The sequence below is a fragment of the Rousettus aegyptiacus genome, unplaced genomic scaffold, assembly GCF_014176215.1.
Source record: "Rousettus aegyptiacus isolate mRouAeg1 unplaced genomic scaffold, mRouAeg1.p scaffold_m13_p_15, whole genome shotgun sequence".
Lineage (NCBI taxonomy): Eukaryota > Metazoa > Chordata > Mammalia > Chiroptera > Pteropodidae > Rousettus > Rousettus aegyptiacus.
In genome coordinates, this window is record NW_023416290.1 from 47,920,036 (window position 1) to 48,852,687 (window position 932,652).

At 39.1% G+C, this 932,652-nt stretch overlaps 8 protein-coding genes and 5 pseudogenes across 27 annotated transcripts; 6 read left to right on the forward strand and 7 right to left on the reverse strand.

Moving 5' to 3' along the window:
* Positions 1-1,139: 1,139 nt before the first annotated feature.
* Positions 1,140-97,768, reverse strand: ENPP2 (ectonucleotide pyrophosphatase/phosphodiesterase 2). 8 transcript variants are annotated; one of them, XM_016156711.2, is made up of 26 exons: positions 97,588-97,768; positions 72,352-72,454; positions 62,973-63,128; positions 59,190-59,315; positions 56,970-57,030; positions 55,062-55,159; positions 54,759-54,838; positions 53,849-53,968; positions 46,996-47,051; positions 42,172-42,237; positions 41,439-41,511; positions 34,519-34,627; positions 31,557-31,682; positions 28,128-28,159; positions 27,309-27,436; positions 25,230-25,317; positions 24,980-25,067; positions 23,659-23,843; positions 20,895-20,946; positions 14,733-14,807; positions 13,275-13,411; positions 12,129-12,264; positions 11,379-11,456; positions 8,045-8,177; positions 6,511-6,667; positions 1,140-1,739 (listed from the first exon to the last, which is right to left on the reverse strand). In XM_016156711.2, the coding sequence occupies exons 1-26, from the start codon at positions 97,630-97,632 to the stop codon at positions 1,569-1,571; spliced, it is 2,679 nt and encodes an 892-aa protein (XP_016012197.1). In that variant the 5' UTR covers positions 97,633-97,768; the 3' UTR covers positions 1,140-1,568. The 8 variants fall into 8 exon arrangements, with proteins under 8 accessions (XP_016012197.1, XP_016012214.1, XP_016012232.1 ...); XM_016156728.2 differs by having other exon boundaries at positions 23,671-23,843; positions 97,588-97,647; XM_016156746.2 differs by lacking the exon at positions 97,588-97,768 and adding an exon at positions 96,175-96,458.
* A 33,773-nt stretch (positions 97,769-131,541) lies between these two features.
* TAF2 (TATA-box binding protein associated factor 2) lies at positions 131,542-200,252 on the reverse strand. 5 transcript variants are annotated; one of them, XM_016156656.2, is made up of 27 exons: positions 199,858-200,252; positions 199,382-199,436; positions 190,918-191,078; positions 183,852-183,970; positions 182,333-182,474; positions 180,880-181,111; positions 178,419-178,603; positions 177,363-177,476; positions 176,099-176,198; positions 174,405-174,490; positions 171,623-171,758; positions 170,467-170,621; positions 169,659-169,773; positions 169,199-169,308; positions 167,581-167,646; positions 165,676-165,928; positions 164,217-164,357; positions 161,523-161,633; positions 157,290-157,483; positions 156,409-156,548; positions 153,742-153,811; positions 150,378-150,487; positions 146,406-146,635; positions 144,879-145,034; positions 144,309-144,414; positions 141,795-141,917; positions 131,542-132,996 (listed from the first exon to the last, which is right to left on the reverse strand). In XM_016156656.2, the coding sequence occupies exons 1-27, from the start codon at positions 199,938-199,940 to the stop codon at positions 132,704-132,706; spliced, it is 3,786 nt and encodes a 1,261-aa protein (XP_016012142.2). In that variant the 5' UTR covers positions 199,941-200,252; the 3' UTR covers positions 131,542-132,703. The 5 variants fall into 5 exon arrangements, with proteins under 5 accessions (XP_016012142.2, XP_016012149.2, XP_016012157.2 ...); XM_016156663.2 differs by having other exon boundaries at positions 131,542-132,966; positions 199,858-200,250; XM_016156671.2 differs by lacking the exon at positions 144,879-145,034 and having other exon boundaries at positions 199,858-200,251.
* Positions 200,253-201,324: 1,072 nt separating this feature from the next.
* On the reverse strand, positions 201,325-215,648 carry DSCC1 (DNA replication and sister chromatid cohesion 1). Its single transcript, XM_016156791.2, has 9 exons — positions 215,355-215,648; positions 213,138-213,306; positions 210,803-210,937; positions 208,559-208,649; positions 208,049-208,187; positions 207,570-207,622; positions 207,223-207,377; positions 204,455-204,603; positions 201,325-201,809 (listed from the first exon to the last, which is right to left on the reverse strand). Exons 1-9 carry the CDS (start codon positions 215,534-215,536, stop codon positions 201,701-201,703), a joined length of 1,182 nt encoding a protein of 393 aa, XP_016012277.2. The 5' UTR covers positions 215,537-215,648; the 3' UTR covers positions 201,325-201,700.
* Positions 215,649-224,568: 8,920 nt separating this feature from the next.
* Positions 224,569-350,211, forward strand: DEPTOR (DEP domain containing MTOR interacting protein). 4 transcript variants are annotated; one of them, XM_016156635.2, is made up of 9 exons: positions 224,569-224,813; positions 259,517-259,695; positions 260,715-260,838; positions 284,299-284,477; positions 303,308-303,487; positions 305,260-305,394; positions 309,884-309,954; positions 311,515-311,619; positions 329,690-332,752. In XM_016156635.2, exons 1-9 carry the CDS (start codon positions 224,695-224,697, stop codon positions 329,693-329,695), a joined length of 1,098 nt encoding a protein of 365 aa, XP_016012121.1. In that variant the 5' UTR covers positions 224,569-224,694; the 3' UTR covers positions 329,696-332,752. The 4 variants fall into 4 exon arrangements, with proteins under 4 accessions (XP_016012121.1, XP_016012114.1, XP_016012095.1 ...); XM_016156628.2 differs by lacking the exon at positions 329,690-332,752 and adding an exon at positions 323,823-329,680; XM_016156609.2 differs by lacking the exon at positions 329,690-332,752 and adding an exon at positions 341,367-350,211 and having other exon boundaries at positions 224,570-224,813.
* LOC118612038 lies at positions 240,158-244,748 on the forward strand (annotated as a pseudogene).
* A 33,620-nt stretch (positions 350,212-383,831) lies between the features above and the next one.
* Positions 383,832-568,431, forward strand: COL14A1 (collagen type XIV alpha 1 chain). Of its 4 annotated transcripts, XM_016156518.2 has the most exons (49): positions 383,832-383,970; positions 391,560-391,601; positions 401,371-401,495; positions 410,187-410,303; positions 413,100-413,243; positions 418,188-418,271; positions 434,653-434,808; positions 435,883-436,002; positions 437,235-437,399; positions 439,926-440,087; positions 443,021-443,172; positions 444,323-444,452; positions 445,458-445,603; positions 448,006-448,135; positions 451,463-451,602; positions 457,871-457,997; positions 459,384-459,523; positions 460,044-460,176; positions 461,514-461,576; positions 463,169-463,320; positions 468,421-468,550; positions 471,259-471,381; positions 473,571-473,720; positions 476,672-476,788; positions 482,357-482,503; positions 486,213-486,269; positions 489,351-489,490; positions 490,677-490,800; positions 491,488-491,631; positions 492,456-492,620; positions 493,201-493,239; positions 493,429-493,567; positions 495,738-495,880; positions 497,430-497,539; positions 500,418-500,576; positions 509,138-509,215; positions 511,766-511,852; positions 519,463-519,516; positions 523,112-523,207; positions 524,337-524,390; positions 524,734-524,787; positions 536,526-536,579; positions 537,036-537,107; positions 545,453-545,488; positions 546,534-546,600; positions 549,558-549,746; positions 564,006-564,083; positions 565,749-565,904; positions 567,532-568,431. In XM_016156518.2, exons 3-49 carry the CDS (start codon positions 401,408-401,410, stop codon positions 567,609-567,611), a joined length of 5,391 nt encoding a protein of 1,796 aa, XP_016012004.2. In that variant the 5' UTR covers positions 383,832-383,970; positions 391,560-391,601; positions 401,371-401,407; the 3' UTR covers positions 567,612-568,431. The 4 variants fall into 4 exon arrangements, with proteins under 4 accessions (XP_016012004.2, XP_016011995.2, XP_016012014.2 ...); XM_016156509.2 differs by lacking the exon at positions 391,560-391,601; XM_016156528.2 differs by lacking the exon at positions 391,560-391,601 and having other exon boundaries at positions 463,169-463,311.
* On the reverse strand, positions 396,496-396,614 carry LOC118612106 (annotated as a pseudogene).
* On the forward strand, positions 396,646-399,034 carry LOC107516647 (annotated as a pseudogene).
* LOC118612084 lies at positions 532,203-532,321 on the reverse strand (annotated as a pseudogene).
* Positions 568,432-583,109: 14,678 nt separating the features above from the next.
* MRPL13 (mitochondrial ribosomal protein L13) lies at positions 583,110-615,337 on the reverse strand. The gene is made up of 7 exons (XM_016156596.2): positions 615,228-615,337; positions 612,157-612,280; positions 607,597-607,690; positions 603,103-603,163; positions 597,886-597,972; positions 592,945-593,066; positions 583,110-583,397 (listed from the first exon to the last, which is right to left on the reverse strand). The coding sequence occupies exons 1-7, from the start codon at positions 615,252-615,254 to the stop codon at positions 583,376-583,378; spliced, it is 537 nt and encodes a 178-aa protein (XP_016012082.1). The 5' UTR covers positions 615,255-615,337; the 3' UTR covers positions 583,110-583,375.
* Positions 615,338-615,420: 83 nt separating this feature from the next.
* Positions 615,421-680,533, forward strand: LOC107516630 (MDM2 binding protein). 3 transcript variants are annotated; one of them, XM_016156560.2, is made up of 22 exons: positions 615,422-615,682; positions 616,531-616,611; positions 619,587-619,660; positions 619,760-619,908; positions 621,451-621,509; positions 623,017-623,161; positions 624,204-624,321; positions 626,145-626,279; positions 627,910-628,004; positions 628,801-628,873; positions 632,681-632,798; positions 646,460-646,633; positions 647,786-647,893; positions 654,109-654,270; positions 656,362-656,479; positions 664,520-664,675; positions 667,780-667,875; positions 674,987-675,253; positions 676,799-677,048; positions 677,627-677,740; positions 678,929-678,994; positions 679,540-680,533. In XM_016156560.2, exons 1-22 carry the CDS (start codon positions 615,625-615,627, stop codon positions 679,576-679,578), a joined length of 2,655 nt encoding a protein of 884 aa, XP_016012046.2. In that variant the 5' UTR covers positions 615,422-615,624; the 3' UTR covers positions 679,579-680,533. The 3 variants fall into 3 exon arrangements, with proteins under 3 accessions (XP_016012031.2, XP_016012046.2, XP_016012035.2); XM_016156549.2 differs by having other exon boundaries at positions 615,423-615,742; XM_016156545.2 differs by lacking the exon at positions 679,540-680,533 and having other exon boundaries at positions 615,421-615,742; positions 678,929-679,400.
* A 6,386-nt stretch (positions 680,534-686,919) lies between these two features.
* On the reverse strand, positions 686,920-879,420 carry SNTB1 (syntrophin beta 1). The gene is made up of 7 exons (XM_016156574.2): positions 878,471-879,420; positions 786,216-786,438; positions 747,925-748,132; positions 713,693-713,832; positions 697,249-697,445; positions 692,210-692,400; positions 686,920-689,914 (listed from the first exon to the last, which is right to left on the reverse strand). The coding sequence occupies exons 1-7, from the start codon at positions 879,036-879,038 to the stop codon at positions 689,822-689,824; spliced, it is 1,620 nt and encodes a 539-aa protein (XP_016012060.2). The 5' UTR covers positions 879,039-879,420; the 3' UTR covers positions 686,920-689,821.
* A 44,154-nt stretch (positions 879,421-923,574) lies between these two features.
* LOC118612260 lies at positions 923,575-923,693 on the forward strand (annotated as a pseudogene).
* Positions 923,694-932,652: the final 8,959 nt, after the last annotated feature.

The following is a 932,652-nucleotide window of genomic DNA, read 5'->3' on the forward strand; positions in this document are numbered from 1 at the left end:
GGGATATTTGATGGGGTCTCTTTCTTCCATACTTTCTACCATACTTTCACCCTACCACAAACTGCAAAGCCTAATTCGAGCATTCTTCTCCATTCTCATCGTTGTTCTTCCCCTTTCTATAAAATCTTCCTTAAGCTTCTCACTTCTGTTTAGAGACAAGGCATATGAAGTGCCAGAGCCATGCCTAGAACAGTGGCTGCTTGATAAATATCGTTATCATTAGTATTACCAAATTCACTTCTCCCAACATATTCCTGTAGCTGTTCCCCAAACATCAGTTTTTCCCTTACTACCTTCATGATTTCATGGATAGTACTATCCTTCCTATGTTTGTTGTGTTTTTTATTTGACACAATGCATTCCTTCTTACACAAATTTATTTTTAAAAGAAAATGTATAGAAATTTAAAGCCCATTTCACTGACCGTAAAAGAGACAGCCATAAAAATTAACATAATGAAAAACAAAATAATATTAGCAACTGCTATAGGTATGAAAACAGTAAGGTTACTCTTTCCCAATGACACAATCAAGAAAACTGAAATTGTTTGAATGACTTCCTTACTCCTTGATTCATTATTATTTAAAGGAATAACTATGTCCATGTGAAATCATCCTACCTATCAGTTGGACCCTTCTGTCATTTTGTATTATGACTAGCACTTTTTACTTGGCATTTCTTATCTACCTTGATTTGTTAATTACACTTTTTAATGTCAATATCTCATCCCACTTAGCTCTCTTTTATCCTCCATGGCTCTTAAGTTGGTACCTTATACAAAATATATATGCTTAAAGCTGTCTTAGTTGAGTCTAATACTTAGAGCTTTGAATCAACTTGATCAAAAGAAACTATTCTTCCAAACTTCAAAATATTTTTCAAGAGATAGGTGAGAGAGGGTATTCAGGAGTTCTGGTTTCTATTTCCCTCTGGCCTTCTGATTTCCCAAAGATATGGACCTAAACTATCCCAACCAGGTCACAGTAGTTAAATACGATGGATGCCCCTTTAGCTGTGTGAACTACATTCAACTAGGAAGAGGGCCCCACACAGAATGTATGCCTGTCATGCATGAATACACAAAAAGCAAAAACTCTAATTCATAAGTCAAATAAAGGCAAAAAAAAAAAAACCCAGAAAAAAACTGAATGTGTGATTTATTATGTTTAAGATTGGTCTATAAGGCTTAAATATGTCTGTCATAATTAACAGTAAATGAATGCAACTTTACAAAATCAGTATTTCAATACAGTACAGGACTAAATGTGGTGACTGTGCATTGAAAAATTAACATTTCCTCAATGCGAATATCAAATTTGCAGCACCATTTAGAAGCTCCCACTACAAATGCAAGCTGCAGTATTTATCACAAGCTCTACGCAGAACACAAGACTACCTAAATCAAGCATTAGAGAAAAACAGTGGAGTCATTCAGGCGTAATATGTCAGATTTGGTACAGGATTAAAATACTAACTTTTTTTTAATGTCCTGGTTTCAAATTAATAAATATAAAACAATATAAAAATATACACCAGTTGACAAGACTGCACTGCAGATGATCAGAAAGTTAAATCTCGCTCTCATATGTATTCAGGTATGTCTTTAGGGCCAGAATTTCTGGATAACTGCGGCTGGTCTTTCGGAAGAAATCCAGACTGGTGAGATGTTCGATGTCCCGCACCCGAGCTGTGTGCATCTTAATGAGTTCTTCTACCCATTTTGACTCATCCTCTGAGCTCTGCAATGGAAACAGGAAACAATAAGAGGCGGGATTTTCCAGAGCGGTTCTCCAAATGGTCGATTTTCTCCATAAATGACCTCTGGGCACTCCAGCACCCAGAGCCAATGGGGGCTATTTCTCCCGGGCCCCCCTGCCACTCTGCCATGACCCTGTCGTAATGCGCCACATAGACTTGCCCTTGGCTGTAAACATTTTCAATAGCAATTCACTGTACCAAACAAACGAGACATGCGGGGTGAAAGGGCATCTGACTCAAGAGGTTCTCAGAACATAAATCAAAATGAGGAAAACCAAAGGTCCTAGACAATTCAGTACTTTGTTTCTTTTCCCGACTGTAAAATTGCAATATTGAGCACAGAGCACAAGCAATTAGGAATGCTCTTCTGCCTCTCCGGGAAAGTGAAGACCTTGTGCCCAATGCACAAAATTATGCATGTGAATTCCTAGTCTTTCAGATGAACCCTCTACACCAACAAAATCATCTATCAGATTGCGATGAATTGATATTTGGATAATGAGTTTGACTTGAAGCAGCTCAGTGATACTCCTGGCGTTTTGGGGGCCCAAGAGGCCTGGTTTAGAATTGTGGCTCTACCACTTCTGGGCTATGAGTCTTCAGTCAAGCTCCTTGACCCTCTAGGCTTCAGTTTCTCTTTTGGTTCATAAAGATAATAATCCTATTGCCGCAGCTCCTTAGGAGGTAGAAAGAAAAAGAGGAAGAAAGAAGGGGGATAAAAGGTAAAGTAAGGAAACGCCAACACAGGAAAAAACTAAGAAACTCTCCGCCTGTCTTAGCTACTTGCCAAGAGCTGCCTCAGTGGCACACATCCCAGATAAAGGACGTTCGGATGTCCCACACCAAACAATCTATTTCATGTCTCAGTTGAACCTAAAAAGCAATTCAGGTGAACCAGTCCTTTACGTTTTAAAAATATCTTCTTTCACTTTTGAAGTTGAAAGAAAGAATGAGACCTGTGGGCCCTGAGAATTATGGGGTAATGCCTACCTTCATTAGTAGACATGAAGCAGGCGGGTCTTTGGAAATAATTTTATTCCCAAATGCCCCCTAAATTGTAATGGCTCCCAAAAATTCTTTCTACAAGTTGAAGGGTGGGTGCATGTCCCAGGGCTGAGAACTTTCAGACAAGCACCCATCTAGTTCTTTTCCCGCTAGTGATCTCAATGAACTACCCACCAAAGCCCAAGAACCTGCAATGGATTTTCTCGGAAAGCTCCAACCCACACAGTCCTGGACAGGGAGCTACAGCAACTTGTGCCAGTGCTAAATATGTACCATGAGGGTGTTGGTTCAGGAAACTGATGCCTGGCCATCCTAGGCAAAATGAAGAAATGGGAAGAAATTGCTCTGGAGGCTTGAGAAGTAAGGATTTTTAACCCTCCATGCCCCACCCTTCTAACCCAAGCTAACCGAGATCTCTGCGATTCACAGGAAAGGAAAGACCTAAATATAACTCTACCCACAACGGTACTGACCAATCCTCAGTGTGACCATATAATTAACGAAGTAGGAGGTCTCCAAACCTCTCAGGACCCCCTCAGAGTGAGCAGAGTAAGCATGAAGCTGTATTTTAGGAGAATTTTCATATTCGACTCACTTATTTGATTTTCAACAGTCAGTATAAGAATTCAGGGGGAAATCTGTCTTCTTCTGTTTCTTTATTTGGGAAATGATTTGCCAAACTCATTTGAGGGACAGTCTCTCCTGGTTTTCACATGCTAAAATCTAGTGACCAATTAGTCACTAAGAAATACTGGCCATGCTACATGTGGGGAAAAAAAAAAATGTCTTCTGCCTGATGTTGACTGGCAATCTATTGGAAGTATTTGCTAAGGGAGACTCTAGTGTCAAATGCAAAATGAATAAAATTCAAATAAAAGTCCATGTGCACCGAGGGAAGTAGGAAAGGAAAAGCTTTCAGAATAAACAACTTAGGACATTAATACAAATAAAAGCACGATCCATGAACTTCTTCCTTGCTATGAGAATTTACTGCTTTTTCTCCCTTTTTCCCAAATGAGTTTGTGAATTCAAGTCCCTTCAGTTTTAAAGGGAACTTCAAAGCAAGGACAGGTTTCTATGTAGATAGGGGGTTCTATAGTAAGAAGCACGCTGACCACGAACTGCATACGGAATACCTCTAAGCTCTCTGTAGAGTCAGGAACCAGGAAGGCGAGGAAGACACATTCGTGAATTTCGTTTGTCAGGTGAAAACTCTGTGGTGACTACAGAACTGCTTTGACGTGAATTTGGAACATTTTCAAACTCTCCCATCACCAATTCCCCTAACAACAGAGAAACTTGAACGTGTATTCCCTAGGAGTCTCAGTATACCTTAAGTGGACTATTAGGAATCAAATGTTCTTTGTAGTCTCTGCTTTACCTTAAGAATGCATGGCAATTTTGAATTTCACTCCATAACATATGTTTGTATTTCTGCAAAAATTTTATTTCCTCACAAGTTTTTAGGAAAACTGAAGTTCAAATAGTATATTACGTACCAACACAGAGGTATTACATCCCCAAGTACAGCCTTTGTTACTCTTGTGGTTACAGTTAAGATTGAAATAAACAGACAAAAAAAGTTGAGAACCATCTGATTTCACTCATATGTGGGATATAAAACTGAAAGCAACAAACGAACACGACAAACAAAAACTTATAGACAGACAACAGTGTAGTGGTTACCAGAGGGAAAGGGGTGAAGGGAGGAGGGAGATAAGGATAAAGGGGGTCAAGTATATGGAGAGGAAAGGAAATTTAACTTTGGGTGGTGAACACACAATGCAATATACAGACGATGGATTATTGAATTGTACACCTGAACCTATATAATTTTATTAACCAATGTCATTCCAATAAATTTAACTTTTAAAAATGTAAAAAAAAAAAAAAACAGGTTAAGCTAATAAATTGTCTTACTCATGTCTTACCATTCCTTTGCTTCTCCACTTCCCATCCAATTATTTATAAGATCTTATTGATCTTTTTGGTATAGTATTGCTGCCTTCCACCCTTCTCTTTACACTTCTAAGATCGCAAACTCAGTCCTAGTTGTTACCTCAATTCTGTGAATCTTGCCAAAGCCCTTTAAGCACCGTGTTTGATCTCCTCCAATTCACATTTATCTCCCTAAAGGAAAGCCTAAAATGTTGCTCTTATGCTTAAACATTTTCCATGGCTTTCTAACGCCTGTGCAATAAGAAAACATTGCTCAGGCCCCAAGGTTCCGCTATGGAAATCTGATCAGTTTAAAGAGGATAGGTTTTTGGAGTCAGAAGCTTTGAATCTAAAGTTCTGCTCTCATACTAACTAACCAGGCAACCATGTAACACTTTCTCTTTATTCACTATAGGTTTCTCAATAACTTAAAAAAAGGTGAGGGTACAGGAAGAATATATATACCCACCTCATAGACTAATTACATGATTAGAAATAATATATGTAGAGGACCTGTACAGTACTTGGGGGGGTCACATGTACTCAATAAATGGTCACGACCACTACAACTACTGCTACTGTGAATATTATTGCTAGTTCTTTTATTTTCAATTTGATTTCAAGCAACTTCTAAAACCTTATCTCCCTCTATTACCTTCATTTCCAATATTTTGGCCAAAGGTAATTAGCTTTCTTGGCCATATTTCAATTTTCTCTCCCTGCCCTCCCACAATATCTATTTTGCCTTGGGTATTCACGGCCTCCATCTTCACCTATAACTGAAGCCATCGCCCAAGAGCTACCTTGCACAGGAAGCTGATGGTTTTCGTTGAAGCTATTCTCACAGCACTTCACCTTTTAGCATTAACAATTTCCGTAACTGTTTCATTTGCTCCCTGCCATTGACAGCTGCCTAAGTAGTGACTAATTAGCACACTATTGCTTCTCCCAGAGTACCTTGCAAATCTGGGAATTTGAGTAGGGCTTGTTGACTAAGAATCCTCTTTGTAGATTTTATCCCTGCTCCTTCTGTTAAATGAAACAAAATCATAAAGACTATTACTTCTAACATCACCTTGGAGCTCAGATTTTCTACCACATTAAAGAGAACTGGAGTAATTGTGTGATCTGTACCTGAGTGTAGCATTAATTCAGGGTCGGGAGCACACAGTCTACCTGCCTGGGGCGTCTCCTCATGCCATACTATCTCCACACAGGAAAACGTGAATCAAGACTCATCTGTGCTATTTGAGAACAGGGCTACTACCTGTTATATATGCCCTCATAACTAGTAGCAAATGAAAATCTGATTTGTAAAGCATATATTTCTCTGTGTCTTTTTAAATGCTTTTCTTACAGAAATTTTCAAACATCCACAAAAGTAGAGAGAATAATAGAATGAGCGCCCATGAATTCTTACCTAGTTTCAATGATTATCAAAATGTTGCTACTTTCCTCTTTCTTTGTATAAAATCTATATGTCTTTTGCAAAACTAAAAACATTTGGGCACTTTTATCATTTATCAAAATTAAACACACAAATAGAACTATGTTAAATGCACGCACGCAGGCACGCATGCACACACGCGTGCACACACACACACACACACACATTCTTACATTGGACAATAAAAAGCTATTAAAACACACATTTCCCAAGTATAAAGCAAGGTTTTGTTTGGGTCCTTTGTTCTTTCTACTTGGCCATATAGTTCAAATGTCTTACAATAAGTGTGATCTGGTTCAACAGTAGGAATATAAAGTTGAGAAATAAAGGTGAATTACGTAAGCAAATCTTTTTGAACTCACATTGCAGCTCTCTTCATTGTCAGCTCTGTGAGGAAGAATGAATGAGGAGACAGAGAGGGGTCCGTCACACTTGTCCGCAGGCTGAGTGAAATCCAGGCAGCTGGTGATGATGCTGTAGTAGTGAGTCGGAACAGGAATGGAACTGCCTTCCACGTACCTGAAACAGGAAGGTCGAATAAAATTATAACTGACGTGGTAGCTTTCTTTTTTAAGTGGTGACCAATGAATATTGTCTAGGTCATTAAAATTCATTCCCACTCAGTCGTTTTTCTCTTCTAAGCACTAGCTCACTTCTGAATCTTTGAACATGTTTTTGCTGCCTAAAATCCCCCTCTCTCGATCTGGTAGAGTGAAAAAGATATTCCAGGGAAAGAAAACAGCCCAAAATAAGACTTGGATGCTGGATGCGATTAATAGATCAATGTAGTAGAAACGTAAGGCTGGAAGAGTCAACAAAAGCCAAATTATGGAGGGTTCGGAGTGCTGAGTTGTGGGGTTTGGGCATTACTGCTTAGACAGCAACACTCCACTGAAGGTTTCCATGCTAGGGAATGTCAGTATGAGATTCCTGCTTTAGGGAGATGACTTTATCATGGAGTTGTGTAAAACAGACCAGAGACAAGAAACGCTGAAGCTAGGGTGAGTATAGCCCTTTTAAGCCCCAGTGAGAGGCTAAACTGGGTATAGAGAATTCACATACTAGAAAAAATACTAAAGACTGAGTGCTAGCGATGAGCTGAGGTATAAAAAAGTGTTTCCCGGTAGAACAAAGTACAGAAATCACAATTCCTCACCTGGTTTTCTATTATCTTAATTTGAATCATTTCCAAAATATTGACATTCTGATTGAGCTAGCATTATTTTGGCTAAAAACTACAATGGCCAGCAATAAAATAAATATACAATTAAGATGAAATTTCTCTTATGAATGACTGAAAAGGAAATAAGATAACTTCTATTGTATTAGTTATCTGTGTGGAAAAAATTAAACCCTCATATTTTACGCTGCTCTGATCATTTCATGCATGTATAAAATTAAATGATGACATTATGAATTTGTTGTATTTTTATCCTCTTGCTTTCTCCATCGGAGTATAAGGTCCTCATGAACAGAGTGTTTTTACTATATTATCTCCCCAACAGCCAAAGTCTATTATGCAATTTTCTATTGAGATGTACCAACTCAGAAAATCTAAGGGATTTTAAAAGGTCCCCAAATGATGAAGATTAGGTGAAAATTTCCATCTTCCCACAGAAGTGTTGTTAAAAAATAAATGACAATCTTTTTAAAAAATCATTTGAAACATTATCTTCCCTGGAATGGAAGAGTGCATTTATTTGCCACAAAACCCAATTCCATTTCAACCGCCAATGTCATGCTTCATCAAAGGTCTAACAGAATCACAAGGAGATTCAAAGAGCAAAAGATTGAAGTGGTAACAGCTCTTCCCCAGCACATGAATGTTTGAGAAAATAGTCTTGAGTGAGATCTTAGAATTTAAAAATGCACACTGATTGGAAATGAAAAGCTTACTGTTTGATTTTGTCTTGTGTATCATGTAAGCCATCGTAGTCATAGTCAAAAATTGGTCCACTTATCACATTAACTCCATTCCTTTCTGAAGCATATTTCTTCACCAACACCCTTTGGAAATAATTCCAGACTCCTGTGCAAAGACAAAATTAGTTCCTCATGAACAAAACTCCTTGCTTGGGCCAAATTCTCTCTCAGATGCATTCTATGAGCCAAATGTCACAAGCCAAGAAACAATAGCACTGTAGTGATTCTTGAGTAGAATCCATCCTAAAGCAGCAGCTGTGTGTGTGTGTGTGTGTGTGATTTATGAGCCAGAAAAGAGAAAGAGATGGAGATGTTGGTAAGGGAGTTTACCCTATCCCAGTAAGTCAGGGAAGGATTTACAGATGAAGTAACTGAGCTGAGAACTGAAGGATAAGTGGGTATGTCCTAGGCAAAGAGGTAGAGATACCACGCAGAGGGAACAAACAGTATGTACGATAGAGGAAGTACGGCATTTGTGAGAAACTGAAAAGAGGATTTAATCTACTTTTTCTCCCTTCATTATCTAATAGATATGCTGATTCCCCAGATTACATTTCTAGACCTGACAGAGCTCTAGATGTGCTATCCGACAACCCATCTCACATGCCACTTGTATACCTAGGTATCATGTAGAGCAAAAATTATCCATACAGAATTCTTGATTTTCCTCCTTACCTTTGCTCCAACTTTTGGCTTCTCCATCGTAGTTGATGGCACTCACACTCACCTAGATATTCAGGTCAAAATCCTCAGAGTCATCTCTGACTTCTCTTCTTACTACATATACATGTGAACCACGCCACCTCCAAAATACATCCCAGTCATGCAATCTAACCACTTCTCACCATTTTTACTGTGTCCACTCTGTTCTAAGTTACTATCCTCTCTGAAATGAACTACCACAAAAGACTGCTTCCTGGGCTCCCTGTAAGAAACTCTTACTTCCTGTAGTCCATGCCCTATACAGTAGCCAAATAGATTCTTTACATCATAAATTTCTGTAATATACTCCCCCAACGCCCATTTCTAACACTCCAGATGATTTCTCATTGTAAGTAATTAAAATATAATCCCTACTTTTCACTGTGTCCCCCCTTCCCCCACCTCCCTGGCTTTACTTCCTACCCTTTTTCCCTCAGATAGATGGCTTTCTTCCTGTCCCCACCCTAGTCAAACTTGTTTCCAACTAAGCTTTTGCATTTGTTCTTCCTTTTGCCTGGAAAAGTCACATCCTGATCTGTGTATGTCAGGTTTCTCCTCTGTTACTCACTTCTCAGTCTCAAGGTCACCCACTGGAGAAGACTTGTCTACTCTAGCTCCAATTTATAATATGGCAATCAGAGGGGCAGGAGAGGAGCAGGATGGAAAAAAAAAGGAGAAAGGCAAAAGAAGAAAATAATAGAAGAGGACAGAAAAGGCAAACAATGAGTTGATTTTGATATGTTAGACTCAACTTCTTGTGCTCTATCCTACATGGGTGTTATGAGTTTCAAGTGTTATCACCTCTTACCACCCCTTAGTAAAAAGTACTTGGCCATTTTTCTCATAGTATTTCAACTGCTCTTGACACCCTCTGATATTCTACCCTGAATGAGAAAGAACAGACCACCAAAGCCAAAATGCTATAGATAATTATTTGCAATAAAGAAAGGAGGACAGTGAGAGAGAAGTTCAATTGTTAAGCATAAAAACCGATGAGGAAAGGAGGGAAAGAAACAACATTGAGAACAGTCAAAAGGCCCAACCCGCAGAGAGGCAGCATGTGAAAAGCCGCCTCCTAGTGAAGAAGAGCGAGCCCTCTGTGTAGGGCCTTCTGCCGCGCCAGCCTCAGCATGGCCCTGGCTGTTTCCTGTATTACTGCTTGGTCCTAAGGCATCCGCGAAGAATAAAAATTCCAGGAAATCCTGATTCGTGGAAATTAAATGAAGCTGCATTTCTTGCACTATTATAACAAATGTATCTCTGTGGCTTTCTGAAACATTTTGCAATTGGGCCTGAGAAGAAACCAGGAAACCTCCTTCTAAGAGCATACTTTAGTTTCTCACTCATAGGCAATGAATCCTACCTTTGAATAAACCTCCATTTACTAACCTAGGACATCAAATAAATATTTTTTTCTCTAAACCATGCTGGCCATTTCACCAATGTTAAATTGGGAAGCACTGCCACTCCAGATGACACTCCACAATCATTTACTCCTATGTATCCTATTTTGAGACTTTATTTCAGCCCTGAAAGGCCTGTAACACAGCCCAAGTCTCCTTTACCAAGTAGGCAGAGGTGCCTCTTTTTCCTACCTTCTCTATAAGCATATAGGTTTGCTCACTCTAAATGAACTAGAGGGAAGCCAAAGCTACTCCCTAATGCTTTCTCTATGTTTGAATACATGGATAGATGGATGGATGGACAGACGGACGGACGGACGGATGGATGGACGGACGGACAGATCAACAGATGGATGGACAGATGAACAGACAGATGGACGGATGGATGGATGGGTGAATGAATGGATTCTTTGTTATCAGAAATAGAAAACAAATTGTTTTGGCCACTGGAAAATTAAATCATAAACCTGTATATAAAACACAGATATCATGCAATCAAATCTCTCAATTTTAAAAATGAGAGTTTAAAGGGCATTTCTATGATTGCATAACTAGAGGTCACACTCCTGGGACTAGAATTCAGCTTTTGGCCCTGGGCTCATTGTGCCTATAACATTCACAGCATCACTATCAACCACAAATATTTATGTCATGTACAAAGAAATTATGAGTGTTCAAAGAAACCAAGATAATTTGCACAGGTCTAAAATTAATTTAACACTCAGATGATTCAGAGGACAATCAAGCTCTTATGGGGGTTTCGGGGTCAACATTCAAAATTCATCATCACCATCATCGTCCAAAAGGAGGGAGATGCTAGTAGCTTTAATTATACCATCCAATAAGTAAATATGAATGCTAGTGAATATCAAGTGGCCTCCAAAATACAGAAAAGACCCTTTTTAACCAGTCATACAATGAACATTGAAATAAAAGGAACACCAGATTAGATAGAAAATACAAACTTGGTTTAGTTCATGATCTGGGTCATTTCTTGTAATTAATTTTGTAATTATAAACAATGGCTGACAACTGTCTTCACAGGTTCATAATTTGAACTAACAGTAGATGATTTACATGAAATGTCTTCAAAAATTATAAAGGTTAAATACAAAAAGTAGTACAGAGGAAGAAAAGGTAAGTAGCAAATTTAGAAATGTTTTTTTTTCATAAACAGTTTACTACGTAAATATTGGACTTACGTTTGAAAGCAGGATACATTGGGACCATATTGGTTACAAGGAATGTATCATATTTAGCTTCTGGTGAAGAGCTCAGATCTAAACATTAAGAAAACAGTGTCATTACTTACCCAAACCTCTATCAATTAAAAAAAAAAAATCGGTCTTCTAAAATGATCCAAACATCAAGTGAATGAATCTACTTTTTCATTCCTACTCAAGCCTTCCTTTAATTAGAATTTCCTACTTCCCCTCCCATTCAATTTCTTTCTTTCATTCAACAGTTCTCTCTCAAAAAATTTTTATGATGCTTTTTCTTCCTACCTAGTTTGGGTCTAATAAATATTATGGAAATAAGTATTTGATCTCACTACTATAATTTTGGACTTAAAAAAAATGTCATCAAAGTAATGAGAGATAATTAAAGGGTTTCATGTATACTTAACAGATCACCTGTATGGTATTATTTAAATGATTCATGTCTTAATAATTAACCATTTCACTTTCAGATTCTCAATTAGTGATTGGAGGGGTGCAAAGAATATTCCTTTGCACTTTAGAATTCCCCTGGAGAAGAGAATTTATAAAAGCTGGTCTCTTTTCAGGCCAACATTGGAATGATCCCATAGATGCTCATCTCTTCAATCTCTGGAACACTCATTTAAAAGAAAACCTGCAAACCACTGGGTCCTAAATACCAAGTTGCACACTCTAGACTCTACAAAATCACATCCCTCTAAGATGATCAGATCCTGATACTCTGTAACTTACAAGGAGGGAAGAGGAATCCATAGGACATCTGTTTATCATTTTTGTAGGCTGAACAGCTCTGACTGAAACTCGGAGAGACACGGACATCAGGCCGGATGCAATTGGTCAAGTGCTCGGGGATGCCAGAGACCTCAGCCTGCATGGTGAGTCAGAGGTACTCAGTAGCGTCATCACAAAGACAATGTCAAACCAACAGGGAAATACTGAAACCAGATTGCTCTGTTATAAACAGCCAGAATCCAAACCCCTCTAGCTTTTACTATAGCTCATATTCTCACATTCTGACTCCTTAAAAATTTTTTTAAAAGGCCTCAGTTTTAAATACGGTAAGCCAGTAATTTTCAAACTCTTATTTTTCTTTAGCAGCAGAACTCTCTTGAGAAAGTCTTAAATAAAACAATATAGAAAGTAGAATATAAAGCAGAAATCCCACTGTTGAAATAATGAATAGAATTCTACAGAAGACAAAAAAAAAATAACACTCTGAGAAATTATATAGACATATACCCTATAAAAAGAAAGACTGCATGCATATTGCACATGCCAGTCATACACACATGCACACAGTACACAAGAAGCTGTGTTTGGGGTAGGGGGAGTACTCATTTGCATTCAGAAATTAAAAACACATTCCCAACTGCCAAACAATTTTTTTCTAATTCTTGATAGAAACTTACCTATCTCATCTTCATCAAAACTGAAACTTCAACATAAAGCTTTTATTAAAAAACAGATAGCCTCTGATAGTGAGGGCCAAGGGGCTGTGTGTGTGTGTGTGTGTGGTGGGGGGTATATGGGGACTCTGAGTCCTTTTCACTTTATTTTGCTATGAACCTAAAACTGCTCTAAAAATTAAAATCTATTAAAACTAACAAGCAAATCTTGGTGGGCTCTATAACTATTGGCCAATACCAAGCAGAGTCAAAGAAACTAAAAGAATTGGTAAGAGCCTTTCAATATTTAACATGTTACCATGAAGTTATTACACCATGGAATAAAGTGTAGTTTAAAATATCATGCAATAGATCCAACACTGAATATTTTTAATCAGGAAAAATTAAAATCTTTTCTAAGACAAAATTCTGTTAAGCAAGCAATTATATTAACACATTAAGAAATTTTATAAAACCCAGTTTTCTCAACGACCTGTTTGGAAACAGTGTATGATGTCCACAGTGGCATCAGGAATATTTCGCTATAACCGCTTTCGAAGTCGGTATGATATAAAATATCATATCTAGTCCAATAAAGCACTGCAGGCCGTCCATAGAGGAGGTGTCTCTCTAGGAAAAAAATAAAAATAAACTGTGTTAAAACACAAATTAACCTTTATATCAAATGTTAAATATTGGAAGAGAGTCCAGTTGTCCAAAATTTGCTTGTTTGCTTATTAATAATGTAGAGCTCCTTCTCCTTAATTTAATCAAGTTAGTTTTCCTAACACTTTTGTGGTTTATCTGATCACTTAGCATGGGTCAAGGCTTACAGTTACCAAAACTATAATGTAAATGTCATACTTATTTTAATGCCTTTTTTCGGGTATAAAGAATTTTAATCTGTATGAGGGGGGAAAAAACATGATTAGTAAAATTTGAAAGGATTCAGCTGAATGAAAAGTCAATAGGATTGATTTTTGTAGAATTCATTTGACCCCTGAAAAGGTTCATCAAATTAACCGATGATTTAATTAAGAGGAAGGCACCCTTTGATCATTAGTTGCAAATAGCAACTCGAATATGCATTACTTCAGCATAAATAGTGAGTAGTAATGAGCATTTAAAGTAAGCAGCTTTGTCAGAGGAAAACTCTTTAAGTAGGAACTTAAAGGAACATGTATAAATAAAATATATTGGTATTCAAGAGTGTCACTTAAATACAGTAGAGGGGAGGTCTTCAGTTACCAAAGAACTCAGTTAAGATCCCAGAATGTAGATTCAGACCTCCAAGAGAAAGCTCTACTTTTAGGAAAAGTAAAAGATCTGAAACCTTACTCTTTTAAGAAGAGATGGGAGTTTAGTGTGCAAACTTTCATTCCATACCCAAAATAAATGGCTGGAGCTTGATCTGCCCATTTTGGATAGGCTAAAGTCAGAACTTCCATAGATTCTTGGAAATTGGGGTCCTACAGACCAAAATATTTAAAGATTGAGGTATTGAGTTGTAGGCAATGCACAATTCCCTAAGTGATAATCAAAAAAAAAAAATTTATGATTATTTTTATTAGAGAAAATAAGCTCTGGCAATCACTTATTAAATTACTTATACATGTTGCTTTAATTAAAGTATTACCATTCTATGCAAGTAACAGAGGAAACTCTTCGTAGAATAATTTGCAAGACCCTCCCCAAGTAGAACTGCAGATTTGAGGCAAGGCGGCCCACACTGGTACAGCACAAGCCTACTGTGGGTAGTTTGGCTTCAGCACTGCAGTAAATGCCTTGGTTAAGCTGCCAAATTTGGGGACCCATCCCTAAGAATCAGAACATAATATGATAACATTATATAAAAGAAATATTATGAACAAATAAAAAGCCAGCAAATCATAACAGTAGTACTTGGGGGCAGTAAACCAAGTCAAACTTTCCTTCGAAACTCAAACCAAACCTTTTCTAGGTTCAAAATTTCCATTAACGTTTTCCTTGTTTTCATTTTTGTTGCCTCTGAACTTCCTGGTTTCAGCTGGAAGCAGAAGTATCAAAATTCTTTGAGAAACTATTCTCTTTTTATCGTTCAAGTTTTAATGTTTATCAAACACATTCTTCCAAATTCAAATACAAACCTAGCATCTAATCTATTCCATGAAGGGACAACAGAACAGCGGCCACATTTCTCCATGCAGTACCCCTCTTTAGAGCAGCCACCAAACAATAATCTTGGACAATCTATAGACTCCACCAACTCTGGCTTCCCCTCTAGGCCTCCTCATTTATTGGCATCAGTACAGTCCCCACAGAACATGTGAAGCTAAGCCAGGTGGACCCCCTATCCCAGTTTACACCTGTCCCCCTAGCATAACTGTTAACAGTGCCTCTTTCCATACTCAAAAATAGATGGCAGATAGCAAATAATATGATAACATAGTTCAGCCTTCATGGAAGAGACACGGGGAGAGGAAGAGAGGGGACAAAAGTGGAAGACACATCTTGAGATTCACTTTCTCCTGGAAGATTTCCCCAATCTAGCTACCTATCTCTATTCACTCTTCTGCTCTGCATGTAGAGACTCAATTTTCTTCAGGGCATGTGCACTTCGTAGCTTCCAACTGCAGTTTTTGGCACATAGCTGCAGGACAAATATATCATTGTATGACTAACTTCTTCTCAATTGTTAACTGTGCATTTATGGCACGAAGAAAAAACAATGCGATGGTTTCGACAGTTTCCTAAAACCCAACTGATTTCCCCAACTGACCTAAAGAATCTCTTTGGGTCTCCCTGAAGCATCATAGTTTCATCTAACAAAGAGGTGACATCATCTTCACAGTAAGAAACACAAACTTTAAACTCCAGAATCAAAATTTAGATTTTCCTTTTTCAGTTTATCAAAGTATCAAAGAACTACAGATTCTTGGTCACAGCTTAACTCTGCTACTCTTTATGACATCGTGGGCAAGACACCCATTTGCATTTCTGTTTAGCAAATGTCACTACTTGAGCCATGAGTGCACCTGTATATCAGTCTTTGGACACATAAGCTTTTCATCTCAAGACCAGCCACCCGGAGACAAGCCTGCACGTCTCTGCTTTTGAAATATGTCTCTCTTCATTCTTTGATGGGTCTAGAACAGTCCGTGTCTTCCCAGGTTAAGTTGCTACTCCATGGAATTCCAGACAAGGCCTTCATCTCACATCCCAGGTCCCTTTTTACAATAGTCTCTGGCGTTTTTGGTACACGCCAAGTTCTCCTCCAGATACCACATTTGGCAAAATACTGTGAGGCGAAACCTTTTTAAGTGGTGTGGACTTGCCCAGCTCTCACTCTTTTCATTTTCCACAATTTGGTCATCCAGACTTGAGTTTGTTTCTTTTCCCTCCTCAGCTTCCTGATTCATATTCCCACAGTTTACTTGGCTTGCTTCAGTGCCTACATGAAAATCTCTCTTTTGTTTTTATAAAATGTGCATTCCCACAATAATATGCTCTTACATTTTACCACAAAATCTCTGCCCAGGGTCTTTCTTTCTCCTGCATCCTATCTCCTACCTTGTCTTGCAAGTACCTACTACAGTGACTGCCATGTCAACCTCCTCTAGGAGTAGATTTGACACCCCTTTTTAGTATACTGTCCTTTTTAACCTCAACCCTTAAAACACTATGTTGTAATTCATCGACTGGTTAAATCTCACAATAAAATAACAATAAGAACAGGCATTTTACCGGTCTTGTTCACAATCATATCCCTAACTCCAAGTACATGATACCTACTTGGTAAACACTTGTTGAATGCTTGTTCTATTTTTTAAAATGCCATCTTTATGACTCTAAAGAGTCATAAACAAGCCTTCTAATATTAGCTGCCTACTATGACTCTAAGAGGTTGACTAAGTAGATCAATATCATCCTCACTTTACTGAGAAGGAACTGGAGGTTCATGATTTGTATAAGATAATTCAGCTACACAGCAACACGCAGAATCTAGGGTTCCATCCTCCTTGTCCATTATTCTTCTCAGCATTTTCAAAATAGTCTACAGTTTCCTGCTGACTGCCAGGTTATTCTAATGGAGGGCACATCTCAATGAAGAACCAGCTATTCCTGGGTATGAGCTTTGCCTGAGTCGTGACTACTCAGGACAGCAATTTCTGTCAAAGCATCTAGTACCTCAGAACCAACTTCCAAACCCTACTTTGCACCAAGATTCTCTCCTGACATAGTCTCTTTATTCCAACCTCTAGAATAAGAAGCATTTTCACAGGAAAGCACAGGGACTTTAGTGTCATATGGAACCAGAGTCAGATCTCAGCTCAGCTCTTTACAGCTCGGTGATTCTGTCACAGATTCTGTGATTCTGTGACTTAACCTCCCCAGAGCCTCATATCTCGCTGGGATGTTGCACCGTTTAGAGACAAAATATGTAAAGCCAGTCTTGACCCAAAGTAGTTGTAGTTGTAGTGTTTTTAGTAAAGGATATATATGTTCTACTTCAATATCAGCAAGAAATATTGATAGGTGAAAGTTTTTAAAATTCAGTGTCTGGTCCATTCAATTCATCTTGAATCTTACTATAAAGTATGAACAATTTCACTATGCATTGATTCCTTCCAGTCTTCTCCAAAACACACACAGAAACACTTTAGCAAAACTAACATCTTTAGCACAACTAACATCTTCAGAAATAACAAAAATGAGAAACGTTTCAGAATTCAAAAGAGCTCAAGAGGAGATTCCTACTATAGTTATTTTTAAGACTCTTCTTTAAAGTTAACAAGAATTGTCAGTGTTTAAGTCACTTTTCATATTCAAATGTTACAGAGCCAAATATATTACAGATGTTAAAATGTTTTTTAATCCCTTTTTTTCACAAAGTTAATATTGTATGTCAACCTGACTACAAAAATATAAGACATTTTTATAGCAACATAAAGACTAGGGTAAAAATAAATAGTGCAATTATTCTTACAGTGAATACCTGGCTATAGTGCCAGAATTGTTTGCTATGAGAGATTAAAATTTTCCATTTTGTTCATTCATTAATCCATTGATTCACTGTCTCAAAGAAATGACTTTTCATTGCACTGTAAGTTTGCCAAGACATTAAGTATGTGTGATTCAGAAACAAGAACAGTCATGCAATTAAGATCCAGAATTCACTACATATCTAGAAATATTAAGGCTTTACCAAACAGTTTAGATCACTATTTTTGAAGATTATGTATTTTTCTCTTCATTTTAGGAAAAAACTTGATTCTATATAGTTTAAATATTTATAGCGAAATATTGCCTAAGATTAATTTAATATACCTCTCTTTTGTTACTTCAAATATCTCTTGGGTTGTTTCAATACTGTTATGTACAGCATTTACAAGTGTGTTTTGCATAGTTGCATGAGTGTTTTTATGGCCTATGACATTAGCCACATATAAATGTTGCAAATGAAATGTTCATAGCATATGGTTTAATCTGGAGGGGGGGTGGGGTGCGGGGAACACCTATGAGCTACCTACAGGTATGCTTAAGAAAGAAAAAACTAGGAATACAAATAATACAACTTTACATTTGTATAGCACTTTAGGTCTAGGAAATGGTTTAAAAGTCTCAATATGTATTCAAAGATATCCAGAAACAGGAAGCAATTACTCTTAGCATAACATGCACGTGCACTCAACACACACAGTGACTCGAATTCATGAGGTTCTAGTCTAATGGAGCAGACATTGAATATTTCAGGAGGGAGTCTAGATTTATGACCGAGGAAACACCATGAAGACCTGAAAGAACTCTGACCAAGAAAATATCACTTTGTAGCTAAAGAAATGACTGAGATAGGGTCCTTAAGAAGACAAAGACCAAGAAACACGAGAGAGAAAACTGAGGTTTATACATCTTCCAGAATCTAAACTACGAAATATTTTACATGTAATATGACAATGATATATAATTATTTTTATTTCATGTAACAGTTCCTAGGTCTCTCTTGTATCATTAAAGGCTATCCCAATAGGCCACAAACAGACCACGGCAATGAATGTGCTACCATGATCCTCCCCTAATATTTTATGTCATCAATGTGAAGTCACATCCAAGGAACTATCGGTGAGACAGCTGACAGGACCAGACGTCTCAGGGAAATCAGCTCCCAGTCCAGGGCGGGCACGCAACAAATGCCCGTGAGGGCCCACTGCTGTGAATGTGTATAAACCTTACATTTCATTGATGTAAAATCGTCTTGAAATAAGACACTTATGTCTACCTCTTAGCAATGGATGTCTGTGGTCACACATGATAGGCCCTTCCAGCTCTGAAAGGCAGTAATTCACCTAGAAGACGCCTCTTCCTTTCATACTCAGAAGTTTGAGGGTGCTGTTTATGCCGAGTTGTGGGACTGGCTTTGTCACATGAGTACATTGCCACCAGCAGACTAAATGCAGAATATTTTTCCCCCAGATGGGAATGTTTTAGTATCAGGAAGAGTCAGAGCTTGAACCAGCAAAAAACATGGGAGTCGATGTAAAGTTATCATAATTAACTATTTCATTAGTGACTTTTAGAAGAGAAACATCTCAGTTTTATTCCTCTGCCTTGGTGACTGTATATTTGAAAAACTCCAATCATGAGACTTTGCATCTCTTGATCCTGGCGACATGCCAATTTTTCTGATTATAATGACATTGTAATACACTAGGGGGTTAGATGTCAAACATTTCAAATCACTTCTAGAGTTTATGAAGGATCTGTGTACCTTCCACCAACTAAATCCTATCTTCAAAGCTGTGGTCATCCAATTACATGCCGAAGAGTCTGTGTGTTCTGTGATCAAAGGGAGAAGGGGGGTGGTGGCGATGAAGAAAGGGAAGAAGAAAGAAGATGAAGATCTTTATAAAGAGGGAAAAGAAATAAATAAAATCTTCTACTGGTTTCCTCAATCTTTACTTAATCAGATTGGAAACAGCACATATGATAAACAGAACCATATGTAAGCTAATAACTCAAAGATTGCTCTCGGGAGAATTCGGCTATTGCATCTCTACTGCATGACTTCAGGCTGCTGTACTTGAGTTCTATTTACTTTTTAATAAACTTTTAGCCGTTCCCTTGCTGTTTCAAGATGCTATCCCATCTACGGTGATGACATGCATAAAAGCTTTTCCCTCCTCTTCTAATTTTTTTTACTTATCTGGAATTTCAAAACCAGAAAAAAGGGCTTGTGAGGTAGATTACATTATTGTTCTTAATTATTCACTACCCTTTTGTAAAGGATTATATACGTCTACCCATTGCCATGTGACTTGCAGGACAGTGTCCTTGCTGAAAAAATATTTCTCTACTCCATTGTTTATATGGACCCTGCTCTGGCCAGTGAACTGTGAGTGGAAGTGACGAATATTTCATGAAAGCAGAAGTGTTGAGACCTATGGTACAGTTCTGCCACGAACAGGGCATGGTGCGGCTCGGGGATACTCCTTCTGCCTGGATTCCAGAATGAGTACATATGAGACAGAGCCATACTTAGCCTGCAGTCGGCATACTGAAAAGTGAGCAAGACGGGCAGCTTTCTCGGTACAAATCACTGAGATTTCTTCTTCATCCCAAGATTGCAGAATCTGACTAATACATGCATGTTATCATTGTACATAAATGACAAGGAGGAGGAAGGGCTCAAGATGATCCTTATGTAAAAAAGGCATTCTGATTTGGTTCCTTCTCTCTCTTCCCACAACATAAACACTGACTTGCCACGCAGGTGAACAGTATAGGTACTAGCTGCTATTATTTATAATTGTGACTCTGGTCCTGTCATAGAAGTTCCCATCAGCACCTTAACATATGATCCATCAGATACACAATGGTATGTTTGACTTCCAAAAGGCTGAGAAGCTATTGATAAAAAAAAAAAAATGGTAAAAAATTTTTCTGACTATTACACAGCTGGCATCTGTGTACACAGAATAAAGAATATCCTTTGCCAGATGGACATTACAGTAACTTTGCAATCCAAATTTGAGTTTTAAAAAATATTGCACTTACACTTTGAAGTAAATAAGTCTCTTCGATTTTCGAAAACCAAAAAACAAAACTTATTTGATTGCTTTTTCCATCAGCTGCTTACCTTCTGTAGATCCTTTTACGTGGATGCGTTTGTTGAGTTCATCCAATTTGTTCTTCATGTGTGAAAACCAGAAAAAGAAAAAAAAAATCAGAAATTTTATTTCTTTCCCGTACTCTTATCTCTACTTAGTAGCCTACTAAGTTCAAAACACGATCCTAAATTCATTAATAGTATAAGCTCCATAGAGGAATTTTATCTCAAATGAACATTCTAGGCTCCACTTCCTAGTAGTTCTATGGTCATGTGCACTCTCTATTTTAATTAAAATTTTTTGGGGTGACATTGGTTAATAAAATTAGGTTTCAGGTATACAATTCAATAAGACAGCATATGTATATTGCATTGTGTGTTCGCAAAGTCAGATCTCCTTCCATCGGCATATATTTGACCCCTTTCTTTAATCTCTTTGTCTCTTTTTCTTAAAACTATGAATAATCATGGTACCAACCTCTGGTGCTGGTAATGATGACTTTTGGGGCACATATATGTTAATTAATCAGAATAGCACCTCAATATTTCAGATTAATCTTTTTTGTACTTTAAAATGGTTCCCAAATTAACTTATGAAGTTGCTTTTTCCATAGCTGAAAAGTAATGGCTCAGTAACTCTGTCCCTTACTATATAACTGAGAGACATATCCAGCGTATGTGTACAAAAAAGACATTTACAATAATGTCTATTGCAGCATTGTTTGGAGGTGCTAACAGTCAGAAATTACCAATTGTTCTCAAATAGGGAAATAAATAAAATCACTATGGTGTATTTTTTTCAATTAAATATTAACTAGTAACAGTAAACATGAACAAGTTAAAACTCCATGTACTAAATATGCATAAATCTCAAAAACTTGATGATGAGCCAAATAATTATAGGACACATATAGTTTAACAGCACTTACAGAAAGATTATAATATGCAAAACTATATAATAGGTTATTGTAGGGAACTATACTACAGATTAATTACTGTATCATTTAAGAGTTACAGGTGAATGGAGTAAAAGTATAGAGAACTGCGTGACAATTATACACACTATATTCAGCATACTAGTTACCCTTGGGGTAGGGAGGAAGTAGAATCAGGGGAGGGAGGGTACACATGGAGCTGTCACTGAATCCGTAATGTTTTCTTTCTCACAATGTGTATGTTAAGGTAACCATTTTATTAATCTCTAAACCTTTCCGATATGTCTGAATTTTTTTTTTTTTTTTTTTTTTTTAAGAAAAGTAAGGTAGTCTTTTGGAGAAATTCAAGACAAAATAAAGACAATCCATAATTCCTCCAATATGGCTTAAGATAACATATCCAAAATATTTGTTATTCTCTAAAAGAAAGGTAATTTAGAAAGCAAGATACAACTAATAGAGTCCTCAAAAGTTATATTTGGAGTCTACTTGAAGACCACTTCCTGTGTCTTTAGCAGCGCAACTTGAGCTGAGGTCTGAGAATTACCTGCCTTAGGGTAATTATTCTCATTGGTTCTTATCAGTTGCAAAAGTAGGAAGGAGAAGAAGAGGCAGGGGAAGAAGAGCAAACTGATTCCTCCAGTGGTGAGCTTCCCAAACTGGCTCCTGAGCCCCTGGGCAATCTGGAAGGTAGCAAATGGCAGGGGATGGAGGTGGGGCCCTGGGAGAACTGTTTTCCATTTCTCTGAGATCTAACAGGAAGATCACGGATTTACCCATAATAAAACTACACGTGCAAAAATAACTGATTTCCTTCTTTTATGTTGGCATCACGTCAACTCAGTGTGGTAACACTGGGTATTTCTTGCTATCGGAAGCACTGACTGGTAACTATAAAGGTCTCTGACCAATAGAGAATTCAACAAATACATTATTGCTTAACACTTGTAGTTTGTTTGGTATTCAAACACTGTCCAAACACGATGTGCTGGGTAGTCTCTATTCGCACCACCACCACCACCACCACCACCACCACCATAGCCACCATCCGTGTTGCACCTTTCCCTACTCTGCCCTGTGCCCTGGAGGCAGACCTCTCAGAACAGCATCAAAAGAGCAAGCTTGCCCTCCGGCTCCCTGTTTGGAGCTAGCAACGGGAGGCACCAGTAAGGAATTAGAGGAGAAAAAAAAAGAAAACAGGGTTTATTTATTCTCCCGGCTTCCTCACTACAAGGTTGCAGTGTATTAGCTGCACCCATCTACCAAATTTCATAGTTCCTTCCTCCACGGCTTTCCCCCATGCTCTGGTAAGTGCTTCCCCTGTCCCTTTATTATTCAAGGCTACTACAGGCACCCTGCAAGCCCCAGAGCCCTTCATCATTCCTCAGTGATGTTCTACTCTGCTCAGCCTTTGTTAATAGTCCTCTCATTAAACACTTTTGAAACAATCCTTTTAAACTCTCTAAAAACCTCTTCAGCATGGGCTGGTTTTTTTCCTACTGGGACCATGACTAATAGAGACATGACCTAGATTGAAAAAAAAGAAAAAGATCTTTGGCTGGGAATTCTGACTCCACAATACAGCATTATGAATTCTGCTTTTTGTCCTTCATTTTCTATACCTGTGCTGTCTAATATGGTAGCCACGAGCCACATATGTTTCTTTCAACATAAAGTAATTAAGTTAAACAAAATTAAAAATTTAGTTCCGAGTGCTCAAAAACCACATCTGGTTAGTAACTACTACTACTTTGGACAGAACAGATATGGACCATTTACACAGCATGGAAAGTTCGATTCAACAGCCCTGCTCTACACCCAACAACCTCCTCCGTGATAAACATAAAGGTTATTTCTACCTTTGGCTCTACCTTATCATCACAGGTGCAGCCCAGGTCGAAATCAGACTGAAGGTACATAATCCCTGGATAACTGGGTCTGGTGACTTCCTCTGGAATGGTCGGCCTGAAGGTGTTAGCACGCAAGAGATGATTCAGACTTCCATGGGTCCCATTATTAGGAGCTGGTTTCAATCCCAGGAGATCTAATGAGAAGAAGCCAGGTGCTTTGTAAATATTTTTTTGATGAAATATGGTGAGAGTCAAAAACATTCACCTTCCACGAGTCTAAAAACTCTGAACGCTGATCAGAATTGGATAAAATCAAATTAGATAAAAACCTTCTTACTCCCTCAATCATTGTAGGCTGATGATGTCTTGCCACAGCCTTCTGAAATAGCATGTTCATTGCTTGATGAAAGAGAGAGTGAGAGAGAGAGACAGACAGACAGACACGCGCGCGTACACACACACACACACGCACACACACACACACATTCCCAAAAAGAAAGTAAAGGAATAGAACCTTACCTAGCAATTGCCCATGTCTGTGAGTTACAACCCAAAGACTATCAGAGTCTTGCCTTTCGGCATCTCTGAGAAATTTCCCAAATTTTGAAATGAGATTTATAATCAATAAATAACCTCCAATGCACTCCACAGAAGTATGGGGACAAGAGGAGGCTTTGGCCCTGTGCCTTGAAGTGCCACTGTGAAATGAACAGGCTGATTTCACAGCGAGTGAATGGTTGCCAAGCAGGCACACAGTGACTCGCCTAAGCTGGGAGGCGGGACAGGGGAGAGCTAGCAGCCAAGATGGGAAGAGAACCCAGGAGACCCGACTTTCAGACTCCCCCTTTAACCACCAGACTGGCACTCCCTTATTAAATAGGAAAAGTTGTCCTCATTGAGCAACCAGAAGTGCAAGGAAGAAAAATAATTAAGAGCACATAAACAGCTGGCCAGGATGCAAGCTGGCAAAATTTCAACTGGGCTGCAGTGTGAGAGATGGAGATGGGAGAAAGCTCTGTGCGGGACTCTCGCTTCACCAGGTCCCTGACCAGCGGTGTCAAACTGTAATGCTATGTTGGAGCAGCCAAAGGCTGCCAACAGCAACACCATGAAAACTCCTCATTAGTCAAATGTTGGAGGAAGACAAAGAAGCCATAGAAGGGAATGATATGCTGTCCTCCGAAACGATGGGCGAGTTACGGCATTAGTTTTGCAGGGAGATGAGGTGCTCCTGGAAAAAAAAGACACCTCATTTCTTTCTCCGACACTGAGGAAGCTCACATGTTAACTCGAGATTGTTTCGTTGGTTTTTATTAAACCGGTGACTTACCACACATGACATTGTAAAGTTCGATGTTTTCAAATGGAGGTACTTTAGTCTTGTACTTAAATGTTGGGCCATAACCTACAAAAACAGTCTTCCGAAAGATAAGAAGACAAAAGCAATTAGACGTCGCTACTGCTCAGTAGTAGCCCTCCCCCTCCTTACGACTCCCGTGTGGCTTCACTTATACCGCCATCCCTCATCCCTTCTGAGAATCACTAACACACACTTCCGGTCCCCAGTTCTGTGATCATACCTGCATGCTGTTGACCTTGTTATCAAATCCGTGGTCCCCCTGGAAAAAACACTTTCCCGATGGTTTCTTATAGACATCCAAAGGTTTCCTACATCACAACAATTGCATAATCGGTCAGGATTTCTCATGAAATCACTCTGATAAAAAGCCAATGTCAGTGCACAAAGAATCTCTAAGAAGTGGGTTTCACAAGCATATTTATCTCTATTTTAATTGCATCATTCCTGTGGTGATGAAAAGAGGATGCTGTTCATTTCCAAGTGCCTTTGCTTTGACAATGAGCCCAGGACTAATGAGGACTTCTGAACAGAAGTCATGGTGAACTCCTTGTATGCAGGACTCGCACTGAGCAAAGCTCTTGTCACAGGTAACGTTCTGCCTGTCTGTATGCTTCAGCTCCACGGTCATAAAATTCTCCACTCTAAGACCGTTTTTCAGGTCACTTCTATATGCCCCACACTAGGCTCAATACCAAACACATAGTAGGCACTTTTTAAATATGTCAAGTTTCATCAATGAGTGGAGATCTGTATTCTATAAAAATGTTTGCATACAAACTTACCTATGATATAATGCAACTAGAGAGTATAACCTAGTGGAAAACCTAACATTAACAGCAATAAACCTAACATAAGCCCAGGCTCACCTAGGTAATAACTCAAAACAGAAACAAAAAATGAAAACATTTCCCTCTATACATCAAAACCCTCTGACCTTCCTTGTGACAAGAAGATACCTTTTGCTTAAGTGTCACAGAGCACTTTTGCAAAAAAAAAACTTTCATGTTTATTAATACAAATATTCTTCTAATACCAATAGGATACATTGCACTGAAGTAAAGTGCTTGGGGAGAAATAAAGAAATTAAACATTTGGGCCCCCATCCTTAGGAAAAAGTACTTTCGGCTTGGGATAATAAGATATACACATATAATAACCCAACAATGCAAGAGTTTAAAAGATTTACTGCTAATTAAAATGTCTGGTTTTGTCTATAATTTGCTCAGCTGTCATCATCTTTCATTTAACTTCCACTCGGCAACCAGGTTGCTGGTATAAACCCACCAACTGCGCCAAATTTGCTCTCTGTTTCAAGTCCCCTTGTGCATAAATGTTCCTGCAGAGGACATACTCGGCCAAGCCATTCGGTCATATATCTGTAACTTTTCCGTGAAGACTCCTCATGTCGGTTCTAAACGATTTCAATAGTTTCTAGTCTTCATACATCTCTCTTCATAATCCTACATATTTAACTCTACGTACCCCCCACCCCCGACGATTACAGTAGGATATCTGGGTATTTGTCATGTGTCTCCCTGGGTGTTCCATGTTGATATAAGTTCCTAGAGAATGAGCAATTTTTCATTATCTTCTCTCCCTGGTAAACTCATTAAGGTACCTAGAGTTCACATAGCAGTTGCTCAGTTATTACTACAGACTGATTCGTGACACTTTTCTTAAGGAGAAAGTCCAAATGAGCAAGTGGGAAAGAGCTGCTGCCAGGTTGGGGTGAAAACGGATCAACTTCTACTGGTTAACCCTTTGGAGGCGGTGAGAGCTTCCGGGAGACATTCTACAAGGGACTCGAGAGCAAGGAATAGTTTCTTCAATATTAGATTCTTTTGTAGTTCAAAAAAAAGGAAAACATCTGAAATATTTAAGGCCAAATAAAACATGCCCACAGGAACAGAGGTTTTACGATGAACAACATTTTCTGAACTCCTCTATCGACATCCCTAGAAGCTAAGGCTTGTCAACCAAAACCAAATCAGTTCAGTGTCTTAGTCATACTTCGGACTTGAGTAATAAAAATAGAGGCTCGAATGTAAACTTAAGAACTGAAAAAAGAGAGAGAAACACACAGAGATGCACTGAGAGACTACAGGGGGCCACTGAGACCCGGAAAATTAAAGATGCATCGTCTCAGCGCTAATTGTTTTCTTAGCATACAAAATCTTTGGAAACAGTGAGATTTCCAACTGAGATTTCCCTTTATGATGGCTGAGCACCTTAGAGCACTCGCATGGCCAAAGAGATGGTTACGAAGATGAGAAACAGGGACAGCCAACTCCTGAGTTACCTTGCGACATGCCATCTGCGGTCCACCAATAAATGGATGTCCTCGATTCTTCTGTTGTTGGCGTAGTGCAAACGTTTGGGAAGGTGCTGTTTCAGGTAGGGCTTAAAGTGCTGGTCTGGTTTTTTACACTGAAACATCAATGGAAATTGGACTTTAGATGGAATGTCTCCTACAAGAAGGCTGAGATAGCCTCTCTCTAGAAACTTGAGGGAGATTGTAAGCCAAATGAAATTTTGGTTCGTGGATAAATGAAATTTGTTACACCCTATCAAATAATATAAACTGTAAACAAGTAGGTTAAAGAGGATTAGATAACTTTGGAGATGGAAGGTTATCAGAGGGGAGGAGGACTTTTTAAGATACATTCCTGACTCACAAGACCATCACTAAGAGCAATTCAAGCTCCAAGGCCTCTCCCAACAGCTTCGAGTCATAGGACTGGGAGGTATCACGGAAGGAGAGGAGAATGCATGCTCGAGCCTCTGTGATTGCACCTTCGTGAGGCTCTGAGGCCTCACTATCCCGGGTGGGGGAGCAATGGAACAGGGTGGTGGGCCCATCTGGTTCAGAAGGAGTAAGGATTTGTTTACTTCTCGGTACTAATGGAGAGATCAAATATTGTCAGCTTGTATCGTTTCCAAGACCATTAGGGAGCCTGCAGCTGTCCACAGGCCAGAAGTTTTGAAAGCTCCCAGGGGAACGAATATACAGGACAGCAGGGCAATGAGGAGAATGTCCCCGCCCCACAGGGAGGTGAGCACGGGGATGAGCGTGGGGGAGTCGCTCCCACACAGAGGCCTGGTGAGTGGCAGGACTTACCGTGAGATTAGCAATAATGGCTTTAGGGTCATCTGTTCAGAGAGAGAAGGAGAAAATTTTCAGAAGAGATGACAGTAATCATGAAGAGAAATCCTTTTCGCTCCAAGACTCAATCCTTTATTTTCTTTCCCCTCTCAGAAAGGCTATCAATTTAGTGGTTTGTTTTAAATAAATGTAAATCGTGTGTGGGCATTTAATATTTCAGTACGTGAAAAGCAGTTGAACAAGCAGAACAATTCCTATAGTCAATTTCCCTGCTGGATCCAGGGCTTCTCTACCAAACGGGAATCCTTTCAGAGGGCCAGGATACGGTGAGGTTGATCACTTCTTTAAATTCCCCCAAATAGTTCAAAATGGTCTCTCTGGAGCCTGGATTCACTTCTCTTTCTTTTTTCTCTTTCTTTTCTTTTCTTTTTTTCTTTTTTTTTACAATTTAACGTCAGGAACTAAACTGGGCATTTGTGGCTGTTAATGTAACTTCCTATTTATCTGCAGATCTTTTAAACAAGTTATCATCCACTTTAAGATGAATCTCTAATCCACTGAGTTATGTTTTCTAAAAGGAGTTTTGTTTCCTCGGTAATATCATGGGTCTAATTACATAGGTAGCTGCCCCAGACACACATATGTGTGCACCTCCTTTATTTTAACTACCAGCAAACAAAGGATATTTTAGTTAATACCCTGGACTATCTAAAAGCAAAACTATGTAAATGATGGTTGTGTATAAACTGTGGACAGGATTATATTATCTGAAGGTCCCCTTTTGGGGAGCGTGGGGAGAAAGAGGAGATTGTAGGTTGGCTGAATTTTGTTTTGTTTTCAAAAAATTTGCTTCAGTATGTTATTATAGAATCAGCAGAGAAGGAAGGCAGAGTTCAGAAGAGATCCCGACTGTCACGACGCCGTCGCATCTGCATCCTTTCCCGCCGTGTGCCCTGGGCCGTGCGCAGGAGGCCCACGGTACGCATTTGTCAATAAATATGCACAAACAGTTGGTGACAATGCACGGATAAGGTTGCCTTGCAGTGTAAGTACACACGGCTCATAGACAGTTTTCGGAAGTTTCGTTCTAAAGCTACGAAACCCAGTGCTAAACTGTGGAATGCATTCTACTTAAATTAGGGTTAAATTTTAGTGGCGTATTTTCATGGAAAGCAAGTAAGTACCGTCACGTGCCACATAACGTGTTCCGGTCCACGACAAACCGCAGATGCGACAGTGGTGTGCCACACGGCCTAGGTGTGTGTAAGTGCACTCTGTGATGGTTGCATAACAAAGACATCACCTAATGACACACTTCTCAGAACCTCGCCCCCTCGTTAAGCAGCACGTGACTGTAATAATGGTAGCAATGACGGTTAACTCAAATTGTGTCCATACCATGTGTAGTCTGTCTATAAGTAAGACGGCTTTCTCTCTGGTCATTCATAACAACTCTGGGGGCAGGGGCTAGAGTTCTCACTAAGCCAATGTGCGTTTGGAAGGTGAGGGTGCTGACATTGGGGCCCCAGCATTCTGACGGAGCAAGCCACACTTTGGTCCTCTACACTCTGTGGCCTCATAAACCATAGTCCCCAAAAGAACCAAACAGAGAAACTTCATGTTCATCAATAATGAAAAATAAAATAAAGAGCATGGGGCGACCTCATACTGATAAATCCCAGAGAACTACTGGGAAGCAACGGATGCCCAAGTCGACGTGTAGGACACCGATCCGTCAGTCTGAAGCACGTGGTCCTCTCAGGCTGAGGGTGCCCACGTCGTGCGAGGGGAAGAGGCCCCCAGCACAGGGTGGTGGTTGAGAATCAGAGAATCTGGGTTTAAATCTCAGCTCTGCCACCTGCTAGCTGTGATACTCTGAGCCAGTTCCTTCACCCCTCTCTGAGCCTTGATTTCCACTGTCTGTAAAAGGGGTGATAATACTTATCACACAGGGCTGTTGGGAGGATTAAAGAAGATGGGGCATGTGCCTCGCTGAAGTAGTGATGTCATAGCTAACACTTAAATAGCTTTGACTATGGGCTAAACACTGAACTAAGTGATATGTAATCTCTCCTTTCCTCCTCCCAACAACCCTTATTTTATAGATGAGGAGACTAAGGCACGGAGTGTTTGAGTGACTCCCCGAAGTCCCAGTGAGCACCTGGCAGAGCTTGAGTCTGAGCCCAGACATCCTGTCACTGTTGCCCGTGCCCTTAATCACCTGCCCTAATGTCTTTCACAAAACGAAATCACATAAATAAAGTGTTTTGTAAAGTACGAAACATTTCATTATTTGGTAATTATTCCCTTGGCTTCGAGAAAGTTTTTCCTCCCCTAAAATCACCTCCCTGTTACAGTTACTGATATCTGAAAATACCTTTCAAAATAGACAAAAGTTTTCTTGAAGAAGCCCTAAAATGCAAACACGAAATCAAGAGGGTCCCTAAGTGACTCGCATTCTGTCTCTGGCGAGGGCCTGCCCATCTCGAGTGAGCAGAGAAGGGAAGGCATACAGGACAGAAAGGACTGAAAAGGAGAAGGCAGAAACACTGGTGTTTTGTTTATTTTATAACTGTTGCCTGGAGCTGACCTTGGAACAGTTCCCATTTGTGTTGACTCAGAAACATAGTCTGGGAAAAAAACTTAACTTTCCAAAGCTTTACGCTTAGTGCCAATGGTTTCTTATTCCCAAGGCTAAAAACCCAAAAGTGGTTTTTTTTCCCCCTAAAATGCAGCATGCCTCCAATAAAACCATGGACTTCTCAAAAGTTAGGTGGGCAGCACCTAAAACATTTTAGTCTCTAAATTAATGTTCTTGTCAGTGGCATCTCATAACCTGAATGTGTCAAACATAGGTGATAAGATTATTCCTGTTGATTTTATTTCTAATCTTTCAAAACAGCTGCTGCTTCCCAAGGCTTTAAGAGTCTCTTCTCCTGGGTTCTCTCCATCACTTTTACAAAAGTAAACGGTCCCCTTCAACCAGAGTCCTAGCAACTTTCAGGGTCCAAATGTGGTCCTACTGGCCCTGTCATGGACTCCAGAGCTTCAACTAAAGAGCAAGTCTGAACCTCTTGTCGAAAAGTTCTTCTCTTGTAAACAGAAGCTTATGATTATACACATGCCTCAAAATTAAGTGTGTTTTCTACATGATAAAAACAAGAGCAAACATTTATATAATGCTACCATGTGCCAGGAACCACTCTAAGTGATACACATAGTTTCATTTTCACGACAGTCCTGTGCAGGAGTTGTTCTCATTCCCATTTTTTCAGATGCAAAACTGGAGCTTAGAGTTTAAATGGCTTACTCAAGGTCACTTAGTTAAGAGGTTGCAGAGCTAGGATTTTTACCAAAGTATTCAGAGACGCTTCAGAGAAAAATTCCATACCTATTCCACTATATTGCCACTCTACCAACTTAGTATTTTAAGAATTGACTTACATTTAGCATTATTGCTAAATTTGGATCGAATTCTTCCTAACGTTCCAGGCACTAACGTAATGTCATCCACATTAGTCAGGTAATTGCTCAAGAACTCAGTTCTATCACATGTGACATCTTCCATTCCTGTGGGAAGGGGAAAAAAAGGATTTTCAGGCAATCTTAAAATTAAAATCTTAACACAGACACTGAAGATAACATCCAGGAATCGCTTTAATTATTCTTAACAGCTTCATGCAAAGATCTCTCTCTTTTGAGGGTTCTTAAATTGACTTTAAATATTTAAATGCCTTTTTCATATAATCTTTTCACTAGACTTTGATTTAGTCTTATTATCTTGTGGCACTAGAAGGTTGAAAATGCATCATGATTCTCAATGATCATTTTATGCCATTTAGCAAGAACAGCGAGATGGAATCTTTAAAAATAATCTATTTACACAGTCATTATGAAAAAGATCTATTCTTTAAAAAAAAAAAAATCCTAGATTGCTTCAAACTCTTCCCAGCTGGGGGTGGTATAAATAGCTGGAATAGACGGTTCCGTGTCTCTTTTACAAAATGTGATTTTCCAGCTCGCTCTCTAACATATCTCCTGACTTGAGTACATAATCACCAGTCCTCGCTCTGTCTCCACTGGTGGCCTTGGATGTTACTGACAAAACAATACTGGCAACAAGAGATGAGGAAGAAAAATGTTAGCCCTGATGACCACCCAAACTGGAAAACAAAATCACACTGAAAATAGTTGTAAACAATGTAATCAGTAAAAACTGAAAGCTAGCAGCTAGAACACAGAAAGGGTCTAGGTAGGGAACTTTTTCAACTAACAAATACCCCCTCTCCCACCCAAGGTTTGTTTCTGGTCTGCCAGGAAATTTTCTTGATCAATGTTTAAAATAAATAAATAAAAACAAACTCAAGTCTTAGAATCACAGACTATGGAGGCTGGTAGAGACCTTGATTGTTCTTTCAGAATTTATAAGATGACATGGAACTATGACGTTTTAATATATTAATTTGCACAATCTGACGTGAATATTCTCCAAGAGGGGGAAAATAAATGTTTCCATAAAGGATATCCTAAGGTTTCGGAGTAAAGACTTATAACCCAGAGTAGCCTGGATACAGTAAAACTCAAATTATCACCTTCTGGAATCCCAGATCCACATACCTCAACCTCCCTACCTCCCTACCTTTTTTTTTTTTTTTTTTTTTTAATTACAAGCTGAAATGAAGAGAGAAAGAAACATATCCAAACATAGCACAAACATACATCTTGCCTTCTAACATTTAAACTCTCAGGAAAACAAATGAAAAAAATAACCAGCTACTGTGTTCTAGCAAAATGTTTACCCAGAAAAAGGAAGCCTCCAAATACATATTAATGGAAGACCAGAAGGATCTTCCATTTCTTCCATTTCTAGAAAGCCACTTATGCCAATGGCGAACCATCTCTCTTGCTCTCAAAGACTTCATGTGAAGTGGTTCTGAAGCATCCTCCCCCTTCACCCTCTGGACTAACTCTGTGTCGGTGTTGGGAGTGTTCTCATTCTACAGATGAGGAGGCTGAAACTTGGAGAGGTCACATGACGTATGTCACATCAAACGGCTCTTCAGGGGTGCAATGCAATTTGAATTCTATTGTAACTCATTTTACTCCAAAGCCCAGGCTGTGGACTAGACTAGACTACCTCTTATGTGAGAGACGCTGTGGCTTCCCAAAACCAAAGCAGCCTACTCTTCCCGGAAGCCTGCACACTGGCAAGGCAACATCTTCATCTATGCAAGACCATTACAGTGCTCCAACATGTGATTCATTGGGACCCATCTACTTAGACTTCTGGCTCCAACCTGTGAACAGATGCTCTTGATACCTCTAGGCAACTTTAATTGAATCACCTGTGTCACATGCTCCAAATTTCTGTCCTATCTGCAGCTCTCTACCAAGTCAGACTCATGGAGCATAATTTTGCAGAAGGTCACATTTAGTCACTCTGAAAGACCAAGGTAGTCCCACAGCAATTTTTAAAAAACATTTTGGAGATGTTCTGGAACATTCTGGAAAGAAAACTTCAAGCCCAGAGCAGAGCTTTCACTGGGGAGATGTGCCTATTGTTCTTAACAAAACTACCAAAGAAAGAGTCAACTAATTTTCCTCTTCCAAACCCTGTCCTAGAGGGGAGCAAGCCCATATTCCAGAGTTGCTATTTCAATTTCATATCTCTGAAATGCAAGAGGCACTCTCTAGAACTCAGGCTGAGCACTTGTGAAATAAGAATGCTCTCTGAAGGCCCCTCATCCAGCTCTGTAATCATAATGTTTATAATGCTCTTGATCACCTCAAAAAAGAGTCATGAATTTTTTCTACTTAATACGGTGATTTAGAAACTTCTTCCTAAACTGCTTCTTCTTCTAATAGTCTTTTCCACTGAAGCAGGGTCCTCTGGTTTTCATCTTGAATTCTCTCAGTGAATGCAGGGAAATAATTTTACTAGTATGCCGGAGACAAGAATCCTATGTCTCTGCCTCTTTATCACATATAGATTTATTTTTAGCCACATAAACTCTGTGGGTTCCTTTTGGGAATGTGACTATCAGGGATTGGGTACTATCACCTGATATGTCACATTCACAGAGGAAGCTATTAATATCACAAATGAATAGAATAGTCTGCAAAACTTTAATAAGGGACAGATCTTTGTAGAAAGGCTTTTTCTGTAAAAAAAAAAAAATAGGAAGATACAAGAAGTCCTTGGTTTTGATCAAAATGAACTCAAGGTCACCTCAGATCATCTCATAGTTTTGAGTTATGGCTCGATTTCTTTCCCTAACCCAAAGAAAGGGAAAAGGAGGCAAAGAACACAACCTGGGATTCTGAGGGGCAGGATTCCTTTCCTCAACACCATCAGAAACATCATCCATGAATCTTTCCTATGAGCAAAGAGGAAACAAAGCTTTACCATGGTCTCCCACGAAGATGACGTTTACACAGCGATGCAGCTTCAGTTGCTTCAGTCCATCCATCAATTGCCCCACTGTTTTGTCGATTTCCCTCAGAGGATTTGTCATCTGGAAAAAGGAGCAAATTAGTCCCTGCGGATTTTTCTTTGCCCTTTTGGTTTTTCATAGCTCTTCTACTCCTAGAACATTCTGGAAAGAAAACTTCAGGCCCAGAGGCAGAGCTTTGTCTAGGGAGATGTCCCTGCCCTTCTCAATGGGAATATGTATGGCCTAAGCACTTTTTTCTGTATTCTTTTGTCCAATCCCTTCCACGATACTTTGATTATTAAAATATCAGAAATATTAATGGTAATTCTTTTTTTTTTTTTTTTTAGAGATGGAATGGTTTTTCTAAAATGTAACAATGTTCTTCAAATCCAAGAATTCTGAGAGTGAGCAGAAAGTCAGATGGATCATTTGAGTCTCTCGTTCCCTAGGTGAAGTCAAATTAGACTTTGAACCATGGCAAGAAGATTGAGGCTGAGTGAATCCAGAGCAGTTCTGAGGTTAAACAGTAACCTTCACCAGATGCTAAGCTAGCACATTAACAACACAGTGCAGTCCACCTAATGTTCACAATAACTGTCAATTTCTGAGAACAGAGTCTTAATAGAACCTCTTCTGAGAAATAAGTTACTGCTTCTCAGTTTAGTCTCCTTCAAGCGGATATTGAGTAAATAAAAATCTACAAGAGTCCTAACAAACAGACCTGAACCACTGAGCTTGTTCTATTTAGCCTAATAAGAAGCGAAAACTCGGTTATCTTAAGAACATTTCCAGAGCCTCAAAACATAATCCAACCTCTCATTTTCTTGCTTTAAATAGAAGTTTCTAACAGCGTGGATGCTCCCACATACTCTCTTCCTCTCTCACCCTCATCTCTGTGCACTGAAAAGATGATCAGGAAACATCTCATCACACAAAGACTCGACAGTACTTTACATGAATTTTACAATTGAGCTACAATACACTCATACACCCAACATGACTGAGATAAGAACGAAAGGGATCTTCATATCGATTTTCATTCAGACACATAATATTATCTTCTATTATCTTCTCAGATGACTCAAGACCTTTCTTCACATCATGTCTTCAGTAAAGTCCGTTGTAAACTTGCTTTTCTTCAGGACAGGGATCAGTATTTCAAATTCTAGCCCAAGGAGAAAGCCACAAGTGAAAGTTTCAGAATGATACATGCAGCATAACCTGAAGGGACTAACAGATGGAGGACCGAGTGGCACTTGCTTCTGAGAAAACCGTGCTCTCCTCTAAGACCTTCACCTACACACAGAAAAACCAAATACATAACATATATTAAATCCTTGACAATGGCTTATTCTTCTTTACTAAACAAGAGAAGTCAGATAAAATCCTGAACCTACTTTTTCATGATTACTTCAGACAGTCTTAAATAAGATCATGCCTGAAGGTCTCTGAAGGTTTTGAGAAAATTAACAACCTGTAGTCTGTTCTGAATATACCGAAAAGACTAGGCAGTACTCATTATCTCTACATGCAAACACACACACTCTATCTATCCATTGTTTCCTCTGTTTCTCTGTCTCAGCTAGTCCCCGTCTATAACCTAAGACCTTTCCTGAGTTCTGAAGGTAGAGACCACAAATCTAAGCCAATTTTCTATTGATCTCTAACCTACATTATCTTTGAGGATTCTCCTCAGCTCCCTAGCTGGATTGTTCTCAAGAACCAAGGCAACAAACCAGTGTAACACATTCTGTAAACAGTGCACGCAAAGCTGATAGCCTTCTCAACATTCACTCAAGTCTAAATAAATACTAGTTTTAGGGCAACTAACTCTAAAGAAAGTAAAAGCCTCTTTTTTCCTGTCTTGCTGAAAGTTCGGGAGGTCTTCACATCAGTGTTAACCTCTGGAGTATCAGATTCTTCTGGACTCAAAGCCAAGGACGATGCACCAGAGTTTTTCTGAAACTTAATTCAGCTGATTTTCAAACCAAGGCACCGAAGGAAACCAACTCAGACCTGCCCGCCACAAAGCTTTGGAACAATAGATAAACTTACTTTGTCCTGACGAGTTTCCACGGCATAATGATCCATCCTATGTAATTTTCTTCTTCTTTTCTTTGGAGGAGCAACTGGTCTTTCCTGTCTCCTCTTAGGGATAACCTTCCTCTTAGGTCTCTTAGCCGGAGTAAGAGGTGAGCCATAACTACTCTCCTGTACTGGCGGATAGAGATGTCTGGACTCAGAGGTCGTCTGTCCCTCTGGGTCAGATAATAAAGCTCACACTTTGCCAACTGGGTTCAGCAGAGTCTTAGTTAGAAAAACTAAGGCTCCTTGAGAAAGAAGTTGGTAGGAGGGATCTCTAGAGAGAGAGGCCCCCTAAATTGATCTTGGTGCCACTGTCAGCTTCTTCACTGAGAACAAGAATATAATTTAAGAGAATCTAGTCATGTAGGTTTCTTTGGGCTGAGGACCTACTGATACACGTGGATGCACCTGAAGGTGACATAGAGTTCTCCGTTTTGTAAGTTTTATATTACAGAGACTAGTCCTTGGTAATGGAAAACTTTTCGTTTATGAAGTGGTAGCTGAAAACTAAATAAAATATTAGCCACTTGGTCATTTCAAGGTGACAGTGAGATTCATGGAGGTGGTTCCAATTCAGAATCTTACAGTTATCTGTTCGCCCCATCAACTATATCAAAGCAACTGTCACCTTTCTTGGCAAGGATCAGGAAAAGCTTTTAAGCCAAGGATGGAATAAAATAATAAACAATCCTCCTTGGTCACGAATACATTTCTATGAATCAGGACTTTCAGCAGGAGAGGGAACTTATCACAGATAACTTAGGTTTCCAGTACAGAGAAACTCTAAGCCATGATATTACCATAAATAGAACTATCTTTTTAAAAATTCTTTTGTAAAATTAGGTAAAATGTAAAAGTCATCAAGATGTTTTCATTTTAGTGTACATATCAAGAATGAGTCTACTTTTTCTATCAGAACCCCATTTCGAGAGGGCAGTGCCTGTGCTATGCATCTTGTTTTGAAAATCTCGAGAGCGATAAAGTCTGACACATAAACTGAGTAAGGAAGATAACCTTTTGGGACTTCCTAAATGCTGGAGAGAACCAGGCCCCTGATTTGCTAATGGTGCAAAGGTGAATTAAAGCAGCAAGCACTGTTGTCTACCTAGCTGATTTCTCTCGGTGGGACTGTCCGGAGAATCATTCGGATGCAGGAAGGGGCAGGAGGAGGGGCAATGTTAGTGTATCCACAAAGGAGGCCATCTGCCATGCGGTTCACTGTTTCCAGAGCAAGCAGCTGCAAAGGCACTTCCACTTCGATCTCATCCTTTCTCTCCGGCAGAGCGATTGAAAGACACAGCCCCACAGACTCTGGTTGGGTTGGATTTTTTTTTCAGGTGCTTCTAGTTTTAGGCAATTCTCCATGAGAAGAGCAGCAAAAAGGAAAAAGAGGGTTTCCCATCTCATGGTCACCAAATATATTCAGCTAGTGCTCAAGTCTGCTCGTCAGACACCCAGCCATTTGCAAGAGACCTCAGCATTCCCGAGACTGAAGGAGGGCCCTTCCGATTGCAGAGGGTTAGAGGAGCAGCGGAAGACATAGGATTTAGTCAAAATGAGTTTTCATCCAGTGATTATATTGCATGTATTTCCTTCTTTGAATGTTAGAGGTAGACGAAAGCTATTTTTACTGACCAGCCATACTTTAGCCTGACTTTAGAAGATTTAGCCTGAGGTTAAGGGGATGGGAGGTAGAGGGGCAAATTTCCCTGCTTTTCAGAAGGATACTTTGCCATCTGAAGGTAGTAACTAGCCAGCCAAAGCTCTGCCTCTAGGCCCGGAAGAGCAGCCGAATGAGGGTCACAGGGAAAGCATAGAAGGTCACAGAGAAAAAGATTGTGCCAACGATCAAAAGCAAGCGTATTTCTGAACATTCACCATTACACTATGAAACCAGGAGCAATACACCACTTCTTGAAACTATTAGCCCAATGTTTAATCATCTAATTAAACAGCCTTTGAGAGTCATCCTGGAAAAAAAAGAGTATACTCAAATATTAAGGTCAGAAAGTACAAACTTCAACTGTGTTCCAACACACATTTTGCTAGATTGAATCGTTGCAATTAAACTTCGAATACAAGATATTTTCTCATTGGATGGGAAAGATAACATAATACTGATTTTCAAAATAACATTTCAGCTAGTATAATCTTTACATGCACAATAAATGTATATATGATGGATATGTAGGTATATAAACCATTTAGTCTACAACAGAAGAGAGGTTTTGCTGGCTTACTTTGCTTTCATTTTTTAAAAGTATAAACTATTTGATTTTACTTCAGTACAAATAAGGTTCCTAGAATCAATGTGAAATAGTCAAAATTTGAAAATATCTCTCGTATTAAGAGAAGAAAGTGACCAGGTTACCAGGTTATCATAACTGAAGACAAATTCCAAGATATCTAATGAAGACTGTTTTACCTAGTAGATATGTGACAACATCCCAGTTACAAGTATTAATACTAAAAAGAATATAGTATGAATACTCCCAATGCTTAATTCATTAATACTATAAAACAAAATCTGTTTGTATTGCGTATTTATGAGCAAACCTGAACATAGAACCATCATTACAACAAATTAAAGCATCTGATATTATACTTTATCATTGCCAGTACTTAAAAAAAAAACTTTTTAGTTTTTTTCTTTCTTGTGTTAACATAGTTTATTTTTTAAATGTTTTGATTACAGTGATATTCCACATTATATAAATGTCTAACGACTATGCTGTACACCCGAAACTATTAATATTGAACGTCAACTGCAAAAGTTTATCTCTTGATGAAAACACATATACACTTTCAAGAAAGTAAATATGACTGAACTACACATGTTAGAAATCCGGAAGTGCTTATTGATAAAGAACATTTACTGCTAAGCCATACAATTTTTAAGGAAATGAGGATTATGACAGCTGAATCTCATATGTATTATAAAAAGCCAACTTTTGACATAAGAAAAATGCTCTATATGCTGCGAACATAGTTATTAACTGAGTACTTTGCTTATCTCCTGGACTGAAGAAGGGTTAAGCGGTTCCATGGGAGGAACCCTGGTGTGAGAGTCAAAAGTTCTGAGAGCCTATCTCTAAGTTCACTTACCATCCAAGCAACTTGAGCAGCCTCAAACCTCTTTTAAGTGTCAGCCTCCTGCTTTCAAGAGAATGGTTACATCAAGTTGCCAAAAAAAAAAAAAAAAAATCCCTATTTTGCCTATGCCACAGGGTCTTTTAGGGGATATTATTACCCAAAGTTGAACCTTTAAATAGAGCACATGGAACTGCTTAGAGGTTTTTTTTTTTTTTTTTTTTTTTTTTTTTTTTTTTTTTGGTTTATTGTTTGTTTTTTGTTTTTTGGGTTTTTTTTTATTTTTTTCACATTTTAATAAAATGTGGTTCTTTTTGTTCACTTTAATCTCAAAGAGAGTCATCCTAAAGATAAAACAGCCATGCTTACTCTGGCAAGAATAAGATTTGTGTTTCATGCATGCAGATGTTTATCTCATTTTATCATTTGTGTTTCATAATCATGCAACACTGGTTAAACATCAAAGGAATAGGAAAAAGAGCATCAGACTTATATGGCTTCAGTGATTTAAGGCAAACTAAGAATGGTTTTAAACAGCCATTAGTTTCCAGTGCTTAAAAAAAAAAAAAATCACTACTGGATTAATGTTAAAGCCTTCAGAAATACAGCTCCTTGGTATTTACTGCCTTTGTTTAAACATGCTGCATTTTGCTCAAAAATACTTAAGTCAAAAAGTATTATCTATATAATATCTGTTTTTCCTATTCATCCTTCTTCTGAACACAATGAACTTAATTATAGCCAATGGTGTTGTCATGGCCTACTTGGGAATTGAAGGCAATTTCCATTAATAAAGAGTTTTTCATCAAGAATCAAGTTTTATTATGTTGATGTAGACTTCACTATCCTAATAAGGAAGAATAGTGGAAAATATTTAAAATATTAAAAGGTTTAAATTTGCCAATTCCGTAGTATTTTTAAATTATGCTGAAATGCTGAGGAGATTTCATCTCTAGATTTAAGAGGAACATAATAAGACATCATCCCTCTCCCTTTCTGAATCTGAACACTACCTTAAAAACAGATTGTCTTCTAGTAAGACTCCTTAGTGTTTAATAAAGAGTTTCATGCTGTTCTGCTGAACAGATTCATTCCACAGTGTACTTCTCTTAGTTAAGAAAGAATTCATTTCACTTTTGGGGTGATGGATATGTTCACACTCTTGACTTTGGTCACAGTTTCACAGATATATATATATATATACACACACACACCTATTCAAAATTTATCAAATAAAAAAGTATTCATTGCTATTAACATGTGCCCAATTGTACCTGCTGAGGCTATTAGAGCTACTTAGCTGACCTACCCTGTCTGAAAGGCATACTCATTTTAAGGGAGCTGAGAATCGGTTGCAATGTTTTCTGTTGCAGGTTTTATCTCCAGATTCCTTTCGATTCCTATGCCAGTGATGGCAAATGCCAAGCCTTCCTGATACTTTGCCTTCTGACTGATGCCTGCAGGACTGGACTATACCTCTCCCACGAACACCAACTTAGGATATGTTTAAATATCAAATCAATCTGAAATGAAATTCCCGTAAGAGAGATAGGTATGTTGAAGGTTTTAAAAAATGTTTTTAGTCTTATAATTCTTTGACTATACACCTTACGGATATGTACACTCCAAGAGACTTTGTACAAATCGTGAAATAAGGTCAGTAGATCAGGTGGCCCAGTGACACAGGTTCTCCTCAGGCAGATGATAAGCTACTAACCTCAGGGCCAAAAGGGCCATATTTGTGTCCAGAGAAATCAGGTTGCTCAGAATAGAAGGCATAGACCGAAGGCCTGCAGGAAAATTGAAAGTTCAGAATCTCCCCCCAAACCACATGCAACAAAGAATATCAAATATCCCCACACATTTAAAAAAAAAAATCCTCTCAAATCAAGATAATTAATCTCCCAACCACCATTACTCTTACCATGGAAAACGTCTCTTTCTGGTTTGGGTTTTGCTCTCTCTATAGCTTCCACATCCACCACCCCCACTGTGGTAACTCCCCGGTACCACATTCAGGAATCAAAAGTCACAAAACAATCTGAACACACACTCAGGTCTTTGATCCTCAAGATAACAGAGCCCAGTAACAATTCACATAGGCCATACAATCTGCAGCCTGAAAGAACAACTTTGTTAAAGTGAAAAATCAGTCTTAATGCTTCCCCAATCCTTGGGATGCTATTGGTTCATTTATCAAAGCCAGAAACTCTCTTCGACTCACTGTAGTGGCCAGGATTAACAGCTGTAGTAATCCATGTAATTAAATGATCCCCTACGTCCATTTTATCTGTCTTAGGGAACTAACGTTTAAGGCTAAGAACCTCAAAACTTAACAATAGCAAAGTTTTGCTGTGCTTCTATTTCACAATTTATCTAGTTTTTCACCCAGTTCTAACCCAAGTTGAAAATATATTGAAGAAGAGGAAAAGGGAGACGGAAACAAATACCTTTCGTTGTCTGGCAGGGTGAGCCACTGCAGTATGGTTAATATTCTCCGCTCGTGAGGGATGACCCTGGAGGGTAGGTAATAAGAAGCAAAGCATGATGGGAGTTTTATAGGGTCAAAACAAGCAAAGCATGATGGGAGTTTTGTAGGGTCATAACAAGCAAAGAATGATGGGAGGTTGCATTTCCACAAACGCCAGCCAGATGAGCATTTGCTCTTGCACCCAGGCCAACTGCTCCCTATTTACTGCCATCTGTTTTCACTTCATGTTGTATAAGGGCCTCTTTTGAATCAGTGTTTAAACTTCCATTTCCATTTGCAACACAGTACATTGCTCAACCTCTGCCACAGAGGAAAGACTGGAAACTCTGATTCACAGTCAAATGAGGAACCCGCTTTGCTGATCAGAGGCTCTGCTACAGGCAGAAAGGACCCCACGCTCAGAATAGTGGTCATTTAACGGGTAAAACTATTAGTTATAGCCCAGGATTTACATCCCAATCTGCCTCTTGCAGGTGGTGTGACCTCTCCTGAACTTTAGGTCTCTTTGACCTCTCTCACCCTCAGTATACTCATCAGTAAAATAAAGATAATAGCCAACACACTGTACTACTTGGTTGTAGGAATAAAATAAGAACGAACAGGCAAAGGGCATGTACAGAGCCTAGCACATAGTAAGTGCTAAAAGGAAAAAAAAAAAACCCCTATTTTTATTAGTAATCAGAATTAGTTATCATTGTCTCTAAATAGCTATAGGCCTTTAGAAACATAATTTAATCTGAAACTTTAAGATCCTTCTCTATAAATAACGGATTTAGAAAGGTATTCTTGAAATCTTTTCTAGCTCTATAAAAATCTATCAGGAATGGGTCTATATAATTATGAGACTGACAGAAAGGGTATAATCTTCATCCACAGTGACTTTTGTGTTTAAGTCTCATTCTTCTGTTGAAAATATAATTACACTAAATCTGGCACTCGCTTTAAGAGCTCTCGACTCACACGATAGCACCATGTCCTGGGCTGAGTTACGTTAAAATGCTCACAAGCTAAGTGATATCTTTATTTATAGGGAGATTTGCTTATTCTTTGTTAACAAGGAGAACAACAGGCTTTTCTGCTGCTCCCTCATCCAAGACTAGCCATTACAGCATATTTATGATGAATTCAAACTAAAGCCCAAGTTTACTTATGGTTAGTAAAAATGATTGTGGCCAACAGTGAATCCTAGTAAAAACTGTGGTCTCTGGGCAATCATGATGCATCAACATAGGTTCATTGATTGTAACCAATGTCCCACTCTGGTGGAGTATGTTCATAATGGGGGCCGGGGGGGCTATACGTGTCTAGGGGAAAAGGGTATATAGGAAATCTCTACTTACTGCTCAGTTTTGCTGTGAACATAAAACTGCTCTGAAAAATAAACTCTATTGAAAATTTATCATGGGTTGTTTATGGAGCCATTTACACTTTTGCTCTTGGTGGATGTGAACAAGGGAGAGCAAGGAAGTAAAATAAAATTTCAGAACCACATTAGAAGGCCAGAGTTGGCAAGAGTTCTAATCAAGTGGCCTCCCCTCATCTGCACCCCGACCAACTCCGGCCTTCTGATAGATAGATTTGTTCTTCCTTTGGCTCTTTTTCTGTCTAAAACTATCCTACCAGCCCAGAAAAAAATCATGTTTACCATAAAACGAGTCCTAATTTAAACAAATCCCAATGCTATTGAATAAAGGTGACCCTGTTTATTATATCCTATAATTGAATTAGAAATTGGGATATCGAAGCCAGGTTAATCACTTAAGGTATTTAATTCTTCAGCCTTAGAAATCCCCTGTATCTGAACAAAATAATTACATATTTTGAATTCTTTCCTAACTTAAAAAAGAAAGCAAAGGCTGTTGCCTTTTCTTTTATCTTACTTCATCAGCAAGTTGCTTTATTTTATGTAATTGGTGTTAAGTCACACAAATGGGCTCTGATGAACTCACTTGATGCTAATGGAAAAATACAAGCTATTAGTTTGTGTCAAGCTCAGAAAGTTCACCCTTGAGTGCTTTCATTGGACAGTGTGCTTGATCAGCAGGGGGCAAGAAATAAAATCACAGCTCAGAGGTCAGAATACCTGGGTTTGAATCCTGACTCCACATGTGTTGGTGAGACTTTGCCAAGTTGCCTAACCTTTCTGTGCCTCTATAAAATGATGATAATAATAATTCCTATCTCATAAGGTTGTTGTAAGAATTAAAAGAAATAGTATATGCAAAGCACTTAGAATAGTGTCTGGCAGAGAGAAAGAGTTTAGAAGAATGTTAGCTTTCATCATAAGGTACTGAATTCACAGGTCCAAAGAGATGATACAATCGCTCATGAAATATTTTAAAAGCTTATTATGCTCGAGGCATTTGTGTGAATATGAATAAAGATACAAGATACTCTTACAAGAAGACTATTACAGAGGAGTCACCATTCTCTGCTTGGAATGATAAACCTGTGATTATCATTTTCTAGGCAGGGGCTGAGTGTGTATGTGGTAAGATGATAAGATGAGAACTTTAGAAATCTGAGTATCCATTGTTAAGTGTGGTCCTGGGCACACTTTACCTCTCTAAGCCTTGGTGTTCTGTTCTCGAAAATGAGGTGCTGAACAAAATGATCTCTAAATTTCCTATGAGTTCTAGATAATCTTTATGGGATAATCGCAGACCAAAAAGACGTGGCCATTACCCGTCAGTGTTTAAAATACAATTGAGAGTCAGCACAAACAAATCTGAAAAAGAACGTATGTCCAGACAGAAAGGGAAGAGGGGCTCATATTTTTGCCTTTACCATCACTGATTGATAAAGAATTTGTCATGGGAGCTAGTACATTAGACATGGTCAGAAAAAGAAGGAAAAGAAAGGAGGAATAGAAAATAAAGGTCTAGGTATTTAGCGATAAAGGAGAACGAATTACCTTAAGACATATATAGCCATTGTCTGGTCAATGTTGAAAGAAATAATGTGAATGAGAAAACGGAAACCATTTATTGGTTGTTCTCTATGTAGAATACTAAGTATTCTACAAAGCACTTTAAATGAGTTAACTCATTCTACCTTCCCAACACCCTATGATGAAGATGCTACCATTCCTATTTGAAGATGAGGCCATCAATTTATTGAGAGAGTAAATCAGTTGTCCAAGGTCAGCAATCTGTTAAGTGGCAGAACTGTGGTTAGAATCAGTCTAAACACTCATATATAAAGGAAATTACTGCCCCTGGATATGAATTGACACTGGAAATACGATCTTTTTTTTTAAGTTATAAAAAGATTTTTAAAAAAGAAAAAATTGAACCCAAGTCACTTCCAAGATATAGAGATACGAGAAGAATAGTCTGAAAAGCAAAGCAAAACTATAGACATCTTTGGAGCACACGAAAGCCACCTTCTTATAAGTGATCTGAAATGGGTGGAGAAAATTGCCATTCAGAACCAGAACACTGGGCCTTTTCAATGAAACTTTGCAGCAGTTTGGGGTGAGGGGTGAGGGGTGAGGGTGGGGATTAAATATTAATTATGTTGTTGGGTCTGCTCCATTTTGCCAGGCAAATAACATTGTGGAGCAAAAACAAAAACAAAAACAAAAAACAAAAAAAAAAAACAAAAAACCACCCTATAAGCATCTATGACAGTTAAGGGTTAAAAAAACATAATGCATAAGATTAAATTGGTAAATCAACATGCCATTTATGAGAAGCAGTGTCATGTCTAACATATCCACACTTATTTCTCAACTCAGAAAATCTTTTTTTAAAAAAAGGAAAAAAGACTTTTAAAGAGATATTCTGTCTTAGCTTTAAATCACCAAACCCAATTTCAACTTAGCCCTCCAAATCTGAAAAAGCTACTTTCATTCCTGAATTTGGAGAACATAGACAGTACCATTCTGGATTAATTTAAACCTGTGATTGCTGTCAGCACACTACTATTACAGAATAGTCAGATTTTTGTTAAGGAATATGAGGCAAACATGGAAACAGCTTTAGGTGGTTTAAAAAAAAAAAAATGGAAAGAACATCTCAGTGGGAACAAATCCCCGTGAAAGCAGAAACAGATTCCTTTTCTTACTAAGGAGCCTTAAAAATAATCAACATGTTGACACTTTTATTTGGTACATTTCTTCTATTTTATGAACGTCCATTACTAATCTCCCTATCACCTCTATGGGGAAGAAAAGTGGTCCTATTGTTTTAATTAGGGAAATCCTGAAGTTCAGTAGGGTGAAAACAGAGGCTTCCTCTTGTCTTCTGTCTGCAACAGCCAACCTCTAGGCGACCTCATGGGCTGCCTGAGACGACACTAGATTTTTAAAGTGAACTGGAACAAATATAGCACGTTATCAAATATTTACAGAAAAACGATCATGGAAACCACAGCAATAGTCTAAGAGAAACTAACATTCCCTGGGTAGCAAGTTGTAAAAAACAAAAAAAAAACAAAAACAAACAAACAAAAAAAAACAACCAAAAACCTACAAACAGGGACAGAAAAAACTTAAAGAATGACTAGACGAAGAAAAGAAAAAATCTTCATTACATTCTATTAAGGAAAGATGAGAAAAAAAGAGAGATGAAAGAGGAAGAGAGGGTGGGGGGAGGCGGTAGAAGGAGGGACAGAAAGAGGACCTCTAGAAAAATAACCGGAAGGTTATTTTGAATAAGAAAATAATCAGAAGTTCAAATGCTTTAACATTTAACGAAAATGAAATAAAACTGAATTAATGTTTCACGAATTGGATCATAATTATAATTCTACGAACATTGACAAAATGAAGGTAACTTACACAGACCAGAAGAATGTCCCAGCTTTCACCCCTTGCTTGGTGGCTGTAATCCATAGCTAATGAGGAAAATATAAGAGGCTTATAATATGTTCTGAGTTTTTGGTCAAAGAAGAAAAAGGTTTTAAAATAGATCAGATATCTTATACTTTACCAACAACACACCATAAATTTCACATTATTTGCAACCATTTTTTTTTTCACATCTGGAAATCAGAATCATTATTTCCATAAATGTTATTCGATATGTTCTCTGCAAAAGCTTTCAAAAGCACTGCTACGATGCTAGTGGCATTTTTAAAACTTTTATTTCATTTCAAAAGTCTCGTCCATACCTGTCTCGTGTGATCACTGTTTTTGAACATCACACTTATATGGCAGAATTCTGTTTATCAAAGGACCCAGGAGTGGACCATATGTTTCCTTAATTACTGAAAACCTGCAGAGGAGAACCCCAATTTGGCACACAGATGCCAGGACATTGGAACCTAACTTTGTCTTGTTTTGTTTTAAACTAGGTGAATGAAAAGAAAAAGGGGCTGTTTTTTATTCTGGATTTTCCCTTGTATCTTTCAGTAAATGAGATTTTAAAAATAAGTTCCTGGAATAAGTTAAGTGAACCAAGCATTTCCTTAAGGCTTTTACAATATTCTTTCTAGTTCATGCTGTTGGGAGACAGAAAATATGGCAGTTAAGAACCTGAGCTCTGCAACTAGACAGCTGGATTTTTAAGCCTTGCCTCTGTCATTCACCAGCTATGTGGTCTTCCAGCAAATAACTTAAGCTCTTTGTGCTTCAGCTTCCTTTAAATATAGATAATATTACCTAGCACATAGGATTATTCTAAGCTTTAAGAAGTAAATACACTTAAAGTTCTTAAAACAGTGCCTTAGCATTTGATAAACCCTTGGTCAAGAATAATCTTAATTATCATGCAATAATGGAAATTAGTATAATCCAGTTATCCCAAGAACATTAAAAACAGTTTAGGATGGCCAGTGTCCCACTGAACAGGAGCCTCCCACTTTAGGAGGCAAACAGGAAGGAGAACTGTGGCTTGTTTGTTATAAGACCAAAGTAAAAATGGTCTAGGAATTGCAGCCACTCCCTTTTCCGGTTTCATTGCATCCAGATTTTAAGAGTATTTTACTGACTCCAGTGAAAAATCTTTGTTTTTTGATCCAAAGAGTAATTGGGAGGTGTGGAGCATAGAGCTTGTCCATGATTTCAGAAAGGTCTGAGATGTCTGGCTTGGGAGAGTTTTGCTAATATTCCCAGCTCCTTGGAGAGAATGAAAATCCCTAGGCCGCCAAATTAACAGCTGCCTCAGCTAGCAAGTAAGGGATGGGGCAGGGGGGCATATGTGCCCTCTCGTGCCCTCTCAGATCTGCGAAGGTCTGAGCCGCTAGTGAATGTCATCAGCATGGGAGAGGTGGGGGCCTGGTCCTATTAGGATGGAGCAGAGATAAGGATCTCAGGTTGCTCCAAGTGCCCTTCCGGGGCTTGGTCTAGGGTATCTTTCCACTTTCTGTACAAATGCTGGCATGCCCAGGTGACCCCGGCCCAACTAGGATTCAAACTGTACCCTGTAGTTTCATTCATTCTTATTCCAGAGCCCCCACTAGCAAGAAGATGCACTCGACTTAAGTGCTGGACACCCCACAGGGGCTTAAAAGCCATGCCAGATCCTTAAGAGACCAGTTTCTTATGTTAAATAATCTATTTTCACATGGATTTAATTTCGGGGAAAACACGCTGAGCGTATTCATATCCAAACAACTTCCTAGAAGCCCAGAGTGCCATGTTATTTCCAGCCAAGTTGTCCTGGGCAATAATTGGCACATACGAACATGTAAGATCAATCTGGGGTTTTCTACTGGAATTATTTTGAAATGCACTTTTGTCGAATGATGACCCTGCACTTTCAAAAGTTGTGTTGTGGAATACATGCTGATGTTGGCATTATCTGGGCAACAGGAAGCCCTATAAATAACTTTCAGCTCAGTAACGATCGCTCGAGGGAAAAGCTCGCCGAAAGCCGTCTTTGTGATGGTGTGAGGAGACAGCTTTGGGAGAGAAGAGGGCAGAAGTGGGTATCCTAAAATCATCCTGATGGCAAAATCAGGATCGTTTGTTCCCGAAGTACTTTTCTGTACTTCCCAAAATTTTGACAATGACCATTTACATCTTTGTAATCAGAAAAAAAAAAAAATCAACCAATTGTATAAAGTAATGTGAACTATGAAGACAATGTGAAGGTTCTAATTTTTTACTTCTCAAAAAAAAAAAAAAAGCAAAAAAATTCTCTCCATTTCTTGGTAAAAGTCATGTCGACCATATGTTTTAAAAGGAAATTGGGAGCATGGTCAGAAAAGGGCAAAAAAAGTGAACAAATGTGACAGAATATTTGAAATTAAAAAACCACATTTAAAAATCTCAAATAGAAAGATCCTAGCAGTAATGAAGCCGATCTGTCAAGTTTAGCAAATGGTAGGAAATCATAAAGTTCGTTAACCAGATCATGAGTAGCTAGCTGTAAAAGTTCCTTTGCAGGTCACATGTACATATTATCTTTTGGAACTCAAGAGTTAAATCTAGTAATTACAGAGATTTAAAAAAAAAAAAAGGCACTAAATCATTGGTCCAAAAGAAGTGAAAAGGAGCCTCAGGAGTCATAAGGGGTGGGGGAAGGGAGAGACATCGCAGTTCCTCCTTGATTCAGAGAAATAGAATTATGATTTCTCTGAATCTGAATGTAATATGAATTTCCTTGGTAAAACAACACCACTAAAAAAGATTTTTTTTTTTATAAAGGAGCTGAGAAGACACTGGGTTTAGCCTTCCAGCCTTTAATCTCAATATTTCTTCCATTTCCTTGCTTTATCTAAAAGCAGTTTTCAACATTTGTGTCCTAGATGCTACATTTTGAAAAGAGGACAAGTGGTAATAATATTGTACCTTCCTGATATGTTATCAGAAATAAAAATAATAATAAGCTTTCCCACTGGGACCAGAAAGATTTAAATGTGAAATCCAACACTTTCTCAAATGATGTATGCAGCTGTGGGAGAAGGGGGAAAGTTTTGAAAAAGAAAATAAGTAAAAAACATTTTTTAAAAACATGAATTATTTTTGTAGTCCTTCTAGCAGTTCTTTGCAGGGAGGGAAATTATTCATTTGCATTCAAAGGCACAGAGCTAGGATAAACTGAATTCTGAGACCAGAGGGATGGATGGGGCCCTAGTATCAGCAGGAATAAATCAATCACTGTGATTCAAGAGTCAAAACAAACTAAGGATGTGGGGGCTGGAGGAGGCCGCAGGAGACAGTGGACCAGTGTGGCTCTTTCTGGATGGTTAGGGCCAAAGAAGGTAAGTGATAAACTACAGGAAGTACAGGCAAACAGGCCTCAGACAGGGGTGCAGAACAGATCAATCCGAAACACAGTAGTGGGACACCTAAATGTTGTCAGGCTGTAGGTTAGGTCCTCAGAATAAAGAGATAAATAAATTAAGTCCCTTCTCCTCTGGGGCCCACAGTCTAAAGCAGACATGTGAATGATGTCAAAAGGATATGGTCAAATTGATGCTAGAAATAATATGAAAACCCAAAGCAGGATCCCTGAGCTTAACTAGGGTTGGCGGGGGTGGGGGGTGGGGTAGCTACCTGGGGACAGATATTTCAACTGAAATTTGAAAGATAAATAAGAGTCTAGTAGTAAAGGGGTCAGTTGAGCAGTGTCCATCCAAAGTAAGTTAAAATATAGTAAAAAGAGGGGGGTAGGGAATGCAGATTTATAGCAGTACATGGAAAAGAAACCACAGAATTAAAAAAAAATAAAAATAAAATTTTCCTGGAAAAAAAAAAAAAGCCTTTCACTAGCAAAATAATGAAATAGACAAAAAGAGGCAAGCAAATGATTTGTACTTCCCATCAGGCCAGTCCCTTCGGCCTGGAAGTTCACTCTAATGTCATTCTTCTTCTCTCTGCTGTCACTTTCTTACATTTTTATACTACGGTAACTCACAAGGATGACCTCGGGACACATTGAATCACAATACTGGCAGAAAACAACAGTAGGCCTAGCAATTTAAAAAGTGATAAGAATGCATCTGGTCCTCTTCGAAATGCCTTACTCTGAAAATTATGGCTTTGGAAGGCTTGCATCACGGGGCGGTGGGGGAGGGTTAGACTTCTTGCTCAGATCTCCAGACATAGTAGGTCCCTTGGAGTCTCATTTATTCTCCACCTTGCTGAGTCCAGATTTAAACTGAACAGGGAATTTTTCCTCTGAGCTATCTTAGTATTAGAAATTGCAGGATTGGAAATAACAGAGAGATTATTCAAACAAACACACACAATTAAAAACTCCATTAAAAGTATGGAACGCTTCTGTAATGAGAAAAAAGAAATCCAACTTTAAAACAACAACAAAAGGAATCCCATTAAAATGTGTATGAGAAATATAGGGTTATATGGTAAATGACAACTTTTAATTGCACATTCTTGAGATTAACAAATTAAAAGCAGACGTGACTCTGCTGAAGTGGCTATAACAGGGTTAAAAAAGATGAAACTAAATCGTAGAAATTATTTTGGAAGCCTAATGTTGAGATTCAAATTTTCATATGGACACACTGTACAAATATGCTTTGTCTCATCTATTGGATTTTAAACTAGGATAAGAGTAGCACTTTATTCCCCATTTAATCTGACCCTATATTAGTTAGCCAAATGTCTCTCATGGTTAAATCACTCAGTGAAAATAAATTGAGTTTAATTTGATTATGCACGATTTTTATTTTATGTACATATTTTAACGCATATTTTTATAACTGTTTTCTCTACTCCAATCATTTTTCACTAATGCTTTCGTGAAATGTACAAGCCTCTGAGAGGATATATCAGTGTTTGAGGACTATTTATTAAAGTTCAACTTTTTTATACTTAGTTTTTTATACTGAGGTTTCTTAGTTTCTGTCCACATGTTCTTTCTCTATGCCAAATTTCAATAAAATAGGTTTGTAAATTATTGCTACTATGCTCCTTGGAATCCTCACGATGGCCTCTTGTCCAAGAAGATAGAAACACAAATCGGTTTCACCAGAAATCTTGGTCAACTGTAGGAAAGTTCTAAACTTGGTCAAATGTGTCAACTTTGTGAGTTTAGTGAGGAAAGAGGCGAAAGGCCAAAACAGAGACTTCACTTCATTGGGCAGGTTAACAGCGTTCCCTCTGCTCTGTTTCTGCAGAAGTTAATGACTATGTGGACTCATCTCCTGAGTCATGCCAACCCAGAGGCACCCTAATGTCAACACGTGGGGCAAGGTGATCCAATTTGATAAAATTACTGTTTATCTCTATATCCTTTGCGGTTTCAGGCAAGTTCGCTTCCATGACAAAATTAATATAAAAGGCCAACTAACAACGGCTTCACAGAGGTCTAATTTCAATCGCTTTATTTATACATAAACTGGTCCTGTATCATAAACTTTGTTTGTGAAATCCACCCTGTAAACAAATTTCACTGTGCTCACAACAGAGGTCATTGTAGACTTCCGGGAGTCCGGCCTGAGTCAGGTCAGTAGAATCAGAACCTCTGTTATGAGGAAGCACTTCTGCAGACATACGAGAGGTCTTCCGACATTAATTTAAAAATAAATAAATAAAAAGTCCATATTTAAGCTTGCATATTGATTTATTATGCAATATAAATATTTTTATCACAGATGACCTTTTCTCATAGAGCAACATCATTTCTTTCTTACTTCATATTCTCTATTTTGCTCATAGATTGCAGCAAACATTTCCAGGTATGAGGTCATTTAGGCAGGGTAGATACATGGACGTGCGTAGACGTTGCCCACCGTTCTCGCCATGGAAGACTGCACAGCGGCCTGCCAGCCCTCCTTGCTAACCAATGCTCCAGGGAGCCTCTGCCCCCAGAGCTGACGTGCGATGGAACCATTTGTATCCTTCCATATGTTCCTGATTGTCTGCATGTGCTGGGATGTGTTTCTGTGGGGATGCTGCTCCTTCTGCCCAAGGTCACATGCACTTGGTTCAGTTCTGCTCATTCAACAGCCACAGCTCACGTCTGACCCAAGCAAGCTGCCTAACCACACACACAGTCACAGGAAAGACGGGAAGCCACCTACACCTCTTTTTACGTTCTGCTCAGCCATTTGATCTGAGTAAAGTATTAATTTGCCAGAGTCAATGTAGAATTCCACATATTATATGGAACTTCCAGAGTCAATGTAGAATTCCACATATTATATGGAACTTCCAGGACTTTAAAACAAAATGGATTAAACAAAACAATTCATGACTTTACCATAGGTCTGAGTCCCCCTTTTCATCATGTTTCCCTGTTTCTGTTCATGTGGCACCTGTGTCAAAATTTTAGCGTAATCATAGTCACTGGCTTCCATTTTTCACTGTGCCCCCAAATCTAGTAAATCAATAAGATCTGACTATCTATTCCTTCCTCAAAATTTTTTTGAAATTTACCCCTGCATCACTATTGCCATCACTATCACTCTAATGAAGACACTTATCACCTCACGCTTTCATAATCATAGCCTCACATACACACATGTGTACACATAGACATATGTCTACATACACATTGTATATGCACACGTATATATCCATACAAATGTTATATACATATGCATACATATTGTATGCACACATATATTATGTGCACACACATATACGTATACAATATCAAAAGACAGGAACATTGCCAAGTCTGAGAAAATTATATGCACCTTTTTCACAGGTAAAATGTGGGAGGTGAAATGCTTCAATGCACAGACACACACATGCAAAAAAAAATTGCAAAACTTACTGGTTGACCTCCCCACCACCTGTGATTAAATTTCTCTCGCCCTCGGAGATGAAAAGTGGCATCAAATACAGGATCGTACATCGAATTGCCAACGATTCCATGTGATTCTGGATACAGCCCCTTTGAACAAAAGGAAATGTATTGTTAAAATAATAATATAATAATCCACGCAAATTAGTTCTATTATGAATTTTCTTACCATAGAAGGTTTTATAGCAATATTTAGCTTTCGAATTTATATAAGTTATGTGTTACCTTTATATGTGTCTATCTGAGCAAAGAAGAATATTATCTGTGGACTAATTATAAGTCGCTTGAGAAACTTGACTTGACAATAAGAAATTTAGTATTTGGATTTTTTTAACTATGGCAAAATAATAAAGATAACAATTTTTACTACCATAAATTAACATTTAGATTAAAATTTATTTCTTCGTATGCCTCCAAAGAAGTTTCTGTTTCTAAGTACACTTTCCCTTTTTCCCAAGTTCCATTTCTACCCCAAACCAGATAAAAATTAATAATAACAAAATAAATAAATTATGTTTTTAAACAAGAAAGCAAAGTAGGATGGAAAGTACCTGAAAATTAAAGCATAGCAGCCCTTAATTCAACATTTTTATTTGAAAATTCAGAAAATACACAATAGATCCCACGGTACTTAAGAGAGATTTAATGTTTTTGTTCAGACAGAACTGTACTTGAAAAAAGGTTTCAGTTTTAAAGTTGCAATCAAGTTCAGTCACCCAGAAAGTTGTAAAGGGCATTTGCTGTGAACAACCGAGGCAGAGGAGATGGAAACAGAAAGATTTTCTTTGCACACTAAGGAACATGTTGCAATAATCTCCCTTTAAGTCATTTCAGAATGAAATCAGACATTCGAATCTACATCATTTGAAAAAATACTTACAGTGGCCAAAGTGTATAAGTTGGGGAACGTTTTTGTGGGGTACACGGGCCTCATGTAGGGAGAGTGTGTGCCACAAGACCCTGGAACAGAGTTCAGGTATTAGAACACAAGAACCAATGGAAATCACTCCAGGTATGGAGACTCATTTTATAAACTAGCAAACGCATCATGACCTTCACCCTTGTATTTCAAATAATAAAAGACATTTCAAGCCATGTGTCCGTAGATCTCACAGTCTGTCGCTGAGCCATTCCCGTGCAGATCATGGGTTACAGGTGAGAATACAGTATGAAAATGACTTACTTAGTTTCTCAATGTTCGGCATGACCTTGCTGCCCTTCTTCACATACGATGCCCGAAAACCATCCACAGAGAAGATGATTAATGGAGGGCGAACGAACCTGAAATAGGAACACATGAAGCTTTAGAAAAATTACTGCCACAGTTTCCATCATCTGAGTCATTCTCAATAACGGGGACCAAGGATTTCCAAGACGAAACCAAGTGAGGACATGTGTCCAAGCCTGGGGCTCTAGCCACAGAACATTTGTGGCAACTGAAGTCCAGAGGTAAATGACCAAAGTCATCAAATGGCCAGGGAGGGGACTGGACTCCAGATCTCTTCTAACGGGCTTCCCCACTGCTGCCTCTCACACAGCAAACAAGGTTTTCTCAATGTAAAAAGCTGCAGTATTTGCCTGAAATAGGTGTCCTCGTACTTGCTACCTGGAAAACGCCTATTTTATTCTTTAAAACTCAGTTCCAGTTTTCTTCTTCTGTAATGTTAGTTGTTCACATTTCTGAGTTTCTTTCAGATATTGATTCATAACTCTTTTATCATTTATATATATTATATTATGGTATAATAATGACCTGTTAACATGTTTATCTTCAGTAGTTCCAAGGCACAGTTTGTATGTTATTCATCTTTCTATTTTGTGGACCATTAATAAGGCTTCAATAAATATTTATCACATACATGAATGAATGAATGAATATCAAATGAATGGTGCTGTTACTATAACTAAGCAATAATAAAAAAAACCAAACCTTTTAGTTTTAATTATAAAATCATTTCAAAAATAACTGAAATTATTGAAGATCTCTAAAAAGCTAATAAAGGCCTAGATTACCCATATAACTAGGGCAGGATCTGATGAAATAGGCCCTTTGTTATATTCTAAACATACAGTTGTATAATTAGACTTGAGAATACTAAACTATGTACAAGACTACTTCTAATAGTTTGATGATAATTCAGCAAGTATAGGCTTGAGTTTATTTGAAGCCACATAATAAATAAGGCATATTTTAAATGAACCACATATTAAACACTTAGAATAATACTATATAAGAGTTTATTATTATCATTACTAGTATCGTTTAAAAGGGCTTATACCACTTAGACTGTTTTGTTCCTCAAAAATAACTAAACACATTTAAAGTCAGGAACTATTGCCATCCCATTCTAAAAGACCAAGGAAGTTCAAGCGGCCCATTAAAGTTAAAAAGGAGACAAAAATCAAGACACTATGTAAATACTTGGATTTCTGTGTCCCACGCTCTACTGTCTAAAACAAAAATACACTGAAACAAATACATGAATAAAAACACATTTGTTGAAAATTTATTTGCTGCCAGGCATTTTAAGGGTCCATGAATTTTCAACAGTTTCCTGGAAGGCGTAATAAATGCCTTATGCTGGTCACACTTGAGCTGTGGGGTGTCACTCGAGTTTGGCTGTACCCCAGCAAAGCAGTGCTTCAGTGGTTTGTCGAGTTTCTGCAGCATCTGGTCAGAGTTACCATCTTGGATGATATTTTTGAGGCATTCTATAATCCTCCCCACCCTCTAAAAAAGCAAAAAGCAGCACTTCAGGAAAAAACACTGAGGAAGCGAGTCACTGCCAGAAATGCATTTTTCCTTCTTCAGTGATACTGTGATACGCTTTGTAAAATCTTCGGCTAAGGTAGAGTAGAGGGGTTGTTCAGGCTCCGATGTGTACACAGGTGAGAGGAGAAAAAAAAATTTTGATGACGCCACTTTAACATGTCTGTTCTAGTTTTTGCTGGTAAATTACTTACAACTTCTCATTAGTTTACCCAAATAAGAGGATTTCAGTTTTACATTTTAACCATTTACTCATCCATATCCTGTAATATTTTATCAACTAATACATGAACATTCGTACTCTCCAGAAAATACACTTACCCTGCAGGGCATTCTGGGGTCTTTATTTCCTCACAGTCATCATCTACCCAGTGCGACTCTCCTATAAGGAAAATGGGTAGATTGATCAGTGAATCTAATTTAGAACGCTACCCAGAGCTTTGAAGAGTACAGTTCCAGGATCTGTGTCCTGGTTGATACTGTTGTTTATGGGACACCATCTAGAAAGAAATTCTGAAATCAAATTTAGTGTCTGGTTTGGCTTCCTAAAGTATACCTGTACATGATGCGAAAGCTAAGATTTAATAACCCTAAGTGGTCTTTATGTGAAACTTCTGAGTCTAAATGGTTTCTAGATAAAAACACTAGTGGTGTCGGCGAACAGATTTTCATGTTTGTTTCCCTCCAGAAATAAACTGTTTGGTCATTAGATGGAACATTCTTTTCTCTGCCACTGAACATCTCACAGCCATGAAAAGCATGGCACCACTTCCCTATAGCTGTGAGGAAGGGCTTAGAATGCTCAGGGGTGACAGATGGAATATTACGATAGATTATTTGCCAGCAGATCTGTGTACAGCCCTTGAGTTTAGGAATAAAAACCAATGCTATCTTTCACTTTTATCTTCCACCCAGATCTGGGGGCATAAACTGGCATCTTTTCTGAATACCTATCAAGAATAGAGAACAGAAAAGAAGTCAGATAAAAAAAAAAATGAGGCTTCCTTTAGAGAAAATAAAAATTATCAAAAAGCATTTGCCTTCAATTCTTCTAAAACAAACAATAATCATGAGTCTTTAACATAAGTAAAATTTATGACCAAGACTTTAGAGAGATTGCTCCCATGTAAAAAGCATTGGAAATCTTGGTTGACGAGACTCTTAACTATTGACAACCAGGTAAGTAAGTCCATGCTCCTTACAATGGGGACACTTTACTCCACATGTAATAACCCAGGACACACACATGGACCTCACAAAAGTGCTGAAAACTAGAATTATAAACCAGCAAAAGCCAATGTTTAATGATTCAATGACACACAGGACTTTTTCTTTATTTTTCTTCTAATAGTCTTTCTTTGTGCTCATTGGCACATTTACTACAAGGGAACTAAAAAGGAAGAGGAAATAAATTCTCAAATTTATGCTTTATCAACAGTTACAGTAATGGTTTGCATAGGGGAAATTTTCCAAACTCAGGATTAATGTAATACACTCTTGCCACAACCGAACACTATATATGTTTCAAAATTGATTTGCTTTTTCCTCAAAATCTTTTTTTAACTTTTTTTCAACTACAGTTGACAAATATTATATTAGTTTCAGGTGTACAACATAGTGATTAGACATTTATATCCTTTATGAAGCGATCACCCAAATAAGTTTAGTACCCATCTGACACTGTACATATTTAATGCAATATTACTGACCATATTTCTCATGTTTAACAGAAATGCTTCTTGAATGCTCCATGTTACAGCTAGGAAGAAGGACTTAATTTAGACATTAACAAGTGACTTGAAAACTTTACATAAAGATTCTTGGATCTTTCCATTAACTTCTATAAGCGGGTGCCAAGGCAACTTAAACTCCTTAAAGCCAAAACTGCATCTTTTATATTTCTGGTAGTCTACTGATGATCATATTCTACAACCAACCATACAAAGTCAGCAGCATGTGTGTGTGTGGCTGGTGCCCTGACCCTCTTTATCAGATAGTACCCCCTCGTTGGGCTGCGGCTAGTGCCTCGCTTAAAGCTAACATCCGGCGGGTACAAAAGCCAGGTCACCTGGCCTCAAGGGTAAGAACTCTGGGATTTTCTTTCCAGAGTCTGCAGTGGATGGAGCAGGCCAAAGTGAGACTTCCCCCAGTCCCTGTCCTTGCCTGCCTCCCTCACCCCCCACTTCTTTTGCTCCCTTATACGACTTCCCTGGAGGGCATTCCCTCAACGAATTCCTTATACAGAATTCCTGTCTCACGCTCTGCTTCTAGGAAACCAGTCCTAAAACCAAGAATGGGAACTTTACAAATTTCTTCATTACTAAGGTTTCATGGAAGTATGGGATTTGGGGTTGGTGCAGATCATCGCAATGCAGGGAAGCAAAACTTAAGAAAGAAGTATGAGCAATTAAAAAGCACAGCCCTTTCCTTCCTCCCTAGCCCCTATCCACGGTGTCATATCACCAAAGTCCAGGGGCTCTTGCAGCAGCATCTCCAGGTTTCATTCTTTTAAAGCTCGAGCCAATCCAAGCAAACACGTACCTTTGCAAACCACCTGGTAATTAGTACAGCAGTCTCCCCTGGCCAAGCAGTCCTCTGAGCAGTGACAAGCATTGTCTTCATTTCTTACTTCTCCGCATCTGTCCTTAGTACACTCCCAGCCGCCAGCTGAAATCGGCACAAGAAAACACTTTCGCTGCTTCATGCAAACCAGATGAAAGAGGCCACAATTGCTTGCAAGGCTTGCCAACAAAAAGAGCTAAAATCCCACATCATTTAATCTGCTTGTGAAATTAGAGTTGGCTCGAGGCCCAGATGATATTTGGAGGACTTACAAATAGAACGAATGCTTAATTTTTCAAATCAGAGTACAAAGCCAAACGCAATCGGGCTCCTTTGGAAAAAAAATTGAACTCTTACTGTTTGTGAAATGTTCTAAAAGACCCCAAAAATATAAGGTATCTGAGATTTGTAATACAGACATAGACCATCGTAGGCATAGTCACTATAGTTCAGCTCTTTTCTTTTCTGAAGTAGCTTTATTTAACTTTACCTAGCTTGATTTAAATGCAAATGATAGTGTAACTAAATGGCCCTCGGCTGCTATAAGATGCATCTGGAAGTAAAGTCCTAAAGAGATATATGAATGGTATAGAGGGATATTAAAAACAGTCACAGTTCCAAAATGGGGCCGTACCTACAATGAGAAGTCAGAGTCCACGGGTTACAGATTTCTGCCTGAGCGTACTTGATTGAGAGCTTACGGCTCAACTCTCCCATGAGGTTATACTCAGAAAAGTAATATTTTTATTTTAAAGGGAGTGCTGTATTTTTTTTTGTTTGACTTTTTCATCCACTAGACTGTAAGCTCTAAGCAGGTAGGCCAATAAACAAGAGAACTTCAGCTTGCACTAAGTGCCATGAAGAAGATAACAGGACAGCATCAATGGAGCGTACAGGGGCGGGACGGGGGTGGGAGCTGCTGCCCGAGGCGGAATGATCAAGAAAGCTGGCCTCTCTGAGCTAAAGGACGCTGCAAGTCTTCATCTCTGAAAAGATGTCATAAGTGGAGGTAACAATTTTAGACAGCAATCTTGCTCCGTAGTCATAGTCTGCTAAGCGAGACTACTGTTGAGTGTCTGAACAGATAAAGTGTATTAGTTGCCATGCTAGAAAACCACGCAGCTACTGATCAACTTCATTCTCTTAGAATTACCTTTGCGTCCTGATTCCATTCTGTTCTTTGGATCTCCCCTGTTTCCCCTGCCTTCTCTTCCCAAGCAGATTAAATGCTTGGAATTCCTTTACCCAGGACCTGCTCTTCCCAATGGTTAGCAATTTTCCAAGGTTACTTTAATGAATGGAGATCATGAGTTGCCCTCCCCCAATTCAAAGATAATTCTACCTGCCAACTTACTCTCATTCCCTGCTAAGCCCATATGAAAAGCCTGTTGCTTACAAAAGAGCATCACTGTTAACAAGCTAGATTTATTTAGGAACTACTGACTTCATATAAGAATGAAATTTTAAAAATTAAGGGTTCAGCGTGAACTACAAGCAAGGTATAAGTCAGTCAGTTGTAAAATTCTCAAAGCAAACATAGGACTAAATAGAGAACGTATTTAACGTTATTGATAATAAGAAAGTTACCTATTAGGTAAGAAAAAAAGACTTTAAAATATGAGAACATCAACTTTAAAAATGAGAATTACTGAAAAGGAAGTGGTGAAAGTCTCTTGTGCCCTTTGAGAGAAATATAAACTTTGAGAAGTATAATTTTGTAATATACATTTACAATTTAAAAATGCATATATAATTTGAACCAAAAATTCTAGGAATTTATCCTAAGGAAAATAAACAAAAATATGAATATGCATAAATAATGTTCATTGATACACTGTTAATAGCAAAAACGAACAAAAATATAAATGCCGATCAATTACTTAATGAAGTAGGTCGTGTCTGTTCAATGGGACTACCACGTAGGCATTCAAAAGGAAGATGCTGCGCAAAGATATATAAATACAATACACCCTCAAGTGCATGCATACACATACACATTTGTATGACTATACGCACACATTCTAAACACACACACACACACACACACACAGAGGAGTCAGAGTTTACACTGAAACGCTGACGTGCTTATCACTAGAGAGTGGTCGCATCAGCACAGCAGGATCTTGAAGACTTTTGTTTTCTCCTTCACCACTTTTATTATTTGATATTTGATTCTTCTGCGTTTGGCATATGTTATCTTTATACATAGGGAAATAAACTACTTTAAAAATGTTATTGCAGCCCATATTTATTAAACCCGGGAAGAAAGGCCATGAGCTACATTTAGAGAGGGCTAAGCTAGGGTGAGGAGACCCATTAAACCTCGCAAGGAGCTCTGAGATCAGGGGTCCAGGGGGCTGAGATGGCATGTCAGGGACAAGATACTCAAGAGAGAGAAAGAGTGTAAAATGTTAGTCCCTCAGTGCCAAGCAAACACAGGCTGCTCATTTGGAATAATGCTTTAGAGATGAAGGAGTCTACTAGAACATCTGTTCCATCCACACAGCCAGCTTCCAAGGTTCTCAGCATTTAAGTTTGGAGACCTACAATTAAGAAAACTGAGAGGAGTTCCAAAAGAAGGTAACCCACTCCCCACCCCGCAAAAGGCCAAATGTTTGGGAAATGTATTATACAAAAACCAGCCTAATAAAACTTCTCTTATTGGCGGGGGTGGGGGGCTGGCACACAAACAAATCAGAACTAGTAAGATGTGATGTCAGTTTTCATAGAAACTAAGAGCTAGTTCCGTAGTAAAGGAGAATAATGTCTCTATTCTAATTATATCATTTGAAAGATCTGAGTAATATCCATGATACTAGGAGGTAGATTTTTGAAAGAATCACCTAACCATAAAATTCCCAAAACAAGTAATAACTTGTCAAGGGAGCTGCGGAGCTTCTGCATCCAGTGGCCTGAAGCCCAGGTTGACTGTCGTCTTTTTCAGAGTTTGCACGTGATGTTGCCCAGAGGCCTACTGGACAGCCAGCAAGGTATCTCCGCCGTCCCATCTAAAGTGCAGGGCTTCGAAACGGAGGAGGTGCAATGGCAAAAGTCTCCAAACGTGCTCCTTCTCGACTCATGTGCATTAACCCGGAAGCCTATATATTCTACTGATTGTTCCAGTATAGAAGGAAGGTAAAGGTAAAATGAGAAAGACTTCAGAGCTACCCTGAGCCTATGATCCCAAGAAGAATTCCATAATGATTTTCCACTTGCATGGAGAACGGGGAATAATGTCAGGGTAGACCAAAAGTCACTATAAGATAAGATGAAATAAAACAAACGCTAGAAACTGTGCAGACATGCATAGATAGTTTAGACAGACAGACAGACAGAAAGGCAGGCAGGCAGGCAGATAGAGAGACAGATGGACAGACAGATATCAAAAAAAAAAAAAAAAGAAAAAGAAAAACTTTAAGGATGCATAATTTCAGGCCATGTGCCCTAGCAGTGAATGTGGAATTGACAGCAAGACACAGAAATGATAAAGATGAAAAAAAAAAAAAAAAAGCCTGACCACGGATTCTTCCGAAACCACCAAATAATGACTATAGCTGCAAAAAAACCTCCTTCCTTTGGGTGGGCCTTCTGTGGAAATGACAGTCACACTGGGTGTGCTTGTCATACAAGTGACAATTATTCGGGAAACAAAACTAAAACCCACAGTTTGGTTTGGAAAGAGGCAGGTGGCAGTGCCAGAGTGTATCGCAGCAGGGGGTTTTAAACATCTCATCGAAGCTGGAGGACCCAAAAGTTGCATACCTGTCTTCAAACAGAGCTCATCAAAGTCATGACAGCAACTGCTGTAGCTCTTACACAGGTTGTCACACCGACAATCAGGGGGTCCAATCTCTTGAAGTTCAAAGCATCTGCCCTTACAAGATCCGGAGGTGTTCGTCCATGGAGAGTCTGATAACACTGCAAGATACGAGACACAAAGGCCATGAGACTGGGGAGCGGGGTCACGTCACTCTGGACGCGTAGCTCTGGGCAGCAGTACAGTGTGGTGATGTAGTCAGACTCTGGCTGCGTAGCCTGGCTCCATCAGTTGCTAGCTATGGCGGCTTGTTGAACTTCCTTGAACTTCGTGTGTAAAGTGCAGGGATTAATAAAAGTAACTAGAGGATATAATGAGAATTGAGCATAACAATCCATGTGAGACACTTAGCAGGTGGTCAGACATGTAAAAAGTGTAACAAGTTTTGGCTATTGGTTTTTATTACTCTTTACAATTATTATGACTACAAATCTGTGAGGGTTAGTGTCTCTGTGGATGCTACCGATGCCAAGACAGAACAGAACTTCCATCTATACATTTAGTAACAACAGCTCATTTCTCTATTTTAAAAGCCATAGCTTTTTCGTAAGGAAAATTGAGCCTAAATGTTCTAAGAACAGACTGAACATATGGAATTGGAATAGAGACTTTTAAGATCTCTTTCGGCCATAAAATCTACACTTCTAACTAAAGTTACACAAACACAAATTGCACAATCTCAGCTTGTAAAAAGTAAATCCTCTTTCATTATTTTCATATGATATAATTGTGTATATAGAAATCTCAAGGATCAACAAAAAATTTGAAAAGAAAAAAGAATTCAGTGAGACGATAATTCCACATATGACACGCAGGCAACGGCAATTTGAAAATTAAATGAAAGTTCCATTCATCATAGTAATAAAAGATAAAATATCGAGGTATAAATTTAATATGACATGTGTAGAGTCCACATGAAGAACACATTAAAACAGTACACGAAGATAAACTTTTAAAAGTTTAATTAAATGGAAAGATATACCATCGTGGAGGTCAAAATATCAACACTATAAAACTATCAGTTCTTCCTAAATAAACTTAAATGTTCAATGTAATCGCAATAAAAATATGATGAAGATTTCTTGAAATTTGAGAGAATATTTATCAAAAATAAATACATGAAAATAGAAAAAAAACTAAAAAAAAGGAGAGTAATTTGGTGAAGACTAGATAGTAAAATACATTTTGAAGTTAAATAATTAAAACAGCTTGATACTAGAAAATAAGTAGATCTCTGTTGGGGCTAGGAACGAGAAATAGGGCCAAATGCATGAGAACTTATTTACAATAAAAGTGAGATCTTAAATCAGAGGAAAAAGAAAACCTTAATCAGTAAGTACTGCTGGTCGACAAGAAAAACACTACCCTGGATCCTTATCCTAGCTTTTGAAATAATTAATATCTGATGAATGGAAAATATAAGCAGTGTTATCCCTATTGCTAGAAATATTCATAAAATAGAACACAATTTGGAAATATCTATCAACTTTTAAAACACCTATGAATCTTTCACCCATAAATTCCATTACTAAGAATTGATCTCCCATATATTTGCAAAAATTTACCAATTTATATATACAAGAAATAATCATTATATCCACGACTAGAATATTGCCCAGCCCTCAAAAAGGGCAAGTATAATCTGTGTGGGCTAATGTGGAAAGATCCACAAGATACATAAACAAGTGTTTTTAAAGATCAAAGTACAGAACAGTGTTATAATATTAAAGTCTATATAACAGAGATTTTTTAAAAAAAGAGCAATAAAGATAAAAATAAAAACAGAGCCAGAGCTGGAGATGACAGAGAGGGAGAGAGAGGGTAGAGGGGAGGCATTGAGAAGAAGCGTAGGTGTGCACAAATTTTTTAAAGTGCAGATGTGAGTTTTCTGTGAGACACTCTATGGGAATCACATGTGGGGAAAATGACCGAGAGAGAGAGAGGCAAAGAAACTTTTCACCTTTCTGTAGTTTGAGATTTCTAAGACATTTTACAAATGTCTTTTTGTTTATTTACCTACTTCTCTCTCACATATACATGTACATAGGCATGTGTATATATGTGTATGAAATATGACATGTTTCATATATAATCTAAATGTCATTCATGACACGCTATTTGTAATTTTATTTCCTTATTTACATGTTTTCACTCTTTTATAATTAATATGCATTACTTTTAAAATCAAGAAAACACAGAAATGGCCGGGAAAACAGATGCTTAAATAGCATTTCTAGGTTCACCGAAGCCATGTATCTGAACATTCTGTTCATCCCTTACTCTTTAGTCCTCTTTGAACTAGGAATCACCTGATTTTAGTCTTTATGGCATCGGATAAGTTCAACTAAAGCAAATGGATTCACTAGACCATGAGATGTGAAACCCGTTTGCATGGTTGAATCTGGGATGCTGAAATACATACAAATCATACCAGTTTGGCATAGAAAGTGTCAGGTTTCCAATGCGATGCCCTACCTCTGGTTCGAAAACCACATTTTTCTATTGGCCAAAGTCAATAGTGCATGCTGGACCATAAGAAACTGTGGACGAAGGAGGGATCGAAAAGTGGAAAAAAGAGGAAAAATAGAGAAAGTCCTATAGTAAAAATAAAGATAAGGAAAATGCTTATAACTGAATGACTCCTTTTATAAGGGTACCTTTTAGACAGAATCATTCCAACAGCCATCTGATAAATTATCAGTAGCGTACATTCCCATAAACTGCATACATAAATATGCTTAGCTATGCTTAGAGGTGAGATAATGACTGAGACCTCAAGATATGTTGTTTATCGTTGTTTACTTGTCCTGTGTTCTCTTCTTTATGGTCCAGTAATGCATTTGAAATTTTTCTCCATTCGTGTCCTTTGCTTTCCGCTCATCATAATCTCTTCTCTATCTCTTCCTTCACTTCCAAAATATCTATGAATTTTTTGCCATTTTTAACCTCTCTTCATCTAGTCTATCAATATGATTTACTCTTCTCTTAATTGCTCTCTAAGTCCATCCCACATTTTGTTTTGGAAAAACGAATCGATTATAACATTCTGTACCAGTCCTTAAACTGAAGACAGCTTTGTTAAGGAAGTTGCCCTTACATTCATAACGCAAAGATGAATCTTTAAAAACTATTACACTCAAGATTGAGTTGCCAGCAGTTTTCAAATAAGAGTGAACTCCCAGGCCGGTGTGGGTTAGGGCTACATGTACCAAAATTCATTCTTGACTGACTTGCATTCAGCAGACAATGGCAGGATGAGAAGTAAGAAGGTGAATCGAGCCATGTACCACTTTGAATCCAATAATCTCAAGAAGTTGAACTGCTGCATCTTTTTAAATAAAGTGGTAGAGTAGAACAATACTCACTTTGCCTTTCCAGGGCCCATTCCACCCCTGTCATGCTTTTGCCTAACAAGCTCCAGCCCCTACTCTTTTGGTGGTTATGTAATTCATCTCGCATGCTCTGGTTTTCTCATTCCATGCCCAGGGCTCATGTCCTTCTCCCCACGCCAGGCTAAGGGCAGATTTTAGGACTTCTTTTTTTATTGTATCTGATTAGTGTGCTTATTGTAAGTCTCAATTCTAAAATCTGTAAAGCTTTCCTGTCTCTGACCTAAATCAAGAGAATATTGATGTGAACACTTTGGTTCTATAATTTATTGAAAGGTGCTTGAAAACTGAAGGATCAATGAACTTGTGGTATCCCATAATTTTCATCTTAGATCATTTCTGAGGTGTCCATAAAGCTCAGAACTAACAAGGATATAATAAACACACACACACACACACACACACACACACACACACACTCTCTCTCCAACAACAAAACCATTAAAAAATAAAAACCCTGAAAGAATCAAGTTAAAAATGTGTGATAATTATGATGGAGGTTTGGAATTTTGCATGAGGCATTTGCCAATACTTTTATGAGATTCCAACACAATTGCTGCCTTTTTCATTACATATTTAAATGACGTTATTTTACTTCAAACATACAAGTCAGTTTCAGAGCCTTGAAACATAAAGATTATGGGTCTACATCGACACATTTTTTTCTAAAACAGGGACTTCGAATTTTAAAATCTGTATATGTACATATATGATATGCATGAAAACAATGCTATGCAGGCCTTTTTTTTCAGAGAAGCATAATTTCATGATTAAAAAAAAACGCCAATGTAAAGCATGATTTATTTCCTTCAAATTCATAATTCTGATAGAAATAAGTGAAATTATTTTTACTTAAGGCCTTATTTCTAAAACATTCCAGCTTACCATACACATACAGAGGCAGTGTTACAGAATTCTTAGTGGCATTTATATGGCAGGGGGTGGGGAACTATTGATAATCTAATTAGGCTATTGGAAGGACATTAATTCATGACACGAGTTGTGACCTAAAAATTACTTCAAATCCTGGACTCCCAATCATATGGCCCTCCAAATCCCTCTGCAAAACAAAAATTTTCAGATCTGGATGATGACTAATGAGGAAGGCAGTGTTCAAGTTTTGAAAACAGCTCAGCCAAAAGCTGGAAGATTGGTTCTTCTAAGTTTCGTCCGGTCCTGATTCAGAGTTTGAGATACAGTACCCTATCCGCTCCTCCCACTCTCCGTGCTTCTCAGCTGGAGTGTTTCTTGAAAGTGAGAGTAAAGCCCTGAAGTGGGTGATAGACTGGTTGAGCTGCCTCCTTTTCAAGAATATTGCATTCGTTCTCCTGTCTACCCCGTCTGAAGCATCGGCTGCAGGAACAGGAGGCAGACGATGCAGATGACGTTTAAGATGCCACCCAACTCTGAAATTTAATGCTGCCCTGAGCCTCCTCCGGATTACATGCTCTATTCCTCCTGGTCATACTTTTTTGTATTGAAGGTGCAATTTTTTTCTTGATGCTTTTGACCTCATACCTTGGTAAGCGGCACTCATCTACAGGCCTGCGGGTCAGTATCTGTTTCCCAAATATATCATTTTCTATAAGTGTCCATTATTGCCAGCATCACCGGTCTCTCCTCTTCACAGCTGTTGGGCAAGCTTTCACAGGTGATTTTTTAAATGAATAGGTCCACCTGGGAAGTTTGCAAACACCTGTACTTTCAACATGTTTATAAAGACAACATATTCATGTAAAAAGGCTTTAGAAACGACAACAAAACAGATTTTTAAAACTTCAATTTTAAAAATTAAATACTTTAATTCAACTTCTAAACTACTCAAATAACACTACGATGCTAATCAGTAGTGCAAGACCGAATGATTTGCAAATCTGCTATAAAACAAAGAGACATTCTCATTTTAAATTGCAGGTATTGACAACTCCATAAGGTAAAAATTTAAACACTGGCTTTCAAACATAATTGAAGATAAACATATCATCATGTTTATCTTATATTCTCATTAGCATTAATTTGGTATTTCATTCATAAAAACCTTTTCAGATAGAGAGGCAACATTATCCCCATTTTCCTGGTTGAAAAATCAGATTTCTAGGCCTAATTTGAGATAGCAAAGGGCACGCTAAAATTTTAGATCATCTAAACACAACTATAATACTATTTTTATTAACAAAGGATTTTTCAAATTTTGTACATAGGGTCTGAATTATTTTAGATGTTCTTTTTAAGACATGATTTTGGAAGATTTGTTGATTTTTGTCATTGTTGATTCAGGAATCTACATTGAACTATATTGAAGATCGAGATTTCTGTTTATGCAAACAAGCTTATGTATAGTTCTAAGATAAATGAAAAACCACTCATCAGAGCTCTTCACAAAGAACTGAAAAATCTGTGCCCTCCTTAGATCTGAATTCAGATCATTTCAATCTAATGACATTGAATTAACTCTCCCCTCGCCCCCCATCGATGTCTACATTAAATTTAACATAAAGCCCCATGATGTGCTGTTCCTTATGAGACAGTTTTCTGTTTGAGACATTTGCCAGCTTTGCAGTTTCCTAAATGCTACTAGCCCATCCTTTAAAAATAGCTTCTCATTTTCATTGTAAAATGAGATTCCTAAAATTATTAAATGAATATGAACCTCCTCATTCCTGCTGTTACTGTCCGGTTTCTCTGTGATTCACAAAGAAAAGCTTTGCTCATAAAGTTGTTAGAGATATTCTTTGTTTCACATTTACTCACGAATTTCATTCATAATCACAGACTTTTAAACTTTCAAGCCACTAAAAATGATGATGAATTGAACTGAGCTTTCAAGTCTGTTAGTCAGATATTGGCAAGCTCGCAAATTTCCCTTTGTCTTTGAACTATTAAGTTGCTTATATTTCAGAGGATATCCCATTTTCAACTGGACATTGAAAGAGTATCTATCACAAACTTCAGTGAAATAGACCACCACAACACCACAAACACACACACAGGCACAGGTACGTGCGTGCACACGCACCTGTATATAGATAAATTCTCTTGCAGTCTTAAAGGTGAATCAAGCTGGCTACATCGGATGTATTAGAGAAAAATGCCACACTAAACTGCACTTATTGTTTGCATTTTCTTTGAAAATTTATTTCAGCCATCTTATTTACCTGATTGCCCATTATATTTACCCAGTAGAATTATAATTAGCTCTGCTCGTTTCATATCTTCCAGCAAATCTATAGATCTGGGAAAAGAAATCGTATTCCACCACCACTTCCAATAGATCACTTGGTCCTAATAATAAATCCAGCTAACAAGTGTGCTAGTTAATTAATTATAACAGTTTGTTTGCACGGTCACAGCCTTGAAACTCACACCCCAGGCCACAGTACAGCATCAAGGGGCTGCATGTCCATAGCATGTTCTCAGCTGCCGTTGAGAACTCCGAGGAACTACACTTACTAAACAAGAAACGGCACGTCTTTGAATGGGAGGTCTTGCTCCGTTCAGTCTGAAGCGGGCTACGTATTGATACCCTTTGTGCTCCTTCCTTTTGGTGAAACGATCTAGAAGCACTGAGCTTCCCAGGACTTCTTTGAACAGAAAAGTGTCGAACACAGGCATGGCTGCCTTTCTTCCCAGTGTTTTGTTCTAAAGTGTATATAAAAGTTCACCCGGAGTTTTCTGATGTGAAGCCTCTGCTGACAGACTAACCAATCATGTGTGCTATTTGAAGGAGGCCTTTTTCTAGGCACACATTACATTTGATGAGATGAAAGTGTTTAACCTCTGCACGGTGCTCTCATCCAGTGTCCAAAGCGCATCTCTGGCCTTTACTTTGGAGAAACCAACCACAGTCCCGAAACTGCAGGCAAGCCACATCGACAGAAAAATTAAGAACAAAAAGCATACCGGCATTCCAAAATCCTAAACCTCAGACCTAAATAGCATTGTATCCCACAATTAAGCTTCACATAGATAACACTTCACCAATAAAGTCCTTTAGAAGACACCATAAAGGCCTAAAGTAATTGATGACTTAAATAAGTAACTTGAGAAGCAAATATTTTGTAGTATACTTAAGGTCACTTAGATTTATAGATCATATTATTTTCCCAGAAGTAACATTAATTCATTAGCTCCTATAGCTGTTTCTTACAATGTATGGAAATAATTTATTATACACAAAATACCTTCAAAGATTAATAGATCTGCTCTATGTTTTCAAGTTTTCCAGCTGAGATCACATAAATTCAGAGGCAATGAAACAGAACAGAGAGAATCGTGGGCTTTTTTTTTTTTTTTAATCCAGAAGAAAAATTAGAAATCATCCAGGCCTGCCCCTCACTGTACAGCTAAGGAAATAGACTCCACAAGTGACTTGTCCAAGACCACACAGCAAGTTATATGAATCCCAAGGAACTGTCCCAAGACTTTCGTGACTGTTTTCCAAAAAAGCTGACTTGGAACATGAGTGACTTGATTTTACACATTCATTAAGGAAATAGCTTTTAACATCGGTTTTAGCCAGTGATATATGAATACGATACAGGAAAAAAAAAAAGTTCCTTTTAGGATACACTGGAAAGAACCAGCAGCGAGCTCTCTGCCAGATTGCCCACGTGACCACACCAAGGGGCCAATGCCCCCTCCGCTCTGTGCAGGTACAGCCAGACTCCACAAGGGAGTCACACTCGCCTGGAACAAGAGAAAGGGGGTCTTCGAAGAGGGCATTTGTTATGAATAAAAACAGGAACCTCCAGCCCAGCGAGCCATTCTCCTCTCTCTTCAATTCTGTTGAATTGACAACTCATTTTGCCCATCTGGCTCCCTGGGGGCGTGCAATTTTTATGATTTATTTTTTCACTTTTCACCCCAACCACACCCCACTTCGACTCACTAAACTACTTCTAACATAATTCTCCCAACCTTCCAGCATGACACAAAAGTAACTCACTTGATGTAAGGAAAACTCGGTATTCCAACAGCATATGCATCATAGTTTGGTTAATAAAAACTCACGCCGGTGAAACAGAGACAGGTGATAGTCTTTTACAGTAGTCAGGTCAAGAAATACAGAGCGATATAAAAATTCATAGGAAGGCCGACAAACACGCTGAGATGTCAGGGAAAGCCAAGAAAATATTGCCCCCTAGAGTACCCATTACTTAATATGTAATTTTTATTTATAAAACCATCAGCAGCTCCAATTTCCAGGAAATTAACCAACTCATTACTTAAGACCTGGTCAGTCAAGCCCCCTCTGTCTGCACAACGAGCTCCTTTATAAGAATTCCCACACTGCTTGTGACACAGTGTATTGTAAAAAGAAACTGTTTCACTTCACTTGTATTAGGTAAGTCAGTGCACACTCTTAGAAGTCACCTTTCTTTGCACCAAATGAGAAAATAATGCTGCAAGTCATCTTATCAGCTCTTAAGCACCTCCTCTATTTTATGTGTTTCCTATTTTCAGTAAATCTTTATGTGATAGATAGTTCTAAGTTTCTGAAGTTTCATAGAAACAGTTCACTGCCTTTTTTTACTTCCATGCCTCCTTTTCCCCAGGTCAGAACTTTCTGGAGATAAATACTATATCCGGTATCACATGACAACAAATCGCCAATATTAAGTAAGCACCTGTTACCACCGCTTCTATTTTAGCCTTGTCTACTAACACGAGTTTTAATTTTATTTTAACATACATGAATTTCAGAGTACAAAGAATTAAATAGCCAGTTATGAAGCAATTATAAATGTTCTCTAATGAAGACCATGTTCTCTTACCTGAATAATACAGAAAGCTGATTTTATTCCAGAGAAATCTAGGACTAAACTAGTTTTCCTGCAAGATTACCGTAAAGATGACTCTCTCGATGAGCTTATATTGATTACCGAGTGTGTAATATTTTAAAAAGCTTGAAAGTGCAAATAGGTTTTACACTTACCTGTAGGAGGGCCTTCATCCCATCCTTCTGCCCTCTTAATTCGATTTGCTGTGAATCCTAAGCAGATATTGGCTCCGACAGCAAAAGTGAAGAGGGATATTACCTGAGGGGACAAAGAGGTCAAGCTGTCACACACAGCTAGACGAGAGTAAATCAGATTATCTGAAGGCAATCAAATGACTTCGACATCACCACCCAATCCTATAACTCCCGGAGTGCACCATAAAGAACTGTCTTCATGCTTAAAGCAAAAGAAAAAAAAAAAAGAAAAAAGAAAAAAGAAAAATGCAAAATCAGGAGCTGGTGCTGAAGGTCAAGTCTCTCCCCTGCCATTCCATCCCTCTCCTCCTACCTGACACGGCTGGAACGGGCTGCTCCCCGCCATGGCTGAGGGTTTCTTGGAAAGCCTTTTGCAGTGTGTTCTCTTTGCCTACCCTGAATGCACTGCTTTTTGGGGCTCTGAGCTCAGTCTATTAGCTACAAGTAATCCCACCTGGGAGGTTGACAGGCTCCTCTGATTTGTGCAAAGCTTGATTTCATCACGGGTTGTTCACAAATCACAGCTCTGGGCATAAGAGGCTCGGACCGTCACCCTTCTTTTCTCCACCCCCTTATCGGTCCCTCCCCTAACACACAGACACTTTCACGTGGTTTCCTCTGCCAACATGAGGGTTGCTCGTGTTGCCGTGGCCAATAACAGCTCATGTTCGTTTTCCTTCCCTCACAAAAACATGGTTTTTAAAAAAGAAACCAAATGTATTTTATCCGATAAAAATGAAACAGAACCATAAAAGAGTTTCTCCCAGCTTTAAGGTTTTAAGGTTTTACAATGTAGTTATTCAATGTCGTCAACCTCACTTTATTTTTTTAAAAAAAAAAAAAAAAAAACAAGGAAGGTTTTATAATTTATAAACCTAATATAACCTTCCCTGCCTTTCTCATTTATTTATTTCTTCTGGCATTTTAAACGACCCTGTCGCTATCGCCACATTCTTAACGATTCCTGACTCCTCACGTATTTCTCACGATGAACTCTCCCAAGATTGTAACTAACAGAAGAGATAGCATGATTTCCCCCCATGCTGTCAGAGTTTAGAGAAGTAACTTTTATCAAAGCACTGGGAATGCAAGCTAAGCAGCATAAAGTCCTCTGCCCTATGAGGAGGGGGAAAATAATGTCAGTTTCTGCCTCTTCTTCCTGAAAAAACTGTCAGCTTGTTTTTAGTTGGTTTTTTTTGTTTGTTTTTGTTTTGTGTGTGTGTGTGGGTGGGTGGGGGGGAGTGGATAGGGAAGCTTTATTAGAAACTATTGAATTTAGGAAGAAAATCTCAATGGCAGGAAGAATTTTAGCCTTAAAAAAAAAATTGTTTCCCTGGTTATTTATTTCCCAATTAAATTATCTACCCACTGAAAACTGTGTCCTCTGAGACCATTGTGAGTGTTACAATTTCTTTATTATGTTATTTGGCAAGCAGGAGACTTCTAAAAGGAATCAAAGTCTCTAAATCCGAAAGTTATTTAAATACTGTATGCTTTTAGGATTCAAATGAAGGAAGAAGGTTTGTCTTTGGTTTTTCTTGCCAGGCTCCAGGACCATCATTTTTACCCAGATCATATGTGTGATGTAAACAAAAACGCACTTACCATGTAACAAATTACTAACGGAGCAATGGCTGTGCTCACATAAAACATGAGAGCCCAAAAGCAAGAACTTGTTTACAGTGGGTTGCACAGTAGGCCTGGGCTTCGTTATATATTCTAGAATTTAGTAACAGCTCATTGAGAAAAAGAAAACAAACTGTCAAACTTTAAGTTGCCTTTCTAAAAATGCTTTTAGTTTTTACATTTCTGCAGAGACGGCAGACTCATGAATTTTTCTGTAGCAGTGTCTTGCTTAAAAGTCTGTGTGTCATCCTGAAGTGATTTGGAGCCGGCTATTTAGCAAGGTTTAGGGAAGATGTTAACCCCGTGTAAGATTTTTCTACTATTTACGTTAAAGTTCAAGATGCAGGCTTGCTTCTACAGAGATACACCATAAGCCAAAAAGGGAACTATCCGGGCAATCCTGTGCTTGTGTTGGATGCCACAGCGTTCCAAATGTTCCAAAAAACCTGCCTCTTCTCCAACTTCCCCAGCCCTCAACCGGAGTCCAATGACTTTAGATTTTGTCTGCCATTTGACTGTAGAACTTAGCTTGAGGACAACAAAGGCTTCCCTTGGAAAAAAAAAAAAATTAGACCCAGAAGCTGAACATCATTTAATAATTTTTTGACATGCAGAGTAGCTGTGCAGGAGGAAAACGCCTTCAGCGCAATAGCCAAGTCGATCCGTAATTGGCTTCTGTACAGCACTTGTTACCAATTATCCCCATGGACTGAGCTCAGTCACTATTGCTGTTAGTCATTCTGCCAAAGAATCTTATCTTCTACCAGATCATCATGCATGTGGAACTCATTAATGGACGCATACACACAAGCGTACATGTGCACACACACATACACATGCATGCACGCACGCACATATCACATACGCACACTATCTAACCATAGCTAGCCAGAATTTTACTACAAGACATCATTATAAATTAATTACCAGGAGGATGACCAAAGCCCCTGCGTCGGGCATCAAAACGACTACAAAATGCAGTTACCGCTCATTGTCTAAAACTGAGAAAACCAAAAGGCTAATAATGCATACCATAGATCTAGAAACTCAATTAAAATGACTGAAATAAAGCCCAAAACCTCTACAACAAAATTAAATTAAGGAAGTTCACCTGTGCTGGTGTTTAAGATTGTGGTATAAAGCAACATGGTTGGATCAATAAACCAAAAAGTGTATGAAAAAGACTAAAATTCACTGCCAGCATGATTTACTAATCCGGCAGTATTTCAGAAAACACTGCCCCCTGGCAGAAGAAAACCCACAACTATAAACAAATCTTTGACGGTCTCAGGCCCTTGAAATCACTCTGTGGTTCTTGCACTTCATTAGGCATAAGAATTACTCTGAGAGCTTGTTTAAAACGTTGGTGCTGATGGTCTGTTCCCCAAGATTAGGATTCATTAGGTATACGGGGCAGGGAGAAGGAAGGGGGACTTTGGGGGCCAGACAAGAACCAGTATAATAGGCTATTCTGATGCAAGTAATGTAAGAACCACATTTAGAGAAATGGATTATTAGAATAAGTTACTCTGAGTTAATCTGTTTATGCCCTGAATGTTGAATTGCTTGGTCTGATTCATAATGTAATTTTAATAGATTATTAACAGCATTTACTATGAATTGGACGGACATGAAGGTTTAGGTCTCTTCGTGACAAACCATGGCTGCTCCTCCACGGAAATCATCTCCAAACTGTAAGCAGCAGAACAGTCTTTTATTTACTTTGCTGGTGGTACAAAGCAGCAGTGTGTGTATTGCTTAATTGCAATATAGTAGTTGCATTTATACAAATGCACAGTCTACCTTTTCATGAAATGGTTCTGTGCATCCTTGTTCCCAAGTTCTGATTAAGGAAAGAGGACTTGGGGTTACCAGTGAGATCCGAAAGATAGGTGACTGAGGGTTGTCATTCTGGCCTCCTGCAGAAATTACAAAATTTTCATGAACGGATTTAAACTTTATCTACTTCTTGTTTCTCATTATGCAGAATTAACATACCTTGGCTTGATTTTAATGCTATTCCCAGAACACTCCTAAGACTGCACCATTAAACCAATACTGACCACCTGATTTTCAGCAGCATCATTTAGCAATAACTGCAGCATACACACTATGAAAGTAAGAAAACGACACCCACATGCATTCTTCCTGTTTTATTTTAAAACTTTTTGAGTTAGGTCTTGTTTTTCTATTCTGCTTTGGGCAAGAGCTATTAGAAATTTCAGAATAAAAACTGAACAACAGTCTCTTGCCAATTTAAATTGAGCAAAAAAAAAAAAAAAGTATGACAGCTAATAGAGAAACAAGCTGGCTCAGTCGCTCCCACAATCCAGGACTGCAAATGTGTATAAAGTAGACACCACTTAAGATTCTAAACCACAGATGCAAAGTTCTATGAGTAATCTATGTCCCCAGGGGTTCTCCAGTGGAGAAACAGCATATGCTGATTCAAACGCAAACAGGACCCGTGCTGTTAGTAATTACACAATTGAGAGCTGAAATCCACACTGTCACTTCATTCAATGCCTTCCATTTATATCCTAAACTTCTATGCATTGCATTCACTCCCAATGGAATTCGAGCATAAGCCCCTACACCAGAATGATCTCTGCTCTCTAAGAATCTTCGTTCCTTCCACAAATGCTCATTAGCTCCTACTGTGTACGAAGCACTGCGCTGAGCACTGGTGCGATGTAAGGAGCTCGATCGAACATAGCCCCCCGCCCTCCATAACAGCAGACAGACACAGAAATAAATGGAAAAGGCACACGACTTAAAACTTAGGAATAGTTTATTGCTGGAATTTTCCATTTAATTTTTTCAGAGGAAGACTGAGTATAACTGAAATCATGAAAAGCAAAATCGCAGATAATGGGCAACCACTGAAATCCTGAGTGATCTAGGCGTCAGGAGAGTCAGAGAAGACTGTGGAGTGTCATTTGAGCTGTGTGTGATGTGAAGGGAAGTGGACAAAACTAGAGGAGAGAGAAGGAGATTCTTGACAGAGGGAACAGGATGTGTAAAGATTCTGGTAGGGTGGAGGCGCGGCACGTGCACGAGACGAAGAAACAGCCTCTCTGACCAGGGAAGGGAGAGCAAACGTGAGCACGGAGTGAAATGAGGCTGGAGAAGTAAGTCGAGGCCAGGTCACGTGGTATTCTTTATCCTAAAAGTGATGGAAAGGCCTAAAGGGGCTTGAGCCGGCGGAAGTTTAATCACATTTTGAACCATTAATCTCCATGCAGTATGGATACGAATTGGAGGAAATCAAGAATGGATATAATAGATGAGTGTAGAAACAACGTCAATAATTCAGACGAAAAACAGTGGCACGTCACCCCAAAGTGTAGTGGAAAGGGAGAACATTTGGAGAGTTAGGACGAGGACTTGTTAATGGACTGGGTGTGAGAATTGAGGGGCAGGAAGGTGTGAATGTGATACCCGAGTTAATGAATACTTAACCGTTATGATGACCAAACACAATCTCTGTAATGTCACTTCTTAAGTTTTAATTGGCTTATAAGAAAGACACAGATGTACATATTCATTTGCTAACACTCTAGAATTAAACAGTTAAAATCAGAGATATGACTACTTGAAAACATTTGTCAGTAGTTTTAAAAATCAACTAAGGGAGTTGATGTCAAGTAAAGTTATATGGAACTTTAAATACTGAAAATACTTTTATTCATAATTGAGGTTTAAAAGGAATGATCACCAGGAAGTAACTCGGCTTTGTTCCTAACTCTAACTTATAATAATAAAGCATTTTAAAACTCAAAATGCAATTTAAGTCCACTTCTTTTCAGCTGCTCTGACACCTGCATGCCAAAAGGTGGCAACCGTTTGGCTCGATGGCTCACCAGCTTGTGTGTGAGCCTCGTGAAAGTTTACGTCTTCGGGTCCACTTAGTAACGTGGACTGTGGAATATATGAGCACGAATGGGTGGGTATCTGGTGAGAGAAGGTGGTTTTACCAAAAGCTTTACCACAAGGGTAAAGACTCTTATCCAGTCTTAACATAGACAGGCTGAGACACTGTTGTCAACTCCACTTGCAGATGAGGAGACAGAGTTTCAAAAGATGCGTGACATTGCCAAAGTGGGAGGTAAGTGATTGAGCCAGGTCTAGAAACCAGGCTCCCTAAGCCAGCTCAGCTCTCTTTCCATGACAGCATGATCTCTCTCTGTCACACCACACGAGGGCCTCAATTCGACACGGCCGAGATGCAGCTTTCACTCTCATTTCTTTTCATGGAAACTTAAAACTACTTTTTCTTCTACTGTAATCCTTTTACCTCACTTATAATCAGATGCCGTGTCTATAGTTTCTAGTTTTTAATCACAATTACCATCACTTATCAGAGCTTTCTGAGTGCTTTAGTACCTAAATTGTCTTCCTATGTGCTTACTTTTAGACTCATCCATTTATCTTCACGGTTCTGGACACGCGTTAGAAGCTCACTTCATAACTGCTCTTCCTCTTGCCCTCTCTGCCCCTTTCCAGCACCATTTCATTGAGTCCTCTCTTATCCTGCCTGGAACTCATTCCCTTCCCATTCATTGCCCAGAGAGGCCTGCAAAAAAATGCAAATCTGATGATTTTCTTTCCAAATTTGAAAACTTCCAGTGGCTGCCTACCACAGCAGTTCTCAAACTGTGATCCTTGGACTAGCAGAGTTAGAGTCACCTGGAAGCTTGTCAGAAATGTGACTCCTTTTCAGACCTACAGAATCAGACACCCTGGGGATAGAGCCCAGAACCCATTTTTTTAACAAGCCCACCAGGTGATTCTGATTCAAGTCTGAGAACCATTGACCTAGAGGATGAAATCCAAACTGTTTTTAGTGAGGCACCTAAGACTCTAAATCTGAAATTAAGCTGCCTGAATTCAGATCTCGGCTCTACCACTGTTTAACTATGAAACCTTACACGACCCTTCTCCATCTTAAGACAGTTTTCTCATCGGTATCCAGCTCATAGGATTCTTTAGAGTATTACATGAAATAATCCATGTAAATTGCCTAGCACAATGCTTGGCACAGAAGAATGATTAATAAATGGTAAGTTTTCTTAATTAGAGAAATATTTACTAGTCCTTGATTAAGCTGTGCTCTCTCACACCTTCATTCCGTATTATATACTGTTGCTTTGGCCTAGGATGCCCTTCTCCACCTAATCTTCCCCGCAAACTCCAACGTGTTCATGAAGATTCAGGTGAGGTACCGCCTCTCCTCTGTGAAGTTCCCTTCCCCGTAATTTTGCTCTTCCCCTGCGATGCAAAAGGCCCCTCTGCTCTGCTCCCATGTTGTCTGTTGAGGCAACTCTATCCCTTTGGATGTCTTCGAATACAGGGGCCAGTCATCCTTGCACTGCACAGAGCTTCGCCTCTTTCCTGAGAGATAATAGCCAGATGATAAATGTTTGTTGAATGAAGTTACTTGGCATCAAAAAACTTGAATTGGAACTTGAATTCTTGCTCTCTTACTAACTAGCTATGTCACTTCAAGCCCATGTTTCTTCATCTGCAAAGCACGGTTATTGGACTGAGTGGTTTGTAACCATTTTTTAAGAATTAAAACCTTATTTTCAAATACAATCTTAGAATGAATACCGACATCTAAATTCAGAGCAGCTCCCCTTATATTGGGGATTGGGAGCCTGGATCCCAACTAACCAGCTACCTCCCTTCTCCCTACAGTACCTTCTCAGAAACCTGGAAATTCAAGGAGTGTAGTTTATGAAAATGAACAAAGAAAAAGAAACAATAACTGAGTTAATTTCACTATTACATACTTTTCTATACCTACACACACCCCAAAATCTGACCCAAATCACCCCAGGCTAGATCTCTCATTGATGAGTGACAGAAACTCTCACTCCAGTCAAGCTCTTCCCCCAAGGAGTTCAAACTCGTTGCTGCATCCGCACTTCTCCTCATGCTGCTTCTCTGCCCTGAAGTCCTCTTTCCACTGTGTTCATCCAAACTACAGTCAATCCATCACCCTCCCCGGGGTCAGCATCTTCACAGCAATCCCCCTCTCAGCTGTGGCACCCACTACACCACCCTCGATTCAAGAACCTATAGATTCTACCCAAGACATTTGTCTCTTGTCTTTCTAGGCTTCCCTGTTTTGTTTGAGTACGTTTGCCTCAGCAGCAAGAGCATAAATTCCAAGAGAACAGGAGAAAGAAACAACATGATATAAAAAGACTAAGAGTCTGGGCTAGTTCTCTAAAACTCAGATTTCTTTCAACAAAAATAATACTAGTTCCTATTGCCCAGGGTTGATATGAAGACCAAATAATATAATGCATGTTAAGCAAGTAGTTCAGTGCCTGAAATACAGAAAACACACAAATAGTGGTCATTATTATATACAGGAAGATAAAGACTGCATCATCTGCCACCATGTTCTCAGCAGTTAGCAGTGCTAGGCACATGATAGGTGCTTAGTAGTGACATAGGTTTAGGAAAAATCCCTTTACTTATGGTGAGATTATAGATAAATTAATGTTAGAAATTTTACGAACCACTCTTTCCTCGTGCTCCCTAACCTCAAGCAAAAAATGAGCAGCACTTCGAAGACAGCATTGAAGGCAAAGGTTCTGACTACAATAAACACCCCAAAGATGCTCTATTGAAATTGGAAAGCCCCAAGAATTTGAGCTTCGACTCACGAAATTAATCTGAGCTCTAACACAAGGAAGTTTATGCTTTCTACTGGAATGGCATCGTCACATGCTTAGCAGCACAATGGCACCCTCTTCGAGGGGAAGCAAAACTGCCATTTCTGTGATTCCCCTTGCAATCGAACAATCGCTAGAGACATTCAACAAACTAGGAATAGAAAAGAACTTCCCCCACCTGATTAGACTCCTACAAAAAAACTCACGGCTAACATTGTACTCACTAGTGACAGACTGAACGCTTTCCCCTAAGGTGGGGGCAGACAAGGACGTCCTCTTTCGCCACCTCTGTTCTAGCCAGGGCAGTGAGGCAAGAAAAAACAAATAAAAGGCACACACATCGGAAAGGAATACAATTGCTCCTATTCACAGATGACACGAAAATCCTAATGAATCTGTTAAAATATATTAGAACTAATAAATGAATTCAAGAAGGTTGCATGATGCAAGATAAACATAAAAAGCAGGTTTTTTTTTTTAATATGGCTAGCAATGGACAATCTAAAAGGAAACTACAAAAACAATTGCATTTACAATAGTATCTTTAAAACATTCTAAAATACTTCAGAATCAACTTAACAAAAGAAGTGTTAGACTTGTACACTAAAAACAAGAGAGCATCACTGGAATAAATACATTGCAGAAGACCTAAATCAATGAGAAGACATCTATGTTCATGAATCGGAAGAAGATATTGCTAAAATGGCAAGAAAGTAAAAGGATGACCCACAGAATGGGAGAAAATATTTACAAAGCAAATATCTGATAAGGGTCTAATGTCCAGCCCATACAAAGAATTCTTACAACTCAGCAATAAAAAGGCACAGAATGCATATTTTGAAATGATCAAAGGATTGGAATAGACATTTCTTAAAAGAAGATATACGAGTGGACAAAAAAAGTCCATGAAAACATGCTCAACATCATCACTTACTAGGGAAATGCAAATCAAAACTATGATGAGATACTACTTCACACCCACAAATATGGCTAAAATTAAAAAGACGGTAACCAGTGTTAGAAAAGATGTGGAAAAATTGTGACCCTCACACATCGTTGGTAGGACTGCAAGACGGTGCGGCCACTTGAGAAAACATTTTGACAATTCCTGGGAATGTTAAAATAGAGTTGCCATATGACCCAGGAATTTCGTTCCTAGATATATACTCAAGAGAACTGAAAACACACAAAACCTGTACATAAATATTCATAGCAGAATTCTCAAATGACAAATGCATAAACAAAATGAGAGGTTCTCATACGATAAAGTATTATTCATCAATAAAAAGGAATGAAATCCTGATACGTGTATGAACCTTAAAAATAACATGCTAAGTGAAAAAAAGCCAAACATAAAGACCACATGTTGGATGATTTCATTTATATGAAACATCTAGACTAGGCAAATCTGAGAGAAAGAACATGTATTGGTGGTCGTCAAGGGGTGTGGGAATGATTACTTTCGGGTTCGAAGTTTGGTTCGGGGTGGCGAAAATGTTCTAACATGACAGTGGTGACATTTGCATATCTGCGGTTGTATTAAAAACTACTGAAATGTACAATCTAAAAGTGTGGACTTTATTGTTTATGAATTATATCTCAACAAGAGCTGCTTAAAAGAGAGAGAGAGAGCTAGTGAGATTATCCCTGCAGGGAAGCGAATTCCAAAGTATCTGAACTCACAGGAAAGGAACATTAACCTTGATCTTCAGTTTTCAGGTCAGTGCCTTCAAAGCTGTCTCCAGAGTTACCTCAGTTGCCCTCCAAACCTGACAATTAAAAGGACGACTAAAGCGTTTGAGTTGTAGGATAGGTAGACCTATCATAAACAACCCCTATGTTTGATGAAACCCTCTACATTCCTAAAAATAGGATTTCCTGGGACTTTCTCAGAGCAGTTCAGGCTCTCTGCCACACCGCTTTCATCAGGCTTCATGTTTCATCTTACTTTCAAATAAAATAGCCCAAGAAGAGGACCGAGTTCTCGCCTACAGATCTCAGTGGGTTCGACTCTTAACGGCAACAGACTGTAATCAGAGTTTGTGGGACAGTTGTAGGAATTTAAGAACAATGCCTTGGAACAGCATGGATGGGCCTTGAGGGCATTATGTTAAGTGGAATAAATCAGACCAAGAAAGATAAATACTGTATGATCTCACTTAGATGTAGAATCTAAAAACAGCAAAAAACAGAGCCCATAAATATAAAGTACAGATTAGCAATTGCCAGAGGCAGGGGGTGGGTGTGGGTGAAATGAATAAAATGGGTCAAAAGATATAAACTTCCTGTTATAAAATAAATTTCATGGGGATGTAATATGTAGCACAATGATTATAGTCAATAATACTGAATAATGCTAAAGAGTACGTCTAAAAAGTGCTCATCGCCAGAAAAAAACAATTTTGCAACAATGTGTGGTGATGAATGTTAACTAGACACTGTGGTGATCATATCACAACATATACAAATATCTAATCATTATGCTATACACCTGAAACTAACATAATGTTATATATTAATTATACCTCCATTGAAAAACAAAACAAAACAAAACAATAATGCTTTGCATTGGAAGAACAATTCATAAACAAACAAACAAAAAACGAAACATACCACCCTATGAGTCAGAAGAATCAAGGCTGGCTCACTCTTCCCACTTTGCAATCAATAGGCAAGATCACAGAGCTAAAGGACCTCTGACTGGAAGAGCAGGACAGCCCATATGACAAACAGGATGAAGGGAGAGGAAAAAGCAAGTGTCGTGAGTTATAGTGTCACTGGCACAGAACAGACACTCCACAGGTGACAGCTAGTATTTAGTAACTGCCTGCTCTTTGCCAGGCAGCACACTTTAGAGTATTGTCATGCCAATATATGAAAAAACAAGCTCCAATATATCAGGCAACTTGCCCAAGTTCAACTACCTATTAATTGAGGTAGCCATCTTTTCTCCATGCTTTCCCGATGAAGATTATAAAGCTGACAAGATCTTTAAAAAAAAAAAAAAAATGAGAATTTTAACTATTTGCTAGAAGAAACCTGAGTCTATTAAAAGCAGAGAATCTGATAAATGTTTGATAAGTCTTTGATACTCGATAATGTTTTCTAATACAGAACATATCAGAAGCAACAGATAAACTTCTATTCTAGGCCGACTTTATTCTTACCCAAAGAAAGAAGAATAGGTTGGCCATGAGGAAGTGACCAGAACCGTGGGCGTCACAGCCATGTCATTTCCAAGCTCATAAGAGATCAAAGAGAGTGCTGGTCATTCTGAGACAATTACCCTAAACTTTGGAAAACCAGAGTTTTATAAATTCATATGATATTGGTTCAATGCAGATTTAGTAAGCACTAACTACATTAGCTGATGCTTATAGAAAGCTTACTCTGGGCCCAGTACTACTTGATATCAGGGATACCGAGATAAAAAGCATGTTTTAATTGGGAGATCGGGAAGTCAACAGTTTGTTAAAACGCACCATAATGAGTTCTGTCATAGGTACGCAGTAGTTATGAGTGGAGGACTGAGGACTGGCTCAGTCTCTACTCCATCTGAACACCAATCTGGGTGGAGTCGGGGAAGAAGCAGGTGTCATCAGAAGCAATTGCAAGTGGAAGGCCCTGTGTGTGTTCAAGAAGACCGTGTGGCTGGAGCGGACTGACAGCTTGGGGAGCGAGAGCAGATGATGTCAAAAAGGCCATCAGAGGCTGATTCATGCAGGGCCCCACAGGTCATAGTGGAGCCTTTGTGCTTCATTTGGGCGCGATGAGAAGCTGCTAGGTCTGAGCCAGGCAGTGACATAATCTGATTGGTTTCCAGGGGCTCACTCTGACTGGTATCTAGAGAATGGACATTGAATAGGCTCCCCTCACGGCCACTGGCTGAGGAGCCTGGGCGCCCTGCAAGAATGATGACGGTCCATGGGCGGTGGCTGTCTTTCTCAAATATTCGAAGGGAAAAGCAAAACAGATGAGTTTTATTTTGTGTACTTCCTTGGACAAAACTGGAAGTTACAGAGAAGTATGTTTCATTTCACAATAAGAACTTTCTAGCAATCAGGGCTGCCAGAATGCTCTTACAAAAAAAAAAAAAGAAAAAAAAAAGTTCACAGTCACTATCTGAGGAAAGGCTGGAGGGGTGTTGGTCAGGGATTCTTGTAAAGCATCTAAACTCAGAGGAAGTTTGACTACACAGTATGTAAAGTTCTTTCCAGCTCTAGGCATCTATTATTTTCCTATCTTCTTAAAGTTCTCTTAGGGAGTTGAGTTCTCCCTCCGTAATAACCAATGAAAAGCTACTCAAATTAAATAACCAGAGTTCAGTTTTATTGTATCGTGGTAAATCAAAAGGAAAGATAAGTATCATTATACACACCTTGTTCTTTCCTTCAACTCCTGAAGGAAATAGACATATAGATATAGATAAGTATGAACAGATATATAATTGGTGTGTGCAATTTAATGCATGCCAGTTAAAGGGAATACTGGTCGAGGCAAGGCTAAAAAAAGGAGAAAGAAACATCTTTCACAAAATCGTTTGATGGACTTAAGCAGGAGAAGAATTAATGGACTTCTGGGTACATCTCAAAGACATGCAGGAAGACGAGCTGACCTTAGATTGCCTCTCCCAGCCTTATAGGCCTCTCGTAATCTTTTGCAGAGAGCCACTGCAGAGTTGAAATCCAATAACCTCAGCTTGCCACTAGAGTATTATGCAAGAGAATGCAGAAGTTCTGGCCCTTACATCCTCCTGCTAAGCTTCTGTTGCTCTAATAAGAGATGTTATTCAACTCGTTAATTACTAAAATCCTGGGCTGTCAGGCTTGATTAGAGTCACGGCTCGGATGCTCACTAGCTGTGTGTCCTCGATTGAGTTAGGAAACCTCTCTACATCTCCATTTACTCACATGTAAAACGGAAATAATCCCAGTACCTTCCTCATAGGGTTGTCGTGGGGATTAAATCAAATAATCCACGTAGTGTCAATTGTTAGTAACACCAGCTACAACATCATACACAAATTATCTCATCAACTGTCGAATTCTCTCAACAACCTTGCAAAGCACACATTGCTCTCTCTTTTTGACAAAGACTCAAGGAAGTTGAAGTAATTTGCCCAAGTTCATTCAAACTCAAGTCTGCCTAGCCAGAGTCCAGCTTCTAAGTATTTCTTGCTATGGTCCACATCGTTATGGTACATTTAGTTTTATTAGTTTTAAAAGAAATAAAACTAACCTGGAGGGCAGTTAGGTTTTTCTCAAGTGTCTTTAACAGTTCAGAAACAGAACAGATTCTGTAAAGTTTCTCACGTTGGCACCAACGAGAGGCTGGGGCCATTGCACCGAGGTCCTGACCAGTGCAGCTGGCTTCGCCTGCCTTCGGGTTCGGGCTGGGTAAATCTCAGTCTCAGGCAGGTCGCCTATGGCCTCGTGTGACAAACCATTGTGCAGAAGATGCTGTTTTCTCTTTTTCCCAGTCTCCCCTTCCTTTCTGCAGCTGTTTCCACTTCTATCTGGGAACTGAGAGAAATTCTGAAGCTCCTATTTTTGCAGTTAGTCTCATATGACCTTGCTATTGACAATAACTGGTTGTTTCACGGTAACTACGACACGATTGATGAGATGACAGGGCTGAGAACAAAGGCCACTGCCTGACAGAGCTGGGAGCAATCTTCATGTACTGGTTCCTCGCGCAACACGTGCCATATTCTAACGATAATAATGACGGTGAGCATAATAACAGCTAAACACTGAACGTAGGATTTAGCTTCCATTCGCTTACTCATTCAACCACGCAGCCGATATTCTCTTGAGAACCTATTAAGTTCCAGGCACCGTTTTAGGCCCCAAAGATGCCAGCAAAAGAATCCAAATATCTGTTTGTGGAGCTTGCATTTTATTGGATGCAAAAAGACATTAAAATATAAAAATATATCAATTAGTGATAAGAGCTATAAATAAAGAATAAACAGGGAGGTGAGTGAGCTGAGAGAATGAAGTTACCTCTTGAGCTTCACAAAGAAAGCCATTAGGATAATCCTGTTTTACAGATGAAGAATTTGAATAATTTGTCCAGTCACCCGGTCAGTGTTAGAACAGGAATTTGTCATAGTCTGCTAAGAACAATAATAAACATAGCAAAGATGATTTTAATAGTTACCATCTAGTAAGATAGTTATATAATCGTATGAAGTATTCATAGAATCCTGTTTTATGAGAAAAGAAACCAAGAGTCAGAAAGATGAAATTTGCCAAAGACTATACTGCAAGCGGTGGAGAAAGGATTTAAACCCAATCCGGGTGGGTTGAAGTCCCTGATCTTTCCACTACACCTTGCCTCCTTTGAAGAGTTGGAAATTCTTCTTATGAAACTGAAAGTTTCTTGAAGACAGGGATCGCATCTCCATTGTTTCCTGAAAGCTCAACATCTGGCATTTAGAAAGCATTGAACTTTCCACATCTGGACCAGCTGCATCCCCCAGACAGACAGAAATCTAAATACCCAAGAAAGATGGCTGCCAGTTCTAAGTATCAGAACTTCTCAACCTCTTTTGGCAGTGGGGAGCAGTGTGTAATTAGCCTTGTGGGCAATACAACCCTTGAACCTCAGAGTGCCAAATGGCATTCAGAGTTCAGGATGCAATGATAACCTGCTCACATCAGCCTAACCACCCTGAAATACCCACCTTCCCACACAGACTTGTGACCTGGACAGACTTGTTTGCCTCTTTATTAGGCTTCTGTTTGTCCAGGAATGAAAGGAATAAACCAGTGGGATGCACATGCCCTGCATTTTAATCAAGGCCACAGCCCTCTGGAGTGAAGGGGGCATTGTGATGAGTTTGAAGAGCGTGCAGACTCTTCATCGCCCAACTCCAGCCCAACAATGCTCTTCTCAACACTCCCAGCTCTGGCGCTCACCGCTGAACTTTGCACTTAAATGCACGGACATCGTGGCTTTACCCAGAGTAAATCGCATTTTGAGAGCAAGCACAATTTTCTTTTCTTTTCTTTTCTTTTCTTTTCTTCTCTTTTCTTTTCTTTTCTTTTCTTTTTTTTTGTTTTTTGGCAGGGCAGGGGGAGGAGATGCGTTTAAGATTCAGTGAGAAGTAGACAGTGCTTACAGTCAGGAAAACCTAGGTTCAAACTTCAGTATCACCACTTACTAGCTAGTTGAGTTTGGGAACTGTGACTTGTCGGGCTTCTCTGCTCTCCCTGAGTTTTCAGTTCTCAGCTCAGAGAGAGACTTTCCCTGACTACATTGCCTCCCACCCCATTAGTCTCTTTTTCATACCACCCTTGTCCCTTGGCTTGCTCTGACTCCCAGCTGATGTGGTTCTCCCACCGGCAGACTCCATAAGGTTAAAGACCAATTCTGTGTCTCTCCCCATTTATCCCCAGAGCCTAGCACAGGGCCTGGCACACAGAGACATTTGATTAACATCAGTTGAATAAATTAGCGAAGGAAAAGAATGGAGAAGAAAGAAAAAGGAAAACGCGACCAGAATGTGGAAGGCTAAGGCTGAGGAGAAAAGGGATCGATCCTCCATCTCTCCAGCAGCTTCGCTCTGTGAAGCGGCCACAGGGTTGGCTGGGGCCTTCCCCCTCCATCTCCAGCCAGCCTGGCCCGAGCTCTCAAGAATTCTCTAGATCCAAAAGGAAAACTGAGCCCCAGCTCTAGGGAAAAATGCCACTTTCCGGCTCCTGTTTCCATGTACCCACAGACATGCCAAAAAAATTGCAAAACCCTGCTGAGAATGTCCATGCCCGTTCGTGCCGCTTCATTTTAGCAAGGCCTCCGGCATCTCGGCCACCATATTGACTAGCCATTGAATTGTTTATATACAATGTTGAACATTTTTCCAATCTGTTCAAGCCTTCCACTCCCATCTCAATCGGGGAGCAACCTTATCCCCTAGTCTCCTCAGAAGATCAAGGCTATTCTAACATGCTTTATATGCACCCCATACAGATTTTATTCCTAGTGATTCCATACACAAAATATGCTTTGGAGGGTGAGGACTAATGGTAAAAACTGATTCTCTTTTTTGGCCTAAGGATCAGATTATAGACTGAGGACAATTGCTTCTCTTTTGTCATTTTAGGAAGGTCATTCTCTGGCAGCCTGGCTTCATTTTTAGTTGATTTGGAACCACTAGGAATGGGTATTTATACTATAAATAAAAGGAGTAATTTTGGGTCCAGCAAACACTGGATGGACAGCCTGTAACATCTGACAACACACCTTCCCGAAGCAAACATGGCCAGCCAAAGACTAAGAAAATGTACTCAGGCCAAAGACATCTCTTATAAAGAAGCTGGAAGAGCATCTTTCCTAGCTGTCATCTGACAAGCAGGAGCCACTGTGGTCCATGGCCTTCCTGGCTGAAGCGTTCTGTCACCCAACCAAAGAAGATGCTCTCAACCCTTGCAAGCTCTTTATTTTAACCTCTGCTTTGGAGCAATACTTATTTGAAATAAAAATAACAAACAATTCGTGCACTACGTGTCAAGTACTCTTCTAATTTCCTTTTAGACATCACCTCATTAAACTCCAGAAACAAGGACACGGATAGGTACTATTACCGTCTGTACTTTACAGGGGTAGAAACTGAAGTACAGAGAAATCAAGTGGTTTAGGTAGAGTTTAAACAGTTGGGCTCTGGAGCCTCAGCATTTAACCACTACACCATCCTGTCTGCCTTGTCTTTGAGAGGGATGTTTTTAATAAGAAATCACAAATCAGTTTCCCCATTGTTAAACCCATTTAAGGCAAACGTGATTGACAATAAGCCTTTGGATCAGCTGTAGTAAGAGCAGAACTTTTGGAATTCAACAGATCTTGGATTGAATTATAAGAATTGTGAGACCTTGCCCAGTTAAACCTCTTCAGACCTTTGTTTTCCTGTTTTTTTTTTTTTCATTCTAAAAATGGTAATAACAGTAACTCCTTCAGAGGGTGGTTTTGTTAGGTGTAGGCAAACTTTTTCTGTAAAGGGTCAGATAATAAATACTTTAGGTCTTAAGGACTGTACAATAATCCTTATCACAAGTACTCAGATTGCTATTATAGCCTGAAAGCAGCCACAAACTATATGGAAACGAACAAACGGAGGTGGCTGTGTTCCAGTAAAATTTAATTTAAAAAAACAGGTGGCAACCAGATTTGGCCTGCAGGCTGTAATTTGCCAATCCCTGGTTTTGAGCATTACATAAGATAATGTATGTGCCTTGCAAAATCCCTAGAATTCAACAAGTCATCAAAAATGGTAGTAAACTTACAGCATGAGATGGTCAGTACTTCTTAGTTGGGTTAAAAAAAAAAAGAATCCCAACTAAACTCAAGGAAATTTAACGTTATCAGGAAACTCTGAAACCTTTTTGGGTAAATGTATAATTTGGATAGACTTCTGAAAATTTATCAACACTTACTTTATCAATACTACCTTATAGGTAGGATTGCCAAAGACAGTACTTTTAGTATTTTCAATGTTTGGGACACATTTATACTAAAACAAGTATTGATAGTTTATTTGAAATTGAAATTTACCTGGAGAATCCTGGGATTTTTTGTTGTTGTTATCATTGTCTGTTGTTATGTTGTCTGTGTTCTTTGGAATCTGACGACCCTACCTGTAGACCTCTACGGTTCCACAATTGGGGAACCACTGGTTTCATTTATAACAAGAATAACCAAACACAAGCAACATCTTGTTCCTTCAGGGAGGAAAAGAATTGCATTCTTATGGAATTATCCCTAAGGTTCAAAATTAATAAGTCCCCTGGGTGGAAGCCACTGCAACACTATGAGACAACCAGCACTCTGCACTCACGGGTGCCAAGAACAAGCTTAGGTCACCCAAGGAAAAAGTGCAATAATCTTGCATTTGTTCCTGCTGATTAAAGTCAGACAGCTTCCTGGAAAATGTGAGGCGCCCCTCACGTCGTGATGTTGAATTAGTATCTGAGCAGTATTAATGATGGAAAAACTCAATTAGATCCAACATGTCCAAAGTTTTGCAGTTGGATTTGTCAGTAATTAAACTGTGTACTGAGTAAGCCCATTTTGTCAGTAAACAAAGCTTCTGAGTGGAGAAGAAATATTCTGTGCACGTAAACACAGGCGCCTGAATTCTCGATAAATCTTTGATAATGAAGATGTGGGTGGGGTAGGTGCTTTAGGGCAACAGATATCTTCCAACAAACAAGATTACAAAATCGTTCTCAGGGGATTTACGGAGGGGGAAGAGGCGGGGGGGGAGGGAGAGAGAGAGGGAGAGAGAGAGAGAGAGAGAGAGAGAACGAATTTGGCTTAGTATGCCACAATCCAGGTTTTATCAAACTTTAAAGAAGGAAGATGATATCTGACATCACCATGAAGGTGAAAGGCATCAGGTTTTAATTAATTAAAATAGTACAGTATTTACTATCAAGAGGCCCATGTTTCAGTTTCAGCTCTACCACTTCCAAGCTGTGCAACCTTGAATAATCTCCTTAGCTTCTCTGAACCTCCAATTCCTCGTCCTCAACCAGAGATATAAAAAGTCCCACCTCTTATGTTTTGGTTAGGGCCAAAGGAGATAATGGATACAAAAAGGATTTGCTAACTGCAAAAGAGCAGTATCCTGTCATCGATCATTCCTATGAACAACAGCAGAATCCCTGGTGACGGAAGAGCAAAATCATGTTGTCTGGCGTGTTCCCAGCAGGAACCACGCTAAAGGAATTATGCTCTCATGAAATCTGTGTTAATTTGCTAGGGCTGCCATAGCAAAATATCACAAACTGGGTGGCTTAAAAAACATAAATTTATTGTCTCACAGCGCCAGAGGCTGGAAGTCCAAAGTCGAGAAGTTGGCAGAGTTGGTTTCCTCTAAGGACTGTGAAGGAGGGACGTGTTCCGGGCCTCTCTTCATGGCTTGTCGGTGGCCATCTTCTCCCTGCGTCTCTTCGTATCATCTTTTCTCCATGTGTGTCTCCGTGTCAGATTTTCCCTTTCTATAAGGATGCTAGTCATATTGGATTAGGGCCCACCCTGATGACCTCACTTTGCTTTGATTACCTCTGTAAAGATGCTGTGGTGGTTAATTTTATATGTTACTTTGGGATGAAGAATGCCCTGAGAGCTGGCAAAACATTTCTGGGTGTGTCTGTGAGGGTGTTTCTGGAAGAGATTATTAGCATTTGAATCGTTGAGTAAAGAAGATGGCCCTATGTCAACTATAATTGAAAAATAAAAGATTATTTTGGAAAAAAAAAAAGAAGATGGCCCTCACCAATGCAGGTGGGCATCATTCAAGTCACTGTGGCCCTGAATAGAACAAGAAGGCAGAAGAAGGGTGACCACACGTTTTCCTGGCTCTCCAGCTGGGATATGACAGACCATAGGACTTCTCGGCCCCCACAAGCCAATCTCTTTCTTTCTCTCTCTCTCTCTCCCCCCCTTCCCTCCCTCCCTCCCTCCCTCCCTCCCTCCCTCCTCCATTCTGCTTCTCAATGCCTCCCCTCTCTCTTTCTTTCTCTCTCATACAAACACATACCCAATAATTTGCAATTGACTTTTAGGACCCATACACAATACATTTTATATCTAGCTCTGCACACTCCTCCTAAAAATAAAAAGTCAAAAAGCTACAATTTATTGAAAGCTTTTGGACTCCTAATCCTTGTGCCTTTTCTCTGAGAAAATATAATCTGTATTATGCCTTCATGGATGTCAATGATATTTAATAAAATAAAAATGAAGACAGAGCACACCACCACAGACATCTGTTAATCCATCTGTTAACCATCTCTCCTTTAATAAATAGATACAACCAGTCATTAATCCAGCCCACAGGCATCTTTCTAATCCAGAAAAGTATCATAAGATCTGGGCCCTTTCTGAAATTAAGGTTTTAAATTAATTAATGCAAGTTGAATATAACCATGTGCCAGATGCTTTCACATATTTTATGTTAGTTAAAATTCCCAGCACCTGTTATCCCTTTTTAATAGATAATACATCACTCTGAGAAAAAGTAAATTTAAAACTAGTAAATGCCAAAGCCCAGGTCCTGTGACTCCAAATTCATGGCCAATACCACACATTGCACTGGGGTCCTCTCAAAAGATAAAAATGCATAATTGGATTTATGATGGCTCAGATTTTTAACCTGAGGTTTATGACAACTCAATGGGATCCAAGGGTAGACCTGTATGAATCCCCTCAAAGTTCGTGAAAAGTGCCATATGTTGTATGTTGCACATTTTTTCCCTGAGATTAATGTACATCCGAATCTCAGAAGAACCCTAGCTTTAAACAAGAACAACTTGAGACTTAAAAAACTCTCCACGGAACATATCATCATTCATCTTTCTGTCTAGAGTTTTGGGATGCACATATTTCTCTCTTTAGAGAATCAAAACTGAATTCTCTAATCTCTAGTCTCCCAAAGCCTATTCCAAAGCCTCCGTCCTCCTCTAGAAGCCCTTAGAAAGATCACCTGCTGGTTCCTTCTGAGGCCACTGGGTATCTTCTCTGATATCAAAAGACACCAGCTTCTATCTTTGACCTCAGTTTATCAAAAGGCTCTTAGAAGCCGACCTCTCCTGGCCTTCAGTATTCTCTTCCCATGCCAAGTTCAGCCTGAAAAGGATTCCTTTGGCTTCATAAAACCAAAGCAAAATTACAAAAGACCCTTCTTGGAGTTTTTCCTAGCATTGGAAAAGGTTAGGCTAGATTCAAGTAGCAATAAGAGAAATCCATCAGTGGAGATGTGGATTCTAGAGAGAGCTGGCAGACCTGGAAATGTAGGCATTATCTCAAATATCTAGAAAGTCTAAATTCTTCCTTTGTTAAATAAGTGGAAGACTATGCCTTTTCCTGATAATTAGTTGATTTTCATCCTTCTTTCTTAACCATATTGTATTACAGATGATAATTTCCAGATATGCTTTTGTATCATTGTCATCCTAGTCAATGCCTAAACACAATAGACACTGACAAGAATTGCACAAGAATTCACAAGACTTCACTGAGCATCCCGGTTCGGCCCAGGCTCTAAGGACGCTAAGACAAAAAGAGCTGATTCCTGCTCTTGAGGAGTTTACAGAACAGTGGAGGACAGATAAGTAAATAGATAGTGGCAATAAAGAATGGTAAATGCTCTTATAGAGGGAATCGAGGGAGCTCTGGGAAAATATAGGAGGGCCATATGGTCTGGGTCATCTCCAAGAGAAAATGGATCTAGGCCGAGTTTTTAAGGAAAAATAAAGTTAGACACAAACCTAAAAAAAGGATGAGGAGAAAGTCATGTCTGATGAACAGTTTAATATACCTGAATTTAAACACAATGTGCATAAAGTATACATTAAAATGTGCATAAAAGGTGGAGAGAGAGTGAATGATAAGAGATGAGATTGAAGAGAAAAGTAAAAGGCCGGTCGCAGAGAACGTGTATACAGCGCCACTATTCTTACGAGGAAAAAAATGTGAATCCACTGAAAACTTTTCAAAAAAGATCTACATGATTGCACTGCATTTTAGAAAGAGCTTTTGGACACGGTACAGCAACAAGAGGAGGCCTGGGGATGGGCAGCACCGCCTCCAAACGAGACTAATGAGAAGTAACGGCCAGAATACAATTTAGGGCGGCACTGACTTAAACCGAAAGAGCAGCGGCAGAGATGAAAACACAGGTATGTGTATCAATCGTATTAAGCAGGTAGAGTAGTAGATAGGACTCGGTGACTGATTGGGTGTCCTGAGTGAAAGAGAGAAAGTGACCCAGGATGACTCTGTTGTCTGGCTTGCACCACTGGCGATTCATCTGAGCGGAGGAGAATGAGAGGAGGAGTAAGCCTGCAGCAGGAGGAGGGAGAAGACAAATTTGGCTTTAAGTACGCTGACTTTAAGGCGCTCTGCGATCCATCAAAGTGGAGATGCTCTATATAAAAGGTTGGTACCTAGGAGAAAAATAAGGATAGGCTGTAGATAGGTATGTGGAGGCGGAACATGGTAATGGATGAGATTATCCAGGCGGACCACAGGACAAAAAAGGGAGAAGAGTCCAGGAATAGGAAACGTAACACTGAAGAAGGGAAGCTCCTTAAAAGCATTCAGTAGCAATTCGAAAGGTCAGGGCAGAACCAGAGATGTGGGATATCACTGAATCTAGGACAGAGGGGAAAAAAAGTACGGAGAATGAGCAACAGTTCAAAATGACACAGGAGTCTAGAAGATGAGGGGGGAAGGTGACGGAGCCCTGTGATGTAGCCATCCCGAGTCCTGGGTGGCCCTGACCTAGGTTTGTCTTCAGCAGTGAAGGCAGACGCCAGTTAACTGGATGTGAAGGGGGAATACTGGACACTGGGGACATGAGCGAATGTTAACCTTTCAAGAAAGTCGGTGGGAAAGAGGAGAAAATTTAGATGGCAGCTGGAGGGGGAAAGCGGAAGCTCAAAAACATATGTAATAAGCGGAAGTGTGGATGACCTCCTATCCTCTGTGGAATCGGGTGTGTGATAAACACATAAACAAACCAGAGCCCCTTTTCCCTTGCCCTGCTGAGCGCTAGAAAGGCTTTTGTTTTCATTGCCTTTATCAGTAAGAAATGGCTCTGGGGTTAACCTGTTAAAATGAAACCAGAGTGTGGCAAGGCAGCCAGCCATCCGGAAACCCTTTGACCCACCACTCGCACCTGAACACAGGAGGTGCCCACTGTACCTTCTAACACCCCCCCCCCCACCTGCTCTGTTTGCCCTGGGAGATTTCCAGGTCCAGATCAAAAGCCCACCTACTCAGTGGAGACCCCAAGCTTCTTCGACTTATCCAAAATTAGCCGGGTCCGTTTGAAAGGCTTGTTCAAATAGCTAAGTACAAAGGGCCAAGAGACTGGCCGTGCTGGCTCTGTGCACGTCAATCACCGGCTTCCCTTTGTGGAGCCCGCAGGGGGACCCTGGCGTGCAGAAGGGGCTCCCTCCATCTGCCAGATGATTCTATTTCCTTTGGATCCCAGAAAATATTAGTGAAACAGATGGCTTTAAAAATCCACATCCTTCTTGCGGAGCCCTTGTCCAACAGGTAATAAACAAAACGCCAAGCTGCCTCGCAGCTCCACGAGGACACAGCTCACAGCACCCTGCGACCGGCTGTGCCCCAACGAGCTCCCACTTGGCATGGGTTCGAGACTCGACCCCCCCCACCCCCACCCCTTTTACGAGTTCTACCGGCTCGTTGTCGGGGGGGGGGGGTGGGGGGAGATACAGATTTGCAAACCCAAGCATTCCCTGGAATGAGTTAAGCTCTGCATCCTGCGCGCCTGGAAACTGCTCCAGCTGAGTGCACGGGAACGCAGCCGACCGCGGACCGCTTTCCGGCGAATCCGGAGGCCCTTTGCAAGACTTCTCGACTGACAGAACGGCAGCTTGGACCGGGGAGCCCAAGCCATGGAGGACCGGAAGAGAGCGAGCGGCGCCTACCGTACCCGATCGGCGTGGCGGGTCATGCTGCGGGCGTCTGGCTGCCTGGTCCCGCCCGGGCGCTGCGGACGCGGCCTCTGCGGCGGGTCCGCGGACCTGTGAGCTCTGCCCCTGGACGGCTGCCCCGGGCTGCTCTTGTTTGCACTGGGCCGTTTGCTTTTGGGATTTCTCCAATGCAGATGTAGTCAGGGGGCCGCTGTCCCGGGGGACAATGATTCCATTGGAAGCTGGCCTTTGACAAGACTCACACATGACCTTTGACTAACATGGCTTTGGCGAAGGAAAGTGTCCGGAGGCTGAGACGCGGCATCCAGGGCAGCGGTCCGCGCTCGCACCCCCAGCTGTGCGAAGTTAATTTTTCATCTCGTAATCTTTCAAGGAGAGTCCCTGGGAGGTTTGATTTGCCATTTCTCCTTAATTCTGCGGGATTTTTTCCCGTTTCCAAAAGGATTTTGCTGCAGAAATTTCCTGCTGTGTTGTTGATGAGTTCCCGGAATTAGCATTTCCAGGTTAAACTAGGCAGGCCTATATGGTATAAATTCCTCTAACGCTCTCTCAGGAATAATACCACCTTTTTTTTTTTTTTTCTTCCTAGAGCAAGTCACAGCTTACAAAGGGCTTTTCACAATCATGTTCTCATTTGTCGGGGGGGAGGGGGAGCCTTGCTATCTCTGCCATTTTAAGCATAAATAATAAACAGAAGCTCCAGAAAAATAAGAGATTTACCCAATCACCCAACCAGAAAGTGAAGTCTGGATCCTCTGGATCGGCATCCTGTCCACATGCACAAACCACCCATCTCCCTGTCAGGTGACCAGCCACACTAAAGTATAACACATAAACACAGAGCATAAGAAAATGATAATCCATAATAGAAGGGAACAGCAACTATAATTATTTTAATTTTTTGAATTATGAACTGTTAGAAATTGTTTTAATGTAAGAGCTGTTTTGGTTATTGATACATATATCTTGAATTTACTGACTACTTCTTTGTTGTTGTTGTCTAAATCCCTTTACTGGATGCTAAAAGGATGCTATGGGAAGCAGAGTGGCCACTCTGAGGTATGAGTACAAGCCAGGGCTCCCTGAGGCTGCTACCACAGTCCATCCCTAGCTACCATCAGAGCCTTTTCCTCTATTTTGGGGGGGTGGGGCGTGGGGTGGGGGAGGTGGTCCTTCCAGATGGTGATATGCTAGAAAAAAGAGACCTGGGATGTGAGATTGTGAAGAGAACCCTGAACGAGGAGTCAGCATCCAAAACTTGCAGTGCAATGAGCAATGATATGATGGAGGTCTACAGAGACACCCTAGGGCTGCCTGGTGTATCAGGTGGTATTTTCTTTTCTTTTCTTTTCTTTTCTTTTCTTTTCTTTTTTTTTTTCAGCGTAGGGAAGGGGAAAGGGGGCAATACTCACACTCAGTCTGGAAGAACTGGAAGGAGTCTGCCAGGAGAAGAACATCACCAACCTAGACAACGCCAGGTACAAAAGCTGCCCTGGTGCCTTGGGCAAACTGAAAATAGCTCCCTCAGCCAGGAGCACAGGGTGTGGGAGGCTGTGTCTAGAGAGGAAGGTGTGGGTTTGGACTCGGACCAGGTTCCTGTGTCACTCCAGTTAATGTGGATTTACCCTGCAGTGCCCAGCGGGTTAATACAACTGGCCCTGGGCTAACAACTCAGAGGAAAAGGATGCAGGAGTCAGATGCTGTTCTACAAGAAGAAGAAATACACTTGTCAACCTATATGGTGGATTGCGCCCATTTGCTTCATCAGACAAGTGCGGTTTATTCTTCCTAGCTATAAAAATGTGAATAATATATTTAACCTCACTAAGCCTCAGTTTACTCACCAGTTAAACAGCAATTATGGGATATGCTATGAAGATTAAATACAATTATATAGGTAAAACCCTTTGCCTTTCTTCTAACATACAGGACTGACTATTCAATCGAAGGTAGCTATTATACCTCAAGGTAATGTAGTATGTGCAGTGCTCCCATGGAGTAACAAGGAATGCTTTTTCTTTTTCCTTCCAGTTCTCTCGTTCCCTACTTCCTACCATACTTTTGGCTTTTGTTTATTAGAGTTTGTCCTCTGTTCCTTCCAACTGTTGTGTGTCAGCTCCTTCTCAACATTACTTCCTCCATGTCGCGGCCTAGACTTTAATATCCATTTCAATCTTTCTCTCCTTCCGCCTCAGTTTGCTCCTGTCCCTGTTTGTTCTCCCATTGCCATACCCCTCTGCAGATGCCCCACCCGAGAGGTAGTTATCTGCCAGAGCTACACCTCATCACACGACCCCGTCTGCTGGCACCACCATTTCTGTGGGATCTGCAGCCGCAGCCGGGCGCCCAGCACCACTGTATTCCCATACAAGCGTCCCTGGTCGACCCACCTCTGCAATCACACACAGTTACTATTCCCAGCTCTTCAGAACGCTGAGCCCACTCCCAGCTGGCTTTCTTTCAGCAAACCACCTCCGCTTTCCAAAAACCACAGCAGCTATCAGAAGAGAACTGTGCTTCCTCCCCCTGCACCAGAAAACACATTGCCAGTTTCAGCCACTTCCCTCCCACCTCTCAGGCGCCCTTCCTTCCGTGTGCTGTGGACTCCCTCTCCTCAATCTCCTCTACAGCATTCTTTTATCAACCATCCCCCTATCTTTCCATGTCTTCTCTACTGATTTCATTAGTTCATTTATTCAGTTTACATTTATAAAACAACTAGTATATGCACTCGGCATCATTGATTCTGGGCACAAAAGGATAAATAAAGCACCACAACCTATAAACACATTCAAGACCCTCCCACTTAATGAACTACATTTTGCTAATGTTGTCTGAACGTGAACCCGTCCCTGGTAACAACAGCGCGCATGCATGCGCACACACCCCACATGTGCCCACCGCCTGGAACGTACTTTCTATGAATCTTCCAAGTTTGAACCCTCCAAAACAGAGAACTCTTCTCTCCTTTGTTATTAACTGTTCACCTTCTCTATTTCTGTCACATTTATCTTCTGCTGTAAGGAGAGACCCCTCTGTCGCCTTACTTCCTATTTTCTGTTGATTCCACCAGTCTGAACCTTCGTGAGGGCTGGGACTCTCGTCCCAGGGCGCACCTAGGGCTGACTGGAAATTCCTAAGTGCCACGACCATCTTCGCTTTAATCTCTTTTCTCTATCTCCATCATACGGCCTGCTCATTTTCTACCTTGACTACAAAAACAGAATTTCCTGAGGAGTTTTGAAAACTCCTGATGTCCAAAGCACCTTCGAACCAGTTATCCAAGAGGTGAGACTGAGGTATCAGTTTTTATAAGCTTTCCGGGCAATTCTAAAAGCCTAGCTTGAGACCACTAACCTAACTTCTGCCTGACACACAGGTGATGCTCGATAAATAAATAAATGGATGAATGAATGGTTTGAGGAATGGAGTCATTTAGCTCCTGCTTGTCATTCAATCCTCTTCTCCTTGGCCTTTCCACACATAATCTGTTTTCCAGGCAGATAAACCCCCAAACAAGCCCTGTGCTGTTGTTTCCCCAAGTTTTCATTTGCTGCCATCTCTACCAAGAACACCTGCACGCCATCTTGGCTACCTTAGCAGTTTCCCTGCTGGACCAGCGGGTGAAATCTGGGTTCCGGCTCCCATAGCGTCTCCTCTGCCAGGTCTTTCTCAAAGGGCCGTGGGGCTCCTCTCTCCTTGCACGCATCCCGATTAGTCGAAATGCTGCCTGCTGCTGTGTCCTGATGGTCCTTGTCTCCCTGTCTCCCCCTGTGCTGCAGATTCTCCAGCCAGAGATGGCATTCTGCAGATGCTGTGAAATGAATTCAGAAATTAACGGATTAACACACTGAATGAATTTTTAAAGAGATGCCGTATGTTTTTTTGTTTGATTGCTTGCTTGCTTGTTTAGGTTTTTTTATTTAACAGCTTTATTGAGCTAAAAAATCATATAAAACACAGTTTCTCAATTTCAATTGTACAGTTCATGGTTTATAGGATATTCGCAGAGTTCATCTTCACCACAGTCAATCCTAGAACATTTTCATCACTCCAGAATGAAACCTGTTAGTAGTCACTCCCCATGTTTCCCCACCACCCCAGTCCTAGGTAACCACTAATCTACTTTCTGTCTCTCTAGATTAGCCTGTTCTAGACATTTCATATAAATGGCAGTATATAACAACTGTTTTCTTTGTATGCATGACTGGCATCTAGTACCACTTTTGAAGACTTATTTAGCCACAAGCATCCCTTTTACATTGAGCCAATGTGGCAGAATGTGGGCTCTGGTAGAGATCTTGGAGAACAAACTAAGGCAGTATTTCTCAGACTATATTACACAGCAACCTGATAAATTTTCCAAACTCCTGACCTTGGGGAAGGAGGCTAGAGAAGCGTAGATACACCTGTTACCACAGAAGAAAAGGAAAGGGGATGGATTCCAGGATGGCTCCTCTTGGCCTCAGCAGCCCTGTCCCACTGGGACCATCGAGGCAGGACCTCTTGTGCCATAAAGACCCCACAATGAGGGCAAACTGCCCAGGTCAGACTGTAGCTTTGCCATGTATTAGCTATAAATCTTTATTACCTGCTTCCTCGTCTCTAAAAAGAGGATAAAAATAATTCCAACCTTAGAAGCGCCACACCATCCTACTGCTATAAAGATTAAATTAGTTGCTATGCATATCAAGGGCATAGCACGGCCCCTGGGACATTATAAATGCCTGATAAATATTTATGCTAGTGTAGTTGTTAAAGTTTGACCATGGCTGTTTATATATTGTTGTTCTAAGTAAAATTTAATATGGAAACAGGGTTCTGGTACTTTTAAAAAATAATGCAAACTGTTATTCTAGGAAACGTCATATACCACGCAGATATCCACTGCCAGATTGTCATCTGTGTTCTGCCTGATGAGAGCAGGGACAGTGGCAAGACTTAGCTGAAGCTGAAGAGTAATTGTTAATTGTTAAGTGTGTGTGTGGGGGTGGGGGAGGTGGGTTAGGTCCATTCCTGGCATAAAAGCTGATGGAAAGAACCTCGTTTCTCCCAGCAGACAATCATCAGCACCACTAGCAGAAAGACAATGTTGGCTCCACGGACCTTGGGTCTTGCCTGTTCACCTGCATTTCTCTCCAGCGATTTCTTTATTTTCTGTCTACAGTTCTCAGGTGGCCTGAAATCAGAACTTGGGTGGCTGACCCTTGATAGGCAGTCCAGTGTTCAGACACAGCCATCTGTAGCAAGTGGCCATGGGGTATACCGATTTTGCCACCAACTGATCAGACAATTATAGTGCCAGTTCCAGGAGAGCCATTCTTGCATGAAAACATCGAGTGTCTACTTTGAGTTATGGAAGGCAATTAGTGGGCCTTCGTCTGACTTCCACTGCTTTGAATGGTCTTTCCTGCACATCTGGCAAACTTCTGTTCAAATTCAACTCAACTATCTATCTTTCTTACCTTCTCCACCTCTGTGATCCCTGTACATTCCTGTGGGATAGTGCCTAGATTGTGTCCAGTTATCACCTGGGTCTAGGACCATCTTCTCTGCCGGACTGTGAAAAATAAGACAATGTCTCCCATTAATAGCCCTGGGCCAACACAGAATGCTCATCCCTCCAATTTTACAGATATATATTGAGACCGCACTGTGTACTTATGCTTCGAAATGCAAATATTCCATAGAAGCATGGGATTTTTAAGTCTGAAAGGAATTCTGAGACAGCTCAGAGAAGGCTATCTTACCAAGTTTCCCAATACCTGAGAAGGGAAAATGCTGAGCATAGATTTCACCTCTCCTGACACCTCATTCTTTTATGACAGAGATTTTTCCTTCGGTTAGAAAGGAAAAAAAAAAAAAAAACACAATGTTTTAACATGGTTAGAAAACTAGAGAAAATACAATTGATTACTTTGTTCATTCGTGGTTTTTCCAGCTCAAGCTCTAGCCCTCCAAGCACCCCTGAGTTGGCGATTGAAGATAATAACACAGACCAACCCAAGCCTGCATTGCGGCTAATGCCTCTACTGTCTGACTCTCTGTACTAATCACAACACCCCCGCCCAGCTGCTCACATCGCACCCACGCCAGGCCAGGCTGGGCCTGTAAAACTTCAACTTGGTGCGATTGTACCACCATAAAAGCTCCAGTCGCTTTTTGGGCTAATGAATGAGATTCTTCAATTGCTTTGTGAGAATGTTTCCAGTGGGAGGGAAAACAGAACAAGTTGTCACAAACAAATGTCCCCATTAGGTTCAGAGGAGGTTATTGTACAACTAAAGGACGTAGGGGACGCTTATTTGGACCAGGGTAGGGTGCAAACAGAATCTTGTTCTCTTTCTCTTTTTCTTTTGTTGACTATTTACTGTTAAGGACCCCTTTAGAAGTGATGGATATGTTTGTTACTCTGATGGTTTATGTATACATCCAAATTCATTGAATTATAAACATTAGATATGTGCATTTTTAAAATTATCAATTAGATCTCAATAGAACCTGTTTTCTCACTGAGTCAAAATCGTGGTCCAGCAAGTCCAGTGGTTGGTGTCTCTCACAAAGGCAGACTTTCAGTAAGAAAAAAGAAAGACTATAATTCCTACCTAGCTCCTTGAAGTCTGATTCTGAATTTCCCTTAATTACTCATGATGGCACTGACTCCAGTAAATGGCACTACTTTAGGTAAGGCCACCATCATCTCTCACCTGGACCCCTGAGAAAATAGCCTGACCACCCTCCTTAACTCCAATTTGAAGTCTAACATATCTTCCGTGCTTCAGCCAGAGAGATTCTCCTAAAATTCTATCCTGACTACCTACTTCACCTGCTTAATACCCTGCATGGTTTCCCACTGTCCTGAAAACGAAGCATGAGCTCCTTGATATAGTTTTGCAATAACTTGATCACAGTTGCTGCCTGTAGAAAAAGGTCTCTAGCTAAGGAGTTAAGTGAGCTGGAACCCAGTCCATGTTCTTCCTGCTAAGCCATGAGCCCTGGCACTGGCCAACTTCTGCCTAAGACCCAAAAAGAGCTAGAGGTGTCCCCTACAGCAGGGGTCCCCAACTCCCAGGTCATGAACTGGTACTGATCCATGGCCTGTTACGAACTGGGCCTCACAGAAGGAGGTGAGCAGCTGGCAGGCGAGCAAAGATTCCTCTATATTTGCAGCCGCTCCCCAGCACTAGCATCACCGCCTCAGCTCCACCTCAGATCATCGGGCTTCAGATTCTCACAGGAGCCCTGGTCCCTGGTGCTAAAAAGGTTGGGCATGGCTGCCTAGAAGGCTTATTACTTGCTGCTGTAGGCCGATCTCCCCTACACCTGCTTCCACCCTAACCTCAGCACTATAATCTCCCCCTGTTAGCATCTCACAATTCTCCCTCTGTCTTGCTTCTAATCCTTCGTCCATGTTCTCCTTCACTTGAACTCCTTTTCATTCTTCCCTTCGCCTCAGTAATCACATTCTTCCTTCTGCTCTCCGCCTAAGCATCACCTTTTCTGACCCTCTTGGGCTGGATTAAGTGCTCCTAATATGTGTTCTCAGGGTACCGTATGTTTTCCATAAGAGTGCTCATTCTATGGTTTTATTACTGCCTATTATTCCCTTGAAAGCAGTGACTATATGGTACTCTGTAACCTCTTTATCTAGGTGTTCGATAGACATCTGTTGATTAAAGAAATGAATGAATAGATGGATGCACACATAAATGTTAAAAAAAAAACTTGTGTTTTTTGAACTCGTGTTTCCAATGAACAACACATCTTGACTGAAAAAGCTCCCAAAGCTTATAACCTACTGTCCTATAGATAGTCCCCCTTTATCTGCAATTTCGCTTTCTATAGTTTATCTGCCGTCAACTACAGTTCAAAAATATTAAGCGAAAATTTCAAGAAATAACTCTTAAGTTTTAAATTGTGTGCCCTTCTGAGTAGTGTGATGAAGTTTTGTGCAGTTCCACTCTGTCCTGCTTGGGGTGTGAATCATCCCCTTTGTTCAGTCTGTCCAGGCTGGATATGCTTCCCACCCACTAGTCACTTCGTAGCTTTCTTGGTTATCAGATCGACTGTTGCAGTATCACAGCGCTTGTATTCAAGTAATCCTTGTTTTACTTAATAATGGCTCTGATGATGGCAATTTGGATATGAAGAAGAGAAGCTGTAAAGTACTTCCTTTAAGTAAAAAGGTGAAATTTTGGTACTATCTGTGGTTACAGGAATTTTGGAATCTCCTACGGACAAAAAAAGAAACTACTGTATTTGTCTTAACTGTATTTTTTTTCTGCCATCACAGAATGCACTTGAAAAGACGGAGGTCTAGGAATTGGGAATTCATCTTAGATCATCCAAAACCACAGTTTTCCCATTTTTACAGATAAAAAATACCAGAATAATTTCTTTTTAGTCTTGATGGATGTTTCCCAATAAAAAAAATGCTGTTTTTTCTAAGATGTCTTCATTCGTGGTCTGCCCACCCTCCCCAACACGGCACCAGGGTAGAAGGCCTTGAATGTCTTGCTGAAGGGTTTGGCATTCATCCTGTAGGTGATCAGGAGTTCATGAAGAGTTTTAAGCAAAGGAGCGACATAGTCATATCTGTGTTCTGAGTAATTGCTCTAGCAGGGTTAAGAAAGACAAGTGTCCTGGGGGCAGGGATGTAAGAAGGGAAGCCACTAGCAAGAGATGATGAAGGTCTTGACCAGGGGAGGGATCATGGCCATGGTGATGAGGACAAAAAATCAAGAAACATTTAGGAGAAAAAGTCTCTTGGATTTGACTAAATCTGGTTGTGAAGGAGGGAGAAGAATCAGGGATGATTCCAGGGTTTCTGGCTTTAGCGACTAGGTTGCTCAGGACTGTGAAGATAGTGAGTTCACTTTAAGATGTATTCAGTTTGTTATGGACTTTCAAAAGAAATAAAGGTAGGAACTAGCTCTGTATACTCAGATCCCAACATCCCTTACACACAGTAGGTGCTCAAAATGTTTCTTGAACTTAAAGTGCAGCACATCCTACTTAACAGAATTTTCAGTATATAATTTCAACTTTGTCTTTTGTCGAATTTCATGCAAAGACCCATACAGCCATACTGCTCTAATAGTCACATTATATATTTATCCGTGTGACAAGCTAAGACATTTCAACCCCCTGGAAAGTATGACTAAGAAAAATTTTACTGCAATAATAATTTGCACTAAGCGGTGGAAGGAGTCAGGAAAGGGGATAGTTATTATAGCAACCACAAATTGGTCCAGGCTACACTTGGCTTTCAATTTCACTACAAATTTCAGAGAAGCCATAAAAGATTCAAGTGAAATCTGGTCGCTTGATTAGAAACATTTGAAGGAACCCCAAGCAGGCACGTGTTTCGCATTTCCTGCTCCGAAGTTTGCCAAGCATTAATCATCACCCTCCCTACATTATTCCAGAAAACAGTCACTCCAGCTGGCCTTTTCGAAGGACAGGACTTGGGGCAGGAGAACATCCACAAATCCAGGACTTCCAGAGACAGAGACTTAGCAGATAAATGCCATGCACGGAGTAGTGGGGGCGGGGGGTGGGGGGGAGGTCGCCACACCCGAGTTCCCCCAAGCCTGCTCCTTCTGTTACCTTCTGTGCCCCGACCCTCAGCCCAGCCCATGCTCATTTCCACATCGCAGGAAAAGAGGGCATTTGGGGATGTAGCCTCTCGAGTGAGAACACTGTTGCTTCATCCTGAACCACCCCCTCTCCCCTAACACAGATTCCAGAATGAAAGAGGCACAGGCTTGGGAGCCAGAAAGTCCCAAATTTAAAACCAAACTCCACCATTTACTCTGCATAATTTACTTAACCAATCTGAGCCTCGGATTTCTTTATTTACAAAACAAGGATAATAAGACCTGTTTTGAAGGGTGAAGGCCGAATGAGGCAATTTATGGAAAACACATACATGTATGTGTGATGTTAGTAAACGTGTTTGGACCCTTCTTGTCCTCTTCTTTCTGTATGATATGAACTGTCCACACAAGTGTGGAACCCAAACTGTCCCTAGCACAGTTTCCACTCATGGAAGTCCCAAGGGAATGGGTCCAATTCACCCAGCAACTGGAAGCCTGATTCATCTAGTCCTCCTGTCGCTCACAGAGCAGCTAAGGTGACAACAGACCTGGCCTTCCTCAGATTAATGTAGGATGAGAGCAAGGATGGAAAAGCTAATTTTGCCTGGAACGGCCAGATCAGACTTCATAGATGAAGCATCATTTGAACTGGGCCTTAATGGATGAATAAAATTTTCTGGAAGAGAATCAAGGGCATTTCACGCAAAAGGGGTAAATAAATAAAGCCATGAGGCCATGATGGGCTCGAGAAACAATAACTGGTTAGATGTGAGTAGAGAAGAGGCAAATGAGAGAAATGCTGGGAGACAGGGCGGCCAAGGTCAACTGGAGTAGTTTACCAAGCAAGGCACTCTCATGCTTGGTGGAGCTTCTGGACTTAGCCCTATAAATAATGCAAGATCATTAAAAAGATTTGAAATTTTCTCTTTTGCATTTTATTGTACAGATGCTTCTAGACTTACGACGAAGTTATGTCCCAGTTAAACGCCTTGTAAGTTGAAGATAGCGTAAGTTGACAATGCATTTAATACATTTACCCTCCTTAAACTTGCTCAGAACACAATATCCAAAAAAACACTGGCAACACAGTACACTGTAGGCCATTGGTGACCCTCACGATCGCGTGCCTGACGGAGCTGTGGCTCACTGCCCAGCATCATAAGAGAGGGTCACTCCACATACCGCTAGCCCAGAAGAAGATCCACATTCAAAATTCAAAGTTCGATTTCTACTGAATGCCTATCGCTTTCGCACCATCATAAAGTGGAAAAAAAAAATTTAAGTTGGGAACTGCCTATATTTTGTTTTTAGCTTTTTCTATTCTCATTATGAAAAGTACACACATAGTGAAAAAATATACAAACAGTATAAAAGGATATGATAAAAAATGACTCCATCTCTTCATCCCAGACTATCGGTCTATTGTGCAGTATTAAGTCTTTATTCTCTCTCCTTCCAGAAATTTTATGTATAAACTCATAAGTCTTTCTGTCAATGAATATTTATTCACTGTATGGTACATGCTTCTCTCTCACTCTACAATGTATCACATAGATCTTTCCATTTCAGCATATTTAATTTCACCTTAGTATTTTAATAGCTGTGCGGTATGCCACACATTAGATCGTTACATCTTCTTTTCTTTAATTCTTCGTTGATCATATTTAAATTGTTCCCAATTGTTTATTATCACAAATGAGGCTGAATCCATTCTTGTACTTATATCTGTGCAAATATGTGAGAGTATTTCTGTAGGAAAAAAAGTGCGAAAAGCAGAATTGCTGGATCAAAGGGTAATTTTGATATCTGAGAACTGTTTTCAACTTGCCCATTAAAACAAGTACCAATTTGTACTCCTAACACCAGAGTGTGACTGCATATATTTTCACATACCCGTGACATAATTTTGTTATCAAAGTTTTAAATCTTACCTGATATGAGAAGTTAACCTTTTAGAATTCTTTTTTTTTCTTTTTTTGACATACATTTCTATCACAGGGTGAAGATGAGCAACCGCTAATGTTTATAAACCACTTGCACTTCTTTCTTTGAAAACAGTTGTTTTTTTTTAATTTTCCTTGCCAATTTTTCTATTAGTTTGTGGTCTTTCCTTGCTGGTTTATAAGAGCTCTTTATATAGTAAGAAAATAGGCAAATTAACCACGACGTCATTTATGGCTTCTGGACCCTAGCCAGTTTCTTGAAATATCTCTTCCTCTCTAATATTACTTTAAAATCCACCCATGTTTTCTTTTGTACTTTTATAATTTCCTATTTTATGTTTACATTTTTTATCAATCACGAGTCGATTTTGCTGTAGAGTATCAGATATGGATTTTATTTTATTATTCACTTTTTATGTCTTTTAACAGATCATTTTATCTGCATTTAAATCTATTGATATGATGGACGTGTTTTCATTTCTCTTAGTTTTCGATTCTAATGCTTCCTCTGATTTCTAATTTTTGTTACATAGTCTATTTTGATCTTCTCTGATACACATTTTTTTCTTTTCTTTATGGAGAACTATGTGATGGAAGAGCGAGGAGCTCTGCCCGGCACGCAGGGCAGCCTCGCGTGTCAGAAGTGTGTGGTCTGCCTGCGTCTGCCTGCGTGAATCAGCTGACTCAGCTACGACTGTCGCCTCCCATCTCTTCTGTGCTCTCACTCGGAGAATTCTTGTGAACACGGCGCACCTTCGGGATTCTATTTCGGCTCCACTTCCCATGACACTGCACGGCGTGGATCAGGGGACGTGGACGCATTCGCAGTCTACCCATGACCTGGCACGTTGCTATTTCAGGTACAACTGGCTCTTGAGTGATGTGTTGTCTCTTTTTGGAGACCGCTGTGGAAATGTGGTTTTACTATAAGGTTCTTCTTCCCTATTAGATCCAAATTTTACTGTGTTCGTTTTTAGAGATAGAGTTGGGGTGAAATAAGCTCCGTTCTCCTGTTTTAGCCAGAATTTCTTCATTTAAGATAGTTAAGCAAGAGAGGCTATGTTGATATAAAACTAATTATGATTTGGACAGATGGACCGGAGGGGGAAAGAAAATGGAGGCAGAAAAATCCATTAGGAGGCAAGTGTGGTCATCAAAAATAAAAGTGAGGAAAAGCAAACCTGAAATAGGGTGATGGGAGCAGTAATGGGGAGGAGGGAAAGTCTGGGAGAAATTCTGCAGGCTGAATGGACAGGCTTTGGTGACTGATTAAAAGGAAAAGTTAGGGTAAGTGGAAAAGAAAGAGGCCACTTAGCAAGGGGGGGGGGGGGAGGCATGTAGTAGCCGAGCGGGGGAACAAGGAGAGGGGAAAGTTCCATTTAAAAAATTTTGAACTTCCTGGGACATTCAGAGGAAGGTATAAAACAGGCTGTTGGAAACACAGAACTGAGACTCGGGAACGAGTCACGGCAGTAGGTGTGGATTTAGAAATCTCCAGCAGATTGAAAGCTGTGGTGGCTGCAGCCACGAAACCGATTAATTGGCCAAGAAAGATAATATAAAGTAAGAGAAGGGTGCAGATGGAAGTCGGGGAACACGAGCCTTTTCGGAGCTGGTGGGGAAACCTGAGTCCATGAAGAATAGAAATGTAAAGGTAGGAAGGAAGCAAGAGACACAGGCGTTATGAAAAACAACAGGAGAGAGTACCAAGAAAGGATGTACACTTAGAAGTCTCGAACATTGAAAAGGGTTATAAAGCAAGCACTAAACGTTGTCCATTGTTTAGCAACTGGGGAGAGCATTTTGGAGAGGAAGGAAGGATCCTGGAGAGGAAGATGACAAACTGATGTTAAGTCTCCAATATACGTCAGGCGTTTTGCACAGGCATTTCCAGTTAATCTTCCCAAAATCCCCCAGAAGAGGAAACAGAAGCTAAAAGACATTAAGTAACACTTGCACCATTACCCAGAAGCTAAGGAGGCAGCTAGATTAACACATTCAAAGCACCATCCTGTTTCCACTATGTTAACTTTCAAGTCAGATGACAGTAAATTAACAAACGTCTGTAGCCTAAAACAATGTAGTAAGTTTCAGATCGTAGTTGCTTAGTGACTTTAATTACAAAACTGTTGCTCGATTCCTTTTAAAAGTTCTGGTGTCATGCAAAACATAATCACTGCACCCAGGGCTGGGTTGGTATAGTGTTAGTTTACCAGCCCTCTTCCTGTAAAAACAAAACAAAACAAAACAAAACTTCGTTCATTGGCTTCATTCCTGGTGTTGGAGTGCCCGGTAACTGGTAACTAAACTAACAGAGGTCACAAAATTAGTGGCTAAAGAAAAGAAAGGCAACACTGGAAATATCTTTATATTTTCCCTGCTCATTCTTTAATAGAAATTCTTCATCCTGAGTTCTATATATTCATTTCCTGCTATTCTGTGGAGAGATGAAAGTACAAACTTTCTTGACCTGAGTTTGTGTTATAATTCTTTCTCAGGATACCATCTTCTCTCTTGAGTTCTGTCTCTCCCACAAGACGTCATTGATCTTCAGTGCTCAAGACAGTGCTGGCCATATAGCGAGTGCTCAGTGAATTTTATTCTACTGAGTTTGTTCCCAGGCCAAAGTCACTGCCGGTGGTTCTATAACCACCTCTCTTAAAAAGAGCCTCTAATTGGTGTGCAACTTCATTGCTCAACTAATTCAAAGCCAGCTGACCAATGAAATTGTTTGGAGGGGGTACCAGCAACTTTACTGTTTCCCCCAATATGGGAAAATGATATGCTTTATGGATATACTTATAATGGAAAGGTATTGAATGACCCCAGAATTCCTCTGTGCCATATCTGTCCAGGGTACTGAGCCCCCAAACGCAGAGAAGCCTGGGTGATGGGATCCCCCAGGTGGCCACAGGATCAAGACCCATATACACAGAGACTCACGGCAGTGCTTCCCCGCACCAACTTGATTAGAAGGAAGGCACTCTGGTGACTGCGGGTTGTGAGTCACGCATCTTCCAGCAGATGGGGGCTATTATCTTTTACTAGACATGTTTTTGGATATGTATTTTCTTGACAGGGAAATTAATAAGAAAAAAATGACAATAAACACCATCATTTATTGAATATTGCGTATGTGCCAGGACTATGCCTAATTTTTCCAACAATCCCATGAGTTAAGTGCCTTCAACAAAGTCACACATATGCAGTATTCGACAGAGCCAGGGTACAATTGGATCTGATTATTATTAAACCTACAATCTTAAACATATGACTAGAGACTGATGATCCTCCTCTAATTAAAAAAAAAAAAACTAAAATATTGCAGTGAAACATTTCTTTCAGGAGTTTGGAGTTGTGTCAGATCCTGCCACTTTTCTCTGATCTTCCCTCTCCTTCAATAAGTGAATCCCTGACATTTAGGTAAGACTGTGGATCCTGGAAAAAAAAAAAAAAAAAAGGCTACATTTTCCAGACTCTTTTGCAGCTAGCTGTGGTTGTGGTTAAATTTTGGCTCATGTGATTTAAGGAGAAGTGGTGCATGCATTTTCTTGGAAGTATTCCTAAAGGCTGGGGCACATCTTTCTTCATCACTTCCGTCCTTCCTGCTCTCTAGCATGGATGTGTTACCCAGCAGCCATTTGGGAATGAAAGCCACACAGCAGTGCAATAAGCAAGGTGTTCAGATCACTTGTGCCACGAAGTGCTGGCTACCACCTATGGACACCTTGAATGTGGGGGCACCAATGCATTTCTACTTGTTTAAGTGACTGACTTTATTTCCTGTTTTCCACAGTTGTGCCTAATGCTAATCAATGTAGAAGCCTTATGATGTTTTGTACCATTATTGAATGTAAGTTAATTTAAACTGGTGTTAGATATGCCAAGTACTGCAGATAGAAATCACTAAGATACAGTCTTGCTTCAAGGAGGATTTGATTTAGAAAGGGAGAAGAGACATGTCCATGAGGCTACAGTAAAGAGAATATCTGGTATGTGAGCAGAAATTTCTATGCATTGCATATTTTTAGTATGTTTTAGAGTCTTTATATAGAGTTTCCCTCGATGGATAACAGAGAAAGCATGGAGTCTTCACTTTTCTGTTGTCTTTGTTGGGGTTTTATCTTTGCATACTGGTCGGTACTCAACAGTTTGACCAATTGATAAATACGCTCTTCAATTGATCTACTACAGTTAAGTAACACTGAAACACAGTTAGCTTCTCATTGGAATCTCCAAGCCCCGCCCCATCTTCCTTCTGTGCAAAAGGAAGATAAAAACCCCATGTCCCCTTCCCCTGTAAGATGAAGAGCTAGAACCTCTTCACTGCTCTGTGCACAGTACAAACTCGGGATGCCCTGCGAGAAACCCTGGAGGAGGCGTCTCAGGCACTTGGAGAATAAAGATGTAGTAGGTTCCAGCTCCTGGCTCTGCCTTTGATTCCCTGTGACCTTAGCAGATTGCCTCACCTTTCTTGGCCACAAAGTCCTTAACTGATAACAAAGAACTAATTAATTATAAGAAAAGAGTTGGACTCAATGGCCTCTAAGGTTCGGAACAAATGCTCTGTGACTCTGTGGCTGGAACGAGCCCTAAATAGGGAGTTGGGGAATGCTGAACTCACTAGGGTGATAACCTTAAGAGAGCTGTACAACAGCTGCTAACCTCAGGTTCTTCACCTATAAGACAGGGACATTGAACAAGATGCCTTATAATCGCTCACAGAGTTCAACTGTTCTATGAATGCTTTATGCAAAATTGTTCTTTCATGATGGAAAAAAGTCAATAAGAGGTTATACTATTTAAAATAACCCCAGTCTCGTGTTCCATGGACAATAGAAGGGCTTTTTAATTTTTTTTAAACTTACCACCCTGTGAATAATAATAATAATATTGGCTCAGAGACAGAATTTTGCGTTATCTTTCATTATTTCACACAGGTTCTTATAGTTCATGATTGGAGTCAGAAATGAAAGTGCCCTCTATGGAAACAGAAGTGCCTATAACAAGCATAGAGGTTCCTGTTTACACCCATAACCAACAATCATAACATCACGTTGTTCCCCTTGATCCCGAGTCGGAATGTTTTCTCTTATCCCGGTCCAAGCCGTTCATCTATGTCCGTTGGAATAAGGTCGTTCGGCACCATCTATCCCCTCTTTTAACACCCTTGAAATCCTCCTTTATGGTAAAACTCAGCCCAAGGCCAGCAAAGGATCCTGTTTTTTTCCTTTTTTAGAGCTTGTACGACGTGTACCCATTTCCAGAGCAAGACAGTCTACGTCAACTCCAGGCTGTAACCAAGGACTTAATAAACAAAACAGTCAGGGATGGTTAACATAGCATAGTGCCAGAAACTGAAAAATCACCATCTTTATCAAACATTGAAATCTTGAGTGAATGGAAAATTTTAATGTTTTGGCTGTTTCGAGCTGGTTTTCAATTTGTCAGGAGAACATATGTTTATTTACCCATCGAAGGTAAACTTTAATAGAATAAACACCCCTAAGCTTCACCCCTTCTTGAATTGAGGCTTAAAGTTTGAAGCTTCATGTTATGGGCTGAACTGTGTACCCTCAAAATTCATATATTGAAGTCCTAACCCCTACTGCCTCGAAATGTTACTATATTGGAAAAAACAGCATGGATGAGCCCTAATCCAATATGACTGGTGTCCCTCTAAGAATATTTTAGGACACAAGTAACACTCAGAGGAGAGACCATGCCAAGACATAAGGAGAAGGCAGCCTTCTGGACACGAAGGAGGGAGGTCTTAGAGGGAACAACCTGATCACACCTTGATCTTGGACTTCTAGCCTCTAAAACTGTGAGAGAATAAATGTCTGATATTTAAGCCGCTCAATCTATGGTGGCTTGGTATGGCACCCCTACCGAGCTAATACATTTTTCATATTTTGTCTCAGATTAACACAGATAGTGAATCTCTGGGGTATCTCAGCACTTGCTGCATTACCTTAGACATTGTAAGCACCCCATTTGTTTGTCAAACAAATTAATTAATTTTTAAATGAAAGAACTCCTCACCTTGTCTTCTCATGCTTAATTCTCCATGAGGTGACGAATGGAAATAAAAATTCCAGGCAGTTTTTCTTCCATTTTCCTCTCTCCTTTTCCCCTTAATCTCAGGCCAGCCTTTCCGTTCAAGTTCATGTTTAGTCTGTGATGGCAACCTACACTCTTATTCTATGTCTTTTCTTTTAGCTCCATTGGGTTGGAAATATACTTGCGCTCTTCCAGTCTATCCAAATTAATAGTCTCAATTATAAAGTTTCTCTCGGGGCATTCTTCCCTTCCTACTTTGTATTTCAGCTCATTATAAACGTGTCTCCATGAGACCATGGAGCCACGTGAGTGCAGGATCAATAGTGCTTTAATCTTTGCATGCCATGCCTGGCCCACGAAGCGCTCGACAGAGTTGTTTCAATGACTGTGAAGAAGCATCTCGAAAATATGCCAACATTCATTCAATCAATTATTTATTAAGTGACATTGTCAGTGCAGGTGCTATGCCAGATATGGTGATACAGAAATGTCATCAAGAAGCTCCAGACCAAATGACAGTGCCATGAGTGAACGGCACTACGGCGTGTGTGAAGTGTCAATGGAAAAACAGCAACGTGAAAACCCGAACTATCAGGGGGCAGGTGCTCTCACCTTTTTCTCACCTCTCCTGACTCTCCTTCAATCTCATACGCTCCTGTCATATTTGACTCATTACAAACAGCATTATTCATCTTGTAAATTCCTGTAAGCCCAATTGTCTGAACTTCTTAAAAGCCCAGCTTAACTTGTCTCCTTGGGGAAATCCTTTCTGATGACACTGGGTTTTGTCTTCTCTCTGCCTGCCTTAGTCTTTACCACTCGCTTAGCAATGATTCCAAGACCACTTAGGGGACACTTCAGGGATTCACGTGCACTTCTGTTCACACCATGCGGTGCTCGCATTTTATGCCTGCTCAGAGACCGTGAGCTTCTGGAAGGCAGAAACCACGTATACTCACAGAATGTTAGAAATCGAAGGAATGTAATGGTTATTTGGTCCAACTCCGCCTTTCACAGGTGACGAAACCCAGAGTCAAGGACGGTACCACTTGCCCATAAGAACATACAAAGTTAGTGAAGGAACAAAACTAAATTGCAAAGCCAAGGTGATTTGAAACAGGTATTCTCCTAATACCTGTTTCCAAGTGCCAACATCTTTCTGGGTTTTTTTCTTTCCTCTAATACCCTCTCTCTCTCGAACATGGTCCCTATAAAATGAAATAAAGGAACATTTTTTTCCATAAGGACTAATCTTACTTCTATGTGCGTGCATGTGTGTGCACATACATGTGTGTGCATGTGTGTGTGTGCATACCTAGCAGTACTATAGAAAACAACAAACTTAGGGTTGCGTTAACTCCACAGACTTTGGAATCAGATGGTCAGGTTCAAATCATGAATCTTCCACTACTTTTTGGTTAATTTGGGGCATCTCCACTCTTCAGTTTCCTTATTATTTATAAAATAAAAATTACAGTACCTACCTCTTTAATCTCTTGCAAGATCAGACTTGTAAAGTGTTAGTATAATGCATAAATTAAGTGCTCATCACGCCTTTGATATGACCTTGATTTGACTAACATGAAAAGTAGAGGTAAAAATTGTAAGAAAGCTCACAATATATAAAGTTATCATGTAAACTCTTCATATGCAATTCAAACCTCAGCATTCATATGTTACTACTTTCCTATAAAAAAAAAATGTGTTGCAAGATACAAAATCCTTCCTTTCCAACCAAAAATGAAGACCACTAGCGATGTCCCTTCACTTAAACTACTTTCTGAGTTAAAGCACTCAGAAGATACTTCAAGGCATTCACTACTATTTCCAGGATTAAAGGACAGGCGTCAGGTGAAAGCTGTTGCTCATTACATCTTATTCCCCTTTCCTCTCATACAAAAGCAGGAATCAATTAATTTCCTCCAGACAACAACCAGCCAAGTCTGGTTGGCAGCGCTGAAGGTTTCTAAGGACTTTCTTTTGTAAATGACGACCTTAGGAGCCTTCGGAGTTTCCTTCCTCCCTGCAAGTATCTTTCTTAAAAGCAGAACATTCAATTTACTGCTCTTTTTCCTTCCTCGTGGAAAAATAAAAATTTACGGGAAAAGTATAGAAAATAACCACCATTGTGGATTTCCTTCGGCTCTGCCGAAACAAAGCAAACAAAACAAGTTTTGCTGCGGAATTTGCAGAGAATACAAACCAGTCCTACGGAACTGGAAAGAGATTGAGTTTCTCAGTTACAGCAGATCGGCTGACACTTGATCACTGGAGACCTTTTTGCCAGGTATCAATGATCTAGTAGGAAGCTGCTCAATGCCTTTCCTCTCCTCCTTGAATCTCCAAACAAAACAATTCAGATATGCTCACAGTGGCTCGCTACTGAGCACAATTGGGGGCAAAGGACATGTGTATGTCTATCTGGGAGTAATGCCTTTGTGAGGGCAGAGTAAGGAGTGGCTGTAGAGGAGATAAGAAGAGGTGGCCTTCCTTCTGTCCCCACCTCCATCTCAGCCAGTTGGTTTGGGCGGTCCTCACATGGTGAGAAGGTACTATCAGTATGTGCTCCAGCAAAACAATGAGGTGCAGTAAGGAGATGAATTTTATCTCCGGGGGCAATCATGTAAGTGAATCTAACATATATTTGGCTACTTAAAACTACATATGGTTCATCTCACAGGTCTTTCCACTAGGTCAGGGACTCTCAAACTAAACTGTGATCGAATCACCCTGAGAGTTTGTTAAACGTGAAGATTTCCAGATCTTATCCCTGAAAGACTGATTCAAGAGCACAGAAATCTGAATTCCTAATCAGCGGTCCAGGTGGGATTGTGATTCAGGGGCTTGGGCCATAATCACTGCAAGACTTTCCAGAATAATGTGTCAGGGACCACAGCCTCCTCATCCTCATCCTCGGCTAGCTACTTCACTGGAAACCAGCAATCTAACAGTGAAGGAGGTAAGAACTAGAAAACCTTCCTCTCCAGAAATGTATTTTTAGCTAAATGAGAATAGGAAAAGTAGCTGGTTTAGAAAAACACCTTCACATAAAGGAAAGGTGGACACTCAAGGCAATTATGAGCATTTCAGGAGGGGAGGGAGGAAGACATTCGTGGACCGAGCTCAGTAGTGAGGGAGGCACCTGTTCATCACTCCTACTGGCACTGCCCTGCCAGGCGGGACGGAAGAACAGCGAGCCCGGCCTCTCGGGGGAGCCTGGGCTGGGACCCTTCCGGGCAGTTTGGATCCCAGTGACACTGGGGGAGCCACCGTGCCTGGTGCTTTGGCCTTTCCTTCTGTCTGTCCAGGAATCTCAAACTCCTCCTTCTCAATTCTCAGGGTTTCTCAGGAGGCTTCAGCCCACCCTGAAGTTGTCTCCCATCCCACATTTTGCCAACTGAAGTTCTGATTTAAGCTTGATTTGTTTGGCATCACCAGTTACTGATTTCCTTCGTAGTTTTTGTTTTTGTTTTGCACTTTTCCAATGCAGAATATTATTCATCAATGGAAAGCCCTGGGGAGTGTAAAAAGCAACATCCTCAGCTCTCTGCTGGACTTAAAGACTGAAGTTCTCCTCCTGAACTGAACACAGCTAACGCACACATTGCTGACTCAGGCTGTACAAACGCGGTTCGTCATTTTTGCTCATCAAAGCTGTTAAGAGAACAGAGGATGGCGATTTGGTGTTCAGAGCACCTGCTAATTCTCAGATACTGAGCTAAGTACTCAACACTCACTGTGCAATTTAAATCTTCAAACAGCCCTGCCCTGAGCAGGAAATGTTGTTATGCCCATCTAACAGATGAAGGAAGAGGGGTTCAGAGGAGTGTAAGCTGTTGAAGTCACACACCTGGAAAGCAGAGACTGGGATTTGTCCTTCTGATGCCATTTGTCTACCCTCTTGCCTTACACCAAGCTGCCTTCCTCCCTGAAGCACATTAAAAACTATTTCCTTATAAGTGATTAATTTGTAAGTACTAATGCCCTGAATGGACAGAGTGGACACTCTATGAAAGCATGTCCTTTTAGAGGCCGAAGCCCACACTACGTGGATATGTCAGGGACCACGTTTCCCTAGAACTGCGAATATCATTTAATCGAAACCATTCTGTTCCCAAACAGCCAACAGATGTTCATAAAGTGTTTAACACTCTGGAGAAGGGTATACTGCAACATAAAACCCATCCGAGCAACATGCTTAAGACTGCATTTACAAACGTCATTCTCTCTTCGACTAGAAACAGGATGGCTTTTTAATTCCAGGGCATTAGTTCAAATCTGTTCTGGATTTGAATGGACAGAAAATTGTTCCCTCCTGACAGCCATTCAGCAGTCCATGCTCATTCTTGGTAAATTGGTGTTCCCAGGAGGCCTGTGCAAAACTCCGAATGCCACTGGCCTCTGCCAAACAACATGGCAGAGCCGGGGGAAACCTGAGGAAAAGATCAACTTCCTTTAAAAACATTCCCTAAAGGGACCCTGTGCTTAAGGCAAAACAGATGCTCCTGAGAAATAACATCAGCCTAAAGGGAAGTGTGTGTCCTGCCACACGCCATCCATCCCTTAACCCAAATCATCCCCTCGCCCGGGTCTCCCCTTTTTCCAATCCTCTTCCTCTTCATGTCTTAGAAGCAGCATCCGCACGTGCACACGCACACACGGTGATCAGAAGTCCAGTGGCAGGCTCCCTCGGGACGATGGGCAATCTTCTAGCTCTGCACCAAACTGGCTGTCTGTGACTCTATCCAACAGCAACACACACAGCTACATTTATTAAGCACTTATTGTGCCAGGACCTGAGCCAAGTGCTTCCTGTGACTGTGTAGATGAGGATTTGGAGGCTTACAGAAGTCATTATTTCCAAGATCACGCACCTAGCAAATGATGATCCTAGGATACACCACATGAGTCTGACTCTGTTAAGCTGGACAATGTCCATCATGTCCTCTGTGGTCCAAACCGCCATTGTCTCTCACCTGGATTATGACGACCCTCTCCTGGCTGGCCTCCCTCTTTTGCCCTTGTCCCTCATAGTCTAAAGGAGAGTGAACCTTATAAATGTTAGACCCATTCACTGCTCCATTCGAAATCCTCCGAAGACTTCTCATTTTACTCTGAATAAATTTCTAAGTCCTCACCTCAACCTGCAAGTCCATGTACTTACTCTCTGATGACATCATCATCCATTCTTTCCTCACTTACTTTTAAAAAATGGTTCTCAAAGTGTAGTTCCTGACACCCTTTTAGGAGTCTGGAAGTCAAAATTACTTTTACTCTAATATTCTAGTTATTCTAATATTCTAGTGTTGTTTCATGCTCATTTGTACAGAGAACAAATACTTTTTAAATACAGTTTCTGATTCCACGTTGCAACTATCTTTTAAAGACTACCACTTGTTGAGTTTTGATGTAGTATCAAACGAGACTAACTGGAAATATCTGAAAAAGTTAATATTAAAACACTCTTCCATTTTTCAACTATGTGTCTGGGAAAGGCCAGATTTTCTTCATATACTAAAACCAAAACAACAGACCGTTATGGATTGGATGCAGAAGCAGCTATGAGAATCCAGCTGTCCTCTAGCAAGTCGGACATTGAAGAGATTTGCAAAACTGCAGAACAATGTTACCCCTCTCATTAAATTCTTTTTTTTTTTTTTTTTGGAAAACATAGTTATTTTTCACTAAAAATTACTTTTATTAACATGTCATGTGCTTATTATGGTAATTTGTAAACAAATCAATAAATATTTTTAAATTTTCTCCATTTTAACTCTTAACATGACAAATATCAATAGAATCGATACAACTAAAGCTCTTGGGGATCCTCAATAATTTTTAGGCATACAGAGGAGCCCTAAAACCAGAAAGTTTCAGAGCTACTGCCCTCAGCTCATTAACCTTCTCACTCACTGTTCCTTTCCATGCCAAGAAAAAGATTTACCTACCCTAAGAAACTGGCTCATGCAGTTTTAAAAGCTGAGAAATCCACAATCTGTAGTCAACAAGCTGGAAACCCAGAACTGACAGTGTAAGTTCCAGTCTGAGTTTCAAATCAAGAGAAACCGACGTCCCAGCTAGAAGATGGACAGGCAGTGAGAGAGAATTCTTCCTTACTCAGCCTTTTTATTCTGCGTCAGCTTTCAATGGACTGGACGAGGCCCACTTGCGATAGGGAGAGCCATCTGTGTGCCTCAGTCTACAGCTTCTCGCCATGTCTATCTCATCCAGAAGCACGTCACGGACACACCCAGACATAATGTTTCACCAAACATCCGGGCATCCTGTGGCCCAGTCAAGCTGACACATAAAATTAACCAGCGCACCTTCCATTCATTAAGGTTACTCCTCATATATTATTTTATCAAAGGGAAGTTCCCCTACATCACCCTATAAAAAATAATACTAATACTCCCATATCCTCTGTCTCCTTAACCATGTTCCAGTTTTCTTAGTATATATCACCATTTACAAATTATATATCTACCCTTTTATTTCCTCTTGCCCCACTAAAATGTAAGCTTTTAAGGTTATTGAAGAGTTTAGTTCTCTGTTGCATCCTAGAATGGGTCTCAATCAAAATTTGTTGACTAAATGAACAAATACATCACACTGTTTCTATAGACTTAAGACCATAATTGAGGTTTAAGGAAGCAAAGTTATTAAAGCGAAAGTACTGAATTGCCCTCAGGTGGATTCTAATGTGTATGTGTCACACACAGTGCTTTAAGCAAGGCAGACATTTATTTTTCTTTCACCTAAAAGTTTGGAACTAGGCAGTTTAGGGAAGGCATGGAAGCTCTGTTGCACACAGTCCTCAGGGACTCTAGGGTGTAGACTTTGCTTCTTGGTCCAATATGGCAGATAGAGAGTCAGCATGATATCTTCCTTCCAAAAGAAAGGAAGGAAAAAACTAAGAAGAAAAGTGAGGTGAAGGGAATATAATAGCTACTTTTACAGATTTTCAGAAGCTGTCCCACATCGATCTCACATAAATTCATACGTCGGATTTAATCATATAGCCCCACCTGGTTGCAAGTAAGCCTAAGAAATATGCCTTTATTCTGGGTGGACACGTACATAGCTAAAATATTGGGGGTGCTTACTTAAAATGACAGGGAAGAATAGATATTGCGGGACCATTGGCAGTCTATGCTACAGGTAGCTATTATTTTACTCTGCCCTCTTCTTCTGGTAATGGAATCGTTTTTCCATTAAGAAACTCTTCCTCGTCTACGGCCATGCCACCCTGAACGTGCCCGATCTTAGCAGATCTCGGAAGCTAAGCAGGGTTGAGCCTGGTTAAGGCTGGGTGAGTCATCCATCATACCCTATCCTCTCAGCCCATCGATTGGTCCAGAGGTGAGTACATGACCCAAGCAAGGTCTAGAATGAGCAAGCATAGCCAGATAGAACTTCCTCTGAGATTTATATATAAATGGTGGAAGAGAAATGCTTTTTTTGCCCTGGGGTTGATAACCTAGAAATTAGTGAATCCTGGCTATATATAATAAGTCTTATCTTCACCCAAGCTATATATAATAAGTCCTATCTTCAACACAAGGAAATGAGACCAATACACAAAGGCAAGCAGACCCATACACTGGAGAGGTGACATCATTTGAGTTCTCTGATCCAAGTCTGCCAAAGCCTGATATCTCAGTGATGAGACCCAACAAGTTCCCTTTCGCTTAAATCGGTTTTTGTTGGATATCATTCCCTTGCATTTAAAATCCCTAAAATGTGAATAAAAGGCATGTTTCCTTTAAAATCTGTTCTCAAATATTATTTACTATTCAATAAAGATTAACTTGTGATGCAAAATGGAGAGAAAGTGTGTCTGTTTCTACCTTAAACATTTTTGAAGTCTAGATCGCGTCCTTTGAAAATCTCCCCCTGAGCAAGCTCTCCTTTCCACACTCCCTGGCCCTCATTGTCCCCCCACTGCCTGCTCAGTGCCTCCCTCTTCGTGACAGAATACCTGGCTTCCATCTAACACAAGACTGACCATGTGGCATCGAAATCCTTCGTTTCTAGGACAACCTTCTCGTAAACTGACAATTTGCTTGAGGACAAGGGACTGTATCATATCTTCACATCTCCAGCACTTACCTCACTGCTGGGTATATAGTAGTGATTATATTAAACCTAGTGTTACAAATATGTACACGCAACTTTTTATCACCACCTCGTGGTAGAGGGTCTAAATTACTCGTCCATTTCCTCTGGAATATGTTTATCAGATAAAGTCCCCTTGGAAGTAGAAACCACAAAACTAAAGTAATAAATGATAGCACAATTACTGTTCAGCTGACTCAATTAGAATAAAATTCTCAAAAATGGGAAGTGCTGAAATATTTCTAAAGCAAAATTGCCCCCCAAATAGCAGACCAATGCCTTTAATTTTAGGTAAATCTCGACAAAGATGAAATCATAGAAATCTACGTTGGCAGATAAAGCTTGATTTATAATTGTGAAATTCATATTATATCAAAGGATTTTTTTTTTTTTTAAATCCTGGTTCATTTTTGAATAAAAATAGTTGGAGGACAGTTTCTCTACTTGCAGTGAGAAGCAAGGTCTGGTGCAATTACAGGGCCTAAGTAACCAATGGTTATAATTGGCTGCATTTCAGTGTCAAAAACAAGAGACCTGGGTAGTAGCGGCTTATGGCCTTCTCAGCTTGCCTCTCCTGGCACGGAATCTTCACTCTAGGAGTTAGCTGGGGTGAGAATGATCAGGGCCCATTATTTTCTGACTGCCATGCTCGAGGTAGAGCCTCCAACCTATGTGAGGGGGCTAGATGGAGGAGGGAAACACCCATCCAGGGGCTGCACTCACCAGGAACTCAGCTTCTGTAACTTGAAGTTGGAGGAGATCAGGAACGTCATCGGCCCCTCTCTCCTGGTTACGTACTCTGTCCCTTGATTGGAAACTAACAGGAATGAGGGCTCTGTCCCTTTGGCCACACTTGTCTGGAGTGGAGCCTCCATCAAGTTCAGCTAGCAGGGAGAGAGAGAAAGGGAGAGGTTATGGTTCAAGTGCCAAAGACTCTCACTGTTCTTACATATTTAATAGATTTTGCTGAACATTTCATTTCCTGTATGCTCTTAGGACAATTTCCAGAGACTTTAAATGATCTTGTGTGTGTGTGTGTGTGTGTGTGTGTGTGTGTGTGTGTGTGTGTGTATCATTTTTACTAGTTATGGTTGTTTCACTGGAGAATGGGTCTGCAGATCTCTTCATAACTTTCCAGAAGTTTCAGCCTCTTTTAAACAATAGAATTCCATAAGCTAACATTATAACCACTGGTTGTCATTTCCATTATTGTCACCTTCTATTTTTAAGTTATAATAATTCCTAGTAAGGTAGAGAGACACAATTTTATTCTGATCAAGTTGACTTGACCCCTCTCAAGTAAACAAAATTACACGCGAAGCTGAAAACAGAAACGGGGATAGGGAACCGAGCGGGAACAACATTTTATAATATGTCAAGTTCAGAGTACACACGCACTTTTTCTTTTTAGTTTTAAAAGACAAATGCTAAGACCTAAAGTGAATTTATATTTTACAAAGCCTACCAAGCTGAGCACCCTCCCCCCAATTTTTATTCTGACCCAACCATATTTGAATGTGGGTAAGGCACCAAATCCACATTTGAATTTCTGCATCTACTACATTAAGACCTTGTTTTCAGCATAACTTCATTAGCTGGAACCATTTTTAGTATGAAACGTATGAATTAATAGAAATAATTAATAGTTACTGCTGTACAAGTTAACATTTATTGAGTGCATATGCCAGGCTCTTCAAAACCTGTATTAAATATACTATTTCACTTAACTCTAACAACATTACTATGAGGCAATTTAAATTTTTACTACCCTCATCTTACAGATGAAGCAACCAGGTATAGAGAGGTTAAGTTACTTGCCTAATGTCACAAAGCCCATCAGTCAGTAGTGGAGGATGGATGTGAAGCCAGATAGATTAGTTTCTAGAACTTTCATTGGTCCTTTGTACTATACTGATACTTAGCAAGTTTTTGGCTTCATTACCAAAAATATGTACAGTAGCCTTCTAACAGTGGTACTTCAGAAATTTTAAGAGAATAGTTCATTCACTCATTCAATAAACTCACTAAGCAATTACTATGATAATAAAGCCGAATTGTTCAATTAAGCATGGAAACTAAATACTAATCTTTTAGGATAAAAGTTGACTCTTCTTATGAATGGAAAATACCTCATGAGAATGAAAATTGGAGAGTCGCATTGTTAAGCACTAACATGGAGCTGTTACCATGAGGGAGATTTTAACATTTTAATGAGCACATACAGCAAGCTGGGCACCATGCTAAGCTCAAATGCTTTATATAGGTAATTTCATATCATGGCCTCCAAAAATCACCGGGTAAGTGGTTAAGAGCTGAGGCTCTAAGTCAGCCTTGTGGGGTGTGAATTCCAGTTCCATCAGTGACTAGCTGTGTAAGTTAGACAAATCATTTAAAATCTCTGGGCCTCAGTTTCCTCATCTGAAGATTGAATATAACAATGGTACTTCCTATAAGTTAGGAATACATTCAACAGCAAGTAAAGGAATTTCTGACCATAGTGGTTTTAAAATAAGAGTTTATTCTTCTACGTAAGTGAAAGTCTGGCAAATGGCGATTGCGGATGCTAGTTTAGCATTTCAGTGATGTCATGGCTGTGATGCTTTCAGGAGCACAAGAGAGCCGCTGCAGTCCCAGAAATGATGTCAGTGTTTAGGGTAGAAAGAGCAGAAGAGGGTGCCAGCCACAGGGCTCCTCCTGATCAGGAAAGCTAAGGCAGAGCCCATGCAGATTTCTATGCATGTCCCCATGACCAGAACTCTGTTACATATGGCCACTCGAACTGCAAGTGAAGCTTGAGAAGCACATACGTAGAAGGCACATTTTCACCCACACACAATCAGGGCTCTATAAGCAAGGGAGAGGAGAATGAGCATCACAGGGTGAGCACCTCGGCAGTGCCTGGCACACTACTTCATGGGGTTAGGAGAACGGAGAGAATTCAAGCTAAGCATCTGGCACAGTCTGGGTCCTCATTCGGAGCCAAGAGATGTCAGCTGTTTTATTTTGTAAATGAAAATGTTTAAGAGCGTACCCCAAATCACACAGCTTCTCTACAGGAGATGATTAAAGGCAGCCTTGTGGATGCCAAAGCCTAAGCAGTCATAGTGTAAAGAGTCATTAGAACAATTGGGTAGAGGCTTTTAAAGGGGCCATTGCTCCTGAACCACTTTTTGTACTCTGCTTAAGAGCCACACTTTTTTTTTTTTTCTTCATAGATACGCTAAGGATGCCTCGGCTGGATCCCCTGCAGGAATTAGTGGAAAAAGATGGAAAGAAGTAGCCAGCTCTTGCTTAAATCTTCTGAATTACTACCAGGCAACCACCTAAGATATAGCAGAAGGACATCTGTATTTAACACATACGCACACCAAACTGCATTTAATAAAAAATAGCCATGAAGCTCTATTGTTCGATTAGGCATGGAAACCAAATACTGACCTCTTAGGAAAATAGTTGGCTCCTCTCCGAATGGAAAACAACTGGATGAGAATCAAAACCTGATGTGTGAAGTGTCCCCTCAAAGTAAGATACTCAAAAGATGTTAGAAGCTTTCACCAGGAAAATAGACATCTCTATTTTTCAATTTAAAAAATGTACCATTACTAATTAAAACCACAATATTTAAAAAATGATGTCTCCTCCACTGCATGAAAGGGTTTGGTTTCATATTTGCAAGGTGTAATGAACATGTGAGGTCTGGTGACCTCATCTATAATAACTCTATGCATATAATTACTGTGCACAGAGGTGTCTGGAGAGCAGATTTTTAATCAAGACCAGGACAAGCCTGTATTACATTAATAGAAAACGTAGAACACATGGTTCCAACTCCATTTGCTCAACCATGAAATGAGCAGAGTATTAGTGACTTAACTTCCTCCCATAGAGTGGGAGGACAGAAGTTAAGTTCCATAAGACACAAGCTATGTTTACAAAGCACTTATGGCAGTGGTTGCTAGACTTGAGGAATTATCAAGGATTATCAACTTTGACCTTGCCAAGCGGGAACAGTAAAATAACAACTATCAACCAACCAACCTTACCACTGTCATCATCACTTCATAAAAGGGCTTTTAACACCAAGCAACTAGGACAGACATACTTATTCTCAGAGTAAAAGGCAATACTGTAAATGGAATGAGTTTTACTAAATATCACTTCTCATCTTAATTTTTCTCATTTGAAGTGCATGGATTAACATTTAGGAATCCCAGGGCCAGTCCTGGCATTGTTCTCTCAGTCCTGGATAGTCTTTCTGGACACCAGATTTCAAGGACTAGAAGGCACTCCTATAGCATTACGGGCAGGGCCCAAGAGTTTCAGGATGCATGCAATTAAAAATCTTCACTAGAAACTTTCAGAGCACATCTGTAATTGGAGATGCTTCTCCCACACTCTCCTTTAGCCTGCCTTAAAGCATCTCAATAGTTTAAGTTTAGACTCCAGGTTCAAGTTCCTATTATTGCTACTTACCTTGTCATTTTAAGTTATTATTAGAACCTAGACACAATGAAGACAGGGGCCTTAAATTCCCTCACATTCAACAGGCATTCAGTGATACCTACTGATTTGGTGTGAGCTCGATGACTGCGGAGTCTGTAAAAGTTCTAAAACCAAGAACAGCAACTGATGATCACTGTGAGCTGATCTCAGGAAGAAGATGAGTCTGTCCAAAGAGATAAGAAAATATTTTACTGTCAATTGAAAATTTTCATATTTACTTATCTAACATAATCTTATGTACATGCTCTGAGCATATGTACATGGTCCGAGGCTAAACCATAAGCTTTTTTAGAAAATGCAAAACCAATCAAGGCTGTCTCTATTTAAAAACTGAAATAAGGACTTTATAACCTAGATTTTCTTACGTGACCTTCTCTACATATTTATGGTATAGTGGTGACAGAATAATCACGGGAGTTTGGCAGCTGGCAAGAAACTGTAAGACAGTCTTACAGTCTTCTCATTTTTCAGGGAAATTAGCACTAGTGAGGTCGGATGATTTTTTTCAAAGCCACAACACTAGACACCGGTGAATTTGGGACACACAACCCAGGTTTCCTGTTTTCCAGAACTATAATCTCTCTACAATATTATTTACTCTCTGGCTGATAATATCACCTGCTTTTATGCTCAGTTCAATAAAATCTGAGCCCGTATTAAGTGACAATAGGGACTTGCAGTGGCACTAGATGGTTAAAGGGAGAAAAAGCATCATAAACAGGATGAGATGACCTCGCCCTCACTCAGTGACTCATGATTAAACGGGAAGGGAAGGACTTCACACACACCCAAGTAACATGTTTTTGGGGTAAAAGTTTATCTTGAGACACAGTATGTTTGTTTGTTTGTTTGTTTTACTTTTTCAACCCACCCATTGGCTGAGTCCTTTCCTCTTTCTCTACTATATTTATAATATCTAACGTGCATGTTACACAGAATATCTGGCATAGGCAACTAGATATCCCTATTGAAAAAGCAAAGCCCTCTAGAGCCTGCTCCTTGATGTCTGAGAGTAAGAAAATGAAATAAAATACATTATGCAATTCTCCTTCGTACAAAACTCTGCACACCAGTCTATACACTGGCATGCAAACTTGTAACTACCACACCAATCAAAATAAGAATGTCACTTAAGTGAATGCACATCAGTGTTACTCTAATCAATGTTCCAAACAAGTATCATTATAGGAAAAGCACTGAAGAACACAATATTACCTAATAAACTATGTGAGCACTATATGAGTTATACACAAAAAAATGTGAAAGCACCAGTTTTCAGTTGTGCGATCTCTGAGGACGGGGCTGTTTTACTGACTGTATGATCACAGTAAATATTTTAGGTTATAGATCAAAATACACCCATAGCTTAGAGGGACTGCAATTCCATTAGTTAATATCCTTCTTAGCCAGAATTCCCATACATCCTTCACCCAACTTCCCCTATTGTTAACATGTTACATTGCCATAGTACATTTGTCAAATCTAAGAAACCAACCATTGGTACGTTAGCTCCATAATGAATTTGAAGTTCACTAGTTTTTTCACTAATGTCGTTTTTCTGTTGCAGGATCCAATCCGGGGAAACTCACTGCATCGTTGTCATGTCTCCTTAGTCTCTGGCCTGTGACGGTCTCCCAGTCATTCCCTGTTTTGCATAAACTTAACAGTTTTGAGGAGTATTTTGTAGCGTCCCTCAGTTTGGGTCTGTCTGATGCTTCTTCTCATGATTAGACTCAGTAGACTGGGATTGTGGGTTTTTATGCCCACAGAGAAGCATAACCAGAGAGGTGTTCTCATCACATCACACTGAAGACATGATAATGACATGACTTCTCACTGGCGATGTTTATCATGATCACTTACTTAAGCTGGCGTCTTTCTTAACTGTAAAGTTACTGTTTTTCCCTTTTCATACTCGATTCTTTGAAAGTGAGTCAATAAGTCTAGCCCACACTCAAAGGTGGGGGTGCCAGAGGTCAAGAGCTTTGAAAGACAGTTCTGCTTAGGCTGAAGCCCATCTGATATGAAGAAATTTCACTTCTAGTAAAGTTGGAAACAGAAGCAATTGGTTAAAAGAGGACAGGAAAACTAAGTAGCTTACTAGCTATTTCTCAGAAAGGGATTTCAGTGTAAGGATACTTTGATCAAAATGTCTTTTTAAGGAGTTTACGAGACTTTGTTAATGAAGTAGCTTCTCCATTCTCTCCTTAAGAATCATCTAGAAGAAATGAGAACAAGAAACAAAAATCACAAACTTCGAATTCTAAGAAATTAGAAGAAATTTCAAATGCCAAACGCAGAGAATGAAGGAGTATAGGAAGATGCTAAGAGAGGATGTCTATTCCTGCAGCTCTCATCCCACTCAGCAAGAGAGAAGTCAGACAAAAGAAGAAATTAGAATATATGATTTCACTTATATGCGGAACCTAAGTAATAAAAAGAACAAACTAATCAAAAACAGACTCACAAAGACAGTGCACAATTTGATGATGGACAAAGGGGATAAGGGGTTGGGGTATGGGAGAAGGAGGTGAAGGGTTAAAGTACAAATTAGTAGCTGATGGATGGTCACGGGGATGGGGAGCATGGCATAGGGAATGCAGTTAGCATTAACACGTTGGCTCAGTGGAGAGTCGGGAGGGAGGGAGCAATCAGGGGATCATTTTATGAACTGTTCAGATGTCTAAACAATGTACTGTATACTTGAAACCAAAATAAGTTAAAACCTAAAAAAATGAGAAATGTATAAACATCAGAAAAGAGGTAATAAAATTACTATCATTTATAGATGTGATTATTTTCAAGTAAAACCCAAGAAATGCATTAAAAATGTTGCAAATAAGAATTTAGTAATGTAATTGAGAGGGTTAATTTTATCTATCAATCTGACCAGGCCACGGGATGTGCAGACAAGACGGCTGGTTAAACGTTATTTCTGGGTGCGACTGTAAAGGTGTTTCAGGAAGACATTAGCGTTTGGATTGGTGGACAAAGTAAAGCAGATGCCCTCCCTAACCCCCCGCACCCCGCCACAATTGGTTGATGGGTGAGCATCATCCAATCTGTTGAGGGGTCAAGTAGAACAAAAAGATGGAGGCAGGTTAAATCCCCTCTCTACCTGACTGTATGAGAGCTGGGACATCAATCTTCTTCTGCCTATGCAGTCTTAGTCCTCAGGCCTTCAGAACCGGACTACAATCTATACTGTGGGCTCCTGCTCTCAGGCCTTTGGACTACATACCACTAGCTTTCCTTCCCAGGTTTCTGGCTTGCAGACAGCAGATTACAGAACTTCTCGGCCTCCATAATCATGTGAGTTAATACTTTATAACAAATGTGTGTGCAGGTATGTGCATGCTGTTTTTCTGGAGAACCCTGATTAATGCAGTAGCTAAAGCACAAAATCAGCATAAATATACATAACCATATATAAAGACACCATGTTTCAATACCAAACCAAAAATAAATAAACTACTTTATAATGTAGTTAAAAAGAAATACTATATCAATAGATAAAAATATCATTATCCGTAATAGGAATAATCAACATCAAGATATCGATTCTAAGTTAACTTTTGATTTAACACACAACCAACATCCACTGCAAAAACAACTTCAAGGCTAGAAAGACTGATTCCAAAATTTATGTAGAAAAATAAACCCACAAAAAGGCAAAATTATAGGGATGAAAAATTGATCCGTGGAAGCCAGGGGTTGGGAGTGGAGGAGCTGACCTCAAAGGGGCGGCTCGAGGCAATTTGAAAGTGATGGATCTGAGGTGGTTGGATACACAAGTCCAAGCATTTGTCAAAACCAATAGAAACATACTTCACAAAGAATATGACTGTATATAAATTAATAAGTCGACCAGAAAAAGAAAATGACCCATAAGAGTCAAAAAATTCTGGAAAAAAAAAACAAGCGGAGGCTAGCTCTACCATCCCTAGTAGTACAGTAATCTATCTAAACAGTGTTGTACTGACAGGTGAACAGACAAATCCATGCAACTAGCTACAAAGCCCAGAAATAGATCCAAATATGTAAGAGAATTTAATACATGACACTTGAAATCTGGAGAGAAAAGATGGGAGTTGTAAATCCATTGTGTTGGGTAGCATTCTGGAAGGAAGGAAAAGCGGAATCCCTACCTCCTGCCTCCTATCAGAATAAATTCCAGATGTATTCTAGTTGAATAAAGGCTATAAAACCTGAAACTTGAAACTTTAAAACCAATAGAAAAACTGGGAGAACTCTGTTATAATCGTGGACTAAAAAAGACCTTTGCTACTAGGACACAAAATGTGGTAGTCATGAAAGATAAATTATACAAAAATAAAAAGCAATTTCTGCAATTATCATTTGTTAGCAAATATAAATACTACATATGTATATGTACAGACTAGCTCTGGAAAGCTACATATAATACTGGCAACAGGGAAGGAGACTGGCGAGGCTCACACTAGAATATGTATTGTTTCTGTGTAATTACCTATTTCAAAAATGTGAATAATTTTTTGCATTGTCTGCTCCTAAACATCAGCTTAAATAGCTGAAAGCTCACCATAAGAGGTTCCTCTTAAGAAACACCCAGTACTAATATCCAATTTAGAAATAACATACACAATACACAGTTCCTAAAACAATGCTTGATATGCAAGAGGTGCTTAAATTACAGTGATAGCTACTATTTGTCACTGTCTTCCAACAACACTGATAATTATTTTGAAATGTATCATTACTGTCTTCAAAGTTGGGAATTCTGCATGTGGTATCACTGCACACTATAATATAAAACATTCCATTTTCCAAAAATAATTTCAATTGGCCAACAATTAATTGGAATCTTTAAATAACTGTCGTTTAGGCCCTTTGATGTCTCATCACATCCCTTTGCACCTACAAGCTGGCCCAGCTCCACTGCTTTACAATTGCTGAACGTGCCCTTGCTCTGTACTTTTGAAAACGCTGTATTGTCTGCTGAGAAAACTTTACCCGCCTCTGCCCACTGAAATCATTCTTCCTAGCAGAGCCAGATCAAATCCCACTACCCACAAAGCTCTCCGGAAATTTTGTGAATAGCTATATTACATAGATAGAGATAGAAAGGTAACAAAAGATATAAAAAGACACAAAGGCAGAATGATTTATTTAAAAAGTTATTTATTAAACAAGTTAAATGCAAATAAAAGTATATTTAAAAGTCTAACATTATTGGATCCTCTTGAAATACCTATACTGCGAAGAAGTATCTTTCAAACTTCCTAATGATCAAGAAAATGATAAAAACACAACAGGTATGAAAAACATTTGGAAACAAACAATAAAGCACATAGTAAATTCAGAAATAAAAACAATAACAAACAAACATACAAGTTATTGAAGTATGACACCAAAATGTTTCATGTTTTTAAATGCTATGGTACACTCACATGAGGGCCAAACTGTTTATGTTCAAGTTAATAAATAGTATGTAAACACCTTTTTAAGGAACCATAATTTGTGTTATATAGAAATAATTTTAGAATGTGTTGGCTGTGTAAATTGTCCACATTTAGCAAACATATTCTATGTATGAACATATTAACTTATACTTAATGAAAAAAATTTTATAATCTAAACATCTTGATTTGAGAACTCCGGATTTGATAGTTCTATTAAATTCTAATGTCATCATCGCTGAATGCATTACCAAAAGTAATTTTTTTTAAAAGCTGCTTCCAAAAATTTCAGTATTTTAGGGCAAAAGAAAATATGTATTCTTGTTTACAAATTCTAAAATTCTAATGCTTAGTTTCTATGTTCAATACAAAAAAAAAATGCAATAGAGAGACAATTCCTATAGAAAAGGCTCTGTCATTTTTAGTAGTTCCAAATGGTGTTATACAATATGTCACTGGAAATAGTGGTTTCACCACTGATTTGGCAGTAGCTTCTGTTTAAAACGTAACTTCGCCTGATAACATCCATCAAAGGCTTTAAAACATAATTGACCTTGGCAGTATACACGGAGACCATGATGTGACTGGGAACTGCCAGTGGGCTGGAGGGTCTTTATGAAAAGAGGTTTGCTGTGTGTGTGTGTTATAAGGAGAAAGTGGGATGAAACGGTTCATTCAGAGCTATAAAACACATTTTCCTAATTACATCTCAATTGTATAAATAATGTAAATCAAATGTTTAGAACTTAAATGGATTCTGAATTTCTGAGGCAACTTGTTTTCCCCTTACATCACTCTCTACAGGTGACACAGCTCTCCTGACTTACTTCCTCTGGGACGCCGAGGGAACGGGCGCCTTAGCCCTCAGTCTGACAGAGAAGGAGAACGGACAGACCTGCCGCTGGCGGGGCTGGAGAAAGCGAAAGGCTCCTTGTCCTTTTCTTTACCGTCATGCTTGTGCTTGTGCTTGTGCTTATGTTTGTGCTTCTTCTTCTTCTTCTTGTGCTCATGGTGGTGGTGGTGATGGTGGTCACTGTGTTTGGAGGACGTAGATTCCTTAGAAAATACTGAGAGTGGAGTTGTCGCAACTTGATGCATACTCATCTCCAAAGGTGATTGTTCTTTACCTTCAAGATTAAAAACACCCAAATGAATTCCTGTTGATAACAAGGAAAGTGAGACAAAAGTAAGAGGGAACTGATGAAAGTAAAGAAAAGAGAGATTCCTAAGTCTTTATCAATCCCATGGAAATAATTAGGGACAGGAGAAGTATCTAAGTAAGACAACCAATTGGTTACACGTAAGTAAGTTTTCGGCACTGTAACCAAGAAGCTGAATATTTCAGTTCCTTAAAGTCTATACAAATTATGATATAACCACTGTGTTACCAAATCACCTTCTAAAAATTAACATTTAATACTTTAAAGTACTATGAAGCAACAATAATGATTACACATGTTACAGGTTAAGATCCCCATTAGTCAATGAAAATGTAGCTTTCAACTATATAGTTCTGCCTTAAAGTATGAGGAAGGAAATGGCAAGGCTGTATTTGTGCTACCTGGAGAACCACGTACTCACATGCAAACATGCCATGCCAGTTACTGATAAAGAGCTCAGCGATTATCTAAATTTCTATAGTTCCTTAAGACAATTTCTGGGGATAGATAAGCAAAATGAACTCTTTAAATATATTCAGTACACTTAGCTCAAGAAACCCAGAAAGGTGGGGAGTCTATAAAGCGGATGTCTCTATTTAAAAACACTGAGTAGTGTCATTCAAAAACGAAAACAATCAAACAAAAAAACCCTCAAGAATTAGACTTGTGCTCTAGAACAGATTCTGTTACTAACCTTCGGCATATTTTATTCCTATTTATTTCACCTAAAAAATGAATGTCTTTAAAAATTTCAGATGTCTTTAAAAGTTCTTTCCATTTCTAACATTCTATCAGTCCAGGAATATACAATAGTGGTTTTCAGACTCTAGTGTACAAGAATTGCTTCATCCAGGCTCCATAATCCCTGTGCCATACTCTAAGAAAAATTTCTTTCCATATTACTCTAAGTTAATGTTACTGCTTTATATGCAGCCGACTAAGAAAAAAAGCCTGAGAATCACCTCAGCATTACCATCCCCAATCTAGGTGGTTACCAAATCTTAGTCTCACAAATATCTCTTAAGTCTGCCTCCCTATCCTGTGTGCAACTGTATTAACTGCGATAACTTCATCTTATCTGGTTACAGTACTAGTCTCCTATTAACTGGTTTCTTGGTGTCTTATACTCTAATCCATACTTTAATGGCTGCACAGAAGGGGTTCTCAACCATGGGCAATTTTGCCCCCAAAGGCTTATTTGACAATGCTTGGAGACATTTTTGTTGTCACAACTGGGGTGGGCTGAGTGAAGAAGTGTTTCTAGCACCCTGTGGGTGAAGGCTAGGGATGCTGTCAAACATCATACAATGCAGAGGACAGCCCTTACGTATGACAAAGGACTCTCACGCCCAAAAATGTCAATAGAGTTCTGGCTGGGAGACCCTGCTTCACAGTAATCTTCCTGAAAGCAAAGCTGATCATAACTGTCAGCTTAAAAACTCAGCTGGTTCTACTGATAGAATAAAAGCCCAACTCCTTGGACTTCACTGAAACAGTTTCTGAAAAAATATATTCTTTATCCAAAGTAAAAAACTAGGCTTTTCACTAAGATGGATTGCAACGCAGTAATTTCTTTTCTTTTTTTAAAAAAGTAAGTTCTCAGCATGAATTCTGATACAAGCCAGTCTTAAACCATAATTTTTCAAAAAAAGGTATCACCACATAAGTTTTCTAAAATCATTTTCAGCACTAATTTTATTGACAGTTTACAATCTGTCTTGAACTTACCTTTCCAGTCTTGCCTTCCACTGTTCTTTTCTATACACTTTAGGTTAGCTCCTTCTTAACTGTGTTGTACATTCTATTCCCTATTGCTTCGAATGCTCTTCCCTTATTTCTTCTCCGACTCACACATTCGTTTAACAAATATCAGGAACTAAATGGGAACTAGAGAAATTGTGATCATCTGGACAGACCAAATGTCCCTGGAACTTACACACTAGCACAGGAGAAACGGAATAGGTACACCTGAGCAACAAAAGGACAAACTAGGGAATGAAAGAGGGACAGAACAAGCGGCTTAAAATAGCTGGGGGTGGGAACTGGACTAAGAGGCAAAATCCTCTAAGGTAGCAATTTTTAAATTAACCTAAAGGAGGGGAAAGAAGAAGAAGAAGAAAAAACATTTTAGGCTCTTTAATCATTTAAAACCCAGCTCAAATGTCATTTTGGGGGAGAATCTTTACTCTAATTGCAACATTCTCCAAATCAGTTTTTTTATATTTCCACAACATAAAAAAGATGAGGAAATTAAGGCACAGAGAAATGAAGTGCCTTGCTCATAACTGCACTAAGAGAACTAAGATACAAAACCAAAGAGCCTGACACCACAATCTATGCTCTTAACCTTTTCTGCCTGTCGGAACATAGCATGATGCATACTGTAGCACATCTTTTATCTTTGAGTCTCTTTTATTAGACTCATAAATTCTTGACATATCACACAATATCTAGTAGCCCCTACAATCCATCTCCCAAGCCCTGCCAAAGCTTGCTAAACAAATGAATTAATATAACAGAATTATATAATTGTGTTTCTTTTTAAATGGGATGTCAGGTGAACTTAATCCAACTAAATGCAATTGGAAGGTCACTCTCCGATTTTGAATGCAGAGGGATAAAGCACAGAAACTATTATAGATCATTCATTCAACTATGATTCCCGACATGCAGTACAGTAGTCAACTATTGACTACTGTACTGCATGTCAGAAACCATTCCAATATTTTAGAGCAAGTGAATGAGATGAAGTTCCTGTCCTCACAGATTATTCACATTTTACTACCACAAAATTAGAATATAAACATTCTAATTTTTATAAATATATAAATATTCATGAGTTTTGTTAAAGCTAACACTGATAATGATGTAAAAACTAAATAGATTATTTATATAGAAGCAAGTTTGAGGCTCTCTATCTTTTGTAGTAACTGGTACCTGGATATTCTTCAGAAAAAGAAAAAAATCGAGAGATATTTTATAGTATCAGTGAAATAGGCTACTGTATGATTTTAATATAGATTTAAAAAAATACACGAATATAGTAACAATTCTATAAATATAGAAAAAGAGTTTCATACCAAACAGAAAACATAACCGGGTGATGAGAATAAGAGGCTTTAAAGCCTCATGAACAACTTCCGTAAGCGCCCATCTCATTGTTTGGTCAGTCTACACCAACGGACTTGCAGCTCTCAGCTGGCTGTCTGCACCACTGGGAGTCTGCGGTCCTTTCCTGCACTGAGGGGAGTTTCATCATCTAGTCCTAGACACTTGCCAAGCTACTTGGATTGCAGAAAAACCAATAGTTATGTTGGAAAATGTACTTCCCAGCAGAGGCAACTGCCAAATGGACAAATGAGTGTACATGGGTGTGCTCTTTTCCAAGGAATACTTAAAACCATTTCAAAAGTACCAATTTCTTCTCTAGTGGCCTTACGCTTCGCATTAATGACATAGTGATTGATTATACACCTTACATTTCTCGTGATCTGTATGAAGTCTTAATCCAAAAACAAAGGTGTTAGGAACCAGGGCAAATGGCTGACTGCAGGGCTGGGTAGGTAATTTACAAGATGAGTGTGAAACATCTGGTATAATAATAGCAAGGAAGTAAAAGTGTTCTCCACTGACTCAAGCGTCAAGGGGTTCTCACTGTCCAAAGATGGGACGATTTAAATACTGACAAAGATAGTAACTATAATGGACTAGAACTGACTGATCACACTGGAGGTTGCTAGATGGCCAATTCATTATTTCTGAGAACTTTTATGTAAAAAGAATCAAGCCTTTATCTTTTTCCTATATGACCTATCCCACTGGGTAATAGTAGATGAGGGGAAATTTAGCTTTATAAAAATAATGTAATTTCTAAATAAAAATGGAAAGATAAATTAGATATGACCATTTTACAACCTTTAGAATTAACGAATTTAGGCCTTGCACATCTAATGGCTAACCTCATAAAGGCACCTGGACACTGATGCTTCCAGACTGAAGGACGCGCCACCATCTACAAACCTGAATCCGATTACGCTTCTAGATACAACTACAAACTTACAGGAAATACAGAGGCCTCCAATGTAATTATAGCAGAGGTATACAATTAGCAAAACAGAGACTTGAAAACTATAGATCAAAAACCTGGTTTCTTTAACAAATACATTGTAAAGGGGAGAAAAAGAGAGATAAAAAGATCAACTGGAAACTTTAAATTTAAGAAGATGTAAAGGATATACCAGCCAACTGCAATGTATAGACCTTATGTGACCACTGATTCAAACAAATAAATTGTTTAAAAAGTAAAAATAATGGCATTTATGTAATCTGAAATTTAAACAATGATTGGATATCTAAAGATATGAAAAAACTCAATTTTTTAAAGTATAAGAATATTACTGTGGTTGTGACTTTTTAAATTCCTCATCTTTTAGAGATACATACTAAATTATTTAAAATGATGATATGTGGGACTTGTTTCATAATAATTCAGAAGGGTGAAAATGAGTAAGGGTATAAATTAAACAAGCCTGATCATGAGCTAGCTGACTGTTGCTGAAGCTTAGTAATGAATTCATGGGGTTCATCACACTAATCTAACTACTTCAGCTTCCCATTATAATGTGTTTTTTTTTAAAAAGAAGTTAGAGCAATTTAGCACTATCCATGAAAATGTCAAATGCCCATATTTTTTGATTTAGGACATTCATTTATAGAAATTATCCCACAAATGTGCTCATGCACACGTGCAAAGACATCTTCCAACATTCACTAGAATATTTTTTGTAACGACAGAACATCTGATAAAACCTAATAATACTCTATCATCACCAACAACCTTTAACTCTGAAATTTTCATTTATTATAGACAATATATATTTTTTTGTTTGCTTTATCTCTTTTTTTTCTGAGTAATTTTTACCAGGTCTAATCCAAGGTAATAAGAAAGCAAAGTTTCCTTCTCATGTGGAATTGTATTAACAGTCAGATTTCACTTTCACCCTAGCATAATGAGGTCACCTATAGAGTTTCTATTGCAGGGGGAGGGCGAATTGGGTAAACGGGATCAAATATATGGTAGCTGAAGGAAACTGGACTTTGGGTGGTAAACACACAATAGAATATACAGATGTCAAATGATAATGTACACCTGAAAATTATATAATTGTATTAACCAATATTACCCCAATAAACTTAATTAAAAATTAAAAACAAAAACAAAAACAAAACAAAACAGAATCTCTATTGAGAAAAATGCATGTACTACCATCCCCCTGATGCAAAGGACAAAACAGATGTTCAGTTTTGTTGTTCTACCCAACATAAAATCTTTCCTAGAGACCTAATAAAATGCACTATGATGGATAAGGGTTAGCTGTAGTCAATTTAACAAATGCAAAACAAACAGAAAGAGGTACTTAGTATAAGCCTAATGTGGAAGCTTTCCAGTCCATCTGAGGAAAGTGCTGATAACACAGTGAATAACCTGCTAATTCTATTGAATTCATTCACTTTAGGTGTATATTTAAATTTAACACCAAACCTGCAGTTTCTATTAGGAAGTGTGAAGTCTGTTCTTTTAGATTCTTTAGGTCACTACAAAAAAGTGCAGAATTACATCCTTATAACTTAAGAAAAAATCAAAGTCTGCTTTTCATACTAGAGTTTACAAAACAGAGAATTCTCAGTCTCTCAAATTTTTTTTTTTTTTTAAAGGAAGGCATTGCATAATACTGCAGCCCCAGCGAGGCAACTGAGGAACTCTCGTCTTCCCTACAGAAACCCTTAGGGATTTCCCTCCATTCCTGTTCCTGGCACTGCTCTCCACTTCTCCAAAGCAGCCCCTGCAGCAACCTGGGACACAGACCAGCCACCTCAGGTCTCTGAAGTGGTGGGAAGAGAGGGAGCTGCCACACGGGAGGAGAGCGGACATGGTATGCTTACCCATCACCATGGGAACCATATAGCCCTTTCTCCAAATTTCCTTCCTTATCTCAGGAGAGAGAAAAGCAACAGTGAAGTAATGAAGGAAAATACCCTTGCCACTTCTTTCTCACCCCAAATGGCTTAACCTACAGCACATACGTCATCCCTACCCTAAATATTCTTCTCACTATCATATGCAAGGAAAGAGAAAATGAGGGTGAGGGAGGGGAGGGTGAGAAAGTAAACCATGACCTGTCCTCTGCTTAACAATTTCCATTCCTTCTTTATGGGACCTAAACTTCCATTCCTTTTCTACCCCTCCTAGACGCCATCTGCAACACAGTCCAGTTTTCAATTATCATCTGGCTTGCTGGCTCTAAAGGACCCATCTCAGACTTCATCTCAGCTCAGGAATAAAGGAAGCAGGGGTCCCAAACTCAACAGACTTGGACCTAAGGAGATATAGCACAAATGAGCGAAGAGACTACCAGGTGCAACACAAATGCAATCAACAAAATTTTAAAAAATCCCTGCCTAAAAAGGTCTATTGGTTAACTTTTTTTTCAAGAGAAGCTAGAAATCCAGATTTTTATATGCAATCTCTTCATTTTTAGTCAACTATATCAAAAAATTTCATGACTTCTACAGACCAAATAAAAGATGCCTCAGTTGGAAACGCTGAATAGAGTCCAAAAAACCCATTTGTGAACTTTAATCTACAATTCCTAGAGACTTCAGAGATGTCAGTTTCCCTAACCACTGTTCTCTGCCTTCTCTCCCGAACCCTCGACTCTCAGCTCCGCCCCCACTTCCCTTCCTCCCACCCCCCCACCCCATCCCCCATCCCCCATCCCCCATTCCCCCTCCCCCACCCCCGGTTAGCAGACCCAGGCTCCATCTGGGAGGCAGGAAGAGAGGAAGTTTCTCTTTTACTGCCAACTTTAGTTGGGTTAGGTTAAAGTTGTGCTTCTGACATCCCAAAAGATGGAGCTGAAAGCACCTCTTCTCTCAGAAATATTGTTGCACACAGTAGCTAGGTTTGATTCTCCTTCAGGTATAAGTTTAAAGGATTTTCGTTGGTTAATCTGGGGAAGTTACCTATCGAATGTAACAATATTTTTATGGGAAAACTGCATTTAGAATCCCAAAATAAATACATGTATAAATAAACTTTTGGAACATCACCATTTGTGAAATGAAGGTTTTCTAAATTCTAATAACACTGTTGAATTTTAAGACTTGCTCAGTGTTGGCAGGGTACTGAATGGCATAAATACATTTAAAGGAAATTACAAAGGCACGTTAACAAATATATTCAAAATTAAGTTTTACAGATCAGTCTCTCTATATAATATACTAGAACACATTTTGCCTCATGACAGAAAAGGGTCCTATACTGACAGTAACCAAAGATAAAATTTTCAAGCTTTTCTATGACCCACGACTAGCCCTCTACCTCCTCCCCAGTTTTCCCATGTGATGCCATGAGAACTATAAGACTGTTAAGAGAGATTCCAAAAAAAGTAAAAGTGTAATTTTTAAAGCAATATGGAACCATAATAAAAAGGCACATTGGCGGGCACAAAAAGGTGTTAAGATTTGCTTCTACATAGGTTACTGTGCCACATCACTAAGAAAAACTGAACAAATACATTCAGATTATTTTCTGGACGGGAGAATTTACCTGATTGTTAGAATCCAGACAGAATTCACTTTTTAAAAGGAAGGAAAGGCAGACAGAAGCATCACTTTCAAACTATATCAAGAGGCTTGAAACACTCTGTGCTTTACAAAATGCAGAAAAATTTTCATGTCTAGTAAAATTTTAGTAAGTATAATGATAATAAAACACCAAAATCAAAAGCAAAACCAACAGAATACAAAATTGGCAAGGGCCAAGAAATGTCAAAATTAACTTATCAAAGTTAAGTTTCCAACTGATTTCCTTCTGAAATATATTTTGTGACTCTAATACAATAAATGCATAGAGAGAGATATAAGCACCCAAAAGTCTGGGGTCTCGATACCAAAATATTTTGATGTGCTGCTTTTGTTTGAACTCTATTAATCACAGCTCCCTAAACCCCTCAAATAAATAAACACTTACTCTTTTGTTTATATCATAAAAACATGGTTCATATAAGCAAAACCCATTCGCTGAAATTTTAAAGCCTGACTAATGACTTTTGGAAAATCTATTCTTTAAAAATGATTTTGCTTATGTATCGTTTTTCACTCCCTTTTTCTCCAAAACTTACAGGCTGAATTTGTTCATCAGCACTGAATGTTTACTCTTTATTTGGATTATAATCTTCTCTTTGTAAGTAACAGAATGGAATAAGCAGAAGACAATGTAAAATGGAATAGGTAATAAACATATCCAAACTGAATTACCTTTCATAAACTTAAGCCATTTAGTATGAAATAATTTAAAAGACAGAACATGTTAGTTTTCTATAAATAGCATCAAGTCTTTGTGATTGATCAACTGTAAAACTTTCAGAGGAAGAAGAGGAGAAACAAGTGGCTGATTTTTGTATTTTATGAAAGGATAAAAGAACAGATTTTATGGTTTCAACTGAAGTTGGCATTTTTCACATAACATTCTTAGAAAAAGCACTGCAAAGAATGAGCAAAATGTTAATATAACTTTAAATGATATGAGGGATGATTTTTCCTCTTTCTACTTTTCTGTTATTTCCAAGTTTTACATAATAGAGGTACAGTATTTTTGAAATGCTAAAATATTAAATTAAAATAGTATATGTTAAATAATATAAATTCTATATGCTATAAGAAAAACAAGTCCTCAGGTCTATATATTAATATGAAGTCTATAGATTTGTTCTTGAGCAAAATAATAATTTCACCTGTTCCCTTCCGAGCAAGCTCCATACTCCACTGGGGTTTTGTGGCAGGGGTGCCATCACAGCCTGGTGAGTGCTGGGGTATTAAAGCGGCCCGGGAGCTAGCTGGCCGATGCTTAGAGAGCCCTACAATGACAAAGAAGAAGAACAGGGATTTGTTTTTTTTCTCAAAAGAAAAAAAAAAAAACACGAAAGGATTTTATAAGTTAACCTTAAAACCAGAAGGAGCTCAACAGTAAAGTTCTAATAGTAAAAAAGAATACTGTTTTTACTACTGAGAATCCCATCTGATTAAAGCCTTTGTCATGGTTTCTACATGCTTAGGTTGAGAACAATACATATCCAAAAGAAACACTAAGTTTGACTGGCCTCTGAACATACAAACTAGATTCTATATTCTGGGGCAGAAACTATGTCATAGTCTTTTTATTATTTACATGGAACTTCGCATAAGGTAAAGTTTGCCAGCTCCCTCCCGAATTCGCTGATAAAGTCCATTATAATATTTACTCAACAAATACATAAAAATAATTTAGGAGTTACAGAACATATTTAAAATAGAAAATGTTTTAATGGTACAATGTGAACATCACTGTAGTAGGTATCAGGAAACTCAGGTTCTGATTCCAAATTGTCAACAAATTAGATATTCAATCCAGTTAAGACATTTATCTCTTTGTGTCTCAATTCCTTCATCTGTCACATAAAAAAAGTTCTAAGATTTGGTTCTAGCCCTGAGGTGGCTATTACTTGGGTGTGTCATTTTAGGGCAAGTCATCGAATATCTTTATGCTTAAGTTAACTTATCTGTACAATGGCTATAACAGATAAATAATTGTAAAGATCTCTTACAATTATAAAAGCCAAAGGATTCATGACTTGTCAGTTTGCAAATATATTTTAGGTTCACATTCTACCTGCAGCCAGTACTCAAATTCTACTAACTCATTCTAGATTATTGAAAAATAATTCAGGTCTCATAACTAAAATTAAACAGAAAGCCATATAAAAAAAAAGAAGACCAAGGTGGATAAGGGGGACTTTGCACAAATGTAACATGTTAAAAAAAAAGAAGAAGAAAAAAACCTCATTCAAAGGTAAAAAGATCACAAAAGACAACCAACATGGGGTATGCATAGGATTTTCCAATAAAAAGCAGGAATAATACCCAGGGAAAAAAGTCATATTTATAATAAAAGAAATACAAAAGAAGTAAATTTGAATTCTCATTTTATAGTTTAATATCTTTTAAATTACACTGACAACACTATATTGTGCCATACAAAAATGATAAAAGATAAATTAAAATTAATGAATTATATCTTTTATCAATGTGGATGAATTTTAGAAGCATAATATAAGTAAAAAAGGTCATATTGAGTATCACACCATTTTCATAAAATTCAAAACCAAGCGCAAGTAAACATATAGATCATACGTCTATGTGACACACTATAAAGAAAAGCAGTAGAATGATTTTTAAAAAAGAAGAATAGAAAGTCCAAGACAGTAATTACTTGTAGTGCTAAGGCAGGTAAACGGAATCAAGGAAGCAGTCTAGAGGGAACAGGTGTAAAACAAGTGTGGCATAGAGTAAAACATACATGTGAAGGTAGGTGCTCATTAACGGATATCTGTTTTATTACTGTATCTCACAACTTACATGCAAGTTACAGCAAAGCTTTATTCCTGATAATTAAAAAATGTTGATGATATAAATGGTGTAATTTCTTCAAAAAGTATTACAGTAGTATGTATCTAGAGCTAAGAAAATTTTCTGAAGGAAAATATCTCATAACATACTAAAGTTAATCATTTTGCCAATAATGTTTTTGGGAATTTATCCTAAGAACATAATTGGTTTAAAAAACAAAAGATACAAAAGCTTTTATATGAAGATGCGCGGTATAGAAATTACCTATAATAAAAACAAAAATAAGAAATAATGTAAATGCCTACCAACAGAAATAATAAGGTAAATTATAATATATAAACTTAATACTGTCTCAGGTAATATTTTCAAAGGAAAAAGACTATGATGTTTGAGAGATACATGTAAAAATCTAAGATATGCTATTACATGAAATAGGCATAAAGAAGTAGTTGCATTATGGGTAGCATTAACCTCAGTTAAAACTTTTAAATATAATTATGGTCATATTATTAAAAATAAAGCGGATCTAGTATTTTATCTTGATTTCCAAAGTTAAGCCTACTACAAGAAAGCGAGAGAGAGAGAAATCAAAGCTTTTGGAAGAAATCTGACGAATGGATTTTTTAAAAAAATCTAGAAGTATACTGAATATTAAAGAAAAATACGATAAAACAATATCTAAAGAAACACTTTTTAAAAATTTCTTTGCTGATGTTATAATGTGATACAATCTAGTATTTTATTTTTACCAGCTATTTTTAAACTTTATAGTTGTTCACCTGAAAATAAAGCCACACACCTTAGAAGAGTGGTATCGTGTGAACTCTCAATCACCCCTCTGACTGCAGTAACATTAATCTTACCTGGTGTTGATGGCCTTTCAAGCATGTTCAAATGATGGGAAATGAAGGCCTGGCTATCGTGAACAGTATCCATATCAATCTCCTCCTCGTCTTGAGAACTTGAAAACTAAAACACACACACGCAGAACAAAGAAGAAAAAGGGCCACTACATCACTTTACGTTTGGATCTTAGCTCTTAGGAAAGGTAGCAGAGAGGCCAAAGGATGTATCCCCAAATAATCTTAAAAGGAAAAGTCTCTTTTTCTCAAAAAGCATTAAGAGAGAGAAAAGATTATATAGCTCAGCCTCCAAAGAAGCTGATTAGAAATTACTGGAAATGTAACAGCAACTAAAATCTATCCCTATGTTGTGGGAAGATCGTGCACACATAGTTCCTCCCCCAAACAGAGAAGAAGTATGTGATAAGTTAAACAATCAGTTGGAATGTCTTAGAGATGGACATTTGTGTTCTTTTATGATTCAGTCTGTCCCATCTGTTCCTAAGGGAAAACCACTGCAAGTATTTACAGAGATTCACAAGAAGGTGAATATCCTACACTGTTAATACAGGTTTAACCTGTATTTCTTACTCTGATTTTGAGTTTGACTTTACTGCTATCCTCATTCTTCTCCAGTATTTGACCAGGTTCTAGTGGGGACCCCAGTGGTGTATCAGCCTTCCTCTTCACTCCCTGCTGATGAGCTGATATATTACATGATGCTTCCTTGGCAAGGTGATCATCTTCCTGCGGCAATATTCAAGATCAAAATTAGATTTCTGAAGACAAGTAGCTCATATTATAGCTGAAAACTAATAGCTATAGCAACCATGCAGATCAGAACATGCCCAGTGCCTAAAAGTTATCAGCAATGGGCTTAAAATAAATTTCACCTTTTCCTTTCTAATTCTTTTTTTTTTGGGGGGGGGTGTGGGTTGGGGTTGGGGGGTAGGTAAGAAGGGAGTTAAGTGAACTTTCAGAGCTTTCCCAAAAGAATATCATCTTTTGATGTAATTTTCTCCTCTTATCCTGAAGATTCCAAGCATAAATGTGGATAAATGAACATATATGAACAAAATTATACACATATTCACTTCCACAGACTTATAAATATTTAGATCTGAAAGAGCTCTTTAATGAGACTTTTGTTTTTACTATGGAAAGATTTCTTACTTCTTCAAACACAAACTCTATGATACATTTAAAATTTATAACAAATATTTACAATTACACTTCAGAAAATCTAGGTAATTAAAATGACTATTTCTAACTAGCATAGAGAGCACCTGAATTTTGTAGTGTCAAAACACCAGTAGGGAACGGCTGGGCAAGTAATCTGGTCTAAATATTGGTGAAAAATGAAGCTTTTAGTATTGGAGGCATTCTAATATCAATTAAAAAATCATTTTTGGAACACTTTAATTAAATTACAATTAAATAATTAAATGTATCCTAAAGGTCTTTCTATAAAAAGTCTGATAATTTTATAATGTATAGCTAGAAATAAAACTTTTCTTAAGGCAAACTCATACACATACATATAAACTTAAAAATGTAATATATAATCTCTTCCCAAATCAGATTACTCATTTACCTGACCATTTGGTGTTATTTATTTATTTATTTAATTCGGCAAGCATTTGCCAAGTACTTATCATATGTTTAGAATTATGCTAGGTATTATACAGAGCAGCAAAATATAAATAAACAAATAAACAAACAAATAAATAAAAATAAATGAATGAATGAATGAATCAATGAATAAATAAATAAATAAAATAAAAGTCAGGGCTTCTTGTGTTCAGTTTGCCATTACAATATACAGACTAGATAGGTTAATATGTAACTGGTTAAATATTCATTTTATTTTTCCAATACTCAAAGAAGAAATTCTATGCTCAAGCACAAAAAAATCATTATGTCATCACAAAAGGAGTAAATGGCCTGGCGGCACTGTGTCTTTGTCAGCAGCACTTTATAAATTCTAGAGGGCTAAACTAATGTCAGCCAACAGTTTTTAAAGGGTACAAGAAACTTAGTGGCTTTAAAATCTGCCAATTTAAAAGAAGTAATTATCTTCTCTAGATAGCTCTATATAATAAAACTACATCTTCTTACAGGGTTCTGAAATCCGACTAGCTGTGCATGACTACTTGGATTAATCGCAGTTTCTTGGTTGCCTGTGATGGCCTCTGGAATTATGGTTGGATTCAAGACAGCTTTTTTCTCTTTCAGATTAAGAACCAACCCAAGCTCTGGCAAGGGTAAGCAAGAAGGTCTACTGAGGCCAAAAAGTGTGAAGTACAAGTCCACAGCACCACACCGTAACCTCCAGTCATGTGAAGTACCTAAGAAGTAAATAATAAAAAAATAAGTCAATGTGCACATGTATCCATATCTTTTTAACTATTCCAGAACCTGTACAGAAGAAATGAAAGGATTATGATGCCTAAAAGGAGTCATCTACTAACCCAGGCCCCACTGGCAAGTCCTCTCCCATAAAGATATATCTTATCTTAACAAGGATACTTATAAATTGTTATAGGAACAATAAATGTTAGTGAATGAACTAATACATTTTTTAATTGGAAAAATTTTTATTATCACGCCATTCTTCATTACAAAATGAATTTTAAAAAACCATTTTTTTCCCCTGCCTTTTAAATCTTCCTTTTAATTCCTCCTCCTTGGTAACTAACTATTCCACACTTTCTCACTGTCTGTTCGTCTTGTCCAATTTTCTTCTGTTAGCATGACAGCATTCCACGAGCCTTCATGGACCCTACCGCCTGAAACAAATTCTCCTGAAATAAATTCTCTCTCGAATTTATTACTTTCATGTTTTAAATAAATTACAAGAAACCCTACAACTACTTGAAACAACATAATTCTAAACCTGGACTTACAGGAGAAAAAATATTATGCTAAACACCTTCATATTTTCTACTAAGTATTTATTTAAAAAGACACACACACAAATAAGCAAACCCCACAGATGACAACAGGTAGTAAAACATCTATCAGCCGGAAAAAGACTGCCTGTGCAGAAATTCATTTTAAAGCAGCTGAGATTAGAGGCAACATCTTTAATCCTTTGATGAGTCTTTGATTTTTCTTCTCCAAAATAAGGGTATAGGTCTCAGATTACACCTTTCCCAAAGCAATGACAGACTAGAGCACACAGATACCAGAGTTCTTTCTCACTCTCCTTTTTATGCCCAGCAGAGCACTCCAGGTAGATACTGATGGACAAGATCAGTATCAAATAGAACTGATTGACAAGATGGAATCTGTCTTTTTTGTTAGATCATTTTTATGGTTTCTTGGCTGAATTTAAAATGATCTAGAGGATTTAAAGTGAGAAGCAGCAATATGAAATTCTTCTGCATAAGAAAATAAACCCTATAAATATTTAATTTTGATTAAGAACTGTGGTTTCCAGAGAGTATCAGAACATATAAAAAGGAGAAATGAAAAAGGAAGAAGTTGCTACAGCAAATACTGGCAAGCATAAATATTAAGCTTTGTGGTTTTCAATAAAAAAATATTAGAAGAAGGTAAATTATAATCAAATAGTGATCCTGAAGAGATTTACTCTAATAAATATTAATTATATGCAAAGGAAATTCATATGGAAGGAATTGTAATTTTACAGAGTTCATACTAAGTGCTACATTGTGCTACCATGCCAAGAGCGAGTGCCATCATCAACCCTATTTGAGACATCTTCAATTCTGCTACTGTGTGATAAGGTAACGGATACACAGCATTGCTGGAAGCAAAAGAGGCAGGAGCTCCTGAGAAGGATAAAGTTTTGTGTCTTAAAAACTACAGGGAAACCAGAAATGGGAAGAACATTACAGAAAGAAAATAAGGATTTTACACTGGAATTCCATTCTCTTCTCTAGAATATGCTTATCTGGATACTGTAATGGTCTGGAATTGCTTAATTTTTTGTAGGCATTCATTATTCTCCTCCTCAAAGCATTTTACATATGTAAAGGTAAAAACAAGTATCAGATTCCTGGGCCTTTTATGACAAAGGTTGGAGGAAGGGAAGGAATCCTGCCAGAGTAGCCAGCCTTTTATCTGTGTATTTGTGGATATAGCAAAAAAAGGAATGAATCCTAAGCATTTTATCAGTTAGGAAAATGATAATGATTTAGGGTACATTTATACTGGAAGAAAAGTAGACCTTGAAGATCCATAGCATCTAATTAGGTCTGCTGCCATCCTGAACCTTTATATGTTGTAGATTAGAAGTCCCCCACCACTGGGCCATGGACTGGTACCATCCGTGGCCTGTCAGGAACCAGGCTGCACAGCAGGAGGTGAGCAGGGGGCCTGCCAGTGAAGCCTCATCTGTATTTGCAGCTGGTCCCCAGCACTAGCATCACCACCTCAGCTCCACCTCAAATCATCAGGCTTTAGATTCTCGTAGGAGCACCGGTCCCTGATGCCACAAAGGCTGGGGACCGCTACTGTAGATGACACTGAAACCAGTTAGGCAACTAAGTGTGATTTCCTCAGATATTTTTAAAAATTTATGATTTTAATTTAAAAATCATTAATTTAAAAAAGCAAATGGAAATGTGTATTTTGATGAGAAAATGTTGTTTTTTTTAAAAGTCAGATCGAAAATGATTAGGCACCACACTGAAGGCTACTAAACTGCACAAAATCCCTGGACAGTCATTTTTGTTACTTTTTATTTCTATGTGAACTTTTTGGCTTTGGTTTATCTTTAGTTTACATGGAGGAATGAACATTGTTGTTTTGTTCCTGTGGAAAGTTCCCGATAGCGATTTTTTCCTCAAATAATTCACTTAGAAATATTAAAATTAGGGCTGATAAGCGAGAGCTAAAAAATTAATAAACAGTTATTCTGTTAAAATCACAAGAATTTAAAAAATCAGAACTCCACTGTATTTCAAAATCATGGAATTAAATTTTAAAATGGTTGTCAGATAGTATAACTAAGTAGAGTGATATAAGTGGGAAAAATCATTCCTGCTTAATTACCAGTTGGGTCTGTGATCTTGAGCAAGTCAGATGGCTGGACCCTAGAACAAGGGCATTGAACTCAGATGGTCATTAAGGGCCCCCCAGGCCTGAAAATGCTATGGTTCCAAATCAGTCCATCCCATTACGAGAGGCCCTGGAACGGCAGCTGATTTCTGTCCTGGTTACAGCATTTTAAAGACCTTTCTTTCATCTTCTAGCTACCCCTCCCACCCCAATCACTTAAGTGGCAAGGAACACTCAGATATTTGAAAATATCCCCTTGGGTCAAAATGCTGTCCATTCTGTCCTCATTAGCAGTTCTACTTTGGGACCAACCTTGCTTACCTGGATCAGAAGAATAGCACTCAAGAAGAAAACAGGAAACCCTGTTAGGGATGTTCTCTAATCAAATCAGAAAGTTACCTAAAGACAAACCTCCAAAAGAGCAAATCTGATCCTAAAAAAGATCATCTCTTCCTTTTCTGAAGTAATTGCTATTAAAGCTGATCAAGTCAAAAAGCTGCTAAGAAAGCTCACTTCAAAAGCCACTTTTTTCAGTACATTTTTTCAACAAACCTAGCAGGCAACGGAAGCTTGGAAACGGGGAGAGCTGGGTGAAATAGGACCGCCACAGGGTGGTTCTGTCCTGTTCTTTCTGTCCATCTTACATTAATTAAAAACAGCAAACTTCACTTATATTCATGTGTGTATACATATATAATTTCTTAAGAACAGGTGAGAAAAGTCATTTTTCAACACTTTGTAACTGTCTGAAATAAAAACATCAATAATAATAATACTTTGCTGGTTCGTGCTTAAAGTTCTTTAAACATGTGAAACACTTTTGCATAAATTCATATTTTTGTTTCCTCAGCCACCCTGTGGAGCAAAATGAGTGAACATATTCTTAGCAAATGTTATCATATCCACTACTGTGTAGACAGCTGCAATAAGTATCCTACCTAAAAAAGAAAAAAGAAAAAGATAGGCCAAAAATTAACCACAGTTTTGTAAGTATTGAAAACCTGTTGTAAAATGAAAATCCTCTAGTCATAAAACATCTTTAAAAAGCCAGTGCGGTCTCACCAGAGTTCATAAGCTTCCAAAGCTGATCTACAAGGGCTTCGTTGCATAAGGGAGACTCCATGTTCTTGGTAAATGGTGGATTCCTAGTCAACATGTTTAGAATCTTATGTCTGAAAGATAAGGAAAAATTTAATTTTTGCTGACCATTAAATAAAAACATTTGAAAATTACCTATAGTGATTCCTTCCTATTTTATCATCTGTCTTGGATCTAGCTTTGTGTTTAAGTTTAGTTTCACTTCAAAAGGCATTATTATGTTATATCCTATTTACTATAGTTTTTGCATTAAAAAAATTGCCTTACTGTAGTATGAGGTCTTCTAAAACCTGACTCTATGTATTACTAACCAACTTTTCCTATCCCACTTCTAAAATGCACATTTTACTCTCCTTAGAAAAGTGTACAAAAAAGACTAGTCGGTAAATATATAAAAATCTTAAAATGAGACCAAAAAAACTCACATGTAGGACAAGAAGTCTACATTTGAGATAACAAAACGAATATAAAACTTCATTATTATAGCATCTTTGTAAAGCATGGAAATGTGCAGAAGTATTTTAAATGTGGAGATTAAAAAAGGTTTCCTCAAAATAAGCTGAGGATTAGGAGAGTCAATTAACAAAAAAGCATCCTCATAATAGGATGACAGTTACACTCCATATCAGAAGTTCTCATCTCATGTGAGAGGATATCTGCACGCATTATGGAGTCTTCTGGAAAAAAGGGCAGTATGACCAAAACAAAATTTGAAAAGGAAAGAAAAAGTCCAATACTATGACTAGGAGATACCGTAAAAAGACAGAGAAAGAACAGAAGTAAGGAAGCTACAGGAGTAATCTAGTATTTAACAAAGGGATAAAAGCCAGACCTAGAACTAGGTCCGAAAAATTCAAGATCTCACAGTAACGGAATGCTTGGATATAATGGAGGAAGAAAGAAACTTAGGTTGTAAGTTTTATTGAGGCTAGCAAAACTTTAAGGAAGGTGAAACCAGGAAATTTGTATATTTAATTGTTGGTAGAAAAATATCAAATCAAATGGGATCAGTACTCGAGAGAGATGAGAGAAAAGTAGGACTGCTAGGTTGTAGTTTGGGTTACTCAAACCCTTTTGGCTTCAATTTTACATTTGTAAAACTGAAAGATACAGACTTTCACTGTTAACATGTTTTTGTGCTTTGAAATTTGAAGACCATATGAAAAATTATTTCAAGGCTATGAAAAGTGAAATGTCATTATAGATTCAATTTACAGATAAGTAATATAAAAAAAGGATATATGTTTCAATGGATATTTCATATCAATATTTTTATCTTTATGGATAAACACAATTCCTGTCCTTAAGGACCAGAAAATCTATTCATAAAAATATATCAGTATTACAAGTAAATAATAGCTTTTCAAATATGAATGAGTGTTGTTTAGAGCACGCTAATCTTACACTTTTAATCTACATGAAGAAGAAAACTTAAGTATCTATCTGGCTGCTTTCCCAATGATCCCAAATACGAGAGTGGTAGGGCTCAACTAATAAAACTTTATGGTATTTACTCAGATCATTACAAACTCTTTATAGCCATGCCAATGAAGTGTAGAGGGTACTCTGGGAATATCTTTAAAATTATCACTAAAAGAGCAATACTAATTAGTACCTGTATTACTTTACACAATTAAACATTTCTCTAGAAGTTTTTTCTCTAAAGTTTAGGTAATAGAAGACTTTTACAAGGAAATATTTACAAATAACTAAACACTCAAAGCCATACTCAGAAGAGATAAAGTTTAAGGGAAAACAATGAGAATCTTGTGTTTAATTTTTCAGAGATAAAACATCAAAATTCACAATTAGCATGTGCCTCAGACATCTGAAACAAACCTGATGCAAATCCTAAGAAAGTCATGTTTTTCTGTCATATTCATAGCAGCAAAAACATATTATATCCCTAGACAACTGAGAATTTTCTTCATGGATTAGTCTAATACCAATGCCAATAACTATCTATAAAAAAATGGAGTCGAATCAAAACACCCCCCAAAATGTTCAAAATCTCTCAGGAGAAAAAGCACTGGATGTAAGTTCTGCCCTTTGAAATACTGACACAATGTGATCATATGCATGCTCGATTCCAAAACAAGAAGATAATTCCATGCAATCTTTAAAATAATCCTACCCAATCTAACACAGGTATGACCAATACATATAATGCTATATGTCAATTATATATTAATAAAAAATTAAAGACAAATGTCTCAAGACACCAAAAGATACACACATGAAATAACTGCTGTGTGGTAATACTTCACAACCATTACAGATTTTTTAAGACACGTTGAGTTTTTTAACTATGAGTAAAATTATGTGCTAGATGATTTTAAGTAAAGCCTAAGAGGTTCCCCACTAGTGATATAAATGAGCCACATCAATTAAGAAAAAATGTCAAAAATAATCAAGAAATATATCCTTAAATAAATTTCTAATACAGATTGTAAATAACAAGCTCTTGAAATATGAATGATATTAATAGTTCTACAATAATATTTCAAAAGCAATCATTTAGATAGTATATAACTGAAACAGAAAAGCTTCAAATATTACATGATATATAATCTGCTACAAATGGACTTCAAATTGTTTTACAAAACCATAATTTAAAACAAAAATTTGAGTGTTTACTATGTATAAAAAAAGACAAAAATGTCAAAAATTTAATACTATTTGAGTACACCATAAACACCCTACTTTGCAAAAGAAACAGCAGAAATGAAGACTAGAAGGGGGTACAAAAGTGAAAATAATTACTACTGCAGGACTGGGTTTTTCTTTTATTTTTTCTTATTTTCTAAATTTTTTAAATGTTATATTATTTAATGTATATTTATTATGTGTTTAATAAAATTTATATTTAATATATTTTACATATAAAATATATGTTGTAAATATAACATATTTAACATATAATTAATAAAACTTAAGATTTTATATGAGCTAGAGAGGAACAAATGAGCTACACCAAAACATTGCTTTTAATTACTTTTAAAATAAATGAAATCAATCAGTACAGAGGTTTCATAATTTTGGAAATATAAGACGTCTTCCATGTGCACTACAAACTATTACATAAGCTTTTATTTAAATTACAATAGAAATCATATGTAAAATTACAGGGAATAAGCTTTATTAACAATATATTTTTTAAAATGTCTTCAAAGGCAAATCAAATTTAAAAATCAAATTTAAAAGGGCATGAATAAATGCATAACATATTCCTATTTTCAAAAATAACAAAGACCTGTTCTATGTATAATTTTCTAAAATTATGCAATTTAAGATTTATTAAAAAAAAAATTATAGCACATAAACTAACCTTACATAGGGTACAGGGTCATTCTGAATCATATTAAGTAGCCACTGCAGTTCTTCATAACTCCTGTCCACTGAAAATAAGGAAATATATTTGTTGCAGTTACAACAAACTAAACAAGTGATAAGCAAGGAATATACACTTATTAGGACTCTGCCTTGGCTGGATTTCCAATCAGAGTTGTAAATTGTAGACTTTTTTTTCCCTCAAAATATTTGTCTAATTTCTTTTAAAAAAAAAAATACTTTTATTTTCCTATTACAGCTGACATTCAATATTATTTTCTATTAGTTTAGGTGAATAGTGTAGTAGTTAGACACTTCAGATTTATGAAGTGATCCTCCCGATTAGTCTAGTACCCACCTAGCATTAATTATTACAATATTATTGATTATATTCCCTACTTTGTACTTTAAACTATAAAAAACTTCTTTGTCTTTTTATGTAATAGGCTACTTCGTAAATTTTTTAAATTTTTTAAGTATTGTGCTATATATAGCCAAAATACAAAAGAATAGCAAAGTGTACAGTTTTTACTAAAGTCAAATCAATGGCAAATATAACATAAAGCAAATTATAATTTATTTATTAAGAGCCCTAAATTAGAGATGACTATCTCTAACTGGACAAAATTGTGTTTAAATAATATTTTGTTTCTAGGTGCTTAAATCGAATTATAGAGAGGTCCAATACTGAATAGTATCTCAACTATATTTTTTGCCCGAGTGGTATCTTTACTTGACTAAAGGGCACCTTTAACTTTTCAACAGAACATAAAAGACAATTACAAAAACAGTGCTATAAATATAACGGACTTCGACAAAATGACTCATTAGCTATTTCCATTTACCCTTTTAACAAGTTCTATTGTTGACTTGAAAAGCGTTATTTTCAGAATTTTATTTCTACCATTTCCTATTTTTTCATTTTCAAATGATCTAAAATTCAGGGATCACTTTAAAATACCTCTCAATTAAATTATACTTATTTAGTGTTCTTTTGGAAATCATAATATTAGCAATCTATTTCATTTCAGATGGTACTAATTCATGAAATCTCCATATTTATGTGACACTGAACATCATTCATATACCCTGGAAAAAAGGATGGGAATACCGACATGTTTAGTAGATTTCAAGACTTCTAGATTTCATGAATTGGTAAAATGTCAAAACCAAACTGGAGATGGATAGAGAAATATGGTTTTTTCCTTGCCAAAAAATTCATTAAAAGGAGAACTATTTTCACCATCATTTATTAAAAGAAATTCATTAAAAGGAGAACTATTTTCACCATCATTTATTAAGAGAAAAAATATTTTAACCCTCAATAAGAACAAATGACAGTCCTTTCTGAACTCGGACCATCATATGTAATATACACATGATATTGCTCTTACCCTTTTATAATTTCTAACTATACAAAAGTATTTCTATTGAAATTTACAAAAATTAGAAAGATTAGAGTTATATCTTCCTCTACTGTTAAGTAAAACTTAACCAATTTCTACTGAAGAACTTCCCTCGCCCCTTCTTCTCTTTCCACAGTCAGATGAGAAGTTCAACATACTTTAACTTCTTTACTCTTCTCATATTTCAGTGCTATAATCTGGAATTTTAAATGTAATTTACATATCTCTTACACTTGCAAATTATTTTTAAATAATTATTTTTAAAATCTGCATTAAATTTTACAACCATATTAACAAATATTTAAGCTTAGCTCTCTATTTTACAAGCATAGTTGCTCATCACTATGTCTTTCATTTCACAAGTTCATCAATCTTGAGCTATTACTTTGATTCATTTCCAGATCAGCTGAAAATTATCTTTGGGAATTTCATTTTTTAAAATGTTACATAAGATATGTACTTCTAAGCCTTCAAGGCTACATGAGCAATGACTTAGCAAAGTACAGAACCTTAGATCATAACTTCCCCCAAACTGTTTTTTGAATTCTTCATATTCAAAAGAAGTCATTCTTTTACTTTGTACAATAACTGGATTCTAATATTCTAGGAATTTACACATTTTTTTCCTAATCTTAAAATTTTTAATTTCATCAGATTCCAGTAGATAAGTTTCATCTACCCCCTATCGAAGTATTCTATTACTTCTTGGATTATTGCTTTTCTTCCTTCTGCTCCATTCTTCATAACTTAATTTTTTTAAATATATATTTTCACCTTTTTATCTTTCTTTCTGTATTTTTGAAAATGTTTTGATATGTAGTTTTCTCTTAGCTATTTTTGTCCTTATTTTGTTCAACTTCATGAACCTTTGCCTAATCCCGCTACTGAAGCTCCTGTTTATGTCCCTTGCTCTACTGACACATATAAAACTGTGAGAGGTGCAAGATTTTTCTAGAATCCTTCTTATATAGTTAGAAATTTCCCCCCAATCATCTATTTCTTAAAATAACATGTAATTAAAAGCTGTAAGAACGATATACTGGCTTCTTGAAAACACCAAAGATATCTATAATTTTATTCTTTTCTCTCATGTATTAAATCTTATATGAATTCTACGTTTAATAAAAATCAGTGAGTCAGAATTTAAGATGAAAATATCTGTATTTGTACATAATAAAAGAAAACGATAACTAAGACTGGTTTTAATTAGTAAACATTTCTTTCTAAAATGATATGAGCATATATTACTAAAGCATTACCTTTAGTATAATCAACAACTGCTTCCAAAGCTGCTATCCTAATGTCCACAAAGTGGCCATATTCTGCATAAGATTTAAAGAGAGCTGGATCACTTGGCACATGTCCATTCTTCTGAAGCACTCGTATGGCTCTCAAACAACTAGGAGAACAGTATTTACAGTTAAACACTTTTTTGTTAAAGTATTTTGAATCAAACTTATCTGCCAGGCATTAGAAATTAATCTGTAACAGTAAACTGAAAAATTGTTTTGAATCCAACTTTTAATTATGTAACATTAAATGTTTACAATAATCGTAAAAATTAAAAACATATAAGTCCTATTAAAAGAACACAACTTTAAAACTTGGAAATCCAACTTCAGGTACTATTATACTCAGTATTTTATCCAAAAGTTTTTAGTAATATATAGTTTAATAAAATAATAAATGCTGAGTCAAACTGTTCATAATGTTTGAAAAAGGAAATAACTTTTTTTTAAGCAAACTCCTAAAGAGATAGAATTTTTTGATAGCCATGTACAAACAAGTTGAAAGAAATGAAGTGATCTTAAAAGAGCCTAATAAAAGGATGTTTATACTATATCCAATGGAATAAAAGATTTTACAGATATCAAAAATAATGCTTATGAATAATTTCTAATGACGTGAGAAAGTATTTATAAGCAGAATACAAAAACTATATATACAATATATACAATAATTTAAAATTTCTATTGTTCTAAGAGAAAAAAAATTAGGCCATCTCCAAAATAGTAATAATTTATCATAAGATTTTAATTTTCTCCTTTAACTTCACTATATTTCCCAGTTTTCTACAATGAGAACAAATTTCTCTTATAAAAACAAATAACTTTAAAGAAAATGTAAAGAATCGTCATACCTGACAGTGATGGTGTGTCTATAACTTGGAAGAAGTTTTTCCATATTCAAAAACCTGGTAATTTCTTCGAGAATGAGTCGTACATCTGGATTTAAGTTATCCAAAGTCCGAACTTCATTATTCACACTGACTGCAGGTGTAACAGAGTTGGCAAGGGCATCAATCATTTCTGCACGATAATAGTTATCTGAAAACTAAGCGAAAAAACAATTATATAACAAAATTCATGCTTCTGTTCGAAAATTAATAAAATATTTATAACTTAAAACCATAGTTTATCTGAAAACATTTGGTAAGTACTCAAACTCTGTCCTTTGTGTAGAGTCACACATTGGAAAAAAGTGAAAGATTCACTAATTAATAATATAGTAGTTTACTCAAAAAATATTTACTACAAGAATGGTACTCTTATAGTAACCTAGTCAGAGTCCTCTAAAAGGAAGACCAGAGTCCACAAATCCTGCTTGTAATAGAGAGATCACCAGATATTTGAGGAAGCATAAACATAAAAAAGACAATTCAGAACAAAAGGGAAAATGCAACTTGGAGGAAACAGATTCAAGGGGGAAAAAAATGGCTGGGGGTAAGGGGAATTTCAAAATCCTATCACTAATATTGTCTGAGAAATAACCAATGATACGCTTTCCAATGGCAAAATATATTTTAAAAGGAAGGAAATATGCAGAGAATCAGAATCAAAATTAGAAACAAAATTAAATTAAAATATAAACCTGAAAAAAACTCCTGAAATTTTGAATGAAAAGCATGAGATAAGAAAAAAATAAGAAGGCGAGAACAAAGGAAATTAGAGGGCTGATGTCGAAAACATACATGAGTATCAATCGGAGTTCTAGCAAGAGAAAAATGGAGAAGGAAATCATCAAAAAGTCAATTCCTAAATCCATATCCCCAGAGAAGCAATTTAATGAAAGGCAACCTGGGTCTGGCTTGACTTAAACTCAGCAAATCAGATTCTCTAGCTTTGGACTTTGAACATGGGGCAAGTGAATTAATTCTACCCTCAACGCAAACTGCTAGGGACAGAGGAGGAAAATCTGCCCTGTTCTGACTTCCATCATGGAGGCAGAACCTCACATTGACACACTGACAACACATTCCCTAAACATTCTCATTACCAGATACTGGGCAAGAAAAAAAAAAAAAGACACACAACAACAAACAAAACCTATGAAAAAGTAATCCACAAATGTACACTATGATAAAAGTTTTGTTTTCAGACCATTTACAGGTTTTCTTGAAGTATTTTTAAAGTTCAGTTACCTCTGATAATGACTTTGCCAACAAAGCAAACGCCCATTTATTTAACCACTGTTTCTAACATAAGAATTTGGATCACAGATTGAACTCAGAAATCAAAAAATGAGAAGGGAGTGTGGGTAAAGTACGAAAACCAACAGATATAACATTTACCCCCCAGACCACACCTAATTCTCACAGATTCTATAATCCTAACTGGACAAACTAGATTATCTGATCATCCCAAGGTTATAAGAGATAGAATGAAAAAAAAATTTGTGGAACACACTGGGGTGGGAAGAGGGCATTTAGTACAGTACAATTTCCTACAAAAATAAAAAAAAATTGAAAGGATCTATATCAATGCATGCAGCAAAGGTTGATGTTTTTAACAATGATCTTTTGGTATAGGGAATAGTTCAACCCATATTTGGCATACCTCGTTTAAGAGAAATTTCATAAACGTATACGCGATTGGAAATGTTAAAAATACATGCATGAGGTTTTTACATAAAATGGCTAATAACTACATTTAATTGGGATTAAATTTTAATTTTCTTGAAAACTAAAACATCCAGAATATTCTATTTCATGCTCCTGCCCAATTAAAGGGATGTAACAATTAAAAAAAATATTTTCCCCAAGGCCCAACTTCTTTTTGGCATATATGTTCTGTATTTCTAATTTAATTTTACTTGTAGAAAATTTATCATTTCTTCTCATACACTTTAAAAACTTTCTATTTATGTAGTGAACCTTTTAAAAAATACACTTAAGCAAAGCCCTAAGACAAATCATTTGTGATCAGAAGTAGGGTACTTTAAAAACAGACAGGTAAATCAATCAACAAAATATTCTTAGGCACTCCAATTACATATTTACTTCAAGTTTTAAATCCATTAATATATATCATTAAATGACAACAAAATCTTTTTCTCCAAACCACCATTTTTAAAGAGTAAGTTTTGATAATCACTCAGGGCTTGGTTTTGTCTCCTGGCCCTGCCACAGATGTGACCTTGGATAAATCTTTACCCTTTATTAGCTTCTACCTCTTCAGGTGAAAATTGACATGATAATAGTATCTATCTCAGAAGTCTGATAAGGATCACATTAGAGTATCTGCATTTTGGTATAAGCCATAGAACATACAAAAAAATTAACTACTGTTATTATTACTGTTATTATCATTCTTTGCATTTATTCTATCCTTAATATCTTCAGGAATTAAAATACATGCTTAATTTACAGAAACTACAACAACTGATTAGACTTCTAAAAATTAAAAATGAGTCTTATGTTGTTCCATAAAAAGAGTAAAGTGCACAATTTAACAATCTATCATGTCCCCATGTATGCATGTCCCAAAACATCATAAATATGACATGTGTGACAGCATGTTGTAAGGTAGCATGGTGTACTAAAAAGATCACCACATGGATAGGTGGGAAGAGTTCATAGCACAATTCTCGGATTACATTTCCTGTGTAATTTTATATTTTCAATTTTTGTTTTTGTTTCAAGGTAACAAACCTTCAACTACAGAATAGGTAAGGTTTAAAAAATTAAGGTAAGTGAAATCACTTTGCAAAGTAGAAAGTACCATACAGGGGCCATCATGAGTTAAATCATAGAAACACTCCTCAAATCAAGAAAACTGATATAAATAATGTACAAATAGCTTTATTTCATTTGAATATAATCTGATTTGACACAATCCAAAATCCTTATCTTGTATCTTCAAATAAACGAAATCCATGTCACAAAAAGGAACGCTATAAATGAATGTCAAAACAAATCAGCAGACTAGAATGGAAAGAATCTTACAAAAAAAATTAACGGTATTCAAAAATGAAAAGAAAAAGTATATCAGCTATAATGTATTCTTTTAAAGCACTAATTTTTTTAAGGACTCTTTTTGGCTTAAATCATTTAAATGTTATTCTACTGAATTAAAGTGAAGAGGAAAATTTTGTCTTTTTGATTTTCATTCTAAATCACTTTTTAATAAATATACTTGTGACTTCTTTCTTACTGTTATAATGTTTTACTAAACTTTTCATGAATTTGACATATCATACCAATTACATGTGTCTTTGTATGTGCTTCTGCCAGGAACAGACTTCCTAGAATGGCCCTATTCAAACTCAGAAAATCCTATCCATCTTTATGACTCCTTTTGACCTTGTGTATGAGGTCACCTCTCCTGCACAAAAATTCCCTGACTCTTTCTATATACCCTTGCAAGAAGGCACTACTTCCTCTGAATTCCTCTAGAAAGTTAAGTATGTATACATCTACTATAGCAGTTGTGAATGACTATTAACTGTTTGTTTGTCTGATTTCCCCATTAGGCTGAATCTCGAGGGCCTAGAATCAGACTGCAATATATAACGACTGCTCAACAGATGGTTATAGATGATTAATAAATTAAATTCCAGATGGCATCTACCATTTCTTCTTCTGTTTAACATGGTACACTGCCTAGCATAGTGTATATTTTCTCAAAAACAATTGCTGATTGTTAGAATGATAATAACAAGGTGAAATAACTTTTGAATCATGGCATCCAATAGCTATTTGCTAAATAAATGAATAAACACACAATGGTTAAAAAAATAAAAAAGTAAGATACATCAAATGAACAAGTTATCTCAAGAGGGAAATGTTTTATGGGAATCATTTGGTAAAAGAAAACAGGAGTAAAAATAAAATTGGACTGTGTGACTGACACAATACAAGGTTTAGCAGGCTCCCCAAAATCTGATGCACTACTGTTACCTTGTTGCAACAGGTAGAGGAACATTTAAAAGCCAAATAATCTTGGTTTTCATCCACTGGTTATTACAATAAATCCTGTTCATATATTTCTACCTCTAGAAACTTCAATTACCATGGACTCGACAATGAATTCACAATCTAAATATTTCTTTAAAAACAAAGTATCACTGAGTAGCTTTCATTAAGACATCTTACCTTATTTTTTCTGTTGTCATTGTACTTGATTAAGTCTAAAATAAATGTTAAGACTTCTTTGGGACAAAGGTTGTGAACATCTCTCAATAAAGCCATTGCAACTGGCATAGTCTGCAAAAAAAATTTTTTTAAGCATATAAATTAACTCATTACCACAATTCATTGAATTACATGTAGAAAGAGGGTTATTCTAGGGCTGACATAGGTATCTGGATGGAGCCTAACCACCCTTACTCCCATCCCCTCCCAGTAGAAACCTGTCTCAAACATTCTAACAAAAGAAAAAAGCTGAGCAGGAAACTGCGAGGACAATTACATAACTGGATACACTCTGTATAGCTCATGAGCCTTCATTTGTTAGGGGGAAGTATATGATATCAATTCAGTTCTGTGTTTGACAGTAGTAAAGGTATGGATTTTAACATCAGGTACATCATCATTCAACTCCTATTCTACTACCTATTTAAACAGATTGTTTAGCTAGTTGCTTACTGAGCAAGAACCTCACAACCTCATAATCATGCCTCACAACCATTTTCAAGATTAAATGATACAGTGGCTAGAGGCATGTGGCAGACATAGAGTTCAATGATCAGCTGAGAAGACACTAATTCTCCAGCACCACCTCATCTCAGCTTAAGGAAAAATGGTAAATTAACTATAATTAAGCCTAACTTTCTCCTCTCCAAACTTTCACAGGCAACTTTCCTAAGGAGGTAGAAACCGGACTCACACAGTCGTGACTACCAGTAAAACAAAGCTATTTAAACTCAAGGTGGATTAACTGACATCACAGGCCCCAGTACACAGGGAGAGTCAGACTATTCCCTCTTCTGCTTCAAAACAACCATACCCTCTAAACTGAGGGACAAAAAGGAGGGTAGCTCCTTTGATTGCTTGAAGGACCAGAAGTAACCGGACAGTCAGTGTTCCAACACTGTAACAAAGTCAGTGTTCATGCTCTAAGAACAACTAAAGGAAAGGATCTTTGTCATAGAAATATCTGTCCTATGTCTGTTCCTCCAAGTCTGATTTAGGTACTAATCTCTCTTTTCTGCCACTAAAAGTATTATATGAATGGTAAACTGGTCTAAAAGCATATATTCTCCAACATTTTTTATGGCAACCTACAATAAGAAATACATTTATATACTAATCTAAGACACATGCACGCACATTCTCTCTCTCACAGCATGTTTACAAAGTTAAAAAAAAAAATTACCTTATACTACCCTCATTGCATGTGTTATATTCTAATACTGCCAATAATTATCTTTTATTTAAAAAACGAACAAAAATTTCCAAACTGATTCCATCACTCTCTCATCACTGCATCACGATTCCCAATATAAAACACTGATTTAAGGTATATGGAAGCACAAGAGCATAATTGTTTAAACAGAGAAATTAACTTGCTTCCATACTATAAATTAGTGAAATGGCAACAGGGAGCTGAGCAGCATGTTTAAGTACTATCAAATCTTCAGTCCTTAAAAATAAAATAAATGGATGCCACAGACTTCTTTGATCACACCAATGCTGGCTTTCCCTGAACCTGGATAATCCTTAATCTTTTCTGCGGATGAAATTCACTCTAAATACACCACGACTGCCACTCTCAGCAGCTCTCTCAATGCTGCTGGGTAATCTTTTTACGTTTCCCTCTATCACATAAATTTCAACTTGGGCAACATCCTCCTCAACATATATCATTATACTTTTAATTTGCTTTCCGCTTGCCTAAGAAAAAGGCAGGTTTTTGTTTCCTAAATTACACTCTCAATTGCATTTCACTCTCTACTAATAAAGACCTTCAGAATTTGCTCCATCTTCTATTTGTACCTTTACCTCCTCCCTTTGAATATTTCATATCTCCCTCTCCAGCGGTTCCTCTGTGCCAAACATGCCTCAAGGTTTCCCTCAATACGAAACACAACGAACCCCAAATGTCCTTATCTCAGCCCTGCTTTATCCTCAACATGTCTCCTTTCTCATATTTTTCAACATCAAGATCTTGAAATAGGCTTCATTAGTTTTTTTCTACTTATTCTAATTCAAGCTAGTCAATCTCTGCCTTCATTATTATTAAATTACTCAAACATTTTACAAAATAATTTCAAAATAGCCCAAATGCTAACCATCCTGCCATTCTCAAATCTCTTCCTAAAACAGTGACTGCATCACACCACCACATCCTAAATTATCATTTATAAAAATCTTACTGCGATAAATATAGTCTAAAATACTTCACGTTTGATTTAATTCTAAAAAATATAAATTTTATAATTGGTAAACTGAGGCTTGGAGGGTTAAGAAACTGTCCTTATGCAAAATGCTAGTGAGTAGCAGAATGAGACTGAAACTAGAGTTGTGTGCTGTACTGTCTGTGACTCAGATGCGCTGTTCACACTGCAGAAGGGCTGCTGTCACAAGGACTTATCCATACCTCCATCTGCCATGCCCCAGCCCCAAACCCAAATTATCCATTTCTATTTACTTTATTATTAATGCAGATACTGAGTTACTTGCCTAAAGCTCTTAAAATTAATGAACAATCAATTAAAATTTTGGACAAAATTTTAGGAAAAAAAGAACAAAGGCAAAACCTTTTAGAAGATAATAAACACATCTATTATTGGAATAGTCTCCAAGTTAAACTTGGAGACGTACAAAAATTTAGGAAGTAAACTGTACCTTCTGTAGAAAATAACTTTGAAAGCTCATAAAGTTATTTGTTTTCACAATATTTGGACAAGTTTTACAACAAAACATTCTAGTAAAGAGTGACTTCATGGCTGGTGGTCCTGTCCACGTGCTCACCATTGAATTTGCAATCTGCAAATAATTAGAAAACAATTTTCATCACCACTGCAAAAATATTTTTAAATAAATAAAACAGCTTTCTAAGAGTTATCAATCCAAATGGATTAGTTTTCAACAACTTAAGATTCTCAGAAATTTAATATATTTTAGCTTTTCATTATTATTTCCAAGAAAATATACAAACTCACTCCCCTAATTCTTATGTATACTTATATTTTTTATAAGTTAATTTCTAAAGTAGAGCATTCTTCATGTTTTAATAAAACATATTTGTAAAAAAACTTCTATTATATATAAGTTTGTACGTGTCCATTTAGGCAGATATAATTCTAACGTTTTAAATTTATCAGCTAAAAACAGCTAGTATTTTAGCCTGTAAAAAGGCTTACAAAAAAACCCATATCTTGCTATTGATATTCTTGTATATAAAAAAATCTGATAAGAATGAAATTATAATTAACTTTAAATAACAGTCAAAAATTTTATGGCTCTGCTAAGCATTTAGTATGCAAGAATCACAATGATCTTTATAGAAGACATGAAATTATCTTTAGCAGATGATTATCAAAGAAAATCATCTTTTTCCCTCATATACTTGAGTAGAATATAAGAATCCAACTACTCGCTCATCATTAAAGATAAAACAAATCTAAACCATAATAATCTATTGAAATGTTGGACAAACAAATTTAACAGTGAGGAAGTCAAGAGCGTCACTAAATGAGAATGAACCTATTATCAAGATGCTTTTTAAATACCTGGAACCCAGTATTTCTGGCCAAATTTTTGTCTGCGTTTTTCTGGTTTTCATTTGTTCTACCTTCAGTTTTTTTGCATCTGAAGAAAAATATTTAGTTTTCTTAATAAATTAACTTTTCTAGCATGTTATATTATAGAACCTATCTTTTAAAATTACATACCACTAATACTGATTACTAAGCCCAAAACAACAGGAAGTATTCACCACAGTGGGATAATTCAGATGAACTGAATTCATGTACTATAATGTAAAACATCATTCAAACCAACAAATTTCTTGCCAAATACATTCTTTGCTTTAACAATGTGGTTGGCAAGTCAATAAAAAGGTAAAAAATTCTTCTGGTTTGAAAGTTTGACAAATACAAAATTTTAGTGCATTATCTATGTTCAGGTCAAAACATGTTTCTTTGAAATGAGTCTTGTAAAAAGAATTTGGTAAAACTTTCCAAGGGACCAGCTGTCAAGTAAAATTAAAGACTATAGTAAATTTTAATTCAATTTGAGTTTGCTGGGTTTTCTTAAACATGCAGTACTTCTCTTGTCTTCTTTCTGCTGTACATAATCTCACCTTGGCAAGGCAGAAGCAAGCTGACATTCTCACTCGGTAGAAACACTGCTCTTGTTCTAGTATGTCAGTGAGCGCGAGTCGAGATGCTGGAGTGGGGAACTTTTCCAAGGCCAAAATGGACTCCTGTTGTGCAACAACATCCCTCTCATAGCGGAGCTGGTACTGCCACATAAAATCGGCTTGCTCAAATTCGACTTTCCTCAGTACTGACATATCGGGGTCTATCCTTATCCATAGCAAAGGGGAATCTGCACTGAAAGAAAACGCAATTTTCGTTTTTATTTCTTTTATTTCTTAATTTTATATAGGGCCTCGGGCTTCACTGTGTTCATTTTTTAATCACACTGACAACTTTCTCATTATGTTTAACATATTTCAACCTTACCATAATATCTAACCTATGTCAATCTGGCCAAAAAGATCTCTAAGGATAATAAGATAGTTGTCACAAAGAAATTCCTCCTGAAAACATTAACTTGGGTACTTTAATGTGTGGTTCTATGATGCGAAAAAGGGGAATGAGCCCAAAATTTCTTTGTTTCACTTCCTATAGCCTATAAAATGACTATGGATATAAATGCACCCTTTTCTGAAAATCAACCTGTGACTAAGAAATGGATTGATTTATTTCACTAAATTAATTTAACTGACTTTTAATGCCTTTTTAAAAATGCTAGACTCATGATCATCTTTTCAAACAGAAGTTCTGAAATCATGACAAATTTACTCTCAAATAATTCTCAAAGTAATACAGTTTTAAAAATCTAGTCTACGTCAACACTTTTATCAGAGGACAGCACTTGAAATATTAATTTAATTCAACAAATATCATTAGGTGCTGACTATAGTCAAGGCACTTGATATAGAAAAATCATAAAGATGATATATAAAAAGGAATACTATATGGCAATCAAGTTAGTAAATAATTACAGATGTTTTATAAAAAATATACAGATACAAAATGGATCCACAAAAAGTTTGGACTATCTTATATTTAAAAACGAAACTGTCAATCAATAAAATTTAGAACAGTGATATTTAAATTGTGTTTTGCAAACACAGGGAGCCTCAAGGTGCCATGAAACCTTGTCCAAAAACAGAGAGTATCACCTGTGCGCTCATTAGAAATGCAAACAACGAGGACCTACTAGTGAAGTGGTGGATCAGAAACTGCATTTTAAGAGGATCCATAAATGACATGCATGATACAGTTTGCGAAGCACGGCTCTAGAGGCCAGCAGGGGTGCAAGAAAGCTGCCTGAGCCAAAGCTGTGCCTGCCCAACAATCATCCTGTATTTCCTCTTAATTCCACCTGGGCCAGGCTAGATCTGCTTTTCCCTCTTATATTATTTTTTAAGATTAAATTTATTGGGGTAACATTGGTTAATAACATGTTTCAGGTATTCGACTTAATAATACAACATCTGTATACTCCACTGTGCGCTCACCGCACAAAGTCTAGTCTCCTTCTGTCACCATATATTTGACCTCCTTTACGCCTTTTTTCTTCTCCCAACCCCAACCCTCTGATAACCAATATTCTATTGTTTGCATTTATGAGTTTACTGTTTATTCATCTGTTGCTTTTCGTTTTATATCCCACATATATGAGTGAATTATATGATTCAGGTCCTTTTCCTTCTGACTTATTTCACTTAGCATGACGTACTCAAAATTCACCCATGATGTTGTGAATGACAATGTTTCATCTTTTTTATGGCTGCATAGTATTCCATTGTATATGATTTCATGTAGAATTTGCTTTTAATATAAGGTTTCCACTGCCTTTCAAAAGTTTTAAAAGCACGAATTTCAGGACATTATTTACATACTTTTAAATGTACATATTGAGACAAGTGAGAATGTAAAAATTTTATGTTCTTAAACTTAAGTAACTAACTTACTCCATTGCAGAAAGATCCATGTCAACTTCTTCTCCATTCATCAGTGGAATTTTTTTCTTTTTATTCCTATATTTAAGAAAAAGTAGTTTTGAAATTACGGTATTTTCAGTTCTGAAAGATTAAGAGCAGCTGAAGTTCAAATTAAGGATCACACAACATTGAAAAATATCCGAAAGAATAAGGAATATTAAATGTAATGGAATTTAAGCACAACACAATCTATTTTGAAGCTAAAAGGAATGAAGTAAATGACACTTAAGTATCTTTCTGATCAAACTTTAACAAAAAGTAAAAATATGTAATTAAATGTCAACTTAAAACATATATATATTTCACATATGTATATATATATATGTTTTCCCCCAAGAACTGGTAGTAATTTATATAGAAATCTATCAATAAAAAAATCCTTTATAAAAAGTTTTAAAAAACAAGCCTGAAAAAAGACATGAATAATTCTGAACATATGTTATATGTACAAGATGCTGTCCTATATGAAATAATAAAATCTTAACATACTAATTAATATGTATAGTTGATTACTATGAATAAGATTTAAGATAAGCCAAAACAAAAGCAACTGCTTCCATGCAAATTACTCTTGAATTATAGAATCTACTGGATAACACACTAAAAACCTGGGTGAGGATGAATAAAAACAGCAACAGAGAACAGTCTTCCTGCGTTCCTCACGCAAAGAATATCTAAATGACATAAGCTACTACAGAGAAAAAGATCTGAGGAAATGCTATGAAGAGGATAGAGATCAGATGTTCCCGATTTCACAGATGGGCAAAATAAAAAAAAAGGGGGGATTTCACTCTGAACTAAGAAAGAATTTTTACAGAGAAAGAACAATTGTTTACAGAGAGATTTCAGAATCAAGTTCTCTGCAGGCCGTCAAAATCAAGAGACATTCTCATCTGTCTGAGATGACCTAAGTGTACTCAGACCTCCAGTCCTGAAATTCTGATATAACTATACGTTCCTCCGGCAAAGTGCAAAAATGTTCTCATCTTTTACTATTCGAGTATATGGTCAAGTTAAAAAAAAGAGTGATAAAGAAAAAAGCATATTAAATAAAAGATGAACTGTTGGATATCTTTTAAGTAAACTGGCAATGTTCCTTTGAAAGACATCAAGAATGTTCTGAACAGGTAAGGTGATACGGAGAAAAAGGAGAAAGACACATAGTTTAGATGCAAGGACTTTCGTGGCATAGGTATTCAGCTCTTTCCTTTAGAACCAATGATCATTTCCCCACTATCTCCTGTAGCTATTAATCCAATGAGACAAATGAGCATGAACCTAAGCAACTTGCCTTGAATTTTTCCTGGCTCCCAAAACTCAAACTCCATTTCACCTTCTCCACCTCTACAAAATAAGGATTCTAAACCTAGACTGTAAAAATTATTTAATTGTAAGGATAAAAATGTTGTCAAGAACAGAAAGTAAATAAAGAATGGTAATACGCACTTAAACATTGAAAAAAGATAACATATAACATGTTCTCTACCAAAAATTAGGTGTACGTTAGGATTTTTATTTTGGCATTATAATCTGTGAGACATACAATTTAACTCTAAACTTCAATTTGTAATTATGATTCAATGCCTACCTTCTGCTTTTGGAATGGCAGGGTATATCATGTTTTAGGCTGTTTTCTTCAATTTGTAATGTATGATTAAAGGATCCATCTAACTCCTGCACTGTCACTTTAAGTGGTCCCTTTAAAAAGAAATATACCATTCAAAAATAGTGCTAGAAAAATACCAACATATAGTCTTAAGTATACAGGTATATACATCAAAATATAAAATACTACATGAGATATGTATCTGGAGACACAGAAAGGCAGCTGGCGCCAAAGAAGGGGAGAACTGGGGAAATCTGTATCCCCTGAACTCTCCATCTCCACCTGTAACCCCTCTTTCCATCACTGATACTTGTTTTCTCAATTTCATGTTGCAAACAAAATCTCATTATGAAACTTCTAACCAGCTCCCTACCCATAAGCCCTTCCTATATTGAAATTGAGGGAAAAGCAATGCAAAAGGCCATTTCGGAAAAAAACTTACCACATATTTCTGGGTTCCAGGAGATGTATAATCTTGTTTTATTTCCAATTCCAAAACATTTCGTTTTCTATTAAATGCAAAACTTCCATAAAATTTTACCACTCCACTCTGGTCTCTGAAGAATTGTAAAGGAATTTTTGCATACTAAAATAAATATGTATATTAAAAAATGTTATGTTAGTAATAATTTTCAAACGCATTCCCACCAGTTCAAAGCTTGAGTGCATACTTCATTGTAAACCAGGTGGCAAAGTATTCAAAATCCTTATGAAAAATGTTTTCCCAGATTTAAACAAAATTTCTGAAACATTAACAAATTTGTTTTGCAAGAAGCAAAACCACTCTACTGGATTATTAACAGTGCTGTTAAATGAGAAAATGTAAAAACCACAAAGTTCTAAGATACTACTCAACTTGTGCCAACCTCTAACCACAGCTTAACAGTCACCAGACCACTGCATCTCATAAGTAACCTTACAGGTCTGTCTGGTGGATTATTTACCTCCCCTGCCATCAAGACTATCTCTGTACTCATACGCTAAAAAGTATTTCAAAATATGCCGAATTTTACAAATATAGATGTGTGTGTGTGTGTGTGTGTGTGTGTGTGTGTGTCTGTGTATCTAAATAATTAGTAGGCACCTTAGAGGAAATAATTTATAAGCTCTTGGTTATTTCTACTATTATTTAGAAATTCAAATAGTTCTTACCTTCTTTTATACCTCAAATTCCTCTTCTTCCTCCTTCTCCTTACACTGATAACCTTATTCCCATCCCGACTTTGTTGAACTGCTACTTAAAAGGATACACCCACTGCTTTATTAAAGGCTGAATGTCTTTGCCAGAGACATTCGAGATGGATTTCAAAAAACCAGATGTGGAAACCAACATCTGACTCCACATATGTGACTGGAACTTCTGAGATGAAGCAGTACTAGCCAAACTTAGCAGTTTATTGAAAACCTGTAAGGATAAGTGTTATGCAGTAAGTTTGTGTAACATAATACATACATTGCTTTTAATTATGTACTATACCCACAGTGCATAACATTATTATAGTCAATTACAGAAGACAATAATTTCACATCTCACTACCTGGACTGTTCTAGTTAAAGACTACTAGAGAAGCATAGCTAGACTATAAAACCATTCTTCCTCTAAACATAATTGAATTTTACTGATCTCATGGACAATGAAGATTGTATTTGAATAATTATAATAATATAATACCTATAATTTATTGTGCTGTGAGCTTTAGATAGAAACTAACATTATTTAATAAGTTGAGAATAGTTCAGGATTAATACCACTCTAAAAAGCTGACTGCCTCTTTATGGACCATTTCTCATTTAATACTTCTTTTCTTTACTCTAAAAGTAAGGTGAAGGACAGAAAGATTAAAGCAATTTAATTTTAGGGCAAATGTAAATGTTTTTTAAAAAGATTACTAAACAGTTATTTTTCACTCACCTTTAAGAATGTTATTAATGAAAAAAAAATAGCTGAACATTATAACATATTCTGGTTTCTACTACCTTAACTATTATATCTCAACTACATACACCAAAATGTGCTTAAAATATATAGCAGGATTTAGCAGTAGCAAAAATAAACATCTTTTACATAGTCTGTTTTTTTCTACTGAAACATTTTTAAATGACACTTAATTCTTAATATTCTAAATAATGCCAGAGTCATATAAACAGGTTTTACTTTCAATCACACATTCTAATTTTATCTTCATAATTATCCGGTACTAAGTGGGTCAAGTATCAATACTCTTTCTATCATTGAAGAAATACAAACAAAAACCATAGGTTCCTTAGTCAGCAAACAGCTAATGAGTAATAGAACTCTAGCTATAAACCCAGATGCCCTGATTCCTATCCTACAAAATAGTATTCAGATTATATAAATACAGAACAGATCTTTCTTCATAATTGTTAAGTTCTTATAATACTTACTTGTAGCATAAATTCCATACTGATCCTATTTTCAATCAATCTCATCACAAGGTGAGCTTTACACTGAAACATAGTGTAGTATTCCCAGGAGAGTGTATGGGGATGCTTTATTGAAAAGTGTAGATGGGAAGCCGGACTAAAAAATAAACAGTGTATGTATTATAATAAATTTGAATACTAAATAAATAATATATGCTATAGCCACATCAAGACAATAAATTAAAATCCTCATGGGAATTACCTTGTAATTTCCCTAGTATGACCATAACAAAGACGAGAAAACATCCAAAAATAAACTTAACTGGAAGAAAAATTAAGTTTTATAAAAGGACATTAAAAAAAACTTGAATAAATAGAAACACACATGTTAAGCTCCTAGCTAGAAAGACACAATAGTATAAATATTTCGATGCATTCCAAATTCATCAATACAATCAATGTAATTCCAATCAATATCCCACAGTTAAAGCATACACACCAATCATTTCAAGATGAATTACATATCTAAAACAAAAACAATTATAAATGTACTATACAAAAATGAAATTTAAAAAATGCTCTCCAGAATTCTGGAGCGAGAAAAATTTTCCAAAGGAAAATATAAAATCTGGATGACATGAACACTAGACTATGTTAAAAAATTAAAAAGTCTGACATGATAAAGAGATCATCAATAAATTAAAAGAAAGGTATGGTCTAATAGAAAATATTAATGGCATATATGTACAAGTAAGATGTTAACAATTTTCCACTATTTCAAATAATGCTATAGTATCTTTTTATACATGAGCAAGTATTTCTGTATAACAAACATCTAGAATTAGAATTTCTATATGATGACATACGTAGAAGTAGATTTGTTGAATCTAAAAATTAACAAAATTTTTAAATTTTGATTCGTACAAATAAATTATCTTTCAAAATCAATGTATAAAAGCAGTCACTATACTTCTTTAAAAATGTGGCATATTGAAATTTAAAATATTTGTCAATTTGATATTTGAAAAATTACTTTTATATTTTACCTATTACTTCCAAGCTTATGAGCTTTATAAGCTTATGAACTTTAGCAATGCACCGATATGGAAAATGCTAAATAACTTCCAAGGTACAATGGAATATTATATAGTTCTTAAGTAGAACGAAGTAAATGAATGTATAGTCACATGGAATGCCTGTTAGAATATATAGATCTAGTTAATTTAACAACAAAAAAGTAATATGAATATGAGTGAATTACATGTTATAAATGCCATATACACATAAAGAAAAGCCAAAAAAGTCCATATTAGAAGACAATATGCCAAATTTGTAATCATAGTTATCTCCAAGGAGAGAAACTGATGGGAGTGAGAGATGGCAAAAGAGGGCTAAAAATAATCTTTTACTTTTTACTCTGCATGCTTCTAAATTGTCATTTTGAATTTCTTCAAAGAACAAAGTACTCATGTGCTGTTTTTATACATAATTCAAAAAATTAAACATACGACAAGAACTAAATAAATGGGCAGAACCAAAAGGTGAAAGCATTCAGCGTAAACCATATTTACACACAATGGCAATGCTCTAATTATACACTAGGAAACTGCTACACTGCAGGCAACCAGAAGAAAAAAGTAGAAGGAACTAACACTCGCTGATACTATATATTACGCTTTATTTCAAATAATCCTCACAACCAATCAGGTTAAGATGAATCATCACTGTCACTTTACACATTATCACACTCACACATATGCTCTGACAGGTTATACAATTCTTAGATCACAAAAACTAATAATAATAAAAATCCTAGTTTGTCTAACTCGAAATGCTTATGCTTTTCACTGACTTAATCTTGTCTCAGTGACCATGCTACAACAAAGAAAAGGTTACTAGTTATATAATTTCAAGTTTCTTAACCTTTGTTGTGATTTTAAACACTTGGGCACTCTGGTTAATCCTATGGACCCCATCTGAAAAACTGGTTTAAAATGAACAAAATAAAATTCATAGAATTACCAGAAAGAACCCCAATTATAATGAAATGCACTTATTAAAAAAAATTAGGATATACCAATATATATATACTAGTTTATTAATGCATTAAATAACGAGAGCTTGCAGTGGTCCACTGCAATAATTTGAGGGTAGTGATGAGTGCAGAGAATGTGTCAAGATATCTGTTAACAATTACAATGTGACAGGAAAACACCCATGATTTCTGTTGCTGACAACATCAAAGCGCTGTCTTTTGCCTACATTCCTAAGTAAAGAAAAGGTAAGTTTCAGTTAATGGTTAAGTGACTTGCTAAAAAAGAGTGAGAAATAAGGGAAGGAAGGTGAGGGAGGGACATAAAAAGAAAAAAGGAAAGAGTAAATATGCATCTAGATAGGTGAAGACCCAAATAAACAGGTATAAGTAGGATATCTTAATGCTGAAATTATCTACTTAGACTTAAAATAATCAGTGGTATGTAAACAAAACATTTGTTTTCATTATTTTAAAACTTAGGAGTATGATATGATACAGTAGCATTAGGAAATTCACATGGAAAAAGCAAAAGTATTATATTTTTAAGTCTTTTAATGTTTATATCCATTTACAGCTATCACATGCAACGAAAACAGTAATGAAAGGAGTAGTGAGAAGATGACCAGTGTTTGTGGCCTCAGTGTTATTACCTACCATTATCACTACTGCCTTTCTGGTCTGTGTGGGCCTCAACGCACAGACAAATGATCCTAAAAGACTGACCCCATATAACAAGGTTTATAATACCATCTCTGAACAGTAACATACTTATCCTTCTCTTTTCCTCCACCAAATATGGGATGTAGTAAAACTCCGCCAGTTTTTAGTTCATATGCCACTATTTTGTCCAGCTCCTAAAAAAAAGATAAAAACAAGAGTCAGTGAAAATTTTTTTACATGTCAAATTTAAAACTGAACTGTAATTTCTCTTTTACTGGAATTAGAATGTATATTTCCTAAAAGAAATTAAATGTATTTGGAGAGTAGTTTGTGTTCTTATAAACAAAGTGGACTACACAGCTGGCTGAAGGACAGAACCTAAAACCTTCTCTAGTTTGTGACTTCAGGGCTGGCCAGCAGCCTGGTGACTTTTCCTAATGGCCCTTCCCAACCTCTCTGACCAGTTTTCCAAGTTTATTTCTTCCTTCATTGTATTTCCTTCTGATGAAGGATTTGGGCAAATAAAAAGAAATGGGAATAAAATTATGTCAGGAATCTACCATCTGAAAACTTCTCCAATCTTCTCCAATATGACATCAAAATAAAAATAAATAAATAAAAAAGACAAGTGGAAACAAGACAACACGACTGTGCTGAAATTCATGATTAGATGAAATAATATATAAGCAGACTAGAGAAGTGGTAAAAAAAAATCATAGTGAACTGGTTAAAAGCCAGGTCTAAATCCTGGCTCTACTACTTACTAGCTGTGTAACTTTGGTCAAATAACTTAACCTCTCTGTGTCTCAGTTTCCTCATCTGTAAAATGAGGATAATAAGAGAGTAGTTAGAAGGATTAAGATAATATTTATAAAAAGTTTATAACAGTGCTCAAAACGTGGTAAGTGCTATGTTATTTTTTCTCCTTCATTAATAGTTTTTTAAATGAAGAATGGACTCTTCCAATTATAGATGTAGGAATTCTTTTATAGTTCTAAATGTTTGAAATCTTTAGAATTACTTTTGGCTTATTTAAGTTCAGGTCTGAATGATGAAGACATATAAAATGAGAAAAAGGAAAAGATAGAGGGGTCTATTTAATAAGGATATTAAAGGCTGAAATTTTCCCACCTAAGAAGGAAGATGCTCAGCATGATGTGATTAAAATGTATATGTACATAAACAGAATAAGCTAGGCAAAATACAATTGATTTTTTCTTGTGGGCCAAATCTTAAAATAACAGGAAAAAGATGTGATGGTGACAGAGCATTAATGCACTGAAGGGCTAGTCAGCACACAATAAGCACTTACTACGTACAAAGCACCACACACAGCACATGTACGATGTCTCATGATCCCAGTCCATGCGGTAGACACTACTACTCTCTTTATACAGATGAGGCTTGGAAGGTTAATCGAAGTCACAAAGCTTGTAAATGTATGAAAAGCAATCTGACTCTGGCACTTGAACTCTCAGTCTTAACAAATTCAGGAAGCATAGAGATACATTAAAAGTGACTACTATGAGGAGGTAGGATATATTTAACGACTAACTTGATGCTCAAGGACCTTAAATATTCTCTTTCTTAGCAAAAAGTCTTTGGTGGCCAACACTGACAATGGAAACTAGATAAAACTCAGTAAAGTGATTCTCAGTTTACTGGGAAAAAATTAGAGACTTTTAAATGACAGTTAAGTATTTAACAATTATTAAAAATAAAGGACACACAACTTGGAAATTAGGTGAACACTACCATGTCTTATTGACTTCTAAGAGGATAATGGATGGAGCTATTGTTACCTCTTTAATCCAATGGCGGTATTCATTAACACCAAAAGTTTTTTTCATCCAAAGTCCATAAATATAGCCTGAAATTCCCTTTAGCACCCATTCATCAGACCTAAGCAAAAAGTAAAAATAAAACTTTTAATCATAAAAATTCTTCAGATAAGAGGATAACAGAACAAGTGTTAATATGTACTTTTTTGCCTTCTTAAAGAAAATCAAAGTTATTAATAAATTATTTGGTTTTCTCATTTCCTCCAGCTGAGTTCTACTTGTCCATTCCTTATACTTTCTTCATATCTGGCTTTAATGGTGAGACTGACTTACAGTCTTATTCAAGTTTAGTACCTATGTTTATGCTCTACTCTGGCAGTGCTGCTTCCCTCTTGCCCAACTCATAGCCAGGACTGTACTGTTGCATTCTTAAAGTCCACATTCTATTATTGTTAATCCCATGCATAGTTATCAGTGGGAGTACAAGACCTAAGTTTAATTACTTAATTTATCTTTTAGTTTCTAAAGAGGAAAAACAAATGACACCATTCATTTATTCATTCGTTTCTTTATCCATTCATTTGTTCATTCAAACATTTTGCCTATCATGTTCCAAGCACTTTTTTTTAATGAAACTATGTAATTTTAGGAAAAGTATAAATCAAAAGGCTTATTCTCTGCCCTCTCCCCTCCAAGGAGGGAAAAAAACCCAAAATATTCACATACTATTTATAGCACAGAATGACAATTATAAAATATAATCATGTCTTGTATATTTCTTCAAATTCATCTCAAGTTAATAAAAAAAATAAAAATAAAAATTGTTCCTGTCTCCCACATCTTTCAAGTAAATTAATACAAAGCTAGGCATCAGCAGGAACTTCACTATTCATTATCACTATTATAGAAGACCACTATTTTACTTTAAACATTATTTTGAACATTACCAACTGCACTGAATTCTGACCATTAGAATTCTGACCGTAATTTTCTAACACTGAAGTCCTTTTATCTATAGTATTCATTCAGTTTTTAGGAAACTGTTGCTATCAATCTTACCTTATCCTTAATGCAAATTACAGACTAACTATACTGAATTCATGGCCAAAAATTTAAGATAAAATTTACACTCATGATTTTTCTTTAAATATATATAGAGTAAGGTCTTTTATATTAACTAACTACCTGCCATTAGGACAAAGGTCAGCTTATACCACAAGAAAAAAAAATTGAAAAATTTCTCAATTCCTTTTATTTATTGGTTGTAAACTCTGAAATTACTCACCAAGACATTCTGGATATGAAACATCCGAAAAACTGCTGAGCCAAGGACTGAGCTAAACACCTTCTAGTCAAAGGTGTCTCGTCTATAATCATGGCACTGTGTAACAGATTTGTGCTGGAAATTAAAAGAAGACTCAGCTAATTATAACCAAGAAATAAATAATTATCATGTCGAAATAAAATAATCACATCTTTAAAATGAAATTTAAGCTGGCATAAAAGAGAAAAAACAGAATATTCTCCAAAAGAGCTTTTGCATCTTTTCACAATTTAGCTGAAATCCATAACCTTGAAAACTTTTGCTTAAAGCAAAGACTGCAATGTTTCCCACTGATTTCCATAAAAAATATTTTAAAAAATCTTTATTGCAGGGAGGAGAGAACATCACTAATCAGAAACTGATCCTCCTGTGAAATCTCTTCTAATTTCAAACATCTTTTCTGAATAGCTATTAACTTTTTATGCTCTATTATTTACTGTCATATACATCGATCCATCAGATCTTTCTAACAACCCTGGAGAATGCAGAGGCAGTATTATTATCCTCTTTTCACAGAGGAGAAAATGTAGGTCCAGAAAGGGTAAAATGACCCTGAGACATAAAATTTTTTAATAGAACTTTTCAAGGAATGAAAGAAAGAAGGGAAGGGAAGAAAGTAGAAAAAGAAAGAAAATAAAGTTTTCTTTTTCTTTTTTCTTACAAAAAAGTTGACAATACCAAATTTTTAAATAGTGATAAGAAAAAACCCTCACTAGTTTTCCACAAAATTACTTGTATGCTTTTTAAAATTGCATAAGCAGAAGAGAGACGAAAATACGTTAACTATTACTATTAGTCAATTCTGGATAAAGACAATATGAGTCTTTTGGGTTATTCTGAAATTTTCTTCTTTATCCTTGTATGCATTTCTTAATTTTAAAAATACTACATTTTCTATGAAGTCAACCATATTTAAACAAAAAAAAGTTGAAAATACATCTTAAAATTAATCATAAAATAACATCTCTTCACATCATTACCCTAATTTAAGCATTTCAAATTTGAATAAATGCTAACCTAAAAATGCTCATGGAAGCATAAGCTGCCACTTCAACATAAGCCTCATCAATGAACACAGTCTTGAAACAGGAGTATGGATATCGACATGTAAGGATTTCTTCATAAAATTCAAAAACTTCATGAAGATATGATGTAGTATGTTTAAGTAATGGAAGAAGTTGAGGTAAACAAAAATGAGTAACCTGAAAATAAAAAGCAAGGAAAAAGATAATTAAATAAGTTAACTTTAATATTTTAAATTTGCTAAATATCTCAATTATAAATAAATGTTCATGTAAATCCATATTTTTTTTAAAAATTCATGGCAATGAAAGGAAATGCTGGTTTGAAATCAGTGATTACTTACTGACTGTATTTACAAAACAGTTATTGTACTTAAAAATTAAATTCATGATGGATTATAAGTCTGTGAAATGCTTACAACAATGAAAATAAAACTTTGGTTCCAAATTAAGTTAAAACTTATTTTGTATATACATACAAAAGAAAGATCTACATTTTGAAGACTTATTATAGATCTACCTTTGATTCATAAATATCTAACCTAGTGAATATGACACATCACAGTACTATCTTAATTATTGTTATCATATTATCTTTTCTACACATAAAGAAAAATTACTGTAGTCCTTCTCCATTATCTTGACTACGTGTTGAAAGCTGCAGGGAAGCTTACTGCTATTTAAGAGATAAGAAATTCCTACAACAGAAATAGTAATTCTGATTTCCATACTAGGTTACATCTCACACCCTGGACAAGACACGTATAACATCTGATGATTCTGTGTCAAATGAACAGCATCAGTAATGACAGATCACTCTTACTAGAATGAGCCAGCAAGGTTTCATGCAGGGGACTGAATTAGAGCTAATCTTTTTGAATTGAACAAAAGTCTGACAGGTAAGGAGAGGAAAAGGAGACATCTTAAACAATGTCAGAGAAAGGAAGAGGCAAGGCATAATCAGGAAAACCTAAGTAAACTGTATTGAATATACAAATATAAACAGGAAAGTAATTAGAAAAAAGCTAGAAAGGAATGTTAGGGTCAAATTCTAGAAGACCTTGAAAGCTATGCTAAAGAGCTCTGATTACTGCAAGACTGTGGAGGCAAGGAAAGTTTAAACGTATGATAAAAACTATCATTCTAATAGCATTATAAAAGAACAAACTGGAGACTGTCATAATAGTGAGGGATGGACAGCTACGTATTATTAATGGGCAGGGACCAAAATGCATCATGATTAGCATTAGCATTTTGTTTGTTTACTCTTGGTACATACACAAAAAATAAAGTACCATTCATCAAAAAAAGATTCAGACAAACCTATACAACAGCAAATCTGAAGATAACATAGTAAAAATTAAAACTATCTGAGACACAGAAAGACTAAGTAATGCGCTCTAAGTATTCAAGAAAAATACTTCTTAACTTTCATTTACCTTTCCCCTCATCCAATGACAGAGTGGGGAACAAAAATTTCTTCCAAAACTCAAAGTAGGTACTAATCAAATGATTTTAAAGTTGATCATTTACCAAAGACAAGAAAAATACTGCCAATCTTATCAGTGAATACACTTTCAAGAGACGTTATCAAGACAGTAAAAGCAAATATCTTGAATATTTTCCATGAGTGATTTTTAAAATCTTGTGAATTTTGGGAAAGCAAATATAAGAGCAGACGGAGGAGCTCACTAACAAGTCTAAACCTGGCTAACCTCAATTTCTGCTTACATTATTCAAAGAAATGCTGTTGAGATATATATGGTCACAGTATAAGCCTTACATCAAAAAAAATAACTAAAATTGAAAGCATAAAGGACTAATAGTAAACGAAAAGAGATTCATTCAAATGTTGCTTTAAACGTGTGCAATAGCCCAGAGGGTCAATAACCAATGAATTACTTTCTAATCACCAGAAGTGGCATGCCGGGGGAGGCCTAAAAGCACTATTTAGCCTACCTATTGATATATGATTTGTCGCAAAATATGGGATGGGAGGAAACTAGAAGCAGCCTTCACGAGTTTGTTGACCAGAATTCTAACACTGCCTCAGGCTTTTCTCTTTGCCTCGATATATACTGAAATGAGAACAAATCTTCCTATTTAATTTTGAAATTGCAATTTTTCAGATTCCAGGGATGGTACTAAAATATTTGTACATATGTCAAACAAAAAAATGACAATATAATGAACAGAATTCCAGAAATCAACTTATACTCTAATCAAGGCATACCTGAAGCTCTTTTGGAATGCTAAGCCCTCTCTTGAAGAAAATATGACATTTTGAAAGGACTTCATTCGGGAATTAACGTCATTAAACGTATCAGACAGGGAAACCTTTTTCCTCTTGTGATATTCTTGATAGTTAAGAGTTCAGAAAAACAGTATTTCTTTAATATCCTTCTTTTTATCAAGAATAAAAGGGTGAAAGCAGAGAAAGGAGGAAGAAGCCATACCTCATGCATATATGGATCTACAAGTATTTCGAAAGGTCCAATGGCCAAGGAGATATTTGACGCAGCTGTTGGAATAGTAAGCATGTAATGAAAGGTCTTCTTCCTCATATCATGGGTATACACTGTCTCCACCAAATCTCCATTGGAAACAGCCACCATTGCAGCATCCACTGTAAATTCAAGTTTCCATGTACATAATTCAGAGTAGGAATCAACACATGGGAACCAAAATCTAGAAAAAAGAACGGGATAGAAAATGTGTTGAAAGTATAACCTATACTGTTTTTCCCTTGTAAAAGTTATTTTAACATTTATAAATTATATACAAAAAGAAATTTTAGCTATTTGCCTACTAAAGTTTTTTACTGTGCAGTTTGAAAGAATCTGATTATAGAAACCTGACTGCAAATATTATTTGGAAATATTAAGAAAATATATCATATGGTACCTTCAGTTTACTCTAAAAAAGAGGTAAGCAATTTTTAGTTTCCAATTTTTTAATTAAAAATAACTTTCTCTTCTTTATTCACATCGGTCAGTTTTTATGTAGCATTCATTTCAAAAAATCTAAAAAAGCTTATAATAAAGTTTTAAAAGATACAACTAATATTCAGAATCTATTCCATAAGTTCAGAAACTGCTTTTTTGGAGTATGGAATATGATGCATTGTATAAATTCAAACAGTACTGGTAAAGCCAGACATAAAATTTGTATACAACTTTCTACCAATTAAGATCAAGTTTTATTAGTGCCAGGATCTGTGCTTGGTATCGAAACAAAAGAAGTATAAGACATCATCCCTGGATTGAAGCAGTTAATAATTTGAGAAAATATAAAATAATATTTCAATAATATAATTAATATTATAGTTCACAGAGCTATGAGAACTACAATTATACACAATGAAGGTAAAGCTCACCACCATAGTGTCCAACAAGAAAGCCGGACGTAAAAGGTATAATGCATGTTTCCGTCTATATCAAGTTCAAAAACTAGAGTAGTACATCTATGGTATTTTAGAAATCAGGACAGTGGTTGCTCTTGGGCAGAATAACAAGTGGAGAGAGTGAGTGAGGTGGGTGGGAGTGAGGACTCTGTGATGCTGGCAATGTCCTTTTTCTTGATTTGAGTGTAGATTACATGTGTTTGCTCATTTGTGCCAATTTATTGAGCTTGTGTACTATTTAAAACTTGTGTACTTTTCTATATTTACTTCAATATAAAGTTAAAAAAAAAGAATGGAGATGATTTTAGAACAGGAAACGTGAAAAGAAGAGAAGAGGAAGACAAGACTGAGGAGGAATGACTGACTAATGAAACAGGATTCAGATGATGCAGAAGTTTGGGGGATCAAACTGGTACTTTTCAACTAAACGTGTGTATTATATATACATAGGAAAAATAGTATTGAAAAATGAAATTAACTGAAATACATAAGAATTAATAATCTACCTTGTGGAATTTTGATACCCACAAGAGAAAACATGAGCACCTCTCTCTGCCATACTTCCCTCTACACTGGGTACCACAAAATGAAGACCTCCTTTTGGCTGATCCAAAGAAAAATTGATGTGTATCTTCAGGACCTTTAATTCTGCAACAAATAAATACACATACTGATACATAAATATATAATTAAGTAACAGTGGTCTATATAACAGCGGCAGACTTACACTGAACATAAAATGGGAATCAAAGGCTCAGTTTTACATGAAAAAAACAGATACTTAACCTAGTTCAGACTTCCACCATTTCTCCACCTACGTTAGCTCAACAGCCTGCCCTCACTCGTGTCCTTACCCCTCCAGTTAACTCTAGTACTGCTACCTGTGTTCCCCCAAATATAGCTCTGGTTATGCCATATCCTCCTGTCAACATTAGTAACAGCACTACAGTGCCTAAAGAAAAAATTCAAACCTTGATCCAATTCAAAACTTACTATTCAAGTTTGTTCTCTTACCACATTCCTCACAAATAGCTGAGGAGTTGGTGACTTTGGAGAGAAGGTGAAGTAGTAAAGTCTGAGGTAGACAGGAAAGACTACTCAAGAATTTACACTAAGCATTATTTATAATGTTTTGACTTCTACATAATGTGTTGCTTTCATAACAAGATTAAAAGATGCTTCTTTTAATTTCCTCTAAAACACTATAACCACATGGACTATCTCTAATCTATGAACCTTTCAGGCCTATCCCCTAAGCTGGGCAAACCCCTCCCCCCCAAAAAAATCCTTCTCCCACACACAAAAACTACCAAAAATAAGTATGAACAAAACAAAAGTCTTTTACTTCCTTGTCTTGGTTAATTTCTATAATGTTAAATAAAGGCAGGCAGAAGGTTATACATAATAATTGTAATAACTATAATTTCATACAAAAGAAAATAAAAATTTAGAATTAAGACTGGATACTCAAAAGTATGCAGAGTAAGTGTTAGAAAACCTCTGTTCTAGCCTTGACTCCCGTACTAATTAATGACCTTTAGCAGGTCACTAACTCTCTCGGACTTCAGGTGACTCTTCCATAGAAAGAAAGAATTAAATCAGAAAATTTTTTAGGATTCTTCCTGCTATAAAATGCTATAATTCTAAACTGATTTGATATCGTGGGGGTTCTTAAATCTTTACAAGCTGTTCCACCCATCTAAATTTTTTCTGTAAGTTTCACTTTACAAACAAATGAGGAAAAAAATAGTGAGAAGCATTTGAGCTCTCGCTCCCTTACTCCTTGTCGGTTTGACTCAAATAAAACCTTATAAAAATTCTAAAAAATAAATAAAACAAACATTATTCTCACAGCCCTTGAATGCTATTTTCATGTTTGCTTGTGCTCAATAAGGGGGGGGGGGGGACTTGTGTACATTTTGGCTGATTAATTTATAATTTTGACATTATTAATTTTCATGTAAGCTCTAGTCACTGAATCAAACATGATTTTACTGCACAATAAGTATATTTTGGGTATTTTACCATCAACATGTTTCCATAACTCCGACGGAACCTTAATACAAAGTTCTCCATTTCCTGCATCAGGATCCACAGCACTAACTGCAGCTGCATAGGCATTGGAAAAATAATTGAGATTTCTCCTAGGAGGAGGAACAAAACACTTTAACAATACGCCATATATTTCATCAAGCATTTTCTTAAATATGTGACACCACGTTTGTAAGCATTACATCTTCATAATTCATAAGCATGCTTTTCAGCCAAGTTAACTGTTGCTCTACTCGACATGACAAAAACTATTAAACTACAAAATACAATAACATATAATTAGCCCATTCACCAATGCTATGTGATTATTATTACGATTATCACATTCTTCATTAATTTTGGAATGTGAAAGCCTCTATACTCTCCTAATACAAATATAGAGACTATAGGTTGAATTTGAAGAAATAATTATTCTTTATTAACCTGGCAAAAATTTTAATGGATTAAACAATCTTTATAATTCGACAGAAATTAGGATATTTAAAACATGTCAGGATGAAAATCAGTTCTCGAAATGTCATACTGCTCCTCTTCCCTCCCCAAGTGCATGAAATGACAATGTAAGCTGAATGAGGGGACAACTTTCAGCTGGTTCACTGTTATATCCCCATATGCCAAGGTATTCAATACATATTTGTTCAATAGTTACTTGGCTTTATTTCCCATTGGATGAAAACAATACACAGAAGTCTTATGAAAATACAAAAACATCGTTCTCACTTGATTTTCTAATTTTATTCCATAAAAACAACTTACATGTATGAATGTATATGTACACACACACACACACACACACACACACACTCTCTCTCTCTCTCTCTTTCAATCTCTCTCTCTTCCTCTCTCTCTTTCTCCTTCTCTCTCCATTTCCTCACTAAAATCAGTTAAAGGGATACAGAAGAAATGTAAGGGGGAAAAAAAAACCACAGGGAATGGCAAGTGCAAGAAAACAAGACACACCATGAGCCATATTCCTGTCATGTACCTTTATGTCTATCATCTTGCCAGTAGATGAGTCCACAAAGTTAGTGACATTTCACTAGCTTACTAAGTTTTAGCCTAGTTAAAAAATAAGTTTTATATACTCTACAGAGTGAGTACAGGGAAAAGCCATTAGAGAAAACATTCAAGTTATGCACTCTTAATTTGACAGAAGCCATTCTTCCTCCATCAATCTCTCTCCACTAACTAGAAAGGATGTAATATTAAACTATGGATTTTAACAACTACACAACAAAAGGCTCTGCAAGTAGTTAAACAGACTACTCAGTAATTTTAACAATGTCTTTCTGTTAGGTAAACTCATAAAAGGTGTAAAAACTCCAAGACCATAGTAAAAACGAACTCTTGCTTTCACACACTACCTATTTTTAAAAAATTATCACACAAAAAAAGTAAAAATAACTTCTTTTCCTTTGGTGTATAAGTTTTAACACATGTGTAACCACCACCACAATCAGGGTACAGGACAGCTCTCCATCACCCCAAAAAGTCTCTTGGGCTATGCCTTGTGTCAAATAAATAGAATCACAGAATGCAACCTTTTGAGGCTGGCTTGTCTCACTCAGTATGTCTTAGGAACTCATCAAAAGTGTTACGGGTTTTAATAGTTTGTTACTTTTTACAGTGACTAGTAATTCATCATACATAATATACCACAGATTGTTTATTGTTTATTCATTCACCGACTGTAGGAGATCTGGGTTGTCTCCAGCTTGTGACAACTGCAAAAAAAGCTGCTATGGACAACTGTGTATCGGTTTTTATGTAAATTTAATTTTCACTTCTGTAGGTAGTACCAATACCCAAGAGTGGGACTTCTGAATCAATATGATAAATATAAGTTTAGCTTTATAAGAACCTGCCAAACTGTTTTTCAAGATGGCTGCACCATTCTGCATTCCCACAAGCACTATATGGCAGTTCCAGTTGCTCCACATCCTTGCCAGCACTTAGTTAAACATAATATCTAATTTTAAAGACTACATCTATAGATTGAAATTTCTTTTCAATAAAATTTCAAAAACATGAAATTTGAAAGACAGGTGAAGAACTTGTAATTTTCCCCTACTTAGCAGTGAAATTCAAAAATGTCTCAGTTATTAGACTACTCAGTTTCTTTATGGGAAATTATTCTCTTAACGTCCTTATTTCCTGAGAAAAGGTAAAGTGGTCCAAATAAAATGGTGAGTCATTATAAATGGAATCTATTGGAAAGTCAGTTAGGAGAACAAATCTTCTCATGGTTTGGATTTCAGTGTTTGTTTTCATAATATGAATCAAATATGTTTCCTTTCATAATAACCTCATAAAAGCCAAAAATTACAAGGCAAGATCATAATAAGTGTTTTAAATTTTCAGAGTAATAATGAATACAAAATATTAATGTGCCCTTGTCTCTATAACCATCACCATCTCCAATCCCCAGTTCCCCTCAAGGAAACAAAGCTGAAAAATGAGTAATGCTGTAGGGGATGTTGAAAAAATAGAAGAAGTAAATTAAGGTGATCAAAAGAATTTTCTCTAAGAACCAATTATAATCTTCTACATTAAATTAAAATAATCTGTTAATTTCTTGTCAAATAAAGATGTGCTTCTTAAAACTATAGGTGAAGATTTTGCAAAACTTAAGATTTATTACTTGTAAACTTTTTCTCTATTTAAAAAAAAAAATCATGGAGGCACAATATAGGTCAGAAAAGTATATACACTCTAAATACAGAGCTCAATGAATTTTCACGAAACCAAAGTAGCCAGCATGTGGAGCGTGAATAGAACTTCACCGGCCTCCCGAAGCCCTCTTGTAATCACTAACCAAACCTCGCTTCCCACCACCAAGGGTAACCCATTATTCTGACATCTAATGTGAAAGATTAACAACTTAGTATATATTCTTTTGTGTCTGACTTCTTTTATTCAATATTAAATTTGTGAGATCCATCCATATTATTGCATGTAGTTGTTAGTCATTCATTCTCATTACTGTTAAGAATTTCAGTAGTGAGAATACACTACAATTTACCATTTTACCATTGATGAGTCTTCAGGTAATTTCCAGTTTTAACCATTACAAATGCTACTGTAAACATTTTCGTACATATCTCTTAGTGAACACATGAACATGTTTCTGTTGGGTGTATACCAAAGAGTAAAATTGCCAATCACAGAGTATGCATATATTCATAACCAATTTACATTTCATTAGCAGTGTTTGAGAATTCCAGTTACTCTACATCCTTGTCAACATTTTTTCTCTGTCTTCAATTTTGATTGTTTATATACAGAAACAAACAAAAAAAGCCAGCCAACAGAAAATCCATTTTTTAAAAATGGAACCAATACCAAAATTAATAAAGATGACTTTTTAATAGTAATCAAAACAATATGTAATATAAGACTGTGAAATAAGGTTCCTTAGAGAAAACTCTACCTTAATAGGTTTTCAATGAAAAAGCCTAGGGGATTTCACTAACTATAAGCTCAAACTTGAGCCAACTACTTAAAATCTGTGAACAGTTAACGAATTTCAAGCTACTAGAACCACGAAATATAAATAAGGACAAAATGGCTCTATTGCTATGCATGTGGCGAATAGTACACGTAGGAAGAACTCTATCTAGTTCCAGAATTATCACATTTAAGAAAACACAATGTCAAACCGGAGAGCATTCAGAAAAGGGCAAAAAGAATGGTAACAGATTTGGGAAGAATTTTAGATGAGAAACGGTTGAGAGTATTGATATTCTATAGACAGAAAAAGAAAAAAACTTAGGGAAAAACAACATTTAATTAGTATAAGTTGATGAATATATAACAAAACAGAGCATAGCTTGATGTAATAAAGAACTTTTGAGCATTTAGAGGATGCTCTAAAATATAGCAAGCTCTCCAGAGCTGGAAGCCCTAAAGCAGAAAGTAGAATAGTACAGGAAAAATTCCTGTTGAAGTTCTGACTAATGCTTCAGTTATGACAACTTAATTCTAAGCAATATTATTAATCACTATAATCACTCAGCAGCTACTTCATTTGTATCTTAAGACAGCTTCATTTCTACTGCCACTCCTTAGTGAAAATGAAGGCAGGAGACAGGAATTAAGTTGATTCTAGGAACTTTGGAAAGTTGAGACTTTTCAAACAGAATAAAATGTCTTCTCAATGTGGCAAAGCCTATCTAGGGAAGGGAAAAAAACAATGAGGGGAGATTATCAGCCATTGTAAGCTACCCATTCACAGAAGCAGTTTCTCTGACAAAATCTATACTTATTTTATTCTAAGAAGAAAGAAATATAGCAATAAAAAAGAAAAGAAAAGAAAAGAACACCGAAGAGCCCTAGCTTCTATGAAGGCACACTATAAACTATAATTCATGAGATCCAAACGCAAAATGTATTTGGAGAAGCTTCAAGTGTTGCAATTACTTTACTGGCAGACAATAAGCCAAACATAGACAGACGGAGAGAAAGGAGCCTTATGGATGTTACATAACCAATAGGGTTTTTAATTGCTAGTACAGGTAATTTAACTCAGTTTAACATGCATTTGGATAATTAGTCTCTTATTTGTTTCTCTTCTTTACAATTCCTCTATACTTCAAAGGTGCTGACACTCAACCAAAGTAAGAAAGCACACTCTTTCCATTAAAAACAGGAGGGCCTAGCACCTTAACTTTAGGGACATCCCAAAGACCTTAACTGCCTTTCCCAAAGTTTCCTTTAAAAATCATGTCATCTACAGGAGATATTTTTCACATCTGCCCGCTAAGAAAAGTATTATATCTTCTGAATAATCGGTTTGTGTCTGTCTTGTGTCTAATGAATGGATCGTATCAGTAAGTGATAGTGTGTATAGTGATAGAGTTTCCCTCTTTGGCAATTAAAATCGAATCTACAGTTTTTCCTCTATTAATTGTGCAGTAACTTAATAGCGTGTGTACTCACCATCCTGTACACTTTTTATTCTTCATACAAATTTCACTAGCTACTTTTTAAAACTGCTAATAAAAATCTAAAACCAATTTGAAATACTCTTTTGAACAAGAGAACAAACACACACCAGCAAAAATAACTAATGTCATCTCTCTTAAAAGTCATCAAGATTCTGGAGCTAGCAGAAAAGCAAGGGTAGTTAGCAAGTACTTACTAAGTGACCATGGCTAACAAAGCTCCGATCTAGACAAAAAGAAAATTTTAAATATATTCTATTCTCCCAATATCCTAATCTAACTTTTGAAAAGACTCTCTTTTGTGACTTCCTTTTCTTTATTTTGAACACTAAAGGTGACAAGGTATCTTCCCTATCACTAGAGAAAAATCTGGGGGGATATCATCCCCTCACAATAAACATAGCCAAAGTAAATCTTGCTTCCTCAACAGTTTTGGGGCCCACTGTTCTCATCATTGCATTGTCACAGATCATCTTCTTTGAGACCTGAGCAGCAACAACTCGTAAAGCAGATGTGCAAACACTTTTATAACTGGCAGATGGAGAAGTTTCTTATTCTGCCATCAAATTCAGAGTTTGAGGCTCGATAGGGTAGCTATTTTGGCCTTCTGGCAAGGCAATGGCTCCCCTCCCTGCCTTTTCCATTCATTAGTGGTACACACTAACCCAAAGGCAGATAATTCTTTGTTTTTTTGGTTGGAGACAGAAGAGGACACAGATGATCTTGTAATAAGCCTTTTTTTTTTTCCAAATCAGTTCCACAAATGTAGCTGTAAAAGCAATATAATTTCAACAGCTCACCTTTATGTAATGGGAAGGCACAGGACCAATTCAGAGATTCCCTGAATTTTTCCCAATACTCTTTTCTTTTCTCTGAGTTTAAAAGAGTCTAAATGAGTGATTACTGGGAACATAAATATGTCTAAAAGAAGCCTCCTTTCTCAACCCTTCTAGTCCTTTAAGACAGTGGCTCTCAAGCTTCAGCTTCTATCAGAGTCGCCTGGCAGGCTAGTTAAAACACAAACTGCAGCACCCTATCCTCAGCTTCTGAGTCAACAGGTCGGGGGTAATGCCTGGGAATTTGCATTTCTAATAAGTTCCCAGTTGATGCTGACACTGCTTGTCTGAGAATTATACTTTGAGAACTGTTACCTTAGGCAATATTACATAACTAAACTAGTTTAAATACCATTTTGAATAAAAAAAAGTTTATAATATATAAAAAAAGAGTTTATAGTTTGGGGCATTCTATTCCAAAATACTGAGAATCATAGAAAATGTATAATCTAATCTATCAATGTTTTGAAACAACAAGTGCCTTCAAATGCAGTTGACAGTATTTAAATCAGCAAAAATATTACTGGGGGACAATCAAGTAAAATGCTAAGAAGAGCCTTAAGAATGATAAGTAATCCTATTTTCCTAAGGAAATAATTCAAAGAGAAAAAATTTATCTGTGCTATAATATTTACTCGACATTACTTATGGTTATAAAAGCTGGAAATTATACAAATACCGAACATCTGGAAAATAATCATGCAAACTATAGTATACTGAATAACTAGACTACCTGACCATAAATATGACGAAAATATGAAGCCTATCATATTATGTGTGGAAAAGTAAAAACAAAGCATTGAAATCAAAAAACGTGTAAAACTGATCACAACAATATATATTTACTAATAAAAATCAGAAGTAGCCTCAATAGACGTAATATGTCAGGTGAAGGAATGATATATTTCAGACACAATACTTTTATATAATATTCTAAAGTAGTTAAAAAATTTTATAGAATATTTTATAGTAATCACCAACAGATTTTGGCAACCACCTACCTAACTTATTGAACTTACATTTAATACTTATGAAGTATTTTTTTTAAAAAAACATTTAAACTAGAAAAATAGCTAAGAAAATTTATTTAAAGTTCTCCAACAGTACTTCTTTAAAACTGTAGTCTGAAGAAGGAAAACTCAATAACTTACTATGTTGAACAGAACTAGTAAAATATCTGGAAGGAAATGTGCAGACTGGTAAAAGCAACAGAAATTTAAAGAACTGTTGGAGATATCAACTTTTAACTGTATAACTTACTGTTTTGATTCATTGTGACAAACTTCCAGGGTTGGATCATTATAAATAAAAGCAGCTTCTAAATCGTTGATCCTTACTCGGTATATTCTACACTGTTTGCTGTTCAACTTGATTCTATTCAAGTTTGCAACTGTGGGAAATATAGTCAGTTCCACAAATCCCTGTAAAGAAAAAAACATCATTATAATTAAAACTGGTATGCTTCAGAACACATTTCTTTGTTTACTGCTTATACACATAGGACACTCCAGAGACATTATCCCAAATGGCTACAGACATACAAGTAATCTCCAAGTATCTTCATTCCATAAATGGTTGTGCTAGTGACTGGATGTGAATTATGTACACTTCATCATCTTGGTGGTTCACATTCATTACCTAGCAAATTAGACCATCTGCTAGAAGAAAAGGGAAAGGACTCACTATTCTTGAATATAATAATTCCTGGACAGACTAGAACCCAAACAGGAAGGAAACAAAAGGACAGCAGGAAGGGAATCAAAACCAAGTCAGTGAAAGAACATGGTCCCCCCAAATAGTCAAAAACTACATGAATGAAGCTAACAAGTATGAATCTCTGCACATGGGAGGTAAACCAGGACATGTAAAACTGCAAGAGCTAGGAGAGACACTCGGGCAAGCAGAGAATATCGACTGCTGCGTCCAAGAGCATAAGGTATTTCACAGTGCTTGATGATTTCCTACCAAGTAGTCTCAGAGGCCACAAACATGTAGTTCTACCATTTTAGCTGTGTAGTAAGTAATCCATCTGAAAAATGTGTCTATGACATGAGCTAAACAAACTACCCACCACCCTCTTGTGTTGAATCAAATGGGAAAGACAGACCAATGAAACATGGAATATCTGTTCAGTGAGTGAAATATCCTGGGGTGAATACAGATGGTCTCAAACACACAAAAAAATGGGAAGACGTGAAATAGTAACAATTCAAGGGCTGCAAAGTGAACAGAAAAATTTCAGAAGCTGCAATAACCATAAAGGACTAGATAATAACAATTATAATGATTACTATTTAATGAGCATTACTACATGCTAGATATTGCATGAAATACTGTCATAATCCCAATAACTTTAAGAGATAAGTACTTTTATATTTTTTACAGATGATGTTAACACAGTTAAGAAAATTATAACATTAGTAAGTGGAAAACTGAGTTTCAAATCCACTCCTAAATGATCTTAATTGATTTCCACCCACTATGCCATGTTTCTCAGTACGAGGCTTTTAAATAACATGCAAGAATTTTTTTTTAGATAACATTCAACTCAACTGCTCAAAAACCTAGAGATTCCATAGCTCTTTTCCCCCCAATTCCCCAAAAAGAGAACTATACACCCTTAAATTAGATCTATGTGGAAGCAACTGAGAACCGAAAGAGCAGAAGCAAAAAAAAAAAAAAACTGTTGATGAAGTCTGTGTTTAAAGGTGTAAACTGTGAGCAACTGCAAGGCTGAAGACCCAAATTCTCTTAATTAGCATATCGGCAATGCAATGACTAATCTACATAAATAAGCATGGATCAGCTGAAAGACAGCAAGCAGAACCAATGGCAAAAGTTAACTAGAAAAGGTTATGGAAAGTGATGTCAAAGGTCAACTACATAGGTGAAAAATAAGTCCAGGATTTGGCTTTCTAAACTAATGTTAACAATAACAAAACAGTGAATGCAGTATATTTCACGAAGACAGGGAAAACGCAGTCTTCTTGTATCATCAGGTCTCTGACACCATCTAGAGTCCGAACCAATACCTGCCTGCAACACTGACCCGGTGACTGGCCTCCAATCCCTATCATGCTTAGCCACTGACATAATTGCAACCACCCCCGTCCTAGGTGATCTAATATCTCCTTGCTCCTTGTTCTCGCCCCACTTCAACATCTGACCATCCTCCTAGAGTCCCTATCCTACTTTAAGCAACCTCCCCTGTGCCATTCGACCCTTTCAAAAACTTCTCTATCTTCTAGCCTTCGAAGGAATGTCTATGAATCCCCCTTGACAAGAAGTTATTCTTTCATTTGCTATAAATTAGAAGAGGGGGAAACAGGAAAGCTAGTTTCCATTGCCACTCCTAGACCATCTGCAGGATTTAATACAGCATACAGCAGATGAGCAAAGGCAGCACAGTGTCACTGTTAAATGCGTGGGTTCTGGAGGTAGACTGCCTGCATTCAAATCTCAGCTCCACCACTTAGTAAGTGTATGATTTGGGGCTCAGTTACTCTAGCTTTCTATGCCTCAGCTTTCTCATCTGTAAAACAAGAATGACACTACCTACCTTCCGGTGTTGTTGTGACAACTGAGCAATTTAATATAGGAAAAGTACTTAAAATCCTAGATGGCACTTATTATTCTTTTCTATTTCTCTTCCTTTGTGTTCATGCCATACAGGTATACCATCTACCATCTTCTATCTGTCTTCATTAATATCCCAAACTCCCAACATTCACTGAAAGGCTCATACTTTCCCTTTCTAACCCATCTCTACCACCACTCTAAGTGACTTGAATGTAGATATATCTGATACATGCCGTTACGCTACTTCAAAATTCCTTGACCTCAATTCCTACAAGTTTCACTTCCATTCCAGGACAGCAAACAAGATCATACTCATTGCCACTCAGAACTGCTCTGATGCTGACATTTTAAACTTGAATGTCCATCCCTCTTATTACTTCTCTTCCATCCTCCTGTTCAACCACATTTAGTTCTCCTGTTCCTCGACATCCTCCAGTTTCTCACCACTATCTTTCCTGGACCTTCAGAGCTACTTCTCCATTCCCCACGGATTCTTAACTTCAACCATTCTTCTGACAACTATCGATTCTCTTGCCCTTCTGTTACATGTACCTAGTTTTTCCTCCTGTTTAAGCATGATCCATCCACGAGTCCTCTAGAGGGAGAAATCTTGCTCTAGTAATTACTTTCGCTTATAATTACAATTTCTCTTCTCTCTAGGATTTCTTCCTGTGCCTAAAAACATGTTAAAGTCTCCCATTTTTCTTTTAAAATTTTGAGATCTATGTCACTCACTGATTAAATCACTTTGTTTTTTTCCCTGGAGTTATATTTTGGTTCTGAACTGACACTAATTCCCGGAATCCCAAAACATTTCTATAGTCCATTAATCAGACCAGATGTTTCTGGAGATCAAGTAATAAAGGGGCCATGGCCAAGTCTATCTCAAGAGTGGCACTAGTGCTTATTTCCCCAGTCCCAGAACATACAGTTTTTATATTTTTAGTAATTGGCAAATCCCCCTATTCATTCTCTGATTAATGGAGTGAGGACTATTAACGAAGGACTAAGTGAATATCACTAGACTGCCCATTTAACTTTCCCAAGATAGTAAATCAAAGCAACTAGACATCCCTTGGGGAACTGCAGGGATAAGTGCCATGAAAGATTTGAAAAATGCCTCCTACATCTTCATTTAATTCAATATTTGGCCAGTGCAAAAGTCAAGTAGGTTTGGAGAATGATGATGAATTATCACAAACTTGCCAATCACAACCATGCTTGCAGATGTAGAATTTTTACTACACCAAATCAGCACAACTCCTGGTAACTAATATTGCAACTAATTATCAAGCAAATGCTTCCCCCACATACCAAAAACAAAAAACAAACAAAAAAACCACAAGCAGGTTGCCTTTAAGAACAAAACCTCTTCACTGTCACTGAATAATAGCTATATCAACCCTCCTGCTCAGTCAAAACATAGTTCAAAGGTTCCTTGACTGCAGGATGATCCACTGAGAATTACACTGATATACTAATTTTTTACTACTGGACCTGGTAAGAAAGGTAGAGTATGTTCGCTAAATGCCTTAACATAAAACATACAGATTGCAGAGGATGAGTTAAATCCCATGGAAGTTCTGAGGCCTGTCACATCAATAAGGCTTCTGAGAGTCCAGTGGTCTGAGACATACAAACATAGACCTTCTAAAGTGAAAGTTGCTTCACTTTGCATTCCCTTGCGGGGGGGGGGGGGGGCGGGGTGAGGTGCAAGTGGGAGGTGCAGGGAAGAAGCTTCTTTGGATTCTAAAGGCAGTATCTATAGTTGGGCATACTGCTTACTAAGCAACCTATAAGGCTATAAATTTTGAGAGTGTCCAAGGCAAAAATGGGTCCTATAGCCAGTCCAGGCTGTTGTTCAAGCCGCCCTGCCACTAAGGCCTTATGATTCAGCATATCCAATGGTATTGGAAATGTCCATGGCAGACAGAGATGCTTTATAAACTTTGGCTTTCTCCAATAGAATGACAGTGCACATTTCCGGAGTTTAGGAGTATGGTCATGACCTCTTCTGCCAACAACTATCTCCCATTTGCAAAGCGACTACTGCATTGCTATTAGATCTGCAATAGAGCCTGAACACATGACCATGGGACTCCCAAAGACTGTTACCTGAAATGGCCCTCCTGAACTGAGTATAATATGAAACTCTGAAGAATAAAACTGAGCATGTGCAACAGCTTTCCACTTTTAAATGGAAACAACACATTTGGACTAGGCCAAGCGGATTCATAAGGCACAAGCACACAACATGAGTGGGCGGCTCAGAATCCAATGGGATTTGCTCCTTCTGCTTCTCCACCTCTTCCTCAGTCCAAGCCTATGGCCTCATAGAGAGTTCCCTATGCTTAGTTAAGAGAACAGGACAAAGCACAAGCCAGAATTATGAATAAGTCCTCAGCATGCTGGTACCAGTTGGAAGTGGAGAGTAGCTGACATAAGAATCCTACTGAAATGTGGCCCTGAAAAACAATGGAAGAAAATCCTACAGTGGGCAGAACACTGGAAATACATCTGGTTGCACAGCACGTACTCTACATAGCAGCAGAGATGACCTGAAATACACATCTACGCTGACCCATGGGCAGCTGGTTAGGAACTTGTTAAGAATAAGACTGAAATCCTGAAAATTAGAAGATGGTGGGAGAAGTAAGTAGATGAATAGAATTCTCAGAATAGGTATAATACAAAAATATTCATTTTGTTATCACATAAATGACCATCAGAGGCCATCTACTGCCCTTATAAATCAACTGCCAAGATTATCTATCCAGTATATGTCACAGACTCTTACCCTAGCCACCCTTCTCAATACACAAAGTAGTCATGGTGGCAAGAATGGAGGCTATGCATGAGCCCAACAACATGGTCTTCCCCCATTAAGGCTAATCTGACTGGCTAACACCACTGCTGAGTGTCCATTTCTCAAAAGCAGAAGACCATAGTAACCTTCTAATGGGACCTTCCCAGGAAGGATCAGTTAGTCACTAGGTAGAAAAATAACTGCATCAGACAGCTTGCATCATAAGGGTGACAGTGATTTGTCCTTTTAAGAACAGACACGTATTCTAGATTTTCCTTCTCTAACTACAATATACAGCTGACCCTTAAATAACTTAGGGGTTCAGGGCACCAGTCATTCAGTTGAAAATCCACATATAACTGAAGTCAGCCCTCCACAACTGCAGATTCCCAACTGTGGATGGAAAATAGCTGACCCCTGAACAATGTGCATTTGAACTCTGCTGGTCCACTTATACACAGAAATCCACATTTAAGTTCAAACCCCATGTTGCAATACTTCATACATGCCTCCCTTGATACAGAGATGGAAAGGTGGCAATGGGCTCTTAGACCACAGAAAATTTACTGGTTTTATCCTGTGCTCCATCACCCAGAAGCAGCTGGCATTATCGACTGCTAAAGGTTGTTACAGTACCAACTGAAAGACATTCAAAAGGATGCTGTTTTAAACTAGTGGACAATATATATAGGGTCACTGCTCCATAGCCAAAACAGATCTGAGAACCAAGGAGTAAAATTTGGAGTGACAATTTTCACTATTGCACCAAAAAAGCCACTAAAAGAACATCTGCTTCCTGTCTTTGTGACCTTGGGTTCAGTGTGTTTAGAGGTCCTAGTGGTCAAGGGAGAAATGCATCCACTAGGGCACATAGTCATGGATGGTTCTATTAAATTGGAAGCTGAGACTGTCCCTTGACCATTTGGGGCTCCTTATGACACTGAATCAATAGGTAGTAAAAGAAGTCACTGTACTGGCTGGAAAAACTAATCCCAATTATCAACCAGGAACTGAGGTTCTCCTATAGAGTAAGGATAAAAATTACATATGGAATATAGAGGATTCACTGGAATGCCTTTTAGATCTCACTTGATCAATAGTCCTACTCAATGGAAAACTGCAACAACTCAATAAAGACAGGACAAGCAAGGATGCAGATCCTACAGAAAAGGTCTAGGTCAGGCCAAAAGAAATGCTGATAAAAGGAAAGAAGAAATGGAATGGGTGGAGGAATAAGGAAACTTTATATCAGCTATGGCCTTGATACCAACTTTAAAAAAGCATGGGCTGTAGCAATAAGTCACATTCTCTTAATGCAGTTTTCTTTCCACTATCTAGTATGAAAGATTCTGGTGATAGCTAATATTTTAGGTGGGAAGAGTACTGAATTGCCATTTCTTTACACTATTACATTAGTTCAGGGATCAGCAAACTTTTTCTTAAAGGGCTAAATAGTAAACAGGCTTTATGAGCCACACAATTCTGTCACGGCCAGTCAACTCTCCAAAGCAACCATAGACAACATATACATGTGGCTGTGTTCAAATAAAACTTTACTTACAAAAACAGGTAGTTACCTGTTGCTAACCCCTACAATAGCTGATAGGACTTTGTAAGTCCCCTGTGTTGGGAACACTAGTTTTTTTTATCTCAATATAAGATGCTTTGGGATAAAAGGGGTAAGCTGTTCTAGATAGTCTCCTTTTGCTCCTCCTAATCCACTCTCCGCCCTACTTTGTACCCTAGGAGCTGCACTAACTGGGCACTAGCCCTCTGGCTTCTGGTTGGCTTGCTTAAATGGGAGACATTGGAGGAAACTGTAGAGCAGAAGGAAAAGTAAGCTTATTATATTATTTCCCCAGGTTCCTCTCTGCCTGAGTGAGGGAGGCAGTAGCTTCATTCTTCTACCAAAGACCATTTAAAGGACTCTCCCACAGCTACAGCAGGTTCTAATAACCTCTCCCTTTGTTTCCTCAGGTTTAAAAATGGTAATTGTTCCTGAGTGCTATCTAGTGTGCTCCTCTATCTTGTTTCCTCTCTTAACCCTGTTTGTTCTTGCTAAAGTAGCCTTTTCATTATTTCTCAATTAACCTGTATGACTGTGCCATTTGTTTCCTTCCAGGACACTAACCCACATACCATCCTGCCAATATTTCCAGTGGGAAATCTAAAATCATCCACAACTCCTTTATAGCATTCCTAATAAGACTCAACTGCAATCCCCTTCTGCCTATGATTTTGCCAGGGGCAGAGGAGGTAAAGAAGGGGAACAACAAATAGAAGGGAGCTGCAAATGACTCTTAGGTCACCCTTAATTAAAAATGGCTCAATTACTTATTAACTTCATGCCTTTAAGTAGTTAGCCTCTGCTCTTTCAGCTGCTTTTAGAAAATTAAAATTAAAATCATATCTACCTCATGGGGTCATTGTGCAGATTAAGTGAGGCTGGCCATGCAGATAGAAGACAGTCTTACATGTAGTATATATTCAATAAATGTTCACAATAATTCAGTCAATCATTTCTACTATATTTCTATGCCATTTCGCTAATATTTTCATTCAGGACTTCATCAATTCTTCCCTAGATCATTATAGTAACCTCTTAATTAGACTCCCTAATTCTCATGTCTTCACTACCCTATTCATACAACACAATATACCTTGAGTATCCTTCCATGAGGTACAAGGTAAGAAATCATATGTAAGGAACACAGAAAGAGAAATTTCTTAAATGAGGAAATCGAACTTAATGAACTTTTAAGAATCCTTATAAATCTAAGATTCTATGATTCTTATGAAAAGGTTACTTTTTAATATCTGTACAGCTCATCATATGTAAACAAGCTGGAGAGGAAAGTTTATGCCATCACTCAAAGAAAACCAGCTCTCATTAAGATTTTGGTCTTTTTAACACAGGTCCCCCTGAAAGAGTAAATTAAGTACTCGAATTGTCAAGGACTTTCTTAGAATGGATTATATCCACAATCCATACACCTAAATGGGCCCGGGGGGCGGGGGGAGCTGATACTAGATTTCACTAGCAAGCAATGTCACCTTAACCTGGTCAGTCAAAAATCAGAAAACAAAACTGGCCTCTTAGCCAAGTCAGTGTGTGCTAACCTTTTTTTTTTTTATAGCAGAAATCTCACTATGGGCTTATTCCTGTTTCATGTACAATTCTAAAATGCTTGGTAATACAGACACTCATATTCCACAACAGATTAAAGGGAATAAAGCTTTAATCAGGAAATAGGGAAAAAAAGCGAGGGGAGGGAAAGTTTCTAAGTATTGGTAAAGGTTGGACTTGTTACTGTTTATGATTGTTGAGAAAATACTTACCACAACAGATTTTCTCTGGAAGTTTATGTTGTTGATGCAGACGACCTGATGGGTTGTATATTAAAAAATACAAACATAAAATAAACATCTCTATTATTAAATGAAGCGTAAGTCCATCCAAGTATAAGTAACGACTATGTTCTAAGCAGTTCAAAATCACACTTTCTCATTTTAAAACACTACAAAATGGGTGAGCTTGCTTGTTTCAAATTTAGCAACAGCCACGAAAATAAATTTCTTTGAACAAATATAGTGCAGCACTTCTAAGAAAAAGGTTTGTTAACCTGCAAGGGGCACTAAATCTGTTGGAATTACTTTGTCATTCAAAGCATTTTCACCCTGGAAATATTTACTTCCATCACAGTGAGCGGGATCTAGATCCCCGCTAGGTTTCCCAGGCCCACCAAGTCAGTTCCAAGCAATTACAAAATATAACTAATGAAAACAAGAAAAGTGAGATGAAAAAAAATACTTATAATTTATATGGCCTTGGGCTTTCGAAGCCCTTGTCCCCTTTCTTCCTGTTCATTCTGGCGGGCTCTAAGCCAGTCGGCGGCATGAAGCGATCCCGCAGAGCCTGGGTTCTCGGCTTCACGGACGGCTGCGGGGCATTACCGGGCTCCGGCACCACACACTCCCCGGTTCCCCCGCGCTCCCCGAGTCACGCCCCGCGACCGGAGCTCCCTCGGCGCCCAGGTCCGCCCCCGCCCGTGCCGCCACCGCCTCAAACTCGCTCTCCCGGTCCAGCTCCGTTGAGCCGCCTTCGCCGAGCTCCTGTCACAGAATCGCGCCTATCAGCCACGGTTCAAACCGACCGTCAGCCGACATCTTGACTGTCACCTCTGACCTCTGACGTGACCGGACGCCAGGCACGGGGGCGGAGCCGGAAGTTCCTTGTAGGTGGGGGAGCCTTGTGATACTGTCAGGATTTTGTTTGCCTTTCCATGTACTTATAGTGGGTGAATACTGTTGAGATTTAGGACAGCGAACACAAATATTTATTGGATGAGTTGAGAAGAGCGGGAGAGAAAGGAGGGAACTTTAAATTTTAGAATAATAAAGGTCTAGCGCACTTTGAGAAGTATGGGAACAAAGTTTGCGAAGAGCTAGGGGCGCGGAGCTAGGAACCGGAGTCTCCTAAAAACCACGAGGGGTGTGCCTCTGGTCTGCTGTGTAAACAGACACCATAAACTCACTGGGCTCCAGTGATTTAAGTTGCAAAATATGCGAGTAGATCCCTGGTCGTCTAGCTCAGACTTCAGCGTCCTTACTGGCTACTGCTGCCTTGGTTTGCTTTTTTTTGTTTTGTTTTGTTTTTTAAATAAACTAATCCACATAGATCCAGAAAAATTTCTTGAAAGAAACGACAAATATTTTGAAGCCATCGAATCTGCATTTTATGTGCTTGAAAATAAAACAAATGTAAATTCAATTAACAGTTACATGTCTTGGTTAATTAATTGTGGGTTATCCATGAACATTATTTTAACCTTGGACCAGATTTATCTTTGGCCTACCCTCTCCAACTGTCCTTGCGACAGGTTCATTAGCTAAATTAAAATTAATTTGAACTTTGGCCTAAATGAAAACAGATTAGGAAAATAAAGCTATAAAGGAACTTTATCCAACATTACTTGTACATAGTTTTCTAGTGACATTACCTGTGTCAGTATTCTCCATTATAGGATCATAAACTGCTCTATTAGTATCCTTCATATACGATTGAGGATCAAATTGATGGCCATTCCAAAGTGTGTCTCTACATCAACCAGGCAAACAGAGCAGCAATCAAACCAATATCATCACTTCAAAGAACTAATGTAGGAAACTAATGGCATCTAGTGATTTCCTGTTGGTGGAAGGTTGAGAGTGAAGGGGAACCCACTTACTTGAGAAATGACGTTTAAGTGAAGAAATAATTCTCTTCTAGGAAACTATCACTATTTAGTTGTCTGAAAGCTTTTAAATTTATTAATGATTAGAATGTCAAATCCTAGTTAATTGAAATGTTTAATCCAAAAAAGTATAAATAAAACCATATAGACTATAGAACTATACTAAACATAAAAAATGGCACTTTCTTTTGTTCTTGTTTACGCTGTGTACACTGCTACATAATACAAATATAATTTGAAAGATACAGAAATATACTATTACATTTAAGAAAAAAGAAGAGTAATAGTTGCAAAATGCTTAAGATGAGGAGGAAAAAAAAATGCCTCGAACCACCAGGTTTTTAAAAGTCTGGAATATAAATATATAAAAGAATCTTTTTGTTAAAACCAGAAACTTAGTTCCTCCAACAAGAATGTTGTTCTTTTAAGAAATGGGCTTTCTTGAGTTGTAAACTTTAACACCATTTTGCATGGAAGATCGAGAATGTTTAGTGAGTAATGCACCTATGGTTTGCTTCTCTCCACACAAATCTCTGTGGGAACAATAAAAAAAAAAAAAGAATAGCATGAATATTTTTGAGAACACAGCATAATATTCACAGTACTAGTTATTTATATCTTTCTGCTAAATCCATCTTTCCAACAAGCCTGTGTGTGTCTGTGGAAGAGGCAGGGTGGAGAGCAGTTACTACCAAGCCTTAATTAAACTAGGTATATTACATGTAGTATCTTCAACATTTTTCACAAAGACTATGTGTAATGTATTATTTAATCCCAAATTAAATGAGTAAACTAAGGCTTGATAGTAAAGGAGTCAAATTTTGCAGCCAGTTCTGTATGACTTCAAAGTCCAGGTTTTTGATTTTATCACACAGCCTCCAAATTAGAAATACAAGCAATGTGGTGATGGGGGAGGGGGGGTCTAGACTCAGAAATCCTGGATACTTGGCCACCTGTGTAAGCTTGTCTAGGATGCCTCCCCTCCCTGACCTTTAGCTTACTCTACTCTACCCCACCCTCCCAACAAAAGGAGACTATAACTGGAGAACATAATGTAGGGAAGAGAGGGAGGACATGAGCTAAAGAAGGGAGCAAGGGCTAGATCATGGAGGGCCCTGAAGAACATGGGAAGGAGTCGTGATTTAATTCTAAGCATAGTAGGAAGCTGCTAGAAGGGCTTAAATTAATGGAAAAGCTTAATGTGATCTAAGTTTCAAATAGTGGAGGCAACGAGTTGATGATTATAGAAGCTGTGTAGTGAGTTAATGGAGGGTTCATTATATTATACTGTCACTTCTGAATGTTCAAAATTTCCAAAATAAAAACTTTGAAACAAAAAAAAGAGAGAGAAAGAGAGAGAGAGAAAGAGGGCAAATAGAAAGAGACCATTTCAGAGTCAAATATGAGATGATCCATCAGAATTTGCTTATAGCTTGAACCAGGGGGTTAGAGAAGAAAAAGACAAGGGTGATTGCTCAAGTTTTTGCCTGAATAACTGGATTAACATTAGTGCTGTTAACTGAGATGAGGAAGATGGGGTGAGGACAAAGGGGTATCAACCGTTGAGTATGTTAGGTTTGAAATTCCTCTTAGATATCCCAGTGGAAATGTTAGTTAGGCAGCTTGATATAAGAATCTGGAGCTCAGGAAAAAAGTTAAGTATGAAGATAAAATTAGAAAGACACTAAATTTAAATGCGGGCCTAGATGAAGGCATCGAGAGAAAAAATATAAACGGAACGGAAGATGTGCGTCCGAAAACAGTGTCCTGGAACACTCCAACATTTGAAGATTGGGAAGAGCAGGGAGACAACAGCAAAAGAGAATAGGAGCCGCCTTGAGGGAGAGGGAGAAAACCAGTATATTTCAGGTATAAAGTGGTCCAGCGTGTCAAATGGTGCCAAGAGGCCAAAAAAGCAAGGACAGTCAATTGGCTGCTGAATGTAGAAAGACAGATGTCATTGGGGTAAGAAAAGAATAGGAGACAGAGAAGCAGAAAGTGAGTACACAGACTTTTAAAAATTTTCCTATGAAGAAAAACAGAGGACATGGGTTCCGGTTGGCTGTTATTGTTGTTTTCCGAAGATGAGCAGTACTACGGAATATCGTCATGTTGATGGGAATAATCCAGTAGACAGGGAGACATTAATAACACGAAGGGAAAGGGATAACAAGATGTAAGCCTTTAAAAGACCAGAAGAGATGGCTCCAGTGCAGAAGGAAGACTACCTTGAGAAGACAGTTGTGCATTATAGAGGCAGGACCGCAAACGAAGTGAGCGCAGACACAAAGAGGCTGGCAGATCTGGCAGTGGAATAAAAGACAGTCCTTGTCTGTTTCCATGTTCTCAGGAAACAAGGTTATAAGCTGAGGACAAAGAGGAAATGGAGTGCTGGTGGGATGAAAAGACAAAAGAAAAGGTAAAGTGAGCTCCAAAGGTAGAAAAGTTTCACAAGGAAATTATGTCTTGCCAGGGGCCCTAAGTACCATTTCAGTTCTTAAGTGAGCCTCGCAAGCCCAACGTATTTTTCCCTAGGAAATTATGGCTGCCCAGGGATAGGCACAAAGTAATCAGAAAGTTGGGTTTAATCTCTGTATGTAGATTTTTGCCTGGGAGGTATGACAGGTGAGAGAGAGAAGGCCAAAGGAGTAGTGGGACAGTAAGTTGGAGAGACTGACCAGGGAATCCAGTCTCAAGGAGAGGACTTGAGAGGTGAGACAGGGAAGAGGTGGCAATATTAGTAGATTTGAGGTCCTGTAAGCAGTGGCTTCAGGGCAACGTGACCTTCTGCAATCCGACTTCTACCAAAATGTTAAAGCAAGGCAGCAGGAAAGATCAGAAGTGGCATCTGAGAGGAGGGCTGGCATTGGAGTCATAGTGGGGAATATAGTTTGACCATCCCTCTAAGAGCGGCAATTTTGCAGGGAGGAGGGCAGATGAGTGGTTTTCAGAAGCCGTGCTAAGGAAGAAAGATAACACATACCCAAACTCTAAGTTAGTAGTTGTGGAGAATGATAGAGAAGACAATCTTATCACTTGAGAAAGCTTCGAAGGAAGCAGACAATAACACACCCCCACCAAAAAAAAAAAAAGTGTGTTCTAATAATAAATCAAAAACCTTATGCCACGCATTATTTTTAAAAGAACTCTCAAAATTCATTTTTAATAATTTACTTACTGAATATATGGAGCAATATCTTCTTCTGTCCACTTCTCCCTTAGAGAGAATAGACTATTAAAACGTTCCTGATTATCCTCAGGTAAATCATCTACTTTTAACAAAAATATGATTTCTGGTCTCGACCGTCTATCCACCAAGGCTAAACCCTATTAAGAAATGAGAAAAAAGACAGTTAACGTAATGGTCTAATGTTTAAATATGAGTCATTCTTTTAACTTTAGGTTTAGCTCAGCCCATGGCATTTAGATGCTAGCTTCATGAAACTTAAGCAAATACTCAGAGACTTACAATAGCTTTTTTCATTAAAAATAAAAACAAAAAACACCTCCTTTAAACAGTGAATTCTCCTTTTCCCTTCTGCAGTCTGGCTTCTTACCATACAATTTATCAACACGCCTCTAGTTTGGTCCCCAATAACCCGTCATTGACAAATCCAGTGGGCCCTTTCCTTGGATTCATCTGGTTAGCTCTATTTTGTCAAGGTTGCCCCTTCCTCTTTGAATCTCTATCTGACATTACCATCCCATTATTTTCCCCCTAACTTCATGTCACAGTTCCCTGGGCCTCCATCGTGACCCCTCTACTTGTCTCATTCTCACTGTCCTGAGTAACCTGTAATTTCAACCACCACTAACTTGCTAATAACTGTAATATTTGTACCTACAACTCAAATCTCTCTTCCAAGCACCCGATCTCAATATCCAAACCTATATATGAACTCATCGTGTTTGTTACCCAAACCTGCTCTAGTTCCACTATGCTAGGAAGCCAGGAAAGCTAGGCATCGTCATTGATTTCATTATTCAAACCCCACACTTAAGTGGTGACTACATCTTATACGTTTTAAAGCCTCAACATTGCTCTGTCTATTCTCCATCACCTGTTTCTTTGGCCAGTAGTCTCTTAGTTATGAGAATTTAAATGTTGAGAGCCTGGATGGTTCTCCTTTTTCATTATCTAGTCACCCTACCTTCCTACCTTCCTTCCTTCCTTCCTTCCTTCCTTCCTTCCTTCCTTCCTTCCTTCCTTCCTCCCTCCCTCCCTCCCTCCCTCCCTATCGCTAATGTCATAGTGTTCTTTCTAAAAGGCGAAACTCATCAGGTAGCTCTAGATTCTAAGTGGTGTCAATGAATGGCCCCACAGAGCTTTCTAGATAGAGCTGAAATCCCTTACCACAGTCCACAGTGTCCCTCGCTAACTCACTAGCACCTTTCACCCCAGTCATGCATACCTACTAACAGCGTCCCAATTTTTATCGCTCCATGCCTTGCTACATGCTCTCTCCGATTCTCATCTCTGCCCTTCCATCTACAGAATTACAGTTCATCTTTTCCAACTCGACAGCTCAAATGTCCATTCCTTCCGAAAAATCATCCTGACCAGTCAAATCCATACCCCCTTTCCTTTGCTCCCATTCCAGCTCGTGCAGGCCCTGCCCATGGCAGGGATTGCTCCACATTGTAAGAAGAGATTAACGCATGTAATATGCACCCGCCTCCACTGCCAGTCCCCAGGATGAGGACCTTGAGGCACCTTGTGTGATGTTTTCGCTACAATGTCAAGCATGGTGCCTAGTCATAAAAGGAACTCCGCAAATCCTTTCACTTATTTAACAAATACTTACCGAGCATACACTATATGCCAGGCGGTATGCTATATACTGTCAAGCAAAGGTGAACAAAATTCTATCGAAGGAGAGAGTGCGGAACTGCATGATTAGACATTTTTTTTCCAAAGCTAAGAGATAAGTGCCGTGAAGGAAAAATATAGGGAACTAAGGAAGAATAACCCAGAAGGCATTGTTTTAGAGTGAAGGAGAGCCTCCTTGATAAAGTGACTCGAAGATGAGTAGGAGGTGGCCAGGTGAAATTAGGGAGAAGATCATTCCAGAACAAAAAGCCTTGTGTGAAGGTCCTAAGGTAAGGGAGAGCTTGATGATTCTGAAAACCTAAAAGAAGGCTAGTATACAGTGAGCAGGAGAGAAAGTAGCAAGAGATGAAACTATGGGGAGGATTATGAAGTGCCTTGTAGACCAAGATACAAATTATTGATTTCATATCTTAAATGCAGTGGGCAACCATCACAGGGATTTAAGCAAGATGCTCAGCTAAGCTAACTGGCATTTTAAAAAGATCATTCTAGTAGCACTGCAAAGAATGGATTGGAGGTGAGCAAAATCAAAAGTATGGAAGGCCTGCTTAGGGATGTTGTTGCTACCTAGAGCCAGATGAACATGAGAGTTTGGGCTAAGATGGTACTGGTAGAAATAGAGAGAAGTAGAATCAAAAGCAATACCCCAGGTGGGAACCGAGATTAACTGTAAATGGGCCTGAAGATTCTCACTGAGGTGATTAAAATGTTCCCCAACTAGCCTCCAACTCTCCATCTTCCCTGGCTGTAACCTGCTCCCCCAACCCCCAGGGGTACGTAACCCATCTTCTACCTCATAATGTGCTTTTAATAAAAGAATATTTCTCATTTAAAAAAAAAAGTTCTAAAACTAGACTGTGTTGGCTGTGTAATTCACTAAATTTACCTAAAATCCTTTTTAAAAGTGAACTTTATGATATGTAAATTATTCTTCAAGAAGACGTTGGATTTTTCTTAAGGATTTTGTGAGATGGATTGAGTGCATAGTGCACTCGTAGTGGGTGCCTAGGAAAATATATACTGGCTCCAAATTCAGTTCCAATACAAGTTTCATTTCACCTAGTAATTAATATTAACCCGTTGAGCTAGGGCAGCGGTCACCATCGCTACCTCACCTTAAGTTGGTCAAGCCCAGTCGTCATTCCTTCAGGAACGCTCTGTTGCCACACTTCTTGAAACTCAGCGAGATTGAACTTCACTGCATTCTGAAGTAGCATTTGTGCTGTGGCTCTGCATATTTTGTCAGCGCTCAATTCAAAATACACTTCACCTAAAGAAAAGGTACCGGATAGTTTCATATTTTCTTCTTACACTACTACTGTTTCTTTTTCCTCCATGCAGTTCACGGAAAATTATACACAACTCATCTCCCACATAACCACGGAGTTATTTTTAACATGAACACACCTCAGAAAGGTGCATTAATTTGAACATACAGGTTAAAATGCTTTCCAAATCTTACCTTCTTCTACGTATTTCCTCCCGTAACATTTAAGACAGTGTTCGATCATTTCCCTGAAAAATTTTAAACACTCATTTGAAAAGTTATCCCATTTTTATGCATTATATTTTCGATACCATTGCTAACTAGAAACTAAGATATAAATTTGAGATTTGAAATAGTACATGATTTTGGTTGCCAAGTAAAACTTTACATTAGACACTAAGTAAAATATACTGGGAAGCTATTACATGTCGGACTATTATAAAATAGCTTAAACATAATTATATATTTTTATGCAAAAAAAAAAAACCATCATGTACATTTATTTACCACAATGACCAAAATTCCCAAGTCCTTCTTGGTTGTATATTTTGCAAATTTCTATAAGATATCAAAATATAAGTAGTCTATACTTATGCCCTGGGTTTAGATCCAACCTGAAATATAATTTTCTTCCCCTTACGGAAATTTAGAGGGACAGTGATCAACATACTTACTCTGGCTCTAAAGGGCCAAGTTCCTGAAGGCATATATTCAAAGGAACTTTATTAAAAGACCAAGATTCGGAATCCACAAGCTGAGTGACGTGATTCAGAAGTTTCATCTCATAATCAAATTCAAGAATCCTCCAATAACCTACAAATTCCAAAAGTTGTATTTATCAAAGAACATGTTAGGCAAATTAATTGGCTAATAAACTGATAAAGTGGCACCATGCTCTTGTCCACTGCAAAGCAGGAGACACTTTCTCGCTCTAACGTGATTCTATTACCACTTAATCCAAAGAAAAAGGCCTGCAAAGAGTAGTTAAAGTCACTAGCCACACTTAGATCTTCTTGTGTAAATACGATCATGTGTAGTCTCTACCCCGCACCCAAAAATACAAATATTATCATCCTAGAGCCCAAAAGATTAAATAAACAATATGCAACAGGGTGAAGATGTCCCAAAACTCCTCTTATATGATGTTCAATGTTATCATTATTAATAATAATAAGCAATGCTACCTCCAATCTCACAGGCATTTAGCACTTGTAATTGGGCCATTAGTTCTTCCTCACTTGCCTGAATTTGATCAAGCAAATCTTCAGTTGTATACTGAAACAAGAAAACGAATCATTTTAATTCCTTTGAAGAATATATTTTTTTAAGACGTACCGAGTTTGTGGGAGTAAATACATAGACCACATTAAAGCAACATTCATACACCAGTTCAAATTCTTTTGCTCACGTGTAATGATTAGTACACAAAGTCGGTGGATATCACAGAAGAAAACGCAGGGGTGAATCTTTGTAATGCTGGATTTAGCAATGACGCCAAATGACACCAAAACATGAGCAACAAAAGAAAACTAGATAAATTGGACTTCATCAAAATGAAAAACTTTTGTAGTTCAAAATATCATCAACAGAAAGGGACAAATATTGTAGGATTCCACTTATATGGGATATTTAGAGTAGTCAGATCCAGAGACAAAAAGTAGAATAGTGGCTGCCAGAAGTTGCAGGGATGGTGGACCAGATAATTAGTGTTTAATGGGTAAAGAGTTGCAGCTTGAGAAGATGAAAACGTTCTGTAGATGGATGGTGGTGATGGCTGCAGAAAAATTTTAATGTACTGAATGCCACAGAACTATATACGCACGGTTAAAATAGTAAATTTTATGTTAGATACATTTATAATTTTTAAAAAATTAAAAAAGTGAAAAGACAACCCTGAGAATGGGAGAAAATATTTACATACCATCTATCTGATAAGGACCTTGTATTTAGACTATATAAAGAACTCTACAATTAAGTAATAAAACAACCCAATTAAAAATTGAACAAAGGATTTCCTAACTAGACATTCTCCAAAGATACATAGTCAACAAGCACCTGAATAGAGGCGCAGTATCATTAGTCATTAGGGAAATATACATCAAAACCACAACGCTACCTCTTTAAATCCACTAGGATATAAAAAGACAGATAATAACAAGTGTTGTCAAAGATGTGGAGAAATTGGAACCCTCATATGATGGAATGTAAAATGGTACAGCCACTTTGGAACACAGTTGGACAGTTCCTTGCAAAGTTATACAGTTACCACATGACCCATCAATTCCACTCTTAGGTATATACCCAAGAAGAATGAATACAGAAGTCCACCAGAAACTGGTACATGAATGTTCATAGCAGTGTGAGTCATAATAATTAGAAAGAAGAAACTACCCAATTGTCCATCAACTGATGAAGGGGCGAATAAAATGTGGAATATCTAAAAAATAGAGTACTATTCAGCAATAAGAAGGAATAAACTACTGATACATGCTACAACATGAATGAACCTTGAAAACATCATGCTAAGTCAAAGAAGAAGCCAGTCAGAGGAGGCCACGTATTACATGATTCTATCATATGAAATGTCCAGAAGAGGCAAATAAATCAGTAGAGACAGAAAATAGATTATGGTTGCCTAAGACTGAGGTGAAAGATGGAAGGAAGGAAAGGTAGGATTGGAAGGTAATAGCTAAAGAGTATGGGGTTTCTTTGGGGGGTGATGAAAACGTTCTAAACTTCATTATGGTGATGATTGTACCATTCTGTGAATGTACTCACAACTGTTGAATTTAAAATGAGTGAATTGTTTGGTGTATGAATTATGTCTAAATAAAACTGTTACAAAAAAGAAATCAGTCAATGGAGAAAAAGAGAACTTCTGATACAAATTTGGTCTTCAGAATCAGTAGAGTTCTATAATTTTAAATCACACTGAAAGCCTTTGTTTAAATTAGTTTCTAAATATTTTTCCATACTTCTAGGAATTAGGCAATTGACATTACAGTAAAAATACTTTCCATAAAGTATGTAATACATAAACTCCAATACTTATTACAATGCATTTTCTCAAGAGCTCCTAATTATAAGTTTCATTAAATAAAAATTTAATTTGTAAAAAATTATAATTGCATAGTTAGAAATGTGAGCTGTTGCCTATGCAATCATCACCATGATATACAGGATTTGCTTTAAAATATTCCAGAAAAAGAAAAACAAGGCGAGAGGCAGAAGGGGATAGAAGAAAACAAGATTGACAAAATATCAATAAATGTTTAACAGAGTAATGAACAGATAGGGGTCTTTCAACTTAGGGGTATGTTTGAAATTTTCATAATATAAACAAAAAAGTAAGAATGTCAACATTAAGTGCCTTTAGTCATAGTTCTATTTTTAAATTCCAAATTAAACAATGAAAATAATAGTCTTACTTTTGAGCAATTTGAATTCTCTTCTTTTTGACTGTCAGGTCCTTCATAGGTATTCTCCATCAAAAGTCTCTTTAGCTTCTTTAATTTTGGTCTACATCTTCTTAATTCCCAATAATTATTAGAAAAGCCAAAGATCTAGAAATTAGAAATATATATTATATAAATATACATAAATTATATATGTAAATTATAAATGTAAATATATATAAATTATAGACATAAATATAAACATTTAGGGTCCACTCTAAAAGAAAATTTCATACGAAATTTCAGCCAACCCATCCGCCCTCAAGAAGAAGCAAGAAAAGAGAGACTTGCCTTCTGTTTTCTATTGGGAAGGGACCCACATCTATCCAGCCATCTCAAGCCAATAGATGGGTATCTTCAGGAAACATCTTTTCAAAGCCTAATTAAGAAGATGCTGCCAACACAGCGAAAACCAAATAACTGAGCTCCATATCTCAACTGTACTCTGGAAACTAGAGTACACCTAGAAAAAATGACCAAGATGGTGACAGTTCTGCAAACCAGGCAGAAACAACTGAAAATGAGTATTTTTAGGCTGAAGAACAGAAAAGAGACATTATCACAGTCTTCAGATAACATAAAGATGTTAAAAGGAAGAAGGGGTATCCTTGTTGCTCATGATGTTAAAATTAAGCAGAAGGTAAGAGAGAGAGATTTCTATCCAATGTGGGATGTTCCTTACTACCTAGAATTGCAGCTAATTCCTTATTGGACTTGTGAAACAGTGAGAAGCCTACCGCTCAAAGAAATTGAGCTGATAATGGCTAAATGATGGATAAATATGTTTTCCCTCTCTATCTCCAGAACTTGTCTAGTGTCTAGCATTTAGTAGGTGCCCAATAAGAGCTGCACGTGAAAGGAGGAAAAGCTGAACTTATTTATCTCTAGAGTACCTTCCAATTCTAAAATGGAAGGCCAGGGGATGCTTCTACTCTCAAACCAGTATAAAGCCTGACTGACAAGACAAGGCCCAGAACCAGATGGAGATGCTGCTAAATTTAAGGCCATCAAAAGAGGAACATAAGGACCAAACAATAAAGATTGATTTTATTCATTGTCCACAAATTGACAGCCTGCTGGTTACATCCAGCACACAGATGTTGGTGTGTGCTTTTGTATTAGGAGAAAGGGAGGTGTAACATAGAGTTAAGATAGAGTTTAAAACATTGAAAAATTAAGAGATTTTTTACTTTCAAAGTCTAAATTTCAAGCTTTAATTGGAAAAAAGAAATCAGAAGATCTGGTAATACTGGGTCTGCTTTCTCAAAAGCCCACCTACGGGGGCTTGCGCTCTCCCATTTGCCACAGACCCCACCATCCCTATTACTCCTGAAACTGGGTATCCACCACCATTCATCAAAGCCAGCCTGCTTCATGTGTATTCCTTACCTAGCCCTAGTAGGCATCCGAAGTGCAATTAGTTTAAAGTTTTGGTTAGTAGATCTTTGCTAAGTTTTACTCAATCTCAGTACACAGAATTCCCATGAGGACTCAAAGGTACTCACAGATACTGTTATACCTGCACAAAAACACCTACATAACAAGTGATGAGAAAATATTTTACAAAAGAATGAAATGACAATGTTTCTAGTTAATTACAATGAAAGACATAACCCTGCAAAAAACAAAATACAATGTTTATTGGAAGTTCTTCTGTTCTAGCAACATCCTATAAATCACTGAAACTTCCAAGTATTTTCTCTTATTTCTATTCTGATTGTTTTTACAAAAGAAGTTGGCCTGAAGTCATTCTGACAAAATTAAGAGCTATGCTTTGATTGATATATGTGTAACAATCTAGCCAGGATGGAGACTTTTGTTTGTTACCTGTCATCGGTAGTCTCCAAAAAAATTAAGAATTTGTTAAACATGTCTATAGATAGTAAAGAACTAAACCAACTTCAAAGGAGACAAACACACTTCCCTTAAAAACTCAAAGTTCTTCATTTCTCTACCTTATAAATATTACCGAATGCACTAGCTATGATTTGAAGGAGTTTCCTTTCAAAACATGTCCACAGAAAAACTTACCGAAAACAGGTAAAGCTTTTAGAATGAGTCACCTACTAGCAAACTTTCTACAGTACAAAAAAGGATCCATTCATCTGGGACTTAAACATTAAATTGGGAAAACGAAGACAATTTCACAAGACTACAAACAAAATAATGCTGAGAAATTTCAAATTTCATTAGAGAACTTTTCAGATCTCCTGTGATTGTATATTTCATACCTAAAGTTTTTAATTAAAGGCAAGATTAGGATATGTATAGTCATTCTCATACAAATCGAGAGACAAGAAAACAGTACCTCAGTGTGAATAATGTTACAGTGTGTTTCTTCCATCTTCAGCTGGTCTGGAGTTTTACAACCAGGAATTAAAAGCAACATATTAGAAGTGTCTGCTATCTTCAAGTCATAGGTTTTATCTTTACTACAGAGCACGGCCGTCTCATCTTTATCACCACGAATCACAAGACTGTAGGAAAATGGGAAAATACATGGTTTCTTGAAATGTCAATGGAGATCTTCATTATAAACAGTTCCAAAATCTTCTAGGCTGGTTGAATTTAAAATTAAGTCTTGAGGCTATATCTGGCTCCTGCTCTCATAGTCCTTGCTCAACGATGGACTCCCCAGAGCAAGAACCGGACCAAGTGACAGGGGGGCGGCATCTGGTGGCCTCGCTAAGGAAAAATAACACGGGTGAGAGTCAAAGAATCCAAATGTCACCACGTGGCATCTTTGTGCAAACTGCTGGGAAGAGCACAAGACAAAGCATAAAAAGCTTCAGTCGAGATGCCACATTTTTCCAAAACATGCAAAAGTAGTACTTTCCAAACTTTTGTGCATGCATCTTAGGGAATCTTGTTATAAAGCAGATGGGGATTCAGCAGGTCGGGGATGGGACCCTCGATTCTGCATTTCTAACAAGCTCCCAGATGATGACCATGTTGCTGGTCATCTGAGTTCCCATCTGAGTGGTCCTTCTTGTTTTGTTCAATCAAAGGAGCACATCCTGGCCTAACCATCAGCTAAGTTGCAAAGAAATTGGGACCTTGTGAAAAGACTGCAACGCTTAATGAAAAATATGAAAAAGACATGTTTAAAAATTGGTCTAACTGAAGGCTCTGACAAAGGGGCAGTCACAGGTGGGGGGTGGGGGGAGAGAAGAAGAATGACCAAAGACAAATATGATAAGATGACAAGAAAGTTGGTTCTAGCACTTTTCTTTGTCTATAACACCTGTAACCCTCCTGTACACAATTTATTTCTTTTAAATAAATGTTATTTAAAAACCTGAAATAGAAGGGTGTGTAAAAAATTTTTAAAACTAAGCCTTCACTTAAGTGAAAAGAATTCAAGGATTTTTATTCGCTTCCTGGTGCTGATAATGTTTAATATTCCCCAGTCCCCACTCTTTAACATTTATTTCTACGTTGCACTATCGCTGCTTTGAAATATTTTGTTTAGAACTACCTCTCCACACCCGTGCACACACACACACACACACACACACACACACACACACACAAAATGTAAACACACATTTCCAGGCCTTCTGGTTTTTGCCAGCTAGATTAACTGTAACTGGGCAAGGAGAAGGTCCTTCCACCTGAAGTCCTTTCTCAAATCCCTGCCTACTCAGATGGGACGAAAATCCACAAGTGAAGTTCTCTTTTAGTTCCCTTAAAGACACTTTGCGCTAGCACGGGAAGACAGGCCAGTGAAGTATATATCACTGTTTGATGCGGAAAGTATGAAAACCGAAAGACAGCTCAAAGGACTCAATTGAAAGGAACCTACAAGAGAACGAACTACCTAATAAAATAAAACACAGGTGGTAGAGGAAGCGACAGTGCGGAAGAGAATCAAACCACAGCTTCCAGTCCTAATTTCCCGGAGCTGGGACTGCACAGCCGAGAACGAGTCTTTAAACTCCTCTGATTTTGTTTGTTAATCCACGGTCTTTCCACGAATGGGGAGCTGACCTTAAATTAGAAACTGCTTCATATCCCCAGTCGGTGACCCCACGCAGGTCTGTGTTTTTGAGGGCCTTCTACAATCGCCAAGTCTATAAAATGGCTTTAAACATATTCCCTACAGTGCTACCCATTGTCAGGGTAAAATAAATATAAAAAGGCAAGAAGAGCTGTATAAATACTAGATATTACTGTTGGATTTTAAGGTAGAATGACCAAGAGTACTGTGCAGCCCCTGGCGTCACTGTTAACATCTTTAAACCTTCACTGAGGTTCTATTTCCGACCTGTTTCCGCTGACACAGAACTCCACGATTGGCTGGAGCGGTCCTAAAGGACCCCTAAGGCCACCTAATTGGACCGCCTGGCGGTGGCGCGGAATCCTAGGGCAAAGGCAGCGAGCTGAGGATCAGGCCACCAGGCTGCTGGGAGCCCCCTGGCGAATCAATGCTCCCCTCTGGCCCCGTTTCCTCAACTGCGTTTCCCTGCCGGGGAAATCAGGAGGTGGCCGGCACGAAGCTGGAGGCGCGGCCGCGCCCGCTCACCTGCGCCCCGCCTCCAGGTGCTGGCACAGCGCGGGCTCCAGCTCCAGCATGCAGAAGTCGCCGGCGGCGGCGGCGCTGGCCCCGGGGCCGAAGCCCAGGCAGTGCGCGGCCGGCAGCAGCTCGGCGGGGTTCAGCTTGGCGACCTGCAGCGTCGCGTCCACCTCCTCGCGGGTCCTCCTCATCGCTGCGCGGGGTCACGAGGCTGCGGGTTTAGGGCGCGAGAACCCAGCTCCCGTAGCTCCCGGGACCCAGGGGTAGGTACACGGAGCAGAAGAGATGTTTCTAAAGCGCGCCAAAGCGTTTCCGGGGCGGAGCGCGCCGCGGGCGCGTCCCCGGAAGGGCCACAATCTGGGGGTGAGCGCCGGCCCGCTGCTGCGTCTCCCCAGAACGAGCAGCGGCTCCTGGAAAGAAGCCAGCGTCCCCCCAGCGGTCTCTGCGGAAGATCAGAGCCGCGACCCCTTGGGGCGCCATGCGGAATCCTCACCCATCCGCTCCGCTGCCCGTCCCCTGGTTTCCCGCCAATACCCCCATTTCCTCGCTATCAGAATAATCTCATCTTCTGCCAGTGGCACGCCTTGTGATAGGCATTTTGCATGCATAATTTCCCAGACCCCCTCCCCACAGCCTTGTAAAGTGAGCCCTTGTTTATCCGTTTTGGAAATGAGGCATCCAGTGCCTTACCCGTGGTCGCACAGCCAGGAGGTGGCAGTCTGATTCCAGACCAGTCAGTCTATGGCGCTAAAGCATCCTGCTGGGACTGGTGCCGGTAGAACTGCACGGAAGATCTTTGGGTGTGGGGACCATCATATCTGGGAGACTGGCTTGGACCGGACTCACGCATCGGTTGAGTACCTTGTCAGTGCCCATGGTAGGCTGGAACTGGGGTCCAGAGGAATGGAACCTTTCTGGGGCCGAGACAGGGGGATAAGACAACTCGCCACTGCAGGATGTGGAAACTGCCCACCTGGCCTTCTCTAAGGTGTCTGCCAGATTAAATCTTAGTGACTTGAATACAACGTTTTAGGACAAGATATGCATATACATGAATAACTTATAACAGCATGTGGTAAGCTCTCCCAGGGATGCGCGTAGGCTCAGCTTGAGACTTTCATTGCCCCTGAGAGGAATACTCCAATTAAGAAGTGGTGGCTTCCTATTAGTCTGTGTAAAGCAGACTTTGGTCGAAGTAAAAAAAAAAATGAGAGGTGGGTGAGTGAGTGGTTGAATTCAAAGGAAATGAGCAGGCACTTTCTTTCAACTCCTGTGTGAGATTATACGCAGACACAGAGTAGAGCACCCCAGAAGTCTGGATGATGTTTTAGTTGGTGGTGGAAAGGTTCCTCTGAACTACTTCTTCATTAACCTTCTCTTTTATTATAGCCGAATGTATAAGGAATATGGTGGAGCAAAATGCTGAATACGAAGGCCATTGCCTGATGGGAATTTACGATCAGGAAGAGAATCAACCATTGTGATGCTCTGTTAAACAAGAAACACCCTATAAGTGAACTCGCTCAGTGTAAGGAGGATGCTGGCTTTCACATCAGACAGGCCTGGCTTAGGATCCCAAATCTATTCTCTCTCGCTTTGTGACCTAGAGCAGTTTACTTAATTTCTCTTGGTCCAACCTTCTTACCTGTAAAAAGGAGATAATAGTACCTACATTCTAAAATGCATGTAAAACAAAGGATGTTTACTGGATGGCAGCTTTTTTGTCATTGTTATTTATTTATTCTTACTTATTAAATACTTTTATTTTTAATTAATTAATTAATGACAGATTATCGCTATTCCAGCAGAGAGCTGGACCTGGGTTCCTCTCTTAAAATAGAATGATGATAGTTTTTATTAATTCATCTTTTACAATCATGTTGATGGATATGTTTTTCTAAAGTAAAAGATTTTCTACATATTTTTCTTAAATGTTTGAGGCTTGCTCAGTCATCCTGACAAGAAAAAAGAAAAACTCTTTTAATAGGTAAACAGTCACAGAAAAACTTCAAAAGAGCCAACCATACTAAATTGATACTGTTTTCGTGGACTTGATTATAGTGTTCATGTAATGTGTTTCATAGTATGAAAAGAAAATTTTACCTAGTAAACCGTCATTCTCATGAAAATTACATATGAGCATGTTTTGTTGTTGTTTCCTATTTTCCTTATTCTTTATTAATCTAGTAAAGAACATGGCGATGTCCAGGCGTTCCAAACACTTAAAATGTCTCATCACCATAGCCTTGGTTTGGACCCTTATTTCCTATTCCTGTGGCCTCCCAACAAGTTTCCCCCCTTCCCCCAAATCACGAAACTATGACAAATATAATTAATATCTTAAGAAAGATGAGAGATAACCCATAGATAACAGTCAGCCAGAGATTAAAGATCATTTCCTGGTTCCCAAATGTCATTCTCATTTTTAATGATGCTTGGCAGCCTCTCACATTAGTTCCTTTACTTATAGAATAAGAATTATTGTAGTAGAAAAGGCAACGCTTAATGAAAAATAGAAGTTGGAATTTGATTAAAGGTCTGGCCAGGAGCTAAACGATAAAGTTTTTAAATGCACACATATGGTAGTTATAAGAGTGGCTATGAATGAGATCACCCAGGAAGAGTGTTACTTACAACTAAAAACCGGGCTAAAAATGAAGGCTTACCAACATGTGAGATGGAAATCTTGAAAGAAATACCTCCTTGGGGCAAGAAATGCTCATGGTAAGAGAAACAGAATAAAGTAATGTCTTGGAAACTATAGTGACTCTACTTAAAATCGCTTCAGATAAGGAAGTTCTGAAGTTCTGATTTATACCAAGATTTATTTTATTCTTTGGGAAATACAGTAGTTTACATTTTAATTTCACATCCTTTGTTAAACAACCTCTTACGCCTTCACGTATAAAACAATCAGAATTTTCTCCACTAGATGGTGGTATTGTTTCATATTTCACACAGACACTGCTTTAGAAAAAGCAAGGGAACATCTATTTAAATATTTACTGAGTCTAGCACTGAGCTGAGCATACTATGTATGTTACTTTATGCAATCTCTACAAAAATATGTTAGATTATATAGTATAATATACAATAATATAAGATGTTCCTTTGTTCATATTCTCCAATAGATTCCAATCTTTGGAATAAAAAGCAAAATCCTTACTAAGGCCTTGAGACCTTACACAATCCCTGTTACACCCCTCCCCCACATTCTAAAATTCACAGAATGTTCCTTTGCCTTCAGGGCCCCTTCATTTTTAAATCAACATGACTGAGATGTAAATTAAGTAAAATAAATGGCATCCACTTAAAGGCTTCGATTTAATGATTTGACAAATGCACAACACTGCCCTTCCCCCCCCCCCCCAAGTTTTCTCGTGTTCTTTAGGAAACAAAAAGGGAAATTTATTAAATATCGGTTGCTACTTACTTGACATTTGCTTTACTCTTTTCCCCCCTAGGTTTTTATCATTAATTTTTGGCCTCTCTTCTTTTCTAATGTAAATAGTTAAAACTATAAATTTTCCTCTAAGCTCTGCTTTACCTATATCCCACAAATTTTGAAATGTTTATCTTCTGTTATCGCATGTTTGATTATTTTCTAATTCTCTTTGTAATTACTTTTTTGACCTTAAATTGTTTAGGAGTGAATTGTATTTCCAGATATTTGATTTCTTAGATTGGTTTTTTGAGGGGAAGCAGAGTTTGCCCCCCCAAAATATGCCACTTTAGGATATTGCTTATTTTAAGCTGGTTATTTTTAAGAAATAAAAGACTCAGAAAGTACCTTTAAGCTTCTCTTTGCCTAAAAGAATTTAGATAGAGGACAAGGACCTGCTGGAGGAAGGCAGGTATTATCAATGATAACCACATTTAACTCGGAACTAGCCTTGATAGACAGGGAGGAACCCAGAAAAGCCCTTTTAATCAAAGCCCTCTCTATGTACCATTGTTTCAGAATGGCCTGACAAACATTTGTTTACTAAACATTAACTCTTTTTATCTTCTTTTAAATTTATTTACTTCCCTTTGAAGTCTTAGACCCTTACCTCCCCCTCCCTAGTCCAGAATGACATATATACCTCATTTTACTTCACTGTCTTTGGAATTTTTATGCTTATGTGAACTCTCTGTATGCAGGTATTAAAACTTGATTTTTGCCTGTTAATCCACCTTATTTGACCAGCAAGAAGAACTAAGAGGGAAAGGGAAAGTTTCCTCATCCCCACAACATCACTTCTTTTTGTTTGGCATTTTAAAATTTAGCCAAATAATATATTTCTATACAAACACATGCATGGAATCAGCAGAAATGCAGACTAAAAAAGGTGTGGTGCATTCACAGTGCATATGTCACACAAAAGGCAAGTGAAACAATTTTATGCAATGATGAGCTTTCCTTGGTAAAGTTCTGAGGAGAAAAAAATACAATCTCTTTTTTTGATATACACGATAGTCACTTGCTTGGACAATTCAGGATTATATTAAAATAGTTTTCAAAATACCTTGTGTTTCTATATAAGCTGCTAGGCTCAGATAACAACAAATGGGTTTTTCATCCACATCAATATCCACAGTCGGACACAAGAAAAGACTCTGGATTTAGGACAGTTCAATTCTTCTTTGTGAAGTACTGTTCCAAGCAAATGAAAATATGTAGCATCCCCACTTCCTGCTTACTAAAAGCCAGCAGCATCTCTAATAATGTGACAGACCGCATCCTCCACCAAAATATCCCAAACGGCAGGCACTCTTGGGCGTGGGCCCAAATTTTCTTACAGGAGACTCTCTCATTTAGTGTCACAGAAAAAGATATCACTAGGTGGCAGCACATACCAAGGTATTGAGCGTTTTTGCCGCTGTCTCGGCAGCAAGAACTGCTCAGAACCCAGGTGAAGACTAAGAAAACTCTGAAAACATGAACATTTTCTTTTTCTCTATATTTACATATATTTCTGTTAAAGACAAACTCTTTAAGAATCTGTCACAGTAACGTCTGACCAGGATATTGCTAAACCATCAGCCTGCTCCATTTGCAGAGAAAGGATAAAAATTGTGGCAGCAGGAGAATCAGGAGTTCTGTTAATGGTTAAGAACAACGTAGATCTTCTGATACCAGGAGAATTCAATGGAAAGAGCAACAAACTGCTTGGAGGAATGAAGGCAAGACAATATCACAGAGAAGAGGGATTTGAGCTAATCTTTAAGATTAGGCAGAAATGATAGAGGTATATATTAAGAGGCTACAACAATAATGACAGCTAACATGGGTTTAAGCTTCATCATTGACAACATTCTTTCACACGTTTGATTCAAGTTCATCTTCTTACATCGCTGTTCACCCTTAGCCAGTACTACTCAACGCATGGTCTGCCAAATGGGGACCACTACTGGTTGTCCAAGAACATACACACCTGCGGAAAATTTTTATAAAAAGTTATTTGAGCGAAACGGCACATATACTTGGAAGCAAGATCTCAACAGACAGATGAATTCTTCTGAGAGTAAAAGTCTGCACTTTCTTTTACGTATTTGAGATTAAGGAAGGACCTTAAGGAAGATCATAGGAAGGTGGGAGAAAGCCAGATGGTGATCAGAGTAGGTAAGATTCTGTGCTCTCTTGCATACTTTAGAAGGAGGAATCTGAAAGGGGGCACTTCCATGGTGTGTTAACCTAGATGCGTAGAAACAACAGATGGAGCTTGCTTGAGGCAAAAATAAGCCTTTGTAGTAAAGAAGTTACAGGCCTGGGGCGTGACTACCTACCTTGACCTGCCCAGTTAGGAATGTATGATCAGATCACCCCGTGAGGTTACTTTCCATAGAACCCATTTTTCTATCCACACTGTAATGAGAGACCCTGAGATATATATTGAAAGAAATAATTTAGAAATGTTTATAGCAATTTGACAATTTTCTATTAACCAAAACAAAAAAATTGGGCTTTTGTTTTAAATGTTTTTAAAATTTCATTTTTATTAAAATTTACCAAAGTGTTAGTCTTTAATGGATGGAAAACGCGCGCGCACACACACACACACACACACACACACACACACACACACACAGCTGGTCCCTCCCCACCAAAAGTTTGATAAGCACTGGTTCAGAGCACCAGAGGCATCGAGCAGGTAAGAAAGGCAAGCGGGAGGAGGCTCACATTTAATAGTTCCCGCCTGTAACAAGTGCACTCATTAAATTTTATTTCATAATGTTAACGACCCAATAGGATTAATGGTATGATCTTGACTTTACAAAGGAGACAATATTCAGAGAAGATAATGAACTTGCCTCAATACGAGCCAGGAATCACACACTGAGGTGTCTGATTTTTCAGCCTTTCTAAGGTCATCGCACCGAATTAATCACCTCGTCAGTGCCCTTTTCTTGTCTATAAATACCTATAGATCACAGTTTATTCTGGGACCAGTTGCTCCAGAGCTCACAGTCCCGCTGTGGTGCTCACATGTCCTCAGGAGCCAGCCAGTTCACTCGCTTTTCCCTAAGTTAGGAAAAAGGGCCTGTCTCCTAACCCAGTGGAGCATGATATGCCTCATATGTCAAAACGAAGGTTAAAACAATAACAGCAACCATTTCCTGTTCACACCTACACGCGAGTGCACGCACACACGCGCGCGCGCACACACACACACACCCCCCTTCTTGTCAAGCATGAAAATTCTGCCCTTTTCCTCTCACTGGAGTTGTGGTAACAGGTATTTTCCTGACTTGAATTTTTTTTTTCCTGCCTCTAGTTAGGGTGCTTATTTTTATCTTAGTATTTTGAATCATAAACTTTCATGATGAGTTTTATATCATAAACTGTTTATCAGAAACTATTAAACAAGGTCTTTTACAAAAAAAAAAAATTCTTTATTTTTATTTTTTAGATAAAGAAAGATACCCAAATTCAAGTGAAAACATGACTAGATTTAAGAGAGAGAAAAAAATCAAAAACATTCACAACAGTGATATGATTTACATACGTAGGTAGAACTTTTGGATAAAATAAAGTCTTGCTTAAACAATAATTAGAAACATTTAACCATTTAATGTTTTTTTCATTTGTACTTTCAAAAAATTTAAAATCATTACATCAAGGAGTGATTTAGTGAGGCCAGGTCTATACTTCTCTTTTCTTCATTTTGCAGGTCTACTGATAATTTAAAAATTAGAGATAACTTGAGAAAAAAGTGTTTCGTCTAGCATTATAAAGAGAACAGCTACTGAACACACATATCATGAATGTGGAAACTTTACATAATTTTATTTCATTTAAGTCACACAACATCCAACAAAAGTGTCAGAACGACATTCCTGTTTTATCAATAGGAAATTGAGGACCAGAGAAGTTAAGTAACTAGCATAAGTTTGCAAAGTCAGTAAATGACAGGATCAGGAAAGAAACTGCATGTTTGAGCGTGAAGCCAACGCAAACTCTTGATATTCTATATTATAGGATGAAAATATGAGCAAATGCTCTCTGTTAAACTCATTAACTCTGGCATCTGTACTTCTGTTAAATGAATTAATTTTATGCAGAATAAGGCTCTGAGAATCACATTCACTTGGAACTTTTTCTTGTTTGGTTTAATTTTTGCCATAGTATATTTTAAAAGTTAAGAAATTTAGATAATTTCTTTTGGTGAAAGAGTTGATTAATATCTATTGTTGGATTCGTGAGTGAGTTGAACAATTGTTCTTCTTCTGGAGTGTGGTTAAAAATGGACTTGGGAGTCTGCAGAAGTGGGGTTCCAGGGCTGTCTGATTGACTTTCATGGTGTGAAATGTAGGCAAATTACTTTACTTTTCTATAAATAAGATTTTTCATTTGTAAATTGACATTAAGAATACTTAACTCTCAGGGTTTCCGTGAGAATAAATTAGATAATATAACCAAAATGTTTAGCACCACATAAAGCACAAAATCAATGGTCAATGAAATCTCGGAAATTTTAAGTTAAGTAGTGATCTTATAGAATGTTGGAAAAGGCTGTTGTGATCTTTAAAAACAAAATGCCAATGACAAAACAGAACAAAAAAATATGATAAGCCTGCAAGAGAGTGGGTATACATACTCTGGAATGGCAAAATTGGTACACAAAGAAGAGAAGTTGGTTTTCAACAGGCCTTTCATTTTATTTTTATTCTGTAGACTTCGACTAGATATCTGCAACTGAGAGATCACATTTCAAAATATTGTTAATATAAAGTAAGTTTCACATTTACTTGAGCCAGACCTGAATACATGCGAATACTGTAACAAACTGCATTAAACGTCAACACATAGGTATCCCTTTACTACAATTGCTATTGCCATTAGCATACTCCATTCTCCTGCAGACTCCTGTAGACCAGGCTCTGCCACTGCATAAGACAGAAAAAGAGGACATTTATTTGGCAGTCGTCAAAGTTCCTTCCATATTCCTTATAAGGTAAACAATACATCATATTTTTAAGAGGCGATCTTTTAAGAACACAACTTTGAAGCCAAAATGTCCTGGGTTTGATTTTTACTTCCTGCTCTTACAAGCTACTTGCCTTGGAGAAGTTACCCCATCTCGCTGAGCCTGCTTCCTAACGTAAAACAAAGACAATATCTATTTTAAGATTTGTTGCAATAATTAAGGAAAGTAACAACTACCTGAAGCATCTTTAATGCAGCAGATGTCAACAAGTGGTAGCCACAATTATTTTTATTTTGTTAAGGTAGAAACTGAGAATTAAACACAATCAGGTAGGAAATTACAGGCATGGAGCTGGATTCTCAGGCTGGCGTTCTTTATTGATTACGCCATAAAGGAAGTAAACCGTCTTTGGTGAAGGGAATTGGGGAGAGAAAAATGCTTACTTTCTTAATGTCCTGCAGTTACCTGCATATCCTTTGTTGTTCACTATCCAGCTACACTATTATTTTCACTCTCTGGCAATATGGGGCATGAGAAGTCTAATAAAAATATCTTCACAGTTGTCTGGCAATCTCCCAGCCTGTCCCCTGGGTCCCACAGCAGGAGCTCGGTGGATGAGAACGCGTGCCCACTTAATTCAACCTCCACCACTACACAAAATACAGAACCGGTGTCCCGCCCAAATGTTTATATTTTCCTCCATAGGCCCCGCCCCCCGACCACGAGGGGCTCCAGCCACGCCCTCAAGCTGGAGCTCCAGGAGCGGACTCGCACAGAGCCTCAGCCTACCCACAGGACTTCCTCTCCAGCCAATCGCGTCTGAGCAAAGGGAGTGCCCCTAACAAAGATGGCGGGAGAGGCCTCTGTGAGGGCAGGCGGATTTAACACCCAAACCCGCGGCGGCCAGCACAGACAGTGGTAGCGGTGCGGCTCCAAGCATGGAGGGCGGCAGCACTGGCAGCGGTGGCAGCGACAGCAGCCACAGCGGGAGTGGCGGGGCTCAGCAAAGAGAGCTAGAGCGCATGGCTGAGGTCCTGGTCACCGGCGAGCAGCTACGGTAAGGCGCGGGGCAGTGCTAGTGGGCTCGCGGTGGCACTGCCAGCCGGTGTCCGCAGCGTTCCCGCGCGCCCGCGCGCCACGGCTTCTGGCTTGTGGCTTGCGACTCGCGCGGGGCCCCGGGACGGCCGCGGGCGAGTGGATCGTCCGCGTGGTGCCCTTGCCTGGCTGCTGCAGCCCGGCGCCCTGCGGACTCGGGACTGGCGCTGGGCTCCCCAGACGGACGCAGGCGAGCGGGTAGCGCGCGCTGCGCCCTAGCGTCGCTGCTGCAGCCCTGCGCCCGCAGACGCGCTGCCACCCACCGCGCGCGCTCCCCATTCCCAGGTACCTGGCCGCTGCCAGGCCTCCCGGCTGACAGCCGGCTCCTAATGCTCCCGGAGAGCCATAGGAGTCGGTGTGGGTCCCTGGGAGCCGGTCCCAGTCCCTACATCTTTACTCCTAGATCAAAGGAGCCAGCGCAAAGATCACCTTCACTTGAGGTTTTATTTTTTGCTGGCAAGTCTTGTTTCACTTCTCTGACCCTCAACATTTTCATCTGTAAATCGGAGCTGATCACTTGACTCTCTGAAACGCTGTACCTTATCACTAAAGGCACACCTCATCACTGGTCATTTGGGTCCGCAAGGGGGCGCGGAGGCACCTTGTCCCGCTGCTGTGTCAACTCTCTCAGCGCGCGCATTTTGGGCAGCGGAGTCCATCGGCCCCGGGCTGCTGCAAGAATAAAGTCTTGACAGGTTTCGCTGAACCCAGGGCAGGCAGTGACCTCCAGGTCCCCTCCCCCCCCCCCTTTCTTTTCCCATCCCATCCTGGTCCTTCTTCCTAAATTCATGTTTGAGAATTGTACTTATGGTCTGACCGGTTCCGCAGCTGCGCTTCTTCTGGTCATACATTAGTTTGCCAGGGGAAAACCCTGGCTTTGCTACGTTTAAGCCACAACTTGCCTGCCGGCCCCTCGCCCCGCGCGAGCAACGCTCACACCAGTTCCTTCTAGTTCTTGGCCTGACTCTCGGGGGTCAGTGTGGTTTCTAAATGCTATGTTTCAGGATCTGAAGGAGAGAATCTTGTAAAAATCTCCAAGGTTTGGTAACCACCCTGTCTGCAGCACTTAGATTGAGGAAGTAAATATTGGACGTCAGAATTAATAGAGTTTAACATTACAAAAGGCAAATTGCACATTCTATTCCTTGACGATTTTTTAACATGTAGCCAAATTAGAGGGAAAGAGCTCGTTTTCCTTTCAGGAGTATTTTCTAATTGAAAAAAATTAAAATACAGTAAGCCTTTATGATTCGATCTGAAACACTTTCTTTTCAATAATTTAATTTATTTGCTCCTTCTTAACTCTGTGATCTTTTTCAAAGTCTTCAACAGGGTAGTTTTCAGTTCCTTTAAAATAATAGATTGCATGGTGCCCTTCTTTGTCCAGTAAGCACTTTCTCCAAGATGCTGCTTAAGTGCTCTTTCCTGGGGGAGGGGGGTTGACTCCACAGTTCTTGTTACTCCCCTCTTCCCTAGCACCCTGTGCACTACAGCAGGTATGAGAACCTGGCTTAGCATGTTGGTAAGAAAAGAGAGAGCTCTCTCTCACTCAAGAGTTAGACAGACCTGGCTTTGAATTTCTGCCACTTTGTACTCAAGAGTCAGCATTAAGTTGTTGTGATAAGGACTTTAAGCTAGAGTGTATTCTGGGTTTGCCACTTACTAGTGCGGGTTCTCCAACAAGTTTCTCAACTAAGAATAATGGATAATAATAGAACCTACCTCATTAATGTTATGAGGATTAGATGAGTTAGTTAGTGCTTAGAACAGTGCCTGATGTACGGTAAGCACCATGTCAGCAGTAGCTACTATAGCTCTGTAACCTTGGACATGTTAATTCAATTCTCTGAAACTGTTTCCTGGTAATGGAGATAAGTTCTTTATGGGCTTGCGGTGAGAATTTGCCCCGCGGGCTTCATGTAGTGATGAGCATTCAACAAATGGTTGCCAGAATGAATTAATATTATTAATCCCCGTGTGTCACCTCACGTGTCTTCCAGCCGAGCAAGATCTGGCAGGAATAATTGGGTGGTGGTTAAGAACACAGGCTCTGGAAGAAGGCTGCCTGGGTTCTGATTCTGCCTCCACCATTTGTTAGTTCTGTGACTTTGGGAAAATGTACTTAACTTCTTCGTGCCTCAGTTTCCACTTATGTTGCGAGAAATTTTGTGAGGATTATATGAAATGCTATATATAAAAGGCTTAGTAAATGTCAGCTATTTTATTTTACTTTGGACAATTGTAGTCATTGCTTTTTTTTAAGTCTCAATCATATTATTATGTGCCAAGCACATAATAATTGCTTAACAAATATTTGAATGACTAGTGTATGTAATTAAATATACTAATCTAAGTAGAGATAATAAAATATTCAGAATTTAGGGATTTAAGTGGCCTTATGCTCTGGCTTCTTCATTACTGCAGGAACAACTCTCATAAAGGAATGGGCATGTGGCCATCCTTGCTGTCATTGTCATGACATCTTCTTACATCCAGAGCTGCTCTCTCACAGTCTGATTATGGGGGACATTGTGATGTGCAGGCTTCCTGCCTCTAATTGCTACACACACACACCTCTCCTTTTCACTTTCTTTTGCTTTTCCATTACTTTCTGGGTCAGCAGAGAAGAGGTAAATGAAGGTGATGAGGAAAGAGGAAACCAAAAACTGGGATTTGAAATTTAAAAATGTGGCTTCGAGGCCCAGCTTTGTGAATTCTATTTATTTAATATGTATGTATGTATATATGTATGTATGTATGTATGTATGTATGTATGTATGTATTTTTAACTATCATTTTTGGGGGCAAGTCATTAGCCACTTTGGGTCTTAGCACACTTACCTGCAGAGTGGGAAAAATACTCTCCCATATAAGGTTTGTGGTATTGGATCAAATGGGGTATAACATGAGAATGAACTTTATAAAATAAATCAATAAGCCAAGAGTTGTTGCTATGATTATTATAAGCTCCAGATGTGAAATTGAGGGCTGGCTCCGTAATCTTGACACTTTGAATAGGGCCATTAGTTGCATCAGGACATGCAATTGAGTAACAGATTTAAAAACATCTCCTGGTTCCTTTTCCAGCCTGACCACAAGATCCTTTTCCTATTCTCTTCATGCTTTCTCTTATCATAACAGATTTTATTTCCTTGCCTAATATATTTCCATGTTTTTACATCTAAAAAATGCATATGAATACTACTTCACACTCTCAAGACGGCTATAATAAAAAAGACAGTAACAAGTGTTGACAAGGATGTGGGGAAATGGGAACCCTTATATGCTACTGGTGGAAAGGTAAAATGATACAGCCACTTTGGCATTTCCTTAATGATTAAACATAGAGTTACCATATGACTTAACAGTTTTACTCCTAGGTATATATTCAAGAGAAATGAAAACAGGTCTGCATAAAAATGTGACAGAAGTTCAAAGCAGCATTATTCATAATAGCCAAAAACAGGAAAAATCTCAAATGTCCATCACCTGATGAATGGATAAACAATGTGTGGTATATCCATGCAGTGGATATGATTAGGCAATAAAAGGGAATAAAGTACTGGCATATGCTACTACATGGAGGACCCTTAAAAATGTTATGCCAAGTGAAAGCGGACAGACACAATGGCACATGTTGTATTACCATTGATATGGAATGCCCAGAATAGGCCCAGTGTATAGGGCTAGAAAGTGGTCGTCAGCGGCAGGTGCAGGGGGAATGAAGAGTGATTCCTGGTGGGTAATAGAGTTTCTTTGGGGGATGATGAAAATGTTCTACTTAACTTAAATGTGGTGACGATTTCTGTAATTGTGGATATATCTAAAACGATGGAATTATCACATTAAATGGATAAAATGTGTGGCATGTGAATTGTATCTCAATAAAACAATTAGAAAAATTTTTTTAGACAACACATTAGTGATAAAAGACAAGATATTAAAACTTTTAAAATAAAATTTTTGCTTTCCTTTTTAATTGGCCAAAGAACGCGGTGATATTTATTACTAACTCAGTAACACATTATCACTACACCAGATGGGACTGATATTTTACATATATACATATATGTTATGGTATTATTCTTGATACAATACAAAGAAAATGTGCCATAAATAGTCAAGAAAACCTTCTCAGAACATTCTTAATTTGAAGAGAATTAACTATATATATAGCATTAATATTAGTGGGGTTTCATGCTATGACTTTTCAAATCATTTATTATTTTTATGTGTTTTATGTATAAATCTTTTCTTGGGAAATTTGGTCATGCACTCATGAGATTCTAATTACAACATCCAAAATCCACCTTCTCTTTCTTCTATAGACTAACACAGGAGATACTTAACTAGAAACTTTTGTAATAGAGCATTTAAATAAAGAAGCCCAACAATGTCACCATTCTCTTTGTGGTAATGGTAAGCATGATAATAACTGTAACACATGGCATTTATTATCTGCCAAAGACTCTTGTGTGTGTGTGTGTGTGTGTGTGTGTGTCTGTCTGTCTGTCTGTCTCTATCATCTATCTATCCATCTATCTATCTATATATTCACCTTTAATCTTTATAGTAACTCTATTTAGAAAATATGCTTATTACCTTAATTTTACAGATGAGAAAACTGAGGAAAGGGGCATTTAATCTAACTGGCCATAGGTTATCCATCCAGAAAGTGGTAGATACAAGAGCCCCTACTGGATGCTAGACTGCAATTTAATGCTGTGTTCAGCTGGTAATTTAGAGGGTTAAAAAATGTAATGACAAGACAAATGTAAAACAGAATCATGTATGTAAGACTGTCACATTCTGGTGTGACAACTTGCACAAACAAACAGGTAGACAAATGGTTTTTCCAGTTCGTTGGGGGAAAATCTCATTTATTTCTAGAAGTGTTTGTTTGGACAAGATAGAATGGTCACTTTTCTCTGCTAACTGTTAAACCGGGTCTTCCTTGCCATGTGGTTTTGAAACCTTAATTTGAACTCTGCTTGTTCTGAATTCGTAATCATTTTAATAGGAAGATGAATTGCCGTTCGCCATTTTGCCAGCTGTGAGGATGGAAGCGGGGTGAGATTGTAATGAGTATGCTTAATTAAGAGAGAAACTGTTTCAAGCCTTTCAGTTGTGTTGATCTACGTAGACTAAATATGCTAATTATTATAATCTCATCAAATCACTAGAACTGGTCCCCTAAAAGCAACTTACTAGGCAATGAGTTCTAGATAAGTTGTAGGACGTTGCAGTTCCTTCAAATCGTTCGGCGTAGTTGCCTTTTCGTTATCACAGACTGCCTTTCCAGAATCTTATACCCTTGCTATTTCCCCTTTCAGAAAACATGTTCAATAAATGCTGAGTTGCTTTCCTGAGTTTGCTTTGCAAGTGTTAGTGTGTTATGCAAATAAAAGGTAAAAATCATCGCATTGAACCAAAGAGCCAGCTACAATAAAGTAAAGATACAGAATGTAGAACATACGGAATAGAAAAGAGAAATAGTGCATTCTATTACACTTTGAACTTAAGGAACATTAAGGTTGGCATAGAGAGTGTCCTGGGAGTAGCTGTTCCTGGTCACCATTAATGTGGAAGCTTAGCTCTACCAGACACTTAACCGTCTAGGAATAGCAGGAAATAGCAGGCAAGCAATTGCCCAGAAGCTACTACTGAAATCTAACTATCCAAGTGGAAGGAGGAATGCACTTTTACTCTTCTAAACAGCAGAGAAGGTATTGCGGAGTCAGGAAATTACTGTCTGTTCAGATTTAAAGGGTGCTGGTGGTGGTGGGGGGCGGTGCTTTAGGAAATGGAGAGTCGCTGTATTGGGGATCAATGCAGAGAAACCTGGTACTGGTATAGAGTGTTGAGTTCCCTCGAATAGGAGGCTTTTCCAACGTACAGATCCTGTTCCTGTGATTGTCTTTCCCGTTTCATGAGTTGGGTGTTAGGGCAGCAAGCACAATCCTGGCACAGAGCAGGCCCTCCAGAAAAGACTTCTACCTAGAGAGAGAACATGTGGAAGTACTTTGTCACTTACCAAAAACACCATGCAAATGGAAGACACTTAGTAAGTGCTCAATAAATGATTATGGAATTATTTGATACCCATATATACTTAAATTCTTATGTAAACCTTTTCTTTTAATGACTGGAGGCCAATGCTGATATTTTGGTGTGGTTTCCATCAGCCTTGGAATCGATAAACCCCTGAAAATGAGTTAAATACACATCAAGAGGAGAGAATGGGAGGTGAAGGAAGATGGCTCTCCTCTCATTATTTTTAGTATTCATTTGGATCGAGAACTCGCTTCCCTGTATTAGGTGGCGGCTCTTGTGAAGTTGGTTTCTATGAGTTTACTGATTAGGAAAAGACAAAAGAAACAGTGATCAACCCTCTTTCTCCATAGCGAGTCTTCACATTTTTCTGCTTTTCTCTCGTTACCTTCTAAGGAGGAGTGGGTTTCGGGTCTGAGATCCTTGTTCCAGTATTTATCAACTTTAACCAAACTTGAAGCTTATGCCAGCGACTGTTTGCATGGATAATTAGATACTTGGAGAATGACAGTGGAGACAGAGCGGGGACAGAGGGCTTAGTGGGTCAGACAGCAGGCTTGCGAGCAGCTGTTCCCCGCGGCAGTGGCATTGGCAGTGGGGGCACGGGAGCTATTTTCATCAGGGCTGGCTGGGACGGGGCCATCCTGCAAGAGTTCAGAGAGCACACTGACTTACTCAGGTCTGCACAAAGAATCGTTTTTCTGTAGATTTTAAAATATTTTGGGGTTGAATAGGAGAGGTGAGATGAAGAGAAAAAAATAATATTGGGAGCATGGGACAAGATATCCTTCTGTATGTGGAGTTTTCAGGTAACAGCTGTTGCTAGGGTGTGGCAAGAGGAGACAGATGCCAGGGCCTCCAGTTTTGGGAAGCCCATGGCAGCTGCAGAATAGGAGGTAGGTAGCAGCGAGTGTCCTCGGAGAATGGCTCAAATCTTCCCACTCTTACTCCTCAGCTGCTACTTGTGGTTCTGTTATTGTTGTTGGTGGTGTGTGTTTGTTTATTTGTTTTAATCTCAATGACACTGTCCTCCTGCAATACTGTCCCTTACAGATTTTGATTCAGATATTTACCCAGAGATTCCAAACCATGGCCTAGCACCCACTGAGGTCTTGGCCGGATATAGATCATCCAGCTCCGTGGGAGTCTCTCCTTTGAGTGGCAAAACTATCATAGGTACAGACAACCAAACTTTGTGGTTTGTGGCAGATCAGGCAGGATTCAGAAGGACGACTTTTAGCACAGAATGTTCAGTAGCTACTCTCATCTTGACTTAAGGTGTGAGAAACAAATAGACATTCTCACATTAAGAAAGTCTCATTTCATGCTTTCTTATTTTCATTATGCTTATGTTGTTGCTGTATTTTTATTATCTGTGAAGTCGGGCCATTTTCTAACAAGTTGTGACATTATAGAAGTATATACTATGAGTGGCATCTTGACAGAAAAATCGAGGAGGGTTTCGAAGGGCAGTGTAGATGCAATCGTTGGTCTAAGTATAACCAATATATGAAAGTTTACATTTATAAAGCAAATATATTAAGAAAAATTTGTTTTATCCATGTTAAAGAAGGATTTAGCAGACATTTCTTTGAGGATCCTAGGTTAGTTTGCTATTTTTCTACTTAAAATGCAGTTCTCCTTATAAGATTTGTGTGCTATTTTCAGGAACATATATTGAGTCCAGAATAGTGTGAATTTGTTGAATTGCAGAAGTACCATTGTGGTTCCCAACAAAAAGCAATTTAAAGATGAGGTCTCAAGACAAAGATATAATGCATAACCATGATTCATTTTCCTTCGCATTTGTTAGAGTTCATTTTATTAACGACTGTTTTGTAGAATCTGATAGCGAAATGTAACAGTAGATAAAACCTCAGTCATCATGAGAGAGGATGAATAGACCTTGACTTATCCTGCTGCCATGCTTCTATGAGCCACAAGTAATCACAAAGTATTTAAGGATATCCAAATGTAAGGAACAAGAGCGAACTTGTGTTTTTTCCTTACAATATTTTATTATGAAAAATTTGAAACATACAGAAAAGTTTTAAAAATTTTACAGTGAACACTCGTGTTCACCACTTAGATTTCACAATTAATATTTGACCATGCTTGCTGAATTACATAACCATCCTTATATCCCTTCTTCTATCTGGCCATTGAGTCATCTTATTTTTTTTAGACATTCAGAGTAAGTTACAGACAGTGATATACTTCTAAAACCTTCAATATGCAGTCTACTACTAGGTTGTATTGGCTTTTTTTACGGTTCTTTTTTTTAAGAAAGAAAACTTATGTATAACAAAATGTACCATTTGATGAATATTAACTAAGATGTACACCTAAGAAACCAAAACCCCTACCCAGATATTATTGAATGCTTTGGCTTCAAGAAACAGAAAAAGAGATGATCTATAACCATATTATATTAAAGACAGGCATTCCATTTATCAGTAAGAAAAAAAAATTAAGAGCTGGAAAGAAATAGTCACGTGTTTTACCAGTTTTTGTCTTAAAGTCACTATAGCGTTTATTTTAAAATGTTACATGTTTTGTTGGAAAAAGAACACAAAAATCACATTTTTTCCTATCGCCAAGAGAGAAATGACTTTTCCAGAGAGAATAACCAAATGGTGCACTGTGCATATATAATTATGTTTCTTCTGAAATAATGCTCTATCCTTAGAGTTATGATACCCTGCTGTTAGAATTGTCATATATCCAGACCTTGCCTCCTTTTCCTTTCTAGAATTCAGCAAAAGTGTTGCAAAGGAAAGGTTGGATTTTACGTTTCGAAGCCAAAAAGATGGCTCGACGGTGGCACGAAAGGCTGCTATCTTGCTGTACTCTGTGGAGGATCCCTCTCAGTGCCTCATCACTGGTTCTGCAGACAGTCCCTGAACCCCATCTAGACGCCAGACATCGGGTTAGGTGCTGGGGACAAGAAGAGGACCATCATCCCCCACACCGCCCTCTGAGATCACTTGTATCTCTCAGAGTTTCGAGGCCACACTTTGTGTATCAGAGACCTTACATTCACTTTCAAGGTTCAAGATTTCCAAACTGTAAGGCAAACCATACGTAAAATAATAAAAAGAATAGATATCCTAAGATAGCATTTCTGGGCTTGCAAAAGGCAAGAGTCCTTTGCTGGTTCGTTTGTATTTATCCTAAGGGAAAATTAATTTCATCTAGGGGTAGGTACATCAGAGGAGTGAGAGCTAGGATGCCTGGGTTGGGGAGGACAGATATTTTATATTATATGACTCTCATGTCTTATATATCCTTGTAAAATAAATTTATTTTGAAATCTATAAAAATACACAAATATAATTCAGTAAATTCAAATGTTCATAATTCAATATAGTTCTATAAATATAAAAAAGAGAGGCACCGAAAAGAAATTATTGAAAATCCAAAGGTGGGGCAGTGTTGAAGATACTAGGAGGCATTTATGGCAAAGGACACTCAGAAAAGGAAGCCTTGCTTCTAGCATAAGGGATGATAACTGCCTCATGAACTCCTGCAGGGCAGGAGGGCTCAATGACAAAAGAGGGACGTAAGCCATATACCTAGGGTAAGAGTTGTGAATCCATGAGGCGATAAACAGCCTACACTGTGGGAAACTTGGCCAGAAGTGGGACTTCCTGTTGTGCGTTCCCTTGAATGTGCTACTCCCCCCTAGTAAGCTTGTGGTATGGCACAAAGATCTTCTCATAACTTGTAGAGACATTGGGGACAAAAATGTTCGAGATGACAGTCATTGCAGAGGAGGGTGATCAAGGTGTATATTTTTATGTGTGGGTTGTAAAGAGAGAGATTGTTGGACAATTCAGTAATAAGATGATAATAGGGAAGTGTCAGGTCCTCTTCTGTGCATTTACATGTATATTATTTCACTGAATCCTGATAATGGAAGAAACTAAGGTACGAGCAGTTTGACCAAGATTATGTAAGCAGTAAGTGTGGTAGGTTGGTTTTGAATCCAGGCCTCTCAGAGTTCCTACCAGGTGCCTACAACTGTGGAAGTAACTCTGTCAAATATCCTCTTGCCTTTAAGTCACAGTCTAAGCAGGGTAGAGAGGGGAAAAGGCATATGCATTCTAGTAATATAGAGGCAATATATAATGGGCAAACGTATAGAGTGGTTTAAACAATGAAGGGGATTTCGTGCTTGTATAACATTACATTTCAGAGACAAGTAGACTTCGTGTGAGGTTCGATCAGGACCAGGTCTATTTCCCTGAAATTGTCTTGATTCTGTCCTTTGTGCATTAGCTCTGCCTTCACAAAGGCTTGCATTTATTTGTTTGTTTGTTTGTTTGTTTGTTTTTGTGATTTCATAGTCATCAGCACCAGTCGAGACTGAAAAGAGAGGGCTGGCTGCCGTCAACTTGAGCCTTGATGTTGCTGTACCATTTTAACTCACAGACTCACCAGATGTTAAAGCAGAGTAAGGTTCTTCACTGGTTCTCTTAGGGTTTCCTGCCTGCAATGTTGTGGCAAGGAGGATGGCATTACTCTGACTACCTGAGGTCAATCAGGACCTTTTGTAGATAGAGATGGGATCACAGCTGCTATATGGAGAAGAACCTTATGGAGAAAAGTTCACTCAGTGTTGGGGAGATAAGTACAGTGTCCTCCACAAAAGGTAATTGGGGCTTAATGAAGAGAAACGAGAGATAGTTTTTTGAACAGTGTATGACATGACGAAGGCAACAGTTTAAGAGAAATAACTTAAAGTTGAGAGGTGGAGCTTATACTGAGAAGAAATAAGTACCCACAGAAAAGACACAACTTGGGAAAGGTTAGGAGACATTGGCATCCATCTTGGGCTCTGTTGCTTTCAACATTATTTCCCCCGTAAACTTCCCTACCATGATGATCAGTATCCACATGCTTCTTCCTTCACCTCCCACCCCTCATCACCCTCTGACTTGGAAGTAATGCCCCTCGCGTTTGGGATTTGCTCAGTAATAGAAGTAAAATAGAACTCTTCGACTAAAATGGTAAGTGGTTCAGATTCGAATTGCAAAGAATGCTTTTTGTATCACTTGGGTTTTGATGTCTTTCCAAGGAACACCTCCATCCAGAGATAGTCCCAGCTAAAGCTAAAGTAAAAAGTTGCTTCAGAGGTAATTAAAATGCAGGTTTTCTGAGACCTGTCCCTTATATACATGACACAATTAAGAAAGGTCTTTCAGGTCACATGTTTCAATATATTTTATCAACTTTCTCCCTCTCTTCTGCATACATTGGAAAGGGGACTTACTTTTGATTATCAAGAAGGCAGGTTTATCTCCACTGTAAGTAAGATTTAAGCTTATATCTCAGCGCACATTGCATTGATTTTGCAATAGTGATTTTGGCATTGATTTTGTACTGCATCTTACCATAAAGATAACTAATAGGGGAAAATCTAAATGAAAATGGTTTTATTCTTGGATAATACTTCATGAGTTTAGCCTTTTATTCTTCAGAATTGAGGGCGTGTGTACAGACACAGCACACCGTTTGTGCCCAAGTGCTGACAAGAAACCGTGATAACGACAAGTGTGATTTTTCTTGTGCCTGTGTTGACTACGAAAGAGAGAAGCTCCAGTGAAACCCATTGAGAAGCATCCATGACATTTAAGAAGCTGGGCCTGGAGCCAGTGCTTTTGTCTACGTGTTCGCCATTCGGCTGAGTTCGCGCTAATGAGGGCTTTCGGCCAAGAATAGCAGAGTCTGATTCCTAAGGACCTAATTATAATTTACAATCAGGTTTCTCCAGTGTAGGTGTAGTGGTGAGGGCCAGGAATTCCTTAGAAATCAGGATTCCAATACACCAGGATTTGTTGGGCCATTTCGGACAGAACAGTTTCATTATTTACATGCTTAATTAACCAGAGGGAATCTCTTCAATTGTCTTCCTGTTTGTTAGCGCCACTTTGGCTGGCTATTTTGCTGCTAGATAATTTCACTTCCAAAAGGGGAATACAGAGAGAGAGAGAGAGAGGAAGTTGGTTTGGCCATTTGTCAGCAGTTCTGGAAGAATGTTTATTCAGGGAGGAGTTCGAAAACTGAGAATTTGAAGATTATCTGGACATTTTCAGTTCTTTCATGCTGTTTCTAGCCTACTAATCCTCGCTGACCTTCTAGCCTCTGCCAGAGAAATTTTCTAGTGGCCAGAACTCAATCTAATCTACATTTGGGGCAATGGCTGCAATCCTTATTGGTTACATATATGAAAGGAAATTTTAGAATGACATTTAGCCTAGCAGTCCTTAAAAGGACACTCACTTATCATAAAATATGACCATTTGTTTTACTTTGTAGTCAAAAAACACGATCCTTGATGGAGCATAGAAACAGTCACTTAATTACCTTAGGGAATTCTAGGAAATGGGCCTTCCCAGAGATTATTGTACAATGTGTAACAAAGAAAACATGTATTTAAAACTGTACAGTAGTCTATTCAGAAATTTGTTAAAAGGTTAAATTGAGGAATTTAGTTTGCCACTTAAAACTGCATTTATTAGAATTTTTAAGTGTTTTTCAGGCCTTTTTCAGTGCTACGCCCTAAGACCTTGAGAAGCTTATCTTAACGTATGTGACCTGAAATCCCTTCCCTGGCAGAAGGATTGTTAAAGTGAGGTATCCACTTCTCACAGAGCAGATGTTTTCTTTACCAAGATTCCAGTACATCTAGGTTTGGTAATTCTCCTGGAGGAGGGATTGCAGGCCTGGAGGAGGTGGTTGCAGGCCTGTCTCCCTCTGAGACTTTTAAGAATGGGAAGTGTAAGCAAAAGGTGACGCCTTCTAAAAGGGAAGTCCGGCTCTCATTGCCGACCTTATTCTAGTGACTTAAAAGAATGGCCGCCCCTCCCTCTGTCCCACTCTGAGCCTTCCACTACTTTGCACAGACTTCCATTAAGGCCTTTATAGTCCTTACCCATTTTTTCCCCCTTATGTGGTAATGGAATAACATGGTTTATGGTATGGCTTAAGGAATACCTTTACTGGGGACTCCTAAATACAAAGGGTCAGCAAGGATACACGGTCCTCCATCGTTTTATTATCCTACGAAGAATTAGGCATGAGCCTGAAGCTACGAGATCTTGTCCCCCTGTTACTTGACCTTCCTACAATGCAATATGAGGATGGCCTCCTTTCTGGGTTATATATAATGTGAACTCAGGTGCCGAAGAGACTGGGCTGGGAAATGCCAGCTTTGCAGCACCTGGAGACCTTGGGGGCTTGTTTAAAGTTGCAACCCCTCCTGGTGGGGAAAGGAGACCACCAATATTGGGCGATGCTAGGTTTCGGTACAGCAGGGTACACCCGCTCCTGCTGGGGAAAGGCCAGGCTCCCAGTCCTGACCGGCTCACTGGCTGGCAAATCAAGCTGGGCCTCTGCGGTCACATCCACAAATCCTGCGTGTCCCTCAATGGTTGGTGGATCTGTACACTCTCCAAGGTGATATGTGGCACCTTATTCATTTTTAGGTCCAGAGCTTCCCTGTCTAAAATCCAGGAAGAGGCATTACATCTTTCAATGCTGCAAGTGCATTGTGAGTTACTCTGAAATTTTGAAACTAGGACTTTAAACTTTACCCTATTTTATAAATGAGGGTGTTTAATTCCAAGACTAAACTAGGTTTCATCTTTTAACCCCTGACTTTGTTTTTAATTGCTTAACACTGAGCTTCCTTCAAGTTTCCTTCTGCCAAGATAGATACATCGTTCCTTGGCAGTAGACTGTAAGTCTTACTACTATGCTACTTATTGTGATAACCATTGATTTGGTGTTACTCTGATTTTCTTTTAGCCTTCTCAATAAATAATAATATAATAATAATTAGTATTTATTGGAACTATTTGATATTATTGATAATAACCAATATTATTACCAGTATGCCAAGTAGTGTGATAAGCATTTTACATGAATTAAATCATTGAATACTCAAGTAGATATCATTGGTCCCATTTTAGAGATGGGGACAGACACAAAGGCTTAGAGAGGTTAGGAAACTTGCCTGGGTCACAAAATCAGCCAAATGGAAGGCCTGAGCTTCGCAGCAGCTCCGCAGTGTCTCATCAAAAGCCATGCTCTTGTGAGTTAATAGGTTAAGGACACAGCAAGGCTCAGCCTGAGATCAGAGGCAGACTGCTGATGTCGAGCCTAGACCTTTGAAAGTTGATTTGTCTCTGAAAGTTTGTGTCTGTGTTGAACAAAAATTAAACTTTCTAACATAATAATTATATCAACTACATACATAAAAATGATGAATAGCAACATTAATATATTTAAAAATTAGTTAAAAATATTTAAAGGCTATAAAAACTTGTCAGTTGTATGAATAATTAGCTATTTATACTACTCTACATGACTAATTACGAGGAAGCATACTGATGAATATATATGCATGAAATGTGTCAGATTAACTTTTTTGTGTGTTTTACTTGACGATAATAGTAAATACTCTTCATCTCAGACTTTCATCAACTAAAACTGTTATGAATTTCTGGAATGTGAGTCCATCTAATAATATCTAAGGCTCTAGAAGGAAACTTATTGCTGCTTCCCAGGGACATGGAACTCTGAGAAAATGCACATCCCCAGACTTATGTTTTACGTGTAAGGAATAGATCAGTCAGTATAATCTCATGCAAGAAACCTTTTAAAAAGTACCAAATATTATTTAGTTCATTGTAGATTAAGAGTTTTTCAAGATATTGCTCAATTTCTATTTAGAGCTAGAGTAAATTTTTATTTAGTCAACTGTAGATTCTTACTATAAACTGTAATATTTGTAATAGTTGATTCATTGTTCTCAAGAAGTGCAAGTTAAAATAGCAAAATAAGCACTGGACATGCAGTCCAAGTTCCTCTTGCTTCCTTTGCAGGAATGGAATAATTTTATGATTATAACTGAATTTTTTAGTCTAGACCTTGAGCTTTGGTGGAAAATAGATCCTATAGTTTAGGTGTTGATTTTAAGATTGAAAGAATGCAGAATTCGAAGGGTCAGGGAATCTTGGCTACAAGACAGAATACATATAATGATTTTTTAAGATATCAGAGGGTATTGGGGCATCATGCTAGAATTTCAAGTATCCTGATAGAAAAAAAAAAGTTGCTTTAGTTGAAGAAAAGATAAGGAGTATATGATCTTAGCACAGGTTCTTGAATAAATGGGCTCTCTCGTTAGATCCATGGGCTCTAACTGAGCACTCTGTTGACTAAATCAATTTAAAGTAGGTGTGTGTGTGGGGGGGGGGTTAATAAAATGGGAAAAATAAATGAGCACTTGAGGTTACATGCATGTAAAGTTCTTGGAATAAGGCCTAGCATGTAGAGAACACTCATTGTCAGTTGTTATTGCTATTGATAATAGTAATTAGATCAACATGGCTCAGAGTTAACATCCTGGGAGCACTTTTTCTTCAATTATGAAATGAGAATGTACACATTTATTTATGATGTTTAAATAAGAGTTTTTAAATGACATGAAAATCATTCATGTATGTTGGAAATAGTCAAAGACTGTGGCCAGTGGGCCATTTCTGACCCACGGCCTGTTTTTGTGAATAAAATTTTATTGGAACACAGCCATGCCCATTCATTTACATATTATCTGGCTGTTTTCATGCTACAATAGCAGAGTTAAGTAGTTGCAACCAAGACTGTATGGCCTACGAAGCCAAAAATACTTATCATCTGGTTGATAGGAAAAGTTTGTCAACCCTTGGTGTACATCTAAAAGGGGGCGGGGGGAGTCACACACGGCTATATTAAGGAACACCTGGAAGGTGATGGCATTCTTCTAGACAAGAGATGGATATCTGGAAAATTTACACATCGATTTTGAAAAGATTTGATGCTGATTATTATTTCCATTTTAAATGACATATTTTATAGTAGGAACCAAGTTTAGAAACATTCCGATCATTTTGACATGACCAGACTTGACATAAATAATTAGCCGTATAGAATACTAAACTGTTTATTTTCAAATTATTTTCCCTTATCAGGGATGCCGTATACCTGTTGCACTGATACAAAAGATCACGTTAATAATGTAGATACCAGCTATGGACAAATGTATGTTCTCTGCATATGCTGCCGAAAGCCCGTATTCCTTTTGGTAAAACCTATGTTGTTGATAAGACCGTATGTTGTTATTCTAACCCACTCCCTCATTTTTTATTGCTTCTTGGCCTTTTGGCTAAGATCGAGGGTATTTTCTTCCATTTCTTTTTTCTTCGCCTAACTCTCTGTCAACTATTATGGATTTCAAAATAGTGTCGTAAGGTAAAGTCATATTCTTTCATTTTTCCTTGTCCTGTGATATAATGCTTTCTTCATTTCATTACACAGTGAGCAGCTGCTTGCTTGTGTTTATATTTTCAGGCTTCTTTATGTCCCTAGACAAGAAATTAGACCACGAATCTGTTATTACATAGCTGGTTTGCATTTTAACTACCTCTGTTAATTCTTGGTCTTGGTCTCGGGAATTACCTATGTTTTTCATTCATTTCCATATCTTTTTTTTTTTTTAATGGGAAAAGGCATCTATCAGACAGACTAAGAAGGCTGGATGCATTCATTTGACACTTAACATAGGCTTATAGAAGTTAATGCTTTAAATGTGTGTAAGAATCTGTATATATTTAAATTGCGCGTCAAGAATCTCAGTTCAGTAAAGTGCCTGCGTTCAGAGACAAGTCTTCCGTCATTGGCAACTGGAAATGCTTTTTGCTTTGTAAGACTTTTTTTAAAAAAACCAATCAATCTGTTATGATACAACCATAATTTGTATCCCCTGTATCATCACTATATAGCTCAAGGAAACTTGCTAGCCTGTTTTGAGATCTTGCAGTCATCACCATCTAAGACATTCTTCAGTCTCAGAATTTCTTGCCTATCTATAAATGTTAAACCCTACTTGTAGCCTCCTGCTTCCTTAATGAGACTCTTGAGCCTGTTCTCAGAGGTACACAGTTCCCTTGTTTTCTAAGCTTCCTTCTTTGGCCTACCTTTGAATTTGTAAGAGTCTCTACATCCTTTCAGTGAAATCCTTTTTTGCTTAGATTAGCCAGTTTTGTTTCTTATAACCATCATTGTCACAGAAATTAGTACCAGGGATGAGGTATGTGTGACAAAAGTAACAAAAATTGCAGATACCTATTACACTCCTTTTTTTCCCTCTAAAAGCATAGAGTCTGGGTTATTAATGTAAAATTATTGCCTGTTACAAAGTATAAAAAAAAAGGCTAGTTCTGCTTGGTAGAGCATAATCATCTTATGATCCTGCACACAAACATGTTGGACTTCTAACCACATTTGTTATGTTGATGGCTCTATGTTATTCTATTTCTGTAATTCTCTTGGCATCTCCACTGTTCTAGGAATAGGGTAGAATATTAATAAATGCTCGTTGATTGATCCCTTCTGGAAAGTAAAACAGTTTTTCATTTCCAAGTAATGAAATTTCATTCTTTCCTTTCCTCTTTTAAAAATAGGAAAACTGAAGTCTTGGGAATTGGACTTAACTATGCTTTGGAGTTTACACTGGGAGTAAGAAGCAGAAAGTGTTTTTATTTAGTTAATTTCATTTGATTGGTTGCAGTTCTAGATCTTCTGCAATTCTATTATGAGCCAGTTAACATTTTTTTGTGTTTTCACATTTGAGTCTGTCACTTCAGTGTGCTGTTACAACTGCTAATATTTAGGTACAAACATTAAAATCCCAATTATGAGGCAGCTGATTATGCAACTGTAGGTAAGATGATACACAAACATATTAATATTTTTAGCTTTCACAGATGCTATGAGAAAGGTATGTAATTACACCTGCGTGGATTCAGAGCAACTATTAGTTGAGGGCTCAGATGCCGTCAGAAAAAAATGGGAGGAGACCATATGGTGAGCCTTTGGTCTGTAAAATCATAGAACACTTGCTGGGTGAGATGAATACATAAGGAAATTCCATTTGTATAACAATTTTTTTCTTTCCTTTACCTTAGTTTTGTAATCAGTATTTGTGATACAAATTACTAACATTTAAACAGAACCTTATGTTTTAGAAAGAGGTTTTCTATGGATCATTCTATTGATGCTTAACATTATATTGATCCTTAGCCTGTGAGCTAAGAGGAATCTGAGTGATTATTTTGATTCCCAATTTAGAGTTGAAGTGCTTTCCTTAAGTTCTGTCTGTCATACTTTTATTCATTGTTATGTCCCCACTATTCAGCACATGATGGGTACGTAGTCAACATGGAATAAAAATTTGCTAAATGGCAAAATAATGCAGCTCAGGGAGAGAGTAAGTGGCTTGGCCCAGGGCACATGGTTACTAGGTGATGGAGGCAGAGCTCAGACTGAGGAATTTTAATTCTGAATCCCACACTCAGTAGCTTTCAGTGAGAAAAGCGAACTAAGGTAACGAAATACATTTGAAATCTTCAAATGCACATCCCTTAAATTGAATGAGGGATTATTTTACAGCCAAAATTAAGTTCTATAGTCCTGATGTGTTCAAATAGAATTTTTTAAAAATATATGAAATTGGAGAGGAAATATCGAGGGCCATGCCAGTTTGGAGTTCATACGGAATCATCCCATTTCAGGGCTTTTTGATAGGAAAGCACCTTTACATGTTGCAGACAAGGAAAGTGAATTTTACTAAACTGCATAATCTGTGCGTGCGGTCCACCTTTTCTAGTTTGCTACTGTGTGCCCTCTGCCTGCCACAGTGCCTGATACACAGTACTAGGTATTCAGTTCATACTTGTTGACCCGGGGAGGTCCAGAAAACAAAAGTAGTTGCTCGAAGTTACGGCTCAGTGGAGGTCTTCCTAATGGGTTGATCCTCCCATGTCATCAACGTCATCAAGTTGTTGAACTTCAGGCTGGAGGGACCTTCGTGGTAATCTAATCCAGCCCTTTGAAATGACTCTTGCTTGGCCACTTGACTTTGTGCCAAAGCAAGAATGGAACTGATAGTCTTGGTTACTCCTTACTCCCCCCTTCCTCATCCAATTCCGAGCATATTTATAAGGGAATATGATGATTTCGTTTTCTGGAGACCAAGGTGGCTGGTGTATGGAAACCTGAGATAGGAGAAGAGGTTAGTAACTCAGTCCTGAGCAACTCTGCTCTCAGCGCCCCCGGGTGTCTTCTCGAGACCATTCCACACGAACACAGCATGTGTCTCCATTTCTGATTTCTTCTTCCCAGACTGAGCAGTGCTTGGTCTCCATCTTCAATGCAAGATTGAAACTGGCCAGCCCGCGAGCTGCCATCTTCGTCCCCACACACATGCGCTCGCTCTCAGCTGGTCTTCCCAAGACTCCTGAGCCCAACCCCTAGTCTCCCACGCGGCCCTATTTCCTTTCCAACAAGATGAAAGAAAGTCTCAGGAACCAGAAGAAACTCACCAAACTGCAGGCACTGCTGTACTTTGCTGGGAAAGGAACTGCTCACGGAGAGGAGAAGGTGGTTCCCAGAACAGCTACAGCTGGTGATAAAAAAAAAAACTTCAGTTCTTCCCAAACCAAGAACAGTGTTCTGCTTTTGCAGCCCTCAAGTTCAGGCATCTCTGGCAGCGAACGCTCTCACTGTGACACTTTGTCGCAGACCATACTGAGACAAAGCAGCTGACAGAAGGCCACCCAGCATCTTAACCCAGCTTGGTGCAGGCTGGCTAGTGTGAGAACACTGGTTCTGCCCAAACAGTCTGTGGATGGAAAAGCACCACTTGCTACCCATGAGGAGAAGGATGGTTGATGAAGTTCTAGATCTTGTGGAGAAGTTTGACGAGATTTCCAAGAATTAAGCAAATGGAATTAAGTGAACCGCTGACGGTGAAACTTGAAAAAGTTACCGGGAGCTGCTATTTTATATTATGACTGTTTTTGAAAATTGTGTTTTCTTGGGTCTGATAAAAATCTCAATCTCTAATATTTATAAGCCGAAGCTCCTTAGACACTGCAACTCTTTTGCTTATATACAAGTCATTTTTTTGCGCCTAATTAAGCTGAAGAAGCCTGGGAATGAAGTTTGAAACTAAGGTTAAAAAATGACAACAACAAAAAACCGGCCAGCTCTCACCAGTAAAACTTAAAATGTACAGTTTTCTCGTATCCCAGCTCTACGTTTTCTACTTAACTGAGGGTCAGGGGGTTATACTCTAATAGCTTGAGCATGAACACCCTTCCCCACCCCCAAAGCACCTCTGCCCCTCCACAAGGAAAGAAAGGAGGAAGTGAAATGCACTCTAATTGCCTATGAGAAACTTCTGCCTTCTTCAAGTCAATTGCAATTAGAAAGAAATCAGGAGTAAATGTCTCACATAAATTGTGAGAGTCTCTTGAGTCCAGACACCAAGGCTAACCCTCTATAGCAACAGGCAAACCATGGGAGCCCCACCCTAAAGTTGCTCACAGCTGGCCACTCCAGCCAGCTCAGTGTCAGAGACGCAAATGCGGACAATTACAACACAGCATGGTGGTCTCTGCCATAGAAGGATGTACCGGGTGTAGTGGCAACGCGATGGAAATGACAGACTGCCTCGGGGAGGAGGAGAATGAAGACTTCCTCGAGCAGGTGACAGCGGAGCTGGGTTTTGAAAGCGTGTCCTCAGTACATAGTGGGGGAGGGGAGGTGCATTTGAGGCAGAGAGAATATGAAACATCATGGCATGTTCAGGGAAGTCCAAATAGCCCTTCAGTTCATTGATGTTCAGATATTTCTGCTTGCCTATCCCTGTCTGTAAACATATTTTAAGCATGGATGTCCCACATGGTAAACATATCCATTTAACAGTTGTACACATGTACTTCTGTTTTGACGCGTTACATATATCATAATTATACACAAAAACAAATTTGAAAAATCCTTTTAAAAGTGAGATAAAATAAATATAGACATTCTGATATTTTCTAGCTACGCCCCAAAGGATGGTCTTAGGTCCCCCTTTTGTAAGCTGCTTTCTAGACTGTGGGTCCCAGGAGGGAGGCCAGGTGTGTCAGAGTCACAGCTGTGTGTCCTGTATCTAGCACAGTCTTTAGCATTGCCAGGCACCCAACCAGTATTTATTTGTCAGATTGAGTTGACTTTCAGTATTGCCAGAGAGTTAGCCTACAGTGATGAGCTGGTGACAAATGTTTCTCAGCGTTCCTGATGGAAAACCGTAGATTTTCCCAGGACCCCAAGCAGGACACCAGAGCTTTGAGTTTAAGCTCTGACTCTCACTCTTTACCTTGGGTGGTGGTGGCGGGGAGGGAAGGGGGATGGGAAGCCCTTCACATACTTTCTCTGTGTCTCATGAGAGCATTCACACTGTTCAACGGGGACAGTGATATCCTTGCACATCACATGGCACTTGTGGTGAGTGAATAATAAAAAGTGATATTGTGAAGCACTTGGCACTGCTGAAAGGCCTATCAAAATGGTAAATAGCCCTCGTATAAGCAGCGGAGTGAATGAGGGCCATTCTTCCTCCCACCACGGCTCCTACTGGTCATGATAACAGCATCAAAAGCATGTTTCTCTGTTTGACTTGAATCCAAAGGTCTCTGATGTTTTAGCAACAGAACTGTCTTTTTCACATGGCAATAAACAAAACATAAGGTCTGTCACAGTGCCTTGCAATTAATAGATGGCTTTGAACAAGATTTAAGGCAGTGTATGTGAGCTTTTCTTAAGCTTGATTAAAGTTTTATTACAGATTAGTTAAGATAATATACTCATAGGTATAGATAGAGCACAGATTTCTTAAGCGATTCTCAAGGAAACCTGAATGTATTTTTTTTTTTCATCTTTTCCTCTCAGAATAATTTTCTTATACATATGCCTGCTCATAGTATTTTATCTTTTGTTACTCGGCCTGAAAATATTTGTAGAGAGCCTATAGGGCTAGCTTTTGTTTGTATTCAACAAGATATTAAGAGGTAAACAGCATGGTTCCTGCCCTCAGGAAGATGACTTCTGGTAGAGAAATGGAAGACAACCAAACAAAATATTGCAAAGAACTCTGGATAATTGAAGCAACAGTTTTAGAAAGGAGAAATCCTCGTGACCTAGAAAAGAAGGAGGTGGCTTCATGGTGAGGTGGGACATGAGGAAAGACAAATAGGTTTTATAGGCGTTAGGGGAAGAAGGACGGAATTCCTGGCAGTGGGACTGCCATTGGCAAAGGCACAGAGATGGGTTAGACATCGCATGTGCGCCTGCTTGAACTGAAGCAGGAGCCTAGAGTTGGGAACGAGGGTCCACAGGGTTGATAAGGGGGAGGAGAGGCAGAATGAGGGATGCTCACGCACAGCTTTTCTTACTGCTCAGAAGACTCAGAGCCTGTTGCATATCAGCATGGTTGTATGCCTTACGTAGGAGAGGTGAGTTGGGCAGCAGGTATGGATTTGAAGAGTGGAGATCCAGGGACTAAATGAGGAGACTCTGACCTGGAAGAGTGGTCACGGAATGAAGGAGATCAAGGGAAGTTTCCAAGGTGTCAACAATAGAACTGGATGACAGCTTCAAGGAATTTGAGTACAAGAAACATTTCCTGAGCTGCTATCAGCACTAGGCGGAGTGTTGGGGATTCAAAAAAAGAACTAAGCCCTAATTTCTGTCCTTACGGAGTTCTTAGTTCATGGTGGCTGAGAATGTTGCCTGGGTGGCTGGAATATTGGGAGGGTCATTCCCAGACATCAGATGTTTGGGAAGAGGAACTAGTTTAGGAGGGAATGGCGATGATGACGAGAGAGAAAGTGTGTTTTGGGGTGGAAGGAGAGTAAGGAAGGAGGGAGTAGGGAAAGATGGAAGCACTGAGGTGATTACTGGTGTGTGTCTTCCGTGTTTTGTGGATGTCGAGTTGGGGGGTGGTTCTAGGCTCTGGCAGCGAATGCCAGGGATGGTCGTGCCTGTCCTTAGGGTGCTCCCTGTAGCTTTGTCGCCTTTCCCCCACAGCAGAGCTCCCTTTGGCCCATAGCTACACAGAACTTGAATGAACACAGCACTTTTAGATTTGGCTCCTTATCCTTGATGCTGCCAGGTACTGTGGCCTTCTCCAAACTTTTCTTCCAGTGGTCTGGCTCCTTTGCAAAGCAGTCGGTGGCCCCATCCACCTGCCACCTGCCTGGATCCTGACAGCAGACGGAACTTGAGCTGAAACTCAGACACCTGCTGAATGCACATTCTGTGAAGAATAGCGTGGGCTCTTCCTGAAGAAAGAATTGTTTGACACTTCTTATCCAGAGGAACCAAACATACACATGGGCAGTCCCGATACTCCATTTTAATAGAAAGGCAAAGACAGCAACACTTGCAAGTGCTGCTGAGTGTGTGCAGCCTGGATAGTGTGCATGCAGCCACCAAAGGGTTCAAGACTAGAAACTCAAGTTCTGCGTTCTGTACTGTGCTTGAGTTTTCTGTCCAGCTGAAAACAAAAGTGAAAACCCGGACCTTTATACCGAGTATCGCTTACCATGAGCTCTGTCCCAGACACTCTGGGAAATACGAAAGAGGAAAGAGATAATTCTTTACTGAGATAGTTGAAGAGAGAGAATTAATGCAAATAAGAGTAAAGTAGTACCGAAGAATATATGGGTAAACATGGGTGTTACAGACAATATATCATAGAGGAGTCAGGAAAACTAGATCGTATCTGGTTGGATGAGAGAAGTCACAGTGGATGAAGGTTGGGTTAAGCTAGACTTTAATGAATAGGCAGGAAAAAAACAGGGAGCATATGCTTGGAAAAAATAGCATACATTTTGGGACAGAGGCAGAAATGGTGATGCACTTGGCTAAAACGCAATAGAAGAGAAAAATAATGATGGGTAGATTCAGGTTTAATATATTATGGAGACTTTGACTGGTGTATGTGTGAGTCTTGTATGCATAGAATGAATACATTTTCCTTTTGAAGAAACAATACCCGCTTCTGTCACATGGTCCCTGAACATCAGAAATTAGTTCACCATGAGCAGTTGTTTTAAGTTATGCCTGGTATGCAGTTGGGGCTCAATAAATGTTTATTAGTTGAGGCATCTTTTATAAGCCCCTCAGCTGGAAGCAGTCTTCACTATAGCTGCAGGTGTCCCTGACAACACTTTTGAGGGCTCTTGAAATATTTTTAAACCCAGAGATACTTTGTCTATCCTCATGTTATAGGCCTGCACACCCAAAGCTCTGGCATTTTGGTGGCTTCGGCATCTGTCCTGTGAGCTGAAAATAGACGATTGTAACCCTAGATGGTGTTTGTGCAGCATGCTTGCTTGGCACAAGATTCTCTTTGATACAAGCATCCTTGTTTGGAAGCCCAAAGGAAATAAAATTTGCTGTTTTGTGCTCCCTGGCTTTGTGGTTTGTGGCAGATCTTTCAGTACAAAATGTGCTCCAAACAGCCTGTCCTGTTTTGATCTGTGAGGGAGGGTTTACCCTGGAGGCTCTTCAGGGTGTCCATAAAAATAGAGAAGTTAGAGTTGAAAGAGATTTGAGAGATAAATCTAGTCAGCTTCCTCATTTTCCAGTTTAGGAAACTCAGGTCTTAATTGGCCGAGAGCCCTCCTCTGGGCCAAGGTACATAGACAGAAACTGCACACGACTACAGTTTAGGTGGCCTGATTCCTCCCAGAGACCACAGGGTACCTGGCTGCTTTCGATCCACCCACGCTGGGACGTGGTGAAGTCCGCATTCTGAGCCCTGCTTCCGCTTGGGGCATCCTTTCCCACGAGTGAGACCAGCTCTTTTCTTCCCTTGGAATCATGTACCTTCCTACTTTCAACTTCCTCCTCCTAATCACCACAGGAACAGATTTAATACCATCCTTAATAGTTGCTGCTTAACTGATACATTTAATACAAGTGCACTTGTCACCCGTTCTCCAGGCACAACCTGTCTTTAAAAAAAGAAGACTTTTATGACTTCTTATTGGACAGAAGGCTGTAATCCTGCTCTAGGAGGGTGCTCATCAGTGAGCAGGTAGAGAGATCCTTTTAAAGAAGGAGGGGCTCTGAAAGTTACAGTGTAAGTCTGGCTGGGGAGTTAGTTCATTCGTCAGCCTTGTAGAGTTTTTGCAAGATGGGAGCCTTTGACTCACGGGTTCCTGATTCCCAGGGAGGGTGCTCTCCTTCCTGGATCTTGCTCCTGGAGAGTATGTGTCACCTTGACCACGCCCTGACCCACTAAGGTCTGCTCCATCAGCTCTCCTCCCTGCCTCCTCCTTTTTCTCCTTCTTACTCCACAAGCTCGTGTTGGTTCCGTTTCACTCCAATCCAATGGCTTGCAAAGAGGTGACGGAGCCCGGCCGTCTGTGGTTTAACAAGCCTTCCAGGTGGTCTTACTGCGGGTTGTCTTTGAGCATCACCGCTCTCTCCTTCTCTAACTTGAATCTCTGCCTCAGGCTGCAGGTCGCCTGGCATGTATTTTTCATATTCCACTGGGGATATAGTGAACAATATTTTAGCTATTATTTCAATGATCTTTTATACTTAATCTTTCAATATATTTTTACTTTGTCTAAAAATTGGCTCTGAGACCATTTCTTCTCAGGGAAGAAATGTTCAGTTTCCAACGCTAAATGTTCCATTGAAATGCAGTGTCTTTCTCAAGACTTGAGTACGGTCTGGGTGTTAACCAGAGACGACTTGCAAGGCTGTCACAGACAGATTCTGAGCCAGCGCTCTCATCAGTGGACCACTCCTCTATAAGGTGCTAGATTTGCAGCAGCCTCTGTATCTAGACCGTCCCACAGTGGAGTGGAGCAGATAGTCTGGTCAGAGTCAGGAGGCCAAGGGTGAAGTTCCACCTGGGAGAACATGTCAAGTCACTCAACATCTCCAAGTTCTCCAAGTCCGTAAAACAGTGATGTCAGGGAGAGCTTGCATAAAATAGCTTGAAGGTTCTTTTCCGTTAAAACAATTCGATGATTCACTGATTTCAGTTACCTGTTTGGTTCTAGCAATCCTCACAGCAATTGTCAGCCCACATGGATTGTTCCTTGATCACACCCAGAGACATTAAACAAATTTAGTTCAAAATCCTGCATCCATACTGGAAAACGATGGTCAGCAGCTGAGGGCTGTATGTACTCTAAAAAGTAACTGAAATGCATGTTTAGTGGCTTCTTGATGGTATTTCTGGCAAAAGCTGACAATGAAACATATAATTTGATAATAATAACAGGAGTAAGAGTTGACATTGAGAGTTTATTATGTGCTAAGCACTTTACATAGTCATTTAATCCTCACAACATAAGTAAGACATACATTATTATTCCTATTTTATAGATGAGAAAGTTGAGACACTGAGAAGTTGAATGCTTTGTCCAAAGTTACAGAGTGAATAATGAATGGCTGGAACTTGGGTCTGGCTCCACAGCTCTGCTATGAGTGAATAATGAATAGTGAATGATTTGGGCAGGAAGTTAACCTACTAACTAATGCAACCGGACCCCTATTCTTACTTGAAAGCTGTACTTTCTTATCCACCACTCGTGGCCACCTGAACAGCACCATTTGTTGATCCTGTTCCAGATATCAGAGGAAAGGGGTAAAGGGAGAAACATAATGTATGCCCCAAGTTGAAAACTACTGTTTAAGTGAAGAGCAAACCCCTGTATTTTGGGGGAGGAAGGAGTCAGGACTCAGCATCCATCATTACAATGGACCGGGACCGGAAGCAGTCGCCAAGCCGGAAGAGCGCTACCCAGTCCTTGTACCAACACAGCAAGGACCCTTACCAGTACTGGTCCCATGAGTCACTCAGTGTCCTCAACGAGTTCCAAGAACCATTCTGGGCTTGTTTCTGCACCTGTAAAATGGCAATTAGAGGCCTGATAACTCCTGGGCATGGCATGTAAACAAATAATGACTTGTTTGAAAAAAAAAAAATCTTGGAGCTTCTTGGAAAGTCACTTTGCAAGCAGGAGGAGTACTGTTCTTCTGACTCATTAGAGGAAGAGATCAGAGCTGGAGATGTTGACGCATTGCTCTTTGTTCTTTTAGAACAAGAGACCTCTTAGGAAAAAGCCCACGTCGAAGAAAGACGCAGTAAAAAGTTCAGGTCTAATGAGATAAGGAAGGCTGACCTAGGAAGCTTTCCATCTTGACCCTGTGTTTACCTCTTATCTCAAAGATGAGATGAAAGATTTAGTTATTTATTCACTTATTATTTATTTACTTTAAAATTTAGAATTTTTAAATTACAGTTGACATATACCATCATCTTAGTTTCAGATGTACAACGTAGCGATTAGACATTTATATACCATACGAAGTGATCAGCCCACTGCATCTAGTACTCATCTAGCACCATACATAGTTGTTAGAGATGAAGGATTTAAAAGGGCCTCATGAACTTTTATGCACACATAGTTAAAAAGTGTTTGTTGTGCATCATGCATAAACTGATGCTGACTCTCCTGGATGGTATAATTCACCAGGTCCATTTCCTGCCCCCTAGGAATGTCATCTTAATTATACAATGTTGGCTCAATGCAAACATGGAAACAGAGTGATGACTTCTTTTGTAGGTACTTCTGTGAACCCTATCTGTATCTACTTTGGTAGCAGTATCTGTGTGATATATAAATTGCATAAATTTTCGCCCTACCTTGGCACTTTAGCATAACTAGAATGTTTTCTTCTTTTTAGCTGTGTGAGCATTATTTTATAATTATTTTATAAGACAAGAACTTCTGCCATGTAAAGTTTGATGGTATGGAAAGCCCTCTAAACATAGAAATCAGAAGATCTTGGTTCAAGTCCTGACTCTATTAAAATTAAAATGTGACTTTAATTTTTTTGATCATGTGACTTTAATTTTTTTGGGCTCCCTTCCTTGTCAAACCAGTATGACAGTGCCTTTCTGATTCACAGGGATATTGTTAGGCTTAGCTCTGGTAGTGTATGTCTCCATTCAGGTGTTAGATATTACTGTTATTATTTATACTAATATTCCCTCAGGATTTTAAATATAGTACATGGTATATAGGACTCAATCAAATATACTTCCTCCCTGGGTATGTTTACCATCTCAGTTTATTGTGATGACAAGACACATGGTATTTATTGGACTTTGCTTTGTACTGACTTGATGTGAAGCCTGGAAGAGTTTTGTATAGAACTGACTTCTGATTCACAGAGCCATTGTTTACAGCCCTCCTGAGAAGGAGTCTTGCTGGTGTAACATTTGGCATTACCACTGTAGAGATGTTTACTGCAGCTTTCTGGAGAGAGAGAGAGAGAGAGAGAGAGAGAGAGAGAGAGAGAGAGAGAGAGAGAGAGAGAGAGAGGGGGAGGAGAGAGAGGGAGGGGAGGGGGAGGGGGAGGAGGGAGGAGGAGGGGGAGGAGGAGGAGGAGGAGGAGGAGGAGGAGGAGGAGTGATAGAAGGATCTGAGACCAGTTCCTTTCGGCTCTCTAGAATCACATGTGGTCTCTTTCCTTCCTTCCACTGTATTTGTTGTTCTGATAGGGCTGGGAGAATTCAAGCATCCGCTTGAAGCAAAACTACATAAAATGTGTATTAGAGTCCTATTTCACATAAAATTATACATATGTAGCCATCTACATATGTGTACATAATACATTTTGGCAAGAATTATTAATATTGGGTTCTTTTGGAAAGTGAGGTTGAAGAACATTTCAAACACATCACAAAGTAAATATTATAGTGTGGCAAACTCCCATGCGTCTGCCTCCTAGCTTCAAAGATTATCAGTTTATCCATCACCTGTTACCCAACTTCATGTTATACATGAGTTGTTTTTATCTATCATGAACACGTATTATTTTGATCATTTGAAATAAATTTTAATCATAAAACAAATCCAACATTCAAAGGAAATGCAGTGTGTTAGATTTCACTTATTTCCAGTCTTTTTTCTTACCCTTTTAGACTCTGGGCCTTTCAAAGATAGGTGATTAAGAGTGATTTTCTCTGAGTTCTCTGATTCCCCAGGGACAGGCATTGGCTGCTGTGGAACACCTGGAAAGGACAATAGCTTTGGTTTAAAGCACATCTACATCAGGGCTACAGTCCAAATCACAAGGCTCCCACTGTCAGCCCCACTGTTTGGCTTGCTGTGTTTTTTAATTAAACTGTTTACTTTGGCTGAGATTTATGACGCTGTTTTTAAATGAGAATCTGTAGTTTCTGTCTCCCCTTTTGTTCCCTGACTTCCACAACCTGCTGCAGTTCTTTGCGAGCTATTTTTTCAAAAAACAGTTTCTCCGTTTCTTATCAGATGGGTGGTGATTTCGTAGGGATTATTAACACCCCGCGCTCAGGGGTGTTTGTTCTCCTCAGGCTGGAAGAGGAAATTGTGTGATGCAATTTCAGCAGCTGGTTAGCCGGACAGGAATAGAACATTACAGAATCACCTTGAATCTAAAGCCTGCGAACCAGCTGTCTGAGATGAATGATGGGGAGGATGGTTTTTGTATTGAAATTCCTTAGCCAGTGGGATTGAAAAGGCAGCTAAAAGAGAGATGTTTGTTCTCACCAGTGGTGCAATGTGGATCGATTTGACTGATGTGGATTGATAGATACTGAGGGCATAGTGTGCACCAATTGATATTTTAGCATCAATGAGGATCTACACCAACCCCCCCCCCGCCCCCATCATGATGTGCCAAGCACTAGAATGGCAAAAATAAGTAGCATCCCTGACGTCATTTAATTGTAATATAGTGTGATAAATGCTTTATTGATGTCGCTAAAATATTATGGGAGAACAAAGGGGAGAAGGTTGCTTTCTGGCTGAGGGAGGCTAGAAAGAGTTGCCTTGCAGGGTGAAGAGCAAGTAGACTTCTTCGAATCATTGGAGGCAGGAGTGGGGAGCATTCTAAGCCGAGGGATCTGCCTGGAGCAGAGACGATGGCATGTTCAGGGGATGGAGAAGAGCCCGATGTGTTCACACGGCACAGTGGGCATGCTTGGGAGGTATGAGAGAGGCGCGGAAGCTTGGGAGGAGGTCCTGGGTCGGAGAGAATTCTATCCCAGGAGACACCTCCTCAGAACCAGGAGAGGTGCGGCTCTGTTGGATTCCTCTTTTGGAATACAGCCACCTGCAGGGATCCGTGCTGTTCTGGTTGTCATTAGGGTGTGCACAGGAGAGGAAGGACTGGAAAACTCTGAAGAACCAAGGCGCTTCGAGTTGTCTCTTGTCATCTCGCATTTCCAGATTCCGGGGCTCTTCGTCCCTCTCTCTCAGCTTGCTGTGCTGGCCTGCCCTGTCCCCTCTCACCCCTGGTTGCCCAGATTCCCCATGTCTTCTAGTCTAGGCATTTTAAACCCTTTTTCTAAGAATTCCATGTAGATAGTTAAGAGGATTTGGAGGGTGTACGTTGGATAACTGAATGGAGAAACCAGGAAATACTCTGGACTCAGCAGCCATACCCCTTTTAACCAAAGCACCCCAAATAGTTCTGCTTTTACGCATTGACATCTGGGTAAGTTCTACTTCAAGAAAGTGTTCTGTGGCACCACTGGAGTCTGAAAACTTCAGGTCTAGTATAACATTGGAGGGAGCCATTCTGCTTGGCTTAGCTAATTACTGTCCCTTGCGATGGGGAGAATCTTGGGCCCCTCTGGTCTTCTGGTTGAACTGCCATTGGGGGTCAGCAGGGGCCACCATAGGTCAAAGCTCTCCAGCTAGGTGCGACCCATGCAAAGAAAACAGGCAGAGGGTTTTCAAACCCTGCTTGGAGTGGGCAGGTGGTGGGAGGCAGTTTTAAATCGAGGGGGATGTTGGGCATGGCACATGATGTGACTGACCTGTCCAGACAAAATGCTATGTTGAAAAGTGTGACTTTTAGCCCCTAGCTCAGCATTTTGTGGAGTCTTCCTAGAGAACGCTATTCCATGAGAGGTTCAGCTATGCAAAATTTCCATTTTTCAAGATGTTGAAATATTGCTTACTCTGTCTCCTTCGTAGAGATCTTCATGCACATAAATGTATTAAAGGGGCAAGTTTAATTCAAGTAAAAGAAATGCTTTTTAGACACACACATCCAGGGATTAAAGTTCTACAAATTGAATACCCTAAAAGTGAAAGTCTAATTTAAAAAAAAAAAAAAGACCGACATAAATTCCATGATAATAGTTGATTACTAAGTTGTGTGGTGGGAATTCCTACTAAGTTAGTGAGAAGCCTCCCTATGCTTTTGAAAAAAATAGTGTCGTTTCTATTAGTTCACTTGTACATTTATTCACCAAATATTTATTAAGTGCCCATGGTGCCAGGCAAAACACTTAATTATGTATTTTCAGTGTAAAAATCCTTACCACTTTGGGATACGTTTTTTTTTTTTTTTGAATATGCAATTTTCAATGCTTATTTTTAGAATTCTGTGTTTCTGACTAAAAGAAAAAAGATGGTAGCACAGTCATCGAATGTCTTCAACCCCTTGTAACATGTCTAAAAATATCAAGTTCAAGGCTGCCTCCTGGATCCGAAGTTCTTTCCCCTCCAGCATATTTCTGCTCAGTTTTCTAAACATGGAAATGTACCAGGCCCTGGTGGGATTGAGGGGACAGTATATAACGCTTCTCCCCACCAGGCAGGGTAGGAGTCGGTGGGAATCGGGCAAGAATGAACATCCAGCTCAGGGTTCATGAAAGGATAGAAACTGAAAGCTTCTATTCTGTAGTATTTAAAGATAAATATTACCTAATAATTTTTTTTTTTTTAAGTTAGCAACTTAAATTAATTGCTCTGGCCTGAATGTTCGCAACTCCTTCCTCTTTGGCTCATAACATATTCCTCCTCCACCAAATTATATGGTAGCTGATTCCATATTTTGATTTCTAAATAAATTGGTCTTTATTATTCTTGAATTCCTGACAGACATCACATCTGAGAATTAATGTTTCACATTCTGCCACTTCGAGCACGTTAAACAAATTACTCAGTGTCATTGCCACTGAATTTATTAGAAGGATTAGTGCGATGACTTTAGCATGCCTGTGTGAATGTGCTTTTTTTTTTAATTAGGACTCATTTATTTTTTTATTAATAATTACAGCTTTTCATTGGTATCGTTTGTGGTTTTAACATGACCTGCCTTGGGGAGTTGGCATGAGGATTAATACCAATAAAGTAGTAAAAACTGTGCCTAGCACCATACTCAGGATTCAAATGCTTTCTTTATCCTTATTAATGAGCTTTGTGACAATGTGACGAGGTGATCAAAGTGGATACCGTTATCCATGCTATCAGTGGGACTCTGATGCTCAGAAGTTTGATCGTCTGGGATTACTCGCAGTGTGCAGACGAGAGCCAAGTCTTCCTATTCCTACTCCTGTGTTCCTGTTTTCATAACTGACATTTTGGAGTTTAGTATTTCTTTTTTATGTATTAACAATTTATTTTTATTTTTTAATTACAGTTGACATTCAGTATTATATTAGTTTCAGGTGTATAGCATAGAGCTTAGACATTTGGGGTTTAGTATTTCAACATGAGAATTTTGGGGGGTTGCAAACACTCAGGCCATAGCAATTAATTAAGTCATCCATGTGAAAATGCTTAGTTAGATACTGGGTGCATATAGGATCACCACTAAAATAGTTCTTTTTCTTCCTGTGCAGTTAACAGCTGTTAGGACTCTCTCATTTCTCTTCCCTCTCCCTTCCTCAGCTGAGCCCTTCATCCCCAGACTGCTCAGGAGCCCCCAGTCTTCAGCTGTAGGCGGTCATGGTCGGCTCAGGCTGCATAATGAAGTTTCACAGACTGAATGCTTTCAACAGCAGAAATTGACTTTCTCACAGTTCCGGAGCCTAGGAATCTGAGATCAAGGTGTTGGCAGGGTTGGGCTTTTCCGAGACCGCTCTCCTTGGATTGTAAATGGCCGCCTTCTCCAACTGTGTGTTCACGTGATCTTTCCTCTGTGCATGTCTGTGTCCTCTGCTGATAAACACAGTAGTCATATTGGATTAGGGCCTACTCCAGTGACCTCGTTTTAATTTATTTACATTTTAAGAGGCCCTATCTTCTAATACAGTTACATTATGAGGTACCAGGGGTTAAGGCCTGAGTATATGCATTTTAGGGGAGCACAGTTCAGCCTATAACAGTGTCTCATAAGGAAGAGCAGCTTAACCTCAGATCTTCAGCCCAGTATACTGCCAGCTCATAATCTCAACCTTGGGATGTCAAAACCCATTAAATTCCATTCACTGAACTCTGTTCAAAAGATCAGGTGAGAGTATGATCCAGTTCCTTCCCTAGGAGGCGGGAGAAAGGAGGTTGAGACCTATTAAGTGTCCGTGCTGGGTTGCAGTCGCTTAACAGACATTGTGTCTCCAAATCTCAACATTGCCAAGGATGGGGGAGGCCTAATGGCCTCCGTCTTACAGAGAAAAAGACACGAAGTCACTTGCCCCAGTCACACAGTCACTGTGTGCTTTACTCATGGGACACTCCAGTTTCTTCTCAACAACATTGAGGATTAACGTAAGGAGCGTAGGAGCCACATGACTGAAGATGAACACTGATCTCACGGTTCAGCCAATTCAAACCCATCACTTGAGGATTACAGAGTAAATGTGAAACTGATCAAAGAAGGAAAGACAAATGGAATATCACTTTTCTTTTTTAAGGCAGGTTTATTTAAGACTTTCGAGGAAAAGTCACTGGGTTCTGAAAGGAACAAGGGAAAGCTCTGTGTCAATCACTTATCACGATTCTCCACACTAATCCATCAGCCTGTAAATAAACTGTATTTGGCCAACAGCTTTAATCCATCTCTCCTGGATTTCTGGTTTATCTCTCCCGAGCTAGAAGCAGCATGACGTGGCCATGGCCATTGGAAAGCTGGACTCTGAAGTGAGATCATTAAGGTTCGAATCTCACTTTCACCACTTTTTAGTTGTGTGGTCTTACGGAAGTCACTTAATATCTCTGAGGCCTCAGTTCTCTCTTCTGTAAAAACAAACAAACTAACAAACAAACAGAGCTAGCAATAATAATTTCTGATGATGCTGTTATGAACATTAAGTGTATAACTATCTAAAGTGCTCAAATTAGCATGCAAAACCTAGTTAGCCTCACAAAAAGATTAACTGTTGCCTGTATAGAATACGAGGCCTGCAAAGACAAGGATTTTTGTGTGTTTTCCGATGCATGTCTCTAATGCCTGAAAGTGCCTCATGGACAGGTAATAGACGCTCATTTATATTTGTCATATGAATGAATGAATACGGAAATGGTGAACATTGGGCAATCTGTGGTGAAGAGGATAGACCTGGTTTCAGCAGGGTTCTGGAGCTTTAGTTGGTTGGTTGGTTGGTTGAAGCCATAAGCCCTCTTGGTGGAGCAGTAACGAGGAGGGAGAGAGGCTGGGTCGGGGCAGGGCAGCTTTTCTCACTCTGCCTAATGGCAGGAGAGCTCTGGGTTGTCTGCGGTTGATTTTCCCTCCGATTTACCTGAGGGTAAAATCACTTTCTGAGGCCTCCGGGTTCCGACAGTATGGAAATCACCCACTGACATCGAGATATTTGAATGGTGCCCTGGTGCAATTAGAGCTTCCGTTTTGTCACTGATCTCTGGGATTGGTTTGGTAATTTGTGTTGTCATCAACATTCCTAAAATGATTGTCAAAACTTCTTCCCAGGCTCAGGCTGCATGAAGAAAAGGTTATTAAAGACAGACGGCATCATCTCAAAACCTACCCAAACTGCTTTGTCGCCAAAGAGCTGATCGACTGGCTGATCGAGCACAAAGAGGCTTCTGACAGAGAGACTGCGATTAAACTCATGCAAAAGTTAGCAGACCGGGGCATTATTCATCACGGTGAGTCATGGCGACGGTCAAGGTAACTTGAGAGGAAATGTTGTCGGACCCCACCAGTGAAAACCATTGCAAATATTAACATAACCGTGCCAGATACGAACGTCCCCATTTACGAAAGAAAATGTTTTACTTTGACTCCTTCGTGTATCTGTCTTCGGTTCCATTCCTTTCCGCCATCCAAGAAGCATTTGGGTTTATCTCCATGGACTTCTTTACACTTTTTCCTTTGCATATATGCGTCTCTTAGAAGCAAACCATATTGTTTTAAGTCATTATAGAGATGTGCGTTTTATCCTTTTGCAGATGACTGGGAGAGTCATCTATGATGATAGCGTATCTCCCTTTTGCTCATTTTCACTGCTACGTATGCCATGTATATATAATTCTGCCATCATACATTTATCCATTCTCCTCCGGGGGACATTTAGGTTGTTTCCAAGTTTTTGCTGTTACTCTCAGAGACTCACTGAACATTCAGGAACACGTCTCCTTGAAATCCCGAGCCCTGGCCAAGCCCTTTCACATACTGTTACTTTCTCATCATTTTTCACCCGTTTCCGCCCCAGAGAAGCATCCATTCCCCAAAGCTAAGTTACTGGGGTGCAGGGTAGTCCTCCTTTGGTTCCCACTGCTGCGTCTCCTCACCTCTTTCATAGCCTCATCACCCTATAGTTTAATTACATGTTGACATTTCTCTTCATCTTGCTGGATTTTACATTCTTAGAGGCCTGATGCCTGCCCCAATGTCATGCTCAAGAAGAGTGTGTAGAATGAATGATTCATTGAGTTTTGTGACCATTTTATAGATGATAATGATGATGATGATGGTAGCTAATAATATGAGCACTTATTCTGTTCGAGGTATAGTGCTAAATACTGAACATGCATTAAATCATATAGTGTAGGGTGCTCGAGAAATTAGGTAGTAAGACACATCTTAATTAGCATCTTAGTTTGTTCGATTAATTAAATAAGATTTTTTTTTTCTTATTTGCCTCTCTCTGTATATTGTGTTTCAGTATGTGATGAGCATAAGGAATTCAAAGATGTCAAACTCTTCTACCGCTTTAGAAAGGATGATGGCACCTTCCCATTGGACAATGAAGTGAAGGCCTTCATGAGAGGACAGAGGCTATATGAAAAGTATGTTGCATGCGAAATCCCCCACTGGAATCTTCACTTGTGGAGAGCAGCAGGGCTATTTTGGTCTTTTATCATTTTGACTTCAGCCTGGCTCTTCCATGTGGGATGGTTACATAACTGTTCCTTTACTAATGAGAAAACTTTATCACTCGTTTGCCTTTCTCTCTGCCAGAAATTAAGTCGATGTCATAAGGTTCTTAATAAAGAGTTTATTTAAATAGTTCGAATATTTTCTATATTTAAGTCGATTTAACAAAAACCCCAGAAGTAAAAATAAAAGGTCGGAGCATGATGTTTGTCATCAAATGATACAGTTGCCGATTTTCTCTTTTCGATACTGTTGTATAACTTGGAGGTTTAGTCTCGTAAATGGCTAGGGACGCAGTGTCAATTATAAGGAAAGTTCACATTCAAGTTAAGAGATGAGTAGTGAGAGAACTTCAGGGAGCAGGATGGTCTTACACTGCTCGGCTCTTTGGAAGAGATGAATTATGCTGGAGCCCGGCAGTATTTGGTTGGTGGATCTTGAATCTCTCCAGCAGTCTCTCTGAGCTGACCTATTTCTGTGGTCCCTTTCTCATCCTGCCTTTTTAATTGTTTATTTGCTTGTTCGTTTTTTTTTTTTTTTTTTTTTTTTTTTTTTTTTTTCCAGAGCAACCGTTAGAGAAAGGAGTGCAGGAGCAATGGCACCCCTCTTAACTCTGGCTGCCTTTCAAAGCTGCAGGGAGTTAAACATGTGTGTTTATCACCCAAATGAGCCTACTCTACGATGGAGGAGTTGGTGCATGAGGGAGAGGGGCCCAAGTGATCAGATCAAATAGCATGATGCTTAAGAGCCAGACGGGGGTTGAGTTCTAGCCATGTCATCTTACCTTTGTAAACCTCAGAGTCCTCTTTTATGACATGGGAGTGGTGAAAGCACCTACCTCCTTCCTAGTTGTTTAGTGCTGTTATGGGAATTAAGAGAATAAACCGTGTCAGGTACTTACATATTTGGTTCAGTAACTCTGGTGTAGTCAGACCCCACCGATGAAAACCATTTCAGATATTAATGTGATACCGATGACCACCCTTGATTCTGTCTCTCCTATGTTCTACCTCTTTCCCAGTTCAGTTCATCTCTGTTTCTGGAGCTGGTGTTGTCCAGAGCTTAATGCCTGATATATACATCTCCTATCACTTATTTTCTATATTGAAGTATAGAAAAAGCCTCACCTCCCTGAGTCACATAAATTTGAATGGAAGAGATCCATCAACACTTCCATTTGTCTATTTGACTGTGTACATGTTCTGTTGCTGTTTTCTTTTACTTTCTTAGTTCCCTTTGGAAAATTCTAGCAGGTGTTAGATATTTAGATTACTGTGATGGTCCCTTCAAACTGTAAGATTCTGTGTCGTCAAGAACATACACGTCATTTCCGTGGAAGGAAGCCAGGGGCTTCTGTAGCGTTCTTCTCTAGCCGTGGCTTATCTCTTGGGACCTGGGTCACCACACTGGGAACTGGGATTAGCAATAACTGAATGTGTCTGATAGGGAACTGTTCTTGCTGGTGGGATGGGTACGATGGCAAGACAAAAATGAGAGAAGTTAAACAGAGCTGTCATACCGTCAATAAAACAGACTTACTCCAGCCCCTCCTCCCCCCTTCTGTTGCTTCTCCCCTTATTCTATGCACAATTCTCGCTGAACCGTATGTCTCTGGACCATCCAAAGCTCCTCTCCACCTTCTGGCCATTCATTAATTCATGTATAAAAAATCTACTGTGCCCTTACCACATACCAAGGACAGTTATAGGCGCTGGAAACATAACCTGAACCAAAGACAGACAAAGCCTCTGCCCCACGGAGCTTGTATTCTAATGAAAGAGTTAGGCATTAAATAGATAACGTACCAGAAGAACGTGATAGAATCCAGGTGGTTTTCAGTGCTAGAAAGAAAAATAGAGTTACTGGAAGTGGTGAGGAATTTTAGATGGGGCGGGGGGCGGGCAAGGCAGATGTCCTATAAAGTGACATTTGAATAAAGTGAGCCTTGCAGATAGCTGGTGGAAGAACATCCCAGTCAGAGGATGCAGCAAGGATAAAGGCTTGGAGGCAGGAATGTGCTTGGTGTGTTTTATGACTGTAAGGAGGCCAGAGTGTCCAGAGGACAGAGAGTAAGGGGAGAATAGTAGAAGATGAGTTGGGGCCAGATCATAGGGGACCCTTCAGGCCATGATGCAAACTGAGGATCTCATTTTAAGGATAATGGAAGCCGTGGGAGCGTAGGGAGCAGAGAAGTGGCATTCTGAGGTCCTTTTTGCATATGCTGTTTCCTCTTCATGCCGCCCTCGCTCCTTTCTCTAGTTCACTCTGACTCTTCCTGGCTTCAGTAGGACCCTCTCTGGGAACCCTTCCAAAGCCCCATAAAACTGAGTAGGTGCCGCAATGTGTGTTTACCCGTCAAAGAGCCGTATTAAAATTCCGTCTTCGTTTACCGCATTAGATTATGAAACTTAAAGGTGGGGACCGCTTTACCCTTCGTTGCATTTCTTATGGTTTCACATGTGCCGGGGCAAGTGTAGATGGTAAATGTGTACTGAAAAGTAGGAATAAACTCTTTATCCCCGGACGAGTTGGCCCGTATTGCTGTGCTTTTTCTGTGCGCGGTTGGCTTTCCGGAATTTTAGTGTTCAGTGTCTCTATTTCTAAGTAAATTTATTTCCTCGAACTGCTTGTGAAATTAGCACTAGGAAAAGAAATTTAATAAGTACTCAACCTCGCATGAACCGGCTGTCACCTTGCCAATCTTGGCGTCTACTTTCGCTTGCTGGAACGTCCGTGGAACAAACTGTTGGACTGACTTTGGTGGTTCAGTTTACCTATTTGACCAATTTTGTTTAGTGTAATTATTTTCATACATTACATGCGGCTATTTTTTATGCACTTCCCTTGTTTCCTTGGCCATCTTTTCCATGAATTTCAACACGTACTATTATTTTGCAAGTTTTGGGTACTTGAAAAAAAAATAACATTAAGAAATGCGTAGTTGACTTGTTCATAGCTCATATTTTCAAGTACTTTATTTATTTTAGAATTGAAATTTTTCCCCTCACATTATTTTAGCCAGGACTCTTGTTTAGGATAAGGGGAACATTTGTAACAGGTCTTGCAAAATATGTCTCTTTTGTTGTTTTCTTTTTAAGAAAATAACAACTAATAACATTTGTCGTTGATTGCTGTATATTAGGCATCCTGACTAATCCATTTAATTTAATCATCATTATATCCCCTAGTTAGATGCAATTATTGTCCCCATTTAATGGATGAGAAAAATGTGGCAGAGAGAGAGGTTAAATCTCTTATCCTAGGTCACCTCAACTAGTGAAAAACAGCTGGATTTGAAGTCAAAAGCCCAGAGCCTAAACTTGTCGCTACTACTAGGCTATTAATAAATCTTTTCTGTTTCTTTTAATGGAGCTTAAATGAATGAGATCAGTGTTAACTTCAAAATGTCTTTTATTTTAAAACGTAACATGGAGTTTGTAAACATCTGGGTATGGAATTGTCTGGAAAACTTTGATGAAAATATTCCAGAATTTTAAAGTACACATTGGCAAAGGAGAGTGACATGATTTCTCTTCACGGTAAATCTGTGTGGTGTTCTGTAAATATGATAAAAATAACGATGCCTTTTATTTGTAAATTAGGTTCCTCAAAGTGCTTCCAATCGATATTTTATCTGAACTTCCTTTATAAGAGTAATACTAGACTAGTAGATAACAACAATAACAATAATAATAATAGTTTAGGAAGTAATGACATAAAAGAGATGGAGCTTTACGTATGGCCCTAGAAGAAGGGGCATGTGGGCCCCAAAGCAGTTGTCATTTCTGGGCGGGGGTGCTCTAGCTCGAGAGGGACAGTGGAGATGCCCAAACTTGGGCTGGCAGGTGCGCAGGCCTCCGCTCTCCACACAGCCTCGCCCCAGCCCGCAGGGCTGGCTGTGTTGCCAGAACGTCCTTCTTGCTCTCCTTTTGCTCGCTTGTTCTGCGTTGTCAGAAGGACTTCGTGAAGCTCGGTGGTCTCTGGCTGGGCTTTTGCTGAACCACGCTGCTTTGGGAGCACCCTGGCTTTCTAACCTGTAGTGGGGTTTCTCAGTCTGCTTTTATCTAGGACAAATCTGGGTCTCAAATTCGGTGTCCGCTCCCTCTTCATGCCTTCATTATTCTGGTTACTTTAACTCGGAGGTACTCGAACAAATGCTAGTTAAGGGGCTGAAGCTGTCCCTTTCAAGTTACCCCAATGTGAGGAAAGTTTCAGGGGAGCTGGTGACAGGATCTTCCCGTATAGTGGGTGACAGCGGATGTGGGCGTTGGTCACCCAGCCCTGGCCTCGAGTCACAGCCTTATAACCTTCTAGCTCTGTGACCTTGAGCAGTGTGTTGAACCTCTCTGATTTGTGGTCTGAAGTGGAGATAAAACTGGAACCCACTTGGAAAGACTCCTGGGAAGATTATAAATAACATACAGTGTGTACAGTGCCAAGTATAGTGCTTGGCATGAAGTGAGAGCCCAAGAAAAGCAGGTCTACTATTAGAACTGTAAATAATAGTATACATAAATATACACAATAATATACATAAATAATATACATAAAAAAAGAACTGTGAGTAATAATACACATGAATAATATACATAAATTCTTATTGTTATTTTAAAATTTAGCCTAGCATAGTGGTGAAGAGCCTGAGAGCCAGGCCACATGGGTGTCGATTCTGGCTCTGGTCCTCGGGACATGTGGCTTTACCTCTCTGTGCCTGCATTTGCCCATCACGTAAATGGAGTTGCTGATTGTATTGATCTCACAGACTTCTCGTGGGGATTTAAATGAACTAATATGTGTAAGCGCACAGGACAAGGCCCGTCTCGGAAGAAGGGGTGTCCTGCTGCTCCTCCCCTGTGCCAACGTACAGGGAGCGTGGAAGAGAGGATGTGTGTTCTGGATCAGCCTGTGTCATTTCGAGGAATTCATCCCAGCGCATTCAGGCCACGATACACCTCCGCCAGCAAGCTTTCCTCAAACCTTCACTATGGACTGAAGATGCAGAGAACAAGGCATGACATTCTTCCAGGAGGGGCCTAAGAGTTTTCCACTTAATTTTGCACGGGCGCAAATACCTCGGACAAATAGCACGTGAACATAACTCACATTCTCCCAACAGTACAATTTTCGGTTTTCAAATAAAACCTTCATGAGCAGGAAAAGTACCCGTAACGTGAATAACACTGAATGTACATACACTGCCTTCACGTGGTAGAAGGTATTTAGGGTTCATGTACCAAACCGCAAAATTTGATTATTTCGGCACTTAGCAACATAGATCTTTTTAAAGAAAAAAGTTGAACTCGGGACTACCCAGTGTTCTATATACTGCTAAATAGAATTAGCTATAAGAGAGAATATGAGTTTGAAGTACAATTTGGACTTTCCTTACTAAAACTAATAGTTGAAACTAATAGTACATTTTATACTAACATTGACTTCATCTTCAGACATAGAAGAGACTTCTCCATTCTAATTTAACCTCTGTCTTAATATGGAGTTAAATCCCTTCTAGGTCTGGTTCATAAAGACATTAGCTTAGTTTTTCATCTACAGGGCCTTTGGCTTTCTCAACAGTAGGAGTTTCTGTCTCCAGCCACTGGCAGCCTATTTATTCTGCTTAGGAGCGTAGCTCCGATTGCAAAATTGGTTTAGATGCCTGTATGCCATTTGATCTCGGTTGAGTTCCCACTGCTTCCTTTATACTCTCTTGTCCATAGGACTGAAGGGAAATATAAGGGAGAAACTGTATTCAAAGGGGAAAAACCCTTTTGTGTGTTTTATCTTATCACAGGTTTCTCTACCATGTGCCCCTGGGATCGTTTTCCTGTTCCCTCCCAGTGCCTGGCACAATAAATATTTGCTGAATGAACAAAGGACTCTGCAGGCTGTGATTATGATGAGCTGCTGAGCTTGTGCCATGAAAGAGCTACAGAGAGTTTGCCTTTAATGACAAGCAGCAACCGCCAGAGGTTTACCTCGTCTTGCCTCTTCAGCGTTTACAAAGCATCTTAGACATCAACATGTTTGATCCTTTGTACAACTCTGTGAGGGGTAAACCAGTAGGCACAATGAGTCCCACTGCAGACATGGGGGACAGGAGCTAGAGTGAGGGGTGTAATGACTGATGTCACCTTAAATCATGAAGCTGGAGTAAAAGTCTCCAAACTTTTGACTCCATCTTGTTCCGTCTCCGGTATAGATTTGCTTTTCAAACTGAGATCCTGAGTTCTGCAAATTGATTCAGATTTTGTGTTCAAAAAATAATTTAATCATTTTGCAGAATTTAATAAGAATACTTTCTAATATGTTATATATAACAGTTGCACAGCTTACTTGTGCTGCTCATTTATCAGTGGCTTCATGGTATCTTGGAATAAACACTTTCTACCTCCTCGATTTATTTGAAGAATGTCTTAAGATTGCAATATAAGTAGGTTAAAAGTTGTTACCTTTATCAATCACTTATATCTGGGTCACAAGAGTTGACTTTGATACAGTATAACTAATGTCGAGAACTGCTAAGAGTCTTAAGATTTTACCCTGCTTGCAAGGGAACTAAGTTTGCCTGTCACCATTTCATGGATGCTGGCAGAAGACATGAGACCCCTGGCTTAGGGACAAAGAACAGTTTATTAGCTTCAGCAGTAGGAGTAGCTAGAGTATCTTCATTTCCTGGAACCAGTTCCTCAAGCCTTAGTTCCCACAGAAGAGTACGGTGAGGGCCAGATGATACCTGCCTGGCTTGGTTACAAAAGAGGAATCCCAAGCTTGAGGAACCTGAATCTTTTGTAATAGTCTTCCAGCAAACCTGCTGCCTTACCCAGAAGGAGACATTATCTGTGTTACACTGGACAGCGAGCAAATCTGCTCTTTTGCTCTAGAGAGACTCTGTCTTTATCTTCCAAGTCTGTTCATTATGCAAACTTTCTTAAAGAGACAGTCTAGAACATAAAACATCAGTGGTTCTGCTTAAAAGATAGAAAGAGATGTACAAGACCCATGGAAAATTATCCTGTAACAACTGTAACAAAGGCACAAATTAATTGTATTTTGTAACCGATCACTGGGGGAGCAATAATTTTCCTCCTCACTCCTCTTATTTCTACATTTGTTGTGTTAAAACTATCTTAAAGGTCCACTGTTTAACTTTCATAAGTAAATTTTGTTATAAACATGAAATTTAAAAAAAGGGGATTTTTCTAAAGGATTTTATTTGAGAAAGGAGATTAGTTGTTTAAAAAAAATATGCTATTTTTAAAGGACCATCATCTCTTCTCATAGGGTGTTTTACAACAATTTTTGGAACAAAAATTTAAGTGGTTTTATTATATGTGAAGCTCTGTGTAGAGTGATGGGAAATTTTTGATCTAGAACTTAAGCCTTGTTAGATACTCCTAATCTTCTCTTTCCTTCTTTCTTTCTGTCATTTCTTTTCTTTTTTAAAAAAAGTTTCTTTGTAGCAGGCCATGCAAAATTGCGTATTTTGGGTTATTAAAATGCTCAATAATTTGCCTATCAGGAGTCTCGGACTGGAGACGCTATGTAAAACAAGCTCCTTGTTTTGGTAAAGAACGAAAATTCAACCGAGTAAATATAAAGACCTAACTGGTTTTATTGAATAACCATGAATCAAGCAGCATTCCATCTAGTAAATAGGGAGGTGCTCCCAAAGTAGTTGATACTAAATGGAAGGATTTTTTAGGCAGAAGGAGGATGGGACAAGGGAGTTAAAAGACAGGATTATTTCGGGCAAGGTCAGCTTCCTTTAAGAGAAGGCAGGGAGCTTAGCAGGCCAATTACCTCACTACTACTGACCAAAAAAAAAAAAAAAAAAAAAAAAATTACAGACTGATTAATTTAAATTTTCACTTTTCAAAGAGGTCAAAGCTGCAGTCAGACTAGGTATTTGGTCTTGGTGGGGCTTAGCACAAGTGACTCCATTTGGGGCCTGTTTTTGTTTGTTTGTTTGTTTGTTTTTGACAGTTTTATCATTTTAAATATCAACAAAAGTTTTATGCCTTAGTTATTTTTAAATATTTTCTCTAAACACTGCCTTATAAATTATAAGCGTAGTTTAAAGTACGTAAGAGAATGTACATGCATGTTGAAAACAGCTGACCGCAGGTAACCTAATTTTGTTGGTTCTCTTTATTGGCTAGGTCAGTGGGAAGCACGAGCAGGAAGTAGGTGGGGGGGAGGAGAGTGAGGCCAGAGAGTTTGTTTCTCTGCTCCCTCCTCGCTAGTGAAGGCCGCAGCTCCTGTCGGGCAGCCCTTCTCTTACATGTATCTAGTTTAGGCTCTGGAAACTGCCCTCCTCTCTAAGCCTAGAGTCGTTAATGATCACTGCGGTCTGCTCGTCTTGGAGCTTCACCATCCCTTTTAGTTTCTCTTAACCCTGCTCATAGCTTTAGTAGTTCTTTTTTTACAAACTACCTTTCATTTGCACAGTCTTGTAGTTTCCTGCGGGAACCATGATTGATAGAGCCTGTGAGATCCACCTGGGGAATGAAAAGAGTTGTCATACCAACATGGAGTATAGTTGGATTGTCATTATGATGAATTATTTTGGCTCCCTTGCTGCTCCTGCAGCCCTCTGGGTTCTAGGCCCCAAACATAGCAGCCATCTCTCCAAGAGGTTTCAGTCTCTCTAGCTTGACTAGAAGCTTTGAGGTCATGGACCTGGAGACCGCACACAACTTTGGAGCCTCAATGCCCAGCACATCACATGTACCCAATCAATGTTGTTCGAAGAGATGAATTGATAAATGTTAGGAAAGGTGTCAAGGGCAATATTTATTTTATTGTTTTAGAATGAGGGTCTTTTCTAACCTGCGGAATATTCAAATATGAGTAAAACCAGTCATAGATAAGGTTACTCTGATTGCATTTACTCATTATAGGTTTGATCATGAACAGTGAAAGGATAAGAATAATAATTATAGCCATCATTTACTGAGCACTTCTGTGCTCTAGGGACCATCATAGTATTATTTCACACATTATTTCATTTAATTTTTATACTTCTATGAGAGAGAGATTTTTATCATCAATTTATAGGAAAGGAAAGTGAATTTGAAGGGGGCTAAATGACATACTTTAAAACTCCAATCGCTAAAGGGCGATGCTGGCCAAAAGTTACTCATAGTGCAAGCTCTTCATTTTCCCACAATTGGCATTAAAAATTAAAAATTTAAATTCCTTGAGTGACTTATAGAAACTGAATCCCATCTCTAGCATTCTTTGCATCCGATGACTATCTTACAATCAAGTGTCATTTTATTCCATCTGGAAGAGATTAATAAACACTGAATCTTTTCTAGAACAAAGAGCTCTTGTTTGTTTTTAAGTGCTGACATTCTAGAGTGAGCGGGTTCAAGGGGGATAGGGCTGGGTGAGGCTATGTCAAACATTTTGCAATGAAGGGGGAAAAATAACACATACTGAGTAGGAGAAGAGGCAGGACCTTCTATTGAAGTAAAGTAGAAGTGGATCTTGTAGGAACAATAGTACTGGAAGATGCCACTGGGAATTTTCTTGAGGGGAGCGTCCTCTTCAGTTATTCCAGGCTTTGCGTAGAGTCTCCCACGATAGGTGGCTTTGTCTTTAAATGCAGAGATGATTCCCCAAGAGGTATAGTTGCTATGTTGTTTTTCTTTCTTGCTTTGTTTGCTAAATGAAAAACATCCCTACGTAATTATAGTTTCTTCACACAGAGCTGGGGAATGTAAGCAAAGGCATTGTTCCACCAAATGAAAAAAAGCACCAAACTGACAAAAAAAAGTTTGTGAATTTCAGCGCTCCTAGTAAAAGAGTCAGACCAGAAATAAAGACAATCCAGATAGCGTTTTTAACTTTATTAAAGCTAAATTTGTAATTAAACTTTAACCATAAAGTTAAATTTATTGAAGCATAATACCACAAGCGTGTAGCTCAAATTTCCACATACTGAACACACTTATGGAACCACCACCTAAAGAGTGTTTTTAAAAAAATTGTCCTCTGTATTCTACCATGTATTCTAAGTAAAATTAACTTTTGCATCAGTGTTTATGTTCCCTAGAATGTAAAATATCCTTTTAAGTAACTAAACTTTGTTGGCCTTTTTTGCTTCAGCTGTCACTCGAATGCCACCTCCTCTCCCCAGAGTCTTGGAATTGGTTCTTCTGGCTAGTAGGGACTGTTGTCCCCCATGACAATGATTGACAAGAGTTGACAAGGGTCATCTCTCAGGGGTGTGTGTGTGTGTGTGTGTGTGTGTGTGTGTGTGTGTGTGTAGCTGTGTTTATCATTTGTTCACTGCTGCTTTGTGTCAGGTGATATGTTTGCTGTTTTGTACAGATTAGCTTTAATTTTTACGACTCCGTCGAGGTAAGCATTATTATCCTCATCACATACAAGAAGAAACTCAGGGCCACAGAGGCCCAACCACAGCTTGAAAATCGTAGTTTGAAGTTTCAACCCAGGATGGCTTCCCATCGCCACTACTTCTCGGGGACCCTTTGTGCTAATGGGCAAGAACAGAGGGGAAGGTAAGCAACCGGCTGACCCTCAGATTCCTCCTCAGTGGCTCTGCGGTACTGTTTTCACCTTGCATTTCCTTCCTGCACCAGGGCAGAGAGATTCCATCACATTTTTAACTGTCTTAATGTGCGTGTGCTTGATGCTTCGAAAAGGCCAATATTCAATAGATTGGAGTTTGGAGTAAGGAAAAGTTTATCATTGATCAATACGGTGCTGACCAATAGTCTCTCCAATCCATCTTAAGAGTGGCTCAAGTTCAAGTGTCTTTTGTCAAGGGAAGTAGGTGGGGCGGGGTAAGAAGTGGGATCCAAGGAAGAGTGTGAAATCCCCAAATCTCTTTGTTCCTGTAAATATTTGATAAACAGTCATTGTTGTATGCACATTTCCCTACTTCTTCAGGTACAACTCCTCTGACAAAGGGCTGTTTTTGCAAAATATTCAAGCCTCAAGCGGAATTCCTCTAGCCAGTTAGCGTATTTATAGCAGGAGCCTGGGCCTGGGTCAGGGAGGGAGAGCTTTTCACTGCTGACAATTTCAGTTCTGCAAACCACTCCTTTCCCTCTAGTCCATGCTGAGACTGCCGTGGGGTTGTTATGGGTTGTTAGTACCTACATGAACCCCAGTGGCTCCAGTTTGCAGAGTGTTCTTGATGCCATTTCCCCTAGTCTAGGATTGGCGCTGATGACTCCCTACTGGTTTCCAGCAGGTGGGCGAAATCAAAGTGTGTAAGACAAGTTTCTAGCTTTCAAGAACTTTGGAAGACCAGAGTAGAGACCTTGACTTAACTCTTTGTATTTCCAGTGACCATCACAAGGTAGTGTCTTCAATAGCTGCTGATAATTAATTGTTGAGCTGAAAGTACAATATCCATAAAAAAGCAAAAGGAACTGACCGTCAGGCTGCCATTGCTTATCTTTGCTGACACTCCTGAGCTCAGAATTTGTGCACTCTATCACCTATAGGATCTGGAGCCTTTCTGACCTAATGGCTGCCTGTTGCCAAGTTTATCTCCTTTGTGGACCCTCACACCTCCACCCCTGCCCCATTCTGCCCTTGTTACCAGAGAGTGGGGCCCTCTCCCGGCACGTCGTCTAGGTTCTCGATGTTTCGAACAAAGAATTGAGCAAGACATCGAAATAGAGTAGAAAAGAAAAGCTTTATTAGAAGGGGAAGTACACTTCCAGACGTGGAAACGGGCCTGAGCAAGAGAAGCATGGCTCAAAAGTCCTGGTAACAAAGCTTTCGGGGTTTTTATCCCTTTTTGCTACTTAGAGTGGACTTCTTTGATTGATAACTACGATTGACCAGACTCAGTGATTCATCATTTTGCTTTCTGCATGTTTTTTTTCCCAGAATTCAGTCTGTTATAATGATATTAATGAACTTCCTGGCATATGCATTATATTATATTGATGGTATGAGACTCAGGTGAGTTGAAGGTTTTGGGGTCTTCATTGCGCAGGTGCGAGTGACTGGCTTAAACTGGTACCTAATTCTCTGCCTATTGGTTTCTTTGGTGAGTTAAAAAATGCCTTCTGGCTTGCTTAATTGTGGGAGAATTAGGGCGGACCCCTTCTAAGATAGGGTGAGCTCAGTGTCTTTGCAGGCAGACCCCAAACCCCCTAACTAACTTTCCTGCCTATTTCTTTTCTAAGAGCCGTGAACCCCCTTCTTATTAGTATGGATGTTGAGGGATGGGAGGGCTCTTCTGTATCTGCTTCCTGCTGAGAACAGCCATAGTTCCTACCTCCAGGGGTTTCATGGAGCTCTTTCCCTTTGTGCCTCATTCAGGGTGGGGTCTTGGGTTTCCTGCTAAAGTGCCACCTAAGTCCCTAGACAAGGAAAAGAAGATACAAACTCATTATTTAATTCATACATCTATCAATTTCTATTATTGATTTGTCTATTAAGTGAGTAAAGGGAAACAGGCTTGGTTAATACATTTCTTAAAGAGTAAAAAGAGAGACCTTTGGCTTAAAGTCCCCTCCCCCCTCAGATTCTAAGGGCCTTGCCTGGCTTAACACCATTTCTGCTTAACAATGGGCTGATGACCCTTATTAATAACCAGAGGATCTGAGTCAGGCAATTATCAGGATTTGAGGGGGAGGGCCTTTTTCCCAAAGAAGGGAGGGAAGAAAACTGGGTTTACTAAAAAGATTAACTCTGCAACTAAAAAGGTCAACTCTGCAAGAGATGCCCCATTTCATTTCCTGCTGAAAGATGAAGAATTTTACAAGTGATGCCCCATCTCGCCACTACTCATCACTGCACTGCCTGTCCTGACCTCTCCTGATACTGTGCTTTTGCTGCTCATCATCCCGTATCACCTCTCACTGTCTCTCAGAGCCAACTCCTACTTCTTAACCGGCAGCTTGAAAGTTCTGCTCTCACGGACTTAAGGATTTAATTCCTTGCTTCCCTTGCATTCTAGATGTACTTCTTACTCTGAGCTTTTATCTGCCGTACACATAGGTTTTTTAATGTTTGCTTCACCACTGGCTAGGAAGCAATTTAAGGGCAATGGCCATGGCTTTTCATTTCTGCATCTCCTGAGATGTAGAAGATGCTCAAAAAATATTTATTGAATTAATGAAAGTAGTGATTTTTAAGTTTTAATGAGATATAATTCACATACTATACAACTGGCCCATTTAAAGTGTACGATTTAATGGTTTTTAGTATATTCACAGATATGTACAATGATCACCACCATCTTAGAACACTTTCATCACCTCAAAAAGAAACTTCATACCCCTTAACTCTCATCCTATTCTCTCACCCATCCCAAAGCAACCATTAATTTACTTTCTCCGTTCTGAACATTAGATTTCTCTGTTCTGAACATTTTATATGAACAAAGTGATATAATATATTGATCTTTTGCGACTGGCCTCTTTCATTTAGTCCTATGGACTTGTAGATGAAAAAGGGGTTCTAGGAAAGCAACCTTACAGGGCAATTAGATCATAAATTTCTAACTGGGCAGGTCATGGGTAGTCATTGCCACTGGCATATAGTATAAGACTTATCCTTTGCCTTAGGCAAGCCCTATCTATTATTTTTGTGCATCTAGATTAACACACCTTTGAAATAAGTGTAACCACCCTCAAGAGAGCATGTGACTTTGTTGACTATGCTGTAATCCAATCTCTGCCTTTCTTCCTCCCACCTTCATGTCAACTTCCTTCCTTCCTTCCTTAATTTCAGGTACATAAAAGAAAACTGTAAAACTGTAGTTCTCTGGAGCATTTTTAGATATTGCTTAAGTTTATCCATATTGTAGCATGTTTCAGTATTTCATTCCTTTTTGTAGATATTCCATTGCATGGATATGTGACAATTTTTACTTCATCAGTTGATAGATATTTGGGTTGTTGCTATATATTTTGACAATAATGAATAATGCTGCCTGAACCTTTGTGTACAGGTTTTTCTGCGGACATATGGTTTTGTTTCTCCTGGGCATATACCTAGGAGGAGAACAGCAGGATCACATAGTAACTTTATGTTGAATGGTTTGAGGAAGTGGGAGACTGTTTTCGGAAGTGGCTGCACCATGTTCCGTTCCCACAGCAGCGGATGAGGCTTGCGATTTCCTCACGTCCTTGCCAGCACTTGTCATTATCTGACTTTTTGATTCTAGCCAACTAGTGGGTGTGAAATGGGTGTCCCACCGTGGTATCTTTGAAGCGTAAACGTTTTAAATTTCGATGTGGTCCGATTTATTTATTTTTTTCTTTTGTCATTTATGCTCTTCCTGTCATGTGTAAGAATCCTTTGCCAAATCCAAGGTCACTAAGATGTACTCTTCTGTTTCCTTATAGAAGTGTTATGGTTTTAACTTTTACAGGTAGGTCTTTAATATATTTTGAGGGTTTTTGTTTTGTTTTGTTTTGTTTTTTTTGCATAGGGTGTGATGTCAGGTTCTAGCTTCATTCTTTTGCATGTGACTCCAATTGTCCCAGCACCATTTGTTGAAAAGACTAGCTATCCTTTTACCATCGAATGGCCATGGCACCCTGTTCAGAAATCAGTTGACCATAACCATGTCTAGGCAGTGATTTTAAATCTGTTTTTTTGGTTTAAAAATTGCAGAGACTGCTTCTCTTCCTCTTTCATACCACTTCCACAAACACGTAGGACAAAGAGATTTTACTGTCGCCTAGCCCATTAGCCTGCAGAAAAGTAGTCCTTACCTGTCATCATGTTCAGTTTTTTTTTTTATCATTTTTATGTCTTTTAAATGTATTTATTTGATTTTTCCTAGTTGGCAATGTCTTCAGTTTTTCTTCATTACTTCATCTTACCCCCTCTACACTTTTTTCGTGTCTCCTTTTTTTCTTTTTGGCAGCAAATTCTTCCATATTCTAATAATTATGGAAGCATCCAAAATAAATAGAACTCATCTTCTCTTGACAGTTGTTTGAAAAGGCTCACAGAGGTTTTGACCCAGGATAAGGCAAATTCTCCCGAGAGGGGGAAACTTAAGCCCTACTCTGAGGTGTAGGCAGAGCGTAAGAAAGAATTCGAACACACACCAAAGTTAGAATCAAAAGGAAAGTTTATTAACTCTAATATAGAGTGCGGTCCCCTCTCAGAGACAGAGTGGGAGAGCCTAAGAGAGACTCAGAAGGACAATAGAGAGAGATGAAGACTGAAAGAGGCAAAGTAAAGGCACTGAGAGGGACCCAGAGTGTCTGGGAATTCAGTTTATACGTCATTCTTTAGTTCCTGTGAGCTACAGGTTAAAGACTTTGTTTACCCATTTTCCTTTGATATGGGCGTACAGTGAGGAGGGCTAAGAGTATGACCTGTTGAGAGGCCTGCTGGCAGTTCCCAGCCTTTTATCCATAGGTTCCCCATGGTTTGAACCATAGGAAATGAACGATTTTATTTTGTATAGGGCGCCACTTAAAGACCCTGTTTTTCCTGTTTTTCCTTCACAGTGTGGGGAAATGGGTTGTTATCAATCCCAGCAGAAATCTTTCTTTGTTCTGCAGGTGCCCCCTCAGCGGCCTGGCTGCAGGGCTGTTCAGCATGCTGCAGACTCGGAGTACAGCCTGATTTAACGTTTCAGTTCTCTTGGCTCCTCTCTACATTGGTTTGAATTGTTTCGAATTCAGCGTAAAAGTGCTTGGTTTCTCTCCTTGTATACTTTTATGGTATACCCTATTTGAATGTTTCCTTTGAGGACAGCTGTGGACTTGGACTCTGCACTCACTCGGCTTCTATCTAAAGCTAATTCAATTTCAGAAAATGTTTAATACAACACGAAAAACCATAGGCAATGTGAAAATTACTACTTGGTTCCAGAATACCAGTCTCTTCAGAGCGTACAACTGGCACTAAAAAGTTCTTGCTTTTTCTTCTAGCAAATTTAAAACAGTAAGCAAAGAAGAAGGATTTTATCCTTCAAAGACAAATAACGCTCTTCATGACTGTTGCTTGTGGTGTTCCCAGTTTTCAGTCAGTTGAACAAATATTTATTAAGCACCTAATATAAACTCTCTCTCTGGGCTGGGTTTTCTAAGAAATAAAAGCGTTTAAGATGTGGTGTCTATCCTTCAGAAGTTTCTAATTTAGCTGGAGGGGTAAATAGAATGCATTAACAGTTGAGAGCATGGTACTATATATATATATATAAAGCATGGTACTAACTTTTAAGTTCACACAAGGAAGAGATCTGTATGGATTGCTCTTCAGTTGGGATACTCTCAAAGCGAGGCTAGTGCTTAATCCAGCCTTTAAAACAGAGCCCCACTTGCTCATTTAGCACCTTTGTGCAGATGAGAACCAGGCACCCTTCTGCCCTTTTCTGCAGACTGGTGCAACCTCTAACCTCAACGGCTCTTGAGGAGCTGGGGGCGGATTAGGGCCCTTGGTCCCCCTCCCCCCAAGCCAGGTTCCCTGGTACAGTTGACAACGTGTTTCACTGTACCATGAGCCCCTTTTATGAAGAAGAGTTTGGATTTCTCCAGGAAGAGGAAGGAGGGAAGATGCGTGGGAACAGACCGAGTAAGGAATAGACGAAAATGACTGTGTTCAATTCGGTGTACAATGTGAAGGCAAATGAAGGAAGGTAAAAGATATTTGTTGGCAAAGAGCTTAAAATGCTGTTTTCGCTGCCTTTTCCTCACTTTTTCCAGTGTAACATTTTCACTCATAAATATTAACTGAACAGCTTTCTGTTTACTGGTTCCAAACCTGATTATTACGAAAATTGTGTCTATTTATCCATATAACATCTGTTCTATAGATAATAGTATAGTACTCAGAAATATCAATGCTCATATAAGCATTTGTCCCTAATTAATACTTTCTTGCCAGTCACACAAGTCAATGTTATACATTCAAAGTATGTATTGGCAGCATATATCTAAATACATGTTTAATACACTGGGAGCTACTTTGTTATATTGGGTATTAATACAAGCATTTCGTGAGGAACGAGTCATCTGGTTCAACATAGACTTAACATTAGTGAAGCTTTTTTATTGATAACATTTCCTCCCAGTTACAAATGTGCATTCTCTCCAGGGAATAATTTGTGTAATAGAGAATTCTATTGAGACAAAAAATTTTTCATAAGCTACCCCCAGGAATCAGTAGCACTGTTAATAATTGAGTGAATGAATTTTGAATTTTGAATGGTTATTATAGAGAGAGAGTTTTGTGTTGTGCTTTTAAAAATAATTTGTCATATATTAATATATGACTTTTTTTTTAAAGCTCTTTTTCTAAATTCTAAAACATTTTTTTATCCGAATACCCATGGGTCGTTTTGACTCCCCCCCCCCCCACCTTTGCTTGTGCCCTCCTATACGATTCATATATGTTCCCACGCTATACAGGGCCTTCTCAGTTCTTTTGAACATTTTTTTCAATGCACAAGGAGATCGCTATCAGCTTATTTCTATTCCCGTACTGGCCCCTAAATGTAGCGGTTCCTTCTATTGTAATGCTGCCTTCCCCCCGGGTTAGTGGAGTCTGGGAAATCTGACTTAGATATATATCCAGGAAAGGTTGAAATCAGCTCACATGCACAATCAGAATCTGGTGAGTACTTGCAGGAGGTGAATATTGTTCATGCCTAATGCCTTATAAGGTCTGTGGTTTTATGTCATGATTATAGGGCAGCACAGGACAATTTTAACTAAAAATGAATTTGTTCCATAAAATATAAGCTTTTTAGAGCATCATACACATTTCTAATTACTAATTAAAATGGAACTGTTATTCTTATCTATAGAAATACACACAGAATATTATTTCTTTTTGCCACAAAGAAAGGTGTTTGATTTTATCGAGTAATGGCTCCATCTAGAAAACTTTTGATCATCATCATCATGGCTTAAGTGTCTAGGGTGTGCCTGGAACTATGATTGAAGCATTTCGTGCATTGTCACACTTGAGACGCACAGCTCCCCAGGGAGGCAGCATTATTACCCCCATTTTACAGTTGGGGAAGCAGAGTTTTGTAGCTACGTGCAGAGTTAGGATTCAGAGCTATGTTTGTCTTTAGATCTCATGCTTGTAAAACTATCCCACATTAAGGAAAATATTTTTTAAAAAAATTAAATGAGGAAGAGACAACACAGAACTGTCAATGAGCTATAAAGATTAAAATTGCCTTTCGGCTCATTAAAATAAAGCAGTGCGGTAGGTAGCTAGTCTCCAGCGGTGGCTCCAATCATTCTCACCTCTCTCTCTACTAGCATATTGTTCTTTCTATCAAAACGTGGCACTTGTGTCCCCTCCCCTTGAGTCCGATGGCTTCAACAAATGTAATTCAGGGCAATTGACATTCTGTGTCTTCTGGGCCGAGGCATTAAGAAGGCCTGGTGTAGTTGATTGATTTTTTTTTTTTTTTTTGTCAATTGATTTTTGACAAGAATGCCAAGATAATTCAGTAGAAAATGATCAGTCTTTTCAACAAATTATTCTGGCACAACTGAATACTCACATATAAAAGAATGAGGTTGGACCCTTACCTCAGGCCTGCTAGAAAAATTACCTCAAAATGGATCATAGAACTAAATATAAGAACTAAAACTGTGGAACTCTTAAAAGAAAACATAGGAGTAAATCTTCATGGGCTTGAGCAAGGCGGTGGTTTCTAAGATGTGACAGGAAAAGAGAAAAATGGATAAAGTGGATTACATAAAAAAATTAAAACTTGTGGGCTACAAGCAATATTATCAATAAAGTAAAAAGACAACCTACAGAATGGGAGAAAATATTTGCAAATCCTGTCTGATAAAGGAGTTGCCTCCAGAACATCTAAAGGACACTTAAAATTCAATAATGAAAACAAGTAATCTAATTTAAAAACTGTCAAAGGATCTGAATAGGCATTTCTCCAAAGAAGATATACAAATGGACAAATAAGCACATGAAAACATGCTCAGTATCATTAATTATCAGGGAAATGCAAGTCAAAACCGCAGTGAGAGATACCACCCCACACGCATTAGGATGGCCTTAATAAAACAAGCCGGACGATAACAAATGTTGGTGAGGATGTGGAGAAATTGGAAGTCTAATGCCTTGCCACTTTGGAAAACAGTCTGCTAGTTTCTCAAAAGGCTCAACAGAGTTACCACGTCACCCAGCAATTCTAATCCATTCTCATTTTAGGTGTATATCCTAGACAAATGAAAACGAATGTCTACACAAAATCTTGGATATGAATGTTCAAAGAAGCATGATTTGTAATAACCCAAAATGGAAACAACCCAAGTGTTCACCAGCTGATGAATGGATAAACAAAATGTGATGCATCTATTTGATATCATTTGGCAGTAGAAAGCAATGCAATGCTAATACAAGCTACAATATGGATGAACCTTGAAAACAATATAGTGAATGAAAGAGACTAGTCATAAAGGACCACATTTGATTCTATTTATATGAACTCTCCAGAATAGGCATAGTCTGTAATTTAGAAGTACAGATATTATTAGCGTTTCCCTAGGGATGGGGCCATGGGCAAGTGGGGAGCGATTGTAATGGTTATGGTGTTTTGGAGTCCCGGAAGTGTTCTAACATGGATTACAGCCATGACTGCATAACTTAGTGTGTATACTAAATTCCATTGAATTGTACATGGAAAATGGGTTAACCGTATAAGTGAATTATAACTTAATAAAACTGTAAAAAACAAAAAAAGTCCCGGCAGCATCTGGCAGCATTCCTCCTGTCTGAGTGCTGCATCTCAGCGTCCAGCGTCCAGCCTGCCTCACTGGAGGCCACGTTGCCTCAGGACCACTGCAGGGCCTTGCATCCAGCCCTGGCCACCACCTGCCAGCAATTGCATGAGTGACCCCCAAGCCAGAGTGACAGAGGAACTGCCCAGTCGAGCCCCAGGTGACTTATGCAATATACTAAGGTTTAATTTAGTGATGGTTGTTTAAAGCCACCAGGCTTTGGGGTCACTTGCTACATAGTAAAACATAATTGGAACAAGTAGTAAGTCAAATTTTTGTTTTAACACCGTGACATATATTACTACTAAAATCAAATCCTTCAAAAGGCTTTGTTTTAAAGACAGGAAGTGGATAGGGACATTACTTCATTTTAAGGGGAAATGAAATAAGGAAGCGCTCAGGGTGGTGGGGGTTGCTTTAAATGGCAAGCCTAACCAATCCAGGCAGGCCTGCCAACCCGTCTCTTTTCTAAAGTTCATGTTGACAGCAGCAGCTAAAGGGCCACTTGTCCAGAGGCCACCAGCTACTTAGCAGGGGCCCTGGAGGGCTGGCAGGTCATGTTTCTGGTTACAAGTGGTGACATAAGTAAACTTTCATCCACTTGTCCTCCCCACACCCTGAAAGGAAAATTGCAGAGCTGGAAGGGACGGCGTAGCCAGGCATCTGAGTCCATATCTTAAAAGGAGAGTATTAACAGGGCGGAAATTCTTGATTCACCTCATGCCGTCTCGAGGGGTCATTTTTAATATACTCTTGGATAATGATGTGTAACAGGGGAATGCATAGAAAAGAATTTCATATATTCATTCAGCAAATACTTCTTGAGGACTCATTGTACTGTGAAATAACTGTGAACCGCATAGACTGGGACACTTGTCTCAACACTTACAGCTAAGTGAGCAGGCGAGCCCCCTGGGACTCTGAGAAGGGCCTTGCAGGGAAGTAGGGGAGCCCTTAGAAGTGGCACGTGATCCAGGTGTGTGGGATCAGAAATGACTTCTTAGAGGAAGTAATGTCTAAAACTGGAAAATTTCCGAGGGTGGTCATTTTACTCTTTTTTTTTCCCCCCCTCCTAAAGACCTTATTTGAAAGTCAAAAGAAATGAGGACAGGGTGGTATTCCTCTGTGGGCATGCCCATGGGCCTTCAGTTGTCCTTTCTAGGTTCCATGACTGGTATAGGCTCCCAGCTCTAGCTCCACGGGTCTTTCTCCCATGCAGTTTGCTTGCAGGACCTTCCGGTATTCATTCATTGTTTCTCCAGTATTTTCTGAGCCATGTGATGTGTCTCTTTTTTGTGGGTTTCACATCTTTTTGCCATTGCCTATTGATATGGATGTTATCTCTTCCTGCAGAACAAATCACCCGAAACTTAGTAATTTAGAACAACAATGATGTATTATTCCTCCCGATTCTGGGGATTGCACGGTGTTTCCTCCGCCAGTTTCATCTGGGCTCATTCGAGTGGCTGCTGGAGGGTCAGCTGGGCTGGAAGGTCCGGGAGAGCCTCATTCACACATCCGAGAACTGGTGCTGGCCGGTGCCCTAGCGTCTCAGTTCTCCTGTGGTCTCTTTACCTCCACTAGGTGAGACTTGCTTCCTTACTGATGGTCTCAGCGTGGCATTCCAAGGGGCAAAGGCCAAAGTTCCGAGACCTCTTAAAGCCTTGCCTCGGAGTTGCATAATGTCGCTTCTCCATTTAGCTGGCCAATGCAGTTCACAAAAGCAGTCCAGGTTCAAGGGAGGAGGGAGAAGGAGACTCAGCCTCTTGGTGGGAGGAAAAAATTAAGTCACATTGGAAAGAAGCATGAGAGGAGCTGTCGTAGCCATCTTTGCACAGTCACCCACACATAGGTCTCCGTAACAGATTCATTTGTGTTGATGTATACGTAGGAGTCGTCCTTCCCATCTTCGAAGAAGGGCCTGGTCATTGTTATAGTAAAAATAACTCTTAGTGCTCATGTCATCTCAGCTGTTACCAGCTCTGTGAAAGAGCCTCGCAGCTCTTTCTGAGGATGGGTTAAGGTGCAGAAGAAGAGGCTTTGGAAAGGTCTAAATGAGAAGGATTTTTAAATGCATTCTGTTAAATGCCGAATAAGAAGGTGTTTAATTCATTCCGTTATATGCTAATGGCTTTATAAACCCTCTTAATATAGAAGCATACCTTTATATACTTAGGACTTTTTTCCCAGAGATTTTTCATAACAGCAATCCAGGGAAGGAATTAGAATAGATGTTATCCTCCTCATTTAATGTGAGTTTGGGGACACCGAAGCAGTGAGAAATTATTTTGATTAGTTTGTGGCCAAGCTGTTTGCATCTCACATTTCCTACTTCGCCATCCTGCTCCATTTCCGTGGCTTCTGAATAGTAGAACAGGACCAGGTTGGGGGGAAGACATGAGTTCCGTTTGGGGCTTGTTGATTTTGAGGTGTCTTTGAGGATACGAAGGTCAGGAGTTAGGAATAGAGAACTGGGGCGGTCATCTAAATTTGGGAATCCTTGGGGCATGGATGGTGATGTAAGCCACGATGACGAAAGAATGTGCCTGCGGAATGAGAAATGAGGTGTTTGGGGGAACTGAATCTCAAGGAATTCCAGCCTTTAAAGTCCAGGTGATGGAGAAGGAGGTGGGAACACATGGCCGGGAGAGAAGCCAGCACAGTGATGTCCCTCTGGCTGAGGGGAGTGGTCAGCAGCATCTAATGCTATTACTGTCCACTCAACTGGGGACCCACAAAATGCCCAACATACATGGGTGTAAGGGAGCATGCCTGTGCCCCAGCAGGAGCTTTTCTGGAGTACAGGGACAGACGCTGGAGGAGTCGCAGAGTGTTCGGGAAGACAGGTGTGAGAAACGAGCAACATGGGGACAGGGGGACTGGAGAGGAGTGATTTAGGAGCTGTCTTAGCCAGTTCAGGCTACTTTCATAAAAATACTTTAAACTTGATGATTGGAACAATCTTCCACATTCCGGAAGCTGGGAAGTCCAAAATCAGGGAGCTGGCAGATCTGGTGTTTGGTGTGAGCTCTCTCCCTGGTTCCTAGGCGGTGGTCTCCTTGTATCCTTGCAGAGAAAGAAACTGCAAGCGCTCTTGTGTTTCTCCTTGTAAAGGCGGTAATCTCTTCATGGGGGCTCCACCTTCACGAAATAATCACCTCCCGAAGGCCCCATCTCCAAATACCGTCATCCTGGGTGTTAATGTTTTAACATGTGAATTTTGGGAGGACATAAACCTTCAGTCTGTTATTAGTAGTCTTAGTATAACAGCAATTTGGGAAATAGAATAATAATGCCTTCGGGAAAGAAATACTAGACTTTCTAGAAAGGTAGGGTGGAGCTTGGTCAGTGAATTGTAATTTCTTTTCAAGATGGCTAAACTGAATTCGGTCTGCTAACGTTAGAGTTTTAGATTGTATTATCAGTTTTTTTTTTCTTTTTCTAATTACGAGAAGAAAATGCACCTTGTTCATTTCTGAAGCAGATCCTTCTCAAAAATTATGTTTGTAGCAGCTGCACGTGACAGCCACATCTGCCTGTCTGACAGCTTTTCTGTGATACTTCACAGAAGCCGATGATGTAGGATTTTAAATGAGCTCTTTTCCTTCTCTGTATGTTTATTTTTCATCTCTTTCTTCTTTCCAGGCTGATGAGCCCTGAAAACACACTTCTACAGCCCCGGGAAGAGGAGGGGGTCAAGTATGAGCGCACCTTCATGGCGTCTGAATTCCTGGATTGGCTGGTTCAGGAAGGCGAGGCCACCACAAGGAAAGAGGCCGAGCAGCTTTGCCACCGGCTAATGGAGTACGGCATCATACAGCACGGTAAGTGTACGGGTCAGCTTTTGCTGTGGTAACAAGCAGCTCCAACCTCTCGTGGCTTACAACAACAAGCGTTTACTTCTCACTTGTGGGTCTGTAAGTCAACTGGGCCTCTACTTGGGCTCAGCTTGGCTCATCTCCAAGCTGGGGGTCAAGTTCAGGCACACGTTCCATGACTTCTCATTTTGGGACCCAAGCTAAAGGAACAACCACTCTCTGGGACATATTGCTTTTGCAGATGAGAGCAGAAACTAAAGAGGGCAGGTGGATTCTTGAAGTATCTTCAAAAACTTTTGTTCAGATGTGATGTAACATTACAACTCTCATATCTGACTGGTGACAGGAAGTCATTTGGTCAGGTTTGGAAGGGAAGTAATGCCTCTCACAAAGCTGGTTGCAAGGGGAGAATGAAAATTTACTGAACCATGCATGGTACAAGCTGCCACAGTGAAGAGTAATCCAAAAGGCTATAAATCTTTCACTTTCCTTTTAGGTCTGAATCATAATGATGTAATATAACCTATTGGCTAAGAACTGTGTTAGTTATCTATTACTGCATAAGAAATTATCTCCAAAACTTAACATAAGTAATTGCTCTCCATACTTAATGGTATCAAACAGTAATAAATGTTTATTATCTCACACAGTTTCCGTGGGTCAGGAATTTGGGAGAGACTTAGCTCAGCCGTTCTGGCTGGGGGTCTTCATGAGGTCACAGTCAAGACGCCAGCTGGGGTTACAGTCACCTGAAGGCTTGACAGGCTGGAGGATTTGCTCCCACATGGCTCACTCATATGCCTAACAAGTTGGTGCTGGCTGTTGGCAGGAAGCCTCAGTCTTTTGATGTACGGACTTCTTTATAAGGCTGTTTGAGAATTTCCATGACGTGGCCATCTGGCTTTTTCCAGAGGAAGCTGTCCAAGAGAGTGCAAGGGAGAAGCCATGATGTCTTCTAACTGAGCCTTAGAAGCCACACACTGTCATTTCCTCCACACTCTGTTGGTTACCAGGTCTGTCCTAAACAAGGGTGTGAATACCAGGAGGCAGAGATCACTGGAGCCATCTCGGACGCTGGCTATCACAGGAACGCAGGCTCTGGAGACCCAGCCCCATTGGTTGTTAGCTACTTACCTTCTCTCATCTGTAAAATGGGGATACCTGCATAGAGTGGTTATAGGAGTAAGTGGGGTAGATATACATACTTGGTTCAATGCCCAGTTCTCAACAAGTGTTCAGTCAATTTATTAATAGAGCTGTAAGGTATAGACTTCGAATAGTGAAAAAAGGGCTGGGAACCAGGGAGGCATTTCAGCCTAAGAGTCAAGGTGAAAGGTAATACCAGAGTCATTCTTTCTGTGAACTCCCATGCAGGCCTAGGATTTCTATCCCACGGCTGGGAAGATACAATGGAATTATAGAGGTGAAAGAAACTTTGGAAATTATTTAGATCATGTTTTAAAAATTGCAGATTGCGATCCTTTCTTTAGTGGGTTGTGAACTAAATTTAGAGAGCCACTCGCATCATTAATTTCTTTTTATAGACTAGACTAGACTCTTAACTACTCTAAGTGTGGTCCGCGGACCTAGAGTATCACTGGGAGCATGATAGAAATGCAGACACTCTGGCCCTATCCAAGTCCTGCTGAATCTGGTCTACACTTTAGCATGATTCCCAGGTGATCTGAATGCCCACGAAAGTTTGAGATGGCCCGGACTGCATTTAACTAGAATATAAACTATCAGAGCGTATTTCATGTAATAAGGTTAAATACTGTTTTGCAAAACTTTTATTTCAGTTAAACATATCCTGTATAACCATATGGTATACTCACCTGTGTATTGATTTGCAACATAAAAACTGTTACTGTGTGTTGGGGTCAAGTACTTTGAAAGCTACTGATCTAGAGGCATTGGTTAGAAAGGCACTCAAGCTACCCAGTGTATTTTCTCCTATGTGATGTTGCTATGGTCAAACTCACAACTGCTTATCGATGGCCTGATGTGTCAACCGTTGGGCTAAGTTCACTGTGGGTGGAAGGCAGATAGAAAACTATAGTGCCAGTGTGGTCCTTGGCCTTAAACAGCTTATAGTCTTTTTGGGACAATAAGACCAATACAGAAGCAAGTCAGAGAACAGTGGAAGATGCACTGTGTGTTTTATTTACTTGTTTACTTATTTTATACTGTGTGCCAGGCGCTGTTCTGATGATTCTACAAACATGTTCTTATTTAAACCTCTTAAACTCCTTGAGGCGGATGTTCTTTTTGTTGTCGTTAAATTTATTTTTGTGGTGGTAAGAACACCTAGCAGGAGATCGACACACTTAGCGGGTTTTTAAGTATACAATTAGTATCTTTAACTATAAAGAAGGGGTTCTTATTGTCTCCATTTTACAGATAAGGAAACTAAGACACCAATAGTTTAAATAATTTGCCTGCGGCCACTCAGGTAGAATGTCCCAAAGGCTATCACTGCTCAGAGATGAAAACTGTTGGTTTGGGTGACCAGGGCTTTCCACAGTGAAAAATGGTGTGTTTGGGTTAGAGTTAGTTCTGTCATCTTGGTGCCAGACAGAAAACTTGGCAACACCAAGTTCTAGGAGAAAACCAGCCTCTTATACTACAATTAACTGACTGATCCTGTACATCCTGACTTCAGAGAGAAAAGACAGGATGCCGCGAATGGTTTGCAAATGATTCCCAAAGAGGGAGTAATTATACTTCCACTACAGTGTAATTTTGTAGCGCTGTAAACATAAACGCCATCCAGTCCACGATGTAAAGGATAAAATGATAGCAAATCTTAACCATGGATATTTGCTTTCCGTAGTTTTAGGAGGATTGAATGTTCTCTATGCATAGAAGCTGGAGTTTCTAAGGGAGTTTTGTTTTCCCACAACAGCAATTCATTACCAGACCTCAGATTCTAATTGCAAGTTATGAAAATATGGCCACCACTTTTGTGTGTGTTACAGAGAATGATCGATATCACTTAGTCTCTTAAGCAAAGCTCTGAATTGTCCAGCTGGTAATTAATTTTGCAGGTTAAACATTAAAGAGAGTGAGACTTTAGGCTTTAAGGAGAAGTTTTCCGGATAGAAGTGGTTCCCTAGAATGAAACCGATAGGTGTAAAAATCAGGCCCACTTATGAAATTCTAACTAGCTTCATTTATGAATGCTCTATAATTAAGACAGAATTTGTCAGATGAGTAATTCATTTGCGTGCATATGTATGTACATATCTATTTATTGATATATATGCACATATGTATATGTAAATATACAAATGTAAGTATGTTGACCATGTATGTACATATTTATGTAGCTGTTTCGTTTATTGAGGTTTACCATTTATCAGGCCCTGGGCTAAATACTTTATATATTTTAATGTCTTGTGTATTTAATACGTACATACTTCCCATAATATAACATATTTATAATCTTATTAAATCCTCACAGCAATTCTGTCACACTGGTATAATCGTTATAGTTTTACAGTGAAGAAAAGCTTTGGAATTTTAAAGCTTTTAAGATATTTTTCCAAGATTATATAGCTAACCAGTAGCTACTAAATGCTGTGCCTTAGAAAGAGGCTTTCCTTGGCTCGGCTGTATGTAATCGGGCGTGACTGCTTGGAGCAGCAGAACAAACAGTTCTTGGAGGAGACAGACAGGGCTCAGGCCCCAGCTCCTCTGGCCACGGAGTCACCCTGTCGGCATCTCAACTCTTCCTGACTGTTCCTCAGGTTTTTGACTTCATGAAATTAGAGTCACATTATACATTTTTGAGAGTATTTCATTTTTCCGTTTTGATTTTGAAGATCCTTTAACCACCTACATCTACTAGAAGGACTCGACATGTAGTTGGACTCATGGCTAAGGTTCATTATAGTTAAAGGACACAGAGGAGGACCCACAAGGAAAAAGACATATCAGATGTTGTCTGGAGAATCCAGGCTCAGGCTGCCTCTGTTCTCCCTCCCAGGGCCACTCAGAATGGGCTTCTCCCTTCAGCAGGGACAGGTCTACCAGCACCCCAGACTGTCGGAAGGAAAGCATGTGTTTTCCTTAAGTCCCGATGTTTGCACAGTCTCAGCAGCCGGGTTCAGCAGAATTCAGCGCCCCAGGCGGGCAAAGCTGCCTTATCAGGTAGTAACTTAGGGACCCTACCAAAAGCCAAGTTCCCAGATGCCTAGCATGGGCCAGCCCCACAGGCAGGCCCTTCTATATCAGGGTTGCTATGGTAACTCTTTCCTGCATGCAGTTGCTGTGAGAATTAATGATAGTAGTTGGCAAAGCTTTTAGCACAGCGTCTACTTCTTTATGGCCCTCAAATGCCAGCTATTGTATGTGACCTGATCAGCTCAAAATAACAGTTAAAATTTATAGAGCCCTTGTTCTCTGCCAGCCACTAATCTTCTAATCACTCTACTCATTTATTCCACTTAATAACTCTATGAGTTCAATATCATAATTTTTTTCACTTTTAAGATACGGTTAAGTAACTTGCTAAAGACAAGAGCTGGTAAATGGTAGATTCAAGAGTCAAATCAAAGCGGTCTGGCTCTTAATCACCAAAAAAAGATTGGGTGCTAATTATAAGCCGTACTGGACCAGGAAAGAAAATTCTCAACTCTTAGTGCATTGATTCACACGGCTCGCAGTTGCTGCATCTGTTGTTAGCCCATAAAATATACAAGATTCCCTTTCTGCAAACGATGGCTAGGCACCTTGAGATTTTTGTGTGACGTTTGCAAATGTGAACACATTTCTTTACACAAACTATCTCCTTCAACCACTCTAGCTGCTATCCAGCTATCTTATCCTTAAATGGAAAGAGATAAAAACCAGATAATCACATGAGTAAATTGCTTGCAGCTGCAGCAGCTGACCCTGGATAATCAGGGTACTGCTGCTGTGTCCAGGCGTATAATTTCCTCTTTTAAAGATTTAGTCAGAGCCCTTCGACAATTTCAACACTTCATCAAGCCATCTTTTTTTCTTTTGTTTGAAAAATATATTTATATAACATTTTGCAATGCGCAAAGCAGCTTTACATATATTATCTTTTTAGTCCTCCCAACGACTTGAGTGTGGTTGGGTGATTGTAGCGTTCTCCTGTCGAGGCCAGTAGCTGGGGCGCTCACTCTGGTGGCCGTGAAGAGAGGATTTGGGGTCTGCATCAGAGGGAGCTAGCTGCCAGATCTAGACAGGAATTACCCATCTTCTCAGTAATTAAGATCATGGCAGAGTTTAGCCTAAGCCTGAAATAGCCTAGCCAAAGAAAGATAAAAGAGAGGGAGGAACAGGTGGAGAGGGAGAGAAGAGAGGAAGAAAAAAAAAAGAAAAAGAAAAAAAGGCACCAATGTTTGAGCCTAGAGGCAGGATTGCAGCTTGCCCAAGACCATATGACATTATAGGAAAAGAAAATTATTCGGACACATGTTTAAACAGTAAGGACGTCTTTATTCGAGACTATATTACCATAGAAGTATTGTAGATAAAAGGAGATGAGGCTCAACTCCGAATACGGAAAGGACAAATGGGAATTTATAGCCATAGATCAGGCTGAAGGGGTCAGTAAATGGGAATTTTTAGTAGGGAACGTCAAGGCTAGGGGGATGATTGCTAAACTAGTGTAAAAGCTTGCTAAAGGCCAGGCCAAGGACTTGCACATCAGAGGTGGAGGATGAGGAACTTGATTAAACATCAAGTGATCAGATAGCAAGGGTCAGGGGATCTTACTAACTTGACTTTGGAGGACCGATTGCTAGGACCGGGCTGGGCAGACCAAAGACAGGATGGGGGCCAAGGTCAAAGCTTAGCTGAAAAGAGGGCTCAGAGGAACCTTAGTAAGGTCAGGACAAGGACAGAGTCTTTGTCAACGGCAACCTACCCTCGCTCGCCTACCCTCCCTTCCTCTCCATCAGGACCCTCCTGCTCTTACTTTTTGCTTTTGGTAATTTCTTGGCCACCAACCAAATGAAGATTTTTTCCATTACAGATGGTACCCAATATCTTAGTCTTTCTTTACCCTCAACTAGATAGAACACAAGTGATTTGTGGATAGAGAATTTGTTTTCTCCATCTCCGTATCCCCAGTAGATTGGTGTTTATATATTAAAAATGTGTAGAATGAATGAATGACAGTAGCAACTACTTACTGAGAACTTACCATTTGCCAGGCACTGTGTTGGGTATTTATAGCAGCTAAAGTTCTTTGAATATAAACAGCGCCAATTGCCACTGGCTTCAAAAATATGGCAGAGCGAGCTGACGGTTAAAGGAAACATCGAAAACCCAGGCTGCATGGAGAACTGGAGCGGCTCTTGGGAATCCAGGTGCCAGGAACTAGTGACTAAGGGGCAATCATTTGTAGCCACCAACAGCTAGCTTAACAGCTCTAGCTATTTCTGCCTGTACGGTCTCTCTCTCCAGATGTTAAGCTCTAGAGACTGACTCTGACTGGTTGTGCCTGGGGGTAGGGTGTTGTTCCACCTAAAATAAACTTTTCTCGAAAGTTCTGTTGCCACAGGGAAATGAATGCTGGGTAGTGGAAAAACGACTGACATTTTGTTTAATGCTTTGGTTCATTTTCTCCTCCTCCAGAATCAATACACTTGGTATTATTATCCCTAGTTTAGATGACAATATTGAGGCATTTGCAACTGGTATGTTAGCTCCTAAATGTTAAACTCTGAATAGAAAAAAAAAAATAAAGATTGGGTACAATATGTATTAGATTACGACTGCTATTAAAGATTATGCTTGAAATACTACTTTCAGTAATTAGTATTTCAAGCATAATCTTTAATAGCAGTCGTAATCTAATACAATCTTTTTACTTTCCCAACTTAGAATTTCTGGAGATTTTTCCATTGTGCCCTCTCATATGCTTTGGCTCTGCTGGACTTTTTATTATAGCTGAATCCAAAGCAGGAGGAAAAATGGACCCAGCCAGAATGCCGTTGCAATGTAAACATAAGGGAACAAGGTTGCTTCGTGAAGTCAAAGACTCACGTTGGCACACCATGTGGTGTCGACTTTGGTTAAAGAAAAACAGGTCTGTAGCTGCACAAAGTCTTAACTTTTAAAAAGCGAGAAGGGAATGAGAGACAAGTTATCTTTTGTAATTTTCCAAAAGAAATGCTATGCACAGCCAACAGAAGTCTTTTGTGCATAGTGTCAAAACTATAAATATTTCTCTTTATTTGACACCAGTGTAACTATTTTCACGCGTACAGACATGGATCCTAGACACAGACTGTGGTCGGCTCTGAAGCCTGTGCTCCTAGCGACTCCCGTCTCACTCCTGACAGCTTGTTGCTCAATGTCCCCGGTCTCTCAGTGTCCCCTGACATTCATAGTCCTCGGTTTGCCCAAATGCAGAGTTTTTACAACAGCAAGAGGAAGTCTTAAAACACAAGCACACCATCTCTTCCGGTGAAATATACCGAAGGTATGCAATCTTGTACTCAGCTTGGTTTAACGTGGTAATTTAAGGACTCAGCTGGGTTTCTTGGTGATTTTGGTGGAGCTACGTGTAGGCTGTGGTCTTGAGTTCATTAGAAGAGCACATCAGAATTTTCTGGGCGGACAGAACAGTTCAGACTGCTGATTCTGATATGCCCCTCCCTAGCTCCTCCTGGTCAAGAAGCTTTGTGGTGTTAGGTCCTGGTCGTTAATGGACATGACCTTGACCATAGCCTTCAAGAAAGCATTGGGAAGATGGGACAAAAAGTTAAGGGGCTCTTCTTTAAGGAATGAAACACCTCCATTTTCTTTCCCATCACAGACCTTTTTTCTAGCTCTGACCCTGTATCAGTCTGGAGTGAGCTTCTTGTGTCAGCCCCTTCCCGGCCCCGAAGCTTGGGCTCGGATGTCTGGACCACGGGCTCTCCCTGGGCACGTACAAGGATCATCCTCACGGCCATCTCCTGTGCTTCCTTCTCTGGAATTTCTCCACCAGCCACTTGTGGCTCTAGATTCTTAGCCCCTCACTTTCTCAATAAAATTTAGCTTCTGTTAGGTGATAGGTCTACCTCAGACAGTACGTCCGGGCTGTCTTTTGGATTCGGGCCCATAATTCTTTGGAAGCGTTCCTTCTTTCTATCCTGCTCCCTCCTCCCCTCCTCAGCCAAGTATGAATAAACAGAGTAGCATAGAATGATTACTAGGTATAAAACTGACCGTGTGTAAACTCTGATCAGTGTTACTATGCTATAGTAGTAAGTTAAAATTTAAGAAGAAATTGTATACATAGACATACATATCCTGATTACAGTTGGAAAAATAGGTCTTTATGAATGTGTATAATGAATTTTAATCTAACTTGGAGAGTAATCTTTTTGTAAAATTATTTATGTTTTTTTTAATTGACATAAAATTTTAAAGCTCCCTTCCAATTTCTTTGTCCCAGTGATGACCTTTGACCCATCGAGAGGCCCATCCCCCTTCCCCTCTGTCCTCATTCCAGGAAGGTCTGCTTTTCAGGATCTGTATTCTTTCCCTTTTATTGTAGCCACTCCCTCAGCTCTGGCCCGGGTTTCAGCCTAATTGGGAATTCCTAAAGCCACAGGCCCATGCAGAGGGGTGGGTGTTGGTTTTGCCCACTGCCTCACCCCTGAACTTCTCTCTGAAGTCCTCCTCGACAGTTGCTGAGAGCATAACCTCAAGCTATTGTGTGGGAACATAATGTGCTTCCTCATCAAAATGAAGGAAATAGGACGGAGGAAATAGTGTGAGAAAAAAAAGAGGACCGCAATTACGACTCTTGTTCATTTGGCTGTCAAGCTCGGGATAAGAGTTATCTTCTATGACAAATGGCTTACAAGTGCTACGGTTAAAGGGAGGAACTTGTTTGTTGGTTAGTTTGTCCATTCCTATGGGATACCAGTCTTCAGACTGATCCTGTTTTCACTGGGAATGTGATGTACGGCACAAATGCAATCCATATATGTAATTTTAAATTTTCTAATAACCATAGCAAAAAGAGTAGAAACAGGTGAAATTAATCTTAACAATATAATCCAACTCACTATCTCCAAAATATTATTATTTCAAAATACCAATCAGCTCTTTTTGCTTTCTTTTCTTCATTTTCAATCTTCAAAACCTCAGTTTGGACTGGCCACACTTCAAGTGCTCGGCAGCTACGTGTTTCTGGTGGCTGCCCTCTTGGGGAGCATAGGTCTAGACCCTTTTGAAATCAGTGCAGGGCAGGGTGGGACACTGGCGAATGTGTACGGTTAAGTCATCATTTAACATCATCAACAGGTTCTACGACTTCAAGTGAAATGATATGCAACAAAATCAGTTTTGCCATAGGCTAATCGACATGAACAAGCGTTAAGTTCCTACGGCATTTCATCAATGTTATAGCGAAATAGTGTTGAATAAAATAACGTTATTTGAGAACCTGCTGTATTTCATTTTTCAGTCCACCCAGGGCCATCTGAGATGAGACCAAAGCAATGTTTTCTATGTTATTGCTATATCCTTAAACTAAGCAATTCCAAAAGGAATAAACATTTTGCCCAAGTGAAGAATTTCATAGAAAACATGCCCAGCCAAATCGCCTCTGTAACCTGGAGACAGGAATAAATGAGGGAAAAGCAGACTCCGTCTTCTTGTATTTCTAAGCTCATCTGCCTCCACGTTCAGCGTTGTAACATTTATGGACAGGAGACAGTTTACTGAGGAGATTAAGGGCCAGGGTTCCACAGTGGCCCTGTCACTGCTTCTGTCTTGGATCTTAACACTTAATGACTAGGGGACCTTGGGCAAGTTTTCCTTGGGTATTCCCAAGTTTGTCATCTGTGAAACAGGAATAATTATAATAGCTGTTTCAGGACTGCTATGAGAGCTAAGTGAAATTATCATGCAATGTGCTTAGCACGGGGCCTGGTACAGAGAGTATCACCCAATGAATATTAGCTGATTATCATTATTGTTTTCATCAACGTCTTCATCATCGGATGCCTTGGTGGATAGAACTTAATATACGTTGGATAACCTCATCCATTGCTGGTCTTAAACAAAAGCTTGTACGTACTCTATGCTGAATATACACTTGTTACATAAACCAACACTGCAGTGCTTTAATTAGACCTTTGGATTTATGCTGGCAATTCCGAAAGAGCTAGAATAGTGTAACAGATTTCTTTATCTGAATTATGTATCTGAGGTGTTCCATTTGCCAGACAACATGATTGTTTTTAGGCCTCTCTGTACTTCTCTTAAGGTCTAGTCTCTGAAAAACAACCTCATCTCTGAAAAAACATACTCTTTGTTCTGAATTTTATCACTAACGATAAAGGTTATAGTCTTTGGAATGCACCCAGTTAATGATGCATAATTTGACCTTCCATGTGCTTCTTCTTACTTGTACATTTCTAAACCTGCATGATCACAATGTTGTGTTTTGACTTTTTTCCTATCTTTTTTTTTAAGTCGATTTAAAAAGTTTTTCAATTAAAGTTGACGTACAATATTATATTAGTTTCAGGTGTACAGCATAGTGATTTGACATTTATATACCTTACGAAGAGTTCACCCTGATAAGACTAGTACCCATCTGACACCATATGTAGTTTTTATAGTATTATTGACTACATTCCCTATGCTGTACTTTACATCTCTGCTTGTTATCTTTACTAAAGTTACTTTAAATCCGTTTCCCTATTTTCTTTCTTATCCCCTCTTTTCCCTTCATGCAATCGAATAAATGTAATTGGGTTCTATAACTTTGTGAATGTGAAGTGCTTTGTTTTAGTAATATCAGTTAATAGGACTTTATACCTTAAAAATCAATTTCCTGCTTTCATATCCTCTCCTTAATGTTATCAGTGCTCAGGAAGTAATTATTTTAGTTCTCTGACTCACTGTCGTTATTGCCTTTTTGAAGAGTTTTGTGTCCCAAGCACTGTCCTTATGTGGCATAGGCTCTTAGGCACAATTGCTTCATGTTCTTGAATCAAGAGCTTTTGGTGCTTTCAGAAACAAGGCTCTTTCAACCCTGTATCCCTTTAGCATGCTTTGAGATGGGTAGTTAATGACTTTGAGAACAGCTCAGATATTCTTTTAAAAACATTTTTAATCTTCTGTTCTAGTTAATTCCCAATGCATATTTTTCAACCAAACACAGAATTCAGAAGCATAATATTAATATAGCTTAGTCTTGATTCTTATTTTTAATATGCAACATACTAAATGATATCTAAGGCTTGAACTCCGAAGGACTCTGATCTAGCAGAAGCAGGGAGGCAAAGAAGTGCAAGTTCATCCCTGGACACGTGAAACAACTGAAAACTTTTACCTCGTTGGCGGGGAAGTTGTAGCATTTTCACACGCAGAATTTATTTGCCTTTTAGAAATACTAAGTGAGAAAACTAAACCTGCCACCTGTTTATCCTTGGAGTTTGTCAGTAAGTTTTAAGCGATACCTGTAGTTAGTTTTTAGGTGATCCTTTTAGGAGAAGGCGCAGAGATGAAAAAGGGAGAAGAAAGAAAGCAAGAAGAAATGGAGCGAGTCCGTAAGACAGAGTGACATCCTGATGGTCCTGGGTGAAGTGGTGAGCAGCACCCACCTCTGCTGCTGTGGAATGAGGTGATACTGAGGATGCTAAGCATGGCGGCTCTCTAAGGAGGCTTTGAAGGCCTTGTAGCTTTGAAACAGGTTTGCAGTTGTAGGCACAGCTTCTCAGCCTGAACATTGTGACCTTTCTTCTTCCTCATTATAATAGTCATTATCCTTATTCCCGTCTGTTTAAGCCCTGTCTTTACTCTGTTGTTTATGTGATCTCAAAGCCAAGACCACCTTTTAAAAAGTTTTGATGAAGCGCCATCCAAGCAAGAGTTGATAACTGCATAATCTCCTCCTCCCCGCCTTATCACACTGCTGGATTCAGTTCACTTATTTCATGATGCCTGTTGTGTTATGCCATTTTCCAGCAAACATTTCAAGGATGAATGAAAGTATGTGACCTTCCTTCTTCCAACTAGATAAGTAGCCTAAAAAATGTCTTTTATGTTTAGCCAAGCTTGTAGGGCTCAAGGTAAGTTTTTACGTTCATCCTTAGGCTGTGTGTGTGAGTGGAGCAGAAGTCAATTTCCCTCCTTCTGGATAATCAGCTTTTAAAAATTTCTTTGTGTTTGTTAAAATCATTCTAATAATTTATAAAGGAAAAAGATATAGCTACATTATCCACAAAAAGAACATATCTGAACTGTGTCACTTTATGATTTTGATAGATAATATGACATTTCCCTCCTGCTTTCTGAAAAGTAAAGGCATATGTGAGTAAGGATCTGTTTTCTTTTACCAAATATCAACAACATTTTAAGTTTAATGCTTGTAGAGCCTCTACTTTCCTAAGCAACAAGATCCTCTTATATTTATATTGATTCAGTTTTCTGGCTGTGTCTGGTTGTCCTCTTATTATATGTCTCTCAAAAACAAGCCAAGGCCCTAGATAATTCTCCCAGCACAAAAGAGAAGGCTTGGGAAGTCTCAGAAATGATAAATTGGAGGATTACAAAATTGTCAGTTTTCAATTAAAGCTATTGGTAAGAGCACAACTAGAATATTAAATATTGAATGTCATCTTTGAACATTGTCTATTCTTATGGTTTCTTGTTTAGAGATATACTCTCAAGGAAAAAGAACAAAATTTGTTAAATTGTATATGCCATATTTAATATAATATAAAGGTCCTGCATAGCATTGGGATCTAAGAAATGAAGAATTGGAACAAACTCGATTTAGAGACACCAATCACTATTCTCCTCCTTGAATTTTCTTTCCTTCTCTTAAAATTACACACACACACACACACACACACACACACACACACACACACACCACCTTAGATCTTAGGTGATTTTTTCTATGTTTTACAAAGATCAAGTTGCCTATGCAACAAAGGATTTTTGTATTTAATAAGGAGAATGTCATGTTGAAGTGTGGAAAGAATCAACTCTTTCTGTCTCTGAAATACAAACTATATGTCATTTAGCCACTGTTTATTTCTTGAGACTCTACATATGTAATTTATGGCTACAATAAAGAAATCTTTGGCTTTTTTAATCTGGTTACTTTCTAAAAGTTCCTGTGTCTTAACTTACTCTTTTATTTCTTGCTTGCTTTTGACTTCTGAGATTTAAGTAACTTCCAGTGGGATTCTTGCCAAACTTGATCAGAATATCCAGTTAAGATTTTATATTTTCCATGAACAGGCAAAATGTCCTTTGAAAGAAGGGCAGAAAAGACAGGAACTTAAATGACCAAAGGCTGAAGTCAATATTTAGGAGTCTAAGACGAACACTTAATGTCAGATGTCATTCAAAAATCTCTTACACAAATTATACCATTTTTTCTTCACAGCAAAACTGTGCAAAAAATCCGAAGCTTAAAACATTTACTAAGTTGTCCAAATTACTAAGCTGGCAGAGGTGGCAGAAGTAACATCAAAACCTTTGCTTTCTATTAAATAATATTATGTTCTAAAAGTTATTGGACATACGAGAGTTTTCAGTAAAGTCTCAACTTAATTGTTTTGTTCTTGTATGAAATAGTGTCTCTTTTAGCAGATTTGGGTATTGATGAGCTTGAAAGGATGAGCCGATGGTGGGTGTCATATTCAAATCACCGTGCTAAGATAGATAGTTGGGACAGTGTGTGACGCTTAGTGGGTCTTCAGATTGTTGAATAAATGAATGGGTGCCGCGTGTGACTAATGGATGCTATAATATGCTTGTCTACCTATACTCTTTCAGCTTTTCTAACTACGATGATATATGTTACACCTAGGGCTATAGTAACAAACAAAGCAAATGTATGAAACTCAATGTTCATGTCTTTAAACCTTTAATGAGAGAGAGAAAAAGAGAGAACACTTTTAAAAGAAAAATAATTCATCGAAAACAATGCGAGTGACACAGACCATTGTCACATTTTTATTTTGAGAGGTGAATTTGACTCCATCTGTGCCAGCCACACAGCTGGAGGATGGGTATGTGGAGACCTTTGTTTCACAGTGTGTCTGTTCCCGAAGTAGTAAAATCTAAATAAGTCCTCGAAAATTGAAATGGGCCATTAAATACAGTACCTCATAAAATCAAATTCCCATAAACCAAATGGCAGTCTGCCATTTGTAAATGATGGTAATAGTAAAAATAATAACAACACTTGTAAAATAATAATAAAAGTACAATTTCTTTTACTTTTTAATGTAATTTTATCTTTTTATTAAACTACAGTTAATATACAATATTATATTAGTTACAGGTGCACAACATTTATATCCCTAATGAAGTGATCACCACCATAAGTCTAATAACCATCTGAAATAAAGTTACAATTTTTTGAGTTTTTACAATCTGTTTGGCATTTATGTGCAACATGTGTAATCCATTATCTATCCAGTCCTTGTTTTCTCTGATTTAGTCACATTTAAGGTCATCTTCACTGTTGGACAGAGAATGTGATGAGTAAGGACTATTTAATTTAATTCTTGTATTTTATCTTAGATGGTGTGTTTACCCTTTTAGCTATCAGTGGTATAGAGCTGGGGAGGTAGAGAATTGAGAGAAAGGGTGTAAATTAAACTCTGGATTAAAGCCCGAGGAGATTACATGGATAGTCAGATTTCCATTTCAATTAAAAATAATTTGAAAGTACTTTTCTCTGTTACGGAGTTTGTTTGAATTCGGAAAGCTTTTTTCTGGATTTATATCAGAGCCAATGTTTCGGGTTATTTACTATACAAAGAGAAAACAGGTGTTCATAAATGTATACAGAGCTGTGTAGTTTCAGTTATAATTCAAGTCGTCACAGTCAACTTGAGGATCTTTTAAATCGCAATAAACTCAGAAAAGGTTGCCAGTAGTGATCATGGTAAATGTATGTAAAACAATGACTATCCACCAAAGAGCCACTATTTATAGAGTCATATCAAAATGTAATTGGCTTATGTCTTCGTCCAGGGTGCACTCAGCCAAGAATGTATTATTTACCAAGAACATGAAAAACTACCACCATATTAAGTGTATTTGTATTTGTAGCCAACATTATTCATTTAGCCAAAGTGAATAGTTTAAAGGCTATGAAACACCCATATGAATCATTAGGTTAAATGTTGGCAGTGATGCTCTTAATAGGGACCCACCTTTCTGAAACTCTGATATTCATATAACGAGATTATTCATTAACAAATGTGGGTAATAAATACAGTTACAACCTTAGGTTGAGTTTGCTGGTGTTGACCTAGACAGGAAGTTGTTTGTGAAATACCCAAGTAGGCTATTGAATCAGTTTAGCATTATTGATAAAGGAGTTAATATGATACTTAATGGGTTGTATTAGATTATTTTTCTAGTGGTTTACAAAATTTTGAATTTCACAGGCCAAAAAAAAAAAATTGCCAAGAATGAGTACTTAAAAAAAAAACTTGTATTTTTACCATCATTTCATAAAACAATGGACAAGAAAGTACCTGGCATGTAGTCCAGCTAACTCAATAAATGTTAATTTAATAAATAGATGAATGAATGAACAACAAAAAGTTGTGATGACATAATTTCAAAATAAAAGAAGCCTTTAAATGGAATATACTTATTTACAAGAAAAGCTAAATGTACCACCCTTAACGTTCCAATTTCCCCATGCCCCAGCAAACTTTTTATAACCTACCGTGAACCCACAGTAGGTTCTGCTGTGGGAGCTGCTCCATTGACTGGCAACTAAATAGTCCAAAGTTAACTGTGTTCTTGACCTGCTGCTTATTCCATGTGCACCTCACTACCCCCCTCCCCCCCTCCCTGCATTACTGAGGACCTACTCAGCCAAACACATGGTAGTCTTGGATTTGAGGGTGCCAGAATGATTAAAACACCATCTGTGCTCCCAAACCGAGTGACTTAGTTGGGGAAAGAGATGTGCTCCCCTACCCACCTCCCCCCGCCCCCCGCACAAAAAAGAAAAACCAAAATCATATTACCTATAATATGGTAAATGACAAAAAGGTAGAGCAAAATTCCTCTTCATCAAATTTCATATATGCTAGCCCTGTTTTTTGCTTAACATAGTTAGATAGGTAGATGGGAAAAGAGATAATTCCATTTTGTTACAGGCATGGGAGTGTTTCTATTTTTCTCAATTTTTAAAAATGAACATGTAATACTTTTCGGATCAGAAAAATAAGAGGTTTTACAAACTGGAATTGGATTTAAAAGTGCTAATAAATTCTTCCATCCCAATTTCCATTTCATTATCTATATTTAAACTTTTAAGTAAATAATATGGATAAGACATTCAGGAATGTACAAATATTTATGAAGTGTTGACATTTTGTCACCTCATACGGAGTCCACTGTTGTTCATGTTTATTGAAGAACTATTTAAATTTTTTTTTTTTTAAATGCACATAGAATGGTTTTTTAGACATGGCACCAAAAACACAAATGACAAAAGAAAAAATAGGTTTAAAATGATAGAAATAGAAAAGTAGACATCATCAGAGTTAAAAAATTTTGTGCTGCTTAGGATACCATCAAGAAAGTGAAAAGACAACTCGCAGGATGGGAGAAGATGTTGGCAAATAATATACCTTGTGCCTAGAATATATAAACAACTATTACAAGTTAATAATAAAAAGACAATTCATGAAGAGAATGAGAGGCAAGCACAGGATGGGAGAAAATATTTCCAAAAGACATCTGAAAATGGACTGTTATCAAAAATAATACAAAGAACTCAAAACTCAACAATTAGAAAATGAACAACCTCATTTTAAAAATGGGCCAAACGCTTGAACAGATATCTCGCGAAATAAAATATACGGATGGCAAATAAACATATGAAAAAATGCCAAATATCATTTGTCATTAGGGAATCATAAGTCAAAACAACAATATTAATATATCACTACACACCTATTTAACGTCCCAAATCTAAAACACTGACGACAATGCCAAATGCTGGAAAGGAAATGGATCTCTCATTCATTGCTGGTGGGAATGCAAAATGGTACAGCCACTGTGGAAGATAGTTCGGTAGTTTCTTATAAAACTAAACAAACTCTTACCATATGATATAGCAGTTGTGCTCCTTGGTATTTACCCAAAAGATTTGAAAACTTACGTTCACAAAGAAGCCTGCACATGGACGTTTACAGCTGCTTTATTCATGATTGCCAAAACTGGGAAGCGACCAAGATGTCCTTCAGTAGGTGAATGGAAAATTAAACTGTGATGCGTCCAGACAATTGAATGTTATTCAGTGCCAAAAAGAAATGTGCTGTCAAGGCATGAAGAGAAATGGAAAAACCTCAAATGCAAATTACCAAGTGAAAGAAGCCAACCTGAAAAGGCGATGAGTATATGACATTCTGGAAAAGAGGAAACTATGGAGACAGTGAAAAGATCAATAGTTGCCAAGGTTAGGGAGGAAGGAGGGATGAATTGATCGAGCACAGAGAATGTTTCGGACAGCGGAACTATTTTTTATGATATTATAATGGTAGATACATACCATTCTACACTTATCAAAATCTATAGAATGTACAACACCGAAGGTGAGCCCTAAAGTAAACTATGGACTTTGGGTGATAACGATGTGTCAATGTGGGTTCATCAATTGTAGCAACTATACCATTCTTGGTAATTGGCAGTAGGGGAGGGTGGGGAGGGTGTGTGTCCGGGGGACAGAAAGTATATGAGAAAACTCTGTACTTTCTGCTCTGTAAATCTAAAACTTCTAAAAATAAAATCTATTAAAAAAAGACAATTCAATGAAGAAATGGACAAAATGATCTGGATAGGAGGTTCTCCAAAGCAAATATACAAGTGGACAATAAAGCCATACACGCATGCTCAACATCACTAACCATCGGGAAGTGCAAATCAAAACTGCAATAATATACTACTTCCCACCCATTAGGATAAGTATAATAAAAAAAAAAATGGTGACAAGTATTGACATGGATGTGGAAAACTGGAACCTCCTACACTGCTGTAAATGGGAAGGTAAAAAGGGGCATCCTCTTTGGAGAAGAGTCTGGCGGTTCCTCAAATCATGACATATATAGAGTTACCATGTAATCCTGACATTCTATTCCTAGCTATAAACCCAAGAGAAATAAAAATAAAAGATGTGTGCAGTCAGCACCATAGTCGATTTGAGAACATTTTCATCATCTCAAAAAGAAATCGCACATATCAGCTAACATGCTCCCAGCCCCCTAGACCCGTTCTAGTACCGGCAGACACCAACCCACTTTGTCTCCATAGATTTCCTTGTCCTGTATATTTCATATGAATGGAATCATATATGTTATGTAATCTCTGTATTACTTTTGCAATTCTCTGTGAGTTTATACTTATTTTTAAATAAAAAGTTAAGAAAATGGATGAATGTGTCGCTATGGGACAACACTGTGCCAGACATTGGGGACATACAACTGAATGAAACCACAATCACTGCCCCAAGGAGCCGAGAGTTTAGTAGGAAAAGCGGAAAAGTAAATGGACAATGAGGGTACAGTGTGATAAGGACTCTGATGGAAGAAAAATAGGAACTAAGACAACACCAGGAAGAGTGTCACTTTGATCGTGGGTGAGGTCAGGCAGAGTTCCCCCAGAGGAATTGATTAGCAGAATTCTAAAGTGCATGACATGTGGAAAGAATTTGGGACTGTGTGGAGGACAAGTTCGTGTGGCATCTGTAGAACTAGTCTCTTTCTTAAGACTTTTGCTCCTGTTGCCCGAAGTCTTCTGGCTGCAGTGCTTGGTGGCCAGGACGCTGGACAGTCCTCATTGTAGTGTCTTCTTTCCAGTGTCCAACAAGCACCCATTCGTGGACAGCAATCTTCTCTACCAGTTCAGAATGAACTTCCGGCGGAGGCGAAGATTGATGGAGCTGCTCAATGAAAAGTCCCCCTCCCAGGAAACCGACAGTCCCTTCTGCCTGCGGAAGCAGACCCACGACAATCGGAAATCCACCAGTTTTATGTCAGGTATGACAGTCCCATTGTTTATTTGATCACATGTTTTTTGTCTTTTGAGAAGCAGTAGAGTAATAACTTCCTTTTGTGAAATTCTGTTTTCCAGCAAATTTTTATGTATTCATAACCAATAAATATGCAAAATAATTTTTAAAACACGACTACATTGTTCCCTGGGCAGTCAACTTAAATGTCATGAAGTCTGTTTTATAAAATTAGGTATTTGAATTATAGAAGACCTCTCAAAGCTCTCGCTCATACATCATTTACTTTTCATTTACAAACAATTCTCACGTATCATTAATTATTTAGTTTTCTAAGTCACAGCGTTGAAAAGCTATGTAGTTTAAGGATGAATAAGACTTCTGAGGGCATGTGCAACTAAAAAGCAGCCGACTGTCAATCCATCGTGAAAGGGTGACACAGAACAAATAACGATGAAAAGCAGACGGAGCCTCAGAAAGCACAACCTGGGACATTACGTGTCAAGGTCAAACAGTCTCATATTTACAATCAACCCCGACAGAATTGATGGTGTTTGTGTCTGCAAAGATTAACTTGATGTGTTGTTCTTGATGTGTTTGTGTCTGCAAAGATTAACTTGATGTGTGTAAGAGGCCGAGGGGCTTAAAGTGGTATCTTCAGCTCCTCTGAACACTTGGCATTGACTCAAGGAACTGGTTGGCCTAAGCTCTGGGTTATGTACAGGCAGTGACAATGAGAACACTTGCACCTATATTGAGAACTTCTGTGCCTCTGGCACTGAGCCAAGCTTGGTTGCATAAGCTTTCTTATTTAATTCTCAGAATAACTCTAGGAGGAAAGACTTTTCTCATAGGTGAAGAAACTGAGGCATGGAGCAATTGAGTGGCTTATCCAAGGCTGTACAGCCAGAAAGTGGTGGACAGAGCTGGATCTCACACCAGTTCTGTCTTTGGCGCTTGATACGCTGTCCGCTCCCAAGCCCCACATACCAGGTTCCTTAGGCACAGATGGGATGGAGGGGAGAGGAAACCAAGGGCTGCTCTGGGAAAGGAAACACTCGCCAAGGTCAGGAGCCTAAGCCTGTGCCTAGACACGAGCCACTCGTGTGCCCGTGAGGTTGTGGTCTTCCGCAGGGCGATGCTCACATCCTGCACAATCCTGAGGTTTGCCCGTTTCTTACATGGGCCCAGCAGACCTGCGTAAGTGACAGAGGTGGGGAAGAGGCTGTGGTAACAGTAGTTGTCCCCATCAAGCCAGCATGTATTTTGTGCTTCCCATGTGCCGTGGCGGAGAGAAGTGGGTCAGCTGACTGAAGCTGCGGCTTCACGTACACTCTCAAAGCCTAAATATGTGCCCTGTATTATAATCTCTTCCGTGGCTCTGGATGATTCATGTTTCATAATAAATCAGGGGGCATTTATGAGTACTGTTGATTTGCGAAGCGTATCGCCAGCACTTAAGTTACTTCTTTCCAGGGACTGCTCAACATAGGGCCAGTAGTTCTTGAAATAACGTTTTATATAGCCGAGTCCTTTCATGCGCACTCATAATCTACTCCTTGCACCAATCCGGTGAGATCGCATTATTCCCACTTCAGAGTTAGGGAAATCGAGGCTCAGAGAATTGAAGGGAACGGCTTCAGTTGGTGCCGTTGGTAAGTGGCAGAGTTGCTATTTCATCTGTGCTTTTTTTGACCCCAAGGCCAGAGGGCTTTTTCTGGCACAGGCGAAAGAAAGCCCGTGTGCTCTAGGGATCCGGGACCACCCCCGTCGGTGACCGTGTGTTTTCCGCCCACACAGTCAGCCCCAGCAAGGAGATCAAGATCGTGTCCGCGGTGAGAAGGAGCAGCATGAGCAGCTGTGGCAGCAGTGGCTACTTCAGCAGCAGCCCCACCCTCAGCAGCAGCCCCCCTGTGCTCTGCAACCCCAAGTCCGGTGAGTGGCCCTTCTCGGGCAAAGGGAGAACGGGGATCTTCTTACAGCGGGCCCTTGGGGTCAGCGCCTGTTACGTCGGGGGAAGCACGTAGGTTTGGGCGGAGGGAGAATCGGGCTGCAGTGCAATCTCAATGAAGTCCGTAGCTGACCCCCAGGGAGCTCTGGCATTGGGATGGCCCTTTCGTGTTGTTCCTACTTGGGGTGAGACAGCCAGGTCTTTATACCCTCATGTTGAATAGTCATTAAATGTTGGCTGCCCCTGGGTGGAGGGCGTGACCTTGGGCAGGGCAGCTGTCTTCAGAAAGATTGTTCCAAAGACAATTGAGGGCTGCCTTAGCACTCCGAGGGCTGTCTGCCTTTAGCGGTCCCACCGGCTGGAAAAGCCCCTTAACCAGTCCTGAAGGAGAGTTTGAGCAGCCCGTTCATGTTCCCTGCTGCGGCGGAAGCAGCAATTCCTCAGGCCACAAATGATGCAAAAATCCGTTGGGTCCCAGCTCCCCTGAGGAAGAAGCCCAGTGGTCCCCGGAATTGACTCTTGGTGCCTTGTGCTTTCAAAACCTACTCATGAACATCCACAGCCTTTACATTCCAGGAAAAAAAAAAAAATTAGGCACAAAGATTGTCGATGAACTTGTATTAGAAACAATTCTTCATTGACCTGAGCAGTTCTCCATCCCCACGGGAACCAGGAGCCCATTGATACTACCACTTTGTCACTGTCTCTCACCCGCCTCCTTGCCAGGATCGGATTATGTGGCCCATCATGATAATCATTGCCTTGAAAATATCCTCAACTCCATTTGTTTAGCTCCCTGCCTGCTGTCAGCTTAGTATACCGACCTCAGGGAAGGGACCACTCTTCTTGTTCATGCTGTTTTCTCAACACCAGATGTTGGGGATACAAAGATGAGAGGTCATGACCCCTTCTCTCAGTGAACACACCATCTCTAGAGGAAAAAAGAGGCGTTAGAGAGAATGAGGTCAAACAGGTGTTGTTCAAGGGCTTTAAGAGAAAACTCTGTCATTTAAAGCTATTAACTGGGTTTTTTAGTGGGTATTTCAGTTAATCTATTTTAGCTGCCTCTGGAGGATTAGCTCTGAGAAAAAAGTTGTCACTTTTAAGTGAATGAAGAAATTTGCTTCCACACTGACTCCGGCTGGAAAATCATTGTGTGTCCATATACTACCGCGTTTTTCAATTAATGGAGCATTTCTGATAAGTTAGATTGAGAAAGGAGAACTGTATTCTCAGAAACAGAATGTTTGATGTCCTGATAGAAATCTGACAGATATCCTCAAAGTTAGAAGCAAAAAAGTTCCTTTCAGAAAAGGGTCAGTTGTGCTAAAGCCATTTTACATGTTTTTGTTGTTGTCGTTGTTGTTATTTTGTTTGTTTATTGCATGCAGTAGTAGAATGTAAACAAAGTGTTAATTACTTAAATGAACTATACACCCATCTTCCCTGAGATAGTTTTTCATTGTTTCCTCTTTCTCCTTACCCATTGGCTTAAAGGGAAAAGTTTACTGATGTACAGACAGAAAAGAAAGGTCAGGTTGCCTTTTTTGGGTCTCTGAGGACCAGAGCTGTTAGGACTTCATTGTGGTCCATAAGTCCTTCCTCCTACCCATATTCTGACGAGCTTCTCCCTCACTCTTAAGAGGGATCTAAGGATGCAGTGAGCTCATCTGTGATTTTTTTTTTCCCCTTAAGTAGATAAGCAGGCCTTCACAGTAAGGCTTTGAAAATGAATCATTACACTATATACATCGGGATATATATTTTTAGTACTATATATAAATGCCCTGCGCCAAGCAAACAAAAAAAAGTGCTACAGATATTACCATAATTGATATCATTGTGATGAGTAAATAAATTTCCAAGGATACAAAAAGAGAAAGCTAAAAGATAATTTCCTCGAGGTTTCTTGAACATATTTCAACATAAGAAAGAGAGAAAGTGTATCAAAACAAATGGTCAGTATTGTTGCCAAATAATTACAGTGCAGTGTGATTCAAAACCACAGTGAGATGTCACCTCATACCTGTTGGGATGGCTATTATCAAAAAGACAAGGAACGGCAGTCGTTGGTGAGGGTGTGGAGAAAAGGGAACCCTCGTGCTCTGTTGTTGGGATTGGATATTGGTGCAACCACTATGGAAAGTGATACGAAGGTTCCTTAAAAAATTAAAAATAAAACTACCATACGATTCAGCAACTCTACTTCTGGGTATTTATCCGAAGGAAATCAAAACACTAACGCAAAAAGTTAGCTGCACCCCATGGTCATTGCAGCATTATTTATAGTAGCCAAGACGTGAAAGCAACCCAAGTGTCGATCAATGGAAAGATGGATAGAGAGAACGTATGTGTGTGTGTGGTGGGGGGGAGGGGGGGCGGGGAGGGATGTATAATGGAATATTATTCAGCCATAAAAAGAAGGAAATCCTGCCATTTGTGAAAACACAGGTAGACTTTGAGGGCATTATGCCAAGTGAATTAAGTCAGAGAAAGACCAATACTATGTTGTCTCACTTATATGTGGCATCTAAACAAACAAATTCATATATACGGAAACCAGATTGGTGGTTATCACAGGCTGGGTGCAGGGGGCCAGTTGGGCAAATGGATGAAGGTGTTCAAAAGGTACATACTTCCAGTTATAAAATAAGTCCCGGGAGTGTCATGTATAGCATGGTGTCTAGAGTTGATAAGACGACATTGTATATTTGAAAGTTGCTGAGAGAGTAAATCTTAAAAGCTCCCATAGTGAGAAAATAAAATTTATATCCATGTGTGGTGATGGATGTTAACTAGACTTGTTGTGGTGACCATTTTGCAATATATACATATATTGAATCATTGTTGTTATATGGCCATTCTATCTCAATTTAAAAAGAAAGAGCATTACAATAAACGGTTAGTATTATAATATAGGATGTGATATAGGAATCACATTGTACTGTAATATTTGGCTACAAATATTACAGTACAATGTGATTCCTATATCTACATCTTGAACCCCAGAAGGCATTGTGGGGAGTGAGAATGGGCTTGTCTGACAGAGAATTAAGCATCTCAGTGGTCAGTGGTGAACCCTTCCCTTCGGTCCTGTTCTGTTGCCGAGAGGCTCTGTTCTTGATATTTGAGCTACTCCCTCTTGCTTGGGAACATAACTTTATTTTCTCCTTGATGAGCTTTCTGAATGAAAAAGTAATTATCCCTGTTATCCAGCCAGAAGTGCTTCATTGCCTTTAAAGGGCAAGGTGTTTCTTGGGCAGGAAGGACGTACGTGTGGCCGGCAGGCAGAGCCCGGCCACCTGGCGGGTCATCCAGGCCTCGCCTCACACTGTCTGTTCTTTTTCTGCTGCATGCCTAGTTTACAATTGGCACGTGACCTTCAGATGCCACCAGCAAAGGGAATTGGAGGCTGGCACTTTACCGGATTAGACCCCTGGCCCTGGCCCCTCCATTTCTTTGTGACATTCGAGCTCATGATGTCTGTATAACTTGGTTAGGAGGGTCCCTGTCCCCTAACCCACTGGCTGCTCTGGGCAGCTGAGGCTGTCTTTTTCCCAGCTCTTAGTGAGCACAGGATGCTTGGAGAAGTTCATTATTGGTGGGGTTTTAGGTAATCGACGAGTCAGGAATTGGCTGCTGTCTTTGCCATCTGGGTGGGCGACAGCGGAGAGCTGATGAGAACAGGTGTCCCAAGAGGTCAACACTCCGCCCCCTTCCAGAGCTTCCGAGCCCTTTCTTCTGCTCCAGAGGCAGCAGAACAAGGGCGAGGCCACAAAGACCTGGACACAGCTGCTTAACCTCTCCGAACTTCTGTTTTCTCACTAACAAAATAAGGACAACGATGAACCTAAGTCATCAGTTCTGGTGATGACTGAGCGAGATAGTATATTTAAAGCACGTAGCATAGTGCCCAGCACACGCTGAGCTGGCAGACGAGTTTACTGGTGTCATGACTCAGGGCAAAAGGCGGCATGCACGTGCGGCCCAGGGCGTTAAGAAGGAAACAAGCTTCGGTGTATGGGACACACATAGTATGTCGGGGCAGGGGGTTGCATGGCGTCCACTCTTGAACATGGCTAGAGTCAGGTTTTCTTCTAACTTTGACGTGTTGAATGCATATCAGAATTTAAAAGAAAGTAGTGCAAAAACCAGAAAATGTGGCCTTTTTCCTTACAGAAAAAATCGGAACCCACTCTTTGGTGCCGCTCACCCCCACCCTCCCCTGCCATGTCCCTTCCCTCTACCCTGCTCCATTTCTCCATCTCTATAGCCCTGTAGGTTAGGTTCAGGCTTATTCACATTTGCTGATATTTTCTGTCTCCGTCCAGCTGGAGTATAAACTGCGAGGCCGGGGTCTTTCTCACTTATGCCTAGTGATGGCCACTTGTGAGGCTTTCAGTAAAACATCCGCTGAATGAATGAGCTGGGGCTCAGCAGGGTTTGCACCTTGACCCTGTGTCTGTCTTCCAGTGCTGAAGAGGCCTGTCACCTCCGAGGAACTCCTGACTCCGGGGGCTCCATATGCGAGGAAGACGTTCACGGTAAGCTCGTGGCTTGCGTTTTCCCCTGCGCTGCTCGTTATTTCTGGGCCACGTCAACCTGTCCGCGTGTCATTGGGTCGCCTGACACATCAGAATCGAAAAAGTCTTAATTTTCCTTTTGTGTTTGGCATAATTATATTAGCGGGCTTACTTGACCCTTAGGACTTGACGTGATGTATTATTAATTTTAAATTCCTTTTGTCTTTTAAAAGAGATTTCCGTGATGTACTTATTAAATGCAATTACAGGTTTCAGGGCAAATGATAGCATCGATCCTGCCAACAATCTACTGTGTTACAGTTAATTCTAAAAATCGTTTAAGGCATTAGGGGAGTTTTTAGGTAAATAAAGAAAATTGTAGGACCAGTTGCTCCACCATAAGGAATGGTGCTTTTGACCACGTTAGCGTGCCTCGTGTCGGAGAAGCACCTGCTTCGTTCCCGTGAGGACCGGCCCCTCACGGAGCTCCTTCAGCTCTCCTCTCCTGCTGGTTTTCTTCAGACAGCATCCAAGTGCGCTCTCGCTCTCCTTCCCCTGGCTTCTTTCTTCTGTCTCTTGATGTCTACATCGACCTCCTCTCTAAAACAGCTCTCCTCTTTCCTTCAATCTTCTAACTCTTGTTTCATTACCTCAAGAGGGGAAAAAAAAAAAACTTTTCACACTCATTCACGCTGCAAACATTTGTCAAGGACTGCTTCACACTCTGCGCACTGAGGGATTAAAACGCGATGGTCATGGCCAGTCGATTTGAAAAAAGCACTGCTAACATGTCTGCATCGGGTGAAATTGAGTGGAACGAACTAACAACAGCCAACCCTAAAGCCAACGCAGTGCCTAAAACTTTTTGAGAATGTTCATGGACATATCATGGTTTCCCTGCTTTTCTTCCATCTCCAGCATTCAAGAGACCGTCGATTTTATCTTTAATGTATTTCTTTTTGGTTTTAAGTTTTACTGCCAGCGTTGCTCAGGATTGATTATGGATGTGTTTCGCCCTTATTTCAGTTGGGAAAGACGCATGTGGGAACCCAACTGCCCCTTCCAGTAATGATTCTGTAGGAAAAGACAACTTTTGGACCCGTGTCTACTTGTAAACTGTGAACTTTATGTACTTTTTTACTTTCCTTTGTGGGTCGAGAAAATTGTGTTTCGAGAAAGCCAACGTTTAGGGGAAAAGAGCAGACTTGGAAAAGAAATTGGGTCTGGAGAGAAGATTCCACCATGTGTTTGAGACCTAAACTTTCCATTTGAGTCTGCTCTTAAATCACACAGCGGCCTAAGAAAGAGGCAGTCTGCCAATTATTTCTCGAATAATGCCCTCACAGAAAAAGCTTCTTTCCGCCCAACAGGTGTCTCTTGACCGCATTTTCTGCATAGACGCGCCTGTGTTTATGATTGAAGCAAGGTGTTCCGTTCCCCTGAGACAGGGTCGGGACGAAGCGGAGAAGAGAGGTGTAGCGTGGCACATGCTTAATCCCGGGCCGGCTTCCCCTCTCTCGGAAGGACAGGCAAATTGCCAGGGCCCGTCTGCTGATTGCTAATTGTGGTTTTCCTCTCCAGATTGTTGGCGACGCCGTTGGCTGGGGCTTTGTGGTGCGAGGAAGTAAGCCATGCCACATCCAGGCCGTGGACCCCAGCGGCCCTGCAGCCGCGGCAGGGATGAAGGTACGTCCCACGGAGAGGTGTCTGAACACCTCTCGCTTCATTCTGTCGTTGGTGCTGTATGCACTTTCTCTCCCTAAGTGTTTGGTCTCACTTTTGTCAAGTTGCCTTTTCCCTTTCTGAATGGGGTCGAAGCGAAGCCAGGCGTGTGTGATGCGGCAACTAGAGGGAACGTTTTCCTGTCCCTCGACTGCGCCTCCGCGGCCACCGAGCAAACCTCCCTTGGTTTTTTGCCTTTCTCCCCTTAACCAATACTGAGCTTGAAAATAAAAAAAAATGTAGTTTCTTTTTACTTAAATCTGAAAATAATAACTCTACTGTTTCTGCTCTATACGAAGTACATTTCTGCAGGGGTTTACAAAGCCATCTAGCCAAGAAAATGTGGATAATACAGACAAGCAGAAAATAAATTAATAGTTGCCTGTAGTCTTTCCTAACTCAGCGATGACCGCCGTTAACATAAAGCAGCTTTGTTGAAGTGTAATTTTCACACAGGAAAAGTATAGCACTGTTAACATTTTGGCTCGTATTCTTTCAGATTTCCCGTATGTGTGTATACATATATACGTACATACAGATGTATATGTACACACGCTGTCTTTATTTATACCAAAATATGATATAAAAGGACGGTGACAGTACTGGTTTTCTACTTCAAGACACCTGTATCTAGCACAGTTTTGTTCTGCCCTCTGTAAAACATTCCACAGAGGACATTTATCTCTTGATTATCTGGGACCAGGGAAGGATGCAGACGGCTTGAGGACCGTGGATTATTCTCTCATTCATTTCTTCACTACTTTCATCTTCTCCCATCAGTCCTTTCCCTAGAGCAGCAGCAAACCAGTGAAACAGCAGGCATGATTCGGGTCTCCATAGCTCTGATCTCCAGCACTTATGCCCTGGCATTGCTTTTCCTACTAGGAAAGAAAGGTGGGCAGCAGAGACTGGCTCAGGGGAGCAGAGAGCACCGATTACCACCAGTCTGGGCCATCAGCGCTGGGGTGATTGGGGGTTGACTCTGCCCTCGGCTTTAAACTCATTGTTCATGCAGGAGGCACAGACTTCCAGGTCCCGTGCTCTGAGCGAGTTACAGAGGGCTCGTTGGCTCAGGTGGTATGTGTTAGAGGCCCTTCCTGCCACCTCAGCTCTGCAGTGGGCACAGCACTAAAGAAACCCAGAGCAGGAAAGCTGGCTGGAGCATCAAGGGCGAGCATTTTTGTCTTTGCCGAGCCTGAATTTTTCATTTTCTAATAGAACTCTTGGCAGTGGCAAGAACTTTATATTTTATTTCCACAGTGAAGTACCCAGTATAAATTATTTTTGGCGTAGCGTTTCAGTCCTGAGCGTGCACTCACTAGCAAAGAGCTTTGACTTACAGCACTTTCTCTTTGGGAAAAGTGATGGGTTTATATTATAACTAACGACCTTGTTTTGCTTGGCCAGGTGTATTTAATTGATTTTAGTCCATCTTTCTTGATTAACATGCATAACTGTTCTAGGCATTGTCAATTAATTACTTAAGTTTTAATGTATTTGCCTTGATAGGCGGGTAACTTGATAGTTTTTTTTTTTTTTTCATAAGCTAATACTGCATATAGTTTTTAGTCTTAGCTTCTCAGGGGATGTCCAATGGTTTTCATATGTTGTAGGGCAGTATAGAATGCACTAGAGCAGCATTTTCCAAAATCGTGTTATATATTTCTCTGGTGTCCCTGGGGTTCTGTGATCAAAATAATTTTAAGCTGCTGTCTGCTTGATTCCTCCCTTGGAAATTCACAAAGCATATTAGCATATTATACATTCTGTTACATCCAGCAGCAGAAAAAAAGCCTGTTTAAATTGCCTATCGCAACATTTTATCAGAAACGCTCCAGTGGAGTCTTGAGATTGTTAAGAAATGGCGCTAAAACTTCTAAGAAGCTGCTTTTGGTCAAACTCTGTATTGAAATGAATATATAGAGAGGGATATAAAACACTGGATACATAAGTTACCGTTTTATCATGTGTCTTGGTTACAGAATAACTTCACTTCCATAAAAAGCCATTTGGATCATCAGATCCTAGAGGCTTGTTCGCACCAACCTGTCACTGCCGCTCTCGTGTGGGAAACTGGGGTGGTGTGTCTGGGTGTGCGTCGCTGCGGGGGAGGGGTGATGGCCCCACCAGGGCCCTGGGGGAAGGCTCTGCTGGCCTGGGCAATGACTGACCTGCTTGGCCTGGGGAAAAATTGTCCAGAATTCTGGCCAGAAGCTTCCTGTTAGCGCTTCTGCCTGACGAGAGCTGGCCCAGGTCAGTTGAAAGCGCCACACTTGACCTCCACACTTGACCTCCAGCGTCCCTCTCTGCTCAACGCCTGACTCAGCCCTGCGGTGGTGGCCCTGGCTTTCTCCCGCTTTCCAGTGTGGACGCAGCCGTGCCGGTGGGCCTTTGGGACATTTCCATCCAGCGGGACTTTTGCGCTTTTACTGTGGCTGCTTAATTTCACTGCGTTTCCTGCCGCAAACAGATGCTCTCATAACCAGGTTTCTCACGTGTGACATCTCTCTCTCTCTCTTTTTTATTCCACCTTTTTTATGGCGATTGGAACATTTTAAGAAGTGGGCCACAGGCATGTGGACAGGACAGGCCCCAGGTTGAAACAGACCAAGTGCTGTTTTCTCCCTGTTAACACTTCTAGACCTTTCAAGACCCAAAAGAGAGCCCTTTGCCTGGTTTCAATGGAACCCTGAGTCCATGATGGGGGGAACCCCTCAAATATGTATTAAAATTTACATCTCTAGAAAGTGTGGGAAAACTCCAGAGAAAATGTGTCCTTAGGGAAAGTGATAATGTCCATCCCAATTCTTTTCTGGATCAGAATAAAGAAATCTGTGACCTTTGTGCCTAGGCCACCCACCCCCAGGGTCCCCAAGCTCTTCACGCCAGCAGCCTTGACATCGCTGACCTAGCTGGGGGAGGGGCTGGACATGCTGAGATGCAGGCCAGGGAGCATAACTACGTAGGGCAGGGGGAGTTCCAACCCGACTTCAGCCGTAAATGGAATTGAGTTGTAGGCGTTTGGGTCAAATATTAGACTTTTACACCAGCTCCAGCTTGTTGATAATTTTGCCTTTATTTCCCTCTGTTTTTCCTTTTCCCTTCTGATTACTTTCTCTTCGTGCGGTCGTACCACATTGGTTCCCAGAGACCCAAAAAGGAAGGTGATATTAGAAGAGGCCCCAAACTATAACCTTAGTTTTAGTTTTATCTGAATGAAGACCCACATGCAAGGAAAATGATTAATTACAGCTTTTCTAGTAAGTTGCTGTATTGTTTCATGCTACTCTCCTCCCCTCCCATGCCTAGAAAACAACGGCTGTGGTGTCATTGACATTCTCACTTGGTCCATTCTTATTTTGAAGGGTTTTTTTTTTTGGCTTAAAAAATGAAGTCTGTACACCTCTGGCTTAGGGGACCTTTCACTGGCATTAAAACTCTAGAATGGGGCATGAAATATGGGAATTGTTGAAAGTGTAGTCTACCCATGCAATGCATTTTCATCTAGGTTCATCTAGGTTCATCTCGGTTGTTTCCTACATTTTTCCTCTGGCAACGCCTCGCCCATCCTTTAGGAATTCCATACCGGTCGCTTCTGGTTCATTTCAGGGCAAAGGGGAGAGGAGGAAGGAGAGAGGCTGCTATAGTTTAGTGAGCATCTTCTGCATGCCCAGCTCTGCACCATGCCAGACCCCTGTAGTACACTAGTTCATTTAACCTCAGCATCCGAACACTAAAATCCTGGAGAAGAAATCTGTTCCAGGAAGAGTAATTCCACCTCTTACCTCTTTTCTTCTTATTTGAAAAGGAATAAAGTTCCTTCCCAAGATATTCCACAGACTACAAGTTAATGAGTGTCACCTACCTAAACATGGCTTCGTGTCACCACCTTTAATGACATCTTCTTTAAAAAAAAAAAAAAATCACATCAAGTCTAAACGCATTTTCCATACCACATTACCTATCATAACTTTATTTTACATGATATTCTAGTAGCTATTCTCCAGCCTAGTCAGGGCAGAAGTTTTTTAGTTCATAAAATCATAATTGTGCCAAGTCTATCCCATCAAAAAAATCTAATGAAGTGGTTCTGACACTTAAAATCTCCTAATGGCTTCCTATTACAATGAGAATGAGTTCCAGACTCTTTCTATGGCCTACAGAGTTCATGATCTGGATCCTGCTGATCATAACATTGTTTGTTACCCTGTTTTGTTTACAGCCTCATTGGCCTTGCCTCTGTCCCTTACAAATGCCAAGTTTGTTCCTGCCTAAGACTGGATGACTGGTTCCATTCAGATTAATGTCAATTTTTCAGAGACGCCTTCCTTAAATACCCTTTGATAGCCTCCCTGTTTTCCTCCAGGGACTCTTTATTATATTAACCTATCTTATTTTTTTCAAAGCATAATATTTATCAGAATCTGATAATAGTACTTAGAGGTCGAGTAATTGTCCCCAGCAGCTCCATCAATGCAGGGACCTTATCTGTGTTGACTACTGTATTCCCAGAATTTAGCACCATCCCTGGCACTTAGTAAGCCCTGGAAGCAAGTCTGTTGAATGATCCAGTGAATCGGTTCGATGCTTCTGCAGAAAGGCTGAGGGATTCGCTCATTGAGTCCCTGCAACTTTTCCCTGCGTATTTCACACACATTATCATCTTTTACTGTTCTCACAGCTCTTACAGGTGGGTGGGTAGTGTTCTTTCTACTTACAAATGAGGAAACTGAGACCCAGTTCATGTCTTTCCGAAGCTCACCCAGCTTATAAATGTCAGACCTAGATTCAAACCTGGTCTCTGTTCCAAAGCCCTAATAATGCTTCTTATTGCATTATTTCAAAAAATACAAATCCATGAGGCAGAGCCCAATAGAGGATATATTCCAACAAAACCTTAAACCCTTTGTAAGCTTCTCATAGATGCATGACCTTTCTTGTCTCTTGTGGGGAGAATTTGTATTCAATTCAAAACAAGTTGTTAGGACGGTCACGTGGTCACCTGCGCTGGCTTGGAAAAGATCAAATAAATAATTTTTGTTCTTGGCACCAGCCTCTCACTTAGGTCAGGGCTAGATCTTGCAAGATCCTCCAAGTGAAAGATACAAAACATTCGTTTTTGTTACTTAAATCAAACACTTGTCAGAGCAAAACCAGCCTTCAGACTGTGAAGAAATCTGAGCCATATTTACAAATAAGGAACAAAAGATATCCTTGCTCTTCTCTGGAAAGTTTATTTTATTTTTTTTCTGGTGGGAGTAATTAAATCTTCTGAGAAACAGTATCCAAGTTTTCATGTCACCCTGTGCCAACTCTCGGAGGGATTTCAAAACTCCTGGCTTCTTTTCTTGTTTCCTGCCGTGACGGATTGATGGATGTGGACTTATGGGGCTTCCATTCTCTGTTTGTTGTTTTGCATATTTATAGAGAAATAGAACTGAGAGTAAAGACTTTGTGCTCATTGTATTCTCCCCTACCCCCTTTCAAAATGTCTATTTTTCATACAGAGGAAAGATGTCAAAATCTTGTTCTTTGGTCTTTCCTCCCCTTGGCAACAAAACTTTATATTTCATGGAATTTTCTTCCCAAACCAAGAGAGACCAGGTTGGGCAAGCCATCTGAACTACCTAATTAATTTAGCCAAGACAGCTTGGGCACCGAAGTAGCAAATTGGGAGGTGATGACCAACACAGATTTATAAAAATAAAAATAAATGCATTTTTAAAAATAGTTCCTCTCCAGCTGAATGCAGGAAATTCACGTGTGGGAGTAAAATGTGTTTTCTTTCGCTCTGCGCTTTGTCTCGCTCCAGTGGAGCTGTTTCTTTGTCAACAGAAAGCGGTAGGGTTAGGGTTTCTTTGCTCACCACTGGGCGTGACTAGGAGGGGAGAGACTGCCACTCTGCCAGCAGGTGAGGCCACTTCTCAGGGCCTTAGCTCAGATCCCTTTTCTGCTCCGTGCCCTTCTTTAGCAGGGGGTCATTCCTCAGGCGAGACTGCCAGCCCCCAAGAAGACAGGGCAGCTCTGCACAGTTCTTTGCTCGACCAGCATCTATCGGCCGCCTGCCCTGTGTCAGATGTTATGTTAGGTCTTCATGGGATTTGTAGTCTAGAGAGGGAAAGAGACGTTAATCGAATAATTCCACTCCTAAACAGAATTATAAACTGAGGTAAGAGCTATGAAGAAAAGGACCAGCGCTGCTAATTTCTGTAGGATGGTGAGGAGGCTGACAGGGAGCAGTGCTACTCCGAGGAAGGGATGCTTGAATTGGGATCTAAAGAATGAATAGAAAGAAATCAACTAAACCTAAGCGTATCTGTGCAGTGTACGTGTGTGTGTGTCTGTGTTATGCTCATGCACGTATATGTGCATGGCACATGGATGCAGTGTGTTCACATGCATAGGTTCCTACACACACCCACAGAGGGTTTCTTCCATATAGAAGAAATCAGAAGGGAAGAATGTTTAGATGGCAGTCTGAAGAGGATTTTGGAAGGAGGCGTAGCGACGAGTTAGAACAGGGGTTCTCAAACTATTTTTTATTATCTTCCCCCTAAAGAGCCTTTTAAGCCATTTTTTTCCTAATTGTCCCTCACCATGAAATTCAGATACTACAGGTATAATATGTACCTGTTTATGTCCTGTGTGTGTGTGCACATGCTTTATATATAAAAGAGAAAGATTGTTTTTCACTTTCTGAGAGGTAGCTTTTTTTCCCCCTTTGAGTTAAGCCAGCCCCAGTGAAAATGCATGAGTTAGGTGAGGAAAGTTCAAGAACTTGATAAAATTCTGTTTTAAATTGAGTCAGTTTTACTATGACAAAATGCACAGCTTTTAAGTGTGTAGTCTGATAAATTTTGTCAAAGTGTACACCTGGGTAACTACCAATCCAACACAGAGCACTTCCTGCATGCCAGGAAGTTCCCTCGGCCTTCTTTCCAGTCAGTCTCCTCCCACCAAAGGCAACCACTGTTATGATTTCTGTTACCACGAAGTAGTTTAGGATTTCAGAGTCAGACAGAATCCTGGCTCCACTCCTCAGGCCTCTGCGCTGTGAGGTTCGGCAAATTATTTCTTTTCTCTAGGTCTTGTTCTCATCAGCTAAATGAGGACATATGTGGAGTCTTCCTCGCAGTATGAATCGTGGGGCACAGCTCTAAGAGGCTTTTGGCTGCATCCAGATATAGGACGAGCCTGAGGGTTTCTTCTCTCCTGGAAATTTTTCTTGAGTCCCCTGGGCTCCAACCTTCCCAGTCTAAATTGCCCTTTGCCTCGTGACCCAAGATTTCTGTCCAGTCCTCCCATTTCCCCTGCGTCTCTGCTCCTCAGCTCATCTAGAAAATGGATGCCACACTCTGCCTGGATACTGAGGACACAAGGTCCTTTTTGACTGACTTCGTCTGGTGACCCTATTACTGGCACTCCCTGTCCCCCACTCGGAAATCTCCCAGAAGCATGTCTGACTTCTCCTAGCCAGTCGCTCTCCCTCCTTCCATCTGACCCATCACACGCCCTTTCTCTTGTGGCCAGTCCCGTCTTCACCGAGGACTCCGGTTCCCAGTTTGTGCCTGGCGTTGGGTCCTGTGACAAACGGCCTAGATTTAGGCGTCAGACACTGGGTGTTTGAGTCCCAACATCAACCCTTCTGTTGGACCCAGCCTCACGACTCCAAGTCTAATCTAAGCCTCAAATTCACCTTTAAACTGGCACTTGGAGTGGTCACAATTAAATGAAATGTCTCCTAGCACAGTAGCTGCCTCATAATAAACACGCTGTAGATGTTTGTAGGCATCATTTATTATACTGTTGTAATCATTGTATTGCTCTGAGTCTTCAGGCTGATTCTTCCTTAAATAAGTTTATAAACATATAACACACAGTAACAAAACAGTAGCTGAAACGGGGTGTCGTGGGGAACAAGGTTTATGTCATCATATGCTTCTGCCATATTTTACTATGCTGGCGCAATTCTATCATTTTCTTAGAAATGCTAAACCTCCTTTTCTCATCTTAAAATGGCAATGATAATTGCTTCATGACATAACTCTGAGGATAAATAAGAAAATGTGGGTGAAGTATCAAGCCCATGCCTGTCATGTGGTAGGCTTTCAAAGACTGTCGTCTAACATATTTTTTCAAATATAGGGTGTATTGATCATGAGATGTGACCCAATTTCAGAGTTGTTCCAGTGTACATCTTAGAATCAGCGATTCCTGGCATTGTACCAAGTTCCGGCCCTGCCGACTGCTACACTCATCTCAGTGGGTTTGTTTTTGCTCACTGCTAAGCTTGTTTAATGTTAAGTTGAAACTAAACGCTTTCATTCAAAACTATGGAAAAAGTCATTTTTTACAAAGCAAAGACATGACAAGTTTTCGAAATGTCTTGGTATAATCCTGAGCAGCTCCTAAATTGGTCTGCTGTGGGCTGCCATACTGGTTTTCTTGGTGCTGGATCCCTGGAGATGCTGCCAGGTGTAACATCAAGGGACTCCTCCCCCAGCACCACCAGCACACCGACCGATACCTGAGATAAATTCAAAGCTATCCCAACCAAGGCTGGAACATCTCTTTCCAAAGCCATACTCCCGGATTTATCCGTGACCAATGCAAGTATCTTGGAAAGTAAAGATACATATAACAGTGTCTTTACTGTTGGCATTGCTATGTGACTTACAGAAGATTCGCAATTTGGGGTTGTGTATCAGCTATAATTAGGTTCCTTTATGAGTGACATAAGATCCTCCAAAACAACGATTAAGACTAGTATTTCTTTGTCGTGCAAAAGCTGGAAGGAAGTCAAGTCCAAGGCTGAGTAGTGTCTCTCTGGTGTCTGGTCTCCTATTTTGTAGTTTCACTTTGTTCAGCTTCCATTCCCAAGGGTACTTCATGATCTAGAATGGCTGCTGGAACTCTAGCCATCAGGTTTGCATTCCAGCTACTCATAAAGGAAGAAGGGAAGCAGAAGGGCACTATTCCTCTTTTAATGATACTTTCAGGAAGTTGTGCACAACACTTCTCTTCATATGTCATTGATCAGAACATAACCACACATGGCCACATTGTGATACAAGAGAATCTGGGAAATGTTGAGTTTTTTCTAGGTGAATGTTATGGGTTGAACTGTTTCCCCCCAATAAGAGACATATTGAAGTCCTATGTGGCCTTATCTGGAAATAGGATCTTGACAAGTGGTCAAGGTAAGATGAGGTCATTAGGTTAGGCCCTAGTCCAGTATGACTGGTATCTTTAAAAAGGGAGGGGGACTTGGAAATAGGGACAGATATGCACACAAGAAAGACAATGTGGAGGCACATGGAAAAGGTGGCCAGGTGACTGGAGCGATATATCTAAAAGCCCAGGAATGCCAAGGATTGTCAGCAAACACAGGAAGCTAGAAGATGCAAGGATCTTCCCCTCAAGCCATCAGAGAGAGCCTGGCCCTGCTGATACCTTAATTCCATCTTTCAAGCCTCCAGAACTATGAGGCAATGGATTTCTGTTGTTTTAAGCTACCCAGTTTTCGGTATTTGTTATGGCATCCCTGGGAAATTAACACAATGGCTGTGTGTTCAGAAAAAAAAATGGAGGTTCTATTAATAAAGAGGAAGGGGGCAACTAATAATTTCTGCCATTGACCAGAAAAAGCTAAGCAAACATCCTTCAACAAATATTTATTGAGTGCCTACTGCATGTGTGGACCTAGTGGTGAGCAAAGCCAGTGAGGTCCCTGTCCTCATGGAGCTTTGGGTCAAGTGATGGGACAGATATTAATTATTCACACAAATACTTAATTATAAACGGTGATATGTGTGTTTGGTAGGAACATTACCGGGTGCAAGACTTGGGGGTCTCAGATACAAATTTTCTTAGGTTTTCACCTTTCATTTTCAAAATTCCATGACGAAGGCTATAAAGTGGTGTGCTGAGTCTGTCATTTTGCCGTTAGCTACAGTCTCTTAATTTCCACCCACCATTTTTGTTCTGCCAGATGAAATCAAATATGGTTGGTATTACAGTTACAGCCTGTGAGAAAAAGCGGAATGATGGAAAGCAAAATAGGAAAACATTCACTTGCCAGGGTCAGATCCCTGGGACAGGAATCATAGATGCCGAGTTGATTGAATGCTTTGTTTTGCACATTCCTGTTCCTCCTCCAGTCTCTTCCATCTCAGTAAATACCACTCCCATCCTCCCAGTTGTTTGGGCCAAAGGCCTAGAAGTCATGCTTGCTTTTCTGAAAACTTCTCTGTTTAATTCAGGAGACTTCCAAAATGCATCTCGAATGCGTTTGTTTTCCTTCATTTCCCCAAATTCAAACCACTGTCAGTCTCTCACCAGAGCTGCTGTGGCCCTAACCGTTCTTACATCTGTTCTTGCAGCCTCATGATCCATTCCCCAGGTAGCGGCCGGCAGAAGTCAGCTTCTGCCACTCGCCTGCTTGAGATCCTTCACTGGTGTCACATATCCATTTAGGATAAACTCTGAAAACCTTACCGCGGACCACACGGCCCCACATGACCTGACCTCCACCTGGGCTTTCAGATCTGATCTCCTTGCTACTGTCTGCCTTGCTCATGCCTCTGTTATCATCACCTTTTAATGCCTCAGGCCAGCGATTGCTTCCTATGCATAGGGATTGTGCACTTGCCGTTCCTTCCCCCTCGAATCCTCTTCTCAAGGCTTTCCACAGTGTGCCTCCTTATCTTTTACACCCCACTTTACCTGTCTCCTCCTTTTTATGTTGGATGTAAATTCTTCATAGGATTTCTATCCACATTGGCTGGAATTGTGTTGTGTGGTCACTTCACAGGGGGCCGGGAATTTGAGTATTTCATTTTCCAGTTTTAATAGGACAAAAGAAAGAGAAGTTGGGATGACGTAAGGTGAATGAAACTCATAGTACCTGCCAGAGCCCCTAATTTCTCTCATGCCTCCCTGTTTATTTATTTTGCAGGTACATATTTATTTTCTTTTAGCTCTAGGACGTAGGCTCTATGAGTACAAGGATTGTATCTAATTTTTTTTTGTACCGCATGCTAAATAAATATTTACTGAGTCAATAAATTAATTTCTGTGGCTGGAGGCCGTGGGGACTCTAGTCTAGGTGCTGTTTCTGCTTTACTAGAGTGAAAATGCTTGTTAGAATAGCAGGTAGCCAGTGGAATTAAATTCCAGCACCTACCACACATCACATGACACTTAGTAGGTGCTCACATTTTTTTTTTTTTACTCCCAATGAACTAATTCTATTTATTTTTATTCGAGTCTGACAATACTATAAGGTATTAAATCAGTTCTTGGAAGCTGATTCCCAATGATTTATCATTATATTCTAAGACAGATGGACAAATAAAAAATGTGCTGCAGCCCAAAAGCAAGAAGATAATTTGCATGAAAGTTCATAGCATCACGTCTGGTACAAAGCTGGTTCTCATATATATATTTTTTTTTTCGTAAGAATTCGAGCACGTGCAGATCTTATAGTGTTTCATTCAGATATAGTGGCAGACAGCACTGAACATACTTGCATAAAAAGGTAGCTTTTCCATTTTGCATTCTTGGGCACGTGGCCCACGCTTTCAGTAGCTTTAGTGAAGAACGAGTGAAACGGTCCCAGGGTCAATTAAAGCGACATTTGGCGGGTGATGCTACATGTTCGGCGCCATGGTAGGTTCGTTATCTCTGTTTTATCATTCACAATAACTATTCCTAGACATAGGTATTTTCTCCATTTTTACGGATGGGGAAAAAAATGAGTTTCAGAGGGGTTAACAATTTGGCTAATGTTAAGACTTGTGTAGGAATTCAGATATGCCTGCATCTAGATCCTGTGCTTTGGAGCTTTTATTTTATATTGTGGAACTGATTACATCAAGAGAATATATAGGCCAAAAAATACTCTTGATGCCGGAGGGATTTAGACGACCCTGCGCCCAGAAGCGTAGTATTGCATTTGGGACCACTCTGTGTTGGCTTTCATTGTATTGCTATGTCCTCCAAGAACACATACTGACAGGTGACATTCTTGTGTGGTAAGAAATCCAAGGCCATAAAATGTTTAAAAGTGAAAGGACTGAGGTTTGGAAACGAGAAAGAATGTGTCCTTGACTCTGAACTTTCTGTATCTCAAGGATTTGATCGGCTCAAATTGTGTTGATCTTTAGGATGTAATATGAGACTCAGCATCTGAGCTGGGCTCCTGAATGAGTGTTTTCTGTCGGCAAGAAGCCCCAAAGCGCGAACCCTACTTGGTCATGATAGCAAAGTGGAGATCCTGATGATGTGATTACAGACAGCCTTCAGCGAAGTCTGTGCTGAGCATCACCAGACACCTGTTCCATTTAGAGTGTGAGTATCTGGTTTTTCCTTATTCAGTGTTTTTCTGACACTGGTTCAAGTTCATATTCTGGCCGAGCCCCATCTTTAGTCTTGTCTGTCTTTGCCCTGAGACTTTATATCGTGCCCCATCAGTCCATCGGCCCCCATGCACAAACATACTCTCCAGGTCTGTGGACATCACCTTCAAACTAGTTTGACTTCTGAGAAGTGTCAGAAGTCACCGACAATTTCTAATCATCACTGGCTAGTCTTTATTCTTGGCTCTTTCCAGGATTTTGTATTAGGTTGATTTATAGATGAAATATGTTTTGAAATTCACCCATACATTAATATCTGTTGGAATTTTAACACCAATGGTAGTATTATTTGTACTACCAACAATCAGGAACTGAGAGCTAGAAAGATTTTGCTGGTTCTTAACATTATTTGGGGGTCATTTGCTTCTTTGAGAATCCCATGACAGTTATGAACCCTCTTCCCAGAAAAAAAAAAGGGGGTGTATATGTGTGACATTTCCATACAGTTTAATGGTGTTTGTGGATCATCTGAAACTTATGTATGGACCATACCCCAGGATAAGAATCTTTAAGGGCAACCTCCCAGTGTAAGCTCCTCTTTTCATAGGTAAAGAAAACGAGGCCCACAGAAGTGAAATGACTTAATCTGGCGTGAGTGAGATACAATCAGAACCAGGAGCTGATCCCTCTTGGCCATAGTGGTAAATGAGATGTGTGTAATAGATCGACTTCAATGCTTGGCCCATTGGGGACCCTATTTATATTATTTCCATCCTTCTTCTACTCCACTCCTGCCATCGTAGTATTTCAGTAACTAATATTAAGTGTTTATCATCGTTTTTAATAATAACAGTGCCTTGCTTTTGTGAGGCACGTGTCAGATAATGTTACCTTTATCATTTTAGTCTCATGACTTCCGGAAATAGAAGTGAGTGAGTGCAATTAACTCTGTTTTACAAGTAAGAAAATCAAGACCCAAGTACGTTGCTCAGGGCTAGGTAGAGAGTGAATTCCAGCTCTTCCTGTGCCATGAATTCTACTTTGAGGTCCTGGGCTTACTTAAAGTCCTCTTGTTTAAAACGAGCATAAGCAAGAACAAAAAAGATGCTTGAATGGGCCCAAACCAGTGTGTCTCAACCCTCACTGTACCTCGACATCACCTGGGAAACCCTTTGAAAATACAGGTTCAGTTGGTCTGGGGCAGGGCCCAAGCATTGGCACCTTTCGGAAACTCCCAAGTGATTTTGGCAGCCACGAGTGCCGCCGCCTCCCATCCCAGACCTCTTAAAAGATGGATACGAAGCCGTCAGATCCCTCGTGTTGCTGGATGAGGGGCTGCGTGGTTTTTTATGCCTCAAATTCCAACGGAAGGCGGTGTCCCACAGTCGATTTTAAAATCCATTGGGAAGGAAGGCGTTTGGATGATGTGCTTGGAGTACCAGTGATAAACACATTTGGAAAGATATTAGCACCAGTCGATGTCAAAATTCGCACGGAGCAAAACAAGCAAAGCAGCAGCCCCGAACCTCGGTCGCACTGTCTTCCCGCCCACGTCGCTCACGTTGTCACCTTCGCTGCTTCGAATCGTCACGGCTGTGCTGTGTGGCATTCACGCTTCCCCTCAGCGCCAGGGTGAAGCACAGCTCTTGTGGCCTGCCCCGTCCCCAGGGAGGGGATTTCAGGATGGGGTCCCAGCCCCCTTTGATGGCGAGGCTGCCGGTGAACAGCGGTGGCCTGTTGCCTGGGAAGGTCCCACCGTGTCCTTTTCTCTTGGAGCAGCAGAGGCTTTTGAAGGCAAGCGGATACCGTGCTGCATCCTGTTGCAAGGAAAGCTTAGGTTGATGGGGGTCAATTGCATATTAATTCAAATACGCTTTGGGTCTTCAGTTTTTTTAAAAAGATGGATGTTTCTGTGCTGAGGAGAAAATGTTTACTTTTTTCTTCCCTCTTCCTACCTAGTCCTGTAACCACCCAGATTTGGCAGAAGTTGTGCTGACTGATAGAAAGTTCACTGAGCAAGGTTTTAAATGAGGCTTTCTCGATGGGGTGAGGAAAGCCAGCGATCTGCATACGGGGTCCCACAGAGCCCCTCTGCACCTCGGAGCAGAAAGCTGGCTTTGTCAGGACCATGTGTGACCAGCTGTGGGACCACAGCGCCCTAAGGAAACTGCTTCGGGTCGGGCGGCCGCCTGTGTGTCCCCGCGGCTGGGGTTGATGGGATCGAGTTTTGCTTCACAGAGCCAGAGTCAAGACCAGGCACACCCTCTAACTCAGAGACGGCATGACTGCCTCCCGTCCTCGCCAGGTCAGCGCAGGCAGAGTACCGTGGGGTACCCGTATCTGCATAAGCTGGACTCCTGGGCCACAGGCCCATGTGCGGAATACGATGTCGCGTGTCCCAGACTCTGGCGAGTCTCAAGCCACTCTCTTAAGAAGCCTATCTTGTGGAAATAGGAACTATGCAGAGAGAAATAGCTGGGAGATATGCACATTTGTCTATAATGAGGCGTTTCGATGTGTAGTAACAGTTTCAGGCCCAGCGTCCCCCACTTTCCCCATCACCCCTGCATCAATGACTCTCAAAGTGAACTTCACCCAAGTCCTCCCAGAGCCCCGGCCCCCGCGTTCCGTCCTGGACACTGGCGCCGGCGTACCGTTTTGGCATGGTATTGTCTCCGAGTCCGTACTCATCTTTGCCTTAAACCTGCTCCCCTTCTTAATTCTCAGCCTCCATCTTCACACCTGCCAGCACTGCCTACCTATGCAGGGAGCTTCCAGTTTTATGCCTCCCTTAGATTCCCACCACCACGACTTGAGCTCTGACTCTTTCATCCTCTGTGTCAAGCCTGGGCGACTAGTTCCTCATTCGCACTTCTTTTAGAGGACGTGGCGGCGGGCATGAGATGTCTCGTTAGCGGGGCTGGCAATTGGGAGGGAGGGCTGGACACAGGCAGAGGGGGCGAGGACAAGCTGGGAAGTCCCGGCTTCCGCCTCTCTCTCTCACCTCACAGGAAGGTGAGGACAAGCTGCCATCCATCGACGTCTCTGTGTGTGTATTAATAGCTTCTTAGTCCTACTGCTTTCATATTCCCTGGACCCTCAGCAAACTTCTCCGTTGTTTGTGGTTCCCAAACCTTTATTCCTGGTTGGGTGACCCTAGTTTTCATTCCTGAAGGGTCTAGAATGGGGCTGTAAGGGAAGCTGATGAAGAAATCTCTGCAAGGCTGTGACCTCGATGGCTGGTGGGGGCCTTGAAGCCACTGTTGGTCATCAGAGCTGCCATTCAGGGGGAACAGATGTGGGGCGGCACAGAGCAAGGATGCGCTGGGCCTCCTCCACGGCAGCCTGCATCAGCCTCCCCCGTGTTTAACCATGGCAACCGTGGGTGGTGTTCCCGGCTTTACTTCCACCTTCCAGGTATTATGCTGATTTCTTGTGGTCAAGTTGAACCTGGAACTGCACCGGAAAGGGAATCTGGGACTTGTAGTTCTAGCTTGGTCACCACAAAGCTCCGCCTTATTTATACTCATGTTCTTCCTAATGTCTGACCCACAGAATGGGGCCTCAGGACAAGGATGAGGAAGGGATGGGGAGAATGAGTATGAGATCCACCCAGGAAGGAAGAGGAGAAGATGCCATGATAATTTCCTTGAATATTGTACATTGCACACGCTGCTGCATGTCGAATTATATTAACATGACCTAGAATTCCCCACCATTGTCTCCATAAACTATCTTTCTTGTTCCCTCTCGTTCCCTGAGGCAGGAACCCAAAAATGGATGAAGTGTTTAAGATAAGAGTCTTCTAGCCTTTTCTCCTCAAGCTGCTAAAAAGAACTGGTTCTAGCAAACTCTAGTTTTGAATACAAGATGGCTTATTTCAGCTACTTTACAAAAGATAGAAGAAATAGGGCTGAGTTAAGTCTGGCCATCTGGAAAACTTTCCTGGGAGCATTTCTCAATGCCCAGAATGGAAGTCAATTTTCCAGGGTAAGCCTATGAATTAATCACTTTCTTGCGTAAAGACTGAGAAGAGTTTTGTCCTGGCTCAGGATCCAGTGGTTTGGCATTAGAAGTAGACATTCACAGGGCTGGGAGCTGGAGTGTAGACTACACGGTGTAACTGCATGTCTGCTATCCTTTAAGGGGATCCCAGGGAAAAGGAACCAGTTACTGCCGAGCATCACACTGGTCACAGAGCTCTTGGCTTAGTGTGTGTACTCTCCTCTAATCTTTGTCACAACCCAATGAGCTGGATGTTAGCTATATTTTACAGTTCAGGTTGAAAGGGTTTGGGCCATAGCCTCTGGTTGTGCAACTGAATGTCAGTCAAGAGCCAAACCAGCCCAGGTCTGTCTGCTCCAGAGCCCCAGTCTTGCCCTTATATCATGGGGCCCTTCCAATGTGTTGAAATTACTTTATTTTCCTGGTTCTCAATCTCCATTTGGTTAGACTTGGCAAAATATGTTACCAACTCTGCTAGGGGATAGGTGTTTCTTTAGGAATAGAGATGTTGGAGGGAACCCCAGTCTTCAAATTCACACAGTTCTCTGGGACTGGTGCGCAAAGCACCCAAAGGTGGCATGATCCAGAATACAGCACACTGGGCCACACCTGCTGTTTATCGCTAGACCATGGGATGTGGGAGGCTTTACTCCTCATCCTAAGCCAAGTCAGTGTGACACTTTTTTTTCTTGACACTCTCAATTCTTCATCACAAGTTCTTGAACTGACACAGTCTTGAGTAGCCTGATTCGGGGCCCCCTGTTCATTCCCCTCCCTGCCCCCCGACTACTTGGTCTTAGATCCTGAATGTAGCCACAGAGGCTGATAGAATAAGCACCCGGAGCATTGGTTCCCTCCTCTGCGGGCACTCAGCTCCCATTAGCTGTAATGAATACTATGTAAGATTGTTCGGCCATATCTCACCACACTCATGCTCAGTCCTATTTATAATTCTTGTGCTTTTCTCACCAAAAGCAGCCAAAAAAGTGGCCTGTGTGTCTCTGCAAAGTGCCCACACAAACATCTTCTTCTTAGCCCAGATCAGAGCAGCAACACCACTTCAGAAGAAAAATAAGGGGAATGAGACTTTGGCTTCCCTTACAGGTTAGATAATGTCAGCATCACACTGCAGGTCATCCCTTATGAACCGAATACTATACGAAGAACATGTCGCGTTTGTGAAAACAAAGGTATAATGATGCAATTATTTGCCTGATGACTCAATCATGTTAATGTGTACTGCATCTCATTGAATGATCTTTTAAAACCTTCGGTATATTATATTCGGTATAATTTTGCATCTGAGCATAATCCGGAAAAAAAGCATAACAATTTATGGGTGTTAAGTTGCCAATAGTAAACATTCTAAAGGTGAACAGATAATTGGGTAAAAGATTCTTGCGGAGGAAAGAATCTGGGTCAGGGTGGAAGTCTGACCTTCTGGGGCTTCTTTCCTTTTAGCTATAAGCTCCTGTGGGAGTCAATATGTGTGTCAAAAGTGAGTCTCCTGCTGTTCAAGGCTCCAGTGTGTCATCACAGGAATTCTAAGGAAATTCCTGTATCCACAGTGTGAGCCACGTTTGTTTGGGGAGCAGAGAGAGGGAGTAGGAGCGCAATTGCATATTCCTTGTGGTGTGAAGGCCCCCAGGTGACACACGCCTTTCTTTTAGGAGTAAAGGGGAGGACATGGGACCTCACGGTTATAATGTGCAGGCGTTGCTTCTCTTCAGGGCCCGAATGCTTCTTACAACCTTGTGAATCACCAGCGTGAGAGTATACTATCTGCCCTTAGCACAGGTGGGTCTCAGCAGGGGTCCTAGTGTGATCGTGAGCTGCCTGTGAGAAGGTGATGGGAAGCACGGGGTAAGCCACACATCCTCCATTCAGCCGAGTCCACGTCTCCGGAGAGTGTCCCTGGGAAGGCCACTTTCTTCCTAATGCTGGGCACCCGAGTGCTGCAAACTGAACCAGGGCCCCTCATGCCTTCCCCTTTTTTTGCGGGTGCCACAGTCTCCCCCCAGTTTACACCAGCAGCAGCAGCAGCAGCAGAGCGAAGTGGAGCAAGGGTGAGACTAGGTCTGACACAGGCCTCCGGGCCATTTGGGCTGGCAGGGTAGGTTCTGTTTGAAACCAAGCAGGCGCTTTGAATTTCTCAATTTGAAACAAAACTTCTTTAGGGTTGCTTTCTGTTGTTGCTGTTTTATTGTGAAAGAAAGTCATTCTTACATATGGTTGGCTTCCCTTCAAGACTCATTGGGCAGTCTGTTCTTGGGAGAACTGCGTTGCCATACAGCAAGCGTCAAATGCGTAAAACTGAGGGGAAGACTAATTCTCTGGAGAGAGAATCCTGTGTTTGTCCAAGAACTGGATCCCTGCCTCCTCCCACAGCTGTCACTCCCTAGCCAGCTGTGTATTTTGTGGAGAGATTTATGGGACCGAACCTACAGCTGCAAATGTTCTTTTTTTTTTTTTTTTCCAAGAACAGTTTTCTGCTATTGGAGTTGTTATGCGCTAAACATAGACACACAGTTTATTTACTACGGCAGCGCCCCAAACTCCCAAGTAATATCCTTGCTGAACGTAGACATCTTTGTAGATATAAAGCATTCAGCAGATATACGGAATTCATTCTATTGCTGTAACTAGCAAATCTTGACTTGGCTTATGTTCTGTGACGTTTGGAGAAGGACCATCCAGGAGTCTAGTTACATCGTATAACTCCTCCACTTCTGAAGTAACTCTGTTGAAGTGAGCGTCCTCTGGGCAGGATGGGAGATTCTTAACGGAATTCCACTGCTCTGTTTATTTTAGAATCATGTCGATATTTTACAGTGGCTTCTGGATTCTCTGTCCTTGCAGGGTTCTCTTGGATTGGGGAGAATTCTTTCTTTACACCCTGTATTGTTTATTTTCTTAACATCCTGTTTTGTTTATTTTCTTTTTGATCTCAATGAATAACTCCAACTCAAGATCTGTTTCCATTTCCCAAACCAGAACCCAAACTGGCTTTTCTGGTTATGACCCATGCAGACATTGCCTCTCTTTCAATGGTCTTGAAGGGGAGAAGAGAAAAACCAATATGTATTTAATATTCACTGGTATTAAACACTGGGCTTAGTACTTAATCAGTTTTAATCCTCATAATAAACTTGATCTCTATTTTACAGATGAGTAAAGTGTAACTCAGAGAATGTATAACTTGCCCAAAGTCATATAACTAATAAATTATCATGGAAACTATTTTTATTACACTAAATAGAAAATTTAAAAAATTATTTATGCACATTTCAAACTATTATAAAGTGTGCTACTAGTGAAACTACTACCCAGGAATTCTAAGAGGATAGATTAGTTATTTACTTTTGAAATTTATATAAAGTAATCATGTTGTAAGCATATTAGATACATTCTAGGCATGGAATTGCTGGGTCATCGTTTATACATATGTGTTACATGGGTTATGCCTAATTGTTCTATCCTTTATTGAAAGTGGAACAGAGTAGTCTCCAGCTGTCATTATTAAATAGTCCTTTTAGCCTTGAATTCTGTGAATTTTTCTTCATGTATTTTGGGGCTTTTTGTTAAGTATTACATTTGATATATAATTTTTTTTTTGGTATATATGTTCACAATTTTTATATCTTCTTGATGGATTGAACCTTTTATCATTGTAAAATCTGTAGTACTGACCTTATCATAAGTGCCCAATACTACTACTTAATAGAATATTGAAGATAGCTTTATGTCTTTTAGACCTTTTTTGTTGTTGTTTATGTACCTAAAACACAATGTGGCTCACATCTCACATTCTTTCATTTGTATTGTTCTTTACTTCAGTTTGCATATCTAAAAATAATGTCTTCTTCGCAAATTTAATGTAAGCAGACTCCTGGACAGTTTTGGCACATAAGTAACCAGCAAACTCAAATTGTTGTTAAAAGACAAGTCAATCACTCTAATAAATAGAAGAGGTGTTCTTTGTTTGTTTGTTGGGGGCGGGGGGTGTTGGCATAGAATCTCAGAGCTTAAAGCTTTCAAGTCCCTAATAAATATAATTTTTTTTTCAGCCAAATTTATCAGATGAAGAGCTCAAGCTTGGAGGAGTGAGAGTCGCATATTCGAAGTGACTCAGCCCCCTGAATACAGAGCTGAGACTAGAACTCAGCCTCCTGTTACATTTTCTCCATTATTCTGCTTAACTTTACCCTGGGGAAAATCCTCCTTGGGGAGGGAGGAAGGAAAGAGAGAATCCCGAGAAAAACTTCTTAGGAAATCCATTTATGCTGTGGATAAGCTAAGCTTTATAGCAAGTGAAAGGTGCCTAACATACAGCCTGTAATGCCCATGCTGTGGTGATCACCTGATACAACATTCGCACCCACCTACAGAAGACAGATGGTATATTGAATCTTCTGCTGTCCTGTTTCTACTGTAAAGCAAAGATTGCACAATGAGAAAGGAATGTGAGTGGCGTGGGTAATGCCAGTTAAAGGTACAGATTAGGTAACATAATCACCGACAAATGGTGTGGTTTAGGGCTTGCGTTGTTACCCAGGGCGACCTGTGCATCCTGCATTCATGCAGCGTCTTTCCTCCTAGAATCTTTAAAATCTTTGACTAGGAGTAACTAATCTTCACCTCACTCTAGCAGAAGAGAGGAGCTACCTGCAGAGAGAAGGACCTTCCTCCTTCTCCTGCGTATTACAAGGAAACATGGTTATTTGAACTGTGGTTGAAGGAAATAAGATGGCATATACCCCTGTTGGGGCCGGCCCAGATGTAAAGATTAGCCCAAGTTATTCCTAAAAAGAGTGAAAATGCTCCCTTATCTCCCCATCATTTTCTTTCCTGCTAATAATGATGGTGGTAATAATGATGATCAAGTGAACATTATTCCATTTTCAAGGATGGTAGGAGGAAAGATCAAATGCAGTATTCTTAAAGTATTCGCTGTGCGTAGGAAGTGCTTAGATACAGGTTGGGATGTTCATTTATGTGGCGTCGGTGCCAATTTTAGGGGAGCCAATTGCCTGTTACTCAGAGGAAGGGTAGCCTAGGGCTTAAATATAGGAGCTTGGAGTAAAAATCCTTGTTCCACCACTTAATTAACTACCTCCAGTTACTTCTGAATCTGGACACTTGACTGTGAAATAGGAGCAATAATATTCATAATAATAATGATAATAATTATATCTGCTTCATAGGATATATTGTGAATTCTAAATGAGATTATGCATGTAAAGAACTTTGGGAAAACATTGGTGTTCCTGTTAGCTATTTATTACAGTGCACCCATGCTCACTAGCAAGTTGTGGCCTAAGAAACTGTCCACACCTTCGACTTGCACACTGTTCTACATCGACTATAATAAAGATGGGTAGGGGGAAGAAGTTATGTAATACACGCTCACCTCTAGTACAAAACTAAGGAAGTGGGCACAGGCATGCTATCAAAAGAAATAAATCATTCGTAAAAAGACAGTGCTGCATTTAAAGGTGTATACTGTTGCTCTCTCGCCTCTTATATCAGACGAGGAATACGAGGGTATATGATTTGGAGCAAGGTTTAAAGAAATGGGGACGATCAAAATGTAACTTCTTAAACTTTAAAGCTCATTTGCTTTCAAATATTTCTTAATCTACTCATGATTGCCCTTGCTCTGGCTTAGCCTCTGCCTACCTTTGTTTTTGATACTTTGGCTATCGAAAGCCTCAGTCCTGAATCTCAGCAGGTCTGGTCATAGTATATATTTGCCATGTCAACAATTGAAAGACAATGGCTCACACATGGCTTTAAAAGTATAGGTTGGCAGCAGGTTTAGTTATTTTTGGTATTGTGTTTTGAATAACTTAGATATTATCTTTAAGCCTAAGTATTTTATATATTGTTATTAATTTTGAAGTCTGGAAGACAGCAAAATTTACCTCTGAAAATGAAATAGACTACAGGCGAGTAATAATTACAATAAAAATGAAATGTCAGCCTCCCTTTCGCACTTGAAGCTGTTAGTGGTCATGGTCATAGAATGCATGCTAATACTAATGGGTGTCGGCTGAGCATTTAAACTAACTTTTGGGAGAAAAAATTCTGGTAGGTACTTTAAAGTACTGTTTCTCAACATAGTGCTGTATCAGAATCACCTGATATGTTCAACGAAAATGCAAATTCTTGGGACCCACTCCCCAAAAGTTTGGCTTAGTAGGTCTTGGTCGAGATCTGAGAATTCACATATTCAGTAAGCCCCCAAAGTGACTCATATTTCCACCACAGTTTGAGGGCCATCATTTTATATTTGGGTATATTTTTCACTTAAGCCGTCGAACGGTGGAAACGGCTTAAATAATGTTGACTGAATGCATAGCTGGAACTTCTAAAAAAGCTTTCTCATTATTTGGTGCATTTATTGTCATAAGCAGCATTCAGATAAGATAGGCTGGATGCCTGGCGGGGGTCTGTGGAGGAGTTCTGCTTTTAGTGGGAGCTTATTCCGGTGATCTCTAGAATACATGCGCATGTTCTATTTGATCAAGAATTTAAGTATTAACTTGTACTTTACGTCTTGGTTTTGCTTTTTGTGTCTTTTGATTAGATAGCCTTCCAGACCCTACCAGGCAAGACTCAGCTCTTCCTGACTATTTTCTGTATCTCTCTGTGTCTATCTTTTTTGTTTTTATGACTCTGAAACATTATCTCTCTTGGTCTCTGTGTTGCTGCATGATTTGTTATTTTCAGGAAATCCTGAAGCAACCTTAACGTCGAATCTTTGTTCTTAAAGATGAGAGAGAGAGAGAGAGAGAGAGAGAGAGAGACCAGAGTAGCACTCACATAAATGCAGACATTTCAGAGCTGCAAGATTTCCATGGCAGTGAGAAGACACTTACATAATCATAGGTGTGGTGTTTCCCCCGAACCTCACTTCCACCGTAGATGAAACAATTGAATAATTGTGATGGCACTTCACCCATACAAAAACCAACGTGCAGTGGGACAATCCTTGGGCTCTCGGATCTACCCAAGGGCTTGTCAGACACCTGCCAGCGCTGGCGGAGGGAGAGAAGTTAGAGGCAAGATTATTTAGTTGGTTTGGCTCCTTATCAGGAGGAAGGCTGGAGTTCCGCCTAGGTAATTATCCCAACTGATCACACCCTGAACTGTGCCGAGTCCTGCCCCCCTTTCCTGTTAACTCTTACCAGACCCACTGTGGTTTTGAGGACTTTTCTCTACTGCACTGCCGTCTTGCTCAACGACCTCACTTACCTGTGACTTAGGAAGGTTTTGTTCTTCCTTTTCATTAAGGGTAATGTCCTCCATGTTCTCTATGAAGTTAAGGTACTACCTTTCTTGTAGGAGATGAGTTCAGAGCAGCTACACAAACTTGTGATTGTTCTCTTTTCTGTCAACTGAGGCAATGAGAGAATTGCAATCGAATCTTCGAACACAGATCTGATGAAGCAGAAGAAAAGTATCTTAGCCTCACTTGAATGCTCATTACCACCTGGATGGCGTCTAAGTCTCTTGACCCCACGTAGGAGATAATATGTACCTAAAGTAAGTTGCCACATATTGTTTGTTTTTCCGAATACAGAAGAAAGATAATTTCCCCCCAGGCTGTGTGCTTCCTGTGGTTACTTGTGATGTGTGTTTATTGGCAGAACATAGTGTTCCGTGGATGCTAATTCAAAGTCTGCGAGAACTGAATATGTTACACGGTGCTACCTGTATTTCTAGATCGTTTTGCACATTTTTAGTAACAGGACATTGGAACCGCTGGGACCACAGCAGTTGTTGGGACCGCTTAGCGAAAGCTATGACGTCTTTCCTGACAGCCTGACTCTAAAAATACTACCTTGAAAATAATCATGATAAATGGTTTGTTCATCGTTTGTTTGTTTGTTTGTTTGTTTGTTTGTTTTCGCCTCATTCGAGGAAACGATTTGAAATAAATGACTAAGTTTACATATTGTTGAGGATTTTAAGTGACACGAAAAGCAACCCAACCTTAACTGAGTAAAAACCTTCTCGTGAAGTTGGAAGAGCCTAAACATCATCACAAGATATTTGTATTGACCTAGACCGTTTAATTAACAGGTAAAGAAAGCAAAGGAGGGGGGAGGGCGGACATTTGCCTTCTATTCTCTGCATTCCTCAAAATTCCATATGCCTGTCATAGTTTATAAATCTGTATTTATGTAGGGCTGTGGAGTCATATGGAGCTCGAATTCCAGATGTGGCATTTAGTCGTGTGACCCTGAGATTCAGTTCATTCATAAGGATCGTATTGGGGATCTTGGATTGCCGGCGACGGAAAATAGTTATTATCGATAAAGAACAAGAACCAGGGCAGATTTGAGAAACTAAATACCAGAGCAAATAAACCTCTCCTCAGCTCCAGATTTGATGGTCCAGGAGAGAGAGTCTGATTGGCCACACGTGGGTCAGGTGACTTCCGTGGGTAGGGGAGGGCACCTTCAGTGGTATTTCTATCCCTGTCGCCCGCAGCAGGAGCAAGGTTGACAGCACGAAATGACATCAGGTTGCTTTCGGCAGAATGACAGCCGCATGGTCACAACCTAACAGACGTCGCCGCACGGCTATTAGGAGGATTGTAAATAAAGTAGGTAAAGTACCTGGATTGGTGCTTGGAAAAGAACAGCTTTTCAATAAATCTACTTGCTGCTTCGAAAAGGATTCTCAGCCATTTAAATCTTTATTTGATATAAGTTCTCTACCTACCAGTTGTTAAGCCTTTTCCCCCATCACCCTATGATAGAGGGTCTTCACATCACCTTCGTATTCCCAGAAGAGAGCTCAGGTGCCGGCACAGGTAAGAAGCATTATAGGATAGGATATGAGTGATTCATGGTGCATTTGCTCTAAGCCCACTCTTGTTCTCTGCTGCTCTGGAGAGCATGTGGGAATGCAGGGGTGAGATTGTTTTTATGTCAGTGGTAGCCTTGAATCAGCCTTATTTTAAAAAGAGTAAACCAGTCACAAACTTTGGTATTTGAAAAATGCTACGCGCATACACGCACGCATGCACACGATCCTTATTTTTCTAAAATTAAATTCATTTCAAGTTGGCACTCTCCAAGTTGATAAGAAGTTCAATATAAAATCGTTTTGGTGCCCTTGCCCGTGACCTTTCTCTTTGGGATTATACGCCTCCTGGCCCCCATCCTGAGGTTTGGGCAGTCCAAAAAAATGGACTGTGACCAGCATTAGATACTCTCAGCTGGCTCTGTTGGCTGCTCATGTCCCACCTCAGAACTTCTGGGTGTATGTCCTGAGCACCGGTCACTGACTGCCCAGCCTACAAGCACACAGCCCTTGCCATTCAGTTCTGTAGCCTCCAAGAGCCCCCACAATCAGAGAGAGGCACACGAGACCCGTCTTTGAATCAGCCCCGCAAGCCCCTCCCCACTCCACAGGCATCTGTGAACTGCTGCCACCAGACCCCTCTTCCCTTTAGTTCTCCTTCTTCTTCTTTTTTTAATACCAGCTTCGTCAAGGTAGAATTCACACACCATACAATTCACTCGTGTAAAGTATACGGTTCACTGGTTTTCAGTGTATTCACAGGGTTATGTAATAATCACCACAATCAATTATAGAATAGTTTCGTCACTCCTAAAAGACGCTCTGTTCTTATTAGCAGTCACTCCCAGACCTCTCTCGCCTCCCCAGCCGTAGTCTACTTTCCGTCTCTGTAGCTTTGTCTGTTCTGCACGTTTCATATCAATGGAGTCATACAACACGTGACCTATCGTAACTAGCTTCTTTCACTTAGCATGATGTTTTCAAGGTTCATCCATGCTGTAGCATGTCATCGGTTCCATTTTATTGTTGAATAATACTCCATTGTATGGATACACCAAATTTGATTTCTCGCATCAGTTGTTGGACATTTGGGGTCCTTCGGTTCTTGGAGCACCAAGAATCCCTCTCTTCAGCTATTCCCCTCTGGTGGCTCCGGATCAGCGATCACAGACACAGTTGTCTGTCAGCTAGGAGTAAGAAAGTAGGAAATGATAAGAAATGAGAGAATATGTGTTCATCTAGAAGGAATGTCTCCTACTCAGCCATTGCCAAGTGCCTGTCCAGACGTGGTGACATTAGATCTTTCGAGAGAGGCCATGACTGTTCAAGAGAGGCCAGAATCTGGATAATTAACATCAAAATTTCCTAACTTTTAAATGTTGATCAGTTAAACAAACAAATACCATGTGGGAGAGACAGAATATAATTCTGATTGAGACGAAATGTTGACAGTGATTCCTTTAATTTTTTTTTTCAATTAGAGTGAACATTTAATATTATTTTATATTAGTTTCAAGTGTACAGCATAGCAGTTAGACATTTATATCATTTACGAAGTGATCTCCCTAATTAGTCTAGTATCCGCCTGGCACTATACATAGTTATTACAATATTATTGACTGTATTCCCTGTGCTGTATGAAGGTGATTCTTAAGTGATTCAGGAATATTCTCATTTTGGGGAGCCTGTGTGGAGAACTTAGCTGGAGTGTGCGCTCACCTGGCAACTTTTGGCCTCATTTTACAACACAAAAAGGCTGTTCCTCTCTGGAAGAAGGGAGGACCTAGGTCTTAAGTCAATCAGGACAGGGTTGGAATTCCTCTCATTCTTTGGCTCATGAGTATGCTGGTGCAGAAAAAACAAAGCACCTCCCAATGTTGTCATTAAATTAGTGCTAAATTGTCCTGCAAATTACTTGTGTTGACTTCAGGATGGATAATGACCTTCTAGCGAGACTTTGATGATGGCTTTGACTTCACACATGGTCATGAACTGCTGATTCTGCACAAGATGTTCTCTGAATCCATGAGAACAGATTTGTGGACATGGGAAAGGAGAAACATGGATTGTGTGTTCTCCTTACGTCCAAAGTTGCCATAATAACTTGGGGTGAGGAGTGGGAAATATTGAGATGTGTGACAAGTGTTTATTGAGGATATAACCATTCTGCATGCCACTGTCACTTTCCATTTTTCATGTAACCGTAAAAGAAGTGGGTATTTTCAAAGAAGTTCACAGAACCCAGCATTGGTGTAGGGTTTCATATTTGCAGAGAGGTTTAAGTGATTTAACTTAAACCTGTGAGGATACCTTGTTTTATAAACGATGTTGTTGAGACATAGAGGAGGGCAAATGGTTTAAGATCATCCAGCAGATGAGCCTAGACTTAAATCCCTATGATTAGATTCCAAACCTTACATCTTTTCCACAGCTGCTTTTTTAATACTTTCCAATTTTGGTTTATCTATGTAATGGGTATAGATATTTTTAGACTTAAAATACAGTATTTTATTTTGTTATTTTATATATTACATTTCGTATTATTTATGTTATTTTATAATAATACAGTGCTTGGGTTTCTATTGCTATTACCCGCTCAGAAAACAATAGAGGGAAATGGTGATTTTCAAGTATTTTAGTATTTTCACATTCTTTGAGTTGTTAACATTACTTAATTAATCGATTAGTAATTGGGAGCAAGTGTGCACATGAATTATTTAGGCATTCTACTCAAAGAAATACGGTGATTATATTTCAGAACAACAGACATGGGAGAGCATTAAGTTAATCGATCTCAACCAAACTTTCTTCTTTCCCTCCCTTCTCCCCACTTTCTCCCTCTTCTTCCTTTTTGCCTTCTTTTCTTTCTTCCTTTTCATTTTCTTACTTTCCCAGTAAGCGAAGGGATACTTTATAAGAGGCAAAAAAAAACAAAAAAAAAAAAAATCTTTAGACTCAATCCTAATTGTGCATCTTGGCTTAATACACTCATTCATTCAATTCATTCATCAGTGAATATTTATTGAATACTTCATTAGTTTCCTAAGGCTGCTGTAACAAATTAACACAGACTTGTTGTCTTAAAACAATACAAATGTATCATCTTATAGTTCTGGAGTCAGAAGCCTGAGATGAAGGCGTCAGCAGGTCTGCGCCCCTTCTGGAGGTTCTGAGGGGAGAATCCATTTCCTTGCCTTTTTCAGCTTCTCGAGGCCACTTGCATTTCTTGGCTCCTGGCCGCTTCCTGTAGCATCCCAAACTTTTGCTTGTGTTGTCACATCTCCTACTTCCGCCTTTCACTTTTCTTGCCTCGCTCTTATAAGGATCCCTGTGATTACATTGGGTCCACCTAGGTAACCCAGGATAATTCCCTTATGTTAAACTCAGGTGATCATCAACCCAAGTCCATCCGCAGCCATAATGCCCCATTTTCCATGTGAACTAACACATCCACAGATTCTGGTGATTAGGACATGGACATCTTTGAGTGCTGGGGATGTTATCCAGCTTGCCACAAGTACCTACCATATGCCAAGCATCATACAAACTTGTATTCTGTTGGTTTCTGTTTTGCTCTTATCATTGACAGCTGGAGATCTATGTGTCTTTTCATTTTTCTATTTGAGTGAAATAAGTCACTTTTGGTGAATATTCACCTCTTCAGCCATACAACAGATACACCATTTGTGTCAGTTAAATGGAAAGTAGCCATTAAGAGAAGTACTTCCATTTGGGGCAGTAGCTATGGTAGGACTTCCATTCCATCTGGGACAGTAGCTATGAGTCCGTTTCAGACTCCCTATGACATATCCAGAGTGGCCTCTCATTATTGAATGATGCCCTTTTATTTTCTTATTGTAATTCACCTATCACAGGTTAATTAACACTGACTTAATATAAAAGTTGGCCTCGTCCATTTTCATAAGGATAGAAAATACAGAAATGTGTGGAATTTATCATTTCAACTGGGATAGTATGCCAAGTGAAAGGAAGCACTATTAATAATTATGCAGAAACAGCAGAAAAGAGGATTGTCCTGGGAACACCAGGCCATAGGGTCTTCCTATACACTGGGTCCAAGTGAATAAATAACAGCCATAAATACTATGATTATGAAAATGTATCGAGTGCCCCATAGGTTCAGAGCACCGTAGTAGAAGCTTTATACACTTTACCTCATTTAATTCTTACAACAATTTTAGAGATGGTATTATTATTATTATCATCATATTATTAATCATCCTTATTTTAGAGTTCAGAAAATAGGGCTCAAAAATTTAAATTCCTAGCTTAAGCTAGTAAGTTACTGAGTTAAGATTTAAACCCAGTTTTGTACAACAAATCCCTTTTCCATTACATTGCCTTCCAGAAAAAGTGTAGCTTCTCAGATATTATTGAATTACAGTGGCTAGCTGGGTATAGTTGGGTATTTTAAGAATGACATCACCTATTAGATCCATATAGTCTTTATTGGACATCTGTGAAAAGCTAGGAGCTGTGGTAGATTCTTCTTCTTTGTCTTTCCTTTAGGTCTGTCAGTTTGTCGTCTCTGTAAATGGGCTCAATGTGCTGCATGTAGACTACCGGACCGTGAGCAATCTGATTCTGACGGGCCCACGGACAATTGTCATGGAAGTCATGGAAGAGTTAGAGTGCTGAGCAGATGGACCTACCAACCCTTCAGGCACCTGTGGATGAGCAACACCAAAATGACACAAAGCAATGCAACGGGGACAAGACAGCCGTACAAATGGGTGGCTTTGGACGTTCATATCTTTTCTCTGTAAATACACATCTTGAGTTTCATACACTGTCTGAATGTGGAAGAACCAGGTAATACATCTTAGAAACAGCACCTATGTCAGTGTAGAAAAAATTTAAGAAACCGCATTTTCTTACTTGGTAGAATTGCCTTACCTGTTTTCTATTTGTAGTTCTTATCCACTGTTTTTTTTTTTTTTCTTAGTTTGCCGAAAGTGGTTGAAATGTTTCTCTAGCCAAAATAGCAACATACTAAAATTCCCTTCATCGGAATCAATAGAGTAGTTTTTACAGACTTAATTTGTACTCTCACCAAAATGAGCATGAAACTGTTTGTTAAAGGATGTAGATAAATTTCACTGATCTTCAAATTAAAGCAACAGTCAAAGGAATAGTACCTGTTAATTAGCATTTCGAAGAAGGTTTTAAAGCATTCAAGTGCTTAAAAGCCATCTAAAATGGCTTTTTCTTAATTTCTTTAACTATGGCATTAGTTAAAAAATAAAAGCAAACATTGTGATGATATGGGTGGGTAGATAGGGAGATACTACTTAGAATTGTTTTCTCTCTCTGAGCCTAAATCATTTTGTCCTTTCAATCAGCTCCAGCAGCTTTCTAGAATTAATGCTGAATATGTTGAATGTCAAAACAGAGAAGTTTGTATATATATAATTCAAAATCAAGCCTCTGGCAAGATTTCACCTTGAAGTTGTCCCTTTTTAAGTGAAGTATGCTAGAACTTGGCCCACATGTGATAAAACTTGAAACTAAATTGCCTTATTGGCTTGAATTTTTACTAACTTTCTAGTGTATTATTCTAAGCACATGGGATGCTGCTTATTTGGTGGGATTATTTTTCACCAAAAGCATCATCTTGTGTTGTAACTTTTCAGCTCACTTGTATATATATACGTTTCTTTTCTTCTTCTTCTTTTTTTTTTTTTTTTTTTTATCTAGAAAAGAATGGATTAAGGGGCTGGTGTATAGAGGAAATTCCTCAAAGTGCCAAATTAGGGAGTCAGGGAATTCTAAATTCTTCTTAATTTCATATAATGCATTTTAAACGACAAAGTTACTTTCTTATTATATATTAATAAAATATAAATGTTGTACCTCAGCCATTTTTTTGTGATAGGTTATCAGAACGTATTGGTACTGGTGGAATCAACATACCGTGCTAAAGATGTTTATTTTATGTTATAAAAATGTTTATATATATAAACATTTATATATATAATATATAAATATATATATGTTTCTGGTAATCCAACTTTTCTGATCTGTTCCTTTAGTTAGAGAATAGGATTTTGAAGTAACATAGAATGTCTAATATTAATACAGTTGACATTTGAGAACTATTATCGTCCCCATACATATTATTATATGTGCGTTTATACTGTACGTTTGTCTCTATGCTACAGTACTTAACATGTATGCTCTGTTTTAATCCTCATCACAGCCCTGCAAGGTAGGTATTATCATCCTTACCTTTTGGTTGTGGAAACTAAGTTTGAGCAAGTTTAAAAATTGTCCCAAAGTTCACACAGCTGCAAGAACTACTAAGTGATGTAGCCTGGATTCAAACACAGTTTATTTAATCCTAAAGCCTATGTTACCCGGCCCCCCACCCAACACCAGCCTTTTCCCATTAAGGGTAGCGGTCCCCAACCTTTTTGGCACCAGGACCTGGTGCTCTTATAAGAATCTAATGCCTGATGATCTGAGGTGGAGCTGAGGTGGTGATGCTAGCGCTGGGGAGCGGTTGCAAATACAGATGAAGCTCAGCTCGCTGGCCTGCTGCTCACCTGAGCTGTGCAGCCCGGTTCCTAACATTCCACAGACAGGTATTAGTCCAGAGCCTGGGTGTTGAGGATCCCTGCCCTAGGGACCTTCTGTGGAGGGCTTACTCTGTGCCAAATGCTACGCCAAAACTATATGTCACTTATACTTATTGACCTGTGAGGTCAGTATTATTATCCCCATTTTACAACTGGGGAAACTGACTCATAAAGAGGTTAGTCTTATGCCCAAGGGCACACAGCTGGTAAGTGGGAAGCCTTGCCGTTCAGCTTTAAAAATGTTTATAACATCTTTAAAAGATGAGTCTTAAATGCTTTCTGTCTCCAGGTGTTCATTAATCGACAAAAGAAGGACAGCCTTTTGGGAAATGTCATCTTCTTGCCTGCTACTTGTCCATTTTGCTCACGTCCTAATGCCCGTCATCCTGGACCCTGGCTTAATATCACTTCCCTTTAGCCAAGCTAAGCACCAGGGAAGTGTCTGGCTTCATTTACTCCACACGTCTTCCTGCCTGTGAAATGTCCTCGATTCAGAGAGTGTCATTGATGCCTTTGGTCAGGTGAATGCCAAGGTGAAGGAAGGGAGAGAGGGAGGAAGGAAACCGTTTCTTCTTTGGTTCCCATCACTCTCAGTTTGGAGACCAAATGCTAGAGAATTCTACGTAAGGCCAGGAGAGCTTCACCTTAGCTACCCCTCCAGCCTGCTCCTGATGCCCTCATACTGTAATTACAGAGAATGTAAATTCTCCTTGGAGCCCCATCTAGCTCCTTCCAGCCGTTGTACCTGCAGTTTCTCATCCTTGAAATAGCCTGGAAAAATTGGTCTCATTAACTCCCTTTAGATATTATCTCCTCTGAGAAACCTTTGCCAGCTCCCTAGTTCTGAGGTTGACACTCCTTCTCTAAATTGCCATGGACCCAACCTCCTGTAATTATAGTCCTGATGACATTACTTTGAAATTGTCCCATAGGTGTCTTTCTCCCTAACTACACTATAACATCTGCAGAAGAGGGACTATGTCTTGTTGCCCAGATATTCCTTCCACCTGACACAGTTCCTGACATAGAGTAGTGTGTTAGTTACCCATCGCTGTCCAGCGAACCACCCCAAACGTGGCTTATAACAGAATTTATTCACTCGTGATCCTGTGGGTTGGCAGTTCGGGCAGAGCTCGGCTGGGATGATGGTCAGTCACTGCTCTGTGTGGTGCCAGTGGGTCACACAAACACTTGTGGTCAGTGAGCAGGTTGATTGGGGGCTGGCAGACCTTGCATTGCTTTTTGCATATGTCTCGGTGTTGGTGGGGGCTCTCAGCTGGTATGCCTCAGCTCTACTCCACGTGGCCTTTCCCTAGAGCTAGTGCAGGTTTCCTCTTTAGACCATCATGATATCAAAGAAAGTGAGAATGGAAACTGCAAGACCCATTGTGGACTTGCCATGGTACTTGCATAGCAGTTTGTTGGCAAAAGTCACAAAACTAGCCTAAAATCAAGAGGTAGGGAAACAGCCTCTGTCTTTCGGTAAGAGGAGCTGCAAAGAATCTGTGGGCCTTTTTAATCCACCAGGAGTTGGTACTCCCTGCTTTTTAGATAAAGGACCAAGAAGTCCTCTAGTTATTGAAAGCCTTCACCTACGCAGGCACAATTTACTGACCAACCACTGGGTACAAGTGTAACATTATTGTGAATGAAGCCAGTGCCTAATGAAAGCTTCGAAGTCAGAAAATGCTAAAATGAGAGTGCTAAATGGAGCCTTGAAGAGCACAGTAAAAGCAATTTTACAAATGGCTGCTCAATCCTGCCCATGAGAAACAGGCGTGGAGTCATCAGGTGTCATGGCCAAACTTGTGAGGCTTGTTGGGTCCAGAGCCTGGGCCAAATACCTGTCTCCTGTCCTCTGACTCCCCTCCCCACAGCACACCCCCCCCCCCCGCCCCCACAATCCTATGTCCTTTACAACACAGTTTTATGCAGTTTAGTCACGCATAATTCAGTGAAAACAGGCCTTTGGCTTTGGGGTACTATAGAATACAGATGGTACCGTGTACCTGTGAAGGTTAAGGGTATATATTTTAATTGACTCAGGGCTTGGGTTGTTAAATTATATTATTAAAAAATCAGTATTTTGTGTGATCTTTCAATAGTTGAACTGCTTTAACATTTAGAAACGCCATTCCTAATTGTAACACCAAGAATTTTTTAAATTAACAGTAAGCAGTATTCCTGAAAGATTTTTTATTTCATGTGTATATGTGTCCGTGTGTGGCAGTATATCGCATGTGAGTTTTCACTCATGGAGAATCCCCGAAATGGCTTTTTTTGTTACCAGAGAAAACAGGTGTTTGTGTAATGTGTATGTTTTTGTGACGGAGATGGTAATCGCTTTTTTTGTTTCTTGATTGGCATAGTATATGCTATCAGTGCAAATTTGAAAGCCATGTTTGTTAATTCTGCTGTAGAAAGAAAAATGCAGTTTGCCTTTTGGTTGGCCCTCTTCCTGGTGTTTTAGTATTAATCTCTGTTAAATAATTATATAAATTGATAAGGGGACTAGTTGAGAAATAATGGGTAACATGAAGAAGATATCCATGTTTGAGTAGATTAGATGTGATCGACTTTACACTGTCTTAAAAAAGGTAAATGTGTTGGTGTCATAGCAATAATTTAAAAATCATTGCTTTCAGTTCAAAATGGAGTCTCACATTTTCAGCTATTCATTTGTTTCAAATATGCTGTGAAAATAATCGACTTTCAAGACCTATTCTAAACTGATGATTTTACCTATTCTCTCCTACTGAGTATTAATCCTGATTTATTTTCGTACTAAATGATCAGAATAACTTTTCAGTTTCACTAATTGGTTAGAGTCTATTGATATCATTGGCTATGGTATTACTCATTTAAGTCAGAATTTCAGGTATGTTTTTCCTCAGTTTAATAACAAAAGGGCAAATATGCGGTGTATCAAAATGCAGATCATCATCAAAGTTAGCATATAGTATTGTCAAATGCATTAATATATGTACTTAATATATATGTTTATTTTAAAATTAGGTTGAAATTTATGTTCTCCCTTTCTTAAAAATTGTAGCATTATAGTCAAAGTTATAAAATGAAAATAGGTAAAATAGCATGAAATAAATGTTAAATTTTTAAAACAATGACTTTAGGGTTTCAGCTTTTCGTGTCTTTTAGAACAGATTAGCTATTTTTTATCCTAAAAAAAGGGGGGGTTCATTATAAAGCTGATCTACTACAAAACTATCAGAGAAAACACATGGGACTCATCTCTAATTCTCTAATGTAGCCAAAAGTGCCATTTGTAAAACTACTTAATAATGGTGGATGTTTTCTGAAGCTCTTTTGCCTGAAAAGTGCATTAAAAAGCTTTTTCTGTACTGTATTTGAGTTGAAATCATTTTCTCTCTACACAGCCTAGTGTCGATGAGTGTTTTGGAATAATCTATATGGAAAATGCTATATGGTTATTTACTACTCCGAGAGAATGTTAGTCTTTTATTTTCACCTAATTAGGAAATCAGTTACATCATTCAACATGTGTAGGGAGCAGGGTAAAAGTATGAGTGCTTATTTAGACTATACTCAATATTAACCAAAATAACTTTACATTTTTCTCTCATTCATTTATTCATTCAAGAAATCTCACTGAGGGTTTGTGTTTTGCTGGACACTACACATAGCCCCTGGGAATACAAAACTGAGACATGACCCTGAATCCAGCTCATCCTTTAAGTCACCTTGAGTCTGTCTCCTACGAGTCTTCTCTCCATGCAGAAGGAGGAATATGAAATAATGGTCTCGAAGCAGGGGGGATTAATGCCCAAAACCACCACTCAACTCAAGAACCAGAACATTGACAACCGCTAACATTTAACTGTAGCCTCCTTCCTCATCCTTTTCTTACCCCAACATAACTGCAGTGCTGAATACTGAGGCCACCATTCCCTTGTTCTTTTTGTTCTTAATAATCATTTAGATTTCTTTTTTAAACAAGCATTATTAAAAGAGTATCAAGTTTTATATAATCTTCTGGGACGTGCTCATTTTCATTCAGGGTTCGATCCTTCCAGATATTTGTGTGTAGTTGTAATTAATTCATTAGAAGTCTTTGTAAATTTATAGAGCGCATGTTTTTATCTATTTTCTTATCATTGGGCACTTGGGTTGTTTCCATTGTTGTCATTGCCATAAATGAACATTCTTATACCATCTTCCTGGGGGCAGGTGAAGGGGGTCCTCATAGGTATCCGCTTAGGAAAACTGCTAACTTTACAAGGGAAATGTGAATGCTGACTTGACAAGATCACGTCTAAAATGTTCCAGAAGTGGTTGAACCAAGGTACATTCCCATCCAATATATAAAAGTTGGTATATGTTTATCAATATCTTCTCCAACACTCAATATTGAGACTTCTTAATTTTTATCAAATGTGTTTGGTCAATGACATTGAGAATCCTAATTTGTTGCAAAGCTCACAAAACTTTAAGCGCAAAAAATGTGAGATGTAGTTTGTAATCCTAACCTACTACATCGGTGTCTTCCTGATGCCCAGGGTGTCTTGAAATGTTATCCTAATACAACACTATGATTCAGATGAGGCAAGGATGATTGGAAGTCAGTATAACATATTCAGGAACATCCAAAAAATAATTTATTAAGTACATGTGCCTGTCACTAAATAAGATAGGTCTCTGTCCTTATGAAGTTTACATATTTTGGGGGGGGTACACAGACAATAAATTATATAAATAAAGCAGTTCATTTCAGATAGGAGTAAGTGCTAAGAAGTAAATGAAACCAGATGGGGTGATAGAGAATGACCAGGAACTCATCCAGGTGGTCAGTGAAAATGGACCTGCTGCATTAATTCCTTTGAGGCACCATTCACGTTGCAGTCTATGTGAACAGCGCCCCCTGGAGGTATGCAGTGCAACAGCCCTGAGCAAAAAATAAAACCCCAAAAACTGCAAACCTGATGTTATGCATTAAGGCCTAGGATGGGATTGAGCCAACTTTAGAGAAATCCGGAAGAGTATTACAGGCCGAGGAAGCAGCAAGTGTGAAGGCTGGAAAAGTCACAGGGGTTAAGAGCATGGGCTCTGGAGACTGCAGGTCCGGATTCAGGTTCCAGCTACAGCACCTGGGAGCGTTCCGTTCCTCCACCTCTAGGTACCTGTTCCTTTATCTGTAACTCATTTGACTACTGCAAAGATTAAATGAGAAAATGAATATAAAACGTTTATCCTTGTGTCTGACCCATAATAAATAATCAACAATTGGATATTTTACTTTTTTTATGCCCAGTAAACAGGAAAAAAAAAAAAAAAAAAACTTGGGAAGTTATGACTTACCCCAAAACTCACATCAACTAATGTATACCTGGGGCTGGAAACTAGGCCTCAGAAATGTTTAGTCCAATCCTTTTTTTGATACATCTTTCTATGCCTTGATTTTCTCATCTATAATGATCTCATCTATACTGATCTCATATAGCCATTATGAAGATTAATGAGTTAATACATACAAAGGTCTTAATACGGTTCCTGGCACATAGTGCTCCAAAAATATGTCTTCATCACCAACAATATGCACTTTAGTTGTTTGAATTGTCATAGACTAGACAATAGGTTAGAAAAACGTATATGCTCAACTTTATTCGATTAAGTACACTAAACGAAATCGCCCATGCTGTCACTTTTGCTATATTTCTCAGGGACTGAGAAGCAAAGAGATTCACAGGTTGGTAGAAAATACAGCTTTGTGGCTGTAAGTTGGAAGAGAGAAAAATAATTCTGCATTGGATCCTTTATCTTATTCAGCTACCTAGCTTTGGAAACTGAAAATTATATATAAATAACTTACTAAACATAATCATTAAAACTCCAGATTTCATATAAAACATGTCACATAACTGCAAAATATTGTCTCTTTACTCCCTGATTAGGCTCCCAGCAGTTCTGCAGCCTATTAAGAAAGCAGTAAAAGTAATCAATTGTTGGGCTTTACCTCTGGCAAACAGCAGTTCTCAGGGCTTTTGGAAACTTAGTCTTGATTATGTCGCACCTTAATTGAGTCACCATTCCATTTGTCTTTTGTGGACAGCTTTTCTAAACCTGGAGGTTTAGGAGACTCATGCTGGAATTATGTAAGCAAAACCACCACCCTGGGCTTCTGTTAGCACAAGCTTTCTGCAGGCAGAGTGGAGGCGCAGGCTGTTGCTGGCCTCATACACCTGATGAATGTACTGAGCAGAATAAGAGTGCTCTGTGAAGAACGTGGCTGAGGTCTCTCATGTCCTTACACCTGGGATTTGGTGACTCTTTTCCTTTGCCTGTCATTCTACCTATGTTACTTTCTCTGCCTCTTGGAACTCCATATCTTATTCTGAATGCCCTTTACTCTCTTGGGGTTAAATATTAAACTCATTCCTTCCTGAACTCTGAAATGCCTGAGTCCGCAAAGAATGATTCATAATAGGAACTCGCGAAGGTGGCGAGTGACACCTCTCGAGGTCCAGTCCCAGTGGATAGGACAGTAAGGAGAAGGACGGAAGAGTGAGGAAGGATCTTTGCTTTGTATTACCTCGACTTTGAAAATGTGTGTGTGAGTGTAGCCAAAACTGCGAGACGGGCCCAGATTTGAAAACATCTGGATGTTCCTGCCACTGAGAAAGGTGAAGAAGTGTGACACAGACCATGTGATATGGGAAGGTGAGAGTTAATTAATAGCAGGGAGACTGCCACGTCTGGTTTTTAACAGCAAAGAGGGAGGTAAAAAAAAAAAAAAAAAAAAAGCCATGTGAGCTCTGAAGAATACTGGAGGCCACAAACGTCAGACCAGTTCGTCTTTGTTAGACAAACAACCCCACTTTTTTGAGATTTTCTTTCAGCCAGTCTGAGCCACGTCAGAGATGCAAGACTTGCCAATGCTTTCCTTGCTTGACATGCAGTGGGAGGAGGTACTGTACCAACTTACTTTTAAAGTACACGTCGTTTCTCATCACAAGCCAATGATAACACACTCGTTTACTTCTCTGCTCCTTTCAATCCACCTTCTTTGCTTTCCTTCTTCCTGACAGAAATGGCTCCCCACACACCACACGCTACCTTCTTACTACATAAATGGAAACAAAAGTATGAAATCAGAGCCTTTTTTTTTTTCATCTATAAGAGACTTTGTACATTCATTCTGTCATCTTATAGATGAAGAAACGGGCTCAGAAAAACTAACAATAATCATGGCTAATATTTATTGCAGTCTAATTATACACCAGCCACGCTAATAAATGTATTCTGCAGATGATCTCATTTAATCCTCATGCAATTCCATGAGGATAGTTCTAGTAAATTCCTCATTTTACAGGCAAGGAACTCAGCTCAATAGGGAAGTCGAGTCGATGGCACAAGGTCACATATGGGCCAAGTGGTGGAGCCAGAATTGGAACCCAGTCACTCTGACTACTGATGGTATCTGCCTCCTGTGGGCACCCAGTTTGCCCAGGAGCCCAAGATCACATAAGCAGGTGGTGGCTGAGCCAGAACTTGCTCCTTCAGGGCACTTTGCCTTCTCAACGTTGCTGTGGGGGGACCACGACTGGCCCCTTCCTGAGCAGCGATGACCCAGGCTCATTCCTCTGCACTGGCGGCTGCCGTTACATCCTCGCTTTCCTCCCGCAGACATCGGGGAATCCTCCTTCTTTGTTCTTCCTTCTCAACATCGTTCCCTGTCATTTGGTTCTTTCTTAGAGTTTCTCTTGCTCCAAAGCTGGGATTTTAGCACCTGTTTCTTTGGCTTCCTCCTTATATGCTCTTCTGGAAGCAAACACCCAGACACTATTATTTTCATGCATGCATTTCATTTTGTTCACTTAACACATAATATAGATGCCTCCCATTGCCATGCTACTCACTACGGGTGGGCAACTAGAATGTAACTTGCTGAGTCTGGGAGCTCTAGAGAATAAGAACTACATCAATCAGGTCTTTATCTCAGGGTACCCAGCACACAGTAACCTCTCAATTCATGTTTGTTATATACAAGTATGTGTTTGTAAAAATCTCTTCAAATTTACAATGTACTTTCCTGAAATGGAAGTGAGCCCAGAATAGAAGCCTTGCTGATGACTTCTCTTTCCTGCCTCCTTTCTTAGATGGCCTGGGAAAGACACTCCACCCTCCTCCAGTTCCTGGAAGCAGGCTCGTGTGTGTCTGAGGCCTCCCTAAGTTCTCCAGTAAGGACAGACTGACATCTGCTGGAGCATGGGAGACCTTTAATCTAGCATCTTTCTTGGAGCTCAGAGAGGAAAAAAGGGAGCTGCCGCAAGGACAGAGGAGAAGCAAAGGGACTCTTTGTTTTTTAGAAGAACAATGACCCACCCTAAAAGAAATTAAGGGCGAATCCCCAGGACTCCAGGCTTCTAGAAAGAGTTTCACAATGATAATAGCGGTAGTTATTAAATGCCCATTATGTGCCACACACATGCTAAGTGTTTACGTACTGAGTGTTTACCTCATGCACATTATCCCAAGTAACCACTTTCTAATGCATCTCACAATGTTTCATCAATACCTCCTAAATTTTGATCTATGTCTCCTTCAACATCCGTCATGCAGAACAACTAGGTTATAAAGCCAGGGCTCTGTGATACAGCCTGACTTTGCATGTGCGTGCGCGCGTGCACACACACACACACACACACACACACACACACACACCTCTTGAAGGAAAAGAAACTTTCAGCTGAATTCAGGATGTGAGAGTTGCTGGTACCTTTTAATTCCAAATAAATTCTTCATTTTTGCATGTATGGTGTTTTTCTTACACTAGTCAGAAGTTAAGATGAGTATGTTGGAGTTTTCACTTAGAAACGTGAACATGGCATCTGATTCTTGAAAGCTACCTCAATATCTGAGCTAAGTTACTGACTGTGCGGACTTTTTTCAGGAGAGAAAGCAGCTGTTAACAATCCAAGACCATTAGTGCCCAGAACAAGAGAAGCTCAATGGCTGTGTATATTTATAGTCGGTTAACACAATGCACATACTTGTCAGGGGGCTTCCTGACCTCAGCTCCCAGCTGTGTAAAGCAGGAACAAAAAGCAAGCATCACCCCCCACCCCCACCCCCACCACCACCGCCACCACATACACACACAGGCTGAAGGACCCTCTTCTTACTCCTTGGAAATGGCTTCTGTTTGCATCAACTGCATTGTGGATGCCTTTGGATGACGTCAACCTCTTAATATGAAGAAGAAGAAGAAGAAAAAAAGTCCAGAAACAAAGCATGCATTGGTGTCTGGCAAATCTAGCAGGGTCAGACAATCAGAGGGTTCTGCGGGGGCTGAGACCACCCCTGCGTGATAAACAGAGATGGCCTCTCATCTATCTGCCTGCTGGAAGCTTCCCCCACTCCTCACCCCTGCCCCCTCCCTAGAGAATTCTACTGCAAAACATATAAATGGTGCTCACACGACTTCTCATTCAATACTCTCCTTTCTCAGTGAAAAGTTTCTTTACAGTTAGTATCTAGACTCTAAGTTCAAATAGAGCTTCCTTTTAAATAATTTCTGCTAATCTTGAGTTATATGCCAGGTTATTTCCTTTTGATCCTGCTTAGACTTTTGTTCCCTTAACCACCAACTGACTTTGCCTCTCTCTTACTCTTTCCTTCCCCATTTCAACTTAAAAATCTGTTATTTCTCCTTATCGGCTTCTAGCAGCCTCTTCCAGCACTTATTGAATGTTGAACTCTATCTCCGGGATGCTGGCTGGGATGAAGCAAGCATAAACACGAGTGTGGGTGCGAAACTATGTAATGGAAGAAGCACTAGGGAATCCATGCGGAGAGGCTCTATCTGTTAGTGAGTCCAAGGAGGATGACAAACAGGAAATAAAGCCAAAGATAAGCACCTGGGCAACGGAAAGATACACTGCTGTTGTAGGGTCTGAAATAGGGGGATGAACCCAAAAGCCATAATCTCGACAAGGCAAAAGTGCATTAGGAGTCAAAACTAAAGCCAGAAAGAGAGCACAAGATCCTTTAAAATGAGCAGTCATTCGGAACGTCCTTCTATTCCAAATCAGCTAGGTGACTTCTTTGGGACTCAACCCCAGTTATCTTTATGACTTTGTAATTGTCTGCTTCGTATAAACTCTATTTATATAGCTGTTTGTCTTATGATTGAAGGCCACAGGCGACTCATCTTGGTATACTCCGCAGTCCATAGCATTTAACTCCATAAAAAATGATTTATCCTCAAATATATGAATTAAAGGCAGACCAGGGTACTATTTTAATATCATAATTTGGGCAATTACCCTGTAAAATGTGAAATGTACAAAAAATGAAATTAATAATCATTGGCACCAGCCATTTTCACATTTATCTTATTTAATCCTTATAACACCTCATACGGCTGTTGTGAGGATTAAATTAAGTGAGACAATCCATGTAAAGAGCTCATATATCCTTGACATATAAGTGCTTAACGTTATTATATTTATTATAGCAAGCATATAATATTAGGCAGTTTTATTTTCAGCTTGCACCAACTGGGAAATGCGGTTTTGGTAGACTGACTAGATGCTTGCTCACCAATCCTATTTCCTCTTCCTGAGCACGTAGGAGGTCTACATTTTCATCTGGATGAGACAATGTGATTTACATCTGGCTGGGACAATGTGACTCACTTCTGGCCAATGGTATGTGGGTAGGAGTTATGTATACCATGTCCATGGACTGGCTATACGATATCCCGTGAAATCTTACACCCACTCTCTTCCCTTTACATGGGGCTACAATGAAAAGGATTCTGCAATAGAGGAGCCACATCATGGAAAGAGCCTGGATCCTGGAGTCATCTGTGGAGGAGAGCATCCTGAGCCACATCAGGCTATGATGTGGACACATAACAAACTTTTACTGTTTAAGCTACCGAGATTTGGGGGCTTTTCATTGTAATACACATAGCTGACCTTATCCTAATACCATGGTGTTGAAGAAAAGGAAAACAAATATGCCTTAAAGTAGTTATTTGGAAACAAAGAACTAACTACCGAGTAAGGCAGAAGTAAGGATTCACACAGGAAACAAATCTGCAAAGTTGGGTGTGGAGTTTTTTGAAAAGTTGTAAGCCATCATTCTGCTGGAAAGCTCAGTCCCAGGTTTGCACATTTACAATAATGGATCAGGTGAGTCTGACTCTGGGACCTGTACTTTTCACTATATCCTTTGTCATTTTGGGATAAAACAATGGAGGTGCCTCCTGCAAAAGTCAATGATAAGGTATAATATCTCAGGGTCCAAACTAGAGTGAATGATGTGTTCGCCAAGGGCTTATGTAAGTGAAGGATAGTAGGAAAAGAGAAAATCAAAATGCAGAGCTAAAGGGGCTGTGTTGAGTTCAGAATGGTGAGACATGCTATTAGCAATTATGAGGAAGTCACAAGAAGGGGAAGAGGCCAAAGTGTAGAGTGATGGAGTCAGGAAGACCAGCTCAAGCTAGAGACTGACTCACAAGGAGGTGTTGGAAGCTGACTTTAATGTGATGCTGGCCAAGGGGGTAGGTACATGTATTTTAGGATCTCAATCAGTTCTCAGTGGTATAAACATGCAAATAGGTGGCGAAACTACTGAATATCATTATTAAATACACATTGTTGAATATGTTTTTGGTCTCCTGGCACCCATTCCAATTTTTTATTATTATTATTATTATTTTTACTAACAACACTTGCATTTTGCCTCTCTTTTATTTTGTACAATTATAAGATGTCTCTTATATGATGACCTAGGCTCCTCTAGTGAAAAGACGAGTCCCAAACCCAAGTTAAATCAATACTCTCTTCCAGGACTTTGAATTTTGAGCAGAACAATGCAAGAGTGGGAAAAATAGTTTAAATTCATAACCCCAGGTGGTCCCTCAGGCCTTCCCTGGCTCTTTTCTTCTCTAAGGCTGGTCCCAGAGCCTTCTGATGAAATCTGTTGGCTATGTTGACCTTTTGTGAAGTGTGGATCAAAGGGACACAAGATCAGGACAAGGTGATTGGGTTATCTTGGAAGAGTCCAAGCTGTCAATTCCATCAAGCACACAGAAACCAAGAACCAGAAGTAGAATCAGGAACCTGCTGGAGTTCAAGCAAATGGAAACAATCAGATTTAGGAGTCGTATTGTGGGAAGAGGTGATTAATTTAGAAGAGAGTGATAGAACACACAAAATGGTTTTTTGTTGGAAGTGACAGAAACCCAGCTTGAACTAACATAAGGGGGTAAAGGAAGACTTTATTTAACCACGTTGCAAAAGGAATAGTAATTACAGAATTTATCATCCTCCTGGAACACTTCCGAGACTGAAAGAGGGAGCTGTTCATGATTAAGCTGGAACAGCAGGTGTAAACAGAGACTGCCTTAAGCAACTGGGATGTCTGCTCATCCTAGTACTATGAAATCAGGATAAATAAAACCTAAAAGACTACCATGGATCCCTTTCTCTGTCTCTCTCTGTCTCTCTCTCTCTCTCTCTGTGTGTGTGTGTGTGTGTGTGTGTGTGTGTGTGTATGTGTGTTACTGTTACTTTTCCCTATGTTTTACTTCTCTTGTGTGGGCTTTATCTGTATAAGTTACATAGCAGGGGATGGAGCTGCCAGAAGGTTCAGGCTCTAATTCTTACAGCTCAATAACTAGACAGGAAAGGATGCTCTTCCATTGGCTCCAGCATGAAATATCCTGCTCAGAATTCTACGTAGTCTGGCCTAGGTCACCTGACCATCCCTGACCCAATCTTTGCGAACAAAGCAGTGTAGTCTTTCCGTTGGTTCACCTTGGGTCAAATGCCCTTCCCATGTCAACGACTATGAACCAATAGTCCCAGCAGTTTAAGGCAGCATTTCCACAAAGAGAACTATTCTGAGAGACAAAGCCATATATATTGTATGAAAGCCTTCTGTAGAGGGCCTGCTGTAAAGTCCACTGGGAGTATGGGAACATATAACGCAGCTGTTAGATAAAACACATGTTATATAAAACATAGCTGTCAGATACTGGAGCTACTTGACAAGTGGGTTAAACCATGACCTCTGCAACCCTGGAAACCCTTAGCAATCCACTTTAACAAAGTAGATTGCTCTACCCCTCTATAACGTAGTATAGAATAGTTCATTAGAGAGACACGTGCGGCCCCAGGGCTCAGTGTCGTGTGAGCCTCTAGCACCTCTCAAATAGTGAACTGACTCCAAAGCCATTGGCAGAACCAAGACACTGGGCACCTCAAGTTTTAAATGAAGATTTAGGGAACAGAGAAGAAAGTGAGGACTCTATAGAAAAGGGTTGCAAAAGAGGATGCTCGAGGTGGACTTCCTTCCATCCTAGCTTGGCCAAGCTCCCAGTTCTGCTGCTTCCAGCTCCTGTTTCAACCCACAATGGTTGAAACTGTTCCCGAGAGCGCCCACCACAATGGGGTTGAAACAGGAGCTGGAAGCAGCACAACCATTCATCATGAAAGTCAGAACAGAGAGAGACCCTGCTCTCTGCCACCCTGGAATGATCCTCTCCACCTTGCAGAAGATCCTTTGGTGGTTAAGACTCACCAGCAGTCTGCTCGGCCCCAACCCAGCCCTTCCCTAGGTGGAAAAGGAGTGGATAAATGTGTGGAGGGCTGACTGGGTGACTGTGGGCTCCCACCAAAGAAGCCACTCATCCCAGCAGCGGAATGCAATTTCGCCAATGGCCCCTTGTCACCACAGGGGACAGAATATTTACTGGAGAGGTCTCTAACCTCAAAGTCATCTGTGCCTTCCAGAAAATGGCAGCCTTAACTCTCATAAATAACCGACTAGCTCAGCTCAAGCCCTGTTGGAGCAGATAGGGCTATCTTTGCTGCAGAACCGCACAGTGGGAATGTCACCTGCCAGACCGCCCCTTCAGAAACAGTCTGCAAGGCTGAAAATGCTGGCAGACATCATCATTTATTGGAGCTCCACATTGTAAATGGGACATCTCACAAGGGGCTATTAATAGGTAAATTCATTTTTGCTGGGCTGTAGGTATCTGGGCAAGTCACAGGAAATTCTTGGAACTAAGTCCTCTGTGAATAAACAAACATTAACATCTGTCTGATTCAGGATAAGTAACTAACGAAATATGTCATAACCCATCTTGGCCCAGAGTTCAGGGTAATGAAACAAATTACTGGTTGTTGATACAATCATTTCACATTGGTCTGTGGTCAGTGTACATATTGCCTGTCTCATTTCGTTCATTTGTTCTTTTGAATATTTCCTTTCTTTTTCAATGTTCAAGGCAATATTTCCTTTTGAACTTTTAGTTCATGTAGTGGTTACTGGGGTCCAAACTGAGGCTCATTTGCATGGCTGCTGGGAGTTCTGGTGGCTCTCAGCTGAGCCCCTCCTTAGTACAAGCCCTCTGCTAAAGAGACCTACCTGGCATTATACAAACTACCCAAGTGTCCCTCAGCAGAAGAATGGATCAAGAAAATGTGATATATACATACAATGGAAAATCATTCAGCCTTAAAAAAAAAAGAAGGAAATCCTACCATTTGCCACAAGGTAGAGGAACCTGGAGGGCATTATGATAAGTGAAATAAGCCAGACAAAGACAAATTCTGCATGGTGTCACTCATGTGGAATCTAAAAAAATTTTTTTTGAATCATAGAGGCAGAGAATAGAAAAGTGGTTATTGGAGGCTAGGGGTGGGGGAGATCGGGAGAGGTTAGTAAAAGGATACAAACTTTTAGTAAGATGAATATGATCTGAAGTTCTAGTGTATAAATAATTTAGTGACTGTAGTCGATAACACTCTATTGTATCATTGGAATTTGCTAAGAGGGTAGAACTTAAATGTTCTTACCAAAAAAAATTTTTTTGAAGGGAGCAGGGAGGAGAGAGAGAGAGAGAGAGAGACAGTTGCCTCATCCAAAGTCATGGCTCCTTCTCTGGGAGCAATCCATATCTTTAAAGAAAGGTCTGAGTTTTTGAAAAGATACCTTGATGCTCACAGATACTGTTCCCAAGAGCGCCCACCCCAATAAACTTCTCGCATGCAAGTCTCCATCTTGGAGTCTGCTTCCAGATAACCTGACCCCTGATAATGTATAACACAAATGCAAAAAAAGTACATTGACTGTAATTCTGCAGCATGATAAATTTTCACAAAGTGAGCATACCTGTGCAACCAGCGCCCAAATCAAGAGACATCCCAGGTGCTCTCTTCTCAGCATTGAGACTGACCACGAGTATCACTTCTACCAGCAGCGATTTGTTTTGTCTGTTTTAGTGCTTTATGTGAATGGTATCCTATAATATATACTCTTTTTGTGTCTGGTTCTGTTGCTCAACATTTCGTGAGATTCATTCATGTCGCTACATGAGTTTGCACATAATCATTCCCATTGCTATATATTATTCCACTAAGAAAATGTAGTACACTTTGTTTCTCTACTCTGTAGTTGATGGGCATCTGGGTAGTTCCAGTTTGAGGAAATTATGAACGGCACTGCAATGAGCACTCTAGAATATATCTTTGGTTGAGTACACATGCTCATTACTCTAGGGAACTATGTATATTTAGTTTTAGTAGAAACTGTCAAATAGCATTCCATAGGGGTTTGTACCAAATTATATTGCCACTCTCAGTGCATGAGCATTAAGACAAACACTTGATGTTTCCATGGTCAGCCATTGTGATGAGCATGTACTGGAAGTAGATTATGGTTTTAATTCGCATTTCCCTGGAGGCCAAGGAAGCTAAACACATTTTCGTATGTTTATTGTGCATTCGGATAGTCTCCTTTGAGGATGTCTGTTCAAGTCTTTGCCCATTTTCTGTTAGGCTATCATTCGCTTAGGATGATCATTATCAGTACTCTTCACTTCCGGTGTCGGGAGACCCTACGGAGATCATCTTTGGCAGAGAGGGAAAGAGAGATGGTATTTTGTCCAAGGACAAAGTAATGGCAGATGAAGAAAGCATGCAGGGATGTGTGTAGGAGATGATAAACACGGGCTTCAGAGCTGCTGGAAAAGGGAAATAGAAATGGGATTAATCCCTCAATAAAGACTTATGTGGGGGAAAGTAAATTGAGGTGGGGTCCAGGAAGCCATGGATGCAGATGGGTTCCCGCTGTTGGATGCAGGAGAGCCGAAGTGGTGGCTTTGAGTGGACGTCAGCAAGAATCACAAGAATCCACTCAACAGATGAGCCTCTGCATCTAAAAGAAATGTTATTTGTAATTGCCAGAAAAGTTAGAAAAGGCTGTGTTTCTTGGGTAGCATCCAAAAAGAGGTTAGAAAGAAACAGAGAGGTAATTGTTAATCACGTGTATCCAGGCTGTCGTGAGATCATTAAGTGGATAGCATGGTTTAGAGCACAATGGAGGGTGTGCACTTTTTTCAAGCTCACTCAACCACCACAAGTGAGAACTAACAAGGGCAGAGTGACCTCGAACACAAAAACATCATTATCCAGGCAGCTGTGTTCCTGGGGAGCAGCCCACGATCTTGACCAGCAAGAGAGCTGAAGTCAGATCTCCTGGCTTTGCAACCTCTTCTTGCCTGTCCGCAGAATCCGCCCTCCCCCACCCAGCTCCAGCGCCAGCCCTGTCCTTACCCGTCCCAGGGAATTTTGAAGCCACTCTGGGTCCTGCTTTTCTGTTAGTTTGACCGGAAAGGGGTTCTTCCTGCTGGCTCTGGGGACCCCATCGTTGACCCTAAAAACTGGGACCCTGTTTTGCCCTTTTCAGACCCCCGTCAGGGGACATGTGCCCTGGGGCGAAGGTGGAGAAAGGAGGTACTTTCCACATGCCCAGTCTAACCTGCTGACCCTATGGCGTCTATTAGTTAATAGGTAGAAACTGCAGAAAAAAATTACTTTCGTTTATTGATTCAGTGATGTTTTTATTGTACATCTGCTATGTACTTGGCGATGTGCACCCTGGGGACACAGCAGGGAACGTGTCAGACACAGTAACTTCATGGAGCACTTAGTGTGATAATGTCGTCACTTTGCATTTTTATGAGGTTTTGCAGTTTTCACAAAGGTGAAGAGATTAAGAAGTACAAATTGGTAGTTATGGGATGTAAAGTCCAGAATAGGGACTATAGTCAATGATATAATAATAGCTTTGTACGATGCCAGGTGGCTATGAGACTAATTGGGCAGATCACTTTGTAAGTTATATAAATGTCTAACCACTGTGCTGTACACCTGAAATTAATATAATATTGAATGTCAGTTGTAATTGAAAAATTAAAAAAAATTTTTTTTAAAGAAAATTACTTTCACCAGATCATCCCTGAAGCATGGGTTGATGATAAGGCATTGTCTTAAAATTGAATGTGTGTTTGAGTTCAGTCTCTCACACCATGACCTCAGATAAATTACTTGACCACTTTTGGCTTCAGTATTTTCATCCTAAAGCAGGAGCATTGAATTAGATGATTTCCCAGGGCCCTTCGAGTTCTACTCTTTTTACTGATAAATGTTGCAAGGTAAAACTGCAATTTATATCATCGGCTATCAAAGTTCTTGATTATAACGTACGGGAAGAGATTCATTTTGCATCATGACTCAGTACGCCCATACATATACACACATAACTAAAATATAAGTTTTACAGAGCATACCTAAATGGTCAGATCCAATAGGTTATATTGCAGTAATGAACAATGCCCGAATCTGAAAGCGACAACGATTTTGTTCTGGCTCATGTCATGTGCATCATGAGGCAGCTGGGGACCCTGCTCCACTTTGTCCTCAGGACTCAGGCTAAAGCAGCAGCCTCCATCTCAAAGGTCATCAGTCATGGTACATCTTACAATGGCACTTAAAACTTTCATCGGGAGTGGCACATGTCACTTCTGTTTACATTTCTTTGGCCACGCCTAATTTCGAGAAGATGGGAAAATGCAATTCCACCATGTGCCTGGGGAAAGAATAAAAAATATCTGATGACTAATATGAAATGGCATCAACAAATATATAATGTGATGGTTAATTCTATGTGTCAACTTGGCTGGGCCATGGTGCTCAGACTCTTGGTCAAATATTATTCTGGATGTTTCTGTGAGTGTGTTTTGGGGATGAAATTTACATTTAAATTGCTAGACTGTGTAAAGAAGATTGTTTTCCATAACGTGGGTAGGCCTCATCCAATCAGTTGCAGTTATGAATAACACAAAAGGCTGACCATTCCCTGAGCAAGAGATAATTCTGCCAACAGACAGCCTTTGAACTTGAAATGTAACATTGGCTTTTCCTGGGTCTTCAGCCTGCCAGCCTACCTTGCAGATTTTGAGTTTTTCCTCCAAAACCATATGAGTAAATTCCTTAAAATAATTCCCTTTATATACATATATATAATTCCCTTTATATACACATATATCCTTTTGTTTCTGTTACTCTGGGGGACCCTAACTGATACCCATACTATGGAGGATGAGTTGTGATTTTTTTCCCAGTTCAATTGAGTTCTATTCTATCCTACCTTATTTTAAAATTTCTATTTCATTTTTTAAAAATTCTAGTCCCAATCCAATACACCAATTTCAAACTCACCTATTGATCACAACCATAAACTTAAAAAATACTGACTTATATCTAACGGGAAGGAAAATAGTTAACGGTAAGCCCTAATTTTAGCCAGAGATTATGTTACTGGGTTTACAAGGAAAATGTTATAGTGTTCATGTTTCTGCTCAAAGACAAATCAAAGCAAAAGGAACTCTGTTTTATTTAAACACAATTAGCAAGGCTGTCTTCACATCAAGGAACTAATCACACTCATTGATAAAGCAGGGGCAGGTTATTGATCTGGCAAAACAGGTGAAAACCCCAAGCGGCTGAAGGAAGCAGATGTCCAGAGTCAGGCTGCCATATTTAGCAAACAAAGAAAAGTCATCCCTGGGATAATGGATGTTGTGGGTGAATTGTTCGGAAATCCTCAGTACCTCAGACTTTATGAAACAATAACAGAATTTGTGGGGACAGACTGAATCCACAGCCTAGAATGAGAATTATTTACATTTTACCATACTATTAACATTCCATAATTACATATTCAAACTCCGTTTACTGCCAGAGAATAACAATTACTTCTCATCAAGGAACTGCTGACAATTGTTAGTTTATGTAAATCTGTCCCCCCAAAAGTCTATTGTTTTCATAGAGTCCTGAGTTAAACCCTCTAGGAATTATTATAAATAGATGTAGGGATGGGCAGACTTTACCTATTTAAAATAAATATATTCAGGTAAAACCATGCGTTACACAGCCAATACCTACAGGCCATGCTCATTGCATCTGAACAACTGTAGGGGACACATTCACACAAACTTTGGGGAATGGCGCTCCTGCAGTTGGGTGACTTGGTGGCCTTGGCCAGATGAGCCGTCTTCCATGTACAGCGTGCCCTGTAGGGCCTTTTCCCTTTGGCTCTACCCGGTAACCAAAGCTCTTAGCACAAGGTGATGGACTCAACATTATTACTTGACTCTATTTTCATATGAAGGAAATGAGGCTTTGTGAAACTGTGCTGGGGGACACTGGCAAAGTGTCACAGTGGTGAGAGACAAAGCCACTGCAAAGCAATGTCACAGCGTCCACATTCTCTGCAGTTTAGACCAGTGCTCTTCTGTCCACTCTTTAAGATATTTCACTCCTTCTGGTTGAAGAGCAAAAATAATTAAACAAGAATTACTACAACAATAAAACATACAAAAAATTAATGCTAATCTTTGAGACAATACAATAATTGGAATTCTTTAACTGATACCATGTAGTTGAAGGCAGGTAAAAAAAATTGATAGAAAAAATATGTCTACATTTTCAGTGACCATGACAGTTCAGTTTCAGGGAACGTGACCTGGCTTATGATACACCTTAGCGCAGGAATTAAAAATGGTATTGCCAAGAGCTCCTTTTCTATGTGGAAGCATGAAAAGGGGTCCTAAATCCTGAAGCAGGGGCTGTTTTTCGCTTACAGCTTCTCGGTAAGTCAGAGGTCACCTGAAGGCTTCACTCTGCCCATTGACTTGTTGTTAGAACAAGTCCAGCCAAGAGTCACACCATTTAAAAACCGCGAAAAGAAGCAGGTAATTTGTTTGTCTAGCCTAGTGAAAAGGTGAGAAACATGGAAAAGACTTACAGCCCCGCCTCCCTTCTGCTGAGCACAGCCCTGCAAACTGAGTGAAGAGGGGGAGAGTCTGTTGTGAAGGGAGAAGAGGGAGGAGGGCGGGTCTGGGGGTTGGTGGATCGCGGTTGTGTGTGGATTCCATGTCTGTGAGAGAGGCTGCCTGGCGGTCCTTCTGCAACGAGAAGACAGGTGACCAAAAGGCAGGTGGGCCCTAGTCCATGAAGACGTGCTGCTTTTTTTTGAAGCAATGCTGGCTTGAAATGCCTGAATGACAGGTGGATAGCAGACATGTGTGGAGGGGCGTGGGCAGAGACGAGAGTGGTTGGTGGGGGCCATGTTCGTGCAGAACGCTCGCTCCGCCTGGTTAAGTCAATTCACGCCATTGCTTGTTGCAGAACAAAACACCTCTGCGGGCCCGCAGCCCACACGTTTGTGACCCCTGATCGAGAGGGTCAGAAACGGGCAAAAGGGGCACTGCCGCATCTTCTGAAGGTCACAGCCCTGCCAGTCAATGTTCCTTTCTCTCACCGCTGCAGCCTTGCTTGTCATCGCAGTCTTGAGTAGGCAATTTACCCAGGGACCTGGTGACAGTTCTTCCTGGAGACCAGGCCAGAGGGAATCATATTAATTATATCCAGGTGCAGCTAGTTAGTAGGTTAGGGTTTAGAATTGACACCAGTAAATACAAATTAAGGATGATTTTGTATCGATCAGTGCAATCGGATATGAAAATATGTTTATTTCTAGAGATATTTAAACTTTGTCTCTTTTAGCGAGCTAAAATCATTAAGCCAATAATTACAGATAGCATTTATTGTCCTTTCTATGGGTCAGATATCATATACTTTACAGGGGTTATCTCTTTCTGTCTCATTTAATGCTTGCAACAACCTTATAAGGTGGGTTATGTTATTATCTTCATTTTACAAATGAGAATGCTGAGGTATAGAGAGGTTAAGTAACTTTCCTAAAGTCACACAGTAAGTGACAGGTGGGATTTGAACCCAGGGGTGTGGCCAAGTCAGCATCTAACTAACTAATGTTTAATTTCCTTGTTTCCCCTCAGGACTCCACCAATTCTTTTGAGTTCTTGCCCAGGACAGTGAAGGGGGTCACCCCAGAGCCTTAGACCTGCAGGTATCCCCACTTCCACTAGCTGGTAGAAAAAAAGGTTCCTAAGGAGTGTTCATTGCAGCCCCTTGAACGGTTTCTGATCGGAGCATCATTACCTGTGTTGTAGTTCCTCAGAACCATGGTGAGGGGCTCCGAGTAAAGGTCTACATGTACATTTATGGCCAATTGGGTCATATGAAAGCCTGATGCGTCCTAGGTGCATGAGTTAGGCTAAGACTCCCCACTTGGGGAGACCAATGGCTTCTTTTTGGCCTTAGAGGCAGAGTGCCAGATATGGAAGGCATGACCCCAGAAGACTGAAAATGTTTTAGGCTACAGAAGTGTGGGAAACCTGCTGGGAATTAACAAAAAGGTTTTTAAGTTTAATGCCATTCAAGTTGTTTTCTGCTTCAGTATGTCCTGGGACTTGATATTGGGCCTCTAGAGAAATAGTGGCATGAAGGGGTTTTTAGTAAATCAAATAGCAAGAGAGAGCTGGGCTAATATTCACCCTTAGGAAAAGAAGGGAGCAAAGCTGTCTTGCTTATGACTTAATGAGGAGTTTTGTCCTAATGGGAGGATATTTCAACATCTTTAGCCTTAAACAGGCTGTAGCTGTTGTAATTTGTAATCTGCTTTCTCTCTGTCTGGCTAGTGCCTGGGTTCCTACTTGGCCATCTTGGTCTCACTTTGGCTCTTTTGGGCCCTACAAAGCACCTGAGTTTCTGATACATCTTCGGGCTGCGGCCGCCGGCTCTGCCCACCTGCCTCAGGCTCAGAGCAACCGCCTTCTTTGCCACAGTGGGCGTGGCTCCCGCTGCCTTCCAAGGTCTCCTGGGACTTCACGGAGACCTGCCTATCAAAGTCAAGGCCTTCCTCTACCACCAGGTTGCCAAGACGGGGCTACCACTTCTCAGAGTCTTAACCAAAAAGGAAGGTAGAAATCTCTCTTCCTATGGGCTTTCTTCTCCAGGCTTTAGGTTTTATCTTGCAGAGAGGAAAGCAGGACACATGGGGTCCTCATCCTCCCCTCTCTATTCACCTTCCCACCACGGTGCCTTCAGCGATAAGAGGTGAGCTTTTGCCTTATTTCCCTGACATGGAAGCCACTTTTAAACATGGAGCAGCAAGCCTCACGTCCTAGCTGTCATGGGCAGAAAGGGTGGTTTTTTTTATACCATGAGGACCTCTGCAGGTTAGTCCACTAGGCCTGACCTTGATAAAAGGGCTCCATGCTGAACGCTACAGCAAACCCTCACTGCCTCTCCCCATAAAGCCTGATTTTATTGTCTTTCAAAGAGGGCAAGTAAGTACATCATATTTATCACACTGAGGGTTAATAATAGCTTCTCCTCAGAGGGGAGAGCACGCAATAAAACATGATTCAAAAACAAAATTAAAACGCACGGTTTTAACATTTGCAAACCATATTTTTAAAACGATCACAATCTAACGATTCTCCTAAGGCCTCCTTTATGTTGGAGATTAGCACATAATTAAGTGAGGAGCATATTTCTGCTCTGGAAATTGATTTGTGATTTACCCAGATTGAATAACTCATCTTTAGCAATAGGTGTCAGGCACCTATGCCCTAATCTGTGTCTACGGTAAATGGAGACTTTATCCGTGGGTCTTTTAGTGAGAAGTCCATCATTTTCAGCACAAAGCAAGTGTTCTTTAATCCAGGAAGACCATTTGAGATGATAAGGGGTGGAAAAATAATTCACAACTGGGAAACATAAGCTGTGGACCTTGTTTTGTCACTCTTGACCTCTCTGATTTAAGGGAACTTAAAGAGGCTCACTTAATAATCTCTTTAGACTTTAGTTTCTTCATTCGATAAAATGCTAAGATCTACTTTCAATCTGGGTATCTTTGCTTAAAAACACTTGGTCAGCGTTTTCACTTATGTTATTAAATGTTGCCCCCTTGTGGTTTCTAAGGGTTCACTTTGTCTTTAAAAAATTTAAAATACATTTTAAATTTGATTAAAAATTTTTAATTTAAAAATTGATCTGTTATGCTCAATTAGACCAAAAATTCCTGATACGTGGTTTATAAAAAATAAAGCCGCCTTCTAAATGCCAACCTCCTCCCATTAAAGTGGTCATCCTTTCATTTAGAATGGTGAAGTCACTCAGATGAACTATCCTGTTATAGCCCAGAATGGTGAAGTCACTCAGATGAACTGTCCTGTTATAGCCCATTTGTCACTTGGGGATGCCTTGTCCTTGAGGAAATGTAGAAAACATGGTTCAAATAAAATTCCAGTGCTTAGGAGCACTTAAGAACTTTAAAATGATTTCTTTTGATCAGTTCTGTCAGTGAGAGTCAGTATGAATCGTATTTTTAAATAAATGTGTTAATAGAAGCATTACATACATACAGAAAAATGCACAAAACATAAATGTACAGTTCAATAAATTATCAAAAAATGAACTCAATTCTATAACCAACCACCCAAGCTGATCTTCCTATGAACACTTACCCATTCTCTTACTTAGTTCTTTTAACACTAGAGGACATCACCACCAGTTGACCTGCAAGCTGATCCAGGCACTCAGAGGCCCCTCACCTCCTCCCCTGTCCTTGGATGTACACTCTGTCCACTGTTCCCCCAGAAGGAGCCATTTTAAGGACACGGCCTTGAGAAAATAATTTGTCACTGAGACCTTCTGGGCGGTATATATGACTGGACCCATTTAAGGCCTCATATATAAACTTTTAAGATTCTGTGGGCAAGTGCTGAGATCTGTTTGTCTTGTGGCCACCCCAGACAAGCCTTGTATGTAAGATCCTTGCTTAATAAACCTGCCACCTACGGATCTGGGGCAATCTGCCTCTTTCTTGGGTCTCTCCTTGCCCTCCACATACAAGGACCAGTTTCAGATTTCGCCCAGGAAGCTCCAGAGTTTGGAAACCAACACAAGCCCAAGAGTACTAACTCTGCGGGGCCACCTAAGGCCATTTTACTATTCCTCTATGATTTTATACCTATTCATTATATATGTATTATGAAGCCTAATGGTACCAAGCGTTAGAGAGATTGCTCAAGGAAGTGTAAATTGGTACAATCACTATGCAAAGGAGTTTGCAGTACCTCATAAAGCTGAATATTCTCAAAGCCTGTCATGCAGCAATTTCATTCCTGTGCTGGCAGCACTATTCGTAAGAAAAAAAAAAAAAACAACAAACTGAAAACCTGTTTATTAGAGCATAAATAAATAAATAAAAACATCCCAGTTCCACAGCTGAGTATAACACATTATTAAAAATCAATTATGTACATGCATCAACATGAATGAACCCTTATAATATTGCACTTTAAAAAACAAGTTCAGAATAACTAGAAGTCAATTCTTTGTATGTATATTTATGTATATATTCAAATGTATGTGTATTTGCATATATGTATGTGTGGAGATACATTTGTAATTTTTAATCAATGTTCTAGTTTTCAGCTCGGTGACGGGTCCACAGATATTCATTTTAGTACATCGTCTTCAGAAATGGACATGCATGGAACAAGGATAGTTGTGTCATGACCTAAGGGCGAGGATAAATCCAATGTAGAGCACTTGAGGTGCATCAAGCTCCAGAGCTTTCACGCCTTTTGGTTTGTTTCCATTTGTCTCTCTTTTAGTGGTCCCATACCTGCACCAGGTTAGCCCTCCATGGTAAGACTGGGGTGATGCATCACCAAACAAGGCATGGAATCTGGCTTCCCCAGCAGCCGCCAAGGGGTTGGGTCCTACAATCAAGAGTGTAGAAGAATTAGTTTCTTACAGGGTGAAACATCATCAATGGAAAAACAGGAGACAGGGGAGAGAGGCAAATAAAGCTCCCCCACCTTTCCCTTTTTCACAGACTCTTCAAACATGTATTTCCTTCTTTCAACTCTTCTGGCGAAGTCCTGTATACAAAGCAAATTGCTCTAACTCTTTGCGATGTGTAGTGAAATAAGAAGCAGCCAGCACAGAACACGTCCACATCCCGGTGTGTTGCTTTGCATCTGTCCTGGCCTTATCTCTTTTCCTTTGCCCTCAACTCCCTGGGCTTCTATGTCCCCCCAAATAGTATTGGGATCTTAATGCTTGCTTCAGGCTCTGTTTCTTAGATGACCTAGTCTAACACAAGGTCTTCTATATAATTTAAATAATTATTATTTATTATTATAATAGCTCATGTTTCGAGATGAACTTATGTTGTGACTGGCACTGAGCCAAGCACTTTCTCTGGATTATTTTGTAGAAACTTCCCAATAATCCTATGAAATGGCATTATCTTGCAGATGAGGAAACCATCACTCAGAGAGGTGTGATGACTTCCTTAAGATCATGCAGTAGGTAAGGTGCTTTATTTTAGGAACATGCTATTATTCTGACCCACTTTATATAGAATTTCTTAGAGACCTTACTTTTCCCTGGGTCCACAAGTAGTAATGATTTAGATATGCAATGCCTGTAAAACTACCACGATAACGATTCTACATAAGCAGTTAAAGACAGAATATTTTATCACAAAATGTGAGAAGGTTTTATCTGAATGAGAAGCTTGTTAAAAAATGTAAGCAAGCAGAATGAATCTTTTCGACTTTTTGTGTTGATGGTGTAGTATTGGGCAAAAGATAATTTTGTGTGGGAAATAAACCCATAAACTAATTTAAAAAAAAAAATTCTTGAGAAAGCTTCTATAAATGATGTAGGTAAGTTTTGACACATTATTCGGTTGTAAAATATATTGAACAGATTGACACCAGCATCAAAAAAAGAAAGACATAGGATAGACTAAAAATGACCCATTTGCACAGGGTAAAAGTTTTGTGAAGCTTTTCTTTGTATGTGTATGTATTAGTTAGTATATGTCCATACGAAGTCATGGTATAAATTTTTTTATTGTGGCTGAAAAAGCCTTTGAAAACACTGATATATTTGGTGACAGTATCATATAGTTTGTTTATTTTTTCATTTATTATTTCATTTAATAAATTAAAATAAAATTAATTTATTTTCTAATTACAGTTGACATAAATATTACATCGTTTCAGGTGTACAACATAGGAATTAGACATTTATACACCATACAAAGTGATCACCCCAATAAGTCTTGACGTCGTACATAGTTATTACGATATTATTGACTATATTCCCTATTCGGTACTTTACATCCCCATGACGATTTTTATAACTGGAAATTTGTGCTTCTTAATCCCGTTCACCTTTTTCACCCGCCCTCCCAACCCCTTCCTGTCTGGTAATCGGTTTGTTCTCTTATCTATGAGTTTGCTTCTGTTTCGTTTGCTTATTTTCTTTCTTAGATTCCACTTAAAAGTGAAATCATAAGTATTTGTCTTTCTCTGTCTAAGTCATTTCACTTAGCATAATACTCACTAGGTCCATCCATGCTGTCATAAATGGCAAGATTTCATTCATTTTTATGACTGAGTAATATTCCATTATATATAGGTACCACATCTTCTTTAGCCATTTATCTATTGATGAACACTTAGGTTGCTTCTATATCTAAGCTATAGTAAATAGTGCTGCAATGAACATAGGGGTTCATATATCTTTTTAACAAATAATTTTTTATTTTTCAATTAAAGTTGATATACAATGTTATATTAGTTTCAGGTATACAATATAGTAAATATTAAATATTTATATAACTTACAAAGTGACCATCCCAATAAACCTAGTACCCATTTGACACCATACATAGTTATTACAATACTATTGACTACATTCCCTATGCTGTACTTTACATCCCTGTGACTATTTTGTAACTACCAGTGTGTACTTCTTAATCTCTTCCCCCTTTTCACACATCCCTCCAACCCCCGTCTCATCTGGCAACTATCAAAATGTTCTATGTATCTACGAGTTTGTTTCTGTTTTGTTTGTTCATTTTTTTTTCAAGTCTGCATGTAAGTGAAATCATATGGTATTTATCTTTCTCTGTCTGACTTATCACTTTGTGTAATACCTTCTAGGTCCATGTTGTTGTGGATGGCAAAATTTCATTCTTCCTTATGGGTGAGAATATCACATTGTTTCAAAAACAAAACAAAACGTTTTTGGAGTCAGAAATGTCTAGGTGCAAATATATGCCCAACCATAATTTCTGTAAAACCTAAATCTTGTCTGCTTGCTCACTTGCTGCTTGCTCTTCAATGAGAGCGTCTTATACAACGGGTTAGAGCGTCCTATGTTTTCTTTTTATAAGAAAGCCCATGTCTCTTAATACTTACAGAACATCACTGAAATGCATGTCCTGGGGGCTGTGCTCCAAGCCTGCTTCTCTGCACGATGGACTGGATCCCACAGACCTTGGCACCTGCTTCTCACATTTCATCCACACGGCATCTCTCACTCTTCCTACACCTGGGAGAATCCTACGACTGTTACTGGACCAAGGCTAACACTCAACTCAGAGTTTGACACATGTTTGGTATAGAAAATGTTTATTTAGAGTCATTTCTTTCCAGATGGTTCATACCCGAGACCTGAGTAAGCACCCAAGCTTTAGGGAGATTCTTGGAAAGGAGAAGACCAAGAGGTCATCTCATCACGGTGAAATGGAAAACAAACTCTGAAGGAATATGAACTCCCTTTCTGGCAAGTACCCTTCGTTTTCCAGGCTCACTGCCCAAACATAGATTCTCTCCACCTCATGCAGGTGTCTCCTTGGAAGTCATTTCATGGCAGAAGTGTGGGTTGAGGATCTGGCTTATCATCAGAACAGATAGTCTGAGGGCAAGGAGGAGACTCAGCTATTTAATATTTCCCCAACCCTCCCATTTGCAGCTAGATTTCTCATCCCTGGAATTTTAACTTCTACTCCTGGAGCAGAAAACATTTTAGAGTACTTTCAAACTCAGAAAAGACACATATATAAACTTTAAAAAATAAAAATAACCTCTGTAAACATTATATAAAAGCAAGGCACAATAATTATAGAGAACATTAGCAATAGGGAGAAACAACAAAAATATATATATATCCATTATCTCACCCACCCAGATAACCATGATTTACACTTTGGTATATATTCTTCTTCCAGACGTCCCTTATGCGTACAAGACACAATTTATTTGTTTTCCTGTTATGATTCTCCTTGTCATTTAAACGTCACGTAAAGCTATGACTATTCTGTAGGATAATTCCTACAAGTGTAATTACTTTATTTCCTGAGTCAAACAGTACACACATTTTGAAGGTGCTCTCTTTCAAAATCAGTTTTCATACACATTCCTAGTTCTTCCTCTCCCCTCTAACTTTCACACATAACCCGGATGTACATGATTTGATAAAAGACAGTGTCTGTTCATCCTCTCAAGGGTGGCAGAATATGTCACCTCAAAATATGCCACTTAGCTATAAGGATTATTTCGAGCTGAAGGTAATTGAGAAGAAGCAGAAAGGAGAAAACCTATCCTCCCCCTATTTACCTAGGACATAAACTTATAAAAGTGTCCCTTCCTTCTCTCTTCCAGGAAGGGCAGAAGTTAATCACCACAGGCAACTCTAGACTTTTATCAGCCCACAAATGGCACGATAGCAATCCACCATAATAAACCTTGCTAAAACTAGCCCTCATATACCATTAGTCTCCTCATATATTTGCATTCCCACAATTTGCAGTCCTTAGAAGGCCAAAGTTCTTTGTGCTTTGTTTTGTCACTTCTCTAAAAATGTATTGATTTTTTTGGTTGTTGTTTTTAAGATGTTGCATAAGTCCAAGTTCTAACCTCTCCTCTGAGTTACTCATCACTGGGTACTCCTAACTGTACGCACAATGCACGTGTTAATAAATTTCAGAGTTTTTTTTTTTGTTGTTGTTGTTAATCTGGTTTTCGTTAGTCTGATTTACAGGGTCCCAGCTGGGGAAACTAAGATGGATAGAGGAAAAGATTTTTTAACTCCTCTAGACCTCCAAATGCAAATATTTGTATCCATCTGTTAGATGATTACAATGAGCTCAGGGGACAAGCTTGATAAATCTTAACTATAAATGCCGTGAACTGAAGTTCATGGGTACAAGTGCTTAGAAGTATAAGTACAACCAGGAAGCAAAGAGGAGTTCGATTTTTCAGGATAAAACATGACCAGTGGTGAAAGGGAGACAGAGGAGCTTGTCCCCTAAGAGATGTCCCTAGGGCATTACTGCAGAGAAAAAAAGTTATGAGGTCAGAGAGCTGATTGGTTTGCATATTAATGCTTACCAGATTTCACAAGAGAAATCCGATTCATTAAACTTTGAGGTGTAGCTCAAACTTTACTTCCTAGGGGATCCTTCCTTACCACTCGGGATGCACAGAGCAGAACCATTAGGAGAGACACACAATGTAAGAACTAAACAGTCTTCGCAACACTATTGTCTGGATTGAGAGTGCACTGTTTTGCACAACCATCAGCAATGTATAAAAGGACTCATTGCCCTACAGCTTTCCCAACAGAATATATCATCATAATTACTAATTTTTGCCACTCTGAGAAGAAAGAAATGGTGTTTCTTCTTTCAATTTGAATTTACTTGTGAGTGAGGTCGAATAGCTTTTCATACGTGTAAGGAACATTTTATATCTTTCTGGGGGCTATTTTCTGCTTTATGTGTTTTATCCATTTATCAAGTTTGGGTTCTTTTTTATTTGATGTTTAAGAGTTGTTTACATATTACTGATATCTTTTATCTGCAATGTAAGCTGCAAATATTTTCTTCCACTTTGTAATTTGTCTTTTGACTTTGCTAACAGAGTTGTGTGCCCTGCAAACCTTCTAATTTTTAAAAATTGTATCTAGTTGAATTCATGAATTTTTTATTGTGTCTGAATTTTTAGACACATTTAGAAAGCTTTTCCTTACAGATTTCAAAAAATCTACCTATATCTTTTTCTAGTACTTTCATGGCTTCATCGTTATAATTATGTTTCTTATCCAGTTGGTGTGTGTTTGTTTGTTTGACTATTTTTACTTTTTACTTTTTTTTTTTTTTTGTATAGCGTGAGTTAGGGATACAGTTTTATCTCTTTCTAAATGGCTTTCCAAGTTGTTCCAACACAATTTTGGTTCCAGTGATTGGAGATACCTTACTTTATCATACATTACATTCCATATATTTTTGTAATTTCTAGTCTATTCCACTGCTCCAGCTTCTATTCTTGTACTTATAGTGGCTTTTCGATGTATTAGACTGTCTGACAGATATTTCTGCCTCTCCCAGCGCCTGAATACTTCTCCTTCAGTGTTTCTCTGACTATTCTTATATGCTTTTTCTCTCATGTGACTTTTAAAACTTATCTCATTTTAAGGTAAAACTTTTTGTATTTTAATGGATGCTTTATGAAATGTTTACTAACTTATGGAAAACTGACATCTTCATGATGCTGAGTCATTTTTTAAATTTTTTTGTTTCAAGAACAATGGATGTCTGGCTATTTGTCTAAGTTCCCAAGTCTTTCAGAAATGTCGTAACATTTTTCTCTGTAGATTTTGCAAATTTTGTGTTAAGTTTATTTCTAAGCATTTTATCTTTTTTATTGCTATTGTAAATGAGATTCACTCTTCCATTATTTTTGTTTATATGAAGGATCTTGATTTTTATATGTCGATTTTATACCTTGCTATTTTCTGATTTTGAAAATTGCATATTTTAGGAGTGATTCTTTAGATCCATTGAGTTTTTAATTTGTGTTAAGTATTGGTTTTATCTTTACTAAAAGCTCCCTTTTGCTTCCACATCTGCTTAGCCATTTTTTACTAATCTCTTGTTCTTACTTATTCTCAACTCCATCTTATATTTTAAAAAATATTTAGAATATACTTCATTATGTGCTTATTAATGTCACTATCTAAAGTCTTCGCAGATACAATTCTATTGTCCATTTATTTTAGTTCTACCAGCCGTTGCTCATGGTCTCTTACTTTCTTATATATTTTGTGATTTAAAAATTTTTTTCCCCATGTATTCATGTTCCTTGGAACTCTATTTGTGGAATTATTTGAGGTTCACGTTTCATGTGAGTTCCTCCAGAGAGGATGGATTTTGCTTCTGCTAGATATTTAGGGACCAATCAACATGTGACCAATTCAAAATAATTCTTAGCCTGAGGCTTTTTAATTCACAGGAATAGGAAGAATTCAGGCCACAAACCTGGATAAGCACTACCCCAGGGTTACCATTCCTCAGGAATTTCTTGTACCACCTATTCAACCAGTTCCAAGATTTAAAAAAAAAAAAAAAAAAAATCCTTTATTGTCTGCTTATAAGAGTGAGTTTATTTCTGGACCTTCTTTTAATTGATGATATAACAATTTAGGTCCCCAGCTGTATGTGGGGGTCTCTACGAATTCCCCCTTGGGCACCTCTAACCTTGAGCTTGAGGGGCTGTCAAAATAGATCAGACTCCAGAGGTTTACAGATGCCCCAGGAGAAAAGCGTGCTTGGTGGCTTGCTCACCTCTGTATTCCTATTTTTATTAATTTTTGGCTTCTAAAGATTTTTTTTAACTTTCTTACTAGCTTAACTATGCATTTTAAAAGTTTTATTTAAATATGGTATATAGCTTTCTCTCTAAATTAAGTTTATTGAGGCGACATTGTGTTAAGGGTGGAAAATTTTCAAATGGCCTACTTCTGCTTCCATTGTTTAATGTTAAACAGGGTATAGTTCTAGGAGATATTCTGTGCAAAGATATGCTAATGTTAAGGGTGTAGTTATCATGTGTAAAGATGTGTTAATGGCCAGCCTCTGCTTCTGTAAACCTGCTTGCTTGCCAGAGGGGGTTTTGGGGCCTTTTAAGCTATCCCTTCTAGAGGCTCAGAACTGATCTCTTCTAACCCTGCCTGGTAGAGAGTCATTCGCGCCGGCGGCTAATAAAGGCTCACAATTCATCTCAATTGGGCTCCGTGGGTCTTAGATTTGATCGTACCACAACAATTGGTTAATAAATTTATATAGATTTCAAGTGTACAGTTACTAATACATTATCTGTATATTGCATTGTGTGTTCACCACCTAAAGTCATAACTTTCTTTTTCATGGAAAAGTTGTTAAGATTACCCAGGATGTCTGACCTCCACCAGACTTGGGTGTCTAAGGTGATTTTTAAGACATAAAATACATTTAAAATTAACTAAAATTTGGATATAGATATGTATTTATAAACATGGAAAGATGGTGGTATAATGGTCAATGGGAAGAGTTTCAAAATTGTAAAACAAAATATAATCAACATAGTCAGAGATCCTTATATACAGAGAAAATAGTTTTAACAGTGAACAGTTTCTGTTTCAAAGAGGATGAATTTTGGGTGATTCTTCTTTTATTTCTTCTTTTATAGTTTTCTGTAATAAACATGAATTATTTGGTTAAAAATATTTTTAAAATGGTTTAAAAATCATTTGAATCTGAACTGAAACATTTTGATACTAAGCAGGAATGATGAATAGTGTTAGTTTTCTTCAAAGCCACTTGACTATCTTTTACAACTTAGCAATTTTGATTTAATGTTCTCTCTCTCTCTCTCTCTCCTTCTCTCCACCTCACCCCACCCCATACACATTTTTTCCTTTGCCCTCTGGGCAAAATCACATGGATGTATACTTCTAGGAAAGAAAGACTTTCTCCCCAAATGAGGGTGTCAGTAGAAAGGGAGCAGATGAGGGTGGTTCTCCTTCAAAGAAGCCTTTCAAAAGTTTGAGGGTAGGTAGTTTGAGGAATTGAAATGTCTGAGATGATGTTTTCCCTGGAAGCAGATACTAGAGGCGATAATCCCCCAAATCCTTTCCAGTGATGATTCCATTATTTTGTAAGCGTTCCCTGGCTGGAATGACTTCTTTTTTTTTTTTTTTTTTTTACCCCCACTACCTCATTTAACTAACTCCAGATGAAGAATCTTACAGCTTTAGACTCTTTTAGAGTCTATCTTGTTAATGGATCTTTCTAGAATTGGTGAGAGAAGTATATAGACAGAAATTTAGTATGGGAATCAGAAGACCATGAGCTCTGAGGACAGGAAAATAGCCCCTTTTCTGGGCAAATGTGCAAGAAAATGCCACCCCAACAAGACCAACTGTGCATAAAAGCAGCTGCTATTATATAATGAAAAAGTCTGGGAAAACAAAAAGAATACACTTGAGACTCCAGGAGAATTCCACTTGCATGTATCATAAAATTAGATTAAAAAAAAAGACTGTGTAAGGCCATCCAAGCCCATTCTTTTCTCTCAGCTAGCTCTACTAACTTGGGGAGGACCAACAGTAATTTAAATTATGAAGTTCAGATGTATAAACTATATTCATAATTTTTAAAGGAAACTACTTTCTGAGACATTCTTCAGGTTTACTAGAATTTCAGAGTCTCACTAACAGAATTTTTGCTTCCTCTAGACATGGTTGGGTTTAAGTACTAACTAAAATTACTAAAAGTAATTTGTTATAGTCTTATAAATGAAGGTGAGTTGCATCCTAGCAGTAAATCGATCATGCTACATCTACTTATTTCAAAAATCAGAAGGATACGTTTATTTTGATCATTGATTTGAAACCTTTTAGATGACAATGCCTTTTTGTCCTGTATGAAAAGATTTTAAAATCTTTTTTAGTTCTATCGTCACAGGCTGTCATAAATGACTTCATTATCATAAGTGCTGACGGATCAGATTTGGTGAGTACACGTCCCAGGAAGTTTGGAATGAGCTGAATTCTCCCCTTTCTCCCCCCAGTTTAAGTCTGGGGCCTCACACAGGATGCCTCTAGGCAAGGAATATATCTAATGCTTTAGGATTCTGGATTCTCCTCTGGGTTTCTAAATGGAAGTGTATGGAAGTGTTTTGTGTTTTGTTTTTGTTTTTGTTTTTTGCAAAAATAGACAATAATTACTGTAAGAGGAGCAAAAGGAAAGTTCTGGAATTGACCAAGTGTCGGAATGGCTTCTTCATCACAATAGCAATGCCGGAAGCAAGAAATAAGGTGGCGATGCCCTCAAAATTTTGAAGAAAAATTATTTAAAGCTGGAAGTGTAGGCACAGCCAAACTAGTAATAAAATTTGAGGGCAAATACCTGCAAAATTTCAAAAATGTATTTCTCTGTCCCCCCACACCTATCCTGGGATACCACTAGAGGAGAGGATGTCCTTCATGAAAACAGGAGAGTAAAAACTGATCTAGGAACAGGTGCAAAATTGAAAACAGGATCTTGAGCACAGGAGAGAAAGGGAGAGAAACCCCTAGAAAAGTAAATGTGCTTCAGGGATAGAGGGCAGCCATCCAACCTGGAGTGGCGGGACTCAAGAGGTAAAGTGTTGAGAACTGTCATGGCTGTGCCCGCTACTGTGGAACCATCTCTCCAGCCAAGAGGAAACTCCTGGACGATGTGCTGAACCAGAACAAGAGAATATACTAAGAAAGAAGACACGACCTTCAGGAAACAGGGAAGCCAATCTTGGACAAAGGCAGAGGGAATTCCACGTACGGCAAAACAGCAAAGGCCAGGGCGACAACTGAGCAGTAGGTATAAAGGGAAACCTGCCCAGAGAGGTGCTTAAGTTGTTTTTACTTGAGAAAAGTGACTTTATGAAAGGCTGTACTGACATGTTATTCGAAGTAGCATTCGGAAAGATTAGCAAAAGCAAAGAGCGAATGAAGCAAATTAAAAAGCAAAGCCATTATTAACTTCAGGAAAATCTACAAGTAGAATGGGAAAATAATCAGTACATTTTGATGCTTTTAGATGAATAATATTTATATAGCATATGAATAGAAATGCAGAATATGAAATTAACCCCCAAAATGTAATAATCTAACCACAACGAGAGAGTAGAAGAGGAGAAGAGGGGATGGCAGCCTAAAAGAACCACAAAATACATGAATGATGTTTAAATTGGTTAATAAACACATAGCAATACATGGATTTTATTTCGAAATACAGAGATTTAAAAATGTCACACACACAAAAAAAACTGCTAAAAGAGTCGAAAGTGGTTACTTCTAGAGAGGAAGATAATTTTTTAAAACGAGCTCTCAGTATCATCTGAATTTTAAAATTATATATATGAATCACTTTAATAAAATAATCATTTAAAAAATTAAAATTGTCCATGTGAGCTTTGCCAAAATGTCGTGTACCTGAAAGACTCTCAACAATGGTTCCTCTTCTTGTTTATGGTCTTATCATTATTGGAAAGAATCTTGGCTTATTTTCAGATGATATTTAATCTAATAATATTTGCCACTGAGTTTCTGGAGTTTTGATTAGTTTCTTCATCTGTAAGGTGAAGGGGTTAGCACACACATACAATCACTTAGGCCTGCTCTGGCCCTATTTTGCTATGAATAGAACCTTTTGTGCAATGCGCATACACTGAGGGGCGCTGTCACACATGAAAAACTTGGCTCCTTTAACAGGCCTGACTTTGATCTGGACCATGGAGCCAAGAAGATGAGGAATGTCCTCATCACTGGTTCAAGAACACCAGAGAGAGAGGAAGAGGTGCCTGTGAAGAGAAGGGGAACTCCAGCAACACAAAGACAGAGCGAGACAAGATGATTTTAACCTCTGGAGTGCCGATGTACTAAAACAGGACGATGTACTGAAATGCACTTTGTGAGGGGAAACCCCTAACCAAGCATAGGAGGTTCGGCTGCTGTTGTTCAAACAGGAGTCAGTCGCCAGTGGGAACAACTTGTGCCTGCGGGGCAAGACCTTGCACCCAGCGGTGCCTCTGCTGGTGGTCCCCTCTCGGGAGGCCTGGACGAGTTCTCTCAGGTCCTTTGTCTCAGCTTCGGGCTTGGGAAAATGAAGACTGACTCACTTGGGGTTCTTTGGTTGGGGGTGGGGGGGTAAGGAATCACACTGGGCCAACATGGGGTGGCGCCCAGACCGGGAACAGCAGCTCAGGGCGGACAGGAGCCCAAGCTGTTCCGGAGCTGTGGGCGGGGCTGATGGTCAAAAGGTCGAGCAGCCGGATGGCGGGCACAGCCCCCGGGGAAGAGATGCCACGTGCCAAACTCGGGCAGGGACCTGCTGTTTGGGCTCCTATAAAAAGATACTACCAACTGGGTGACTTGTAAACAACAGAGATTTATTTCTCATAGTTCTGGAGGCTGGAAACCTGCGCGGTGGGTGAAAAGTTTTTTCCAGGTGCCAAATTGGTCGTGTTCTCACGTGGTAGAGGGGGCTAGGGATTTCTAGAGCCTTTTTTTTTCTTTTTTCTTTTTTTAATAAGGCGCCATTCATAAAGGTTCTACCCTGATGATCTCTGCACCTCCCAAAGGCCCACCTCCTAATCCAATCCCCTTTGGGGGGTAGGGTTCCAACATTTTTGCTGGGAGACACAAACATTCAGACCACAGCACAAAGATTAACTCTTCAATTGTTGGGTCAAAGGGAGATCCTATCTGGGTAGTGGTCCAGGCAGGGGATGGTGGAGAGGATGTTCAGGGCTGTGGGGAGTCAGCTGTTACCAACCGGTATGAACGTAGTCACCATTTAACAACTGGTACGGTTGTACTGGTGTGTTTCTGCTGGATATTAGGTTATGTCTGGGTATAAGGTGATATTCATTGTTCCTTCAGGCCTCACTGCTAGGGTGAACTGAGATAAAAGTTCAGCAAACGGGCTCTTTTTCTGCCCTTGCATCTTGCCACTTTATTCTCACATTTTCCAGAGAGAGTACCTGGCTGGTCTAGTTTAGAGTTCATGGCCACACTTGGCTAGAGGAAAACAGCACTCTGAATGATGGCCCCACTACAACTGTGTCCAATGGCGTGGAGGCAATTTCCTAAAAGAAAGAACTCAGAGCTAAGATACACAGTATTTAACAGCTGGTAAGTCAGGGTCATCAGTCAATTAGAAGGTACATCAGCCCTAGACTCTAGGGGAGGATCTCGAAGGTTCCCTGTTGTGTTGGTGGTTAACCTGTTGTTACCTGCTGTGCTTGCTGCAAGATCAGGGCAAATACTTTGAGTCCCAAAGGTGGGGGACATGGGAACTGGGGCTGGGGCCATGGTTATTGCTCATAGGTTTCAGCTGGTGCCTGCCTACTGGCTGAGTATGAACCCTCTGTTACCAAAAGAAGGGGGAATGGATGGACTCCGGGCTGTGGAAAAACTACGGTTGGCTGTTACAGAGGAGTTGGAGTAGAAGTGCGAATAACTAATGATGCTGGAAACTACGGCTTGCTACAGAGCGTATGAGGAGACGCATGGTGGTATTTAGGTTTTCACAATAACTAGGAGATGAGGAGGGTGCTACTGGAATTTGGTGATGGAGTCAGGAATGATAAATGTTTTAGCGGCTGGGGCAGTCATGCTGTTCTACCCCAAATGTCAATAGCAACCTCTGTGGAGAAACATTGCAGAGATAATTTTCTGTAAGTGGCTGCTAAAGACAGGATAGCTATAATGGGCAGAAGGGTGATAGTCCCAGTTTGGCTGCCATTTGTTATTTTCTAAGGATTAGGTCCATAAACATATCTGCCATTTAATCTGCATGACCATCCCCTGAGCTGTAATTAATTACCCCTTACTCATACTTGAGGAGTTAGGCTCAGACTGGCAAAATAAGTTCACCAAAGTGATACAAGCAAGGGAGCAGACCCCGCTTCGATTCAAGTTCGAGTCCAAAGTCTTCTTGAAAGGTTCCGAGGGACCGAGAGGACAGGAACGACAGGGTGTGTGCGTGGAGGGCTTCCAGAGACATGAGATCACCATCATGTCATGAACTCAGGATGAGACTCTAGGAAGAGTTGTTGAGTCCTGGAATCAATTGCTGTGGGAGGCTGGAATTTTGGGAGATCTTTGGAAAAGCCCCAGATGTAATTTTTTTCTAGCTTAAGGGTGGAGACTGTTAGTGGTCTTCCAGTCTTGTTTGATAATTCAGTTTTCAATACTCTACCAGACTCAAGGGCTGACCTAAGATAAATGTTGAATAAACATTCCCTTGAAAGGGCTGGAAATTCACACACAACGGCAACTTAATGGAAAACTGATTGAAACCAGCCATTCAGATCCAACAATAACAAGTTTATCGACATTGAAAGTGAAATGCAAGAAGTCAAAAGTTAAAGAGGGAAAGGAAGGATGAGTTCGAATTTAAAGAAAAAATTTTTATAGTATTGCAAGATCAATACACATTATGGTTTAAGATTTTTGTTGAACAAATATGCTTCCTTATTTGTTGCATATAGATTTTTGGACACATATTTCACATTAAAAAATCGTCCGATTCCTCATTTCCAATTCTGTATAATTCCATCATCAATACCTTCTCACCCCTTTTGCCTAAAGCTTTGTGCTAACATGCCACTACTTCCCCCAAGGGAATTAGGTGAAAAGCTAAATTTATACTAGTCATCAACATTTTGGTAGAAATGAAGGCCATAAGAGCAGATTTTATTAGTGAGAGGGGGAACAGAGTATGGGGGTAGTAGGCACTTGCATGAGTTACAGAGAAATGGAGATCTAACCCAAGTGGTAGTTGTCTCCAGGAATAAAACTGCATCTCAGGAATTCTGGTCCCTGTGTATCAGTCTAGGGTGGATGGGGATCTTTCCAGTTCCCGTCCTGTCCCAACTCCCCATCATAGACACCAGGTGGCGCTCGCATCCTTGCAGTACCGGCTCTGGAGGCCTTGGGCTTAGAGCCCGTCTCCTAAAAAAGCTGTGCTGGCTGCCGGACCCCTGAGAATTGCTTTCGGTGAAGCGCAGGAGCAAAACGGCACCTTGCTGGGACGCTGCCCTACTGCCAAGCCGAGGCCAACTTGGAAAGGGACGGGTAGACCCTTTCTACTCCAAGCGCAGGAGCAGCGGGGAAGTTCAGTGCATGGGCAAGAGAGTGCAAGCACCAAGCAAATTCAGGGAAAGCAGAGTAGGTGACTAACAACCGTAGGGACGGTCATGTCCGAAGGCGCTCCTCCCACCCTTCCCCACCTAGAAAAGTTTCAAACGCCACAGCCTCTCTTTCTGGATTCTCACCTGGGCCCGATGGAAGCAGGTTCAGGAACCTTTTAAGAGTACCACTTGCCTTTCTCTTCTCCCCATCATCACCCTTTAACGTGGCGAAATACTCTTCTTTTCAGCTTTCCAAGGTATGGAAGTATTTTCTCACAAAAATGAATTCTTGCTAAATTCTCAGTTTCTATGCTTCCCTCTTCAACATTTGGGTTCACATAATAAGCTGGGCTGTAAAGAACGCCGCGGGGGATGGGGGGAGAGGTTGTTTGCACGCTTCAAAACTGGGTAACCATGATGAATTTCTAAGGGGGGCACATAGGGGTTCAGGGCTAGGCCCCGGAGACCGAGCGCGGGGCTCCGGTCCGCCTCCTGAGCTTCACACCGCAGGGGAGAGCCGCTGGTAGGATGACCTGCATGGATCAGAACCAGCAGGCTGTTTGACAAATGCTGAGTCTCTGGCCTCAGCCCAGACCCGTTGAATCAGCATCTCTGCGAGTGGGAATCTGCAGGTTGAAAAGCCAGCCACAGGAAACTGCCAACATTCCTTCTTTTAAATCTACCTTCAGGTCATTACCTTGCACGCTCAAGTTTTAACATCAGTGCTTTGGCGTTTTATAGCCCTTGTTCAGAAAAGAAGGGCGAGGAGCGGAGGAAGGGTACCCCTTCACCGTGGGAACGGGCCCCGAGCGCAGGGTCCTCAACACGGGAAAGCGAGGCTGATCTGTGGGAATGAGGAAGTGGGCGCACAACACCCGCGTACCGGGGCCCCCCTGACCTTCCCAAGACACCGCAGGGCCGGGTTCAGCAGCCCCACACTAGCCTAGGTCGGAGTGGAGAAGCAAAAGCGGCTCTTTCCCAGCGCAAGACACTCAGCTGCACACCTGGGGCGGACTCCGGGTCTGCAGGGCGCGAGCGCGACGCGGGGCGGGCCACTCAGAGCATCTTCCGTGGGGCGGGGGTAGAGGGAGGAGGAGGAGATAAAGTGGGGGACTAAGGCCTGCCTCCCACCTCCCCAACCTCCGCCCCCGCGGCCACCTTCCGCTCTATAATTGGCCGCCGACTGGCCTTCCTTTTCTCCTATCTGATCCTAGGCGCCCAGCAGGAGGGAAGCGCTGGGGAGGGGAAGGCAGCCCCAGGCAGCGGGGAGTAGGAGCAGGGGAGCGAGGGGGAGAGGGAGAAGGAGAGGGGGTGGGGGGAGAGAGCGGCTAATTAAAGGGGCGCAAGGCGGGAAGCAAGCAAGAGCCGTGCGCCGTCAGGAACCAACTCGCGGCGGAACTTGGATCTTCCCTAGGCACCTAGAGGTCCCCAACCGGGGCTAGAACCTTGCCCTGCACAGGTCAGTCCCAATCTTTCTCTGCCCTTCTTTGGGTCGGCCGTGAAAAGTTTATTCGTGTGGAAGGAAAGTGAAAAGGGAGAGCCACCTGTAGACTCAATGCAATTCCTTGGCCATTCTCCGCGCGCGCGCCCCGGACGGTCCGGGGACCTCTGGGGCGGGATGGGACGGTGCACCCTGACGCCTCCTCGCGGGGGTCACTGCGCGGGGAGATGGGAGGCGCTGCGTGATACGAGTGCGAGACAGTGACGATGCCTTGTGTTGCTCCGGGGAGCTTTTTCCCTGTGCTTGGCGCCGTGAGCGCGCGAAGGGTAGACGCGGGTCTGGCTGCGAGACCGTGGTGGCACCAGCATTTCCAAGTAGAAGGGGCTTAGTGAGGGTGGCGATCTGTTGAGGAAGAGGCTTAGGGACTTGTCTTGGAGGGCTGTAAATAAAAAGAAAGCACGCTGTTTTTATTTAGATTGTATTTGGAGTCTCTTGAGAGAGAGAGAGAGAGAGAGCAGTCGATGGAGATCATGGGGGACAACTCACCTAGCCACCCCTCGGTACTGCCACAGATTAGCGCTGGGGACCAGGCGCTAGACGCAGAGGACAGCCAGGCAGAGCGCGTTGCTGGAAGATGTTGGCGGTAGATGCGCTTCGACGTCTCTGCGTCGGGATGCCCGGATGCTTCGCGCGTTTTGCCTTAGGTTTTTGGACCCAGGAGGGTGCGGCTTTAAGATGCAACACTAGGGTGTGGTGTTGGAGGGTCCTCTCCGCCTGGTCTCTTCCACCCCTCTCCTCCCCCTATTTTGTCCCCCTGGAGCCCTCTCTGTCTCAAGCCTCCTAGTACGCAGCGTCTGGGCGAAGATGCATCTGGTGGAGCCGAGCTTTGGCGTGCAGTGCGCACAGGCAAGAAGGTTAGGGCCGGGCCAAGAGGAGCCCGCGTGGGGTCACTGGAGGGGCCTCAGCCCTGGGTGGGGTTCTGGAAGCCGCCTGCAAGTCCAGACCTCAGGCACTCGCATTTCTGAGCAGGGTTCTTGGGTCCTCTGTGGGGAGCACGCCCTCTGGCGCGCGCGCTCAGGATTGACCAGGCATCGCCCCATTTTAGGTGCGGGCTTTGGCTTTGTCCTTAGGAGAAGCCCCCAAATGGAACTCGTGCGCATTTCTCACAGGGATCTAGATTTCCTTCTGAGAGCCCCATTCCCTTTGGGAATTTTGGACTCCCTTCTGGAAGTTTCTGAAAGTCCGCTGCTTGGGAGCAGCTGGAGGAGATGGGAGGGGGCAGGAACAATGAAATATGGGGGTAAGACTTTAATGGTTCTGTGGGGAGCAGAAATGAAAACCAGTTTTCCTGAAGCTCCTCTGTTAAAGGCTCTGGGGTTCTTCACCGACAGAGGACCAAGGGGCGGGGCACGTCCTAGCTGCGTGACAAAGAGGCGCTACTCAAATCCAACAAATTGGCTTAAGCTGGGTGTCGCGAGCAGAACTGGTGTTGTATTTCTGACAAGGTGGCCGCGTTCTGCGCACTGAGACTCACTGGTAAATGTAGAATGAGCTAATGAATAAGTGAATGAATGAATGGATGGATAGACTTGGATTTTGGGCAGTTCTGAAAAAGCACGTTCGTTGGATGAGTTTCCTCTTAACATGGCCCCAATAGTGTGGTTACTGTAAGGCAGACTTCATTTCAGCATAGTATTTTTTAAAAAATAGCTTTATTGAGATATAATTCATATACCATGCAAGTGTATATAGTTCTGTGGTTTTTAGCATATTCGCAGAGTTGTGCAACCATCACCACGGTCAATTTTAGAACACTTTTATCACTCCAAAAAGACATTCCATACCTGTTAGCAGTAACTCCCCATTTCTTCCTAACCTCCTCTCCCCCACCCCACCCAGCCCCTGGCAACCACTAATCTCCTTTCTGTTGACATTTCATATAAAGGAAGCATACAATATGTGTGTGGTCCTTGGTGATAGGCTTCTTTCACCTAGCAGAGTGTTCTCAAGGTTTATCCCTGATATACCAAGATACTCTCCCACTACACACTAAGCATCTCCTCTGCCAGGGGAGCCTGAGCCTGGATAGACCTGAACCTCCACTGCAGCCCTGACCTCCTGTGGGTCCCTATGAAAGGACAGGAGCTGCACTGGTGAGGCCTCTTAGTAATTCCCTGGATAGGATTACTTGGAACCCACTGGAATTCCTGAAGCAGTTTTGGGTCAGTCCCAAGCTTCAGGATTGATGGGAGGAGCCCTTTGGCCTTATCCTGCTGCTATCCTTCCAGCCAAGGATTTCAGAGAACTTTTGGGGCCTTCTCTGCATGTCTTGGTTTTCAGAGTCAGCCAGGGCTGGCCTTAAGAGTGGGCTGAGCAAACAGCTATGGTTTGAGGGGCAGCCCCAGGCCACCGAAAAGGCCCTTTTCAGGGTGTGTTCCTTTTGGCTCTTTCTTGTATCACTTGGTAAAACAGAAGCGTGCGTGCGCACGCACACGCACACAAAGTAAACACAAAACCTGTTTTTAGTGGACAGTCTCTGCAGCTAGTGACTCTGGACACAATTTACTGTCATTTTAATCCAAACACAGCCAAATGACTGCTGTTTCCTGGCCCTCTGAGTGTAACCTAAGATTCCTTTAAAAGACAAGGCCCTTCCTGAATTGCTGCAGGCTGAGGTGGTGTTGTTTGAGCACCACTGAGCCAACAAATTATCTGGGACTCTGACAGTTTGTATAGAACAAGGTCCTTGGTAAATATACCAGATGGTCCCCTGGGAACCAGAGAGACCAGCCTGGGAGAGAGAGGGAGAAAGGAGAGTGACAAAAACACACTTCCTCACTTAGTGCGGGATGTCAGGAAAACAATCTCTTGCTCCTATAACTAAATAAAAGTAGCAGAGATCCACTTTCTCGTCTAGATAAAATAAGCCTTGAGTGAAGATGAAACCACGCCCCTGTTCTGGTGGGGGTCGTGTGTGTGTGTGTGTGTGTGTGTGTGTGTGTGTGTGTGTGTGGTGGAAGTGCTGGCATTTTCTTTCTTTTTCTTTCTTTTTTTTTTTTTGAGTACCCACTGAGTACCTACCCTTTTCTCTTCCAGAAATACACTTAAGGCTTTCCATTTGGCAATAAGATCACTGAGCTTTAGGGATATAAACGACCTTGCCTAGGGTCACGAAATCAGCAAGTGACAGATAATTGGGAAACGTCTATGTGGTATTTGAACTCAGATCCCATTGGACACAGTCTCCATCAGCTTCTTCAAGCTGAGCGGGGCGAGGGAGGCGTGTGTGATCAGAGGTGGATGACATCCATTGAGGACACACAATCTAGTAGCAGAAACAGCGATGGAAGCCTGGAGAGCTGACAGAGACATATACAATCTGAGCCTGCTCCTTCTGTGCCCCATGGTCCCTTACCCTTTCTGAGCTTTTGTTTTCTCATTCAGAAGAAGGAAAACAATAGCCACCCCATAGGGTTGTCTTAAGATCTAAGATGATAGAGTCCAAAGCCTGGAAGACAAAAATGGTTACTTTTCTGCTTCTTTTTCCTTCTTCTTTCCACTTTTTCCTTCTCTTTCTCTGCTCCATTTTTTGAGGGGATTGTAACTTGAAAAGCTATGAGAAGTTCTAAGAGCTGAGTGTTTATTTAAGTCAGCCTTAGTCAAAAGCAATCCCTTATTTCTTTGACGGAGAATCTATGTCAGTCCTTCAAAGAAGAAAGAGAGAGAAAGCCAGGTGATGGAACATTCCTAGTCAAAGAGCTGTCACTCCAATTTGCCATACTTTTGGAATGGCTTAGCCTTCTATTGCATAGAACTTACCGCACCCACCTAGTTTAAGACTGAGCAGCTACATTTCTGAGGCTGATTTGCTGTCAGACCTCTTGCATTTGAGTTAATTCACAGGGCTGCTTTTAATGTACATAAGGTCTTTCTTTGAAAGACCTGTGCCGCTGGGAGAAGTAAACAGCACCTTTTCCTCTGGATAACACAGCTTTGTTTGTATACAACTTTGAGAGCATAATGTCTGCTGATTTCAAGCATCACTCACCCTAGGCCAAGTGCAAATCGTGCAGTGCATCGTCTATGAACTGTGCACATCACCCCTGATCATTCGATCATTGGTCATTAAATCAATCAGTATTTATTGATTGCCTGTTATGCTTGTTGAACCTTTTTGATTATTGGTTAAACTGTCCATCTAAATGCCTGTAATACACAAGACATGGAAGGTAAAAATAGTTACTGAGGCCATGAATTTAGCTGGACAGTTGCAATGGGATAAGAGGCAGATACCATCTATTGGAGGTCTGGTTGGTGAGGGATCTAGGCCAGTGGTACTATGCGGTCTGCTGGTTGGTTCCAGCCACAAACTGTTAATTCCTCCAATGAGATAAAATTGCACCAGGATGTAAATCAAATGTATTACTAAGCACACTGCTAGTTCAGCTGAGATTTATATATATATAGCAAAGCTTTCTTGATGAAGGAAGCAAGAAAACACACTGGTTTACATTTTTTGTTTAAGCTCCTTATCTCACTGTGGACCAGTGACAAAATAGTTCACAGACTAGCTGTTTTGAAGCAACATTGGCCCATATCTACCCTTTTTTTCTGGATAACACAGCTTCCAGAAGTCGATCTTGGATCCTTTCTGTCTTATACTATTTCCTTTTCTCTCTCTTTCCTTCATTTTTGTTTGTTTGTTTCCTCTGCCTTTTCATCCTCATCTTTATAATTTTCCCTTTCCTTCCCCTTCCTTTTTACTATTTTATTATTTCTTTCCTTTTTGATATTTCGACTTTGTTTTTTTGTGTGTGTGTATTTTAAAAAGCAAAATGAGAGGAGCCCAAATACACAAGGTAAGAAATGAGAATAGAAAACAATCACATGACTAATGGAAATTTAAATAATTGGATAGTAGTTAAAGTAATTAATTGTATGTCAATAAATTAAAGAACATAAAATGGACTATTTTTAAACAAAATACAAATAGCTAAAATTTACCCTAGAGTATACAAAAATTACAAATAAAACAATAGACATACAATTTTAGAAAATTTGTTAACCTCCTTGGTTTTGCAATTGAATGCTAACAAAATAGTTTTTAAAAATCAGTAATACCAATGGCATTATACCTGTTCTATTGCAGCATATATGGAAAGAAAGAGAGCTTCAAATTATTTATGTAAAATCAGAAAAGTAATAATGATATAAAAACTTGACAGCATAAAATAAGAAAGCCATAGACCAATTTCGCTTATTAATATACTGCACTTATTAATACAAATAGCATATTCACAAGGAGAGCTCAATAACACATCACTGGAATAAAATACCCTCTGTTGTCATTACAGTTGCTTTATGGTAAGGCTTGCTACCAGGAATCGTGAGTCATCTGACTTTGTTTTCTTTTTAAAGATCGTTCTAAGTCCTTTGCTTTTTTATGCAACTGTTTAGAATCTGTTAATTTCTACAAACAATGACTTGTTGAGATTTTGATTAAGATTGCTTGGAACCTACACACTAATTTCAGGACCTCCCCACCATGTTGAGTTTTTCTATCCATGAACATGGTACACTGCTCTGTTTATTTAGGTCTTCTTTAATTTCTCTCTGGAATATAGTTTTGTATTTTTTTTGTAGTTTTTATAGGAGAGTGTAGAGAACTTCCAGATCTTACTAATTTCCAAGTATTTTACTGGAGTGTAGAAGATTTGAATGTCTTACTAATTTCTAAGCATTTGTGGTTTTTTTTATGTTACTGTAAATGGAATTGTATTTCCATTTCCATTTGTTTGCTGTTATAAGAATATGATTGATTTTTGCCTATTGATCCAAGTCTTGCAGCCTTCCTAAATTTACTTATTAGTTCAAGTAGGTTTTGTTTCTTTGGTAGGTTCTTTGGGATTTTCTGTGTAAACAGTCATGTTGATTGTAAATAAAGACAATTTTATTTCTTTCTTCCCATTCTTTCTACCTTTTATTTCTTTCTCTTACATTATTGTACTGGCTAGAACCTCTAGTACACTGTTGAATGAAATGGTAAGTTGTTACAACGTTGACATTCTTGTTCTATACTTGATCTTAGGAAAGAAGTGTTCAATACTTTACAATTAAATGTGATATCAGTTGTGGGTTTTTCATAGATGCCCTTTATCTGATTGATGAATTTCCCTTCTATTCCTAGTTGCTCAGTTTCTTTTTAATCATGAATGGGCAGTGAATTTTCTCAAATGTTTTCTCTGCTTCTGTTGAGACGATATAGCAATCAATCAATATTTTAGTCTGTTAACATGCTGAATAATCATAATTTTAGAATAGTAAACCAATCTTATATTCCTAGAATAAACTTCACTTGCTAATGATGATGATTATTTTTTTTATATTACCAAATTTCATCTGATAATATTTTGTAAAGGATTTTTGTGATCTTTTTTTGTATCCTTTTTGTTTGTGAGAGATATTGTTCTGTAAATTTTATTTTTGTAATGATGTCTAATTTTTATAAAATATTATGCTAGCTCACCTCTGTTTTCTAAAAGGATTTGTATGGGATTGGCATTATATTTTCCTTAAATACTTGATAGAATTCACTAATGAAACCATTTAGGAATGCAGTTTTCTTTGTGAGAGTGTTTTTAGTAACAGATTCAATCTCTGTAACAGATATATGGCTGTTTGAATTTCTGTTTCTTCATACATCTGTTTTAGCAAGTAGAGTATTTCAAGTATTTTCTTCTAATTAAGCTAAATTGTTGCATTTATTGGCATAAACTTATTAATATTTTTCCCTTTCATCATGTGTTGGTATGTGAGATATGTAGTATGATTGTTTCTTTTATTCCTTGTATTATTAATTGTATTTTCTATTTTTGTTACTTGATCGCTCTTTCTAAAGAGTTTTCAGTTTTATTAATATTTCAAAGAAGCGTGTTTTGACTGTTGGTTTTCGTTAATATTAATTTTATATTTCTTTTTTACTCTTATCTTTATTAGCTCTTTCTTCAACTTAATTTAGTTTTAATTTGCTCTTTGGCTTCTTTAGGTGATTTTATTTTAATTAATTAATTAATTGATTGATTTTAAAGAAGAACTTTTATTATTCCTTCCCATGATACATATATAAAAATTTAAAAATGCCTATTTTATTTTTTTTTTAAATATGATGAACATTTCACTCATGAATATAAAAATGCTAGGGGAAATACAATTTCCCCCATTCGAACAATATTTAAACCTCTTGGTTAATAACAATAATGGTACTATTAGCTGAATGTAACCTATGTGCCAGACGTTGTGCTAGGAACTTATTTTATATAAATTTACTTTACGTGAATCATCTCATCTGATCCTTCTAACATGGTAGAGATACAATTTTTAGCCCCAATTTAGAGATTAGTCACCCGTTATAGGGAAGTCAATTTGTTTAAGACCAGGAAGTTAAAAGAATGTGCTACTATGATCAATTTATTATAATAATGTAAGATAATTTAATATTGGGAAACCTATAAAGAAGATACATCACATCTGATGGGAAAAGTGTTATAATCATGTTAATGTGCGCTGAGAAGGCATTCGAGATGATTCAATACTCATCTTTTTTCCAGACTCTTCCAGATCCAGGAAATAAAGGAATCTTTCTTAATAAGGTAAAGTATTTATCAACAGCAAAACAGTATGTGCTTAATTTGAAACATTAGAGATAATCCTATTAAAATAAGAAGCCAACAGATTTCTGCTATTGCCATTAGTATTTTACATTGTTCCGGAAGCTATGATTAATGCAGTAATACAGGAAATAGAAACACGAGCAACAATACAGGAATGGCAAGGACACATTTCCCATCATCTACATCTAATATGATTGTCTACCAGAAAATTCCAGAAAATCAATTAAAAAAATATCAGAACTATGAAGAGTACAGTTGAGTGGCCAATTACAACTGCTTTTCTATATTCCAACAATAATCAGGTAGAAAATCTAGTGGGAAAAATTCCCATTCTAAAAGCAACAATAGATATGTAGGACCTAGAAAAGACCTTGTGTGAAGTATTATAACTTAGATAATGAAAGCCATAAATCTTGAGAATGAATAACCAAAATAATTGTTCCTGGATAGGATGAAAATATTACAAAGGTATCGTGGTGGTTAATTTTTTTTGTGTCATCTTGACTGGGCCATGGAGTAGCCAGATATTTGGTCAAACAGTATTCTGGATGTTTTTATGAGAGTGTTTTTTATTTATTTAATTAATTTATTTTGGATTTTTTGTTTATTTTCATTATGGTGACATTGGTTAATGAAGTCCAGTAAGTTTCAGGTGTACAGTTCAACAGTTAGGCATATATATATTGTATTGTGTTGATCGTTGATTTAAAATCTTTCTTCTTTTTTTTTGGTAAACATTTTAATTTATAAATATTTCAATATTTTAGCTGCATCCAGAAAGTTTTACATAGTCTTTTTATTTTTATGTTTTTCCAGATAGCTTCAAAATTTCCATTGCAATTTCTCCTTTGACCCATGGATTAATTAGAAGCATGTTGTTTAATTTTCAAATACTTTTAGTTTGCAAATACATTTTATTTTTGATTTCTAATTTAATTCTGGTGTAAGAAAACATACTTTGTAAGCTTTAACTCTTTTGAAATTTATTGAGTCTCATTTTATGGCCCAGAATATGGCCTGTTTTGTACAACTTTTCACCAAAAAAACTGTACACTCAAAAAAAAAAAAAAGAGTACATTCTCTAGTTATTGGATGTACTGTTCAATAAGTATCAATTAGTTGATAGAATTATTCGCATCTTCTACATCCTTGCTGATATTTCATTAAGTTGTTTAATCACTTCCTGAGAGGTGAATCAACTTCTCTAACTTTGCTTATTTCTTTTTTTCGTTCCATCAATTTTTGCTTTCTGCATTTTGAAACTATTATTAAGTGCATAAATGTTTTTGATTGTTTTCTCGATTAATGACGCTTTATTCTGACATGTCCAGTATTTAAGGGGAGTTTTTATGCAAATTTTATTCCCACTCATTGTAGCTCACTCTTTTCGGACATATCCCTTCTCAGTTTCCATTCTTTCTGGCATTCCTGAACTTTTCTGCTCTTCTACACTTTATGCTGACAAGACTGTGGATTTCTAATTGTTTTTTGGTCACAGTACCATGCACGTTGGCGAGTTCACTTAGGGTTTAAAAGGCTAAACATCAAGCTAATAGTAACAAAACTAGGTCTTTATTCCTTAGAGTTATTTTATACTATGCCATGATGCTAACGGAAAAAAGTAATTACCACTAACTTCCTCCAGGGCTTATTTTTGAGTAGATCGCATTACTTAATCTGAAAACTCTTTCGATTATTCTAGATGTGAGGAAGATGGTATTTGTACTAGAGAGATTAAGGATTGCTAAACAATGTCAACACCCTGGGTTAATACAATAGACCTGTTTTTAGTCTTTGCTTTCTTATCTACAAATCTTTATGACCTAGATGATCAACTGACTATAAAATTCTTGTTCTATAAAATGGATATTGAAGTTTTAACAATTTAGAGTTAGGGAAGGCATCTTAGAGGTCATTTTGTCGAGTTTCCCTGCCACAAATTCAGCAATCTTTTCTATAACGTCTCTTATATGGGTAAAACTTAGCCTGCTAGTGCCTCAGAAATTCTAAGGAGTAAAAGAGAAGAACCTGTTTTCGGTGTTAGAGAATTTTTTTTTTTATCCAAACCCACATCTCTGTGGATCAGTTCATTGATTCAAGTTCTGTTTGCAGAAGCTGCACAAAACAGTCTTGTTTTATCTTCCACATGAAAGCTCTTCAAATATTTGAAGACCTCCATTATGCACCTCCATTTCCTATTTTTGCTAAGCTTAATGAAAACTTGCTTAAACATTCTCATTTCTTTAAACTCTTTGCATGAACTTGTCAACTAGAATAGCTAAATCCTTTTCTAAGTCTGTGAACTACTTTAAGTCAAACTTCCACATCTCCATACAGTTGATTATTTTGAACCAATATAGAGCTGTCATCTGGAAAAATGATAAAAATGGATAAGAATGTATTTAGAGAAGTTAAAGCTGTTTATTCATGCAAATATTGTGCCTCCGTCATTATCTTGAGCTTTAGTTTTTGCCTAACTCTTTATACCAAATTAGTCTCACAGCCTCAATATGACAGGGGAGATGATGTGACTTCTTGATTTTCCTTCTTCCTTTAGTGTCTACCCAGGTAGCAAATTCACTGATTATTATCATTCTCCTGTCCTCTGCATTCTTTTAACTTGTTGCTAACATGCTATTGGAACTTTTTGAGAGCTGCCCGTGTTTCAAGGACATTATTTATATGATCACAATCATTCTATAACGTAGATATCCATTTGCACATTTTATTGATAAAGAAACCAAGTCATAGAGTGGTTAAACCAGTTAGTTAAGGACCTTTAGCAATTTATTGGTAGCACTACCTTTCTAACTCCCAGTTTTCTGTTTATATCACCACTTTGTGTTAGTTCTTTGTTCCATTTTATACTAAGTTCATTTAGCTTTGCATTCTTCCTTTTCAGTACAATTGTAAGTAAGCTGACTAAGAACAGGGATCATATAGTATGAACTTTAGTATCTTCCTTACCAGGTAGAGAGCTTTGGTTATATAGTAAGGCACTTGATAAGTGATTGTTGGAATAAAAATTGCAATGCTATAAATAATCTCTCTCAGGGCCTGGTAGGCCAGATAGCTAGCGACAATTTTGTTTAAGTGTATGGGTTTTTTTGTAAGTTGGCACTGATGGAATAGAACATTATCCAAAATTCGAGTGTGTGTATGTGTGTGAGTGAGTGTATGTGTGTGTTTGTGTGCACATGTGTATGTATGAAAGGTTTATGGAAACTTTAGAATAAATATTTTAAGGAATTTTGATAAAATGAGTGGGACTCAGAGCCTTTGCTCCCAATTAAACTCAACAGTACAAGTGAGATTAGGTAGAACAAATATATTGAAGTAGAGGAAGAGTGAATTCACCCTAACACGAATAGTTTTAAGTTACTCATTACAGAATTGTGACAGTGTTTTGAGAAAATTTGTACTAAACATGATCAACTTTACCCAAGTCGTTTTATACCTTCTGAACTCAGAGATATGTAGCTATTTCTTTCATAATGTTTTAAACAAAACAAAAACAAAAAAATATTAAGGCAGAGTTATTTTGTGCAGGCTTTTGGGCAAAATTTCAACAAATTATACTCTGACATTTTGGTAAATGTTAAGCAATGTCATGGCACTTTAATAGGAATTGGGATTTTTCTTGCCCCTATTTCACTGTCCAAAAATTTGGAGAGTTGGCAGAAAACCTTGGGAAAACTAAAATTTCACTTCTCCCAATGTGGCTTTACTCATCCTAATTTAAAATAAACAACGAAAAAGGAAGAATTTAAAGATAAACTATGGCTATAATAAATAATACTCAGTTTTCAAAAATAGTTGCCAACATTTAGGTAGTATTTATTTACTTACTAATTTATTTAAATTATATGAAATGCAGATTAACTTCCACTGTGGTGTGTCTTAAACATTGCTTTAAAACACCTGGACACAGGAATTGTAGTGCTTGCATGAGAACAGAGAAAGGCTATTGGATTGTGGCTTATTAAAGAATTTTTTCTCCTATATTAACATGATATCTGATGAAAGTCCTTTAATCTTAAAATTCATGAGAAAAAGACAAAAAGAAAATGCCTGTTTTCTTACCTCTCCTTCTCTTTGACTTGTTCTGGTTGGAAACTGTGGTTATAACACTTGGGGAATAGAATCTTAGAAATACATACATATTCTTTTGAGTCGAAGCAATTCTGCTGCTGTGGTTTTCTTTGGGTGTCCTGGATAGCTTTCTGGGTGACAGGCAGATTTATCGATGTCTTGGTTGTGAAAAGGCTGCAACCTGCCCCCTTATCTGTTCAAATCTCCTGTAGTCTTGCCTTCTGTTTACTTAAAGATTACTCACACCCCTTTAGATAGTCCACCAAATCTCCTTTTACTTGTCTCTGTAGGATTAGGGTTCTAGAGATGTCCCAGAGCCTTTTCTCCTGTATTTCGTTGAAATTAACTCATCGTTGTTCTCATTTCTTCTATGCTCTGATTAATGGATGATTTACTAATCTATAATAAATTAATCAGGCTAAAATGCCATACATATCACTTAATATATATAATTATGTAATACATTATAATAAAATATAATATGTAATTATAATATATATACACACACTATATATATCACTTAATGTGCTGTCAGTTACATTAGGAATTTTAAGGAGCTCCCAGTATGTGTCTTAATCCAAGGAAATATTCTTTAATACTTAGCATTGTGGAGTTATAGTAGGCTGGTAGGGAAAGATATTTTTTGGACCCTTAAACACAAATGAGTATATTTTAAAATTTTATTATAGGATCGTAGCTTGATTATTTATGTGATTGTCAAAGCATTTCATCTGCCTTTTAAATTTTTAAAAATTTTTAATTCTTTAAAGATACTTTTTAAAGCCTACAGCACCTAGTATTCTTAGGTGGTCTCCCATCCAAGTACTATCCAGGCCCGACCCTGCTTAATTTCCAAGATCAGACGAGATCGGGCGTGTTCAAGGTGGCATGTCTATAGATTAACTCTATTAATTTCTATTTCTCAGTTAGAATTGATGTTCATTATTATTTTATATTAGTTTCAGGTGTACAGCATAGTGGAAATTGGAAACACAAAAGAGTGATTGCTTGAAAGACATACAAATATTTATTCCTCTGGATACACTATATTACTCTAGAATAAACCAGAATATCAGAAGTTTAAGTGCATGAGTCATTGTTTTGAAGTTTCATAGAATTACGCTTTGCTACACTCGCTGAAATAACTCTTGGGTTAAAAAGTAAATTAATGCTTATATGATGCTTCCAAGGGATATTCTGAAGAAAATTAATAGCCTTAAATAAGGAATAATGTCACTTTAATTCGGGATTCAACAAAAAAATATCAAAAAGAGCAACTTAAAAAAAAAACAGAAAAGAAAAAGAAAGCGATTACTAGTGATAAGTGCAGAAATAAATCAGGAATAAAAAAATAATATTGGCAAGTAAAAAAAACTTATCTTCAAAAAAATGCATTCTGGACAAATATATAGCTTATCTATTCTGGAGAGAAAAGAGAAGTCAGAAACATCAATTTAATAGTGATAATGAAGCTATAACCAGAAAAGAAATACTCTAAGTTGAGAAATCATACAACTCTGCTAATAAATTTAAAAATTAAGATAAAAAATAACTTTATGGGAAAATAGCCAAGCTAGGACCAAGAAGTAGAAAATATAATTAGATGTATAAACAAGAAAAAATTTTAAAAAGTTGTGTGGGATTAGCTTCAAAAAGGGAAATATGTCATACTATATATGTATTCAGAATTTACCAAATTGTACACTTTAAGTATGTGCAGTTTATTGTATGTCGATTACGTCTCTGTATAGTTGTAATAAAGGGGAAGTATGCCCATGTTTTTCTCACTCCAATTATTCATAGGCCTTCATAGAACAGGTCATTCTCATGCTATTTAAACTATTACATAAGCAATGAAAATATGGAAAGCTTTCTAACGTATTTTGTGAAGCTAGAAGAATCTTGACACCCAAACCTTTAAAGAAAACTATTAGTTACTTTTGATTATTAATATAGTACAAAATTATACACAGTCAACATTATATAAAAACAATATTATGTGGAGACAACAAAAATAAGTGAGCCTGGGAGGAGGGTCCACCGAGTGATCTTTAGACTGAGAAATACTGATTTGCAGATGTTAAAGGGATTCTTTGGTAACCCAGTGCATCAATGAGTTGCACAGATTCGGTCCAGAACTGCAAGAATTCAGGCAGGAGAGCGCTCTGTGCAAGGCTTGCACTGGCAGACCCAAGATGGACAGAACCCTGGAATCCCTGAGAGGCATCATTGCTTATGTCTGGCTCATAGAGACCTGACTCTCAACTCCAAAGACTTGAATGTTCTGTCCGTATTCCTAGAATTTTGGGAAAGCAAGCTGCAGCAAAGGGCAGCTTTCCCAGGTGAAGCTGTGGTGGTCTACAAGTCAGTGCCATCTTGTGGACCTCTTGCTGTGAGTTCTATGGCCCTCCCTGGGGCACACTGGTTTGGCAGCTTTTCAGTGCTGCTTAAGTAGCTCTGAGGCCTGACTGGGTGCAGCTAAAGAGGTCATGGTAAACATCCTCTTCAGTGAGCTGCCCTTTCGCAGGATCATCAAGAAATTCATTCTGCGAAGTGTTCAGGAAGCGATCGCTTGCACCAGTGATGATGTAGATGTGTTTTCCACCCCAGCATCAGCATCAGAGCCCATCACCCTGTTAGAGTCAAACATGCAGAAGATCACGTTTGGAGTTTCAGGAGCTGGCGACCATTTTCTAACTATGGCATTGGAAAGGAAGCCTAAAAGCCCTTTGTGAAACAAAGTGTTCCCATAGGGACATCACCTTCTATATGTTCAATATTCTGTAGATGAAAAGATGAGCAGCAAGCATGACTCTGGACTGGACCAAAATGAGGGTCATCAGGAATCAATCCTCTTAAGAGCAACGAAAGGCCTTGAGGAAGTTAGAGGAAACTAGGAAAGCAAGATAACTATAGTTTTACATAAAACAAGAAATCATGAGGATAGCCTTGACTCAGATCTACAGTGTCCTTGACACTTCCTCACCCAGTGATGAGCCAATGGCTTTGTGTGGCTGTCACTAGCAAAGCCAGGTCCCGTGTGCCCCCAAGGATGGCAGAGGCCAGACAGAAACATTAGGAAGCTCATCGAAGGGTGTCCATAGAGCTTTAGCACCAATAGTTAGGACTCAAAGCCTGTACTAATGCTCCCACCCATTCCATTCACAGAACCTGAGAGTAGTAGGACTCTTACAGGACCCAACACCCACTTCATCCAATATTCCCATTACCCTCTCTAGACTGAAAGGATTGAAACAGGATTGTTTGAAAAATAATTTCCAGCACTGGCTCCAACCTTACCCTGCCTGACATGTGCCTCCCTAGATTGTTGTATTATTTCAAAGGAAGGGTCATTGTACATTCCCTCAAAAGAATTGTATCCAGAACTGGGAGAAGTAGCATGATAGCAATTTAAAAAGTATTACCTGGGGTTAAATAAGCAATGTGGATTGTTTTAAAAAAACATGCGAGGGTACGAGTCTCTTCCCAAGCTTTGTAAACTAAGAGGTAGCTTACAGTTTACTAGGTATAATCCAGAGCTACAATGGGATTTTATCTGGATTTATTAAAGTTATTGAAGTGGTAATAGTATGAAAATATTAGACGAATTTAATGTGACTTAAAATACTACTGTAGTAATAATTGTTTAAAATCTATATTCTTCCACTTGGGGATAAATGTCACCTGGAATAGTAATCCCACTTTTGTTTCTTAAGAAAATTAGTATCCAATTTTTACGCATCCTGCAATCAATCATATTAATTTTTAATTTCCAAATAGGTAACTTGAATTGATTTGTTTTTATTATTTTTTTGCCACTAAAGACGTATACCTATAATAGCGAAAATTCTACACATTTTAAGTTTAAAACATTTTGAAAAATCATTAGCATGTAACAGAGTGTTCGTGTTTGATTCGTTCCTTAGGAGTTAGAGAGAAGGAATCTGTTGCTGTCTTTGTTGTTGTTCAAGAACATAAACAATTGCTCAAAACTAGTGTCATTATTAAGTTTAAGTTACTAAAATATCTAACAAAGTAGTATGACTTCAGCTGGAACCATTATAATTACACGAAAGTTAAAAAAAACAACATATAGTGATCTGTTATTGTGCAAACTTATAACAATATTACTAACTCTGTTCTCTCTCACCATCAGATGAAGAAGGGGAAGGGATTAAGAGGTATAAATTGGTAGTTACAAAATAGTTATGGGTATCTAAATTATAGCATTAGAAATATAGTCAATAATATTATAATAACTGTGTATGGTGTCAGATGAGTACTAGATTTATTGGGGTGATCACTTTGTAAGATATATAAATGTCTAATTGTCATGTTGTATACCCAAAACTAATATAATATTGTGTGCCAACTGTAATTGGAAAATAAAAGAATTATTAAGAAAATACCTAGCTTGCTTCCTTCTTTCTTGGATTGCTGGTTCATAAATTCTGTGCCAAATTCAAGGTCATATCTACTAATAGGACCAGATAGATTTTTCTGCTAATTTTACTCACTACTGTATTATTTTCTTAACAAATTTTCCCTTATTGTAGGATTTCGAGGACACTACTTAAATTTTAATTTCATATAAACAATGATAATTTTAAAAAAGTATCGTATCCCAAATGTTGCATGGGACATACTGAAAAAAAAGTACTGCTATTTATTTGAAATTAAAATTTAACTGGGAATCCTGTGTCTTTATTTGTTAAATCTGGCATTTCTACCTTACACATTATATTTATTTATGATGCCTCAGAACCTTCGTGGAAGAATATCGGGGGATAAATGAATGGATGAATGGATGACTATATGAACGTAAAAAATACCCCGGATAGAAAAACTTTTGAGATGTCTTAATCTCTGAGGAAAAGACTCTATAATGGCTTATAATAGAATTGCAGTCAACAATTCGTAGATCGGCCTTTTAAGTTAATATTGAACACTCACTCTTTTTCCTTCCCTCCTTCCCTCCCTCCCATCCTGCTTCCTTTCCTCCCTTCTCCACTTTTCTCCTTTTTAATTTCTCTCTTTTTCTTATCACTCTTCTTTTATTGATATTCCAATGAAAAAGAAAAGTTGGAAGTTTTAGACAAACACATATGAGAAAAAAAGTTATAAGGAAAGTTTAGGGATTATTTAGCCCAGTAAAATGGAAGCCGAATAGTGATTTAATATTAGCATAAAGTGGTTTTTCAAATTCTCTTTGATTACCAGAAGAAAGGTCCTATGTATCTTTACTTTGTAGGCAATATAAGGCGACAGCAGGACTTTTAACTTTGTGTGAAAAATACTGGAGGAGCACATTCCTGGCAAGGAAATTATGACTGTCTGGTTATAATGTTCATTTTAGGTAAACTTTTGGAACTTACCCATCTGGGAAATTCACTGCGTAATTTATGCCGTACAAGAGTCACAAAATACCTCCTGAACTTCCTTCCCAAATATTTCAAATCATTCTCTCCATTTGCAGCATCTTTTCAAACATCTTTCTTTATCAGTTTATTTTCTGGAGTGAAATAAATGATGCCCCAGGAGAATGAATTACTTCCTAATACTAATCCATGTTGGCTTCTTTGCCTGTCCTAGATGACTACAGATATGTACCTTCTTTTCAATCTTTTTAAAATACCCGTGTGATCTCTGTTTCCAGACGGCTGCTGCACCCCATGTGAAAAGCAGGAAATAAAATGAAGATCTTTCAGTGCAAGATGCAGTACTGGCTGTTTCCCACCTTTTTGGCAATTGCTTTCTTTTGCATCATTGTCCGGGCTCAAGGTAATGGAAAATTTTAAGATTATCATTAGGGTGTGGAACTCTAGCCATGTTGATTCTTATTATTGTTTTTTCATTTTATTTACCTAATAGTGCTTCACTAGTTCAACTGTGTTTCAAGGCAGGGTTATATGTTTGCTTTTACTCAGTATTCCCTATTACCAACTGTTTACATTATAGAAATGTGTCATAATTTTGATGAGGGTTGCAACCTCTCCAGTGACTGTGCATAGTAATTTTATGCCAGTTGGTTAAACAGCTTATTCTAAACTTACTTCTGTGCAGATTTAATCAGTTCTATTAATAAGGAGCTATAATGTGTATATATGTGTATTCCAGTCATGTTTCTTAAATAACGTCTCTTAAATAGAGCGTCTCTTAAATATTTCTCCTGCTTCATACTGGTCCTTAATTTTGCTTTCTCTAAAAACTGAGCATATAGTCTGGTGACTAGAGGTCTGACAGAGGCTGCTGACATGTCACTTTAAGTGTTTCTAATTATTTTTAGCTTCATTTTAATCATAGTTTTTGAAATCTACTATTGTATTATTGAGATCTACACTTTTATTTTTGAATTCCACTAATTTTTATAAAGTACGTCAGGAGCTGGCAAACTACCCCCTATGGGCCAAATCTGGCCCACTGCCTTCTTTAAATAAAGTTTTATTGGAACACAGCCATGCTCATTTGTTTACATAAGTCTGTGGCTGCTTTCACACCACAATAGCAAAACTGAGTAGTCATGACAGAGACTACAAAGCCCACAAAGCCTAAAATATTTATTATCTGGCCCTTTACCGAAGAAATGCATTTAAGTACAAAGTAAGTGCATAATATATGTCAGTGTTCAAAGCAACTTCACTAGATAAACATGGTAATCTTGCAGAAATAGAAATTTTGGTGCTGCAATAGTCATTCTTCAGCTGAGCAAGGAAGTCTAAATGTGATAAGGAAAGTTGTTTTAGGAGTGTTAATGTTTAATGCTTGGAATTTAAGGTTGTAGAAAAGTCAAATGCAAGAACCACTGTACCCAGGTGCCTAAAGGTGACCCACACTTGTTCAGAAAGGAATGGAACTTGGCTCTGCTCGCTCAAATGGTGTTAAAACACTGGGAATTAGTGACTGTATTTTCAGTACTTCATGCAACACAAAGGGATCAGTGATCTAGACAAATTCTGCTGATTTGCACTGATAATGCTTTCCGCTCTGGCAATTAGAAAAGTGATCGCAGAAATTCTAGCTAACTCATCCTCTAAGCTGTGGGACACAGGATACAGGTCCTTAAGAACCAAGGCTAGGCAAATTACGGAGTCCTGCAGACTAACTTAACTCAGAAATGGTCCTTCCTGGAGTCAGTGATCATACAGAGCTTTTCTGGGGGTACTTTCAGGGATGCTTCCTACCAGAAATACATTGTTAGCCAAATTCTGTTTTAAATTAACTTCTATGGGGCACACACTGTGTGTCAAGATACAAAGCTGAATGAAACTTTGCTCTTTGCCTTGCAGCAGCGTACTGCCCACTGGGGAGGCAGAACTAGAAGCAGGCAAATCCAATACAAGTCTTTGGGGGGTGCGGCAGCAGCCAAAATGGAAAGGCGGATTGGAGCCAGATCGTGGAGAATTTTAAACAGCTCTGCTTTATAGAGGAATTCGCTGGCAGTACTGCTGATACACATCTTTGTGACTCATAGGGGTTTGAAGAATAAGAATAACTAAAGCAAGAGAGACCATTAGAAGATTATATTAAGTCGTTCACAACATAAGCATCGAGGCCCTGAAGTAGGGAGAGGAATAGAGAGGAGAGAATGAATCTAAGAAACATTTAAGAGGTAGAAGACATAGCCCTTGTTTGCTGATTGGATGCGGAGGGAACTGAAAGAGAGAGAATACAGTAGTGCCCCCCATCCACGGGGCATACGAGCTGAGACCCCCCAGTGGATGCCCAGTGGAAACTGAACCCCATGTGTACTGTTTTTTCCCGTATATACACATAGCTATGATAAAGTTTAATTTATAAATTAGGCCCGGTAGGGATTAACAGAAATAACTAATAATAAATAAAACAATCATAAAAATATGCCATAATAAAAGATACATGAGTGTGGTCTCAGCTCTCTGATAACTGATCTGATAGCTGAAATGACTACCGACTGTCTAATGGGCAGGAAGCGGATACGGCTTGGAGGCACAGGACAAAGAGATGATTTATGTCCTGGGATGGCGCGAGACTTCAGCATGTTACTCAGAACGGTGCACGATTTACAACTTAGGGATTGTTTTTGGAATTTTCCGCTTAACGTTTTTGGACCATGGTTGACTCTAGGTGAGTGAAACCATGGGAAGCACAACAGCGGGAAAGGAGGGGCTGCCGCCTCAAAGACGACTCTGAGGCTTCTTGCTGGAGAGCCGAGTAGATGGGGCCCTTAATTTCAACTCATGTGCTATTATTGCTTTTGCATCTTTGTGTCATAATCGTCCGTTTGCCTAAGCTCATTAAAGACAGTGGTTCTCTCTTCGGTGTCCGTATCTCCAGTATAGAACGATGCCTTAGTCATAGTGGATACTAGGTGAAGAGATTAATAAGCGAATGAAGGACAAAGCAGGTCTTCGAAGCTGAAGATAATGAGTTCAATCTTAGACAAATAGATGTAGCGCTTGAGGTGGTGATGGGACATCCCGGAGGAGTTGTCTGGTAGATAGTTGGTGGTCTGGAGCTTAGATAAAAATGATTGGGGCAGGAGATTGTATCTGAATTGTGTCGCACTTGGGGATTAGAGTATAGGGATATTTTAGGTCTTAACCCATTTCCGGTTTTAAAAAAAAATGCAGCTCGCTGCTAGCGTTCATTTAATTTTACGTAAACACGCTCTTTGAGCCTGAAGCAAATCGGACTTGTTTTCAATGTGAAAATAAAATGTAAAAACTGTTCTTGGGGTTATTTGTAAACAGCACTTGTCTCTAATCCTAATGTAACAGAAATGTAACATTATATGATGATCAATATTTAAGAATTTTTTTTTCACGTGGTAAATTTCAAAGTATAGAACAACACAAAACAGAACCTCTAGGATTTGACATTTTCAGTGATCAGGGATTATTATATTTTGTAAATGGAAATACCGCTAAAACAGAATGCTATAAATAGAATGATGTCATTTGTTTCCAAAGCCTATTGATATACTAGAGCGATGTGAAAATAATAATAAAAGTGAGATATTTTGCAGCAGCCTTTAGGGGTAAGGTTAGGACTGTGACCCGTGAGTTATCTCGGGGTTAATGCTGCAGCTGTAAGTGCCACGAGGAGTATTCTCGGAGCACACAGGAAATGGGTTAAGGGTAGAATTGGAGAGGGATGGCCCAGCGGAGAGAAGCGAGGATGAAATCTGGCAGATCTCAACAGTTAAGAGGTTAAAGGAAGAAATAGGAATGATTGAACGTGTCAAAAAGCAATTATAAACAACATCGAGAGAGTATAGTGGCCTAGAAGTGAGGGCTGGAGAAACTCTCAAGAAGGAAGATGGAGGAGATCCCAGAAAGAAAAGCCTTCAGGTGTCATTGGCTTTGGTTTTTAGTGTGTGAGACATTTGAGAAACTGAATCTTATTTCTACCATGACGCTATTTGTTTTCATGATTGATTCTGAGCGAAGAATAAAGAATTTGAATTACTTTATTTGATTTTCTACTTTTAAAGCAGACATAGTAGTGAGTTCCTGTGAGTTGGCCAGTTTTGACGTTAATTTGCAAAGCCATCTGTGAACGTGTTTGATATTCAATAAAGTACTTCGCTAATGGCAGGTGTGTTGACGTGCTCCTGACACTAATTATTCTCAAACCTTACATTCGTATAGACGTTTTCAGAGTCACGTTTATTCACAAAATGAAAAAAAAAAGTCAGTGCGGTAGGCAGAATAATGTTCCCACAAAAATGTTCCTGTCTTAATCTCTAGAACTTAAAAATGTTACATGACAAAGGGGAATTAAGATATCAGATGGAGTTAAGGCTGTTAACCAGCTGACCTTAAAACAGGGAGATTATCTCGGTTTATGTAGGTGGGTCCAATTCGGATCCAATCAAGGGGTCTTTAAATGTGGAGGGGGCAGGTAGAGGAACCAATGCCAGTGATGCCATGTGAGGAAGACTTGGCCAGTGATTGCTGGCTCTGAAGATGGAGGCGTCCTCAAGTCAAGGGAAGCCTCTAGAAGCTGGAAAAGGCAAGAAAATGGATTCTCCTCTGGAGCCTCCCAAAAGGAACGCAACCCTACCAACACCTTGATTTTAGCCCAGTGAGACCCATTTCAGACTTTTGACTTCTAGAACTGTAAGATGATACATTTTTCTTGTTTTAAGCCACATCGTCATAATTCGTTACAGCAGCAATAGAGAACTAAAGCAGTCAGTATTAAAAGGCATACAGGAAATTAACTCTCTCCTCTTAAATTGCTAATCGGCAGACTATGCTTTACCACTTAGTCTCGCCAGGTAATTCTTTATGAAGAACTTCCCCTCTCCAGAGAATGTGAACCCACATTGGCTCAAATAACTGTTTATACCTGGATTCCTCCAGCATCTTCTTTTCAAGACAAGCTGTTACATGAACTGGAACACAGAAAAAAGTAATGTTATGTTGGCCGTAAGGGAAAAAATGTGTATAGCGTGGTAGAATGGGGGCACCAATACTTTCTCAGAATATCACAGTAAATCTTGGTTCTAGCAATGTTCGTTTTGAATGGTTACAAGAAAGAACCACTGAAGGTAAAGTAACTGTCATTTAAAAATCTCAAAATGTATAAAATCAGAGACTCAAAGTGTATAACATTGGAGACTGCATCAGGGTTTAACTTCATAAAGACCTCCGTGTTGATACACGTACACATATTATTTTGCTGTTATTAGTACTCAGATATGTTTGGAAGTTAGAATATTTTCCTTACTTCTGTTTTCAGTATCTTTATAATGGATTATGAAATTAAAACGAATTGGATTCTAAGCAAGATAAAAAGACCCCTCTAGCATATCACACAGTAAATTTCTCTCAGCTATTAATTTCTCCCATTTATTGAACATTAAGACAAAACATTTAATTGAAAAATGGCAGATAAAAAGCCAAGGTTCTTTGTTTAGATCACTTGGAAAAATAAGTCAAATACTCCTCTGCTGTTTAAAGATCTTTTACTTAATAAATATAATGTCGTTCCGTTGATATGGCAACCTAAACTATGTTTTGAAGGGGAAAACACTCTAAGTGCTCATACTGCTCCATCTTGACCAGTAAGATTTCTGGTGCCAAATAAAAGAAACTGTTCTCTGGCCAATTTGAGCCAAAAATGTATTGGAGGTAATGAAGTAGCTCACAAAATTAAATGTTAAATAATTAAGTTTTGAAAGGATAGGAATCGTGGAACACCCTGCATACAGGTCCCTGGGAACTAGTGACCATTTTTAAAAAAATATGTCCTTGGAATGAAATGACTGGAGCTATTTTTCATCCTTCCATCATGGGATAGGTTCTTGGGAGAGTCAGCCTGTCCTCCCGCCCCTAAGCCAGGGGAAAACATGGCTGGTTTGATAGTGGAGCCAAGGACCCATGCAGTGGGCAAGTAGTGTGGTTCCTTGGAAGAAAACCAAGATGCTGTTGAAAAAAAAAAAAGAGGGGAGGTGATTAGAAGATCTCCATTTCTGTGTTCCCAGGTAAAATGTAGTGTTTCAAGAAATTAATGAGAATATTTCATTAGAAGTAAAACTTTGCATAGGTTCTCAATGTCAAAACAGCAAGATTTCAGTTAAGTTGAGTTGAAGTGAAAGAAAGGAAGGGCTGGAAATTTGCCCTTTTAATAACTATTCATATCATGAAATAACATTTCCCAAGTACCTGACAACGAGGCTTCACTAGAATCACACAAACATTTCTTTTTTGCCTACGAGATTTGATTTCTGAGAATGATTGCTGTGAAATTCTTGGGGTTTAAAGAAAATCTTCCTCCTCAAAAAAATACAACATGCTGAAACTAAAATACCCCCATACTTTTAGTAACAAGCCTAATCCTGTGCTAGAGAGAAGGATAACAAATGGACCCTCCTCGGTCTTCCTCCTCGATCCCCCTTTGGGACGAAGTTCACATATTCACAAATGTTATATTTGGCCCTGTCCCTCACAGGAAGCCTGACTTCATCATACAAAGAATGAGTTTGTTAGCTTCCTCTTGCTTCTTGGTGTGTGCCAGACATCAAGTTTTACACTTGATTTTTGTCTTCTTAAAAAGCTTAGGATTTTAACTGACACAGATTAATTTCGAGTCAAGTTCATGTAAACATTTATAGTTATTACTGGAAATTAACTATATGTATAAAAGCACCTCCTTTGTGCTCACAAAACGAAAAATCACTTGTCTGGTATTAAATGTACACAAATTTTTGTTCCATGAGATAAGAACAATTATTTCTCTCCTGCACTTAAACAGTCCTCTGTCAATCTTGGGCCGCCCTTGCTTTGGCACAAGTCCCACTGTCTTCCTTACGGGGAAACTGAAGTTCAAAGCCGTGACCTCTTTCTTTCTTAACCAGCATTTCTTCTTTTCAGCGTTTTCTCCCTAAAGGCAAAAACCTAAAGGAAATGGAAAATTTTTACCCAACTAAGATTCTCTTTTAATGACTATGAGAGTATTCATGTTCCCATAGGTGGTAGGCGTGGTCTATCGATAAAAGAAAATGGCGGCATTGCTTTCTGCTAGCAGTCATAATGAGACTAAAGTCTAATGAACCACTCATACATTATTTAAAGAGTTGAATATTGATCGATTTGAGTACTGATGAGGCATGTGCTTCACATTTTGTTTCCCTACGTGGTTCAGTGGAAACCAGCGCCACTCTGGGTTCCGGAGTGCCACCCACCACGTTGTCCGAGCATGCTATGTGGCATCAGGGCATGGTCCGTGTTATCCTTATTGCTTTCTCCTGGAGGTTCAGAAGGATAGCTAGCGACTAAAAAATGTTACAGGCTACAAACTCAGACCACGTTAAAGAACAGTAGCCTGGGTAGAAAATGCCATAAAAATTTCTAACGTTTAACCTAGAAACTTGAATGTTGTTAACTTCTTTGCTCTCCTTGAGATTTCAACCCACCTGGGGTGCTGACTCAAGTGGTTGACCCTTTTGGAATGACCTAGACTGATGATGCCTCCATCCTGCTCCTTGTACTTTTCCACCTCATGGTTCCAGGCAGGCCGGCTTTCTCTCACCAGTGCATTCAGCTCACTGATAAGATTTTGCTTAGAAACTGGATATATTGTTTAAGTTTTTAAATTCCTATTTTTAATTTTCTTGTGTAAGTAACAAAAAACTATCTATAAATAGATATTCTCACCAGTTTCCAGACTAAGCAAAGTAATAATGGTTTCTCTGTTCATTCAAATGTTCAGTTAGTTACCTTCCTCTTCTATTTCAAAGTAGTTGTTCATATTTTCCTCTAAGCTAGAAATATGTAAACTCTCTTCCATTCATGTGAAATTGAGAAGGGGAAGTTAATGCCTTTGTTTTGCATGACTACATTCTCTACTGAGATAATAAAGGGCAACTTCCTCCAATGCTTACTGATTTCAGATGAGTGGATGGTCTATAGAGGAGTAAATTGCTTATTCATCTAGCTCAATGAAGGGTGACTTCTTTATGTGGATCTAATGCCAAAGAAACAGCATTTTTTTTAGGGGGTCAGAGATTGTTATTCACCAGTGTGTGGACTTGGTAAAGTCTCTTAGCTTCTTCTTGGTTCCCTTATATATAACATTGGAATAGTAGTTTGTTTTTGTTAGGATTAAATGAGCTTTGGAGATCACCCATAGAGGAAGTAAGAGAGAAGAGGAACAAACATTTATTGACCATTTATTATAATATATCCATTATCTTTTTAAATGTCATTCATGTGCAGCGAATATTGCTGTCACCTTTTTGAAAAATAAGGCTTTGAAAGAAGCCGTCACTTGCTCAAAGTTAATTATCTAATAAGTGACAGAACTGGGAATTAAAATGATATCCGAACTCCATTATACTACGTATCTGTTAAGGAGAATGATTGTTTCCTTCCTGCACACTCTGTTTCCTAAAGTGAGAAAGATTGGCCATAAAAGTAGGTAATAAGAGCTAACTTTTCTGTTAAGTATTCACTTTTTTTTGACAATCTAATTTAGATGTTATATAATAACTATCTTCTCACTAAAGTATTTCTTTTGAAATTATATAAATGATCTTATCGTAACAAATGTTGGATTACTAAAGTGAAAAACCTAAAGGCATAAAACAAGTCCCAGTAGAATAGATTATAAAAGCAAACATGTTCCAAGAAAAATTCATCCTTGTAACATAATGAAAGCATTTTACAAGATTGGCTCTAATTTTTGAATCAGACTAGAGTATTAAATTCTAACGCTAAGTTATAGTTCTTTGTCATAAGGTCAGTACTGTTTGACAAATGCTTATCTCTTGAGTAAGAAACACATGTTCTTAAGTTTGTGTTATTTTGCAAACTGATTAATTCTTTAATTCATTAATGGGATTATAGAAAGAACACATTTTGAAGCTGATGACGTTTTGTGTATTTTGATTACATTACTTTGAGTTTTTAAAATTTAGCAAATGGAAGCTTAAATGTTAATAAAGTGTTAATAAACATTTTTTTTGTTTTCGTTTTTCTTTTTCAGTGTCTCCACCCACACGGTTAAGATATAATGTATTATCTCAGGATAGTATACAGATTTCATGGAAGGCTCCAAGAGGGAAATTTGGTGGATACAAACTTCTTGTGGCTCCAGCTTCAGGTAAAAACAATCAATTGTATTTTCTATACTATAGTAATGTTTAGCACATTGCTAAAATGTGTTCCTTTAAAATCATTTGAAAATTTTTAAATTTAATATTTGAGCTTGAAATCTTATCTTCTACTCTAGGAGATAATGGTTCCAAAGTTTAAAGACCGAAGATTGAGCTCATTATAATTCTCAGGCAAAATTTTCAGACTGTCAAAATTCTTACTACCTATGTTTCAGCATAGGGTGAATACTTTTGGTCTAGTCATAGTTTAAAAAAATACAGCACATCTGGATGGCTAACAGCCATGATTGGCTGAGTAAATTATGATCAATTAATAGACTATCATTCAGCAACAATACATTTCGATTAGGAAAGCTAGACATTGTGAAAATAAGTGATTAGCAGGAAAAGCAAAAGTTAAACAAATTTATTGATCATGAAGATAAAGTAGTTATGTAAAAAAAAAAAAGATGCTCTTTAGTGTATCTCTCAGGTCTCATTTCATCTAGGTTTCATTTTCACATTGTATGTAATAATATGCTTGTATATAATATGTATATTTATATAAACAATAATTTTTTCTCATTATTGGGGATAAAGATGGGTCTGTGGAGCTGGACTCCTTTCTATTGAAGACCTTTCGCCAACTCATATAATGAGGTAGACAGATACTCTAGGTGTGGGCCTCTTACCTAATAGCAGACTTAAAATCTCAAAATAAGTAGACAAAACACCTCGCTTCTTGCTTGGTTATTAGGAAGGAACCTTATTTTATTAACAAGTATTGTGCATAGGCTCCTTAGAAGGACTTCTGGTTTAGTGCTACCAGATGCTGACTTTTCCCATGTTGGTCTGCAGAAGCGACTCACTTGTGGAAAGCAATACTTTATTTTCAAACTCTATTTTGGTTCAGAGTTTTCATTTTGGAACACGGCCCAATTTTGAAATAACTTTGACTTTTAAAAATAGTTTGTTTTCTGAAATAAGCCATCCTGGGAAATTTAAGAGAGTCTTGACCATTATTATGACTCTAAAGGTCAAAATATAAATTTCTAATATGTAGTACCTCTGGGAATTCCCCATGTTTGATCTGCAAAGGCAGTTTGTTTCTCTTCAGGTCATCGGTGTTTTTTAACTTTTCCTTATTGATTGCTATTAGTACTGAACTCTTAAGTACCCCTAGCAGGTGTCATTGAGGAATCATGGACTCCTAAAAATGACTTGGGTGGCCTCGGAACCAAACCTCAGCCTGACCCTTCAATCCCCTCTGTCACAGCACACCCAAAAAATAGATCTCCAGCTCTTGCTTACACACCTCCAGTGACAAAATAAAAATTGAGGATGAAAGCAAATTATTTCTTCATGAATACTGGGTAGATTTTTCCCAGTGGCCCTGGGTCCCTTCTGCCGTGGCCCAAGCCAGTAAGACAGTCTTGACACTGGTATGTTCTTGATCGAACATAAAATAAATGGGGTTAAATAGAAAGAGTGATAAAGTACATCTAGACACAAAATATTTTTAGACATTTTAGAATTATAAGGTATATTCCAAGTACTGTTCATACCAATCTCTTCCAAAGCATATTTCATAGTATTCTGCAAGATGCTAAAAAGTATTATACAACCAAATGGTTTAACGGTCAAATAAATTTGAGAAGTGCTGTTATAAACAGAGTTTAAAGCTTTTCAATTGCAGGATTCTCAAAGCCTTTAAAATAATACACCCTATACCTCTTAGAGAGGGATTCCAATGCAAAGTTTTATAAGGAAAAGAAATTTTTTTAGCAAAGCACACATGAAAGATTTAGTTGGTGCTCTTTGTTGTAGATGAGTTTTAAATGATTGAAGTTCATGAAATCAGATTTAACATCTTGGACACAAATGCATTTGAGGAAATGGGTTTTGGCAAGAGAAAGACTCAGTTCTGGCTTCTAGTAGCAGGCGGCATGGATGATGGTGGGATCATATTTTAGACTTAGCGTAATTAATTTCATTAGAATATGACTAAAATATATTGTAATCTGTGCAAAGTTTTGTTAATGCAGCAAATTTCAGATCCTTTCTGCAGTTACTGCTATAGAGGCAGAAGTTTTAAATCGATTTCCCTTTTCTTGGACATTGTAATCACCACTAGAAATTGGAGAAGAAAGGTATACTTGGAATTTTGTAAAAAAGATTGAATATTTAATCAACAGCATTTTCAAGAAAGCCTTAGATGTCAGTCTAATTCGATGGAGAGATAATGGGGATTTGAAACCTTTTCATGAACCAAACTAACTTTCAAGTAGCCAGGTAATGAGTGGTTCCTTCAACATCCTCAGCCGCTGATGCTCCAATTTAAGATAATTAAATTGCTAATGCTTCAAGGATGCTTTGATTCACTTTGGAAAGGCCATAGAAAAAAATTCCAGCATAGGTAAATACATTCGGTCTGCTCGTATCTTTCCCTTGACTTTTAAGTGGAATTCTTCCCTTGAAGATTATATCTGATGTTGAGGGTTTACTGTCTTTTAATCTGGTACAATGGTTTTCTCGAATGCATAAAAGCAATGGTGTGTTATGATAAACTGTTTTTGCAAATGTTTTTTATCTAATCTAGACAACTGTCTAGGTTGTCTAATGCAAAGAGTACAACTGAAAATGAGAACAAAAAATATATTAAAATTAAGTGCTGTGCACATACTACCATAATATGTATTTTTAAATGTCTTCACCCTTAAAAATGATTTCTGGTTAATAAAATTTCTTAATGTACACAGTTAATCTAGCTCTTAGAACTGATTTATCTTTCTATTTTATTATAGGTGGAAAAACCAATCAATTGAATCTCCAGAACACTGCAACTAAAGCAATTATTCAAGGTCTGATGCCAGACCAGAACTACACAGTTCAAATTATTGCATACAATAAAGACAAAGAAAGCAAACCAGCCCAAGGTCAATTCAGAAGTACGTATATGCAGGTCTTAAAGTGTCATCCTGGGACCCTGTCCCAGCTCTAAGTTTAAGTCTGTCGTAAATATTATAATAGGTTAAAGTTCCACATTGTTTAAATTGGGAAAGATCTTAAAAGAAGTCTAATACAATCTCCCATGAGTTCTTTTTATCACTAATACTCGTCTGCCCCTCCCTTAACCCATGTCACTGCACTCCTTTTATCCTTTAAGTTTCAGTTTTCAAATACTCCTCCTGATACTGTCCCTTGAACTTTACCCAGACATCTCACCTACCCAGCACATAGTAGGTGCTCAGAAAATACTTAATGAATAACTGAATGCACCTCCTCTACGGTATTCCTAGTTAGTGCCAGTCTAGCCTCCACAAGACCAACCTATACAACATGGAATTTAACTCTTTTCAGTAATTAATAGTTGACATTTATTATCAGCTTATTCATTACGTGCCAGGTCCCATGACAAAGAGATTTGTGAACATATTCAACATGGCAGGTATTAGAGAGTGAGATACATTCAGGACTCTGTCACGGGAGGTGCTCTCTGTGTCCTGTAATGGATGGGGGATGGCTTCATCTTTGAGCCAATTTTCAGACAGTAAGTTGGGAAGGCAGAGAAAGGTTGGGGCATGCAGAGACATTCTAAGCCGGGGAGAAGGCGCCGAGGCAGCCCAGTTCCTGTCTGCATGGTTTCTTTAGACAGCATTTCTTCCTATTGAATTTAAAAGTTGTTTACATAGGCCCTCATTCTTCTGCCTCTCAGGTAATATTCATTCATTTATTCATTTTATAAAAAATTTAACAAATATATATTGCATGACTACTAAATGTCAGGTCCTATTTTAGGCACCTATCGAATTTATATTCTAGTGACCAGAGATTATATAGCAACCCCTTCTTCCTGGAAGTGGCCTTTCAAATGTGGAAGGCGATGGAGTTTTGTGTATCATGAATGCAAACATTCATGCTTACCTTTCTGTGTTACCTCATTGTGAAGATAAACTCTTAAAAAAAAAAAACATTCAACTTATTATTAAAGACAATTTTGAACATAATTAAAAAAATCAGCACAATAGTACGATGAACCTCGAAGTATATCTGTCACTCAACTCAACAATTAGCCATTCACGGCCAGTCTTCTTTCATCTATTATCCCCGCCTCCCCCATATTATTTCGAAGCAAAACCTATGCATCATTTCAAGTAGCAATAGCTTTCTAAATCCTGCCACTAGGATTAATCCACAAATCTGACAGGCCGTGGGTTCTAGAACAGTGTATGCAGCACTGTTCTATCTAGATTTTCTATCTTTCCCGCCCCCTTTTTTCTTCCCCTTCAAAGTAATGTTTTATGAGACATTATCTTGTGATTTGAAATTAAAAACAAAAAACAAAAAACAACAACTTTGTTAACCTGCTACCTCTTTGTTAAACTTCCCAACAAAGACATTTGGTAAATTTACCTGTCAGCAGGACATACAAATGTTTTAAAAGTTACATTCTTTTGAGATCTGCATTGTCTGGAAGCTCAGGTTTTTAATGTTATTTTCAATATAAATCAGCCTTCTGTCTCATTTTATTGGCACTGTGCTTCAGTTTCTGGCCTCTGCTAACATTCCTACATGAATAAGCAAAATAACTTTTCTTAAAGTTTGTGAGAAGAAGTAAAAGGGGCAAGGAGAAACCATTCATTTTACAATAGTCTAAAGGTATTGCAATTGATGATTTCACATATTCTACCGACTGAGCAGTTTAGGAAACACAGGTGGCCTTTAAAAGCTTTGCCAACAGCTCTTGACTCAAAACACTTAAAAGGACATTCCCTTGTTTTCAGATTGCGCAGTGCTGCTGAGACAGTGCAATAGTCTAAGTGGTTGATTGGATAAATTGTATCTAAGCATATATATATATATATATTTTAGCTACGTTATTTTTATTGGTAGGATAGAGGGATTAGTTCTTCCTGAAAACAGTTCTTAAGAATGAAATTAAAGTAACATTGTTTGGGTGGCTTCCTTTACCATTTCGCATTTCAATTACATTTTTGCTCCATGTGAGTTGGAGCTAAAGCCTGGTTTCCCTTCCCTGGAAAACTTTCATAGTTGATTCCAGAAAAATGACCCACACAAAATTGAATGTAGGTTTCTAATTGTGTAGGGATTTGAATTCTTCCTAAGGCCATTTTCTGATACACAGGGAAGCATAAGACACAGTCTTTGGATTTTGAAGATAGAACGCGTATGTCTGATCTGCTAGATATTATGATTCCGAGTCTGGTGTGTATATTTGGCCAAGCGGCTCGACTGCATCCAGCCAGGTTTCTCATCTGCAAATGAGGTTGATGACATGTGCCCACTATTGCATGCATTAGCTCACTTCAGCACGTAGTAGCAGCGTGGTAGCTATTGTTGTTGTGATTAATGACATTTTGCTTGGGATAGTCTGTTTTCTAACTGATTTTGCCCCCTGCGTGAGGGAAACAGCAGCTGGAGGTGACATACATGTTATATTATATATGTGACCTAGTGGCCCAATTTAAGGGGACTGTTATTTTTTTCTTGTTCATTTGTAGACTAATATATGATAGTATTTTGGCTAACTTTCTTTTCAGCCACGATTTTCCTCTTTCTGCCTGCAAACTCTTGCTAGAATGTCCAGTAAAATTTCCTTGAGTCTCTGTAATTGTTCTTTTTCAGTTCTAGTTCTGCTTTTAGCACGGTGCAGCACAATTTTCCTCTTATTAAAGTTGCAGACTTTTTTTTTTTTTTTTTTTTAACAGAATGTAAGCATTTGAGGCCATAGCCTATGTATGGGTGGGATTGAAGATGTAGATTTGAAAACTATTCATGGAAGGGTGAGAATTAAAATTGTGGTATGATAAAATTATAGGTGGGACCTGCAGAGATGCCAGGCACTTTTAATATATGATCGTATTTCAGGAATGGAAGCAGAAAAAGAACCCAAGCAATGCCCATTGAAAGGAGAGGTCAGAGGAATACAAGAAAATCTAGGATAATGCTTTTATAAAACCTGAGAAAGAAAAGAAGTTAAAGAAGGGGGTGTTCCGTGATGACCCAGCAGTTATGCATCTGGGTACTTATGTGAAGAAAACGAAAATACCAATTTGAAAAGAAATGTGCACCCCTCTGTTCATCGCAACATTATTTACAATAGCCAGGACACAGAAGCAACCTAAGTATCCATTGATAGACAAATGGATGAGGAAGATGTGATACACACATGTACACACAATGGAATATTACTCAGCCATAAAAGAGTGAAATCTTGCCATTTGCAACAACATGAGTGGATCTAGAGTATATTACGGTTGCTGAAATAGGTCGGAGAGAGTAAAACAAATACCGTATAATTTCATTTATACGTAGACTCTAAAAAAATAAAATAAATGAACAAACAAAATAAAACAGAAGCAGACTCATAGAAACAGAACAAACTGGTGGTGTCTAGAAGGAAGGGCAGTAGGGGGAGGGTAACAAATGTCATTGAAGGAGAATAAGGTACAAACTTCAAGTTATAAAATAAGTCACAGGGATATAACGTACAGCATAGAGAATATTGTCAATAATATTGTAATAACTTTGAATGGTGACAGATGGTTACTAAGCGTATTGCGGTGATCACAGTGTAAGGTGTATAAGTGTGGAATCACTATGTCATACTCCTGAAACTAATATAATATTGTATGTCAGCTATACTTTAAGAAAAAATAAATTAACTTAAAAAAATAAAGGGGTGTTCTAAAGTGGCGAAGTCTTATAAAGAAGTTAGAGAGTGAGGCCTACAAAAATGGATTTAGAAAATTAGTTTGGTGGGAATAGCAGGATCAACACATCTTATTATTTTTATTTTTAATCTCGGAATTTAATTTCTTGGCACCAGAAAGCCAAGGAAGGTTTCTCAGAAAAAGGATACAGAACTAGATCAACATGGCCCCGGCAGATGGCAAATCTCACGCACTTTTAGCAAAGGAATGGAAGGCAATCGAAAGAAGTTGAAGAGGAGGAAAAAATTAGGGCAATATTAATGAAACAATATTTTAGAGAAGGCAGGATGTTTCAGAGGAAATCATTGCTTCTCCTGCATAGCCCACCTTCCAAGAAATTTGCTTATTTCTATGAAGTGAATGCAATAATTAAATAAAATGTCTTGCCAAAGGATCACTTCTGCCTTTTCATAGGACATTTTATTTGTGCAGAAACCGTTGTCAGTTGGCAGTGGTCTCAACTGACTCAAACAACGTAAAAGTACTGAGCAGTAGGAACAGCGCTGCTGTGGCATTGTAAGCAGTGGAAAGTAAAACTAATGGAGTGTATTGGTATGGGTGGATTAAAGGGTCAAGGGGCATTCCAGGTTCCTGAATATTTCATAATGAAAGTGAGAAAGAAATACTACTATTTATCAGTAGTGAAACTTTTTTTTTAAGCTCGAAAGGAAAATATTATGGGTTCTCCATCTATTGCATATAGACCAACTTCAAATGAGGATGTTCATGGCTGAGATGTTTTCAGAGCAGAGGCCAACTCATAGGCCTTGTCCAGAGACCTGAAGATATGGCTTGAATCCTGTGCCAACTCTTCCTGGTTTTATATTTTTTAGTTACTTTGCCTCCTGATCCTTCCCTCCTTCATGTGTGACAATCATACACGTTTTCTAGCTGTTTCTAAGGATTAAATTTATTTGACACATTTGCCCGTAGAGAGTTCTCAATCAAAGTCATTCCTTAAGTGTCTTCCACACTTTCTCATGTCAGGGTAAAAAAAAAAAAAAAATAGCAGTTGCAAGTTTTGGGGGATGAAGTTCTATCATGAAGCTAATTTCTACTCGATACTCTCAATACTTGCAAGAGTTTTAGTAAAATTCATTGAATATTTTCTTCTAGCTTTTAACATAACATGTTGCTGTGTTTCTTCTTTTCTTCCAGTTAAAGATTTGGAAAAAAGAAAGGATTCAAAACCCAGAGTCAAGGTGGACAAAGGAGATGGGAATAAACCATCTGTACCAGAAGGTCAGGTCTTTTTTTTTTGACTTGCTTATTTTGGGCGTTGAGTTGTTTTAATAACACAGGCAGGATACACGTACATGGCCGTTGGCCTCATCAGAAGAGTATGGATTGAATACGCAAACTTCCTTCAGCTCCATTTCACTCCTTTCATCCGCACACGTAATAACTGTCAGCACGTCCTTCTCTATTACTCTCCCATGTTCAATACATCGCCGAGTTCCAGTGAATTTATTTTCGGTTGAAATACTGACAAAATCTGTTAATTTCTTTCCATTGTCAATACTCAGCTAAGCTTCCATTTCTCTCCTGGCATACAGTATTCTTTAGTAAAATCTCAGTTGGTTCTCTACTCAGAAATTAGAGCAATCTTTTCAAAATAAATTCGACACTATGCTCTCCCCATACACACCTTAAAACCCCTTCAATAGCTGCCTGCTGCTCTTAGGATAAAGAGCAGGATCCTTAGCAAGACCTCTAAGTCCCGCATTGTCTCATGACCTACCCACCTACCTCTCCTTCCTCATCTAAAACTAACAACTAAAATGTTGCATACTAATAGCTAAAATAAAGTCGCCTGTCAGCTTATCCTGGTGCTTCTCTTTACATTATGCATGTGACCTTTTTAGTCACTTTTCTGTGGCTCTACAAACACATACGTACAGCCTTCCCTGTTGTATTTCTTGTTCTGTGCATTGCTTTTTCACTTGGAGGACTTTTCTTGTTAATGTATACAGGAGGCAAGATGGTATAGTGGTAAATTGCACAAGCATTGCATTTGCCTTTTTGAATTCAAAGCCCATCTTTGCCACTTTTAAGTTTGGGTGATTTATACTGGTTATCCTAATCTCTACTTTTCTGTTTCTTCATCTGTAAAAGTTGGATGATAAGATTTATTTAATAAAGTTCTTTGGAAGTAAATGTGTTGATACATGTAAAATACTTAGAATACTGTCTACCGTTGAATAATGTTAGCTATTGTTGTTAGTCTACCTCATTCCTTTTAATGGCCAGATAGTAATGTAAGGAACAGATTATCATACTTTATTAACTATTTCTTATACCAACAAGCATTTAGATACTTTCTAACTTTCACTATTATAAACATGCTACAAAAACATACTTCTAAAAGTGAAATTGAAGATTAAAGGATATGCAAATTTAACAGTTTCGATAGTCTATCATATTGACAAATGTTTTCAATAATTTATCCTTAAAACATACATTCTTTTCAACCATTGAAATTCTCAATACTTAAAAATATTTTTCAGTGATATCTCATTAATTTATACTTCTTTGATTACTAGTGAGGTTGAGCATTTTTTTCATATCTTTGGTGGTCATTTTTATGTTTTTCCATCTTTGATCCATTTTTGTATTGTGATTTTTATATTTTCTATGAATATAGAAATTTTGTGTACATTTTGGATATTGAAATTGTTTCTATTACATTGTTATAATGTTGCAAATATCCTCTCTTGATGTATTATTCACCTTGCAAGTTTATTCATACTTTATGAAGACTTTTAATACAATGTTTAAAAATTCCTGGCAAATGTACTCTACTTTTATGGATTTCTTGGCTTTGTGACTTTCTTAAACTATGAAATATTTTCCTATTTATAATTTTATATTTAGATTTAAGTGTATTATTATGACTTACCATTAAATATATATAAAAAGTATAAAAATATAATAAATAACTTTGTACAGTTAAGAAAATAAGCATATTACAACACAGTTGGAGATTTCTATGTATTCCTATGCATTCCCTTTTCTTTCTTCTAAGGGGCTACCATTATTCTAAATTCAGTGTTCATCATTCTAAATGTCTAAAGACGTTCTAAAATGTCTTTATCATTCTACTACATATATGATTTATGAAACCATATTTTAATTATTCATTCATGCCTTAAATTTTATAGTCATTTTATCTCATTATACACACACATGCACACACACACATATACTTTTGCAACTTACTTTTCTTCCCACATATGTTATTAGATTTTTTTTGAATAATTCATATTGACTTATATAGAGGAAATTTATTCATCTTCATTGTGTAAACTAGAATTCCATTGGATGAGTATACCTCAATATATTTAACTTATCTACTCTTGTTCCTAATATTTTGCTATTATAAATTTTCTGTCTTCTGCATATGTGACAGAATTTCTTTAGATCACATACCAAGATATTGACTTATTCAGTTGTAGTGTGTGCATATTTCAACCTTGTTGATCCTATCTGTTGTCTTTTTGTTTTATGTTTTTATAGCTAATATTTACTTCTTTTCCTATTCATTTTTCTAACTTCTGGAATTGGATGCTTATCTCATCAATTTTTAATATTTCTCTATTACGCATTTTAAGGCTATCAATATCCAACCACTACTTTAGTTGTAACACATGGATTTTAATATGTAGTATTTTTATTATGTAGCTTATATTAGTTTCTAATTTCCACTAGGCTTTCTATTTTGATTCACAAGTTACTTAGAAATATATTATTTAATTTCTAACCTTATGGAGATTTTTAAAAAGATATTCATTATTGGTGTCCAAATATTTGACTATGGTAGGAATATTTTAAAAATATTTTTTGAGATATTATTTAAATGTGCTCAATTTTTTTTATCATTTTACATGGAGTTGAGAAAAATTTTAATCTTTCTCTCTGATATAGGATTTCTCCACTTCTCTTTTTAGCCTTGGCAATTTTGTTTTAAATTAGAGGCTAAGTATGTGTCAAATAAGTTATAGTTTCCTGGTGAATTTTTCTTTTTCTTTTGTAATGAAAAGGTGAGAGTAGTGTTGACGTATGTTCTGGTAAATACTAACGAATACTTGGAGAAGGACCATCCAGTCAGCAATTCATTTGCTTTATTCATTGAACACTTGTTTATGGAGCAAGACTTCCCTGAGCCCACTGTTAGGTGGGGGCTGTTTCAAGGTGTTTATTGCAGTGACCAGGACCTTAGCTAAGGCAAAAACTTTCAGGAGGTTTTTGGCAAAAAGGTGGCTCCCAGGAGGTGTGTGCAGGGGCAGTGAAGACTGAGAGCACTGGCATTGTGAGAGATTGTCTTAAGAAAGTAAATTATGAACAATGGTGACGGTCCAGGCCAGAGTCAGGGCTCTAGGAGGTTGAGGGGGAGCATTAATGGAGCTCTCTAGCGACAAAGCGGCCTTCCCCACCCCAGCCTTACAGCTCCTCTTTCAAGATGCGGTAGTCCCATGATTCACACTCAACTATGCCGCTCTTTGTTTTTCCTGCAGTCTGCAATTTTTGGCACAAGAGTCTATATTAATGGTGGCTTACAATCAGGCATATTTCACATATTTTAGAATGTTAGTTTAAACGCAAAGGGCTAAGATCCCTAGTAGAAGTTGCTATGCAGTTAAATAGTTACTTGTTTTCAATCTACTGTACATGTTTCTTCAATAATCTAAAACAAACTCCCAAACAAAAATGGTATTTGCCTTTGAGCATAATAGTGGCTTATTTGCATCGATGGCTGGTCTCCCTTGTTGTCCAAACAGCTTTCTCCATTCATTTTTGGTGTTTTGCACAAGAATGCAGAATCTGATAGAAAAAGATTGAGACAGATAAGAAAAGTAGCGTAGGATTTCTTTTTCATCCCCCTCTTGGTGGTTTTTCATTTAAGATCTCTGATCCTCTTTTTTTTTTTTAAATGGAATATTTATTTACTTATTTAAATTTTCTACCACGAGACAATAAGGAGAGGGTCCCAGTATTCTGATTTTCCGGGGGAAAAAAAATGAGATGAGCTTATGCCCTTCTTTCAAGGGATTGGCAAACTGTGGCCCATGGGGCACATCCAGTCCTCTGACCATTTTCTTAAATAATGTTTTGTTGGGACGCAGCTGCTACGCTCATTCCTTTTCATTTTGTTTAGAGCTACTTTTCACAATAGCAGAGTTGAGCAGATGCAACAGATACTGTATATATTCTGTCTTGCCCTTTTCAGAAAATGTTTTTGATCTTTGCTTTTGAATGTGTTGGAACAGAATCACTTGATGGACTGAGTAATTCATTGTTTTTCTGAGGACAGCTGGTATATTTTGGTATTTCCAATGAGAAAGTAGAATGTGCTCTCATATACAAGCCTTCGAAAGATTCTACTTTTGACACTCCCAATTCTGATTTTTTTTTTACTTGAAACATGAGAACTCCCAAAAATTAGTTATGAAGATTAAATAAGTGATTATATATGGAGTGCCTAGAACACAGTAAGTGCTACACAAGTATTTGCTATTGAAATTACAATGTATAGTTTGCATGAATTAATCACAGAACAATTTTTATGTGTTATTGATTTAACAATAAATTCATAGAGGAGGTTTGCTGATTCTTTCTCTGTGTACAGTTCCCAGTGATCATTGTAGACAGGATTCTACCCTCATGAAACTTACATAGTCTAGCATGGACTTAATACTTGTTCCCTGCGCCTTCTCTTAGAGAAGGAGATTTTACTTTTGGGAAGGTGGGAGTCAAAAGATCAGCTGAAGCACAAGGGAGTGGGTGGGTTTTGTAGGTTGATGCTGGCTAGATCCTGAGAGGGAAGGGATTGGGTCCAGTCATAAATTGGACATTGGGGTTAGGTTGTGGGCTCAAATTCGTGCATTAAAGGGTTTAGATAGATGCCTCGCCCATAGAGTATGCTCTGTAAGGATTTTTCTTTCTTCTCCTCCTTTATTGTTATAATTACTGTTGTATCTACACAGTTGATATGGTGTTCCAGCAGCAACACTCGGCTGGATTAGAGTTTATTGCTTCATCAGCGCAGGGAGAATTCAAGGCAGCCCCTTAGTCCATGCGTGCGCCCTGAGTGGGGGAAAAAGTCTTTTCAAGAATTGATAACTGTGGGCCTGTACCACATTCAGATTAGGTATTCAAATGTGCACTCTTCAGATGCTCTGGGGCCCTCCCCTTCAAGAAATTCATATAAAAGTTGCTGAGAGCCGGTAAAAGTAGGGTGCCTGGCCGAAGCAAACATGAAATCACATATGAGGAACATATGCTCAGCTCAAATTCCTGATCGCCACAGATAAAGCAATGCCAAGGAGCAGTTTGTGATCCAGACTTTTGAAACCCAGAAATAACATGAAAATGGAAGTCTCGGAGTCCCATGAATTCCAATTATGGAATGATTGCATAAAGACTATAAAATAAACAAAAATTTGTTAAAGTCATAGAAGTATTCAAAACAAGAGAATAAAAGAATGACTATGAACAAGAGAATAGGTAGATTTGTAAAGGGACCACACAGAAGATACATAAATACAAAGATAGACATACCCAGAATCATGCTGGTGAAACTGTAGAACATCAAAGTCAAAGATAAGATTTTAAAAGACAAAATGGAAACAAGGAGGAATAAAAGGACTCATTGAAGCCGTTTCTGTACGATGGAGATCTAGCTAGCTGTGTGCCGTTGTCTCCTCTTCAGTTCATTGATTTATTAAATAAAACGACTGTTTTTCACAAGTCATGTTAGTTCATTTAATTTCTTAATTTAGGAAAAAAGCTGAGAAATCCAGCAAATTCAGCTGGCTCAATAAACTGGCGATGTATTTGAAGAAGAAAATTAATTTATTAATTAAAAAAAAAAGAAAAAGAAAAAGGTTGAGATGCCCTGATCTAACACAAGTGAGTAACAGGAAAACTGTGATATAATTTTGGTCCTGTTTCTCCTCACTACTGTCCTCTGAGCATTCCATGACAATTCACAGAAGCAGAGAGCAACTGCAAAGATAATCCATCACGCATAAGGCATTAGACACATCGTAGGTCCCTGGAGTCTCAGTAAATATGCTCAGAGGGAAAATCAGAAGATGATACGAATTGCTATCCAGCCCAGGGTTTAAGAGAATAAAAAATAACATTTCATCAGGATTTTTTTTTTTCTTCCCATATTGGACTTTCCTCTCTCTTTCTCTCTCTCTTTCTCTCCCGTTTTTTGTTATTTTTGAAACTGGTGTGGCTTAGTGTACGGCACACAGGTTTTATGGTCAGACATCTCTTGGAATGAAATCTTATTGCTTCCTACCTACCTCTGCAACCGTAGGCATATTAACACCCCCCCTAAGTCTCGGTTTTCTTGTTGGCAAAATGAGCATAATAGTCAAAATGAACAGCAGGGTTGTGAGGATTAAATGCTATGACATATATGACAGATTTGGGATGTAGCCATCACTTAAGGAATATCAATTCCCACTTCTTTTTCTACTCCCTTTTTCAAAAGTCTTCAAAGAGGAAGTATTGGTATTCAGAATGCAATAGAGTGTCTTAGATTATCAGTAACTATTTGTTGAATATTTGGATTTGGCTAGTTTTAGACTCAAGAAGTTTAGAGTCCCTTGGTGAAGTTTAAGAAAGACTGTTTTTTTTTTTTTAAATAGAAAAAATGCTTTTATCATAAAAAAAAAACAGAAAGTAGGTTTCCATTTTTTTCCTTGATGTGAAGGATTATAATTCATGTTTACATGAATTCAAAAAAACATGAGACAGAATCAATCAGTCATTCAGAAAATAATCATCAAACACCTGAAACGAGCATTATATCTGTGCATAAAGTTATAAGATTTCCCTGAGGGCAAGGGCATGACTTTCTTCTAGCAACAGACCTCAGTTTCCTCTGGGTTCTCCCCTCCTAATCCTTTCGATAAGATATTTTTAAAAGATTTGACACCTTTTCTTTTGGCTTTCAGCAAATATAATCATTCTTAACCTTTGAATTCTCCAGTGGTAAGAAATCATAGTTCTGCCTTCTATAAATTTTTAAATGTCCTCGTTTTAAAAAAAAGAACTTGTAATACCTATATTTTTTCTTTTTAATCCGATACTTCACAACTATGAGCACTGCTATAGGTTTTGGCAGAGTCTGTCCATCATAGGTATGCTTGGGCATGTCTGACTGATGCCTTCCTTCTTATCTAAGAATTTTCTGTTAAACATCTTGTTTCTATACCTGCAGGGTTTTATTGTTGGCGTGAAATCGAGCAGGTGTTTCAGGCTTAGAAATTGCAAAATGTCAGGATCTGTTCGTTACTGATGAACTGGAGTAACAGGGATCATTGACTTGTTGAATTTTTTAAGAAAATCACCTTGAACAACCAAAGTAAACATACGGCCCAATCATGTGGCGCTATATACAGAGCTGAAAATAACTGCGAATGTAATACACTGGCTCCTGAAGTTGAAGAAGTTTTATGTTAAAATAGTGATGGTCTGGCAAGGTAGCCTCTCTTTGGTTAGTATTAACTTATGACAATCAGGAAATAACCAGAAATTGTACAACTAAAGTTATAGAGCAAACTTTATATAAAATATTTTAAAAAGAGTATATATTTTTAAAGCAAATAAAACCTGCTTTGGGTATCTTGCGTTGTGGTAGCTAGAGTTTGGAGAGGGTAGACGAGGATGGAGCTTGGGATTAAAACTGAATAAAACCTCTCAGAGATGGGAATGTTGTTTGGGGAAAGAGGAGGAATTGCATTATGATGAAGTGAGAAATAAATATGGACAGGTCAAGTGGAACTGAATTATGAAGAGCTTTGAAGAGCATGATGAATCGCTTAGGCTCAATTTGGTAGGTGAGGAAAGGAAGAAATCTTAAATTTTAGAGTTGGAAGGTACTTTGTGGGCTATAGTGTTAAACCAATTGAGGGGATGATGGGAGCTCTTCAGCCATGCCATGAAGGGCTGACCAGCATCTGCTTTCATTGGCAGAGATCTCAGTATTTTCCAAGGCAGTGGTCTATGGAAATGTTGACTGTCAGAAAATTCTTTTTTAGATTGAGTTGAAATCTGTCTCCATGTGGGCATACAGAACACTCCTAATCCCCCTTCTGTATGACAGTCCTTTTAATATTCGAAGACAGCTGTCATGTCCTCTCCAAGTCCCTTGTGGTTAATGAACAAAGAAGAAATGTGATGAATGTGATGTTTACAGGATTGTCAGTTACTCTTGAGATGCAGAGCCCTGAGTGACGGCTGAAATGTTCTTTTGACAATAGTTCAGGGGTTAGGGGTCATATGCCTGTAAGTTTTCATGGCATTTATTTATCCCAGATTGGATAGAGCACAAGTGAGTATGATTTCGATTTCATGTTATCTGTATTTGCAAGGCTTGGCAATCTTTCCCCTCTTCCTCCTTCCCTCCCTTCCTTCCTTCCTTTTTTCCTTTCCTCCCTCCCTTTCCCTCTCTTTCATCTCTCCTTCCCTTCCTTTCTCCCTCATTTCCTTTCAAATACTTCTCTTCTGTGATATGAGTTGAATAGCTCAATAGCTAAATGTTTCAGGCTATGGAGTTGGTCCAGCTTTCCCACCTGCTCAGCGTGTGATGATGGGCAAAATATTTAACCTTTTTAGTTACTTAACCTTCCTTTTTGAATGGAGTGAAAAGAACACTTATCTTAAAGACTTAATATCAGGCTTAAATGGAAAAGACATACGCAAAGCCTCTAATGAAAGTGGTAACTGAATGGTTAAGTCTTGATTATTGTAAAAAAAAAAAAAAAAAGCAATGAAACATGTCTGCCACATCAATGAATTAACTATATGTATTAGTCAGGGTTTCCCAGAGGAGCAGAGAAACAGAAATAGGATATATATCTATAGAAAGATTTATTATAAAGAGTTGTTTCATGTTCTTACGGAGGCTAAGAAGTCCCAAGAGTTGCAGTCTGCAAGCTGGAGACCCAGGAGAGCCTGTGGTGTACATTCCGGTCTCAAAATTGGCAGGCTCAAGATCCAAGAAGAGTCAATGTTTCAGTTTGAGTCCAATGTTCCAACTCAAGGCAGTCAGGCAGGAGCAGTTCCCTTTTACTGAGGCTTTTTGCTTTATTCAGGTCTTCCATCAGTTGAATGAGGGCCGCCTACATTAGCGAAGGCTTTGCCTGGTCTGTAGATTTAAATGTTAATCTCATCCAGAAACACCCTTACAGACACAGAATTATGTTTGACCAAACGTTGGGCACCACAAGTTGACACATAAAATTAACCACTACACTATGTAATGTATTTCTAGGAAGTAAAGAGTTCTGCAAAGAAAAATAAAACGGAATAAGGAATGAGAGTGATGGGGAGTACTGGTTTAGGTAGCGTAGTCATCTATTAGGGATGCTTTGAAATATGTTTCCACCAAGACTAGACTTAACAAGTATTACGTTCACTCTGGTTAAGGTGAGCTCCAGATACAACTGAAATCTGCCCCCTGCTTCCCATCTGCTAGATGGACAAATTGTAATATTAATGTGACAGATAATTAGCATCCATCCACATTGCATAATGTGAGGACATCTCCTCTGGTAGCGGTAGCATAGTATGATGGAAAGACATATTGGAACAAACTTTTAGAAGACCTGACGTCCAGTTCTGGCTCTGCCAGTAACCACTAAGCCATTCACTTGTCTCTCTGAACCTCGATTTTATTCTCTGAAAAGTGAGGACAATTAATGGCTTTCCACAAGAATGCTGTGAGAATTAGAATGTGCCAATGTATTGAAAAGCTCTTTTAGAAGCATTGAACTCTTGGCAAATGAAAAATGATATTAATTCTTTAAAACAAAAAATCTTCAGTGATACAGCTGAAGCTAATCTCGGAAGCAAAGTCTAGTTTGAAAACTTGAACTTAACCTCCTGGGAGACTTAAGTGAAAAATTGTTCTGTGACCACAGTTTTCCTTCAGATGTCTTGGTTAATGAATGGTCTACCTAGATATTTTGCTAGTGGCATAGAAAAAAATAATAATTCAAAGCCACTAAATGAGTCAGACTAATTCTGGTAAAAATCATTGTGAGATTTTTCTGAATGCGTATTAAGATAATGCGAGTAAAAATAGTATATGCTGTCCTTTCATTCAGCTTTACCTCCAGCATTGGAAAAAGTATTAAGGAAGACAGGCAACCCTGATGCAACCCCCCTGATCCCTAAGTGACTGTGATCCCCCTTCCCAGTGCGTTAGTCGGGCACGGCGGGAGGAGAGACCACGCTTAATTGATTCATCATGGCTCATTTTTCTCGTGCCCTGCTGGAGATATGAATTATGTGAAAGGAAGAATTCTTTTTTAACAACATAATTCAATGTACTTCATACTCATGGATGTGCTGTGTGCCAAGAGCTAAGCCAAAGGGGATAAAAAACATAAGACACAAATTTCTTACCTCTCAAGTTCAGTCTAGTTCGGGAGATAGAAATAGAATCAGATCACAATGGTCCAGTGTTAGTCCAATAAACCAAGTACCAATGCAGAGGCAGTAAAGAGGGGCAGATAATAAGTCTGATCTGAGGACTGTTGGAAAAGCTTCAAGGAGTTGGCAAAGTGTAACCTGGGTTTTGAAGGATGAATAGGAGTCTACCTGGCAGAAAAAGGCCGCTTCTGTCAGTTCTCCATTTCCTATTTTAATTAACTATGTTGATGAATACCTTTCTTCATAAATACATTGTAAATATTTGTATACGAACCATAATTAGGTCTTAATTTGAATGCTATTAGAACGAAAGAAATACTGTTATAAAAAAAAACTTTTAATTTGGTAATTTCATACCATTTAACTAAAGTTGCACCTACTCCCCCTACTCCAGAAAACCTGCTCTTTATATCGCTTTATTCGTTTTTATAAAGCCCTTGAAAATAGCTGAACTTATGTTGTTGTATTAGAGTTTGTCTGTTCACTCCCACTGAAAATTTAAGCTGTTGAAAGGTAAGAACTTAGTCGTGTTCTTTGTTACCCAAACAGTGCTTTGTATATATAGTAAATATTAAATAAATACATTTTTAATGAATAAATTATATCCAAAAAATTAGTTACATGTAATGTAAAATTAATAAACGAAGGTTAGGGTTTACTGATTTATACTGATCCAAGCTATTTGAAATAACTTATTTTTAATACAAAATTTTCTCATGAGACAATAACATGGTAAAATTGGTATACAATTATTGTTAAAAGAACCCTTTTCACATAGGCTATTTAAGCACTCAGTGCTTACATTTGGGAGAGAGGACAGTTCTAGATGGGTAATTGGAGATGTTTGCAGGTGGCACATACTAGCTGTGGACACACAGCAGGGACAAGTCCTGTGGGGACACTGTTCATATGCGAGACCTTTATCTCCTGCTTTCTGAATTTATGTAACGTAGAGTACCTTACTGAAGTCTGTATAGCCCTGTGGTTAAGAGTGTAGATAACGGGGACAAATTACCTGGGCTCAAATCTCAGTTTGCTATGTGACACTGTGGGCAAATCACACAGCCCGTGTGTATGATAGTTTTGGGCTGCAAAGGGGACTGATAATAATGGTACCTGGCTCATAGAGCTGTTGTGAAGTCTAAAGCAATAGATCAGTATAAAGAGCTTAAGGTTTAACATAATGATGGACATAACTCCCAGATATGGAATGTTGGTGAATTGTTGGTTTTTTTGGGCTTCCTCATTGTGCACCTCCAGAAGGCATAGAACATAATGGGAATAGTTCCTTCCGATTCTATCTGTGACACTGGATTGTTATGTTTGTGATCTGGTCCATATTTTGAGTGCTTCCTTTTGATTGTGGCCAGCTACTTATCTTCCCCCGCCCCCCGCCCCCCACATTATCTCTTTTTTTCAGAATTGCATTTTAGACAAAGTCCGTGTTAAGCCAACAATCAAAACACTGTTCAAGAAGTAATTTTCTCTACTCCTTTGCTTTAACTTTAAATACAATACTGGGGGCAAAAAGGATTTATTTTATTTGAGATAGTTAATTTCGGAATATTGTTTTAATGACAAAAGCATGCATACTTAACTCTTTTAAATGCAGTTGTATATTACATTTGGCTGCAGAATTTTACCCAACAGTCACCTGGGCTCTCAGGTGTGTCTGGCTTATCATCACTGATTATTTAACATATTTCTAAGATGCTTAATGCTTTCTCTCTGATAGGTCTCTCTCCACTTAAGAATGCTGAAATGGGCAACATATTTCTTAGCAGGAGATATTATTTGTCATCAGTGCTGAATCTGGGCTCTTATTTTTAAAAAGATTTAAATATACTCAGAATTTAATAAAAATTTGAATATATGTCTTAAAAGATTCACTGCAGCAGCTGGAGTTATGTTTCAGATGTGTGATTATTAAATTTGAACATGGCGACCTTGAAACTACCTTTTGCCCCAAGCATTTGAACACATATCTGCCTCTGGCACAGTCAAACCTGTTTATGGGATAAGCATGCCGCATGCTAAAGGGTTCTACCTGCAGTAAGTCTTACTGGAGGTAGATACACTGTATTTGTGCCTACTATAGAGGAAACAACCTTTAGGATCCTTTTATTTAGATGTATCTTAGAGCTAATAATCAGGGTGTAGGGCGTTCCAAAAAAAAAGAAAATACTGTTTTTGCAGTTCCCAGGTGAGTGTGTGCTAATCTTGAAGAAAAATCATGCTTTAGAATGGAAAGCCAATTATAGATTTTGACTTCCAAAATCCTTAAAAACATCATCTTTCTCCTGCCATAACAGACTAGTCTTTAGAAAAAGGGAGATAGTCTTAATTTCATATGAAGTGTGTGGAATTTCAGCTTGATTTTAAATATTGTTACTTAAATTGTGTGACGAAACACTAAAATTATTTTCTAGTCAATATTTGCTGCATGCTGAATAGGATTACTTTCCTCTATTTTAAATTAGGTACTCAGTTAGTTATTTTGAATGGTGTTTGCACTCAAACCTTTTTCACAGAGCAAAAGTATTTTATTTTACTAAAGTCCAGTTTATCAAGTTTTCTTTTTATGAGTTTGTATTTAGAACTCTCAGTCTAGCCCCACATTTCTTCTATTTTTTCTAAAAGTTTTGAGTGTTTACGTTTTACATTTGAGTTGATCCGCATTGAATTGATTTTGGTATAAGGTAAGGGTTTTAGGTCAAGATTTTTTTTTTAAATCTGTCTATTTACTTATTTGCATGGATGTCTACTTGCTCTAACACCTTACTTTGCACATCAGTCTAAAATCATATTTAAATATGAAATCATATGGTTGAACATATTTGTATGGGTCTAACTTTGGCTTTTCTGTTCTTTTCCATTGACGAATGTGTCTATCCCTCTGAAATAACACACTATACTGATATACCTGTATAGTTGGTAGACTAAATGTCTGATAAAATTATTCCTTCCACTATATTCTCTGTAATAATTGTTTTAGCTATTCTAGGGTCTGTGCTTTCCCATATAAATTTTAGAATAAACTTGCCTTTGTCTAAAAAAAGGCTTTTGGGATTATGATAGGAATTGCATTAAACCTATAGATCAATTCAGAGATAATTGATATCTCTATTATGTTCAGCCTTCTAATCCACGAACATGGTAATCCTTTCCATTTATTTATTCATTTATGTCTTTTTAAACTTTTTTTGTCACTAGTGTAATTTTCAGCACACAGGTCCTGCACATGTTTTAAGTATGTACCTAAATATTTCATTATCTGTGGAGGAGTTATAAATGGTATTAAATTTGTTCATTTCTTCCAGTTGAGCACAAGTTGTATCTCATTGTAGTCTTGATTTTTTTGTATTACTGTAATCACCAATGTAGTTTAAATTCTCTTTAGTTATTGGCCACCTATATATCCTATTCTCTGAAGTGTCTATGCATGTTTTTTAATATATTCTTTGCATTGACTCTCGGTTTTTTATACTGTACATGTCTTCTCCCACTTATAACTCATCTTTTTATTTGTCTTGAGGTGTTTTTTTTGATGAACAACATTTAATATTTTAATATCATTAAACTTATCAACCTAATTTAAGTTTTCTAATTTATGGTCAATTAATTTTATATCTTACTTTGGAGCTCTGTAGAATTTATACCTCCAAGTCAAAATGACTTGAATGAACTAAATAAGCAGAACCTCCTCATTGGAAACAATTTTAAATTAGAAAATACTTGTTTTCATTCTTCTAAATAAGCAGAGAGAGATTGTTCTCTTTCTAAGACCTTATCTACAGTGGACCCAAACCATTAATTAAAAAGTGAAATAATATTTCCAATAGTTTCAGAAGAGAAAGAACTACTCTCTATGTGAAGTAAGTTTCCCCATAAAAAGCAAGAGAAATAGATTATTAAAGCTTCAAAAGACTTGAATTTTCCCTGATTATTTCCAAAAGACAAATTGATTTCTATCCCATGACTTCTTGCAGTATTCTGTTTTAGAATATTTCTGTGTGGCACAGTAGGACTGACTCCCAAGTTGGTTATGGCTTTGTATTTGGTTTTGAAGCAAGGGGGATTTGGTGCCCCACAATGTAATATATCAACTTTGGATTAAGCTGTACTGTATAGCTTCCATATGAGTATCTGAGTATGTCATTGGCAAATACATTTCCCTCCCATCTGCTAAAAGGATCTAGATATTCCAAGCATATTCGCATCTGAGAAAAAAATAAGATTCTTTCAACAAAATGTGGCCTACTAAGTGCAGAGACATATATGAAATTGCCTACCCCAACTGTTCAATTTATTTTTGAACAGTTCTAAATTTTGGTGTTTATTGCATAAATTATATTTGAAAATTTTTTTATTGTCATTTTAATGTTAGAAAACAAACTAAATAGGGATTTGTTGGGCAATTTCAAGAAATTGACATGGACACAAAGAAACACGCATGCACACACACACACACACACACACACACACACACTATTCATGATCTGCAGTCCTAATATGAACATTCAACGAAGTTAAGCAGTTTTTTTAGAAGCACAAACTATTGTATGCTACTAAAGGTACTAACAATACCATGAAATTTTTAAGAGTTCTTAAACACAGTGAGAATATTTTATTTTATTTTTTTATTTTTATTACTCAGCTATTAAGATTTTATTTTAAATAATTTTATTTATATAAGGAATACTTTAAATAAGACATACACAGCAAAGACAACAGCAAAACAAAGATCATATGTACTAAAAGGTAAACAATGAGAATATTTTAGTGTCTTGGCTCTGCGTGAACATAAGTGGTGATTTTCACCTAGTCAGGCGCAGACCCACCGTGCAAATCAGACAGCCCCCCCCCCTTTGGTGCAAAAACAGCTGTTTGCCCCTGGCATCTGGCCCACGAGCACTGCAGGCGAGGACTTTCCCTGAAGGTAAAGCATAGAGTAGTGCCACTCAGGGCACTGGGCATCCTTTTCTAGATCCTTCTTCTGAGTCCCTAATTGAGCCTTTAAAAAAATTGATTACTTAATGACTTTAAGAGACAAAATCTTACTGTCACATAGGCACAATACAGCAGTCTCCTTAATAGGCGGTTTTGCTTTCCATGGTTTCAGTTACCTGCAGTCAACTCAGTTCCGAAAATATTAAATGGAAAGCTCCAAAAATAAACAACCCATACGTTTAGATTGCATGCCATCCTGAGTCATATGATGAAATCTCCATCCTGTGCCATCTCTTTCCAACCTGCCCCCAACATGAAGCATCCCTGTGCCCCCCATACTAGTCACTCCCCTTCTGCTAGTCACTTAGTTATCAGATTGGCTGTCATGGATGGTATCACAGTGTCTTTGTTCAGGGAACCCATATTCTACTTAATCATGGCCCCAAGGCACAAGAATAGTGATGCTGACAATTCAGATATGCCAAAAAGAAGCCTTAAACTTTATTATAGATATGGAAGTATGGGGAAAAAAACATAGTATATACGTATAGGGTTTGGTGCTACCTGTGTTTTCAGGCATCCACTGGGAGTCTTGGAAGGCATCTCGCGTAGATGAAGGGTGACTACTGTGGGCAAAAGAACTTAAATTGGAAGGAACTCTTGGACTCTTTTCTAATTTTCTTTTTCCACAAACCCTTTCTAATTTAGCAAAGGTCCGTATACCTTTCTCGGACTAAACGCATAGCCCCGCCTTTTCCTTGAAGTCAGGATGTCCACATTTCTCTTGTCCTATCACTTTCTCCGGAATGGACTTATCTGAACAGGAGAGCCACCTCTGCTTCCTGGCTGTCTTCCCCATCTCTGCTTAGTCTGACGTTGCTAAGACCTTTCCTGAAAAGACTCTACAGGCTAAAACCCAAAGCTGGATGATTTTGCACAGACACTACTTCCTAAAATAGGCGAAAGACTTAGTGCCAGGATGGTATGAACCTGCCAGTGTTTAGCTAACTATTTCCAGAACACTGGCTCTGCTGCCAGCTGTTACCACATTTTCCTGGTAAAAATGCGTTTGAGAGAAGAGGTGTAAAAACACGGTGGCCTTCATAAATAGGAATTTATTATATTCTTAGCACTAAGTTATCTGAAAGACGTTCTAATAGACTCACTCTTTTAGAGTTCCAACGATAATACAAATGCATTTCTGGTTTGTACTTTGCAGAGGTGAAATTTTTCTGTGAAACTCCAGCTATTGCCGATATTGTAATCCTGGTCGATGGCTCATGGAGCATTGGACGATTCAACTTCAGACTGGTTCGGCTTTTCTTGGAAAACCTGGTTACAGCATTTGACGTGGGCGCGGAGAAGACACGAATTGGTACATCTTCTTTTAGTAATAGCAGTCAGCTGTCAGTGTAAAACTTCTAGGAGGCTTAAGAAATTCCAAAAACTCGTTACAAAGTGGTTTTCAGAATTACAGGATCAACTATAGTGATGTTCCCAAAAATGCAAGTTTGGATCAATAAACATATATTTCTACTAATTTTTTCTATGACACCGTCATTCGGTTCATTATTAAACATATTTTAATTTTCTGGAAGTCAAAATCTTTTCTGAATAATATAATAATAATAATTTTAAAATTATAGTTGGCTTAACAATTTATCAGTAAAAGTTTTATTTTTATTTAAAAGAAACAGCTGAATCTAGTGAAACATTCAACTAAAGAAAGTGGACATTGGAAATAACTTTATAGTACAAGATAGTCTTTGCCAAATTTGCTGAGACAACAAGCAAATGAAAATAGTTTAAATCTTTGAGCAATACATCTACTTTATGATTTAAAGTCCCATAGTTTTACTTTTAAATAGCCATTAAGGAAACTCCTTTGAGAATAAAAACCAACATATAAATCTAGACCTTTTATCTATAAACATACTCAGACTTTTAAAAAACATGCTAAGTACCTTATTAGGTGGTCACTTCTAAATAGCTAGAAAATAGGAACATTTTCCCAGTCCCTGGATAGTTAATTCCCCTAATTAATTTCTTAAATCAATGCCAGGGATCCTTCTTGAAAGTACATAGTAAGGCAGAGAAAAAAAAAATGTTGCAAGGATGAGGCCCTTCATCATTCTAGTTTTTTTAATGGCCCACTGGACCAGGGATCCCCAACCCCGGGTCTCTGGACCAATACTGGTCCATGGCCTGTTAGGAACCGGGCCGCACAGCAGGAGGTGAGTGGTGGGCCAGCGGTGAGTGAGCAAAGGTTCATCTGTATTTGCAGCCTCTCCCCAGCGCTAGCATCACCGCCTCAGCTCCACCTCAGATCCTTAGGCATTAGATTCTCATAGGAGCATCAGTCCCTGGTGCCAAAAAGGTTGGGGACCACTGCTCTAGACCTTTGAGTAACACATTGTTTTCAGGTGGGCTTTTTCTTTGTGTTTTCCAGGACTTGCCCAGTATAGCGGTGACCCCAGAATAGAATGGCACCTGAATGCCTTTAGCACAAAAGATGAGGTGATTGAAGCTGTCCGAAATCTACCTTACAAAGGAGGAAATACACTAACGGGTATGTATTTTTTGTTGTTGTTGTTCAGTCCACATTTTTAGCAACGTAGTTTGCCAAAGAATAGTTTTATTACTTCAATCTGCCAGTGTATAAGACTTAGCATAGTATTTTTTAAAAATCAGACTGACATCTAATGTTCTTAGGTGGCTCATTTTTAAAACCCAGCTTTAAAAGTTAAACCCAGACATGTCATTTCTTTTGTCGTATGGATATAATGTCCCAGAAAGCGCTTGGTTGGCCTGGAAGAAAACAGCACTGCCTGAGGCTGAGGCTGACGCCTTCAGTAGCTGCCTTAACCATCGTCAGCTCTTTTTCCTTCTTCTCTGTTCTCTCCTCCGGCCAATGAAATAAAAACAAATTCCTACCTTATTTTCAAAAAGGTATTTTCTTTGCCCTTCTTCTGCACTCAGCAGTTATCACGAAAATATTTGTGGATCTCTGACTCGCTGGTATTTCTGATAAACAAAGAATGTAAGAATATTAGATTGTAATTATCTTGGCCACAGAGGTTATCACAGGGTTTAACTGGTGTGCGCTGTTTCCTTCCACAGGCACACAATGGAGATACTCGGTTAAAACAATGCCGTGGTGTCATTAACTTTTAAGTGAACCACTGAAATCCTGATAATCGCTTTACCGATTTGAGGCATAACCTAATGGGCTTTTTGTTAACAGAAAATTTATTAAACAGAGATGCTATAACAATATCGCAGCATTTTTTTTTTCTGGATGAAACATTTCATACTCAAAAGGCAGGAGTTCAATTAGTATTTTAGATCTGCTTCCACTACCCTTAAAAAAGATAGAGAAAATTTTTGGTTCTTTGGAGCATTATGAACGAAATTGAAAGAGTAGTGATAATATTTAAAACGGTTGCTATTGTGTGCATATTCTTGCTTTATCCTACATTGTAAAGATTTAGATTTTTCTTGTACACAGCTCTGTCAACAACCCTTGGCCATGAATTCAGTGTTCTTTAAAAACGCTTATTTCTGAAATGATGTAGTATTCAGTTATTTTTATTACCTCTCTTCTGGTGGATTTTAGCTTATATTTTTTCCATCCGATCTGTCAAATGAGGATGTTGTTGTAAAAATGAAGATGAAAGTTAGCATCTAATAAAAACCCCTTTAGTCAATAAGTTACTCATCTTGTGGTTACATTTTGCATAATTGGAAGGTTTTTTATTATAAGTGGTTGGTTTGTGTTTATTTTTCCTTGTTTTCTCCCAGGTCTTGCCTTAAACTACATTTTTGAAAATAGCTTTAAACCAGAGGCAGGAGCAAGGACTGGAGTATCCAAAATTGGCATTTTAATCACAGATGGAAAGTCCCAGGATGATATTATTCCACCATCTAGAAACCTTCGTGAGTCTGGTGTAGAGCTGTTTGCCATAGGTATGCATTATTTATGGTCTTGTTTCAATGATGCACACAGACACACAACAACTTAAAACAATGGGTAATGCAAAGTGAACCTCATCGAAAGCCAGGAGACCTGAACATTCCCTAGTCTTGATTCTGGTCATAGCTACTCATGTGATCTGTGTCCAGCTTCCTTACATTTAAAATGGACATGATGGTAGCTATTATGTATCCTGTAGTGTGAGGATCTCTCAGCGAGATACCATCCAGAAAATGTGAAAAGCATCAAGTTCAGTGGTTAGGTACAGACCTGTTACCTTTTAATTAGTCAGTACTTTTCTCTTTAGTCTCATATCATAGCTCTCTCTTCTCTGGTGGCATAGGGAGAAACCAAATTTATCATTTTCAAGGAATTCAGGTCCTGCAGCTATTTAAAGAAAGCACGAAGTTCTAAAGATGTAGAGTTATTTCTTTGAAACTAGCCCACTATAAGGTATTATTCTTGTAGAAAAGGCTCTATATGGCACACATTCAGAATAACTGCAAAATATTTAGATGATGCAACTTCGCTCTTGATTAAAATGTTTACATTTTCTTTGACAGTAGAAAGATCTTCTATTTAATAGAGACTGAAAAAACAGAAACAAACCCTAAAAGAAGACACAGTTCCTCTGACCCATTCCTAGATTTGCTTCTCAAAATGTGGTTAATAGAATGTTTCATTCAAGAAGTATTTGCTTATTTGCCATGTGCCAGGCATTGTGGTGGGAGCCGGGGCGTACAGATGGGCAAGGCCAAGTCCTTACCAAAACATTCCTTCCAAGTCATGAGGGCCATTTCCTCTTTTCGTTCTGTTTGAACGAGGTATTTTGTTTGCAAAGGTGAGATAGAGAGATAGAAAGAGAAAAAGGGAAGTAGATTTGGGACTATCTTCCCTAGAATAGTTTTATATAAATTCAAACATTTGTCTAATTAAATGCCATGAAAAGCATTGACATTAAGCTCCTTGTTTCAACTTGCACTAATGTAATTGTATTATTGCAGACCCAGATCCAACTGTGCATTTTAGAAGCTGTTGCAGGAGTCCTTTAGATAAGAAATACCAGAGAGATTTATTTAATCTTGATTTTTTATTTTACTATTCTTTTCTCCAACCAAGGAAATCCCTGCAGAAGACTTAAACTAATGGGGGATTAATTTATGTATTAACTCTCCATTTTGTGGTCTTGTTAATAATGAAATGGATGATTTTACAAAGAAAACTTTAGATGAATTCAGATATGATTTGGACTTTTTCTCTGAAAATTACCTGAAAATCAGTAGTATTTATTGTCCTATGACCCCCCCACCCACCCAAAAAAAAAAAAAAAAAACAAAAATCAAATAGTTGAGAGACAACCAATGATTTGCTACTCAATGTGTTGAGGTTGGAAGATAAAATCAATGCCACACCCAGGCATCTAAAAAGTAATTCGTGATGCCCTAGGTAATCTCTCTTCCTTGCTTCTGTAGTAACTCTTTTTAACACCCTTAGATAATTGCAAAGTCAGGGATTCATAAAGAAATGCTCCTTGTTTGCCGAAGCCTGGGGAAAAGAAATCTACCTTCACACCCATAGAACCCAACTGTGTACCTCCCTTTTTCTAATTTCATTGGTAAACATTTATTCATTTTAATGTGCAGTCTTCTGAGATGTAGCATGATGTAGTGGTTAGGAGCATATAACTTTGGATCTCGACCGCCTGGGGGGACCTCTAGCTGTACACTTCCAGTTGTGTTTCCTTGAGCAAGTTAATTAACCTCTCTGTGCATCAGTTTACTCATCTGTAAAATGGGAGAAACAGTATTGCCAAACTCGCCAGGTGGTTGTGAGGATTAAATGTGTTAATAAACATAGAACACTGATATGCTTGAGGCACTGCTAAGATAGACTAGAAAGGTTGAACGGGGGCTGAGGGTTTTCTGTGTCACTCTATTCTGTGTTGTATTCCAAACAACCAGTGTTGCGCTTGACCTGTAGTGAGAGAATTCAATAAATATTGTGGAAGAACCAGAGTTTGCCTATTTGGATTAGCAAAATTGCAGTGATCACTATCTAACCAATTGTACTTGAATGTGCTAAAAAAAATTTTTCCTGAAGTTTCTCTTAATGCTGTATTATGAAAATATTATTATTAATAATAACTTATTATATATATTTTTATTCTAGTAGTATCTCTCAATTTAAGTAGACCTATTTTATGGAAATTTAACCCTGTATTGATAGTTGAAAATCCTGGTTTAATTACTATTGCTTCTGCAATATTCATGCAAAAAAGAAGTTAGTGTCATCAACCCATCTTTCCATTAAGATATACTGAACAAAATTAAGGTCAGTCATTTAAAAATAATAATTCTGAAGGTGACTTTTGAAAAACATTGAACGGGAGCTGTGCCTCTTTAAAGCAGCAGATGCTTTGATTGCAGTGGAGACTGACAGGCTCAGGTTGAGAACACTGGCAGTTGCTTTATGAAATGGGGCGTGGACCTCACGACCCTCCCTGTTGTCCTCAATGCAAGGGGTGAAAAACGCCGATGAGAATGAACTGCAGGAGATCGCCTCAGAACCGGACAGCACTCACGTGTACAACGTCGCCGAATTTGACCTGATGCACACGGTGGTGGAGAGCCTGACCAGGACCCTCTGCTCCAGGGTAGAAGAACAGCACAGGGAGATCAAAGGTAAACCAGTGTGGAGAGTCATTCGGTGCCTGTGGATCTTACCCTGCGTGAAAGTCTGTTCTGGGCTATGAATGTTCTCTTTTTCATCTTGACTTTCTGAATAGATTCCTTTATTCTCCTAAGGCATGAATCATCAGCATAGAAAAGGGAGTAGATGGATGGCTCTGTGGCCATGAGGGACAGATACTTTCATCACTAGATAATTTTCTCCGCGTTGTTGATTTAGACCATCCTGTTTTTTTTTTCTTTTTTTTTTTCATTAAAATTTGGATTTCAGGATCATCGTCTATTCATGTCGAGTAGTAAGAGACAGCAGCGAGAAACTGAGTCTGCGTTCCCGGTTTCCCTCAGCGGTGACCTGCTGCGAAACTGCGGCACCGTGTCACACGTGGGATGCTCGCGCGGCCTCAGCCGCGACGCCGAGCGAGCGCTCCACGTCTCGGCTGTCGTCCAAAGCAGTGCCAGGCGGGTGCTAGGTGTATGGGGGGGGGGGAGTCACCTTAGAGATTATATAAACATTGAGCCAGTACGCCGCACGCCGGAAGCTAATACAAAATATTATTAAATGCCAATCATCACTGAAAACAATAAATTCAAAACACGAAAAAAGGCAAAACACTCCAAAAAAAAAAAAAGATAATAAAACATTTCCATCAGCGCCGTTGTCCTTTTATAGCCACATTTACTTTGCCCCTCCCCTAACCTCTCCCTGACCCCCCCTAACAATCACTAATCGGTTCTCCATCTATACATATTTTTCATTTTGAAAATATTGTATATGGAATTATGCAGTTTATAGAACCTTCGGGGACCGGCCTTTTTCGCGCGGGGTAATCCCCTGGGGACCCATCCCAGCTGCTGCTTGTATCAGTAGCGCTTTCCTTTTCATTCTTGTGTCGTGTTCCGTGGTATGGATGTACCGCAGTTTAACTGTTCGCCTGTTGCGAGACACCCGAGTTGCTTCCCGTTTTTGGCTGTTACGAAGCTACTATTCATGTACAGGTTCTTGTGTGAATATACGTTTCCGTTTCCCTGGGATCGTGCCCAGGAGTGTGGTAGCCGCATCCCATTGTACTTGCATGTTTAGTTCAGTTTAGTTTTAGTTAAAAAACTGCTGGACAGTTTTCCGGGGATGGCGATGCATGAACGATCCGGTTTCTATGCATTTGCCACCAACATATGTTGTCGCTACGATTTTTCATTTTAGCCATTCCAATAGGTGTGTATTTTTACGTCATTGGGTTATAATTTGTATTTTCCAGGTGGCCAGTGAAGTGAACATCTTTTCATGTGCTTATTTTGCACCTGTATATCCTCTTTGGTGAAATATCAGTTCGTATCTTTTGCCCATTTTCTAATTGGACTTCTTTGGGTTTTGTTTTATGGCTAGTTTTTAACGGTTGCATTTTGAGAATTCTTTATTTATACTCTAGATACTTTGTTGGATATGCGGTTTGTTAATATTTTCTCCCAATTCGTAGCTGGTCTTTTCATCTTTTTAACAAGATTTCTTGTGGACTAAAAGTTTTTAATTTTTTTAAAATTAAATGTATGGGGGCGACTTTGGTAAATAAAATTATACAGGTTTCAAGTGTACGGCTCAGTAGTACATCATCTGTATATTGCACGTGTGTTCACCACCCAAAGTCAAATCTTCCCTGACCATATATTTGGCCTCCTTTGCTCTTATCTACCTCCGCCCTCCTCCCTTTCCCTCTGGTAACCACTAAACTGTTGTCTGTGTCTATCAGTTTTTGTTTGTTTGTCTTGTTCATTCATTGCTTTCAAGTTTATATCCCACACATGAGTGAAATCATGATTCTCAACTTTTTCTGTCTGACTTGTTTGGTTTAGCATGATAATCTCAAGATCCATCCTTGTTGTCGCAAATGGCAGTATTTCATCTTTTCTTATGGCTGAGTAATATTCCGTTGTATATCTGTGCCACATTCTCTATCCAATCTTCCATTGAAGGACACTTCAGTTATTTCCATGTCTTGGCTACTGTGTTTTTAATTTTGATGGGGATCTAGGTTGGGCAGCCACGTAATAGTTTCCTTAATAAACTTCTTTGAGCTTCTTAATGAGACTACTTTAGAACCCACCTTTTCACACAAAAAATCTCTGCGTGTGGTTGCTGGTAAAGCTTGTAATCAGTTCCTAGTTAGAGTTAGTGTTCAATAACTGCGTTATTTTTCCCGTGTTATGGTTACTAACGTCTCTTGGGTAAGTGCCCCTGGAGAATGAGAAATTCTTAAGTTCAAGGATCTTGAACTTTCTGTCCCAAATCTTTTATAGACTTACTTTAACATGTATATAACACACACAAAGCACTTAAACAGTGTCTATCTCATAGTGAGCACTCGGTATGTTAGTTTCTGCATTTCCCTTTACATTTAGATATTAGCCATTTTTTGCATCAATGTCTTTAGTATAGTGGCTTTGCGTCTTAAAAGCACAGGCTTTTGTGTCAAGAAGCTCAAGTGTCAATCTCAGCTTAGATACTAACTATGAGATTGGGCGAGATATTTAACTTCACTGTACTTTGGTTCTCTCACCTACAGAATGGGAAAAATAATAAATGAGATAATGCTTCTAAAGAGCTCAGAAGAGTACCTGTAGATACACACATGCTCAATTGATGTTGTTTTTGTTGTTTATTATTCTATAGCAGTTTCTTTTAAAAAGTTACTTAAAGTCAAGAACTGTCTTATTTAAGTTTGTATCCTCAGAAGCTAATAGAAAGATTAATACCTAAGAGACATTGAAATGTTTTAGTGAACAAACATAAGAATAAATAACTGAACCAACTTATCTAGAGATGAAAATCTTAGAGGTAACAGAATCAATAGTCATTTTTGACTAATGGGGTTTTCTAGGTTCATAAGAAATAAATTTAGGAAGGAGATTCATTTTGTGTTTCTTTAATTTAGCCTTGGCCCTTGCCACCATTGGGCCGCCTACGGAGTTGATTACTTCTGAAGTCACTGCCAGGAGCTTTATGGTTAACTGGACTCATGCCCCAGGAAAAGTGGAAAAATACAGAGTTGTGTACTATCCTACCAGGGGCGGAAAACCAGAGGAGGTAATAAGGAGATCCTATTTTCAAACTATTATTTTCATTCTCTCAAGTCTTCTGCAGTAGTGAGGACAAGACAGAAATGGATATATGTGTATAAGGAGATTATTCTGTCACAAACATTTAGAATTATTTGACTTAAATACATTTCCATGTGTCTATTTTTTTTTTCATCTCTCTGAGTAACACTATTTACATCTCTCACTTTCATCAGATAAATATCGTAACTAGTCATGTGTGCATTTCTAACACAATTTATTTTGACTTTTTTTTTTCCTTTTTAAAATTAATGAGTTTTAAAGCAAAAGAAATAAGTAGTTAATTATTTGGCCAGAACTCCCTTTTGCTATTTAAGTATTCTTTCTGCTTTGGGAGTGGTCTGAACTTTCTGCCTTAATGAAGTCGGTGTGTTCCAAATCATGTGGTCATATAGTCCTCCAGGGTTTGGGATTTCCTGGACATTTCTGGAGGTGCGTGCAATGGAGAAGCCATAATAAAGCGTCTGTGGCTGGCAGTTTTCATGGGTTGGCCATCACAGGAGAATACTTATTGCCAGATGACTGGATTCTTCTCAGCTTCTACCTTTGATACAGCAATTCACAGGGAAGATGTTAAAATGTGATGAAATCTCTGTTTCTTTTTTTTCCCTTAAAGTGCTAATCTTTTACTGTTCTAACCCCTTACTGATCTCTGCATGTTTCACAATTTTCTTGTGTTATGGCAGGAGTTCTGATTATTTTTTTTAAGTGTCAGAGTAGTAGATCATGGAGGTTTAAATCATCTGAACTAGAAAAAAAAGAATCAGAGTGCTTCCAATGGTTTTATGACTAATAAACCTTTTAAATGCTTCCCAAAACTCCATGGAAAAATATCACATGTCAACTGTTAGTAAGTGGATGAGATTAGGATGGGAATGACTGAATTTCTATTATATATGAATTAATAAGGGACTTCGGGACGTATTCCATAAAAGGTGTGCCACTTCCTGAAGAAATTCAAGGAGAACTGACTGCCACAGTGGAAGAGAGGATGGGATGTGGCACAAATAGGAAAATAGTTAATGAAATGTTCTTACTAGAGATAGTTTTGCTTTTCGATTTCAATTCTGCATGTGAGATATTTGATATTCTCATTCCTCAGACTGTTCTTTAAACAGGTGGTGGTGGACGGAAGCGTGTCTTCCACGGTGTTGAAAAATTTGATGTCTTCAACTGAATATCAGGTAGCAGTCTTTGCAATATATCCTCACACTGCTAGTGAAGGCCTGCGGGGAACCGAAACCACATGTACGTATTGAATTCTCCCCCACCTAGGACTGTATAGCATTGCTTAGAGGGCCTTCTCTAAACTGGAATTCTGCTCAGGTTGTATTGATGCACATCCTGAGTCAAATTTGTAGACAATACTTGTGCTGTATGCCATGCTGGTCCATTCTGGTCCGTGCTATAGTTGCAGGCACTGCATATTGGGAGGGATATCATAAAATTCTGGTATGTTTAGGATAGAACAACCTTAGTGGTGAAGGGTAAAATGTACATTTATCCATTTAGTAAATATGTAGTGAATGCTTATTATGAACTAAGTAGTGGATTTGAACTTGTCAGCAGAAGTTGAGAAGGAGCTCTGTAACATTACCGCCCAGCAGAATAACAAAGAAATAAGGTTTCGTCTACTTTCATTATTCATATCATTGTAATGAAAATAAGCTTCTGAATACTAGTAATCTCTTACTTGAGCATGATCATAATCACACACACACACACACATACACACAGACAATTCTGTGATAAGATAATCTTAAAAAACACAATTGCCCACACATTAAGTTATTCCAGGCATTAATCAAGGTCCTATTATGGCTATGTACTATGCCAAGTTGGTCTAAAAACTCTGCTTATGATAGAACAATTACAGTATAAACACCAGTAACAATGTGTGAGGCATTATGATAATCACACTCGGAGTCAATATATCGTTGGGTGTATCCCTGACAGTAATTTATAAGGCAAGTGTTAATACTTCTGCTTTGCAGAAATATTTTAGCGATAATTCCAGCCCTTAAGAAAGTTTTCATGAAGTAAAAGAGGGAATGCAAATCAAGGACATGCAAACAATTAGCGCAATGACACGCCACGGGCACTCCAGCAGAAGTGTGACAGGGTACTTACTGCATGTGTAAGCAAAGTCCTGAACTTAACATTGGGATCGGCAAGGCAGGCAAGGCAGGCAGGCAGGATACTTTGAAATAAGCAAGCACACTGACACAATTTTTAAAAAATCTCCTCTTGCAGTTGCTTTACCCATGGCTTCCAACCTTGAACTGTACGATGTGACTGAGAACAGTCTGAGGGCAAAATGGAATGCAGTGGCCGGAGCGTCGGGGTACCTCATCCTCTATGCTCCTCTCACGGAAGGTCTGGCTGGGGATGAAAAGGAGGTAACCACCTGCCGCCTACTAGGCTGGTAGAATCATTGACTTTCTTAAACTAGATGTTTTTTTTTAATTTTTTATTTTTTTATTTTTTGCTATATAAATTTAGAAAGTTCACATTAACAAGAGGGAAGAAAAGTCTCTTATAATCCCACCACCTAGAAGTAGCCATTGTTAACATTTAGATAACAGTCTTTTTCAAACCATTTTTAACAAAACAGAAGGTCAGGTAGTCTTCTGTTTTCATCATGTTTATTGTAAATATATTTCCATGTCATTAAATAATATTTTTATATAGTCATTTTAAACAACTCGACAGTATTCCATTGTTGTTTTGTGCCAGGTCATGGTCAAATAATCTCATGATATTGGACATTTAGATAATTTGCTCTATACATATGCTCTTGTGACCATTTTTAACATATTTTTACGTGGTTGTCTGATTACTTCCTTAAGATAAAGTTCTAGAAATGCGATTTCTCTTGTCAAAGGGTATGCAAATTATTAAGGCTTACATTAGGTATCACCAAATGACTCTAGAGAAATTTTATATAATTTATATTGCTTTTGCAGTTCATAAACGACTGTTTTTCCCTATGCACACTGACTTAGAATTTTATTTTTTATTAATTTGAGAGACAGATAAATGTATCTCACTGATGTGGATTTTTTGGATTTATTTGATCTTAAGCAATGAATCTTTGACTTTTGAATGGTTTATTTCTCATTTTTAATTTATGGGAATAATTACTATAATACAGATGTTCAAGGGATAAAGAGCAAGTGTCTGTGACATTAGGGAATGTCTTGACCAGGCAGGTAGGGTGGATAAGAGAGGGAGTTCAGAATTGATTCATTAACATTGTCTAAAATCTGTCTCTGGTGACAAAACTCTTTAGGGCCAAAAATATGGTGAATTCTCATGTCAAGAACAGAGCATTGGTGACATGTTTTTTTATTTGCAAGATAGACAGCTTTTGTCCATTTAGAGATAATATTGGTTTGAATTATTTTCACAGAAGGGAGACTTAAAAATGATGATAGAAAAATGCTCGGCTTTACCAAAGAGACAAACGAAAAAGGAAAGGGGACCAGTTCATATCCAATAGATTAGCAAACAGTTTTTAAAGTCTGATAATACTGCATTTTAGTGAACATGTGGAAAACATAATCACTCATGTAAAATGGTACAATTACCTCAGAGAATAATTTGCAATATTTCACAAAGCTGAAGCTATATGTAGTTTTTAGGTACAGAGCACAGGGAAACTTTCTGCAAGGATTTTCAGTGTAGGTACATGGTCACAACAAAATTTTACAGACAGCTGACTCGTTCATCAATAGAGGAATGGAAAATAGCAGTATATTTATACAAAAAATACCATAAAGAAATTAAATAATGTCAACACTGTCCCTGTGTATCGACATGGATAAATCTTGAAACATAATATTGACAAAAAAATTATAAAAATATTATGTTGATATGGTCCCATATACATATATAGTTAAATAGACATAGCTGTTTTTAAAATAAGATCTGGAGTCAATATGACTAAATGTTGACATTCACTAGATTTCAGTGGTGGATATATCTTGGCATATTATAATAGTATTTTCTCAACATTTATATATGTTGAGATATTTCAAATTTAAAAACTTTTAATTTGACAGTAACACTGGCAGTTTTGTGACTAGAGACTGCTTATGGAGATATTTTTCTTCTAAAACAAAAATAAAATCCTGTTACGCAGCCGTCACTCAGTTGTTACACAACTGAGAATGTTGGCTTGTTCGACTGACTCCAAAAGTCATAAAAATCATCTCAGAATCAAAAAATAAATTGTCGGTTTGGGCATCCAGGTGGATTGATATCTTCTGAATCCTGGAAGGGGCTTGCAGTCCAGGTGGACACGACTCTTTGTCGAATGAGACAGGAAAATTGGTTCAGCTCAGTTAATTGGGTTTGAAGCAAAGACTGGGGATCCGGCCAGGCGACTGGTTAAAATTAGCCAAGTGGTGAAAGATGCCTACTTGGCACTGCCTCCAACACGCTGGCCTGGAGCTTGCACTCTTTCTAGAGAACATTTCTGATTCGATTCCACTCACACTCTTCTGGGGGCCAAATATTCAACACTATTATTCTCACTGCTTTTGCCGCTTATCCAGATGTAAAGAGTTATCCTAAAACAGCACATATGGGTACGTCCAGTTTTATACGATTCCATAGCATCTGTTTCTAATATAAAATGACATGAGACAATGAACATATTGTGACTGAAGGCTGTTCAGTGAAGGACTTGTGAAGGGACAGTCTTATTTTGTGAGTTCTCACCTTTATTCAGTTCTATTCTGATCAGTGTGAATAATAGCACATTGGCAAACAATCTGATAACATGTGTTCTTTTCAGATGAAAATTGGAGAGACCCACACAGATATTGAATTGAGTGGGTTGTTGCCCAATACGGAATACACAGTTACAGTTTATGCTATGTTTGGAGAAGAGGCCAGCGATCCTGTTTCAGGACAAGAAACAACATGTGAGCAGATCTGTCATGCAGATGAAATGCTGTAACAAAAGCCCAAATCAACCTTGTGATTAGATTGAAACCTCTTAAGAGCTAATTGTAACTTAAGAAAATGTATTTTTTGGGAGATATAAAGTACAACATAAAGAATATAGACAATAATATTGTAATAACTATGTATGGTATCAAGTGGCTACATGACTTATTGGTGGGGGGTGTGGTAAATCAGTCCTTTAATCAAATAAATGTCTAACCACTATGCCATACACCTGAAACTAATATAAAATAATAGTGAATGTTAAATGTAATCAAAAACAAATTAAAAAGAATATATATATTTTATTTAGGGGATAGAAATGTATTTCTTCTAGTCTTGTTATTGTGAGTCATATGGATACTGTAACTGAACTTTAGTAACCTTTAGCCACCAGCATCTTTGTCTAAATTTAAATGCTAGATCAGAATATAGAGGAAAGAACTTGGGTTTTGGAATCAGAGTAGCCAAGATGGGAATCCCAGCTCAAGTTGTGTTTTAACTGGGTGACAATAGGCAAATGATGTAACACTTTTGGGTCTATAAAGGGAGGAACAGTAGTTGTACAGATGAAAACACTTAGCACATAGTCTGTCAATATTCCTTTTTTCCCCCAATAATATCAAAATTAACACTTTTTCTTTCTAAAAAATCTTTACTCTCTCTTTTTTTTTTTTATCTCAGACTAACTGTAATACATTTCTTAAATTGAGTAAAAATTTATTGGCAAGGCTAATTCTGGCTAAATGTAGAGAGTTCATAATATTCTTAGGAAAGGTATATATGTATCTATTGTTGACTGGAAAAGCAGAATCAATCGATATTCTGTCACCAAAGGATTTATTCAGGAAAAAGACAGAATTACAAGCTGGTGTGTGCAGACATAGCGAGCTTCATGCACACCCTGAACCAGACAAAGATGGAGGAGATGCTTTATGGAGGGGAAGAAGAAGTTAAGGAGAGGGGCTGTTACAAACATCCATCTCTGTTGTAAACATGAAGTTCTTTCTGTAGGGCTTTGGTGATGACATAGGGTGTGAGAACTCCTCCCATAAACCCTAGCTCTTCCCACTGGCCCTCCTGATTGGTTATGTCTAGGATAAAGTCTCAGTCACAATTTTATTATTATTTATCTATTTTATTTAAAAATATGGTATGGACAAAATACTACCTTGGCATACTAACAATGCTTTGCCAGCTACCATTAAAAATAAGACTCTATTCATGGTGTTTTGAAACCTAAGAAAATGCAGAGAGATGCAGGATCTTGCCCGTCCTTCTGAGCAAGGTGAATAGCAGTTTCTACAGTGCCTTTGTCTTTAAGATTCTACTTGGGAAACATACACAGAAATTTAATGATAAGGAAAGAAGTTTCCTCCAACATTCCTTTTTCGTAGGTTAAGTCTGTGTTGTTCTTGCTCTTTGAAGAATGACAAATGTAATTAAGACAGTAAATAAACAACACCTCCCCCCCAAAAAAAAAAAATACTGGGAGAGCCCAACATAGAAGAAATAAATCATACCAGAGGCATTTATTATATCACTCGACTTAAGTGAATTTTGGGATTCTGTCAATTGAAAGTGAAACTTTTCTCAACCATTCATCTATCTTTCACTCAGAATACTTATTTCTTTACATTTAAAAATGATGTGCATGTCTCTTTTCACCATTAGTAGTTGATTTAAAAAAAAAGTTCCTAAAAATGATATCCTCATTACTTATTCCTGAGACTGGTATTTTTGTGCACTAAGAAAACTAGACATTCCATCATACTGCCAAATATAACTGAACTCCAAAAAAGTTTCGAGTGAAGTGTGCACAACACTTAAAATAATTATATTGCTTTGTTCTCTCTTACACTGTTTTTCTTAATCTGTAAGGGAAAGTATTGAGTCACTGAGTCTTAACTTTTTATTGTCAAATTATCAATATATATTGAATTAATGAAAGAATTGACTTTAGGAATGAGGAAACATTATACTTTGTACTATGGCTGACAGTTGTCATTATCTTCTAAGTTTTTGCTCTACTGGCTCCATCATGGACTATATCATGGACTCTAATTAATCAATGGATTAATTAAACTCTAACTGCTCTTCTGCTCCTACTAATTATGACCTTGGTCAAGTTACCTCAATTTCATGGTCTCTGTAATGGGAATAATTATAACTCTATTCTTGCAATCTAACATAAGGATGTAATGAGATAACATGTATTACATCTCAGACTCATAAAAAACGTGTAATAAACCTTAATAATTGTTTTAACTCTAAACCCTCATGAAAACTCTCAAAGATTATCAACACGTTTTAATTTGTTGAAAAGAAAGAGGATCCTTGCAGAACTGCAAAACTCGATGGGATTGATAGGGATCTGGAGAAACACCAGCACCTCTTTAAATATATTTTTTAAAACAACGGCAAAGTGTTTATTTTTATCTAGTCTCACCAAGTCACCAAGATTTATTCAAGCAGAAATCTTACTCTTTGATTCAACCAATGTTTATCGAGTACTTGCTATACTAGAGATAAAGCCAGGAACAAAGTTAAACCAAATTCTTGAACCCTCTGAGATTATAAAATATTGGAGGAGAGAGACAGTAGATCAATAAATTTACAATAAAAATAAATTAGGCAAGGGAGGTAGGCAGCATGGGGTAGTATGATTATTTTATATAAAGGCGACCCTGGAGAGCATCACTGTGAAGGTGACACGTGTTCAGAACCCGGAATCTTGGCTGGCTCCAAAGTTCTTGGCCTAAGCGATGGCAAGAATGGTTTTTCCTCCTGCTCAGAAGGAATGACAGAGAGAAGTTGGGAGAGATGGCAGGAGTCGGTGCTTCAGTTTTATATATGTTTGGAAATAACCTGATAGATAGATACCCAAATGGAGATGGCAGATAGGCATCTGCCACTCATTTTACGCATGGGAAGTTGTGGAGGAGAGAAGTAGAGCGACTCCGCCGGAGTCATGTGATAATTGAATAGAATAGCTAACATTGAATTTCAGGTGTCTTGGTTTTTGACCCATTAGGTTGCTTATTTACATCAGGTCATAAGAATAACACTGACTAGAAAAGAAAGGCAGAAAATTTGCCTACATCTTATTAATTTCTAAATATGTATAATTTATTGCTACTACTTATTCTTTCAGGAAAACTTTTTTCTTTGTCGATTTGTTCATTTTCTTTGTTATGAGTTTTTATCTGAGTGGAACGTTTCATATGTAAGTAATTAAAAAGTCAAAGATACTGTTTGTCCTTTTTACATAATTTTAACTATTTTCTATTCCATTTACTGCATAGTGCCCTTAAGTCCACCAAGAAACCTGAGAATCTCCAATATTGGCTCTAACAGTGCTCGTTTGGCCTGGGACCCGACTTCAAGAAAGGTCACTGGTTATCGAATTGTCTATAACAACGCAGATGGGACTGAAATCAATGAGGTGAGCTGTGGAACACAATATCTGTTTTGCTTCTGGTTGTGTATTAGTTTTTTTTATGGTCGCATAACCAGCCATCCCAAAACAGAATGGCTTAAAACTATACTAATTATTTTCTTTCACAGTTTCTGTGGGTCAGGAATTGGGGCTTGGATGTGTAGTTCTGGCTTGAGGTCACTCGTGAGATTGTAACCAGATAGTGGCTGGAGCTGGCATCATCAAGTGGCTTATCTCTTGATATGTCTGGTGCCTGGTCTGAGAAGACTAGATCCACTGGGAGCTGGAGCTGCTCTCTGTGGCAGCCTTAGGGGAGCTGGACTTTTTACATGTTGGCTCAGGAGTCCCCAGACATGTGTGTGATTAGACAGAGAGTTAGGTGGAAGCCGTGTCACCTTGAGTTACCTAGCATCAGAAGTCACAGTATATCCTTGTGACTTCTGCACCACACTCTGTTGGTAGGTGGAATCACAAGTTTATGGATTCAAGGTGGGGAAGATCACAGGTCTCACCTGGGGATGAGAGATATATGTTAATGTGGCCATATTTGAAAAATGTCATCTTCTTTGGACAGGGGAAGGGAAGTATGTATCTTCATAGAAGTAGGAAAGAAGAAATAATGTCCGTATTAACCATTTTATCCCTGTACTTTTGAGTAAACTGGCATCTGAAAGACCTAGTTAGATGAGCTTAAATTGAAAACCGAATACTTCCAGTTTTGTACAGGAAGATACTTTTAAATAATAGAATTTATTAAAACCCACAAAGATATAGTATCTCTCACTCAATAACTAAAACTCTTCAGAAATTCTTTCCTTGGAAATATGTTTTAGCAGGATAAATAGCTAAGTAATTTTTATTTTTTTCCTTATATTGGTCTAAGAAGCTAAAATGGAGAGGGAAATATATTGGATTCATTTCTGTTTTTTGATCAAATAATGCAAGTATTTTTATATTCAGAGACAAACTTTTTTCTACAATTAAGTCCAATCAATATTTTTGCAGAATGCACTCTCATACAGGACATCGGGTAATGAATGGAAATAACTGCACATTTGCTAATAATACAGAATTACTATTCAACATCATACATTAGATCTTAATGAATCCTAAAGGCAAATAATTCTGATGAAGCTGGGATTATATGGATTAGTTGCTTTGATTTCGAAAGCAGTAGTCTGAAATAGTAGGACACTTGAAGCCAAAAACACTGAGCTATCAGTGTCTGTTATCAGTGATAAATAAATGACTTTCTCAAGGTTCGCAAATTCGGCTGTGTAGGGAAATCAGGCCGATAATATAAATTAGTGACGTTTGCCCTTAAATGTGCAGAAATAGTCACACCTGCAAAGAAATTATTAGTTTTTCTTGCAATATGAGGCTAACTTAGGCTACATTTCATATTTCTGTTTTTGGGACATGAGTATATAAAAATTTCTCTATTGAAAGAAAGACAGTAATTCAAGACCGATGATAAGGGACCATGGACGGTGGGCCGTAGTGACAGGGATCCCAGGACATAGTGGGAACTGATGGGCCGGGGAGGGCACGCATACATGCCCATCCGCGACTCAGCCAGTGCCAGCTCCTTCAGTTGGCTGCTGCGTAGAAACCCAGGCAGGGGCTGCTCGACCTCGTGACCAGGGATTTCTATTATTATATGACGTTTACCAACTTAAAAATGTTGACTCGTTGGACAACCAAAATAACACCACAACCACGTTCACCAATAAATATTTGTTCGCTATAGAGTATTTTCCTTTAGTAATGATTTTCTTGATAAAACAAAAAAAAAACACCATTATTTACATGGATATGTGTTATATTTATAAATATAATTATAAAATTATTTTTCATTGAGGCATAATTGACATAATATTATATTAGTTTTGGGTGTACAACATAATGATTTAGTATTTGTATACATGGCAAAATGATCACCATAGTAAGTCTAGTGAACATTGATTAAAAAAAAAATTATAGTTTTTGTTGCTTCTTCTGGTACTTTACATTATTTTTCTTTAGAAAAATGGTCCTAGACTAATATAATTGTTGAGAAATACATGTGGTTTTTTGTAGTGTTTTTTGATCTTGGGGATGCCTTTGACATTTGCTATTTCTATATTTATATCATACTAGGAAATTAGACAATGATGTTTGGTAAAACTAAATTTAAAATATAAGTAAAGGGACTATGAATGAGTATCTGAGAAATTTTATTTCAGTAAAATGCATATACGATGTGTGGATTTTGTAACATTTCCACTTTAATTGGGTGTGTGTGTGTATGTGAGTGTATGTGTGTATGTGCATGTTCTTAATTCTTAACCATGCAATTGAGCCTAGAGGCTGCTGGATAAGTATCTTTTGTTTAAGTGAAACATTATTTTACCTAATTTTGGAATATATAGTTTTAAAGGTGAATAGTCCTACCACATATTGCTTTAACTTGTATTAATTTTAGCTTTCATTTATAGATAGTGCTGCAATTGGGATTTTAGGAAATTCCCAGAACATTCTGGAATGAACTTTAAGATGTTTCAATTAAAATCTACTTAGTTCGTAACATGCGACTCATTGTAAGAATTTGCTTTTGACTTAATGTATATTTCTCTGCTTCACTTCCTCTTCTTCCCTCTGTGTTTTTTTCTGTATTACTCTTCTTCCTAACTTTTTTGGAGTCCAAAGAAGAAACATGAAACTGAGCACTTAAACAAATGTGGATGATGGTTGATGACGATGATGATGATGATGGTGGTGGTGGTGATGATGATGATGATGATGGTGATGATGATGATGGTGATGATGATGATGATGATGGTGGCAACAATGGTGGTGATGGTGGTGGTGGTGGCAGCTCAGATATGTCAAGTGCTTATCCTGAGCCAGCCACTGTTCGAACCAAGGACAGAAGCCATCTCAGATAACATATATACTGTGAAAGGACTTGGGGAAATGTGCAAACATGATGGGGAACTAAAGTACGGCCACTTAAGTTTTATAAATGAAAAGCCACAGATTTTAGACTCTGAGAAGCAAGTTCAGTTCCCAACAGCAATGACTCAACAGTAGAGCCCAGAGTGCAGCTCAGGTCCCTCACTCCTCATCGAGGACTCTTCCTCTATCCCGCCCAGAATTAGGCTAAAAGCTAGACAGTTTAAAACATTATTCTGAAAAATAGCTGCATAACAATGAGATCATGGTAATTTGTTATCATTTCCCCAAATCTTCCCACATTTTAAAAACACTACCAATAAAACCAGTTTCAGAACTTATTCTAACACGCAAATATGATAACTAATAAAAAAATGATACCTAGAAGTTTTCACTTGATGAAATAAAATAATTAGTAATTAATACATAAAATGTGGTCTGTTTAGGATCAAATAAGAGGCTTTAATAAATACATATGTTGAAATGATATGTTTATGGATATATACTTATATATATGACATATATAAAAGGGGAAAACCATATATTTAAATACACAATTTTTTTCTGTGTGTTTATATACACACGTTTTATCTTTTTTGTCTCTTGGTATACCTAAGAAAATTTTATTTTAACTGTTTTTATGTATATTTGATATCTTCACAAAATTCCTATTTGTCACAGATTTGAGACTCAAGGCCTAAACAATAAATTTCAGTTAATAGTTTTATGGCTATTGGGAAGTTAGTTCAACTCTTTGGGTCCCAGGTTCCTCATTTGTAAAATAGTTATAAACATCCAGGGTTTGGTGAGGAGGGGATGAGATGCTCAATAGGACCATGAATCTAAGTCCCTGACGTGTAGTAAGTACTCAGTAAATCCGAGCTATTACAATTCAAAACAACAGAAAGCAATGTGTAAATATAGTTTAGAACATGTCTTGAACTAATACTTTAGATTTAGATTTGTCTTTTCTATGAGTTTAAATAATAAAGCCATATTATAAATAGTGTTTACGAGCATACAATTTAGGGTCTGAAACAGTCCTAGGTACTGGCTGGTTTTCCTTTGGGCAAGTTTCTTAACTTTCTGGAGTCTCATTTTCTCCATCTTCAAATTAGGGGTAATAGTTAGTTACCGTACGAGGTTACATAAGGATTAAGTGAACTAATGCATATAAAGCTTAATGTATATAAAGCTTACAGTATCTACACCAGAGTAAACACTAAATGCTAAGAACAATCTATAATATCGTCAGGTCCAGATTCAGAACATACTACACATTTGTTTTTTAGATAATCTTTGCCATGTAACTAACACCTCCAGCCCAAATAACAACCCATGATTGTGCAATTTGGGCAAGGTTTAGCAGGGACAGCTTGTCTCGGCTCCATGAAGTGTCAGCTAGGGTGACTCTAGCATTTATCTGTAGCTGGACTGGGCTGGAACTTCCAAGATGACTTCATTTCCATGTCTAGTACTTCAGCTGGGGTGGCGGGAAAGGCTGGAGATTGGCTCCCTTCTCTGACAGAGCAGTTCAGGGTTTCGCAAGAATAAAAGTGGACTCTCCTCCCTCCATATTTTTTTGAATTATAGTCGATTTCTTAGAGATACGTATGGTTTCTGGATTGGCTCTTGGTTTGCATGAACCATTTATTATCTCTTTTACAAGAGCTCTTTGGAGTCTCCATCTTAATTTTCAGTTACTTGGTTAATTCACTTAAAAAAAAAACAAAACAACTCAACATACAGCAGTGAAGAAGCTAAACAATATTTTGCCCTTAAGGGGCATATACTCTATGCAGGAAATAAACAAATATGTAAGGAAATAAAATAATTTCAGGCTGGGATTGGTACTAGCGAGGAAGCAAACAAGGACAGTGTTAAGAGAAGAACCATACTGAAATTGGTGGGAAGAGAAGTCCCTTTGAGGAGATGACATTTAAGCTCAGTCCTGAAAGATGAGGAAGGCCTAACTTTGAAAAGAACTAAGGAGTCCCAGAAAGAATGAATTGGATGTGCAAAGTCCCTGAGATGAGAAAGACATAGAATAGAAGATCACTGATAGAAAGTCACTGTGGCTGGAGCTTGGCAGGCGATTAGGAATATGGCAGAAAAAAGGAATGGCACTCCAGATTACGCAAGGTCAAGAGGTCATTGCAGGATGCCTGGCTTTGGTTGGGAAGGTAATCCATAGCCAAGAAAGGTTTTAAGTAGGAAAGTGACACATTTTATATCGGTAATGTTCACTTTGATTGCCATGAACAAATACATACAATGAGCTTAGTTACCTTGCCCTTGACCTCAGGTAGGATCAAGATTATTCATTGATAGTATTATAAACAACAGATTTTATTGATATTTCTTCAAAGGGTATCTTGAAAACATTTTAAGTGAGATCTTTTTTGGCAGAGTCAGCTCTCAAGTAAATAGGTTCATTTCTTCAATTCCCCAGAATATCACTATCTTACTATACCTACGTCCTAAGGGTTTTGTGAAAATTGAGGCAGTGCATGTAAAGCGTTGAGGTGGGGGACATTATTTACTTGTTCCACTACATTTCCCTTGTGTGATGCAGCTCAACAACTCGTCACTGAACCTCTCAAAGATAAAGCTATATCTGTTCTTTCTCTGAGTTTGAGGATGACTTTGCCCAGGATTCTGTCTTCTAGATCCTGCCCTTATCTCCTTGTACTTTATGGTTTTCTTCTTCAAGGTCTGTTCTCTTTTCTTCCCCTTTCTAATCCTTCCCTTTCTTTACACAGCCTTGGACCTTATCCTCAGGACTTCATCCCTTATGTGCCCTTAAGATAATGAATGGTACATATTTTTTTCCCAAATATGTCTCTCTATGGAAGATAAACAAAACTTTCAAATATTTACTATTATCTTTAACATGACTATTTCCAGTTTGGTACTAGAGAGGTTGGTTGCTCACCTATACATCTCTTATAGGCATTACTGTGTATTTCTTGGTCATGGGGTCAGCAGGACCCAGGCAATGAACCCAAAACCTGCTACACCTAGCCGATCAGTCTAAAAACATTATGTTTATTTGTATTAGCATTGTACGTTGTGTGTACTTTGCTTTCTATATCTTTAATGACTAGAAATAATATTGGTTGCAACGATGTCCTGAGAATTAACTGATAGGTAATCTATTGAAGAGTGTAAAAGTAGAAATATGTGTATGTAAACTGATTGGTTTTATTATTCATTTTTTTTTTTTTTTGCGGTTATAACTTCTCTGCCAGCCAAATGCTTTACAGATCATAATAAAATGATTTGTTTTTAGAATGTAAAGAGTATCTAATACAACTGTCATGCCTTCTCTCTTTTGCAGGTTGAAGTCGATCCTATTACCACATTCCCTCTGAAGGGTTTGACGCCCCTCACAGAGTATACTATTGCCATATTCTCCATCTATGAGGAAGGGCAGTCAGAGTCTCTGACTGGAACTTTTACCACAGGTAGGCCTTGTTATGAAGAGTTTTCAGGAGTAACCATGTAGAACCCACAAACTGGAGCAGTGACTTCATTTGTGATTTTGCAGAGATTTCATTTTAATTTTTATTTATTTTATATTATTATTAACAAATGAACAATTAGGTGAGTAGAATGCATACTGGTTAATTATTTTTTATCAAAGCAAGGGAAAGAGAAAAAAAAGACCATTTAAATTCAAAAGGTCTCAGTTAACTAAAAGTGTTCATTGTTCTCTGTCTAACCACACACTGTTTCTTTTGTTCTATTGTAAAATTTTCACAACTTTCATTTGTACGTGTGTATATTATATTGAACTTCCAAAATTGCTGATATCCAATAGTTTTTGATCTACAAAAATGATAGTTTCATACTATTTAACATAATTACATCAATCTCTAGCCATTGATGTATTTTCATGCCTCCTGAAATATTAATGCAATAAAATGGAATATTTTAAATACTGAAATAAGAAATAAGGTATGACTACATTATTTTCCTTTTCTACCTATACGCTGTCGTCACTCAACAATATAAAACTGTTTTTTTTTTTTTTTTGGCTTCTCGGTGGCAACAATTCTATTGCTTTCTTTCTGTACCTATCATCGACTGCATTTAGAAACAAATTTAGTGCTATCCTGAGGTGATGAGAAGGTAATTTGTAGAGAGATGAGAAGTAAGCTGGATTGAGAAGCAACGTTCCCAGAAAAAAGTAGTAATTTCACAAAATCTCCCGAGGGCTAACTCAAGTGGAGTTCTCATGGTGTCCTGTCAAAGAGTTTTTAAAATCTCTGGTTTCAAATAATACAAATCGATGACCGACGATTCATTTTGAGTGTAGTCAGATGTTATGCTCCCTGTCGCACATCCCAGAAGTGTATAAACAATGAAACAGTGGGAAGTCTGGTAAGTTATACTTCACCTCTGATGGCCGCTGTATATACAAATCCTTCTCTAGGATTTAACTTATTCTTAGTGCCTTAGGCACGAAACCGAATAAAGCTAACAGGGACATTTTTCAGGACTCCTCACAGTACTCGGAAAATACTGACTTTGTAAAATAATGAGTACGACATTCTTCTTTATCACTGTTATTGAAAGAGCCAAATAGAGAACCTTAGAGTTCTGGAAATTCCTGGAAAACTTGTAAAATCTGCTGTGTTCATGGTCTTCCTGATTTATACTGTGGGTAAATGACCAAAACAGACATTGAGGAAGGCCACACGGGACTGAAGGGCTCTGCTTTCTGTGCTTCCTAAAACGAGAGATTCCTCAGAGAGAGTCTCCTCTTCCCGTGGTCCTCAAGGGCTGCTCGAGTGGCGACTCTCTTGCCTTTTCCACATCCTTACAAGATCTCTTTCCTTGGCTTACAGAGGAAGTCCCAGCCCAGCAATACTTAGAAATTGATGAGGTGACAACAGACAGTTTCAGAGTGACCTGGCATCCCCTCTCTGCTGATGAAGGACAACACAAGTTGATGTGGATTCCAGTCTATGGTGGGAAGACAGAAGAAGTGAGTTGTCTGAAAATTAACCCGGAGCGTTTTATCTGGAAGTGAATACCCACTGCCGCATTTGAGTTGGTCTTCACTTTAAAATAGATTGAGAATCCCAGAAGTAATCGGTATTTTGCATGGAGTTTTATATAGTCAGATCAGATTATTTAGAACGTATTTTTTCTCGTGTGTTATAAATCTTTACAGTTCATTTGACTTTCATAAATGACATTTATTAAAACTTCAAAATTCCCCTTTTGCAATATTCTTAGTTTATTTGCTGAGGGAATTCAAAGGAATGAAGTCTCTGGTTTGACTTAAAAAAATGAATTCAATGGCCCTGGAATTTTTTTTTTTTTTTTTGAGTTCTTTATGCTTAGTTGTTTCTTGTTTACACCTGTCTTATTAATCATTTTTTTTCTTAACTTTCTCCTCTATTATTCAAGCTCTTGCAAACATAACCAAGGTTGTTATGAGAGATGAGTGAGATAAAATAGGTGAGATTTTCTTTGGAAACTAAGCACCAACTGCTTTTTAGGTTATCCTTAAAGAAGACCAAGACTCACATGTCATTAAACACCTGGAGCCCGGAACTGAATATGAAGTGTCTCTGTTGGCCGTGCTGGATGATGGGAGTGAGAGCGAGGTGGTGACTGCTGTCGGGACCACGCGTAAGTTTCGGTTTGGCCAAGGTGGACATCACCAGCTCCCACCGTCTGTTCTGACATTCTCTTCACCCCACCAGGTTCCCTGCCAATCATCCTTATCCTGGGGCTGCAGACACTTCGATTTCTCTTTGTCCCCCAGAAGTCTTCCTGCATCTTCATCTTTAATGAAACCAGCATCTGAAGCGTTTTTGAATTTTAGGCTATTATCACCATAAAGGCAGGGACCACATCTGCCTCCTCCACCATACTATCTCTAGCGCTTAGCACAGTACTTGGTATATTTTAACTGTACAATACTTGCTGAATGGATCGATGGATAGATAGATGAAAAATTTTATACATGAATGAGTGAGCAAACAAATAAACCTAGGACAAACGTGTCAACCAAGAGTTTATGGAATTTTCCAAGTTGATCTTGGTTCCAAAATCATGTACAAAATTCACTTGCTGATTCATTCATCCCTTCATTTTTTAAATATGAGGTCTTAAACACATATTAAGTTTTCTTTGATTGGATTTCCTGGAATTGCATTCTGAAACAAAATTGCATCCAGAAGGTTTATTGAAGAGTGTAGTCAGGAGCTACATCTGTAAGGAAGTGAGGCTGGCTGGATGGGGCAGAGAGAAGCTAAAACTGAGTCCCCAGCTAATTCCGTTCGGAGTTCTAGACCTGGGATGACCCTTCTGAGTTGTCTTAGATTGAACCAAAAGGGCGGTGCCTTTGTATCTGCAGCCCCAGTCACTGGAGGTAGGCCACCCCTGACAGAGTCCATGACCACAAGCCAGGCAGTTCCCAGAGCTCTGAGCCATTGGCAACCAGTATTCCAGAGGCTGGTGGATGAGTATGTTGACCCGAAGAGGGAATGTTGGTGAAGCATCACACAGGTGGTCCTTCCACTGTTGCCCAGGGTGGATACAAGAATTAGAAGGTGCACTACTGTTGTCCTCCTTGGCGGCCTTGTTTGGCAGCCCCTTCATACCCCGATTTCCAGCACTGACTGTTTAATTTCCTTGAATTACCGTTGTGATGCCCCATTGTAAAGTAACCGGGAGGTTTCACAGTTTTGTAGGTTTAATTCAAATGTCTATATGAAGGCTGACAGCTGTGATTAGAAACCTTAACTTCTTTGGGTGTCAGTTTTCTTAACCGCAGAATAGATATAATGTCTGCCTTACTTACGACTCACTTCCTCGCTCTTGCACCCGTAGCCAAAGGGGTTGTGAGAAGCGAGCGAGATAATACAGGTGAAAATTTTTTTCGAAAACTATTAAATGCTACACACAAATATATTAAGTTATTATCATTACAGTATTTTAAAGAGATGAATATTTTTCTTTAGTTGACAGTGTTTGGACAGAACCAGCTACGACTGTAGTAATGCCTACCAGACCTGTGACATCAGGTAAGGACAAATAAAAGCCTATTTACCTGTAAGAAAAGTTTGATTTAAGCAGAAATTATATTACCCCAGTTTTATTTATTTATATTACTAATTAGGAATGGGGCATGCCAGGTCAAATTTCACTCCTCTCAGAACCTATAAATCTTTTCTTACCCATAAATGCCAGTTGGTTGGTTTTCTAATCTACTAATCTCGTTGCACCTCTCTATCTTTTCCTTTGTTTTGGATTCCCATTTGGATTCCCATTTAATCTTCCAGAGGATGTTAGCACAGCAAGCCCTAGAGCTTCTGCCTTCCCCTTGATCTCAGTGACTTTTCCTGTTGCTCTCGGTTGAGAATTACTCATATCACGGTTTCCTTGCATTTCCGTGGGTAACTAAGACCTGGGTGGTATATTGGTTTTCCTATATCAGCTGTCTTCTCTCTCAGCTTAACTTTCCATTCCATTATATACATCTCCCAACTAGCTGTCAGAGTCAATTAGATAAAGCACAAGTTTGATGATATAATTTGTTTTCCTCCCGAAAACCTTTCCATGGGTTTCTAGGTTCTTTATCACCTGTTGATTGATTCATTCATTCACCGATTCATGCATTTTTCAGTTAATCTCTTTTAAGCCCTTCTTTGTGCCCCCAAATCTCTTTATCATAACATCGACTTCTTTCCCGATTGGGTTCTATTTCCCATCCTGGCCTTAACTATATTTTTCATGCTCTCCCCATTTCCTCCTGCCATCTAGAGATCTCAGGCCTGAAGGTGAGACTTTGCCTTCCATTCTCACTGCCCGGTACCCTCCCCCTGTTTTGCCTGGTAAATGTCACTCTCCTGCCTCCTTGGTGGCACTTTTACTAGTTTCATCAATTGTTAATCACTGTTTATCTCCAGGACCTAACACAGTCTGACACATAGTAAAAGCTCAATGAAAGTTTGCTGAATGAATTAATTAATGAATGAAGAAAAGAAAGAGTCAGTAGAGATGGACAGAATGAAAAGAAGCCAGCTCAAAAGGGAGGAAAAGAAATGGGACAAATGAGAGAGCAGGCACCTTAGGATATGAGAAGGAATGTGTCAGAGGACATGAGTGAAGGAGTTTGGACAGATATCAGTGAAAGGGTAACATCCGTAGAGACAGCATGGTGAGAGATTTGCACTTTAACTGACAAGCGTCAAAGTGGAAACGGGGGAACAGGTGAACGGGATGTGTGTTGGAGAGGGACCGCGTCTGGTCCTTCATGTCTGCTTCTCCAGCTGTGCACTAGTGTGAGGGTTTCCTGAGCACACTCCTTGTGGGTTCCTCTTTCGATTTCTTAGTCCAATGGCTTCTTCCCAGTTCCCTTACTAGTGTGTATACAGATCTGATAGTTTTGAGGGATCCACGGTCTTAACATGGTCTTTTAAACTCCATCTTGTTTGTTATTAGTAGGTAGCATGGCTCCCCAACAACCACTGGAGCAGAGTTTGTCCTTCGTATGGGTCTACGTTAGAGAGATACATTAAATGATATTGTTGTCATTTCCAAAAGTGGCCTCTCCAGCTCATTTTTGAATATGATAGGTTAAAAGATCTTTAATCCTTGGTTGTGTTTATTCCAGTTTTCCGGACAGGAATCAGAAACCTGGTTGTAGATGATGAAACCACTTCTAGCCTGCGGGTAAAATGGGACATTTCAGACAGCAGTGTGCAGCAGTTCAGGGTGACCTACCTGACTGCTCAAGGGGACGCTGCGGAAGAAGTGGTAGGAACGGTCTGTATAAATACAGCTTCCTGGAAACTGAGGCTTCCTGACTAACAGAGCTAACGAGGCATCTGCAGAGGTTCACGCAAGCTCTCCTGCTCACTTCTTGGGGACCCAACCGTCTCTAGAAACTAATCTCATTTTCATTTAATCCAAACTTAACTTCCGGTTTCTTGATGACCTTTCTATCTCCAAAACTTCCTCCATGTACAACCTACAAGTCGGCAAAGTTTCCGAAGCTTGTACCTAGTGTTGCTTTTGCTGCCTTGCCAACTTCTTAGAGCACCATAGCAAAGCCAAGTCATAAATAGTCCACCGGTCCACACAGTTGTCTCGTGTGCGTACGTGCGTGTGTGTGTGTGTGTGTGTGTGTGTGTGTATTGAGAATCTGATAAAAACTTTTTAAGCAAAGTATATATGAAAGAATAAAGTGTTCTTAATAAAATGCCATTCGTCAACAAATAATTACAGTTTTCACTGACATCAGCTCATTTTGAGCAGAATTATAGCCATTTCTAATGTATTCTAAATGCGAGTGTCTACATTAGGGGATTTAAATTTTTATATGTTGAGTTTTCTTTAAGTTGTTTCATATATATTTGTTTTTCTATATCAGAAACTTAGGTACATTCTTAGTCATGGCCTTCCTGTGTTTTCTTTTTTTTTTTTTTTAAATTAAATTTTTCCAGTTAGAGTTGGCATTCAATATTATTTTGTATTAGTTTTAGGTATACAGCATAGTGGTTAGACATCTACATAATTTATGAAGTGATCCCCCCAAATTATCTAGTACCCACCCGGCACTGTACACAGTTATTACCATATTATTGACTATATTTCCTACACTGTACTTAACGTCCATGTTTTCTTAATTTACACTGTATCATTCCTTTTGGTCTGGAACCTGAAAATTGTTTCCTAGACCAGATAACTCCATTGTGCATCCAAAAGAAATTTTTCTTTTTTTTAGTCATGGAACATGCTTCATTTAGGCTCATCACTTACAGTTCTTGTCTGCTGCATTGTTTTTGAGACACTCTAGGAGAGAGGTCTCCAAATTCATTTTTGCTCAAGAATAACATTATTATCCTTCCTTCTTCTTCCTTGCTTGAAAGCCTTTCATGGAAAATTATTTTTATTTATGTGCTTCTCTAAACAATTTTTCGAGCCCAAAATTCTCTTAGGAAAGTACTTTATTTCAGGCTGATAGAGGAATCATTACAGAACAGTCATGACCCTGAGACTAGCCACATGTACTATGAATAGTCAGAAGAGCCATGACATTGGCTGGGAGTACTTTTGGAAAGTTAATGGACACTTAAGCAAAATAGGTTGAATTAAAAATTAACTCGGACCATAGATTTTAAATGATCCATAATTGGGAAATTCAAAAAAACTTAAAACCATGCTTAGCAATGGTATCTAAAGATACAATTTGGATGTTTTATTTTTCCTGTTATTGTCCTCATATTTTAATTTCGTTTCTAAAAATGAGACCCATAAAAACTTCCCAGAGTGAGTTTCACTTTCTGGTTTTTGTTTCTACTCTTTCCAAGAAACACATTAAGCTTATTGCTAAATTATTCTTGTTAATTTGGAAAGAGCAACAATTTAATCTCATACCCGCACTCGTAAGCTCTGCAAGGTAAAATAATAATAATATTTTCTTTGGGTCATCTCTACATAATTTTCCCTTTGGTAGTTTCTTTCATTTCACACTGTTTATTTCGAAACACTTGGACAACCTAGATGAAGGAAAGAAAGATCAAAAGTCTTAAACCACATGTGTTCCAGTTAAACAAACCTTTACTAAATATGAAAAATATTGATATATTTGGTGGGGATTATTTACTGTGCAGAAGTGTTTGCACTATACAGAAGAAAGTACTCTAGAATTTTTTAAATATCGGGCTTCTTTAGTAAGTTCAAATTAAATTGGATTTGTGCATACTTTTTTTATGGGCATATCTTCAGGGACTCCACTGAGGATTGATTAATTGGGAATTTATATCTCAGTGTTTTATGAAATGTTACTGCTATATAAATGTAATGTATTATTATTGGGGACAGAAAGTGGGTGCATCTAGATTTAGATTATAAAACCAGAGTAGGACAGACAGCTGTAGACCTCTGTCAAAATTCAAGGGTCTTGAATTCCCAGATAACAAATAAATATCTTAAAATAATGATGCATGGCCAGGAAAAACAGATGAGTAAAACATATTACAAAAGTGATAAAGGAAATATATCCAGATGAGAGAAATACTTCTTATCATCTTTCCAAATTTTCTTTAACTGTAAAAGCTGACTAAATTTACTCAAATAAGATGAAGTATTGAAGTTAGAGGATAGTGTATGAATATAAGATTGTAAACCAAAGTCAAACTTTAATACATGTAAAAACAAAGGCAATGAAATGTACTTTTCCGGTTTAGGTAAGCGAAGTATTTATATATTTTCTAAGCATAATCAAATCTACCAAATATTTCCAATAGAAAGCTTTTTGAACTCTTGGAAAGTAAAGCTACCTGTCAAATATTTCATAAGGATTTACTTTCAGCTCCGCTCTGAAATACAGAGGCACAGGAATGACTTTGCTCTGAATTTTGTTATCTGGGTAGGCAGATCTCACACTTCTTTATTTGTGAAAGGCTGATCAGGATTCTAGATTGTTCTGGAGCCTAGATGTCAAAATCCATAATCATGAACTGAATTCTGACTTGCACGAAATGTTCTAGAGCAGGGGTATTCAGAGCGTGGCTCGGTCTCCTACCGAATTAGTTCAGAGATTAAGCCTCAGAAACATTCATAGCAACTGGATATTGCTGCGACATCCAAAAACACGCTTGCTTTTTCTAGCAGTTTTGTTTTCCTGTATTTCATAAAAATATTGGTCTTCGGTGGATTGGAATGAAAACAACACCACCAACATCTTCTGGTCCTTTGCCCCAGATAGCGTGAGAATCCCTGTCTAGAAACAGAGCTCCATAAACAGGAATGCAACGGGATGAGATGCAGGGAATCCTCTTTCTACTGAGGGAACAGCTTTCTAGGTAGGATCCCAGCTGTTCTGAAGAGCTTTGGGCAATAATGGAGCCAGATATGAAGTTGCATTTCAGAACTGGTTAAATTTGCATCTCACTTAATTGTGAGCATCTTTTATACAACGATTTTATAAACAAAACCATCACCCGCTATGACCTCCATCATCTGTCCTTGGTGGGAGCTCATTTTACCTTGCTTTGCACAAACAAGCAGAGGCCAGGCAGAAGGAACTTTGCATATCCTAGAGAAGATTTATGTTTTATTCTTGGGAATGAATTTAATTAGAGTAAAATGGTACAAGCAGGGTAGTCATTTGAAGTGGACCAGATACCCAGGATTTCACTATGGCATCTTTACTCAATAGCTGTGTGGGCCTTGGTTTCCTCATCTGTAAAATGAGTGTAATCATATTCCTTACCTCAAAGAATTGTGGTGAAGAGTAACTGTATTAAGATACTTAGACTAGCACCTGACACATAATAATTGCTGAGTAAATGATGGATATTATTATAAACCACAGCAGCAACTTCCTGGCAAGTTAAATGGCTCCTCCCAAATGGCCCCAGTGCTTTTCAGTATGCCACACTCTGGATTTGATTGGTTCCAAGGCCATGTGTTTCTCAGTTGGAAAGATGACCTTTTTTAAGGAGCATCGACATGGGTGGTTTGCTAAACACATTGCTTCGAAGGAAAGCCCAGGCTCTGGGCTCCAGAGGAGTTCTATTTGGGAGAAGCCACCTAAAGGAAGCCGTGTTGATGGGGTAATAATACAAGTCAGGGCAAACGCAGTTCTTCCTTTACATGCCCTTGACGCCAGGATCATCTAATTCATTCTAGGATTAAGTAAAGCTTCTTTATAAAACTCTCCCACCCAGGACCACATCACTACAACTCTGTATATTTAAATGTCCCTTTCCTACGAGAAGCAAAATCATATTAATCCACTATAAAATCACTTAATCCAGATTTCCTCTTTTCCTATATATATAAAAAATTGCTTTTAGAACTTAGCAATATCTTAGCAACAGCTGCTCTGGATTCAGCTCGAGGCTTTCTAGGGCATAGTCTATGATTTATAGGTTCCTTCTCTCATCCAGACGTTGACAGCACAGCCCTTTGCCTGCTGGCATTTGAATTGCAAAGCATCTCCAGCTGTCCGAGTCTTGTGACTGCCTTAAACGCGTTTGGGTCAGTTCTTACATCCTAGCATTTTTCCAGCCGTGATTAAGCTCCTTAAATGGTCCAATATGTCAGCACTAACTGCTGGAGCACAGACAGAAAGGTTTGTGGTTTCAGCCTTGAGAACACGTGGCTTTGCTGGTCCACATATTCTTCCAGGGATGCCAGAATTTGCTCCGAGCCACATGGTACGGTGCACTGATAGTCTGGTGTCAGCCACGCTGCTGCATTTCATTTTTTGCAGCCATTAGGTGTCTTCTTCATCCTAAAATCACCATCACTCACAGAGTGATGGTGATTTTAGGGGGAGGAAGACATCTTTTAGGAATAAAAAAAGCCACAACATTTTTTATTACTGTATTACTGGTAAATATGTTTTGATCTGGAAAACTTGGATCTAATGTGTGGTTCTGTTGTTCTTGGCTAGCATCCATTCTTTTCTTAAATGCTAGGATTAGATTATCTCTGAAAAGATAAAGAATGGAAGGCTGAATTTTCAAGAGGATACTTAAGTAGAATCAAACACAATAAGCCGTCTGGGTTCTAAAATGAACAGCCCTAAGCCATGAACACCTGCTTTCCAAATAGGTGATTATTCTTTTTTCTGGATACTTTACAAATCCTGAAATAATGTTCAGAATAAACTATTCCTCAGAACCTAAGGACTTTGCATGTAAAAGTTCAGCATTAATGATCATCGACGAGGGGTTGCTGTGAGTGGAATTTTGGAGAGATTGCTTTTGCATGGGCGCTGTTTTTCCTCGTCACTCTCTAAGCACATCTCCTCACTTTTGATTATTTCAAAGTGCCTACTGTCCTGCCGCATTAGTAGACCAAGGGAACAGAGGTCTTACTAAGACCGTGGTCCTTTGCTTTTTTGTGCAGGTTATGGTACCCGGAAGCCAGAACAATCTCCTTCTGAAGTCTCTGCTGTCAGATACCGAATACAAAGTGACAGTGACTCCCATTTATGATGATGGGGAAGGTGTCAGCGTCTCTGCCCCAGGAAAAACCTGTGAGTCAAACTTTCTTCCTGTGGATACTAGCTGACTAATTAAGCAAAAATGCTCATCCCCTGTAATACACCTGAATGACACAGTGTACTGTGGTGAAAAGAGCGAAAGAGATTTGGTGATAGAAAATTTGGGTTTGAGTTTGGTCTTCCACACTTTCAAGCTGCGTGACTCTGGGCAAGTTGCTTAAGTGTTCTGGGCTTCGGTGTTCTTGTCTGCAAAACCCAAAAACAACTACATCTTACTCCTTCGGCATCTAATTCATCAGAAGTCCTGTTGATTCTCTAGAATGCATTCTCCGTGGCTTTCCGTTTTCTCTCCACCCCAGTCCAAGCGACGCCCACTCTGATGGCGTCTTCCTGCTTCCACTCTTGGCTCCTTGGTCATTCTCACAGCCGCCAGAGGAGCTTTTCAAAATATAAATTATCTCCTGTGACGCCTCTGTTCCAAGCCTCCGCACGGCTTCCCACTGTACTCAGGATAAAATCCCACATCCTGCCCTAGGCCCTGTGTGACCTGGGCCCTGCCGATCTCTTTGATCTCCCCTCTAACAGGATCCCCAGCCATACCTCCTTTCCTGCTCTTCAGTGGACATTTTAAGCTTGTGCCTGCCTTAGGACCTATGCACTAACTTCCTTCCACAAGGAATATCCTTTCCCAGACGTTTGCGTTTCTGGCTTTTTCTTGTCATTTTGGTCTCAGCTGAATATCATCTCCTCAGACTTTTCTGACCACCCACGCAAAGTCACTCACGCTCTCTATGTTAGCATCCTTTTTTGTTTTTATTTTGTTTCAATTATGTCACGGCACTATTTACTGTCTGATATTTTCTTGTTTGCTCATGTATTTGCTCATTGTCTCCTGTCTCTGGGTAGCAGCATCATAGGAGCCCAGGACCTCATCTGTACTGTTCCTCTCTGCAGACCAAACTCCAACAGCGCAGGGGAGGCTTCACGGAGGATTTGTCTTACATAAATTTGCCATGATAATCACCCTTGGTCAAACACCGCAAAGTCTTAGCTGTCCTCGTTACCGTGTGCTTGTTTGTCCTTACGTGAAGATGTCTCTAGAACCTAATGGCTTCAAACGGCAACCATTTTATTATATCGTACCATTTTGTTGGTCAGAAAATTAGGCAAGGCTTGCTGGGGAATCCTCCATTTCACATAGTATTGATTAAGGCCACCTGATGGCTGGGCTAGTGTGGAGTATCCAGGATAGTGTCACTCAGATGCCTGACATCTTGGTGGGGATGCCTAGAAGGCCGGCCTCAGCTGAGCCTCTCTCTCTCATGCGGCCTCTGAGCCTCTCCCTGTCATAGTTCTTACTGGTGACTCAGGACTAAAAGAGCAAGAGTTCCAAGAGGCAGAAAGCAGAAACTGTCAGGATGGTTAAGGGCTCTGCTTAGAACCGGTGCAATGTCACTTCTACTGTAGTCAGTTGGTCAGGGTGGCCGTAGACCTCACCCAGATTAAAAGAGAGGGTCACAGGCTGCACCACCACTCAATGGGAGGAGAGTCAGAAAAACGGCACCCACCTTTAATCTACCACCATCACCCAGTGGTTATGTGTGGTAGGTGCAAATGGTGACAAGGGCTGAATTCTGTACCTGAGCACCTAAGTATGGATTTTTCAAGTAAGTGCACAAGTTGCTGAAATTCTATAGCTGCAGCCCAAGGTCCTGGCTCTGCTCAGCTGAGCAAATGGACATTACCTCTTTGTTTGGGTGCTGGCATCTCTCCATCCTCCCGGAGCTCAGGCTCTGAGTGTCTCCACCCAGACCCCCGCCAAGCCTGCATGCTTTGCGGGAGACCATTCAGAGTATTGTGAGTGCTAAGAGATTCTAGTTATCCCCTCAGGGTTCACGTGGAAGGAGAGAAGGCAGGGGGAGGAGCAGAGATGTGGGAGAGCCCCAACCTTGTCACTCCGCGTCTACTCACATATGCAGGCATCTAGACTTGTTCTTGACTTGATCTACACATTGGAATTTATAGCATATTTTGGTATTGCGCTGCTAAATAAATGCTTGAAAACTACAGAGTTAAACAGCAATTAAATAAAATTAAGTAGTGTTCACTTAACATTTATGGAGCATCTACTATGTGCTTGTAAATACATCATCCTTTTCTGTCTTAAAGCCAGGTTGTTAAAAAAAAGTAAGTAAACATAATAAATTCTGAGTTGGTTTTGAACTGTGTTATTTTTAACACTGTTATGTTTTGTAAAGTCACCATAAAGCCGCCACTCTGTCGGGGTCAGGGGGAGGGAGGAGGAGGTGGGAAGGCAAAGGGGCTCCCTCTAACTGCCGATAACCTGGGCTCAAAGTTCTACTTTTAACTTTTGTATGTTAAAAATCAGCATAATTTGTAAAAGGGTTTCACGTTGAACACACATATACACTCCCACAAATAAAAACTAAAGACTATTACTGTAGAAATATGACTTTAATCTCATCACAGAAATACCACCACATGTAACAATATCTACATAATAAAATTATTTTAAAATGTTGGCGAGTGGCCTACTTATTTTAAGCATATCTAATATTTAAAATAACCATGGACTCGTCAAAGGCTTCTCACTGTGTGTCAGTGTAAATATTTTTAACACTGTGGGAAGATATCTTAGATTTTGTTAACAACAGTGTAGTTTGTAAAGATGGAAACCATACAAAACCTCCTATTTTTTTTTCTTTTCTTTTTTTGTTTAGTACCACCCTCTGGTCCCCAAAACTTACGGGTCTCAGAAGAATGGTATAACAGGTTGCGTATTACGTGGGATCCACCGTCTTCCCCTGTAAAGGGCTATAGGATTGTCTACAAACCTGTTAGTGGTAAGTAATGCTTTTTAAAAATATTTTTATCCCTATTAGGCATCTAAAATGTCTGTTAAAGTGAATTGTTTTTGTTCTGACTTTTTATCTATTTTTGGTTTTTCCATGTTTTAAGAAGTGAGCAGAATCTCTTACCTTCTTTGGGGAACAAAAGCATTTTTAGTGTGGTCAGTGTTAGAATAGACACTATCACAATGGTGACGTTATGCCATGAACTAGGAAATGAACGGGAATGTTAATGAATAGAGTACATGCTGGCAGACACTTGACCTACACACCCCAGACAAATAACCTGCCTAAGAAACTTGTATAGAATCTGCTCTATAGAAATAGGGTATTTCTTGGCTCAATGGTTATTTAGGCTCTAAAACATTCAGGATCTTTAATTTCTAATTCTTCTACTTCTCAATTCTTTGATTAATTGGAGAAAGTCTATTGAATAACTCACCATTTTGAGAACTATGTTGGGGTAGAAAATTCATCGATGCCCTAAGATTGTAGTAAAAGGCTTTTCCGTCAGCCTGTTAGCCACGTGGACATATCTCGGAGGCAGGAGGATGACCTGGATGGGGCCATGGAACCCTTGGTCCAAACGCCACTGAGGATGGCACCATGCACCCCTCCATTTGTTACAGTGGCACTTTCATGAAGTTTGAACGAGAGACTAAAACTAGATATTGCAAGGGTCTCCTCAGCATTTTGAACCGAGGCCTTCAGGATCTGCTGGTTTGGCAGAAAGCCATTCTTCAATTATTTTTCTTGATTTGGCAAGAAATTTTTAAAAACGTTCCTCGGGCCATTAAAAACTCTTTCTGGCCTCAGAAACTCCTTTAGTCTCAGCCCGTCACCTGAGATGTTGCCTTTGCTTCTGTAACACATTTCAGCCTTTTCTGTGTCTCACGATCTGGGTTCATACAACTAAAATCCCCAGCCTCCAGTTTCTGCAGACAGACATCTCTGTGCACCATGAAAATGAAATAGCAAGAATGTACCATGGATGCACAAGTCTGTCTGAGACGGAATCCTTGGGATCTGTCACCATTTTTTATTTGTTTTTTTTTTTTTTTTTTTTTCAGGCCAGAGACATGTGCTAATTCACAAAACAGCCTTGCTGAATTTGTTCTTTGGCCCGTTTTGTAAACATTGATCAGATTTTCTGAGGGAAATAGCTTTGTTTGAGGCCAGAGGTTCTCAGTCAGTGCAATTTTGCTGCCCAACAGAGATATTTTTGATTTTCACAACTCGATGCTATTGGCATCCTGTAGGTAGTTAAGCATCCTACAAGTCACAGTAACCTCTTCCCCACTGCTCCAGAATAAAAATTAACCAGCCCTAAATGTCAAGGTTAAGAACTCTCGTTTTAGGTCAAGTGGAAAAATTGTATGTGAACATTTGCATGGAGAGTTAAGGGCGTGGGAAAATCGCTACTGAAAAAACACATTCATAGAGAAATATATAAATATATTGTTGGAAGGGAAGTTCTGGAGTAAAATAATGAGTATTTTAGGAACTTGTCACTAACTCAAAGCTTTTAAAGAAAGAGCACATATGGAAAGAGGCAGGAGGTAAGTAAATTGGTGTAGGACTTAGCAAGAAATGTTTTTAATGCTAAATCAAAGATTTCACTGTGTTGAACCAGATAGAGGTGAAAAAAAAAAAAAGCCTAAAGAAGCCACTGGTCAATGACCTTGAAGTAAGAGTGTCATCTGTCTGGTCTTAAAAATTATTAAGAGATGTAGATAGAACTAGTAGTGGTAACGCACATTCAGCCCCACATGTGGCTAAGCATGGCACTGTGACCATGATAAAATTTGTTGCTACTGGCCATGCACGCCTGCAGGTGTTGAAGCCGGGTGTCTCAGAAGGGGCAATTGAGAATGAGTTCTCAAAACCTATGGTAACACAGTAGGTCCACTGTGAAGGACTCACAATATGGTGGACGGTGGATTGTGAGGTAGGCCAGCTTAACTGATCAGCAGTGGGGAAATAACCACATCTGAAAAAAGGACTGTGTCCCTATGGAGAGGCCTGGCGTGGTAGTCAGGTACGGAAGTCTTAGAACTAGATGGGGCTAGATTCGAACCCCAGCTCTTGTATACTCCTGGGGAACTGAAAAAAAAAAAAATAGTTGAATAGGTTTCCAGTTTTTCATCTTCTGTTATAACTGACATACACTCTCTCTCCGTCAGTTGCCGGCCCGACACTGGAAACTTTCGTGGGAGCTAACATTAACACCATTCTCATCACCAACCTCCTCAGCGGCATGGACTACAACGTGAAAATATTTGCCTCCCAGGCCTCAGGCTTCAGCGACGCTCTGACAGGCGTGGTGAAAACACGTAAGACCGACGCCCTGTTGCCTTGGCCCCCACTGTGACTCGACCCCTGCTGCAGCTCGATGGTTTGGTTTTTCTTTTCCTCAGCGCCGCCCTTTCTGGATGGTGTTTCATGGAAAGAAAGGTGTTCTCCTTGCTCAGAGCTGTAGCTCAGAGCCCTGGTTGGCAGGCGAACGTCAGAGCCTGGCCTTCAACCGTACTTGATGGTCGTGGGCAGGAGTTCCCTCTGCAAAGTCTTTGTTGGCATTTTTCAAATTAGGTGAAATTTTCCAACCACCCTGTAGCCTGACACAGCCAAGCCAGTCAAAGTCGGGCCAAGGGGGAGTTCGCCTTTTCTCCAAGCCTTCACCCCTCCTCCCCTTACACACACACACACACACCCCACCCTAAAAGATACATACACCACTCTGAGGACTTCCTTCTTTACCTTTTAAGGGTTTCCGCTCTGTCCACACACCATCTGGGACTTCTCAGCGGCATATCTGACTCCCAGACACCCACGGCAGAATGCAGTGTTTTCCAAAATCCAGCATGTATATTCCACATTCTTTATGTTTGTTATACTTCCATACCATCTGCTTAATATTTCTTTAAACCAACTTACAGGATATATTTTTTTTTACTTAAGTACTTTCCAAAATCCACATAATTATGCTAAACAGAAAACCAGCATTTTAAATACACATTACAGGTAATTCAGAAATGATGAAAATAAAAATGGTTTGGCTGCGTGCTGATGAAAATCATCCCGAGTCCTAGCAACAGTACGTGCTCCACACCTGAGAATGATAGTCACGGTATCATCAAAAGTAAAAGCCTTAAATCTGCTACGTATTAGTTATGGCCCCAAGCAAATTACTTAACTTCTCCAAGCCCAAGCTTTCTCCATGTTCAAATGAAGATAATAATAATAACCATATATAGGGTGATTGTGAAGATTAAATAATGTGTAAAAAGTATCTATCAGATGGCAAGCGCTCAACAAAACCACTATTATTGTAATAATTGTGCTCTATGCCCTTGGCCCATATCTCACTCTCATCCCTAATCTTAAAGAATCTTATAGATGCAATTATGTAAGAATTGACCCCAAGTCGCCTATATTTGGCCACCTACATTTTATATAGAACCAACCTTTTATTAGAGGAGGCTAAGTTTTCTTTAAAGGAATATCTTGAAATCTTTAAATCTGGGTACAGAATCCATTAAAACTCAAAAGAAATAGTTGGTGACTTCAACAGACCTGTGGCTGTGGCCTGTGGTTCTGATCTCATTCTCGGCTGTTGAAATGACACCCTCCTGGGCACTCCCATAACCGCCCGGCAGTTTCCCTCTGTTGTGCTACAGCAGCAGTTGTCCCCAGCCTCTTTTGGCACCAGCGACCGGTGCTCCTATGAGAATCTTAACGCCTGATGATCTGAGGTGGAGCTGAGGCGGTGAAGCTAGTGCTGGGCAGCGGCTGCAAACACAGATGAAGCTTTGCCTGCCCAATGCTCACCTCCGGCTGTGCAGCTCAGTTCCTAACAGGTCATGGACCCCTACCGGTCCACTGCCTGGGGGTGCGGGACCCCTGTACTGTGGCAATCCCACAGTCCTTCCTTAGGAACACCCTAGAATCCCCTGTGTATTTCCTCACCCTCTATCTCTTCTCTCCTCTAGTTTATCTTGGGTTTTCTCTCTCAATTACTCTTTCTGTCTGTGCCATTTTTTTTTTCTGTCTCTATGATTTGGTCTTTCTTCTTATTCTTTATTATCTCCTTCTATCCACCTTTCTCTGCGTCTCTTCTGTTCTATCCTCTTCTGTCCTTTAATAAACATAGTATTCTGAATAATATTAAAAGACTTAAAGTATTAAGTTGTTATATATTCTGTCCTTAAAGTAAACATTAGATTGGCTTATTATTGGTTTTCTTTCTTTCTCCCAAGCAAAATACAACTCCATGCAACTACAAATAAATTAAGGTGTTTTTTAAATTTAGTGTTATGTAAATAGTTATTGATTTCTTTTTTTTGATGGGGAGAGGGGTTGTTTACTTGGCCTTAGGATAAAAGGTCTTCCTTCTCTCATCTAACAGAAAAGAACAATGTGAATGTGTAAGTTGTGATTAGACAAGATTATTTTTACCATATTGAACAATAATTTTATGCTGTTATTTTTATTTAATGAGGTAGCTATAAGAGAGGGAGATATAAAAGAAAGTGATTTCAGCAAGAGAGTCAGAGGTCATAAGAAAAAGTAGATATTATTTTCTGCTTTCTGCTTGTTCTAAACGAGAAACATCATATGCTTACTCTTCTACAGTCTTGGAGAAACAATATTTTTACTGCTTTACAAAAAAACCTTTTGGTGAATCATTTTCGAATATTACAGCATTCTAAAGTTAATAGCAATCTATGTATTTTAAAATAATTTTTGTTATCTGCATTAAATCTTTTATTTTTAAGTTTTTGAAATTTGTTAATTCTCATTCAGTCATGTTTTAAAGGCCAGTCCTTGTGAAAGTGCTCCTGTTTGAGTAAGACTTCCATTTTGCCTACTTTGTTCTTACCTTTTGTTAAGCCATCACTATCTTTCAGTGGTTGATAAGTACATATTTTATTCAATTTTTTATTAAGGTATATATAGTAATTTTTGAATATTTAGAAAACACAAATAGAGAAGATTGAAAGTCACCCATAATTTCACCCTTCATCGCATCTAGTCTTTTTCTTCTGAATATGTAATTTTTGTGTACAAATATAAGGCAGAATGTATAATACATAATATTTTGGAACTGCTTTTTCATTTCATAAAATGATTGTCTTTTGTGCAATAATTTGTCATAAGTCGATAGTCCACTTCTCACTAAGGAACCTTGAATTAGAATTTTATCACGTTAAAGTTAATTTCAGACTTGGGGACATTTGTGGTATTATCTGCAGTGTGACACAGTTACGTTTTTATTTCCTTATAGTGTTCTTGGGTGTGACCAATCTTCGAGCAGACCAGACTCAAATGACCAGCTTGTGTGCTCAGTGGCAAGTTCACCGTCACGCCACCGCCTACAGGATAGTTATAGAATCCGTCCAGGGTAGGTGCAATTCATCACGTCTGTTTTTGTCCAGCACTACTATACTTAGTTCTGTGTAAACCACTGTGGAAAGCATCCACATAACATTAGACGATAGCCCTCTCGTTTAGAAGGCCTTTTTGTGATGACATGCTTATTTTGGTATTTGCTTTGTGGGGATCTAGGTTTGACATTAATGTTTTCCTTAGTGATTCGTTTTACTTTGGGGGATAATTGGTGAAGAGCACACTCTCATCCAGGAGATGGTATAATATACCTATACTACCCAGGGCAGGTTCTGCAGCATTACAGTTCTCAAGTGCATCTACAACTTGGGACTTTGTTTCAAAGTTGAAACACTAAAAATGTTGGCTTATTTTTATTAAAATATCAAGAACAACAACAAAAAGCTGATTCCCAAAAAGTGAGTTTCTAGGAACTCTTAATCCTCTTTTCATATTATCAGCATGGATAATATTCAGAAAATGAGGTCAAATAATGAAAATTACTTTAATAGGATTTGTATTATCAGTCGAGAAGGTGTGTCTTGTTATGTCATAGGAGACACCAGAGAATCCCAAGTGAATTTTTTAATCTTTCAAAACTTGCTAATGAAATTGTTAAAATATTTTTTCTTTTTGGACAAATGATCATAGTTTCTTCATTAAAAAAAAAACAGAAGGAGCTAATTTGATGGAGGTGGGGCCTGGATAGGACTGGGTTTAGTAGCATATAGTCCTGGCTATAACTACATGTAAAATCACAGTTTTGATCCAATCTAGAAGGTGGAAAGCACAGTTTAGTCGAGTGCTGAGAGCATTTGGAAATAAGCTGAGAATATGATAATAGAATATGAGAAATACCGGAAGAGGTTGTGCGCACCCCAACCAAAGCCCTGTCTCAGTAGACATGCTCAGCCACTAATTCCTTGATTCCCTGTGTGTGATCCCATAGGAGTCCCTTTAGCCTGACACTGGCTAAACATACGGGAGTGGCTTTAACTTGGAATGAACATTGAGAAAGAGAAAGCCAGGACAAGTCCCACGGATTTTTTGGTTGTATTTAATATGATTTATGAGATGCTTAAGCAGAAGTAGATGAAAGATATGCAACTATTTAAGAAATAATTATAAAATATTGAGGAGTTATGTTTTATATATCTTTAAAAGACTAGCTAAGTCAGTTTAATATGAATGAGTTGACATTTAATGGTATTTGCTAAGCTTTAAAAAAATACTAAGTATAAAAATCACACTCCCAAACGACCCCCCAATACTTTCATCTTTTTATAATGTCTAAGATGTTGACATGAAGGGACATGTCCTGTGGGTAGTCATTGTCTTTCATAAAAATTTTAATTATGTAGGTCAACATAAAATTGTATCAAAACTGGCTTATTGGTGGAATTGGTGAAACCCTTAAGTATTTTTTAAACTAAATGCTTTTAGTTCAGCATATTTGCAAAATAACATCGGGATTCGGAGAAGATATGATTGATGTGTCTGATAACATTGACCCAGTTATCTAAAACCTCAATAAGCTCTTCCCAAAGCCAAGATTTTTGCTAGCAAAAAACATGAGTCCACACTTCCTTCTTATCTTCAAGTTAACTTGTATCCCTTCAGTGTTATTTTCAGGCTTCCCAAAACTTCTTTAATAGATCGTCAGTAGTTTCAATTAAACAAGAGTGAACAAAGTGTTGTTCAGTTTATTTTCCACCAACATTTATAGCTGAGAGATTTATGAGCCCAATTAGCCTACATCTCATTTACATAGTTGTTAACTGAATATTATTAATCAACTGGACAGCAACAGATTCTAATTGACAGCCTCAGAAAGGAGTGCTGGGGTGGGAGTGAGTAGGAATGATAGTAGGGAATATGTTTAAATATTTTAACTTACACAGTTCGGGTCAAGGAATAGTTTTTCTACTTGAAGTGGGGAAGAATTAGGCTGAGTTTCTTTCTTTTTGACCCTTTTACTTCCTTTGATCATTTTTCTTACCTTCTCACCTCCCGACCCTTGCCCCATCTGACAACCACTAATCTGTTCTCTGTATCCGTTAGCTTGGTTTACATTGAGTTTTTTTATATTACAGAGAAATGTAATCGTTATCCTAACCACGGCCTTCAAAGGACCTGTGGTCAGATGTTCATTCATTCTTGAGCAGATGAGTTCCAGAGCCCCCGCTGTTTTAGCTCTGTAATATCTGCCATTAGCTACATAAGCTGCCTCTGCAGAAATTTTAGTCCTTGCACACAAGAGGACCTAATTCCTCCATGTGACAGAGGAGAGCTTTCTCCCAGGGTGACTTATTTCTGAACACCTCTGACAAATTCTTACTGTTGACAAGTAATTTTTTCCAGATTTTTAAAAAGTATACTCCCCATGGTCTGGTCATGTCACTTGTATTCTGAGATGCAGTCAGTGGAGAGAACTCTGTTCTGACCACAATTGCTAGTTACCTTTCTTCTCTGGACTTCAGTTTCTCTAAAATTACTTCTTTTGAGGCTTTTACCTGATGCAATACCTACAAATTTTCAAGATTTTGTGAATAAAGTAGTTAGGCTGTATTATTCACATTTGTTTGTTTGTTTATAAATGCCAAAAAAAGAAAAAGAAAGAAAAGAAAAGGGACTTAAGCAAAAGAGTCAATTTATTGGCTAAGATACTGAGAAGTTAAAAAGTACCTGGACTCAGCACATGGAGATCTAGGTGTTCAGTGTCATTAAGATTAAGTCTCGCTTCGTCCTCTGCTCTGCTCTGCTTTCATCCTCAGCCAGATTCTTTGGGTCGGCCCCAGTCAGACCCAGAATTACATTCTCCCAGCTTCCAGCTTAACAGTCTTCGTGAAAAGAGAGCTTCTCTTTCTCAATAATTCCAACGGAAGTCCAGGAACAGAGTCATAGTGGCTCAGTTTGTGTCAGGTGTCCCTAAGTCTGTCATTGAGTTCAAGGGCATGAAATAAACTGGTCAGACCTGGTTGCCTCCCACCCCTTTTTGTTGAAGAGGAAGGAGGATTGTTATTCAGTCCTTCCTAAATCATAAAGACCAAGAGTGGAGAAGAACAGATTCAAAGAAAGAGAGATTAGATGCAAGATAGGCAAAAATAACAGATGTCCTCTATCCATGTAAATATTATGACATTTTTCATAGCCAAGACCAAAAAAAAAAAGAAAAAAAGGAAAAGAAAAGTTTACCAGAAGGATAAAGTCCTCTCAAGAGAGACTGAAATAAAATCTGCCTTTGAGTCAGTCATCCACTTGCCAAAATTAAATTGTAGGCTTTTGGTTAATAGCAAGATAAACCAAAGTCAGAGACTTTTGGTTGTTCTGGGGTAACTCAGAACCCCACGAGAGCCTCCCTTAGTTCTGTGCATGCTCTGCAGGTCCATGTCTCTCTCCAGCTGATTTGAGTTGACTTGGCACCTGAGATTGAATATAGCATTTCCTTTCAAATTCGTGTATTTTATACGCCACGTAGGCCAAAATACTGTATTCCCTCCCTCATCTCCATAGCTTGGTAAATTCCTTTCTAGCCTGCTTTAGAAAAGTTTCAAAGGATGACCAACTTATCCTCCATCTTTAGGTGCTGAAATGTCAATTTTGCAGTATCATCCATTAACACAGAGAAAGAATTGCAGTACAGTGGAGGGCCTACTTTACCAACACCAAATCCTACCTGCCCTCACCCTGTACCCCCAAAGCTCACATGCAACCAAACCTAATCTCAGGAGTAAACTTTTCGAAGCAGTGACATCATCATTGGGTATTGGAGAGGCATGGGGGATGGAAGCATTTATACTGTAAAATCCCAGTAGAGTATCCTGGGATTCTTTGCTTGTGGATTCCGTAACTACTCAGGGTATTTTGGTGAGTCAAGCTGGTAGCACCATTATTGGCATGACAATAACTCAGATACTGTATTTAGTTTTGCCTCATAAGAATGAATGCACGAAGATAGAATTTTTTCAAGTGTTACAAAGAAATAAATTAATTCCCTGCTTTTGGAATAGGCAATTGAGGGAATTAGTCATCATTTGATCAGTTTAAATGTTTTTAGGCCTGAATCACACATGCCAAAAGCAACACGGATACACCCCATTCACGTAACCCCTGTCTGTAGTATTGAGAATCAAACCGTACTGTTCCCTATTAATTTTACAGTGACTATTCCAGTTTTCCAAATATTTGTAGATTTTTTTAGGCAGTAAAAGTCATCTATAAAGTACATGGGTATCCACAAGACATAGAGGAGATGACAGAAAAGCACATTTCTAGACTCAATTCCAGGAGAGTTCCTAGACACTTCTATGGAGATAGATAAATATGATTATTCATGCATAGGATTTAGGAAATGTTTGTATTACAGGGGTTCACAGGAACTTGCAAGAGGTTCCAAAATTGTGGTTAAGGGTTAATAGAAAGAAACATCTACTGTGGGATCTGAGCCAGACTGACGTTGGACATCAGCAAAGCAGAGAGCAGGGTTACTTACATTTTTCTTACAATTAACTCCTTTCACAGCATACATAATCTCACAAACACCTTAACAATATTTTCATTTCATCATTTTGCAAAATATATGATAAAGAAATTATTGAAGTATACCTTTATTCATTCTGAACAAATATATTACCAAAGATTATATTATAAAGTTCACTTTTAAAACTCTTTGATATTCATAATTATAACAATAAATTTTAAATTCCACTGAACATATGGCTTTAATCTATTTATGTTTTTAAAAATCAGGATTTATACATAGACAAAAATTTAAATGGCGCGTCATGTTTCTTCTGACATATGTATACTGTAATATTTATGTTTTGTTCCTACATATTAAAATATAGATTGAAATTTCATAGGTATTATACTTTCAAAATAGGCAAAAATTAGTATTTAACATTAACTTAAAAAACACCTGGTCTGTTTTTGTGTTATATATATTGTTTATATTTACTAAACTGCAAATAACATTTTGAAGTTCTTTTTAACCACTAAATAATATATGTAATGTATTTAATCAATGCAGTTTTTAAAGTTCCATCGTTTTTATTTTATTTTCTTAAATAATTTTTAATTTTTTAACATTGTAATTTTTTAATTATAATATCATTGACTACATGCCCTATGCTGTACTCTACATCCCCATGATGATTTATTTTATAACCGCCGATCTGTACTTCCCAGTCCCTTCCCCCTTTTCACTCATCCCTCCAACCCCAATTCCATCTGGCAACCGTCAAAATGTTCTCTGTATACAGGAGTTTGTTTCTGTTTTGCTTTTAACACTGGTTTTTAAATTTCTAGAAATAAAGCCATGTAAGGCTTTGACGAGATGGACGCAACTTATGGATCAGATGAAGATCAGTCTAGAGGGAACTTTGGATAATAGTTTTTTCATGGTAGCAGTAATCCTCCCGTTTAACCAATTATGTGATATAATGCCTCAAGCCAGTATAATTCATTTTGGAATTTTCTGATTAGGCCATGAATATTAAGCATTTTAGAAACAAATCATCTACAGATGACTGTTTTTTTTTTAAAAAAATTTTTATTTGTGTGTTTTATTGTGTTTTTGTTATAGATACACAAAAGCAAGAATCTACTGTGGGTGGAGGAACAAACAGGCATTGCTTTTATGGACTTCGGCCTGATTCACAATATAAAATCAGTGTTTATACAAAGGTTCAAGAGATCGAGGGCCCCGGGGTCAGCATAACGGAAAAAACACGTAAGTCAATTGTCTTCTCTCCTGATCCCTGAATCTCCTGATCTCCAGAATAGTTTTTAGGCATCTTGTTTTGGTTTGAAAACCTTATTCCATTTAGAAAAATATTAGCTATTGCTGCCTGGGAAGATCTGTAATATAAGTTTTGTTCCTCTTCTCCAGTCCCAGAATTCACTGCACATGGCCCAGTGATGTCGTCTGTATGTTTTTTTCCCATCCCCCCATAAGCTTCACAAGGGACTATAAGGCAGTATGATGGCAAAGTGCTTGAAACAATGACCTATATTGTGATCTGTATCCATAAGGAACATTTGCGGTATGTGGAGTGTGAAATGAAGCTTAAGGAGACCGGGTCCTGACATTAAAATAATGGCATTTTACCACAGCCATGCAGGTGGGCATGGAGCCAACATGTTCCAACTGGCTGACCCTAGAGTTATTGCCTACTTAAGAAGCTTTCGCATTTTTTTCCAAGTTGGCTGCAGATCTGATGCTCTGAAGGGGAAGGCAAAGTATAAGATTAAAACAAAGCACTTTTGACTTGTTCTAAAGAGCAAGGAGGGTGTCAGCTTCTTGGAATGGCGTTTAATCAAGGATTCTTGACCTAGAGGCCACAAACATTAAAATGGTTCAAATCATAATGAATTCTGGGGAACATTTATTTATGTGGTTACCTCAGAATCTTGAACTCGAAACCCCTGAGGATTTGTGTCTGACTAGGTAGTGGGCTTTCTTGGAGTCTCCTCTATCTTCTAGCTGACATTTAGAAAGTTTTACTGCTTATATATGTGTCTTTCGATGGATCTGGGACATACAGAAAGAAATCATCATCAATGTGTGACTTTCAAAAATAGAAAGTCAAGATATAGTAAATTCAATCAATTTTTTTCTAATATACTTTATTTCATAACATTGAAATAGTCAACATTTTGTATTATACACATATTTTTGAGGTATAATTACATACCATAAAATTCGCACATTTTAAGTGTTTAATTCAATACTTTTTAGTACTAAGAGTTGTATAGCCATCACTGCAATCCAATTTTAGAATATTTTCATCGACCCAAAGAGATCTTTTGTGTCCATTCAGTCAACCCCCTGTCCTATCTTTTACTTTTTTTTTTTTTTAATTCATTTGCCTTTTCTGGACATTTCATGGAAATGAAAATATATAATATGTAATCTTTTGCATCTGGCATCTTTCATTTAGCATATGTTTTTGAGGTTTATTCATGTTTCGGTTTGTTTCTTTTATTACCTATTCGAATTCTGTTTTATGGATAGAGGATCACATAATTTTAGAGTTATTAGAAGCCTAGTAGTATGTAAGATTTAGTCAAATAGGCTTGGCCGGGGCCCTTTCCAGAATTGTGGCCTAGGGCGATTCAACATTTCTGAGCTTACTTTTGCTTATCAGTAGGATTAAATGCCTAATCTCTTAGCACTAGTGGTGGTGGTAAAGATCCAGTGGAAAAGAATCTGTTGAACAGCTTTTCAGGCTGTGTCTTATTGAACAGTGCTTTTTGTCAGCACTTGGAAGTTACAAAGTTATAGGCATGGGGTCAGACATGTTTTCTCCGGGAGATACATATACATACACACCCACACAATACGCACATACACATACAGTTTTATATAGTTTTAAAGTGTGTTGAAAATTCAACACATATCCCCATGGTGCCAGTCTGCTGGAACCAAGCAACTGCTGTTTCTTTTAGACAGTGTCTGTGCTCTCAAGTTAACTCCTGCTTAATATTCAGGCTCGTTCTTTGCTCATATTCATTACTTGCCTGACTTCCGAAAACATTTGAGTTTGAGACCCCTGTTCTCTTTCGCTTCCCCTAACCTTCACCCTACCACTGTTAACTACCAACCCAGGGTTACTTTGGATACTGCGGTTTGATGTAAATGCTTACATTATGTTGGCGACGTCTGCCTTTTTGCCGCTTCTACCCACTGGCTCTGGTTCAGCCTTCTGAAGCAATACGGATCGGGACCGCTCCTTCTGCATGACAGACCCTCACGTACTTGAAGACAGGGACCATCTGTATGCCACATAGAGAGTATAAACATATGTCACCAGTTAATTGTTCTTCTCACCCTAGGGATTCTTTGACCAAAGTGCTGCCCAAACATACTGATTTGTCTACCACAGCCTCCCATTGATTTGTCTCTTGATTTATCGACGGAACTTAGGATATGCCTCAATATTGCACATTAGAGAAATTACACAAATCTCGCTTCCACAAATTTCAAGATAAATAAATCTGGCTTTAGATGCCTTCTGTGGTGCGTTCAAAAAGTTTTGCATTGAGATTTCTCATTATTCTTCCTCATTGTTTAAATTTGTGAAACATTTTAGCTTCAAAAAATTACCTGTAAAAGGCAAAAGTGATATATATTCATGATAATGCAACGAAGGATATAAAGTGCATTGTTAGCCTCCCTCTTTATCCGGGCTTCTTTCCAGAAACACTTATTTGTGTCAGCTTAGCCTCCTTTAAGAAATTCTACCTGATACATATCGGACAGATAGATATTTTTTGTTCTTTTTATTTCACAAGTAGAATCATACCATAGTTTCTGTGACTTGCTTCATTTCACGTAATAATTAATCTCTAACGTTTTTCCATATCAGTAGTGCGCAGTTACCTCATTCTTTTAAATGTCGAATCCTTTTGCTCAATTTTATTTTATTGGCTCTTAGAATTGGAAGAGACCTTAAAATTCATCTCTTCCAACCTTCCTGCCAATGAAGGAATTCCCTTTACAGCATCCCCGGCAAATAATCAGTCTGTCTGAGCTCAGAGTCTTCCAGGTATTTGGTGCTTGCTTACTGCCTCCAGAGACTGACCGTCACCCTCTGTGATCGGCTATGATTAATCGAGAGGTTTACCACATATCGAACTGGGATAATGTAAAGAATTTTTTTAAGTTTTAAAATTTTGTTACTGCCAACTAAGAATAGGAAAGAATACGTAAAAATAATGTTTAGACTGTTTATCTAATGATGCCATAACTTCCTGGTGATTTGCCATAAGAACTGGTATGATAGTTAGAACTCTGATTAAATATCCCCAGGTCCTTTAAGCAGACAGAACACACTTCCATTATTCCATGGACTGCTCATCCGTCATCATCAGGGCTGAACTGATGTGGACACACTGTAGTCTCCGGGGGTCCTTCCGTTTAATTTTCAGAATTAAAAGTTGTCCAGATACAGTCTGAGCAGAATAGAGAGTGAATCAGAGTCCACTGGGGACCACATCCTGGAGATGCAGGGTGAAAAGGGGAAAAGTACTATTGAACAAGGATTGATGGCCAATCTTTGCTTAGGCAGAATGGAGATGAAGTTTATTATATGTGTGAAACCAGCCAGAGACTAATCTAAAACATGTTGGTGGGATTCGTGCCCTAAATCAGCATTAGAACCGCTCTGTAGTTGACAATTTAATTGCGCTGACTTCTGCTGGGTTAACCAAATTGAGGCAAAATAGCATTTCAAGCCTTTAGCAAGAGGTGGAGGGGATAGATGGAGCCAGTTTTTACTGCCTGAGGCTGATTCATAGCAGTCACTAAATCCACTGATTCTCAAAGAAGAGAACTGTTCCAATCGTGGACGCCCCTGAAGAATTACTACTCCATGATCTCCCTGTCTTTGCCACAGATGAGATGGCTGATTGATATCCTTTCTCCCTCTCCTTTACAGAACCACCTCCTACTCAACCACCTACTTTTCCTCCGACAATTCCACCAGCAAAAGAAGGTAAAAGAATAATACGATGATGAAGTGATTTTGTGGGTTTTATTTGTTTGTTCATTTAAAAGCCAAGATATTAACAAAATATATTTTCTCCTTAATAGAAATGCTTTTTGAGCTCTGATAGGGTACCAACTTTCAACCAGTAGTAAATAAGACATAAGGATCTAATGTACACTATAATGAATATTTATAACAGTTTCGTACTGCAATTATATAGTATGATAGAGGTACTAAATATTGCTATGGTGGCATCCCATATATAAATGTATCTAATTAGCATGTTGTGCACCTTAAATTTTTTACAATATTATATGTCAAATATGTCGAATTTTTAAAAAGAAAAAAATGTTCATTTAATTATAAATTCTGTACAATGGGGGTAGATTTTCTAACAGAATTACTTCATATTTTTTTCATTGAAAATATCAGAGTAGTCAATGTTCGCTAAGAAGGAATAGTTACATAATTTGTGAGTGAGAATCTAGTTTGTAATTCTATAGACAGGGTAATATTTTCTCAGCTTATTTCTGAAATGCCTCTCCTAGTTGTTTCTTTCTATCTTTATCACAAGAGTTCTTCATCACCTCTTCCCTAAACTGTTAAGGTAACTTTCTAAAAAACTTTTAAACACAGTAGTGATTATAAATTATTTTTATTCCATTAACGAACATTTATTAAACCTACTATTCATTCTCAAAGCTCATACATCAAACACTTAAGATACAATATGCTCTTCACTCATTCTCACTATTGCAGAGAATAGGTGTTTGTTTGCCTAGATAAGTACCAGTCGAGCATATGAGTTAGAAAATGAAGATTACACTGTTGTAGTTCTGAAATTAGAATAGTTAATGCAGCCGTAGGTTTATTACTTATAAAGGAGGAAAGGAAATTTGATCTGTATTTTGAAGAGTGAGTTTTACTGATAAATAATGAAGAAAATAGCACTCAAAGTCACGGAATGTTCTAAACCCATGATGTGTTTGGGGAGCCATAAGTGCTAGTGTGGAATGTGGAGAAGGGTGAAGATAGAGTTATGAGGTTGTTTGTGAGCCAGAGTAAGGAGTTTGGGCTTTATCCTGTAGGAAATGGTGTGCCATGACAAGGTTCATGAAGAGAGGCTGGCCGGAGGAAGTCTACGTTTGAGAAAGATAACCTTGGTGGAATGAAGAGAGGGATGGATTGGGGGAGGAGAATATAAAGGTGGGACATATAGTTGGAAGGTTGTTTTGGAAGAGTTCTTCCATTCACCATGCACTTTAAAGTTCCTATTACATATAGAGATACAAAGAAAAACAGGTTGTTCCCATCTTCCAGGAGCTTCAAGTCAGTGGGGTCAATGCTGGAGAGTGTAAGTGTTGAGGAAACAAAGAGGCAATGAGAAACTCTGACAAAGGTCAGCATCCTTCCTAGCATACCATGCAAGTCTTCTATGATTTACCTACTTGGAGGCATCATGTGCCAGACTGTTGGGTAACAGCAAAATTGTACATCCTGATAGATGAGTTTACTAATTAGACATTTCTGATCCACATATTACAGAACTCTTTGAGGTCAGAGTATTTTTATTTAGCATTGAGCATGGCCCCCATTCAGTATATATTCATGAATGCTCATGGAAGGTATACAATTTGAAAGGGTTTGTGAGAGTAAGGATTGAGAAAGCAGAAACATTGGTCCTGAAATTTTCATCAGGATGGTTTTAAATGGTGAAACTTTTGTAGCTTAAATGCTTTTATTCATTTTAGCCTCTGTTTGTCCTGTGTGTGTTTAATTAAAAAGTCTGTAAATTTTTATTAAAATCATGCTGAATATTTATTAAACAAACCTTAAGAAGTAGAAAAGAGTACACAGAAGAAAATTGAAAACATAATTTCATAGCCCAGAGGTAATTTCTTTATGCATTTTGGTGTATTTTCTTGGTTTTCTTTAACTTATTAATATGTCATTTTGAGAATATATTCAAATGATCATGCTTTCATTTCAAAGGTGAAACCTAGTCTAGATTTTATCTTTCCTTAGAAATAGAGGATGAAGTTTTCTTCTATCAGCTTATAATTAACAGATCTTGTGATTCCTTTCAGCTTTAAATTAAAACCATAAATTTTCAAAATTTTATAAATCATGGAACTCATGAGAACAACCTCACCAGATTCTTATTGTTCTTGGAGTGTTACCTCACTTAGAGATGGTTTATTTTACATTATAAATAGCTTTAATGGGATAAAGTTGCATTTAATAAAATAAAAACCAAATGAGTTATTTTTTTTCCTAAAGAAAGGAAAAAGGCACATTATCTCAAAGAATATTTTATGTAACTGGCCTAAGATTTGAAGATTCAGATTATCGAAGAGTAAATTGTTTATTTCATTAGAAAACAGAGTCCAGCACAGTGATCTGCACTAATGAAGGAGAAAAGAGACATAGATAATTTGAAACCACACATGATACCAAAAATTGACAATTAAAAAATGCTTTCAGTGGAGTAGGTGTTTGTTGGTGTGTTTTTTGCTAGTTTGTTAGTGTTTGCATCAGTAATACCTACCAATAATGGTTGTCCTGGGCTGGCATTGGTGTACAGTTTTTGACACGTAACAACGGCAGAAGGGCATAGACAGAATTTTTGAACAAGGCTGGAATTGCATATCAAGTTGTAGATGGATCTGTTTCCATTGTGTCACATGCCTAAGGTTGAATCCCTCTTAAGTTACTCAATAAGCAGAGGACAGAGTACACAGAATGACCACTTGGGCTTCCTTCTAAATCAGTAGGCACTAGAGAGTTGCCGGTTCTCCTGTCTTAAATCACTTTTGTTCCACCTTTTGCTATTCTCTCTTTGGGACTGAGGTTGAGGGGTTTTTTTCCATTTCTAATTTCACATGTTCCATAGAAATTAGAATAGGAACCTCAAGTATAAAAGAGAAATGATGGTCAAGAGCTTGACCTATAAACCTTAAAGTGTTTATACATTTTCTTTGGGAAGGAGCTCGAGTTACCAGAGCAAAATCATCATCTGCTTTGTCAGTTTAACATCTACTACGTTTTCCCCTTATCTCTGATTCGAAATTTATTCTTGGTCTTCAGTATGTAGAGCTGCCAAGGCAGACCTGGTATTTATGGTGGATGGATCCTGGAGTATTGGAGATGAAAATTTCGTCAAGATCACTGACTTTCTGTATAACACTGTTGGAGCCCTGAACAAGATTGGTGCAGATGGAACTCAAGTAAGGCTAACACATCAATTATTAATTCATTCTATGCATTAAAAAGTTCTTCTAATATATTATTATGGCTAGTCAGGGGATATGGGTAAAGAACTATAATGATCATATTCAACCCTAAATGAGAGTATACACAAGTCTGCGTTTAGAAGCAGTTTACTGATGCCTGAGAGAGCTTGAGAAGATTCTAATTCTTAAAAGCTATCGGATTCAACAAACTAAGACAGTTGGAGTGGCCATATCAGCAGATTTTTTTTATATATACTAGGATAAGCCTTACAGATACAGCCAATATTTCCCCTGCTCTCAAAGACGTTAAGATCTTAGAAGAGAGAGGTATGGCCACAAACTACTATAGATCAAATAGAACTTAAAATTAATTCATTTATTCAACAATTATTTATTGAGGTTTTATTATGGCCAGACACAGTACTGTTAAAATGAATATGACAGACAATGTCCCTAGTTACATGGTACTCATATTCTTAAAGTTATGAAAAGGAGGAAGGTGAGAAACAGATATAAATAAGCAAATAAATAAATTCACAAGGTAGGGATGTAAGCTCCGAAAACAGAGTGATATGATTTACTTTCACACTAAGGGTTATTTAAATTTGTGTATGTGGCAGGGGGTATTTTAAATTGTGTCGTCAGCGAAGTCTTCTTTGGGGAGGTGGCATTTGAACTGAGTTGTGAATGATCTGTAAGAGATCTGAGAGAGATCTGAGTGCAAAGGAGCTAAGATGAGAACCAGTTCTGAGGCTTCAGATGCTAAAACTTGTAGCTAAGACTAGTGGGTGAGCACGTGGGGGGCAGGAGCAGAGGTGGCAGAAGTCAGCGAAGCCGGATTATCTTGACCTTCGTCAAATTATAAGGCCTAGTCTGCCTTTTTCCCACCTGTCAAAGGAGGTGGCAAAGGCCTACAGGAGTTAGAGAAGTGTTTAAGGTGGAGTACTTTCTGAAAAGCACTTGGAGAAAAAAAAAATGCTATATAATGCGTCATCAGATCTAGTATGTGAGGTGTGTGGAATTTTAAATGAAGGGAATTGTGGATTGGGCTAAGTAAGAAATTAAAATCATAGATGATATGCTCTCGTGTGTGCTCTCTGGCCTAGTGGAAGTCTACATATGTGTAAAAAAAAAAAAAACAAAAAAAAACAAAAAACAAAAAAAAACGCTCTTTCTCCAGGTTGCAATGGTTCAGTTCACTGATGACCCCAGAACGGAATTTAAACTAAACACTTACAAGACCAAAGAAACTCTTCTCGATGCAATTAAACATATTTCGTACAAAGGAGGAAATACAAAAACAGGTAAGATCAAAAAAACCCCAGTTAAGACCCAAAGTAACTAATTATTAGTAATTACTGAGATGACCTTTTTAAAATTATATTTATTGGGGGTAATCATGGTTAATAACATTATGTAAATTTCACGTGTACAACTTCATGACACCCGTATACTGTGTACTCAGCTACCAAAGTCTAGTCTCCTTCTGGAACTTTGCATTTGACCCTCTTTACCCTCCTCGTCCTCCACCAACTACGCCCACCCGGTAACCATGATTCTGTTGTCTGTATCTGCGAGATTGTTTGTTTGTTGCCTTTTGTTTGATTTCCCACATATGAGTGAAATCATATGGTTCTGATCTTTCTCCATCTGACTTATTTCACTTAGCATAATATCCATGTTGTTAGAAATAGAAATATTTCATTTTTTATGCCTGAATAGTATTCCATTGTATATATGTACCACATCTTTTTTATCTAATCATCCAAAATGACCTTTTTTTTTCTTTTTTTGAGGCATAGTAATATAGATTTTTTTTAAAAAGGTTTTTTGTAGATTTAAGAACTATGTTCCCACTTTTTCCTCCCCAGGGGGAAAAAGAGAGAGAGAGAGACAGAGAGAGAGAGACAGAGAGAGAGACAGAAAGACAAAAAGACAGAGACAGAGAAAAAGAGAGAGAGAATAAAATTGAACTGTTGCTTTTGTTTCAGGAAAAGCAATTAAGCATGTCCGAGATACCTTGTTCAATGCGGAGTCAGGTAACAGAAGAGGCATCCCAAAGGTCATTGTGGTTATAACTGATGGACGATCACAAGATGATGTGAACAAAATCTCCAAGGAAATGCAATCTGATGGTAAGTTGTACACAGATCGACAGTGGTGGCTGTGAATAATATGGTTTGTTTCTGAATACAAATTTGTAAGCTATATCAGCATGCCTTTAATGTTTCTAAATCTTTCTTAATATTAATTGGACAATACGATTTTTAAAATACCTTTCCAGGTACAAATCTATTATTTTGCTGGGGTTTCTCTAATATTTTTGCTGTGTATAGGATGCCCTGTGTAAGAAATGCCAGCAATTAAATGCAATACTATGAAAAGGATCATTATAAAGGGTCAGGGAGGGAACTTGATCACAGAAACTCCTTAACCTCATCATCTGTAAAATGGAGATTCTCATAAGACTGTCATGAAGATTACATTGTATAAGACATGCCTGGCAAGTATTAGTTTAATATCCATTTGCAAAGCATTGAACCATGACCCACCTCAGGCTGCTAAGTCTGTTAATATCTCTTTCTACATCTGAACAAAAAACAGATCGAATTTCTCTGTTCCTACTATACTTTGTCCCATAAATTTTAAAATAATTATTAAAATATGCAGACATAAAGGTGTTACTCAAATGGCAACCATTTTGTCTCAAGCACTGATTAGGGCATTAGCCTTTTTGAGTTTCTTTAAAATGGAAAATTTCTTTAGGGGATGATGGAATAATTATCATATAATAACGTACGAACATTCAGAATTCTGATGAACTGCAAAGAATGAATTATCCACACCCACTGGTCCTCCTTGGTAAACATATTTTAAACATTTGACTGTGTCTTATATTGAATTATTTATATCTTGTGCAATTTAAAGCCATCAGAAATCTGTTTCCTTTCTGCCACAGGCTACAGCATTTTTGCAATTGGCGTGGCCGATGCAGATTACTCCGAGTTGGTTAGCATTGGCAGCAAGCCCAGTGCACGCCATGTCTTCTTTGTGGATGACTTTGATGCCTTTAAGAAAATTGAAGATGAGTTGATTACTTTTGTCTGTGAAACCGCATCAGCAAGTAAGTTCTTTGAAATGTGCACTTACTCGTGTTGCTTAAAAGCTGAAATATTTTATATTAGTTAAATAATGAGTCCCATCGTGATCTCAGGGAAGAGTATTATCTTGCAGAGCTTGCAGACATTAAGTATTATGATTCAGGGCATTTGAAATTTACCTCCGCTCACCCAGGTTTAGAGTTTAGATTGATAAACACCTTCCCAATGAGTTGAGAGTCTGTGTTTAAAAGCGACTTGCTTAAACAGCTGTAGCAAATTGTTTTCAAAAATGTATTAAGACTGTTCCTCAGGGTAACACACTAGAAGTAAGACTCATCTCAACACATGCTCTTAAGTTGCCACCATAGATTTTAATGGACCCAGGAGAGGTGAAGGAAGCTGTGGTCCTTTGGTTTTAATAAGGGAAATAAAAGCATTTCAATCTTTTGGAATCCATAGAAAACCATAGGCACATCTGGTTTGGATTCCCTTCACAATTGACTTCCGGAAAGATTATGTTAGCTTCCTGTTCTCAGGACAGGGAAAGAAGATGTTTGGAAAATATCTATATTAAGGTTTTATATGGTTTGTTTTGTTTTCCAGCCTGCCCACTGGTGCACAAGGATGGCATTGATCTTGCTGGTATGCTTTATTGCAATTTTTTCAAACACAAATATATTAAATAGTTTCCACTGGCGAGCCACATTTTTCTTATAATTTTTAAGAGACTAATCTTGAAATTTAAAATCCTAAAATGCCCCATTTAATCTTTTTCTTTGTCTCTGGTTTTTTTTTTTTTTTTTTTTTTTTTTTTTTTTTTTTTTTTTTTAGGATTTAGGATGATGGAAATGTTTGGTTTGGTAGAAAAGGACTTTTCATCGGTGGAAGGGGTTTCAATGGAGCCTGGTACCTTCAATGTGTATCCTTGTTACCGACTTCACAAAGACGCCCTGGTTTCCCAGCCAACCAAGTACGTTTCCATTGCGAGATATTGAAGCCAATCATTTGTTTATGCTATCTCAATGTGAAAATGATGTCAACTTGAGATCTGCTGTAAATAGTTTCTGGTAGGATTTTCAATAATATGTAGAGCAGATGATGTTTAGATTTCTTTGTTTAAAAACATCAAACTCACATATAGTGCTGGTCGAACTTTAATATCTGTTGATCTAAGAAAAATATATAAAGATAGTTGCTACTCACATAGCACTCTCATGTACCAGGCATTGTTGTAAATGTTTATATACATTTACCCACACAAAGGAGCGAAATGACTTGAGTGAGATCACATAGTTTGGTAAGTGACAATGCTGAGATTTGCACCTGGCAGTCAGGCCCCAGAGCTCATACCATGAACCATTTCATGCTAGTGCCATGGATTTAGATGGTTTTTGTCTTTGACAAGTCAAAACAGCAACTCCATAGAGCTAAAGAGTAGTATTGAGTTTATATAAAAGTCTCATTATATAGACACTTTATAGTCTGTGACATCTATAGGGATTCCTGGGGCCATTTGCAGCAAGTCTGCAGACTCAAGAGATAGTTGAGATTACAGGTTGGGACATCTGGATTTAAGGGGTTATCTCTCAAGATGTCGTCTGCTACTTTACATTCCAAATCAACATTCATTTTTTTGTCTCAAAATGCCTTCAGTATTTTAATGTGAAATATTTTCAGTGTCCAGATTTTTGGGGGTTGGAGGTGGTGTTTATCTGACAATGTCTTTATTTCACCATTGAGTACTGCAATGTGTGATTTTTAAATCTCTCCAGAGCACTGGCTGAGGTTATATAACACAATCTTGTTTATTTAACACTTTTCGGTAGGTACCTTGAGAATTATCTTCCTTTCTTCCTTAAAGCATACAATATAATGCTTTAATTTACATATATAGCAAAATGATTACCACAGTAGGGTTTGGTAAACATCCATAATCTCATATAGATCTAATAAAAGATGAGCAAAAAAATCCTCCTTGTGATGAGAACTCTTAGGATCTACTCTCTTGATAACTTACTCATGTATCACACAGTCGTGGTAACCATAGATACCATGTTGTATATTATATCCTTAGCACTTTCCTATTCAGTGTCCAAAGTTTGGTTTCATGTGCTCATATACATAAAAAACTGGGGGAAATTATATTAGAGTATTAAATTTATCTATCCAATTTATAAACAAGTTACTCGAGGGGAAATTTTTAAAGTATGTAATAGATCTACTTAACTGTTAGAGAGATTTGAAGGTATAGCAGATCGAGTTCCCCAGGAAGCAGATCCAGATGGGAGATTAGTGTGTGGAGAAGTCAATGAAGATGTGCTCTTGTGGAAAGGAACAGAAGAAAGTAGGATAGGGCAAAGGAGAGCCGAGTTGTGAAACGGTCTCAGCAAAAACTTCAGCTTGACTCATTCACCAGAGTTCTGAAAATGAAGCTCTCTCCATTGGCACGAGAGGCTCTGGTCCTTGTGGCCCCTCAGAGACCAGTCATTGAGATGCCATTAAAAAGTTGGAATGACCTTAGGCGAGGCCTCTTTCTTTAGCTGAGGCAATTCCTGAAGGGAGCTGGTATCCGAGAGCTGTCTACAGACATCACTCCAAATGGCAGAAGTAATATATTTTTAATTATTAAAGGCAGATCCGTGTGGTGTATCACAGCACACAGCTCAGATAAAGAATACTACTACCTACCATATGTGGTAGAAAATGATGACATCTTAAGTTTTACAAAAGGACTGTAGATAAACATTCCTTACAAAATGAAAACTTTTGAAACTACTTAAATGTCCAATGAGAAGTGACCAGTTAGGTAACTTCTGGAGTAGCCAAACAAGAGAAGATTGTGCAGACGTTAAATATCGGGCCTTTAAAAATATTTAAGGAAATATGAAATGTATAGTAAATGGTGCTGAGAAAATAAAGGGGCAAAATTATATAAATTGGACAAATATGGGACATTCTTTAAAAGCTGGAGGGAAATGCAGCACACCGAAAACAGTGATCACCTCTGGATGGGATTAATGATGATGTTTTTGTCTTCTTTTTCCATTTTTCCAAATCTTGTATAATGAGAGTACATTTGCTTTTATAACCAAGTAAATCAGTTTTTGAGGAGAGATACAATATTTTCGTTCCATTTTCAGGTATTTGCATCCAGAAGGATTGCCTTCTGACTACACGATCAGTTTTCTATTCCGAATTCTTCCTGATACTCCGGAGGAGCCGTTTGCTCTGTGGGAGATTTTGAATAAAAATTCTGACCCATTGGTGGGAGTTATTTTAGATAGTAAGTATATTTATTTGTATAACATTTGTGCACACATGGATGAAGGATATTTGTGGCACATTATCTTGCCTGCTTTGTGTATATTACAGAGTGACTCACTTACCTGAAGCTATGTGTAAATAATAACGATGAATTATGTAATAGTTGGTTCTATCATTTATCAAGAAATGTTCACTGAGTTCCTACTACGTGCCAGCACTAGGCTCTGGGATATAGTGGTGAGCAAAGTGGAAGAGACAATTACTGAGGTGGTGAAGACTGGAGGAAAAACAAAGGTCATGGGGGAGAGGGAGTTGGTCAGAAGGATGAGACCAGAAGTTCCTTTTCTGGACATAGATATGATAGTTGTAAGATGCTTATTTCATATCCCATTAAGAAATGTCACATTTGCAGCAGTGTATTTGGGAAGAATTCTAAGATGGAGAAGTAAATGTGGAAGATGTAGATGTGTGACATATAAGCCATGATACTGGGAGAGGTCATCGGGAGAGTGAGTCTAGAAAGAGAAGAGGATAGTTCTGAAGACTGAGAGACTCCATCGTTGGGATGTTGGAAAGTCGAGAAGGAACCAGCAGAGGAAGCTTCTTAATCTCACACTCTTGGATGTCACACATAAGGGTCACTTAAGAGGATCACCAAGTTTTTGGTTAATGTTGATGAGTTTTCTAAATAGAGTTTTAGTTTAGGAACCAAAATTTAGTGGCTAATGTTAGGTGCTAACTCAAACATTTGAGTAAAGAAATCGTTTTAAGTTTGTTTTCAACTAGTATTTGTGAAAGGGCTTTTCAGTGCATAGAAATGAATCAATAGCTAAATATGATATTGTGAAAGCATTTTGCACTGATATTAAAACTAAAGGAAAACTATAGATTAAAAGGGGGTAAGCCACCAACTCTATTACACCCAGGACTCGAAAACAAAGAAGTCTCTCAAAATGATTAAGACTAGCTTTTGCTTTTGAAAGCAGACTGAAGAATTAAATTGTAACTTGGGAATGAATTAATGAGAAAAATATTCCTATTTCTTTGTAATAAAATATTCCTTGTAACATGAAGTACTCAAGATTAGGGAGGTTTTTGTTTGTTCATAATAAAAGATATATTGGAATATCACTCTTTTAGGGTGGTATAAATTGCATGCCCTGGCAAAGCAGTTTACTATAGTGGGTTAATTAGGCAGAGTCTGGTTTCTGTTTCTTAAGACTTCATTATCTTCATTCTCCCGTTTTGTCTGCCTCTATTCCTAGCTTCAGACAACCATCTCCCAAGAGGGTGGTAGGGATGAAAGCATAGACAAGGAAATGTAGAGGAAGAATCTGTGTAGGGTCTTTGCCTCACTGTCATCACATAGTTAGATCAGTTAATCTGGCCAACTAGAAGCCTGGGGTGACCTAAGGACTGTAGATCACTTCCTTAATTACTCATCACTTTGTTATAAACGGACCTTCAAAACAATGGATGCATTATTTTCAGTATTAAGTTGAATTTTAGAAAAAATATTCACTCATTTTAATTCTTTCTAAAAGGGTTTTTTTTCTTTGTTTGATTAGATGGTGGGAAAACCCTAACATATTTCAACTATGACTATAGTGGAGATTTTCAAACTGTTACTTTTGAAGGACCTGAAATTAAGAAAATTTTCTATGGAAGCTTCCACAAGGTGAGTAATGCTTTTATATATGTACTTTTTATTTTTATTTACTGTGGGCAAAGCCACAGAGAGATATGAAAATATTCCAGTGAGCTTTGGACCTCAAATTTCAGCTGGAATAAGAATTACCAGCAGGGCTCATTAATGATGCCCAGAGATTCTGATTTGGTAGTTTTGAGATGGGACCCTGAAATATGCATTTTTTTTTTAGCTTGTACTCCAGAATATATTGATAGAAATGGTCCAGTACTGTATTACTAAACAGGCAGTTGTTCATTCACTATATTATATGTGATGTGGAAAGGATTGCTGGTCTACCTGGCTGCCCTGCAGATGAAAAGCACACTCTGTTCCATAACATTTCACTTCTTTGAAACACATAGTTTTGGTGATCAAGGTTTCCTTTGTGTTTGGCAAATAACCCCACTGATCTCCAAGCTGTTTGTTAAGGCATACAACAAACATTAAGACTGTAGGAAGAGCAGAACATTTTCTAGTTGGCGCTGCAAAAAGCTTCTTATGCCAGACCTTCTTGCCCTGTTAAAACAAGAAAAGAGATGTTATTATACAGCAGTCTTCTTCTTGGCTTTGTCTCCTGACTTGGAACATGGTCAGACATCTAATTTATACAACTTCGCTACCTTCTACGGTTTGAATTCCATAACTGCATAAGAACAGTGGCATAACAAAATTCCGACTCTGTTTTACATAAGAAAATTTGCATTAAAATGTAATTTTTTTCCTGGTTTGGTAGGGCTGTACAAGGTATTGTAAAAACACAAGATGCAGTTGGAGATTTATTAGTTCATGGTTCAAAATGGTCCCATTAGCATCTTTGGAGTTAATTATTATTTCTCACTAAAATCCTCGTGACATGATTCTTTTCTTTGTTAGGCAGAGTCTCTTGCAAAGTAGGAGAGATGAAAAGCATGTGAGATTTCCTGAATGTTAAAAAAACATTCCATCTTTGCCTTTGGTAAGGCGTGAACTTGCAATTCTCATTCCAAAGAATCCTTTATGAGCCTTAGGTGAATGAATGGTAAGCTTTGCTAACCTCACCAGAAGAATTCAAAGACCTATAAATAAGGTTCATTAAAAATTGATTTAAAATTTATAAACCTGCAAGGTTTTTATAGTTATATGAAGAAAAATCTCACTTTGCTACATCTTAACAAAGCTAAATAGCCAAAAAGAAAAAAGAAAAAGAAAAAAGGAAAGGCTTATCATGTAACAAACCATTTAATTGAAAGATCTATTAATGGAAAAATCTTGATGCAAACTTAATTTGTACAGACATGTTATAATCAAATAAAATGTGCCCCGAAGGTCTCTTTCAAAAAATTAATAATTATATATGTGGATCCTCAGTATAATCAAAGAAGCAAAACATGTTTGAAAACTTTTCAATGTCTCATTGTGCAAAGCAAATCTTTCCACAAGTTAATAGTTCTTAAAACATGAATATTATATTCTCACTTACCTAACACCCAACATGGAAATTTCTGTAATTTATAATAATGAAAAATATTTCAAGGCTCAAAAACACACAAAAGTCAAATTATAGCCTTCTAATAATCATGAAAGAGATGATAATATGAAGCAAGCCACATGGGGAATCTACTCTAGCAGCACTTCTTCAGTTGAGTAATGGTTACTTTTTGCTTTTTGAAGCAAAAAGAATTCTCATGATAATGTTTTACTTAAATGACATCATGATAAAATAGCAGAGGCTATTGACTCTGATTATTTTTATCATGATGTCATTTAAGTAAAACATTAAATAAAAATTCGAATAAATCTTTATGCTTTCAGTTGCTGCTCAACAATGAAACAAAAATCAAGATTGAATAAAACCAGTAAAAAATAAAAGTAACACTATTTTAATGTGAAAGATGACATTATTTTATGGATATTCAACCTCTACTGAGCATAGTGCACTGGCTGCTATAACTGTCAGAACTATGATTCACATTGCCCAATACCTTTTCTCTTTGAACTATCATGATACTCTCCCTTATGTAGCTATTCATAACTTCTTTTGGCTTTCGCTTAACGTGAAACTGTTAGTTGCCTAATTCCACTCTTTTTGCTCACTAAACAAGTAGCCTGCCACAAATACGAAGTACTCAAATGAGGCATAAGCCATCATAAATTGAAATGATTTGTAAGCACTGAAATTTCATGGTGGAACCTGTTTACATTATGTTTTATTTAGAATATACTTACTTTTGACCATCATCCACATGATAACACAGATTTTTACAAATCTTCACAAAGACTGTGTAGACTCCTACTATATTACCATGGACCTCCAGATTCTAGAGATTTTAGTTTGAGAAAATTTCACCATATATTAAGCCAAAGAGCCAAAGAGCTTTATTTCTTTTGGGCCTAGTCACTAGAAAGCATTCCCCCTTCTCCTTCAGAGTCTAGATCTTTTCTTCTCATCTTAAATTAAATAAATATTATCAAAATGTCATTTGCCAACCACTGGTAGCACTGTAGATAACTTTGGGTGGTAAATCGACCAGCATTTTAAAGTTTTTGATATATTCATGTATATGTTCATGCGTGTTCAGAGAAGGCATAACTAACGCAATAATCCTGCGATTTCCAGGTGTTACTGCTTTAGAGGAAGCCGAGATTTTAAAAAAGCGAATCCTTTCAAAGTCATTTTAAAGAAAAATATTAATTAAATAAAAGTAGGGATGGTACCTGAACGTGGGACAGTTATGGAGGTGATGAAAGTAAAACCTTTCTCCTCCAGCAAAACACACAGAATTCCTTCTCTTCTTCGTACCTTTTAGTGATGCGTCACGTAATTATGTAAATTTGGTCGATGCTCCTCTAACTTCTTACCTACCCAAACATCTTCACTTTTATCCAGCTACACATTGTCGTCAACAAGACTTTGGCCAAACTGGTTCTTGACTGCAAGCAAGTGGGTGAGAGGGCCATAAATGAGTCAGCTAATATCACAGCGGATGGCGTCGAAGTCCTCGGGAGAATGGTTAGATCCAGAGGACCGAATGGAAACTCCGCACCAGTAAGTGGATGAGCAAGCGAAGCTTTGTCGTGGTCATAGAAGGGAAAATATTTTAAAATACAGTTATCTATTTCCTAGGGAAAAAGTTTGGTAAAGGAATGGACGGATGGTTGGATGGATGGATGGATAAGTGGATGACGGCCTCTTTAAAAGAACTGAAATGTCCATTCAGAGTTCTTGGCAGTATGTTGCTGCTGTATTATAATATAGAGAATGCTCCAGGATTTAGGCTACTTTACTTTTTAAAGACATTTTAGAATTCAAGTAGTAAAATAGTCATCATGTGGCTTTTGGCATAAATGGCTTGTTAATGAGAATCCAAACTGTAAATGAACCTCATTTATATAAGCAAATATAAACTCATACAAATATGTGGTTATTATACACAGGAAATCCAAATAAGCCTCTCATTTGGTTTAGATTTGGGCATTTTATAACAATATTTTTGCTATTGTTAATATGAAGCCTACCCTTTAATCATATAGATTTTTAAGTAACAAATCATTCTAAGATAATATATTTTTCAACATACAACTTGGAATTTTAGACTGAGAGACTTCTGATTGGCAAAGAAATTACATTCCCTTTACTCACCACCCACAAAAAAAAAGACTAGTGCACATAAGCTCTTGTTTACCACTGTGCAGTCATAGCCAATTAGCAACGTTCTCTAATTTGAGTCATTTTATAATTGGAACCCATTAGCCTGGAGAGCATTTCATTCTTTTTTATTATTATTATTATTTTTCAATTATAGTCAACATTCAGTAATATTCTATATTCGTTTCAGGGTAGTGGTTACACATGTATATAATTTATGCAGTTATTCCCCCCAAGAAGTCTAGTACTTACCTGGCACTATACATAGTCATTACGATATTATTAACTATATATCCCCTATGCTGTACTTTACATCCTCTACAATTTTGTAACTACTAATGTGTACGTCTTAATCCCTTCACCTTTCTCACCCAGCTTCCCAACCCCTGGCCATCTCTATGCCCTCTTTGGAGAAATGCTCATTTTTTAATTGAATTGTTTGTTTTTTTGGTGTTGATTTCTATTATTTCTTTATAAACTTTGGATATTAACCCCTTATCAGATATATTATTGACAAATATTTTCTCTCATTCAGTGGGCTGTCTTGTAGTTTTGCTGATGATCTTTTTATGATGTGCAAAAATATTTTAATTTGATGTAGTCTTGTTTATTTTTCTTTTGTTTCCCTTGCCAAAGGAAATACATCAGAAAAAAATTACTAAAATAACATCAGAGAGTTTTCTCTGCCTATGTTTTCTTCTAGGAGTTTCATGGTTTCAGGGCTTAAATTTAAGTCTTTAATCCATTTTGAGTGTATTTTTGTATATGGTGTAAGAGGGGGTCCAGTTTCAATTTTCTGCATGTACCTGTTAAGTTTTTCCAACATCATTTGTTGAAAAACTTTACTCCATTGTTTATTCTTGCTTCCTTTGTCATAGATTGAATGACATACAGGCATGGGTTTACTTCTGGGTTTATTTCTTTTGGCATTTCAGTAGGTGAGATTGACTCTCAGGGTGACTGGCTGTGAGGATTGGTTATGACCACAACATATGAGCTGCTGTGTGTGGGCTGACCCCATAGATGGAAATTTGTCCCAGGAAGCAACTGTGCCTATCGCGGCCACCATTTGGGTGTTCCACTTGTGGGGCTTATTGAGTGGTACATTGTTTTGGTCGGGTGCTCTATTTTCGTTTGATGTTACCCTCTGGGTATGTTGGGTCTGGGGCCTTTTAGGAGGGCCTCCTGTGATAGCCAAGGTTAACAGCTGCTTGTGACTGGCCTGAAGCTACTTGGTAGGAGCTACAAAGCTATCTGCGATTGGTTGCTGCCTGTGCTGGACATGGAGGCATGTTAGGGTGGCCGTGCTGAGAACTGCGACCAACTGCTACAGTACTAGGCCTGAGACAGCTTATCAAAAGGTCCAGGTTACCCCAAGGCCTGATGCCACCTGCTGGCTGGCCATAAGGCTCTTCTACTGAAAGAGCCTCAGTCAATACATGGATTGGGTAAGGCAGAGTTCCAGGTAGTCACCAAGGTGGGATGAGTGTTCGACAGGGAGTGAAGATTCAGGATTGGTGCCAGTGCTGACCCTGGGCCCCTTGCAAAAGTCCCAGAGCACACTTGGCCAGCTGGTGTCCATCTTGGACCTTCAGACCCTGAGAGTTGTCCAGGAAAGATTTTAGCACAGTTTGGGGTTGATTGCTCACCACCAAAAGTGCATCTGGCAGTACATGGACTAAGGCCCGCTGTTTGTGACTGCATTTTATTCTTGCAAACAATTTCATCTGTTGTAATCTACATTTCTCTTCTTCATAATAAAAATCAAGTTAATTATGAAACTATTATTGTCTTGCCCTTTCATAGATCTGTAGAACTAGCCAGCTATATGGAACTTTAGAAAGACTTGGTGGTTCTCCAAGTTTGTTTAAGCTGAAGATCACTTTATACAAATGAGATCTTCTAATTTGTTAGATAAATAAGATTAAAACAGACCAATGGTAATTGAATGGGAGAGGGGACATGGCCCTCCAATAGTCCCTAAAGGAGTTTAAACGAGCACTGTTCTAATTCTACTACTCTATGTAACCCATTCACTTTATACACCAGCAAATATTCCCAGAGTGGTAAAGTGATTTACTTTGGGACCCTTTGCTATTTTGTGATATTTGTCTTTGGGTAACAATAGAAGTGAAATTCTTACTTACATAGGGGGACATTGATGTTTTCAGACCTTGACAAGTGTGTGCTAATTAGCTTGACATTTAGTTTTGAAATATCTTTAGAAGTACTTTTGTTTCTACTTTGGTTTGGAGAGCTATGGATTAGATGTTTGGAAAGAGAGCATAAAAGCTGTGGACGTCTCTCTTGTTTTTAGTTATGCTAAGAGACTTTTAAAAACATTTATATGATATTGAGGAGTTGTCTTTTCTTGCTGTGAGGTATTTCATGCTGATTAAGAAACACGTCTTCTACTCCATGGAAGATACTTTTATGATAGCACATTCTAGAATTTATAAAACTCCAAATTGCCAAACCAAGGATGTCTTATATTAATAAATGGATGTATATAGATAGACACTTGGATAGATAAATGAAAAAAACTGTAAGAGAAATAATTTTAGGTGTATGAGATTCTGGGCCCAAATTACTTGCTAATATATATATTTTTTAATTTGAGAAATAGTGCATATAAAAACCCTGACACTTAGGCATTCAATGAAGAGCAGCTATTATTATTGAAGGATGACAATAATACCTTCTTTGTCTCACCTTTTCTAAACCTCTAGTACTTGTTTAACACTTGATTATTTGTAGTCAAGTATTCTTTTCTTCCTCTTTCATATGCCTCATTTTCACCTCTTTAGCCAGAGTATAAATTCCTCAAAATAGAAATCATGTCATGGTCTTAATTTGCAACCACACCTTTCTACCCTGTATCACAGTATCTAAAAAAGTCATATGAACAGACTAAGTCCTCAAAAAAAAGATACTCAATAGAAATTAAACAGAATGTCATCTATATGAATTGTTTTATGTCTTTTCTTAAAATGTTTTGCATGTATTCTGTTTCATTTGTGGTATAGGTGACAATCAGGTCATATATATCATACCCTCTCCTAATTTATATTTTACCATTATAGTTTTTTTTTTAATTTTAAAAAAGTTTATAGAGTTTATTTGAGCCAGAAGAGTGTATGTGAGGAAACAAGATCTCAACAAACTGAGAAAAATGCTTCTACAATTACAGTTTTATAATTACAATGACAATAATTATATTTCAAATTACACTCTGTGCAAGAACTATACTCCAACTATATGACCAATTAAATGTCAAAGAATGTATTTCTGAAAGCAAAAGTGCCTGTAGGTTTCAGGCCTACCGGCGATAAATCTGTACTTTTGTCCATGAAAGAAAAGTAATTAAACAGAGCACTCTCTGTGATAACTTCCAACCAGTAGGAGACAATGGGGAATTTATTGAGGTCAATAATTAAAGAGTTCTTTGTAAGGCTAGTAGGAAAAAAGTTGTGGCTTTTGTTAGAATCTGGAAGTCGACAGAGGATTACTAAATAGATTTTCAGTCTGCCCACTTATTGAAAAATTTATGTTGAAATGGATGTTATTAGATTAGATCTCAAGAATGTAATTAGAAACTCACTTTTTTATGGGGTTATTACTTGATTGCTCCAGTGCAGGGCCAGAGAGAAACTTTAGTTTATAGTTTTCGATTTAGAAATCAGAGATTGCTAACATGATCTTGATCTACATCTGTACCCCCATAACTAGCAAAAGAGAATGTGTAATGTGCAAATTTTGGATTATTCCAGAAAGAATAATTATCATATAAGAGAGATTGGTAGTTTGTAGGTCAGGATTCCCTAGCAAATTCAACAATGATACAAAAAAATGCCAGATGATGGAAAAACTAAATATTTAGTCTTTAAATAAAATACATTCTTTTAAAACCAAAGTTAAATAGCGAAGAGATTAATAGATTTAGGGATATAGTAACTACTATATTGAAATTGCTCACATGCATAATAAAACAACTGTGTTCAGCGATGCAAGATTTTATAGGAAACAAAAGTCCCAAGTGGGTCTAAACTAATAAGCAAGCTTAACTCAGCCGTCAAAACACATGTGGGAAGAAACTTAACAACTGTGCTTTTTCTATCCCAACTTCTTTCTCCTAGGAATTGTCTTTTATCCTTTCTGATAACTAATGAAATTATAATGCTGCCAGTCAGAGATGATTCTAGAAAAATTTTGAGCTTCTGGACTAAAATCATGTTTCATAGTGTCTTTCTTAAATCTAACACATAATTATCCACTTGACATTTGTTTAGCCCTCTGCTGTTTAAATAAAGACAAATACAAATTACATTATACAAATTACATCCATTATGCTCCTTTATTATAAATTTATTTACTGAGTTAAAGATCTTTTATGTAGGAAGCAGCCATAGACTAGTCAATGATCCTATAGAAATAAGTATTTGTAAATTATGTGATTAATATAATAAAATGATTATGTTTTTACAAGAATTATATCTTTTAATCCTTAAAATGATAACAGTATTTAATATTTATTATGTGTCTACTATGGACTGGGTGGTATGTACTTTTCTGTGATTATCTTATTTAATCTTCCAATAACCCTAGGAAGAGATACTTATATAAGCCCCGCATCATAGATGCAGAAACTGAGACTTGAAGTTAAGGGAGGGATGCTCTTTACAAAAGAGAAGAAAGTGAGATGAGACCATATCTGACTTGCATAAAGTTACCTACCTTCCATTTCATGCTCTCTTCCACTGGGTCAGACTGATTAGTACAGAACTTAAGGTAGAGGGAGTCTGGCCTGTTCCCATCACCACATGCCTTGTCTGTCCACCAACAAGTTCAAAGGCTCACCATTATTTGAATTACAACCTTGAAATTAAATGTGATCAAAACGTTCCCCCCAAAATGTATCTACATTCTACACCTATACATTCTAATTACTACCAACAAGGACAGTGGCTGTTAATTTTAACTTAATGGTTTTTTCTACATTCATGTAATTGATTGAGAACAAGTAAGAGCACTATGTTCAATAGCTGTCAAATGGTATATGCTTAACAAATCTTAGTTTTGAAATGGCGTCAATAAAAATTGAACACCAAATTAAAAGCAGAAGACGGGCTAGGTCCCCAGTAAGCTTTTTCCAGTATTCTTGCGCAATGTTAAACTCTCTAAATATTAGTACAAGTTCAGGTACAGCTTGTCTTCAAATTATAAGCTTAATTATGTGATGCTAAAAAAAAACCGAGGATAAAATCTAGTTCTGAGTGGAAAGTTGAGCCAGGGATACATATTTATTGCCATTCACAGATCAAGGTGACAACAACAAGAAATATTTTAATCTTATTTTCATGCTAACATTTGACCTCAAAAGATTTGCCTTTGTGCTACACCCAGGCAAAAATGTCCAATAATGAAAAACAAGCATGTAATTGGTTCAGCATTCCCTCAAAAGAGATTATAAAAAGTGAAAGTGGGAGATTCTGCATCTATCTTTTTTTTTTGTACAGATATATTTTTTTTATAATCTTCACTTAAAAAGGAAAACGGTCACAGCAGTAAAAAGAGACTGCCTCTTGGAATTATTTACTTGAAGTAGGATTTACTTTTAACCATATTTTCTTGCATTTATAGGCACTCAAATGTAAGATATTTTCATATACCATGTTTGTGCTATTTCCTACATAATTGGTACAGATGTGTGTGTCATTACTTTTGGAATAGAAGCCAGAGTCTTTTTTTTTTTTTTTTTTTTAAGTCAATCCCAAGAAATATGCCTTGGAAAAAGAAGTCTCTAAATAAAGGCTGAGGATCTAAACTATTACAAACACAAAACAATTATGAAAAAATTTGTTGTGCTCATATGAAAAATGGCTGCTGACTTCATTGAACTTGAAAAAAAAGGCAGCCAACGAACATTCCTCAAATGATAGTATTGGCTTCATTCAGCACTTAGTAGGCATTCAACCTCTTGAATAAATAAAATGAACTCATAAGAATGCGAATAACTTGATAGGGCAGAACTTTAACCAAAGGTTTATATGTAGACATTATCCTATCATAGGTGATTAGGTGGTTAATGTTTATTTGAAAAACTTCCAAAAAGCTTGGTGCCTACTGGGTCTAGTGAAAGGCTTTGGTTTTAAATAAATACAGTCAGTAAAATGTTTTGACACTGAGGATTCTATTCAGAAGTGGAAAATTTCTTAATGGATGAATGACTTACAGATTTAACTGACTATCTAATGCTGTCATAATGGGACCCATTAATAAATGTTCTCAGACAACTGGCATTGTAAAGTTAGGCGGGAGTGTCTTACTTTTAGATGTTAGGCTGAAGATCCATTCACTGCAAAAATCAGCCACAAGAAAATGATGTGTGCTGTTCAAATCCCAACCAGAACTCAGGTTTCAGCATGTGCTTTAATTACTGAGGCTCTTCTGCCTCAGATCCTAATCAATGGAATGGGGTTGACATTACTAATATCATGCCTCATAGTGGTGATCCGAGGATAAAATAATACAGGCAAAGTCCTTAGGATCGCATCTGGCACACAGTAGGTTACCACTAAATGTTTGTGACTGTTGTTATTTGCTAAGATTTTTTCTCAACCGAAACATTAAACAGATGTGATTATTATAGAAACAAGCTACTGTTCTATTTCTACCCTCAATACTGTATTGCTTTCACTTCGGTTCTGCTCTTTTGGCCTTCGTACTCCTGCACTTTAAAGAATTCAACTATGAAAGGGCTGCACCATGGTACATTAAAAGAATACTTATTATTTATAATAATTATATTCCAGGCATTGTTCTAAATATTTTCCTGTATTAACTAATCCTATCTACTTGGGCACCCTCATTTTCATCTCTCGACAGGGATTGAATAATACTCCTTGAGAGAAAATAAGGCACCAAGGGTCTCCAGCTCATGCTAATGGAAGGTTGAAAATTTAAAATGAAAGAGAACTTCATCCTTCTCCCAGCTCTGCAACTGATGACACTTTTAATATTTGAAAATAATATAGAAAGAAATATAATATTAGAAATGGTTGGATATTGTGAAGGTAGTGTTAGCCCTTAATGATATTATAATGATGTTTTTGTATATTTCAAAATACACATTGACTTATTGCCAATATACACGAGTAGAACAAGACTGTCTAAATATTTATGACATTATCAATGGCTTAAGTAAAACTACATTTAGCCCAGGTTCTCACAATACCATATGAGACTCTGTCATGACACTTACCACTCTGTAAACAGTATTTATGTCTCTCACTCCCTGGAAATTCTTCTAGGGCAGAATACCTTGCACTCTGGTTTTGTTCAATTTGTATCCTAAGGTCTACATAGTATCTGGCTTACATTACCCACTAAAGAAAACTTTTGTGAATGTACTCCTGAATGATGAAAGTCAGAATTAACTCAATAAGCCTTCATGAATACCTACTACATGCCACATATTGCAAAGCTTAATAAAAAGTTTAATAAATGGTTCTCTATCCTTTGAAGCACTCTCAGTCTAAGGAGGAGAAAATGCAAAGAATTGTATTGTATGGTAAGAGATATACTATAGAAGACACATATGGAGTGCTGTGGGATTCCAGAGGCACTTGGAGTAACCTGCAGTGGGCAGTACAGGGAAAGTTTCAACAGAGGCGCTAAGCTTCTTTAGCTGGAGATAGGAAAGGGAAGTTGCAATAAATATAGGAGTTTGGATGGTAGATGGAGTAACAATAAATAAAACCTTAGATCGCTATGTGTTTGAGGAAGAAAATTATGTTGATATTGTTGGAATGACTTTCAAAATTTATTTTGTGTAATGTTATATTATAAATGTATTGCTGTTCTATGTAATATGAAATCATTATGTAATATGAAATCGTTATCATTATAAACACAAAGTATCTATCTTTTATTGAATGACAATTTTCATTTTTTAATTGTAGTTCCAGTTACAGATGTTTGATATTGTTTGTTCCACATCATGGGCCAATAAAGACAAATGCTGTGAACTACCAGGCCTGGTAAGAAATCTTCATTCGTTATTTTGTCTGTTCTTCATTGACATTTTCTAAAGTTATATGTAATTCTCTCTGAAAATGAAAGGCTATTTCACAAAACTCATATCGGAGATAATTAATTGTGATGATGAAAATTAAAAAGAAGTTAAGGAAGCGTGTCTGAATCAGCAGGACGCCCTGGCATGTCTGGTGGGAACTGTACACACAGCTCCACAGAGTGCCATTTACACATGGTCCACACGTGCCCACATTTCCTGGTTCATGAAACCTTTGGAGTAATTTTTTATGGCATCCATAAGCCAAAAAAAACACCTAACAATTCCATTTCTGAAATAACGAGCTCCATACATCTTACTATGTGTTTATGTCTTAACAACTCAGTAGCTGTGTAAAAAAAGAATACACATAAATTGAAAGAAAAAAATGATATGTTTATTTTATTCTTAAATAACCACAATTACTTACTAAGTGGGATGTGTTTGCCTATTGGGAGTGTACAATTTCTTATATCTTGGAATCTGATTGGACATCTCTACCCTCACTTTTTCCACATTGATTTTTTTCATGGTCTTTGCTTTCCATCGTAGCAGCTGCTGAAGAAATAGATTTGCAAATATGTGACATCATCGTAAAGAGTATTTCAAAATCTAACGTTGCAACTGTGAACTACCTTGAGCTAGTCGTTCATATGAAGTCCAGTGGGTGCCAAATATTGTTGTTTCTGTTGAGTTTTTAAAACATTCACACTGTCTTGTGAGTTTGTTATTGTGTCCCAGGGCATCCTGGAACACAGTTCTAGAATCATAGTCATGATTTATATAACCTACGTGATGTTACTAGAATATCAAACTTTTTCTCATTAGTAATACCAAGTGTAATTCATGGGCATATACCTGTAAATATAAAAACAGATCCATATCTTAGGATCCTTCAGAATGAATGAATTGTGCCTGTCATGGTTGGATAGCAGTCATGTCATAATAATTAAACGTGTAACTTGGGCTTGGAGAAGCCATCACAAAGTTTAAGAGATTTGCCTTTTTAAGACCTTACAACAGGTCACATCATCTATTACAGGCAGGAAGTTAATGGTGACTATGTTTGAGAAGGAAATAACTTATTCTTTCTTCATCAGAATAAGTTCTGAAGTAGACTAGGGCAGGATCCAGTCAGGGACGCTGTGACGTCATGCTTAAGCGCAGGTAGATTGGAAATGGAAAGGGGAAATGCTCAGAATCCTATGGTGTATCAAGCAAAACATGATCGCCATTTCTCCTAGGAAAGACCTAGACCTTCTCAGAGCTTCTCTTCCACTTTTATCACTGGCTATGTATAAATTCTGTGGCAGGAAGGCATGGATGGAGATGCAGTCAACTGCCATGGCAAAACCATTACTAAGTCTCTGGTTACGGGAGACCTGCTGTTGGCCTTTTTCTGGGGATCTTTCAGGATATTTATGTTTACATTTCACTCTAGCTGGCCAAATGCCAGGCCATGTGTGTTAGCAGGGGGTTTTCCTGTAATGAGCTGAAAGCTTTGACTGTTGTCCAACATCTAGAGAAAAGTATATACAGTATATACAAGCCCTTTGCCCAACATTTTTGAGTTTCTGTTGTAAATAATTCAGAGACTGAGATTATTTTCAACTTGATCATTTAATTATCACTTATCAACTCTACTCAGCTCTAACTTTACTTTTCCCCAAAGTCTTAAATAATGAAGCTCATTTTCTCTCTCTCCCAAGGGACTGATGAACCCCCTGAAATTGTATAGTTTCTTATCCCAGGGCAGACTTTTCTTTAGCTGCTGCTCCAAATGGGATATTCACAAACTGTTCAATAGCTGTTAGCAGGTTCTCTGTCTTTCTCTTCGCTCCAGGAACTCTTTCAGATACATTTCCTCCTGATGTTCATAATCTATCTCGTAATGTCACATGGCAACAAAATTCTCCAAGACAAGAAAAGTGACCTTCTGTCTCAAAGTATTCGGTCGACGCTGTGATTTTTAAAAAATTTTCATTCACAGAATGTGAGCAGTACTTAAAATTGTTACAGAGAATTGATGATGTGTTTAATCACTTTTTAAATTTTGTTTTGCTTATTGGTTTTAGTATTGATATAGTTGTTTTGATTGACTATTTCAACAAGTTTTTTTTTTTTATCTTTTGAAATGGAAAAAATATTGTAACACAAAGAAGGTTTACAAGACCTTTAGTTCATAGAATACTGCTACGACTGAATTAAACAGTAACTCAGATTGTTATTATTATGATTATTATTTTTGCATCCACTTCTGCCTTTCTTTCTTCCCTGGATTCTCAAGGTGGTTTTATCAACATCTTTTGATAATGATGATTATCAATGACTGAATAGACACCCATTTATTTTTCTTTAAGGAAAAGATTTTGTGATCGGGAGAGAATATTCTCTGCCTTTCTAGACCAATACTTAAAAAATTTCTTTTAAGTGTCTTATATCAGTGTTTTCTTTGAAGCCATAAAACCATTTTATAGACCATCTAATTAACAATTATGCTATTTTTTTTTCTTCTCAGAGGGATGATGAGACCTGCCCAGAGCTTCCACATTCCTGCTCCTGTTCTGAAGCCAGTAATGGGGCTCTGGGACCAGCAGGCCCACCAGTAAGTCTTGCCTACTTCCAGCTTAAATGTTCTTTAATAATATTTATAGCTATCATTTGTTATGTGTCTAATACGTGCTTGCCACTGCACTAAACACTTACTTAATCCCATGAGCAAACCGAAGCACAGAGATGTTAAGAAACTTGCCTGAAGAACACAGCTTGGAGAAGCCGCTCTTCAAATTTAGGTCTCCATGACTCCTAGAGATGATGCTCTCTTTGAACCACTGTGCCAGACTCTTTCTCTGTTCAAAATCTTCCCTTTAAACTCCTGTGCTTTATTTTTCATGTGAGTGTTTCAGTTATTGACCCTCTACTGGTACCTGTAAGATTTGCATACCCTCCTTTTGCCCATTTTGTATCAAAATGAATACGTGAAGGAAGGATTTTGAATTTACCAGGAAAAGTAGCCCATCAGAACATGAAATTCTCCACTATTGACTGGCACTTCCTACAGAAAAGGGGAGAGAGAGGTCGGGGAGAGGGAGAGGGAGAAGAAGAAGGAGGAGTAGGAGGTAAAAAGAGCGGAAGAGAGGGAGGAGAGAGAGGAAGTAAACATTTTTGTGAAATATAAAATGTGTGTAAATGCAATGTCTGGGCCTTTGAATTTACCATGATAAATCTTTTGTAATACATGTAAATGTTCATTGTATGTCTAACCTGCTAAATGCCATCATCAGGGTTTCTTTAAGATAATATGGTATAGCTGGTCTATGGTTAGGAAATGGCAAATGCATCAAGACAGAAAGACGAAGAGAACAGGGAGAAGATGCTCCAGCAAATACAGAAACCCAGACCTTGCAGGAAGCATCTTCTGATGCCTGAGCGGTGCTGCATGCTGGCTTGCCAGAGGCAGCCAGGCCCGGTCAGCATGTGTGTAGAATATAGTCCACGTTGACAGCTGGCTTGAAGTGTGAAAGTTCACTCCAAGTTGGCACCATCAACATAATTTTCCTTCCTTTTGTGTATTATATTTCCTGATCTGAACGAAAAGGAAGAGAACCTGCTGAATGCATCTGAAACATATCCCAGCAGTTTCTCCTTTATCTTTGGCACATAAATCATTCTTTCAGAATATAGACGTAGAACCCAAATACTTTTTTTTTTTTTTAAACAAAAGACTCTTTATTCCAAAGAAGCAAATACGGAGTGGTGGTAAAAGCATTGAATTTAAATCAGAAAACTAGGCCTGTCACGGCACCAATGTGAACCATTTCCTCGTGTATAAAATAGCACCCACCTCTTTAATAGATCTTGTGAAGAATACACAAGTTAATATGTATATAACATATGAAACCATGCATTATGAAACTGTAACCAAATGTAAGGAGTTGTTTTTAGCTTAACCTGGGAATTGAAAAGAGTTCTTTTCAACTGTGCTTTTTTTCACCAAAAGTATGCCTTTGAATTTTATCAAGGTTGTTTAGTTGATTCACTGTACATGCTATAGGATATTCCATTACATAAACTGCAGTTTATTAACTCATTACTGTGGAGTATCTCCCTGCTATAATATTATTGTAGCAAACATCCTTTGTACGTGTCTTTGCAAGCACGAGTGAGTGCTCTTACAATCACACTTAGGTTTGTTGGAGGACAAAAAGGTGCATCTTCACCTTCATGAAGAAACCCCAAATTGTTCCTTAGGGTATCTGTCCCTCTATCCTCTCCCACAAGCTCTCTGTGAGGTCTGGTCTCCATGCATCTTACCAGCAGGCTCTGATGTTGCCAGGCTGGATCATATTATCTGGTGACTTTAAAACCCTGTGTCATTGTTATTTTAAAAGAAACTTTTCCTTCCTGCTAGTGAGATGGAGTGGCTTTTCATTTGTCTCTGAGCCATTTGGATTTTTTCCTGTATAAATACTTGTTTATAAACTTTACTGGGTTTTTATTGTGCAGGTTTTTTCCTCATAGATTTGTATGTGGTTTATGTATTTTGGACACAATCCTTTATTAATGAGTTGGTTCACAAATATCTTTTCCTGATCTGCGGATTGCTTGTTGTTTATAGGAATTTATATTGTCTAGACATTTTAATTCGAATGGAGTTAAATATTTATGTGAGCTATTGTCTTTTAAATTTTTTAATTCCTTTGTTGATCCATAATTTATTTTGGAATGTCTTTTTAAATTTCAAATTGTATGAGCTATTTTTGTCTTTTTCTCATTGACGTATTAATTTTATTGCACTTTATCATGGAAGATAGTCTGCATCCTACCAAGTCTTTGACATTTGTTGATTCTTTGACATTTGCTTTGTGACCTTTCTCAGGTTTTACAGATTTTCCATGTAGGCTTTAGAAGAATGTGTGTTCTCTAATTGTGGAGTTCAGAATTTTAAATATAAAAAGTCAATCAAATTGTAAATTGTGTTAGGATCATCTTTATCTTCATTAATTCTTTATCTTTTAATTACTGAGCTGGATTTTTAGAATTGTCTATTCCAATTGTCAGTTTATCAAATTCTGTTTCCAATTTCCATTATGCAGAGATTGTGTTGTAATATGCAAAAAAGATTAGAACAATTATCTTCCCAGGACGTGCTGCGTCAGCATTTCTCTTTCGGATTATATTCCTCTTATGTATTTTCTTTATCCTTTTAATTTTATCCTTTCTATGTCTTTATATTTCAGATGTGTCTCCAAAGACCATATGTGCAGATTTTTACAAATCCGGTTTTATAGTCTTTCTTTTTAGAGTTTAGGCCACCCTGTTGTTTGTGATAATTAACTTATATCTGGTTTTATATTTCTATATCTATCAAGTTAATTATTGCCTTCTATTTGACTCCTATTATTTATATATGTTTGTTTGAGATTTCATTTATTTGCATTTTTTGGCTTCTTGCTTTTATTCTCATTCTTTTCTCCTCCACTAATTTTGAAATGATATTCTCTATACCTGTTCTTTTAATAGTTAATCTAAAAGTTTTAACGGATATATTTAGCTTGATGAAGTGAAAATAATCAAGACTTCTACCCTTCTTTCAATCAATATGGTATTCTCGGAATTCTTTTTTCTTGGATTGTTTTTAGTAATTTATATGCTGTTGTAATCCAGTATTTAAGTACTTTTTTTATCATCACAAATCAGACATTTTATTTTTATTTCTTTTTATAAATTACTATGTTAAGACTTGCCTACATATTTGCTCATTCATTGCTCACAATGCCGTCTGATAGCATTTTTATTTTTCCTAAAGTTCACCTTTGGGATGTTCCTTTAATGGGAAACTACTGGTAGTAAGTTTTCTGTTTTTGTTCATCTGAAAATACTTTTATTTCTCATGGTATCAAAAGATGGTTCTGATAGTTGTTACAGAGATTGCTAATCATTGCCACTGCTTCTTTTTAAGAGTAGAATCCCCTGAGTTGTAGCCAAGTCCATGGCCATTCATTCAGCGAAGGGCTTGATTGCTTAGCACCCAAGCATGTAGGTAGGACCTTATGATTAAGTTCTGGCCAATGAGAGAGAAGGTATATGCAGTCACCCTGGACGTTGTTCTTAAATGAAAGCCAAACGCCCTCCCTAACCATTCTCACTCTTCTCAAGACTGGAATAGAAACACGTGGTAGTGAGTTAGTTCACTTTGATAAGCGTGTTCCAGGCATAGCATAGTACAGGATGGAAGCAACCAAGTTTCACACTGCCTGACGCGGTAAAGCTACTCTTCCACCGTGGGCCAGTTACTAACTCAGATTTTAATATAAAAAAATAATAAACCTCCTAAATTGCGTAAATTTTTTAGTATTGAACTCAATTAAAGCACCCAGACTACTTTCCAAGCTATTAAACTAGGAATATAATTCTAGATTAACAATTATTTTCTCTGAGTACTTTTTTTAAAGAGTTATTATTTATGCCTACAGCACCTGGTCTTCCTAAGTGGTCTCCCATCCAAGTACTAAGCAGGCCTTGCTTAGCTTCTGAGATCAGACAGGATCGGACTTGTTCAGGGTGACATGTCTGTAGACCATGGACTGTAGCTCCACTGGGGTACGAACCCAGGACCTTCTGCATGTAAAGCAGACGTGCTAACTGCTACACTATGAAACCACATCCTCTGAGTACTTTGTAGATGCTATCACACTGTTTTACAGTTTCCATTGTTGTGAGTGCATGTCACCTGTCAATCAAATTAATTGTCATTCTGTGATAAATCTTTTTTCCCTGGTTGCTTTCAAGAACCCTTTGTCTATAGTGATCTAAGGTTTTATTACAATGTGTTTCATGTGGATTTTTAACTTTGGTGTTTTCTTAGAATCTCTTTAAGTATTGTCTTTCTTCTATCATCTCTATTATGGTTTTCTGAAACTGCGACCAGAGGTACTTAATAACTTCTAATTTTGCTTTCATATCTTTTAACTTCTTTTATTTATTTTCTATTTGCATCTCCAGGCTCCATTCTGTGTAATTTCTTCAAATTTATCACCTACTGTAGTCTATTTTTAGCTATGTTTAATATGACATTGAACCTATCAATTGTGTTTATGATTTTGATTATTGTGTTTAGCATATCTAGAAGTTATATTTAGTTTCTTTTCAAAACTTTTGGTCATTCGTATAGTCTCTTCTTGTAACACTTTAAAAACTATTTTTTTCTTTAAATGTATTAAATATAGTTTACATTTTTTATCTGATAATTTGATAATTTCCATATCTGCAATGTACGTGATTCTGATTCTGCTATTTTACTCATGCTATCTTGTTTCCATGTGCATTGTATAATTTTTTTGGTGTATATATGAGTTCATATTATTTGAAACTTTATCTCTGGCAATATTTTGAGCCTGTGTTTGAATTATATTCCTCGAGAGAATATTTGTGCCTGCTTCTGCTAAGCTCCTGAATATACAACCAACTGAAAACCACCTTAAAAGATTGACTTAGGAGTTTTGCTTGATCTTCACAGCCAGTATGAATTCTAGTCCCTAGGCTGTATGAGAATCAACTTCTGGGTAATATTTCTGAGGGGAGATATTTCCAACTCTTCCGAGGGCTAAAGTGGAACTGTGTTTTGGTCTTCCACCTGCTAGTGGGCCATTTTTTTTTTTCTCTAGCTCATTCAGAATGCAGCCTTTAGAGTTTCTCAACTTTAATGAATGTTTCATATTCTACCCTTCCCCCACCTATCATAGGCCCAAGTTCCTGTTTCGTAGCCTTGGGTGGGCTATAAAATGCAAGATTTGCAGCAAACACAGCCATCTTTCCCATAGCCCCCCAGGGTACTCTTATTGCATATGCTTGCTCCTTTGGTTTTTTGTTTCTTCTTCATTCCTGGTACTTAAGGATTCAGTTCTTAATTACGATAATGTTTATTTTAAACGGCATTAATAGCTTTTTTAGCTGGAGGGTTTTCAAATTTTTTTTTTCATTTGCGATACTGCTGGAACAAGTTATAAAATATTTACATATGACCTAAGAGTCCAACTTTTGAAAAGAGAAGAAAGCAGCAGAGAAATGAAAGAGAAGGGTTGAGCTCTGACTTGTTAAGAACATGCGAAATGAAGAAAAACTATTGAGAATTTTAAATATTTGAAGTATAATAAGCTATTTAAGAAATAGTATCACAAACAATGTGTAATAAATCCTGTCTGATGATTAACATAGTCATGATTATCTTCTCATTCAAGAATTTACACAGTGGTGTTATGTGCCAAAGAAACTGTAAAACAGCTGTAGGGGGACGTGAGCAAAGGGACCGTATTATCTCTTTGCCTAAACTTAACTCTTTCTTATTAAAGGAATGGAATTTTTACAGTCACAAAAATTTGTTCAATTTTTGTCATGTCTTTAGTGATTGAGGGTTAGGGATAAGATGGAAAATAAGTTAGAAATGTAAAATGGTCCCTGGCTCTTAGACACGGTGCCTCTGGCATGAATATCTGTGAGTCACAATCATTTAAGATGTGCAAACAAAATTAAAGACTTGTGCCAGATGGGGTACGTTACTTGGGATGCATCGAGCTTGCTTCAGGAAACAGAAAATTTGACTAACACGCTGATGTAACCCATTAGGACATTTGGACATTCATTATTTACCCAACAAAAGATTTACAGATGGATAGTCCTGAGGGAAATGAGGCTGCTCAACAACTTCCTCAAGGACCTAGATTGTCCTGGCTTCCTAGTTTGCTTTTCTTTAGCTTGTCGCTTCTTAATCACATTGGCTCAAACTGGCTAACATGCCCATTCCCAGTTGCAGAGAAGACTGGGAAAGCAGTGTTGTTTAAACAGCAAAGAACTGTGGGAAAACCTCCTATATTTCCAATGGTGGAAGAATGGTTACTCAAACTATTATGTATCCATGGTCTGGACAACTATGCAACTCATTAAGAATAAGTTAGATCCATATGTTATATCATGGAAAAAAACTCAGGAATATATAACGAGTGATATCACATATGCAATCTACATTCATCAAATAATATCACGAAATACTGTAGGGAATATTTTCTATAGCTACATATATACACATGAATAAATGCAATTTTGTAATTATATTTTAAAAGTCTGGAAGGTAAGCAACCAACTGATATCAGGAAGGGGAGTGAATTAACATGGTTAAAAAACAAGCTGGAAGAAACCTTAAAGATTATTTGATCCTGTCTTTTCCCAAATGAATTTCGGTAGTCATGAACATCACAGGAAATAAATTGGAAGCACATAGTGGGAAAGCTATTGCCTTTTTAATGATCTTTTAATCCTCTGCTCAAGTGAAAATGATATTCTCATCCTAGTGCCCATGCGACCATTCTAATACGTATTGATTTCTCTTTTTTACAAAGAGCAAACCTGCGGCTCGAAAACAATAGGAACAAAAATCTAGCCAAAGTAAATAACATTATATATCTCATATATACTTAAGGTTACTTTCTACTCTTAGCAAGTAATACATTTTTCCATCAACTGTAGTGCTATAATATTTGCTTTTAAAATTGATTTACTTAAGTAAAATAGTCGATTAAAAATATTTAAAGGTATATATGCACATATATATTTCTACACAAAATTACAAGGGATATATGTTTGCAAAGAATACTTACACATATATTTATTATGTATCTGCATGTCAGTATAAAGAAAAATGCTATTAAATAATAGTGCTGCAAGTAGTGCATAAATATTGCAAAAATCTTGAGGGGAAATGCAAATAACTGAAATAACAGAAAGATTAATTTAATTAGCTTTTTATGGTATAAATAAAGAAAATTAAATTCTTATTTTCATATGCTTTTTACAATTTAATTAAATAATTTAATCTCAATGTTGTGATGTAACACATCTGCTTTTAGATTAGTGGTATATATTATTCACATACATTAGTAGCTATAGTCTTACATCACTAAATTAAAAAATCCTATAATTTTAAAAAATTTTAAAGGATTTGGCATAGAAAGTTTGTTCACACTATGAAATCATTAGCAGGGAAAGCTGACTCTAGGTGGCAAATTTCCAGTTAAGGATCAAGATGAACATACTTCATTACACAATGTGTTGGCCGTTACACAAAATAAGAATTACATAATCCATATTATTAAAGACAATGGGTGAAATTCACTGCGTTAAGATGTGTCTTTGTGCTAATACTTAACATCTGTTTGCCAGGGTGGTCCGGGACTCAGAGGACCAAAGGGCCAACAAGGTGAACAAGGTCCAAAGGTAATGTTGTCTCTTTCTCTTTGCTTCTCTCATTTTCTCTTTCTCTCTACCCTCCATAACTAGACAATGTAATTTTGGAGTTGAGTACTATTTGCCTTTTGCAATCTGAATGCCCTTACATTTTGATGAAATTTGTGTCTAAGTCTTTCCCCTTATTCTTAAAGACTTATGTTTTATTCATGAAAAAGAATATTTAATAACCGAGCAAAAAGAAAGGTTTCTGGGTCAAGAATAGAGTGCCAATGTTCTGAGTGGTTTAGTCTCCAAGGTCATTCTCTCTCTTGTACATTCTTTTCTTCCTTTATCTAAAAGAACAACATATTTTGGGGAGAACACTGAATTCCGGGTAATTTCTCAGGTTGTAGATTCCTCCCTTCTTTCCACTATGTGTAATAAAATACACAGCTCTATTTTCCATGCTCACTGTCCAAGGCCACCAGGTGTGGTGGTTCAGGTTGTCCAAAGTCACCAACCAAGAAGACCAAGCTGTGCCAAGTCACATCAAGGCATATATTTTCCTACTTTGCACCAGGCACCTAAAGGCTGGCAAAAGCCCAGCCACTAACTGAGTTCAGGCTTCACTGTCTTCTCTCTGGCTTTCGGCAAATCTTACTGGCTCCAGTGGCTTGATTTTTTTTTTTTTTTTAATTGATTCTTTACATCTGCCCCAGATTCATTCCTTTGAAGTAGGGCTACCCGTTCATGGCCTGTTAGGAACTGGGCCACACAGCAGGAGGTGAGTGATGGGCTGGCGATCAAGCGAAGCTTCATCTGTGTTCACAGCCGCTCCCCAGCACCGGCATCACAGCTTCAGCTCCATCTCAGATCATTGGGCATTAGATTCTCACAGCAGCACTGGTCCATGGTGCCAGGAAGGTTGGGGACCGCAGCTTTACAGTTATACTGGGTCATATCATACTCTTAACAACTGCAATCATATGCTTTTTGCCTTGAGAATACAGTGTACCCTCCCTGGCTTGGGATTCACAGCTGTTCACGATTTGACTCCTTGCCTCGTTTTCACTATGTTCCCCCACGTGATCTCTCTATCCATCTTGCTTGACTTACTGCCTTGGTGTGGTCAGTTATTAAACTTACAGAGTATTTAGTCTTGGAGAAGAGAACATTGCGAAGTTTTTTACTATAAAATTGGAAACAAGCAAAGCGAGATAGAAGAGAATGTGGGGGAAAATGAAATAAATGAAAGAAGGCTGAAGATAATCAGGTATTTGCCAACTCAAGACTCGGAACAGAAGATATCTCCTTTATTGTTTTGTTTTGTTTTGTTTATTTTCTGAGATTGTGGCACAGACTTGGCGTATCTTACTTGGCTTCATCTTTTATGTGCAACAAGGAAGGCCAGAGGTTTGAAAGCTTCTTTGATGGTTATACACTGCATTTTCCTTGGTTTGACTCAAGGACAGTGCCACTGAGCTCATATAGACTCTGGTTCCTTCCTCCCAACACCTCTAATACCGTGACCCTATTGTTTTTCTAATATTCGCACTGGATGATGGTTCTCATTACGAAGGTATATTGGGAGTTCGTAGATGTTTGATGATTTCAAGATTTACCCTTCTCCTCCAATAAGCCATTCCAACAGGACGACTACTGATGTGGTTGTTTTTATATGATGATTTTAATGAATCACAAGGGCAAGTATGTAGTGGTTTTAGGAAAAAGTCTTGTTCACCAATGTAGACAGTAAAGGAATGGATAAACTATACTTTCCGAATGGAAAGCTCCGGTATGTATTATTTTTTCATTTTGTGGCTTTGTATTTAAGTTGCCACAAATAGATAATAAAAATTAAGGAGCTCAAAGCAGTCCTGTCTCTGATCTCTCCCAATCATTTTTGTGTCATACTTTACAAAATAAAATGGGACCACTTACTTTCCGCCCTTCTATTCCATTCTTAATTCCTCAATAATATATAAAAGGTCAACTTTTATACACATTAAATAATATTTGTAATCACCTCCATATCTTCTCCATCATATTTTAAAATATTTACTTACCTCTCTCTCTCCCCTCCTCTTACATGTTTCTTATAAGAATAGTTTTCACTCAGTGCTTCTACATCTTCGCCTTTTTTTTTTTTGCTGCATGAATATTCATAGCACTTTTATTCACAATTTCAGAAAAAAACTAGAGACAATTCAAACGTCCATCAAAAGATAAATGGACAATTTTCTGTATATCCATGCCATGGAATACCACTCAGCAATCAGAAGGAACATACTACCGAAACATGCTACCACATGGATGAACCTCGAAAACACTGCCATGTGAAAGAAGCAAAAAAATACAGTGCATAGTGTAAAGTTCTATTTATATGCGTTCTTATCACACAGACGATTTTGGTTCCTCTAAGAATCCTGTAAAATTGCTCTTATTAAAGTCACCAGTGGCCTCCATGTTACTGAATCCATGGATGTGGTTCAATTTTTATCCTACTCGAGCTCTCTGCAGCATTTCACGTGACTATCATGTGTCTATTTGAAATTTTCTCCTTTTTTGACCTTTCCTGAGCCACTCTACCGCTCTATTTATTGTCTTCCTAATACTTAGGCTTTTGCATTCTTTCCCATGCTTCTCTTCCTCTCCTTTCTACCTGATTGTCATCTCATTTCTATCCATTTCCTCTTTCACTCCATCTACAGTCTTCTTTAATAACCTCACCCACAAACACATCTTCAACTGCTCCAAAATCCATCCCAGGTCAGGCCTCTGTTGACCCCCAAACAACTGGGCATTTTCACATGTTTATCCCCAAACACTTAAAACTTACTAGATCTCAAACTACACTCATTATTTACCCCCACTTCACACCATTTTGCTTTTTCTTCTGTATTGTTTACCCAGAGTAATGGATTCATCAGTCTCACATTTAAGATGATAGATAACCCAGGTACTGGAAGCCTTAATTTATAAAATAGGTTTTGTTAGAGTCAGAAGAGAGAAGGGGCCAGAGACTAGGTTGAGGATAAATAGGATCTGGATCTAAGATTACAGAAATGTGTCGTTTTAGCCAAACCACAACCAGTTCCAGATTACAGAAGTAAGAGTTGCTAAAGTAAAAGGAATGTCTGATCCTGAGAAGAAAGGAAATTAAATAATGTTGAGGCTAGGGTGGGTCATTCAGTGGACACTGAAGAGGCATAGGGTGATGGCAGGATCCCGATGAGGAAGAAAACATAGGCTAGGTGCAAAGTCTTCATTAAATGCAGAGGAATGCCCCCGAGGTAGGTAGTGGACAATTGTGCAGGTGGTCTCAAAGCGTTTATATCTTTTAGATTTGTTATGGAGTGTGGGAGGTCTAGGAACTCACATAATTGGCATAGCGTTCTCATTTATGGAAGCCAAATATATAAAGTTGCTGCAACCCCTGTGTGTTTACTCTTTTGGTTTACTGATGGCATTTGCCCGGGAGGAGAATCATCTGAGGTTTGGTGTTTTGTTATCCCGTGGGTGTTTCACATCTTAAGGAAAATTATTGAAGGAAATACACTGTATGTGCCCTGAGCGAAATATCTTCTGGGTACCAGAGTATCTAACTTACTCTCTGGGGTGACTTTCTTCTCTTGCCTTCCAGGGACCAGATGGCCCTCGGGGTGAAACAGGCCCTCCAGGACCTCAAGGCCCCCCTGGGCCTCAAGGACCAAGTGGTCTCTCCATTCAAGGGATGCCTGTGAGTTTGTGTAAAGATTCAGATGGGTTTTATTGTTGTCACTTCTCCACGAGGTACAGAGAGGGAACTTTTGCCTTCTCTACCTTAATGATGAGTCTCGGCCACTGTCAACCTCTACAGATAAGAACTGAGAAATAAAAGTAAAGATTGAGAATTCATTCATTACCCAATTTTTTTGTTTGATGATGAGGTCTTTTATAAACACAGACAGACCTAGGGAATAAGTATATCCATAAGCAATTTGTCTTTAGAAGAAAAACAGGGCTTTACCTGTATTATGCTTTTTCTTGTTTGATTTAATGGATATGATAAAATATAAAGAGTAACAAATGTTATACAAATTTTAGTTATTCATCATGTATTTGTAGTGATTGTGGATATAGAGTCATAAAAACCTCTTATTTATAATTATCTCAAAGAGCGTTAGAGAGCAATGCACTTAGGATGAGTTTTAGATTATAAATAGTGTACTTTTTACAACCTCATTTCTTTGTAAAGGCTGTCCGTACCATTGAAAACAAATTTAATTCCACTCAGTGATTTTCATTAATCTTACCATAGAGGCCTAGATTTATACAATAAAACCAAACTCAGTAATTAAGATTTGAAGGAAGCAGATCCTTTTAAGCCATTTTTACCAATCTTTCTATGCATATGATATGTCTCCCTAAGAAGTTCTCTTTTCCAGAGTTATTTTCACATTTTGGAAAGCAGTAACATACCAGTTTGTACAATTACTACTAATAATAGACATTTATTGAGGTCTTGCTACCTTCCAGTTTCTGTGTTTGCTTTTCCATTCTTATAAATTTCTAGCCAAAGCAAAACAAAATCTATATGGATAATGGTTTTAAAAATCTAAACTATAAATAATATTGAAATGTTACATTATGGGCTTAGCCATATTGGAGTGTACATTCTGTGTTTAAACTATTCTGATATGTAAACGTTCAGCTCTATAGGAATGCTTGCGTAAGTGGTATGGTATACGTGAGAAGTGAAATGTTGTATTCGGATGTTAGTATGACAGTAATTTAATGTTGAAAACGTTAGAACAGTTCATGGGAAAAAAGAAAAGGCTAAGAATTGACCTATGTGCACTTAACCCCACGTACTTTTATATATTCAGGGAATGCCAGGTGACAAAGGAGAGAAAGGAGAGACTGGCCTTCCTGGCCCACAGGTATTATTTCTATTTTTTTAGTCTATTGCCCTCAGCTCTAGAGCCTTACCAAGGCGGAAAATAAGACAGTAGCTTCTGAAGTCAGATGGCATCTTGGCAGTCAGGGGTTCCTATATTAAAGATGGTCTTTAATATACCAGACGGAGGGGCTCAGGGGGCGCCCTGGTAGAAGACATTCCTTTCCTGCAAGTAACTTCTGGGTTCTGAATTCTCAGTCACGAAGGCGTCACCTTTATGCCGTTAGGTTTGTTGGGAGGCCTTGATTTATTTAAGGAACTGGGTGAGAGGGTAACTAACTCATCTCCATGAGGCTGATTCTTTTCTTGTCCTTGCTCTGCCCTAGGGTATCCCAGGAGGCATTGGTTCACCAGGACGTGATGGCTCGCCAGGCCAGAGGGTAAGGACTTGCCCAAGGTTGGGTGGCAGCACAGTAGATTCCTCATCAAGTTGCTCTTTGCTTATGGCAGTTCTCTATGCAAGGAAGTCAAACCAGGTGTTTCACGTTTTTCTTCTTTTTCCTTCTATGTACATTCTATCTATCTCGACTTGATTTCCCTTTCCTGACATCTTCTACGTCCATTACTTTGATCAAAACCTAGAAATCTTCATCAAATCTCAAAGTAGCAACACCTCTTTCTGAATGTTCTCCAGGCACAACCCTAAGAGGAATCTAGACTCATATGAATCAAAATTCAAGTATTATGACAATCTGCAGTCGTCTCCATCTAATGTATGTAGATTATTTTTTTAACCTGTTCAAGTGAACAGTGGTGGAATAAATTATAAGTATGTTTAGGACAGGGATGAAGTAACACCCAGTGTTTGTTTAAGCAACGTCTTCACTAAGCCGGGTTTGAGGTTCTTGTCCTTAAAGAGTTGTTACATTATTGAGAGGAGATACAACCAAATAAGGAGCTCTACTGCATGCTATGATGGGCGCATTCACAGAGCTCCATGGGAGCATTAAGGATAGAGAACTAAGCCAGACGTGGAGCACCGGGGACAGGTTCTCAAAGAAGGCTGGGTCTCAACTGAGAGAGAGAAGTTAGCCAGGTGCCTGAGGACAGAGAAGCTACTGCAAGCAGAGAGAAGGGCAGACACAGCGGGTAGGAGGCGAAGACCAGGTGGGGCGTCTCTAATATTGCACGCAGTTCAGTGTGGCTGGAGGTTAAAGGGTAGTCTGTGTGTGTATGTGTGCACGTGCACACACGCATGTGCACATTCACCTGGCTGTGGGGAAACCCTCAAAGGATAACTCTGGAGAGGGAAACACAAATTCACTTAAGTTGTCTATTTCTTTCAGACTAAGGATTTTGAGTTTTAACAGGAAGTCATTAAATTTTTAGCAAGGGAGAGAGAGGCTGGTCTTCCCTAAATTGTCACTGATTTAGACACGTGGGCAGCTCCATAGATTCTCTCAAGACTGAATTATATAGAGTGGCAGCCACTTAGATCCAATCCATGAAGGACAACACATTTGGCTTCCAGTGATATCTTTGGTATAGCTTACCCACTAGGTTAAAAAAATGACTCATTTCTCTGCTCAAACAAGACCTACCTTTTGGCTCAGGGTAGTTATATCATTCAAGAATAAGAAGATTGTTTTTCCTATAGAAACATAGGTGTGGGACCTTAAATTTTTTCCATGTTTTATTTTTACACCAAGCTTTCATTTGCTTAAAAATCTCAGTTTAGTCTCTGCCCATCAAATTGAATTAGTCTACAAAGCATGGCTGGGTGAATGTATCTAAGGAGGCATTCTCTCAAAGTTAGATTTATGTAGGTTTCTTGTACATTTGGAAAGAGTATCTAGAAGTATTTATATGTTTTGGCAAAGGGTTTAGGCTAAGATCCCGTGTGGTTACACACCTAGATTCTTTCGTGATTCTTAAAGTCCTGAAAATGGCAATTCTACTGATTTGGTTCAGTGAATTTACTTGATTTATCTATGCATGGAGTCTAGTGTTGGCAAAGAACTCCTAATTCAAACATATTAGATTTGTGTTGAGATTGTTTGGTTTTGGAATTCTTTTTTTTTTTTTTTTAACTGCTATACCAACACAGACTTTTAATAAATATTTTGCTATTCTTCCAAACACGTTTTCTTTTATAAGATGAAAATTCTTAGGGCTTTATTAAAAATGATAAGATAACTGTACATGGATTTTATTTTCTTCTCTCCCTCAATTTGGAGGTAAAATATTTAGGGTGTGTCCAATGTTGAAAAATTCTTGGTTGGGAATGAACTTGCCTTTTAAAAACTTGTTTCAAGAGGATACTCATTCTCTCTAAGGCCATATTAAAAAAAAGATTGTGGGAGTCCTGTGACGATTGTTTTAGAAAAGATATTTGCAAGCAATACTATTTTTTCGTACAACTCTAGGGGGTGCTACTCACACATCATAAAATATAAGGGTGCCCCCCACCCTGGAACTGTGTAATGTGGTTGCCCGCTTGACGGAAGGATAGTGTATACATGTTTTTATATCTTAGTATCTTATTTAATAAAAAATTGAGCACCTACTATATGCCATGTAGTAAGCAAAGCCAGGAGAGATGTGTCCATTACTTCCCCAGCGGGGAAGGATCTAGAAGAGCAGAGACCTTCAGTATCTAAAGGAGGTAATTTGTAGACCTGGAGGAGACGGAAAGATGGGGTGGTGTTAAGGGCTTGACTCTTCTCCTGGATCAGGGGAACAAATGGGTCTTCCTCAGAGACAGTCGAAAGGTGGGTGCAAACAGTTATTAGGTGGCTCTGATCTGTTTAGTCAAATTATCTGAGGACTTACAGGAAGTAAAAGATTTAAAACAATTAGACAGTTACTCAACAGGATTGTAAAGGAAGAGGTCCAGGACCCATCAATGTGGTGGTGGGGGGGCGGGTCTAGGACCTGGAGCATCTTCACCAAAGCCCAGATTCCCCTGAGGCAGGGGTGTCCAGGTCCCTGGGGTTATGCAGCGGGAAAGATGGTCGCTGAAAGAGGATTAAGGACAAACGGTTACTATTACTCCTGCTCCATCTCCGTCATCCTGTTAGGCAAATCCGTAATCGGAGGATAATGGTAATAATGATGATAATAACTGGGCATAGAACAGACTGAGAGCAAACACCACGGGTGAGGAGACTTAGCACTGAAACGCTCGAGAAGCCACTGCCCAGTTCAGCCTGAATGTCCCGGAAATCAGGAAGCCCGGATATTTTGTCTTTTATTCACTCTAAGCACTTCGATGACTTACAGTTTCTGTGCTTTCATTTCCCCTGACTCCAAGTGGGTAAAGCCTATTGTGGGCACAGAAGGAGGAACCGGGAATAAACCTGTGTGGGGATGACCAGTCAGCGCGGCTAGCTCCTCGGAGCGTCTCGGGGCGAGTGACTGAGCTGGGCTGTAGGACCCGCAGGCTATTCCTCACAGCACGTTCTTTGCCATCTTTGTCTTCTCTTACTAACAGTTCCCAGCTGACCCATAGAATCATAAGATGTAATAAATATTTACTGTTTTAACATAAAAAAGAACTCAGCCGAATGCTAACACCATCACCTTGGCTATTAGCTCAGGGAAAGGTTAGCACTTCTTTCCTGGGGCCAGTGCCAGTGTTACCCCCTCTTAATTTAGTCTGGAAGGAGGGAGAGCTTTGCAAAAAATAAAAAAAGGATATTAAACGTCTCTTCTTTAAATAGGGAACATGTTTTCTAACGTTTCTAGCTTATTCTGGCTTTTCCCAGGGGACTCTGACTCTTAGAAGCAGCTCATATTCCATCCTGGGCCTGAGGCCATAGCAAGTCCAGCAAAAGTTGGACTTCTTCAATGAACACGTCTCAGCCTCTTGCTGGGAAGGCGCGATGCAGGACCACACTTTATAAAGTGCAAGTTCAGATTTCACAGCCGACGGCCTTTACGCACCCAGTTTTCATGCTGAGCCATTTCAACCAACAGCATTCTCAGCTTGTCCTTCTTTTCCACGGTAAATTTTGCCACCTCCCTCTTGCATCGTTCCTCCTCTATTCTTGGTGTCTGTGACTCCAGGGCCCACCCTGTGATCTTTGATCATCTGTCATAAGGTGGATTTCTCAGCCTCCGCGTTGGACATCCTGGTGGTCCTTAGAGTAACTAGGAAGAACAGTCAAGACATGGATGATAAGCGTAACAAGTGAGAGAATTGAAAAAAAAAGAAAGGAAAACAACCTCGTTTCTAGTTCTGAGGCTCACTTACATCCAAGGCCACCAGCTTTCTGTCAAACACTCCAAATAGAAACTTGCAAAAGTATTTTTATTTTTTATTTCTTAGTATAGTTGTATAAAAAGTCAGAGACAAGAAATAAAAATGACGAGGAGATATATATATATGTGTGTGTCTGTATATAATATATCTTATATATTATATATATACATATTTTTATGACACCTGGAAGATAGTAATCCCTCCATGGTATAGAGAGTTATTTGTTTTTAAATTCTAAGTAAATTTAATTTAAATTGCTTCCTTTCCCTTCAGGCTACTGCTCAGAGTATCTCCATGCTATTGCCATAACCACAGCCTTTTTTTTCTGGTCTATAAAAGATGAAATTCTGTTTTAAAAAAAAAATCCTACATATGAATTCTACAGAACTGGTGAAGTTATGAGAAGCAGGATGACCCAGTGGTGAAGATCCTAGACTAGACCCTTAGCTAGACCTGAGTTTGAACTCTAACCATGTGACACTGAGCCAGTTCCTTAATATTTCCAACCCTTACTTTCCTCATCTGTGAAGTGGAAAAAATAATATTTGACTCCGTGGAGTCGTTTTGGGAATTTACTCGTATAAAGAATTTCTATATAAAAATTCAGTATTAGCTGCTATTAGTACTCACTCTTTTCAATGTAAACCTAATGAGTCAGGACAGTGTGATGTATTATATTGCCTATACTTGACATATTAAAATGCCTTAGAAGATTTTAAAGAACTATAAAAAAAGTCTAAAGGAAAAGCAAGTAGTTTATTGTTGGTGTTTAATTTTCTAGGACTCCATATCGAATAGACAGTTGGAATAGGCTTCCTTTTTATGTGGGTTTGGTGTATACAAAGGCCATATTTGTGATGAATGTCCCTTTTCATCAAAGTGAGTTGGATTTAAAAATGTATTTGAGAAATTGAACTTGAGTCAACTATCTGGGTTTAATTCTTATCATAAATATTAAACAGTAACGAGAGAGTCATCTAAAGACTATTTTATTAAATACTAAGATTCATGATAATTACCCCCTCGAGTATCTTCTTCCTTCAGAAGAGGAAATGTAACACACCATCTCAAAACTAGTGGAGAGAATTTGACTTTCTTCTTCGTGGGTGTAGACAGAGTTTTATAAAACCGCTGGAGAACATTCTCGCAGTCAGCCATGGCGACGATGGTCTCTGCAATCGGGACTTGCCAGGTTGCTCGAATAAAAATAGCAGCCACCACAAGAATGCATTACTGACAACAGGCATGTGCTTCGCAAATGTTATGTTCTCTAATCCTGGGAGTAACCTCAGACTCTGGGCCCTGCTACCACACTGTATAGACGAAGCATTGGGAGCTCAGACAGCGGGCGTCTTGAGCGACGCCACGTGTCGGTCAGGCTGCAGCTGGGGCTGCGCGCCACGTCCTTGGCTCCCACGCTGTGCGCTTTGTTCCCACAAAACTGCATTAACAAAGATCGCTGTGGGATTTCGTTAACGTAAAAAAAGTGTTCCACGAAGGTGTTTAATAAACAGGACTCCATCACTGACGACCTCTCGCCTAGCATTTTTGGGCAGTGGGAACCCGGTTCAGGTTACTCTCTTGGTGAAGTAGAAGTTGCTATTTGACACCTAAGAATCTGTTTCTTCGATGACGTTGCACCTTTACTTGGATACTGGCCCATCTGGGCACATCTGCTTCAGGAGCTAGTTTTGTGTTATTACCGGCTGCTCAGATACTAATATTGGGACACAGAGTGCGAATAGGATCTGCCATGCACTCTGGTTCTAACGCTATCCTTCGGGGGCAGGCCAGTGGCTCCACAGCTTAAGTGATCAGGTTGTTGTTTTGTGCTTTGTTTTTTTTCTTTTCTTTTCTCTTCTTTTCTTTTCTCTTCTTTTCTTTTCTTTTCTTTTCTTTTCTTTTCTTTTCTTTTCTTTTTTCTTTTCTTTTCTTTTTTCTTTTTTTTAATATATAGATTCCTGGGCTTTAGCCTCAGAGATTTAGACACGGAAGTTCTTAGGCATGACCTAGGAGTGTGTAGTTCTAAAAAGCTTAATGATTCTGATAATCAGCTAGGTTTTGGAAACGCTTGGTAGTAAATTATTAGGCTTATTATATGTTAATTTCTTAGGTGGAATATTGCTGGTGTTTTTTCTTTTAATTCCCTGAAGTCATTACAGCAGATTACTAAAAATACATATTTATATTTTACATATACATTTAAATCACATATGTAATATATTTACATATATGTGCATATTAAAAATAGCATATCATGTGTATATAATATATAAATATATGTATGTATACAATATATATACATATTTACACACATTCATAAATTTGAGTTTGTGTGTGTGTCATTGAAAATTCCCCAGTGTGATTCAACATGTTATCACACATAAGAATTGGTCTTGGATCTCTAGCCTGGACCCGTGTGTACACAGTCAGTGGCTTTTTGCTGCTTGGTCTCTTAATCTGGTGGTCGGTCTTAAAACTTCACTGCAAGTAGCAGCCTTGTTTCTTATGGCCGACTGCCACACTGGTCTATCCAGTGTCACTCACAGCAGTCCAGAGCCATGTCACAGGGTTGAAATTAGGAGTTCCTACAAGTATTTCTCTAGCCCTCATTGCTTGAGTTTGGTCTGTTTCAACAAACTCATCAGCTGCCAGCTACTTACAGACCCCACTATACCCGAGAGTGTAGCATCGATCAAAGGACCTTAACAACTGGTGTTCTAGAAACCTCGGGCTAGTTCTGTGGCCTTCAAAGAAGGCATGGATGGTGACTATCGTAATTGAGTCACTAGTTCTGAGCGCTATTTCTGGTAGCTATGTAAACATCAATATTCTAACTTCTGAACTTAATTTCAGTAAAATACTATTTGTGGGTATATCGGTTTCATTCTTTAGACACCATAGGTATACTACCTAGAAACTACAAACTTTTTAAGAGTCTACAAAAAATGTTTCTGACTAGAAAAAGGCATATATATTTGCTCTAAAGTGTGGAAAAGAAAACTAAAAATTGGAAATTAATGCTTAATTAAATCTCTATAAAATGTGCCTTGCCAATTTTAGCTATCGTTAAGCTTAGTATTCATTTGATAATTAGTGATTTTGAAAACAAATTTTAGGCTAGATTTCCTCTTGCTGATGAACTAGAGCCAACCATAACTTAATAAGTTGCTCATAGCCAAGTGTTTTCAAAAACAAATTATAAAAATCTTTTCAAGTTTTTATAGCAAAAATTATGTGGATTGTGGGTACATATTAATGCTTTGAGGTGGGAATCCTCAAAAGGAAAAATGCCTGAAGATACATCCCTATTTGGAGGTAGCTCATTTCATGCACTTTAAAAAATGTTTGTCGGCCTAAGTGAATTTTCACATTATGCTTATCATTTAATTTTCTATTCCTTAATATTCATTCTTCATTGCTTAATTAACAGAAACGCACATCTTCGCAGATTGGCTTCTCAATATAAAATCGACAATTTATAGATATAGAAAAAAATTTTTTTTTTTTTTAGGCAAGGCAACCCTTGGTTGACCTCACAGATTGCAAGGATCTTGTCCACTTACAATCACTTATTTTTTAAATTTTTTACACCTACAGCACCTGGTCTTCCTAGGGGGTCCCCCATCCAGATACTAACCAACCCCAACCCTGCTTAGCTTCTGAGATCAGATGGGATCAGGCATGTTCAGGGTGGCATGGCCGTACACAATATAGAATTATTTTGAGAAATGCACACATGTTTCTAGCTTATAGAGTTGAAGACCATTCAGTGAGTTTCGCTTAAATTGATTCACAAAACTAGAATTTGCTAATTATTTTGCCCTGTAAAATGCAGACATTTTATAAAGATTTTTTCACCAACTTTATTGCTTTTATATAAAAAATACTGTCGCTTTTGCTGCTCACCTTGAGATGAAGAGTTGAGTAAAGGAACCTGACCCCTGCCTAAGAGTTGGCTGGCTTTCCAGGATGGGCTGTAACAGGGTCCAGGCGCAGAGGGACCAGTGCAGTTGGCCAACCATCCTGGGTCCCCTGACTTAAACAGCACCTCTCCTGTGAAACCATCCTTGTATCTCCATGTCTGGACTAGGTACTCTTCCTGCGTGCTCCCACGACATTCTCTAGGCCATCATCATAGCACATGGTCATTTTTTTTTCCAAAAATTGACATTTCTCAACATTGTAAACGCCTTTGAAAGAGACTGTCTTGTTCATCATGGTCTACCCAAAACCTACAGAGTGCTCAGTGCATAGTAGCTCTGCAAATATTTTTTAATAATGTGACAAATGTGAGGCTTACAAGTAAAACTCTTTTGAAGGTAAATTTACTGGTGTGATTCCAAGGTTAAAAAATAAAACTATTTTCATGAAGAAAATGTAATCTTTTTTATCTTCTAGGGTTAAGAAGAGATTTGGGAGAAAAGTGGCTTTGATTGTGTTTCTAAAACGCTATTAAAATCTATTTAGTAAAAAGCAATGTATAAAAAGTAAATTTTAATTTGTAATGAGAGAAACAAGTAACTCGCAGTAGCTATAAGGACACCTTTATTCTTGAACTATTATAACGAAAAATACTGTTGTCTATGACAGTCTATGAAAGAAAGTGCTAGAGTAAAATATACTGTCATGGCCACTGCTGGCGCCCTGATCAGATCCCCTTTACCTGGCAGGTATACTTCATCCCCCAGCTGCTACAGGTGTTGACTGCTAACAACTCACATTGCCCCTTTTACAGAGAATTGCCCTTGGAAATGCCATCTTGGTCCAAGTAAATGACTAACTGATATAGATGCATAAAACCTTACCCTGGGTCGACTCTGACATGTAACCCAGACTCCAGACTTCCCATGGGTTCCTGCTGAGGGCAAACTTTAGCCACATCCAGTTCTCACCTAACCTGTACCCCTGCCTTCTCCTGCCTCGTTCACTCCCCGAAAGGTTTCTCCCTGCTTGTGGAGTGTTCTTGAACAAAGAGGACTGACATCAATCTTTCCTGCTGCCCTATACGTTTCCAGACCAATTTTACCTGAGATTAATATTTATTTATTCAACATGAGAATCAGAGCACGTCTTCTGGGAGCCTCAGTTTTATTCAGATGAAACGTTAGTATCTATTTTGTGTCAGCAGTGTGCTAGGAGGAGGTTAGCAATGGAACCACGATAGACAGAGAAAGAAAGAGAAGGAAAGGGAGAAAATAAGGAAGGGGAGAGAGAGAAGAGAAAGAAAATCAATCAATCCATCAGTCAATCCGACTTCTGAGGACACTCTAGGTAGGAGAACATAGAGCGAATAAACTTCCAGTCTCCTCTTTGGATTTGAGCACACTAAAGCACTGGCCCCTGTGCTAAATTTAGCAATCATGTAACAACATTTCATCATCTTCCTTTCCAGATGATACACACATGCATCTATAAATCAAGCGAATTCAAAACTCTGTCCTCATGGTCCCACCATGGAGGAGAGTACTGACAGATCATTGCCTTTTAAACTCCTGCCACATGATTGGGAGAGGGGAGCAAATGTATTAGTTCCTCCTTTTTTAAAGAAAACGTGCCATGGCTAACCTCCTTCTGTGAATAAAATTGACCCCACTTGTTTCTGAGATTTTTTTCCCCCTCTGGACACAGCCTGGGGACGAGTCAGGGAAGACCTCCCGCCGCAGGGCCGCAGCGTTGGTGGTGGGCCGTCGTGCTGGCCGTGCGCCACGTGTGGGCTTGCACGTGGCTCGTTTCCTGCCCCGTGCTGGGGGACTCTTAAGGCAGAAAGCAAAAGATGTCCTTTTAAAAGTGTCTTCTGAAATTATGGAACACCTGCACAGAATCCATTTTTTTCTTGTATGAACTTCACCTGGAAAATAAGAGTAGGTTTTTTTTTTTTTTTTTCAAATCTCTCTTTTTAATGTAAGGTCTCCTAACCTCTCTTAGACCCAAGGCTTCTCACTTATTACATGGGAGGTGGACTGCGTCCAACTAGGGTCCTGTCCACCTCACACATATTCTGATTTGTTTAATGCTCTCGTTTCTGGACGTGGTACATTTAACTCCATATAAAATTAATTCTTTCAACTTAGATCAATATTAATTTTTGTTGTCTAGTTAGCAGATCCAAGAAAGGATGTGCGTGTATGTTTGTGTAACTTAATCTGTATCAGGCCCTATCACTGTAGTTTTCTAACTTAATATGTTTGATTAACTCACAGAAGTTAAAGAACAGAAGTAGTAAAAAAATACATATATACTAGCCTGCATATTAGTATAGAATAGCTACTATAACAAACAACCCTAAAATCTCAACCTGAAATTAAAATGGTTTAATGAAATAAAATACAAATAAAATAAAATAAAATTTAAAGTCTCTTGTTTGTCCACAATCCAGTGCTATGAACAGGCTAGGTAAAGGAGTAGAGCAGTCTGGTCTCTGTTCCACGGAACCATGGGACTCCGGGTCTTCCCATCTTGGGAGACTCTTATTTTCGACATGTGGCCTCTAAAGTTGCCACAAAAGGGAAAAGAAAGTGGAGGATTACCCATGGGAAACTTTTTATGAGCCAGAACTGGAACTGGCCTTTTTCCATTGGCCAGAACTCAGCACTGTGGCTCCAACATGATTACTGGAACGAGAGGTTGGGAAACGGAGCCTTAGTGTGTCCAGGCAGGAAAGGAAAACCATGAACATTGGGGAGCTCTAGAATTCTCCTTCTCTGGTTTTAGGACTCCCTTGTATTCGAGCTGGAGGGTATGGTGGAAGGATCTTGCTGGCCAACGCTTTTCCTACATTCTAAGCCTCCTCCCTCTTCTCGCCACCGCTCATCTCCTCTCTCCAACTCACATACCGTTTCCTTTTGTCTGGCTTCGTCTTTACTCTTTTATTTGATGCCTTGAGGTAGGAAGAGGCGATGTGAATGTAGAATGGGATCCCCAAGGAGGCGGCTTTTCATGAGTAAGATGAGTAGAAAGGAGAGCTCACTAGAAAAGTGGCGCACATTTTAGAAAGGGAATTGAGAGAGGCCAGCAAAGAAGCTGGGAGAGGCTGGCTTGAGCTGGTTCAAATGGGAATGGATCGTTCCAATATGAGACAGATCCCAAGATGAAAGGTCCATTTCTCCATGTAGTAGAAAGCAATATTTTGAACAATTTTTACAAACCTATTATAGAATTTAGGGTGAAGATTCTCATCCTTTTAACTGCATTGGAAGTACCAGCATTCACAATTAACAGCTAAAACTATTTAAGAGTAAAGTCACGGCAGCTATTAATTTTTTTTAAAACTCATATAAAAATAACACACATATACACCTTCAATAATGTAGGAAGATGTTTTAAATCAAGAACAGAATTTTCTTTCTGCCTTAAATTCCTTCAACATGGAATGAGAAGCAAACATGTACCCATTTGTAAGCCCACGGTGACACATATTCAGCACACCTGCCCAGCAGTCAGAAGAAGGTCCCCATGGTCTCCTCAGGCTCCTCCTGAAGAGTCGCAGAGTTTCAGACATAATACTCCCATAGATTCCTGCAATAGGGATTCCCGCCCCAAACCTCTTTCAGGTCCTCAAAGACACGAATTCATCCTTTTTGTCTAGTCGTTAATTACCAAGAATGAATCTCCTTTATCCGTTGTTATGTTTAGTTTAATAAAAAACACTTTCTGGAAACCAGCTCCTGCTTCAGTTTGCAAGTAGCATTTCTTACACCTAAAATTCTTACACCGGACAGTTTCGTAGGGCCAATAGACACAAACGCTCTGCCAAGAACAATTCCCATGAAGAGTTTAAAAGCAGTGAATCCCTGGAAGTTCAGAGCAAGAGACAGGACTTGGCCCCCAAATCTTAAATGGGATTAGGCGCACCTATTTGGAAAGCCAGATGAAGCAAATGTGTAGTTGACATACTGTGTTTCTTTTTCCCAGGGCTTTCCTGGAAAGGATGGATCCTCAGGCCCTCCGGGGCCACCGGGGCCAATTGTAAGTATTTCCAGAAACTCCTGGGATATATTCTGCTTTAAAGCATTTTGTTTCTTTTGAGAGATTTTCCTTTGCCGGACCTTTCACCTCAGCAGCCATCTTTGCTCTAGTGTAACAAACAACCCACCCTTTGGTACAGAGCTCTCTCTAAAACATTCATTAAAAATAACATGTCCACATGGCTTGACCCGTCTTTCTCTGAGCCACTTTGCCGTAGATCACCTGCACTGATGAAAGAACTGTACCTAACTGATAGTGTGGCAACTTCTCAAAAAAACCCAAAAAATCTATTCTTTTGGTTGTTGGGACCAGGAATGAACCATGAATCTGAAGTCTTAGGTGTTGAAGGAGAGGGGAGTTCTCCCTGTGTGTATTTCTCCTTCTTGAGAGCTGGCTGTCTTCGCATGGGAATGAAGGAGTTTTCACCTTTGCTCCATTTTCCTGCCTTTCTCTTAGGGCATTCCTGGAGCCCCAGGAGTCCCAGGCATCACAGGGAGTGTGGGACCTCAAGGCGCCCTGGGACCCCCTGTGAGTATGCCACAGTAACCAGTCACGATGATTGCCCGGCCATCCCTCTGGTTCACTTATGTGTTTATATTTATCTCTGTTGGTCAAAAGTGTTTATTTAGTCTTGGAGGCTGTGAGATTCCATAAAGAAAAACAGAGAGGCTCATAGGATAGAGATTAAGGTCAGACTGTGCATATGTCATGGCTAAAGACAGATGGTCTCAACAGGGAATAATTAGCTACACTTCTGCTTATATATATTTCCATGGTTTGTTATTTTGTTTTTGACTAAGTAAAATCAGTGTCATCTTTGTAGGAATTGGGTACAGTAACTGTGTTAATTAGATGTGTCTTGTGGGTAAAAAAATACAAGAATTGAGAAACTCAAGGGTGAGGTTTATTTTTTCTGAGTTCTCCAAGAAAGACAAAATTTTTCGTTAAAACACACTCACACACCAAAAATAGTGGTGTTTAAATAAAAGTGTAGTGAATGAAACTAATCACCTCCTACTTTGTGCTTCTAATCTCTAACATTGGTGTTTAATTGTGATCAGTGGGAAGGGGAGGGGAAGATGGGCAAGAAACCAATGAGCACATCTGGGCCCGTTTCCTCTTCTGTAAAACAAGATAGTTCCATTACATGGCCTCCTGAGCCACATTTTGCATCTTCTGTGACTTATAAGTTGTCCCTTCTAGGCGTAGGTCTTAGCATTATCCTATTATCTATGATATATGAAGTCTCTGTTCATAAACCAAAGTGGTTGAGATGGATAAATGTTTGCACGACCACAGACATGCTAAGAATCTGAACGGTGAAGGAAAGAGAGGGCAATGAATTAGATTTCTATTGCTGTTATAACAAAGTCCCTCAGTCTCAGTGGCTTAAAACAACAAAATGTATTATCTTAAAACCCTGCAGGTCGGAAGTGTGACGCGGGTCTCACGGGGTTAAAATCAAGGTGTCGGCGTTTCCTTCCTGCAGGTTCTAGGGAGGAATCTACTTCCCTGCCTTTTCTAGCTTCTGAAGACTTCCCGCATTCCTTGGCTCACGGCCCACTTCCGTCTTCAGAGCCAGCAGAGTTACGTCTCTCTGAGCATTCATCCAGTCCCATCTCTCTCCGAACACAGCCAGAGAGGTTCTCTACTTTTAAGGACCTATGTGATTGCATTTGGGCCACCCGGATAGCCCTAGATAATCACGGTGCATAACCCAAGACCCTTAACTAAGTCACATTCGCAAAATCGTGTTTGCCACATAAGATAATAAAGTCACAGATTCTGAGATTAGGGCATGAACACTTTGAGGTGCGGGGGGCTTTTCTGGCTACCAGAGTGAATAAGACATTACAGAAATATTGGTTCATATTCAGAAAGATACTCTCTCCTTCTAGCGATCCAGTCATATTACTGTTTATTTCTGAAACTCATTCCCATAAAATCATTTCAGCCTCAGAGTTCTTTTCTAAGCTATGAGTCACATGACACGTGCAGATACACAAACACACACAAGATATGAAAATAAAAAATGTGTCCAGATTTCAGCAAACACATCCTAATTTGCACACCCAAATAAATGCCCTCCTTAGCAGTCATCTACTTGTTCTAAGCACATTGTCATTGCTCAAAATATATTTAGATCTCTTTTCAAATCAAGATGACGGTGGGTCACACAAAAAAATAAATTGCTTTATTTTCACGTCTTTTTTTTTTAATCCAAAATCATATCACCAAATATTGTCAAGCACACAGAAGCATACACTGACACCCTCGTGTGAGCTCATGCACACACACATACGCACATGCCCCTTTCACTGAAAACTTATCTACTCACTTGATTCTGGGCTACTTCTCACCAGAAAAGAAATTTGAAAACATTATCTCTGCTGCCAGGCTTCAGTCTGCTCGGGAGCAAGAGTTCCCGAGTGTACCAGCAGGGCTCAGAGAGCGAGGGCTTCTGGTTAAGAGTGTCCAGAGACAGTGCAGACTATCTCAGAAAGCCAAGAGCTGTTTTAGGACATCAAAGGCATTTGAGGCATCATGAAGCGAAATGAAACGAAAAAGCAAAAAACCGATTTAATTTGGTCAGACAACAAACAAATGTAGTGGTGTGTGACGTGACCTCGTGCATGGCGCCCTTACTGATTTCTCCTAGAACCGGCTTCCCTCGAACCAAGCTGGGTTGATCCCGAGCCACCAGGGATGGGGTGGGAAAGAAGAGCAGACTCTGGGGACTTCAGGAGAGGACAGTGGGGTGCACGAGTGGTGGAGTTGGTCACGGGATACGTCAGAGAAAGAGAACCCCGCCCTGCTCATCCACCTGGCCTTTTGTAACTCTGAACAGATTCTAAATATGGAGCATGCAGAAAAGCCAGCAAACTTTTTTTTTTCAGAAATAAAACACTTGCTAATAATATTATTTTTGATTGCTATAAATCAAAAAGGGCCCTCGATGGTGGCACTTTTATCAGAGACAGAAATCATTTTGTCTGGTTTCATAGACACTGGGCGGGAACGCCACAGTCGGCTTTGGGTATCCTCTCAAAAGCCAGTTGTTCTCTGGACTGTCCAGCCCAGACTTTTCCCTGTGTTTTGGGCCCTGAGCAACCAGATGCCTGCTGGCTGCCAGACTGGCGAGACCAGTAAGGCGGGCTCGGTGTCATGGTGTTAAGGCCTCGATTGTTTTCCCATGGATGTCTGTCTAGGAAGGCCGGAGGGAAGGAGACCAAGAAAGACAGACTGCCCCACTGAGAATAGCAACGTGCTTCCTATGAGCTGGTTCCAGGAATGCTGGCTTTCATGCCCCCCGCCTGCAGCTGCTGGGCGTTGCTCCCGGGCAGAGTGTGCACTGCTGCTTCTGTGGCCAGAATTCCTACCTGAGGTGTAAGCGCAGGCTAAAATACAGTGCCCCCTGCAGGGCAGCCGATGGAGATGCAGCACACGGAAGAAGGGGCCATGCGTTTAGTTTGAAGTCAATGTAGACAGTAGGTCCCGTGCTACACCATTTAAAGATCACTGCGTTAGAAGTGGGCACACCAAGGTTCTAGATGTGGCCCTGATGTGGCTTAAACTGTGTGAGCTGCATCACCTCAGCGATGTACCTAGCCTCTCAGGATGTCTGTGTCCTAATTCATTCATTCATTCATTCATTCATTCATTCAAGGACACTTACTGGGTAGCCACAATATGTACAAGAAACATGAGAGAGAGGGTTTCTGAGGACTACAAATGACGCCGAAGATATTTTTCGACATTCGTGGACCATCTAGAGAGAATGATGTTTTGTATATAAGCAGTATATAAAAAAAAGGCAAAACGTGGGAAATGCCTTAAGGGAAAGATAAGGAAGTTGCTACGAAAGGTCCATTGAGAGAAAGATGGAGCAGGAGATGTCCTCCTGAGCTGGGGGCTAGGGGCAGCAGCCCCCGAAGGAGCCAGTATTTCAGTAGGATCTTGCAAGATGGGTATGACTTCCACCCACCAAGATAGAGGATAGACGTAAAGCCAACCCAGGGTACCCCCTCTCTTTTGTGCATTTTAATATTTTTCGTCTCTTTTCTCTCGCCTCCTCGCCACTGCCACAATTTCAGGCCCTCTTCACTCCTCGCCAAGATTATTATCACAAGAAACTCCAACTGGCCCTCTTGCCTCTGCCCCACCCGTGCTCCGGTCCATTCCCCAGCCGCCAGAAGGTCTTCATAGTGCAACTCTGCTCTGTCATTCCCTGGCTCAAATCTCCTCACTGGATCCCTGTCCCCAGAGGGTGGGTCCCAAACATGCGGCCAGGTATACGCGGCCCTTCCAGTCAGCCCTTACTTTCCCTTCCAACTTGATCTCATATCATCTCTTCCCTTGGCATTGAGTCACCTTAAATTATTTAAAGCTCCCCTGACATGTGCCATACTCGTCTATGTGTTTTTTTGTTTTTGTTTTTGTTTTTGTTTTTGTTTTGCCTTTTGGGATGTTCTTTCATTTGTCTGGGCTGCTTTCTCCTTTTTTCTCCACCTGGTGACCTCCTGGTTATTCTCTGTTTAAAACCGTACACTTCCTGTCTGAGGCCTCCCTCACCTCTTCAGCTGTCAATATCCATCTTTCCACTAAAGTGATAGTTCCTTGAGGGCAAAAATTTTATCATACCCTTGTTTTTATTCCTAGACCCTAGCTCAGTATCATAGAGGGCACTTAATAAGTATTTGTTTAAAGAAAGAAAGAATGAGGGTATGTTTACATTCCAGTTAGGCTGATGTTCAAGGGAGTGTTGAAAGATTATTCTTATAGATTGGAGGTCAGATCATGGAATACCTTTGGAGTTGAGGTAGGATGTTTTGCTTTGAGTTAACAGACATCTTTAATATGTGGGACTTGGACCATGAAATTATTTCTCTTCCCTTTAGCACTAAAATTCTGCGAATCTATGAATGTAGCTACTGTATTTTCTTTTCTTTACATTTCAAGTGTTCCTGAAATTAAAGGAAAATGTGCCACTTTTTCTGGCCTCCATCTGCATGGAGGATGTATTTTCCCTCAAAGCTTACTTTTATAGGGCTATGGGCCTTCATTTGCTCAGGAATTTTTATTTTGTTTTTGTTTTACTTTGCAAAAATCAAAGGAAAGATGTCAGAGAAGTTGGAATTAAACTAAATTCTTACCATACGGATATTTCGCTTAATGGATATTTCACTGAAGCTGCCTCGCTGTGTCCTGTAGATTCTTAATAACAAGCATCGTGAGGCTGAATTTGAAGAATTTCAGGCCCAAATAAACGCACACTCCCCTGTGTCCCAGAAGGTACCAACAGCTGATACTGCCTATTCACCTGATCGCTCAGGTTGACACGATAATTTCTGTTTCTAAGATTCAGATAAACCCATTTTATCAATGGTAGTTGGCAATGGGAATGTCAGATCGTATATTGGTTCAGAAATAAAAATATTCAAGAGAAAATGGATTTTAAGAAAGGACTCAAGTTAAAACCTAATTCTGAATAACTGGAGGTAGGTTGGAGGGATGTATGTTTGCATTTTGATTATTATTTACTTAGGAAAGATGTCATCTCCACTGGCATAGAAGTTAGGTATTGGCTACTGAGTTTGCTGAGCAGTGTTCTCTTTCACGGCAGCGGAGGGAAGCTTGGGGGAGTGCATGAATTTGAGAGGCAGGCCGATTGGGTTCAGGTCCCAACTTTTCCATTTTCTTATTGTGTGAATGTGGATAAGTTGTTTAACTTTTACTTTTCTTTTATGTAAAATAGGAATAATATCTCATGGGGTTGGTATAAAAATAAATGAGGTTATCTTAGAGGAGTCTTATGAGGATTACATGAGTTAATCTTATAGGGCTGTTCTACAGGTTAAATGAGTTAATGAACCAAAAACAGTATTTGGGACATAGTAAAAGCTGCTTACGTATGAACCACTAGTGTGGACGGTTTCTTAATATATTTAAAATGTGAGATATTTACTTATTTTATATTTGTTTGCTGATTTTTGTTTTATACCTGATGCTTGAAAAGCTGGTTCCCTTTGGGCTTCTTTCATAGTGACATTAGTAGCTCTTTTGGGACCCACCAGAGGACATCACTGTGTCCTGAGGAACTTGTCCATTTGTGAACCCTGAAGAAGTGAAAGAAGAGGGCGTGGCCACTACATTTATTTTTCAAAAGAATGGGGGGCAGGTTGCCTCGTAAATCTGATTTTTGCAGAAAGTTTTATGATGAAAGTTGTGTACTTTTTTAATAGAATCAACTCTTTTTCTAATACTCTAGATGCCCAGTGCCTGGGTGTGTCTTAAATATGTTTTTAAATCAAGGCAGTTAAATGAAGCATAGATTGGCTTTCATCCAGACCTGAAGTGAAATTCAGCCATTTATTCATTCAGTTAACACATATTTCAGAGCGCCTGACATGTCCCAAACATAGTCCTGGGAACTGGGAATACAGGTCACAAATAGTGAGGATCTGCTTTCTTTGTAGAGGTTGAGATACTTCCTGCAAGTCCAGCTTTGGTGTTTTTCATGGATTTCTGTTCCTTGTGTTACCTCATTCCAAATAATGACTATATCGTGAGGCCTGTTAGCCTTACAAGGGACCTTAGAGACCATTTAATTGAATGGCTTCATCTTACAGAGAAACTCAGAATGTTTAAGTGGCTTGCGGGTATCATGTCTTATATTTTTTCTCAAAATATCAATATGTAAATTTTCAAGCACACACAAAATTTAAAGAGTTTAGTATGAAGACCCATATGCCAACACCAAGATTCTACCATTATTTGTATGAGTGTGTGTATATTTTTTAATAAAGTTCTCTTGGGCTTCATTGATTATTGATCTCACGTGTAATGTTGGAAAATTATCTTAAACACACTAAAGGGTAGATTTATACTTCTAGTTGAAGTCAGTTAATATTTTCCTTTCATTTTATTAATAAAACAAAAGGAAATTCAAGGCCAGAAGAAGAAGATGACAATCCTAGTTTTATAATAAATATTGCAATTTGATATTGGACTTAGTTGAATGTTCGAGTGACTCTTTTGTACAAGAAACAAGCTAGGTGGTTTTGGAAATATAACGTAAGATAAGGTATGGTCCCCAGTGTTAGAGATTTTATCATTCACATAGGGAAAAGAGAAATCCATGCATTGACTTATAAAGATATACAACGGTGAAAATTTAGTGTCAAATAACTGATATTCCAACTAAGTACTATATTAGAATATTCCACTGTTGATCCTTTAAAAGTTTTACACTTAATACTTTTCTCACATTTCACACGTTTTCATACACCAAGTAGACTAGGTCTGTGGGAATAAGAAATTGTAATTTTGAGGAATAGGAGACAGAGAGGTTGGGGCTAAATAACCAGACTTTGAATTCAAGGACTTTGACTTTGCCACATGGATTTCTAAGACCCCCTGAGTGGTTTTGAATAGAAGAAGAGCTACCGTCAGTCAGCAGTCACTGAGCTTTCGGAGTTGTGTGTGCTGATGGCATCTGAGAGAGATGACACCGGTGACTGTGTGGAGGACGAACTGGAAGGGAGGCCTTTGGCGGGTCAGGGAGGCTAGTTAGAAGGAAGAGGCAGAGGTGAGAAGGTGAGGGTCGAGAGTTGGAATAAAAGGGATGGATGGAAGAGGAATTGCTAAGCAAAAAGTGTGTGTGTGTGTGCGTGCGTGTGTGTGTGTTGAACAGACATGTGAGAGGCAAGGGGAGGGAGAAGAGAAGAAAGACTCAATGGCGGGCTCAAGCTGGCTCCGACCTGCTCAGAAGGGCCTACTGCGTGCTGCTCTGCCCTTCTCAGCTCCATCTTCAGTAACGGCACATTCGCAGCTTGAAATCGGCTACTGCAGAAGTCTTTACACTTCCAGTAGCAGCAAGCACTAGAAGCGAGGGCATTTTATTTTTCCAGAGAGCCAGTTTACCTGCACGCTATGGGGTGAACCCAGAATTTTGTGTTCAGGTGACTGTTAACTGAATAGAGATTTTGGAGAAGATGCTGAGTTTGATTGGAGACCTGCCGAGATTGTAGTGACAACTGGGAACGGTCTGGCAATGTGGCAGGTTCCATCTCTAAGTGCCATCACTTTCCTTTTGGTAGAGACGGTCAAAGTGTTGTTCAGTGAATTTATTACACTACCTCAGAGTTGAACCAAAAAGGTGAAATCTTTGTGAAGACACGTTTTGCATTATAAGTGTAATTTCATTGCAGAAACCTGGAAAACACCGTTGTTTCTTTGGTAAAATATTTTATGGTAATAGTCAAGTTTCTTAGGGGTCAAAGAGTAGCTAAGCACAAAACGAAGTAATAATTCACCTGAATTCATGTTCCCAGGGGCTCCCGTGATTAGAGAGACAATCGGACAATCGTGTGCTGTCAGTCTGGATGGGAAACATAGTAAGGATGTAGAAGGTTCACAGACCTCATCTCTTACTTGAATTTTTAGGTTGGAAGATCTTTTTCAAATAGATCTTTGAGAACTATTATTTGAAAAATTGAAACAAGTTAGCTCTTCAGCAGAGATTAATGAAACACATAATGAAGATTCAGTAGAGTACAATTCATAGAGTGATGTTTCGTGTGGAAAGGTGTGAACAACCTACTCAGTGAAACTATGTGTTACAAGGCAGCATTGGTGCATGACCCCAATTTTGTACTAAAATATACTGTCTACGCATCAAAAGGCTGGAGGAGTCCGGTATTTTAAAAAACTGTTTCAGTTTGGTGGGGTTACCAGCCACTGTTTATATCTGTCGCATGTGTGTTTTCTGCAGAATCACTAGAGCTAAGAAAAATGTTGTTAATAAGATGCACTATCCCTATGCTTGGCTGAGTGCAGTATTACAAGTAACTTGATGATTTAAAATTTTACAGGGTGTCCCAGGAGCAAAAGGAGAGCGAGGAGAACGAGTAAGTATCCTGCCTGGCTCCTGCCAGCCGGCTAGTTGTACAGGGTTCATTGCCTAAGCCCGACAATGACCATTTCCTGTCATGATTATCCAGTGCTCCTAAAGCATTCCTCTCTCTCCTCTCCCTCTTCAACTCATCGGACCTTGAGCTCATTTTCAAATGGAAAACGCCCCGTGCGTTGGAAGTCAGGAGAGCTGGTTCCTAGTTGGAGATCTGCTTACCGTCCAGCTAGGTGACCTTAGGTCCGTTTCTTTAAGAAGAAATGGAGAGAATCAAACTCATCTAACTCACAAAGTGAATCTGATGAAGAAATTATAGAATGGATGTGAAAAGGCTTCAGATGAGTAAAAGCTCTGTACAAATGCCGAGGAGTAGAGTGGGACTCATGTTTTTCCAATATTGGCACCCAGAAAGACAACGGCAGGCATGGAATCGAGGAGCTGGCTGCGAAACTCAAATCAGCTTATTTGGGGGACCTTATCTCTCCTTCGAGAAATTCTACAGCTGCTAATATAATTGTGTCGTTGGCTATAGTAGAAACAGCAGTGACCTCCAGTCACCTCTGTGGAACCTCGGGCAATGTGTTTAACTCTGTTTGTCTATAAAATGGGTTTAACACCTTTCTTCCGAGTTGTTCTTTGTATTAAGTAAGCCACTGCTTGAGAAAGTGCTGCATTTTATAAGCTCTAAAGAGCTATAAATGAGGCATTAAATGTATATATGCGTGTGTGTGTGTATATATGTACATACATACATATGTATATACACACACATGGGTTTGTTTCATAACTATTAAATTTTTTAAACTCTGGGACAGAAAATACTTCCTTGAGCTTTTTAAGTTAATAAAGTCTCTCAAGACTCTTGCACCACGAGTGCTAAATTGCTTGGTTCTCTGCGTGCACCAGGGCGGTAATTCCTATCTGTTGTCAGAAGCGGGAGCCCAGGTGAGAGCGATGGGTCCTGCCAGATCTCCATCCTGCAGGTCCTGCCGTGTGTCTGGGCTTGTGGCTGAGTCAGGAGCTTGCTTTTCCTTCTCACCCAGGGTGACCTGCAGTCTCAAGCCATGGTGAGAGCGGTGGCGCGCCAGGTGTGCGAACAGCTCATCCAGAGTAAGTGCATGACAGTTATGAGACGTTTTCTGTTACTTGTCCAGATGGGATTTTGCCATTTCCATGAGTGTAATGACTAAGGAGAACTCCTCTAAAGCTCTTTCTTGTTGTAGACATGTAAGCTTTACAAATGGCCATCGCTAAGCCATCTACAAGAAGTTACAGATCACCTTAGATTTATTTCTACATCGATGGTGCAGATGTCAAATTCCTCTGTGTCATCTGCCCAAGAGCTCTCTGTTGTCCAGATAGATTTAATTTGACTTCCCAGATCAAATCTTTTACTCCTTCCTCATCTTGCCAAATTAATAGATTTTTTTTTTTTCTTAAATACTCAGGGGTTGAAAAGTGCCAGACTAAGGCATCAGAAACTACCTTCAAAAAGGTGATTCACAGTGGGGATTTCTATTAACTCACTAGATTTAAATTAGTACCTCCTTCTTATCCATTTATTTTGGTTAACCTAAGGTTCTTTCCTTTATTCTTTAAGATTTATGCCTATATATATATATATATATATATATATATATATACACACATACCACACACACACACACACACACACACACACACACACAGTCTTCATGAGATATTTGGTATGCTACTTGTGCTTCTTGCTAAAAATTACATCGGAACACACTTGATATGACACCTATCGTGTTTTTTTCCTTTTCGTTTTAAACCTGAAATTTTCCAGAGTCCAGTATTTCAATTACAGATTCCTGGTCATTCATTTATCACCCATCCATTTTGTACATTTCCCTCCTGGCTGCTGCCTATATATTTTGTCTCCATAATCTAACCAGAGTTATTAACATGGGCCGTTCTCTTTGCCAGTAATTTGTTCTGTCCCAGGAGGATCTGAGGCCAAGTAGAGATGAAATATTCCTCTCAAAGCCCGCCAGCTCTGGCCTAACTCTACTGTCAAGCCCTCCACTCCACACTGTGTGTCCTCTGCCTCTAGGGGTGACATTACCTGAGCGGCTGCCTTAACAGCTTTGAGGTTACCTTTAATCTAGCCAGGAAAGTTTGGGAGTCCTGTAAGTGTCCCAGGAGGCCCTATGGACTGGGTTCAAAATTCCATCTGTGGGAGATAAAACCAGAACCCACCCCTGGGGAAAGCATGGAATAAAGGTCAGCATGAGCTTGAGAGAGTTTTCATTAAGACAAAAAATCTCGGGGCAAATGAATGCAAAGCTACCATCTTCAGACACAGTAGTAATGCTCCCTATATTTTAACTTTATTTTGTTTTGTGTTATATTGCCCAAGCTAAATGCGAGTGGAAGAGAGAATTTACCCACTAAATGTAACCGTTCGAGGTCAATGACAAAATAAGATTCTTGAAAACACAATAGATTGTAAAAGGGAAATTGAACATTAAGTAGAATATGTCAAAAGCTAGCCTGTATCTTGGATTATTTTGTACGTTTCTCACTTAAAGTATTCAGTGTAAATGAGCAGATCATTAGTTTGAGGAAACCTAATGGTGAAATCCTAACATGACTCACTGACCATGGTATGTGGAAGATTTCACAATAGTTGCTGTCTTATTCTGCTGTGGAGTGAAAATCTCATATAAATGTAAGATTATTTAAAATGTGCCCTTAAAAAGTGAGAGTTCAAAACTGAGTTTTTTCCCTCAGGAATTCTCGGATTCTTGCGAATGACTTCTGGGAAATGGAAGCCAGGGAGAGGTTATACAAAAAAGTCGAAATGGGTCTGTGAAATTGGGAGGCCCCTCCTGTCAGTGGAGGTGTGAGAGGAAGTCCTAGAAGAGATTATGTGCTACTTTATGAAGCAACCTACCCGGAGGCTGCGTTTCTGGCACCTCAGCCGCCTTCCCACTCTCTACTTCAGATTTCTCTGGGCTTCCTCCTTCATTCTACATGTTCCCTTTCAGCACTGGATTTGTCAGTTAGCATAAAATTCCTCACAAACTCAGTTCTCTGGTATTTAGTCCAGAGCCGATCAGAAGAATTATGCTGAGAAAAGTTACATAGGAAAGTGTAAGGTTAAAGTGATGACAGTTAGAGGAGGGGGAAAGGACATCTCTCTGGTCAAAAGAGGAAGCTGAAAAAGTAGCTGTAGAAATTCCGGCCCCACCCAACATTGATGGACATGTCTACTGAGGGGCCCGGGTCACCTGGAAGCCAATTCTAGTTACAGTCATGGGCCTATGCTTAAGAATGTTTCAATACATTTTAGAAAAAAACCCTCTAAAAATGATTACTCATATCTATTTAAGTTTAAATGTTTGAGAAGGGATAAGTAATAATTATTAAGAAAATTCACTTAGGTGGGAAAACCTTGCCTCCTGATGATGCTAGAAAAATGAGGCACTATGGTATCAAGTACTTTATTAATCTGTGCTTCTAAGTATTAAAACACATTCTTCCGTGCATAACTGAATTAAGTGATGATGGGAGAGAGGGCCAGATTTTTTTTAAAAAAATAAAGCTAGTGGGAGTTTCTACAGCCGGGACCTAAGTAAAGATTTCTGCAAAAAGGCTTGGCAACAAAATGATAAGTTGAAATAGAGCACTTGTCTACTGATTTGTGAGCAAGAGGGTGGAGAAGACTCTGTGGGTTGGAAAAAAGACCGTTTGGGGAGGGAGGAGTTGCTAGAGAGGAGGGGCAGCTGGGTGAGGGTCTAGGGGTCAGGTAAATTGTGGGCGGTAAAGATAAAATTTATGACTTCTGTACAGTGATGTTTACTGAGATACTGACATGAGCTGTGGAATTCCAAACACATGAGATGCAGCTTGAGTATAATCCAGCTGTGTATATCAGCCAATGTAAAATGTAAAAATTTTCAAGTTGGAAATCGACCTATTTCGGAGGGGTTTGCTTTCCCCCTTGATGGGTGTCTAGCAGAAGTGTTCGGAGCCTTGACACGTGCTAGCTCGTCCTTCCTTTGTGTGACGATTGAATGCCGCCTTTGTGCTTTGCGTCTCAGGTCACATGTCCAGGTACACAGCCATTCTCAACCAGATTCCCAGCCATTCCTCGTCAGTCCGGACCATCCAAGGGCCTCCTGGGGAGCCCGGCAGACCAGGCTCACCTGGAACCCCTGGTGAACAAGGACCCCCAGGTTCCCCAGGCTTCCCGGGAAATGCCGGCGTGCCAGGAACCCCAGGAGAACGAGGTAAGTGGGGCGATGAAACAGACCCTAACAGTGGTGCTTATGCGATGATAAAGTCCAAAATAATAGAACTGAATTAATTCTACGCCATCGATTCTTCAGCTTATTTATCCCCAAGGCTGAGAAAATGGAGTAATCTACAAAGTGTTTATCAAGAGCCACATTTGCTTGTATGAAAAAGGAGGATCAGAACCCTCAACTCACCTCATAAAAGGCTTTTGAACTGAGAGAAACATGTCCCCTCTAAATGGAGGAATTAAGAAAGACGTCCCTTCCCGGTGGGAGAATCAGAAAATGATGCCTCCTCTGGACATGCGTGGCATCACACATACGGCGTGGCTGTCAGAGAGCTTCTTAGTCTGGTACTTTGTTTTGTGCTGTGCCCATACTGGGCCATAGTCAGAAGCTGCTCTGAAGTGAGTCATGAGCTGTATTGACATATGATTCGCATATGCCTATGTGGAACATGCCAGCTCTAAACTCATCTTCCTATAATATGAGGCAGCATTTTATTTAATAATTTAAAAGGGTCGATGTTTTATATTTCCTGCTAATGTTCCTTTGAAATAGAGGTCCTACTTAGTCTTTTCTTCTACCCTTTACAGGTCTTAGTAGTATTGTAGAATACAATAATAAGACACTTTGATAGAATTTCACCCAGTTCTGTAACTGACCAAGATCTCTCAGTCCAGAAGTAGATCAAAGAAATGCGAGAAACTGAGGCTACATATTAACCACAAAGAAAATGATGGGAAAAGAGACAATAAAACTATTTTTTAAGAATTTACAGAATGTCTGAGGAAAAGCATATGATTATCTGTCTGCTCTGTGAGTCATGTCGCTTTTGTGAGATGGGTAAGAGATATTCCCTTTAAAATCTGGATGTACGATGCAGATCACATAGATTGTATTTCACGGTCTGTCTTGATCCACACCAACAGGCCGAGTGCATTTCTACCTCCTCATTTTTGTACCCGTCATTCTTCCTTCGGAGACATCCTTTCCCTTCTCATCTTAACGTGCATCTTACTCTTAGTTCAAGGCTCAGCTTAACCCCTGTCTCATGCATGACATTTTTGTTGATCACTGCAGACCACAAACGTCTCCACCCCCTGAAGCCCTGCCTGTCCGTTCTACCCACTTTAGCACCCAGCAGGCGTTAGCGAACAGCTAGTTTGCTGGAAGCAGGAATCAGGTCTTCATTGCTTTGCACATAATAAGTACTCACGAGATAATTATTTCTTTGACTATGACCCAGCTCTGATTTTCTTTTCTGAAGGTTTTCCTTTACCAGGGCACTACTAAATCAGCAGATGTAGAGAAAGGCATAATTTCCTTGTAGGACACCAAAGATCTGGCAACCAGGAAGGTGCCCACCTCTGTCAGCAGGGAACCTCTAATGGTGCTGGTGATGGATCGGCTGTGACTCAGGGAGCACAGAGCCAGCACTTGAGTCACTTACAGCAAGTCACAAGTTGTCTTTGTTTTTTTTGTAAGTTCTCCCTTGTTCTTGCCAGGCTAAGTCTTTCTTGCTCTGCAAGAACACTTGAATGCTTAGACCAGAAGATCACCTAGGAGTTCTTAAACAGTGGCCCAGAGAACCTTTGAAATAAGAATTTCCATGATACAATTTTCTTACATACATACACACACACATACATATACACACACATATGTGTAGATACTCCTAAAGAATGTAGTAGACAAGCAAAATCCTGAATTTCACAAATACATAGAGGATGACAAAAAGTGAGATGCCTTTTGAGCCTGAGGGAAGGTGATTTTATTTGATTGCCAGTTGAGGGGTGTGGTTTTGGGTTTAAGGCCCACATCCCAAAAGTTTTAGATCAGAGGAACCATACAGCTAACGACTTTCATGTCTAAATGGCATATCCATAATGGATGGAATTTATATCTGGTTTATTTTGTACAGTAAATCAGCAAATATTTATTGAATGCAGGACTTATGTAAGGCTTTTGGCTTGGCAGCGTGTAAGGGAACATTATTATTATGACTTTCGGTTTTAGGCACCAAACGTATCTGCCAATATTGTGCTCAGTCCAATATACACATGTTCTCATTTGGATAAAATAAGAGGTGTGGTTTGGACAAGGAATACGACGCATCACTGAATGATCGGGCTGAGAGATGGTACACGCTAAGGGAGTTGTGTAGGAAGTAAACGTTATCAGAACTTAGAAGATGACATCACTGTGACCTTTGATTAAAGAAAGGGCACTAGTATTTATTAAGCAACTATTCGATAAACTATCAGTTGCTTAGCAAATTATTAATGCTCATAAAAACCTTACGGATCAGTATTAGCCCTATTTTTAGGTGAGGGGACTGAGGCTCGGCTAGATTGTCAATTGTCCAGGGTTGTTCAGTGGAACAATAAGGGGCCAGAATTCAAATCCAGATGTGTATGGTCCCAGAATACCTGTGCCTGCTCCACTCTGCCATGAATTCATTGCTTAGAGGGGGTTTCACAGAGGAGAGGCCAGAACTGCACAAGGTCTGGCAAACCCTGTTTCGTGATGGCTCCGAATAACCACACTTCAAAATATGGGAACTGCTGGCCTGATCAGAATGTCTGAGCGGGCTGCAGTTGTACTGTTTGCAAGCCCCTTGTGCACTCTGTTCTGCTGTGTTTGGATAGTCGTGGAATATCCATGACCTGGCAAAGGACCAGCTTGGAGATGAAGCTGGGTGATCACTTGGGTGAATATAAATGTGATAAAAAACATTTCCCATGGTTTCACATTTTGGCACTTGACGATTCTTCTAAGATTCAAGCATGTGCCCAGGCTATATAAGAGTCCAAATAGGAAAATCACCTATAGAGAAACTGGTCACGAATCCAGCAATTTGAGAATACACCTATAGAAGTTACACTTCTATTATGGTATCTCACCCTGGGGGCAAGTAGGGGGCCAGTACCTGGAACAAGGCAATTCAATCTTATTTTACTTCTGCTGTCTTAAAAGAGAAACCATTGTGATGCTGCTTTAACTGGAAGCAGGACAACAAGATGGAAATAATGGGGTTTGGGACATCAGTCATACAAGGGTTAAAATCCCAGCTTAGCCACATACCGGCTATATAATTTCGGCCGCTTGATCTTACAACTTAATCTTCCTGGGTCTTCATTCATCCATCTAATAAGCATTTACTGAGCATCAACTACACATAGGGCATGGTGCTGGGCACTAAGGACATAGTGCTAAACAGAGCATACATTTCCATTCTTTCATGTGCCCAGCATGGAGACAGATATTGAACAAAAGATGCAGGAGAAGTTTAATTTCAGTTGTTATCAGTGCTGTGAAAAAATTTAGGATGCTCTGCAAGCATGGCAGAGTAGACTCTGACTTACTCTGTCAAGTTAGTGATGTTTCAGCTGAGACCTATAAGCTTAAGAGTTTGGCATAACAGTAAAAGAGTCAGAGGAGAGCACTTGAGGCAGAGATGGCAGTAGCATGTGCAAGGGTCCTGAGGTGGGGAAGGGCTAAAACCTTTAAAGCCATGGTTCTCAACCCTAGCCAACATATTGTATCCTTTAGCGACAAATAATTTGCAACGTCTTTTACTGTTCTAAAACGAAGTTCGTAGATAATAGATATAACCTATCTTTACACACAATTTAAAAAAACTAGAGTGCCCTCTAGTGTAATATAATGCAGAAAATGGGAAGTAATTTATACTCGATTTATTCCAATATATAAATTCTCAACATGACTGTATTGGAAGCATAATGAAGAAGTCGGAATCTATTTATATTTAATAATTACTGAGAATGCAACAGCTACAAATTCAGGCTGATATGGTTGCGCTTTATCAATTACTTAATCTTTCTGCATTTGTCTCTATTGTGTTCACAGCGAAGATCTACTTAGATAGCAAATGCATCATTGGCATTATGCAAATGAATGTAAATTAACCTCTCCTCCTTTTTAAGGCACATGTTCCTAGCTTAACAGATCTCTTGGTTTTGCATTATATTTCTTTTTCCTACTAAAGCCTTCTCCAGAGGAGCCTTCCAACACTGACTATTCCCTACCATGAATTCACAGTCACAGTGTCTTCTCCCATGCCAGTGCCTGGGAAAAGTTGAGTGGAAATGACTGGGAGGTGTCATTCAAAAAACTTTCTCCATTGGAACTCATTGATTCCTATAAATGTCATTAGCACTTTACATTTACTCTGTGGAATCAAATATTTTGGGTGCCAAGAGCTCTAGTCACGCCAATATTTTATTGAGGGTAGAAATCATAATCGTGTTGGAATGTCATCTGCAATTGAGAGAAAATTTCACATTTTGTTACCCAGATTAATTTTTTGTCGTTATTTGAAGATGAAATCCCCGAGGGACTTTTGAGGCTGGAAAATTATTCCCCTCGAGCTTTTCCTGCCACAGATGACCAGATTTCTAACGATTGAGTAAAGAAAGACAAGATTTAAGGATTAATTTGTACCAATCCCAAGGTTCTGTGGTATCCTTTAAAAAGATGGAATTTGTTGTAGAAAATGAGAAAAGGGAGCAGGAGAAAGATGAGAAGATGTGTCATAACTGACCTCCCCCAAGCAACACAGGTAGAGAAATAATCAGCCATACTCTGGTTGCCGTAAGTTGGTGACAGTCCCTTTCAGAGACGTAGAAATGGCAGATGGGGCAGAGAATGCTACGCACACACCGAAGTTGAATCTGAGTCCCTATTGCTCATGCTACGGTTTCACTCTGAATCGACGAGGCTGAGAAGTCTAGAGAGAAAGCTGGGTCCCAGCGTCATTTAAGAGAGAAGTAGGCAGGTTTCTAATGTTCAGTATTTCTGTGGTTGAAAAAGCTGTTGGCACTGAGGATGCATTTGGCAGAAAACTGGTCACAAATTCAGAATTAAAGCACAGCGGCTGTGAACGAGGAATGCCTCGATGGTAAGTGTCTGTGAGATGTCTTAGCAACCCTTGTACCCTGGTTTATTCCTGGAAAAATTATCTTTATGGGTCAGATCGACTTGATTAAAGATAGAAGGCTGGAAGAGCTCCCATAATAATTTGCTAATTGATGCTTAAATGTTTACAAGTCTTCACTGTGATGTAGTATTATAGTTGATGTTCAGTTCCATGAGACATAGTCTCTTCACTGCTGATGAAAATCTGCTGAAATACTTGTTTGCCTTCTTCCTCCTCTTCTGCTTCCTCAACTTTTGTCTCTCATCTCCTGAGAGGTGAACTCCAGAGAAATAAAGATAGAGTTTTCTCTTTTCTCACCTAATAATTATTTGGTAAAGTCCAATCTGAACGTCCTTTGGAACAAGACCTTTCCCTGAAGGGTTGATTGATAGATTGTGCTTTGCTAATGTATGTTAATCTCAAGGCCTTGGCAGTGAATGCTCTATCTCTTTTTCTCTTTGTAGCCTCTTGTATTCCACAGGGATATTTTTTTTTTCCTATTACAAAGTGACTCTTGACACTCCTGATTGCAGAGAGAAGCTCTATGTGTTAGTGATCTAGTACTGTGTAGCAAATTATCCTAAAACTTGGTACTTTGAAGCAACAAGACACATGTGATCATGGTTTCTATGGGTCGGAGACTTGGAGTGGTTGAGCTGGGTGGTTCTGGCTCAGGGTCTTCCATGAAGTTGCAGTCAAGATGTCAGCCAGGGAGAGTCATTTGAAGGCTTGACTGGAGCTGGCAGGTCTGCCTCCAAGATGGCACACTCACTGTGCTGCTGGCAGACATCTCGGGCCCTCCCAGACTGCTCTGCTCACATTCAGCCTGAGAAGAGAGTGTTTCTCCACAGGGAGCTTGAATGTTCTTGCAGCGTGGCGGCTGCCTTCCTGAGACCAGTGACCAAGAGACACAGGAGGGAGGAATTCACGCTGCCTTTTTTGCCTGGTCCCAGAAGTCACAAGCTTTGACTGTTAACATAGTCTATTAGAAGGGAGTCGCTAAGCTCGCCCTACCCTCAAGCCGAGGGGAATTAGGCTATACGTTTTGAAGAGAAGAGCACCACAGAATTTGTGAATATGTGTTTAATTACAGTTCTCTAAATTAAGTCAAGGCCTCTGGCCTTGCAGTGTAAACAGGGTGATGCTTTCATCCCTGTGAATGATTTCCAAGCAATCTAACTCCTAGAACACTGGCGAAAGCTTGGCTCACTCGCATCTGCCTGTTTTCACCATTTAAATGGGTATTTTCCTCTCCCGCCACCTTTAAATTATTTAAATGCCAGATGTAGCTTTTTTTTAGAGGGAAATATAAGATGTAGATTTAAGCACCTTGAAAGAGTAGCACCTACTGGAAAAATGTTTTTGTAGATCAAGTTTTTTTGTGTGTGTTCCTGTTTCTGGAATTAATTATAGTCAGGATAAAGTCACTTTCCAAATAAACACAAAGGATGAATTTTTCAAAAGCAATTGACAAACTAAAACTATCATCCAATTGTGTCTCTACCCTTTGTACTTAGCGGGCTATGGCTATTTATAATAACAAAAAGCTGTAACTGGTATTTTGTCTTCTTTTTGCCATGAAAGCTAACATAATCGTTTCTGTAGCTTAAAATGTTTTGAAATCCTTAATTGGAGGTCTGTGTAGTAGTAGGTTGTAGCAAATTCTTTGTGCTGGATTTCAGGTGCTGTTCGGGGTGATGGGTATTGTGCTAGAAATACTGCTCAAGGTTGATGCCATCTCAGTAAGATATCCTTGTGTGGTCCTGGTTCATATTTTTCAATCAGCTTCATTTCAAGCATATATCCTTTTCTCCAGCCAAACCGAACTGCTCAGTGTTCTCGGTATTAGTCAACTTTCGGTGCATAACAAACCACAAAAATCTTGGTAGCATACAACAATAAATATTATTTCTCACCGCATGTCTGTGGAAGGGCAGGGGCCTCTCTGCTCTGCTGGGATCCTGGCTGGAGGGGGAATAGCTCTTTAGGGTACATTCTCCTTATGGCAATGACGGAAACAAAATAGGGTCGCCCAACCCCCCCCCCCCACCAATCATATTTCAAGCCTCTGTTCATGTCATTGCCACTGATATCCCATTAGTCAAAGCGAGTCTCATGGCCAAGCCCAAATCCAATGGGCAGGGAGACACAGGAGCTCATAGCGTGAGAATGGACGTATGATTCTATTGTAAAGTAGTAAAGAATTTAGACCGCTAATTCAGTATACCACATTCTTCACACATACCTTTTCCTTTATTTCCATGCTCAGTGCTGATCCCTGTTGCAGTCTGTTCTTGTACCTTTTTGGGGGATGTGTAGGGCATGGATTTTTACATGCTCTTCCCACTCCCCAGAACCCTCTTCCTTTCCCTGGCTCATTCACTTTCGGACTTCGGAAACTCATTTCAAGAGTCTCCTCTGCCAGACCACTCCTTCTTCACCATGGTTATCTGGCCCGTGTGTTTGTTGTTGCGACGCTGCGTTATTCCAGTTGGACTAGACCGAGTAAGAGCTCCCCCATTTGTGCGTCTCTGTCCTCAGGCGCATGCGTCCAGTGACAGCAGTTTCCCATTATCTTGTAATTGTTGACGTACTTGTCTTCCCCCGGACTGTGAGTTCCTCGGATGGAGCCATGCCTTTCATCTCTACATTGCGCCGGAGGAGCCTCAGCAAATATTTGATAAATGAATAGATGGCTGACCTCTACCTCATTAGTGTGGGGAACATACATTTAGCACTCAGGTAGAACATATTCTCTTGAATTTTCCTTTAGCGATTTCACTTCTGTTCATCCTATCTTACCAGCTTGCCAAAGACCAAATTTAATGTCTCTTTTCCTTTTATTCCTCATAATACCTGAAATACAATAGTTATTTCACGAGTCATAAATGATTTATGCTGTTGATCACCGCCAGCTTCTTGGCTGCCATCTCTCATTCACCCTAGAGCCACGACATAAGCAGATTCATGTGATTATAGTACGTCAATCCTAAGACATCCTGTTAATAGCCAAGTACTGCCAATTTGACAATGTCAGCATTTTCTTCAAGTCATCATTGTATAAATTTAGCCAGAAAAGCAGGGTGTGATTTTTAAATAGGAGTTTTGGTTACACTGAGTAGGAAATGCATATAACACAGCAAATGCATTGGACATTTCAATGCCCAAATGTGGATCTAATTTAGCTGTTTGTGGTCAAAGATCAAAGGACCTCCTCCTGTATTGCTTCTGTGTGTGTGTGTGGAGGGGGGATGGGGTGAGGAGAGAAAGATACTCCCTATTTTTAAATGTAGAAATGTACTTTGCCATTTTCTAAGTTTCTTACCTTGAACGTAAGCAAGCGAATTGGCAAGGTAACATGTACTAGTTTATATGATAAAACTACAAAAACCTAAAGTGTAAAATATTTCATTGTCTTGATCGTCATGTGATCAGTGCGTTCCTTTGACCACTGGGAAGACCACTGGGTAGAAATGTGATTCAACACATTTTCCTCTGGCTTTTCCATGGGACCAGCACCGTGTTGGTGGTGGTAAGCTGCGCAGGATTCCAGTCCGCCTTAACTAATTGTATTGCTTAGTTGCAGCAGCAGGGGTAGATCCAGGTTTTGTGGGGCCTGACGCTTCAACAGTTTGGAGTTCAAGAGTATGAAGTTACAAACAAAAAACGAGATAGTTATCGAAGGAGTTGCATGCTTGTCGGGGGCCACATCCAGGCTCCTGAGTCTGACACACGAAGCTCGTCGTGACCTGCCCTAGACTGGCCTCTTGTTCTGCCACTCCCCAGCGCAGGTGCCAGAGCCGTACCCAGACACTGCTGGTTCCCCAGGCATGCCCTGTTCCTGCCCGCCTGCAGGCTTCTGCGCATGCACTTCCATTGTTCTTCCTTTATGGGACTAATGCCTGCTTTTCAAGACTTCAGGCATCAGCGGTATTGGAAAGCCTGCTGCGATTCCCCACAGGCACCTTGATTCTGTGCTCGCATGTTTTGCTGTAGCTATGCTCACACCGCATTACAGCTACTCATTTACTTGTCCATTTTCCCTACTGCTACGTGCCGGCTTGCCAGAGGCAGGAAGGGTGTTTTGCCTATGAATTCTCTGTGCCTGTTACTGGGCAGTTTGCTTTCAGTTTGTCAGTTTGTCCTTCTCTGTCCTTTAGCTGTACTCGCTATGTTTTCAGACTGCCTCGCCCTGTGCTCCTGGGCAGGTTCAAGCAGCGAGAAGCATCAAGGGTCTGAAGAGGGGAAAAATCAGGACGTTTCTCCCTTCCCTCTCCCCCTGCCTCCTCCGTGGCTCCAGCTGTGGCCACGACCCTGTGTGGCTCCCACTTTCACTGGACGATTCCTCACTCTCCTTCTCGATCGTGTCAGAAGGCCCTAGGTGCTGGGCTCTAGCTACTGCATTTCTTCCCATCATCCTTGTGCCCCTAGGGTCAAGTGATAGTGGCTTCCTGCTGCTGGTGGTTTATGGGTTGCCTTATCATCTTTATTTGGCTTCTTGGTCCCTCAGTTTGCCATGTCACCAAGTCTCTGTATTAAATTCCATCTGCCTGAAAGATCTGGAATGGTTTCTTTCCCTGGCTGAGCCCCGAATTGTAGAGGCATTCTAGTTGCCCCGTTGTTTTATGCAAAATGTAATAGGGAGAGGAACCCGTAGCAATATTTTGCAAAGTTTGTTTACATTTAAAGTGACCATGTATTTTCCAATTTTAGTGACCTTTGCCCAAAATGTGGAGTTGCACGTGCTGGCACTAATCCTAGTCGAACATGTAGAAATAGAGACTGGGAATGCAAAACTTACTTAAGCATTGAGTCCGATTAATCTGCCATCTTGTAGCTGGGTACCTGGTCCAGTATCTTGCACCTAGTAGGCATTCAAACATACGCCGGATGAAAAACAGACTCTACTTGCAATTCATTGCCAGCATTTCCTAGGCAACAGACAATATAATAACATAGCTGTGACTTTTTGGTAGAATTACAATGAAAGCATTAACCAGGCCTTGCGTATCTGCCTGAGCTTAAGTCCTGGTTATTGCTCCCAGGGTCTGGGATCCAGACCGTGCTCCATGGAGCACCACAAGACTCCAGCCTCGTGTGCCTGGTTCAGTCTCGGGCACAGAAATGAGGAAAGTCTCCCTTCTCAGAGGCCAACAGGCCAAAGTAAATAGGAAATCAATAACCAAGGGTCAGAGCCTGGGCATGTAGTCCGTGTGAACAGGATAAATCCTCTGAAAATTGCCCCTAAGTCTTGCTCAAAGCAAAGGTCAAGGGCGTAAACCCAGGAAAGTAAGCTGAGGAAATGTGATAACCACAGGGCTGATTTCTGAGTGTCAGGTCAGAGAAAACGTGCCAGCTGATTCAGCAGGAAGTTCAGGAAGCCATGACTACGGCAAACAAGATGAGAAACACGGCTAAGAGGACCAGCTTGGGGTGGAGGGAGTCTATGCGCAGTGATTAAATGTATAGGTGTTGGCACCAACTTGTGTATGTTGAAATCTTGGCTCTGTTACTTACTAGCAAAGAACAAGTGACTTAAGCTCTCTGTATTCGGGTTAATGGTAGTGCCTGCCTTCTCTGTTCTTGCTAAGACTAAACGAGGTTATACGTGTAAAGCATCTATCATTCAAAACCTAGCGAGGTCATTTATAGGCATGGCTGGTCCACCAGCTAGCCACATATTTATTTTTTCACAGTCTGCAACTGGAATTTGTATTTTAATCCTCCATCCATTTGTTTGACAGATATTTCTGGAGTAATTATATGTGCCTGGTACTGGGAACACAATGAAGAACTAAGACAAAAGGTCTCTGCCTTAGTAGATCAGAAAAGAAAAGATTGGTGGGTCAGTGTTAGGTTAGTGGTAAGAGAGAATCAGGTAGTCCTGAAATGATTTCTAATAAGAATCCTAAGCAAGCATGAATATGTCAAAGGCACCACTCTGGTTCATAACGGGGGGAGGCTATGTAAGTGTAAGGCCAGGGGTCATGTGGGAACTCTTTAAAGGGAATGAGAGTAAGATCTTATGAAGATCTTAATAAGAGAGTAAGATCTAAGACAGTAGCTCTTAAAAGTTCTCATTAAAAAAGACAAAAAAAGAGAAAGAACCGATGAATAATAGAAAAGCCTTTTCTCTGATTATCCTAAATGTTTTTGGTCACTCCACAGAAAACTAAGTGTATTTTAATCTTAGCTAAATCATGTTCTGGTAAATTAGATTTATATCATTTGTATTATCTGTGCTCATTTGTAAAAAAATAGCAGAAAGTGACACTTAATTGGAGTCAGCGCTCATCTCTAAGAGGCACGTGGTAGTTGATGTTGCCACACAAAGAACTTGTTAGACATGCGGTGTCCACAAAGGCCAAGCATGTGAAAGTAAGAGAGAAGCTCCAGCCTCAGGAATTGTGTTTACTGATCCTGCAAAGTCGTGCCTGCTGTAACGGTCAGCTGCCCACATAGAGTTAGATCTTAATTTCAAGGATTCCAAAATTTAAAGCTCTCCGTTAATAAATAATTGTATCCGTAGAATTTTCCTTTTTTTAAAGGTATGTTGAGGGGCTAGAATATTTTCATGAGGCTCTTCCTCTCTTACCTGGACTCATATTACAGATAATATCAAATTCCACTTGTTTTTCCCTATATGAATAGAAAATTAAAACCACTAGGCTTTCTACTTTCCAATCTTCCCCACCTTTTTCTTCTTCTTCTTCTTCTTTTTTTACCCGAATGAGCAAAGGATAAGTCAGGAAATCCTGTCAGGGGGACTATTCCCGAGAATACTTTTCTGGATGTCCTATTCAGCCTATTCTCCCACATCATCTTAAGAATCCCTGAGAAGCTGTATTGCTAACCTTGATCCTTAAGAGCCATAAGGTCATGGGAGGCCACTGAGTCACCACACAGTTAATCGCCAGCAGACTGGAATTAGTCATTGCTGTATTTCATTGTGTTCTAATTCTTTAAAAATTAATGGTTCCCTATGGGGAATGTGATTCTCATTCTAAAAAAAGAGACAGTTTCTGCTAAATTCCCAGATGCACATTAGGGCACAATTGTTCTCAAGGGAGGGAGCACCTACCAGCTAAAAAGTACTCACTCCAGTTATTACCCAATTAGCTAGACTGGTAGCTAACTGGGTCACACCCAGTAGTTGTACTCAGGCCGTTTTTCAGTCTGAACGACTTAGTTAGCAATCAAGCATCAAATATTGACTGGTCCACATATGTGTGCATTTTAAAACTCAGACATGATGGTATTTTCTTTTGAAAAATCACTTTCTTCATTCTCAGTTCCTAAGGGAAGAATCAGGCCAGAGACAGGAGGTCATAGGCTCAGTGGTCAGTGCCCTACCCTCTCCCTGTTGTACTGACATATTTTTTTAATAATTTTTTTAATTTTTCAATTACAGTTGACATTCAATATTATATTAGTTTCAGTTGTACAACATAGTGATGAGACATTTATATAACTTGCAAAGGGATCACCCCGATTAATCTAGTATTCATCTGACACCATACATAGTTATTACACTATTATTGACTATATTCCCCATGTTGTCCTTTACATCCCGTGACTATTGTGTAACTGCCAATCTGTACTTCTTAATGTCACCTCTCCTTCCAATCCCCCTCCCATTTGGCAACCACTAAAATGTTCTCTGTGTCTATGAGTTTGTTTCTGTTTTGTTTGTTCATTTATTTTGTGCTGGTCCTTTTCGGGCTCAGAAAACACCAGCAAGACCATATGTGATAGGCTCTGAGGGCCCCTAAGGAGGAAAGGCTTTTTTAAAAGATGCCAGGTGTACCTTGACCCCAAGAGGTGGCCATAAAGAACAGCGGTGGACACCAAAGCTTGAAATCAAGGGACAGTCACGTGCAGTGCTTACAATGACATGTGTTGTGTAAGAAAAAGCTGTCAGTTGCTCATCAGTCTTTTTTTTGCCAACTATTTCCAGAGCAAATCCTACATAAATGCTTTTCTTTCTGGAAGTTGTAAACCGAGATGTTAAAAGTGACAATTTTCAAGGGCTGGAGTTATGTCTTCTAATTTGTCTACAGTGAATACATATTGTACTTAGAGGGAAAAAATAAAATTATTTGTAATGTCAAACATTTTAAAACATTTTAAATTAGTTCCATGCCTGCCACCTATCAAATTGGTTATTTTTGTTTATTTGTGTTCCCTTCTACGCTTTGCCAATTCACGCGTCATTTCTCTGTTAACTATGATTACATCGAGATGCAATTCCACATTCTGCTATTTCAAAGCATCGTCGCACATAAAACACAGACACCAGAGATCTTGTGTGATGTCAGAGTAACCCAGACCCCAGACTGATGCAGCTCTCTCAGACTGGTTGGGCCTCAGTACAACCAATGTGCTCTCACCTGTCCCGCGAACTAGTGATAGAACCTGCTCGGGCAATGAGGTGTCCGAGTATATGTTTCTTTGTGTTTTTTTTTTGTTTGTTTGTGTTTTTTGCCTGTGAAAATGTATAGCTTGTTAATAGCACTGTAAATTATTTGGAATCAGAAGTCCGTTCAGTGGAAAAGACACATGAATAGGTTTAGATTTTTATGGGGCTGAATCAGCCAAATCAAACACAGGCTTTTTTAGAGCTTCCAAGTTCTTAATGGAAACTCACGCTCTTCAGAACTCTGCTGCCTAATTATAATTCATGCCTTCTGCAGATACATTTACAGGGTGGACCAAAAGGAAAATGTTAGACATATTCACTTGTGACTTCTATTGTGTTACTTGTAAAGTGCCAACTGCATACGTTGGATGGCCTTGTGCGTGCAGAGGCAGAGGCCAGCTCTGGGCAGGCAGAACCAGTGCAGTAGAAGGGAAGATGATAACCTCGCAGTATTGCAAATGCAGATGACGTGCTCAGATACAGAACCAGCCCTCTATCTGTGGCTCTGCCTAAGTCTCCAGTGTCAGAATTTAAAAGTCCCCTGGTAACCACAACCCAGACCAACCCACATCATTATCTTCATTAGAGACATCCTTTTGAAACCCACAAAAATAAATGACTCAAATTTCATTTTAAGGAAAAGTAACTCTTTCTTTCTTTCTTTCTTTCTTTCTTTCTTTCTTTCTTTCTTTCTTTCCTTTCTTTCTTTCTTTCTTTCTTTCTTTCTTTCTTTCTTTCTTTCTTTCTTTCTTTCTTTCTTTCTTTTCATTTCTTTTCTTTCTTTCTTTTTTCCTTCCTTCCTTCCTTCTTTTCTTCTTTTCTTTTCTTTTCTCTTTTCTTTTCTTTTCTTTTCTTTTTTTTCCATCCCCTCCCCTTTTCTTTCTTTCAACAGGACTAACTGGAGTCAAGGGAGAAAAAGGAAATCCAGGCGTTGGAAGCCAAGGTCCAAGAGGCCCCCCTGGGCCAGCAGGTAAGTCTTCCTATCTAACAGGGAATTATGATGAAAATCCTAAATCTTTTATTCATTGGATATCACAGGAAAATGACCATATTATATCCTTGTATCTAAATGGAATGGCTGTGTTTCTCATTCATTTTGTTAAGAGGCTAATTTTTCATTAACGACCCTCCTAATATAAGCCCCCCAAGTTTTAGTATATTCTGGGATCTCATCGATTGCATGAGTTAGAATAGGACAGGCTGCAGTAACAAACGCTTAGTGGATCGATGCCATAAAGGTCTACATCACACTCCTACAAAGTTAGATGTAAGGTGGTTTCCCGCATTTTAGAATAAAAGGCCTCCCGGAGAAAGATCAGGGAGGCATATCGGCTTTCGTCTTTCAAAATGCAAAATGACATAAGTCACTTGTCATATTTCACTGTCTGGAACTAGTCACAAGAGCTCCAAATGACCTGCAAGGGAGGCTTGAAATCTCAAAAAACACATGGATATTTAATGAGCACTGAATAAATTTTGTGTAAAGTTCTGTGTTTTGTGTACATTATTAGATGCTTTTAGGATGGTCTCCAGATTATCCTACTCGTTAGAATTCTAATGGTCTCCAGATGGCAATACTCTTTTTTAGAATTATAAGTTGCAATCCTATTGGATACTTGCGATCCCAGTCTTAGCCACACTGAAATATTTTAACAGGTTTTTTTTCCCAACATAATGATGATTTTGGAAAATACTTTTTCTAGGACAGATTCCTAATGCAATAGATCCATACTGAAAGTAAATATTCCTGTTATTTGAGATGGTATGAGAACCGATCTGGCATCGTGCGTTATATAGAGTGGATGATTGGTGAACGTTGAGTGAATGAAACTGAATGTATCTGAGAGCTCCAACACTTCCAAAATATAAGATAATAGTTGTTCCTAATTTTCATTTTGGTTCTAGTTGACGAATTTTACTTCTAGTTGAAAAATGCCTTTTAAACACTGTTGGAATCCAAGCGTAAAGCAAATGTAAAAACAAACAAACAAAAAACCTGATAAACTTTTTCAATTCACAAAATTTTAATTCCCCTCCCATTTTCACTAAATCTAAGTTCTCAATCGGTATAAACTAGCCTAAAGATATTAGTATATTGGGTATATTGTATTAGTATATTGGGTCCAATTTCAGACATTTCCTTCTTCTCCTGTAGGATAATTTCTTCCAGACCCAGGCTAATTTATTTCAATGATCTGAGGCCATAAACTGCATAGATGATGAGGTTGAGATCGAGCGTGTTCAATGACGTGTGCGCGTGTGTTCATGTGCGCATGTGCACGCATGCCCATCCATTGCATTCGTAAGGAACGACATTGGGAAACAGAAAACAGGTTGAGAGTGGAATGCTCCTTTCCATTTAATATCCCAAAGGGGATAGAAAAGAATACAGTTTGCTTCCCAGGCTTTCTGAGCTGAGCAAAAGCACTGCCCTCCAGGAGAACTTGATTACAGTATGATGCGCTTCCAGGGAGTCCCATATAGGATGAACTCAACGAGTGGAAAGAGGCAGATTATCCTAATTGTCAAGATGTGTCAGGTTGCCTTTTATAAGAGGCAGACCACTTCTTGGTGGTCTCAAAACTCACCCTGTGGTGGTAAAAGACCAACTATTTCATTTGTGGGTGCTTTTTAGGACCTGCAGGAGAGAGTCGGCCAGGAAGCCCAGGGCCCCCTGGCTCTCCTGGACCAAGGGGTCCACCAGGTCACCTGGGGGTGCCTGGTCCACAAGGTCCTTCCGGCCAGCCTGGATACTGTGACCCTTCTTCGTGTTCTGCCTATGGGGTGGGAGGTAAGTGCCAGCCTCTTGTGGGCTTTGAGCGATGTTTTACTGTGGTTCATACTATAATGCTGAAGGGGTGCTTTGAAAAGTAGGCCAATTATGGGAGGGTAGCAGAACTTGAACTTCTCATGCCTTAAATTTTCCAGAGGCATCTTCTGTAAAGTGCAAATTTCACTAGAGGTTACCTCTTTTAAAACCATAAGAGGGAATTTGAAATAAGAGCACATCTAAATCTTCCTGGTTTCCAAATTGCCATTCACTCATAGTTGGCCTCTGCCTCATATTTGGTCACTGGGGACATGTTCCAATGTCTTTTGGGCCCCTTATTCAATATCACTGCTGTGGTGTAGCCATGATGTCCTGTAAAATTTTACTGTTGTTTTAGGGAAAACCTCAAGCTTAGAACTTACCCATAACTGGGATCCCCTAGATTCTTTTGGGTGACATTCTGCCTACCACATGCATAAGTGACCGAAGATAGTTTTAAGAAGAAACAAAAGTGTCCACACTGTCCTTGCCTCATTACTAACGGCTAGTCTGAAATTCTGAAAAGATTGTGCCTCCTGCAAACACCTGCAAACTCCTGCAGCCTGCATAGTAGCAGGTTGTGCACTGGGTTGTTTTCTGGCATAATTACCATGGAAGCATCGGGAGAAAGTTTCAGAGACTGCTTTGGGGCGAAGAGCTTATTAGTTAATGAATTTAAATTTTCTGCTATAGGAGAAATTTAACCTTAGTTGCCAGAGGAACTGGTCAAAGTTTTGCTGATGTGTTTTTCTCTGTTCATTTCTTCCCTCCCTGCTCCCTCACATCTTCCTGTCCTTCATTAAGATCTGATCCCTTACAATGACTACCAGCACTGAAGTGGAACTCTTCCACGCTGGGAAATTGGCTATGGGTACAGAACTGTCCTGTTGACCACCAGCACCCAGCCCCTGCCTGACAGTGGGTGCTCAGCTTCCCTGCCTCACCCGTCTGCCCACTGTCACATGTCTTTGCCCTGCTCCCGACATACACAGTGTTAACACTGAAATTTAACCAAATCACACGTGTCAATTGTAATAGAAACGGACTGCTCCATATTGGCTTGGATATAGGCATATGATTGTGCACCAAGAATTTATCCCAAACTTTCCTATGCGAAGGCTCAGTAATAAAGTTACTTATATGCGCCTTCTTCTCCATCCTGTCCCCACACAAGATGGATGGGCATCTTTCTCCCTGACCACCCTACTCTCCGTGACTTTTCTGGCCACCTCCCTTCCCTGCTGCCCCTGGTGATGGACTTCTAACATGAAATTGGTTTTTAAAATTTATTTTTTCTTAAGTCTGCTGTGTTTTCAGGGTTCCTTTTGTAAATAAAACACATACTATTTAATTCGTTGGCTGTGATTCTAGTTTTCTAACAAGTTCTGTCATGTTTCTGTCCCTTTCACTTCTTTTACTAACCATCTGAACCTCATGGGGAAGCAGCGAGCAGTGTGGCGGGTGAAGGTAGCTACTGCCTTCTACCCAGGCAGATTATCTCTGTACTTTAACTATCAAATCTGTGTCTCCGTGGACCTATGTGAGGGGAGAATATCATTTTATGGTTTCTGGGTCCTATCAAGTCCCCACCCCCACTCTTCCCCTCTAGCTCCCCACCCTGATCAGCCGGAATTCACTCCTGTCCAAGATGAGCTGGAAGCCATGGAACTGTGGGGCTCCGGGATCTGATAGCCTCGCGAGACGTTTGAAGACCAACGGCAGGAATTCTTAAGGGATCTCATTCCAGAAGAATGTCATTATGTGGTTTGTATACTGCCTTTTGGGGGCTTATTTCATCAGCCTAAATCTTCTCCTTGGATGTTGTTATTGACAAAAAATATATATATATATATATTTTTAAAAATCCCCTTAAACTATGGCCCCCATAGGATTGATTTTTCCGTTGTTTGGTTTGTTTGTTTATTTTTTATAAATGACATGACAGATTATTTGTTTTTCCAGAGAAGAGTGCTCAGAGAAAATTTGGCAAAAAGAAAATTGAACTATGGGATCTTTTCTGTGTTAGATCATCTCAAGTCCTAAAATGCAACAAGACAAATATGATTGTGTCCAAGGGAAATGGGGTCCTCTAGAACAGGAATTTAAGGAGATTCAAAGATTATGCCATATAGCCCTACCCCCTGATAGCCTTGCTAAAAAGAAAAAAGGATTTTATTGGAGAAACTACCTCTTGCTTAATTGATCTGTCCAACTCCAGGATCGCTTGATAGCTAGTTTCACTGCTATCCAAGAATATGTGTCACAATATAACCTTTCTGAATTTGGTGCTTTAAAAAATAAGATTTAGTTTTGCAGTGATTTTTGATACATGAAATAATGACTTTTCAAAGGTGCTAATGCGAAGAGATCCAATTTTGATGAACAGTTTATCCAACACTATTCCAAGGCTTGCCCTCCTTACCTACATGAATTATTTTGTACATGCAGATAAGTTTTTGCAAACCTCTTTCGATTCTCTTTTGTAAGCAAATAAAAATTTAAAACAAAATATGTGGATTCTTTTTACTGCATTTCTAAACATCATCTTAAACTTTTGTGGTCCTTGATGAGTCTTAACCAGAAAAACAATAGTTGCCTTCCTTCAGGGATTCATTCATTCATTCACTCATTCATTCATTCATTCTGAGTGTAGTATGAAGCTTAACAGAAGATGTAGTTGACTTGAATTTTATCAATCATCTATAACTCACCAGACAGCAATAATAGCGAAAATGCAAGACTGGTGCTAAATAATGTTTACTAATAATTGCCCGAGGAGCCCATCTATCTTCTGGTATTAAGAAAAGCCTGAAAAACTCTAGAGGGCAGAGAAGAAATGAGATAGAGTCTAATAGACTCTAACCCTAAAACTATAATTTATCTTTTTTCCCACAAAAGAAAAATTGGAATATTTGAGAAAGATTTAGGTTTTATTATTTATTGTTGAAAATAGAAGTGGAAGAGAACCATAGACTTAATGTATTCATTTCTCTGTAGCCCCTCCCTAATAACAGCTAATTTTAAAAAGGAGAAATGGGGTCATTTATAACTGGAAGCTGGATTCTTTCTGAATCAGGAAGGTCTTCAGGCCTCTGGTTCCCCTCACCATGCAGGTCTGGTTTATATAACCTTTCCAGCCCTGAGATTCAAACAGTAGGTTCTACTTGTGTACCTTTGGGGATCCGGCAAAGATTTTTTTTGGCTCCTTTGCAGGAATGAAAGAAGGCAGTCAGCAGATAACCAACAGCTATTCCCTTTCAGTTATGGAAAATGATTCCACATATAGAAAGTAGGACTGGTGGGGAGGAAAGCTTACACAAAGGTGATCAGAATCACCTGAGAGGACTTCTCCTTAAATGACAGGTGTGCCGTTAGTCACTTCATACCTTTGCATCTTTGATTTCTTTTAACAAGTGAGTAGAGAGAAGGGTATTCTGTATGTTTTAGTGTTTGGCTCTTGGAAATGCATAGTCTAACACCGTGTCACTCAGAAGACTCTCGAAGTTTGTTATAAATGATGAGACTAGTCCATTCGTATCATTCTTGAGTTGTGAAAATACACTTGGCGTAGATTTTCCTTGGTGATCTAAATTTGTTTACTTAAGCTATGGGAAAGTTTCACTAGTTTGGAATGTGTCATCACTTAGACCCAGTATATCAGATTTTTATTGAGTGAAATGTTCAAAATAAAAGGTGCGACTCGGATTCAGTACTCGTGTTTACAACACATTGCCTTGTGATAAAAGCTGATTTTGAATTGCATTTTGATTGACTTACCTATTTTGGCCGGAATATACTTATATCTTAATTTATAGTTTATACTATTTCTGAAAGTAATAATACATCATTTGATAAAAGAAGACATTACTCTTCAGAACTTTCATCACCTTTGTTAGAAATCCTCAATTTCTTTCGGAAACAGTCCTCTAGGGTAGTATTTTATATCCAGAAAGGCTTCAGTTTAATTCCAGGACAGCCCTCTCTCCCCCCTTTTTTTCTTTCTGCCTCCTCTGCTCCACCCCATCCTTCCATAACTACCTTTGCTATGTACCAGGAACTATTTTAGTTTCAAGGATAAAATAATGAATAAGAGAGTCGTGAGCTGTCCTTATTGAGCTTCCTCTCTAGTACTGGAGAAAGACAGAAAGCAAGTGAATAAATATGCAAAATTAATTTCAAATTGTGATGAATAGTATGAAAGACACAGAAAAAGTTCTGAGACAGCAATATGAAGAGGATATAAAAGAGCATCTGCATCAATTGGGTGAACAGAAAGGGCTTCTCTGAGGCTCTGACATTTAAGTTGAGACATGAAGATGAGAGACAGCGTGGGAGGAAAATTCAAGCCAAGATTTTGTCAAGTCCAAAGGCCCTTTGTCAGAAAAGTGCTCATCATGTTCACGGAACTAAAAGAAGGCCAGTGTGGCAGAAGAGCGAATGGAGTGACCAAGAAAAGCCTAGAGAACAAAGCAAGTAGGACTGTGTGCACCAAGTTGGGATTTAGATTTTAAATTCCGTAAGAAGAAATTCATGGATGTTTCAGCAGAGGAACAACTTGATCTGGTGTATGTTTTAAGTGAGTGGAGGGAAATTGCACTCACAATGAGACATGGTGCTGAACTTCTGCTCCGAAGCTGCCGTTGAGCGGTTATCATAGGCTGGGCCTCCTCCAAGGGCCTTAAAGTTGTAATAGTTAGGTTAGGCCTCGCTGTGCTGTGGTAACAATAATCCCTAACATCTCAAGAGCTTCACGTGATGCTCTTCTGTTTCTTGCTCATATAAGAAAGCAGGGCAGCTGTCCTCCATGCCTTGGCCTATTGTTCCACACTGCTTCTGTCTTGGACACTTCTGTATTAACACGTATCTCTGTGATTGCCATGAAAATAGAAGAGAGAACATGGAGAATCTTCTCCAGCTTCCTTCAGAAGTAACACATGTCACTTGCACTCACATTTCATTGGTCTAAGTAAATCACATGAGCACGTTTAACTTCATAGGGATGAAGAAGTACCATCGGCCTGTGTACTTGGAAGCAGAAGAGAACCAGAAATATTGGTGAGAAACAATTAAAGCTACCATTTATGTTTTAACTCATTTGATCATCACAGCAAACCAAGAGCTAGTTCACCATTATGCTAAATATGACAACGAAGAGACAAAGGACAGAAAAGTTACTTGCCCAAAGACACACGTTTAGGATTCAAACCTAGGCATTTCAGCTCAAGATATCTACTCAACCTCTGGGCTACTCTGCCCACATAGCGGTGATTCTTAAATATTAATGGCAAAAAGGTGGAGATGGGACTTATTAAAGTACACATTCCTGGACTCAGAGGAATCCCCTATGATTCCATTTTGGTCATCTGGGTTGGGAACTCTTTCCAACCAAGCACCTCAGGCGATCAGTGAACTATAGTTTGAGAAACACCATTTTGAGATTATTCTGCACGCTCAATGGAGAATGTGTTGGAGGGGGTCAACATTGCCATGGTCTAATGAAGATGATAGAGAACTGACTAAGCTAGTGGAACTGATAGGACTTGTTAATTAACTAGAAGTGGAGACTAGCAACTAGGTGGATGGAGATACATACATCTCTCTGGGAATCACAGATTTGGAGCAGAGGGGTTCAAGAGTTCGGTTTAGGAGATGACTGCATGTGAGGTGTTGGATGGGCCAGTTGGAGGTTGGGAGAGTTATCAGGGCTAGAAATAGAAGTTCCAGAGTCATGTGCATGTAGTAGATTTAGGCCACAGGAATGATGAGATCACCTAGAGAGTTTCCTGCCTTCTGCTATCCCTCTTCCATTTTCATTTCCACGGGTTGTCCAAGCTGGTTTTTCCTATTTTATTTTGAAATGTATCTCTCAGCCAGTACCCTCCAAACTACAGCCAAAATGAACTAGCCGTAAAACCTGTGTTGCGTGCTCTCTCGTTTCTCCATCTTCAACATGCTTTCTTTTCTCCGACTTGGACAGCCCTACATTTCTGCCCCACCCCAGTTTAAATGACCTACTTATCTAAATACTCAGTCTCCAAAACTCAGCTAGGTTCCTGTTCCTATGCAAAGCCTTCGCTGATCCCCAGCATGACCACCTGGACAATACAGATGATTATGATTCCATGGTCCCCTTTTCGAGTGAGTTCTTTAACCTCTCTGCTCCCATATTACTTGTGTGCATTCTTCGGGAGCTCTCAGACTGCCCACAGTGTGCTTGGCACTTGACAGCTGCTCAATAAATGTTTATGGAATCATTTCATCCTAGCAGAGTTTCATTTATAATCTAAGTCAAATTATATCCTCTTGTCCACAGTGGGAAGAGATTTCTCTAGATTTAAGCCAGGACATTTAGGAGACAGGAATAATGCATACAAACAAATGATCAACTTTTTGTAAAAGCTTGCAAATTCAGATTGATTATTTCAGAATATGAGGAAGAGGAATTTAAACTTTATCTTCCTATAAATTTATTCATTCGTATGTTCATGTATTTGTTCATCCCTCTGTGTGTGCATGCATCCATCTAGCAAACTTTTAATTAGCATCCTCCATGGGTTTAGCTATGTATTGAGGTGCTGGAGAAGATAAGATAAATACTATGGCATCAGAGCTTCCTAACTCCCTGCTCTAAGCTAAAGCAGGTCAGGTCATTTGGAACAGATTGTGGAATATCTATCTATCTCATGCTAAAGTGTTCAGATTTCTGCCTGAAGGCAATAGGAAGTCAGTGCGAGTCTTTAAGCAGATGACTCCTTAGATTGGGCTTATTATTTGGAGACACAGTTTTGCTAGTGTATTAGATAGATTGGTGTGGGGAAAGATCAAGGAAGGAAAAAGACATTTAATGAACACCTGTCTTGGACTAGCTTCTGTCCTGGGCTCTTTATATTGTTGGTTTTCACAAGTTATGGTAAGTATTCCCTTTTTACAAATGATCGAACATGTAAGTGACATGTCCAAGGTTACACACATACATAAAAGATTCAAAGGAATTTGAACTGACTGGTTTGTTCCAGTAGCTCTCTGCCCACCACCCTGTGATATGCCACTCTGCCTGTTACAGTAGTTCAGATGGCCGGGGCCTGGACCACAGCAGTGCAGGGAGGAACAGGAGGAGAAGCCAGGTTTGAGAACGGATGGGGAAGTACTATGGGCAGAACTCAGTAACTGAGGGGATGGCAGTGGGGGGTGACAGGCAGAAGGTACGAATGGCCTCAGGGTTTCAAGTATGGGGGAGTGAATGAAAGGTAATTTCGTTAAGTGAGACAGATACTTGAGGAGTAAGAATGATTTTAGAACGGCATGTTGGTTTTGAGGTTTTTCTGCATTTTGTAGAATAAGTGCGGGATTAGGAGCAGATAGGGACTTAAGAAGGACGAAACAGGGTGGAATGATTTAGGATGACTAATTTGGGCTGTAATAACAGGGCAAGATTTAATCCCTTCGGGCCTGTCCCCAACAAGAAGGGCTGTTCAAATGCAGAATGAAGGTTTCCAAGGTATGAACCAAATATTTGGTTTAAAAAAAATTATAACTTTTCATTCTGATTCGATGTGGCATTGGAAAGGCTGATGTAAACGGTTCATTTGTACTAGACAAGGGCAGAGTCCAGAGAATTCCTTAGCCACAAAGTCCTGGTTCTTCTATACTTTTTAGGATGACTTTATCTTTAACAGAAATTAATCACACAAATATACTTGCAATAGTTTACATTATTATTAGACTGACTAACTTGATTAGAAATGTGATCCAAGATATTTCCATCTGGTTTTAAATGAAAAAAGCAAATTGCAGAACAATATTTATCTATTACTCCGATCATCTATTTGTATTGAAAAATTGGGATGAATAAACTCCAGACACATAACCATGGTTTCCTCCTGGGACTGGGGTTGTGGGGAATTTTTACTTTTTTTTTTTTTTTTTTTTTTTTACATTTTAAAGTTAAGTGTTAATTTCACGTACCATTAATGTTTAACATTTCTGTGTTGTTTGAAAAACATTTTGCTCTCAGGAGCATGTGCTCTCAGGAGCTTCATATTTTACAGAGAAATCACCAAAGATTTTTAAAGTAAAATTCTACTTTACAAAAGTAATCTGTTACCATTTTAATATCTTCCTAATTAATGATATGGCATAAGTAAAGGAAGATGAGTCATCGCTGATGTTTAGAAAGATGGTAGGTGTTACCTTAAAAACAATTAAAGGGACACAATGTATTATCAGGAGTGCTGGAATGATCTGCTTGTCTTGGTCGCATTTGTAAATGCATAAATGTTAGTAATTTTTTCTCTTTATCTTGCTAAGCAATAAAATAATTCACACACTGGCACATGTAACCACATTTCGTTGTTTGTTTCTTTGGTTAATTGCATTTTATTTTACTGATTAAAAAATATCCATGACCAACGTTGTGAAGTTCGGCTTTATTAATGTAACTTAAAAGAAGTTTTATAATGAAATCCAGAGAAGTTAGAATATCTTTTTTTTTTCCCCTGGCTCTAAAATGAATTTTGAATGGTAACAAAGCAAAACTAACTGAATGAGACAGAAACGAGAAGTGTAATTACTGAAGACATTATCTCTGTTTTTCAATGTTCTGTCATCTGGCTCAAATTCAGCAAATCCTGATAAAACTGTATCCCTGATACGTTCCCAAAATCATGTCGTGAACTTGTTAACCAGCTCGACTTTCACTATGAAAAATCATTATTATTTGCATGTGCTGTTATTGCATAGATGCACTGAAGAGAATTTTGTTATTAGAAAATTCAGGTGTTTTCACTTCACCTGTCCTTTCTCATGCACGTGTCTGTATTCTGCCTATGAACTGGAAAGTTTGGAGGCCAAAAGGGTTGAACTTCACAAAGAGTTCTTTTTATAAACATTTCAGTTATCAGATCCGGGCACAAGGAGAAGCCCTGCTAACTAAATCTCTGTTGTCACTGGCTGCCTGCTCATGTTCTTGGAGTATTGCCAACAGGTTCTATCTCTGATTTCACCCTCAAGTGTGAGCATGTTTTATCGGACCAGGAGAGAGCCACCCCTCTGGTGATTATGAGCAACAGGAAAGCTGGAAAACTAGATACAACTCAAAAGCTGACTGCAATAATGGTCTGTCTACATTCTACAGCTTTGGGGAAGTTTTGCTTCTCCTGAAATATCTAGCAGTTCATATCTGGGGCACTTTCTGAAGAAATCAGACCCATATCTGCGTGGCTAACGATACCTTTCAAGGATGGGGGTGATCGCAGTGTGGACACAGGCTGATGGTTCCTGCTGTTATTTCTAGACGGCTAAATAAGGCCATTCATGATTCCCAGAAAAGTTGTGGCCTAGACACCATTTCCAAACGTTAACATTTACTTATTTAAATTTTATTTTTTTTTACTATCAAATAGGTACTGACTGCAACAATATCAGGCGTGTTGGGAAGCAATTACCTGCTTTGTTACTCCTTAGGGACCTAGATTAGCTTGGAGTCATTGTCCATATATTCTTTTCTTAACTAATTAAGGTCTAAATTTCTCATCTCCCTAACTCTGGTATCACCAGAGACACTGCTATCCAGGCCTCAGATCATTTCATATAGGCTGCTGTTTTAGAGACATAGCTAGCTTCAACCAAAGCTGTATTCTCTGAATACGAATTAGTCATTCATCCCTCAGACTTCTTCGGTATGGCTACATGACGTATTCTCAACCAACGAAATACGTATGTGACCTCTGAGTCAAGGGAGTTAAGACGTACGTGTGTCCGGTCCACCTGCTTCATTCCCATTTGCCACCTGAATGCAGAGGGCTCCAGGGTCTTATGGGGTGTGAAATTACAATGCGGAAGGTGTTTGGGTACCGAGAAGTCTTTGTGGAAGGCCAGCGACTAATCAGGAACATTCGCATCATATTGTTACGTGAACAACACAAACTTTTATTAAGAGCTCAGAAATGTGTGTGTATTATATTAGCTAGTATTACCCTAGCTAATACGGCTGCTTTTACTCACAATAAACATTTATTAGACTATGGACTTACTACGTGCTAAGCACTCTTTTAAAGGTTTACAAGAAAGAGCCAGACACTGTGCTAAGTGCTGGGGATATACTAGAGAAAAGACACATATTCTACCTTCGACAAGCTCAACCCATCAATGGAGAGAGAAGCAATTATAACACAAAGGGGTGGTTATAATGGGTACAAGTATGAGGAATAGTGATAGATTTCAAGGGAGACGGAATATCTAAGAATACCTGGAAAGACTGAGACGTATGAGTCATGGTGGACACAGGGTTAGTAGAAGACAACTGGAGAGTCATGCCAAGGCATGGAGGCACAAGGGTGCGGCTGTCTGGGAATTACCAATGTTTAAGAGGGGCTGGGATGTAAAGTCTAACAAGAGGAGCAGAGGGAGATGAGCAGGCCTTGCTAAGGTGCGTGACATTTAGGCCAGGTGATGGAGAATCACAGAGTGCTTTGGTTTGGGAGGCATATGAAGAGACCTCTACATTGAAAAATACCTCCTTGGCTCCAATGCGAGGATGGACAAAACATGTGCCACCTTGGGTTATTTGGGAAGTAGAATGTGAAACAAGGATTTCAGTGCAGGTGGTTTATTTGGGATGTGATCCAATGAAACATCGGCGAGAAAGCAGAACGAATGAGACAGGGAAGAAGGAAGAGCTGATATAAAGATGTATGCATGTGTTCAGGGTTGCCACTGGGGGTAAGGGGACTTCCAGTTCCTCCATGACCTCTGAGAAGTGAGAGAATGCTTCCTGGAATTGTCCCCTAGAGGGTGACAGGCTGGAGCTCTCTTCCTCTGACTCCCGATTCCCAACCGTTGAGCCCCGTTAACATCTAACCAGGAGATGTCTTTGCGTGAGCGCACTCTGAGGCAGAACGCAGGAGTTCCTTGCGTGTGTGTGAGCGCTGCCAGCACCAGCTGATCGCTCACCTGTCCACCGTAACTCTGGCTAAGGTCATAGGAGAGCAGAAGGGATCTGTGCAACGGGAAGGTAGAAACGTTTGTCCGAGAGACCAGTGAGGAGTCCTCTGCAAATGCCCAAGTACGTTCGGACTGCAAGAGGTGTTTATTGAGGAACAGTTATATATCCCTGGCATGTTTTAGGCACTTGGAATACATTAGCAAGCATGACACACACAATCTCTATCTCATTGAGCTTGCATTCTCATGGGAATGACAGGATATAAACAATACACCTAATAAGGCAGTAAATGATATAGTACGTAGGAAGAATGTGTTATAGGAAAAAGATAAGAGAATTGGGACAGCAAGGGGCAAGAAGGGCAAGGGCTATAGTTTGAAGTGAGGTGGTCTTGGTGGTGACATTTGAGCAGAAGAACGGAAGGAGGTGAGGGAGTTAGCCACTCCCTCACGAGGCTATGTCTGGACCAGAGTATGCGAGCAGTGGGAATGGCTCGGGCCCTTTGCTGGGAAGGAAGAGCAAGGAGTTAGCATGGCCGAGCAGAAGCAGGAGAATTGTGGGAGATGAGATTAAGTGGCAGGGTCCAGGTTACATACTGGCTTGTGGGCCATTGTGTAGATGTTGGCTTTAACCTGAGACAATGGGAAGTGTGGAGGTCACTTGAGATCTTCAAGAAAGCAGTTTTGGTAGAATGGTGCAGGCCAAGCCTAAGGGAATTGAAGGGGAATAAAAGGAGTTTAAAAAAAAAAGAGAGAGACTCATCTGTGGATGAGTCTTACTGCAAAAAGGGAGCAAAGAAATAGGGAGGGGTCGTATAGAGAGAAAAGTGAGGTCAGGAAAAAACTTTTACTCCCTTAGGAAGACTGAATGATTTCGTTTCCTTTTCTTTTTTATTTCACTCTCTTGGTAGACTGGGGTGAGGGAAGCTCCAGATGACGGCCCAAAATGGTTAAAGGGTAAAAGTGGATCAACGTTTTTCTTTCCTACTCTGTTCAATCTGTCAAAATTCCAACAGGCACTTCGAGTACATTATATATAAAGTATAAATATAAAAAATGTGCACTCCTTCCCGCCCCCCATCCATCACCTCCATGTAGCAGAACGTCTTCCAAGCCGTTGACTTTGGGGTATGTCGGCCGCGGGCTGTTAGTGCACACAGCACGAGCCGAGGTTTGAAATGTGCTTGCTGTTAGCCTTGCTTTCTTTGTTTCTGCCTTTCACCATGACAATGTGCCTCAGGTCGCTGCTGGCCCAAGGACAGCCAGAGACATGGGAATAGGCCTGGCCCCACGCTGTGGCTTGGAGGCAGGCCCAGCTGAGCCCAGCCCCGAGTCAGCTGAACTCCAGCCAACTTGAAGCTCTCCAAAACCCTTCCTTTTGGGTTTTTACGGGGGCTTCGTTACACAGGCACAATTGATTAAATCATTGGCCATCGGCAATTGATCTGACCTCCAGCCCTCCCCCATCCCTGGACCCTGGAGGTCAGGGGTGCGACTGGAAGTTCCAAGGTTTTAGTTACATAGTCGGCCCCCTGGTAACCAGCTCCCGGCTTTTGGTGCTTACCAAAAGGCACCTCATTAACATAACAAAAGCCACATTGATCCCCCTCATCATTTAGGAAATGCCAAGGCTTTGAGGAACTCTCTGCCTGAAAAAGAACACCATGGTAGTAGGAAACTTATTCACGTATGTATCTCAAGCACGTCGAATAGTTTCTGGAACGTAAATATTGGTCAAATGCTCAATACAGACTGGAGAGTTGACTATTAATCACTGCTTCTAAGGTTTAGACTTCTAGACCAAATTTTCTGAAGAATATACGTATTCACATTTCTCCATGATTTACTGGCTCTGCATATACACCATGCTGGTAACAGTGCATAATTATAAAATAACTAGTAATACTTTTCTAAGAAGTTATAAAAATATTTTATTTGGATATTGTGAATTTGCCAAAAAGTCAAAGACAGATGCTTTATACTCACAGACTTTTCTCTAAATTTCAAGACGCTTTTTAGTTTTGTGATTGCTAAAAATGACGCCAGATGGCATCGTAATTAAGCGATTTCATACAGGTTGACAAGCCGGAGCGCCACAGCAGCCTACAAAGCACAGGTATTTCGTGAGCAACAGAATGGTTTTCCAGCGGCCGCCACTGGCAAAGGCGGTAGTGGGTACGAACCTGGGAGTTAAACTGTGGGAGCAGCAAATGCAAAGTTAAGCTTTGAAATAAAGATTTGTTTGAAATCAAAGAATTTCTCGTGGACCAAATGGCACTGACAGGAACGTGTGTCTCCTTCAGAGGTCCTGTTTACGCCGTCTTCATGTGGAAAATGTATTCCAAACCTTCCTGGCGGCCAGCCTACTAAAAGTTGGCCGTCAGGTGGAGTGACTGTTTTACCGGTAGCTGATCTCAGGTTTACATTCTTTCAAGGCGAAGCCCCGAACAGCAGAAATGCTGCAAAACTACTCAATTCTTATTTTAGGTTTTTGGGCAGAGAGAGAATTGCAACTTTTCTGTACGCGCCTGTATTTAAGTTGAAATGGAGCCTTAATGTCTGCCTTGGAAAGATCAGACTTTCTGAAAAAGGTTTCTGTCCAATTCAAACTCAGCATTGTAGAGATTGGCAGCAGAACCCCTCCTGGGATTTGGGGCTTCGCAGACTCAGAATTTGCTACCTGTTCCACCGTGGAATTCTCAGCCAGGAAAGACCTGGACGTTTAATGTTCTTGGCTGAGTGTGTATGAACCCCCTTTTCCAGAAGGTAGGAAAACAAATCAGTCAACTGCAGCATAGAAAAAAGATGGGGCACGGGCAGAGCAACGGTGTCTCGATCTGGCTCGGAGGGGACTAGCAATAAAGGAAAAGAAGGAATTCTAATAAAAATCTGATGAAAAACGCAATTTACATGCATTTTTTTAAACCTCCTTCATTTGGGTTAAAACGTACAAGTCAAACAAATTCACTCTTAATTCACTTTTAAAGATGGCAGCCTCACTTCATTACCATCAGCCTAACACATGGCCCAGTTTGTCTACGCCACGAGATGTTATTTATCAGTCTTGCCAACCATAGTTCTCAGTAGTATACACTTTGTAAATTTAGAGTAGGAAAGAAAGGAAAGATAAGAAAGGAAAAGAAAGGAAAGGATTGCATTCTGGGCAGAGCATGGCTTTAAAGATCTGCGTGGGAACCCGGCTTTATCCTGGCCACCTGCTCGGTCCTGACTGACCCCGGAGATAACCCATGCCTGGTGATGAGAACAGGCTGTGTCAACGGCATTGCCCTGCCCATTGGAGGCTTGCAGAGAGGTGCTCCCCACTCCAACCCAGCAGGACAAGGAGATGGCACCAGTATCTCCCATGTGGCCACATCTGCCACTGGGAGTGTGACCTCTTAGGATCCTGGAAGAAAAGTCAGCCTGACACGAAAATGTGATAAACCAGCAGTCACAGTGAGTACAGCTGTCCTGTAAAGTGGCATATGCATTCCAAAAAAATAATCTCTGCACGGTGGAATTTTGTGCTCCAAAATTAACAGGGTTTATGGGGAAAAATGGAGATGGGGCAGAAAGCACAAACCTTGTATCGTCTTATGAAACAAAAAACTACAATGTCAAACATCTTAAGTTCCTGATGAAGAAACATAATAAACATAGGTGTTTACAGTGAAGAGTTGTGGCTTTTGAACTATGGAGAACAGGTGGAAGATTATAATCTTTTGAATGAAATGGGTTAACAAAGGTAGGTGGCTATAGCTTATCATCCCGTTTTTGTCCCTCTGAACTGGCTTAAAACAAAAGCTGAACTTTCACTGTTCTAATTACCCCCTCATAAAGAAGCTGCTTGTATGGCCCAAATGAGATCGGATGTCACAAAGGCTCTCACGCTGCATGAGGTTGGTAGTTATCTGCAGCCTACTGAGTGCTTTTCAGTTTTCAGTTCCCTGGAAAGGGAGTGATTGCTGGGAAGTTAAGATTAAGCTCTAGCCTTGTTTTTAGGGTTGTCTCTGGGGTTTGTCAGTGTGATTACTGTAGGCTCGCTGGCCCTGGTGATCTCACATGCTCTTTTGCTTCGAAACATCACAATACTTTTACCTTTGCTACTTACAGTCAGGACACTTCCTCAGGTTTTACTGAGCAAATCCAGCAGGTGAGGCACTTGGGTAAAGTGGAGAAACGTGTTTTGTATTATTCCGCCACAGCTCGTTATGCTCAGCTGGACGTTTTTCACACGAGGTGGTACCCAATAGTGCAACACACAGGCCCCTGGTGAAAAACTGTATATGAATAGATACAATTTTGGTGATTTAATTATTTGCACTAATTTTCACATTACAGACACACTTAACAACAAAATACATATATGAGCGTTTTCTTTCCTTCCCATACTATTCTTGAGTTAGGGTTTCCTTCTCGTTCTATAAGAATTCTTATTCTTTAAACTCGTTTCTTCTGTTCATTTTACTTCAATAGGAGCTGCAAACCTGCTGGTCCAGCCTGTCTTCCTCTCTTAGGTCACTGGGTCCCATACAGTGAGTTGTGATTTTACCTGGCTACGTGTAGTTGCGTTCTCTTAGGATATGTGCGGGTCAGGCTGTTAAACTCTCAAGCGATGGCACATGGGCAGGCTGCGGAAGACTCAAGAGCTTCTGCTTCTGAGGGCCACTTACGTTGGTGCAGAAGCCTCTCTGCTGTGGTTCTGAGTGCAAAGTCGAGTTGGCTCCCAACAGCGAGGGGGAGCGATTCAGTCTACCAGTACAGCCCGTTTAGGTCGACACGGTTCTGCAGGATCAGGCAGCCCCTCCCCCATCACAGGGGCTCACGCAGTGAGGTTGACGGGGGTTCGTCTCAGCATTCAGAGTGAGTATTTTGTAAAGTGATGACTGTGCTCCATAGTCTTACTGAGCATGTTGTCATGATCTCACTTCTTCAAATCTTACAGGTTCATTAGAAACAAAGACTCTTCTGTGAGCCTTTCTCGACCAAGAAACATGTGCCAGGCATCATTCTAGATGGGTTGGAAACACGAGACAAAAATTCTTCCCTATTAAAGCTGCTGCATCAGGAGCTGGGGGCTCATTTCGTATAGACTCATACCCAAGATTACGACATCCAAGTCCAGGGTGGAGCCGCTCTGTGGTCCAACAGTTTAAAAACCTAGCTGCTGCTTCCCTGTGAACGGTAGCTGTTGACCTGCACCAGGTTATGCTAGCTTCACTACAGAACCTGTGATATGCAAACATACTTTTCCTCATCTAGCAGTGGCTAAGTCTGTGTGTGAGCTTTTGAGCTGCTCAGCAGTTCTGCGATCTTGGCCGAGTTACTTAACTTATTGTTATCTCAGTGTGTCTACTTTGGAAAGCGGGGGAGAACATTATGGTCATTATAGGACTGCCGTATGGATTACATGAATTCACTTACAGAGAGCAGTCGTGCCTGGCACGTTAGCAGGTGCTTACCAGCATGCTTCATATTTAATGCCAGTTCCTGTAACACACCTGACATCACAGGTCACTCATTGTCACAGCGGCACCTCTGATAGCCAGGTGCACCTTCTACTGGTGACAGACTGTAGCTCTGTGGTGGGGCGTGTGTTGGGGGAAGACGTGTGTGACTTCTGTTTCCCGATGCCTAGCACTGAACCTGGCAGGCAGCAGGCACTCAATACGTGTTCGCTGAATGAATGGGAAAGGTGGTCAGAAATTCACTCCTCGATTGGCTAGGGTAAGAGAAGGGGGAAAAAAATCTCTACCATAAAAATGCCCAAATACAGTGGCTCGGCATCTTAATTTTTAGAAAAGACATTTCGCTAGGTTATCCCAGCAGCCCAGTCTAAGCGCCCGGCACGGACGTGAACAGGGGCCGACAGGAGGCTTGGAGAGGCACGGAGACCTCGCGAGGATGTCTGCAAACAGCGTCACAGTGGGGCAGATACTTCCAGGGTAGACAGACGTTATTTTGTTACTCTGGTGTCGTGGAGACCAAAGGGCTAGATGAGAAGAGGATAACAGCAGTTCTAAGTACCTCGGGGCAAACCTTACCCTGCTGGGCTGGACAGATGAACTGTGACAGATGGGAGGTCAGATAAAACAGTCTCCAAAAGGTCAAGGGAGGTGGGGCTGTCGTCCCAGCTGGCAAGACCGTGACCGGGCCTCGGAGGACATCCGCATGGACGGGCACTTGCTGGAAACTAGCTCCATGCTGCCCAGGGCTTGCTTTTTCATTAAATGAAAAACTGAATAGTTACCCAAGTAAGCGATTTTATTTTTATCACCATTATAACATTCAAATCAGATTACATGATAAAGTGAATCTATAAAATAATGCATTTTACTGCAATTTCCTGTTGCAGGAAGATCCCTTCCTGACCCTCTCCACAAACCTGGAGCACCTGTAACGAGTTTCTTGTCAAAGTGCAGTGGCGTCTTACTAGGCGCCGTGGTGTAGGAGAAATTTATCAGAAGGAAGTTTCAGTCACTTCATTGTTATTTTCTGCAACTTTCATTCTACTACAGCCGTAAATCTTCCGGTCTGAAAGACAAAAATCAACATTTATTTCTTCAAGAATCATATTTCATTTTCTCCTGCCTGATGAAGAAAGATTATTTTCCCAATTTAACACGAAAGTAACTGTTCATTGAGAAATAGCTACAAACGTTATATCTAAGTTTTTGGTGAAAAACACCAAAGCCAAATCCTTACAAACTAGAATGGTTAAGTGGCAATTCCCAAGTTGTTAGAGAGTACAGACATCACTTTGTACCTAGGAATGAATGTAACATAAAAACTTGAATTAATTCAATTTCTGTGTTCTATTTTAGAGTATTTTTTCATAAAGTCCTTTTCATAGGAAGGATTACTGAGACTTTTACAATCCATAGGAAGATATAGATTTACCTAGAAAAGGTGAATTCTAAATGAGTAATTTCCTAATTTATGTTACTTCATCATGTTAAATTTAATTTTAATTATATATAAATATATATACATAAAGTATATAAACACTAGCTCTTTGATATTTTAGTTATACACATATAACTGATCTTTTCCTCATTTATATATTTATAGGATTAATCATACCCAAAAGTTGCTTCTAGTGGTAGTATTAAAACAAAGAACATTTTCAGGGACATGTTAAATAAGAACAATGAAGAATAGAAAATTATAAAATGCAAAAAATTATAAAGTGTCCTGTTATCTTTTACATTGTGTATATGTAGGTGTTGAGCTCATACGAAATTTTCGGAAGAAAGTCAGTAATCAGTAAATGAAATAGATATTTTTAGAACAGCTGTAAAAATATTCGCTAGTTTGAGTTCCGTTAACAAGCAGATGAACTCTGTTTGCCCCGAAACAACTTTATCTAGTCCCATTCTACATTTACAGTATGCGTTCTTAAACAAAATACTCACAAGATAACGGACAGTCCAGCTATGAAGACCAACAGTCTAGCGGCCTAGTGAATGAACTATATTACAATTTCAAGTTATTCTTTAACCCAGAGGAGTCCAGGCACTGATCCGGGAAACCAGCCAAATATGCTGCACTGTATCAGTCACTCTATAACAACGAGAAGAGAAACTGCAGAATTTTGTCACTGTTTTTGAAATCTCTTTCTGAACATAAAAACTGTATCCAATCCTGGGAAAGACAGTTCGATATGATAGCTCCAAGTGGCTCCAAAGTGTACCCTTTCAGTCTTTGGTACGTGAACTCAAAACAATCAAGGTAGTAAGAGACACCCCGTACATTTAAAGAAACAAGTCCTCCTCCCGTCTAGCTGGTTCATGTAATACAACAGGGTGGCGGTGAGGCCATTGGAAAGCAATCCTCTAAGCTGATGTCCTAACAAAACGTCTCTGCAACTCCAGTCCAGATAATGAAATGTGCTCAGTTGGTCTAGCTGTTTTCACACCAAAGGTTAATTTATTAATTAACAATGAGATGACAGAAAGCACCGTTCCATGGAATTTAGAAGGAAAAGTAGAAGTGTGTGAAGGATGTAATCTGTAAGGAATGTAGGTAGTGGCCTGAAGGCAACAGGGGCCTAACTAAGCCCAAATATGTTTCAAGAAGATTTTGGGGGGAGAAAGTGAGAAGGGTGAAGCTGAGGGCTTTGTTCGGGCTGTAGCAGTGATGACGGAGAGGAAAGGACAGGTTCAGTATACAGGAAGCAGAAATGTAACGTGTTTCGGGGGAAGAGGGTGGGAAGGGAGAGGGAGGAGGGCTAGGGCCAGGCTGATGATGGCGGAGGAGCTACTGGAAAATGACGGTCCAAGGACGACTACTAATTTTCAGCTAGAAGAACGTGGTGAATGGCAAAGCTATTTATTTTTTCAGGGTCGGGAATACAAACAAAACCGATTCTGAAGGGAGGGATCTTGGTTTGGAGTATGACAAAATCTGGACACACAGGCAGCTAGTAATAAAGATGCAGACTGTGGGAGAGATGAGGCATGAGGAAGACACCTAAGAGTTGTTAGAGAGCACAGATTCCTTCTTCTCCATCCCACTGCCACGTATCCAGTGGCCCTGCTTCCGTATCTTTAATGGCCCTCCACTGCTGTGTGGAATTCAAACAGCTCTGAATGTAGCCTACAACCCTCCATGACTGGCCCCGGCTAAGCTCTCCGAGTCTTTCTTTCTACACGATTTCTCTTCGTTTCTGGTCCCATTACACTATTTGCTATTGCCAAATAAAAACGTTCACACATCTGGTTTTGGGTACTTGAGATTTCCTGTGCTTGGAATATGTCTTATCTTTTATCTGCTGGAAGGGACTGGGCTAATCCTTCAAAACCCACCTCAAAGCTCACATCTTCTGGGAAGCCCTCTGCAACTCTTCCTTTCTAATTCCGGCAGGGCTCTCTTCTCTGAGACTGCAAGAGGACCTCCCACACACTTCCATTACAGAGTTTTTGAAATAATACTCATCCTTACTTAGGAAAATAAATTTTGTCATTTATGTAACACATACTGAGTGCCTAACAGATGCGGTGAAGTACACTAACCACTCCACGTGGATCATCTCATTTTATCTTCCTCACTACATCGTGGGAAAGATGCTGTTATGAGCCCCACTTTATAGTCGACAAAACGAAAGCTTGGAGGGACCGAGTAACTTCTTTGGGGTCACACAGCTAGGAAGTGAATGGCGGGATGTAGTGCAGACCCTCTGACTCCAGCACCACAAGCACCGTTTTATTCTACATGACTCCTATGAGGCTGTCAGTTCCTTTAAAGGCTGGCTGCCCAGCCCCCGCGCCCCCCCAAACGTTGATCTTGCACTCTCAGTAATGAGCCACACCCAGCAGGCAGTGGCTGCTTGTAAGAAATGTCACCCTGTTTGAATGCTCATCCTTTCCTCTTTCTACTGACAAATGATCAGGATCTTTTGCAGAGACTCAAATTCAGAACACAGAAATGACAGAAGCCAACACATTTACATATCTTAAAAATGGGGACTTTTCTATAAAAAAAAAAAACTCTTCTTTTGCCTTCAGGAAAAATCTTTTGGGAGATTTTAGTTTTCATTCTGAAATGGTGGAAAAATCCCTTTGGCTTGTGAATGAAATGAAACATAAAGCTATAAAACACATGGTTTATGTTCCAGTTCAGTTAGAGACAATATTATGTGTCCCATTAAGATAATTTATTTTCTAAGGGAAAAAAGCATCTTAATTTCAGCTGCAGATCCATGAAATGGGGTATAACTTAAGTTTAATAAATCTCAAAAATATTAATTCTCCCTTAGGTCTTAAGAATATTTCTCAGTATAATGCTTATCCCAACAAAACATTTAATATTAAAATGTGAATAAAATTGGAACAGTGGAGTCATCTTAAAAACAATAGAAGGTCAGTTTGATTGAGTTTTAAAGCATTTACAGATTGAGTTTTAAAGCAGTTATTTAGAGTAAACCATTTCAGGAAATCTGGTGACATCACACATTCTTCGAATGAAAGATGTGAGCCGTACAGGTCACAGGGAAGCAGAGTGACAGTGCCTTTATACTCATTTCCCCAGGCGCTCGTACCACCAGCCTGATCAGAAAAGTCCAAGGGTGCTTTTATAAAAAACTAAACTCATAAAATTATTAAATAATTTTTCAATCAAATTATTGTTTCTTCAATTAAAATGAATAGGAATGGCTATATTCCATTATCTCTTTGAAATCCTAAACTCTATTGGCTAAGACTGTAAATGATTTGGTTTGGGTTGTTTAAGGAGAGATTGCTTTTTATTTTAACAACCAGTTCTAATCTGTTCATATGCAGAAGAATAATTTAGAATAGTTTCGAATGCCTAATTTGAGCAAAATTCGGCACTGGAAACACTGAGGCACACGGTTTAAGCCAGCGCTGAGCTGGTTGAGTGAGTGGGAAAGCTGGGATGTGAGCCCGCTGCCCCAAGGCCAGCTAGTAACTTCTGACTGTGAAGAGCAGCAAATTAAGTTAAATCTTGGAGGAAAATGCCACACGACTAGACTAGCATGAACTATGGAAAATCTCGAAGATGTCTAGCTCCTCATGGGTTTTGAAAAGGTAAAAATCCTTCTCCTTGTCTTTGATTAAGTTTCTGATCTGAAGCATAGTTAAAAATAGTTTTTTTCCGGGGTATTAATTTAACTAAAACTGGAAATCTGTAAATTTTGAGGATTGCCAGCTTTGTATCAGATGGCCTGCACTAAAGCTTAAATCCTCGCTCCCTTCTAGAGCTGCAGGCTGGACAGGACACGCACCACGTCCCCTTCCAGTGCTAAGGCTTCCAGCACCGGGAAACCCGTTTTTCTTTTAAGGAGCTGCATGGATTACCCACTAAACGCCCTACACCTAATGCTGCTTTCAGGAAAGACAATTCCAGGGCTGATCACGACGGTCCTCATACCTCCTCGCTTGCATGCTCGCCGCCTCTCTCCCTTACAGGCATGCTTCTAGCAGTACACTCTAAGAGCACTAGACACCGGGAACAAGGGTTTTCATTATAAACATCTGTTTTCAAGCATTTACTGATGCTGGAACTTTCCACACTTAGTTTCCCTACAAAGGTGAGGGTTTTGCTTAAAATAAAGCATTACAAATTTAATGGGTGAGGAATAAAAATACATTTCTTTTTTGATTTTGTTTTATCACTCTGTGGATAATGTAAGCAATTCGAGTTAAGTTTCCACAAACCTAGTTTTTCCTAAGAAGAGGTCCCCTACAGAATTTTGTAAAAATGAAAATAGAAAGAATCTGAAATGATCCAAGTTTTATTTTTAACCTACATAATGAAAAATTTCCATTACAGTGCCAGCGTTCTAATTTCCACGATTATTATGGTTTTGTAATGTGCTGGCAAAGCGCAATGACTATGGAAATAATTATCAACAGTATTAAAATAAGTTGACCATTTGAAAACTACAGTCACAGGCAAGTGAATTGTGAAAAAAGGATAGTGCTATTGTTTTTTTCTTTGAGAAACAAATTCTGAGTGTACCCTACAATCACCACTTACTCAGGGCAAACACACATCTACTCTGTACTGTCAAGAAACACAAAGTATAACTTCACAACATATGGTAACACAATTTATGTGTCCATAAAGTGTAAAAAGTACTACTATATCAAGTTCATGTACTAATTTAATACTTCTAATGAGAAAAAGGCTTTTCAAGAAAATATTTATAGTTATCTCAGAAAAAAAAATCAGTTTTTATCTTTCTTGTTTACTATTGTTTTAAAAATGACTAAACAACTAGCATTAAAAAAAATCACATAAGCTGAAATTAGGCCTGAAAGAATACAACTTTTATAAGTGATTTAAAATACTTTAAATGAAATCCTACAGTGTAGCTTTTAATTAAGATTAACACAACCTTGTCTATGACCTACTGAATTCAGACCTTAGTTTGACAATTGTTATTGTAGCTCAAAAGCTTTTAGCCTCTTCCAGACAAGAAAAAGCTAAAGGAGTTCATCACCACCAACCCAATATTTTAAGATATGTTAGAGGCTTTTTAAGAATAAGAGAAAAAAAAGACAAAAAATATGAATAATAAAATGGCAATAACTACATATCTATCAACAATTACTTTAAATATAAATGAATTAAATGCTCCAAGCAAAAGACATAGGGTGGCTGAATAGATAAGAATATAAGACCCTTACAAAGGCTGCTGCCAATAATATTCACTTCAGGTTGAAAGACACACAGAGACTGAAAGGGATGAAAAAAGAGATTTCATGAAAATGGAAACAAGATAAAAAAAATCTGGGGTAGCAATACTCATACCAGACAATAAAGGCTTTAAAACAAAGGCTATAACAAGAGACAAAGAAGCACCTAGTAATTCTACTTCTGGGTATTTATCCGAAGAAACCCAACACACTAATTTGAGAAGACATATGCATCCATATGTTCACTTCAGCATTATTTACAGTAGTCAACATATGAAAGTGACCGAGGTGTCCATCAGTGGATGAGTGGATAAAGAAGAGGTGGTACATACGCACAAGGGAGTATCACTCAGCCATATGGAATGAAATCTTGCCATCTGCAACAACATGGATGGGCCTAGAGGGTATTATGCTAAGTGAAATAAGTCAGAAAGACAAATACGATATCATTTCACTTATATGTGAAATCTAAAAAAATAAATGAACAACAACAAAAAAGAAACAAACTCATAGATGCAGAGAGCATTTTGATGGAGATGGTTAGAGGGAAGAGTTAAAAAAAAAAAGGACGTATTTAAGAAGTACGAATTATAAATTGGTAGTTTCAAAATAGTCATGGAGATGTTAAGTATAGCATAGAAATATAGTCAATAATATTGTAATAACTTGTATCAGATGGGTACTAGATGTATCAGGGTGATCACTTTGTAAGTTGTATAAATGTCTAATCACTAAGTTACACACCTGAAATTAATATAATGTATGTGAACTGTAACTGAAAAATAAATTTTTTAAAAAATTTTTTGCCTCTAATAGAAAAGAATAAACTTACATTTAACTAAGAGCTAATGATAGTTCCAATTATAAGATATACATTTTTAGATTATAAACATATTTTAAGTTTATTGCCATGGAAACAAAAACCAAAGCAAGCTATTTTTGTGTCTGTTTATTTATGGTGCAATACAGGTACATCTGTTTCAGTCAAGTCTCTGCAGATTCACCATTAGATCTACCTTGGATAAACCTCAGTTGCTGCATTCCGAAGAAAGATTATATTCTTGGCTTAGCTATTTAGGGTGGAACAAAAGCATATTTTAAGCAGGTTTCTTCTCTAAAAGGAGAAACTTTTTTTTTTCATGAAAGCAAATCTACCTGAGAAATCTCATTTTCAATGAATTACGCTGCATGGTACATCAAATATTTTAATTCTAATGCTAACGTATATAATATTTAATGCCAAAACTTATGACATAGCAAACAACTAAAATGGCACAGTCCATTAAGGTAGTCGCTAGCCACATAAGGCTACTGAAATTTAAGTGAATTAAAATTACATGAAATTAAATCTTCAGTTCCTCAGTCATACTAGCTCAGTGGAAATACTCAAGAGCTACATGTTGACAGGAACTACATGCATTCCAGGGTAATAAAAACTAACTAGACTTGATGTCAACTCTACTGTGCAGAATAATGAAATGCCGAACGATTTATGTTAAATAATTAGTACATTTATATCATGATATATCTTCATATCCTCAAATGTCAATAAATGTATGCGCACATTATTATTTTGGGAATATAAGTTAACACGTTGTGTGGCTACTTGTGAGGAAAGATCATAACCTTAATAGCATAAAGAAAAGTCTAGTATCTAATGCATACTCTTGCCATAGGGATATCTGGAATGAAAAGAAAGGGTAAGAAAATCCACTCCCAGAGTATGACTTAAAAAAAAAAGCATCAATGACTTTAAGTTTGTCTAAAAGTCTGTTTAAAAATAATTACAGGGAATGTTTCTAATTCCATTAATATAATAAAGGCACTCAGTCACCTTTTGTTTTAAATGAACGAGAAATCAGTTAAATGCTCATTTTTAATAGTACTCTATGATAACATTAAATAAAATCTGTGAATGGTTATATAACTACACTGCCTGGTTTAAGTGATTTATAATATACTTTAGAACAGTCATGATTTATAACTAACTCTAAGTGCATAATATGTGTTTGGTCACATACTTGATGAAATAGCACCTTTGGCATTTCTAGTTAAAAAAAAGTACCACACCCCTATTGGTTAGCTATATAAATTTATTTAAGATGATGTCTCTATAAGACAATCATGCATGACATATGTAGATTTACAGAACTTTGTACAGCATGGTAACCCACCAAAACTTCAAGGACTTCTTAAAATGTTTTTAAGACATAACTTATTAAAGCAGACAATCTACGGACTACATACGACTTAAGTACATTTACGTAAGATGCTCCAAGAGGCAACAAGCAGCACTCCAGCAGAGTGGTTAGAACTGTGACCCACGAGCTAGGACTAAATAACTGAAACTGAATGAAATAACTGCTTTAATCTGGTGTGTGCCCTAGTGCCTAATACAGGGTCATGCGGAAGAAGTAGCTAATATGTATTTGCTGAATAAGTTAATTAATGAAGCACTTTGCATCTGTGAAAAGAACACAGGCTTTGCAATCAGCATAGGTTCGAATCCAGGTACAAACTTGGCTTACTCTTAAAAATAGGAATAATATATTTATCTTATAGGCCTGTGGAGAGAGTTAGGTAAAATGCATGTAAACCACTAAGCACAGCCTTGGGCAACAAGAAAGTACCTAGTAAATGATCACTGATAATACTGTTTTGCTCACCATTGGCAGGTTTACTAAAGTAGAACCTTGACACTAGTCAGCAGAGTTAAATGGATGTAAACAATATACCCTAAGGACTTCTCCTGTGTGAAAAGAGTCTGAAGGAAGATATATAAACACATATATAAGCAATAACGAAAGAAAGAGTCCATGATTAGATTCCTAGACATAAGCCAATCCTGGGAAGGCTGATACTTTTATGAACCTATCTAGCTCAAGAGCCAATGAAGCAACACAATTTTCAGAGTACAGTGGGCAGTATCTGTAGGAAGATTATATGTCTTGTGTAGGTCAAGCACAATGTGGATCTGTAGTTCGCTCTAGACTTATTGTGTAAATTCTGCAAATGTTTCTGAGGCCCTATCATGTGAAGTACTGCTTTATGCACTGGGGACGCAATGATGATAAGATGCAGTCCTTGCTCTTGAGATAAATGTGCTAACGACAGAGTCACAGAGCGAGTGCTATCACAGAAGACGGCTGGGCACTTAGTCTAGTCTTGATAGTTAGGCAAGGCGTCTTAAAGGAGATGACATCTGAACTAAGGTCTAAAGAATGAGTAAGAGTTATCCCAGATGATAAAGGTGATAGACTTTTTTCATGCAGAAGTAATAGCAGAACAAAGGCCAAGGAGAGTTAAACTGCATAAAAAGGTGCCAGTTTTAAACAGCCTGCTATTCCTCGAACACCGCAGTAGAGTGGGAAGAATTTAAGCTGAAGAGAGAGAGAGGAGCCAGGTCATGGAGAGCCTGGCGGGCCAGGCGATGAAGCCTGGAAACTATTAGATGAGAGAGAGTATGTCAAAGCTAAGCAGCTTTCCAGACCTTAGGTCAAAGGGACTGTACAGAAGAGAGGAAAAAGTATTTTGTTATTCTATTTAAATCAAGGCTATCTATAAGTATCCAGAATCGGTGACTTCTCGTTAGACAATATTCTTGACTTAGTGATGCAAGCTGGAAAATGGAGAATCACTTTGTTTTAAGTAACGACAATTCATTATCATTCCAAGAGACTACAATCAATCCAAGTAAGGTCATCCCGAACAAAATGCCTGACAATTACAGGCATCTATGAACACACCTACACTTACCTAGCAAGGTCTTAAGACTTAGAGACTGGTTTTACCAGCTACTAGAGTTTATTTGCAGGTAGAAGCTGCAGAGTATCCAAGGAATTAAAAAAAGTCCACTCTTTCCACTTCTAGGATCTTACCATTTGATTAAGGAAAGAGATGAGAAAGAGATATAGACTTACGGAGACCACACTCTTGGGAAAGCCTCTATGTCTTCCTGTGTGTACTCGTCTAGACGTTTCGGTACTTTCCGTGGTTGAGGAAGCTCTTCCACTAAATTCTTAAGAATGTCTTCCGGTATATCCTGGGTTAAATAAAAATTTAGACTTAATTTTCTTAAAATATATCCATCAGTAATTAGTAATACTTTGTAACTATTAAAAACTAAACAAAAGCAATATTTATAAAATGAGAAGAATGATATAAGCTTTGGGAAAATCCCTAAAAGTACATTAGACCAACGATATAAGTAACCTCATTATAGCAATACACTTCCTACTTTAATCTTGACAAATATATTTTTCATGATAAATTAGATGTCTTCAATTTTGGCAACTATTTAGACACTAAATTCTATTTTTTTCCCCCTAAATACTGTTTAATTTATTCCTCTCCTTTCACACTGCCTTGGCTCATTCTCGTGATTTTTTTATCCGAAGAGTGTGTGTACTGACTGGGTCTACTGCTTTCAATCCACACTCCATGTCGTTGCCAGAAAAAACTTTCAAAAATGAAAATCTGCTGGCTCTTTGGGTCGTTTAGCCAACAAACATTTATTGAACTCCTTCAATGAACCAGGAGTTGTGCTAGGGGCTGAGCATATAAAGGAAACTCGATCAGGGCCTCTAATGGCTTGCAATTTTTAAAGTCACTCCTCGACCCGTGTCCTCACTTCTAGGCCACCTCTCCGACCTCGCTTCTCTTCACACGCCCCTGGCTTCTGGGTTATCAGCCTCCTTAGCTTTCATGCACTGGTCTACACTGACGTTCTGGTGGCTTGATTAATGGTATTCCCCCCGCCCAGAATGACTTTCCCCGGCTATATATCCAAATGTTCAGAAAAATGAAAAGAAAAGTAAAATGCAAAAAAAGTCGGAATTTGGGTAATAAAAAGCAAACTAAAGAGTAAAGCATGTATGGGAGAGATAGGTGAAAAGAAGAACAGGAACTAAATAAAGAGCATGAGTAACCATAAGAATTAACATTTGTAGTATGCTCATGATAAAGACATAAGAACAAGAATTGTATTGCAAGTCTGGATAAGTCAATTTTTGAGATTATTGAAATAAGGATAAAATATTAATATGGATATATTCACGGGGATAGTAAATATAATTCCCCCTTTCCATTATAGTGTGTTCCTAGAAATTTTCAAAAAAAGATTAGTATATAGTAAATTACAATTCTTCTCAGAGAACATGTAATTGGGAATCAAATATCTTGGCAAGGGCATGGCATCAACTAAGTCATTGTTGTGACCAAGCAGTGTGACTCAATAATCAAAATACAATTCTAAAACAGCTTTAAAGAATCAGTGTTTTGTATTTTAAGCTTGTTTCTAAAACTTAACATGGCAAAATTGTAATATTTTTTAAAAAGTAAGTTGGCTTTTTAAAATTATGGGTTGGATAGGCTGTCTCTATCAACATATACAAAATATACTACTGACAATGTGTCTTTGTCACTGACAAACATTTTAAAAATATTTAACATCCCTTCCTCAATATATTCAAATCTGCAGGTGTAATTATACATATACAGAACAAGCAGAGAATGCCTGGGCATATGAAACATTATTACATGATTCTTATTTTTTACTTCCTGAAGAAGCCCACCTGCTAATGTGATATTTTTTAAATTTATGAATATTTCGTACTTCTTTGGGAAGCCATTAAAAAATAAAATTCACAAAGATAATTTCAAAAGTTGCGAAGTTCTCAGTCAGTATAGAATATATGGAATATAGTGGGTTTATGGTAAATGTTTGCCAAGTTGAATAGAATTTTGACTGAAAGGAGTTTATTAAATTTCTCTACTATTAGAGGATTTCACTGAAAGAATAGACAAAATCAATGCAAAATGAGGGATAAAAGTTGTAATTGGGTATTACATATGAAATCCGGAAGAGGGGAAAGTGCCTCCTTTAACCTGTGCACAGAGAAGGTAACCCTGAAATGTTAACTGAATGCGTTTATGGAGATTTAAGAGCCCTCTGAACAGAGCAGGTGGTTAACCTAAGAGGGAAATAAGGAAAAAATTAAGAGTTTAAAAAAGGAACACAGTAAGTGATCATTTGTTATTAGTTTTCTATATTTTTAAAGAAATTTCTGTTCTACAGAGAAGTTATGAGAATACAGTGAACCCTCATCTACCCTTCACCTACATTTACCAATCATTAAAATACGACACATTTACTTTCTTTTTATCTGTACACATTTATATACTTTCTTTTTGGCTGAACCATTTGAGAGTAATTTGCAAATATTTCACGCCTAAATGTTTCAGCTCATATCTCCTAAATATAAAGACTGTCTCCTACATACACATTACAAATTCATGTTCAGGAAAATTAGCACTGATAGGATGAACACTTTTTATCTAATATACAACCTATTTTCAAATTTCTCAAACTGGACTAATGTCTTAAATCTTTTTCTTGGTCCAAGATCCAGTCAAAGATGAGCTGCTGCATTATATTATGTTGTTTAACATCCATCATATGTTCTTTAGTCTCCTTTAATCTGAAGAGTTCCCTTCCTTTTACTCTTTCATGAAATTAACATTTTTTAAAAGTTGAGGCCAATTATTTTGCAGAATGTCTTTTTATTTGTATTTGTATTTGTTTCCTCATGATTAGATTCAAGTGAAACATTCTGGCAGGATGCTATACAGTTTACGTTGGTCCTTTAGTGCTTCATTCATAGCAGGAGACACACGATGTCAGTTGTCCCATACTGATGACACGTTTGATCTCTTGGTTATGGTTGGTGTCGACCAGATGGCTTTAATGTAAAACTATCTTCCCCCTTTCAAATCTCTTAAGTATTCTGTGGCACAATGTTTTGAAACTGTGACCATCTTGTTATATAATCGTTTATCTGATGACTATAGAATATGCTGATAATGGTCGTTTTTCTAATTCAGTATTATCTCTACATTTTTTTAGATGACATTCTTCTCTAAAGAAGAGCTTTTCCTTTTCCAGAAAGAAGGAAAATTATAATAAGTTAAAAATAATTTTTAGACAATTATCATGGGCTCATAGATTTCTGTTTTCTATCCAATGTAGTCCATTATTATAACTCTCCATTTTAAGGCAAATACAGTCCCATATTTGGTCATTGGGCACCAATTCAAACTGCTTCCCACTTTCTCTTGACAATTCTATTGGTTTATGAGCACTGCCTTACTGCTTGGTCCTTACTATTGCACTTTCTGCATCAGTACACCCCATAATAACTCTGTTCTTTCTCTGTGCCAGACCCAGAATCAACCATTTCTCTAAGGAAAACCAGGTTCCTTTTAGCAGAGACTAGCGCTTATAAATAAGACCTGGGAGCTAGTTGTGCTTGCTTCTCTTCTTGCTGTATTACATTTTATGAATATACAAAACCTTATGATAAAATAGTTAAAAGTAAAAAAGTAAATAATATAAAAGGTATTCTCTAAAAAAAAAAAAAAACCTCATTCTCTTCTATATTTCATTCTATATTTTTCCACTTAACAATATGTCCTGGAAAAACATTATCAAATAATATTTGTCATTCTATTTTTATAACTGCACAGTACTCACTAAATGGATATAACATAGTTTATTCCATTTTGTATGAATAAGTACTTATTTATTTCTATTATTTTACTATTATAAATAATGTAGAAACAATAATTGTGTATATTTTCAGACCACATTGCTATAAATGAGATTTCTGGATAAAGTATGAATCTCCTTACATATGTATTTTGTTAAATATTACCTAATTACCAGATTCCTTATGGGCTGCAGCATTTTGTACTTCCACGAGCAATGCATGAGTGCCTGTTTCTCAACAGCCCTGACGATAAAATGCGTTGTCAAGCTTTTAGATATTTAACAATCTATTCTTGGGGGAATGGGCTCATTTATTTTATAGTCTGAAATTATTTAAGTAATTTACTGTTTAACTAAACTACCGTGAATACTTAAAACACTCACACTCAAACCTGACTACTTTATAATTGGGACAAATATTGTTTTTGTGTCCTTTAGAAAGTATGGTTTCCAAAAAATGTGACAGTACAATCAGAAACAGGAGTTTTTAAATTCTTGGGATTTCATGAAGATCATTTAATTTTAGATGATGAGACTGCTCCCGTACCTGGAACCTCAAGGTAAAGTGAATAGTGAAAAATTATTTTACTCATCCATGTAAACAAAGGTAAAAGCATGAATAATTTACTCATGTGCTGTTTGAGTGGCTTGATAGTTGATATAATTTGATATTTTGGAATGAATTTCTACATGATTCCTCTGCTAGGAACTATAATGACAATCATCACCATGAAATGATAGAAACTAGCACTTCCTGTGCCAGGCCCTGATCAAAGTACTCAATAACAAATGTTATTTCATTTAACCCTTATGTAGTAGGTAGTATTATTACACTCGTCTCACAGATGAGAAAACAGAGATAATAAGTAACTAATCCATGGACATAAAGTCAGTAAATGGTAGGGCATGGATTCTAATCCTGTCTAATTCCAGAGCCTGCACTCGACTATGTTATTATAGAATCTTTCTCTAGTGTTTCATTATATTATACTAAAGATAAAAGCTAAGTACTTAAAATAGTTTAATATTAATAACAGGAGCTCTGATCATAGATCCTTGTTTTAAAAAAAGCAGATATTAAAGTGAAAAAAACTGGAGCTTACAGAATTTCAATTTTTAGTCCAATGATAGTTTACTTTATGATTAAAAATAAGAACAGTTGTTATTATGGTGTGTTCACTATCAAATATAGAAAATATTTCAGAGGTTGACATGAAATTATTAAAAATAAGTCTATGGCAATTATTTCAAAAGAACATACAGTATTTAATTGAACATTTAGGAAAAGCATCATTACCAATGACCGCTGACTTACCTCGTCTGGGAAAAGATGCAACCTCTGCATCATAGTTCTTCTGTGAAGGTTTTTAGGTAGCATGCCATAAATAGCTAGTTTTACAATCTGAAAAACACATATACATAGGACTCAATAAAAAGAAAACATGATGCGACACGAAGAAGGCAAACATAATTAGAGACAGTGATGAAAACAAGTGGGCTAAGACTCAACATGAAAGGCAAGAAATGGAGACCTAAGTAGATACGTGGCAGCAACAGAAAAGGAATTTTTATTATTTTGTGTAGTATTATTTTCTTTAGGCTCTATTTATTTTTCTTTAGGACAAAAAAAAAAGATTAAAAATAATCTATACATGTGCCCATTTTAGCTAGACTAAGAAGAGATTCTCTAAGCTTTCACAAGGACTTGTGGCTCAAATAATCTATCACAGTGAATATAGCAGAGCCTAGAGAGGCCTGAAGCCTGTGTCTTCCAGGTGGGAGATCAGGCTTCCAATGCAAACACTGAGCCCGACCGTGCAGCCAGGAGACCGGCTCCACGGGGCCCAGATCTCCAACGGGTACTGGTTAGCAGTCACTGAAAACTTACTATGCACACAGTGCTCAGTGCATTACGGTCATCGTCTTGTTTAGTGCTGAGTCTCACTTCGCAGATGAGGAAACGGATTTAGTGAGGTCACAGAGCTCCCCCAACACCATGTATCTGATAAGTGGCAGTGCGGAAAAACTCGAACCAGGCAGTCTAACTCTCAGAACAGACATACAGCACATGCAATCGCATCTCTACTGCGTTTCTCTTCATAAACTTACCAAGAAGATGAGTCCCTTCTCTCTACCATTCCCGTTCCCAACACGGCAAACCTTTCCATGGTTTACTTTTTCCCTTTTAAGGTTATTGTCATGGTTGGCTTTAATGTATTTTATGTATGTTTTGCCAAGAGAAAGTCTGTGCTCCATGATATCCTAGAGGGCCTCCCGGGACACAGTTAGTGTATGCAAATATACCGTGAGTTCTTCAAAAAAACTACTGACAGAGACATGTGGAGTGTTACACAGATTTTTATCATCTGTACTCATATTTCAAGGATATAATTTGACATGTATTCAAGCTAAATGCACTAAAACATCACATGTTAGAACAGGGTTTCACTGTGAGAAGATTTCCTATTCCTTTTATTTTCTTATCAAATCAGAGTAAAAAACCTTACTATGTATACAAGCTAATGACATCCATATATACTTTCTATCTATTTTCTAGGTTAGTGCTATTGATACTTTATGTTCTGGAAACCTTACTTAAATATAGATTTGTATTACTAAAAGCAACTGAAAATTCAGTTCATCACACAAGCCACGTTTTATGCAGTCAATTGTCACATGTGGCTAATGGTACATATTTGACAGTGCAGAGAGAATATTTCTATCATGATAGAAATTTCTAAAGGACAACACTAATCTAGATCTTAGTGTTTAAAATTTTTAATGTTTTAAAAGTCAAGTAAAAACTAACAATGTTAAGACTACTCAGCATTTTTTCTGGATAAACAAGTCATATTCTCTGAAAATCATCCTTTTAGCAATTTTATTCTATTAGTAGGGTTACATGGCATTTGGTTTTCATGTTTTTAAAAAATTTAGTTGTATTTACTTGAATTAACAAGCTGGTAGTTTTAGAATTTGCCCTATTAAAAATGCAAACAACACTCAAATTAGGAAAAGCTAGAAAAATGTGACAATGTTATATAGTGACAGGGGAGAGAAAAAGACAGACAGATAAACATATATGCCCCCAAAATAAATGCAGATGAAACATGTAAGGACACACTTTTAAAGAAACTAAAATATATGACAGAGATAAAGGACATAAGGAAAAGGCTGAATCAATATCTTCATTTGAGTTTTAGAATTAATGACCTTCTGTGAATTATAAAAATATTTAGAAATATTTAATAACCTATTAATAACTATTGAAATGCACTAATTAATGTATCTTACAAGTAATATTCCAAGATTGTACTAATATTAGAAGAATGCATTATGAAACAAATTCTCATACAGGCCACATCACCAAGTACTGATTAGCAAATTATGTCTGTGGCAGAAGACTCACTGCTCCAGAGACACACTTAGTGGAAGTAAAATCACTGACCTCTTCCTTAACAAGCTATTTTTTTTAAAACACAAAGTCAAAATTAACACTTAGAAAAATATTAAGATCTTTTGATGATGTAATAATTTAAATGAATGTAACTCTGAAATATTTTCTAAGCCTTCTGTCAAACATTTTTTAATGCATTTCTATCTTTGTTTCTTAAAAAAATAATTTGAAACAATTTTACTACATTTTTTAACCAATGTAACCACAAATTTAACCAACGCCAAATTCTTAACATCAAAAAGTTGGACTATACTGCCTCCTAGTGTACAGTGAGCATGTGTAAATAAACAACAAAATTTTATATTTAAAAACTTTAAAAAAAACTATAATCTGTTATAACAACTATGGTATATAGTACCAGCAGCCCTTACTTTTTAATACCATTATATACAATCTATATTCATTCAAAATAGGATACTTCATTTGAACTATAATAGTTTAAAAACATGTTATGAAACAATGTAAATATTAAGAAGCAATCTCCGAGTATGTTTTTGTATAACAGATGTGATAAAATGTAAAAATAAACAGTAAAGCATGGAACTTCTAAATGTTATGTCAGGCCTTATTATAATAAAACATGCCCCCCACCTCCTAAAATTTTAAGAAGTTCTACACCAAATTAATGGTTGTATCCTGATAATAACCATTTATTTTTGTTCATCATTTTAGGAAAACAAATAAGAATGTTTTTACAGTATAACATTTTGCTCATTTATAAATGTAATTAGGTCAACAGCTAAGATAGTTAATGATGGGTAAAATGCTCTTCATTTTATAAGCATAGTTCAAAGACTGGGTTTTAAAAAGTAAAGGAAAGAAGAATAAAATTGTTAAGTGGCAACAGGAGACAGCTTTTAGCAATACTGAGGACTAATATTTAGATTAGAAACTTCTCCCAGGATATAACTCAAATAATAAAGTAATAATTAAGCATTAGTGAAGCTAATTTGTTCAAAAAAAAAAAAATGTTTTTTAAAGCATGGAACCTACTGGAGGCCAGAAACAGGAGAAAGTATTACAAGAAGAAGTGCCAGGGCTGGCATTTGCCCTGAGGTCACCAGCTTACTGCAAGGCTTGTGTTTTAAAGGAATACTACTTTGGGTTCAGGTACTCAGACTCCATCATAAACCTAGATTTCAGTGGAAAGGCAACAGCAGAGTGTAGAATGGGGAAATTTTAAAAATAAGAGTATTTCTTGATAGGTAACTGTCAACCATAAGCCTGACCTCTCAAGGCTCAATTTGAGGCCCAAAAAACATCCTTTTTATAGGGATCAAAATTTAAGATATAGCTTAAAGAGGTCTTAGAAAATCCAGAAGTCTAAAGCATAGTTTAAAGAGCCCCATGAACCTGCCAGATGCTAAGTAAATCTTTCCTGAAGAAATTCTTTTTTAATTTAACATAGGTCTCGAAGAATTCTCAGAGATGAAGTCCAAGGTACATGAGCTTACCAAGTATCCTTAGTAGAAACAATATATTATAGATTCAAAAAGATCACAAATACTAGACTCAAATACAAATGCTAAGAATTATGTTTAATATGCTTAAAGAAATATAAGAGGGAACCCAAGGATGACAAAGGAACAGAAAGATGATCGAAACTGACCAGCAAGCTTGAAAGAGAAACAAATAGTACAAATAAAATACGAAAGAGCTAATGAATCAAGCACAATAAAGTGAGATATTTAACTGTAAGTATAATTAAATTTCCAAAGGGAAAGAACAGATAAAGAAGAAAGGGAGCCAATATTAGAAGATGTAGAAGCTGACAAATTTTCAAAATGGAAGACACCAATCCTCACCCAAAATAAATAACAAGATTTGAAAAGAAACATGAAAACCAAAGCCAAAGAAAAGATCTTAGAAGTATTTAGAAAAGAAAGGCAGAATACATACAAAGAAACAGTTAAATTGACATCTGACTTAGCAACAATAATAATAGCTTCAAAAAGCTAAGAGAAAGAAGTGGTTATCCCAGAATTGCACATGTGTGCAAAACTATTAGGAATGAAAGGAAAATAAAAATAGGTTCAGACAAAAAAGTGAGTTCACTATTAAGAGATGGTTATAGGAGTGTCGGAATTACTTCAAAAGGGAAACAGCCCAGAAGGAAGGCTGAGTTACATGAAAAGATCGTAAGCAAAAAATCATAAATCAGTAACTGTGTAAAACAATAACAAGAATTTGAACTGGAAGAGATTTAAAAAAATCTCGAATAGAGAAAGAATATAGATTGTGAGGATGAGTAGGTGTTAAAAATTTCTAAAGGCCTTGATTTAATTTGAAGGAAAGTAAATATACTGACTAATTTTAGACTTCTGGTAAATAAAGTCCATTAATCCAAAAGAAGGTAAGAAAGAAGGGGAGGAAAACAGAAAATAAAATCTAGCTCAGTACAATTTAAAACTGTAAAACGTTATATCAGGAAGATTATCAAAAGAGGTTAATATAGCCATATTAACATAAAAAAAGTAGACCTCAAGTTATAAAGCACACTGGATATAAAGAGTTTAGGTCAGTATGTACCTTGATCAATATCTTAGGAAAATTATAATTCCAAACTTAAATTTATCTGACACTAAATTTTCAAAAGATAAAAAGCAAAAACTGACAGAACTACAAGGAAAAATGAACAAATCCACAATTGAGATTTTAACATAACTCTTTCAGGTAATCAATAAATCAAATGAACAAAAAAGTCATTAAGAATATCAGATTGGAACAACATACTTAGTATATTTGATATAATGAATATATAAACATACACACATATATACATATCTATCTCTCGCACTCTCTCTCCCCTCAAGGAATTTTCAGCAAACTGTGTCAAGAAATTTTTTAAAAAGCATCAAAATTATTTGACTAAATGCACAACATACTAAATAATAATTTAAAAAATACACAGAATTGAATGATAATGAAATAATACTTATCAAAGATTGTGTGATATAGTTAAAGTGAAGAATTTATAGCCTCAAATGCTAGCTACATTAGAAGGAAGATTGAAAAAGCAGAGTCTGAACCAGTCTTTCCACAGATGATATATATTAAAAAATGTGATGCACGTACTGCTACTGGATCCTTCTGGTGAAGTTGAGCAGCTGTTACTTGTTTAAATCCACCTGGGTAACTGTTAAAAGAAGCAAAGACATTAAAACTAAGAGTAGGCTATGGTCCAGTATTCCTGAAAAGAAAATTCTTGTATAATACAAAAACAATTTTTATTATGAAATTATACTTGCTTCTGGAAACTATGCTATCCACTAGTATCTTAAAATTAAGTAGTGACTTATGCCATTTGAAATGCTATTCTCTCAACTGGGTAACCATTGCTATTTCTTAGAAAATTTCTTAGCATAACTATATTTCTATTAGAATTTAAAGCGATTGATCATTCATTTAGTCAGTCAGTCATTTGCTCATTCATTATGGGGTTATCATTGCTTGAATTAAGAAAGAAAAAGCAATAAGCCAAAATGTTTCATATTCCATGCCAAATCAGGCAAACTGTCTGTATAAACTAGTGGTCTGTCAGGTTCAGGGAAAATAGTGGTAGACCATTTGGTTCTTAAGCCAAGTCAAACTCTCAACAGGTCATGATCCTGTTCCTTATTAACAGTTGGTAAAAGACCCCTAAGAGTTATTTTTGGTCTGAAGTAATAAAATATTTCAGTGTGTTCAGATCAAAATTATATATAAAATGGATAAAATGGAGATTTAAAAATATATATGTTTATTTGTGATAGTACTAGAGGCAATTTAGTGACCTGGATACCAGAGATCAGGTCTAGAATCTTGGTTTGCCTGTGGCTACCAGTATAATATGAGGCAACTCACTTTACCTCTTTATATATGGGTTTACTCGAATAAGAAAAATGATAACATTTGCCCCATCTACCTCTCAAGATATTTATGAGAGTCAAATGAGAAAATTTGTCAAAGTGCTTAAGAAATTTAAAACAAAAATAACATACAGATGTAAGGTTTTATTACACTGAATGGATAAATAGAGCCTAAATGATTTTCGAGGAAGGAAAAAAGAAAATGTAAAATCAGTGGCCTGTGCAAAGGAAGTTGAGGATTCCCTAAATGTGATTCCTTTAATCAGCTTCTTTCAACAAGACTTGAAAACATTTTAAGATGATTTAAAGAACCACCTTTTAGGAATAAAATTTAAGAAAGCATACTGAAAAGTTTGCTGAGAAAAATAGATAATTTTCAAACTGATATTCTTTCATCTGTTTCACAGAAATTCAGCTTCAGAGAAAGAAATAACTCTCTAGACTTCAATTCCTGTATTCTTTCTCTCCATGGAAAAAAATACTTTACGATTTCTATGCTAAAGATTATCTTTCTACTTTTAACACTGAGATGGCAAATACTAAAGCATAATACCATTTACATTATATTTCAGGAGTTTGGACTTTACACTGAAAAATTTGGAGAGCTACTGTAAAATTCTGAGTAGAACATCTTGAGTAATGTAGCACTCAGTTGATTTTTATTGATGGAAAAGTAACTAAATTTCTTCTCCAGTATGGGATAGCCTGACTGGAGTGGAAGATATTTGTTCTGAATGTTAGCCAAGATTTTTTCAATTCATATTAATTCAGTAAACACTGAATGCTTGCTATGCTGGGTGCTGGAGATATACAGATAAATCCCACTGGATCCTGTCCTCAAGAACAATGACTAAATTCTATTGTGACATCTAATGGGAAGCTATATCCCTAAATCGTGCCAGTATATTTAGACAACTAAAGAGTTAGACTTCCAAGTTCAAAGTGCACACATACCCATCTCACTCAACCTCTAAAACCATTTGAAGTGAATGTTTATAAAATATCTGGACAAGAAAGAATTTGAGACTAGAAAACATACAAGAAATTACAAAGGAAAAGAGAGATTATAAAAAGTTAACTACATAAAAATTAAATAACCATAAAGCAAAACACATCATGTAGAAAAGTTGTAAAAATTAAAAAAATATAATAGTGGGTTAATATTCTTAATAGGTAAAATGTTCAGAGAAAGTGATCAGGAAAGCATTGAAACCTCATTATTATGCAAATGTAAACAATCACATGCCCATCAAAGTAGCAGAGCTTTATTATTAAACTATTTTTAATGATAATACTGTGTACAGTTTTGTAATAACAGACATTCCTATGTACAACTATTGCAATAGTAAACTGATGTTTGGAAATATCAAAGGCCTAAAAATGATCATCCCTTTGATTCTGAAATTCATTAAATTTCTAGAATTTCATTTTAAATAACTATATATTGAAAAGCTTAATGGGTAAAGATACTTTCCAGTTCTTTTTAAAAGTCAAAGCTTTAATTTCAAAAAAAGAGCAATGATTAAGTAGGGTAAATCATATTGTATACTAATAATTAATGGCTAACAATAATACTGATAAAAGGGCTCTCTGAGAATTTTACATTAAGTGAAAAAGGATACAAACATAGATATTAAAATGTTGGATCAAAGGATGAAGGGCGATTTTTAGTTCCTTCTTTAAACTTCTCTGTATTTTCTAGTACTAGCATGTATTAAAACCTTTCCAATTAGAAAGTTAAATTTTGAACACATAATTGCAATAAAGTATTAGGAGCATAATAAAAGTAATATGTCCAAAATATAAGTCAAGAGTCAACAGAAAAAGAAACAAAAAAGCGATTGGCTCTATGGGGGATGAGGAAATAGGGGAGGCGTCAGAGGATGTGACATCTGAGGCAGGTTTAACGGATAAAGAGGGTTCTTAAGAAACATTCTTGGCAAGGAGAACAACACATGCAAAGGCAGAGAGGAGAGAAACGGCCATGTGTCGGCTAGAATGAAGGATCATGAAGCAGTCGTGGCCATTTGATGCCATTAACTTGCAAAGACATTTGAATTTTCACAGGGGAGAGAGCACTGCTGACAGGGACACTGCGGGAGGACGGCAAGCAGTTCGCCATCAGCTGCGCTATTATTTTCCTTCACTTGCAGTAACACTGCAGGTGGTACTGTCATAGGAATTACCTAGCACTTTGCGTCGATACTTCCCTTTATGGTCTGATCACATTATGTTATCCTGACCTTTCATATTTCTTTCCTAATTACCTGTAAATTTTATAGAGTTTGGTTTTTATGTAGAGATATGGCAATAGTAGAAAGTACTAAAGATGGATGTGAATTTATTTTTGTTAAGTTAAATAAAGAGTACATAAATGTGTTGAAGGGGAGGAATGGGCAAAGGCTGGCTAAAGGAAGCAAACAAGTTCTTCCAAGCATTTATGACCTACCTGGGCAAGAGATGAAAAGAAAAAGATGGGAACATCAAAGTCTGCTTGTCTAAGACAAAGGTGCAATTGGAAAGAAAAGAATAATTTTGATTAAGAATGAAAGATCGACAAGTCTAACCATATCTTACATAATAGTGTAGAAGGTATGCTTAATTAAATTTGCACAGGACCTGAAGATGAGGGGTTAACTAACATTATATGACTGAATTGAGATCTCAAAAGATCTTAAAAACCTGGAGATAAAACCTGACATGAAGTAAACCTAAGGTATTGTAGTTGGATTAAAATGAAACTAAAATATACAGGAAGGAGGAAACATGGTTGAACAGCAGCATGTTTGACAAAGACTGAAAAGAGTTTTAGCTGAGAGTGAACTCAGTGTGTCCCACAGTAATATGGCCCTGAAAAGTTCTATTGAAATAGAACACCGCATAACTGAGAGATGGAGAAGTCACATTGTATTTGGAGACCATCAGAACACAACCAGGCAGGCGTATTTAGTTACGGAGCAGTGATTGTATCTAGAGAAGAGTAAACAAGAAATGATGGAGATATTTAAAGTGAAGTTATATAAAGAACTCTGAAGGAACTATAGATGTTTAGCCTAAGGAAAAGACAAATCGGTGGGCCCTTACTGATCACTGTCTCAAAATTATCTGAAGAATGTCATGTGGAAGACATGTAATTATTTTTGTCTCAAAGAGAAAAAATAAGACCAATATGAAAGCTAGAGAAAAGGAGATTACAACTCAATAGCATAAAGATTTTTGTAAAAGTTAGACCATTTCCAAGGTGGAATAAATGGGCCGCCTTATGAACTGTTAGACTGGGACAGCTCAAACACAGGCAGAGAAACCTATAATTTGAAAGGTATGTTGTGGAGATTTTAGGTTATCTTCCAAACTCGGGGTTTCACTCACCACTCCTTAAACATCTCAAGTACTTTCAGATGTTCTGGATGGTCCTGGAAATAGCAGGAAGATGAATTGCAAGAAGCAGAAAGAAAGACTCATTAAAAAATGAGAATAATCTTGATCAGAGAAGTTTATGTGAAAAGTCCCCAGGAAAAACAGATATTGTCAATTAATAACTAGTATTTGGTACAGGTTTGTGTTTTTCTGACTGAATAAATTATATATGTAGCATGAGTAAAATGAGTACTATCTTAACGCTGAATTTTAAAAATACATTTTTCTTTTAAATACGATCAATACTATTGTTAAAGTAATACATTTCAACTGCCTATCTTCCTTGACAACGACGCTGTCTTACCCAGTATGTGAGGAGTATACTTTTTGTTCCCATTTGTTTCCAGAAAATGCGATGTGCCTTGTATTCATTATGACAACATGATCGCCACAGTCACCTAGGTTTACAAAGAAAATAGAAAAATAATCACGACTTTCAAGACAAAAGTGGCCTTGGTTATTTATAATGCTTATCAAAGTCTTAGTAACACATTAAAAATATAAAGCAAGTCAATGCAACATCAAAATCCTTGAACAGATTTCTGTTACTGCTTTACATAAAGTCTAAGTATAGAAAGAACTGGCTAGCTGTTTGGAAAATTTTGACACTGGAAGGTAAAAGAGAATTTAATAAAGATGCCAGGACCAACAATACATCTTTAAAGGTAAAGTACTGTTCTTTCTATCATATCTTCCCATTAATAATTATACTTTACTAAAAATGTTTATGTTAAGTACTTCTAAATATCTACATAAAATTTTCCCTTAAAAGCAGAAGAGAAAATGAAAACAATATGAGTATAGATATAAAAAAGTATGTTTTGCCAATAGGTAAATTGGAAACAAATGTAAAACGTCACAATTTATTCTTCTCACATTTAGAGAACAATAGAGCACTATGACCTTACACTAACTACTAACTCAAGGTTTCTTTCAACTATATATGACTAGTAAAATTTAAACTTTCATTCTCAACTATGTCTACATACATATTCGACAGGATGGGATGGCCTGAAAATTAAAATAGATGTACTGAATTAACTTTGCAGTGAAAAGTACCTCTCAGGTTGGCTATTTGTCAAAAAAACAAATTAAAAAAAAAGCCCTTGAAAGTCAAGTTTCAAATGACAAAATCAATCAGAAACGTTTCTTAAATGCCTATTCTACTAAGAGAAAAACAAACTTCATAAGATTCTAGCTTATTTAAGAAAGAACACCACTGAACTAGTATGAACACAGTATATGAAAACTAAAGATTACATTATATGATTCTATATAGAGCTTCCAGTTTGAATGGCAGAATTTTTGGAGAGAAGTGCATAGTCTATATCTGACAAAGGTAAGGAAAGAGAATAAAGCAGGTGGGTTTTCTTCACTAGAATGAAAGGGAATCCAGAGAGATGAAGGAAAGACTCAGCAAGCTAGCTGTTAAATGTGCCAAAAAAAACTATTTTGACAGTACTTGGTGAATTAAGTGACTAAATTTCCTAAAGGTGACACTAGGTAGGCTACTAAGGCAGATGGGCAGATGAACCAGAAGAACTGCAAAATGGAGTGAGAAGCTATCTATCTAGTCTCAAACGTATGCTGAAATTACCTTAGCTTTCACCCAGGCATTAACAGTGGAAGAAGCTAAGGCCCATTAAGATTAAGGGATTTGTCAAAAGCTCACACACCAAATTACTTAACACCCTGTTCAGGCTCTTTCTATGACACCTATTTAGAGGGCAACGGGAATCTTTAACTTTCCATTAAAGCTGAATTTATTTGTAAAATTAAGATGGCAAAATTAAAATGATACAATAATTAACATCTGAAATAGAATGACATTTAACTGAATAGTAAGAGAGGAAAATTTGCTACCTAGGCAGCGTTAAGAGCATCATCAACTTTCCGCTTTTTAACAAGTCCTTAAAAGATTTAAATAAATGATATAAAACAGAATACCAGTGATTAAATTAGATCTAATCTAATCTTTGATGGATTATTTGGTATGTTAGTATTCATAGCATTAACCTTTAAGTACTGTATGCAACTTTTATTCCATGTACAGTAGGAGTATTTTAAGATAATCTAGTAATAACTTTAGATAATGCTAAAGAAAGGTTTCTCTCTGCTTTTCAATGCTCAGATAGTCCTCAACTACTTAATCTATGGGTAGTGAAGAGTGGCGTCCTCATGAAGAATAAGTCATAATCCAAAATTCACCACATGCCCTTTCTTTTTATTTATCAGAAAAAAATCATGTTCAAAAATGCTCCCAAGTCCCAAATTCGGGAGGATACCTCCAATTAGAGAGAGGAGGGAATTAGTTCTAGTTCTACATAATTTCCATCTTGACTCAGACTTTTTCCATAAATAACCTTATAAATGGAAAGTTGATTTTCTACAACACTTCACAAAGTCCAGTGGCCCTATAAAGTAGTTTAAATATCGTATATGTTATGTTCAGATACATTACTGGTTAACTTTTATGGCCAATCCTGGATGTATGATCATTTGTAATATTATTTTTCTGGGAAATTAATGTCAATTTTCAAATAAACATGTTTACAGTGATTATGAGCAAATAATATATGCTTAATAAATGCTGATTAAACCAATGAATGTTAGAAATAAACTTAAGAGATAACATTTGTAAATTAAAAACTGCTTGCAATTTAAGTTTTGATTTTAGTGACATCTTGTGGACATGAAAGGTTTTGCTGCTATAAGTAATATACAATAGGAGACGAAAATACAATTCAGTTTTTAGAAAGTTAATTTCTCATTTCATAGAAAAAACTCTTCATTACTAGAAAAGGATGACCTGACAGGCAGCCAGAAAGCTCACTCGGTGTGTTAGCAGAATGTTTATTCATCAGTTTTTAGGGAATACTTTTGTAATAATGACTTGTAAGGAAGTAGAACTTTAATTCACTGGATAAGTGCTATACTTTAAGAAGGAAATTAGGTGACTACTACTAATTCTATTTTTCTCCAAATTCTGTATCATTTGCATTTCTAGAAAGACAACCTAAGAGATCTTATCACCTTACTGACATCATCGCTAAGGGAAAAGCAGGAAAACACAGTGTAAGTGGTTAAGAATCAGCATATCGAAGTGGAATGAGCAATTTCCTATAGAGGAAACAAGTGCCTGGGCTCCAGTCCCAATTCTACTATCACAAGGCTAAGTGACAGTGAGAAAGTTGTTTTATTCTTCTGATTTTAACTTTCTCACCTATCAATGAGGCAGTTAGAAACATATCTAAAGTCCTAAGGAATTAAACAAGTCTATGAATTGGTAATTCCATTACTATGGCATTCTCCTGGTCTGCAAAGAAACCAAAAAGGATATTTTTAAAGAGATATAATTAGTCAAGCATAAGTCTGCTGATCACTATTTTACTTTCGAAGTACAGTTAATCCTTATTATTCATGGATTCCATATTGCAAATTAGTTTATTCCATATTGCAAATTCATCTGTAATCCCCAAATCAATGGGATTACAACTGCTTCCCCAGTCGTTCATGGACATGCATCGAACAGGAAAAACTTTGAGTAGCTGAATGCGCACATTTGCACCTGAGGCTGGATAAAGTGATGCTCTGCCTTCTGTTTTCAACTCTGGTGCTATAAATGAATGTTCTTTTGTGGTCTACTTAGTGCCATGTTTTTTGGTATTTTTATGATTTTAATTAGTGACTTCACTGTTTAAAATATCCCCCAAGCCTGATTCTGAAGCACTGTGCACTGTTCCTAAGTGCAAGAAGGCTGAAGTGTGTTTTGCAGAGAAAACGTGAGATAAGTTTTGTTGAGGCCTGAATTATAAAGATGTTGGTTGTGAGTTCAACATTAACGAATCAATACATACACTGAATAAGGGATCTTTAAACAGAAACACACACAAAACAAGGATATATATTGATGGGTGAATGAAAAATGTTGTGACCAGCCTCACAGGAACCTAATTCTGTTTTTGCTCTAGACACAATAGTTCCATGTTTACTAATTCAGTATTCATAGTGACTTTAAAGAAAATAACTACAGTGAATAATGAGAACTGACTGTGCTCATAAAACATGTGTTTAAAAGTGTCACTCCACAAAATATTCCTTACGAGCATCTATTATGGACCAGAAGTGGTACTAAGTGCTTGAAAAACAAAGAATAACATGACAAAATCCTCAGATTCATATTCTATGCCTAGAGATTTTTTTCACAGGGTGTAGGCATACTTTGATACCTCACTGAAATTTTCATTAAGTGAAGAGAAAAGGTTAGAGCTCACAACTGGCATCTGTGAATGCGTGTATTCATTCAAAAGCATTTCCTGCATTCCAACTATGTGTCAAGTGCGAGGGATACAGCTGTGAAAAAATCAGGCAACTGTTCTTGTCCTTGTGAACTTAGCTTAGTGAAGGCAGGTGAAAAATAAACATTTACATAACAAATCAGGTGATAAGTGAATCCTAATTTATCAAAAAGGCAAGGGAAAGATACAGAGAAAGGGCAAGCAGTGGAGGAAATCAGGGAAGGCCTCCCTCAGAATACAAATGACTGAGCAGAAATCTGAAAGATGTGAAGGAGTCAGCCATGGAGATGTCTGGAGAAGAGCACACGGAACAAAATGGGAAAAGGTCCTGAGAAAAGTGTGCCTGGCAGGCGAGTTTACGGAACAGCAATGGGTCTAAGTGGATTGTTTCCCTACAAATAAGCTAAATTCATTTTAGTGCCCTATAGGTTTCTTTTTGCAAGAATGGAATAAGGGATCCTCAGGAAAAAAAGAGGTCCTTAAAAGCAATGCAGTCAAACTTCTTCGAGATTCTATTCTGGTACGTAAATTGTGGTTACTAATGACAGGTCTAAAACTATACTCACTCAGTTGATGGTACACAGGTTTGTGCAGTCCTTGAAGTTTAACTGATGCCATAGCAGCAAGTTTGCCGGGGGGCTGCATTTTCCCATCTAAGAGATACCAAACTCGAGCAAAGGTGGCCCATTGCTTGAAAAAGCAGAAGAGGAAACAAAGAAAATTCTAATTAAAATGGAAATAATTGACGACTTATGTACTATCATGTGTATTCTACAGTTAATGTCAATAATTTGAAAACAATCTTATCACTAAATAATTTTGTTTTTCTTAATTTCTGGAAAAGGGGAAATCTTTTCTCGTTATTCTGCAAAGATTAACATGGTAACTTTTCCTTCCTTAGCAATATGGGTCATGCTTTGTTAAAAACATTCCAAAGATATATTTCCCTTTACATTATAACTCATATTTCTTTATATCACAAATAATAGAATCTGGAAGGGGTAATGAGAAGTATTTATAAGTTGTTTATGAAAGTCTTCAAAAATATTTTGAGATTAGTAGATACATTACACTGAAAGATGAATGGCCAATTAGGAACTGAAGATCATTCAGTAGTTTAATTCTGAGGGAAAGTTAAATAGCAGAATGAGGCTGGGATGGATGATGTTAAATAAATTTTTAAAAAACTGCCTTAAACAGATAATCTTTAGGCTCCTCAGGCATAGGTCACTGTCTTTTCAGTGCCTACCAATGCCTTCAAACTCTAAGAAACTTACAGCTCAGAAAGATCTTGACCAAATGCTTTTTCTATGCATATAGACAGCAGCTAAACAATGCTGGAACAAATACAACTAGGTTATCTGGTTTTATTTTAAATTTAATGATTATAAACCCCAAATAAGCCTATAAAATGGCTTACCAATTGTTTTTTTTCTTGTCCTCATTTTTCTAATATCTATCTAGTTCCTCTTGTATGTTTTTTGTCAGCTTTATCACTATTTTATATATTTTGATGCCACTGTAAACTGTATTTTTAAATTAAATTTCTAATTGTTGCTAATTTATAGAAATAACTTCATTTTTGTATATTGGTCTTATATCTTGCAACCTTACTAAACGTATCAGTTCTAGTAGCTTTTTTTACAGATGATCATGTCTTTTGCACTTAAAGACAGCTTCTAGCCCATACCTTTTCCCTACCACTCTGAGCGTATGAACTAACAAAAAAAATTCAAACAGTGGAAACTCTACAGGATAATCCTTTTTCTTCAAAAAATTTCAAGGAAAAAAGGAATAGGAACCTATTTATTAAAAGAGACTTAAAAAACAAACAATTTATTGCATTTTAGATCCTTACCCAAAGGAACAAACTGTAAAAGTATTATGAATTTATGTAACGTATAGGATATATACATGAGAAATTGATAACTTGAACACACACTGGATATTCTATATTAAGGAATTGCAGTTAATTTTTTATTTAGCTGTGATGAATGGTATTGGGATTGTAATTTTGTAAAATGCTTATCTTATAGAGAACATACTGAAACTTTTACTGATGAGATAATGAGTCTGAGATTTACCCCTTAAGGAAGGAAAAGAAGTGAATGGGGGTACAGACAAAATGATACTGGCTTTGAGTTTTGTGAAACGGGGTGATAGCTACTTTTATAATTCTCCATAATAAAGTTAAAAAAAAAAAAAACAACAACAACTCCTGACCTCACCTCCCCAACCGCTGCTTCATTTCTTTCCTCCCCTTTCTAGGAAAATTCTCCCAAAGGGTTGTCTTTATTCCAATTTGCCCGTCCCTATTCTCTTTCAACCCACTCTGACCTGCCGTTTGTCCTTGGACACTCATCACCATCACTCTAGTGCCTGCCAAAACTACCACTGCCTTCATGTTACTAAATCCATTGGTCAATTCTACAAGTTCCATACAGCTGGGTATTCTTTCTTCACTTGATTTCCAGGACACTACCCTGTGTTGGTTTTTTTCCCTACCTTGCTGATTCTTCCTTTTGCCTCTGAAATGTTGAAATGTCCCAGAACTCAGTTTTTGGTCCTCCTCTCTTTTCTATACCACTTCCTCAAACACTTCATCCAGACCCATACCTTTTGTATATTATGACTCCCAAATTTACATCTCTAGCATGGATTTCCTTCCTGAACTCTACACTTAAATCCAATTGCCTTCTTAACATCTGTACTACGGTGCTTCTTAAACCACATATGTAGTAAAAGACTAGTTAATGCCCCAATCCACTGCAGACCAATACTTTTATTAAAAAAAAAAAAAAGAAAAACTTAGATTAAATAAATTAAAATTCAGCCACAATGCCAAATTGTTATAAAAGTTTTTAAAGGTTAAATTTTTTAATTTCTGTATTTACCTGATCGGGGAAAGGTAAACAGTCTAAGGAAGGTACCACATTTGGAGTGGGACTGGGCTAAGAGGAATCTTAAACCTACATATACACAACTGAACTCTTGCTCTTCCACCTGAATCCTGCTTCAATCTCAGCTGAAACAAAAACCTTGGAGTAATCCTTGTTTCTTCTTTTGCTATGGTCCCACATGCAAACTTTGAGGAAATCCTATTGGCTCCACCTTCAAATAGAACCTGACCACTTTTCAACAGTACAGTGTTACTACCCTGTTTGTGCCATCGTGGCCAGCCTGGGTCACTGCAATAAGGATTCTTTGCTTTTATCCACCACCAAGCCCCAGTTCTAAAGTCTATTTAAATTTGGCAGCCACAGTGCTCTCTTAACTATCTAAGAGAGATCATGATACTCCTTGGTTCAAAAACCTCCCCATTTAACTTAGTAAAAATCGAATTCTTACAATGATCTACAATGACCTATGTGATCTTATTACCTCTCCGACCTTCTCTCCTAATACTCTTTCTGGGAGGGTGGGGAGAGGGGGACATGAACAGGGCTGACTGAAAAGAGGAGGGGAACGACAGTAAGTGGTGGCTAGAATCACGACCCTCTAGGTTGTGCTTTCCCGAGGCATCTCCTGGTCTGGGACTCGGCTTCTCTGCGGATCCAGCTTCACTAACCCCACCGGAGCCATTGACCTCCTTCTCTCAGTGTAATGCATGCCATCCAGCAACAGAGTTCGAACTCACCTGGGGCGCCCTAGAGAAACTCGACATGTTTCCGCATTAGCAGGACCGTCCTTTCTTCGATATCCTTGTCCAGTTCTCAGCATTACTGGCCCGGCGGGAAACGCACAAAACCAAGCGCAATGGTTCCTAGGACCGTCCGCCCTCATCTGCCTCTCCGCTTTTCCAGGGTCCCCTCCAATCTTTCCAGAGTCGCGATTTAGTTACGAAGAAGGAACTAATGAGGATTCTGAGAGAAGTTCTCCAGAAATCCACCCCCTTGCTAGAAAAGCTGCCGAAAACCTACGGAGGACACTATTTCCAGCCGAGCTAAGTAGAAGGGAACAGGAAGTGCATCAGCAGCGCGCGGCTGTTTTGATGTGGAATCCGAGACCTGAGACTGGGGCTCAGCTCCGAGGAGATGGATCGCTACCTGCTCCTTATGATCTGGGGGGAAGAAAAAGTCCCGTCGGCAGCAGGTGGGGAGCCAGAGCACGGGCCAGGGGTGTTGTCTGTTGAGGGGACCAAGAATCAGCCCGGTAAGTGCTGGGCTGAGAAAGAGCGGGAACGGCTTGCGGGAAGAAATTTGACTTGTGATCTAGTTCTGTTGGTGAGGGACCTATGTCGAGTGTCCCAGGGATCGACCTAATAAGGGTTGACATGTGTCATTATCTTCGCGGAAAAGTGGGGACACATTCGTGGATGCAAGATTCCGGCGCTCATTTCTTGGCACGTAAAAATTTAATTGAATAAATTTTTCGTGCCTTAGTAATGGAATGTCTGCTCTTTGGAAATAGGCGCATTCAATGGGTCTTTCTACCTCCTGTGTTGCAATATAGAAAGGAACAAGCTGGAAAAGGGGCTCTTCTCCTAGATTTACATCCTACTAACAGGAGACATCCCACACATAAGGTTTTTTTTTTTAATGATAAATTTAAAATGTTTTTAAACGTTTGAGATTACATTGCTTTTTGATGCTCCTGTCTAGATTCTGTATTGAGTTTTATTTGTTTATTTTGATGGAGCAGACATACTGAGGAGGAAGTGTATGTGGTTGTACATAGGGTATTGTGACAGGGTTTCCCTTCCTGGCTTAAAATTGTTCTTTTGGGGGGGAATTTTGGATTTGTTTTAACTGGCCAGCATGCAAAAACTGGGAGCCTTTCCTACTTTCTCTGCTTGCTTTAGATTTATTACATCAAAACTTGAAAAGAGCATAGTTTTTTTATGCACAACATACTGTTCTTGAGATTTTCTGATGGCGAAACTAGAATAGGCCTAGATTATGTAACTTTTGAGCCTACTGAGTTTGTCTTTTCTTTTTCAGATTTAACAGCAGCACATGTTTATCACCTTCTGAAAAGAAGCATTAGTGATTCAATTAATCCAGAAGATAGTTCTTTCCCTGGTAAGTATAAATCCCCTCTTTTCTCTGATATATCATTTGTATTGCAAATGAACTTGATTAGTTTGATCACTTGTGTGTATATGAAATACTTGTTGATCATGTTCAAGTCACCGTAATAAAGAGGTAACTAAGGAAATATAAAACCTAAAAAGATTCTGACCCTCTCTTTCTGATGCTTGGATGTGATAAAATTGTTATGAAATCATTTTAGGTTGTGAGTTTGAGCTTATGAGATTTTCTTGCCCATCTTTGGCTCCATATCAAATAGAGTAGTGTGGCATTATAAGGAAGATTGTGATTTCGACCTGAGTACAAATATTAATTCTCTTGCAATCATTTCCTTACCTGAGTTCTTTTAATGCAAAGTTTTTTGCCAGCATCATTTTATTGCAGGGGCTATTTTTAGAATCCATTTGCCTTAAATTTAAATATCACTTTCAACATTGTCACTTTTATTTCTCCGCTGTGCTTTCGTCTTTTTTTTTCTTTTGCCAATTCCCTCTTCCTAGTATCCATTTTTATAAAATATAAAATATCACATGAATTTATCACTGGGAGACAAAGAGACAATGCAGTTACATCTTTTGTCATCAGTGCGTGAACTGAATAACGTGCAGTGTCCCATCAGCTACAGACTTTGAAAGCAGTAATGCGATTAGTCATTGATCATGATATACATCTTTTATTTATGTAGTGGTTTGTGATTTGAGAAGTTAGAAGTGTAGTTTTACTTTATGCAATTACAGTTAATTAATAAACCGTGGTAACTGGAATTTGCACCCCCTTTTGGGGGAACTGGTATTATTTAAACCATGGTAACTGAAATATGTGTACATCAGAACTATGCAAAGAGAGACCTGCCTGTATTGAATTTCCTACCATGCTAGGAAATTATTGCTTTCAGTAAAATGGCAAGCTTGAGGAACTGGAAGTGCAAAGATGATTATAACTGAGATGAGGCTGGGGAGGTAGGAGTAGCAATGTAGAGGATTTTGTAAATCATGTCAGGAGTTTGGACTTTTTCCTAGTGGTAATCAGGAGCCATTAAAGACTTTAAAGAAGAAAGAGACATGATTAGCTATCTGTGCTACTGATGTATTCTGGCTTCAGTATAGTAGACAGATTAGAGGAAAGTATAATACGAGGACGTTGCTGCAGAAGACCAGCTAAGAAATGAGAGGGGTAGCCAGGGTGGTGGAAAATGAATAGATCGGAAGGAAATTATGAAGATAGAATTGCCTGACTTAGTACTATTGGATTGGTATGATTTAAGAGAAGGGAAGAGTGAGAAAAGAATCGAGAATGACATTAGATTTCTAGCCTGGGTAATAGTGTGATGGTGGCATTTAGTGAGATAAGAGAATTAGATTTTGAGAGAATATGGCATGTTTAGTTTAAAATGTGATTAGTTGGCCTTTAAAATGTCAAAGTGAAAATGGTTTGTAAAATGTGGCTGCACAGTGTCTGAAAGTCAAAAGGCAGAGTAGGGCTGGAGATGCAAGATACAGAATCATCAATTCATAGATGTCAGTTCAAGCCATGAGAAGGAATGGGACTGCTTATGGATACTGAGAAGAGCAGAAAATCTCAAAGTGAATCCTAGTATTTAAAGGAACTGAGTACCAGTTTTTAAAGGAATGAAAAGGAATGACCAGAAAGATAGATTCCACAGAAGCCAAGTATTTTAAAGAGAAAGTAGTCAAATGTGTCATTTTTGCTTCCTTTTTTCCTCTTATTTTGAGATGTCAGGTAACAACAGAACTAAAAAGTATCTTAGAATTAGTAACATGGTAGTTATTGGTGACTTCAGAGAGTTTAGTTTCAGTGGCAGATTGGAAACAAAAAGACAAATTGAAATGGATTTGGTGGGAAGTAGAAAAGGTGATGGATGTAGAAATCAGTCAGGGCAGTCAAGTATAGACAGTGTTTTCAGAAAGTTTATCCTGAAGAAGAGAAAAGAAAGAAGTAACTGGAAAAGGGAGGTGAATTTAAAGAAGATCCTTCTAAAAAAAATTTGAGAAAGAGGTATGCAAATTTAACTGCTAATAGGAAGGAACTGACAGAGGAGTAGAAATTGAAGATACAAGAAATATAATCAGTGGCCTGGGCTCTCAATGTACGTTTAAAGGATAACCTTGAATTAGAAGGGCAGTGCCTCCGACATGTTAACACGAAGGAAAGAGGAGAGGCTTAATGGGAATGAAGTAGGGACATATATTTGTTGACAGGATGTTATGGGAGTTACTACCTAAAATGGTTTCTATTTTCTTAAGGAAGTGAGAGGTAAAGTCTTCTGCTGAGATTGTTGGCAGAAAGTGCTAAGAGGCATTTAGCATCTTTTCTAGCTTCCGTAAGTTAAGCCTCTGTTACCACATTTTTCCTTCTCCCCTCTTTGAATCTAATTTCTATTCATTGCTCTAAATTATTTGTGATTCTTCTGACATGCACCCTGGGGTGACCCTTAATTTTATATCCTAGTGTGATATTCCAGTCTCTAAGAAGGGCATCTTCCTTATCATAGGTTATAGTTACTCTATAATTCCTCCTCCCTTTTTAGCCAGGTCAAACCAGACCTTCACAGTCTTTGAAGAGAGAATCGTTGTTACTGAAATGACTTGCACGGTTTTGTGTGACTCAGTAGTAATTGTGTGTGTGTATTTTTCAACATCTTTGTGGTAGATGTTAGTGTTTGAAATGACAAATTAATAATATGGATTTTGAACTGTGATGAACTAGACCACAGTATTCATGGCGAATGAATAATTTTGCTGTTTTGGCAGATTGTTCTGTTTAGATTTTTAATAGAGATTCTTAAAAGATCTATCTATATAATGTATGTCTATATATGCATATAAAACTTGAAAAACTATATAACATATCAAAATTATATATTTGTCTAAGTATATATAAGATGCTATAACATCTGCTTATTTTTGATATGCGTTTCTTTTAATAAGTGTGACTTTGTTTTCAAGCCTGTTCAGTGGGCGGTATACCTGGCTCCAAGAAGTGGTTCTTTGCAGTGCAGGCCATATGTAGAATTTATCAGGTAATATAAATGAAAAAATAGTCATTCATAACTGTCTTTGTTAATATAAATAATTCCTTGAACTCATTCATCATTTAATGCAGTCTTGTGATATATTAGTTTTGTAGTTCGGACTGGGAAGAGATACATTTTGGTGTGGAAAAAGATGAAATTGAAGATGTTCTTCAAACAAATATCGAAGAATGTTTAAGTGCTGTGGAGTGTTTTGAGGATGAAGATAGTGCCAGGGAATCATTATCTTTGGCTGAGTATGCTTATATGCTTTTTATAATATCTTTAAATATTTAACATTGGATAGTATTTTAGCTATAGAATAAAGATTAGATTCTTAGCAGCTGTAGTAAGGTAATTTTTGTTAATTGAAATTTCAGCTCTCCATTTTGGAAGACATTAGGCAGCTTGGGCCTTTTACTTGAATAAAATTATTTAAAATGCAAAACTTGGTATCAAAATATTAAGCTTTGGCTTATGTAATTGCAGGAATCATAAAAAAGTAGTATTTTTATTAATATGTCACTTTCTTGAAGATAAATTCTGTCTGATTTATATTTTAAGAGCTTGGCTAAAAACTTTATTTAAGGTTAATAGCTGACGTTCAAATCAGAATGTCATTTTCATTTTGCTATTCGAAGCTGAAGTATATGATTTTTTTCAATTTCTATGTATCCTTAGCATTTCAGACACCTTTGAAATCTGTAAGGTTTTTGAGGATTATATAAATGACTAATTCACTTTTAGGTTTTTTGAATTATGATACAATGTTTATATTGATCCAGGTGATATAAATTGTGATAATTTTTTTCTTCATGAAATATCATCTCTGACTCATAATTGATAACCTTTCATTTTAGTCTTCCATATTTCATAACAAAAATTACTTGTTTGTTTTAATGTTCATACATTACAATAGTTCTATAAATTGCTAAAGACCTGAAAAATTCAATTTTCCCATCTTCAAATCATATATGTTTGTACTAATTAATGAAGGGAGATGTAGAATGGTGGAGAATATTCAGCCAGGGCCAGTAGAGGTGGTCGGTCTGCAGTTATATGATCTTGGGCTGGTCACGTAACTTCTCTAGTTTTATGTTTTTTCATCTATATTGTTGTTGAGATCCTTTTAGATCATTTTATATGTTTTCTTGCCACTCTTAAAAGATGAGTGTAAAAGAAATAATTTTAGTAAGCCATCTAATAATTATTTCCACAAGAGGGAGCTTTAAAACTATACCATAAGATGCTTCAAGCTTTTTAGACAACGATGATTTTATAATAAATGGTTTAAGTACCTTTATGCTATATAATAAACTACTTTGAGAAAAAAAGAATTCATCATATAGATAAAAGTAATAGATTTTGAAGAATTGGAGGAGAGCATCATACATTCCCATCAGGGCTGTTATGTGCCATTCAGAGAAAAGCAGCATCCTTTATTAAACACTTAGCAATGCCTTTTAGGATGCTTGGTCTATTAGTTATTATTTATATTTAATATACTAGATATAATTTAGGGAGTTTTTCTCTGTTATTGTTGTTTGTTTGGGGGTATGACTGAGAACTCGCATTTTAATCCTGGCTTCCACACCTACTAATTATGTAATTTTAAGAAAATCATTTAAAATGAGAACCGTGATAACATTACAGTAGTATCATGGATTGTCGTGAGATCAGATGAGATAGTGCATGTAACATACTTACTGTCTGGCACATCGATCCATTAATATTACCTTTATGATTAGATGTAATGTGTATGTAGGTTTCTTTTTTTCTAACTTATCCTTTTATTTTAGTCTGTATGAGGAATCTGCAGAAAATTTGCATCAGCTGTCAGACAAACTTCCTGCTCCTGGTAATAATTTATGACTGCTTTCAATAATTTGTATCTTATACTTTCTGTGAATGTGTGATAAATTCAGTCTTTATGCTTGGGTTGTCACTTTTAACTTTGAAATTCAAAACGAAAAATAATTTCCTAATTGAAGTTGATACAAAACCTAGTCCAGTACTTCAGTAAAGTATATTACAGAGACATGATCTCTTAATTGTTTTTATTTAGTGAGACAAAAATTGGAACTTAGAAAATTAAATATTCATTTAGTTATTACTGAAGAAGAGTCTTTTCACTATATACCAGTGTTTTCCAGAGTATGTCTTTAGAATACTAGTTCTATGAATAACTTCTGGAAGAAGTTCTTTAATCTAGATTATTTGGATAATAGTCTTTTGTTCTGCCAAGTCACTATACACGTTGTCAAATATAAAAATTGTATAATAGTTGAAGCCTTTACTCAGCCTTTTTTTAACAGAACCTATTTTTTTTTTTTCCTATAACGGAAAGCATGTTTTGTGAATACCGCATCATACCAGTCTTAAAACTGTTCTTTTTGTCTTAAATTCATCTTTCTTTGTGTTAATAAAGTAGGTAGTATCTAAAGCTTGGTATAATTTGGCATCTACAAATACTTTCAAAGACCTTTCTTTGAATATTTTCATTATTGAAAGTCATTTATGAAGCAGATATTTGTTGTGTTTTGTATGTCATGGATTGTACTAGGAGCTGAGTATACAGTGATGAGTAAAGCATATGCGATTACCAGGAAGGACTTTAGAACTCACAGTCTAATTTTATATTCAAGATCATATTTTAGTATAAAAGATCCCACGTGGAAATAACTGAATACAGAGATAAAAATATATCAGTTTATTAAATAAAAGGTGTCAAGTTTAAAATATGTCCTACAGATATACATTTACTATTTTGGCAAATTATAATACTTTCATTATCAAATTTTTATTTGGTTTCTGTTTTGATTGTTCTGGTTCTTCAGTGAATTTATAATTTTATAAAATTTAAAGTTTCGCAAAATTATCCTTCTTTCTCAGGAATCAATGATATCAATATAATTGAATTTTCTGAGTGTGCTTTAAAAAGAGAAATAATTTGAACATCATAATATTTACTAATTCATTCCCTTTTGTATAACAAAGTTAAGTATAGAAAAATATAAATAAATTGCACAGTTTTATTTTTTTCTGTTCAGTTCGACAATAGCATCGATGATCTCAAGAGCAATGTGTGTAATCAACCACTAGTACATAATTGACAAGTAATTGTGATATAGCTCATTGTTTTCTGGCACATGCTAGCTATTTCAAATGATGAATCAAATGATGAACATTGAAAATTTTTGAGCTCCTAAAGATGCATATTGTTTTGAAGAATTTCAGAAATTAAAGTTAAAATTCTCCTTTATCTTCTGGATAAAGATAAAATTCAGTTGTTCGGGGTACTATTTTGAGACATTTCAGATCTGACATTTAAAAAAAAATACAAAAATGCCTTTTTCTCTTTCTAGGTAGAGCAATGATAGATATAATACTGCTGCCCCCTGACAAAGATCTTCCTAAATTAAAAGACTGTTTACCTACTGTTGGAGCATTAAAACATTTAAAGGAATGGTATTCAGCAAAAATTACTATAGCAGGAAATCACTGTGAAATGTAAGCATCTTTGTTCATATTTGACTACAGTTTTTGTTTTTATAATACGCTATCCTGCTTTTAATAGACTCGGCATTTGAAAAAAATTTACTGTGACAAGATAGTTTTTAAATTATACTGTGATTGGAGATTTATCTATTGAGAGGAATCTAGATTTTTCTATTTTATACTTATATTTATGAGATGTTGAAGTTTTTAGTAAATATTATCAGTGCTCTTTATAACTGTTATTGAGCATTAATTCTACAAACACACTATGTGCTTTTAAATAGGCTTATATTGTCCATTGAGCACTGTGATTAATACTGTGGTTAGATAGGTGGATACACTGGATTTATAATGTCGTATTCGTTTTTTTGTTTTGTGTGCCAATGTAGAAATAAATACGTACTGTTGTATTTTATGACATTTTAGTAAGAATCAATTGTTTATCAGATTGATTATTAAATAAATATTCAAATTGTATTTATTAACTTTATAATATTTTTCATTCAACAAGTGTTTATTGAGCACTAACTTTATGCTGAGCACAGCAGTTAACTTTATGCCAAGCACAGCAGTAGATAATGGTGAATTAAGAAAGTGAGATTTGATCTTTTTCATTGAAGTAAGAGAGAAACAGGTATGCTAATAGCCATGATAGTCTGAGATAAGTGCATATGGATTTCCATACAGAGATGTATGGAAACAATTTAGGAGGTCAGTTCTCTTTTTTAAGATAAGGAATTGCATTGAATTTATGTGTTTGTGTGTGTGTCTCTGACACACTTAAACCAATAAATAGTAAGAGGAAAGTCTATTTCTTCATCTGTAGTATTAAAGATAATTTACTCTTAATTCACGGGGATGTTGGGGTTAAATGAAAATGTGATAGCTTGACTCGGGCTGACTTAGTTGGGTATTCTATAAAAGTTTTAAAAGTATGTAAAAGCAGCGATATAAACTTTGCATTTTTTGCCTCTTAGGCTCATAGTTAACTATAAGCTGTAAATCTAAGTAAAATATAAACTTTATATTTAATTATCATAACTTTTATTTATAGAAATTGTCAGAAAATTGCAGAATACCTTTCTGCTAATGTTGTGTCTTTAGAAGACCTTGGAAATGCTATCGACTCAAAGGAGTTATGGAGGGGAAAGATTCAGATATGGGAAAGAAAGGTAAGTGGCTTCCCCAGTTCTAGTTTTCAAAGCATGCCTTTCAACTTTATTTACTACACAGGTCGTTTAAACGAATCTTGGTGAAAGTGTACCGTATAAAGATGTTTTAGAGTAGCACTGTGGACATAGAACTTTCTGTGATAATGGAAATGATGCATGTATGTGCTAATACAATAGCCCACTAGCCTCAGATTGCTCATGAACACTTTGTATGTGACTATTTCAACCAAAGAACTGAATTTTTAACTTTATTTTATTTTAATTAATTTTAATTAAATTTATTTTATTTTAGTCACTGTGATTATGTTTTGGACACTACAGATCTACAATGTAGTATTCTTTTAAAACACAGAATTTGGCATCAGTTGAGTTCATGTTGTTTATCCAAGCTGCTTCATGTTATTACATGTGTAGGAAAACTGCTCCTCTTACCTATACCACCGTAGGTGACCTCTGCCCTCTACTCCACAATTCTCTAATGTTGAACAATTTTTTTTAACCTTGCTAGACCCCAGATTTCTCAACTACAAAGATGAGAATATTAGATCAGTTGGACCCCTCTGATCTTCAGTTTCTCCGAGGTTCCAGTTCTCTTTGTTCTCTTACTGTGAATGAATGTTTGGTGGTTTTTATAAGGTGTGTCCATGTTGAAATAAGTGTTCCTAGAATTTCATGTATTTTTGTTCATAGGCAAAACTAAAGCCAGGTTTCTTGATATTTGTTCAGGGCGACGTGGGGGCATGTGTGGCCCTTGTGTTCCTGTTAAGGGTTTATTGCACTGAGGACTAGACTTTTTCCCTTTTCAAGTTACACTTAATAGTGGTGTAATGAAACCTCTAGTAAGACAATAGGAATTAATGTGGCTGGGTCTTTCTTATTGATGTAAATCCTATCTCTTCCCTATCTTTGGAAGGTAAAATCTACGGGTAAACTTTTCTACAGTGGTTTTAATGTAAGTAAATCATGTAGCTACCTGGAAGAGTACATTACCCAGGAGAATTGCTTTTGTATGTTTTCTGAGTATATACAAACAAATAATGGCAGATTATTTTCATGTGATCCTTTTATTCTTTTCTGAAAGGAAATTAAATGTCTGTATCTCCATAGTATGCATTGAAAACTTGAAATCACTTTTTTTTTTTCCCCCGTGGAGAGTTGATTTTAGCCTGGAAGCATTGTAGTGATGAAAACATAGGTTCTGGAGTTAGATTGCCTGCATTCAAATCCCAACTCTATTCCTTGCTAGTGTCATGTGGCATATTGGTAATATTTAGCCTTTTGGTGCAACAGTTGTCTTCACCTGTAAGATAGGAATGATGGTAGTTCCTATCTCATAGATTTTTATGAGGATTCAATTATTTAAAGCACAAAGTAACCACTCAGTAAGTCTTAGCTACCATTGTTGTTCCCGTTGCTATTGTTGGCACCCCTGCTATAATGACTTCTGCAGGAATTGATCTTTTCATCAACAGCTTCTGTTGTTGCATGAACAAGTTCTGTTCTTGCAGAACTTCCAGACTGGTAGGAAGCCAGGTATTGAACAAGTATGTGTAAAGGAGGTTGTTTGGTTCTGCGGTTGCATAGAATGAGCTTAGTATACTCTTGTGGGCTGGTAAAGGGCCTAAGAAAGCTTTTCATGAAAAATTCATGTGTAAGTTGAAATAAGAAGGATGGGCACAAAAATAGAAGACCCAATTTTGAGCTAAGGAAAAGAAGATAAATTTACAGAGGGTTTTTCTCTCTACTTTTGCATTGCAATAAGATGTATTAATCTTTGTAGCTTTATTCATGTCTGTAATGATGTTCTCCGGGTTTCTTTTCAGTTTGGATTCGAAATTAGTTTTCCTGAATTTTGTTTAAAGGGAGTCACACCTAAGAATTTTAGTGCGTCTAACTTAAATACTTGCTTTCTTGACAAAAAGATAATACCATCAAAGGATAAGACTATTTTGCCAAAGGTAATCTATATTTAATTATTTTTGCAACTATCCATTCATGCACATTTTCGTTTCTGAGATATGTTTGAACCTTTGATTAACAGTTACTAATATATATGTTTATGCGTGCTCACTTGAATTAATTGATTAAAATTATAATAAAGGCTTATACTGTTCTGTGTTATACGCATTGAATGTTGACAAAATGGCTTAGATTAAAAAAAATTTTTTTTTGATGAAATGATCATAATTTTAGATCATTACAGACCTTAAACGATCTTTGTCTCGGACTTTGTTTTTAGTTTGGAGAGAGTATGATCTAGTGGAAAGAGAACAGACTTCGACACTGGGTAGACCTGGTTTGAAACCAGACTCTGTACCTATGCAATATTGTAATCTTAGGTAGATTGATTAACTGATTTGTGAAATGGAGACAATAATAACACACTTATCTTACAAAGTTATTATGAGGGTTAAATGAGGTGAGAGATTAGCATCTGATACGGTACCTGAGATATGCTTCATTTGTAATTTTAAAAAGTTCTTGTCCCATATTGCCATAGATTTTTTCTTAAAATGCAAGTAACTATAAAGTATGATAACTAAAAAGAGTTTAATTGGATTTTTTATATTGGAAAACTAACATAACAAGAGATATTTATATAGAATCACTTTAGAAATTCACTTTAAAAGACCTAATTCAAGAATGTACAAAACATAATAAATAGATAATGAAGTTATAATGATGTCCAATTGGTAATATTTTCTGATCAACAAGTATTGGGAAAAAGGACATATTTCTGGTACAGACACATTTCCCAGTAGTTATTCAGAATTGCTTACTTTAAGTAACTTACCATGGCCATCTTTCACAGGAATATTACATTATTTTTAAAGATTAGAAACATAAAATCAATGACCTCAACTTCTCATCTTTGATAGTACACCATTTAAGTATGAATAACATATCTAATTTTTGCTGCTATTGAAAAGAATCTTAATGTACAACCTGTTCAATGAGTGGAAGTCTCTCTCTCTTTCATTCTTTCTCTCTCCCCTTCTCTCTCTCTCTCTCACTCTTTCATATGGTGAAATTACTCACCTTTCTGCGTTTAAAACTCCATGTAATTTGCTCATGACGTGTTCCCTTTTCTTTGCCCGTCTTGTGAAATAACTCTAGCACCAACTCTTAAAGTACCTGTTCTTCTTCATTAGCTCACTCTGAATTTAGTTTTTGGCTCTGCTCAAAGAATACTGCAGCTTTATTTCTCAGAGTGGAACTTCTCTGTTCATAAGTGCTCTTGGCTTCGCTAGTTCTCTGGGGTCACATGTCTGTCTTGCTGAACATAAACATTGAAGGTTAAGAACTCTTGTTCTTTGTTGTTGCCTCTTTCTATAGCGCTCATTTTCTTCCTGTTAAAACTTTTTTCAGTTACTAAGAAATCTCCATGTCTCTCTACTCTGAGAAGTAGAAATGAACTGGAAGAAGCCTTTTGTCTGCTATAGAGGATTAAATGTTCGGTTTACATAATGTGTAAATACCTGCTTTTTAATATACATTTTAAAGTTGTAAACCCTAATCATTAATTTGTTCACTTTGACTTTATTTATAGTGTTTTAAAATATTGCATAATTTCAATTTCTTTTCTAGATTTTCCACTATTATGGCCCCGCTTTAGAATTTGTGCAGATGATAAAATTATCAGATCTACCCTCCTGCTATATGTCAGACATTGAATTTGAATTGTATCCTTTCATTGACATCTTCATTTAAGATTACATTTTCTGTGTCAGGTAGAATGTTTCCTGGTATCACTCCACATGTAAATGTTTAACCATATTTTTTTAAAAAAATAATATTCGATATATTTTTCTTTGCAATTGTGTAAAGAGAAGTTCTACAACTTGTAAGAAAATATCTCCCTCACGTACTGTATTTATACTTCTGGACTAGGCAGATTTCCTGGTATTGCTACTTATTGATTATGAGGTAGAGAGGAGGGAGAAATGTTAGGAATATGTGGAGAAAAGCAGTAATTTATGTATTCCTGAAATGTTCAGATGTGTCTCTTGCCATTGGCAGGATGGATATGTCTATTCACTGTATCTTTTATATACTTAAGTAGATATAAATGCTATCACATATCTGCAAATATTCAACATACTTAAAACCCATTTAAGAAAATATATCTAAATTTTTAGAAATACGTCTAAGAACAGAACACTTTGTATAAAAAGATATTGTTGGCTGGAAATGGAACACTGGCATGGTGTTCTTGAATTTTTGTTTAGAAGTTACAGTTTTATAAATCTCTTGTTCTGATAGTTTATAGTAATGCTATTCATAGTCACACTATTTCTTGGTATATTTTCAGAATCAGAAGAATAATTATTTTTAAATGAAGGAGCAATTGTTAATTCCTACAGTTAAAATTTTAAACAAATTAATTTAAGCATCTTGTGAATTGGAGAACCACGTATATTAGGAAGTAGAATTCTTTCACAGTTACTATTCCATCATTTCTTTAACTCATTAGTACAGAGGATTGACAAAAAACAGTACCAAGAAGAATTCTATGTTGCTGTTGGAGCAGATTTCTTCTCTGTGTGGCAAGGTAGAAAAGGTTTTTTTGGGTTTTGTTTATTTTAATATTTAAGAATGTGTGACAAAAGGGAATGTAGTCTGCAAATCTATTTTGCATGATTTGATTTCTTTCATATAGCATGATTTTAGTCCTCATTTATATTAAGATACCTTGAACTTTTCATAGTAACCCCAAAGTCCTCTGTAAACCTGAAGTGGTGTTTTGTTTTTTCAAATAGATTTTTTAAAAATAAGCTTCATGACTGGTAATTGCGTTAAAAATTTAAAATTTTAGAACACATTAGATTACTGTTAACCTGTTCCTTCAACATCTGATTTCAATTTTGAGAGAAGATATTCATATTTCATGGTATGACAGGTGGGTGCAAGTGAGAAAACTTTCTAAAGCTTCACTGAGTTATCATTTGTAAGTTTTCAATTTTTCTTTGTTAATTCTGATAGTGTTTAGGAGATTTGTAGCTATTTCAGTATATATCACACACACACACACACACACACGTATATAATGATAGGATAAATTGGTATATTTAAAAAATTTTTAACTACAACATAAAGATTTTTAAGTGACATCATCTATCCAAAGTTAAGTGTAGTTTTTGGTAGGAAAAACTAAAAGTGCTTTTCTTTCTGCTTATTTGTTCAACTGCTGTGTTCTATGAAAACAACTTTTAGTGCACAAAATATTTATTGAAATATTTATATAACATTTTCTTATTGTTTTAACAACAAAATACTGTTATCAAACAATCCTGCTGGGAGAAAAATGATTATTATAATTACAGTTCCCACATAGTGCTATAATCAAACCTCGGTTATAAGTCCCTGAAAAAATTGATAAGGAAAATATGATTTTGGTCTTAAGATGCTTGACTATACGGCAACATAAAATTTTGACTTTCGACCTCTTTTATCCATGAAATTGTTTTTGAATTGTGCACTAAAGTATTTATTTGATGAAATGACTTTTGAAAGAACAGACAAGTATAATATTAACCTGTGTTTTCATCCTCTATAGAATACCTAGCATATTAAATGTTGACATTTTAAATGTTATCATTTTTTATTAATCCAACATATATCCTACTCTGTGCCAAGCACTGCACTAGATTTTAGGGATTCATGGATGGATTGTATAGATGAAGACTATCTTGTGGAACTCACATTTTGGTAGAAAAAAATAGAAAATAAATAATGAGAACAATGAAGAAAATAAGCAGACTGAAATAGGGCAATCAGGTAGAGGGCCTACTTTAAACACAGATTAATAAGATGATGCATCTCTACAGAAATGTGTACACAGAAGTCTTGTGAAGCACTGTATTAAAAAAAGACAAAAATCACTAAAAATTAAAAAAAAATCTTCATCCATTTAGCGATTGAAGATTGGCAACACTAATCCCAGAAGCTAGCTAAAGTATTGATAGCTTTAATATTGTATTTTCAATTGTTTTAATTTTTTTGTATTAAGATTGTAATTTTTATGCTTCATGGACAATTGCTATAAAATATTAGGATATACTTTATCAGTAAGGGACAAATAAATGGAACTTTGTATATATTTCTACTTTAATGCAGCAAAAGAGATAATTTTTAGAAACATGCATTATGTAATTTAGCTAATAGGTCTCTGCAAAGCAATTTGTTTTTATTTGCTTAATCTCTTACATTTTTGGAAAAACATAGTTTTGAATTGCATGCTCATTCCTTGAAATAATTCTGCTATTTTATAACTTGGTTTTCATTTATTTATTAAACATTATTTGTGTGTCAGGGGGGACTTCCTGCTATATACCAGGTGCTTATTTCAGGAGGAAATAAAGTGGACAAGATCTCCCCTGGGGATGCTTTTATAGTGCTTAAATTCTAGGGATTTCTGTGATCCTACATCAATTTTGGAGCTTAATCAGAAAAAAATGTGTGATTATCTTCGAATAAAAATAAAAGCCTTTTAGAGTAAAGCTTATTTTATTATATTAGACAAGATAGGAGTATTAGGGAACCATAATATCTACTAATCAGATGACCAGGAAATATTTTTTTAAAAGAGGAGAATTTGTAAGACTAGAAACGTGATTGCCATAGTACCTACTTGTTTGGGGTGGGTGCCTACTGAAAAGATCGAATCGAGGTATTGAAACTCAAATTTGAAATATTATTTAGCTTTAAGTTCTAGAGGCAGAATGATAACCTAAAAGGATCATTCTCAAGTCTCTCAGAGTCTACCTAATGATTAATGTGTGACTAAGAACACATTATTACAATCCAAGTTTGTATGACTGTTGTATAAACAATTGACAAATTTATTTTATAGGGAATTATAGCTTATAGGATTTAGAAATGTTTATTTTCATATTGGTAGCAAATGGTTAATCAAAAATATTCTGTCTCAAAAATGCGGTCACATCTTTGGCTGTAATGGCTCAGGACACATTTATATCAGTCTACAAGTTATACATTGAATTGCATTTAGCATCTCTGAATTGGTAAGCAATAACTATAATTATAACAATTATGTAATTGTTAAGCTCTAACTAGGCCCTGATCTAGTAACTCACATTACAAACTCACATTACAGCCTTATCTACACTTTGAGTCATACTATTTTGCCATACATTTGGGACTATGAAGTCTTTCTTATTTATGTAAGAATGAAGAACTAGAATTTAGTGTTTAGAAAATTACACATATATATTTCATACTTAAGGATTATTTTCCATTGCTAAATATTTTTAGTTTTAATGTCTAATGCTCAACTGTGTAAAATAATTTGACTTTAAATTTTAAAAAAGTTTATAACTATAATAATAAAGAAAAATTACCATATTTAATTTTACCATTTTTATTTTTCTTCTAGTATACTTATTTTCATATGTTAATTAAGAATACATCAGTAAAAGTAATAAACAGCAATAAAACTAGTACACTAATGTATTTAGTATCGCATATCTCATGTAATCTTCCCATCTCCGTAGGACAATTAAAAGAGATTTTGTGTTGGATTTGAGATCTTTGGCAAATGCTCTGCCTAAATTTCCCCAAAGGTTTTTTTTCTTTTCTTTTTTTTTTTAAGATATCTATTGGGATGTGCTGACTTATAGATTATGTTGTTAAAATAACTGACAAAATGTTGCTTTCAGAGTTGCACTTTGTTTTATTCAGTACTTAGTCAAACTGATAATTTAAATAAATTATGGTAGTTTTTTGGAAACAAATATTTAATAAACATCTGTATGCCAAGCTCTGGGAATACAAAGATGAATGAATTGAGTTTGCTCATAAATCAGTCAGAAGCTGCTGTTCATCTGGCATATGATTCGTGGTTTCTCTGCACGTTATACCTATTAACATTAACTCTCTGATTTCTAGGAACAAAAATTTTGAAATTGCCTTCCAAATTATTCTAATTTTGATGCCAGAACAGTAATTTATCTAATCAAAAGTTTATAAAATTATGGCTAAGTGTGACAGAATCTTTTGATGATAGAATCCCTGGCCTCTCATATTTGCAGATATACAAATAAATTACATTCATAACCTGAACTTGAAGCAAATATAGTGAATAACAAGGTTTTAGAGATATATAACCCGGTGGAAAAGGGATGTGTATAGTTTTGAAGAACATTCTCTATTTTTATTGTCTGGTTTTCTTTGGTTTGTTTTTGTTTTTACTTTTTAGTATTTACAGTGGGGTTTTTGGGAGAGAGCATTACTACATGCATGTTTTATAGGCGAAATATGAGTGGAAAATTGCCAGATGATGCCATTTAAGAATTACTCTCAATATGCAGCCACTAAAAATGTTTTCTGCTTTATCCAGGTTGGTGCTCTTTTTGTATTACCATGTACTGTTAGTAACATACTTCTTCCACCTCCCAACCAACTCAGCTCCAGAAAATGGAAGGAGTATGTAGCTAAAAAGCCTAAGACAATCAGTGGTAAGTAGTAAATCTCTAAGTGATTTTAATGGTGCAACATAGATACATATTTTTTAAATTCGAAATGGAGATAATATTTCTTTATGAGAAAATAATATTACTACTGATTAAGAAGGACCCACATCATTTTAAGATTTTTTATTATCTCTAATATCCTACTGTAACATAAAATATATCAACCTTATTAAAAAATTCAATGATCTAAAGGCAGAACTTTTAGCTAATTAGATAGTTAATTTTATTGAACATGGATTTCTTAGAGATACTTCAGGAATACAATTTGTAAAAATGAAGTGGTTAATTTATTATATGTATATTAAAAAAACAAAGTTGTGATTATAGTTTTTTGAAGAAATTAGTAGAACTTATTTCACAGCTTAATTATATGCTATACAGTGTTCTAAGTACTTTAGAAATGTTGATCCATTTAATTTTTATAGTAGCCCCGTAAACTTATTTTTTGCTCATTTAACAGCTGATGCATTTGGGGCTTGGAGAAGTTGGAAAACTATTTTAACTGGCAGAATCTTAATTCAGATCCTGGCTTCACCAGTTAATAGCTATGTAACTTCTCCAAGGATTTGAACCCGGGCTCTGTGCTCTTAATAAGGGCATCGCGTTGCTTCTCTAATAATCTGTTACAGTCAAGATTCCATTGTAAAAATGAAACCTTAATTTCTGTTATAATCAGATTATTTAAATCCAAACCCTAGTTTTTTACAAGGTAATTACGAAGCTCAGGTTTTTAGTCGCTTGCCCACAGCCGCATAGCTAAAGTATGTTCCTTTATACTTTGCTTCAGTGTAAATTCTTTTTCTAAATCGGACAATTTGTTTAAATTGTTTTTGAGCTTACAGTTAGTTTTTGTGACCTATGATATGATGGGACTAAAGAACTAGAATTAAGACATATCTTACCTGGATCATTCTAGAAGAAATCTCTCGAAATACCCTAGTGTCCTTAGAAATACAGTTTTACAATCAGTAGCCTACATATGGGAAGTAGGTTAGGAACTGAAATCCATTTTAATAAATGTTGAATTTGAAATACAGGTAATATCTACATGGACATTTTAATCTATAGAGTTTGAAATTTAGATTTATATCTCTAGAGAGTGGTCAGGGCTGGAGATTTAGATTTCAAGTTGACCAGCTGTTTTGTTTATCTATTTTATAACAAACTACCCTGAAGCTAAGTGGCTTAAAAGAGCAAATACTGTTTGCTCACAGTTCTACAATCTGAGGTAGGTTCGGCTGGGAGGGTCTTCTACCAGTCCCATCAGAGGTCCTCGAAGTGGCTGCACTGAGCTTGTGGATTAAGAGGTTTGGCTCAGCTAGGATGCAGGGATAGCTGTCTTTCTCCATGTGGTCTCAGAGCCTTTCATTGTGTGGTTTCTTCATGTGATCTCTGCAGCAGGTGAGCTGGAATTTTTACCTGGTGCCTCAAGACTCCAAAATGTACAAAAGTCGAAGCTGCCAGGACCTTTTATGGCAGTCCCAGAATTGGCCCAGTGTCACTTGTGTTGTATTCCTAATATTTAAAGCTCCTCACAAGAATGACCTAGATTCAAGGGGAAGGTGACTATAGAAGAGTGCGAATGCTTGGAAGCCACCAAAGTAAAAAGCCTTCTGTTGGTATATACAGGAAACAGTTGAACCTAAGGAGTGGTTAGAAAAAACCCATACAGACATGCCCGGAGAAGAGTGCTAAGGACAGGGTTCCTAGAAATACCTGAATTTAAGATGTAAGTGGAGGAAAATTTAGGGAATGATTTAGTTAATGGTAGTCAGAAGACCATAGAGAGTTATAATCGTTAACATCAACGTCCAAATATCATTTACGATGTGATAAAGAGTATGGTGCAAAGTGTGGGAAATAAAGTGAAGTCAAACTGGGTCACTACACTCGAGGAAGTACATGCATTTTTGTTTGTTTGTTTGTGAAATTTATAGTCAAGCGAGTAAGGCACCATGGAAAATCATTATAAATCTGTTTAGCCGACAGTGTGAAGGTGAAGTGTATGACCTAATATAGCCTTAAGAATTCAGGAAGGCTTCCCGGAGGAAGAGGCATTGTTAATATAGATTATTGCACTGTACTAGTCATGAAGGCATGCAGCTTTAACCCTTCTCAGCTCGTGACGTGGAATAAATGTTTACCTGATGATTTTGACATTTGCTCAAAGTCAGAAATAGATTTGCTGGGTCAGTTTACTTGTACTGCATTAGAGTCAGTTTCACTTATACTGCATTAAATCATGGGATAATATCTCTCAACATTACATATATTAAAACATTAATATGAATTGAACATTAACATTTCCTAACTAAAATTGAGTGTACTCTGGGCAGCCTATTATTTATTTTTTCTGTTATAACTTTTTCCAAGGTAATTTACTGATTTAGAACTTATTCTTAATTTAGGTGTGTGTGTGTGTGTGTGTGTGTGTGTGTGTGTGTGTGTTATGAGTTCATTACGACTAAGAAAATTCTGTGTGGCTTAATTTGAGGTTTTAAAATTATAACCACTTGAAATTTCAGGATGAATTTTGGTAACTTCTGAATAGTAATGAGACATATGTCACATAATAATTTTCTAAGCCAGATTGTTGATTGCTAATTAGGCTATGTCATAAAGGGCTGATTAAGCGGACACTTTACAGTTTTTTTTTAATCTTAGAAGTAGAAATAAAATCAAATTGGGCAGTTGATAATAAAGTCTGTTCTACTTATAATTTCTGTAGGAGAAATTCTTTATATATCATATTGATGGGATTCCTTTTATAAAAGGAGTAGCCAAGTTTTAGCTATTATAAAAATTTTAAAAGCTCTTACATAAGAAAACTTCATATGCCACTCATAGTGCCACTACCAATAGCCTTTCTCACTATCTAAGTCAGGTATCAACCAGCAGATCAGCTTTCGAAATCAAAACTGTTTTCATATAACCTCCTGAATTATGCCCAGCTGCTCTCTACTGTTGCCCTCCATGTTTCCTATGTTCCAAATTAAACTTTATACTATTTCCTTAAACTGCTCCCTGATTTTATTCCTTTATGATCTTGTCATCCATTCAATCAGTTATACCTTTCCTTCATTTTTTTTGTATCTGGCATATTACTATAACCTGGGCATTAATGATGAGCAATTCCTCTTTTGGAATTTATACTGTAATATTGAAAATCAATATTGAGAAGTAATTTAAATCTTACTATAACATTGTATTTAGTAGTAACCAGCTAGAAACAATCCCCCAAGGGATATTACATGAAAAAAATGAGGTGTCCAAAGGTGGTTATGCTAAAATCTATGGTAAAAACTCAGAGTGTGTGCATGTAAGCATTTATGCATATTTGTTTGGATATGCATTCAATATTCAGTTTTTCAGCAGATATTTTTATTGAACACCTATGATATACTAGGCCCTGTTTCATATGTTGGACCAGCAGTACGTAGAATAAAAGTCTTTGCTCTCAGGGGGCTTACGTGATAGTGGAGAAAATAGCTTTGGTTCTTCCCCCAGATAGTCCTGTGACTAGGTCTCTCAGTTGGGGGGGGTGGCTTTGCTTAGAAGTCATTTTCTCATTCAGGACCTAATTTGAGATCCCTTCTAAAATTAAACTGTTCTTCTAACATTATATCATCTTCCCAGCTTTATGTTTTTCTTCTTCTTAGTACTTATCACTAATATAATAAGTGAGTGTCTGTTTCTCTCACTGGAAATGAGAAGAAACAAGATGAAATTTTTTACATTAATTCATTGCCTAGAATAGTGTCTGATACTAGGTATTCAAAATATTTTTTAAATAACAGGCGAAATATATTTTTTCAGATAGTAATAACTGTTTTCTGGAAAGGTAAAGAATTTTAATGGACTTCATCCATGCAATGTGAACTGAAATTTGTGCCCTAGTTTTTATCAGTTCCTTAGATCTAATATAGCATCCCTTGATGGAATAAAATACATAAATATATATTAGTTTAAACCATATGTTATTGCTTTATTTATATATCAGAAATTATTAAATATCAGCAATTTCATATGATTTGACCTAAAATAGAAAAAACAATGTCCTATTGAAGTATGCTTAAATTAAGAGTAGTAAAAGAATGATTTTTTTTTTTAAGTGATTTTTGGCAAAAGACCCAGAAACTGTTAAGATACTGGGAAAAATGCAAAAGAACTATATGAACAAATGCAATTAACTAAACCATATTACATTTCTGAAGAAAGACTTCTATATTTAAAACTTATATTGTAAAGCCAGTTGTATAATTAAAAGTGCCTGGCTCACCATATGTTCACAGAGAAGTTTTACGAAATTGGTAAAAAATTGGATGTTGATCATTGCCTAACATTATATTACAAGTGAAAAAGCTAAGATATAGAGAAATCAAGAAATGTCTCTAATGTCACAGGGTGAAATCAGAATATTCACCTGTCTGAAGGAATTTATAGACCATCTATCACAATTTTACTTTTCTGAGTTTATTGTTGCCTCATTAAAAAAAAAAAATTATTTTGAAAGGAAACATTTTAAAGGTACTCTTGGAAAAAATGTCTTATTTTGTCGACAAACAAGTCTTCTAGTAAAAATATTTTAATAGGACTAGACTAATAAGAACTGATGAAATGTCTTGAATTGATGAAGCATATACCTCATCTCAAATCAGTATGATAAAAGTGTTTCAAAATAGCTGAAACTAATAAGGTTAAAATGACACAGTATGACTGATCTACAAATAATTTCTGTATTAAGAAAAGGTAAAGGACTCCGATAAAGATTTTGAAAGAGATTTCAGTGACAGAGATATAGTATTCTCTCAGTCAATAAATATTTATTGCATGTCTGCTATATTCAGGCAATTAGTCTAGATATTAGGGATGTAGTAGTGAACACTTTTAAATAACTTCACTGTACTAACTTTTATTGAACAGCATTCAACAACATAATCATTTTTTTCAAAGATGTATAGAACATTCTTCAGGAGAGACAATGTATATGTTAGGCCATTAAGTGAGGCTCAGTAAATTTAAAACGATAGAAATAAGGCACAATATATTCTCCAGCTACAGTGGAATTAAATTACAAATGAACAACAAAAATCTGAGAAATACTTTAAATATTTGGAAATTAAATAACACACTGCTAAATAACCCATAGGTCAAAGAAGAAATCAACAGGGAAATAAGAAAATAGTTATAACTGGACAAAAATAAAAACAAAACATAAATTTATGGGAAGCAGCTAAAGCAGTACTAAGAGGATGTTAAATGCTTATCTTAGGATGGAAGAAAGATCTAAAATCTATAATCTAAATATCAACCTCTAGAAACTAGAAGACTAAATCCAAGTCAGTGGAAAGAAGGAATTTAGACCGGAAGTCAATGAATAAAATATTGAGGACTATAAATAACGAAAGAACAGCAAGACATGTTCACTGAAAATGGCAAAACATCACTGAGAATTAAAGGAGGTGTAAGTGACTGGAGAGGGTCACCATGTTCGTAAATGGAAAACTCAGTGTTATAAAGATGGCGCTTCTCTCTGAATTGGCCTATAGATTCAATCCAATCTCTTAACGAAATTCCAGGAGGACTTTGGATAAGTTTAGTACAGACTTTAGTATAAGATGGTGGTCAAATGACAAACTTATACTAAATTTACATGGAATTGCAAAAGACCTAGGGTGGCTAAAAGGAAGAACTGTTCTAAAAAGGGAAAACAACATTTCAGAACTTATACTACCTGATTCACAACTTACTATAAAGCCCCAATAATCAAGACAGTATGGTATTGGACTAAGAATACACATAAATCAGTGGGACAGAATAAAGAAAAAGATGCCCATGGGAAAAGATTGGTCTCCTCAACACAGTGCTAGAAGAATAGGATATCCATTTGTAAAAAAAGTGTGTGTGTTTGTGTATGTATAACATATAGAAATTAACTTAAAATGGATCATATACCTAAATGTAAGCACTAAAAACTACAAAACTTCTGTAAAAAACATACACCAAAAGAATTATCTATAAAAAAGAAATCTATAAAGTCACCATAATTAAAATTGTCCATTTTTTGAAAAATACTATTAAGAAAAAATTTTAAAAGCTACTAAGAAAAACTAGTCATATAGCTAACAGGTTGTGTGTGTGTGTGTGTGTGTGTGTGTGTGTGTGTGTGTGTGTGTGTGTAAAATTCTTACAACTCAATAGTAAGGAGACAACTCAATAGGTGGGTAAGACATTGAAAAGATACTTCATTAAAGATACACGAATAGCTAAAGCACATGAAAGATGCTCACAACGTTAGTCTTTAGCAAAATGCAAATTAAAACCACAATGCGATTCTATAAAAACTCAAAGGCTATTATTGAGAACAGTGACTATCAAATGTTGATGAGGGTGTGGAGAAACTGCGAACCTCACACATTATTGGTGGGGATGTAAAATGGTACAGTTACTATGGAAAACAGTTTGGCAGTTAAACTTACACTTAACTACACAGCCAAATACTTCCATTTCTAGGTATTTATCCAGGAGAATGGGAACATATGTTCACACAAATGCTTGCAAGCAACTATTTATAAAATCAGTATTCGTAATAGCTAAGAATTAGAAACTGCAAAGATCCATCCATCAACTGGTGACTGGATAAGCAGTTTGTTTTGTCCATACAGTGGAATAGTCCTCAGCAATAAAAAGGCATGGAAAGGTCTGGGTATAACTAAATATGCTAAGTTTACAAAGTCAAGCTTAAAAGATTATTTTTACATGATTTCATTTATGTGAAATTTTTAAAAAGGCAGAGGGAGACAGCAAATGAGTTTTGCCTGAGGCCATGAGTAGGAAGGGAGATTGACTGCAAAGAGATAATGAAAGTTTTCCAAAACTGGATTAAAGCGATGGATGATGCACAGTTGTATAATTTCCTTAAATCAATCAAATTTAGACTTTTATATGTGTACATATGTACATATATATATGTAAATTATACCTCATTAAAACTTTTTTGTTGTTAAGAATCGCCTGAAGACCCGACCTAAATGCAGGGTTTTACTTCTCCCCCTAGGTCAGTGATTCTTAAAATCAAATCACATTAGAGACACCATGACAGTTATCAGAAAAGAAAATCAAGCGGGTCCTACCTGAGAGCAATTAAATCTGGGGAAACCAAGGCCTTTGAAGTGCTAACAGAGCCCAGGTGTTTCAAGTGCGCATCTTGGACCCCTAACCTCTGTGCTAGGTGTGTTCTCTTCAGCTCTATGCTAGTGAGCCACTGCTTCTGAAGAGCCTTTTCAGATGCTTTGTGGCAGAAAAAGGATTAAGCATTAGTACCTTAAGGCTTTAATTCCTTGACTAGAAAACGAGGATGACTATACTTGCTTAGTATATCTCACAGACTTTGAATCATAATGGCTAATGAAGGTAAACACTAAACTCTACAGGAGCTTTTCGTCATTCTGTCCAATCTTAAATGCTTTCTGTGTCTGTGGAACAATAAAAGGATCATTGTTTATGTTAATGAGCAAGGTGTTGAAATGATGTTCTGAAGAACTTCTTTATTTGTTTTACCTTTCAAATTGCTTATTTTACTATGTCGTAGTTAAGAGGAAATGCATACGGTTTAAGATCCTAATGTTATTTCATTGTTTAAAATAGTCATGGTTGAATTTTTAAATCCTGCACCTTTGTAATCTTCACAGTAGGAAGCTTCATACACCTATTCAACAATACTATCATTCCTTAAACCATCTTAGATCTTTCTAGAAATTGAGGCAGGGCATTTTCTTGGTCAGTCTCAGTGGCAGCTAAACGTTACGCTAATTTGTTCAAAACTTTGATGAATAAGATGGGAGATTAAGCTAGGCAATACAGTTTTTGGAAATGCTTTATGAATATAAAGTAATAAGATTGCTTTTTTTGTGTGTGTGCTTCTCCAGCTGACCATGTGGGCCATTTCTAAAGCAGAGATTTGTTTGCATGACATCATTGGAAAGTGTGTAGCCTCCTAAAACATCTACAGCAAGGACCATATTTTATTTTATTATTTAATTTTTGTCAGGATTATCAAAATAATTGAGTATATTATTTTGTTATCTCTTAAGGAATACATACAGACAGAAATATATGTGTATATGTAAATATATGTGTTGTGTGTATATATACATAAATACTTTTCAGAATATTCATTTAACCAGGATATCCTGTTTCCCTTATTATCCTGGGATACTTTTTATTATAGCATATGGAATATTATTTCTCCTTTACATTAATGCGATTTCGGTTTTATATTGTTGAACGGTTATATAAAAGGGGGTTGCTGCATAGTTTTAAGAACTGCTGAGAAACTTATTCATATGAAACAGTTTTTATTATATTAGAATTTTGTTTGTTAATGAAATAGTGACACATCTCTTTATTATAGTTATACATGTTATTTGTAAAATTTTATACAACTAAAGAAAACTTTTAATTTCTACTTCTCCCATTTTACCTATATAGTAGATCAAAATGGATGTATGGGTTTGCTGGAGAGGGAGCATGTAAGCCAATCAATCTCTTTTAAGTTGATAAGTATAAAAATAACATGAAAATAGGAATTTTCTGTCTTAAAATCATTTTCCCTTATTTCTTTAGGAAGAGCTATAAGAATTGAATAACTATGCTAATTATGAATCTGTTACTCTGTATATTTACATAAAAATTATTTAATAAGTCTTCAACTAACACCTGCTAAATCTGAAACATTTTTAAATGACTAGATAGTCATTATAGTTAGGGGAGTTCTTTAAAATAAATATTTTTCTTTTGAGGAAACCAAGTTTGTAATTACAGCCTTCAGTGATTAAAGTGCTCATAAAAGTGATGAGATTTAAATAATGTGAAAAAGATGTCATAGATTGAAGAGAAACACAACTTGAGTTGGCAAAGTGCTAAATTGGTAAATGAATTAAGATCACTGTAACTCTTGGCAAACCTTAGTTTTAAATACAACTGGTAACAACAGTGTTTTTTCTTTCTAATAACCTTTATTTAACTTCCTTTTCTAAGATTGATGTTTATGAATAGAATTAATGTCTCTATTGCTAATTGCAAAAATTTATTTTTGTACTTCATGGTTGTTTTAGGGGATAGACTTTAACCCACAGTATGCTCATGTGTATAAACTATTATAATAAATTTAGAGTAGATTTTTTCCTCAGTGTTTATATGTATAAATACATATACATACATATATAAGTATATATTGTGTGTGTGTGTGTGTGTGTGTATCCCAAAATGCTAAGCACTTTTTTTGTGTGATCAGAACCTTACATTCTTAAGATAATTATAAATTTTTTAAAAAGAGCTTTTGAGATGTAATTCACCCATTAAACAATTCAACCATTTATAAGTATACAATTTCATGTGCAGCCATCAACCACAGTCACTTTTAGGACATTTTAATCCACCCCCAAAGCAGCTCAAGACCCATTCATAGTTCTCCCCTTTCCCACACCTGCCTCTCCTGGCCCTTCGGCAACCACCATCTATTTCTGTATCGATTTGTTTGTTCTGGACATTTCATATAAATGTAATCATACAGTATGTAGTCTTTACTGACTGGCTTCTTTCACGTGGCAGAATATTTGCAAGTTCATCCATGTTGTAGTACATACCGGTGCTTCATTCCTTCTTGTTGCTGAATAATCCTCTATCATTTGGATATACCACATTGTATTTATTTACATCAGTTGATGGGCATTCGAGCTGTTGACAGTTTTGAGCTATTATAAGTAATGCTGCTATGAATATTCATGTACATTTTTTTGTGAACATATGTTTAAAATTATTTTGGGTATAACCTAGGAACAGAATTACTGGGTCATATGATAACAAAATGTTTAACTTTTTGAAGAGCTACCAAACTGTTTTCTAAAGTGGCTGTACCATTTTATATTTCCACCAGAAATTTATGAGGGTTCCAGTTTCTCAATATCCTCATCAACACTTGTTATTATCTGTACTTTTAATATAACTATCCAAGGGACATGAAGTGATATCATGGTTTTGATTTAATGATCATGTTAGCTAATGAAGTTGAACATCTTTTCATGTACTTATTGGCTACTCTTGTATATCTTTGGTGCAATGTTTATTCAGATCTTTTACACAGTTTTAATTGAGTTGTCTTTTTATTATGAGTCATAGGAGTTATTTATATATTCGAGATACAAATCCTTTATAAGCTAAATGATTTACAAAAATCATCCCCTATTTTGTGGGCTGACTTTTTAAAAATTCATGCTATTTCTTGAGCAATTAGAATACATGAGGTAACGAGCTAAGCACTAGCTGTGCAGAATCTCACATCGAATCCTCACAGCAGCCTTATCATAGGGATAGCTTTGTTTAAAAAAAAGTAAAATAAAATAAAACTTTAGAGGACTTTTAGGTACATAGCACAATTGAGTAGAAAGTGCATCCAAATAGCCCATGTCTCCACATACATACAACATCCCCCATCACCAACATCCTGTGCTAGAGTGGTATGATAAATCGTTACAATCGATGAACCTCCACTGACACATCATTATCACTAAAGTCCATAGCGGGTTGATTTCTCAGTCTCTGATGGTATACCTTGAAGCACGAAAATTTTTAATTTTGATGAAATTCAATTTTTTCTTTTTTTTCTTTTATTCTTTGTGCTTAACAAACCATTGATTGCTTCATCCATGGTGATAAAGATTTATACCGTGTTTTCTTCAAAGAATTTTAACATTTTACCTTTTACATTTATGTCTGTGATCCATTTTGAATTAATTTTTGTATTTATTGTGGGGTAGAGGGACAGGGGCCAACTTCATTCTTTTGCATATGGATGTCCAGTTGTCCCAAGATCATTTGTTGCTAAGACCATTCTTTCTTCATCGAATTTTCTTGGTACCTTTGTTGAAAACTACTTGACTGTAAATGTAATGGTATATTTCTGGACTGTCCAATCTGTTCTATTAATATGGCACTTATACAAGTGCCTCACTGTCTTGATTTCTGTAGCTTTGTATTAAGTTTTCAAACTGGGAAGTATGAATCCTCTTTCATTCCTTTGTCCTTATAATATACATTTTTCTCATTTCCCTGTCCTCCCAGAATGATAATATAATAATTTCAGATTGATAGTTTTGTTTTAGTTATTAAAGCTTATGTAATCACTATTCACAGTTGAGCCATGTAGCATTTCTTATTTTCCTTTCCTGTATAGTATTTTGTTTTACCTAGAATTAATGATTCTTCTCTTCTTTTTCTTCTACTTTTTTTAAAGTATTCAACCCCAAAGCCTTCTCCTAGTTGTGAAACTCCTTACAGTACATTCAAGAAATCTCTTCCAGATCTTTATGACCTTTCTAGTTCAGATCGGTTGGTTTTAGTCTCTAGATTTGTTACATAGCTTTAGGGTCAGAAATTATCTTTTCACCATCATGGAAATTTCTTTTGCCCTTTCTGTGTGTTGGTTCTTTGGATCCTTTATTATTCCTGTTTCTTCATTTACTCCCCCATTTGAGTGGGAGTACAAATCTAAAATTCTCTAAAATCTTCCTGTGAAAGAGCTCATCGGAGTAAAATTTTTGAAACCCTCTGTGCCTAAAAATGTCTTTATTCTACTTTCTCACTTGAATTTAGCATTCAGGGCTGGAGAACATTTTTCTAGTGGAATTTTGAAGTCATTCCTCCATCGTCTTCCAACTTTTAGTGATATTGTTTAGAATTTTAGTGCCATTCTTTTACTCTTGAGTTTTTATAAGAAACCTAGATTTTCTCTGGAATTTTATAGAATCTGCATGTTCCTAGTCTTCTATGTTTTCATGATGATGTCCCTTGGTGGGTCCATTTTTATTCCTGTATTTGGCTCTCAGCATGTCTGGAAACTTGTCTTTATTGGGAACAATGTTATAATTATTTTATTGATAACTTCCTTTTCTTCATTTTTTAATGTTCTCTTTTCTGTCACTCCTGCTTGGATATTGTTCCACCTTGTTTGGGTCTCACTCTCTCTGCCTCTCTTTCTTTCCTATTTTCCATTTCTTAGTCTTTTTACTTTACTTTCTGATAGATTCCGTGAACTTTGTCTTCTAACCTTTCAATTGAAATATATATTTCTGCTTTCTTAATTTTAGTTTCCATGAGTTTTTTTTAATGTTCTTTTCTTATCATTTCTGTTCTTATTTTATAGATGCAACATCTTTTCTGAGGATTTCAGTGGTCTGATTTGTTGGTTTTGTCTTTGTGGTTTATTTTTACTGCATATTCTTTGTTTCTCTACAAGTCACTTTTTTTTTTCTCTGTTTGTTGTTTTGGCATCTGGCTTTCATACTTGAGACTTTCCTTGAGGTCCCATAATGTTTGGCTGTCTGTTTATATTTAAGACCTTTCTTTACATTAGATGACTTCACATTAGATGACCCCCAATATTGGGATTCTTTTGTCTTTCCTCTACGAATCCCTAAAGAAGACTTAATTCTTCTATCTGACTCCCAATATTCTGTGTACAAGCATTTACCTAATCCACTGATAACCAACTCCTACCCTAAGCTCTGTTTTGTACCTCCCAGACTGGAGATACCTTGCTTTACTTTTTCCAGAGAATTAACAACTAATCTTCTGGGCTAGGAAAAGGATAGTTGTTTGCCTGAATAGAATAAGGAGGAATCAGGAAGTGGAACTGAGCTGCTTCTCAAACAGACTTTCAACCTGTCTTCTTATTTCTTGTACATTTTGCTTCCAGTGCCATCTGGGGCCATCTCAGAATCTCTTGTCAGAGGTTGTAGTATAATTACTTTGCTTCTAAGCTTTCTCCTGTTTTTCTCAGTTTCCGTAGCAGTCGAGAGACTGGTCTGTTACCAATTGTTCATCTGCTTTTCTGTTTTCAAAATTTACCTGCCGTTCTCTCAGATATTAGTCCTTGTAGATTTATGCTACTTTTAAAATCTCTTTATTCTCATTTCATGAAATTTCAGGAGATGGTGAAAATAAATGCTTATGTCCAATTCACCATCTTCAACAAAAAGGACTCTGCTTTCATTTTTAATCTCAGAGGCTTCACAGTTTTTCTTCGACCTTCACTACAACCCTCACTTGATTTGTTTTTAAAATATAGTAGATGCTGTCTCAGCTGACCTTCACATAACTGGCATGCCAGATTAATGAATACCCTCCATACTCTCTGTAAAATACATTATGGGTGCCCACTGCAAAGAGCAGAAGTCACTCTTAGGTACATCGGCACACTTCTGCTCCCACCACTTGAGTTGTGTGTGCCTGCAAGGGTCAGTTTACTTTACTTTAAAGAATGGAAGCTGAAAATAGTAGTTGATATATTAACGGGTGTGATCGGATAAGAAAAACATCACAGAATGCTAATGAGCTACATCAAAAGTTAATGAATGAGTACATGTAGTTTTAAAATAAAATGTTTATGCTTGATGTCGACTTGTTATGATTCTCTGTTTTAACATCTTTCTCAGTTAATGAACAACTGCTAGCTCCAAATATATTGGGTAACAGCTTGTTTTAAAATAACATAGAAATGCCATTATATCCTGTGGGTCAAATGTATGATTCTGCCATATTGCACGCCAAATTTTTACATACTTAACAAGACAATTGTTTTTGTTTAGTTCCAGATGTTGAAGTGAAAGGAGAGTGCTCTAGCTATTATCTCTTGTTACAAGGTAATGACAGTAGAAAATGTAAAGCCACACTGATTTACTCAGCCAACCAGATCAATGGCTCATTTGCACTCAGTTTAATTCATGGGAAGATGAAAGCAAGGGCAGAAGAAACCACGTTGAGTAAGTGGAAGCATTTTTATATTCATTTGTATATATAATTTAGGTGGTTTTTAATGAACTTATCCTCGAACTTTGTTTCTCTTTTAGTAAATTTATCGTTTTATTTTAGACATATTATAACATATTTGAACAATTTAGAGGCTAGAGAATTAATCCTTTTTATAGTATACCCAGTATAATATATTAGATCAACTCTCAGTTCTAACTAGGAAATTCTTAATATTTTTCACTTTAAACACATATTATTTTTCTATCATTTATTTTTCATTTTATTTCTCTCAGGCATCTTGTTCTATTTTATTGCTCATCTTTTGTCTCCAAGTTCTACATTTTGGTTTATTACTTCCCGCGTGACAAACCACCCCAAATTCAGCTTTAAAAAGACTATGTCTCATGGTCCTGGGGGTTGACTGGGCTTAGCTGGATGTTTCTATTTTGAAGTCTCACATAGGAGGGCAGTCACACACAGATGGGGCTCTAGTCATTGGAAGACTCAACAGGGCTTGATATATAAGATGGCCCTTCACCCACACGTTTGGCACCTGGGTTAGGACGGCTGGGACAGATGAAAGTGAGCTTTCTTTTTCATGGCCAGCTTGGGCTTCCTCACAGCATCAGAGTCTCATGGGAGTCTGATTTCTTCCATGGTTGCCAACTTCTCTTAGAGCAATTGTTCTAAGAATCCTCAAGGCTTCTATGGCCTAGCCTAGAGGTCATTCATTGTCACTTTTAGCGTACTTTATTGATTTGCTAGGGCCAGCCTGGGTTCATTGTGGAAGTACTACACGAAGGGTGAATAGCAGATGTGGTTCATTGGGGGGCATCTTTAGGGACGAGATACCGTATTCCCATCTGTGTTTCACGTGGAGTTTCAGTAGCTGAGCCCGTAGAAGAAAATGTGGTAGAGAGAATTCTGTTCTGCTATCCAAACCCTTCAATTTAAGAAGCAGGTCAGAGTTTAAAATGTACAGCAATTTAGTATGCTTGTTTTCTGTAGCTCAGTTATTATTTATGATGAAATATGCAAGATCAAGAGAGATGAGTAGTTGACTTTAATTTATTTTGATTATGTAATAACACATTTCTCGGGAAGTGAATATTAATTGTTGTCATAGAACATTATACTGTTTTTTTTTTTTTTCTGTTTCTCAGGCTTTCCTTTTGACTTCTTGTCACTTCCACATTTTTCTGGGGAGCAACTTATACAGAGAGAGAAGCAGTTAGTTAATGTTCAAGCTTTGGCTTTGAAAGAATATCTGAGTAAGTAACACTCTGTACATTTCATTCTCCTGTAAGGATGTCGACTTGTTCAGACATAATGCATTGTTATTGTTACCTCTACACTTTTTCTTATATACTTTGTCTTTTAGATATGACACTCATTTGTAGAACTATTTTTATTCTTGTAGAGGTAATGCAGAGTAAGACTAAACTTTTTTTGCCACCACATTCAAAATTTTTCTATTAATTCATATATCACTGTTAACTTTTATAAAAATATTTCTCCAGGGAAATTTTGTATCTGACCATTGTCAACTCTATGCTAGAAAAGATACCTAAATTTTATTCTGATTAATATGTATCTCTTTATAAAATATCGCTTTGTATATATTTTAGTTCTCATAGGAGGATAGAGACTGCAAATAGAAGAAAATGCAAGTTCAGAGAAGTTAATGTTAACACGAGCATTGATTCTTCAGTTTTAATCATGACTGCTAATAATAACTAACCACATTTCCAATACTGGGTAAAGTTGGTATTACGGATTTTTCCTTATTCAAGAAATTAACACCTTTTCAAGGGTCATGATTTAAGTTTGTTTTTTTTTTCTGTATTACTATGTTATGAGTCTTAACATTTTTTTTAATATAAATAATCACCCTTTAGTTTCTAATATGAATTTATTTTAAGCAAATTGAGGCAGAATTTCTAAGAAATTAAATCAAATTGTGAGGGCTCATTAGTTTTAGAGAAAAAAATATTAGAATTAAGTAGCTACATTATTTAAAAACTCTCATTCTTTAAAAACATTTAAATATATCTTGAATTTAGTAGCCTGTTTTAGTCAGTGGAAAATAAGACTTGCCTACTTTTTCAGTTGTACAAAACCAGGGTAATTGTGTAGTTTTAAACTCCAACAATCGTTTTTTTGTTTTTGTTTTTGTTTTTTAACTGTGAAAACGATAGTAGCTCAAGGAAATTATAATTAGGAAGACAAATCAGTTTAAGTAAAAAACAGTACGTGCTAAATCCAACAAAGAAAGAAATACTGTAATACCACTATTTTTGTGGATAAAATACTTTAATTTCAAACATCGACCAGCGATGTTATTCACTCACTTCTTGATTTCGTTCTGCCCCCGCTAAACCCCTCTGCAGGCCCTGATTTCTTGCCATCGGCATCCTGCAGCTTTTTCTAACTCACTACCTTCAGCATCTCCCCTCTCTTTTATCTTCGCCTCTCTTTCTTACCCTTCCAACCAGAAAGACTGTCAGAGTGGAAGAAGAGGCAGCTCTCTGAAGCTGACGCATCTCCCGTTTGGGTAAGAAGAGATAACCCTTGTAGGGCCATCCCTCCTGCTCGGTTGGGAAAGGACATCCTGAACAGCTAAAACGACATAGCTGCCTGCAGGTGTGGCAGAAGCTCTGCGGGGGCAGGGGGAAAGGAAGTACTAAATGGATGCTGAAAACAGAGAAGCACCAGCATCCGAGCTGTCACACAGGCAGCAGCTGTAAGGATGCCGCAGCGCTGGGCAAAGGAAAGGGCACGTAGCGGGTCTGAAGTTGATGGAGGCTTCGGAGCTAGTAGCTGCTAGGGCATATCCAGGAAGCGGCCAGTTTGCAATCTGAAGCTTTAAATCTTGATTAAGATTAAGGACCCAGTTAACCCATGGAGGATGGAAGTGCTTGCTTGAACCAATCTCTTCTCTACCCAGGGAGTTAATAGTGGATTCAAAATTGGGCGACAAATATGTATCCGTTCAGAATTCCTGTGTCTCAAAAAAGAATTGAATGACTGCAAAACAAAGTTTTCAGTGTAAGAGTATCTGAGAGTCAATTTTACTGATTCTTAAAGAAGTGAAATATGAATATAAAAGTACTTAAACCGATATTTTTAATTATGTTATTTGTGATAAAAAAATAAAGTAATGGAAACAACTTTCTTTGGGAAAAATTCAGCAATTCTATATCAATATGAAGACTGTATAGTCTTTGCTGAAAAACAGAAAGTTGTTCCACAAGAACTTTTAAAATTATCAAGACATGGAGGAAGCTTATCCTTATCTCCCCGTACCCTTTCTCTGAGTAGTACTGAAGCAAAAAATGCTACTGGAAAGGTTTGCACAAAATGTGCAAACTTTATTCACATTATTAAGGCACTTTGTTCTTTAAAAGTTTTTTAGAATCATGTATTTTCACTAATTTTATTTATTTTTTAAAATGATATCTGATACTCTTGTTTAGAATGACATTTTAATTTTATAATTTATATTTTACCTTTTTGTAATGTATAACTTTTCGTATTTGGACATCTTGTTTCACTGACTTTTAAAGAAAAGGTTTAAGAATACTGAACAATTTTTAAATAAAAAACTGTTCAGTATGATGCAAAACAGATACCAAAACATCAGTACTGTCATTTTGTTCTAGTATTGCGGTCACTACTCCAAACTCTGCACATCTTTTTAACACTTACAGTACCCAGTGCAAACCTGATTCATGCTAAGTCTACTGATTCTTTAGATATTCTACTTTTAAATATTTTTCCTTAATAAGTCCTTAGTTTTTACTAGCTTTTTTAGGAACGGTATATTTTAGCTAATCTGTTTTTAGACTTTAGTTCACTATATTTCTTCAACTCTTTATCTGACACTGTGTGCAAACTCATTTGTGTAGAGATTATTTTTTGCCTAGGTAAATTATCCTGCTCATAACCCTGTTAAACTTCATCTGTTTTCTCTCTATTGCTCAGTCACCAAGGTCAACAGGAAGTCTTACTCTGCTCTCCAGATTGCCCAGTATTGTAATAAAATTGACAGTTTTAATAAGCGGAGGTCAGGTTCATGATTTAGGTATATTTTTATAATTAATACAAAGATAGGGCTAATTTCTGAAGCATATTTCTTATTGCACATCTTTCAGATGAAAGCAAATCATGAATAACTTTTTGTTTTACAGTGGTTCCCAGCAGATTGCGCAGAAAACAAATAGCTTTATTGCAATGAATGAAAATAAATGAAGCTATTTATTTTCTCACATAGAAGATGTAATAAAAGCAGCATATATTACAACTCTGACTTTACCATTACCAATGTTCTTGCCCTGCAGACACCGTGTGTCACTTCTATTGGATCAGAACTGAAACGACCCCACCAGTAGCCACACTGGTTGGTGAGATTTTCCAGAGGCATTTCTCATAAAGCTGGTGGTCTAAAGTGGAACCTTAAGACTGGCTGCTTTCCTCTCGCCTCCTCCCTTGTCATATTCATGCGCCGACCTCACCTAGTACGATGTGATGAGCGTTAATCTAATCCTCTGTGCCTAAGGGCACAGCATGGCACTATCCAGATAGTACACACTCAATAAATGTTTGTCGAATTGAATTCTCTGTGAATATATACTTTACCATTTTATTATAGAAGAAAATGTTATCAGTCCATAAGTGTTTCAAAAATGAAATATTTTTATAAGAGTAATACATAGATGTGGTTTAAAAGTTCAAACGGACCCGGAGAACAGCAGCGCCCGCCCTCTCCTCCCCGTCTTTCGGTCTCTGTCCACAGGCAGCCGCCATCCATCCGCTCTTCCAGCTCGTTTTTCCATTTCCCCCACAGTTTTCTAAATAACACGTGTATGCTGTTTCTTGACTTCCCAGTTTCAGGCATCATCTTAACACTTAACCGCGGAAGATAAAGACGTAGCCTTCCCACACCGTCTTTACTTTCCCTCCCTACCCTTCGCAGTGAAGTCATGAATTTTGTGTTTAAATCAACGGTTAGTTTTCACATTACTATGACTATATAACAAGTTTCCTGCTGAGTCCTGTAACATGTAATGATGATCAACGTATCTTTACTTGGTCGATAATTCATATAGAATGTATATAGAATTCCAGGTTTTAAGTCATTTCCTCTCAGAATTTTGAAAACATTGCTCCATTGTCTTCTATGCTGCTGTGTTCCTGTGGAGAAATCGAATGCCATTCTTGTCCTTTGCAGTGTCTGTAATTTGATTTGTTTCTACGCCTTTTTGGAACCTTTATCTCCAGAAACTTTTGTCTCTCAAAGTTCTACTGAAAGTCATAGGTATATATATTCTCCTCCTCTTCCCTCTCAGGCTGTGTACTTAATGAGCCGTGTCAATAGAAGACTCATATTCTTAAGTCTGAAAATTTTTCTTATCGCTTTAATAATTTCCTTTCTCCCATTTCTTTCCTTCTTCCCTCCCTTCTCTTTCTTTCCTTTTCTTTTCTTTTCTTTTCCTTTTTTTTTTCTTTTCTTTTTTCCTTCCTTTCCTTTCCTTTCCTTTCCTTTCCTTTCCTTTCCTTTCCTTTCCTTTCCTTTCCTTTCCTTTCCTTTCCTTTCCTTTCTTTCCTTTCTTTCCTTTCTTTCTTTTCTTTCTTTTCTTTCTTTTCTTTTCTTTCTCCAATTAGTCATATATTGGCTTTCTTGGACAGAATGCCTACTTTTTCTTTCCATTTACATGTTATCTTTTTGTTCTAGTTTCTGAGGGGATATCTTGCATTTTATTTTATGTCTTTTTATGGAATTTTAAATTTAAGCTTGTGTGTGCTTGATTTTTAAAAGTCTTTTCTTGCTCATTGACTTTTTTTTTTTTTAATCAGAGCATCCTATACTTGTTTCATGGGTATAGTATCTTATTTCTATGAGAATATTAATTATAGCAAACTTTCTTTCATTTCCTGTAACATTTTTGTGTCTTCTGGGCTCCATTTTTTTATTTGCTTGCTTTCGTCATTCTTTTTCATCCTAGACTTTTTTTTTAGTTGCGGAGGTGCAATAAATAATACCATTTTTTTCCTCTCAAAGTTGGAACCAATTGAGAAAAAAACACACAGATGGAGATAAATTACAAGTAGAAGCTGTATTGAAGGAACTGACTTTTTAGATTTGTGACTAGGTGGGTTTTCCAATGCATGCACCAAGAATTGAATTTATCCCCGGAATGATTGCCAGAGCTAGGCAACTGCAGATCAACCCTGAGCAGCCCTTACCACCTTGCAGAGAGCATGCGTGCTGAGGACTTGCTAGCTCAAATGAAAGTTGGAGAGGAAGGGGCCTGATTAAAGCATGCCTAGTTTCTTCTCCACACTAGCTCAGTGAGTGACGGGAGAAAGAAGGGAGCTGGAAGCATTACTGAATCCGTCCTTACACGGGTAAACATAGGACTGTGGAAACACAGAGTCTCCTCTCCCCTCAACACCTTTCCTTAAGTGGCTGGTGACTTTTTCCTTTCCTGTTTTAAATTGGAGGTTCTCTATGCCTCACTCTAGTGTCTGGCAAGCTGTGTTGTAGAGTGTTGGAGCGACAATTTAACATTTCGGTTCTAAGTTCCTGGCCCTGCCATCTCTTCGATTTCAGTAACAACGTCTTTTCTTTGGAGACATTCAGTTTTTCAAAATGAGAACCCTTTAATCTCTCAGTGGCGCATTTAAAGCTGCTAGTTTTGTGGCCACGGGGGTAGGAGTCTCACCATTCCGTATGTAGATTCTTATTTAATCCCTTAGTTTTAACCCCAGCATCAATACCACCTTCTAATACACACTGGGTATTCCATAGTCTGAGAATCCTACTGTTCCATTTCTACCAAAAAATGAGAACAGTCACCTGGCTCTGAAGACTGGAGGTTGGGGCGGGCGGGGACCTTTAGCTCTCACTGCTCCCTTCCTAAACATCGGTATCCAGCCCTCTTTCAGCCCAGGACCTCGCGCCAGCTTCCTGTTACCCCAGAGTGGTGCCTCTGCAGGCACCCAAGTCGACCCTCTGCTTTCTGACCCGCTGGCCCACGGTGTCGTCATACGTCTTCCAAAATTTGTTTAAAACTGTCTCTTCTCCTTGTGTTGTCTTTTCTTATTCCTTTACTGTGATTTTAGGTTTTGGAAAGAGAAGAAATAGGTGGAAGTGTCCAAGCTACCACATTAAACCAAAAGTCTTACAGATTTTGTTTTCACAGAAACGCCAGCATAAGGCTCTGCAATACGTTTCTGAAAGCTTTCGTAAGCTTGCCTTTACCCTTAATCACCTTCAGTGTTAACAAGTTACTCCTTTTCTGTTTCTTTCATATAACTGGAATTTCTACCATCACCTACATATGCGATCAAAACGAAAGTAGGCCTGCACGGGAGTGCTGATTCGCTTGATAAATTCACTTGTTTTACTTTTGAAACTATTTCCATAAAATAGTAGTAGATGTGCTTTAGGGGGGATTCATCCTACTGATTTATTGTCTTGCAGAAAGGAGAAACTTGGCAAAGCAGTCTGAAGTAGTTTCTGTTGATGAACTCAAAAGTCTATTAATACTCACACGGAAACACTTTTTAGATCATTTCGATGCTGTTATTCCTAAAACAAGTCTAATAAAGACAGATGAAATTAATCCTTCCAATCTATTAAATGGTAAGTTTTTATTACTTTAAATATTAGTTTTTTTGCATATGTGGCATTTGTAACGTTATTTATTATTAAAATGAATAAAATGTTGATCAAATAAAAGCGTATATTATAAATTTAAATAATATAGATGTTTGCACATACAAGTACAGCAGATCCTCAAGTAATGTCATTTCATTCAATGTTGTGTGTTCTAATGTTGATGAGATGCTGAAGGAACTTAACTTTTGTTTATATCGATTGGCTTATCGTAAAATTGGTTTTGTCATGTTTCTCTTTAAGTTATAGAACATATTGATATTGTTAAATGAGGACTTTATGTGTGTGTGAGTGTGTGTGCGCGCGCGCGTCTGTGTATATATGTATGTGTATGTGCTGGGCTGTATTTCTCATTATTTAAACATTAAACATTTTCTGATTACTTCTTTCAGAAAGCATTGTTTTTCAGCAGAGGGAGAAACATCTAAGGTTATCCCTCTTACTACTCTTAACTGAGCTGCTAGAATGGGTGGATTTCTAGTAAGCTATGTTTTTATAGTTTTTATAAGGTGAGAAAAGTGGAACTTATACAGTGAATTTAATATAGTTGAAACAATATATAATAAGATGCTGCACATTCGCCATTCATTATAGCAGGAACAGTCACCAAACCTTACTGAGGGAGCAGGAAATCGTTTCTATATTAACTTGGCATTTCTTCCTATTTTCCTGGCTCCTCTTGTTATGATGATTTTGAACAGAGTGAAGCTCTTCAAGGTCTAACAAGAAAGCATTTGAAATTTTGCTGGCATTTTAAATGTACAGGATAATTTTTTAAAAATTTTTTACAATCATTTTTATTCCATAGATTAATAAGAAAATGGCCAAAGAATCAAGTTAACAATAATGCTCGTTGAGTACCTTTTGTCTGTTTGACACCATGAAGGTACAAAAGGAGTAAAAATGTGAGTCCTTAGCTTTCAACAGGCTTATGATCTGTTTGGAAAGTGAACTATAAATACAGCAACTATAAATACAGCCATGTTCAAGAGCCCAGGCTCTGGAGCTAGACTGCCAGGGTTGAAATCTCAGTTTTGTCACTTGTTTAATGAATGTCTTTGTTCAAGTTAGGTAACCTCTCCATGCCTCTGTTTCCTCGTGTTGAAAATACGGATAATATCACCCACTTACTAGGGTTATTGTGAAGATTAAATGAATTGATAATGTAAAAAACACTTAGAACATAATAAATGCCAAAAACATTGTTAGCTGTTATTTGTATTATCATTACCATCATTGTTACTTATCGGTACCAAAGTTAAATAGTAGTGCAGAGTAATCTGAAAGATGTTGGAGACATGGTTCCTTGTTGGAGTATGGTTACTTGGAATACGGTTCCTTGTTGGAGTACGGTTACCTGTTGGAGTACGGTTACCTGTTGGAGTACGGTTACCTGTTGGAGTACGGTTCCTTGTAAATGGCAGAGAGCGTCTAGGTTGCAGCATAGGCCCTGGAGCAAGACTGAGAAGTCTGGGTCCCGGCGCTGCACTTTGCTTGCTGTGTGACCTAAACAAGTTTTCTAAATTCTCTGAGCCTCAGTTTTTTATCTTTAAATTAGGGATGACATAGTTTGTTATGAGGATTAAATAATTTATTTGTAAATTGCTTACAAGGTCATCTGATGTAAGTGCTCCATATTTGTTGATTAAATAAATATGGATTTGAAGGAAAGGAATCTAACTAGGATAGAGTGGTCACAGAACTCTTAAGTGCTGAGGGACTTGATATAGGTCTTGAGTGATGAACTTTTATTATGAGGAGATAGTAAAATAAATAAATCTTCGTGCTGATTTTTTTTTTCATGTCCAAAAGCTCTTCTATGGCAATTTGCACAGATCAGGCCATAAGAGATAATCTTAGTAAATGCCTAAGGTGAGTATTTTACAGTGAATCCAACATGCCCTTACACACACAACACACACACACATGCACACGCAGATGTATGTATATGTATACCATACATCTATCTATATAAGAATGTACTTGTATACATTCTTATATAGTAAAATTCAATATGTAAATACTTTTCAGTGCTGATGTGTATTTCTTTCTCTTTAGACACCAATCCAGTGGAACATATTTCTTCAAGTCTAATGGAAACCAGTCCTCTGGAATGGCCAGAAAGGCATGTTCTTCAAAATTTAGAAATGTTTGAAAAAGCTAAACAAAAAATGAGGTAATATTTAATTTTAAATGAACTTGTTTTTCTTACCTCTTACATTGTGCTTATGAGATATTAGATTTTTAGAGTTCTATTATAAAATAAATATATGCTTACCTACTATAAGTTGATAGGTAGATGGATAGATGATAGGTAGATTGATAGACGGATGGACGGATGGACGGACAGACAGACAAATAGGGCATTACAGAGTAGTATGTTCAGAAAATACTCTTTTTCTCCTGCCTTCTACTTATTCTTCCTGGGGGCACATCATCACAGTTAACATATTAATGTAAGTGGCCTTTCAGATCATCTTTTATAGATTTACATAAGTATACAACTCTATAAGAAAAATTTAAATAATACAGGAGCATATAAACTGAAGTAAAAGTACTCTTTTCCTTTCAGGCACTTTAAACTATCCCTGCCTTACATTCTTATGTTTATATAGTACCTTTTTAACCAACTCTAGGAGGCAGAATTTATTTTGTTTAGTTTGTTTTGTTTTTGTTTTTTTTGGCTCATTGAATTGTAGACACTCAGTACATAATTGTTGAATGATGGCGTAATGGAATAAAGGAAGAATTTAGCTCTCTTATATTGAGTTTCTCCAAAGTATTGCAAATCATGTTTTGATTTTTAGCCCCTCTGTTGATAACAATTATGACTTGCTGTAACATTTTGTTCATATAGATCAGCAGATATTTACTGAGTAGCAACTATGTGTCAGGCTCTCCTCTTAGAGCTTATCTTTCAATGGTGAGACAGTTAAAAGAAAACAAGGAACCAGACAAGTAAACATGATAATTATAAATAACTATGTGTAATTAACAAAACAGAGAGACTGAGGAAGAATAATTTTACTTGTTGAGGAGAGAGAAGTGTGGTAGTTTAGATGAGGTTGGATGGTCAGGGACAGATCTCTCAGGAGGTTACGTGTGAGCTGAGATCTAGTAGATAAATGAATGAAGCACATTCAGACACACACGACCTTATAGGTCATTACAACAAGGATTATGAATTTTATTGTTAGTGCATCGGTAAGCTCTTGAAGGATTTTATACTAAAGAGTGATGGGATCTAATTTTGCAAAATTACTTTTGCTCTTTGTGGCAAATAGATTGTAGGAGAAAGATATTAGGAGTAGAGAGATCAGTTAGGTGACATTTCTATAAACGTAGTGAGAGGGAACTTTGATTTCTAATGGAGTAATAGTGAAAAACAAATTTGGAATATATCTTGGTGGTAAGCCAAAAAAAGCTTTCTGTGACGGATTGGATGTGGAGAGGGAAAGAGAGGCATCCAAGACAATTTATGTTTCTGGCTTGAACAACGGGGTGAGTGGTGTCCTCACAAGATGATTGCTGGCAAGTTGGGATAAGGGCAGCTTTGATCTACAGATTAAGCAAGTGGACATATCAAGTGGACTAGGGGAGAAATCTGGAAGTCAATACAGAGTTAGCATCAAAAGGACTTTTTAAATACACACTAGTGGATGAGATCATTTGGCGATACCAGAAAGAGGGCTTGAAACTGTTCCCTGAGGATCGCTCATGCTTATAGATCAGGAAGAGGAATTCGATTTAGAAAGAAGGCTGAGAGAAGGACAGGTTATCCACAAAAAAATTTAAATTCTCGTTTACCGATTTTAGAAGACATCTTTTCACTTCCCATTGTGAGAGAGGAAGAAATTAACACTCCTTTCTCTTTACCTTTAATCCTTCTTCTACCTCTGAACTTCCTGTTATTTGCAATAGACTGTAATTTTTCTTCATGAAATTATTTTTCTCGCACCTCTCTGACTTCCAACTCTAATTTGGATTGACCCTTTTCACCCGCACGATTGTTATCCTGGTATTGCTTTTGATCACATTTCTAGATTAGGTGTATATTTTTCTGGATCTCATATCTTTTATTTTTCAATTATAATTGACATACAATATATTAGTTTCAGCTGTACAACATAGTGATTAGACATCATATAACTTATGAAGTGATCACCCTGATAAAGCTAGTACCCATCTGACACCATATATAGTTATTACAATATTATTGACTGTATTCCCTATGCTATACCGTATATCCCCATGACTATTTTGTAACTATCAGTTTGTGCTTTTTAATCCCTTCCCCTTTTTCTTAATCCCATCACCCTAACCCCCGTCCATCTGGCAACCATCAAAATGTTTTCTGTATCTATGAGTTTCTTTGTTCATTTATTTTGTTTTTATATATATTTCTCATATTATTACAGTTATATGGTATTTGTCTTTCTCTGACGTATTCCACTTATAATACCCTCTAGATTCAACCATGTTGTTGCAGACGACAAGATTTCATTCTTTTTTTATGGCCGAGTAATATTCCATTGTGTATATGTACCAATTCTTTTTTATTCATTCATCTGTTGATGAACACTTACATTCCTTCCATATCTTGACTATTGCTGCAGAGAACATATCGATACACGTATCTTTTCAAATTAGTGTTTTGGGTTTCCTTGGATAAATACCCAGAACTAGAATTATTGGGTCTTTCTTTGTCTCTTGGTTTAGCCTTTAAGGTCTATTTGGTCTGGTATAAATATTGCTATCCCAGCTCTTTATGTTTGTTTCAATTTTCATTACAGTCTGTTCATCTTTCAATCTGAAGTGAGTGTCTTGTAGGCAGTATATGTAAGGGTTTCGTTTTCTTATTTAGTCAGCTACCCTATATCTTTTGAGCAGAGCATTGAATCCATTTACATTGTAATTGTTGATAGATATGTAGTTACTACCATTTTCATATTTTTTAATTTATTTTTTATTTTTCCTATAGAAATCGCTTTAACATTTCTTGTAATACTGGTTTGGTGGTGATGAACTCCTTTAGCTTTTTCTCCTCTGGGAAACTCTTTATCTTCCTTTGATTCTAAATGATAGCTTTGCTAGGTGGAGTAATCTTGGTTGTGGATCCTTGCTTTTCATCACCTTGACTATTTTGTGCCAATCCCCCTGAGCTGCAAAGTTACTGTTGAGAAATCATTTGACAGTCTCGTGAGAGCTGCCTTGTAGGTAACTAACTGGTTTCTTCTTGCTGCTTTTAAGATTCTTTCTTTGTCTTTAACCTTTGGCGTTTTAACTATGATGTATCTTGGTGTGAGCCTCCTTGAGTTCATCTTGTGACTCTGCACTTCCTTGGCTCGTATGTGTATTCCCTTCACCAGGTTAGGGAATTATCCCTATCATGGGAATGTTGGTATGCTTAATGTTGTTCCAGAGGTCCCTGAAATTGTCCTCATTTTTTAAATAATTTTTTCTCATTGCTGTTTTGCCTGGATGTTTTCTGCTACTTTTTCTTCCAAATTGCTGGTTCAGCCCTCTGCTTCATGTAATCTACTATTTATTCCCTCTACTGTAGTCTTCATTTCAGTTATTATGGTCTTCATTTATGACTGTTTTTTTTGTTGTTGTTATTGTTGTTGTTTATTCTTGTTTTTATGTTTCCTTTGTCTTTGTTAAAGTTCTCACTGAGATCATCAAGCATCCTTATAACCAGCATTTTGAACTCTGTATCTGGTAGATTGCTTGTCTCCATTTTGTTTATTGCTTTTTCTGGAGTTTGTTCTTTTCTTTCATCTGGGACATGTTTCTTTGTATTTTCATTTCCACTACCTCCCTATGTTTATTTCTATGTATTAGGTAGAACTTCTATGTCTATGGTCTTGGTAGAGTGTCCTTATGTAATAAGTGTCCTATGTGGTCCAGTGGTGCATTCTCCCTGGTCCTGTGAGCTGGGTGCTCCAGGTGTGTTCCTTGTGTGGATAGTGTGTGCCTTCCTGTCGAGTGTTGATCGTTTTGGCATGTCAGTTGATTTTTTTGTGAGGACTGGCCATAACTACAGTGGAGCTCTTGTGTAGGGGCTGACCCTACAGAACAGAATTCTCTTTAGTGGTGCTCTGGTGCCTGCCGAATCTGCTCTTTAGAAGTGTTGTTTGTGGACGTGATCGGGTTTTGTTGTGGTATGGTCTAAAACCGGCCTCTGGGTGCATTGGTTCTGGGGCCTCTGGTGCAGTCCAGGATCAGCCACTGTTTATGCCCCTGCCTGGGGCCACTTGGTATGAGCTACAAAGTGATTTGCAGATGGTTGCTGCTTGTGCTAGGCATAGAGGTGCCTGAGAGAGGCTAAGCCATGAACTGAGGCTGGCTGCCCCTAGTGCTGGGTTTGGGCCTGCTCAGTAAAAGGTACAGGGCATGCCGAGGCCAGATGCTGCTTGTTTAGGGTTTGTGAACCTTTGAAAGATTTTAGGAAAGTCCTCATGCAGTGTGAGTGAAGATTTGCTGTTTGTATGGAAAAGCCACTCACTGGGAGCAGCTTGAGTGGGCCCGCAATTTGGGAGTGTGAGGTCTCAGGGAATCACCAGGTGGAGTGAGCGCTGTTAGCCAGGTTGATGGAGACTCAGATATGGTGCCTGCCTGGGTTGGGAGAGTGCTCAATAAAGGAGCAATGGCATCTGCCAGCATTTCTGTCTGGGAGAAAGTTGCCCCTCCAGCCCTCACGCTGAAGCCAGACAACTCATTTCCTCCCCATATGTTCCTGGTGCCTTTTGAGCTGCTGCCCCAGTGCTGGGGCTCAGAGCGAGTGAATCTGTCAGCAAGTAAGTTTGTGTGTGGGCCCTTTAAGAGAAGCACCTGGGTCTCCAGCAGCCCTCCATCTCACTCAGCCACAATCTCTGCTAGTTTTCTCAGCCAGAAGTTGTGAGAACATTTTTTTCTAGTGCTGGATCCCTGGGCTGAGGAGCCTGGTGTGTGGCTTGGACCCCTTGCTCTTCCAGGGGGCTTCCTCAGCCAAGATATCCATCCCAGTTTTTAAGCACCACACACTGGTTTAGGAGCAGCCAGTTCCTCATCTTCACCCTTCCTACCAGTCTCAAAGTGGCTTCTTTTTCATATCCTTACTTATAGGACTTCTGTTCAGCTAGACTTTGGGTGATTCTCAATGATCGTTGTTCTGTAGTTGAGTTGCAATTTTGATTTGGTCATGGAGGGAAGCAAGCACAGCGTTTACCTATTTTACCATCTTGACTGGAACCTGGACCTCGAATCTTAATGAGAATTCTGATGCCAGATCAATTTTTGTTACTTAAGAGGCATTTTATTCTGTCTCTGGAACTTAAGGAATTTTCTCTTTTGCTTAATGTTCTGAAATTACATGAGTCTTAAAACTTTTATCTTCTTTTTTTCGTTCTGAGAAATATTATTTCTTTAAGCACATTCTCCCTTCTATTTTCTTTTTTACTTTTCTTATCTTCCTAAAATATATATTTTAAGTAATATTAAACATTCTGGATTGATTTTTCATCCTAGTTTTATTTTTTTCTCAATAATTCATTCGTTCATCTTTTTTCTGCCTTATGTTCTAGGATAATTCCTTTACTGTTGCTTTAATCTCTCTGTTACATTTTTTGGTAATCATATTTTAAGTTCCTAATAATTCTTGTTTGTTTCCTACCCTATGATTAGCAATCTGTTTTTCTTTTATTAATGATGAGAACTGAGAAAATAATATAAGGCTATTCATGAGCATTTTCTTTCCACTTGTTTTATCTGTTCATTGGATGATCTCATTATTCTTTGGATCTGATCTCTTTGTTCCTTTGGTGGTTTTCTATTATGTGTAGTTTTTCTCTAGTCTTCGGTGGTTTTTGTTTGTTCATAGCTAAGAATTTAGTACTAGGCTGCTTTATATAGGTAGTTGAGATGTACTTTATATGTATATGGTCTTGTTCCTGATCTGCTATCACCTGAATTATTGTTAGAGGGAGGGGAGGATGCAGGATAGAGCATGCCTCCCTTTAGGACACCTGGGGCAGGCAGCCTTTGTCCTTCACCCAACACTGGAATAAGGGGGCTTGATCCTGGGGGCCTCACCACGGACACTGGGGCAGGCACATAGTTCTGGATCTGCAGAGAAAATTTCTCTTAAAGGTAAAAAGCATGGGGGCAAGATGTGGTGTGGGAGGGTGGTACTTAAACAACTGTTCTAGCAGTTTCTTAAAATATGTACCTGATTTCTGACCATTGCCACTCTATGAACCCAAGTTTCATAGAATCCTGCTGTGGCTTTGTGGGAGGAGGAGAAACCTATTTTGTAGGTTTCTCTCTAGTTCTTGAAGCTCTCATTCTAGTTTATAAATTTTTGAAATTCATTGAACTCTTCGGTCTACCATTTTTTCTTCTTTTTCTCAGCCCTATTATGAATGTAGTGTCTGATACTTCAACATTGTGATTTCAGTTTGTTCAGTGGAGAGTTAATGTCTGACTTTAATCCACCATCTTGAACTGGAAGCGTATTTGTCATTCAGGGTCTAGATCAAATATCACCTTTCTTTTAAGCCTTTATAAATGCCGCAACTGAGTGTTTTCTTTTTTTTAAGCATCTGAGGACTGTGTTTTTCTTTTCTGAAACCTGTTGTGTGACTGATGCCTCATTTCTAAGATGTTCTACTTCAAAATTGTGAAAATTTAATAAGATAAAATATGAAAAAGTACTTTGTAAGCTTGAAAATGCTGAACAAAATAAAGTATTGTCAGTGTCTGTTTTTTTTTTTTTTACCCTAAGACATATTTTGGTAGTGTAATTTATCACAAACAGGGTTTTAAATTGCTTCGATATTCTTGTGTCCAAGATTCTATATAAATGCAAATTATACATTTCCCCATTACACCTAGCTTGTAAAATGATTGAGAGTAATTTTCATTAAGAAACCTCTGTGAGTTACTATTAGAGAATAGCTATATAGAAATTAAATTAAATTCATAATGTTGTACTTGCCCTCCTGGAGTATGAAGTTCATAGACCATATTTGAGTATTTTCTTGTTTGGCTATTTTTATTAGATTTGTATTTTCATTTTTTTTAAAAAAAGGAAATGAGAAGGGGAAAGAGGCATCGTTGGTATATTATTAGTCTCTAATGTGTAGAAATGTAAGTCCTAACCCATAATGTTAACATTTAAATCATATAATCACCAGTAAAAATGCTAGATTTGAGTAATAAAACAATCAGGAAATAGTTGAATTAACATGAAGTCAGGAAATTAATTTTCTGTGCCAGTATTGAAAGATTTTATTTATGCTTTGCTGGCACAGTCATAGCACGATCTGTGACTCAGTGCTTGATAAAGCCTTTAGCATTCTCTGAAACTAAGGTATATATATTTTTGCAGTTTTTAAAACTTCCTAAGAGCTTTTTTGGGTTTTTAGAGTGATACAGTAGAAACAGTACTTCATTCAGAGTCAGTCTACTTCTGACTCTGTCATTGTCAATAGCTGAGTCACTCTGAGTCTGTAATGTAAACTATTACGTGTTGGTATTTTTATCTGACAATAGGATTAATGAATTTTTTTTAGGCTCGGTATGCTGATTTCCACTTTACAAAGTCCTTGTTTTCATGTGTTAACTTGATTCTGAAGTAAGACCCATGCTGTCTTTTACAAGGAAGTCTCTGAGGATTAAGAATGTAGTATATATGAAGTAATTTGAAAAGTATAAAGTCCTACATATATTTCAGGTATAATAATGATTCAGTACTTATTCCTAATATCATAATCATGGCTAGACTCCCTTTGGAGAGATTTTTGATTACTGCCTTATTTCATAGTTTTGCTTCAAGTAATCTTTCAAGTTCACAGAAAATTGGAACATTCAGTCTCTGCCTTTAAAATTTACAATATTGTGGGGTTTCAGAACATACAAGAGAGTTTCGATTTAAAAGTTATAGACTTGATAACTTCAAGTTCTAAATAATTAATCATGCCACATTTATAGAGAATGTAATTATTTCAGTAGAAGCATTGTTGATATGGTAATCGTAAGTTTCACCGTGACCCTCAGGTTTTTAAAAATTTACTTTGATATTAAATAATTTGCAAAGATTTTACTTTATTTTCTTAAATGTGTAATTCTTCAATTTTATTTGTTTAGTTTTCTAATGTCTATTTATGTCATTTTTTCCTGACTACAGGGAATTCTAACCCACTTTTAATGAATCTACGTAACATTATTTTTCCAGAACGGGTTCATTACCTCATTCATCTGAACAGCTGCTGGGCCACAAAGAGGGTGCCCGGGATTCAGTTGCGTTATTGGATGCTAAAGAATTACTGAAATATTTTACCTCAGACGGCTTACCAATTGGAGATCTTCAACCTTTACAGATCCAAAAAGGGTAAGTCATAAACTTATAATTTCTAATTAACTTTTTAAATTATATTTATTGGGGTGACATTGATTTAATAAAATTAAATAAGTTTCAAATGTACAATTCAATAATACGTCTTATGTATAGCTTGTTGTTTGGTCACTACCCAAAATTAAATTTCCTTCGGTCACCATATGTATGACCTCCTTATCTACCCTGCCCGTTCCCTCTGGTTGATTCGGCTGATCTGGCTGTGTAGACGAGTGTCCCCTTCCTCCCTCACTGCTCCATGTGCTTCCCTCCTGAAGCTGTGTTCTCAGTCAAAGAAGATGACCTTCCCCATTGAAGAGAGGACCAGTCTTCAGTCAAGGTCATATGATTAGCTGTGCTCCCCTTCTAGAACCTCCAAACAAGCCCCAGTTAATTTTTTGAAAGTTCATTTAAAAAACACTTCGCATCTTATTTCCCCATTTAATTGTGCCCTATGCCACTTAGGCTAAATTTACAAGTTTGGTCCCAGTGTATATCAGTTGGTCTTCATTCTCACATTTTACTGTAGCCAAATGTCCTGCTGTTTTGTGGTATTGAATATAAGGGACGCAAGAATAATAAAAGCAACCTCAGCACATTCCCTATAAAACTCAGTAGCTTCTACTTCGTATATAAAGGACAGTACTTTTTTAAGAAAAATTATAATTTGACTTGCAAATATGTATTTTTTAATTCTCTTTTCTGTTACTTCTAGTTTTGATTTTGTTGCTTTGTACTTGTCATGACATTGTCAGTCATGCCTAATAGTAGCAAAAAGCAGGCTTTCAACTGAAGAAAATAGGAAAATGTAATAAAAAAGCTTTTGAAACTATAACATTACCAAGTAAGAACTCAGTGTCTCATGAATAATTTATAACTAATTTGAATTCCAAGACAACTTCCACTAAGTTACTAGTTAATAAAAACTGAATGTCGCCAAAGTTGACTTAATTACAGGCGAAATTGTAACATCATATGCTTGTGAGATTTGAATAATTTGTTCACTACTCCAATTTCTTTTTGATTGTTAATCAGTTATTTTGAAAACCTTCCAAAGGACCTTAAAAATTATAGATCCGTTCCATCGCTTTTGTAAGGGTTGTTCTTGCAAATACTGATTTTAAAGGTAACTTTTGGAAAGGATCTATTTGATGGTAGTTACATCTCAAAGATAATGATAGAACATGTTACCTTAAGTGCAGCGCGACAGGGAGTGACTTTGAAAACCTGAGGTTCGTAATTACCCTGGGTCTTAATGACTTAATGATCTTAGTGACATAAAAGTTTTATAATTTTAGAGTAATTTTCTTTTTCTCATACCCTTTTTTTTTTTTTGTGGGAATCAAGAAAGTGAAGAAGTATATACACATTTTCATCTATTTAGTTTTGGATTATTGTCCTTCTAAATCATGAAGCATGAACTGGCAGAGTCAGCTGGGTTTCCCAACACTGAAGTATGTAGGTTTTTCTCTTTTTGGCCAGATGTCTTTCTAGGTGCAGTGTTGTAGGGGGATATATTTAATTCTTTCTTTAGTGTACAGGCGATTTATTTAGGACGATTTGATATAATTCCTTGCTGTTAGTAGAGAACTGCATCATTATCAAATATATCTTCTGTTAGTGTTAAAGTTGAAGGATGCACTTCCACAGCAATGAATCAAGAACCTGTGGACTGAAACGACTTCCTATGCAAAGAGCCATTCAGATTGCTGCACTAAATTAAAGTGCAGGCATGACTCCTATGTATATATCAGACATATTAAACAATTGACAAAATACATATTTATTAAAATGTTTCTTTTAGAAAGAATAAGATGTGAGTAAAATTATACAAACAAACAAAAAGATAAAGCTGCTGAGAGGGATTGAAATAAATGGAATATAGCAGGGTAAAGGAAAGCAGTGCAATGCTAGGTACCTAAAGAGTTCCGTGTTACAAAATTATTCACTTTTATAATCAGTCAACAAAACACGGGGGTCATTGCAATTTATTAGTGTTACTTTTTGTGCAACACTTTAAGTGGATGCATTAAAATATAAATTCTGTTTTCTTTGAATTTATTAATGAACATATATCTTACATTTTAGTGTAGTAATTTCAAATGCTTCTCATAATACCCAAGATAATTTTCAGTGGCAAATGGGCAGTTTCCTTACTAATGACTTAGTGGGAAAATGCGATAGCAAATTTATTCTTGGTACTCTATTACGTACTTGCCTTTCTACATACTGTTTCTAAGTCTTCCGAATTCAAACCCCTGGTATTTTATTCTGCCTATGACCATGTAAAGACCATTGATCTGTAATTCTCCCATTCCCATCTAACCTTTTTTGAGCTTCAGGAACATGATCCAGTGCATTAGAATAGTGCCTCCCAAATCAGGCAGAGAAGTGGGCACCTATAAGAAAATCAAGAGGGCTGAGCCTAATTGCAAGGACCTTTCCAGGGTATGGAATGAGGTTGAGCATGAACATTTTATGTAAGCTCACATATGATTAGTTTTAACATACCCGCTGATTGAAAACCTACTCAGAGAAAGAACCAAAGTCAGCAGTTAGTCTCAGATACGCTGGAATATTTAAAAGGTTGTTGACTCTTAAAGTAAGTGTCAAGATGACTGTATTCCTAGATGAGGAAAGATCCGAGTCGAAATACGTTATAGTAGGAAGTAAATACTTCTTTTGTTACCAAAGATTTGAGTTGACTTAATTATTCCCCTGTAAAAAAGAGTGTAACTAAATGTATAAACATTAGTTCATTACACTAAGAAAAGGAAAATCCTTCCAGAATAATGCTGCCTCTTGAATTTCCACTAAGGATCATTGCCCATTCTTGATCTATCCATTTCTTTGAATAGTTTTGTGAAATAAGTAATATCACAACTTTGGAAACTTGAGGCACAGAAACGTAAGTGACGAAATCCACAGGCCTGACTTTTGCTTCCTTTTCTTTCTAAAATCTGATGTAACTAAATTTTTATCCCATGTAAGATTCGGTTAGACTGAGGGGAGTCACATTTCTTTGTTGAGACACTCTCTGGAACCTTCTCTTCGTCAGTAAATAAACTTTAAATACAAATGAAGAACTTTTTTTGTTTCAGGGAAAAGACTTTTTTTCTGACCCCAGAGCTTAGTCCTCGGAAACTTCGGGTTTTACCTTTTGAAAAAGCTTCAGTATGTCATTACCATGGAATTGAGTAAGTTTCTGATTTATACTTAATTTTTCTGCATGTCGTTGATGTAGCTGATCTTATGTGAGTGTGAAGAGTGACTATAATAAGAGGTATTGAGGTATACACAAGCCAAAGAGAAAGTATGTCAAAAAACAAAACACTACGTGCACAAATAATTTGTCTTCTATTGAAAATAAGTTATTTGATGACTGATCAGTTTCATAGCATTCGAACATCCTATTATTAGTTACTAGATATTTTAATAAAAATTATTTTGGTCTCTACATTATAAATGTATTTACACTACTGGTCACATTCATTTTTCCTGGTCACTAATTACACTGCAATTACTCCAGAACTATTAGATAAAATGTGTTCCCATCTCTAACATGTTATTTATGCGTGCATTTAAATAGAATTTTAATTGACTGATTTGAATAAAATTTCAAAGGATTCTCTTGCTTAAAAGCAGTTTCTGAGGGCATGTGCACCTCTACCTTTTTCACAAGGACAAGAAATGGAACGATGATGATAATATATTTTATGATCAATTCTCAAGACCTTGGTAATTCCTTTTGCAAAATACATTCTTAAAGCAAAACATTATTTTATGTTAATTTTCCATAAATGAAAATGGAAAAGAACTTGATTTTACCTTAATCTTTAAGAAGTCAGTTTAAGTTTATAAGGGAACAACTGAAACATACTTTTTTGATTGACTTGTGAACTTAATCTGTATCTCACACAAACCTTAAAAATACTTGCTGACAATCATTCACTCGGGAGCCAAAGATACAAAAGACTGTAAAATAACTATTTCTGCCATTAAGAAGCATATACTCTAGTAGAGAAGAAGAAACACATGATTTTAGTAGAGTATAAGTGATGTTAGAATATAACTGCCTGGTGGATAAGACAAATAAGCATCAGGAACTATTTGAGAGAACTTCAAAGAGGACGTCTGAACTAAGTCCGAAGGAGTTTACCTGGCAAAAAGGGGTTATCTAGGGGAGGATCAAGGTACAGAGTCTAGAAAGAGGAAATAGCATTTTGTTTTTTAATAAGAGTAATAATAAGTATTTCGTATTATGAGACCAAATCATCGTGATGATCACTGTTGACATGGCAGGAAGACCAATCTTTACTTTGAGGCAGTAAAAACCCTTTATTTTTAAAGCACAAAATTACATGCTTGGGTTTGTTTTGTTGAATGAAATCTCACTGCCCTTTAATGAACTCAGCTGTTTTAAGCAAGAGATGTTGAAAGACTAAAATGTCATCAAGACATTGAAAATAGGAAGGAGAATGCAAACTTAAGAGCTATGTGAAGAATTTGAGAAACCAATTAGATGTTGGGGATGAGAAAGCAAAATAAGAATTTCTTAAGTGTTTTTAGCACAGGCATATTAGGTGGCTGGTAGGGGAATTTGAGAAATATAGATCACCACCCAACAAGTCCTAGGAATGTTTAGGTTTCTGGCTATATTTAAATAACATTTATTTCATTTAAGGAATATGGATGTAAAGTTTAACTCTGGAAGCAAAATCTTCAGTTGCTTTATTTTCAAGCATCAAAATGAAACTCCCATTATAATCAGATACAAAAGAAAAAAAAAAGATACCTGCTTTCATTAGATTTTTTTTTTGTAAACAATTGTTCTGTATGCTCCAGTCAATGAATTAAAATAAGGAAAACTAAAGAGTTTAAATGAGCTGTACGATCTACAGCCATGCTACCCTGAACGAGCCCAATCCCCTCTGATCTTGGAAGCTAAGCAGGGTCGGGCCTGGTTAGTACTCGGATGGGAAGACCACTAGGTGCTGTAGGAGTAAAAAAATTTTTAAAAAAGAATAAGGTTTTGTAAGCTGACAGGGTCCTTGCAATCTGTGAGGTCAACCAAGGGTTGCCTTGCCTAAAAAACAAACAAATAAATGAAAGAGCTATATGTATTGAAAAAGAGAGCAAAAGAAGGTTTTCATTATTGTTGGTTTGTAGAGAAGAAACCTGAAAGACTATCCAAAGCAGTGGGAGAATTCGTGAAATGGCCAATAATACACTACATATAAAAAGCGTGGTTTTTCTCTAACCAGCCATTTCCAGTTTTAAACACAATCAAAAAGAACTCATGCCTGATAACAAGTAAAACCATAAGTATTAAAAGTAATCTTAGAAAGAAAGGTAGAATGGAAAAAAATTGCAGGTGTTTATAATATATTCATTCATTAAGCTTAATGAATGTACACTAAGTGATATACACTGAGTTATTACTCAAGGTTATTGTTTGCAGTGTTATTTAAAATAAAAAACATAGGAAACAATGTCTAACATTAGGGGCTTGGTTGAATAAATGATAGTATAGCCATAAAATAAAATTCTGTACCCCCACTGGAATGGCTAAAATCGAAGAGACTGATAAATATTGGCAAGTATATGGAGTAATCAGAAATCTTATACATTGTTGGTGGGAGTAGAAAATGATATATTTACTTCAGAAAAGGATCTGGCAGGTTCTTATAAAACTTAACATACTCAGACTCTATTTCTCAGCAATTCCATTACTAGGTATTTGCCTAAGAGAAATGAAAACATAACTTTGCAAAAGGACTTGTATGAGAACGTACCGAGCGTTTTATTCATGATAGCCCTGTCTGGGAGCAGCCTAGGTGTACAACAGGAGAAGCAATAAATAAACCAGTATATGCACACGGAGCAATACTGATCGGCAATAGCAAGGAACATACAGCATTAAGCCAAAACGTTAAACTTCTGTCCGTCTGAGTGTGGCAAAACGGTTGAATTGGAGGACTTTGAAATGAGCAACAACAACAAAAACTGAACAACAGCTAAGAATTAATCATTTCTGAAAGAAATCCCATAGGAAATGCTAATTTAAGTATAACTGGTTCTAAAGATAAGAATCGTAAATTGTTTTGCTAACAACAGGCAACTCAGAGACAACCCCTGCATCATAAAAAGATAAGTAATGCCATTTGTTTGAGCTTTTCGTTTCTGATAATTGAGGAAAGAATTCCTTATTTGAGAGGATTATTGCTTTTCCTATAACATCAAAAAGTTAGGTATGTTTCCCAAATAAACTCAAATTTAGCTAAACCTTTTATTTAGACTATTATTTTTAGCTCTATACCCTTTTGCACCATGATTACAGATTTAACTTTTTATTTGATCTAAATTTACCTTAGTCAAATTTAAGTGGGAGCTTCTTTTTTCTAGTATAGAAAAATTTGATTAATAGGATATGTTTTTGTTTTTCTCCCTTTTTGATTTTATTAAAGACCTAGAAATAAGCAACAAAAGTTTATAATAAAAACCAACGATTCCTTTCTTTATTATTTCCTTCCTCTGGTCCCAGTTTTCAGAAACAAGTGTTTTATTTGTTTGATTTAAGCTTCTCTGGTGATTTCCTCTCTTATTCTAAAGGGTACCTTTTGTCAATATTTATTAATATCTCCATAGAAAATGTTATTGACTCTTTACTATGCAATATGAGGATTTGGTTTCCCTTCTCCTCAATTTGAGTTTTCTGCTATTTATTTTTATGTATTCGAATAATATATCTAAACTTCTATTTCTTACTTCATCAACTATGAAACAGTACCTCTCCCATCTTGTTTGATAAGAATTTTGGGGCCTTCTAATCTGTTAGTGGAACCTATAAGCATTTAAGATACTCTGTATATAGGTTGAGCCTGAAAGTTGAAACAGTAAACAGTGATTATATGATTATGATCAACAATAATGATCAACTCTCCTGAGAAAAAGTACTAGTGTTAACATTTTCTTTACTACACAGTCAAAATATCAACCCCAAGAAACATGTTTTTTTCCTTCTTTTTAGCCCTACAAACTCACTGAAGCACTGATTTGAATGGACTAAGCTATAATTCCATTTTAACTAATGACTGAAGCATCCATCACATAACCATGTTTTTGATTATTTTTCTTAAAATGCTGTATAGTTTTGGTTATTTTGTGCCTCAGCTCCCTACTTTTTTTTCTGTTGATTTTAGTTTACTATAGGCAAATTCTAATGGTACATACAAATTTATAGAATTAATAAAAAGTGTAGTCTTCATGATCATTTATTAAAATATTAAATTTGGAGTTACTTGAGCAGTGTTTATTGGTCTAAATCAACATAGAGCTTTATTTATTCATTTCTACATATAAAATGTTATGAGATTCTGCTTCATTATAAAAGAATAGCTTTCTTCTCATGTGCTACGTACCTATCTCCATAAGCAAATAGACAAATCTAGCTGTGACTCCTTTTAAAAAAAAAAATAAATTTATGCTCATTAAGCTTGGGCCTAAGATTAAACTAAGGAAGTTGCAGAAGATGAGCACAGCGAATCCAGAAATATGCTTTTTTTCAAGAAGATTCGGGTGCATTATTGTATGGGGGCCTGTTTATGTTAAACATAGATTATGTAGTAGAAACAAAATTCAAGTGAAAGTTTAATGTAAACATGAAACCACGAAGAAGTTCTCTGTTCCTCTGTTGCTGTAAGCCTTCAGAATCCTTAAGCTCTTTCTCTATAAGGGATATTTAGAAAAAGTATATCATATTAACTCAACTTCAAATCAGTGTTTTTTTAAGGCAAGGCAAAGATATCCACTGATGGATTGTTTGTTTTTTCACTTATCTGTTCTATCCTTGGGTGTAAGATACTATTGATTGTAAGATGCACTGTCTTCTTTAACAACTAATTAAGATCTACTGTCAAACTGTGACAGTCAGTTGCTCACACCAGCCTCTTGTTACTTTGAATTTCCTTTCATCTATTTCAAGAGATTTGGCAGTTTCTCGTGCTTTTCTTGGCATACTTGGTGTATGGTAGTCAGTATCTTGTCTGTTTTGTATTTACAAGGCAAAAATGGCTTCATTTTATAGGTATTTTTCTTTGGACATATAAAGCACTTAGTTATTATTATTTTGTAAGAAAATATAGAATTGATGTCATTCATCCCGCAATGCATGTTTACTTCACTAATATCAAATATACACTCTGCTACACTGTGTCTGTTCCTTTCTTACTTACTAAGTAACTTGTTTCAATAACAAATCGTAGCATAATCTTTTTGAAGACATTTTAATGGCAATTAAAGTCAACATAAAGGGCACATAATTCTTTGAAAGGATGATATTATAGACAGCTGAGATCAAGAGATGTTAAAACTGAAAGAAAAAATTCTACATCTTAGTATCAGAATTTTAGAGTAGAGAAAGATACTCATTTGGAGTCAAGATATGCATCTTTTCTCCCAAAAATTTCCCATAGGCTAATCAGGCATTACACTGCTCATGCCGAGAATTTTCTTAACATTCATGGTCCTTAATTTTACTAGATTCTTTCAGTTGTGCATTATGGAAGTAGGACTCTCATTAGTAAGCCTAAGGATTACAGTTGATATTTAATGAAATATGTTTTGTTAAACAACAAATTAGAGAAAGAATATCAGGGAATTGAGAGACCGAGGTTCTAGTCTCTGCTCTGCTACCAGTTTACATTTCGATGCAGGACCTTAGTTTTCTCCACTGTTAAACTCTTGGGATAGATCAAAGGTTTTGCAGCCCTAGCGACACTTTTGAATCACCTAGGCAGCTTTTAAAAAAAATGTCCATAGCTGGATTATACCCGAGACCCATTAAATTAGAAACTCTGGGGATGTACACCAGGTGTCAATATTTCTTAAAAGTTCTTCGGGTGATTCTAACATGAGGCCATGGGTTGACCTCTGAGTAAGATGATCCTGACAGTTTACATAAGAGACAGTGTACTAAAATGGCTAAAGTCAGACTCTGAAGTCACCAACCTGGGTTTAAGTCCTGGCCATGCTGTGCAGTATCAGCAAACTATAAGATTTGCTGTGGTAGAGAAGAAACCTCATGGCGATGGTGATGACGACGACGATGACAGTGACGACGGTGGTAATGATAATGACAGCAGTGGCATACATTTACTAACTGCTTTGCTTGCATGTTCTAGGCACTGAATCTAAGTGCTAACTTGTACCCATTCGAAAAATTCTCACAGTCGCACTCTGAGATAACTGCTGTAAATCTCATTTTGTAGACAAGGCAACAGAAGCATAAAGTTATTCGGCCAAATTGACACAGCTAATCAGTGGCGGAGCCAGATTTAAATCCAGGAAACCTGGCTCCCTAGTCTGTACCCTTAGAAATCAAACATGAAGTGTCACAAGGAAGAAAGGAAGTCCTTAAAACCTCCATCAGGCAGTTAGATGATAGCGTAACGATACACTCCTTGGGAGCAGACCAAAAGCTTATGAACACAAAATCTGGTTTTAAGGAGCATGTTAGAATTTTACAGGCTGAGAGGATGGTTAACAGAAAGTTTTAATCGTACGGTCCTGCCGTCACATTGTGGAACTGTTTGTTTCCTTGATGCAGCTGTAGCATGGGAGAAAGTACAGAGCTTTCCAAAGTCACATGTCTCTTAGGTGATTTTCCTGATCTGCTTATTTGCTGTACTTCACAACGTGGGCTTCCTTTACATCTCTGATCATTCACGGAGCCGACATCTCACTGGTTCCTTGAATCAGTTTTAGCTAGAAACAGATGCCACAGAGACAGCCAAAGAGTTCGAAGGAAAATCTGTCAGTCAATAAGGTGGGAAGAGAATTTCAAAGAAAAAATTCAGATATTCGGAGCTGTGTTTGGTAAGCCGGTTTAGAATGCCTTTATACCCTTTTAATCTTTGTGTTGAAAATAAATTTGCCCTTTCTAACAGAAGTCAGCATTTCGCGTCGCTGCGTATCAGCCATGCTGAGAAATCAGAGGTTGGTAGAGATTTAAGAGGTATTAAAACAGCAACTGTATTATTTTGAAAATAAGCCAGAGGATTAACTTAATCTATTGCCCAGAGTCAAAGAGGACTTGTACTTCAGATTTTGAAACCTTCTGCCATGTCATCTAGCCACTAGGAAAAACTGAACTTGCATGGGAAGTCAGCCATTCACTCAGCCTTCTAACAATTATTCGGAAGTTAGCTAAGAACTTCTTAGGTAAACTCTTTGCTGTCTTCTAATGGGCAGGAAAAAGCCCTTTGCTGTCACGAGGGCTTTGATTTTAATTCTCTTTCTCTCATTTAGATATTGCTTGGATGACCGAAAATCTTTAGAAAGAGATGGGGGGTTCTCTGAACTTCAGTCTCGTCTGATCCGTTATGAAACTCAGACCACCTGCACCAGAGAGAGTGTCCCCGTGCCCACAGTGCTGAGCCCTCTGCCGTCGCCGGCAGCGTTGTCAGAGCCTGGAAGCGTCCCTGATGGAGAAGCTCTCCAGGGGGAACTCCGGACCGAAGTATCCCGGTTGAAAAGGAGGTCAAACGATCAAAACTGCCTTTACCCCAATAAAAGGTCATATATTAAATGCATAACGATATTTAGTATCTTTTTTATTACTAAATTTATCGAGGTGACATCGGTTAATAAAATATTAAATATCTTGACGGAAAGTATTTTAGTACCTAAGGTAATTTTTTTTTATAGTAGCCTTTTATATTTTTAAGTTGCTTTCTGCATATATTTTGGATTAACTCCTCCATACCAGGAATTTTGTTTTTATTGTGAGCAGCTGACGATTTGCTTGTATGATAAAAAGAAATGACTTGGAAAAAACACACTGTTTCTTGCATTAGATGCTAAGACAGTCCATTAGCACCTCGGATTGTAAAGGCTTAAGCCACAGAATGCTAGAGACCTTTTCCAATAGGGTGAGCAGCGCAGCCGCCCTGGGGAGAGGGTGTTGAGGATGCCAGGCTCCTCTTAACTCCTCCTTCCCTCTCTCACTGCTTCCTGCATGCATTGGCCCCTTAAAGGGGTTCCATGAGGCACCATTTTAAAACCTTTCATTCCACATAAAATACAGCTTTAAAGCCTACGTACAAATACATTATGCAAAACTTTCCTAGCTGCTTTTTTTCCTAGCTAACTAAAATGTTCAAATACTTGAAATTAGAAGTTTAAACTTCTGATTTCTATTGAATTTATGTATCCTTAGAATCTTTGTCAAATTTAGGTCTTTGGCATCTAACACCAGTTTTAAATTCTTATAGTGTTTAAACCTTTCAAAATGTATGAAATATATTTAAGTGAAACCTTCGAATCTTTTTCTGAACAGTTAAAAATATTAGAATGCTATTTTCCTGATATGGAATAACTAAAATTATTTTCATGAGGTCTTTACAAATTCATGGTATTTTTTACACCAGATAAAGTTTGAAAAGCAAATCCATCAACATTTAGGATACTGTATTTTGTAACAATATTTTTTATTTCTGACTTGTGACTAATAAAAAAGAGATGTGTACCAGAAAAGAAAGTACACTATAGCCCTTTGTTTAGCAGGATCGAAGAATATGAGACCCTGTCTTATAAAAGGAAATTTAAACAGGCGGGAAGATTATAGCAAAAGTTAGTTTTATAGTTTTATTTGTATTTGTTTTAACGCTTATATATTTTTGCACAGGTAGTTGCATACATACAATAAGTATAGATGATGTTTTCTTTGTCAAAATTATTGTAATAGAAAAGTATAAATACTTGACAGGTGAGTATTGAATCTATAAATAACATCACCTGGCATGCCATAGCGGATTTATGCAAGAAACTGTAAATTGATGGGTAGGGCAACAGTATGACTGTTACTGTTTTCTATTACTTGAAAGTCTAGTTTATTATTCATTGCTTTCTATATTTTAGTCACTCATTTGAAGAATTAAGGGAGCAACCTTTTAAGACGATGTCTGTCGATTGCTTATTTAAAGCAGTAGTAGTGAGAGATTTTGTTTGTTCTTCTTGGGTTTCTTTTTCAGTGGATATAGTTGTAAACATTTAGGACAGAAAATGGACCTCATTGTTCATTCACCTAATCTCTGTTTTTGACATTTTTCCCCACAATAGACTTGTGAAATCTGAAAGTTCAGATTCTCTTCTTTCTCAAACAAGCGGCAATTCTAACCATCATCACCATGCAGTGACATCCAGAAAGCCATGGGCAGAGAGATCATCTTCTATGACTGATCCATCTATTCCAGTTCTTAGCTCTGAAACTCCAAAAGTCACTACAAAGGCCAGTCCAGGTCAAAAAAGTGTGCACGAATCAAAAGGATTGAGGCAAATTAAGGAATCAAGATCACAGAAACATACACGGGTAAAGATTCATTTTCTGTCTTTTTTAGTTCTATGTGGGAAGAAATTCCTTTATTTGATTCATTTAAAACATATGTCTAAAAATTTTTTGAATGAAATTAAATGTATCTATAATTTACTTTAAAATAATCCAGTGCAAGGATAGTGGGAAAGTGGGTGACAGGGGTATAAATGAAACAGAATTAGCCACAAATAGATCCTAGGTGATAGATAATGTTGAGATAGAGATTTGTTGTAAAATGTTCCCTCTACTTCTCAATGTTTGAAATTTTCCATAATAAAAAAAAAAATAAAGGCACATCTGCATATGCCTACAATGTATAACCTATGCTCAAATTCCAATTCAGAACTCATGATTTGAATTCCTCTCTTAAGATACTCCAGCCATCTCTTGCCAACAGATACTGTCCTGTGACACATGTGACCATGTAAATATTTCAGACCTATAGTCTTCTCAGCCATTTTGTCTTATCCGTTGTTAGCATGGCTACATGATTGCGTGGTTCATAGAACTGAACTCTAAATGTTTGTACCTGTTCCAAGGAATGTTATTTTGTCACATGTTATCTTCTATTCAAGATATTGAAAGAAGTGGTTACCGAAACCCTGAGGAAACACAGCGTCACCGAGGCCCATGAATGTTTCGCCGCCTGCAGCCAGCGTCTCTTTGAGATCTCAAAGTTCTATCTAAAGGTACAGCGTCCTCTCTGCTAATGGCAAAGTTGATGTCGTCTTCTCAATGTTCCTATTTGACATAAAGGCATCTTTAGTATTTCTCACACTCGTTACTTGTTTCCAATTTTTTTAAAAAAAAATAGAGATAGAAAAATTGGAGCCAAAATATTTTATATTTGATTTACTTGATTTCGATCCCCATATATAGAAGGCTACATTTTAATTGGTATCCTCAATATTTTCCTAACAAATCTTTGACCTGAATTGATAATAAGCTTCAAAAAATGTTTGATTAGTAATTATAGTATATAGTGAAAAGGCTACTGGACTGAGTATCAAAACACCCAGTTTTTATATTTGGATCCTTTATCAGCTAGTTGTATGACACTGAACAGATCAGCCACTCATGTGACAGTTTTCTAAAACTTAGATAGTGTTAGGTTGTCTTCAGTTTTAAGGTTTTTCTGACTCGATTCACAGCTTTTTGTGGGCTTCTGTTTAAAATTGCAGATTGACCACATGTATTCAGTTCCCCTTCTTTCTAAAATAAAATCTCTCTCGAAAGACAGTATTAAAGTACCAAAAAAAAAAAAAAAAAACCCCAAGAAAAAAACGTGGAAGTTTTTCAGCACATTATTGAATAAGAGGAATTCCGTGGAAGCACTGGGTAGCAGAGTAAAAGTTACAACCTAATGCCCGCCTAGTAGGATGCCTGTGAGAGTCAAACGAATTCAACTGACACAGTCTCTGTGATGCTCAGGATTCGAAGACTTCAGGTATCATGGAAAGCCAGGGCCAAGGCACCAGGTGGAAAACAGGGGAATTACATAGAGATCTACAGAGTGAACTGAGAACTTTCTACTTGCTCCACGTGGGCTTCTCCCACGATGTGACAGGGCAGGAAATAGTCTCTGGAGGAAAAAAGAATGGGAGGCCCCAGTGAAAACACCAGCTAAGCCCCTTAGCACCCACTTCGCAAAGCCACCAGCGAACAAGCTCTGCATAAAAGATGGAGCTTCCAGTAAGATTTTCAGTGTCTCATTTTTAAATATGGCTGTATGAGCCAGGGTTTAGCAGACTTTTGAGGAAAGCTTCTAACCTGAGTTGTCGTCAAAACATAAAGGACAATATCCAGTTTATTTAGTAATGACTGTTCTCTGTAATTTACTGTGCAAGTTGTAAAATGTTGCATTTGGTTATGTTTAGGATCTTAAAACTTCAAGGGGTCTATTTGAAGAAATGAAGAAAACAGCAAACAACAATGCTGCACAGGTAAATAAATTATTCCCACAGGACTGCATTCAGTTAAATTGCCATTTTATTTCAGGGTAGCTCTGCTGCTCTTACCTATGCAGTAAGAACAGACTTACACAGAGTATTTAGTGATATTTACTAGGCTACGCCGAACAAAAGAGTTTCTGAAATGGTACTAAGAAAGAAAATTTTCAAAATAAACAATCCCAAGAATTAGAAAAATTAATCCATTTTGTTTAGTTATTTTTAAAGTTCAGATTAATTCCTTTCTAGTGACACTTTGGAAAGCTTTTCTAATAAAGGTGAGAAAATAGATCAGAATCTTCATCTTTGTCCGATGTTATTGGGCTTTGTCTGGGTATTATACTCTGCACTAGAAGCAGAAAGTGCTCTTGGGTTAGAAAATAAAACATGTTTTTAAGATAAAATATGTCTTAAGAGTTTCACTTGTTACTTTTTACTTTAAAATTTCTACCATTTTCCTTTAAAGTTTTAACAGTATCTTTTTCTATCACATATTCTTAATAAAAATAAACCATAATCATATTTTTTTCTCCCCCTAGGTGATTGAATGGGTATTAGAAAAGACAAGCAAGAAATAACACATAATTTCTTTGGAGAATTATGAATCGGACAGAGCTGTTACTTACTACTTCCTTCCTTAGTTTGGACATTGTAAACCGATTTCAAAGTTTATTTAAAGAATAGATGTTATATCTCTAAAGACTTTTATAAATATCACATATTTATATAGAGTTTTGAGAATGCCTAGTTCATGTATTTTACTTGTATACCTATTGTATAGTTGCACCAAACTTTAATTTTTAAAGTTGACATTTTTATATATGTTTTAAAATTTTTACTCTTGGTTATTTAATTATTTCAATAAATAGGAAAAGATATCTATTTACTTCTTGGAAGATGTGTTCGTTGTCCCACCTGTTTAAATTACTGAGCCCCAAGCGACACAGTGCAAATGGCTTTTCTCATGTGTTCCAACCGCATGATTTATTAAACGGCGCCTGATTTGGAAAATATGGGCAAAAAATATTCACGCAGATAGCCTTCTTCCTTCAAGACCAGCCTAGAGCCATCACTGTTGGAGCTGCTAATGTTTATTTGGGATCAGAAATGAAGAAAGGGCAGAAATTGTGAAAATAAGACATAGCAAAATTGACTAAGAACAGGCTCCCAGAAAAGGATATCTTTTCCACATTGTAGAAAATCTGGAAAATGCAGGAAGTACAGAGAAGAATGAAAAAAATTTCACGTGGCCCCCATTTACCAATATAGGTAACCACTGTTAATATTTTTTTAAAATATAATTATTTAAAAAATTTCTCAATATTGGGGTCATATGTGTATGTGCATTTGTATTTATATGTGTATATTAATTTATAGCCTGCTTTTCACTTAATATGTCATGAATTTTATATCAATATTAACAACTGTATAAGATAAATGAACCAAAATTTGTTTTATTAATTCCCCATTGTTGAACATATAGGTTTAATTATCCCTGTTATAAATAAAACTTTAATGAATCTTCCTAATACATCATTGATTATATATTTTTTAGGAGTGGAATTTGTGGGTTTTAAGATTTTGCTCACTATTTCCAAATTGCTTTTCTGAGAAATTAATTTACACCCATCGTCAAAGTCCCTGTTTTTGTTTTTGTTTTTTTTTGTTTTGTTTTGTTTTTACTGTTGTTGTTTGTTTTGTTTGTTTGTTTTGATGACTAAAAAAAGTGAGGAGGGAACATTTCTTTAATATGTTGACCACTCTTTAATTGCTCATTTTTATTTCGAATATTTTGACTTTTTCTTACTGGTTGGTAAGCATTCTTCTATGTTAAGGGTAGTAGCTCTTTGTCATTTTGTCATTTCGTTTGCGGTGTTCCTTCGCCCCTGAGATGGCACTGAGCAAGAACATCTGGCAGACACCACTTGGTATAAGCTAAAACTCATGGAAGAAGAGGCCGGAGCATTGAGGCACAGCTGCACATGCTTCGGGGCTGTGCTCGGGGAGAGGGGCCCGGCTGACCAGCCGCTCTGTCTTCATACAGGGACCAGGAAGGGTATGTGGGAGGGAGGGTATATAGGCTGAGCTTAGACATCAGCTATTCTGGGAGTTGTTTACTCGTGCTGGGAATAATGCTGAAAGCTCACAGTTTATAAAATGAGAAGTTTAGAATGAGACCCTTTTTCTTGGGAAAGATAGTGCCACCGGGCCCATCTGTCTAGCTCAGCTGCATTATGTAGTGGTGATACATTCTGCAAAACTGTTGCCTGTACAACCTGTAAAAGAGAAGTTGTACCTAATGAACTTAAGATCCAGTTACGGTTATCTGCAGGCAGAATTTTGAAAGTGTCAAGGGGGCATTTGTTTGTTTAGGTGAAAAGGCAGTGATACAGGAAAAGATAGATGAGCCAAAAAAGGAACTGTTTGTTTGCTAGCAGAATTTAAAAGAGATGCTGAGGGCTTAGGACATTCTGGTTTGGAAAATAAAATGACTTCCCACTTCCAGGATCTCCAGTGGCAAAAAATTCTTAAAGTAAGAGATAGCCTCAGGAAAAAGATCACACCAGAGGTGGGGTTCCATAGTCCTTTATTAAGACCTTAGAAATATTTAAGGATTTAAGTGATATGACAAATGATATGGAGTGTGAAGTGGCATCTTATTGTAGTTTTGATTTCTGATAACCGATGACATTGAGCATCTTTTCATGTGCTTATTGGCCATTTATATATCTTCTTTGGAGAAATGTCCACTCAAATCCTGGGACCATTTTTTGAGTGGATTATATGTCTTTTTATTGTTGAGTTGTATGAGTTCTTTTTATGTCCTGAATTCTATTCATTTATCAGATGTACGATTTCACCTGTTTTCCCCATTTCTATCGGTCGCCTTTTCACTTTATAGTTTTCTTGCTTGCATTTAAGTCTGTGATCTGTTTTGAGTTAATTTTGGTGCGAAGAAGAGATTCACTTTCATTCTTTTGCATATATTTATCCAGTTGTCCCATCACTGTTTATAGAAAAGACTGTACTTTCTCCATTGAGTTTTATTGGCAACAGAAAATTCATAAAGTTTTAAGGAATTTGTATCAAAATGAAAAGAGGCCTCCTGGCCACTAAATTCCAATAGATAGAAGGATGAGAAAACTCTTCAGTTGCAAATAGGGACTATTTTCTTCTGGATAAGAAAGACTTTTCAGAAAGTCAGAGCCAAGAGCCCACAGGGCAGAGCCAGGAATGACGGGGTAGAGCACCACTCCCGGGTAGCAGAAATGAACCCTGTGTCACATCCCCTGGCCCTGACAGTGAGATCTGGTGACGTATGCCAGCTGGATGTCAGGATTACTGTGGACTAATGATTAGTCCCTAATGAAAAGGGGCATCAGCTGCAGTGATCCTGGCCCTGCCTCGCCGTCGTATGTTGGATATAGTATGGACGGCAGTACGGGTTCAGTTAATTAGGTCACAATATTCTGGATTTGAGAGAGCCATACCCTAGGAAGTCTCTCTCCTATCTGGACCAGATGAAGATCATGAAATACTGGACGTTAGCTCCTATTGGGAAGAAATATACACGTTATGCATATGGAGAATGAACATAATCATGGCCAGACTGTGGAATGTAGTAAGTTAAATATGGCCACATGCTTTGAGATTCTCCCATCAGGAGATGGACTCTGTTCCTCTAGGCCTTGCATCTGGGTTGGCAATGTAACTTGGTTTGACCATGTATGACATAAGTGACATGGTGTGAGCTGGAACCTAGGCCTCGCAGCTTCTGGATTGCTCCTTGTAGAACCTTGTTCTGACTGTAGGAGCCACATAAAAGAACGGCTAACTTCCTAGACGATGAAAGGCCATATGGAAGGAGGACCAAGGGGCCCCATCTGGCAGCACCAGCTGCAGGACAGTGAGGGAGGCATCTTGGATCTCCCAGTCCAACACAGGACTCCAGCTAAATACAGCCACATGAATGAACCCAGGCGAAGCCCGCAAGGAACTGCCCAGCCAACCCACAGAATACTGAGAATAACGTGTTGCTGTGTTCTAAGCTACCAGGTTGTAAGGTGGTTCGTTTTGAGTAAACTTTTGGTTCCATTCACATTGGAGAATTCATTGAGAGGCCAAGTGCAAGGAGGAAAATTGCAAAAACTTCATTGATGAAGGTCTTAGTTTGAAGGCCCGACTTGCAGAAAAAAGAAGTAGCTTCTCTTTGGACTGGATTTGCCTTTCTCAGGAGACGCAGAAGACTTGCAGAGGAAGCAGTTCCTTTACCCCATGTGCAGGTGAGAATTACAAAGCAGGCAAGCTGCAATTAATGAGGGTCTTTCTTGGGCATTCCCTTTTAGTTCTTGAGAGGAGATACGCTTTATTCATCCCAAGAATATGGTTGAAAGTTGCTGAAAATAAAACTGGCTTTGTTTCTTGGGAAGAACAAATTTTCCTTTCAAAATTGCCAGGCCCTGGTCCAAGCCTAGGCAGAATCTCAGCCGTCAGGCCAGTGGGCTCCGCCCCTGGGACCGGCTTGGGGCCTTGCCCATGGGATGCCTTCTCCTCCGCGGATGGGCTGATCCGTGTGTGTCAGTTCTTAATCCTGTCTCCCATCTCTTTGGGGCATCGTTTTTCAGCATCTTCCACCAATGCCCTACTCTTCTTGCTGCGGCACTGTCTGAGCAATGTTTTCTGTGCCGAGTCATATACTCTTCCAAGAAAGGCCTTATGTATGTCCAAGAAAAGAATGAACCGAGGATAAAAGGCCAAAATAGAGGATCCTACTGCTTTTCTGTTATACAAACCGTGCCCTCTGTGGACATGGTTTAGTCATGTTAATGAGACATTAGACTTGCTTCCCCAAGTGAAATCTAATTTAGTGTAATTTAGAAGACCACGGGTGACATGATAATTAATTTCTGGCCATATATTCAAATAGTTCTATCCAAGATTTTATAGACAACTTAAAAAAATTATTCACCATTATCAGAACACTATTTACTCACGGGGGGGAAAAACACCTTTTTCAAAAGAGAATTGAAGAAGTTCACATAATGTAGAGGGGTCTTAAGGTCACCCCCAAGGTGCTGGCCATGTTTTCCCGCAGTGGCCGGTGGTAAGAGGCCTTTTGTTACTTTCGCCTCCCAGACATTTTTATACAAGTACAAGCATGTCACCATGTGTCTGTTGTTTCTCAACTGAGCAGACCCAACACCCCTTTCATAAGAATGATTTTTAATGTCCCCTTTGCTGTCATCAGGTAAAATTAATAAATAAAGGTCTTTGGCCAAGCTCTCTAGAAAACAAAACCTGAGACAAGAATTAAGGTGACGCTGTGTTTAGGAGATCCAGTTCCAGGGCACTGAGTGAGGATGAGTAGGGGGAAAGGGCAGAGAAGGCAAGAAGGCACGGCTGGGTGATACATTACTGCACTGGTCACTTTCATGGGGCCCAAAGGGACACAGCCCGTCACTCAGCAGGTGTCTTCTTTTGTCATGGGATGTCTCACAGGATGTATGATGTATGGAGAAACCAGATCTCAGAGAAGTACACAGGAAGGAGGAAGAAAAGGATCACTCATCTTCTCAGGGCCTATCTGTTATCGTGTTTGGCTGACAAAGCTTTGAAGCCCCTGCAGTTCTGGGTTACTCAGGTCATTACCTTTACTAGCAGCTCAGGACACCAGTTCTCATGCCCTAGAGTGTGTCCTTTGATCCAAGTCTGGAATTGATGACAACCCAGAAAATCAAGTGTGCATCTCCTTAGCCTGGCTGCCTGGCAGCAGCTGAGGAGAGAGGGGAGGGGAGGATGCATTTCCAGCCAAGCAATTAGTTGGCTCTAAGTGGCAGAAGAACTTAGGTCAAGCAGAGCTGGTTGTGGTGGTACCTAAGGTTGAGCAAGTGGCTCAGAGTCTTAAGAGGACAGAGGATGGCAGTGAGGGTATTTGATGAGAGACATAGGACGTGCCCAGTACAGTAATATAACCTACATGCACTCAGGCTTTTTAAAATCGAAATCCCCTAACTGTAAGGTAAAGACTTTTAGGAAAGGAATAATAATAAAATAATATGCGTTTCAATATGGAGATGCTAGAATACAGCTACACTACAAGACGAAATGCAGTTGCTGAATATTTGACTTTTACCTAGATTCAGCAAGAACGAGGCACATGTAAAAGTAGCCAGTGTACATGCTCGCTAACCTGTGACTTGTTTTTACAAACTTTTTATAAGATGCCTTATGCAGAACAAAAACACGGCCTTCCATATACATGGTCGTTGCATACTAAGAAAATTCAAAGTATATTCAGTCGGTCGAAGAATGTAAAATGTAGTGGGTCTGCTTTCAGATAATTATACACATGTTTTTCACCTACATGGATAACTCAGAGGACACAAAAATTATGTGGGAAATGGCTCCATGGACACAGGGACTGTCATCATATGACAGGAAGTCTCCCAGCTCTGGATAGTTCCCTCCCCCATCACCCTGACGGCAAAACAGCATGAGTCCAGAGTTCCAAGTGCCCCAGCAGAGCCACGCTGTAAAGAGAACCACTTTTTTTTTCTTTTAATAATTAGGCTTTTCTTTCTTTCTATTTGTTTGTTTGTTTATATTTTTTTAATTGAAGAAATGATGTAATTTTTTTTTCTTTTTCTTTTTTCTTCTACTGCACAGGTATGCCAGGAGTTATTTAGTTCTCGATGGTCACATTGACCTTTTCAGCCTCTTGTTACAAACAATGCTCCAAAGATGATCCTCGTGCATTAGTTGTTGAGCACTTGCACAATCTCTTGGGTAAAGTTTCATAAGTCGAAAGGTACGTATATTTAAAATTTTTTATAGATATTGCCAAATTGCCCTTCAAATTATTGCTAAATCTCCACCTGCTGATGGGCGTATAAATGCCAGTGTTCCCTAGACTTCCCACCACTAAGTATTCTGAGAGGTTTTAGTCCTGTCCAATTGGTATTTTCAAGATGAAAATGAAGAATTATAAACGTTGTATTTAAAACCATTTTTGGATCATTTCATATTACCTAGTAGACCCTAGCCTTGATTTGTCTTTTTATCTAGGGCACTCATGTGGAAAAGATTGGACTTTGTGTGTTTTCTAAGGTAGAACAGGGTGATGACTAAAGTCAGGCAGACATAAGTTTTGACTCTAAGAATCTTAAGAACTTTCTAGCAACTGTAGCCACCTGGCAATAAAATGGGCAGCCTCAGGAGGTGAGCTCCCTCCCTATCGCTGGGAATTACCTGTTTCTGGCGGGATAAACAACTACCAGATGTGTTCAGGAAGATTCCTGAGTTTAGTGACTATGACATAAGATCATCATTTCCCCAAATGTAGAACCAGGACCATAGCGTGTGTGGGATGACTTAAGGTGGTACAAACTTTTAAAATTTTAATTGGTGTATATTCATTTTTATATGTACATGCTATGTTTCTGTACTACTGCAAATTGTATATTAAGGTAGTTCAGCTAAAATTCAAAATAAATTTTAGGAAATAATATATTTTAGGACCTCTAAAATCTCTTCAAAACGGAGATTCTACAATTTTAAATGTAATCTCAGTGCTCTATTTTCAAATAGTAAAAAGACTTCTCAGCCCGAGCCTGTTACATTTCTTACGAGCAATTCAAAGACAAATCAAGTTCTTGTACTATAGAGAACTCAAGTATTCGGAACTTAGTGTATAGTTGAATCCCAAGGAAACTTAGTTAAAAATGAGATCCCTAAGTCCCAGGTGAAGATCCATCCTGAAACTATACACACAAAAATAATGCAAAAAAAAAAAAAAAATGCTAACAGCATCTCCTGTACCCATTGGCACCTTCTCAAGGCCAGTCTTGGAGGAAGAAAATAGCAGGCCATGCAATCACTCCCCTGTCCCCCTGGGGCCAACATCAAACCATCAGCCAGTCCATCATACTCAGCCGAATATTTATTTAACTCATATATAAATTTTACATGATATCCATGGTGCTATAAACATAGGCACATTTTTTTTTTTTTTAACTCAAGATACATTCAAAAATTACTCCCTCACCCCAGCCCACTCCAAACCCTCAAGACAGAATATCTAATATTTGTAGAACAAGGGCCAAAAAGGCCCCACATGTTAATTTAAGGAGAATCTTTCTGACCATTAAAGGTCATTCCTTCAGAAGTCAGCCAAGGAGGGTCAACAAGCTTTGGGACAAAGGAGCATGCATCTTTCAGTATTTTAATACCATCAAAATGGTAGAATTAATTGAATGGCTTCTGCCTTGGTATTTTTTAATAGGTGTTTGATTTTATTTCTCCTACTTGTTCAAGTCAGAAAAAAAAATTGGTATCCATCATTTCTATTGGTCTTCTTTAAATCTATATGAGATGGTCTAAAGATTTGACACTACACCAAAGGACTCGCCTAACCAGGTCTCTAACAAATGGCTAGCTTCCCACTAAGTACAATTAAAAACCATTTGTTTGTGTTGGTTTGCCCTTAAAGGGACAAACATTGTGAATTTAATAATTCATTGTTTCAAATAAGAAATGGACTGAGCACAGAGTGAATTGGGCGGAAACAGATTCCCCAGAATGACCCAGTTGATTCATCGACTATACCCAAGCAATGATCCAGACATAGGAGTTTGTGTCATTCCAAACATTCATAACACACATCAAGACAAGATTAAGATCTACAATGTAAAGTCATTATAACTTGTTGAATTCAGAATGAGAAAAAAATGAATATTCAAAATTGATTCATCATAGCAACTCTGATACGATACACTGACTTGGAAGAAAATAAAATGATTCATATATACACAATTTTCTGAGTAGAATTTTCTTTTTCTTGCTAATAACACACTTTAGTTCAGAAAATGCATTAATTTTATTCAAATATATTTTTTCTAAAATATAAATATTTAAATTAAGTTTTTATAAATGCAGAGCATGTAGTTTCTGTTGATCCCCACCCAGATATTAATCAGTCCAAAACTTAAGTGATGAAGAAATAATATTTGTAATTATGATCATTTTAATTTGTCTATAAATATATAATAGGATCTTTGCAACTTAATTATGAGTAATTAACTCATACTTCATGTACTACTGAGCACCTTAGATTACATATTGTTGAATTAAACTATTGGCATTAATATATGTATTTTAACATGTTATTTACAATACACAAGTATAATTCTCTTGTATAACAACATTCCAGTGATTTTGAAAATATATAATGAAAGAGTGCCATATAATTTACAAATGCATCAAAGCTTTCCTTACAATTGTAAGTCTGGGACTTCACCGTTCAGCATTTTAAATAGGAAACCAAAAAAAAGAAAAAAAAATCAATGTTCTAAAGCTTGGCTTTATTCAATTCCTGCTCAGCATCTGCTTATAAGAACACTTCAGAATCTTTCTACATGGCATTCCTTTAACCCCATTTCACTTTTTAAAGCTCTTTGCATAGGTATTTGCTAAAATGCAATTCAAACACACACACACACACACACACACACACACACACACACACACACACACACACACATCTAACCCAGAACCTTTGTCTTTGTAAACTGCAGGGGAAAGAAGGGTTACAAATGCTTACAGAAATTCTAGAGCTAATTTTAAGGTTTGGGAAAACTGATTCCCAAATCAAATAATAGGTATATTTTTAGTGAATTTTTTTTTGAAAGATAAAAGCATTAAATCAGTAATACGCTTTATGGTGTCTGAAAATATTCTTGTAGAAAAATATCAGGTCATTATATTTACCTGGAATTCTGAAAGAGCTGCAGATGCTATCAATAGATTTGATTATAACGCTGGGTCTATAGCTAAAACCCAGCAACATCCCCAAGTATATGAGGCTGCTCTATGACTGGTTCAAAAATGCATGCATACAAGCACAGACAGAAACAAGGGTCAATAAATTGCTTAGTGCTTCCACTGAAAACCACAAAATGGGGATAATTAGTTAACCCTACGTGAGTTGTTATATATATGTATATCAAATGAGAATCTTTAAAAAATATATCCATCATTTGCTTTCTATAAATAAAGCTATCTTGGCTCTATGATAGCAGACCTTGGTGTGAGTGCAGCCCAGAATTAAGCATCTTTCATGCACACCACTCTTCAGCAAAGCTTTTCAATTTAAGTAGTCTACTTTGGCTCAGATTCCACCAGCTTACAGCTCAGATCATTATCTGAGGCTTTATTCAATTCCTGCTCAGCATATGCTAATGAGAACACTTCAGAATCTTTCTACATCACTGAAAGATAATTCATTAAGAAAAAGTAACAGCTGCTTCATATTTAAATAAAAGGTGGGTTTCCCTTTGAAGTACTTTCCTTACTAGCAAAAGTCAACTGAGAAGTAGGAAATAAATCACAACAAAACAAGGGGTCATTATTACTGGGGAGGAGAGAGGTGAAAACGTCCATTTCTCATCTATCCAGCCCTGCTTACCTGGCTGAGCCAGTACCTTAGACACTGGTATGATTTACATCCACACGTGCTGTTCTAATGTTCACGTCCTTGTTTGTCAAAAGCTATGCTATGCACCTTCCAAATCACCCGCTCCTCTTTACTCACTGACTGTTCTAAATAGACAAGTTTTATTCTGACATTTCTTGTGTTTTCCTAGGGTATCCCCTTGTAGTTGGTGAAACTGACAGAGCAGTCTGGGACAGTTAAGCAGGACTCCGGGGATCTAAAGCTGACTGTGGCGTATGAGATCTGGTGCACTGCTCACTGCGAATGGTGTCTGATGGCACACTTCCTGGTGGCATCGTGGCCCCCTTCTCAAAGGCAAGTCACCCCTCCGTTCAGGCCACCAAGCCCAGTCTTGTAATTTTGGCTGACAGGAAGGAATGGATGATGAAAACGATTGGCTTGGGGCAGGAATGAAGGTCCAGTTGCTGAAATTTAAAAAGAGAGCGGGAGGCGTTTCAAATTAATGCTCGATACAGAACAGAGATTTACACATCAAACGGATCTGTAAACTTCCTGCTTTTAATAGTTAACTGGAACAATTCGTGTTTTTAAATCCTTCCTTGCCCCTCAATGAGATTAAAAAATAATAATAATAAAGCTCTTTGAACTTATTCCTTACATTTCACATATCTTTTTTTTTTTTCTGAAATGGGTTTTGTAAAATTATATATACCAATGGCATACACACTGATGTTGCCTTTCTTGATCGTCTAAACTATTTATTTTTGGTATCACAATCGTGATACTTGTGTTGGATGAGGTACGGCATGAAGTAGTACTAAATTTCACTTCTGAAGATTAGGTTTGAGTCCTGGCTCTACCGCTCTTTTAGATGTAGAACCTTGGAGTCACTTAAAATTTTTTCTGATCCTACCTGACTCACAGGATAATCAGAGTATTAAATGAGACACTGTATGTGAAATTGTCTTAAAAACTCCAAAACACAGAACTCATGCTGCTGAGCTGTGTCCTCACTGAATTGTAAGCATGTACCTCACGTGTCTGTCAAGGCCCCTTCTAAAGCCTCAGCTCCCAGCTCTTGGCCAGAGCATCAGAATCAGGTTGAATTTTTATCACTTGATCTAATTCAGGAGCACTGGAGGATTGTTCTCAATTCTCATTTGCCATCCCCAATTCTGTTCTGATGATGAAATCCTGGAAAATAATAACCTGAATGTATAGTATCTGGCAAAGTCAAGGTTTCACACATCCTGAACCAGGCACCCACCGTGCTAAATATTTTCTATACACTATCTTATTTAACTCTCGCAAAATCCATATGGGATAGCTATTGTTATTATCTCTGTTTTCTATGAGAAACTAAGACCGACTTCAATCCTTGTATTCTATGGGTGAGGAGACTGAGACCCAAAGGAGTAAAAGTACTGGCCCAAGACAGTTGGCGATTAGTTCTAAAAGAGAGCATAAAGACTAGCTGGAAAATGTTCTCAGAAAGTAATTTCAGGTCAACTCTCAGCCACAAGATGTCAACTTCATCGTGACTGCCTATGGCACCCACAGTAAGAAACCTGGTTCTGTGCCGAGGCCAGTAGCGTCGCGTGTTTTAGAACAGTGGTGCTGAAACTTTGAGACGAAAGGCCTTTATACTCAAAATTCTGAGTGTGGTCCTGGCCCTTTCAGTCTTTCCCTATTAGGTAACGTTCACTGGTTTTCAGAGAATGACCAATAAAGTCCCACGGCAGAAATGCAGGAAATAACTATGGAGAGACGGGGTTTGGGGAAGGAGGGGGTGTAGAAGATGAACTGAAATTATTGGATCTTTAAAATGGAGATTTATCTCTTCGTTTTATATATTCCCCCCTCCTCGTTACCAAGTATAAGTCAATAAATGTTTGGTTGACTAACCCAGTGACTAGTTGTCAACCTACGCATAGAATGCTTATTATAAAATCAAGGTCCTCTTCGAAGTTCTATATCCCATGGTTTAAATGAGATGCTATGTCTTCCTGAGGAATGGCAAGAACTACTCTTGCTAGAAAGTAGAAGAACGTGCAGTTCTCCCCCCGTCAGTGGAACTGAACTAATATACCTTTTCATTACGGTGGGCCGTAATGGTCACAGGAAACCATGAATTAACACAGGAGCTTATTTTGCATTGACGTGGAAGGTACAAATGTTGCCTTAACTGACAAATCCGCTAGTTTTGTTGGACATTATTTGACGTTAGCCCAAAACTTCTGGGACTTTGTCTGGCCTTCTCCCCTCTTGGGTACAGCTGACCGGTCTCTCTCTGTTCCCCCACAGCCCCTCCCACCCACCTCTCGCTCTCTACGCTCTCTGCTCCTCTGAGGCCATCCGGGTGGCCGGGACTACGTATCTTACATCGCTGCATCCCTGACACCTAACAATACTGAGCGAGGTTAGATGAGATGCTTAAAACTTAAAAAAAAAAAAAAAATGGTATGATTTGAACCTCATGGGACCCTATCTGAGAATTTAATGCTGACTTTGTAAAGGATTATTTCCTTCGATTCAAATATTTAGGTAGGGTTCTAGTGGAAAATGAGACCAAAGTTAAGAACTGAAAAAATTGGATCCGATCACCGTTTTTCAAGGATCGAGTAAGACATGAACCTGCAAGAACTTGTTAATAGTCAAATGCTGGATAAATGCAAGGCACCGTTGTGTTTTGAGCCATTATGGGTGTGTTGCATACTGCGATACACAAAATTACCCTTTCTAAAGAAAAGTGCACTTACGATCTCTCCATCTTTGCCTCCAAAATCTAAATACAGCATCCTGATTCCATCATCTGAAGACATTTTCAGCTTTTCATACGGAGCCTGTATGATTGTCTTGGCAAAGGCACCGTCCTGTGGTTCAGTGGTAATAGAAAATCCGTTGTCATAATGTATGGCCAAACGGCACTCCTGGTTTTTGTACGTGCAGGCTGAGAGAGAGAGAGAGACAGAGAGAGAGACAGAGACAGAGAGAGAGAGAGAGAGAGGATGAACTATGAACAACAGAAGCAAATCCATTTTCCCAGACAATTAGCTTCTGAATTTCCTCAGTCCCAGGGACCAGCGACAAATTCATTTTTAAAGATAAAAATTCATAATTGTTCATGAAAATATTCTTCCTGGGTTGATTTTTATCTTGTCATTTAACTTGCCCCATGAAACTAAGGGGATTAAACTGAAAGAAGTTCCTTTTGCTGGGATTTACTGAATTTTATCTGGGCTCTGGCTCTGATCTGACCATCTGATAACACACAGGTAGGTAGGTGTCCTTGCCTTCCAATGGCCTTGTCTCAAGGTGGAAAAAAAAACCTGACATCTGATTTAGGGTAAGCTACCTCTGAATTATCATCATCATCATCATCATCATCATCGTCGTCATCATCATCATTGTCATTACACACAAACAGACACACACAGTCTAGGTCATGTCTACCACCTGGTGAAAAAGCAAGCATTTCCCCTGTTACATTACCAGATTTAACAAATATAACAGCTTAGAATTCAGGAGCGAGTACTTCAAAGATAATCTAATTTTTAAAAAGTCAAACAAAGCTCATTTTATAAATAGAAAAGAATGCTTTTTCAATGTCCCTGATAATCTGATGATCTCAGGTCCTAGAAAAGCTCTGCCCAGCGTGGCCCCTGGGAACCTCCGGTTCTGTCCCCGCGGCGCCCTCCGATCCAGAGGAACAGAACTGAAACCTGATCAGGTGAGGTGCCAGCTTTTATCTGCAGTCCTCATGGCATTTAGGAAGAAAACAGTGCTTGACATTTATGAGGGTGTTGGGGAGACTCCCACCAGAATCCGAGTTCCCATGTAGGAAGACTTGAATATTTAAAGTCCTTGATCAGAATTCTGAAAAGGGTTAACAAGTATCAGAGTAGTTTTTTTTTTTATTATTATTGCCTCACACACCACCACGTTTAAGAGGCCTTGGCAAGTAAGTCAGCTCAGGCCACCGTGCGTGTCTGGAAGCCCCTTAGGAATAGCAGGACGTTTTCTTTGCCGGGGACGGAGTTCGGGAGGAGTACGAGTAAGCACGGCCCTGACTCCTCCGGCATGAGCTCGGCTCAGCTTTATAGCCCACGCTGCACTTCACGAAGACACACTTCTGTAGCAGGACCTTAGCTTAACGTGACCGGTGGAAAGAGCACAGCTCGGAGAGGTGAACGTGTCACAGCCCAGGTGGGTCAGATTTCAGAATTCAAGTCCTTTCCACTCTGTGCCATGCATCTTTCTCACACGCTGATCCTCGGGTAGGGAAGGATGCAGAGAGGGGTCTGGGAAAGAGAGTCATAACAGTGGGGGCGGGGGCTTCAGAGTGTGGGGGGAAGTAATGGGGTCTCCCTCTGCTCACAGAATGAGGTGGCGTCTAACTGAAGCTCTGGTTAAAAAAATTCCCCCTACACATCGCAGGCAACTTCCAACTTGTAACTAAGCTGATATTTTCCAAAGCTGCGTTCTCTGATAGGTCTTTGAGTCCTTCTGGACAGAGCCCCTCGGTAAATCTTGTTATCCTCTCAGAAAGGCCCTAGACCTCTGCTACCCTCTAGTCCAGGAGTGACCGAGGACCGAGGACAGTGGTACGGACGTAGTTACGGTTTTCCATCTCGAACCCTCGTTTTGACACTTCGCTTCTTCCACCTGCAGACCGTGTGCGGGAATGGGCTCTACATTTGGGTTTCTTTTTTTCCTCCTTGTGTTTGAACTTTAAAGCTTTGCCATGAGATATTCTGAATTAACTGGTTGTGATTACTTTTCATTCTAGTTGACCGCAAATGGTATTCATGGCCTTTCTATAATCGAATCGGTTATCTCTGAAGATGTTCTCAATCTACACAAAATAAATTGAACACATTATCAAGTTAATTGAAGCTCTGATTAAAACGTAAACCCTTTTCCCCAACTCTGTAGGCATCTTTCAATTTGTAACTGGGTTACACCTTTGGTCATTTCCATAATTTCTTCTCTCCCATCACCAGCTAGCTCTGTTCACACAATTGTTTGTTATTCTCCACTGGCTGGCCTCTCAACAGCCTCATTGTTGCTCTGTGGAAGTAGCATTCAGTTTATTGAGAGAGAAGGATTTTACAAAATTTGTGGAATGTGAGCTAAACCAAATCCCTTTGGACATCTTTATTCTTTCCCAGAACACTGCTGGACTTATTGCAAGGAGTCTGAACTTCTCTGGTATCACATATATAACTTCATTCAATTTCATTTTCTGGTGGCTCGGTGCTTTTCCAACTCCTGGGTTCAACATTCCAGTTTCTCTTGCCTTACAGAAATAAGCATAAAACAGTAAAGTTGCAAAAGATTCTCCAAAAAGGTTTTCAACAATGTTGGAAAATATTTGGAGACCTTAATTAGTTTCAGGATAATTTTTAAAAGACAACTGGTTTCTCACATTTGCACAAGGAGAGGAAACATGGAAGAACACTACTACACGATGATGTGTGTCCCATCTTTTCGGATACCCCTGGGTGCCAGAGGAAGTTGCAGCCTCGTGCAGTACTCCTCACACGGTGGTCTCTGGACCAGCAGCATCAGCACCACGTGCTGCCTTATTAGACACGAATTCTCAGGCCCTCCCACAGAACTGCTGAATCAGAATCTTGGGGTGGGAGTCAGAAATCTGAGGCTTTTGAAGATGAAACTAAGAAACTTTGCTTTCATCGTTTTCATGTGGCTACACTTTTCAGTGTTTGGAAACACTGTCTCCACAATGTCTCTTGGGAAATCCTGCTCTATGGCGGAGCTGTACCATGGGGCTTTCTTCCATGATGGAAGGTTCTAGATTTGCACTGTCCAACATAGTAGCTGTTAGGCACGCGTGGCAATTGAGCGCTTGAACTGTGTCTAGAGCAACTGGGGAACTTATTTAATATTAATTAATTTAAATTTAAATTGCCATGTATGACTGGAGGCTCATATGTTGGACAGCCTGGGTCTGGGGAAATAACTATAAGAAAGACAACTAATAATAACAGTTTGTGAGCACTTACTATGTGCCAAGTACTAGGTGCTTTACATGGATTATTTCTCTTAATTCTTGAGGACAGTCTTTGAGATAGGTTAACTATTATTTCCTCCTTTCTGTAGATGAAAAAACTACGAGATTTAAGGAAGAGGTTAAGAAAGAAATAGAACTGGAATTTGAACCCAGGCCTATCTGACTTTAAAGCCCATACTTGTGATTATTACCTCGTACTGCTTCCTCGGTGACAGAGAGAAATGAAAACTGGCAAGAAAACATTAGAACAGGGTGAACAGAGACTGTTTTAAGAAGCAGCTCTAAGGCACTCAAAGCTGGATTTACTGGAAGACTGTTGTTGGGGATACTAGTTATTAATGCACGGAATGCCCTCTCTGTGAGTGACCACAGGAGACCTGGAAGAAGCTAGTCTTAGATCTCAGAACCAGAAACAGTTGGTCTTAGAGCTCAGAATCAGGAACATTACAGACACTGTTAACTGTATATTGTGCTGGCTGGTAAAAAACACGGTTAAAAATGGAGTCCACCTTAGCAAATGTACAAGATTTTACAGCATATATTTTACTTGTTTATAATCTATTTGTGTGTCTGTCTGTCTGCCTGTCTAAATCTCTCATCTGTCTATCTATCAATCATTTATCTACCTGCTTACCTACCTGCCTATGTGATTTGGATAGTGGTATGAAAATGATCTGTCACAGCAGTCTGAACAGAACTGTTGTTTTTGGGTCAGTGGCATACGAGTGAGAAGTTCCATGTCTCTGTAGACACCATAGTGAATGAAGAAAGGACTTTAGAGAAACACACTGTAAAGTCAGTTCTGTTGTTTATTACTTGTGTGATCTTGGGCAAGTTACTTAACCTTCTTAGGAATTTGCTTCCTGATTTGTAAAATTAAATTCACAAGGGAATCATGAGGATTATTAGATGAGATGAAGCAATGAATTGTGTCCCAGGACACACATATCCTCACATGTGCGCGCGCGCACACACACACACACACACACCCCTAATGGTTCTACAAAATGAAATTTTTAAAATGTTGATCTTGTCTTAATTAGTTGACTTCAGGAACCAAAAAGGGTTGTTTCTCATAGTATGAGAAACACTGAGACATAAAATGCTTGGAATATAGGTTGTACTCAATTGGTAGTATACTATGGAAGGGTTCTTCCTTCTATACGCATATCCCGTTTCTAACTCATCCTGTATTAGGGCTCTGCATGAATGTGATTATATTCATCGCATGTTCCCTTCATTCTGCCTGCTTCTCTATCCATACGAAGGGCAGGTGATGGGTGCCTCTTCCCAAGGGTAAACGCTTGATCCTGCTTACCCCACCTAGATGCCTTTGGTTTCTGCTTTTTCTGAGAGCCCGGTTGTCCAGTTTTCTGATCAATTCTGTGAACTTCCTAATATATTTCAACTAATTGTAGTATGTGATAAATCACTCAGCATCAATTTCTGTTGTTTATAACAGGAACTCTACTAGTTTGTGCTTTAAAATTCATGACTCCAGGAAGCCACCCAAGGGTTATAGGTAGGAAAATGACATCTGAGTAGGCAAATTACCAACTTTTCTTGAATAAAGATGGGTTTAGGCTTTTCACAATCAAACTTTAGGTTCCATTTTACTAGGGCATATGGCGCACCTTAACTTAGAAAAATTTAAATTTACCTCTGGAATTTTAAGTACCGCAAAGCTGGCAGTGGAGACTACTTTGAGGGCTTGTTCTTCCCGTGACAGTGTGCCAGTGGGAGCCCGTAGCCAGCAGTGCTCACCTGTGCTCACTTCGGTCACGAGTTCAGCTGAGTTGTGACAACCCTGGACTATGCTCCTTGTCCATTGGGAAAGGTCCCTGCTGATTTCGGCCCTGAAGAGATGTGTCTCAATCCCCTGCCTGGTGCCAGTTCGTGTTGCAAAGGACAGATCCACACCAGGCTGAGGCAGTCCTTTCCCTGGACCCGAATGGACCAACCTGTTCAGAGAGAGAGAGAAAGAAGTCATCAAAGTGGAAACTACTTTATTCACTGAACACGTTGCCTGGGAAAAGCCCCTTAACAGGCGACTTGTTCTCAGTCTTCTGCTCTGAAACCAAAGGGTCCAGTGTCCCCTGGTGTTCGCCAGTCAGCTGCCATCACCTCGCCCAGTTTCTTCGCAGTGGTGGAGTGACATTAAGGAGCGCCCAAGAACAGTGCATCTGGTGGAATGTGCAGAGCAATCGAATAATATGACTTGAACTATAGTCAGACAAGTGCAACTATACTCACTCATCCAAAAAGAAAGAGAACGAACTAAAAGAAAGAGGGAACGATGTAAATAATGTGGAAAAGTCCCCCTGCCGTTTCATTCCTGGGCATATATAGATCCCAGCGTGAGCACAAGAAGGGGAAAGAAATCTCCTGTTTCCTGGGTTAGACTTAGTTTCTGTTTCTTGCAGCTCGGAGCATCTGGCTGCACTGGTTGTGTGTCTGGGTGTGCATTTTTCATGCGCAGGGTCTCCGAATGCAAGCAAATAACCACGGGACTCCATTGAAGAGGGAGCAATCTGTGCACCTGTGCTAAAGCTTGAGCAAGAACTGCAGCAGTGGACTTCTTGAGAAAAGGAAGAGCATTGATCTTTATGGGAGATTTAAGGGATTTTCAAGAGTGATGTGCACTGCTCACGTTGTTCACACTGACTTTGCAACTCTACGCTCAGCATAGAAGGTGACTCCAGCAGTCAATACTTTCTTGAGTCAGACTTAAAAGTCTCTGAGTGCTACCTTCTGAGTAGCACTGGCTCCTAATTCTCACTTGTTCCCTATAAATGCTCAGCTCTCCCCTGCTCTATCCTCCTTCTCAATATCTCAGCCTCCTGTTGTAAGAGACTATCATATCAGTAATTTGCAGGGCAGTGTAACTATAATTTAGTAAGTGTTACTTCTCTCCAGGGTCTTTGCATTTTCAGCCTTATCTTTTAACACAGAAAGAAACCAGTTGCTACAGAAATCCAGGTGGATGGGAGAGTTATTTTTCTTAGCAAAGCGCTTGTTACCTCTAGATTAAAAACTGCATAAAGGAAATCCAAAAGCTTATTTTCTATTTTAAGCTTAAATATTATAGACCAGAGTTATCCGCCGAAAGAAGAAACATATAGCCTGTTGAATTTCTAGCAACAGGCTTGCTGTATAACTTTGAGGAGCTTGCTTCCTTTATTTATCTATCATCTGTATCTATCTATATCTATTTATCATCTATCTATCTATCTATCTATCATCTATCTATCTATCATCTATCTATCTATTTATTTTTACTTGTAAAGTTGGAGTTAGTCATTTTCAGGGCCAACTTGAAGAAAAACATTCATTGAAAAACCTCTTAATTGTAAAATTTTAAATGAAGATAGAGAAGTTCCCAAGAGAACAAATGTTGTCAACAATGTGGAGAGAAGGGCACCTTGGTACACTGTTGGTAGAAATATAAATGGTACCGCCACTGCGGAAAACACTATGGAGGTTCCCCCCAAAAATTAAAATTAGAACTACCATACGACACAGCAATTCCACGTCTCAGAATACATCCGAAGGAAGCAAAATCAGTATCTCAAAGAAATATCCATATTCCTGTGTTCATTGCAGCATTATTCATAATAGGCAAGAAAAAGAAAGAAGTGTCTGTCAATGAATGAATGGATTTTAAAAACGTGACACACACAGTAATACTATTCAGCCTATTAAAAGAAGGACATCCTGCCATTGGCGACAGTGTGGATGACACTGGAAGGCTACTACGCTGAGTGAAGTAAGCCTGACAGAGCAAGACAGTGCCGAGCCTGACGTCATACGTAAGTCAGGCTAAGCAGAAGGTTTTTTTATTTTTTTTCCAGTGTTTACATCAATATTTTATTCAAACAAGCTTTTATACTGTACAAAGCCATATAAACAGCAAGCATTCTTAAATTCAGATTTAACAAATTTACAAGATCACCCATACCTCTTTAAGGCTCTGAAATCAAAATCGATTTTGACTCGATTAGTGAAAACCTGGCTAGAAGGGCAAGCTCCCAAAGGTCCATTGGTGACAATGGATGAAACTGGAAGGCTATTACGCTAAGTGAAGTGAGCCAGACAGAGCAGGACAAATGCCGCATGAGCTCACTTATATGTGGAATCTTAAAAAAAAAAAAAACTAAAAGTCGAATTCACAGAAACAAAGTGTAGAATGATGGTTGCCAGGCGCTGGGCGCTGGGAAAAACGGGGAGATGCTGATCAAAGGGCGAACGCTGTTAGTTTTAAGATGAATAAGACCTGAGGATCTGATACATACCTTGGCGACTACAGTTAACAATACTGTGCTGTATACTTGAAATTTGCAGATCTTAAGCGTTCTGTCTCACACACAAAGGGTAACTATGTGAGGTGACAAATATGTTAATTAATTTAGGAATCATTTCACATGGACATCAGATCATGTCGTATTGATATCATGTTATCTGTCGATTATACCTCAATGTAAGAAATAATAGAAGATAGGGAAATTTCATGGATCCCATAGAAACGAGTTTAGGAAAGTGTGAGGGCAAATGTCTGCTGACAGGGGTGCCCACGCAGGAATTTGACATGTAGAGGCGGAGTCCAATTCCTCAGGAGAGAGAAGGGCATTCTGTAATGAGCAGTGAACAAGAATGACTGAGATGCTGCTGAGGTTTCTAAATCTTGGTGAGGGTAAAGAAAACAGGAAGCTTTCTCAAAAGCCCAGTATACGTTTTAAAGGGATTGAGGACCAGCTAAAAATTCATTAAGAAAGGTATATATAAAAAGCACAAGTTTATATTGTTTTCTTAACTGCTCAAAAGTGTTTTTACAGAGAGACTCATGGACATGGACTATAGACTAGTGGTTACCAGAGGGTAAGGGGTGGGGGAGGAGGGGGCGAGGTAGACGGGGTAAAGGGAGTCAAATAGAGGTGGGTCGGGGGAAGGTGAGGTGGGTAAAGAGGATCAAATATATGGTAGCTGAAGGAAACCGGACTTCGGGTGGTAAACACACAATAGAATATACAGATGTCAAATGATAATGCACACCTGAAAATTATATAATTGTATTAACCAATGTTACCCCAATAAACAATTTAAAGAAATAATAAGAACGCTAAAAAAATATTTTAAAAAGTGTTTTTATACCCATAGGTGTTTAAGTTTTAGTTGCGTTAGGAAGTCTATCTAGTTCTTTCTTAAAATCTTAAAATCCGTATCCGTTGGACGCATCTGGCAGACTGCATGGTAACCTGGAACGGGTCACAGGTGTGGGAAGCAGAAAATCCTGCACGAGAACCACGTCCCACCGTTTGTTACATACATAGCACAGAACCTCGGATATTGTTTTCAGCTCAGTAAGTATTATTTCTATCCCTTGCCCAAACTCTCGGTTTTCCTATTTTAAGAGCATAATTCCTGCCTCATATGATTAGAATTAAATATAATAAAATAAAAAAGCACTCAATCTAGTATTTAGTGCATCATAGTAAGCGTTCAATAAAAATGAGTTCCCTTATGCTTCCCCTGGTCTAACATGCTCACTTCTATCCCCTAAATTTCCACCCAGGGGACATCAACTCTGTCACAGTCTGGGACCAGCATAAACGTAACAAAGAGGCACAAGTGAAGCGAGAAAAAGATATACCACCCTCATGGAAAATGTCACTTTTTTTGTGAATTTCCTACCAATATTCGCTTTTTCTCCAGAAACACTAGAAAATTAATCCAACAGTAACTGGAAAATGCCATTTGTTAGAAAATTCACATGTGGCAGGTCTAGGTATAAGGAACGAAATCACTCACAGGGCGTAACGAGGTATGAGAGCCGGGATCTGTGACGGGTACCGCGCGTGGGGCGTCCCGGATGGGAAAACCCAGCGTGCTGTGGGAAGTAATGACGTACAAAGAGCCTTCGGAGGGAGGGCTATTGGTGCAGCTTGTCATTCACCTCATACCAAACACTCATGAGAAAGGGAAAAGGGAAAAACTACTTCTTCGACTAACCAAGTGTGAATTAAAGGATAAGTCGATTTGCTATTTGAAGAATGGCAGACATGCTGAATTATGTGTTCTTTGGAATATGCCAGTACTGGTTAATGAAACATACGGTGTTGTATGTAAACTGTGAGATACAATTGTCTTTTCTGCTACCTCCCGTGCATACTGGTAACAAAAGGAAACTTTTTCCTGAGTAAAATCAAGTGAACTACATCAGATCCTCACATGAGTACACATCCTCTGGACAGAGCGTTACACAGGCGCTGAAAATTGTTTTATAAACATACAGGTAAAGGTGAGAAAATGAATCTATAAATGAATCTATTGAAAAGCTCTAGGTATACAGTTGAAGTATGTAAAAGAAAAGCTTGGAAACAAATCTATTAAAATGTCAAATTTTGTGGGTGCTTTCATTTCTTCTTTACTTTTTTATTCCGAACATTTTCTCTCAACAACATATAACTACGCAATTTAAAGATGAGCTTGAAAAGGCTCGGAGACATGAATCTAAATCTTTCATTTTTAGACTGAGGACTTCTATTGCATAGAAAAATATACAGATTCTGATTTGGTGAGGCATACATGTTTTGTTTGTCATTTGTTAGTGGCAATTCAGTGTCGGAATGCTAGATGAGCTTATCTCTGTCCTTTTTGGCATTTGTTTGTATCTGGGTTATTGTAAATTTTCCATGTCTAGCTCCTAAAACCTAGTGCCTGCTGGCTGTGGCTACGGAATAGCCTTTCTCAGAATAAAGTTAACTGATCCACGAGGGATGAAACCTACATCTGTGGCCTCATTAATCCTTTACATGACCTACTGGCTGGCCTCCAGCGAGTGAGACAGGAAAGATGCTGAGACCTGCCAGTTGAAGATACAGGATCCTTTCATATTCAGGGCGGGCTCTGAGGGCCCTCGGAGGAGCTTCGTACTCTGTTTAAGTCTCTTCTCCCCTCCTTCCAGCTGCTCACCAGAAATCGCTCACAGGTCATTCATTCGGTAAGTCAACTTCTAATAGTCACCAAGTGATATATATCCCTCAAATATGTTTGCAAACTGTTATGGGCTGAACTATGCCTCCTAAAATTCTATATTGAAGCTTTAACCCCCAATGTGACTGTATTTGGAATGAGGACCTACAAGGAGGTAATAAAGGTTAAGTGCAGTCAAAAAGGTGGGGCTTTAACCAGTAGGTCTGGTACTCTCAAAAGGAAAGGAAGAGATGCCAGAGAACTCTCTGCCTCTGTGCCCACACAGGGGAGAGGCCATGTGAGCACAGAGCAAGAAGGCAGCTGTCTGGAAGCCAGGAAGAAAACCCTCCCCAGAAACCAACACTGATGGCACCTTGACCTTGGCCTTCTGGCCTCCAGAACTGTGAGAAAATAAATATCTGTTGTTTAAGCCACCTGGTCTGTGTTTTGGCAGCCTAGGCAGACCCATAAAAACACCTATTCTATGCAGACTTAGGCACAGTGTGAGCAGAACAGACATGGCCTTGAGGAGATACCGTTCAAGAGGAGAAATGCTCTCTTCCCTCCTGATTCCCACAGACTTTTCACTCTGGGTTCAGCCCCAGTTCCTGGGAGACTTATTCCTAGAATATGAATGAGAATCGGAACCAGCCTCCGGCAGATGACAAGTGGAGGGTATGAGCTGGTGCTAGGTGGATGGGTGGAGAATATTCCTCCTCGTTGGGGCAACCTCCAGAGGGTGAGTCTGAACCTCCAGGAAAAGCAGTTGCATCACAGGAACAGAGAGCAGTAGATTCTGGCACAAGGACAAAGTTGGACCCCACAGTCATCAACACACTCGTTATTTCATTCCCACCGAGGTGTCGGAAATAATTTTCCTTCGTTCTCCATATCATCCCAACTAATTGCTTTTGATTGTTCGCAGCGATAATTTGGGGATGATACATAGAAATGTGGACCTTCATCATTCTGCCATCTTGAGGAGCCCGAACGGGGAGGAGTTTTATAAATCATGGCACTGCAAAGATGACACAAGGCCACTGGACAAGATAAGGTCAAGATCCTTCCTCTTACCTCTTTGTGTTATATGAGTGAGAGGCGTGGCAGGAAGAGAGAACAACAGAGCAATGATTATGTTTATAAATGTCCTGTGAAATCTTTCTCTTGATCTGAGTTTAAGTGGGCATATTTTCACTTCCTGACAACAGAATAGATTGGATATACAATATTGGATACTGTATTGTCCAACAGTCTGCTCACTGAGCATCTCCACTCTGAGAGCTCAGACGTGGCAGACTCAACATAAGCTAAAGCAATATTGTATAAGGCCCTGCGATCTTAGCTTCTCAGTATCTGGATCCTTAGCAACACCAGGGTCCACAAGGGCCACGAGCCCTTCCATCCCTGGACGCCAGCACATTCCATCCAGGGAGGGCCACACTTGGAGCAGATGATTTGCTTCCTGGGTCCAAGGTGAAGTAGAGCACTTCCTGCAAGGCCACAACTGCCTGAGCTGGCTGCCAGCAGGCATGCTCGGGCGCCCCCTCTGTAAGGTTTGTCACTCATGCGTCTAGGTTGACAGCTCTTGGGTAAGGTGACATCGGGGGGAAACAACTTGCTATTGACAGCACAGCCATGTGCTGGAGCTCAAGGCCAAGCACAGCATGACTTCCTCAAGGTCTGCGCCCCTCCTCCAGACTCCTACACGTCATCATCAATCCATTTACCCCACTGTTTTAAAATTACCACCTCATCTTCCTTGACGTTCTTAAGAGTAAGAGTCTTGTCTCATCCGTCATTGATTCTGTGCTGTCTAGCATCCTACCTGACACGTTAAGTGTTCATGTTGGCTAAATAACTGCACGAATGAAAGTTTTTCAAAATGTTTTTAAATTCAAGTTTAAGTTTGCAGAGGAAAGTACACACACACACACACACACACACACACACATTTACTTGACCTATTTCAAAATAAAATTTGGGGGCACTGGAAGGCCTCCTAATGAACTCTTCATTTGATAGCTCGTTACCGGGGCCAGATTCCAGACACTAAATGCCAAGTAAATGTCAGCTGGACATTAAGATGTTAAAGTCATCATTTGAAAGGGTAGGGCTAAGGACAGAATCTGTCTGCCTGCGTTTTTCCTATTCTGCCAGGAATAGCCTTTCTTATATTCCTCTCAAAATTCCTCCCAAAGATCTTTCCTGATCTGCAGTCTCAGGAGGGACTCTGAAATAGCTATTATTTATCTTTCAATTATTTTACATTTTAAGTTATTTGTGTATCCTTAAAAAAATGACCATCTGTCTCTCATCTGTGGCAGGAACTAAATGACACCAACCACGAAAATGCTGTCTCCCAAGAGAAGATAACTTTCTTATCCAGCCAGGAAAAAAAAAAAAAAATACTGACACCCTGGAACAGGCGTTTAAGCTGCAATTCACATCGTTTTTTCATTTTTATCTGAAACTGCATGAGGATACCAAGGACATGCTTCGTTCCCTGGATACAAAATTCAGATACACATTCCCACGGATGAAGCCACGGTTGGAAGCGAAGCCACAGTTGGAAACAAGGCCACAAATCCCAGCAAGATTTCCTCTTAGACAGGAATGTGAGTAAGTGGACAAATGAGTAAGACCACATAATAGTAGAAAGCGGTGCAAGAAAATAAAGCCATAGATATGAGGGAACAGGTACCCCAAATCTGATATTTGCCAATTGCATGACCTTAGCAAGTTTCTCAAACTACCTGTGACTCAGACTCTTTAAATGCAAACTGGGGATAATGCTTTGCCTACCGTGGTTAGTGCTGCGAGGAGGAAATGCGTCACATGAACACTGCACGGGACAGCGCCTGGTACGGAATATTCAGAAATACCCATTATCGTTAGTTCTATCAGGGCACGACTTTTTATTTGATTATTCCCTACTGCGTGCCTAGCACCTAGAATGATGCAAGGCACATGACAGGCGCTCAGTAAATATTTGTCAAGTGAATGGCTAAATGAATGCCTGGAGTATAAAGAGGGTTCTTTTCCCAAGAGTCTGTGATTAGTGGCCGACTTCTTTTCTACCCTCAGTCCTTCAGCCACACGAAAGAGTAGCTAGTGCTAAATGCAAAGAACTCAAGTTTATATCCCCTAAATGACAATTTCCAGATTGGTTCGGTTCTGAGGAAAAAAAAAAAAAAGTGATCTTGAGTAGTGACTAGGATGTGATGTTCTGGGAGATTAGCCTAACGTCCATTTCCTGTTTCTTCTTTTCGTCTCTTGCAACTGGTGATTTTAGTGGTGACTTGGTTATTTAGGAAGTCAGAGTTACCTCTGTGGTCTCAGAGTAGAAGGGGATCATTGTATCAAAAAAGGTAAAAGTCATTAAGATTCTACATTTGTGGCCAGCACGAATCCAGTGTAGATTTAAAGAATTGTATATCAATAAAATGGGTCTCTCACCCAGATACAAAGAAAGGGTGAAATATCTTAAAATTACTTCAAATGTCCAAAGTGGTGGATTCCATGAGGCTCAGCATGGCTGTATGATAAGTACACTTTCAGGTCAAATTCTTCATCCATCACTTGGCAGAAATTGGCAGTAAAAATACTTATTCCTGCAGGAGGCCAGGCCACAAGCTTCTCTGTCAATAACTGAGGTACTAGGCTACATATTGTTGCTGGATCTTCAGGTATGCCTCTTGGCCTGACTGCTAGTTTTTTTTGTTTTTTGTTTTTGTTTTTGTTTTTTTAATTAAGTTTATTGGGGTAACATTGGTCTGACTGGTTTTGATTAAAACAAAAATTTAAAAAAAAAAACCCTCTCTCTCAAGGTGTGCTGATGCACTAATTTAATTCTGGATGGGTGTTAGAAAACATTGCCTAAAGTGTTCCATACAAAAACATTATTAATATCCTTAATTAAAACAAAAACAATTGCAGCACACAGATTCAGCCAAATTAGTAAAATTACATATTAGGTAACTGGGTTGCTAAGCAATATTACATCCTCATTTTATTTAATTGCTATAATTAACATCTCCCAACAGATGCCACAATGCAAGCCACAGAAAAAGAAAGAAAAAAAAGCAACTGACCAGGTCCCTCAACGGGTTGGCGCTCTCGAATAGCCTCATCCACTGGCCACCGCTAACGAAGCCTGACAGTCAACAGACCCCAGGAAAGAAGTGAGGGAAAGAACGGCCGATAAGGACCCGGCTGTCAGGTAGGAGGGGCCGCCCCGTAGCAGCCCTCAGCCCAGAGGAGCTGCACAACTGCCCATCTCTATCTTCTAAGCTTCTGTCATCTGAATAAGGTGATGAGTCAGGCAAGGTCCCATCTCTGAGAAAGTTGACATGATTGAGGGGTACTGACTATAAGCAAAGGCCAACTTAACACAGGAGAATGAGCAGCAAAAGAGAGGGGAACCAATTTTTGACCGTTCAGTGGTAGCTGGGTGGGTTTCGAAGGGACAAGTGATTGATTGTCTTCCATACACTCTCTGTGGCCTCATGAGCGTTCACAGCCGGAGGCCAGCAGCTGGAGGGAGGGAAGCGGACTCCTGCTGGGCGAAAGGCCGCGCTGATACACTGTCGCTTAGTCTCACAAGGACCCTTTGAAGGTGGTGCCGAGGGATCCACTTTACAACAAGCAAGTCACCCATAGCTCTGTGCAGTTAAGTAGCGGCCAGGATCACATAGCGACTGTCTGGAATTTGAACCCTTTCCGTCACACCGGAACAAGGGCCCAACTCCAGCCCGTCAACTACGGGCAGGAAGGAAAGAGAAGTGAGCGACTCTGATGAAGACGTCCTGTCATCCATGGGTTCGGCTCATCCACGATGCACTTTTCTTCTCCAAGATAAACGAGGCTTACAGTCTGGCGAGTATTCTGACATCGGGATCGCCCCGCATCTCGGGAAATTGTTCCTTTGAAGTTAATGGTCTCTTTCTTATTTCGTAGTCTTAGAACTAGATTTTTTAAATATGTTATTTGAATTTTCTGGCTATCTCTTACATGTTCCCTTATCCCAGCTATGATTTAATTAGTTCAACATATATCACAATGTGTATAGAATATGTATTATAAAAAGACCATTCATGTAAGACAAGGACAATTAAAATTAGTTCTCTTTTACTGGGAAAATGAAACCAGGAGTGAATAACCTGAACACAGAGCTCTTATAACACCTGGTTTTTATCTCTCACATTTTGAGATAGATAGATAGATAGATAGATAGATAGATAGATAGATATATACACACACACACACACACACACACACATACACAGTTACGTGTGTGTGTGTATTGCCCTTTCACACACATGAGGAGACTTGGATTCAGACAGATTGATATTTTGCCCAAGATTACACTGCAAGTAGAAATCTCAGGGTTCAGCTCCTGGTTTGTCTGATTCCAGAGTCCCTGAACCTCCTCACTCTGCTAACCTCCCACCCACCAACTCCGAGGAGCACCCAACTTGGTGTGAGGAGGGGCAGGAGGCTGGCAGCTAGTGTGACCACCAGGTATATGGGGACAAACAGGATGGACAGCCCACACTTTACAGTCTGATGAAGTGTATCTCCCTTGGCATGTAGATCCTCTTGTGCTACCCTAGAAAATGCCCGTGGAAAATGCCTACATTCCCTCCAGGTGAGGGGGCCTCCCAGGCTTAGTGTGAAAACCATAAGTGGTTGTGATATAGCGTTTGACAAATGCCATTGGCCAAACCTGCCCTGTGGAAAACGCGCTGAGGCTGGCCTGAGGGCAGCCATTGCTTTTAGCACTTAGAAACAGGTTAGTCCCTTAGGCACCAGCAATGACGCTTCACGTTTAGTCGAAATACTCAGTGTCTTTGGCTTGCAAGGGCTCTTGCAGGAGAGAAATGGATGCTCACCAGTTCCTCTTCTCCTGCTGCCTCACAGGTCGGAGAACGGGGCTCAGACCGACATCACTCTTTTTACAAGCTCTGCGCTCCTGAACCTTTTGCCAACAAACTGGATGTGTAGAGTATCTGGGCTGAACCTCCTCTGCAATTCCAGAAATACTGCAACCTGAATCCTCCTTCTCTGTAGGCCTGTCTCACTTGCCAATGATGACGACAGTGACAAAAACCCAACACACTTACTCTATATGGGCGACGGTGCCTTTTTTTTTTTTCCCTTAATGTTCAGCAACATCAAATAAGCTTTGGCTAAGCGGGAAATGTTTTCCCAAGGACTCATAAAAAGCTGAGGGATGAGAATAGCTAAAATTACAACATGTTTGCAAACCTCCCAAGTGTACTGCTGTACATCACACCATTGATGCACCCTGAAATCTTGTCGGTAAGAGAGGGGACTGACTGCTCGTAAACTTTTCATGGCCGTCAACTCCAAGAATATGCGAGTATTTCTGGGGCCACTGCTATGAAACGCAATCAAATTTTCATCTTCCAGAAAAATATAAATTAGATGTGCCTGGGCCTAAAACACACACACACACACACACACACACACACACACACACACACACACGCACACACCCCTAAACAAATAAACAAATCAACTATGAACTGTCTGAGGGAGTAACTTGATTTCGGAAGAAATCTATTTCCTACTGGCTATGGTCCCAGCCAGTTCTTGTGCCAAGGGAGACTGTCTGACACCCCGAATAGTGCTAGTCCTGCTATGTGCCAGGCATCGTACTAAATAAGGCTGGATTTATGCCAGTTGCTATGGGTTAAATTCTGTCCCACCCACCCCCACACCGCCAGTTTATATGTGGAAACCCTAACCCTCTATGTGATGCTATTTAGAGACAGGGCCTATGAAGAGGGCATGAGTGTGTGGCCCTGCTCTGATGGCATCAGTCTCCTTATAAGAAGAGATACCAGAGAGCTCCAGTGCTCTCTCTCTCCCCTCAGTGCACAAAGAAGTCACGTGAGCACTCAGTAGGGTGGTGGCCATCTACAAACCCAAGAAGAGCGCTGTCACCGGAAACTGATCACGCTGGCCTTGGACTTCCGCCCTCCAGAACTGTGAGAACATAATCATCTGTCGCTTGAGCCTCCCGGTCTGTGGTGTTCTGTAGTGGCAGTCTGAGCTTACTAAAACACAGTGATCGTATTTTAATTTTAATAATCACTTTGCAGGAGATGTTATAATTAAGTTGCAAGAGAGCTAAGGAAAGGTTTGTACAATATACTTAGCAGGGAATGAGAACGTGCTCCTGCAGGCTGCAGGGAACAGTGGTTAAGAACGTGGACTTAGCCTCAGGTTTCTCTTCCTAGCCGTATGCGGGTAAGTTAGTTCACCTCTTAGTTCCTCTATCTACTTGTCTGTGAAATGGGAATAAAACCTAAACCTCACAGGGTTGAGAGGGCTAAAAGTGGGAACCCTGAGGACCGCCCTTTCCCAATGCTCATTAAAGGCGCGCATTCCTGACCTCTAACCTGGCCGGCTGAGCCAGCATCTCCAGGGCAGGGTCTTTGGGACAGGAATCTTTGATAAAGAGCCAGGTGATTCTTAAAGTGGACAAGTTTTGCAAACTCAGAGAGAATCTATGCCAGTACTTGGGTTTCGTCTACTCTCCCCCTCCAAATGTTGGTCACTGGTTTCTTACCACCTGGCGTACAGTAAGTCTTCACCTAACATTGTTGACTGGTTCTTGGAAACTGTAACCTGAAGTGAAACAGTGTAAACAAACACTCATTTTACCATAGGCTGATTGAAATACATAAATATGCCTAGGGACTCAATTCCTGTTTCTATCTATTAGCCTATGGCAGAAGTGGTTGGAGACACAGTGTCCTGTCGAGAACATTAAATGAGGACTTATTGTTTTTGCAAACACAATACCCATCACCTGGGATGATTAATTAATAGACATCCTATAATAAAATTTTAGATGACATGGCTCTATATCCATAAGTAAAAGTTGAGCTTACATTTAAGATTTGTATTCGTTACTGTTTCTAAATTAGACCTCAATAAAATATTTTTAAAGGAAATTTTAAAAAAGGACAAGGACAAATAATGCTACTAGACACACTACGTGCCCAAATGGTCATGTATAAAGGACACATGGCCACATGTGACGGCATAGAACATGCGAGAAGTACAGGAAGGAGGCACTTGATGAATTTAAGTGTGTGGCTAGGGACGTAGCCAATGGAAGTATTATAACAGAAGGATCCAGAGAATTCCTTTGATTTCTACCACTTTCGGCAGAAACGTACAGCCTCAGCCCAGCCTCCCACCTCAGAAAGCTGGCTTTTCCTGCAAGGACAGAATAGTCTGCGTCTTCAGCTGGGGCGAACGAACCCTGTTCCACAGCAACTCATTCACAAGCTCAGCCCGGAGCTACAGAAAGGTACATCTCCCCAGCGTGATTGTCGGGAAAGGGGGTGTAGCAAGGGGAGCGGTCCTTTTCCTAGTTTGCTTCCTGAGTCTTTCTCTAGGAACTGCCCCAGAGGCGTGGAGAGAAGCTGGCAGAGACCAATATATGCAAACCAGGTGGCCGATGCACAAGCCAAAAGGTCAGTTAAAAAACCAATATTTTCCCCAAGTATATCTATCTCCCCCTGGGTTTGGGAGACAGAGGCATTCACGGGTGCATTTAATAGACGAGGGCTCTGAAAGATCAGCCTGGAGTTTAGCACCCTCCTGGTGGGAGAAATACTGGGATGGAAACTCCGGCTCTTACTTTTCCAGGCTGCTGCCCCGGAACAGGCAGCAAATTACCTCCTCGCTCCAGGGGACGGAGTACGAACGAATGGCCAGCGCTGCCCTAACATCTCGGACAGACTCTGCCTAGAACCAGCTGGAGACCAGGGGCATGATTATGGGCCTAATTTTATCACTGCTGATAGGACTGACATACACCTACAATAACACATTTTTATTTTGCAGCTCAGTGGTCAGGCTGAGTCATTTGGGAAGGGGCAGCGAGTTGGGAGGTTAAGCATCACCTCTGTATCTCCTTTTATGTTTAGAGGACAAACACCGATTTTTCATGCTGCATCTTTTGTTCTAAATGAGCACAGTTTGCACTGAAGGGGTTTCCATTTTCTCTTTCCATGCTGGATGCAGGCTTACGGTTTTAGGCCATTCGTGTGCTTTGCTCACAATCCAGATACGTTCACTGCCCACCTCCCACACCTCCTCAGAGGCTATTTCCTGTGTCTGCACACCCACCCCCCCCCTCCTCCCAGGGGGTGGGGGTGGGGGATTTTGCTTTTGAAGGTTCACATCCACGACTTCCTTCAGGAGTGCCCTGAACCACTGAGCCCGGAGAGCCTGCAAGAACACATCCTGCGGGCGGCCTGAGCTTTCGACAGACCGCTGTGGGAGTGGGCAAGTCCCGTCACCTGCCTGCATTGGGACAAATCCCGAGGCAATTGTTTATGCACTGGGCAGTGCCGTCCGAGAACAGAAGCTTCCGTGATGATGGCGGCATTCTAGACCTGAGCTGTCTGCGATGGTGGCCACTGGCCATAACCACCGAGTGTGTGAAACACGGCCATTGCAACTGAGGAGCTAAAGTTTCTAAGTTCTGAATGAACGAGTAAGAGGGCGAAGGAGCAAAAGGAAGAGCAGCCCCATGAGTCAGGATGCTCGGAAACTGAGAGGAGGAAGCTGGGTCCCAGGGTGAGTTTTATGTTCAAGTTGTCTGGGAGTTACCTAAACTTTTGTTCCTGAAAATCAGCCCAAGAGCCACGAGTCTTATTTCTCTTCTTAGAAACTGGAATGCAGTGACTGTGGTCTAATCTTTCTTTGGTGTCAGTCGTGGGCATGTCTCAGAATCTGAACATCAGTGCCCGTGGGTGAGGATTGCAATGTAAACTGTAAAAAGTGATGGAGATGGTGCTGAATGTGAATGGACCGCAAGATGTAGCCTGAATCTTCACACGAACGTTGTAGGCTGTTTGGATTCTGACTATTGAAGCTTTATTGTAAACATCAATAGCACTCTAATAGCTATCCTGCCAAAGATTTTAAGGCTTAGGAGACTCAAAAATTAAATTAGTCTTGTGTATTATTCTATGTATTTTATTCATATCTAAGTGATCTAGGCCCAGTTCCTAACCCTGAAGCTCTATTAACATCGGTGACCAATAATTTCCATCTTCAGGTCACCCTTGCTGGTCTCCATAACCACCCATGACTGGAAGTAAGAGACGTTTTAAGGAGTTTCTGCTCTCCTCTCTACCCTCATCATTTCAATTTCATGTTACCTCTTGCTCTGCCAATGAGTCTCATTCTGTTCCCCGCACCTGAGCCTTGTCTATATATACACTGTTTGGCACCTCAGTCTGTTGAAAACACAGAACCCATCTTGTTTCTATCTTTTGCTCAGGACAGATGTCCCAAAACTTCAGTCCCCTATCCTCTGTCTGTTGTTGGACCAAACTCCTTCCAGAGTTTGTCCCACATTGTTCGATAATTCATTCAACAGACATTTAAGGGCCCAATATGGCCAGACCCTATGCCAGAGAGGCCGCAAGCATTACGTTAGTGAGCCTAGCTTCTAGGTAAAGAAACAGAGCTGTAGGAGTAATGAAAATTGTGCCCATTATCACAAAGCACACACAGAAAGAGCTGGCAATAGAAGCTGGGTCTGGGAGTTGTCAGTTACTTGAAGGCAAGATTCAGGTTCGATGTGTTTTTGTGCGCAGGATACAGACCTTCAAAGAAGAGGGTGAGCATGTGATGCAGTAAGTTAATATGTCAGATAAACAACAAATGTGCACTGAAGGTCTTAAGAAACAGACAGATCCTGGCAGCCTCACTTCCGGAGGAAGTTTCATGCAACTGAGGAAGAACTTGTTACGGTGTCTCTCATGCTAAACGCGCTTTAAAAAGCACAGCGGAACGTTCCCATATGACATCCTCTGTGCCACCAAGTGAAGACCCTTGCTTGATAATTGTTTCTACCTGAACTTCAAGATTGTAAATACATGTGCACAGTTCATCCCAAAGGGGATGGGATGGAGACCCAGGAAGGTGACTAGGCTGGGACCATCTCAGAGATGTCACTATTCCTTCAGGTTGGACAAGCAGTTTGTCCTTTGTCTCCGTGTTGCCTCACGTTTGGCCGTAACCGATAATTCTATCTGGCTAAACACAGGTGGCTCGATTCTGGAGCAACTCTCCACTCCTGCTGCAACAGTAAGCAGTAATATAAGGTGTTGAAATCATTGTAATGGATTAAGATCATTTCGGACCGCAAACTCACGACACTCAACCACAAAGTCATGGCTACCTGGTGGCGAGAAGTGGGTACGTGTGAACCGGGTTGAACCAGGCTTCCTTCCTCCGTGGCATGCTGTCGTAGATTAAAAGGTCCTTCTCAGTCAGGACCACCAGGGCTGGCTTCCACTGTCTCTCGCTCTCCCCGGGCACCTGAAACAGAAGAAGAGAACTTGAAAAACGACAGCCCGAGGAAAGAGTAACGAGAAAGACGCTGGCACCTCCCCAGTCAAAAGACCCAACAATAAAAGCGCCTTTTGGTTCAGGTTGTAAAATAAAAATGGGAAGAAACCATTCATGGTCATAGGATTCTTGATTCTTGAAAATATGTTTTCTCAGGGCCTCGGTGTGTACAGTCAGTGCAGCTAAGAAGCAGCCCAGCTGCGAAACAGCTGTCACTGTTTCGCACCTGCCAGTCAGCATCGAAATCTTTATTTTACAGTGGGACGCAGATGCTTGGGGACTAAGCGCTCCCAGATGGTTCTCCAGTAGAGTGTGTTGTTTTTCTTAGGCAATGGTAAGGTTTAAAAGCTTTGGAATAAATATCCAAAGCCTCTGGAATTGAGGCGAATGTCTGTCTGAACAAGCATGAGACATCACAGCCTCTTCCCCCGGTCTTTCACTCTCGGATTGTTTTTGTGATTCAGGCACCATCTTGAAATCCTCTTGTTCTGTTGACTGTTTCCATTCTATTCGTTGCAGATAATTCTTGAACTCACGGGCTGAGATGAACTGGCCAGGATACGAGAGGATTCAAACATCAGTTGCATGATTAGGCCTGATGACCCTTAATCTTTAGTTGACCTGGGGAGTCTGTGTAGCTCAGATCTTACCATCCCTGTCTGCCCCGTGTTGATCCCATCATACTCCCTAAATGGTCTCCCATCTAGAAAAATATTCTCCTTCCAATTTGAACTCCAGGAATAATTTCGATGCTCAGTTTGGAAAGACTCGGTGCTCCAGCCTTGCTACTCAAAGCATGGATTGTGTTTCAGGAGCAGCGGCATGACCTGGGAGCTCACTGGAAATAGTGTCAGGCCCATCGCAGACCTACTGAATCAGAAATTCATTTTAACAAGACCTTCGGGTGAGTCGTGGGCTCATTAAAGATTAAGAAGCCCTGTTCTAGATGAAGTTGAGATTGTCTTTGACACTGGCAACTAATTCAGAGCAAACCATATCCAAAATCTATTCGGAATTTAAATAAATGAGCTAAATTAATGATAAAAGCTAATTTCTTCCCTTTCTAGTCTTATTGTTAAAGGACAGGAAGTGCCACAGGGAAATCTGCATTGAGGGAGAAGCAGGTAATTGTGGCTTTATGAATGAGTGATCAGAGTTGAGATGTGCAGGATGGTTCACAGGCTGGGCTTTGTGGGTGATGTAGTTTTATAGGCTGCTTGAGTCTGAGTTCCTGCCCCATTATTGATTGCCCGTGTGACTCTGGGCAAGCTATTAGTCTCTGTGCTTCTATTTCCTCGCCGATAAAGATAACATCATATACAGTAGTGGTTAAGAGTGCTGACTCTGGGGCTGGAATGCCTTAACATAAACCATAGCTCTACGATTTACTAGCTGTGAGATTTGGAGCAAGTCAGCGAATCTCTTCATATCTCAGTTTTTGTATTGGTAAAATGGGGAAATAATAGTACTCAAATCAGAGGGTCGTTGTACAGATTGAGTTAAAAATGTCTAAAATGCTTAGCATGGTGCAGAATAAGCATCATTTTGAGCCTAAGTAGCATGTACCTCATAATGCTATAGTGGAGATAAAATGAAGAGGGTGCGTGTAATGTCCTTGGCATGGCACCTGGCAGATGGTAAAGCTCTCAGAGAAACTTTGAGTGGAAAAAACTGTGGCAGATTCACCGATTTCTAAATTTGCCAAAAAAACAGTATTCTTTGGAAAAGATAACAATATGACTTTCCCTGGGAAAAAGTACAAGGCAAGCTCAGAACATCTTTGGTGCTGACAATTTCAATCCATTCTCCTCAAATCCTTTTCAAAGTTCTCCTAGGAAGAACTCATTGCACAATGATCATCTTTATTTTTTAATGCCCCTTTCAACAATTCCAAACAAAACCTTCCTTTCAGGAAAGAAGAAATCCTCTGTGAGGCTATTTACACTAGAATGTGAATGACTGCCTGGTTTATTTCTTCCTTTATACATTTTGTGCCTATTTTAAAAATCCATCCAACGGAACAACAGCAACTTTAAGAGACCAAAACAAGTTGTTAGAGAAGGCAATGTACCAGACCCTACAAGGTGAATAAGATATGGTCTCAAGGCATAAAGTGTTGCTTTTTTTCTTGGGGGGGTGGGGGTTGGAATAAATTTTTTCCAGCCTCTACATTAAACCTAGTAAATTACTTTTCTAGCTCATTAAGCAGGACTGGAGAAGCTACAAACGATCCTCCCAAAGTGCTTGCCTTACTTACCTACTCAGATCTGATCCATTAACTTTGCCTGGAACCCGTCATTTCAATGTGAACACAACTCAGCATCATTCCTCAAAAACAGCATTACGTTTGCAAAAGAAACCTCAGTGGTAAATACCAGCAGTACAGTGCAGACCTTTCTAAGAGTGGAGTCATACACCCACCCACGTCAAGCGGTATAGATAGACGGGAATAATCCCAAGGCCCTAAAGAATTCTGTGGTTTATCAAAGAGCCCTGTGTGAGTATGTCATCTCTGCGGGGACCAGACTCAGACTGGGCATTCCCACCATTCCTGTCTGGAGTGTTCATCTCAACACCCCCGTGAATGCTCGAAGGCAGAAATCTGCCCATGAGGACATCCGACCTTCTGGGAAGAAAAATTTCATGCTGAAGAACAGGTTTCCACAGCCACACGTTGGGCCGCGTGAGCGTCACATCACAAATCATTTCGAGGATGCTTTTCTTCAGGCTCGAGTGTTTGTGCTGATGTTTAGTGACAACTTCCATTACAAACCCAAATTTCCTGCCACCCAAAGATTTCCAATGATCATGTAGAGGTTCTGGGGACGTGTCTGCATTCTGCGACAACGTGCCTACTGAAACAGATGTGATGTGACTTGCGTCTCCATCCCAGCTTCCCGCCTTCAGACGCCGTAGCGGTTTCTCAAGAACTGATCATGTCTCTCATGAGAAGAGTGAAGGGAAATCAACAACCTTTTTTTGAAAATATTCTGAAGCTTAACTGCAGGCTGAATGCTGCCCCTGTAGTCACTTCTGTGGGACATGAGAGAAAGAGTGTACAAAATGACCAGGGGAATTTCAGAGACAGTGGGAAGAAGTCACTGGTCAGAAGTAAAGACAAGAGTACAAAGTCAACAGGTGTACATCTTAAACGTACACAGTTATGTGTCAAATATACCTCAGTTAAAAAGAAGTGAGGGACGGAGTCACTGAGTCCTCGATTTCAGACGGGTCTCATAGGTCATCTAGTTCAGCAACTGTCAGACTTAGTGTTCATTGGCCCGTCTGATCAGATTAAATCGCACACCACAGAACAAAACGTAAAACAATTGGGACAGGATTTGTATGGGGCGGCAGCCTGGTTGAGGTCCCGGCCTTTCTGCCCTTTACCCTATCGCCACCTCGGAGTGGGGTTCCTACACCTGCTGAAATACGGTTTGGAAACTACTGACTGTGGCTCCTCTAAAATACCTAGAAGCTGCAGATTACGTTCAAAGACAGTTTTACCAGAACCTTTCAGTATGTTGTTTTTTTTTTTTTTTTTTTAATTTTTTGGTAGGTATTTCCAAAGAAAAGAATGATACTGTTGCCTCCTAGGCGGAGTTGCAAGGATTCAATGAATAAATACACAGAGAGGGCTTAGAAACGTGTCTCGCATTCAGTAAGCAAGCAAGCCTTTAAAAATATTAGCTATTCTTACCACAACATTAAAGTAAAAATAAGTGAATATCGAGTTAAAGAGTTGGGCAAGAATTACTTGCCTTTGTGGTTCCAATGTCCTCATCTGCCAAAGGATGACATAAGACTAAATTACTGTTAACAGCGTCTCCAACTTCAAGATCTTTTTCAGGTTAAAATCCCCTTCTACTGGGCCGAGACTGCGTTAGTTGCTGGGACTCTCGCTTTATGTCTCCTCTTTGCTCCGTGGACTCTGTTTGTAGAACAAGGAAACACTGTGCGGGTTTGTTTTTCTCCGCTCATGCCAACTCGCTCTTCCTAACATATGTATTTTCTGTCTCCTGCTTGAGCCTAGTGACATCTCCACCATCGTGATGCTGCAGTGCAACGAACCGCAATAGCCTACGGTATTCAGAACAGTTAACATGCTGTACGGGGTTGTAGCCTACGAGCCTCGGTGCATAGGAGGCTATGCTGTCTCAGTTTGTGTAGTTCACTGATGTTCATGCAACGATGAAATTGCCAAATGCCACATTTCTCAGAACAGAGCCCCGTCATTAAGCAACGCGTGGCTACTTAACAGCTCTAAGCACTTGTTCGCTGATGTGTAATATGCTAATAATGGCCTCCTATGCATATTTTAGAAAGATTAAATGAAACGATTTATGGAAAGCACTTCCCACATGACAAATACTGGAAACGCAGAACGATCCGCATCACACCGCAAGTGCAATCTTTCCTCCAGCTATCCTGCTCGAGAAGGAAGGTCTAGGTATAGAAGGAACGACTTCTAGCAGAGTGAAAAACGGTCACCAGGGAGGAAGGTCAATCACAACTTTTGTGTGGGAGATGATGGTTATCTGGATAACTTTTTATTTTAAATCTTTTCACCTCACGTTTCTAGGTATTTAGAACAAAGCGCAAGATACCAGAGTAATAATAATGAGTGCCTATCAATTTCCAAATGTGTTTTAAACATTAGATAAGTAACCCCTTCGCCAAGTCTCAGAGAGGCACTCAAAGAGCACCTTCGCTCGACCAAAAGAAGAAGAGGAAGGAGTTTAAATGTGGCCACAAGGCACATGGGGAACGTGCCTAGGAGCCCCACTCAATCTATAACTCTCTTTCAGCCTCATAGCCCAGTAAATGGGAGCCGGATGGTACGTCTACACCTGGATGCGGAGTAGAATGCAAAGAGAAGGCAAAGAAGGCTAGAAAATAAGTCCAGAACAAGGTTCTGCGGAGCCGCAGCTCCCAGGACGAATCTTGCGCCCCTCACGCAATTCCCAAGCCATCTGACACCTGCATTGCTCAAAGCAGGGAGCAGACCGAGTGACCCATCCTGTCTCACGGATGTCAAGACAATAATGAAGAATGTTAGAGAAAGCAGAGTGAAAAATGTGGAATGAAAAATATGGTCTGCCTGTGGCACATTTAAGGAGGGAATTGTTTTTATATGCCGACTCTCCCCTCGACCAACAGCGGCAACCCCAATTTCAGGCTTAATCCTTCCTGCCGAATTCTGAAACCGGCCCAGCGCTTCTCTAAGCCATATATAATAAAGCCTGAGATTCCAGGAACGCTCATCGGAGGCAACGTAGAACTTCGTATGGGAGACTTTGGTGCTTAGGTTCTAGATGAGTCACCTCGGGTGTCAGCGCGGCCCTTCGGCACGGCTCCGGGGGAGAACCTTCCCTCCATCTCCCTAGCTTCTAGTAGCTACCAGTGTTCCTTGGCGCTTTGTGGCTTGAAGATGCATCGCCTCCATCTCTGTCTCTGCTGTCCCTGGACTTCGTTCTGAGTGTCTTCGTATGACCTTCTTATAAGGAGACCCATCGCTGGACTTAGAGCCCAACCTGCTCCAACATGAAATCAACTAATCATATCTGCAAAGACCCTATTTCTAAATCAGGTCACACATCATGAGGTCTCGAGTGGACGTGAATTTTGGGTGGGCTCAGGGGTAAAGACAAAACATCAATCCTGAGAACATGGTCGAAATCCACTACGTTTTCAGTTCTCTTTTTCCCTTTGAACACTTGCAGACGCGGAGTAGATTTTTGAAAGTTATTTACTGGGTATGCAGAAGGTCAAATGCTAATGTGCTCTAACAGAGCCTTTGATGGCTCTATTAAAAGTGATGCCTTGGTCCCTGGGATTTCATAATAAAGCCAACCTTAGGGCAGATCACACATACCCAAGGAGATAAGTGCACAGCCAGGATTTTAAATCTCCTCTCATCATACAGCATCACGGAAAGGGGAGGCGGGAGGCACATGAAGGTCAAGTCCCCATCACGACCTGGAGCATTCCAACCACACGAACCTGGCCTTTCAACTGTTTTGCCTCATTTGCTTAGTGCTAATGAGACAGCTCTTCGAATGACAGCATTCTAAGATACATTACAGGCAGTGATTCCAAGGTCTCTTCTTGCTTTAAAAAGATTGTTGGATTACCATGCATTTTACTGTAAGTTCGGGCTAAACACAGTCAAGGCGGACTCATAAATTGGAAGAACCAGATCCATCCACCTGAGCCTGTGCCTCAGTAAGTTTGGGGTGGTTTTCCAGCCTGCATCCTTTCTTGCCTCTTGAGAAGCTGAATGACAGCTTTGTAGGAGCAGCGCACTCTCTACCACAGGGAGGAGAAGGGCCACCCCACGCCCCTCTTTCTGCCCACCTCAACCTAGTAACTCCCCCTCCAAGGAAAGAGGTGCTGTTACTCTAATTTTCAGATGTAGAAACTGTCATTGGGCCACTTTTAACAGCAAGCATTGTCCTGTTTTCCAAGGGTGGGTGTCTGTGGTCACTACCCAAATCCCTGTATCTATGTGGTGAGAACGTATATGCTGGTCTGACTTTAGGGACAGAATAATCATTCTGATCCACGTGATTGATTTGTTTCCGTAGCCAGCACCCTGCCTTCAAGACAGTCCACAGAAAACAAGGTGCATCACTTCAGCCAAATTCTACATAATTTGACATTTATCGGAGTTCAGCATCAGGGCTTATTGGGCACTTGCTCAGCTATTAATAAATGTATTTTTTTCCTTGTTTTCTGTTAGTGCATTATTCTCTTTCTCTCTGCCAGGGACCCCAGAAAGGAGGAGGAGTAACATTATCCAAATCCTACTCTGGATCTCCCCAGCACTCAGCATTCTAGGAGAAATCCTGGTCATGTACTTGGACTCCAAACTGGATTCTGCTGTGTGACCTCCATCCCCTTGCCCTGTCCACTTTAAATAATTGTTCCCACACATTTGCCTTCCTCCATTAGTGTTTACAACCTTTGTTCTCCCTCCAGGGAAGCCTGAGCTCCAAATCATGAAACTCAGCTCCCTCAGGCATCTTTCTGGATTAGAGGTCCCCACCCTGTCAGTCTCTCATTACTGAGCCTTGGCTCTTAGAAGGCTACCTCGCCAGCCATTCTATCTAGAGTCAAAATATTTGTCACCCCCAGGACAGAGCGACTCTGCTTGGACCACTTTCAAACACCAGCTGTTGGAAATGGTGACCTGCCATTTGTATGAAATGAATTCCTCAGAGTGCTTCATCGAGGTTTCATCTGGTAAACCTGTAAACATTTCCTTTCCATCTTGTTTACTTGTTTGCTCTGTTCGACCTTTTCTGAGAAAAGTCCCAGAGTAAATTTCAACTCCGGTGCCCTGCCTGAATTATACAATATTATAATTGAGTAAGGTCAGAATAGTTTGAAGTTTGCTCTATCTTTTGGTCTGTTAAAAATAGTAGTAAGGTAGGAGAGAAAGGTTTAGAAAGAACGTGACGTATCAGATACTGAGTCATTTAAATCTGATAGTTGAAACCTCTACATGACAGGAAAAGAATTTTCTTTATCAAGGACTGGGGGAGTAAACATGTTTTGAGTGCCTACTCTGTGATAAGCACGGTAAGGTATACTGCGCCTCTCCCTCCCCCAAATTTATATGTTGCAGTCCTAACCCCCGACATTACAGAATGTGACCATTTTGGGCAATATGATTAGTGCAGATGAAATTAGTTACAATGGGCCCTAATCTAAGGGGAAACTTGGACGCAGGCACACATACAAGGAGAACACTAAGTGAACAGTGAAGGCAGAAATCAGGGTGATGCATCTACAAGGCACGCAATGCCTAAGATCGCCCGCAAGCCACCAGAACCTGGGAGAGAAGCACGGAGCCGATTCTCCCTCCCAGCCCTCAGAGGGAGCCAAGCCTGCTGACACCTGAATCTTGGATTCCCAGCATCCAGAACTGCACGACAACACGTTTGTAGCAGTTCGTTACGGCGGCCCTAAGAAGGTCATGCAAGCACTGTGCTACGTTTCACTTCCCTTGTTATTGTCCCCAGTTTACAGAGGAAGAAACTGTGCTTCGGAGTGGCCGTGTACCAGCCGAGGTTACATAATTAGAGTTACAAAGCCTTCTTGAGTTATATGCCTTCTCGACTTCAAAGCTGTGAAACTTCCAGATCACAAAGCTGCCTCCCATAACAAAGGAAAAGGGGGGACAAGGTGGGAAAATAAGGGGAGAGGTAGGAAAGAAGACGGCTGGGAACTCAGCGGTAATGTCTCTATCTAACTGGAGTGCACAGAGTCCAGCTCTGTGCAACTGTGCAGCAGGCTATGTTTCCCCTTGGGGTCCTTCAGTTTTGCCCTTTTTAACCTCCTGGCACAAGGGGCTTCACTCAGGGCAGACATCAGTGTAATCCAAGTTCCTGAATTCCCCTCCAAATAATCAAAGCTCTTTATTCCCCAAGTCTCACATCTGATTAAAGTAATTCAAGACTAAGTTGTAAATGACTCATAACCCTTAGTATGGTGTTCTCTAAGGGATATTTCTATTTATAACGAGTAGCTGGGGCAAAATTAGTCTGTTCTATTCACTCTTCATTGCACAATTGAAGGGTTAGTAAATGAAGCATAGTTTGTCCTCCGAAGGTGGTGAAACATTCCAGTATACTATAATTTGCTTTTTTTTTTTAAAAAATTTTAGCAAGCCCTACTCTTCACTGGTGATGTTTCCCCCAGTACACTGCAAATTCTAAGATGCTGATGTCCAACTTAATGTGCAAAGCAGTTTTAAAGCAACCATATACGTTTAGCGACTACGAAAATGTGTTTGGATATTTGTAACTACCAAACTTTTCTAGATATTTGCATCACTAGGAAGGTAAGTGGCTCCTGACCTTTCCAGTTCATGGCTTAGAAAGCACTGGATTCCAAACAGATGCTTTCGGCAATGTAATAGTGGCGGTATTAACTATAGATTCTTCTAGACAAGGAGTCACAAATTCAAGGATTACAGAGGACCATATATAAGTGGGAAAAAAAACCCTAACTTTTGAGGTAGTTTCTTTTCAATGTTAGCTTATCATTACCCTATCATTGCTAGGAAAGACTGTAGGCATAGCATTGCCAAATCTCCAACTTTTCAAAAGAAGCCATAAATGTGTATTCTTCAATGTGAATTCTCCCTATATTTAAAAGTTGATGTATTAGTTTCCTCTTGCTTCTCTAAGACATCACCATAAACATAGTGGTATTTATCATCCTTTAGTTCTGGAGGTCGGAAGTTCTAAAATCACAGTGTTATTGGCAGGGCTGCTTTGGGAAGGTCACGGGGAGAGTTCATTTCCTTGCCTCTTCCAGCTTCTAGAGACTGACTGACTCCATGTCAACTGCCTTTTTACCCTCTGTCCTCTAATCGCCTTCTCTCCACTCTGACCCTTCTGCATTCCTATTATAAGGACCCATGTGATTAGATTAGGCCCACCCGGATAATCCAGGATAATCTCACCATCTCAAGATCGTTAACGTAATTACAACTGCAAAGTTCCCTTTATCACGTCAGGTAACAACATATCCACAGGTTCTGAGGATTAGGATGAGGACATCTTTGAGGGGCCATTATTCTGCCTACCTCAGTTGGTAACTAACTCAAGTTAGAAAAATATGGGACAAAGTGATAGGAAGTTTGGCATTTGTTTTCAAATCTCCCGTATAGCACGCTCCCTCCCACACCCTCCCTCCAAAATGGTGGATGGAGGAAACAAGATGAACAAAACACTGACAATTTTTACAACTGGGTTATGTGCACCTGGAGGTTCATTATTGTTTTTATCTTTTCTTTTATGTAAATTTTAAGTTTTTTTTCTGTAATAAAAAAATTAAAAAGTAAACAATATGAAGGCCAAGGAAAATATACCTGCAAGCCAGACATGGCCCACTATCTGCCACTCTGCTGTTAAATAATGAGCATCTACCTGTTGAGAAATATACAACACACATGAATACAATTGCTGCAAAGGCATTCACAGATCTAACACACAAGGTTGTGATGAGTTGTTAGTCTTCTTCGAAGTCCTCAGCATTCTTCTAATGTACAATTGTAATCTAAATTAGCTGAAGGCTGAGGTATGAGAGTGGATATTAGCTACTGAGATTCACAAGAGCAGCCTTCATCTTCAAAACTCTGTGTGTGTGTGTGTGCGCGCGCGCGTGTGCACACGCGCGCGCTTCATTCATAGTGGCCTAGCTAGTGGCTCCTGAAGGAAAACCATCTTTGTCTCTATGTGAAATGTGGATACCAAAAAAAGTAAACTTCTACTGCAGGTGATATAAGTGAAGGGACAGGGAAAGATATAATTAGTGATCTTTCTTGGAAAACTGAAGTTTATTGGAGAAAATTTATACACCGTGGCTTTAAGATTTGGGGGCTCTCAAAGTTCTTGAAACACAGCTCTCACAAATGACAACGGTCTCCGTAATAATCCTCTGTCCCTAACGTGCTACCACCCCACTCCCTTACTTATTCCTCTGTTGACCTTAAGACAGCCAGATATTTCTCCGGCCAAATGGGTTTATTTGGGAACAACACAGAATTACAATTCAGGACACTGGGTCTCAAAGTGAACACCACATGAGTCTAAGGAATCCAGGGAGAGGCGCACTCTTCTATGGGCTTGGGAGGAGTTGTTGTAAAGGAAGCATCCATTGGAGGAAACTGAAAGTTGGAAGTATAGTGACTTTTCATTGGCCGAGTTACAGCGGTTTCCCATGGGTTGAGCTGTTACTGGGCGAGAAGGAATCTTTTCTTCCTGCTAGAGAAAAGCAGTGTCACTTCCTGTCGGAGACCAAGGTATGGCTCTTCCTGTTGGGGTGAGTGTGGTGTGTTGAGTGACATGTCCGTGAGCATTTTCTCTCTCAGCCTCTTGACTCCATTTTAAACGTCATTTCTGCTTATTAATTTTCACACTTCTAACTCTTGAAAAATCATCCTTTGGAAATTCTCATTGTACGTGGGAAGCCTGTCCTTCAAGTCCTCATGGTTCCGTGTTTTATCTAGGGATGCGGGGTACCCTCAGAATGCGTGGGACGTAGGGGGTGTTCAGTAGATCCTGACTGAACGCCAAAGGGCTGACGTCGTACCTAGGCATCTCAGGTCTCCAGCAAACACTGTGAACTGTGTCTAACCAGTGTCGCTTAAAGGACCGAGAGGCCTGCAACCTACATGCTCTCTCGTGGGCAGTCTTCACCCACCCCCAGGGTCCAATTTCCTGTTCCTTTCGCTGGGCGTGGGTTGTCTATACTCAGGTTCTAGAAACAGACGAAAGGCTGCTTCTAATCTGTGACGCTCACACATGATTAAATTAGATTCCTCTCAGACTGGTCTGGGAAGCTATTTTATACTTTCATTAACTCTAAAGGGCCATTTCAATTACAGTCCCTGTTTGGTAAACAAGTTATCTTTGACTTACAGACTTCTCTAATACCCAGAAAACATGCCCTTTAAAGGAATACTGATATGCAGCAGAAATTCATAATTTTGTACACAGCTATCTTTTGAAAGGCTGTTGACATTATCGCTAAATCCAAAAGGAGCAATTTTTCACACACACAAAAAATTGTCTCTGCTTCAGTATCCTCTGTTTTGTTTTCGTTGGGTGTGTCTGTGGGTTGCCTTGTTGATTTTCTCAGTTTATTTATCCTTCAAAAAATGAAAACCAAGAGTTCTTTGAAGGAAGAGGCTGTTACAATGTGAGGAGTGTCCGGCCTCAACACCCACTTTCTAAAAGTTGTGGCCTGGACTAACAGCCATCCAATTATGTCAGACATCATAACACTGTTTACTATATGAAAGAAATACCAACATGTTCGCTTTTAGGCGGATCTACTAAAGTTTTATAACTAAAACAAAAGCAAAAAATAATTTACTTTAGAGAAATCTCAAAATTTGTGTGTGTCCAAGGACCAAGTGACAAATTCCAAAGTCCACTTATCTTACTTTAGTTTAAATGTCTTCATAAAACCTGCCCCAGCTGGGAAGGTTCATTTTTTTTTTTCTCTGACCTCCTGGAAGCAAGGAGGCAATCTAGTATGAAGAACATAAATCTTGTTGTCAGGCAGTTCTAGTCTGCAAGTCAGCTCAGCTATTTACAGTGCGATCTTGAACGAGTTACTTATCTTCTCCACGCTTTACTTTCCTCATCTATAAAACGGGGGTGATAAAAGTCTCTCTCCCATATGACCATTAGGAGTCTGAAATCAGATAATGTGTATAAATGGCTTATAGCACAGTGCCTGACATAAAGTAAGTTTTCAAAAAACCAGCATTGCTCAAAATTTTGGTCTGCAGATCACAAATTTCTGCAAGTTGGTCTGCTTCAGAATCAGTCTGCTAATTACAAATTCACAGATCTGCCTCTTCTAAAAACCTTATTATTCAAAAATGCTGAAGATGGCATTAGGAATCTACATATATAGCATGGGCCTCGGGTTAAGTCTTGTGTGTACCATCGTTTGAGAATATCTGCAATGTGTCAATTACCATTACCATTTTCTACCAGTGATTTCCAAAGACCAGACCCTTGGATTTGTGCCTCAGTATCACTGGGGTACTCATTAAAACTGTAGATTCTTAAATTCCGAATCCACTGAATTCTGATATCTAGGGATTGAGACTACACATTTCCATTTTTGTAACTTCTTCTCGAGCCTCTGATACACAGGCTGCTTTGGGATCCCCTGAACCACATAACTCATCCTGACACTGGATCATAGCGCTTTATTTTTTAACCATTTTGTCAGTGTCTACGATACTATGATAAATGTTTGTTGGTGAATGAGCTAACCTGAACGAAAGTGTATCTGCCCAAGAAAACCTCTAGGCTAAGACAGAGCTACTCAGGGATCTCTCGTTCCTCATTTCTTCCTAATGTTATATCCAGGAACATCTGGTTCCTGCAGGTGGTTTTTCTGAACTCGAGTCACTAAGGTACACTTTTCATGATTTTTGTTGTATCCGCTTGTACGATTGTGAGAACAACTGCTAGCTGCCCACCCTATACCTGCTCTCCTCTTTACTAAAAGAACTCCAGTTATTAGGAGTGACAATATATCCAGTTAAAAATTCTATATCCTAGCTCCAGCTTATCTTTCACGTTCACCTTCCTCCAACAATTCTGACACACGTGTCCTCGGCCTCCACCCCAGTAGACTCGTTCAGATATCCAAGTTCATACTCATTTGGTCGGGTCATCCGTACAGGCACCTCCAATACTGAAAAGAGGTCTCTTTCATGTCTGCTGGCACACTCTTCATAGTTATCAAACAGGAAACACTGTCAATGTTGTTTCTAAATAGAAAAGTGGCTGTGAAAACACAGAATGACACGTGTTTCTCCTGCACTCTTTAACCTTGTGTTTTCTCCTTCACATTCCCCTTATGCAACGAACACATTGGCGGCCAACATGCTCTTTTTGTAATTCTTAAAAGAATCACGAGGAAAATTCCAAGGACGTTTGAACGTTCGTTAGAATGAAATGAGACGCAGAAAGGTACTGTTTCACGCGTACTACCGTGTCATATTTGAAATCTTTTAAAATATGAATGTTTTCTGGATGATCCTGGACCTACGTGAGGGCTTTTCAAAACAGGCTTCATATAAAACTGCCCTCATATTAATTATGGGATCTTCAGATTTATGAAACCGGTAATGTGGGGTACTAACCATTATGAACCTAACTGCAGAGAGGGGGGAGGAATTCCTCCACTTCTCCCTGGCTCCTGCCCTCTCATTTCTACCAGTGCCTCACGTCGGCCTCATTTAAGTAGATAACAGTATCTGCTTCACAGGACAACTGAGAATCAAATGAGGTAACATACAGAAAGTAGGAAGCATAGGAAGCAACACACGGAGTGTTAATAGGAGTAAATGTAAACGTGCACTTGGTTAATGCTGGTTCCTGGACTCCGCACGTCCCCGGCTGGCCTCGCAGTGCACATCAGAGATGAAACGGCATCCACTGTCACATGAGCATATCCCTAACCAAGTCTGGTCCCCGCTACCCCTGTGCTAATTGTAGGTTTCACCTCAACACAACAGCGCCTTTGATGGATTGGGTTGTCTGCAAGGCATCGTACTCCCCTAAAGGAAGTACATCTGCAGAAGTGGGTAGCGCACAGAACATCCCCCGTAACCGGCTTGATGCTTAGCATCATGGATCCTTAGACGCGTCTCTCCAGAGTTTTCCCTAATCCTTGGATCATCAGTAAGCCCTTACAAAAATTAACCAGGCCAGAGTCCTCAGGAACATGCTTCTTGTATTTTCCTCTTTTGCTTCCGACAATTTACTTCTTTCTACAGCATCATCTTATGTGCTTTGCATTTGCCAAACTCTGTTAAATTTAGTCAACTTCACCTCCGCCTTTGGATCCTGAGGGAATTGAAGACCTTTTCCATCGCAGTCACTTTTTCCCTCTCCACCTTAAGACCCAAGGATCGAAGGTGTACACGTAATTCTGGATAGATCTGTCAGAGACGCACAGCAGCCCCGGCACCTCCTCACTCTCTGCCAGGAAGGAATGTCTAAGAATAACTCTGGATTTAGACTCCCAGTGTGGGGAGTGTAAAGTCTTGGACAGAAAACACATTAACCATGACAACACGATGGGTTATAGATGTGCTACAGCTGCTACCAACGGCTGTCCTGTTTTATGAGTCTGTAAATACATCCATTTTGGCCTCTTTTTGCCTCGTACTCATTTTGCCTGCAACAAATTTCAGGGTCCTTTCTAGCATCGTCCCCCTGAGCATCTGACAAAGTCCTGTCTGTACCCTTTTCTTTTCTACCCTCATGAAAACTCAGTTCTTTTCTTGTGTTCATTGTGTGCAAAGGGGTGTGATACAGGTTAAAGGAAATGACTTCTTTAATGTGTAAGCATTTTGGTCTCAGTGGCTGCAAAGATCTATTCTCATTAAATTAAATTGAAAAAGGGACCGTTCAGTTGAAGATGATGAGGATGATGATCCTGATGAAACAAGTAAAAAAAAAATTTAATTTTACTACTTTCTCTTAAAGAGAATATTAGGAGACTATCTCTTCCTACTGCTTTTATTAATAGTCACTAATTTTCTACAGCTGACCCTATTTGTGGGAAAAGCTAAGTCTTCTATGAACATAGATTTTTTTATGTGTGTAAAAGCTGAAAGTTTTGCTAGGAAGCTATTCAAACCTATATTTGTGTGTGTGTGTGTGTGTGTGTGTGTGTGTATAAACCTATGTTAAAATAAGAAGCTGAGCAATTTAAAAAAATTTTTACCAAGAACCTTAAAAAAAAAAATTGTTTTTAATCCATTCACACCATTTGAACAGGCCATCCCAATTAAGTGAGGTAATAGATGTGCATTCCTATGACACAGGCCGAAAGAGGCCATAGCCATTACAGAAGCCATCAACAGTGAGTATGGAATCGTGAACTGGTGACTGCTGCCACTCATCACGGGGCTTACACAAGCACTGTGCTCGGTCTAGCTCACTTTCTCTTGCTCTGACGGCTTCGCTCTTCTGAATTCTGAAGTTCCCTTCGCATCCAATGCCATTAAAGGCAAGTGTGACGGGGATGCACACACCTGGAATAACAGGTGCATAGATGTTCTGGGCTTTCTCTAAACATTTCTGCAAACGGCAGATCCCTTTGCATACGATCCTCCGTCCACGCCCTGTTCCCATGGCTTTTTTTTTTTTTTTTTCGGTAAATGTTTATGCAGCTGTTAAAAAGGAGGGGAAAAACAACTTTTGGGACTCAAAAAAAAAAAAAAAAAAACCCTCCCTGAAACAGATCCTCCTCTCTTGCTTTGATTTTCCATCTTCTCACACTTATAAAAAATAAATTCCAGAGAGTTTCGATTCATAGGGCAGATCATTAAGAAAAGTGTGAGGTCAGTTAAGTTTCACTGTGGCCACCAGGAGTGACGTGTAAGATATTTCACAACTACCACGGGTACCAGCTGAAGCGGGGGCCGTCAGGGAGCCAGCCTCGGATCCTACACAGAGGCGGCCTCGGCCTCTCTCATTTCTTTTGCCTTCCTTGTAGGTCTCGCATCTGGTTCCATTGAGTCGGGGTCTTGCATTCAGTCAAATACTTCCTGAGCACCTTCTGTGTCTTTGTACCCCAGGAATTGGATAGTGAAGAGGGCACAAGTAGTCCCTGTCCTCCTAGAATGGAGGGTCTGTGATGGCGACAGACCAAAAAAGCGAGGGAACAAACGAAGGATTACAAAATCGTGGCAATAAACAAAGCAAGGGATGAGATACGGGAGCCGGGAGAAGGAGTGACTTAATTTAAATAAAATCATTCTTCTAAGGACTGTTAGGGCTTAAACGGTTAGTCTGGTAAGAGTTATTTACATCATAAGAAGAGACGAACCATTAAGCCAAAGGAATAAATTGTTAATGATGGAATTTCAGCCATAAAATGACATAATGAGAAAATTATTTGGGGAGATGGGACATTGGACGGGGGTTTTTCCTAATCTCATAAATCACCTCATCTAGGAAGCCATCTGGGGAGTCTATTTTTAAAGCTGGACTAAAGTCACAAATATAAAGACGTCCTGGTCTGAAAGGATAAAACTGTTCAAGACGTTCCTTCTCGGGCTGGAAAGAAGAACTTTCACTGTTTATTTTACCCCATTCTCTATCATTTGCATTTTTAATGAGCTTTTATTCCTTTTGTCACTTACAAAGTATATGTGTGCGGGGGCCCTCTTCTGAAGGGCTCATGCTTAAAACGTATAAGTCCCGTACCATTTTGATATTTTTGAATTATTTCAAACTTTACATTTGAAGTTTGTAGTGATTTGTCATAGCGGCTATGGGAAAGTAGTATACCATGGCGGGGGGGGGGGGCGGGGGGAGGGGCCTCAACCTGCCTCCCACAAGTAGTGTGATAGATTTGTGTAATCATGTGTGATGTGCCCACTCCTGTTTCATGGCCAGGGTTCTTGCCAAATGGGCATTTTTACAGGATGGCAATTTTCAGGCACACTAGTGAAAAAATGAGCATCCTTCACAACAGAACCATGAAGGAGGATCCTAACTAATGAGTTTGCTGATTGATCACCATTTTGACTGGCGAGCTCTTAATGAGGACATAAGTCACTAGCTAATTATACAAAGCAGGAGTTTGGGAACACACCACCTCCGGAGGAGGCAGAGCCTGCTAATTTGCTGATCTCTGCAGTCTGGAAAGGGGCCAGCTCTGGCCGAGCCCCGCCCCCCCCCCCCCCCCCCCCCCCCCCCCCCGCACAGCGGCAGGGCACTGCCCCTCCCAGGACCCAAGCTGCCCATCCTGCAGCCCCAAGCTCTTAAGACCTGCAGAATCCGGAAGTCCTGAAAAGGCTGTGGTTCTACATATTTACATGTAATTCAAACGAAAATCAAGCCCTAATTTTAAAATAGAATATATACACTGTATGCTAAAATTAAAAGTTTCCAGCTGCAAAATTCTTCATCGGTTCCCCAAAGCTAAACCTTTCTCTCTTGCGGAGGGGTGTTCCTTTGCTGGGTGTTTGTAACCACACGCTGGGCACGCCACCTGCACACCAGTCCAAAGCCATGCAGCGTTCACATCCCTGTCTGCTCCCAGCAGCATCTCCTTCTGGGTTTCCAGGTCCTCCCTAGTCTGGGCCCGTGTCCTCTCACCAGGGGAGAGTCTCCCCGACTCTCAACAGGAACTCGAGGTTTATCTGGGCCATTGTTTTTCACTGGGTCCCCCAAGCCCTAGGTTAATTCCTCATTCTCACCTTGGCGCGTTTGCTCATTAACAGCATCCCCTATCTGTAATGCTGTATTTGGAGACAGGTTCTTTAAAGAGGTAACTAAGTTAAAATGAAGTCGTAATGCTAGGCCCGAATCCAGTATGACTTCTGTCCTTTTAAGAGGCTCTTAGGAGACAGACACATACAGAGGAAAGACCATGCGAAGACAGGGAGAAGATGGTCATCTACAAGCCAAGAAGAGAGGCCTCAGAAGAAACCACCCCTACCAACACCTTGACCTCGAACTTCTAGCCTCTAGAACTGTGAGAAAATAAACTTCTTTGTTTAAGCTACGTTGCAGTACTTTGTTACAGCAGCCCTAGGGAACTAATGCAACTTACTTTAATATAATGAAAGGACAGATACTGTAATAGAAGTCCATTTAAAATATCAGAAACCATAAACACAGAAAAAAAAGGATTCTGTGACTTCTAAAATAAATAAAAAGGAAAAATAAAAGAACAAAGTAAAAAGTAGAAGGCAAGAAAAAAAAAAGGAATACAAAAAGAAACAGACAAAGCAAAGATCCTAACATAGAAAGAGTTTGGTGTTTGGTGTTACTTAAACTGAGGGAAATGATGGGTTAGACCACGCCCACGGCCCCATGCTGGAGCATTTCTCTCACTGACGACCCAGGTGGATGATCGAATCACTACCTACCAGCAATAGTCCTGCCACCAGGCACTGGGCTGGAGCAGGACACCCTGAGCCATCAGAAGGTTCAGCTGCCGCTAAGGTGCAAAGCTCCAGCCCCTCCCGCCTCCCGCCACCATGGGAGTGTCTCTGAGGATGGCTGCCAGCGATGCAGACCAACCCTTGAGAAGTCTGTACTCACAGTGAAAAATGGTGAAAAATGCTACTTACCATGAGCACACACTAATTTTTAAAAAAATTTATTAAAAAAAAAATCAGAACGAATGGAAAACAGACTTTGTCAGTCCTTGGGGAAGGAAGAGAGATGCGCCTCATTTTACCTAGTGTCACCTGTCTGTTCACACAGATATCTCGCAATGCTAGGCCAGTGCTCTGCCTGATGTTTTCCAGGCTTTGTCGAAGATACCAGAAAAATTGGCTCTATACTTTCTGGAATCAACACGGACCTGCCACACCATGTGCAAATATGTAATCCTAAGGATCCTAGAGGTAAGACTTACTAAATTCATACTTTCTACCCAAATCTTTCCTTTTGGGGTCCTCCAGGAGGCTGGACCAATGTCCTTAGCCCACCTGATCTCGTAGATATCTAATTAAACATATGAAGACTTACACAGTTATTGAATTCAATACGATTGTGTTTTGCCTTGCACATGTTCTCTGTTGATCACTATTTGATTTTGAGACTTCTCAGTTTGTCGTTTCCTTCATTAATCAGCTCATAAACTACTTGAGAACAGGGACCGTGTTTTGCATATGTAGCCCACTAATGCCCTTGAGCAGGGCTGACCCTAGAGCAGACAATTAACCTAAATTTGCTGAATTTTCTCAATAATGCTAAACAGAGCACGTATAAAATTAATGGTGCTTGTTATTCGTCTTATCTGCCTCTGAGCTTGAGATTAATTAGACCCTTGTTCACGATTACTTTCGCCACCTGTTTGTTGGCCAGGGATCGAAGAGTCGGGAAAAGAGAGAGGTAGCAAAATCAGAAGTTATCAAATAACAATTAGAAGTTCTCGGGGGGAAAAAAAGAAAATGGTCACTAAAGAAACTGGAACTATTATTTAAAATTATTTTTTAAGGTCTATGGAGTATTTTTTCATGTTTCCTATGATAGTCTTCAACAATTAAACCATAAGAAGAATAATCACCTCTGAGATACGAGGTGATAGGAAGCCAACTCACATAGCTTCCAAAAAAGGTAGAGCCAGATGTGTGGCAAATTATTATTATTAGTATTTTTGTGTGTGTGTGGTGGTGGGGGGGTGTGGTTTGCTGAAAGTACTCTTAGGATTTTTTTTCCTGCTGCTTATTAGTAGAGTTAGTTCTCACCTAGAAGACATCTGCTTCAAGGTTAACTCAAATATCTTCCTTGTTGAGCCTTCCCTGAGTCTCTCCAAACAGAGTGAAACACTGAGTTTCCACTTGATTCACTCATATATTCCCTTAGCACAGATCACGGTGCCTGTAGCTAACTGCTCAGTTTTGCGTCCAGCACCGGACAGTGAGCACTTGAGAAAAGTGATGATGTTTGTTTTCTGTTTCCACTATGTAGAGTGGCCTTCTCCCATGTGAAGGCACAAGGAAACATTCCGACCTAGAAGAGGGCCCTCACCTAACCAAGCTGGCGCCTCGACCTCGGCCTTCCAACCTCCAGAATTGTGAGAATTGCATTTCCGTTGTTTATAAGCCACCCAGCCTGTATTCTGTTAGGGCGGCCTGAATGAACCAAAACAAATGTTGTGATTAACACACTGCAAACACTATCAGTTACTCTTTACGAAATCTTTGCAAAGTCATCCTTATATCCCTTGCACAGATAAGAAGACGAGCTTAGAAACTAAACTAAACCAGCTTGCTCAGGTCACATAGCTAGTAAGTCATAAAACCAGGCAAACTCCATAGCCCATGCTATTTACTACAGTATACAGTGGCAGTTATTAAACTTCATCATGTGTCGGAAGCTCCGGAGAGCTTGCTGAAAATGCAGATTTCCAGGCCCCACTTCCTGGAGTGGGGGAGATTCTGATTCGGTAGGTTTGAGGGTTGCACCACGGAATCTGCATTTTTAATGAGCATCATCCACCTCCAGGCAATTCTGATGGAGCTCTACACAACACTCTTGTGAAACCCTCCGGTACTGCTGCGTGCTCAACAGATGCCCAATCGCTGATGTCAAATGAGCGAATATAACATTTATAACGTTTATACAAAACGAGTGCCACGTGACACTCTTTGTGTCCGTCTGTACCGGGGTAAAGTGGAGAATTACAGTGGTGAGACCGATTTAGGAACCACAGTGTTAAACGAATTCAAATGGGCTTCTTTATATCAGGACACCTTGGAGACTTCAATGTCGGCACAGTATCAAAGGCAAAATGCAGCATTTTTTTTCCCCCAAAGTCATCTGATCAGAGATTCCATTTCTTCTTTTTCTCTTACATGATCCCATTTTAAAACTGCGGTAACAGAGTCTGGAAAGCAGCGCCTTGGCAAATACATTCACGGTAATGGCGTCCACTGATATGGGGCTCTGCAGTTTACAGAGCGCTTTCGTGTGCATCGTTATTACCGTTTCCGGGGGGTTGGGGGAGATGCAGGATCTCAGAGACACTATCGGCGGTTCACCTAAGGAGAGAGCGCTCATACGAGCAGAGTGAGGACCGGAACTGAGTCCTGCGGGCTCGGAGTCCAGTGTATCTCTGGCACCACATGGTACTCTTAGAGCTTCGGGGAAACTGGTGCGACAGAGTGCAAAGCCATTTTTTTCCCTTTTTTTGCCTCAGTTTCCTCATCTGTCAAATGAGGTGTTTGGAACAAATCTAAGAGAGGAACCTTGCCCAGAGTCAAATAGCTATCTTTAGTAGCATCACAGAGCTCACGGTCAATTTTCTTAACTCCTTAACCAGTTCAATCGATATCCCTTGAACTAGGAGCCAGTAAAAGTGCAAGGCACTCCAGCTGCAGTAAAAAAAAATCAGGCACGGTCCCCTCTCTGGCATATTACACCTCCCAGAATGGTTGGCAGAAATTCTTCTGTGCAACTGTCTTTTGAAAAACTGCTTCCAAGGCCAGAGCAGCATGCCCTTTTGTGCCCTGGCTCTGGCCTTCCATCTCCTGAAAAAACAAGGCACAAAAACAGATGAACAGTACAGCATTGCCTTGAAATGTCACCAAAGACCTCATTGCCACTGCCACATGGCCATGTCCGAACGCCTTAAATCTACAGTTACTCAGCGGCAGGGCTGGGGCTCAGCTTTACTTTGGTAATAAAAGCTATTACCCGACTCTTCATACATTTCAACTTCCCTCCCTATTTCACAGCTCAGGAAGCATCGTTCTGATGTGGAGGGATTTTTTTTTTTTTTTATTTAAGAGGAGATATAAGACAGCATATTTTTTCCACCTCGCAATCGCTTATCGCCGCCCATGAGCTACAACACGGTAATTCTGCAACGCGACTTTTAATTGCTCACGTCTGTTAAGACGCCAGGGCACTGGGCGTCTCCTTGCTGTCCTCCCGACTCCAGCTCGTTGTGTGTCTGGCACCAGCCCTGCCAGAGCCTGGGTTAATATGTGCTCATTAGCTGCACATTAGTATCAAACCGAGAATCAACACGATGGATCCAGCATGTTGGAGCTTGGGTCAGAGTCTCAGCTGAGTCTCCTCAAACGCAGAGGCCAGCAGCCGGGAGCACACATGGAGCGTGTCGTGCTCAAAGGGGTCACTGGGGAAGATGACAAACACGGGGCCTCGTTAAAAACTGAGGGGAGAAAAAGAAATGTCCCTTTGCCGGACCCACGAGGCTTCACGGTTCTCGATTTGCCTTTCCACTCACGTGAAGAATTTATCAGGGTTATCACCAAAATAAAAGAAAGCCGAGCATTCAAGTGGCCTTAGCATATTTCCAGGAATCAAATCGCACGATGCATCAGAGATCCAAGCAAAAGTTTTAAAGCACGTCTTGTTCAATCCAAATGTTATTTTTATCCTCCGAATCACATAAGCCACTTTAAATCTAATGGAGGTAACACGATTACAGCATACATTTCCACTTCCTGCCTTCCCTCCTTGCTTCCTCTCTCCCTTCCTTTCTTGCCTCCCCCTTTCCTTCCTACCTGCTTTCTTATTTCCTTCCTACCAACTTCTTCCTTAACTGAATGTAGTAATAAATAGTCCTTCAAAAACGCCCCGGAGTGGGGTCTCTCAAAGCATCCCCTGTAACGTATCATTTGGCACACGAATTCTGCTCACCTGCCTCCCACCTCCTGTTGGAGGACAGCTAATCCTAGCAGAGGAGGAAACATTAAATTAAGAAAGAAAGGCTTCTTTGGATCTCCAGGTTTGTCATGTTTCAACCTAATTATTTAATCGGACATTTTGGGTAGGACTGTCATGCTGTTAACTAACAGTTTCCCTTTTCTTTAAGGGTGGGAAAATCAGGTAAGAGACCAGCAGCAGCTGGTGATTTTAGAGATGATTACCCAACCCGTCATGGGCACTTAAAATTAGCTTGATTTTTGAAGGACCAGTTTGGAAAAAAAAAAAGAAAAAGAAAAAAATACAAGCCCATGTTTAAAATTACATGGACATGAGGTGCTCACATTTTCATAAAACCACTTAAAAATGAAAGGTCAAACTAATCATTCCAACACTGCGAATCAGCTTTCTTGTCAGCAGAATTCAAAGAGGAGCTTTTGTTCTCAATGATCACACCTTTTTTGGCGAAATTCCAATAAGCGCTTTGCACCATGACAACCACAAGGCAGGCACAACATCCCCGACGGAGCCAGTGTTCTTCCCGAATGGGAACGTGGCTCGTGTAAAGCAGGTGGCCGTCACCTCTAAACGGGGCGCACAGCCTTGGGCGCGGGCAGGTGCTCGTTCCTCAAGAGAACAGAACTCAGCTGTGCCCTGGTACTTGCGTGGTGTAGAATCAGTGAGTTCTCAGGAGTGTTAAAGGAAGTAACGAATAGGAAGTCACTCTATAAAGCACTAAGCAAATATTTAATGGCTGCTACGTGTCTCTCCAAAATGCATATGTTGAGAACCTGATGCCCAGGGCAGTGGTATTAGGAAGTGGGGCCTTTCGGAGGTGATTAGGTCATGAGGGCAGAGCCCACGTGAATAGAATCAGTGCCCTTATAAAGGAGATCCCATAAAGATCCCTCCCCCTCCCACCGTGTGAAGACAAGAAGTCTGCTGTGCGGAAGACAGCCCTCGCCCGACCACACGGGCACACTGACTTTCGACTTCCAGGCTCCAGAACTGTGAGAAATACATTTCTGTTGTTTATAAGCTACCCAGTCTATAGTATTTGGTTCTAGCAGCTCAGACTGATCAAGAGAATTGTTTAAAATATAACTTGGGTAGTTCTTAGAATCAAGATATCAAGGAAGAACTTTTTTTGTAGGAGAGACACTGGAGTGTCCACTTCTAAAACTATTTCTGTACAATACATAAAGCCCTAGGCTATATTTCATAAAAAGCAATACGCTACAGTTCTCTTAACTTTTTAAAAGAAAGATGGTCCCGGGCTTACAGATTTTATATATGTCCTGGGTAAAGGAAGAACTAACATGTAAAACTCACTAGAACTAATTGCGAAGTAGAACTGAGCACCTAGCCCAGTGGTTAAGCACTCAAAGAATATTGAATTATGTTCCACTAAGAATTTACAGCATTCAGCTTCCTCATGCATTGTGGGTGTGGCGCCCCTGGCGGTCACCCTTAGTTAGCACAACAGCGCGGCCAACCACACTCGGAGGCTCAAAACTTACCTCCCTCCAGGTACCTAGCTCAGAGAGGCTAGAGCTATGGGTAAAGGGAGTGGAGGACGCTGAGCTGAGCCAAGCAAAGCGAAAGTGAAATAGAACACACGTGGACCAGGGGAAGCCCAGGTGACTCTGGGTTTTCATACGTTGCCGAGAAGTTGTCTTTATGGCAACTCCAAGGAAGAATTCTACAAATGCAGTGGCGCAGCATCGGAGCGAAGGTAGAACTGCCTGACGGGGGTGCTGGGAAAGGGGGTGCTGATCTTTAAGATGCAGCTCAGTACCTTTCTTACCTTCCTCAGTCAAGTTAGCTGATTCCTTCCTAAGAGCCCTTACAGGATTTAATATAGAAATTACAGCACGCATGCTTCTGTACCTGGAATTCTTACCTTCCATGTCTGCCTTCCCCATTTGTTGGCGATTCCTTGAGAATGTCTGAGTATCTCCTACCCACTGCCTTGCCCATTATACACAATCATCTTAAGTCACTTCCCTTACGTTCACATCGCTCATTCCCTTCGTACCACCTGTCACTATCTAAATTGTTTGTTTTCTTGTATATTATCCATCTCCCCTAATTTTGGCGGCACCAGCGTTGGGTACACATTTTGATTCAATCTTTGCCGTTTGGCCTTCGTGGACTTAAGACAGTTGTTTTGTGCGTGACCCTGAATGCCGAGGACTGGCAGTCACTTGCTTTTGTTAAGGGCCAGTTCTGAAAGTGTGGGTTGACACGGTCCCAGAGAAAGCTAAGTTATATGCAATTAAATAGTACAGTGTGTTCGCACGCACACACGCACGCACGCACACACACAGACACAAGTTCATGGCCTGACAGTTCTTATGTGAAAGGATGATTGTTTAGAACATAAAAATGAGGGTCAGGTGACCACTCTGAACACATAACATAAAACTGTAATTTACTCCCAGAGAAAATGCGTTGTAATGTCTACCGGCAGCACGAAATACTTGTGCTGGCTGGTCCACTGATTCACTCATTTGACATAGATTGACCACCAATATTTCTCAGACAATGCCTAGGCATTGGAGCTACAGACCTGAATAAGAAGTCACCTCTTCTCTGCAAGGTTACAATCTGCAGGGCAAAAACAGACCAAGGAATATTTTAGGGCCTCCCTCTGACTCGTTATGAAAGGCAAATGAGTAGGGGATAGTTCTGAGGGTCCTGCTTGACCTCTGAGGCTCCCTAAAGACCTCCACTTTTATCTTGACACAGACAATATGTAACTATGGTTATCGTTAAATCAGATTCTAGAACTCAAGATACATCTATATTTCTACCTCTAATTCTAAGTAAAATCAACATGAAGACCTTCAAATTTACTCGCTTGACAAACCAGAGAACCGATTCAGCTTATAAGATATGAAAATACCACCTTGAAGGAGTTTCAAGATGGAAAATGAAATGTGTTAATTTGCATGGCATTTGCAATATTGCAGCCTAGTCCTATTAGAAGCAATAAAAAGCCCAAACCAAAAGTGTAAGGGTGCAAAGGGGCTCTGAAAGTGGCATTTGGCAACTTCAAAGCATTAAAAAATAATTAGTCCAAGGTATGAGGGAGGGAGGAATGAGTAAATGCCAGAGTGAATTAATAAAGTTTGAATATAATAGTAAATAAAAGTAAACTTCTAGGTAGTGGCCGTAACCGTCAGCATGTCACAGAACTGGCTAGTGTCTTTATGCCACTTCATGCATGGTCCCAAGTACATCCGCTGGAATTTTTTTCCCTTCTTATGAACACACTGGCGATTTTTGTAGATACTGTTTATCCTCTGCCAAAGTTCCCTTTACTGGTGCATCCAACCCTCACCTGACGTGGATATTGACTGCTCACAGCATAACCCTTCTCCTTCTCTAGAAAATTGCCTTAGCTGATAGCGGTGGCTCACAGCCAGTGGCTGACTTATATGTGGGTACCAGTTCCTGACTTCCTTGGCGTAAGATAAGAGAGCTCTGTGCTGTAATTCATGCTTCAGAGCTCCTTGTGGGATCGCCTTGAGGCTAGACCTTAGCTAATGCCACCTCTATGCTTAGTTTCCTCCCTGTCTATGATGCTTCCTTCACTTCCTTACAGGTTTCTCCCAAGAGTTGTTAAATTAATTAAACAAGAAGGCCATTAGACTGAGGTGGCTCTAATGCCCTGGGAGACTGTGAAAGCAAACCAAAATCCAAGCCTGGAATTGGTCTCAAGGTTATAAAATTAAAACCTAGAGATAACCAATCACTAACAACCAACGAGGCTTGAAGCTATGCCAATCGATAATTTTCTTACTTTGCTTCCGCACTTTCTCTGTATGAGTCTTTCCCAGAGCACCTGTCAGTCAAGTGCTTATAACCACATCTAGGTTGGCGCTGCCCAAATGGAATTAATTTTTGCACAAATGAACTTTTAAAAGTGTTAATATACCTCAGTTTATCTTTCGACAGAGCCTTCCATCAGTAAGTACTCCTTAAGATTCTTCATCTAAGAATTGGGTTCTAAAAAAAACTATAACTTACATTAATCTGTGCATTGAAAGGCTTAAAATTTCCATGCTGCCTTGACATCTTTGAGCTTCACAGGGGCCAAAATGCCTACTGGTGAGCCCTCCCTGCTCTCATCTGTTAGACCTACCACCCGATAGGTTTCCCACTCAGCTAGTTCCCTTTTCAACTTAGCCAGCTGCACTCCGCCTAGTCCTCAACCTTACTTTCCCCGATAGCCTGCAAAAGTATTCAAACAAGCCAATCACATCCTCCCATGGCAACCAGGGAGCACCTCACCCTCTTGTTACTACAAAGCCTGCCTCCCACAGCCCCTGTCTCACTCTGCTCCCTATGTAACCCCCACGTGGCCCTGCGTGGCGCGTGATGTCCTCCTGCCCAGGCTCTGGGTATATGTGACTAAGAAACTGCTGCCAGTCTCACCTGCCCATTGCTGAGCGGCATGTGTTTGGCCATCTCACACTATTTAGCATAGGGATCCTTCCCTATGCTAAATAATGGAAATCAATAGGAAAATCATTTTTTTTTTCTTTACTAAAGCTACGGAGCTTTGCTGGAAGAGATCTCTTTTATAAAAGAAGTGCAATTCGTAATGACAAGAGAGAGAAAATGAAGTTCAGCAAAGTCTTCTAGCCACATAAGCAGGCAGCGGGAGCCTTCTATTCTGAGCCCTGCGGTCTTCTCCACAGAGACTGAATCAGGCCCATGTGAATTTGTGGGAATCGGCCTGCAAGAATGAAGTGTACGCGCCACCCTCTCTCCCCCATGGGCAGCTCTGATGTTTCCTTGGTGAGAATGACTCACATCACTACACTGCACTGTGAAGTCATGTAGAAAAACGGGCATATTTTCCATGCTTTCATTATAGCTCCCTCTGCTACTTACTCGCCCACCCGTCTATCCCAATTTGAAATCTCTGGTTTTTATTAGAGAGAATGGAAGATGGCGGAAATCTAAATTACGTTCACCTTGGCACACTTACTTTAAACACTTGTAGTAAGGGACCAAGAGGGAGATAGATAACCAAGCTGCCGCCAGGTTTTCCTCAGCCTCGCTCCATCTCAGAGGTGACTCACTCGGGCACTTGATGACCAACCGCCTTTTAGAGCAACACGACATGCCTATTAGCACTTAATTGCATTACCAGTCTGTTTCCCAGCATAGCAAACAGTCTTGATTTGAGGATGATGCAAGTCCAGGGAGCCTGGACAGTGGTCTATTTCCAAGTATCAGATGGGAGCTCCCTCAGGTCAGAGACTATTTTCTCCCTGGAAGAAGTGGTGAGGAATTCTCACTTAGGTGATTGTTAGGCAGATGGTGGAGCTGACATATTTATAGGCTCCAGAAATATCTTTCCATTAATTATACCGCCAACATCTTGATTACAAGCATTCCGTTTTACTCAGGCCAAGGCTATTTTACATTCGCACTTGAGATTTTTCTAATATAGGTGGGAAATGTAACTAGAGAATGAGATTACTGGGTTTGTTATTTTTACCTGAAACTTTGGGCGATAAATAAATTGCCATCGTTGGATCTAAAATTGATGATGGTCTAGTGAATTATGTGAGAATATATAGGTAGATTTACAGATAGATATAGATAGATGAATGAATAGATCGATGTAGATGTATAAGACAGATGAGTGGATAGATAGAAATAGAAATAGATGGGGGGAGGGGTGGAGAGAGACAGAATAGATAGATGAGCGAGAGAAAGAGAGATGGGGGAGGCAGTCCTGCCTAGTGCTGGACAATTAGAATGATTGCGCAAGCTGAGACAACATTATGTAGTCCTAATAACCAATTGGAAAAATTAATAATGTTCTATTGCCTTTCAAAGATTTTATTAGAACACTAAAAATTGTTTTACTCACTTATAAATGTATAGAGAAATGGAAAAGTAAAACTAACGTTTAGTAATCTATCATTTAAAACATTAAAATGATGGAAAATTAACGTGCTTTATTGCCTGTCAAAATAACTTTTCAAGAGCAGTTTGAACAGGGCTGTTGCCTTGTCCTTATCATACAACTTTATGATACAGAGAGAGCGTCTTTTCTAGGCCTTGGCAAGTTGTCACGCTCCTTTCTTTCTAAGTCGGGATCAGCAAGCAACATTTTAGACTTTGTATTTTCGATGATGTGAAATGTCTCTGAGGGTTCCTGTAGTGGGACGTCTTCCAGTGGTGTCGCTTCCTCTGGGGCGTCTTTCTGCACTGCGGCTCTCTTCATCGACATTTGTAAGTTCACCTTCACTGAGTTCTTCTGGCCGAGTATCAAGAGTCTCTTAAACGGTATCGCTGTCAACACTCCTATGGTCAGCTGTTTCTTCCGTCAGTCTATTTACACTGGATTTGAATTTCATTTCCAGACTTATCACCTGGGTCCCTTTATTAACTCACCTTAGGTGAAAGCTTTGGGCTTGTATGTTCGAAAGAAGGGCTCAAACTCTGGCTCTGCCATTTACTAGAGGAGTGATCTTAGAAAAGTTATTCGTTCTCTTCAAGCTGACCTCGTAAAAAAGAGATTATTTAAAGCACGTTGCCTGAAACAGACTGGGCACATCGTAAATACTAATTACCAACTTCCCTTCCTCCAATAACACCCAAGGGAGGCACAGTGCTATAAATGTTCCCATTTGAAAGAATCTGAAGTGGATACATGGAAAACTGAGAACCGAACTTGCATCTCAGAGCTTCCAATTAAGTTTTATTGTTTTGTCACTTTGTGTTTTAGTGTTTTTAATCTGACATTAGTTTGCAAACTGAGATAACAGGGTGAAGCAAAGGCAAGACCTGATGAACTAAGAACAAAACAATTCAACAATTCTGCCATGTCCCTGTTTATTATTGATTTTCTAAGTACCAAGAGAGTTACAACTTTGTTTTTCTCATTTCTGAAACTGGACCTTTGAAAACACCTCAGTGATAACTGTAAAAAGATTAACTAAAGAATATTGATTAAAAAAATGTGTTTGGGGCATGACACATTCTATAATTCAGGGTAGGGATCAGCATTCACGGACCCTTTTGAGACAGGTTGTGGCCTGCAAGCAGTTAAAGATGTTGAGACTAATATGATCGTGGGAAAGACTCTACATTGTGCACCTGGCCCATCTACAGGTGAGGGAGCTCACAGGGGAAAGGAACACAGGACCTGTCACTATGGTGGAGTTAATAGAACAGGAAGTCAAGCTCTCCTTGGAATATGGCCCCAGTTCAAAGGCTACTGGACCAGCACTGACCCTGATACTGTAGTGAGTTCAGAGAATGACTACTAGAGTTTAAGGAAAGAATAAAACTGATTTCAGTGGATTCTTTTATAAGTTAAATAACTTATGATATCACAGCATTGTTCCACTCTCTAATTATTTCTGTATTTGAGTGTAACTTTAGATAAAACATCTTCCATCTCTGGGACCCAGATTCCTCATCTGGAGAAAGAAGAGGTTGGGTTGGATCACTCACTGTCTTTGCTCAGGCTGCGATAACACAATACTATAGATGGGCGGCTTAAACAACAAACGTTTCTCACAATTTTGGATGCTGAAAGTCCAAGTTCAGGGTGCCAACATGGGGTTCTTGTGAGAGTCTCCTTCCTGGCTTGTAGAAGGCTATCCTCCCACTGCATCTTTCTATAGTAGATAAACACAGCGTTGGTCTCTTCATCCCCCATAAGGGCATCAGTCCCATTATGGGCACTCTACCCTCATGACCTCATCTAAACCAAATTACCTCCCAAAAGCCCCACCTCCAAATACCATCACATTGAAGATGAAGGCTTCAGTGTATGGATTTGGGGGAGATATAAATATCCAGTCCAAAGCAATCATTCCTAAGTTCCCTTCTCTCTTATTTTGCATATGAAGGTTCCCTACTGTCCACCAAGTCAAAGTCTAACCATTTGTCCAGCTTTCAAGATCTTCCATGATTATACGTCACCCAAAGTACCATATTTGCTTGTCACCTTCCTCCAGAGTGAACCCTCACCTCCCTATAGACCTGTCCCCACAAGCCATATTAACCCATTACTTTCCCTTTTTTTCTCATGCTCATTGTCCTCTTTTGGAGTGAGTGCCCTGAATTCTCTCCAGTGACTCATGAATGAGCCATATTGTGGAAGCCATTCTTCCCGTTCCCAGACTATCTCACAGAGAAGAATAATGTCAACAGAAAGTTCTCCTGTGTAGAGAAGAGGTGGTTTTAGGATTTGCACTGAACAGGATTTTAAAAGGGAAGTTGTTGTTTCATATTGTTTTAGTTTATGTAAATGCCAGTTCTAAAAACCTGAAATTAACTGTAATATGTACAAATCTTGTCCCAGAGCTACTATTATTAATCCACAAAATCAAACATTAACATTATAGGAAAAGACAAAGGACATCAATTTAAGGTAAATTACAGCTGAATATATATAAGATCACATTTTATATCTTTCTAAATACCAAGTGAATTTGCTGATATTTGTGATAATATAAGAAAACCACAGTATTAAGGATTTGCCATTCATTGTAACATTTTGCTAAAAACCATTCATACGTCTCCACACTAGGATTCAGTATTAAATATTTATTCAAAAAAGATTCCTGTAGTCTTGATCTATGGTAATCTTTTGAGAAGTTTTGAAGATGAAGGCAACAAAAGATATTCTTACTTCTGATCATTGTCCGTGATAAGTCATTATTGCTGTTATGGATATAATGCATAATACAATTTAAAGAAACAACTGTCATGATTATCTGAAATTACATCAAAAAGCAATACTCTAAAAACGGGAAGAGCTTTTTGTACATCTTTATTATTTTTCCTAATAACACATCTACTGGTTAATTTGTGATAAGCAAAAGGCATAAGCAGATAATTTATAAGTGAGAAAATGGAGCCTTTGGAAAAAATTTAAAAATCACTGATAATGATCCAATACTATTTTTCAACTATCCAAACAAAATGATAATGACTTTAAATGTAATTTGTATTAAAAGAGATGAGAGAAAAGGACTTTCCGGAGTGGAGACCATCTCAGTTATCTGGAGGGTGGAGAGATGTGTGTTCTGGGCAGCCTCCCGCGGCCCCTCCAGATCCAGGTTCTACCCTTTTCCATTCTGCTCTGTGTCCTGGGAGGCTGACCCCAACAGAGTGCCTCCCTGGGGCCCCCTTGCCTCCGCTTCCAGTCACCCCAGCCAATGGGAGACACTAGGAGATCAGTGGGCAGGGCTTGTGTCTCCCTCCAAAGTGAACCCTCACCACTCTTAGCGGGTAGCCCTTTCCTCAGCTACAAGTCTTGCTAGGTTTTACGAGTCCAGCTGCTGTACTTAGCTCTGGAATGCTTTGTCTCTATTGGCTTCCCTTCCCTTGGTCACACCTTATAAATTATTCCTGCAGTAAATCCTTTCCGATCATCCCTTCTGACTTTGCCATCTACCTCCTGCCAGGACCTTGAAATATGTGGCACATCTCCATGTCCACTCAGGACCTTAACGAAGTGAGCACACGTCTCATCCCAATCAATTCCTCTCCTTTTCCTTCTCTAGTGAACATCTGTTGCCTTTCCTTCCCCAGAATCCTTTTAGTTTTTTCCTTGTACAGCAGCCTAATTTTCCATTAGAGAACCCGTTCTCCTCATCTCTGAGTGCACATGGCTTGGATGAGGCTGATATCAGCCCCAACCCGGTGCTGAACATATGATCTTAGTATAATTAGGCTTAATCTTAGGTCTTCTTTTGGAACTATGAGGGCAAAGAGACCTCTATTAACTGAAACAGCTGGCTGTGAGGAGAAATACAAGCCTGGAAAAGTCAGGTTAAGGAAGAGGGCTTGCCTGAGTATAAACCAATGGAGTGGGCACCGTACTAAAAGATAAAGAGGCAGGCCTAATATTGTTATTTGAACCCCTAGATCCCACCCTGCCTGAAGCTTAGCCTTGGACATTGTAGTTATCAGCAACTGTACATTCTCTTTTTTGTTCAAGCTGAACTGAGCAGAGCTTTCTGTCACTTGCAGATGGAAGATTCCTTACTAATAGGCCTTCTCCCAATAAAAACATATTTGGAGTGAGTAATAATTAGAGATGTTAAAGACTGTGACTTCTAAAATGATATCATCCAGATTTGCAGCGCCGTCTACATCAAAAACCCTGACACATAAGGTTACAAGAGGCACCTGTGGTTTGTGTTTATTATGATTTTGGAGCTACCACTACCTGCATTGTCCCTTTAGTCCTTTGAAATCTGTGAGAGATGGGCCAGTACCAAACCAAACAGCTCACTTTGTGTTGAACTTTGTAGCCAAGCCCCATGCATGAACTGGTACGAACAAAGAACAATGGTGGAAAACAGCCGAAAGCTATGTTCAAGCATTATTTTCAAGTGCCATTTGACTGGGCCTTCTCAGGTGACATGGTTCACTGGCAGGAATACTGTTATTGTGACGATCATTATTCCATTTACCGCCTATTAGACTACGAGTCACTGGGAGGTCAGACTGTCCCTAAAGCCCAGTGTTCCTGAGCACTCAAGGTCAAGTTCAAGGGACAGCAATCAGGTGTAGGGACAATGGCGAAAACTCAATCCTTTGAAATGAAGAGAAAGGTTAACTCTCAGGAGATCACTGCAAAGTGTGTTTTACTATCTTCAACGGATCATGTAGCTTGGGAAAAGAAATCAGAGTGACAGTGCCAACATGACCCCAGGCCCTTGCTACAGCAGCTGTCCTCCCTGAGAACACAGACTAGGGCTTTGTTCAGATTTACACACCCCTCCCACTCTAGTCTAGCACCATGCCTTGTACAAAATAGGTACTCATCAATGACATTCAGGGTCTGCCAGCTTGAAAATAAGATATAAGACATATGAAAAGAATTAGCATATAAGCATTGCTCAAAGAAATTCTTGCCGATATTATTACTGCAATTATTTGTAAATGTAGCTGCATTATTAATAAGCAGCTTCATTGAAACCCACACAAATCCTTTTAAGCAACAATTCCAACCTCTTTACCTCCCACGGCATCAGCTCCGTCGTGAGTTCGAGTTGGTATTCCTAACCTTGATATGGTGATGGGAGAATCAATGTCCCTCCACTCACCCACTCACTCATCCATTCGACAATTAGTGACCACCTGCTATTTGCCACATGTTGGCATATACGTGAGGGAATCAAGGTTGATCAAGATACAGCCCCTGTACAATGCAAAGGCAAACCCGTTGGAGACGGACAAGAAATCCAAACAGACAGACTGTGAACGAGGGACTCAACCTACGGAGTAAGAAAACTGACGTCGGTGGATGCCACCGGCGCTGGTGAAACCCTGGGCAAAACGACTATGACGTGGGGAACATTTTCCTTACCTTTTCTGCAAGCCAGCCAAGGTGTCTGATCTCTCGGCTCCCGGCAATGCCTGTTTGCCCCAGCTGCTCTCTGACCTCGGCGATCACTTGGGACAGCAGGTCACTGACGTTGGAATGGATGGCACTGAACCAGGCCTGGGCGGTGGCTGAGTCCTTGCTCCTAAGGATCACTGTGTGCTTAGCATCTGGAGAGTGGACTTCGAGCTGCCTGGAGAAGCAGAGAGAAGGGTGAGAACGCTCCCTGGCTGAGCCTGCTTCCTCAAGTCCCGAACCACGAAGGTGAACAAATTCTTTACTCTTACTTTTTAGACTTTGTCAGTTTCGCATGGTTTACCTTAATGGTCTTGTCATTCACTCACTCATTCATTCACTCATTCATTCATCCATCCACAAATATTTATTGAGGGCTCAGGCACTGGCCTACGTTCTGGGGGGGCATAGATATCCAATCACCGTGTCACCTGAATTAAGAATGTCTGGTTTTCCTGTTATTGAGCTGACTGGCTTATTTGTGGCACTGTAACAGGACTTCGAAACTGTGAACTGATATTAACTTTTACCTCTCAATCCACAGAGTATTTTAATAATATATCCTTACTGCTGCTGGCAAGAAGTAGATAAAAATATCTAGCCACATGCTTAATCCTATTGTTTATTGTTAATTGTGAAATTTTTGAATCAAAGATGGCCAAACTCTGCCTCCTTTAGGAACCCTGACTGTGGTGCATTTTCTTACCACTTACCCTTCCTTGGACATCTGTAGTGAAGGAATGAAATGGCGTAGAAAGGGTTAACAATGAGGAGACACACGCACTGAGAGTGTTACGTTTAAAGCCGGCACCAAAACTTATGCCAGAGCTCCAACTGGACCATCAGAGGTACAGAGTGAAGGCTCTGAATACTGTAACTGAGGTAAAAGGAGGAAATTCTAGACGAACATTTTTTTTTTTACTTTAAAATTTTATTTTGAAGGGCTTACAGATTAATGCCACATTGCAAAAATAGTACAGTGGTCTGTGGCTACCTTTCACTCAGTTTCCCTCGATGATGGTTATAGTTTACATAACTATGACGCACTATGAAAACCGGGGAACTGGCATTGGTGCGGCGGAGGCGCACGGTTCTGCGCCATCTCATCCTGTGCAGATGCCTGTCACCACCACTGCGATCAGGGCCCAGGACCATTCCATCACCACAGTGCTCGCCGTCTATCCTGCATTTAGAGTCATGAGCGCTCCTCTCCCGATCGCCATCCCAAATCCCTGGCAACCATTAATTAACCCGTTCTACACATCTATAACTTTGAGACAGGTAATTTTTATTGTGGACAGAAAAAATATATTTTATTCATTCATGTATACATGCCAGGAAATACCATTTATTCATTCATGTTTACGTTAGAAAGATATAGGGATTGGGAAATTCGACACTGAATAAAATGATCCACTTATTCATTTCCTTTCGTCTTTTAATAATTATGTTATCCTTCATTGAGTATTTACTATCTGCCCGGTAAAATGTTAAATCGTCTTTAGATTATTTTATATAATTTTCCCAACAGCCCTCTGCCTGATATACTAAGTCCATTTAACGAGAGGAAAACCTGAAATCTGGAGGGAGGCGAAGAGAAGTGATTCATGACAGGCCACACAGCTGGCGATACTGGGATTCGAACCCACGTTGGTTAGGCTCGGAAGCCCATGAATTAAATGCTGTGTGATGGTGTCTCTCCTTTAGACTGGACAGCTTCCAGCAGGAGAGCGTCATTGTCTTCTACAGCTGTCTAAAGTCCTCGTCACCAGCAAACGTGCCCCAAAGTGTCCTACTTCGCTCCTGCGTTTCAAAATAACAATTCTGCAGATCACCTGAAAACCAGAAGTCCCAAGTAACCTGGCCTCATTTACATTTGAAACCAACTTTTCACAGTGAGTGAAACTTCTTACCTGTAAACTTAAACTGTAGAAAAGGAATGATGTAGAAAGTGGAATGTATCTAGGGGAGTTTAAGCAATAATTCGCATTTTTTTTTTTATAAGAAATTTGCAAAACAAGCCTTCTCGTGGAGACGCCGAAGGTTTTATGTGATGAGATAGGGAATTTGTTAGGTGACATTTGTCCTCATCCAGAAGAAAAAAAATCTCAGGCTTCTTGGGCACTTCTCAAAGAAATGAGCGGTCAGCCTGGGGCGAGCTGCCCTTCCCTCCCGAAGTTCCTGCTCTTCAGGAAAGGTGTGCACAGCCAGAGGCAGACCAGCGTTCTCAGAAAGTGTTAATGAGCTCAACTCGCTTTTCAAAGTATGCTACCAATGTCTATTGTTCCAGGAATTTAAAAAAGGTGAATATTTCTTTTATAATATTTTCTTTTGAAGATCTGGATTTGCTTTTAAAGAAATGACAGCTTGGGAAGCAGCTACTCCCCAGGTATCACCTCCACACACACACACACACACACACACGCGCGCGCGCGATACCAGCAAAAAAGAAAGGAAGGAAGAATATTTCCTTTGTTGGGTTGCCAGCACATCCCCAGGGGAAAGCTGACTTGTAAACAGAGGTACAGGCTAGTGAAGGGAGGCCCATTCTCCCCAGGTTTTAAGACAGTCTTTATCATTATTAATTTCTAAGTAAGATTTTAAGTATAGCATATAGAGAGAAAAGGGCACAAATTGTAGTGTGCGGCTCAACTGTCTTTTTGCAAAGGGAACACATTCATGTAACCACTGCTCAGATTAAGAAGCAGAGTATTACACACATCCCAAGGGACCCCTTTCACAGTCCCTTTCCAGTTATTATCCCCCAAAATAACCACTAGTAGGATTTCTCACCATGGATTACTTATGTCTCAGGCAAAAAGGGTGAGGCTTCGTTTGTTTGTTTCCATCTGTTGTCGTTGCCCGCAGTATAGGAAGGATCTGGGACTCTTTCTGAGGCCCAAGGCTTGTCAGTGGTGGTTCTCATGGTGCAGCCACCAATCAGCAGCAGCAGCACCTGAGAACTTCTGAGAAACGAAAATTCTTGGTCCCCGCCCTGGACCCACCGAATTACAGGTGAGGCCCAGCGGTCACCCTCCAGGTAAATCTGATGCAATTCAAGTTAGAACAAGGGTACTCTCCAAGTTCATAAGGACAAGCTCTGAGCTTGGTTGTTCGCCAGGGCTCCCAGTGGCTGATATGCTGAAAGGTGAACTGACCTGCCCCAATCGGTCTCAAAGAAAGCACACATTGGACACAAAATAGAGAGGCCTGTACTTTTTAGAGACCCTCCCCCACCCCCCCCACCCCCACCCCCCAAAAAAGCAGGCATTCTCAAAAGCATTCCTTGGAAACCTGTAATTTTGTTGTTGTTGTTGTTAATCATTTAAGTAAATGCAGAACCTGCGGCCCCATCCCAGACCTATTGAGAAAAAGTTTCTAGAGGCCGAGAGGCCGAGGCCTGGGCATATGCTCTAAATGTTCCACAAATTACCTAGGTTACGCATCATGGCAGGCCTCTTCAAGGCCAAGCAGAAACCCCGAGTAACAAATTCCCCTGGAATCAAGTGGCTTTAAACTTCAAACACTTGTTACTTCACAGCATCTGTGCATTATGAATTTGGGAGCGGCTTTAGCTGAGTGGTTCTGGCTCGGGGGCTTCCTGTTGCAACAGCGATCCTGACTGGGCTGAGGATCTCAGACGCAGCACTCACATGATTGTTGGCAGGAGGCCTCAGTTCCTCGCCATATGGGCCTCTCCAGGGGCCGCCCGAGTGCCTTCATGACGGGGTAGTTGGTTTTCCCCCAGAAAGCAAAGAGGAACTACTATTGCTTTGATGACCTGGTCTCCAAAGTCAAATACCATCACTTCTGGTTCATTTCTGTTTTGTTAGAAGTCAGTCACTAAGTCCAGTGCACACTCATGAGAAGGAGAAGTAGGCTTTACCTCTTAAAAGAAGAGAATCAAAGAATCTGGGAACATATCCTGAAACCACCATGGAGAGGCTTTGGATAAAGCAAAGCTCTGGAGAGTCTGTCCCAAATGTAAAAGGAGACCGTTGTGGCTGGGACCCGGCAGCCTCTAAAGAGCTTATCGGTTTGGATGAAGGAGGAGACCATTCTTTCCGACTGAGCTGCAGCTCCAGGTTACAAAGTAAGACAGACTGTGCACTCGAGATAGGGGTCCGTGACACCAGGAGGGATGAGAAAGTCCCTCTCATTAACACAGAGGAGCGGCATGAAACCATGAAAAATGATGGGGCCTAAGACTTGTTGGCTGGTCTGGCACAGAAGAGGTTGTTTGCACAATGAGTAAATGAAAGAATTCCGTAATCTCCACTCACTTCTCCCTCACCCCCAAAGAACCCAAAGAGGAAGAACAAAAGGGGATATGACTTCCCTTTCAATACCAAATGAGCTCCACTATCTAAAGCAAACACTAAGTAGCTGGTGGTACTAAAGTCCCCAGAATCTCTGAGTGACGACTGAAGATTGTAAACAAGGTCAGGGGGTGGTTTTTACATTTATTACCTAGCACAAACCTCGAATGCACACATTTTGGCCTAATTCGTCATTTAATTACATCTTACCAAAATAGGATGCAGTGCAACACACTTTTTAGAGGATTAGCGACAGAGAAAGAAATTCCATTTCTGGAATGGCTGTGTAGTGGTTCTTCCAGTAGCCCATTATCTCCCCAATTCAAAGCATGTGTGAGAGGAAGTACTTGTTAAGTACATGGATTTTTTTTTTTTTAATTAAATCTGGCTCTAAAACTTGTTGGCTACGAGGCCTTAAGGAAGTTACTTGACCTCCCTAAGCTTCACTCTCCTTATCTGTAAAATGGCTCAATACACTTACCTCTCAAGATTACTGGAAAGACTGCATAAGATAATATATGCACGAGATGTCTTAGTGTTAAGCTGATCTTGATTGATTCTGGTTTAAGTTCTAGTTTCCAATGAATAACCTTCTCTAACTTGTGTACAACGAAATGGCTGTGGTCCAGTGAGGTAGGGAGAATCTTCCAGGGTGTGCTCTGGTCCAACTCTTTTTCAGAGTCTTTGGACTTGGAGGAAAATGCAAGCCCCGGAAAAATTGAAAACGTTACACAAGGACTATTTCTAACATCTCGGAATGGAAAAAAATAGCTTTGGGGAGAGATGCTTGAGTCTTTTGTGAGATAGTGAAAGATCTGGGGCAAACCTGATAATACATCTCCCCTTATTCCATCTACCTCTTCGTTCTACCTAAAAGAGCTCTCTGAGGATCCAGCTCAGGAGGAGCACAAGTTGATATGATTATGGCCGTAACTAGAGCTACGACCAAGTTCCTTTGCTTCCTCAACTGCCTAACCTAACCAGTGACTATGGGAATGAAAAGAGATGGGACACAGTTTCAACTTTCTAAAGTATTTTGCTGACGACCTACCCCAAAAGGACCATTTTGTAGGGTCAAATATTTCATGTAACCCATTCTTTCAAAAATCAGTTTCCACTCCAATAATTACTTCATCAATTTCTAAGCGTACGGAAGGAGATAAAAATGAAGAAATGAAGTAAAAAGAGGGGAGGAAAGAAGAGGGAGAGGGAAAAAAGGAAAATAAGACAAACTCAAGAGTGGAAAAATAACTAAGTGGTGTGTGAAGATGCCACTGTGGCCGGGTGATTGAAATCATTAAAGTCAGGGAACCAAAAATGCCTAATACAATGGAAGTGGAAAAAGCACAAGGCAGAACGCTGAGCACAGCATCCTGTCACCGACATGAAATGACCTGTGCGGACGCTTGGAAACGTGGGGACTGGGCCTGGAGAGGCGTCCAGGTGGGTTCAGTTAGGGAGGAAATTGAGTGACAGGAAGACAAGATTAGGACGGAGACTTTTCATTGCATAACTTTGTATCTTCTGAATTCTGCCCCATGTACATCCATTAGGGGTTCACTGTGTTTGAACAAAAGAGGAAGGGGAGAAAGAGCAGGAGAGCTGGACTGTTGGTTAAAACGACCTTGTCTCAGGTCCAGGCTCTGTCACTTGTAAGCTAAGCTGCCTTCTGGACATCCGCAGTTCTGTCTGCCCAGTTCCCATTCCCGCTTCTGGTAACAGGCTTTACCCCCTGTTCTCAGTCTATGTGGTTTGGGGGCTTCATGATTTGAGGATTGTAAATGTGATGCAACTTGGACAAAAGAGATCCAGGCTCGGGATTTCTGTATTAGTCATTTCTGGATTGTTTCTTTTCTCATCATATATACTGAGGGGTCTGATATCATTATGGATCTGCTTGCTGATGGGCATCTGGCCAGCATGAGGGGAGGGTCTGCCTGCAGATAAAGCCGACCCAGAGAAGAGCAGAGCTGAGAGCTGGCAGACCTGGATCTAGTCGACCCGACACTCAGTATATCCTCACACTTTTCTCCTATGTTCCCTTTTTGAGTTGGGTTGTTGTCAAATGCAACTAAAAGTCCTGACTCATACACTGACCACAAATAGGTCACTTAATTTCTATGAGCCTCGAGTTTCTTTATACCTTATAAAATAGGAATGATGATGATGATGAAAGTGATAACGATTATAATGAAGGTGATAATAACCTTTCACTGGTTACTACAGCATCAAATGAGATTACAATTGTGAAAATGCTCTGTAACTTGTAAATCTTGTTGTTAGTAGTTGTCATTTATGCTTGTAGCATTTTAAGAATCTCCTGTTGGCTCAGTAATTGGAAAAAAGAACATTAGTGAATGCAATGCTTTCGTATTGTATTTTGTATTGTACTGAAGCTCTCTCTTAGCTATACTATTAGTAAAGAGACGAGGCATGCATACTGAAACAGAAAATCCCAGTAAATCTCCTGGGTTACAAATTAAAGTTGGAGACATGCAGTGATTTCTTTGCAAATGCGCATAAAGACACACTGTGTTTGCAAGTATTCCAGAATGCTCAAAGGCATTTAGCATGCGTTGGGTGCTGGCAGGGTTCCCCAAACCCCAGGCCATGGACTCCTACAGGTCTGTGGCCTGTTGGGAACCGGGCCACGCAGCAGGAGATGAGCAACAGGCCAGGGAGTGAAGCTTCACCTACATTTGCAGCTGCTCCCCAGCGTTAGCATCATTGCCTCAGCTCTACCTAGGATCATCAGGCATTAGATTCTTGTAGGAGCACCTGTCACGGATGCCAAAAAGGTTGAGGACCGCTGCAGAGGAAAGGAGAGTACATGGTCCCTGTCCCCAAGAAGCTCACCACGTGTAGTAAGTTGAGTAGTATCCCCTCACCCCAAATTTATGTCTACCCAGAACCCTAGCACATAACTCATTTGGAAATAAAATCTTTGCAGAAGTAATTAAAGCAAGGACAGAGGTGAGAGCCTTATCTCATTAATCTACCCGCTGGATTAGCGGGGGTCCTAAATCCAATGAGAGAGTGACTATAACAGACAGAAAAGACACACAGAGACACAGAGGAAACAGCAATGTGAGGCAGAGTTTCAGACTGGAGTGACGCCTCTACAGGCCAGGGGATGCTGAGGATCTGACCACCAAAAGCCAGGAGAGAGGCAGGTGACGGTTTTTCTCTGAGTCTCGGGATACAACCAGCCCGCCAACTCCTTGATTTCAAACTTCCAGCCTCCAAAACAGAGAGGATAAATTTCTGTTGTTTTCAGCTTTAACTTGTGTCCACTTTGACATGGAAGTCCAAGAAAACTAACACACTATGTAACTACCTTCCTGTGCACGGCCAAATGGGGACTGTACTGATGTTTAAAGTACATGGTTGCTTAAAGTAACTTGTGAGATGCAGCCCACTTAGAACTGTGGCAACCACGCTTCCGTTTCAGTTAAAAAGGCTTCTCCTTGGCAAAAACAAACAAAAAATAAAAACATACTCTCATCAACATTCAATCTAGAAAGAAAAAGGGAACCCTTCTCAACGAGGGACCTATATAAAGCACCCAGAAGCACTCTCACACACAGTAGGCCTACGCTCAGTAAATCAGAGTGCCTTCCGCTACCTCCTCAGCGTTAAAAAAAAAAAATCGAGACAACTTATTCGCTAGCTGATGAGTCCTATATTTCTGGAACTGGGAAAGAGGGGGGAGGGAGTAAAGGAGCAATAAAGTCAGGATGGCTGATTGGAGCTATTTTCAGCTGGGCCAGTCTTTTATAACTCCTATTTTGTTCCCCAGTCGAACTGACCATTGCTTGATGAATTGTGTTTATCTGTAGTTCAGCGATAAAGTTCTCTTTTAATTCCCTGCTGAATAGAAATATTTAGGGCAATGCCACAGCTGTGTTTATTCTCACACTCCACCACAGTTATGTAAATACTGCCTATGGAACTATTTCTGATAAAGGCCTATACCAACCCCGAGGAATTATACGCTCACTCTAGATGTCTGCCAAGATGAGCAGCTTCGATCCAGCTTGGCACAGCATATGAATGATATCACAGCTTCTCAGAGATCATTTGGCAAACCTCACAATAAAAGAGTAATTTTCTTCCCCTCTCACTCTCTCAAAAGCTCCTGCTGAGCCAAATAATATTTCCCAGCATTCTCGACTCCCCCTGTTTAGAAACACGAAGCTAACACATAAACCTGACACACAAAATTAATAAATAAAACAAAACTCGCAACCTGGTAACAAAGGTTTCCAGTGACCTTTCCCTTCCGATGTGAAAGCGGAGAAAATGCAGATGAAGGTCGTGGGGAGGCCGGGCTGGGGACTGTGGGCTTATAGCAACCTCCGGGAATCAAAGGGAATCCAAACCCCATCACAAATATGTGATTCTTATTGTTGATAGAAAATACTTCCCAACAAAGATATGGCACACCATTAACAGCGTCTATTTCTAGATAGAATTTTGAGGTATTTTTATTTCCACCTTTCGGCTTTTCCATAAGTTCCAATTTTTTGGCCATGTAATTAGAAAAATATCAGAAAAAAAAGTGTAAGAAAATGAATGTTTGCACACCTTTCCAATAATGTCATGGGTGAAACAATTCACTAGGAAAATATATTTTTCGTGAAAAAGACAACCCTAAAGGAAAACTTAAGATTCTTTTCAAAAACCCCCAAATTGATTTTAATTTAAAGACTTTAAAAGAAAGATAGGTAGGTAACGACAATATTCACAATGAGGTCCAGGACTTGTCCTGTGAGGATGTAAACGCCACCAAACACGTTTGCCTTTCTCATTGTCTTCTGACCGCCATCCTATGAGGTGAGTTATATCACGGTGCCCACTTCACAGATGGGAAGATGACACGTTACAGGGCCTCATCCAGTCTTCCGGTCAGTGAGAGGCGAAGCCGGATCTGGAACCTAAGTCCATCTGACCCCGACGCCTGCGTCCTAATCATTATGGACTATTTAGTAGGATGTTTGTAAAGTGTGGTGTGTTGCTTCTAAGCGTCGGGACCGTTTTTCGTGCTATTTGCTGATCAGTATCTTTCAACACCCTTCTTGTGTATTTGGAAAATTTTCCAAATTATAAGTTGAGCTTCCCCAAGGTAGAATCCAGAATCCAAGTTCCCAGCTTTCCTCGCAGTTCGGGCACAGAGCCACTCACTGAAAATGGCAGTTCGGATGGAGGCAATGTGAGGAACTAAGAGTGGATGGAATCCATCTTTTGTTAAGTGTGGCGGTGGAGGCATCCAGCTCTTAATGGCAGCAGTGGCAGAGCTTGGCCAGTCTCAAGATGTCACTGGTGCAAACTGAGGCAGTTGCGTGGGCTATGTGATGGTTAAGTGGTATCTTTTCTACAACAACCCTCACAACATGGTTGGGTGTTGAGCTTCTCCGCCCGGCTCTCTGTGAGTGCCCTAATATCCTCAGCCAGAATTGATTCTATTACCTGAAACTACAGTCCTCAGCTAAGAAAGCAGATGTGGCAATCTGGTAGCCGTGATGCGAGCTAACGAGATCGTCTCAGGAATGTGTCAAGTGTGAACAGTTAATGGAAAAGAAGTCAGAAAAGGTGTTCTGCTGTTTTTCTCAAAATCCCATTTCAAAAACAGGTCATGCATGATGTAGTATTCTGCTAAGCTCTGAGGGAACCTGACAATATCGCTCATGTTGGCTCGGATTCAGTTTTTCAGTAACACATAAATTTACAAAATATGTGAAGAATTTCAGCATGTCGGCCTTTCCTAGGGGAATGATATGGTTATCAAAGTTTTAGAAGAAGAGTCAGCTAATGTCAAACCAGAGAAAACATTTTGTCTTTCCACTATACTTTTCATCTGTATTTTACAAAACATTCTGTGGTTTGACTTTACTCAACTGATTTTTTTTTTTTTTGAAAAGCCATCTAAATATACACAGTGCTATGCAGGTTAAATAAATGTATATTCATCTTTATTATCTTAGTACCATATACTGACAAAATAAACAATCCACCCATAGTCCAATCCAGAGCATAGAGTCTGAAGACCATTTTTTTTTTTTGAACGAGATTATTTTGGGCTAGAATTTAGCAAATAAAAATATGGGATGCCCAGTTAAATTTGACTTTCAGGTAAACAATGAATAATTTTTTAGTGTAAATATGTCTCTTGCAATATCTAGTGGTGGAAATGGTGTTAAGTACATGAATTAAAACAATGTATAGAAAATAAAACTGATAAGACTTCATGATAGATTAGCTACGGGGTAGTGGAAACTGTCAAGAATGTCGCCTAGCTTTCTGGCTTAGATAGCTGGATGAATGACAGGGCCAATTACTAAGATAAAAAACTGGAAATGGTTCAGATCTGGTGGGTTTGGATGGATATCTCCCTCTTCATTTGGGTGTCTTGTTATACTCTCAAACTTATAGTGCAGACATATGCAAGCTGCTTAACGGTCTGCTTATTCTATAGCTATTACGTCTTAATGGCATCGACATCGTCCCAAAATCTAAGTTGGATGACCCATTCATCCTTGAAGCCCCCTATCCTCTTCTCTCAGTACCCATTCAGTCTCCAAGTTTTATCAGTAGTACCCTGGGAGTATCTCCTGGTCAGAAGAGCTGGGCAAACCGTAAGTTACCAAGTTTTCTCAGAGGAGCTCCGAAAATCACTTATTTAGGAAAGGACATAAATTTTGTTGGCCAACCTCGATGGGTAGTGATTGCCTGAAATGTTGTCTGGAAAAGAAGCCTGAGGTCTCATTCTGGGTCCAGCTAGGGAAACTGTCCTCATCATTTACTGACGTCTACCAGGGGCATGGGGGTGAGATTAGCAGCACTCGTGATGTGTATTGGACATTCCTAGAAAGCATTCGGGCTTGTTGCTCTCTAGAAACAGGCCACCTCGACATTCCCCGATTGCCTGATCCTTGGAGAGCATCCCAGCTTTTGGTCGTCTGATAATTTCTCCTACAAGGCTCATCTCCCCCACTAGACTATGACTTTCTTGAGGGCATGATATATACCAGAATTACCCTAATATCACTCCTACTGCCTGATACATGGAAGCACTTGCTGGGCTTAGTGAAAGGATGGCTTTGTCTATTGTCACAAGCCTGTTCCATCTTCATGGTGGCTCCTCGTCTAGTTACGTTTCCACAAACGCTTCCCTTTACATTTCTGTTCTTCCGTCTTATTAGAAGGTAACCATTTAAGCTTTGAACAATGGCATTGACTTCTATGGTACAAATTGCTGCAGATTTTTTTTTAATTATTTTTATTTTTATTTTTTTGAGGTTTAGTTTCCCCATTCAAAGTACTTCAGTTTTAATTGATACGCTTAGCATATTAAATAAGTCAAACATGTTTTAATATCCCATGAGAAAGCTAGTTTCCATGGATAATGTGCAATAGTGGTCAACTCAGAAACGCTTATTTCATTTTGTTTTATTTCATTTTAGACAATTTGCCATACGTGATTTGCTTGGGCTAAAATAATCAATTTCTGATCCGTGAGCCTTACCCAGATTAGATTTAAACATGCGCAGCCTTGCAAATGTGAAAAGTAGGGTTAAAAAGATGACATGAAAATAAAGCAACTAAGAATATTAATTTGAGGTGTGTGGATATCTGAGAGCTAAGAACAGTAATGGATGCTGTCTAGCTCATCTATATCAGAATTTCATGTAAAACACTAAGATTCATTTGTTTGACTCATTTATAAAATCTTTGATGCCTTCTCATTGACTAACTTATCAAACTACTTTTCAAGGGCCAGTACCTGACACATAGGGTTTAATGCCCATGAGAAGGGGAATTCAGCACAATTATGGTTCCTATCATCCCTGAGATGATGCTCTAGCAATCTTGGACAAGCCTGCACTTTCTTAAGTATTCAAATCACATGAGAAATTCCTAACGTGAGAGAATAATTCGTATCTGTTTTAGGAGCAGAGTATCTTTAATTAAATTCTCAATAAATTACTGAAGCAATAATTCACTATGTGAAGTTGGCAATTGCTTACACACAGTAATAGTACTTCACCAGTGCCAAAGCATCGCTCGTTCATTCAGTTGTAATCTCTACTAAGTCTTTCTTTACAGGGAGAGAGGAGAAGAAAGAGGGAAAAGAGCAAAAATATTGTATCTCTAAGGCCCCTATATAAATAAAGATGTGTTAACTGCGGAAGGCAGTACATTAGCCATTAATATCCTTCGACAAGGATTATCAATAGCCACCACCCTGCAGGGGAAAAGTCCCGAAGAAGAGACATAAATTGGATGGGGCAAAAAGAATTCAAAGAGGTTCTACCACATGCAAGAACTAGAGCAACCAAGGAATTTGGGGGCAGGAAGTGGGAAAGACCACAGGCAATTTTGGTTCGCAAGGGAGAACTAGATACCAGAGGAAAAGCGGAAGCCACAGTTATTCTAGTTAAACGCATGAACAAATAAATAACCAAAGACAGAACAAGCAACCTAAAAGGAAGGTGGAGGTCATCTAATCCAACCACTCATTTCAAAGGTGAAAAATCTAACTTCTGGAGAGGAGACATGATTGAACCAAGGTCCCATATTATTCAACCTAGAATCCAGACTTTTTAAGAACCATGTTTATACAAATTCAAAGAATGGAGAATTCATGGTGTGCTGGAAGCAAACATATTTTATTTTTATTTTCTAGAGATTGGTCCTAAATGTGGGGCTAGTAGCTTTTTCTGTATTTGAAACACTCACTACAGTACTTTGTAGATATTTTACTGTCAAGGTATTTATGGAAATGACAGCTTTCTAATTATTTTCTCTGTGAAGCCTTTGCTCAATGACACTTTCACCTCTTTTGTAGATAGCAATAATCATTTTCATTACTTGAAGGATTTAAACAAGCACAAACAAATAAATCAGCTCTCCACAAAATTGCTATTTTTAAAAAAATCTGTATCTGAACAATCTAGACAAGTTTCAAACTGTCATGCAATTCTGTGCTGGTTGGACGAGAGGGTGAAAATCAGAATAATGCAAATGTTCATCCCAACTTTCAAAAGGTCAAACTACATAAAATTCAATCTTCCACATTCTTATAGTAAATGCCAGGGGACTAAACAAGTTGGGAAGAGTCCGTCTCTCTGTGAAGCAGCAAAGCTATAAGATTTGTTTCATTTTGTTTTGACGTCATTCTTTTTTTTTTTTTATTTTTGAAGAAAATATGCCTTAACATAGTAGAACTGGAAAACTGTTACAAATTAAGGAAGTTCAGTCAAAGCTTTCTACTTCTTGACAAGCGGGTGCGTAGGGAAGAAGACGCGGGAGAGGGGCCGGCCGTGGAGGGGACGTCGGTGGCCGCTGGCAGGGAGATCTGAGCTCCTGGACTGGTCAGAGGCCTGCCCCAGCCTTCCAGCCTTCCGAACGTGCATTCCCTCCAGATGTAGGGATCAACTGCTTAAACGTTACATCCACCCTTGAGCATGAGGGCTGCTTATCAGTTTAGCCTGGTCTGCTTTTATGAAGACTTTGATATGCTCGCTCCCAAAAAAGTAACTGAATGAAGCCAGAGTGGGGAGTGGGCGGGGCAAGTACAGATAACCTTAATCACACTTGAATCATTCATTAAAAATATTTATTGCATGCCTGCTCTCTGCCAGGCAGTGCTAGGTTCTAGAAACAGAGTCTGACGACATGGCCATGGCTTTCGAGGAGCTTATTGTCTACAGGGCTGAAAGAGGAGGAGTAATGGCAGACAAAGAACCCAATGACCGCCACCCAGGAGAGGCCATATCGCACAGTGGTTAGAAAGCCATTAATTGAGTCAATCGGCCGTGGTCCAGGTACTGGCTATGAGCTGAGCAGCCTCGAACGAAAATCTCTCAACCTCTCTGCATTTCAGTTTCTTCATCTACAAACAGGAGTGGACTGAGTTATAACAAATATAATGCCTGGCACCGTGATGATCTTAAGGCTTACCATTGAAGGAAGAAGATAAGTTGGCTAAACCAAGAAAATAAAAAAAGTCGCCGCTGAGGGGAGAGAACCCCAAGGACGGGGGCAGCCTGGGGAGAAGACGAAAATGGAAAACCACACGGCATGTCATGGAAACTGTGTGCTTCTTTAAAGGCTTTCAGGATATGCGCGAAAAGGTGGGCCAGGAAGTGAAGGAGCGAACAGGGAGAGAGCCTGAAGGGGACTCCCCGACAGAATTCAATTTAAGCAAGTGACATGATCACACTTGAACATTAGTGACATCATCCTGGAAAGATGGGATCGGAGGGGAGACTGGAGGCAAGGGGACCAACCGGAACATCTCTGCAGTGATGCAGCAGCAATGGAAATGCAAAAAAAAAAAAAAAAAAAAAAAAAAAAGAAACACTTTAGCTACTAAAGGTTCGACTACAGCAGAGTAAGAAGCACATTTTATTTTGACCATTTGATTTCTGTATTAATACTTTGAGAAACTGTGTTCTCCAAATAGTGAATTCAAAATACCCATGCATAAATACTAGATTCTGTTATGCATGGGAGGAGTGGGATACAAAGATAAGTTGGATGTAGTCCAAGCCCTCTACAGCCTGATGAGGAAGATGGTACCCAAATAATTATAATACATGGCAGAACAGGTGTGGCATTAAAGAAGTATGCAGTATTCGAGGAATGCATGCTGGATTGTAAGAATCAGGAAGTACTTCAGAAAGATAAAGGCGTGTGAGACAGGGCTTAAGAAATAAGAGGATTTTGACAGGTGGCAAATGGAGGGAGGACATTCCAGTCTGTGGGGACACGATGACCAGAACAGAGAGGCACAAACGCTGAGGATGTTCAGGAATAGTAAGCAGTCTAGTTTATCTGGAAAACTATTTCTATAACTGCATTTATTTTTTTAAACAGTGTTATTTAAGTATAATTGACATAAACTATGTATTTTAAGTGTACAATAAGTTTAGACATACTAATACCCACCATAAATCTTCTTCCCTCCGTTTCTCTTACTATAGCTTAATTAGAATTATCTAGAATTTTAAGAAATGGAATAACAGTCTATATTAGTTTTTTCTGGCTCCCATACAACATAATTAAGTTGCAATTCATACGTGTTATAGTATGTGTCAATAGTTCATTCCCTTTTATTGCTGAGTAGTAAGTCATTATATGAATATACCACTGTTATTCACCTTTTGATGGACACGTGGGCTGCTTCTAGTGTTTGGTTATTATAAATAATGCTGTCATTAATATTTGTGTTTTTTTTTTTATGGAAACATGCTTTCATTTCTCTTGAGTAAATAGCTAGGAGTGGAACTACTGGTTCATATGGGAGGGCTGTGTTTAACATACTAAAGAATTATGAAACCAAAGTAGTTGTACATTTTTTCATTCTCAATCAGCAGTGTATGGAGGTTATAATTCTTCCATATCCTTGTCAACACTTGATATGATCGGTATTTTCAATTTTACTCAGGTTAATGTACATAGTGGTTGGTATCTCATTATGGCTTTAATTTACATGTCTGTAATGATCGATGATGTAGAACATCTTTTCATGTACTGATTTCCTATCCATCTATCTTCTATGGTGAAGTATCTGCATAAATTTTTGCCCATTTATAAACTGTATTATTGCTTTTTATTATTGAATTTAGAGAGTTTTTAATATATATTTTCTGGATACAAGGCCTTTGTTAGATATATGCTTTCTAAATGCTTTCTCCTAGTCTGTGACTTGTGTTCTCATTCTCTTAAAAATACACTTAATTTTAATAAAATTCAATTTTCATTTTTTTTTTCTTTATGGATTGTGCTTTTGGTGCCATTCCTGGAACATTTACTTCATGTAAATGCACGTTAAGTTTTCTCATATACTGTAACTTTAGAAAAAGTCTTGAATGAGGTAGTGTTAGTCTTCCAATTTTGCTTTCTTCAAAGCCATTTGGCTATTCTAGGTCTTTTGCATTTCCATATGAATGTTAGAAATCAGTTTGCTAATTTGTACAGAAAAGCCTGCTAAGATTTTGCGTGGTACGGCATTGACCCTACAGATCAATGAGGGGAGAGTTGCCATCTTAACAGTATATTCAGTAAACAGTCATTCCTTTCTGTATATCCATATTTCTATTTGTTATTACTTTCTTTCGGCCTGAAAGACTTTAACATTTCTTATAGTACAGGCCTGCAGGTGATGTGTCCTTCATGCCTTTATGTGTCAGAATGTCTTTTTTTTTTTTTTTTTAATTCTAGGTAATGCTAAAATTACCTTGATGTTCAAAAGGTATTTTCACTGGGTATAGAATTCTAACTTAACAGGTTTATTCTCTTTTAGTATCTAGAAATATTGCTTGACTATCTTCTCATTTGCATTTGTTCTAATGGAAAATCAACCGGCACCTTAGTCTGTTCAGGATGCTATAACAGGATATAAACTGGATAGCTTATAAACAACAGAAATGTATCGCTCACAGTTCTGGATTCTGGAAAGTACATGATCAAGGCACTGGCAGATTTGGTGTCTAGTGAGGACCATCTTTCTAGTTCATAAATGGCTATCTTCTCGCTGTGTCCTCGCATGCTGGAAGAGGCCGGGAGCTTTCTACGTCTCTTTTATAAGGACACCGATCCCATTCGTAAGGGCTCCACCTTCATCACCTAATCACCTTTCCAAAGTCCTGCCTGCTCACACCATCACATTGGGAATTAGTTTTCAATTCGTGAATTGTGGTAAAGGGGAAACACAAATATTTAGCAGCTGCTTTCCGTTTGTTTCTCTCTATCTAATGTGGCCTTATTTTTGGCAGCTTTCGAGATTTTCTTTTTATCACCGGCGTTGAGCCATTTGATGATAGTATACTTTAGTGTCACTTTCTTTCACACGTGATCATATCCATGGTGCTTATTAAGCTTCTGTGGAGCTATGGGTTAATAGTTTCCCTCAAATTTAGACAATTTTCAGCCATTGGTTTTTCAAATGGTTTTCTGTCCTCTGCCCGCTTCGAGGACCCAACTATAGATATAGTAGGCTGCTTGAATTTGTATCATAGCTCATCAATTCTCACTTCATTTCTTTAAAAAATTATCTTTTATCTCTGTGTTTCATTGTGTACAGTTTCTGTTACCAAGTCTTACTTGCTAGCAACCCCATCCAGTGTATTTTCCATTTTGCACATAGTAGTTTTCATCTCTAGGAGTTTGGTTTGCATCTTTTTTTTTTTTACGTGTTTCAATGTCCTTGTTGGGTAATTCTAATATCTGTATCAGTTCTTGGTCAATTTCCATTGATTCATTTTCCACTTCATCATGGATCATATTTTCCTACTTCTTCGCATGCTGGTAATTTTTATAGTAGATGTCAGACACTGAATACTACCTTGTCGAGTGCTGGATATTTTTATATTCTCGAGTATTTCTTTTTCTGGAACAAAAGTTACTCAGAAAACATTTGGTCCTTACAGGTATTGCTTTTAAGGTTTGTTAGGCAGGACTGAGCAGTGGTGTATCAAGGGCAAACTCTGTCCCTCTGCTAAAGGGAGGCCCGATGACCTGTGAACCACAATATGTTGCAGTCCCACTGTCAGGGTAGGCACTATTCCTGGCCTTACGTGAATGTTGAGCAACGTTATCTCTCATCTTGTGGGCTCGTTTATTCCCTGGCCTTTTTTAGCTTCCTCACACACACATGTGCTGATTGGTGGTCAGATAAACTTAAGGGGATCCTCTTCAAATCACCAGAATTCTCTCTGTGCAGCTCTCTCGTCTCTGCTGTCTGCATTGTGGATGCTAGCTATTTTGGTCTTCCTGGACTCTCAGCTCTCTCTTCCCAACTCAGGGAGCCTCTAGGGCTCTGCTGGGGTTCCCTCTCCCTGTGATATGGCCTGAAAACGCTCTCAAGGCGGAAAGCTAGAGTGATCTCAGGGATCGTCTTGTTGGTTTCCCATTTCTCAGAGATCACTGCCTGCTATCCAAGGTTTTGAGCACATATTGTGCCTATTTTTTGGTTGTTTCAGGTGGGAGTAAATCTATTTCCTATAACTTCATCTTGAACAGAGTGGAAGTCTCGTACCTTGCCTTTTAAGATATTTCTTTAAGATATATAGTCTTTTCAGTGTGATACGCTTTATTATGAAGGCACTATGGCATTTAGCATCACTGATGTATTAAGTGACAGATTAGACTATATTCACTTCGGGTCAGTTCAAAGACATTTATTGGGCAGTACTATCTCTACAATGGTGTACCAGCCCCCAAAGGTGCCTGCCACCCTGGCATCGGTTTACAGATACAGCAAACAACTTTAGAAGAAACTAATTATAGGGCTTGGCGATTACCCATTCTTTAATATCCCCTTCTTTCTTCTGATCCCTGCCAATACCATCATTAATTTTGCATCAAGTAGGGCTGGAGGAAATAAGAAACACAAATCACCTGATTTTTACTAATTGTAAGCAGCCCTCTAGGCTTAGACTTAGGGGCGGAAGCTGAAATTCTAGAAGGAAATACTTTCTGCTGATGGACTGTTAACTTCTGTGTTTCATGCTCTTACTCTGTTCCTATAACTACAATAGAAAGTTGGCTCTGCTTCAGATAGGAGAAAACGAAGCCTCGAGAGACTCCAGCTTAGAACCTGAAGGAATGAAGCAGGCTGGGATAAGGGTACCAGGTTGATGAGATCAAGGGGTCAGATTATGCACACATCACCATCACCACGGTGCCTCCAGTTTTGAGATAAGCATTTTGTAAAAGTCGGCAGCAATATGTCGACCTTTCACAAGTTGGAGCAGCTGACATTTTGCCTTGATCTGAGCCAGGGGAGGTGCCATTCTAAACAAGAAACCGGGTATCTCATCTTCACTGTAGGAACTTTTTTCTGATCATTTGTTAAAGCTTTATTTCCAAGGCACTGAGTGAATTTAATTAATTTCCTCACCACTATCCCCTCCTTAATAAATTCCTCACACATGTGGATTCACTAGGAAATTGAATTTCATCTCTAGAAAACAAAACAAAACAAAACAGGACATTCGGCTAAAGGATGAGAGAGATTAGTTGTTGAAAGCCCAGTGATCTAGTCAAAATGAAAATGCCTCTCAAACGAGAACGGAAGGAGTCAAATTAAAAAGCAGATCCTGGTTCAACAGTCTGGTGCGGGGCATGAGATTGAGCGTTTCTCCCAAAGCCCCAGGTATTGCTGCTGCTGCTGCTGCTCCTGTAGCACACCTACTACTCGGAGTAGCAAGGAGCTAGAAGACATCAAGACATCATGTCTTGTTTTGCCACGAAGTCTCTGTCGTAACCTGGGAACCCTTCTCAATTGAGCTTTGGTTTACTCCGGTATCAACTATTCTCTAAGGTTCCTTTCAACTCTTAAGAAAGTATCATGCTCTTGGAAGTACAGGTCTAGCTTCCTTGCACTCGTGAAATCATTCATTCCATTGGCAGACACGTACTGAGCACCTACCACATGTCAGACATTGAATAAGGAACTGGATAATTAAGTATGCACTAGATCAAACCCCTGCACTAAGAAATCAGCTCAGAGAGAGAATCAGGCAATGATAGCACGTGGTCGCAGCCCATGCATGCTATAAACGTGCACGCTACTTAAACAATGGTTGATAAGAGTCCACAGAGTCTGAGAAACTGCCTTGAATTACAGGGAAAACAGGAGGACCTGTTCTAGGACTCCCGGCCCTCAAATTCATTCCCTGTACTTTCCCTGACTTTGCTCAATAAGATGATAGGACAAGACAGAGGGATCATTACTTGAGACTTCTGTGTCACATGGCTTCTGCCCATATGATGCACTGAGGGAGACCGGAGGCAGAAGGAAGGGAAAACCCTTGGTGCTTTTTTAGCATTTCCTTCACCGTTATTACCAATTCCCTACATTCAGCTCCCTCTGTTTAAAATGCCAGAGTAGTCGGTTTTCCTGGCTGACCCCTGACAGAAATGCTTCTGCAGGCTGGACGTGGATGCCCTGTCATTGTAAGCCATCCCCTCTGCTTGGGCTATGTAGGGCAGTGCAAGGACAGCGGGATGATCTGGAGCAGCACGAATTCTTCCAGGGCCCCAGGAGTGCCTGGACCTGGAGCCCTCTTGCTCCATTATGGCTGCAGCTCCACGGCCTCCTGGAAGGGGAGAGCCGCTGACCTTCCCGAGGCCAACCCCAAGGCCACCCCTCCTCCCCACCAGCCCTTCTGGGCTCCAGTTTACAGCTACTCAGGACGAGCAATTCTAAGGTGAAGGGCTGCAACCTCAATAAGAGCGCTGGCCCCGCGGAGGGGAGGCTGCTTGGAGCTCATTGCGATATTAAAGCTTTCCGACTCTTACAAATAGGCCAGCAGAGGTCACAGTTCTGGTTCCCTTGGGAAAAATGAATATGCTGCATTGTGGTCTTAGTTGAAGGGCATTTTTTTTTTTTTCTCTAATAAATGGTGCCTCAGTTTTCGCAACCTAATATACTGACTGAGGCAATCATTGCAAAGAAGGATTTTTCTGTCTGGGGATCAGGAATATCTCGGGGAACTTCCGAGGCACCACAAAGATCACAGCTCAAGAAATTCTAAGCCTCTGTTTGGTCCTGCCCAGGGTAATATGCAGACTGTGGGATGCTGACTGGGAAAGCTGGGATGCTCTTCTCTGTCTCTTGGGCCTTTCTGGCATCCCCTTTCCTTAACCCACTCAGCAGCCCGTTCATCCATCCATACATTCACCCAACGAATATTTATTCAGTGCCTACCCTGAGCCAGTCACTGGCCAGTGGCGATCAGAACATCAGGAGTATGTCCTCCTCTTCACTTCCACCAAACCTCATGAAGATATATCTGTATCTATATATCTATATCTATATCTATATCGCTATATAGATATCTATATATACACATATATGTGTATATATATATATATACACACACACATACATACACACATACACACACACACACATATATACTGTCTTCAGAATCTTAGCTACAAGAGAATCTGGAAAGACAGATTTTTTAAAAGCATTCTGCATCATAGAGTGCAATGAGGTCGAGTAGGTATATGCTACCTGTCCAAAAAGTAAAGCAGAGATATGCAAGGCTGTCAGTGTCAGAAAGAAGAGGCGATAGTGATAGTGTTCAATCACCAGCTTTCGGGGTGTAAAGAGGCAGCTCCACGGTGCCAGCATCCTTACCCCAGTTTCCTGGTTCCTGGATCACTGCTCTGGTCCTGTACAATTTCAATAGTTGCAAAAGCAGTCTCTCGGTTACCCACTTTCCTGATTATGTCAGTTTTATAGAGTTCCAAGGGTTATTAATAGAGACCCAACCTGTAGTCTTCCCATTTTTTTTTAATAAGCAATTAATTCCTTATACCGGTATACCTCGTTTTATTGTGCTTTGCTTTGTTGCACTCCACAGACGTTGCATTTTTTTACAACTTGAAATCAAGACCCTCCACCAACAGAAAGGTTATGACTCGCTTTATTGCGATACTCGCTTTACACTGAAACTGCACCCGTAATATCTCTGAGGTATGCCTGTATGGAATCCCTCTCTGCTTAAGTTACCTAGACTGGCTTCTATTTATTTCACTGCAACGTGACTAATAACTTCTGCTAAATACTGTTATATACATAAATTCTAATAACTTTCTATCTGAGAATGCTTAATTGTTGAAATGAGTGAACCTGGACTTTCAGGGGGTCTAGGTTTGAGATAAAATAACTACGAGCATAAATTTGTTTGAAGTCTCTCTTTTAGCTTTAAAATTCATGTAAATGAACTATATAATAAATTCTATTCTTCCAAAATTCAGAGCAAAATTCATGTACATTTTCATTTAGTGGCTGTATACATTCCCTGAGGAAACTCACATTATCCAAGACATTATATGTGACTCGTTTTGAAAGGCATTTAATCTGTGTAACAACTCTGAAAAGTAGGTCTTATTATACCCATTTTACAGATGGATTAACTGGGCTTAGAGAGGTAAAATAAGGTGTCTAAGATCACAAAGAGCTAGGATTTAAACCTAAGTCCTACTGTTTTCAAGACCACAGGCTCTTTCCACGACCACATGTGGACTTCTATGGGAGCAACAGTTCAATAGTTTTCAGCTGCTCTGAACATTGGCTTGTAATGGAGGTTTGGTTAGTTCATTTAGCTCAATGCCAATATGTACTAGTTAGTTCTTCTTTCCTCCACAGACATCAAAATGCCTCAAAATGGTATACGTCTCATCTTATGAAGGATTTGGGAAGAAAAGATGGATGGAACACAACGGAAAAATCTTCAGAACTAGAAAAAGATGACCAAAACACATGTTCTCTATGCCGCTGGTTGCACATGCATAGAACTATTATAACTTGGTACACATATGTAATGAGAATAGATTTGCAAAGCCTGGAAACTGATGCAAACTGAAGTCAGTAGGGTCCTGGGATTACTATGGTATCAGCAGAACTATTTTGGTTTGAATTCCTGCTCTGACTCATGTATGCAGTTTTAACTGTCTCTCTCCTTCTCGACGTATCTGTCAGCAGGCTAGAGAATTTTACCGACAAGACTCGTTGGGGTATTTCCATATAACTCTATGTGGCCTTGATAGGTGTTTACTCCTTCTCAGTGACTCAAGTCCTGTCTCTGTCTTTCCTGAAGAAATTATTTCAAAGAAGTATCTTTTTGCAAATAGACTCGGTTCTTCAAACTGTCAGCAACTACTTATGAGGTTTCAGAAAAAATGTATAAAGCCACGCGGTGGTTTTCCACCTCCCAAATAGCTTTTTATACTTTTCAACTCAAAATTTTCCCCAGGGCTTTCCAAGCAGTTAATAATACAACCCCCAAAATTCTTAACGCGCCTTTGATAATCTTATTAGGAAGGGACATTTCTGAAAAACGAATGAATGAAAAAAATGAATGAACCGAAAGAGATTACATTTGCTAAATGCCTATTATGTCCCAGATATTAGGCACATATCAACTTTCTTAATTCTTAAAGCAGTACATATATAGAGATACTATATATATTAAAAATTTAAAGAAGTTAAGTAAATTGACCAAAGTTACCCAGATAAGTAAAAGAGCCAGTGATGAAACCCAGGTTGGCCTGGCCTGAAAGTCAATCATCTTTTCAAGACTGCACAACATGGGCGGTTGGACATGTCATCAGAGAGCTTGAGAGCAGAGCTCCAAGAATTCTGACTTCTGGATCTAGTGTTTCGTTTCCAGGTAACATGAGAAAACATTTCCCGACTGCCTGAATATTTAATAATATAGGAAACGAAAACAAATTGCACCACTAGCCCTTTACTGTGCGTTTCATAATGGGGTAGGGGGTGGGCGGTTATTCCAGGGGAAATCAAAGCAGCACATAACAAGTGAAAGTGTGTCCCAAAGGGTAAGTGAGTTGGAATTTTAGATGAGAGCAAATTAACATTAAAAAGGTTTTGCAGTCTAGAGTTTCGATCCCCGTGACCAGTGGTCGCTGCTCTAATGGACCCCTTCCTCCCCTCACATCTTCTGTCTGTCTCTCCGTTGCCTTTTTATGAGTATCTCCCTGTCAACACCAGCTTGGCATGGTGACAGCAGCCCTCTTACCTACTACACCTTCTACAGCCCCAGCTCTGTCATAAGGGAGAGGACACTCCCTCTAGCCCACTGCCGCTTTCAGAAAGGAGGACAAAAATCCATGGCCAAGGCCATTTCTTAGCTGAGCTGCCCTGCCCAGTTCCAGTGCCCTTCTGCAGCTTCCGGCTTGAGTGACATACATTTATTCTCTGCGATTTTCAATGGTCACCTCTTCATCCAGCCTGCACCGCCATGGCTAAAAGAAATCTTGATCAAACCTCCTGACGGAGCGTAACACCTTTTATTAAGCCAGAAATTATACGTATTGATTTGGGGCTGTCCAAGATGTTTTTCTATAACAAGGTCAGGAAATGAAGTGTTTGAGTTAACCACATTTTTCTCACAACTAGTTATCACTTGTCATATACATATCAGACCTATTTTCAAAGAGGCAGAACGAAATTACACTTTTGTGATTTTTTTTTTCTGTTTTTGCCTTCAGTTCATTCTCTGCATTTCTCTGCCTTGCTCTGCGCTCCAAGATGTCAAACTCTAAGTAGTAAACGGCATCGCATAGGCTCTCTAGCCACTGGCTTCCAGCTGTGTGCAGCCAATCAGAAGCATGCGCAGGAGATTCTAGGGTGGGAGAAGAGAGAGGTCGGGGGTATGGACCTACCTCTAACACTCTCTGGGCCACTGTTCATCTCCCAGGGATCTAGAACTCACCAGGCCGCAGTAGCTCGCTCCCTCTGCTCCTTGGTCCTAGGGGTGCAAACAGCTTCCCACCTTTGCTAAACTCTGGGTGCTTCTCTATCCATTGTTGGTCCCTTTACCACAACCCAAATAGTCCCTTCGGCAAACACTCTTTTGTTAACCTTTCAAGAGTTGTCCCGCCTGGATCCCAACCTACAGGATGGCAATTGCCGTTCTGTACTTAGTGTTTTCCATGTGCCGTTCTAAGAACTGTGGCCAATGCAGAAGGCAAACAATATAAGCTGCTAAATTTATACTTCCAAAGCCAGCTGGGGACCTAAACATGCCACAAGGCAAGTCACATTCTACTCTCAACCATCTCCGAAGGCCTAAACCTGTCCTCTGCCTCTACCTGTGCCTACCCTCCATAGAAAAACACCTGTCCTCAGGCCCATTCACTCAGAGCCAGGGTAAAACTCCAGAAAATAGGGCCAGGTATATGGCTGACCATGGCTCTATGTCCATGGATGACAGAGAAAAATTGGTTCTGAACGTCTGCTTTGTCTTCACCCATCCAAGCCCATTTATGTTGAACTTCTGTAGATTCCATCTCTTACGATCTCTTAAATTCATCCAACATCTCTTGGGTGCACAGTCTTACTGTAGGAGAAGCCAGGATAGTTTCTCGCCTCAGTTTCTGCAGTGTGCCCCTAATGGCTCCCCCAGCCTCCGTCTTGCCTCCTTCCAGCCCACCCTCTACCGAGAAGCCTGACACCTTTGTTATGTCGTCTCACAGCTTCAGACCCCTCCTGAGATAAGGCCCAAGCCATGAAACGACTTCGCTCTGATGGAGACAACCTCTCTAGACTGTGGACACATTTTTCTTACATAGATTGCTCCAAAGAGACTAAACTTCTTCCAGCTCTTTCACAGAACTATATTTTTTTTCTTGCCTCGGTGACGAGACTCATACTATTTCTTTTCCAAGAACACCCTCCTTCTCTTTCTACCCCAACCTTCGAGCTGGCTAACTTCTATTTTATTATTCAAGTCTCAGCGTAGACATCACTTCCTCTGACAGTCACTCCCTTTGCAACCCCCTAAGCCCTCCAAAACCAGAACTTCAGATCAGGGAGTTTTCCTATGAGGGGGGCTTCCACAGGACTCTTCGCTTCCTTCGTCACCTATTTATAGTTTTGTAATTGCTGGCTTACTTGTACATAGTCCCTACCTGAGGGTAAGCCATGTCGCTGCAAGAACTTGGTCACTGCTGCAGCCTCAGCACCTCGCCAAGAACCGGAACGGTCAGAACTATTTACAACGTGAAATTTAAGAAAAGGGAAGGAATCTCAACCAGGTGTAATGAATCAGGAAGGTCAAAATTCCTATTCTAATAATATTTGGGAACAGAGGGAGTATCTGTCAACGGACTCAGCGCCTGTATGTCCAAGTAGGTGTTGTTCTCAATGTATGTGCAGCACTCAGCGCCCCAAACCCATCCTGCACTAAGGAAAATAAAATTTCACACATGTGCAGAAGGGAGGGAGGGCGGGGACTGCTCTGTGACCCCCAGCCTCTCATCTCTTGCTTTTCTCCATCCCACGGTAGGTGATGCCTGCTTGCATAGAGGACGCCTGCATGATAGCATTGGGGTTATTTTCAGAAGCTTCATTATCTCAGCTGGAAAATCCTGGGGCAGCATTTTGCAAATCAAATGGAGTTCAATTAATGTATGACGAGAAAAGGATCAAGATCTAAACAGTGAGAGTCAACGTTGCAAAAATCTCTCAGAACCAAGATGGTCAAGTTCAACCTCTCGAAGTGCCCTTAAAAGAAGGGAAACTGAGATTTTCCCGGAATGATCCCTAGAGGCATGGGAAAGGGCTAAAACAAATTCATTTTATTGTGTATTGGTGTAATCGCGGGACCATTCTTGGCAGCCTCGCTCCTCCACTCTTTTTCTCAAGGCTAACCAAAGATAGTTAAATTCTCTTTTTTAAACTAGCTTATCATTGCCAAGGAAACCTCACTAATTCATCTCCCATTAATAAAAATGTATGATAATCAGGATGATACTGACATTTACTTATGAAGGAAACAAATTTTCTTAAAATAACGAGGCTATGAAAATGTTTTTTAAGCTCATTAAAATGAACCTTTTGTGGGCTAAGGGGAGGGTGAAGTGGGTAAAGGGGATCAGATATATGGTAGCTGAAGGAAATTGGACTTTGGGTGGTAAACACACAATAGAATATACAGATGTGAACTTATAATGTACGCCTGAAAATTATACAATTGTATTAAGCAACGTTACCCCAATAAACTTAATTTAAAAAAATGAACCTTCTGTGCACTCGGTTGTATACAAAGATGCAACTTATGCAAGGGAAAAACAATAGAGGCTTGGCCATTCATTTCGTCTCCTCTCCCTTAGAAGATCCCAGCAAAAAAAATCAGTAAAACAGGGATAAACCCACAGGAGAATAAGAGAGGCAAGCACTCAATATGCGTATGAAGGACAGACAGCAGTGCAGTCAGATGGAGCCAGGTTACTGACTGCAAAGTGGACCGAGCGCCAAGGAGGGTACAAGCTAAAGGGCTGCAGAGAGAATTCCAGGAAAGCGAGAGGCTCCTGGCTCTGCACGACATGGGGGTGGGGGAGGGGTGCTTGGCATCTCCAGAGAGAGGGTCAGGGGTGGCGCAGGGCTGAAGACAAGGGTCCTGTGTGAGGTCTTTAAGCTGAGCGGTGGGACTCTCAGAAAGCTGGCAGCTGGTGCTCTCTCATCCTCTTGACACTACCCACACTCAGGGAAAGAGACTGGATGGTTCTCTGTTAAGAAACTCACTGGACCCAGAGATAACTTCCCAATACCCCATTCGCAGAATCAGAAGGGGTCTCTTACTAAGGCTCACTTGCCAAGCAATAACTGTACAGGAATTCTCACCGCTTGATAAGCCTCCCTCATGCACACCGGTTCCAACAGGCTTCTTAGTCTCTCAGTATGAAAAATGAGCAGGTAGCAAAGGATCATCCGACATTTAAGGAAAACTTCCAGCAAGGAAGATGACAAGCCAAACAGACAGAAAAAGTCACTGGAGAAACAAATTGCACCAACAAAGGAAAATTAACAAAACTGATTAATAGTCTCCAAGAACTGAAAATACGGCATCCATAAAACAAAAGAACAAAATTCTATTAAAAAGAAACATTCAGAGAACAAAAAGAGCTAAAATATAATTGCTGAAACTTAAACAGAATATATTTATAGAAATAGTCAAAAAATAAAGTAAAAAAAAAAAATGAGATAGAATTAATAGAGAAAGAAACGGACTTAGAAAATCAATTCAGGAGGTTCGAAATCTTTCCAACAGGGGATGCAGAGAGAAGAAAGAACACAGAGGAGGACATAATCAAACAAATAAAGGAGAAAATTGCCCAGATATCAGACATGAGTCTGTGGATTGATTTACAAATGGACTGCAAAATTAATGATAAACACCCATTGCTTTTAAAAAAAAAAAAAATCTTTTAAATCTATTTAATTTTTAAACTATCGTCCTTTAAGGTTTTGATAACATTTAAACCTACATTTAAAATAACTTTAAAAAGGGAGTGTCTTACCTGTTTTCTTAGGTCTAATATGAATGCTACAGGCATGCTTTCTTACTATGTGCACTTAAAAAGAGTACAACCGTTTGTCTCACTATGTGCATTTTAAAATAGTACAACTGTCTAAGACTTCATTTCCTGTTTAAGGTTTCTGACTAATTCAGCCCTGAATTTCCTCTCACCAACCACCTTCAAACAAATTGTTGAAATGTTACTGCATATTTGACTTCCTATATTTCTCAAATGCAGAACGTGTGCACTGTTGAATCAAATGCCAAGGTCATCACTCTTTTTATCCGTGTCCTTTGTATAGTAACAAAAATATTTCACAAAGGCTGTCTAGGTAAGAAGAAAGGATAGATGGGTAGGTAGATAGATAGGGAGGGAGGGAGGGAGGGAGGAAGGAAGGAAGGAAGGAAGGAAGGAAGGAAGGAAGGAAGGAAGGAAGGAAAAAAGAGATGACTAGTATTGCTAAAGTGGTATTCCTGAGGGTTGGTAGAGGGAAGTCCATACTTTCAAATGAAAGTATTATCCAAAAGATAATACTCCCATTTTTGTTTGTTTGTTTGTTTTTAATTTTAAATGTACTGGTAAAAGTTTAACTTATTTTTTTAAAAATTACAGTTGAAAAAATAGAACATTGACTTTTGTTCACAATATAGTCAACTATAAACAATTCCATAGCCTTGTGATGAAGCTTCCAGTTCCAGCAAAACAGTGGTCTACACGAATTCAGAAAACCTTCTGCTCTGAACACTTGGATATGCTAACAAAATATAATAAGATAAGTTTGCTTGTTTGTGTTTTAATCTAATAGTGAGCTTGTAGGAAAGGATAAGAAACTCCCAGGTCAAATATAAAAAAAAAAATGGGTGGGAGCACACTGAAAAGCAGGTTGGTGAGTATTCAAGCCGATCATAAGGCACCCTAGGAAAGCGGGGTGGGGTTGGCATTGTGGCAGGTAGCGGTTTGGGTAGTGGTGGGTGGGCCGAAGACTTGGAGTTCGATACATAGATGATAGTTAAGGCTCTATAAGCCCATGAGTTGCAAAACTGGAACTGAGGTTCTCGCAGAGAGCCAGAAATGTCAAAAGGCTAAAAAGCTCTACGTAAGAATGTCTTACAAAATAACCTCTGCTCAACAGCTTGGCAAGATGACCTGGAAACTTCCCTCTGGTGGGAAAAAACCTTCCCCTCTCCTTGCACTCAGGAATGAGGGTACTTCTATTGAAAGCTACATTTATGCCATGGTTATGCTGCCAGGATTTAGGAGATGTCTACATTAAGTCATCTAATCATCACAATAATTATACATGGTCAGTATTATTAAACATAGTTTATAGATAAGTAACCTGAGAATCAGAGAGAGCAGACAATTTATCTAAAGTATTTTTGACCTTGTTTCTTTCTTCTCCTTAAAAAAAGTCCCTCTAATACCGGTTTGGTGTTGATGAACTCCTTTAGCTTTTTCTTGTCTGGGAAGCTTTTTATCTGTCATTCGATTCTAAATAATGGCTTTGCCGGTAGAATAATCTTGGTTGTAGGCCCTTGCTTTTCGTCAGTTTGCATATTTCATGCCAATCCCTACTGGCCTGCAAAGTTTCCGTTGAGAAATCAGCCAACAGTCTTATGGGAGCTCCCGTACAGGAAACTAACTGCCTTTTCTCTTGTGGCTTTTAAGATTCTCTTTTTGTCTTTAATTTTTGGCCTTTTGGCATTAATTATGATGTGTCTCAGTGTGGGCCTCTTTGAGTTCATGCCGTTGGGAATTCTCTGTGCTTCCTGGGTTTGTATATGTATTTCCTTCATCAGATTGGGGAATTTCTCCATCATTATTTCTTGAAATAGGTTTTCCATTCCTTGCTCTCTCTTTTTCTTCTCCTGCTAGTATCCCTATGATGCAAACATTGGTATGCTTGATGTCCCAGAGGCCCCTTAAAAAGTCCTCATTTTTTGTTTTTTGGATTCTTTTTTCTCACTGCTGTTCTGATTGGGTGTTTTCTGCTACCTTATCTTCTGTATCGCTAATTCGATTCTTTGCTTCATCTAATCTACTGTTGGTTGATTCTTCCGAAGGTGCATTCTTCATTTATGACTGGTTCTTTTTTTTTTTCTTTTTCCTATCTCCGTTTTTGTTTTCTATCTCTTTGTTAAAGTTCTCACAGAGTTCATCAAGCTTCCTTGTAACCGGTGTTTTGAACTCTGCATCTGGTGGATTGCTTATCTCCATTTCATTTACCTCTTTTTCTGGGGCTTTGTTCTGTCCTTTCATTTCAGACATGTTTCTTTGTTCCCTCATTTTGGCTTCCACCCTGTGTTTGTTTCCATGTATTAGGTAGGGCTGCTATGTCTCCCAGTCTTAGTTGAGTGGCCTTATGTAGTAGGTGTCCTGTGGAGCCCAGTAGCACAGTTTTCCTGGCCACCTGAGCCAGGAGCTCCAGGTGTGTCCCTTGTATAGGTTATGTGTTCCCTCCCGCTGTAGTTGAGCCTTGGTCACTATGTGCATGTCAATGGGAGGGACTGACCCTCAGGCCGATTGGTTCTGAGGACAGGCAGGTGACTACAGCAGAGAAGCTATTGTTCAGGGGCTGACTTTACTGAACACGATTTGCTTTAGCAGGGTTCTGGTGCCTACCTGGTCTGCCGTTTGCATCCTCAGATATGGCCCCCGGTTGAGCTCTGACTCAGACTGAAGCTGGCCACCATGCGTGCAGGCCGGGGCCTTCTGGGAGGGACCCTGCTGTAGGCAAAGTTCAGCCACAGCCTGTGCCCTACCTGCAGCCACCTGGAATGAGCCACTAGGCAATCACCCATGTTGGGTTTGGATATGCCTCGAGAGGCCAAGCTGCAAACCAAGGCTGGCTGCTGCTGGTGCTAGGCTTAGGGCTGCTCAACAAGGGGTACAGGGCACACTTAGGCCAGATGCTGCTTGTTCACGTTTTGGGAACTTTTGAGAGATTTTAGGAAAGTCCACAGCATGAGCTAAGACAGACCGTTTATACAAAAAATCCACTGGATGCAGCTCAGGTGGGCCCACAAGCTGGGAGGGGCGGGGTCTCAGGGAAGCACCAAGGTGGGGTAGCCAGGTTGATTGAGACTCAGAAATGGCGGCGCCTGAGTCTGCACGCAGGGCTGGAGAGCTTAACAAAGAAACAAAGCTCTCGGCCAGCACTTCTGTCTGGGAGAAAGCTGCTCTCTCAGCCCTCTCCCTGAAGTCATATGAATTCAGTTTATCGCCATTTGTTCCCAGCACCTTTTGAGCTGCTGCCCCAGCGCTGGAGCTCTGAGTGAATGCATCAGCAGGTAAGTCTGTGCGCGTGGGCCTCTTAAGAGAAATGTCTGCCCATCCAGCAGCCCTCTATCTCACTGAGCCACAATCTCCGCTGGTTTTCACAACCAGAAATTGTGGGGACCTCTCTTCCCAGCACTGGAACCCTGATGTGGGGTTGGGACCCCACGTTCCTCCAGGGGGACTCCCACAGCTAGATATCCCTCCAGATTCTCAACTGCTACACACAGGTGTGGGACCAGCCCATTCCGTGTCTCCACCCCTCCTAGAGGTCTTTAAGTGGCCTCTTCTGTGTGTCTCTTTGGCTAGACTTCAGGCAACTCCCCATGATGGCTGTTCTGTAGTTAGTTGTAATTTTGATGTGGTTGTGAGAGGAGGTGAGCACAGCATTTACCTACTCCGCTATCTTGACTGGAAGTTTCCTCAAACCCATATTTTCTAACTTCAGCTCTAGAGTTTTATGCATTGATATTAGCACATAGTGAAGTTGGGCCTCAGTTTTAGGTATTTAAACTGTGTCTACTTACTTCAGCACTATTAGAAATTGACTTCACATTTTCCTTTGTTTCTAAAATGTAAATTTTAGTCATGATCTGCTGGAAATTTTCAATTATGAGGACACTACAATATGTCCAAACAAGAACAAAAAAATAAACAAACAGATTTTGTGAGCCTCTTAACAGAAGAAGCACTTTTCACAAGAATTTACTATGGAGATAAAACAGATATAAGTACCTCAAGAATCTTCATTCTGGATATGTTAAAGGAGGAGATTTTCCAATAGTAGTTCAAGTTTGAAGAGTATAGTTGAGAACCCTACATATGATGTGTGTGGAGGGGGCACAAACACCGGGAAAAGGTAGAAATAGGTCTAAACTACTAAGATGATTATTCTTTTGCTGGTCATCAAAAGACCATCTTTTTATAAATGTGTAACTGATGTATTTGGGATCATCTAAAACTCCAAACAAGGAGATATGGGAGGAACTTCGGGGGGGGGGGGCGTGGGCAGGATTGAAAAATGATTTAATTTGATTTAAAAACCAAAAACAAAAACAAACTAAGTCCAGTGTTCAGATCCCCATAAGGGATAAGACCATGTGAACTGAAGGGGACAGAGAAGAACCAGATGGGGGAACTCGGGTCCATTTATATGCAGCGCAAAGGAGATGGGAGATGCAGGAAAGCAGAAATTAACATAAAAGCCACCTTGGCAAGGCCCTCCTGATCCAGGAAGGGAAGGCTTCCAGCTTCCTCGTCTAAAATATACTTCGTAGGGTCTATTAGCATCTTTTGTATTGATGACCTTGATGACAATTTAATTTGTCTAATTTGTCACACAGCTAGCCTACATGGAAAGAATGTATTGCTTAGGTTGCCTTGAAGGTTATCATTGCTTTTGTTTCTTAGTGTTCTGGTGTTCTGCTTGTATTTTTACTTGCCTTCTGATACAGTCTGCCAATAATGGGAGGACGTACAGATCCTTCTATGGAAGAGCGTTTTGACATCTGTTTGACAATATACTGCCGATTACAACTGAATTTTGGCTTGTTTGGTTAATATGAGTCCACTCCTTAGAGATGGATCCAATGTCACTAGACTACTAATTGTGTTTCATATTCCTGTGGCTGGAGATCGGGTGCTGGGTTGTGATGATATCATTAGGGCACTTTGTGGGAACATGTCCATGTGTCCTATAGGACTGATGAGATCATACCCCTCTGAATCATAGTGTGCTGAGTAAAACTTTTCCATTTAAAACCGCAACAGCGCCTTCTGTGAATTTTTCACTTGTGCACCATAGAGACGTGCACTATTTTTAAAGAAAGGTTGTGTACATAACTCCATAATTTAACTATGAAGGTCTAAGTGGAGTCTGTTCCTAGCATGCACAGTCATGATGAAAGTTTCATACGCCACTCATATTGGTCCATCTACTTTCACCCACTCATAAGCTTGGTTATTAGGCCCGGTTTCTTTAAGTTTGCTTATCCTGGCAAGATAGAACTGTGTTTTTATTTATTATCTTATTCCCAAGAGGACTTAGTGAAAGATTTCGGAAGACAAGTTTTCGAAAAGGTAAGAATACTGAAAGTGAACAGATCAATATGTTACTTTTCATTTATTAACGTATCATATATTTTTGAAAGTCTGCTTTGTATCAAGTAATTTTCTAGAAAGCTGGATATTAAAATGAAAACATGGGATGCCCCAGACCTCAAGGGTCTTATGATTTAAAGAACCGAGCAGTCACATAAGAAAAAAATTGTAAGCTGTTATAAAGGGTGCTATCATGGCCGAATCTGTGCACAAGGTGTAGTGAGTCCTGTGCTACACCTGTGCCGAGGCTTAAAGGGTGACAAGGAAGTTGACGGGAAGGCAAGTGAAGGCCATGCACAGATTGATTAAGGGTTTCTGGGGCACTGAGGAGGAGGCACAGAGGAGCCGGAGAATTAAGGAAAGATCCAAAATCTTACTGGTTTTTATGCAGTACTGAGGAGTTTTGATATTAGTGAAGGTGACAGAGACTCATTTTGACCAAATGGTTAAGTTTTGAGTGTTTGATGCTCCCTTGGCTGGCTGGGCATAGGGTAGATGGTAAGGGGGTAGGGGAGGAGCAAACTAGAAAGAAATAAAGCACCTGGTAGGAAATACATTCAGCAAGTCTGGAGGACTGATGATGTGGCTTGGACAAGGGCAGTGGCTGTGAGGGGAAGAGATGAATATGAAAAACAAGAGATATTTAAGAGGTAGAATTTTTAAAATGTTGTAATCATTGAAAACCACTAGCAGTGACATGCTATTGTGGATTCGGTGCCTGCTGGGTGACCTTTTTCACAGAAAGAGCAGCAATCCTGCCTGCTGTTCTATGGCTGTTTCTAGTTGAGAAATTGAACATTATAGAGTTTTTAATGCAAACTTTAAGTAGCCGTGTGTCACCAACTGAGGGGATTAGCCCCAAGATGCTGTGACATTTGTCATCGGTTCTCAGGTTTTAGTATCTAGGAGACCATTAACTCCTGGCCATGGTGCTCACGGTTCAGGTGAGCTGTTCTGCCAGGTGCTAGAATATGAGGCAATCAGGTGTCATGATTAAGAAATTGGGCTTGGTGAACAAGCCCTATGCTGTCTGATCTCGGAAACTAAGCAGGGTCAGACCTGGTTAGTCCTTGGATGGGAGACCACCTAGGAAGATTAAGTGCTGTAAGCGTAAAAAAAATTTTAAAATGAGGGATTGTAAGCTGACAAGGGTTGCCTCAACTAAAAATATAGAAAAAAAAAAGAAAAAGAAATTGGGCTTGGTTTCACTTAGGCCTGGCTTGAATCCCAGATCTATGGTTTGCTTCAGTTCTCTTCTCTGAACTGTTTATAAAATAGAGATTAGAGTACCTACTCCTAGGTATTTGGATTAAATGGGATACTTGCTCAAATTTATACGTCAGTGGTGAAACTAAGATTCCATTGTGGATCTAGCTGCCTCCGGAGTCAATGCTCTCCCCTTTTCCTCCTTTCTCTTTTGTATTTAATATGTACATTATCTTCATTATTACTCTTATTGTTTAGAAATGCTACAGTTTCAGTTTCTATGCTTTGGTTTTATTATGGACTTCCTAGTTTTATTCCACTACTATCAGAGGATTGTTTCTGTATTACTTCTACCTTATGGAATTTATTGCATTTTTTGTGACCTAATCGATGGTTAATTTTGTGAACGTTCTATGTGGCTTTGAAAAGAAAGTGTATTCTCTATTACCGGGGGGCTAAGTTTGTGATGCATCAAGATCTCCCTTATTATTTATGTTGTCGGGGTCTTTTATATTCTTATTTACTTTTTGTCCACCTGCCCTGTCCGTGGACTGCCAGTAGTATGTTAAATTACCTAATATTGGTATGTTTCTATTTCTTCTTGCATCTCCTGCAGGTTCTGCTCTAAATGTCGCTGCTCCGTTATCTGATGTGCATTCACAACTGTCGAATGTTCCTTGCGAACTCTGGCCTTTAGCATAAATCAGCCCTTCTTTGTCTTATTTTTGTGCTTATTCAGTCTGCATTTTACCCTGTCATGTTATCAAGATCAAAAGAGACGCTTTTTGCTATTGCTATTAGTTTGCATTTGCCTTGGATGCTTTGCTTATTCCTATATTTTTGGTCATTTAAAAGCACTCTGTGTTAGGGGTGCCTCGTACTCCGCACAGAGCGCACATCTGTGACTGGTACATTACACTCTGCCCAGCGTTCCAGAAAATCCAGGAGTTCCAGAAAATCTTTGTTTTCTTTTTCTTTTCATCTCTTCCTCAGCTAGGATCAAGACCCACCTAAGGCCCTAATATATTTTTTTTAAGTTTTATTAGGTATATTGACAAAACTGTAAGATACTTAAAGTGTACACTGTAGTGATTTGATGTATGTATACATCAGGAAAGGTTAATATTATTATCAGCAGTTTGGGATCTGTGTGGACTGAGGTCCCCTCCTGGATGTTCTGGCTTAGCAGGAGTATCATTCCAGTCCTGCCCTGCTGGTTCTCACACCCTAGCAAGACAGGCTGTCCCCCGCCACCTGGGAGGCCCTAAATACACTCATCACTAGTGGACTTGAAGAGCACTGATAAAAAAAAAAAGTTTGAAAACGCATTTCCTCTAGTAGCTTGACAGAATAAAGTTTCTAGTATTTGAACTAAGACCTGATGACTCCCAAAATATTCTTTAAAATGTAATTAAATGTCTTGAGAGAAATGTTATAACATGTAAGTCCACCGCTGGAATCCTTACTTAAACTCTCCACCAGTGCATTAATCATGTCTACAGTATCTCAGGTTTTCTAGTCTCTGTATTTTTCTGGTAGTGGTAAACTGATACTGTCACTCACTCTACAAGCATGAGTTTGAAATCCAGAGATATCGTACTTTAGCTCCATGATATTTGGAATTAATATGAGCACTGAGCCTAAGTGTTTTCTCTATAGTTGGAGACAATGATAGAAACTCGGAGGGCTGTTAAAAGGATTAATCAGGGTTATAGATTCAAGGACTAGGCAGAAAGCGTGAAGGACCAGGCAGGTAATTAATTAAATCCCCTAAGTGTAAGGCAATAGGAGTGATAGTGAAAGTTCATTTCCTTGTCCAAGGAGGAGCCTTTATTGGACTCCTGTAGGCTGGAGCCCTACCTGCAGATCTGGCCTGATATCACCAGAGCTTCCAATTTTTTGAGAAAAGCAGAAACCCAGATCCTTAAGGTAAAATTTCCCAACTATTCGATGTGGCCGCGAATTCAAATTCCTTTAAAACACTAGCTAGACCATTTAAAAAACATATCTGTGAACTGGGTACAACTGTATGCTGCCACTTTGCAGTCTCTGGTCCGAGTTAATTAGCACGATGCCCAGCACGAATTCATCAAGTCTGAACCCTTGGACATCAGACAGGAAGAAGGGCATGTTTGCTTGGGTGGGCAGGAGGCCAGGGGAGAGGAAATGCACAGAGTAATCAAGACATCGACTGTAGGCCCAGAAAAGCAGCAGAAATCGAGGCGGTGGGGGAAAGAACAGATGGGCGTGGATTATCTAAGAATTCTGCCTCCTTCCCTGTCTGCCCACTCTGACTCATCTGTCGCGATACCCCCTGGCTCTCTCATAGAAGCTGCTGATCTCTGATCCCCATGAAGCTGTAACTGACATAGGAGGGGTGAATCCTGCAGCTGGCTGGAGCCAGAAAGGCCAGCAGCTTCCTTAGGGTGAGCTTATTGGGAAGAGAACAACAACAAAAAAAAGCATCGGGCTGGGGGCCAAGGAGGCAAATTTTGTCCTGCCCTTATTCCTCTTGGCTTTTTCCCCTCAGCAACTCCTGAATCTAGCCAAATACTTCCTTCTGGGGTGGGCTGCAGCTGCCCCACACATGTTCTAAATATGGGCTAGTGGAGTTGTTCCTATTTTTAGCATTTGAATATGGATGCAAAGGTCACCAAGATTCCTCATTTGCTGGCTCAGCTCCCCTCTCTCTTCTCTACCTATCTCTATCTAGTTTTCCTCCAAGAAATGTGTTTTCTGTTCAGACAAATTAAAGTGAGATTTCTGGGGAGAAGAGGGACCCCCTCAAATATTTGCTCATCCTGGCTGGACTCCTCATAATCTCCATGGACTGGGTGGCATATCTGTACTGTGGCACACAACGTCATGTCCCGACTTTGGGAAAAGCATCCCAGGCTTGGACTGGAGCCACTCCTTTCTCTCTAGAGCACAAAAAGAAGATTAGGGGAGAAAATAGCTTTAAATATCCTCCCATCTAACCTTCCAAATACAGAGTCAAGGGCATTGAGGCCCAGAGGGGCTGATTTGCTTACTACTATCTAACATTAATAAGAAATATTAGTATAGCTTATAGTCATGGAAAGTTTTCCTGTGCTACGCATTTCACTCAGAGTTCCTCCTGGAATCCCCATAACACAGTGAGGTATGTATCTCAATTATTCCCATTTTATAGATGACAAAATGGAGGTTTAGTGGTTCGAGAAACTGGCTCATAAAAGGCACATAAACTGGTGATGGCAGACCCAGGGAAGACACGTAGGATTACGACTCCAATTCTTCATCCCTTTCCAGAACCAGAGCTCAGTGTGCAGATTCTTCACAAGGTTAAAAGAAAGGAAGGTGAAAAATGGAAGAAGAGAGGGAGGGAGGCTTGGCCTGAACCCACACTCTCTGTGTCACCGTTTCAGGCTATTCTTTAGATACCGGTGAGTGTTTTAAGGACAGAGGCAGAGCCCGGGCAATAGTCCCCTTCAAACCACCGCAGCCGCAGAGCTCTTTGGCCCTCTTTACCTGTTCTCAGTGTCGGCCAAGGCCATGCTCCGTGTGACGTAGCACATCTTGAGGGGGATGCTTTTCCGGTCTCTATGGAAGGAGAAAGACTGTGACGACGGTGACAGAGGATCTGAGGAACTGCTTCCTAACCGAGGGGATTCGGGGGGAGGCGTTTCCCACCCAATCTCGGACACTGGGGAGCCCTTCTTCACGTAGGGTGTGGCCTCTCGCATGTACTTCACTGCAAGAAAAAAAAAAAGACAACAATAAGCTTTTTAAGTACATCTGGAAAGTCTGAGTGCATATTTTCGAAACTCACATTAGACGAGCTCTTAATACCGAAGCTCTTAAATTCTGAACAAGATTCAGAATTTTTGCTCCTCCCATAATAGTTATCCTGTATTTAAATGATATAACTGAATTTTAATATTTGCTATTATGATGACCTGAACTTGAGAATTATTGCCTGTTTTTATCAATCAGTACAACTTCTATCTTTTCAGATTATAAGTTGCATTTTGGGAAAGTGGCTGAGAAATTAATGGACAGAGAACAAGAAAGTGTAACTTAGGGTAAAAGACACAGTTATTCAGTTTGGTTGTAGGGAATCTGATGGCCACATTCATTATCCATGTCATTTTTCTGTTGAGAAATAAGGACAGACTTTTCAATTTAATAGAGCTAAGAACTATATGAAAAGAAATAAAGAGAAGAACACTTATTCTGTGATCATAAAAATCTGTAATAGCAAAAAGATTATATGTAAGAGCTGAAAACTAAGAACAACCTAAATGTCTACTATAAAAAAGACAGATTTAATAAATTGTAAGCATTCAATATAATCATTTTGAAAAGTGGATATAGATGTGTTGATGTAGAAAGATCTGTAAGGTCTATTATTAATTTTTAAAAAAGTAGAGAGCAAAACATATAGTGTAATCTTTTTGCGTTTAAAATGGTAAATATACATGCTTGTATATCTATGGCTATTTCTGGAAACACAAGAAAATGTTAAAGTAGTTAGCTCTGGGTAATGGAGATAAGAGTCAAGATAATGGAGGAATAGATCTTTACTATTCATTTATTACCTTTTTATACCATTTTTCATGTGTATATATTACTTTATGAAATTTAAAGAAACAAAAACACTTTAAGAGTTGAATGAAACAGACAAATTCTGCTCTCTGATAGATCTGCTTGGTCTTAAGAAGTTATTAGCATATTCTAAATTTAAGCATTTGGTTCTTAGACAGCTTCTGAGTTGACAGGGCGACTAGATTCTTGGAACATGCAATATAAACCTTCATATCCTTCCACCACTCAGTCTGGGGAGAGGAGGACTGGAGGGGGAGTTCCGCTGCTTGGGGAAGGACTCGGCTAAGTCCTGTGCAGGTATCTGCTATTACAAATGGCAGTGGATTGGAATGGGTGCAAACGAGGGGGCATTGCCGCTAGATCTTTGATGATTCGAGTCCACACACTAGTGCCTTCACTGTGCAAGACATGGAGCCAGGTTCACGGAGAGTGCAGAAGTGGAAAACACATAGTTTCCATCCTCAAAAATTACAAAATCATGGGCGACTGTACTGCATGCTGTCGATGTCGCATCGGCTCCCCTTTATCAGCAGGGCGCCTATGTCGTAACTGTCGTGTGTTGGCTGAGAACAACTCACAGCTGCACCACTGCTCTGGAGAACTGAGCTGAGCCTCAAAGAAGCCATAGGCTTGCTGCCCCATCCCCCAGACAGAGGCTCTGCTTCCAGGGAACCCACCTATGACATAGCCACATAAGACTAGTATATAAACCATAACACAGAGGGGAACGAGCTAGTTTTATAGAGGAATAAAGTTCCTTAGAGGAACTCATGAGAAAAATGGATCTAGGTACACGAGTGAAAGATTAGGCTCAGAACAAATAAGCAGACCAAACACACCCAGGGGCATTCAATGTGGATCTATATTTGCAGAACCAATCATAGTTATCAAAAACAGCCATATTAATTCAAGACAGAGGAGATGTCATTTAGCACCAACATGTATTTGAAAATGAGATTTCAGAGTCTTAACTGAACATCAATGAAATTAGGAGAATATAATAGCTCCACGGTTGCTGAAAACTTGTTAGCACAGGTTATAGTTACAGAAGGAAAATGTTATTCTTGGCCACTGTTTTCTAAGGAATACTGTTTATTTCTGGGTAATATATCTAAAGAGGAAAACAGACATACCTAAAACAAATGAAGAAAATTTAGGGGGACAGATTGATTTAAGCTGTCCAAAGCTGAAGCAGACCTATTTTGAAGATACTGAATTTTTCATCTCTGAAATGCTTTAGTGAGAAGCTGGAACACTGCTTAGCTTTGTATATTATAGAATTATACTTATTGGTATATAAGAAATTCAAGTATCACTGAGACCGTTTGAAGATTCTCCTTTAATTGCATTATTATCTTTCTGGCTGGAGTAGGGGATGAGTGTTATACAGTGAGAATCCAGGGAGGCTTCATGGAATAGGTTGCCTTTGAACTTGGCCTTAAAGGGTAGCTAGGACTTAAAAAAGTAGAGATAACAACAACAACAACCCTTCTTTTATATAAGGTACTCTGGTTTATACTTTTTAACACAATTCTGTAGGCAAGAGGAGTTGCACCTCAATTTAAAAGAGGGATAAAAGAAGGAACATTTATCATATACCTAATGACGTGCCAAGTATGGAACCAGGTACTTCATATAGCTTTCTACATTAAGCTTCAAAATAACCATTTAAAGTCTCCTTGGACTTAGAAAACTAAGTCCAAGGAGGAAATGGGTAATGGATCTTTCATTTATCTAGTATCTGTGTAGCCACAAACAATAAAATAATACATTGCTATCCCTTTCAGACTCTGCTACAAAAAGTCTTACAGAGTGACTTTAATTCTGGTGGACAATAGGAGCTTTACATAGGTTATCCCTTGCAAAACTAATATTATTTCACACATTAGCACATCAAGGCTCAGAAGTTAGCTTATGTGGAGTCACGTGGCCGGTAAGTGGTGGAGCCGGGGTTTGATTTCCCAGAGATCATATTCTTTCATGAAATCTGGCCACCCCACCTAGATGAAGGATGCAAAAGGAGAAGCTAATAGTTCTGGACTTTATTCTGTAGGCAGTGGTGACAGCCATGGTGGCCTACGAACAAGAGAATGGCAGAATCAGAGGTCAGCTTTAGAGAGAACTCCCAAAAAGTCAGATTGAGTACACTAGAGGAAAAAAATATTGAGGTAGGTCCATAATGTCATCGGAGGTTACTGCCAGAGGTAACCTGAGAAATGTTCGAAATATCCATACAAGGTATGAGAAGTCCCAGGAATGTATAGCTTGATCCATTCATGGGCAGAGGATTGGGAACCATAGCAGGTCTTAGCTTAGCAGCAATTATTTACCAAGTAGCCACTTCCTGTGTGGCATAGAACTTGGAAAAATTACAAAGGAGAGAAAACATAGTAATTCCTTAAAGAAAGGGCACCTCATTGGAAATGACATTCAGCACAGAGTAATCTTTCTAACTGAACAACTAAAAATAAAGACAGAGAAAATAAGTTAACAGGGTGGGTATGATAACTTAAAGATTTATTCACTCAGCCAAAATTCATCAGTCAAATTTTATGTTCTGAGGACTGTTCTTTCCATGAGACATGATAAGAAACGGTCTCATTAAAAGGTGTTTAAGCCTAGAAAAGGAGGAATGGAAGTGAGGAGATGACGTGAATTCTTGTGTTAAATCTTAAACTTAGTTTAAGGAGGTTCAGATACGTTTCTATGGATTTGGCGGAATCCAATGCAAGTCATTTCTAAGTGAAGGCGATTTCATCCTACGCTTCAAAAAGTCCCTATGAATCATTTTCAAGGGCGATGAACAGCATAAAATCTCAGAAAATGTTGAACACAAGGAAACAAGACACCATGAACAAGAACCAGTAAAAATCACTGATAGCAGTGAGAGTCGCGCACAGACCACGACGCAACGAGTATGCTTACTGTGTGCAAAGAAACAAAAGCTTGGGATAATCTTCTAGAGAGTATTTTTTAAAAAGCAACCTAACAGATAGGTAAAATAATCAAACAAAATATCCACTAGTAATAGTAATAGTAGTAATATAACCAAAATTAAGACTTCAATAATCATTTCAGAGGAATTAGTGAGTGAATTGTAGATCAGAAGAAATTATACGGAATGTAGCACAAAGGTACAAAAAATAAAAACTGGAAAATATGGAATAGAGATGAAGAGATGTAACGGATGAAGTGAGAAGGTCTAGTGTGTGTTTAACTGGAGCCCTGAAGGACAGGGTTAGAGGTTGAGAATGTTCCAGATAGAAACACATCAACTCACGAGTTCAAGAAACCTGTCTTGATTTTGCTAAACCATCCAGACAACAGATACAAAGTAGTCCTGCTTTGTACCTCAGGCAGGCTAAATGGCTTGTGTTTTCCTTAGAACCTCTGTTTCTTTTGAGAGTTTAAAAGATCACCTCTGCCTTTTACCAGTGTTGTGAGGAAGCCTCAACGAAATCCTTAAACGAGCCTTGAGATCTCCGATACCCCAGAAAACAAAATTTTCAATTTCAAGGAAATAGTAGAGACTAAGAGAGATTATCATCGTTGCTCCTAAGCAAGATACGCTTTAAAACCACTTTTCAGAAGTTGACACATTATATCTGCTTCCATACCACTGGGCGGGATGTAGTTCCACTTCTAGATGGAAAAGAAATTTATTTTCAACTCTGGATAACCCTGAGCCGGCCCAGCTTAGACCTGGATGGACACAGGAAATCGTTACTGTGGAAGAAGAGAATAGATATTAGGGAGCAGCTCTCAGGGTTTGCCAGAGGGAGACCACCCTAATTCCAGCAGCTTAACACGTGAGACTTTATAACACATAAATACAAGTAAATAACACATAAATAAATGTGTTGGAGCAATCAGGAAAAAAAAAACACACACACACACACACAATGACTAGGTCCCATGAACTTCGATAGGTGTTTCTTGTGTATTAAACGCATATGAACCTGGGAACAACCCTATGATACAGACATTGTAATCACCCCCATTTTAGCAGACACTGCAGTAAGCGAGAGGTTATATCGTATACCCAAGATGTAGAGCTAGAAAGTGGCACGTACAGGAGTCAAATCCAGACAACCTGGCTCCAGAGACCTACTTTTAACCATGAAGCAAACTGTTTCTCACACTTAAAAAAAAATTAAGGGTGTGTGCGTGTGTGTATGTGCACATACTTAAGCCAACATTTTTATGTACTGGGAGAAAACATCCAATTAAGAGGCTATTGCCTGTAACATAAGAGAGATTGATTTTGTAAGCCCGAACTATTAAACTATGGCATTTCAATAAATGCCTTTTAAGACACCGTAATATGTGTTCGTAATAGAGGGTTTAACCTGGCAGAAATGAACAGCTAGCGTCTGCATAATTACACCTCCACGTGCACACAGACAGTAATTTCAGGCAAAGAACTGTTGAAAGGATTCAAGAAACAGCCAGCTCCAGGTTCAGTGCGCCTCATAATCAGAACTAATTAATAACCCATGCCCTTTCTGGGCATCATGAATTAAAAACTGTGGTTGAGCAATTAAAATTCCAATCTTCAGTTGCAAAAAAAAAAAAGAAAAGGTGGAGGTGAGCAGGAAGAAGTGGTGTTCAAACCAATAATACACCAAGTTACTTTCAATATGTTTCCAGTTTTTCATCCGAAGGACAAGCAGTTGTGAAAATTTCAAAAGAACACTCAGTAATGCCCAAGTTTGCGAAAGCCCTGAGATACAATTAAATCTTTGTTGGGGCAGCCAGATGACATTTGAAAGGAAAAGCACACACAGGCTACTAATGAGGAAATGCTTTAGGCAAATCCAATCAACCCTCCTACCGGGCTGGTTTCCGAGGAGCCAGAAAGTCCCTCTGCGATGTGCAAGAATTCTTCTTAAAAATATCAACAAAAACAACAAAAAAGAGACTTCCAGATTACAGGAAGGAAAAGAAATATCTCATTACTATAGGCGATGTGAACACAAAATGTACAATTTCTAATGTGATTAAAGGAAAAGCTGGAGGCAGGAAACCTGAGTATTTGGACCTTTGCTGAAACTTCCAGGTTGGTGACAGGTTGTTGACAGTGGGATTTGCTGACAAAAATGCAATCTAAAACGTTCCCTGAGTGACATTTCCTAGGTCATCTTAGAAAGGAAAGATGCAGAGGGAGATCGTTAATATTTCCAAAAGACCAAGAAATGATGGAGGAGGTAATATAAGCTTCCCAGAAGCTAAAGCTAATCTTTCAGGAGGCTGAGCGCTGAGGTGCGACGGAGAATTGGCCTTGGGACTTGGAGACTTGGACTGCGCTGCCGGCTCAGCCACTAACTAGCTCTTCGGCCCTGGGCAAGTCACTTCACCACCCAGACGTCATTTTCTTGGCCTGTCAAAGAGGAAAATAGGGTCCCTACCTTTCAAACATTCTGTGATTCTATGGGAAGCTGCCTCTGCTGACAATATTAAATATATGTATATTTTTCTGATCTCATCTTACCGTTTATGTCATCACCAACAAATGGCTCTGTTAAAATGGGTGCTGAACTCTTAGGCCCTGCACATCCTGTGTCTTCTTACTTTTTCCCAAACCCTACAGACATCTGACAGTTATGAAAATAATCCTGCCAGTTGAGCTGATGTACTCGGGTTACTTGTTCTTTGGTTTGGAAGAGTTTTGTAAAAGAATAGTTGTTTTCATTCACTTACCACTATTTTTCTTCCATTATTCTGCCAGGTGAATTTTTGACAGCAGGATTTTAAAAGACATTTGAAGAACGGCCAAAGGGTTCTCGTGAGGTCATTAGGACCTCGTGGGTGAAGGTGCTGTGTTTCGACATATGGAGTCAGGAGTAAAATAAACTGGGTATGAGTTGCTGAGCAACCTTCACTCTCCAAGAAATAACCATCTCAAAATTACCCTATTTTGCAGAGTGCAGTTATTCCATGTGGCCTGCCTCGATTCTTTGACCAAGCAAGATCGCCGTCCCCAGAGATGCTAACTAGACCCAAGTATCTCATCTTATGAGTCCTACAACCACCCAGAAGAACAGCAATTGGTTTAGTTACCCGTTAATTCAACGAATGTTTAATGAATTCCTTCCGTGAGCGGGGCTCTGAGTATTTGAGCTATCCCAGTGAACAATGCAGATTAGAGGTGCTTGTCCTGAGGTGCTTCCCTTCTCATGTGCATGTTGGGGTCTGGGGTGGACATATTAAATAAATAGACAAATATAGGGCACTGCTCTGAAAGACACACACACTAGAGGACTTGGGTCTGTCCCAGTTCACACAGAGCCATTCACCACCTGGCTCCTGCCCACTTCCTGTCCTCATCTCAGTTGATTACCTGTTGGCTCCCATGGTTTGCATGCGAGCCATAGAGAAGTATTGTTTCATTCTCTGAACGCACCAAGTTCTCTCCTGCATCTGTTCTTGGCATATGCGGTTTCCTCTGCATGAAAACCTTTCTGGTAAAGGTCTCTCTAGTTCCTGTTAAGTCTCAATTTAGGAAAGACCTCCTTCCTGAAGTCCTCCAGGCATGCCTCCCTTCGGCTCCACCCACGCTTTTAGGCAACCTCCACTGATATCCACAGCATCAGGACACACACGTTATGATGACGGCTTATGCCATGCAAGGCACTGTGTGGATCGTCTGACAAACATTTAAATGCTTACGCATCACATGCAGTTATCTGTTTGCTCGTGGGCGTCTCTGGTGGAAACATAAGGTCCGCAAAGTCCAGTGACAACAGAAGTTAAAACTCTAGACTCTGGGGCCATTCTGCTTAGTTTCAAATTTGACTCTACCACCTGCCAACTGTGGCAGTTAACTGAGAGCTCAAATTTTTTCAGCCACTCAATGTCTCCATTTCTCCATCTGTAAAATGGGGACAAATAGTAGTGCCTACCTCAAAGAGTTGCTATGGGGATTTAATGAGATAACAGATACAAAGGGCTTAGCACGGAGTCCAGCACAATGAGGAGTGCTCATGAGTGTTAGGGGGAAAAAAAATTGATATTCACATCTATATCCACGGCAATTAACATAATTGACTGGCTGTAAAACATGGAATTGTGGAGCAAATGAATGACAAAGTTTAATAGAATCTCCGAGACATAAATTGTTTTGCAGATCTGTTCTTTAGGAGGAAGAGTCTTATAACTGAAGCAGCAGTGGCCACAGAGGATGTCACTTGTTCAAGGTTTCAAGACAATGAAGTTAATGATGAGATGCAGAAATCCATGTCTCTATCCTGTAGATCGAGGGCTGGCAAGTTTCCTCGAAAGGGCCAGATGGAAAATTTGGGGAGGGGCTTTGTGGACCTTACGGTCTCTGTCTTAACTACTTCATTCTGCACAATAGCATGAAAAAAGCCACAGACGACACGTAAACAAATCAATATGGCTTCATCCCAATGACACCTTATTGGCAATGGGCCCGATTTGACCTGTGGGCTGGTTTGCCAACTCCGGCTGCAGCACAATAACAAGAATCAGCGATTACTGACTACTAACCACAGATCGGGCCCTGCGCTACATGTGCGAAGTATTCTGGCTCATCTAAAACTAATTCTATGAATCAGGAATATTATGATGTCCACTCTCCAAGCAAGGGGGGGGGGGGTGTGGCATGGGATGCTGAAATGACTTGCTCAAGGTCACGCGGCAGCAAATGGCAAGGTGGTGTTTGATCTGTCCAGCTCCCAGGCTTCCCAGTCCTCATCACTTTACCATGCTCTATCCTCGTGCCCTGGGTGCTACCTCTACACATGGCCACATGTTCATGCCTGAATCCTGTTTGTCCAACCTCAAAAATTTTAGACAACATGCTTTTAAAAAGACCTTTTTATCTGAAATATTTTTCTTTTGTTTCTTTTCTTATATAGAACCCAAACCTTATCCCAATGATTTGTATTCACTGGTCATGGCTCTACTCTGCAGAGATACACCAAGAATCTTGAGCATCTCATAAACTGATAAAATATAAATGTTTGTCTTTAGATAAAAAGACAAGCCTGGTTAAAAGAAGCTGCAGCTACTGCTCAGATGTTTTTAGGCTCCTGGTCCACATTCTCTCAGAGCCTAAAGGTGGTGACGGACAAACCAAAAGTATGATAGGCATGAAAAATGTTGCTTTTACTACTTCAGGCTCCTAGGTAGCTGCTGGGAGAGACATCCAAAGCCTTAGGTTAAAAAAATTAAGATTTTAAAGGTCTCAAACAGGCCGAAATTAAAAAGATGAAATGTAATAGAGATAAGATAGAAAGTTTTGTCACTGCATATTCAAAATAAAATCACAATAACATGTACGTGACTTTACGTTTATGTCACATGGAGAATGTTCTTATAAGCATTTCATGTGAAGGAAGGTTCTAGGGATGTCCATGGCTATAGTTGTCATATAAAGTAATAGAATGTTAGGCCGTACTGGTAGAAGCATGGTGTTCAGTAAAAGAGAAGAGAGTTCTCCTCGTTAGCACCTTGATCAGCCCATACCTGAAGCCCTCATAGGTTAGACAATATTTAAATGAGGACAAGGAGAGTGAGCAGGTTGTGGACAGAATCAATAACTGAAGAAAACATAAATGACAGACATGAGAGCACAGCAGTGAACGGCATAGACTCTGGAGTCTGTTTGCTGGGGTGCAATTCCCAGCCCTTTTATCGCCTACCTCTGGGGCGTTGGACAAATTACTTAATTTTCTCATGTGTTATTTCTTCCACCGTCTCACAGTACTGTTGTGAGGATTAAATGAGTAATAAAAGTAAAAAAGAATCATAAGAACTTGGCATTAGTAAATGTCATAAGGATCAGTTATCATTATTAAAAGCTGACCTATACAAGAGAAAATTGAGGAGCCTAAGAAACAGAGGGCTGGGCTAAACTCACTTTGTGTATCTCTGCAGAGTGGAGCCATGATCAGCGAATACAAATTACCTGGGTCCAATATAAGAAAACACCGTGAGGCAGTGAATTCCCTATTGCTAGTGACATTCAAGCAGAAACTGGAAGAGCCATCTCCCGGCCACGCTGCAGAAAGGATTCTTCTGCTCTGTGGAAGAACAGATTGTTTCTAAAATCCTTTTAACCTGTCATGTTCTATGTTCTTTCTGTGATGGCTGACTGTGGGGCCTAACCTAGAGACTCCAACACAGTGAGCACAGGTCAAGGGCGTGTACCATAAATGTACGCTGTACACTTCCTTATCACCATATGCTTATTAGCTACATATTAGTTAAGTGACCATGGGACAGTCTATTAAGCTATCCGAGTCTTAGAATGCTCATTTACAAGATGAGGAAAAACTGCCTTCCTTAAAGAAACAATACAATGTATTCATTTCCTAAAGGAGCCCCATCGTCAGAGGATCTGAGTTCAAATCCCAAATTTTCCACTTAACAAGCTGGGCTTCTTTGAGCAAAGTATACAACCTCTCTGCACCTCAGTGTCCTCACCTGATAATAACAGGGTGTATCTCACAGAATTGTTATGAGGATTAAATAATTTTTTAGAATGTATAAGAATCCCTTAGAATAGTGTCTGGCACATACTTAGTATCCACATTTCACTCTTATTATTATGTTGTTGCTATTATTGTTATGAAACTTAAAGGAAAATATGTATTGCACAGATACCAATCTCTTTCCTAATACTAGAACTATCAAAATCATAAATGCTTGAAAGTCTCATTTCATTCATGCATTCATCACACGTGAATTAAGCCCCTACTTTGTGCACCATGTGGGACTAGCCATGAATTATCAGTTGAACGTTCAAGTTCCTGCTTCTGAGAGTTTTATAATCTGCCAGGGAGGAAAGGTATACAAACCTAAATCCTGGGAATTGCCATGAACTATATCATTCAATTGACACACACACAAAAATAGTCTAAAGTGTGTTCATCAGATATTGTTAAGTGCTGACAGGATATGAATTAATGAACAATGTCTACGAACTCTATCCCTCAACAATTTGCCAGCAGGCTCCTCATCACCACAAATATTCATAATTTCTCTTCCTTGGGGGTATACAGTAACTATTTTAATAGTTATACCCTAACATCTGAAGACAGGAAGAGAGTAATGGGCAGAAAGGATATCTGAACACCTATGTCCTAATATTGTTTTTACTCTTTCCTAGACAGAAGATCATATGCGAACAGGTCTCATGTCAAAAGGCAGGAAGTACTGCTCCCACTTCCTCCTTACAGGTATCTCTGTAAAATAAACCTCTGTTATTCCAGGTGTAGCTCGGTAATAACACTGTGCAAATCAAATCTGGGGCTCCGTAAATTTGTAGTTACTCTGCAGAGGCAGAAGCCCAGAGTCATAAAGCTTTTCCAAAAGAAACCACATTAAGTAAACAAAATATCATTACCAAGGGCAGATCAACTCAGGTCTGAGACGTTTTTTCCATCCTGGCCCGGATATGCCGCAGACCCAAAGCAATCACAGAGGCATCTGCAGGTACAGGAAATGGTGCAGGGGACTTTGAAAAATCAGGGTCCATCAAACTGGACAATGTCATGAATACCTGCTATTTCCAGAGTGCTTTACAATTTAAAGCATTTCCACATGCACAGTCTCGTTTCATGTTTATCATCTGAACTATGTATGAACTAAAACTGTAAGTCTGACTGCATTTATTTGCTTGAGACTTCCACGACCCAGGGCTAACAGCCTAACAACTTTCCCCATCAAATTTGATCCCCTCCCAAGCACACAGATGCACTCACAAACACATCGTGTTCCACAGGACTAATGCCTATTGGACTCATCACATGCACTGGATTTTCTCCTAAGGCCAAACTTAGCTTGGACTTGCTTATAACCTTCTGGGGAGAGGAATTGCCAAGAACTATAAGAAATAGGTCAGGATGACAGAGGAGAGGCCTAAGCAAGCTTCTTGGATCTGAATGTCAGAGCCAGGAGAATAAAACCTCACAGGGTTTTCCTTTAAACCTCTAGAAGTTTCCCTTGATTCTGAACAGTCAACATGGAGGGCTCGTTTTTGTTGTCTGTCTGTTTTGCTTTTCACAGAGGTAAGGAAGGGTCGAAGGTGAGCATCAGCTTACAGATACAACTTTATACATACATACAACAAACAAGAACCATAAAAAAATTAACGATAAAAAAGATGGGTAAATTTAGGTTCAGCGAGTTTAAGTATCTTGCCTCAAGTAAGCAGCAAACCCGGAATTTTATCCCTTGTGTTCTAAATCTAATATCTGATCTAAAATCTAATAACCACAGCTATAACAATATAATTGGTTCAAGTGACATGGAGACATAGGCTAGAGTATCATGACTAATGGGTAACGAATTGCTACTGATGCTTGGAAAATCTACAGATATTGGAGGACTTTAAATTCATAAACTTTGTAATGATTTTATCAGAATTTGAATTATCGAAATATTCCAAATCTGTTATAAGGGGAAACTCTAAAGGTAGGACAGAAAAGACTAAAAACAAACAAACAAACAAACAAACAAACAAAAACCCCAGACAATCCTCTGAAGTATTTGATGAAATAAAAAGAGGTAATAGAAAATCAGTATTCTAAATAAAAGAAGAATAAGAGATGAAAAAGATTTCAAAGATAAAAAACTAACATTTAGATAGATTCGTGATAATAAATTTTAAGACTTAAATGAAATGCACAAATTATTAGGAAAAAAATAAACTTAGTAAAACTGACCTAAGTAGAAATGGGAAGCATGACTAGTCCTATAACTCTTAAAGGGATCAAAATGCTGGTTAATATCCTTCCCACAAAGAAGAGACCAGACCAGAGTTTATTAGTGAATTCTACCAAATTTTTAAGAATCGATCATTCGAATCTTAAACTATTTCAAAAAACAAAGAAAAAGCTTCCCCAATTTATACTATGAAGCTACTATAACATTAATAATGAAACCAGATGAAAAAATCAGAAAGAAAAATTGTTTAGAATTTTTGCACTTATGATTTTCATTTATAAATATAAGTGCAAAAATTCTATAAACAAATTATTAGCAAAACAAGTCTAGCAGTATATGTAGAAGACAGCGTGTAGGTGGTTTGGGGGAATTATGGGACCTTTCCTTAAGGGGTCTGGGGCCTTAGAGTGATAAAATGTAAAGTATACAAAGTTTTTTTAAATGAGTTTTAAATTATGCAATATTTAAAGTTGTTATTTACATTGATACAGTTCAAGTACTCTTTCAGCCTACAGAAAATTGTTGAGATTCATACTTAGAGTTAATAAACCATATTACTATATTAGCACTTGTTTATCAACAACATCATGAACCATAAAATTGATTGGACATATTTTTCAGGATGTTTACTCCTGGCTTGTTAAAACTCTGGTTTTAGTCTCTGCCAAATAAATACCTGGGTTCCAGTGTTCTACTAATATCTATGTTTTGTCCTTTGAACAAGTCAAAAAGGTTTGTGGTTTAGATTCTTCCATAAGTGCAGGCAGATATGCCTTAAAACATTTTCTGGTGTTTGCTTTGAGATTCGTATTGTTACCTAGACAAAACTGCCTTTTAGACTATTTCTAAATAGTGTTAAGTATTATCCAATTGAATATTTATAGCAAATAAACATTAAATCCTCACTTAATGTCATCGATAGGTTCTTAGAAACTGGTACTTTTAAGTGAAACGTCAGATAACGAAACTCATTTTACCCTAGGCTAGATGATACAAACAAGAGTTAAGTTTCTACAGCGTATTTCTGGTCACAGAAACATAACTGAACTTCTAAATCAAGACCCAAAACACTTCTAATATTAAACGTTGAAACTAATGTGAGCTATACATACATTTAAGAGAGATGAATAAAAGCAAGCAAGATAACGATTTTCCAACCCAGTATTCCAGTTCAGGTCACAGGTGGCCCGAGCCCATCCCTACAGCTCAGGGGGCAAGACAGGACCCACCCTGGACAAGACACCCTTTCATCACAGGGCCACTCACACACACCCACACTCACCCAGACTGGGACAATGCAGACATGCCTCATACTGGAGGAACCCGGAATCCCGGGAGAAAACCCAGCAGACATGGGAGAAAATACAAACCAACCCCCGCCTGACGGTGACCCCTGCCAGGAATCAATTTTTTTCCTCATCCACGTTTTAATGAAATGGCATTGAATGAAAGGACAATACTCGAAGGCCTGCTGGATGTGAGGTATGTGTTATTAGTCCCAACTAACAGTTGCAGATGCAGAGATTTAAGAGGCCGGGAAATGCTCCATGCAGCCATGTGTGGAGGAATCAGGAGTGTAAGCCAGAGCAGCCCGACTGGAAGGTGTCATCCTTTAGCTCAACTGTATTGGTTCTTGAATAACCCAATAAGCTTCCTGTTTAGTGCGAGCTTTCTCTTCACAGCACCCACAAGCTCGCTCTCCTTTCCTGCTCCCAGATTAGATCACGGAACACAGACAGTGTTTTGCAACAGGGGGAAGGCCAAGTCATCTGTTCCGTTCGACAGCTACTTCCCCTCTGAGCTTTGATCTTTACCTTTTGCCCTTTGCTTGGCCCTGGGCTGTTTCCGAAGAAGTGGGAAGACGTCGGAGATATGGATAATGTGGAGCATAAAGCATCACCCAGACTGGCACCCAGAAAATAGTTCTAGGGTGTTACGCAACTTTCAGCTCCCTTTGCCCTTGTTCTTTGTCTGTCTTGTTGAGAAAGGACAAAAGGGAGCTGCCATTTATGTACGCTTTTATTTTTTTTTTAAATACCAGACATTATACATGTATTATCTGATTTAATATGCACGACAACCTCACGAGATTAATATTACGAAATGAGAAATACTGGCTGTGAACTACAGACAGAACGGTCTCATCGTCCATCGCCCTGGACACTCAGGCCTTGCTTCATACCCATGTGCCACAGAAACGGTGACTACAGCCGCTGTCAGGTATCTTGATCCAAAGAAGTCAAAAGCATTTCTGCATGGAAAAATATAAGTGCTTTACTTTCTGGTTGGCTCCAAATTGTCACTCCCTTTTCTTTTTCATTGAACAGATAGCGCTTATCTAAAATATATTACATTTTAGGATAAGCCTACAAGTCATGCAGGATTTTTGACCTGAACAGGCTCAAGGGGGCTCTGATATATAATAATCTAATATTTATAGTATAATATGCTGTAATAATGGAAGCAGAGCCTGAAAAACAAACTTACCATTATAGCAGTTTACTCTGTTTGTCATGTATCTAAATAATAATAATAAGACTCTTTTCCTTTTTAATCCTTGGGCGATGCCCAAACACTTTTTAAATAGATATTCTGTTTTAAGGAAGTCCACCCACATTAAATTACATACTATACTAATTACTTCCAAGAAATAATTCCTTCCAGTTCTACAGTTATTTACAAACATTTAGATATATATTTCAGTGAATCATACCCAGAGTTCATAGAATTGCAGATTTATAAGTGAATTATACTTGGAATGAATTTTCTACTGAAACTAAGAAATACATGACATCATTCACACAGCAAATGACATACATACAATTCTAAATTATTCAACAATGCCTGTTGCCAAAACATGGAGGTCATAAAAAAAAAAAAAAGCTGGGCTTGTATCTTAACTTTATATGCACTTTTCTCTAATATGATAAATTAATTATGCAGCCACTTGGAAAGGTACAGTAGATACAAAGATTTCACACTGTAAGACATATCACGACACAGTAAACCTGTTACTACCGCAGGGACATTTATTCTTCCTTTAACCAAAACTGTGAATAATAATAGAAAACATTTATCGATAATTGGTAGACACTTAATAACAGTCCACGAATGACAAGTATGCCTCACAACAACCCATTTTACTTATGAAGCTGCAGCTCAGACAGGTTAAGGCTCAACATCATATGCACAGTTAAGTCACAGAGTAGGAATCCGAACCACTTTATGATGCCGGCACTAGCCATTAACCATTTACACCCTGCGCATCAGCGGTGCTGGGCCCTGGCTTCCTGCTCTGCCCAGTACCCGATCATGTCCTTTCGGAAACCCACCTCTACTTCCAGGAAGGTGCCTGGAATAATATAAATGTTATCCTTCTTGGAAATTGTTTTAGAGTGCAAAAACCTGGACTTAAGAGTTAAGGTCACCTGGGTTGAGGCATGGCTCTCTCCTCCAGCTGCATAATGATGGACAACTCATTTAACAGTCCTAGAGCTCTGCTTCCTCATCTGTCTTTATCAATAGAAATCATAATTTGTAATATTTAGACATAATTTACATTGAGTGACGAGGTCAGATCTTAAGTGACTCTAGATGAATGCACAAGAAAAACAGAGAACATTTTCACTGGCCTAGAAATTTTCCTCATTCTCCTTTTCCAGTCAACCTGCCCCATTCCATCCCACAGAAAAGCAACCTGATTTGATTACTCTAGAATTTTCTGTAGTGGAATCATACAGTATTATAGTTTTTTGTGTATCTCTGCCTTCTTTCACTCAGTAATATTTTTGAGATTTACTCAAATTGTAGTGTGTGATAATAACAGTTCATTCCCAATAACAATTTGACATAAGCGTTAAAAGAGATAATGCATATTATAACCTATTTAAGGTCTACCAAAAAAAGTGGTCATTATTATTATTCGAAAGAGCAACCCCAAGAACAGAAGAATGCTAGATCCCAGAGGAAGAATATCTCAATCTACCACACTGGACTATATTTGGAGAAAGCGGTTCATTATTAGTGTCTCTCATATCACATTCTTTATATGTCTAAGAACATCAATGCCAAAAGCATGTATATTTGGCACATGAGGTAGAACTGAATTGAGTTTATCCTTCCAGATCAGAATTGGTTTTTTTTGTTTGTTTGTTTTTTTTTTTTTTTTTTTTTTGCTGTGCAAAGACAATTTGATGGAGGACGCTCCCAGTGTATTTCTGAAATATTCCCTCTTGCCCACCAGAGATGGAGGCCTACCTACGTCATTACATTTGAGAGACCTGCACGCGTAAAGCCATCCATAATGCACGCCTTCAGCAGGAGCCAAAGCTTATTCTGTCAGTTCTGGCCAGCTGTGTAATTCAATTTTTCCAAGGGAACTGGAGCTTGGACTCACAAATCTCATAACAATCCTGCATTTCACAGAAGGAGATTGGGCCACAATAAATAAATCCATTCTCTGGAAAGAAACAGAATCATTAAGATGCATATCTTAAGTCTTCTCTTTTCACCCAGAGGCATTCTTCACTAAAAGCATCGTCTTCAAATCTAAATGGGAAGCAGGTTCCATTACCAAAGCGTTTTCCCAAGAATCGGTCTTACAGGCGGAGATGTAAATATAAATTCCAAACCCTCAAACAAAATATTCAGAAGTTTCTGTTAACTGGACTAACAGATGAGCTTTGGAAGTGACCCTTTGCTCAGGTGGACAGCTTGGGCAAGAATAGTGCCCTACAGAGAAAGATTAATATATACAAAGTTTATTAAAATATCAAGTCACATTTAGAGTAAGGTCTAGAAGAAAATGTCCTCAAAGTTACTGCAAGCCTGTGGGTGTGAGGTTCTATCCTGCTTCCTCCGGAAACAACATCTGTTTTTATATTCAACACAAGCCACCTCTGATATTTATTGCATTTGCTGAATGCTGAAAGGATCTGAAATGTTAAACCTCTTGATCTGTCAGCAGTCTTGGATTTCTGTGAAAAGATGAGCTATATCGTAGCACGAACTGGAGAAATTTCATGTACTCAAAAGACGTAAATCCCCCATCACAGTCGAATTCTCTTTTAATACACAACTGTAGAAGTTGTAAAAAAATATATCCAATCTCATAAATTTCTTTTCATTTTCCTCTACATGCATAGCTCCATTTCCTTTCCATAAGATACACCCAAGGTCATTCAGTCTCGACTTAACCCATTCATTTCTCCAAAACAAACTAAGCTTAAATGCATGAAAGTAAAATCATGTGTTTGGTCTCCTTAGGGTCACAATGTCCTTATGACGGAAATAGGGAACTTGGTCCATTATCCTCTTAATGAAGAATAAATTGCTTATATTTAAGTGAGTTTATATTTTATTTTTATCCAATGCTCAAGTTTCTTGGTTCCCATCAAAAAGTAAGGCTGGTGGTTACTCAACAGAGCCCAGAAAACTACAGCAATTTTGTTCGTTATCACATGAGTTATGCATCTGGAGGAGAAATGTGGTCAAAAAAGAAAAAAAAGACGGACTTAGGTTTTAGAATTTAAAGATGTTCTCTTTAGAGGAATGATAAACAACGGAAGATGCCCGGAAGGTATGAGAAGCAAAGAGGGTGGACAGAACTCAATTAAATTTCTATGCAAGGTTTCATATGATGTCATGAGCTGAAGACTTAATTTGCACAAACCAAAAACTGCATGACCAGAGGCTAAAATGACAAGAAAAAGAGGTGGCCTTCTTCTCCTTTACTTCTTCTCCTCCTCCTCATTTCATATTTATTAGGCACTCCCTGTGTTCATGATACTGTCCTGCTTACACAGCAGCAGGGGAAGTTAGGAGAAACTAATCAGAGTCTGGCTAATCAAAAAGCCAAGTCTCTCACTCACCGAGGACCTGGGGAGGGGGAAATGAAGAGAATCATTAATCTGTGATGGTCCCATTTACCTTGGGAAATTCCTTCTGATTTAATCCAGGTATAATTCTTCGGTCCTAGTAGGACCCTGGGTATCCTTTTTTTAGTGAGTCATAATACATGGTTTAAATCAGCTCTCCTGTTAAACTCTGGGCTCCTTCACAGGGGACGAAATGCAGGTCATTCGTCCCTATTGTTTTAGGGCTGAGCTCATAGTTGGTGCCCAATACATTTTTTTTAATATAATAAATGAATGAATGAAGAATACATTTTCCTATCTCAAGCGTATCTGCCTCAGGCTGACTGCATGAGGATAAAGAATATAATCTGCAGAATTCCATTATTATTATTATTGATAATTTCCACTCAAAATATACTTCTAAGCATTTTCACATATTAGTAACCTTAAATGTTTATCCCTATGGAAATATTCACATTAGATTACGTTATTGCCTTCACACATCTACATAGAACGAAACTGATTCCTTAGCCAACATTCTAGGCAATCTGTTCTATTTTATGAAGGTCAAACTTGTACGTAATCATCTATTTCAGCAGCTCACTTTGCAAATACATGTCCTCTTTCCTTTGGGGGAGGATGCCAGAGGTTAAGATACAGGTCTCTGTTTTTGGACAGCCGATGTTCAGGATTTTGCTAATACTTTTAATAATCAGAAATGCCCACAGCTACAAGCAGTGAGCTCCCTCTCGTTGGAAGTGTCTCACAGAAGCTGGAAGTCTGTTGGGTATCACCTTGGAGAGTCATCAAACATCACGTTTAGAGGCCCCTGACGTGCTCTTTGACCTGAAATTCTAAAATTTCATGCTTTAGCACTGGAAATAAAAGTTTCTGCTAATACTATGAAGTAGTTTTGGTGACTGCTAAATAATTCACCTGAGGGCAACGGCCAAGACAACCAGAGTCTTGGTTTCTCTCGATAGAAATTTCCTTACAGTAGTTTTCACAGATTTTAATGTTCTAGCCAAGGAAGCCAATGCTTTCAGCACAAATCCTTAGGTTTCTCTAGAAGCAACCCTTTTGTTCCTAGTTCAAGGCCCTTTAACTTGTTGTTGACCCTGGCTTGACAGTCTTCAGGCATTCCTGTTGATCTCTTTTTTCCCTATGAAAGGTGGTTCGACCTTCCCATACGAACTAATCATAGGCCTGTAGGAGACAGCCCAGGAAAACCCTTAGGCAGACTGATTAGAATGTTCCAACTCTTATCCTCAGGCTACTAAGGACCTCACTGACAATGGAAACACAGTTTAATGTTCCTTTCAGTTCTGCCTAGATGATATGAAATAGCTGCTTTCACAGAGCCCAGGGTGCAGCCCACTGAACCCCATTCAAACAGGCCTGCTCTATATTAAGACTGTTCTCCCACTGCATGAGTCGAGAGCTAAGGCACTGAACCCTTGCAAGAAGGCAGCCAAGCCAAAGGAATGCTTGGGTGACTCCAGTGGCCCAGGGAATGCGATTAAAATTCCTGCTCATCACCTGATTTTTTCTTCCAACTTTGCCATAACATATTCCCTCTGATTTCAGTTTTACTGGAGATGCTCTGCTAGCAAATGAGCTAAGCCTCCAGAGGACCAACGTTCGCCCTTCTCCAACATGGGGAAGTTTCCAGCCTTGCCGCAGACAGAGGCAGAGCGGGAGTCTACACAGGGGCTTGTGTTTCAAATGGACCCCTCCCCCTGCGCAGATGGTAAATGGCCAAGATTAATGTGCAGGGTGGAAGGGAGCCAGGGAGGGTCAAGATGGACTGTCTGTTGTGTACTCCAGATACAGAAACTGGACCAGGCACAAAGCTGCTCCCTCATTTAATCTCCACACTTTTAGAGAGAGAAACTTCAGGGCATTTTTAGAGAAAACAAAAATGGAATGGAAAACAGAGCCCGCTTTCCTCCAGTGGCTCAAAGAAGAGAGTGCTTTAACGATGCCTGAAGACAGGCTTAAGGTGGAAGATAAAAGGCGTTGCATGTGCCCAGCCATCAGCCCTAAGAGGTGCTGCCCCTTGAACCAGCCAAGAGAGGCCGCTCTCCGGGGCTCCACTCTCAGAGGGCTGTGCTCCGGCCCTTCTCCGGCCACGCATCTCCCCGTTGGTTCCCTAGAAACTCCAAACATTACAGACACTCAAGGAAATGAGTGTTGATTCCACACAAGAAAAAAATAATAATAATACTTTTGCAGACTTGCCTTCCGTGATTCCAAAACTCCTCTGACGCATGCGATGAAGAGTCTTCCAAGCCAAGCGATGTCCCCAATTGGAGCTTATGGCTCCCTTTAGGTCCCTGTAATTTCCTGTCTAAATGGCCCCAAGCCTGGTTCCAGGGCATGTGGGCATCTGCTTCCTGAGGGTCGCTGAGCCACAGAATGCTCAAGGCTCTAAGGCTCTAGGGTCCACAAGGGCAAAAGGGGCACGCGTTTGCAGGGGCAGGGTGTAGACAGAGCCTGCGTGCACTGGGGCGTCCATGCGTGTGCGTAGAGCATGTCGAGGTGCCTATGGAGCCGGAGTGGGAAGAGCAGAGGGAGCAGGCCTCGGGCCAGGGCCACCCCGCCCCCCGGCTCTCCTTCCGCTCTTTTCTGGGGTGGAATGCCAAGGTATCTGAGAATTCTAAACATGACCCAAAAAGGAGGTGGCCAAACAGATTTTATGTCATGTCTGTAAATTTAATAACATTAAAATCTTTGGACCTACACTATGAGACTTCCTTCCATGTGAACTCATGCCCAGGGCTCTGAAAATCTTAGGAATGGGCCTGGTTTTGACAGACCCCCTGCCCACTAACTGCTTCTGGGAAAGAAAGACTAAGCATTATTTGGAAAGTGGGAAGTGGGGTATTGGAGGGGGCTGGGTAGGAGGCACTATGGAGCCCCTAGAACTATTTAAGAAGTTAGGAGAAATTAAAACCTCCAGGACGAAATAAAAATAGAGCACTCCCCACCCCACCCCGGGATTTCCGATCAACTCCAAATGTTACAAGCACTCAGACTTTTGTCAATTCTGTACAGGAAAAGAGGAAAGAATACTGTTCCGCCTCGGCGTTCAGGTTTCCGGAACTCCTTTGATACCATGAGCAGGAAAATGCAATGAAGGTCACGGACCAGGAGCTGCTTCAGACCCCACCTCTCTCACTATCTCAGGAGCAAAGAGCAGAGTAAAAGAAAGGCTCGTCCCACAGGAGAGGAATTGAATAGAGAAGGAACTCTTTACCTGGTAACACAAGTTTTCCACAACTGAGTTCCAAGCGGCCATTCTCCCAACCCTCCCTCACTATACCCGGCATGGGTCCCCTGATCCTGGCACACTTCCACTTTCTTGGACTCATGGATCTCTGGCTGGGCCACGTCTCTCTCCGGTTACTCAGGTCGAGATGGCTGAGCCGCGTGAAGCTTCTGCCTTGCATCACTGCTCCACGGAGTGCTCTCTGGAAGCTGTGGCATGTGGCATGTGGAAGAAGATGGTCTCATTGCTGAGCTCGCTGTCTTAGTTTAGCTTCTGCCCAAAGCAGAGCCCGAGACAAGACCTGGGTGCTGGCGGCTTACTTGGGAAGTGATTTCAAAAGCACAATCAAGGATGTGGGGGGAGAGAAACAAGGAAGGGAACGAAGTCAGTATGGTGTGCTGGTATCTAAACCAACTGGTCACCCAGATTTCACCTTGCTCACCTTGTTCCTCAAACCATGTGATGGGACTGACCATTTTTCTCTCTCTCTCGTCAGAAATCCAATGACATGAGTAGGACAGCCTAAAGCTCTTGTCCTCCCACTTGTAAAAAAATTTCACACTATCCACAAATTTCAATAAAAATCTTAAACTCGCTATCAAGATTAGAAGATGGTAGCAAATTTTTTTATACGTCTGGGCTCCCACCACACCACACTGTCTGACAATAGGTGATGCCGTAAATACATAGGCAAGGGCGAAGGGGCAGGCAGCGAGACGAGGAGGAGCTCACTGAATCATTTCAGTTGTCTCATGGTGTGACACGTCCAGGAAAGCCGCAGCTGTACCACAAAACTGTGGGGCAAGATCCCCACATGCCCTCCGGGGTGGCCCGTTAGACCTTTCCTGGCCAAACTCTGAAGCTCTCTTCTCCCCCAATTCCCCACTTAGCTCCCACCTGGAGGTCCAGAATCCCAGTTCCTACACAAACCTGACGTGAGCCAGAGAGGAGGGACTAGATTTACGTACCCTCAGCCCACACGCAGCCAGCCCTCGATTCTCTGGCCTTGTGACTGCATTCTGACAACTGCGTCTTTTCCTTATTCCTCAGATGTGCCTACCACCTCCCATGCCTATGTGGGGCAAGTGAACCCAACTTCCCAAACAACCAGTTGACTCAAGAAGACAGGTCAAATTACTGGCTTTCCTTTTCTACCTGACCCATTGCAATCACCTCTATCCCAGACTAAGTCGTGATAGGATATATTAGAGACACACATAGGCTATGAAGGGCATCATCCAGGATCTTTTAACAAACCCAAACTCTGAAACTACAGTGCATCGAATGTCTTCTGTGCAGAGGCGAGGAAAAAAATCATTACTGCTTTGGCAGGACATTGGGCTCATCAGAAAATGATGCTGCATAATTGTGGGTAGTCACAATGCCAAATTAGGAATGGGTGAGAGAATATATTATATTTATTTGGTGAGAAGGAGGGCGATTAATCATCTTACCCCTCCATAGAAGCCTCAATGTATCAGTCATCAAGGATTTTCCAGCAACCTTCTATATACTGTGCTAAGTTCAGGTAGCAGCTTAAGAGACTTGAGTCAGGCATAAGGAAGCATTTTCCAGCCATAAGTAGGGGACCTAAATACTTGGGTGTATTCCCGAGGCAGTCTTGGGTAGCCACCCTGCTTTCCAGCTCTTATTTATTTGTTAGACTTTTGGGGGGATGCTAAAACAGTGATTTCCTAGTTCATTTCCAGAAAACCCTAGGGTGTCACAGAATCCCAGATTTCTATAATGCATGTTTTAGGGAATTACACAAAGATCTGAATAAAATTTCATTCCTTAATGAAAATTCACTTTTAAAAAAAATTTCCTTTTGACTATTTAAAACTAGTAGTAAAAAGTGGTGTGCGTGTATTTAAACATGTCTTATATGAAACGCTGACATGTTGAGCACACCAAGGTTCAGGCCGCTGCTACAAGTTTCATTCATTTTCGTACAGACCTTGGGATCACGCTCCTCCTGCAGCACCAACGCAGCTAACTGCAGTGGCATCTGTTAAATAATGAGGACCACTTACAAGTGCGGGCCGTGGTCCTCCCACCGCTACACGGTCAGGACAAGACGCTGAGGCGTACGTAAAACTAACAGTGCCATCCCTAACTTCCAATTAAAAAGTGCTGGCTAACGGAAACGGCCTTATTACTCTAATTGGCTGGCTTTTTAACAAGTAAACGTGATAAAGCCACACTTACGAAGTAAATTTAAACAAATATAACCCTTCTGCCATTTTTATTTAGGCTATTTATTGGCGTTCTACATAGATTTATTTTTAGAAAAAAAATCAGTCATGGATAAAAACAAGTTGGAGATACTGGTTTAGGTAAAGGGGGATGGTGACTTCAAAACATCTCCTCCAATCTGGTTATTTTATCACAACATTTGTTCCCACTGTATCAGAAATGATATTTTAATATGGAAAAATATTCATGACGTTACACTGTTAAATGAGCGAAGCAGGTCCAAATGAGCTACATACGACACAATAGTTTATACATAACAGGTGGCTATGGAACAGTGTGGGGTTGGGGGTCTGCACAGTCGAAAATCCACACAGAACTTCCGACTCCCCCAAAACTTTACTAAAAGCCCACAGCTGATCGATATAGGAGTCAGTTACCCATATTTTGTATATGTATTATATACCATATTCTTACAATAAAATGAGCTAAAAAAAAAGTCATTAAAAAATCATAAGAGAAAATATATTTACATTTATTGAAAAATATCCACATAGAAACGGACCTGCACACTTCCAACCCGTGTTGTTCAAGGGTCAGCTGTATGTACACACACTGCACACCACACACGAAAGTGTACATATGCCAATGCTACAAACTATACAAAAAGCCAATGAAAATTATTTTTAGAAAGCGCAGCAAAGAAACATGATATTTCCTCAGTGTGGAAGGATGACTGTCGTTCCTTCCAAACACGGAAAGGAAATGCGCGGGATGCGCCTGGCGTTTGCTAAGTCCATTCTTTCATTCGAAGAGACGCACGTACGTAAGCAGTGAGGTGGCCAGGCGGCTCACTGGTCACGTGCACTGGCTTCGCCACACAAGCAACTGGGTCCAAGTTCCAGGTTTGTCCTCAAAAGCTATATAACCTTGAGCATACTTGACCTTGCTCGACTTCAAATTTTCTCATCTGCAAAGTGAAGATAATAATACCTACCCAGCAGGACTATGGTAAAGAAAATTAAAATGCTTAGAGCCCCGGTACTGTGCCTAACTCATACTAAGTGTCCACTAAGTGGCAGCTATCATTACTAGGACAGGTTCTTGGCACAAGGTGCTTCCAGTTCAGTGGGGAAGGTGACAGGCATGTGAACAGGTACATTACACTGCCACCCCGTCATTACTGCTACAGAAGCATCGACAATGTTTTGGGAACTCAAAGGAGACATGCTTGACGGAGTTCAAGCCAGGGAATCTGAAACTCTCTCTCATTCACCCTGAAGGAAAGAGATCACTTCAGGCTCTGCCAAGATATTTTGGGTCCCTGAAGCTGGGAAGAAAACCCACGGAAGACAGTGGAGAGCAGAAGGCTTCGAAGCTTCATCAGCCTTTACGCCGCAAGTTCAGCCTGAGTGCCGTGCAAAGGTGTCCGGTTTCAGGCGATACTGAACAAAAAAACATGTGTATGGGTATGGGGGATATCGCCAACCAGAGCGCTTGGACACGCCGAGGCAGTCTCCGCTTAGTGTGACAGCCGTGGGCCCAGGCCTGCCTGCTTTAATTGGTCCTAGTTGGCATACATTGCCTCACTGAGACTTTAGAACACGGAGTCCCATCATTTCATGTCACCTGCTAAGCAGCGGTGTGCGTTTCCTCCAACTCCCAGAATAAAGTTCTCTCCCCAACACGCTGAACTCCTCAGCCCACACCACATTCCAGCTTTCAGACTCCAAAAGCTATTTTCAGTAGCAGTTCCCTTCTGGGGAACAGCGAGCAGGAATGAGGTTTGAAGAATTTGGTGGCTCGGAAGCACGAGATTTTAAAGACAGACGCAAATTAGCTCACAATATCTGGTACAATCTCTGACCCAATGTAAGAGTTGAGCTTTGGAGATCACTTTTCCTTTTCGTTTTTGGCCTTTTGCTACGCCGATGAAACGGAAAACAGATAAGAAAAAATAAGGCCTCCAGCTAGAAAGGAGGAAAAACGGGGGTGGCAGAATTCCGCAGATGAATTAGCAATGCAGCAGGGAGAAAGAAGTGACGATGAGAAAAGCCAGGCGACTCAGTGCCCGCTGAAGCCAGCGGGTGGCGCGTATAAAGGTATAAAGCGGAGGGCGAACAGTGGTGAAACAGGTGAGCAGGTGGAGATGAAGGGCGGGGGAACGAAAGGAGTTAGACCAGGAGTTAGCGGTTCTTAACGGGGGTTCGTGCCTCATCCCTTCTGCTGTCTCTGACTTGATCCACGTCTGACTCTAGCTCCAGAGGGAGCGGTCAGTTCCTTTAGAGTCTGAGCGCCTCCCATCCTAAGGTTTCTCAGCTTCTCTTGACACTTTTCCCAAAGCTACACAACCCTTTCAGCCAACAGCGGAGGAGTTAATGAGTCAGGGGAAGGGCAGGTAAGGAGAGGGAGCAGGGGCGGGGTGAGGAGTTGGTGGATAATGTTCCAGCCTTCAAAACTACCGTGGTGTGTGTGTGTGTGTGTGTGTGTGTGTGTGCACGCACGCAATTATTCAAGGTGCAACCTGAACAAATCCTCAAAGGGTCCCCAATGAGATCTAGTCCCAGTTTCCCAAAGTGGTAACCAGCTCAATATTTCCATACTACGCTTGACGTACTGATGGACGTTCCATTTTTCCCTGTATCAATCTTTCTGCCTTCATTTCAGCTTCTTGAGATAACCTCCCAAATAAGTCCTGCACCTAAGTCCTGGCCTCAGGCTCTGCTTTCAGTGGACCCTGCATTAAAAGAGGATCAAAGGAAGGAAGAAAGCTGGTGGCGGCAGCAGAAACGACACACACAGAGCAGATGTCATGCCCACGAAAAGTCCTACGATGCGTGATATTAATCGTAGTGACACAGGGCCGCAAAGAACTTCAGGACGCTCGTCTGTTTTCTTAACTTACAGGCGCTACCTCCTCATCCCAGACAGGGAAGACTTTCTGAAAAGTTGCTATGTGAAAACGTCTCAGTGTCATTAACAGAATCTATGAAGTTAATAATTATCATTAACACTGATGATGAATTAGACCACTAGTACCGAATGCCTAAAGAAAATAAATCACTATCGACCTGTTATGAACCAACCTGATCAATCTGCTGGATAATTGGGAGGTCAGGGTGTGAGTTCAGTGCTCATTATACTGAAATTATACAAACTCGCTCCCTTCGCATCTTCATTATGGCTTCTGTTTGCAGCACGGACAGTACTCATTAGGGACTAAGGTTTCTTCTGCTCACTGGGGCACGACAAGCAAAACTATTTCGCTCACTCTTCTCTATGTGCTCAGTGTTCATTCGGCTTTGAAAATTTGTTTCTTAATATACACATTTCTTTAAAAGTCATTAGCTATTAACTTAAAAATCTGACTATGATGTTAGCCCTCAGAGCCTATTGTCTAGTTCCTTAGATGGTTGTTGGTCATAAGTATACATTTTATTGGATAAGGATTTGATTTCTTACTCTGTAAAAGAACCATATATTTCTACCCAGAGGGTGGGACTCCTCTTCCAACACACATAATGAATATGGCATTTCTAGAATTATCCAACTGGCAAAATATATTTGTAAATGAATTTCAGGTAACCTGTAAGATGCGGTGGATATTTTGAAAGTGTCCTATTTCAATAATCGTTACAAGGAAAATCACTCTTCAACAGAAAGAAAACAGACCTTTTTTTTTTCATGATACACAAGGAAAAAATTATGGGTTCTCAGAGGGAAAATTAGAGCCACTATTGGGCTATTTGGGACAATGGTTGAAGAAAGCTATTAAAGCTGCACAATGTAGAGTGTATGTAGCAGGTTATAATTGACAACGAACCTCCAGCAGCATTTTGAAGAGACACATCCTGGCGATGTGATATAGTGGTGGTAATTAAACAGTCAGAAAAATCTGAAACTGGCATGCTGACGAGAAGGCATCCTGGCATTACTCACACTAATTGTCTAATAGTCTATCTGCAACACTCCCTCTTCAGCTTGAATAATGTTTGCCCAAATTCTAAGTCAACACTTTTCTCCCTTTCTTCTTGTATTGCACGGCAGGAATCATATGGAGCCTGCTGTGATAACGAGATGTAAAGCGGAAAGGTTCTGCTGGACAGGGGATTCGGGAAGGACCGTAGTAGGAGGGACCAGAAAATGTACTGACCAAAACAGGCGGCTTTACCTGCTGACTCACACAGCAAAGAGTAATATGAGATTTATAACATGTGGGGGCAAAGTGTGCCTCATCTTGTCATTTGCATCTGCAACAAGTGAAAATGCTGAATAAAACTTCAGGGACATGAGCCAAGAACTGAGCTGGGGTGGTAACAAGTTCATTTCTTCTCTGTGATGTCCAAGGGCTGTGTCTACAGAGTGAAACCCTCTGATGCAGACAAGTGTGTTAGGAGCATGTGGTTGTCAGACAGATCAGGGTTCAAGTCCTGTAGCAGCCACTTATCTGAGGGGTTATTGTGAAGACATTATTTTACTTTTCTGCTCAGTTTCTGGTCTGAAAAACATGGTAATAACCTCATAGGGTTGCCATGAGCCTTAAATGTGATCACATATGCAAAGTGCTTCGTACAGCACCTGCCACAGTGATGCTCAGTAAATGCTGGCCACTGCTTTCAGAGATGAGGAAAACTACTGCCAGATTTTTTTTCACAGTATGTACAATATTGCAAAAAGACCCAGGCTGCAGTAGAACCAACATATTGGAGAGGAGACCCTTGAAGTTTCTACCACTTCTGTTTAAAATACACTGTGTGCTCAGCACTGGGCTAGGTGGGTCCCTATGAGAATTCTCAGTTTGCTGACCAGTGGGTGAAGAAATGGCTAACAAATTTTGCGTGAGTTTGATTCCACGCCCTGCGGTCTTTTTGCTTTACTTCCTGGCTTCCCACTGTAGCACAAAGGAACAAATGAAGATTAGAAGCCAGCTTCCTGGGAAAATCTTTCTGAGCTTTGCTGTGAGATGGTATGATCATGCGAATATTCATTCTCCCACCCTCTCGCTCTTGCCTGTTGCCTTTGAGAATTTGTTAAACAAAATATTTTTTAACTGACCCCTATGTGCTAGACATTTTTTAAGGATTTTATAGAAAATTCTATTTGCCAAGCAAGGTAGAGAATTGTGCGAAATGTGTTGTTTTTGTGGGAAAAAAAATACATAAATATAAAAGTGCTTGTATATGTCTAGACTATCTCTGGAATATTCTGGAAGAGTCTAGTTGCTTTTGGGAGGGGAATTAGATGAATGAGAATGAAGGCTGGAGGTGAGACTTTTGGTAGTTATTGAATTATATGCCCTATGCATGCATGAAACATTCAAAATCCCTTACTCGAATAGATATATCAGAAAAAAATATTACTAAGAGCAATGTCAGAGCATTTACCGCCATGGGTTCATCATATATGTCCTTAGCATGTTGAGGTATGTTCCCTCTATTCCCACTTTGCTGAGATTTCTCAGCATAGATGCATGCTAGATTTTGTCAAATGCTTTTTCTGCATCTATTGATATGATCATATGACTTATATCTTCCAATTTGTTAATGTGGCATATCACATTAATGGATTTGTGGAGTCAGTTGTCACTTCTCTTTCATTTCTCATTTTATTTGGGTCCTCTCTCTTATTTTCTTGATGAGTCTGGTTTAAGGTTTATTAATTTTGTTTATCTTTTCAAACAACCAGCTCTTGGTTTCACTGAACTTTTGTAGCGATTTTTTTTTTTTTTAGATTCTATTTTATTTATTTCTAATCTGATCTTTATTTCCTTCCTTCTATGTACTTTGGCATTTTTACTGTTCTTTTTCTGGTTCTTTTAAGTTTAAGGTTAGATTGTTTATTTAAGATTTTTCTTATTTCTTGCGGTAGGCCTGTATTGCTATGAATTCCCTCTTAGGGCTGCTTTCACTATGTCCCATAGATTTTGAGTCGTGTTTTCATTTCGATTTGTCTTAGGGTATCTTTTGATGGCTTCCTTGATCTCATTGTTAATCCATTCATTGTTTAGCAGCACGTTATTCAGCCTCCATGTGTTTGTGTATTTTTCAGTTTTTTTCTTATAATAATTGATTTCTAGTTTCCTACCCTTGTGGTCAGAGAAGATACTTAATATGATTTCAGTCTTAAATTTACTGAGACTTGTTTCGTGGCCTAACATGTGGTCTATCTTGGCAAATGTTCCATGTGCATTTGGGGTAAAATGCTGTAAAAATATCAGTTAAATCCATCTGGTCTAGTGAGGCATTTCAGGCCACTGTTTCCTTGTTAATTTTCGTCTGGAAGATATGTCCATTGGTGTCAATGGGGTGTTAAAATCCCCTACTATGACTGTATTACTATCAGTCTCCCCCATTATATCGGTGAAAATTTGCTTTACATATTTCAGTGCTTTTATGCTGAGTACATAAATGTTTACTAGGGTTATGTTCTCTTGTTGGATTGATCCCTTTATTACTATGTAATGTCCTTGTCTCTTATTATAGCTTTTGTTTTAAAGTCTATTTTGTCTGATATAAGTATTGCTACCCCAGCTCTTTTTTTTCATTTCCATTTGCATGAAATATCTTTTTCCATTTCTTTACTTTCAGTTTGTGTGTGTCTTTCAATCTGAAATGGATCTTTTGTTGAAAGCATAAGTTATGGGATTGTTTTCTTATCCATTTGGCTACCCTATGTCTTTTGATTGGAACATTTAATTCACTTACATTTAAAGTGATTATTGATAGGTACATAGTTATTGCCATTTTATGATTCACATTTAAGTTGGGTTTTTTTTGTTGCTTTTTGTTTTGTTTTGTTTTTTTAATTCCCCTTCTTCTTAAAGAAGTCTGGTAATACTGGCTTGGTGGTATTCCTTTAGTTTCTTCCTGTCTGTAAAGCTCTTTATCTCATCTTCAATTTTAATTGAAAGCTTTGCTAGGTAGAGAAGTCTTGGTTGTAGGTCCTTGCTTTTCATCATTTGGAATATTTTGTGCCACTCCCTTCTGGCCTGCAAAGTTTCTGTTGAGAAATCACCTGACAGTCTTATGGGAGCTTCCTTGTAAGTAACTAATTGCCTTTCTCTTGTTGCTTTTTGGATTCTGTCCTTAACCTTTGGCATTTTAATTATGATGAGTCTTGGTGTGGGTCTCTTTGGGTTCATCTTGTCTGGGACTCTGCACTTCCTGGGCTTGTATGTCTATTTCCTTTGCCAGGTTAGGGAAGTTTTCCATCATTATTTTTTCAAACAGATTCTCAGTCTCTTGCTCTCTCTCTTCTCCTCTGGTATCTCTATGATGTCAATGTTAGTATGCTTGATGTTATCCCAGAGGTCCCTTAAACTATCCACATTATTTAAAGTTATTTCTCCTTCTTGCTGTTCCAATTGTGTGTTTTCTGCTACTTTGTCTTTCAAATCACTCAGTCTGTCCTCTGCTTCATCAAATCTACTATTGATTCCTTCGAGTTTGACTGGTTCTTTTTTATGGTTTCTATGTCCTTTTTTATGCTTACTATCTCTTTGCTGAAATTCTCACTAAGAATATCTATTCTTCTTCTAAGTTCATTGAGCATTCTTATAACCAGTGTTTTGAACTGTGCATCTGGTAGGCTGTTTGCCTCCATTCATTTAGTTCTTTTTCTGGATTTTTCTTATGTTCTTTCATTTGGGACGTTTCTTTGTTTTCTCCTTTTGGCTGTCTTTCTATGTTTCTGTGTGTTAAGTAGATTTGCTACATCTCCCAGACTTAGCCAGGTGGCCTTATGTAGTAGGGCTCTGTGTGGCCCAATGGTGCAATCTCCCTGATCACCTGAGCCAGCTGCTCTAGGAGTGTCCCTTGTGTGAGTTTTGTGTGCTCTCCTGTTATATTTAAGCTTTGAATGCTGTAGGCACATCAGTGGACAGGACTAACTGGCTGTGAGAACTGGCCATGCGCAAAGGGTATGAGCTGCCATATGGTGGCTGACCTCACAGAGTGAGATTTGCCCCAGTGGGTTCGTGTACCTATTGAGACCACCCTTTGGGTGTGCCGTTTGTGGGCTAATCAGGTGGTACTGTGATGCCAGCCTCTGGGAGAGTTGGTTTCAGAGCCCCTTGGGAGAGGTTCCTGTGCAGACCAAGCTCAGCTACTGCCTGGGACCAGCCTGAGGCTACCTGGTAAGAGGTACAAAGCAATCTGCAGTTGCTCACTGCTTGTGCTAGGATATTGCAGCTAGGGCTAGAATTGGTTGCCTACCACTGAAAGAGTCTTCCCAGGTGTGAGAACTGAAGCTAGTTGGTTTCTGATTAAGGGGCCCCTGCTGAGAGCATGGGGTGGGGCTGGTTGCCCAGCAATGAAGTTGCCATGGGCAATTTGTAAGTTGGGTGGGGCCCCAGGGAGTCATGGGGTAGAGCAAGAGGATCTCAACAGACAAATGCAGATTCAGAATTGGCTGTGTGGGGGAGGCCTCAACACAAGCAAGATGGCGCCTGGCTGCAGCTGCACAGGAGGAAGGCTCAACCAAGGGACAATGGCGGCTATCCCACCAGCCCTTGCCCTCAAGCCATACAACTCAGACTTTCCCTGTATGTCTCTGGTACCTCCCGAGCTGCTGTCCCATCACTGGAACTCAGGGTGACTGCCTGCGAGCAAGTGAGTCTGTGTGCGGGCCCTTTAAGGGGATGTCCTGATTTCTAGCTTTCCTCCATCTCATTTGGTCTGTTGGAATCCCTACTGGTTTTCACAGCCAGATTTTGTGGGGACTCCTCTTTCCGGCATTGGAAACCTGGGCTGGGGCGCCCTTGTGTGGGGCTGGGGCCCCTCGCTCCTCCAGAGGGACCTCTGCAGCCAGACATCCCTCTGTATGCTCAACTGCCACACTTGGGTATGAAGTCAGCCTGTTTTCTGTCTCCAGACCCTCCACCAGTCTCGATGTGGCCACTTCTTTATATCCTGAGTTACGAGAATTATATTCAGCTAGTCTTCAGGTGGTTCTCCAGGTTGGTTGTCCTATAATTTAGCTGTAATTTTAATGCAGTCATGGGAGGAAACAAGCACAACGTTTACCTCCCCTGCCATCTTGACCAAAACTCCCAAAGAGGTTTTCTTTTCTCCATTGTATGTTTTGGCTCCTTTGTCAAAAATTGTTTGCCCATATAAATGTGGGTTTATTTATGGGCTCTCAATTATTTTCCATTGGTCCGTGTGTCTGTTTTTCTGCCAATGGCATGCCGTTTTGATTATTGTCGCTTTGTAGCATGATTTGAAGTCAAGGTGTGTGATACCTCTGGCTTCCTTGAGTCTGTGCGTCTGCTTTTCCACCAATATCATGTTGTTGTGATTATTGTTATTTTGTAGCACCATTTGAGATCAGTTGCAGTTGATGAAATCAGAGTGTACGATACTTCTGGCTTTGTCGTTCTTTTTTCTCAGAATTGCTTTGGCTATTTGGAGTCTTTTGTGGTTCCTTACAAATCTGATGATTTTGTTCTAGTTCTTTAAAAAATGCCAGTGGAATTTTGATGGGAAGTGCATTAAATTTTTAGATTTGAAATAGTAATATTTGTGATAACATGGATAGATCTTGAGAATATCATGTTAAGCGAAATAAATCGAACAGAAAAAGTCAAGAACCATATGATGACATTCATATCTGGGATATAAAATTGAAAGGAACAAACAAAAACTCATAGACACAGACAACAGTGTGGTAGTTACCCAAAAAGAAAAGGGAGGAGGGAGGCAGAAAAGGGTATGGGGGACAAATACATGGTGACTGAAGGAGATTTGACTTTGGGTAGTGAACACACGATGCACTATATAGATGACGTATTATAGAATTATACATCTAAAACCCATATAATTTTATTAACCAATCCCCCCCCCAATAAATTTTATAAAATAAAAAATAAAAAAATAAAAAATAAATGGATCAATAGGATCAAGGACATTTCTCTGGGCCACTTTATGACATTTTGGATGGAGCAAGTCTGTAAGAGATGATGTTGAGACATCCTAAACTGCTTAGTATTTCATTAGAAAAGATGAGCTTCCTTGCCTCGACAGGAATCAAAGAATGTCAGTACAGAAAAGATTCTAGGTGAACATGCAGATATCAGGCTCAATGTCATGAGGGAAGACTTGGGGCTCACTGAGAAGGGATTTGCCCTGAATCGCTCAGTAATTACCAAACCCAGAACCAGAAGTTGAACTTGCAGTTGTCTGCGGCAGAACTTCCTAGTCTAGCATTCAGCACCGCAGCTGTTGCTAGATACTATGGGTTTAATTCTGGATAATAATTATGACTTGTTAAATTTTTAACTACCCCTAAAACGAACTTCAACTGAAAACACGGCATAATTTCTGCAAAGGAGACCGGTCTGGCGATTTTATTTCACAATAATGGGGAGACCATATAAGCAGTGAGCAGCGTTTCAAAACTGGAACTTCTTTTCACAGCCATATGAAGTAATTTGGCTCTTTTCGAGATGCTTATCTCTCCGTGAGGGTGTGAAAATTAAAAGTTGGCAAGCTCGGAACCTTTGTAAAGAGTTTTTATTACTGTCACTTTTAATAGGATGCAGAGGCTGTGTTCTTTTCTTCAAAGCACTGAAATGACATGTTGGTAAATCAGCTACTTTTTTCAAGTCTCCTTTGGTTCTCAAATACCTTCCTACAAGCTGTATGTTATCTTTGCTCACGCCTGCAACCTTGAACCACTGAGTAGAAGAGAGTGTTGCAGTTGATGATTAAAAAAAAAAAAAAAACAGATGTCTAAAATGATATTTGCTGTCTCTCGTGGAACTCACACTTGATAGACTTTTCCGTTTACTTCTCACATTTAACCAGAAAAGCAGAAACCTCGCACTGAGGATGTGGGTTCTGGGTTCTTAAGCAAGAAAAGTTTCTCTTTTGCTTTCAGATCAATACATCGTGTACTTCGGTTCAGAGCTGATCGTTTCTATCTGGAACAAAGAAATATTCTCTAAATGGGGAGCATTTACAACATTTCGTTGAGGTACTTGCTGGCTGACAAATAGGGCACGGCAGCTTGCATAATGAACATAAGTCAACTCTCTCTGCCTGTGTGTTCAGGAGTTTATACTTTGGGATAAAACATACCATTGTAAGGGGCACTCGGAACTGTACCTATTAGGCAATATCGAAAATGTCAATCCATGTGACGAACATCACAGAGGTGACAGAAAACTAATTCTACCCAAGAGGCTCTGACTGGGAGTAAAATTATATTTATGCAAAGTACGAGGTAGACAAATATACTTTCTGAGAAATACAAAGTGGAAAATAATCGATAATGTACTTCAGAACCATTGGGTGGCCTGTTCCTTCCTCTTCCCAAAATGAGTCATCATACCTAAAGAGTCACTTTGTATGAATAAGAATGTCTATCTGTGTTAAAAATCTGACTGTGCTTTTAAATTGAAGGATAGGAAAGGTGTCTGTGGCTGGCAATTGGTGGTCCATGCATAGGTGTCTGTATCATTTTTCTCCCTAAAATGTTAGTTCTATGTTCAGCATACAGCTCCATGGAGTTGCAGGACCCAGGTTCAGCAAGTGACCTTCGATCTCTAAGCAGTAGGTCTGTTCTAAATTCCCATTTAGCCAACCAAGTATCTCTTTTTCTTTCATCGACTCCCTTTTGTAAGGCTGCTGGCTAGGAATTCCAAGCCCTTTAGTCCCTTCTGAAAGAAGGAATGAGTCTGTGTCTCTAGTTTACTAGATAATGTCAAATAATCAGCTCTAAATTGACCAACACATCGCTAAGCTTTCAAGATTTTCATTGATAAGACTCTGAATGAATGCAAAAGTTCTATAATATAATTTCACAACATACAGCAGTTAGCAATAGCAAGGCGAACGCTAAACTCCAGGATCCAGTAATCATAGTGGAGATGTGAGCATTGCCTCAAGAAGGTGTGATTACTTTATCGTAATTACCACTTTAACATCTGACTTTCCCACTATACTGTAAGCACTGGCAGAAGGGTACAATATCTGTCTTGTTCAAGGCTATTGCCCTTAGGATTGTATAGTTCTGTTAGTGATAATACCAATCTCAAGGCTTTTCATGAGGAATTAAATGAGATCAATGGATGTAAAGACCCTAGTACAGTGTTTAGAACATAGCAGGTATTCAAAATATTTTGCTGAATAAAAATAATAGAGGAGCAACAGAGAAGACAGGAAGCTTAAACTTAAAAAGTTCAAGACTAAGCTTTATTTGCATAATAGTCATGAGAACTAATATTTGTTGAGAGTTTAGCATGTACCAGGCTTTATGCTACCTTATGTAATGCCTGACAGCGACACTAAGAAGTAGGTACTATCATTGTCACCTCTGTATATATAAGAAGCTGAGACCTTTGGGAAATAATACTCCCCACTACAACTCCCTATCATTCATCCTAGCCCTATCCTCTAAAGCTGTCACTGAATACTATCAACCAGAAATGTCAAAAAATAATAGTTTAACGCTGAGAAGATAATATACATAAAAGTCCTATGCATCCCACAAAGCTCGATACAAATATATCTAGCCTCAAACAATTGCATGCATCATCATCGAGGTATTTTTTGTGTTAAGCAAAAAGGACAAAGTTTTTATTTATATTTTCACTAAACACATTCCAGTCTCAGGAATTCTCAAATCTATGCTCCATTCTGTTCCGATAAAAAGTTACCAGAAGATTTCACTCATCAACCATTTCTGTAATTTAAGAATAAACTAAAACTGCAAAGCGAACCATTGTTCATAAGAATTGTCCTTCTGTTTGGCAGCCGAGGTGGGTGTGACATGGGCACAGCAACGAACAACAGAAGCAAAAGCGATCCTCAGAGTGTGGCAAATCTCCCTTGCCAAACTGTCCAGACAAGGGTTTACTGAAAAGCTCTTACAATTTCAAGAGAAAGAACAAAGTTAACACGGAGAGAGAGCCCTATATAGTATTAAGAGTTAAAAAAAAAAAAATCCTTCTCCCCCTCCCAATCTACCTAGGCCCCTCCCGTCCTCAATCACTGAACCTGCTGACAGGGGCAGACACAGGGTCTGGCTGGTTCCAGGACCCGGCAGGGTTGTGAAGTCGAAGGGAAATTACTTTATTTCCTATCTGTGGAAATACGCTGGCCCAATGAGAAGAGGCGACTTCAGCAGTGGGGGGTGTTCTGGGACAAAGGTATTCGGTCTGATTCTAACACGAAGCAGTACTTCTGTCAAAAAAGGGAATGTCCCCATGAAGCCTAAGTTTTTCCATACAAGCATTGAGGAACTCAAGATGGAGAGCGGCAAATGCGGACTCCCAATGAGCTAAAACTACCTTTTGTGGAGGAACTAGAATGAACTGCTACTTGATGTTGGGTGGGAAATACTGGGGCACCGTGGGAGAAGAGAAACAAGACCTGGAGGAGGGATCGGAAGAGTTCAAGGTCCCCAGTGTTCCGGCTGGGAATTAAACACATCTAAAGAGCTGTCAAAACAGACGAATGTTGGGCTCCACGCTCCTGACATTTACCTCAACTGCTAAGTATTAAATATTTACCAAGCACTTGGGCTTGTAGAGAGTTTTCTGGTTCTTCTTCAAATTTTTGCCCTGTGTCCAGATGGAGACGTCGTGCTGTTTTATTGCTGAGAAAGTGGAGGATCATAAATGCCAAGTGACTTATTCGAAATCACGACGTAAAAGGAAGAATTGGGGCAGGTATGAGTGAAAATGATAGTCGTACATGGACCCATAGTCCTAGAGTAACCAATCCAGACCCGGGGGAAATCAGTCAATGATCCTAGGCGAAATTCTATAGAAAAGCAGTTGCCTGCCTCCTTTCTATTAAAAAAAAATTTTTTTTTTCCTGTGATCTGTGTTTGCCAGAGGCAGGACACTGGATTCTTTACTTTTTCCCTTTAATTGTAGTGATCTGAGGAGACCTGGAAGTGATGTACCACTTACAAATATGGCCGAAGACAAGATGAAGTCCACAGTGGTGCTACCCCGATCACTGTCTCTGCTTTCTCAGCCATGAAGCTGTCATGGTCAAGAACTTCGCACACGCTATATTTTATACTTTATGTAAGGTATAGCATCCAAATTCAGGTTCGCCCATCACTTCCACATCTTTCTTCTGTAGAGTGATCTCCCAAGAAAGCATTATCCGTTTCCTTGACAGAATTTTGCAGTCATACAATAATAATAACTAACAGTTATAGAGCATTTATCACATGCCAGACACAGAGCACTTTAAATCTAATTACTCATTTAATCTTCACAGCAGCACTATAAAGTGGCCACATATAACAGCCATTTTTACAGATGTGGAAATTGAGGCCCAGAGAATTTAAGACTGGTTACACCACAGCTAGACAGTGGCAGAGCAAGGATTTGGACCTACAGATCATGTTCTTGATCACTAGGCATAATAACATCATACCCTAACGTTGGGCAGTACATTTGTGCACAAGGATGCATCTTCTTGGTGTTAAGCGCAACCTCCTCTACTTGTCTTGGCTCTCTTCCTTTTCGATGAGGCACTATTCTCGCATGGTCACATTTCAGATGTATGTCCAAGTCAGCTGAGTCTTGATGGGAAGTAGTAATTGATTCTATTTCTTTGTATTAAAAATTTCTAGGTAACTTGAAGTTCTTTGGAAGTATGATATTTTACTCCCTCCTAATTTTTTAAAAATAGGAATCTGAGCACCTTCCCCACTTTTATTCTCCTATATCAAGGGTGTCTACAGCTATAGCCCGTGGGCCAATCTGGCTCCTGGCCTGTATTTGTATGCTCGACATACTAAGAAAGAGAAGTATGTGATAAATCTATATGTAACCTATACGTCTTATAATATATATTATTTTCTCCTTTTATAGGAAAAAAAATGCTGACCTTATATTTTATATAATTTCTAAGGTTTTACCAAAGAAATATATTTGATATTTTCTCTGGGCATTTTGCTCTGTCTATTGCCAAGATAAGATGTCCTCTTCATCGGATTGGCTCATATTTGAGGAAATAAATCAGAAGGAGATCATAGATATAACAGCAGCAATGATTAGTGATGTGCTAGAAGCTGGCTTGCACAACCAGTTATGGGCACATCCTCCCCAATCCGCATTCGATAATTTTACATAGATAGCCTGGAATCAGCCATAGTGGGAATATTTATACTGCGGATTGGCAAATACTCCCAAGTTTACCTTTACTTAACCATATAGGAGGGAAATACATCATATTAACTCCCCATTTAGGGTCAGTACTAAATAGCTATATGTAAGAGATGATGAGGTGACCATACAGAGATGATCTTTTACAAAGAAAATTGAGAAAGAGTCAGAGTTTAAATTAATTAGGAGTCCCAAACCCAAATACCTACAGGGGCTGGGAAGTTAGAATACACATATAAATGGGCTGGATGAAAAACAATAGGAAATGGCAGGGCCTGTGGAAACAAGAAAATAAAATCAAAGACATTCAGATTTAAAAAAAAAAAAAAAAAGCCCTCTGCCAGACAAGCTAAACAGTGCCTGCCAATTTATGGCCCTGGCTTAAGAGAAAGCATTTTGAGATGGAAAACTGCGCCTTTAAAAAACAATTTGCTGCCTCTCCTGGGTATTGCATTGCATTGATTTGAAAAGCATAGAAGAGATTTTCCTAAGGAAAGGTATACTGACCCAAGATTACTGACTAAGGGATAAGTTATTGAGGGAGGTGACTGCCTCACCTGTTCTGGAGGATGTTTTCCACTGAAGGCATCACACTCAGCCAAGTCATTTATTTTCCTACAGAGGCAGAGCGATGGATAGACAGAGGGGCCCTAAGCATCCTGCTCCAGCTGTTGGACTCCTAGGCCGAGCTTCCTAAATGGGGGTGGAAGCCTTCCATCTTTGGACATTTGTCAACTATTTCAAGCCACATGGGTGACTTTGCATTAAGTATGCCACTCAATAGCTTTAAATGACACTTTCATAGACTAGAATAATAGATTTTCCTTTTAGAGTAAAAAAATTTTTTCCTCTTTATGGAAATTAGCAGGCTGACTTTTTTTTTTTTTAGATAGGAATCCCAAGCAAAAGCGAGAGGAGGTCCCAAACACAGCATGGAGTTTCTAAAAACTACAGCTCCTGTGGCTCTTTGCAAAAGGAGGGAGGAAGACAGGTCAACTCACAGCTTGGGGTGGGGGTGGGGACGGGGACAAGTAAAACCAAGAGTGATTTCTGTGGGTCAGTGCTCTGCCGAGCCTCAATACAGAGTTTTTAAAAAGACAGGGAAGAAAGAGTATAGGGATGTCCAAAAGTGCAACAAACAGTCAGACAGTCCAAAGAAACGTGAGGTGAGATGGCAGTAAACTCCTGAGCCCCTGCAGAGGGTCTTGGACCTGAAAGTGAATGCAAAACGATGCATTTAGGGGCGATGAGGACGGCAGAGAAAGGACGCTGAGCCATCCTTTGTGGTCACAGGTAATCATGGAGGAAGCCAGGAGGCCATATCCTAGAGACACCACCCAAAGGTGTACGAAAAGTTCAGCACAGCAAATAATGTTTTGTTCTTTTTGGCCTCCATCACCGACACTGTACTTACTATGTGTTACAGTCAGAAAATACTGTAACTAAAGTGGTTTAAAATGAAATGATTAAAAATCTTGGTTTGTTTTTACAATTTCTATGGACCAAATATTTGTGTGCCCTTCCTCGCCTCCAAAAAAGAACTCATATGTCAAAATCCTAACATATGAGGATATGAGGAGGTGCGGCCTTTGGGCGGTGCTCTGCCCTCAGGAATGAAATTAGTGGTCTTATAAAAGGGGCCAAGAAAGCTCCCTCGTCCCACAGGGAAAACACCACTGCCCTCTGCGAACCAGGACGTGGCTCTCACCAGACATGGAATGTGTCAGCACCTTGACCTTGGACTTCCCAGCTCTAGGACTGTAAGAAATAGATGTTTATTGTTTCTAAGCTACCCAGTTTATTGTATTTTGTTGCAGCAGCCCACACACACTAAGGGAACCATCAATACTAACTTATCAAGGTACTGGAGGCCCATTAGTGTGCACACAACCAACTTACAGAATTACTTGGCCGAACACGGGAGGAATCTCATCCTACACAGACGGTGGGCCAGGTTGGCATTTGGTTCTAAAGCGTAAGGTGAAAATCCTGAGGGGCCGAAATTACTGCACAGAAGTTTCTCCATGGTATTGTGTATGCAAACTACTGAAGTTGTTCTCACGCACAGTCAAGTCTTTAGAACAACACAACTGTTCAAGGAAAGGCCGAAGAGTTCTACGAGTCGCTGTCTGGACACTAGAGCCCTTCTTCCTTTAGGCGAGCTACCCAGACTCTCGGCTGCTCTTGGAAGATAGGTAAAGTCCTATGTCTAAATGTCCCTGCTTGCCTGCTGGTCATTCCATCACTATAACCCTAATACGAATGAACAGACTCGCTTTTCTCTTGGGAATATTAAAGAAGGTGTGGAGTTGGCAACTTGCTCTGGGTTCTAAGTCAGTGACTGCACTGAGGAAGGAGAAATTCGTCTTCATGGGTCTTTCCACTCAACTGTACTGCAGGGAAACCTCTGACCAGCAGGGACAAAGTATGCGAGGGCCATTCCGATGAAGCTTAATCTTCAGAGGACACAGATCTTAAGACGACGCCAAGTGTCTAATTGTGTTTCATTATCACCTGGAGTTTAGATATTGCATGTAACCCAGAGGTAATTACACAAGCAGGCTCGACCCCCTTTCCTTGGCTTCTGGATTGATGTTTCTGATACCCAGCCAGCATCACACTTGTTAAATGACATCTGTAAGGCAAGCAGGAGTAATCAGACTATCTGAACAGAAAGCCCAGTGAAGGGTCATGGGAAGGCCTGTGTTTAAGGCGCTGTGCATCAGCGAAGGGAGTTGAAGGTCTAATGGAGTCTAATTTGCACAAAGGTAATTCCTTGCCTCATGATAATGTAAGACCCTCTAGTAATCTATGAATAAAACATTAAATAAACAGCAGGTAGTCTAGCTAGCGACTGAGGTGCTTTTAGAGGGGTGCAGCTGTTGTGGGTTGTCATCCTGATTATGTTGCCAGGTGGTGCTGAAAAAACCTACATCTGTTCCTAAAGTCCTGTGTCTCAGACTAAAGCACAGAACATACTACTGGCATAACACAGGGCTCAATGAAGGAAAATGTTGTGCCTTTTTTTTTTTTTTAAACCTGGGAATCCCTACTATAAAAAGTTAATGGGCTAGATAAATTCATGTCTTCACCTCCATTTATTTCCGGGTTCATTAGGAAGGAAAGCTGATTAAATCAACTCTTGGAAAAAGGTTTGTCTACATCTTTTACACTAAAAATTAGTACCTCTTCCTTCCCTCTAAAAGCTGACAGATCCAGTTAAGTGAAGATCAATGCTAACAATGCAATTCCCTGCAGTAGAAAGACGTAGAGAATCCTCGGGTTACACAAGAAGACGACTAAGAACTGTCATTTGTCTCGGTGCCTCTATCATATCAGTCCTGGTGGCTGATCCTCCTGGAGAAGATGGGTCATTCTCATACCCTCAGAAAACAAAACTAAACTGTTCAGTTACTTTTAATAAGGTTGATGTGGCATACATCTGATTTTTTTTTTTTAACTGGTAAATATGACATAGTGCCAGTAGTGCAGAGAATTGAATGAGCACAACTTTTTCCTTTTATTTTAATATTTTATTATTATTTTTTAGTGGTAGTTTTTCCAGGACAAAAGAAATTGTGAATGGGTGCCAAGCATAGATTAATTTGGGGCATAGTTCAGCCTCCTAAAACCAAAACAAAAGCAAGCAGCAAAAGCAAATCACATATATATCTTCTGTCTCTCTTTCCCTTTATGTCCGAAGCACCTAATATTGTTGCCATGGTTAAAAAACAAACACAGAATTAAAATAATATAATACCATTTTTCTTTAAATAATTTGGCAGACAGCTTTTGAACTCAGCCCAGATGCTATAATTTTCTGGTGATATCCTTTCTCTTATTATCCAGATAACCTGGTTGGTTATTCTCCATTATAACTCTTTATCCTCAAGTCCATTCTGCCCTCCTTGGTGTCCTGGAAGACCGACCTCTGCGGATTTCATTACCCAGTCTCGTTGCCCTCTGACTTCCAACTGGCCCAGCCAATGGGAGCAGAGGGAAGAAAGAAGTCTGAGAGCGGTTATTTTAACAGCCCTGTCCACCTAGATGTCCACTTTGATCTTGGCTGCACACAGCTACAAGTGCTAGCATGGGGCCCCTTTTCCATGGCTCCCTGCTCCTGGAGCTCTCATCAGCTTTGGGTGACATCAGTCTCCCCATTACCTCCCCACGCCCAGGGGTGCTGGGTTCATCGCCATCTTGGTTGGTTCCCTTAACCGTGCTCACACCTCTGCTCCAACATTCCACCTGTTTCCTGCCAGGACCCTTCCACGCCATAGACCAGGAGAGGTCCAGCATTACCCCAGGCTTTCTAAAGATTCTCGGGAGAAGCAAGATTACATTCTCCTGTCACAATAGGTCTTACTCCTCTTCCCAGGTTATTTCTCAAACACTCATCACCACGGTGCCCCTGCCCATGCTCACTTCTTTCCCCTACCCACGGAACGATTCCCAGCTCCTTCGTTCCTCCAAAGCACTCGACCACAATGCAGCAAAATCTTACTGAAGGCTCAAGAAAGATGAAGGGCTCTTATTTGGAGTAAGACATGATGAATTTCCTCAGCCAAATTTATTCAGCCACCCACATCATATTGAATTTCTCTCTGGCAGGCTTCTCCTTAAGCCTTGCTAGCTGCCATGACATTGGACCTCTTCTCCTGCCACAGAATCTGCTCCCAGCTCCTCCAAACCTTTGTCTCCTCCTACCAAGAGTGTCCTAAGCATGAGCTACTACACCCTGCAAGGGACAACTGCTCTGCCTTTGTCTCGATCTTATCCTTAAAGACTATGCCAAGGATCTAGGCCAAGAGTTGGCGAACCACAGCCCCATGGGTCAAGTCCACCTGTGTTTGTAAATCAAGTTTTGCTGGAGCGCAGCCACACCCACCATCTATGGCTTTCCTCGGACGGCTACGGAGTTGAGTAGTTGCAACAAAGACCTCATGAACCACAAATCCTAAAATATCTACTATCTGACTCTTTATAGAAAAAGTTTGCCAACCCCTAGTCTAGCCTTTCTCAACTAAAAAAAAAATGTCAAGCAGGCATTTTCCTAAATAAACATTGCAGTTTTAAATTTTTTTAATTACATTTATTGGGGTAGCGTTGGTTAATAACATTATATAAATGTCAGGTGTACAAATTTATTCTACAACATCACCTTGCCATATGTCAGGATACCAACCAGAATGAATAAGCAGCTGGCTTTTAAATGATGGTTTCCTTTTAATTACTCAGAATCATGAATATTCCATGTTCGTGAAGGTTAAAGAAATGGTATTTCCTATATTAAGACTGTAGACCTATCTGAGGACAGTTTAATCTTGAATATGGGAAGAGCTTTTAGCAGATTAATGCCACTCATATTAATTTATCCTAAAGAAATCAGTAAGTATTGAATAAGGACTGAGCTACAAGGACTCAACATGGGTAGTTTGTAATAAGTAAGGAGAAAGCACCATATATAGCCAAAGATTGTTGGAAATACATTCAAGGAATACTCTGTAGCAATGGAAAATAATCATGTAAAATTTTTTCTTTCTTTTTCGTTCTTTTGTTTTGTTTTGTTTTGTTTTAACCTCTCAGAGAAAGGTGTCCATGGCATATTTTTAAGCAGAAAGGGCAGGTGAAAATACAGAATATTATCATGATCTTATTTTTGTTTACCTATATATGTATACTGTGCACAACTATGCATATAAAATAATCCAGAACAATGTACAAATTTTTAAACGTGATTGTCTCTGCATGGAGAGATAAAAACTGATTATTTTTCCTTACCTTGGCTCTATTTTTCCCACACGAGAAATACATTTTACACTTTACTAGGCACTTTCTATTTGAGGAGATTTTGAATAGACTTGTTTGCCAGAGTTTAACTGTTGAATGCCTGCTGAAAAATAACTGATGGCTTCTCTAATTTTACCCAAACCTTTCACTCCCCTTTTTTCCTCTGCAATCGGGCATTCTCTTAAGAGAAATTACACTCTGACTCTATTCAATTAAGCTCTGTTGTAGCAACAGTTGACATCCTGTCCATTCTACTGACCGCGAAGACTCTTGCATGCTATGTATTAGATCGGGCAGTTGTGTGTCTGGGAGTGGGTTCCCCCTCCCCTGCCTTTTTAACTTGCTCTAAAAATACATCTATCTACAAAAATAGAGATGACGGAATATACAAAATTTGGTCTTCATCCTTCCGTGGTCTGGGAATTGTGGTCTGGAAATTCAATACAAAGGATCCGTTTTCTGAAGCATCTGGCACATGCAGGAATTGTAAAGACTAAAGAGGAAGGGGGGTGGTGAGGGGATTTGCTATCTGGGAAAGTCAAATTCCTGCACCAAGGGGCCACAGGACCCCTGTGGAGCTGCCCAGACAAGGGGAAACAAGTTAGTTCTTTACTATACAACTTCAATGCAGAGAATTTCGAAAGAAAATAAAACTATAAAAATTTCTTCCAGGGGCAATGTTAATATTTCAGTACCCAGGAAAAGACAGGACAGGCGCTAATGACATAGCCTTGTTTCACTGAGTAGGATAGTATTCTGGTTTTATTAAGCCAGGAGCAGTAGAAATAGCCCAGGCTTTGGAGCCAGACAAACTCACATATTTAAGTCCCCAGCCATGTAACTAACTTCACAGCTGTAGGACTTTGTATCTATCATCTGCATCTCTCAGGACCTCTAGTTTCTTTTTCTAAAAATAACAAATAATACTACCGACCTTGTAGTATTTTTGTTATTGTTAGTAATGACATATGTTAAGGAGCCGTGCAGTGCCTGACGCCTGGAAAGGACATAATAAAGATAATAGTATTTTATGGTAAATAAAAGTAAAGGTATTTTATTAACGGTACAGATAAAAGTAATAAAAGCACTATTTCAAACACTGGTTATAATAATAATAATAATCTAGTGTGCCTAATTTTCAAACTCTGAATCAGAGGAAGATCTGAAAAAAAATTTAGGGGACATCTTCCCACAGATTAACTAAGAGGCCTGGGTTAGAGCCTATGTCAAGCTAGTTTTTCCAATAATCTTGTTTTTTTTTTTCAACTTTTTACATTACCTGTGAGGGCAAACCAACAGTCCTCTGGTTGCAAGAGGAAGTAAAAAAGAGAAAGCATTCCCTTTCTCCCAAACATGTTTGCAAAATCTTGCTGTGACTGAGGCTGTCTTAAATTATTCCTTCCCTTGTATGCTAGCAGTTGATCAGATTGCTTCCTGAGAAGCCAAATCCTTTTGTAAGACAACTTAAATGTATTGATTTTTCCATGTGTGGGAGTTGGATCAATATACTCTACACCGAATACCACAGTCCCTCTATGTATCTACTTGGCGCATTTATATTATTTCACTCCTCCAGTAGTGTCTTGTTGTCTGTACACAAGCCCCTCTCTTGTGGTTGCCTATGGAGTTTTCTTGGTGTTTATGAAAGTGTTGTGAAAAATTTTCGACAAAGGTTTGCAAAAAAGAAAACTGAAACAGACTTAGGGGAAGTTAGGAGCCAAATATCTTTCTTGTCTTTCCATTTCCACCCAAAGCCCAGCTGGGTGCGGCTCAGCAGCGGTAACACTTGGGTTGGCTTGAGTCATTAGTATGGAAAGGTCTCTGCTGGTTTTGGAATCCCTGTCCACCAAAGTGCCCTTCAGTGAACTCACCTAACTCCTCAGGAATCTGGATTCTGCTTCTTTTTTGAGTGAATAGACTAGTCGAGTCTTTCTATCAAAGCCATTACCTGATGCTTTTCAAATTTTGAAGTTTTCAGTTTATAAACCTCTAGCAATCATGGGATGTGAACAGAAATTTCCACTTTTAATTTCTTGATTGAATCAATCATATACCTGATTATTTCTGTTATTAAGAAAGCTCATTTAATCTTTCAAGTCCAGACCTCTCTACCAGAGACAAATTATTCCATTATTTAAGCTAATAATTCTTCCTTCTTTCTTCCCATTTTTCTTTCTTTCCTTCCCTGCTTCCTTCTTTCCTGTTTGTCCTTTCTTGCCTCCTTCACGAATGCTGTCATCGGTGGACACTCCACAAAGTTGAAGCCAGCTCTATCCCTAGCTCCAAAAATAATACTAGGCACATAATGAGCCTCCAATATACACTGTATGAATGAAGGAATAAATAAGGTCCCTTTGCTCATACGGCCAGTCATTCTGTTATTACTCCTCAGTAATAACATGGCAGTAATTATTACTCCACAGTATTACTATGATTTTTTAAAAATAAATACCTTTATAAGTATTATTCCTTAATGATAATATGACTAACTGTGCTACCCGATTGGGGTGGGGGCAGGCGACATGATGGGCAAGACAACCTACCCTTGCTCTCCTGGAACTTACAGTTGAATGATGGTAAGAGCCATTGAGCAGATAATGACACAAATAATAAAATCGTTACATGTTCTATGGTGGAGAAGCATAAGGATGTTTTGAGAACCTATCCAGGGAAACCTAATCTTGTGCAAGAAGAAATAGGGAGTACAGCCAATTTGGGCCAAGGTACCCTGAGTTAGTGACAATTGAGCTGGGATACGTAGGATGGGCAAGAGCTTGCCATAGGGAACGTAAGGTCTAGGCAGGGATACAGCACGTAGGAAACCCTGAGATAGGAACTGTAGAAGGGCTTAGAAGGAATGCAGTGAACGAGAGAGAAAGAGGTGCAAGATCAGGATGGAAAGGAGTGAAAATCGAGGAATATTTAGAATGAGGAATTGGCAGGACTTGATAACAAATTTGTGAAAGGGCAGAGACAAAAGAATCAAGGATGGCTCAGGATTCTGGCCTTAGTAACTAAGTGGCTTTATCTTTAACTCATTGTCAGAATTTTAATTCATTGTAGCATTTTTTATTATTCTTATCTGGATAGAGGGCATTGCAGAGAGAAAACAGCTGTAAATGTATACAAATTCTTTAGCTTGCTAAGCAAAGTCTCCATGATCTGGCCTTTGCCTCTCTCTCCAATCCTTTCCCCAACACTATATGCTTCAGGCAAAAAACTCAAGTTCCCCTAATAAATAGTTCATACATTTGCTCGCCTTTCCTTTTATATCCCCTCTGCATGGGATGTCCATCTACCATTTTCCACCTAATTAAACATTTCAGCTTTTAACAACACCCAGGAGTCACTCCCCCCTTGACGCCTCTCAAAATAGGACTAACACCTCCTTTCTTAATCCCCCACTGCACCCTACAGCAGCATTTTCAAACTTAAATGCTTCGAGTGGCAAGGAGGCATACGTGCAGGGTCACTCACTGTGTGTAAGTGAACGTATCTGTATCGTGCCCTGCATGGGGGTGGGAGAAGCTGCAGCTCATCGGAGCCCAACTGCCTTTTCTAAAAGTGTGCTGAGCGTCAGCTCTTTCTTACAACGGAATCGAGGGCTAATGTTACCAGATTTGAGCTACTCAAAAGCAGCTCAAAATGCAAGATGGGTTATGTGTGAGTACGTATGTGCGTGTACGTGCAGGTGTCAGTATGTACAGGTGTAGGTATGCACGTGTGTATGTGTGTGATCTCCCAGTTTTTCAATATTGACGCAAAAAGACATTTATTTTTTAAACTCGGAGCAGACCGTTATAAATACGCCAATTTATAATCTCTGATCTATGGATTTCCTCTTCATTATGCTTATTCCCTCGTGTCTCCTAATTAGCTGTATTATATTTATTCGTCTTTCCTGTCTTCATGTAACCCTCTCGAAGGCAAGCACTGTGGCATAGTCATTCACTACTGCACCCTGCGGAAGCATCCCCAGGGCTGATCCCAGTGCACGTAGCAGGAGCTCAACAAATATTTTGAATTAGTGCATGTATATGGTTAATTACTCAATAGAGACTTACTAAGTATCCACAATGCGAAAAGACTTGTCGGGCTCCTAAATGCCCTCAAAACCAACTGGCTTGCCAAAAGATTCCTTCGGTGGTGATTTATTTGTTGAGTTTGTTTCTGCAGGTGTCACCTTATGTAGGTAACATGCAGTGTTTATCACTCATTGATCAAAATCAAATTCGTCTTTTCATAGTCACTCTCTCCTAAATCACTACCCTAGGATGCCAGTCACGGTGCCCCAGCTTGTGATACTGTTGCCAATAGACTATATAAAGTGCTCTCTGACCCTTGGAAAGAAGATGCTGCAAAAAAGGGAACTGATTATAAAATAATTGAATAGACTGGGGTGTGTCTGGCCTTCTGTTTAAATGGGATTGACTCACTGAGGGTCACGAATGCTCATTTGTTCAGTGAAGAAGGATGCTGAAAGATAAGAATGAGAAGCAGAAGGGCCATTTTCATCTGTCATGAGTTGTCAAGTGGAAAATGAAAGGCTGGCTTCCATTTTACAAGCAAAACCAGCCTTATGCATAAGCAAAGGAAATTGTGATTTAAGAATGTAGAAAGGTTCCTGGCAAATTTAAAAGAAGCCTGTTTCCTTCCTTCAACCATCCTCCCAACCTAATATGCTACAACCCACATGTTCAGAACTCACGGTATCAGTCTGCTGCCTAAATATTACAGCACCGTTTTCTAAGGGCAGAAACCATATTGTCTATGGCTAAGGGATTCCATCTAATAATTAGCCCATTATCACCCACTGCCAGCTTTAGAGAACAAAGGAGTGAGAGACGGAGTCCCAGAATGGAGTTCTGATGGAGGGGTTGATAAAGCGAGACCAGTATATAAGCAAAAGGTCAAGTGGGGACACTAACTTATCTCAGGGTAAGAAATAGGAAAGCGAAGGTGAAAAGGCAAACTCTGAATTTCGATGGAACTTGATAAGCTATGGATGTGTTGCCCACGTCAAGATGACACGTAGGAAAACTATGCAAGGATATTAGTCACTAATGAAGGAACTTCAGACGTGACAACTGGGTAGAGGAGATAATTTGGGACATGAAGCCCCTTGAGTCACTTGTTTAATTCCACTTCATTTTTATGGAGCCCCTTCAGATATCCATACAAATGAAACCATAAAAGCTAGATTTTATGTGCAAGAAGTCTGTCCCCACTATCAGGTCTCTACCTGCAGTGGTGACAATATTGTTATTGGCACTGGAAGAAAACATCTGGTCTTACAGCTGGCACGTTTCTCTTTTCCCTTTTGCATTTGGCTCATGATGAAAGCTTTCTTCCTTTGTAGGCCAATGAACTACTTTATATAAAAAAATAATAATAAAGTTCTCGACTCTGCAGCTCCACCAGTTATTAGTTATAGTATCTTGAGCTACCTACTTAAACTCTGCAAGCTCCCATTTCATTTTCTGTAACATGCGGATAATAATAGCATGAAGATTAAAATGGAAATGTCATATAAGGATTGAGCGCAGTGTCTGCACACAAGGGCTGTCCAAAAAATGTCAGCCATGATGATCAGGTAGCTTTTCCAACCCATTCTCACTTGTTTGCCTTGTTCTAGCTTAAAGCAGTTAACCATAAATGGTGCAACTCAGCACACAGCTCAGCACATCATTTAAAATGTTTGAGAGAACCTTGGCATGACAACCTGCTACCTGTTGTTGATGACGGTCTTGTTTTTTTCTTGCCATAAACCTTCCCAAAACACTGCTTCATGTATTTGTCTCATTAAAAATGATACACACAATGAGAGAAGAACATGAAATCGAAAGAGATAATTAACAAAAGCCATGCCTAATAGAAGAGCAGGTTTACTTGATTTATTAGACAAAAAGTTAATGAAAAATCCAATTTGATCTCCAGTCAGGTAACTTACCTAAGTTAAAGGTCTCGGGAAAAAAAGTTATATATACAGACAAATATGTATATATGTAGTATGTAGAATTATAAATAAACATTATGATTAATAAAAACATTAATCGTAATATTTATTTATTCTATATAAATATGGAAATCCATCTCTGAGATGGTAGCAAGTGGCAACGGTGGCTGAGCTGGAATTCAAACCCAGGCTAACCCAACTCCAAGGCCGTGCTCCTATGGGCAATGGCGCATTGTCTCTCTGGGTACTCATCTTTCAGAGATGCTATCAAAGAGAGCCCTAAATTAGGAGGTATTCTACACCAGAGGACTCTTCCTTTTCCCGACCCTCCAAACCATTAAGATTCTAGGATCCCTGAGTTTGTCTAACACTGTCATTCTCTACCCTGCTCACTCCCCACATCGTTTTCTATTTCTTTACTTTGTGTGACCTTTAACACAGTGCTTAATACACCTGGTATTAAAGGATTTATGCGTGTTTTCTGTTTTGTTTTGTTTTGTTTCACTAGAATGTAAACTCATAAGGCCAGGAACTTGGTTCACATACGTTCACATCGATAGATCACAGTGAAGGAGCCGCTTTGCTATATAGAAACCCCCACCCAGAAGCAGGCAGGGTGTTCACATCTGTACCCCCAGTGCTTGGAATAGAAGAAGAAGAATAGACTAGAACAAATATTAATTTGTTCAATGGATGGATGGATGGGTGGGTGGGTGGATGGACAGATAAGGTGGTAAAGATGGATTTCATTTGGTGTAGGACACCCATTTGAGTAATGATGTTAAGAAAATTTCAGAGATGTTTATTCACAGGGTGGGCTTTGGGGACAGTAAATGGACCGTATCTGAATGGGTAGAAGGTGAGTACAAGAGAGTAAAGGGAATTAAAGCAGGCAAAGGAAACTAGAGCCAAAATTTGGATAGCTTCAAATGTTCAGACATTTAGCCAGAGTAAGAGTATGAAAACCATCTTTCTTCAATCGAGTCAAAGTAGTTGAGCTGGTGCTCTCAGTAAAGCCCAAGAGAAGAATCATCTCTACTTTTCGGGTCTCTAATAGCTGACCTAGATGAAATTCACATTTTGTCCAATTCTCCAGCTTCAGATAATGGGGCTTTTATGTCCTTCAAAACAGTTGACTTAAGACCTGAGGTAGAAAACAAGAGAAAATCAACGGCTATTTCCCAGCGGCCTAAGTGCTGCGGCTGAAATCCAAGGCCTGTGGAGGCGTGGGGTAGGGGCGTGTGGGGTTGAAGTCCTGAGGTCTATTTATTGCCTGCGTACACAGTCTAGCCACATCTTCAAGTTTCTGTTTTGTTTTGGTTTGATTTTCTGAGGGATGGGGGTAGGAGGAATCTCATCTTTTTATCCATGGGCACAGGCTGGAGTAGAAGGTCTGAACCCACAAGTCCCTTACCTGGGAGATGTCAGGAAATGAGATAACAAAAATAATGACAGTAACCACAATTATAATTTTTTGAGCACCTACCCATAAGTTAGGCCTTGGGCTAGAGACTGGGTGCTCAGGAGTAGTCAGTAATCATTACAAAAAGAGTGCAACAGGCTAAATCAATTTCTCAATGTCACGCTTGTACTCAGTGAGAGAGAGATGGAATCAAAACAGATCTATCGGGTTCCCAAACCTGTTTTCTACTGAAAGGACTGCATTCCTACATGATACCGAGTAATAGGTTCTGCAGCCGCCAAGGCCACTGAGCAATGATTAAGGGGTGCAGGATGGGGTGGAATGGCAGGTTGATTAAGGCAGCTGAAGAAAAAAAGCAGGGACAAATCCAAGAGGGTCCAACTGGAGTGAAAGGGAACTCAGAAACAGGAGACCTCGGCCAAGACATTGCCATAATAGGCCAAGTGTCCAGATAGAAAAGGCATATTTAAATGCTTGAAAGGTCGCAGAGAAGTAAGAGTTGGTTCATTTCGTGTTTCAAGAGAAAATAAAATTCAGAGGGTAAAATTCAGTTTTAATTTATGAAAGCATTCCCAGGTGTCTCTAATGTCCGTTTCTAGTTTCATCAGCCTAACAGTCTTCTTCTATGGATATGCTTTCTTAAAACAGTGGTAAATACTGTGGGCATACTTCCCAGATTTTAAATACTATTCCAATACTCTTATTTACTCCAGAAGTACCCTCACTCTCCTCAGCCCGCATGACTAGCTTTCGAAGAAGAAAATGCGGTTTATACAGAGACTAGGCCTCTTCTAAATGAGCATATGTGTTCTAGTGGATGTGTCGTCCTTCTTGCTGGCCACTGTGACCGGAGGTATAGACAGACACTACACTGCAGTTATGCTGATCAGACCTCTCCCCGCCCTGCCCCCACAAGGAACATGAGAAACATAAAAAATAAATCCTAACCCTTTTCTAACTGTAAAGCAGGAATAAGTGGGCTTGGGAAGTTACTGGTGGCTGTGTTTCCTACTACGTGGAGAACGCCAATTTAAAACAAGAAGAGAGAAAATGAGAGATGGAAAGGAAGGGAAGAAAGTGAGAGACAGGGAAAAAAACAAACTGATTGCTATCCAGAGGGCACAGTGTAAAACCAGGCTTGCAGTTTGGGGACATAACCAGAAAAACTCAAAACTACTACTCAATCGTGAAGTAGGCTGACCTTAATACTACGGCCTTCAAAGGGGGCCCAAGAGTCTAGCATGGTCACCTCTCTTACCTAAAGACCCTTTAATGAAGAGGAGATCCAGATTGTATATCTGTCTGTGGCCTGAGCCCATCCTCTTATACAAGCCCACGAAGACTCCCCTCGACATCAACCCACTCAAGATAAGGAAGTGTTTCTGCTGTCTTACAGCTATCATGCATAACAACAAGGACCAAAAGAGTTGATAACAGGTCATAGCCAAGAGTTCTAAGGTTCCTACTTTCTAAACACATCACAACAGACCCACTCTGTATTACAGGATATCCATGAGCTCAACAGTTTGTGGTTTAGCTCCTTTTCTACATGAAATGTTCACAAAATTCTCCTCAGCCCTTGGTCATCACTTCCCGAGATCTGGTTGGTGGTCTGCTCTGGATACTTTTTTGATAAACGAGCCCACTCTCTCCCCTCTAAGCAGTGTACTTGTTGGTAACTTAAGAATTGAAAATCACATTGACCATAGTTATACATATTTGAGAGCGGCAGTACAATACCGAGGTGGCCACAGAAATCACTGGGTGTCCATACTATTAATGATCATTGCTGAGTCGGGAAGATCCAGCACACCAAAGTCCTCCCGACACTGATATGCCTAAAGAGATCCGGCCCGTGGCCACCGTCGAGTACTTCCTGTTCCACCAAAGAGGCTGAGCTCCAACGACTCTCTCTCTCTTGCCCAAGATGAACTCCAACGTTTTCCATTCTGAACCAGTTCAGTCAGTGCTTATTTGTTGACCCTCCGGTATCCCCCACGAGCCCAGAAGCTCCCTGGGGGCAGGCCTATGTTTTCATTCACCTCTGAACGTGATATCCTCTCCGGCACTTGATATGTGCTCAGCGTTGATTTTCAACTCAAGCACAGTGTCAGAAAGGATTCGAACTTAACCAGGATTTGTGTCCAGAGTGTGCTAAACCAGGCATCGGCAAACTTTTTCTGTAAAGGATTAGATGGTAAATATTTTAGGTTTTGCTGGCCATAAAATTTCTGTTTCAATGACTTAATTCTGCCATAGATAAATAACAAACGACTATGAGTGACTGCGTTCCAATATAATTTTATTTCTGGATACTAAAATTTGAATTTGATATAGTTTTTACATGTCATAATATATTATTCTTTAAAAATTGTTTTCAACCACTTACTATAAAAACTATTCTTAGCTCACAGGCTGTACAAAAAAAAAAATAGATGGTGAACTTCAGTTTCTCGTTTGACATATAGTGTTTGAAAGTGGTCACTCCCATCCTCACCTCAAGAAAAAGCTGAAAAATTGAAAATCAATAACTCTTTTTAGGTTCGTTAGAGAACTGAGGTCATGGAGCAGATACAAAGAATAACATCCTACCAGAAGCAGAAATTCTGCTGGAGTGACTGGCTAATTACACTTTAATTACTAATTATTGGAGACTGAGCTTGGCCTAGCTTGAGAGATTAAGAACTCTTGGAGGCCTAGCCTTCAGGGAGCCCCACACATTCCTGAGTTTTATCTCCAGGAGTCCCATCAGGTTCTCACTGTGAAAATTAGAGAAAATCCCTTCCCGCTTTCAGCAAGGGGAGAGGAAAAGCGACCATTTTGAAATACATCCAGACCGAGAATTCTGTTCTCCTTAACAAGACCTGCCCTCAAAGGGAACTATTTTTCCAGGGCCTAAACTGCTGAGCTTTTATCAGAGCCTGACTGGTCTGGGAGAAGGCAAACACTCAGCTCCAGCCGTTCGGAGTCTTCTAGTCTCATGTACGGGGTGAAAAAACTTTGTAGAAGCACTAGTGAAGAATTTTATAAAGCTAAATGTATTTTGTTTTCATGTTCTGCATGGGAGGGGAACACTGTACAAAAACAAAAAAAAAAAAGCCCACACAAGATAACCCAATAGAAAGATGGGAAAAGAATATAAACAGGCTCTTAAATCTACGGCCATAGAGACTCACGAAGGGCTGAGACCAAATCATAGGATAAAAGCGTGTGCTCCCTCCCCCACATCTTGCCCCCACGTCCATAGGGCTCCTGTATAAGAGCAGGGGGTTACAGCTGAAAAGAACTGCAAGGCTCAGATCCTATTCATAAAGGCGTCTCTAGGGAAACCTAAGATAACAGGAAAGATGAAAACAAGGACAGGAGAGGAAACTTAGCCTCTGACACCTACAGCTAGAGCAAACAATAAACACAGCCTAACACCTAGGAAGATAAACCAAAAAAAAAAGATGGTGGACAAGAACTGGCCCATAGGCCATAGTTAATCCAGCCCTATGCCTAATTCTAAGTTGCTTTCAGCAGCTTTACACTAAATTAGTTGCACCACCTCCCAACAGCTGCAGGCATTCCACACCACTGTCTGTATCAGCAAATAAGCAGCTCAGGTCCGTATGGGAAAACTGGCCGAGACTATGATCACAAAGGAGGATGATGGGATGGCCTGAGATCTCTTCCAGACCCTGTCCACGAACACAGAGTGGTGATCACAGGGTAGATGCAACTGGAGTCGGCTCTTGTAGTCACCAAAACCCAGACACTTTTCTATGCTCTGTACAATTTTTATAATTATAATTTAGAATAGGTATAGGAGAACAGGCATGTGAAGCAACCAGAGATTTTAATGGAAGTCTTTCTTTTCTTTCTTCTTCTTCTCTCTCTCTTTTTTTTTTGTTTTTGTTTTTGTTTTTGTTTTTGTTTTGCCAAAATGGCAACTCAGACCATGACACAGGATTCATATAAAGGCTGGGTGCCAGCTACCCCTGTTGCTATGATCTGAAGGTGCCCCCCACCATTCATTCATTTGTGGAAATCCTAATGCCTAACGTGTTGGGATTAAGAGGTGGGGCCTTTGAGAGATGCTCAGGTTATAAGAATGAAGCCCGCATGAATGGTGGCCTCCATAGCAGAGACCCCAGAGGGCTCTCCAGGCCGCTCCTTCTGCTTCGCTTCCTGAATATATACAATGAGAAGTTTGCAGCCTGGGCGAGGGCCCTCACCCGTCCATGCTGGCACCTTGATCTTGAACTTCTAGCCTCCAGAACACTGAGAAATAAATTTCTACTGTCTGCAGAAGCCAGAACATACTAAGACGTATGTCCTTCGGTCCATGGATTGCTGGTTCTTAATAAAAATAAAACCACTAGAAAAGAACCCAAACAATTCTTTACAAAAATATCTCCGACATGTTTTAAAGAACACCTATTTTTTTCTCCACATATCAGAAGTTTTCCACTTTCGATAGGTCAAGAGCCGCGTTTAGAAGCCACCACTACTATGGATTCCAGACAACTGACTTTGATTACTCATTATGCCCTGGCTTTACTTTCAGGATTGATGATAGTGAATTTCAAGAGTCACATAAAAGAGCACTAGTAACACCCGCTGGCTTGGGGCACGAGACACACCAGCTTTTTTATAAATGTCCTCCCTGTCACTACAGCTCTGTTCACTGACAAAGGCTCTGCTGTTTTCTGCCAATTGCAGGTCCAGCAAATGGCACTTAACTAGGGTGGTGGTTCTGCAAAACAGGCAAAATGTTTACCCGGATGAGACCGGCCAGGAAACCCATTTCCTTTATCCCCTAATCAGGATGAAAAGAAGGGCTGGGTTCATGAAAGGCTGTGCATTAGGACCTGATCCTGTGCTGTCATTTCTCATTACCTGCATGAAAGAAGGGGATTGTTTGGGTTTGGGGGTGCACGGAAAGCTTCTACTTGATTTTCCAATCCAGCTGCTGTTCTTTCATAGGCTTGATGCCAATATAAATTACTTGGCTACATGTGCCATTCATTGTCTAGTTTAGATTATAATCTAGAGTTTGTATAGTGCTTTTGGCCTTATTGTGGATTTTATTAGTATTTCATCCCCATACCTCTGTTCAACCTAAGGCTGTGGTCTTTGGGGAAAGATATCTTGTTTGATCTTCTTTGTTTTGTATACAGTGGGCACTCAATAAATGTTTGCTGAAAGAAAAAAATGCCAGGCAATGGAATTTTTCCTAAACAGGATATTCAAAATAGCTAATATTTATTGTGCATTTAAACTTTCAAGAACACCTGTCAATGGTCCCTTAGAGTTGGCAGTATTAATATCTCCATTTTATATATGAAGAAACTGAGGGCCAGAGGTAAGGTACGTAGCCAGGCACACAGCTGGGGCTGAAACAGCCCCTCTGACTCTGAAACTGACTCTTAGCATTACCTTGAACTACCTCTAGCACAGTACATGATTCCCATGAAAGTCTTTTGATATTTAGATGATATGAGTCGTACATATCCCATTACTATATGTGCTTATTTTCCAAGAACTGCTTAGTAATGAGGCCCATCATAAAATGCAAAGCTCTTCTTGAAAAACAACAGAGGACTGCAGAAATAAAGAATGCAGGCTTCCTGGAATACTCAGAAAAATGATTAGCTTACTAAACCACAAAGAAATCTTCAATAAGGAGCAGATTCCATTATTGGACTCTAATTGTTAAAATGTTCTTTCTTCCTGGATAAGCGGAAATCGGCTTCCTTGTACCTTTGTAGTTTGGCTGGTCTTTTGTACTAACAGCACTGACAATATATTTTTGTACTTCTTTTGACAACCACCTGGCTGATACCTGGTGCTAGTTCCTAGTCTCCCTGTATACTTGGTTTAGACACCAAAAGGCATGATATTATTAGTACAACTCGTTTTTGGTACATAGAATTTATAGGTCATTTTAAAACAATGCACCTTCAACAAAATACATTGCAGATGGATCAAGACATAAATTTAAATAATAGAATCATTAAATATTAGAAGACAAATGATCTTTTAAAATAATTATAAGCTAAGCTAGGTCTTTCTACACGTGACATAAACCCAAATTTCATTTTTAAAAAGAGATTAATAAATTTGACTATGTAAACAATTTAAATTTTTGCATAAAAAAATAGCATTAAACGAAGTCAAAAGACAGATGGGGAAACATATTTGCAACTAAAGAGATGCTAATTTCCTTAAACTATAAAGAACACCTGGAAGAGTTAATCAACCCCACAAAAATAGGCAGAGAATATAAACAGGAAAAGACATTAAAAGGCTCTTAAACCTACAATATGATGCTTAACCTCACTCAAAATAAGTGTGATGCAAATCAAAGCTACACTGCTGTTTTTTTTTTTCCCCCCACTGATTAAATGAATAAAGATCAAAAAGTTTAATAACACAATGTAATAGGCAAGGGGAGGAGCAAAAATACATGCTCAGCACTTTGCTAGTGGGGGGCAGCCTGAGAATACTTCTGGAGAGTAATCTGGCAATATTCTCAAAGGCGTTAAGTACATATCCCTTTTGAGTCAGGAGAAATTCTAATTCTTAGAGGACTTTCTTACCCATACACAAGGTGACATATTTCTAAGAATATTCATCACAGTTTTGTTTATGATAGCAAAATATTAGAAATTACCAAATGTCCATCCAAAAAGGCATAGTTAAATAAATTATGTATGTAGTTAAATAAATTATTCAATAGAATTAAACAAAAGGACATCCACGCAGTAAAATAGTAGGAAGCAGTTAAAAAGAATGAGGCAGCTTCTTCAGCATGCCCTGGAAAACTATCTAAGAAATATTGTTAAGTGAAATAATTAATATGCAGAACGGTGTATCAGGTATGATCTCATTTTTTTTTTAACTAGAATGCATACCCATATGTGTATGTAAATGCAAAAACTATATCCGGTAATCTATACAAAATGCTAATAATGATTAGAAAGAGCGTCAGCTTCTTGGAAAGGTGCTCAGTGCCTGGGAGCCAAGGGTGGGAGGAACAATTACTTTTCACTTGTACTTCTTTTGTATCTATTGAGTTTTTTTTTTCCCCATGTCTTTCATATAGTCGAATTAATAAATAACCTTCAATAATCCCTAGCCAACCTAAATTGCCTTGCGACCTCCAAACTCACTCTCCTAGAGAATATCTATCATATAGAACCCTCAAAGGGAAGCACCATGGTCACTTCTGGACCTCATCCCAGGCCCTACCCAGTTAGAGCAATAAAACATGTAAGAATAGTTTCATGTTTGAAGCAGGAAGTTTCCACCCAGGAAAACCATCAGTCCTTTTTTTGCCTCCCCAGTATCAATTCTCTCCTTTTTCACTAATATTAGAACCTCTATTTTACTTGGACTGGCCAAGTACTCAGCTTACACACACACACACACGCGCGCGCGCGCACACACACACACACACACTTTCTCTGCCTTTTATTATAGGGAATAGTGGATGATATGAAATATAAGCAGAACTTGTGGGTGAGGATTCCAGGAGAGCTTTAAAGAGAGATAACTTATGTGGGAGAAGTATCTTTTATTGTTGCCTCTCCCCTTCTTCTGACTTGCGTTGTGGATATAATGGCTACAACTTCTGCAGCCATTCTGTGAGCCTGAGCATGAAAGGAAAGTGCTAAGGTTGGCAGAACTAAAGGAGAGAAGGAGCTTGGGTCCTTGAGCACTTCGTGGAGCCACTCCTGGACCACCTATGTCTGGACTTTATGTAAGAAAATAAACCCTTAATTTTTAAAGCTATTACAGTCAGATCTCTGTTACTAAGCAAGCAAATAGAGCTTAAGCGATATACTCCTTCTTAAAATTATTTAGTATTCAGTATACATCTTAATGTCTACTTTCATAAGGCTCTATACTGGCACTGGGGGACTGTGGAAGTGACAAGGACATGATGCTTGCTCTAGGATGCTTATTGACCAAGTGCTGAATAACTAATGAGAACAGGGCTCCCCCTTCTCACCCTTCCTCCCTCCCTCCTTTCCTTCCTTCCTTTTTCCTTTGAAAGTTAAAGGACCTGGTGTGGACAGAAGGCTGGCCACTGTGGGCTAGTATTTGACCTACATTCCCTCGCTTAATCCTCACAACAATTAGATGATTTCCATTTTTGCAGATGATGAAATTGAGGCTCAAAAAAGATACATAACTGGCCCTAGCTAATAAATAACAAAGCGGCGATTCAAATTCAGGTAGGACTGATTACAAAGCTGATACTCTTACCACCAATTTATCTCTGCATTCCTGACAGTTTTTGCTCTATATGTTTTAAAACGATGCTCTTTGGTACATAAAGTTTCAAATCTATATCTTCACTATTGATTATACCATTTATCAATGTGAAACCACCCACTCTCTCACGCGAACTACTTCCTGGTTAAATACTATTTTCCTCATATTGTTATCTACTTATCTTTTTATTATAAAATAATTTAGCATATATTTGGACACCAAATATACACAGGCAATACCAAAGTGAATAAGACATAATAAAGTCTGTCTTCAAGGTAATTAGAAAAGATACTAATAAAATACCGTACAATACAATAATTGACTAGATCGTTTATATTCATTGGATAATGAATGCAAATTACTACATACTGCTCTACAATCAACTTTAAAATATTTTATGCTTTAATAGAAGAATTAAAACCTGTGTATTTACCATAATGCATACACTTTAGCCTTTATTGTTTTTTGTTTGTTTCCTTGCTTTTTCTTTTCCACTATTTCTTTTTCTGTATAGGCTGCATTTTATATCCTATAGCTATTTAGAAGACAGGCATCCAATTTTTATTTATATGAATGATTATCATAGAGTTTTTTTTTCACACACACACACAAAAATCTTGCTTATCTAATTAAAACAAATAAAAAAATGTTCGATGATATTCTAAAGATGACCAGATATTTAATGCTCATGTGTCTCTCACCTCCACTCACCTCCATTATTCATTAGTTATTAGTTCTGGGTTCCCAGACATAGTCACTACCTTACATATATCTTTTCATTCTCTTTTAAGAACCTTCTTTGTCCTTTGTATTCTAGCTGGTTTCCATAGTTACAGCAATTATTAGCATCAGCTCTTATGTTGGCCATTAGTATTTTTATTCACCTGACCTTAGAGTTCAAGACAGGCAGGATGATGATTCTCTGGGGATCCCTACATCGGGTGGGAAGCTGGAATAAATTGCTTCTAAAATCCCTTCCCACTCTATTGCACTTTATAACTGTACACAGTGCCTACATATTGTTCTCACACACACACACACCCACACACACACACACACACACCATGCTTATATATTTCAGTAATACAAACAGCATGCATGTTAGATGCATTACTTGGCTTGCTCATCTACTCTGTAGACCTTGAAAATGTGAACAACAACGAAAAACCTAAAAGGTAGTAGAAGGACCTAGTGGTATATAGTTCTTTGGACACAGGCTATACAGCTAAATTCTAACCTGGGTTCAAGTCTGGCCTCTGGCCCATTCTTAAGTAATCTTGAACAAACCACTTACCATCTCGTCTCCGTGTCTCAGCCTTCTCATCTTTGAAATGGGGATAATAGTTCTTCAGAGGCTTGTTCTGAGCCCTCGGTGTGATGAAACACTAAAGCCCTTTCAAGGGTACCTCAATAAAAAGTTTCTTTGATCACTAGGCTTTTATCAGGCTTCATTGTCTCTGGAGCACTGTGGCATTATTATTAGTATACTAGTAACCATAATTTACATCTTTCTGTACTTTACAACACTAAACTTTCTTGTTCTTGATAAATTGTGAATGAGGACTCAGATGAATGGAAGGAGAGACGATGGGTCTCTACTTCTCCAGAAGTCCTGCTGGGATCATTGTGGAATGATGGTCACAACCCAGCCAAGGGGCAGGAGCTTTCTGGGGCCTGAATTATTTAACTGCTGCTGCATTCAGTTGGTTTGTTGATCTTCCCAAGTGCCAGACAATCATTTGATTTTCTAAATGCTCTGCTAGAAAGAAAGGCACTGGTTTCTGTCTGTGAAACTCACCCTAGAAAATGGCAGCCAAGCCAGGAACAATTAACCTGGGACCAAGACGACCTCACCTGTACATGATCACAGATGATCCCTCATGGAACACATTGTCCTCATGCTGCTCAAGTTCTAGAAAAACAGTATCAGTCCCTAGCCCCTTGACCATGTGCTGGAACCCTAAAGCCAAGGGTAATGGACACGTGGCACTCCACCACATTCTTTGACCCTCTCCAATTGAGAGATGGGGTCAATTTTTCTTCCTCTTCACTGTGGGTCAGCTCTGGAATTGCTTTGATCTACAGAGCATGTGGCAAAAATGGTACGTTGTGCCAGTTTCTGGGCCCAGGCCTAAGAGACTGGCAGCTTCCACTTCCTTTCTCTTGGAATGCTCGCCCGGGGGATACCAGCAGCCATGTAAGTCATCCAACTACCTGAGTCCACCATGTTGTGAGGAACCCCAAGCTAACACGGGGAGAGGCTGCATACAGACAGCCGGCTGATCCAGCCATCTCAGCCCAGGTTGAAGACATGTGGTTAAAGCCTTCAGATGCTTAACAACTGGACTGCAATTTATGGAGGAACTCAAAAAAGAACTGCTCGGCTGAGCACCTCATCAATCTCCTGAATTGTAAAAGAGAATAATACTTTTTTTTTATTCTTTCAAGTTACTAAGCTTTGGATGGTTTGTTATACACCAGATAACCAGCATATATAAATTGCCTAACAGAATGCTCAATTTATTCCTAATATCTGATGTTGTTGTTATGTGATTTACCCAAACTCACATAGCAAATTTGCTGTTGGGCAGGGCCTAGAACGTGGGCAGTCTGCACTCCGGGCTCTCTGCTCTCTCTACCGCACAAAGGGATTCTCAATAATCGGCGGGCAATTGGTTATAATCAGCCACGGCACATCGTGGGAAGCATTTCTATGCATCCAAAATGTCCATCTGTGCTCCTATCAGTTTAGGTCTATAACTATTTCAACATCTAACTCTACAGCAATCACTCTTGTGATGCCATTCCTATTTACTGTACATTGCCAGGTAGCTTTTTCTCTCAACAAACATTAATCCCGGTGGAGGGACTGATACAAAGGGACAAGAGGAACATCAACCATTCACTCTGCGAAAAGTGAGGTCAGTTTGGATGCTCCCCTTAGCTCCCTCCACCTCATTCCTTCTACCCACCCCTGCCTTGACATGAGCCACACCTAACAGTAGGGCATTTCTATGCCTGATTTTGCATGCTTACTGAAAAACCGGACCTTACAACAATTTAGTCTTCAATATTAAAATGGAGAATATAAATCCTATGTGTAAGGAATGCCTCTTAAAATACAGACTCTTAACTATGAAGTCATCTAACTTAACTAGAGCATGCTTATTTTCCTAAGCAGTTTATTTCTGATACCAATCTTTACCTACATTTAAATTTATCTGGGGAATGGGAAAGGCAGGCAGAGGTATGGAATAATGATCTCAGAATTTTAACAGGAAGAATCACTTTGGATTGACTATTTCCAGATTATTCACTCAGTGGAAGGGTGGCAGAAGGCATTATGTAGGAAAGTTAAGCAGATTTGACAGCTCAGTGATGTTGGATGCATGGCTGAAAAAAATATCCCCAAGAAAGGAAACTGCCCTGTCCCAGAGGGAGGTGAACAGGGTTTTGGGAAAAGAGAAAAGCCCAGGGACCCAGTCAAAAATTAGAATCTCAGAATCTGGAGAATGAGATAAAAGAAGATCAGAATGAAAGGAAGTAAAAAAAATAAAATAAAATCCCTTAAGTGGTGTTCTCTTTTAGGGTCCATTATTTCTGTTCTCTGAAGAGTAAAGCAACAATTATTCTTCAGGAAAATGCACCTGAAAATTTTCTGTGTCTGTATGAAAATAAGAAAAGGACAGAACTAGGGGGAAAATTTCTAAGTAACTTTTTTTTTCTATTAGATCACAAGTGTTTAAATGTCTTTGCTAAGAAAGTGAATAAAATTAAAATTATGTAAATGCAAGTGGAATAGGCTTGTGTTTCCTTCTAGAAGTCAATCAGCGTGGACTGGAGAAGCCCTTAATTAGTTTCTGTCTGCTTCCCAGTCAAGAACCGTTTTCAGCTTGAGGGTCTGACTTGAAAACAAGGGGGAAAACATTCTTAAAACAAAATAAAACCATATTTTCTTTTCTTTGAAACTTAACTCCAAATGTAGAGCTTTAATCAAGCTCTCTAAGCAAGTTCATAAAAGAATGTAGCCCTACTAACAGAAATCTTCCACAATTTGCTGCTCTCAGTTCTGTTGGGATACAACGTTACAAGACATGTTTTATCTCTGTCCTGTCAAGAACCCTCTGGATTGCCTCACAGGTATAAGAGTGAGGACACAGTTTTTCTTGTAAATATATAGTACGGCTAAGAAGCCAGATAAACGTCTCCCAGTGTGCAATACCACTGGAGTCCCCAATGATGAAATAAGGGTGTGGAAAACCCCAAATCGTGTGTGCCTGCCACAGACCGGACAGAGGAGAGAATAAGCCTTCACATGCCAGATTGGGGTCCACAGCAGGAACGGAAGTTCTCCAATCTAAAGCTGCGATCAACCACCATGAAGGTCTTTAAAACGAGTAAAGCAACCGGAACCGAGATCTAAAGGAGAGACCTGAATAGACTGGGGGTAATATGGAGAACAGCGTCTTGGAGAAGCCTATTTTGAATGGGTCATACAGGGTGATTGGCACGGAAACGAGAACGGGGGCGGCATCCTGGAGGAGGCCTGGGCTGTGCTGCTACCTGCAGCGCAGCATCGTTTCTGCCGGATGGAAATGACAGCAGCAACATCCATGGCTGAGCACCGTGTGCCAGACACGACGCCTTCACACTTATCCCACTGAACATTCCAAAGCACCCCGTGAAGTAGGTCCTGTGACCCTCCAGATGTGGACACTGAAAAGTGACTTGCTTGAGCAACGGCGATTTCTCAAGGCCACTGATGTAGCTGGTGGGGCTGGGCTTTTAAGTCACGTGTCCTGGATTCAGGGCCATATTCTTTTAACCGCTGTGCGATATCTCTGTACAATTAGCTGTGGGGGGAAAAAAACTAATGTTTACTGGAAACAGTGCTATTTTGCTTAATCTCCCCGATGATTCTACAAAGATAGCACTGAGTTGATGTTATACACAAGGACCATGAGATTCAGAGAGGAACAGATTCTCAAGACCTTTTTGGTCTAACTCTGAAACCCATGTTCCTTCTAGTAAGCCATTTTCCAGGTACAAGGATGAAGCCACAAAGTAATCGGGAGGCCTCAGAAGACTTGATCAAAGGGGAGAGAGTTGAGTTGAATCTAGGAGAAAGAGTAGGCTGTGAACGGTTATGAAAGAATATTCCAGATGACGTGACTCGGAGAAGTGAAGATAGAGAGGCGTTCACACGTGTCCCGGGAGGGCGTGGTCAGACATTCGACGGGGCTGCGGTGGGGCTACCCCAGGGCTGCAGCCAGGATGTGCAGAATCGTGTGGTTACGCCGTGTGGAAGGGTATGCGGGTGATCCTCTGAGTCTGGGGGTCCTCGAAGTTTTGTAAGGAGAATGGAACAATCAGATCTGCATTTCAGACAAATCTTCCTGGCAGCCGTTGGGGAGTAGGGAGTGGAGGGGAGGCAGTAATTGGATTCCCAGACTTCTAGGTTGTAGAACTGACAGAACACGGTGAGAGGAAGGAGAGTCGGATGAATCCAAGGTTTCTAGCTTGGGAGCCGGGTGGCTGATTATGAAAACTGAGGAGGAAGAGCTGGTTTCTAGGGGGAAATGGTACATACCTTCAGTTTTGGCACGTTAGGTTTGAGAAACCTTAGGCACATTGACTGGTGTTACCCACAAGGCAGCTAAAAGATAATTCTGGAACTCCGGAGAAATACAGAATTAAACTTTTATCATATTGCTCTTGCCTAAAATCCAAAGGTAAAGAAATAAGAACAGAACAGGCAGGTAAATAATCACCGTGCCTTAGTTTGTCTTTTTTGTGTTTTGGGGAAGAGAAGAGGGTTACTTGTTTGATTTTTTTCCCTCTCTCTTCCTCATGCAGTTGAAATTTACTGAGAGAAAGTGGTTGCAGGCTTTTAGTCCAAGTGATACTCGTTCTGCAACGGGCTAACCGCATCCGGGCGATCCCAGCTCCAGAGAGAACACACGGCCTTAAGTTCACTGTTATGGTGAGGTTCTGCTCTGGCCCCAGGCAGGAAAGTCAAGATCAAAGCTCACAACACAAATATTGTTCTGATTAAAACCAAATGTTCTGCTTTTGATGTCGGCCAACTTCTATCTTTGACAGGAACAATGGAGTAGTGTAGCAAGAAGATAGGGGTGGTAGGTATAAACCAGATGTACTCAACTGCAGAAAGGTGGCAGGGGAGAGAAAGGAAGGAAGGGAGGGAGAGAAAGAAGGGAATAAAACTATAGTCAGCCAGTCGCAAGAAGGGACGATGCTGCAGAGGACCATGGAGCAAGGCAAAGTCCATTATCTTCTGTTGGGGTTTGCGTTCTAAGGGAGAAAAGGCCGAGCGCATTAGATTAGGAAACCTCCACTCTAGTCTAATTGTATCATAAAATACCTGCAGGATTTTAGGGTATCCCATACCTCTTCAGGTCTATTCTCCTAACTGACACATGAGGGAGTAACTAGAGGCTGTCCCTGTCCCCTTCCAGCATTTATATTTCATGGAGATGTTCTTTTCTGGGCATAAGGTGGTAACCTTCTTTGTTTCTTAGGGGGAAGGAAGTCTGATCTCTTGTGGGGTAATGAGACACAGGAAGGATATCTTAGCCAGTTCTACAAATTCTTAAAGGTGGTATGGGGCCCAAGTCACTTCCACTTTTGAAATTTCCAGTATGTTATGAAGTTAAGATATACCAAAGCAAGATTACCATAACTCTCATAAATTTTTAAATGGTTATATTTCACAAATTATCTTTATTTGCAACCAAAATGAAACTTCATTTGGGAACAATGTCAAGAGTCTCATTTACAGGCCTTTTGTTTATGAGTACGAAACCTAGGACTAAATAGCCCATCTGCTCTTCCTTCATAAGCCTGGTCATTTTAGACCTTCCAGGAGCTTAGGCATATCCTTGTCACATAGCAGACAGTAAAGAATTATCGGCTTAATAAATAAATGCACACGCAGATGACCAAAGAGCATGCATATCCTCAGGCCCTGCATACTTCATTAGGAAAATAATAAGATGGAAATATGGTTTCTGAGAGGCATGTCGATTAAAGTCAGGCCCTATGACTGGGCAGGTCCTCAGAAATCACCCTTTATCTGTAGAGCAAAGGGACAGAAATGAGACTCTTAAGTAGAAGTGGGGATAATATTCCAGTTTCTGCTCTAAGCATCCAATACCAATTTTCAACTAGAATGCATTTCTACCATTCAGATTTGGAATGAGGAAGGGCAGAACTTTCCAAAAGCCGGAGAGTGGTCCCTTGAAAGAGCACTTGCCATGGTTTTATTCATAAGTGTTCTCAAGGGAATTAGCAGAAGACAGTTGGTTAAACAAACCCTTATTCCTTGGGAAAACAGAAGACTCAAAAAACTGACAAACGTTGAATTTGGAAAAACCCCAAGATCATGTCTTGATGTTACAAGTATCTATTCCCAACCCAACCGAGCAGTTGCGACTGCTCTCAAAGTTTTATTTTCAGCCAAAGTCTCCTGCTAGTTTTACCCATGAGGACCTTGACTGGCGGCTCTAGAGAGGAGAGCCATCTTGGAGTTAACAGGAAAAAAAAAAAAAAGAGAGAATCTGTAGCTAAACATTGGTTTCAAATACCTCGAAATGGTTGGGTTAACTCCCAAGATTTTCCCAAACAGCCTGTGCAAATCTGTGCTTCAAATTCACTGCCCTTGGGAGGAAGAAAACGCGCCCTGACATCTACCTTCCTCCCCGGGTTCATGGAGAGGATTAATGAGTCAATAAGCATTAAGTACTTTGCAAGCCACAGGTGACCAGCAAACATTATTAGGACCACATTTTTCCTACCAAAGTGGTTCAGACTTTGAACAGAAGGTGAAGTCCCAGGAGAAATGTCTACTTCTAATACGGAAAACTAGATGCCTATTCTCAGGTAATAGGCTGCCTGTTAAAATGCCCTGGGTTGTCCAGTCACTGGTGGCAAGGACAGATTTAGGCAATATGAAGGCGACAGTATTCCCCAAAGCACTATTGAAAGTAAGCGAAGTAATAAGCAATTCCAATTAACAGTGGCATCTGCTGCAGCAGCAGAAACGGTTTGGTTAGGCTGGTGTTTCTCTCATCTCTCTCTGTGTCTCAACTCTAAAACTTATTTAGCTGTTTTGCAAACCACAGCTCCGTTAAAAACGTCCAGTCATTGGCTTCCGGCACATCCAGACTTTATGTGCACATGAACATAACCTAGTCAAACTGCAATAATTGTATATATCTGATATGACTCAGGTAGTTTCCAGGACTCCTGTTAGCAGGGAAAACACAGAGTTATTCCATTCACTTGAGGCTCAGATGTGTATCCTTCCTGTTCCCAGAACATTTCTTCCTGACTCTATATTTACTATCAAAGAACGACGACCACGAAATCGTTAAGAAACTAAAATTTATTGAAAGATCTCCTGTATAATGTGAAATGATATTCTATTTATTTTGCAACCTAGGGTGCCTAAAACTCTAAAATGATGAGAACCACCAAAAAAGGGGGAGAGCAGATCTTAAAGAAGGCAACGACTTCAAAATCAGAAGGACCAACTCATTTCATCAATGTTCTGGCATTTCTGCAAACTTCTCATATTCAGGACAAAAAGATTAATCTTGTGGTGCTGTGAATGGTGGATTTTAGGATGAGAGAAGGCAAGCGGGGAAAACACTTATGAAGCTGTGTGGAATTTCAGAAGTATAACGAGACTGAGAAATTAGTGGTGAAGAGAGTACAGATGTGCACTGGCTTCCTGTGTGTGTCGTGGTTTGTGTTGGGAGCTGAGTCTTCACTGTCGTGAAGGATTCCAGTCTCTAAACACCCAGCACACACGTAAAGAACCCAGATATATATATATTAACTGCTGTGACTGTGACATGAATAAAATGTCCCAAATTATACACTGAGAGGAAATTGATTGAGACTGAATAGTTATGAAAAACTTCACAAAAACGGCCTATTAAATAGGATTCACTCATTTTCGAAGAAAGGAATATGAAACGTGCATATGTTTGGCAGGCTCGGTACCTGTTGAGTCATTTGTTCATTCATTCAATCATCCCTTTATTCATTATTCATTTATTCCTCAGGCCTCTACCATGCGCCAGGCTCCACATGAGACCCCGGGAACATTATAGTGAGTGAAGCTCAATGCAGATAGATGAAAAAGTGGCAGATGTCAGGCTATGAAGTTTCGATTGTACCCTGATAATCGCTAGAGATCTAGCCAAGGATTTCTGAGTGGGCAAATGACATGATCTCAACTTCCATTACGTAAAATAGTTCTGGCCCTAAATAAATTTTTTAAATGGAGGATTAGAGAAGCTGGTGACTGACAGCTCACCTATGAAGACATTATCGCAGTCTAGAAACAGGATGGTAAGACCTGGCTAAGACAAGAGCCGTGGGCACAGGGAGAAGCATAACAATTTGCAAACTGTATGGGCAGAATGAACAGAACTCAGAGGCAGGCAGGCACAGAGCCCAAGCCTCAGTTGGGTAAGTAGATACAGCATGGGTGCCCTGCTCAATTGAGGAGCATTAGGAAGAGGTAACTTTTAGCAGAGATGATGACACCTTTAAAGAAGATGATTTTGGTTTGGGGCATGTCAAGTTTGAGACATTTCTGGGTTATCCATGGAGAAATGTCCAGTGGACACGCCTGACGTTCAGGACAGAGGCAACAGCTAGAGAAAGGAATGTGAAAGTTGTGTGTGAATAAGTGACAGTTTACACCCTGGAAGTAGAAAAGAAGTAGATTACAGATGGGACCCTACCAAAGCCTATTAGAGACATATGGGGCATGATGATCTAGTGAAAAGGGTACGCGGAGAACTAGGAAAGGGTGCTATTATGAAGTCAACGAGGCAAGAGAGTTTCCAGAAAGAGGCCTGGTAAGCAACGAAAAGCACTGAAACAACCCCTTCTACATTTCTTCTCATCCTACCGCTAAATTCGTTTGCCCCATAAGCAGATACATCCCTCAACATCTCCATCTAAGCTATGCCTTAATATTTATCCATGGCTATGGCTTACATAATATTTAAATCCAAAACTCCACTAAAATCAGAGTTTTCTGTTGCCACTGTGGTGAAACAGCCAGTGTGATCAAGAGGTAAAAATGAGCAGCAAACATGGGTCAGATCATTTGAATTGGGTCAAAGGAACATCATGTGGTCAACGTGAAAACCTTTGTCAAATATATTTTATTATTCTCATGGGTGATAAAGAGGTTTTCTAAATCATAAGTTAAAGTCATTGACTTAATGGCATTTTCAGAAAAATCTGAATTGCAGAAATCTGTGTTTCCAAGAAACAGTAATGTTTCTTCAACTCCATGTCTTACTCTTTGGGTAACCAACTGCAATTTTCCAGAAGGAGAAGTCTTGCAAAACAAATCAAGACAGTGCCACAAATGAACATCCTTTGACACCTTTAAAGCAGTTTGGTGTGTATTTGAGATCAAAGAAGAAAGCATCTTATCTGTTAAGTATTTCTTATTATTTTTTAAAGTTATGGGCTAACAGGATAGTTTTTCTTTTTATAAAAAGAACATACAATATTTTAAGTTCAGTTTTTGTTTTATTGTGTTTCATTTACAATAAACATGCATGGACAGAAAAATAGGAAAGAGTAAAAACAAAACCACTTTGGCCCAATTTGCACTTAGGTAATTAAACCAAACGTTTTCTCATTGTCTTGTGCTATTTATGCCCTGTGGAAATGATCAAACCTCTGTCTCCCTTTGACTGAAGCCAAAACTCTTTTCTCAAATTAGATCCATAGAAAGTGAGATGCCTAGAGAAGCCAGTTGACCTACAGGCATCAGGAAGGTCTGCTGAATCAGTGATTCTAATCTAGTAAGTAGTAAGGAGTGAAGAGATAATGCCTAGAGTGGACCATCAAGGAAATGTAGCTTAACGCATATTACTAAAGTCAGGGCGGTGACCACTAAAAGAGCTAAATATGGAAACTGCTGGAGTGGTTTCCTCTGAGAATTGAGCTGGGGATTGAGGAGGGTGGGGGTGGCTGAGGCAGGAGACTGTGCTTTTCATTATAAGGCGTTCTGTACTTTGCAATTTATTTTAACCAACAGTCTGTTCATCTGGATAAGATGAAAGTGGGAAAAAGCGAGTTAGTGTTATCGTGACATGTATGCTTACTTTGTCTTACGTAACATAGTTTTTAAATTTATATTCACAAAGTCACAAAAACATACAGAATATCTTCTATTTGGTGAATAAAAAGACTGAGCCTCAGGTGCCCCCAGGCCACCGAGTATAGAGCAAAAGCAAAAATCGGCTTCTCTACTAGGACTCTACTGTATCCACACATTCATGAGCTCTTTCTTTTTTAAAATTTCACAAGACAAGGAACAGATTCACTCTTATTCAGGAATTTCGGACTATACAATAGCCCCTTCTAGACAGTTATTATATCACAACTCAGCTTCATTGGGCATTATAAATGTCTGATGTTAACAAGAAGAGGAAGGAATATACCAGAAGCTGGGGTGAATGGAAATTTCCAAAATGAAAGTCAGCCTCTAGGGAGGGAGGCACACCATGGCACCCTGTACAGCCACCACTGCTGATGTGATTACATAGCCAGGTGTATCAGGTAGCTAGAGCTGCCATAACAAAGCATCGCGAACTGGGAGGCTTCAGCAACAAAAATGTATGGTCTCTCGGTTCTGGAGACCGGAAGCCAAATTCAAGGTGCCAGCATGGTTGGTTCCCGTTGAGGGGCTATGAGGGAAGGATATGTTCTGGGCCTTCTCTCTGGCAGGTAACTGACTTCTTCCTATGTCTCTTACATGGTCTTCCTTCAATTCATGGCTACACATTCAGATTTCCCCTTTGTATAAAGATACCAGTGATACTGGATTATAGGCTCAGCCTACCTCGGTATGATCTCCTCTTAACTCATTACATCTGTAATAACTCAATTTCCAGATAAGGTCACCTTTTGAAGTACTGGGGGTTAGGACTTCAACATAATAACCTAGGTCTAGAGACACAATTCAGCCTATGAAACCAGGAGATGCTCAAATCCTTGAAACCATCCCCTAAACATTTACAGTTTACTGGAGATTTTCTATTCATTAAAAGTTAAAATCAATTGGAAAACAAGATTCATTGGTTAGCAATTCACTTTACATTTAACTATTTTTAGATCCTCTACAAAATAAAATAGAGAATGCTGACTATAATATTATCTCCTCTAAATGAATGTATACTCGAGGATGCCTCAGGGTCAAAGGAAGTAATGATAATTTAAATTATAAATAAGTAAATATATATTTATGCTTAACCATATACATAAAATGTTATGCTATAAGCAGAACAAATGTTATACAACCAAGTCATCCAATAATGTAAAAGTATTCACCCAACAGCTGTATTAAAAGGCTCGACCATCAAGTGGCTATGTCATATTTTAAAGGGTCTTGTCAATTATAACTGTACAGTTGAGTGAAGTCTGAACACCTCAAACTGGGGAACACATAAAAATTTAAAATCTAATTTACTTTTCCATTCGACCATGATATTTACCTTTTGCTTTTCACTCAGAAGAACTAAGATAACAAGTTTCCCTTGGATTTCTAGTTAGCTCTTCTTATACAGATCTTTACAGCAAGAACACTTCATGGGAAGTTTAAAAGAGGAAACACTTCCTCTTAATAGGTCTATCTAATCCATAGTTCTATAATATGCTATTGTATGTAAGCCTAAAAACTTTTGCAAATGTGCCTATCTAACTTAGGGCACGTATTCTGGGTTAATTTTGGAAACAAGTTCTGGCAGCAGACTACTCAAGAGTAGCAAATGTTTCTCATGAAAGCACATTACGTAAAGCTGATAGTTTTCTAAATACACTGATTTCTCACTCTAAGTTTATCTGTTTTCACTAATTCATTTACTCACTCACTTTTCACTGAGTCATTCAACAATTATGGGTAAATCCCAACCTACAAGTGGGTTACTTTCCTTAAATTTATAACAATACTGTTTGGAACTGGAATGCATCATTTACAATAAAAGTAATGTTACACACATAGACTTGGTCTTCGGTGTTCAATACATGACTATCCACTCACAATGAGATGAGAAAAAAAATGATGTCGATATCCATAATTAAAGCATAAAGTAAAATGAATTATGTGTACTTATTTAAAAAATTCTTTCTCCTTATCTTTAATCTTTTTTCAAACCCTCCTTCCTCCTCCTACTTGCCTTGACGGAAGCCTGGCTTTCCCCTGAAAATACCACTTCCTTCGTAACTCTTTTCAATTCTGGCCACTTCTTCAATCTCTGTCCAACTTCAAGGGTAAAGAATAAAAAACAGCAAACTCTGTGTTCCCTACTGTCCTTTCCAGATACTTGAACCCCTACAGTCTTTCAACAAACTCTTAAGCTACTCGGAGGTAGGGCAGGTCACACTCATGACACCCTTCCCAGAGAGTGTGCTCAGAACTTTGATGAAGGAGCACCAGGCCATCTGTTCTGATTTCCTGGACACAGCTATCTGGACAAAGAAGAGACACCTGACCCAACTCACAGCAGTCAGATTCCCTCTCTCTCAGGAATTTGGAATTGGAATATGTTTGGCATAGAATGCTGTGAAGAACAGTAGTAAAAATAGCATGCAAAAGGAAATACATTCATTCATAACCATTCATTCATTCATTCTCCAAATCCTTACTGATTGCCTGCTATTAGCCAAGTACCATGGCAGGTTCTATATCATACAGTATTTTCAGGAGGTAAGAAATAGAATATACCTAAAGCATAGTGTTCACGTAGGGAGAAGAAAAGTAGGTTGAGGCTAAAATTGTAGTAGGTTTGATTGCAGACCAATGACCTAAGGTTTTACACTCCAGTTAAAATTAAAAGATAGCTGGTTTTACAACATGTTTCTTAACTGATGCACACCGAGAAGTCCTCTGCTTCTCCATCACATGCCTTTCAAAGCTCATACTTTGTATGAAACCAGAATGGACTAAAATACAATTCCAACCCACTCTTTATTACTAGGATTGAACTACCCATTACGCCATGGTTCTCGTTGACTCAAAGGCGAATTCTAATGGAGGAAAAGAGAATGGCCGCTCTATAGGTCTTCCCCCACCTTGAGGACTGGTGCTTTGTTAATATGCTTCTATTTCTGGAAAATGCTGTAATGCTCAGAACATAGAAAATATACAATATTTGTAGACTGGAATTGAATATGAAACATGCAACAGGAGCTTGGAGACGCAACTGGGGTGAAATGAGTTAAAAAAAAATCACTCTCAAGATTTCTGAACTACTACCTTGCTGGGTGTGGACAGTAAGTCTGGGAAATGTGCCTCCTTTGGCATAATGAGGGAGTGCAAGGCAAAAGAGGAGGAATGAGAGCCAAATACTTTCAATGAACAACATTATGTCCTGAGGATAGAGTGATTTAACGGTATGCAACACACCTGTGCTTGCCCAAAGGCACAGTGATTAAGAAATACTGTTATCATCTTCAAAAGGAAGTTTTCTAAAACATTAAATATGATAACCTCCTGGTAACTTTTTCCACAGCAATTGCAGCAACCCCTTCTAATCCTGCTGCTAAAAAGATAAGGCGAGTCGAGACCTAAGAGAGAGGACGCGGGCTGCCCGTGAAGAAATGCTGTTTTCAAATGCAATCTATCAGCATATAATCTACCAAGTGTTCCACTCAAGGGACGGACTCCAGTTCAAAAACACTTTTCCTTCCAGAGTCCTGAGCTTCTGATAACTGGAATTATGAAGATTTGGATGGTTCAGGTCCAAGGAGTTATGCAACTGCAAACGGCATGTTGAACTTCAAACCCCACATTGTTCTAACTAGTCAAATACGGATTTTTCTAAGGTGATTTAAAAAAAAAAAATCCTATTTACAAGATTCTAGAACACATTAACAATCAAAGATTTAATCTGAATTTTAATGCTACTGCCAAAGAACAGAAAAATTTATTAGCTTTTTTCATCTTCGTATATTTATTTGAAGCACACGAAAGAACTTTTGTAAGTGTGACTAGCTCGCAGTATCTTTCTCAATGATAAATGTATGCTTCGACTTATTTTTAATATAGGTCAAGCACGATACTTTTTTTTATGACAATAATAGGGTAAGATCCAGGAAATGAAGCTTTCTTCCCAATGTTTCTTCGATCCCCTTCATGAATCAAATTGGAGGGATGAGCAAACGGCTGGGGAATTCAGTATGAAGGAGGCCAACTTCATTACCAGTTAGCAAGAAACTATAGAGCCTTTGAGAAGTTCTTTAGACTCTGCAACGTCCTGAAGCCTGACCCCACCCAATAAGTTGGAAGAGAATGCTGGAAGTTTTATAGAAAAGGGTCTTTCCCCCTCTAAACTTCTTCCACCACTGCTCTCTGCCCCCACCAGCCTAAGGTAATTCACAACAGCAGAAATTCTTCAGACCTCACATAGAAAGCTGAGTGTGAGGCCTTTCTTTCAAGTTGACTAACTAGAGGGTCTTCTGTAAGTCCTCAGGTTACTTAAAGAAAGGTATTCATTCATTCGTTTACTCATTCAGCTAGTATTTATTGAGTGCCCATTAAGTTCCAGGTAATCCTATAGGCATTGGAAATATAGCCTTAAACAGAGGAAAACAGACAAGAAACCAATAAACAATATTTAGTATATGCACATATGTGTATATTAGAGAATATAATAAATATGTACTATGACTTCTAGAAAGAAAGCAGGGTAAAGATATTAAGAGGGAGCTGTTATTAATAGCAATCTTGTTAATCAGTCTTACAACTACAGCATCAAGATGCCAATTCTTTCATTTTCAGATGGTAACTACTTCAGGTCACATTGGTAATACTAATTTTTATTAGTAATTCCATCAGTGCTGATACTAGATTTAAGGTCATCTTATTCCTTTCCTGTCACCCCTATTCCTCAATTGCTGCTCCAAACGCTGGTCCCTCTAAAACTGGGGATGAGGAGCAGGCTTTGGAGAAGGACTCCTACCCTTCATCTGCTGCTCTTATCTTCTGCTGAGCAGGGCCCCAGAAAGGCCCCAGCCACGCCCTCTGGGCAGCTTCCTCATCTATGTTCATCTTTACAAAGCCATTTTCCAGTGACCCACCCTGTGATCAGTCCATCTCTAGTGACTCGAGGTTTTGTCACCGGCTAGCTGCAGGCTACAGGTTCGAAAGCCAAGTAAATAGAGTTGCCAGCTTTAGCAAATAAAAACACAGGATGCCCAGTTGAATCTGACTTTCAAATAAACGACATATTTTTCAGCATACGTATGCCCCATGCAATATTTGGGACATACTTTGAAAAATTATTTGTATCAAATAACTCTATTTTATCCAGCAACCCTACATGTGGGGAACTACATTAATGATTTCAGTAGCATGGATAGCCAGGCTCTGACTTATCTAGAAAGTAGAGAAATTGCTCCCAAGGAACAGTGCTCATGGCGAGGCTAACACACACGAAAGTAAAATTTAGCAGTGCCACAGGTACCGTAACAGAGAGCTGGGCCCAGCCTCTCACATGAACACAGACCAACCTGCAACAACCTCTGCCCCTGCCCAGCCCTCCCAGGTGCTAACTCACACACCTGGAGGTAATGAATTGATTTGAACACTTACTAAAGACAAAGAATGTCATTAGACATTCGACAAAGAGAGAAAAAAATGTGCTAGAATTCACTTACGATACACTTCCTCCTTAAACTCCTTGCCAAATTTCAATGAAGTGTATTCTAAAGCCTCCCATAGGAGGTGTATCAGTCTGTTAAAGCTGCCACAACAAAGCAGCACACGCTGCTGAGCGGCTCAGACAACAGACGCTTATCGTCTCACAGCTCTGGAGGCCAGAAATCGAGTGGTCAGCAGGGTGGGTTCCTTCTGAGGGCTGTGAGGGCGACTCAGTTCTGTGCCTCTCTCCAGCCTCTGGTGGTTGGCTGGCGATTCATTAGAGCTCTCGGCTTGGAGAAGCATCGTCGGATCTCCATTCACACTGTATTCTCTCTGTGAGTGTCTGTATCCAAATTTTCCCTTTTCGTGAGGATCCAAGTCTCACTGGAATCAGAGACTCACCCCACTCCAGTCTGACCTCACCTTAGCTAATTACATTTGTGACGACCCCATTCCAGATGTCATATTCTGAGGTACTGCAAGGCTAGAACGTCCAGTAGCTCAGAGGGGAGGCGATCAAATTATAACAAGGGGCCAAATCTGTAAACGTGTTAGAAAGACTGGAGATGAGAGTCAAAAAATCAATAGAGCAGCTCTGGATATGGAAACTGACAGGAAGAGCGTGTGAAGCGAGAGGCTCCAGGGACCTGGACCTGTCCCCAGGAGTCTAACTGTGCCACCTGGGTGGAAAAGGACTGGTGAGGACACAGGTTACAGCTGCTCTGCATGGCGAGAATGAATTACGTCGTGTCCAGTGTAGGCCCTTGTGCTGCAGAAGCGCTCCTCACTGGCCCCAGCTCGCAGAATCCCTCCCTCATTACATGCGTAGCACGTCCTACCTGTAACACTCATTTAGCAAAGCTGTCACATTGTGTCAGGTGCGTTTTCCATGTATGTCCTGTCTCTACAGCTATATTAGGTAAAAAGCTTTCGATTTTTCCCAAAGCACATTTTGCGCGCATATTTTATATTACACGCACGCAAATGTACAAATATAAACACACCTAAAAATATTAAGTAGCTGAGAATGGAATTTTGCAAATCACTGTCTGAGATGCAGTCCTTAAAAAGTTTCTTCTTTCAGATAATTCTTCCAGGCCTTATGGGCATTTTCAAAGGATACACAATTTATTCAGCACTTGGAACAGTTATAAAGTTATATTCATTTTTTTTCCCTAATTAATACAGATTAATAAGCATACCATACTGGGAACATGGTCTGCTGTCATTTAATAACTATTGAGGCAAAGATAAATTTTGGGGGAGTACATTTTCCAGCAAAGTGAGAAATGATAATTCTGGGACACAAGTCAGCATTTAAATTAAATGTACCCATATAAAAATTTTAAGGTGTTTAAAATATTTGAAACCCAGTAAATTCATTTTGAAACTCTATTTTCCAAGTATTAGAAGGATCAGAATAGCATGTCTGGCTTTCTTAATTTAAGCCATCTTTCAACCAGGGATTGACAAAATAAAGACCTATCACCTAGGGACATTTTTGAGTAGTTGTTGACTCAACGCCATGTATATTATTTTGTAGTCAGTAAATCTCACCAACCAAAACCTCTCGTTCCTTACTTTCGTACAAATCCTGCTGTGTTAGGGCTAATGACCAACAGACAATTGCAATGGGTCAATTCTGTTCAATTCGCTGATATTTGTAATATGGACAAGACCTGACCCTTCTCTTAGCATTATGTAGTCTAGAGCAGGAAGACAAATATATCATAATAATAACCAACACACTTTAATCACTGTCACTCTGTGACTCCATAGTTTCTTTGTTGCCATAGCAGGAATAGCGTTATCAAAAGAGAGCTATGCTGTTAATGTCTTCCGTGGGCTCCAAAGCACAAAAAAGGAAAACTGACCCACGGAATCCAGACTCTACGTGAAACAGAAAAGAGATCCCTTCTACATGGCAGCAAGAACTTCAGCTGCCCACCGCAGAGGAGATCTGATCACTCCAGCTCACCAAGGCCCCACCACTCCTGGTTGTCCTAGACTCCAGCGGTTTCACTACTTTACAGTCGATGAGCAGATATTTTTGGCCAGTGGTTCTCAGCCCTAATTGTACATTAGAATCACCTGAGGAACCTGTGAACCAGCCAATGACCAGAACAGATCCCTGTCTAAATAAAACTGGTATCTTTGGGGGAGGAATCGTCTTGACGGTTTCTAAAGCCTCCCAAGTATGTTTAATGCAGGGCCAAATGTGAGAACCAGTGCTATACCACTGCCCCCCAACTGGGAACAATTTTGTCCTCCAGGGGACACCTGGCAATGTTTGAAGACATCTTTGGTTATTACAACTAGGGAGAGAGTATGCTTCTTGCATCTAGCAGGTAGAGACCAGAGATGCTGTTAAACATCCTACATTATAAAAGACAGATACCCCCCAACACACACACACACACACACACACACACACACACACACACACACACACACACAACAAAGAATTATCTAGTCCAAAATGTCAATAGCACTGAGGCTGAGAACTCAACATTCCCCTTCAGTTCAATTACTCTAATTTGTGCATAACCTACCAATAGGAACTGTGCCATCAACTAACTGGATCCCTAAGACTCTCTGCTAACCACACATTGAAGTAATTTAAAAATCAGGTATAGGTTGCCAAAATTTTGCTCTTCAAGGCTTCCCAAAGATAACATACTCAATCTTGATAATGTCTGAACCAGCCTTTACAAAAGATTTGGGATGAAAACATGTTGGCCTGAGCACAGTACATCATCTACCATGATTTAAATTAGGAATCACTTCAAAATTAGGAAACAAGATTCTCATGAAGCTAAGTGAGCATGTTATATCTCCTCCAAGGTCAACACTGCACGCAGAAAGCTGCTTACAGTGAAGACCTGCAGCCGTCTGCCTGAGGGTATCTTTTTGGCAGCAGGGTAGTCATGACCCTCATAGAGATGCCAGCCAGAAGTACCAGAGAGTCAATGCCCCCACCGGTAGCCCTCAATGAAATGATGGATGAGGAACTGGGGAATAAGTCTTACTCACTTCCTCACCCCTCAGCTGGGATAAGCTAAGCTCGAGTGACTTAAGCAGCTCACAATGAGGGCAATCATTGCCTTTACCACCTCACGTTCCCACTCCATTACCAGTGTTTCCTAGGATTATATCCCGAATAAACTTCTCACACTGAGATCCTCATCTCAGGTTTTGCCTATAGGGGAACACAAAAATGGAATAAATCTCAAAATAGATGAAACTACCAGATAAGCATAACACACTGAAAAATGAAGTAGAGAGTAAAGAAACTTAGAGACATTTGAGTCAATATTGTGCAAAAAAAAATCTTTAAGAAACATAATGTTCAGAGAGATCAGTAAAGATATTGTGTCCAAAAAACAAGAGGATACTGTAAATAAATGAACAGTGAGAACAAGACAACATTCTTGGAACCTGAAAATAAGGCAGATGAAATGAAAAAAAATCAATATGAGAATCGTAGATAAAAATTTAGTAATTCTCCATGAAAAAGAACAAAAACAAAAAGAGGACAATTAGAGAAAAACTAAGAAAACAAACAAAAAAAATCAGTTTATTAGTGTCAATACAGATTATCCAACAGCCAACCTAAAGGATTTCCACACACAGCAAAGAAAAGGGAGGAGAGGAATTGTCAAAGAAATAATACAAGTAAATGTTCCAGAACTTGAGTATAAGTGTCTTCAGACCACAGGTCCCAACATACTCAGTAAATGGCACCCTTAACATCTCAGTTATTTTTTCATGACACTCCTAGGCTCCCCAAATACCTACCAATTCAGTTTACTAAATACTTAAGACCAAACATAGCATATCTTCATATCATACAAACATCTGCTGAACACTGTACAACATCTCAAATCTTTGAATCTTAGCGGATACTGCCACCCTCATTTCCTGTTCCACGTTGGTTTTCCTGTGGTACCTTTTAAAAATCACAATAACTGCAAAAAATCCAGCTTTGCAAAAGATATTAATGTCATTGAAGGAATGTAGCAATCTAATACTGAAACTTGAGTTAATGGTTTCCCTGGTGTTGAACAGATGTTGCTATGTTTTTCATGAAATTTAAAAATATTCCAAGGCATGCTTGAGAGTTTACTGGGGCACCCTATGGCACCTTGGCACACGATTTGAGAACCATGACTTGAGCCAATTGGTACTCATCAAGTGCTTAGAAACTTGATTAACAAAAGCTCCATGTGGAGGCAAATCACTATATAACTAAGACTAAATGATTGAAAAGAAGTAATTAAAAGTTTCCAGAAAGAAGAAACAGGTCACACATACAGAAGAAGAAGAATGGCATAATACTTCTCACTAGTAACTCCGAGAATTGTTGAGGGAAAATGACAGCTACCATAGACTATTATATCCTAAGTATCAATCCAGTGAGAGAATAGATCTTTTCACACATGTACCTTCCAAATATTCTTTCTGAGTAAGCTACTAAAGAATGTGCTCCAGCAAAACTAGGGAGTAAACCAAAAGTGAAGGTGACAGTGGATATAAGGAAACAGACACGAGAGAAAGCCAAGGACACCCTAGAGAAGATGGCCATGCACCAGGCCAAGACAGAACCAGTCCAGAGTGGCAGAACTCCAGAAAAAAAAAAAAAACTAGTGGAATGGGTGGATTATTTATGTATGAGCATTTGAAAAAAATATGCTAGAAATCTGATAAATCTAGAACTGCATTTTGAAAACAAAATTGAGATAGGTATAAGAAAACTAAGCAAATGAAAAAAAAAAGAAGCTGTTTGTAACTGCAGGAAACCTAGTCATAGAATACTACTTGGCTGGAAGCTTGCATTTATAAAATTATGATTATTGACATAATCATAATTTTATAAATGCAAGCTTATTTGGTCAATAGTGGCTAAAATTTATATATCGAGACATCGGTGTAGGCAGATTATTTAGAATATTAGAATATATTCTAATACTTAACTATAAATAACTGTTAGATGTATATTTAATATTATAAATATGCCTAGACTGCCATTAGTATATATTTTAACATTAAAATAAACACACATTTCAATGTTAGAATATATATTCTAATATTCTGGGAAACAGGAGAGACGGTATGGGGAGGGGTAGCCAAAGGAATGCTGAAGGCATACATTACTTTGATTTAAGCTCATTCTAAAAATGAAGTAGTCAACAGAGGACATTAACTTTGATTCTCATTGCCAATGAAAAGATGTTTCAGATGAAAGCAGCTGAAATGCAGGGCCTGGAATAGCCAAATAACTGCCTATGTTTTAGATTTCACTTTGCTTGCGTAGCCCTACTGTGTTAAGTCACATCTTCTGCGCACCATTCTTTCCACTTCACGTATCCTTAGTACCTTCGGATTTTCCCTAAGTTCTGATACAGCATTTACTCCCTGATAATTGACTATTACTATTATTTTATAATAAAATTGATTTGTAATTTATGTAAATGTGATTTATTAAGGAACACCTGCCTCCTCTCTGGAGTGTTCTATTTTAGAAGAACAGGAATTTTATCTCATTCCTCTAAAGATTTTTGCTTCAATGTACCAACAAGGTCTGACCTTACAAACATTAGAAGAAAAATTGTTTTAATAACTGCCAGTGTAACTATTTTATACTGTATCTCGTCAATTCGAACTGCCCTTTTTTTTCATATTTTATCTCCTGTGATTTGAGGAATGTGTCTTGAAATCGCTGGAGGCCTGGATGGAAGCCAAGTTCTTGCAGAGAGAGTCTCTACACCTGCTTCTATCATTCATCCGGGCCTTCCTAACCTGAGACCACTTCAGATTATCTGCCTAATTATTTTTTTAAATTCACACCGACACTGACAATTCAGAATCTCAGAGAATTTATTTTTTCTTCCCCCTACATACCAAATTTGAGACCTGTGAGTTCTTTTGTTCTCCCTTTCCTTGTGATGGGTTTATTTTTTATTTATCTCTACAGAGAAGGGACAGACCTTTGGTGTCCCAACACTAAGCAAATATCCTGTTAGACTCCTCATCTTAAAAATAGTTTTCTTTCTTAATGGGTACATAAACAATGATATATCTTCCACTGGATGATCCCTTGGATTCCATGAAATACAATACTGAACAAGATAAACTAATGCTGGCTTCATAACAGTTATGTAAATATTTTTCATTTTTAATAAAAGAAACATGTGGACATCTTTTGGCTAGTAAGAGCTCCACATTCCCATAATCAGTAGAAAATGTTTCAAAGAATTTTGAATTTTGCTGTGTAGGTTACGTCCTTACTGGACGGCTTTCCCTTTATAAAACACTTTTCTGTATGTTCCTGCAGATCAGTATTTTAAGACATAGTTCACACTTGCCCACCAAAAACTGCAGCAGCCTACACTTTGGTTTGGTTGATGGAAAACATCTGATGCCGGTAGAAATCATCAGTGAAATACACCCTTGGAAGATCATAGTTCAGCCCCCTACACAGCAAATGAATTTTCGTGGGCCATCAGCTAACATCACTGGGTTCCCTAAAGTGGCAAATCTCAAACCATTCCGTGTGCCCCCAAATGACTCCCTATAACATCTGATTGAACCCTTCATTGATCTTATATGACTGAACCCTCTCTCTAAAACTAATACTTAGCTAAGCATGAGACGCGACGTATTATATAGTTAGTAATTATTTAGTGCTTGACTAGGTTCCAGGAAGTGAGCTAACCGCTTTACATACACAAACACTTTACTCCTCATGATGAACCTACCGATTAAGAAACTGAGGCTTGAAATTAAAGAACTCGCACAAGATCACACAGATAAAAAGAGGCAGAACAAGAATTTAAGCACATTGGTGAAAAGCATGTGCTTAAAAGCATGGAGTAGGGTAGAGAGCAGGGCCTTGGGCACTCTCTACCCCACTGCACGGTACCACTTTGAGAAAAATACTTGCGATGGGAAGAAACAAAGGCACTCTGAACAGCAATGCAAAATAAACTGAATGTGTCAATTGCAATAATACTTAGCAACCAGTCAAAGTTTAGATGGGTTTCACACTTTTATCCACACTAAGAATGAAGCTTCAAACCACAGGGAGGAAAAGTAGTCTCGAAAAGTACTGAGCTAAAAGTATGGGGTCATTATTTTAATTTCCATCATAATCACTCCTAATCATGAATTTTTCCGTTTTGTCTATCGCACTTTGGGAGTGGGGCTCATTTCCACGGGTCTGTTAGTACATTTACTTCGTGGTGTGGATTACGTATTTTCTCTTAAGTCTCACTCTGCAGGCCAGAGCTGAAGGCAAGCCTTATTATAGATCAAAGCCAGTGAAGTGGGTAATGAGGTTTGGTGTATAAAACACTTGGTATAAATGCAGGGGGAAATTCTGGCTTTTCTTTAACATTAACTGCTTGGAAATGCATCATTTAAAATAGAATTCTTAGTAGGCCACTGGCTGCCAGAGAATAATTTCCCTTTCACCAAACAGACCACTGGTAGCGAGATGCTTTTCACCAGTGCGAAGCCCCGTGCAGTGAGTTATTTTTAATACATACTCCATGGGGCGACTGCAAAAATGCACCGCTGAACGTGAAAAGCATCACCCACCACAGCAGAAATAAGGCATCGAAGGACGGTTCCCATCAGCTTCACTTAAGGGATAGGGTCTGAAGGCTCGGGTTGTACATCAGCTTAAAAGAGGAACAATTAAAACTTCTAAGCAGACAGCTCTCATGTCCTCAGGTAGAAGGTGTTCTTACATATTTAGACTTGTAGGTCCCTGAGCCACAGGAGGGCAAAGGAAAGATTATAAATATGACATTAAAAGGATAATTACATTTTCCGATAACTTTCAAAATCACACCTGGCTCCTCTTTTGTCAAACGTCTTTCAAGACTGGTGCTTCCTAGGTCTATAAAGTCACTTCTTTATTTCTCGTCCTTACAGAGCAAGGTAGTATGTCATTACTGGTGTCGAATGCTTATCACCATGGTCCAACAGCATGAGTGGCTGAGGAGGGAAGTCATAAAAAAGGTCACTAAACCCCCTAATTCTTTGCCTCCCTCTGTCCCTTCTCCCTCCCTTCCTTCCTCCCTTCCCTTTCTTCCCTTTTCCCCTCCTTTACTCCCTCCCTCTCTTCTTTCCTCCTTCTTTCTATTTTTTTTTTCCTTTCTATCACATTTTAACAGCCTAATATGAGCTAGGTACTATGCTATATACGCTGGGGTAAAAATCACACTATTTGTATTACTGAGTACATCACGATCAGCCACAAAAGCCCTACCTCATTAATTACTATAAGCTCCCTGAAATTGGAGGCCATGCCTGATACCTCTCAGACCTCTTTCTGTCCACTGCACAATGTCTTGAGTTTGCATAATATGCAGAAGGAAGAGCTGGATGGGGTATTAGATAACCTGACCAGGGCCCTCATTTACCAGGTAACCTCAGACAGGTCACCTAATCTCCGGTACTTTTATTTCCTCCTATACAAAATTGGATCATAACACCAGTCGAAACATTCACAGAGGGTGGACCTTGTGACAAAAATCATAATGCAAGTGAAGCCACTTTATAAACCTAAGCCTTGCCCAGAACGGCTCTCCTAAGTATAATTCAGGGTCAAGTGGCAGGGTACCAGGGCTGCTGGGGACGGGGGTGTACAGGGGGCCGAGTCATTTCACTAGAGCCTTGCCAACCTCACTCTTGCCCCTCGGCAAGGTCTGAAGGTCACGTTCTGCCCGCCTGGCCCCACCAAGTTACAGCCACAGCACCCTAGCCGTTGCCCTAGCGGCATAGTGATGTAGCGTTAGGCTACCGTGTCAGAAGGAGAGGCAGGAAGCCACGATGAAGTCATGTCTTCCACCCACAAATATAATTCCTTGTCCATCGTAACTAAGCATTTATCTTGCACTATGGAGGCAACCTTTGCAATTCGAGGTGTGACAGGAAAACGTCACGGATTTCTTTTTCCTTCACAATTTCACGGACAGAAGATTCGTTCTTACCCGAGATCTCAGCCACCTCGGCATACAATTTTGTTTCTTTCCTTATTGTCAAGAACTTTCACCTTTTCACTTAAAGGAAGCACCTGACAGCTTCCCTTTGGCATGTCTGCATTGCCTTCATCTCTATTCTTGTGCTTCTGGGGCATCATTAAGTAAAATAAGGGTGACTTGACCACAAACATTGTGATACCATGACAGACAATCTGACAACTTGGGGAGCATCTATAGTGTGGAGAGGCTGGACAAAAGGATAATTCACGTCCCCGTCCAGGCCAGACGGAGCAGACATCGTGAGCTGACCACAATTAGGTCATAATTTCTATGAGCACTGAGTTTCTTTATCCCCTATAAAATAGGGATGATGATGATGATGATGATGATAATGATGAAAGTGATGATGATTATAATGAAGGTGATAATAACCTTCATGGGGTTACCAGAGCAACAAATGAGACCACAATTGTGAAAGTGCTTTATGACTTGTAAATCCTGACGTTACTAGGTGCCATTTATGTTACTCAGAACAGCGCGCAATTTAAAACTCATGACGTGTTATTTCTGGAATTTGCCATTGAATATTTTCAGACCACGGCTGACTGTAGGTAACTGAAACCAAGGAAAGAGAAACCACAGGTAAGGGAAGACTGCTGTGATTTGTTTTAACAGCAGTAGCAAACTAATATTTCAGACAAGACAGTAGAAGACTCACTTAGGACAAATCATTCATTCCACCTTTTGGAGCTTCACTTTCCTGATCAACGAACTGAGGATAGGTATCCCTAGTCTATTTACTTTACATAAGGCTGTTTATGAGGATCAAAGGCTATACGGCCCGTGCTTGGTTCTCAGCCTCTGCACGTCTTCACTGTGTGCCTTTGGCAAGTGACTTAACCAATCTGGGCCTCAGTTTTCTCATTTGGGAAACGGACATATTAATAGTACTGGGTTATTGTGAGAATCCATGATCTAGTCCATGTAAAGTACTTAGAACAGCATTTGGCCAAATGTAAGTATTAGGTAAGTGTTAGTTATTATTACATGTGTTAAAAGCTTGCAAGAGGCTAGGCATTATTCGGTGGTTAAGTTGAATTACCGTTCTTGCTTAGCTACTGGTTCTCAAGAGGGTGGAGAGTCAAGACACCCCTCAGCATAGCAGTGCAGAAATTCATGGAGACATTTTAGAGGTCAAGGGGAGCGGCAGTGACAAGCCACTAGCATTCAGCGGTAGGAGCCAGGAGTTGCAGACCTCTTGTAACATCCGAGGCCGTCCTTCGCAGTGCGAGACTTTGCCAGATCCCAAACGACAGCACACCCTCCTACCCATCTTCCTCTGTAGCTGTGCGCCGATGGTGATTTTACACACAGGGTTCCGGCATCTGCCTCCCTCATTATGACCGCTGGAACATTTATCCACTGAAGCTTTTAAAAAAAGTAATTTACTTCATGTCTCCGTCATGTTAATGTTAATAATATAACAGTGATAATAATAATAGGGCATCACATTTATTTTTTAATTTAAATTAGAGCTAGGTTATATGATGTTTGAAATTCGTTTTATCATACTAAAGGAGTATTGGAAAAGTCAGTTCTTGAAAGTGTGCTGGGTCTGATTTGACAGGATTCGAGAGAAAATAAGGTTGAGAGATGGCTTAACGCAGCTCCCTAGTTTCCCAATGAAGAAAATTGAGGCCCAAAGAGATAAAGCATCTTGTAAAAAGAGTAACTGGTAGTTAGAAGATAATTAATAATGCAAGTTTTCAAGACCCTGATTCCAGAGTTCTTGGTATTCTTAAGAATCTGTTTATCCTAAATAAAGTAAAATTCTTTAAAGTTCAAATTTTCATCCAGTCCTGAGATTTAATGCCAGCAAGATCATTGCCCCTCCTTCGCAACCTAGGTCCCTTCCCTGCCATCCTTCCTCGCTTCCATCACCAGAGGAAGTGACTGTTAAAGTGACATGTTCCATCATCTCAACAGCCAAGCATTCGTGGGAGCAGTACTGAGGGAGATTTGGTGGCCGGGGTTAATGTCAGCAATTGTCTCTGACTTTCTACTTTTTCTAGCTCAGGTCAAAGGAGTCCTTTTGGACCCAGGGATGATTCTGTCCACCCTCACCCCCCACCCCCTCACACAAACACGTCCACGCCCTAATATGAGTCTTCCCGAACATTCTGCCCTCCTTGATCTTGACAAAGTTATGGAGAAACTAATTTTGTTGTAGTTTCAGTTAGAAACGGGTTGACATTTTTCAAAATACCAGTTTACTTTTAATCTAAGGGCAAAAAACTCCTCCCTCCTCCACCCAGAGCTGCCAAAGCTGTTTATAAAGGTATGCCCTGGCCAGTTTCAGAGGGTGCAGGTCATACTGTGGTTTATGGGAATGGTGACCCCGGAGTTATGGGGTTCAATGTCTGCAGGGCTGCATGCAGGGTCCCTGCACCCGCTCCCTAAAATGAAAAATGAGTTTGGAGTGTGAAGATTTTTTGATATTCACTTTGTTGAATATTTAGTCTAATGCTGACTTAACTAGCACAGTTTACTCACTATTTCAAGATTGAATTACAGTTTAGTCTCCTTGCTGGCAATGTGGTCAACTATGGAGGCCCTGATACACCACAGCAGCTCTCTCTTAATAGCCAGACACTTGGTGCATGAGGGTGTTAAGGCTCCAGTCTCCTTCCTGTCTCTCTCTTTTGAGTAGTCCACACCATTTCTGCTTCCGACTCAGGGTTGTCCCAAGCACTTCAGCATCTTTAAGAAGTGGGGAAGGACACCTTGAGCTCAATAACTGATGACGCTTCTCCTTACTCAAGCACACAGTCCCACCTAGAAGCTCAGAGTATCATCAGCCTCACCTAGAGGTCACAGGTATGAGCTTTTAAGTCGGACAGACCCGAAAGCCTCTTAGCTATGTTGATCTAAGCAAATAAACTACTGTCTGTAAATTTTAGATTCTTCATCAGTAAAATGAACAATAGCAGGAGCCTCACGGAGTTACTAGAAGTGTAACATGAACCAATCCGAGTAAAGCCTGGCGCGCATGACGTGCTCAGGAGATGTTAGCTATTATAATGGCTCTCTTTCCCCACGGGAATGATCTCCTCCTAGTACTACAGTGTTAGAGGACAAATTAAAGTTGAATGAAAATTTGAAAATAGAAACTCTAGTAAAGAAAAAGGGAAGGATTATCCCTCAGAAGAGGCAATTTCCTATTTATTTCATTTGAATTGTAAAAACAACTAATCAGAGCAGGATTTGATACATGGGGGTTTTTTTCCCTCTCTTTTAGTCTCAGAATGCTCTTCCATACAGCAGCCTTGTTAAGTAAGCAAGTAGGCCCAGCCAGTGTCTTCATTCCCATTTTTCAGGAGACACGGGGGCTCAGGCCAAAAGGCAGGCATTGGCATTTGCTATTGAGCGTTTCGTTTCAGTATTCCACAAGTAGACGTCGTGACTCTCCACTAGGCGGCGCATATGTACGTAATGGGGTGCCGTATTGGCAGCGATTGAGGGACTACACGAATCTCCAGCAGCTCCCCACCAAAAAACAAACAAATTGGGGGGGAAAAAAAGCAATCTAAATAAAAAACAGTGTATTTTCTATATAAATACATCTTTAAAACATCTCCCTTAGCCCTCTCGTTTAATGAGATTATACCCGCAAAGCCTTTCCTACATAGAAATTTTGGAATAAAGATGGCATTTCACAATATGAGTAAGTAGGTATGGGTCTTAAAAAGCCTTTTAGTGGTTCTAATAAACCCCTTCAGCTGGGAATTTCTGTACTAGGCCGAGCTACAAAAGAGAGGATGTCTGCTGCTTGATTTGATGGTATAGGACCACGGTCACCACATCTAAAACCAATTATTTTGCCTGAGAATAGAGACACTCTTGAATGGGGCCTCTACTTGCTGCCCTTAATAGCAGTCAATTTCTGAAAACTCAGCCTAGAAATAAGACTGCTGCCCTGAGCCCAGGTGGTTCTTGTCTAGAAGGCCCAGAGGTCTTCCCCAGAGATGCTGCTTGCAACACATGACAACGTGCTGTAAAATGTCACGTTTGAGGTTTTTATAAAAGTCACTTTGCAGTTGCTGCATCACTAATGTCATATGACCGGTTGATTTTTGTTTCGTTTTGTTACGTTCCTTTTCAACTGCAGAGAGTCGCCTTTTCTTCCTCTTTTTGGGTGAGATTTTGTTTACCTCTTTGCTAAGTCATTATTCATTAAAATGAAACCAAGAAGAAGAAAAAAAGGGACGTAATGAAGGGCAGCGCCTGAGGTAAAAACGACCTGCCTTTTCTCCCTTGATGTTTTATGGTAAATATTGCAAGCTGAGCAGGTGTCCAGCAGTTTATAGTCCAAACTAACTTGTCCCAGATCCCACCTGCCCCTTGTCACACAAACCAACACACACTGGAGACAAGAAAACTTTTTTTCTGTTTACTTATGTTAATCATCAAGCCAAAGTAAACAGCCTGCCACTTTCTGGATCCAAGGTAGCAATTAAATATGAAGACATCGCAAATCATCTGGATAAATAAAAGGGAGAAAATCCCTCTGCATTTTAGGCCAGGAGGTGGGCAGAGAGTAGCATTTGCTGCTGCAGTTAAGGAAGTTGGTTTCCCAACATTGAACTTTCTCAGTTTCACACACCAGCACCACAATCGGTGAACAGGAAATCGACTTACGTCCTTAATTTAGGACTTCAATTTACCACCCGTTTACAAAGGTCTCAGTAGAGCATAATTTTCAATGGCTACGGGTTCATTTATTCATTCATTCAGCAAGCAAGTCATTGATCACTTAAGCTCAAGGAAGACAGCCAGTAATCAAATAAAAGACCCCGGACAATTCAATCTACAGTTGGTGGGAAGCTGGGAAAATAGATTTTAAAATGACACAGTATTAGTGCTGACAGAGGTATGTACAAAGCATCAGCCAAGTGGCAGAGAGACAGAGATCAAGTGAGGAACGCAGCTGTGGTGGGCAAAGAAAACGTACTACCGGCTTCCTCCTGGCCGTCCTCCAGAGCATGCCGCCACACGGGTACCAAAGCGCACTACCTGTTCTATCCACATTCAGTAATTAGGAGATTGACGACCTCTCACCTCAAGAGAGTCATTTCTAAGATGCCTCGCAGGCCCGGGGGAACTGTTTACGAATGCAAAATTGTTTCCACGCCCCTCCGGAAAAACAAAACAAAACAAAAATCCCCAGAAAGCGCAGGCACAAAAGCCACTTCGCCAGCCCTGCACCCAGAGCAACCTGGAATCCAGACTGACCGGCCCAACCCCTGGCAGCAGAAGTGAACTTTTGCATAAAGCTGCAATGTGCACTTCCCAGCCCTTGGCACAACTCCGCAGGCACAGCCACGGTTTCCAGTTTGAAAGCAGCGAAGTGGAGAAGGGTGGTGGGAGTTGTAGCGTTCGATCTCCGCCACCGCTCTGGCCCCTTTATGATTCAACCCTCTGGGCAGGGTTGCCTCAGGCTTTTGAGGAAGAAATTGTGCCCAAGCAGAAAACTATCAGAGTTGCGATTCCTCCGTGAGCTCACTTCCTAACGTGGACGGTGGCTCTGTGTCTACGCTTCCTTGCCAGGTCCACTTCCCAGCCCCTCCACTACGCTTGGATTATCCAGCGATCAAAGGTGTACTAAGCGTGCGACCCGGTGCTCGGCACGCAGTAGGAGGTCAAGAAACCCTGCCGGCCTGGCCTTTTCACACACCTCTGCGGGACGTCAAAGCCTGGAACGACTCCAGGGTGGGGACAAGTTGCCCCTAGGTGGGTAAAAGTTGTCAGAACTCCGTGCCGTCCCCGACTCCCCGGCCCCCCGGGGTGTGACAGCCAGCACGTGGGTGAGAGTGCGGGCGCCCCCGGCGCCCCGCGCGGCGTTAACCCCTTACCTTCCAGCAGCACTTCCTTGCCAGCGCGCTTCAGCGCCTGCACCGCCTCGTCGTGGGTGGCGTCCCGCAGGTCGGCTCCGTTCACCGACAGGATGGCGTCGCCCACGTACAGGGCTTGGGTCTGGTCCGCCGCCAGCCCCTTGAAGATCTTGCTTATGAGGATGGGCATCTTGTTCTCCTTGCCCCCCTTGATGCTGATGCCCAGCCCGCCCAGCTCCTGCTTCAGCACCTTGACGCCGCGCTTCTGGTTGGAGATGGACTCGGGCACCTGCTCGGGCAGGTCCGTGAAGGCGGTGCGGACCCCGGCCGGCGAGTCGGGGGGCTGCGCGCCGCCCGCGCCCGAGTGCCCGGCGCCCCTGCAGAACGAGCCATTCGTGGCGCTGCCGACGCCGTTGTACGCCGCAGCGCCCTCCTCGCTGCTCAGAACCAGGGCGTCCTCGCTCAAGTTCACCAGAACTTTGTGCCAGCGATCCCGCACCAAAACTTCCAGCAGCCCGCTGCGCTGCGCGCGGCCGCCTCCCACGCCCGCCGGCCCCGCCGCCGCCGCCGCCGCCGCCGCTACCGCCATCTTTCCGGCATTCTTAAAATGCCATGTGATTGCAAAAGGGGGGAAAAGTGAGGAAGGGCTGCGCGGGGAGGGCGCGGGGCCCGGGGGCCCGGCGAGAGCGCGCCCCGCGGGGAGCAGGCGGCACGCGGGACGCCGCTCCGGGAGTTCGCAGACGCGCCGGGCGCGCCTTGGCAGCCGCAGCCCGGCGGGTCCCCCCTCCTCGCCCGATCCTGGGCGGGGTGGAGCAACCTAAAAGAAGAAGGAGAGACAGAAACAGGGGAGGGGAGGGAAAAAGCCAGCTGCCGGTTGCAAAACCCCAAACCCAGGGGAGCCGCGGAGCGCCGGCGGGAGGCACGGTCTCCGGGAAGAGGAAGGGCGGGGACGCGCCGCTCACCTGTTCCAGCCGCGGCTGCCTCGGCGGTCACACGCCGCCCGCGGGCTCGGACCCTCCCCTTCCCTCCCCCGGCGCACGTCGCCGCAGGGACAGCTTCCCCAGCGCCTTCTCCCCGCACCGCCCCGGCCCTCTCCTCTCGACGCTTCCTTCCTCGCGGGCCCCCGCGCCGCACCTTTGCTGGGTCTGTGTGTCTCGCCTCGGTCCCCGCGCTGGATGCGCCTGAGCCTCCTTTCCCTGCCACAGCCTCCGTTGAATTGTCCCTCGGTCCTAACCCCTACTGGTTTCTAGATCCAGGTCTCCTCCTCCTGGCTTCCTCAAACCGAGGCTTGGCGTCTCCTGCTGAGCTCTTACCTGTCACTCCTCGCCACACGGACTCTCAGGTAGACTCAGACGGAGGCCCAGACTTCTCCGAGCGTGGAGAGGGGAAGGCTGTCCCAAGAACCCAGAATGAAACGTCAGCATAACCCAAGTGTCCCAAACTTCCTCTCTAACTGCAGGATATCTTTCCGCCAGGTCTCTGGAAAGGCGTCTCTGCTGGCGGGGGGTTTCAGCAGGTCACTGTCTTGCCCCCAGGGACAAGCGTTCTTCCAGCTCTAACACATTATATGCTCAATGCCTCTCACCTCTCTTTTTTTTTCCCTCAAATAGTTCCTCGGGCTTTCTTCCCAAGATTTATGCTAGGGAGTCCACCATTTAAGAACTCAGTAGCAATGGATTGTATCTCAAAAGTTCCTTTACAAGTTGCTTCTTTGGAGCCTAAGCTGCATTTTTCTAGGGAAACAATGTTTTATCCTTATTGGTTACCTTCTGAGGTCAATCCGGAAATGCCGACATACCTACCCTATGTCACAGCTCAACCTCCCAGAGGCCTCCTGGTCCTTGAGCCTCTCAAGTTCTCCCCGCTCCCCCAAGCAGATCTCCTGGGCCTCTCCAAGTATTTTGTGTTCTCCTTTACCTCCCCTTTCCACCTTTTTCTCTCCTCTCTCCAAAAAACAACTCACAAATCTGCGAATTCCTAAAGGTAAACCCAATCCAGCAAGGTGTCAGGAGGAAAGAAATATTGAACACATTTCCGCTGATGTGTATCATCATTGAAAGTTCTCTAACCCTTCTCGAATGACTCACCTTTATTTGAGAATGTTTAAAAACTCGGACAAATCCCTAAAGGGTGGCTGGTGTTCCAGGCAGGGTCACAGAATGAGATGAAAATATTTGAAGTTTTTTGTTTTGTTTTGTTTTGGTTTTTTTTTTTTTTTTTGAGGAAGAGGAGGAAAAGTCACTGCTGACAGGTCAGTGGAAACCCTGTGGTTTAATGCTTCTGCTGGCAGCGTCCTTCTTTTCTATATTTTTAACCTACCAATTTTCCAAAAGCTCTTTATTCTTTCACGTGAAGGCGCTCACAACAGGGACGGCAGCCGCTGTGCGCAGGATCAGATTGGGAGCCCATACAGGCGATACCGCTGCTGGGTGGGAAAAACGGCGGAGACTTTCCTCTGCTTGAGCGACTGAGGACTCAGGCGTGGCATTCATTCTTCCGGGAGACCAGAGCCTGAGCATCCGCGTTCCAACCCATCACACTTAGCTGGAGATAGGCAGCAGAATGCCCATGTGATGATTTAGAAATCGAAACAGATCTGCCCCTAGACAGATGCAAAATCCTCCATTTTCATCACAGCTGTATCTTTGGCCTCCGTGGGCAAGTAAACAATTCGAAATAATTTATCAGTCTGACATAAGGTATCGCAGGCTCTGCAATGGGGATTTCTCAGAATCTCTGTGATTGGCATGGTTTTCCTCTGTAAGCAAACACATGTGGGAAGGGGTAGGTTGCTTGTTGAAAGTGGCATCAGAAGGAAGGGAGACAAATATTTCATATCGTTAGGACTGAGGCGTGTGTGATAGCCGGAGATGGCTTTGCCAGTGTAATTATAATAACAGCCCCTGTTCTAAGTGCTTTACTCATATGAACTTAATGCTCCGAGAAATTTGTAGGGATATTTCCTATTATCATCAATCCCATTTTGCGGGTGGGAAAGTGGAGATCCTGGTTTAACAACTTGTTTCCTGTAGTACTATTCATGGAGCTAGTAAATGGCAGTTGGGTTCGAAGCCAGCTTTGAAGACTCCGCCATTGTCCTACACTCTTCTAAAAATACTGAGAGCTCGTCAGCCATAATGTCCATCTTGCACTGAGGCCATTCTCTCCACTGCGAGGGAAGCCCTGAGGGGGAAGGTCCTTCTAGGCCATGTGTAAAGGGTCCAGCTAGCTTTTGAGTCTGGCCTCTCCTCTCCAAGGTTAGAGAATACCCCGCACTCCCCTAATTGACACTTTTTTTTGTTCTTCAGACATGTTAACACATTGAAAACTGGTGACTGCTGCAGTCTTGCTGGCCTAGAAGCCCCATCCCATCCCTCAGACAGCTCTGCATACCCAGCCTCTGACTAGTAATGCTCACTCTCAGAGGGAAACCTTATTAACCTCATTTTTTTGTCTACGTGGGTCGACTGCACTGCAGCCCCTTAATACTTAAAATGAGCACAGATTAAACTCTCCTAAGTGTCCCCTTTACAGAGAACAGTTACTGGAAAGGACCGAAGAGATTTGTGGCTTTCTTATTTTATAAGTGTGATATTTGAATTTCAGAGTAGAGCAATGGGGGACCTAAGGCCACACAGGGAGTTTGTGGCAAAGCTGCAACTGGGTTACCATGATGAACAGTCCAACTCCAGTATTTCAGACATTACACCCAAGTGTCCCCCTCCCCCCCCTTTTTTTTTTACCAGATTTCTTTTGCTTAGCTCTGTCTCCCGTTACATTTCCTCCTTCTATCCTCAACTTTTGACTTTCATTTCCTACCCAGCCAAAATTGGGATCTTCCAGTCTGTGCCCCTTTCCTGTGAAAGGTGCATTTTCTCATTTTCTTACGGATGTTTGGATGGACTTAGACTTACTAGGACAGGTCCGCAGAGCCGAAGCTATGTGAGCAAGCAGCAGCGTGCGGCGAAAGGGGCAGCGTTCATTCTTTCATTCCACAGAGTGTCGCCGTGCGTCTCCTTCTGGGTCCCAGGCACTGCTCTAGGTGCGGACAGACCGTCAGAGACATCCCTTATGAGGCTCACTTGTCGTGATTGGTAGGGTGGAGGTAGAGAAAGACTGCAGACATAAGACATGTTCGTGGAGAAGTAAATACTAAGCAGAAAAATGAAACGGTAATAGAATCAAGAGTGCCTAGGGGCAAAGGACACCTTGGGGTGATGGCTATGAAGGAAAGGCTTTGTAAGAAGGTGACTTTAGAGATGATAAGAAGAGAGGAGTCTTGCAAAGGTCTAAGGAGGAAGGTCCCAAGGAAAAGGAAGCACCTGAGACAGAACAAAGTTTGTCTGGCTCAAGGGACCAAAAGGAGGTCAGGGTGGCCGGGGCAGCCTAGGGAGGAAGAGAGAGGCAGGAGAGGAGATCAGAGATAGGCTGGACCAGATCACAGGTAGGGCCCTGGAGGATCACAACACAGACCGTCTTCATCGTCGTCTTTGAGCTTCAGCAACCATACATTGTGGATTGTCAGGGACAGTCTCAACTTCAAATACTACTTCCTGGTACCTATTGAATAAACTTCTAGTGATTAGAGCACATGCTCCAATGTCGAGATTTGGAAAATATGATCATTGTACTTTGGGCACTGTCTCCCAAACAGTAGGTGGGGCATCTTTAGGCGATTATCCAATATACAGAATGGATAGTAGATACCAGGTGAATAGTGAAGAGAAGGAAATGGAGAGCTCCTGAATAACTGGGCTGGGGACAGAAATTGGAGAACAGAGTAAGAGAGGAGTAGGAGGGATGCTGGAAATGCAGAACTCCTAGGGCGAGGCCCTGTGTAAACACATATTGACCAAATACTTATTGACCGCCTACTCGTGTTAAGTCATCATGCTGGGTTAGTGATTCTTGCTCTAAAGACGAAGCACTGAGGCTGAGGGATGGCGCAGGAACAGAAAGCCGAGCAGGTCCTTCCGCCTCTGGTGTGTCCCAGCGGGCTAACAAGTACTTCATCAATTTTAAATGGGTCGGCAAGCACCCTATATTTCAGGTACCTGGCATTTACCTGGGCGGGTCCTTGATAAACTAGATAGACCACTACCTAGACTATCGGCCAGCCGGTAGTTCAAGTGAGAGTTATTTGATTGCTCACTGTGTTTAGAATGTTGCAGTGGGGATTTTTCCAGGATCAGACTAGCCCAAGGCAGAATGTAAAGTACTTAGATGTTTATGTTGCACCTTCTCTTATGGACTCTCATTCTCTTCATTCCCTTCCCTAACAACCTGCTGTTGAAACTAACCTTATACCAGTCTTTTATTATCTGTGATATAAATTTAAGTCATTTTTCCTTTCTATCATTTTTTTTTTTTTAACTGCAGAATACTAGGTTAGGTTCCATAGTAAAGACATTGAACAAAATGGCTCTTTGAAATCCTGGCAAACGAGACATCCCACCCCATTCTGGGAACTTTTTAGCAAGCTGGCCTAAATAGGCACACGAGCTGTCCTGGTGAGAGAGTGAAGAGGAAAAAGAAATCAAAACTTCTCCCATACGCATCTCTAAAATAATATGAAATGAAATAGACATGAAATTTCAAGTAGCTATTTCAGGATCATGCTAAGCTGTCCCTTCAGACTCCAAAAGAGCTTGGTTATTAACCGACTTTTGGGATCCTCAGAAGCAGAGGTCTGTATGTGAGGGAGGCTCTGCCTAACTCATTTCCACACCAGTTCGAATTCCTTTGTGGAATCCTGTCTGTGTACTCTGCCTTGATCCATGAGAACGTTCCTCCTGTGCTCTGCCTCGCAGCCTGATAGCCCATGTCTGTATATCACCCAATTTATTCCCTCCCACTGAAGCAGTTTAGCCCAGGTAATCTCCCCATTAACTCTTCGAAATAAACTCTTAGCCTGTCAGTATAGCTATGTACAGATGCTCCTTTCTCCTAGATTGAATTCTCATCTATTCCTTCTAGTCCCTAATTCTAACTGAAACTTGGGCTAGTTCCCAAATACCACATCTCCCATCCTGCTGCATTCTCTGGCAAGAACCTCACTTTCTTTGACTGACTGAAAGTCTCTCAAAGGTTACACCAACACTTCGGATGCCTAGTAATATTTCTAGATCACGGAATGTTTATGGTCTTCCATTTTCCATCATTTAGCAAACTCTAGCACTTTCTTCAAATTATGTTCTGTCTTTTCCCTCAAACCTCTAACAATCTAGACATTTCTAGATGATTTAAGCTACTGGCTCATGTTTTCCCCTTTTCAATGCTTACCTCCACTATTATCAGTTAGACAGGAGTATTTTTTTTAAGTAATTTCAATGTATTCTGCTTCTACTTGGGTTTGTGATTTGGAACTAATCACTTCACTTCTAGACCTTAGTCGAAGCTGGAACTTTTATTCTAATTTGGTAGATAAGTAGGAAATAACAAGGATTAATGACCTAATTAGTAAATAAGTATCAGATACCTTTAGGTTTTAGAACCTAAGTTTTAAATGTGAAGCTGAGGGAGCTTGTGCTCATAGAGGACAAACTGAGTGTCATGAAATAGGAAGGTTTTGAGTTGAGTCTTAAGGAAGTGCAGACTTCAGAGAATGAGATTAGAAAGAACAAACATTCTTAGCAGGGGAAAGGACTTGGTCAAAGCAGGAAGAAAGGGAGGTGCAGATTATCTTCCTTGCACAGTGGGTTGATCAGCTTAGATGGATTTGGGAAAGAAGTAAAAAAAAAAGGGGGGGATCTGGTGAGAAGGTAGTATTTGTTAGTCAGAATGCTTGGCTCCAAATGCGAAAATCCCAACCAACACTAAACGCTAAGTGAGCAATGCAGGAGCTCACATTATCAACCTGTGGAAGACAAGAGACTGGCTGGCTAGGCTCAGGCACAGCTGGGATTGGCACTAACATACCTTATTTTCTCGGATTCACAAGGCCAAACCAAGGCCACTGGCGGCTCTAAGTTTCACGGTGCCCAGTTTAGCTTCTAGGAAGGAAACAGCTCTTTTCCCCTCATCTCAATTAGAAAAATATCCAAAGGAAGAAAGAACTCAAATGGCTCAGCTTGTATCACATATCTACCCTGGTGGCCACAGACTGGCAGTCCCCAGTATAGCCCCGTCACCGGAATACAGATGATAAGCAATTCACTGAAAGAAATAGATATATTAACCAGAGCAAGGCAAGAAAGAGGGCTGAGCCAGACCAAATGATAATTCCCCACTACACATAGGTTGGAACCTACCTACCCTATCTGTGGCCTTTATCCTAAAGGTCCTGGAAAACCTCTCATTCTTCCTAATCAAAGGACAATCGTAATGAAAAAGAAAAAAAAAAGATAAGGGGGAAGGTAAATCTTTTTATGAAATGAGAAAGGGATTAGTTGGGAAAGACTGAAGTGCTTTAGCATGATTTCTTGCATACAATAAGAACGCAAGTGTGTGGAGGTACTAAAGACAGGAAAATTACTTAGAAAGATTGTTCAATAGCCTAGAGAGGGAATCTTTATTTCTGTGGAAATAAAAGAGACAGTTTAAAGAAAGATTGGACAGATTGTGATAACTTACTAAATAGAGAAGTAGGAAGAGGAAGAGAAGCCAAAATAATAATTAGCTTCTATTACATCTTTACTCTGTGTTAGGCCCTGTATGTAAGTAACGTACATCACTGCTTATAGACTGCAACCATTTGACACAAGTAATGTTATCCCATATTACAGATGAGAATGTTGAGCTCAACAACGTCACAGCACTTATAAGTGTTTGAGTTGGGATTCAAGCCTGGTTCTCCCTTAGTTCTTGTTTGACTCCAAAGTTTAGGCTTTTTAATTGTTACAGTTGACTAGGTATGAGCTTTGGTGACCAGGGAGAAGGTGGCAGAACTCATCCAGAGGTGGTATGGGGTCATTTTAGATTTGTTGAGTTCGAGGGAAAGGTAGAGCCAGCAACAGGTAGTGTCCTAAAGGCCTAATAAGGGCGTTTTGGTGCCATTTGTTTAGACTAGAGTCTAATGTGATCAAGGAAGGAACTTTAGGGAGAAAACAGCAGTGGCTCTATGGTAATGATACTAAGAAAACAAAAAATCAAAAGATGATGCTTAAAAGTGTTGAAAGCGGGATCGACAGGGCCTAGCAATAGTTTAGGATGTGGAGAGCAAAGGGAAGCTTGATTATGGGCAGAGTAATTCATAACTAGCTGACTTTTGAATTGCTTCTGCACATAATTAAACTAGAACCATGTAAAAATAGCCCAAATTAACTGCAAAACTTGGAAGTCCAGAGGCAAAAAACACATTTAAAGACAAAGGGCCACTGCCCTACTTCTGAAATGAAAATGCAAGCCCTCGGAGGCATCACAAGACACGATATTTACATGGTATCCCCTGGACTAAACTCCGAGGTAATCGAGGCCCTGAAGCTCTAGACCGCCTGGTAAAAAGACAAAGAAATTAGAGCAAGCAAAAGGCAGAGCCTGGAGACAATCAGGCAGCTGCCTCTTTTTCCCATCTCCAGGGGTGTAAATACTTTGCACCAAACAGGCAAGAAATGCTGAAAATAAAGGGGATGATACTCTCCCAGGACCACACTAGAATAGAATAATAGCAAATTTCAGGAGTAGCCCGAGTGACTGGTGTAGAAAACAGTGAGGAAAAATACTTTCGGAAGTATTTTAAAGGAGAAAACAAATTCTCAAAGACTGACTAGAATTTTATTTTTCATTTATTTCTGTTAAGTGTTAATTTCTTCAGTGCGGGGGCTATGTTTAAGATTTTACAGCTATTATAGAAGTAAAGAGCGTCAAGGTAACATCTAGTAGTGAATGGATCCCAAACTTTGGAGGGAATTAGAACCACTTAAGAAGCATGTTAAAAAGACAGGTATCGAATTCAATCATTTTTCTACATTTGTTAGCAGACATACTTCTAAAGTGAGATACTTTGTTTTATTTATAATTATTTTTGTTGCTATCGTCTTTTAATTCACTACAATATAGATTCTAATTTAAGGTGCTAAAATCCATTACCATTATTATTTTGTTTTCTGCTTAGAGGTACCAATTTGTCCAGTATGAGCCTCTTCAAGCTGATTCCTGTTTTCTTTTGACAAGTCCCTACTGCCTTTAAACACATTTTTCTTTTTCTTTTTGCTTTCTGGCATAACAAGCTATTCCAGAATCAACATGTATTTTATCTGCCTATCCCTAGGATCAGCCATTCCTTAAGGAGCCCTGGTTCCTTTTAGTGTGAAATGTTATTTTAAAACCGAGATCTGGAGATTAGATGTGCTTATTTCTGCTATGAGAAAAGATAGACTTCATACTCATATCCCTAATTCAAATCCAATTCCATAAGATTCTTCCTTACTTTTCCTTATTTTATATTTGTCTCTCATTATATGAGAACTCAAAAAATGTCAATATGTTCATTCATTTTGCTGTGTCCAACAATATAGAAAGGCACTATTTTAGAATTACTATTACTACTGTAATAACAATACCAACAACAAATCTACTTAGTGAGTTCAAAACTTCTTTGCAATTTATTTTGTCCTTAGGTTATATTTGATAGAGGTGCACAGAGTACCATGCAAATGCTTGATCCAGTCTACCATCTAAATTTCCAGGTATGGGAAAATAGGCAGATCCAGATGTGGGGCATTATACAAACCAAGGTGGCCTGGGCTCCTCAAAAACGTCAATTCACGAAAGACAGAACACAGGGTGGAATTTCCTAAACAAAAGGAAACTAAAGAGACATAAAAACAAAATAAAATGCAAGATTTTGGATTGTATCATCAAAGAAAAAGTACAAGGACTTTTTTGGTGTGTGTGGCAGTTAAAGACATTTAAATGTAGACTGTATTTTGATAATATAATTGCATCAATGTCAATGAAATTCCTTGGGTGTGATAATGGTATTGTGGTAATAGAACATCTTTGTTCTTAGAACATATGTGCTGATATATTTAGGGATGAAATGATGTTCATCACTGAGTTTCAAATGGAGAAAGAGAGGAATTATCAAGAAAATGTGGCAAACTATGAACTGACTTTCAAATATAGAGTGAAAAAGAGAGAGCAAGAGAAAGAGAAATAGGTCTATGAAGCAACTGTGGAAAAATTAATGAAAAGTTAATGTAGTGAAAGGTACATGGGATTTGTCGTATGATTCTTTTAACATTTTGATAGATTTAATGCTTTTTTTTTTTTTTTTTTCAAAATAGAATTGGGGATAATTATGCAGAAACCTAAGTCCCATCTCAGAAGATTTCGATGGTTCTGGTCTTGGGAAAGGTCTGGAAATGTATATTTTATCAAGGGGTTTCTGATGCAGATAAGACAGCACTTTAAGAAAGGCTGAGCAGATATTTGCCATTTTATAGCCGTAGAAACCCAAAGCCAGAGACTTTCTAAGGTCGCACATCCTTGGGGGCAAAACCGAGATTAAAACTTCTTTGTCCTAGAAATCAGTGGTTCTAGATTACTCAAACCTGAGAAAATAGTGGATACTCACTAAATATTTAATAATTGTTGGATAATGACAAATGTTAGGGTAGAGAAAGAAAAAGGAACTGATTTAATGCTCCCTGATTCTGAGCAGGGCACTTTCAGATACTTTCACTGTTGCAATCTTTCCAAAAAACCAAAGTGTAGATGGATAATCCATTTCTTATGTATGAAGAAATTGAGGCTAATAGGGTAAGCATGGTGAGTTCAAATTGCCTAGATTTAAATCCCAGCTCTCTAATTTACTGGCTTTGTGACACAAGGGGAAGTATATGACTCTTTTGGGCTTTAATTTAACCATCTGTAAAACAGGTGCTTAAAAATTATTTTCATCTGACAGCATGATTATAAGGATTAAATAATATAGTGCGTGTAAGACACTTGACACAAGGCCCACACTGAATAAAAAAAAAAGAATCAATAAACGTTAACTAGTCCTGACAGAGATGATGACAGAGCTAGTAAGTGGTAAATGTTCTAGTTAAGGTGTATAGCTTAAGACAAGAAGAAAAAGAATCTTCTTTATATTTAGTTAAATATAATAATGTACAGCATATAGAGTCGTTTTGAGTTCTCTTGCTATTTCTTTCCTCCTTTTCTCTTTGCCTCCCTCCCTAATTCCTAAAACAAACTGAAATTTTAACTATGCCTTAGGATAGCAGGATCTATGTACAGGATGCTGAAGATCCATAGTCAAGTACAAGAGCTGGTAAACAGCCCCTGGTCCAGCTGTTTGTTTTTATACATGAAGTTTTATTGGAACAGAGCCACACATGTTGGTCTATGTATTGTCTATGGCAGCTTCAGTACTATGTGGCAGGCAGAACTGTAGAGCCCTCTGACTTTGAGCCCTTTAACCACAGAGATAGTTAAAAATATAAAAATATTTCTAACCTGGCCCATTACAGAAAAAGAGTGATCATGGGTCTAGTGTGTTAAAATTCTGGAGAAAAAGACTAGAGCAACTTTAAAAATAGAAGAACACTGGAAGTTAGCTTAAGGGACACTGGGCTGACAAATAGTAAGTGTTCCAGTTTACAGTGGCTATCATTATTATAGATCAAGGAAACAAACAAACAAACAAGAATCAGAACCAACACTTGAAAGTGCGTACAAAGGGCCAGTTTATGTTTTCTCATGCAATATTCATTCTGTGAAGCAGAAGTCATCCAAGTTTCATTAATGGAAACTTAGAAATAAAGAAAAACCCTCAAGGAGACGTGAATTTGGGGTGGAGGGGTGGGAATTCAGACTTAAGTTTGATGAACTCCACATCGTGTTCCCCCTTTTCCTCTGGGTCACCCTGCCACCTTCGCCACATTTTAGGCTTCAGCTGATTGAAGTTCAGATTTTCCATCCATGGTTCTCTGAGGGAGGGCCTTTAAAATTCTTTTTAAAGGGAAGCCCTCAAGAGGATCGGCTTCTCTTCCAAAGAGTGAGACTTCAGCAGCCCTAACATCGCTACGTTTTAAATTCTGCCCCACAGGCCTTCTGAAAGGTTAAAAATCTGTGGTTATTTCTCTCAGTGTCACCAACACGAATGCCCCCAAGTAAAAAACAGCTTTAGATCGCAGTCAGAGCAAGGGGGTCCTATTTTCGCACTAATGCAAAAACACTTTATTGCCATTTATTTTCTTTCCAGAAAGTTAAGCAACTGAAAAATTTGTTTGAGGATTGTTGGGGATTTCTTTTTCCTTTCATTTTTTTTTTTTAAGAGAATTTTGTTTTGCCCGGCAGAATCTACTTAGACTGAATCACCACGTCGTACACCTGAAAAGTAATATAATGCATACTAACTATAATAAAAATATTTTTAAAGAGATTCTACTTAGAATGAACTTAGATTCTGTCACAAAAGATCTGCTTTAATCAGTGAGTTCCAAAATGCTTTCGAGGCTAAAGTTGTTATGCTTCTAGTTTGGGGGAAAGGAGAGAGAACTTGTGACGGTATGAAAATGATGATAAAGATGATGATGGTGATGATGATGATGATGATGGTGATGATGGCGATAATGATGATATCAATTCCCTTGAAATATTCTGCCCTCTAGTTTTCTATTCGGTCTTCATATGTATAGAAGAGATATTTCTCTACTACAAAAAGTAAAAGAATACAAGTGCTATGATAAATGGCCCAGCGTTAGGTAACGATCGATGACAAGAGATATGGGAACCTAGAGTGTACGAACTTCCTGTCCAGGGCCAGCACTACCCAGCAATGGCCAGTGATTGCTGACATTTGAGAAAGCAGGGGGGACCTGATCTTCCAATTTTCCAAGATAATCAAGGAATAATCTTTTAAATGATTTTTTAGAATTTTCTTAGCCTATTAGAATAACTATCATCAAAAAAAAAAAAGAGCTAACAAGTGCAGATGAGGATGTGGAGAATTTTTGTGCACTGTTGGTGGGAATGAATGTAAATTGGTACAACCACTCAGGAATATAGTACAGAGGTTCCTCAAAACATTAAAAATAAAACTCTCGCATGGTCCAGCAATCTTGCGTCTGGGTATTTATCCAAAGAAAATGAAATCAGGATCTTGAAGAGCTATCTGTGCTCCCTTGTTCGTTGCAGAATTATTGAAAATAGCCAAGATGTGGAAACAAAGTGTCAATGGATGAAAGGATAAAGAAAATGTGGTATATAAATAAAATGGAATATTATTCAGCCATAAAAAATAGGGACATTCTGCCACTTGCTACAACACAAAAACATTATACGAAGTGAAATAAATCAAAGAAAGACAAATGCTGTATGACCTCTCTTATATGAGCATCTAAAAAAAATCATAGAAATATGGAGTAGGTTGGTGTTTGCCAGGTGATTGGGGGAATTGAGAACGGGAGAAGGTCGTCAAAGGGTATAAGTTTTCAGATATAAGATGAGCAAGTTCTGGGCATCTATATAGCATGACAAATATAGTTAACAATGCTATATTTTATATTTGAAAGTTGCTAAGAGAGAAAGTCTGAAGAGTTCTCACTATAAGAAAAAGATAACTATGTAATGTGATGGGTATGTTAACTCTCCCGACTGTGGTAGTAATTTTGCAATACATACATATATCAATACATTGTACATCTTAAGCGTACATGTTATATATCAATTATATCTCAATGAAGCTGAAAAAATTTGGCCCATATTTGTATGAAATATCATTTGGTCCCACAAATAAAATAAAAGACAAGCAAACCAAAGACTCGTGTAGACTGGATTTGGTTTTTAGATCATGACTTTGTACCTCCTAATGTAAGTAACCGAACTGAGACGTCTGGATTTCTTTATCAGTCTCTGGGAAGTTTGCTTATGGTAAATCTATCCTCAGTACCCTGATCCAATCTCATGTTCTCATAGAATCAAATCTCTGAGTGTCAAGGACTTACAGTCCCTGTTCTAACAATAAATGTAGTGCTACAAGATAGTTTTCTCTTTTTTTTTGGTAACTAGCCAGCTGGGGCTTCTTTCCACTTCATGGTATGTTCCTTCAACCTACACCAGTGTCTAAACGATGGGGAAAAAATAAGATGGTAGACATTTTGTTTCCTACCATATGGTTCAACACCGGACTGGCATGCTGTGTAGATCCCCAGAGCTTGCTCATTTTATATCTACTTGCTTTTATATTAGATTCTTACAGAAAAGGCACAGAACAGCTATCAGCTAGTCATTTTTCACCTCTCTCCAAACTCTCAGTTATCAAGAGACAAAGACTTCCACAAACTTGCAACAAAAATAAAGGAAAAGAAACCAAAACAACGTGATCCAAAAAGTGCTAAAAATGGGACTTGTATAGAGAGGAATTTGGGTTTATTGGAATCTATAGGAGTTCTAAAATTCTCTGCATTTCATATCCTCTGTAAATGTAGTCAGTCCAGAGAATCTTTCTAGGTAAGTACCTAGACTTCGTTCTCCATAAATGCCCCTAATATTTTAGAGATCAGCTTTAGCCGCCCACAGGCTTAACACAGGTGCAGGAGCAGAGTTTAAGGAGCAAGCAGATCTGGTTCTAAGCAGCCTTGGGAAGAGTAGTCTGACCTCTGTCGTCCAGGGGAGGCTCAAATTATGTACACATTTCAAGGCTGCAAATTCTAACTGTGGTCAGAGATTGGGCAGTGTCCAGGAGAAACAGCCAAGCTCTTCCTTCCTTTCCCAGGTAATCATAAGAAGTCCAATTTACACAATCATTCTCAGATCTTGTATTTTTATATTATTTTAGTATTTAAAAAAAGTTTTTATATTGATTCTCAAAATGTCCTGGAAAGGTAGACAGGTCAGATATCGTTAAGCATTTACTGATGAGGGCACGAAAACTTAGCAATATGTACATTTTACCAACTTTACTATAACTCGGGTTTTCTGAGTCAAATTTGAGTGTTTTCTTCAGTATCTGGAGAATCACTGCTTTATGCCACTTCCGTTGAGGATATTAACTTTGAAACCTGATTTACACGTCCCTCTCGACTTTGATTTCAATACTATGTAAATATTCCAATAATTTCAGAAACGATTATTGAATAATCCATAAACAGCCTGTGCTAGACACATTTGTGGCATTAAAAAACATAAGACTTGGATTTCTGAGCCCAAGGGATGGACGAGTTTGATTTTTTTTTTTTAAAGGAATTATATTAAACTACCAGAAAACAGAGGTACAACTAAGAATAATAGGTCTCCTAGCACGGGTCAAGCACAGAGCTAAATACTTTACACATATTATCTGATTTAATCTTTGGAACAACTCTCCAAGGCAACTGTGATTATCCATCTGACAGTGGAGAAAACTATTAAGTAACTTGCCCAAGGTCATAGCTGACTAAAGCCAGAGCTGGAATCCAGCCTCATTTCTGCCAGATAGCAAAGTCCTGGAGAATTTTGCTGTGCTGTTCTGACTTCTGAACACACACAGGAGCCTACCGTGTTGGGGACTGGACCCTTCTGTGTCCAGAGGAATGTGGAAGGTGGGCATCCTCAGAGAAGGGCAGGGCCAGAGAAGTGAGTGTTAAGTTGGAACTTGAAAGAAATTGGGAGCCTGGACTGGTGTGGACCCAGTGGTGGTGAGGAGGGTGGGCTGCACTGGAGGGTTGATAAAGCGTGAGTAGTGGATGAGTGATTGGTTAGAACTGTGTGATGCAACATCACTCTCAGGATTCAGACGGTTTACCTGGCTGGGGAGCTATTCGTTAGCACAGTGTGTTCTTGGAGCTGGATTTATAACTGTGCCTCTTTGTTTTGAAGGGCAATTTACTACTTTTGCCAAGTGCCCTAGCTTCCTGAGTTCAGGTACTCCCTGGAGTGGATGAAAAGCAAGATTTTGCAACATCCTTAGGAGAAGCAGAAAGGGGCTTCCCAGAGTGTCTTTTCTCAAGGGATGGTGAAGGAGGGGTTAAGAGACCTCTGGAGCATGAGATACACATTTGTTTCACAACACAGGGCTTTGCGCAAGTTCTCGAAAAAAATTATTTGAATTTCGTACCTACGAAAACCATGGCCCACCAATATATTTTATGTGATCTGCATGTTATGAAAACCTAGAGCATGGATTTTTGGACTCCATAGTCTCTGTTATTTTCTCTGTATTCCAGTGCTGCAACTGGTCCAGGGATGCGATGCCAGGAACTTTGGAAGATATATTAGCCAGAGTCAACCTTGGGAGCTACGGATGGCTCTGGGCAGGAGAGACCTTATTGCCTAGAGGACCCTGCTCCTCACAGCCATTCCCAAAGGGGTTCAGCTCTGATGTAGACGACAGTAGGATGGCAGAACTTATTGCACTTGCTTTATAGTCCTCACTAAAGGGTAACAGTTTCTCATTATCAAACGTTGTGCTGTTGCAGACCTAGAAACTCTCGGTGAGGACATACCCGCTTAGCGAGGCCTAAGGTTATATAGCCTGATCTTCTGTCTCATGGAGGAGGAGACATGGCTTAGGAAAAAAAAAAAAAGACTACAGTTTTTATTCTGTCACCTAACTCTCCTGAGTGAGTGTGTCCAAATCTGCCCGTTTGATCCCCTCTTTCATCTACTTAGAACAAAACATTTGGAGCCAGGACACTCAGGCCAAGATGTCAGCTGAGTGGCTGATGTCCAAAATCAGGTCTGAATACCAGCAGGGGTCTCTGTGTGAGGTGGCCCAGGGCACAGACAGCCAGAGTCTTCAAGGAAATAGCAATAATCGAATACTGGAAGGACATAAACAAAAGATATACCATAAAAACAAACAAACAACAAAAAAAAAACAGATAAATTTTCAAAGTTTCTCAGCCTTACTCCCAATAAAAATTAAAACAATAAAGTATTGTTTTTTTTTTTCTTTAAATCTCTTAGGTTGGCAAAGATTTAAGAAGTTTGACGATGCCCAATCTTAAAGATAGTAAGGGAAGATAGAACTACATTCACTATAAGTGGAATGTACATTGAAACAAACTTCAGAGAGCTTTCCAGAGCTATCTATAATGCACATACGCTTTGAGCCAGCTATACTGTTTTGGGGAAGTTTTCTGACAGATACATAAGTGCACAAAGATACTCTGCAAAAAAGTTCATTACAGTTTTTTTTTTGTGACAGTAAAAAACTAGAAACAATTTAGATGTCCATGAATAGGAAATACCATACATTTTCAAAGACGTCAAAATAATATTAAGTCAAAAGGCACACACTTCCAGTATAAAATAAGTAAATCCTGAGGGTGTAATATACAGCATGGTGACTATAGTGAATGATGCTGTTTTGTATGAAAGTACCAAGAGACCAAAAAAGGACCCAGTAATTTCACTTTTGTGTATTTATCTAAAGAAACCAAAAGCACTGCTTTGAAGGGACATGTGAATCCATGTGTTCATTGCAGCATTGTTTGCTATAGCCAAAATATGAAAGCAACCTGGGCGTCCACCAATGGGTGAATGGATAAAGAAGAAGTGGTCCATATATACAATGGAATATTACTTAGCCATGAAAAAGAATGAAATCTTGCCATCTGCAGCAACATGAGTAGTCCTAGTGGATATTATGCTAAGTGAAATAAGTCAGAGAAAAAAAGACAAATACCATATGATTTCACATATATGCAAAATCTAGAAAACAAAATAAACAAAAAACAGAAACTCATAGATACAGAGAACATTTTGATGGTTGCCAGATGGAAGGGGGTCAAAGAGATGTGTATAAAAGGGAAGAGTTCAAGATGTACAAATTAGTAGTTACAAAACAGTCATGGGTATGTAAAGTAAAGCATAGGGAATATAGTCAATAATATTGTAATAACTGTGTATAGTGTCAGATGGGTTTATCGGAGTGATCATTTCTTAAGTTATATAAATATCTAATCGCTATGTCATACACCTAAAAACTAATATAACATTTTAATGTAATTTTAACATAAAAAATTATTGAAAGGAAAAAAACAATGCTGTTTCATATATTTAAAAGTTGCTAAGAGAGCAGATTCTAAAAGTTCTTATCACAAACAAAAAAAACCGTAGCTCTGTGTGGTGATGGAGGTTAACTAGACTTATTGCAGTAATCATTTCACAATATACACATATATCAAATCATTATATTGTACATCTAAAATATAATGTTCTGGGTCAATTACATCTCAATTTAACATTAAGTCAAAAAGCAAATTATAGAACAGTAGATATAGTATGAGCTTTTTCATATAAAACAAAAGGTTTTCCATATACGTCTCTCATCATCTTTACATATGTCTCTGTATGCTTCCCCATGCGCAGAACATTTTTGAAAGATGCATGTGCTTGGAATGAGAGTAAGAAGACCAGTAGGATAAGGGGCCTTTTGAGTTTTACTCTGTTGACTTATGTACAATTTGAATGTTTTTAATAGCCAGTGTTTATTTTCAATAATTAAAACAATGTTTACATGAACTTATAAAGGAGTTAAATAGATAAGAATAACTCTATACCAGAAAGATCAAGAGCTGTCACAATCAAGTCCAAAGCATCAAATTGTATAATTAATAATTAATGATTACATAGGTAATTATTATTATGTTATTAATAACATATACTTAGATAGTATGTCTTTATGTTGGACACTCTTTTAAGTATGTTGCATAGATTGGTTCATTTAAGCCTTACAATAATCCTCTGAGGTAGTTATTATTTATTTTTTCATTTTAGTGATAAGGAACTAAGGCATTAAGAGGCTAACTTACCCCAGGATACACAGGTTGTAAGCGGTTGAGCAAGTGTGGGCAAGGAAAGTCTTGAATTTCAGCTCTTGACCTCTATCCTACCCTATGTCCCTAGGTAAGATGGAAGACCTCCAAGTTCAAAGCTGAGCTGAGGACTGATCTGGAACCAACAAGTAGGAGCCAGGAAATTGTTTTGTAATGGTTTGGAAGGTGCTCTGACAACCTTTACCAGCCACTGGGTACATGGTAGTATATGAGTTGAACTGCCTCAAAAAGCCAGAGATGTAAAATTTTTGCCCATATGAGTTTGGCAAATTCGATTGTTACATCAGTGAGAGTTAGGAGAATCTGTGTGTAATAGGAATCCAATAAAGTGATTGTTTAACTAAGATAAAGAATTATTTTTTGCCTACATGCAAGAAATCCAGAGATAATCCAGAACTAATTTGATGGCTATATGAAATTAGGGACCTACACTTTTTCCAGCTCTCCATCACTATCCCTGTGTGTGGCCTTCATGTTTGTGGTCAAGATGGCTATTGGAGCTTTAGCCATAGCATCCTTATTTTAAGGAGAAAGAGATAGAAAGAAGGAACAACAGGGATGCATACCGGTATGCTTCTTAAAAGCTGTGGTTCCCCTTATATATTGTTCGGAACGTAGTTATTTGTTCACAGCTGTCTATAAGGAAGCTGAGGAGAAAATTAGTTTTTATTCTAGATGATCATTTTCCTAGATAACAATTTTGGGGTTTATTACTAAGGAAGAAAAGGAGAATGACTATTATAGTAGAAAAGCAGCAGTTCTGCCAAAAATGATCCGTCCCTGGGTGTTGGGGAGGACAGAGTCCTTACCTTGTTGTTTCAAAATACCAATGACCATTCTGCCGACAACTTGGACCTGAGTAGCTGACCAGGGTGTGCTTTGGTGACGCTGGGCACTGAGGGGTGTAGGTAGGTAAGCAGGTGCTAAGCCGGCACAAATGGCTCTAAGAATGGATGAGAGGTCTCAGAAAGTAGGTTCTACCCCTGACAAGAGCCAGACTTGAACTTTGACAATTTTACTTTATTTGGACCGTTTCTGCAAGAAGGCTTCTGCACCACAGCGTCTATAAGAGCCTTTGGAAAACAGAAGGAATGTTCTAGGGGCTCACCCAACACTTCCATGTAGTAAGGAACTGAAGATTCGTTTTCTGAAGTCCTCGCTTCGCTTATTATCAGACTCCCCATCTGGCCTTATAGAGGAATGGACTTCTTAACTAAGAGGGATGTGCCTGAGAATAGCGAGGAAAAAAACATAATGGCCTAAAAGAACAAGAAGTAAAGTTCCGCTAAATATTTCAGAATCACAGCAGGGCAGACAGACTGTAATGGGTTCTAATCGGCACTCACACAGGCTGTGACATCTTTACTTTCAGCTAAGTGGCACTCTGGGAAGGCGAGGAATTATTTGGTACCTTAGAAAAATGAAAGAAAATCCAGCAACTCACACTTTAAAGAAAACAAAATAAAACCAGCAAAGGTCCCAGCCATCGTAAAGGAGAGGAAAGCCACAAGCAAGAGCGAGAGAGGAATTTGAGAATAAGACGATGTAAAGCAGGGGTCGGAAACCAATGAATGGCCTGTTTTATATGGCTAAGAATGGCTTTTCCATTTTTTAAATAGTTGAAAAAATCAGAAGGAGAAGAATATTTCGAGACACAGGAAAATTGTACGAAATTCAAATTTCAGTGTCCATAAATAAAGTCTAATGGCAGTGCAGCCTTGCAGCATGCACCGTGGCTATTTTTATGCTGTGATGCAGAGTTCAGAACAGTTGCAACAGAGACTATATGACTCGGAAAGCCCACAGTATTTACGCTCTGGCCCTACGGAGAATAATTTTTACTAAATCCTGATTTAAAGTACCAAGAAATCCATCCTCATCACTTTACAAGTTGTATGAGCTCAAAAAAAAATAAAATAAAATGCATTTTTTGAGTTCTAATTTCCTCACTGTTCAGTTGGGAATAATAACAATCTATTTTACAGATTGTTATGAAGACAATGAAATAATTCTTGTTGCCTGGAACATGGCACATCGTCAATAAATAGTCGTTGATTTTTTATTATTGCTGCGATGGCTAAATATTAATTTTCATTTAAGACTCAGCTTGCTTCTCGAGCTTTCCTTGAACCTCTCGAGTTGGATGAGGTATACTTCTTAACATACGACCCAGTGCTTATCTCCATCATTATTTATAATATAATACTGTAATTATATAAGTCTGGTTCCTCCTATGAGCCATGAAGAACTTGAGTGAAGGGATCCTCACTTGTCGATATTTGTATTCCTAACGGCTGTCACAGTAGTGGCATTAACATGACATAGCAGTGTTAGAGTTTTAGGGGCTCCCACAGGTAGGTTGGAGGATATTGCTTCCTAATACTTAACTCCAGGATGAGACACACCTACCCATTCAATCCCAGGTCCTGTTGGGACAAGACAACCACCTCCACCCCAGCCCCCGCCTCACAGAAACTGAGCTGGCTCAATAGCTCTTAAAGAATGGTGTTGTCCCATCCCGTCTCCCAAACTTCTCCGTCAGATAAATCACGTCTCTCATGGGAAGGAATGGGGAAGACGATGGGGAAGGAAGCCAGGAGCGTCACACCACTGGGGCTACCTTTCTGTGGAAACATGAAGTAGAGGAGGATAATGGTCCCTCTTAGCATGTGGCTGCTGCTTCTGTGAAAGCCGAATGGGTGACGCTCACATGACGGTGCTCTGTATTACCTCGCCACCTTCGCTGTGTTCTGGAAACGTGCCATATTTGCCGGAGGAAATGCGATGGTGTCCTTTAGGTAGTCATCTAAACTATGAAGCGTTTCCCGTCCATTTTCCCCAAATTTATCTGTTCAAATACCATGCTTTACCTCACATAAATGAATGTGTGCATGTATGTATGAATACATACACACGCAAAGCTTTGATCTACACCATATATATACTATATTTATAATTATATACATATATATCTCTCTTAATTTTCTCTTACTTTTTTACTTAAGTATATATATTTTTTACTTCCATGCTCTCTTTTAAAAAACAGGTGAAGGGCACCTTTTGGATTCTGAGTTCAGTTTTCTTTGATTTGATTCAAACTTGTATTAAAACCTCTACTGCTGTGTGAGTCCTGGACTCTGACCAGGCTGTGTAGAATTAAGAACAGAATGTCACTCTTTTCTCATGGATGGTCCCCGCCTGCAGGGGGCGTTATTGCAGGGCAATAAGAGAAGCAGGGGAGGGGACAGGAGTGTTATAGTAAAAGGAATAACTAAATTAAGGGGACTGAGAAAAGATTTCATACGCTGATATCTGAAGTGATATCTGAAAACAGTTTTGAAGGAGAAGTTAGGAGTCCTCTCTTGACGCAGAGTGGGGATGGATATGGCTCACAAAAGAAACAAATTGTTGGTGGCGTGAGAGCAAGAAGCCGAGAGGTGAGTTCTGGGCATTTTGGTTTACACATCTTGAGGTGGCAGTAAACTCTAAGGATAGTGGTGACCAGAATGTCTCACAAGAGATGGACCTGTCACATTCTGCCTCTCTGTCTTCCACCCCTGTGTCTTATTCATGCTCATGAGAATGCTACTCCCTTCCTTACCTACCATCTGTGGCAGAAGGTGGTGTGAGGACAGAACGTCTTTCCTCCTGGCTCATATTGGACTTCTCACTGCCTTGTCACTTAGAGGGCAGAGCAGTGACTTATCCGATTGGTGAATTGAAAAGGAAGAACTGAGCAAGGGAGGCTCAGTAATTTCTTCCCCTTCTGCTTTTGTATCTGCCTTCCTACAGCGAGCTCTCTGAAAAGCAATAAAAAGTGTCTGCTCCCCCGGGGGTATGCCTATGAGTATCCACCACCGCCTGGGACTGAGGGGTAAATCTCTTCTCCTGAGTTTCGGTATTGCTGTACATCTAAACCATATGCCAGTACAGCTTTCATCAATAAATGTAGCTTGCATTTTTATTTCCACCTACCTGACTCTCCTGCCTATCTCCCAGTTGGTTCTGAAGGATGCAGGAAAAAGGTGTACTGTTTTTTGGGGCCTTCATAAATATAAATGAGGAAAAGGAGTTCTCAGACAATACTTAGAGTTAGTGGCCCAAAGGTAGGAAGAAAACCGGGAGAGCATGTGTGTGTCAGAGTAACTAGGTGGGGCGAATGTGTCAGCATCGGTCAAAGGGGCTCTATCTTGGCCAAGAGAAAGATAAAGACTGAAAAAGTGCTCACTGGAATTAGCAACTAGGAGGTTATCAGTAACGATGTCACGGTTTCGTGGGTAGGGTAAGAAATGTTGTACTGCAATGGGTTGAAGAGGAAAAAAAGGAAGCAGACTTTGATGCCTCTTATAAGACTCGTGGGGAAAAGAAGAGAGATTAGATAATATAGAGAGGGGACTTGGATTTTCTGAATGATTTGTTATTTATTTTAATGGAAAAGACTTAAGCTTTCTTACATACAGAGGGAAAGGGATGAATAAAGAGAGAATTTGAAAATACGGGAGAGGGAGTCATCAAAGGAGGCAGCCTCATGAGTTAAGATGGCACAGATAATCAGAATTAAGTGGAATTAAAGAAAACAAGGGGAATGACCTTTCTTATACTTCCCAGTTTATACGTCTTGCATGTAAATCTTCTTTCTCAGCCTCCTACTTTTCTGACAAGTAATCTCAAAAACAGGTTACTTTTCAGATGCTCAGTAACTTCCCAAAGTTCCTAACAACCATGGATTTCTGGGCAGGAATGTCTCCTTTTTATAGGGTATCATTTTTGGTATCAAGCACACTATGGGAGCTGATGCTCTTTTTGTTAAGACTGATTCATACCGCCCAGGGCAAAGAGCTCAAGGCAATAATGCCTCCTCTAGCTAACTCCTTATATTTCTGTGAGTACGATTTAGAATCGCTTAAAACTAAGAGGCCAAAACTAAAATATGGTTCCCCTTGCCTAAGGCCAGAGGAGGAAGACAAGACCAACATCTCTAGTGGCATCAAATATTAAATCTAGCAAAGCCAAATATTGACAGAAGAGGATCCAAAAAAGAGACATGAAACCAAAGGTCAGAAGCCAACAGTAAACTGGTTTGAAATGGAAGGAGTTTGGAAAATAAGTTACAGAAGGGACTGGAATATTGTTGTCCAGGGAAGCTGTTAGTGTTTGGTGGACGAGGGCTGTTTCTAGTTTTTCTATTGATCACTCTAACTTCTTATTTATTTATTTTGTAGCACAAAAGCAGCAACTAGCAACAAAAGTTTAAGAAAAATTTGTGAACAAAAATACTAACTTAAGAGAATTCTTTCATTTGCCTCCCACCGCAGAAAACTGAGAAGAGGCCATTATTATATTTCAATGGTGGATCACCACTGCCTCGTTCCAAGAACACGTGTGTTTAGAGAGAAGTTGTTTGACAACAACCATCCTGTACTGCATGATGTAGTCCCAGGTGGTCTTTCTGTTTCCTTTCACTGTTCCTGATGGGTGTGGTATAAACTATATGACAGGCACTATCTTAGGCACAAATGATGTAGAAACGAGAAGTCTGCAGTCTCGAGCACTACCCAATAAAAAATTATAAATATATAAGTCACAGATGTGAACGACATGGAAGAAACGGATGAAATTAATTTTAACAATATATTTTATATATTTATTTAACTCAATGCATCAAAAGAGTTAACCTCACATCTCCAAATGTCTACTTACAACTAGCATACTGCTCATATATTAGGCTGTTTTATTATGGAACAAAACTTTATAGTTTATTTTTTAAAAAAGACATTTGGATTACATTTATTTCTAGAATATTCTCTCAGAACAACTCTTTTTTTCTAAACAAGTGTCATGAAAAGGTTTATTTTTAGACTTAAGGTTTATAAGAGCTGTAGTGTACTTGGCTCTCTATGCTAGATTTTTATAGGCCTCTCACTTTTTCAGATGAGATGACTATTAATGTTGCCTTCTAAATAGTTTTAATTCTGTAGGGAAGGTTTATAAAAAATTATTTTAGCTCTTGGAAAAAAATTGAGTGAGTTCGAATACCATATATAAACATTTGATGTCCAATAAAATACAGTGGGGATAAAAATACAATTGTGAAAAAAATGCCAAGGAATATTTAGATAACATTATAGAAGACATAATATTCTCTCTTCTCATTTTCGAAAAGAACCTGAGAGAAAGCTTCTAGTTACTGCTTAGGTACTCATTACTGTTATTTTCATTTCAATGCTGAAAATAACATTTAATAATTTTTCTTTCTCTGCAGAAACAGGATAGAAATAGCATAAAACAATATTCATAGGCCAGGTGTTGAGAAAGGACTACTTCAATAAGGTCTAGTTAGCTAAGAAATATGAAAATATTTCTTATATGTATAAAAACAATAATATGGAAGCAATGAGAATAATGGGTTTTCTCTTGTGGCTCCCACGCAAGCAACATTCTATTTTCAGGTAATGCACCAGATTGCCAAAATATTCACTTTCGTTGCAGTGAATTTTCATTGCTATTGTAACATTAAAAATATATATTTTTTTGCCTATGAAGTCTTCACTTACGAATTCATAAATAGGAGGGCTAGGTATATTGTTTCCAGTCATTAATGCAAAGGTGAGATTGTTCTTTCATGGCAGGTGGCCTAATTAGCATCTTTAAAAGGAGCCATCATTATAACAAAAAACTTGGGTTTGCTGATGAATAATGGTTTCATCTCAAAAAGCATTTTGAAAACATTGGCTAATTAATGTAACTCAGAGGACTCAAATAAAAAATATGTCCTCTGCTTTTTGACTTTTAGTTCAATAGAAGCACTGAGGGAGACAAAGAATGATCAATAGGAAAATCACATTTCTCCTTTGCCACTTGCAATGCCACTTGCAATACAGCTTTTTTATAATTGTTTGGGTCGGAATGAAGACAACCTACATTTTACTATGCGAGACATTTTAAAATAATAGTCAGACATTTATATCTGAAAACGCAGAATAGATAACTCGAAACTCTCCTGACAAAAACTCTCCTGACTAAGCAACATTCTTCCGGATGCATAACTTAGATTATCAATAAGTAAGGGAGGACATGAGGTGCCATGAGAGCTATAAAAGTTAGTTGGTAGTGTGGAACTGTGGAAGTCCTAGAGTGAGTTGTTGTCAGTCTTAGGCACTTAGGCTGTTAGGTGCACATAGTGGGACAGGAAAAAATGGCCCTACATGAGACAAACGATGGTAACTGAAACCATTGTGTTTAGCCTGACTCTCGAAGGGTTTCAATTTTAGTGAAAGGGCAAACTAGACACAGCTGACCTTCCATCTCACTCAGAATAAAAGCCAAAGTATTGAAAATAGCAGAGTCCCCACATGATCATCCTCCCTACTCCCAACCCAGTGCCTATCCTTGTTAAACTCATCACCCTCTACTCTCTCCTTTACTTATTGCATTGACTCCCTCTTGTTCATTGATCGTTCCAAGCACGATCCTGCTTTAGGACCTTTGCACTTGCTAATCTTTTTTGACTTCAAATATTCACGTGGCTCACACCCTCACTTACTTGAGTACTCAAGTGAAGCCTTATTAGTGAGTCCTTTTTTATCAATTCAACTTTAAGTCTAGCCCCCTTCCCTTTCCCATTCTTACACTCCTTATCCTTTTTCTTCTTTATTTTTTCTATTGTATTTATCACTTTCTGAAATGCTATATCCTCTTTATTCTTTATTTCCTTCCCTCCCCCTTTAATTATTAAGATATTAAGTATCTTACTGTTCCCTCAATGGAAAAGAAAGCTTTGTGATGACAGGAACTTTTGTTTTGATTGTTGTTTTCATCATATCTAGAGGTTCTAAAGTAGTGTCTGGCATGTAGTAGCCACTCAATAAACATATGTTGAGTAAATGAATGTGTGATTGAATGAATCAAGTCAACATAAAAATGAGGAGAAATACAGAAACATTTAAAAACATAGCTAACAAGCTTGATCTAATGGGCTTATATCAAACTCTGTGCTTAACAATTAGTAAATATACATTGTGGGGGTTTTTTTGTGAAAATATAGTGATTATTTTCCAAAATCAATCATACACCTACCTCCAAGCGACCTCGATGAAAACCAAAGTTTTTTATAATCTTTTTATAACCACAATGCAATTAGAAAACTACAACACAGAGAAAACTAAAAAGTAAACAGATGTGATTATAAAGCGAAACCAAAAAAAAAAATCAAAAAATTAAACTTCTTAATTACCCATTGATTAAATAGTATTGTGGAGTTCAGAAAATATTTAGCACTGAAATGCCTGAAATTTTACATATCAAAAATCTAAAATGGTACTACAGGAAAATGTATAGCCTTAGGAGAAAAATAAAAACCCAGCAGCTTAAACACAAAACAAGTGGAAGGAGATAAATTATAAATGTAAAAGCAAAAATAAATGAAGAAGAAAACAAAAAAATAGAGAGGACCAAGAACCCCCAAACTAATTTAGTGTAAAGAGTAAGAACATAGACAAACTTATGAACTAATCTATTTTTTAAAAGGACAGAATACACAAATACACATGACTGGGAAAAAGTGGAACATGAGTACATAAAACAGAGATTCTTAAAAAAGAAATAATGAGTATTCTCATGCCAAGACATTTTTAAAATTGTAGAAAATGGACAAGATTCTAAATAGTTTTCTGAATGAACAATTTCATTAAAAATTTAAAATATCACTGTTTATTATGTTTCTAAAGAAGGAAAACCTTTAGTTTTCTCCTTCCAATTATCTCTAGCAAAATGGTATATTATCTTATATTATTTATATATATTATATTATATTGTATAGTATATTATACAAATACATATATATAATATAATATATACACACACTTCAATTTCTTCATAGAGATTCTAAAAAGTACATTAATCAAAATACATTTCATTGCACTCTCAAATCAAACTTCTCTAGGTACAAAGGGATTTATTGGCTCATTACACTAGAACTTCAGAAGTGTTTCTAGTTTCAGGAGGGCTCGATCTAGTAGCTCAAATAATGCCATCAGTAAATTGCCCTGTACCCTCTCTGTCTCTATCTTGGCCCTGACTTCCTCAGTTTCGGATTCATTCTCATAACGCTATTTTAATGTGGTTAGCACAGCACCAGAATTTTTAGGCTTACGTTATTCTCTCTATTCTCTCATAACTAGTGATCAAGATAACAAAGAACTTCTCTTTCCTGAAGTTTCAACAAAAGTCCTGAGGGAGAACACTAATTGACCTGCTGATGTCATGCGCCCGTCCCTCAATTTATCTCTTTGGTCAAAGGTCAGATTTCTCTGGCTATATGTCTTTCCTGGATCAGAGGGATGATAGTCAGCCTTTTCATACCATAGGGACCAAGAGTTGGGAGAAGATGTGATTCTACGAAAGAAAGAGATGTTGTGAAAGACACCAAAAGATACCACTGCCATGTTAGTAAAAATGATGCAGAAGTCATCAGATAAATATGTTTACCTGCTTTATCCTTAATCGGGAAAACCAGGAACCAGCAATGTGTACAAGATGATGTGGCAGAAGACAACTCATTTTTTTGTCTCCTCTTGGCCTACAGCAGCAGTGAAGCTGGGATAGTAATCTAACTTGAATTTACATAGTCTTGATTTGTTGTTATTTTCCCCGAGCAGGTTCAAGTGTTGAGCATGGTGCATCCTTAACATCATCAACTAATCACTAATAATATGGTGCATACCCAGCACAGTGTGGTCTAATAACTAGCTGTGTTCCTAGTAACCCCCTCCTATTTGAGATTCTCCTGGAAGAGAAGAAGGTGCTGGACCTAGGGTTCAGAAGGAAGGAGGTGGCTTTCCCTTGGCTCAGTATCTAATATTTAGAGAAAAAGGAGAGAACATAGGAATGAAGAGTGGGAGAATTTGGAGGGAGACTGAAAAAGAATTCTGTGCCATGAACATAGGTCATAAGTGGCTTTAATTGAGAGTCACATGGAATTAGGTAAAATTCAAAGGAATGCTGACACCAAAACATTATATATTGAGATTATGTCAGTTAAGTGTTTGATAAATTATAAGTTACTATGTAAATGTCAGAAATTCAGCTATACATTAATCTGGAGTTCTTTTCTCTTTCTTTCTTTCTTTCTTTCTTTCTTTCTTTCTTTCTTTTCTTTTCTTTTCTTCTTCTCTTCTCTTCTCTTCTCTTCTCTTCTCTTCTCTTCTCTTCTCTTCTCTTCTCTTCTCTTCTCTTCTCTTCTCTTCTCTTTCCTTTCCTTTCTTTCTTTCTTTACAGATACAACTGACCAAAATGTGTTCCACAGAACATTCTGTAACAGACTGTGAGAAAATGTTTCCACAACCACATACATTTGGTAAATACAACACATTCCGTACTCATTTTACAATTCTTATTCCATGTTAAAGTTTATAAATATAGAAAACTTCACATTTTAATTAGCCCACTATTGACCATAAGACTTCCTACTCCCTCCCCCTTCCGTGTGTGTGTGTGTGTGTGTGTGTGGTGTGTGCGTGTGTGCGTGTGCATGCATGCGTGTACACACATGTGGAGGGATAAAACCTGTTAACACCATGTCTTTACACATACTCTGGGAGAGACTAATTCTTCTCCCTTCAAGGAGGAAAAATATATAGACATTGGTAAGTGACTTACAAGCAGATTTCTGTAGTTTTCCCATGCTACTGCTTCTCCTTTGACTATCTTCCTCTCCGTCTCCCATTTCTACAGCCCGCTGACCTCTACTAATGATATTAATCATGAAAATGCTGATTGCCTTCAGACAATCTCATTCAAACCTTACAATGAAGCAATTGGTCTATGCCTTCTTGAATGAAGGATGGCGGAGTCAGGAGCTGCCTGAGGTCATGTGATTAAGGACATCAGTAATGACTGCATTATTGCTGAAAGCAAAAAATAGGAGATGCTTTGTGAGGGTGTTTAAAAGAATGGTGGGCCTGCTGCAGAGGCGGGGGTTGAAACCTCTCTTTCTTCCTTCCTGAGGCCTCCAGTGAGTCATTCTCATATATGGAGATCTGCTCAGTTTTTTATTACTCCAAACTTTGTCACTTTAAGTTACTGTTTTCGAGGATACTTGGAGACAAAAGAATAGTTATATGCTCACAACAGACATAGCCATGGTGAAAATTATGTGCACTACTAAACAATATACATGTTTATCCATATTAGCCAACAAAAATACCTATAATAGCTAAGATATAAGGTAAGATTAGGTTTTGGGAGCTGTGGTAGTTAATATTTCATGTTTAGCACAGATTAGATTTGAGATTATTCTTTTTGGATTATTAGAATGGGAATATGACCATAAATTTGCCAGTCGGTGGCTGAACCAAATGTTTGCCTGGCTGAGTTCAGGAAGTCAATAGATATTGACTACTGGGGGAAAGGAGAAAAGAGAGGGATGGATACAGACGGGAAGGCAAAGCAGGTGGCAAGCACGGTTGGTATGTCTGCTCAGCTTCAGGGTCCATGTTCTTCCTACAACATGACATTGAATCTATTAGATGTTATCAGGTGCATCCCTTAAACTCTCGGAGACTTAGTTTTTTCATCTGTAAAGTGGGCACGATGGCATGTTTTTCAGTTACTTTGCAGGACTGTTTTAAGGCTGAACATAAAGAGAAGAGACATGGAAGGGGTTTGCTATAAGTGAAAAAGCAATACAGATGTCTTTATACATTTCATAGCACAGCAATGTATTACATTTATATCCAGCTTTGGACTTTGTGGTGTGATAAATACAACATGCATGTGGCCGAGTGAGGATCTGCTCCCAAGTGAGCATTCTCTGCAGTTTGGCAGATGGACTACACACAAAGCATGGGGAAAAAAATCTTAAAAGTGGAAATTTTAAAAATAGTATAATGGAATTATTTTAGTAAAGTAAATAAAAGCCACTTTCCTAGTAGAGAAAGGGTGATGTTAATGTTAGTTCAGGACAGTCATTTGGAACCAAGTTCAGCTGTTGCCCTGTGGCCTTGGTCCTCATCTTTGGTCTTTGTTTGCTGTGTGTTTTTGTTTGTTTGTTTGTTTTGATTTGATTTTTCATTTGGTATGTTCCTCATTTGACAGACATGTTCCAGGTACCGGGAGAAAATGAATTGCCAGATAATCACATTTGACGAGTTAAATTCTCTCCCCTAAGGATGGAACTAAAAATCTCCCTGACTTCAGTCCAGGCTGCCTGTGAGGTTATGTTCAGTCTGTTTTTGCATGTAGGACCCCTGGTGACATCTTAAAGGAAAGATAGAGGAAACGGACACAACGTTTTGTTTTCTGATAATTCTTCTCAGATGTTTTGGGTGAGGAAGAAATTTTCCTCTGCCTTTCCAGATTCTTCCAATTAGTCTCATGATTAAATAACCATGAGACAAATTAATGAGAGAAAATAACCACATTGAATTATATATGTACGTACTGGAACCCCACAAGTATGAGAGAGTCAGAGACCCCACATACATGAAAGATTCAGAGACAGAAAGAGAAAATTAGGTATATATGACATTATGAACTAGGAATGAGGTAAGATACCCTGGAGATTCAGAAGGAAGGAAGGTAATCTGTAGGGAGATAAAAAGAACAAATGTTCAATAATTAGAAATTTTCCCTAAGAGTGATGTAAAAGTTTTTTATGAACTCGCAGAGTCATGATTGCTTTCAGCTCAAAATAATCTACATGCCAAAACAAAGAAGCACGTCTTGGAGAGGCCTGTTCTGCCCCCCTTCAATGTTTAATGTTCTAAAGAATAGCTATTGAATTAGAACTTTTTGTTGTCAGCTCTTCAGGCTTGTTTGTTTTGTTTGATTGTTTTTGTTGTTGTTGTTTTTCATTTGTTTGTTTGTTTGTTTGTTGCTTATGGTTAAAAAGATATCTAGACCTGCAAATATTTGTTCCTAAAATTATTTGTATGAACCCCAGGTAAACTTTATTTCAGTTTATCATACTGAAATTTTCTGGACCTAAATACAAATATATATATAACCACACATCTCTTAAGTTGTCAAATTTGTAGAATGATTGAAAACTGGAAATCTGATTTCAATTATTGCTTTTGGTGGTTCTGGAATTTATGTCAGGAGATAACATTTGTCTCTGGGAGACAATTTCTATTGCTGGGGGCAGGGGATACATATCATCATAAGTTCATGAAATTTTGCAAACCATTTTGGATAGTTTGCTCTAACAGTTTTACAAACTTTGTTTCTTTTCTTGCTAAATCGAAGTCAGGTCTGTTTTGTAGAAGTCACATGGGCTTTACTTTAGAGCCTTTTGAGTTGCAGACAGGGTTTGAATTCTGGACCTTCCATCTCTTGGCTTTGGGAACTTGGGCAGACACCACCCCATCATTTCTCAGTTGCTGCTCATTATAAGGTCATAATGATGTATACCTGGTGGGATTTTGGAATGACGAAATGACCCGAGTACAGTGCCTGGTGCATTGTTGTTATTGTTAATTAACATCCTCCGAAGGATCATATTTAAAATCTTTGTTTGCATTTGAAATGTGGTTCACAGTTTATAAGCTGATATTTTGTGTGAGACAACATTAAGACAAGTATTAAAACTTTGCATTTTAGAGATGGGGAAACCGTGGTTGAGAGATGTAAAATGTTGTTTTCAAAGGTCATATTGCAAATGGCAGAGCAGGAAACCTGTCTTTCCTTAACATTATCCTTTATTGCCTCTAACAAAGATTCTCTTGACCAAACTCTACTCGGGTGCTCTTAAACTCTTTGTCAAGAAGGCCTCAACTTTTGGATTTCTGTGTTTGTTTCTACATTTTCCAATTTTAGCAAGAACCCTTCTAGATAGGTTTAGCCAGAGTCCCCCATACTCAGCATCTTTGATATTTTATTGGGTTCCTCATCTTCTACCTTTCCCCAAGTGATGTCTGATCACCCTGGCCTGCCTTCAGCAAGAATTCTGTTAGTTTGGTGTAGCAAGAATTACCCCTGATGTTTCCTGTGATTAATTTTTCACTGTAGGCTTTAACAAATAGCCAGATAGTCCTCCAACAAAAATGGGTTTATTCAGGAGCAATAAAGAATTGCAATTCCGGCCATGTGGTCTAATGGCAAACCATACACATTCTGCAAAACAAAGAGGCCACTCTTCTATAGAAGAGAAGAGAAAGCTGGGGGAGCTATTATAAACAAAGAGTTCTTCCTATTGGGCTCTGTGATTGACACGGGATGTGAGAGCTCCCCCTACAGGCCCTCCCAACTCCAACTTAAATGTGGTTTCTGTCCATTAATCTTCATGCTGTCTACTGTCCCCCACCCTGATCCTTGGCTGTAAATTCTCATTCTGTATTTGGAACTGAGCTCAGTTTCACTTACTCACTGCAAGACCCTATTACAACGGTCCCTGTCTATCTTCATAGGCCTCCTTTGGATGAAGTAAGCCTTCCATCTTAAACAAGTGTCCTGAAGAATATTTTTTAACACCAACTATAGGGCTTGGCTCTTAGTAGGTCTTAATAACGTTTTTGTTGAATAAATGATTAAATGACGTACCCAAAGCAAAAATTACATGAACTCTAGGCTTATGCTATTTTTCTTGTGCTTGAAGTTCTGTATCTAAACCAGGTGTTGTTTTCTGGTAATGAGAGCAGAATTATGGATATGCAGATAAAGTAGAGGTTGTTTAATATTAAGTGTGAACTGAGTCACAATTTTTCAGAATGTGAGAGGGATTCCCTTTTCAAATGAAACTCATTGAGTGAGCCATCTTCAGGGCACTGCATTCAGGCGGCTGAAGCACTCTCGGCCTTCTGGAGTGATTTACCAACAACCAACCCCTGATCGGGTCACCTGAAGAGGACAAACGCTTGATATCCAAAGTCCACCCAAGCCACAGCACATATTATGTCGGGCAAAGTGCTTGTATCTGAAAGAGCGACACATTCCCTCGATTGCCCCGGGCTATACAGTGCACAGGACTTCTTTTTCTTGAGTGGGCAAGGTAGCCTTGATTCAACAAGAAGACCATGAGAAATTTGACTGGATTTCATACGTGAGTACTAAGTAAAAATTGCTGGAAGAAGCTCTTTATTTGGCACTTATTCATGGCAAAGAAAATTTAATGGTGAGTTATATACATCTAAAAAAATATATTTCTATCACACTTGCAGTGATCCTTTCTCCATAAAAGGCAACATTTACAGGTTCATAAGATTAAGACCTAGTACTTTTAGGAACTGTTATTCAGGGGACAACATCCTGCTGTACTCAAGACCACCGGATAGGGGGTGACCAGACTGGTTCCTAATTCCAAGTCTACAATTAAGTAACTGTTGCTCTAACCAAGTTACATAGCCTTTCTTGGCTGCATTCACCTGTAAATGAGTTGGCTAAATAAATACTATCAAAGGTTCCTCAAAGTTTTAAAATTATAAATTTGTATTTTCATGAGAAAAGTTTACAATACACTACAGTAAAAAAAAAAAAAAAAAAAAAAAAGGAACTGGTGACAATCAACATTGAAAGCGCAATTAATTCCATTAGCATTTAACAGCCCCAATGGCAACACAATGACTCCTATTGATGGCATGAGTGGGCCATTGTGCCCCCTGCCAGTTAAACAGACACCACTTTATGCTTAGCAGCTCTGATCCCTAATTAGAAAGAGGACGGTCCCAAAATGATAAAAGGGAATCACATCAGAATGCTGGAATTCAGCATGGGGCTTGCTTAGCAGCTTCTGGCTGCCTGGTCGCTGCTCCTCCCCTGAGCTTCTTGTCCAGGAATTTGCCCCTTGGAGACTAAAGCCCCACAATGGCTCAACTTTTGCTTTTGGTGTATTTGCCTGCAAAGTTTCCTTTCACTCTCTTCATTGCTAAAAAGGAAAGATAAAGAAGGGTCTTATTGATAGAACCAATTACGTACCAAAGCCGAGTCCCCCACGCCCAGCTTTACTTGGAATTAAAGAGATTCTCGCATTTTCCATTTCCAAACAATTTTAAAATAGGGCAAAGCAGAAGAGACTACTTGATTATTTGATTAAAGAGGAGAGTTCATTCTCTAGATTTATTGAAAAAAGTGGCCGTCTTCTCTGCCTGCTCCCTTTGCTGGGAAAGCTCTTTAAGGAATTGCCCAAGGCTCTTGTTCTCACCCACTCAGGGCTTTGATCAAATGTATCTTCAGTGAACCTTTTCCTGTCCAGACTTGCACTCTGCCTCCCACCCTACTCCCTGTTCCTCGCTCCTGATTTATTTTGCGTTACATCACGTTTCCCTCCCACCCCCAATACCCCATGAAGGATTGGATCTTTCTCGATTTTGTCTGGTACACAGTGTGTACCCCACACATTTTTGCTGAATGACTAAATGTTGAATGGCATATAAGAAAGTACTCTAATAAATATTTTGTAAATGAATGAATCATTAAGAAAGGGAGTCCTTTGAATTTCTGCTGGTCCTTTGATTTTTTTTCTGGCAGAGCACAGAAGTAAAGTGGCCCGCCATTTGATGTAGCCTTTCTGATAGTCACGTACTTCTGCAGGATTTCCTCATGGCTAGTGGTGATTCCACCTTCTCCAGGAGAGGAAGGCTGTTGAAGAAGACCTAAGGGACACGCTAAATTTTGCTCTGATGTCCTTCCAATTCTTACATGCCATTAAGTCTTCTCTTGGTTTCTCCTGGAGACTTTTTTCCCCTTCTGTTCCCCTGAGGGATCTCTGACTCCAGATTCAAATAGTTAATTATGTTGAAGTATAAAGACATAGAACCAAAGCATGTTAGATTTGGGAAGAGCCATTGAGCCTAGTGGCTCCATGCCTTCCTGCACCTTATCATGACTTGGAGAGCTTTTATAAGTGCTGACACTCAGGTCTCACCCCAGACTCTTAAACGCAAATCTCTGGAGCCAGACCTACCTCAGAATCATTTAAAAGCTATCTTGCTAATTCTATTGTATAGCTAGAGTTAAGAACCACTTATTTATTCTGCCTCCCATTTCTAATTCAATAGATGAGAAACTTGGACTCAAATGTATTATATTAGTATCCTATGATTGCTGCAACAGATTAGCACAAATTTTATGGCTTCAAACAATAGAAATTTATTTTCTCAGAGTTCCGGAGGCCAGAAGTCCAAAATGAGTATCACTGACCCAAAATTAAGGTGTTAGCAGAGTCGTGCTCCCTCTGGAGGCTTTAGGAGAGAATGCTTTTCTATTCCTTTTTTGGTTTCAGATGACTGTGGTCGCCTTGACGTTCAGAACATTTGCTTCCATGAAGTCTCAGAAACCAATCTCTGTGAAAAGTTTATCTTGTTCTTCAAACCAAACACAATAACGAAGGATCAAGTTGGAATTTTTATGGGCGTAGAAAGCAGGCAAGACTAAGTGGATTTTAAACATTCAGTTTGGATGGGAATGAGAGCAATAGCAATAAAGGTGTCTTTAGAAAAATAAATCATGTATGGAGAAGAGGTAATGTAATCTAACCTTAGAGAAATCACTGGCCTGGAAATCAGGATACTTGGAAACTCGCGTTGCAAACAATTGTGTAAATTTAGGAATGTCGCTTACCTTCTTTATGCTCCTCTTAACATCGACTCTATAAGATGGAAATGATACATGATCTACCTGAAAAATACATGAAGTTCTTAGGAAAGAAAAACACTGTTGAATGCAACATAGCAATACATCTAAAAATGGATGGATCTGGAACGTGTGTGCTATGAGTTGAATTGTGCCCTCCCACATTTATCTGTTGAAGTCTTAACCCCAGAACCTAAAAATCTGACCTTATTTGAAAATAAGGTCACTTCAGATATAATTAGTTAAGATGTTAAGACAAGATTGTAATGTGTGAGCCCCATAATCCAATATGACTGGTGCCCTTATAAAAAGGGGAAATTTGGACACACACACATGAGAATGCCAACATAAAGATTGGAATTATGTGGCCACAAGCCAAGGAATCACCAGAAACTAGGAGAGAGGCCTGTAGGAGATCTTTCCAGGTGCCTTCAGAGGGAGTATAGTCTAATCAGCACCTCGACCTTGGATTTCCAACCTCTGGAGCTGGAAAGACAATGAATTTCTGTTTAAACCACTCGGTGTGTGTTACTTTGTTAGGAGCCCTAGCAAGCAAATGCATTGCCCCTGACATGGTGTTCCCATGATGAGAAATGTATGGATAAACCATTTTTTGTAGTCATCTTATGTGACAATTCCAACAATTCTGTAAAAAGTCCAGACAGTGAACATAACAACACCTAGGTGAAGATCAAGAAGATGGGTTCTTTTTCCCAATACACAAATTTCTTGATTTAGATAAAAAAAGTAAACCTCAGGGAGTTGGGATTGTTCGCCATGGTCTTCTTAGAACTAGAGCTGAATGTGTCAAATTATTAGACCTTAAAGAGCAGCTGATTGCAAAGTCCCTCCTATTGTTGGTGGAGGTGGGGCATATGGACGTAGGCTTTGTTTATTTATTTGATCAACTATTACTTATTGATTGTTGATTATACAAAGTCGTGGCCACAATTTAATGGAAACTCTAGCGAACAATTTAATGGAAAGGTAGTTGTGGTCAGAAGCTGCCAGCTGCCATTTATCTCCATGTTTAGGCATCCTGAGTGGAGAAAGCAAGGGGGAGCACAGGATGAACCAGCCTCTGTGCCCTAGTCTCCTTCCTCTTCTCCTACCTCCTTTTTAACTCAAGATATTCCTTTTACCCACTTGCATCACCCTGTATTTAGGCAAGAGGAGCCCTTGACCTAGGACCCTGTTTTAAAAGGTCTCATGTAGCACACACAAAAAAACAGTTCCAGCCCCAGCAAAACACTTCTCCACATTTCTGTCCTGAGTTGAATAATATAGCAGAGATGGGTGCTATATTAGAGCAAGGGAATAATTTGAGTGGCAGAACTCAAGCTAAAAAGGAGAAAGTAATTAACCTAAATTTTTCCTCTTAGCATGAAGTCAATAAGTTTTACATAAAGAAATAAGGTTTCCAAGTAGGGACAAGAAGGCTTTTATTAAGTAGCACGATATTGGCCACTGAGAAATATTTTATAGTATGATAAATACATACTACTTTTAAATTTGCTTATATGTAGGTCAAGGTCTGTGCTGTCCTATATGGTGGTCACCAGTCTGGTGTGGCTACTTAAATTTAAATCAACTGAAATCAGAAGCTAAAAAGTTCAGATCCTCAGGCACGATCACCACATTTCAGGTTTTCCATAACCACACATAGAGCATGGCTACCATATTGGACAATTCAGACATAGAACATTTTCATCATTGCATAAAATTCTGTTTGACAGCACTGGTCTAGATGTAACGAATGTGAAGCATGATACTGAGTCTTTACAATTGCAATTAGATTGGTACTGAAGTTAGGATTGCCAATAGTTTTATTTTTACAAAAATATTTATTTTAATTTAATTTAAATATTTAAAAAATTATTCAGCTAATTTAAGTAATTAAAAGACAACTGAAGAAAAGCCTAGGATAATGGTACAAACTTAGCATGGGTAAAGAAAAAAGTGTGCAAAGTAGAATGCTTGTTGAACAAAGAAACATTTGGCGTGCCATGTAAGGCGCATAGTTTGAATTTGTTACTAGAAGAATGGCCTCAACAATATTCTTAACAATGACATTGGGAACAATTCAGAGATTATACATAATGTTTTCTGGATCTAGTTAAAGGAGGGACATCTTAATAAAACACATGTCAAGTCAGATGTCATAATTGCTCTCAGATACATGCTGAGAATAATGACTAAATGCTGTTAAACCAACTAAATTAAATTTAGATAACATGAAGTTCACTAGAAGAGATAAATGAGACATAGATATTATGAATTTGAATATTTCATTAAAGAAATGATAAAATTTACAATGCAATTGTGCATTCTGTGATAAAGATATTTTTTGACATTTTGTCATGATGATTTATTATATGTGACCAAATTAAAATGTTTTAATATGATATGTAAAATTATGGTTAGCTTCAGAATCTAAATATTGGTTAAGGAATTTGTTGACAAATTCTTCTGCTATTGCCTCAGAAGAGGAAAATTTCTCTAAACTGAAATTAATTTAGAAAACTGAGAGCTATAATTACTCAAGAAAATTTTTCTAATTTAGCTTTGCTGTCAGTAGGACCTGAAATATATGAAAATCTTTAACAATGTAATTAGTGATATGCTGAAATAAAGACAAGAAAATACCTTAGTAAATACCTTAATGAAAAAAAGATAATAATTTATGAATTATATATCTTGTCTTTAGAACTCATTCTAGCCTTGGCAGCTTACCAACAGAACACCTCAACTTGAATAAAATTCAGTTATCTTTTATATTACGTTGACTAATCTATTTAAAATAAACAATATTAGAAATATTTTTCAGTTTCGTCATTATGAAAGGATATTTTTCAAGGAAGAAAGATAGAACCTATTTTAACAGTTTGTTAACTTGATTTATACCTTTAAAACATGTCGATGTATGGTACATAGGCCTCCATTTGTCTCCTGGTCTAGGAATAGTAAGAGCGAATCTGGCCCGTCGGTCCTGTGGTTGGTTAGAGCCTCCTGTTTCAGACGCCCGGGGAGCTCACTGAGACAAGTGCACTGCATTCTAGTTCACCTTCATGGCTCACCTCGAACTAGCACATCATTCGAGACATTTGGGGATTGCGAGCATTTAGAGGAGAGAAGATTGTGTGTCAGTGTTGCGGCGGGTTATACGTCAGTGGATACTGACCAGTCTCTCTCGCCATCTTTACAAATACAGAAGAGGAAGGAGAAATTACTCAATTGTAGTTCGAGGGATTACATTTGTGCTACAGGAAAAACGTGTTTGGTAGTGGGGTCTCTTTAAACATTGGAATGGTTGATTGGGGGAGATGGTGGGAGCCTCCACCCCCTCTTGCCTTGGGCTGTCAGTGGATTTCTCGAATTTGAATGTTATGGTTCTGGTGTAGTCCTGTCTGAAAGCAGAGAAATGGGACATGGGGGAGGAGGGGAGACGTGACATTTTTTCCAGTTTTATTGAGGTATAATTGACAAATAACAATTGTAAATATTCAAGGTGTACGACTTGCTTTTTAAATATATATATGGATACATCATGAAGTAATCAATCCAATCCAGCTAATGAACATGTTCATCACTTCAATAGTTACCTTTTTTTTTTTTTTGGTATTGTCCTTACAGGTCTAAAAGGCTAAGATTCCATGGCCTGCTGCTTAAGTATGGTATAGTTACATCCCTGTAGCTCGAAGCCACGAAATGAGTTTTACCACAAGCTCCAAGGATAATCTGAGGAAATGGCCTGTAAAGGCATATGCTCTTGTTGTTCTGGATTGTTTTTGATGGCCAAACGGAGCCATTCCACACCTGGACCCCTGAAGGCCTGTGGGTTCTGTTTTACCAGTGACCCAATCTACTGTCAATGACCACCAATGGAGCCACCAAAATTAGGCTGATACAGGACACGTAGTCGTAACATTCTGTAATAACGAATAGTTCCCTCAGGCTGTCCCAAATGAAAATCGAGCTCTAGCCTGGGCTGACTTCCTGTCCATCCCAGGCCAGGCATTGGTCGCCAGAGTAGGGGGACATTCATGGAGCCGACTGCCTGAAAGGGCTTCTGGGTCAGGTTTCCCAAGAGCAGCTGCAAGTCACTGAGGCATCTGAAACCTTTGCATAGGGCATGTGAGATGTCTGTCTGCCTTATCGGGGAAGCTCTGAACTCGGAATGAAATGGCTTTGGAAGGGAAAGAAGAGAGGGAGCAAGAAATGTCAGAGGCCACGGGATGGAAGGGGCAGGCGTCTGTGTGCTGAGATAGCAGAAAGAGGAACATGCTTCTGAAAAGAAAAGGAAACCCACTTTAAATAAGTGGGATTTTAAAAAATACATATGTCAGATGAAAATGCTTGTAGTGTCAACTGCTTAAGATGAAGGAGTGGAGCTCCTTAGAGTGTGAGTGGCTCGAGGCAGAGACTAAATGACAGTAGAACTTATTTCGTTCACTCCTGCGAGGCCACCACCTGAGAGAGTGCTGAGTGTGTAGAAGGTGACCGATAAATGTTGTTGGCTTAACCAGTGAGTGAACGGCTCAACATATCTGTGAATTTCATGAGTGCCCATGTGGCCTCGCAGAAGGAGCTGGAAGATGAGAAACAGACGTGTACGGATTTCCATTTGCCACTCTTCTTATCGTGTAATAGTGCTTTCTGTCTCAGTCTTTTTCATTTTTAAAATTTGCTTAATAATAACCACTCTGCTTGGTGGGTGAGAATTACATGAAGTGTCATATGTAATTACACACACACACACACACACTGAGGACTTACTTCCTTTAATCCCATTTTTTCTTTCCTGAAGTTGGGAAAGTACAGTTGTAATAGCCCATAGAATCTGCTTTGTAGTTTCAAAATTATCTGATGTATAGAGAAAGGACAAAGAGGACTGCTTGTCCTTTCGGTGTCATTCTGGAGTGTTGTCTAATAGACCCGTCCAAGGACTATTTAATAATCAAGGGGAAAATGTCTGGGTTTGATATCCTGTTTATTATGGATCAGAGCCTTGACTCTGTGATGTTACATTTTACCTTGTAGATTGTTGTCCAACAGAGATTGCAAATAATTTCTGCCTAGTAAAAAATTTACCTATAGAGGATCATTTCTTGATTGTAAATTTAACCTAGCAATTTTGCTCAAATATTTTTTTACTCCTATAAATTCTCAGTTCCTCAAATGTTCTTTGATAGATAATGTTTTATGATTCTGCTGATTCCCTCTTACATGAGTTAAATAAATCGGTCATTCAATATTAATTGATCATCCTATATTAAATTAGTTAAATACATTGATAATGTGAGTCATTTTTTCACTTTTTGAAAATTATGCTTTTACAGTATTTAGAGATCTTCATCTTTCACTAGCAATGCCTAGAAAATACCAAGCACACAACATAGGTCTGTCGGATAAATGAGTGAAGAATAAACTAAGGCATGAAGTACTAGAGAAAGGCTGAAGGAGCCCTGAGTCCTCCCAGCTTTTGGTTCTACCCACTCCCTAATATCTTCATTGGTAATTTCAGACTCAATCTTTACATTTTGTACCAGCTACGCAGAAGGTTTGGTTCACATTTAACCTTTATATTGGTGTGAGCAGAAGTTGGGGATACCATACGCTGTTGAGGAGTACAATTGGTCGAGTTAATGCTGTCCCATTAGGTTTAGCTTGGGTGGGAAGTTTCCATCTGCCTTTGGACTCAGAAGCCTATGTAAATTCAGTCTAGGCATTGATGGCTGAGGTTCTGTGTTTTTAGCTTTTAATATCTACCATCTGGTCCACCTCTTGACCTTCTCTCCACTCAAATGAACTATTTCCTTTTCTACTTGCTCCATGATTCTACCTTGGAAGGCATCCTACTTGTATCTCTTGACAGTTCCCAGTGCCTGCATTTGAGCATCCAAATTATTTACTTGATACTCATATAATTCCTTAATGTACAGATACATTTCAATCCCTCTATTTTTTTTTTTTAAATAAATAAGGCATGTCTATATCATCGACCAGTTAGGGATTGAGTTTTGCTACATATAATTAGAATCTGAAAAAAAAAAAAGGTTCTCTAAAGATGAGAATTTTATTTTTTCTTTTTCACCTGATGAGAAGTCCTGATGTGGGCAGTCCAGACCTAGTTTGGCAGAGCTGACTGACACTACCAGAAATCAGGGTTCTTCCGTGTTTCCACACGGAGCATGTGGTTTTTTCATTTTCAAAAATGTTGTTCTGTGGTTGCAAGATGAATGCTTTCTTTCCAGCTTCAAGTTCTCATCCTAAGTAGAATGAAGGAAGAAGGCAAGGAACACATTTTAACAGAGTGAGTTCCCTTTTAAAGAGCTTTTCCAAAATCCCTTACTAGTGGTTTCCAATTACATGCCCTCAGCCCCAACTGTATCCCATAGCTACCCTCGGTTGCAAAGAAAGCTGAAAAATACCCAACTACCCTGGACCAAATTGCAGATCTTTTACTAAGAAGAAGAGAAAACTTAATATGGGTTAGGTACCTAGTGGTATCTGCTATAATTTTCCTTTTTATTTCAACACATTTATTTTTGGTCCTCGGAACTGTCTCTCAAATTTCACAATTACTTGATGAAGAAATAAATATTTATAAGCCATTGTTTTAAGTTAAATAACTCATCTTATCAGAACCAATAAATTGGGACATTGAGAAATAGCATAATGATCAGACATATTAGGCAAATCAGAGTCGGATTATGCAGTTTACTGGCTATATAAACTTCAACGAACTTGCTTACATCTCATTCATCTTAGTCCTTAAAGTGAGGATAAAAGAACAGCATTGTTTGAGCATGAGTTCCATAGAAAACAGAATCTATGACAAAGCTCACAGATTAAGGCCTTACTGGAAGGTCTAGTGTCAGGGCAGCTAGAGTGGAAGTGAAAAGAGAAAAATCAGAATGTTTAATAACTTTTCACCAAATTAAGTTTATAATAGGATGTTAGAATTCTGAGAACACTCCCTTCCTGCTGAAGTTAAAATGCTCTTTATGCTATGAAATTTTGGCAATAGCAATTTGAGCTTGCTTTTGAATGGTCTTATAGGAAACAAAAAATTGGAAATTTGGCACCTCTATGTTAGTTCATAATTTTTTGGAAATGTCCCTATCCCTCGTAATCCACTTAATCTCTAAGATTTTTTCTTTGCCTGATATTATCATTATGGGAAGATGCAATCTCATTTACTTTAATAGTCGTATAGTTTCCAGCAAGATTTCCAAGACTCGCTACCATTAAGTGAAATGGCTGCTTTCAAAAGACATCGTGCATATGAACCTTTATATTTTAGTCCCTTTCACTATAGTTCTTAAGTAGCTTCCAAGAAAAAAAAAACTTTCTTTCACCATAAAAAGAAACAAGATATATGGCCTATGTCGAAGGTTTATGTAATATCATGAAGCAGATACAGTGCCTGGAATATATCAGGTACTCGCTATGTGTTTGTAGAGTGAATTTAAACAGGATTCCTTAGTATTGCCTATCTTTCATTGGTCCAGGCTTTCATTCCCCAATATGTCACATGTCTGTTGAATGAATAAAAAATATAGACCTGGTTTGGGCTTCTATATTATCACTACATCATAAAACATAAACTTTAATAATCCTGTGCAATTACACGAGAAAATTATGGAAAGCATTTTTTCAAAACCTTTTCTATCATGAGCATTGCTAAGGAATGATGGGAGTGGACTGTAGCAATAAGAAGTAAAGCAAACCTTCTAAAAGAGGAATCACACTTGCTGCACATTCCCCTCGGAGGCCGAAGCAAAGAAAGAAGAGCCAACGGATTAGCCTTAATTCTCTTTACCACAACAGATGACAATACTTTGTTAAAAACAGTTGCTGAGAAAACATATTCAATCAGGAAGAGTATAAAAGAACCAGAGGGAAAGTCATAAACCAATGGCTAAATAGCAAAAATGACAAGTGGTTATCACACCGCTTTATGTCTCATAAAGTAATGATGAGTTAACACTAAATTTCTAGTTGAAAAATGAATTATCTACAGATATGGCGGCATCACTGAAGCACATTCCCACTCACCTGTGACTACTCGTCTTTAGAGTTTATTTCGTCTAGGCCGCTGCAGCATTCAGAACATTGGACAATGAGGTTCAAATCTACGTACTTCTGTCCTTTTTTGGCCCCCTGGAAAAATGGCTTAAACTGGAGGTAGCAACCGTAGAAATACTCGAAGGTGATGAAAGAAGAACCTCAGCTAGCCTTCAACAAGATTTGGTATCATTTGATGTTAAGTATCTAAATCGATGATGTGTGTGTTTGGGGGAAGTACACTTTGAACTTGGTCCACGTGACTGGACTGTGGATACTTTCCTGTACTCCAGGAAAATGGAATATATACATGGAGCTTTCAAACATGTGTTCTAACTTGATATTGCTCAACTTAATGAATACCCACAAGAAAACCCAGACTAAGATAAAGATTCTGATGTTTCCACTGAGTAGGTTATAGATTGTGCTATTTATGGATTATTTTGTTTTGTGGCCACAGTTCTGTGTGGGCAATAGTTTGAGATATATTACAGTGTTGACATGGAGAAGTCTCTGCCTTCACATTCAAGGATCAGAACCACTCCCAGATTATATTGCTTGAAGAAATATAGCCATGGTTATAAAAATTATTGCTACATTTTGCAGAATATTATTTTCCCCTTCAGTTTTGATTTATCTCTAAGTAGATCATATGTTTTGAGACACTCTTCACTTATTCAATTATTTCATTGTTGTTTATTTCCAAATACACATTAGGGTGAACACAACAGGACTTAAAATGAATAGGTATTATTTATTTTCACTCAGAAAATAACGTGAGTCTACAGCCATGTCAGCCTGAACATGCCTGATCTCATCTGATCTTGGAAGCTAAGAAGGGTCGGGCCTGGTTAGTACTTGGATAAGAGACCACCTAGGAATACCAGGTGCTGTAGGTATTTAAAAAAAAAAAAAGAAAAAAAGAAAATAATATGTGTTCATTATGAAAAGAATGCTCTTATGAAAAGAAAAAAATCATTTATATTCTCATCACTCAGTGATAATCAATGCTAGTAACTGAGTGTATTTCCTTTTGGTTTCTTTTTTTAAATGAATTATTTATTTCGAACCTGGTTGTGATCATACTGAATATACAAGTTTGTGCAAGACCTTGAACTAGACCCCAATGATTCATGTTCATGAGGGATAGGAGAGATAAAAAGGCCAGAATAAGTGAAAACCCAAGAGAGACGAAAAATCTCACTGTAATCAATGGTCTGAAATTCTCCTTCCACCAAACCTTCTTCTACAAGGCTAAAGAGCACCTTCTTTCAACTTCTATCATTTTCTTTTCTTTTTTTTTTCTTTTTTTTTTATGTAAAAGAATTACATGGTGTATGTAAGTTGTTCCACATTATCTCATGTAAACTTCCTAACAAATACAATAGGTAAGAGTTGTACCACCATTTAACGTTAACTGATGCAGTTGGGTCTAAAAAGACAGGTGTTCGAACTCCACAGATGCTGTTTTTTTTTCCCGTGACATCAGGCTCCCACTCTGGAGGTTTGATTGGTTGCCAAGAGGCTTGTAAGCTCTGCCCTGACCACAACTGTCTTAGTCACCGCGTTTAGCATATGGACTAGCCAAAGCTGAGGAGGTGTTGGCGACCTGGTGTAAAACCTAAGGATCATGCCTAAACGCCGACCGAGTCCAGCGGTTCTCTGGGAAGTTGGTTGCTTTGTTCCACTGTGTCTGTGATGTGAACATTAGACTCTCTGAAAGGCAGATGTTTTGGTTGGAATCTTTGTTCCATTATTTCTAGTTGGATGATTTCTGAAAAACTATCTAACCTGCTAAGCCTTGGTTTTCTGATCTGTAAAATGGTAATAATATTAGGGCATAATTTACCTCACGAGGTTCGACCATGATACATACCTTATATGATGGGAAGTGGCTGATAAAAAGTGCTTACCACATATTAGTAAGATAAATCAGTCCTAGCAACAAGAAGATGTAAACCCTTGGATTATGTTGATAAATAGTCAAGCCTCCAAAAGGCCCCTTGCCAGGTGTTAGGCAAAATGGTTTCTAGTGCTTACTGTAACCAATGCCATCTTGAGAAGCTGGTTGCTCTCAGTGGCCACCAGTTCACCCAGATTGGGTTGGCCTGTATCACCTGAAAGGAACGTTCTTACATATATAAGTTGGCCCTCTAAGTTGTTTACTGTCTTGGAATACATAGCTCTTAACAAGGACAAACCACTTGGTTACAAACCACCAGTGTTCCTGGAGGCCATGTACATCCGGCCCCCATCCCCTGTTGGATGTGGAGGTCCACTGTGCTTCGGTCCCTCTTTGTTAAATTATGGAGATGTCAGCCTCTTTCTTCAGTCTCCGCCCTCTTCTTCCTTTGGGGGTTGTTTCCGGTACACCCTGGAAATTTCCCTGCATGAGGGGGCTCTTGGAAGCTTTCGGCTCCACATCTAGCCTTGTGCACAAAGAGAGACAGGGAGATATTTGGGACTCTGGGTGAAAAGAGGGATGGAGGTAATCCAAACAAAGGCATTATCATTGCTTTCCAAAGACCTTTAGGTAACAGTGACCCATCACATTTGTCTTTGAACCTGCAAGTACCCCCCAAATTATTGAGTGACTGATATGTGCCAGAAAACTTTTGAAATGCTAGGGATGCCCTAATAAAAATAGAAGACTTCCAATAATGGTTTTTCAAAGGAATCCGCGTGGCGGAGGGACTTGTGTGTGTTGTAAAGGTCATTTTATACGTTTTTATTACCTTTTCTTCCTGCTTTCACACTGTGCTCCGCGGAGCTCTAGCAGCTCCACACAGAAGCATCTGGGGTTCCATGAGAAGCAAAAGGGCTGACCGTAGGCTGGCCTTCAGCCTCCTCACCTGCGTCATTGAAAGCAGATAGACTTTTACCAGTTTTATCATTTGCTCCGCTCCCCCACCCCCCATGATCACTGATAAAATCATGAAACAGAAAGTCCTAAGGCTTTTCTTTTTTTTTTTTTTTTTTTCCTTTGAAAGGAGGCTATCTTTTCTCATAAGATCAATGGTGCTATTATTGAGATTGCACATATAAAACCCCTGGCTGTCAATAAATGTATATTTCCTTCATACTTTAATTTTGGTTTCAGAATATCCAGAGAAGAAAATCCAACTGAGGCTATGAAGTATTTCAGTTCAATTCCTGATTTGGTAGCAACAGATTAACCGTCAATAATTCCCTAACTATGGCTTTGGTATGAAGAACTGTAGCAACTGGAGAGTGGAGGAGGGGTGTCAGCTCTGCTCTGAGCCCCGGCATGCCAGGTACGTGCCTTCCCCAGAGGATTCGGTCATAGCTACTCTGACTCATGTTAATAAACAGTTGACCAAATGGTTAATCCGTGAAACACAGGCTCGTCCCCACTTACAAACAACTGCTCTTGATGGCCTTCGAGCACTCGAACCTCATTTTCTCCTCTTTTCTTAGGGCCGATGAGGCACATCCTGCTATGGAAAAATATTTTTTTGCTAGGCATTTTATTTCGAGCAGTGTTTTTCCAACAATGTCTGAGAACCACTGGCATAGAGATTCAGTGGAGGACATACTCCATGTAGCTATGTAGAAGCAGTTGTGTGTGTGCACAGACACCCATCCGCACACCAGTGTACTGTGACCACCCCTCCATAGTGTAACGCCCATCACTATGTAGTACTTCCCTGTACCTAATCAGTGGTTCTCAAACTTGGCTACATAGTGGAATCACCACGGGGGCTTCAAAAGTTTCTGATGCCCAAGTGACATTCCAGGAGCTCTGGGAGTGATACACCAGGTTATTCCAATATGCAACCAAGTCTGAGAATCAGCGTTCTACATTAGATGTTTCTTCTTATGATGAGATGCCCTCGGAATCCATTTACTTTTTAAAAATAAAACCTTGCCAGTTTTCACACGGGCTTACTTTTGCTTCCGGCTGTGATGGGACAGACATAGCGCTTCATGGTAAATGATGAGAAAACTGGGTGACATCTATGAGGCGACCGATTCTGGACATTAGACGATGGAATGTACCGGTCTGTGAGGCATGCGGGAAGGGAAGCGAACGACGTGAGCTTTATGTTCACCCGGGCTTGCCGTCTGGAAGCACTTTGCAGATTACTGCGAAGGGAGGGGAATCGCAAGCAGAGCGTAGAAGGAGGCAGGGTTTGGAATTTTGGAAGAGTGAGGCGTCTGGAATTCAAAGGTTGGAATACTGGAGCCGAGGGAGATGCCTGGAGAAGGAGCTCCAAAATCTGCATAAAGGCCCCCTTGAGCATTATTTTGAATACTAAACCACAGCTGTGCAAAAAATAACCAGGAAACTGTACACTGAAGAGTTCCTAGAACAAACACGGGTCTGGGAGATGTTTGAGTTTTGATCAACTGTAGTGAAGTGTTGTTGAAACTCAGAGGTATTCAGCAGAGACACTGGAGGGTCGTGCTTTACGAGAGAGAATAAACTAGCTCCAGAGTCAAGGACTCTCAGAAAACCTGCCCTAAAAGGCCAATAAGAAAACTTTGAAAAGCTCGGGTTGAATAACAAATAATCTAAGTGCCTGCCTGAATAAAGTCCAATACCTTTTCAAGAGATGGATTAAAAAAAAAAATCAGCATTCAACATTATAAAATGCAAAGTCCAGGACCCAATAAAAAAGATACTAGACATGTGAAGAAATAGAAAAAAATATAACCTACTACAAGGAGGAGCATCAATCATTATAAAAAAATGAAAAATGACAAAGGTAATGGGATTAGCAGACAAAGATCTTAAAACAGCTAATATAAATACCTTCCAGGATTTAAAGGGAGGCATAAGCCTAATGAAGAGAGGAATGACGGCTTTTAAAAAAATGGGATTTCTAGAAATGAAACAATATCTGAAATGGAAAATTTCACTGGAAGAGATTAACAACTGCGTAGGCACTGAGAAGGGGAAGGAAAAAAAACCGCTGAAGTTGGAGGTAGAGTGATGGAAACTATGCAAACTGAAGCACAGAGGGCAAAAACACGAAAAGAATTGAACGTTAGTGGTCAGGGGACAGTGTTTATAGACAGGGGAGTGAAAACAACCAGAAAATTATGTAGAGAAACACTGGCAAAAATTGTTGTGAATTTGATGAAAACTGTTAATCCACGTATTCAAGATGCCTGACAGAGCACCAAGTGGGGTAAGTAAAAAAAAAAAAACCCTCGCATATTATAATAAAAATTTCGAAGACCTATGATAAAGAGTACATCTTAAAAGCAGCCGGAGAAATAAAATATACATTCCATATAGTGTAAAAAATAAGAATCTGTGGGCTTCTAAGCAGAAACGATATAGGCCAGAAGACAATAGAATGGCATCTTCAAAATGCTGAAAGAGCCAAAGCTACCCACCTAGAGTCCTCTATTCAGTGAAAATAGCTTTAAAAATAAAAGAGCAACGAAGACTTTTTCAGATGAACAAAATCTGAGAGAATTCGGTACCAGCAGACCTGCACTATAAAAAGTATTAAAAGAAGTTTTGTGTGGAAGAAACATAATACCAGATGAAAATTTGAAACTTGGGAAAAAATAAAGAACACTGGAAATGGTAAATATGTCGTTTTATATATAAAAGGCTTGTTTCCTTACCAACATGTAATAAATATATAAAAATTATTACTGAAATATTTGACTCTTTTTTTTTTAGTACTGTCTTCGACATCCATGTGTGCTTTACACTTAACATTCCAATTCTGACTAACCACATTCTGCTCACTCAAGAGCCACACGTGGCTAATGGTTGTTACGCTGGCAGTGTGGCTGCGGCCCATCAGCCTGGTTTACTTTCTCAGTTACTTATTGTCATATGAAAGTAATATGTTTGTGTTTGTTTTCTCATTTATTTTCTGTCTCACCCTACTAGAAAGTCAGCTCTAAGACAGAAAGGACATTTCCTTGTTTATGGCTCCACCACACCCAGTGGCTAGAACAGAACTGGGTACATGGTAGGTGCTACTATGTATTTCTTAAACAAAGAAGAAGAGGTGGATAATATATACAGCAGATAGGGATACTAACACTCGTGTTCTAGGAAAAAGAAGGGCTCTTAGAAGAGGTTGAGTCAGTATCGACTTGGAAATTTGATGGCTGTGCATTTGAATCTCAGCTCCACCACCTGTACTCATGTGACTTTGGGCAAGTTATTTAACCTCAATGCAGAATGTCCGAAGTGGGCAGGGCCCAGGAAGAGTTGGAGAGGATTTTATTTCTGATGTTGTTTTGAATTGTCGGGGTATGACAATAATAAAAAGTCTTATTTTTTTTCTTATTTAAAACAAACAAACTCCCCCCCCCCCCCAGCCTATAATGTACCTCCTCGTTGTCTGCATCTGGGGTATAGTACCTCACTGCCCCGCCCTTGATAGGCTATTGCCACTGTGAGCTTGTGTTTTCTCATTTTTAAAATGATTGTTATTTCATTCAGCAAATACATCTATAACCCTTAGTATGTGCTAAGCATATCCTTAATGCTTTATATAGATCTATCTTCAGGGTATTTTTTTTTTTTAATTCCCGTTTTATAGATGAAGAGGCCACGGCCCCAGTTTACACATTTAAGAAGAGGAGAACCAGGTTTTTAACTCAGGGAATCTGACCCCAGAGAATATACTCTCATATTCTTCTCAATTACAAGACCTTCCATACAAGGCTGGAGATCCTGTGTGCAAAGTGGCCGCCAGCACAGTGCCCAGCTCGTAACAAACATTCAGCTTCCTCATATTTGCTAGTAGTAATAATTTTATCAATTGGGAATCTGATACTATAGGGAGGGTATCTGACTCCTCCAAGTGCACACCACTACTAGAAGCAGAGGGGGCTTAATCAGCGTGTTCCCAGGCAGGCCATGCCAGCCCTTACATGAAACTAAAGAGAAATAACCACTGGCAGAGTGAGGAAAGTGTTAACGTTTTAATTGAATAAACTCAGAGCCTGATTTTTTTCTCCTATGGCTTGAAGGCTCCTGTTATCTGATTCTGGGAATTCCCTAATACCCTCCAGAAGGAAATTTACAAAGGGAATGTTCCAAAGCCCCTTAGTCACAGAACTAGAATAGCATTTAATGTGCTAAGGCTATGCTACATTATATTTTTTCTGTTTTTCATAAAAATTTAAAGCATTATTTAAATTTTAAATCATGATATAATTCACATATAGCAAAGCATATCAATTTTAAATGTGCACTCACTGGATTTTTACGTGTGTACACAGCCATGTTATCACTACCCAGATCAATATAGAATATTTTCAGCATTCCAGAAGGCTCCCTCACATCCTCTCACAGACAACAATCCCCACCCAGAATAGCACCATTCTGACTTACGGCAACTTAGATTCATTCTGTGTATTCTTAACCTAATTCAAATAGGATTTGGGGTCTGGTGCATTTTGTTCAGCATTGTCTGTGAGATTCACCGGTATTGTTATGGGTAGCAGTAGTTCATTTTTTCTTGCTGAATTGTATTCCATTTTGCAAATATACTGCAATTTATTTCTCCATAGACATTTCATGGGTTTCCTATTTAGGAGTATTATGAATAAAGCATCTATACAATTCTCATTTAGTTTATTTGATGGACATAGAACATATTTTTATCAAGTATATACCCACATATAGAACTACTGGGGTCATGGCATGTGTATGTTTAGGCTTAATAGATAATGACAGAGTTTGTTTTTGAACAATAGCAGCCGCGTTTAAGCCTTCTAGTTGCTGCCCTCAGTGACACTTGGTAATGTTGCCTTGGCTCTTTAGAATAATCCGTATTTTAAACACTGTTTTATTATCATACCATGTGTCAGATTACTTGTAACTAATTAGCAAAAGATTTCATTCTCAGAGTTAAGACAATTTCCTTGACAGATTCTAACAGCTAAAATTTCCATTGACAATTAGATCACTAGGAGTGTTTTTTTTCTGAACTTAAAAAAAAATCAGCATTATTGAAATATAATTCACACACAATAAAATTCATTGATTTTGTGTAGAATTTCTGAGTTTTGATAATTCTTTACAGTTCTGTAACCTCTATAGTAACCACGGTATTTTCATCCCCCATAAAATGTTCCTTTATATCCTTTTAAACTCACTCCCTAATTCTGGACTCCTGGTTCTTAGAAAAGATTGATCTTTTACCCTAGTTTTGGCTTTTCTAGAATTTTACGTGGATTAAACCATACAGCATGTAGTAGTTTGTGTCTAGATTCTTTTACTTAGCAAAATGTTCTTGATACTTAGTCATGTTATTACTTTTATCAGTTGTTGTATTTCGTTGTATGTATATGCCACAATTTGTTTAGTTATTCAGATGTTGATGGAAATTTGGATTTTTTTTCCAACTTGGAAATATTATGAATAAATCTGCTTTTTCAGTTAAAATGTAACCTAATGTTGTCATATCTCTTGGATACATATCTAGTAATGAAATTTCTGGGTATATGGTAAAAATATACATTACATTTGAAGAAAATACACGATTTTCCAGGGTGCATTCTCGCTACTGATATGGGAGAGATCCAGTTGTTTCACAGGATTGTCAATAATCAGTATTTTCAATCTTTTTAATTCTAGTCATTCTAATTGAATTGGTATGTAATAGTATCTCATTGATTTTAATTTGCATTTCTGTAGTGATGAATAAGCATATTTTCATAGGCTTATTTGCCATCTGTATATATTATTTTGTGAATCATAATTTTTTGCATATATATAGAAGCGGGTTGTCTTCTCATCGAATTGTGAGAATTTTTATGTATTCTGGATGCAAATACTTTGTCATATACATGCATTGTTAATATTTTCTTTCAGTCTATGATTGCCTTTTAATTTTCTTATTAGTGTCTTTTGAAGAACAAACATTTAAATTTCAATGAAATCAAATACGTCAATTTTTTTTCTTTTATATTCCATGCCTTTTGGGTCCATTTATTAAATTGATTTAATCTTAGCTGAATCCAAAGTTGTTAAGATTTTTTTTTTCCTGTTGCTTGATTGTTTTATCTCTTACATTTAGGTCTATGATTTATTCTGAGTTACATTTCTACATGTGATATAATGCAAGGATTGAGGTGTGTATGTGTGTGTTTTTTATTTGGATATTCAGTTGTTCAAATATTTTTCTTAAAAATATTATATTTTTCCATCCAATTGACTTGGCATCTTTGTTAAAATTAATTGACCACATAGATGCACGATCTATTTCTAGGGTCTCTGTTCTATTATAAATCTATATATCTATCTTTACATCAATACCACACTGCTTTATTATATCTTAGAAGTAAGCTTTAAAATCAGGTAGTGTAAGTTCTTCCTTGTCAATATTGTGGGCTATACTAGTTCCTAGGCTTCTCTAGGCCTTACTCATTCTCCGAATGAGGAATTTTAAGAGGATATTTCATATGCCAGAAGGTCCCAATTCAGCATCTCCTGGTTTTGCTCCTGTTTCCTCAACATCTTCAGATGATCTAGTCTCTGAGATGTTCTTTTGCTTTATGGTTATTCTAAACATTAGCAGATTGTGCTTGCTTCTTACTTTCCCTAAAACCATCTGAAGCTAATGGTAGCTTCCATTTTTCCATGATAAAAGTCATATATCAGATCCCACCCAAATCTAGGAGGATACTATTGCTATTTCTGCTTTAAATTTGGTGGGTTTTTTGTTTGTTTGTTTGTTCGTTTGTTTGTTTGGTAGTGTGCCCATTTTCTTCTTTCCAAATGGCGTCTCTAGCCTTTGACACATTAGCAGTGTAGGTATAGCAAATGTGTTGCTATGTTCCATTCTCAGAGATCCATTACCTGCTATTGACGGGCTGTTCTTTAGGGATTTTTCTTCTGGCTTTTTATTT

What these genes read in the sequence shown, in the direction of transcription:
- TAF2 (XM_016156656.2), bottom strand. Translation starts at nt 199,940, where the DNA reads ATGCCGCCGACTGGCTTAGAGCCCGCCAGAATGAACAGGAAGAAAGGG. An exon ending in TAGATCCATATATGCATGAG is followed by an intron (nt 178,604 to 180,879) that starts GTATGGCTTCTT and finishes TTTTATTTTCAG; the next exon opens with GTTACTCATTTTTGTTTACC. An exon ending in GACCCTGTACCCTATGTAAG is followed by an intron (nt 150,488 to 153,741) that starts GTTAGTTTATGT and finishes CTTATCTTTCAG; the next exon opens with ACATAAGATTCTAAACATGT.
- DEPTOR (XM_016156609.2), top strand. Translation starts at nt 224,695, where the DNA reads ATGGAGGGCGGCAGCACTGGCAGCGGTGGCAGCGACAGCAGCCACAGC. An exon ending in ATGCGAGGAAGACGTTCACG is followed by an intron (nt 309,955 to 311,514) that starts GTAAGCTCGTGG and finishes TTTCCTCTCCAG; the next exon opens with ATTGTTGGCGACGCCGTTGG. An exon ending in CAGCCGCGGCAGGGATGAAG is followed by an intron (nt 311,620 to 341,366) that starts GTACGTCCCACG and finishes TCTTTCCTTTAG; the next exon opens with GTCTGTCAGTTTGTCGTCTC.
- DSCC1 (XM_016156791.2), bottom strand. Translation starts at nt 215,536, where the DNA reads ATGAGGAGGACCCGCGAGGAGGTGGACGCGACGCTGCAGGTCGCCAAG. An exon ending in GAGGAAATACGTAGAAGAAG is followed by an intron (nt 207,378 to 207,569) that starts GTAAGATTTGGA and finishes CCTTTTCTTTAG; the next exon opens with GTGAAGTGTATTTTGAATTG. An exon ending in CTGGGCTTGACCAACTTAAG is followed by an intron (nt 204,604 to 207,222) that starts GTGAGGTAGCGA and finishes ATTTCTTAATAG; the next exon opens with GGTTTAGCCTTGGTGGATAG.
- ENPP2 (XM_016156711.2), bottom strand. Translation starts at nt 97,632, where the DNA reads ATGTTCTTCTCCTGGCAGACTCCTTCCAGTTCTTCCAGACTGAGT. An exon ending in GGTGGTGGGGAGGTCAACCA is followed by an intron (nt 47,052 to 53,848) that starts GTAAGTTTTGCA and finishes TTTCCTCATTAG; the next exon opens with CTATGGATTACAGCCACCAA. An exon ending in ATGGCCCTTTTGGCCCTGAG is followed by an intron (nt 34,628 to 41,438) that starts GTTAGTAGCTTA and finishes TCCTTTTTCCAG; the next exon opens with ATGACAAATCCTCTGAGGGA.
- SNTB1 (XM_016156574.2), bottom strand. Translation starts at nt 879,038, where the DNA reads ATGGCGGTAGCGGCGGCGGCGGCGGCGGCGGCGGGGCCGGCGGGCGTG. An exon ending in CAAGGAAGTGCTGCTGGAAG is followed by an intron (nt 786,439 to 878,470) that starts GTAAGGGGTTAA and finishes TTTTTCTTGCAG; the next exon opens with TGAAGTACATGCGAGAGGCC. An exon ending in TACCCACTTCTCGCCACCAG is followed by an intron (nt 697,446 to 713,692) that starts GTAGCCATGACT and finishes CTCTCTGAACAG; the next exon opens with GTTGGTCCATTCGGGTCCAG.
- MRPL13 (XM_016156596.2), bottom strand. Translation starts at nt 615,254, where the DNA reads ATGTCGAGTTTCTCTAGGGCGCCCCAG. An exon ending in ACCTGTGTACCATCAACTGA is followed by an intron (nt 607,691 to 612,156) that starts GTGAGTATAGTT and finishes TTGTAAACCTAG; the next exon opens with GTGACTGTGGCGATCATGTT. An exon ending in TTCCCAAGAGTGTGGTCTCC is followed by an intron (nt 583,398 to 592,944) that starts GTAAGTCTATAT and finishes TTTGTCTTTCAG; the next exon opens with ACCGGAAGATTTACGGCTGT.
- LOC107516630 (XM_016156545.2), top strand. Translation starts at nt 615,625, where the DNA reads ATGGATCGCTACCTGCTCCTTATGATCTGGGGGGAAGAAAAAGTCCCG. An exon ending in GCAGGAAATCACTGTGAAAT is followed by an intron (nt 623,162 to 624,203) that starts GTAAGCATCTTT and finishes TTTTATTTATAG; the next exon opens with AAATTGTCAGAAAATTGCAG. An exon ending in GGCTTTGAAAGAATATCTGA is followed by an intron (nt 647,894 to 654,108) that starts GTAAGTAACACT and finishes ATTGTCTTGCAG; the next exon opens with AAAGGAGAAACTTGGCAAAG.
- COL14A1 (XM_016156518.2), top strand. Translation starts at nt 401,408, where the DNA reads ATGAAGATCTTTCAGTGCAAGATGCAGTACTGGCTGTTTCCCACCTTT. An exon ending in GACTGGAACTTTTACCACAG is followed by an intron (nt 457,998 to 459,383) that starts GTAGGCCTTGTT and finishes CTTGGCTTACAG; the next exon opens with AGGAAGTCCCAGCCCAGCAA. An exon ending in CGGGGCCACCGGGGCCAATT is followed by an intron (nt 536,580 to 537,035) that starts GTAAGTATTTCC and finishes CCTTTCTCTTAG; the next exon opens with GGCATTCCTGGAGCCCCAGG.